Below are 1,153,433 nucleotides of genomic sequence, written 5' to 3'. Positions count from 1 at the left end.
CAATATATAGTTCATTGTATGTCATTTATACTTCAATAAAGCTGTTTTTTAAAAATAGGGGTAAATTGGTGAATGGAAAATATTGAAAAATTATCATTTTAAACATAAAATATTAATATGTAATATATGCATTCATTCATAGATGGCAGCTTTTGCTGTAAGACAAAGGAGAGATAATCAGATAGCAGAAGAGTAGCAGGAGAGTAAAATTATTGCAAACACCACCCACCTGGATTGGTTTTGTGTTATGCTGCTTTCTACCATATACTCTTCTATCCAGTCTCTCTTTTAAAACATCACATGAAAGTAGAAAGAAAGCACTTAGTAGTTTCTCTGCTCCCAAAGATTATATTGTAAACCACTCCATGTACTCAATTACGTGTTCTGTTAAAATTGATTGAGCATAAGAAAATAATGAAATTGCATTTTAGACTTCTGGAAGTGGAGAGAACTTTACAATTTGGTCCACACTGCTAATTTCCCAGATGAGCAATCTGGGATCCGGAAAATGGCCTGAGCTTTAAAGGGCCACACAGCTGGCAGTGGCATTGGCATTCATGTCACCCATTTCAAAATTCAGGGGAACACACTGCCTGAATTCTTTTTTTGAGTAAATTTTTGGGTATGATTTATTATTTAATCAAATTCTATATCAGTCATCTTCCCCCAGTAAAGAATATAAATGATATTGCATGAGGAATTTATTCTATCCACTTAGGTAAAAATTAAGAATACTCCTTGCTACATACATCCATTTTTACCACTGCCTTATATCAATAGTTTCTGTCAATTACCCTCTCAAGTTTCTCTAATAAAATTAACCTGCTGAACTTTCATCTTCTTTAAATGTCTAAATCATTACATTCATATGGTAGGCAATTGGCCAATATAAATCTAAATAATGAAATTTTGGATTAGGAAAAGTCTTTCTGAGAAATCTATTTTTATTTTAACTTTTAGAGAAAAGCAGTCACTGAGGGTAACCTCAGTATTATAAATTCTGTCAACACTCTGAAAACTTATGTATAGCCAACTACTTATTTTAGGCCTGGGGGTTGAGATTATGGTCCATTTAAAGATAAAAAGTTTACAATGGTTCAGTATAAAGTTGCAATATATATGCTTTCAATCACAAGGCAATATTCTTCTATGGTAACAAATAACTGCATGGAAAAAAATTTTATATTAGTCATTGCTTTGAATCTTTCATTTTCATGAGCACTAAGCCACATTTGCTAAGACTGAAAGGCATTTCAAGGAACAAAAATGTTACTGGGTGCGACACGGACTGATTTTGTTTATTTATAAAATCATAAAAGTTTTTAAAAAGTCATTTTCCTTTTGTCTTTTTCCTTTTCTTTTTCTCTTTTTTTTTCTGTTATTGTTGCTGTTATCACTTTTGACAGGTAGTGAGAAAAGATATAAAGAAAAAATGATTTTTTTTCCCCCAGTAATCCAAAGAGATTCATGAGGCGTTCTTTAAACTGTATTTATGCCATGATTCTAATGAAATTATAGCCCTAGGTAGGTAATTAAGTGTCAAAGCTGTTTTTTACACAAATCAGCTACTGTATTTATGGCCTTTAATTATAACATTCTGGCTATCATCTTTCAATTAAGTTATGGGAAAAAAACATGACACAGCAAGTTTAGCAGTATTTGAGAAGCACAAAATGTGGTTTCTATTAATCACTAGAAATGACTTGCAACACCATTCCAACTCATAGAATCCCACTCACAACATGAAGACATTTATGACTATGACAAGGTTGTTTATATTCACTTCACTCAGCTTAGACAATGGTTCATGAATTCACATCATCTGCTTGCTTCCAATAAGTAAAGCATTAAAACCTGTCTGTTTTAGTTTTAATAGACCTTAAAACAATAACTCACATATAGGGCTTCCCTGGTGGCAGCGGTTGAGAGTCCGCTTGCTGATGCGGGAGACACGGGTTCGTGCCCCGGTCCGGGAAGATCCCACATGCCGTGGAGCGGCTGGGCCCGTGAGCCGTGGCCGCTGAGCCTGCGCGTCCGGAGCCTGTGCTCTGCAACGGGAGAGGCCACAACAGTGAGAGGCCCACGTACCACAAAAAAATTAAAAAATAAAAATAAAAATAAAAAAATAACTCACATATAGCCAAAATATTTGGTGTATCCTTACCAAATACACACTTCCCATTAATCAGGATTCAACCTGAAAACCATAAGCAAAACTAGCCAGACGTCTCGTAGGACATCTGTGTATATGTCACGTGATCATAGCTTAATAAATTTTCACAAAGTAAACACACTAAGGAAGCCAGCACCTAGATCAAGAAACATTATTGTAATTCCAGACACACACCTCCCTTTCCAGGCATTACTTCCACCCATAGGGCAACCACTCTTCTAACCTCTAACACCCTGGGTAAGTTTTGTGTCTGTCTCATTAAAGGGTTAGTATGGTATATTCACTTTTGTATTTAACTTCTTTTGCTCAACGTTAGGTTGACAACATTTATCTATTTTGTGTGTGTAGTTGTAGTACATGCTCATTGCTCGTTAGGACTTTTAATTATTCAGGCTTTTTAAGAGTTGAAAATTGGTTTATATATATATATATATAATAAACATTTTGTTCTATAAGAGTATGTTCTGTACCAATGTAAATGTATCTGCCAAATGACAAATAAAACTTTATTGTATTTTCTACTATGTACCACTGTTTTCCTACAATGTTTTCCCTTTGCCTTTGATGAGAACTATATGGAAAAATGAAGCATGAAGGAAAAAACAGAAAATATTGGTTAACCATCCTCTACAGTAAATATTAAAATTGCTATATCTAAAATAATTACATTTCAAATTTGTAACATTCCTTGGTTTGCATTACCTCTGTGCACTTCAGTATAAGAAGGTTTTATATTTACATTTGCATGATGCTTGAGAGATAATAAAACATTTTTTATATTTTTTCATTTATATTCCATAGAACTCAGCTAGAAAAGGCAGTTACTTTTAAGTATCTCTTACGTGTCTTGTACAATACTAACTATGGTGTGATATTTTTAAAAAAGCAAACATCAGCAACCACAAGATAGTACTTACTATCTCAGTTATTGTGCTTAAAGAAAATAGTTTTGAGAGCTGAATATGACTAAGGCATCCCTGGAAGTAAAGGAATAAAAGAAAGCAGTTAATCAAATCAGGAGAATACAATACTCCTTTTTTACTAATAGCTTTAATTCTCTTTCTCCATTTTGAATGTGTCATTTTCACATACTGACTTTTCTCATGCCTGGCCCCTCCCTCATAATCCCCAAAATTGGACTTTAAGATTGAATTTTACCATAATATGGGCAGAAGGGGACCTATTAAATTAGACAACATAGTAAAACATCTTTCAGACAGATATCTAAGCCAAAAGATAAGGTAAGTGTCCCTAGACTGTAAGATATTTGTGGAATCCCTTTGGCTGGTGATGGAGAACCACACCCACATCCAGGAAGGTAGTGCTGGCCTTGTATAGGTTCACAGAGGTGGGAAGACCTTCTTAGAAGAAGCTCTCAAAGCAGTTAGGTTGTGAACATCTAGGACCCCCAGGAACAAGTGGTATATTTCATCCATGGGGGGTAAGAATTATGGGTCCTTGCACAGGCCATAGGAAATTTGTGAGAAGAGAAGGACCAAAAGTGAGAAAGACAGGACCAAAAGTGAGAAAGACAGGACCAAAGTCCACAGGATCTTATACAGGGAAACAAGGGAATGATTTAGGTAACAGGGAAGAAAGTCACTGGATCACTGACTATGAAAATACACAAATCAGGGACTTGGCAACAGAGTAAAATCTCAACACTCAGCTGCTGGTGGATGGATATTCAAAGTTTCAGCATTAGAAATTCTAATTTTAATCTGAATTATTCAGCACTTAGTCTAGGATCTCTTATACTTCCACTGACTTGGGATATTGTTGGCCTTGGGTCTGAAGTTCTGCTGAAGCAAGGCTTAGAGGATTTGGCAGCCAGCATTGGAGGGATATAAGCCTAACATAAGGTCATTCAACTGTCCTTTCCCCTCCTTCCTCTTTACAAAGTTAGAAAGTTGAGGAAAATCATCTCTAAGGTATCTTCTTGGTCTGCAAGTCTCAATTTCCGTTTTCATTTTTCTATCATTTTTTCACATCATCTTTTTGGAGGTTAATACTTTTAAGGTCATCCCCAGCACATGATTCTGAAAATTCAGACTCATTGAAATAGAAGAATTAATCTAGCCATGAAATATAGACAGAGGTCAACAGAGCATCTAAGGCCAAAAGGAAAACGCGAAGGAGGCTGTGATAAGAAAATTAAACCCGACCTCACCTTTCTCTTTGGCTTTGGTTTTTACTGGATGCTATGTTTCCAGGGGAACCATTCACAGTTGCTGCAGGTAAATGCTTGTGCTCTGAATTTATTGACAGGCAGCAGATGGTCAAGGTATAGACCAAGGGTAACCAAAACAGGGAAAGAGAGCATTTGAGAAAGATGACCAAGGCAAACTTTTTGGATTAGACATGCATTGGGGTGGCGAGTTGTCATAAGCACTTAAAGAAAAATGTAGCAGGCTTGTTTTTATATAGATAAGACGAGGGAAAGCACTGGCCAGTTTATTTTTTTTATTTCCTCTGTTCCTAAAGTTGTCCTGAGTTGATACAAATAATTCTGAGGAAAGGAGGTCCTCAAAATTAGAATGCATTGCATGTAGAATTATTGTTATAGTCCTATGCTTAATTTGTTTTAAGGGTGGAGGGGACATCATCTTTACATAATACAAATTCAGTCTCTGAACTGGACTCTTGGGAGACAGGTAGACAGCTGATCCAGCCAGATGACATCATTTTTTTTCCAAATGTAAAAGATCAATGATATTTTCCATTCAAAAACCATTCCAGTGTGTTTAACTGAGCACAGATATCCTTACGAAAAATAAACAAATAAAAGAAAATTAAAAGCTATAGACTAAACAGATGTTAGACAGCTTCCTTTAGAGAAGGTATATTCTATTAGCACAGATCAAATAGCTTAGCAGTGCTTTCCTTCTTAATAGATATTAAAAGAACAGAGTGAGAACGCTCTTTCAAATAATTTAATTTGACATATGATATTTAATTATTTCTAGTAGATTCCAGGATGTTCGAAGCACAGAAGTTAACAGAATGGCTTTTAATTGAAAGCCAAATAGGCTTTTGAATATGAGTTCATAATTTAAATGAGATGCTCTTACAAACGTGTATATCAGTATTTAACCTGGTTATTAACCTGTTAAAAGAATGCAATTCCGGGCTTCCCTGGTGGCGCAGTGGTTGAGAATCCGCCTGCCGATGCAGGGGACACGGGTTCGTGCCCCGGTCCGGGAAGATCCCACATGCCGCGGAGCGCCTGGGCCTGCGCGTCCGGAGCCTGTGCTCCGCAACGGGAGAGGCCACAACAGAGAGAGGCCCGCGTACCACAAAAAAAAAAAAAAAAAGAATGCAATTCCTATGTGTGTTTATAAACTGAGGGACTCCAGTTGAAGAAGAGCACAATTGTTTTTTCTTTAATTAAATGTTTATTGAGATAATTGTAGATTCCCCTGAAGTTGTAAGTACCAATACAGGGTGATGTATTGTGTCTTTTACCAGTTCCCTCCAATGGAAACATCTTGTAAAACTATAATATAAAATCATAACCATTATATTGTCATTGATAAAATCCACTGATCTTACTCAGATTTTACTTATATTTATGTGTATGTGTGTATATTTAGTTCTATTCAATTTTATAATCTGTAGGTTTACACATCCACCACCACAAGCAAGATACAGAACATTCCCACTGTCATAAGGATCTCTCATGTTGCCCCTTTATAACTGCAAATCATTTTTTAATCTCCCAAAAGATAGGCTGTCAAAGGAAAATGAACGAAAAAGTTTTTTTTTAATTGAAAAAGGTAAGAAAATATAAAGAATTAGTAAGACACAAAAGAAAACAACAGGAAAGAAACACAGATAATGAGGTCCTTAGCCTGGTTTTTCCCCCAGAAGGAGTTTGGACATGTATATGAGTAATTTATTTTGGAAATTGACACCATAGGAAACTGGGAAGACTAAGACATGGAAAGTGGAAAAAACAGTTTGTCTTTTAAGCTGATCACCACTGAGGGCAACTGGGTCTTGATCCTACTGGGACGGATGCTAGGAGGAGTCATTAGAATGCATCAGAATATTCACAAGCAATGAGACAGAAAGGTGAGTATTTATCCTCCTAAACACACTACCGCTTCCCGTTGGTCAAAGGCTGGCCCATGGGCTCACTAACAACTCCAGATACCTGCCTGGGTCACTGGCCAGCTGGATTGTAGGGAGCCCAGGCCTCTGCATCAAAAAAAGTCAAGGACAGGGAGCTTTTGACACGTGGTGCGGCTGAGATAAGACACTGTTGGGTTATCTTTATGAAGTTAGTTGATACAGTTAAGAGTGAACACATGCCAAACTGAGCAGAAGTGGGGTGGCACACAGGAAGTGTCTGGTAGCCTGAGTTTCATAGATGAGACAAGAGAACCACTGCTTAATTATAAGCAAAATTCTCTTAGAGGAAGTGCCTAATTAAACTTCTATCACTTAGAAAAAATAATTCCAGAAGCCTCTTATAAATTCTTTAAACTGTTTTCCTTAAGAAATTTTTCAAGTTGACTTTACTATAGTTTATTCTTTCTGGAAACAAATAAAAATGAAACAATTAGAAATAAATAGGCATGAAGTTCTAGTTTTTCTTTTTTTAATGTTGTAGTTTGTAAAATGCCTTTTGAAAGGACCAGTGGATTTGTTTTAAGATGAAGAAGATAATAGATTTCATTTTCAAATCTTCATTGACGTCAAACCAAACTCAGAGAGAGTCCAGTCACTGAGCAGTTTGGTTTTATGTTCTTACCTAACAAGCAATTATTATGAGACCCAAAATATACAATTATCAAACCAAGTAAAATCAAATGTTAAATTATCAGCAGATTAGTTGGTCATGAATTTCAAGGCTTGCTCGACAAGTGCCACACAGTATAAGCTAAAATGGTGCTGAATTAATTACTTTGGTCAGGGTGGGGGGTGGTTGTGCAAAGGTCAAAATAGAGGCAACTGATTGCAGGTTTCACTTGATATATTGGTCGAAAGAAAATTAGATTTAGTCAATTCTAGCCTTTGAAGGCAGTTAAAGAATCAGACTATTCTTAAACATAATATAAAGAATTTCAAAGATTGAAGAGTGAAAATACTATCAGATTGGAGTCTCCCTGTAGTATGTTCAATGATCTGATCACAAGTTCTTCCTTATATCCAAAGAGTATAAGTAAATTGATAAGTAAGTTGACCATATAACTTATCATCAATCAGGATCCTTTAGAGGGATCCTGGACAGGGAACTATTAATAGTTATTCCAGGTAAACAACTCTAAACCAGGACTATTTGGGAGAAACTAAATGTGTGATTGTCCTGCTTAGAGAGGCTCCAGGAGAATTTCTGAAGGCAGCTCTCTTGTTGGTCTTTTCTAAGCCAAAGGGGAAGGAATAATCACAGCAACCTCGATTATTGACAGTGGTATTGATGGTTGAAACTAGAAGCTGTTGAGTTAGCTGTTAGATGACAGGTACTGGTAGCAGATATTTTTAAAAAGAAACAAAATGAACACGGTCTTTCTGGATAAAACTGAATATTCACTAGGTCCTCAAGAGCCCCAAAGAAACTCCAAGCCTGCCTCACTGGAAACTTTGTCCGAATCCAGCCAAAATAGCCTAAGTGTCAGGTACTCAGACAAAGCTAGGACCTGAGAGCCAAGGAGTCAAGGAATTGAGAACTGGAAAATTACAGCCTGGTGCCTCCTGACTTGGGATCAGCAGAACCTTAGACAAAGGAGTTAAGAAACCAAGGAACTTGTCATTCAAGGCCAAATAAGTAAGGCACTGAGCTGACGATCAGGGAGCTCATTACTCCTGCTCTAAAATAATGCACGTGGGTTTCCAGAACAGCACAAAACATGAGATCTACTCTCTTAAAATTTTAAGTGTACAGTACAGTATTGTTAACCATAAGTACAATATTATATATATATATATATATATACACACACATATAAAATCTTGAACTTTCTCATCTTACAGGGCTGAAATTCTATACCCATTGAATAGCAACTCCCCACAGCCCCTAGGAACCAGCAATTCTACTTTTTGTTTGTATGAGTTTGACTACTTTAGGTTGTTCAACAATTGTTTAGAATGGAAATTGAGTGATGAACTGGAAAAGGACAAATATAAAGGAACCTCTTGGTCTCTGCCAGTCTCCTGTGGTAGACTGAATAACAGCCCTCCAAAAGGGTCCGCGTCCTAATCCCTGCAACCTGTGAATATGAATACGTTATTTTCCAATGCAAAAGGGACTTTGCAGATCAAAGTTAAAGATCTTAAGATTTTCCTGAATTATCCAAGTGGGTTCCATGCAATCACAGAGGTCTTTCTTTATAGGTGGGAAGCAAGCGTGTCAAGGTCAGAAAACAGGATATAATGCGTGAAGCAGAGGGAGAGAAAATATGATGACAGAGCAGAGGTTGGAATGATGCAACACTCTCCTCTAGAAGCTTGAAAGGAAACAGATGGTCCTCCAGGCAATGTTCAGAACCTCCAGAAAGAACACAGCCGTAATAACCAACATAGGACTTCTGACCTCCAGAACGATAAGGTATTAAATCTGTGCTGTTTTAAGTCACCATGTTTATGGCTACTTGTTATAGCAGCAGCAGCGGCGGCAAACTAATACATTCCCCCAGGCATACAGACTGGCCACAAATTTGGAAACCTCACTCAGCAAAACTAAATACCTGTAGTTTCCAGAATCTACCATTTTAAAAGGAAATACAGCATTCTTTGTCATCACCTGCGAACTCTGACCTCACTGGGTGAGATCTGGAGAAACTACTAACTTCTCCAGGTTATCAAAATAGACCACACTAAAATCTACAGAGTTCCCATGAAAGAAGTGATATCAAATACATTTTCTATTTCTCTCAACATGCCCTGTGATGTTTTAGAGCCCTAGTAATGTTTTATGCCACAAGAAACTAAGCAAATGCAGGTTGATCTGACCCTTAACCTACCAGGGTTGGAAAGTTGCAGAGTAGCTTCACATCCTGCCAGGATATCCTGCTTCTTTTTTTTTTTTTTTCCAGTTTGTAAACTATGCTTGGAAACAGAAGCCAATTTGCTTAACAATCAGGGATAGAGGTTCTTATTTATCATCACCTCCTCCTGTCCTAAATAAGGAGATCATTGCAGAGGTCACTAGACAGGGTCGGAACAGAACTAGAGGAGAACTCAAATGCCATCTCCTCAATGAAGCTTACACTGATGATCATATTCATAAATTGCACCTCTTGTGTCTCTTGCCTCATTGTACTTTTTCTATTTTCCTTAGTACATACTGCCTTCTGACTCTGTATAGTTTCTTATTTATTGTGTTTTTTGAGTATGCCTGTCTTCCTATGCTAGAATGTAAAGCACTGGGCCAGGATGTTTATCTCAAGTCATTGACGTATCCTAAAACCTATAAGACTTGAAAACGTGGATGAATGGGTTAATTTATGTAGAAATTGTGAAGTCTGGCTCAGCCCCTACAGTGACCTTTCTTCACCTCTGGATATAATACCTGAAGCTAACTCAGGATTGTTAACCCTTTGAGGTGAAGGTAAGGGTGAGAATGTACCCCTTGTTACCAGATTATTTTAGGGAGCCTTCTCTAAAGCTGTTTAACCTTGCTGCTTGGCAGACGAGTTAGAACGTGTATGTAGACCATGACAGCTGTTAGAGAGTTAAATCCTCCCTCTGTGAGAAGCCTCTGACCTCCTCACAACCCAGCCAGAAGTTTTCCTATGCAGAATGTGCCTGCCTTGGTAGCACAGGAGCCAAAGGCCTAGGCCACTGCATGATTAGTCAAAGAAGGGAACTTAGCTCAGGTATGACCTGAGAGGAACGCTCTCTAAAGAGGAAATAGATCCTGAATGCTTCCTGGCCAAATCAATTTCTAAGAAAAGTTAAATATCAAACAAACGGAGAAAAAAAGATGCCAACTATAAGGTAGAAAAACAGCAAAAGACTGCCCATCGGCAAAGTAGTAAGTAGGATCTTGAGGCAGAGAGAAGAGTCACGATGATTGCAAAAGTTATCAAAGCAGAAATTGGACAGTTGAGGCTCCATGGATTGGAAATACTAGAGCACAGAGTAGGAGAGCCTTGCCCCGGGAGGAGGAGCTCCTAGAGCCACCACCACGTTGCCAGAGTCTCTATGTGACTATTGTCAGCTGATGTATCCTGGATGATGGGGCCACGTTCCCTGAGACTCTCCGTGAGGCTGCCTTGATGGATTCCTGTCTCTATTATTTTTATCCTTTACTGACAATCACGAAGCTTAAAACACAAAACTCATGTAGCATTCTTAATTATTGTTTACGATAACTGACGTTTATTTTTATTTCAAGTTCCCATTTAGTGGAATCATGGAAATTTAAATTAGGTCAATTTCTAATCCCCACCCTCTTTCTCTGCGTTGTATTAAATTCCAAGGGACTGGGCTTCCCTGGTGGCGCAGTGGTTGAGAGTCCGCCTGCCGATGCAGGAGACACAGGTTCATGCCCCGGTCCGGGAAGATCCCACATGCCGCGGAGCAACTAAGCCCGTGAGCCATGGCCGCTAGGCCTGCGCGTCCGGAGCCTGTGCTCTGCAACGGGAGAGGCCACAACAGTGAGAGGCCCGCATACCGATAAAAAAAAAAAAAAAAAAAAAAAAATTCCAAGGGACTTAGGAACAACAAAGATCTTGGCAGCGCTGCAGACAACTGCATGAGTGATAACTGTGAAAGGGTAAGTGGGAGTCTATCTTCACCGGCTCCTGCTGATATATATGTATGTGTGCATGTGGTGTACGTATACACACATACACTCGTACATATACACACATGCACGCATGTGTGTACGCATGTATATAGAGAACCTTGGATCCTGGATCCACAAACTCATATCGTCTTGAATCACAGATCTCTTCCTGTCTCTCAACTACTTCTAAGTCCTTTTTCATTAGAGTCTTTCTACTGATACATTGTTGAGCCTCTGCCTTGGAGAGGAGGTATCTTTCCCTTCTGCTCTTGGATTCTCCAAACACATAAAAGCATTTGATTGCCACCGCCCCCATCCCCGAACCTGGGATTGATCTCTCCCTGGAGAAGCGGAGGTGGGGGGTGGTGGGGAGTGCTGAGCTTAGTGTCTCTTTCCCAAATAATACAGGGTCTGTTCAATATCCAGAACTGTTCACCTAATCTCAGTCCTGCCAACCCAGGGGATCATTTTCCTGACTCAGGAACAGGAAGCCTTCATTAACTATTCCCTAAAATATGATATCCAAGCCCAGAAACTTGTCCCTAACTCCCTCCTCCTTTGATATCAGGATTTTTGAAGCAAAGACCAATAAGAATTGGCTCTATATTCTGTTCTGTCATCCGTTCCCCGAGGTGATGAAGGTAGAAAACCCAACTGCCTGGACAAGGCAAAGGGTCTGGGATATAAGATAATATTGAAGGAGGACTCTTGATTAATATTTCAAGGACACAGGCTGAAATAGTCATAATAATTATGGAAAAATATGTAACCTAAACACTACTCTGATTTTCTTAAAATAAAAAAGACCCAACCAATCTCAGATGAACTGTTTCACTTGTGAATGAATCTTAGCCAAAATTTCAGTGTACACAGTATATTGTTTAAAGTATACTTTTTATAGGTGTGCAATTTTCCACATAATCCTTCTAATACATATGCATATATTCTAAAAAGTATACATGCATACTTAATCTGGAAAAGCGGAGTAATTTTTCTTGCCACCAAAAGGAATAAAGTGTATCAAGGTCATAAATAACAGTGTAATTATTTCATATTCTGTTACATTTGCATACTGTGACAATTTTTACTGACAATAAAAACCTCTCATATTCCAGAGTTTGAGAAATAATTATAATAATGCAATCAAATGTTAGTGTTATACCTTGACATTTACAAAGCATTCCTTAGTGTATTGCTGCATTCAAATTTTATGAGAGAAACTGACTGGAAACTTTAAGTGAGCCAATTTTAAAGGAATAAATCATTTTACTTTTTTCCTAAAATGAAGGATGTACATGAATGTACATTGGTTGCCCCAGTACTCACAGCAGTAGTAACTTTATAGCAATTAAACTGCTACAGTAATTTCCAAAGCTAAAGAAATTTACCCTTCACCTTTCAAGGCTTATCTGATATACTAGCATCAAACCCTGTCTCAATTCTACTCTAGTGGTGGCTATATTTCAATCTGTGAACTGTATTAGCAGTCTTTGGTTGACTACACCCATGATCTGGAGGATTGTTTATTGCAGGTAAACTATCCATTTTTTAGCAGTTTCCCCTATGATTGGTTTTTCAAGTAATTATTTCTATTAGAGTCAAAGATTTCATATCTTTTTTTCTATATCCTTTTTGTAACATGGCTGCAGCATTCCTTCCTTTGTACTCAGGAAGACACTCATTTTTCCCAAGGGTTCCTACATTTCCTTCTACCTACATTGCAACTGTATTCAGAACGTAAACAATTCATCAAAAGTCTGACACCTTGTCAGTCTAAGTTGGGAAAGGCAGCCATGTTAATCAACAAAGTTTAAAGAGAAAGAAAGAGGGAGAGGGAAGGAGAGAGAGACAGAGAAAGGTTCTTTTAGAATTTGTTGCATGTAACTTTTTAAACACAAGTTCTTTCAGACACTCCAGAATTGCTGGTTATATAAGAAACAGATTAGCCTAACAACTACAATGATAATATTTTTTTAAATGGAGTTTCAATTTGTATAATGAATGTCTTCAGTGCTAATATCAATGAAAGGAATTAATTTTATATTCATGAACATGAAATATGGCAATGCAAAATGTGTATTTATGGCATAATTGTTCCTCTAAAATTAAAAAGTTATCTAACTCATTAAATCTAATGAATCAGTATAGTGGATGTTTACATGTATATAGTAATTGTAATGGAGAAGACAAAAAAAGAGATGAAAGAAAGAAAAGAAAGAAAGAAAGAAAGAAATGATGGTATTTTACTTTCTTCCACATCTACCTTTCTTTCCTTACCCTAGATTACTTTATTGTTTTGTATTATTTCCTTTTTTCTAGTGTTCACTGTAATGCTAGATTTGCTTCATTAAAGTTCCTTGTGATTCTCTATGTCTCTCTCTTTCTCTCTCCCTCCCTCTCTCTGTGTGCATGTGTGTGTGTGTGTCTCTGTGTATTCTTGTGTCAGAGGGGGTAGGAAGAGAGAGACAGAGAGAGGTAGATAGACAGAGAGAGAGAGAGAGAGAGAGAGAGAGAGATTTGACCTCGATATTGGATGCTCATTCTAAAATAATGAGGCCAGTACAATGAAGGAATTCTCTCCTGTCTCATGATTTGGGAGCAGATTTGAAAGTGACAAGAGTGCAAGGAAGTTTTATGGCACATAAACTGACCATTTTTATTTTTTGTCTGATAATTCCATATTATATGTTTTAACTTTATTCAATCTACTTCAGTAATCTAAAATGCACGTCATATGCATTGACATCAGTCCTATCAGATTCTCAAAAGTATATAATTTGATGAGGGTAGCACATGCACAGAATAATTGTGTTTACAAGAACAGCTTGACTTTGGCCATGAGAATGGAAGATAACATAATTCCTGAAATATGAGTGAGGGGAATGTAGCAATACTGATTTGCCTAAGAGTCTCCTTAGCATGGAATTGGGTTGGTGAATTGAGGAGAATATTAATTTGATGTTGGGCTTGTTCGGTTTATTTGCATTTTGCTAAACAACCAAGTAGGAATATCAGACGGACAAGTATATGCATGTGAATGGGAATCAGATGAAAGCCTCCCCGGGGAATCCTCCTACTCTCTGTCTTAGAAGTAATAAAAGTAGACGAGCTCATAGTGGTATTGCTTTCCATGGAAATTCTTTCCCATGGATCTAATGATGAGGTGAATAATTCATTTTAGTATACCAACACATTTCTTTGTTTCTAAGACTAATCTTTTTCTTATTTTGACATCTTCAAAGTTACAAGATTTGTACACATACACCTACATGTATTTATATGTATAAACATGCAGTATATCTTATTTTCCATGTCACTATAAAATCAAAGAATTATAGTTATGTATTTTCTATTTCAAGTTGATATAACTTGAAATCTTCATTAGAAGAAACATAGCTCCCCAAACATTTGGGGATAAGTTTTTAACTTGATAAAGGCCATCCCACTGTCCTTATTTATGACATGTAAGATTCAAATATTGCAAGAAAAGGGTAGAAATGTTGCCTAAGAAGTGAAAAGATTGAGGCCCATATCCTTTCTCTTTAGCGACTCACTCAAAGCTATTGTGACACCTCCTTAATTGAAATAGTTCCAAGCAAGACAAATAGGCTGAAAATTCATTATAAGTGGTTTTGAGGGAGTGAGGAGGCTGGAGAGAAAAGGAAATATTTTTCTGTTGCACTCAAGTTTCTAGTTTTGGTAACTGGGTGAATGATGCTATTAAATGATACAGGGAATGTGAGAGGAGCCAGAAGAGAAATTGTGAGGGGAGCACAATTCAACCTGAAAATTTTGAATCCAAATGGAAGATGAAAGTTGCTATTTCTAATAATCTGCTATAGATTTCGATCTAAAATGTAACATAATTGTTCATACTTTATACTTCTGGAGAAAGTACACAGCTAAAATTCACCAATGCTGTCTGAACAAATTTTAGAAATATGTGTGTACATATCCTTTAGTTATAGAGCCATGAATAGATTTTTGTCAGTGCAATTCTGTCTTAAAGTCTAGATCAGTACTGTCTAGAATTTTCAAATGTCTTATTCTGTATATTCCAGATGTTTGCCTGCAATCTGATAAGATTGTCCTTTACTTAGAGCATCTGGTCCATTTGTATTTAACTAACTTCTTATTTAGATATGAATTCACCTCCCTTTCCTTTAGCCTTGCCTTTCTATCCTTTTATTGGTTTACTTTGACTTCTCTTGGTTTGATTATTTTTCATTATTCTATTTTACTCTCCTATTAGCTTGGTGGATTTACAAAATTTATAAGACTACAAGTTTTGTTTACTATGCTCTTCAGTGGCTACCCAGAAATTACAACATACATCCTTGACTCATCAATATTCAGGACTTTTACTACTTCCCATGGCAGGTAATGATCCTCAACCACTTTAATTTCATTTGTCCTTTTGACTTTACAACTTACCATTGTCAAGTGATTTAATTCTCTTTATTTTACAATTTTATTTATTTATTTATTTATTTATTTATTTATTTTTGACTGCATTGGGTCTTCACTGCTGCATGCGGGCTCTCTCTATTTGCGGTGAGCGGGGGCTACTCATTGTGGTGACTTCTCTTGTTGCGAAGCACAGGCTCTAGGAGTGCGGGCTTCAACAGTTGTGGCACGTGGGCTCAGTAGTTGTGGCTCGTGGACTCTAGAGCGCAGGCTCAGTAGTTGTGGCACACGGGTTTAGTTGCTCTGTGGCATGTGGGAATCTTCCCAGACCAGGGATTGAACCCGTGTCCCCGTGCATTAACAGGCGGATTCTCAACCACTGCACCACCAGGGAAGCCCAATTCTCTTTATTTTAATCCCACAAGTCATTGTGAACATCATTTTTAATAGCAAACATTCATTCACATTTACTGATACATTTGCCATTTCCAATGCTCTTCCTTTAAATTTGCATCTTCAACCTTTCATCCGGTATTATTGTGCTTCCCCCACTGCAAAAAAATCTATTTATTTAATAAAGTTCTGCTAGTAACAATATATCCTCTTCACTTTTATTTTCCTGAAAATGTCTTCTTTTAATCCTCACTTTTTGAATGATATTTTGATGGCTTTGAAATTCGAAGTTGACAGGTATCAGCTTTCCTCCCTTTGAACATGCCGTTCTGCTGTCTTCGGCTTCCCAGGTTTCTGTAGGGAAGTCAGCTGTAGTCTTCCTGTTGTTCATCTAAAGATACCTCATCTTTTTGTCTGGATTCTTTTAAGATTTCTTAAAGCAAACATGTTGACAAATCTTGTGTATATGCTTTCTGGTTAGTAGTTACTTTGGCTTAGAGTAAAATAAGGCTTTTTAGTTAATTTGTAACAAGGCTTTATCCTGTTTTCAATAAATTAGAGAGATCAACAGGAAGTCATGATACACTGACAAATTTAAAAGACACGCTTGATCCGCTATGCTGATTTCTAACAGCACTTTAGTTCACTGCTCTTCCCTGGCCACCAGACCACATATATTTTCTTCTTTTCTTTACCTTATTTGTGAAAGGAGTTCAAGCAGAACCTTGTATTATGTCAACAATTATTATCCCTATTCAAGCCTTCTCTCAAGTAAAATGTATTCAACATTTCCTCAAATAAAATCAAATAAATTAAAATGTATGCTTTTTAAAGCCTGTTTATTACAAATTCTAGTCATTTTTGATAATGAAATTATTTCAATTAAATATGAGCCATCTACATATGCCTTCTGGGTAATTTTAACAGATGTTCCTGATTACAAAACAATTAACATATGAAATATCCAAGTTACGGAAGGGTGTTTGACAAAGAAGGAACGGGATTTTGAGTACATCGATGATCTGGCTTTCCTCTGGATCATCAGTATGCCTGTGTCATGTAGGTGAGTGGCACATGTGTGTGGTTGTATGTTAGTTTCATCTAAACATTTTAAAGATTTTTCTGAGAATTCCACCATAAGCTTTAGCATCTCTGGAATAAAGGAGATGTAAGAACCAAGTTAAACTATCAATGTACAGTAGAGTCATTTCAACATGTTTTTGACTTAAATGTAGAGGAAAGACATTTATTAAATTTAATGTATTGACATTTATATAATTTATATATGTTGTTAAAAATATAAAGAAAATGATTAGATGTACAGAGCACAGGACTACAGACTTGACTCAAATGTAAATTTTAAAGAACCAGCATTTACTCCACCTATATTTCATGCTAGAATTTCCTGTGTAATTAACAATATTATAGGTCCAATAAGCAAATATTGAACTAATGTGTAATAGCAATATTATCATGTACTTAATACCTACATCTAAACATTTTTCTTCTAAATTCTTAGCAACTAATGTCTGGTAGTCTCTGGCTCTTGAGGTCTACCATTATCAGCTTTATGACAGCTTCCAGAATTTTCCCAAGAGTGATTATTTTCTAACAATTGATTTCATTACAGTAACTAGAATTATCAAATTTAGCATGTCAGTCTCCAGCTGAGAGTGGTCCACACTGATTTTCTTATACTTTCCTTTTTTTAAATGACTTAATATCTCTTACTATTTCTGTCATGTCATGGTCATATATTAAATTGCTGAAACTTAAATGGTTTTTCATATTTAGTCTTCTAGTTTACCATATAAACTGTAGCTTTTTCCTAGATAATCAACTCATCATTTGGGTTAAAGCAAAGTTTTGCCAAAATTTAGAGGTCCAGGGCTTGGAGAGTAAGGATTCAGGCCACAGGAATGGAAGGACTCTTTCAAGATCTAGAGACAGTGTACCTTATGCCATAAATATTCCTTTAAGGTGAGCATAAAAATTTAACTTTTATTTCCAAAATTGTGTCCCTGACAAGAGGTATTCTTAATCCAAAATAGTAAATGTAAACTTTTAAAGTACAATTTATTCATTATTTTAAAATAGCTAGTTTGTTTTTCTATCTATGCTCAGTTTTTAGATCTTGTGTGCCTGCTTCAATTAAAAAATTAAATTATAAAACAGGAAGCAACTCGAATAAACAACTTAACTTTGCACCTAAAGCAATTAGAGAAGGAAGAACAAAAAAACCCCAAATTTAGCAGAAGGAAAGAAATCATAAAGATCAGATCAGAAATTAATGAAAAAGAAATGAAGGAAACAATAGCAAAGATCAATAAAAGTAAAAGCTGGTTCTTTGAGAAGATAAATAAAATTGATAAACCATTAGCCAGACTCATCAAGAAAAAAAGGGAGAAGACTCAAATCAATAGAATTAGAAATGAAAAAGGAGATGTAACAACTGACTCTGCAGAAATACAAAAGATTATTAGAGATTACTACAAGCAACTCTATGGCAATAAAATGGACAACCTAGAAGAAATGGACAAATTCTTAGAAATGCACAACCTGCCAAGACTGAACCAGGAAGAAATAGAAAACATGAACAGACCAATCACAAGCACTGAAATTGAAACTGTGATTAAAAATCTTCCAACAAACAAAAGCCCAGGACCAGATGGCTTCACAGGCGAATTCTATCAAACATTTAGAGAAGAGCTAACACCTATCCTTCTGAAACTCTTCCAAAAGATAGCAGAGGTAGGAACACTCCCAAACTCATTCTACGAGGCCACCATCACCCTGATACCAAAACCAGACAAAGACGTCACAAAGAAAGAAAACTATAGGCCAATATCACTGATGAACATAGATGCAAAAATCCTCAACAAAATACTAGCAAACAGAATCCAACAGCACATTAAAAGGATCATACACCATGATCAAGTGGGGTTTATTCCAGGAATGCAAGGATTCTTCAATATACGCAAATCAATCAACGTGATACACCATATCAACAAACTGAAGGAGAAAAACCATATGATCATCTCAATAGATGCAGAGAAAGCTTTTGACAAAATTCAACACCCATTTATGATAAAAACCCTGCAGAAAGTAGGCATACAGGGAACTTTCCTCAATATAATAAAGGCAATATATGACAAACCCACAGCCAGCATTGTTCTCAATGGTGAAAAACTGAAACCATTTCCAATAAGATCAGGAACAAGACAAGGTTGCCCACTCTCACCACTCTTATTCAACATAGTTTTGGAAGTTCTAGCCACAGCAATTAGAGAAAATAAAGAAATAAAAGGAATCCAAATAGGAAAAGAAGAAGTAAAGCTGTCACTGTTTGCAGATGACATGATACTATATATAGAGAATACTAAGGATGCTACCAGAAAACTACTAGAACTAATCAATGAATTTGGTAAAGTAGCAGGATACAAAGTTAATGCACAGAAATCTCTGGCATTCTTATACACTAATGATGAAAAATCTGAGAATGAAATTAAGAAAACACTCCCATTTACCATTGCAACAAAAAGAATAAAATATCTAGGAATAAACCTACCTAAGGAGACAAAAGACTTGTATGCAGAAAACTATAAGACACTGATGAAAGAAATTAAAGATGATACAAATAGGTGGAGAAATATACCATGTTCTTGGATTGGAAGAATCAACATAGTGAAAATGACTGTATTACCCAAAGAAATATACAGATTCAATGCAATCCCTATCAAATTGCCACTGGCATTTTTTACAGAACTAGAAAAAAGAATTTCACAATTTGTATGGAAACACAAAAGACCCCGAATAGCCAAAGCAATCTTGAGAACGAAAAATGGAGCTGGAGGAATCAGGCTCCCTGACTTCAGACTATACTACAAGGCCACAGTAATCAAGACAGTATGGTACTGGCACAAAAACAGAAATATAGATCAATGGAACAGGATAGAAAGCCCAGAGATAAACCCACACACATATGGTCACCTTATCTTTGATAAAGGAGGCAAGAATATACATTGGAGAAAAGACAGCCTCTTCAATAAGTGGTGCTGGGAAAACTGGACAGCTACCTGTAGAAGTATGAAATTAGAACATTCCCTAACACCATACACAAAAATAAACTCAAAATGGGTTAAAGACCTAAATGTAAGGCCAGACACTATCAAACTCTTAGAGGAAAACATAGGCAGAACACTCTATGACATCAATCACAGCAAGATCCTTTTTGACCCATCTCCTAGAGAAATGGAAATAAAAACAAAAATAAACAAATGGGATCTAATGAAACTTAAAAGCTTTTGCACAGCAAAGGATACCATAAACAAGACCAAAAGACAACCCTCAGAATGGGAGAAAATATTTGCAAATGAAGCAACTGACAAAGGATTAATATCCAAAATTTATAAGCAACTCATGCAGCTCAATAACAAAAAAACAAACAGCCCAATCCAAAAATGGGCAGAAGAACTAAATAGACATTTCTCCAAAGAAGATATACAGATAGCCAACAAACACATGAAAGAATGCTCAACATCATTAATCATTAGAGAAATGCAAATCAAAACTACAATGAGATATCATCTCACACCGGCCAGATTGGCCATCATCAAAAACTCTAGAAACAATAAATGCTGGAGAGGGTGTGGAGAAAAGGGAACACTCTTGCACTGCTGGTGGGAATGTAAAATGATACAGCCACTATGGAGAACAGTATGGAGATTCCTTAAAAAACTACAAATAGAACTACCATATGACCCAGCAATCCCACTACTGGGCATATACCCTGAGAAAACCATAATTCAAAAAGAGTCATGTACCAAAATGTTTATTGCAGCTCTATTTACGATAGCCAGGACATGGAAGCAACCTAAGTGTCCATCAACAGATGAATGGATAAGGAAGATGTGGCACATATATACAATGGAATATTACTCAGCCATAAAAAGAAATGAAACTGAGTTATTTGTAATGAGGTGGATAGACCTGGAATCTGTCGTACAGAGTGAAGTAAGTCAGAAGGACAAAAACAAATACCGTATGCTAACACATATATATGGAATCTAAAAAAAAAAAAAAAAGTCATGAAGAGATTAGTGGTAGGAGGGAATAAAACACAGACCTACTAGAGCATGGACTTGAGGATATGGGGAGGGGGAAGGGTAAGCTGTGACGATGTGAGAGAATGGCAGGGACATATACACACTACCAAATGTAAATTAGATAGCTAGTGGGAAGCTTCAGCATAGCACAGGGAGTTCACCTCTGTACTTAGTGACCACCTAGAGGGGTGGGATAGGGAGGGTGGGAGGGAGGGTGACAAAAGAGGGAAGAGTTATGGGAACATATGTATATGTATAACTGATTCACTTTGTTGTAAAGGAGAAACTAACCCACTATTGTAAAACAGTTATACTCAAATAAAGATGTTAACAAAAAAAAAAAAAAAAAAAAAAAAAAAAAAAAAAAAAAAAAACCTCACTAGTTGAGGATCCCAGAGTTTGGCATAAATCGGACATTTGTTGAAAGACCAAATGGTCAAGATTTTGCATTTGGAAGTTGTATTAGTTTTCTATTGTCACTGTAACAAATTCCTACTAGCTTAGTGCTTTAAGCAATAAAAATATAGTTCTGGAGGTCAAAAAAAAAAAAAATTAAATTATATTAATCTCAATAACTTTTTTGAATTTGAGCATCAGTTTAGAAACATGAACTACCTGGTGTTACTAAGTTCAGTCACTAGCAGCAATAGCTGCCAGTAATATTACAGAGAGGCAAAGGGGATCATAGGTCTGCACATTTTTCAAAGACCAGAGATGTATTACTAGTTAACATTAAACTCAGAGGAATGTTGGTACCTCAGTTATGTAAAAAACCATCCATCAGGAGATGATGAATCAGAGTCAAAACCATAAATATGTGTACAGTCACCATTAAGCAGTTACTGAATACCTTATCTAAATGTTGAGGGCTTTTTTATATAGTGATTACAAATTCAGAAAGGTTACTAGTGATCTCTAGGATCTAAAGAATGGTGCCATTAAAAGGAATAAAGACTTCACAGAATTCACGGATTAGTCTACCTGGGATTTTGTTAAATTAAGGAAACAGCATTATCCTCAGCCTCTACCCACTAGATGCCAATAATGTCCCTTCTCCAATTGTGACAAACAAAATATCCCCAGTCTTTTGCAATTGTCTCCTGGAGGGCAATATCTCTCCAGGTTGAGAAGCATTGCTTTTAGATAAAAGTCAAGAAAAGTTTCCTAACTTCCTACCATGTGCTTGAGTTTCATTTACCTTATTATGATATTTGACATAGTGTATATTTAACCAGTGCCTATATTTGCATTTTTAAAAAGGGAATAAGGGCTTCCCTGGTGGCTCAGTGGTTGAGAGTCCGCCTGCCGATGCAGGGGACACGGGTTCGTGCCCCGGTCCGGTAAGATCCCACGTGCCGCGGAGTGGCTGGGCCCGTGAGCCATGGCCGCTGAGCCTGCGCGTCCGGAGCCTGTGCTCCGCAACGGGAGAGGCCACAACAGTGAGAGGCCTGCGTACCGAAAAAAAAAAAAAAAAAAGGGAATTTATCTACTACAGTTAATGTCTAACTGTAAAATTTATCCAATCCTTCCTTCCAGGACCAGTTCCTGCTCTAACAATTATCACCTGCCAGGAGCACCAAACAGTCTTTCTCCAGTGGACATCAGCCCTCTGCTTACATCATATCCAGATTTTCCTTATTCTGCACATTTCAAAACACCTCTCCCTTAATATCATAACATGAACCCTCCTATTCTGTGTGCTGTCTTCCACGTGTTTCTGCAACACTCAGAGTGCTTTCTCCCTGCCATGTACTCCCCGAGCCCTGAGTTTGATGATCTGAGAAAAAATACTAAGACAAATAGAATTTTTTAATGGATGATTATTACAATATCATTTTATAACCTTCAATTGTAAGGATGTATTTGATGTTTAGATTCATAGTTAGATCATCTTAGACTTTAATTTATTGGAAATTAAATGTTTGGTAGATAATAAGTAAGGACTAGAGTTAAGATCTTCAGACTTTAAGTGATTGTGTTTAATTTTATAGAAAAGAATCTCATTTTAGATAAAGAAATATTATATCCAAAGAACCAAGCCTTATGTTAATAATTTATTGATGTGTAGAAATATGGCTAGATTTTGAACAAGAGGCTTAGAAAAACAAACTATTTCTTTAAGTCTGCTGGCAAATATCTGTGTGTGCCTGTGTGAGAGACAGAATTAACATTACCTGCTCATTTTAACTACTCAACTAAAAAATGAATGAAGGTTTATAATTCCCTCTAAAAGTGATTACCCTAGTTGATGTGTGGATGAATAATGCAATCTAAGAAGGCAAAACTGGGTGCTAAGAGACCATTTAAGAGTCTGCTATAGTTGTATGTAGACCAAGGGTGATGGGTTGGACCAGGATGCTGGTGGAGGTGGCAATAAGTGAAAAGAAGTGAAACACACTGGGAGCATGAATCCAAAGAGACTGATGATCGATGAGGGAGATAGAAGAGCCAAGAAAGACTTCTAGGGCTTCCCCGGTGGTGCAGTGTTTGAGAGTCCGCCTGCCGATGCAGGGGATGCGGGTTCGTGCCCCGGTCCGGGAGGATCCCACGTGCCGCGGAGCGGCTGGGCCCGTGAGCCATGGCCGCTGAGCCTGCGCGTCCGGAGCCTGTGCTCCGCAACGGGAGAGGCCACAACAGTGAGAGGCCCGTGTACCGCAAAAAAAAAAAAAAGAAAAGAAAAGAAAGACTTCTAGACTTCTAGCTAGTGCAAGCAGATGGACAGTGATGCCATTTCCCGAAATGAAAAGCACTGAAAACTTAAGTCACCTACATGAACAGTTCTTGACCTTCACTTATAATAAGAGATACACAAATTAACAGGAAAATGAGTTATCCCATCACTACCAACATCCAACACCTAATCACTAGGTGAGGGCGAGGAAAATGAAACACTAATATACAGAGAGTGAAAATATTAATTGATAAACCTCCTAGGGGAGCGATCTGACAACCTTTAGTAAAGCTGAAGATGCAAATGAATACATACCTTCAGACTAAGCAATCCAGGGTGTGTCCTAGAAAAACAGACATTTTCCTGAGAAGACACATCCAAGCATCTTCACTGCAGCCCGTTATAGCAAAGCAAGGAACATGCAGCATAATTCCTTCTCAGGAATTACAGTAACTATAATTTTTTTGAAACAATGGAATGTTATATAGTAGCAAAGAGAAATAAATTTGACCTATAAGTACTAGCACGGATAAATAACTAAAATGTGATGTTATGTTTAAAAGCTGCAAAAGGGTAGGTACCTTAGCTTCCTGCATATGTAAGTTTTCAAATCAAGAAACAATACTATAAAGTGTTAATAGACACACAAATTACAAAATGATAACTAAGAACAATTAGCATCATTTTATGGTAGTAATTACCACTAGGGAATAAAGGCAAGGGGAGTTTTATATATGCAGTGCAAAACATACCAAAGAATTCAAAATAATAATTTCTGGATTGTGAAAATATCAGTGAATTTTATTTCTTCCATTATACTTTTCTGAATCCTTTTTATTTTAACTATAAATAAGATCAATAGTTAATAAAAGTATTCACTAAACATTAGTGAAAACTATTTTTATTAGATCATAACTATTGCCATCCTTCGCTATATCAAATCATTTTGAACAGTGGTGTTTTCAAAAATGAAATATATACTGTTTCAAGAAATACACATACTGTAGCACCGGTGTATGCAATGCCATGAAGGCTTATATTTCCCGCTAAGCATTCAGAAGCGATGCACTAATAAGGAGTTATTGTTACCGTAGCCTCTCTTGTTTCTATTCGCTTCCACCAGCTCTGCAAAGATAACCATCAACGGTAGTTATCTCAGCTTTAGTCAAATCTGCTTTCCAAATCTGCAATGTAACATTATAACACAGTTTAGAAAATCATAGGCAAGAAGTTGTGACTTTCCTAAAGTCAGAATAAAAAGTCAAGTTTTGTAATGTCTTAATGCATTTAGAAAAGTGTGGCCAAAGGTGCAATGAACCTGGTTATCTACTCTGCTTCATACATGGTGCAACTTTGCAAAAGTCACTTAGTCTTAGCAAGGTCAATTTCCTCAGCTGACACCAACTGCCTCTCTGCACTGCCTACATGTTTCATGTACTGTTTTTGGTTTCATTTAATTCCTAAGAAAATCTAAGAGGAGATACGTTTGCTACCATCTGATACAGAGGGAAACATACGTTTACCAGTCTAAGGTCCCCAAGTTGGGAAGTGGCCCAGTCAACACTTCAACCCAAGTTTTCTGACCACCTGCTTCACATTCTTATGATCAAGACAAAGCATTCAGTCCGTTGAATGCATCGGCATATATAAGCTTTGTGTAGAGAAAATAAAAGGCATTTTCAAAAGTGAGAACTGTAAAGTATATTACAATTATTAGCTTATCAATATTAACAAGTTCTGAAATCAGACATAATCTACTGAAAGCCAGAGAAAATCAGCCACATCACAGCTAAGACAGACAATCTTCAATCAGCCAGAAGTCTTCACTGGCCTTCCATGGGAGCTCTTAAAATAAAAATAGTGTTTTTGTGTCATGATTATTTCTTTAGTACCATCCAATTTGTCTGGCTCGATCCTTCATTGTTTTCCCTGTCTTTAATTTTTCCCTGTCTTTATTTTTTCCCCCTGTAAATGTGACTTTGGAGATGTGACTGGTGGAGGAATTACACTTAGGAAATAAAAGACTCTGAAAAACTGTAAATCATTTTGCCCTGTAATAAGCCTGGAATCATAAAACTTGCTCTGGGTCACACTCACAAATAAGAAGATCAAAGTGTATGTATGCATAAGCGCTGAGCGGTGGGTATTGAGGTTACATCCAGGACACTTGACATATAACTGTGCTGAATAGCAAACTCAAAGGGAAAACCCAAATGACTAAGTGTGTTATATTTTTTAATGATAATGTTATCTTAAGGCTTTCTTTATAGACTTATATGCCCTTAGCACTTGTAAAATTATATACCTTCCAAAATCACCATAGCTCATGTCTGTATTTTGAAAACGTTTTACCTCATATTTTGCCTCCAAGAATCTTTGAATTTTTGAAAATGAGATCAATATAAGTCTCTGTAAAATGGATCTTCATAACTTATGGGGGTTGTTTGATAATTCCTAAGCAAACAAATTCTGCTCCAGGGTAGATATAATGATAAATTTCATTGTCCCAGAGAATATTGGTAATTTAAGCTCTCCGTGCTCTGAAGTTCCTTATTGATTTTACTTAACCCTCAGGATCCAATTTAAAATAAAACCTTCTTTGCTTATAATTGAGACACAGAAATTTGGGGTAGAGGAATCACGGTAATATATACCCAAATATTATTTCATTTTCTGTTTGTCATTTCTTTTGTAATTCTCTTACCTATCCTTTCTTTTATTTTGGGCAGGAGTGGGGCTTCAGGTTCCATTTTAAGGATCTTGGGGAAATCAGAATGAAACTAGGGGATCCATCCTGACCCTGAGTTTCAATCCTAATTTCTCTGGGCTTCAGTAACTCTCAAGAAGATTGAGAGTCTAAGAAAATTTAATATATTTGGGGTGCTTTCGGGACGGAAGTTATTTCTAGGTGAGAAAGAGAGTCCTTGTTGATTCTTCTTTACACTGAAATTTATCCTTTGAATTTGGAATCACACTTTTTCCTAGGATTCATTTTATTTTTGTTTAATTAACAAAAACTACACAGGCGCTGTTCTAAGGGCTTTACATATAAGAGAAAACTTGGTTAGCACATGGTTAAGGTAGGTACTATTATAGCCCCATTTTACAGATTAAAAACGTAAGGAGCAGAGAGTTTGGGTGATTGACCCTGCTTTGTATAGTGAGTTAGAATAAAGTCCAGGCAGTCTGCCTTTAGAACTTGTGCCCATGACTACTTTTGGTCGTAAAATAAGGTAGGCTCTTCCTTGAGCTTCTGGTGTACAACATTGTCTACCATATTGGAATGCTCTAAAATAAAAGTAAAGTACTCTCCATGTTTTAAGAATTTTAAGGGACTTCCCTGGTGGTTCAGTGGTTAAGACTCTGCCCTTGCACTGCAGGGGGCGCTGCTGGATCCCTGGTCAGGGAAGAAAGATCCCGCACGCGGCACAGCGAATTTTAAAATTCACTTAATTTTACCCCATTTATAAAAGACATCCCTTCTTATTCACTAAGAACAGGGTCATCGGCTTCCCTGTCTTTCAGGACTATAACACTGTCAGCCTTGACTGCCCTCCTCCCATCCTTCATCATGATCAGAACATGGGAGATCATGACGCCTGTGCATCTACAAGGTATTCGGAATTAATCATTTCAGATTTATGCCTGCTACCTAGTATTAGCTCCATTCACTTTATTTTTCTGCTAGTCAAGTCTCCCTCCATCTATCACAGCTCACTCTTCTTTAAAGACGATTTTAGGGAGACGGCTTAAAGATGGCGGAAGAGTGAGACGCGGAGATCTCCTTCCTCCTCACAGAGACATCAGAAATACATCTACACGTGGAGCTTCTCCTGTAGAGCACCCACCGAACGCTGGCAGAGGACCTCGGACCTCCAAAAAGGCAAGAAACTCCCCACATATCTGGGTAGGGCAAAAGAAAAAAGAATAAACAGGGACAAAAGAATAGGGACGGGACCTACGCCAGTGGGCGGGAGCCGAGAAGGAGGAAAGACTCCCACACACTAGAGGCCCCTTCGCGGGCGGAGACTGCGGGCGCCGGAGGGGGAAGCTCCGGAGCCGCGGAGGACAGCTCAGCCACAGGGGTGCGGAGGGCAAAGCGGAGAGATTCCCGCAGAGGATCGGTGCCGACCGGCACTCACCAGCCCGAGAGGCTTGTCTGCTCGCCCGCCGGGGCGGGCGGGGCCGGGAGCTGAGGCTCGGGCTTCAGTCGGATCCCAGGGAAAGGTCTGGAGTTGGCAGAGTGAAGACAGCTTGAAGGGGGCTGGTGCGCCACGGCTGGCCGGGAGGGAGTTCGGGAGAAGTCTGGAGCTGCCGAAGAGGCAAGAGACCTTTTCCTCCCTCTTTGCTTCCTGGGTCGCGAGGAGAGGGGATTAAGCGCGCCGCTTAAAGGAGCCCTAGAACCGGGCGCGGAGCTACCGAAGAGACAAGAGACTTTTTCTTGCCTCTTTGCTTCCTCGGGTGTGAGGTGAGGGGATTAAGAGCACCGCGTAGAGGAGCTCCAGAAACGGGCGCGAGCCGCGGCTGTCGGCACGGACAGTAGAGACGGGTGTCGGACGCTAAGATTGCTGCTGCCACCACCAAGAGGCCTGTGTGTGAGCACAGGTCACTCTCCACACCGGCCCTCCCGGGAGCCCGTGCAGTCCGCCACTGCCGGGGTCCCGGGATCCAGTGACAGCTTCCCTGGGAGAGCGCACGGCGCGCCTTGGGCCTGTGCAGCGTCACGTCGGCCTCTGACGTCGCGGACTCGCCCCGCCCCCGTGCCACTCCCTCCCCCCAGCCTGAGTGAGCTGGAGCCCCCGAATCAACTGCTCCTTTAACATCGTCCTGTCTGAGCGAAGGGCAGTCGCCCTCGGACAACCTACACGCAGAGGCGGGACCAAGTCCAAAGCTGAACCCCAGGAGCTGTGCGAACAGAGAGGAGAGGGGGAGATCTCTCCCAACAGCCTCAGAAGCGGCGGATTAAAGCTCCACAATCAACTTGAAGTGCCCTGCATCTGTTGAAAACCTGAATAGACAACGAATCATCCCAAGTTGAGGAGGTGGACTTTGGGAGCAAGATATACTATTATTTTCCCCTTTTTTTTCTTTTTGTGGGTGTGTATGTGTGTGCTGCTGTGTGAGATTTTGTCTGTATAGCTTTGCTTGCACCATTTGTCCTAGGGTTAGACCGACCCATTTTTCTGTTTTTTGTTTGTTTGTTTGTTTGTTTGTTTGTTTTCTGTTGTTTTTTAAAAGGAAATTTTTCTTCTTAATAATTATTTTTTATTTTAATAACTATACTTTATACTACTCTGTCTTCTCCCTTTCTTTCTTCCTTTCTTCCCTCCTTCCCTCCTTTCTTCCTTCCTTCCCCCTTCTTTCCTCCCTTCCTCTCTTCCTTCCTCCCTTTCTTCCTCTGCACCTTCCATCCTTGCTTTCTTGCTTCCTTCCTTCATTTCTTCCTTCCTTTCTTCCTTCCTTCCCTCCCTCCCTCCTTCCTTCCTTTTCTTTCCTCTCTATTTATTCTACCTTTTATTTTGAGCCGTGTGGATTAAAGGTTCTTGGCGCCCCAGCCAGGCACCAGGGCGGTGTCCCTGAGGTGGGAGAACCAACCTCAAGACACTAGTCCACAAGAGACCTCCGAGCTCCACGTAATATCAGACGGCGAAAATCTCCCAGAGACCTCCATCTCAACACCAAGACCCAGCTTCACTCAAGGACCAGCAAAGAACAGTGCTGGACACCCTATCCCCAACAAAGAGCAAGACAGGTCTACAGCCCCATCCATTAGCAGAGAGACTGCCTATAATCATAATAAGGTTACCAACATCCCCAAACACACCACCAGACGAGGACCTGCCCACCAGAAGGACAAGATCCAGCCTCATCCACCAGAACAGAGGCACTAGTCCCCCCAACCAGGGAATCTACTCAACCCACTGAACCAACCTTAGCCACTGGGGACAGCCACCAAAAACAACAGGAACTACGAACCTGCAGCGTGCAAAAAGGAGACCTCAAACACAGTAAGATAAGCGAAATGAGAAGACAGAAAAACACACAACAGATGAAGGAGCAAGATAAAAACACACCAGACCTAACAGATGAAGAGGTAATAGCCAATCTACCTGAAAGAGAATTTAGAATAATGATGGTGAAGATGATGCAAAATCTTGGAAATAGAATAGACAATTTGCAAGAAACAGTTAACAGGGACCTAGAAGAAATAAAGAGGAAGCAAGCAACGATGAGCAACACAATAAATGAAATTAAAAATACTCTAGATGGGATCAATAGCAGAATAACTGAGGCAGAAGGACGGATAAGTGACCTGGAAGATAAAATAGTGGAAATAACTACTGCAGAGCAGAAGAAAGAAAAAAGAATGAAAAGAACTGAGGACAGTCTCAGAGACCTCTGGGACAACATTAAACGCACCAACATTCGAATTATAGGGGTCCCAGAAGAAGAAGAGAAAAAGAAAGGGACTGAGAAAATATTTGAAGAGATTATAGTTGAAAACTTCCCTAATATAGGAAAGGAAATAGTCAATCAAGTCCAGGAAGCACAGAGAGTTCCATACAGGATAAACCCAAAGAGAAACACGCCACGACACATAATAATCAAACTGTCAAAAATTAAATACAAAGAAAACATATTAAAAGCAGCAAGGGAAAAACAACAAATAACACACAAGGGAATCCCCATAAGATTAACATCTGATCTTTCAGCAGAAACTCTACAAGCCAGAAGGGAGTGGCAGGACATATTTAAAGTGATGAAGGAAAAAAACCTACAACCAAGATTACTCTACCCAGCAAGGATCTCATTCAGATTTGATGGAGAAATTAAAACCTTTACAGACAAGCAAAAACTGAGAGAGTTCAGCACCACCAAACCAGCTCTACAACAAATCCTAAAGGAACTTCTCTAGGCAAGAAACACAAGAGAAGGAAAAGACCTACAAGAACAACCCGAAACAAGTAAATGGTAATAGGAACATACATATCGATAATTACCTTAAATGTAAATGGATTAAATGCTCCCACCAAAAGACACAGACTGGCTGAATGGATACAAAAACAAGACCCATATATATGCTGTCTACAAGAGACCCACTTCAGACCTAGGGACACATACAGACTGAAAGTAAGGGGATGGAAAAAGATATTCCATGCAAATGGAAATCAGAAGAAAGCTGGAGTAGCAATTCTCATATCAGACAAAGTAGACTTTAAAATAAAGACTATTACAAGAGACAAAGAAGGACACTACATAATGATCAAGGGATCGATCCATGAAGAAGATATAACAATTGTAAATATTTATGCACCCAACATAGGAGCACCTCAATACATAAGGCAAATACTAACAGCCTTAAAAGGGGAAATCAACAGCAACACAATTATAGTGGGGGACTTTAACACCCCACTTTCACCAATGGACAGATCATCCAAAATGAAAATAAATAAGGAAACACAAGCTTTAAATGATACATTACACAAGATGGACTTAATTGATATTTATAGGACATTCCATCCAAAAACAACAGAATACACATTTTTCTCAAGTGCTCATGGAACATTCTCCAGGATTGATCATATATTGGGTCACAAATCTAGCCTTGGCAAATTTAAGAAAATTGAAATCGTATCAAGTATCTTTTCCGACCACAACGCTATGAGACTAAATATCAATTATAGGAAAAGATCTGTAAAAAATACAAACACATGGAGGCTAAACAATACACTACTTAATAACGAAGTGATCACTGAAGAAATCAAAGAGGAAATCAAAAAATACTTAGAAACAAATGACAATGGAGACACAACGACCCAAAACCTATGGGATACAGCAAAAGCAGTTCTAAGAGGCAAGTTTATAGCAATACAATCATACCTTAAGAAACAGGAAACATCTCGAATAAACAACCTAACTTTGCACTTAAAGCAATTAGAGAAAGAAGAACAAAAAACCCCCAAATTTAGCAGAAGGAAAGAAATCATAAAGATCAGATCAGAAATAAATGAAAAAGAAGTGAAGGAAACAATAGCAAAGATCAATAAAACTAAAAGCTGGTTCTTTGAGAAGATAAATAAAATTGATAAACCATTAGCCAGACTCATCAAGAATAAAAGGGAGAAGACTCAAATCAATAGAATTAGAAATGAAAAAGGAGATATAACAACTGACACTGCAGAAATACAAAAGATTATTAGAGATTACTACAAGCAACTGTATGCCAATAAAATGGACAACCTGGAGGAAATGGACAAATTCTTAGAAATGCACAACCTGCCGAGACTGAACCAGGAAGAAATAGAAAATATGAACAGACCAATCACAAGCACTGAAATTGAAACTGTGATTAAAAATCTTCCAGCAAACAAAAGTCCAGGACCAGATGGCTTCACAGGCGAATTCTATCAAACATTTAGAGAAGAGCTAACACCTATCCTTCTCAAACTCTTCCAACAGATAGCAGAGGGAGGAACACTCCCAAACTCATTCTATGAGGCCAACATTACCCTGATACCAAAACCAGACAAAGACGTCACAAAGAAAGAAAACTACAGGCCAATATCACTGATGAACATAGATGCAAAAATCCTCAACAAAATATTAGCAAACAGAATCCAACAGCACATTAAAAGGATCATACACCATGATCAAGTGGGGTTTATCCCAGGAATGCAAGGATTCTTCAATATACGCAAATCAATCAATGTGATACACCATATCAACAAACTGAAGGAGAAAAACCATATGATCATCTCAACAGATGCAGAGAAAGCTTTTGACAAAATTCAACACTCATTTATGATAAAAACCTTGCAGAAAGTGGGCATAGAGGGAACTTTACTCAACATAATAAAGGCCATATATGACAAACCCACAGCTAGCATCGTTCTCAATGGTGAAAAACTGAAACCATTTCCACTAAGATCAGGAACAAGACAAGGTTGCCCACTCTCACCACTCTTATTCAACATAGTTTTGGAAGTTCTAGCCACAGCAATCAGAGAAGAAAAAGTAAAAAAAGGAATCCAAATAGGAAAAGAAGAAGTAAAGCTGTCACTGTTTGCAGATGACATGATACTATACATAGAGAATCCTAAGGATGCTACCAGAAAACTACTAGAGCTAATCAATGAATTTGGTAAAGTTGCAGGATACAAAATTAATGCACAGAAATCTCTGGCATTCTTATACACTAATGATGAAAAATCTGAGAGTGAAATTAAGAAAACGCTCCCATTTACCATTGCAACAAAGAGAATAAAATATCTAGGAATAAACCTACCTAAGGAGACAAAAGACTTGTATGCAGAAAACTATAAGACACTGATGAAAGAAATTAAAGATGATACAAATAGGTGGAGAAATATACCATGTTCTTGGATTGGAAGAATCAACATTGTGAAAATGACTATACTACCCAAAGCAATCTACCGATTCAATGCAATCCCTATCAAATTACCACTGGCATTTTTTACAGAACTAGAACAAAAAATTTCACAATTTGTATGGAAACACAAAAGACCCCGAATAGCCAAAGCAATCTTGAGAACGAGAAATGGAGCTGGAGGAATTAGGCTCCCTGACTTCAGACTCTACTACAAGGCTACAGTAATCAAGACAATATGGTACTGGCACAAAAATAGAAATATAGATCAATGGAACAGGATAGAGAGCCCAGAGATAAACCCACACACATATGGTCACCTTATCTTTGATAAAGGAGGGAAGGATATACAGTGGAGAAAAGACAGCCTCTTCAATAAGTGGTGCTGGGAAAACTGGACAGCTACATGTAAAAGTATGAAATTAGAACAATCCCTAACACCACACACAAAAATAAACTCAAAATGGGTTAAAGACCTAAATGTAAGGCCAGACACTATCAAACTCTTAGAGGAAAACATAGGCAGAACACTATACGACATAAATCACAGCAAGATCCTTTTTGACCCATCTCCTAGAGAAATGGAAATAAAAACACAAATAAACAAATGGGACCTAATGAAACTTAAAAGCTTTTGCACAGCAAAGGATACCATAAACAAGACCAAAAGACAACCCTCAGAATGGGAGAAAATATTTGCAAATGAAGCAACTGACAAAGGATTAATTTCCAAAATTTATAAGCAACTCATGCAGCTCAATAACAAAAAAACAAACAACCCAATCCAAAAATGGGCAGAAGAACTAAATAGACATTTCTCCAAAGAAGATATACAGATTGCTAACAAACACATGAAAGAATGCTCAACCTCATTAATCATTAGAGAAATGCAAATCAAAACTACAATGAGATATCATCTCACACCGGTCAGATTGGCCATCATCAAAAACTCTAGAAACAATAAATGCTGGAGAGGGTGTGGAGAAAAGGGAACCCTCTTGCACTGCTGGTGGGAATGTAAATTGATACAGCTGCTATGGAGAACAGTATGGAGGTTCCTTAAAAAACTACAAATAGAACTACCATACGACCCAGCAATCCCACTACTGGGAATATACCCTGAGAAAACTATAATTCAGAAAGACTCATGTACCAAAATGTTCATTGCAGCTCTATTTACAATAGCCAGGACATGGAAGCAACCTAAGTGTCCATCAACAGATGAATGGATAAAGAAGATGTGGCACATATATACAATGGAATATTACTCAGCCATAAAAAGAAATGAAACTGAGTTATTTATAATGAGGTGGATGGACCTGGAGTCTGTCATACAGAGTGAAGTAAGTCAGAAGGAGAAAAACAAATACCGTATGCTAACACATATATATGGACTCTAAGGGAAAAAAATGTCATGAAGAGGTTAGTGGTAGGACGGGAATAAAACACAGACTCACTCGAGCATGGACTTGAGGATATGGGGAGGGGGAGGGGTGGGCTGTGACAAAGTGGGGGAGTGGCAGGGACATATATACACTATCAAATGTAAGTTAGATAGCTGGTGGGAAGCTGCTGCATGGCACAGGGAGATCACCTCTGTGCTGTGTGACCGCCTGGGGGGGTGGGATAGGGAGAGTGGGAGGGGGGGTGATGCAAGAGGGAGGAGATGTGGGAGCATGTGTGTATGTATAACTGATTTAGTTTGTTGTAGAGGGAAAACTAACACACTATTGTAAAACAATTATACTCCAATAAAGATGTTAAAAAATAAAATAAAATAAAATAAAATAAAATAAAAATAAATAAAAAAATAAATAAAAAAAAAAAAAAGACGATTTTAAATGCCGATGCTTGGTCCCTTCTCGATTCAGAAAAATGATTGATTTTTCCGAACAAGAGCCGGTAGTACATCTAGCCTCACTTTTCATTGCTATTCTTAGCGCTGATCCTGGCAAAGACAATGAACTGTGTAAAGAAGGCTTTTCTTTGAGACCCCTTCAGCCTGATCCAAACCACAGCTCCTCGGGAGACACAACACTCTTTGAACACGGTCTTCTTTTTCCTCATCATCCCATCTTACCTGTCTGCCTTCTGACTCTGCCAAAACCACCTTTCTATTAGCATGATCTCAAAAATCCCAGAAACTAATATCATGGATGTGTAAACAGTCCTGAAACTTACACCCCTTCCAATCCAAATAGAACCTTTCTTCTGACTTGGTCATTTCTCATCATGTTGTAAACATCCAAAGTTAGAGAATTCTGAGCCACAAGGCATTGGTCCTTTCTTCTGGTGTATACTTAGTTGCTAACTCAGGAAGGATGTTCATTTAAAATCTCTCTCTACCCTATTTCCAGGTTTTACTAGGTCTCTTCTGCGCTATTGTGATCGTTTTCACCTGACTTGTTTCAAGGCCTCCTGTCCTTATCCAATTATTTAGTACTTTAACAAATATTATTGACACCTACTCTGTGCTTATAGCCAAACAATGCTCTGGTAAAACAATCATATAATATATTGTTCCTCTCCTTTAAAAAGCTTAATCGCCTAATTGTGTGTGAACGTGTGCACGTTATACCCATCCTGCCCACTGAAGCCACATTAACCTTCCTGAAGCATAGATTTGATTGTTATCTCCCCCTACGTAAAACGTTAACCCACACATCTATCGTCAATTAATTTTGGACAGTGAGTGCCAAAACTACGCAATGGGGAAAGGATAACCTTTACAATAAAAGGTGTTGGGAAAAATGGACAGCCACATGCAAAAGAATGAAGGTGGATCCCTAGCTTACACCATACATGATAATCAACTCAATATGGATTAGACTTCAACTTAAGACCTGAAAGCATAAAACTTCTAAAAGAAACCATAGGGGAAAAATTCCTTGACATTGGACTTGGAAAAAGCACTGGCAAGGAAAGCAAAAACAGACAAGGAAGACTACATTAAACTCAAAGGTTTCTGCACAAAAAAGGAAATAATCAATGAAGTGAAAAGCAATCTACAAAATTGGAGAAAATATTAGCAAACGATATATCCCGATTAGCGGTTAATATCTAAAATATAAGGAACTCATACAACTCAACAGCAAAAAACAACCTATTTTTAAATGAACAAAAGTATATGAATAAACATTTTCCAGAGAAAAAGACATACAAATGGTCAACAGGTACATGAAAAGATGCTCAAAATCAGTAATCATTAGGGAAATTCAACTCTAAACAAAGAAATATCGCCTCACACCTGTTGGAATACCTATTGTCAAAAAGTCAAAAGATAACAAGTGTTGAGGAGGGTGTGGAGAAAACGTGATCCTTGTGCACTGTTGGTGGGAATGTAAATTGATGCAGCCACTACGGGAAGGAGAATGGAAGTTTCTCAAATAATTAAAAATATAACTACCATGTGATTCAGCAATCCCACTTCTAGGTATATATCCAAAGAAAATAAAACCACCATCTCAAAGACATACCTACACTCCCATGTTCACTGCAACATTAGTCACGTAGCCAAGATAAGTGTTCATCAAAAAATGAATGGGGGCTTCCCTGGTGGCGCAGTGGTTGAGAGTCCGCCTGCCGATGCAGGGGACGCGGGTTCGTGCCCCGGTCCGGGAGGATCCCACGTGCCGCGGAGCGGCTGGGCCCGTGAGCCATGGCCGCTGAGCCTGCGCGTCCGGAGCCTGTGCTCCGCAACGGGAGAGGCCACAACAGTGAGAGGCCCGCATACCGCAAAAAAAAAAAAAAAAAAAAAAAAAGAATGGATTAAAAACTTTGATATAGATATAATGCAATATCATGAAGCCATAAAAAAGAAGGAAATCCTGCCCTTTACAATGACATGCATAAACCTGGAGGACATTATGTTAAGTGAAATAAGCCAGACACAGAAAGGCAAAAACTGCATGATCTCACTTATATGTAGTCTTAAAAAAAAAGTCAAATTCATAGTATGAGAATAATAGAATATTGATTACCAGAGGCTTGGAAGTGGGACAAATGAGTAGATGCTGGTGAAAGTATATAGACTTTCAGCTATAAGATGAATAAGTTCTGGAGACCTAGTGGACGGCAGGTGACTATAGTTAATGCTACTCTATTGTATACTTGCAATTTGCGAAACGAATAGACGTCAAGTGTCCTCATCACACACACACACAAAGGGTGGCTACTTGAGATGATGGATGTGTTAATTAGTTTGAGATTGGTCATCATTACATAACATACACATAGGTCAAAGCATCACACTGTACAACCTAAATATACACAATTTTTGTTTCTCAGTCATACTTCAATAAACCTGGGGTGGGGGGGGGATCCTCACGACAAATGGTACTAAAATTAGAGGATTTCCTTTTTCCAGAATGCCTCTCAGCTTTCCCAGTTCCCTACATGTGAGCCCATAATTGTTTCTCTGTTTATAAAGCTGAGAATTCTTCTCCTTCTCCCTTCCCCAGCCGACTTCCCTGTCCCAGAACCAGGATGGTGCATTTACATCATTCAAACACCGTCTTCTACACAAAGACTGCCCTGTCCTGCCTTCATCCTTCCAACTGAAGTGAGCGCCATTCTTACACTATTATGCCCATAATACTGTCTCTTTCTTAAGACTCGTCCCTGACTATAGCTTGCATTTCCCACATTTAAGGCAAGTAGAACGCGTAGCACAAAGGTGTTGGTTAAAACCTCAGGAGTTTCCCGGGAGAAACCTGAAACCAGCCTCTGTACAGAGGCCACGAGAGTGAGGCAGATCACTCCAGATTGGTAGGTAACAGTTGTTGACAAGCGAGGGAACTTACATACCAGGCTTGTCTTGGGCACTGCAAGATGAGTAGATCTCTACAACCAACCACCAGATTCTTAAGATTTTATCTTGAGGCCTTAACTGGGTTAAGTCATCTATGCCATCCAGATGGTCTCAACAACACCTTACTCTCTCAGGGTTACATCCTTGGAACAGTTCCCACTATAAGAACAATGGGCAACACAGACATTTTAAAGGACAGAGGAGGCAGTGAGGAGCCTCCAGAATTGCCTGGGTCCAGCTTGTGAGCCAACCGGTGGTCATAGCCTCTCAATGACCTCTCGCAGCAAAAGGAAAGGGGGATTGCAGCCGGCTAATTAAGATTCAAAAATCTAACTCTGCCTCTTGCTCTCCCTGTAATCTGGGCAATTATTAAACCTCTCTGTTTATATTTTCCTCATCTGTAAAAAGCAGATAATATACAATGAAATTGTATGTACCGAAATTGATGTACATACATCAATTGATGTACCGAAAGTCTTTGACACCAATTAGATTCTCAATGAAAGGTCTCTTTCTCCCTGTGCAGTGGGCTTATTTTGTCTCTTGAGTTATACGCTTCTTAAAACTCAGCCACTGCTTCACTGAGGTTTGAATGCCCTGGAGTTCTTCACATGGCACTTTGAATATATAGGTAATTCAACACCATGTTATCGATTTAAACTGAACTTAATATTAACCTTAAGATTATATGCATGAAACCATGGTAATTATATTAGTAGCAGAGATTTTGCAAATCTCAACATGTCAAGGAGAGGGAATCTAGTTTTTTTTAACTTTTCAAATCCTACCAAAAGGATTCCCAACCTGTAAAGTCACTACAACTTGAAGTCAGGGTTACTGGCACAGAGCTTTGGCTTTATGTCCTTGCCTGTTTCCAGAAGGGGTTGGTCTCTCTGGGATTACTCAGAGTAATGCTTTGACTCGTATTTCTTGCACTTGGGAAGCACAGGGGACCTGTAGACTGCTATGGGAAACAGCAGGAGAAATCAAGAATGGTCCTAGATACAGATGTGAGGCTATGGAAGAGAGGGCTGGCTTGGATTCTGTTCAATAGGATACAAGAAGCTGGAGGTGAAAGATGGACCCCTGGAGACTTGTAATGACTGACAAGGCAGCAACCAGAATAGAGGAGCAACTCTACAGGCAAAGGGAGAGGCAGCAGAGAGTTGCAGAGGGATGTAAATATCACAGAGTTCACTAAGGTGCCAGAAGAAAGTCAGTTCCTAAATCCGCCTGTTCAAGAGGGATCTGACACTCTTCTCATCCCTGCCTGGTTCCTGAAAAGTCAGAAACACGCCCGCAGGCTTGTGGGAGGGAGGGTAGAGGACCCTGGCAGACGGAAAAAATAGAGAAGAGACCAACAACGCCCTCACCAGTACTGGAGCCCACGCTCGGGTGGCTAGAGCTGGCAAAGGTATAGCCACACGTGGAATCAAGTTCATGGTTGTTAACATCTTAGAATGAACATTCTACTTGTGACACGTGACTGTATTTGTGATGTAAAGTGACAATTGGACTTTTTCTTACCAAAGAGGAAGCAGACAGGTGACGGGCTCGACGTTAGTTTTCATCCTCTGATGGGGGAAGTTTTCACCACTGAATAAAAAAATCAATAAAGGTGCACTTGGATTGTATCTCTGATCACAAGTATTCAATGTTACTTACATTCATATCATGGGGCTCCGTGTGGCTGAGAGCTGCCATGTTCTAGTCTTCTCCACTCACACCATACCCACGTTGTCCCACTAAATGGGTCACACACTCGGATAGCAGGCGCTGGAAGAGGTGAACTATATAAACTCTTGAATGCGATACAATGAATCCTCCTGTACCCTCCTCTCCATTTCCTTCCCCTCAGAACTGAACATTTCTTCTCTCAGGCCACAGACCACGGAGCAACTGAGCCATTATTAACATCAGGACGCTTAAAACTGTATCATAAAATTGTGGGTCCCTGATTTTTTTCCCTTTTGATTCGTTGCGGCCTAAAAAGCCTTTTACTGAAAGGGGAGAGAGGGATGCAGTAAATCATCGCCATTCAACAGCCTTTGATTTTGCATTTAGCCCTTGGGCACAGCTAAGAAATACACAGCTGCCTAAGACAAACCTTGTGCCCTTACACAGAGTTCCAGAGGACCTCATTCCACCAAGGACAAGGAACACGCAGGCAGAAGGCTACTAGCTGCCCTGGTGAAGGACCCACCTTAAATTGCCCCCCTCTAGTGTTTTTATGTGACATTTTGTAGGAAAGTTGTCAGCAGCTTATCTTTTGGGGTCTACTTAATCACTGAAATCCTGCAAAGGCTCTATTCTCTTTTCTTGCAGACTCTCTGGCCCTCTGTCCAAACCACCTCTTAAAATTCTGTGGAAATGTTGACTTGCATTAGGGGGATAAAATCCCAAGAAAAAATTATGCTTCATTTGAAATGCTCATGTAACCAGAAATAAAATCCAATGCATAATTCTAAGAGAAAATAGAGGTCAGAGTTCCTGGCATAGATTTGTGGATGTGAGACTTGTTTCCCATCCCCAGTTCTACTTCCCACACTCTGCATGCACTCACCCACAAAGGTGCACAAACACACATATACATGCGTGTACACACAGGTACACACTGGACATTTGCTTGGATTTTACCTAGGCTGAAAGCACTAGGGATTACATGATAAGTGCCAGGTAACGTACTCCTGATCTTTTATTTCTGGATTGTATGGGGGTAAATCACAAGGGTCTCCATAACCCCATGAGGACACTCATAGGTCATTAAGAAGTGTGTGCACTTTGTGTAACAATCATAATTGCAAGTCATTTATATATAGACCTGCTCATTTAAAAGGATTTGCTTCTATTTCCTGTGTAATTTTGAAATATATATAGTAACCATCTCTTTTAGAATAACCAGCTGAATGTATAATTTAAAAGAAAGACACTATTAACCATGTTTCTGAGAATAACAGGCCAGCTGTATTTTTTGGTTGTGGGACGAGATGAGTAGTTCCTTGCTGATTTAAACCAGCCTTTCATGACCAGCACCAGAGTCTGGAGATAACAGTCACAAAGAGAGGGGGGTTTAAATTAATTTGACCATACATCCCCAGAATCCTTACAGCCAAGAGGAGGTACAGCTCAATATTCCCACTTAATGGGAAAAAAAAACGAGGCTCAGAAACTGTGGTTTCTTGGTTCAACTGGATTGAATCTAGGCTCTCTGACCTTCTTCTCCATGACTGGTCGGTAATGTTTACAAAACCGGATTAGGCACACATTTAGACTGATTCATACACGCTGTTATGCTCTGCATAATTGTTAAGTTGTTTCATGAATGTTTTTGATGTACATACATTTTAGCCTGTGAATCTGGGGAGTAAATTGTGAAAACAATAGTTTTCTACAAGTGTGATCAGAGATTTCCTGTGCAATCTGCTACCAAGATGGTAATTTGGGGTTTATAAGGCTTGTAGCTTTTTTTCAACTTACCCAATCAAATATGGATAGTGAAATGTCAAGCAGATTTTACAACAGAGACGTCTCTTCTCTGAATTTTTAAATATTCTACCTGCAAAGCAGAAGAGATTTCACTGTTATGGAGCCAAATGTCTTACTTAAATACATGACTAAAAGAATTTTAACTATACAGTGTCACTTAGTTAATGAGTGATACTTAAAAACCAGGTGAGCTGTTCCCATTGCAAGTAAATAGAAAGATGTTGGTGATTCCTTTGTGAAAATGACAAAGAAAAGAAATGTTAAAAAACAGCTAAGTGCACTAAAAAACTTGTCAATATAAACTATAGACATATGAATAGAAATAAGTGTTTCATAGCTTTTTGATGAATTATGCACTGACTTAGAGTGACTTGTATAAACTTTTAATGGCAAGGACTTTCAAAGGATATTGTACTAGCTTCCTATAGATGCTGTAAAGAACCACAAACTTTGTGGCTTAAAACAACACAAATTTTCTCAGGGCTGGAAGTCTGAAATCAGTTTCACTGGGATAAAGGCGGCATCTCAAGAAGGCTGGTTCTAGCTAGGGGCTCAAGAGGAGAATCTGCTCCTCACTCCTTCTATTTCTAGAGGCTACCGCATTCCCTGGTTTCTGGCTGCATCAATATAATTTATTTCCATACCACATTGCCTTCTCCGCCACTGTAGTTCAGTCTCCCTATGATTCTCTTTTAAGGACACTTGGGATTGCGTTTGTCCACTCAGATAAATCCAGGAGAATCACCCTATTTCAAACACCTAATCACATTTACCAAGTCCTTTTTGTTATATAAGGTAACATTTACAGTTCTTAGCAATTAGGATGTGGGTATCTTTAGGGTTACCATGTTGGAAATACATGGAAATGTATGTATGCCTTTGGAATTATTCCTAATGTGCAGGTTGGAAAATGCAGTTACAATTCCCTAAAATCTCTGAACTCATGGGAAGTTGACCCTTTTTCATCCGCATGTGTCCTCACTAGCATCGGTAATGATAGAAAAGGGTTCCTTAGGTTTCTGTCAATAACTATTGAACCTGTACCATCACCAGAAACAAATTTTGTCCAGGAAAGAGTAGATTATTTACCTGTGAATCGTTTCCTAGACAAGCCCTTGGGAGGAACTCTTAAATTACATTAAGAGAATGCTAACATTGATCTTTAAAGCTATTCATTAGTGAGTTCATTATTGGCATGTAACCATCCCCTGACTGAAACAAAAAAACCCTAAATGCTGGGCCAAAGGAGTCACACAATAACAAGGACTGAGAGGTAAACTAGACTTTTGGATAACTAGATCGATGGCAGAAGACCATGATTATTCTTCTTTTTAAATTAAGCACCAACTAATTATACGATTTAATTGGACAGATACATCAGAAATACATCTACACGTGGAACTAACTGCTCCTTTGAACACCCACTGAACGCTGGCAGAAGACCTCAGATTTCTCCAAAGGCAAGAAACTGCCCACGTACCTGGGTAGGGCAAAACAAAAAAGGAAAAACAGAGACAAAAGAATAGGGACGGGACCTGCACCAGTGGGAGGGAGCCGTGAAGGAGGAAATGTTCCCACACAGGGGAGCTTCGGGGCCGCGGAGGAGAGCGCAGTAACAGGGGTGCAGAGGGCAAAGCGGAGAGATTCCCGCAGAGGATCGGCGCCGACCGGCACTCACCAGCCCGAGAGGCTCGTCTGCTCCCCCAGCCAGGGCGGGCGGGGCCGGGAGCTGAGGCTCGGGCTTCGGTTGGAAACCAGGAGACGACTGGGGTTGGCGGCGTGAACACAGCCTGAAGGGGTTAGTGCGCCACGGCTGGCCGGGAGGGAGTCCGGGAGAAGTCTGGAGCTGCCGAAGAGGCAAGAGACCTTTTCTTCCCTGTTTGCTTCCTGGGGCGCGAGGAGAGGGGATTAAGCGCACTGCCTAAAGGAGCTCCAGAGACGGGAGCGAGCCGCGACTATGAGCGCGGACCTCAGAGACGGGCATGAGACGCTAAGGCCGCTGCTGCCGCCACCGAGAAGCCTGTGTGCGAGCACAGGTCACTGTCCACACCTCCCCTCCCGGGAGCCTGTGCAGCCCGCCACTTCCGGGGTCCCGGGATCCAGGGACAACTTCCCCGGGAGAACGCGCGGCGCGCCTCAGGCTGTTGCAACGTCACGCCGGCCTCTGACGTCGCAGGCTCGCCCCGCCTCCATACCCCTCCCTCCCCCCCGGCCTGAGTGAGCCAGAGCCCCCGGATCAGCTGCTCCTTTAACCCCGCCCTGTCTGAGCGAAGGGCAGATGCCTTCGGACGACCTACGCGCAGAGGCGGGGCCAGATCCAAAGCTGAACCCCAGGAGCTGTGCGAGCAAAGAGGAGAGGGGGAGGTCTCTCCCAGCAGCCTCAGGAGCAGCGGATTAAAGCTCCACAATCAACTTAAGTGCCCTACATCTGTGGAAAACCTGAATAGACAGCGAATCATCCCAAGTTGAGGAGGTGGACATTTGGGAGCAAGGTATATTATTATTTTCCCCTTTTACTCTTTTTGTGAGTGTGTATGTGTGTGCTGCTCTGTGAGATTTTTGTCTGTATAGCTTTGCTTGCACCATTTGTCCTAGGGTTCTGACCATCCCTTTTTTTTTTTTTTTTACTTTTTAAAATTTTTCTTCTTAATAATTATTTTTAATTTTAATAACTTTATTTTATCCTACTTTATTTTATCTTCCTCTTTCTCTCTTTCTTTCTTCATTCCTTTCCTGCTTCCTTTCTTCCTCCCTTCCTTCCTCCCTTTCTTCCTCCCTTCCTTCCTTTCTTCCTTTCATCCTTCCTTCCTTCCTTCCTTGATTCCTTCTTCCTTCCTTGCTTTCTTACTTTCCTTTCTATTTTTTCTCCCTTTTATTCTGAACCGTTTGGATTAAAGGCTCTTGGTTCTCCAGCCAGGCATCAGGGCTGTGTCTCTGAGGTGGGAGAACCAACTTCAGGACACTGGTCCACAAGGGACCTCCCAACTCCACGTAATATCAAACAGCAAAAATCTCCCAGAGATCTCCATCTCAACACCAAGACCCAGCTTCACTCAACGACCAGCAAGCTACAGTGCTGGACACCCTATGCCCCAAAATTAGCAAGACAGGACCACAGCTCCATCCATTAGCAGAGAGGCTGCCTAATATGATAATAAGGCTACAGACACCACAAAACACACGACCAGACGTGGACGTGCCCACCAGAAACACAAGATCCAGCCTCATCCACAACACAGGCACTAGTCCCCTCAACCAGCAAACCTACTCAACCCACTGAACCAACCTTAGCCACGGAGGACAGACACCAAAATCAAAGGGAAATACGAACCTGCAGCCTGCAAAAAAGGAGACCCCAAACACAGTAAGATAAGAAAATGAAAAGACAGAAAAACACACAGCAGATGAAGGAGCAAGGTAAAAACCCACCAGACCTAACAAATGAAGAGGAAATAGGCAGTCTACCTAAAAAAAAATTCAGAATAATTATAGTAAAGATGATCCAAAATCTTGGAAATAGAATAGAGAAAATGCAAGAAACATTTAACGGGCTTCCCTGGTGGCGCAGTGGTTGAGAGTCCTCCTGCTGATGCAGGGGACACGGGTTCTTGCCCCGGTCCGGGAAGATCCCACATGCCGCGGAGCGGCTGGGCCCGTGAGCCATGGCCGCTGAGGCTGCGCGTCTGGAGCCTGTACTCTGCAATGGGAGAGGCCACAACAGTGAGAGGCCTGCATACCACAAAAAAAAAGACACATTTAACAAGGACCTAGAAGAACTAAAGAGGAAATAAGCAACAATGAGCAACACAATAAATGAAATTAAAAATACTCTAGATGGGATCAATAGCAGAATAACTGAGGCAGAAGAACAGATAAGTGACCTGGAAGATAAAATCGTGGAAATAACTACTGCAGAGAAGAATAAAGAAAAAAGAAGGAAAAGAAATGAGGACAGCCTCAGAGACCTCTGGGACAACATGAAATGCACCAACATTTGAATTATAGGGGTCCCAGAAGAAGAAGAGAAAAGGAAAGGGACTGAGAAAATATTTGAAGAGACTATAGTTGAAAACTTCCCTAATATGGGAAAGGAAAGAGTTAACCAAGTCCAGGAAGCACAGAGTGTCCCATACAGGAAAAATCCAAGGAGAAACATGCCAGAACACATATTAATCAAACTATCAATAATTAAATAGAAAGAAAACATATTAAAAGCAGCAAGGGAAAAACAAAAAATAACACACAAGGGAATCCCCATAAGGTTAACAGCTGATCTTTCAGCAGAAACTCTGTAAGCCAGAAGGGAGTGGCAAGACATATTTAAAGTGATGAAGGAGAAAAACCTACAACCAAGAGTACTGTACCCAGCAAGGATCTCATTGAGATTTGATGGAGAAATTAAAACCTTTACAGACAAGCAAAAGCTGAGAGAGTTCAGCACCACCAAACCAGCTTTACAACAAATGCTAAAGGAACTTCTCTAGGCAAGAAACACAAGAGAAGGAAAAGACCTACAAGAACAAACTCAAAACAGTTAAGTAAATGGTAATAGGAACATACATATCGATAATTACCTTAAATGTAAATGGATTAAATGCTCCCACCAAAAGACACAGACTGGCTGAATGGATACAAACACAACACCCATATATATGCTGTCTACAGGAGACCCACTTCAGACCTAGGGACACATACAGACTGAAAGTGAGGGGATGGAAAAAGATATTCCATGCAAATGGAAATCACAAGAAAGCTGGAGTAGCAATTCTCATATCAGACAAAATAGACTTTAAAATAAAGACTATTACAAGAGACAAAGAAGGACACAGCATAATGATTAAGGGATCAATACATGAAGAAGATATTAAAATTGTAAATATTTATGCACCCAACATTGGAGCACCTCAATACGTAAGGCAAATACTAACAGCCATAAAAGGGGAAATCGACAGTAACACAAACATAGTAGGGGCTTTAACACCCCACTTTCACCAATGGACAGATCATCCAAAATGAAAATAAGGAAACACAAGTTTTAAATGATACATTAAACAAGATGGACTTAATTGATATTTATAGGACATTCCATCCAAAAACCACAGAATACACATTTTTCTCTAGTGCACATGGAACATTCTCCAGGATAGATCATATCTTGGGTCACAAATCTAGCCTTGGTAAATTTAAGAAAATTGAAATCGTATCAAGTATCTTTTCCGACCACAACACTATGAGACTAGATATCAATTACAGGAAAAGGTCTGTAAAAAATACAAACACATGAAGGCTAAACAATACACTACTTAATAACGAAGTGATCACTGAAGAAATCAAAGAGGAAATGAAAAAATACTTAGAAACAAATGACAATGGAGACACGATGACCCAAAACCTATGGGATGCAGCAAAAGCAGTTCTAAGAGGGAAGTTAATATCAATACAATTCTACCTTAAGAAACAGGAAACATCTCAAATAAACAACCTAACCTTGCACCTAAAGCAATTAGAGAAAGAAAAACAAAAAACCCCAAATTTAGCAGAAGGAAAGAAATCATAAAGATCAGATCAGATAATAAATGAAAAAGAAATGAAGGAAACAATAGCAAAGATCAATAAAACTAAAAGCTGGTTCTTTGAGAAGATAAACAAAATTGATAAACCATTAGCCAGACTCATCAAGAGAAAAAGGGAGAAGACTCAAATCAATAGAATTAGAAATGAAAAAGGAGAAGTAACAATGGACACTGCAGAAATACAAAAGATTATTAGAGATTACTACAAGCAACTGTATGCCAATAAAATGGACAACCTTGAAGAAATGGACAAATTCTTAGAAATGCACAACCTGCCAAGACTGAACCAGGAAAAATAGAAAATATGAACAGACCAATCACCAGCACTGAAATTGAAACTGTGATTAAAAATCTTCCCACAAACAAAAGCCCAGGACCAGATGGCTTCACAGGCGAATTCTATCAAACATTTAGAGAATAGCTAACACTTATCCTTCTCAAACTCTTCCAAAAGATAGCAGAGGGAGGAACACTCCCAAACTCATTCTATGAGGCCACCATCACCCTGATACCAAAACCAGACAAAGACGTCACAAAGAAATAAAACTATAGGCCAATATCACTGATGAGCTTAGCTGCAAAAATCCTCAAATCCTCAAAAATCCTCAACAAAATACTAGCAACAGCACATTAAAAGGATCATACACCATGATCAAGTGGGGTTTATTCCAGGAATGCAAGGATTTTTCAATATACGCAAATAAATCAATGTGATACACCATATCAACAAACTGAAGGAGAAAAACCATATGATCATCCCTATAGATGATAAAAATAAAAATAGAAATAAAAATAAAGATAAACTGGTTTAAACAAATAAAAAATAAAGATTTAATTTTCTGGATTGGGTGAGTGATAAAAGATGTTTATATCATAGACTTGTATATATTAAAGTGAAGTATTTGAACAGTTGGTAAATTATGTATCAAATTAAATGTATGATCATTAGAAATGATTATTCCAAGAGAAAAATAACTTTTCATTTCAATAATAGTTTTGTTTTTAGTTTCTAATTTCTTTTTTTAATATCTTTATTGGAGTATAATTGCTTTACAATGGTGTGTTAGTTTCTGCTTTATAACAAAGTGAATCAGGTATACATATACATATGTTCCCATATCTCTTCCCTCTTGTGTCTCCTCCCTCCCTCCCACCCTCCCTATTCCACCCCTCTAGGTGGTCACAAACCACTTAGCTGACCTCCCTGTGCTATGCGGCTACTTCCCACTAGCTATCTATTTTACGTTTGGTAGTGTATGTATGTCCATACCTCACTCTCACTTTGTCCCAGCTTACCCTTCCCCGTATCCTCAAGTCCATGCTCTAGCAGGTCTGGGTGTTAATTCCTGTCTTACCCCTAGGTTCTTCATGACCTTTTTTTTTTGTTTGTTCTTTTTGTTTTTCTTAGATTCCATATATATGTGTTAGCATACGGTATTTGTTTTTCTCTTTCTGACTTACTTCACTCTGTATGACAGACTCTCAGTCATCCACCTCACTACAAATAACTCAATTTCGTTTCTTTTTATGACTGAGTAATAATCCATTGTATATATGTGCCATATCTCCTTTATCCATTCATCTGTTGATGGACACTTAGGTTGCTTCCATGTCCTGGCTATTGTAAATAGAGCTGCAATGAACATTTTGGTACATGACTCTTTTTGAATTATGGTTTTCTCAGGGTATATGCCCAGTATTGGGATTGTTGGGTCGTATGGTAGTTCTGTTTGTAGTTTTTTAAGGAACTTCCATACTGCTCTCCACAGTGGCTGTATCAATTTACATTCCCACCAACAGTGCAAGAGGGTTCCCTTTTCTCCACACCCTCTCCTTAATAATAGTTATTATGTCTAAATTTGCTACCCCTCTTTACTGTCTCACATGGACACAGCTTTAGCAAGACCCACTGAACTTTTCCCCAGGTAGAAAGAGGCTGCAGAACCTGTATAAAGTAATTTTTGTAGTTATCTATGTAGTGTCCTATTATAGCACCTACAAAACAACTGCATTGTTGGAACTGCAGGCTGATCAATCAAACACTCACAGCTGTTTTTTAAAAGGGGGCAGAGGATAAAAGAGAAAGAAGGTGGAGGAGAGAAAGAGGAAGGGGTGAAAGGAGGGAGGGAGGAAGGAAGGAAGGGAGGGAGGGAGGGAGGGAAGGAGGGAGGGAGGGAGGGAGAAAAGGAAGGAAGAGAGAAAGAGATGCTCCTTATCATGTAATTAACTAAATAGGAATCTTCCAAGAACAGAATCACCTGACTCTTTTGAGAAATGATGGCATCTTTCATGACTTTAGGTAGCCAAATCCCCAAAGAAGAAGGCCTTTTACTATTAGGATGGTAGACAACTCTCACTACTGATTAAGTAGAGGTATGTTTCTCATATTATCTATATGCCAAGTTAATTTTGGAGGTGAGTCCAATTAAAATGTTCAGATGAGGGCCCTTAACCAAGATGGTGGAGTAGAAGGACGTGCTCTCACTCCCTCTTGCGAGAGCACCAGAATCACAACTAACTGCTGAACAATCATCGACATGAAAACACTGGAACTCACCAAAAAAGATACATCACATCGAAAGACAAAGGAGAAGCCACAATGAGACCGTAGGAAGGACACAATCACAATAAAATCAAATCCTACAACTTCCAGGTGGGTGAGTCACAAACTGGAGAACACTTATACCCCAGAAGTCCACTCACTGGAGTGAAGGTTCTGAACCTCACATCAGGCTTCTGAACCTGGGGGTCCAGCAACAGGAGGAGGAATTCCTAGAGAATCAGACTTTGAAGGCTAGTGGGATTTGATTGCAGGACTTTGACAGGACTGGGGGAAACAGAGACTCCACTCTTGGAGGGCACATACAAAGTAGTGTGGACATCAGGACCCATGGGAAGGAGCAATGACCCCATAGGAGACTGAAACAGACCTACCTGCTAGAGTTGAAGGGTCACCTGCAGAGATGGGGGGGTGACTGTGGCACCTGTGGCTGTGGTGGCTGTGGCTCACCATGGGGACAAGGACACTGGCAGCAGAAGTTCTGGGAACTTGGTGTGAGCCCTCCCAGAGTCTGCCATTAGCCCCACCAAAGAGCCCCAGTAGGCTCCAGTGTTGGGTCACCTCAGGCTAAACAACCAACAGGGATGGAACCCAGCCCCACCGATCAGCAGACCAGTGGATTAAAGTTTAACTGAGCTCTGCCCACCAGAGCAACACCAGCTCTACCCACCACCAGTCCCTTCAATCAGGAAACTTGCACAAGCCTCTTAGATAGCCTCATCCACCAGAGAGCAGACAACAGAAGCAAGAAGAACTACAATTCTTCAGCCTGTGGAACAAAAACCACATTCACAGAAAGATAGACAAGATGAAAAGGCAGAGGGCTATATACCAGATGAAGGAATAAGTAAAACCCCAGAAAAACAACTAAATGAAGTGGAGATAGGCAACCTTCCAGAAAAATAATTCAGAATAATGATAGTGAAGGTGATCCAGGACCTAGGAAAAAGAATGGAGGCAAAGATTGAGAAGATGCAAGAAATGTTTAACAAAGACCTAGAAGAATTAAAGAACAAAAAAACAGAGATGAACCATACAATAACTGAAATGAAAACTACACTAGAAGGAATCAATAGCAGAATAACTGAGGCAGAAGAATGGATAAGTGACCTGGAAGACAGAATGGTGGAATTCACTGCTGCAGAAGAGAATAAAGAAAAAAGAATGAAAAGAAATGAAGACAGCCTAAGAGACCTCTGTGACAACATTAAACACAACACCATTCACATTATAGGGGTCCCAGAAGGAGAAGAGAGAGAGAGAGAGAGAGGACCCAAGAAGATATTTGAAGAGATTATAGTCGAAAACTTCCCTAACATGGGAAACGAAATAGCCACCCAAGTCCAGGAAGTGCAGAGAGTCCCATACAGGATAAACCCAAGGAGAAACATGCTGAGACACATAGTACTCAAACTGTCAAAAATTAAAGACAAAGAAAAATTATTGAAAGCAGCAAGGGAAAAATGACAAATAACATACAAGGGAACTCCTATAAGGTTAACCGCTGATTTCTCAGCAGAAACTCCAAGCCAGAAGGGAGTGGCATGATATACTTAAAGTGATGAAAGGGAAGAACCTACAACCAAGATTACTCTACCTGGCAAGGATCTCATTCAGATTCGATGGAGAAATCAAAAGCTTTACAGACAAGCAAAAGCTAAGAGAATTCAACACCACTAAACCAGCTCTACCACAAATGCTAAAGGAACTTCTCTAAGTGAGAAACACAAGAGAAGAAAAGGACCTAAAAGAACAAGCCCAAAACAATAAAGAAAATGGTCATAGGAACATACAGATCGAATTACCTTAAACGTGAATGGATTAAATGCTCCTACCAAAAGACATAGGCTTGCTGAATGGATACAAAAACAAGACCCATATATATGTTGTGAACAAGAGACCCACTTCAGACCTAGGGACACATACAGACTGAAAGTGAGGGGATGGAAAAAGATATTCCATGCAAATGAAAATCAAAAGAAAGCTGGAGTAGCAATACTCATATCAAATAAAATAGACTTTAAAATAATGCTAAAAGAGACAAGAAAGGACCCTACATAACAATCAAGAGATCAATACAAGAAGAAGATATAACAATTATAAATATATATGCACCCAACATAGGAGCACCTCAATACATAAGGCAACTGCTAACAGCTCTCAAAGAGGAAAGTAACAGTAACAAATTAATAGTTGGGGACTTTAATACCTCACTTACACCAATGGACAGATCATCCAAAATGAAAATAAATAAGGAAACAGAAGCTTTAATGACACAATAGACCAGATAGATTTAATTGATATTTATAGGACATTGATCCAAACACAGCAGATTTCACTTTCTTCTCAAATGCGCACAGAACATTCTGCAGGATAGATCACATCTTGGGTCACAAATCAAGCCTCAGTAAATTTAAGAAAATTGAAATCATATCAAGCATCTTTTCTGACCACAATGCTATGAGATTAGAAATGAGTTACAGGGAAAAAATGTAAAAAACACAAACACATGCAGGCTAAACAATACTAAATAACCAAGAGGTCACTGAAGAAATCAAAGAGGAAATCAAAAAGTACCTAGAGAGAAATGACAATGAAAACACGACAATCCAAAACCTCTGGGATGCAGCAAAAGCAATTCTAAGAGGGAAGTTTATAGCTATACAAGTGTACGTCAAGAAACAAGAAAAATCTCAAATAAACAATCTAACCTTACACCTAAAGGAACTACAGAGAGAAGAACAAACAAAACCCAAAGTTAGCAGAAGGAAAGAAATCATAAAGATCAGAGCAGAAATAAATGAAATAGAAACAAATAAAACAATAGCAAAGATCAATAAAACTAAAAGCTGGTTCTTTGAGAAAATAAACAAAATTGATAAACCATCAGCCAGACTCATGAAGAAAAAGAGGCAGAGGACTCAAATCAATAAAATTAGAAATGAAAAATGAAAAGTTACAACAGACATGGCAGAAATACAAAGCATCTTAAGAGACTACTACAAGCAACTCTATGCCAATAAAATGGACAACCTAGAAGAAATGGGCTAATTCTTAGAAAGGTATAAGCTTCCAAGACTGAACCAGGAAGAAATAGAAAATATGAACAGACCAATCACAAGCACTGATTTTGAAACTGTGATTAAAATTCTTCCCACAAACAAAAGTCCAGGACCAGATGGCTTCACAGGTGAATTCTATCAAACATTTAGAGAAGAGCTAATACTCATCCTTCTCAAACTCTTCCAAAAAATTGCAGAGGAAGGAACACTCCCAAAGTCAGTCTATGAGGACTCCATCACCCTGATACCAAAACCAGACAAAGACACCACAAAAAAAGAAAATTACAGACCAATATCACTGATGAATATAGATGCAAAAATCCTCAACAAAATACTAGCAAACAGAATCGAACAACACATTAAAAGGATCATACACCATGATCAAGTGGAATTTATCCCAGGGATGCAAGGATTCTTCAGTATAAACAAATCAATCAATATGATACACCATATTAACAAACTGAAGAATAAAAACCATATGATCATCTCAATAGATGCAGAAAAATCTTTTTTTTTTTTTTTTTTTTTTTTTTTTTCGGTACACAGGCCTCTCACTGCTGTGGCCCCTCCCGTTACGGAGCACAGGCTCCGGACGCGCAGGCTCAGCGGCCATGGCTCACGGGCCCAGCCGCTCCGCGGCATGTGGGATCTTCCCAGACCGGGGCACGAACCCACGTCCCCTGCATCGGCAGGCGGACTCTCAACCACTGCGCCACCAGGGAAGCCCCAGAAAAATCTTTTGACAAAATTAAACACCGATTTATGAGGAGAACTCTCCAGAGAGTGGGCATAGATGGAACCTACCTCAACATAATAAAGGCCATTTACAACAAACTCACAGCAAACATCATTCTCAATGGCAAAAAAACTGAAAGCATTTCCTCTAAGATCAGGAACAAGACAAGGATATCCACTCTGACCACTATTATTCAACATAGTTTTGGAAGTCCTAGCCATGGCAATCAGAGAAGAAAAAGAAATAAAAGGAATACAAATTGGAAAAGAAGAAGTAAAACTGTCACTGTTTGCAGATGACATGATACTATACATAGAGAATCCTAAGGATGCCACCAGAAAACTATAGAGCTAATCAATGAATTTGGTAAAGTTGCAGGATACAAAATTAATGCACAGAAATCTCTTGCATTCCTATATACTAATGATGAAAAATCTGAGAAAGAAATTAAGGAAACACTCCCATTTACCATTACCACAAAAAGAATAAAATACCTAGGAATAAACATACCTAGGGAGGCAAAAGACCTGTATACAGAAAACTATAAGACACTGAGGAAAGAAATTAAAGATGATACCAATAGATGGAGAAATATACCATGTTCATGTTCTTGGATTGGAAGAATCAATATTGTGAAAATGACTATACTACCCAAAGCAATCTACAGATTCAATGCAATCCCTATCAAATTACCAAAGGCATTTTTTACAGAACTAGAACAAAAAAATCTTAAAATTTGAGTGGAGACACAAAAGACCCCGAATAGCCAAAGCAGTCTTGAGGGAAAAAAGCGGAACTAGAGGAATCAGACTCCCTGACTTCAGACTGTACTACAAAACCACAGTAATCAAGACAATATGGTACTGGCACAAAAAAAGAAATATAGATCAACGGAACAAGATAGAAAGCCCAGAGATAAACTCATGCACCTATGGTCAACTAATCTATGACAAAAGAGGCAAGTATATACAATGGAGAAAAGACAGTCTCTTCAATAAGTGGTGCTGGGAAAACTGGACAGCTACATGCAAAAGAATGAAATTAGAACACTCTCTAACACCACACACAAAAATAAACTCAAAATGGATTAAAGATCTAAATGTAAGACTGGACACTATAAAACTCTTAGAGGAAAACATAGGAAGAATACTTTTTGACATAAATCACCACAAGATCTTTTTTGATCCACCTCCTAGAGAAATGGAAATAAAAACAAAAGTAAACAAATGGGACGTAATGAAACTTAAAAGTTTTTGCACAGAAAAGGAGACCGTAAACAAGACAAAAAGACAACCCTCAGAATGGGAGGAAATATTTGCAAATGAATCAACTGACAAAGGATTAATCTCCAAAATATATAAACAGCTCATGCAGCTCAATATTAAAAATACAAACAACACAATCCAAAAATGGGCAGAAGACCTACATAGACATTTCTCCAAAGAAGACATACAGATAGCCAAGAAGCACATGAAAAGCTGCTCAACATCACTAATTATTAGAGAAATGCAAATCAAAACTACAATGTGGTATCACCTCACACCAGTTAGAATGGGCATCGTCAGAAAATCTACAAACAACAAGTGCTGGAGAGGGTGTGGAGAAAAGGACACCTTGCACTGTTGATGGGAATGTAAATTGATACAGCCACTATGGAGAACAGTATGGAGGTTCCTTAAAAACTAAAAATAGAATTACCATATGACCCAGCAATCCCACTACTGGGCATATACCCAGAGAAAACCATGATTCAAAAAGACACATGCACCCCAATGTTCATTGCAGCACCATTTGCAATAGCCAGGTCACAGAAGCCACCTAAATGCCCATAGACCAACGAATGGATAAAGAAGCTGTGGTACATATATACAATGGAATATTACTCAGCCATAAAAAGGAATGAAATTGGGTCATTTGTTGAGACGTGGATGGATCTAGAGACTGTCATACAGAGTGAAGTAAGTCTGAAAGAGAAGAACAAATATCGTTTATTAACGCATAAATGTGGAACCTAGAAAAATGGTACAGATGAACCACTTTGCAGGGCGGAAATTGAGACACAGATGTAGAGAATGAACGTATGGACACCAAGGGTGGAAAGCAGTGGGGTGGTGAGGGTGGTGGTGTGCTGAATTGGGTGATTGGGATTGACATGTATACACTGATGTGTATAAAATTGATGACCAATAAGAACCTGCTGTGTAAAAATAAAATTAAATTAAAATAAGAGATTAAAATAAAATGGAAAAAAAATGTTCAGATGAATCATTTCTGTTCATTTACTATATGAAACCTGGCTCTTTTAACACTGATAAAACAGAAGTATGTAATTGAAGGTAAAAATGATGACACTCTGATCACTGAAAAGTTTAAAAAATAAATAAATAATAAAGACAGTACTTCACAGTTAGCATTTTCCCCAAGCACACCAACTTTATGAAATTTTGTAGGCACAACATTAATTTGGAGACAAACCTTTCTGAGTCATTTTTTTTGGCCTACATCTCTATTATTAAATGTTTAGCTTTAATTAATTACAAATAGAAAGTTCCGGGCTTCCCTGGTGGTGCAGTGGTTGGGAGTCTGCTTGCCGTTGCAGGGGACACGGGTTCGTGCCCCGGTCCAGGAAGATCTCACATGCCGTGGAGCGGCTAGGCCCGTGAGCCATGGCCACTGTGCCTGTGCGTCCGCAGCCTGTGCTCCGCAGCAGGAGATGCCACAACAGTGAGAGGCCCACGTACCACAAAAAAAAATAGAAAGTTCCAAGCTACAGCAGAATAAGATGAAATTTATATCATAGCAAAGGTATCACAATGGTCTCAGTGCTCAAAGCAAACATTATCAAAAATATATTCATAATATGAAAGTTGTGCTTCAAAAGAAATGAAATATGGAATAATCTTGAAATAAAATGTATATATCAGCTTAACAAACAAAATAGGGAATAATCTTAAAATAAAAAGTACGTATTAAAAATATTATGGACTCCTACAGTGTTATAAGTAGACTTATACCCTACAAACAACTAAATTCCACACTTAATGTTGAATTTATTGCGCCTTAATTTAGGAATGGAAAATAGGGCATTTTTTTCTAGAAAACAATAACTTCACAATAAAGAGAAGCTGAATTATATGTGTTTTTCCCTTTTATTTCCCCTACTTATGTTGATGAATATTGCAAATGTATGTGAAGACGTATTCTGATCTAATTTCCTTCCCAAAGAGCCTAATATAACTTTCCTTTTACCCTACAGAAATAAGGGTCCCCATGGTTCTTGAGAGCATTAAATTAATTGTTGGTAAAATACTTAGAAGATAAAAAGCCTATCCATGCTAACTATTAATAGTATTTCTATTATAAGTATGACCTTGAAAGATGAAAATTAGAGTTCACAATTAAATGTTGGCTGTACTTAGTAGCTATAAATACATCAGTGAAGAATCAGATTTTAGATTGAACAAAGAGAAAATGTTTTCTAAATACATTCCATATTCAGCTTGAGAAGTGAACTGTCCTATATGTATGATATACATATGATATCCTACATGTATATTCACACATATAATTTTAGCCATGATCATTAATATTATAATTGTGCAAGGACTGAGGTAAAATACCCAAGTTATAGCTAACCCAACTTGTTATAAAAGTGGGAGGAAAAGGGTATAAATTGCAACAGATATAAAATTAATATAAACTTATCTCTACAAAAATGTTATTTCATAATTTTCTGTAACGGAACTTAAGTACTGTTTTGACACTTATAGGGTGAAGGAGACATAATTTTGGTCAATTTAGATTCTTCCCATCCGATCAAATTCTGGAAAACCTAACAAATAACTGAGAAGCAGCATGCTATGTGTGTTATAGGAGCATTTTTTTGTTTCTAATCCATCAGTCTTGGCACTGTTTGTTATTAACTGACCTACAAGGGCTTCTTCTGAGCATGCTTCTTCCTGCTGAATATATCTTACTTTTGAGAAGAGGACACAGAGCTTCCCTGCTCCAGGAATCACAAGACCTCTTTTATTCAACAATTATTTCTAGCAATCCCACGAGATTTTGTTTTGAGAAAATTGAGAAAAATATTACAAAACACAAAAACACTATAAAATATTTGTTTACATTTCGTTATATTATCTTTTTAAAGTTTTTTTTTTTTTTTTTTTTTTTTTTTTGCGGTACGCGGGCCTCTCACTGTTGTGGCCTCTCCCATTGCGGAGCACAGGCTCTGGACGCGCAGGCTCAGTGGCCATGGCTCACGGGCCCAGCTGCTCCACGGCATGTGGGATCTTCCCGGACCGGGGCACGAACCCGTGTCCCCTGCATCGGCAGGCGGATTCTCAACCACTGCGCCACCAGGGAAGCCCTAAAGTTTTTTATATAAAACATTATAGATAAAGTTCAAGTCATTTAATCCCCAATCACCAGTTTCATTTGCTTTCTGCTTCGCAGATTTAAACGTCCCAGTCCAAGCTGATATGCTCACACACAGAAATACAAAAGTAAAAAATATTTATCACTGTTTTTGTATGTACATTGTATAAATGCTATCCTACTGTTTGCATCATTCTGCAACATACCTGTTTTTACTAAATATATTTCTGCTACATACCATGGATTACAGATGACCCTTGAACAGCATGGGTTTGAATTGCGTGGGTCCACTTATATGTAGATATTTTTCAGTAGTAAATACCATAGTACTACATGGTCTGTGTTGGTTCAATCCATGGATGCCAAACCATGGATACAGAGGGCAGACTATAAATTATACAAAGACTTTGAACTACATGGGTTCAAAGGGTGGGCATCCATAAATCCCCCACCATGTTGTTCAAGTGTCAACTGCATGTATTCATTTCTGTTAACTACTAGCAACATTTGGATATCTGTATATTTTTCCATATTAACGGTCATTTCTTGTTATTGTTATCACAAGCATCTTTTTAATCATGTCACATATGGAAGTTCTATTTGGTTTAACTCAAATATATCAGGCTTTTCCTTTAAAGTTTATGCTTTATATTCTGCATTTAGGAAGTCGTTTTCAGTCTTGCAATAAAAAACATTTTCCTATATTTTCTTTGAGATATTTTAAATGTATCTATCATTACAATTTGGACTTTTTGTGGGTTAAGTAGAAATCTAGTTTACTTTTTTCCATGTACAGAGCAAATTATTCCAATACCAGTTGTTGAATAGGTAATCTTTTCCCACTGTTTGTAAAACTACATCTGTCATATGTGCAGTTCACATATACATATGGATTTCTTTCTAGTTTATATTTGATTAATACACTTGTCTATATCTTTTTTGAATCCATTGTATTTCAGCCATTACAGCTGTACAATTTGCCTTGAAATTTGAAATAACAACCTACATGCCTACATGTAGAATTCCCTGTGAAAAAACCTGAGAACTGACTGAACAGCTACTCCACAACAAAGGATAAAGGGCCATATCAAGACAGGTAGGAAAGACACAGATGCAGTCTGACTAACACTCCCCCATCCCGGCCACCAGTGGGCTGACACACAAGCAGGAGGGTTCTCAGAAATACAGAATTTCTCCCTAAGGAGTAAGGGATTTGTGCCTCACGTGCAGCATCCCAACCCTCAGGACCCACACCTGAGAGATGAGCCCTAAAAATGTCTGACTTTGAAAACCAACAGAGCTATGTTCAGGAAAACCATAGAGCAAAAGGGAATGGAGATTCCGGTCTTAAAGACCTTGCACACAGACTCATTTAACCTAGCACCCAGTGCAAAAGTAGCAGTTTGACAAGAACCAAGGCCATACATGAAGGAGATCCATTTACTAATCTTAAAGCATCTGCCAGAGGGGCAAAAGCCTGTTGAGACCTTCTCGAGGGATGGAGAAACTGGCAGGCATTATTTTTATATTCTCCCTCTACCTTGCTAGTGTCAGCACTGCAGGTGCTACCTCTGCACTCTCACCCTAACCTGCTAACACCTCGTTCTCCATGCTGCTGTCTTGACCGACCAGAGGTAGCAGGTAAGCACCCCACTCCATGCATCACCACTGTGACCATTCCAGCAGCAGCATAAGCCCTGGCCCCCATGGCCTACCAAAACCAGCATGTATGCACTGCCCACACAGGGAATACCCATGATCAGTGGGATCTGGTGACAGGGAAGGAATGCATTTCTGGCCCCCACAGGTCTGAAACAATCAGAGAGACAGTTCAAGAGGCAACCAAGAGCTCAGGCAAATTTAAATCATAAGGTCCATTGCCCACACAGGCCATCCTTTCAAGACTAGGAGATGTAACTGTTTTGCCAAACAAATACAAACAAATACAGAGAGTCAAGCAAAATGATGAAACAGAGGAATATTTAAAACAAAAGAACAAGATAACCCCTAAATAAAAACCTTAATGAAATGAAAATAAGTAATTTACCAGATAAAGAGTTTAAAGTAATGGTCATAACAATGCTCACCAAACTTGGGAGAAGAATGAACACACAGAGAACTACAACAAAGGGATAAAAAATATAAGAAAGTATCAAACAGAAGTCACATAGCTTAAGAATACAATAACCGAATTGAAAAATACACTACAGGGGCTCAATAGCAGCTTAGATGAAGCAGTGAACAAATCAACAACCTGGAATACTGGGCAATGGAACTCACCCAAACAGAGCAGAAAAAAGAAATTTAAAAAGTGAAGATAGCTTAAGTGACCTATGGGACAACATCAATTAGAATAACATTTGCATTCTATGGGTCCCAGAAGGAGAAGAGAAAGAGAAAGGGGCAGAAAACTAATATGAAGATATAATGGCAGAAAACTTCCCTAACCTAGGAAAGCAAACAGACATCCAGATTCAGGAAGCCCAGAGAGTTCCAAAGAAGATGAATCTAAAGAGAACCACACATTATAATTAATATGTCAAAAGTTAAAGATAAAAAAGGAATCTTAAAACTATCAAGAGTAAAACAACTTGTTATGTATAAGGGAACCCCCATAAGACTATTAACAGATATTACAGCAGAACATTTGCAGGCCACGGGGAGTGGCATATGCTGAAAGAAAAAAAAATTCCAACCAAGAATACTCTACCAGTAAGGTTATCATTCAAAATTGAAGGAGAGATAAGGAGTTTTCCAGACAAGCAAAAGCTAATGTTCATCACTACTAAACCAGCCCTACAAGATATGTCAAAGGAACTTCTTAAGCTGAAAAGAAAGGCACTAATTAGTAACAAGAAAACATGTGAAAGTAAAAATCTCACTAGTTAAGCTAAATATATGGTAAAAGAAGTAGATAAAACACGTATAAAGCTAGTATGAAGGTTAAAAGACAAAAGTAGTAAAAGTAACTATTATTACAATGATTAGTTAAGGGATACACAAAATTTAAAAATGTAAAATGTGACATCAAAAACATAAAACTTGCTGAAGGGGAGTAAAAATGCAGAGTGTTAGAATGCATTCAAACTTAACTTGCTATCAACTTAAAATAGACTGTTATATATATATTATTGTATCATTACCCAGATACAAAAACCTGACAAGAACACCACAAAAATAGAAAATAGCAGGCTAATATCTCTGATGAACATAAATGTGAAAATCCTTAACAAAATATTAGTAAATCAAATTCAACAATACATTAAAAGAATCATACACCATGATCAAGTGGGGTTTATTCCAGTTATGCAAGGATGGTTCAGCATGCACAAATCAATGAATGTGAGACACCATGTTAACAAAATCAAGGGTAAAAATCACATGATAATCTCATTAGATGCAGAAAAAGTAGTTGACAAAATTCAACATCCTTTTATGATAAAAACTGTCAACAAAGTGGGAATAGACAGGAGATACCTCAGCATAATAAAGGCTACATATGACAAGCCAATAGCTAATATCATAGTTAACAGCAAAAAGCTAAAAGCTTTTCCCTTAAGACCAGGGACAAAACAAGGATGCCGACTCTTCCCACTTTTATTCAACACAGCATTGGAAGTCCTAGCCAGAGCAATTAGGAAAGGAAAAAGAAATAAAAGGCATTCAAAATGGAAAGAAAGAAGTAAACCTATCACTATTTTTGGACAACATGATACTATATATAGAAAACCCTAAAGACCCCACCAAAAAATACCTGTTAGAGCTAATAAACAAATTCAGCAAAGTTGCAAGGCACAAAATCAATATAAAAAGAAGTCTGTTGTGTTTTTACACACTAATAACAAACTATCAAAAAGAGAAATTAAGAAAACAATACCATTTACTGTTATTTTGTCGAACCCCCTCATTCTTGGTTTTTTTTTTGAATTTTTGAATTTTATTTTATTTATTTTTTATACAGCAGCTTCTTATTAGTTATCCATTTTATACATATTAGTGTAAACATGTCAATCCCAATCTCCCAGTTCATCCCACCACCACCACCCCTGCCACTTTCCATTTACTGTTGCATCAATAAAAACAAAATACCTAGGAATAAATTTAATCAAGGAGGTTAAAGACTTGTGCACTGAAAACCATAAGACATTGATGGAAGGATCTAACTCCAAAGACAATGGCAACAAAAGCAAAGATAAACAAATGGGACTACATCAAACTAAAAAGTTTCTGCACAGAAAAGAAACCATCAACAAAATTAAAAAGGCAACCCACAGAATGGAAGAAGTTATTTGCAAATTATATATCTCAAAAGGGGGTAATATCCAAAATATACAAAGAACTCAAACTACTCAATAACAAACAAACAAAAAAAAACAAATCAAACAATCTGATTTTAAAATAGGAAGAGGAACTGAAGAGACATTTTTCCAAAGAAGACATACAGATGGCCAAGAGACACATGAAAAGATGCTTAACATGAGAGAAGTGCAAATCAAAACCACAATGAGATATCACCTCACACCTGTCAGAATGGTTATTATCAAAAGAGAAAGAAATAACGGGCTTCCCTGGTGGCGCAGTGGTTGAGAGTCTGCCTGCCGATGCAGGGGACACGGGTTCGTGCCCCGGTCCGGGAAGATCCCACGTGCCGCGGAGCAGCTGGGCCCGTGAGCCATGGCTGCTGAGGCAACGGGAGAGGCCACAGCAGTGAGAGGCCCGCGTACCACAAAAAAAAAAAAAAAAAAAAAAAAGAAAAGAAATAACAAGTGTTGGTGAGGATGTGGAGAAAAGGAACCCACGTGCACTGTTGGTGGGAATGTAAATTGGTGAAGCCACCATGGAAAACAGTATGGAGGTGCCTCAAAACATTAAAAACAGAACTACCATATGATCCAGCAATTCCACTTCAGGGTATTTATCTGAAGAAAACAAAAACACTCATTCAAATAGATTTATGCACCCCTATGTTCATTGCAGCCTATTTACAAAAGCCAAGATATGAAAACAAACTAAGTGCCCATCAACGGATGGTTGGGTAAAGATATGGTGTGTATATTTATACACTGGAATACAACTCAGCCATAATAACAAATGAAATCTTGCCGTTTGCAACAACACAGACAGACTTTCAGGCATCATGCTGAGTGAACTAAGTCAGACAGAGGAAGACAAATACCCTATGATCTGAGTTATATGTGGATCTAAAGCAAAACAAAAACAAAAACAAAAGAACAAACAACACAAAACTCATAGATACAGATAACAGATTGGTGGTTGCCAGAGGGAAGGGAATCTGGGAGTAGGAAAAATGAATAAAAAGGTTCCAGGGGTACAGACTTCCAGTTATAAAATGTCATAGGGATGTAATGTATAGCATGGCAACTACAGTCAACAATCCTGTGCTGCAAATTTGAAAGTTGCTAAGAAAGTAAATCTTAAAAATTCTCATCACAAGAAAAAAATGTGTAACTTTGGTGACAAGTGATAACTAGATTCACTGTGGTGATCATTTGCAATATATACAAACGTCAAATCATTATGGTGCACACTTGAAACTAATATAATGTTGTATGTCAATTACACTTCCATAAAAACATTTTTAAAAATTAAGTTAAATTAAATGTGAATACTACTTAAAATGCGTGTCAATAGCCATTTAATACTTTTCACTGATTTAATTCAATTGCACATATTCCCCAAAGTGTTGTGCCGTAGGCTTTGTTCCAGATCATGTAAGATTTAATGTACAAACAAATATACTGCCTGTCTAAAATTCTGTGCTAAAATAACATACTCTTTCAGATGGCCTAGTTATAGAACTGCAGTGATAATAAATAGATGAAAAGAGACTTTTGAGTCTTAAAAACTTATGTTATCAAGCCTCTCAATTTTATGCTTCAAGAATGGAAATATGACACCTTTTGAGCTCTGATTTCTCTTTCCATAAGTATGTAAGCAATTTATTAAAATATGCTCATATAGAATTTCATTTTTAAAACACAGTGTGTAAGGAATTCATCAAAGTGACACACATTTCAATGTTGAACCCTGAGTATCCAAGATGTATTTTATTTTGTGTTATCAAACATCAGTGTCTTAAATATGCTAAATTGCTTTTGAGATGCTTCAATGATCTTAAGAATATCATCTACCATATAAATCAATCGATCTCTAGGGAATAAAACTCTACTTCTAATTCTCCTTTAAGTAAAAATGTGATGATATTGGTCAAAATAAGATTTCCATGCACATGAATTTAGATTATAACTCACTTCTAAGATTTTTAAATAGTGGTGTTAACATGGAAATGAATAGCATGCTAAAAAGGATTTTCTGGGGACCTTCCCTGGTGGCGCAGTGGTTGAGAATCCGCCTGCCGATGCAGGGGATACGGGTTCGTGCCCCGGTCCGGGAGGATCCCACGTGCCGCGGAGCGGCTGGGCCCGTGAGCCATGGCCGCTGAGCCTGCGCGTCCGGAGCCTGTGCTCCGCAACGGGAGAGGCCACAACAGTGAGAGGCCCGCGTACCGCAAAAAAAGAAAAAAAAAAAAAGAAAGGATTTTCTGCATGTGAGACAATGGTTAAATTAACGAGACAAGTTTAATATTATCTGAAATTATGTAGCAAAAAAAAATTTATTATTTAATTAGTGTCTAAATAATACAAGTTCAAATTCCATTGGCTTGTTCAAACGTGTTTTTTCATCTTTATCTTCTTTTCCCTTTTATGTACTCTAGCAAACCTACAATCAGTCGAAATACTAATCATCTCAGGACAATTCCCTGTAACTTCATTCCTGTGTTTATTTGCTGCCCCTCTTCCCTCCACCAAAAATACTTTTCTCTTTCCCAGTGTTTCCCAGACAGGCTCCGCCCAAATGTCATATCATCCTCTGAAAATCCACTGCATTTATCAATATTTATAAAACAACTTTACCAGAATTACTTACTTGTAACCTCCTTGAGGTCAGGTTTTAGTGAATAGGAGATATTTTTTTAATTTTATTTTAGAAAATTATAATATCAAGTAGGAACTTCCTCCACACACCCAAGATATTCAGGCTTCTTTCAGTTCCATCATTCGGTGCTTTTGTTCTCGCTCTGCAGGCTCCCCAGATTTTAACTGACTCCCTGGTGGTCCTTCTCCAATTCATTCCTGACATTTCCCAAGAGCCCCAGATCCGCGTATTTGCCTGGTTGTTGCAGAATTCCACACTAATATTCCAGAAGCAACACAAACTTAACATACCTCAGTTTAAGTTCACTATTCTTTACCCATATGATTACTAATGTTGGTGGTACCGTTGTGGTTTCAGTAACCAAAGCCCAAAACTTGGACGTCTTTCTAAAGACTTCACCTTCCCAACCTTCCCATCCACCACCAAAACCTCTGGATTTTCCTTCATGTCTAATTATCTCGTATCTGTTCTTTCTATTTCATCATCACTACTGCCACTGCTTAGCTCAGGATCACAGTGTGTGTTTTTAAGGTGACTGCAGTAACTCTGTCCTTCATTTTCATCTTCATTTCACTCTACTCCAATCCATCCTACAGACTGTTTTCGTTTCAACCCATTTCTAAGATGCCAATCTGTTATTTAAGAGATCTGCTTCAAGCTCTCCATGAACTTTCTGTTGCCCTCAGAAAATATGTAACCTTTAACTATTATGCATGACTCTTCAAAATCTGACTTCTGGTTTTTGCTAAATACTTTCTCACGAAAAGCAGTAATTTTCTCAGCATTTTCTAATATGCTTTGACAGAATTGAGAGTATAGGATAAAAATCATGTTCTCTTTCAAGGGTATGGAGTCAAAGTCATCTGTGTTGTTGATTAAGGACAATTCTTCGTATAGTAAATGTCACAAAGAAGTAGAGTTAATAAGGTTGAAATTATTTTACCAATACTCAACCGTGATACCCTCCTCAAGTAGGGGGATAGAGGGATAACATTTCTGGATTCATACCAACTGAACAAATGGCTAAAATCTCTAAGGTTTCACACCTGACATCACTACTTAGAGCACTGGACACAGAAAACTTTCCAGTAAGTGTCACCTATCAAGAGACCGGGGACTAGAACAATCTCATTAATGATCTCATTTAAGTTCTGATGTTGCTCGCTGCAGCACCAAGAGGAAGTTACCAGAGTAATTTACTTGACAACTATACACATGTACTTAGACTAGAGGTAAAGTAAGAAATGTGGAGGTAATTTTTACAGTGCTGTTCACTTGGGGTTGATTTTAATGTATTCTTGCTGAAAATATTTAAAGTCATTTATTGAAGACGTTCCTCTTTTACCAGTATATATAATAGCATTTATCTTTCTAATCCAGATAAAACTGGGATATACAACCACATGACCCTAAGCCATTTCAAATGACAAAGATGTATATATACCAAGAAGAATGTAGAAGAGAGGAAATATTATAACCTTGAGATAATAAAGAAATATATATATTTATCCTCCTCCTGTCTGCAAACAATGTTAATTTATTTCCTTATACTAGAAGGACATGAAAAAGAGGGAAATTTATAACTAAAATTACAATATCTATGTAGCAGGACTGCCAAGGTCACTGAAATTATGGGTGAGGGATGGAGAACTAAAGATCCTGACTTGTGGAATCCAGTAGAATCTCAGAGAAAAGAGCTCTCCAGTAGGTGGCCTCATCTGAAGGACAAAAGCAAAGACCTTTTGTTTGAAAAAGGATGAGTATACCAGGAATGCCCTGAGAGCTACCCAGAACCCAGTTGGGTGGAGTGACATGTTTAGGGAGGTTGGTAAGAGGACAAACCTCTGGGCAAGCCAACTGTGCAAGACACAGAGCAAGCAGGCCCCCATGCGGTGGTGCGTAGTATTGCACTTCTTATCTTGGTTGGCTGAGCTTTCTCTCACTTCCTTTGTGCACTCAACACATACTTATTGGAAAGTGTATTGTGTGCCAAGCTTTAGTCTTTTGGGCAACATGAATAGACACTGCAGACAAATATCTTTGCCTATCTGATCTCTCTCTCCCCTACACAAACACACACACACACACACACACACACACACACATACACACACAGAGTCACGCTGGGTTTTAATGAAAGGCTTGGAATCTGCCTGCAAGCATTCCTGTGCATTATTATTCTTTAAATATCTGTTCCAATAAGAACTGTCATTCATATACAATCATGAAGCAGGAAGTAGAACAGGAGCTCTATGAATATGCTGTAAGGGAAAAATGATATTGAACAGAAATAAATAAAAATCAAGGCATTTTTTTTAGGGGAAAAAAAACCACGCTTTGTCATGGAGCCAAAAAGAGTGATTAATCAATTCTTCATGGAGTCAAAAAATATGATAAAAGTGACCTCTGTAAGTAGAGCTCAAGGCAAATATTCAAGAAGATAATTATAAAACAATATAAAGGGATTTAAAAATAAGCAGACAGAGCTCAGGAAAGAAGTCTAATTGAAATATAAAACCATCAGAAAACTTTTGGCCACTTTGGAGGTAGTGACAAGGAGAATGGCTACATCAGTTTAAAAAGACGTGGCAGGGCTTCCCTGGTGGTGCAGTGGTTGGGAGTCCTCCTGCCAGTGTGGAAGACACAAGTTCGATCCCTGGTCCGGGAGGATCCCACATGCCGTGGAGCAACTGTGCCCGTGTGCCACAACTGCTGAGCCTGTGCTCTAGAGGCTACGAGCCACAACTACTGAGCCCACGTGCTACAACTACTGAGGCTGTGAGCCACAGCTACTGAAGCCCACGTGCCTAGAGCCCATGCTCTGCAACAGAGAAGCCACTGCAATGAGAAGCCTGTGTGCAACAATGAAGAGTACCCCCCACTTGCCACAACTAGAGAAAGCCCGCGCGCAGCAATGAAGATCCAACGCAGCCAAAAACAAATAAATAAAATAAATAAAATTATATTAAAAAATTTTTTTAAACCCCAAAAAAGCTGAAAAATCTGCAAAAGGATAAAAATCAGACTGACTCCAGGCTTCTCTGCACCATCGCCCAACAGTACAAAACAGTGGAATATTTACAACTACAGTTAAAAAAAAAAAAAAGGAGGTCTCATGAATTTTCTAAATTGCAGCTAGAAATCTTAAAATATTTGGCAAAAGACAAATATTTCCACGCAGGCATTATCCCAGAAACTATGGTTACCAGGAGTAATTTTTTAATATTCCCCAAGCAAGGAAAAAGTAGAAATATGGTTTCAAAGCACTAACAGTAAATTCGTATCTATTTCATTGTAATAGTTAGGTATCACTAAGGAATTATGAATATAAGACCGAAAGTAGATGTTATAAGCCACAACAATGTAAATGTAACAACATAACTAAAAGAGTTTTAGAAGGAAAAGAGTGTGAGAGAGTGAGCATCTAAGATTGTGGCTTTCCAGCATGAAAACAAAAATAAAACCAAACAAACCAGTGAAAAGGAACCTACACCGAGTTCATGCAGCCAGCTAAAGAAATCATTCTAATCCTTGAACCTGTAATCTAGAAACATCGAGATACTTTTTGTCATAAATAAAAAGAACACAGGCATTACCATTAATGTTTCTGTAATTTTACACATATATGAAACCCCATTTATTGGAATATTGAATCCACAATTTTTTGGCCGATATATATTTCCTTATTCCTTAGTAATCTTCTGCCGTATCATCTGTTATATGAGATTTTTCCGAACTCCCTTTAAAGATAGAAGTAGTCACTTTTTCCTCTCTAAATGTACATACAATTTTATTGTTTTACTTATCATACTATATTTTAAAATACACTTAGACATTTCTCCCTTGTTAAAATCATGTATTCTATTCTATACCAGACACAGACTCAGATGCTTCAGACAGAGCAGTGAAGAGCCCACCTCTCTCCACCCTGAAACTCACATGCTACTGATTATGAGAGCCTTTCAGAAGCATCCATGTGATATTCCTCTTGGCATCTGTAATACCAGCTCATTCATATGAAAAAGGCAGCAAGGGTGAACAAAGAGAATCTTATCACTTAGTAACATAAATGTCAATTCCTGTTCATCGTACTGTTACATGTTTATGAAACAGACGGTATCTATTTAGCACTTAATCTATTAATATATTATTTAGTATCTATTTAATATTTATTATCAACTTGTCATATGCCATATATTAAATTATTTAGGCAAATGTATATTATGGCAAAGAAGATAGGAGATATATATATGTATATATGTAGTCTGTCATCTTATATTTTTTATATTCTTTTTCCAAAGTACTTATAATCTGAATAGATAATAAACAATAAGTATGGAAACACTAAATGATAGAGAGACGCTAAGTTCTGTAGCAAATTTTTTCACTCCAAATGGCATATTTAATTACTTAGGGATTTTCTGTGGATCGGCAATGCCCTTGTTACACCTCTCCTGTTTGCCATGTAGACATTTCCTACTTTCTCAGCTACTCGAGGACTGAGGTACTTGGAGAGGTGGGGACACACCTTTGCTTGCCAGCAGCTCTAGTTGAAGGTTAGGAGGTAGAGACATAATATACTGACCTAAATGTGACCTTCTGTGACATTACTACTCAAATTGTAGTTATGATGCAGATTCAGAAGGGAATTACTTGTGAATTTCAATTCATTCTACTCTCATACCTCATTATCTTGGATAATTAGAATCAGCTGTGTTTTTGTGTAGAGACCATGATAGATATTAACAGAATTTGAAACTTATTATATAATACTGCATTTATTAATATCTGGAAATATTTTGTTGTCCTTTACATATATATTTTAAATATACCAATAGTGTTTAACTCTCCGTATTATGTAGAAAATTATGTTTCACAAAATGAAGGGTTGGGAAGAACAAATTGTTCAGTGAGATTAAGACAAAGTGAGCTACCATTTATTTCAGACTCACATTACAAATTTTATTCAGCTCTTCCTGGATACCACACACTCTTCTGTAACATATGGATACAGCTGTGGACAAGAGAAAAAGGCTCTTCAGTTATGAAACTGACATCCTGGTGGAAACAACGTATGTCGATGTAGTGAAGCCCCTCCCAGAAGGTAGCATTGGAATGAAGAGGAGAAATTCTGGGTGATATGAGGGAAAAGACAGAGTTATTGTTATCTGAATCATAACTACAATTTGAGTAGTGAAAAAAATTATAGTTACCTAAAATATCAATGAATATTAAGAGAACATATGGTAGTGGTAACTAAGCAAATATTTAATAAAGCATAATGTACAGAATTAGCTCTTTGCACAATGAAACATTTCCTACAGCTATGTAAAAATATTACACAAAGCCAGAAAATACCTACTTATGAGATATGTACTTTTATAAAATGTTAATTAGGGAACAAAATGTAGATGTGAGCAAATTATATAGGTTTTATTCAACTTTTATGGGGATGATAAAGAAAACTTAAAAATTTTAAAGATGGATAGATGAACTTATAACAAATATGGGTATAGCACAAATTTACAATGTCTCTTAGAACAAAACCCAAAACAAATAAATATTGCTTGTAAGTAAAACTGTGCCTTCTGCTTAGATAATCATAGCTAACAAGCCTGGAATGCTTAATATGTCCTAGGTATCGTTCCATGTTACAGGTACCACCTCCTTCAGTCTTTATAAAATCTTTATAATAAGCACCTTCAGTGGTTATTATCATCTTATTCCCATTTTATATGGGAAAATTGAGGATGAATTAACGTTTTTAACTTGCTCATGGGCAAACAGCTACTAAGTGGAACAGAGATATTAACCAAGGCAGTCTGACCCAAGAACCACTTGCCCACTGTTAAATATTGCCTAGAGGTAATGCAATTTTATATCCCAGGGACCATCAGCTATCCCATTATTAATAGTGTCCCACTTAACCCTCAAAATTGCACCGATTCGGACAATATACAATGTGTTTACTATAGCTAGAGGTCTTTCTCCAGACACATGGATTAATAAAAAAACATGTACTCCATGGGACTGGGACTTGTCTTAATCACTGAGGATTACTGCATGCCTAGAACCGTGCCTTACATACAGAAAGAGCAGGAACAAAAACAACAACAACCAAAAAAAATGGTTTAATTAGCAAGTTCTGTCCTTAAAAATATCCTCAGATTAGAGGCAATTATAAAGTGCATTAAAATACAGCGTAAACTTATGGTTTTACACTCAACATTAATTCGGTAAAAACAGTTCTGGGTATGTGCACTTATATGTGTGAATGTGTGTGTGTGTGTTTCTTTATATGGGATAGAAGAAATTCAATACTGTCCTATTATTCTTTTTTTAAAAATCTGGTTTAATATAGGATTATGTTTTAACTAATCAGGAGTATTAGATGTATTTCAGTCCAACCATCTTAATTATGATCTCTCTCAACTGAAATTTCCGTTAATACTGATTGGCAATGACTTTGAGAATCAAGGGTACTGCCCTTCCCTGTGACCAATTGAGTTTAAATGTCTTAACATGAGATGAATCTTGAATAATGATGGAGTAACAAGTATAAAAGCTCTTCATAAGAATTATTTTAGACAATAGAGGAATTATTTTCTTTGACAACCAGAATCAATACCTTGTGCTCTATTACACCGCTTTGTAAAACTAGAGGGTTTGGGAATTTTTTGTTCTTTTGTTTCTTTCCTCATTTATGTACCTCAGAAAAATGAAAGCATTTAGAACAGCTGAAGGTAATACGAAAAAGAAGTAGCAGAATGGTTTAATCTTAAAAGATTAATAAAAATTCAGAATCAAACCAAATTTTAAGAATTATGTTTTCTTAAAGCTGGTGCTGTTGCTTATAACCAACAAATCTGTTCTTCATCTAACAGGATACTCTGAAATTGACACACATAGAAATATTACTAGGTGCTTACACATTTATGATTGCTCTTGACAATTTACCCTGTTATCATTATCCATCCAATTTTCCATTTTATTATTTACATTTATTTGCCACCTTCTGTGTACTGGGCACTGTGTTGGTTGCTGAAATTTTAAAAATAAATTAAAAGTCAGTCTTTCTCTCAAATAATCCATGATGTAGATGTGGAGGAAAACAGCCAAACTGATCATCAAAATTTGGTGTCAAAAGTCCTTTATTTTAAATTATACATTGTGTAATATGAGAGCACAGAGAAAAATGCTCCTTACAGAGGAATTAACACTTGCACAATCTGTAAGTTTCCTCCAGGGATGTGTGAACAGCAACACTTTTCTGGACATTTCAGTGTGTCACTCTGCCTGATGAGGGTAGCTACATAAATTTTGAGTAAAGACCTTTTATCACTGGTATAATCCAATTTTCTGACATTAGAAGGATTGATGTATTGCCTTAAACACTTGTTCAGACATAAACACACTTTATCTAATCACATCATTCTTTTAAAAAGTTTTAATGTGCCTATAACCACATAGCATGGCTAATCAATATGATATGAAGTAATTCCAAATATAGTTTCCCTCCTTTATGCTAGGATGTTCTGACTAAATTGATACCCATCATAGGTACCCCTCAGGCAGAACAGAATTCTGATTTAGTGACTGGGGAATTGTAATCTTGTAAATTTGCCAGTGCAGCGACCACTGCCAGGCTCTATACTTCCAATGCGTAGTGTAGATATTTTCACCAAGAAGTAGAAAGGCCACCCTAGGCTTAGAGATATCACTGTATTTTACCAAATAAATGAAATGATGGATGAAAGAATCTCTCTCACAATTAATAAAAGACAATGCAACCTAATTTCCAAGAGAGGTTGTGTCTGCCTTCTCATGTGGGGTTTCGATTTATGTCTAATGAACTGCAGAAGCATATTGTGAGTTTCATTGCTTGAAAAAGAAAGTGATGAATATCATGTCGAGAATTTGTGCTTGTCTACAGGCAGTTATAAACTAGACAGTAAAAACAAAAACCATCCATCACCCAAAACCATCCATCACCTGTCTCATCATTAAGATAGCTTAATTTCCATAATCACCAAATTGCATAATCACTTCTCAATGCATAATTGTTAAAGGGAGTTAACCATTGCACAGGCAAAGTGTCTGGATCGTCAGTTCCAAGAATTTCAATGCCTTAAAAGTGAAGCCAATGGCTGTGTCACTCGGGCAGCAGCATGTTTCTAGAAAGAATTAGCAAATTAAGTGGAAAGCGTGATATCTACATGTTATAGATTGTATGGGTTTTTGTAAGCTCCAAATTGATACATTTCGGTTATTTTACAAGTCACTTCCTCCTTTCATGACTATTAAAATCCACTGAACTAATCATTCTACAAATCCCTGGAAATCCATAGCCCTCACCTAGATGAAAATTTATGTAAACTCATCTTTCAGAAGTTAAAGGTAGTAATAAAATATAAAACCTATACATCTTTGAAAATTTAGGGAGTATATAAACATGATTATTAAAAAAGATTGTGATATCACTGTGCTCAAATAAATATACACTGCATCATAAACGTAATGTGGCCCATTTCCTTTTATCATGGGATCACAGAAGCTCCTTAAACTTTAAAAATACGATGTTAAAAACGTGACAGTTTATAGCCATTCCTTTGCAGAACATCAGTAAGTTCTTAGGTTTCTAATCAAGACTGTCATTTCCCGCTGACTTCTGATGCTCTCTGAGGAAGAAAAAAATATTTTTCCTCTTGATTTATTCTGCCTGTCTAATATACAACCCTAACTCTGAATTTTTATGAGGCTTCTTTCAAACATACATTGGTACACTGGATGGTGAGCTGATGTTTAGACTAATAATTTTTTTCTGTGGGTTTATACAAAATTATTGGATTCTAGAGATTTCCTTTTGGTAAAATACTGAAACATAATGTTCTATATAATAATTTGGGGCGGGAGAGAGATATTATGGGAATTGGTTTAAATTAAATACATCAGCTAAGGAATGCTGTAAAATTCATGTTCTTTCTCAGTGTTGTGAAAACTTCTCACAAACCCATAGATAACATCTGGATGTACCAACCCTAATTAAACAAACACAGCAGGAAAAGATCTCCTTACTGCTAACCCATCTGACACCTGCAAATTCCTCATTAAACCATACATACCAATGAGAAGAAGGTTTTAGACATTAGCAAAGCCTACCTCTAGCCTTCACTTCCAAACCTAACAAAAGTCAGTGAAATGAGAAATCTACTTTGTGTTTAAATGTAAACTCTCATCTCCCCTGTTTTACTTTTAAAAGTTAGTGCTAACTTCTAATCTTTTAACATCTAATCCTTTAAAATACACCACATTTTGCATACTAATTTGACCATGTAGCTGTTAAACTCAGCATGTAACTTTATATTTGAACTTACACTATTTTAGGCTTTGAGTTTTAATAAAATCTGAATAAGACCAATAATTTCTCCCTTTAGAAATGTGTCATCTCTTCCTCAAGAAAAATAATCCAAAAAGGGCTCCACGTAACTCTATACTTGAGAATATTCCTTAGGTGTTTTATTGACAAACAAGATTTGGTAAACACTACATTCTTTATCTATCTTGAATGGTCATGTTTCATATGAACATACTGAAGTCTCTTAGAATTGCTGCGGTAAACACTCTTGTTTTCATTGATGATAGAACCTTTTATTCCCACTAAAACTCCTGTTAAAAAGATAAACTCTGGTACAACCTATCCTAGAATATTCACCGATCTTAATTTCATTTAGTATTTGCAAAGAAGCATCTCATATAGTAAAGCTAAATAGCCCCTTATGTGATACCAAGTGCCTGTCCACTGAAAGGACTGGCATGCCTAGGATGATAAGCTGGGAAATCATGAAACGTCCACCATCTGGCAGCTGGAAAACTGGAATGAAAGGTCTGAATCAAAAACAGGCCATGTTTTTCAACTCCTAACCCCTCTTATCTTCCAACTTTTAAAAAAAGTGGAAAAGGCCCTTTATTCAAATGTAATGCTAAGTAAGTTCCTCTCTAAATAACCATTCAGCCAAGTGGAAAAGCCTATCAGGACTACTAGAACGCTATCATTTCCATGAATTTGCTGGGTTGAAAAACTGCAGAAGTCTCCTCTGGAGCTGCTTCCTTTATTCCACAGATGACACAATAATCCGTCTTAGTAATTCTTGCACTGTCCTTTTTGTCATGCCATCACAGGACTTCCTTTGATGGAACACCATGGAATTAAAGATTAACATACAAATTAATTTTTTAAATTTTATTGATTCTTTTCTCTTCTATTGGGTATAATGTACAGATTTGAAGCGTACCATTGGGTTCTGACAAATTAATACACTCATATGAATGATACTCCTATAAAGATCAATACACTCATATCAGTGACACTCCTATAAAGGTTAAAAGTTATTTTTGACCTTGCCAGGGGTCCCCATGACCACCCCACACACGTGGCTTAGTGATTGCTAGGAGGATCCCAGGACTCAGCATATAGTTGTGCTCACAGCAGCAAAAGGATACAAAGCAAAACAAGAGAAGGGAAAAGGCGCACACAGTGATGACTAGAGGAAACCAGGTGAGAGCTTTCAAGAGTCATCAATCAGTAGAGTCACACAGAACAAGCTTCATTCCCCCAGCAGCCAGCTGTGACAACACATGTGGAATGCTGTCAACCAAGGGGGCTCCCTGGAGACTCAGCACCCATGGTTTTGATTGGGGTTAATCACGTAGACACAATAGGTCAAGCATGTATGAACATTTCAGACTCCGAGAAAGAAAGCAGATGTTCAGAATCGACCAATTCTTTGCATAAACAGTTTAGTCCAAGGAACCATTCTCATCAGAGAGTGGTGGAAACCTTCCGAAATACAAATTTCCAGATGCCAGTCAAAGGCCAATCTTGCAAGCAGGCCTTGCTAAAGTCTCAGGATTGCTATGCTAACTCTTTTATGAATGTGTGTTCATTGCCCGTCAATCCTTCAAGAAATCACAGATCTATTTTCCAGCAAAATAAATTAGTTTTGCCCATTCTATAAATTCATGTCAATGGAATCACATAGAATGACAAAATGTTATTTAACCATTTAATTGTCATGCATAATTCATAGTTCTAAAAGATTTAGAATTTGATTTAGTCTGCATTTTAAATTGCAACATTTTATATCTCAGGAACCAGGGCTGTCTGCAGTTCCTGGCTCACCTTTACACAGCTTGGCCCCTCAAAAGTAAAATGAAGTCTCCAGTCAAGTCCCCATTTGAAAACCTCAGGTTTCTTAGTCCATTTGAGCTGCTATAACAAAACATCATAGACAAGGTGGCTTATAAAGAACAGAAATTGATCTCTTACAGTTCTGGAGGCTGGAAGTCCAAGATTGAGGCACCAGGATGGTCACCTTCTGGTGAAGGCCCTCTTCAGTGTTGCAAACTTCTTGTGTCCTCACATGGTGGAAGGGGCTACAGAGTTCTGTGGGGACTCTCTCTTTTTTTTTTTTTTTTTTTTTTTAATTGCTGTACACGGGCCTCTCACTGTTGTGGCCTCTCCCGTTGCGGAGCACAGGCTCCGGACGCGCAGGCTCAGCAGCCACGGCTCACGGGCCCAGCCGCTCCGCGGCACGTGGGATCTTCCCGGACCGGGGCACGAACCCGTGTCCCCTGCATCGGCAGGCAGACTCCCAACCACTGCGCCACCCGGGAAGCCCTTGTGGGCACTCTTATAAGAGCACTCTAATCCCATTCATGAGAGCTCTACTCTCATGATCTAATCATGTCTCAAAGCCCCCCTGCCCCATACCGTCATCTTGGAGGGTTAGGATTTCAACACAGGAATTTTGGGGAGACCCAAATATTCAGATTATAGCACCAGCGAAGAATTCTGATTGGCCTTTGTTGAGTGATGGCTCACTTCTGACCAAGGCCTGGAACAAAGAAGGTAGTTCAGCTGGCATTACAGCTTAAGTAGTAGAGGTTATCGGGGAGGAGCAGTTTTCAGAAAGAGCAGGATCCAGCCGCTAGGGGAGAGGATACTGAGGAACACCACCATTCCAATACAACAATATGATATGATGTTAACATTTTAAGATGTCTATGAATTTTCAGTTCCAAACCAAAGAATTTTAACTTATTCAACAATGTCATCACTCTACTAGGCACCTGGGACAATACAAAAATGAACAGGAGGAAGGTTCTCTCTCACATAATTTGCTGTGGACCATTCTAGAGAATGGCAGTTACAGCCAGCCAGGTGAAATTCAGTAGATCATATAAAGTGGACAAAAAGCATTCCACTGGAAACAATTACATCTTCCATTTTAGAATCAAAAATATTTTCCCCACTGCATTTTCATCTTCTTTGACTTCTTGATAAGGAAACTTATCTGACAAGTATTTAGCCAGAAAGCTAAATGCCAGGATTCAATCCAAGACTCACCATCACTCTACCTCTTCTGGCAGGCAAGAGATTGAATAATAAGTACTGCCTAGTCAAAATGGAAAGTAGACTTCATAAGTTATTTTTTACCATTTTTTAAAATTATGGTCCTAATAGTAATACTTACTCTAATTGAACTGCATCATGGATTAGAAGATGACATATTGAGTGAATATTTTCCCAAACTGACCTATGTATTTATTTCAATTTTTATCAAAATTCCAGAAAAAATATATATATATATTTTAATATTTACAAGCTTGATCTGAATTTTATTTTGAAATGCAGATGAACTAGAAGAGCCCAAACAAGTTTGAAAAGAAAAGTCCGATTTCAAAACTTTCTTAAAAGGTACAGTAATAAATAGAGTATGCTAATGTGGAAAAGATACACATAATGATCAATGTAACAAAGTAGTGTGTCCACAGACCTACTAGAGCATGGACTTGAGGATATGGGGAGGGAGAAGGGTAAGCTGTGACGATGTGAGAGAGTGGCAGGGACATATACACACTACCAAATGTAAATTAGATAGCTAGTGGGAAGCTGCAGCATAGCACAGGGAGTTCATCTCTGTGCTTTGTGACCACCTAGAGAGGTGGGATAGGGAGGGTGGGAGGGAGGGTGACACAAGAGGGAAGAGTTATGGGAACATATGTATATGTATAACTGATTCACTTTGTTGTAAAGGAGAAACTAACACACTATTGTAAAACAGTTATACTCAAATAAAAATGTTAAAAAAAAAAAAAAAAAAAGTAGTGTGTCCAAAAATAGACCCACACACTGAGTTTGGGCCAAGGCCAAAACCAATTCAATGGAGAAAGAATAGTGTTTTCAACAAATGGTGCTGACACAATTAAATACCGTATGACAAAAAGATTAACATTGATCCTTACCTCGCATGTTATGTAAAAATCCACACAAACTGTTTTATAGACCTATATGTAAAACTTAAAACTGTAAAAATTTTTCAAATAAAATACAAAAGAACATCTACTATGGGTAGGCAAAGATTTCTTAACTATATAAAAACCACGATCCATAGTTGTAAAAATGATAAATTTATTTTAAAATGATGACACTCTAAAGGAAATGTACAGAGAAGACAGCCAGAGACTAGAGAAAATATTAGCAAATCACATATATGGTGAAGGACTTGTACCAAGAGTATATAAAAATCTCTCAAAATTCGATAATCAGAAAACAAGTTATCCATTAAAAAATGGGTGAAAGTACATGAAAACAGGTTCAGCATTACTAGTTACCAAAGAAATTCAAATTAAAACCACAATGTAATACCAAAATATATCTAATAGAATGGCTAAAAAGAGCACCAGAGAAATTTTTGGTGTGATGGAAATGTTCTATATCTTGATCATGGTGTGGTTTCATGACTGTCAAAATTCTGTCAAAACACAAAAATTAAACTAGAAAAGCTGAATTTTACTGTATCTCAATTAAACCTTGATTTTTAAGAAAGGGAAACAATCATGACAGACAAATAGTATTTTTACACAGATGAAATTGTAAACTGAACCTTTTTTTTGGCTTTTTGAAGTATGTTCTCCAATTATATTACACAAATTATAACTGTTAAGAAAGTTGGATAAACACAGTAAAGTTATCACAAGTGAGTAAAAGTTTTCTTATTTATGTCTATGGATGGAGAGATTGATGGATAGATAGATATGACATAAATACGGAGATACGTGTTCATTTTCAATAGATTTTTCTCATAAGCTTTTTTTTTGTTTTGTTTTGTTTTTTGCGGTATGCAGGCCTCTCATTGCTGTGGCCTCTCCCATCGCGGAGCACAGGCTCCGGACGCGCAGGCCCAGCGGCCATGGCTCACGGGCCCAGCCGCTCCGCGGCACGTGGGATCTTCCCGGACCGGGGCACGAACCCGTGTCCCCCGCATCGGCAGGCGGACTCTCAACCACTGCGCCACCAGGGAAGCCCTCTCATAAGCTTTTTAAAAGAGTGATTGTTAAGTAATTACTGACAAGTTATAGTCATCTAAACCAGACTAAGTAACAGAAACTATAATAAAAGACCTAACAACTTTAATTTAAAACAAAACAAAATGAGCACAGTCTAAAGCTATTTTCCTGAGACATCTAAGGAACTGAGTGATTTCTCAATATTTTGTAACTAAAGAAGTATTGAACTTAAATAAAATGCTTTGGCACGTCATGAAAAGTCTATGTATTAAATGCAACATTTCCTACAGGTGACTCATGATCTGACCTCCATTTACCACCTTTGCAAAGTTTCTATATATATATGTCAGGCTGTGTATGCTTTTTCTGCTTCTACTTTTAAGAGAATCGTGTAATTTGTGCTTTACACTTGAGCTTAACATTTACAAAAGAGTACAATGAGTCACGGAAAGCTTCACCAAGATCGATAATTAGTAATAATTAGTAGTGGAGCCAGGCAGTCTGAATGTGACTCATCCCTCTTAAAGACTATACAATATCATTAAGGAAAACTCACTGTGAATTTTGATGTAGATATATTTATATATCAATCTGTGAGTGCTGTTTGATATTTCACCCTCTGGGGCTAGAGCTTAAGGCAGATACATATCAAATCGCATTCATTAAGGATACATTGGGGATAGGTCATGAGAAAGCATTCCGAAAAAGATTAATCCACCAAGTGGTCCAAGGCGGTGGAGGAGACAATTCAAGAATCAGCAGATGTCTCCAAGAGCATGGCCCATGGGGAAGCGATCAGTCTTGGAGTCTGACTGGAAACACAAGAAGGCCAGTTGTATGGGTCAAGGAAAACTCTGCAAAGGAAGAAATCAGACTGGACCAGGTGTCCTTGAGCACTCCTACTTCTAAGGAATTAGGGGGTGCATCGTAAAATGTCATATATATATATACATACATATATATGAAGAATCCTTTTTTTCATATTTACTATCATGAATATTTCACGTTGAGTGAAATAATGCAGATATTGTTACCACTAATATGATGTTGAAGAAACCGAGCCTCCCTTGCCTGCCAGGGTTATACATTCCAGAAACAGAGCTCAAACTTGGTTCTTTGAACTTCAAATGAAGTGTTCTTTCCCCATTCCAAATTGCTCTTCTTGTTTAATAAATTCTAGAAAGACAGACAGCTAATCCTTAATGTAGAATTAATTCATTATTGAGGTATCTGTGCTGCCACACTTAACTCTGTGTATGAAAAGGAAGGAGTGGTAAAATCTTACCCCTGAAATCTTAGCATCACTTAAAACTGATGTCTTTCAGTTTTAACACAGGTGGTGCTTTTTAGCACCACCTTTTTAGATAGAGGGTCTGAAGGAGACAACAGCTTGGAGTCAAGGGTTAACACTGAGATTGTGATTAAACCAAAATGGTTTAGATAATCCAGAGTCTAAGATACCTGCGTTTATTTTTCATTTGCTAGGAAATCCAACTACATATATGTATGCATTTATAATTAATCAAAGTATTCAATTAAATATGTATATTTTATATATGAGTTTATGTCTACTGTGACACATACTGTATTCGCAGCCCTGCTCACCAAACCCGCTCAGCACCAGGCTTCAGCATCTTGTCATACGGAACTGATTAGTTTATTCTGAAAACTTGATTTCTTAAGTGCCCGCCTCCAACACCCAAAACATCAGAATGTTCTGCCTTCAGAAAGGGAGCTCAGCCTGGTGCTCTGTGATGACCTAGATGGGCAGGATGGGGGATGGAAGGGAGGTCCAAGAGGGAGGGGATATATGTATACATAGAGCTGATTCACTTCTTTGTACAGCAGAAACTAACACAACATTGTAAAGCAATTATACTCCAATTAAACAAAAAAAGAATATATCCTCCTCTGATCACTTGTCACGCCTTGTCAAGCCGGTCCACACTAGACCAACGTCCATCATCTCTCACACGGCTTCCTCTAGAAGCCTCCTTCTTTTTCCCATTGTCCCCACTCTTTACTCACTATAGTCCAATCTCTATACAACTACCAAAGGGAATGTTCTAAACTGTAAATTATATTGTAGATGCAATCCTCCTGCTTGTAACTCTTGAATGGCTTTCCATTATTTGTGACATTATATTTGAAATAAATCCCAAACACCTACCCATTGCCAACACAGGCCCGTATTATCTACCCTGCTAACTCCTCACTTCTGCCTTTATCACTCTTGACGTCTCTCCGGATAAATCAATAAGGCATGCCCTTCTCCATCTCAAGGCCTTTATATTTGCTGCAAACTCTGTAACTCACCGTTTCCCCAACATCTCCCCAGAGCTGGAATCTTTCCCATCCCTCAAGTTTTTGCTCAAATGTTCCCTTTATAGATAGGTTGTCCATAAACAACTTCTGGAAAAAAAAAAAATACTCTCCCAACTTCCATGTGATCACTATCCAGTTACCCTGCTTCATTTTCCTATGGCAATTATCATGGCCTGAAATTACACAATTTTTGTATTTATTTACTGTCTGACCTCTAAATAGTAGGCTCCAAGATAGCAGCAACTCAACTGTCCTGCTACTTATGAAATACCCAATGCCTTGAACAACTTTGGTTTCTCCAAGGGGCTCACATTAGATGTCAGTATTAGGGGTCCCATCCTTTCTTCTGGCAAGTGCAGCCATCCCTCTGCTGGAGTGAGTATTGGCTGATAATAAGCTGCCTTCTCAGAGGAGTTCCATCACTCTCCTCTGAGAGGGTACATGTTCCTTAGCTCATGTGGGACTTGGCTAAGGATGACTGACACAGAGGACAAAGTCTGCCTGCCTTACACCAACCAACTAAGATGATGCACATTCAGTCCAGTTTGTTCTCCAGAGTTTCTCAGTGGGATTAGAGTCAAACCAGTGCCTAGCTGAGTCCCTAAACCTCATTCTTGCCTAGCTTCTTCTCTGCCATGCTACTCTGCTCCCCTTATTTCCCCTCTGAGAACATACCCTCAATAAATTACTTAAAATAGAATCAGCATCTCAAGGGCTGCTTCTAGGGAAGCTGAACAAAAACAGCATTCGATAAATTTCTTATGAGTGAATGACTATTGCCCAGCAAGCCCGGTTAATGAAGGCAGCAGACTCTGAGCCCCAAGATTAATTCCTGGGAACCAGAAGAAAAATGTGAACATGGAATGCTTTTTTATATTGGTTTAACTGAACTTTTCTGAAAGTCTCAAAAACCAACATCTGTTTTTTTAAAAAGAAGAAAAAAAGAAATAGATTTCCTAATCAAATAGTCTTGAGAAACAATATATAATCTAATTCTCCCACAAAAATGCTTAGGGATTGATATCAGCATATTAAAGGACCTAAAAATATTTAAGCCCCTATAAAATATTCACATACTAATCCTGGAACCTGCGATTCTGCCATGTTAGATGGCAAGAGGAATTAGAGCTGCAGATGGAATTAAGTTTGCTAATCAGCTGATCATAAAATAAGGAGAGTATAATAGATTATCCAGGTGGGTTCAGTGCAATCAAAGGGTCCTTTAACATCAGAAAGGAAGGCAGAAGAGGAGTTCAAAGTCAGAAAATGACTCTCCGCCTGCTAGTCTGCTGGCTTGGAAGCTGGAGAAAGAGGCCAGGGGCCCTGTAATGAAGATGGCCTCTAGAAGCTTGAAAAGGCAATGAGTGGATTCTCCCCTAGAACCTCCAGAAGGAACACAGACCTGCTGACACCTTGATTTCAGACCAGTGAGACCCACTTTGACTTCTGACCTCCAAAAATACAAGATAATAAATTTGTGTTGTTTAAAACTACTTTGGGAGTAATCTGTTACAGCAGCGATATGAAACTAAGAGATAAAGTAAAGAAGCTGGTTTACTTTTGCTGAATTCAACGTTCATCAAATACAGTGGAGCAAGAACCATATTTTCTTTAAATACCTATTCACATTTTTTGTTAAATTTAACCATCATTATTATTAAATAAATCTAACCACCATTATTATCATACCTAAGTTAAACCTGATTTTCTGAAATGTAGAAAAGTCATTTTTTTTTTTTTACAATGTAATGCTTCTGTTTCTGTAAACTATCTACAAATTGTATCATGGGGAGAAAAAAATCATGATTAAATATTTAATCATACTCAAGTCTTGGCTTGGCAAATAATGAAAATATGCTTTTTGTATAATTTTTGTAGCATTTGGATCTGGATTCACTCCTTTTAAAATAAATATTTATTCAAAAATGATAGAAAATAATTATGCTCACCATGTAAAATACAAAGAAGACCTTTAAACAAGTAGTAGCAGTAATATTAGCTTTTGAAGCCTTAAACATGAAAGAAAGGTCTCAGTAGCATCTCCCAAAACATCCAATACTTTGCCACACACAAAAAAACTTCAATATACAATGAATAAAGTTAGTTTATTCTCTGTGTCCTGTGTGTTTCCCATTACAGAGATTCACTACTCTCATCCTCTAGCCTGTAAAATATACAAAAAGAAATTGATTTGATTGATTTAATCAATCTTTGATCTTCAAACTACCCTACCCCCCTTTTCTCTACCACCACTGACATTCTTTTCTTTTTAACATCTTTATTCGAGTATAATTGCTTTACAGTGTTGTGTTAGTTTCTGCTGTATAACAAAGCGAATCAGCTATATGCATACGTATATCCCCATAACCCCTCCCTCTTGCATCTCCCTCCCACCCTCCTTATCCCACCCCTCTAGGTGGTTGCAAAGCACAGAGCTGATCTCCTTGTGCTATGTGGCTGCTTCCCACTAGCTATCTATTTTACATTTGGTAGAGTATATATGTCAGAGCTACTCTCTTACTTCATCCCAGCTTACCCTTCCCCCTCCCCATGTCCTCAAGTCCATTCTCTACGTCTGTGTTTTTATTCCTGTCTTGCCCCTAGGTTCATCAGAACCACTTTTTTTTTTTAGATTCCATATATATGTGTTAGCCTACGGTATTTGTTTTTCTTTTTCTGACTTACTTCACTCTGTATGACAGACTCTAGGCTCATCCACCTCACTACAAATAACTCAATTTCGTTTCTTTTTATGGCTGAGTAATATTCCATTGTATATATGTGCCACATCTTCTTTATCCATTCATCGGTCGATGGACACTTAGGTTGCTTCCATGTCCCGGCCACTGTAAACAGTACTGCAATGAACACTGTGGTACATGGACTCCTTTTGAATTATGGTTTTCTCAGGGAATATGCCCAGTAGTGGGATTGCTGGGTCATATGGTAGTTCTATTTTTATTTTGTTAAGGAACCTCCATCTGCTCTCCATAGTGGCTGTATCCATTTACATTCGCACCAGCAGTGCAAGAGGGTCCCCCCCTCCACACCCTCTCCAGCATTTATCGTTTGTAGATTTTTTGATTATGGCCACTCTGCCCGGTGTGAGGTGATACTTCATTGTAGTTTTGATTAGCATTTCTCTAATGATTCCACCACTGACATTCTTGACAAGGTGATTTCTGTTCATTAACCACCTTCCATGCACTGTTATCTGATTTTTATTCACCCTCCTCTTTTGGCACCAGGGATTCAGGCTTCATACTAGCAGGTATCCATGTAGCATTTGATCTGCATTAGCATAGCTTCAGGTGGCCTTGAGAGAAGCGTTCTAGGTCTAGCCTATTACATGTATATAGAGGTCTTGAGTGGCGTGAAGTAGTGTGAAGGCTAGTGTGTTCAAGAGGGCAGGTCCACTGTGGTGGAGGTGCCTTAGAACTGGAAATAACTTTAATTGAGTCTATATCTAGAGGTTCAAAGAATGTCTGTGGGAGAGGGCACATGGAGAGGTCCTCCAGCCCACAGCCCCGTGGGCTCCCAGCCAGCCACCGTAGAGAGCTGTTCAAGACACCCAGCCCAGCCAAACCTTCAGAGGATTCATCCGCAGCCTCCTTCAGACTACACCCCAGGAGACCCCAAGGAAGAGCTTCCTCTATGATCACTCACCTTAGAGGACCATGAGAGATCATAAAAACTGAGTGTTGAGCGCCTATGTTTTGAGCGTGTTGTTAAATAGCAATAGATAACAAGAACTGGTTCCCATGTTGCATTTAAGCACTGGTTTTTTTTGTTCCTCTACCTGACTCCATCTTCCATCCTGATAGGCAATAAATACTTTTGTGACTTTCCTAGGGGAAAAAACAAACACACAGAATGTCTGTGGACAGGTTTCTAATCTTGGTAGGTTTTCAGGCAAACAATTATACATAGGGGATTATATCTCTTATATAATTAAATGTTTAAAAATTACTCCTTTTTTTTAAATGATGGAATTCTATAAGGAGTAATGGCTTTGTTTTGCATCTGAAATTCAATATGTTTGTGGCTCTCAGTTTGTGCTGGACAGTTGTATCATAAAATGCATAATACATTTCCCAGTTCTTTACAAAGCTCAGTAAACGTATGTTATTGTGTAAGTTATACCTTAAGACTAAAGTAAGTACTTAGGTACTCATTGAGAGTGTTCAATTTATTAACTAATACATTAAGTAGAAAGCAGTGCTAATTCAATAACAGAATTACTATGGTTTAATAAAATCCACTGATCTCTGGGTTTTGTAAGTTTATGTCCTCTCGCTCTATGTGAACATGCAGAATAACCTAATTAGAACACATGTATGCTTGCCCAGTTCTAAAAAATTTAAAGTGAAACTGTGTTTTATTCTATATATTATTCTTTTAATCGTTTCTTTATGAAATAGCCAAATACTAACTTGCATGAAATTTATACTTTAGAAAACTTTAAACATACTTCCAATTTCATGAGAAAAGGTAGATGCTCAAAGGCATCAAAAGTATTGATGTTATATTATGGATGATCTTCCAAAAGACTAAGGCACAGCCAGGCATGTAATTTGTAACATCCTTGCTCAAAATTAAAAGCCACATCTTTGGCATGTTATACCTTTTTCACACTGACACTTTCAAAACAAGCTTCAGAGTTAAAATGTCCAGGCAATTACTCTCTATTGCTAAGGGTTTTATTATTTTCTTTAAATCTGAGTTCTTATTTTTCAAACAAGGAAGTCTGTTTAGCATAAAATAGTTAATACTGATTAAAAACATCACTGAGTTCCTGCATTTAATGACCAGGAAAAAAAATCAGATTCCATTTTAGCATGTAAAAGTTTTAACTTTTATAGAAATTTTAATTTTATAAATGGACACCCAAAACTAGCTGTCTTTCAGACATACTGAAATATATTTCCTTCTTTTTTGGGTGAAAATGGGATAAACTAGAACAGTGATTCCATTTACTATGGTTTGAATGATAAGACACATTTCTAGAAGTAACTGAATGAAAATGTGAGACATCTAAGTGAATAAAATGTATTTAATAAAATGAAGTTGTATTTTTCCTATTTTACGTTTGTGTTTTCTTATTACTTCTGTAAGTAACAGCTACTTGATTAGACATCCTTAAAATTGGTAGTATTATTTATAAAAATTTATATGACTTTTGTTTCCAAAAAAATATTTTAGAAAGGAGATGGTAACTCAGAAGAATTATTTAAACAATACCAAAAGAAAATGAGGTTCCAACCATAATCTGGAAAGTATAAAAGTTTATAATCTAACAACTCCTAAAGAAATGTGAGAGTGTTTTTGTTCAGCAAGTTTCTGAACTCTGCAGTTGTATTCCTGCCGAGCAGAAGGTAAATTCACCTAAATTTTATAGGCTTTCCATTTCTGTGTAGGAGAGAGTTGGAGAATTGTCATTCAATTGCTTGGGGAGCCTGGCTTCAATTGTAGATTTAATTTACTAATATCGATTTTTGTACCAGCTTCACAAAGCCACATGTTGATTTTCCACACAAAATAAAGTATCCTTTTTTGCAGGTGAGGGGGTTAAATTTTTACCTTAATTTTTGCTGATGAACCCGTGTCAAGATAATATTGAGCTAATATTTTATGAAATCTGCAATGTGAGACCCTAGAGAGAAGAAAATGAAAGGAAAGAGTAATTTCCTATCAAGATGCATAAATTCTCAGGAGGTAGGCAGACATAACTTGCATAAAGGCCTCTAAGCAGAACTGAGTGCCAGGAAACTTCCTGGGGGCTCATAAAAGACATATTTTCATTCTGATGGTTGAGATCAGAAATGACTTAAGGGGAAAGGTACATTTGAGATGAAGCATGATCGGAGCTTCTCTTGCTGTCAAGATGGAGATGGAATGGCAGAGAATTCTGAGATGAACAAATAACAGAAAAATATGCCAAAGTGGCTGGGCGTGGTAAAGCCAGAGTTAACAAATGGTCTGATGTGGCTGGAACTGATAGACAAAACACAGCGAGAGAGACGTAGAAAGACAGCGCAGGTGTTAGGAGAAAGGACGTAAATTAAGACAGTGTGACTGGTAAGTGAGAACAGGAAATAGTATAGATACCACTGTCCAGAGCTAGAACCTGCCAGACTTTTCCAAGTAGATGCAGATACTATTGTAGGATCCGTGTTAGGAAACTACACAGGCCAGCACCCACCTTTATTTTTTATTTTATTTTATTTTATTTTTGCCACACCACACAGCTTTTGGGACTTTAGTTTCCCGACCAGGGATCGAACCCAGACCCCCGGCAGTGGAAGTGCAGAGTCCTAACCATTGGACCACCAGGGAATTCCCAGCACCCATCTTTAGATCTCCTCCAGCTTCTCACAAGTTCTTGGTCTCTTATTATCAGGTCCTACATGTTCAACTTACTTTCCTCCCGAAGTCCCATGTGTGGGTCTAGAACCCAAACCCACCTGTAATGTCTATTCTTCAGAACAATGTATAAAAGTAAACCATGTGAAGTTAAAAAGGAAGTTAAACACCTTTCTTTATTCCTTCATTCTGCTTTAAAAATAACAAAGGAACCTTCTTTCCAGGACCCCCGCTTTCTGGCTTCAAGTTTTAATCAGGCTAAAAATGCCCGCAAGTGACTCATTATTTCCTGTGAGTAAACATCATCACACACGCCTTTCAGCCATAAGCCCAGTCCCAAGGGCTCGGCCTGCTGACGAGAGAGCATCTTGTAGAATCACGTAATCAACCAGGGATAGGTCCAAGGTTTCCACCTACTGTGACTAGGAAGATAACTGTGAAATTTACCATGAAACAAAATAAGAAGCAAAGAGAAGGGATGGAAAAGAAAAGGGAATATAGAAAATGTGAGGAGAAGACAAAGGAAGAAAATGACTGCTGTATGTGTTTGGTGTAGGCTCTTAGTACCGAAATCTGGGGTTTCCAAGCTCTTGTTAATCCAGGCCTGTGATGTGGATCTCAGGGGTGAAACGTTCTCATTCACCCATGCAGCCAAAGTCTGCATTGTATCAGGAGAAAGATACCTGTCTGCTAGTGTGCTACAAAGAGGTCTTCTCCTATCTCTAAATACATACAATGAAATGTTAAGTTCCTGAGTCTTAGAAATCTGTTATTTGTTTTTAGCATTGTGAGGACTGCATTTGAATCAAGGCTAATAATTTTTTTTAAAAAAACTCAAATTGATACTCATATTACTACTTGAATAAATATAACAATGTATGATTCCATATGAAGTCTTCATACATATGTCAATCTTAAAATATATGTTCTCTAATTTCTGTCCAAGGTCATGTTTAATGTTACTTCAGTTTAACTGTACTTTATAAGTTTACAGGAAATTTTCTTTTCTCTAAAGTATTAATAGTGAATAAGTGGTTGGTACTTCTAGATTCTCTATTTGGCATTTCAATTTCAGTCATCATAGGAGTCAGGGACACATTATTAATGAGAGTTCAGGGTTCATCTGTTTAGATGCACAGAACAGAACCTTGATAAAGGAGGAAAATATCAATAAAAATTCAGATGCTTTACATGACTATCCAAAGCTACAAAACAACTGTCTTTAATTAGAACCTTAACTGATGTTGTAAAGAAAATTTTTGGATGCATTCTTCATAGTTTATATTTAGTGGATAATGCAATAAACTTTTAAGTATACAACATAAACATATCTGCCACAAATAAGTTCCTATTAAGGAAATTAATGCTAAATTCTTACTATCAGTAAGACAGTGTGCTGTACCAGTAGTAATAATGATATTATTATAGATTACACATATAGCATATATTATTTGATAGTTGCTTGTCTAAGTACTTGACATATTCATTCACAATGATACTATGAAGTAGGCAATATTAGTATCCGCATTTCTCAGATGAGATATTGAAGTTTGGGAAGTTTACTCTGCTTGCCTGAAGTCACATTGTTATTATGTTTGCCAGGATTGGATTCTAGACTGTCTGGTTTCTGAGTCTGAGCCTCTGACCACACTCTGATTGCTAGCACCCTAACATGTCATGTCTTATTGTGCCGACACTATTTCTATCCCACAAAGGAAACATCAGAATGAGTTCTGCTACCCTTTATTCTGTAACAAATTAAAATACAAATTAAATTTTTGGAAAAGATTGTTTTGATGGTAATTGTCAATAATAATGATATTTTCCTTCTGAGAAGAAATTGATATGATTAATTTTAAGAGTTTTGGATAATAATTATTCACATAAATATAATTCAAATTTAGAGAACCAAATCTCATGGATTACAAGTTTATTCATGAGATTTCTTGTTAATACTGAATCATTTTCGCATCTAAATAAGCACATTATAATAGCAGTTGAGATATTCATTTATTCAAGAGTATTACTGAATATTTCTTATGTACTAAGATAATTTCTAGGAATATCCGGCCTGGATAAAACAATGGATGCTTAAAGGTATAGATGGAGAGTAAAGAACTTACTAAAAATTCAGAGGAAAAGAAAGTTCATCAATACATTGCAATTCTTATACTGCTTGCTATAAAAATTACAAAAAGATATTTCAGCTTGGATTCACTTTTATTTCTCAGGGACAGCAAAAAGCCAAGGGATGAGAATTCAAAATGCAGTTTCAAGCAGCCTCTCATTGTCCTCCACTGAATGATAATTCTTTCATGTCTTATTACAAGACAATATAATTATAATTGCTTAAAGAGGCTCCTGAGGGAGTGACATCACCAAGAGGGTGACATAGGTCATTCCTGACTTCCCTCCCCCTCACAAGAAGAGCTAACAACTGTTCAAGAACAGGACACTACTGAGAGAATTCTAGAACATGGGGGTGAGGCTGAAGCACCCCCTGCACTTCAGAGACTAAGAGACCAAGACAGATTCCATTAGAAGGTAAAAGAAGTGTCTATACACTGACTGAATTGCCCCTCCTGCAGGCCAGCACAGCATCACAGGGAGAGGCCTCCCTGGATACTCCTGGTCTTTCTTCTGGGAAAAGAGAATCTGGGGTGACTAACAACATCCCCCATCTTGTGGGTCAATTTGAGGAGCCCCTACTCTGACCCTGCACCATGAGGTTTGCAGAAGTACCATTGGGACACTTGAACAGAGAACACAGCCTATTGCTTCCCCACCAGAATATACAGGCAAACACAGAGCCCATCCTACAGCCTCACTTGGGTAGGGAACCAGGCCAGCAGTCCCACCTAACTATTCTCAGCCAGTGGCAACCCCTCACCCTGTCCTCAGAACCCAAATAGATGTCTTACCAAAAAGATAGGCCATAATATCAAGACCCACTTGCCCAAAAAAATTACCAGCAGCTACACCCAGAAACCCAAACTGAGATGACTGGTGAAGAACTGCTTCTGCCAAAGAAAAACCTGCGAAGTCTGGGAGGAGAGCACCATTATTCAAATGTGCAAATACAAACAAGGGATCAAGGACCACAAAAAATCAGGCAACCATCACCAAAGGAAACTAATAAAGATCCAATAACAGATCCTAAAGAAATGGAAATCTGTGAACTGTCAGAAAAAAGAATTTAGAATAACTCTCTCAAGGAAGTTTTGTGAACTACAAGAAAACACAGGCAGATAACTAAACAAAAGTAGGAAAATAAAGCATGAACAAATAAGAAGTTTTACAAAGAAATAGCAACCATTAAAAAAAATGCAGAAATCCTAGAGTTAAAACATACAGTAACTGAAATGAAGAAGTCAACAGTCTCAAAAATAGACTCTACCATACAGAAGAAAGAATCAGCGATACAAAGGATAATGAAAATTACCCAGAGTTTCAAAAAGAAAAAAGAATGAAAAAGAGTGAAGGGCTTCCCTGGTGGCGCAGTGGTTGAGAATCCGCCTGCCGATGCAGGAGACACGGGTTCGTGCCCTGGTCCGGGAAGATCCCACATGCCGCGGAGCGGCTGGGCCTGTGAACCATGGCCGCTGAGGCTGCGCGTCCGCAGCCTGTGCTCCGCAATGGGAGAGGCCACAACAGTGAGAGGCCCGCATACCGCAAAAAAAAAAAAAAAGAGTGAAGAGAGCCTATGGTAACCATAGAGAGCAATGAAAGTAAACAATATTTGCATTATGAGAATTCCAGAAGAAGACAAAGAAAGAGGGACAGAAAATATATTTAAAGCAATAATAGCTGAAAACTTCCCAAATCTGGGGAAAGAAATGGACAACCAGACCCATGAGGCCCAAAGGACCCCAAATAGGTTGAACCTGAAAGGGTCACAATGAGACACATTATAATTAAATTGTCAAAAGTTACACACAAAGAAAAAAATTTAAGAGCAACAAAAGAGAGAAGTTATATGCAGGGGAAACCCCATAAGACTAGCAATGAATATCTATACAGAAACTTTTCAAGCCAGAAGGGAATCGAATGACATATGCCAAATATTGAAAGAAAGTAATTGTCGACTGAGAAATCTATAGTCAACAAAGCTGTCTTTCAAAAACGAAGGAGGGATAAAGATTTTCCCAAACAAACAAAAGCTGAGGGAGTTCATTACCTACAGGACTGCCTTACGAGAAATGCTAAAGGGAGTCCTTTGAGTGGAAGTAGAATACGAATTAACATCATAAAAACATAAAAAGGTATCATAAATCTCACTGGTAATGGTGCATATATAGCAATGGTAGTAGTGGTGTATAAATCACTTACAACACTAGTTCAAAAGATAAAAATAGAATAGAAAGGTTTCCCATATTCATGGATTGGAATAATTAATGTTTTTAAACTGTCAATACTACACAAAGTCTCCTATAGATTTAATGTAATCCCTATAAGATTCTAATGGCATATTTTACAGAAGTAGAAAAACACTCCTAAAATTTTATATGAAACCACAAAGGACCCTGAATAGCCAAAGAAATCTTGAGAAAGCAGAACAAGCCAGAGTCATCACATTTCCTGGTTTCAAGCTATGCAAGTAAAGATACAGTCATCAAAACTTTTGGAACTGGCATAAAGACAGACAAAGACACCAATGGAAGAGAACTGAGAGCCTAGAAATAAACCCATGCATATACAATCAACTAATATTTGACAAGGGAGCCAAGAAAACTCAATGGAGAAAAGGCAATCTCTTCAATAAATGGTGCTGGCATAATTGAACATTCACAGGTAAAAGAATGCAACTGGACCCATATCTTACACTACTTACAAAAATTAACTTAAAATTCATTCAAGATGTAAATGTAAAACCTAAAACTATCAAACTCCTAGAAAAAAATATAAGAATAAATCTCCTTGATATGGATCTTGATAATGATTTTTTGGTTATGATACTTAAATCACGAGTAACAAAATCAAAAATAAACAAATGGGACTCCATCAACTAAAAAGCTTCTGTACAGCAAAACAAACCATCAACAAAGTGAAAAGACAACCTAGAGAATGGGAAAAAAATATTTGCAAACCATTTATCTGATAAAGGGTTAATATTCAAAATGTATAAAAAACTTATACAACTCAATAGCAAAAAGCAAATAACCCAATTAAAAAATAAATGGGTAAAGGACCTAAATAGACATTTCACCAAAGAAGATATTTTAAAAGCTACTGGTATATGAAAAGTTGCTCAATATCACTAGTCATTAGGGAAATGCAAATTAAAACCACAGTGAGATATCACCTCACACATGTTAAAATGGCCATCATCAAAAGAACAAGAGAAAACAAATGCTGATGAGGATGTAAAGAAAAGAACATTTGTGTACTCTTGGTTTGATTGTAAATTGGTACAGCCTCTATGGAAAACAGTATGGATATCCTCAAAAAAATTAAAACAGAACTACCAAATGATCCAGCACTTCTGCTTCTGGGAATATACCCAAAAGAAAACACTAACTCAAAGAGATATCTTCACCCTCATAGTCATTGCAACATTATTTACATAGGCAAAGCTTGGAAACAGCCTAAGTGTCCACTGAAGGATGAATGGATAAAGAAGTTGTGAGGTAGGTAGATAGATAGGTAGATAGATAGATAGATAGATAGATAGATAGATAGATAGATAGATAGATAGATAGATATACATGCATACACTGGAATATTATTCAGCCAAAAAAATAAGGAAATCCTATCATTTGGACAACACAGATGGACCTTGAAGGCATTACGTGAAGTGAAATAAGTCAGAGAAAGACAAATACTGTATGACTCCCTTTTATGTGGGATCAAAAAGAAGAAATCCAAACACCAAACTCATAGAAAAAGAGATCAGACTTGTGGTTGCCATAGGCAGAGGGCCAGGGGGAGGGAGAAATGGAGGAATTTGGTCAAAAGATACAACATTCCACTTATAAGAAAAATACTAGGGATATAATGTGGCTAACACTGACATATGATATACAGGAAAGTTGTTGACAGCAAATCCTAAGATTCTCATCCCAAGGAGAAATTTTCCATCTTTCTTTTCTTGTTATTGTATCTATATGAGAAGATGAATGTTAGCCAAATCTACTGTGGTAATTGTTTTGCAATATATGTAAATCAAACAATCATGTGTACACCTTAAACTTATACAGTGATGTACGTCAATTAGTCTTTTTTCTTTTTTTTAAAGAGAACTAGGTGTCTCTCTTTTATTTACTTATTTATTTATTTATTTACTTTGTTGCACCAGGTCTCTTAGTTGCAACAGGCAGGCTCCTCAGTTGTGGGAGGCAGGCTCCTTAGTTGTGGCATGCAAACTCTTAGTTGCAGCATGCATGTGGGATCTAGTTCCCTGAGCAGGGATCGAACCCAGGGCCACCTGCATTGGGAGCATGGAGTCTTAACCACTGCACCACCAGGGAAATCCCTGTCAATCACTTTTCAATAAAACTGGGAAAACAAAGATGCTCCTCAGTCTAATTATTTATAAAGTGTACATTGTAAAATTCATGAATCTTTCAAAATATGAAAGGTGAATATTTTCATCAGATATCAACTGCAAAGTATATAAATCTTTTATACAAAATAACCATATTTGTATGACTTCCCTCATGGCATTTTCTTTCTTTTCTTGTTTATTTGTCTGTTACTTGGTTGTTTTTCTTACTAGTACTATGGACCATCATCAAGAGTTTGAACTAAATAATGGACAACAAAGAAATAGAAAGTTACAGTGTACAACTAAGACATCTTCTACAGTGAGCTCTGCTGTTTTAAAAATAAATAAATACGATTTTTTTTTTTAAAAAAAGGATCTGTGTCTGTGGTATTTCATCGTGTGTCCCAACTACAAAACAAAAGGCAGCATGGAGAACAGGAACTTCTCTTAAATTGGGACTAAGTAACTTTTGTCCTGGTTATACTTCCAAGTCACTTTCACTTGAATAATTTACTTTTCTTCTCAATTTAGAATAGCAAAATCAATATTTCCTCCTCTTTTCTCTGGAGTACACCAGTTCCTAGAGCTACTACAAATATTTCTGAAAACAAAAACAGAACAAAAAAATCACTGGGGAAATTCTGTGTAAACTACAAAACAGGGACTTCCCTCGTGGCGCAGTGGTTAAGAATCCATCTGCCAATGCAGGGGAAACAGGTTCGAGCCCTGGTCCAGGAAAATCTCACGTGCCACAGAGCAACTAAGCCCGTGTGCCACAACTACTGAGCCTCTTTGCCACAACTGCTGAAGCCTGCGCGCCTATAGCCTGTGCTCCGCAAAGAGAATTCACCACAATGAGCAGCCTGCACACTGCAACGAAGTGTAGCCCCTGCTCGCTGCAACTAGAGAAAGCCCGTGCACAGCAATGAAGACCCAATGCAGCCAATAAATAGATAAATAATTGTTTTTAAGCTACAAAACATATCAGTGATCTGATGGTGTTAATATACAAGATAAATCTCTCGATGAGACTTTTCATACTCATGGGCTTATTTTATAGGGAGTCAGAAAAAACAGAAAAACAATTACCCAAATTTAAAAAAAAAAAAAATTGCATATTGTAACTCCCAGAAGGAAAAACGCCTGGGGTCATAAGTGTTCATAGAAGTGGGGCATCCCTATTTTGGGGTGTTCAGACAGGACTTCCCTCTGAAAGAGATATTAGATGAGAGAGTGGAAAAGTGAGGTTCCTTGTTTTTTACCCTATTTCCAACAGTGATTCTATGAACGTGTTGTATTCCTTTCCCTGTATATGTCATAACGTTGCTGCAGGTAATGTACCTAGGGGTGTAATTTCAGGGTTTAAGGCTATGCATATTTTCACATTTGCTAGATTTTGCCAAACTATTTTCCAAGTGGTGTATTCCAATTTATCTTTACATTTCCACAATCATTCCCACAATTTGACATCCTCATTGATACTTAACATTATCTAATTTTAAATTTGTTGCCAATCTGATAAACATGAAGTGGTATTTTATGATGGTTTTTCCATTTCCCTGTCTACCTATGCATTTGATAATCTCTCATATGTTCATCAGTCATTCTTATATTCTCTCCTTTAAATTACCTGTTCATTTATGTCTCCTATTTTTCGACTGAGTTACTTATGTATTTTCATTTAGATTTAGATTTTTCTATCTTAGGAATATTATACATTGCATTAATGTTTTGCAAATACATTTTCCCAACTCTGGCCTATTAGTTCACTTTTTACACTTTTTCTTTTTAATTTTGATGAATAGCAAGTTTTTTTCACTTTTCAGTTTTGGAGTTTTTCTTCATTTTAATGTGGTTGACAATATTAATCATTTCCTTTGTTGTTTTGTTTTGTGTTACTGGCTCAAGAAATTCTCCCATAAAGTCATGAATGGATTCTCTTATTTTATCTAAAATTGTTTAAGCTTTTCATTTTATATTTTAATTACCTGAAGTGTATTTTTTCAATATATAAGGAAGGCATCCAATTCTATTCTTTATACATGGATTACTAATTGTCCCAGAACTCTTTATTAAATAATTCATTCTTTCCCATCTGATCTATATGGTCAAATCTCTCATGTATCAGATTTGTGTATACCTGTGCCACTTTCAGCTTATTATATTTCCTTGATCAATTTGCCCATTGCTAGGCCAACAAAAAACTGCTTTAATTGCAACACTTTATGTCTTTATATCTAGAGGACAACTCCCTTCAACCTGTTCTTCTTCCCTTGAAGGGGTGTAAAGAAGAATCATAGATTTAAAATATCACTATGACCGCCTAGGAAAAGCCAAGGTAACTAGCACTAAGGAGGCAGTGATCTGAGAGATGAATGAACAATATGAATATTTATGAGATAAGACAGATGCAATAGTTGGTTGGATATGCTTGGTGATGGAAAGAAACATTTGATAGATGACTTCAATATTCTTCCCTGAAGAAATAAAAGAACGATGGTGCCATGTTTAGAGACAGAAAAATATCAAAGGAGGGTAAAGATGATCTGCTACTTACTCAGGAACTAGCAAATGTGTGACTCAGCCACTTACTCAGGAACTAGCAAATGTGTGACTCTTAGTCTAGATCTAACCTACCAAAACAAAACATGGTTGTTATCTATGATTCACTTGGATTTTCTAATTGTCTCTGCACTTGACATACTTGTCTTGAAAAGGAGAGAATGTTAGCAGATGGATATTACTTGAATACATGAGGTTGAAGGATAAACTGTTGGCACTGTAGATGCTAGTACTATTTCTGAATTGATAAATTGGTTTTTATTTTGAAAAATGTATTAGCTCTACAAGATAATCATTTCAGACTTGTCCTAGCTAGAATTCCTGCTTTTTTAGAATTTTATCTTCTAAAGATTTCACTTTCTATCCTATTATTCTACCTGTTGACATTCAAGAGAATTAAGAATTTTGCCATGTTAGAACACAGCGGAATTTAAATCTTGTGTAGTTATATAACCTACACTTCAGAGGAAGCAGCTATGACATAGAGGTTTAGAGTTTAGACTCTAAGCTGGATCGTCTGGGTTCAATTCTTCCCTAAAAGTTATATGATTTAGGAAGTTACTTAACTCTCTCTGTCTCGGATTTCTCCAATTGTAGTGGCAATAGTTTTACTACTTCATGTAACGGTGATTACAGTGTTTATGCATGTGACAGTCTGAATGGCGTCTGGAACATAGTAAATGGTCAATAAAAATACCTACTTTGTTATTAAATTTTACTTCCATAAAAGAGATGCATGAAATTCCAAATCACTGCCAATTGCCCTTCTTAATGTAGCCAGCCTCTCGGGCATAGAATGTGGACCAGACTCTATTTCTTTTCTTTCCGATTTCAAATCCTTTCCGGAAGTCTGATTTACATTTCTCCCTCCACCCAACATATACATTAAAGTAAAAAGCATATCCTGTACTAAAATATTTTCATTCATTTATGTTATTGATCTTCACCTACGTGCCAGGAGGAAAAGAGAAATGATAGCATAAAATAAATGATAAATTATACTAGTGATGCTTTATAATCTAATGGATGAACTGATGTTAGAGGACAGTTCTTCTTATACGTGCTCCCTTCTGAAGAGTACAAACACGTACCACAAACCTTCCAGAATGGAACGAGGGGTGAGTATCCCAACCCCAGACACAGAGCAAGTGAGTTTCCAAATCAGGCCAGTGAGGGTGGAGACAATGGATCTGAGACCTCAAGAAAAAAACTGTTTCAAAAAATGTAAGGATGGGAGAAAATCTTTGAGGTTCCCGTCTTATCCGACTTTGAATAGATTGTATTTCAGTCAGGAGACAAAAGTACATAAATATTTTGAACCATTATAACCATCTATGATAAGTTAAAGGAAATTTTGGCAATGCACGGTACCTGAACGCTTGCCCAGAGTCTGCAGGGCATAATAATGGCTACAAATCTATTACATTATTGCATCATAAGTAGGGGCATATATTTTCAATAAGGTTAACATACTTCAAAAAATAATCATTTTCTGTACATAAAAGTTTAAAATCCAGTCTGTGAGGGTGGACTTAAGAGTATGTATAAATTGTTAAACTGAGGGATATAGCAGAATTTCAAAGGCTTGATTGTAAAGTGCATGATTGGTGAGAAGGGAGGATTGGTTGCAAAGACTACAATTCGGGTTAGTCTGAAGTGTTAAAACAATTTTTTTATATCCACTATTATTTAAATGGCATAGAAAGAAGAGTGGTTAAAACTAAGAGGAAAAAACATTAATCTTCTTCTACTAGCTTTAATGTAGTAAAGCAAGACACTTTCTGTTCCATAAAGAAAATTTCATTTGAGATTATTTTTAAGAGGATTTCTGTTATTAGGAAAGTAAGATAAAAAGCAAAACTCCATTACCACCCCATTACAAAAGGTCTTGCTGTTCTATGAACACAATTGTATTTCAGGAGAAGTCACGTGCCCCGTGTGCATATTCACAGACAGTAAACTCTGGCTAACCTCATGGGAAGCAGTCATGGGAGAGATGTTGTGAAAGGTGTGATTCTTGATCTCTTTAGAGGAGTATGGTGTGGCCATAGACCTCAGAATTTAGTGAGAAACATACTTGGGAATTAATACTGACTCCTACTATCTGCTACTTTTGACAATTAAATTGGGCATTTTTTGTTCATAAGATGAGAAAAATAATAGCCACCTCACAACTTTGTTTCAAGGATTAAATAATATAATGTCTGTAAAGCCCCTTACAAAAATCTTGCACCTATCCCATTCACCACTGCAACATAAAGAATAAAATATCTGGGAATAAACCTACCTAAGGAGGTAAAAGAACTGTACTCAGAAAACTATAAGACACTAATGAAAGAAATCAAAGATGACACAAACAGATGGAGACATATACCATGATCTTGGATTGGAAGAATCAATATTGTGAAAATGACTATTCTACCCAGAGCAATCTACAGATTCAATTCAATCCCTATCAAAATACCGATGGCATTTTTTACAGAACTAGAACAAAAAAATCTTAAAATTTGCATGGAGACACAAAAGACCCCGAATAGCCAAAGTGATCTTGAGGGAAAAAAACAGAGCCAGAGGAATCAGACTCCCTGACTTCAGATTATGCTACAAAGCTACAGTAATCGAGACAATATTGTACTGGCACAAAAACAGAAATATAGATCAAGGGAACAGGATAGAAAGTCCAGAGATAAACCCACACACCTACGGTCAACTAATCTATGACAAAGGAGGCAAGGATATACAATGGAGAAAAGACAGTTTGTTCAATAATTGGTGCTGGAAAAACTGGACAGCTACATTTAAAAGAATGAAATTAGAACACTCCCTAACATCACACACAAAAATAAACTCAAAATGGATTAGAGACCTAAATGTAAGACCGTACACTATAAAACTCTTAGAGGAAAATATGGGAAGAATACTCTTTGACATAAATCACAGCAAGATCTTTTTTGACCCACCTTCTAGACTAATGGAAATAAAAACAAATAAACAATGGGACCTAATGAAACTTAAAAGCTTTTCCACAGCAAAGGAAACTATAAACAAGATGAAAAGACAACCCTCAGAATGGGAGAAAATATTTGCAAACGAATCAGCAGACAAAGGATTAATCTCCAAAATATAGAAGGCCTAAATAAACATTTCTCAAAAGAAGACCTACAGATGACCAAGAAGCACATGAAAAGCTGCTCAACATCACTAATTATTAGAGAAATGTAAATCAAAACTACAATGACGTATCACCTTACACCGGTTAGGATGGGTATCATCAGAAAATCTACAAACAACAAATGCTGGAGAGGGTGTGGAGAAAAGGGAACCCTCCTGCACTGTTTGTGGGAATGTAAATTGATAACAGCCACTATGGAGAACAGTATGGAGGTTCCTTAAAAAACTAAAAATAGAACTACCATATGACCCAGCAAACCCACTACTGGGCATATACCCAGAGAGAACCATAATTCAAAAAGACACATGCACCCCAATGTTCATTGCAGCACTATTTACAATAGCCAGGTCATGGAAGCAACCTAAATGCTCATCAACAGACAAATGGATAAAGAAGATATGATACATATATACAATGGAATATTACTCATCCATAAAAAGGAATGAAATTGGGCCATTTGTAGAGACCTGGATGGACCTAGAGACTGTCAGAAAGAGAAAAACAAATATCGTATATAATCACATATATGTGGAATCTAGAAAAATGGTACAAATGAAGCGGTTTGCAAGGTAGAAATAGAGACACAGATGTAGAGAACAAAAGTATGGACACCAAGGGGGGAAAGTGGTGAGGTGGTAGGGGTGGTGGGATGAACTGGGAGATTGGGATTGACATGTATACACTGATGTGTATAAAATAGATGACTAATAAGAGCCTGCTGTATAAAAATAAATAAAATTCAAAAAAATCTTGCACATAAAACAATAAATAGGTATTATTAGTAGTAGTAGTATCATATAATTATTACCTTTATTAAAACAATAATATAAATCTACCAGGTTCAAATCATATACTTGGAGAAAGTGTGTCCCCAGGCAGAGTAATTTTTTTTTTTAACCTCTATTCAAATCTGATACTTTAAAGACTAATCTATACCCAGTTCTCCTAGGAATCCTATCAGTGGATGCTCCAGCCATCCTTCGTCATCTCTCTTTCTCTGAGAATTCCAGCATGTAATACATTGTGATTTCTTTGTAGGTAATCTGGCTTTTCTCCCTAACAAATTTTTAATGTCTCACTTTGTCTTTAATATGTTGCAGTTTTACCACTATGCATCTCGGTATTAATTTTTCATTTATTTTGCTCAACATTCAAAGCACACCTTTGACCAAGACAATCAAGTCCTTTTTCCCATCTGAAGAAAAGCAGAGTTTTGTCTCTTGAGTACTGTTTCTGGTAAAGTTTTCACATCTTCTCCTGAAATTCCCAATGGATACAAGGGAACACAGATCATCTCCTCTCTGTTTTCGATTAACATTTTAGGTTTCATATTTTCCAACTCTCTGTATGCTAACACCACCCACACTTGTCTAGTTCTCTATTTTCCTGGGTGGAATCTTCTGTCCTACCTTCTGTGTCAGGTTGTGTGGTCCAAAGTCCAAAGACAGCCCTGTAGGAAGCTAGCCGCCATGTCGCATGAATGATGACCCTGGAGGAGCCAGGAAGATGAGACACAGCGCACCGTGGAGGGAGAGGCTCTGTGGGCAGTGGGTCCTCCAGCCCCCCAATGTAGATCAGAGATAAATATTGTCCATCTTAAACTCATCCCAAATTTCCAGCCCTCAAAATGTGAACAAAATAAAATGGTTGTTTTTCAGCAGTAACTTAGAGGAGGGGTCTATTCTTACTTGGCCATAGGTATCAATGAAACAGCTGTGGCTCTTTTTATCATTTCACTCACTTTAATATTATTTTTGAACTTCCTTTGAAGGTGTCTATGATTTCCAATTCTTGTGGGACTGATGTCTCTCCTTCATGTTAAGCTGTTCTTTTCTGTAGTTATTTTGGTTCTGAGTTCATTTCCAATGGAGGATGATTTGATTGACTGATTATTGATTGATTGACATATATGTGTCCCTGTAGAGCTGCTTTCCCCCCTTTTGGAGCCACATGGTTTCCTTGGTCTTTTTAGCTATTTTCTTGTTAATTTGACACACAGAGACTCACACCTAGAGTTTTCCATTTCTTGCAGTTGGCTTTTTCCTCCATTCTAATTAAGGATTTGTTTGGTAGCAGCCATCCTAGCAACTTCCTTGTGCCAGTATACAGAGTTTCCCTAGTCTTTTCATTGTTAACTGGGCAGCACTTACAGAAATCTAGCTTTGGGCAAGGGTATTATTTTAAGCGCCCTCCCTGTGGGGGCTTAAGCATTTTCTCTTGTCTCTTACTTGAATAATAAAGTCACCAACACCTGGACATTATTTAGGTACCAAACAAATATGGTGGCCATGGTGCTATTTCCCACTTATTTTTCTGCATCTCTCTTCATTTCTGCACATAAGGACTTTCAAACTTGACAACATTTTAAAAATAATCTCTTTGGGTAACTTCTTCCACCCAGGATGCACAAATCTGGGATGAGTGTCACCACTGCACCCTAACAATCAGAAAAAGCTGGTTATACAATTTAACTCAACCATATATAGGAATGTATCTAACTCCAATGCTGGGCAACAACATAGTTCTTATATGTAAACTTCTTCTTCCACAGAAAGAACTCTGGCTCCCAAACATTTTTATAGTTACTCATGTACTTAAATCTACTCTACAGATAATGTTGTTTAAGAATTTCTTTTTTTTTTTTTTAATTTTATTGGAGCATAGTTGATTTACAATGTCACGTTAGTTTCAGGTGTACCGCAAAGTGATTCAGTTATACATATATATACATATATTCATTCTTTTTCAGAAGAATTTCTATTCTATGACATTAATAACAAAAACTTACTAAATAAATTCCAAAGTTTCAAATTTTTTTCTTCCTGTCTTTAGAATACATTCGTCCCAGATATATACAACTGTTCAAAGATAACTTGGATTAGTTCTGTATTTCTTTTTGGAGATGTTATTGTCAATGTGATATGCAGTTAGAGTTAACAGGTTTTTTCATATCTTTGTTGATATCAATATATAGGTTATTTTTTTTGTTCATTTGTTTGTTTTTACACTCCTAAGCCCATCTCTTTTGTAAACAGCTTTATCGAGGGGTAATTTACATACCACAACATTCTCTCATTTTACATGTACAACCCAATAACTTTGTTAAATTACAGAATTATGCAACCAACACCACAATCGAATATGAAACATTTCCATCATTCCACAAAGAAATATCATGCCATTCGCGTCCATCTTCATTCCCACCGCCAACCCCAGGCAACCATAAATCTTCTTTCTGTCTCTACTCTTATTCTGAACTAGAACAAAGGTCAACTCTATTAAGAAAAATATTAACTAAATTAATTAAATATTAACATTTTAAAATGCATGACATAAAAAATTTGACAACAAAGAAAACAGTTATAAACACAATTGTCAAATCATTTAAAAATATGATATGGTGAAGTGATATGATTTGTGCTTTATTACTAAAGCATTAAATAACAATATCTAGTATTGACTCTAATAACAACTGTAATTTTAAAGTAATGATGAGTATTAGTGATCATTTGAGTATCTGCAACAAGTATGATATGAAAGAAAGATGATTCCTATTGCTGATAAAGTCTCATTATTCTTATGGTTTTCTACTTAGACTTATAAATGAAGAAAATGCTAAATTTCAGAAAAATAGGATGTACATATTTTCTATTCACATTTAATGTAGATTCCCCTAAGTTCTCTTCATGGCCCCCTATGAACCATAAAGAATTCCTGTTCTAGAGAAACAGAAGACAGTTTGATATGGTTCAGTCATTGGATGTGACTGACTGTGTGTGTGTGTAATGTCATGATGGATTCTTTCTTTTTAGAAAGGTCTCTGAAGGTAGGATAAGTGTTCAATAGCCCCAGGAAACCTCACTAGATGGGATTTTCACCAGGTAAAAATTTAAAGCACTGCCACAACACCCTTACCAGTCACATGGCTTTTAAAAGAAACTCATACAATTAGGAGTCTAATCTCTTTGGAATTTTTATGAATATAGCTCTACTTATGATACAATTTCATTGGATTGACATTATTTGAAAAAAATTTCAATAAAATATTCTTAAAGGAAAAAAAATTCTCCCTGAAAGCCATCTGAGAGGCTTTCCATCTTCAGGTTAGAAAATTTATTTAGTCAAAAAGAGAATCAACAAAAACTATTTTCAGAGGAGAACTTGGCCCTGACATCAGATACTCCTTTGCTCCTTGTTGGCAAATAATTTTGCTGTATCCTCAGTTTTCACAGGAGGGTGTCAATTCCACCTTAGTTCAGCTAATTTTTAAAACTGTGTTCAGTACTTAGCAAGTACCATGAAATATTATTATAGGTAAGTGTAAGGGAATATGATATAGAAATGGCTGCCATTCTGGATCCTCTAAAACTCTGGTTGATAAAAACATATTAATATGATATACAAGATTAATAAAGATATGAACTTTATTCAATTTTAGATCATGTATATAGAAAAATATTTTTGTGTTTTCTGCCACCTTTAAATGTTCTAAAAATATATATATATACATAAATATATATATAGCTGACCCTTTCTCCTCCTAATTTGTTCCAAATCATTTTTTTAACTTATTAGTGTAACTAATCATATTTTCAATAGTTATTCAGTATTACTTAGAGTTTATGTTTATAAGCATTGTGATATTGAGTTTATGATACTAGTATTGAACATTTGTCTTTTGGGTTAAGGAGTAATTAACATAATCTAGTATGGTATTAATTTCTAAAACCCCTGCCCTACACTGTAACCGAATAAGGAGAGAAAGAAAAAATACACTTCACAGTTCCTCACTGATATCTCACAGAAAGTATTCCTGAAAGCAAACAATATTATATCACCATCCAAATATAAACTCATCATAAATATAGCTAAAGTTATCAACAAAATAAAGCTATAAATAAAATAAAAGGTAATAGTACTCTCTACCTGCCTCAGGTACCAGCTCAGATTAAAAAAATCCTTGAAATTAATGCCATACTGACTTTAATTTCCTTATCACTTAACTGGTTTATAACACAATATACCAGTTATCTCATATATTTAAGCCCTCAAAGGATCTAAGGTCAAATCAAGAGCTTCTCACGTGCAAATCAAAAAATACATTTATTCAAAACAAGAACATAGCAAAGTATTGTTATGTAAAAGTGTCTATACGGAGAAGTCAAAGATTCTCATATTCTATAATCACATTCCTCAGCCCCTTCAGGTTAAAAAATATCAGGGTAGTTAAATTTGAATTATCTTTTCTTATATTCTCTACTCTTAAACAATTAGAAATCCCTTAATAACATCAGATTTTTCTTTACCCAGTAGAGGGCAGTGCTACATATGGAAACCAATATATTATTAGGTCTTCCAGAGTTAGTGAATGAATGACCCCATTAACTCCTATGACTGGAATTAATTTGGCTTCTTGAAACAGAGAATCAAATCCAAAGGAAATAAGTAGCGATAGAGATACAGAGCAGTAAAATGTACACATAGCTAAGCAATAACTACAGAGCTGGCCAGCAATGATAGCACTAGTCTTATTGTTTAATATGAGTTAGAGAAGTGTTTTCAAATAACGGATCAAATAGATAGGTACATGAGAGTCAGAAATTAGACAGTTTTCAGAATTAATAGTCAAGAGTATTAGAAAATATATAAATTATCTTGTATTTTCCTCTGCTTACTAGAATTAAGATTGCAAAAGTCATCCAAGACCAATGTTCTGGATGACATCATAATTTGGTAGGATGTAAATTATAGCTATTGAAATTTTCACTCCATTTGGATCTCCACAGTGAGTGATTCATTCTTTTGAATCAAAAATCCCAACTTCGTGATCCAGTTTTACTTCGCTATGTATCTTATGATGACATCAATATCCTAGCACCAAAAAAACGGAAGTATTATTTCCTAATAAACCTTCTTTTCAAAGATACTGAAATAATAACAAAATGACTTTTTTCAGCATTTGAGCACCTTACTATATTATTTTTTTTATTTTTATTTTATATTGGAGTATAGTTGACTTACAATATTGTGTTACTTTCAGGTGCACAGCAAAGTGATTCAGTTATACATATACATAAATCTATTCTTTGAGCACCTTACTTTAAAAAACCAGGAGCCGTTATGTGTGTTTGGTCCTTAGAGGAAGACAGCATCTACTCTTTTCTACTATATATAGTTTCATTTGTTTTTACACTATATACATATGAAACCAGCTCCTAAGAATTGCTATGCTAGTTTATCACTTTACAACTTTGTTACATATCACAATGGGTAAAAGGTTTACCTTCAAACACTTCCACAATATTTTTCATTTGAATCATTCCTTTAAAATTTATTTGTTTTTTTATTTGTAAATGTAAATATAATTAACTGTTGAAAATGATTTCATTCTGGATGTTTAGGCCTTAGACTGCCCTCTTTTCAGATGTTAGTTTTAGGAAGTAGGAATTGTGTCTTCTGTATTTCGCAAAGTGCTTCGAAATAAATGTTGGGTGATGATAATGATGATTATGATGAAGCGTCCATGGGACTTTTCCTCTAGTCCATTATTGAAATCTTGACTAAGAGGAATGTCTGAAAAAAGATTCAAATAAGCATGACAAACATTTCCAGCTAGTCTATGTGGCAGCATCTGAATCAACAGTGCTATATGCTGACTCTCCTATTAAAGCACTCTTCAGGGAGGAGAAGAAATTGGTAATTTGACAGAAAATTACCATTCGAAATAGTGGCTTTAAAAAAAAAGATACTGTCTGCAGAAATCTCAAGGAAACTACTATAAATTATTCTATATTTAATCATCTGACCTGAAAAATATGGACCCAGATATTCTGCTATCATTAAAAATTCATTGATATAAACTGTTAAATGAGGAGAAAAGAAGATAATAGGAAAACTATTTTATGATTCACAGTGAAATGCTCTTCATTTAGTTCTAGTCTCTGACACTTACTTAGCTGGGTTAACGTCTGTTCTTCTATCATTTAATTGGTAGTAACATTAAATTCCTTGCAGATATATATAGGGCACCTATCTTTATGACCAGGCTGTTTGCTGCTTAGCAAATGCTGATGACTCTCATTAGTTCTGCAAATCACACTTTATTTGATGTTGGGCAAATGATTGACTTCTCTGAATCTTTTCTTCAACCCTCAAATTGGGATTATAATGCCCACCCTTCTTACCAAGGAGTTTTGTTGATTTGAAATGAGATAATAATTGTGCAAGTGTGAAAACTTTGCAAGTGATAAAGTGCTGTATAAATATTAGGGTATATAAATAATTGAGAATATACACAGGAATTAAAAGTGGCATAAGAGAAGCTCTTCTGCATACACCATCTTCTGGGAAATTGTTAGAAAGATCACTCTGAATGAAAGTTTACATTGGCTATAGAGAGCAGTTCATTATTTATAGCATCATTATAATTTTTGTTTGTTTTGTGGAAATCATGTTTACATTTCAGAGTTTTGCCTGAATACTGATGGATTGATTTAGTGGGTCAGAACTAAGTGTTGACTATATGTATGAAGTACGAGACTCCCAAAATACATTTACATTTACCCTTCTAAGATAAATTTTATTCCACAAACAGGAGAATTTCACATTTTCACTCAAGGAAAATTCTGTTACTGCAAATTTACTGATAAGAAAAGCCTGGCCAATATTACAAGGATTTGTATTCAGAATTACTGTATATATCTGTTACTTGGGAGTTCCTTAAGAGGCAAAGGACATGGATGCTTTAAACCTATAGTCTCTGAACAAAGCCGTGCAAATGTGGAAAGGCAATCTTTTTTTTTTTCCTCCTTTTCTTTGCCTTTTAATTTGAACAATAACAACCACAGAAAACCAATTACATTTTATTCACACATAATTATCTGAGCTTAATAACTAGCAGTTATGCTATCTAAGGTAGGTTTAACTCACACAGTCAGCTCTTCTTTTTTTGTTTGTATTTTTTGTTATTTTTATTTTTTTAACATCTTTATTGGAGTATAATTGCTTTACAGTGTGTTCGTTTCTGCTGTATAACAAAGTGAATCAGCTATATGCATACATATATCCCCATATCCTCTCCCTCTTGCATCTTCCTCTGACCCTCCCTACCCCACCCCTCTAGGTGGTCACAAAGCACCGAGCTGATCTCCCCGTGCTACACGGCTGCTTCCCACTAGCTATCCATTTTACATTTGGTAGTGTATATATGTCAATGCTACTATCTCATTTCATCCAAGCTTACCCTTCCCCCTCCCCTTGTCCTCAAGTCCATTCTCTACATCTGTGTCTTTATTTCTGTCCTGCCCCTAGGTCCATCAGAACCAATTTTTTTTTTTTTTTTAGATTCCATATATATGTGTTAGCATACTGTATTTGTTTTTCTCTTTCTGACTTACTTCACTCTGTATGACAGACTCTAGGTCCATCCACCTAACTAAAAATATATGACAGACTCTGGGTCCATCCACCTCACTACAAATAACTCAATTTAGTTTCCTTTTATGGCTGAGTAATATTCCATTGTATATATGTGCCACATCTTCTTTATCCATTCATCTGTCGATGGACACTTATGTTGCTTCCATGTCCTGGCTATTGTAAATAGAGCTGCAATGAACATTTTGGTACATGACTCTTTTTGAATTATGGTTTTCTCAGGGTATATGCCCAGTAGTGGGATTGCTGGGTCATATGGTAGTTCTATTTTTTTTTTTTTTTTTTTTTTAAGGAACCTCCATACTGTTCTCATTGTGGCTGTATGGAAAGGCAATCTTAACGTCTCTCTTTTACCGGACCGTCATCATCAAGAGCCAAGTCCTTCCAGAGGACTACTGTAGAAGACAATGTGTTGAATAGCCTTTAACTTCTTTCAGTATCTCTTCTCCACCAACAACCACAGCTTCCCTGTGTTCTCTGAGTGCCTATTCATATCCATCTTTCTTGGAGGATAGGAAAAGACAAGACTACTTCTACATTTAAACAACCACTGTTGGTAATTGTGAGGATATTGGTAAGACCAAATTCTCTGTCTCATTTATCTACTTACTTAATTAGGATTCCTTAGCTTCCTAAACACACACATACACTAATAATCACTATAAAATTTAAGTAAATGACAGTCGATAGATAGATAGATACATAGATACATAGATACATAGATACATAGATGATAGATAGATACATAGATGATAGATAGATTTTAAACTTGTGGAATTGCCAAGCCAAAGGCTCTATCTTTAACTTATAAGTGGTAACGACTTATCCCTCTAATGGACCATATTCATAAGAACGAAAAGTGAATGGGAGAGATACGTTGTTCACCTTGATGAGGAAATGCCCCAGCCAAGGGTAACATTAGAGACCTGTTTGAATTGTTCCCTCCATAGACATCTGAATAGACATCAGAGCCCACAGTAAATCCAGCTGCCTAATAAAGCACTCAGAGCATCATACTTTAATGCACACATATCTTATACTTTTTCCTTTTTTACACCTACAAATTCTTTTTTCTTCAGTTGTTAAAATACATCATGCTACTTCCAACCACAGGCCTGCTTGCTCAACCTGGTATGAAATCTCCCTGCATCACAGTCAGGCTCCTTCCAGAGAGGCTGTCCTAGAACTGAGGCCCCTCCCTTGGGAGTACCCCTCTGTAAACAGGCATTGTGTGACGATGTCTATCAATGTGTCTCTCCCACTAGACTGCAAGCCACAGATAAAGCAGGGCTGGTGTCTATTTTCTCATTACTGTACCTAGAGGTCCTTGCACAGTGTAAGCCCCTAGTAGGTACTCAGTAAATGTTGCTGAATAAATAAAGTTGGGAGGAATGAGTATTTTAATCAGAGAAGAAGGAATTCCCTTTTGCAAGAGTTTCAGGTTATAGTGTCTCATTTTAAAAACAAAAGATATTATGGGGCTGTTTTATGGTTAGTTAAGGAGAAAAGAGTTAGCATCAAATCCGCGGAGAGGCAGAAAAGTATGGCAACAGACAGGGGGAAATGACGTGGAAAAAATAAAAGTACGTTCTGTGGAGAATTTTGTAAACAGTGTTGGAAAGAGTACGTACCTTGAAAGTTGCTCAATGGAAAGTGAGAGGTGACCTAGGAGTATCAAATCGTCCATACACATGAGAGGAGATGGTAGCAGAGAATGACTATGAAAGATGATGAAACAATACTTGTTATACAATTCTTGCTGCTGTGAAATCCTGTACATTTTCTCCTAAAGCTAATCAGGTGCTTGTGGAGTTACTTTAATGTTTATTTAACCAACTGAAAGAAATATCATGATAATACCTAAATAAGATAGAGCAAAAGAATCATAGAAGGGATTTCCCTGGTGGTCCACTGGTTAAGAATGTGCCTTCCAATGCAGGGGATGTGGGTTCAATCCCTGGTTGGGGAACTAAGATCCCACATGCCATGGGGCAACTAAGCCCATGAACCACAACTAGAGAGCCTGTGTGATGCAACTATGGAACCCGCATGCTGCAACTAAAACCCAACGCAGCCAAATAAATAAATAAGAATCATAGAAAGTAATCCATGGAAAGGTGGAAGGTCAACTAATTCAACTCCTCCAGTATGAAAACTCAGAGGCAGAGAGCTCAGTGTTTTGTTTCAAGTAACCAAGCATTTTAAGGATACGGGTGGGACTGATCAACTTCTTTTTCACCAAATTTTACACCAAATATGACAAACACTTATTAGAATTTGTTACGTATTTTTTCAGTATACTTTAAAGCGATGCAAAGTAGAAGCTTTTGTTCTACAAAAACTGCTTCTGCTAATTAAATCATAATTAGTTAAAACCATGTAATTTGATTTAATTTTGATGATATGCCTTAATTCTTCGGAAACCGAGAGTGTTTCTATAGTTCTGCTTACATTTTTCATTTGGTAGCTCTCCAAGTACAGCTCTTTGCAAGTTATGTATCATAAAAGCTAAAAATAATGTCTGGGTATTTGTTTCAGAATAGAAGGAATTCGAGACTAATGTGATAAGTGGCATTCCCCCAGCTGCACACATCACGATTCCATTTTGGTTATAGAGTCAGTTCCAAGACTATATAGAGTCTAAAATGTCTACCTTAATGTACTTTAAATTGACGACGTTCAGAATTTCAGAGATGGGAATCCATTTGCTTCTGCGTGCTTTAATCCATAGGTATAATAGTGAATTGTAACTCTTTTATTTTATTTTATTTTATTTTATTTTATTTTATTTCACTTGAGCATCCTTTGAATGGCCAACATTCAGAACATTTACGTGAAAAGTATCAAAATAGGAGCCATAGGTGGGGAATATATATATATATGTGTGTGTGTGTGTGTGTGTGTGTGTGTGTGTGTGTGTGTGTGTGTGTCCCAATGCCAAAGTCTGGTAAGGACAATGCCAAGGTATATATTTTTTCCTGTTTTTAAAAATTCATTTATGCCCCCTTGAAACTCACATGGACATTGCTGTTATGCCAAGTAAGAAGAGAAAACCATTACTACTTAGAGAGCTAAGAATTTAATGACATTACAATCACATTATCAATGATCAGAATTAAATTATTTTCTCTCATTATATTCCTTTCTGGTACAATCATGTCTTCAGTTAGAACCACAGAAATCATTTCTAAATGGTGAGGATTCGATTCTAAAGAATATCAAAAAGAGCAACAACAAAAAAAAAGTTCCCAAATTCCACTCTCTGATCCATCCTTTTAAACATTTTTTTCGAAGGTGTATTTCCCATAATTACAGACAAATCTTTCCAGACAGCCCAGAACTAATTCGTCATCAGCAAAGGAATAGACATCATGGCACCCTGAAATATATATACCATCCTATGTGTCAGAGCTATGACCAAGAAATCATAGCTTATTTGTATGAAATTGTAAGAAATTGTACTTATTTGTACCAATTCCATGGAGTAATAGTGGGGAACAGCGGGAAATGGGGTTGAGTAATCACTGGCAATGAGGAAAACTCTATAATCACTTGCTGGTTGTGGCAGAGGCTTTGTCCAAAAGGAAGAATATTTTACTTTTGGTTAGAGATGGATTGGCGAGCACTTGACTCTGAACTAGCAGCCCAATGGGTACTCATTAATTTTAATTGAATGAATTGAATGTCCAGTCTAGATACAATTTTTCAAACCCAATTAATAAGGTACTTAAGGTATTGACAAAAGTCACTGCAAGACTTGTAGCTATAATTTAGAGAATTTGAAAGGTGGGCAAGCTGCCTAGAAATTATAAAAGAGTCAATGCAGTAATTCTAGTTGAAAGCAGGAGAGAGGAGATGATGCTGTATGCACTAGAAGGCTCAACTTATTTATATACTTGTGCACAAGAAATCTGAATTTAAAATGTCAGTTTTAAAACACCTGGGTGAGAGCAGAGTCCTAGGGAACAAACAACACTGCCTAAGAAAGAAAAAGATATGTCAGATTCCTTCCATTTCTCACTGTGCACAGAAGCCAAAATTAACATCTTGTGCTGGGAACTATCTCTTCAAATATTATTTGACTTGTTAAGAATATTCATATTTCAGACTTCTCTGCTGGCTCAGTGGTTACAAATCCACCTGCTAATGCAGGGGACGCGGGTTTGAGCCCTGGTCCGGGAAGATCCCACATGCCACGGAGCAGCTAAGCCCGTGAGCCACAACTACTGAGCCCACGTGCTGCAACTACTGAAGCCCATGCGCCTAGAGCCCATGCTCTGCCACAAGAGAAGCCACTGCAATGAGAAGCCCGTGTACCGCAACGAAGAGTAGCCCCTGCTCGCCGCAACTAGAGAAAGCCCACACGCAGCAACAAAGACCCACAGCAGCCAAAAATAAACTACAAATAAATTAATTCATTTAAAAAAAAGAATATTCATATTTTTTTCTTCCTTTGGCAAAATGTTTAATATTTTCTCCTCTAAACTGGCCCATTACTTATGCTCACCCATCCCTCTCCAGGCTAAATTTTACTGAAAGATTGATTTGTACATTCTAGCATGCATTTTTAAAACTGGTATCACAATATATGCCAATGTCACACGTCACGCTTTCTAAAATAAATACATTCAGATCGAGTTACTTATTCGGTTTGATCTTCGCAAATGTCTTGCATGCAGAGCCCTGTTGGCTTTGCTAAGTCAGTTCTAAGTAAGAGAAGGTTCCCTGGGCTCTGATGGTGGGGCTGAGTGGAAGCTGGCAGCCGGCTGGGGGAGGAGGAGGGTCAGGGGCTGTGGATGCGATCGGGAAAATTCAGAGCTAAACGCTATGGTGTGGGGTATCGATCCAGAGCTGGCAATGGGGCTCTGACCGGAATGAAGACTGAATGACAGAGAGTGGATGCAGGAGCAGGGGCTGATGCCCTGTGTCAGGTCCAGTAGACAACTAGAAGCAGTTAGGACAGAAGGAGCCCAGCTGCGGAAACTGGCGGCAGTTCGGGGTGTCAGGGGTAGAATAGGTCCACGTGGGACTCCAGTGGGGCGGCTATGTGGGATCAAAGCTGCAAATCATGTGAGGATGCAAAAGAACTATTTCATGTTGCCCGGGCTGCAGGCTTTAGGGATAGAGTTAATGATTTATGAGACCCTCAGAGTGCGGACAGAAACAGAGGCCATAAGAATAAAAATGCTAATTCTTAACTTATGTATGTTATATTATGTATGTTTTATTAAGAGAGAGAGAGAAGCTGCTATGTGCATAACAACGTGCTAGATTGGGATGATTTTAGAATAATAAACCTACCGTCTGTGTGTGTATGCCTGCGGTTGAATCTAATTATAATCCAATTTGAGAATCGAAGCGAGGAGGTACATATTGATCTCAGCCCTCCCGCTGGAGCTGGCCTCAGCAGCACCCCTGAAGGGGACACAGCGGAGCACCCTAAGAGAAGACTGAGGGGCTCCAGGACTCAGCAGGAGGGAGGCAGCCCTGCCTCTGGAAGGGACTCGAAGCAACACTGGAATCCCTTCTGATTTTCTTCCTCTCAACTCAACTCATCTCGGTTCTGTTTACTGAATCTCGTTCTTCATCAAGCCCGCATCTTCTTTTTTTTTCCCTGCCATATGGAAGAGAGAAACACATGTTCTCTCCATTTCCAGACTTACAGATGTTGATGAGATGGATGCCTGAGGAAAGCACTGTTCATTGGAGCAGATCAGTCACCTCCGTGTAGGGCTGGGTTCAGGGCTTGAAACGGCAGCCTGTGGCCTCTGCTCTACTGAAGGGGAAAGACTTTAATACAAATGGGAAGTGTCAAGTTTTTTAAATGAGGTTGTTTTTATGTAGATCGCACATATGGTAAATTTTGCTCCGAAGTCTCATTATTTGTCTGGATTATGAAGTCACATACATGAAGGAAAGGGTCAAATGCTGCTTAGAAACTTGTGACAACCGGATGGGCTTTGTCAAATCCCAGACTGACAGGGAGACAGTTGCAAAGTTACAGGATCACTGAAACTATGGATATCTCTACCTGGAGGTACACTTTTTTTTCCCTTTTTTTCCTTTCCTTTTTTTTCTTTTCTTTTTCTTTTTTTTCTGAGGGTAGGCACCTGATGTCTGGTATTTGTGAAACGGAGGGAGGGGAGGTGGGAAGGGTGAAGGAATGAAAACCAGAGAAAAGTCCACATTTTGGTTGGGAGTTTCCTGACTTCGTTTCCTTCTTTCATTAAGAAAGCTGTGGTTGGTTACTTGTTTAATTCTCATTTTCACTGAAGAGAAAATGTCAGTTTCCGGCAGCAAAACTTCCCCCGGATAGTATCTGTAATAAACATCATCACAGCAGGTTCCGCATAGGCCATGTGGAGCGGGTGATGCACTTCCTTACATAGTGCTATTTCCTGCAGCAGCTCTTCATGAGTCAGTGGGAAACTGCCCCAATGCACCTGCAATTCTGCAAGCTTTCGGAACCAAACGGTCCCTGGACACAGTGCTCAGGTGATCTGACTTAATTAATGATGAAATCTGAGAGAGAAGAGAGTCAGCTTGGTCTTCCAGAGTCATCCATAATTGCAAAGTCTCTCAAATCACCCTCTGATAATGCTAAACAGAGACATTTCCGGGTTGTGTTCCTTGGTGAAGACTTGGATTGTAAATTAAGCAAAGCTGCCCTCTGATATTTAAGTCTATTTTATTTATTTTATGTAATTTCAAATGATTTTTATGTTTTAATATTTTTTAAGAACTTATCCAAGAGAGCATGATTACTTCCCTTGGAAAGTGGGATCCATAATTTTTCTACCAGGGTTCCCCATCATTCCTTACCCTTCTCATGTCCTTTTTTGAATGTATCCCTATGCGTGCTATGGGAATACCTCCACACAGTGGCCTGTGGTCAGTACTCCGTGATGCACCAAGACTCTGTGACTCCATTAGGCCAGAAGTGTTGTCGTTCAATGATATGAGACCTGTTTCACAAAGTTAACCCGAGATCATTATATTCTCTACCTTGAGACTCTGGACCCACCCAACAAGACAATTTGAGGGTGAGGACTTGAGAAAATACGTCATGGAGCTCTGAGATTGGGACAGCCTTCATGGAGCAAAGGGCACAGGGAAGTGGGTAGAATGTAGATATCCAGACACAACTGGTAAGAAGAAAACAGACAAAAAGTTACAGATGCACAGAGAAAGGGAAAAGTCATGAGTAAAAGATATGGAGATAAAAACTGCTTATCTATGAGCTGCCTGGAGTCCTGCTTTTGCAAGCCCTTCTGCCTTCAACTTTTCCCAGAGTCAGAGAGATGCCTCTACGTTGTTTGAGCATCACATGAATCTGGGCATAACAACAGCAACAAAAATGGCACGGATGTGCAAAGACCATCATGCAAAAGCACAATTGAAAGAAATCATCAGTGTCTTATGATAAGAGAAAGTTACCTTAAGCCCAGAGAACCCAGGTCTCAGCCCCAGCAATATTCTCCTTACTTTCTTGACCTCTGTAACTCAGATTACTCTGGAATCCTTGCAATAAGCCACCTCCTCATTTTTCTTGATCTAGCTCAAGAGCGTCTCTTTTCCTGTAGAAAAAGAAATTCAACATTAATTAGCATCTCCTTCTTTTACTAAAGATAAATAATAATGCATAACTATGTATTACATTTCCTTGTGGAAAATACGTAAATAATCCTAGCTGTTACTTATCCATTGTTTTTTATATCAAATGTTATGTCTCAGTTAAGCTTCACAAAGCATCTTTTTTGCAATGAGGAAATTGAGACATTAGTTGCTATTATTACTATAATAAAAATTCACCTAACAACAGGCCCTCTTTTTTTTGTTTTAACATCTTTATTGGAGTATAATTGCTTTACAATGGTAGGTTAGTTTCTGCTTTATAACAAAGTGAATCATCTATACATATACATATATCCCCATATCTCCTCCCTCTTGTCTCCCTCCCACCCTCCCTATCCCACCCCTCTAGGTGGTCACAAAGCACTGAGCTGATCTCCCTGTGCTATGCGGCTGCTTCCCACTAGCTATCTGTTTTACATTTGGTAGTGTATATATGTCCATGCCTCTCTCTCACTTGGTTCCAGCTTACCCTTCCCCCTCCCGGTGTCCTCAAGTCAACAGGCCCTCTTGAGGAGATCAAAGAGATGGCATATAGTTTAAGGTAAAATATCTAAAGGAATAAAGTAAAAAACTATTTACAATTTAATCCCCAGGATAAATGAAACTAGTTTAAATTAAACCTTAATAAAATGTTATAAATAGAAGAATTGACTGAGTTTTGCTTTATGTTATGAAATTTAAAGATAGGGAGTGAAATCAAAACATATTTCATATTATGACTTGCTTATAGATATAATTCAAAGCACAAATCTTTATCTTTTTCCCAACTACAGCATATTAGCTGGTTAAGTCTTTGATTGTAGCATGTACGTATGTTAAAATACTTGGAAATGCATAAAAGAAATTATAGCAACAAATAAATTCACTTAGGCATGTTAACATATAGTAAACATGTTAGCTTTAATCATACAAAAATATTTGTTTATTGTCTATCAGTCTTTTGTGCAATGTAATATAATAGCTTCTATGAATCCATTCTACTTGTTTGCGTGGGTTGTAACAAAAACAACCAAAACACAAACATAAAAACAGAGAAAGAGGAGAATTTGTGACTCTGTGAGGATGAGAGAGTTTATAAACCAGTTTTCAACGTCTCAACAGGGCATATATTTTTGAAATCCAAATTTTTCAACTCAATGGGTTATTCTCATGCAGATAGTAAAATGGGAAAAACATAAAGCATTTATGGGATAGAAAGATATTGACATTACCCTGTAAAAATAGAAATGTTAAGAGAGGAAACTAGAAGGATGGAAGGACACTCTACAAAAATGAGAAGCTAGGGGTTTCCCTGGTGGTGCAGTGGTTGAGAATCCGCCTGCCAATGCAGGAGACACGGGTTCGTGCCCTGGTCCGGGAGGATCCCACGTGCCGCAGAGCAACTAAGCCTGTGAGCCATGGCCGCTGGGCCTGCGCGTCCAGAGCCTGTGCTCCGCAACGGGAGAGGCCGCAACAGTGAGAGGCCCGCATACCGAAAAAAAAAAAAAAAAAAAAAAAATGAGAAGCTAAAAACCCAAGAGCTGGCAGAGGCCAAGGAGGAGACTGGCTGGTATTGATCCCACACTAGATGCATCTTGCAAACCCTGTCTGTGTCAAATTCAGTCTTGCACTGGCTCACATGCTTGGCCAATATCCTTGCTCTTTCTCTAGCCTTTTTCAGAATCTCTCTGTTCGATCACAAAGGGGTTTGATGGTATTCTCAGCTGCTAATCCAAAGAGAATTTTCCCAGGCTGATTTTTAAGTGTCTAATATGTTAACTGGATCTAAAAGATCTAAGGGAACTTTGGGGAACCAGGAAAGAACCAGAGTGTTTTCTTTTTTCCGACTGAAAATTTAGAGCATTAATATCAAATCAGAGATAATAAAAACCCAAAGATACTCATGAGGTCTCATTTAAACCAGTATTTTCAACTTCTTTCATTTTGCAGTGGAGGCCAGCTCTAAAACTGAGCAGGGAAATGAGTGCTTTGACCTCTGTGTTCTCTCCTACATTTGTCCCTGTGTGGTATGACACCCAAGATTATTGAAAGGGCAACATTTGTGGGCAAGGAAAGAAGGTGAAAGGGAGCAACAGTCCTTTTAATTTTTTTAAGCTTGATAATTAGATCAAAAATATACGGGCTTCCCTGGTGGCGCAGTGGTTGAGAGTCCACCTGCCGATGCAGGGCACACGGGTTCGTGCCCCGGTCCGGGAGGATCCCACATGCCGCGGAGCGGCTTGGCCCGTGAGCCATGGCCGCTGAACCTGCGCGTCCGGAGCCTGTGCTCAGCAACGGGAGAGGCCACAGCAGTGAGAGGCCCGCGTACCGCAAAAAATAATAATTAATAAATAAATAAATATATATATATATATAATGACTGTACTCAAGAATGTTTAATTAATAGAGTAAATTGGGCAGCTAAATATATCATTCAAATATGCTGTTAGTATACTTATTTTTTTAAATTCATGTACCCCATACTAAACTGTTTATTAGGAACATATTCAATTACAAAGAGTTTGATACAATTAGGACATGTCAGAAATTAATGCACACCCCACCTCTTTTCTCATGGAAGGATATTTGAATGTTGGTCAAATTGACTAATCTTATACCATAAAGGAACTGAGGCAATTTCTACCACAAGGAAGGGGGTAGAAAAAAAGATAAAGAATAAAGGACTTCAGGTTTTCTGAGTGCCTACCATGGACCAGAAACCTCAAGAGGAACCTTTCTACATGAGGTCTAACTTAATTGTTATAAATATTTTACTGGGTATAATTATTCCTATTTAAAGATGAGTGAAGTGAGGCTCAGAAAAACCAAGACTTGCTGTAGATCACACAGTAGAGAGCAGCTAAGCTTTTCTGAATTTAATATTCAGGCATGTCTAGGCCCACAGACAAATTGTTTTAAATCTGCCACTCGTTCAATTAGTTCCTTGTTATCAGATCAGAGAAACAACTTTGGCGTTAGTGGATCTTTGAAGTCAATTTCTGTTGCTAAAAAATTGGTTGGGAAAGTGGAAATCAAGAGCTACAAGATCCCATCGACAACTTTAACTAATAAAAAGTTAGAATAACTCTTGAAATACAGATGCATTTAATATATTTAAATCCATGAGTTCATAATGATGGGGAAAAATGCATTGGGTATCTTTAAAGTGTACTAAGAAACCAACCAGTTAATTTCAGGACGGGTAGATAACGGAAAGGAATTTGTTTTTCCATGTGTTTTTCCATTCCTATATGAACTGTACTTTAAGGTAACCAAACAGTTGATGTAGGAAAATTCCTTACTGTAGAAGTATTCCAGATGATAAGTCAAATACTGATAGAATTAGGATATCACCAGTTAGTAACCTGGTTAAAAGCATGTATCAGTTATCCATTATTCTATAAAAAAATCTTCCCCAAAAAATAGTGGTTTAAAAGAACAGTCATGTGTTAGCTTACAGTTCTTTGGAGAGGCAATTCTGTGAATGTAAGGACGCAGCTGAACAGACCTTCTGTTGGTTTCTCCTGAATCACATCTGGATTCAGTCAGATATGCTGGTTTAAGAGAGCATCACCAACACATCTGTCCATTGGTACTATCAGCTGGACCTCTATCTCTGCACATCATCTTTCATATGTAAGAGGCTACTGTAAACTTCTTCAACTAGTGGTCACAAGGTAGCATGAGGGCAAGAAGGTCTCTCTTAGGTTCTCCATTTCAAACACCCAAATTCATGTCCACTGAACTATGTCAATCACAGCAAGTCACAATACCAGTCCAGAAGCAAGAGGGTGGGAAGTGAATATATCCTCCCTATATCTTAATGGAAGGATTGGAAAAGTCCATTGCAGACAGAGCTGGGCTAATGGGATGAGAAGAATTTGTGGCTAATTTTGAAATCTATCAATTTTTCATAGCAGCATTATTCATAATAGCCAAAAATGGAATAATCCAAATGTCTCACAACTGATAAATTGTTAAACAAAATGTAGTATATCCACATATTGGATTATTATTTAGCAATGAAAAAAATAAGGTACTAATACATGCTACAACATGAATGACCCTGAATGACACTGCTATGTGAATGAAGCCAGTCACAAAAGACCACATCGTATGCCTACTTTTGTACGAAATGTCCAGAGAAGGCAAATCTTCTGAGAGAATATAGATCAGAAGCTCTGAGGAATGGGGGGATAGTGGAAAATAGAGAGTGACTGCTAATGAATATGAATTCGTTTTGGGTGTTGAGAATGTTGTGAAATCAGAGAATAGTGATCATTACACAAGTCTGTGAATATACTAAAAAAACACCAAATTGTACATTTAAAAAGCTGAATATATAGTATGTGTAGTATATGCCAATTGAGATAACATTTTAAAAAATAGTAAAATCTACTTGTGACATCAGCATTACTTTCAATTTAAAATCTCTTGTGGGCATAATTAAAAGGTGCTTAATGATGTATAAATTTTTCAAGGGCAATTTGAAGATATGCCAATTTCTTAGAAACTAGAATAAAAGTATATTATCACTGCTGAATTTTTAGACCCACAGTGGGTCTTCCTTATCTTTTCATTTATTAAATTTGCTCATTTTAGAATTATCATTCATTGAACTGAGATAAGTTGTCTTTTTGCAGATGAATAAACCAAAGTCAAGTGAAAGAATTTAGAACTTTTAAATGATGTCCAAACTTTAAATTATGGAATGATGATATTACCCATTTTAAAGAAATATCATTTCATTTTCCTTTCATGTTATTTGACATTCATACTGCTGATAAGCCTAACAGATCAATGAAAAATACTAACAGTATACATTTCAACAGAAGGAAAAAGGAGAGGATCTTGTATGGTGATTATAAAATGCTGATTGTAACCCAGTCATCCTTTATAATCATGCAAACTTCTAGTTTTTGTTTATTATTTGGGGCAGATTTTGTTCACTTTGATGTATTAGAATGTTTTACACAAGGATATTTGCTCATTGCATATTATTTTAGCTAGCATAAGATATAAGTTTAAAATAGATTTCTACTTTGTCCTTTTAAGTTGTAAATAAAACTTAACCCAGGTTAGGAGTATTGCTGGAACTAAACAAATAAAGGATTAAATACATTGGAATTGTCTTTGGAATGATTTATCAATATGTCTAGAAATAACTGGGCTGGTTTAAACAGGAGTGTGTTGTATAAAAATCATGGGACATACAGCTGTGTACAATGAAATCACTGTCAAGGTTTACTACATTTAAATACTCTTCTAAAACCATCACTTTCGTAGTTGTTTAATTTGTGTACTTAAATAAATTTAGTGATGCCCCCGCCATGTTTTATTGACTCTAAATTTTTTTAAAATAACTTTTAATTGGTGGATGTTACGATCAATAGAATTTTTTGTTATTGTGGTTAATGTTGCTTTCTCTTTTTTTTTTTCAGCTCCTATTTGTTCATTGTGCCATAGAGGGTCCATTGTTAGTCTGAGTTTCATGTTTCAAAGCCTCTGTTTAGTGCATACATTATATTTGATTATATTTGATTAACACCTTGACTTAGATAAAAATAAAAATTTCCATCTTTATTTTGTCTTGGCTGGCTAAAATACAGAGTCTCACTTTCTTCCCCTCAGAATTGTAAACATTACTCCATTATTTTTTCACACCGGAAATTGTTGAGCAGAAATCCTTTTATAATCCTTTTATAATGAAAAACAAAACACAATGAACATTTTTTAAAATCTTGTAGAAAATAGAATCAAAGAAATTCCCCTACTGATTAAAAAAAGCAACAGTATATATTATATTTAACAATAACAAAGAAAGGGAGACTAGGGATAAATTTAATTAAAGATGCCAGAGAACATTTTGGAGAAGATTACAAAATGTTATTGAATGACATTAAAGAAAGCCCAAATAAATAGAAAGCTAATTTCTCAGATTGCCCCATTCTTTGCATAAAAGAAGGAGTCATTTGGAATCCCAAAAGCTCAGGCTGATTCTTATTCTAGGACATTTTGCTCAGCTGTTGCTAAAGAGTTTTTTATTCCAATATGAAGAAGATTCACACAAGGAGTCTGAAAGATGGCACAGACTCAGTCAAGCCTAGATAGAATGATTTTCTTAAATTAACTATAAAGTTAATTCCCCAAACGGTACCCTATTCTAGATGACTTAAAGAGCCATTGTCTGATACCTCCACCTGCTCCAGCAAGCTGGGTTAGGGCCCAGCACCTAATAAATGTATCAACACATGCAATAATGATTCCAATTTCTGTCTCTACTCCACCAGGACAGGGTCCACAGAGGGCAAGAACCCTTTTATATGTGTCTTTCATTACTGTGACTAGCAAAGAATAGGTGCTAAATAAATAGGTGTATAAAAATGTCCTGGATGTAAACCCTGACTTCACAACTACATGTGTGAATGAATTACCAAATGTGCAAATTTGAATTTTCTCATTTATAAGATGAGGTCAGTGATCCTGCCCTTCTTACACTCCAGCATGGTTTAGAGAATCAAATGAGATCATGTGAGAAGGTGGGCTATAGACTGCCAGTCAATTTTATTAGTATTGATTTTATTGTTATTAATTATATACCCTCCAGCAATTACAACTTTTATAAACATATGGTTAGTGTTTTGTAAATAGTTCTTTTAAACATGAATTGCCCCCAAACTTTTTAAAATGTCATGTATGTTCTAATGCCTTCACACTGTGATATCCCAAGTGTGACACTTACATTTAAGAAGTTATACAGTCATATATTCAATAAAAATGTACAGAAATGAATTAGGAAAAGATAGAACAGCAGGAGAAAAGGACCATTGATGAAGTGATGTAAATAGGTTGAACTTTGCCTTCTGAATTGAGTAATTTATAAATTCTTATACAAAGAGAATCAGAGGTTTGTGTTGGTTACAAGTCATGAAATTTCACTGTGGCAAAGGAAATTGGAGCACTTGCTTAAGAGAAATTAACACATTTATTTTCATTAGTCATTAACTAAAATAGGCCTTTTCCTTCAATTATGTACTTGTGCAACAAACCACAGTGGTATCAATAGTACTTGTGACTATCACAAAAAGAAATCACAGATATGCTCATATCCTACTATGGACTTCAAACATCTCAAAATATCACTATTTTGAAATTGTAGAAGTTATCAGACCCAAGGTTAGGCCTTGATACTTCATGTGCTAATAATGAAGCACATGTATTACCATCGAGCAAACTGTTTTATAATAGTTTGATGCTGGTATTTATAACTGCTCCTTTTGTAATCTTATTTATTTTATGAGTTTTATTACATTATTTTGAGAAAGGTCCATAGGCTTCATAAACCTATCAAAAGAACCCATGACACAACTTTTTCGAAATGATTAAGAACCTCTGCCCTATAGGGCAGACCACTCCCCATCCCCTGTGGTCTTTCTACTAAGAGTGATGACCAGCAGCATTAACTAGGAACTTATCAGAAATGCAGACCCTTCAGCCCTACTTCAAAACCACCAAATCAGAATCTTCATTTCAACACTATTCTTTGGTGATCTGGACATATTTCAGTGTATAATTCTATAATTTTAACATATTTCCTAGAGCAAGACCCTCTTATTACCTATATACTCCTCGTGACATTACCTAAACTATAGCCAATCAACCAAAGTAATTATTTGTTATATTAAATCCATGGAGGAAATCATCTTTCTAGGTTCCAAGAGCTATGACTCTGGAACTGCCCAAAAAATGAACACTCCCTGCTTCTTTTTAATCCCACTTTGTAATTTAAAAGTCCATGAAAATATGGGTTTATCTTGGGGGCAGGGAAGAAGGAAGAAGAAACAGGTCACAAGGGAACATGAGAGCATTTGGTTAGCAAAAGCATCCATATTAAGACTTGTGAAATGAGAACCAAGAGAAGAAGAGATGGCTAAGGAAAACTGACATTGGCTAATGACTTCAGTTTATCATCCAGTTTTGAAAATTAAACGGATATATTAATATACTCATTAATTGAAAGGGTACTTGGAAGTCACAGAAGTGTCTGCATGATTTTCGTAGAAATCCAGAATGATACTGAACTTTTGGAAAGCAAAGTTCATAAAGTAAATGATGCGATATCTTTCTACGAAAATTTTGACTCAGTGATTTCCTGCCAAAAATGTCTTTAGCAGTTCTGCTTTCCAAGAATATGAATAAAATGATGAAACACAGGATACCTTCAAAATATGAGATAAGGCAACATGCTTGTGTAATGACACTTTCTGAAATAAAATTAAATGTGTATTTTTATTATTCCTTGGCAACAGTATTTATTGACTATGATGTCAAAATTCTGAGCAGCTCATGAAGAAATGAGTGGAGGAGCAAACACTGATGCTGCAACTTTCTTTTAATTCCATTTATTAAAGTTGAAAAGCTATAGACAGCCAGTTATTTTTTAAAAATAAATAAATAAGATGCATACACACACACACACACACACACACACACACACACACACACACACCTACTGTTTAACCAGGAGATCTAAAGTGAGGATTTTTTTCTTCTAGCTGCATTAGGAAAAAGCATATTTTTAAAAGAACATTTTTCCTGAGGGAGCAATGATTTATCAGCTCAGAAACTAAGACTTTTTCAGCAGAAGAAAAAACTGAAAAATACAAGTGAAAATGATGAAACATACACTTTTGGAAATAGAATGGAATCTGTATTATCAAGTATAATTACTATCAGAACTCATGAATAAATGGACATAAACAGTGAGCAAATTTAATTACACGTCTTTCTAGGGAACAGAATTCAAGATTCAGAGTAAAATTTAAAAAAGGACTCTCATTGCACATGAGCCACTTTGAAAACTAGACGATGATGCAAAAATCACTCATCTTTGAGAAGAAATAGCCCAGTAGTAAAGAGCAACTACAATAGGGCCCCCTTCCTATCTCACAGTGAGGTTTTACCCTTATGCCTTCAGGTGTGGAAAGTTTCCAATGTGGTCTGCCACCTTGGATTTCTCTCTGCATTCCTGCCCTGATCTTCTAAGAACATTAATTTAAACCTCATTGCCTTTATTTTTAAAAAATTTTAATTGAAGTACAGTTGATTTACAATATGGTGTAAGTTTCAGGTGCATAACACAGCAATTCCATTATTTATGTATATATATATACTTGTTCAGATTCATTTTCCTTAGGTAATTACAAGATATTGAGTATATAGTTCCCTGTGCTATACAGTAGGTCCTTGTTGTTTATCTATTTTATACATAGTAGCATGTATATGTTAATCCCAAAAGGATCACATACTTTAGACTTGACAGGACAGAGGCTCTCTGTCTCAGTTACTTCCCTCCATCATTTTAACATAAAAGCAGCCATAGGAAATATGTCAACGAATGATCGTGGCTGTGTTCCAATAAAGCAATTTTTGTGGACGCTGAAATTTGCTTAATCATCAATCATTTTGCAATAACTTGTGAATAGGTACCATGTTTTCAAGGTTTTGAAACTTATCAGGACACAAGAAAAGTAACTTTTGTGCTCGTGATAGGACATGGAGAGGTGCCATCCAGAGTTCCCAGCAAGGAATGACGTCTTTCCGCCGATGCTGATGTGGCAAAGCTGAGCGCCACTTCAAGGACGGCCTCAGCTGCAGAGTCACCCATCCCAAGACTGTGGCCTTTATGGGCAGATCTGCATCCAAAGACTTATGAGGCCGGGCTATAAAGGCTCAATCATTTCATCCAACCGGGGAAAACTCTTCAGGCCATTGTAGCCCCAGAGCTGCCTGGGAAAGGGACCAAGCTTTTGCCAGTCTCCATGGTACCTTCACTCCTGCCTCTTCCCAACTGCTCCCTGGGTGGTTGAACCTAAAAGCACTCCCTAATAAGCACCTTGCTCTCTTGCGGACTAGTACTTTATCTCAGAACCTACTTTCCGGGGAACTCCACCTGAGACACTGCTACTTTAGAAAACCTAAGCAGGCAAGGATGGTCTTTGTTCTTTTTCTTTTTTTTCTTGTTTTTTTTTCCTTCCACCTAATAGACTTTCTCTGTCTAGCAGTCTATTTTTAAAAGTATACCAGTTAGCTAACTGCCAATTTAGTTGATGGTTAAGCACTCTCCAAGAGCACATTTTAATGAGGAGATTTTTGAAGGTATCATATTTTGAAGATGATATTGCCTTGACAACCCAAAGGGATGAAGCAAAAATGATAGGAAAAGAGGTAGAGGTTAGTATTTTGATGCAGGCAACTTCTTCCTCTCAACTCTTACACCATTAAGGAGCATAGCAATGACAGGAAAACCAATGCTCAGAAGGTCTCTGACCTCAAAAGTAACTCATAGAGAACCAACTAAGAGCAGCATAATGGAGCACATAGCAATACACCAAATGAATCTCTACGTTCAAGGATCCACTTGAATTATTCCTTAAGCATCTGGGGGGAACTACACCTAAAAGGCCTGGGGACCTCACCTTTACCTCTTCCTAAAACACACTTTTAAGGATGTTCTATTGTTTGTTTGGAGATTCTAATGGATCACAGATGTTAGAATGCTTGCTGATGTCTATCATTCTCATCAACAGCCTTCCCAGAATCATCTTTGGTAATGATCAGAAATCCAGGCCAAAGTGACAAGTTACATGGTGCCATAATTTGGCCTGTACCAAATGCCCTCTATATACTTTATGTAAATCATGTAAAAATTATTTATGGAAACGATTTTGGATTTGTTTAGGAGCTTTGTAAATATGTCTAAATTCTCCTTAAATTCATGAGCATATTAACAGATCTGTTTAACATCCAATACTGGGTAACCTTGAATCCACCCTAAAAAGCAAACTAATCCCCGAACTACTTTTTGTTGGCATTTTAATTTATGACTTCAAGGAAGTAGGAGTGGAGAGAAATCTAATTCCTTCTGGCAGATTTTGTTCCTCCTCTGAACAAGAATACTCTTCGGTTCCATTTCTTTCATCCTTTTACTTCTCCTTCCTATCTCTCCTCTTTGTTCTTTTCGTCTTTTTTTTTTTTTTTTTTTTTTTTTTTTTTGCGGTACGCGGGCCTCTCACTGTCGTGGCCTCTCCCGTTGCGGAGCACAGGCTCCGGACGCTCAGGCTCAGCGGCCATGGCTCACGGGCCCAGCTGCTCCGCGGCATGTGGGATCCTTCCGGACCGGGGCACGAACCCGTGTCCCCTGCATCGGCAGGCGGACTCGCAACCACTGCGCCACCAGGGAAGCCCTCGTCTCCTTCTTATTAGGTCATAGATGCCGGGGAGTTTGTGGTGGAGGGAAGCCAGTAGTCCAAAAATTTTTTCAGAGCTCAAGGTTTACTTACACAGGTTGTGGACAAAAAGACCTGCCTTTCTTTCCAGGCCCCAATTAACTACATACATTGATAAGTTCCTAATTCAATTAAGCAGGGCACAGATGGGTCCTCAGCACAAGAATCCCCAAAGATTTGCCTCTCTGTTGCTGACTCCACAAACAAGGTCTATTGCATAGTGCTTTAAAAAGACCACTGAAAAATATAAAGAACTGTAACTGGTAAATACAGTTGAAATGATTTGTAAGTAATGGTATCACAGTAGTGAAAGAGGGAAAAAAAATCACTCTTTACTGAGGTTCACTTACGGTAAGTACAGTGGGTGGGGTTGTAGTGTCTCAAAACCTATTACCAAATTCAATTCTAGCAAAACGCATGGAAACTTTCAACCATCTGCCTCCAGAATTATGTATACTATTTTTCCAGTGGTATGATTAGTTTTATTTCTTGCTAATCGAAAGAGAAAACAATAAAATTTTATTTTTTATTTCTTGAGAATTTATGAATAATATTTAGTAATGAATTTAAATAACTGTTGGTATTTTAATAATGTACATAAAAGCAATAGTGGAATATTTTATCATACATTTATGTATGTACTTATGTACAATTTCTATATGGATTTTTATTTAAGTAATATAGCTTAAATACTATAGATATTTAGAACTTCTTCTGTTACTTCAAACTGGTATCTAGCCAATTACTCTTACTAACAGTAAATCATATACTTTAGGGCACGGTCAGCCCCAGTGTGTTATAAACTGTCAATGGAATACACATCCTTTAAAAATATATATACTATTGGGAATAATTAGTATGTTAGAAACTACTAGATAGTATAATGAAAAGAGACAAAGGCTACAAGGCCAAGTATTTTATATGTATAAACTCTCAACATGACCTTAAAAGTGTCTCTTCCACTACATCTCATTTTTCTTGCATGCTCAAATATCCTCATCAGTACAATTTAAAATTTCGAGTAGACTAAACGAGCTCCAAGTTTCTTTGGCCACTTCTGAAAAACGTCATTATACCAGTGCATCACTTTAATCTATTTTATGATGTTCTAAATATTTATTGTTAGGTCTATAAATAAAATATGTAAAATAGTCTGTATTCAACATGTTAAACGATATCTATGCATACATATAGCTCTTTAGCAAGTTACATGGAATACATGGAAATAACTATTTTTTCTTATTGTAAAAAAATAGTTTGCTTCTTTTATTTTTATATTGAAAAGAACATGTGATCTAGCAATAGAAATTCATAACCACCCATTACACTTAACCACTTAACTTTTCATTCAATAGTTGTTAAAGCCCTGAGCTTTTTATACTATGGCGAACATGTGAGTCAATAGATTTTTTTCTGAGTCATCTAATATCCTTGAAAAGAATAAAATAAGTGGAATATATATAACTGACTGAAGCCACTTAACTTTCAAAAATATATCCAACAGATGTTTTTAAAGAAAGCATACTATAAGCATTTTTCCATGTAAAAAAAAGTGAAATATTATCTTTGGTATAGCAAAAGAAATGAAGTAATTTATTGAATGATTCCAACATAATATGATTTTTATTTGAAATGTGAAAATTCCACTTGTTCTGTCACTGAAACAAGATAGATTTTTTTATAGTTACTTTGTTTGGGAATGATATGCTAAAAAAGTAATCAGCTGGACATTTGTAGTAACACAGGAAAATGTTAAATACCTTTAAAATACTATTCTTAGTGAATTTAGAGATAGAATTATATTAATTTCACTTGCTTCTTAAAGTAATTTTCACTATTAATAGAATATTTGATGTAGAAAAAGTGGTATATATTTTAAAACCATCATAGTAATTAATACATATTTTGTGGAGGACACTCTGAGACTGTCCAAATATTGTTTCTTGTTAAAAATTTAGCCTAATAATTTTAGCATTAATTTGTAGATCTTGCCTGCCACAATTATTATTGTGATGTTCTAATGATGATTTCTATTTCCCTAATTCCTTCTCCATTTATGGAATGGAATTCTCTCATGAGGAAGAGTTGTTCCTTCTATTTATTTCCTTATTTATTCATTTAATTATTAGTTTATATCAGTACACTCACAGCATTTGAGTTCTATTCACAGGGTTTATTTTATTTTGAGAGTTAAAATCCAAATACTATCATTATTTATTTTGCTACTCAAATTGTTCCAGATTTAGTCACTGAGAGCTGTTTAAGGTTTTTTTCTTATGTTCTTTGGACATGTCCATCTTTATTTTCTCCTTTCTTACTTCTTTTTTTCCTTTTGCTTAAGGCATGTTCTTACTTTCTGGTACAAGACACTCTAAACTCAATTATATTTTCCCTGTCTCAACCCCATCTCTCCAAGAAACTCTTCTCTCTTGTGTTAGAGAAGGGGCTTTAGAAACCAAGATCTGAACATTAGGTATACTCATTGCTCAACATGCTTAATTTTGTGTGTGTGTGTGTGTGTGTGTGTGTGTGTGTGTGTGTGTGTGTGTGTGTGGTACGTGGGCCTCTCACTGCTGTGGCCTCTCCCGCTGCAGCGTACAGGCTCCAGACGCACAGGCTCAGTGGCCATGGCTCACGGGCCCAGCCGCCCCACGGCATGTGGGATCCTCCCAGACCAGTGCACGAACCCGTGTCCCCTGCATCAGCAGGCCGACCCTCAACCACTGCGCCACCAGGGAAGCCCCAACATGCTTAATTTTATGTACACTAATCGTTTTCACAAAATCATGACATTTCATTAACTTTATTGCCTGTCCACGTCTTTTCCTTCATTTCTTTTTCCTTGTCTCTGTGCTACTCATTCTTCAATATTTTCTCCTGATAGTGTGATACCAGAGCACACCAAGACATCTTGTTAAAATAAAATAAAACAGAGATCAGGCTTGAAAATAACCCAAGCAGACAAAACCATTTAAGCCACACAGGCAAAACTATATGTAACTTATTTTGTGAACACAAGCAAAACTTAACATATGCTATTTCTTATAAATGCTCCAATAATCATAAAAGAACTTGTCATCTTCCTAAAACGGCATAAGATAAACACTTTTAACCAATACCCTGCTATCTGGAAACTCCCGTTGAAATGTCCAGTCATTGTAGAGGTCAACAACTTCCTCATTTTCATTTTAGAAGCCATCCTGAGCTTCAACTCAGTTTTGGATTTGAAGATTCCCAATTCTTGAACTGTTCTTTCATGCACAATAAACTCCTACTAAATACTATTTTACTAATCTAGTTTTCATTTTTACTGGATTTTTGACAACCTCTTACTTCTGGATTTACTTTTCTTATTTTGTCTGTCTAAAAATCCACTACATTCTGAAGGGTTCATCCTTCTGCTTTCCTCTTTAGTACCTGTCTTAGCCCATTTTACCGATTCACAATTGACCTACAACATGGATCTCCTTCTGTTTGCTATTTGAGCCCTCCTTTCAGGTTAAACTGCATCAAATGTTATATTTGCCATATTCGTCCTCAACTGTCTTCAATAATACTCCATTTATTTTCACTAGAATTTTCATGGTGATACAAAAGAGGACTGCCAAAGAGTAGTTTGAAGAGGGAGTTGAATTTTTGAAGGATTTTTTTTGTCTTCCCCCTGGCTTCCTTTCTTTTCTTGCAGGATGTCCGCTAGCAATACGGGAACAATATAGCAGCCTAGAGCTGGATGAAAGCCTTCTCTCTCTGTAACATGGGTCCTCGGGAAAGCCATAAAATTAGAAAGGGACAAAATCCTGAAATTGTTTAAGAGACAAATGCCTCATCCATTAGGACATGAGTTCAGATACTACTATAACAGAAACCCAAATGACAATGGCTTAAACTAGATAGAAATTTATCTGTCTCCTACGTTCATGTTGAGGTCCAGGGTTGACACAGCAGTTCTGCTTTATCAGGTCATCAAGGGACCCTGGTTCCTTCTGACCTGGACTGTTCCGCAGTCTTTAGGGTCCTCCCCACGATTCAAGGTTGCTCAACACCCTCTCTACACTTGAGCACACAGGAGGAGCAAGGAAAGAAAGGAGAGGTCCTTCCAGAAGTCCCAACACCTCTTTTCCCTTTGATATGTTTCCTCTCTACTCTGTCCTTGCTCAGGCATCTCCTTAACTCTGAAAAACCTCACTCATAGATAATTTTAACATGCTCTAAATCACACTCCCTAGATGTAGGATTTTGTAAGCCCATTCACGTATCTTCTGTAGGATCCTGTGATATGTAATGTTAACCTGTACTACACACTTCCATGTATATTTCTTGTGAAATTATCCATAAACTACTACTCCACATTTGTTTTGCCCCCTCAATAAATATCACTAAAATTTTGGAATTCTTTTGATTCCACTGCTTTATTAAAATATTACTTGGAAATATTATTGCTTCATATATTATTAACAACAAATAAAAAGTTTCTTGTGACATGATACCAGGCCTCCGTTATCATGTCAAGAACCCCCTATATTCACAATTATTATGAAACACATTAATGATACATTATTTTTCTTTGGAAAAAGAAAAATCAACTGCTTCTCATTGTCTGGAGCTTGGCTGAAACTCTTTTGTCTGATTTTTATGCTTTTTGGATCTAGAAATTGGATACTTGCTAAAAATTCTATATAGATACTCACTTCACCACTTCTTCCATTCTATAACAGTTAATTTCCATGTCTGAGTTTTTCTCTGGACTGCATTGTTTTCTCACTGGCACAGGGATATGCAAAATTGGTCCCATGGAATATCATATTTGTTTTTAGCAGCCACCCTACTTCTGATTTCCCAAGTCTGCCTATCAACTAAAAAAAGCATTTTCCTACAGAACCAAGAATACATAGTCCTTTGATAAATACAAGAAATTTTTTGTTTCTTGGATCCCAGAATTTTTTTTTTTACTTGCTCACCTTATTTTGTCTTTCCTGTATTCTAAGTTGCCAATGGCCTTACCCTCCTCTCCTAAGGAAGTCCTGCTACTTAAGGCAGCCAATGAAATATTTCGATAATGATCATTTTTCTTCCAACTATTCATTGGTCATTATCCTCTTCATATTAATAATGGGAAAGTTTCTCCCCTTAAAAATATTTTCTATTTTTCCATTCTCTGAGGTACATTATGATTCAAGGTATCAGACAATGGTGATTAGATTTATATAAAGAAAACTTAGTGGAAACCATGCTTTATTTCTAACTTATGATCCATCGTGGAATTTTAATCATACAGCATCATTCGGCTCTTCATTTGATTCAACTAGGAATACCATCCATCCTCAATTCATCTGAAAACAAAACCATTTCAGTTTTACTTTTCATATTATTTTTCCCAGTAAGACACCATATTCTTAGAAACTTGCACACACATCACTTTGATTTTACTTTCCCATAGAAATAACAGAAGGTCTGAACTACACTGTATGTATTTACGTATATTCGCTCTTTCTTCCTGTCACCTCTGTGCTACCTTCCAAAGTTTATCAGGAGCTCCTCCACTATAGTTGTGCTGTGAAGCTTGTCATATGGCATTTTTTTTTCAGTTGCCCTTCACAAAGTGGCACCATTTTCTGTATTAACACTTAACTGTCAAGACATTATGCGATATAAGCAGGTTCCTCCAAGATAAAACTCTCACATCTACCTCCAGTTTAAATCAGCAGTGTCAGGTGTGGGTCCTGGTGCTTGGTCTGGATCAAAAGAAGGAAAGAGGGAAATAAACATGGAAATCAATCATTCTGTATTAAGCCATAGCTTGAACCAATCATAAGAATTAGTATGCTTGCATTCCAAAGCACACTTGGCAAAATATAATTATCTGTTACTCTTTCCAAGCTCCCCCTTTCCACAGTCACAGTCCAGGAAAGTTCTGAATTATCTGAAAAATGGAAGACTTAGACCAATGGTCTGACTGTAGTTAAAGATGTTATTTTGCTCAGCGGAGTCCCCCAAACCTATCTAATTGGTGCATGTAATTAAATACATCTACAATCATCATCAAATTATCCTCTGTTCCAAGCCATAAGCAACTAGATATTCCCACGCTTGAGTGAGAGATGGTGCATCATTCAGAAGAGCATTATAAGAAAGATGGAATAAAGCTCACCTCTGTAATACTTGCCTGTTGTCCTGGAAATTTCTTTCCAAACTACTCCTTGTGATTTCCTAACATTTCATGACCTTTGCTACAAGCATCAAGGTCTTTCCAGATGTGTGGCACAAAGTGTTTTGGATCATCCCTCTACATAAAATTTTCAGACCCAATGAGTATTATGGTTGCATAGATCCTACATGAATGCCGGGAGTACCAGCATTACGAGAAAATAAGAGAGGGAAAGCAGTCATCAGACGGACATTAGATAAGGAATTACAAAATGATGTTCAACTCTAATAGTTTAAAAATCCTAGGAAGCCTCTAACTCTAAACTCCTGAGGCTAAGGAGGGGCTCTCAGAAGAATGCCACCATCTAATTAAACCATCAAATACCAACTGTTCTCAACAAGAGCATCAGTCAATGATCTCACTGTCCAGATGACAACTGATGGATGGTTTTCAGAGATTAGTAAAGACAATTGGCAACACTTTTGAATACATATTAAAGTCCAATTCCTGATTGTTAAAAAGACAGAACAGGCTTTTTTTTTTTTTTTCCAAAATAAAAGTTCAGTGCAAGACATAGGAGAGAGAAAAAGTAGCCTCTGGAGAAAAAAGTATAAAAAAATATTTAAAAGGAAGGGTTTAGTGGGAGCTTGGAAAAAATGAATAGAGCAATGAAGCTAAGCAATAACACAGAAAGATGGTAAATTTTGATATATCATATTTTAGCCAGCAATGGAAGTTGGCTTACTGGTGAAGAGACAAAGGGTCGCCCTGGGGAGTAATAGAAGCAAAGAAGCGGAGAAAGAAAATATGCTGTATATAGTTTCATAGTTCAAAATCTGAGTTTAATTTTTTAAAAGTCAGGTTTCATAGGAAGGAGATATACAGAAGAAAATAAAATAAAAATTTTTAACATACACTCGAGTATATCTGAAACTCTTCTACTCTTGTTTCTTATTAAATCCAATCTCAAATTAGATATTTAATTCTAGATTTCACTACATAATGCAAATTTTTAAAGCCAAATAAAGAAACTCCCCTCAGCATTTTCTGGAAGACTTAGAAAACATATATAAGGCACCGTGTGGCTATGCTTATTAATTTAATGCTGATGAATCTGAAGAGAAATTAGTGATTGTATTATCCAATTACATGGGTCCAGTCTTGTCAGGAAATAAAATTTGTATACATTCTTAGTAGAGAACAACCACCCTTAATGTTCAGATTGCCAATTGTCAGCAACTAAAACACAGTAAGTGTACCTACCTCTGTTTTTACAATTCCTATTTTCCTACCACTTTCGTCAACCCAACCTCCACCCTAAGTATAGTTTCTTAACTTTTCTTCCATGCTGACAACTCCATTTCCACTCCAGCTGCATTTGCTATTTCAGGATTGGAGCATCCAATCCTTTCCTGATGCTCTGCATTAACAAAAATGGTCAGCCATTGTGTAGGTGAGTATATTATAAAAATTTAGTCCAGTTTAGATAATGGAACAAGGACCAGTATTCCTATACCATCTGTATTAATATAACCAGAATTTCCTTAACAAAATTACATGTTTTCTTTTTTGGGGGGGGTGTTTTTATTTTACTTGTAATGTATAGTAGATATACAATATTACAACTCACAGTTGTATAATATATTGATTCACGATTTTTAAAGGTTATACTCCATTTACAGTTATTTAAAATATTGGCTATATTCCCTGTGTTGTACAATATTTACTTGCGGCTTATTTTATACCTAAAAAATTTAAGTTTTTTAAATGTTCATTGTGCATGTGAACTTTGAGTCATTGCACAAATTTGTATTCAGTGTTCCACAATATTGTAAGTTAAAAGTCATAATCTACATTCATACTTGACTTATACACCATGATTATTATTCATTTCATAGTAAGTTTATGTCATCACCTATGTTACTTAGCTTTTGCTGCGTAACAAATTATCATAAAACTTAGCCGTCTAGAGCAACCAGTATTTCTTATGTCACCATTTCTGTGGATGGGAATCTGGCACAGGCTCTTTGGATGTCAGTGGCTGCAGGTCTCTCACAGGCTGCAGTTAGGGTGTCATTCAGGGCTTCAGTCTCATCTGCAGGCTCAACTGGGAGAGGATCCACTTCTAAGCTCAGTCACGTGATTGTGGGAAATCACGGTTTGAGCTTCCTTCTGGGTTTTGAACTAAGTTGTCTTAGTTTGGCACTGGTCTGTTCACTGGGGTCTCCCTCCCTGTCTGTGGAGCACCACAGAGGGAAGTTCACAAGATGGCAGCTGCCCTCCATCAGAATAGGTAAACTATCAAAAGAGGATGCATAAGATATCTCTTTACACCCTAATCTCAGAAGTAACAGTCTATCCTTTTTTCCATACTCTAAGTGTTCGAAGTGAGTCACTAGGGCCAGCTCAAAGAGGGAAATAGATTACACAAGGGTGTGAACACCAAGAGCTGCAGAATTTGGGCACCTTCTTAGGGGTTGCCTGCCACCTCACGTTTAACCACTGATTCCCTGAGTCCATGGGGTAGACAAACACTGAAATGACCCCAACGAATCTGGCCTGTATAACTGCATCCCACCTCCCTTGAGTAGAGTCTATGAATGTGATGAGATACCAATGCAGTGATTAAGTATAGGGGAGAGTTGACTAAAGAAAGGGAGATTGTCTGCGTGGACCTGTCTGAATCACTTGAGCCCTTTGAAAGCAGAGAGTTTTCTCCATGCTGTGGCAGAAGAGAAATTCAGAGGGAGTAGAAGTTTGAGAGGGATTCAAAGTAAAAGAGATTATTCATTGTTGACTTTGATGATGGAGGGGGCCACATGGAAAGGGACAGAGAGCAGCCTCTAGGAGCTGTGAGGAGCCCCAGGGTGACAGGCAGCAAGAGAATGGTGATCACAGTCTTAGAGCCATGAGGAAATGAACTCTTCAACTGTCAGGATGAGCTTTGAAACAGACACTTCCCCAGAGCCTCTGGATGAGAATTTAACTCAGCCAACATTTTGCTGTCTACTTTGAGATACCCACAGCAGAGCATCAAATTGCATTGTGCCAGACTTTCTGACTTACAAAGTGTGAGATAATAAAGGGGTGCTGGTAAGTCACTTGGTTTGTGGTAATTAGTTATGCAGCAACAAAAACAAATACACCCAGCTAACTAACTTTACCCTCCTGAGGCACATTCTCCCTAGAGACTCTTTGGTGTTCAGACAAACTTATACAAATATAAGCATCTGTGTAGTTGATTTGACTTTTTGAATTTTTTAAACAGGATATTTAACAACATGTATTACTGTTCCATGCATGCATATCTGTATGTCTATATATAGATGTACGCACATGAACCCATACATATACACATATATGATGACATATTCAATATATGATATCAATAAGTATATATATATTTAATTGTTTTTAAATATATCTCTGAAGATTGCCTCCTCATTTATTACAACTTGGCCATTTCCCCAAGTTCATAGCTAGTAATCTACATCAGTAGTTCTCTAACTTTTGTGGGTGGTTGACAGCAAGTTCAAAAATATTTTCATAATAATACTAAGGCTTTAGTTGCTTTCTTTACTTTCATTCTCTCACAAGTACATAATGGAGTCTTCCAGAAGCTACTTGAAGTGTGATATCTCAACAGAATGAATGTAGAAGCAGCTATGATAACCTAGGTATCTTCTATTAAGGCAGGCTTTGAAGAGATTTTCCAAATAAAAATAATGCCACTTTTCTTGATGTTATTTTTCATTTTAGTAAACATAGTTGTTTTCTTTGAAAATATAATTTATCTTAACATGTAATGAGTTTACAATCATTATTTTTAAATGAATGAATACATAATGATTTTGATGTATCCTCAGTATTAATTGCTTCTATGGTAAATATTGATAGGTAACACCCATTTAAATGAAAGCTCTTTGGGTTCTCAATTGTTTTTAAAAATATAAAGCAATCCTGTGACAAAACATTTAAGAAGTCTTATTCTAAACCTTTTCTTTTTGGGGGTGCTTTATTAGCTCACTGAGTGAAGGAACCACATGTTATACTAGGGTATTTGTTGATTTCGTGACTGTGAATTCCTTCACCTTTTGTTTCAAAGTATTCTAGCAAAATACAGAACCTAAAACATACATACCTTTGATCCAGCCACCCTATTTCTGGATATCTAGTCTAGGGAAAACAAGTTGTGATAGGAGAGAGGAGAAAAAAATGTAGTAGCTGTATTAATTAGGGAAGGCTAGGCTAATCCTCTTGGAACAAAGAAACCCCAAATATCAGTGAATTCACACGTGAAAGGCTTAAGTCCCATTCATGCTGTATGTCCACAAGGAGGCAGGTGGACTTTGCTCCACAGGGACCAAGAAAAAATTAAGAACTATTCCGAATACTAGACAATTTATTTATAGACATATGAGGTCAATTGTGAAAAAAATAAAGCACTAATGAACTTGTTATTTTAAGACAACAGTCACTATGCCACATTAGTGTTGTGATAAAAACATAAAAAAAGATTGCTTTATGTGGAGAGGATTAGAAAGAAGTCATAGAAAAGTGTTTAAGGTTTTTTTGTAATGACAATTTAAGGTGGAAGTATATATTATCGTCAATGGCTTATTATTTCATCAAACTAAATATCTCATTTTCTTTCCCTTTGCATAATATTCTGCAAAGTGTACCCATACTTGTCTTTTACGTCAGTTAAATTTTAAGAGAAGTGTATTTTAGACAGAAGATTTTGGATGACGTTCAAAAAATAACATTTTTATGAAGTTGCTTTGACAAATAATTAGATGTGAAATGTGTATTTAAGTTTCAGACTAGCAATTGCTGCCTAGCAGGGTTTTTTTTAAGCCAATAAAGTGCAAGTAAATTGTACAGATGACAGATCTAAAAGTTCAAAACTTTTTTCATCAGTCTATTGTAGATACAAGGGAAAGTGGTTGACATATTTTTGAACGGTGGTAAGTTTTTCAGAACATGAGATTTTCAATTGTTTTTAAATCTGATATTCCACTTCGAAGGTGGAAGGAAAATATCAACAAGGGTTTTCCTGAAAGTTTGAGTATATGAGTTAGGTGCTCAAATCTGAGAGTAATGCACTAGTCGCATGTACATAAATCGAAAAATATATATAACCCCCAAATAATTCTAGATTTCCAAATCTTTTTTTTTTTTTTTGTGGTATCAAACTACCCTGATCAAGGATGATTTGTTGAAAAAAGAAAAAAAAAAGGTCTTTTGAAGATGTCATTGATATAACCTTTCAGGACTTTGAGATTTTTGTACATATTTATTCATACAATCTGAAATATGGCTTCTGCTGGCATGGATTTGCCCAGCAAACAAAATTGTAGCACAAATTATACTCCCAGATTCTGGTTTTTTCTTCATTGTTGTTTTTGTTGTATGAAAAGACCAAAATATAAAAAGCTAACTATGCATACTGAGAACATCTCTGCTGTGACATTCAGTAATCAAAGGCCGTGAAAACTGACAGAGCTATGCATGATGAGAGGCATAATCAAAGAGCTCAAAGTGAATTATTTAAAAAGCTATTCCAAAAGATGCAGATGTAGAGAATGGACTTGAGGACACAGGGAGGGGGAAGGATAAGCTGAGATGAAGTGAGAGAGTGGCATTGACATACATACACTACCAAATGTAAAATAGATAGCTTGTGGGAAAAAGCCATATAGCACAGGGAGATCAGCTAGGTGGTTTGTGACCACCTAGAGGGGTGGGATAAGGAGGGTGGGAGGGAGACGCAAGAGGGAGAGGATATGGGGATATATGTATATGTATTCATGTTGTTATACAGCAGAAACTAACACAACATTGTAAAGCAATTATACTCCAATAAAGATGTTTAAAAAAATAAAAAGCTATTCCATACTACTCAGCCATAAAAAAGAATAAAATAATGCCATTGGCAGCAACATGGATAGATCTAGAAATTATGACACTAAGTGAAGTAAGTCAGAAAGAAAAAGACAAATACCAGATGATATCACTTATATCTGGAATCTAAAATATGACACAATTTATCTACAAAACAGAAACAAACTCACGGACATAGAGAACAGACTTGTGGTTTCCAAGGGGGAAGAGGGTAGGGGAGGGAAGATTTGGGAATTTGGGATTAGCAGATGCAAACTATTATGTACAGAATAGATAAAAACAAGGTCCTACTGTATAGCACAGGGAACTATATTCAATACCCCGTGATAAACCATAACTGAAGAGAATATGGAACAGAATATATATACATATTAGAAAGAAATATCTGAATCACTTTGCTGTACCCCAGAAACTAACATAACATTGTAAATTAACTATACTTCAATAAAATAAATTTTTTTAAAGCTATTCCAACATGGTGTAGGAAGCAAAAAGAAGTGAATTTGGAATGTGGAGAAATAGATTCAGACTGTAGATAATTTTCTCAGCACCTCTAAGAAGGTCTATTTGGAGGGAGGAGGATGGAGCCTCCATAGGCTCCCTATGTGGTTACAGCAACTTTCTTGTAGGCACCATCAATCACTTAACCCAAATCAGTCCCACTTGTCCCCTGCTTCAACTTGCTTCAACTGAAGAAAATTCTTCTGGGAAAAAGGAACCATGAGGCAGAAGAAACGTTAAGGTAATATTCTAAACCTAAATAAATATATACAAACAAACATTTGAGGATAGGGGAAAATACCATGAATTACAACATTTAAAACTAAGAACAGAATTCTTTTTGAAAAAGGAAGAAATGAAGAGTTGATTTACATAGGAAACAAACAAACAAACAAAAAAGATAGAATAATCTTGGAAATGAAGCCTAGACCAAAAGGTTTAATTGACAAGGCAAAACTGACTTCAGTGAAATATAATGAGGACCACTGAAGAAGCACTGAAAAATGACAAGAAGAATGAAAATGAGATTTTAAGAAAGGAAGTAAAAAATGTCACAGTGGGAAGTGGTGGCAAAGTGGAAAGCAAGAAAGGAATAATATTCATATCATCGATGTCTCTGGGAAGAAACACAAAACAATGGAACAGACTAATACTGAAACATGAGCCAAGAAAATTTTCCAAAAAACAAAAAAGGATTAGAATCTAAATACTGAAATAACCTACCCAGTAATCCAGAAAAATTGACTCTGAGACATCTCCTAGTAAAACTGTAAGATTCTAAAATGAAATCTTCAAGACTTCCAGGTACAAAGATAACTTACATGGGCAAAAGACATCGATTTTTTCACAAACAACACACAGAACAAGGCAACAATGGAGCAGCTTATTTACAAAACTCGATAAAAGAAAGTATAAGCCAAAAAATTTATACCAGCCAAGTTTCCCTTCAAGAACCAAGGCTTTGACAGAGGTGCCAAGAATGAACAATAAGGAAAAGATAGTCTCTTTAACAGAGCATGTTGGGAAAACTGGATATCCACATGCAAAAGAATGAAATTGGACCCTTACCTTACATCATACACAAAAAATCACTTCAAAATTTAAGATCTGAAACTATAAAACTCCTAGAAGAAACATAAGAGAGAAGTGTCATGACACAGGTCTTAGCAATGATATCCTGTGCGTAAAAAGCTCAGACAACAAAAGCAAAAGCAGATGAATGAGACTACATCAAATTAAAAATCTTCTGCACAGCACAGGAAACAATTAACAGAGTGAAAAGGCAACCTATGGAAAAGAAGAAAATAATTGCAAACCATATATCTGTTCAGGGGTTGATATCCAAAATACCTAAGGAACTTGGACCTAAACAAATAACCTGATTAAACCATGGGACAAATAATTTGAATAGACATTTTCCCAAAGACATATAAATAGCCAACCAGTACATGAAAAAGTCCTGAACATCACAAATCATCAGGGAAATACATATCAAAACTACAATGAGATATCTGTTAGGAGGCCATTATCAAAAAAACAAGTGCTGCCAATGATGTAGAGAAATTGGAATCTGTACACTGTTAGTAGATGTAAAATAACTAGAAATGGTGTAGCCAGTATGGAAAGCAGTTTGGAGTTTCCTCAAATATTTAAATATAGAACTACCATCTGATCCAATAATCCCACTTCTGATTATTTATCCAAAAGAATTTAAATCAAGATCCCAAATGGATAGCTGCACTTCATGTCCACTGCAGCATTATTCACAATAGCCAAGAGGTGAAAACAACCTATATGTCTATGGATGGATGAATGGATAAAGAAAATGTGGCATGTGCATACAATGGAATATTATTCAGCCACAACAAAGGAAATCCTGCCTTATGGGACAACACGGATGTACTTGGAGGACATTATGCTAAGTGAAATCAGCCAGTCACAGAAGGACAAATACTGCATGATTCTACTTACTTAGGTGAGATATCTAAAATAGTCCTTGACAGGACACTGAACCAGGAAATTTACATAAGTGAGACAATCGTCAAAATTGAAAGTATACAGATTAGTTTGAAGACCTGTGTCAATGTTAATTTCCTGGTTTTATTAAGTGTACTATGGTTAAATAAGATTTTAATATTTGGGAAGGCTAGGTTAAGAGTATAAGGGAAGTCTTTGTGTTATTTTTGTAAGTCTGAAAATTTTCAAAATTAAGAAGTTTGAAAATAAACTTATTTTGAAAAACTGTTGGGATAAAAATATGCATACAAGCATTATGAGGCTAAAATGTATTTACATTTTGAACTAGGTAAGAATAAGCAGAGAGAACAATAAAATGGAGACAAACTCAAACACAAATGGAAACTGAGAATACGATGAAAATGGCTATTCAAATCAGTGGGAGAAATTATTACTTCATGGTGCTTAGAAAATTCATTTGCTGTTTAGAAAGGGGAAAAAGAAAAAAGATTAGGTGCTACAAGATTTAAGCTTATAAAAATAACTATAATTATAAGAAGTATTTATAAGTGTGAGATGGAGAAGGCCTTTCTGAGCAGGACAGAAATTAAAAACAAAAAAATGTAGAATACAAAAAAGAAGTCTAATGAAAGACTACTAGAAAAAATAAAAGGAAAAACAAAGAGTAGCCCAACAGAAGATAAATGTAAGGCCAAAGGCTATAAGTAGGTATGTCACGGAAAAACAACAGGGCACATAAATTTATGAAATGATGTCCAAATTCACTCATAGTTAAATAAGTGCAAATTAAAATAACATTGAAATTCTAGTTGTAGGAACCAAATTGGCCAAAATTTTAAAAGATGTACAGTTGGTGCTCCATATCCTCAGGTGTCACATTCACAAATTCAACCAACCATGGATCAAAAATATTCAAAAAGAAAAAAATTCCAGAAAGTTCCAAAAAGAAAAACTCTAATATGATGCACTTTGGCAACTACTTACAGAGCATTTATATTGTACTAGGTATTACAAGTAATCTAGAGATGATTTAAAGTGTATGGGAGGAGGTGTGCAGGTTATATGAAAATACTATGCCATTTTACCTAAGAGACTTGAACTTCAAAGATTTTCGTACCTGAGGGGATCCTGGAACCAATGACTCCTGGATACTGAGGGACAATTGTATAAATCACAGCGTGGATGAGGTGCTGGGAAACAGGCAATCCCTTGCATGGCTGATGGGTTTGTCAACAGAGGCAACCATTTTGGAGATCAATTTAACAGTATCTAGCAGAATTTTTAAAGCACATACCCTGTATTTCAACCATTTCCCTGCTAGGAATTTACAATATTTTCTACTCTCAACAGTGCCCTAAGGATGTTTATTTCCTGATAGCAGAAATTCCATGAGCAAAGGGATTGTCTGTTTATTCCCTATCAAGGCTCTAGAAGAACCTGGCACATAAGCAGTGTTCAGTATTTTTATGAAATCAATGAACAAAATAATCAATCAATTTTTGTATAGCATAGTTTGTACGTACAGCAAAAGCTAAAAAGAAATGTCCCTTAAATGACCTATGGTACCTCATATAATGTAATGCAGAATGTTTTTTTTACTGAAAAAAAATCTGTATGTCTGATCTCCTAGATCTACAAGTTAAATGCAAATCAGTCTGTCAACTATTTATTAAGAAAGCTTTACTAGATACTGTCTCAATAACATTTTTTGTTTTCTTTTTCTTGTCCCTTCAACCTATAATGAGAGCTATTTCGTCCTTAATGTTTGAATGAAAACTTGAACAGGTCTTCATAACCTCCCTAGTCACTCACAGACAATAAAAAGGCTTCAGGTCATTTTCAGACAGTGACACTGTTGTTTCTGAATTAAAATCCCCATTCCCGGTTGCATTCGCAACTCCCTCTCTCTCCCAGCCTTCAGAGTCTAGGGGGAAAGAGGAGTGTCTGGTGTCAACTAAAAATTGGCACCTGCCATCGGCCTCTACGAGGATTAAGTCACTGACCACTGCAGCCTCCGACCTTCAACACCCCCTGAAAGTAGTTCAGGGTGGAGATCAGGAATGCGGCACTCTGCGCTCTGGAAAAAACACTGGCAGAACAGGTCTTCAGATAGTTAGGTATTTTCAAGAGAAGATTTTTATGAGCCCCAATTCTTGCATCTCCTCATACCTAGAAAAGCACTAACATCGTTAACGGTGACATCTGTTCCTCGTGACCAGCAGCCAGCCTCTGCCAACATGTGTGCTTGACTGCACGTACCCCCTTCACTAAAATCACATATATACTGACCTCTCCGCCTACCTCTTTGGAGCAGTTCCTCAGAGCTGAGATGCTGTCTCCCGGGCAACAGTCCTCCTTTTGCCCCAAATAAAACTTAGCTCCAACTCTCACCTTGTGCATTTTTTTCAGTCGACACTAGGAGGGGCAGAGATTGCCCATCCTTCCTCTCTCCGAGGCTTGATCATTTTCCTTTCCTCTTCACTTCCCTGAAGTGCCTGTGACTAGCTTGTGGGGAGGATAGAGGTGGAGAGGGAGGAGGGGTGAGGTTCAGGCTCAGGTGCAAGCCAGGCCGTGCCCTAGGACCGTGGCAAAAGATAAAAAGAAATGTCCATTAAATGACGTATGGTACCTCATATAATGTAATGAAGAATGTTTTTTAGAACGAAAAAAAATCTGTATGGCTGATCTCCTAGATGCCCCTGCTGATTCCCTTCTCTCCTGTCTTCTTGGAGGCCCTCTTGAGCTCGGACTGGACATGGCCCAGGAGCAGCTCTCCCCTCAGAAGCTCCCTTGGCAGACGCTGCTCCCATCAGTGAGTCTGGCCCCCAGCAAGGCACAGCGCCTAATCCCAGCCCCACCCACCCGCATGTCCAGAAGGGCTAATTACTCGCTCCTGTTTCTCAAAGTAAAAGAAGACTAATAGCACATCTAATAGAGTTGAACCTTCATATCCAGAGTCAAACGCAAGAATGAAGTTTATTGGGGGGCATTTTAAATGACCAGATATTAAAAGTGACCTAAGACTTGATGTGCGCTGCTGAAACATAAGGAGTCTCATTCAGATGAATTTCTTTTAAGCTATTTTTCTTCTTTCAGGCTCAGGCAGGTTAAAAACAATTGTTAAATATAACGTGTTTAGCCAAGGTTGGCAACAGTAACCCAGGCCTTTGGGGTGATAATCCGTATGATAATAATTTTTTAAAACTGAGGAAATGCTTTGCTTTTAACTGTCAATTTACGTCAACTCTAAAATGCAGGTTTTGCTTTTTAAATTAACAATAAGAACCAGGCTCTATATAACTTTATATTTTTATATGCAGTAGTTTGATAAGGGTTTATAAAAATAAACACATTCACTTTTTATCATGCCAAACACTGAAATCTGGCATCATGACTAGTGGATATAGCTACAGACGGAAGTGTAGGATGGTATATGTTTAAAAAAATCTATTTTCGGAAACACTGCAATAACAAACAAAAAAATGTGTCTGAAACTCTTCCTGCTTATGGACAATCCCAGACTGGACATCAATTCTCTGATAGATCGTGTGTGCTCACCTGGCTACAAGGGCATAGTACTCAGTGAGAGGTTTTTAATTACATTTAAAACTGTTTCACGTATAGAATATTCTTAGCAACGAAGGGATATAGATTCAATTAATTAATAAAGGGACACACACACACTCACACATAGATGGAGGACTAACATATTCCACACTGAGCCGAGAAGACCTCTTCTTTTTCTGGATTACATTCCTATACCCGGAGATGATACGTTGATGAAAGTGTCTGTAGATAAAGACGACTATAATATTCCTGGAATAACCCTTTCTTTTCCTAAGAAAGTAGGGGTGGGCCTATTAGCTGAGGTTATATGTAACACAAAGACATTAAACAACATGGAAATTAAATTTACAATAACTATGAAGCTCTACAATGCAAATCTAACAGAAATGAGTATTATTTATTAAACAGGATGACATTATTTTTCATGAAGTAGAAACTTTAGGAAGTATAAAAAGAAGGTAACAAAGAGGTAAGAAACTTATATCATTTCTATTAGCCCAGATTAAATGGGGAGAAACATATAAGCCATGTAAAATAATTAATTAGGCAAATCTTATTGATGTATTTATATGAACTACTCTATTTGTATTTATCTGTACAACTTCTTAGCAATTACCCATGAAACATTTGAAAAGCTTACCATTAGCCAAAACTAAAATGTCATGGTATTCTTCAATAAAGCAGGAGACTAAGAAAAATATGCAACATGAATTGCTGTACCACCTAGAGATGTTTTTTAATGATGATCAAGGAACTCTAAGGCCAAAAGGAAATCAAGCCACAATTCGATAAGATACAGAAAATAATGATGAAGACATTATCTCTTAGAAATTATCGAATGTCCACAAAGCAGTGCTCAGAGGAATATTCAAGGCCAAAAATGCATTCATCATTTGGCAAAAGTAAATGAAAATAATTTAGGCATGTAATTTTAAAAGTTAGAACTAGAACCACAAACTATCCTGTGAAAAAAAGTGAATTAAAATAGCTTAGGCATGAAATTTAAAAGTTAGAACTGGAACCACAAACTAAACCTGTGAAAGGCATATGAATGAATTAGTAAAGATTAAAGCAGAAAATAGTAGCAAAAGAAAAATGTTCAGAAAGAACAATACAAAAATCCAGTGGCTGTTTCTCTGAAATAAAATAATAATAGAGAAAAGATAACTAATCAAGAATTTTCTCAAAAGAGAACAAATTCACATATCATAGTATCTTACATACTCATATATTCAAGAAATATAAATTACAAGCAGGAAGCGAAATCCAGCAGTGCATTAAAAAATCCATAAAACAAGTTAAAATTTATTCCAAGAAAGCAGAGGTAGCTAAACATTTGGCAATCTATTAATGCAATTCATCATATTAACACATTAAATAGAAAATAACTCATGAAAATGGTAATAAGAAAACCCCCATGAGAGGTAGGGAAATTGCTTGGAAATATTCAATACATCTTTAAGATAAGTTGCAAACAAAGAAGCTAAGAAACTTTCTTACAATGATAAGTATATTCATTAAAAATCTACATCCAACACCATATGTAATGAGAAAAACTTTGAAGCATTTGTTTTAAAGTTAGGAACAAAACAAAGGTAACCACTCTGGCTGAGAGTATCAGCATAAAAACACAGTAAAGACTATCTTATACAATAAGACAAAAAATGATAAAATATTTGAGATTGGAAACAAAAAATGAAACTATGACTGTTAAGAGAAAATACTATTTAGGAGAGTATTACAGACAAACTGAATTAATCATAAATTTCAACAATGTTGCTGGTTACAAGATCAATATAAAATAGGTAGCTTTAGATGAAACAACTGTAACAATTAGCAAATTTATTCAATAAAATAAAAATCCCATTCTGACAGCAATATGAAATAGAAGTTACCTAGGTGTGAATCTTAAATGATGTATAAACCTCCATGGAGGAAATGACAAATTCCAGGTATAAATAAAGATGACTATAACATCAAAAGTTATACTATTATGTAGAATTAGAAAATGTCTATTTAAAAATCACACTGCCCATCTGGAGCTGGTTTTTAAGTACTATGGTGCTAATAGCCAAACCTTTTAAGCATATTGATTGTTCTTCAAAAATCAAGGATGTTCCAAGATCAAAAAGAGTAGTATTCCAAGGGTAACAAATTAGATAATATATTGTCTAAAATGTACTTAATACACAGATTTAAATATGCAGTGTGTTATGTAATCTACAGGTGGCATGGCTCAAGGGCTTTTTGTTTGTTTGTTTGTTTGTTTTGGGGTTTTGTTTTTTTTTGCGGTACGTGGGCCTCTCACTGTTGTGGCCTCTCCCGTTGCGGAGCACAGGTTGCGGACGCGCAGGCTCAGCGGCCATGGCTCACAGGCCCAGCCGCTCCGCGGCATGTGGGATCTTCCCGGACCAGGGCACGAACCCGTGTCTCCTGCATCGGCAGGCGGATTCTCAACCACTGCGCCACCAGGGAAGCCCTCAAGGGCTTTTAAAGCAGCCCAAAGACTCTGTAGATTGTTTTTAACTGACAGGCGACCCCACTGGCACTAATTTCAATTGACCTTCATGCACATATTCCTGAATTTTCCCGATCAGACTGATTATACTGACATCTCTTGTGATGTTAGCTTTAACTGCAGCACACAACTGGAGTGTCCACAATTCTGTCCTTCTTTTAAAATCTTTTTCTTTGTCTTACTTTTCTTTTTTGTTTTTTTAAAACAAAGCTCAAACAGGATTTCACAGTTGGTACCTTGGCTACTGCCCATAGGGTTTCACAACCTTCTCTCTGAAGAACTGCTATTTCCAAATTGAATTTTCCATTTACTGAGCAAAATTTCATCAGCCCTAAGTATTTAGGCTTTAGAGACAATTTGCAGGGAGAACATACAAAGAGAGATTTTAACCACTGGATTAAAAACACAGGGTTCAAAAGTGGCCACTTTAAAGGGGACAATAGTTTGGATGGGTAATGTCACTTCACCCCAAATATTTTTGGAGTACTTTCTGTTTAAAGCAAGCAAGAAATTCTCCACCTCTGCTGAGCATAACTTTTAAAATACATTATTTTAGAGTCACCATTGATTTTTACTTTTAATAATTTATTTAAATATGTATTTTTTTTTTTTTTTACATTTCATTGAAACCAAGGTGTGTTTATTTGTAGAATAATATTTTGTTGCAGGAAGAACTCACGCACCTGCATACAGAACTGTGACATTCTTAGGTCAAAAGTCAACTTGAAATTAAAATAGTTTATTATAGAATTAAAATATCTAAAATAAAGTCCATCCCAAAATTGCCATCCATATTCATTTTCTCCCCCTTCTGGATGATTGAAATATTCAGAGCACCAAGTTCAGCTACAGGAGGTTTTGGAGGAGATGGAGGGCAGATAAAAATCCCTTGAGGCACCTTCACCACCAGGACTTGCTGAGGTCTGCGAACTATTTATCTAGGGGATCTCTGCTGAGAAAATCATTCCTCAGCCTCTGTTGCTGCTTTCTCTTGCAAAATTTCTCATCCAAATTAACTAAAGAGAAATGGATACCCTAGTTGAATGGCTAATCATAAACAATAAAGAACAATAGAAACAGAAGCAAATGAACTATAAAGACAAAAACAACAATAATATTTATGTGCTTCTAGACCAGTGATGCCTCCCATTTATATGTCTTAATAAAAATTCAGGGGCTTCCCTGGTGGCGCAGTGGTTGAGAATCCGCCTGCCGATGCAGGGGACACGGGTTCGTGCCCCGGTCCGGGAAGATCCCACATGCCGCGGAGCGGCTGGGCCCGTGAGCCATGGCCGCTGAGCCTGCGCGTCCGGAGCCTGTGCTCCGCAATGGGAGAGGCCACAACAGTGAGGCCCGCATACCACAAAAAAAAAAAAAAAAAAAAAAAAATTCAGGAACTCTTTTGTTGGAAATGGGGTTTTTACAGGTTTTAACACTTATAACTCTATTAAAAACAAAATTAATGTATTTAAACTAAAATGTGGAGTAAACTAGAAAGCAATTTTGTATGTACATACATTTATTCCCACACATGAATACTAATGCAACTCTTTACACTAAGGGATCACAAAAATCTAATGATGCAAAACAGGATATCCTGAAACTGTTTCAAAACCAATTTTGAATGTCTTTGAAAAGAGTAGTCATTTATAGTTAGAGTGATTTTCTTGTTGTTTCTAGAAGAGAACAAATTCACTCTTCACCATTATCACATTTGAGTTTTTTGAACAAAGTAGTCTCTCAAAAAATGAGGTCTCTAAAAAACCCTTCCAAAAAATGTTTATAATGGTGAGTGTTCAAGAAAGAGTTTGGTTGATTGACTTTTATATTTACATAAATTACTTTTTTTGTTGTTTTGTTTTTTGTTTTGTTTTTTGTGGTATGTGGGCCTCTCACTGTTGTGGCCTCTCCCGTTGCGGAGCACAGGCTCCAGACGCGCAGGCTCAGCGGCCACGGCTCACGGGCCCAGCCGCTCCGCGGCACGTGGGATCTTCCCAGACAGGGGCACGAACCCGCGTCCCCTGCATCAGCAGGCAGACTCTCAACCACTGCGCCACCAGGGAAGTCCCATAAATTACTTTTTTAAGGCTCCTTGATGCCTTACTGTGCTTCTACCCTAAATAATATATTGATAATAATTTGATAATTTGAACAAGATTTTATTAGTATCTAATGCTCTTACTCAAAAATAGACAAGTGATATAATGGCATTACTAATTATTTTTATGTTCAGTTTTCCAAATCTTGAGAATATTATTTTTGAAGCCATGAAAAATAAAATTTCTTCTTAAACAATTTATTTTTTTCCTCCACAAATAACCGGAAATAATAGTGAGAGCAAAGTACACATCGAAGATTCATACTTTGTGAACAATTCTAGTCAGTTTATATTAACTTTATTGGTTTTACAGTCCTTTGATTTTATTTTTAATTTAGAGACAATTTTGGATTTCTAAAAAAAGGAAATAAATAAAAAACATTCTCTTGAGATAAGATGATACTTCTGACATATACTATTCTATTTGATACTTGTCACCTTTTGATGACAGTGAAAAGAAAATTCTAAGACATTTTTATGAATCATAAATCTTAAAATTAGAATATCCATATCCCAGGAATCTAAAAATAGTAACCCCCCCGACCCGTGTGTAGTGCAATCCAATAGAATCGGCCACAGGGTGCAAACATCAAAATGATATGGAACTCATTCAAAAGGCAGCTTACAGGTTTCTAGAATATTAATTTAAAACAATTACAATCAGATGGAAGGTATATTAAAAGGTGACGGAATTTTATACTTATAGGTGATTCTGAAGAAACTGAATCTTGTGAATTTTTTCAATCTTGAAGAATCTTGCGAAGAATCTTTCATGAATCTTCACATGAAGAATGTGAAGAAAAAGTTTCATTCACATTGTCTTAAAAAATAACGGTTTGTCTCAATGATCTAATATATTTTATGGACCATTCATTAATCTTCTCATGTCTGTGCAGAATTATTTTCAACTAACCCTGGAATTTATTTATTTATGTATTTATTTTTTGTGGTACACGGGCCTCTCTCCATTGTGGCCTCTCCCGTCGTGGAGCACAGGCTCTGGATGCACAGGCTCAGTGGCCATGGCTCACGGGCCCTGCCGCTCCACAGCATGTGGGATCTTCCCGGACCGGGGCACGAACCCGTGTCCCCTGCATCGGCAGGCGGACTCTGAACCACTGCGTCACCAGGGAAGCCCAACCCTGGAATCTTAAAAAAATAAAACACTAAATCCATAAATTATTTACAAAGACATTAAAAATTCTAATTATAGAACACAGTATTCTATTTCTTGGTCAAGTTAAATAGTATAATAAAGCTAAGGACAGGTATTATTATTTTAATGACAGCATTTTTTGCATAACAACAGTATAGAAGTAAACACATCTAAGATTCTGATGAATGAGCTGAGAGATTACAAAGTAAAGAGAAATACAAGCTCTGTGGAGAGAGGGTTATTCACGATTTTTAGAGCATGGAGTAAATTATGCTTTGATGACATTATAGAAGAGGATACTTCTTAAAATTTATTTATTTTTTATTGAAGTATAGTTGATTTACAATGTTGGTTACTTTAGAGAAAAGGATACTTTTAATAAATTAGCATCTCTAGAATATTATAGTAAAAAGTTTATCAAGCAAAATACCTATTAAACATGGTAAAATGATAGCTAAAATTTTACTAGCTATCTGCAACAGAGTGGCATGGTCCCCTATGTCCTAAAACATGATACTGGTGTTCAGATTCCTGAGACCATTCTTCGAATTCACCTCTTCGCTGCCTGATTGCTTTGGATGGGCAATTTCTACGTGACCCACAGGCATCTATGAAAATCAAGAGTTCCTTTGTTACAACTCAGAAACAGGAATCAATTTTTTGACACACAGAAAGGAGTGCCTCCTTTAACCTTCCCAAATTTATGCTGCTTCAGTGATTACAAGTTAATTGATCTTTTCTCCTCTGTGAAAAGCCAGTCTAAATCCATGATTTTCTCTAAGGATGCTCTAATGAAAAATGTTCTTGTCTCTCTGGAAGTACATATTTTAAGCCAATCTGAAAAAGATTTTAAGTGTAAAAGTCTCCATCATTTCAAGTATACAGTTAATTTTCTCTAATTTTATTCAAATCCAACCTTAGAAATATTTTTCTCACAAGGTATTTTTATTTTTTTATTATTATTTTTTAACATCTTTATTGGAGTATCATTGCTTTACAATGGTGTGTCAGTTTCTGCTTTATAACAAAGTGAATAAGTTATACATATACATATGTCCCCATATCTCTTCCCTCTTGCATCTCCCTCCCTCCCACTCTCCCTGTCCCACCCCTCTAGGTGGTCACAAGGTATTTTTAAAAAGAAGCTTCAATAAAAGAACTGGGAGAAATAAAAGGACAACCCACAAAATTATAAAGCTCAGCTTTTTAGTGTTTTCCCTCATGCTTCTTTTGAGAAAAGAAATGAAATGGAGGTGGAGAGTTTTTCTACTGAGAACTTGGGTGTGAGATTTATATGTTTGTTTCCTTCCTTTGAGTAGTAGCAGTAGAAGGAAAGCTATCAAAACCAAACCGCTCAGATTTCCAGCAAGTGCACGGAAGGAGGCTCAGCATCACTGATCATTAGAGAAACGCAAGTCAAAACTACAGTGAGGTATCACCTCACACGGGTCAGAATGGCCATCGTCAAAAAATTTACAAATAATAAATGCTGGAGAGGGTGTGGAGAAAAGGGAACCCTCTTGCACTGCTGGTGGGAATGTAAATTGATACAGCCACTATGGAAAACAGTATGGAGGTTCCTTCAAAAACAAAATAGAACTACCATAGGACCCAGCAATCCCACTACTGGGCATATTCCCTGAGAAAACCGTAATTCAAAAAGAGTCATGTACCAAAATGTTCATTGCAGCTCTATTTACAATAGCCAGGAGATGGAAGCAACCTAATGTCCATTGACAGATGAATGGATAAAGAAGATGTGGCACATATATACAATGGAATATTACTCAGCCATAAAAAGAAACGAAATTGAGTTATGTGTAGTGAGGTGGATGGACCTGGAGTCTGTCATACAGAGTGAAGTAAGTCAGAAAGAGCAAAAGTAATACCATATGCTAACACATATATGTGGAATCTAAACAAAAGAAAATGGTCAGAAGAAACTAGGGGCAAGACGGGAATAAAGATGCAGACCTACTAGAGAATGGACTTGAGAATACGGGGCAGGCGAAAGGTAAGCTGTGACGAAGTGAGAGAGTGGCATGAACATATATACACTACCAAACGTAGAGTGGATAGCTAGTGGGAAGCAGCCGCATGGCACAGAGAGATCAGCTCTGTGCTTTGTGACCACCTAGAAGGGTGCGATAGGGAGGGTGTGAGGGAGGGAGATGCAAGAGGGAAGAGATATGGGGACATATGTATATGTATAACTTATTCACTTTGTTATAAAGCAGAAACTGACAAACGATTGTAAGCAATTATACTCCAATAAAGATGTTTAAAGGGGCTTCCCTGGTGGCGCAGTGGTTGAGAATCCGCCTGCCGATGCAGGAGACGCGGGTTCGTGCCCTGGTCCGGGAGGATCCCACATGCCGCGGAGCGGCTGGGCCCGTGAGCCGTGGCCGCTGCGCCTGCGCGTCCGGAGCCTGTGCTCCGCAACGGGAGAGGCCACAACAGTGAGAGGCCCGCGTACCGCAAAAAAAAAAAAAAAAAAAAAAAAAAAAAAAAAAAAAAAAGATGTTTAAAAAAAAAAAAACAGAAAAAACAAACCTCCTTGTACAAGGTTTCATGTGAGAGAATTTAATCTGAGTACCAAATAGCATCGGGCTCTTGCAAGTGTCTGACACTTCTGCCCCAGGGCTGGTTTTTAACAATTTTCCCCTTTCCTGTCAATGAAATTTGGCATACAGCTCCACACACTCCCTTATTACTAAAGGAGGAGGGGTAAATAAAGGTCGTTTTCCCACCTAATGAGATGTCAGAGGTGAAATCAACAAAGTAAAGCAAACTCGGACTCCAATGTGGAAAAAAATATTTCACGTGTAAATTTTGTATTATGTGGACTCAGTTCTTCACAAAATTAACAGTAGTCACCCAAATTATGGATTAGGATTGTTTGGTTTTCTGTGAATTATCAAAGTCCTGATAGTTTCATTTATAAAGATGTGTGAACATTAGCAGTATTGGAATTTCACCTGTAATATTATTTGCAGGAAAAAATTTAATTCCATGATCTCTGTTAAGAGGAAATAACACAATGGAAAAAGTTCCAGAACCATATGTAAAATACATGAATAACTTTTCAGAAATGACTCCAACTCCAGATGAAATGTTTCTAATGTTTTAAATACAGTCCTCAGACAGAATATGTTCTTTACTTTCAAAGGCAAAAATTTCTCCGATATTTGTTTAGAGATTTTTTTACTTGTTTATCTCAATAGCAACATGACATTTTTTAAGAAATGTCCTTTCAGCTAATGATGTAACCAAATTACATTATTTGCTATCAGCCATGATTTTTTTTTATTAAAACCTACTCACACATACTTGCACACATACTTATAGATTCATGGATATAAGTTTTGCCTTCTAAATAATCTAAAAGTGTTATTTTGTTAAAACTGAAGCATAGAGACATTAAATGACTTGAACTTGTACCCAGATAGCTACTAACAGAAACTGAAATGTAAAAAATTTCTAGTGTAATGTTTGCTTTCTTGTTCAATGATAAAATGTATGCTACCAGTGAAATACTTGTTATTTTAGTATTGGTTGATAAGTATTAATGAGAATAGTCATAATCATTTGTCTCATGTTATTTGTCTTTTGTATTTGTTTTACTTCAAAGTACTTCACAATCATCTTTGAAAAGAAGACCTAGATTGTCTAATGTCAGAGATGGAAAAAATAAGACAGGGAGAAATTGAAGGAAAAGGTCAGCCATAACTAAAGATTCAAGCAAGAATTACAACTTAGATCTCTCTTGAAAAGAAATTCAGTTCTAAGCTACCTATAAGACACTGTCACCGCCTGTAAAATTAGTTTTTTGTTTAACATCTCCATTGTTGAAGAACCTCATTTGCCAGATTTGCTTTCATTGTTTTATTGCTTTTATTTTATTGTGTTGTTTTTATTTCATTTTATTCATTTATTTCACTGTATTTCATTGTATCATTGTTTTATTAAGGTTGCATATAATAATAGAAGCAAAGACCATCAGAATAAACATTGCATCTCTCAATTTATTTGATAACTCCTTTTTACACATACCAAACTATGTAACCTTTCTTGAAAGTAAACTTTTAGGTGCACCAAACATACTGACCCCTTTCTTAAATACTGGCATAACGTTAATGGAAGTAATGGGATTGTTTCACGGTATTATCAGAGTGTAGCACATTAAGACTGGAGGTTACAGAGATCTAAAAATAATAATGAGCAATCAGTACAAAACCATATTTAGATTCCCAGGTGTAAAGCTGTAATATCTTCTGAATCCAATTCCTGAAGGGATAGCACACATTTACAGCAATTAAACAACACTCCCTTTTATCTCATGAAATGGTGAAAATCTATTTTTGCAATCAGCAGCCATTATTGGTCCATTATCCCATTTTCCTTCTGAGGACTGCTCATGATCTTGGACCTCCTTAAACACAGGAGCTCCCATCACTTTAGCCTTAAGGGAATAGCCATCACCATGTAAAGAAAGCTTAGTAATGGCCCATCATGAAATAAAGCTAGAGCACTCAGGACAGGTGGCCTCAGAATATTCAAGTAAATATGCAAAATTAACAAGGACATTCTGAAAGTGCACATCATAAAACATAATCAAACATCTACGGATTATAGATAGACATAATATATGGTATAAAATATGGTATTCTCTAGAGCGGAGGGAGAACTCACAAAAATTAAGATTTGGTAATCCACACATAAAAACCAAGCAAGTGGGCTTCCCTGGTGGCGCAGTGGTTGAGAGTCTGCCTGCCGATGCAGGGGACGCGGGTTCGTGCCCCGGTCCGGGAAGATCCCACGTGCCGCGGAGCGGCTGGGCCCGTGAGCCGTGGCCGCTGAGCCTGCGCGTCCGGAGCCTGTGCTCCGCAACGGGAGAGGCCACAACAGTGAGAGGCTCGCGTACCATTAAAAAAAAAAAAAAAACCCAAGCAAGTTCCTAATTATATATGGTCTCAGGGATATCATCCCAGATCAAAATAGCAACAGATAAATTTATCAATCTAGTATTCAGGGAGATAAGACATAGAAGGAAGTGATTAATGACAGCAGTTTACCTTTTCCCTTGAAGGATTTCAAACTACTTTGTAAACAATAAAATTACACCTTAAAAAAAAAAACCACCATGCAAGTGCCTTTCATATGCAAAGCACTACTGGGGGCTGGTGATGCGGTAGGTAGCCTCCGAGTTATAAGCACAATTCTACCCGCCAAAAAATTTAGTGAGGAGGTCCGACAGGTAATGACTTCAAGGTGAAATGTGATTAACGACCTCTAAGTGGGCAAACCATGCTGGACAGTTATAGCCACTTAAATCACTCCTGGCTGCAATAGCCAGGGAACATTTAATTTTAAAAAAGGAATATTTCATCTGACTTTTATCCTTCTGGGCGAATCTCAAATATAGCTGGACAAGTTAATTTTATGCCAATGCATTTTCTGATACAGCGCAGGGTGGAAAGGCATCCCTAAGACCAGTATACCTCTCCGTTCCAAGCTATTATGAAAAAGGAGACATTCATTGTAGGAAGCATGCATAGCTACAGATCTCAAGCCAATAGGTGTATGGTGGTAAATAACACGGTATCCTTTGGTTGACTAAGGCCTAAAGATTGTTCTGTCCTCCTGTATGCTGTACCAGTTGACCCTCCTTGAGACAAAGGTGAGAATGATTTTTTTTTATTGAGGGTAGTTGATTTACGATGTTGTGTTAATTTCTGCTGTACAGCAAAGTGATTCAGTTATATGTATATATGCGTTATTTTAATATTCTTTTCCATTATGGTTTATCACAGGATATTGGTTATAGCTCCCTGTGCTCTACAATAGGACCTTGTTATTTATCCATTCTGTATATACTAGTTTGCATCTGCTAATCCCAAATGCCCAATCCATCGTTCCCGCATCCCCGTCCCCCTTGGCAACCACATGTCTATTCAAGGTGAGAATGATTTGAAGTTCCATGACTTAGAACTTCTGACCTCTAAGAAAAGTGACTACACGTTCATAAAATAAATGGAGTCACCTGGGTAAATGCTGTCTGGGTTCACGTGAGTCATAGCCATTTCCACATTTCCTGGAATATGATTCCGCTGGTTAAAAATTCCCACCATGGAAAAACAATCCGAGATATCATAGCTATGCGGTTTCTTTTACCCAGGAGCTTCCTCTCCAGATATTGATCCAACTGACTCTCATCTCTCCCTCCAGCTAGCAGTGTTCAGAATCATTACAGGGCACGGTAAACAACGGTTCCCAGCATAAGAGAGAAAGCAAGTTTGTTAGGAAGGCTAAAAATTCTCTTATCTTCATGGTACTATCAAGCTTACCCATTTGCTTTACAAAGAAATAGTCTCGTTAATTTAAAACATTTCCCTCTTACTATAAATTAAAGAAGAAAAAAGATAGACCCAATCGTGCATATGTATTTTGTTTATGCCAAAGTAAAACACAGATCTCATCAGAAAGTCTCTAAAGTGATATCTTAAAAGCTCTTCCTTACGAAACTTTCCACAGTAAACAAGTGTTTATTCCTGAAATCAGTTCAAGAAGAAACATATGTCTTAGATCCTGCTTTATTCTCTTTCTGTCACTGCAGAGTTAAAGCTATTTTTTACAACGTTAATTACTAATGTTTATCAAAGTGCAAAATATGTAAATTTAAATCACATGTTCATATTATTGTGCCAGTTAATTTCTAGTTTCTTATCTGCAGCATTGTTTTTTCCTGTACCCATTTCACTACTTTAGAAGGAAACGACAGGATGGGGGAAAATAAGGATTCATTCAATGATACTCAAGATTCTCTATTATCTAACTAGATTAAGACGCTCACTGTAAAGACTGGGAGTTTGGGATTAGCAGATGCAAACTAGCATAAATAGGGTGGATAAACAACAAGGTCCTACTGTAGAGCACAGGGAACTATAGTCAACCTCCTGTGATAAGACATAATGGAAAAGAATATGAAAAAGAATAGATATATGTATAACTGAGTCACTTTGCTGTACAGCAGAAATTAAACACAACGTTGTAAATCAACTATATTTCAATAAAATTTTTTTAAAAAGATGCTCACTGAAACTGATATGAAAACTTTCCTGAAGTTATTCCCAGTCGTTAGCATGGTGTTTTCCCTTATTCCTGTGGAGAAAACCCTATAATTCATTCAAGATTCACCTCAGATCCAAGCTTTGTTTAGCATATTCACTATAGAAATTAACCACTATGATACTAGAGCATCTAGCTTTGCCACAATCACAGCATTTATCAAAGTTGATATTTTTGCCACTATCATTGCACTTTTATGATATTACATGTTTATTGACTCAATTATTCAATTTTATTGTTTAATAAATGCCGTCCATTATTCTAAATTCTGAAAAGAAGAAAACTGAGTCAGACTTGGATGTGCTACTCATAAATCTTTCTGTCAACATGACACTTTGGACGTGTACATAGATATGTGTGATGTGGAGCTGAGATTATGAAATAACATGCTAGGCCCCAATTAAGAGTTATAGGAGCTCATAAATTGGAAAAGGGAGTATCAGAAATGATCATGAAGAGTATCGTGTGCCACATGGTTGCGTAGTTTGGGCTTTCCTCTGTAAAATCAAAGTGAAGTTTTTCAACAGCAGCGTTAAATGGTCAGGTATAGCCTTAAGGAAAATTAACCTGACAGCAATGATTATGTTGAATCAGGCTGAGCATGGCTGGAATGTGAGAAAGCACTACACTATTTGAGATTTAATGGGAACCCAAATTAAGGAAGTGTCAGTGAAAGAAAAGAGAAGGAAATAGTCTCAAGATAAATGTTAAAGGTAGATTTAGCTGCACCCAGATGCTGATGTTGAGACATTGGAGGTAAAGGTGGGAATCAATGTTTTGGGAACTGAACGACTGAAAGGTTTGTGAGAAGAGGAATCAGACAGACAAGAAAAGAACACGAGTCTGGAAAAGAGGGCAATTTCAGATGGGACACTCAAAAATGAAGGTTGGTAAGATATGCATCCAAATTTTAGGAGACATGTAAACAATTCCATTACAAAATATGAGCAGGAATTTAAAATCCACATAGAGATGTGTGAAATCATGATCTAATGAAACTTCTGGGGGGATATATTAAAAGAAAGACAAAGTTGGCCCTTCCTTTTGAGGGTAATTCTTACAAGGAATTTTTTACTAGGTTATGGTTACTCTGGGCTGAACTCCTACGTGGCGGGGACAGACAGTATTGAGAGATTTTTATAGGCAGATTTTCAAAACCTGTTTATGATATTTAATCGTTTCAAAATCTGTGCCAAGGACTTTATGCATATTTTTATAAGGCAAATTAAGAGGAGTGGATTATGTGCTCCATAAGTTTCTGCTCCCATCTTTGCTTATTTCTGCACAACAAAATTCCTTTCTTTGCAACATAATAGCTTGCTGATAATATTACTGCTAATGGTGAATGGGAGGCTAAATATACACATGGACACTAGTCAGACCACGTATGACAATGTAAGTCTGAATCACCACCCCGGCAGCAACCAGCTCAGGCAGCCACACACCAACCTCAGTAAGCTTTAGACCCCGAAAGATCAGGACTTGGTCAATGACTGCCAGCTTTATTCATTTTTATCCCTGTTAGGAAGCAGGACCAACTCAAGAAAGCCAGATATGTTCCTCTAAGCAATCATATGAGATGCCCCACTTCTAGTTACCTGTCTTCAGCTTCCCCACGCCAACAGCGTCTAGTTAGAGCACATCTGAAGTCTCCTCCTTTTACACTCGAAACCTTGCCCACTCCCCTGCCTGCCTTGGAGCCTCTGCCAAATGCAAGTGATGGTGGCCAACCCCCTTTGCTTCAGCAAGCTCTGAGGAAACAGCTTCTGTTTTGGGTGGAGCTTCATTTATTTCCATTCTTCCTGGAGAAAACTTCTGCACTGCTCATCCTCAGACCCCAGCCTTCAAACAGGTGCAGGGCGCTTGGCATCCCCTTGTGCCTTGCCTCTCATAGCTTGTCAAGTCTGCATCGACGTGGTATGTCAGCACCAGGTCTGAAATCTGCTCTTTGGGTTGGGGTCCTCAACTATTCTCAGGATGCCTGTAAATATTGTAACAGAAGGGATACTGGAATAAAGATTGTCCTGCCAGTAAAACAAACAAACAAACAAACAAAAAACCACTGAAGATACTGATTTGTTCAATCAGGACTATAAACAAAATTGTTATCCCTCAATTCCCAGTGATACCTGACCCAAATACCATCCTGTCTTCAATTCCTCTGGAGCCACTTATTTCATTGTAATAGAGTGTGCCTTTTTCAGTGTGCCTGTAGACTAGGATAGTCAAGAGCTTTATGCCTTTACCTGGGGAGGACAACAATATACCCGGACACTTATGTTCTAGGGATTCACTGAAGGCCCCTCCTATTTTTCTGAGGCCCTCGATCAAGACTTAAAAGACCTAAATTTCCTTTGTGATTCAGTTCTGATACAATAAGTAGATGATCTCCTACTGTGTTGAAAGAACAAGGAAATCTATTAAAAGGATCCCATTTTCTTGTTCTCAAGGTTAGAAGAAAAAAAGACATAAAGTTGCAGAAGATAAATTACAATTTACCGAAACACAGTCCATTATTTAGGCCATGACCTATATCTATGGAATAAAAAAAAAAATTCTCTCTCGACAGACTAAAGACTATCCACACTTATCCTAGAGCTCTTACATAACAACAGTTGAGAAGATTTCTAGGTTTAACTGTGTGTTGCAGACACTGGCAGCCAAATTTCTCTGAGACTGCAGCTCTCCTTTATTAATTGCCTCAGTAAGAGACCCGTGGCTCTGGGAACCCAAATATGAACAGGTCCTCTAGAACCTTAGGGAGTTTCTTTAAAAGCTTCCTGAACTACAAAATACTTTTTATTTTTATGTATTTATTTATTTTTGTCTACCTGTGCATGAGTGATTTGGACAACCCTTTCTGCCATTTTGATGGTTTATGGGAACAATAAAAAAATTCATCACTTACTACATATAGTCTCACCTTTTACCCAGTTGCAAAGGCTTATCCTCAACCACCCCTCACACTCATCTTAGGGCAATAGCTACCACTAAAAACTCATCAATACTTGTGCTAAACTAGCTCTAGGGCCACTGGCCCAGAGGAGCTGCCTCTTGGAAAAGTGACCTCAGAGTGAACATATTTTGCGTTTCAGAATTGTAGCAGCTTGGGCCTTTGGCAATTACCTTCTGCAAGGTAGAAGATCCAAGAGGTTAGCTATGGGCTGAATTGTGTGTCTCCACAATTCATGTTCAAGTCCCAACCCCAGTACCTTAGAATATAACTGTATTTGGAGACAGGGCCTTTCAGGAGGTGATTAAGTTGGGGTGCGGCCGTTAGGATAGAGCCCTATTCTCATACGACCGATGTCCTCATAAAAAGAAGAGACACCAGGGGTGCACGTGCACAGGGAAAAGGCCACGTCAGGACACGGCAAGAAGACCGCCACATGCAAGCCAAGGAGAGAGGCCTCAGGAGCAGTCAGACTTGCCGACGCCTTGACATCAGAATTCCAGCCATTAAGACTGTGAGTAATAAATTTCTGTTGTTTAAGCCACCCAGACTGTGGCATTTTGTCAGGGCAGCCAGAACACACTAATACAGAGCACAGTTTCAGGATTGCCCCAGAACTGTGAAGTGTGGGTTTGTGTGTGGGGGTGTGTGTGTGTGTAGATTCATTTCCTCTTTACAAAACCCTGTGAAATAGGTACCATTATTATTCTCCTTTTCTGAGACAAAGATAGCTTAAATTTGTCCAAATTTGTGCTGCTAATAACTGGTGAGGTCAAGATTTGCACCGAGATGGTCTGGCTCCAGAATCCTCTTAAAAATATGGCATTGCACTGCATGCCATGGCCTTAGATCCTAAACCATAGTGTTTCCCCTTTTTATATTGTACGCTTCTGTGTAACTAACTTCAGGGATCTCTCATTTTGCCACAGTATTTTTTGAGGAATTTAGCATATAAAAAATAAATGAATGATTCTCTTTAAAAAATATTTTTAACTTTTCAGTAATATGAAAAAGTTGCAATTTTAAAATGAAATTATTTGATTTAGCAATCTAATGTGGTTTAATTCCATGCTAATCTGTATACCCAGGAAGATATTTATTTATTGCATGATCAATGTGTATTGGTTCTATGTATCATTGCAAATGCTATCAAGAAGTCTTTATTCTGCTTGAATTCCTCACATTTTATAATATATAAATAATATAAAAATTATAACTGTATATCATAGAACACTTATATGTAATATATAAATAGTTTATTTATATAATGTTAGATTTATTAGATTTGTATCATGTATATATAATATTATATATTATATATAATTTATAATATACATATAAAATTTAATGTCACCTTAATTTCATTTACTTCAATAATGTTTCTCCTGTTAGGAGATAAAACAGCTAGTACCTTGACCTCTATGTATGTCTCCAAAATGCATCCTAATTGTAGACCTTGGACTTTCATAAGATGGTAAGGCTGAAAGACAGGGTCCTAGAGTGCAGACAGAACCTCAGAGTTCTCCCAATAACTACCTCCTTGTCTTTGGGACAATTTCTTCCCTCCCTGGGCCTCTATTTTTTTTTTTCATCTATAAATTGAAGAACTTGGGATCAATTGCCTAAGACAACACATGTGATAGGCCTAAACCAAAACAATATTGCTCCCATCCTATGCTACCAGCACATTTTCTTATCAATTTTCTGTCCCTGGGCAACCTGTAATTCTCCCCACTGATTCATCAGTTAAGCTTTTGCAACTCATACAAACTTCTTGGTTTAAAAAGGAAAAAGTGAAGCTCTACACCAAGGATTTCAAAAGAACAGGGGCTTCAATAAGCTCAGGAAACTTGAATAAAGGAAAAATGATTCTCAGGTGAATATTTCCTAAATTAGGTATAAAAGATAAGCTGGACACTAATATGTATAAAATAGGTAACTAATAAGAACCTGCTATATAAAAAAATAAATAAAATAAAATTCAAAAAAAAGATAAGCTTGAATCAGACATATTTTTGCCCCCAAAAACTAACATCATAGTATTTGAATACTATTGTCTTTATACTAATAAATTAACTTTAAACATGGGCTTATCGCATAGCACAGGGAGATCAGCTCTGTGCTTTGTGACCACCTAGAGGGGTGGGATAGGGAGGGTGGGAGGGAGACTCAAGAGGGAAGAGATATGGGAACATATGTATATGTATAACTGATTCACTTTGTTGTAAAGCAGAAACTAACACACCATTGTAAAACAGTTATACTACAATAAAGATGTTAAAAAAATAAAAATAAAATAAAATGAATCATACAGTGTAAAACAAAAAAACAAAAACATGGGCTTATAACATCATTATCCTGTTGACCTTGACAGTTTATTTACTGAAACAAGTTTTGGCTTGGTAGTTATCCAGTGGGCATGATATAAGTATAAATTTTTATCATTTATTGTTCACTGGTATTAAAGGTTGCAAAATATCTTGTGAAAGATGATGTATCACTAAGTACTCATTTTCAATTATTGTGACTTCTTTTATCAATGTGTATTGGATCCATAAAACTGAATAAAAGCTGAAGGTAATTTCATGTGAAAAAAATCTATTTAAAAGCTGTTATAGTTTTATAGACCTTGGTTTAGTATCCATGGTCATAACAAAAGTCTGTGTCAAATATTTCTTTTGCTATTAGGAATCATATATGCTATAGAATTGAGAGCAAAATACAATACTAACTCGTTTGTAATTTGTTCCAGTGTTTCTTTTGATTATGTTGCTTTTTGTGGTAATTTACAGAATAAAAAATTCCTGAAGCTCAACAGCTTTTCTTTGACTACTTGGATTTTTATCTTCTAACTCAAAAGCATATTTAAGTCTATTTTTAGAGATATCACCTCATACAATAATTTTTTAATTACTAAATGTGGTCTAACCTAATTTTCATTTCATATCAAGATCAAGATCGAATACATGAATGAAAAGTATGATCTTTCAGATTGTTCAGAATGTAAAGTTTGGATCCTCTTGAAACCCTTATTCCCTAAGCCTATTTATATGGAAAGGATATAAACACCAATAAACAAAGTAGGATCTTGGATTGTGTAGTTACTGTAATATTTACTATGGAAAAAATCTGTGTATAAGTGGACCTGCACAGTTCAGACCTGTTGTTCAATGGTCAATTGTACTGCATTTTGTTTGTCAGCTAATGGCCACTTGGGCTGTTCCCACTTTTTACCTATTATGAATAATGCTGCTATGAATATTTGTATACATGTTTTTGTGTGGCCATGTATTTTCATCCTTTTGGAGACCCAAAAATTGGTCCTCTTACCTAGAGTCCTAGTAGGCCTATGGTAAGTCTGTGACCACATATCACATACAAGAAGTGTGTGAGTGAGTCTGTGTGTGTGCGTGCACATGTGTGCGTTCCCTGTGTGTTGGGGGTGGTACCTGTGGAAGTGATGGGTTGTTTGTTTTATGAGATGAAAGGAATAGGAGAGAAATCCTTAAATGGAAATTAGATGTAAACATAGCCTTATAATTTAACAGCAACTGTGTCTATTTTAGGTTTCTTTACATGCAAAATAGGCATAGAGACATAGCATTTATAGTTTGTGATTTTTTTTAATATTAAAAATATTTCTAACTTTACTCTGTCACCTAAACAATATCCCAACCCTAGATTCTATTTATTACCTGTTCTAATGAAAATACGACTTTGAGACTTTGAAGTCTTCCTCATTCTCTTATATGTATCTTAGTATTAATCAACAATTATGCCACTGTTTCCTCTAGCCTGCTCACATGCTTCAGTCAGCTGAGAAAGACCAGCCTGCCACTTAATGGTGCAGAATGGATGAGAAGAATATCAGATTCCATGATCTCCAGAGCAGGCAAAGTGGTGCAGCAAAGCTGAGGGAGGGAGAAAATGCCTCAATCCGAGCTCATCTACCATTGGCCTCACTTAGAATCTGCTGAGGAAGAGCTACTCCCGGAGAGTGGAAAATGGTTAGATCATGGATGAGGAATTAATAAGGTGAGTTAATATGCTAGTAAATTTACTACATCGGATAGCAGATCAATACCTAAATTATATAACAATGTCATTCAATGTGACTTTCCAGCAAGGATAGGCAGGTTTTTTAATGATAAGCCTCTCTTTTATATCCCTTCACTTACCTGTTAGTTGAAAATGCAAATCCAAGTCTCTGATGATTTTAACCCAGTTTCCTCTCTCCTATGGTGTGCTGTAAAACACACCATCCACTATTTCTGTTCACCATCCACTTTAACTCTATTTTCCTGTTTCAACCACCCATATTTTTCTAGTTATTGTTACATAATATGTGGATGGGATTTATGAACTCTAAGGATGAAAAAATTGTACTTTAAAAAAAGACTGATATTTCTCTCATAAATGAGAGATTATTGGTGCAATAATGTAGTTATTCTGTCTAGTCTGTTGAGAAATCTATATTAGTCTGCTTGGGCTGCCATAACAATATCCCACACTCTGGGTAACCTAAAGAACAGAAATTCATTTTCTCACAGTTCATGTGGCTGCAAGTCCCAGGTGATGGTCCAGCAGTCAGTTTCTGGTAAGACCTCTCTTCCTGGCTTACAGATGGACACTTTCTTGCTGTGTCCTCTCATGGTCTTTCTTCAGTTCATGTGCACACACACGAGACAGGAGAGGGGGAGAGAGAAAGAGACAGAGACAGAAGAGTTCTCTAGTGTCCCCTCCTCCTCCTCTTATAAGGACACCAATCCCATCAGATTAGGGCCCCACCCTTATGACCTCATTTAACCTTAATTGCCTCCCTAAAGCTCTAATCTCCAAATACCACGTGGGGGTTAGGGCTTCGACATGTGAATTGAAGTGGTGCGGGGGGAGGCACAATTTAGTCCATAGCAACCCAAGCAGTTTTGGGTAATTATACTTGAACTCAGGTTGTGAGTTTTCAACTTTATTGATTACATAATATCGAGGCTATACACTATATTCTAATGACACATTCTGCACATTCTAACTATGTGCTGGTTATCTGATTGAGACTTCCATGTATGCTGATACATCAATTCATAAATGAACATCAGCATTCCTGGTAATCTATTCCAATTTTTAAAAGCAGGATTTTAGTCATAGTTTAATTAAAATAATATAAACTTATTTCTAACAGATCACGAGATAGAGTTTTAAAAAATCTCCTTTCACATCAGATATGCTTGAGCATGATTAGGAGAGAGAGTATTGGGACTTTATCAAACTAAAAAGTTTCTGCACAACAAAGGTAACAATCAACAGAATGAAAAGGTAACCTACCAAATGGGGTAAAAAAAATATTCACAAACCATATATCTGAGAAGAGGTTAATATACAAAATATATAAGTAATTCACAAAACTCAATAGCAAAAAAAAAAAAAAAAAAAAGTATCCTGATTGAAAATAAGTAAAGGACCTGAATAGGTACTTTTCTAAAAATGTCCTATGAAAAAGTGCTCAACGTCACTAATCATAAAGAAAAAGCAAATAAAAAACACTATGAGATATCACCTGTTAGGATGGCTATTATCAAAAAGATAAATGATAACAAGTGTAAGCAAGGGTGTAAGGACAAAGGAACCCTTGGACACTATTGTGGGAATGTAAACTGGCACAGCCTCTATGGAACGCAGGACAGAGTTTCCTCAAAAAATTGAAAATAGAACTACTATCGGATTCAACAATCCCACTTCTGGGTATATATCCAAAGGAAATGAAATAAGTATCTCGAAGAGATATCTACACTCCCGTGTTCATTGTAACATTATTCACTACAGCCAAGATATGGAAACAACCTAAGGGTCTATTTAGCAGATGAATGGATAAAGAAAATATAATACACACACATATCCACACAATGGAATCAGTAGACCATTATTCAGCCAGAAAAAGGAAATCCTCCCATTTTTGACAACATGGATGAACCTGCAGAATATTATGCTCAGTGAAATAATCCAAACACAGAAAACAAATACTCAAATGTATAAGCAAACATATAAGTGAATAATCTCACTAACACATGAAACCTAGAAAAGTCAAACTCACAGAACCACAGAGTAGAACAGTGGTTGTCAGGGGCTGAGGGGTGGAAGAAGGGGAGATATTGGTCAGAGGGTACAAATCTTCATTTATAAGATGAATAAGTTCTATGGATCTAATGTACAACATGGTGAGTATAGTTAATACTGCTGTATGGTGTACTTGAAATTTGCTGAGACAGTAGATGTTAAGTGTTCTCACCACACACAGAAGAAAGTAATTATGTGAGGTGATGGGTATTTTAATAAGTTTATTATGGTAATCACTTAACAATAAATACATATATTGGATCATCCTAGAATTTTTATTTGTCAGTTATGCAAAATAAATAAATAAGACAAAGAGTATTTCCATCACTAGTATTAATTTTGAATGTTTAAGATAAACAATATGTCAGTCTTGGAAGGCTGCTATTTTATGAAGTTGTCAATAAAATCCACTAGTGTCCCATATTTTTTCTTATGTGTGAAACATATACATATTTGACTGTTTTGTATACTATTTATTGTTCACAGCTGTAATCAATTTTACTTTTTTTTTTACTATGTGCAATAAAAATGACCATTAGTAGTTTCTTTGTCTTGTGGAAGAAAATTATGTTTGCAAAGATAAATCATGTCTGATACAGAGACGATGTCTACTCAACTGCTGTTTAATAATCAAAAATTAAAAGACAAACTTGCTCTGGTAAAGCTGCCAACAACATTCAGAAATACCTGTGTATGCATGTGCTTCCCTAATTCCAGCAAATTTACACTACTTACTATACATAGAACTTGGAGTGGCATTCTGGTTATAAAATACAATGTTGATGCATCAAATGTCAATTTGAAATTTACAATATTAATAGCAAATACTTTTTCATAGTAACCTTCTGCAATTATCATTATAATTAAAATTATATTATTATTTAAATTAACTAATTAGTAATGCAAAAGAATATTTTAATATCAATGCTTCGTTTCCCCTATTTTGTTGCCCCCCTCACTGAGCCTTAGCCAGGACCACAGTGGCAGCCTGTGATCCCACATAATAGAGTGTACCACTAGGGGATCCACTTTCCTGCAAAGGAGGTGCAGGAAGAGGCCCATTTCCATGGGACCAACTGTTCACTTTACATTCCTCACCACTCAGAGGCGGCTGGTCCGAGAGAGTGCTGGGCTGGGCTGCTAGAGGCATAGCTAGAGTGCCAGCTCAGAGGCGGCATGCCCAAAGAATGGGTGCTATTCTCCCAGGACACAGCGTACGCTTCGAGGCAAAGGCCTTTCAATATCGATGTGTCTCTGAGAAGAATACACGGGTCAGGAATCAAGGGGTAAAAACAGCAGGGTCTCATTTTACGAACTGTGCTTTCTGTCCTTGCAGTGCTGGGTTCTGCAGGTTTTGAAGCCGTGGTCCCCAAAGAAGGGCTACTTCCACCAGGGACACACCAGCTGTTGCTGTCCTACTGGTCCTTTGGGCAAGAAGAGAACTATATTCATTTCCTAGGCTTGCATTACACAAATTCCCACATACAGGGGGTCTTAGAAACAACAGAAATGTATCCTCTCATAGTTCTGGAGTCGAGAAGTCTGAAATCAAGCTGTCAGCAGGGCTCTGCTCCTTTTGAAGGTTCTAGGGAAGAATCTATCCTTGCCTCTTCCTAGCTTCTGGTGCCTCCATGCCATCCTTAGCTTGTAGCTGCACCTCAAATCTCTGCCTCTGTCTTCCCATAGCCTCCTTCCTTGTGTGTGTCCTTTCCTCTAGTAAGGACCCAGCACTGGATTTAGGGCCCACCCTAACCCAGTCTGACTTCATCTTAAGTTCATTATTGATATCTGCAAAGACTCCATTTCCAAATAAGGTCATATTCTGAGCATCCAGGTGGAAGTGGCTTATTCACCCATTCCAAGGAGTCACTGTCCTGGCAGAGTCCACGGACTTTGATCACCAGCAGAGAAAGAAAATACATTGTACAATGGGAGTAGGGAGGAGCCTAATATATATTGGAAAATCCCTAAATATAAGCTATAATTTTATTAATTTGTTGTGAATATCGATATTTTCTCAGATATATTTAACTGTATATTTTTCTATTAAGGTATAATTTACATTCAGTATAATTAATTTTGGGGGGTGGGTACTGGTCTGTCAGTTGTCAGAAAGGTATTGGAAAAATTTATTAGCTCAAAGGGAAATCTAACTTCCAGGATTGTATATGTGAAACACAAGTTTGTTCTTCTAAATCATCTTGGTAACCCATATGGTGTTTATTCTAGCAGCTTATAATATTTCAAGGCTGGCGGCTCATATATCATATTGGTGAAACTTGCAAAACCGATTCTCCAAATCACAGAGAATTAGTGTGAAAAACTGCATCCGCACATGGGGTCAGGCTTCCAGATAATATTTCTTACCGAGATAAGGGATAGCCGTACAAATTCATCCTCTTACATTGACACAACTATGCATTTGGATGTCATAAATACACTCCCCTTTGCTCACAAACAGGAGTTTTGTCAACCAGTTGCCTGCCCCAATATCTTCAAAAGAGTCTGAATATGCTCTGGCACTGGTCATGTTAGTGATGTGACAGTTTTCAATGTTTCCTTGAAACAAAAGCCCTCCCAGGGCAAAGCACTAGAACAAATTCACCTACAAGTTAGTCTTACAAGCAGTCAGTCTTATAAGCAGTCACTCTTACAGGCTTGTCTAAGCTGTATTACCTCACCCCGTGATCATTCACAGGGACCTGATAGGACAAAGGTTTGAAGAGTGAAGTTTCTTTAAAACAATTTGGTAGAAAAAAGTGTGAGGAGAGTTAGTAGTTAGTAGAGAAAGCATAGACTTTATTTTCCTCTTTCAACTCTGAAAATGCAGAGTTTTATTTTTCCAGTTCGAAAGAGAAATGCAACAAACAATCAAAAACCAAAAATGACCTCCAAACCAAGGTCATGTTTCAAAACCCTGCTCACCTTGAAGTGGTAAATCTATTATCCACGGCCCTCGTTGCCTTTCATTCCCCAAGTGCAAGGTTGTGTGCAAGTTACCTAGGCTCAACAAGTAAAGGGAGGTTGTTTACTGATTTCTGGGACATTTTGAGGCTTCACGGACACAAATGTGAGTACATATTGCTAAAAACTGTAAATGTATATATGACAAATTAGTTAAATTTCCTAATTTGTTAAAATGTAGGCTTTTCCTGAAGAATCAAGAAACACTTTGGGGCTTCCCTGGTGGCGCAGCGGTTGAGAGTCCACCTGCCGATGCGGGGGACACGGGTTCGAGCCCCGGTCTGGGAAGATCCCACGTGCCGCGGAGCGGCTGGGCCCGTGAGCCGTGGCCGCTGAGCCTGCGCGTCCGGAGCCTGTGCTCCGCAACGGGAGAGGCCACAGCAGTGAGAGGCCCGCGTATCGCAAAAAAAAAAAGAAACAATTTGAAAGAAAAAATAAAAATAAAAATAAAAATAGAGCTTTAGCCTGGATCCTAACAACGCGTAGTTATCAGTCGAGGTAACCAAATCGTGTGAGACTGATACTGAGTTGAGGAAGGCCATTCTACACAAGGAGAAACCATGGAAAAAAGGACTCAGAAAACGTTGACCCCATAATGCAAAATCTGACAGGAAAATCTTACATGGGACATCATACTTTATGGGAAAATTTTACGCTCATTAAAATTCAGTGTAACGAGATAAGGAATAAAAGTATGAGATTTCAAAAGGGAAGACACCAACCTGATGATTTGTTAACAATATAATTGTCTACTTAGAAAATCAAAGGCAGCACTCTTTTTTTTTTTTTTTTTTTTTTTTTTTGCGGTACGCGGGCCTCTCACTGCTGTGGCCTCTCCCGTTGCAGAGCGCAGGCTCCGGACGCGCAGGCGCAGCGGCCATGGCTCACGGGCCCAGCCGCTCCGCGGCATGTGGGATCTTCCCGGACCGGGGCACGAACCCGTGTCCCCTGCATCGACAGGCGGATTCTCAACCACTGCGCCACCAGGGAAGCCCAAAGGCAGCACTCTTTAAATATCTAGCACCATCTTCTTCACTATTTTTCCTCAGAGACCTTACCACCCACAATCTGATGGTATAATATGGAAAAATGAATGTCTGTGTTTGCTGTCATGAGGTAAATAATACTGCTGTATGTTCAATGCCTAGAACATGGTCTGTCGCTGAATTGGTAGTTAGTAAATAATTGATGAGCTGTTGAACAAATGAGGGAATGATGGGTCCAAGAGAGTGAAATTGAAGGGTGATTGACTGAAAGAGAACTAAACCCTCAGTTATCGTTAGAAGCTATCAATAGATGGTAGCTAAATAGGATAAACCAAGAATCAGTGGCAAAGAAACTTATTTAGAAATACAGAAGTGAACACAGTAAAGATAGATGAAGGAACTAGTACTTAGTCTATTAAGCAAATTGATTCAAAATTTTAAATCTAGCCTGAAAATCTTTTTAACAAATCAGGGAAATCACATTTCTGACAAAATTTTATTAAGAAATTAATGTAAGTTTCCAAGTAAAAGGCATATGGATTACCTATTGTTAAATTTTGCTGGAACTAGAACAGATTTTAGCTTTAAATAAAAGAGACTGAGTTAAATAAGCACAAGTTGGTTGAATACTCCTGATTTAGAGCAACAGCTACTGTAAATCTATCTACTAAAGTTGAAATTTAGTTTTTGGCCACACTTTAGTATATTGATAGTTAAGCAGTGCAGGTAAGTAAGAGTAATTTGTGGCGAGCATTGCCCTCTGAGGAAGGCGCCATTAAGACCCTCATAAGCCTCAGGGCCCGACTGTACTCTCCTCGGTCTGCATCCTGGACTTTATGGTATGAACGTAAAAAAGGAGATGGCCTTTGGCCAAATCGCTCCAGGGACCTGCTCAGTTACTGGGAGTCCCTGGTTGTTCCCTAAAGCTAGGAAAAGCAACCCTGGAGGGGAAATTGGTGCCTTTGAGGGAGAAGCCGAGAAGCCAATCAACCAGCTGATGCCGATAAGGCGTGACTAAGCTGAGCAGCCAATCAACCAGCTGATGCCGATAAGGCGTGACTAAGCCGAGAAGCCAATCAGCGAGCTGATGCTGATAAGGCGTGACTAAGCAAAGAAGCCAATCAACCAGCTGATGCCGATAAGGCGTGACTAAGCAAATTCCCTGCTTTAGGGGTATATAGACGGCTACGCTTTGTTGTTACGCTTGCCTTGCAACCATCAGTTGTCTGTTCCCTTCTGATCCCATACCTTGGTGCTTTCAGTTCCCTACCCCCTCTCGTCGATTGTTGCTGCACTTTGAGGACCCGCCGCGGCTGGCGACAAGTGGCGCCCGAACGGGGACCGGACGAGAGGGACATCTGAATCTCGGTAGGTGAATCCCCGGAGTTACGAGTGAAAGTGTGGCCACATAGTAAAGTTGATAGTAACTCGGGGCAATAGTCAGAAGTAAAAAAATATGGGACAAAAAGTATCCAAGAACCGACCTGAGATCACTGATCAAGAGAAGGAGTTGTCCACCAGTGCTTTCCAGGCTTTCACAGCTAGAAATTATGATGTCTGTCTGCAACATCTTGCCTGCCTACAAGATATAAACAAAGACGATTATAAAATAATTTTGAATACGGCAGTAGCTGAGTTTTTCAAAAGTAACCAGACAACAACAGATAGTTTAAGACAGACACTTAACCAGTTGAAGAATCAGGAAGAAATGGATGGATTAGATGATGTTGAAAACAGTATGTTGTATTACAATCGAGCAGTCATCCTGTATCATGTCCGACAGTATACAGAAGCCATATCCGTTGGTGAAAAACTTTATCAGTTCATAGAACCTTTTGAAGAAAAATTTGCCCAAGCAGTGTGTTTTTTGCTCGTAGACCTGTATATATTAACTTACCAAGCTGAGAAAGCTTTACATCTTCTTGCTGTTCTAGAAAAAATGATTTCACAGGGCAACAATAACAAAAATGGAAAGAATGAGACTGGTAATTACAGCAACAAAGATGGGTCTAATCATAAAGCTGAAAGTGGAGCTCTAATAGAAGCTGCAAAGTCAAATATACTATCTTTGTGTTGAAGTATATGTAGGAGGACAAGGGACTTTACTGGCCGGCCATAGTTTAAAGGTAGTTAAAGCTGTTACAAGTTTGAAGTTTCCCTCCTTTTTTCCTTCTGATTTTCCCCAATCTGATTTTGAATTCTCAAATCTGGTGCACCTTAAATTATAATAATGGTACCATTTTAATTTCTTCAGTTTCTGTTACTAATAATAGTTTGGTTTTTTATAAGCATTGGAATTTGGGGAAGTTTGCATTGTCTTATTATCAACCGGTTATTACTTGTGTTACACCCTCATATGCCTTGCTAATAGGAGATTTACAGATTGAGTTTACTTCTGGTTCCTTAGGATATAATATAACTTGTCAGAATTTTATTTTTAGTACTTGCATTCTGCCTATGAAAGGAACTTTTTCTGTTATGATGTTAAAACAACCTTCCTATGTAATGCTGCCTGTAAATATTTCTGAACCATGGTATCATAGTACTAGCATGCAAGCTTGGCTAGAATTATCTGAAGCTTTAAAAAGACCTAAACGATTCATTGGAATCATATTAGCCTTAGCCGCTTTAACAGCCACAGCCGCTACCGCCGGTTTAGCATTAAGTAAAACTGTACAACAAGCACATTATGTTAATCAATTGTCTAAAAATACCAGTATTGCATTAGCATTACAAAGTCATATTGATACTCAACTAAAAACTGGGGTTGATGAGTTAAAAAATGCTCTCATAGGTTTAGGAGACCAAATTATGGCTTTAAAATTGAAAATGCGTTTGATTTGCCATGCTAAATATACTTGGATTTGTGTGACTCAACACGCTTATAATGAAACTGACTGGGATTGGAACAAAGTAAAAATGCACTTTTTTTTTTTTTTTTTTTTTTTTTTTTGTGGTATGCGGGCCTCTCACTGCTGTGGCCTCTCCCGTTGCGGAGCACAGGCTCCGGACGCGCAGGCCTAGGGGCCATGGCTCACGGGCTTGCTGCTTCGCGGCATGTGGGATCCTCCCGGACCAGGGCACAAACCCGTGACCCCTGCATCGGCAGGCGGATTCCCAACCACTGCGCCACCAGGGAAGCCCCCAAAAATGCACTTTTTAAGTGTATGGACTGATGGACTCATTAGTATGGACATACAAAAACTTAATGTGGAAATACAAGCAATTCAAGAAGCTCATCTACAAGAAGACGGGCCCCAACAATTAATTCAAGGACTCTTGGATCAGCTTCAATGGTTAATTGCATTGGTTTCAAAATGGACTCACAGGATTGATTACGGTGGGGTCATGTGTATTGTTGATGTTAATTGCCTTACCTTGTTTATTACGCTTTATTGTTGGCCATCTCGCTGCTCTTCGTCAGGAGGTGTATGGGTTGACATTGCATTATCAAGCTTTAAAAAATAAAAGAGGGAAATGTGGCGAGCATTGCCCTCTGAGGAAGGTGCCATTAAGACCCTCATAAGCCTCAGGGCCCGATTGTACTCTCCTTGGTATGCATCCTGGACTTTATGGTATGAACGTAAAAAAGGAGATGGCCTTTGGCCAAATCGCTCCAGGAACCTGCTCAGTTACTGGGAGTCCCTGGTTGTTCCCTAAAGCTAGGAAAAGCAACCCTGGAGGGGAAATTGGTGCCTTTGAGGGAGAAGCCGAGAAGCCAATCAACCAGCTGATGCCAATAAGGCGTGACTAAGCAAATTCCCTGCTTTAGGGGTGTAGACGGCTACGCTTTGTTGTTAAACTTGCCTTGCAACCATCAGTTGCTTGTGCCCTTCTGATCCCGTACCTTGGTGCGTTCAGTTCCCTACCCCCTCTCGTCGATTGTTGCTGCACTTTGAGGACCCGCCGCGGCTGGCGGCAGTAATTTATGCTTAATGAAGAACAATGTTAAATCATATGGAAAGAGTGAGAATTATGAAACTTGAAGTTAGTGGATACATGTCAACCTGAAGAGGTCTCCTAAAAATTGGTACAAATTAATGAATTTTAATAATAAAATTAAAACTAATTAAAAATAATAATGTAGGAGGGTTTAATTGTGTTAAGTCAAAAATTCCAGAGGAGGACACAGAATGGTGAGAGGGGACAGTTAATGAGAAGCAAAGTGGCCAGAGGGTTTGAATATTACGAGGCAGCTGGGGGTGGCCGTGCTGAGAGTCACAGCTAAGTGGCTCTGAAGAGGATCCAGGTGGCATCAGAGGTCTGCTAGGTATAGTAGACTGTAATGGGGCTTAATTGTCATGTCCATACTAGGATGAAGATAGCTTTCCAAGCGGGTGGGGAATTAGATTAGCTGTTGTCACTGACGCTCACCTCTGAATAGAATTAGCAGCAGTTTGCAATCGTTAGGAAATTCAATCTTCCCTTGAAGGCACTGGAAGGAAATCTCTCTAAACAGATCGAATGGAGTGCGTATCAATTTGTTCCATGAATACTCATGTTCCCAAGGACTGGTACAGGGGATCACTGTCCAGAATCTATGACATCCCAAGCTGGACTTGTTTGCACCATTGTTTTTACCTAAGGGAAGGACTTTATGTGTCTCTGCAGTGAATTTCATTTTGCTAATTTTAGACCACTATGTTCATCTCCTGAAATATGTCCTGTAATTTTATGCTCTCTTTCAATCCTTTGACTTTTAGTTCTTGCATGTCCAACCTTATATTATGCTTTCTGTGCCTTCATTTACTTGTATGAGCTTATAGTATGAAATAGGGCAAGGTCACTTGCAAATCATTAAGAAACCTCTTTTCTGATTAACATCTATCCATTAAACAACCCCAGAAATGTTGCTGTGGAGTGGTCCACAGCAACATCATCCTGCTCAGTATTTTTCATTCTTTTTGGTCTAGAAGTGTTTTGCAAAATATTTTATTATATGTCCTGGAAAAATAAAGATAGAAAAATCCTAAGGAAGTCTCGTGATCTCTACCAGAGCAGAGACTCTGTGACGAAACGAGATAGGTATCTTAATTTTGCGTGTGTGCATACATGCATGCATGTGTGTCGTGAAAGCAGAGGCACTCAAGTAACCTATATTGATAAGTTCTTGCTTGGTTATGGCTAGATGTTCAGAGACCAGGATCATTTCAAATGGGGGCAAGAGGTACAACAAGGACACCGGAGACTATCATGGCCTCTTAAGTGCATTAACATTTAAATTATTGCTCTGAGTAATCATAGAAAGGTTTGACTGTTTGCCATGCTCTGCTTAATAAAAAAAGAAATATGCCCTTCAAAAACATTTTACACAACATAGACAAAGTTTGGAATGTTTTTCAGGATCTTGTCATATATTGCAAACTAACCACTAAAACTGTTATGATAAATGTGCATTTTATTAGCATTTTTCCATTCTAACCAACACTGAATATTATAAGTGAAGGAGAGTTAGCAAATTTGATAGTGGCATATTAGCATGGTAAAACTGTTTTAATCATTATGCCTCTTATTACTAAATTCATTTCAGTGATTACATTTTACATATTTTTGTGTATTTTATATAGCTATATGTGGGTATTATAAATATTCCATAATCCATGCACAATCAATCATTTTAAGATTACATCCATATACTTTTATTCCTAGTGGTACACACTGACTTTCCAAGGGTACTGTTCAGTTTAAGGAAGTTGCTTTCCATATAATCAATTTCCATATACGTTCTTTAAAAAATGCTATAACCCCATATTATGATTGTTGTATAAAAGGAGAGCTTTCTTCCCTACTCCACTTTCCAAATATCCCTCTTTGCCAGTCAGACAGAAGAAAGGTGTATCACTCATTCAATCCTAATCTTTTTTATCTTTATAAAATGTTCCTCTTTCAGTAAATTCTCTTTGTCTTAAAGTTCATTTTATAGACACTATAGCATTCTTTTGCTTACCTTTGTGTGGTATATCTTTTTTCATCTTTTACTTTCAATATATTTCTACCTTTGTATTTAGCCTCTAGTAGGATCTTCCTTGTTACTCAGCTTTTAAATGGAGTGCTTGAACAATTAACATTTAACATAATTATTAATATGGTTGAATTTAGATGTACCAATTTATTTTCTTTTTCTATTTGTTCCTTCTTTTTGGTTCCATTGTTTCCCCTTGCCTATCCTGCTTTGGATTACTTAGAATATTTTAATATTCTATTTTAACATGTCTATTGTTCTTCTAGCAATATCTCTTTGTATTATTTTTATTATTGGTTGCTAGGGGAAATAATGCACTACTTCAATGAAGACATAGAAACCTTGCAACCATATAAGCATAAATGCCAACTGACACTTATGTTATAGTTGCTAAATCTGTTACATTTATATAAATCAAAAAACATACCAGAAAGCATTAGAAGTCTCATTTTTTTTTTTTTTTTTTTTTTTTTTGCGGTACGCGGGCCTCTCACTGTTGTGGCCTCTCCCGTTGCGGAGCACAGGCTCCGGACGCACAGGCCCAGCGGCCATGGCTCACGGGCTTAGTTGCTCCGCGGCATGTGGGATCCTCCCGGACCAGGGCACGAACCCGCGTCCCCTGCATCGGCAGGCGGATTCTCAACCACTGCGCCACCAGGGAAGCCCAGAAGTCTCATTTTTTGTTATTTTGTTTTTCTTGCGGTACGTGGGCCTCTCACTGTTGTGGCCTCTCCCGTTGCGGAGCACAGGCTCCGGACGCGCAGGCCCAGCGGCCACGGCTCACGGGCCCAGCCTCTCCACAGCATGTGGGATCCTCCCGGACCGGGGCACGAACCCGTATCCCCTGCATCGGCAGGCGGACTCTCAACCACTGCGCCACCAGGGAAGCCCTCTTTCTGTTTTTTTAAAGATTTGTTCCAGTGTTTTATACTTCCATGCCTCTTTTGAGAAATCTATGGGTTTTTCCCAATTGTTATTTTCCTCTATGAATGTGTTGTTTTTCTCTAACTACTTTTAAGGTTTTTAAAACGTTTTAGTTTTCAACAAATTTATTTTGATGAGTTCTTTTCCTTCTTTCTTTGTATGGTTCTTTCCCCTTCTTCTTTCCATACATAATGTGTTTTTTATTGCATTCTGAAAAATTCAGATAATATCTTGAAGAGGCACTGGGTTACATTATTTTTCCTCAAAAAATACTGTTTTATGTTGGCAGACAGTTAAGTCCAATGGGATATGTTGATCTGTCATGCTGTGGTTTTAGGCTTTCTTCAGAGAGGTCTAATAGTTTTTTCTTTTTTTCCCCCATACTTCTAGACTGTAGCCCTCAATCCTAACGTGCAGCTAGCTTTACTTTTTGTATGAGTTTGCTAGGGCTGCCATAATAAAATCCCACATACTGAGTGGCTGAAACAACAGAAATTTAATTTCTCACAATTCTAAAGGCTGGAAGTCCAAGATCAAGGTCTCAGCAGGATGAGATTCTCTGAGGTCTCTCTCCTTGACTTGCATATAGTCACCTTCTCATCACGTCCTCACATGGCCTTTTCTCTGTGTGTGGACATCTGTGGTTATCTTTTCCTTTTCTTATAAGGACACCAGTCCTATTGGATTAGAGCCCAATCCCTCTGAACTTATTTAACCTTAATTACCTCTTTAAAGGTTCTATCTTTACATGCAGTCGCACTGGGGGTTAAGGTTCCCACATATGAATTCTGAGAGAACAGAATTCAGTCCATACACTCTTTAACCTGATATCTCAACTCAATCTTTGATTTGTTCATAAAGATTTTCTACTCTATTTAGGCCTGACCAGGCCACCCAAGTCTCCATAATACAAAACAAGTTCCAGGCTCTCTGCTCAGCTTGCTGCCTCCCAGCAGTTACTCTCTACCTAGCTTTTATGAGTCTTGTGCCACTCTAATGAATCCAGGATTGGGTCAAGACACCCAAGAGGGAGCTCAATGGAAACTTCTGGATTTCCCTATCCATGACTCCTCCTTTTCAAGTACCCTCTCTTCCAGATCACAACCAGCTTAGTAACCCCCAACTCTGATATCTGCCTTTTCTGTCCAGTGAAACTACTGCTCTTGTTTGTATTCTATATAAATGCATCACACCCCAGAAAATTTTCCTAGGAAGAAAACCAGTGTAAAAGTAAGACATCCTTTGTAAGTATCCTCTCTCTGAAGGACCTCAGACTCACATTGTCTGCTGTCCAATACCTGCAACTTGTTGTAGTTCATATATTTTGTACATGGCATAATAGGTTTTATGGATACTGTAAAGACATCATAGCTGCATCTCACAGGATTTGATATACATCTGCTTATCATTTTTGTGAATATAATTCTACCTTCTTAAGTAGATTTATTCTGAAGTGGTATAGATTAACCTCCTAACAGGGAGAATTTTCTGCTTTCTATTTTTTAAATTGAGTTATAATTAATAAGCAATATTATATTCATTTCATGTGTACCACATAGTGATTCAATACTTTTATACATTATGAAATGATCACCACAATAGTTAATTGATTTCTGACTTAATTCCACAACTGTTTGAGAATATGCTCTGAATGATTCCAAACATTTCAAACTTGTTGTGACTTGCTTTATAATCCAGCATGTGATAGATTTTGTTAAATGTTACATGTGCATTTGATAATATTTTGCATATAATGTGTTAAATTTATTAAAATTAATTTCAGTTGTTATATTTTTAAGTTCTGGAATTCCCAGTGGATTCTTTCTTAGATTCCAAATCTCTGGTGAACTTCTCCATCTTTTGATGTTTTTCTCTATTTATTCCTACATTCCTATATTTTCTTGAACATATTGATCATTATTATTTTAAAAATCTTGTCTGGGGCTTCCCTGGTGGCGCAGTGGTTGAGAGTCCGCCTGCCGATGCAGGCGACACGGTTTTGTGCCCCGGTCCGGGAAGATCCCACGTGCCGCGGAGCGGCTGGGCCTGTGAGCCGTGGCCGCTGAGCCTGCGCGTCCGGAGCCTGTGCTCCGCAACAGGAGAGGCCACAACAGTGAGAGGCCCGCGTACCGCAAAAACCAAACCAAACCAAACAAACAAACAAATACTGTTAAAATTATATTCTGATTTTCTTAACTTTTTAGCCCAATGCAGTTTCAGAAATTAGCAAATTTTTGAAGGGAAAATCAGCCATGTTTCAGCCTCAGTTCTCTGTTTCCCGCTTCTCACTGGGATCTTGATCTTGATTAGGTTTTATTTTGAAGCCCTAGGAGATCAGCAAAACCTCTGCTTGCATCTGTGTCTCAAACGATGACCCTCTGCCCAGGGAAATTCTCAAAACTCAGCCTCTTTCACTGCATCCAGTATTGGTAAAGGTTCCAGGCAAAAAGCAGATAGACAGCATCAGTTCAACACTCCATATCCTCCCCTGTCTGAAATCTTGGAGCCTCTAGTCACTTTTGCTTCAGCAGATTTCTGATATTTTAGAGAAATAGTTTTGGTTTTTATTCACTAATTATAATTATTTTCAGTAGAAGCATTGGGCTGCCACAAGTGATTCCATCTTAATCATAAATAGAAGTTTGATCTATTTTTCAATTGGGATGTTTATCATTTCCAACAACTTGAGAAAGTCTTAATTGAAACTTTATTATCATGAAGAAATCATGTAATAACAGCCAAATGTATAAAATAGAAAACTGGCTATATAATTAATAACCTTATAATAAGAAAGTATAGTCATAAAAATGAAATGGAAAAATTACAAGAATATAATTTTAACTGAATAAGAGGATGTACATTTGTGGACTATAATTAAACAAACTGCTTTAGTTCTGGGTCATGTGATTATGATTTTTTTCTTTTTCATAATTTTTTGAATTTTCTAATTTATTTATTATGAGAATTTGTTGCTTTTATAACAAGCAAAATTTTACACAAACTTAATGTTCAGTTATTTGGAAAATTCATCCCCAACAATTCTGCAAGCTTGATGGGTAAGACTGCAGGAAATATAAAGTCTAACCAGCCATGTACGTGTTCCACGTACACAGACAAAATCTTAGAGAATATGGAAACTATTTGATAACATTATAAACAGATAAACTAAAGTGATAAATTGTATACAATACCCAATTAATGCATATAAGATATATACCATCATGAAATATAACGAAAAGGAGAGCTACTTGACTCTGGTCTGGATGTTATGCATCTTGGAATTCCTAAAAATTCAGTGAGAGCAATAAACACAGCCGGTTTACAAAATGAAGATCAGTGTAAACTCTCATCATTAGTCTACGAGATATACTTATCTGCATGTGGAAGAAATGCAGTTAATGCTTATTAGGAATAATGAATATGAAAAGCATTCATTGACAAGAGTGTATCACCTCTGTGTCTTGATGACTGAATAAGATACGAACAATCAGATAATAGGTGTGCTTTGCTATAGCAGCTAAAACAGCAGGAGTAAAAGGGCATTTGAATGTCATCACTCATATTCTCCATAATTTATTAGTTGCTGTATGTGAGGCATAGAGCCATTTGTTTGCCATAGATTGATTCATTCATGTAGTTCTCACAATAATCTAAGAAGCAAAGTTTTGCTTAGACTACCTAAAAAATAGGTAGTAAAATGAGATCTTCAGGAATTTTAATGACTAAATTGATTTCAGAATGTGAACTCTATACAACCTTAAGAGTAACACTGGAATGGTGGAAAACATTAAGGAGACCCAGAAACTGAAAACCGTATTCACTTTGGGAGATTGTGTTAAAATCATTGGGTTACGTAGGGTGGACTCATTTTGCAAAACTTTGAACATGACTTCATTTATTGATCAGTGACAAAAATCTCATCCTATATTACATTTTTTTAATCATTGATTTATCTTCCAATACATGTAATTTCCAACCATATTCATGTAGTCATTTCACTGAAAAAAATTAAATTTCATAGAAATATATTGCAAGGGAAATACTTAAAGTGAAAACAGCTGTAGTAAGCAGAGGGGCGACATTACAAACATATACATCTGAGATTGCATTTGGCTGCACGTAACAGAAACCTACTACAATGGCTTAACCAAATAAAGGTTAATTTTTCTCCCATAATAAGAAGCTAAGGGAGTAGAAGTCCCAAGCTGGTACAGTGGCTTCAGGAAACTTTCAACATTCTTCTATTTTAGGTTTAGCCACCTTTGGTCTGTGGCTCTCATTCTATGGAAAATTCCCAGTTGCAATGTGGCAGGTCCAAATCCAGCCTGCAGTCTGCATTTCAGACTGTGGGAAGAAGGAAGGAACAAGCAACATTGGGAATTTTCCACAAAAGCAAACTGCTCTCTGAACACTGCCTTAGACTCTCATGTTTGTCTTGATGACAGATGACACGCAGCAGCAATAGAAGCTGAGAAGTTTTGTTTTTTTGTAAAATAAATTTATTTACTTATTTATTTGGCTGTGTTGGGTCTTCGTTGCTGTGTGCAGGATTTCTCTAGCTGCGGCAAGCAGGGGGCTACTCTTTGTTGTGTTGTGTGGGCTTCTCTTGTGGATCATGGGCTCTAGGTGTGTGGGCTTCAGTAGTTGTGGCATGCAGGCTCAGAAGTTGTGGCACAGGGGCTTAGTTGCTCCGCGGCATGTGGGAATCTTCCTGGACCTGGGCTTGAACCCGTGTCCCCTGAATTAGCAGGCAGATTCTTAACCACTGCACCACCAGGGAAGTCTAAGAAGTGTTGTTTTATAGGTGGTGACATGCCTCTCCAAACAAAATTTGGGTCCTGTACAAAAGGAAGATGGGGAAGATAGATATTGGGAAGGTAACCAACAGCGATTTGGACTTAATTAGATTAGTTTGGCTTAATTAGAAGAGTGAATAGAAAAAGTAGAGGGTAAATAAATTTGAAAGGCCAAATCAAAGTTCTAAGGCGAAACAACACAATAAATGGTGATATCGACAAATATTTGGGATTCAGGGAAGAAGGTGAATCTGAGGCTGTAAGACTGAGGGAAAATCAGGATTAATTTGTAGATTCTTCCTATGCATGCATACTAAATTTGAGGCCTGTGTATGTGAGTAATCATTAATTATAATTTTTACACTATAAAAATAATAGAATAATAATTAACATGTTTGGTGGGATCCAAACTCTTTAATGAACCCAGCTTCCCTTCCTGGGGCTACAGTATACATGATTATAATAGATAACTATTGATTTTCCTAAGTGAATCATTTAGATATTTCATTCTCAAACCTATTGAAACCCCAATGCCTTATTTCTATAACAAATATTGTATAATGCTTAATTTGCTATTTTGAAAAGAAATTCACAGATATTAACTGATTTTTAAGGGCCTACACAATACTTTAAGATAAATATAGAGAAGAAACAAAAGGAAACTTATTTAAAATAAAATATTATGTTTTTCTTTAAGTAAATGCTTGGTCACAACTAGGTTTGAAGAGCTAACCAAATACTCAGATACTTCTCCGTACATGTAGCATCTCCATAATGATAATGGATATAACAACAGACTGACACAGGAGTCTTCTTTTGGTGAGATGTTTACTACTGGTGAATGTAGATGTATACTACAGCCTACATTGACCAGCGTACACTGGTGACTACTTAATCTTCTGAACAAACCGTGGTCAATTTCTGAACAAAACAATGTTAAATCTTTCCATAATTTCTATCTTAATAGCATTCCTGCAAAATTCAAGTTGCATTAAAAGCATGCAAATTTTTTTCTTGCTTCTATGTAAAACAGAGTAATGTAGTAGGCTTAGTTACATGTGAACAGGTTCTTAACAACATGGATGAAAAGCTGTGAGGGTTACAAGATTCCCGTATCCTTCCTCCTGTGGGATTGTCACATATATTGCAGAATGTTTAAAATGTGTGGCTCGTGACCACAAACTGCTAGTAACAATAAGAAAATACCCTCTTACACATTTCTAAAATGGAAACAGTAATGCTTCCATTAAGAACCATTGACCTAGATGTTTGGTGTAAAAACTGAAATTTTGTTGATGAAATTTTTAAACTAAATCAACTCTGCCTTAAAATTTGTAGAGAAGGTCTGGGTGAACCTGGAGAAGAATTTCCCTGGTCCACTCTTTGGATCTTATTTTACAGGATTCTCCTTCCTATTCTTTGTCTGTAGGTATCAAGCCAGCCAATTTGGGGAGTGAATTCCTTCATCCTCTAGAAGTCCATTAAATTTATAAGCATTGCTGATAAATCATAGCATAACATTTATTTCTCGTTGTTACCAATGCCTGTTATTAAGATCCTGTGTCCAGGTCCACACTCCATAATTTGATGTTTTCTTTCTGTATAAGTAATTCACCAATGCCTGTTGACCTAGACTTCTGACTCATTGCCCAGTTCTGATCAGTAATGCTTGACCTTCTCCATGCCTGACCAGCCTACATTGGATTTAGACGTTTTAATAGTAGGTTGTAAACTTTTGATACATGTAGGGGCCTTCGTTAGATCCCTCACTGCTCTTTGATTCCTTCACTGGGTTCACTCCTGTTCCATCGTATCTCCAAGAACCTCAGCCCTTACTGAGCACACTCGCTGTATCCCTCTTCTTGCTTTGCTTCAGTACTTTAGGCCTTATTTCCTCACCATGCTACCCATGTCCTGGCATAAAACATGAAATTCCTGGAAGGGGCAAAAACAATGAGAAAACATGGAAAGAAAGACATTGATTAAAAGAATCATCAACACCATAAGCATATAGACAATTAGAAAAAAAGAAGGCTATATGAGTGTGGTTACCTCTTCAGTGTTTTTCTTTTCTCCCATCATCTAATAACCCCAATTTATAATTAAATTCCATAAGGATAGGGATTTAGTTTTCTTGCCTATTGTGTGCTATTGATTCTCCAAATTTTATCCAGTGTCTGAACCACAGTAGATGCTCAATAAACGTTTGCTGGTGAATGAATGAATGACACCATCACATGAATAGTAGCAGCAGCAAAAGGTAGTTTGTGTGAAAGTGTGAGGTTTCAAATCAAATAATGAAATAACCCACACATTGGTCTTAATTATAATGGTTAATTCAAATTAGTTAACTTACTTTGAAAGTCTTTTAATAACGTTCTCTAGTAACAAATGCATACTTTTATGACCAGTAACAGTGTTTATTAGCCATATATATGTATATATATATAGTTTTGTTCCTATTTTAGAGAATTTGATTTGAAATTTAAATTGCAAATTTTAAAGGAGTATCATTACTCTCTCTGTTTAAATGCTGGACAGCAACCATAATCACTCACATAGTTTAATTTTCCAACTTGAGAAATTTCCACTTGTTTATCCAGTGGGTAATTCACTTTAAAAATTACAGGAATACTATCTTCTATTGGAACCTCAATGGCAAGTTACATTTCTATAGTTAAATCACTTCGAATCAATTGGCATATTTTTTGAAGTATAAAATATGATACATTAATGTTTAAGAATATTTTAAACTACTTGGTCTTATTCCTAAAAAAATGAGTAAAATTCCCATATAAAATATATTTGCTTCAAATTTTGAATTGATCTGAAAAATCCAAAGGTAGAACACTCAGTATTTAGATGTGATTTCTGTACCACATAACTCTTGTGATGTATAAACAGAAGAAACAGTAAAATTTTCTCTTTTAGCATTGAGTACTATAATATGAAAATAATAAGTTAGTAATTTTCTGGTCTCATGGTGAACTAGGGAATTCAGAATATTCCTTTTCACAGGAGCCATCAGAAGCAGGAGGCAAAAGATGGCAGCAGTGAGTCATTCCAAGATCTAATTTTTCAATATTATCAAATTGTGCATTTACTAATATCTTCAGTTACAAATTAGTTTAGGAGAACAGAAGTCATCTGCCCTCCAAAGAAGTCTATAGGGACTGCCTATGGGTCATTTCCAAGGCATACAATTAGTGAATAGGGTTTGCTATTGCTTAGCTCAAAAATAACTCTAGGGGCTTCCCTGGTGGCACAGTGGTTAAGAATCTGCCTGCCAATGGAGGGGACATGGGTTCGAGCCCTGGTCCAGGAAGATCCTACATGCCGCCGAGCAACAAAGCCTGTGAGCCACAACTACTGAGCCCATGTGCCGCAACTACTGAAGCCTGTGCGCCTAGAATCCGTGCTCTGCAACAAGAGTAGCCACCGTGGTGAGAAGCCCACGCACCACGACAAAGAGTAGCCCCTGCTCGCTGCAACTAGAGAAAAGTCCACACGCAGCAAGGAAGAACAAACACAGCCAAAAAATAAATAATTAAAAAAAAACACTCTAAAAACCTTTAGAAAATTATTTTCTTAACTTAGATCTATACGGGCATGAAAGACACCTGTATCTGCTGTGGATGGTATCTATACACCTACTTCAAATTTAATCCAAAGTGGAACTGACCTACCCTCCAAGTCTGCATTCCCCCCCGACCCCCCAAAGACTTCCTGAGTTAAAAGATGCAAAGAGGAGTACAGGTTAAATTGTTTTTCTAAAAATCTGACCAAAGCTACGGTGAAAATAAAGAACAACCTTTAAAATATAATGTGGCCTAATGGATACAGTACTGCTAATTAGTCTTGTACCAAATACTCCACAGTAACTGAACTGCCTTTTTGAGAACTAAAATGAAAATATAGTTCAACATCTGCTGAAAAATGGCCCAGCAGTGTCCTCCCTCAGAGGAGTCAAGTATATATTTTTAAAATAAATTTATTTATATTTTTGGGTCTTTGTTGCTGTGCACGGCCTTCTCTAGCTGCGGTGAGCGGGGGCTACTCTTCGTTGCGGTGCGCAGGCTTCTCATTGCGGTGGCTTCTCTGGTTGCGGAGCACGGGCTCCAGGCACGCGGGCTTCAGTAGTTGTGGCACACGGGCTCAGTAGTTGTGGCTTGTGGGCTCAGCAGTGGTGGTGCACGGGCTTAGTTGCTCTGCGGCACGTGGGATCTTTCCCGACCAGGGATCGAACCCCTGTCCCCGGCCTTTGCAGGCAGATAACCACTGCGCCACCACGGAAGCCCCAGGGAAACCCCAAGTCAGAAGTACTTTAACAAAGAGCCAGCTTTAAAACTTGGAGCCAGGCTGGGGAACTACTTTGGGAGGTGAGACCAAGCCTATATATGCCTATCCAGCCTTGAGATAGGAGGATTAAAGACGTACATTTGCACTGTTGTCAAAAGTCCTTGCTTAATCTTGCCCCTTGCGTATATTTCTACCCGTTTAACCTGTCTAAACACTTCCTTGCTCTTACTTCAAATTTTAATCTTCCTCCAAAGTATCCTAGAGAATAGCCTGGGATAAATATTCAGGTCATTTAACTTTGTTGGATTATCTCTTCTGACACAAAAGAGAAATACATTGCTTCTCAGAATCACAAGCCCCTGGAATCCCTCTGATGACAGCTTCCTGTATGCTGCCATGCTTATCTGTGTCTCGGAAACCAGCTCTGGGGAGGGGAGGAGTGGAGAAGATCACAACCCCAGACAGTCTGGGATCCACAGGGTCAGGGATGGTGCGCGGTGGCGTCGTTAGGAAGGGTGTTTGCCGTGGTCCCCGGGCACGCTGTGCTCTGCCTGCCCGAGTCTTGTAATTGCAACAGGGTTGAGCCCCGTCATGACTTCCAAAACCGAGGGACACGGGTGAAGGCCCAGAGGACTTCCTTGGCACAAGGGTCTTGTTTTCTAACAAGACTTTTCACTGTTCACTGCGGTGATGCTACTTGCTGTATTTCACAGCAAAGAGAGGCAAAGAGAAGTCCCCATGGAGTCAACGAGCTGTCAAACCAGGAGGTGACACAAAACCAATCTGAAAGTAACAAGAACGATACAGGGGGTATAGGAAGACTTTGGGGGAAGAAAGGGGTGAGAGTTTTCATCTTAGCCTGGGAGAAGAGGGGGTCGGGGAGGAGGAAGACAAGGTGGCAGAGGTGCAGAAGTTGGAAGAAAGAAGAGGCGGCGCTGGAGGAGGAGGTGAACTTAGTATTACGATCCATTCAAGATCCAGACTAGACAAAGGTCTTTCTTGCAGGAAGTTACATACTAGCAGGTTCAAAACCAGAGGGATTTCGTTTAAGGAGAAAGTCTCTCCACCCGCGAAAAGCATGTTTAATCGAAGCACTGGAAATGACAGAAGACTGGACAGACGCTGTGGGGAAGACCGGAGATGGATGTCCTGGCTTCTTCGCTCTAGAACCACAGGATTTGAGAGCCTCCATCTCTACCCAGCAGCATCACATTCAGCCTGCCGCCTGCCCCAGCGCACACACATGCTACCTTAGAACCCCTTCCATCCCTGCCCTTTGTTTGCACGCTGACATCTGCCAGACCACCATAAACTGTCAGCATCTTGCACGTAAACGAAGGCGCTGGCCCTATGAGCGCCGTTCTAACCCCGGGTTCCAGGCCTTCCTCGGGTCCTTCCCAGCTTTCGCCGGGTTCGCGAGCATCCACTCATCTGAGGGCCGGAGTGTGCGTTCGCAAGGATGCTCGGCCCTCTCCCAACCCGCGGCCTCCTCCCCTCTCTCCTGCTGCTGCCGCGAAAACCAGGAGAAGTGGAATGCGCACGGCGAAGCGCGGCGCTCTCGCGGCGGCACTGGGCATGCTCGGCACCCAGGGCAGGTTCGGGCGGCGGGGCGGACGCTGCTTCACTAGCCGGGCGCCCGAGCCGGCCGCCGAGGTATAGGTGGAGGCTGAGGCTGCCGCGCGCCGCGGGAGGAGCTTCGCCCGCGGCGGCGGCGGCGGCACAGGTGGCGCGGGCCGCGCGCGGGGCGCAGCACGAGAGCGCTCGGCGCCGGGCGCCGCGGCGGCCCCAGGCTCGCGCCCGCGGCGGCAGCCGGCCGAGCGGAGCGGCGGGCGAGGCGGTGGCGGCTCTTGCAGCCCGGCCGGCCGGCGGCGGCGGCGCCCGGAGCCGGGAGGAGCCCGGAGGAGCCGGCGGGAGTCCGCAAGAGCCCCGAGCCCGCGGAGCCCGCGGAGCCGGGCAGGGGGCGCTGCGCTCGCTGCGCTCGGAGGGGCCGCCGGGCCGGGCGCCGCGCACCGGCGTCGGGAGCAGCCTCTCCCCCGCGGCGCTCGCCCCTGCTCCGGGCCGGCATCCCTTGTCCCGCGGCCGCGCTCAGACAACAAAAGCGGAAGATGCTGCAGTTGGGCAAGGTCAGGACCTTGCCCTGAAGCCGGGCGGCGGCGCGCACGCCTTTCCCCGGACTGAGAAGCTGTCGCTGGTGGCGGGTGCATGTTCGCGAGGAGGCAGTCGGGCGCCGCGCCGTTCGGTGAGTTGCCTTCCGCCGGGCTGCTGGGGCCAGGCGCATCCTGCTCGGCGTCGTTGTCCTCCTCCTCCTCCTCCTCGCCGCCAGTGGGGGTTGGTCCTCGGCTGCTCCCGGCCGGCCGGTGACGGCGGCTGCTGCTGCGCGGTCCTGCCAGCCGGGGGAGGACCGCGATCGCGCCGGGTCCCCTCTCCGAAGACGGCTCTGCCTGGAATGGGGGCCGGGGTTAGTGCCTTTCTCGGAGCGGTTCCCAAGTGGCTCCTCTGCGTGCTCCCGCTTCACGCCACCCATCTCCCCCGGAGGAGGCGTATATAGGGCAGCACCAACAGTACTGCTCCCTGCCACCTTCCCGAATATACCCGTTGCATCCATGACGTCCCTAATATACGGGAGAAGACGGGTGGGGGTGGGGAGGACTTCCCTCCAGTCTTTCGCCCTTATGTTCAATGTCATTACGATGTTTGGCTAGAACAAAATGGAAATACTTGGTCGTATGTGTCCATGGCTGTTTCTTCAGTCTGCCGCTGCTTGCCAGACCCAGAGCCCCTTTGGTCTATATTTAGCTGTTTCAGAGGAAGCATTTGCAGCTCGAGTCACAGGTTTCGGGGGCTTCTGCGTCCTGACAATAGAGAGCGAGGCTCCGGCAAGCGCCGTCTGAAACCCAGGTTCGGAACGCTGTGCATGTGGGTGGGAGGTGGCTAGGCGATATTTGGGTGATCGGTAATTAATGGCCGAAAGCAAAGCTGCTTTTTTTCGCCGACCTTCCTCTCATTCTGGCGTGTACTGTGTTTCCGTCGATTGCTGCTCAGCTGGTTCCAACCACTACGTTCCGAATTAAGTCGCTGGAGAGGTGGTGCAGCCTCCCTGGTCTGTGTGGTAGGAAAACAGTCTGAGAGGTTTTGGGGTGTGTGTATGTCTGTGTGTGTGGTTCCCACCAGGAACAGTTACTTATAAAAATGCCCGAAGTTGTGTTTCCTTGCGAATGTTGGGGTAGTGAAGGGTGTGGAAAAAACGATGGGCAGGTTGTTGTTCCAAGATGTTTCTTTTCCCCTTGCGTGCTTCTCTTGAACTGATCTGATTTGCTTTGGCTCTGAAAGGTGTTTTTAAGCATGTATGCCTAATGTTACCAAGCAAATACGATAGTTTCGAGAAGGGGTACGTTACAACCATAGTGTCAGGTCTGATATGTACATATTTTCACTTTTAGGAACTAGGTGACCGACATTTAAGATGCTTGGAATTTTCTGCAACGACTTCTATGAAAATAGGGAGGTGCTGAAAACTACCTAAGAGTTATCTCATTGTGCATCTTTCCGTCTGCAGCTTTAAATTACCATGGCTACTGACGGTAGTTTAGTTCACCTCTTTACTGTTAGTAGTTCACCTGCAGGATTAAAAGGCTTTAGAGCTGTACCACTTAAATCTCATGGAAGAGTGTTTGATATGACTCATACCGAGTTACAGGGCTGAACCTGTCCCTCATTTGGGGGGCTTGCTCTATGAGAAGTATGACAGATAGGGGTGGGCATCCTCAAATATGGACTCAATGCTTTAAAGCCCTGTGAAATCTCTTTGCCACATGCAGAATCCATTTTTAATGTTTTGGGGAAAACGTTCGGTGGCATCCTCACTGATTGGTGGGTTACACGATCTCAGGGCTTGAATGAAGATGATTGCATCTGGAGTTAGATGTTGAAATTTGGGAAGCCTGTAATTACACAGCTAACAAGGCTCAGCGTTGCAAAAGGACTAGCAAGGTCTACATGGCTCGAGTTAATAGAAGATTGTGATTAGTTTTACCAATGTTGCTTTAGTTTCACCTTATTCATATTCAGAGAACTTTCCAAGAGCTCTCTGAACACACTCTTGTGCTTGTTGCATTGTTTTAATATCAGATTTCTTGCAGAAAGAAGCAATAGGTGATGTACACTTTCATTTCTCTTTTCAATTTTCCTTTTAAATCTAGTGTTTCAGTTTTAAACATGATTCTTAGAGGACTAATAGAGATTACTCTGAGCCTATGTGTGCACACGGAGAGCAGCTAGCTGATGGGCGTGGGAAAAACTACATGTATGGGATGTGAGTTTTATGTTATATTGCGGGTTGAAAATGATAGTACTTGATTGAACGGCAATTGTAGTGAGTACAGGAGGTCGTTGCCCTAATAAAATTGTCATAGTCTTGTGGAAAGGAGCTATTTAGTTTGGTGTATATTTGTGTCGTTGTAGAACCTAATCATTAGAGATGTCACCGATGTTTTTGTTGTTCGCAATAATACTCATGCACTGTCAAATTACAGTAATTCCAGCAAATTCACATCTTTCACAATTAGAATACAAGCCACTTCTTTCTTCTACTGAAATATTTCATCTGAGAGAAAAATGGAATTCAGATGATATCAGCTGAAAATGTGATCTATAATTTTGCTAAATAACTTCTAAGGATAATATCACATTCATAGTGACCTTTAAAATTAAAATGAAGTTATAATATTATCAAATATAACATTACTTTTGACATGTAAGTGAATACGCAATACTTTTCCTGACAATGTTTTGGAACTTGACAGTTTCTATTGTGCTTTTTCAAAGTTCTGTTTTATATGGTATGCATTTGTGTAGAATTGTTGAAGAGTTCTCCAGAGTAATTTGATCAGGTTGTCTTTATGTAAGAAAATACTAAAGTTACATTTAAAATAATTTATTGTAATTTGTCCATAAAGTGAGGGATAGTTTGTATGGACCAGTATTTCTGGTTGTAACAAGTCAGTTGAACTAAAATAGGAACTGTTGCCGTTTTGAACTGCCAAACCTGTTCTTTTTTTTTTTCTTTCTTTCTTTTTCTGATGATTATCCCCAGAAGATATGAATGCTCACTGATGGTCATTTCTCTGTGTGAACTTTATTTTAATTTATTTAGTGGGGAATTGGTTATTCTAGGATTACTATTCCTAAAAGTTTTTATTTTTTTATAAAGATTTTTATCTTTAAAAGATGCCACATTGTTGAGAGTACCTAAACTTGAGCACACATAATTCAGAGGGTGAACAAATAGTCAAGAGAAGACCAACAGGTGCTTTTCAATCCAGTCCTTCCATTGAAGGCATAGTACAGTGGGTCTTTGCTGGGCTGAAATACACATTCAAGCCAAATTCTTCAGTTGGCTTCCATGATGGTTTTCATGACTCATATTCCAAAGGTGTTCTCAGGACTATGGTACTTTGATGGCTTTGTGGTAAGTGTCACATGGATAGGGATGAAAAGTTAATTTGAGTAAGAATAGTTCATGATACTTGTTGCTGGCTTTAGTTTATCTGATAATCTGCCAAAGCAACAGGTTTTTATATTAATGTAAAATATTAAACATGTCATAGATAAATAACTTCTATCACATTCTGTGCCAGTCTAACCTACTGATTAATAAACTGCCTGGATGGCTTTAACGAATCCAGTTATATTCACAAACAGTAGCTCCAGCCCAGGAATCTCACAGAAATATTTTACCATACTGTGCTTTTAGTCCATGAAAAATGTTAAGACTCATTATAAAATGTGTAGTTATGACACCTCCACTTGTTTATCTTTTGATCACATAGCAGCTGAGTGTAATTTGAAGTTCTGTATCATGGTTAATTGCTTTGTAGGAAATGTCTTAGCTATATTAGGCTATGGAAGTTACACTCTGTATCAATTAGTTTTTGACATACTGCAAATAATGAGTAAGTGAAACAATGCTTCCTAGAAGCTTTCCATCTTAGGCAAATATTCACCTGTGTCCCTTGGTTGAGATTCCTGAAAAGTTATCTGTGAAATGAATTACATATATTGAAACTTATTATTCCATTAATTGTTATTTCAGGTCAGAAATATATTTCTAGAGAAAAAGTTGGGCTTTACCCTATAACATATATATGTCATATTTTTACTATTTAACATATTTATATATAATATTAGAATATATATATCATAATGTAATGCTATTTTGGATTCTGCTTCGAGTAAATGGAGAGGTGAGAGAGGGCACTGGCTTTGGATGGATCCCAGCTCTGTCTCTACTAAGCTGTGTGTCCTTGGCCATTTATTTGATCCTCAATTTTTAGCTCGGTTTTTTCAGCTGTAAAATGGGTATGATAAATAAATGTATACATTCAATAAATAAACAAACAAAATGAACGAGTCCTGGCGATGAAATGTACAGCATGGGGAATATAGTCAATAATAATGTATAATAGATTTGTATGTCTTATTTTTTAAAATGAGTTCAGTAACACAGGATCTCAAAGCGTTTTAGGGTAAAGTAAGTGCATAAGTGGCTTGTAATTATAAATATTTGTACAAGCACAAGAGGTGGATATCTACATATTAGGATCAGTACTTATGCTTCATTTATGTATTATTAAATACGTTATAAAAGCCACCACCCTCTCTAACAAAGGCTTTTAAATAGATATATTCTCTCCCTACTACTATTGATATTATTACTGTGTTATGTAGATTTGCATATAAAATATGTTTTGTGCTCTTCAACATGCCCGTCCTTTACATATGAAAATATATAATAGTTAAGCTAAAAGAGAAGCAAATTATATCTCCTGGCACCATTATTTAAAAAAATTCTAATCTAACAGTCAGAAATTGCAAAATTTTGATATTCTCTATTAGCATTACACTATTCACCCGATTACAGTCAAATTTTCTACAAAGATGAACATTGTACAACGAATATTATAGACAGTTTAATAAACATTCCTCTCCACGAGGTCAAATGTTAAACATCTGCTCTGTTTAGACCCACAGAGTATGAATCCTGTCATAAAATCATTGTGACAAAGAAAAAAAGAAACTTAAACAGCTAAATTTATTGCATAAGGAGAAGACCCACCCCGCCCACAATTACAATCAAGTTTTTTGGGAAAAAAAAGAAGCATGAGTCCATCGGTACCTTTTTGAAAAGTAAACGGTCGTTTCCACTTGTCCTTTCACTCTTAGTTGCTTCGGTGAAGTGCTGAACTCCTCTGGGTTTGATTCTGCCCAGCTCCTGCAAGGTAGAACTGAGATCTTCAGTATAATTTTTATGATAATAACACTTGGATGAATCTTCGACTTTGTTATAGAATGTGACCCGTATAACAGGAGGCTAATTTACCTTCAGTCAGAAAAACATTTTGACAATAAATGTGGGTATTTATATTCAAATTTATGTATTGCTGTGGGAACTGCCAGTTATAAGTTACCAGAGTGAAATCCATGGTACCGTAAAAGACCGTTCGGCTTTTTGGATCAAAGTACATTGGTGAGCCAGTTATGTTTGGTTAAATAACTATGTGTCAAAGTTTCTATAAGTTTTGAATGATACGGAGTGTGTTACTAGATGGGATGTTTAGTTTATGACATTAGATGATGGGGAACAGTTCATTCTATCATTGAAATTAGCTATTACATTTATCCTGAATAGGTGAGGACTGGCGATTTTACATTAATAACATTTTTTGCTTAATAGATGTCATTATTTCGACTTTCATTAGACATTTGGTTCAATATATATGTATTAAGAAAAATGCATTTTGTACACATGTTTTGTATAATTTATGATTTGGTTTAGAAGCATCTTCATAATCTTATAATGTTTATTGTAATCTTTTCTCCCTTAAATATGCAACAACGTAAATCACAGAAAGGTATGCATTTACCTCAAGTTATAAAATGTGCAGAAATGTGGACTGATGATATCTCTAAGGAACCCAGTAAATATCAACCCTCTCTCCAACCCTCCCTGATTCTGAAAAAAAGTTGGGATGTGGGAAGAAGAAAAGGATAAAGCGGTGGCCACCATGGGGGAAATATCCATTTTGATTAGGTATAGCTTGATGTGATGCCAAATGACATCCAGGCCCCTGGCCTTCCTCCCATCCTCCCTTCCCCCAGGGACAGAGCTGGCTCTGAGCTCTAGAGCCCAAGCCTTGCTCTCTGCAGTCAGGGAGATCTCCAGAGGAAGAAGGAAGAAGCTAGCCAAGCTGCTTCCTTTATTCTTCAGAGGCAGAGAAAACCAAGGGCTGGGGAGAGGCCGGAAGTGTTAACATTAATTAAGTTCCTCTTGCCTGGAAGGAAATATCACCAGTAGGGAAAAAGTGTTCCTTCTATTGATATGGTTTATAAAGAATTTCTGGTTGTAGAATTCTGGCTATAGTAGCTTTAATGGTATTTTGCGTGATGGTTGAACTCTTTAAATATTTTATGGTATTTTGACACGATAACAGGAATTACCAGGGGGCAGTGTGCAAATGCCTGGCTGATTTATAGAGAGTATGGTCCATGAAATTCAGCTGATTTATTTATTGCCATCTTAAAAATAACTCATTTCTTCCCTTACTCCCCATGCTAGACTTTGACTGTCAGTAATTGGATGGCCTTGTAAGTGGTGCGAATTGGATATAAAAAGGACAGTGTCAAAATCTGAGTTCCCAAACTGTATATAAATGATGACCCATGCTAGCTATTATTCACAGCACTTTCTACCTCAGTGTAGATCATTAGAGTTTGGCTGTTGTTTCATGTTTTAACTTTGAACAGGAGTAGTAATGGACACCCTTAAGAAAGAAGAAAAAAACATGATTTCCATAGACATGATGTTTGATTTGACTTCAAGCATGACTACTCCACCTAAAAAAACCCAAAAAACAAAAGGCTCATTTCTTAAAATAAATTTTATCCTTCTCTCTCAAATATTTTATTTGGCCTTTCAAACATTAGAGTAACATCGCGGTCATTACCTTCAGTAACACAGAATAATTTAATTTCCAGCAAGAGCAACTTCTTTGGTAGCAAACCAAGTCTTCCGAACATAAAAGAGCCAAAATTCAGCCTCTTGTTTCTGACACGCTCCTCATTGGTGCTGAGCGAGGTATTTTTAGGCTCACTGGATGAAGAGGCAAGGAGTTCTCCAGAAAGACAGACAGGTGACGTGGGCATCGTGTAGATAGCCTGAGAGACAGGAGTGATCATGTCACATTTACCCAGGGCATGGAAGGTAGTGCAGGAAGACTGGGGTTTGTAGCGTGTGGATCAAACTGTTTGGCCTGAGTTGGGTTGGAAAAGAATATAATGCTGAATGCATAGTAGATGTATAGACATGCAATGGCACCTCTATCCAAAAGAATATTATGTAGCTATGAGTTATCTTTTCAAAGAATAGTTGATTATATGGGCAGTATTCATGGTACTGAAGGTGAAGAAGAAAATCCAGACAAAAACCTGTATTGAATAGGATACCCATCCTACACACCCACTCACGTAGACACACAAACACAAGAACATAGCATTTATGGCAGTTTCAAGTGTTTTGCTCTTTATATATTATCTCTCCACCAAATATATCATAACGATATATAATACATCACACAGGAAAAAAATCATGCCTTTAAATTTTTGAAAAGAGTAGTATATATTTGCTTTGGGGTAAATTTCATTAAGCAGCTGAATGTCTGACTGAAAGTTAACAGAGTTCATTGTCTGGAGTGCTTATCACACATACTCTAACCGGTGCCACACCTAGGTTTTCTCTGCTTTTAGGTTTGAGAGATGTGTTGTGTAGTTTTAGCAACTTGTTGCCTTCTTGAGAACTCCGCAGCACATTAGTGAAATATTTTTCTCTTTTTCGACTAATGCTTTATTATTGGTTTCCGTTTTTAAAAGTAATGCATGCTTATTAACAATTTGGAAAATAGGGAATTGATTCAAAGAAGCTAAAGTTCATGTATGATCTCAGGCCCCCGAAATGAGTATATTTTTAGTAGAAATGCTATCCCATGCACATATTTAAATTTAGAAGACTTCTCATATTCTGTTTTGTTACCCTTTTAACATGTAAAATGGCGTTTGTCATATAATTAATATTCATCCATACCTTTATATAACATCAGTTACTTAAATAACTTGCTGTTTTTGGAGATTGATGGCATTTTCATTTTGGGGTGGTATATATGATGTTATAATTAAAGCTAAATAGTTTTCATCTGGTTATTTTCTCTAGGTTACTTCCCTAGAACTGGATGTTTTCAGGATTATTGATATATGTTGTCACATTGTCTTCCAGAAAGATTCTATGATTTATATTTCTTCAGGCAAGGCAAGAGTGTGCCAATTTCCCCATGGGTTTTTTTTTTTTTTTTCTTTTTTTGCGGTACGCGGGCCTCTCACCGCTGCGGCCTCTCCCGTTGCGGAGCACAGGCTCCGGACGCGCAGGCTCAGCGGCCACGGCTCACGGGCCCAGCCGCTCCGCGGCACGTGGGATCCTCCCGGACCGGGGCACGAACCCGTGTCCCCAGCATCAGCAGGCGGGCTCTCAACCACTGCGCCACCAGGGAAGCCCTCCCCATGATTTTGATAACACTGGGTATTATAATTTAAAGAAAAAAACCCCAAACAACAATTTTCAGTTAAATAGGGGAAATATCATGTTTTCCTGTGGTTTAAGTTTGACTATGGCTGAGGTTAAATATTGTGTAAGTTTATGACGCACTCCTAATTTGTTGGTGAATTATCTTTTTGTATCTTCTGCATACTGCTTAATTGGTCCATTTGCCTTGTCCTTGATTTGTGTTCTTGTTGACAGTAATTACATTACCCTTTGCCATGTTTTATCCGTTTACCCCTCATTTTGTGAATTCTTATTTTTAAAGCATAATTCTAAAGCTTGTAGTTCAGTATATCCCCATTTCTTAGAAGGAATTCTTCTTTAAGGAAAATTTCTACTGCTCTCTGCTTCTGTGTGTCCCAGTAGTAAAGACGCCCGTGGAACACATGGAGGGAATACCTTAATAGTTGTATCTCAACATGACGGAGTTTATAGCTCAAAGTGAGTAGATAAGTTACCACTGAATGTCATAGTCGATGGAGGGGGAATAAAAATTCCTGTTGTCTTCAGGTTTTTGTGTGGGCAAACTGAGAGAGTATGGACTTAAAATACATAGCGAGAACCTAGTACATTAGTGAACCTCAATTACTTTAGTAATTTAGTAATCATATATACAGGTACATATATATCTACATACGCCATATATACAATGTACAAGTCATAGAGGACCATGCTTCTCCCAACCCCCCCCACCCCATATGGGTAATCAGTCCCTTTTTATCACTGATTCTAAAATCCTAGCACATAGTTGGCCCACGGTAAACACTCTGCTAATCATGGTGAGCTATATGTGCACTTAAAAAAAATATTTATTTATTTTACAGCAGGTTCCTATTAGTTATCTGTTTTATACATATTAGTGTATACATGTCAATCCCAGTCTCCCAATTCATCACCCCCCACCCCCCGCCACTATCCCCCCGCTTGGTGTCCATACATTAGTTCTCTACATCTGTGTCTCTGTTTCTGTCTTGCAAACCGGTTCATCTGTACCATTTTTCTAGTTCTACATATGTGCGTTAATATACAATATTTGTTTTTCTCTTTCTGACTTACTTCACTCTGTATGACAGTCTCTAGACCCATCCATGTCTCTAGAAATGACCCAACTTTGTTCCTTTTTGTGGCTGAGTAATACTCCATTGTATATATGTACCACATCTTCTTTATCCATTCGTCTGTCGATGGGCATTTAGGTTGTTTCCATGACCTGGCTATTGTAAATAGTGCTGCAGTGAACATTGGGGTGCATGTGTCTTTTTGAATTACGGTTTTCTCTGGATATATGCCCAGTAGTGGGATTGCTGGGTCATATGGTAGTTCTATTTTTAGTTTTTTAAGGAACCTCCATACTGTTCTCCATAGTGGCTGTATCAACTTACATTCCCAGCAACAGTGCAAGCGGGCTCCCTTTTCTCCACACCCTCTCCAGTATTTGTTGTTTGTAGATTTTCTGATGATGCTCATTCTAACCAGTGTGCGGTGACACCTCATTGTAGTTTTGATTTGCATTTCTCTAATAATAAGTGCTGTTGAGCAGCTTTTCATGTGCCTCTTGGCAATCTGTATATCTTCTTTTGAGAAATGTCTATTTAGGTCTTCTGCCCATTTTTGGATTGGGTTGTTTGTTATTTCTATACTGAGTTGCGTGAGCTGTTTATATATTTTGGAGATTAATCCTTTGCCCATTGATTCATTGGCAAATATTTTCTCCCATTCTGAGGGTTGTCTTTTCATCTTGTTTATAGTTTTCCTTTGCTGTGCAGAAGCTCCTATATTTCATTAGGTCCCATTTGTTTATTTTTGTTTTTATTTCATTTACTCTAGGAGGTGGGTCAAAAAAGATCTTGCTGTGATTTATGTCAAAGAGTGTTCTTCCTATGTTTCCCTCTAAGAGTTTTATATTGTCCGGTCTTACATTTAGGTCTTTAATCCATTTTGAGTTTACTTTTGTGTACGGTGTTACGAAGTATTCTAATTTCATTCTTTTACATGTAGCTGCCCAGTTTTCCCAGTCTTTTCTCCATTGTATATCCTTGCCTCCTTTGTCATAGATTAGTTGACCGTAGGTGCGTGGGTTTATCTCTGGGCTTTCTATCCTGTTCCGTTGATCTATATTTCTGTTTTTGTGCCAGTACCTTATTGTCTTGATTACTGCAGCTTTGTAGTATGGTCTGAAGTCAGGGAGTCTGATTCCTCTGGCTCTGTTTTTTTCCCTCAAGATTGCTTTGGCTTATTCAGGGTCTTTTGTGTCTCGATACAAATTTTAAGATTTTTTTTGTTCTAGTTCTGTAAAAAATGCCATTAGTAATTTGATAGGGATTGCACTGAATCTTTAGATTGCTTTTGGTAGTATAGTCATTTTCACAATACTGATTCTTCCAATCCAAGAACATGGTATATCTCTCCATCTGTTTGTGTCATCTTTGATTTCTTTCATCAGTGTCTTACAGTTTTCTGAGTACAGGTCTTTTACCCTCCTTAGTTAGGTTTATTCCTAGGTATTTTACTCTTTTTGTTGCCATGGTGAATGGGATTGTTTCCTTTATTTCTCTTTCTGATCTTTCATTATTAGTGTATAGGAATGCAAGAGATTTCTGTGCATTACTTTTGTATCCTGCAACTTTACCAAATTCATTGATTAGCTCTAGTAGTTTTCTGGTGGTATCTTTAGGATTCTCTATGTATAGTATCATGTCATCTGCAAACAGTGACAGTTTTACTTTTTCTTTTCCAATTTGTATTCCTTTCATTTCTTTTTCTTCTCTGATTGCCATGGCTAGGACTTCCAAAACTATGTTGAATAATAGTGGCGAGAGTGGACATCCTTGTCTTGCTCCTGGTCTTATAGGAAATGCTTTCAGTTTTTCACCATTGAGAATGATGTTTGCTGTGGGTTTGTCGTATATGGTCTTTATTATGTTGGGGTAGAGTCCTTCTATGCCCACTTTCTGGAGAGTTTTTTTCATAAATGCGTGATGATCATATGGTTTTTATCCTTCAGTTTGTTAATATGGTGTATCACATTGATTGTTTTGCATATTTTGAAGAATCCTTGCATCCCTGGGATAAATCCCACTTGTTCATAGTGTATGAGCCTTTTAATGTGTTGATGGATTGCGTTTGCTAGTATTTTGTTGAGGATTTTTGCATCTATATTCATCAGTGATATTGGTCTGTAATTTTCTTTTTTTGTAGTATCTTTGTCTGTTTTTAGTATCAGGGCGATGGTGGTATTGTAGAATGAGTTTGGGAGTGTTCCTTCCCCTCCAACTTTTTGGAAGAGTTTGAGAAGGATGGGTGCTGCTCTAATGTTTAATATAATTCACTTAAATGTTTGATAGAATTCACCTGTGAGGCCATCTGGTCCAGGGCTTTTGTTTGTTGGAAGATTTAATCACAGTTTCAATTTCATTACTTGTTTGGTCTGTTCATATTTTCTATTTCTTCCTGGTTCAGTCTTGGAAGATTATACCTTTCTAAGAATTTGTCCATTTCTTTCAGGTTGTCCATTTTATTGGCATGGAGTTGCTTGTAGTAGTCTCTTATGATGCTTTGTATTTTGCGGTGTCCACTGTAACTTCCCCTTCTTCATTTTTAATTTTATTGATTTGAGTCCTCTCCCTCTTTTTCTTGATGAGTCTGGCTAAAAGTTTATCAATTTTATCTTCTCAAAGAATCAGCTTTTAGTTTTATTGATCTTTGCTGTTGTTTTCTTTGTTTCTATATTATATTTATTTCTGCTCTGATCTTTATGCTTTCTTTCCTTCTGCTAACTTTGGTTTTTTTTTTTGTTCTTCTTTCTCTAATTGCTTTAGGTGTAAGGTTAGGTTGTTTATTTGAGATGTTTCTTTTTTCTTGAGGTAGGATTGTATTGCTATAAACGTCCCACTTAGAACTGCTTTTGCTGCATCCCATAGGTTTTGGGTCATCGTGTTTTCATTGTCGTATGTTTCTAGGTATTTTTTGATTTCCTCTTTGATTTCTTCAGTCATGTCTTGGTTATTTAGTAGTGTATTGTTTAGCCTCCACGTGTTTGTGTTTTTTATAGTTTTTTTTCCTGTAATTGATATCTAGTCTCATAGTGTTGTGTATCGAAAAGATATTTGATATGATTTCAGTTTCCTTAAATTTACCAAGGCTTGATTTGTGATCCAAGATATGATCTAGCCTATAGAATGTTCCATGAGCACTTCAGAAGAAAGTGTGTTCTGTTGTTTTTGGATGGAATGTCCTATAAATATCAATTAAGTCCATCTTGTTTAATGTATCATTTAAAACTTGTGTTTCCTTATTTATTTTCATTTTGGATGATGTGTCCATTGGTGAAAGTGCACTGTTACAGTCCCCTACTGGTGTTGCATTACTGTCAATTTTCCCCTTTTTTTTTTTTTTTTTTTTTTTTTTGCGGTATGCGGGCCTCTCACTGTTGTGGCCTCTCCCGTTGTGGAGCACAGGCTCCGGACGCACAGGCCTAGCGGCCATGGCTCACGGGCTTAGTTGCTCCGCGGCATGTGGGATCTTCCCGGACCAGGGCACGAACCCGTGTCTCCTGCATCGGCAGGCGGATTCTCAACCACTGTGCCACCAGGTAAGCCCTCAATTTTCCCTTTTATGGCTGTTAGCATTTGCCTTATGTATTGAGGTGCTCCTATGTTGGGTGCATAAATGTTTATAATTGTTATATCTTCTTCTTGGATTGATCCCTTGATCATTATGTAGTGTCCTTCTTTGTCTCTAGTAATGGTCTTTTTTTTAACGTCTATTTTGTTTGATATGAGAATTGCTTCTCCAGCTTTCTTTTGATATCCATTTGCTTGGAATATCTTTTTCCATCCCCTCACTTTCAGTCTGTATGTGTCCCTAGGTCTGAAGTGGGTCTCTTGTAGACAGCATATATATGGGTCTTGTTTTTGTATCCATTCAGCCAGTCTTTGTCTTTTGGTGGGAGCATTTCATCCATTTACATTTAAGGTAATTATTGATATGTATGTTCCTATTACCATTTCTTAATTGTTTTGGGTTTGTTTTTGTAGGTCCTTTTCTTCTCTTGTGTTTCCCATTTAGAGACGTTCCTTTAGCATTTGTTGTAGAGCTGGTTTGGTGGTGCTGAATTCTCTTAGCTTTTGCTTGTCTGTAAAGCTTTTGATTTCTCTGTGGAATCTGAATGAGATCCTTGCTGGGTAGAGTAATCTTTGTTGTAGCTTCTTCCCTTTCATCACTTTAAGTATATCATGCCAGTCCCTTCTGGCTTGTAGAGTTTCTGCTGAGAAATCAGCTGTTAACCTTATGGGAGTTCCCTTGTATGTTTTGTCATTTTTCCCTTGTTGCTTTTAATAATTTTTCTTTGTCTTTAGTTTTTGTCAATTTGATTACTGTGTGTGTCGGCGTGTTTCTCTTTGGGTTTATCTTGTCTGGGGCAGTCTGTGTTTTCTGGACTTGGGTGGCTGTTTCCTTTCCCATGTTAGGGAAGTTTTCAACTATACTCTCTTCAGATATTTTTTTGGGCCCTTTCTCTCTCTCTTCTCCTTCTGGGACCCCTATAATGTGAATATTGGTGCATTTAATGTTGTCCCAGAGGTCTCTTAGGCTGTCTTCATTTCTTTTCATTTTTTTTTGTTTATTTTGATCTACAGCATTGAATTCCACCATTCTGTCTTCCAGGTCACTTATTCATTCTTCTGCCTCAGTTATTCTGCTATTGATTCCTTCTAGTATATTTTTCCTTTCAGTTATTGTATTGTTTCTCTGTTTGTTTGTTCTTTAATTCTTCTTGGTCTTTGTTAAACATTTGCTTCTTCTTGATCTTTGCCTCCATTGTTTTTCTGAGGTTCTGGATCATCTTCACTATCATTATTCTGAATTCTTTTTCTGGAAGGTTGCCTATCTCCACTTCATTTAGTCGTTTTTCTGGCGTTTTATCTTTTCCTTCATCTGGTACATAGGCTTCTGCCTATTTATTTTGTCTGTCTTTCTCTGAATGTGGTTTTCATTCCACAGGTTGCCGGACTGTAGTTCTTCTTGCTTCTGCTGTCTGCCCTCTGGTGGATGAGGCTATCTAAGAGGCTTGTGTAAGCTTCCTGATGGGAGGGACTGGTGGTGGGTAGAGCTGCCTGTTGCTCTGATGGGCAGAGCTCAGTAAAACTTTAATCTGTTTGTCTGCTGATGGGTGGGGCTCGGTTCCCTCCCTGTTGGTTGTTTGGCCTGAGGCGACCCAACACTAGAGCCTACAGGCTCTTTGGTGGGGCTACTGGTGGTCTCCCCGAGGGCTAATGCCAAGGAGTACTTCCCTGAACTTCTGCTGCCAGGGTCCTTGTCCCCATGGTGAGCCACAGCTTCCCCCCACCTCTGCAGGAGACCCTCCAACACTTGCTGGTAGGTCTGGTTCAGTCTCCCCTGGGGTCACTGCTCCTTCCCCTGGGTCCTGATGTGCACACTACATTGTGTGTGCCCTCCAAGAGTGGAGTCTCTGTTTCCCCCAGTCCTGTCGAAGTCCTATAATCAAATCCCACTAGCCTTTAAAGTCTGATTCTTTGGGAGTTCCTCCTCCCATTGCTGGACCCCCAGGTTGGGAAGCCTGACGTGGGGCTCAGAACCTTCACTCCAGTGGGTGGACTTCTGTGGTATAAGTGTTCTCCAGTTTGTGAGTCACACACGTAGAGGTTATGGGATTTGATTTCATTGTGATTGCGCCCCTCCTACCATCTCATTGCGGCTTCTCCTTTGTCTTTGGATGTAGGGTATCTTTTTTGGTGAGTTCCAGTGTCTTGCTGTCTATGATTGTCCAGCAGTTAGTTGTGCCTCTGGTGCTCTCACTATCTGTACGGTTATGTTTGCATTGTCCAAAATGATTCATGAACTCAGATTTGTTTGATTTTGGTTCCTTTTGGGTGCTTGGCACTGTGGCTCTCTGGAGTGAACACTGGCTTAGAATGCAGAGTTCTGGCATCCAGATCATGCTTGATAGTAGCTTTCTACTGTGACCTTGAGTCTGTGCCTGTTTTGTCTTCTGCTCATTGGGATCAAAATTCACAGGGCTTTTGTGAATGTGATATGATAAGTCATATGAAAATGCTTCGGGAGGCCAAATCATAACAAGCATTTAAGTATAAAATATTTTCCCTGGGGCTTCCCTGGTGGCGCAGTGGCTGAGAGTCCGCCTGCCGATGCAGGGGACACGGGTTCGTGCCCCGGTCCGGGAAGATCCCACATGCCGCGGAGCGGCTGGGCCCGTGAGCCATGGCCGCTGAGCCTGCACGTCCGGAGCCTGTGCTCTGCAACGGGAGAGGCCACAACAGTGAGATGCCCGCGTACCGGAAAAAAAAAAAAAAAAAAAAAAAAAATATATATATATATATATATATATATATATATATTCCCTGGAACTTTCTGTGTGCTTCAAAAATAGAGTAATCTTTTTTTTTTGCATGAATTGGAATCAAAAAATTTTCTTGTCTGTAAAACTAAGTCTCTGACCTCCATTACTAATAGCGTCATAAACTGCCCAATTCTCTGATGGTTGTAAAGATACTGCTACATTTCACACCATTGGGTATCGCCTAAAGGAAGAATTCTCCTTTATCTATCAGCGGAAGTAATTCCTGTTTTTTCTTTATACCACTTCAAAAATTATTTGTTATACCAAATTGGGTCAATAAAATTCCTTCTATTTTTTTTCTTTTTTGCACAGATATTTGCTGCTTAAAAGGGAAGTAAAATGAAGGCCTATTGTTCCTCAGAGATTGAAGTCTGTAGAAATGTCCCCAGAATATTATTTTCTCTCCTGGTGGGCTGCAGAGTCTGGCGCCTGGAAGGCTTTATCAGAACAGTTTTAGAAGTGTGAACCATAGCTGGCTTCCATTTTTTGAGCAGATTTCCTTAAATACTTGGAACAAAATTTCAGAGAATTCTTATCACTGTAACTGTAGCCTGCCAATGGGAAGAAATCATGTGTAAGTTACAGAAAAAAATAAAGAACCCCTTTAATTTGTTCCCTATTCTTATGTAACTTTTGAAGGAAGGGGAATTAATGTGCATCATTGAGAACATTTCTTAGTGAGTAGCAAAGTTTTAGGTACTCAGGAGGAGATGCAAATTATGGTTTTGCTCACTGCTTGGAGCAGGCTCGGGTATGATCCTTTTCTCTTATACATATGAAGTCTTCTTTCTGCAGCTGAGGGCAGGTTGGGTGATAAATTGGATAGTGATTCCATATTTCCTGGTTCAGCAGTTGAGATGATTCATGGGGTGCTTTTAGCTTGTACATATGAACCCTAGAAAGAAGCAGAGTGTGAGAAGGTAGGGCAAGAGGATGGCTGGGGGAAATTGCCACGTGGCGACCTTCCATCTTCCTCCACAAATACAGACTGTGGACACACAAGACAGTATGTTCTGGAGAGCTCTGATAGATGGCGTGGGAATTTGCTAACACCTGGGAAGAAGTGTGGAGATTTTAAGTGAGAAGAAGCAGGCGGCTTAAACTACTTTTGGCAACATAACTTTTTTTAACTGGCTGGTCAACTGTTCACTGATTCATCCATTCAGTCAACAAGGGGCTGAGTATGAGTTTTGAAGGAGCAGTAAGTTATAAATAGTGGCAAACAACATGCTACTTCAGAGCCAGATAATGTGCCCCGCTCTGAGTAGTTTAGCCATTTTCTCTAGTTGGAGAGTAGCTACTTCTATCCTTTCCAGTCTTGGATTTCAAATTCAGGTGGCCATGCCGCCTTGTTTCCCATCACACCTCTGAAACCCTTCCCTTCCTTCCTGCCAGTTCTATTTAAGATGCATTCATTGCCGCTAGGACTCAGGATCTTTCATTGCTAAACACAAATACTTTACGTTTATATAGTGTAATCATATGAGTTTATGTGGCTTCCTGGCAGCCTGACAAATAATGCATTTTATAATAGCAGGTATACCTACAGAAAGGCAGGTGATACAGACCTACAAGGGGGACAGCTTGGGGCAGCCCGATAAAGTGCTGTCTTGAGTTGTACAGGGTGTGAGAGGAAATATAAGCAGAGTCATTCCTTTAAGTTGCATAGCATGTTAGCCAGTACAGGTGCTTTCCCATATTTTATCTTTTGAAAGGGAGGATAAGGATTTTGAAAGCAATGTAACAGATTTTTGAATCAATAGGAGATTTTGTCATCTTTGCTTATTCTCAGAAGCTTCTTAGGTGATTTTTTTTTTTAAATCTGAGTTTAAATATATATGCTGATCCTCGCAGTTATTCGTGATTTTAGTTATTTGAGATGTGGCGGGCTGCGGGTTTGGTGGCTAGATGAGTTTTTTAGCTCTGACACAGAGAAGATGCTCTTAAACTCAGAACTAGTTTCACAGTGTCTCTCAACGTCTTAATGTTATGCTTACCCAGCTGTGTTTGATGCCTCTTGTCTTTTCTTCTTCTTACTTTTTAGAACAAGTTGCTTTGTGGACTGTCAGGGGGAATTCTGTTTCTTATTTATTGTACCTTCTTTTCAATACGTATGCCCATGATTTACTTTAAAAAGCTGCTCGCATACTATAGGAGTAATTTCAGTGTTTCTGCTACATAGTTTTTGTATAGGTAGATCATTGTTACCTACATGTTTACTGCTAACGTGTCTCTGAAGATAGATATCTTTGGGCATTTGGCAAAGGGTGAGGCTGCTTCTACATTCACTTCAAGGCATTGAGAAGGACAGTGCAGGCAGGTGGGTCACCCCCGTATATCCGTATGGTACTCAACACTTTGCCGTGATACTGTTGGCACGTGGAAGAGTTGCCACCGTCATACCAAGAAGCTAAGCTGTGCCCGCATATTAAGCTACAAGTGTAGATGCGAAGTGCGATTTCAGGTGTTGGGATGTGCAGATGTGTGACGTTATAGAGAATGTCGTGATGCCAGAGGAATTTGTGAAGTTGTTTGCAGATCACCAGGAGAAGATGGTAGAACCTTCTGACAAGAGATCTATAGACTCCTCTGTAGCACTGAGTGGATAATTGAACACCTTGCTAAGTGGTGGGACTTTTACCTCGTTCAAAAGTGAGAACACACCATGTCCCCTCAGTCACCGAATGATATCATTTCACGACTCACTACTAGCTCTCGTACACAACCCATGAAATCCCCAGGAAGCACCTAGGGTTAGGGTTGCTAGATTTAGCAAATGAAAATACAGGACACTTAGTTAATTTGAATTGCAGCTAATAGTAGGGGGTGGTTTTTTTTTTTTTATTTTTGCATATAAGTATGTCTCAAATATTGCATTGGACACACTTATACTAAAAAAAATTTGTTGTTTTTCTGCAGTTGAAATTCAACTGGACCTACCCACGTAGAATCTTTTGGGCACAATAAGGACCTGCAGTTCTCTGGCTTTAATAATGATAATAATAAGTTGTTGAGCCTTTATTGTGTGTCATAGACTGCCACATATTACTTGTGGTAGAAGGCCTTCTTGGTTTACTAATCCTTCAGCATCATTACCTTAAATGCCACTTTCTTGTGCTAATAAGCCTTGTAGTCTTAACCTCAGGCCAAAGTGAACTGCTACAGAAATTTTGTTTTTCATGTGTGGAGTATTTCATGTATTGCCCTTTATATCAATCATCTAGGAAAGAATCTGTTATAATTCTCTGGGCACTCATACAAATGAACATGAATATTAAAATATTTTCTGATTGAATGAGGATGTTGTGTATCCTCCTCTAGGATAAGCTAGGATAAGCTAGATTATGCTGCTAAAACAAACAGCCCCGAGATTTCAGCAGCTTAACAGGGTAAAAGTTGGTCCATCGGCAGCATGGGTTGGTGACAAGTGGGCATGGAAACTTGGATAATCCTCGTTACTCTGGGACTCAGGCCAATGGCTCCCACATCTTTGCCTGTTCTTGCATGATCATTGAGGTAGTGAAAGGGAAATGGAAAATTGTGTCATATATCATTCAGTCCTATTCCATCAGGCAAACCAAATTATGTGGCCATGTGCAAATTCAAAGGGAGGGGGAAGCCCAGTCCCACCATATGCCCAGAGGATGAGGAAAACCAGCATACTGGTGAGCAGCCCTGAACACATCATAGAAAAAAATACATAGATTGGTGGAATCCTTGAGTGAGAGTTGGACAGCTTACATGTACTTTAACTTTAGGAGTTAGTCTTTGTGAGCCTACAGTTTTTATTAGTGAAACAAATCTTGCTTCAGAATTCTTATACATAGAATAAAAACCGAGGATTTCAGAAAAGTAGAAGATGAATGTCAAAGTCTCATTAATGGCACAGACTAGGGCATGAATCATGATCGGGAATAAATATTATGATAATGTGCTCAAATCAAACTGTACACCCCAAAGCCCTCTTGCTGTTTTTCGATATTTCCATGAAAATTTACTCTTTGATGTTGGGAAAAGGCAGATCAAACTTTTCCTATGTATACACACACATGCATATGAATGCATCTGTATCGTTTTTTAAATAAACTTGAAGACCTGATTTTTACATTTGATATGGGTAGAAACAGGGCATCATATCCAGAGACGCTTGCCAATTCTAAACGTCCCTTTCTCCTCTCCGTTTGTTTTCTGCCCTATCATTTCCCTGCCTTCCCGTCCCTGTCACTGACGTGTCTGTCCCGAGGACCTCAGGAGGCCTTGGTGTGTGCTCCACTTGGCATCTGCCTCGCTACCCCCCTCCGTGCGGGCACCGTCTCCATGGAAACCGCAGGCTGCTCGGCAGGCAGCTCTGCGTGCGGGGCGGCTGGAGCTGGCAGAGGCGATCAAAGATCTAGCAGGCCTTGAAGAGCCCTGGAAAAAGCTTCCAGTGTAATTGCGGAGACAGGGCTGAAAAATGTTATTAATCTGAGCTATCCAAGCCAGCGGCGAAGCTCCCGGGAGGCCCCATCTGCCCTGGCATCTTGCAGATGTGGTGCTGCCACGTCCACATGCTTCCTGCTCCCCTGTGCCCTGTGTTCTCTTTCAGGGTCTGAGGAAGTCTGGGGACGGCAGCGTCCAGGCTGAGCCCCTGCTCACATGCAGGAGACAGGCATGGCTCTTATGCAATAACAATAATCCAAAAAAAGATGTAGACATCGAATTTCATGGTCCATGGATCCTCAGCTCCAGACTTCAGCTCAGGGTTCTAGAAATAACTTCTAGTCACTTGTGCAGCTCTAGGAGCTGTAGAGTTTTCTAATGTACTCAGCTTGAGTGCTGGGTGATAGAACTCTGCCGGACATTTGCGTCTCCTCTTTTCTCTAAGCATTGATCCACCTTAAGGATGGAAGTAAAGAGCAGTACAAATGCCGTTTGTTTCTTGAGTTCCTCTGAACCCTGCCTCACTTGGTCCTGACCTGTTCTCTGGGGAGCTGATCCTGGTGACAAGTGAGCAAACTTTTACAAGACAACACATCTTGGTGAGGAGAGAGAGCAAAGAAGACGGAGAAGAAATTCTTCAGGGAAGAGACTGAGGAAAATGTGCGATATCTGTAATAGTTTTTTAAAAAAATACAGCTCTGTTATAACATGTTTGTTAACACCCACTGAGGTAGTTTTTCACGTATAAAATGAAAAACAGTTCAGGAAAAACATCACATTTTTGAGTAGGTTTCTGATTGCTTCCCAAATTTCTGTTCCTTTGTGTGTGCCTCTGTGTGTATATATAACATTGTTAAGCTGTTCTAGAAAGCACTTTCAAAAGCAGAAAGCTTGAATAGGAGATAATTGTCTTCTGCATTTCTTTTCTTATATGCAAGATTCGCTTATTTGATTCTGTCCTACAGAAAGTTTCAAAATTTTGCACGCTGCTCTTTGGTGCTTACATATTTTTACTTATTAGGTGGATTTACATACAGTCTTATAGACTTTGATGTTTATGACTTGAAATTGTATTTTTCTTCCTTTTATACTATAACACCTCTTCCCAAGTAAAATAAGGCATTAGTCCTTCACATTTGGTTCTCTTATGTCTTTGTCCTAAAGATCAGCGACAGTTGCAAACAGAATATGATGATAATGATGTTGATGATGATGGTAATGCTATTAAAAGTGAGGAGAATTTTTTCCAAACCTTTTATTTTCCAGCTGTGGATCAAACAGTAATATGAAGTAAAGGCTTCTCAATAATAGAAACCTTAAACATTGGGGATTATCTCCAAACATACTCAAGTGTTGGTAATACAGTTTAAAAATTATTTCCTTATCTTTTGAAAAATACTTATTTTACAAATTAAATATGATTTATTTCTTATAAGTTGGATTTATAATGATAATTCAAAGTTATTTTTAAAAGCTAACTTTGAGACATCATGATGAATTTTAGAAAATGTAACAGAATGCCAGTTAAAACTGCAAATAGCAACATTCGAAGAATGTACTTAGTGTAGTGCATGCATAGAGACCAACTTTTCGCATTCATTGCATATATCAGAAAAGAAGAATAACTGCTAATTAGTGAGCTAAGTGTTCATCTCAAGAAATTAGAAAAAAAAGGCAGTGGAGTAAAATGAAAGAAAGCAGATGAAAGTCAGCTAGTATACAAAGATCCATGCTACAGTCATTCCTAAGAATCCAAGTATGATTTAGTAATAGAAATTTGTTTCATTAGTCACAGACTGCTTGAGTATTTACAGCAGAGAGAATTTAATGTAGGGGATTGGTTACCTTCGTTGGGAGAAAAACTGAGAAGTCAAATAAGGAGACAGAGAAAACTCAAGAGACTAGCCTCAGGAAGCATGACTTCCATTAGCCTAGAGCAATGTTTCCCAGTCAGGGACTGTGTGGCTTCCTCTCCACACCTGGAGCAACTCATAACATTTGGAGATGTCTTTTTTTTTTTTATTTTTTAAATTTTTATTTGCGGTACATGGGCCTCTCACTGTTGTGGCGTCTCCCATTGCGGAGCACAGGCTCCGGACGCACAGGCTCAGTGGCCATGGCTCACGGACCCAGCCGCTCCACGGCATGTGGGATCTTCCTGGACCGGGGCACGAACCCGTGTCCCCTGCATCGGCAGGCAGATTCTCAACCACTGCGCCACCAGGGAAGCCCCTGGAGATGTCTTGATTGTCATGACTGGGTCAGGGTGCTACCAGTATCTAGTATGTAGAGGCCAGGGATGCTGTTAAACATCCTGTAATGCATAGGACAGTCCCCACAACAAAGAATTATCTGTCCACAAAATGTCAGCAGGGTGGAGATTGAGAAACTATGGCCTTGAAAGATAGGAGGAGGCAAGGCCACCAGAACCCAAGGCCTGGACTTCCCAGAGGGAGGGAGCCATTTAGCAGGACTTAGAGACAAGGAGGGGATGCAGCAGCTGTCAGAGAGGCTGTGGGAGGCCAGAGGAAGGGAGAGTGATATTAGGCCTCCCTCCTCCTCCCCCCCAGCCTCCCCCCTAGGGCCTCCTGTTGGCTGAACTCAGCTGGAAGTCTGCTGTTACAGAAGCACAGAAAACTGCCTGCAGGGCAACCCCATGAGGCAAGGCAGAGCCAGGAAGATGGAGGGGTGGATCTGAGGACACAAGGAAGGGAACAGCCAACAACCACTACATTAACAGGTGAAGGAAAGCAACCAATGATCATTTCAATCAATGTTTTATAAAAATAATAAATTTTAATACTAGGCCATAATTAACAATTCTTAGTAAACTGGGAATTAAGAAGAATATTCTTAAACTAAAAAATACTGAAATCATAAGTTTATAGTACCATTTTAATCACAAGAACAAAAGAATGCCTGCTGTCACCACTTCTTTGACCTCAGACATCACAATAAGACAAGAAAAGACATAAGAAGCAAAGTTAACTTTGAGACATTATAATAAACTCTAGAAAATGTTTATAACTCAGGGCCAATTAAAGTGGCAAAAGTGCAAAGCAAAACAATGCTGGCTATGAATATTATTTCAATTCATAACATTATTAAATGTTCATGAATATGTGGTATGTTTTGAAGATAACTTTTTATGCAGTTTAGGCTCTTAGACTATATCTCTCAGCTTCATTTTCCATGCAAACTTATCTTTCTGTTTTGTTTAAATATTTATATGCATTTTCATATGTATGTGTGTATACACACACACACACAGTTTGTTGAAGGAATATGATTATACTGATTTAGCTCTATGAGTAACTGTTAAACTTGTAGACTTTTAGAAATGGAATTCTTCTCTATGAAGTGCATTTGTGACCCGAGTTACCTTGTTGAAAGAGTATATGTATAAATTTATAAATATATATAAATGTATAATCACACATATGACATAGTCTTTCTGTTCTTTCAAGGGAATAGGAATAGCAGTGGACCTGGTCTTCTTCCTTTTTTAAGTGAATAGCACCAGGTTAAATATCTTATGTAACATTATTCAGTCATGATATGGCTGTTATGAAAATGGAGAATGTATATGCTTTCTTCATGACTTTATTTAATTCCTTGCCAAGGATGCTCCCTTAAGACTGTTGTGGAAGCAGTAACATTCCTGATGGGGAGCCAGTATTTGACTTTGATGACCTTGATTGCTGTCTTACCGATGTTTATGGATTGGAAACTCCATGTGCTAGTGGTGATTCTTTCTGGTAAAACCCAAAGTCTAATCCCAAGTGCTAAGGTGCTTTGGGTAGCACTTTTTCTTTGCCGGGTTTGAAGATTTTTGATTGAGTTACATATCTTTGAGTAATAACCATAAAAGCAGCATACTTGCATGAGGTGGATTTAGGGGGTTAGGAAGCAAAGATTGAGACTGTGGGGTAAGGGAAGTATTATAATTATGAAGTTGGCCACTTGACTAGGACAATAGGCTGGTAGCTAGTGTTTGAAACTCAGTAGAATACAGGTTTCTACCAGAATGATCTGGCAGTTTGGAAACCCTTGTTCTTAAATGGATAAAGGCTTTCTAGTTCTATAGGAAAATTATTTCTAAATTACTCACAAAATTGGAGGATGTAGCCATGAATAGTGTAAGAGGTTAAAAGTCTTATTTGTTTTCCACTTTTACAAACAATATTTGGAGTTAATTTAATATTTTCAAAATTGGAAATATCAACTTAAGTCACTGGTACATATGCATTCTTTTATATTTGGGATTAGTTAATTTTTGCAAAAGTGAAAATATCAACTTAATCACCGGTATATATACATTTTTTTTGTGTCTAATGTGAAAGGTGTCTGCGTTCTTTTTTCCTTTGAAAATTAATGATGGGCTTTACCTTGACTTAGTACAGGTTATCTGGGTGAGGGATTGTGGTGCTAATTTCCTAATGTAAAAGTTATTACACATCACTGGTTCAATGACATTTGATTTTATACCATGTTTTTCTGCAGTGTGGAGGTTACAATAAGTTTTTCACAAAGAGATGGTAAGAATGAGAGAATTTTATCATTAAAGGTTGCCGTTTTCACATAGAACTAGGATAGGACCTCAGTGTATGGGTAATGAGTTCAGAGTTTGCCTTTTTCCCCTCTTTGCCTTTAAAGCAAGTCTATAAAAGTGATCAACATTCTATTTACCATAGACTAGTAGGGCTTGAAAGTCTATATAATATAGACTTGATATATAATAGCCATGATATGGCTCTTATGAAAATGGAAAATTTATGCATTTATACACAAACATGACAATTTAACCAAACATGTAATACCTTCCCCACAAGTTGTTCTCTTTGGGATACAGATATCATGAGCAAAAATGAAAATGTTACTAGCCTATTTTTTATATTTAGAAGAAAATAGCAATGTCCAATGAAATGAGAAATGTGGGATCTTTTATGTGTTCTTACACATGAGCTCTGAAAGTGTTTCCCTGCAAAGGGAAGAGCCTTATTGCATTGTCACAAAATGATGGGGTGTGCAGAGGGAAGGTGAGATATAAAGTCATTAATTGGAATAACAAACAGTATGCACCTTGGGTGTTAGCAAAAGCAAAGCTAAGAAGTTATAAAAAAAACATGTGAAATATATACAGTAAAAATGATTTCATATACATCTTAATTTAAAATAATGCCATCAGAACCCTGTTGTATGACTTCAACCCGAATATCAAATTGAAGAGTCCAGACATGTTACCGTGGCTCTTCCCCACATGTAACACACACACAGCATCAAAAATAATTTATAAACCCTTCATATTCTTGACTCTAGGTTAGTGAGGTGTTTCTCTAAAAGTCTTCCAAATAAATAGCTTTAAGAAAGAAAGTATATCTTAAGCCTGAGCTAGTTTTCCCATCCCCTGCACTCCGTGGAGGTGGTAATATTAAATGGTCTCTTCTGGGCTCTTTCTCTGTTGTCTTCTTTGTCACCACCATGAAGGCGTGTCACCCTGCTGGTCCTTCTACTGGAACAAATGTGTTCAAAGTCAGTACTTAGCTCAAGGCTGCTGTCAAGTGCATGTTCTCCCCTACTTATCACCTCCTCCTTGGGCCGATGTCATGGGACGGGCCTCTGTTCCAACCCCTTGCCCAGTTGGGAAGGTTCCACTCAGAAGGGGAAGCTGTGGAGTGGCTGCTTTGGCCTCTAGTCCAAGCTGACAATTTAGCTCCACCAGCAACAAGTGGATGCTGTGTTTTAAATTCCCTCCACTCCTTCCTAATTGGTTCAGAATAGAGAGATGACTTATAGGCAGTGTTGTTTATATTGATTTTAACTTTATGATAAAGTGGTAGTAAACTCATAGACAATCAGTAAAATCTCCTTGTGACCCAGTTCACCTTGGAAGATAAATAGGTAGGGGTTAGTGAGAAGAATCCTCAGCCATCCCAGGATACGTCTCTGTCCACGCCAAGCTATAGACACGCTATAGCTTACCTTCCGCTGGCTGCCTTGTTCGGTTTGGAAAAGATGGTGACATTTTAGGGTAACTGTTTCCATCTTTTTTTTTTTTTTTTTTTGCGGTACGCAGGCCTCTCACTGCTGTGGCCTCTCCCGTTGCGGAGCACAGGCTCCGGACGCGCAGGCGCAGCGGCCACGGCTCACGGGCTTAGTTGCTCCGCGGCACGTGGGATCTTCCCGGACCGGGGCACGAACCCGCGTCCCCTGCATCGGCAGGCGGATTCTCAACCACTGCGCCACCAGGGAAGCCCTGTTTCCATCTTAAAGTGTCACTTCAGGTCATTTCAGGTGGTATCATGATAGTGATTAATGTTTGGATACTTGTGTATAAGTGTGCTCTGCCTGAAATACTGTAAACCTCTTGGAACTACCTTTGGCTTTTTTGTTGTTGTTATTGTGTAGGAGTTTTGGACAGACATGCAAGAGATTACTGAATAACTATTTAGGAATGAATAGGTTTTCTGCGGGAAATATCCAGAAGTTGTCACATCGAATCATACTGCTTCTTTGCCCACCCTCCCCCAAATGGTTATTGGTTTCTCCGTCCCAATAATAGAATAGGAAATTTGCCAGTGACAGCTCTTACTACCTCCATTGTCTCTTATTCTTTCCTAATCTCAGGTCTCAAAAAGAATTGTGCAGAGCGGCTTCACTTTAAATTACTGAAACATTACCAGCATCACCAAGAGGAATTACATACTCAGTGGGGAATCATTTAGAGACACAAGTAAATCCTCTAGAGGGTGCCAGAAAGTCTGTCTTTGGTACAGCTTATGAGAACTTGGTAAACTGTCAGTTAAGCTTCTGAAGATGTCAGCATCTTTTCTTTTTTAAAAATGGATTGTTACAAACTCTGAGAGTTCTGAACAAAACGAAACAGTAAAGAGAAACAAGGGGTTCCATGAAATCAGCCTGCATCGAATGCATTTGGTAGGTTTGCTTCAAAAGCAGTATAGGACATGAGCTCACTTTCCTTTGAAAAGGAGACCTGGCTGGGGCCTGAGAACCACTTGGCAAATACCCGCATGCAGAGTGACTGGGGGTGGAAAAGAGGTCATGGCCAAGTCCACCACCCCTGTCATAATGGTCCCAGTGAGAGGGCCAGAAGGGAGAGCATCGGGTGGCTGGTGGGGGCATCGGGTCTGGTAAAAGCCTCTTTCATTCCACACCCTGGTTCCCATCCATGGGTAACTTCCCACCCCCACCTCCAGGAGATATTTGGCAATCTCTAGAGACATGCTGGTTACAACAGGAGTGGGGTACTGCTGGCACCTAGCGGGTGGAGGCCAGGGCTGCTGCTAGACACCCCACAGTGCACGGGGTGGCTCTTCACAACCAAGAGTTGCCCAGTCCACGACGCCATGGGGGCTGAGGTGGAGACACCCTGCCCCAGGAGAAAGCTGAGCCTGCCTGCTCGGTAGTCAGTCTAGCCATTAAAACTGTGCTTCCTTTTTATCAAAAATATTCATATTGCATGTAATAGACACACAGAGGCAAACCCACAGTAATTTGAAATTAAATTAAACTTTGTCCGTGTCAGGCAAATATCTCTCAAGTTTATGGACAAATCATAGTTTTTATTCGCAAACCCACAAGTATCAGTAGACTGGGTGCGACACTGTAAAGTGATACCCCCCAGCCACTAGCATCCATCGTTCTACTTTCTCTGTCTCTGTGCATTTGGCTATTCTAGGTACAGCCTATAGGTGGAATCACACAACGTTCGTCCTTTTGTGTCTGACTTACTTCACGTAGCACGATGCTTATAGCTGAATAATATTCCTTTGTGTGTGTAGACCATACTTTGTTTATACGTTCACCTACTGATGGACACTTGAGTTATTTGCATCTTGGCTATTGTGAATAATGCTGCTACGACATGGGTGTGTCTCTTTGAGGCCCTTTTTTCAGTTCTTTTGGGTGTATCCTAGGTGTGGAATTGCTGGATCTTATGGCAATTCTGTTTCTTTTTGGGTCACTGCTCTATGTTTTCCATGGTAATTACACCATTTTACGTTCTCACCAGCATTGCATGAGAGCTACAATTTTTCCACGTTCTCACCAGCACTTACTTTGCATTTTAAAAAAATTCTAGCCATCCTGAGGGGTATGAATCTGTATCTCATTGTGGTTTGAATTTGCACTTCCCTGATGACTAATGACGTTGAGAATCTTTTCATGTGCCTCTTGGCCGTTTGTGTATCTTCTTTGGAGACACGTCTCTTCAAGGCTTTTGCCCATTTTTGTTGCTGTTGAAGGGGATACTTTTAAAGAACGGGTGAATTCCACGGTCTTCTTGATTTTGACCATCCGGTTGTTTAACAGCAAAGGCCGTTCGTTGGATTCATTCAGTTTATATGGGTTTCATCCCTCGTTTGAACTGGTACTGTGTCCTAATATCAATGTTTCCCATATGAGACTGCCTTGAGCTTGGAATTCATACAAAAATGAGGTCACACAGGAACACACGAAGGCTGTCCTGACAAGTGGTCCAGCCCCAGGTCTCAGTCGTGGTCAACCTGGTCATAAAGCAGCGCTGCAGGGAGAGAGGCTGGAAGCAAGGCTGGAAGAGCTGCCACACACTTAGCGTCTCACTGTGGCAGTGTCTACACTTGACATCTAGGCTTCGTTTAGAGCGGAGGATTCGTGCCCGCATCCCTCCTCTCCCTGGAACCCGGCTGTCTGTCCTGGCGCACAGAGCAGCTTGGCACATCTCGAGGTGAGTCATAGGATCCACTTTGCATTATATGGTGAGAACTCACTGTAAAGAGGTTCATCCTAATCATTTCTCATCAGTGTGAAGGTGGCAGAGTTTCTGAATCTAAAAACCAGTAACCCCCCCCCCCCCCCCCCAGGAACCCTGTGAGCATGGAGGCAGCTCTATAATATCGATGAGGAAGATGAGGGTAAGAATGGGGAAGTGACTTGCCAGAGGTCACATGTTGCCATGACTGTCACAGCCAGTCCCTGCACTGGGACTCTGTGCCTGCAGTTCCTCCTTCTTCACGGCTGGTTTTCCTTGGGTGATCCGAGGTGATGCTGAATGGCGTCAACCCCGTGACGGCTGGGGAGAAGAATCTGATGAGGGTTAGATCAGGAAACAGGGAGAAAGTTTACACGTCCAGCTCTGTGCAGATTCCACTTCTGTTTTCCATATATTCTTACAATTTATGAGCAGTCGATTATTTTCTTTAGTTACAACGTAAGTCGGCATTTTAATAGGCATGTCGACTGATCTGTGAAAGTTCTTTTTTTTTTTTTTTTAAATTTCTTTCCTTTATTTATTTACTTATTGGCTGCATCGGGTCTTAGTTGCAGCACGTGAGCTCTTTGATGTGGTGTGCGGGCTTCTCTCTAGTTGTGGCCCGCGGGCTCCAGGGCGGGCCTCTGTAGTTTACGGCAGGCGGGCTCTCTAGTTGAGGCATGCGAGCTCAGTAGTTGTGGCTCGAGGGCTTAGTTGTCCCGAGGCCTGTGGGATCTTAGTTTCCTGGCCAGGGATCGAACCCACGTCCCCTGCACTGGAAGGCAGATTCTTTACCACTGGACCACCGGGAAGTCCCTGATCTGTGAAAGTGCTTGTCTTAGGCACACAGCTTTGTTACTGATTTGCTGGGTGCTTCAGGGTCCACGTCTGACTATTTGAGACCTGCGCAGGCCTTAGAGAGCATAGATATTTTTGTTAAATGAACGAATAAGTGAAGAGTCTCCCTATCTGTCACTAAGGGCATAAGAGATTGTTCTTTCAAGTTACCCTCAGCTTTAATCCACAGTAATTCGAAAAGTGATGATTGTTCCTCTCTCAAGCAGTAACCTCTAAGCTTTCTGCCAGGCTGACAGCATTCTGTTGATGGGACAGAACTGCCATCTCCATAGAGGAGAGAGAGAGAGAATCTTAAACAATTCATTAAAGTTCTGATTGGCTGATTATAATAATCTGAGACGTTTCTTTTCGTCTGTAATGTTTTCTCCGATTCTGTGTTTTCTTCCCCCAAATAGAAACAAAAACAGCAATTATTTCTTGCTTCAAATAATTATCGGACATCTTTTTCTGAAATCAGTACAAAGTCTGAGCAAAGGGCAATTTTTCCTGGCTAGAATGAACGTGATACAAAATTAGCAGTGCCGCCTTTAGCAAGTTCATGCTTGCCTGGAGTAACGTAATTTGTTGAAACTATCCCTGGCTTCACCGTATATTTGCATCAGTCAACCAGCTGGGTATTCTAGGCAAGGTCATTAAGCCTTGACAGTCTAGAAGGCATTAACCTGCAGGCTTGAATCAGAATCATGAGGCCTTACATGCAGACTTGTGTTATTGAAACAAGGCTGGGTGGAGAAAATAGAATGCCATATCAAGCATTTGTCACAATGATCGATGTGCTTGCAGACATGCAGAAAAATTGTTACTGCTTATCTACTGCTCCTGATAAGGTGTCAGGGAGGCAGCAGCTTGGAGTGAGTTCATGATGGCTGGAATCGTGTATCGATCGGGACCACACAGCATAGCACACAGTTATCGATCGTCCTGAGGACTCAGAGAGAGGCCCAATGGCATGTGATTTCTCTCACTCCCTGTGTGTTTTGCATGAGCAGAAGTGTAGCTTGTTCAGGCCAGTACAGGAAAGACTATTCCATGTGGCAAAAGCTTTTGCTGTTTGTCCTCAGGGGAAACGCAGTAGAATATCCACGATAAGAATTTATTTAGCACTTAGGATGTACCAGGCACTGTGCTGCATGCTCTATGTACAAAATCTCCGTAAATTCTCCCAATGGGTCTCTGAGATGGATTTCTTTTTGAATTTCCTGTGTCACGGATGTCAGCTAGGGCCTCCTGATTTTCATAGATGATGAACTGTGCCCCCCCCCCCATTGATAAGGCTGTTGAGATATGGGCCTCTTCCACTGTACAGGTTCTGTAAATTCCTGATAGTTCAGTTGCTAAGGCTTCCCTGTAGCCAAGCGCTATGTCCTCCCATGCTCTGTCACGTAGAGCAGCTGACTGTAGCAGTTCGCTTTTGCTGCTACAAATTATCATAACTTGAGTGGCTTAAAACAATACAAATCTATCCCCTTCGTTGTTTTTTTTTTTTTTTTTAATTGGAGTATAGTTGCTTTACAATGTTGTGTTAGTTTCTGCTGTGCAACCAAGTGAATCAGCTCTATGTATACATGTATCTCCTCCCTCTTGGACCTCCCTCCCACCCCCTCCCCCATCCCACCCATCTAGGTCATTAGAGAGACCCGAGCTGAGCTCCGGGTGCTATATAGCAGGTTCCCACTAGCTATCGATTTTACACATGGTAGTGTTAGGTTAGAAATCGAATATGAGTCTTACCTGGCTACAATTAAAATGTTAGTAAGGCTTCGTTCCTTTCTGGAGGCTCTAGGGGAGAATTTGTTTCCTGCCTCTTCTGGCTTCTAGAGGCTGCCTGCATTCTTTGGCTTCTGGCCCCTCCCTCCATATTCAAAGCCAGAAACAGAAGGTTGAGTCCTTCTTACATCACATCCTTTCAATTTCTTCTTCTGCTTCCTTTGTTCACTTTTCAGGGCCCTTGTGAGTTCATTGGGATAATCCAGGATTATCTCAAGGTTAGCCGATTAGCAACCTCAGTTCTATCTGTACCCTTAACTCCATTTTGCATGTAGCATGAAATATTCACAGGTTCCAGGGATTAGAAGAATATAGACGTCTCTGAGTGGGTATCGTTTTGCCTCCCATAGTGATTCAGGCTGAAAGTGAAAATCTGACTCCATTCTCGTCTCTGTTAATAAGCCATTTATCTCAGTTCTATCAGGAGTTGATTCTCTTCACTCTGTCGAGGGCTGAAGACCTCGATGATTATACCACCTCTCTCCCCCTTTCTCTCGTTTCCTTTTTTCTCTGAAGTTATTGGTAAATGTCCCTCATTTCTCGAACCAGAGAATTCTTCCCATCTCAGGCACATCTCTTAGTCACAGATGGGCTACCAAAAAAAAAAAAAAGCAACTTCAGAACAATAGAATATTCATCCTGAAAGAAACCTTGATGGATAAGCTTTTCTTCATCTCATGTTAGCCCATTTGACAGATTAGCAACAGCACCTGGGACTGGGCAGGTTAGTGATTCTCATCTGGGGGTGATTTTGCCCCTCACGGGACACCTGGCACCAGCTGGGGGTATTTCGCTTGTCGCAACTAGGGGAGGAGCGGGGAACTACCGACATCTGTAATAGTTTTCTACAGTCAAGGAATGCTGTTAACATCCTTCAGCGCATGGGACAGCCCCCCACCCCGACTCTCCCCGCCCCCGGAAAGAGTTCTCCGACCCGGAAGGTCAGCAGTCCCGTGGTTGAGAAACTCTGCTGAGTCACGGTGGATCCAGGAAAGTCGCCCGAGTGCCAGCCCCACATCTGCCAGACGGCCACGCAGGGGCTGAGTGCAGTAACCTGAGGTATCATTCCAGGGAAGAAAAAAGACGTTTTAGATAAACTTCCAACTTTTCTTTTCTTTTTTTCACATTTTTTTTGCTCCTTTTTAATAAAAAGCCTACATGCAGTACATTAATGTTTTCTTTTAGAAATTACGTTGACAACTTAATCCCTAATCCGAGGCATCCGTATAATTGATTTACAGAAAGGCTCTTCGGCAAAATATTTAACACAAGATATATATGTGATGCTGAGATCTGGGTAATATACCTTACTTGAAAGGCATGAATAGTTTTTAAACACTGTAGCATAATCACACCGAAGGCCATAGTTACTTTGTTCCCAAATCCCTGCAATTCTATTTGAGGGGAGTTCTAAAAGGCCCGTGTCTTCTCCTGTGTCTGCAACTGTAGACGTACACCGATGGCCCTCAATCCTGCTCTCCAAACTTCAAATAAGGGGCCAGAGACAAGGCTCAGGACTTGGAAAAGTCCTAGAAATACCCTGCCTCAAAAGCAGTTTTGGAGTTTCGCATTTTCCTAAGGATGACAGAGCTGAGTAGACATGCCAGAGTCTTCCAAATCCTGCTGGTTGTTTTGAATTATGGCTACACTGGCTGTGTAACCCTTGAGTTTTTATCTCCACATACTTGAATTAAATCCTGTAGTTCCTCTTCGGTTCTAGCATCTGTGACGTCTTCACAGGGTCTCTATGCCACAGCTATTTTACCACTTTCCAAAACCACAATCGGCGGTTTCTGGAATGCATCAGTCATAGCCTTCCGAATAGCAAGCTTCTGGGTTACCTTCCTTTTCATAAGGGATGATAATGACCCTTCCTCCAACTTATCCAAAGGTTCCTCAGCCAGGCCAATTCCAGGACTCCTGCACTCGTGGGAGGGCAACACCGCCTCTTGATCCTTTTTGACCACCCACTGAAACCAAAGTAGTAATTTGCCAATTCTTGGCATCTGGAGCTGTTTAGGGCAAGCGTATTATGTTGAACCGCCTTATGTCTGGTGCCGAGACGAACTTGCAAGGCCTCGGCCGTGGGTCCAGAGCTCAGCTCCCACACCAGCAAGGTTTTGTCACCCCCGATGGGAACCGCAAAAGGTACCAACTCCACCATCCTACCCCTAACTTTTCTTAATTGTAAGATTGTCGTATTTGTTTTTCATGAATCGTGTTCAGAGGATTTTTAAATATCCAAAAATGCAGTGTTTTGCCTGTGTTCGCTATGGCTTTCCCATTTCTTGGTAGTCCAGTGATGACTTCTACTATATACCTGCCGTAGACATGTCTAAGAAGAGCAGCATCATTTGTCTGACCTTAAAATTAAATGACTCTGCTTCTGCGAATGAAACCTTTTTTCTTGAACTGGGTGTCATCGAAGGCCCTTGGTGGTGGCATCACTAGGTCAGCTCTTGGGAAGAATGTCTTCCTGTGATTAATGAAGACAAAGCAAGTCAAGGAATAACTAGGAGGTGGAAATCCTGACCTGAGCAGTGAAGTGAAAATATAGCCAGTATTTATGATCCACTTATGATGAACCAGTAGAGAAGGCCTGAACTATTGAAAGAAATCAGAGTTCTGTTCTACATGGACCACAAATTAGATCTTAGATAAGTGGATGTTAGGCCTGGGTGTACTTCTTCTGATCTCAAATAAGCATCATTCCTGTTTCATAGAGGATGTTAGAGCAAATTCTAGAATTTGGAAGCGTAAAACCATTTCTTTGTCTAAGACAACTATAGATCAGACTACCCTTAATTATATATTCTGTGTAATATGTTGCCTTCAAAAATGTGATTATAATATTCTCAAGTTTAGTTTGGACAGAAGTGGTGCTTTAATGGAAGAAGCAAAGTATGGATGTGGTTACAATTTTATGCTGATTATGTACTTGTAGCACTTTGATATTTACCGAGCAGTTGTTAAGTTGAGCTTCCAGTGCTCAGATTTTATTATTTTCATGAAAATCAGCACTAAGAAAAAAGAGCTTCCCTCCCCTCCTGCTTTGCCCATGTAAGACATACACAACCACCTATTGTCCTAATAATTGAATTTACTGCTGGAAGTTATTAATAATGGTAGTAGCCTTCCATGTAATGCTTTTACCAATGAAAAATAATTGGTTTGGAAGCCGGGGAAGCTATTATGCTTGGGATCCAGTTGTGATATATCTGGCTCCATAATTTGATTTATTCCCATTGAGTAAAATCCTTTGAGATCTACAGCTCAGGTTCTGAAAGAGAATATTTTCCAGGATATACCATTTACGGTAAGAAACAGCTAGTGTTTGGCTTTATTATTGGATATTTATTTGCATAACAGTGTGCTGGGTACCATGAAGAATGTGTATGGACATCAATATATGATTTATTCTCTTTAAGAGAAAGCTTTCAATTTCATTAGAGAGACATAAAACATGAGCATTTTAAAAAATCAGTTTAAGAGTTAAATAAAAAATGAGAAAATAGATATCATCAGGTTGCGTTGCTAAAATGGGGAGTCCTAGACAATACAAAGCCTCCAGATCAGATCTGAGCTGCACAACTGAGCCTTGAAGTCTAACTAGTCTTCATATTTTATTTTGGCCCCAATTTTTCTTTTAGGAAAAAGAAAATGGATGCAGAAGACTTTTTATTTTTATCTTGTGTCTTCAGATCATAGTCACTCTATTTAATTCATATTCAGTTTTGGTATTCAATTTAATATCAGCCTTGTTTGTATCACGTGACGTATATTCAAAAATGGATGGTTAGTAAATACAAAGGAGTTTGAGAACCGTCAGGAGGCTAAAAATGGGACAGTTGGCCCTACGTTAAGGGAAGTCGATTGAAGTATAACCAAGAAACAATGTTCTAATAATTACGATAAAATGAAGACTCCTTTTGGGCCGAAGGCTGGAAGTGAGAAAGAACATGAAGTAGCAGTCGTAAGATGATTATTTTTTAGTAACTCTTCAAAATGTCAACCTTTTAGGATTATAAGGTAACTCATTAAAACTTTTATTTTAGTAGTAATGCTAAGGAAAGCATCAAGTTTTTGTTTCCTAATGGCATTCTATACAAATGCATGTTTGGGGTGAACTCTTTGAATAGGTGGAATGTAAGTTTATTTCAAAACCATAGTGCCTTCAAAGTAGGAAGAGGGCATGTTAATGAATACTTGGACAGATGCCATGGTTTGAAAGGAAACTTCCTCAAGACTTGACCAACAGTCCTTAAAATACAGTGGCAAGCATGAATGACTGTTGCAAATACCTTCCTATATGCTAGTCTATACAGGCTAAAACAGAGCAGTCTTTGAGAAAAGTTTCATAACAATTAGTCCATATTTATATGAAACAAATGTGGATATTTGGTTCAATCAGCAGTTGGAAGAAGTCTTGATTTTTATTTTCCATTTCATTTCATTTCACCCAATTAGAGGAGAAGGTGATAAATGCTATGAAAAAGCATAGAGCGTGGTTAGAAGGATCACGTTTTAAAAGATAGGGTGTGTTATTTGATCTTGCAGGGATCCAGACAAGAGCTGTTGGCTTGGACAGTGGTGTGGAGATGCTGAGAGAAGTGACCGTATTTTGGATATGTTCTGCAGGTCAGAGAACTTGCTGACCAATTGGACAGTGGCATAAGAAACAGAGGGACAAAAAATGACGTCAGGTTTCTGACGGAAGTTGGAAGAATTGACTTAGTCCTCTGATGAGAGAGGAGGGAGTGAAGGTTTGAATGGAAGTTCAGTAGATCACTTCTGTGATGTTACTATGTTACCGTTATGTTATGTGGCTGCGTTTTTTATCCGATATTAAAGTGAAGGTGTCCAGTAGGCTATAGATTATGCAGGTATGGCCTTGAGCTCTCTGCTTAATAGGACTAGGAAACGTGAAAGCATGAGGTTGGTAATCATTATATAGACATGAAAGTGGACTACATATGGGTTGAGAATATGTGTGTGTAGTTTGTTTTCTGTTCATGTCTTTTCTGTGGTTTCCAACTTAGAGAACAGTAACAGGAAGAACATTCCAGTGCCTTTTAGAACGCTGTCATTTAACAATATTATTTAGATTGTGACTTGCAATATAGAGAGATTTCAGAAGACATTATCTTTAACCCTTTAACAACAAAAAGAAACATGTTTTATTGAGAGAAAAATTCTACTCTCGTAGTACAATGTAGAGGAAAATTTAGTCAGACCTTGTGCCACACTCCGTACTTACAACACTTACAGAGATGGAATGTTTTACGTGAGATCTTGGATTAATGGGATTTGCCAGTCTTCTTCAAGAACTATTATACTTAAATGCCACATCACAGTTGCTGAGATAACTGCTTGAACTAAAGCAAATTAACAGTTCTAATTGGTGTCTAAATTACCTGGTTTAGCTTCTTTGTGTGTTTTAAGGTAAATTATAGCACTTGTTTATTTTTTAACAACCAACTGACCTCTGGCTTCCATAGGATGTAATTGTTACAAGCAGTAAAGTTATGTGTGTGTGTCTTACTTTTTCCTGTTGTGTAACTGGAACACATGTGCATTATAGAATTTTATGTATAATTACCAGAAATCCAATTAAGATTCTGAAACAATAAAATTTACAGATGAGCTTAAAAGTACCTAGCTCTAGCAGAGAATTGGTTATTCACCTCTGTGTTAAACGTTACTGATCATGTGTCTTTTGAAATGCTACAGAATATATTATTAAAACAACAGCATTCACAGCTGTGCTCTAAAATTTTCCGAGAAGGAAATTGCCCAGCAAATGTGATTACAGGATTGACCAGTGGTTGAAACATTAGTAAATCTGCAAAAAGCAGTTGCAGAGAGGGAAGTGTGAGAGCTGTTTTACTTAGAATATGTAATGCTTCTCAACAGAAGAATTGAACGTGAGATCAAACCATTTGTATAGCCAGTACGTCTTGGTTACAAAACATCCCAATTTTTTTTTTAAATGGTGTGTTATTACAAATACCCCATCTATACATTCATGTTCTCTAAGGATTCAAGAGCATCCCAATGTTATATAATACTTAATGAAATCACTTGCTATTTAATTCCAGTGTGAGCCAGTATAATAGAGGAAGCATACTGCTTAGAAAAGTAAGCTTTAGAGCAGGAATTGCTTGCAAAAAGTAGCAATTTTTTCATTCTCAGTGCTCCTGCAATTTCTATTTTCATGGGAAATGGAAGTGGCAGGGCTGAAATACTGATAGAATCACTGTTCCTCTGGCATTCCCTAGCAGATTAGAAAGCCGGGACGTCTAAAGCAGAGTCCAATTTCTGAATGAAGTTGTACTTCACATTTACTGCCCAGGAAAGTTGTAGAGGTTTTACCTTTTTTTTTTTTTTTTTTAAATCATAGCATAATCCAGTTGAACCAGAAATACATCAGAGGTTTCACCTGATTGATTTCGATTCATAAGATGAACCAGTGTATGATTGACATGTGCATAAAAATAGAGCACCGATGCAAGTGACATTTTGTTTGGTTTTGTTTTGTTTTCTCACTGTGACAGTTCTTTGTATAATAAGAATATTATACATTCCATCTCTGTAAGAGTTGTAAGTATGGAGCATGGCACAAGGTCTGACTAAATTTTCCTCTATATTGTTCTTTGTAAATTAGACCGGGGGAGAATCTTGTCTATTGCTGGTAGTGTCTACACTGTGCTCATACCGCGGCAAGTGTAGGCATTGAGGACAGCGTGCTCAATCCAGAGTAGCTGTACTACCTGCCCTCATGGTACTCGGTCTTGTGGCAAAGCTGAGCTAAAAGCTAAGCGGGAGGAAAGCAGGATGCTGGCAGAGAGAGTACTGGACAAAGGCTAATGTGTGGGCTGTATGTGAGAGACAGACGTGCAAGTAGGTCTACAGAATGAACAGTAGTTACAAAGGTAGGAGTCGGAGATCGAGAGTTCTGGGGAGAGCACGTGAAGAGACTCTGGGACAAGAAAAAGCATAGACCCTTCCCTGTATTGAAAGAAGGCCTGTGAGAAGCAAGATGGGGAAGAGTGGAGGCCCTCCAGGTCCGGGTAGAGATTCAGAAGGGCCAGATCATGCAGGAACTGGATTTCTTCTGAGGATTGGGAATTTATACTTCCTGTAATAATGTCATGAATTGAAATTGGGTCTGATGATCGGCTGAAAGATGTTTTGATGATTTTTGCCGTCGTTGGGTTTTTAAAACACATTTATTTATTTATTTATTTTTGGCTGCATTGGGTCTTCCTTGCGGCACGCGGGCTTCTCATTGCAGTGGCTTCTCTCGTTGCGGAGCATGGGCTCTAGGCGCGCAGGCTCAGTAGTTGTGGCTCACGGGCTTAGCTGTTCCGCGGCATGTGGGATCTTCCCGGACCAGGGCTCGAACCCACATCCCCTGCATCGGCAGGCGGATTCTTGACCACTGCGCCACCAGGGAAGCCAGTCATTGTTGTTTAGTATATCTTGTTTTGTTTTTCCAGAGTTGTTGCTACATGAAGGTATACATGTGGAACTTAAGTCGTGCAGAGAGATGGTGAACTATAGCTCCGAGCACTAGGGTTAGGTGTGATATCTGTAGCACAGAAATGAACTGCTTCAATTATCTGTAGGAAGCAGACATCAGTGTTAAAGGAAAGTGAAGATTCCATACAGGAATGGAACTTGGGCTGTGTCTTAGCAGACTGTCCTGAACAGGATGCTATGGCAGGCGTTCCGAGCGTGGGTCTGGGGTCAGGCTGATTCCAATACCGATTAGCTTTGTAACCATGGAGCCACCCTTAAGTCTTAACTGTGGGACAGAGACCATCACAGAGCCTACTTCATTGAGTTTTTCAAACAAACAAGACAATATAGGTTAAGCATTTAACTCAGGGGGCAGGGTATATATTCTAAGCTTGCTGACATAGTATTGTAGCTATTATTATTGTTGCTGCTCTACGATTTTTCTTTTATTATTATTTGATTAAGTTGGTAACGAGAAAGGTGGAAGGGCACAGAGTAGTTAATACTTTGGAGCTAAGAATAGGCATCACGATAAACAGATGAAGAAACGGGACACAGGATTCATGTAGAGCAGTACTAGTAGGTAAAATTAGAAAAGTAGGGAAGACATTGATGTCTTATTTTATTTTATTTTATATTGTAACCTTACACTTGCAATTCTGGGTTTATTCACTCAACAAACACTTCAGGTTTTCTGTATCACACAACCCTCCACCCCCTCACTCGGCTCCTATCAACTGGATCCTTAACTACCTGTAAAACGATGGGGATTTCTTTGTGTGCATTTCCGTTGACATCATTATAGGGAAGTCTTTGGTAAAACCACCCATGCCACCTGTTTCTGTTGTTATTAGATAGTATCCAGGACTGTTCTAGAAAATGTTCAAGAAGGCTCTCAGGGATGCATGCGTAACAACGAAGATCTAATTAAAACCAGAGGGAAACAAGAGTGGAAGGCAAGCAGGAGCAAATCTAGTGTAAAGCTACTTTAAAGAAGGGTACGTAGCTGGGTTTGAGCCCCATTGGCTATAATTTTATTCTATCACATCATTTTGAGGCAGTAAATCCAGCCACCCAGAGCACGCTGCAAGGAGTCCCAGTCTTGCTGTGGGCCCCAAGCACATGTTCCTAAGGAATTCACAACGTACGTGTCTCCTATCAGAAAGTTCTCTCTCCACCAGCCTTGTGCTGTCCGTGAGCAGGCCTCGTCAGCCTTTCGTGGATCCCAGTTGGAAGGCTTATTTTGAAATCGTAATATATTATATTGTGTCTTCTTCTTTCTCCTCTGTGCTTGTGTACTGTATCAAAACACCTAAGATAGCAGACTGGCATAGTTTCCCTTAGATGGAGATGATATTTTTTTCTTTAATAGAAGAGGTAGTCAGTGATTAAATATGCACATTTGTAGCTTAGCTTATCTTGATGAAATATGGCATTAAGTGGGTTAACCTGTACTTAATGATATTAGCTCCTATGCTTATTGACCCAACAGATACCCTTATGAGTCAGGAGCTTTTTTTTTACATTATTCTGGGTCCGGATGACAAGATTTGTATTACTCATTAGAGCATAAGCATAAACGCATTGGCAAAGAGTAGCTGGATCGTATTATTCTTCTGATTACCACGCTCCCCAGCGATTCAGTGCACTAGGGAGACCACCTTTTCCGTGGCCTGCAAGGACATGCCCCTTTGGTCTCTGGGTCCCACCTACACGTGGCGTCTCCATTTCTCTCACACACCAAGTATGTTCCTGCCTCAGTGCCTTTGCATCTGTCACATGTTTCTTCACAAATGTCTTTGATGGAGCTTCACACCTTGATGTGGCTGGCTGGTCCTTATCATCTTGGACTCTTTTCAAAAGTTTCCTCCACAGGGTGGCCCATTTCTATATCTGTTATCTTATACAAGATTTAAATTAATCACATGCAATTAGAGAACAGTGAAATATGAAAACAGATGTTTTCAATGTTTAGATCAAACTTTAGGATTTGGGAATCTAGTCCTGATGTTGGTAGTATAGGAATGATTTTTTTTTTCTTTTCTTTTCTTTTTTTTTTTTTTTTTGTGGTACGCGGGCCTCTCACTGTTGGGGCCTCTCCTGTTGTGTTGCGGAGTACAGGCTCCAGACGCGCAGGCTCAGCGGCCATGACTCACGGGCCCAGCCGCTCCGCAGCATTTGGGATCTTCCCGGACCGGGGCACGAACCCGTGTCCCCTGCATCGGCAGGCGGACTCTCAACCACTGCGCCACCAGGGAAGCCCCTATAGGAATGATTTTTAAGTACAGATATCTAAAGGAGGATGTGAAATTTTTAAAATGCATGTTCTCAAAACAGCTAATTGGACATTGGTATGTCTTTATGACTGACTAATTTCAGCTATGTAAGTGGATTGTTTGGGAATTTGATAAATTCAAGAATAAACAGTCTTGCTTAGTATTAAAGGGGTTTCTATAATCATGTTTCCATTTTGGTTTGACTCTCTAAAGTGCTGCGATTTTGGTTTTATTTCCTGTGCAATAACCCATCATATAAAGCTCAAATTTTTTCCAGTACGAATATACATTTTAAACATATTATACATAGCTTAGCTTCTGCCACATTATCAGCAAATGCATCATATCCAATGCCACATGCATGTTGAAGGAAAATATATTTGGGGGTTCATTTTAGTTTTAAACCTGGGACCATATTTGGCTCATGCAGTAAGTAACTCATCCTGCAGATCTAGCATTGATGCCCTTGTGGGCTCTATCCAAATTATGCTTTGCGGTTTTTACTTCCATTCCATCCTCATCACTTCTCTTTCTCTGCACAGCCGTCCGCTCTTCAAATCTCTATCTAGCCTCTTTCTTCTCTGCACCTCAAATTGTCACTAAACTATCATCCTGAACTGAGTTTGGTGGACATGGAGAAACTCTCTAAGACCTTCAACAACTTTGTACTGAAAAAAAGAATAAAGATCAAACTTGTCCGGATGACCACCAAGTCCCAATCGCACATGCAGCCTCCTCTCTAAGAACATCCTTGTTACCTCCTTGCCCCCTGCCACGCCTGACCAGCTACTGTTGTGATCACTCCTTGCGTGTTTACTCTTCCAGAGCCTTGCTCGGTGGCTTCTTAGCTGTGACATCAGGGGCTACATTTGGCTTTGTATTTTGGTTAGTCTTTCCGGGTCTAAGTAGCTCATAATGTTATAAACTCCCAGGCGAGAAGGCCCATATGTTGTATCCTTTCTGTCTCTCCTGTTGTATAGGGTGGTGGCCAGGTAGATATTTGTGAGTTGAAGGTTTTAGGTCCTGCCAAACCCAATACAGTTTTTACCATGAACACCGTTTACACTTAAAATGTTTTCTACAGACGTTTTCTTGCAATCAAACACTGTAAACTAGGCACTTAGATACAGCAGTTGGAGAGTCAAGTGTGACCCTTCACTGATACCTTGTCTTCTCCTTTTGGGAGTTGATGGCTTAGGGCATGGTTCTCAGACTTTGGAGCTGGTCCCCATCATCTGGGGGCTCGTTATAACTCAGATTGCTGAGTCCCAGACCCACAGTTTCTGATTCATTCGGTCTGTGCGGAGGCCCAAGAATATGCATGTCCTCCAGACCGCCAGCTGATGTGGATCCTGCTGCCCCAGAACCCTGCTTCCTGAGGGAACCTCAGGTTTAGGGTGACTGCGGAGTCGCTGGTAGTCTGTCCTAAAGTGACCGAGTCAGAGAATACCTATTCTGTGGGTCATCTTAACACTAGAGGTTCAGGGACAGTCAAGTCGCGTCTATTTCACGTCTATTTCCATATCCCCTTTGGCTTTAGATTTTCTTTGTTTCTCCTCCTAATGAGAAGGTGCTTCCTCCCCACCTCCCCTCTGCTGGCCTTTTCTTAATTGGCAGGGAAAACACCTGCTGTATACATATATTGAACTTTGTTTTGTTTGTTTCCCCAGGCTTGGTTACCCAAGAGAATTCCTTGGTTGACTACAGGTCTTCTGAGCGCGGCACAGGTGGTGGCTCATGTAGTCCTCAGGCTAAGCCTAGGGATGGTCTCCGTTTTTCAGATGAGGGGGGGGTTCTGCAGTCGGTCCCAGGCCATTTACACAGTCAAGGTAGGTGAGCCAGGGGTTGAACCCGGAAGTCTGGCACAGAAGCCCGGGCATCTCACCCCTCTCCGCCGGTCTTTCTCCAGGTAAAGTAAGCTGCTGTTGTCCTCGTCTCAACCTATGGCTTGAGGCCTTCTCCACAAATCCTTCTGGCATCTCCAGTGAATCCCTGGTTTAAGGCTGCCTTCTGGGAATCACAGGATTCTCATGCTTGAATGGGAAAACCCAAGTAGCCATCACTCTTTAAGGAACTGTGTCTTAATCAGATTTATTTTGGTCTGTGAGTGCAGCTGCACGTCACAATTACAGTGTATTTTTGTTACTTGCTTTGTGAAAAATGACAGCACATGGCAAATGGTCCAGTGCAGGGGGAAGAGTGGACCCTCTTATATGATCTTGCACTTTTGAATTTATCGTTTTACATGCATCGTCATATTTGGTCTTAAACATAAAAACAACAACGAGAAACTGTGAAACAACTGTGAAACTGTGTATTCTGATTTTATAGAGAAGGAACTGAGTCTTGGGGAAATTAAAGAAATTCTTTAAGGCCAAGTGGTAAGAACGGGATCCCGGCTCAGCTCCAGGTTTTTAATTCCCAGTTCAGTACTGAGTTCAGTCCACACTAGGAATCTGCCTTAAGTTGAAGTGTACACCTTTTGTAAATTTTAGGGCAGATTTTGCAAATATTGCATACAGTTTTCAAGTTAGTGCTTTGAGTATTCATTTATTCAACAAGTGTTCATGGAGCCTCTTCGTTGAGCCAAGCACTATCCTGGGTGCTCAGAATATATTAGTGAACAAAAGGCAGAGACGTGTTCGTGGGGCGTTTGGGCTGTGGGGGGCACTGACAGTCAGCAGTAAGCATAAGTGAGTAAACTATAGTGTATGTTAGAAGCCCACAAGTGCCGTGGAAAACTAAACAAAACAAGAGCAAGGCGAGGGAGAGCGGTGAGCAGGGAAGAGGAGGTTACTGAAATTTTGCATTGAGTAGTTAGGAAGAGGTGAGCAGTGAGTCAATGTGAGGGAGTGAGCTGGGGACCTGTCCGGAAGAAGACTGGTCCAGGCACTGAGAGCAGCCGGACAAAGGCCACATGGACGTGGGATTTAGGAATTGCAAGGACGATGTGGCTGTGGGGATAGGGGTGGGGGAATACATCAGAGAGCTGATGCTCAGCCGGATATTTCTAGGGCCTCGTGTCCTGTGGAAGGTGTTGATCTCAGGACCGGCGTGATCTGACGTGGGCTTAAATCAGTCTGGTGACTCTGTTAAGAATCCACTGTAGGGAAGTGATGGTGGAAGCAGGGCACCAGTTAGGATGCTGTGTCATGAGCCCAGTGAGTGAAGACGGGTCTCAGACTAGGGACAGAGGACAGTGGAGGTGGTGAGAGGTGGCCCAGCGCTGGACGTATCTGGAAGGGAGAAGCAAATGAATGACCCGGGGGGGGGGGGGTTGGGCATAGGGTGGGGGGAGGCAAAGCCGGGTTAAGAATGATTCCCAAGATTTTTGGCCTGGGTAACCGCGAAGGATGGAGTTGACACCACATGAGACGTCGTAGAAGGATGTGGGTAGAGTAGGTGTGAGAGGTGGGTGAGCTTGAGAGATCAGTGCTGAGTTCAGAAGGCCTCTTGGGCATTTGGATGTCAGTGTCGAGTAAGCGGCGGTGGGGGAGGATTTAGGCATCTGGGTCCAGGCTGGAGAGAGTGATCATCAGCAGGTGCGTGATGTTTGAAGCCACCAGACTGGCTGCGATTCCCCCAAGAGGCGAGTGTAAGTAGAGAAGAGGACATCAGGCCAGGGAGCCTTGGCGCACGTGTTATAGGGAGGTCAAGGTGAAGAGGAGATAGCAGAGGACTGAGGACGAGTATGGCCAGTGAAGGAGGAGGAAAACGATCGGAGTTTGACGTCCATGAAGCCAAGCAAAATCCGTCAAGACCTTGGCTGTGGTGAAACCTGCAAACACTGTTGGTGGGTGAAGGAAGGAGGCCTGAGAATCCACCCTGGGTTTACCAAAGGGATGGCCACGGGGGGACTGCGGCCAAAGTGGCTTTGGTGGAGTGACGGGAGCCAAGCTGAATGGAGCGTTTCCCATTGAGTGGGAGACGGGGAGGGGTGTGGGCACAGTGGATGCTTCACACGAGTTTGTTTATTCAGCTTCCAATTTGGAGCCGCTTTGACTAGGTTTCTCTGATTGGAATGTTATTTGATTATTTGGGGGAGGTTCAAAAAGAGAAAGAAAAAAGCATTGAAAGATAGATGCAGGGAAGCAGATAAGAGACAGAGGAGAAAGAAAAGAGATGTAACAGAATGAATGACTCTCTGATCACAGGGGACTTTCAGCTGTGAAAGTGCACAAGGGCAGATGCATTGTGAAATCAGTTTCCTATTGTTCATTTCCAGCCACCTGTTTCTTCTAATGAATAACAGTTGGCTCTTCTGTGAACACATAACTCAAATACATGTTTTTGGCCTTCTGTTACATTTCTTACCTGGTTAAGCTTTGGAGGTATCCCATAAGCCATTTCCAAAGGGTCAGTGGAATTCCAAGATCTAGGAGAGACTGTTCAAACCCCATTTAAACAAAAGTTTTGAGGTTTCAGAATGTAAGTGTAGAATATCTTTTCACTAGATGTGTAGTTTTGACCTTGATGCTATTTGGACACCTTGGTGGCGTTGAGCCTCTAATGTAGTTTCTCAGACCCGTGATATTGTCATAATCTCTGTTGAGGAAAGGGAGTGTCAACGGGTTCCTTTGTATGATGCTGTACCATGAGGAGGTGCCCCGTGTTTACTCAAATATGATTTCTTACAGTATCTTCCTCAGTTTTCTATTGATTCTTGTTATTGTTTATATTACAATTAGACCATCACTGGGGTCAAGGGAGGAAAACAATAGTTTAGAATTGTACTGATCAAGTTATATCTATCACTAGCAAACAGGGATTCCGTTCTCATTTGTTTCTAATTTGAAGAATGCACTTTTCTTTTTAATCTTTTTTGGACTTTTAAATATCACCTTTGATTATAATGAATGGCTCTGCAGTGAGCCTTTCGAGGTCAGTTGCTGGGTGATGTTCTTAGAGCTGAGCACAGGGCGGTTGTCCATGGTGGGCACTGAAAAATGTAAAGTTAATAACTGGAAGCTAATGAATGAAAAAGGTAAAGGAAAGGGAGAACAAAACAAACAACACTGGATACAGTGAAGGAGGGAGCAAGGCCAAGATCTATAAGCCTATTCTCAGTGAACAGAGGGGAACAGAAGGAGATGGAGAGGGAAAGAAGGCTTGTGGTTGACTTGAGGTAGAAGGAGAAAATGCACCATGGCTGTTTGACTAGGAAATCATACTCAGAAGCTTTTACTTACCCTTTCTGGAAAGCGTGGAATGCCTTCAGCTGCCCTCTGACCTAACCCATTTGTTTACCACTGATTAAAATATGAATAGCTTGTTCTGGCTAGGTTTTTGGAAATCAAGACTTAGGTTTTTAAGATTACTTTTACCATCAGCACCTTATGAAACATATTGTTTTTACCAGAATCACAAATGTCATTGTTTATTGCCAAAATGGAGAGCTGGCAGCAACACACAGGCCAAGCAAACTCCCAGAAATATAAACAGTCTTGCTGGTGGATTCAGAACTACAAGCAGAATTCAGCACTTATGAGAGAATGTCCTGGTGAGACTCTGTTGAATGACTTTAGAAGTAGGATCACCAAACAGGCTCTGTGTTGATTAACAAGAAGGCAGAGAGCCAGCTGCTCCTGTTGACTGTGGATGGGTGGAACCAGCCACCATCAGGCCCTAGAGTGGAGTTGGGAAGTTACCTGAAGAGATAAGTAGAGCTGAGAATACAGATTGCCAGTTCTTTCTGTCATGCAGAGTAAGGACTTTTCTTCTCCTGATAAGTAGAGTTTAAGCCAAGATCTGTTTTGATGGCATTTAAATCTCATTGCAATAAAAGAAATCCACTCCGTGGTGAACCATGTGACCATATTCTGTTTTATCCTTGAAGATGTAGATTTTTCATTGGTAAATGTATTAGTCAGGATTCATTCTCTCTCTCTCTCTCATATATGTTTATAACATATAAGTAATATATGTATAATTATGTATAAAACATTTAACATATCTAGAGAGAGATACATATCTATATTGATTTATATATATATATAGATCATTAATCGATTTTGAGTTTATTTTTGTGTATGGTGTTAAGGTGTGTTCTAATTTCATTCTTTTACATGTAGCTGTCCAGTTTTCTCAGCACCACTTATTGAAGAGGCTGTCTTTTCTCGATTGTATATTCTTGCCTCCTATGTCATAGATTATGTGACCATAAGTGCATGGGTTTATCTCTGGACTTCCTATCCTGTTCCATTGATCTATATTTGTGTTTTTGTGCCAGTACCATACTGTTCTGATGACTGTAGCATTGTAGTATAGTCTGAAGTCAGGGAGCCTGATTCCTCCAGCTCCATTTTTCTTTCTCAGGATTGCTTTGGCTATTCGTGGTCTTTTGTGTTTCCATACAAATTACCAAGAAAAGGCTACAAATGAACTTATCTACAAAACCCAAATAGAGTTACAGATGTAGAAAATAAATTTATGGTTAAGGGGGGGAGGGATAAATTGGAAGATTGGGATTGACACATACATACTACTATATATAAAATAGATAACTAATAAGGATCTACTGCATAGCACAGGGAACTCTACTCAATACCCTGTAATGTCTTATAGGGGAAGAGAATCTAAAAAAGAGTGGATATATGTATTTGTATAACAGATTCACTTTGCTGTCACCTGAAACTAACACATCATAAATCAATTAAACCCCATTAAAAATTATATATATATATATATATAGAGAGAGAGAGAGAGAGAGAAATAAAATATACTAGGGTTCTCTCTCTCTCTTTCCCGGTCTTTATTTATAAGAGAGAGAGTGAGAGAGAGTGAGATATATATCTATCTATCTAGATTTATTTTAAGGCATTTGCTCATGTAATTGTAGGGACTGACAGATCCAAAATCTGTAGGGCAAATTGGCAGATTGAAATTTTAGGTAAGAGTTAATGTTGCCATCTTAGTCCATTTGGGCTGCTATAACAAAATACCACAGACTGGGTAGTTTTTAAACAAATTTATTTCTCACAGTTCTGGAGGCTAGAAGTCCAAGATCAAGGTATCAGCATGGTGATATCTGTTGCAGACTTCTCCTTGTATCCTCACATGGTGTAAGGGGTAAGGGAGCTCTCCCAGGCCCCTTTTATAAAGGCATCAATTTCATTTTATTGGCTCCACCCTTATGACCTAATTGCCTTCCAGAGGCTCCACCTGCTAATACCGTCATATTGGGGCTTAGGATTTCAACATATGGATTTGGGGGGGACATACATTCAGACAATGGCAGTTACAGTCTTAAGTCCAGAATCTGCATGGCAGGCTAGTCATCTGGGAACTCAGGCAGGGTTTCTATGTTGTAGTCTTGAGGCAGAATCCCTTCTTTGGGAAACTTGAGTCTTTTCCTAAGGCTTTCAACTAATTGGATGAGGTCCATCCACACCTGGAGGGTTATCTGCTTTACTTCAAGTTAGCTGATTATAAATGTTCGTCACATCCACAGACACCTTTACAGCAACATCTAGACTAGTTCTTGACCAAAGAACTGAGTACCATAGCCACAGCAAGTTGACACACAAAATTAACCACAGTAAATGGGGAAGCTTTAGGTAGTAATTTACTTTATAAATAAGTAGTATGTCTGAACTATATTTAAGGAAGCTTATCTCAGATAGTATAAAGGATTATATCTATTTGAAATAGAAACTTTCATTTTTCATTAATTGGAGACAAATGTCTATGAGTGAAATACTGTAATCTTAGATTTGTATCCAGGTGCTATTATCTTTATTTATTAGTGCCCAGTAGCAGAATAGATTTGAAAATAAGTGAACAAAAGAATTCCCCCCTATAAACAATAAATGCTGGAGAGGGTGTGGAGAAAAGGGAACCCTCCTGCACTGTTGGTGGGAATGTAAATTGATACAGCCAGTATGGAGAACAGTATGGAGGTTCCTTAAAAAACTAAAAATAGAACTGCCATATGACCCAGCAATCCCACTACTGGCCATATACCGAGAGAAAACCATAATTCAAAAAGACACATGCACCCCAGTTTTCACTGCAGCACTATTTACAATAGCCAGGTCATGGAAGCAACCTAAATGCCCATCGACAGACAAATGGATAAAGAAGATGTGGTACATACATACAATGGAATATTACTCAGCCATAAAAAGGAATGAAATTGGGTCATTTGTAGAGACATGGATGTATGTAAAGACTGTCATACAGAGTGAAGTAAGTCAGAAAGAGAAAAACAAATATTGCATATTAACGCATATATGTGGAATCTAGAAAAATAGTACAGATGAACTGGTTTGCAGGGCAGAAATAGAGACACAGATGTAGAGAACAAACGTATGGACACCAAGGGGGGAAAGTGGCAGTGTAGTGGGGATGGTGGGATGAATTGGGAGATTGGGATTGACATGTGTACACTGATGTGTATAAAATAGATAACTAATAAGAACCTGCTGTATAAAAATAAAATAAAATTCAAAAAAAAGAATAAAAGATGTTTTCTTATATTAACAACAACAACAAAAAGAAAGGTGTCTTTCCTCAACTGAATTGCTTTTGAACCTTTGTCAAAAATCAGTTGTGTAAATTCAACAACAACAACAAAAAACAACCCAATTCAAAAATGAGCAAAGGACTTGAAGAGACATTCCTCCAAAGAAGATATACATATAGCTAATAAGCACATGTAAAGATGCTCAACATTTCTAGCCATTAAGGAAATCAAATCAAAGCCACAGTGGGATACCACTCCATACCCATTAGGATGGCTGTTATTTAAAAAATGGAAAATAATAAGTGTTGTCCAAGATGGAAAAATTGGAACCCTTATGCATTGCTGGTGAGAGTGTAAAATGGTGCAGCTGCTGTAGAAAAGTTTGGCAGTTCCTCAAAAATTTAAACATAGAGTACGATCCAGAAATTCACTTCTGAGTATATGCCCAAAATATGAAAGCAAACAGATACTTGTACACCAGTGTCCATAGTAGCATTATTCACAATAGCCAAAAGGTGGAAACAATGCAACTGTCCATCTATAGATGAATGGATAAACAAAATGTGGTATTATCCATTAAATGGAATATTATTCAGCCATAAAAAGAATGAAGTACCGATACATGCTACGACGTGGATGAACCTTGAAAACACTATGCTGAGTGAAATAAGCCAGACACAAAAGGACAACTATTGTATGATTCCACTTATATTAGGTTCCTAGAATAGAGACAGGTAGTAGAATAGAGATTGCCAGGGAGCAGGGGAAGAGGGAAATGGGGAGTTATTATTAAAGGGTATGAAGTTTCTGTGTGGAATGAGGAACAGGTTCTGGAGGCAGATGATGATAATGGTTGCATAGCATTTTAAGTATCCTGAGTGCCACCGAACTGTACACTTTAAAATGCATAAAACAGTAAATTGCTATGTATATTTTACAGTAAAATTTTTTTAAAATCAGTTGAGCATTAAAAAAAAAGAATTCCCCTTATTTTTAGGAAAAATTATGTTTTTACACTAGTAATATTGGCCTTCCTTCTCATTCCCCAATCCAGTTTCTTCTGTCAATTTAATTACTTATTAAAAATGTGCAGTATGGGCTTCCCTGGTGGCGCAGTGGTTGAGAATCCGCCTGCCGATGCAGGGGACACGGGTTCGTGCCCCGGTCCGGGAGGATCCCACGTGCCGCGGAGCGGCTGGGCCCGTGAGCCATGGCCGCTGAGCCTGCGCGTCCGGAGCCTGTGCTTTGCAACGGGAGAGGCCACAACAGTGAGAGGCCCGCATATCACAAAAAAAAAAAAAAAAAAAAAAATGTGCAGTAGGAGTAATACTAGTATTCATAAAGGACATAAAGCTGGATATTTGGTAGAAATAATGCAAATGAATCCATGCTTTCTGTATACATATAAATGAGCAGTTGATTTTTAGTAGCTATTTTATTGCCAATGTATTACCTTTAGAATTTCACGTCTAGGAAATGTGCTTGTCTTTATGAAAGAAAATATGTTCATCATTTTTAATTTGACACACAATTTAAGCCTACGTTTTCCACTTATGTTTCTCATTTCCTTGGAGTTTTTGGCAAAGTTGGAATGAAACATCCTTGGTGTTGATAGTCTCTTGTCTTCGGATGTATTTTATACATGAAAACTCCTAGTTTATCTTTGTGCCTAGAGCACCTCCTCTCAGCTGGCTTGATATATTTTTTTATATTTATTTTATTGAAGTATAGTTGATTTACAATGTTGTGTTAATTTCTACCATGCAGTAAAGTGATTCAGTTGTACATATATATACATTCTTTTTCATATTCTTTTCCATTATGGTTTATCACAGGATATTGAATATAGTTCCCTGTAGGAACTATACAGTATATATACAGTAGGACCCTGTTGTTTATCCGTTCTATATATAATAGTTTGCATCTGCTAATCCCAAACTCCCAGCCCATCCCTCCCCCACCTCCCCTCCCCCTTGGCAACCACAAGCCTGTTTTCTATGTCTATGAGTCTGTTTCTGTTTCGTAGATATGTTCATTTGTGTCATATTTTAGTTTCCACATAATAAGTGATATCATATGGTATTTGTCTTTCTGACTTACTTCACTTAGTATGATAATCTCTAGTTGCATCTACTTTGCTGCAAATAGCATTATTTCATTTTATGCTTGGTGTATTTTACAGCTTATATCTTCTTGCCAAACCTCTGGAGAAAAAGAGATGTGACACTTAGTCCAGATTTGGCTTTTCCAACTCTGCAAGGCTTGTGGTTTTCTGCGTTGGCCACCCTCGGTTGCTGGCCATGGATAGAACGTGGCCCTGGGGTCATAAGTTTATTTTCTTCTCTGTTTCCCAATGCTCCAGTCTGGACAAATTACTGCCTGTTCCTTGGAGGAGTTTGCTAAAGGCTATGAGAAGCATCCAGCACACCCCATCATATCCTCTGAACCTCCAGCCTGGGATCTGAAGCCTGCAGACAGGAGTCTGATAGCTGCCTTGCTACAGAGACAGAATACCTTCCTTTCTGGTCAAGGACAAAGCATCCTCAATACATTCACCCTCCATGCACATCACCCAGGTCTGTGTTTCTGGGCATGTCACTGACAGCTGGGGGCAGGTTTCTGATTCGCTGGGACTCCCTTTGCAAATCACAGAAAACCAACTTAAACTGGCTTCATGGGGGAATTAATGGGATTTATTGATTCTCACATGTAAAAATGCTCACGTTTTGACTAGTCCAGGCGCTCTACTGCTCCTGACACGTCTGTCTCTTTCTGCCACTTAATTCTGCTTTCTTCCTTATTATCTTCAGCAGGCTCTTCACACATTGTGTCAATATGCCAATGGGAGTTCCAGCTTTATATTCTGGGAGTTGAACAGTCTAAGAAAAGGTTGAGCTCTTTCCTGGGGGTTCTAGAAGACTCCAAGGATTGACTGCTTGGGCCAGCTTAGGTCTCGTGGGAGTCATCCTGGCCAAGAGGATGAAATATTCTGACTGAGCAGACTTGGGTCAGGGTTCTATCCGAGGACATGGCCACTACATATAGCATTGTCCCTCGCAGCACCTGGATTCATTGCAGGTAGAGACATCGATGGGGAAGCTGCTTATAATAGTAGCTTTGGGTGTAGAAGAGATGGTCTGAGCAGGGCATGGAGGATGGCATAGAGTAGGACTGAGAGATTTCAATACTCAGAGATCAGATAGGGAAGGACAAGCTGGCAAAGAAAAATAAGAATATAAGACCAGAGAGGAAGGGTGAGGAACACCAGTAGGATGGAGTGTGCCCTAGAAGCCGAGTGTTTCGAGGGGAACGTTTTGAGGGCATCTAAAGCTGCAAGGGAGAGGCATGGAGAGGGTTAAAATGTGTGTAGTAGGTTTACGGGCATGGTGATGACCAGTGCCATCAGCAAAAGTCATCCTGGTGAAGTGTGGGTTGGGGGGGAAACCAGGCAGGAGTGGGTTAAGCAAGAATTTATGCCCTGTGTTTGTATCGGAGTTTGTAATCATAAATGCAGTTACATTTGTTGTAGGCAAGAACAAGGGTGAGCTTAGTAAGTCCATGAAGAGTTTGTGCCATCTGAAGGCTGTCCTGCCTATAGGAAGTACAATTTGCCAACAAAGTAGGGAGAAAATGGAGTCATCCTATGACACACAAAACTCAAAAAGATTTATGCCCTACCAGTCAGTCCCAAATTCATGGTGTGGGTAGTTATTTTTCTAAGCAGGATCATCACATACTCTAATAATTTGAATTTTATTTATTTTATAATTTATATTGATTTTATACTTTTAAAGTTCATGTGTGCAATTGCTGTAAATTTAAGAAGTCTTAGCCTAGTTGTATATTTGTCGGTGGTTAGGTGATTTTACAATAAATGTCCTTTGAAACTGGATGTTCGTCACTCCCCTGGTGGCGCAGTGGTTAAGGATCCGCCTGCCGATGCAGGGGACACAAGTTTGAGCCCTGGTCCGGGAAGATCCCACATGCCGCGGAGCAACTAAGCCCGTGTGCCACAACTACTGAGCTTGCGCTCTAGAGCCCCGAGCCACGACTACTGAGCCCACGTGCCACAACTACTGAAGCCCACGCACCTAGAGCCCATGCTCCGCAACAAGAGAAGCCACCACAATGAGAAGCCTGCTCACCACAATGAAGAGTAGCCCCTGCTCGCCACAACTAGAGAAAAACCCGCGCACAGCAATGAAGACCCAACACAGCCAAGAATAAAATAAATAAATAAATAAATAAATTTGTTGTAAAACCAAAACAAAACAAAAAGATGCCACTATAAAACAAAACACTGGATGTTCTTTGTTTTTCTTGAAAGATATACCACTTTAGACCAGGTTATATTTTTTCTCCCATAGAACCTAGAGTGTTTGAAAATAAGGAGGTGATTTGGTAAATAGTTTACTGTTCAAGTAGAAAGAACAGAAGGCAAACTTTGGCCCTGCACAGGATGAAATCTATGAAAATTATGTGTAGCAGTAGAAGAAAGTCCTCATTACTATAAGAATCTTGAATTCTCATTAAAATATAGTGAAGTACTGACTCACTTTTTTTTTTTATAGAATTTTAAACAGTGGCCAACTTCTGGCATAATTACTATTATTATTGAAAGATTCTTTTTTATAGTACTTGACAGTGTAATCCACAAGTAATTCATTAGGGGAGGTATCTATGAATATGTTACCACATATACACTTTTCATTAAAAATTTCGGAATGTATTTCCACATTGTTATTTCTAATCACCCCTTAAAAGCACAGCAACTTTGCCATCTGCACAGCATGTGGCAAAAATTTGATAGATACTTCTTTGAAATGTTGAAAATGACATTGTACTTATGTTTTTCTCCAGCTGAGGACATATGGCATATTTCTAATTTTTCCATTAGGATTTCTTTTTTAGTGACATATACTTGACTTTTTAGAAAGATAGCAAAATTCTTCAAGAAGAAATGGTAAACAGTTACTTTTGTATCAGCCTATTTCTATTTTTAGTTTTTAATGTTTTATTAAGCATGTTCACCAGTTTGCGCCTGTATTTTGAGTTATACTTCCCTGTATTAGCCATTCATTCATTCATTCAACAAATCATTTTGGTTTTTGGCCATAATGTGCTAGGCTGCATTGTAGCTACTGGGGATAAGTCAGTGTACAAATGAAAGTCTTTTATCAAAGGGCTGGTTTTAGATGTTCTGATTTAATTTAGTTGATCTGTTTATGCTTTTCTAAACCTGGATTAGGTACAAGTTTTAGGGATCTAAACATTAAGTATAGTGATAAACACCCCTTGAAAATCTGTTTTTTAGCTTTTATGTACTTTTGATTTTATTCAGAGTTAAACTTTCCGCTTTTGTTTGTAAATATCAAGGCATCGTTTGTCTTGATCACTGTATTAGTTTTTTAGGGCTGCTGTAACAAACTACCACAGACTGGGTAGTTTAAATAACAGAAATTTATTATCTCGTACTTCTGGAGGCAGAAGTCCAAGGTCAAGGGTATCCTACTGAGGACTTTGAGGGAGATTCTGTTCTGCACCTCTCCCAGCTTCTGGGCTCCTGGCAAGCTTTGGTGTCCCATGGCTTCTACTGCATTACCTCAGTCCTTGTGTTCATCTTCCCATGGCATTCTTCCTGTGTGTATGTATATGTCGTCTCTTCAAATGGGGTTCCTTTGTGAAGGACACCAGTCATATTGGGTTAGAGGCTCACCCTACTCCAGTATGACCTCATCTTAACTGATTACATCTGCAATGACCCTATTTCAAATAAGGTCACAGTTTGAGGTACTGAGGATTAGGACTTCAACAGGTGAATTTTAGGAGAGACACAATTTAATCCATAACAACTACTATATAGTAGATGAGATTTATATATTCATTGAACAGATATTTATTTAGATAACCACCAAGGACCTACTGTACAGCACAGGGAACTATATTCAATATCTTGTAATAACTTATAATGGAAAATAATATATATATATTATATATATATATATATATTATATTTGGGGGAACCTGTATATATATCACTGTGCTGTACACCTGAAACTAACACAACATCGTAAATCAACTACATTTCAATTAAAACAAACAAAACCCTACACATATTTATTATGTTCCTGCAGTGGCATTGTGTTAGGGAAAAGTGATACAGAAGTTATTTTTTTAAAAAAAGACACGTTAAAGCCCTTCTTTTATAAAACTGACCACAGGGTCATACTCATGATGGTGGTGAGACAAATGTTGACACCAGTGGCTATTCCAGGTCCTAAAAGTTAAGGACAAAAAGCTGCCTTCCACTTTGGAACCGCTCTCCCAGCACAGCTGCGGCTCCCTGGTTAGTCCTTCGTCCTCGGGCTACTGGGCAGTCAGGTCCTGTGCCATGTCACATTAGTGACCCGGTTCTGGGCACATTCCAGCCCCTGTGCGTGAGGAAAATGGCAGCCAGTCATGTAAACATGACATGTAAAACATGTCATGTAAACATGACAGTCATGTAAACATCAGGAAAACTCCCTGATGTTCACGTTCCCACTTGACTTACAGTAAGCCTGGTGACCTGCAAATTCGACTCAGTCGCTGCCCGTGAAGCTTGATTAAAGGCACCAACAACACTTCCCATGCATGAGGTTTAGTAGTAACAAAGTAGTTTACCAGCTGAATATAGTGATTCATAAGAAAAAGGACCCAGTTAACAGAGATTTCTGAAAAACCATCAATGCATCAAAAGGCTGGCAACAGGATAAACGTGGCATCTCTAAAAGAGGTGAGGTTAAAGTAAACAACAGGTGCTCTGCGAATCCAGCAGTTCTACAATGAAAAACAAAGTGATATAGATGTTCTGGGTTATACTACTTTATGCCGTAACTGATTTCTCAATTTGCAGAATGAGTGAAATAATTATAGCTAGGAGATTGCTTTCATTTTAATGGGAATTTGCACATGCATATCCTGATTTGCTTCAGGAGTTGCAATGTTAGACTTCAGCATCTGGCAAGGAATGGTGTGTGTGTGTGTGTGTGTGTGTGTGTGTGTGTATTTCAGTCTATCCATCCCTTACTTAGGAGTATTCATAATGCATTCAATATAGATGGCTTTATAAATTTTAAAAAGTCTTTGGGGAGCTACTATACATCCTTCTTAGAAATATGTATTAAAATATTTCTGTAAGGTTATTCAATCTTAAATATCACATAGGCTTTATTTGGATGAATATGGGTTTTCCTGGGTTAAAAAGGAGGTCCTATTTTCCTTCCATTTACATAGGAATATGGACTAAGGAGAGTGGAGCTGGAGGAATGATAGTTCAACACCCAATGATCTCATTAAGCACTGAGCAAACTAAAATCTCATAATTTAACCATGATGAAAACTAGGATTCAAACTGAGTTCTCTTGAATCTAAATCCAAATTGGACAGCAGTGTTTGAACCACTTTGGACTACTGATATTTTTTAATTCAAAGATAGATCCAGCTACTCTTAAGATTCTTTGTGCCAGATCCAATAATATTTCTTCTCTTTAAAAGCCTGGTCTGTTAAAACCACATAGCCCTTGAAAAAATTTACTTTTTGAGATTTCATTGATCCGAATAGGGTCAGAGTCAATCTCATAGGACCATAAATAATCACTTAGCATTTTTAATAGGCAGCTAGAAGATGAGTTACTTAAATCCGAAATATTAGCCAGAATTTTGTAGCTTTGTCTTGGAGTCAAGAGAGTTAATTGTTTCGTATTTTCTTCAGTATCATATTGGTGAGATAGATATTTCTTGCTAAACTCTATTGTCAGTCTTCAGCATATATTGTTGATCAGATTTATGGAAACAGGGAGACTGTATTCATTTTTTTATTTTCTCCTCCTGTAGTAGTGAAGTAGGCTGGCTGGGAAGCTTGACAGTCTCAACACAGCAATATTTGTTCTAATAGGTGATGTGTAATTTATCCACATAGACAATAGCGAGGGTCAGTGGCATCTTTGGGAAGATGTCCACCTGCCAGCATGGATATCAGTTCCTTTGATCATGCTGTAGCCTGTCTACACCTCCACCAGTCCTTCTCCAGAGACTCTTCGATTCAGTGATGAATCTGTGGAAGTGATGACATTCCCTACTGGGCATGTTTGGAAAACAAGAGATTTCTTTACCTGCTCTGGTCATATAACATTATTAAGTCCTTGTTCTAATCTTTGGTTGTGTCTGAGACAGGTTAATGTTTCTTCCATACGGTGGTGCTCCCACACGTTTGAAAAGAACCACCATGTCTCCTCCTGGGTGTCTCTACAGTAGCACTGTCAGGTAGAAATAAAATGGGAGCCACATAGGCAATTTAAAATATTCTAGTAAGCCATGTTAAAAAATGCCCATAGAAATAGGTCAAATTAATTTTAGTAATATATTGGAGTTAATCCAATATATCCAACATATTATTTCAACATATTGAATTTAAAAATTATTAAAGAGATATTTCACATTCTTTTTTTCTTACTAAGTCTTTGCAGCTAGGGGTGTATTTTATGCTTACAGAACATCTTAATTGGGACTAGCTTCATTTTAAGTGCTAAATATTTGCATGTCTTTGGCTAGTGGATTTGTGTATTACAGAGCACATTCTGAACTAAGCATCCCCAGTGCCTTTGAATAATCCTGATAGTTATAGGGGTTTAAGCTTATCCCCTGTCATGGTTTCACTGATCTACATCTCATTAACATGTGATTACAGGTACTCCTGTATTGCAACGTGTGGTCTCCCTAGGCTGGACTAGAGTTTCACCTGGTGTGACCTGGTTAAGAGCTTGGGGTGACACTTCCCAAACTTTGATGTGCATACAAAATCACCTGGGAACCTTTGTAATCTGCAGAGCCTGCTTACGTATGTCTGGGGTGTGTCCCAAGATTTTGCATTTCTAACCAGCTCCCAGGTAATACTGATATAGTGTGGTCCAGAGACCACACTTTAGGTAGGAAGAGCCTAGGGCAACTGCCTGAAAGAATCTCTTATTATAGGTTATTCCAACATATATTTATTACTGCTAAAACTCCTAAGGAGATTTTCTTCATATGTGTTGCTACCCAGTCTCTCCATGCAATTCTTGTTCATTTGGTTTTCTAATCCCCAGTGTAGAATTTTGCATTTGATATTGATACATCTTACAGGATTCAGCCCATCAAACTGGACTTAAGAGGTCACTGAGGATCCTGGTTCTTCAGCCAGTGTGTTCAGAATTGTCTCCTCCCTTCATGTAATCCCTACTCGTGGTACCACGTCCTCAATATCATCTTTCATATCATTAAAAAAAATGTCAGAGTTTCTGCACTGACATTGATTTCATCGATTACAATTTTTCAGGTTATGAGGATTTGGGCAGTAAATAATCAGTAACAAATTAGGTATCTTACCTGGTCAACAAGATAAGTTAACATGGAATCCTGAAAATTCATTGCTAATGTTCAGAAATATTATGTCTGGTCAATAAATGGTACTGGCAAACTGGACGCAAAAGAATGAAACTGGACCACTGTCTTACACCATACACAAAACTTAACTCACTGGCTTAAAGACATGAGTGTAAGATCTGAAACCATAAATCTCCTAGAAGAAAACATTGGTGATAAGCTCTGTGACATCAGTCTTGGCGATGATTTTTTGTATCTGACTCCAAAAGCAAAGGGAACAAAAGCAAAAAATAAACAAGTAGGACTACATCAAACTGAAAAGCTTTGTAAAGCAAAGAAAATCATTAACGAAATGAAAAGGCAACCTGTGGAATGGGAGAAAATATTTTAAAGTACATATCTGATAAGGGGTTAATATCTAAACTATATAAAGAACTTATACTACTCTGTAGCACACAAACAGACCCCCCAAACAATCTAATTATAGAACGGGAGGAAGATCTGAATAGATATTTTTTCCAAAGAAGACATACAGATGGCCAACAGGTACATTTTGAAAAGATGCTCAACGCCACTAATCATCAGGAAATACAAATCAAAACCACAATGAGGTATCAACTCACACCTGTTAGAATGGCCATCAGCAAAAAGACAAGTGATAACAAATGCTGGCATGGATGTGGAGAAAAGGGAACCCTTGTGCACTGTTGGTGGAATTATAATTTGGTGCAGGCACTATGGAAAACAGTGTGGAATTTCCTCAAAAAATTAAAGCTAGAACTACCATATGATTCAGCAATTTCGCTTCTGGATATTTATCTGAAGAAAATGAAAATACTAATTCAAAAAGATATATGCACCCCCAGGTTCATTGCAGCATTATTTACAATAGCCAAGATATAGAAGCAACCTAAGTGTCTTTCAGTGGATGAATGGATAAAGAAAATGTAGCACATAATATATATGAATGTTATTCAGCCATAAGAAAGAATGAAATGTCTTCATTTGCGACAACATGCCTGGACCTTGAGGACATTATGCTAAGTGCAGTAAGTCAGACAAAGAAAGACAAGTACTGTGTGATCTCACTTGTACGTAGAATCAAAAAACAAACAAACAAGAAAACAAGCTCATAGATAGGAGAACAGATTGGTGGTTGCCCGAGGTATGAGTGGGCAAAATAAATGAATGGGGTCAGAAAGTACAAACGTCCAGTTATAAAATAAATAGGTCATGGGGATTTAAAAAACAAAATTAAAAAGTGTTATGTCTATTTTATAACAATGTTTGCTAGTTAAACAGCGTTCTCAGATTAAAAAGAAGAGAGCAGACCTTGCCTCTCGGCGGGAAATGTTCATAAGGAGATGCAGCATGTTGGTAGATTGATGATGTTGGTTCCATTGGAACCAGAGGGTCTTTAGTTAGTAGAACAAACTTTTTACTGTAAGGCTTTCTTTTTTTTTTTTTTTTTTTTTAACATCTTAATTGGAGTATAATTGCTTTACAATGGTGTGTCAGTTTCTGCTGTATAACAAAGTGAATCAGTTATACGTATACATATGTCCCCATATGTCTTCCCTCTTGCATCTCCCTGCCTCCCACCCTCCCTTTCTTTTGAATGAAAGGTCTCTGAGTGACAGAACTTCAAAACCTGAAGGTCCGTTAAGTGCCATTCTAGTCTAATCTCTAATTTTACAGATCAGGAAACTTGGAAATAAAAGGTTATGTGATTTGTCCAGGGAAAGCCAGCCAGTTTCTAGATAAACCATAAAATATAATGTCACCTCTGCTGAAATATCAACCCCCTAGAAAGGCCCTCCCTGCCAGGGTCACTCTCTACATTCCTTGCCCTGCTTCATGTTTGTTTCTTACCACTGTGTCTTTACTTTGCTGTTTATTTCTTGTCTACCTCAACTTCTAGAATGGAAGCTCCAAGAGAAGAGTCATTTGTTGTTTTAACTGTTGTATTCTTTTGCCCATCACAGAGTGTGTGGTCAGTAAAGATTTTCACTGACTTAATCAATTTAAGGCTTAAATTTGGTGTTCCTGTTCCAAGTTTAATTAATTCTTTAACTGCAGTGACTTACGGGGGTGGGGAGGACCCAGTGTCTCATTAGATGTTTTTGTTTTATTTTGTCTGGGATTAATTGATTGCTGGTCTGGGAACTAGATATCCTGTAAGGCTGATGGTAGTGATTCTGTAAAGGACTGGCCTGAGAAAACAGGGGCTTCTAAAATGGACTAGTGAGAAATGAGAGGGTGAAGGTTGCCTGTTGGAAGGTTATTTTACTTCTTCTTTCATTGTTGTGAAGAGTTGAAACGATTCCTTGAGCATTTACAGAAAATTGGGTGATTTGTGCACTGGGTTTCTTAGATCTAAAATTGAGAGGATATCATTGGTCTTGAAGGTTTGTGGTGAGAATTCAATGAAACAAGGTATTTCAGGCACTCAGGATGGTGTTTAAAATAAAATGTGTTTCATTAATACCATTATCATGAAAATATCTTAATTGAAATATTTTGTGTCATCAATTTCTCTATTACATTGAAAACATATATATATATTTTAAACATCTTTATTGGAGTATAATTGCTTTACAATGGTGTGTTAGTTTCTGCTTTACAACAAAGTGAATCAGTTATACATATACATATGTCCCCATATCTCTTCCTCCTTACGTCTCCCTCCCTCCCACCCCTACATCCCACCCCTCTAGGTGGTCACAAAGCACCGAGCTGATCTCCCTATGCTATGCAGCTGCTTCCCACTAGCTATCTGTTTTACATCTGGTAGTGTATATATGTCCATGCCACTCTCTCACTTCGTCCCAGATTACCCTTCCCCCTCCCCGTGTCCTCAAGTCCATTCTCTAGTAGGTCTGCATCTTTATTCCCGTCTTGCCCCTAGGTTCTTCATGACCATTTTTTTTGAAAACATATTTTTAAAGTTTGTTAGTGGCTGCTTTTTAGGATAGGTATGTACATTAAAAAGTGGAATATCTGGGCTTCCCTGGTGGCGCGGTGGTGGAGAGTCTGCCTGCCGATGCAGGGGACGCGGGTTCGAGCCCCGGTCCGGGAAGATCCCACGTGCCGCGGAGCGGCTGGGCCCGTGAGCCATGGCCGCTGGGCCTGCGCGTCCGGAGCCTGTGCTCCGCAACGGGAGAGACCACAGCACTGAGAGGCCCGCATACCACAACCCCCCCCCACACACACACAAAAAAGTGGAATTTCTAAGTCACTTTAATTCATAGCACCTGGACAAACAGATTTTGGGTGTTTCTTGTTTTAAAGTTGAATACATTATTTACCAACATTACCTACCTCCTATTAAATCTATGATTTCCCCTGTGCCTACTTCCCATTGAAAATCAACCTCAAAATGCTAATTCTGGAGGCTTTTTACCCTACACAGCATAGATTCTCATTCACATCTACTCATGATCTTAAATAACATGAAATAACACAGAATATTTTGGGGGGCTTGGCTTGCAGCATTTAAATCCGAGTGTGCAGGTTTTTAAAGTTGAGTCTAAATCACAGAGAATGGGTATTGCCCACTTAATGTTTATTTCATTGAAGAATATAAAACATATAGAGCATGTTTATTGTTTTGATTATTCAGGTCACTAGACCTCACATTTCTCCAGATGCAGCTCATAGATAAGAAAAAAAACCTTCCACTAACCTGAGATGATTAATTCTGAGGGACACAGATCCTTTCATAGCATTTGAAACTGGTCTTCCACACATGATAGTAAGCAATGAATATTTCATAAAGAAACATTATTTATGGTATTTTAAGCAACTTTGTTGAGATTTTGTATTGATCCAGTTTGTCTTTAGGAAAGGCATGCTTGCAGATCTGTGAGTTTTTTTTTATGTTGTTTAGAATTGTTTGCCTTGGAAGAATACTTACATGTAGTTATGATATTTTTTTTTCCTACTAGTCAAAAATATTGCAGTAACTTTTATAACTATTTTAAGAAAAAAAAAATCAGATTTTTCAGTGATTAACTTTCCCAGTAGAGATTATTTAAAATAGAAGGCTTGACTTTAATGTTCAGAGAATGGTCACTTTTTAAAATTTAAAATACCTCCTTGTGGCAGTTTTAAAACATATCCATAAATTTAATTATCTGCTCCTTGAATATAGACTGGGTTTAGTGATCCAATTCTAATAAAAACTATGCAGAGGACTCATGACTATGTAGGCTGGGTCATAAAGAGCTAAGCAATTTCCAGAGGCTCTCTCTCCATTTCTGTCTCTGTCTCTGTCTCCCTATATCTCTATCTGTATCCCTACCCCATCCCTGTCTCTACACCATCCCCATCTCTAACTCTATCTCTTTCTCTTTCTCTCTCTGGAAACACCCACCTTTGGAGCCCGGAGCCTACATGTAAGAAATCTGACAACTAGAAGCCAGCATCCTGGAGAGACCTCATAAACAGGCCACAAAGAGATTGAGAGAGTTGCTCAAGGAACCCAAATGTCCTATCTCCAGCTGTTTGTGTCCTTCCATCCCAGGCATCATATATGTGAGATGCCTCCAACCCTTAGTCACTCATGATCTGGCTGCAGCCACTTGCAGGACCCCCAATGAACTCCACTTAGTAACCCTTGCAGCCATGATAGGTAGCAGTAATTTTTAAAATTGTCATTGTTTTATACTACTAGGTCTGGGGTAGTTTGTTATGCAGAAATAGGCAACGCTGGAACACTCTGGTTTCTGAAGGGTGCTCATGATGAACCTGAATTTGGTGACACACAAGTCAAGAGATTCAGAACTGAAACGTGGTCCAAGTCCCTCCGTTCCATGGCTCCTGACAAGCCAAAATCACTCTTGGAAGGAAAGACTTCAGTACTCTAGGTGATTAAATACTAGATCACCATGTCAATTTCTCTTTTTATACTTTCATATTTAAATGTCCTAGACTGAGTTAAATAAATCATTTTAGTATTGTATCTTTCTGCCATCTTATTTCCATAATATTATTTGAATTGTTTGGTTGCAGCTTCTCTCTTCAAGTTACAGTAGGACTTCCCTATCTTTAAATTTTGATTGTACATTGCACCATTATATTAGGTGTTAATGTGAAAGAAGAGATGCTGACAAATATTTTTAAGATGCAGGTTTTTTGGGGTTTTTTTTTGTACGCGGGCCTCTCACTGTTGTGGCCTCTCCCATTGCGGAGCACAGGCTCCCGACGCACAGGCTCAGCGGCCACGGCTCACGGGCCCAGCCGCTCCGCGGCACGTGGGATCTTCCCGGACCGGGGCACGAACCCACGTCCCCTGCATCGGCAGGTGGACTCTCAACCACTGCGCCACCAGGGAAGCCCTAATATGCACATTTTAAAACATAATCCCAACATCAAAGACATTAAAATGTGAAAAAAAGTGTGTCTCATAAATGGATGCAATATAATATTTAATATTGACACTCTCATATTCTAGCAAAGAACACTAAAAACTAAAAATTACATTTCAAGATAGGCATCAGGGAGCAGCACGTGATTTGGGTGAGTCTGCTCTAGGACCTGACTTTCATTCTAAAATATAGAATTCGGTAGTCAGTTACTCAAAACAGAAACTTTCTGGGGCAGCTGAATCATATTACCCCAGATCCACAGCAGTATCTTTCAGATGTCCACTTATATCAGAATCCTTGCCAGGAGAGCTGGTAAGTCACAAAAAGGCTGACATTCATTTAAGGAGAGGGCTTGGGCTTCTGCATCTTTACCAAATCTTCCATCTGACTCTCACACACTCCAAAATTTAAGAACCGTTACTCTGGAACATACTTAACTTCACATCTGGCAGAAAAAAATGCAAAATAAATGTGCCTGATGGTTGTGAAAGCCTTAAGGGACAGCTTAGGAAATCTAAAAATGCAGAGCTGGAAGAAAAGGAGTTCCAAGAAGCATAAGTAAATCCTAGGAATTGTGCTGTTTGGTGGAAGCAAAGGTCTGAGGTTTGGACAATTAGGAAATTCCTTTATGGGTAGAGGAAATATATGAGATATGAGACTGTCTGGGATGTCAGGAAGGGCGGGTTCTCTAAGGAGGGGACACGAGGATAAAAATGAAAGAGAGCTCAAAGAAGATGAGTGGTGTTTTCAGAGCAGAAGCTGTGTAAAATGTCCCAGCACAGGTGAGGGACCGGAGTCAGGGGAACCAATTATACGTGCCTCGTGCTGGTCCGGGGGAAGGTAACGAGAGCTTGTCACGGGGGAGGGGCTGTTGTAGCAAAGAAGAGTGGAGGCCCTGGAAATATTAATAAGAACAAAAGTATATATGTTTGACTCTTTTCAGAATTGATTTCTTCTCAAAATATGATCCAGAGTCCCAGTAACGAACTGCTCTGTGGATATTCATGACCAGATATTGTGTACATTATTTTCTCAGTCTAGAACATGTTCTCAAATCTTTGAGCTGAAGAAACAAATTCAAGAAAAGATTAAAAAATCTTTGAGCTGGGAAAAACAAGAACAGAAACTTCAAACCTCTTGTCCAAAGGGTCTGTTTGGTCCTCAAAGATATTCATACTGTAAAAGTTAAAAACCATGCACAGATCCATTTTCGCACAATCCAACAGCTAGGGCAGTGGCGTAAATACCCAGCTATGGATTGGGATTCCAGATTGCCACCTCTTACAGTGACTAGTCTTCTCTGCCCTTGACTAGTCTTCCTTTCCTTATCATATGCTGGTTAAAACAAAAAGTAAATACAGCTAATTAGTTTAAAATTGCATAAAAGCACTGAAGTCATGAGGCCCTATCAGTTTTGTTCCTCAGATGTTGACCACTGGCAATAGTGTCCTTATTGTATATTTGCAACTTCCAAAGCATTTAAAAAAGGAACCAACCTCAAAAGTTTACATATTGTATGGTTCCATTTATGTGTTACTTATGAAAGGATAAAATTATGAGTGACAGAGAATAGATCAATGGTTGCCAATGGTTAAGGAAAAGAGAAGGGTGTAGTACAAAGGGACAAGGGAGTTTTTTGAGTGGCGGGTATGTTCTGTGTCTTTATTGTGGTGGTGGTTATGCAAATTTATGCATGTATTAAAATTCATAGAACTGTACGTAAAAAGGTAATTTTACTGCCTGTTAATTTGAAAATAAAATTCAAAAAATGTGAACCCTAAAAGTAATGGAAAGGATAGAGTGTCGGTAAAAGCTGCAAAAAATATAGAGAGGATAAAGATACTTGAGGCGGGGAACCTCACAATAATTAACTTCTCTGGACTTAGGAAAACAGTATTTCATACACACACACACGTATTATGTGTATTTATAGCTGAATTAAAGTTGATGATGTCACTGGGTGTGTGCTTTCATTTTGTTCCCCAAAGTTCTCTTTTTCTTTAGGTTTTTTATTTTTCAATTTTTAAAATTTTATTTATTTATTTATTTACAGTAGGTCCTTGTTGGTTATCTGTTTTAAATATAGCCACGTGTACATGTCAATCCCAAAACTCCAGGGGAGGGATACATTGGGAGTTTTCCTTCGGTTTTTATCTTAAGCTACTGCCCGACTGCTCCAAAACCACACTACCCCCTCCCCTCCTCCAGGTGCAACTGCCTCTTCCACATGCGTTGAATTTGTCATGGCATTAGTCCTTTGGATCTCTGTCATGTGAGTCATATTTTTAAAAACTCAAGTATGCTTCAGGATAGATTGAGGCTTTGGTGTATAACATCCATACAATAAAAGTCAATTTTTTAGGTTTAAATCCAATGAGTTTTGACAGTCTTATAACCACCACCCGAAGTGAGATATGAAATAGTTCTCTCCTTCCTCAAAGCTCTGTCTTGCCCCTTTGTAGCCACGCCCTCTCTCCATCACATCCCCTGGCAACCACATCTGATGTCTGTCCCTGTATTTTTGCCTTTTCCAGAATGTCATATATGAGATTCACACCATATGTAGGCCTTTTGGAAAGTCTGGCTTCTTCACTCAGCATAATGTAGTTGAGTTCCACTATACTGTATCTGGCATCAATAGTGCAATAAAAAGCTACTGCATAGCATGCTGTATGGATGTACCACAATTTGTTTATCCATTCATCAGTTAATGGACTTCTACATGGTTTCCAGTTATTAGCTATTATGAATATAGTTGCTGTAACCATTTGCTTACAGATATCAGACATATGTTTTTGTTTCCCAAGTCCATGCCTCCGAGTGGGATTGCTGGGGCACATTTTCAAGTGTATGTTTTGGCTTTTTAAAAACCATCAAACTCTCCCCAAATTGCTGCTGCAGCTTTCCATTCCCATCACCAATGTATGAGGGTTCCAGTTTCTCCACATCCTTGTCAGCGCTTTGAGGTTTTAATATATTTCTCTTTTATACATTTTAGTAAATGGGTAGTGGATTTCATTGTGGGTTTACTTTGCATTTCCTTCATAGCTACTGATGTTGAACACTTTAAGTGGCCTTTTTGCCCTCTGTATTACTTCTTTGGTCAAGTGTAAACACTCTGGTACCACAATCCATGGTTGGTTGAACCCAGGGATGCAGAAGAACTGAGGGTGTGGAGGAACCATGCGTACGGAAGACCCGTTATAAATTCTATGTGGATTAACCCCTGCATTGTTCAAGGGTCAACTTTATTTCAAAGAGCAGAAGTTTTAGATCTTAGTGAAGTTCTGTTTTGTCATTTTTCTCTTTGATGACTCATACCTTTTGTGTCATATGTGTGAGATCTTTACTTAACTCAGGGTTATTTATAAAGACTTCTGTGCTTTCTTTGAGCATTTTTACACATTAAGTTTTCCATTAGGTCTGTGATCTTTTTAAGTTGATTTTTTGTCTATGGTGTTAGGTTCCTTTTATGTATATGTCCAAAAATACAGCATCATTTGTTGAGAAGACTTTCTTATCTCCAATGAATTATGTTGATACATTTGTCAAAAAGCAGTTGACCCCCTATGAGTGGGCATATTTCTGAAATGTCTTCTATTCCTTGGTTCTATAAGTCTGTTCTTATGTCAAAAAGATATTGCCTTGATCACTCCAGCTTCATGTTAGGTCTTGAATGAGATAATGTAAGTCTTCCAACTTTATTCTTCTTTTTCAAATAATAATGGGTATTCCAATGCATTAGAAAACTACCTTTCCTTTAATTTCCTTATAATTTTCACTGCATAAATCTTGTTATTTTATGATATTTATCCCTACATATTATATATGCTTTGATACTGTAAATAGAATTGTTCTGTTTCAATTTCCAATTGTTCATTGCAAGCATATACATAAAAAATAAATTTTTCTATATTGATCTGTGTCCTGCAGTCTTGCTAAGACAACTTATTAGTTCTAGTAATCTTTATGTAAATTCCATGGGAATCAGTACATAACCAATTTTGTTGTCTGTGAATAATTACTGTTTCATTTCTGTCTTTCCAAACGATGTATCATTTCTTTTCTTTCTTTTATTTTACTGCCTAACTCTAGGACAATGTTAAATAAAAGTGGTGAGAATATACATCCTTACTGTATATTCATTCTTAGAGGAAATCATTAACTCTTTCATCATTGAGTGATTTTAGCCATTAGTTTTTTGGTAGCTCTTTGTCAGGTTGAGATTGTTGCCTTCTGTTTTTAGTTTGCAGAGAGTTTTTATTATGATGCTGAAGTTGGTCAAGTGCTTTTTCTCCCTCTGCTTCCTGCAGAGGCAGGATGGAGGGCTACCTTCTCCCCTCCTCAGGAGAAGGACACTTTTTGCTTCTACTACCCACCTCCACTACCTCCCTCACTCAGGCCTAGAGTGAAAGCATTCGCTGACCCCCCACCCCCCTCGCTTAATGCTCTTTTTCCCATGTGAGAAGGGTTTGGGAATGAGGGCCGTGTTTTTTGCCTGTTGGTTGCATTTTTAACTGTGTACTATGGATATTTATGAGGCGACTTCTCATTGGCAGAAACAGTGCTATGTCTAACTCACTTCTTTTCAAGTCTGGATGGATCCTGAGGGACCTGGTGAGAAGAACATCTGTCTCATATTTTTTTAACCTAAACATTTTTATTTGTGTTTATAAATGTTTTCTAAAATTCTGAATATATGTACATATATATACATATACACGCATATGTATATACATATATAAAATTTTGACATTGCACATATATTGAAAGATAGTAAAAACTACAATGAAATGGCATTTATTACCATAGCATCCCTATTCCCTGTGTATAAGAGCAGTGTAATCTCTTCAAGTTTCATGCCTTTGTCCTCTTCCTTACCTATTCCAAACCCTCCATGAAGCTAATCTGACATTTTGTACTTCTCTAATACAGCAGCTTTAAATACCTTTCATGTACTTCCCTGTCAACATAATCAATTTTTTGAAAGTTTCTATAATTTTAAGATTCTTTAATTTAGTCCTACTTCTTGTCCTCAGAGATAAGAGTTACAACTCATCAATTAAAGCAAACAAACAGCAGACAATACAAACAAAAACTTCACTGATGTTTCTGTAAATGTGTCAGCTGGAGGACTCTGTACATTTAGCTTGTTTTTTGTTGCATGTACAGGTCAGAACAGAAATACTTGATACCCACTTCCTTTTTGATGCTTTCCAAATTTATTTAAATTACCAATAACGCTTTATTATTTTGCTATTGATGCTTTCATGCAAAGTGCTTAAGAAAGGAAGAAGCTATCTTTATTCTTAAATTGTTTAACTTTATGCTCATGTGTATATCTATACAAATAAAGAGGTCTGTGATAAGGATGCTATTGACGGAGCATAGCAATATACCGTTGGAGCTTAGTGATTAAAAATGCCTCACATTGTGTATCATACTTTTCATGTAAACACTTCCTGGGGTATCATGCATAATTTCTAATAAAGATTTAATTTTTAAAGTAAAACTGTATGATATAGCACTAAAGTGGTACCTAATAGCTTAGAAACCTTTTACATATCATCATGAATACCTTCCCCCCAATTAATTACTAATATGAGAACATTGTTCTACCTTATAAAATTTTTGTCATGTAAAGAAAATATATAACATCAATTTAGTTAATGAAAATGAGCTGCATAACAGCTAAAAATTCAATGGTTTGATAATGACTCATATTTACACCTTCATCATCATTATCTTCAGAGGTGAAAATATCCTCAGTGATTAATATCTGGGTAGGCTGCTAGTATATTTCCATAACTGTGACTGTAATGCTTTTAGTATCAAGCTAACAATAAATAATGAGATGTTGTATTTGAAAATATTTGAGAACCAAATTGAGTCAATAACATTCCTGATAGACTATAATAATCCTCTCAGTGCAACCCAGCCCAAACTCAACAACACAGTAATTGGGAAAATTTGCAGACATCATTAGTGGTTTTCCTTAATTTGATCTTTTCATCTTCTTTTTTAGAGGGCAGTAAGTGTCAAAGCTTAAAAGCTTCACCATGTGTAGCTCTTTAATTCTTCTCATTTTAATCAGTGTTTTACTTCTGAACAAAATTCCTATTAATTTAGTTCAATATATATTTGAATTATTGACACAAGTATTAAAATTATGCTTAGGATATGGATTCAAGGAAATTAGAACTAAATATAAATAATCAATGCCTAGAATAATTGAATCATTTTAACATTGCATTATTGAATGTTTCATTGTCTTTTGTTTTGTAACAAAAAAACTAAACATAACAGCTTAAGGCAATATACATTCATCATTGTATGGCTTCTGTGGGTTAAGGAATGGCCTTAAATGGGTCCTCTGTTTCATAGTCTCTCTCAAGGTCTAAATCAAGATCTGCAGTCCCATCTGAAGGTTTGACTGCGGAAGGGTCCACTTCCATGCTCCCTCATAGTTGTTAGTAGCCTTGAGTTTCTTGCAACTTGTCAGAGTGAGGTCTTCATATCCTCGTTGGCTTTTGACCAGAGACCTCCTCAGTTCTTTGCCATGTTGGCCTCTCCACTATGGCAGCTTGTTTCATCACTGCGTGCAAGCAAAGAAGCAATAAAGAGAATCTACTAGCAATATGAAGTCACAATTTTAACCTAATCATGGAAGTGACATCCCATCAACATTGCCTGGTATTGGTTAGAGGGAAGTTATGCATGGGGAAGGAATTACACAAGGCTGTTAATACTGGATGTGGGGGTCATTGGGGTCTGTCTTCGAGGCTTCCTACACATTGAAATAAGCATTTGTTACACAAACCAGGTATTGTTTGAATCTTTTGTTAGACTAACTAAAATTCTTTATCCTAATATTAAGTTGCTTTGGAGAATTTGAAACTCATACACTGTTCACGTTTTTTTTTTTTACCATGTCACCAAAATTTCTTCTCAACCAAATTTTTTTCTGAATTAATTGTACAATAATTTATAACAACCTTTCATTTCAAAACACAGTGTTAGAAATACAGATGAAGATGGTTATTAGGGACATAATGGAAGAAGTCAAGACACGATTTTATTCAAATTCTTTTCCTGCCAGTTTTTACATATCTTTGAGACACATTTCTTCTTTTTCAGATGGAGATAGCAGTGCCATCCCATTTGATAGTTTTTACAGTTTAACATAAGGTAATAAAAATAAAGCACTTAATATAGTACTGGTACACATTGTTACATAAATGGGCTTTATCAGTATCATGCATATCATTACTTAAAGAATGAAGAAGCCCATTGATAAAACACTGTTAACTCATCCTTAGTAAACTGAAGTTGTTTGCTAATTTTGGAACATTTTTGCTGGTAAGATTGTTTATTTAAAGTGATATTTAAGTGAAATAGAATTAAAATGATCAATTATTAATTAGTTACTGAATCGTGGGCTACAAAGGAGCCATGTCTTATTGAGAAGTTTCCATAAATCAATTACTGAGGTCATATGTCCAAATTTAATATTGTCAAAATGTCCATATTTTCCAACATGATTGACATTGATGCAATTCCTATCAAAATGCCAATGACATTTTTCACAGACACAGGAAAAAAATCCTGAAATTTGTATGAAACCACAAAAGACTTCAAACAGCCAAAGCAATCTTGAGAAAGAAGAAAAAAGATGGAGGTTTCACACTACCTGATTTCAAAGTATATTACGAAGCTATAGTAATCAAAACAATATGGTACTGGCATTAAAACAGACAGATAGATAAATGGAACAGAGTAGAGTCCAGAAATAAACCCATGCATATAAAGTCAACTAATCTTTGACAAAGACACCAAGAATACACAATGGGGAAAGGATTGTCTCTTCAATAGAATGTGTTGGAAAAACTGGACAGCCACATGCAAAAGAATCAAATTAGACCCTATCTTACACCATCTACAAAGATCAATTCAAAATGGATTAGAGGCTTAAATTTAAGACCTGTAACCATAAAACTATTAGAAGAAAACATAGGGAAAAAACTCCGTGACATTGATCTTGGCAACACCTTTTTGCACGTGGCAAAAAGAGCACAGGCAACTAAAGCAAAAATAAACGAGTGGGACTGCATCAAACTGAAAAGTTTCTGCACAGCAAAGGAAACAGCAAAATGTAAAGGCAACCTACAGAATGGGAGAAAATACTTGCAAACCATATATCTGATAGTGAACTAATAGCCAAAATGTATAAGGAACTCATACAACCCAATATAAAATATAACAGCAACAACAAATAACCTGATTAAAAAATGGGCAAAGGATCTGAATGGACATTTTTGCATAGAAGATTTATAAGTGGCCAACAAATACATGAAAAGATGCTCAACGTCACTCATCAGTAGGAGAATGCGAATCAAAACCATGATGACATATCACCTCACACCTGTTTAGATGGCTATTTTCAAAAAGTCAAAAAATAGCAAGTGTTGGTAAGGATGTGGAGGAAAGGGGACCCTTGTACACTGTTGGTGTGATTGTGAATTGATGTAGCCACTATAGAAAACAATATGGAGTTTTCTCAAAAAACTAAAAACAGCACTGCTGTATGATTCAGCAATGCCATTTCCGGCTATACAGGCAAACAAAATGAAATCAGTATCTCAAAGAGGTATCTTCACTCCCATTTTTATTACAACATTATTCACAGTAGCCAAGATATGGAAACATCCTAAATGTCCATCAACAGATGAATGGATAAAGAAAATGTGACACACACTCTCTCTCTCTCTCTCTCTCTCTCTCTCTCTCTCTCTCTCTCTCTCTCTCTCTCTCACACACACACACACACACACACACACACACACGAATATTATTCAGTCTTAAAAAATAAGGAAATCCTGCCATTTGTGACAACATGGATGAACCTAGAGGATATTATGCTAAGGAAAGAAGCTAGACACAGAAAGACAAGTACTGCATGATCTCACTTATATATGGAATCTAAAAAAATTGAACTCATAGACACTGAGAGTAGAATGGTGGTTTCCAGAGGCTGGAGGGAGGGAAAAATCAATCAATAGATGTTGATCAAAGGGTACTGACTTTCAGTAATCAGATGAAGATTTGAAGATCTACTGTACAGCATGGTGACTATAGTTAATAATAATGTGTACTTGAAATTTGCTAAGAGAGTAAATTTCAATTGTTCTTGTTCTCATCACACACAAAAAGGCATATATAGAAAAAGAAAGTTTAACTTAGACATAACCATCTTTTCTAAAATTTGTTACCCTGCGTGGAAATAATAAAGTAATTTATAAAAGTGAAATAATAAAGTGAAATAATAAAGTGAAATAATAAAGTAATTTGCAATTTAAAAAAGTAAGTTGTGTACGTTAAGTACTCTATATTCACTGTATACTTAAATACCTGCCAACTAGTGTTTAACATTGCCTACCATCAACTAGAACTCAGTGTTTCTTTATGGTTCCTTTTTAGGTAAACTTTACATAAAATGGTTTGAATAAACTTGTGTCCGTTCAATAAGTTCTGATGAATGAATTTTCTTTCAACCTTAGTTTATATGTGATACATATTTTAAAAAATCAGTGTGAGAGAACAGAGACAACTGGCCAAAGTTACCTACAAAAAATCATGAATTAAAGGTATAAATAGAGATTTTATTTTTATAATAAGTGAGAGACATTGTTAGAGAATGCCATGGTCATCAGTAGTTTGACCAATAAAGGGTGGTTAATTTGTGAATTATAAATCCCTCTGTGAGCTTAATTTACCACTGAGGATCATTTCTGTTACTGTGAAAATCCTGGGACTGTCAGACTACTGCCAGTTGGGGAATGAACTGAACTTGACATTTACTGCAAGTGCAGAGAGTGAGCATCCTTTAAAACCCACTTCATGCAATGCCCGAAGTTGCAAGGAATTTACTCAACTTGTTTAATAGAAATAGAGCAACTATCTTAGTGAGTGCCATGTTGACAGAAGACCTTATATCAAAGTAGCACATTAATTTTCAGACCATATAGAAAAAATCTGAATTGGAGAAATTCTGTAAATTGTGAGAAATTAAGTCCTATGTGTAGGGTCATTGACCAAGAGAATTTCATTTGAATATGTAAAACTTTTAATGAACACGTCTTAGTTTGAGAGTTGGAAATGTTGTCATTGTGATAATTTACTGTAAAGTATGTGTCAGTACAGACTGTGTGATTAATTTTGGAGCAGACACTAATGTAGTATGGATAATATTTTGCAAATATTAAAGGAATGCATTTAAATTTCTACATGCAGACTTGTTTGGTGCACCATTCTCATTCTACATTTGGGCCTTCAGGTTTACAGTGCTGGGGAAGGAGATAGATATTAGCTAGTGTGGAGAGGCAACTTTGCATGTCAAGTTGACTTTCTTGTCCTCTTAACATGACAGAGATGTGAATGGCATGGGATGTATAGACATAGAAGGATTTTCCAGATTTCCTTCATCCCATTTACCGTATAACCAGGATTGGCAGATTAGACTATAGAGTTTCATATCTGAGTCCTGCTCAGATGAGGAAATGAGAGCTCCCATTTTATGCCTGTGGGTGCTGGAAAGAAAGGAGGTGAAGTAGGGGAATCAGGTAGTTGGACGTGTGGTCCTGTGTCCCCTCTTCCAACCGAAGGTTTTGAAAAGACGGAGGTGTGTTAGGTCAATGTAGGAGGAAACCAAAGGCGGAGGGTGATTGAGGGCTCTTTATGTAGCAATCAGAGAAGAATTCGCTTTCCATACTGCCAAGTAAGCACAGACTCATGAAAGTAAATTTGGGGGCTTTTTTTTTCTTTTAAGAGTGCCGGCTTTGTTTAGCTCTCCTGTACCACTCTGAGATCTCTTATCAGGGAATAAGTCATGAAGTGCCCCGACAGGACCCAGAGTCCGCTGAGATGCCTCGTGGAGAGTTTGCCAAAGGTGTTGCCAAGTCAGAGGGGCCGTGCCATCAAGAATGCAGCAAAGATTGTCTTGGCCTGGATTCATCTAAACCTCAAGAGGATGGAGAGCACCTGTTGGCTCACCTGAGTCCTAAGAGAGGCTGAATTGACTCTGCTCCAGCAGAGCATGGGAAGAGACTCTGACGTTTCACCTGCTTCCAGCATCTGTAGCAAAACCCAACAGAATGCCAAGGGAGAGTCCCAGCAACCCTTCGGCTCCCCAGATGGTGAACAGCCCAGACCAGAGAACGTCAGGCATTTGCAGAGTCCGTCTCCCTATCCACGTACTCCGGGCACATTGAAATTGGGTACCGTCTGGGGGAGGAAAGGGGTTGGCCAGCCTCTGAAATACTGAGCATTGATCCCAGAAGTACAGGTAAAGACTGTTACCTTTAGACTCTTTAAATTATTCAATCTTGTAAGAATCGCCTCATTGCAGTAAAATTTAATTTTTCTGCCAACTGGTGGCTTCAGCTCAGGGAAATCAAAATTGTTATGGAGAAATAGGAGACATATGTTTTTTATGCTGACATGTGAGTGTGAGTGGACAGCTGAGACTTCACTCTGGTGTTTTTCTTACTTCATTCTGGTCATTTTCGTAGTTAAATTATTCTAAGGTGTATTTATTACGTGGCGATAAAAACTGTAGCTGGTATATTGCATATATACGCCCAAAGTCCATAAGAAACAAGGAAAACCATTTTGAATTCCTTGCTTCACCTCTGTCCACTCCTCAGTATGTCTTCAGGAAGACCCAAGTGGAGAGGAAAATAGGAAAAACTTATTAGTTGCTGCTGCCTCAAGCTACAGAACCCTGAACAGAGATGGATCCACCAGAGCTGGGATAGTTCCGGTGGGGCTGCATCCCTCAGGTCTGCAAGCCTTACAGTTGTCCATCCTCAAGACTGAAGAAGGAGCCTGCAGTCAGCGACAGAGACATCCATGCTGTAATGGTTGGAGGAGCTTACTTGCCTGAAGCAAGATCCTAGAGCGACTCTCCACCGTGTACGGCAGATGGTGGGCAGGACGTGGCAGTCATGTTCGCTCTCGGGGACAGGGGAGGTGTTACCAGTTATAGGGGGAATTGACCTTGACCTCAGGGTGGCTCATCAGTTGCCAGAGAAACCAGCAGAGGAGCACACCCCTCACTGTCCCTTTGATGAGCTATTAGGGTGGAGATGCTCTGATCCAAAGATTAGAACAATAACTAGTTGGGGTCCGGGGTAAGTACGTAGGCATTTACCGAGGAGGGAAGGTCAGTCAGGTGAGTAGGTGTAGGTGAGGCAGGGACTGTTCGAACAGGGTGTGCACAGAGAGCAAGAGAACAGCCATCGTGGGGGGCCTGACCATACATTCCCCAAAAGTATCCTGAAAAGAAAATTACTTGAGGTTTTGCACTGCTTTTTTTTGTTTTTTTTTTTTTTAAGAAAATAGAGATTTTTGTTGCTTTTACAATCTGTGAACTTTCTCTTCTCTCATACTCATAAAGCCTGATTTAACAGTATTAATTAAGTATTTACTGAATTCCTACCATACTGGTATGTTTTAAGCGGAGTCTCAGTAACGCACAGCCCTTTCCTACAGCTGGGATCCGCAGCGCGGCTGGTGAGCAGGGCACAGGGAGAAGCCGTTTCCTCTCCTGACAGGTACCCTCTTATATCTCAGTGGGTATCTTGGAGATCCCATCAGTGGCATGAGGGGTGGGAGTGGAGCCTTCCTCTCTGGTCTCCCAAAGTTAGGACCAGACTCCCCACTTCTTAGCGAGTCTTGGAAGAGGCGGATGGCAGCTCATCTCAGCTGCTCTCCTTGGAGGGAGAACCTGCTTTGGGATTCTGCTCGAATGCCCAGACTGCAGGAAGGGTTCCATCCTTCATCCTGTTATACTAACCAGTGGTTGGCACAAGCTCTGGTACCTGACTGACACCTGAATGACACAGTTGATTTGATCAAATCTGTCACTAAGGACCACTGCTTTCGCGTAAGGTGTGTATTTACCACTTAGACAGAATTAGATTTTAACAATGTGGCATTGTAATCCAGCTTATGTTTGTTATACAACACAAAGAGCAACTGATCTGTAATCAGAAGAATTCAGTTTGAGTCTCATAAGGATTTTATAAGATAAAAGTAATCAGCAGCTGTCCATTGGTTGAAACAATTTGTCAAATGATATCTTTCATTTAAGCATTTACTGTCGCTGGTGTAAGTATGAAAGTAGGCATATTGTTGGCAATATTTCCTCCAATTTCAATATGTAAAGTAAAAAGTTCTACATTAATGTTGGTTCTAATTAAGATTTAATGTTAATTTTAATTCATTGGTATAGAAACTTCACCTTTCTCTGTGGTTTTGAATTAATTTAAATTTCCTTATTTTCTTTTTCATTCCATTCATGGCAGTCTTTGTGTTATCTCTATATCTGGTTGTACAGAACACCTTAGTGATATCTGTCCTCTTTTAATGAACCTGCATTTTGTAGGGATTTGGGTTTCAGATATAATTTGTAGATATGATTTCTTTAGCAAGTAGGATCCTGGCATTCACAAAACTCTCATTAATGAGAATCCTACAAAATGAGAGAAGAGAAGGTAAGTTCTTTGAAAAGTATTTACCTTTTATAATATAAATCTATCAGATCTGCCCTGGTCAATTATAACTTAGCTGCATTTGGTCATAACAGTGGAAACACCAACTCACTTATCTTGTTAAGAAATCCTAACTATAGGGACTTCCCTGGTGGCGCAGTGGTTTAGAATCCCCCTGCCAATGCAGGGGACATGGGTTCGAGCCCTGGTCCGGGAAGATCCGCCATTGCCACAGAGCAACTAAGCCCGTGCGCCACAACTACTGAGTCTGTGCTCTAGAGCCTGCGAGCCACAGCTACTGAGCCCACGTGCCACAACTGCTGAAGCCCGTGTGCCTAGAGCCCGTGCTGTGCAACAAGAAAAGCCACCGCAATGAGAAGCCTGCACGCCGCAACGAAGGGTAGCTCCCGCTTGACGCAACTAGAGAAAGCCTGCACGCAGCAACAAAGACCCAACACAGCCAAAAATAAAAAAATAAATTTATTTAAAAAAAACAAGAAAGAAATCCTAGCTATAAATCTATATTGTAGGGCTTCCCTGGTGGCGCAGTGGTTGAGAGTCCGCCTGCCGATGCAGGGGACGCGGGTTCGTGCCCCGGTCCGGGAAGATCCCACATGCCGCGGAGCAGCTGGGCCCGTGAGCCATGGCCACTGAGCCTGCGCGTCCGGAGCCTGTGCTCCGCGACGGGAGAGGCCACAGCAGTGAGAGGCCCGCGTACTGCAAAAAAAAAAAAAAAAAAAAAAAAAAATCTATATTGTAATTTCACAATGAGATTTATGGTGTTTTTTCTGCTATATGTTTATTTGATGTTTTATTTTATTTTGATCAAGTGGAGAAAGTTCTCTATATTTGAGCGACAGACTGAGACCTGGGAATCTCTAGCAATATCCTTGACATTTGCCCATTAAAACTACAACTTTTTTTTTTTTTTTTTTTTTTTTTTTTTTTGGTGGTACACGGGCCTCTCACCGCCGTGGAGCACAGGCTCCAGACGCTCAGGCTCAGTGGCCTTAGCTCACAGGCCCGGCCGCTCCACGGCATGTGGGATCCTCCAAGACCGGGGCACGAACCCGCGTCCCCTGCATTGGCAGGCGGACTCCCAACCACCGCACCACCAGGGAAGCCCCAAAACTGCAACTTTGATACAATTCAAAGTAGGTGAGCCCTAATGGGCAGTAGCTCATCATATGCTGTATAGCTTTCTCTTTTCAACTGGCCAGGTGCCATTCACTTTGCTTTTCATATGTCTCATGCAGTTCTCTCCATTCCATCAGCTCATGTGCTGTCGCTATTGCTTTCAAACTTTTAAGGTACATTTTAGATGGCTCTGCCTTACTGTCATAGAACTATTTAAATGAGCAATCCATTACAGTGTTAATACATCCATCAGTGATCTCCCACCCACATAGACTTGAACTGCCGTCGTCTACCACATCTTTTAATTAAATGGGTGTCCACTGGGAACTCAGTGTTTCACAACAACAAGATGTCTCCACTGTTAAGTGTGAGATTCCCGATTGCTCTCTGTAGGTACACTGCAATGTGTTCTGTTTCAAAGTATAGACACATTTAATATTCATTTTAAAATCTGCAGTGGCATGATTTGAAATATTTTGGGTACTACCTAATTGAACTCTGAAATATTTGAATTTCAGCAATGTTAAAATAACATATGCTGGAAATAATAGATATATACATTAAATAAGACACATAGATGATGAAAATATTATCAGATGCATAAGTAAGCATAAATTTAAAAGTCACTAAATTATAATAAGAGTATAATTTTATTAGCAATTTTATGGTAGCTGTAATAGATTATACTTCTCAAATAATTAATCAAGTTCTTACAGGATTTACCTGGAGCAGTAAATGTGCCTGTCAATGGCTTGTGGTAAAGCATGAAGATTATAGCTTCATTTTAAAGCCTTGTTAACATTTCAATTAAAATGCTTGTTAAAATATTTGTTCTAAGACAGATGTGGGCTCTTTTAGAAAGTGGATGCTGGCACAAAATGAGATATATGTGCTGGAGAGGGTGTGGAGAAAAGGGAACCCTCTTGCACTGCTGGTGGGAATGTAAATTGATACAGCCGCTACGGAGAACAGTATGGAGGTTCCTTAAAAAACTAAAAAGAGAACTACCATACGACCCAGCAATCCCACTACTGGGCATATATCCTGAGAAAACCATAATTCAGAAAGAGTCATGTACCAAAATGTTCATTGCAGCTCTATTTACAATAGCCAGGACATGGAAGCAACCTAAGTGTCCATCGACAGATGAATGGATAATGAAGATGTGGCACATATATACAATGGAATATTACTCAGCCATAAAAAGAAATGAAACTGAGTTATTTGTAATGAGGTGGATAGACCTGGAGTCTGTAATACAAAGTGAAGTAAGTCAGAAGGAGAAAAACTAATACCATATGCTAACACATATATGTGGACTCTAAGAAAAAATAAATGTCATGAAGAGATTAGTGGTAGGACGGGAATAAAACACAGACCTACTAGAGCATGGACTTGAGGATATGGGGAGGGGGAAGGGTAAGCTGTGATGAAGTGAGAGAGTGGCAGGGACATACATAACACTACCAAATGTAAATTAGACAGCTAGTGGGAAGCTGCCGCATAGCACAGGGAGATCAGCTCTGTGCTTTGTGACCACCTAGAGGGGTGGGATAGGGAGGGTGGGAGAGAGGGTGACTCAAGAGAGAAGAGATATGGGAACATATGTATTATGTATAACTGATTCACTTTGTTGTAAAGGAAAAACTAACACACTATTGTAAAACAGTTATACTCCAATAAAGATGTTTAAAAAAAAATGAGATATATGTATCACCAAAAATGTTGGTTGCTAGGGAAATACTTGGATGTTCACGTCAGTTCATACAAGACCCAATTAAGAGCAGCAGTACTTGAATACACTTCTGTAACAGGTGATGGAGGAGGAGAGTTACTGAAGCTACTAAAATGATAAATTAACATAGAACATTTCAGATTGTGAAGACATTCCAGGGTTTGGGTAGCTGAGGCAGACCTATGCGATTTCACTTTATTCTGGAAGGGTGTAATACAAATGAGATTCTGAAAAAGCCTCATGAAGGTGTATATCTGAGTATGTGTGTACATTTTTGTGTATGTGGGGAGGTGGTAGTTTAGGTTGCTTTGGTCCCATAAAGTAGGAAAAAAAAAATAGTTGTGGGGATTTATTACTTGACATATCTGAAAAGTCTGCTGGTATTGTGAACTTCAGGCATGGTTTGATCAGGGCTCCATAACATGTCTATGCGATTGCCTTTACTTTGTCTTCTCCTAAGAGGCGGCTTGATTCCAGGCTGTCTTCCATTAACGTAAAACAAAGGCTATGACAGTTCTGTGTGTCACATTTCCAAATACATCAACCAGAGAAAGGAACCTTCTTTTTCCTGACCACCAAACAAAAATACTTTGCTTTGTTTGCTCTTATTTTCCTATCTTAGATTTTGTATACGTCTGAGTTGTTCACTGAGGTCAGTGGAATGACATGCTTGGGTTGGCTTAGACCTGGAATGCTGACCCATCACTACCCCAAGTTTTGTCACAGTGTGTGCTGATCAAGTCAATCCAAAGCAAAAGCCATGGCCACTGAAGAAATGGGCTAGAAAAGGAATAGAACTCTGCAACGTCTGCTCCTGGGGAGAATGCGAAATAGGAAACCAGAAGGATAAAACAGGGACCATGCCATGTCAGCCTCAGAATGGTTTCCAGGCTTGCAGTTCTAAAACGACAGAAGGGATTTGGACCTACTTCCAAACTGAACTCTTAACTAAAGAGTATGTTTTTCACAGAATCTTAAAAAAATGTTCTAATATGACCTGAGAATAAAAATAGGGCTAGAATAACAATGACTGCAAATGTGGAGTAATGATAATAACATGTGATTGTAATTAACGTAATTAACTTGATTCCTGCCCCTTAGGTGACTTATGTTTTTTCAGATGTTTGTGTTCTCAGGGAGGACATCTTGATCCACTCTGTTTAAAAAGCAACATCTTTTAGCACAATTCCAGTTCACTTTCTCTGCTTGATTTCTTCTCATACACAACTGAACATCTGTAATGCACTAATTTATTTCAGTGTTTAGTGTTTATTTCTCTCCTCTAGAAGAGAAGCTCCATGAGAACAGGGATTTTGAACATGGCATGGAATGGTGCTTCATTTGGTAGGTGTTTAATAAATACTTGATGGGTACATTATCGTGTATCCTTTTATTATGTTACAGTAGCACTTGAAGTTTATGAGGATGGCCATTTTAATAAAGATTTTTAAAGAAGATAATTGAATAGAAAAGCACGCACATATCTTGCCCAGGGATGCCATGTCTGATGCTGTTCCTAACCTAAGACACTGCCAACTTCCCTCTGTGCAGCCAAGGGTAGTGCGGTAGTCAGCTTGAGCTGCCATAGCAAAATGCCAGAGACTGGGTAGCCTAAAGAACAGAGATGTATTTAGTTACAGTTCTGGAGGCAAGAAGTCCAAGATCAAGGTTTTGGCCAATTCACTTTCTGGTGAGGAGACTCTTCCCAGCCTGGAGGGAGATGGAGATGGGGAGGGGCAGGGGAGGGGAAGGGGGAGGGGAGGGGGGCAGGGAAGGGTAGGGTAGGGTAGAGGGGGGACAGGTGAGGAGGGGAGGAGGAGGGAGCACAGAAGCTCTGGTTTCACTTCTAATAAGGACACTAATCCTGTCTAGTCAGGGTCCCATTCTTATGACCTCATTTAACCTTAATTACTTTCTCCTCCAAATAGAACCACACTGGGGCTGGGGCTTCAACCTGTGAATTTGGGGCGAGGGGAAAGGAGTGGAGCACAAACATTCAGTCCGCAACAGACAGCTTAACCTGACGATCCGGGGTCTAAAAAGAGGCTGGCTACCAAGTCTTAACTCGCAGAGTGACAGTGGAACTCAGTATCATGTGATTTTACTCATCAGACCCTCCCAGTATTGAAGTGGAGAAATCATGACTAGTTTTCCCCTTTATCTTTTTTTTTTGACTCTAATTTTTTTTAACATCTTTATTGGAGTATAATTGCTTTACAATGTTGTGTTAGTTTCTGCCGTATAACAAAGTGAATCAGCTATATGTATACATATATCCCCATATCCCCTCCCTCTTGTTTCTCCCTCTCACCCTCCCTATCCCACCCCTCTAGGTGGTCACAGAGCACTGAGCTGATCTCCCTGTGCTATGCAGCTGCTTCCCACTAGCTATCTATTTTACATTTGATAGTGTATATATGTCCATGCCACTCTCTCAGTTTGTCCCAGCTTACCCTTCCCCCACCTGGTTTCCTCAAGTCCATTCTCTACATCTGCGTCTTTATTCCTGTCTTGCCCCTAGGTTCATCAGAACCATTTTTTTTTTTGAGATTCCATAGATATGTGTTAGCATATGGTATTTGTTTTTCTCTTTCTGACTTACTTCACTCTGTATGACAGACTCTGGGTCTATCCAGCTCAATATAAACAACTTAATTTCGTTTCTTTTTATGGCTGAGTAATATTCCATTGTATATATGTGCCACATCTTCTTTTTCCATTCACCTGTTGATGGACACCTGGGTTGCTTCCATGTCCTGGCAATTGTAAATAGTGCTGCAATGAACATTGCGGTACATGACTATTTTTGAGTTGTGATTTTCTCAGGGTATATGCCCGGTAGTGGGATTGCTGGGTCATAGGGTAATTCTGTTTTTAGTATTTTTAAGAACATACTGTTCTCCATAGTGGCTTTATCTATTTACATTCCCACCAACAGTGCAAGAGGGTTCCCTTTTCTCCACACCCCCTCCAGCATTTATTGTTTGTAGACTTTCTGATGATGGCCATTCTGACCGGTGTGAGGTACCTCATTGTGGTTTTTTTTTTTTTTTATTGGTGGTACTCAGGCCTCTCACTGTTGTGGCCTCTCCCATTGTGGAGCACAGACTATGGACGCGCAGGCTCAGTGGCCATGGCTCACGGGCCTAGCCGCTCTGCGGCATCTTCCCGGACCGGGGCACGAACCCGTGTCCCCTGCATTGGCAGGCGGACTCTCAACCACTGCGCCACCAGGGAAGCCCCCCTCATTGTGGTTTTGATGTGCATTTCTCTAATGATTAGTGATGTTGAGCATCCTTTCGTGTGTTTCTTGGGAATCTGTATACCTTCTTTGGAGAAATGACTATTTAGATCTTCTGCCCATTTTTTGGATTGGGTTTCTGCTTTTCTGATATTGAGCTGCATGAGCTGCTTGTATATTTTGGAGATTAATCCTTTGTCCATTGATTCATTGGCAAATATTTTCTCCCATCCTGAGGGTTGTCTTTTCGTCTTTTTTATGGTTTCCTTTGCTGTGCAAAAGCTTTGAAGTTTCATTAGATCCCATTTGTTTATTTTTGTTTTTATTTCCATTTCTCTAGGAGGTGGGTCAAAAAGAATCGTGCTGTGATTGATGTCATAGAACGTTCTGCCTATGTTTTCCTCCAGGAGTTTTATAGTGTCTGGATTTACATTCAGGTCTTTAATCCATTTTGAGTTTATTTTTGTGTATGGTGTTAGGAAGTGTTTTAATTTCATTCTTTTCCATGTAGTTGTCCAGTTTTCCCAGCACCAATTATTGAGGAGGCTGTCTTTTCTCCATTGTATATTCTTGCCTTCTTTATCAAAGATAAGGTGACCATATGTGCATGGGCTTATCTCTGGGCTTTCTATCCTGTTCCATTGATCTATATTTCTCTTTTTGTGCCAGTACCATATTGTCTTGATTACTGTAGCTTTGTAGTATAGTCTGAAGTCAGGGAGCCGGATTCCTCCAGCTCCATTTTTCTTTCTCAAGATTGATTTGACTATTTGGGGTCTTCTGTGTTTCCATACAAATTGTGAAATTTTTTGTTCTAATTCTGTGAAAAATGCCATTGGTAGTTTGATAGGGATTGCATTGAATCTGTAGATTGCTTTCTGTAGTATAGTCATTTTCACAATGTGTAGTCATTTTCACAATGTTGATTCTTCTGATCCAAGAACATGGTATATCTCTCCATCTGTTTGTATCATTTTAAATTTCTTTCATCAGTGTCTTATAGTTTTCTTCATACAGGTCTTTCGTATCCTTAGGTAGGTTTATTCCTAGCTATTTTATTCTTTTTTGTTGCAGTGGTAAATGGGAGTGTTTTCTTAATTTCTTGTTCAGAGTTTTCATCATTAGTGTATAGGAATGCAGGAGATTTCTGTGCATTAATTTTGTATCCTGATACTTTACCAAATTCATTTATTAGCTCTAGTAGTTTTCTGGTGACATCTTTAGGATTCTCTATGTATAGTATCATGTCATCTGCAAACAGTCATAGTTTTACTTCTTTTCCAATTGGATTCCTTTAATTTCTTTTTGTTCTCTGATTGCTGTGCCCAAAACTTCCAAAAATATGTTGAATAATAGTGGTGAGAGTGGCAACCTTGTCTTGTTGTCTTATTGTCAGATTTTTAATCACAGTTTCAATTTCAGTGCTTGTGATTGGTCTGTTTATATTTTCTATTTCTTCCTGGTTCAGTCTCAGAAGGTTGTGCTTCTCTAAGAATTTGTACATTTCTTCCGGGTTGTCCATTTTATCGGCATATAGTTGCTTGTAGTAATCTCTCATGATCCTTTATGTTACTGCAGTGTCAGCTGTTCCTTCTCCTTTTTCATTTCTAATTCTGTTGATTTGAGTCTTCTCCCTTTTTTTCTTGATGAGTCTGGCTAATGGCTTATCAATTTTGTTTATCTTCTCAAAGAATCAGCTTTTAGTTTTATTGATCTTTGCTATTGTTTTCTTCATTTCTTTTTCATGTATTTCTCATCTGATCTTTATAATTTCTTTCCTTCTGGTAACTTTGGGTTTTTTTGTTCTTCTTTCTCTAATTGCTTTAGGTGTAAGGTTAGGTTGTTTGTCTGAGATGTTTCTTGTTTCCTGAAGTAAGATTGTATTGCTGTAAACTTCCCTCTTAGAACTACTTTTGCTCCATCACATAGATTTTGGGTCATTGTGTTTTCACTGTCATTTGTTTCTAGGTATTTTTTGATTTCCTCTTTGCTTTCTTCAGCGATCTTTTGGTTATTTAGTAGTGTACTTTTTAGCCTCCATGTGTTTGTATTTTTTACAGTTTTTTTTCCTGTAATTGATGTCTAGTCTCATAGCGTTGTGGTCGGAAAATATACTTGATACAATTTCAGTATTCTTAAATTTACCAAGGCTTGATTTGTGACCCAAGATATGATCTATCCTGGAGAATGTCCTATGAGCACTTGAGAAGAAAGTGTATTCTGATGTTTTTGAATGGAATCTCCTATAAATATCAATTACATCCATCTTGTTGAATGTGTCATTTAAAGCTTGTGTTTCCTTATTTATTTTCATTTTGGATGATCTGTCCATTGCTGAAGGTGGGGTGTTAAAATTCCCTACTATTATTGTGTTACTCTCAATTTCCCTTTATATGGCTGTTAGCATTTGCCTTATATTTTGAGGTGTTCCTATGTTGGGTGCATAAATATTTACAATTGTTATATCTTCTTCTTGGATTGATCGCTTGATCATTATGTAGTATCCTTCTTTATCTCTTGTAATAGTCTTTATTTTAAAGGCTATTTTGTTGATATGAGAATTGCTACTCCAACTTCCTTTTGATTTCCATTTGCATGGAATATCCTTTTCCATCTCCTCACTTTCAGTCTGTATGTGTCCCTAGATCTGAAGTGGGTCTCTTGTGGAAAGCATATATACGGGTCTTGTTTTTGTATCTGTTCATGCAGTCTATGTCTTTTGGTTGGAGCATTTACATTTAAATTTACATTTTAGATAGTTATCAATATGTATGTTCCTATTACCATTTACTTAATTGTTTTGGGTTTGTTATTGTAGGTCTTTTCCTTATCTTGTGTCTCCTGCCTAGAGAAGTTCTTTTAGCATTTGTTGTAAAGCTGGTTTGGGGGTCCTGAATTTTCTTAACTTTTGCTTGTCTGTAAAGCTTTTAATTTCTCCATCGAATGTGAATGAGATCCTTGCTGGGTACAGTAATCTTGGTTGTAGGTTTTTCCCTTTCATCACTTTAAATATGTCCTGTCACTCCCTTCTGGCTTGCAGAGTTTCTGCTGAAAGATCAGTTGTAAACCTTATGGTGATTCCCTTTTATGTTATTTGTTGCTTTTCCCTTGCTACTTTTAATATTTTTTCTTTGTATTTCACTTTTGATAGTTAGATTAATATGTGTCTTGGCATGTTTCTTCTTTGATTTATCCTGTTTGGGACTCTCTGTGCTTCCTGGACTTGATTGACTATTTCCTTTCCCATGTTAGGGAAGTTTTCAAGTATAATCTCTTCAAGTATTTTTTCGGACCCTCTCTTTTTCTCTTCTTCTTCTGGGACCCCTATAATTTGAATGTTGGTGCGTTTAATGTTGTCCCAGAGGTCTCTGAGACTGTCCTCAGTTCTTTTCATTCTTTTTTCTTTATTCTGCTCTGCAGTAGTTATTTCCATGATTTTATCTTCCAGGTCAGTTATCCGTTCTGCCTCATTTATTCTGCTATTGATTTCTTCTAGAGAATTTTAAATTTCATTTATTATGTCATTCATCATTGTTTGTTTGCTCTTTAGTTCTTCTAGGTCCTTGTTAAACGTTTCTTGTATTTTCTCCATTCTATTTCCAAGATTTTGGATCATCTTTACTGTCATTACTCTGAATTGTTTTTCTGCTTGACTCCCTATTTCCTCTTCATTTGTTTGGTTTGGTAGGTTTTTACCTTGCTCCTTCATCCGCTGTGTGTTTCTCTGTCTTCTCATTTTGCTTAACTTACTGTGTTTGGTAAGGCCTTTTGACAGGCTGCAGGTTTGGAGTTCCTGATGTTTTTGGTTTCTTCCCCCAGTTGGTGAGGTTGGTTCAGTGGCTTTTGTAGGCTTCCTGGTGGAGGGGACTGGTGCCTGTGTTCTGGTAAATGGGACTGGATCTTATCTTTCTACTGGGCAGGGCTGTTTCTGGTGGTATGTTTTGGGGTGTCTGTGAACTTAGTATGATTTTCAGCAGCCTGTCTGCTAACAGGTGGGTTTGTGTTCCTGTCTTGGTAGTTGTTTGGCATGGGGCGTCCAGCACTGGAGCTTGCTGACCATTGGGTGGAGCTGGGTCTTAGCATTGACCCAGAGATCTCTAGGAGAGCTCTCGCCAACTGATACTACATGGGGCTGGGAGGTCTCTGTTGGTCCAATGTCGTGAACTCGGCTTTCCCTCCTCAGAGGCTCGGGACTGACACCAGGCCGGGACACCAAGACCCTGTCAGACACACGGCTTAGAAGGATAGGGAGGAAAAAGGAGAAAAAATAAATTAATAAAATAAAAAAATTAAAAGAAAAAAATTTTAAATGTTATTAAAATTTTAAAAGTAACAAAAAAAAGGAAGACAGCAACCAAACCAATAAACAAATCCTCCAATGTTAACAAGCACTAAAAGCTATACTAAGATAAACATAAAAAATCAGAAGCAAGTCAGTTGCTGACAGGAAACCCCAAGTCTACAGTTACTCCCAAAGTCCACCACCTCAATTTTGGGACAATTCCTTGTCTATTCAGGTATTCCACAGATGCAGGGTACATCAAGTTGACTGTGGAGATTTAATCCGCTGCTCCTGAGGCTGCTGGGAGAGATTTCCCTTTCTCTTCTTTGTTTGCACAGCTCCTTCGGTTCAGCTTTGGATTTGGACCCGCCTCTGCCTATAGGTCACCCTCAGGCTTCTGTTACTGCCCAGACAGGATGGGGTTAAAGGAGTGGCTGATATGGGGGCTCTGGCTCACTCAGACCACAGGGAGGGAGGGGTACGGATGCAAGGTGAGCTTGTAGCAGCAGAGGCTGTTGTGATGTTGCACCAGCCCGAGGCGTGCCGTGTGTTCTCCCGGGAAGTTGTCCCTGGATCATGGAACCCTGGCAGTGGTGGGCTGCACAGCCTCCTGGGAGGGGATGTGTGGAGAGTGACCTGTGTCTGCACATAGGCTTCTTGGTGGCTGCAGCAGCAGCCTTAGGGTCTCATGCCTGTCTCTGGGGTCCGCACTCATAGCCATGGGTCGAACCCATCTCTGGAGCTCGTTTAGGCAGTGCTCTGAATCCCCTCTCCTCGCACACCCTGAAAGAGTGGTCTCTTGACTCTTCGGTAGGTCCATACTTTTTCCCAGACTCCCTCCCAGCTAGCCGTGGTGCACTAGCCCCCTTCAGGCTATGTTTACGCAGTCAATTCCAGTCCTCTCCCTGGGATCTGACCTCTGAAGCCTGAGCCTCGGCTCCCAGACCCCATCCGCCCTGGCGGGCGAGCAGACAAGCTTCTCAGGCTGGTGAGTGCCGGTTGGCACAGATCCTCCGTGTGGGAATCTCTCTGCTTTGCCCTCTGCACCCCTGTTGCTGTGCTGTCCTCTGTGGCTCCGAAGGAGCCCCTGCCACCCCATCTCTGCCAGTGAAGGGGCTTCCTAGTGTGTGGGAACCTTTCCTCCTTCACAGCTCCCTCCCACTGGTGCAGGTCCCGTCCCTATTCTTTTGTCTCTGTTTATTCTTTTTTCTTTTGCCCTACCCAGGTACGTGGGGAGTTTCTTGTCTTTTGGGAAGTCTGAGGTCTTCTGCCAGCGTTCAGTAGGTGTTCTGTAGGAGATGTTCCATATGTAGATGTATTTCTGATGTATTTGTGGGGAGGAAGGTGATCTCCACATCTTACTCCTCTGCCATCTTGAAGGTCCCTCTCCCCTTTATCTTTAAATGTCAAAGTGAAAATAGATCAGAAGCTTAAGTCACTTTTTATCAATGCATAATATAGGGCATATATATAGGGCATCAATTGGACTCTGTTGAAATTGGGTAGATCTAGCTTTTAAATGGGAACTTTTGCCACCTTACATGTTGGCTTATCCAAAGGGAACTTCTGAAAGCCTACTAGATTTATTTTTGTTAACACATCATCTTAGTTCCTGACAGTCTTCTACAAAAATCTAATCTAGGATCAGTCAGTTGTGTTACATATGTGCACTCAATCAGGGCATTTAAGATGGCAGTATCGGCCAAATCCTATCAGCAGTTTTACCGACCCATTAAACTGAGCTGGAGTTTTCAGTTCCCAAGACAGTATTTAACCACCTTCTCCGTAGTTTTCGCTCTCTGCCCAGCTGTCAATTAAGCAGCAATGTTGGGCTGGGGAGAGCGTATGGCAATTGGAATTGGAAGACCAAGGTCAGATTTTAGCTCAGCTGCAAGATATGTGGGAAGGTTTGTACAAGTGATGCAGTCAACTCAGGCTCAATTTCCTCAGTATCTCTTACAGAACCTGAGAGTGCTTGCTTCCTAGGAAATCCAATAAGTATTTGTTGGCTGAATGTAAAATCCTTATATATTTCTAATAATGTTTTCTGAATACAAAATTTTCATTTTTAAGATGATTTCTTAAGGCTTAAAGTATAATGAACATATCTGATCCGTATAAAGGGTAGTATTATGGATACCGATATACGAACCGTTTTCACCATTGTATGTCACAAAGTATGTCTTTCTTTAAAAATAGGTCCTTACTTACTGACTCCAAGTATTGATTAATTTACCCTAGGATTTTAAGCTCACATTTAAAATGATATGACCATACTTAATTAGCTGATTTAAGAGGTTCTTTGCTTTTCATTTTAATCAATATCATACGTGTATACACACATACACCCACAAACACACCCAGGTAATTTGCTTGCTCTTTAAATTACAATCATGCCTTATAAAAAGCATTAGAAACAAAGTTCTTTTTCACATTAATGGTTTTTCTAACACAACACAGTTGATATAATTGCAACTTACATTTTACAGTGAGTGGAGAATATGCTTAGTTTTAATTTAGAAATCAACATTTGTTAAAAGTACTAATCCACATTCAAAAATTTAATGCAATGCACGTTTAATTTTCAAAGCATTGCTTCAGGCAGTAGTTTGACATTTCTTATAATTTATCAGAGTGCTTTTCAAAATTAAGCTAAAAAATTAATTTGCGGTAGTAAACCCTTAAAAAAATTATGATTATCACCCCAAACTCTACAACCGTCCTTAATGAAGGCCTTTCTTCTTTTTCATCATCAGTGTCATGGTTATTGTTAATTGCTTTTTAAACTTATGTCATAATCTTAGCAGTTTAACTCAAATTAACATGATAGCTCAGATGGCAACTTCAGCAAATGCTCAGGAAATGTACTTAACACCCTTTAAAATTACTGTGCTGTATACCAGATATGGATTTTTATATAAAAAACAGCATATTATATGGAAATATTTCATAGATTCAAGAATATGAAGTTCAACTTGGGTGCATATGGCCTTAAATTTAGTTCTTATATTTAGGATGCCAAGTTTTTCTGGGCACATGGTTTTTTCAGTATTTGAAGCATAGAGTACTGTCAGGTTCCATGCTTTTGCTTCAGGGACTGACATTTTCTTTGATACATTTACTGGATCATTGATGCCTGCATTTATAGCTGATAGTGTTTCTTATGTTCTACTCTTCCATTGAGAACTGGTCCAAGTCCTCCCTCCTGAAAGACAGACTTTTCATGATAGGGTACCAGCGACTTCCCTCATACCTTGCACCATTTAACTATTATTGACTGCACCATGCATTTGACAAAAGAGACCATTGATTGTTGTTCACAGTTGTTTTTGTGCTTCTCCTCAGCTAAATTGTGAGCCTTCCATGAGCGGTGACCCATTCCTTTATCTTCGTGTAAAACAAGAGCTTTACCTTGTCTCTGTGTACACCTAGTGATAAATCAATATTTGGTGATGATGAGGAAGTATCACCTGATTTTGGAGACCTGGGAGTTTGCCCTCACCGAGTTATTCCTTTGTGTGCCACAACGTATGAACTTCTTCTAAGGCTCACTCTTTCTTTACCATTTGCTAGATTCATGCTTTAAAGGTATCCCATGGACGTGAGTAAATTCAGAGTTGGATAATGAAATTGTGTGCATGTTCCTTGATTTTTGAAATAAGCTTCCCAGTATATAATCTAAGAAAAGATGACTAAGAGTCCTGCCAATTTACTGTGACACGCATATACTTTTTGAACTTGAAGCTTGATAACCTCTCAGAATTCATCTTGTGTGTTCTATTATGTTATTCATGGCTTTACATCACTTCGAATGGTGTGATTCTGTGGAATGCTAGGATAATGGGCAGCCCATTTAGAATTCATTCGTGCTGAGAGGCTTACAATAAGGTTGCCATAGTTGAAAACCTGATTATGAAAACATCCAGATCCCCCATCCTCATCGCAGAAATGTTTATGCTTTCATGTTTTGCATACACATTTAGAATTTAGCTCGATGCTCAACCTGCATCATTCCCAGGGAGGTAAATTCTGGGAACTCTCCACTTCCATTTTACCCACAGATTGAAGTAGCCCCCAGCAGCTTCGTTGTTGATAATTCTGGCAGCCTTCCCTTCTTATGGACTTGGACCTGAGTGGCTCGAGTTAATTTCAGTAGTATCTCCTTGGATGTCTTGTTGGTAGTTGTCAGTACTCTCGTTTCCACTTCCAAAATCTTTTATAATAATACATATAATGAAGTTTATTTATAACCACTGAGCTTCTGGTCACATGAATATTGAGATGAAAATATGCTTTGTATTTCAGTACAAATCTGTTTTGCTGACATGTTTTTAAAGCATGTTCTGATGGATTGGAACAAATAACTAAAGGAGGATAAAATCATTCTAAAGATGAAATCTCAGTATCAGATTTGACACGTGTTTGATTGTTCAAGGGCCAAATAGTGTGGCCAGTGTAAGTATTTGATGCTTTACCCCCGATTTGGAGATGCAGAAGGCTTGGAAAACTAAGAGCTCTTTCACGTGTTCATGGAAAAGCCATTGGGACAATGTCAACCTGGGCAGATGCAAAGTTATACATAATCATTGTTTATCCCACTTACTGTGAATACTCATGTTTTTGTCTCAGAAATGTCAACATGTTTGGTTATGAGTACTATCCCGGACCCTGCCGAGGGTGTTAACTAAAAATGGTAGATACAGCTTTCTCAGTCCAAAAGAATTTGAACATGGAAACACATGTGATTCCAAGGGTCCAGATAACCAGCTGAGGAGCCTGTAAAAGATGAAGGTTAATAATTTTTTTTTTTTTTTTTTTTTTTACTGAAATATTGATGGGGTCATGATCAGGATAGAGAAGGGTTGCTATACATCTAGGAAGATACAGACATGTTGGTCTCTGTTGCTAATTCTGCAGTGAATGACTGTGATTTCTATTTCCTTAGCCTCAGTGCCTGTCATAGATGAAATAACTGGATGCCCATGAATCCAAGGTGGTGAACTAGAAGGGAAAGATATTAAAATATAAGCCATCTAGTTGTAACAGACATCAGCTTCTGACAGCTATGAAAAGCACCACAAAACAGTTGGCATGAAACTGCTCGAAAGCCCCAGAGGTACAGAAAAGCCCTGAGAGGATCTGATTCTAAATTGAAGAATTCCCAGTGGAAGTTAGGGTTAGGTTAAGTAATGATTGATCTTAGTACTTACTGAGCTGCATCGTTATTGCCTGTATATATCTCTGTACCCTGCTCTAGGCCACAAGCTCTGAGTGTGGTTGTTTCTATGTTATGGGGGGAGGGCTTCTCAGCTCTGAGCACATGGCCTGCCAGGTGGTGGGTGTTCATTAAGTATTTGGCCGTAAGTGGATGAAGTGTCTTTAGTTATGCTCCAGTGACTGTAAGTCTGCACATTATATTTCAAATCTCTGATGTTTATTGTGGTTTGGTGGAGTAGGGGAGAAGGAGGGAGGTGGCCACAGGCTTCTAGAACCTCTTTGGACAGGAAAGTGGGATTTATTTTCAAACTACCGGCCTCATGCCACCCATCCAAATTCTGATATGTCCTGGCAGCCTACATCTGAAGAGAATTTCTGTTGTAAGGAGCCACTGTTACTGGTGGAATATATTTCCTGTTTTTGCTTTGTGTCAAAGTGAAAAATAAGGGTGAGAACCACTGTAGAAAACAGCACATAATTTAAACAGAATCATGAATGATACCAGTTAATGTATCGGCTTAGCAGTTCTAATAATAATGACTGTTTTAATATATATTTGATAGAAAACCCATGGCATGCATTTCCTTTTGGTTAAGTAAGCCTGTGGAACATGTGGACATAACTGAGATGTCTCCATTCATAGGTCTCAGTACATGTAAATTACGGACAAAGTACCAAGGGGAAATGTACAATGTGTTATGGTTGGCTTTGCACACACAAATCTATAGCAATGACAGAGTGAACAATTCTCAAGTAATGTTCGAGATTAAGTCTGCGTTTTCTTGGATTTCCAATAAATTCTACCATGTAGATCACAGCTCTGAGCTGTATGTTATATACTTTCATTTCTCTGGCCTTGGTGGCCTTGGTACCATAATTGCTGAAGTAATACTGGGGAACATTGGTGGCAAAAGAAATAGAGGCTTATGAATATTATTTAAATTTAAAAACCTAACCAATACAGGGACTTAAAGTTCTAAGTACAAAAACTGGGAAGCAGACAAGAGTAGGGATGGTTTAAATGAGCTAAATTCTCCTATATTAAAGTAGGAAGTCAAAAGACAATGTCTAATTTGACATAACAAGAATTCCTGAGATATAATTTATAGATGTGGAAGTGACCAGTAGGAGAAGCACAAACAGAAAAATGTTAGTGTCGCCGGCACTAAGTGAGGAAATGAATGCAGAACGAGGTAGGAAAGGAAAGAGTTGCTTTTCAATATAAATCCTCCTGAACTATCTATAAACATGCAAGTATGTGAATGTATTATTTTCATAATATAACATTTAAAAAGAGATGATATAAGCATTGACTTAATATATCAAATTGATTCAGAATTTTAAATATTTTTATTACAAGTTAATAGAGATTCATTAGCAACTTGAGAAATACAGAAGAGCATAAATTAAAATAAAATCACTAGTGATCCATCCACTCAAAGGCAGTTGCTACTAGCAGTGTGTCTGTCCTAGCAATTCCACCCCTGCCCCACAGTTAACTTAATAAAATGGAATTTTAGAGTAATTGCTGATCATTTGTAATGATAATTTCTTCATGATAATAAACATCATCATAATGCTAACTAATATTTTTTGTTATGATAGGTATCCTGTTAAGTGGTTTATAGATATTAATTCTTTTTATTTCCCCAGCACCCCATGAAGTAAGTGCTTTTACACTCTCCCTGTTAGAGATAAGGTAACCAAAATCCAGAGTGTTAAGAGCTTACGCAAGACACTAGTAGATAGCAGATTCCGGAAATGAACCCTGCAAATGAATAAACAGGAGTGATAAAAGATTGTCAACCAAATTTTGATTGAAAGTGTTCTACCCTATGCGATACAAATTAGATATTAAGATATCTTTGATCCTTTAAAATTCCTTTAGGTATCTATTCTGTATTCAGTGTATAATGTAGACTCTGGTTATCAGTTCCTGTTGCTTTTATTTGCTTTAAATTGTTAAAGTGTAATACTTTAAAACATTTTAGAACAGTTTTATTTCTACAGAAAAGTTGATTAAGATGATACAGAGAGTTCTTGTATGTCCGACAACTGGTTTCTCCTGTTATGCATTTCTTATATTAATGTGGCATATTTATTACAACTAAAGAGTCACTGTTGATGCATCATTAATAACTGAAGTCTGTACCTTATTTCAGATTTCGTTAGGTTTTACCTACTGCTTTTCTTCAATTCCAGGATCCCATCCAGGATACCACTTAGATACCTCTTGCCTGTGGGTATTTCTCAATTTTCTCTTGTTTTTGTTGATGTTGACAGTTTTGAGGGGGACTGGCCAGGCACACTGTAGGGTGACTCCTACTGGAATTTGATGGTTTTCTCATGTGTGGACCAGCCTTAGTGTACGTGTTAGTGTGATTTTCCATTGGTGATGTTAACCTGATCACCTGGCTGGGGTCGTGTCTATCAGATTTCTCTCGTGTGAAGTAACCCTTTTTCCCTTTGTCGTCATTGTTCAGCCCACAGTCAAGGAAGGGGGAGGTATGTTCTACCCTTTTTCTTTTTTTTTTTTTTTTTTTTTTTTTGCGGTACGCGGGCCTCTCACTGTTGTGGCCTCTCCCGTTGCGGAGCACAGGCTCCGGACGCGCAGGCTCACAGCCATGGCTCACGGGCCCAGCCGCTCCGCGGCACGTGGGATCTTCCCGGACCGGGGCACGAACCCGTGTCCCCTGCATCGGCAGGCGGACTCTCAACCGCCGCGCCACCAGGAAAGCCCTGTTCTACCCTTTTTGAAGCTGGTGTATCTATATGAATTATTTGGAATTCTTTTGAATGAAAGATTTGGCCTTTATTCTGTTTATTTATTTATTTATTCAATCCTTTATTAGTATGGACACGTGGATATTTATTTTATACTTTGGGTTATAATTCCATATTACTTTATTTTCTTGCTCAAATTGTTCCAGCTTTGGTCAAAGGCGTTCCTGCGTCTCTTCGACATACTCCTGTTTTTTGTTTCTAGCACTTCCTTACTCTCTGACACTATAAGATGCCCCAGGCTCATCTTTATTTTCCCCACTGCAGTCCTAGAATCAGCCGTGTCTCCAAGGAGCCCTGGCCATCCTTTTATTGGAGAGTGGTGTTAAAAACCGAGAGTGGTAGGCGTGCTCATTGCTACTGGGGTGTCCTTGTTTTAGGCCCTCTCAGCTGACTGAGCAACAAATAAACAGTGAGGGTATTCACCCATCAATAATTGTTTCTGTGGGTAACAATGTGTATCTATATGAAGCTCTCCGTGAGTCCATGTGATGTCTGCAACTCGATTCCCTTACCACATGGATCATTCTAGCCTCTTACCCTTGTCTATATGTAGCTTCCCACTCTAAATATGAGGAATCTGGTTCAAACCATCTACCATCCATTTACTTAGTCATTCACTGACAGTTTACATGGCTAGCAGGCGCAGAGCTGTTAACCTGCACCCCTGTGGAAAGTAGCTTCAACTAGATGACAGTGCTTTAGAACAGTTTATTTACCCTTCAGTCTTGCAGACTCCTCATTTCTGAAGTTACTTAGGTCACACCTCTTTCCCCTGCCCCTTCAGTGAGATTATTTAATACATGTGTAAGGTAGTTAGGTTGCTTCGTCACATTCCGCATTCCATTCTCGGATTCCCTGATCTCCTACATGATTTTTAAAATTTGCATACGTCAAGCTTCACTCTTGTACTGTAAAGTTCAGTGGGTTTTGGAAAATGTATAATGTCATGTATCCACCGTTACAGTTTCATACTGAATACTTTCACTGCCCTAAAATATCTCCTGTGCTTCACTATTCAGCCCTGTTTTTCCTCCCTCTGAACCCCTGGCAACCACTGATCTGCTTACTATCCCAATAGTTTTGCTTTTCCCGAGTATCATATCTTTAGAATCATACAGTGTGTAGCCTTTTCAGATTGGCTTCTTTCATTTAACAATAGGCATTTAAGATTCATCCATTTCTTTTCATAGCATGATAGCTCATTTCTTTTTGTTGCTGGATAATATATTTTTTTTCTGTGGATGTACTGCAGTTTATCCATTTACCTACTGAAGGAAATCTTGGTTGCTTCCAGTTTTGATAATGAATAAAGCTAAAAACATTCACATGCAGGGTTTCTTACCCCCCTCCTCCAATTTATTGAGGTATAATTGACATGTAATATTGTGATATGCATATATCTATTATGTATGTATTTAATGCATATAATGTGACAATTTGGACATGTTTTCAAATAAGTTGGGTAAATACCTAGGAGCCGAATTGCTGGATACTATAGTAAAACTATATTTAGCTGCCAGCTGTCTTCCAAAGTGGCTGTATTGTTTTACGTTTCCATCAGCAGTGAATGAGCATTAAGTTGTTCTGTATCCTTGGTAGCAATTGGCATTATCAGGTTTATTCTTATTTTTTAGCCATTCTAATAAGTGGGTAGTGGTATCTCGTTGTTTTAATGTGTAATGTATCATCTAAAAGAAACCATGGCTTTTACTTGAAATAGCATCTAGAATTTCCTAGAAGTCCCTGATTAGAGTCTTTGCGAATCTTACTCCAGAAAGTGTGGAGACTTTGAAAATGTGGAGAACTCATATGAATCCTCAGAATGAATGCAAGCAGTTAAAATTTAGTAAGACTTTTTTTTAAAACTGATTTGAGCAGAAAAAAATGAGTGAAAAAAGAAAAAACATAGCAATACAGCAGGACCAGATAAAGGGAAGTGTGGACCCTGGCAATAAAACATTGAATTCCAGGAGGAGTGGTATAAAATTTTATGAGTCCTGGGATCTTCCTTTGAAATAGAAGAGAAATAGCCTATAGAATAGAAATAAGTTCATCTTCCATTGGAAGGGCACTGGGCAATGGCAGCCTGAAAATCCCTGGAAAATGAGCTGTGTTTGAGTCACGCGTATGGCAGGAAAAGGGTTAATCTCTTTAATATTTCACTAGCCTTCAGTTTGGTGGCACCTATCTTTCTCTTACCCCCAGTTACTGAATCACCAAGAAGTCCTATTGAGTCCACCTCTGAAATATCACAAAGCCCCCTAGTTTATGTCATCCATTCATAATTGGATGGTGGCAACAGCCTGTTCTACTCAATCTTGTCCACTTCAGATCCATTTTCCTCATTGGAACCCAAATAATCTTTCAAAAACACAAAGGTAAATTCCTTAACAGCTCTTCTTCCTGTGAAAGCTGAAACTTCTTAATTTGGTTAAAAGCCTACGTGAACTCATCCCTTCTCAATTAACTATTTATACATCAAGATACTCTCTTCCTTCTTTTTAAGTCAAGGTCCCTGATCTTTGGTGTTTCAGGAGAAGTCTAGGACACTAGATTGTAAGTTTTTGAGAGCAAAGACTGATTTTATTATGTAATTGTTCATACAGAGTACTCAAAGGTTATTAGTTGAATGAATATATATTTCATAAAATGTTTATTATAATGCACTTCATAATAATAAGTAACATTATCCAAATAGCTAATAGTAGGAAATTGTTAAATAAATTAGATAGAGCCATATAATGAGCTACTATGTACTGTTAAATTGTGTTTGGCTTGTATTCTTGGTAAAGTATATGCACTGTAACAAACAATAAATAAAGCTGTTTATATAGTATGATTCCAGTATCAGATACATATGGACATAGAGATGAGTTTGGAAAAAGGATATCAGGACTATTTTTGTTTCTATGCCTTTCCTGTATTTTCCAAATACTCTATAATTAATCATGGAATTGCTTATTTTTTCAAAATTCATTATAAAATATACTTTTGTATTCTATAGAAAACAAACTTATGGTTACCAAAGGGGAAGGGTGGGGGGAGGATAAATTAGGAGTTTGGGATTAACATATACACACTCCTATATATAAAATAGGTAACCAACAAGGACCTACTATAGAGCACAGGGAACAATACTCAATATTTTTTAATAACCTATGAGGGAAAAGAATCTGAAAATGAATATGTATTTTGAGTATATAAAAGAACGTATATACGTATACATATATATGTTCATATATATGTATATTTATAACTGAATCAATCACTGTGCTGTACATCTGAAACTAACATTGTAAAAGCTTAAAATAACTGATTATTGTTTAGTGATTTGATATCATAGGATTACTTTTAACTTTGACAAAAGAAAAGTGCTAGCTTTATGTTCATGCAGTTAAAAGGTCCAATTCTAGGGCTTCCCTGGTGGCGCAGTGGTTGAGAGTTCGCCTGCTGATGCAGGGGACGTGGGTTCGTGCCCCGGTCCGGAAAGATCCCACGTGCCGCGGAGCGGCTGGGCCCGTGAGCCGTGGCCGCTGAGCCTGCGCGTCCATAGCCTGTGCTCTGCAACGGGAGAGGCCACGACAGTGAGAGGGCCGCGTACCACACACACACACACACACACACACACACACAAAAGTCCAATTCTAAGTAATACAGTATAGCCAAGGGTATAGAAGCAGATACTAACACACACAAAAAAATCAAAAACCTCGCACACAAAAAACAATTGCTGCCTATGGAGATTCCCCAGTTATATACCTGGAATGTTCTAGCCATTCTCATTTCAAATGCTGTTAGATAGGGCTTCCCTGGTGGCGCAGTGGTTGAAAGTCCACCTGCCGATGCAGAGGACACGGGTTTGTGCCCCGGTCCGGGAGGATCCCGCGTGCCGCGGAGCGGCTGGGCCCGTGAGCCGTGGCCGCTGGGCCTGCGCGTCCGGAGCCTGTGCTCCGCAACGGGAGAGGCCACAACAGTGAGGGGCCCGCGTACCGCCAAAAAAAAAAAAAAAAAAAAAAAACAAATGCTGTTAGATAGAGTGTCCCCCCAGCAGCATTGCAAAAAATGGAAATGATAATTGCTGAATTATCATAGGTAAGAAAAAGCCAGTGCTGACTTTACACATCTCTGTGCCTACTCAAATTAGGTCATTCACAACTGAGCGAAAGCCCAGGTTTCTTTTTTAAACACGGAGCCAAAAACAGATGTGAGTTAAAAGAGATCCAAAAGCAACTGTGTCATCAATTCAGTGTTTTGTACTTAGTAAACGCAGCTATCACTGTTACTCACCCTAGGTAAGAGTTTGCTCATTATTACATTTGTTCTGTATTGGCTCAGAAAACAAAACCACTGTGTGAACTTACACAAAAGCGCCATGCTTAACTAGCACCCATCAGCTCTCAAGGCATTTTGCCAGTGTGCTGTTTAACTCGGAACACCAACAGCAAAAGAATGTATTCGTTTTGGAAGATAAAATTGTAGAAGATAATTGTGGAAGAACACCCCCAAAAGTGTGGAAACCATATATCATTCCTGCGGGAAATTAGCTTCTTAAATACCTTCTTTCTTTCAGCACTGGTAGATGTCCTGAAGAACAATAAGGAAACACTGTCTGCAGGTCCTCATTAGGTAATTAGCATGCTACTAGACTCAGCAACAGTATTTTCTGGAAGTCCTAAAAGTACGAGAAGGGAATTACAAAATGTATTTTATTATTTATAAATATCAAAATGTATCTACTACTTTATCTTTAAATATAATACTCAATTTTTTTTTTTTTTTTTTTTTTTTTTTTTTGCGGTACGCGGGCCTCTCACTGCTGTGGCCCCTCCCGTTGCGGAGCACAGGCTCCGGACGCACAGGCTCAGCGGCCATGGCTCACGGGCCCAGCCGCTCCGCGGCATGTGGGATCTTCCCGGACCGGGGCACGAACCCGTGTCCCCCGCACCAGCAGGCGGACTCTCAACCACTGCGCCACCAGGGAAGCCCATAATACTCAATTTTTTAAAAGAATCATCAGGTTTCCCCTTAGCTGATTATGACAAAATGCTATTATTCTGTTAAAAGATACTCTTGCTGCCTGATTTTCTCAGTTGGTTCCATTTTTATCAATCATTGTTTCATATATTGAAGAAGAGTCAAATGATAATAGTTATAAAATCTTTTTTAGCGGACTGAAGGGTAGGCCATTTTTTCCCACTGTAACGGGTACCCAGCAGAATTTCTGGACCACAACAAATATCCGAAGCATGGATGAATAAATTAAGGAATTTATGCCGTCAGCTTGACAATTCAGCTAATTAGATCATCAGACTCAATAACATTCTTAATATGTATTATGTGATTCCATGACTACAGTACTGAGTATATCATGTCTATTTAGAAATTTGAAGTGTATGTCTCCACATGTTTATGTCATTAAGCACTTTGAATCACACAGACAATATTAATATTCAGTGCTAGGGGCCCAGCTACCTTTATGCAGTACCATATTGAATCATCTTTGTCTTCAGCTCTTCTCAGCAGTTTTATACCTGCTAATAGGTGGTTACGTAGGGAAAGCCAAAACTGATACTCTGTAATGTAATTATTTGAAGGTTTAAATTCCATTCAACAACATTTACTCAACATCTATAATGTATCAGGCCTTTTCACATACTTTATTTCATTTAGTTGCTTCAGTGACCCATGAAGTGGATATATTATCACTTACATTTTGGGGAAAATATTATTGAAGTTAAGAGAAATTAATTCACTTGACATAGTAAGTAGCCAGGTGCGCAGCCAGTCTAAGATTCTGTGATATCCAGCTCTACCACCCTAGTTTGTTACCCCTTGGAATAATTTCAGAGGGAGTTTGGTGTAGTAAAAAATTCATGCAGTATCTTGACATGAGTCTGAATCCCTGCTTTGCTGTTTGTTCGTTCTATGACTTTGAGTAAATTACATAAACTTTTCCAGCTCATTTTCTTTTTTAAAAAAGATTTATTTGATTGAAGTATAGTTGATTTATAATGTGTTAGTTTCTGGTGTACAGCAAAGTGATTCTGTTATACATATATGTATATTTTTTTATTCTTTTCCATTATGGTTTATTACAGGACACTGAGTATAGTTCTCTGTGCTCTACAGTAGGAGCTTTGTTATCCATCCTATATATAATAGTTTGCATCTGCTAATCCCAAACTCCCAATCCATCCCTCCCCCATCCCTGCCCCTTGACAGCCAAAAGTCTTTTCTCTGTGTCTGTGAATCTGTTTCTGTTTCATAGATAAGTTCACGTGTGCCGTATTTTATATTCCACCTATAAATGATATTATATGGTATTTGTCTTTCTCTTTCTGACTTACTTCAATTAGTATGATAATGTCTAGGTCCATTGGTATTGGTGCAAATGGCATTACAGTACTATCTATACTGCTAAAACATTGTTTCATTATAAAGTATTGCTAACACATATGCAACATTAAACAGCCCCTTCTTTAGATTTGGACAGAGAAAGGGGGGATATTTCCTAATAGAGGTACAGTAACATCTCATATCTTCTCCCATTAATTTCTACATAAATATCTATAAATTGCCTGGAAGAAAATAAGCGCATTGAAAATAATATAACTTAAAGGGGGAGTAGAAGTTCATAAAAAGCAATGTTGGATGATTGAATGTTTTGAAAACACATAACACCTCAAAGGTGAGGGGCAGTAAAAGTGAAGAAATGAACTCTAAGCCATGAAATTCTGCCACAAAATAAAGACATCGAAACCAGCAAAGAATCCAGATCTTTACTCCAAGAGATAAAAGAGTAAAACATGCGGTAAAGCAAAACAATATGGGATAAAAGAAAAAAACCACTAGAGAAAGAAAACTACTGTAGAAATTATTAAAGTGACACAGAATGGGAAATTAAATCAGTGAAATAGAAGGTAAAGTCCTGACACAACTGGAGAATGTGGGAAAACTTGTTAAAAAGATAGAGTAGATGACAGATCATGTAGGACCCAAAGGAAAAAGTACAGAAGTCCACACCGAGTATACTGGTTTCCAAAGTGACAGAAAGTATGTCACATACTAAATTGCTAAGTATTTCCAAAGTAGAAACAGGAATTGAGTTTTCAATTTGAGAGACATTATAGACTACCAAGAAAAACATGAAAAACACAAACTAATACAGAGAGAATTATTTACAAAGTTTATAAACATTAGAGAAACATTGATATATGGTATAAATTGAAAAATGTGCATTGTGTATAAGTCAACTCTTTTGGACGTTTCCCCTATTAACTGAAGGTCATGATACGTGTGTGTGTGTGTGTGTGTGTGTGTGTGTGTATATATATATATATATACATATATACACACACATGTATACACACACATATATGTGTATGTATATATACACATATAATACATGCATATATGAATATATATGCATATATATGCATATATGAATTTCACTAAGTGATATATACTTGTGTAAATAAGTTACATATATATTTCCAGTATTATTTTACTGAAATAAATTGATGTTAAAGAAATGAAAATTTCACCTAAATGTTTCTCTACAGTTTCAGGATCACTTATTCTTGAATGGAGGGCTGTGGCATTGCTGTGGAATGTATGAATTATGACAGTTATCCAGATAACTTGTATAAAGATACCATTGATTATATAAGCACTGGAGGGAACAAATGAATATTTAAATAAACAAAGCAAAACTGTAATTTAACAGTATCTTAAATTTAATGCTTAACAGTAGGTCAGTCTTATAATAAGGAAAAAAAAGCGAAAATACAACATGTTATTGTTATGGTCTGAATGTGTCCTCCAAAATCCATATGTCGAACACCCCCCCCCACCCCCGCCAATAATGTGATGGTAGTAAGAGGTTTGGGGTGGTGATTAGGCTTAGATGAGGTCATAAGGTCTCTTATAAGGATTAGTGCCCTTGTAATAGTCCTAGAGAGCTTGCTCCGTTATGCTCTCTGCCTTGTTCCGATACAGTGAGAAGATGGTCATCCATGAGCCAGGAAGTATGCTCTTACCAGGCAGCGGATCTGCTGGGACCTTGATCTTGGACTTCCAGCCTCCAGAATTGTATCAAATGAATGTTTGTTGAAAGTCACTCAGTCTTTGGTATTTAGTAACAATAGCCAGAACTAAGTCACCAGAAGGGATTTGATAATGGCATAAAACAAGCAAACTTATGCATGATTGTCTGTAAAATCATATGGTAAATTAGAAGAGCTAATAGAAGAGCTAATAGTGACTAAAATATGAAGTAAGTGGTAAAAACTTTAATCCAGTGGGACTAAAGTTTTTCTTTATGTAGATCACTTTATGTGTGATCTACATAAAGAAAACTAAGAAATTTTATTTAAAATATATGTAATCTTATTTGTTTAGTAACGTTTTCTGGTGATCTGTTCCGTTTGATATTGTACCCACGTATACTATGCTCCTATTATGTGCCTTGAAGAAAAGGTAGAATATAGTGTTTAGGAAATACTGCTTGATTGAATGAATGGTGGCTCTGAATCAAGACCCCTCTTTCCAGTGGATGCCATTTCTTCTCCAAACTACATGGGTTCATCCATCTTTGAATTCCTTGGAACACATTTACTTGTAGCACACTTTTAGTTAATTCAAGAACTAGTTAAATATAGTTGCTAGTGAGTTATCCTCCTTAATAATAATGATAAAAATTACAGGTACCTCTGTTTAGGAAAGTGTTACAAAATGGAGATCTCACGTATTTAAATTGTAGATAGTTGTGTTGACACCAGAGCTTGTTTATTAGGCAAGAATTGCATCTTCACTGATCATGTAATCAACTTGAAATGTGCAATGTGCAGTGATAGTTTCAATGCTTTAGTGCAAAGTTCCTCAGGGAACAATGATAAAAAATGAAATGCATGAGGGGAAGCTAACAAACTTAGATTTGAATGATGCTATTAATATTTTAATGGTTTCTCAATGGTTTAACAGTATATGGGTTTTAAAAAAACTTTTTTAATGTCACGAAAAGACTAGTGATAGGATGGGAATAAAACACAGACCTACTAAAGCATGGACTTGAGGATATGGGGAGGGGGAAGGGTAAGATGTGACAAAGTGAGAGAGCGGCATGGACATAGATACACTACCAAACGTAAATTAGATAGCTAGTGGGAAGCTGCCGCATAGCACAGGGAGATCACCTCTGTGCTTTGTGACCACCTAGAGGGGTGGGATAGGGCGGGTGGGAGGGAGATGCAAGAGGGAAGAGATATGGGGATATATGTATTCATATAGCTGATTCACTTTGTTACACAGCAGAAACTAACACAACATTGTAAAGCAATTATACTCCAATAAAGATGGTAAAAAAATAAATAAATAAAAAATAAAATATAAGGCAGCTTGAAAATATGTTGTCCAGTTTCTCAGGAATATCTATCCTAAATTGAAGACAACCTCTTTTGAATTTTATGGATGAGAAGTAATTTTTTAATTTGACCTCTTCCTCTGAATCATTCTCGAAAATCCTCTATTTCAATATAAATGTCTCCTCCAGATTCTTCTGGGTAAATAATTTATGTTCTAGCCTCCTCATTTGCCGTTTGAATCTGCATACAAAGTTCTGTCGCCCGTATTTGTCAGTGATATTCTAATTAGTGTACATATTTATGATGTATTGTTTCATGAAAATATTGAATTATAAACATAATTTTCTACTTAATTGAATATATTAGGATAATGTGTTTCATAATTCATATCACCCAGAAATGCTCCTTTGGAATAGTTTTACATTATTATTATTATTTACAAATAATAAATGCTAGTACATTGAAGATTTTACAAATTAGTAAATTATGGTTTATAAAGGTTAACTTACTCAAAGAACACTCAACAAGGAAAAAAAATATCGAAAAAGCACGATTCAGCTTTAGGTAGTTCAGAATTCTGAGCTAGCATTCTTATTTATGAGTGAAACTGCCTGCAATCTCCCTCAAACTCTGAAATAAAGATTATCTGTACCATGAGAGGTACGAACATTTTCTAAATGATTTGCACTACATTATATATGCTGTGTATAATGTATTCAGTAAGTTTTAATGCAAAGCCTTTTCAAGCGAAACTTTTCCTGCTGAATACTTGCTGCAGAATAATGTTTACACCTATATAAATTATCTACATTTTAGAAAATGTTGTCAAAGCATGTGGTGTTACTTTACACTTTACACACACACACACGCACTCACAAACCAGCAGTTATCAGAAGAACGGAAAGATTCTAATATACAAGAAAATGGTTCCCAGTATAAGGAAGTTATATTTAAAATATTTAACGAAGTACATTCATATCTTGGTTTGAAGAAACATAAGCCATTGAAACACTTTCTCTTTTCACTTTTGCTCTGTGGTACATTTACACTGCATCCAGAGTTAAATAAAAGTTACTTAAAACATACAGAAAAAATAGAATGTTGCATTTTTGCATGGTTACTGATGGGGGAAAGGCAACGCATGAGACCATCTTTTTTTTTTTTTTAAATAAGTCTAGCAACTGTGCTTATAAATTAAATTGTTAAAATGCATTGATACAGGAAAATAATTAAAATTTAAATCTATTGTTAGATAATCTTAAATTTCCAGGGTACTAGCAAATATTTATTGCCAAGCATATTTTGAAACAGTCTATTATTTTCATAATTGTTTAAAAAAATTCCACATGTAGAAATACGATTATAGACATTTATATTTAAATTATTCAGATAAATAATGTGGCGATGTAAGTTTAGAGATGAGTTACTTGAGAACAGCATATTTAATACTGAACATTTAATTTGGGATAGTGTGCTTACAAGTGAATATTAAATAAAATATTTATATAATTTACGTTTGATCATAAAGTTATCCTATAATGATACCACTGAACCCTCAATCTTTAGATACGTTCAAAATGAAGGAAAAAAATAATCCTTCTTATCCTGTTCCCATTCTGATAGCCCTGGCTGGGGACCAGGACCTTTCATCCGTCCAGATGAGGCATGGCCCGGGTGCAGGGCTGTGACAGTGACAGGAATGCAGAGTGTCCCTAGTGCCCTGTGCCTGCAGTCAGGCTACTCCAACGGAAACGATCAAGGATCATTTATTCAATCGCAGTAGTGAACGGAGGGGACTTTTTTTTTTTTTTTTTTTTTTTGCGGTATGCGGGCCTCTCACTGTTGTGGCCTCTCCCGTTGCGGAGCACAGGCTCAGTGGCCATGGCTCACGGGCTTAGTTGCTCCGCGGCATGTGGGATCTTCCCGGACCAGGGCACGAACCCGTGTCTCCTGCATCGGCAGGCGGATTCTCAACCACTGCGCCACCAGGGAAGCCCCGGAGGGGACTTTTAAAAGTCTTTTCACAGTTGTTTCATCAAGAGAGCTCATTTAGGAAAAATATTTGCAACCTCAATCTATATTAAAGTTTTTCTTCTCACTTAATTTTGCCTTTTTTAGGATCTTTAATCACTCTTTTTCTGGTTTATTTGCTTTTTGACTACCCTTGGTAATGAGATAAATTCAGACATAACCCAGTGCATGGGCGGGGGGGCCTTGGTTCTGTGAAAGACTTTAGTCCAGTGCTAAGTCAAAGAAAAAAATGGATAATAATTACAAACTTGTCTTTGATAGTTTGCTTTTTAAGTTTCACCAACTGCAGTATCACTAAATCTGCTCTGTTTGCTAGGAGTTTTCAGTAATTTCTGTCGGTATTTAATTTTAGCAGCCATTTGTTTTTCTGCTGAACTATTCTGTTACAAAAATATAAGTAAATGCATTGTATAAATCAACGTTTAGTTTTCATATGGATTTTTGTGGCACTTGACTATTTGAAGAATGAAACCATCCTACAAATGGCCCTAATACATATGATTTTAAGTACAGTATTTCAGTTTTTAAAAAAGGTTGGGCTCATTACCTTGAAAACTGGCAAATCTTTATACTCAAAAATGTTGAAGGAAAGCAGTAAGAAGGAAATTAAGTGGTTCACAGTGTGAGACGGGGATTTCACAATGCTTTGGCTACAGAAGGACCAGCTAACTGCCTGTTACTTGGGAATTCATTTTTGGTAGGGATTATGCTGAAATACCACTGCAGATGAAAGCCCTCTCAGTCAAGGCTGGAGGGGAAGAACATTCCCCGCAATGTGCTTTGTTCCGAATAAAATAGCATAAAAATAATTTCTAAGGAAGTCATTGGACAGGACTGGACCTCAGGTGTGTGGGCAGAAACATGGCGTATGTGTGGGTTGGAGGAAGAGTGGCCCCCGATGATATCCACGTCCTAGTCCTAGGAAACTGAATATGTGATGTTACATGGCCAAGGGCGCTAGGGTTCCAGTGAATGAATGTTGCTAAGCAACCAGTCAGGGATCATGGGAGGAAGCAGCTGACCTTGAGAGGGGGCGATGAACCTGAACGACCTGGTGGGTCTGAAGATGAGAACTTGTCCTGGCTGTGGTCCAAGGGAGAGGTGACTGGAAGATACAGAGCAGGACACTACCTGCCCTGGCGGGCTTTGAAGGTAAAGGGAGGGGCCAGGAACCAAGGAATGTGGGCAGCCTCTAGGAGCTGGCAAAGGCAGGGGGCCAGATTCTCCCCAGAGTTTCCAGAAAACAATGCAGCTTTGTTGGCCCCTTGATGTAGCCTGCTGAGACCTGTGCTGGCCTTCTGCCCTAAAGAGCTATAAGGTAATAACTTTGTGGTGTTGGAAGCCACAGAGGCTGTGGTAAAAATTTTCCATCAGCAGTGAAAATCTAAAAGATGAGGTAGAAATGTCAGACCTTCCATGCTGAATTGTTCCTTCCTGTAAAGGAATAACATTTTGCATGTTAAGAAATTGCATTTTCCTTCCTGAGACACCTTGGCCTCCTTCCTCTTCAGCTGTCATATGCCACCAGCCGCTGCTGTCTTGCCTTCCACATTCTGAATCCGTCTCAGATCAGTCTGGTTCTTTCCATCCCCCTTGCTTTTCTTCTACCCCTGCTGTTCCACTTTGAATCTAGATCTGGAAGCCACCTCCTAACTGGTCTCCATTCTCTAGTTTCACCCTTGCCTTTGAGAGACCCATTAAATCTAGGGTCACGAGCCCTAAATGCCACTTGACCTTGTCAGTTCTCTTCAGGGAAAACTGCTCAGTGGGTTCTCATTACTCATAGGATAAAATCGCATCTCTTTAAAGCGTGGTAAATCTTGCTTTCAGACTTTACTTTGTTTGTGGTTTTTAACCTCACCTGTTGGTTTGGTGACTCCTCTTTCTTTCTTCGGTGCTCCGCTTAGGTGTCTCTTCCTCCAGAGACCCTCTTTGACCTTCTAAACGAAGGTGAACTTGGCCTCTGCTACCTCTGCCTCACTCCCCACAGTGGTGGGCACTGAAGTTTACCTGGGTGCCACTGGGTTCACAGCCCTTCGTGAATTGTCTAGCCTGGTAGGCTCACTCTGTATTTGTTTCAAAATTGAATGAGTTAATGCATAAATAAATGGATATTTATTATCCCTGAAGCATATTTTAATTTATTGTTTTTTCACCTCATTGCATGATGTTGTGAAAAGAGAGAAGTCAAAAATACATGAGAAAACATGAGGCTGGTGAGTACAAATACAGTAGTATTTAGAAAACAATAATAGTAAATTTGTTTTCTATGGGGCTTATAACATGAGTTTTCCTGTGTTGAGCCTACTAATAATGAATACAAAAGTTTAAACCATTACAGATGCAAAAGGACATCCAAGTAAATATTCCTTGCCCAGGAAGACTTGGAGCCACGCACATGGGGAAAACTCATCTGCTTGGGTCCTAATAAGCATTCATTTCATTTCCCGTCAATCATTCATACGCTGGAGAAAAGGAGGTCCAAACTCTAATTTTGTAACTGACTGGTGTTTATAATTCTTGCTCTTCCTACTGCTTTACAAGTTATTGTCTTTCAGTTCTGTTGGAAAATCAGCAGTCCTCATGGACAAAGATGTTTAAGCACGCTTTCATATTGTAAATTAATTCTAAAAACTTTAAAAATATCCCAAACAGAGATGAGTGTGCAGATGACAAAGCAAACCAAAGAGAGAGACACACACAGCAAGACTGCAACCCTCTCATTGATCTAAGCCTCCTCTGATCTCTTCCAGCATGGAACATCTGTCTGCACAATTTAGCACCCAATTACACAGCGCCTCGTACCAGTAGCTGTTGCATTTCAGGTTCACAGAACTATTTTTTCTAAGTTTAGCTCGGTTACTGCATTTTCAGTGGACTGATTGAAAAACTGTAAGCCCAGTGGATGTATTAAAATACGGTGAGAAATGATAGTGCTTAGTAATTTTGAGGACTTCAGTTGGCGTTTTTGCTCATCCCTTCTCCAGAAGAAAAATGCTTTGGGAAACAGAATTAATATTGAAAGCTTGCCTGTGAATAAAGATGAAGAGAATCTCTACTTGGACCCCAGGTGGGATTGCCTGGTGTGTTGACATGTAGCACGTGGACAGGCTTCCCCGCGATCAGCCGGAGAGGGTGGAGGGAACGACAAACCATCGAGCTTCATACATTTTCCCCTATTTCTTATCAGTCAATTTAAAATAATTTTATGCCATGAGTGTATTGGAGTCAAGGTGAAACTAACACTATTTCAACAAAAACTTGCTTGTGGGAAGGTTAGGAATAGCCCCAGTGTTAGAAGGGAAACATTTGCGAGTAATTGTATAGGTACAGAGAGACAATAGGATTGGCTGATGGATTGGATACTCTGTTAGTTTGCCAGGGATGCTCTAACAACGTACCACACACTAGGTGGCTTCAGATAACAGAAGTTTTTTTTCTTATGGTTTTGGAAGCCAGAAGTCTGAAATCAAGGTGTCAGCAGGGCACTGCTCTCTCTGAAAGCAATAGAGAAGGATCTGTTCCAGGCTTTTCTCCCAGCTTCTGGTAGTTCCTTGGCTGGTGGCACCCAGTGTTCACATGGCATTCTCGCTGCGTGTGTCTGTGTCCAGTTTCCCCTTTTCATAAGGATCATATTGGATGGGGGGCTCACGCTACTCCCATACGACCTCCTGTTAATTACATCCGCAATGACCCTATTTCCAAATCAGGTCACATCCTGAGATATTGGGGGTTAGGACCTGAACCTATGAATTTGGGGGAGGGCACAGTTTCACCCGTAATCAATACTGTATATGAAAATAGAGAGTCAAAAATGAGGCGACTAGAGGAATAGAATTGCCCTTAGATGGGAAAGGGAAGACTGAGAGGACCAGATATATGGGGGAAATCAGATGTAGGGCCCTGGAAAAATGGATTTTGATGGATCTATGTGCAGAGTGTATGTTTAGAGTGAGGACTGGGGAGTCCCCCATAAAACAATAAAAAATGACAAAATATTTAGTTCTCTGTGTCTGGAAATTTATATCAATAATGCTTGTGTGGAGAAAAATATATTGATTGCATAAGATAATTTTTAACTATCCAAAGCATTTATAATTTTTCTTAATGGGCATCAAGGGGTAATCATCATATGTATTAAAGAGTTATGCAAATGTGGACTTTGTTTTTTCCTAAATAAATGTATCTTATGCATTTTATCCCTGAGGTAGTTTATCATTTCCAGTCTTTGCTGGCAAGAGTTTATGGGCTGTGAATGGGATTTGGCAAGGAAGCCTTCCTTAGGGAATGAGGAAATGGAAAACAGAATAGAAGCACTGTGCACTGCTAGAAGATTTTTCTTTTAAGAGGACATTGCTGTTTTACTGGTGGAAGTAACCATGGAATTTGATAATTAAAAGAAAGAATAAGCAAAATTCCAGGCAACAAGATGTGAGGCTTTTATAAGAAGCCATGTCAAGCATGAATAATATCTTGAACACTCAATTCATCGGCCTTGATATACTTCCTCTTAGACCCCTGCTGTAATCATATTTAAATTTCTGAAAGCTTTCATGCTCACACAAAAGGAGACAGGGAAGAAGTGTCTCAGGACTTTTTCTCTCTCTTATAGTAGCAGGCCATGTGATTATAAAATATTCATGTATTCTTTCAGTTAACCATTATTTCTGAATTATTTGGAAATGGAAAGTAAAACACAAGCATCACAGCTAATTTGATAGTCATACATTTGGGCAAATAATGATCAATGATTTTTAATATCTACACATTTAGACAATGGAAAGATATGTGCATATATGTTATAAAGAAAATTGGATCTTAGTATCTATATCAGTCAGCATTGCTCAACAATTTTTGAGGGTAGAACATTGCAATAATTATTATCTGTCCTTCCTAACTATGTAATTAGAGCATGGAGTTTGGCAGGAGGTTTCTCATTTAAATGGATGATCATCGGAGAATAAAAACTTTCAGACTGCATGGTCTGGAAAAGAGAAAAGAGAATTGGTGGTGAGAAATCCTGGTTTTGTTCCCAGATTTAGAATAGCTCCATCATATGACTTGGAGAGCAAGTCAATTAATTCTATTTGTAGAGTGTTAAATGCAGTCACCCACTTTCTTGGCATGGTATCCATATCTTTGATCTTGTTTGACCAGAGTGAAACCAGCATGACTACATTTTGCATGCCTAGACTTGCTGATCAGATAGAGTAATGATCCATGTAGCCTTAGTCATGAGTCAGGAAGTAGGGAATGATGAGGAAGATGAAATTCTGAAGGTTGAGATGGGCACGGTCCAAGAAAGGTACAGAGCTCAAGTTTTAGCAGGAATGAATTGATGGGACAAATGTGAGTTCCCAGGCAAGAAAGAGTCTCGGTGCCCAAGATACTTTTTCGTGAACCACTTTCCTGGCAAAATTACATTGGAGATTATGACTTGTTTAGTGTACCTGTGCCCGCAAGAAATGGTGCTTTATGGCAACATTGACTAGACACATTATCAAATATATTCTAGCAATTAACACTGTAGCCATTACCCAATGAATTAATGAGTATCTGATATAACTTTGGTAACTCTTTACCCCAGATCACCATTATGATAAATGGCCATATTCTTTGCCCCTGTCTAGCCATGTCCACTTGTGTCCTGCTTGGTGCCCAGTTCAGAACATGTTCCTATTTTCATCCTAGCTTGAATAACATTTGACTTAATATCAACACTTTTTTTGTTACCAGTGCTGTACCATCTTCCTCTTGGTTTCTTCCTTTGACAACCTGAAACTCCAGCCATTTCCTGGTTCTGATCCACAAGATCAGAAGGGCTGCCATAACACAGCAACTCCAAATGGGTGGCTTAAAGAACAGAAATTTATTATCTTAGACTCCTGGAGGCTAGGAAAGTGAAATCAAGGTGTGGGCAGAGACACACTCCCTCCGAAGCTTCTAGAGGAGGATCCTTCCTTGCCTCTTCCAGCTTCTGGTAGACCCAGGTGTTCCTTTGCTTGTAGACGCATCATTCAGTCTCTGCCTCTTCCGTCACCTGGCGTTCTCCCGGTGTGCTGTTGTCTGCACTTCATCTTCCTTCTTTGTATAAGCACACCTGTCATATTGCATTAAGAGCCCACCTTACTCCAGTGTGACCTCATCCTAACTCTTGATATCTGCAAAGGTACTCTTTCCGAATAAGGTAACATTCACAGTCACTGCAGGTGGGATACCCCTCAACACATCATCTTGGGGGACACGATTTAACTCGAACGTCGCTTTTATGAGTGATGTTTGCGCATTTCCCGTGTAAACCCTGGGCATCACTTGACATGCGAAGGCTGACATGTCCGAAGAAACAAATGCTTATGTCCCTGTTGGTCAAGGAAAATCATCACAGTCACTATTTATAGAAAATCCTGTATATACCAGATACGGTATGAGGATTAACTTACTCTACTTTCAGCAGCATGCAGGTAGGTATATTCGTTTCACAGAGGAGAAGTGCGTCTCATCTCACACAATAATCATGGGCCGCATCAGATCTGACTCAAAAGTGGGTACTCATTCTGCAACTGTATGACACTGCCCTCAACCCAGAGGGCTTATTGAAGGGCTCTTTGAACAAGCAGCGATAAGCATATGGTGAGCACGAAGTGGCTGAAACGTAATCTGGGTCAGGGAAACGGAAAGGGTGTCAAGCCAGTGACACAATGTAATTCGAGTTGATTAACCAAGGGAAGGTTATTTTAGAGAAATTTACTGTTGTATAAGCAATACAGGACCCCAGTACCCAAACCAGAAGTGGGTGAAATTATAAATTATTATTTATAATAAATTATTATATATAATAAAGTATAATTATAAGTGAAATTATCGCTCAACTTCACTTTTAAGCATTGGAGCACAAACCTTAAATAAAATTCAGTCATATAAATGTGAGAGGATCATAGCAAATTGAGTTTTATTTCAGATATGCAAGGATAGATCAATATTAGAAAACTAAGTAATGAAACCTAGCATATTAATATGAATCAGAAGATAAGCTTGTGACCGTGTCCACAGATGCCTAATATGCATTTGATAAAGTATAATATACCGTCATAATGAAAAAATAATTATTTTAGGAGAATAACATAGACAGGAAGGTCTTTAACTTCTTGAGGAGTTAACAGTCAGAAATATCATATTTAGGAGTACAGTAGAAGTACTTCCATAAAAGTATGGAATATTGTGCCTTCTATCACCTGTAATATTCAGCATTATACTTGAGATATTAGGCAATCTTAAACATAAGGTTTAAAAGGATGGGGAAACAAGAGACAGGCTATCATATTTGTAGAAGTCACAGTCATTTACCTAGAAGACACAAGGGAATAACTAACAAGCTATTATCACTAATAAAGTGAGTCCATTATGCTATCCAGATCCAATCTCAAAGCACAAAAAATCAATAGTTTTCCTGCATACCAGCCATAAATAACTAGAACATGTAAAATGGTATGAAGTCCCTTCTACAAAAATAATAAAAGCATAAGATATAGGTAAAATCCTCACAAAAACATGCAAAACTTATTGGGAGAAAAATATTAAATTTCATAAAAGTCCATAACAAAGACCAGAGGAGAAGGAGGATATGTATCAGATTCATGAATGACAAGACTCACTATAGAATCCTTGCATATAAAAGAGAGAATTCTTTCTAGTATACAAATTTAATGCGCCTCCATTTGAAAACTCCAAGATTTTTCAGAAGTGGGAAAAAATTGATTCAAAAAAATCACATGTAAATAAAAATGAATAAAACAATCCAAGACAATTAAAAAATAGTCATAATGATAATAAGACAAAGTAAGTACAGGCACTTTTTTTTTTACATGAATTACCTCATGAAGTCCTTAAAACAGTAATGTAAAGACTAGAAATAGACTTCCATATATGTAACAATTTCATATATGGGAGGGAGAGAAAGGAGACTGTTTTAATCAGTGCTCTTGCCCAAATGAGGTACCATTGGTGCTCTGTATGGAAAAATGAAGTAAAATTAGATTTCTGCCTGCACACTATAAAAAAACATAAATTCTGAGTAAAGGCCTGTTTTAAGAGAATAAAATAATAGGTAAAGTCATGGAAATGGTTATTAACGTTGCATATTTCATGTCCTTATGGTCATTAAACATGAAATGGACAACACAGTTAAGGATTGAGAAATGTAACCATGTCGATCCTTAAATCTTATGGAGAGAGAAGAAAAATGTCTCCATAACTAAGGTTAAAAGTCAAGGGGCATGCAAATTAAAACAATAGCGAGATACCATGACTCATCTATTAGAATGGCCAAAACACAAAATACTGGTGACACCAAATTTTGGTGAAGCTGTGGAGGAGCAGGAACTCTCTTTTATTGCTGAAGGGAATGCAAAATGGTGCAGTCACTTTGGAAGATAGTTTCTCAGTTTCTTACAAAACTAAACATACCGTATGATCCAGCATGTGCTCCTTGGTGTTTACCCAAAGGAGTTGAAAACAGCTCCACACAAAAGCCTGCACATGGGAACATGCAGCTGTATCCATAATTGCCCAAACTTGGAAGCAACCAAGATGTCCTCAGTAGGTGAATGGGGAAATTAATTATGGTACAGCCAGACAATGGAATATTATTCAACACTGAAAAGAAATGACCTATCAAGCCATAAAAAGACATGGAGGAAACTTAAATGCATATTACTATGTGAAAGAAGCCAGTCTGAAAAAGCTGTACTGTATGATTTCAACTTGATGTCCTGGAAAAGGCAGAACCATGGAGACAGTAAAAAGATCAGTGCTTGCTAGGGGTTGGGGGAGGGAGGGGTGAGTAGGTGGACCACAGAGGATTCTTAGGGCAGGGAAAATACCCTGTGTGATACCGTAATAATGGATACATACAACAATATATTTGTCCAAACGCAGAGAATGTGTAACATAGAGACTAAGCCATAAGATAAACTACGGACATTGGCTGATTACGATGTGTCAGTGTAGATTCATCTGTTGTAACAAATGTAGTGCTTTGGTGTAGATTCATCTGTTGTAACAAATGTAGTGCTTTGGTGGAGGATGTTGTAATGCGGGAGACTCTGCATGTGTTGGGCAGGTGATATTGGAAATCTCTGTGCTTTTCCCTCATTTTTGCTGTGAACCTTCAACCTCTCTAAAAAATTAATTCTTAATACAAAAAAGCCAAGGGACTGATGGGAATACACACTTATAAAAGCAAAGAATGAATACCGCGAATATATAAAGAACTCCCATGAGTGAATTTTCAAAAGTCACATACACTAATAGAAAGGACAATACACATAAGGAGAGACGCTCAACCTTGCTTGCACTCTGAAAGTGCAAATTAGAAGGATATACAGTTTTCACCCATCGAGTTGATGGTAGTTAATGTTGGGTAGTATAATGATTAGCTAAAGGTGTGGGGACTGTGGGGCTCAAGCTGAAGACAACTGCTTGGGAGGGCACTTTGGCAAGATTATGTTAAATTTGACATCTGCATCACGCATGCTCCAGCAATTCTGCACCTTTGTCTCTTTCCTGTATCGGTGCTTCTTAAAGTGTATCCCCATTCTGGCAGCATCAGCACCACTTGGGATAATATCAAGAATGCAGAGTTTCCAGCCCCACCCTGGGTATATACCCAATCAGCAGTTAATGGTTCAGCAGGCCCTCCAGGCGATCCAAATGCCGAAGTTTGACAAGCAGGATTAGGGCCGTTATTAGGGAAGTAATAAGGGATGACACAGCCAGCCACGCAGTGGAACACTATAGGCTATAATTAAGCAAACATGGGAGAGATCCGTAGGTCCTGCTATGCCAAGTTATATTGTTTCCACAATGCAAGCTATAGAACAGGACGTGAAGAGTAGCCATTTATGCAAGTGGTTCAGGTAGGACTTGAGTCTTACCTCAAGTGATTCCATGTGTTACGAAGGAGAAAGTATTACATGTTATGTATGTACATTAGAACGAACAACAACGAAAGGTCTTCCCGAGAGTGACTAGCCCAGCGTAGACCAAAGAGAATCCAGCATCTCCAAGTGGTCCGTGTCTGGCCTGGTCTCCAAATTGGGGTATGCCCAAACCATACAGTACACCTGGGGCTCTTGGAGAATACACTAGCTATTCTGCTTAAATATGCAGGTTTTATATCCTGAGACAAGAAAAAACATTGAATTTTATAAGTGTTGATAATGAGATAACAAAGGGGCCTTGGTTCTGTACATCAGAGGGTTGTCTGCTATTCGTAGTACCCATGATAAACTGAGGGGAGAGTTGATATTCCACCGTGCAAGTGTGCCTCTGTGATTTTTCATTGTCTCCCGTTTATTCAGTTTAAAAGGTTAATGGAACATGTTCTTTTAATATCACAGAAACGTCATGATACTTCGTAATGGCTAGTGAGGGTAAAAAAAAATTTTGTATTCGATGTTCACAGGTTAAATGATCACTGATGGGAAAAGTTGCAACCTTCACATTTCCCGAAGGAAAAGGTTTCAAGTTTTCCTGAATTGTTCTGTGATGACAGGTGGCTGTCAGAAATATACTACATATTTGAAAAGAAAACACATTTACAAAGTGGATATTTAAAAGTGGCCCTTAAAAAGTGAAGAGTAGGTTAAGTGCTTTTATCAGTGTGTCATTGCTCTGGAAAGAGCATTTTGAATGTTTGAAAGGACTTGGAATGTTTGATTCATCATTACATGATTTTGTTGCTAAAATCATGTAAGCCATCATGTATTTTTTTTCGTATTCGCCCACTTCACAAACCCTGAAAAATAAATGTTCTAAACATTTTTGGTTATTCAAACATACAATTTTATTTGGGATTTGGACCCATTTGTTCAAAGCTATTAACATGAAATAACTAAACAATTGGATGACAGGAGTGGAAATAAAAAATTACTACCTCAAGTTCAATAAAATATACCTTAATAATAATGAATAATAGTTAACTTTAGTCAATTACAAGTGAAATTGATCGAGCATGTGCAGAAAGGAGCACTCAGTCTCTGCTGTTCAGCTCTCTCTCTGCTATTCTCTTCATTACTAGTTTCTAATAATTCTGTATTGTCTTCCAAAAGCTTCCTTTTCCATTTCCTGCCTGTCCCACCCATGTCTCTCTCACTTTGGCTGATTTTATGGAAGTTGTTGAAAGATCGTCACTGTCTTGTGCATAAGCCCGGTTCAAGGAACTGATTCACAGCAACCCTGGTCACCCGCCAGGGCTTCAGAACATTTGGTGTCACATGCATGTGCTGTCAGGTGCAATACTATTTTTTTATGAAGTTTGTTTCATTCATTCAAATTTTCAGCCAACACAAACGGGTGTACTTGAGATGAACAAAATATAATTCCTTCCCTCAAAGAACTGGCAACCTAAGGAGGAAACGGTTAATACAACATAGTCGGGGGGCGAGTCTGGGACCATATGGCTTATGTGACCATCTGGGAGGAGAAAGACATCAAGGAAAGCTTCCAGGAGAAGTAGGATCGGCCAGTTGGAAACAGGGCATTCTAGGAGCATACAAAGACAGGAGAGTGAAAGACGGTATAGTTTTGAGAGGAAATTACCGCAGTTTGCTCTGCTGGGAGAAAGCTGGTCCGCAGCGGATGAAACCTCCCGGTTTTAGGCAGTTTTTATCATCGCATCATGAAGTTGTGGTTCTCAGCCCTGGCTGTGCATCAGACCTCTCTGGGACCCAACCCTGACACTACTGAATCAGAAACTTCAAGTGGGCCCAGGCACTGGATTTTTTATAAGGTTAGTTAATTCTGAGGGGCCGAGAAGCTTGCTGTCTGTATTTAATGCTCTTTTTTTTTTTTTTTTTTTTTTTTTTTTTTTTTTGCGGTATGCGGGCCTCTCACTGTTGTGGCCTCTCCCGTTGCGGAGCACAGGCTCCGGACGCGCAGGCGCAGCGGCCATGGCTCACGCGCCCAGCCGCTCCGCGGTACGTGGGATCTTCCCGGACCGGGGCACGAACCCGTGTCTCCTGCATCGGCAGGCGGACTCTCAACCACTGCGCCACCAGGGAAGCCCTTTAATGCTCTTTTGATATTGCAGACTTCCTACGTTATAGTTTATCTGTTTCAGCACGTGTCCATGGTATTCTTAAGTTAGTTGTTTCCAGACCTTGGTCTTTGCTGCCGTTGAAGGCAGCACTCTTACGGATTTGAGCAGAGTACTGAGGGTCCTCAGCACTGACTTGAGCATAAAGTTATTAGTCTGATTTAATGTGCAGTGATAGCATTAATAGCTGGATCATAAAAGTCTTGAATACCATGCCAAGTTATTTAAAATTTAAATTGACTGAAAAGGTGGATAATCGAACAGAGCAAAACCAACCAGAGTTAAAAATTAGATGTGGCCATCAGGTAATGACTTTAGTTTAAAACCTCCTGAAAATACCTTTAATTTGGGTTTGCACAAGAGGAACATAATTGGATTTTCAGTGTCTTCTGCAAACAGTAAACTCCAAGCGAGCAGTGTTCTACAGATGAGTATCAGCTGTGTATTTGTTGGGAAATCAGGCATTAATTTCTAGAGCCCTGTCAATACGTATTCATTTCTTTATACGTCCATGAAAAAGTGTATTAGAAATGGGACCGGGGGGGCTTCCCTGGTGGTGCAGTGGTTGGGAGTCCGCCTGCCGATGCAGGGGACACGGGTTCGTGTCCCGGTCCGGGAAGATCCCGCGTGCAGCGGAGCGGCTGGGCCCGTGAGACGTGGCCGCTGAGCCTGCGCATCCGGAGCCTGTGCTCCACAATGGGAGAGGCTACGACAGTGAGAGGCCCGCGTATCACCAAAAAAAAAAAAAAGAAATGGGACCTGGTCTCAGCAGGAAGTAGAAATATTCTCCCAACAAAATGCAACCGTATTTTAGGATTCACTTTCATCTTTCTTACTGAAACTCCAAAGATAGCTGTATAAAGCAATCTTCATAGAAATAGTCCTTCCTAACTCATCTCAAAACTAGAGTCAGGCTTGCACACTCAGACGTACACACACTGAGAGCCCATTACTAAGTGATGGGAATTTGTGCAAAATTCAATAATTTCTAATATAAACAGCCAAACATTTCAAATGAAGTTTCAATAATCCTTTCTGTTAATTAAAAATCTTAAATACTCCCAATTCAGCTTACTAAGAAATATAAAGTAAACTTTATAAGTGCTCTACATAACTAGATCGATTGCAGATGTGATTAGAATAGTAATAACTGGAGAACCTATTTCATGGTGTAGCTATGGTGGCGTATATGTAATTCCCTAGAAAAGTGGCTAAAATACAGTGTTTAATAAATCATGAATTATGATTGTTAATACTGCTGCATTAATTTTATCTGTGATTTATGTTCACTCTGAGATCTTTTTCTGAGTTGTAACATAGTTAGAAATATCTTATAGGTCTTGATTATGAACAGACTTTTCAATCTAGGTGTACCTATGCATAATTTTGCCTAGCTCTATTTAAGCAGAATAGTATATAAAGATACCACTGTTTAAGTGAAGAAAATTTATCAGTAGTACTGAAGACTTGCATTTACAAAAATTTTGTGTCTTTAATAACTTGATTACTGTAGTGTGGTCCAGAAAGTCTACGTTGGGGTGGGATAGTTCTATCCATAACATGTCACAGATGGAGAGCTGACTTTAGCTCTGGAGCACACATAAGTTGTTGCAGTGACTTTATTGCTTAACCAATTTCGCATCTTTGTGGTAGCCAAGCATTTAGAAGGAAAAGAGTCCCTTCCTCTGGAATTTTCATGAGCTGACTGCTGGCGTACGAGTCCATTCTAATACTTAGAAAAAAAGGAAACTCTTGGGCAATAATAAAATGAAATTGTGGGTAAACCCTAAAATATCACCTGGAATCACAAGTTCAGTATATTAGTTAGCCTAACGTGGAAACGTTGGACCATTGAAGATAAATGTTTTTTCATGAGAGTTATTAAGGAAAAAGTGCCAAACTTAGAAGGAGAGAGATTTCAAAGAAGAGTTATTCATTTTTTACTTCAGTTCAGTTTCTTTCATCCAAAATAAACTGATTTGCTTTAATGATCCTAGGATAGTTTCACATCATCTTTGTCTTTTCATTTTTGTCTTGTCTAACACCTGAAAATGTTTTATCTGTATCTTGCTCCAGCCTTTTCTAATTTAAGGAAAGACGTGAATTTCCAACATCAGTTAATTGTCACAACACCTGTCTGGAAAATCAGTAGCATTTACTTTTCTGGCCTGGGTATTGAGGGTCTTAAGGGGTAACGCTTTATTTATAACCACTGCAATGATTTATCGAGCAGAGCACACCCGGGGAAGCTACATCACTTTAAAAAGTATTAATTAATATATTAATAGAGTAACAGAAAGCAGTCTCAAGGAAATATGCAAGTTGAAGAATTCCCTTCTGAGAGGGCTGTCTTACACTTTTCTAAAATACAATTATGACAGTTGTAGAAGCGGCTCGTGATGATAGAGAAGGAAGCAGCAGCCCCTGGGGACCCGGAGCCGTCCTGGCACCCAGGGCTCCAAGCTGGTGCTCGTCAGCACTTCAGCAGGGGGAGGTGGCCAGGCGTGCAGCCCCTAGCTGGGTACACGGAGATGCTCCAGGGAGCACGGCTGCTAAAGGAGATAGCAGCGGGACAGCCATCCATGACTGCCCAGAACACTTCACTGTCCAGCTCGAGAGGCTTCAGGGACAGTTCCCCTTCAGGCCTGGCCTGGGAGCTGAGATTCAGGAAGGGGCTCAAGTCCAAACACCGTATCCTGGTCTTACCAGTATGTCACTACTTCTGCTATGGGGGAGGAGCTGGGGGAGGAATTCTCTTCCCCTCTTGAAAAAGTTGGGGAAGATGCTAACAGCCCATCTCCAAAATTCACTCAAGGCACATTCTTCTGCGAGATAAATTCTGACACTAGTTGCTAAGGTTCATTTGTCTGTTCTCACTGTATAACCTGCAAGTTTGGGATACTATTTTCTACTTTGCAGTTTCCATTTTTTCTCTGTTAACAATATGTGATTGGAGTATTTTCATTCCACTTGTTTCAACTGTGTTAAATAGTATAGATTTATTTTGATAGAACATGCGTTAAGCAACCAATTTGTATTTTATTCACTTTAAACTGGAACTTATTTTTTTTAATTAGCTTTTAATATTTGATGTTAAGGTGTTCAAGGTACTGTAAAGTATTTAAAAATGGTTATCTTGTTAAAAAGATACACTGATTAACCTTTCTTTCCTTCAGCCATCATTATTTATTATATTTCTTTTAAAAATCTACCTGTCCTACTTCTAACCAGATGGCTTACAAAATTGTTAGTGACTATTTTTGACCCACAAATTATCATAATCTTTTACTAGGTATATGTAAATATTATAATATTGGGATACATTAATGACGTTTCAGTGTGTTATAATTCGCAGTATACACTGTAACTCATGTTTTTTTTTTTTTTTCTCTGTACGCGGGCCTCTCACTGTTGCGGCCTCTCCCGTTGCGGAGCACAGGCTCCGGATGCGCAGGCTCAGCGGCCACGGCTCACGGGCCCAGCCGCTCCGCGGCACGTGGGGTCTTCCCGGACCGGGGCACGAACCCGCGTCCCCTGCATCGGCAGGCGGACTCTCAACCACTGCGCCACCAGGGAAGCCCGTAACTCATGTTTTGTTGGAAGGAAAACAACTAAAACTATGCATAAACGTTGCAATTAGATACAAGAATTTTTTGTTTTTACTTGACACATATAAGCAAGATAGACCTACATGTAGTCATGTAATTTGCATGCACATGAGAAGAAAAGTATGGCACAAATTGTGCCTGTATTATCTGTTGCTGCATAACAAATTACCACAAAGTTAGTGGCTGAAAACAACACCCATCTGTTATCTCACACAGTGTCTGTAGGTCAGAGGTCCAGCCGTGGCTTAGCTGGTCCTTAGCTCAGCACTGGCCAAGCTACAGTCTCACCTGCAGGCTGGACTAGGGAATGATGCACTTCCACATTCTGTCAGGTTGTTGGTAGAATTCACTTCCTTTTGGCTGTAGAAGTCATGGGGCTTGCCTGTTCGTAGCTGATAACAGAGAAAGATAGTCTGTGGCTTCAAGTTTTTTATCTCTAGACCTGCTTCAAAGAGCTCACCTGATTAGGTCAGGCCCACCAGGGCACCCTCCCTTTTGATTAACTGGAAGTCAATTGATTAAGGGACTTTGATTCTACCTGAAAAAAAACACAGCCATTCATTTTTGCCATATAATGTAGCCTAACCGCTGGACATCCATCATATTTACAGGTCTTGCCCACACTGAAGAGGAGGGCATAACACCAGGGCAGAGGTATCAGGGGTAATTTTAGAGTTCTGCCTCCCATCTCCCCTTTCCCAAGAAAAACCTCCCAAATTCAGTTATTACTGGCATTCTTTGAGTTACCAGTTCTACCAGATAGAACCTGTATTATTATCATTTATTAAGCACTTAAAATCGTTATTTTCACAAAAATTTTAAATGTGCCACATTTAAAATTTCTCTTATTTTCCATTGTCCACTTGACTTCCGTGAACGTTTGTTTGATGGCTTGCATGTTTTCCAGTATGTCAACGATTGTTGTCACTTTGCCATAGCTTATGTCATTGCCACCAAGGCACCAATACATTTTACTGTTATCGACGTCGTATTCGTTCACTGATCCCAGCAGAAAGTCTCCTTATTCTCTAGTGGTTTTTGTGAACTGTTGTTGTTTTTGTTCTCCTCTGTTTTGCAGCCACAACTGTGGGTACAGTGTCTACTGAACGTGGGTGCCATGCCCTGCTGTGTAAGTGGGTTTACAGGGCTCCTCCCTGACCCTCCTAGCTTCTCTGTGAGCGTTCTCTCACGCAGGGCACCATGGAGAGCCATCACCCATGAAGTCCTGGGGAGTGGATGCTCAGGGCCTTAGCTACCCCTGGTGGCCTTGGGAAGGAAACTAGGAATTCCCTGAGCAGTGGAGCAGAGCAATGTCCTTTTTAGAACTAGAGCAGGTGACATAATTGTAGGTGGCAAATGGGAAGCCCTGCCAGGATGAAACAGTGCTGCCTGTTTGGCAGTTAGTAGTGGACATCATGACTGGGTCTGCTTGTCTACCGGTAATTCCATGTGTGTATGCAAAGGGGGAGGAGCTTCTTTTGCCCAGCTCTCTCTTGCCACATGGAGGCATACCAACTAGAGGAATCATCGCAACTTTTCTCAGCAACTGTGTCACTCCTGTCCCCTTGGGTGCTGCGGAGCCTGCAAACTGGCAGGTATGATACCACCCTTCTTTTCTCTTTGGGATTGCCTCTCCATTGCCCTGCTTCTTAATTGGTTAAGTTGGCCAAAGTCACCCTCAGTCCGTCTAGCTATGTATATGCTTCAGTATTAGAATTCCTTCTGAGCTATAAACCGCATTCAGCGAAGTCCACTGGACCAGCACTGAAGGTGAATTTTCTCTGTACATTTGCCTGAATCTTGCATCAGTCTCTTCTTTGGTTCTAAACCTGAGCACTAAACATGAGTGCAATTACTCAGCTTCCTAAAGTATTCACCTCATAGATGTTGGGGAATTGTTTTATAATCACAAGAGAGATCAACATGTAGAAGAGAAATAAAATTCTTACATCATAAAGTAATATGATAATGAAATACGTGAAAGATACTGTGCATTTCATGGTGAACCTAGATAGTTCAAAGCTGAAAAAGGTTAAACTAGGCCCAAGCCAATGATTCTTTGGGGCATGCTGCTTGAAATAAATTTTTGGTAGTGATATGCGACCATTATTAAAATATTCCAGCAGTAGATAACAAAGGATGAAGTTTTAAATGAAAAACATACATATACGTAGACTTGCTTTCATGCCGCCGTGCTGACACAGGATTTGCTTGGATGGAGCCTAGACGATGGGTCTACCTTAGCCATGTTGTTGCCTTGTTAGAGGATGACATAGGGTTAGTCTTCAATCTTATTCCTTAAAAGCAAATTCTAAATATCGTAAGTTTACAAAAGATAATTTTTTTCATACTTAGCATTTAGTAGAGCAGTAGCTTTCAAACAGTGGTACCTATTAAAGTTACCTCTCGAAATCCAATATTCACCCCAGCTCAATTTCATCAGAATCTCTTGGGATAAGGACCTAGGTATCAATATATTGATATTGATATATCAATGTATATATCAAATATATATTGATATCAATAAATATCAATATATATTTAAATCCAGACAATCCCAAAGTATAGACAAGTCTAAGAACCACTGTAGCAGTCATTTAAAAGTAGTACATTCCAAACAGTCAGCGTGTAGAAATGAGAGAGAGATGGTGGGTACCAAATACATGGCCATATTATCAAATGTGGTCATCGTGATACATTGTGAGTGTCATTCAGTGTGGAGAAACGCAAAGGAGAAAAGATTGTGAATATTTTTTTTGCACTGGTGATAAATCAGTTGTCAGCCTGTGTGAATTATCTAATGTGTAAATTGTTAAGTATATTTCAGAGAAAAGCAGACGTTTCCCCTTGCATGTTACTCTTCATTTCAAAATCTATCTTAACATAGGTTATGTTCACAAAGCACCCTGCAGTTTTATCAAGTATTCTCTAAATTATAAAACTTATTGCAAAAAGACAATTGAAGTGCGGTGCAGTAACAAGCAAAAGCAAGGCCCTTGGGGAAAGGAACCCTCAACCTTTGATTGTAAGCTCCCAGAGGGCAGGACCCAGTACTGTTCATTTCTCTGCATTCCTCAGAACCCTTAATGCTTGGTTGTGTTTCCAATAAACTCTGGATACTTGGGAAGTGATCATGGTAGGGAATTTATAGATTGGAATGATGCAGTGAGAAAGGGCAGCATGAAATTGGACAGGCATGGCCTTTTTTTATTCAGCTGGGTGGACCTCAGGCTGGGTTGTATTTAGTTCCCTCCTCTGTAAATGGGATTAGTGTCCTCTATCTTATCAGCTTGGTTAAGTGAGATAGTATTTGTGAAACTCCTAGGGACTGCAATAACATAATGTATGTTAACATAGTTCTTTTCCATACCTGTCTTGAAAACAGTTTATCTGTGTATTTAGGTAAAGCAGTGGCTATAAAAAGGAAATAAAGTAGTTGGCTTGGGACAAAGGTTAAGGATGTTATCACATTTAAATTTGAAGGAAATGGAGAGCCCTTTATTGGTTAAAGAAACTCTCGTAGAATACAATTCAATTTCAAAAAAACAAACAACCCAATCATAAAATGGGCAGAAGACCTAGATAGACATTTCTCCAAAGAAGACATACAGGTGGCCAATAAGCACATGAAAAGATCTTAACACTGCTAATTATTAGAGAAATGCAAATCAAAACTACAATGAGGTATCACACTGGTATCACACTGTTCAGAATGGCCATCATTAAAAAGTCTACAGGGCTTCCCTGGTGGCGCAGTGGTTGAGAATCCGCCTGCCGATCCAGGGGACATGGGTTCGTGCCCCGGTCTGGGAAGATCCCACGTGCCGCGGAGCGGCTGGGCCCATGAGCCACAACTACTGAGCCTGCGCGTCCGGAACCTGTGCTCAGCAACGGGAGAGGCCACAACAGTGAGAGGCCCTCGTACCAAAACAAACAAACAAACAAACAAAAAATGTCTACAAATAACAAATGCTGGAGAAAAGGGAACCCTCCTATACTGTTGGTAGAAATGTAAATTGGTGCAGCCACGATGGAAAACAGTATGGAGGTTACTTAAAAAACTGAAAACAGAGTTACCATATGATCCAACAGTCCCACCTGTGGGCATATGTCTGGAGAAAACTCTAGTTTGAAAAAATAATTGCACGTCAGTGTTCATAGAAGCACTGTTTACAGTAGCCAAGACATGGAAGCCACCTAAGTGTCCATCGACAGCTGAATGGAAAAGAAGATGTGGTACATGTATACAATGGAATGTTACTCAGCCATAAAAAAGAATGAAATAATGCCCTTTGCAGCAACATGGATGGACCTAGAGATGATCATACTAAGTGAAGTAAGTCAGAAAGACAAATACCACATGATATATCACTTATATGTGGAGTCTAAAATATTGAGTATGATACAAATGAACTTATTTATGAAACAGAGACTCAGAGACATAGAAAACAAACTTATGGTTACCAAGGGGGAAAGGGGGTGGGGGAGGGATAAATTAGGAGTTTGGGATTAAAATATGCATACTGTTACATATAAAATTATCCAAAAAACAAAACAAAACAAAACAAAAAAAATCAAAAAAACAAAACAAAAAAACCCCAAAAAACCCCAAAAAAACAAAAAAAATCAAAACCAAACAAACAAAAAATTATCAACAAGGACCTACTGTGTAGCACAGGGAACTATACTCAGCATCCTATAATAAGCCATAATGGAAAAGAATGTGAAAAAAGAATACACATATATATCTGAGTCACTTTGCTGTAACCAGAATAACACAACATTGTAAATCAACTACACTTCAATTTTTTAAAAATTGTAAATTAAATATTCAGACATTAAAAAAAAAAGAAATTCTTGTAGAAATCCATGGCCCCGGGTACTTTGCTTCCCTTGTTTTCCACCCCAGTGGGAAATGACTGGCCAACTCTGGATAGGCTCTTCGGCCCACTGGTGATGTCACTGCCCCGTTTGCTTGTAGGGCTGGCCTTGGGGAAGTCATAGAGAAGGAGGGCACCGCCTGCCTCAAGCATCTCCGCATCTCCAGGTTCAGCTTTCAGTGCCACCTTCCTTGCACCAAGGAAGCACCCCTGCCAGCCTCTCTCCACCTCCGCATCCCCCTCCTGGTAAGAGCCAGTGAGAGAACAGTCTGTGTGACTGGGGTTGGGCGTGCTGGGTGGGATCTTCTCTTCTCTGAACTGGGGATATAGGGGTCCATGGAGTCAATCACATTCTACCTTCAGAGGTTTGCCATCTGGGGGCTCTCACTCAGGGGTGATGAGAGGTGCCGTTTCAGAGAACAGTCATCAAGGCCTCAACACTCACCGGGGGGTGGCAGCGGGAGGAGTCACTGGGGGCCAGGGCAGTGTGCACAGCAGCAGCCCCTCCTCATCTCCCCCAGATGGAGGGGCGGCTCGGGACCCTGGAGGGTGTTCCCTTCCCGAGGTCACGACAGTGACTGAGAGAGGTGGGCGTGGGCGATGCCAGCACAAGTGGAGAATGACACACCCTCACCGGGGCTTGCTGACGTTGACCACCGGGAAGAAGCGTTGTGATGGCTGGCTGGCATTGCTTTGAATTTTGGCTTCTGGGTGGTGTGAAAGATGGGTCCCACCTGTGCCCAGGGGCTCAGAATTGGGCTGCGGAAGGTGGATGAGATGGGAGCCCTCGGCTTCCCAGGGGACACAGTGGTGCGCTGCTCTCAGGCATGTGACTTGAAGGTTGCAGGTGGGCCATCAGGATGGCTTGGTCCCTCCTCTACAGGGTCTACTGATGCCCAGAACAGATGCCCTGGTCCGACCTGCTCTCACGTGGCATGGGAGAGTTTCGTCTTTCCAGGAGCTATACAGATGGGGCCCCTTCCAGAAAGGAGATGTCACACTCAACGGGGAAAGTCACATGAAGGCCCCATTAAAAAAAAAAATCCTGCCTTGACCTCTCCCAAATCCTAGAAGAGGAAGAGAGAGAAGAGAGAAGTTGCAGCATGTAGCCTCCACGCTCTGTACAGTAGAATATAGACGATTGACTTGAGAATGATGTTGGGGTCTTAAAATTGACAAGCATTAAGTCCAATTAACTGAAACAAAACTGTTTTAGTAACCAAGTCAATGAAAATTTAATAAATTGGACTGAGCTGTCTTGAAGCAAACCAGCGACCCAGCAGAAAAGGAAAGATTGACAAATCACAGCAGGTAGAAGTTACTGGAGAAGAGAAAACCATTTGATATTTATACATCAACAACTGGCAACTTCTCATATAACCAAGAATAGATACTTTGAGTCCAGGAGAAGCTGTGATAACAGCTGATCTCCGTCTAAGTGACTTATCAGGTCTGCAGACTCATTACCAATGTTCTAACCCATGTCAGCACCCTGTTATTAGCCGGTAGATAACCCATGTTATATGCAGACTGAGATCAGCACCTTTCTGGGCACTCCCTGTACAAGGCACCCTATGATTCTCCCCCCTCAGGGCTTGTTTGTGCCCCTCGTGTTACCATGAATTGGTAATTTAGCTAAATAGCATATAAACCAATGGAGTGGAAGGTCAAAGTGAAAGCTGTTGTTTCAATGAAAACTACCGTAAGTGCTGGAAGGTGAGAATGAAAAGATAGCCATTGGATTAGGGTGTGTGAGAAAGCAGTAAGAAGTATGGTTAAAAAAATCATAAAAATCCAAAATTGGTCTTCATTCAATCTATTTCACGGTTTTGTTTTTTAATCCGCCCACCATTTTCGAATAACTGAAATGTGAACTCACAGAGGCCACATCATGCATTACATATAATGTGTGAGGATAACGTGACCTTCTGATCTAAGGCTCAGATCTCACAATGGCGTGTTCTTCCGTAAAAAGATGGGAGATGTGTATATTATGTTCTAAGATTAAAAAATATTAAGAGATTAAATACATCTCTTAATAATTCTATTTCTGTCCATTTTTTAATCATAACTGATTTTTTGGCATTTTCTTCTTATTTTAGAACACTTTTAGATTTACAGAACAATTGTGAAGATAGTCTAGAGAGTTTCTGTATGCCTCACACCCAATTTTCCCTATTATCAATATCTTACATTCTTATATTACATTTGTCACAGTTAATGAACCAATATTGATAATTACTCACTTAAGTCTATAGTTTATTCAGATTTCTTCACATTTTTCCTAATGTTTTTCTCTTGCAGGGTCCCATCTAGGATTCTATGTTATATTTAATGGTCACGTCTCCTTAGGCTCCGCTGAGCTATGCAGTTTTTCTGACTTCTTATTTTTGATGACCCTGACAGTTTTGAGGTCAGGGATGTTTTAGAATATCCCTCCACTGGGATTTATCTGATGTTCTTCTCATGAGTAGACTGGAGTCATGGGGTTTGGGAAGGAAGACCACAGGGATAAAGTACCGTTCCCATCACGTCCTATTAAGGGTGTGTCCTGTCAACCTGACTTGTTTCCATTGATGTTGACCTTGATCCCCAGGCTGGGGTTGTTGCTCAGAATCACCTGGAAACTCACTGACCATTCACACCCTTGGGCCTGGAGATTTTGGTTCCAGAATTAAAAGATATTGACGACAGGTGGTTGATACAAATAGTGCAAGGACCGGGATGCAACAAATACCATTAAGATCCTTGGGCTCGGGGCTTCCCTGGTGGCGCGGCGGTTGAGAGTCCGCCTGCCGGTGCAGGGGACACGGGTTCGTGCCCCGGTCCGGGAGGATCCCACGTGCCGCGGAGCGGCTGGGCCCGTGAGCCGTGGCCGCTGAGCCTGCGCGTCCGGTCCGCAACGGGAGAGGCCCGTGTACCACAAAAAAAAAAAAAAGGAACATGGAATATTTTGCTTACTACGTGATAACTTGGGAACATCTTGCTGGGGTGAAGCAACCTGTAATCGCTACAATCAGGTATTTTGTGTGGGAATCCCAGATCAGTCACTCAGCAGCTGTTTGTGAGGCTGACTATGCTAATTAATCTTTCTAAGTCTCGGTTTTCCCATTGTGAAATAATTGAGATTTTCGATGTTACATCTCTGATTCTGTGGATAAAAAAATATGCAATAAGCCTATCAATAGTATGTACTGAAATAATGGCAGCTCTTTTAGAGTCTTCATCCATTGCCTCTGTCACTTTTCCCCATCTCTGTCCCTACAGACACACTTGTATTCTCACTGGAGGCTTACAATTAGGAATTAAATTAACAGAAGATCTTCTTTAAAATGCGTTATTGGGAGAATGGGAGCTGACAACTTCAAGTTCCAGCGTTTTCAACGTTGCTTTTCTTGCTCACTGGCCGAGAGGTGAAGTCTCTCAGCTCCCCACACCCTCTGCTCTGCAATCTCATGACCACAGCAAAACCAGATTCGGGCACACTTCTCCCTCCCCAGGTGTATTTGTTTCCTAAGGCTGCTGCAACAAATTACCATGAACTGAGTGGCTTAAAGCAATAGAAATTTATTCTCTCACCATCTGGAGGCTAGAAGTCAGCGCGTCAGAATGGCGCGAATATTCTTCGAATGCTCTAGGAGAGAGGTCTTCCTTGACTCTTCTAGTGTTGGTTGGCTGCTGGCAATCCTTGGTGTTCCTTGGCTTGTGGCGACATGCTCCAGTCTCTGCCTTCACCATCCCATCGCCGTTTCCCTCTACATGTATCAGTGTCCAAATTTTCCTCTTAGAAGGACACCAGTCATTGGATTAGCTCTCACCCCAATCCAGCATGACCTCTGCTGGATTACATCTGCAAAGTCCCTGTTTGCAAATAGGATCACATTCACAGGTTCTAGCTGACATAAATTCGGGGGAACACTAAGCCAGTTCACCAAGGCTTCAGACACATGCTTCCTCCCTAGTCCCTTCTGGAAGCCAGGGTCCCTCACATGCTTTGCCCCTTTGACCCCTCTGCAAGCAGCAGCCACCCCTAAGAGCAACGCATAGCCCTCCATGAAATTCTGTAGGAAGGAAAGAGGCCAAGTTCTCCTTGTGATACTATCCATGTGAACTCATTAGGTAAAATAGCTGTAAATTCTCAGTGGAGTGATGGTCTCTAGGAGAATATGATGTCATGTGGCAAGAGAGTTGGGGAAAATGCAGTGGAGGAACATTTGTCTTAGTTATTGAATGTTCCCTGGTGTGGTGATCTCAACCTTCATGTGCTCAGCCTCTCCCCTCCCCTCTCCTCCCCTCCCCTCTCCTGTTAGTACTTAGTGTCACCTCAATTTCACAGATGAGGAAATGGACATGGAAATTACATGACTTCTTCAAGATCCTATAGCTAATACATGGCAGAGAAGAATTGTATGTCCAGTTTTCTCCAACTCAGATATCCAAATTCTTTCCTGTTCTCCAAGAATTTAGGATATGTCTTTTTCCCTTTGAACTGCCCACTGAATTTCTATCATCTTTTCTCATGTGAAATCAGAATGGTGAAATAAGTCCTGAAAAGACCATCTAGTAAAAACTGCACCTTTCCCCACCCTTTAACCACAGGTATTAGTACCCCATGTGTCCTCTTCATCCTCTTTGTTTTGCTGTCTTTGATTAAAAACGCTCTCTGACTGCTCCTTAAAAGTCAGGCAAGATGTGCATTTTGCAGGACAGAAGGAAAACTGGGATGGATTTGGATGTGAGAAGTGAATGCTTCTGGAAACGCTGCTGACTGCGCTTCCAGCTGAACTGTATTGTAGTTGGAAAATTGCCAGCGTTTGAAGTTACGGAAAAGCATAAGGTAACACAAAAAGAGTAGTCTACGGTTGAAAAAAATCCATTCCTTAGATCAAGACTGAGATACACATTATTTCCATTTTGCAAATGAGCATTTAAGTGACTGTAATAATATAATCAACGAGGCCAGCATAGAAACCAAGTGTTTCAGGCAAAAGCCAACATTGTTTTGTTCTCCATCAACAAATAAGCAAATTGATTTAGGCTTGAAATATATTCCAATGAACTATTCTGTGTATGTATTGAAAAGTTAATGACATAGTAACATTAAGGTTTATTTAGTTTTTTTTTAAGTTATACTTGAATTTCCTTCTGTTCAATATTATTTGATAACCAGTTTTCTATCCTACAATTAGATTAATGTCCTATCACTTCTTGCTTTACATGTTCAGTATTTTATCTCCTTTAACAAATTGTTCAGAACAGCAAGTGCAAAATTTAAAAGATAATGTCTATGGATCAGCCCTATTGTTCATTCTTAGTATTAAAAAAAGAATTTAATGGCTTCTACGTGATGATTTCCTTTTAAAATTGATTGGGTATAAATTTGCATGTGTTTTGCATGCTTTTTGATTAGGTCCTGATATATGGAAACTAGTTATAAAGCAAAACAAAATTATGAGAGTTCTGTCCTTAAACAGCATCTAGGGCTAAGGCTAAGCTTGGCATAACTAATTCTATATCACAATAGTTTCCAAATCAGTTGTCTATATTATTCATATAATAAAAATTAACTGTTTTGAGCAGTATTTTAATACTGCACAAAATAGGACAGCTATAAAAACCTGAGTTTTACCGCTTGAGAAAATGATTGCATTTGCGTGGGCTTACAGACGTATTTAAATTTACATGTGGATGCATTTTTTTCCTGTTACTTTCTCAAATGGGTGAGTGAACCCTTGCAGATTACTGACGGGAAGCTTGGGATTTTCAGTGGGCTCTACTGGTATTTGAGGTTGATTTCACGGTGGACAGTCACTGTTCAACACAGAAAGCTCCCTCTGTGATACTGTCAATCCAGTTTTGCAGTAAAGCCAGACAGTCTGATACAGGATGATGCCTTGGGTCATCTTATATTCAGCTGTTTGAGATAAGGGTGCATCTCCCTTAACTAGTCCACTGCATAATTTATTTCAGATTCTACAACTGTCACAAATTTGACTTAGGATGAGTCGTTCAGAGAACTTCTATTTGCAGAGGTAGAAGATGAATTCATATGGCACATATTTTGCCCCTTGAACCATATTCTAATACAGTATTTTCAAATTCTGCTCCAGATTTCTAGGATCTGCAACTCATCCTTTAGCAGAAGGAACTTTGCTGTATCTGTTGGGTTTTGTGTGACATTTCATTGGAACAAAGGATGGCAGTGGCCAAAAGATCAGATGGCTATGTCTGCTCTTCTGAAATTTAAGGGGATTTACCATCTTTTTAAAGAAAAGGGCCACTGAGTGCTTAATCTATATTTTATTCTTTAAAGCCAAGTTCTTCACCATTTAGATTTCATGTGTCTCACTGAGAATTTTGTAGAAGCTATAAGACTTTTTAGTAAAATTCACAAATACATAGGCATCCAACTTTTCAGAGACAATTTAAAATATCCAAAGTCCACTGTAAGCCCTGGGATCCCAGGTTAAGAACTCTTATCTAAATTTTATATTACTGTTATTAATTCTGCCACCAGAAAACCTGAGACAAAAAGCCCTACCACTTGACTTTATACTCTTTATCAAAATGAATTCAATAGAGATGTAATTTTAAATCTAAAAATAAAATTTTAGAAATAGTTGAGAAAATGTAAGTATTCATAGAATATCAGAAAATCAAAGGCAGAAGTAATAGTCAAAGATTGAATCAAGATTAAAACTTCATGTTTCTAAGTAACAAAATCAATACATACATATGCTAGCTAGAGAGTTCATCTCTCTCCTATGTAAGGAACAATCTATAAGAAAATCAATGTCACAATGCTAGAAAAATGGGTAAAGACCATGAATGTGCAGATTGTAAAATGAGAAATAAAAATGGTCAAGAGGGGGAAAAATTCATTTTCCCTAGTAATTAAAACTATGAGGTGGGCTTCCCTGGTGGCACAGTGGTTGAGAGTCCGCCTGCCGATGCAGGGGACACGGGTTCGTGCCCCGGTCCAGGAGGATCCCACATGCCACGGAGCGGCTGGGCCCGTGAGCCATGGCCGCTGAGCCTGTGCGTCCGGAGCCTGTGCTCCACAACGGGAGAGGCCACAACAGTGAGAGGCCCGTGTTCCACAAAACAAACAAACGAACAAACAAGAAAGCCTATGAGGTAACTGTTTGTCCTTCAGTTCAGCAAACTTAACAAAAAATTCCTAGTACCCAGCATGGCATTCTCATTTTCCTACTGAGCCCATAAATCGAACAAGCTACCTGGAGTGAAACTTCTCAGTATGTTGCAAAAGCCCTAAAATGGTACAAGGCTCGAGGCAATAATCCCATCCCAAAGAATTTAAGAAAATGGACAAGCAAGCAAGGTTTCTGTTGCAACCTGTTTTAGTAGTGGAAAATTGGAGACAATGTACAAATTCAAAACAGCAGATGGAGTGGATACATTATAATGCATCAGTTAATTAGATACGGTGGAGTCATTAAGATACTGCAGAAAATGATTACTGATATAGAAGGGGGTCAAGAGAGATATTAATAGAAGACAGCATGTTACAAAGTAACTATAGAATTTTGTGTATCTATGAAAAATATCAGTTTTATATGTCAACATATTAATATTGGTTTTCTCTAAATGGTGGTAGTTTAAGTATGTTCACTCTATTCTTTTAAAAATTATGTTGCTTATCTGTATTTTCTGTTTGCTATTGTAGTCCTGTGCTAATGGGATAATATTTTTTTTTTGGTTGGGCAATTGCAAAGGTTTTATTTCCTCTGACCCACATATCTAATTGTATAAGTAGTCTATTACCTCTAAGTGATATTAAAAATGTGAGGCTAATATTATATTACTAATGTGTAGCTAATTAACTCATCATATTCTCCCTGAAACATTCTCCTCCCCCTCCTCTGTGCTCTCAGTTTTTCTTTCCTTTCTTTCTTTCTTTCCTTTCTTTTTCTTTCTTTCTTTCTTTCTTTCTTTCTTTCTTTCTTTCTTTCTTTCTTTCTTTCTTTCTTTCTTTCTTTCTTTCTTTCTTTCTTTCTTTCTTTCTTTCTTTCAATAGTATAATTTTAAAATTTAAGCAAGTTCATACCAAATTCTAAAAAATAGTGCTGAAGATGTGGCTTTATGAAAGATGTAGTTATTTCCAAGATGGTAAAAGATTTGGATTCCTTCGTTTGTTATATCGTAAAGCTTTTAATTTCATGTGTATATGTGATTTCATATATATATTCCTATTCACATGCATATATTCTTATTAGTAGGGATATGTGATTCTGATGGAATTCAATTCATATATGGTTAAGAGAAGAAGTGGTTTTTGTTTTGTTTTATAATGATATAGTTGTGTCTCCCTAACCCAAGAAGAGGCATGTGGCTGTTTCAGGAAACAAATGAAACTAATCAACCCTCTGCTTCTTCTTGGGCACTTGCCGTGTCCCTGCCCCCCACCCCCCATTCATTCTCGCTCTCTCGCTTCCTCCCTCCCTCTGAGTCTCTCTCTGTCTCTCTCTTTGCTTTGCTGGCTGACATAGTGGGAAACGCAAACACTCACTGCTTTCAAACTCTGCAGTCTTAGGGCTGTGGTCATTGGAGGAAGATGGCGTAACCCCCCTGGAACCCAAGCCGAGAATCCCAGGCTCTGTCTGTGGCGGCACGGGTCAGGTGCCCATGGCAGACAGTTGGCTCAGAGGGAGGTGTGCAGTGTGGCCTAAGAACATGTCAGCTCTCCCCTGCTCCCTGTGGATTGCAGTGCAGGCATGAGTCGTTCCTTGAATATTGGGAAAAGATCAACCAAGTGAAAAATGTATCCACCACACTGAACAGTCTTTTTTGTTTCCTTTTGTGTAACGCCTGACTAGCTAAATCTGAATCTTCACTAGTATTTCATGATCTTTATATATTCTAATTTTGTTTACTCGGTAGAGTATTAGTTCAGCACCAAACATTCAGATTAAGATTAGGGTAATAAACTGCTATCAAGTTCCGTGAGTGCTAGTTCTGTGTTTTGAAAGATATGGTGACCAGGTTTGGGTGCTTCTCCTGTCTCTCTCTGAGTCTGTGATGCTGGTGAGGTCTGCTCAGTTCCAGGGCATCTCTGATTTGTCTTCTAGCATGTGACTACGGCTTCTCTGCAAGTCTTCTAGCATGTGACTACCGCTTCTCTGCAAAGACTTGCCTAACCCTGAAAGCCTAGGCTATTCTTAACCATTTAACCCATGGTGGTGGTAGCTTACTTGAATATTCTCACAGGCTGATTGCATTCTTTTACGTTTAGCTTTTTTGAATTTCATAATTTCCCCCAGAGTTCTAGCAGAATATAGTCCTAAAAATATACAGAAAGTTATTAAACGTGGAATTAGGCTGCCAACATATTTTCAAATCGAATGTTTAATTTCATAATTGGAAAATTATACATCTGCGTGGAGAAAATCCGTGGGGTTGGAAAACAAATTATGTGTCGACGGTGTTGGTACAGAAAAATTATACATATTTATGAACGGCCAAATCATCTTATTACTGGAATTTGAAAATATAATTACCAATCATTTATAAGGTAATGATTTCAAGTGAATGCCTTATCTAGGGGCATGTATTTTATGTGTGTGTGAATTTACACATATATGCTATATACTATACGGCATCTCTAGGTACCGTCCGATTTGATTTGTTAACTAGAATTCAGATTTTAGGGAATTCAGTGCTATGGCAAATAGATACTATGTGAAATGATTAGTAAAATAAATTGTCACTTTTAAGCTCTAGAAGAATGCTATGCTTTACAGTATTTTAATAATAATGTATAATATACACTTTAAGTACATTGTGTGAATTGTTCAAAGACCATATTAAACCAAGTTCCTTTAAGGATTTCGTTTTACAATCATAAATGTGAAAGGATTGTTCTTCCATATGTGTTTTTATTGTAGTTCATATAATTCTCTCTTAATATTGCTGGGACTGGGTGACACCAACCTTCAGAGAGATACTCTGGAGGCCCCACCACTGCCTCCCACAAAGTTGCCATGGAGACAGCCTCACTGCAGCTTCGCGTCTGGGTTGTCAAAGTGAGGTGCAGGGCAGGTGGTCCCTGCAGTGACCCAGGCCCAGATCCCTGAAGGAATTCTGGAACTTATAAATCTGATTTTCTGGTATGCTGCCTAGAAATCTACATTTTTGACAAGGTCCTCAAGGTGATTCTGTTACACATTGAAGTTTGAGACCCACTGATTTGATTCAGATGGGAAGTGCATCCATTATGTAATGTATGGAAATCCAAGCATAGAAAACACTCTTCTTTCCCTTTTAAGAGAAATCGACTTTATTATCATAGCGGAGTGAGCTCTGTCCTGCAGAAATATAAATCTGGGCAGAAATACTCCTTGCAACTTTCCATCACTGAATTCTCCAGATGTCTGAAGGGCAGAGAAAGATCCCAGAATCCTGAAGCCCTGGGGAATCTGGGTCCTTAGTGGCAGTCTGTTTCTCTTGGGAGCATCTCAGTGATTCACCTCCGGTACTGCTTTGTCCTCAGAAGTGACTACAGGTAGTTTTTGTCAGTCGGCTCGAGATAATAGTATTTGTTTGCACAATGCAAGTTGACGTGCTGCTGAGAACACCAAATGCCCAGTCAGACAACCTGGGTTCTGGGTCTAGCTTAGTCCCTCACTGGTTATATGAACTTGGGAAATTCCTAGGGTCCCAGATGCCTTGGCCCTTTACTCATGTCCTGATTGGAAGGAGGCTCTTTGGGTTCTAGGTGGCCCTCACTGCCCATGATTTAGTATAACATGTCTGTGATGTAGTACTGCGGTGGCTGTTAGAAAGGCAACAGACTGAGAGACAACAGAAAACCGGGTTCACTTAGTTTTGTGAAGCTTCATATAAGAGTTTTTTTTATCCCTAATACTGTAATTAGACCAAAACATTTGGAATGACAAGGCATGTCAACCCCCATTTTGGGTTATTAATAGAAAAGCAGGAGTCTGTAAATTCAACGGAGAATTTTTATATTTTAAGAATTGAGTCTTGGGCTTCCCTGGTGGCGCAGTGGTTGAGAATCCGCCTGCCGATGCAGGAGACACGGGTTCGAGCCCTGGTCCGGGAAGATCCCACGTGCTGCGGAGCGGCTGGGCCTGTGAGCCATGGCCGCTGCGCCTGCGCGTCCGGAGCCTGTGCTCCGCAACGGGAGAGGCCACAACAGTGAGAGGCCCGCATACCGCAAAAAAAAAAAAAAAAGAATTGAGTCAAACATTATTGGAATGCTCTCCTAGTTGACCAATAAAGCTATGGGTTATTATGCATATGATTTGCATGTGTCATGTATTATTGTTTTCACTTAATTTGAGAAATATTATCCAAAGAATGTACAATGAAGTAGCTGGGGGTGTAGCAACAAAGATTCTGTGGACAGAGTGTGCACTGCTGTTTGTCAGATGTTCGCCAAATAACAAGCTTGCTTCACGCCGCCTTCGGCCCTCCTTTGAAAATGGTCATCAGTACCTGGTCAGTGGGAAACCAGCACAGACTCGGGGAGAATTGTGCCTTATGGCCGTCGGCCTTGATATACATTCTCTAGGAATCTATTTTCAGTATGCTAAAAGAGAGGCTAAAAATGCGCTGGAAGTTTACCAAAAGACAGTAAGATAAAAATGTGCATTTGTCAGACTCACTCTGCAGAGGGATATCATTCTTGTTAGTGGCTCCTTCTAAATCATCTCTTGAGCGTAGCATGTACTCTGTGGTCTTTTGTCTTAGAGACAGAGGTGCTCAGGCTCGCACCCTGAATTTCTGGAAGTGGGATCGTAGAAATTCAGTGGGTGTATTTGAACAGACAGGGATAGAGACACAGCAGACACACACTCACACCTGTAGTTGTATGGCACCTTAGTCATTGACGGACATTATGTAGGCAATGGTTTTCCTGCCATCAAAGCAGTATTGAAGCAGTGGTGGTGTTCGGGCCACCACGTACAGCTGCCCAGGTTGTACACTGCACAACTCTGGGAGATGTTATCCATCTATACCTCTGCCCCTCACACGTGCTTACGATCTTGTTACAGTGCTCCTTCCTTTCAGCTGCCGGGTGATAGCCAAGGCTGCTGGTGTACTGACCACATGGAGTAACGAGTACCCAGATGACAATGTGGATGGTACCGCCCAGAGTTGTGTGGTGGTGCAGCCCTGGGGCTGAGTTAGGCTCACAGTGAAACGCCACACTCCTGGCCACAGCGGTGTGTTGCAGAGATCAGCCAGTTCTTGGTGCCCCTCACCTTTAGGGTGTATTACTGTGAATACTTCTGACTCACAGTCGTTGCCCTAAAATACAGGGTAGGTTTGAGATTTTATGTTAACTCTGCTTTAAAATTGAAGAGCAAGGAGAGATGAGAAAGAGAAGTTACAGCACATCAGTTCGTGGGTGACAGGACTAAACAGCTTCCCTTCATGGCTAGTGTGGGGCTTCCAACACCACCCTGGTCTGAACTGAGGGTCAGTTAAGTGTCCCCCAGGCTGACCATGCTGAACATCAGATGACTCCAAGCCACCAGCACGAGTGTCCTTGTAACTTGCATTATCTCGATGTAGTGTTTTCCACATTCTCCACAGGGGATGTGCCTTCACTCAGCCAGCCAATGACCTGTGGAATACACAAGTATATGTAAATGATTTATTGCTAGAATGTGACTTAATTATTTAATGTAAATTTAGTCAAAAAATAAAAATGTATAACTTGAGTTCTCATTACAGGAGTGAAATAGCTAAAATACCTGTTATAAATACCATAGGATTTCCCAAAATTGAATATTATAGTACTGGCTTCATGGAACATATTTCAGAAAATCCAAGTCTTTGTTTTCTATCTCTATGATGACTCTAGTTATTAAGAAACCATGCAAAGTCCACAATGTATAATGGATCTATTCTGATGCAATAAACACATAACATTTTACTATCTCAGTAATTGTTTTTAATTGAAATATTTAATAACTCATTACTGATAAATTACTTGTTATCGAAAAATAATGATCTAACCCTAAGTAGTTTTGAGTCATTTTGAAAAACCCACGTCCATCAAATGGGCTTCTTGATGTTGATTCCTGGCCTCTCCTGTCTTTGCCCTTCCCTCCACCTTCTTATTTGAGCCCATTATACACATAGATGACTCCAAGAGTCTTATAACTAAGCTCTCTCACAAATACTACACCTTTTTTCAAAATAATTTTCAGGCTGGATTTAGAATAAAATTTTCAAAATATTAAAATCTTATCTCAAAGGTCATTAGCCCATGGATGAAATCTCATTTTAAAAAACATTTTTATGTTTTAGAATTTATTTTATTAAATTATAGTTGATTTACAATCTTGTGTTAGTTTCTGGTGTATAGCAAAGTGATTCTGTTTTATATATATATATATATTATTATATATATATATTCTTTTTCATATTCTTTTCCATTATGGTTTATCACAGGATATTGAATATAGTTCCCTGTGTTATACAGTAGGACCTTGTTGTTTATCCATTCTATAATGGTTGGCATCTGCTAACTCCAAACTCCCAATCCCCCCCTCGCTCCCCCCCCACTTGGCAATCACAGGTCTGTTCTCTATGTCTGTGAGTCTGTTTCTGTTTCATAGATAAGTTCATCTGTGTCATATTTTAGATTCCATATATAAGTGATATATCATGTGGTATTTGTCTTTCTCTTTCTGACTTGGTATGATCATCTCTAGGTCCATCCATGTTGCTGCAAATGGCATTAGTTCATCCTTTTTTATGGCTGAGTAGTATTCCACTGTATGTATGTACCACATCTTCTTTATCCATTCATGGATGAAATCTCTTAATTCATGGCCAGGTTCTTCAAAATATCTAAAGAGTGCAAGTTCAAAAGAGTGGACACCAGCCCTTTCTGGCCTGGATCTTCCTTTCTTTCTTGTTACATCTTCTAAGGGTCTTTTCTCTGGGCCTTCACTCCACTTTTCTGATCCATTTGGCAGCCTGGAGACTTGCTCGAAGTATCACTGCCTCAGGCCAGCACGCATGCTCCCCGTGACTGAAACTCCCCCGCTGACCGACTTCTTCCTGTCCCTCAGGACTCAGCTCGGCATCCTATCCCCAGGGGTACTCCTGACCTTTCCGTGCCTGCCTGGCCCCGTCAGAACATTTGTCTCACTGCAGCAGCTGTCTCTTTATTCATCTGCTTCCTGCTCAGGACCACAGAACTGCAAGATCCTTTGACTTCATTTCTTTGCCTGCTGTTCCCTGAGCTCAATGCATTAAATAGGGGCTTCATGAACGCCTGCTGTCTGAGCAAACTGAAAGAAGGAAAAAGGAAGAAAGGAAGCAGGGAGGGAAGGAAGGAAGAGCCCTACCTGAAGAGAGCTTTAGTGACTCCCTTCTTGAAGACAGATATTACAATATGCACAGTGCTCCATGGCCAACTGAATCTTTTTTTTTTTTTTTTTTTTTTTTTTTTTTTTGCGGTCCGCGTCGTGGCCTCTCCCGTTGCGGAGCACAGGCTCCGGACGCGCAGGCTCAGCGGCCACGGCTCACGGGCCCAGCCGCTCCGCGGCATGTGGGATCTTCCCGGACCGGGGCACGAACCCGCGTCCCCTGCATCGGCAGGCGGACTCTCAAACACTGCGCCACCAGGGAAGCCCACCAACAGAACCTTGACACATTTGCAGTCTGAGTTTGTGCCAGTTAGATGATGTTTTTTGCTTTTCATCTAGGCATATTTTTCTTGGTATGAATATAACTTTTATTCCTGTGAATTAGATGTGCAATATTGGCTCTTAAATTGTAAGCCCTTTGTAGTAGAAACCACTTTTCCTCTTAATATCTTGACTCTCTGTGTCTAGCACAGTGTCTGGCCCTTGGGAAATAGAGTTTTAATAGCACAAGGGACCAGTGGTATCACTGCAACCAGGTTAGGTAGCTGGATTGAGTGAAGTGTATCAGTTAGGGTCGTTGGTTGGTTACAAGTCAAGGAACCACTGATTTGCTCAAGGGGGAAGAATTATTTGTTGGAACGATATGAGATGCTCATAAAAGAAAAGGACACGTCCAAAAGCTAGGGTTTCGGAAGGGCAGGACCCAGGAAACCTCCAGAGGTATAGGCAGCAGGGCCTAGCAGACACACTTTGGGGTGTCCCCATTGGCAGAATCAAATCCAACTGTTTTTTATCTTTGTGTTGCTCTCCTTTGAGGTTCAGAGCCTAAGAAGAGCTCACTGGATTAGAGACATGCCTACAGCTGGCCAGGAAAGCATGCTGTAGTAGTTTCCTATGGCTGCTGTAACAAACCACCACAGATTCAGTGGCTTAAAACAACACAGATTTATTGTTTTCTAATTCTGGAGGTCAGGGACCTGAAATAATTCTCACTAGGCTAAAGTCAAGGTGTGAGAAGGGCTGCCTTGCTTCCGGAGGCTCTAGAGGAGGATCTACCTCCCGCCTTTTCCGACTTCCAGAGGCTGCCTACGTTCCTAGGCTCGCGGTCCTCTTCCATCTTCAAAGCCCGCGATCACACCACTGCGTCTTATTCCATTGTCCCGTCTCCCCTGACTCTAACCTTCCTGACTCCCTTTCCACTGGTTAGGATGTTTGTGATTACATTGGGCCCACCCAGATAATCCGGGATGATCATCTCAATTGAGGGCAGCTACTTAGCAATGTTGCTTCCATCTGCAGTAACCCCCCCTTGCCATGTAACGTGACATAATCGCAAGTTCCGGGGGTTGGAACGTGAACATCTTTGGGGGCCGTCGTTCCGCCTACCACAGATGGGCACCCTTGATTGTGCGCACAAGAAGCTTCATGCACCCTAAATGAATAGCTCCCCCAAGGGAAAAATCAAGGGTCAACCCACAAAGGCAGGCAGGAGGGCTACAGATCAAACAAAACCAGCGGACTTCCCCTGCACACGTTGAAGTTCCATTGTTAGCACTAAAAAGTGCATTCTAAAGATGTTTCTCCTTGCAGTGAAGGTATCTGAAATTAGGTGAGTGAATTTGACAGTATGAAGTGTTTAAAATAGCATTCAAGTAAGTCATTCTCTTTCTTCCACTGGAAGCTCTTGTAATGCCAACTGGCCAAGTTTGGCAGACAATTAAAGCCAGGTCAGCATTTCTTCTACAAAAGTGTTGCCTTGGTCCGTTGAACCATAGGCAGGTGAGACACTAAATGACTGCTACAGAGAGGGTTCCCATCCTACAATGAAATGGCCTAAAGGCTTTGTAATCAATTTGCATGTTTTCAGAGGATTGCGTCGGCCTGGGTAACCAGGCAGATTGTCATAGCTCTGAGTAAAGGTGTGTTTCTACCGTTTCTATTGCCTTTTTTGAGCCTTTACTGAAAGCAAGTGGAAGGGGATTCTGTGCCCTAGATTAAGAATAGTTGTCCGGCAGGATTCAATTCATGAATTCTCTTTCTTTTGCCAAGTTAAATGTGTGATTGCAGAATCAAACTTGCAGATAAGCAGTAGAAAACAGGACACAGGCCAGTGTTTGCGGTTGGCTGGCCCCTATAGGAGATACACTTACTTCCTGTAAGGAGCTGCTCCTGGCCATTCTAAGACAGTTAAACTCGTAATTCATGATGCCCTAGACTAAACTCACAGGGTCACTGCAAAGCACATGAATTAAAAACAAGCAAAGGAGAAAGACGATTGAACACCGTCATTTATCTTAAAGCGAGCTCTCATTTGGAAATGGTAGTGCCCCTTTATTTCATCTTTCATTTACTTTTTGAAGTAATTCTTTTTCGGGTCATTTCATTTCTTGGATACCCACGTGTTTCACGTTACCCATAAGAGGATCGTCCAGTGTCAGCTCTTCCCTTTGGTTCATTGTGCAAGATTGGAAGCTTGCTCTAGACATTACAGTGTATGTATCTAATAGACAAAACGTATGGTTTTATTCTCTGCTCTATTAAAGACTCAGGGTTTGACCTTGAAAATATTACATAGTTCCTTTGCGCCTCATTACCCTCGCATTTATAAAATATATCTGCAAAGAGTCCTTACTCGCCCAGGCTGCTTGCTCTAGGGCTGCTCGTGTGCTTCTGTACTTTTTGCTGTGTAACAAGAAGAAACATATGCATTAGGTGTCAGTACTGTAGGGGACTCCAGGATTGCTGAAGTGACATCGAGGTCTCACCTATAGTTGTATCAACAACAAATGTATTTTTCCTATTTAAATTATTACTTTATATTGGAGTATAGTTGATTTACAATGTTGTGTTAGTTTCAGGTGAAGCTGAAAAAGAATAGATATATGTATATGTGTAAGTGAATCACTTTGCTCTATTTTTCATATTTAAAGGGGAAATTTATCTTCCCCATATCTAAAAACTAAATATATTAGAAGTCACATATGTATGGGAATAACATAGATTTTCCTCTTACGAATTTGACCAATAACACTTGCTCTACGTGATGTGATTCAGTCCCTTGATTTTTCAAGTCCCACATTCTTCTAATCATGAGAGAGTCCAGTTTCCAAATTTGCTAATGTGGTCAATTTGAATTTTAAATTGGAAGCTGTCTTGGTGACCATCACAAGCTACACATTCTTTCGGTATAAAATCCTGTATGTTGGAGACATTGGTTTTAGATCCTATTCATGGTTAATGGCAGCTGAGCGAGGTCTTCTGCCACCATGGCAGCGTTTCTTATATTCAGACTCGGTTTATCATCTGTTCTGAAGTTGTTTGTTCCTAAATCCTTATGTAGTAACTGTAACAACTTGAATATATAAAATTAAAATTCAACGCATTATTATTCAGTTTTCTCTAGGTACTTATACAGTGATTAAATCATGACCAGTTATAAATGATCTTGAAAATAAAATCTGTAAATTAATTTCTGATTAATGTTCTTCACCCTATTTTGTTCAATTCGTTCAACCTATCACTGGAACTTTAATCCTGTGTTCAAAGTTCAGAGAGATTTAAAAAAAAAAAAAAACAGTTGAGAGTGTTTTTTTCTCAATTGCGCAAATTATATGTGTGGTACACAGAAATTAGATAATGATTTTTCTGATAGGATGATGGGTTGATTTGTTATTCTAAATTGAATTTCAGTCACTTGTACAATTTAAATTTAGCATCGTTCTCAGTAATTACCGTTTCATAAAAGCAGTCTATCAGACGGCATTGCCTCATGTGGATGCCACGTACAGACAAAAAGTCACAGGGGAACAGAGGCAGAATCCATGCAAAACAAAAGGTTCTTTCAAAACCCGGCATCATTTTCTTTGGTGGAATTATTGACATCAACAAGTACCAGTAGCCACTTGTTTCTTAATTAAGTTAATAAATGACTAATTGATCTAGTAAGGAAATGATTCCAGGCAAAACAAATGCCCATACAATGAAAAGACCAACTAAATAATCACATACAGACAAATAAGTTAAACATTATCAATTCACTTGCTACTTTATTCATTAATTCATTCAACAAAGCAGTATTGAGCCACTGGTTGGTAAGAAAAACTCTTAACTAAGCGATTGGGACCAGTCAGTAAAGAGAAGTCATTTAAAATTAGAGTCATTAAAAAAAAACCAAAAAAGAAAAAAAGCAAGAAAATGGGCTTCCCCGGTGGCACAGTGGTTGGGAGTCCACCTGCCGATGCAGGGGACACGGGTTCGTGACCTGGTCTGGGAAGATCCCACGTGCCGCGGAGCGGCTGGGCCCGTGAGCCGTGGCCGCTGAGCCTGCGCGTCCGGAGCCTGTGCTCCGCAACGGGAGAGGCCACAACAGTGAGAGGCCCGGGTACCACAAAAAAAAAAAAAAAAAAAAAAAAAAAAAAATCATAAAAGATATATTCATTTGATTTTGACGTATTTATACCTGTGTTCACTGATCTTATAGGACCTGGTCCATTTACTTAAATATGGGCCTGCCCATAAGTGTTCCAAATGAACATTCTTGCAAACCCTTCCTCACTCTAGTCTCCCCTCATTGCATCCTCTACGATGTCCAGTTTCCAGTTATCTAAAGTAAGAAATCAGGACACTTTTGGAGCATTTTGAAGGAAAAATCCTTCTAGATGTGTATAATTGTTCCGTAGCCATTTACAATCATCCCATCTATAAATCCTCGGCATTTTAAAATGGATTTCCTCCGCCTGCCGATGCAGGAGACACGGGTTCGTGCCCTGGTCCGGGAAGATCCCACATGCCGCGGAGCACCTAAGCCCGTGAGCCATGGACGCTGAGCCTGCGCGTCCGGAGCCTGTGCTCCGCAACGGGAGAGGCCACAACAGTGAGAGGCCCGCATACCACAAAAAAAAAAAATAAAATAAAAAAAAAATAAAATAAAATGGATTTCCTTAAAGGAGTTTCACCACAGCATTAAAAACATAATAATAACAACAACCTTTTATGCAGCTGTATCTCACTGGTTTACATGTTTACTTAAATAATAGAATCACAAGTTAAACTGGAATGAATGGGTTTGGAAGCAACACAGCTATAGCTCATGGTAAACTGCTCCTTAACCACTGAGGGCAGGGAAGGCCCAGCCTGCTTTGGAGTGGAGAGCTGACCACAAGTGCAGAAGGGGTCGGTCAGCAAGGGTTATAGAATGGAGCCAGTTAAAAGAGCTTCTAGAATATGTACTGCTCATTGTGCTAGGCACTGGGACACTAAGATAATAAGCACTCTGAAGGCATTCTGACTTGTAAACTTTTCCTCTTTAGAACAAAGATCCACACTTTAGATCCAATCTCTGTATTCACCATTTTTCTCTGGGGCACCTCCAAGGCGGGAAGAGACCATTTCCTATTTGTTTTTTGCATCCACTACTCGATGCCTACTAGTGGGCCTGGCACACTTTGTGGTCAGTGAGTTATTTTTAAATTAATGAACTGTTTTTTAAATTGGTACCAGCATTGAGGCATCTTATAGATTTGTAGGACAGTATTGTGATTGAGAACCACAGGCTGCGTGGCTTTAAACAGTAGCTCCTCCCTTGGTAACTTAGGGAGGTTAACCTCTCTGGACCTCAGTTTTACCATCTGGGAGTTGGGGATAGTAATAGAAGTGCAGCATAGGGTTGTTGTAGTAATTCATCATACTGGTGAAGAGCTCAGGAGAGCGCCTGGTACATAGTAAGTATGCATTAATATTCCTATGATATTGTCTTGTAAAACATATTTATTCAATTGTAACTTAAAATTTTAAATATAACTTCATTGGTATTTCCTCATTTGTACAACCATCCATTTATAGATAATATTCTTTTGTATACCTGCCAGGTTGGGTATGACACTGATATGCATTTTTTATTGCTTTTTCATCTAAGACACAGAAAGTAATTGATAGGAAACTTTATTGTAGGAAAGATAAATATAAGAGAAAATTTTATTTATGGTTTTTCTAACCAAATTCCATATACCGACAGTGTTTACATAATTGAGATTTTTAAATAAGTACCATGCTGATTTATCTTTAGGTAGATTTTATTTTTTCAAGCCTCTTGGACATTTGGATATAAAAAATTCAATTTCCAGTACTTGTTACTATGCTTTTAATAACCCCTACAGTTTAATAAGGTTTTCATATTAGCTAGAACTTAAAAACTTTTTTCACCCTTTTAAAAATAACATCATCTTTGATTGAAATTTCATCTATCAGTTATCTTTTGGAGATATAGCGAAAGTTTGTCAACAATATAAAGATATAAAAGATTGTAATCAAGTTTACTCTTGGACCTCTCCCTCCAGAAAGACCAATAAAAACACCAAAATATTACCCCATAAAAAGTACAAAATTTCTACCTAAGTGGCAAAAATTTTATTTTTCTCTCTGGACATAAAACCACAATTTCATTTTATAAGGGTTATGCTCATTTTCTTTAAATTTGTCTATATTTTTGAACTCATAATTAACTAATTTTTTTAATTGACTAATTTTATAACAACTAAATATCAAAATGTTTGGCATTTTATTCAGGAATAATTTGTGTACTAGAGAGTGGGAACTACTGATCATGGGAGATATTGTAAATATTTAGGAAAAGGAGAAAGAAGTAGAAAGTGGGAAACCTAATGCTAGAAAGAGACTTTTTCCCATACATAGAAGGAATTAATTGTGAAAGAAATTATTTTTAAAGGTATACTAGAAAAATGATACAGATGTATTTTTAAATGTTAAATATTATCATTTTTAAATCAGGAATATGACATCATCATACCAATCCTATTTACTCATATCTGAGATTTAAAATATCATGTGATTGCGTACAATCACAGAACATATAGAGAAAATTTTTCAAACGGCTTTGCTGAAATTTGCCCTTGGAGATTTGAACAAGTTTAGTCTTTTAGAGCATGATGGACTTCATAACATATTAAAAAGGTGCTGACATAATGGTGACTTAAAAAGGTGACATTCTACTTTCAAGATCTCAAGAGTGGTTAGTACCTTAGTGACAAAAACCTAAGGATTTATCTAAAATTAAAAAAAAAATCTTCCCTGAAACTGATGAGTATTGTTTTGTAGTCAGATTTTTAATGTAAAAGAACTATTACATTCAAACATTGAGAATCCTGAGGTCTAATCAAAAGGATATGACAAGATGTCAGGTATTTGGGTTAAAATCCTCAATCCCTGTTGACTTTTGACCTCTGAGACTGGACTTGCTATTTATTTTTTCTGAGTCTCATTGTTCTATACTCGTGAAATGAAGTTATTAGTAACTACTTTTTACATTTGCTGTGAGGGTCAGAATTTTTATCTGTAATCTCAGTATGGTGGATCAAGTGCTATAAGAGAAACATAATAACACCCACTTGAAAGTCAGAGAGTGAAAGATGACTCATATTTCTCTGTGGTTGGAATCAGCTTTTTGTTTGCTGTATTTATTCTACAATTTAAAATATAATTTTATGGGAAGAGGCGCCGAATAGACATTTTTTTCCAGAGAAGATATATAACTAGCCAGCAGGTACATGAAAAGGCACAAAACATCACTAGTCATCTGGGAAATACAAATCAAATCCACAAGGTAACACCGCACCCCTGTCAGAATGGCTATCATCAAAAAGAGAAGAGATAGTCAGTGCTGTGGAGGACGTAGGGAGAAGGGAACCCTTGTGCAGTTTGTGTGAGTGTAATTTGGTGCAGCCATTATGGAAAACGGTATGGAGGTTCCTGACAAAATTGAAACTCTACAACTACCTTATGATCCAGCAGTCCGACTTCTGGGTATATATCAGGAAAAGCAAACAGGATATCGAAGAAATATCTGCTCTCCCATATTCATTGCAGCATTATTCACAGTAGCCAAGATACGGAAACAACCTGTGCCCGTCAATGGATGAATAGATAGAGAAGATGTGGTACATATATGCAATAGAATATTATTCAGCCGTCAGAAAGAAGGAAATCCTGCCATGAGAGCAACATGAATGAACCTGGAAGGCATAATGCTAAGTGAGAGGTCAGACCAAGAAAAACAAATGCTGTAGGATATCACTTATATGTGGAATCTAAAAAAACTGAGCTCGTAGAAACAGAGCCTAGAAAACAGAAAACAAATTGGCAGAAGTAGGGCTGGGGATTGATAATCTCCTTTTCATATAGCCAATCATTCATCCATTTAAAATATTGATTGATCCCATACAAAGGATATTTAAACCAAGGATGTGTAATATTTAATGAATATAAATACAAAAATAAGAAAGGTTCTTTGCTGTATAACCTTCACAAGTACAATAAAAACCTCTTGTACACATATAATTTAGATTTAATTCTCTAAGCAAAGCTTTACTTTTTTTCTCAAGGTTGTGTGCTGTAATAAGCTAATTATGTCACTTAAAATTTCAAAATTTCTGTCTGTAGGTAAAAAATGTCAACATATCTTGGCAACTTTCAGAAATGATCATGGCTCTATTTAGGTTTTGTTTTATTTTTGTTCTTTTAAGGATAGTAGAGAGATTTATTTTTAAAATTTCCAAGTCTGTGCTAACACCTAAAGTTGTATAGGAGTAGCTGAAATGCTGTGTTCTATAATTAAATATAAAATACTGATTGACAGTTTCCCTGCTGCACTGGGTTAAATATATCAGCTAAGGAGGACAGATATCTATTTACAGTGTGAGATTTTGTCCTTAAATGCCCATTGATAGTAATGCCGGGAAAAAAATGTGTGGTTGAGCTCCAGTATCTTGAGAAATTGTGAAGTGGCAGATACACATTTGGAATCCATGTGAAGGGCAAATTGCCATAATTGGAGTAGACACTTTCCAGTACTATGAAGTGAGGCCGTGTTGCAGGCCAGCGTATGGCTGCTATTTGGGGACTTGTTTAATAGATTGTGACAGTCAGAGTTGGTCCTTCACAGTAAATTGTTGTGGACTGGCTTTAGAGTATGATTTTTTTTTTTTTTTTTTTTGGTACCAGACTTCATCTTGTGAATCTATGATTAAGCAAAGAAATATAAAATGGAAAATTGCATGTTTGTGTTAAATATTATTAATGAGAACATTTGGGAGGCCAGGTTGTCTTTGCTGATAAGCTTAGATGTCGTTCAGCCTCTTGCACAGATACGATGTAGGAGATGGATGGTAAGTCTTCAGAAGCTGTGCTAAGGGGAGCCCCAGTGCCTGGGACATTTGGCAACGACAGTATTTTCTGGGAAGTCACTGTGTGTGATGTGGGCCGAGCACTGGATTAGGAGCTGCACTCAGCGTACTGTGAAAGTTCAGCCAGAAGAATAGTCGCTCTACCACGGAGCCTCTTTATTATAGAATATATTAGAACTTCCCCTCCTATTAAGGGGGAGTCAAAATCTAAAGTATTTTACCTATTTCAATTTCTGTTGAATTTACTGTGATGGATCTATACTTGCCGAATCTCAGACTTTATGTCTCTGGCACAAAGAGAAATGTCTCTGTAGCCTAGTAAACCCACGAAATCAACTGTTCACACGTATTTGTGGTGTCTGGGAGAGCTAGGATGGTTATTGATTCTAGAAGTAGGGTCACTATCCGTTTTTTCGTAAAGAGGAGCCCTAAAATCTTATACTGTTTTTATAATAATTAAAATTGAAATAATTTCATCCAGATATATTCCCACTGTAAATGTAGACACAGATATGATTAGGAGAAATAGATATGGTTTGGCTACTTTAATATTATATATTACCCAAGCTCACTAATTTGAATATTTCTATTTTATAAACCCAGGGAGATCTATAGGACATTTATGTACCAATCACTGTTGTAAGTGTAAAATTCCCTGACAATTTTAAATAGGGCTGATGATGCATTATAAATATTCTTTCATTATAACGTATTCAGTAAGCATTAAATGATGCCGACTCTTTACTGGGAACTGTTCTAGGTACTGAGGTTGTTAAAATGAATAAGACAGTTTCTGTGCTCAAAGAATTCATGACCTAATTAGGAGATATATAATGTAAAATCAAGGGTGTTTCCATAAATCTGAGATGCTGAGCAGCGTATCATTGATTTAATAACACTTTTAGTGGCAAGTGACACAAAATCCATCCCAAATGACTTAAAGGAAAAGGGTGCTAACAGTCATATAAAGAAGCATCCCAGTTTTAAAAACATTCGAAGTTTTAAAAAATCCCAGAAGAGGTAAGATCATGACAGCTCGTTGTGATAAAGGCATTGCTTGAGGGAGGTTCTAGTTACACAAGTAACAGTCAGGAGGAAGTGGTTCAGATCGTGGAGTGGTTCAGAAAGGCTGCGGAGAGCAAGAAATGCTTGTGGGGAATTATGAAGGAGGAAGAGAGTTTAATAGCCAAACAAAATCTTAGAGGTGATAAAAACATGCAGGAAGAGAAATCTGCGTGAGCAAAGTTTGATTTGATAAGACGTATTTGGAACTATAAGAAGCTCAGTGTATCTGTGGTATAAGGTGTGAGGGGAGAAGCAGCTGGGCTTGGGAATGGAGATGCGAGCAGTGGCCGGAGCAACAGCAGCCTCCTACGTCAGGCAGAGGAGATTTCACTCCATCCTCCAGGTCACTGGTCTCCAAACTCTCTTGTAGCCATCAATTCAGTGGGTAGCCATTAGGATTTTTAAATGAAATTGAATAAAATAGAATAGAAATATGGTGCATCCCATGTTTTAAGGCTTTATATTTCCTGAAATTTTGTTTCAGTTAAGATGTGGGAGTCACGATATAACATACATTTCCTGTCTCTGTAGGTGTTGGAAACCTCTGTCCTAGGTGTTGGGATCCATTCAACTCAATTTAGGAAAAAGGCACATCATAATCAGATTGATGGTAAGAAAGTTGACTCTCCCAATAAATAGTGCAGGAATTTGATTGGGCGAGGCACTATTTATTGCAGGCAAGCAAGACAATTTGGACAGTTTTTGTGGCTGTCCAGGCGAGAGATGAGAGGTCACGCTGAATTTGGTGCATTGGTGGGGCTTTCAGGGAGACATTTGTAATAGGTAGTGAGATTTTGGATATTAGGTGAGAACTCCCGGGAGAACACATCTGGATCATTATTTGCATATTCAGTGTCAGGTGTGCATGGCTTTACCCAAGAGAGCTGTGGATGGTGTTCAGTGAGAAGAAATGGACCGCGTGGAGCCTTTGGAAACTCACGTGTAAAACAAAGGTTGTCAATCTTGGTGTACTGGCCCAGCGGGATTCCACCAACAGCTGTAGAAAATGTCTCAAGTCACTTGTGAATGTAATAAATGCGACAAATCATTTGTTTTCTAAAATTACCAAGTTGAAGTTCATGATCTCCATCAAAGGCCAGGTCATAGCCAAGCTTCTTACAATCACGTATCTCCCTCCTGCCCAGCAGCGACCCCCAATTGCCCCCCTCTCTGTGTCTCCAGGCTCCCCCCCCCCCCGATGCTGCCGGAAGCCCAGCCCGGGTGTTCATCATTCCTGTCCCTCGTATCTCACGTGATAGATTTATTCTGACCCTTTCCTCTCCGCCAGGAACTCCTGGCCTTTCCAGGAGTCCACTAGTCAAACCCCAACCTTCCTTCAGCTTTTTCTCTCACTCATTGGGTTCTGAGGGGACCCTGCTTGCAGTTGAGGAATCTGCCAGATGGGAGACGCACGTGTAGGAGGACGAAGTACCTGCCCCTTGCTTTACCTGTGTGGGCTTTGGCATCTCAGGTCACAAGCTTGGCTGGGGCAGAGCTCAGGAGGACCAAGGACTCACCCTCATCTGCTGACTCCTCGGTCACAAGTACAACCTTTTCAACACTTTTTTAAGGTATTGAGTGTTGACAGAGTGTTTGTTAAGACTCGATGAAGATGCCTGAGATGATGCTTTAGAAGACAAGACTGTGAGTTAGTGAGAGAAAAGAGCCAAGAGAAGAGCCTCTCCTTTCCTCACCAACTTCATTTTGCTGGAACTTTCCTGTGTGTGTGCCTCCCCCAGGCCTGAGCACTGCTATGCCACCTTGCCCTGTGGTCTCCACAGAAGCTTTCTTTTTTACCTTCAGACATAATTTAGGTCCTTAAGAGTAATCCTTCAGGTGGGCCTTAAGTCTGTGATGATATTTAGGTCGGTCCCATTTTCCTCAACAGTTAATAGAGCACACGATGACTCATAATGGATTTCCTGACCTTCCGTGTTAGGTTCAGCCTCCTACTGTTCCCTCTTTTCTGAATACAGGTAAAAGAGTGCCCTCATGTTTGACATGTGGACTCAGCACTCAGAACTCAACAGCTCTCCCCCCTGCCATCATACATCTTCCACCACAGCAACCAATGACCTTGTGCCTCTGACTCCATGGCTATCTCACACCTTATCCCCAACTTCTCAGGTAGAATCGGACATTTCTCCACCTCCTGGCTTTGCCTGCTGGTGCCCCTGTAGTTGCATGTTCTGCATATGGCCCAGTGCTTCTTCCCATCCTTGCATGGTGCTCTCCATAACTTTTGCCAGATTCTGTCTGCAAGTTGCGGGTTGCAAGTATCAAGTCCCAGAAGCGCCAGAGTGTGCTCGATGGATGGTCCTTATCTTAGAAACCAACAGCCCAGGGTATAACCAACAGCCTTAGGCTAGTGGACTAAGGCAAAAGCCTTACACTCGTTCTAGGATTTGGGAAGAGCAGCTTTCTTGAGTCGAAATAAAAAGATGTCATTTCAAATATCATTTAGAGAAACGTTCTTAATGCAAAGTCTGTTTTACTTATATTACGTGCTCTAGTGAGCAACCACTACTGATTTTATAGTCATAGTTCATGCATTAACTCAACAAATATTTATTAACTGGCTGCTATATACTGGATACTGAGCTAGATGTGGGAAATTTAACATCGACCAAGACAGGCTGAGTTTCTGCCCTAAGTGTATTGAGTTTTGACACATTTTAATTATGATATTGTTTATGTTATTAGGAGAAGCTGAAATTTTACAGTTTTCTTTAAAAGGAAGGAGCAAGGATGGGTATATTTTTATGTGTGCAGAGTGCATCTGAGAGAGAATGATGCTATGCCTATTTCTCTTGGTAGTGACTTGCTAGTTACAAGTACAGAATTGTAATTTTGCTGACCAGAGTGATTACACAAATGAGGTGTTCAATAGTGGTGTTCAGGTCATTAGTTTCTGCTAATTCACACATTCTCTATACCCTAATGTTAATGAGATGTTTAGGCTCATTCTTCCATTTCACAAAATCATAGTCTTTTAAATGTTGCCTGTGGAGTGGAAGGTTATAAAATCAACATGTTAATTACATTCAGTTTTTAAATATTAAATTGCATATGTATTATATATAGATGCATATATAAATGATAATATTTGGAGTATTCTAATGGCCAGTTTCATTATTTACTTGGGAGGAAGGTGATGGCCATTTACGAAAGTGATGCCTAATGATGAGGGTAAAGCTAAAAGTCAGCATTTGCTAATATTTTTGTGTTTTAGAACATAAAGGGGGACTCTTGAAGAGGGTGGGACTCATGAGAAGGGAGTAAGGCTAGGTGTGGCAACATGAGTTTTGCTTGCTGGTTTGGTGTGAGGGGCAAGAAGTCAAGAAAGTTAATAGCAGAGAGTCTTGAAGCCATAGTCTAAAGGTGAGGGAAGAAGAGAAAAGTTCTAGAAGTTTCTAGCAACTGTAACGTAAAAGGTGAAAAGGGACCTGGCTGAAGGGGAAAAAAGCAGGATTTGGAAATCATCGATCTTTACATTCGCTCATTCACATAAGAGTGTGGTTTCTGGCTAGAGCTGCTGTCTGCTGCCCAGATGTTAGCAGCAAAGAAGACTCACAGGTATATGTATTTGAGGTTGTAATTTTTCAGGCCAGGTCACCTTCCTCCGCCCCAAATCTGTTCCACCTACAGTGTGGACACCTTGGCTGGTGGCCACTCAGACCAAACCCCAGAATCACGTGCACCCCTCTCTCTTTGTCTTATGTACCACATGCAGTCTATCAACGATCTTGGTGGTTCTCACTTCAAAATATAATTATAATCTGACCACTTCTTCCAGCTTCTACTGCCCATGACTAAAGCCGAAGATGAAAGATTACATGAAAGAATTGACTGTAGGGTCAATTGGGTATAGATCAAGGCCGTCAATGGAGCTTTCTCCAATAATGGAATTCTTCTGTATTTTCACTGTTCAGTGCAGTAGCCACTGGCCACAGGTGGCGGTTGAGTACTTGAAATGTGAATAGTGCAACTAATAAACTGGCTTTTTAAAATGTTATTTAAATTTAAATAGCCCCATGTTGCGAGGAGCTACCATATTGGACAGTGCAAGTCTAGCTAATGAAATACAAAGTGAGAGAGTGGCATGGACATATATACACTACCAAATGTAAATTAGATAGCTAGTGGGAAGCTGCCGCATAGCACAGGGAGTTCACCTCTGGGCTTTGTGACCACCTAGAGGGGTGGGGTAGGGAGGGTGGGAGGGAGGAGATGCAAGGGGGAAGAGATATGGGAACATATGTATATGTATAACTGATTCACTTTGTTGTAAAGCAGAAACTAACTCACCATTGTAAAGCAGTTATACTCCAATAAAGATGTTTAAAAAATGAATTAAACTTATGGTATTTGTATTTAAAAAACAATATGTATAAATAGAGTAACATTTTGTTATCAACGTAAAAAGAAAAAAATACTTACTGAGTCCCACTGTATGCAAGGAATTTGGAGACTCTGGAATTTGAAGCAGGTAGGACTTGCTAATTTAAGAGGAAAAAGAAACAGGTCTCCATGACAACAGAGTATAATTGAAAGGATAAGAGGTTGTGGGTTACAGATCGGGAGTGGGCAGCTCGGGAGGAACAAAGGCCGTATCATGGCCAAAGGAACTTGTTTCTGACTCAAGAGAGGAGGAGATCCAGTAATGCTGGCACAAGAATGCAGGGTGTGTCACCGAATTAGATGATTGTGTGACACAGTGGTTCATCAGTTATTTTTTTTAAATTTTAATTTTAATTTTTTTTTTTGCGATGCGCGGGCCTCTCACTGTCGCGGCCTCTCCCGTTGCGGAGCACAGGCTCCGGACGCGCAGGCTCAGCGGCCATAGCTCACGGGCCCAGCCGCTCCGCGGCACGTGGGATCCTCCCGGACAGGGGCACGAACCCGTGTCCCCAGCATCGGCAGGCGGACTCTCAACCACTGCGCCACCAGGGAAGCCCCATCAGTTATTTTTTGAAGATGGCTCTATTTTGGTGTCAAAGTCGTCAGTAGCTGGGAAGAAGTGGCTAAAGAAGGAACCGGTTTGAATTACAGAATAAAATAAGGATTTATTTTCCTTCTGTGTGATGGAGGTCAATAAAATATAACACTGAATGGGGTCCTGGAATTGAGAGCAAGAGAGTTTAGCCTTCCTAAGTGCAGGTGTGATTTTAACATGTTACCTAGTGTAAATTCATAATGACTTCATGTTTGGGGAATAAAAGTTTAGAACATATATTTGGACCTTACAAAATCTTATTACATATGCATATAAGAGTTCAAGTTGAAAAAGAGTCTCTGTGTATGGGAACTACATGATTTTGCTATTACTGTCATCCTAACCAGTCTTCCTGAGTTTCTTATCAGATTGTCTGATAAGTGGTCGTACTATGGATGTTCTTAAGTTAGTGCTTTGTTCTCCAGGCTTATTTCACAGCACTGGCGCACATCTTTTTGTAACCTTTGGTTTATCCAGGTGTGCTGATTTGAAGCAGTCCATGCGTTATCTCGACGCCTGTAGTTCATGTGGGCAGAGTGTGTTAGCACAGGGCTGTACTAAGTAGTACCACCCTGCTGCTCTCAGATTCCTGGGCCTCCCATGCCCACCTGGAGGTAATTAAGGGAAAGGAAGCTGAGAACAATCTAACCCTGTTTGTATCGGTCTGTTTGGGCCGCCAAGACAAGATATCACAGACTGGGTGACTTAAACAGCAGACATTTGTTTCCTCCCAGTTCCGGAGGCCAGAAGTCCAAGATCAAGGTGCTAGCCTCGGAGGTTTCTGGTGAGAACCCCCTTCCTGGTGGTCACCTTCTCTCTGTGTCCTCACGTGGTGGAGAGAAAAGCTCTGGTGTCTCTTCCTCTTCCTCTTTTTTTTTTTTTTTAAATTTACCATTTACTCATTATTTATTTATTTGGCATGCAGAATCTTAGTTCCCCAACCAGGGATCAAACCCGTGCCCCCTGCAGTAGAACCTCAGAGTCCTAACCACCGTACTCCTCTTGTTATAAGGACACCAGTACTCTCAGATTAGCACCCCACCCTTATGACCTCATATAACATTAGTGACCTCCCTGAAGGCCCCATCTCCAAATACCATCACATTAGGAGTTAGGGCTTCAACCTATGGATTTGGGGGCGACGGTGAAGAAGGGGAAGGTGACACAATTCTGCCCATAACACAGCTCCTGCATGTGAGAGTGTACAGCGGTGTAACGTGGGCCCAGGGACGGCTAGTCGTGTGGTTTTGTATTTTCTAGACCTAGAACCTGTGAGCAGCAAATGCAAGAGAATAAACCACCCCAAGTCTGACATTATGGTTCCCTCATATCGTCTCTCTTTCTCATGCTGATGATGAGTCTGTTTAACATGCAGTTTGGGTGTTTGTAGATTCTCATTCGACTACACATACAGAAAGGCTTCTTACACAGTAATCGTGTAAAGGGTGCGAAGAGGTATTATATATAGGAGGAATAAATCTGTGGGAAAATATTTCTTCTATTCGTGGTAAAATAAAAACAAAGTCAAAGAGATGAGTTTTTCTCTATGAAGTTGATGAAAGCAAGACAGGGTCATAAAGGCCAGTGTCGTCCCCCTCATGGGGCGGAGCCATTCTCATGACACCGCTGGCGGGCGGGTACGTTGATTTGCGGTTGGCCCTCCACATACATGCAGATTCTTCATTCTGTCAAGTAACACTTTTGGGAATTTATCTATCGAAAATGTCAGAAATGTAAAAATGGGTAAAATGATAAACAAAAAATAAGTGAATTATGATGCATACAATTATTGAATACTAAATATTTATTACATCACTAAACTATATAATATTTTTTGCCGACGTAAGAACTAGTTCATGATAATGTTGCTGAGTGAAAAATTTTTTAAAAATCAAAAATATTACATGAATACTCCATTATGTAAAGTTCATTATGCAAAATAAGTCAAATAAAAAAAAATTAGGAAAATACCTATAGCAAAATACCAAAGTAAATACGTTTATCTGGGATGGCAGAATGATTAATGGTTGCTTTTCCTTTTTTTTTTTTTCTTTTTCTTTTTGTCTCTCTACGTTTTACAGATTTCCTGGAGTTAGAATAGATTAACTACAAATATTGAATGGATTAGCTCTGTTTACGACTAAAGTACTTAACCATAGGCTGCAAAGTCTGAAGGCTTAAGGCTTTTTATACTTATTAGCAATCCAGGGCTTGGTTCTGGCAGTATTTACCCAGCCCTCCCTCTTTTCTGTAATCTCTAAGCTAAGAAGGTTGGAAGTGGAGGCCTGACAGTCTTTACCTCCCATACATAGTGATGACTAATGGTTAACTTAAATCTGGATGTTAAAAATTACGAACGATGGAAATTATTCCAAGTCATTTTCACTAGGGCATAGAGGTTGCCTCCGGTAGCAGTGCCTCTATGGTGGGAAAAGCCTTAAAGATTTCACTTCTCTTTCTGTTATTGCGAGCAGGGGGAAGGAGGGGGCATATAAACAAACCGAATCATTGCTTATACTCTGTGGGTCAAAGTTGTCAAGGGCCTAAGGATATACTTTGATTCGTTGCCTATTAAATCCCATATTTTATGATGAGAGGTGACTGGCATACTTTTAAGAGTTACATTTTATAGAAATTGGTGTGTAGACAGCATTTAGAAGGCAATAGAAGGTATGGGAAATAGGCTGAAACATCAAAGCCCACTAAAATAGGGGAAAAAAGGGAGAAAACTTGAGTTCTAGGTCCACTTATGTTACTTAATAACTTTGGGACCTCAGACAATTTCGTTGTCGAAAAATTATGTTGATAGGGCTTCCCTGATGGCGCAGTGGTTGAGAGTCCGCCTGCCGATGCGGGGGACGCGGGTTCGTGCCCCGGTCCGGGAGGATCCCACGTGCCGCGGAGAGGCTGGGCCCGTGAGCCGTGGCCGCTGAGCCTGCGCGTCCGGAGCCTGTGCTCCGCAATGGGAGAGGCCACGACAGTGAGAGGCTCGCGTACCGCAAAAAAAAAAAAAAGAAAAATTGTGTTGATAATAATACTGGCCCAGAGCTTGAATTCAAATCAGCCCAATAAAATTTAGAAAACACAGAAGTTAAAATAATAATTTGAGGTATGTAAGAACCCTTCTTTCTCAGCGTAAGGCTGTTCTTACGTAGAGTGCCCTTTGGAGGCCACTGCCATGGATGTAGGTGGAGATGCACCGTCAAGGGGGGGCTCCCCTAATGACCAGAGGTGACTTTTTCTTCAAGAGCTGCCATTTTCCTTTCTTCTTTCCTTCTTCCCCTGCCCTGTTCTCCCATCTCCCAAACTTCCCCTAAATAGAAGGACATGGCTTTCAGGCTGTTTTACCGGGCATGACATTTGCTGGTCTGTTTATGTCCATCCTTGTGATTATAAGCCTTGATCAAATTAGAAAACCACATACGAAAGTAAACTGAACACACAAAAGTACTTTATTTTTAACTTCCCACCTCCAGCATCATAATTACCTAAACCTCTTTCTTTCCTCCTGTTGGTATCCATCACCTAATATACTTTCCACTTGTCTGCCATGGTTGCATTTGGCCAAATTATATTTCACTTGATCCTTGTTCTTTGCTTGCATTCTGCTTGTTAATGTCGTTTGCCCAAATCCTCCCGTATAGTCTATGTTTGTAACAGATTTATGTTTCCAATGATATTCTAATCCCTGTTAGTAATATTATAAGGAACTTCAAAAAATAAAAACAGGGGCTTCCCTGGTGGCGCAGTGGTTGAGAGTCCGCCTGCCGATGCAGGAGACACGGGTTCGTGCCCCGGTCCGGGAAGATCCCACATGCCGCGGAGCGGCTGGGCCCGTGAGCCATGGCCGCTTGGCCTGCGCGTCCGGAGCCTGTGCTCTGCAACGGGAGAGGCCACAACAGTGAGAGGCCCACGTACCGCAAAAAAAAAAAAATAAATAAAAAATAAAAACAAATCAAAACTAAGTTGGAATGTCCAATGAGAACATTAGGTAACCACTTTTATGTCATATGTTTAAAGGAAAATTCTATACTGGAGCCCTTTGGGGTTTGCATATCCCTAAATTATTAACTAAATGCCACTAATAACATAGTCCAAGGGCTGTGAAGAAAATTATATTGCTTAGTTTGAAACCCAGGACGCTCAGATACAGTACAATAGGAGATACCTTTTGACATTCACACAGCAATGGTGCCTGGAAGGACATGTAATATAATAGCTTAAGGCAAGAAAATAACCTTGATTCACTGCCAGCCTTTTATTTGAACAGTGATTTTTGTTGTGCTTGGGTAAAAATTGCCCTGAGTTACTTATTACTTCCTGTGCTGATGACCATTTCTAAGTAATACATGTGACAAATACTTCAGTCTTCTTTATTTGTGCGAGAAAGGGAAGTACACAGTGGAACAAAATAACTTCTGAGAGTCCTGTTTTTAACCCATGCATGTCTGTCCCATTCTGAAGTGGGCTGCTGTTACTTGAGTCTCTCCTTTCTTTCATCAGTGAACTCAGACAGAAAAAACTGTGGCAGATGAGTCTCGCCAGCTTTGCAGCTTTCATCTGCTGTTGGCCTCAGAGTTAAGAACTCAGCAAATATTTGTGGAGTAGGCTAGCCATTTACTATATTTTACAATACCAACCGAGCTTCTTATGTCAACTGTGGTGTTTCTTAATTACTTATAAATTATTGATCCCTTATTTTGTGTGATTTTCACATCGAGGAGAATATCTTTAGGTTTGTTTTTTTTTTTGAGGTGGAAGTATGTCAGTGCACAAGTAATAAATGTATCTAAATCAGATAGAAAATGGTAGTTTGACAAGCTTTTCAATACTTCTTTATCCCTCTGTTTTTTCTCATCTTACTTGCCTTTTCTATCTCATCATTTCTTCCTCCATTTACCTCAAAGACAAGACACAAATTTGTGAGCGTATTTTGGAATTTGGTCAGGGTGGATATAGGAGAGACTGTCTATCTGCTTGCTTCTCCTTCTACAGTTATGTCATGTGCTTTCTCTGTAGTTCATACTTTCCATCTTGCCAAAGTGTACCTCTTAGAGCTGCCTGATAGTTATGTCTGTTTATAGGGCCAATATCCAGTGGCATTGAGCGTGTCCTCTTGCATTGCAGGAGCTATGCCTGTCCCAGACCAGCCTCCATCAGCCTCGGAGAAGACCAGCTCCTTGAGCCCTGGCCTCACCACCTCCAATGGGGATGGCTCGGAGACGGAGACCACCTCTGCTATCCTCGCCTCGGTCAAAGAACAGGTAGAAACATTCCACTTTTCTGACATACACGTGGGGACATTGTAAACATCATTCTGTCCGGATGAAAGATGGTGATTTAATTATGTTGGGACGAAAATCGTGGTTTTCTAGCAGAATGTTGGTATTCGTTCTACAATTGCTATTCACATATGATTATAATAGCTTTTGACTCCGTTTTTATTTGAGATTTAGGCAGCTTTCCTTGAAAAAATATTCTACAGGAAAAATACTGAAAATTGCGGTCAAAAATCCTATAGGTGAAGTTTTGGCAGATTAAGTGATGGACCTGACGTTTAATACTGTTAAATGTGTGAAGCCAAATAATTGGTCTGTAGAAAACGTAAGGTTTAATAAAATTTCAGGGTATATCCATGACGCTAAAAAACTGGTAAGAGTGAGAGCAGATGAATATCGTATCATTGTGGGCCTAAGCAAATTTGTTTTCCCAGTGTTTCCAAGATGGCTCTGGAAGTATGCGTTTCAGAACTTATCCTGTAAAGCTGTAATCTAAATGATCCTTCCTCTACCGTTTCTTTGCCTTAAAAATGAATAAGCAGATAAAATCTGAATCTTAGCTTTAAAAGCAATTGTTTCATAAAATTCATGTTTCTTATAATTAAAATGTAATAAATGATTAAAGAAAGCTGGAAAATAAAAATTTTTTAATTTGTTTCTTTTGCTTACCATGAGCTAGAATACAAATCAATATTCTTTTTAAGTGCAAAAGCATCCTGTATTTGAATTATATGATTCAGGGATGCTGAATTAGCAGCAGCAGTGGGGTAAGAGTGAGTTAACTTCCCTGATCCCAGGAACCTCTCAACAGAGCAATAGACTGAATGCGGCAATTAAGGACTCAACTAGTAGAAGGGCTCAGTTTTCCTAGGGGACACTGATTTTGTTTAATAAATGGGGACTGATTTAGGTAAAGGTAGATGGTCAAGTTATCAAAGAGTAGCTAAGGAAAGATTCATTGATTGAAAGGATCAATGATGCTCTCAGTCAAAATTGTGTCACTAGGTCAAGACAGTGTGAAGCAAAAGTAGGTTCACAAAGGAGAGTCGAATAGATTGATTGGATAATCTAGTTTGTGAAAATGGTAAGTAAGCAGGAAATTGGGTTGAGGCCCAGGCTGTATTGCTTGATTAGTTTGCTTCCAAAAGCCTACCTGTGAGAGTTTTCTGATTATTTTTCAGGGGTAATGGAAAAGGGGAGCAAAAGCTCATGATAGTCCTTATACTCCAAATACTGCTTTGTTATACAGCTGGGTTAGGTCACGGATTTTTATTCTGTCATGGTCTGGAAATCTTGCTAAGGCCACTAGCTTTAGAGCAGTGACAAAATGTAAAACACGAGGAATAAATTTAATAAGATAACCAGACCCGTCTGATGAAAACTATAGTATTTTATCAAATCACATAAAAGAATTCAGAATAAAGGACAAGGCATGCTACAGTCCTGTGTAGAAGAGCTTGACACCATACCAATATTACTGTCTCCCAAATTAATGTAACATTTAGGCAGTTGTACTCAGGATTCTGTGGCTGATTGTTTCTTTGGCAAATTGGATCAAGCTATTTTAAAGATCATATGGAAGCATAAATATGTGAGTTGCAGGGAAAATTTTGATCGAAATATTTTGCCGTGGACTTATATATACTACCAAGTGTAAAATAGATAGCTAGTGGGAAGCAGCCACGTAGCACAAGGAGATCAGCTCGGTGCTTTGTGACCACCTAGTGGGGAGGGTGGGAGGGAGACGCAAGAAGGAGGCGATACGGGGATATATGTATACGTATAGCTGATTCACTTTGTTATAAAGCAGAAACTAACACACCATTGTAAAGCAATTATACTCCAATAAAGATGTTTTTTAAAAAAAAGAAATATTTTATCTTACTAAACATACAGTTTTGTCCAGTTGGCCCCAAATAGAAAGAATAATCTCTCTAGGACATAACTAAAGATTCAGAACAGATTAAAAAATATAGAGGAGCCTGACTCATTTCAAAGTATCTCAGTTGAGTACAAAGCAGTGGTTGAAGTGGTGTTAGCATAACTGGCTAAACATCTGGAAGAAAACTAAGGCCCTTAACTCACAATATATTCAGTAATAAATCTCAAAGGGAAAGCAATATAACTGTCAAAATAAAACTATAGACTTGATAGGAGGAACATTGGGAAAATATTCATACAACCTAGAGGTGGAGAAGGCTTTCTGAGTACGTGCAGGAAACTCAGAAGTCATACATGAATGGTTGGTACAGTTCGCAGTGTGAATACCAACAATAATAGCAAGGAATAATTTAACATAAAAAAGAATAAAAATAGACCGCGGGAAATAACATGTCACAAATATGACAAAATGTTGATATAATTAATATATTGAGACTTTCTAATGTTGATGAGAAAAAGACAAAGGAATAGAAAACTAGGCAAAAAATATCAACAGGAAATTCAGAGAAGAAAAATGCAAACAACCAATAAACATATGCAAATATTTTTCACCCTAATGTGCCAATCAATCACATAAAATTCAGAATGAAAACATGATTTTCTTTAATCTACCAAATGGACAAACATTAAAAAAACAGTATATATTGTAAGCTAGGTACAGTTAAATTTTGAGGAAATTCACATTCTTTTTCATTCCAAATGCAAATGTGCTTTATTGTAATCTTTTTGTAAAATGGTATGTTGCTGTGAGTTGGCTTTTGAAATGCTCCATAGCCTTTGATTAGCCATGCTTAGACATAGGTTCTATAGCAATGAGTGACCTAGAACATAAGGTATTGAGTATGTATTGCAGAATTATTTGGGATAGTAAAAAAAAAGAACAGTATTGATTGATGAAAAGTATTAAAGATGGTATCTCCTTTATATAAAATCCTCCATATAAAAGATATATCCTCCCTATGCAGTTATTAATAAAAGGGAGTTACAGATATATATCTAAACTTTGAAAAAAATCCATGAAGATTTTAGAAAGGAATGGTATAGTATTATATTATCCTGTTTTTAAAACGCGAAATAGTAAACATAGTTTTTGTTTGTACATGTTTATGAACCTCTAGAAAAGTGTACAAGGAAATAAGCCAAATTATTAGATTTCTTACCATACAGTTGGACAGAGGTAGGAGTGGGCCTAGAGGACATAGAGGATCAGGAACTGTATCAAAAAAGGGGAAAATAATTGGGAGACTGGAATAAATATTAATTGGGTTTGGATAATAGGAAATAGTCCTTCAGCTTAAATAGTGATGTCTGTAGTTGAGAGAGTGGATAAGCTACTTAGAGGAAAAATACATTACAGTAAATAAAATGGCCTCTCCAAAGCCTTGATGAGAATTTAATAAAAACTTACTGTGAAGAGTTTTTTTCTAATTATTAAAATAAATTCATTGCTCATTTTTGGACAGTAAAGGTGAGATTCTTTGTGGCAGATAAGTAATGTGAGGAGGAATGAAAATGTCTTGGGAAGCTGAGTTAGAGCAGGTGGGAGGACCCAAATCAGAGACGTGGCGGTCAGGTCCCATGTGTGCTGTCGGCCAATTTGAAGGCAGAAATCAACAAGCGGCTAAGCCCATGGACTTCCTTAGTGTGGCCTCATGCAAACAACCAATCTCTCCCTTCACTGGGACATTTTTGTCCTAAATTATTCTTAAAACATCCTTCCTCTCTTTTTCTCACGTATAGACCATCCTTTATGGTGTTAAAACAAAGTTAAATATATTTTTAAAAAATATTAGCTGAGATTAGGGAAAAGCAACTTTACAAATTAATACCTTCTATGATTCTTAACAATTACGTGCATAACCTATTTATAAATCTTTTCACGTAAAGAATATCGTTTGCCTGGTCCTCTTTAGGTGCTCATAAGAGATAGCGTTCTTGAGTAAAAATCCTATTTATTCATTTAGAGAATTTCAAGTAAAAAATTTTTATGACATTACAATTATGTACCACTCTAGTACTGGCTTCTTGGACGTCAGTTCTGTAGGATGGAAGTGATTTTTTTTTTATCATAGCAAGCATATATTCTGAGTTGACTGGATATAATAGGTTCCATAATGTAATTACTCATTCATTAAATATATTGCATACCTTATTTAAGCAAATCGCAAGAAAGGGTGATAACAGAAATGGATACATAAAGAAAATTCAGTCTAGTAAGAGTTCATTGGAGTAAGTTGTTCATGAGACTAAGAACAGAAGTTCTGGGGCTGGTAGTTGACATTGCATAGAAATAAATTCTACTCTATAACCACAGAGTGGAACTTAAGCCATGCCAGACCATGAACCCTGAAACGCATCCCACGTAGCATGTATGGCACGACTGAGACATTTTTAAGCTGAGCCCTAAGTGTTTGAGCACACCGCAGCCATGGATTGCTCAGTGAAAAGGTGTTCATTGATTTTTTTCTTTCTTTGCTCTGATTTCCCATCTTGATTGCTTTTTAACTGGTGAATTTTGTACTTTTATATGAACATAAACAGAACCATGATTTATGCTATATACTCTATGGGTAATTTTCTGTATTTCAGACACATCTGTCTCATTGCCAACAGTTACCGAGTCTCTTGTCCCATGGGGCTCTAAGAGAGAGGGATCCAGTCCCCACTCCCTCTCCTGTGAGTGTCCTTTACCAGAAGAGGAAGGGAGGACAGAGGTTGGGCATGTGATGATTCCCATCATATCATTTGAGCAAATAACTGAGAGAGGAGACCAATAACCCTTCATCGCAAAGAGGAGACAGAATGATGTGACGGCTGGAGGGGTGAGAAGTGCCAAGGGATTTCTGGCTGAGAGATATTGCTCTGATGATGTCAGTGACCCAGAAGGAATTAATGATGCTTGGGAGGGGTATAACTTCAGTGGGAAAATCACTGAGTCGGTGAGAGTGAAGGGGACCCAGTGCACCAGCAGAGGGAAAGGCTTTTAGAACAAAGACAATTCATCTATGAGAACAGGAGAGAGGCACAGTTCATGGCTGCAGGAGGGCTGACGGCTTGGTAGTGGAAACATATGTATTTCTCTTCTGCTGTCATCAGGTAGACATGGTCAGTTTGTTTTGAGTTGTTTTGGGGTCTGGAGAGCTGGGCTGAGCCGAGGTGGAAAGGCACTGGATATGATGGATGCAAGAAAATGATTGTAATGACGGATCTTGGAATTGCTGCTGAGTGAAAAGGGGTTAAAGGCAGAAAAAGTGGTAGGAACAGTGGATTCACAGAGTGAATATGTATGATGATAGCATGAGAGCTGTGTGCTTAAATCAAGAATTTGAAAGTAATTATTGTTAGTGTCGAGACCTAGGTAATGACTCTGGGAAATGAGATCAAATCAAGAAAAGAGAGAGAGGGGACATCCCTGGTGGCGCAGTGGTTAAGAATCCGCCTGCCAGTGCAGGGGACACGGGTTCGAGCCCTGGTCCGGGAAGATCCCACATGCCGCGGAGCAACTAAGCCCGTGTACCACAACTACTGAGCCCGTGCGCCACAACTACTGAAGCCCGTGTGCCTCGAACCTGTGCTCCGCCATAAGAGAAGCCACCGCAATGAGAAGCCCACGCACCGCCATGAAGAGTAGACCCTGCTCGCCGCAACTAGAGAAAGCCCGCACGCAGCAACAAAGACCCCGTGCAGCCATGAATGAATGAATGAATGAATAAATAAATAAGAGAGAGAGAGACAAAACTTGTTGTTGACTCTGTGAAAGTTGATGTGAGAATGAGGACAGGGTGGCTCACATCCTCATCCTGAAGAGACCCAAGGTTGCCTCATGACTGCAAGAAATATAACATGTTTGCTTGTGGTTTGCCTGGGAGTGGTCACCTGATCTTCATTTTCATTAAAAAAAATTGTTCCAGTGCTGGTCTGTACTATTAGACAAGAATTTACATTTTACTCATGCCATGTAATGTTGACCTATGTATTTTACCTTTTTTTTTTTTTTGCGGTACGCAGGCCTCTCACTGCTGTGGCCTCTCCCGCTGCGGAGCACAGGCTCCGGACGCGCAGGCGCAGCGGCCACGGCTCACGGGCCCAGCCGCTCCGCGTCACGTGGGATCCTCCCGGACCGGGGCACGAACCCGTGTACCCCGCATCGGCAGGCGGACTCTCAACCACTGCGCCACCAGGGAAGCCCTATGTATTTTATCTTAAATCAATATGTGTACTACTTTGCTCTTAAGAAAACCATGGCTTTCCTAAAACTACACTTGTTTTGAAATACGTTTCTTTCCCTTCAGTTGACCTATGTTTCCTTTGATCACCACATGCTTCCAGAGTTGGTATCTAAAGTATCTTCTTATGTAAGCTAAAAAAAATTATGGGGACTTTAAAAACCATTTTTTAATTGAAGTATAGTTAACTTACAATGTTGGGTTAGTTTCAGGTGTACAGAAAAGTGGTTCAGCAAAGTGATTATGTTTTCAGATCCTTTTCCATGGGGAACTTTTTAAAAACCTTTAGAGCTCATATTGATCTTTGTATATTATTATGGCTCAGATAAATGTGTTTTATGTAATGATTCTACCAGTGAAATATATTTAATATTGAACAGATTAAATAGAAAATTCTAGGTACATAACAGTATATGCAAATGTGTCATTTTGTTGGGTTTATTTAATAGTGTTTATCAATTGCCTGCTATGTGCATAAAACTGTGCTTCCCTTGGGTGATACGCAGGTTTGGAGTTTCATTGCTTTCAAGTAGTTAGCCAGGAAGCTAAAATGATAAGACAAACATATATAAAAAGTTCTAAAACATTTAAAAATTGTAGGTGAAATTTTAAGAAAACTCTCGTCAATATATTATGAAATTTCAAGTGATTTATACCAATAAACTTATTCCTTAAACTTTATAGTGTTTATAACCTTAGATACTGTATTGCTACGGTAATTTCTCCTGTTCTTCACATTCCACAAGCATTGAAAATTACATAATTGCTTTTAGAGGACATTTTTAGGACCACAATTTAGGGTATTGCTGATTTTCAGGTAGTAAGACAGAATTCTCTTGCTTTTAATCAGTTTTGTTATTATGTTTAATGTAGAAAAGCAAGAGAAAGGCATTTCTGAGCTCCCACTCTGCAAAACTACCGCACAGAGGACTTTGTATATGTTTGAACCATATGAAGGTGCTAAAAAAGCATTTTAAAGGATTTATCTTATGTACAATCTAAAAAAAATGTGGATCATTTACATTGACTCGTGTGTGAGGATAGCATGCCTTTATTTTCACTTAGTGTCTACATTTATAATTTCAAAATTACATAGCTCTGTACGATAAGAATGTTATTGGGAAGGAGTACATTATAAAACACTTCCTTAATTGGTATTTTTCGAGTGCCACATAGCACTGCAGAATCTCTCAATATTATTAGTGTTCCTGTAACGTGCAACAATAGTTTCTGATAACCCAATGTGGGAAATGACCTATATAGCTAATCAATTTCCCAACTATATTTTGGAAAACCAGTTTATGAAAGTAATGACAAAATTATCATCCATGAAAAAGAGGAAATTAAAACACCTTTAGGAAAGGTCAAGAAGATAGAGAAGGATGATCTGTAAAGACTAGTGAACTTTATATTCATTTAGTCAGGGAAGAAAAGCATTAGATCATAGTGCCACAGGTTGAACTTTCTGCATGTATTAAAATTAAAATAAAGATTATTTGATTGATAATTTTCAAATTTATTTCTTGTGTTAAGCCAGATATAGATTGAAAGTGAAAAAAGGGCATGATCTTCCCCCTATTTTCATTGCTAGACCATGGACTATGTTAGGAGCAGTGCATGTCTGTCTGGACATGTGGACGGGGATAGGAAGGCACAAGCCAGGAATCTGTAGGCCTGGGTCTGTCGATGGTATAGTTCATAACAAGGAAAGTGAGTAGCCTGGAGTCAGCAAGGATTAGAAAGCCTTGTAGATATCACATTCACAGGAGGGGAGCCGGATGTAGATATAGTGACCAAATGGATATTAGACTTCCAGCCGGGCAAAGAAAGCAAGCACGCGGTGTAGGTAGAGTTCCAGACTTCCGAGTAGGAAGGAAAGGGATAGTCATGTGGCACCAGCCTGATAGGACTGGCTAGGTTTGAAGCAAGTCTGTTTCTTTGTGGATCGTGGATCTTTTGAATCACAAGAATGGTGGTTGAAATTGGAGATCAAAGAAGGACAAGGGTCATAAACTATTTCTGTAAGATTTGGGGAATTAATGCTAGGAGTTCTAGTTATGGCTGAATAATTCTGGAAGTGTGGATACATCATCTGCCTCCCTTCTCCCCCCCCCCTCCCATGCTCCCTCATGTGTATTCCAGTCTTGCTTGTAAGTTATTTTGACTTTTTTTCCTAAAGCTTTATTCTTCCCTTAACATTTTACTTTGTAACTCTTCTCAAGACACATACATAGTCCTTCATCTTTTTAATAACCCCAGATTCTATTCTAAGAATTAATTCATTTGGTTGCTGTCTGCCCCACCCCTTTGAAGGTATTAGTTGTTCAGTTTTTAGGCGACTGAAGGCTGTAATGGGAAAAATAAAAATGGATTAACCCTTTATATGCTAAATTAGAAGATAAGCTTTTAATAGGTGGGATTTTGTAACAGGACATCGTAGTGCATTTTTAATGCTTCTTTCATATTTATTGTTAGAACTCATTGTTGAATATTAATATGTGAAATCACATTGACTATTTTAAATGTGATGTTTTAATAGTTTTTAATGAATTTACCGTTATAAAATAATTCATGCACATTGTGGAAAGTTTAAAAAACTCAGAAAGGAATAAAGATGCAAATTTTCTTTGAGAATAACACTGCAGCTAGAGGCTGCTGCAAGTATTTGAGAAGATTTCCTTCTAAGATTTTTATGTGACTATATAATTATTTGTGTACACTTTAATTTTTCTTAATATTTTATACTTTGTACATTTAACAGTTATATCAAGAGTATTTTTATATCACTAAATATTATTTTAAAACATTTTTCTAGGGCTATATGAGTAGATACACTGAATTATTTAATGTAATTTTATTTAACTTTTTCCATCTTAATCCAGCTCTTCGGTTGATTCAGTTTTCTCAGATTGAAAAAAAAAATGACATGTCTTATTTTCTTGTACATAAATCATTGAGTCTACTTTGACAGAGGCTGCCTGGAGCAAAGTTTTGAGAATGATTTTTTTTTTTTTTTTTTTTGCGGTATGCGGGCCTCTCACTGCTGTGGCCTCTCCCGTTGCGGAGCACAGGCTCCGGACGCGCAGGCCCGGCAGCCATGGCTCACGGGCTTAGTCGCTCCGCGGCATGTGGGATCCTCCCGGACCAGGGCACGAACCCGCGTCCCCTGCATCGGCAGGCGGATTCTCAACCACTGCGCCACCAGGGAAGCCCTGAGAATGATTTTAAAGACCCTTACAAACTCACTGAGAAAATCTGTCAAAATTGATTACTGATAAGAGCCACAGGCAGGACATATGAAGCAGGAGCTCCTGGGGTATAACCCTCTACAGGATTTGTACAGAGCCGGAAATTAACAAATAGAATATTCTAGAGGGAGTAAATGGGGAAAACATGTTTAGTATTCAGAGCAACTGAACCAGATATGGTAGAAATAGGCAAAATAAAGATAGGAATTATCATAGGACAAGGAGACAATGTTAAATAGCGTCTCAAAATAACAAAAACGTTTTTTAAAAGGACAGATGTTAAATTTCTTTAAACTTTGTATATTTTAATGAAATATACATTATATATTTCATTAAAATCTCTATGTAAAACTTATTTCATCAGATATATAATTAATGACTTTTTTCTTTAGTGATTATTTTGTTCAGTTCTATTTATGACCAATGAAACTCGAACTTTAAAAAATATTCAGTTTACCTACCAGATAGGAAATTGCTATAGAATTGAAATGAGAAATTAGCTTGTTTTTCTCTATGACCAAGGTTTTGCTGAGGTCAAATTAAGTGTTGCACCTTTCTGTGTTGTTCTTATTTAATTCAGAAAAGGGAGGTGGGTCATTTCACATCAATTTGATCTGCAATGTGTTTTTGAAATCTGAAGGGATCATTAATGAGACTCCAAACAGATAGAATTCAACGAACTTACACAGCTCAGTGTTAGTTAATTTCTGTGGAGAAAATGTGGGGTGACGGGAGTCCCGTGGGTTAAATACCGTGACATCGTTTTCCTGGAACGTTCCTGTTTCGGAGAGTCAGTGGTTTGGACTGACGTTATCTCTGGCATGCATCAGCAACACAGGTAAACATGCCCCAGGCAGCCCATCGATCATGTTCAAGTTGCTGTCATTCCACTGCAGTCATTAAAGGAATGTGCAGGTTCATGGCCTGGGCTCTGAAGGAGCCGGCTATCTAGCGGCTGCCATAGAAAAGCGAAGACCAGCGTCATCTTTTCTCACTGATGACAGGTTCTGACTTTCGCATTCTACTCATGGTCTCTGAAAGCAGCCGGAGGACTCAATATCAATGAGTCCAAAACAAAAAAACAGAAATCACTTTTTTTTTTTTTTTTTTTTTTTTTTTTTTGCGGTATGCGGGCCTCTCACTGTTGTGGCCTCTCCCGTTGCGGGGCACAGGCTCCGGACGCGCAGGCCCAGCGGCCATGGCTCACGGGCTTAGTTGCTCCGCGGCATGTGGGATCCTCCCGGACCAGGGCACGAAGCCGTGTCTCCTGCATCGGCAGGCGGACTCTCAACCACTGCGCCACCAGGGAAGCCCAAAAATCACTTTTGACAAGTAATCTTCGGCATTTACGTAGCGAATACTAACTAGTTCTATTCGCCAAGTCTATAGATGTAGTTATCTGGGGAAGCATTTTGCAGCTTACACCTCCTGGCAGACCTGCTGTATGAAGAAGTTAAGTTCAAAATTTAAAACTGAATTACATAACAGTCAACCTAAGGTTGTTCCATGGTTATAGGCGAGTCCAAGCAATTCCATGCACAGTTGGACATTGCCATCTCTTGTGCTCTGGGAGGCAGGACTCCAAGGTATCAACCGAGGGTCTTTACAGCTTTGAGCCGATTGGAAGCTTTTGAAGGACAACTGTAGCTCTGCTGGCCAGCGCCCCTGCCCATCACCTCCACAACTGAGAAGCCTTCCACCCAAACAAAAGATCTGCTTTGAACCTAGCCCATTAGCTAACGCAGACACTTTTAAGAAATAATACCGTTCAGGGCTTCCCTGGTGGCACAGTGGTTGAGGGTTCGGCTGCCAATGCAGGGGACACGGGTTCGTGCCCCGGTGTGGGAAGATCCCACATGCCCCGGAGCGGCTGGGCCCGTGAGCCATGGCCGCTGAGCCTGCGCGTCCGGAGCCTGTGCTCCGCAACGGGAGAGGCCACACAGGGAGAGGCCCGCGTATAGCAAAAAAAAAAAAAAAAAAAACCAAAAAAAAAAAAAAAAAAAGAAATAATACCGTTCATTCCAACTGCTTGTCACAGACCTGCAGTTGCCTGCTATAGACCAGAGGCAGTTTATCTTAAAATGAATAATCTAGAATGTAAATTCTCCGTATTTTGAGATCTCTGCTCATATCAGGGATCGCACCTCAGTCCTCCACCATAATGTCTTCCAAGAGCGTGGCTTTAATAATGCTGCAGGAATGCCATGACTCCACCTTTAGGGAGGATAGAGATCATTACCATCCTGGGAGCTTTTCTGGATTGTATGGAAACCTGATGTTGAAAACCTTTTGCACGCTGTTGTCACTTGATTTAACAGAAATGAAACATTTTAGTACTAGATAGATAATACTGTTATTGCTGGAAATAATAATTAATAGTGCTTATTTTCTGAGAAACATCTAAGTTTACTGATTAATTTACCGGTTAGGTTGTAACCAGGTCTTCTCCCCTTACTGTGTCACCAGCACCCAGGTGAGTGCCAGACCCAGAGGACATGTTTAATATATTTGTGTTGAGGGCGTAAGTTGACGAATAAACTTACTGTATTTTCCTGTTCTGTTGTAGCTCAAAAGTGAATGCTTTGTCTAATTGTGATAAAAGCCATTAGTTTAGTTGTATGGCACAAGGGTCTCGTCTCCATTGATAACACTGATCGTGTCCTTTTACCCTTATTTGAAGGGTTGTATTACATCCATGTCTTCCCTGCATGTTGTTTCAGAATTAGCCCATTTACTTTGATGAATCCCAGGCCCCCAAATTGCAATTTCCTCTATAAACAACCCAAATTGAAACTTTAAAATGAGGCATGTTAACTGAAACATATCCTTCACTAATAAAATATGTAGGCGGGTGTCTTTTTTTTTTTTTTTTTTTTTTCTTGAGTGGACTTGGGTGCCTTATTTCAGCCGAAAGTAAAAACAAAAAACAAAAAGCCACCAACTTCCCTGTTAGTACATGAATCAGCAACTTCACACATAAAAAAACACACAAACACCCAATTCCTTTTGTTTCTATGCAGTTATACCAAATTTCTCATATTTGTTGAGTATCTCTCTCAATCATTTCTAACTATTCTTTGTAAACGTACTTTCCCCCAGAGGTTAGAGCAATCTAGCTACAATAATTGTTTGCTGGTCTTGCATTTCCTTTGTGTTTGGGAGATTTTTCACCTATTCACACTTGATGGAACTCAATATGGTCATAGTAAAATCTTCTGATTGTTACAGATTTTGACGTACATTGTTCTGTAGTTGCTGTTTATTTGCATGTTTGTTTGATGGTGGTATGCTGTATGTATTGCATATGTGTGGGGTTTTCTTGTTGTTGGCTTTTTTATGTATTGGCATAAGCTACACTGTGTCTTTTTAAAATTAAATTAATTTTTTAATTGAAATATAGTTGATTTACAATGTTGTGTTAGTTTCAGGTGTACAGCAAAGTGGTTCAGTTATATACATATCTGATATATATATCAGTTATATATCTATCTCTCTCTATATATCTTCTTTTTCAGATTCTTTTTCCTTGTAGGTTATTATAAAATATATAGTCCCCTGTGCTATACAGTAGGTCTTTGTTGTTTATCAGTTTCATATATAGTAGTATATGTTAATCCTAAACTCCTAACTTATCCCTTCCCCCCATCATGAGCTTCTTTATATGGACTTTTCTGGACACATAGGAAGCTTGCTTCTTCATAACTCAATACAAGAATAATTTCAGTTGTATCTACAGGTTACAGGAAATAGACTCTTCATATTAAAATGTTATAAGGATTTCTGTTGACTAATCATAAGTGCTGTTGTGGCATATCCTGATTATGTCCCCAGCTCCTTTGAGGGTTATTTTGCAGCATTTTCCCATGAGAAAACTCTGCAAAGTGAAGATGGCCTTAAAACAGCTTGTGGGGCTTCCCTGGTGGCGCAGTGGTTGAGAATCCGCCTGCCGATGCAGGGGACACGGGTTCGTGCCCCGGTCCGGGAAGATCCCACATGCCGCGGAGCGGCTGGGCCCGTGAGCCATGGCCACTGAGCCTGCGCGTCCGGAGCCTGTGCTCCGCAACGGGAGAGGCCACAACAGTGAGAGGCCCGCGTACCGAAAAAAATTAAAAAAATTTAAAAAAAATTAAAAAAAAAAAAAAAACAGCTTGTTATTGAAAGCCACTTCACTAAAACATAAAATCGGAGTATACTTTCTATGTCAACACCAGAAGTGAACAGGTTGTTTTTGTGAGAAATGTGGACCCTGTATAAATGTTGCCTCATGGTAAATTAAAACAGGTGACAATATATTGACCCTATAATACTCACTGTGCGAGGTTGTATTGTTAAAAAGTGGCCACAGCGTTATTTCCCAGCTCTGTGACCTTCTTCTGATGTGAGTCTGACACTCTCCCATTGACAGATGGCCTCTCTATTCCCTGTCCTTCACGTAGTCACAGAGTCAAGTATAGTCACAGATGCAATCGTCGCCGCCATCTAGCTTTGAAACACTTTTGTCCCCTCAAAAAGAAATCCCATGCCCATTAACAGTCACTCTGCATTCTCCCCAAGCCTCACAGCCCTAGGAAACAATTAACATACTTTCTTTCCTGATAGATTTTCCTCTTCTGGCCATTTCATATAAATGAAGTCATACATATATGGTCTTTTGTGAATAGCTTCTTTCACTTTGCATAATGTTTCAAGGTTCACCCATGTGGTAGTATGCATCATTATTTCATTCCTTTTTATTTCTAAATAATATTCCATTGTATGGATATATTTAATTTATCCATTTATCTCTTGATGGGCTTTTGGGTTGTTTCTACTTTTTGGCCATTGGGGATACCGTTGCTATGAGTAGTTGTGTATAAGTTTTTGTGTGGACATATGTTTTTATTTCTCTTGGGTAAACACCTAGAAATGGAAATGCTGGGTCATCTGATAACTCTCAGCTCAATATTTTGAGGAACTGCCAAACTATTTTGCAAAGAAGTTGCATCTATTAGTGTACCATGTTCTTCACGTCCTGCCATCACTTGTTCTTGTCTGTCTTACTTATTTTAGCCATGCTCTTGGGCCGAGGCAACTTTTTTAAATGAGCTGCTAGACCAGAGTCTGAGGACACACACTAGACAATCATATGGTAGATCAATAATACATATTTAAATATTTAAGTATTATATTTTAAAAAATATTTAGTAGTATATTTTTGCAGTAGACAAAATAAGCTCCCAAACATTTGTTATAAGCCCCAGTGTTTCTGGGGCAGCATACTCAGTTCTGTGAAGAGACCAGAAGCCAAGTTATGTTGAGTTTTAGATGGAAGAGCCAATGATATTTGGCTTGCAAACTATGGTGGTAGAGTGGGAGGGATGGGGTGAGATGGGAAGAAGGGCTATAAGAACTGCCATCAAATATGGAAAAGAAGGAGGAAACATCTATTGAGCAGATGTTGTACAGCTAAGAGAATTAGGACAAAAGATCAACATTTGGAGGAGGCACGTTTCAGTTTTGTATCAGACATGATTCTTAATTGAAACTTAGGCAATTTTAAGCTGAAAAGGAATAATGCAAAGACTTAGGTAACTTATGAAATATTTTGAAGGTCCAAATAGTCAGACTTGGGGTTCATATTGCTAAGGATGATGGCCAGTTTTCTTGCAAGTCTACCTTGGGGATGGGTTCAAAAGGTGGTAACTTTCAAAAATGGAAGGAATGTTCTCAAGGATGCTGGCAAATGACAAATTTAGGAAAGTACCAAAAAATACAACTAGTTATTACTGCCTCTTCAGGAAATTCACCAACAAATAAGGATCAATGGCAGCCCTTTTGACCAGTGGGTGGCAGCACAGAAATGTACCATGGTTGTCTATAAATGTGTTGATAGTGATCCCTGCAGCCCTGGCTGGGGCTGCGGTGGGGGGCCCTTTGCTGCCAGTTTCATCCATTGCCTTTCCACAGGATGCTTAAAAAATGTTATTCTTTTTCTGACTAGGACATAAAACTAGGATATGGAATTTCTAGTATACTAGGATATGAAAAATTGGGGAAGGATATGTGCTGTACCATTGCCTAACCCCCCACCCCCCAAAAAAATTAGACTTCCCATAATTTCAAAGAAAGAAACATCAAATTCTTGATTATTAAAATTAAGCAAGGAGAATCTGAATGAGTATCTGTTAGGGACCACTTTGGATAAAAGGTTGAACTAAGTGAACTCAGGGCTTCTCCAAATGTTAAATATTTTTGAAGTCTGACATTGTTAGTCTCACACTAACTTGTTAGTAAATAAAATCTCCTTATTAGTACTCCATCACTAAAGATAAATATTGAAAATTATTTTATAAATATTGGCAAAGTTTGAATATATGCAGATTTTTCATACCTGCTAAGAGTCTTTTCCCAGTGGTCTGAGATATTCCTGACTTTTAAATATTTGGTATCTATCAACAGACTGATTATTATCGTGGAACATTAGAAACTATTGCCTCTATAGCAAGTCCAGTTAAAGACTTAAGCTAAGACATTTGATGAACTTTGATAGTTAGGGGGAAAGGCAATTGGCGTTGAAAATGTGTCTTCCAGTTTCAGGGACAAATTAAGACTTCAGAGCTTCTGCCATGGCACCACAGTAAGCTAGCAGTAGCTCCTGAAGATGAAGTGTGTCATCTTGTTTTAATGATTTATTTGTAAGTAGATATGGGATTTGGGCCAATATTTGGCATGATGGGAAAAGTAATCAACTTGGCATCAGTAGATTTGATTCAAATTCTTCCAGCATTTTCTTATTGAATGGCTTTGGTTAAGGCATGTAACATCTCTCCAAAACTAAGTTTGATGATCTAGTGAAATGAAGACAATCATATATCAGAGTTATGATGGAATGTATGCAAATTATAACACAAATTGTACAAACACATGTTAGTTAATTAGTTCATTATGATCTCATGGAAATCTATGCTCTTAATTAGTTTATATTAGCTTGGTGAATTGCTCTTCACCAGTCTTTCTTAGTCAGTTAAACATATATGCAATCTCAAACTTTGGATGAGTTCATGAAACCCAAAGGTAAATCTGGAGTTTCTTTAGTTACTTAGGAAGTTGAGTGAGAAGAGGATATTTGACTGAGAAAAAAACTATATTAAATTAGCTTTTAGAGTTTTACTTATTGTCAGCTTATTACATGAGATGGTCGATAAATATAATGCTGAAGAGAGAGTGTGGGAGGTGTTTTGAAGCTCCTTGATGACACATAACTGTGTTAATTTTCAACTTGCTGGGAGAATATGTAGATCATTCTTTCTCTCACTTTTCTAAATCAAACTCTTCATAAAGGAATAAAGAAACATGTGTTTAGAACTCTTGATAATCAGGTCATTTTTGTTGCTGTGATTTAAAATCCTCTGAAACCACAGCCCTGTGGAAGTCCCAGCACAGGCCAGTGTCTGATATCAAGGAGTCTGGGGAAAATCAAAGAGAGCAAGCTGTGTTCCTCATATTGGTCTGCACACGGAATAGTTGTTGTGTTTGGGAGAGGAAGGAGCTCTTTCCTACAGACCTGGAGCTCAGAGCCAAAGATGCCTGGGAGAACATTAGGCCCTAGGGTTTGCATAAATCTTGGGCCAGTGGGGATTCTCACAAAATGAAATCGGGGACCCCAGGTAGTTCTACTTAAATATCAAGGACATTAGCAATATTTGAATGATACTGTGGAAAGTGCTCCTTTTTTCTTTTGTATACTATATGAAGGGCCTTTCATAGTACCTGGCATATGGAGGCTGCTCTTTGCACAGTGGTTACAATGAAGAAAGTTGGCATTATTTTGTTAATTAATAATATGACTAACAGTAGTAATAAATTTCATTCTTAACCACCAAGGTTGAATTGATTGTGTAAAATTCATTCCACGAGTTCTGATGTTTTATTGCTATTGGACTGTTTTATGGAAGTAAGTGGAATGAATCCACCTATTTCATTCAAATTGTTGGAATCCTTATAGTGTTAGTAAGTGAGCTTAGTGAAACACATTTTATGCCTTTTCCAAAATTTTTATTTGATAACAAAATTCCTAGTATCAAGGCCCCAGTACTCTCCAATTTCATAACTGGTGATTATTCAGTTTTTGATGGAATGAATGAACGAATAATTAAATAACAACTGTTAGGAATTATATGTAGAAAGAAAATAAGTAGATGAAATTTAATATTTTTAGATAGAGTTAAGAGTTGTAAGTTCATGATGTGACTATTTCATTAGCAGTAATAACTCACACTTAATTTTAAAATAATTGAACCAAAGTAAACCATCTTTCCTACTCACAAGAATGTGATATGTCTGGGTATTTGCTTGAATTGTACCTTTCTGATAATGTACACATGAAGAATGAATGAGAAATTGCATTTTCACCTTGTTAACTTCCTTCATTTATGATTTCGTTCTTTAAACTGCTTAGCTGTGTGTATAACTAAATTGCTATTCTTTTTATTGCTAGGATTTACATTTTTTTAAGCATTATGTCTTTATAATGACACAGTGTCACTGCAGGCCTCCAGAAGTTTACTACCAGAGATGAGACAGCTTAGAGGTGTCTGCCAGGTTACCCTAAGCCCCCAGTTTGTGTACAGTCCCAGTTACCCAGTGTTTCTGTTGGCACAGAGGATTGATGGCCTCTGCGTGGCGACTTGGACAGTTGTGGGCATATTATCATGTTTCTCTGAGTCTTTTTGTCCCAGAAGTATATATTGAGTAGAGTCTGATGGTCTAACATGTGAAGTTTGGACAGTTGGAGGCCTTGTTGTTGACCTGTGAAGAAAGCCAGAACACTTCGTTGTTCAACTTTTTGAAAAATTCACTGAGATATCCCAGAATCTTTCCAATAAGTTATTATTATTTTTTTAACATCTTTATTGGAGTATAACTACTTTACAATGGTGTGTTAGTTTCTGCTTTATAACAAAGTGAATCAGGTATAATATACATATGTTCCCATATCTCTTCCCTCTTGTGTCTCCTCCCTCCCTCTCACCCTCCCTATCCCAACCCTTCTATGTGGTCACAAAGCACCGAGCTGATCTCCCTGTGCTATGTGGCCGCTTCCCACTAGCTATCTATTTTACATTTGGTAGTGTGTATATGTCCATGCCACTCTCTCAATTCGTCCCAGTTTACCCTTCCCCCTCCCCGTATCCTCAAGTCCCTTCTCTAGTAGGTCTGCATCTTTTTTCCTGTTTTTCCCCTAGTTTCTTCATGACCATTTTTTTGTTTGTTTTTTAGATTCCATGTATATGTGTTAGCATACGGTATTTGTATTTCTCTTTCTGACTTACTTCACTCTGTATAACAGACTCTAGGTCCATCCACCTCACTACAAATAACTCAATTTCGTTTCTTTTTATGGCTGAGTAATATTCCATTGTATATATGTGCCACACCCTCCTTATCCATTCACCTGTCGATGGACACTTAGGTTGCTTCCATGTCCTGGCTATTGTAAATAGAGCTGCAGTGAACACTGTGGTACATGACTCTTTTTGAATTATGGTTTTCTCAGGGTATATGCCCATTAGTGGGATTGCTGGGTCGTATGGTAGTTCTATTTTTAGTTTTTTAGGGAACTCCTTAACTGTTCTCCATAGTGGCTGTATCTATTTACATTCCCACCAACAGTGCAGGAGGGTTCCCTTTTCTCCACACCCTCTCCAGCATTTATTGTTTGGAGATTTTTTGATGATGGCCGTTCTGACTGGTGTGAGATGATATCTCATTGTAGTTTTGATTTGCATTTCTCTAATGATTAATGATGTTGAGCATTCTTTCATGTGTTTTTGGTAATCTGTATATCTTCTCTGGAGAAATGTCTATTTAGGTCTTCTGCCCATTTTTGGATTGGGTTGTTTGTTTTTTTGATATTGAGCTGCATGAGCTGCTTGTAAATTTTGGCGATTAATCCTTTGTCAGTTGCTTCATTTGCAAATATTTATTTTCTGATGTTTGTTTTGTGTCTTTTTTTTTTTTTACCTAAACCAGTTCAAATTGAACTTCTGTCACTTAAAACCAAATGAGTCCTAGCTAAATCATGTATTTGAAAATTGACGGGCAAGCTTGTTAAAGGCAGACCCATCCCTTTTCCTTCTCTATTTTAAGACACATAAAAAATGCTTTAAAAAAGCTGTTGATGAGTTAAAGCATTCTAGAATATTGAGTTCCCACAAGACCTCTCAGAACTGAATTCCCAGTAAAGAGCAGGAGAAGAAATCTGCTTTCCACGTGTAACTCTGATTTAGATAATATTTTGTAGTTGGTTAAAGGATCTTTTCCTTGAGTAAAAAATGACTTACTTGACTAAGAGGAGAGTTCTGGAAGTAACTATGAAGTCAATTGTGAATACTTGTAAAAAAAAAAGTCATCACAAGGAGCCAGTCAAGATGCATCAAGGAGGAAATTTACAGATTGCCTTTAAAAAAAAAAAATTTCTTTTTCAAAAAATAGATTAACATACAGATAAGAGCAGTGACAATCTGAAGATGTAGTGCTTTCTGAGTTCAATAAAGCCTTTGACAGTCTCCTGTGATATTCTTATGTAAAATGCGGAATTGAAGCATTTATGCATGACAGTACAGTTCACATCTGCACTGGCCATGGAAATAAACTCTTGCCCAGAGAGTACTGAATATTAAATTGAGGCACTTAAAAAATTCTGCCTGCCTGGATTTATGGCAACAGAGGGAAATCTAATCTAAATTTAATCTAAGACAAAAATCCTGTCTCCCAAAAGCTTAAGATATTTTATTTTTACATAGCTATTATTGTTGCTTTTAATAATGATAATCATAATAACATAATAGCTAAGGATTACATGCCATAATACAAATAAGTATTTACCACTCTTTAGCTTCCTGAATCCTTACAACTTACTTGGGAGGAAGGTTGCTTTATCCCCATTTTGAAATGAAGATGAGATTGATATAGAATTTGCAACTTGCTCAGATTATATTATATAATATTAAATTATATATTATATTATATTAAATTTCAGAGTGGATCCCAGCCTAAATTTCCTTGCCTTGAAAGCGAGTTCACGTCCACACTGCTCTACAATGTATTTAAATGAAGTAAGCAATCAGGGCAACAAGTGTTGGGCTCTGTAACTTTACCTGAATAAGGTGTCAGAGAGGAGAGAGAGAAATGCAGGCAATTATTTTTAGAAAAATACAGAGGTTCTCATTAAAAAAATCATCATGCCTAAGAAGATAAGAACGTTTAAAGACTTGTTGAGGCGTTTGTTTCTCTGTCTGGAAGATCGACTCCAGTCCATTTTTGCCGGGGTTTCCCTTTTTCATTTTCTACCAGTTTTAGCACCACAGGAACCCTCTTCCATCAGATTAGTTCACTTTGTTTTCAGGTATAATCACAAGAAAAATCTTTCAGGTTCTCTTTAAAAATAAACCATCACTCACAGGAAACATATTCTCTCTATATCACGGAATTAAATATAGAGGGTAATTTACAATTAGGGTAGTATTTCACTTGCTGTCAGACCTACAGTCTTGTCGGAGACAAGGGTTTGAATGGGTATAACTTGAAATCCTCAGGATGCCCCTGGTCTCCTCTCCAGGAGAACAGTAGGTCAAGATGGATTGAGCTTTTCAGACCACTAATTTTATTCTTCAGATCCATCACAAATTTTCTTCCAATTTATACCCTAAGAAAGATGCAGAACTGACGCTCTGTGTTAAACTTTATTTCTCTCTATTGAAGTGGAGCTGTTTTAAAATACTTTAATGATATTGAGGTTGTTGGTATAGAAGCCTTATCTTCCTGATGAAAATACTAGAAAAAGAACTGTTCTGGGTATGTGCATATTTGCATTTCTTGTGTACCTAGGTGCTAAATATCTCTATAAAGAGTAAATAACTTTTAACTCAGACTTCATAATAATAGCAAAAAAAAATGGTGTTGGTGAAATATCTGAATCATGTTCATTTCTTCATCCTAAAGCAAAAATAAAACACTAAGTATATTTACTATTTCTGTTTGGTCATATTCAATGTTATTTTTCATAGGAAAATATAAATATCTGAAGTTCTCATTTCTTCCATCTTTTAATCTAATTTGCAACAGTGTATACATACCACTTTTTCAGTGACTGGGATTATAACTTTATTTTTATTTAGCTTTAGCATGATTTCAGGCTCATATAGAAGAAATTATTATCAAGAAATAACCCTACTTTCATATGTGCTTTGGTACCATTTCCCCATAATTATATTGCATATAATTAATCAAAAATTAACCTTATACAGCTTTTCCTTCTCAAACCAGTATATTTGTTTTGTGTTGTTTTGAACCTATTTTAAGCCACTGGATATGGGAACTGTGGGAAATTACTAAAATCTAAGTTCTAGAATGAATGACTGGTTAGTGTTATTTTACTCTTTGTTTGCTACATGCAAAAGCAATGCTTATATCTCTAGGTTTTAAAAATATTAAATTATACCCATTTACTCAACATCATTAGAAAACTGAGTTTAAAATAAATAAGGGAATTTACATTTTATTAATGTTTGATCTTTGTCAGCAATATAATATATTCATCTAAATTATCTTATAAAATTATTTTTATCTTAAGATCTATTTCCTTTAGTGAATTAAGAACAAACACTGAAAACATTTCAAAGTTTGCTTGATGCCTGGGTGTTGTTTTTGGGAACACAAAATTTACTGAATTTCACCCATAATTGTAGAAACAAGGGCTATGAAACTTTGAAGAGACAGACCTGTGTCCCAAGACAATCTCAGAGAGTTGCTTTGTTGAATATATTCCTGAAAGCTGTTTTTCTTTTCTTTTTTTAAAAAAAATCATCTCCCACTTCGCCATTAAAAAAAATGTAGTGAAAACATTTAGCTGTCTGAGCTCAGGGACCCTGAAACTTTCTGAAGTGGTAATTGTGGAATAAAAGGTCAAAGCAATTTTCTGCCAGATGATTTAGTAAAAGTGATAGTTTGTATGTATACAGTTCTTTACATTTGACCAACTGCTTCTGCAGACACTGTTTGATGTGGTTTTGTGCTACCTGATGTAGTCGGCAGAGGGGGTTTAGCTCATTTCATTCCACAGGTAAAGAAACTGGGGAAACTCGGGGCTTAAGTGTCTTCTCCAACATTATACAGATTATTAGCTCCAGATCCAAGGTTAGAAGTCAATGTTGAATCCTAGTCATAATAATATTAACTAAAAAATCATTGAGGACGTACTCTGAGCCAGGCACTGTGCCAGACACATTATCTTATTAATCCTCCCCATATTCAAGCATATACAATTGCAATGCCCATGTGACAGATGAGGTTTAGTGAGGTAAAGTAATTTGCCTAATCCCATGTGGCTAGTATGTAGCAAAGCACAAATGCTCAAGATGTAAGATTTATTCATAACTAAAAGCGTTGTAAAATATATTTTATTATGTTATTCAACCTCTCTGTGTTTCAGTTTCCTCATCTGTTCATACATCAGTAATACTGTCTATCTCACAAGGGGTTGTGAGAATTTCACAGTTCATATGTAAAGAGCTGCAAACAGTGCATCGTGTGTCGTAAACACACCATAATTATGAGATATTACTTTTATGTGATATTAGCCTCAGAATATCTGCTTATTTTTTTTTAATTTAAAAGACAATCGTGGGCTTCCCTGGTGGCGCAGTGGTTGGGAGTCCGCCTGCCGATGCGGGGGACGCGGGTTCGTGCCCTGGTCCGGGAGGATCCCACATGCCGCGGAGCAACTAAGCCCGTGAGCCGTGGCCGCTGGGCCTGTGCGTCCGGAGCCTGTGCTCCGCAACGGGAGAGGCCACAGCAGTGAGAGGCCCGCGTACCGCAAAAAAAAAAAAAAAAAAAAAAAAAAAAGACAATCGTAAAACCTGAGCATTTATGTCGTATAGCTTGGTGTTAAACCAATTGAAACTGACAGAAATACATTTCTATATGTAAGTGGCAAGTGATAAACATGCCCTACAGGTTAAAATTAGGACTCTGCCAATTAAATTATAAACAGTGTCATCAAATAGGACCAGTCACGGGTAAAAAAGAATGGGAATCTCAGTGGTACCACTTGGAGAACTAAATCAGTAAGAAAGACATTTGCAAGTAAAGAGTAGGATCTGTATGGGTTATGTGGAGCGACAGGTGATTATGTTAGACCTGAACGGTCTCCGAGGGATCCCAGCTCGCCCAAGAACCGCCAAGAGTCGAGAGTCGCTGCAACACGCAAGAGGTTTATTAGGAGCCGGTGCACCGGGGTTCCTTGGTCCTCACGCACGAGGCCGAAGAGGGAACCACCCCCCCCCCCCAAGCGGAATCACATACATTTTATAGCTTTCATTTTTCATTATGCAAAGTGTGGATATATCAAGGGTTTTTTTCTCATTGGTTTGTTTGTTCCGGACCGGAGTGGGGTCTTGGCTCTAGTTCCTTGATTGGTTGGCTGTCGGATGCCTACTTTACATTTACCGGAGTGGGGTCTTGGCTCTAGTTCCTTGATTGGTTAGCTGTCGGATGCCTACTTTACATTTTCGTGTTTTTGTGGTGGGGGGTTGAGTCACATGAGTTATGGTTGGCTGGGGCGACCTTTAAACTCTTCGGCTTAATCATTCTTATCCCCCGCCATACTTGTTTGCTCGCGGTTAGGGCATGTCTCAGACATGTCCTGTTTTCCAGGCCTTTGTTGTTTGCTCGGAACGGTTTCTGCCCAGGGGGGACATTCCAGTATCTTATTGCCAGCCGAAAAAAGCTCAAAGCTCAAAAGTATCGATAGGGAAGTAGGGGAGTAAGTATAGTTAAGGCCCTACAATTACAACTTGTTTGCCTTCGTGTGCTTAAAGTTAATCGTCAAGGGATCAGGTTGCATTGTATTTTGTTTTGCCGTGACAAAGAATAAAAGAGTAATTTAGCAAAAATCTTACTGCTAATAGTTGGCTCGTGCCCCCCTCCTGCCCACTGACTGTGCTTTTGTGGTGGTCCGCTCTCGAGCTTCAGCTACAGCGGCTAGAGGAGGGGCGCGCATAAGGTATTTAGTGAAAACACTAGAGACATGCAGTTCAAGTCTGTGACTGCTCTTCACGTCCTTCCCCCCAGACCTTTGCTAGAGGATTTCCGTGTATAAGCTAATGAAGAAAGTTTAGACATCCTTTGTGTTGCTTTTGCTATATCTGAGATCAGTTTTGCAGGGAAACTATTTTAGGCTTCTTCACAACTATTTGACCATCAACTCCATTTTTTTTTAACTTCCAAGTATTTAGTTTATCACATAGAAACAGCCTTGGATTCGTATGTCAAATCTGGGGAATAAATTCCTTAGAACTGTGGAAGATTTCACCCCGTTAAAGTTAGACTTAACCCCTGTATCTCTTCAGGTTTATTGGGCTGGAATTTTGAGAACGTCAGCTGAGGAGCTTTGTGAGAGACATGCTAAATGAGCTCATTTACATCATATAGGAAAAGAAACAGTGAAGTAGGTATACGATAGGGTCTTGAGAAAGTTCGTTCATTTGTTCATTCAACTATTAATAGATTCTACTGGTCAACAAACATTTATTGAGCTATTTATATGCCAGAACTGGAAAGATTAGTGAAAGTTTGTGCCTCTTTGAACAAATCACAATTAGAGTGGTGGCAGTGGTTGTGTTTTAAAACAAGGGAGTACTGTAATCAGATTTTCCTTGGGGGGAATAAAAGGACTCCAGGGGCCTTGCTGGGAATCTAATCAAAAGGGTAGGAGCTTTTGCAAAACTCCAGGAGAGGGAAAACAGCCCCCTATCCCAAGGAGGTAGCCTGGGGAGTGGAGTGGGATACGAGAGAGCTGAAGGTGATGGGATTTGGTCGGTGGTTGGATGTTGACAGGCACAGGGAGGGGTTAGTGGATCCTTTTAGCCTAAAACTTCAGGTGATTTAGGACATGGAGACAAAGCAGAGCTGGTCGAGATCCAAATTAATTGTTCTTGGCTCCTGAAAGCCTTCCCAAGGAACAATCATCTCTCCTGTGCCCGCGTCTCTCTTGGGAGCCATCATACTTTTCAACTGGTATTAGAGTTATCTGTGTATGTCTCCTCTCTCTCGCTAGATTGAAAGATCCCTCTGGGTTTAGGTTAATTCAACAATGAAAATGTGTTTAACTTCCATGTATCACAGAATACACAGCATTCATGGATTTTAAGTGAAACACTACGGGCATTTTCCTAAGTAAGTACCTCTTGGTAATAATCTACCAATATGATTTTTATAGTATCTCCATTTAATCTTATTTAAATGAGGATAATTTCTATTTCTTTAAATATACTTAGATGGCAGTTTTACTACAGGATGTTTTAGCTAACAGAACATGAATTTAATATTAAAATATTGTTCTTTACAAAATCTGTTTTTATTAACAAGATCCCGATCTTATACTAATTGACAACAGCATTTGCATTCCTTTCACATAATTTGAGTGCCATTTCAAAAATGCTGGAAACCGTTCTCTCTGGGCTGCTCTTTCTGCTTTTTGCATAACTTTTAACTTTGTACATTGTTTTTGCAGTTCATTGCATGTTCTTAGTAAGCAGGAAAGACATTAAAATAACTCAAAGTACTTGGCATTATTGTGTACCATTTTAGAATACAGTATTAGTTCATCATCATATTTTATCCGACGTTTTGACAAGTGTCTTAACAGATCAGAGAAAAGAGAAGCTTTTACATGATTAAATTATACAAAGAAATACAGACACACCATGTCACAGTGTAGCTGAGAATTTTCCCAGAGTCAGTAATCATTAAATAAGAGATAATTCATACCTATATATAACTGGGCCTGGGAGTTAACTCTAGCTACTGATGTCCTTAAAAATGAAAAAATATAAAAACTCTTTGAACTTTTAAAGTCTCTGCCAGTCACTGCAGATTGGCCAAGTTCAACCACCATCTGTCTCCCTTTCCAACCTTGCTATAAAAATGAGAAAGCTGAATTTTACCTTCCAGCCTCTTCTACAGCGAGGTTGACATATATTTGACAAATAAGAGCATAAACCTACCGAGTTTTTTTTGAGACAGTTCTTGCTCTCTGGATAATGGTTGATGCACTGTCCTTCCCCATTATCCCTGCCTCAGCTGTGGATTGATGCCTGGAACTACAGCAGCAGCTCACGGCCCTGACTTGGCCAGCAGCACACCCAGGATGGGGAAGCATCAGGAAAGATAGAGCTTGGGTCTTCAGCATCCTTGAGTCACAGCATTGAAGTCCTAGACTAAATACCTCCAGACTCATCATGCAAGGAATATAAACCTTTAGTTTGTAGACATTGTTATTCAGATCGTGCAGATGGACACATCCCAGCAGATATAACAGTAGGTAAATAAAAGAGTTATAGTTAGTGTTATTTTAAGTATTAGAAGTACTAGAATCTCTCTGATGTCTGGAAAGAGCCATAATTAAACCCTTGCAGAAGGATGTAATCTTTTCTTACTTAAAGCTTTTCATTGTAGGAGATTTTTCAGCCTCCTCTGATATATCTCGATTGTGGTAGTGCTTATACAACTCTAGACGTTTGTTAAAATTTGTTAAACTTTATACTTAAAAAGGGTGAATTTTACTGAATGTAAATTTTACATCAGTGAACTTGACTTTTAAAAAGTGTTTGGAGAACACGGGTCTTGAGAAGTTCTCCTCATCACTCTCCCCTGCCCTGCTCATGTTTTATCACCATGATTCAGATATTACTAATGGAAATAGTTTCAGTTTCAGAATTTTGCTTTTATTTTATTTTTGGCCTAAAAGAGCACACATATATGATTTCACAGTTTCCGCAGGTCAGAATTCCATGCATGGTTTAACTGGGTCCTCTGCTCACAATTTCATATGAAGGTAATACAGGTATCAGCTGGGTTGGGTTCTCATCCGAAGGCTCAACTGAGGAAGAATCTGCTTCCGTGTTCACTCAGGTTATTGGCAGAATTCATTTTGTCACACCTGTAGGTCTGAGGGTCCACATCCGTTCAGCCTGTAAGAGGTTGCAGGCTGCCCCCAGCTCTTACAGGCTTCCCTTGTTCCTTGAAATGGCCCACAGTTCCTAGCCATGCGGACTTTCCTAACGTGACTGCTTACCTCACCAAGCCAGCCAGGAGAGTCTCTTCAGCAAGGCTGTTAGCAAAGGGAGTCTTAGTAATGTAGTGTAATCACAGATAGTAATGTAGTGTAATTCTGTTGGTTAGAAGCAAGTCCCATGTGCTACCCATGCTCAAGAGGGGAGTAGTACACGAAGGTGTGAACACCAGAAGACAGATATCATGGGGTACATCCTAAAGTCTTCTACCACAGCCAGGGGGAAGAGAGAGGGGAGTTTGCTGGTTACTGGAGGGGAGCAGTTCATGGCATGACAGAAGTGGGGGCTGGATCAGGACCAGGGAAGTACTGAGTATGTGAGGATGAGCGTTTGGCTGGTGTGGATAGGGTAAAGGTTCAACTTTGACACAGCATTACAGTACTTTTCTAGAGAGATGTCCACTCTTTCCAGAGACTAAACTCAGCTCAGATCTTTTCAAAATGGTATTTCAAGAGAATCAAAATGTACCTGTATGAAGAAAAAGTAGAAGCTTCACCTTCCTTCCTTTAGCTCATGACTCAGACATCTGTTTACATCTTCAGATGTTTCAGTGAGATATTTTCTTCATATGCCTACATATACATATATATTTATATAAATGGGGTCAGGCTATATAAACAGTTTTGTAGCGTATTGATTTATTTCTCTCATCTTTTCTTTTTCTCATAATTCTTCTTCTTCTTTGAGTAGAGATCTTGCCCACAATTTGCTCAAGAATGAAATTGGGTGGGGGAAGTAATCTTGGCAGGCGTACTTGCTCAGATATGTTCTGTTTCTCCATATACAATCTGTAGCATCCTTTGGACTGGAGATGCATCTCCAGGTGAAGGAGTGGATCATCCTGGCAGAGGGCCCATGTGGTATTTTCCCCTTACAGGTATTTGACTGGCCATTTGGATAGGGTTTATTTCTGTACCGTTGACAAATGTCAGCTCTTCAAATGCTTGTAGTTATTTTCTTTTTCTTTCCCTCTGGCTTCATCTTCAGTTTCCCTAGTTTAATTATCAGAAAATGGATCATTGGTTGAGGCTCTGAGGATTCTCTTATTTTATTCTAGAGAAATCTGCCTTCTGGTCATGCTCTGGAGAGAAACACTTTGGCTTTTGTGTATCCTTAGTTGAGTTTCACTGGTTTGCGTTTGTGTTGTACATATTTTCTGTTTTTAGTATATGTGATTACATCAGTTATTCTCCTTCATTCCAGGAGGTTCCAGGGAAGAGGACTAAGGAAATATACTTAGGCAGCTTTTCCCCTTTTCCTAACTCTGAGCCGCAACTAAACTGTAAAAACTACTTCATAACTAGGCTGGACAGAAGGTCTGTAAAGGAATAAGCTGAATGTATATTCATTTAGATGTGAGCTTAAGTGCATTCATCTTATTATGGGTTAAATGTTAGGATGCATCCATTAGAGCTGATACAAATGGACTCCTCTAGGACCAGCACATTCAGTTTTAAACCTCAGTGGCCTCCACTAATGTGTGCTGTTATCTGGAAACCAGAACTTGAGCTGCATCCCTGAGGCTCAGGGCTGGGGTCCAGGATCCCTCTGCGTGACTGTGGTGCCTTCAACACTCCTCCACGTGAGAACTGAGAGGCACTCACTACTGTTTTCATCAAGTCCATGTTAAAGTTAACCATCTGCTACTTGACCTAAGTGAAACATGGTATGTGTCACTTCAGTTCTCATTGGATAGGCATCTGTATTCTGAGAAGCCTTCTTAATTAATCTTCATGTAGTGAATGTCAGCCAAGGCCATGCATGGAACAGTTCTGAAGTGTGAGCTTCCATCACACCTTTGTAGGTGGTCCTTTGAGGTCAAGCCCAAACAAGATTGATAAGAAGGGTGCCCTTGAGACTTCTTAGATAATTAATTTCAAAGGAGTTTGACTACATGTAGTCTTCTAGTCATTGCTATTAAAACAGCATGTTCAGGTTTTTGATTCAGAAATCATTTTCTTTCTTCTTTTCTCTCCTCCTAATGAAAGATGCAAAGATTGTAGGATTAGGGACTGATGATGCTTTGAGATGAAGATTCCAGTGCAAGTACTAAGATACTGTATATTGTCTTTTAAGATTCCACAAGAATCTTCCCTTAGACAAGAGGTGATTCTTTTCATTTTCTCCCTCCAGGAAAATATTCCTTTACTCCTTCTTAACTAATTCAGTTACTAATTGGTTCTGATCAAAGATAACTTGTTCTAATCAAAGTGTATTTTATATCTTTATTCCAAATTCTAATTATTTGGTAAATATACACGATATCCAGATAAATAATTCAAATCCAGTTTTTTAAAATTACCTTTTTCAGACACAAAAGACTGAAAGTCATATGTTTCTTTATTTACTAAATACTTCTGTGCAATTATCTCTTTACTCCCTTGAGGGTAGAGACAATGTTTTCTTCTGCTCTAAATCCTTGAGACAACTAAAGCAGTACCTTGAGCTTAACAATTGCTCAGTAAGCATTAGAATGAGGGTGCAGATTTTATTTCAGTATATACTTGAGGTTGGCAGGAACTGTGATTTGACAGTGACAATACAGCTTTGCCTGTATAGCCTGTGAGTTCCTCTGTGTTACACTCTGACTCTGCAAAACTCAGTTGAACGCAAGATGGGAGCATGTTGTTGCCAATAAACAGCATGGTCCAGGTACCTCTCAGGTTTTCCTGCTGGAAAAATCCCCCCAAAAGATCAAACCCCTTTGGTTAGTTGCCATCTCCTGATTCAAAGGTAGCAAAACTATAGCCTCGATATCTATTTTGTTTGGACCAGGTTAAGATTTTCTTTAAAAATCAGTTGCCAACTACGTATTTTTTATTTCTTTTGAGCATTTGGAAGATTGAAACATTTTTCTTGGGAAGGATTGACAAGAGCTTGAGTAGCTCTTCCCTGCTTTGGATGGAGCTAGCAGATTCTGGTCACTTCTACGCCAGCCAGCCCACTGCAACCATGTGCATTACCTGCCTGATCCAATAGGAATTTGCCTTCCTCGTCCCTGAAAACTTCACCCTAAATATCCCTGTGGCAGGTTTCTCCTTTTGCCATGTTTTGGAGGTGACATTGTGACTGAAGTTGACTTGATGAGGTACTTGGTCTCTCCTCCAAGTTAAGGTAAGGAGCTTGGTTGTCTGGCTCAGGGTGGGGTCATTAGGCCTCATTTGCATCTGCAGAGAGTTGAGCCAGAAGAAATGGAAGAAAGCATCCCCAGAGAAGAGGGACTCAGTACCTCTGAGTAGAGAGAGAGAAACTGGGTTAATAACCTTGGTGTTTTTGAAGAATGTCTAAGGGAAGCCCTCCCTATATGAAGGGATTATATTCACATCTAGGCAGAACAGCCGGACAAGGTCTTCGCCTTGGATTTTCACCACCAGGATCCAACGTAACAATCCTTGACCTTCAGAGGGTGGCTTGGAGATGGTGACACTTGGTTATCTTTGCAGTTGTGTGTGGAAGGAGGAAGAGAAGAGAAGTGATATTGGTGGTGGATAGAAGCACTAAACAATGTGGAAAAAGTAGAGCTCGGCGGGGTCAAGGAGAATGACTCGTGTTAACATCTTGGCAAGAAATACAGTAAAACAAGTACTCTCTGATACCACCTTCGTGTATTCTGCGTAACTCTTAGTCTGTGGATAGGGGAAACTGACACATAGGTGTGGGCTTGCAACTGATTTTAAATGACGTCCGTCAAAACAGGAAAATAAACTGGGAGGTACCTTCAGATACCAGGGGATTGATAGCTATGTAAGTCATCTATTACCAAAATTATGCTGTGTCACAGCAGCCACAAAACCTCAGAGGTACACAGCGAGAAGCATTTATTGCTCACAACGCTGGGATGTTAGCTCAGTTCTGCTGATCTTGGCTGCACTTCCTCATATGTTTAGGGTCAGTTGGATGTCAGCTGGGACAACTGGGCACCCAGGTCTGCTCTCTATGTTTCATAGGCTTATCTTTGCTTATTTTCATAGCGGTGGCTGAAGCACAAGAGAGAGGACGAACCCAACTGTGCAAGTGATTTTCAGGACTTTGCTTGTGTTGTGTTTGCCGTTACACATTATTTGGCCAAATCCAGAGACAGAGTGGAAGGGCACTGCAGAATTAATCTTCACTAAAATTTTGTTGTGTTAAGCCACTAAGTTTTTAGGATGTCCTTACTGTAGTGTAACCCAGCCTACCTTGGCTGATGGAATTATTAAGTATTTTCTCAGCATTATTTTTTTGTCACAGATAAAAAATATACAAATGACAAATATGTATGGTCATACATATTACAAGACTTTGTGATGAAAATTCTATACTTCTACTGTAGGGATCTTATATAAAGGAGTATGCCATAACACTCCATTCTCTTATTCTTTTATTCTTATATTCATGAACAGGTATTTTTTAATGAATTTTAATACACAGATTATGTTATAGTAAATGAAGTGGAAAAAAATTATGTCCTCATATACCATCATCACATATATAGTCACCTATAAAACTTAATAATAATTCAGTATCTTATAATTCCTGAAGTTTAGCTTAAAGTAAAATAAATATAAATATTGACTGTATAAAAATCCTTTGAGACATTTATACTGATATAGTCCCTTTTGCAAGATGTCAATTGACTGAATTTGATGTTATCGTTAAGCTGTCAGTTAATTTCAGTTTGGATTCATTTATACTTTACACACTTTTATCTTGAGCATCCAGCTGTCAGTTCCTCATGTCTGTCCAGCAGACTGGTTGAATTGCAATTGTTATCTCTGACATCGGGTGATGGAATTCCTTACATGGGAAGTTCCTAGCTGAATGCATAGCGCTGGAGGCTCCTCTTAGGAGATGTCATCATGGAGAGGAAGGTCTTATTAAAGCAGAAATAGACACTCAGAAAGCCTGCTGTGCCTTCAAATGAAGAGGAGAAATATCTACTTGTGGCTCATGATTATCTTAGAAGCCCCCTTTCAGAATTTTGACAACTCAGCTAGACACCCTAGATAATTATTCTATGCAGAATGGTCTTGGGTGATCATGGAATATTTAACCAAAATAAACATCTGTTTAATAAAGCAACTGCCATTTGATTAGGTATGATATTAATGAAGCAGAGATAATCTCTGAGTAATCCAGAATCCACACGGATTCTATCTTCACCAACTTCTTACATATTCTCTCAACAGAGTAAGTTTATATTGTAGACCCAATCCTCTAATTTCAGTAGATCAACATGTTTTAACAACAAATCGATCACTTGTTTTAAAAAGGCCTGTCTTTCTCTGTAGCTCAGTTGTTCATTAGGACCCTTATTTCAGGATCACATCTCTCTCTCTCTCTCTCTCTCTCTCTTTTTTTTCAGCTTCCAGGCATTGTTGAGTTTTTAAGAAATTCTTGTGAATTTCTATTGGTATTTATATTGTTGGCCTCAGTGAGTGGACAGGTAACAGAAAAAAGGATGCCAGTGCAAGAAGATGACAGAAAATACAACTGTGTAGTGCAAACGAAAAGTTCTCATATGTGTGTCACTATGTGGCAGATTTTCCAATCACACTTAATAAAACCAAGTGGGGATTTGATTCATTAAGTCATTATCCCACAATAAACTGTAAGCTAAGTGTCAGGGGTCATCACCTTCAATAATTAAATCTTTGAATCAAAAATTAATCTTCAGTAAATATTGAAATGATATTAAACATACACACACACACACACACACACACACACAAACATTTTAAAACCCAATGTATAAGTGATTTGGACAAAGCCTCTAAGATCAGTAAAATGGAGTTTCTGCAAAGCATCCAACTTCCTCTGCTATACAAAAATGAAGCTAGACCAAAGAGGAGGGGAACCACTTTCTAGAAATTTGATTAAATTTACAGTCTGGTGCATTGTATTCTTTTCATGCTCATCCTTATAATTTCTAATTTCACAAAGGACTAATTAAAGTTTTGCTTAAGCAAGTATTTTCATTTTGGAAAGAAACTTGTGGACTATACACAATTCCATGTGGCAAGAATTTATAGAGAGGTCAACAAGAGAAAGGAGAAGTGGGCCAAAGTTGGTTTTTTTTTTTTTTGAGGCTCCTCTTTCTCTTCTTGTCCTTTAAATATTTTTCCTCTTGTCTCTTTTCTGTCCCTCTCACTATATCTTTGAAGAATATTTTCCTTCCCCTGTTTTCACTTACATTGCTGAAAATTTGGAAAAGTTTTGCCCAATACTTTTTCAGTGATTTAGACTTTTTGATTCAACTGCCCATTCCCCATCGACACCTTGAGCTCAGCACACCCTTCACTAACCTCATTTTCCACTCATGCCAATCTTCTCCTCTAGTCATCCTCAATCTAAATCCTCAGAAGACTCAGTTATCCTCCCAGTTCCCAAGCAAAAAGCCCAAGGCCATGACATGCTCCTTTCTTCTTTGCACACAGCCAATTAATTACCAAGCCCTCATTCTTCTCTCTTACCTCTTTAATATCTGTTCCCCTCCATCCCTACCTCCACTTAGTTTATGCTTCTGACTCCTTACTTTCCACTTTGTCTCCTGATGGGCTCTTGATCTCTATTCTGATTTGTTCCAACTTATCCATATAATGACGAGCAAAATCTCTGAAGTGCAAGCCTCACAATATCATTCCAGTTCTTAATATTATGATTGAGTGTGGCAAACCTATTCTACAGATATTCATTGATAAGTACTGACATGATTAGTCACAATTTTTAAAAGTTTGCTCCCCTTTTAAAAGAATACTTACATACTACTAAATAATACATGGGTCAAAAAAGAAATCTCAAAAGAAAATTTTAAATATTTTTAACTTAATCAAAATGAAAATACAACTTTTGAAAATTTGTGGGATGCAGCAAAAGTTATGCTTTGAGGGGAATTTATAGCATTGAATGCATATGTTAGAAAAGATTAAAGATCTAAAATCAATAATCTAAATTTCTACCTTAAGAAATTATAAAAGGAACAAAGTACATCAAAATCAGAAAAAGAAAAGAAATAATGAGAATTAGAGCAAAAATCAATAAAATTAAAAACAGGAAATCAATAGAGAAAATCAACAAAACCCAAAACTGGTTCTTTGAAAAGTTCAATAAAACTAATAAGCCTCTAGCCAGAATAACTAAGAAAAAAAGAAAAAGGACACAAACTACTAATACCAGAGATGAAAGAGGGGATGTCACTACAGACCCCATAGAAATAAAAAGGATAATAAAGGAATACTGTGAACAACTCTCTGCCCCCAAATTTGATATCCTAGATGACGTGGACCAATTCCTTGAAAGACAATTTGCCAGAACCTCACAAGAAGGAAAAAAGATGAACCAAATTGGCTTATATCTATTAGAGAATTGAACTGACAATAAATAACCTTCCAAAGCAGAAAGTGCCAGGCCCAGATGGGTTCACTGGTGAATTCTACCAAATATTTAAGGAAGAAATCATAGCAGTTATCTCTAATCTCTTTCAGAGGATAGAAGCAGAGGGACTACTTTCTAACTCATTCCATGAGACCAACATTACATAAATACCATAAGTAGACAAAGACATTACAAGAAAAGAAAACTGCCAAATTTTCCAGAAAAGACCAATATCTCTCACAAACATAGATGGAAAAATACTCAATAAAATATTAGCAAATTAAATTCCATAAGAGTGTATAAAGAATTATATACACTATGGCCAAGTGGGATTCATCCCAGTTAAACAAGGCTGGTTCAACATTCAAAAATCAATTAATGTAATCCATTACGTTAACAGACTAAAAAATGAAAATCATCTTAATAGATACAGACAAAGCATTTGACAAAAGCCAACAACTATTAATGATAAGAAACTATCTGTAAATTAGGAATGGAAGGGAACTTTCTCAAACTGATAAAGATTATTCACAAAAATACCCCTACAGTTTACATCATACTTAATAGTGAGAAACTTGAAGCTTCTCCAGTAAGATCAGGTACAACACAAGGATGTTTCCTCTCACCACTCCTTTTGAACCTTGTACTAGAAGGCCTTACTAATTCAATAAGTCAAGAAAAGAAGATAAAAGGTGTACAGATTGGGAAGGAAGACATAAAAATGTCTTTGTTCACAAATTACGTGATCATCCATGTAGAAAATCTGAACGCATCCGTAAAAAAATCTCCTGGAACTAAGAAGTGATTATAGTAAGGTTTCAGGATACAAGGTTCATATACAAAAGTCAATTGATTTCCTGTATAACAACAATGAGAAAGTGGAATTAGAAATTTAAAACATAGTGCATTTCCATCAGCACCCAGACAAAAAGAAAAACTTAGGTATAAGTTTAACAAATTATGTACAAGATCTATATAAGGAAAACTACAAAACCTGATGAGGAAAATCAACTAAATGAATGGAGAGATATCCATGTTCATGGATAGGAAGACTCAATATTGTCAAGATGTCAGTTCTTCCCAACTTCATGGGTAGATTCAATTCAATCTCAGTCTAAACCTGAGTAAGTTATTTGGTGGATATTGACAAACTGATTCTGAAGTTTATATGGAGAGGCAAAAGACCAGAATAGCCAACACATGTTGAAGGAGAACAAAGTTGACACTACCCGAATTCAAGACTTAGCATAAAGCTATTGTAATCAAGACAGTGTGGTATTGGTGAAAAAACAGACAAATCAATCAGTGGAACAGAATAGAAAGCCCAGAAATAGACCTCATAAATATAATCAGTTGATATTTGACAAAGGAGCAAAGGCAACATAATGAAGCAAAGATAGTCTCTTCACTAAATGGTGCTGAAACAACTGGACATCCACATGCAAAAAAATGAATCAAGACACACACCTTACACTCTTCACAAAAATTAACTCAAAATGGATCACAGGCCTAACTGTAAAATGCAAACTATAAAACTCCTAAAGATTACATGGAAAAAACCTTGATAATCTTGCTTTTTAGACACAACCAAAGACATGATCCATGAAAGAAATAATAGATAAGTTAGAGTTCATTAAAATTTAAAACTTCTGCTCTTTGAAAGACAATATCAAGAGAATTTAAAAACAAGCTACAGACTGGAAGAAAATATTTGCCAAAGACATGTCTGATAAAGGACTGCTTTCCAAAGTAGTCAAAGAACTCTTAAACACTCAACAGTAAGAAACCAAACAATGCAATTTAAAAAATGAGTCAAAGACAGCAGACCAAAATAGACATACAGATGACAAACAGCATATGAAAAGATGCCCCACATCATATGTCACCTGGGAAATGCAAATTAAAATAACAATGAGATACGACTACACACCTATCAGAAAGGCCAAAACCTGGCACACTGACAACACCAAATGCTGGCCAGGATGTGGAACAACAGGAACACTCATATATTGCTAGGAGGAATGCAAAATGGTAGAGCCATTTTGGAAGACATTTTGATAATTTCTTACAAAACTAAACATACTCTTACCACAGAATCCAGCAATCACACTCCTCGATATTTACCCAAAAGTGCTGAAATCTTATGTCCACACAAAATCGTGCACATGGATGTTTATAGCAGCTGTATTCATAATTGCCAAAACTTGGAAGCAACCAACCTGTTCTTCTGTAGGTGAATGGGTAAATAAACTATGGTATATCCAGATAATGGAATAGTGTACAGCACTGAAAAGAATTGAGCTATTAAGCCATGACAAGACACAGAGGATCTGCCTGTTTCTAAGTGAAATAAGCCAATCTGAAAGGCTCCATACTGTGGGATTCAAATTATATGACATCCTGGAAAAAATAAAACTGTAGAGACAATAAAAAGATCAGTGGTTGTTTGGCGCTGGGGTTGGAGAGAGTAGAGTAGGGAGACCAGAGAACTTTTAGGGTAGTGAAAATACTCTGAATGATATTATAATAATGGATTTCTGTCATCATACTTTTGTCTAAACCCATAGAACGCACACCACCAAGAGTGAACTCTAAGGTAAGCTATGGACTTTGGGTGATTATGATATGTCAATGTAGATTCATCCTTGGTAAAAAAAAAAAAAAGAAAAATACTATTCTGGAGAGTGATGTTGATAATGAAGGAGGCTATACATATGTAGGAGTAGAGGGTATACGGAAAAGCTATGTACTTTCAATTTTCTTATAAATCTAAAACTGCTCTTAAATCACAAAGTCTTAAAAAATAAATAATAAAAAGATGATTAGATAGCTAGGTAAAATAACAGATATGTGTGGATGCATATTATATATAGAGAATTATATATTTAGTTAACTAAAACATAAATTGTAATATGTTTTAATCACTTTTTTTTTTTTTTTTTTTTTTTTTTTGCGGTACGCAGGCCTCTCACTACTGTGGTCTCTCCCGTTGCGGAGCACAGGCTCCGGACGCGCAGGCTCAGCGGCCATGGCTCACGGGCCCAGCCGCTCTGCGGCATGTGGGATCTTCCTGGACGGGGGTACAAACCCCTGTCCCCTGTATCGGCAGGCGGACTCTCAACCACTGCGCCACCAGGGAAGCCCTATTTTAATCACTTTTTAAAGAAAACAATTTTCTCTTTTTCTTCCAGTTTTATTGAGATCTAATTGACTTATAGCACTATAAGTTTAAGGTGTCCAGCATAATGATTTTACTTACATACATCATGAAATGATGACCGTGATAAGTTCAGTGAATGTTCATCATCTCATATTGGTACAAAATTAAAGGAAAACAATGTTTCCTTGTGATGAGAACTCTTAAGATTTACTTTTTTTTTTTTTTTTTTTTTTTTTTTTTTTGTGGTACGCGGGCCTCTCACTGCTGTGGCCTCTCCCGTTGCGGAGCACAGGCTCCGGACGCACAGGCTCAGCGGCCACGGCTCACGGGCCCAGCCGCTCCGCGGCACGTGGGATCTTCCCGGACCGGGGCACGAACCCGCGTCCCCTGCATCGGCAGGCGGACTCTCAACCACTGCGCCACCAGGGAAGCCCAAGATTTACTTTCTTAACAACTTCCATGTATAACGTACAGCTGTGTTAATTACATTTATCATGTTGTGCATTACATCCCTATATTCATCTTATAACTGGAAGTTTGTACTTTTTGACTACCTTCATCCAGTTCCCTGTCCCTCACCTCCTGCCTTTGGTAATCACAAATCTGATCTCTTTTTCTATGAGTTTATTTGTTTTTTTTTTAAGTATAATTGACCTACAACCCTATGTTAGCTCCTGGTACGCACCATAGTGATCTGATATTTCTGTACATTTCAAAATGATCATCATGATAAGACTAGTTTAATTGCTTTTAATAGCACAGTAATATCTGGCAATAGGTAAAAGGAAATATGTCTATTGATATGAATTGTGCTTGAATAATTGTATTTATAGTTTAGAATAAATGATAGAATATATCTGTAAATTCTCTAAAACTTTAGTTTTCAAAAAATGATGTGCATCATGGATTACATTTGACAGTTCTTACTGTCAACTTTGTTGTGATACTAGCTCCATTGCTTTTGTAATGTTTTCAATGAATTTACCTATGGCTCAGTTGGATAAGAAAAAAAAAAAATCTTCCTATTTAAATTCAGTCCCTTATTTCCAGTGCTCCATGGAGAGGGAGGTAGGTGCAAGCCCAAGAGAAAAAGGGAGTGTAATTTAGTTTAGGATAATGTATTCCTTTAATATGAGAAATACAGCGATTTATCCTCAGCATCAAGTTGATTTCATGGAGAGTTAGGTTGGGGGTCATTGTTTGGAAGCTTTTGAACTGTTTCTTAAATGGGCTCTGGCAGTTTCTCTCTCTACAGCATTTACCCAGGTCTAAGCTGCTATTGTTTCTGGTTTCAACAACCACCTGCCTGTGTCACCTTATACATTCTTGTCCCCAACTCCCCTTACCCAGTTTCTACACAGTCACCAGAGTGATTTTTAAAATTAAATCTGATCTGTGACTCTCCTACTTTCAACCCTGCATTGACTTTCTGTTGCCTTAACACGAAAGCCTAGCTGCTAACCACAGCTTCTGGTTTTCCAGGCATATCAGCTTCCTTTCTGTTCCAGGAACAGAGAAATCTTCCAGATTCAGGATCTGAGATGCACCGATTGGAATGCTTGTCTTTTTCCATGGATGATTCTTTCCCATCCTTTAGGCTTCAGTTTAAATTATCCCTGCTAAGATAGGCTTTCCCTGAAGGCCCCCCTAAGCAACCCTGTCACCCCAAAGTTCCTCCACCTGGAAGTGCGGAGGTTAAGAGCACAGAGTCAGCCTCCGGCAGCTTGTGTTACAATCCAAAACCACCATCTTAAGGTTTTATGATGTCAAGAGATTCCTTAATCCTTGAGGATGTCCTTCATCTTCCTCCTCTGAAAGATAGGGATAATAACATCAGGGATAACTTATTTGATAATTTGGGGTTTTGAATATGTGTCATGGCCTCGGTGCATGAGGCCAGTGTTTGGCACATAGAAATCCCTACTGTGATTTCTATTATAATAGAAATCGTGTGATTATAGTGATTACTATGCTATACTGTTATTATCTTATAACATAGAAAAGAATGTTTAATACATTTTGTTTGCTTATTTTTTAATTCCCTCTTTTATAATAACAATGTCACGGCAGGGACCATATCTTCTTTTTTCTACCACTGTTTTCCCAGTCATTCCTGGCACATAGGAGAACCTCGGCCAATATTATACTGAAGATTTGTGAATTGAGGTTTTTGTAAATTAAATCAAATCATATTGCTGAGGCACAAACGGTTTTTTTTGTTTTTTTTTTTAAACAGCTAAAAGTAGAAGCAGTTCTCAAAAGCAATTCTGCCATACCTACAGACATTAGTAAGACAAACTGATTCTCAAGCAGGCAGGAAAGGAGTGCATCCGCCTGTATGTGAGATCAGAGTCCCTTCAGTCAGGGCTGATTTCAGCTACTGTGCCCTGGCCCTGCTAAATCGGTGGTTAAATCCTAGTTGTTCGTGCTGGGTGGTATATAATTCCTGTGCGGTTCCCAGAGTTCCTCTGACCTCCCTTAAAATCTATAGGAGCTCAACCTGAATGAGTAAGAAAGGGTTAAAAGCTGGCACTGAATACCACTAATTTCAACAGTGAGAGCTCATTTCTAATATCGGTTATGCTAACAAGCCCCCAATTTTACCACTGACAACTCATTCTGATATAAATTTTAAAAATACCTGCTTTAACTGGGGATCTGCAAACTGCAGCCTGAGGGCCAGATCCAGCCTGCTGCTGGTTTCTGTATGGCCTATGAGCTAAGAATGATTTTTCGTATTTGTAAATAGTTGGGAAAAAATCAGAAGAAGGATATATTCTGTGACATGTGAAAATGATGTAAAAGTCCAATTTCAGCATCTATAAACAAGGTTTTATTGGAACACATTGTTTATGCACCGTGTATCACAATTTGGCATTACTATGACTGAGATGAGTAATTGGGACAGAGACCTTGTGACCCAGAAATCCAAAAATATTTACTTGGTACCTTTGTTGCTGAACCAAACTTGGGTCCTCTCACCTGCACACACACCTGTACGCAGTAAAGCCAGTTTACTGACATGGGGTTGCAGTGAAGGAGAGTGTTCAGTCTTTATTGTCAGGTGCCAGACAAGGAGTCTAGGGCAGCTAATGCTCAAAAACCCTGAACTCCCTGATGGGTTTCAGGAAAACTTTTAAAAAAAAATTTTTTTTTTGATGTCAACCATTTATAAAGTCTTCATTGAATTTTTGTTACAATATTGCTTCTGTTTTATGTTTTGGCTTTTTGGCCATGAGGCATGTGGGATCTTAGCTCCCAGACCAGGGATCGAACCCACATCCCCTGCATTGGAAAGCGAAGTCTTAACCACTGGACTGCCAGGGAAGTCCCAGGGAAGCATTTTTAAAGGCCAGGTGAGGGAGGGTGGTTGCAGGGTGTGTGATCAGCTCGTGCACAGTTCTCTGGTTGATGGTGAGGTAACAGGGCAGTGTCACAGGGGTTAACATTATCAGTCCTCAGGCTCCAGTAAGTCTGGGGGCTACATGCTCATGGTCATCAAGTTGTTAATTTCTTCCATTTAGTGGTGGTTTTAGCATCTGTAAAACAACTCAGGCCATGTGCATGAGATACTGTTATCTAGGTACTTCAGAAAAGAGCTAAAGATTCTGTGACTGCCATATGGCTGATTTACTGTTTAAATTCTTACCAGTTCTCCTGGTCCAATTGCTACTTTTGTCACAACCTGTTCGCATGCTTTGGATCATTAATGCTTCAGGCAGGCTTTTGTGACTCAGGGGAGGCCTGGGAGACTACAGCTTTTCTATAAACAAGAGGCAGGCAGGGAGGATGGGGGGGAGGGGTCTGTCCCGGGAAGGCCCCATAGGGTCCTGCTTGGTCACACCTTTACAGAAAGAGTTTGTTGATCCTGGCTTAAACTAACACAGGGGCAGTATCACGCTATCTGTGCTCAGTATTTTAAAGGAAATTATAGATATTTGTAAAAAGTGTACAAATACTTATAATAAATGTGGCCAGTGTTTAAATAGCTCAGGCAATACAGGTGTGAACTAAGACTGTCTGTCACCTGCCATATCAGTAAACAAAGGATGTTGCAGCCATCAGCCAGTAGATCTGCCCCAGGACGGTGCCCCCTGAGGAAACTCAGGATGAGAAAACGGAGGAGACTGGCCTCAGAGAGCTGAGGTGCATATCAAAGAAATGATTTCAGTGAGCACAGATTTTGCATCTTCCCATACACAGAAAAGCACTAAATTCCTTAACTCGAGATGTCTGATTTTCTTTAATTAATAGTCCTCTTTTGGTGTTGTGATCACCCGGTCTTTGTTACGAAAACTCTTATGTATCCTGGCTCCAACCCCCTTGCATCTTCAGCGCCGTCTCCCAGTGATCTGAGATGCTGGGTCCCAGGCTTAAGTCCTCACGTTTGTCCACCAAATAAAACGTAACTCTCAACTTTTAGTTTGTGTGATCAGCTCTTGCACGATTCTCTGAATGGTTGATGGTGAGGTAACAGGGCAGTGTCACCGGGGTTAACATTGAGCCACAACTACTGTGAACTCTTTTGGAAGACTGTTTAGTGACCCTGGACAATGTTCATTATGTATTAAATGTTTAAAATAATGCAAGACTACGTATATGTTGAGATCACAATTTTAATATTAACGTATGTATATGTAATAATAGGTACATTTATAATGAAAAAGAAAGCAGGCATATTAAGGGATTATGGATTTTACTTTTCTGTATTGATTGCCTAAATAAACCTATCTTTATTGTACATAAGCCTCATCAGCTTTAAAATAACAGGACTCCATAATAAGATAAAACGTCAAACTCATGCCAAAGCAAAGAAAAAGGAAGTTTGCGTAGTCTTTTTTTTAACATATGAAGTAAACATGAATGTGGCATCATTAGGGAATAAAAATATTTCATTTATTCTCAAGAGATAGGAAAGCATTGTTATAAGATATAAACAGGAAAACACCTCTGAATTGCTTGTTATTTGCCCATCGCATTATAAAAGAGGAAGGAGAGGTGGTGGGGGCTCTCTCTGTAGTTCTTAATGATTCTCTAGAGAATAATTCTACTCTAGAGCTTTAGTGGGGTCAGAAACCCCAAACCAATGCACAAAACACAGAGCTGTCAAGACAAAATATCTTTTCCCCTCACTGCTTGCCAGGAGCAATGGCTTGGATAGATTATGATAGGGTATTAATTTCCTCTAAAGCCAGTTGCTAGACTTTGTCCTGAATAATAAGGGATGTGACAAGATGTGACAGAATCAGCATTTTTAATAATGTACTGTTTAAACCCATTTCCTCCTTTGTGTGATCCCTCCTCTTCCAGGCTGCCTCTTCCTGATCTGACCTTTTGTGATTGTAGCTTTCTATAGTCCTTGACTGAAGCTAGTGATTTTCTCTATCAGCTTCCTCTTTACTCAACCCCATGTAACACATTTCAATTTCTTCTAACTGTTTCACAACCCAGCGATGTTTAAGGCGGTACCTCTGTTGGTAACATCTTTCAAAATAACCTGCTGTATATAATATTTTTTGGATGGCAGCTCTACTGTAAATATTTAAGATAACAAGCAAAGTTGTGAGATTCTTTAGTCCTGTTGTATACGTTGTTTCCATTGGCCTTAAAAATCTCCCAAACTTCCTCATTTTCCTATTTAGCAAGCGCTGATTGGGTGTTCACTGCTTGAAAAGCAGTATTCAAGATATTGTTGAACAGAGAGAAAGGGAGAGGAGAAAGGTATATAAAATTAGCAAGTGTGATCCTTATAGGAGTCTCTTATATTCCCTATTAGATATACAGTCAGTCCTCATTGTTTGCACATTTTGTATTTGTGAAATTTGCCTACTTGCTAACATGTATCCGTAACCCCCAAATCAATATCCGTGTTTCTTTTGCAGTCATTCACAAGACTTGCACAGGGTGGGGAAAACTTTTAATCACCTGACATGCACTTTCAGAACTGAAGTCAAACAAGGTGACACTCCACCTTTTTTTCCCCAGCTCTCATACTATAAACAAGTGTCCTTTTTGCAGTCTACTTAGTGCCCTTTTTTCAACTTCTGTGCTTTTTTTGTATTTATTTTGCTGTTTCAAATGGGTCCCAGGCATAGTGCTTACGTGCTGTCTAGTGTTCCTAAGTGCGAGAAAGCTGTGACGTGCCTTATAGAGGAAATACGTATATTGGGTAAACTTCATTCAGACAGGAGTTATAGTGCTGTTGGCCATGAGTTCAAGGTTAATGAATCAACAATATATCCTGAGTAAGGTGTCTTTCAACAGAAACTCACATAAAACAAGGTGATATATTGATAGGTTGTTGAAAACGTTGTGACCCAGAGCCTTGCAGGAACCTAACCCTTTATCTCCTCTATGAACAGTGGTTCCTTTATCACTAATTCAGTGTTCCCATTGACCTTGTATAACATAAGAGAATCTACTGTATTATGTTTAGGTTGGTACCTACTTTTAGGGAAAATTCTTAGAATAATTATTGAAAATAACAGTAGTTATTCATTCAACAAATAGTTATTGAGCATTTCTGTGTGCTAGGTGAACTGCAGGGATCGGAGGACGAATATTCCTGCCTTCGTTGAGCTTCCATCACATTTAAGATTTTTTGATTTCTGAAAGCTGTGCCCATCACTTCATGTATATCACATAATCCCCTCAACAGTACCATGAAGCAGATATTTTTAATCCCATCTTAAAGAAAGGAAGCTGTAATTCAAATAAATAAGTTGCCCAAGATAAAACAGAGTATCTTCCAAGACTGAGTTTCAAACTCGAGTTGACTTGATCTAAAATCTGTGCTCTTAAATACTATGCTATTACATCACCATTTATTTTTAAATTACTGAAAACAATATGCTGAGAATATAGTCACAGAAAATCCACATGACTACTTAATATTTGTTTCATATGTTAAATGCTACAGAGTAGCATTTCTTCAGCTTCAGTAATTTAGGTGACTATTATATCACGGTACTAATTTTGCTTTGCCTTTGGTAGATCTTTTTCATCTTGTTCTTTGGAAATTGGACTTACCTTTTAAAACTGTTCTTGGTTTCTGGATTGTGAGTTTATGTGTAGCAATATGTGAAGATGGGTAACCCAGACATTTTTTAGGATTAAACTTTGAAGAGGGCTGGAGATTTTTTTCTAAAGTTTTGGGGCCCCAGGAAGAAGAGATTTTTACCAACCGTCTCACAGTTAAACTTCTAAAAAATTTTAATCAATGTCTCCAGCATTTTCTAAATTTCACAGTGGCATTTATCATCTCAGTGTCATCGTCTTTTCTGTCTCATATGCCTCCAGCCTCCTCTTGAGCTATTCTGCATCCTCAGGACCCTCCTCAGTCTTTATGTCCTCTTGTTAGCATTTCTTGGCTACCCAGGAAGACAAAATCCAGACACTGAGATTTCACCAAAGCTGTATCTGTGGCAGCAGCCTCATTATGCCTCTGGTTAGTTTCATTTTAATACCTTGTTCTTTTTCCGATATTTCTCCAATTCAAGTTTTATAATTTTTTAAGATGGCTTAGGATTCATATTTCCTTATTTTAAAAATAGGTGTTTTTTTTTGTTATTATTTTGTTGTTGTTGTTTTGCTGGAGAGTTTAGAAAAAAGAGCAAAAGGGAAAAAATTGAAATCTCCAGCAATTCTAAGCTCAGTGTTTTCCAAGGTTAAAATTAAAAAAAATATATTGCAGCCATGTTTCCAAATTATTAAATATTCATCTGCTAAAACACAAGGTTTTAATGATAGCATCATCATTCAAAAATATATATGTGATGTTTTGAGATATTAGGTTGAGTAAACTTTTTTAAACTAAAGTTTCAATTGTATACTTTAAAATTATTAGCTACATAACCTTTAGATTTTAGAGAACCACTTCAAAGAAAATGTTAACGTTTTGTGTGGAAAAAGGCACTGAGCACATTTTAAAAATATAGTTGCATAATTGAGAACCAGAATATTTCTTTATTTTCTTTATACTTAAATTTTCCTTCAAAAACATAAAAAATTGTATTGAACTTTGTATCTTTAAGAGGAAAGTCACTTTTCAAAGCATTGATGCTTTTGTTGAGTACTTGTGTGTTTGGGGAACCTATAATTTTCGAAACTCACCCTGAATACCACATTCTGTGATCTATTAACCAAACATATCATTTCTGTCAAGATATTTACTTTATTCACATTCCTTTGTCTTTATCTTGTGGAGACTCCCTGTCTGATGGATTTTTTTTTTTTAATAGCATCAAAACAATGCGGCTGTTGACATGGTGAGAATCATTACGTTTTGTTAACTAAAGGTTTACTTTTTCTTTTCAGTGTGTTTTCAGGTTAGTATGCTATGATTCTCGTGTGGAGTTATTAATTTCATGTTAACCCATAGTGTACACAGTAGTGTTTTATATCATAATTATAAATAGTCAGACTTATTATTTTGGAAACAGTATTTTGTTGAGAGCACAGATTTCTTAAGTCAGAGCTCCTGAAACCTTGAGTACGAGGGCTGTGGCATCATTTGTGCATTTTCACTTTGTTTCACTTCTCCTATAATTCTAAAAATGAAGCAGCATTTGAGGACCATGTGGTCTTCAACAAATACACTTTCTTATTCATTTGTCACATTGTTTGACAGATTTTTAAAAAATGTTTAGTTGTACATTTAAGCTGCTGTGTTGTTGAGTAAGGATTTGTCAACAGTTACATGGTCTTGTGATATGCCAGTGGCCTGATACATTGGATTGCATTCTCTTCCAGCTCACTCCTGGCGCTGATTTTATTTCCCCACCAAAGGGCAATTTTCTTTGACTCTGTCACTTTCAAGTCATTTTACAATTGCAGCAATTTGAAAATTGCCAAACTTGGAATGATTATCTTTTAAAACTTATACTCAGGTTATTCTTTCTCAAAGAGCGAGACAGATCTCTCCCTGATGTTTGACTGGTGCTACGTATTCTTCACAATTTTGTGTAGGAGGGAAGAAGAATGGCGATTCACTCATACTGTATATTTGCTATCCTGCCTGGAGGCCAGGGATTGTAATAGTGCTGTGACAAAGTAACTTTTACTATATGACAGTATATACTGTTGGAAAGAGATGGTAGGGTCCTCATATTAAGTTGGAGGAAATAAATTTCCTTACTTTAGCTTTCCAGGTAATTTGATGTAACTCATTCTTTATTTCTTTGTGGTCACAAGCTTTTGTAGCTACCCCTTGTCAAATGTCACAATATCACCATAATAAAATGTAGAAGTGGTCTTGCTGAATAACAGACCTATTAGATAACTTCTGCAATTCAGTGATTCTTAACTGTATGAAAATGTGACACATTCTGTGTGAAAAAACAAATAGTATGTCTCAACATTTTCTACAGTGACATTCACAAATTGATTTATTTACTCAAAAGTTACGAAAGAGAGTGGAGTGTAATGCAGGTTTTAGGTTCTGCTAGTTATCTAGATGGTAGAAAAATTCTTTCATATATATTTTATAATTGTAATAAAATAAATCCATAGTATAATACCATGTAATTTTAAGGCAACACAATTAATCCACAAATATGTATGGAGAGAGAGATTTTCATTATCTCTTACCTTCAGAGAACACATCATCATTTTTAATAAACTACCATATTATTCATCCTGTAATAAACCTTTAAAGTAGATATTGTCACCCCCATTTTACAGATTGGAAAACTGAGTACCAGGATTCAAATAAATAAGCATGTCAAAGATCTCCTAAGTAGTTAAATGCAGAGTCTCTCCTGAGTCCAAGCACAGTGTTCATTAGTCTTTGATTGGCGCTACAGCTGCTCTGCATTATATATTACAGATTATACTACTACGTCAGCATTAGACTCGACAAAAAATACAATATCATAAAACAGCAATATGGAGAATAGACACTATTAGGAGTAGTTCTGGTGTAAATACTGTTGGATCAAGTCACCTTGGCGGTTCTTGTCAGCGCCTCTAGTTTTGTGGTCCCCACTGCCTCATTCCTCAAAAGGGTGACACCATCTGTGATTAGTAGGTGCAGAATGAAATTCTTTCCGGCTTATGTTCTACCCCCTCAGTCTCAAAAGTTGCTTCACTGTCTCAGATGGTTGTTAGACTTTTTCTGCCCCATCCTAGCTCCCTCTCCTGCAGCCGGTCTGCTCTGACGTGGGTGTTCGTCTGTGCTCTCTGTGCTGTAAGGAGCAGAGCCCTTAAGTACAAGGAGCCAGGCCCTTCTCACGGGACGCGGGTTCCTGAGTTCTAGGACTGGGTCTGCCCCTAGTCACTTGTTATCTCAGGCCTCAGTTTTGTCACTTGGAGAACCGAGATACTTCAGTCTGAAAAGCACAGGGTTAGAGCTTCCCTGGTGGCGCAGTGGTTAAGAGTCCGCCTGCCGATGCAGGGGACGCGGGTTCGTGCCCCGGTCCGGGAAGATCCCACGTGCCGCTGAGCGGCTGGGCCCGTGAGCCGTGGCTGCTGAGCCTGCGCGTCCGGAGCCTGTGCTCCGCAACGGGAGAGGCCACAACAGCCTGCGTACCGCAAAAAAAAAAAAAAAAAAAAAAAAAAAGCACAGGGTTATTTCTGAGACAGATTTAGAGAGCACACTCAAGAATTTTGAAAGTTATAAAAATAATTTTCGCAAAGTAGTCTAGTGTCTTTTTTTTTTTTTTTTTTTTTTTTTGCGGTATGCGGGCCTCTCACTGTTGTGGCCTCTCCCGTTGCGGAGCACAGGCTCCGGACGCGCAGGCCTAGCGGCCATGGCTCACGGGCTTAGTTGCTCCGCGGCATGTGGGATCTTCCCGGACCAGAGCACGAACCCGTGTCTCCTGCATTGGCAGGCGGATTCTCAACCACTGCGCCACCAGGGAAGCCCTAGAATCTTTTTTTAAAAATAAGTTTTATTGGAGTCTAGTTGATTTACAATGTCGTGTTAGTTTCAGGTGCACAGCAAAGTGAATCAGTTATACAGATACATATATCCACTCTGTTTTAGATTCTTTTCCCATATAGGCCATTACAGAGCATTGAGTAGAGTTCCCTGTGCTCTACAGTAGTAGGTCCTTATTAGTTATCTATTTTATATATAGTAGTGTGTATATATCAATCCCAGTCTCCCAGTTTATCCCTCCCCCCCCCCCAACCACCTGGTAACCATAAGTTTGTTTTCTACATCTGTGACTCTATTTCTGTTTTGTAGATAAGTTCATTTGTACCCTTTTTTCAGTTTCCACATATAAGCGTTATCATATGATATTTCCTCAGCTCACTGTGGCATGGACACTTTTTGTTGGCCTTCTGCAAGTGTGTTGCTTATTGTTCACTTGTTTCTTCACCATTTATTCCTTCGCTCTTTATCGAGCCATCCCTGCATGCTGAGCGCCCAGAAAATCGCTGGCACTGAGATGAATGACAGAGCCTTGTTGAGCTGGAGATTTGCAAAGGCTTCTGTAATAAATGCCATGATGAAGGTACTAGGTACCCTCTGGGAGCAGAGACAGAGGGTTTCTTACCCAGCTTGTAAGATTTGGGTAAGATTTCTCCCAAAGAGGAACGAGTGCAAATAGCCAGCAGTGGAGGAAAAGCCAGCATCCTTACAATGGCTCGCAAATCACAGCACAGTCCGCTTCACCACGGTTGTTTGTTTTGTGTTGTGTTGTTTTGTTTGGCCAAGCTGCACTGCATGTGGGATCTTAGTTCCTGACCCGGGAATCGAACCTGTGCCCCCTGCAGCGGAAGCTCAGAGTCTTAACCACTGGACCGTGAGGGAAGTCCTACCGTGGCTTTTCTGATTTCATTCTCACAGTCACCCTCACAGGTCTCCCTGCCATCCCCAAATGCACCAGGCACATTCTCTCTGCAGCGTCTTTACCCTGTCCTTTCCTCTGCCTGAGTCGTTTACCCCAGACATCCACGCAGCTGCCCACCTCCTCGCCTTCTTCACATCTCTGACCGGATGCCACTTTCTCAAGGTCTTCCCTGCCTGCTGCACTTAAAATGACATTTCTGCTAACCCTGCCTGTATTACTGTTCTTCATAGGCGTTTTTAACTTCCAGCATACTATATAGAATATTCATCAATTTTTAAAATTGTCTGTCTCCACTGGAGTACGTGTTCTATGAGGGCTGGGGTTTCCCCTGCCTGTTCTGTGCATTTTTAGCTCTCAGAATAGGGCCCTGCAAGTATTACCAGTGCGTGAGCCAAGCACTGTATGGAAAGCTTTCCATGCGTTCTCTCCTTTGATCCTTACAGCCAAGCTCTGAGTTAGGTCCAATTAGGTCCTTCCTATTACAGCAGAAACTACAGCTTCAAGAGGTATAGCAGCTTCCCCAGGCCTGTGCTAGCGAGGGGTCGAAGCAGGGTTTGAATCCCGGTAGATGCTGCTAGAGCCCACATGCTGAATCTTTACCCTTGAATCTAGACAGGAACGAGAACACCATGTATCGGGGTCACTAGGAATAGCTACAGTGACCCGTGTGATGGCTGTGGGTCAGGAGTGCCAGAAACTGAGGCGGTGAGGCGAGCAGGAGGCCGTGATGAAGGCTGTCTGCTGGCTTCGTGGTGCAGTTCGTTTTTCATACATGACAGTTACTGTAGGATGCTGAGCAGGGGGTGATGTGATCAGACTTGGGTTTCAGGAAGATCATTCCAGCTAAAGTATGAATAAATTGGAAAGCATCAGTGTTCTGTTTGGGAAGCCAGTTAGGGGGGTTATCAGAATAGCCCAGGCAAAAAGGGGACAAAGAACTTAACCCGGTGAATAGCAGTGGAAATAGAGAGAGAGGGTGAATTCAAAAGACTTTTGAAGGCAAAGTGAATTGTAGTAAAAGTAGATACACAGAGCATGTGAGAGAGAGTCTTGGGTTACACATTTCTCGGAGGGATGGGAGATGAAAGTTTCCATTTTCTTACCTTCTTGACTATGTTTTCTACTTTCCTCTATATTAAAGATATATTACTATATAGTTTATATAATGATTATGTATAACACACTATTATACAGTATTAAATATTATATATGAGTTCCACTAACAAACCATGTTGTGAGATTTTTTAATGAGAATTTTATCAGTTAAAAAAAAAAGTTTTTGGTGAGATTTTTTTTTAACGTGCTAACATTTAGGGATGTATCACCCTCACACATTCAGCAGCAAGAGCTGTTTCATGAGGAGTCAGGGATACTAGCTCTGGGAACCCCTGTCGGGAGCTCACAGATGCTCCTGCGAGAGCCCTTTGAGTATGACAAAAATAAAAAATAAGTATAGTTTATTCATTAGTAATAGTATTATCATTATGATGATGATGATGTAATTTAATAGCACATCCTCCCCCCTCCACCCCCGTCAACTAACAGCTCACCTCCAAAAGGTTGCTTCCCTAACTGCCTGGAAAAGAAGGTTTGCTGAATACAAAGATGGGCTGCTGCTGATTATAACCAATGCAGTGGTCTGCTGTTGGCAGGTTCTTCTGCCCTGCCTGGCAAAGTTATCCATGGTCTCTTTATCCCTTTATCTTTTGTACTACAGCAGAATTTTCCAAAGTGCAACGCTTCCCATGAGTTTTCTTTTTTAATTTGTTAAGCTTGTATTTATAATATCTGTGAATGTTAAGGGGACTTCTTTTTAGGGATTGAGGTGGGTTAATGAGAAACACTTCCGATCTTCATCGCCTCATCTCTAAACTAGGGAAAATAACTGCCATGTAGGTGTGGCGTGTAGGACTTACATGAGATAATGTTTGTAGAATTTCTCGGAACAGAGATCAATAAAATTGCAAGTGTTCGTCAAATGGCAGTTAGGAGTAATAAGATTGGTATTATCAATAAAATGATTATTGCATTATTTATTGAGTTAATTTAACCTAGAAAAACCCTCCAGTATTTACATGCAAAGCTTGCTGTCTTGAGTGTCTTTATTAATAAGTAAAAGGTTGAGTTTACGAAAATAATTTTGTTTTGTAAAGTAAGTTGTAGTTAGAAGAAATTGCTTTATTTAAATTAATTCTTACACCTAAATCCCCAAATCTCTCTTGAAGCAACTGGTAGGTCATGTAATCCTAGTCTGATTGCTTACATAAAGTTGAGTACAACCTGGCACTTGAATAACCAGAAAACTCAAATTTGTTGTAAGAAAGTCATGAAAGATGAGATTGTGAACTGTCCCTGTGTTTATTATGATGGCTGCCATTTTTACTTCATTTTTAAAGAAATTGAACCAGTTTTGGCAGAACATGGGTTCTTCAGGTCACTTTGGTCCTCATGACTCCCTTAGTTTTTATGCTCATCAACTTCACACATACACTTCACCTGCTGCCCCCCTTTTGAATGTGTGACCTCAGGTCTAGTGAAGAAAAATGTCTTAGTGGTCAGCATCGTCTTGATATTCCTGAATGCTGTCATCTGGGTTTTGTAATCATCTACTTTTCTGAAAGTAACAATCCACTTATGCTGAACTGTATGGAATTGCTGATACTAGACTGCTTTAGGCCCATTAAATGGCACTTTTATTTGGTTCTATCACTAGTAAGACGAAGGTAATAAGCTGCGAAGCTTCAGTCTAATGATAGTTTCATGAGGGTAACAAGTAGGTGATCATTTAACAGAGAAGCGGAAAGACAGTGGATCCTACTTGTTTGACTCTAATAGTAGGAAGGATTCTAAGGAAGGAAGGTCAAGGAGTTTCAGAAATGGGGAGACTCTTCTTGTCCTTAAAGCAGTTAAGTAAGGAGATGATTCACATACAAATCTTGAGATATACAGGTGAGATGCCTCCAAGCACATAGTAATCACAGGAGTATTCAGTGGATCACACGAGAGTACTATAGTAACAAAGTACTGCAGGTACCGTATGAGAGTACTATAGTAACAAAGTACTGCAGGTACCGTATACTCTGCAACATCAAGCCTTTTGATCAGCCACCTTGATGTGCTTTTACTGAATATTATAATAAGCCTAATGTGTTCTTCCTTCTTTCTAGTCTTTGTGAAGTTTTTGGTTCTTTACTAGAGGTTCTCCTCCAATCTTCTGTCTTTTTGTAGCAAAATCAAAAACTGTCAACATGTAAAAAAGTTGTTAATATAAGTAAACATAACTGGTTTTAAAAGCCATCTTGACACTTATAATTAGAAAGGAAGGACCTTCCGGGGCTGGGGGTGGGAGGAATACTCCTAGATGTCTAAGAAGTAAAGTTCTGTTGGCATCCAGCACAGACTGTAAGATCACAGCTTCTCTCTGAAAGCGAAACTGCCATGAAAAGCCTATCATCATCCCCTGGGATATACTCGATAGTGTTTTGAACACTGGTCAACATGAAAATTAGACAGACACACAAAGGCAGGATTTTATTGCCTGTACTTTTCCCCAGATGTGGCACAGCTGCAGAAACCTTTTAAAAATGTGTCACTAAAAAAAAAAAAAAAAAAAAAAAAAAATGTGTCACTGTCGTCCCGGAAGTCATGCGACCCTGGCACTTTTACCGTCATAACGCTTTAGAACTGTTCAGAGCTCAAGTTTGTTTCCTCCAAACCCTTCCTGTTACACATGAGGAAGTGGGGACGTGGGCAGGACACAGTGATTTGGAGCTTTGACCTGGAGGCTGTCCCTCAATCATCATGATGGAAGTATACTGTCATCCTGGCTGGAGCTCAGTATGTTGTTTCTCCATGGGGTTTCAGCAGAGATTTCTAGTTTACCCTGTGTGATTTCAAGTGGCATTTTAAAGGCACAAGATTGGAAACTCACTGCGTTTGATCAGGGTGATCTGTCCCTTGGACCATTTTAGCCATGGCATTTCCACTTCCCAGAGCGTATTTGCCTTCACTTAAAAGTCTAAGAACAGGGCTTCCCTGGTGGCGCAGTGGTTGGGAGTCCGCCTGCCGATGCGGGGGGCATGGGTTCGTGCCCCGGTCTGGGGGGATCCCGCGTGCCGTGGAGCGGCTGGGCCCGTGGGCCGTGGCCGCTGAGCCTGTGCGTCCGGAGCCTGTGCTCCGCAATGGGAGAGGCCACAGCAGTGGGAGGCCCGCGGACCACAAAAAAAAAAAAAAAAAAAAGTCTAAGAACATATGCATTCCTTTTCTCTTTGAGCACTTTATAAAGAGCAGTGTTGTAGAAAAGAAACAGAGAATGCTAATTATCAGCAGAGTACCGTGTAAATGCACAGGAGGCTTTCAGCAATTACGGGATCATTAAGTTAGGTTGTCTAGGAACCATTAAAAAAGGTAAATACGGGTTTTTGGGGGGGAAAATCATCGTGTTTATACTGGATTATGAGTATTCTACTGGTAATTTTCATGGGTTATAAATCAAGGTTTAAATATGTGACTTAGGAGAAAGTAGATGTTAGGAGCAATTGAAACTTGCTCTCTTTCTACTGCTGTTTAACACGTAGTTTGTGCGACGCTGAGAATACTCAGTGAAATTTTTATCACCTCATTGGAGTTTACATTCTGACATGGAAGCTTAATATTCTGGTTAATGCACTGCATTTAAAAGAATATTTAAATGTCTTGAGTCTCCACTATGTGTCTGTGAATTTCTACGTGATGTACAGAGAAGGGGAAGTGAGATATGTCAGAAACTAGTCAGATAACCCATAGGAACATGATTAGTAGCAGTGCAAACTGAACCTTAAGAAAATACAGGTGAATTTATAAATCGACGCGTGATCGATTGGCAGATATATCATGGGGAAAAATGGGGTTTAAATTATGTTGTGGTGATACCTATTCTATTCTGAGAAAATTAATAGTGATCTGTATTAAATTATTAAATTTTCCACTTTTCGTTTGTAAATTTTAATTCTCCCTTTCTTTTCCTCCTCATTCATATGTGTTTATTTCTGTGATATTTGTTTTGTTGCTGTTGTCGAATCCTATTCTGAACAGCAAGACACGTGCCAACTTATTTAGGTTCTTGGCCTGATTATTTGTCGTCTTTCTCTCCAAGACTAAGGACCCTTAGTATTACCTGCACTGAATCACTGAACACCTACATTGTACCAGGAACTGGGAATGAGACAGTATGTGTCTCTTTCTACTGTCCACCTTCTCTTTATCGTGAAATGTGTTTGGCTATACATTGCACCAAGTCTGTTGACCTTTATAAATATCGCAAAGTAAGTAAGAAAGAAAATAAAGGCGGACCCTTACTTTTCTCCTCCAAATTTACTCAAGGAAATGTCCTTCCCGTATACATTCATTGGGATCCTTTGCTTTTGAACGCATTCACCATCTACACATGCTCACATTTTATGAGTGTATCCAGATGTCACCGGTATAACGTGCAAATGGTCCTGAGTAAATTCTGTTTGAAGCGACTATGGAATAGTGTGTGTTAGGGCGCAAGGGCAGTCTTCAACACCTGGCCCTGTCTTGTCATCCTGCTTCCATCTGTTGGTTGCCAGTAAATGGAAACCAGCCCAGTAGAAGTGCCCTGGGCTTCAGGTACAGAGAATCACTTTAATACAAAGATCTGCTTATCTCAGAAGAGGATGTAAGGCTTCCATACGTTAAACCACGGCGCTGCCTCTGCATGTCTTCTCCCTAAAAGCCAGAGAGAATTCAGATGCTACATGACTTTGTGCTGTGATTCAATGGTGGGGAGCTACGGAGAGGCCAGCGTGCTGTTCCCAGGTGCCTGGGGGAGAACATGCAGCGCATTTACCTGCACAGAAGGACAGCAAGCTGTTGCAGTCATTTCTATGTAGACAGTTTGTCTGTTTCCTGCTATATGGTGATAATTACTTCAAAAGGTGGCCAGGGGAAGGCTGCTGAGAAAAAGTAACCCTTTCCTGACACATCAGGAGATTCCCATAACAGGTAATTAGTAAACTTGCAGGTAGCTGGCAAGATCTGCCTTTCTGAGGGGTGTAAGCCGATTTTTTAAAGGAATTTTGCATAAACTTGTAACATGTATCCTGGAATGGTCAGTGGTAATTACCTTGTGATAAATGACTTTAAGATTACTGTGTAGTAATAAAAAGTGTTGGCTTGTACAAATAAATGAGTCTTCATACTTTTCTGTTGCATTTCTCCTCCCTTCATTAACTTACCCTGTTGGAAATGGAAGGAGAATGTTTTGTTTACTCAAGAGCTAATTTTGCTGAGAGTCCTTTAGGTAGTACACCGTAGAGGCACTGTGGAATAGGTAGCAAGATCAGGTTTGCTAAAGAAGCCAAACCAATACTGTATGATATCACTGGACTGTGGAATCTAAAAAAGCCCCGCCCGTGCATAGCAACAGAGACTAGAATGGGGGTTACCAGGGTCTGGGGTAGGAGTGAGGAATGATGGAAGATGTAGGTCAAAGAGCACTAACTTCCAACTATAAGATGGATATATTCTGGGGATCTAATGTACAAACATCATGACCATAGGTAATAACACTGTACTAGAAAGATGTTAAGAGAGTAGATCTTAAATGCTGTCACCACCGAAAAAGAAATGGTACACATCTTCCTTGATTTACAATGGGGTTACATCCCAATGAACCCGCCGTAAGTTGAAAATATCCTAAATTGAAAATACATTTAATACATCTAACCTACAGAACATCATAGCTTAGCCTATTCTACCTTAAAGTGTGGTCAGAACACTTAAGTTAACCTACAGTGGGGCAACATGATCTAACACGAAGCCTAGTTTATAAGAAAGTGTTGAATGTCTCATGTAATTTGTTGAATTCTGTACTGAAAGTGAAAAGCAGAGTGGTCGTAGGTGTGTTCATTATTGACCTTCGTGATCGCACGGCTGGCTGGGAGCTGAGCCACTGCCCAGCATCACGAGCGAGTATCCACCGCGTGTTGCTAACCTCGGAAAAGATCACAATTCAGAATTCTACATATGCTTTTCACAGGATGCGTATCCCTTTCACACCATCGTTAAGGTCAAAAAATGCTAAGTTAAGCCATCATAAGTCAGGGATCCTCTGTAGTTATGTGCTGTGATGCAGATAGCTAACACTCTGGTGGTAACCCTTTTGCAATACATGAATGTATCAAATAAACACAGACCCCCCTGAAACTTACGCATTGTTGTCAGTCAGTTATATCTCAGTAAAGCCGGGGAAGGGGAAAAGCCAAACCAAGAAAGAAAAAGGTAATCTGAAAAGGCAGGACTCATATCAGTGCAGACATATGCTTTTCACTTTAAAAAAGTAGTTTTTATTAAGTTCCAAAGTCTTTAATTTGGGATCACTTAGATTCATTCATTTGAATATTTCTTGAGTGTCAGCTGTGGACATGGTTCTGTTCGTATTTTACTTCATCTCCAGACTCCATGCTATAGTGCTGAAGACTCCATCCTTTTTGAAGTACTTTTTTGGCTGCTGACTACAAAATATTCTTCTTCTCTGGGTTTACCCTCTGGCTGTTCCTTTCATTTCCTTTGCCACCTTATTCTTCCCGTCTTTTTTTTTTTTTTTTTTTTGAAGTATAGTTGATTTACAATGTTGTGTTAATTTCTGCTGTGCAGCAAAGTGATTCAGTTGTACTTATACATATATATGTATTATATATATACATTCTTTTAAAAATTCTTTTTTCATTATGGTTTATCACAGGATATTGAATACAGTTCCCTTTGCTATACAGTAGGACCTTGTTGTTTATCCATTCTGTATATAATAGTTTGCATCTGCTGACCCCAAACTCCCATTCCATCCCTTTCCCACCCCCTCTTCCCCTTGGCAACCACAAGTCTGTTCTCTATGTCTCTGAATCTGTTTCTGTTTCATAGATTGATTCATTTGTATTAGGTTTCGTGTTCCACATATAAGTGATATGATATTTGTCTTTCTCTGACTTATTTCACTTAGTATGAGAATCATCTCTAGGTCCGTCCATGTTGCTGCAAATGGCATTATTTCATTCCTTTTTATGGCTGAGTAGTATGCCATTGTATATATGTACCACATCTTCTTTGTCCATTCATCTGTCAATGGATATGTAGGTTGCTTCCATGTCTTGGCTATTGTGAGTAGTGCTGGTATGAACAGAGGGGTGCAGGTATCTTTTTGAATTGTAGTTTTATCTGGATATATGCCCAGGAGTAGGATTGCTGGATCACATGGTAACTTGGTTTTTAATTTTGTGAGGACCCTCCATACTGTTTTACATAGTGGCTGCACCAACTTACATTCCCACCAACAGTGTAGGTTCCTTCCCACCTTTTAAATGTGGAATAGAATTCCACGAGGCTCTCTGCTGGAGCTTGTGCATCTCATCCTGGTCTTGCTAGATGAGCTCATTCATGTCCATCACTGACATCTGTAATTAATAACAGCCCCACCTTCCCTACTTCCTCTAAATGTCCACTTCACTGCTTCAGCGGCACCTCAGACTCAACACATCCAAACTGAATGTGTGTTTTTTCTCTCTAAAAGCTGGTCTTCCTGGAGCCTCCCCCTTGGTGAATGGTATCTCTACCTGCCCAGCTGCAAAAACTAAAACCATAGGAGTCATTCTTGGAACCATCTCTTCCCACGTTCCTCCCATGGCTGATTACAAACAAGCCCCTCGGGCTTTGCTTCATGACATTTCTTGAATATGCTCATACTTTTCACCTCTACAGCCACACGTGTCTGTGCCATCATTTCTGTCCTGTCCTCCTGGAGCAATTCCCCCTTTGTCCGCCCCACATCTACTCTTGCTCTCCTATTTATTTTCCTAGTAGGAGCTTCAGTTTTTTGTTTGTGTGAAGTACATTTTGTGCACATTTTAACTTAGTACTTCTCTGCCTAAAACCTTTCTAGGGCTTCCCATTGTTTTAAGGCAGGGTTTCTTAACCTCAGCACTGTTGACATTCAGGCCAGACAACTCTTTGTTGTGGTGCTGTCCTCTGTATTGTATGATGTTTAACATCATCCCTGGTCTCTACCCACTAGATGTCAGTAGCATCCGCATCCTCACAGTTACAACAGCCATGAAGATTACCTTATGTGGCAGAAGAAATTTGACAGATGTGATTCAGTTAAAGATCTTGAGAGGCTGTCCTGGATTATTTGGATTTTTCGCAAACCGTCCTTGTAGGAGAGAGGCAGAAGAGGGGATTTGACTCAGAAGAAGGCGATAGGATGATGGAAGGAAGAGGTGGCATTGCTGGCTTTAAAGACAGAGGAAGGGGCCATGAGCCAAGGAATGAAGGCAACCTTTAGAAACAAGAGAAGGCAGTTAAATAAAGTCTCCCCTAGAACCTCTGGAAGGAATCAGCCCTGCTGATACTTTGATATTACCTTAGTGAAACTGATTTTGGAATTAAGATCTCCAGAACCTATAGTGCATTAAGCCACTAAGTCTGTGGTACTTATTACAGCAGCAATAGCTACTAATACATCAAGGCAAAGTTCTAGTGGTGAGAGAATCTATGGAGAGAAGATAGTTTTTGGCATCAAAGACTTTATAATCTAAGTTTAAAAACACACATAATTATAGGACAAGATAAATGGGTTATAATTGAGGTACAAAGAATATGCTGTTCTGATGCATAGGAAGGATTGACAATATCCTGCTAGAAAGATCAGGAGAGGCTTATTAGAACATTTGCAATTTGCGGGGGTCTAAAGGACACATGGTGTTTGGATGCACAGAGATAATGTGAGGAAAGTTCAGGAAGTAGAAACAGCTTGCAGGAGGGAAGGATGGAAATTGTGACGTACATTGGGGAAAAGGTCTAGCTTGAGTGTGGAATGCCTTGAAATTAACTGAAGTTAACTCAACAGCATGAGTTTGCTCAGTAAGGTAGGCTGGGACAGATGACAGAGGATCTTGACTGACAGCTATCTAGTTGGTCACATTGTTCAGTAGCCCATGAGAAATCACTGAAGTTTTTGACCAGGGCATGAGATGATAGAGCTCTGCTTTAGAAAGCAAGCGTCAGTGCATTGTATAACATGTGCTTGGTTAGAGAGAGATTGGAGACAGAGAAACAAAGTAGGTGTCTTATCAGCCAAGGTTAGAGAGAACTAGACCTTGACAAAGGGTGGTAACAGAGGGAATAAAAACCAAAGGGACATCTGGAGAGATGTTTTGGAAGTTGGAGCCACAACGATGTAATGAAAGGTTAGGAGAACAAACAAACTGAAGTTGTCACCAAATGGGGATTTCCATCTGAGAAATGAGGGTGTCAGAGGATCGAGCTAGTTTGGGGTTATGATGGTGAGTACTGAATGAATTTGGCTCATGCATGGGGCGTGCAGGTGCAAATGGCCAGGTGTAGGTCAGAAAGGGCAGTTCCTGTTCAGAGAGCCACGAGCTGGAGATCCTCCATCCGGAGGGTCAGTAAGTGAAACACTGGAAGGTGGGTGAGATTGCCAAGAAGGTGGGGCCCGTGAAAAGGAGCAGCCGTGAGGGTTTAGGGGATGTTACAGGATGCTTTAGGCTGCAAGACACAGAAAAATCTCACCTCAGACTAGCTTAAACCACAAGATCATGTGTTATTCCAGAGCAGGGTGTATAGAGATAGGTTGGATCTTAAGTCGTGCTGCTTCACTGTTCTTTTAGTCTTGCTGTCCTCTGCTCGTAGACTCAGTATTCAGGCAGGTGGGAAGCAGGCTGTAGTACACGTAGACATGACAATTTCCAGACAGAGAGGAGGCTAGCTCTTCAAAGGTCTCTTTCTTAGTAGCAAGACAGCATATCACAGAAGCATCACCCAACACTCACGTGTCTGCCTGCCAGTTTCAAACTGGTACATCCCTGAACCAGGCACTGTCCGAGTGACCAGGATTACCTCGACTTGCCTGGTAGACCCTCCTGATCTCCCGCCTTCACGTTTCTGACTCTACCCCCTTCAACACACACCAACCGTGTGGAGGAAAAGTAAACTCCTGGCCAAATCCTGGTCCTGGGGAGGGATCAGTGTTTGGTAGGCATGCCAGTGGTGTCTGCTCATGGTGATGTTTAGGAAAGGCATGGAGGACGAGGAACAAGTCAAGCAGGCATGGAAAGAAAAGTCAGTTAAGAATAATACGAAGACACTGGTTCATCAAAAAAAAGACAAGAAAGGAGAGTTTCAAGAAACTCTTCAGCAGTACCAGAAGCCACAGAAGTGGTGCAAGGTAAGGTGATAAGAAGGTCATTGTTTACATGAGAGGGGACATTTCACTGAATAAGTAGGCACAATAAATCAGGTTAAAGAGAGGCAAGAGCTTGAAAATAATGAAGATTCACTCTTGGTTTAAAATGTTTGACAACAAAGGCAAGATCAAAAGAAACATGACACCAGCTTAGAAAGATATATTATGTGGAGTTGGTTTGCCTCTGTTTGTTGACATGTTTATGAAGGTAGTATGTAAGAGTCCTGAGCATATTTAGGTACAGAAAGTAAGGAAGCTGGCAAGAGTGGTAAAAGAAAGGGACCGCTGAATTAGCCAGTAAAGCCGTTGAGGCAGTTATTTCAAAGTCTATCCCTAAAGCTCTGGGTTGTGGTTAAAGTTATTAGCACCTGACCGGATGAGAGCCAGCCTGGATGAAAATTCCTTGACCTTATTGCAGACTGTGTTTTAGACTTGGTTGTACACTTCTGTTAATTACAATACTTTAATTGGGATAGAAATGGATAGCAGCGTCAGTTTTAATTCGCATGTTTCTGGCTTTCTAGGGCTTTGCACAAGGCCTGGCCCATACTAGATACTCAGTAAATAGTATCCCAATGGATTTGAAAAAAAAAATGAAAATGTCTGTAGTAGACTCATTCTGTGTGGTTCTATTGGAATGGTTGATTTTAGTTGTCAAGGATAGGGATGTGACTCATGTCTGGCCAGTGTAGGACTTCATCTCCTTGATCACAGTGATTGGATTCTGGATGGACATCACCCCATGAAGGGCCAGTCAGAGTCTCTCCATGGAATATGGTTATAAGGATGCTGAGAAACTGTTTGTTTGTGTCCCCCACAAATTCATATGTTGAAATCTAATCCTCAACGAGATAGTATTTGGAGACAGGGCCTTTGGAAGGTAGTTAGGCCATGAGGGTGGAGCTCTCATGAAGGGGATTAGTGCCCATATAACAAAGACCCCAGAGACCTTCCTTCTCCCTTCTGCCATGTGAGGACACAGTGAGAAGACTGCCATCTATGAACCAGGAAACAGGTCTCACTGACACTGGATCTGCTGGTCTTAGAATTCCCAGCCTCCAGAACTCTGGGAAATGAATTTCTGTTATTTATAAGTCGCCCAGTCTGTGGTGTTTTGTTATAGCATCCTGAACAGATGAAGATACTCTTTCTCCCTCTGGTATCTCAAACTTCCAGAATGTTGTAACCCTAGAAACATCGGTGTCTATCTTGACACCATGTGCAATATGTATATCTGTTAATGGGACCAAGCACAGGCCAGTAAAGAAAACAAATGGTAATGAGAAAAGGATCAAACAGACATCTCTTCTTGGTTCCTGGAACCAGCTATGCCAGCAACTCAGGTACCTGGACTTCTCATTTATAGGAGCCAGAAAAAAAATTTTTTTTTAAACTAAGCATAATTCACCACAGTCTTATTAACACAGTCCATTAGAATAGTATTTGTTACTTTTTACTGAAGGAAGAACAGCCTTAACTCTTTTCATGATCTGCCTGGTTTACGTTATTTTAACCAGATTAATTTGCAGGATGGATCAAAGGATGCAGAACCTCATGTTAGACTTAATCTACTGCCTGTATCAATATCCAGTAGTGCTAGAGTGCTGTGCCTTAATATTTAATTTCCTAACCAAGCCCCATGGTTGTTATAGCATTAATTAATCCTTCTTATTTCATTTGAGATCTTTCATAGACTCTGCTGTGTGCATTGTGGCCTCTTGACCTGTCCAGATGAAGGAATACTGGGTTTTATTATCACTCGGGACTCAGTAGAGGCCCATAGCTCTAGACAATTCTATTCAGGTAAAATACAGTCCTGAAATTCTAAAGTCATCACTCAGGAAACCTAGGCTCCCCCCAATAGATATTGGAGTTGTTAAGTTGCAGCTATTTGAATAGTAAATGAAAGCACATTTCTATCAGAAGAGGGGGTAACTCCAAGTTGGCATACAGAGGATTGATCTGATACGAAAATACCTACTCAGATTATTTTCCTGACAGTGAAGGGAATTCTGACATTCCATATTTGCTTCATTGTCAATGCCAAGTTATTTTTAACTGTTTATTGTCAAAGTTTTGGTCAGTTTCCTGCTCATCAATGATTTATGATGGAGTGGATGTTTCTTCTGATTTGATGAAGGAATCCTTTCTCTCTCTTTGTAGTACACTATCCATTTATGGAATGTCAGGCCAGAATAGTATTCTGAAAGGGTAGAAACTAAGGAAAAAGAAACATTTCCAACATAAATAGGACCCCTGAAGAGTTCTGCTTGAAACCTCCCAAATCAGGTTAACCTGACCTTTGCCACAAATCTGGTCTTCTTGTTAGAAATGTCTTAGACAAACACTGACAAAATCTAGGTATTTGGTGAGGAAATGACACATACTTATGGTCAAAATAGAATTTACTCATAAAATGTTCATTTTCACCTTTTTGAACAACAATGATTGGAAAAAAACAATGACTTGAATGCATGGGTTTGCCTAAGACTGTATATATACTTTTTAATTGCTCACTTTTCTTAAATACATTATTATACCTCAGAGTTTTAAATATTTCTGCTGGAAGCCTTTTCCACCTCTTAATATTTCTTCATATTAACCTCTGTTTCTAGGAATGGCCATCACTATAATAATCTGTCTGGTGTCACTTTACTGGAGAACCACTTAGAAACAAAAAGGTCAGCAGAGAATCAATTAAGCAAGCCAGGAGAAAATGAAAAGATTGGTTTACAGTGGAAGCAACCAATTGAGAGCCATCCTTTTAGAGAGAGGATTTTGAAAAAATGGAATGTTTGGTAAACTTTATACCATTTACTGGTAATATATTAATTTACACAAAAGGGAAACAGATTCAGTATTAACTGGAGTAGTATATTTCATAGGAAATGTCCTGGGCTTAAGAATTTGCAGTCAAATATGTGGCATCTAAAAAAATGCTACAAATGAACTTATTTGCAAAACAGAAACAGACTCATAGACATAGGAAACAAACTTATGGTTACCAAAGGGCAAAGGCCGGGGGAGGGATAAAGTAGGAATTTGGGAATAACATATAAATGCTACTATATATAAAATAGATAAACAACAAGGACCTGCTGTACAGCACAGGGAACTATACTCAATATTTTGTAATAACCTATAATGGAGAAGAATCTGAAAAAGAATATACATATATATGTATAACTGAATCACTTTGCTGTACACCTGAAGCTAACACAACACTGCAACTATACTTCAATTAAAAATTAATTTTAAAAAAATTTGAATTCAAGAAGAATAGCAGAAAACCTTAGTAAACATAAAATACAATTTATCTACACCAATGAGGAATGTTTCAAGTGCCTTCTACCCTTGAGAGAAAAACCCTGTGAAGGAATGATAAAATATGGCACAGATTTAGTGTTAAAAGAGTTTTTTCAGGTATTGAAAAAATAACTCCAAGGGATTTGAAAGATGTACATCTTGTTTCTTTTAACTTTTGTGAGCATCCAAAGATTATTTAGACTAAGTTTAATATTCTGATTGCTACCCTAAAACTTTGGAGATTTACATCACTGGTAAATACTCATTCATTTCCAATCTGTAAGCTTCTTAATGTATTTAATCACTGAATTTCACCCCACTCTTCTCCTCTCTGACTCCTTGCCCCATAAATCAGGCCCAGGATTGACAGTGCTTAAGACGTGTGAAACATCTATTTCACGTCCATATATTTTATGACTCTCTAAGAATTTCCCACTGCTTTTCTCAGTAATTGCAACCCTGTTGAGAGTGACACAAGCAATCGTGACAATATTCAGCTACGATGTAGATTTTCTTACCACATCTAATAAGGCCTCTTTAGAACGTAAGCTGCTAGAGAAAGCTGTCTTTATACCTGAAAGGTGATAGAGAAAAAAGGGAAATTTATGTAAGCCATTGAAAAATGTTATTCATAGGTAGGACTTGCGTTCTTTAAAAAAAAAAAAATCATATTTAGTGAATTTATGGGTGTTTCATTCACAGGGAAAATTTTTGATTGTTGCTACTTTAAAAATCTCTTTGGGGTCGCCTATGATTTGAAAAACTGACAACAGAAAATGCAGGAGAGAAAGGAAGAAACAGAAAAAGATAAAAATTGGGGAGGACCCGGGTTACACAGAGGTGGTGAGAGAAGATGGGGTCCTGGGAGGAACAGGACTAGCCCTTTCCAGTTTCTTCACGGTCTCTGTGACCTCTTGTGTTTCCCTCCCTTCTGTCCCACTGCATTTCCTGACCGGAGGCCACCATCCCACTTGGATTCAAAATGTCTGTAGTCGCCTGGCAGACCACAGGTTCTATTTGAATAAGTCTCTGTTGGCCATGCCAATGGATGTTTCAAAAATGAGATGACAAAATTGAAACAGGCGTTGGAGTAGGTGGCATGGAAGACAAGTTTCTACCTGCTGCACTGATTGGTTTATTCCCCATTTCAAGTATGTGTATGGCCTATCAGGTGCTTTTTGTTGTTATTGTTGTTTTTGTTTTTGGTAAATGCTGTACTTTCTTTAGCTCAGTGCCTTTCAGAATAGTTCCACCTGCAATCTTACTTTGAATATTTGAATCAACTCAAAAATTCTGCCCTCCTTAAGTAGGTTATAAAGCTCTTAATGAAACTTGACACATGTTATACCAAACCAGACCCATTAAAACTCTCTTTTTGAAAGTCAGTGGATTATTTCATTAAGCAAAAAAGCTCTAGATACTATTTTACTTTAAAATCTGCTGGTGTACCTTACGTTTGGCATTCAGAAGACATTCAAAGGTTCAACACGTAGACTAACCATTTGTATGCTTGTTTGGGGCCCAAAAAGTCATCACGTTTACTCATTTGAATTTATGGATGACTTTTTCTTGTAATTAGATACTTAGATCTATTTACCAAATCTCTGTGAATATATGTGGCTTCACTTCTTTTTTTAAGGAGATGAGTGTGCCCAGGTCTGGTCAATATGGTTTAAACTGAATTGATCTTCCCTAGATCTTGAACTTATCCAGTCATAATTATGGTCTAGGGGAGACGCACAAATCAGAAACCTTGCCAGGAGCCAGCACCTGGGAACCTTTCCTCTTCCTTTCTGTGGTTCTGATGTAGGACTTGTTGATCAATGAGAGAGCCTCCAACTAACATCGGTATATAGATGTGTGTGTGTGTGTGTTCAGTTTTGTATCCCATTCTCTTATTTGAAGTTATGAATAAAGTCCTTCCTAAAACACCACTTTAATTTTAATGTAAAAATCAGTTATTCCTGATACTGAATAAGTACATCAGCATGCTAACATCAACTCGAAACCTTAAGGCTTTTGGCTAGAGGCCATTGTAAAACTTCCAGAACAATAAAACACAGCCTTTGGAATAAGATTTTAAAATACGAGAAAAAGATTAGACTGAATTCCCAAATGTAAAGCCACAACATCCCAAGTTAATTTTAACTCATAAAAACCAAAGCATCTGCATAATTACTTACTGCAATTTGAAATAAGTCTTTGCTCAATGTTGGAAGCAGCTTTTCAAAAAAAAAATACTGCAAAACCACAAACATGCATTTCTACAGTGGCATTTATATCCATAGCTATCTATATACATAGTGAGAGCTGTATCTATAAATAGATGGAAAGATAAATATAACGAGAGAGAACTACAGGCAGTAAAATCAACAGCAAGAAGCACTGCCCTCCTGCTGCTGCCTACGTGTGCGGGGAAATCAGATTGATCCCACCTAACACTGCATAAGTTCCAGACTTTCTGGAAAATTCAGGAGTGGTGTGTTTCCAAAATGGAGGTCTTGGATTTCCTGATTGTATAAGCCGTGAGTATTGCAGCGATCAACTAGAACATTATAAGTGATTTGCCTGATTTGTATCCCCAATTTGTGGCCTTCATATCAGTTTCGTAGAAATCTGATTCTCTCAGCTTTAAATGCAAAAGAATTCATTCACTTCACATTACGAAAGAGTGATTAAGACTCTCCAGCGCGTTCTTTCTTTTGTTTGTACAGAAATGGGCCAGGCAACAAGCTCTGTGTCTACTCAGATGCAGAAAGAGAACAATGTGCAACGATGAGGCACAATTAGTGCCGTTTTACAATCTTATCACAGCGCACTTTTATTTTTACCCAGACGGATTCCTCCAACTCAATGTGGGGAAACTTTTTAAAATTTTGTCAGTTCTGACTATTGAGATCATCCCGTCTATGAAAAGTCTTCTTTAAAACTTCCTCTCTGAAGGGTGTGTGGATCTTTCTAGGCAAAAGCATTCTTTCCTTGGTCTTTGTCCTTTTCTTAAGGTACTTGTTTTCTTCTGAGTCTCTAAGGTTTGGTTTCCCCTCTGGGATGTACGCCTATTGACTTGGGATGTTCATTCTAGGAAGACAGAGCCCTGGAAAAGGGTGCATAACTCAGCCAGTGTAATGAGGGTCAAATTTCAGCCTCTAGTTACTTATTCCTCCAGCAACTTTTTTGGCAGTGCACAAACTGTGCAACTGGACATGGGGGCCATGATGTTATGTCAGGTTGCAGTTTGTATAAATGCCTTTATCCCCCTTAACCTTTGGTTTCAGAATCATCTCATCTTTCTTCTCCATCCTTCTATAGTACAAATCCAATTTGTATGAAGTAAATTTAATAATGGTTTGCTCACTGCATCCAGGTCTGGTGAAGAGTTCAGATCTTTGGAAATTGTTTATATTTCTTTGCTCATAATACATATGATTCCTAAGTGATGTTTAGCTAAAAACTATGCTGTATTTTCTTCTCCTCTGACACATTTCTGCTGTACATCTTAAACATGACACTGTATTTGTGAAACAGGAGGGTAACTTGTCCATTTGGAAGTACAAAGCAGAGGGATTCAGGCAAGGTGAGGCAGGTAAGACTGAGGGGATTGACTGCAAAGAGTCCTTTCTTGTCACTGAGCTGGTCTCCGAAGACGCATCTTACTCAGTTCTCAATTATGCACCAGCATTTTAAGATAGAAGTTGATACGTTTTATTTACTATATGTGCAATTATGTAAAGCTGCCATTTTAGAATGTTAAAACTATCCAGGAAAATAGCCATGCTTGATGTAATATCCCCTATAACATTAAAATATAAAACAAATTACAACACCTGAAAAGAGGGAAAACCCTTATATCACGTAGTCTATTTTCTTTTCAAGCGAAATCCCTTACGACAATAACTTTCTGTCTGTGGAAATATGGTTAAGAATTACACACAGGTCTCAGGAGTTCTGTTTGTATTATGTAGCCTGCTGTATGCTACAACTAGATACTTTGCAATTTATACCAACCTGTACAACAATTCTTAAATATATATGTTATTATCCCAATTCTAGCGACGAAGCAACTCAGCTTAACTTGTTCACTATCTCATCACTAAGTAGTGGGGCTGAGATTCACAGGCTCAGTTCCCAGGGAGTCCTTGTACTCATCACCATATCCGTGAGCTACATAATTTCATTATTGATATATACTGTGTGCCAATTCCAAATATTAACCCAGTTACCTGTAAACTCAATCATGACTTTAGTTATTCAGCGGAAATCTGGTTGGGGAAATTAATTTCCATTTCACCCTCACGTTCATTGTTTAACGAGGGCCAGCACCTTGAATACTAGGAAACCAGATGACACCAAATATAAACATTTCAGCGATTTCCCATTCAGAGGAGCCATTCCTTTAGCTGGGGTTCTTCCTTCAAAGCAGTGATTTCACAATGCAATAATTTGTTTTCATTCTACAATTACATACTTAATCCTGCAGTGAAGAGCAACTTCATACTTCATTCCCTGGACAAGAGGTAATGGAGCAGTTCATTTTGTGGAGAATGGAAAACTAAGTTGTCAATTCCAGCTTTCCCCGATAAGGATCCGCGGGGGGAAGTAGCAAGGCAGATGAATTAGAGCTGATAATTTGGATGAAAATTATCTCAGCCGTCTGAGACTCAGGCAATGAGCACATGTTTTTCTGTGATATTTTAATTTGTTCATGAGTTTATGTTATGAGATTAAGGTATCTATTTTAATTTTTTAAAGTCTCCTTAATATAATTAGTCCTGAAATTGTATTTTTTAAACTATTTATTTATTTTAACATCTTTATTGGAGTATAATTGCTTTACAATGTTGTGTTAGTTTCTGCTGTACAACAAAGTGAATCAGCTATATGTATACATATATCCCCATATCTTCTCCCTCTTGCGTCTCCCTCCCCCTCCCACCTTCCCTATCCCACCCCTCTAGGTGGCCACAAAGCACCGAGCTGATCTCCCCTTGCTAGGTGGCTGCTTCCCACTAGCTATCTGTTTTCCGTCTGGTAGTGGATATATGTCCATGCCACTCTCTCACTTCGTCCCAGCTACCCTTCCCCCTCCCTGTGTCCTCAAGTCCATTCTCTATGTCTGCGTCTTTATTCCTGTCCTGCTCCTAGGTTCTTCAGAGCCATTTTTTTTTTTTTTTTTTTAGATTCCATATGTATGTGATAGCATATGGTATTTCTATCTTTCTGACTTACTTCCCTCTGTATGACAGACTCTAGGTCTATCTACCTCACTACAAATAACTCAACTTCGTTTCTTTTTATGGCTGAGTAATATTCCATTATATATATGTGCCACATCTTCTTTATCCATTCATCTGTCGATGGATGCTTTGGTTGCTTCCATATCCTGGCTATTGTAAATAGAGCTGCAGTGAACATTGTGGTACATGACTCTTTTTGAATTATGGTTTTACATTAAAAAAATTTTGTCTTAAAGAATGACCCAGCAGTGATCTTTTTTTTTCAAATGCTCTTTTGATAATGATATGGTATGTGCATAAGTATTTGATAGACACACGATATTTTGAATAAAGATATCAATGTTAGCAACCAATTTCTATTAGTATGGAATAGCATTTTCATTAGCAGCTTCAGCTGAGGCATTGAGATCTGAATGAATTTCAAGACTAAACCTTTTTTTAATTAACTTCTCTGTAGCTTTGAGATATGTTGGCAACTAATGGAATTTGAAGATGGAATAGCCATCTGGTTTTAAAATGGTTTCTACCTTCTTGGCTCACTAGGAAGTGCTAATGTGGAACATTGCCAGTCAACTCCCTTCTACCATCATTAAAATTAATATCACAAACTAACATAATTCAATGACATAACTCAGAGTTACTTAATGCTATCAGGCATGAATGCAATGGTGAAATAAAGAATATCTTTAAATATTATTATTTTACCGATCTAATATCTTATAATTATTGTCTTATTCTTCCTGAGTGAAATTCTGACTCCTTTCTGGATTATTTTATTAGACATAATCCTTGATTATTCAGGGTCTTTGAATTGAATGTGCATGTTTGAAGACTTCATGAGAGTTTAAACTTTGGCTTCATCATCTCCCATTTATAAATACTGTACTAGAATATAGTCTTTTAGAAGGGTAATTAAGAAGAATGTTTATCCTGTTCATTGCAAACAGATACATTCTGTACATACACACATGTAATACTAATTCATGGTCTTAGGAGCATATCATACTTCAGCGGTCTTTCTGGTTATTATCATAAAGAAAAAAAACATTTGATTTTCCAGGAATAGATATCTGTTCTTCCAGCAATATCTCCATCCTACTCATTAAGCACCTTAATAGTTAACTTGACTCTATTTTCCGTTGGATGCATAGACAGGCTGTATATATTACAATGTCACTTGCAGATAGGAATGGAAATTCAAGTTCATGGTTGAATATTTCCTCTTTAGTGGTCTTTTAATTATAGATCAATCTATGACAGAGAACATTAGGATATTGGAGAACATTAAGATAATCTAATTTTTATTTCAAGTTTATATTTCACATCAGTTATGCAGACATGTTTTTCTACAACACCATGGTCACTTTTTCCTCCAGAAAGTCCAGATTCATGGAAAGTCCTCTGCAATGACTCAGTGGGTGCTGTGTTTGAGTGTTGCCTTCATTAAGACCCATATTAGAGGCATTTCTTTAAAATGAAAATCTTAAAAATAACTAGGAACCCTTTGGTTTCTTCCTGACTCCCCAAACCCCTTTAACTCATGAGTTAATACAATCCTCTCTGGTACTTTCTTTCTCAAGCGAGTAGAGACTGGAGAATGTTGGCTACTTTATTTGTTCAGTGGTGGCTTTTGTCTAAGCAGTTGTCCAGTAAGCATGTTAGGCTCATAGAAAGAATTAAAGTAAAAGCCTTAATTTGCTTTCCTTATTATTTACATCAATTAGAAGGACTTACTCTTCACTCTGAACTTATTTCTGTCTCCAAAAGGTAATAAGAAAAGAAAAAATATCCAACTCTGAACTAGAAATCTAAAATTCTTTCTTATTTGGTCTTTCCAATCAGAAAGAAGTAATTACTTTCTAAAGAGGGAGGAAATGGCTCTCTTTCCATTTTCAGTTCCATGAATGGCTTTCTCAATGGCCTAGTAAAGATAAAATTTGCAGCAACTTTAGAGATATACTTTTATAAAATTATCTCATCTGTATATTTTAACAATATATTAAAGTAATTTTGAGATGATTTAATCATGTTTGGGGAAAATTAATTTTGAGAAACCACTGAAGAGATCACACTGAAGAAAGTCCCAAGGCTCCAAAAAGTTGGCATTTCAAGAGACAGGTGATGGATTCCATAAGAATCAGTGCCTTAGTTTAAGAGATCAGGAACTAAGTTTCTAAAGGGTCTGAAGAGGCAGTAAAAAATTAGAAGTGTAGTTCCAATTTTGCTGCTTTTTTCAGTGTAAACTTTTGCAAAATCTTCTCACCTTTCTGAACCTCAGATTTTCTTCTCTAGAAAGAGCGATCTCTAAGATGTCTTCCAAGTAACATCATGGGATCTATGTGGCAAAATAGAGAGTATTCTTGCTTTTGTCTAATACTCTTTTCAAGTCTAGAGGCTTTTTGCTCACTCTCACTCCTTATTATAATTATAATCAATTTTTAAAAAAATTAATTGATTTCTTGGTAACTTTTGTAATAACTGCTTTCTTTGGGTTTAGTAGGGAAAAAAGAACAATCATCATACACTTGTATTTATATTCCTAAGAGTTTATTTTTCAGATATAATAGACTGACTTTTTATGTTTTCTTATTTTATATATTTCACGGGGAAAGTTATCATGGTTAGTAAGTAAATATTACTTGAATAATTCTTTAATCCAAGAATCAACTACACATGTTTCAGAAATTCAGGCACATTTTCAAATGCCACTAATATTCTTCTTTACAGTTTTCCATTTATTATTTTTTCTCAAGATTTAAAAATTAAATTTTGCTTTTAATGATACTCATCCTACATAGCTTTGTGTGCTTTAACTGTGTTTTACTTTATTATCACCTGGATCAATATTGTATCATTACAGTGATAACCATTTTAAGGTTTAATATGTCAACTTGGGAAACACAGACACACATACAGACACAGACACACACACACACACACACACACACACACACAGAGCTAGATTAATACTTTAAATGCAAAGACTTCTAATGGTCCCAAAGTATGAATAATTGAGACCATGTAGGTATTGCCATCTTCCCTTTCCCAATTTGGGTTTTTCCCCAAATTCTGTCTTATGCTAATGACTCATTGTCTCTCCTTATGTAACTCACCCATCTCCTACATATAAACAAATATTCTCAAATTAATATCTTGAATTCAGTCCTATCAGGAGACTCTAGACCAATATTATCAGCTGTCTGTTGGTCCTTTCCATCTTGATACCTCCTTTTTCAATGTTTGCTATCCTACCAGCCCTCCCACTCAAAATGATAGAGTTGTTCTAGAAATCAGCTACTCTCGGGAATTCCCTGGCAGTCCAGTGGTTAGGACTCCATGTTTTCACTGCTGAGGGGGCTGGTTCAGTCCCTGGTTGGGGTACTAAGATCCCACAAGCCGCATGATGGCCAAAAAATGAAAAAAAAAAAAACAAAAGAAAGAAATCAGCTACTTTCCCCAAATTCCTCATTTCTAGTGATTGTACTTTCCCCCTCCCCCAGATCAGGCAGACTCAAACCCTTGGCTTGTACTTTTCTTACACCACACTAATCTAGTTGTAGTCCTTCAAAATGGAGTGTACTACTACCCTTGCATTAAATTCCTCACTGTCCCCATCCTTGTTTGTGGCCGTACCACCTCAGGTAGCAGCATCTTCAATGGTCTCTCTGTCTATGCAGATCTCATCCCTTTTCTGGTCTCTGCTAAAGCTCAGCTGGATGAAACTCCCTCAAGCACAAACTGTTGATCTCATGCTGCTGGCTCAGGATTCTTCAAAGCTTCCCCTTTGCCAATCTAATGGAGTAAAGACTCTTTATTGGCAGCTAAAGAAGTCCAATATATTCAATGGGATATGACTCAGCCATAAAAAGGAATGAAATTGGGTCATTTGTAGAGACATGGATGGACCTAGAGACTGTCATACAGAGTGAACTAAGTCAGAAAGAGAAACACAAATATCACACATTAGAAAATGCATATATGTGGATTCTGAAAAAAATTGGTGTAGATGATCTTATTTACAAAGCGGAAATAGAGACACAGACATAGAGAACAAGCATATGGATACCAAGGGGGAAAGGCGGGGGAGTGGGATGAATTGGGAGATTGGGATTGACATATACACACTATTGACACTATGTATAAAATAGATAACGAATGAGAACCTACTGTATAGCTCAGGGAACTCTACTCAGTGCTCTGTGGTGACCTAAATGAGAAGGAAATCCATGAAAGAGGGGATATATGTATATGTATAGCTGATTCACTTTGCTGTACAGTAGAAACTAACAATATTGTAAAGCAACTATACTCCAATAAAAATAAAATATAAAATTTTAAAGAATAAAATAGGATGGACCAATGGGGAAAAGAAATCTGTTCTCCTTTTTGTTCTCTTTTCTTTCTTTCTTTTGGATTTATTATTATTATTATTGTTATTCTTTTCCTTGCTAGTTTTAAAATTATGTATTCTATTCTCTTTCTTTCAATAATTACTCCACAAATAAAAATATTTACACTTAAGAAAAAAAGTCCCAAATCTGATTCCGTCTATCTTTTTACTACGTCAGTAAGAGGACCTAATATTCTAACCTGTTTAGTGTTTACTGTTCACCTGAAAATGTTCATTATGTTAGTTAAATACTATTACTACAATAGTAACAATTCTTCTTCACGTGTATTTGACTGGAATTCTGCTTCTGGTCATAAAGAAGCAATTAGTAGAAGATGGGAACTTATGGCATAAGCAAATGTAAACACCGAACAAAGATTGTATATGATGCAGTCATTTTCAGGCTTTGGCCAACAGGTTGTACAGGACTTGATTCTTGAGAGAAAAGAAGCATATGAGGTGTCTCATATTTGTCTCAGCTTTCAGCCTAGGTGTGGTTTCCCAGCACTGACCCAAGGAGAGAAAGTGGAGCTTTGTGAGTGAAGGAGCAGATATCAGAGAAGAGGAAAATGTAAGATTTGCATAGGATGGTCCCTCAGGTCCATCTGAGTGCACCTGAGGGCGGAGTGCACATGCACAGGAAAAGACTCCCAAAGGCTTCAGGTAGGACAGCCGCTGTGGAGCTAAGAGTTGAATGGAGGTTCAACTCCACAATCAGAGGTCATGTGGTGCTGAGTGATGCTGGAGTTCTGGTCTCTCCAGAATGAAACAGCCTTGCTGAGCACAGTGGACATTCAGCTGAGATGCCAGAAAAGCCACATTTTGGAAGTAACCACAGCCAAGAGTAAAAGTGATATCTTAGTACTAAGGAGAAAAACAGAATACACTGACACTATCATGCGTGAAATCAAGCCTGACTCTGGGGTGTTTTCGAACCCTAATAGCCAGTTTTCCGATTCTCTGGATACCAACCAGGTGCTCAACAAGTAAATTCTGACACTAACTACCCAGAGTTACAATGGATCCCACAGATTAAGGGCTCAGGACTGCAAGACTGCTCCTCATTTCAGATGCCAACTGCAAGTCCCAGAGTCACCTGTACTTCTGATCAACAAGCTATAAATCGGGGGTTCCCACAACCCTCTCCTCAGGTCTAATTTGCTAGAACAATTCACAGAAATCAGGAAAACACTTTACTTACTGTGACTCATTTATTGTAGAGGATACAGCTCAGGAAGAGCCAAATGGAAGAGATGCACAGGGCAAGGTACGTCTTGTGGCGTACAGAGCTTCCATGCCCTTTCTGGGTGCACCAGCCTCCCAGCAACCACAGTGTGTTCAACAAGCCAGAAGCTTTCTGAACCCCAACATTTAGGGGCTTGCAGAGGGGGGTTATGGAGGTTTCATTACATAGGCATGATTGAGTAAATCATTGGCTACTGGTGATTATTAACTCAATCTCCGGCACCACTCCATATCCACCCCTGTCACCAAATTTGGGGGCTGGAGCTAAAGTTCCAAGCTTCTAATCAAGGCTTGGTCTTTCTTACAACCAATCTCCATCCTGAAGCTGTCTAGGAGCTGGCCAAAGGTTGCCTAATTAGAAAAAAGAGGCATGCCTATCAATCACCCTTATCACTCAGGGAATTCCAAGGGTTTTAGGAGCTGTGTGCCAGGAGCATGGAACAAAAAACAAATATATATTTCCTGTTATACCACACTGAGAGAATCCAGATGTTCCACTTGTAGCTCAACTATCTGTTAGAGAAAATGTTAGCACATTTTATAGGGGAACAACTTAATCTACACTCCCTGCAATGAATCATTAACAAATAGAACAGTGTAGAAATATGGTAGATTAAATTCAACCTTATTAAAAATTACAATAAATATAAATGGACAAAACATTCCATTTTAAGGGTAGAAATTGTCATATTGTGTAAAAAGAAGACTCAAATCTGTCTACAAGAGTTACACTTGAAGTGTAACGTCACATATATTCTGAAAATAACTTAAAAATTATACAGGCATAAATTGTTTCATTGTGCTTCTTTTTATTGCACTTTGCAGATACTGAACCTTTTACAAATTGAAGGTTTGTAGCAACCTTGCATTGAGTAAGTCTGTTGGTGCCGTTTTTCCAACAGCATTGACACAGTTCATGTCTTTGTGTCACATTTTGGTAATTTCTGCAATACTTCAAACTTTTTCATCATTATTATATTTGTTATGGTGATCTGTGATCAGTGAGTTTTGATGTTACTATTGCAAAAATATTATGATTCACTAAAGACTCAGATGATGGTTAGCATGTTTTAGCAATAAAGTATTTTTAATTAAGAAATGTGCATTTTTTTAGGCATAATGCTATAGAGCACACTTAATAGATCACAGAATAGTGTAAACATAACTTTTATATGCACTGGGAAACCAAATAAATTTGTGTGACTCACTTTATTACAATATTTGCTTTATTGCTGTGGTCTGGACAAAACTTGCAATATCTTTGCGGTTTCCTGTGGGCAGATTTTTTTAAATTAATGAAATCTAAATTGACCTTTTAAAAATTTATATTTAAAGCTTTCCTAGTCTCTCTAAAATATTCTTCCCTAGGTCAAGATTGCAAAAATATTCCCTTATAACAAGGATAATGCAGCAACTGGACTTTTCATCTATTACTAGTGGGAGTATAAAGTGATATAACCATTCTGGAGAAAATTCTGGTAGTTTGTTATAAATTTAATCATACATCTACCATATGACACAGTATTCTACTTCTAGATATTCACCCAAGAGAAATGGAAACATTTGTCTGAAAAGAGATTTGTACCAGAATGTCATGGTAGCTTTATTAATAATAGCCCCAAGCTGAAAACAACCCAAATGTCTGTGATGATAAGCATATTGTGGTAGAGCCATAGAATGGAATATTGCTCATCAATGATATATGTATGTATGTATGTATATGTATGTATACACACTTCTGAAACATACAACAACATAGATGAAACCTCAAAAAATCATTTTGCTGAGCAAAAGACCCTGGACACAATTTATTTATGATTCTGTTTATATAAAGTTCAAGAACAAGCAAAACTACTCTCTGGTGACAGAAATCAGATAGTGGCTGAGGCATGAATAAAAGGACCATGAGGGTACTTTTAGATGCGATAGAAATGTTCTATGTCTTGACTCAAGTGTGAATTATCTGGTTGTATGTATTTAGCAACTTATCAAATTATATACTTAAGATCTGTGCATTTCGAAACTGAGTTATTTATAATGAGGTGGATGGACCTGGAGTCTGTCATACAGAGTGAAGTAAGTCAGAAGGAGAAAAACAAATACCGTATGCTAACACATATATATGGACTCTAAGGGGAAAAAATGTCATGAAGAGATTAGTGGTAGGACGGGAATAAAACACAGACTTACTCGAGCATGGACTTGAGGATATGGGGAGGGGGAAGGGTAAGCTGTGGTGAAGTGAGAGAGTGGCAGGGACATATATACACTATCAAATGTAAATTAGATAGCTAGTGGGAAGCTGCTGCATAGCACAGGGAGATCACCTCTGTGCTTTGTGACCACCTAGAGGGGTGGGATAGGGAGGGTGGGAGAGAGGGTGATGCAGGAGGGAAGAGATATGGGAACATATGTATATGTATAACTGATTCAGTTTGTTGTAAAGGAAAAACTAACACACTATTGTAAAACAATTATACTCCAATAAAGATGTTAAAAAAAGAGAAGAAAAAAAAAAAAAGATCTGTGCATTTCACTTTAGGCATATGTTATCTCATATTTTCAAAAAGATAAATAACTACTTTAAGAAATTGAGTTTGACCTGGAAAAAACAAAGAAATGAGAAAAATACCTTTGAATGTCCCCTTGTCTGACTTCTAAAATTTTCGAATTTATTTCCTCTCATTTGATTCCTACCAGGCTTCCAAGCCCATTTCAGATGGTTTTTCTAGGAATTATGCTAGATATAGATGGGTGCGTTCATAGAGCAACTATCAGAAATGATCTTGCCTCACAACTGTTTGTGTAAATGATATATCAGCGAACATAAATGTACACTGCTTAAGGCAAATAATTCACCTGTTCATTCAAGAAAAAATAATTGAACCAGACATTGGGCTGAGTGTTGTCGAATCTAAGAAAAGCTACAGTCTTGGGCCTCAAGACTCCTTTTGTTTTGAATGAATTTGTTCACTAAATGGATCTATTAATAGCATTTATTCCTCAACATTTATTTTACACAAAGTATTACCTACCATATTCAATAAAACGTTCCCAGGCATTAAGGATAACAATGAATAGAGTAGAATATTTGGTCTAATAGAATATGGCTAATGACTTCAAAGATCTCAGGGTTAATGTTCAAGTCTATTTAGTGAATAAGGAATTACAAAACTTTAGACCTGTGCCAAATGCTTACATAAGGTTAAAAGAAGCAGACTGGGGAAATGCCCTGGAGGGAAGGACTTTTAAATTGAGACTTGAAGAGAGAATATTAGGGTAAACCTTACAACCTTGCAGTATTGCTGAGATTCAGCTATTTTTGACCTACAGGAATGGCAAAGCCATATGACTCAAGCTAATACCTCCAAGAGCACTGTTGCTAGCAAGAGGACCTGGGGAAAGGCCCCCAAAGAAAACAAAGTACGATGCATTCAAGGAACTGAACAATTTAGTTCAGTTCTAGTAAGACCAAACCCTAGGGTGAGAGCTGAAACTGCAGCACAATGTCAAAGTTCTAGAGTGAGGCATCCACTATTTCAGAATGGCAATGAGAAGAAACAAACATCAGAGAGAGAGAGGAAAAAAGCACAAAAACATCAAGCCTGAATTCAGGAAGTGATTATCATGATCACAGCTGCATTTGGCCATCACATCTCCTAAGCTTGATGTTCTGGAAGGTCTGTTACAGCTGTGTAGAGAGAACCCACTGAACAGGTATCGTGAGTCCTTACTCCCATGGTCCCTATTCCAGTTCTATCTTTAGAGACATTTATGAGCTGGTGCTCCTGCTTTAATGGACCTGCTGAGACTGGGAAGCTATGAAGCCCTAGATAAATAGAAGAATTATGCCTGGATGTCTATAGAGTCTTCACTTACACTTATTCTTAGGACTTAGGACTTAGTGACTCATTCGAAGAGCATATACTACATTAAGAATCTTTTCAAGAGGGCTTCTCTGGTGGTGCAGTGGTTGGGAGTCCGCCTGCCGATGCCGCGGACACGGGTTCGTGCCCTGGTCCGGGAGGATCCCACACGCGGCTGGGCCCATGAGCCATGGCCGCTGAGCCTGCGCGTCCAGAGCCTGTGCTCCGCAACGGGAGAGGCCACAACAGTGAGAGGCCCGCGTACCGCAAAAAAAAAAAGAATCTTTGCAAGAAAATAGCCTACCAATTGTGCACAACCTACCGAAATGAATTTTTTAACTTTTTATGAAAATGTGAAATGATTCTAAAATGCTATCTAGTTATACTCACCATTTAATGATAATATGGAATCATGGTAGATCTATACATTCTTTTCACTTATTCTTTGTAAACTAGATAAAAATGTGACTTCTTTTTATTAAAAATTATTGTGATTTTTCTTAGAATTTTACTACAATTTAAGCACTTCAATTTAGAAAATTCTAAATTCTGTACCTCTTTTCAAAACACATCTTAGCAGCCAATAATGCTAATTCTCAGGAAATGTATTCATATAGTGCAGCGTACATTTGTAATTCACTAATTTGTCACTTCCTCCCATTAGGAAGCAACCATCATTTATGGAGAGCTTGAGAGCAGAGTGCACAGAGCCAGAGGGCTTAAGTGACTTCAAGATGTTGACTGTAAACAATTACACTCCAATAAAGATGTTAAAAAAATAATAATAATAAAAACCAAAAAAAAAAGAAAGATGTTGACTGTAATGTTTTTAGGGCCTTGACAACGATGAGGGATGTCAGGTTTTTTCGGTTTAGTGAGTTTCCCACTGAATACAGCAATTCAGCATAGCATAGGGAGACAGGAAGTAAGCGCTTTCCGATAATGGATTCTGTTTATTTGTTTGTTGTCAGTAATTTGACTTGACTCCTGATCCACTCCAGAACAGCCGATGAACTCAGAATGCACCACCGCCATCAAGCTACTGTGAAATACCTGATGTTCGTTCAGACAGGCTTTCCTTAATGCATGCTTCTTTCTTTCTTCTTTTTGCTCTTGTTCTTTTTTTTTTTTGTGCTACGCGGGCCTCTCACCGCTGCGGCCTCTCCCGCTGCGGAGCACAGGCTCCGGATGTGCAGGCTCAGCGGCCATGGCTCACGGGCCCAGCCGCTCCGCGGCACGTGGGATCTTCCCGGACCGGGGCACGAACCCGTATTCCCTGCATCGGCATGCGGACTCTCAACCACTGCGCCACCAGGGAAGCCCTTTGCTCTTGTTCTTGACCTCTGCTCGCAGTGATTATATTCCTTGTTATCTGTGGAAGGTTTGTTGAACCAAGCTCATGTGTCAATATGAACACTCATACATGTACATACAAGTTATTTTCAGGAAATATGTGTTATTCTCATTTGGTGACAAACATATAATAATGCCAGTTTCACTTTCTTTATAAAGCTTCAAAGTTTATTCTAACTTGTGGATATGGACATTCAGAATACATTTGTTATGTTAACTAGCAAATAAAAGAGATGAATGCAGTAATTTTTTAAAAAGAGAAAAATTACTTGAATAATAAAATAACATTCTCTTGCATGATGGTTTTGAGAAGATGATTTTCAGCTACTCTGAAGATTATAAACACCTATATGGCAAAAGTCATGGAGTGAATAAGAAACAACCCAGATATTTATGTCATTTAAAATATAAAGCATTAACTTGATGAGTATTGGAATTTTAAGTTCAATAGGGTAATCAGAAATACTTTAAAAATATATTTTGATTAGTATGCCATTTAAAATGTACTTATAAAAACATATTAATTGGAAAATTGCTTTTTGCATTACCAATCTTCAGATTCATTGTCACTAATTGTGTGACTAATTGTCAGAATCACTAGCACTATTTAAATTATTGCCAAATTTCATAAAATTTGAGACACTTTAAAGATGCACCATTAGGGCTTCCCTGGTGGCGCAGTGGTTGAGAGTCCGCCTGCCGATGCAGGAGACACGGGTTCGTGCCCTGGTCCGGGAAGATTCCCACATGCTGCGGAACGACTGAGCCCGTGAGCCATGGCCGCTAGGCCTGCGCGTCCGGAGCCTGTGCTCCGCAATGGGAGAGGCCACAACAGTGAGAGGCCCGCATACCGCAAAAAAAAAAAAAAAAAAAAAAAAAAAAAAAAAGATGAACCATTATTTTATACACAACTAAGAGAGAAAGGAAAAGGGAAGAAAGGGAGAAAAGGAGGGAAGAAAAAAAGAAACAGTGGAGTAAAGGAAGGGGAGGGGGAGGAGGAAAGGGAGAGAGAGAGAGAAGGAAGGGAGGGAGGGAGGGAGGAAGAAAGGAAAGAAGGAAGGAGAAGGAGAGAAAGAGAAAGAAAATTAGGATGCAAACTGGGACACAAAGGTTTTTTTTTTTTACTTAAAATTTTGTTTCATTCCTATTGGAAAAGCTCTTTTAGATTCATCTAGATATAGATTTTTGTTATCATATATTATTGTACATTCTTAAAAATGAAAGTAAAAGTTCCATAAGTTGGTGAAGTATTCCCAAAACTTTTCCACAGTCTGTCTTACGATTCACTTTTGATGCTGTGTCATCAGCGTCTTAGTTTTCCATGCACAGCCATCCTCAGTGACACTAAAAGTGGTGAGGGTACAGAGCCTTTTTAAGAAGGGTTTCACGGTTGCCTCTGTGATTGTCTTTCCAGCTCTTGTGACACATTCTGCACTTTTTCTTTTCTTGATCGCACCAGAATATGTCCCTGGAAGGTTTTCAGATAATAGTCAGAACTGATATTTCTTCCTCAAAGTCCTTCAAGTGTTTTTTGAATGAAACACGGCAGGCCCGATGTCCCACCTGTGGCAGGACTTGAGAACAGTGCCATGACCACCGTCTGGCTGAAAGTGATTGTAAGAAACTACTGGCTGGAAGATGCACTCTGATTTCAGAGATGTTAAGCTATGAAAAGTGTGCATCTCAGAATTGTTGGAATGCAATAATTTTATCATTCACTTCTTTTTGTCACTCTTATTGAATTTGTATAGTTAAATTAAAAGGTGTTAAATGTCTGTCTTACGGGACTCTGCTTTAAAGCTCATCTGTGTAGGACAGGTTGAAGGCTTTCCTGTCTGTAGGTTTCTGCGGCTCATAGGTCAGTAAGAACAAAAGTTATCTCTTGAGATGGAGAGCTGGTGGGTTCATTGGCGGAGACAACATGATATAGGTGTGAGGTAACCTCTGTGGTGACCGGGACAGAGGATCCAGAACACAAAGAACCTTTAACAGGTGCTCTGAGGACCAAAACGGGGTTGTACAGTGGCTCTAGTCCATGTTAGTACGGCACTTTGCTCTGGCAGCATTCAGCAGAAAGGATAGAAGCAGAGATGGGGGGTTAATAAGAGGTAGAGGTTTTATAAAGCAAGCTTCGAAGGAAAATCTCCTAAGTCCCACACTGCTCTTACTTGCTTGAGTTTTGTACGACCACTGCAAAGGGTGACATTGCAAACAGAATTAAGGAAGGAGCAGAGAGGTAAAACCACTTATTGGTTATATTTCTGCATAAGGTGCATATGGATTAAAACAGAAAAAGAATATAAATATAGATTTTAAAAGTTCAGATTTGTCTTGCTTCACCTGCCAGTCTTCTTTGGCTGCAGTTCAGTCTTGTGCCAATTTATAGGTGTTCAGTGTTCACATTTTGTGGAACTCTCTCTAAGTTCTGTAACCGTTTCAATGACTGAAGCCACAAGTGTGTGCGGTGTTTACTCCCCGGGTAACCATATATGAAATGTGTGAGAGCTGCTTCCGACTGCTTCTAGTGCGTTTGGATCGATCTCATTTGATTGCTAAGCCCTGAGTGAAAATAATCATTCAATATAGGCAAAGCCTTCTGCCATTTGGATTGTGATTTGTTTCAATCAAAAACACATAACCTTGGGCTGAACAATGAATGCCTTCCTTAAAAATTACCTCTGAATATAATTTATTATGATTTTAAATGATTTTAAATGAACTCAGAAGGATTAATCACGACCAGAATGAGGAATAAATTTCTCCTCTTGCCTTTCCTCTGTATTTACAAATACCAATTGTTATCTATCCATATTATGGCAATCAGAGGCCTCCTGGGTGATACATAGCTTTCTTTTCCATCGAATATCTAGCCCTATTTTGGAGGATGTGGGAGAGCTTTGGTACCCTATAATAATGAAAAATCCAGGAAATGATAGTCACTGACTGAATGTAAGAATCTCAATGTTATTGTTTTTTAATAGGTTAGACAGTACCTGTCTTAAAAAAAAAAAAAAAAACCCAAATAGTAGAAGTTCTTTTTTTTTTTTAATCCAACAAACATGTAGGTTTATTTTAAATCAGTTTGGTACATGATACAGATTGGTTTTGCAGTTTTCAATGAACTGAAATAGAAAGTTCTAAATACAGCAGTGTCTGTGCAACAAATATCTGTAAGGTAAAATAAGGGATTTTAATAGAACTACAATCTGCGTGAACAAATCAGATGAAAAATCTGAAAAGGTTTCTATATACCTTCTGGATTAAAAAGAACCCCCAAATTATTAATGGCTCAAGATACTAAACTGCTAAAGGAAGAGGGGAAAAGGCTGTGAGTTCTGTTGTAAGAGCTCTTTTTGTAAAATCTAATTCCATATTATCATTCTGTTAGAGCATATTCAAAATTACAGAAGATGAGAGGCTTCATCAGCTATATTTTCACAAAAATAGCTATAGTGTTACATTAACGTGTGGCAAGGTATTCCTGTCTAGGTAAATGACAATGATAACATTGTAGCTAATTTTTACCACTTTGGGAGAATGGAAATTCTGTATATTTTCTACTGAATCTTGTATCTTAAAGCACTCACTAAAAACTAATAGCCATGGCACTATACTAAAATTTTTTTGTGCAGTACCAAAAATATTACTACTGAGGGAAACAGAAATGTGAGGTAAGCCTACCTTTCCCCCAAAACCTTTGAAGCCAGAGATTTTAAACAATTAAGGTACTTGAAAACATTAGGTATATATACCAGTGTGCAAGTAAAACAAACTTTAGCTGTACCAGCAAGTAAAGAAGAAACAGCAAATCTTCATTTTAAGAACCTTTAATTATCTAAATGTAAGGAATTCTGGCTTCTGAAATGGACCAAAGCAACTTGTCATTTCTTACTATAAAATATTGAAAACCAAGTGCCAAACACAGCCACTATAGGCTAAAGAAACTAAAACAAAAAACCTTAATGACCTAGAAAAGCAAAAGCTCATTTTAAACTGATTTAAGCCTCTGAACTAATCCAACGTGTCAAAGGCAGGGAAGAAGTATCCCTCGAAACCTGAAAAACTAGTGCTTCATAAGGAAGCTGAAGAAATAAAAGTATGCGTGCTTATCATACTACAGGAATTGAAACTAAGAAGAAGGTAGGGGCTTCCCTGGTGGCGCAGTGGTTGAGAGTCCGCCTCGATGCAGGGGACACGGGTTCGAGCCCCGGTCCGGGAGGATCCCACGTGCCGCGGAGCGGCTGGGCCCGTGAGCCATGGCCGCTGAGCCTGCGCGTCCGGAGCCTGTGCCCCGCAACGGGAGAGGCCACAACAGTGAGAGGCCCGCGTACCGCAAAAAAAAAAAAAAAAAAGTACAATCTGTTTATCCAGGGCAATCATTATTAAAAATCTACAGTAATCTGATCAACTAAAATTTTTTCTGAAATTACACTGCTCACATTTGCTATCTCAAAACTTAAAATGATTGTCTTATTTAAAGAGTTAATAAATGATTCTAACACAACTTCTTTCTTTCTTGCCTTATAGAAGTTACTTTTCCAGAAACTTGGTGGGAATCCTTTTAAGGTACAACAGTGTTAGGATAAGTTTTTGAAGTACAAGGGAAAATATAATTAAATAAACTTTATACTTTTTAACAGCCATAAGCAAAATGTTGGGAGGTTAGTAGATGAAGGCTTTTGACATTGTGTAACAGCCTTTAAGTTACTCAGGCTTGAAATAAAGTAGATAAGTTTTCAATTAAATACTAACATTATGGTATCCAAAAGCAGGTTTACTACTGGTCACATCAACAGTTACATCCTCAGTTCAACCTTTCGCTTCATTAATGTGAAAGAACAAATCACCAACATTTTAAGTTACAGTCTACCTTTCAGTCTGTCTTTTAAGGCACTGTTCTTTATTTTCTCAACGATATAAGGTGCTTTACAAGTATGAACAATAACCTGCTACACTTTTAATGTTTTGTATCCTTTCCATTCATTTCTTTAAATCTGGAATGTAATTCCTTGTGTGGCATCTTTTTTCTAATGTAGAAAAAATAACTTATCAAGCACAAAATTCTACTCTAAGGATGCTAAATTTATAAATTTATTCCACTTTTTGCAATGATAGCCCCCAATCCACCCGACTGCTGCTCATTTGGGACATTTTTCTCAATTCTGGTCACTAAACTACATCCCGAGTTAGGATGAAAAAATGCAGCTTTCAGGCTTTAAAATGACTACATTTGACTTGCTAAAAGAGTCCTGAGGTCGTCTGCGCAGGACAATGTTTTCCATCACTTATAGAGTTACATTTTGCATGTCAAGAAGAGAGAGAACTTAATCACACAGCAGCAGCCATTTAAAATAAAAGAAGACAGCCACAAGGATTCATGCAGAATATTTTAAATATTCCCGTTGCGCAAATAGATTTAACTGATTTCTCTTCAAGGGCGAGGCTCCTATATGCATCCTTTGAAAAATTAAAGATCCTAGAATAGCGTCTTCCATGTGGCACATCTTGAAAGAGAATATTTTGGTTTCAGCAGTGAGTTCCACACCAGTCCGTGTTAATTTAGCCGGTCTGTTTACAGAGTGCGGTAGTTTCGTTCTTTCGATTTGCAGAATTCATAGAGAAAGAAAATTACAGCCTGCACACCCAAGACAAGGACAGACAGTTCTTTCAACGGAACTGGCTGCCCCAAAGGCAGACCTGCGCGCAGGTTGTGAAGTCAGAGTTGAAGTGGTATCCGTTGTGCCTGATGTAGCAGCCGTGGTGCAAGCTGTAGAAGGGGAAGGCGGAGTTGTGGTTTTCGCTGCAGAACTGGTTAGCGGCGGTGTGGCAGGGAGCCCAGGACAGAATTCTGTGCTGTTCGCCCCCTTGCAAACACGAACTGTGGGATCGTCTGAACAGTAGCTCTTACCTTTGCATTCTGGCCCCAAGCGGGTACCGTCAGCAGCATTAGCGCCTTTTGCATCTTGAGAAACAAAACCTAGCTTTATTTTGATGACTTCCCTGAATAACCCAAGATAATCAACTGATAATCGTTGTAATTTATAACTTTTAAACAGGTTAGCAAGAAAATATACAAAACCCAATGCTTTCCTGTAGACTAACAATAACAAGATAATAATAGATTGAGAAACGTTTCACTGGTAAATATCAATAATATATGAACAGGTAGAAATATAGTACTTTACCCACGATTTGAGAGGTAAATCTGAGAGCTTAGTAGCCAAAGTCATGGGTTCTGGAGCCAAGAGAGTGTAATAAAAATACCAGCTTTGTCACTCACTGGCTATGCAATACGAAGTCATTTAATGTGAAGAGTTATCTCTGTGCTTCGGTTCCCTATCTGTGAAATGGAAATAATAACAAGGCCACCACCATAGGGTCATGGTGAGAATTAAAGTAGTTAATATTTGCAAAGCGTTTGAACAGTGTCTACAGTGTGGTCAGTACTCTATAAATATTACTTCTATTGACAATATAAAACTTTAATGAAGAACATAAATAAATAATTGGATAAAGAATAACCATAACACTGAGTAGGAAGACTTACTATTCAACACTGTCAGTCCTTCCCAAATAGATCTAGAGATTTCATCCAAGTCTGAGCCCAATCTCAGCAAGAGTTTTTGTAATGGAAGCGATGCCCTGTAGTCTATACACGGCACAGGTTCTAGAATCAGACAGCCTGGGTTCCTTCCTTAGTGGTTCCAATGATTGTTCTCCTAATCTGTAAAGTCAATATAATGATGAAGTGTATCTCATAATATTAAATTTGATGATCCATGTCAATAAAGCCTTTGACCCAGTGCCTGACCCATGGAAAGCAATTTGCAAGTAAAAGTTGACTGTTATTAATATTTGGGGGCGAAAAGTGTTTTACTAAAGAAATAATTGTACAAGAGTAGAAAAGTGATTAAAAAAAATAATAATAAGGGAAGGAGGGAGAGGGGCAATGACTCAGGGAGATTATTCTAGACAGGAAACTGCGTTCTCTTTCTACAGCAGTTAGAACGGTGTGGCACAGGCTCAGAGATGAGCAGGTGAACAGAGCTGAAGATGAAGTATCTAAACAGGTGACAGTGATAATCTACAGGAACAATTAAAGATCTGCTCCGTATCAGTTCTCTTTTGAGCATTTTACATGTAAATTCATCACAACACTGAAAGATAGTATGGTTGTTACCCCTGAATTACAGAGGCACAGGGAGGTTAAGTGACCTGCTCAAGGACTAGGGAGTGTCAGTGCGGGGGTTGGATCTGGGAAGCTGGCCCTAGAGTCCACACCCTTCTCCATGCCCTAGGAGATTTTACTGTTTGGTAGTGTTGAAATGTTAGATCACGGGAGAATATTTTAAAAGTTTGATAAATAGTGCTAGGATAACTAACCAACTGGAAAAAGAAATATATAGATAGATAGATAGATAGCGCCTTACTTTCCAAATTGATTAATCATTTCAGCGTGCTAAGTAAATCTAAATAAACTTGGAAGAAATCCTCATGGGAAGGACTTTCCAAAGTGTAGCAAGGTGTAAAGCTGAACCCAGATGGGTCTGTTGATTCCTCGTTGAGAAATGGATGGGTCTTCATTGGCATCAGTGAGCAAGAGTCGATAAGCTTGGAGAATGGGGCTTTTGAAGAAGATGTCTGTGCAACCTTCCCTAAAAAATGAGAGATCTGAGGCATGGAGATTAACAGGGCAGGACAAAACTGCCGGGCCTTTGTGGCCTCTGTATGGAGAGAAAACCCAGGGAGAATCTAATTCCATCCAGTTCAGTTCATCTCAGTAACATGAGCACCTGTTGTGTGCACTGTGTAGTGTTGCAGATACAGTGTGGAAAGAAATCAGTGCTTTCTCTGTCCTCATGGGGCCAGTTTACAGTCAACTGAGAGAGACAAAAAAATTGTGTAAGAAATTATAATACAGTGTGTTAAGTGCCGTGATAGAAGTTCAGGCTGTTTTGAATAAGAAGGGCACTTAATCCAGATTTAGCACTTATAGAAGGCTTCCTAGAGAAAACAATATCTAGGCTAAGATCTAAAAGTTAAGTAAGATGTAGCCAAGCATGCCTGCTCCTTTTCCTATGCCTATTTGTGAACACAGCCATGTTTTATCCAGGTGGCTAAGGCAGAAACCTGGACTTCTAAGGAAACAGGCAAATAAACAGCTAGATATATAGGCTCCAAATGAGGAGCAAGATTGGATGGATGTGTAGAACGGAGGCATCATCAAGCCAGCTGCTAGTGATGGAAAACACATGAGAAGAGATTGTCAAGGGACAGAGTGTAGAGTTAGCACAGGTCCTAAAGCAGCATCCCGAGTCTCCACCAGTTCTGGGACAGACAGAGAAACCCAGAAAGTATAGTGGGAAAGGGGGAAAATCATATAGAAAAACACTAGGAGTGAGGTGTCCTGGAAACCAGCAGAAGAGGATTTCAGACTTATAGGAGAGGTGAAGTGAGATCATCACTTCTGTCCGCAGAGGAGTTCACGTGGAAGCCAGACCACAGTGGGCAGGGTGATGGGTGGAAAGGAGGGGCCAGGTGACTGGGGACCTAGAAGTACCATAGGGAGAGCTGGGGTTGGATCCCCGGCAGCATGGGCTCTCGGGAACAGCAGTCTGTGCACTTGGGCTATTTTTCCAGCAGAAATCAACTAGTTGGAACTCAGACATGGAGAAGGCGGCGGACAGCCTAATTGCATGCTTTGCCAGACTAGTAATGAAAGGAAATGGACAGGGGATTTAGAGGTCCTTGAGGAAAGCTGGCTGAGGGTTTGAATACAGCGGGGAGTTCAGCTAAGGAACGACGCGAGTGAAGAAAGAGCACTAAAGACGCTGTATAGGCAGAAATGGGGATGGCACGGGCCAGTCGTCACGGGCCAGAACTAAGGGATTGGAGGTGCTGGAAGAAGAGAAGGCTGAAGTGAACTAGAAGACAGAAGAGAAGAAGGCTGTTGTTTTGTTTTGTTTTTTTGATTTTTGGTGGGGGGGGAGGTACGCGGGCCTCTCACTCCTGTGGCCCCTCCCATTGCGGAGCACAGGCTCCGGACGCGCAGGCGCAGCGGCCACGGCTCACGGGCCCAGCCGCCCCGCAGCATGTGGGATCTTCCCGGACCGGGGCACGAACCGGCGCCCCCTGCATCGGCAGGCGGATTCTCAACCGCTGCGCCACCAGGGAAGCCCTCTTTTTATATTTTTTTGGTGGTACGCGGGCCTCTCACTGCTGCGGCCTCTCCCATTGCGGAGCACGGGCTCCGGATGCGCAGGCCCAGCGGCCATGGCTCACGGGCCCAGCCGCTCCGCGGCACGTGGGATCCTCCCGGACCGGGGCACGAACCCGCGTCCCCTGCATCGGCAGGCGGACTCTCCACCGCTGCACCACCAGGGAAGCCCGAGAAGGCTGTTTTTAGGAGGATCCCCTGGACTTTGTGACCTGCGCACCCACTGCTTTGGCATGCTGGAGACATTGTGAGGGGGGTTGGAGAGACGGTCAGTTCCGAGGAGGAGAGTGGCCCGTGTGCACGGGGACTGAAGAGACCAGGCCCCGAGTATCAACAGCTCTGTGAGGATGGAGGGACGGCACCTGGGAGCAGGCCGCACCTTTGACGTCTAAGGGTTCGGCTGCATTAGGAGGTCAGGAAGCGTCATCCCGGGACGCCCTCAGGAAGGCTGGGTCAGTAGCCTCATTCTTCTGGGGAGCTCAGGAGGTATGAGACTGGAGAGAAGACTCCCACCTCAGCAGATCGGAACAGAAAGACAAATTGAACAAAAATATTATTAAATATTGAATAAAGAAAACTGGATCCCAAGAAGTGGAAAGCCAAGAATTTCCACACGTGTTTGGCAAAATGTGAATTGAAGATCGTTTGAAAATGCATGTCACAAGTTTTAAATCAGGACATGAGTAATTCCACTGCGAGAAATTTATTCTGAGAAAAACGTTCTGGCAATTTGCGTTTCAAGGTCTGTTTCAGTGAAATGGTTAAGGGAGGGTGATAGAGAACTGACCCTCCTGGATTTGGATCTCAGCTTTGCCGCCTACCGTTCTTGACGACCTCGGGCAATTCCTCTGTCTCTCTAATGCTCCCTTTTCATTATCAGTAAAATGGGTGCATTAGTACTGACTACTCAGAAAGTTTTGAGGAACACTATGATGACACGCATAAAACCCCGAACACAGGAGCTGAGATATCCCATGGTAAGTCCTCAGTTTATTTTAATCATGCTAAAAAAAGGAAAAAAGTAAATAAGCAGAGGGAGAGGAGAGAACGGAGAAAAAGAAAAGAGATGGGAAGAGAAGAGATCATTCACAGCCTACTGGTGGAAGAAAATACAGTGTATTGAGAAGGTGAATACTATATTATATATTTATGCATATTGACAAGAACAGTTGTGTGAAACAGGTTTAATTTTACAAAAGCAGATTATGAAACTAGATAAATAGTATGATCCCACGTTTTGAAAATTTGAACATGGTTAATTTTTATAAAATGAGTATTGATACAGATGTAGTTTTTATTGTATTATTTTCATAGGTGGTGTGATGATTATTTTCTTCTTAATATTGTTTACTTTTCTGAATATTTTACGGTAAGGAGGTAATACTTAGATGATCAGTAAGCACACGAAAATTTTTATTTTCCTGTTTCTAAAAAGGAAACTACTACAAGTGAATGAGTAATACAGAAAATGTGTCTGGAAGTACTACAGACTTTTCCTTAATTACTGCACCAGAAGAGTCCCAATCTATTGAAAGACTATAATGATTATTATTGACATATTCAAATATCTCAATAAAGAATTGTTCATGTATGGTTTAATTTAGCAAAAATAACTACAGGAAATGATTTTAATGTCTCTTCTTTTAAAAAATGCTATGAAGAGAAGCAAAATTTCTGGGTATAATTTTATGTTATATATACCTGTTTCATATTCTGCTGGGTCATAGTATAATAAATATATGGGGAAGGAATCATTATAGCTTGGAGTTTGAATATCAGAGAAAATTAATAGTTTGCTTCTTGATGGTTTTACAACACATCTACTAGGTTTCTGCCATCAAACTGGATTACTTCCGTCATATCTCTACTTGAAAAAAGGTACCCATTGAGTTTATTTTAATATTTAACCTCAGGTGGATTTATAGATGACAAGTATCAATTGTCTAATTTTATGCATGAAGGGCCAATACAATGATAGACAGTCGTGGCTGATGTCCTCTGTCATTATGTATTTATAAAACCAGCAGAATTAAAAACAGTACATTGCAGGGTATCATTCATACAATTTAAGTGTTGCTGTAGTTAGAAGTAACAATTACAGTTGTTGACCTAAAACACGTTCCAGATGTTTACAGCCAGAAAATAAGTTAATGTCTTGCCATACATATTACACAAAGTGACACTTTGGTATCTGTGTTCTCTATCTGGCATGACGTGTTCCTATCAGCCTTTCGGGTCTTATTCTCTAGGTTGTTTTCACTTTTTCCTATTGGTCCATTTATTTATTTATTTATTTTGCGGTACGCGGGCCTCTCACTGTCGGGGCCTCTCCCATTGCGGAGCACAGGCTCCGGACGCGCAGGCTCAGCGGCCACGGCTCACGGGCCCAGCCGCTCCGCGGCACGTGGGATCCTCCCGGATCGCGGCACGAACCCGTGTCCCCTGCATCGGCAGGCGGACTCTCAACCACTGCGCCACCAGGGAAGCCCTTGATCCATTTATTGATTCAACTATTAATGAACCTTTTCCCACTGTGGAGAAGATGGCCTAAAATAACAAAGTCGGACTCTAGACTAAGTGATTTTCTTGTACTTCATACACTGAATATTTAAGGAACAAAATCGAGGGGCTGCTTCCCATCATCGGCCTATCTTGTGTATTTGACAACTGGAGTGGGTCATTTTTTAACATTCCCTCCTCTAGACAAAATGTTATTTCCAATAATAATTACGAAATCAAATGAATAATAGTGATGGCCAGAGGAAAGGTGAAATTTCTTTGATTGTACTTTTATGTATATTCAGGCTGGTAAAAGCAAACAAATATAACGGTAAAAAGGAAATACGTAATCGTTTCATATTTCTTAGTTACATTAGTGCATTTTTGAGGAAAAAAATAGAAAAGAAACATACTGCTTTTTAGTGTCTCACAGTAACAGATAATCTTACAGTTTAATCAACTATATTTCAGTAAAAATTAAAAAATACTGCAGTTTAATAAGTTATGATGTAAGAGGAATAACTATTTAAAAATAATTTTCTAAAGTTGCAGTTGAAAACAAGTAAAATATTACTTGTATGAACTAAAATTTGCACGCACGCACACACACAGTTACACCTTACAGTTTGCAATCTGTTTTTCTGTTTTCAATTTGAAGCACAAGTAAAACGCCAAGAGCTTACATAGAATATAACTCAAGATCTACTTCTTTGCCATTATAATCACTGTCCTATCCTGACTTTGAATCTAAAGGCAGCAGATCCACAATCCTGTAGTACCACAAGGATTGGAGACACAAACTGAATCCAGAGCAAGTTCAGGCAATCTGGATCATTACAGACTTTCTGCAATGAATACCTGTGGCTGATTTGGCAGCTTTTAGGGGTTGACTGATAGCAGGAAGTTATACTGTATATCTTGCATACAATTAAAATTTCACAGTAACCACAGCAATCATTTAGAACTTAGACCAACAGAAGATTTAGGGGTTGAGAAGTATTTTATCTGTGACATTGCTTAGAGTTGCTGGCACGTGATGTAAAAGAAAAGCATAGTGATTCCAGTTGTGTTTTTTTTTTAATTTAAAAATGTTGTTTAATTGAAGTAGAGTTGATTTACTGTGTTGTGTTAGTTTCAGTTATCAAAGTGATTCATTCATACATATACATGTATTTAGTCATTTGTTTGTTTATTCTTTTTCAGATTCTTTTCCATTACCAGTTGGTTTGTTATTATCATTAAATTCTCCACAAAGGGTATCCTTATTGCCTGTACCTAGGTACTCTGTCCCCAGTGTCCCACTCAGGGGAACCCTGCCTCCTCTTCTTTTAAGACCTGGCAAGCCACCTATCACCTCTTGGCACTCACCTGCCCACGTTGCCTAGCTCGCCTGCAGGCCTTGTGCATACCAGTTTGGTTTGACCTCAGGGCCTTTGCATTGCTCCTTCCTCTGCCTGGAAAGTTCATCTACTATTCTTTTTAAAAATGCTTGATTAGCATTTCCAGCAGACTATATAATTTGTTATAATAATCATTATTTATTTTCTGCCTCCTGCTGCTAGTATCTAAGTTCCATGAGGACAGGGATTTTTGTGTGTTTTCATCACTGAAGTTGTCCAAACACCTGGGCAATATCTGATACATAACGGTACTCAGTCAGTATTTGTTGAATAGCTACCCCTTGATTTTTACTATGTGTAACTGGGGTACAAATTTGTTTTCAAAGCCTTGTGTCTTTTTGTCACTTTTAAGAAAAATTTTCCCTGATCTTACATGTCAATCTTGTGCAATGTAATATCCACTGAGGACAACAAACAACGATTACATTAAGCCTTATGAGAGAAAGATGTGATTATATCATGCCCCATAAAGAAGAGGCTATTGGGAAGATAATGGGATCAATGAACAGCTTTATCATTTTAAACATATAAATTATTTTGTGTTACCTGAATGAATTCTTTGAATAACCTTGTGAGTGAGGGAAAAAAAATTTTTTTTCCTTTATTCTTGTTCTGAGAAGGAACTAGATGCCAAAAGAGATTGAAAGACTTTTCTGATAGGACGTGGACAGTTGCCGCCAGCCGCGGCGGATCCTCAAAGTGCAGCAACAATCGACGAGAGGGGGTAGGGAACTGAACGCACCAAGGTATGGGATCAGAAGGGCACAGACAACTGATGGTTGCAAGGCAAGTTTAATAACAAAGCATAGCCGTCTGTATACCCCTAAAGCAGGGAATTTGCTTAGTCACGCCTTATCGGCATCAGCTGGTTGATTGGCTTCTCGGCTTCTCCCTCAAAGGCACCAATTTCCCCTCCAGGGTTGCTTTTCCTAGCTTTAGGGAACAACCAGGGACTCCCAGTAACTGAGCAGGTCCCTGGAGCGATTTGGCCAAAGGCCATCTCCTTTTTTACGTTCATACCATAAAGTCCAGGATGCAGACCAAGGAGAGTACAATCGGGCCCTGAGGCTTATGAGGGTCTTAATGGCGCCTTCCTCAGAGGGCAAGGCTCGCCACAGACAGTCATAGCAGAACTGAGATCGGAGTAGAGTTTATCTTATTCCTGGACCAGTGACGTTTCCACTGTACGCTTTTAACCCTCACATTGCACACAGTAGGGCAAAATGTCTGAGAGAATTAAGAGGTACCTAGCTGATGTTTCTATACTGTTAAAGAATCAAACTGTTCAGTAATTTCACATGGAATCATAAAAGGGGGAGGATGGCTCACCTTTTCCAAGATCCTGTACCTTGTACTCAGAGTGGACTTGAATCCATTCGTGGTTACCTTTAGAAAAACCTCTGCCCAACACCTTGAACTCAATCACGCATCTCCTAGTAAACACTTGATTTTTTTAAAATATAAATGCTACACTCAGGAAAAGTTAAGTACTTTTAAGGTTTGCTCTTAATGCTGTGTGGCTCTGGCATTGATCACTCCGTTGATCAGCAGAATTGAGGTGGTTCATTATGCCTTTATCACACCACTGAGGGTCACAGGTGACTGGGCTCATTTTTCCTTATGGGAACTCTGTCCAAGAGAATGACTTTGATAAACCGAAATGACTGTTTTTCACCCAATAATGTCTCAGTAGCTAGGTAATATCTCAGTGGCTAGGAAGCCTTAAAAATATAAATTTAAAATAAAATGATAGTAATTGCTGGTACCACACTGCCTTATTACGTACAAGATCCCTGCTGTTATAGCTCAGATCTCGTGCCACGTTGGTACAGGTGTTTGGTGAGGAAGGTATAGTGCTTTCTTTTATGTGGCTGGGGGTGCCGGGTATGGGGAATTCAGGCCTTAATAAGGGGGGGCTGTTGAGGTTTGAACCCAGACACGTGTGACTCCATGTTCGGGTCTTTTAACCATTATTCACAGATATAAAGTTATGCTTTTTTTTTCCATGTAGTGTAATGCTGTATCTATTTATAGATAAGTCCATATCAACGTTAAATGCCAGGGATTCAAACTTATTGTGTAGTATCCCTAAGGCATTGTTAATTGCTAAGGAAATGTCCATGGTTTTTGGAAAGCTGTGGCAATTCTATTCATTAAGTGAATCTTATATAACCCTTAATATAATTAGTGATGAAAAGAGACAGTCTGTGACTACACATAATTTATGTGCATAATAAAGTCACCATTGGTCTTGAATTACTTATGTCTTTTCCCTTCTATTTTGCAATTTGTTACAAAGAATTGCTTGTGAAATGATTTTTTTTTTTTTTTTTTACTGTGACATTCTGAAGAAAGTGTTATATCACTAGAGCAGTCAGATAGTATGAGGAAAGCCTGTGTCTTTTTAATATGATTTCTGAACAAGGAGATTTCATCTTCAGGCCTAAAGTTTGTTTGTCCTTTCAATATGCAGTGGTAACCAGGAGATTCTTCACTGTCAGGGCAGCCTTGGGTTTTGTCTTTTGTTGAAGCAACATGTAGTATCATAGGTAATAACTCATTCAAGACTCCATTGAGAGAGATCTGAACTTTAATCAATTTCTCTTTAGTTTCCATGCTGAGAAAAGGAAAATGTGTTCTGTGAAACCTTAAGCCTATTAAATGCTCTGAGGAAAAATAGATCCTTTGGTTAAGTAATTTTGGGAAATGGTACATATGATAGCTCTCTCTTGGAGATTATTAAGGTACATTAGCCTATTAGAGATTTCAATACATTGAAGTTTGCTCTACATAGAATTGTCCGTATTATTGAGCAATGGATTTTGTGTGTGTGTGTAACGATGACTGATATCCAGCAGAACTAGTGGTAATAAGGGTAATATTGTATTAAAGACAAGATGCTGTAGCAGTGAGCCTATTATTTAAGTTAAGGGTATTCTTTTGGGCTATGAGACAGCTGATCTTTTATAACACTTAAGGATTGACTAAGTGTTCTATAATCAGTGCTTCTCAAACTTGACAGTCCACGTGAATCACCTGGTGATCTTGCTAATGTAGATTGATTGAGTAGGTCTTGTGGTGGGACTCAAGTTTCTAAGAAGCTTCTAGAAGTGCTCAAAGCTGCTGGTATGAGGACAGTACTTGGAGTAGCAAGAATTCAGATCAAGGCTCTCATCCCTGGCACTGCTGACAATCTGGTCATCTTTGTCGTGTGGGGTGTCCTGTACATAGTAGGATGTGTAGTCCCGTCGCCGGCCTCTATCCGCTAGATGACCGTGTGGTACTATGTAGCACCTCCTCACTCACTTTTGACAGTCAAAAACGTCTACAGACATTGCCAGGTACTCCTTGGAGGAAGAATCGCCCTCTTTGAAAGCCACTGATTACGATAGTTTGTACTGAGATGATGTGCTGTCTCTGATTTCTCAAATCTTTCTTTTCAGTTCCAGTGGCAATGATTGGCCCAAACCAGGATATTTAAATTGTCATAGATCATGGAAGTATTTTCTTCTTAAAGAGCAATAAGAAAGTAGCCTTTTGCAAAATTGGGGTTACTGGAAAGAGAGTAGTCGGCACCCATGTTCTGTTCAGTTATAGGGATGGTTGGTGTGCAGTTAACGACTTTTTTCCAGGGAACATGTTTATAATTCAAATGGACTTTGTAGAACTGAAGAACTAAATGGGAATTCAGAAAATTTAAGGACGTTTGCAGAGTTAACCAAGAGAATTAAGGCATGCAGTGTATTGCTAGAGTACCAGTTATACCTTAGACTAATGCTAGTGCTTCTTGCTAGTTTTTAAAGTGACGGTAGAATTGAGGCATAAATAAAAGATTAGGAAACATAATATAAAATGCCAAAAATTAGCGTTGATAGCTTTCCGAGGAACTGGATTCTCTAGTGAGAGAGTCCTTGGCAGAACTTTTGGGAATGGATCATTCAGTCTGGAGGCATATTCTTTTTTAAAAGATTTTTTACTATTATTATTATTATTATTATTATATTTACTGAAGTATAGTTGATTTACAATATTGTGTTAGTTTCAGGTATACAGCAAAGTGATTCGGTTATACATATATATGTATATATCTATATTCTTTTTTAAAATTCTTTTCCATTATAGTTTATTATAAGATATTATAATTCCCTGTGCTATGCAGTAAATCCTTGTTGTTTATCTATTTTATATACAGTAGTGTGCATCTGTTAATCCTATACTCCCAATTTATCCCTTCCCCCTTTCCTTTTTGGTAACCATAAGTTTGTTTTCTATAACTGTAAGTCAATTTCTGTTTTGTAAATATGTTCGTTTATACTATATTTTAGATTCCACATATAAGTGATATCATATCATATTTGCCTTCCTCTGTCTGACTTACTTCACTTAGTGTGATAATCTCTAGGTCCATCCGTGTTGCTGCAAATGGCATTATTTCATTCTTTTTTATGGCTGAGTAGTATTGCATTGTATATATGTACCACATCTTTATCCATTCATCTGTCCATGGACATTTAGGTTACTTCCACGTCTTGGCTATTGTGAATAGTGCTGCTATGAATATTGGGGTGCAAATATCTTTGCGAATTAGAGCTTTCATCTTTGCTGGATATATGCCCAGGAGTAGCATTGCTGGATCATATGGTAGCTCTGTGTTTAGTTTTTTAAGGAACTGTGTGCATCTTCTTTACAGAGCCATAGAGAAGAGATGTGCTGTAGCCAGACCTGGACATTAGTGTGCTGTAGCCATTCATCTCCAGGAGGGGCAAACGCTACGCCCTCAACTAATCTAAAGTTCTCAGAATACATTCACAAAACTGTAAGAAGTCTGAAGTGAATTCATTTGAATTAAAAGAGAGAGAGAGAGAGCTAGAGAAGCTATTATCTTTTCTCCTTAAAATCGAAGACTCTGGAGACCAGTTCTTTACATTAGATTTTACTGATGCCTTGTTCTCAGGTACTACTTTTCTTAAGCAGATTAGCCTATATCCTTCTATGTATTTCTTCTCAGGGCCCCAGTGTCCTTCCCTATAAAGTGAGGCTTTCAATTAGATGATCTCTGAGGTCTCCTCCAGTTTCAAGATAACGTGTTATTCTATTACGTGGTTATTCTATAACAGGGTTTTAATGGAGGGAGAAGAAACCAAAGTGGGTTTGAAAAATGAATCACAGATGATAATTAAAAAGACAAAAATGTATATATTTTATAAACTGATTATCTGGTGAATAGTTGAGGGGCTGGTTTTTAAGGTCTATCTTTTTAATGTTTTTAACAGACTACAAAGGTCATTATCATAATTTTCAAAATGAGGACTGAGACATTTATGCAAGTTAGAAATCGATACTACAGACTATTTGTGTGTCCCAGCCTAATTTTGAGTAGTATTGTTCTGAGGCTAAAGAAGTGAAATTCTATACTAGAGGTTTTCATAAGCAAATCAGAAGCAATTGAAATAAGAGCAACTTGTATAAAAGTTTGCAGGAAAGGTAACTGGGGGAAAATTAAGTGCTAGGTATTGATATGCATATTCTCAAGATGAAAATATTTGTGATGCAGTTTTTGTTTGAAGCAGAAGCCAACTTCTCAACCGCTTTTGGGCATTTGTACTCATTATTTCAAGCGAGCTGGCAGCAAGAAGGTCTTTTAATATATCTCTATACCCCTGAGTTGTGTGTTCTATTAAAAGAGTTCATTGGCAAGAACTCGGTCTATTCAGGGGCCTACACTTTCCCTCTATTAGTTACTTAAATATTCAGAGGACACTTAGAAATATAAAAAGTTAAGTATATATTTTCCAAGGTCATGATTGTATTTTGAAGATGTTGTTTTTCTTTTAAAACTTTACAGCTACGAAATTAAATGGCTGTCTTTTTATCCCGATTGCCATCTGTTTGAGGTAGTGACTCCTTTTCCTGCTGGTATCCCTTTTTTTCCCCGTGGTTTTCTAGATCATGATACTATTTATTCCTAGTACAGTCCGCCTGCACCTGGGAACCCAGAGAAATAAATTCTAAATGCATAAAAGTCCATGTGAGGAATTGCCTCCAACTTCTAAACGGAAGGTCATTGCTTAATATTTATGCGGTCTCCACTGTCTTTCTTCATGCTCCATTCAACCTCAGTGTGCAACTCTTCAGCTTGCTCTCTGCGTGTATTGATAAACAGATCTGCTCCAAATGGATGCACTCCAGCTGGTTGCTAAGATGATACACTTTATAATGTTTCTAGAAGTGTCTTCCAAACTCGAACATTGGACCCGATTTTCTTTAAGAGAGTTCCACTTTTTCAGGCAGTAGAGGTAGCTTGCCAGGTTGTACCGGAGGGTGGGATATAATCAAGAGGGGGTAGAAATACTCACTGCAGGTTGCCTGCACTGTCATCACTGCCTCTTATTAGTGGATATTAGTCATTTGCACAACTGCCTCCACCCCAAGTCTATATTCCCTTTCTAGTAAAAGTTTTATCTCCATAGTTACTGAGGACGGGAAATCTCGGCTATAACCGCTATCTAGATGGAGATAGCAAAGCAGTATGCCCCTTCACAAAAATTACTTCCTACTTTAATAGATATTTCATCCCAGAATGGGAAGAAGGGGAAGGCCAAGCTGATATTTCCTGTAGAATGATCCTGGGGCAAAAGTAGATTTGACATTGGCAGTAGTTATAGCTATCAAAGAGTCTATAGCCAACTTATAAACAGTTGTGTGTGTGTGTGTGTGTGTGTGTGTGTGTGTGTGTGTGTAATTTCCATTGGAAGTGTAATATACATGCTAAATTGATTATGTATCAAAGGATCATTTGTAGTGTTCATTGAAGGGGCAGGTTTTTCTCATTTTTCTTTTATCTCCTTTAAACTCCATTAAGGTGATAGAAACATGAATGAATGGGGATTAAACTATTGATGCTGTGTTCTTCATGTCCTCAGAACATGAAGAATTTGAACACAGTTCTAGAAGACCGCAAATTAGCAGAAGAGCTTTGATTTATGACATCAAGTAGAGGACAGAGAAATTCAGAATGCTTGCAGAAAAGCTGGCATCCAGGATGAGGGAGGGCTGGGAGCTGGCAGCTGATATGCTGGCAGAACCCAGAGAGGCTCCAGGTCCCAGACAGGATGCCTGCAAGGCAAGACCGAAAAGGGGTCTGAAAACAAGGGGTTAAAAAAAATAGCCCATCTACCTTATAAGAAGAGAAAGCAAGCTCTTTCCTGTGAGGAATGTCAGGAGCTGATTTACTAAAGTACAGTCACAGAAAGAGGAAAAGAAATGAATATTAGAAATAAGATGTGTGTATTAACCGTGTTGAGATGTGGCTGAGTTGTGGTGATGCTGAAGAAGAATTTGGAGAACTGTAGATGTTAATCATAGAAATGTATTATTCCTGACATCCCTTCAGAAATAATGAAAGTTCCATCCTCCCAATCTCAACTGTTAAAGCGCCTGTGGAATTATTTCAGTACATAATAAACAAGGCCCTGGTGAGCTCCATTCCTGCTCCTCCATCTCCTCCCTCCCCCAAGTTTCCTGCTCTCTTGTTTCCTTCCTGCTTAGGAGGTGACCTTAAGACTCCAATTTCTCATCTTCTATCCAATCATTACCCCTTTCTCAGGGGTGGTCCCTTCTTCTTTTTAAAAATAACGTTTAATCACACTCCTCCACACTCTTTCCTGTCCATATTCTTCTGAATCTTGCTTCATAACTTATTCTTTCTCAAATTTTTAATAACACTCTTCCTATTGCTCCATATTCTTTGCCAAAAACGTGCCCAAATCATTGCCTCCATCCTATATTTATAGGGGAAACAAATCGTTGATTTTTTCTTTTCAAGCTATCTTTCCCTTGCGGTTACCACCAAATGTCTTGAAAGGGTGCTGGACGCTCTTTGCCTCTAATTCCTCATTTCCTATTGATCTTTCAACCTCTTGGCTCAATCTTCTGCCTACAATATAACATTAAAACTGCTCTAAAGGCTCATGATCTCCAGGCTGCCAAAATAATAGCCTCTTTTTGTTTCTTAACCTATTGACATATTCACAGCATCTAATACTGTGGGCTGCACATTTAGGAAACTGTTTTCATCCTGAATTTTCTTGCACCATTTTTCTTGTTCTCTCTCATTTCTAAAATTCTGCTCATTTCAAGCACTGGTTCATTTTCTTCCATCTTTCCCTCAAATATTACAATGCCCGTAATTCTACCCTGATCCTCTTGCCACCATTCACATACTTTCTGGGTCATTTCATCTTACCTTCTCTTCAACTATCACCTACTTAAAACAGTAAAATATTTAACTTTCCTGACCTGCCTTTCAAAATTCAGTGCATAGAGTGCATAGAAACTGCAACCATTGAGAACTCAGCCTCTCTTGGGAGAGAATCCTGGTTTGTCACCTCTCCTCTTCCAGAGTAGCAAGAGGACTGCAGAAATGTACACAAGATTGGGACTAAGAAGAAAAAAGGAGACTATCCATGCATTTTACAACCCCATGAAGTGGAAGGGAAAAGTGCTTATCTACTTTCTGCTGCCCAAAGTCCCAAGATGTGAATTCTCCAGAGAATCCATTGTGAAGTTTATGAGTACTTTCAAGAAGAGGAAACAGCTGCCCTGCTCATGGCTCTGTGTATGTGAGCCTGTGGTGCTGCTCTGGTTCCACTGGGGCTAAAAAATAAATTGGAAATATATGGTACTAGGTACAACCAGATAAAGAAAGGATCAAGTTCTCTTTTTCTGGTGAGGGTATAGTTCCTTGAAGGTAGAGAAGATTGATCCCATTGTACCCAAAGGCCCAAGAGTTGCGAAAGGAAGATAGATGAGATTGGGGGCTACGAAAGCATAAGACAGAGTTGTATGCAGCAGAAGCATGAGCCTGATTCTGTCGGCGGATATCGGACTAACGAGGTACCTGGGTTTCACAAGTCGTTCCCAGGGGGTGCTGCCTGGCACCATGTCCCTTATGCGTTCTCAGCCTCCACCAGCTCTCACAACGATATTTCTCAAGTTGCTGGGTGTGCCATGATAACCAGCACGAGGGGGATATCCATCTTTTCACTGTGATTGGAATTCCATGGTGGAATTGTTCTTGTTGTTGTCCAACCCAAGTTCATGTGGCCGACGCACAGTGAGGCCAAACAAGCTGACACATTGGAGTCTCGTGCAGAGAAAAGTTTATTGCAAGGGCCAAGCAAGGACTATGGGCGGCTCATGCTCAAAAGACCTGAACTCCCCAATGGTTTTCAGGCAAGAGTTTTTAAAGGCAAATTTTGGTGGGAGGGCTTCAGGGTATGTGACTTTCTTCTGATTGGTGGGTGGTGAGGTAACAGGGTGGTGCTCCAGGAATCTCAGTCATCAGCCTTCTGGTTCCAACCAGTCTGGGGTCCACATGCTTATGCTCAGCCTGAAGTTCCCATCCTCCACCTGGGTGGGGGCCTTGGTTCCTGTAGAAGAACTCAGAGATATGTTTCAGATTGTTATGTTTATCCCCTGTGGAGGAACTAGGGGATAAACATAACAATAACAATGGGATAAACATCCCATCCTCTGCTTTATGGTGCATTATTGTTTCTTGACTGCTTTTCCTTCGTTTCTGTGTTCCCTCACTTCCCTCATGAGTAACTGTTTGAATTTGCCCTTTAGAACTTAGGGAAGGTCTGCAAACAAGAAATGAGGGACACAGAAAGGATTTTGTACCTGGGAGGGCCCTACAGGGACCTGCTTGGTTTCAGTCCTCTGTTTTCTTTGATACTCCTCAATCTTGAGGGAAAACAGGTGAGGGACAAGAAAGGGAATAAAGTTTTGGATACAGAGGTTAATTATAAACTCAGCAGAGAACTTGGCTTTAGGAGGACTGGGTTTCGTTGTGTTTACAAATAATTACCCACTTTCAATGACAGCTTCATAAACAAACACCATCTCTTTCCCTCTCCCTGGTTAATACCCAAGGAGAAAGATCAGGTATAAGAAGATGGACTTCACCCCTATCCACTCAAAATCACTAAAAGCCTCAAGTCTAGACCTCATTGGAAGAAGGAAGATACTTGATTCCAAGTGAAGGTTTTACACAAATGGATAGAATAAAGTCTTAATCTGAAAGATACTGTTTTTAATAACCTAATATAACTAGAAAGTTATGGGCTCAGACTGAAATGTTTTAAGAAAGTTTGTACCCAGTACAAAAGGGAAGAATTCCAGTGCTAACCATAAAGGTACAAGTTTATTTCTTGACTTTCAATTCTATTCCACTGATCTATATTTCTATCACGTTTTTCTATTCATTACTATAAATGGAATACTTAAATCTCCAACTAATAGTGATGAATTTTCTGTGTCTCCCTTTAAATCTATCAGTTTTTACTTTGTGTATTTTGGGGCTCAGTAGTTCATTGCATTGTATGTACAGAAATTTTATATCTTCTGGATGGACTGACCCTTTTATTATTAAAAATGTCCCTCTTTATCTGTAGTGACATTTTTGTTTAAAGTTTATTTTGTCTAGTATGAGGATAGCCATTCCAGTTTTCTCTCTCTCCCCCTTTTTTTTTTCTTCTGTTTGTACAGTGTCTTTTCCCATCCATTTGTTTTTAATCTGTTTATATCTTTGAATCTAAAGGGTGTCTCCTCTGGATAGCATATAGTTTGATCTTGTGTTTTTTGTGCTTTTTTTTTTTTTGATTCAGTATGACAATCTATGCTTTTGATTGGATTATTTAATTCATATGCATTTAATATTTGCAATAATTGAATTTATATCTGTCATTCCTTTTGTTTTCTATATGTCTCATGTCTTTTTTGGTTCCTCTATCTTTCTTGTTTTCTCTTGCATTGAGTGAATATTTTCTAGTATAATATTTTAAATCTTTTAATACTTTTTACTACATTTTTTTTACTGACTTTCTTGTGCAGTTGTTCCACAAGGGATTGGTTCCAGGATACCAAAATTCTCAGATGTTCAAGTCTCTCATGTAAAATGGCACTTGCATATAGCCTGTGAACATCCTCCCATACACTTTGTCATCTCTAGGTTACTTACAATACCTTATACAATGTAAATACTATGTGAATGGTTACCAGTGCATAGCAAATTCAAGTTTTGCTTTGGGAACTTTCTGGAATTTTTTTCCCAAATATTTTCAATCCAGTTGGTTGAATCTACTGATGTGGAATCCATGGATATGGAGGGCCAACTGTGGTTGCTTTAGGGCCTAAATATACATATTAACTTACCAGATTTATACTAAATTAATTCCAGGGAGCTATGGAAAAGTTATCCTCATATAGCTTATTTCCTTCTTTCTACTTTTTTTGTGCTTTTATTGTTATATTATGACAAATACCTGTGTTCCATTACAAAACCAAAAACGTATTGTTATAATTATTCTTTGTATAACTTTATGTTTTTAAAAGAAACTGAGAGAGGAAAAGAGAGCAAGAATGTATTTACAGAATTAAAAAAAATAATTCTCTTCATTTGTTTCTGCATATTCTATTTATCATCTGGTGTCATTCCTTACTTTAATGAGGCTTTCTTCCCACTTACTTCCTTTGTGCCATTTTTGTCAAATATATTTATATATATGACAGGAGCAATACTATAATGATATACACATATTATTTTATGCAGTTGTTTTTAAAATCAGTTAAGAGAAGAAAAGAGAAGAAGTAAACATTTACACTAAGTATGTAATTACCTTGAATGGTGCTCTTTGTTTTTGCATGTTGATTTGAATTAATGTCTGGTGTCATGTACTTTCAGCCTGAAGAACTTTCCTTAGTACTTCCCATAAGATGGGTGTGCTAGCAATAATCTCTTATTTTTGTTTATTTAAGAATTTATTTATCTCACCTTCATTTTTGAAAGATTGTTTTGCTGAATATAAGATTTTTGGCTGACAGTTTATTTTCCTTTCAGTACTTTGACTATTTCATCCCACTGCTTTCTTGTGTCCATTGTTTCAGGTGAGAAGTCAACTGAATTTTATTGGTATTCCCTTGAAATGAGGAGTCATTTTTCTTTTGCTGCTTTCAAGATTTGTCATTGACTTTTTTTTAACATTTTAACTGTGGTGTGTCTGGATGTGAATCTCTGTGTTTATTCTACTTGAAGTTTATTGGGCTTCTTGGGTGTATAGATTAATGTTTTCCATTGAATTTGGGAGGTTTACAGTTATTATTTGATTTTTTTTCTGTTTCTTTCTATCTCTCTTGTCCTTCTGGTACTCCTTTTACATGTATCATAGAATGCATAATGATGTTCCACATTTCTCTGAGCTCTGTTCAATTTTTTCTTTTTTTATTTTTCTCTGATCTTCAGGTTGCATACTTTCTATTGGTCCATCTTCGAGTTTGCTGCATCTTTCTACTGGCAGCTCAGATCTACCATGGATCCCCTCTAGAGAATTTTTCATTTCAGTTATTGTATTTCAACTCCAGAATTTCCACTTGGTTCTTTTTGATAATTTCTATCTATTGATATCCTGTGTTTGATTAGTCATTGTTCATACATTCCTTGTATTCTTTAAATGTTTTCCTTTAGTTCTTTTCTTTCTTTATACATCTTTATTGGAGTATAATTGCTTCACAATGTTGTGTTAGTTTCTGCTGTACAACAGAGTGAATCAACTATATTCACACACATATCCCCATATCCCCTCCCTCTTGAACCTCCCTCCCACGCCTCTAGATGGTCACGAAGCACCGAACTGTTCTCCCTGTGCTGTGCAGCAGCTTCCAACCAGCCATCCATTTTACATTTGGTAGTGTATGTATGTCAGTGTTACTCTTTCACTATGTCCCAGCCTCCCCTTCCCCGCTGTGTCCTCAAGTCCATTCTCAACATCTACATCTTTATTCCTGCCCTACCACTAGGTTCATCAGTACCATTTTTCTAGATTCCATATTTATGCGTTAGCATACGGTATTTGTTTTTCTCTTTCTGACTTACTTAATTCTGTATGACAGACTCTAAGTCCGTACATCTCACTACAAATAACTCAATTTTGTTTATTTTTATGGCTGAGTAATATTCCATTGTATATATGTGCCACATCTTCTTTATCCATTCATCTGTTGATGGACATTTAGGTTGCTTCCATGTTCTGGCTATTATAAATAGTGGTGCCAAAACCAGACAAAGATATCTAGGTATTTTTTGATTTCCTCTTTTATTTCTTCAGCGATCTCTTGGTTATTTAGTAGCATGTTATTTAGCCTCCATGTGTTTGTAATTTTTACAGTTTTTTTTCCCTGTAATTGGTATCTAGTCTCATATTGTTGTGGTCGGAAAAGGTGCTTGATATGATTTCAGTTTTCTTAAATTTACCCAGGCATAATTTTGTGACCCAAGCTGTGTTCTATCCTGGAGAATGTTCCGTGTACACTTGAGAAGAAAGTGTATTCTGTTGTTTTTGGATGGAAAGTCCTACAAATATCAATTAAGTCCATCTGGTCTAATGTGTCATTTAAACCTTGTGTTTCCTTATTTATTTTCATTTTGGGTAATCTGTCCATTGGTGTAAGTGCGGTGTTAAAGTCCCCTACTGTTATTGTATTACTGTCGATTTCCCCTTTTATGGCTGTTAGCATTTGCCTTATGTATTGAGGTGCTCCTATGTTAGGTGCATAAATATTTACACTCACTTCTGGCTTGCAGAGTTTCTGCTGAAAAATCAGCTGATAACCTTATGGGAATTTCCTTGTATGTTATTTGTTACTTTTCCCTTGCTGCTTTTAATATTTTTCCTTTGTATTTAACTTTTAATAGTTTGATCAATATGTGTCTCGGTGTGTTTCTCCTTGGGTTTATCCTGTATGGGACTCTGCGCTTCCTGGACTTGAATGACTATTTCCTTTCCCATGTTAGGGAAGTTTTTAACTATAATCCCTTCAAATATTTTCTCAGACCCTTTCTTTTTCTCTTCTTCTTCTGGGACCCCTATAATTCGAATGTTGGTACATTTAATGTTGTCCCAGAGGTCTCTGAGACTGTCCTCAATTCTTTTCATTCTTTTTCTTTATCCTGCTCCGTGGCAGTTACTTCCACCATTCTATATTCCAGCTCACTTATCCATTCTTCTGCCTCAGTTATTCTGCTATTGATTCCTTCTAGAGTATTTTTAATTTCAGTTATTGTGTTGTCCATCACTGTTTGTTTGCTCTTTAGTTCTTCTAGGTCCTTTTTAAGCGTTTCTTGTATTTTCTCTATTCTATTTCTGAGATTTTGGATCATTTTTACTATCATTACTCTGAATTCTGTTTCACGTAAACTGCCTGTCTCCTCTTCATTTGTTGGTTTTGTTGGTTTTTACCTCGCTCCTTCATCTGCTGCATATTTCTCTGTCTTCTCATTTGGTTGAACTTACTGTGTTTGGGGTCTCCTTTCTGCAGGCTGCGGGGTCATAGTTCCTCTTACTTCCGTTGTAGGTCCCCATTAGGTGAGTTTTGTCCAGTGGCTTGTGTAGGCTTCCTGGTGGAGGGGACTGGAGCCTGTGTTCTGGTGGGTAGAGCTGGATCTTGTTCCTCTGATGGGCAGGGCTGCATCCAGTGGTGTGTTTTGGGGTGACTGTGAGTTTAGTATGACTTTAGGTAGCCTGTCTGCTAACAGGTAGGGTTGTGTTCCTGTCTTGCTAGTTGTTTGGCATGAGGCGTCCAGCACTGGAGCTTGTTGGCCATTTGTGGAGCCGGGTGTTAGTGTTGAGACGGAGACCTTTGGGAGATCTCTCACCGATTAATATTGCATGGGGCCAAGAGTTCTCTGGTGGTCTGGCGTCCTGGATTCTCCTCTCCCACCTCAGAGGCTCAGGCCTGACCCTGGGCCAGAGCACCAAGATCCTGCAAACCACACAGCATGGAAGAAAAGTAATAAGAAAAAACAAAACAAAACAAAACAAAAAAAGAACCCAAACAAACGAACAGACAAAACCCCAACAGAAATGGTTAAAGTAAGACTAAACAGACAGAATCACACAAAGAAACATACACACATGCACTTATAAAAAGAAAAAAAAGAGAAAACAAAGAAGAGAGCAACCAAACCAATAAACAAATCCAAAAATGAAAACACTAAAAACTAAAGTAACAAAAAATAAAACCAGAAACAAGTCAAATGCAGAAGGCAAACTAAAAAAGGCAATGAAAGCATCAAACTAATACACAAAAACGATCAAAGAAAAATGTGAAGACAAAAATAGGCAAACAAAGACAAAAGAAAAAAATACAAAAAAGTAAAAATATAAAATATAGTTAAAAATAAGTGAAAACAGAGCAAAACAAGTGAAAAAATCAAACACAAGGAAAACACAATATAATGAAAAAGTGCAGTAGAATTAGGAAAGTAAACAAAATTAAAATTAAAAATAAAAGCATGAAAAGTAAATAAAAAAGGAAAAGTAAAACAATAATACTAAAAAAGAACAACAGAACCAAAAAAAAAAAAAGAAAGGAGCAATATCATCCCGTGGCCTCAGCTGTCAGTGCCCTGGTCCCCACGGTGAGCCACAGGCAGTCGCTGCCTCCCCAGGAAGCCCTCCAGTCTCTCTGGGTAGGTCCCTGCACCTGCTGCGGGCTCTGTGGGGCCAGCTCGGACTCTGACCTGGCCTTAGTCCTGCATGTCCTGGCCCCCAAAGCCCACAGTTGCCCCCAAAGTCCCCAGGCTCAAATGTGGGCACACTTGTTTTCTACTCATGTGTTCCACAGATGAGGGGTTTACCCAGCTGATTGCTGGGTAAACCGCCCCATCTCCGCCAGTGAAGGGGCTTCCTAGTGTGTGGAAACTCTTCCTCCTTCACAGCTCCCTCCCAGAGAGGCAGGTCCCATCCTGATTCCTTTTGACTCTGTTTTTTTCTTTTTCTTTTCTCCTACCCAGTTATGTGGGGATTTTCTCACCTTTTTGGAAGTCTCAGGTCCCCTACCAGCATTCAGTAGTTGTCCTGTAGGCGCAGTTCCATATGTAGATGTATGCTTGATGTATTTGTGGGGAGGAAGGTGATCTCCACATCTTACTCCTCCGCCATCTTGCAGGTCTCATCTGGTTTCCTTCAGTTCTGTGGACATGTTTGCAACAGCTGCTTGGAAATCTTTGTCTTCTAAATCTACCATCTGGGCCCCTTTCAACAACAGTTTCATATGTCTCCTTTTTTTGTCCTTTTTATGGGTCCTGCTTTCCTACTTCTTTGTACATCTCATCACATTTTGGTTGAAACGTTGACATTTTAGATAATATAGATAGTATTAATACATTGCAGCAATTCTAAATACTGATTCAATTCCTCCCCTGACAAGCATGCCTGGGCCTGTTGTTTCCGTTGTTTGCTTCCTTAAATTTTTAGTGACTTTGGTGGACTAACTAGTTCAGTGAGGTCTGTTTTCCCTGGTCATCACCTGATGTTGCTCCTCAGAGAGTACACCCTTAGGCATACACACAGTCTCCCTTACTGTCTTCCTTCACTCCATGGTTAACTTTGGTTTAGCCAGGCTGTCTTTCCCTGTCTCTTTTCTTGATCTCCTGAGTCTTTGAGATTTGCTCCATCCTCAGGAGCTGTCTGCTTCCTGGATTCTCTCTGGTAAACTTCTAGCTGTTCTGCCACTTCATTTATTGCTATTGTGGAGCTGCCAGCTTTCTCTTAAATGCCTATCACCAAGATCATCTTTGTTTTCAGTATACCCTTAGGCTTGAACTTCCCTGTGCTCTGTTTCTATAATACATTCAATCCCATCAGGGAGAGGACTGGCGCTCTCTGTTCTTTCTCACACCTCCCTTTCTGCGGAACATCTGCCCCACTGTTCTGGAGGTGGGACCAGGACAATGGCCCACTTCTTTGGGAGTGACACTCCTGCTCCATGAGCAGGGCGCTGAGCTGGGATGATAATTCCTGGTCTCAGCTTTCCTCTCCCAGCGTGGAACCATCTCCTTACAAGCAAGATGGGGTGAGACCCATCAGAGCCAGTTTGCTGCAGCTGGGATAGAGCTTTCCTCATACACATTGGGCTGGGTGGAGGAAGAGTGCTCCAGACCTCGCGGTCACATTGCCTGCAATAGAGCTTCTGCAAGATGGAGCTGCAGGGGATAGATAAGTAATGCTGGTAGTTTGCGCTTCCTGAGAAGAAACTACAGTCCTAGTCTCGGAGGTGGTGAGAGAGGGAACCCTGTCTTCTCGGCCTAGCCACACAGAGTAGAGTTTCCGTTCCATTTAAGGGCGAGGAGGGGAGTCTGCGACGGTTCCAATGCCACAGGTTCTCTTCATACCAAGATTTAGTTGACTGTCTTATGTAAAAATTTCTCCCTTTGTTACATGCCCTTAAGATAATATCCAGAGACTTTAAATGGTTGCTGGTTTTTGTTTTTTTTTTTAAATCATTCTTACCAGTTTGTTTCATTGGAGAAAGGGTTCCTGATGTTTGTCACAGCCCCATTCTTGGAAGGGCTTCCCTAACACAGTCCAGTTTTAGAATCTCCCTTACCCTAAAAATTTCTGTGTCCTTTTCCAGTTAATCCCTGTTGCTGATCTCAGCTTCAGGCAACTACTAATCTGCTTTCTGACTCTATAGCTTTGCCTTTTGTAAACATTTCATATTAAAATGGCATCCTAAATATATCATCTTTTGCCTCTGGCTTCTTTCATTTTTCATAATGGTTTTGAGAGCTATGCATGCTTTAGCCTGCATCAGTAGTTCATTCCTGTTAACTGCTGAATAGTATTCCATTGTGTTGATATTCCACATTTTGTGTACCCATTTCCCAGTTGGTGAACTTTGGTATTGTTTCCAGTGTTGGGATATTTGGAATAATACTTCTCTGAACATTTGCATCCAGGTCTTTATGAGGACATAAACTTTCATTTTTCGTGGATGTATCCTTAGGAGTATAATTTCTGGGTATGATGAGTTTATGTTTAACTTTTAAGAAACTGCCAAACTTTTTCAAAGTGGCTGTATCATTTTACATTCCCACCAGCCATGTATGAATGTTATAGTTTTTCCACATCCCAGGCAGCATTTGTTATTATCTATCTTTATTTCAGCCATTCTGGAGAGTGTGTAATGTTGCCTCATTTTAAAATTGTGATAATGAAATAGTTATTTTAATGCCCCTAAGTAAAACTTCTTACATTTTTGAAAATTACTATAGACTTCTTCTAAAATACCTGAAGAAACTCAATTTTGTCTGAGGGGAAAACTGGCGTAATTATAAGTTACCAGTATTAAGTGGTATTACATATCATATTTTTGAAATAATGATATGTATTAAAAATGATGTACTATTTCCCATTGAGATCTCACAAAGAAATATTTCAATAAATGTTCTATAATGTTTAGACATAGAAGGGTGCCTTTTTGTCTGTACGTAAATTTGATTCGTAAGAACATATTTGTACAATACCATTTTAGAAATACAGATTTGGTTTGATGAGGTATGTCTAATCCTTTTGTCTCTTGTTTTATTAAATTGCTCATCTTCAGTCTTAAAGCATGTTACATTAGTAAGTATTAATTTAACATAAATTTTCATAGTCCTGTGTTGTTTTCACTATTTAATTTTTAATCAACCTACTTTGGAGCAAAGGAGGTTTCTGTACCCTCAGTTGGTCTAGATATGATCTTATGTTTGAGACAAGGCATGAAGGTGAATGCCTGAGAAATCCTATCTTCTAGGAAACTTTTCCAGAAATAGAGATAGATTACGTTTTTCACTGAAATTTCTATTTGGGTGATTTTTATAGGCTCATAAAAATTTTAGAGCTTAAACAGACCTTCAACATCATCATGTCCGTTCATTTTATTTTAGAAATGTGAAAACCACGTCTTGCCATCAGATTTTAGTTGTAAAGAAACCTCAAACCTTATAAAACTTTCCCTTATATTAAAACTAAATGTTTACACTTCACAGGAAATACGGTGAACAGAGTCCTTATCAATGAAAATATGTGGATGTCTTTGTGATAACTTAACAGTGTGTCCCTTAATCTAGTATGAATATTATCAAGAACTTAATGTTTTTATTCAATATTGTAGAATATAGAATGGAACTTTTTAAAATTAAGTATCTTATCTTCAGTATATTAAAATAGTAAGGCCTTTTTTTTTTTACCATGTAATAAGAACAGTTTCATAATAATAAAGTCTGTGTATGCTTGTTCAGGAAAAGAAAAACAGATCTTTGCTTCAGAGGAGTACAGAAAGGACACCCATGAATATATGCAAACTTGATACATGATGAAAGTAGTATAACTTGCAAGGAAACTTCTCTTACAATGGGAAGAGAGTATAAAACTTCTGATCTTTTAGAGCCCTAAATGTGATCCCTGGTCGGGGAACTAAAATCCCATAAGCTGCACGGTGTAGCCAAAAAAATAAGTAAATAAAAATAATAAATAAACACCTAAATGTGAAAGGTAAACCCTGTAAAGTGTGTGGAATAAAATGTGGAGAATGTTTTAATGACATCAGGATAAGAAAAGCTTTCTTGAACAACCTTTTTTTTCCCCTAAAAAACAAAAGTCATAAGGGAAAACAATTGACATTATAAGAATATATTAGAATTAGTATTTCTATTCAGTGGAAGAGAACATGGAGAAGTAATTTAAGAGATGTATGAAATCTCTTACATCTGAGAGATTGGGAGAAGGCATGTTTATTTATCAGCAGAGAACTAATACCTATAATATATAAGGAAGCAATAGAAATAAATTTTAAAAGGGAGAGCTTATCCTAGTGGAAAAATGGGCAAAAGCATTTAGCTGGACAGGTTGCCAAAGTAGAAACCAAAACCTCTTCTTAGTAATTTGTGTATGCAATTTAATAAAAAAAAGTATCTCTTTATACCAGTCAGTTTGGAAAAAGGCAGATGATATCAAGTGCTGTCGAGAATAGGGAAAACAGAATCCCACCTGCAGTCCTGGTTGGCATGTGTGCTGATCAGCCCCTCCAGAAGCCAGTGGGATTGAACTGGATGAAATTCGGTTTGCGTGTTGTCCAGTGTCCTGTCCACCCTGGAGGATGTTACCAGGAACATTCTCCTAGCTCACCAGGGGCAATGCATTGCAGGCACCCATCACAGCATTTTGGGTAGCAAAGAGCAAGAGAGATGCCTCAAGGAATGAAAAAGCAGTGCACGGAGAACTCAGCATCGACCTCAAGTAATGAGTTGTCTCTATAGAGGAACAAGGACTCAGAAGCATAATGTTAGGTGAAAACAAAGGCGAACAGAATTAAAAGACACAATGTGTCTTTTTCAAAGATACACATATAAATAGATAACCATATGGAGAATGAATTAGAAGAATGTATGTTAAATAAACTTGGGTGAGTTACTATGAGGGAATAGGGATTGCATTGAGGATAGAAGATGAAGAGGAGGATGATCAAAGCAAACACATACAAACACAAAAACAAACATACAAAAAAAATAGAGTGACCTTTCATAGACCAACAATAAGAGTTTAACCTGAAGGAAAATATGCAGATACATTTCTACATTTTCTTCTATAAAAAATAAGGTAGTTTGGGCTTCCCTGGTGGCGCAGTGGTTGAGAGTCCACCTGCTGATGCAGGGGACACGGGTTCGTGCCCCGATCTGGGAAGATCCCACGTGCCGCGGAGCGGCTGGGCCCGTGAGCCATGACTGCTGAGCCTGCGCGTCCGGAGCCTGTGCTCCGCAACGGGAGAGGCCACAACAGTGAGAGGTCCGCATACGGCAAAACAATAAAATAAAATAAAATAAGGTAGTTTAACTTTCCATTAATTTAATTAACTTTGTGTTTTCAACCATTAAAGTAGGACATATCATAGCATGTTTGATTTGGGGACTGACTCTACATTTAAAAAGAAATTGAGGGCTTCCCTGGTGGCACAGTGGTTGAGAGTCCACCTGCCGATGCAGGGGACACGGGTTCGTGCCCCGGTCCGGGAAGATCCCACATGCAGCGGAGTGGCTAGGCCCGTGAGCCATGGCCGCTGAGCCTGAGCGTCCGGAGCCTGTGCTCCGCAGCGGGAGAGGCCACAACAGTGAGAGGCCCACATACCGCAAAACAAAAAGAAAAAAAAGAAATTGAACAAGTGTTCAAATATAAACACCTTTCTTCGAACGTGTGCCTTCAAATAAAACAAAAAATGGATTACACTGTAAATGGGCAAAAAAGGCCAGTGGTGCTACTCAGTTCTTGGGCACTATGTCATGATCTCCCTTAATGGCTGCTAGTTTTTTGTTTTGTTTTGTTTTTTTAAGTTCAAACTGTTCTGTTTTAGAGGTAGAAATATTATTTCCACATAAATACTATTATCACTCTTAGTGATGTGAGCATCCTGGAGAATTTTAAAGAGTTGCCTGGAGTCCCTATACCACCTGTGGAGAACAGCTGTTACAATGTGCACCAAACAGATCTGTCCCATCTCCTTCTGTATCTTTATTGGCTTCAGGCTTATTGACTCATATATGAGTTTTTTCTGCCCTTTTCTGGGTTAAGCAATGGGAGTATATTCATGTTCAGTAATTCAAAGAAACACTTGATATGCATTTTTCAAAAATACTGACTCAGAACTTAGTTTTTGAATCATAATTAACATTTTCATCGGTTCTGCTAACTAGATCATTGGTGAATATAGAATCACAGATAGTTAGGGTGGCGAGGCACCTCTGGGGTCACCTGGTCAAATCGGCTCTCCTGGTTCGGCTCCCTGAACTTGCATCATGCACCTTCCAAATGAGCACTCTCCTATGTAGAGGAATTTCCCATTTCATAAATTAGCCTGTTCTATCTGGGGGCACTTGTAGTTGCTAAGTAGTTTTTCCAGTTGACTCTTGTCCCACCTTCTGGAGTCAGGCCAAAAAGGAAAAGTCCAATTTGCAAAGGACAGTTCTCCAGATATTTCAAGATGGCGGTCATGTCCTTCCAAGTCTTCTCAAAAGTTGTAACCATTTTTTGTTTTTTTGGGTACTTTACCATCCTGGAAATGCTATAATTTGGACAACCATAATTTTATAATGTACAAAAAGTGGTGAAGAACAATCACCCTTCTTAGTCTGGACATAATACATCTATTAGCACAGCTTAAAGTTATAATACTTTTAGGGGCCAAGTCACACTTAGACTTCATTGAGAATCAGTGTAGCATGTGGATCAAGAGGATAGGCTTTGGACCTGGAGAGCCAAGGATCTCACTCTGTGTTGTGTCACACATTATTTGTGTGGTCATCGGTAGGTTACCTAAGCCCTCCTCCCAGTTTCAGCTGCCTCATCTTTTACTTACGGATTCTGATATTAGTACCTTGTAATGTTATGAAGATTGAGCTGAGTGATACCTGTAAAATGCTTAGCACTTAAACTGACAAAGAAGAGGTGCTCTAGGACTGTTTGCCACTAATTTGTAGTCTTCTATGCATGTTATGGTATTAAGCTTCGGTGTCTTGATCCTGGACCATAAAATATTTTAACTTGAGATTAGGACTTTTTCATTTATCCTGATTAAATTCTACCTTTTAAGCTTTAACCCATCGTTCCAGCATCATGAAAATTCATCGAATTCTTTCGGTCTTCCAAGTAATAACTATCCTTAGCCAAATCACAAGTTAATAAGAAAGTCATTCAGATACTGTAAGATAACTCTGTCATTTGAAATAGTAGATACTGTTTCCATGTTGTCATTAAGTATCAATCTATATCTAGTGTTACTCTAGTAAATTTTAGAAATGTTGTCTGAAGGACTTCAGCTACAGCTCTCTACAAATATTTTTGAAACCTTAATGCAGGCCAAACATTATATTATATTACAAGTCATATTCTAGTAGAGGAGGCTGGTGTTAAAGCAAATTATTAAAAGCACTGTGAGGCACACCTGATAAAATGACACCATAGAGAACATCTGTTCTGAGGAACTAGTGAACAGCTGCTGGTGACTCTACCTGGATTAACTAGGGTCTGCTTTGCAGAGTTGGGTACTCCTGGATAGGTCTTAAAGAATGACCAGGAAGACGGGAATGGAGACGCAGACCTACTAGAGAATGGACTTGAGGATGTGGGGAGGGGGAAGGGTGGGCTGTGACAGGGTGGGGGAGTGGCATGGACATGTATACACTACCAGGTGTGGAGTGGATAGCTGGTGGGAGGCAGCTGCACGGCACAGGGAGATCAGCTCGGTGCTTTGTGGCCACCTAGAGGGGTGGGATGGGGAGGTTGGGAGGGAGGGAGGCGCGGGAGGGAGGAGATGTGGGAGCATGTGTACATGTATGGCTGATTCACTTTGTTGTAGAGGGGAAACTGACACACCAATATGGAGCAACTGTACTCCAATAAAGATGTTAAAAAAAAAGAATGACCAGGAATGATGAGAGTTAGAAGGGCATTCCAGGATACTATGAACAGACTTCTCAGATGCTTGACTAACATCCAGAAACATTGCTTTCACAGAATTCCCTAGTTCTTCCAGTTCTCATACATCTATCGAAAAGACAAAAGATCTGTATTATGGGACGTGTGCTTCATGACCCAATTTTGGAGCCTAGAGATCACCAGTCATTTTTCAAATGCTTTCCAAACACCTCTGCAAATTAACTCAAATTTTATTCACCATCTATTCTCTACCTGGCAGCTAAAAATAGATGAAACAGGTTCCTGGCTTAGCAGAAATAGTGAAAGATCCTCCAGCACATCAAGTAAGGAGAAAGAACAATTTTGCATGACTTTTAGATTAAAACCCCAATGGGTAATTTGTGTATGTGTGTGTGTGTAAAACTCTTCTTAGCTTTTTACTTTCCTATTTACATATAAAACTTATTGCATAGTCTAGAGCAAGTATTTCATTTTATAAAAAGGACAAAAGACTGTATTTTTGTGGGTGGCTATGGGTGTCATGGCTTATTCTATCAAAGGTAGTGCTAATCTTGCTGTCTTTGCTTCTCTAAAAAGAGAATATTAATTACACAGTGGCAGCCACCAGAGACAAAGTCAGAGTGTCTAGCAAAACTGCAAACACATTCCAAGACCCAATTACTTAACAACTTGTTAAGTGGCTTCAGTACCCTGACTCTTCAATTTGTGGTGGTTGATGGAATATAATTTTGTAATTAGCAATGTGTACATTCCTAATATGATAGTGTTTTATGCAATATCAGTGAATTATGTAAATGTCTTACCTGTAAGCTTATATTTTAGTTTTTACCTAATTACTAAATATCACACATGCTATAGTGCTCACTTTTAAGACAATACAATTAAAAACTTTAAGCGAGGTAATCAGGAAGCCACGACAAGAAATCAGCCTGAAATATGCAATCAAATGAAATAAGAGGAAACATTACTGAGTGTTTGGGGGAAACAAAAGGCTTGGGTGGAAGAAAAGTGTCCTTTTTCTGTGCTGCAGTGGGAAAACTTTCTAACCAATTCTTTCTTAGATTTTAGTTGCGTTTCGTTTCCATTAGGGCCTCAAAGTTTATTTCACATTATGTATCTGATATACCTAGTACTTTGTATTCAGTCTTTTAAAGAGGCTGATAATACCATTCTATACTGGTTAGCAGAATATTAAAAAATATATATTTTAGAGTATCTGGATGTTCTTCGTCTTCACCTTGTTCTGTATTACTAGATTTTGGCTGTGTACTCATATTTTTTTCTCACTTCTTGACATTACCCAATGCTTCTTGCTCTAAGTGTCAATGACTATAGTAAGCCCCTGGTCATTTGCAGCCCAGGTCAGAGATGGCTGACCTTCTCGGAATTGTGTCTGTAACAAAAAGCAATGTCTATGGTGGAGAGGGGATGCCAGGGACTGGTCTAAGAGCTACTAATGATTTATGATTGGATTGTCGTGAGGTCCATTTTGACTGTTTAGCACTTTTGTATTGTATCTAGGATTTTGAGTGTGATTCAAATAAAATTCTCAAGGCAGCGAGCCAGTAGCAAAATCCTCAGATAGGATTGGTCTATCTTATTTCATAAGTTTCTTGGGATGGCTGGTTGCTTTCCACAGTGGAGTCCTCCTCAAATGAAGAGGTGGTGAAAGATAGATTGACTCTCCCTAACATAGATGAGGATAGTTCTTTCTTTCACGATGTCATGAGCAAGACCTTGAACTCTAAAGATAGAAACCTAGAGACGCCAGGTCTTTGAACAGACCCATCCAGAGTTGGACACCGATGATATTAGTTGAAGAGACTGTTAAGTTCCTGTTGCAAAGTTTTTGTTTGTTTGCTTAAATCTCATTCCTGAAGTTATCTCACCAGTCTTCTCACCATCCTCATTATTGGTCTCATCCTCCCACATCATCACAGAATCCTGTACCACCTTTCATGTCCTCACCTGTGACCCTGCTGCTGGACTTCGCCCTGCCTGGGGCTGAGTCTAACTGGTTCCTGGGCAGCCAGTGTACTCATATCCATCTCTTCCTGTGCCAAAGCTGCACTATAAATCTGAGCCACATTACTTCAAGGGAAGTGATTCCTAATCTTCCTAATATTTTTTCCCCCTGTATTCTGTATTGCTGAAAGAAGCTGCGTTAACTTTTACACAAATGACAGCATTTTACTCAGAATGTATTAAGCTGTATTCCTCTGGAATATATATTTGGGGTGAAAATAATATGCTTGTAATTTTAAAGTTAAAAAAGTAATTCTGTACCCGAATTATTATCTAAAAAATTAAATCGGTATCTAAACTCTGCAGCAAACACCTGTACTATTAAATTTTTTTGTTAGACTTATTGAAGTATAATTTACTAAGTCATAAAACTGAACAATTTTAAGGATGTAATTTGATGAGTTTTGGCAAATGTATTCAGTCATGTAGCCACCACTACAATCATGACTGGAAACCTTCCCATCACCCTGAAAAGTTCTCTTGTGCCCCTTTGTAATCAGTCCCCTGCTCCGCCTCTCTCTGACCCCTGGCAACCATTGATCTATTTTCAGACACTGTAGTTGTGTCTTTTCTAGAACTTCATGTAGATAGACTCAGAGTACTTAGTCTTCTGTGTATAATTTCTTTGAATTAGCAAAATACTTTCGAGATTCATCCATGTTACTGAGTGTATCAGTGATATATTCCCTTTTATTTTTGAATAGTATTTTATTGTATTTGTTTATCCAATCACCAGTTATTTCCATATTTTTGTGATTGTGAATAAAGCTGTTATGAACATTCAAGTACAAGTCTTAACATGGACTCGTTTTCATTGTCTTGGATAGATGCATAGAGGTTGAATTGCTGGATCATATGTTAAGTGTATTTTTTTTTAAGGAAAGCACCAAACTCCTTTTCGAGTGGCCCTCCCCTTTTGCTTTTCCATCAGTAGTTTGGGAGCTTCCATTGCAATACATCCACACATAGTATTATCAATCTTTTCCATTTTAGCAAATGTAGAGCTTGTTGTAGTATCTCATTGTGATTTTAATCTGCATTTCTCCAATGACTAACTATGTTGTGCATCTTTTCATATGCATATTTATCACCCATATATCTTATTTTTTTAAATGCTCAGTCAAATCATTTGCTTATCTTTTTAATTGAGTTGTTTGTAATATTGCTATGATTGAGTCATAAGAGTTCTTCATACACTCTAGAGACAAGTCCTATGTCAGATGTGTGTCCTGCAGATATGTTATTTCAGTCTGTAATTACTTTTTCATTTTCTTAACAATTTTTTTTTTGCTTTTTTTTTTGCGGTACGCGGGCCTCTCACTGTTGTGGCCTCTCCCCTTGCGGAGCACAGGCTCCGGACGCTCAGGCTCAGCGGCCATGGCTCACTGGCCCAGCTGCTCTGCGGCATGTGGGATCTTCCCGGACTGGGGCACGAACCCGTGTCCCCTGCATCGGCAGGCGGACTCTCAACCACTGCGCCACCAGGGAAGCCTTTAACAATGTTTTTTGGAGAGCAAAAGTTTACACTTTTGACGAACTCCAATATATTCATGTTTTTATTGTGTAGCTCATTTGTGTATGTCATTTTAAAGAAATCTTTGCGTAAACCATGGTCACAACAATTTTCTCATACTATTCTCTACAAGTTTTAAAGTTTTAGGTTCCATATTTAAGTCTATGATACATTTAATTAATTTTTAATGGCATGATATAGGGGTAGGATAGAGATTGATTATTTTTCCTTTTTTATTTTTGCATATCATTTCTTAATTGTTCCAACACCGTTTGTTGAAAACATTACCCTTTCCCCATTGAATTGGAGGGACACTTTGTTGAAAATCAATTGACTGTGTATATGTGGTCTTTTATTACAAGTTTTAGACAAAATGTCCCCCCTGCCAATCATCCTAAAAAAAATTTGGTGGAAAGAATTTTTGAGGATAAAGTCCCTTTCTGATGAAGATGAGAGGTGAGAAACAAAGGGCATACTGATTCATAACTATTTTGTAAATGTCATTGATTAATTTTTTCATCTCCTTTTATTATGCTCTAGCAATTTCAGCCATGTGGTCATTTCTCTGTATGCTATTTCCAGTGCATTTTGTTGAAGTTAATTGTAGTTTTGTGTTTTGTTGTTGCTGTTAGTATTGCTGGATTTTTTGTTTGGCTTTGCTTCTAAAAATAGAAATAAAAATAGTAGATTACATGCACCTTTAAGTACAGCACCTGGCATTCAGTAAAATTTAAAAAGATGTCAGTTGAATGAATGCATAATTGGTAGATACAGGTTTATCAATGGTAGTTATATCTTTGAATTTTATTTTGGACTTTTTTTTTTTGTAAAAATTTGGAACACCTGCAAATTTCGGGGAGAGAAATGATCTATCATTGTGAAGTTCCTCCTGTTAATTTTCCTTAATTGGAAAAGAATCATTTTGTTTTATTTTCCTTTTCTAACATCTTCTGCACCAAAATCACAAAAACCACTTTAAAAAAATTACTCCTTATAAATATAAATTTTTCTGAATATTCTTGCTCCATTTCTTTCAAGTCTCCTTTTAATTTTATATTGGAAATTACATCTGTTTAACAAAATTGCATCTGAAATTAAACCTCTTTAACAAATACAACCTACACAGTATATTTTGTCAATGACTAAAATGTCACAGTTGTCACTAAGTATTAAAAGGAATTCCTTATTGTCTTATGGAAATGAAAACAGTAGTTCGATATTTTTATTCACCCCTAGAGATAGATGTCACATTTGTGCCTCTTTCCTCTTAACAAGCCAGTTGATGTGAGCTATTTCTTTAGTTAAAGGAGATGGCTGGAGAGTTCTCATATTTCTGAGTGTTCAGTCTTCATCAAGACATGATCTTTTTTCTTATCCTATAAATTGCTGATATAGTATTCTCCATACAATTCCTACATAATTTGCATAAGATTTTTTGCCAAATATATACACTTTTTGTTACTCCTTGTTATATTTTCTTTCACTTTCCTGACTGCCAGGGGTTTTTGGTTTGTTTGAATTCATTCCTGAACCCAATTCATATTATATTTTCATCCATATTATTAATCCTACACACACAGACACACACAAACACACACACAGGAGGAAACACAATTTTGCACCAAGAGAACTCATCCAGTTCTAAATTGGTGGGAATTGAGCAATATAGTTCCCTCTTCTCTTTTATTTATTTATTTATTTGCGGTACGCGGGCCTCTCACTGCTGTGGCCTCTCCCGTTGCGGAGCACAGGCTCCGGACGCGCAGGCTCAGCGGCCATGGCTCACGGGCCCAGCGGCTCCGCGGCACGTGGGATCTTCCCAGACCTGGGCACGAACCCGCGTCCCCCGCATCGGCAGGGCGACTCTCAACCACTGCGCCACCAGGGAAGCCCAGCCCTCTTCTCTTTTAAATCTGAGCTTAAATTCTAACGCTTTAAAAAATCCTCTTGTTATTCTAGATCACAGTGACTTAATGAATTTCTCCATGGAATTACTCAAATGTGTAATTTTAAAACTGTATTTAATTATTATTCTCTGTCTCTTCCAATAAAATGGAAGGCAGGGAGGAACCATTTCTGTCTTTCTGGGTTTATATCCCCACCACAGAGCTGTGCTAAACTTCTAGTCTTCATAGGAAAGAGATTTTATCCTCAGAAATTCTTTCCACCGAATTTTTGTTTAGGATGATTGGCAGGGAGGGCATTTTGTCCAAAATTTGTAATAAAAGACCACATATACAAAGTCAATTGATTTTCAACAAAGGGTTCCTCCATTTCAATGGGGAAATGTTAATGTTTTCAACAAACGGTGTCGGAACAATTAAGAAACGATATGCAAAAATAAAAAAGGAAAAATAATCAATCTCTATCCTACCCTTATATCATGCCATTAAAAATTAATTAAATGAATCATAGACTTATAGCCTAAAACTATAAAACTTGTAGAGAATAGTATGAGAAAATTGTTGTGACCATAGTTTAGGTGACAATTTCTTTAAAATGACATACACAAATGAACTACACAATAAAAACATGCATATATTGGAATTCATCAAAAGTGCAAACTTTTGCTCTCCAAAAAAGTCTTTGTCTATAAAAACAGAATAATAGATCCTCTCTGGGGATCCAGAGAGATCTTATCTTAAAGCCTTTGGCACTGAATCTAACACATAGTAAGTACTCAATGCATGAAGGGTTGTGTGGTCCTAATTTTACTTCTTTACCAGCCTATAAAGAAATAAATATAATCCAGTGCAAATTCATCAATGCATTCTTCTCCTGATTTGGCGTTTTTCCCTCTGGAATTAAGAGCAGTCTTCCTGGAGGTTAAAAGTCTCATACATGGGCTTCCCTGGTGGCGCAGTGGTTGAGAATCCGCCTGCCGATGCAGGGGACATGGGTTCGTGCCCTGGTCCGGGAAGATCCCACGTGCCGCGGAGCAACTAAGCCCGTGAGCCATGGCCGCTGAGCCTGCGCGTCCGGAGCCTGTGCTCCGCAACGGGAGAGGCCACAACAGTGAGAGGCCCGCATACCGCAAAAAAAAAAAAAAAAAAAAAAAGTCTCATACATGTATGAAGGAAGGAATATTTCCACTGGAAAATTTTCAAAGAACAACTGGGTAATTTAAGTTTCTCGTTCATTGGGAGCAGATTGCCAGTAAATATTCTCCTTATGCTGCCAGGAATAAACCTGTCATTTTGTTAATGTTACTTTGAAGTACATAGTCATTGTAGACTGAAAATAGTGGAAATTGTACATGTTTTGGAGCAACATGCCATTTCAATCTTTCTGAAGTTTGATGTGAAAGATACAAAAGTTATTTGCTAGTTTGCTTTTTCTTTCTTTCTAGGTTTCTTTCTCTTTGATATAATTGTCTCAAGTCCATTTTGAAGTAGACAGGATATAAATAAATGCTTAAGAAGATATGGTTGTATGAGTGTGAGGAAGCTTTCAGATCCATGCTTTTGTGGTGAAAAGTTTGCCTCTGTGGAGGCCCTGTGTCTCTAGAAAACACTGGACAGAGCCACAGTCAATGTTATCATTTAGCCATTTTAATTGCATGGTCAGTCCAAACAGTTTTGCCATCTAGGATGGCTGGAATAAAACCGAATCAATAAAAGCTGTTTAGTTCACGAGCCGATAGGAATACCACTGAGATCTCTATTTATTGACAAGGACTCTTTTCAAGAAAATAGTCAGAACTATCTTTTATTATCACTGTGTTTACTGCAAAATTCATTAGCTGTATATTTGCTTTCTATTGATGTTTGATTTTAAGCTGGCTAGTCTTACGTCTCCAATCAATAGTATATTCATTATGTTTTATGTTGGTAAGAAAATAAGTTCATCTAATTTTTGGTCATTTAATGTAAATCTTCGCTTGGGAAATAGAATCTATTCAGTGCACATTCCTATATACAATCATCATTTTCAAGTATACTGAGAGCTAGAGGAACAAGTTACATGATTCCTTAACAGAATTTTATGTTAGGTGATTACTGGTAAATCTGCAAGAAGACACAAGTGTTGTTCATTTCTCTAGGTAAGTATTTGGGCCCAGTTACTCATATTTACTCATATTTAGAGACTGTTGAATTTTAAAGGATCCATTTGAGGAATTTGAATTTAGTTTTATTTTGAAATGATGATGAATATTTCATTTTTAAAATAGTATATTTTCATTTGTAGATTATATGTGCAGGCCACAGAGGCTTTGGGATGAGGGAAGGAAAGGTGATTAAAGGCAGCTTAAAGAACAAGTCAACTCCAGCAGGCAAACTTTCATATATTTAATGAAACAATCCTTAATATAGGACATAGCCTAGGTCCCTGGGGGATGGGAAATATCACAGAACAATTTTAGTAGAATCTTTCCATAACATTAGTGCTAAAGCTCCTTCCCTTCTGAGTCAGGCTTTTTACCATGTTCTTTCTTGTTGCATGAAGGAAACTGGGGTGGGTTGATACCTCATCTATACACAGCTAAATAAAATAAGCTGTGCCACATTTGTCTGAAAGATATGTCATCATGTTTTTACATTATTTAAGCATATTTATATAAACTGTACATGTATGCTATTTACATTTTTTTCTCAATAAAAAATATAAATTCCACATTCAAGGAAATCTACTATTATCTAACAAAGTCTCTAAAAGTATAAATGAAACTTCTGGAACAAACCCCACATTAATTCTCAATTGTGAAGTCAGCTCGCAGGCTACTGGAAAAGTGAAATATTTACATTTGTCTTATAGTTCAAGCAAAATGTAATGATTAATGTAATCAACATGAAACTTGTATTTAACAGATTTTTTTCCTTCGCCAAAATATAATTACCGTTGTTATCTGCCAATGAGTGTGTGTGTGTATACACACACATATATTATAAAATTATTTTCTAAGATATGCAAATATGGTAGTCCAAAATCTGATATTGATTTTCCATAGTTTCCTTGATATTGATTTTACATGTTTACATACAGTAGAATTACTTTAAGAAAGATATATGCAAGTGTATGCGTGTGTATATGAACGTGTGTACGTATACACCCATGCAGGCATTCATCTGTGGAACTCCTGGGAATGATGGATAAATAGCAGTGAGTCAGGACTTGGAGTTGGCCTGGATCTCTGGCTCGAGACAGTGTCAGGCAGACCAAATGTTAGCTAACAGGTTGTATTTTTGTAGCCATAAACAGCTCGTCAGCGCCGTACTGGGGTTGGTATGCCCTGAGCACGAAAAGAACCATTCAGGGGCTTCCCTGGTGGCACAGTGGTTGAGAGTCCGCCTGCCGATGCAGGGGACACGGGTTCGTGCCCCGGTCCGGGAGGATCCCACGTGCCGCGGAGCGGCTGGGCCCGTGAGCCATGGCCGCTGAGCCTGTGCGTCCGCAGCCTGTGCTCCGCAGCGGGAGAGGCCACAACAGTGAGAGGCCCGCGTACCGCAAAAAAAAAAAAAAAAAAAAAAAAAAAAAAATATATATATATATATATATATATATATATATAAAGCTCAATGTTTGACCTCAAGTTCAAATCAGTATAACTGGAAATGAGCTGTGACACCAAGTAGAGGGCACCCACCGGAGATGCTTCCTGCCTTGTAAGGCAATAGAGCAATGTGAAAAATTGAGGCATGTGCTATGATGATAACTTCAGAATTCAAATAATAAGATGACTCATGATGTTTCCTCAGTGAAATATCCAAATACCTTCCAATTTGGATGCTCATTCCCTAAGTACCAACAGATGGCACCAGTTGTTAATGGTGAAGGGTTATGACTGAGATGAGTGAGGGAATTAGGGAGTCTCAGTTCCTTGTGCAACATTGAGAAACTGGGATATTTTGATAATGTCATTTTTGTATACTCAGCTAAACCAAAAATACTTATGCCTTCTGTTTGGAATGTTTATCTAAACTCTACCGTCATGGAAGCAAGTTCAGAAATTTAAAATATATTAATTATGACCCACTTTAAAAGTACAGACAGGTTCTGATCAGCAGAGAGTCTCGCACATGGGAATGAAAAAAGAGTAAATAATGAATAACCCACTGGATCACAAAGCCCCTGTACTTTCAGACCACACACAGGGCAAGGCAAAGGGAGGGGAAAATATTGAAAATGTATTTTGAATCGTTTCGGATTTAGATTAGGGTGTTTAAGATTAAGTTTGTAGCGCATATAAATGAAAGTCATGCACCACCAGAAAAAAACCCAGAAAGGAGATAATGGCTTTTTAAAATGATTGTCTATTAATTTTTACAAAATTCTTATTTGGATTCATCTCCTAAAATTATATAACTTACAAAAAAATTGGAGGGCAATGTAGTTCTGGTTAGTTGGTAATATGTTTAGTAGCATTTTATTTTATTTTTCACAAAAGGAAATAAACATTTGAGAGATAAAATAATGTACTGATAAAGTAAGGATGCAAACGATGCCAAATATATGTAGAGGCTCATCTAATTCCTGAAAGATTGCTTGGGTGATAATCAGAGTGTTTCTTGTAACTAGAATAGGCTATAATTATTTGATTATAAAAAAATTATTTATTGTAAATTGTACCCCTGAATGAGAGTTATTTCTTGTTATTATCAATCTAATGTATTAATTAGTATTATTACCAAATGACAGTTATTATCATTTAACTCCAAAATCTGTGAGGGGTGTGTGTGTGTGTGTGTGTGTGTGTGTGTGTGTGTGTGTGTGTGTGGTGAATATTGGGTTGTGAAGATGTTTCCTGGGACTAATTAGCAGTATATTGTCAGCAAGGTCTTAAGGAGACAAGTGACCAAAAGCTTTTTGCTTTTTGAGTCTAAACCTGACCTGAACTAATAACGATGTATTATTATCATATTAGTTAATACAATGTGCCAGAATTATTTCCCCATAACATTTGCAAAAATATTGTTCCCTAGAAGACATTTGGGAAAATGGCCCATATCCCTCAGCATACCAGTATGACACAGGAATGGAGGTCAAGAGCCTTATTTTACTCATATTCATTTTAATGTGTTCTTGACCTAACAAAGAGCCTCGAATAGCTGCTCAGTAAATGTTTGTCGAGTGATCACATGAAAAATAACTCTTATCCAAGTACACATTACAGTATGCATACTCCCTAAATGATAAATGAATGGTGTGGAGGAGCTAAAAAAATGGCAGCATGGAAGGCACAACCTGAATCAAGTTGAGAGATTATGACATCAAGTGCCTTGTGGGTGTTAGATGAGATGAGAATGAAATGGTACCAGGGATCCAGCTAGTGAGAAATGCCCAGGAATTTCTCTCCAGGGGTGAGAAATAATAAAGGTGGTCTCACTAGAGGTAAATGAAGGTTCATATTTGACAAACACTCTTGAACTTGGAAATAAATATAGGAAGCAAATGAGCAAGAAGAGTCAAAGCTAAACATCATGGCTTTGAGCCTGGGGGGCAGGAAGAATGTAATGTTATAAACCAAGATAGGAAAGCTAGAAATAGGAGCATTTGTGTAAGGGAGAAAAATACCGTTGTGATCATGATTTTCAGTAACCCCTTGCTCATCCGTGGAGGTAATGGACAGTTAGAAATATATTCCTGGGACTTTTGAGGCAAGAGATGGCTGGAAGGGTGAAACACATAGTTGTGATGGATGATGCTTTGGGGCAGACAAAATAATGAAAGAAATGTATGGAGAAGAATCAATCCTTGGAGACAGAACGTAGGAGAATGGCTATGTTTAGAAGGAAGCAAGAGGGGACAAAAAGATTGGCAAAAATAAATGAAGTAGAGATAGAAATTAGGCTAGTATTAACATCACGGCCAGGGTACGGGAGCTATGTAAAGAATGGCGGGTCATCAACAGTCAGATACTACAGACATGAAATGAAGTCTCTCGGGAAGGCAGTCACCCTTTAGAATGAGAAAACCATTGGCCGTGTTTGACAAAGAGTTTCTGTGGAGTGACAACGATAGAAACTCTTGCAGTGGACCAAGATGTGGATGGATGGGAAGAATCAAACGAAAAATTTTGCGATGCTTGACAGAAAGTCACAGTAGAAAGTGTCTTAACCAAAAAGGTTGAGGGAAACTACAAAGTGAGCATTTTTGTAGTGAGCATGGCCCAACGAAGAAAATGAGATTAAATATGAAAGCAAAGTTAGGGGTTAATTGAGCAACCCAGCCCTGGAGGAACCCTAGCAGAGGGAGGAGAAGAATTTTGGCTGCAGGAGCAAAGAAGGGGAGGCTTCCTGAAGACCCAGGTGGATTTTGAAGTGCAGGGAAGTAAGAAGTTGCTGCTGGGAGTTGAGTGTCTGTTGAAAGTAGAGGTAAGATCGGAGGGCGTGGAGGCTGGAGAGGCCGTTAGGCCTCAGGGAGACAACAGGGGCTCCTCAAAACTGTCATTCTCCCCTCAGGGTCTTTGGGAAGCTGGGCTTACTGCCTAAGAAGTTCCTCTCGGACGTATCCGCAAAGCTAACTTCCTCCTAGGAGACGTTGCTACATCCCACCATCAACAGTACAGATCAGGAAGTCAGCTCAACTCTTGTGTTATCTGTTATATATTTTTTAATGCATTTATATGACGTACTAGAAAGAAAACTTGCCAGCAGTCCATACTCATGGTTTCTAGTTATTGTCCTGTCCCCAACTCATGTAATTGTGTTCGGATTTTTGGGTTTCAGTCTTCCCTATTTGAAAAATCAAGGGCTTTGAATACATGATTTCAAAGATTTACTCCAATTTGGAATTTTTTTCTGTTTCTAAGAACTATCTCCATCATTTCTAATTTTGGCTTTTAATTGAAGAATGTATAGTCATGCTAAAGTGCTTATTTAGTGAGTGGCCTTACATTATTTTTAAGAATAGAGAGTATTTTAAATATAAACCCAATGAGAATTGGAAAATACTTTATATTGAGTGTCTACATGTTTCCTTAAGTAACTGCGGATGAACAATAACTACTATCCTTCAATGTTTAATAACCGCTATAGTTCCAGTTAAATATATCCGGACTTTTTCGTATGTTAAATATAGCAAATATAGTTACGCTATAAGAAATAGAATGGATCTCTTCTACATGTACTTAATAAATATGAACATTAAATATATTTGAATTTTACTCAAGTCCTATATTCTAGTAAAGTATATTCAAATAGTGAGAACAAACACATACGTAGAGCCATTACCCGTTCTAGGTGCTGTGTCTGTATATATACTCATTAATTCTCACAAAGGCGCTGTGAGCTGAGTACCATTATTCTTACTCTCAAGATGAGGAAACTGAGAAAAAAAGAGGTTACAGAATTTCCCAAGGTCACACTGATATTAGTGCCAGAGCTGGTCCAGCTCCTTCATCTGGACTCTCAACCCCATGCTACCCACTCCCACAAAACGGTGAAATACAGATTTAGATGCCTGCATGCTGTGCCCAGCTGTAGTTCATTGAATTCACTGCTCTGGGATATTCAATCATGTGACAGTACCACAATTTGTCCATTCACCCTTCATGGCCATTTGAGTTGCTTCTGAGGTTTTGCTATTATGAACAGTACTGTCGTGAACGGTCTTGTACATACCCTTGGCTTAATTTATAGTTTCCAAGAGTTTCTCTTCATTATATACCCAGGAGTCAAAGTTCATCTTAGTAAGTTAATACTAAATTATTTCCCAAAGTAGTTATATAAACTACATTCCTATCAGCAATAGAAGAGATTCTGTTGCTTCACATTTTTCTACATCACTTGCATTTCTTAATCTTGGTAGACTGAATGGAAAAAAATAATCCATCAGGTGGTAAAAAGGAAGTTGGTATTTGATACAGAGGCAAAATATGGCTTTAGAGGCAACAGAACTTTCTGTGTTTGAAATCTTGTTTCTTCAGACTTATCAGAAGTCATACCTCAGGCGCAATTTTTAACCTTTCTGAACATTATTATGTACTTTTGTAAATGAAAGATATTTTATTACTCAGTTAAACATAGTTGCTACATAATAGGCAGTCCATATAAATTTGCTAAAAATGTGAATGACATGTAAGTAATTGGAAGTATAATCGTACTTTCAAAGTAATTTAAAACAAAAGTATAGAAAAAAAGGTATATTATCAAGCAAGAAATTGAATTTTGTATCAAAATAATAAAACTTTAAAAATTGACATCCATTTTGTCTTTCTGTACATAAATACATGTATATTTTATATACAGTCTGATTTGTCACCATGGATGCAAAGATGAACAAGATTTAAAGAAGCTGATAAATATAATAAAATGGAATTGGGCATTTGGTTGGTGAGTCAGAGGAAGAGAAGGGCTAGAGAAGTTAAAATACCCAGATCAGTTGTTATTGAGCTACAGATAAGCACTAACTGTTACAAAAACACAGATTAAAGTCTAATCCTAATTCCAGCCCTAACCAGGCTGTGGAAAGTAGGGGAGCAGGTCGGGAAGAGGTGACACAGGAACTGAGACTTCCATGGGCAACGAAACCTAATTCCTTGGGCTATTTACATATGGTTATCTCTGGGAGGAGTGTGCATGCGGTATTTAATTCAATCCTGAAGCAATAAATTGCCTGTAGCAGAAAGAGCAAATTTTTATATAGAAATTAAATTCTGAACAGGTCAACTATGATACCTTTGAATGCCTTGATTGGACCCCAGGTTTGGTTAGCTACTTAGCTCCTAGCAGTGGTTTATCTTCTGGATTCTGCATACCATGGCGGTCTTAGTGATATTTTCTTATCATTTTGAAGGAAGCATCAGGGTTTGCTTTTGTCTTTCATAAATGTCATAGGCAATTTTAATAAGAAAGACTTTTAAAAAGATTATTTTAAATTAAGCTTCAACAAATGACATAGACATACACACACATGCATATGTCTACACAGTTGTGGGAAAGAAGCAAGTTAATCTGTAATTTCATTACTTGTATAAGCTACTTTAAACAGGATAATTGCTATATGAATGCCATCTTGACATTAAACTAAAGACAACTCCAAAGCAAAATGGATTTTGATTAAGAAATCTTGACATTGGCAAACAATTATTAGAAAATGTCACACAGAAGTAGGTTGGTACCGTACTCCACAGCCGTAGACTGTCAACAGCATCATTCTGTTCAAAGGGGAAAAGATGGGGGAATTCCCTGGCAGTCCTGGGGTTAAGACTCCGCACCTCCACTGCAGGGGGCGCAGGTTCGATCCCTGGTCAGGGAACTAAGATCCCACGTGCCATGTAGTGCGGCCAAAAACCCAAAACCAAAATAAACAACAACAAAAGGGAAAAGGTGGGCTCAAGAGACTGATGTCATACCCAGGACAGAAAACCTGTGACTCTATCGAAGGTGTTGTTAATTGACCCTTAGAAAACACTGAAAGTTTTTATGTTCTTTTGTTTTTAGAGATAGGAGGCACCGAGTTTTATTGAGCAATATAATCTTAAAGCCATGCTTTCTATGAACAGTTTTTCTTTATATTCAAATTTACCATGTAATGTGTACCATGAAAGAATAGGAGGATGCATAGCTGGTATTCAGTGTATTGTGGCATAAATCTGCTTATTTAGGTCATTAGTAATTTAAATATACTTCAGGAATACTTAATTGTTCAATATTATTTTTTAAAGATGATTCCTCCTGAAAAATTGTGGTTTCTATAAAGACAAAACTTCCAACTCAGAAGGCATGAGAAGTGGTATACTGAAAGATAGGGATTGGGCTTCCCTGGTGGCGCAGTGGTTGAGAATCCGCCTGCCGATGCAGGAGACACGGGTTCGTGCCCTGGTCCGGGAAGATCCCACATGCCGCGGAGCAACTAAGCCCGTGAGCCGTGGCCGCTAGGCCTGCGTGTCCGGAGCCTGTGCTCCGCAACGGGAGAGGCCACAACAGTGAGAGGCCCACATACCGCAAAAAAAAAAAAAAAAAAAAAGATAGGGATTAAAATCAAACAAAAAATTGCACTTTCATATGTTCCTTTTGCCCAAAGTCAACACTGTTTCAGTGATAGAACAGAGTGCCCACTCTCTAACATTTGGGGTTTCCTATCAGAAATGTTCATATGGGGCTTCCCTGGTGGCGCAGTGGTTAAGAATCTGCCTGCCAATGCGGGGGACACAGGTTCGAGCCCTGGTCTGGGAAGATCTCACAACTTAGTTGTGGAGCAACTAAGCCCGTGCTCCACAACTACTGAGCCTGCTCTCTAGAGCCCAAGAGCCACAACTACTGAGCCCACATGCCACAGCTACTGAGCCCGACGCCTAGAGCTGGTGCCCTACAACAAGAGAAGCCACCGCAATGAGAAGCCCGCACACCGCAACGAAGAGTAGCCTCTGTTTGCCGCAACTAGAGAGAGCCCGCGTGAAGCAGCGAAGACCCAACTCACCCAAAAATAAATAAATAAATTAATTTTTTAAAAAAGAAATGCTCATATATATATATATATATATATATATACAATATTAGGTTTAAAGCTCTATATTTCTACATTTTGTGACTACAATCTAGGCTTGGTGAATACCTAGAATTGGGACTTATGTCAATAGAAATGAAAAGGATGTGATATTTTGTTTTTAGTATCAAATGTTCCTTGATTGCTTATTTGTATTGGGAACACAAGTAGGAATTAGATACAGTCCTTGCCTTCAAAGAGCTCAGTTTAGAGAGGACTGGTGGTGAGAGACAAATGTTTATCATATACTGGACTGAGAGTTGGGATAACACATCTCCCTGGTGTTTTGACCATGGGGTGATCCCTCTCCTTGGGAGGAGGAGGAAAGCTTTGTATGGCAGTTGACCCTTGAACTAGGCACGAGCTAACGTTTGCCAGACTGGAGTGGTGATTGCTAAGGGATTCCAGGAGAAGGAACCGAACCTGCAAAGGCTTGTAAAGCAGGGCTGAGTGTTCACTCCAGTGATGCTGTCTATCATCATAGAGACACCTGGGGTACCCAGAGCCTGCATGCTGAGCAGAGCACAGGAAGAGGAGACCTAATCAAGGAGTCCACCTCATCTGTTCTGGGTTCAAGAAGACCTTTATCATTGCATCCTGATCAACAGAGTATAAAGTGAAAGTACATAGACCCCATGATTAAGTGTAGACTAACAAGGATGGTCCTAAATCTTGCTTAAAATGCAATTTTGAAGGTTTCAGAGTTGATAGATTAGGCTGTTAGAGAGAATTTTTCTACTGACTTAGACCCTAGGTTTGCATCCTAACTCTTGGCTCGAAATTGCAGTCTGCCTCTAATCTAATTGCTTTAGGTAAAGTGTCTCCTTTCAGCAGACAAGAGCTTCCTTTGATAGCTTGCAGTAGCATTTTTTCCGCCTAAACATACATGCAGCTAAAGTTCAATAAGCCATCCGTGTAGCCAGATCTATAATATGTCATTTCTATTAGAAATATGAATTTATTGTACTTCTTTGAGATAAATAGAACTCTGGATGATATTTTTGAATCAACATTTTTTTCCCTAGTATTGATTGAGGCAACATTCATGATAATAATATTCTATTGCTTAAAAGTTACAGACCATCAGCTAGAACCCTAAGGGTTTGTGTTCATAAGCAGAGGAAGGAAAGTAGCTTATTGGAAGGTGGGTGCCCTTGGCTGAGAGGAAAACTCCGGACAGCCCTCTGGCGTTAAAATGTAGTGATTTATAAACCGGGAAACACACTTCACTCCTCTAGACCAAAGTTTCTCACCCTGAAGTGGGAATACTCTTTCTCATGCTTTATTGGGTTGTGGTGAATATCATATCGGTTATCACAGGTTTATCTTTTTAAAGTATTTTAGAATGTTCAGCTATTCTTTCTCTCTCTCTCTCTTTTTTTTTTTTTTTTTTGGCTTCATTGGGTCTTTGTTGCTGCGCTCAGGTTTCCTCTAGTTGCAGCGCATGGGGGCTACTCTTCGTTGCAGTGTGTGGGCTTCTCATTGCAGTGGCTTCTCTTGTTGTAGAGCACGGGCTTCAGTAGTTGTGACACACGGGCTTCAGTAGTTGTGGCTCGCGGGCTCTAGAGCGCAGGCTCCATATTTGGGACGCACGGGCTTAGTTGCTCTACGGCATGTGGGATCTTCCCGGACCAGGGCTCGAACCTGTGTCCCCTGCATTGGCAGCTGGATTCTTAACCACTGTGCCACCAGGGGAGTCCTGTTCAGCTATTCTTATAAACACATTCTTCAAGATCTTTTCAACTGAAGAGTTTGAAATAGTTAGTATTTTGAAATATAATATACAAAACAAGATGAAGCTTTTGAATGTCATTTCCTTGATGGTACGAACCAAATGTTTGTCCTTCCCAAACTACACAAGGCGTTGGGTTTTTGCTTAGGATCCATTTATGAAAGTCACTACTTTCCTTGGGGTGGCTGAGCCTTAGTCAGCTCTGGCCTGGAGACTTTAGTCTGTGCCTTTAGGGGGAACTCAGTGTATGGGGAATGATAGTCGAACTTGGGAACCAGTCATAAAACTCTTTGTCACGGGCACTTATATTGTTATCATAAATCAACATAACAGATACTAGGACTCAAACCAAACTGCTGTCAAATAAATCAGTTCTAAATTTCTCCTCATGTTTAAAGGAGGTCACTGTGTAGGTTAAAAGATTCTCAATGTGATTTTGTTAGGCGGAAACTAAAATGATAAAAGGCTAATAGAGTCTGGCCAAGTGGAAGAACTTTATTATCACCATGTTGTGAGGTCAAGATCCCAACGCTTGGGGTGGGGTGAGGAGGGCCCTCAGGTTCAGACCTCCCCTTGGCAATTGGCTTCAAACCTAAGGACTCCTGAGTCCAGACCAGGCTTTGTCTAGACACATCCTTCCAGGACTAGAACACAGTCAGACCTTCAGACCAGGCATTCCTTTCTGTTATCTCACTGGTCAGTGTTGGGAATTATTAATCTCTGTTGGACAAAAAAATAAGTTTCAAAATTGTGTCCATCATCAGTATTATGAAATAGACTATTGTTCTCCCAAAGGTTCAAGGATGTCATTCTCCCATTAGGGTGTCAGTGATTAATAATTCTCCCTCAGTTAAGACTATCATAGTAACAGAGGGTCAACTGAGATCCACTGATTTGGAAGGAAAATTTATACTCTTGAAGAGCGCACATATTCTGTGTTCAGTAGGAAAAAAAATAGCTGCAACCTTAGGTCAGCTATTCATAATTCATCAACAAGAATAAAAAAAACCTTCCTGTTTTGTAAGTAAATAGAAACTAAACCATATTGATTTATCGGGGGAGACAATACAAGTATACGTAAAAACAACAACCAGGGTTTCCCTGGTGGCGCAGTGGTTGAGAGTCCGCCTGCCGATGCAGGGGACGCGGGTTCGTGCCCCGGTCCAGGAGGATCCCACGTGCCGCAGAGCGGCTGGGCCCGTGAGCCATGGTCGCTGAGCCTGCGCGTCCGGAGCCTGTGCTCCGCAACGGGAGGGGCCGCAACAGTGAGAGGCCTGCGTACCACACACACACAGAAAAAAACAATCAAAGATGAAAAATAAATCAGCAGTACATGTAGTTTCAGGTAGTGGTCAGTGGTATGAAGAAAATGAAATATATGGGGCAATGAAATGGAGCGTAAATGGGGGGCAGTTGGGCAAGATTAGGTGGGGGAAGACTTCTTTGGATAAGCCACCATGTGTGCTAAAACTCAGAGAAAGAGCAGGAGAAGCCAGGTGAGAAAGAATGATCCAGGTAAAGGAATTGCTTCAGGGGTCTAAGGAAGAAAATGCCATGTTTGGAGCTTAGCGAAAAGAGGGGACACTGGAAGAAAATAAAGTCGGAGAAGTAGGCAGGGACCAAATCCAGGTGCTCTGTGAGTGAGATGCTGCTGCTGCTGCTGCTGCTGCTGATGATGATGATGATAATGATGCTGATGTTGATGACGATCATGGAAAGCCATTTGAACATTACAGGCAAAGGAGTGAAATGATGTGATTGAAATTTGGAAAAAGCTCTCTGACTGCTCTGTGGAAAATAAGACTCTAGAGGCAGAGGGGGGTGGGACAAGAAGGGAAAGAGGGAAACCAAGTAAGATGCTGTTGCAGAAAAGAAAAGAAAGAAGAGAGATGATGGACTAGCTGGCATCAGTAGGGACGATGTGAGGTGGAGGAGTTCAGGATACAGTTTGCAGGAGAGCAGAACAAACACATTTGCTGATGTATCTTTGTAGGTATAAGGAGAAGAATCTGGTCCAGAATCTCTTCTGTTTTCGTCGCCAAGGACTGGATTGATGGTGATCCCATTTTACAGAGATGAGGAAAGGTTGGGAGAAATGGGGTAGGGATAACGGGAGAGGTGGAAAATTCTATTCTGGTGTGTGAACTTATGAGAAGTCTGGTAAACAAATATCCAGTGGAAATGGGCAGAAGGTAGTTGACTAGACTGGTCTAGAGTCAGGGGGGAGGGCAGAGCCGAAGATGAAAGCATTGGCAATCATCAGCATATTGATGATGTTTAATGCCTTGGGCCTGGACAAGGTAGCTGTATGAAATTTCCCTTCCAGTCCTTTGTTTTCTGGGTTTCTATGAATCATAGTTTTTTGGAATTTAACAGGACTCTTCCTAGCTTCCATTGCTCTGGGTAGGTTCACATCACATTTGGCAGAATACATTAAGTTTGCAGCTTCGATTTCCAGGTTTGTTGCAAATTGTTGATAAAATTCACACGTGCTCTACTTTATAACAGTGCCCTGGGTTCTTTTCTTACGGTTGTTAAATGAGCTTGAGAATTTTTTATAATGCATGGCGTCAACTTTAAGCACATTTCCTTGCATGGGGCCTAATGATGTATATGTTTCTGCTTATAGCAGAAGGTATGTTCCTTTTAAAATTGTAGGAGGGTTGATGCCTGCTGTGTTCGTAGACAGTCAGCCCAAGTTTTGAGTTTCTTCCACTTGGGATGTTGACAGTTTGACATGTTTAACAGGTCTAAGTTAAAGAAAACAGTATTTGAATAAGCACAAGGAATATCATGGCAAAGTAGATTCATAACTCAGACTGTTGGGCACCTTTCTCTCCGTAATTTTTCACAGGCTTAATAGTCAAATAATAGTAATTTATATCAATTGAATTGCAGTTGATTTTAATATCATCTAATAAAAGAAACTTAAACTTCTAAGGGAATTTATGCATTATAATTAATATGTGTTTGCTGTTTCTTAAAAAATTATACTTAAAATTGTATGATTACTGCTAGAATTATTTTAATAGATCATTTTTCCTTGCCATGTTTTCAATGATTTTATTTATTTGAAAATGGGTGATAATTTTATCTATGCCAATTTTATACATGGAGATTGTACTCAAAATACATCTCACGGGACTTCCCTGGTGGACCAGTGGTTAAGAATCTGTGCTTCCAATGCAGGGGGTGCAGGTTCAATCCCTGGTCAGGGAACTAAGAGCCCACATGCCACGTGGCGTGGCCAAAAACAACAACAACAACAACAACAACAACAACAACAAAATACATCTCAAAATATATCTATGCAGCTACCTCGGGGGTCAACTTTGCAATATTAAGTGTGTGATTTAGTTAGTTAGGACTGCTGTAACAAGGTCCCACCAACTCGGTGGCTTAAACAACAGAAATGTATTGTCTCTTTATGCTGTAGACTAAAGACCTAAGGTCAAGGTGTTGGTTCCTTCTGAGGTTGGAAGAGGAAATCTGGTCCATGATCTTCCCAGACTTCTGGTGGCTTGCTGGCCATCTTTGGTGTTCCTTGACTTGAGGAAGCATCACCCTGATATCTGCCTTTATCTTCAATGATGTTTCCCCTCTGTGCATGTCTCTGTCCAAATTTCCCCTTTTCATAAGGACACTAGTCATTTTGGATTAGGGACCACCCTAATGACTTCATTTTAACTTGATTTTATCTTTAAAGACACTAAAACCAGTTAGGATCACATTCACATGTTCTGGGGACTAGGATGCCAATATGTTTTTTGGGGAGAGATACAATTCAACACGTAAAGGTATGTAATCTCCTTTCCTCCCTAACATTGCTTATTTTCCTTAGACATTTTTTACTGAAAAATCCTGAGGATTTTCTAATTTTATCTATATATGTCTATCCCTAGGAACACACACGTAGCCCCATTTATATGTTTATAACACATTTGTGAAGCCAGTGTACATCTCCTGCCCTGACCACTTCTCTGCGCTCCAAATTTGTATTTCTGCTTGCTTTCTTATCACCTCCAACTGGATGAATGATAGACATTTCCAGCTTAACATGTTCAAAACAAATTTTTGTTTTCTATACCCATCCTCTAATGTTCTTCCATCATTCTTTTCCACCTCAGTAAATGATTCTTCTGTTCCCCTAAACTCTGCCCAAAGAGCTAAGTCATCCTGACATGTCTCTTTTCCTTATTCCTTTCTTATATCTATTCCATTGCTGTAGTAGTTTCATATTGCTGCTGTATCAAATTACCACAACGTAGTGGCTGAAGAGGACACACATTTATTTATTTCACTATTCTAGCCCACCATGTGTCTCACTGGGCTAAAATTAAGGTGTCAGTGGGGTTGCATTCCTTTCTGGAAGTACTGGGAAGAATAAACTGCTTCCAAGTTTATTCAAGTTGTTGGTCAAATTCACTTGCATGCAGTCCTAGCATTGAGGTTTCCATTTCTCTGCTGGCTGGTGGCCAAGAGCCATTCTCTGCTTCTAGAGCCCACCTGTATTCCGTGGCTCGTGACTCCCTTTCTTCATCTTCAGAGCCAGCAGCAGTGGCTTTGAGTCTCTCTGACCTGTTCTCTGCCTCATCTCTTGCCTCCTCTATTTTATCTCTCTGGCTCTAGCTGGAGAAAATTCTAGACTTTTAATGGCTCATGTGATTAAATTGGACCAACGTGGATCCAGGATAATCTCCATATTTTTAGGTCAACTCGTGTGTAACTTTATCCTAAAAGGCCCTCCTTGGTGGAATTTCGATGACTGTTTCAATAACCAGAGCACAGGCATCTTGGAGGGAGAGCGACACCTGTAGAATTCTCCCTTTTACAGCTCCTATGTCCTGTTTGCTCCATTTCAGGACACTTTTGCTTTTCTCCGTTCATCACTGTAACCATATTCCCAACTACCGTTACTTTTTCTGGATTATTACCATATCCTCCGCACTGGTCACCCTACATGATTTCTATGAATCATGGTTTATCAGATCCAAACAGGACTCTTTCTTCATAACTTGTATTATTCCAGGTGGTTTCACATTAACTTAATATAGTAAGTCGATCTTTTTAAAAACAATGCCTAGATAACCAACAAGGACCTGTGGTAGAGCACAGGGAGCTCTACTCAATACTCTGTAATGGCCTATATGGGAAAAGAATCTAAGAAATGAGTGGATGTATGTGTACCTATGGCTGATTCACTTTGCTGTACACCTGAAACTAACACAACACTGTAAATCAACTATACGCCAATAAAAATTAAAGCAAAACAAAAAAGTAAAACAATGCCTGTCACATCATGTCACTTAGATCCCTCCAATGGCTCCCTTTAGCGTAAGATCCAAACCTTAAAATGCTCTACAAGGCCCTGTTTACTCCTGTGAAGTCTTGGTCACTTCACCAGACTACTTTCTTATCCCTGCAAGGAGCCATCTTTGTCATGTATGGTGGGTGTGAATGTCTGTGATCCTCTGTTAGAATGTGCGAACCTGATCTGTTTCCTTAGCGCCAAATCTTCAGCTCCTACAGCACACTGACGATGGGATCGTTCCACATGTTTGTTTCCCTGTAGAATTTAGGTTGCTTTCTTATGTGTACATTCATTCCATAGCATGTGAGGCTGTCACAGTGCTGGGTGCCCTCTCCTCTTCCTGATGAGGAGTGCCCCTTAGACACTGTATGTGTTAGACAAGTCCTTGACCCCCCCAAAACTTGTAACTTTACTCTCATTGTATTCCTATAAGCTTTTCTTGAACCAGGCTGTACAAACTGTATTCTAATTTTATAAATAAAGGAACTTCATTGAAGAGAAGCTGAGTAAGTTCCCCAAGGAAAGCTGCTTCTGTGCCTAGAATTCCAAGCAGTTGCTTCTATGGCAGATTCCTTTCTGAATTGTAATTTATCCCAACTCTTTTGAAGCCTAGCTAAATAAATTAATCATTCAATATTTTTTCCAAAAGTGAATATTTTCTTCATGTGAATGTTTAATGTCTTCTCTTTGACATTTTTCTTACTCTCAAACATGAAATTCTATGGAAGATGCCAGAAAACTACTGACAGGGTGAAGCCACACAAAATAACACTTTTCCAGAACCAGAAAGGGAGGTTAGAAAGCGGACATCATCTGCTGAGTGGTTTGGGATTGGCACCTAAGACTTGTCATTCCTTTACTACTCGGTACCCAGGCCTTACCGTGTCTCCCATAATTCCCGTTACACATTTCCTAGTTCCTGGGATAGCCAATGTGCAAGCAAGTCTCCAAACTCTAAAACCAAAGGCTGACAAAAAAGCTCATGAAAATCTCCTCTTCGTTTCTCTACTGATATACTTGGGATTAGAAATGCATCGTTTAATTTCCCAATCGATGTGATAACAACAAAGAGACTTTCTGAGATCTTGGGACACAAGTGTTTAATTGGGGTCTGGGTCATGTTACTGCACTGGACACATCTGGAGAAGGTGAGCCCCGGACTTTCTAGGAGAGAGAGGAAGAACTAAGATTTGGAAAGCTCGGAGAACAGGGGACAGGAGAATAAGGCTGCATACAGAAGAGGGGAGGGAACTTGCAAAACCTGGGGTTAACATGCTTCAAGCGGGGAGGCTCAAGACTCGAGAGACAGACTTGTGCTGAGGCTTATGCTTGGCAACATACCAGACTGGTGCCGTCTTGACCCCGGTCCCTCCCGTTCCTGAATCTCTCTCATCTTTAAAAGAAGAAAACAGCTCTTTGTCTGCAGTGGTGAAGGTTGTTCTTGATAGAGGTAAAGAACTTCGCACAGTGTCTAGGTCATGGTTACCGTCCAACTCACGGTAACAAGGAGAGTGTTTGTAAATTTACCAGACCAACCGGATGGCTGTGAAGACATGGGGGCACAAGTGGCCTCAGCTGAATGCTGCATAAATGAAATACTGCCTTTATTCCAAAATCTGACCCCACTTAGACCACATTCCAGCAATTGACACTTCAGTGGTAAAGGGAGAACCAGCCTATGAATGCGAATGCTCACCAAACATGCAGAAGGAAATACCTGTGTTCTTCTTTTCACCCTCTTATGTGTGATAGTAAAGTAACATAAAACTTTGGAGTTTCAGAATGTGCCTTAATACCATACATTTATCAGTTGTGAAGAAAAATACCACTCAATCTGTCAGGTCATAACTAAATGCTTACCAGGTGCAAGTCACTGTAGGAATAAATAAACTGATATGTTTAAAAGAGATAAAATTGAGTTTCTAGAAGAAGGAGGAGCAGATTGCCAGATATTAGTATTTCGAAAATAAAGGTGAACTGTAAACTATGTGAGGGTGGAGCCACATCTGTGTATTTTACCGCCCTTCAGAACAGTGCCTGGAGCAAAACAGATGTTTAATAACTATTTGTTGAATGAATGAATGAATGAACAAATAAATGAATGAAAATCACAACAAGAGCCTTCTCAAATTGAGAGATTTCTCAACTTTATTGAGCTATGTAATAGACTTCTCTACGATATTTGTCATCTGTCATAAACTCAACCTCCGTCTACACTGGCTTTTATTTTTAGGGAAAGTAATCTTCCCGGGGTTTACATTTTACATTAAAATCATGTGATGATGTAAATCGACCATACTTCAATAAGAAAATAATAATAAAAGAAGAAAAAGTAAAATAAAATCATATGATTATGAAGTGGAATGCAGGACCTCCGTAATTAGCCATTAACCGTGGATTCCTTTGGGAATCCAGTCTATTTCAGAGCAGGTACTGGCAGGTAATCTTGGTTGCTTAAGATCAGGCAAGGTTTTTTCAGGAGTCCTAAGGCATCACATGAAGTCCTAACAGTAATACCAACAAAGGGTAGCAAAGTTGAAAACCATCAGCTGCTGCAGCTGTGACATTTACAATTCCAATGGGGATAACTAATTATGTTTGTTTCACGGTACGGTTCATGTTAAATTCGTATTCCTTGAATCTATTTTAAAAACTAGAATTGACAACTGTCATATTGCAAGAGTAGGTGGCCTCTTTTTTAATACACTAAATGCAGTTGAAAGTTGGCTTCCTAGATTTATGAATCTAGGGCATCTATCCTTATAAGCTGATGATATTTCATGTTGCCTTTTGGAGGTAAAGGCATAGTCAACAATTTGTTCAGTTCTTAAGACGCCCATTGTGAAATACCCTCTTCTCGATGCCTCTTTACGATGTAATAGGGTAGAGAATAACCCAGGAAGCAACTATACTTTTAAATTACCAAATGATTAATTTGTGTTATATTTATCAAACTCTTTTCATAAATCATCTCCTAGCATTGTACTGGATTTATCCCCTCAATGATTTTAGGCTACCAGTGGCACAGGAGAATTCTAGAACAAGGATTGCTTCATCTACCACTCGGCATTAATATTATCAGCGTGGAAAATGAGAAGTAGTATTCTAGATCATTGATATTTTTGTGTCTGTTAACATTTAAAGAGAAAGGGAAACTATCTCTCGCTTTCTGTCTTTTCCAACCCTGGCTATTGTCAGCTTATTCCATTAGTGTCCCCACTGGCTCGGTGTGTTACTTCCATCTGGACTGACGCTGGATGACACGCTCTAGTCTCCATGGCCAAAGGGCAGTGCCCTCGTCTCTTGCTGCAACTGCCAAGAAAGTGTTTGAATAGCGCTATCTAATGTCATCGTGTTTATTATGCAGACTGACACCTGTCCATGGGGAACTTGCCTGAAAAGAAACATTCGTTTGTGTTGCTTCTTCAATCTTCCCAGATGACAAAAATCATGGAGTTATTCTTGGTGCCAACAATGAAAAAGCATTTCATCCTAATGTCCCAATTATGATAAAATTAGTATTGAAGTGGTGATGCAGGGTATTGTTAGGAGCCATTTGCAATGTTAACAACTAAATTATTATGATGGCATATTTTGCAATAATAAAATAGATTAAAAAGAAATTCTGTCATTAATTTCCATAAAAAGAGAAATTGAATTCTCATGGTGCTTTACACCCCTTTGTTGTTAAGGAACTTAATTACCACACCCTTGGAGAAATATTCCTGTCTGCCTGAGCCTTGGGAACATAGGATAGCGAGGGTGGGCGTCACTTTTTACTACTTGGCAAAAACTTCTATAGAGTTGGGGGTTGGGAGAGAAGAGGGTTGAAGGGAATCCAGTGACTGTTTTGAAGCATAGCAACTATCCAAGTACTTTCTTTAATGAGCAGTAGTACCTAAGTATATTTCAATATGTGCCTGAGTATTTTTTGTAATTAGCTTGGCAATTTAACTTCCCAAATAAGAATTTTGATACAAATTAGCTTTCTGTTATTAAATTTATACTACTTTTCTTGTTTTAGATATTAATATATAATTGAAAGAATATGAAGATCAGAAGTGATAAGTTATGTAAAATTATTATGTAAACTATAAGGCAGTAGGTATATTTATATGCTTATCATTATATTTCTCATGAAGAAAAGTATGAGTTATTAAAATCCTAATGAGTTGTGAGAAGTAAACAATTAAATATCAACAATTAAATCTATTACAATAATTTTAATAAATCCACAATGACTAAGGATTTTTAAACAGACTGTTAGAATTTAGAAATCTAAATTTTATTTTTAATGACCTGAATTAGGTCTGTTCCACTTATTTATGGCTTATTATGATGGCTCTTCCTTTCAGGGCAGTTTTGTGTAGAAGAAAATAAAATATATACAATATACCATTTTCCATAGTATTGGAAGAAAGAGTCTGTACAAAAAGGAGAGGAGGGCTTCCCTGGTGGCGCAGCGGTTGAGAATCCGCCTGCCGATGCAGGAGACACGGGTTCGTGCCCCGGTCCGGGAAGATCCCACGTGCCGCGGAGCGGCTGGTCCCGTGAGCCATGGCCGCTAGGCCTGCGCGTCCGGAGCCTGTGCTCCGCAACGGGAGAGGCCACAGCAGTGAGAGGCCCGCATACTGCAAAAAAAAAAAAAAAAAAAAAAAAAAAAAAAGGAGAGGAGTAGAATCTGATCATTTTAATTAGGTCACAAACAGAAAAAATGTGAAAATTATACTATGGAAAGAAGAAACAAAATATGTGTGATATTAGCGTTCCTGTAGTTCTCAAAGCATGTGTTGCTCAACATTACATGTATGGGAAATGTACGTATGCATACTCTTATTCACACATATCACTGCAAATACATATTCACGTATTCTTTATTCTTTCATTTCAAAGAAGAGATATTCTAAAATATTTCTACATCCATTTATAGTATTACTAAAAGAGTGTATCATTCATAAAAAAATGTTCTTGCTGCTTTACACAAGCCAAATTACAGTATTTGTTAGATTTAGAATTCTTTACATTCTTTTCATTTAATTCAGCCATTTATCTGTGAGCTTTCAATCTCACCAGTAGACAGGCACCCGTGGAAACCTTCACAGTGTTGTTTCTATTGCATTTCTATCACCAAAACTCTCATTACCTTCAACTTCTGGGCTGCTGCTGAGGATCTAATTGCTGACGTTTCTTTCCAGAGCAACCTTTCATTACCAACATCGTTGTCTGTCAATGTGCTGCCCAATCATTTTGAAATATAATTTCCTGTGCTAGTCTTCATTTTAGAAGATATACACATATATCGGTTTAATTGTGACATTTTTTCAACTTTGAAAAATAAAACACACCATGTATTGTACTTAATATACCTGTAGAAAATATTTGGCACAGATTATACATAGATGTGTGTGTGTGTGTGTGTGTGTATATATATATATACACATACATATTATACATAGATTTTGTATAGCTTTTTAGGGTGCTGCAAATATTGCTTAGAATTTGAGTGTCAGCAAATGCTTTTCACACATTGATACAAAAACAATGTGCCCCACATATTGATATTTTCATGTCGCTATGTAATCAATCCTCTCAGTAGATAAATACCTCAGTGACTGCCTTGGTCATCCAACAGTGACAGATGAGGAAACATAGGTGACTGATGGAGAAGTGGAAGTCTGAGTCACATATTTTAATCATGAGTCATTTACCGTCGGATTCATGTTTATATCCGTGTGTCAGTATTGGATAACGAACATTTGTGGTCCCAATATTTGGGATTTCCTGAAAGTAGGAAGGAAGTTGTAAGTTGATGCATTTTTGAGCCACTTCTAACCTTGGAATCCTCGGCACGTAACTCAAGCATCCATTCAATTGCAAGAGAATGCCGTCAGCATGTCAGAAGAAACTCTTTGAGATTCCTTTGAGACTCCCATGCATACATATAATAAGACTCTTAAGAGACTGGGTAGTCATATCCGCGTGCCATTTCTCATCAAAACAATAAACCTCATGGCTTTATGAACCTCAGTAGAAAGGCTAAATTATATTTCATTAAACCCTTTTCCGTTGCTCTGATGTGTCACTGAATTGTACTCCCAGGCATAATTCTCACATCTGATCCACACCGACCTCATAGGTAAGTAGGGCTTCCAACCTTTTTGGGTTTTAGGAACTAGCAAAAATAAAACAAAAAGCAAAAAACCCTTTGACAGCCATGGATATCACACTTGGGGGGGAAAAACACTGTATCTGGTAAAAACTGTTGTTGGCAAGTTCAAGATTTCATTCATGATTGGGGGTAATGAAAACAAATTGCAAAAATGTCATTAAATAAGTACTCAGATATGTTGATACCTACAAAAAAGTTCTAGAAGACACAAGCTTCCAAAAAAAATCTGTTAGAAATAAAATACCTGTTTGAGATAAAACTTGCCATGATAGGTAACTTTTCTCCTTTAACACTGTTTCTTTCCGTTTTCCAGGAAATACCCCTGTGGTTTCATGATCTACTAAAGCAGATTTCCCCACACATTTTAGTTGTTATTACAGGCACTATACTTACTTTTGATATTTATAAGCCAGTTCTTAGTGAATATTAACTTTAATGAATATTAACATTTTTACACTTGCCTTTGTTGATAAAATGTTTTGGTTAAGTCCTGTACTTCTCATAAAATTTCATGGTGAGTGAAGATATGTTTTTTTCAGCTCTTGGTCTCCAATCCATATATGAAAAGGCTATAAGTAATAGACACTTCTTCTCTCTCCTCATCTTTAAACCATACCCTAGGAGGCTAATAAAGGAGAAACTGAAATGTGTTTCCTTTCATTTAAAGAAGTACAGCTAAGTCCTTCAAATGTAAGGGGATAAGAGATTTTTAAGTTTCTGTATACAATATTGCTCTTAATTACCTTTGAAATGGTCCGCAAAACCCTAGGTGGTGAAGGATTACTTAGTAGGTAGACTGGATGGGGGGTAGCTCCCTTAGGAATGTGGCTGATGCTTAGGGGGCTGGAATTTCTCCTCATCAGAAGCTTCTTCCTTGCTAAGGGGTAGGGAGATGGATAATCCAATTCTTCATTGCTGTGCAAACCCCCTAAGAACAAGATGCTCTTGTGGTTTGGGGGCATGACCCTAGCAGACAAGCTTAAACCCTTGCAAATAATGATAGGCATCCTTGTGGTTAATAACACCAGTTCTGAAGTCAAACTGCTCAAGTTTATACACAGGTTTCATTACGTAAAATCTGTATGATTTGGGGCAAATTTTTAAATCTTTTCTCATCGATAAAATGAGATTTAACTTGTTCCATTTAAATGTGTGCAGAAACAATGGTAAAATTCCACTCTGTGCTTAAATGGCTTTTTATGACAACGAAAAAGGCAGCTCTTCCATATCCCATGAGGATATGGACTGAGGCAGTTCCAGGGGTGTGGGAAGTGAGTCCTCCCTGTTGGCCAGTGGTGACTTACCTTCCCAATAAAATGCCAGCTTTTCTCATCTTCATTATTTCTTTAAATATGCCCCAGTCCAGAGTACTCGATTGTGAATTAAGGGAAGCACAGCATGGTGGAGGCCAAATGGTGAATTTAGAGCAAGAACTAGGGAACAGAGCACAAATCTACAGAGCTGGGTGAACCATAATGTTTCATCCAGTCCATTGGATGACCTGAGAAGTTTTGAAAATGCCAGGGAATCATTTCATTCTAGATGAGCTACAGTTATAAAGAGAGCAACCTCAGTATTTAGGAGCTGTCAAGAGCTGTAAGCTAAGCCTGTAGGCATCCTAACAAACACTTATTCAAATATGCAATATCAATTCTAGAACCAACTTAAGCTGTACCATACAAAGGCCTGCATGTTTGGATACCCGTGCTTGGGCAACGTTCAGAAATAAAGGTGCATTCAAAGCGTCTTGTAGAAAATTCTACAAAATTCTCAAAAGATTATTTAACATTTTAACAAATGATAAGGTACTGATCCTATAGTGATTCCCACGTTTTTAAGATACAGAGTTACAATATCTGCAAAGTCCTTTTATTAAAGGTCAGTTTGGACTTGTGTAGGCTAGTTCCCTACCATGCTCCACACACATCCAAGCCCACCATAGGACAAAGAATGAACTTAGAGATTGTTCTCAGGCATCCAAGAAGAAATGGAACAAACACACTATAATGCAGATTATAGTGAAAGATTGCTGAGGAAATATTTAAATATTGCGCTCAGTTTAAAAAAAACTGCGGAGAAACAAATAAAAAGCACAAAAACGGGCTTCCCTGGTGGCGCAGTGGTTGAGAGTCCGCCTGCCGATGCAGGGGACACGGGTTCGTGTCCCGGTCCGGTTGGATCCCACGTGCCGCGGAGCGGCTGGGCCCGTGAGCCGTGGCCGCTGCGCCTGCGCGTCCGGAGCCTGTGCTCCGCAACGGGAGAGGCCACAGCAGTGAGAGGCCCGCGTACCGCAAAAAAATAAAAAAAGAAAAGAAAAGAAAAAAAAAAAAAAGCACAAAAAGGACACTAGAGTCCTAGAGTTAAAGGAACACCAGCCATATTGAGCCCGTTCATCCATGTGTAATCCCATCTCCATGACAGAAGTCCCAGGCCACTGTCCTCTGTATCTTAACTTCCCACACAGTTAAATCTTGAGAGTGAAAGGACAGAATGTTCCAGGCTAAATGTAGGAAATCGTGCTAATACCCAAGGAGGATGAATATCTTCTACAGGGAATAATTATACCAAAATACTTAGAGTTATGACTTGGTGTATTGAAATGTATGTTTTCAAGAATTTCCTCATTTTTTTTTAAAACACATCCTTCTGATTTCTTTGAACTCTAGTCTTTTTTTGCAAAGAACTATTTTTAAAGTCTTCCCTTTGGCTTGTGTCTTAGCCAGACACATTGTGGGAAGGACTTAAAGTGCTTAGTCATGTGCGTTTTCTTGTTGGTATTCCTGAGGTGCCTGGGCCTAGGGCACTGACACCATACCTAACTCTGGCCAAAGGGACAGGGCCCACTGTGCTTTGAAAGGGTATTATTCATGATCACCACTTTACAGAAATGTTAAAGAATATCACATAAAGACATGAGCTAATTATGCCAAAAAATCAACACAAAAGCTACTTTTAATACTGGGAGATGAAGACCCAATAATCTTTAGTAGTCAGGGAAATTGAGTTATTTCTTAGGAGATAGTGCCTCAGATATATGCTTGAGATATAAAAAAGGGTAAAATAAGATAGACATTTCCCATCTGAGTTCTGCCGTAAGGAAATTTAAAATGTTGCATCCTTCGTGTGTGTGTGTGTGTGTGTGTGCGCGCGCGCGCGCGCAGGCTTATGTGAGAGACAGAGAGAGAGAGAAGTTTAAAAATGAGGAATTCTAAAAAAAAAAAAAAAAAAAAAAAAGAGGAATTCTGCTTTTGTTATTACTAGTATTTGGAAAGCATGTATCCTCATTGTAAAACTGTTGCATTGTGGCATTTTAGGAGTAGTCTATAGAGCAGATGTGTTTCTACCTCTAATTAATTAATGCATGAAAAAAATTGTGTTCTAAATTCATTCTCTTGCAGTCTTTGCAAGCATGTATTCAGTAACTGGAGATTCCTGTCTTCAGGCTTTGTTTATGCCTAAGATATAAACTTATATGAATTTCATGGACTGACAGTGTACAGCATCGGGGATGCCAGGGGTTTGCTGAACTATAACCGGATGGTCAGTACACGTTCTCTATGAGAAACCAAGAGTGCTTTGAATACAGTGAACTTAATTTCCTACCAGAGGAGAGCCCTGAAATCCTTTTGTCTTAGTCCATCATTGTATGAGCTTTAATTTAAGGCAAAGAGTGAAGGAAGGCAAGTGTCTTGCTCGCTGTAAAAGGTCACAAATAAGAGGTTTTTAACCCGAATAGGGCAAATGAGAACCCAAGTATGCTTTATTAATGGGATTTAGTATAAAGATCCTACGCTCCTAGTTAGAGGATTCAAATGTACACCGATTCACGAATGTGAGCTGGTGTGTGAAGGTATGTATTTCCAGCCTCTGAGGACGGAGAGCCCTGCCTCTCAGTGTGTCCCACACCAGGTCAGGAGGGTTTAGCAGCAGCAGGCGCCGTGGGAATTCAGGTTCCATTTGTGTCGTTGTCACTACCAGCGCCCTGGGCAAAAGGCCAGCGTTGTTTGTTTGACTTCCTTCCTCTTCCTTTCCTCCTCCACGTCCTGCCGTCCATTCTGGCCACGGACAGCAGAGATAACTGCAGACTACAAATGAAAAGCTGAACTGGCTCCAAAAATATGACTCCTTGCGACTGTCTAATTGCAAAAGAATCTTTGTGCTAGAGCCTCACCATGCCCCTCAGAAGGCCTATTCGGTCATTTGGCTGTCAATCATTTGTAATTTTATACCTTAGAGTCTGGAGGGATAATAAATAGGATTAGAGTTTTCCATTGGAATGCTGATTGTCAGAAAACGAAAAGCCAACATTTCCAGAAGAGTCTTTAAAATGTCTCTTCAAGAGATGTGGTTTTATCAAAATAAATAAATAAACTATTCATATTAAACTTATTTAAAATCACTACAAAGTCTGTTACTTATTTATGTTAAGGCATTCCTGTATTATTGCTACTTGTTCTTCTACCCTGCTGTCAGTATTAGTAGATAAAAATAGCCAGGATGTTAAAATGCCGTTTCTTAGGGCTTCCCTGGAGGCGCAGTGGCTGAGAGTCCACCTGCCGACGCAGGGGACGCTGGTTCGTGCCCCGGTCTGGGAAGATCCCACATGCAAAAGCAGTTTCTTTCTTTTTATTTGGTCTGAGAAATTGGATTATTTGCCCCAAAGAACCACAACATAGTGAATTATTTTTAAATGGATGATAGTACACCAAATAGTGAGTCCTTCATTTTTTGGTTCTACTTTTATTTTGTAAGACTTAAAAATCCTTTATTTTCTCTTAAAACAAAATTGGTAAGGATATTGCCGGAAAACTCTAAGGTTAAAATGGTATTTTTAAAAAATTGAGCACACTGGAAGGTAAATAATATTCCTGTTTTCATGCATGCCTAGTATAATGTCCAAATATCTGGGATTGAAGATAACTTAGGGTTTTATTTTTTAAGTATAACATACATACAAAAAAGAGCATATATGCCGTCAGGTATAGCTTGCTCAAGATGGTGTGTTTAACACTCGACCACAGTATTGTGTTTGGTTATTGGCTTATTTTCTTTGCTAAATAGCATTTCACTGTGCACATATAGCATACTATATCCATTCTTGTAACTGGGCATTTCGGTAGTGTCCACTGGGGGCTGATATTAATATTGCTGATACGAGGGCTTCCCCAGTGGCGCAGTGGTTAAGAATCCGCCTGCCAATGCAGGGGACACGGGTTCGAGCCCTGGTCCGGGGAGATCCCATATGCCGCAGAACAACTAAGCCTGTGTGCCACAACTACTGAAACCTGCGCTCTAGAGCCTGCGTGCCGCAACTACTGATGCCCGCGCGCCTAGAGCCTGTGCTCCTCAAAAAGAGAAGTCACCGCAATGAGAAGCCCGCACACCGCAACGAAGACCAGCCCCCGCTCGCCGCACCTAGAGAAAGCCCACGCGCAGCAACGAAGACACAGCGCAGCCCAAAATCAATCAATCAATCAATAAGAGCAGTGAATTTCTCAGAGCCAATTAAAATATATATGGAATCTAAAAATATATATATATTGCTGATACGAGCATCCTAGGTGATGTCTTCTGATGCATTTAAGAACATTTCTGTTGAGTGTATACCTGAGAGAATTTCTGGGACACAGAATATGCATAAAAGAGCTTTAAAGGAGAGAGACATCAAATTTCTGTTACCATTTTATATTCCCATTCACAGTCTATGAAAGTTCTGATAACACCCAATATTTGCCAATATTTGGCATTTCCTCTCCTCTTTCTTTTTTATTTTAACCCTTCTGATGGGTATGTATTGACATCCCATGAAAGTTTAAATTTCATGTCCCTTGTGAGTAATGAAGTTGTTCATCTTTTCATTTGTTTATTGGCTATGTGGATATCCTGTTTTATAAAGTGCTTGTCCAAGTATTTTGAAATATATGTGTGTGTGTATATATATATATATGTATACACACACACACACACACACTTGTATATACATATATACGCACATGCACACATACACAGAATACAATATTTTCTTCCATTACTGCTCCTTCACTTTTTTTTTTTTTTTTTTTTTTTTTTTTTTTTTTTGCGGTATGTGGGCCTCTCACTGTTGTGGCCTCTCCCATTGCGGAGCACAGGCTCCGGACGCGCCGGCTCAGCGGCCATGGCTCACGGGCCCAGTCGCTCCGCGGCACGTGGGATCCTCCCAGACCGGGGCACGAACCCGTGTCCCCTGCATCGGCAGGCGGACTCTCAACCACTGCGCCACCAGGGAAGCCCTGCTCCTTCACTTTTTCAGTGGAGTCTTTGATAAACTGAATTCTCCAATTAATATGGCCCAACGTATACCTTTTTTATGGTTAGCAATTTTTGTGTCCTGCGTAAGAAAGCCTTGGCTACTGTAAGGTCATACATGTATTCTATATTTCATTTTCAAAGCTTTATTGTTTAATCTTTCATATCTAGACCAGCACTTTTCATGGAATTGATTTTTGCATATTTTTGAGATGGGAATCAAAGTGCCTTTTTTCACCATATAGATATCCAGATGAAAGCACCATCTTTTCCACTGCATGGCAGTGTCATCAGCCTCATAAATTAGGAATATGTGTGGCTTGGTGTCCAGATTCTCTCTTGTTCCACTGTTCTGTCTCTCCTTACATGGACACCACATGGTATTAATTGCCACAGCTTTGTAATGTGCCTTCTTATCTGTGAGGTTCAGCCTTCCGGATTTGTTTCTTTTCTTCAAGACTACTTGCTCTTCTTGGCAACTTGCATTTTCATGTACATTTTAGAATCCACTATCCATTACCTCAGCCTCTCCCATGCCTGAATAAAACAGGCTGAGGTTTGTATTGGAATTGTGTTAAATCTATCAATTAACCCAAGGAGATTGAAATCTTTACAGTATTGAATCTGTCAATCCATAAACATGGTATTTCCCTCCAATGATTTGGGTCTGCTTTAATTTCAACAGTGTTGTTACCACACTCAGGTTAGGCAGCTTGCTGCTCAAAAGCCAATAATCGGGGGGCAAGTGTCAGTAGAAAGGAAAGATGCTGTATTCAGAAAAGCTGGCAATCTGGGGAGAAGGTGGACTCATGTCCAGAAACCAACTCTGAAGATTGTGCTCAGCCATGACAATTTTTAAAGGGAAAAAGGGGAAACAATCTCAGTTAATCATGAAGGTAGGAGGTTGGATTCTTCATCATCTTTCCATTTCACGCAGACCTGCTGACTTCTCCTGATCTTCCTTTGGATGCTTTCTTGCCTGCATGGTCTGCCTGCAAATTTACTAATGGGAAGCTGGGAGTGTAGAGTCAGACATTCTTTACTTAATTCTTCATTCACTCCTCTAATCCAGGAAAGGAATCAACAGGTTAGGCAAGGCATTGTGTACATTCAGTAAAGCAAGAATCAGGAGCTGGCCTAGTGATCTCATCTTTATGATGAAGGTCTGAGGAGAACAGGGATGAACAAACAGAAAAGGGGCAGAGGAGCTGCTTACATTGTGTAGTGTTTAGTGTTGGAGGTCTTATACCACTTTCACAGATATGTTCCTAGTCATTGGATGTTTTTCTATGATATTTATATATATGATTATTGTTTTAATTTCTTTATTGCTAATGTACATAAAGAAAATTGATGTTTTTTTTTACATTTCCTTTTTGTTTTTACTCTGTTGCCTAAGACCTCCAGTATGGTGTTAAGAAGTGTGGTGATAGCAGTGAATGACATTTCATTCATATTTAAGGAGATGTTTTCAGTATTTAACTCTGATTGTAATTTTTTCATTATCAAATGGAGGGGACTCCTCTCCATGCCTAGTTTGCAAAGATAGCTTTTTTAATTACAAATGACTGTTAAATTTTGTGAAAAACAAGTATTTATGCTTTTTTAAGATATGGTTTTAAATCATTATTATGACTATTCCACAGTGTTCAGCTCATTCTGATTCTTTCCGGGAAACACTAAGATCAACCAAGAATATAAAAAATTAGAAATACGATTCCACTTACAATAATGCTAGGAACAGAATCAGCCACAAACTCATATAAAGAAGGTATGCAGAGTTTAGAAACCGCTTTTCAGATTTCATTCGGTATGCAAATTTCATTTCAAAAGAAGAAAGGAGGGAACGATGGATGGAAGGAAGGAAGGAGGGTCATGACTCAGCATTCTTCATTGGAACACGGAGCCCTGAAGACGAGGGGGAACATGGGAGTGACAGAAGGCCCCAAGGAGGACAAGCTCCAACAAGAGAGAATAATCTTGAGGGGGTGTTACAAGAACTGCATTTTTAGTTTTCACTTCCTTCATACTCAGCACCCCTCTCTTCCTCAATCTGTTTTTAAGCAAAAGTCAGGCCAAGATAAGGTTGCCATAATTCAAAAATAAGTAATAAACTGAAGAGTTTAAATAAAGACAGTGGTTAACACTATCAAAAAAAGTAACAAATCAGAAGAAGAAAGTAACACAATAATATACAAAAGGCAGAGAAAGTATAACTCCAGAAAATAAAATTACCCCCAGGAAACCTAAGAGAAAGTTAGCCATATTCTTTTTTATAGCCTGAAGACATTTAAAGTCATGGGGGGAAAATGAAATCAAAGAGATGATGATAAGACAAAAAAGACATGAAAGGAGTAACAGTGAGCTGGTGACGCTCATGGAAAGAGAGGAAAAAATGAAGCCATTTTCTGAAATGAAACCACATTCGAAGCCTCAAGAATAGATAGTGCAGAAATAAAGAGGACTGGTGTGGGGAAATAAAACAAAAGAGAAAAAAGCACATAAAAGCAACAAAAAAGAAGGCAATAGATATGGAAGAGAGAGAGCTGGGAACTAACGTATGAGTCATCATCGTTCTCACCGGGGAAAGTAATTTTCTTAAAAGAGAGACTATCAGGGCTTCCCTGGTGGCGCAGTGGTTGAGAATCCGCCTGCCGATGCAGGGGACACGGGTTCATGCCCTGGTCCGGGAAGATCCCACATGCCGCGGAGCGGCTGGGCCTGTGAGCCATGGCTGCTGAGCCTGCGCGTCCTGAGCCTGTGCTCCGCAACGGGAGAGGCCACAACAGTGAGAGGCCCGCGTACCGCAAAAAAAAAAAAAAAAGAGAGAGAGAGACTATCAGCCTCAGCCAGTATTGTCTTCTTTAGTTTTCAATGTCAGAAGAGACCTGAATGACTTATTCACACACATTGTAGAACCTCTAAGTAGGGCCATGAGTTGCCTGACTTCAGGGGTATCTTCACAGAAATGAAGGTGAGCTGAGCTCTGGAGGCACCAGGAACACCCCATTCTAGGTGACTAAAGACCCCTGGCCTTGTGGGACAGGGATATTTACCAGTCTTGCAGGTGACAGAAAATCTTATCAAATCTGCACTGGCAGGAAACACAGGCACCCATGAAGCATACTTGCAAAACTGTCTTAGGGACATAGTCAATCAAGACCTAGATCAAGGTGCATGATTTAGGTCTGGACATACAACTTTATTAAGGGAGAGTGCGATTGGTGTTGGTGTGTGGAATAAGAAATACCCTTTACTTTATGAAAGTATGTACTCTGAATTTTTAATAGTAAGCTTGTATTGTTTAAAAAAAAATCAAAACTTAATTTTAAAAAGTCACTGTTTCTACTGTATATAAAATAGATAACCAACAAGGACCTACTGTATAGCACAAGAACTATACTCAATATTTTGTAATAACCTATAAGGGAAAATAATCTGGAAAAAAATGTATATACATATATATATAAATATATATATATATATATAAAACTGCATCGCTTTGCTGTATACCTGAAACTAACACAACATTGTAAATCAACTGTACTTCAATTTAAAGATTAAAAAAAAATAAAACCACAAAAGATTTTTTCAGTTGTAATAAACCATAAAAAAGTCACCCCGGGGACTTCCCTGGTGGCGCAATGGTTGGGAGTCTGCCTGCCGATGCAGGGGACGTGGGTTCGGGCCCTGGCCCAGGAGGATCCCACATGCTGAAGAGCAGCTAAATCCCTGCGCCACAACTGCTGAGCAGCCCCCGCTCTCCACAACTGGAGAGAGCCCGCATGCAACAACGAAGACCCAATGCAGCCAAAAATAAATAAACAAAAATAAATTTATTTAAAAAAAAAAAAAGTCACCCTGTTTGGTCCTTATTTGAACTAATACTAAATACAGTCCTTTTCAAATGAGGACTAGTAGTACTTCCTTTCAACATCATCAAGTATTATCCTAACAATTATAGTTGTATAAACTTTTAGAATTAAAGACAGTATTTCGTCAGTAAGTTATCACCTTGTTAATACTCTCAGTTACCTAATTACATTGAGCTGTCATTTCTGTTTTAAATAACTTGCCCCAGTTTGTATAATTATAAAATGTGACCTGAGTCCCCTCGGTACACGGTTCAATAAAAAGTGTTTAAAATACGTTGTTCAATTTGTGTGTTTGTAAGTCGCGGCTAAAATGGGGAAAATCGGGTAAAAGATTCAAAGGAGTGTTTGAGCTATTATAATAGCTGGGGGTGGATATCAGTATATAAAGTTTAGTTTCAAAGTCAGCATCTAGATGAGTTCTCTTTTCTTTGAGCCTTTTGTGTTGATTAGACTTTGACATATTTTTTTATTTCTTTCGAATTACAATCTCATTTTAAAAAATGAAAAACTTCTGAATAAACTTGTGTTGGTTGCAGTGCCCATCTTTGAAATATAACTAGACTGGCTTTGAATGTGAACTCTAAACAATCTTGAATCTACCTCCTGCCTTTGAATTCACCACGGAAACAAAGTCTAGATTCAGTTTGAGAATAATTTTATGATTCTGTGGGGATTTTTTTTTTTTTTTTCAATGTTGAGATGCAGATAGGGATCCAGATACAAATTCAGGGCAAAGCAATGGAAGATTAGAAAACTAGAATTTGCTAGGCAGGCTAGTGGGAGGGTCCTTTTGTGATGAAATGTTGCATAAATAATGCCGATAGGGGTCTAAATTCACTGTTGCCATGGAGACCTTTGTGCCTGGCTGAACTCAATTCTTTTCTCTTTTAAGACTGCCACCACTAGGCTTGTGGTATCTCTGATGCTTCTTGCTTTGCTTTCCCTTAAACCGTTTGCAAGTGAAAGCAGAAATTAAACTATGATAATTCGGCGTCCTGACTTTTTTGAGGCTGCTTTTCCACGCCATTCGTGATTTTTGAGCTCCTCTGGGGTTCCTTGTAGCCGTGGTGCGGGACCGGAGGGGCAGGAGGGGGGTCGCCTGGAGCCGCCTGCCTCGTTGCTTGGGAAGGAGGGAAAAGTAAGCCCGCATCTTTGTGGCTAGTGGACTTGTTTGCCTAGACTACGGTTTTGAAGTATTTAAGGACCATTTATTTCCAAAGGTAACAGAGAAAAAGTGAAAAGTAAACGTATTTGTTTTTTGAATGCTTTCATTGTGAATGTTGTTTTTGTGATGGTTTTAACTAAAGTTTTAAAACTGCAGGTTGAGAGTTCTGTCTAGAAAACATGGATAGAATTTATTTCTGGCTTCACAGTTGTCAGTGTGTTCAGTGTATTAATGTTGAAATTGTAGAAGAAAATTAAATACCAAATACCAAATTAAACAGAAAGCAGTTGTAAGGATCGATGTGCCATTTCCCTTTCAACTAACCGTTGTAACTGCTTAATAATTGTTTTTAGTAAAACTTGGTGTGTCGTGGATACATACTTTAGATTTTATGAAAGTTACGGTTATCCGTGTAAGTAGCCATGTATAATTAAGTGCGAATTATCTAGTAATTAAAAGCTAATTTGGAAATTGTGGGTCTTTTTTCCCCCCCTTCAGTACAGAATTAAATGAATAACCTCACCCAGAGAGAAATTATTCATAGAGTAAAGGCATAAAAATCACCCAAACACTAACACTATAGAAGGTAACTAAAAATTCAATATACTGGGCAGCTAACTTGTTGCATTGCATACCCTTTCTTATAGAGGTAATTTGGTCCCTTTCTTATAGGGATAATTTAGTTCTCAATGATGAGCTTATATTGGAACTAGAATACAATAATTACATGTTTTGATCATTCTAAATGGTGCAGGTGTAAATGGGATGCAGTCATCCCATAATTATAGAAAACCTTTACCATAGAAATGTTTCCAGATTGCTTTTATTCAGATAACTCATTGAGAGAATCATTGACCAAATTTACAACGACTTCATAGATTTTACCTGTGTTGCTACTAGAGTTAAAATATTTGTGATACTCAAGTGATTAAAGAAACAATTTCAGCATGCTGGCAATTTAACAAGATGACCATCTGTGGGTGTTGTATATCAGACTGTATATTTGTAGGAGAGGTGTATACATTGTAGAACTTTGAGCATAATAAAATGGAATGCCTCGTAAAGTCTTTAGGTTTTTATCTTTAGAGTGTTTCCAAACGGATGATAATAGCAACAGAGAATGACTCTCAGCTTATGACAATCACAAATGAACACTTCTACATGATTAATATTATTTGAAATTTGAATGACTTTGTAACTCAAATACTGAGTACAAATAATGACCATGTTGACATAAAGAAATGATTTATTTTGATCAGATACATATTGTTACATGTTTTAGCATTTTAATTGCCTAGCATGGATAGATTTTATTTTAAAGAAGCTAACAAAGGAAGGCTTGCATATACTCTGGGGGTACCTCTTAAGAAATATTTCATTTAATTAAAGTTAAAAGTATATGTTAATTATATTAAGGCTAAGAAATCTTTTCATTTTTAAGGAATGGAAGTAAACCTCAATGGGATAGATTGAGGATAGTGTCTTAAGAAAACTTTGACTTTTGAAAGATTTTCCATTATATTGACTTATTTAATAATACTGCCTATATAGAAAGGTTAAGCTTCACTTCGGGAATATAGTGCCTAGGTACTCACTTTGGGTAACATCAATCTAATGGATCCAAATGACATTAAATTTTTAAACCATAGGGTGCAGTATATGCATTTTATCCAAATAGTTTTTAAAAAAATAAAAAGTTAACTGACATGCAGAGATGCTATTACCTCACATTGCCAAGTATAAATATTTTTATGGGAAGGACATTTAAACTATTTTTAAGTAACTTCTTTTTAAAATCCAGGTATTTATATCATGTGGATATATCTGAAAACACACTAAATAGGTCCTTTCGGTGACATTCTGAAACATAAGCAGAAAGTCAAACAAAATATGACCTAAAAAAAATATGCATTCTGAGGAGTTCCAAATGCCAAATGGCAAAATCCTTTCTGGGCTATTTCACTCTTAAGTTTTATGCACACAATTAAGAAAAATATTTTCACATTTACCCAGGCGATTCCAGATTTGGTCCAACTCAGCTGATTATATTGTCAAGTTGCAGAATTACAGTGAATAAATCTGACCAACGGTTCCTGTTGGAATGGTTCTGGAACAAAGATTTGTGCTTGTGTTTCTACAAGTAGCTTATTAACATGTGAATTCCGATTTAGAGTTCTGTTTTATAGCTCTTTTCTAATTCTTGTATTTCGCAATAACTTCTGTTCACCAAATCTTTGTTGAGTCCCTTTTAGGTGCAAAACATTGCATCAGATGCCAGGTACAAAAATGGAAAGAGGTATTTTCGAGGTTCCAAGAACTGAAAACTCTGGTGGGGGTGCAGATGTGGGAACTAGTAACTGGCTTGCAGTAGACTCATTTGCTCTCATGGAGGTGTGGCCAAGGAGACCATGAAGAGGCACTCAGGTTTATACGGCACGCTAAAATATGTTTATTTGATTCTCCCAACCTGAGATGAAAAAAGGTTAAGTGACTTGTAGAAAATGACTGTAAATGAATGACTCTAAAGATTATTTCTGTATAGCAGTCAGAGATATCTTATGAAAATGTAAATCCTATCATGTTACTACTCTATGTAGAGCGGAAGTCAAAGGTCACACACAGTGGTGGGCAAGGCCCTCCGTGGTCTACTGCCTGCCGCCCCGGTCTCCCCTGCATCTCCTCGGAGTCTTGCCTCTTGTTTACTTGGCTCCCTCGTACAAAATTCCTTGCTTCTCCTGGAGGGTGCCCCCAGCACAGGGCCTTTGCATTTGCCCTTTACCTCTGCTTAAAACCCTACCACAGCCTCCCTTCCCCCCCCAAATCCAGCCCCGGTAGACACGTTGCCTCACTCCATCAGCTCTTTCAGATCTTTTCTCAGCTATTACTTTGTCAATGAGTTGTTCATTCTTGATAACTACTTCAATTTCCTCCCCATCTTTTCCTGAATTGTTATTCTCCGTCGCCTTTACCAAAGATGGTGCTCTATGCGATCCACCTGTCCGTTTCGTTCAATGTTCATTCTCTCCACTAGATTGTACACTCCACAAGGACAGGGCTTTTTGTCTGATTTTTTTCATTGATGCTTTCCTAGCACCTAGACCCATGCCTGCCTTTATTACTGAATGAACAAATGAAGATCTGAATGTAGTTGCCTCTTTGTATTGGTGGGTCCTGCATCCACAGTTTAACCAACTGCAGATCAAAATATTTGGGAAAAAATAATTCCAGAAAGTTCCAAAAAGCAAAACGAATTTGCTGTGCCCTGGCAACTATTTACAAAGAATTTACATTGTATTCACAGCTATTTATTGTTACATAGCATTTACATTGTATTAGGTATTATAAGTTATCGAGAGCTGGTTGGGTGTGTGTAGGAGGATATACACAGGTTATATGGGACAACTAACCATTTTATATAAGGAACTTGAACCTCTGTGGATTTTGATATCCACTGGGTGTTCCAGAACCAATTCCTCAAGGATACTGAGGGATGACACCAAATATATAGCGTTCTGCTTTATTGTTGTTTCAGATTTTTAAAAATAAAGTAGAAGGTGTTGAAATTTATCACTTGCAACCTATTATTGTAGCTTAAATGTGAAAGCAGTCAAATATAAGAAGCAGATTCATAACTGCTTGTGCACGGACATTCCTAGCCTAGTCTCCTATGTTATTACAGAACAGGAGCTGGGAATTTCCCTTCTGTGGCATGGTCTGTGACATCAGATGGACTCTTCGTGCAAAAACCCAGCTTTTTCTCCCCTCGTCCCAGCCTCCAGCTGTGGAAACTTGACCAATGCCTTCAGTTAGTTTCTATAGCCTTAGGTTGCTTCTCACCATAAAAGGTGTGCTCGTCACTGTAATAGTCGAGTTCTCCCTAAGCTTCTGTGATTTATCTACATGGTCTCCAAAGTATTTTTTATAAGAAACACACAAAGAAGTATGTACAATCTCTAAAATGTTAAATCATGTATTTCTTGATGTTTCTAATGTCCATTAACATGAGAAAAAGAGTCAACGGCCTGAATTATTTATGTGATCATGTTCAGTCAGCAGTTCGGTTAAATAAAATGCTGCTCAAAAAGCAAAATACATTCTTGGGATCTTACGAATTACCAGTCAATATAAATCGTGTCCATAGTGATATCTTGTATCGTTCGGCCATGTCTCATGCTGGCTCACCTAGAAAACATAATAGCGTTGGGTATATTTTGTTACTTGTGGATCAGATCACCTGCCTGTGTCTCATCGAGTTCATTGTATATTTGACAAGTTTAATTAAACTCAGTACTTGTGGTTTTAAAAATAAACTCTGCAAGCTCTAGGAATTTAATAAACACTACAGTGTGGCTAATTTCATAGCGACCTTCTCTAGCGTCTCAATATTTTTCAAAGATGTGAAGGTTCCTTCCTCTAGGAATAAAACTATTGAGTTTGTCTGTGGATTCCAGTGGTACCAGCTCACTTTTGAAGAAGAAAAACTAATTTTCTGTGACAGTCAACTGTCTGTTTCCGTATGAGGCAGATAGATTATTGAGCCTTTCTGTATGCCGTAAGCCTCAGCTATTTGCAAATAGAGTGTAATGTTTGTATGCGTGTCCCTCCAATGAGAGGAACTCGGAATGTGATTATTTATTGCATGGCCTCCCCATTGGTCACATGGCCCCTCTTCATGAATTTCAGCTGCTTCAGTTCATTTCAAGCCCTCATGCTCTTCTGAACCAATTTCTGACCATTTTCATCCGCATTAATAGAGTTTCTGCAGGAGATACTTTATTTGACATGGAAATGTGAAAGGCAATTAAATTTAGGTGCCACGTTTGGGGATTAACTGCACCTACATTGTCACAGAGAACTTCTGCCAAAAATAAAAAACCATCAATGCAGAGGTGAAGATGAAAAGACTTAATGAGGGAAACTTTGAGTGGGCTGTCGCCTTTGTCTATGAAATCGCAAGCCTCTGGGTTGCTGGGCCATTTGGCCTCGCTGTTCCCCAGCTGTTTGCAGCCCAGGGAGCTGTGCTGGAGCTCAGTCCTGCCTTGTACCTGATATGACTTTGCAGACTCTGTATTGTGTTTGGCAAACAAAGTACACAGATATTTGTCAAATATCATACACTTCCCCTTTAGGGACTTATTTATTCTCTAGGTATATGGTCTTAAACAGGAAGTTAGCATTTCTTCATTTAAAAAATGATTAACTTGACCCTTCCTTTTACTATTGCTCTGAAATTATAAGTGATACATTTACTGAGCACATCCAGTGCTCCTGATTATGTGTTTACTTACCGTATCTCATTAAATCCTCACAAAGACCTTATATATGTTAGATATTATCGCTGTGCTACGGATGAGAAACAGTAAGCTGAGTAATTGTTTTGTTCTGTGGCATGTCCAAGATCACAGAGATAAATTAATGTAAGATTTAAAATCCGTGTCTGCTTAACTCTGCAACTCACTCTTCTTCAGCCTTCCATCCAATGGCACTGCTCACTTTAACTGTCTCACTGAGATTTTGGAAAACCTTTGTTGAGTTTTGACTTTTCACTGATACCCATGCCCCCCATTTCATGTCACTCCCTCTGGTTTTTTGTTGGTTTTTTGTTGGTTTTTTGGTTTTTTTGTACTAGTCACCTCCAGCCCAGGGGCTCCAGTCCGCCCTCCCTTTTACTGTAAATGGTTTTATCCACTAATCAGCATGTTCCTATTTGGAATCCCGCAGGGCCCAGAGCTCAGGGATGGGTAATGGTGTGCTCCGGAAAGGCCTCCGGTATCAGAATCAGCAACTGTTATAAATGCAACCGTTACAAATGCAGCTTTCTGACTCAGCGTCTCAAAGGCTGGGCTCGGACATCTGCATTTTTAACAGTTTTCCCTAGAAAACTGCTAGATCCATGAGTACTTGAGAACCACCTCTCTGATTCTACAGATGGAGAAATTGGGTGTACAGGAGGTGGAGGGTCAAGTTCAAGGGCGATCTGACAGTTCTCTGCAGAGAATAGGGAGCAGGATAGAGATTGGAACAGTCCTATCCGCCACCTTGGAGACTCATGCAGGTGACAGGTTCAAGGTCGTAAGAGATTGGAGGGGTCACCGGTAGGTGATTCGTCTCAATCTTGTATTTTTCCAGGCCCTCTCTCTGCCGTGCTGTATTTGTGCGTGCACGCGTAGACACAGAGAGGGAGGCAATCAGACCCCGGGGGGCAAGTTCTGTTTGCCTGGATACCAGCTGGGCCACTCAGTGCTAAGCGGGTGCATGCTGTACACGTGGGTCCAGGCCTGATCTTAGGAGGTTGTCCCCATTTCTCAGCCCACTTCATTTTCACTCCACTTAATAAGTCTACAGATCTCCAAATTTCAAAAGCATCTCACGAAGATGTTTAAATGAAATGGCATATATCGTGCAGTTGTTTGTACAACCCTGTTTACTGAGCTTCTACTACTTGCCATTCCCTCTTCTAAAAGTTAGGAATAAAGAGATGCCAAGCCACTGCCATCGTGGAGCTGTCATCCTAGTAGGGGCCCAAAGATAAATCAATGACCGCTGTTACCATCACTCCTCCTTTCCAAAGCACCACGATCTAGGAGTAGAGTGTGTTATGGTGACACAGAGGCTATTCCCCTCCTAATGAGACCCAACAAGTCTATCACTGTCAGTGTTCTGGAAGACTTTACTCTCAACTTCCTTTTTTTTTTTTTTTTTTTTTTTGCGGTACGCGGGCCTCTCACTGTTGTGGCCTCTCCCGTCGCGGAGCACAGGCTCCGGACTAGCAGGCTCAGCAGCCATGGCTCATGGGCCCAGCCGCTCCGCGGCATGTGGGATCTTCCCGGACCAGGGCACGAACCCGTGTCCCCTGCATCGGCAGGCGGATTCTCAACCACTGCGCCACCAGGGAAGCCCTCAACTTCCATTTTTAAAAGGAAGCCAGGGCAACTCTTTGTACCTTCCTTGTTTGTAGGTGACACTGATGTTTTGTGGAAACTTCAAGAATGTGTGTTTTCATTGGAGACAAAATGTGTAGTGTATTTAACCAGGTATGAAGTAGGCCCCTTATCTGGGGTGTAGTAGGACAAAACATGGGCCTGGAGGTCAGAGGCTTAGTTTCTTGTTTGTTTGTTTAATTGTTTTTTCAGAGGCTTAGTTTTATATGCAGGCCTCGGTACACTCCAATTGTAGGATCTTAAGAAAACGTGGACATGCTCTGTACACAACTTTTTCTCCGTAGGAATAGTGACATCCTTCTTATCGCGCGCAGGTGCAAGGTGATGGCATTTATAAAGTATATGGTAACTTCCTTTTCCATCTGCACAGGAACATTTTCCTGGCTCAAGGTTCCCCTACTGTAATCTTGATTTACTTTTTGGCAGTGTACTATTCATCTTAGAACAATGTGTGTGTCCACAACTTTTGAAGCTAGCATTCTAAAGGGGTTTAAAGTTAGAAGATGACTGCTCACTGAGGGGTGAGCTGAAAGTTGCCCAAAGACGTAGTTAAGTGACTATCCCCCTCCAATCCCTTCGATTTCTTTTCTTTCTTTGTTGCGGTTTTTGGCTTTTGGTTTGTTTGTTTACTTCCTTATTGGGGTACTATTTGAAGTAAGAGCAACAGAGTGGGATCAGGTCTCACTCTGGTGTTAACCTTATTTCATTTCATTTTCTTCTCCCTGGTATGTCTCCAAAGGGCTCTGAGGCTCTCAGTCTAGTCACTTAATCCCGGTTTTTGTACCTGCAAAATTAAAAGCTTCAATTTTGTGATCCCTTCCAAATGAACAGGAGTTTATTATCTCCCGTACAGGGGCCTCCCAGTGCCCAGCTGGCACCGTTTAGCTGTGGAGCAGAGCGGATTGGCCGAGGTTGTTACCATACTCAGCTTTGCCTGCTCACTACTCGACAGCCAGTACTCGAGAGGGTACTCGAGAGGCAAGCGTTGGTCGGAAAGGAAACGTTGCTTTGTTCAGTAGGCCAGCAACCTAGGAGAAGGTGGATTCGCGTCCCAAAACCTATTCCAAAGTTTCTCCTCGGTCACGAAGGTTTCTTAAAGGAAAAAGGAGAAGCTAGTCACAGTTAACCATGTGGGGAGGGGTTCAGAGTCCTCTTCTTCTTTCACTGTGTGCAGACCTGCTGACTCTGTGGAATGTTTCTTTAGATACCATCTTGTTCACACAGTTTGTTCATGGGATTATTGAAGGGGAAGCTGGGGGAAGATCGAGTCATCTTGTTAATTACTTTTCTTCATCTCTACTTCTTTAATCTAAGAAAGAATCAACAGGTTAGGCAAGGTATTTTGTGATCAAAAGATTTGAAAGGCGTGCTTGGGCTGGAGGTTAGTTAAGCATGGGGCATGGGGGGCACCTGGTGTAAAGGTTAGTTAAAGTTTAGCTTTGCTCAACTGACAAGACAGAGGGCCTCCTGCAAAGAGCTGCTTCCTGCAAAGAGCTGTTTACAAGGTCAAGTCTTACCTGGGTCCCTGGCCCAACCTGTGTTTGTCTCTCATCCAGGGGTCTCCAGCCTTTGTCAGTTTCACTCCTTGATTAGTAAAAGTCTTTTGAGCAAGAACTTCCATTATGTGCTTATTTATTTATGCATGATATATGTATACTACTGTATCAAAACTTGTATGTTAGAAAATATAAAAATCTCATTTAAAAAATAAGAAGAAGGATAATTTAAAATATAGCAAAGCTTTGCCTCCCCAACTCCAATGGGTTGTCTGGTGCATCCCACTTTAGACACAGTTGCTGCCACATCTGAGCTGAACAGCCCAGCAGTGTTGGGAAATTAACAATCAAATTCAAATTCAAAACCTGAGATATGAGAAATAGGTATACTTGTAAAGCTCAGCCATTTGTCCCTTCAAGACCCTCTGCCTTGACTATAACTAGATTTGATGAAGAAGATCATATAGTTGTGAATGATCATTCATCATTTGCAAATGAGTGCATAATAACCAACAGGCATTCTGCAGGTGGGGGGCCAGTGAGGCAGTGTGGACATCACAGTGTACTCCATCTCGGGACTAGAAGGCAATCCAAGGCTTATGCTGTGCTTTGGATGCTGGTGGCATGTATTAAAGCATGTTTTTATATATCCCTTTGGATACACCATTTAGTAGATTGTTAAGAACTTGAAATAGAGCCTGCATTAGAGAAGTATTGAGCTATGTGTGTTCTTTTCAGAACTATAATCAAAGAATTGAGCTAATGTCTTCAAAGCAAGCTTATAAAATTTGTAGATTATACAAGGCTAAGAAAATATGCATACATTTGATGCAAATATGCATGCATTGGATTTCAAGAAGAACCTAAAATGCTGAAAAAATTTGAGATAAGAACAAGAAGTTGAAAATTTGGGATATATGTCCATCCTTGTCTGTAGGTTCAAAGGTATCAACTGCAGACATACATCCTGTATGGAAACCTAACTTGGCAGCAGTTTAGGGAAAAAAGTACTAGAGGTTCAGTTGAATTCAAATTTCATATAAGGCAACTATTTGACAAGGTAAAGAAAACCAATCCAATCTTAGGTTACATCAACGGAAGTTCAATTTCAATGCTACAAGGCAAGTGATGCCTAAGTACTTGGCACTTTTCAGACTATATTTGGAATAGTGTGTGAAATGTTGGGTATTAAGAATTAAGGGTGGGGGGAATCTACAAACTAGAGAGACAATACAGAAGTGGGGCGAGAATGATGAGACCTCTAAACACGATGATGAGGCTTCTGAACTGCCCCTTTGTAAATCACAGAAGAGAAGGTGAGTTTTCAAATATTGGTTGGTCTGTCATATCAGTGAAAAAGTCAGTGTGATGCTTTGGTGAGTCAGAAGACAGAACTAGAACAGAAGTCAGAATCAGAATCAATTACTAGATTTTTACTAGAAGGCATATTATGGTTTTGACAACTGGAGCTGTCCTTCCGTGGAATGGCATACCATCTAAGTTTGAGCTGCTGTCCATGGTAGCTTTTCAGCCAGCGACTGAACGGATGACTCATCAAGAAGGATGGATGATGAGGTAAATGACCCTCTAGGTCCCATCCACTTATGAAATCCTGTGAGATGTTTAAGACATTATATGTAGGTTGATTAGAACTAGATGTAGGCTGAGTGCATCTAGATTTTGACGAAAATCTAGAAAACTCATAATGATGTTTGCAGCACCCATTTTTCTACATGCTAAGGTTTTGGGAGGTAGGAGGAAGGATATGAATTTTGAAAACACTGCCCAAGTGATTCATGTACACCCACTGTTTTTAAGACAGAATAAAAGGGAATAAAAGGGAATAAAAGGGAAGTTATACTTTTCATATAAGTATTTGTTCATTCTAGACATAAAACTCTATGAAAAGACCTTAAACTATATAATAAATGTCTGTTCCCTTAGCTTAGCAACCAGTTAACTTTGAGTAATCTATTGCACTATTGCCTCATCTATAAAACAGAAATAATGATTATTATAATAGCGATATTATTACTATTATTATTATAATTATTGTTATTATTTCCTGAATCCCTAAAGGATGTTCACTCCACTATGGGAAGAGGAGGAGGACATTGCTTTATTAGGGAAAACAATGGCAATGGCCTAAATTAATTAAAATAGGAGGGTTCTTCATGCTGAGTTTAGTAGGATATGGTTTAAGTCATTTTGCTTAAAAAAGTATAAGTTTTACAGTATTTATAGATAGGCACGTCTTGTTGACTAATTTAAGACTAGACTATTGCTTTTCCCACTGGAATAAGAAGAGGAAATGGTTTGGGAGAAAATTGGCCCAATATGTGCAAAACAGCTGCCGGAATCACGAGCAGCTTGCTGCCCAGCCCTGTGGCCGGGGAGGCTGATGTTGATCAGCTCTACCCTCTCTAGCAGGTAAAAACTGCAGTTGATGGAAATTACAGTCCCTAGTTTCAGGGGACACGAGGATAATTTGGCTGTTCCTAAAAAGGCATAAACAAAATATTGGCTAAGCACAGACAGATGTTAAGATTATACTCTGTACACGGATTCATGTACTTGAATTCCCTTTAATAGCATGGAGCTTATGTTGTAAGTTCTTGCAGCTCATTATAACTTAGTTGTTATGGGCTGCTAATTTGCTAGAAGCTGCTGTAGCATGAGCTAACCCAACTACCTTGATGGGTCTCCTGGTAGTTAATATGGACACTAAATGTGAATCTTTTCTTTTTTCCCCTGTGGTCTCTCATAATGAGATTAGCTTGTCTACGGTGTGACCAATTCAGTGTACCAGGAGCATCTGGTACACCCTTCTTTATGACTGAAAATAAGCCTGCAAACTTGATAATGTGCATCCATTAAGACACTTCCCCAAATTGGGGAGATGTGGAAGGATGACGACTAGGGAAGGAGTTTATTGGTCACAGTTCATTTCGCTTCTCAACGGTGGTACAGAGATCAACACTGCATTCCTACAAGTTCTTGTTTGAATTTCAGGATGCAAATATGGATATATTCCTTGATCAATTCCACTTAATTCATTTCCAATAGAGAAATTTTGAAAAGGAAAAAAAAATAAAAGGAAAAGAAACTAAAACTTTCATAGCTTGAAGATAGGTTTACATTCAGCCTTTGGAAGTTGATTAGAGAAAGGATCACAATGGGGTGTAGCTACTCAAGCCGTGAAGCTACTGTATTAAAGAGGGTATTTTTTAAATCATCTGTGTAGTATGATAAGGAATGAAAAGTAGACTCAACTCCTGTTGTTCTATTTGTATTTAAACAAGTTAATATAAGAATGTTCATGTTTTGAATGTATTACTACCTAAGCAATGGGGAAATATATTTCACAGATGATACAAAAGAGTTGCTATGCATATTACATACCTGGTCAAGAATAGGAAAGACCTCTGGGCTAGCTGTCACTGTGTTATTGTCTCTGTGACACCACTAACTGGGTAATCTTGAATTATTTGCTTAACCTCTCTGATGGCCAGTTCCTTCCCCTTTACACAAATGGATTGTATTTCATATCCTAAATCATTCACTGGGTCATTTGAAGACAAAATAATTAGAGTAACAGTACAGCTGTTGTTATACAAAGAGTAAAACCATTATACTATTATATCAGGATACAATTACGTATAATAATAACTCCCTCTTGCCTGATGGCAGCCCCGTGCTAACCTCGGGTCCCTCAATCAATAGCATATGTAATAGTAGCGATTAAAAACCACTCTGGAGGCAATGAAGAACAGGAGTTCTGAAGGATACACACAAAAGTCACCAGACTTTTGTCTGTCAATAATATAAATGTAGCGGAAGAGAAATGAGACCATTTCTTTGGTCGTAAGAGCTGATAGCTGTCTGTGTCCCCAACCCCAGAGGACTTGACTGTGTCCATCTAATTATGAAAAAACTCTACAGTTGACAGGGACATTTCAGGACAGGCAAACTAACATCCTTGCAGTGCGATATCCTTATAATGTAGTACAGGATCTATGTTAACACTACTGACCTTCAGATGTTAAAAAAAAAAAAAGTTAAATTTTGTTAGGTATTTTCTTATCAAGGAAACGGATGAGCTCAATAAAATTTCAAAGGGCTCTTTACTTGGAGTATGGAAACAGATGAGATACGGTGCATCACAGTCAATGAAAAATGAAAATCAGGATCATTGGTGAATATAACCTTTTACTTCAGTCAAAACTTCCAAGCTAATTTGCCTAGTATTCAGTCTTGCTCTATATGCTTCAATCAAACTGAACTCCAATTACTCCCTGAAACATACAAGCGCACATTCAGTATTTGCCTACTTCTGTGCCTTAATTCATGCTGTTCCATCTGTAATGCTTTTCCGCTACCCTTTCACGTGGTCAAATAGTAACGTCTCCCTGTCCATCTCAGATGCCACATTCTGCTTGTGCCATTGTCCTTGACTTCTTCATTCTCCCCGTCCCCTTCCATCTTCCCCAAGTGTATGTTGTCTTTGAAATTCATTTAAATCTCTCATCACAATTTAGTATTTTACTTTGTACTCTAGCTGATGATGTACTTTCAAAGAATTGAAAAAGATTTCAACAATTTTGCTAGACGTAAATCAACAGGATCTGTATTAGAAAGGAGCACAATGAAACACTTAAGTCACAAAGCTACTTTAGTATAAAGAGCGCATTTTAAAAAATCAACTGTGTAGAATGATAAGAAATGAAAAATAAAATCAGACTCTGTTGTTAACATCTGTATTAAACAAGTTAATATAAGCGTGTCCTTGTTTTTAACATTGTAATTAACACCATCTTGAATGACGCCCGCCTGCCTTGGTGAGAGTGGTCTTCTGTCTTAGTCTCCTGTTGCAAATGTCAAACTCTTCCAGAAAAACCCTCAGAGATATACCAAGAAATAATGTTTTACCAGCTGTCTGGGCATCCCTTAGCCCTGTCAAGTTGGCACATAAAATTAACCATCACAGGATCCGTACATGAACTAATTTTGTACCCATGCCTTTCCTATTTGTGTCATTCAGCACCTTGCAGAATTCTTTGCATGCAAATATCTGTTGCCCTGCTTTTATTTTATTCATTCATTCCATCAATGTTTATTTGGCATCTACTGTTTAGCAGGTACTAGAGATTTGAATGAAAAAGGTAGTATTGTTCTTGCCTTGGAATCAATCATAAGAATAATCACTCCAAAATAATTGGAACTTGTGGTTTGCTACCAGGCAAGTAAGTGTTGATGGCTCAGTCCCCTTCTTAGGTTGCTGTTAGTTAGAAGTGTTACTTTTGCATGTCATTTATGTTCCAGAGGGACCTGGTATTGTAGTACTGCAGAGAAATTAAGCAGCAAAATCACCAGATTACTGGAGACAAATTTTGATTTCTAGGGATCTAATGAGAGAACTCTCTAGGAATTTTGGAGCCACTGAAGACACTGGACACATCTCCTAGTTCTGAAATAATGACAGGTGCTCAGGAAACTTCAAAGAGCTACCAGTAAATTTCATTAGAGAATTTTGTGCTAAGAAGATGGTAAATCATGGGAGAATTGATTATCCTGCCACACAAATGATATAGCATAAAAGTAACTGACAATGTCAGTTTTACAGTTGAAATTTTTTAAAAAATATAGATTTCACAATCTCTCAAGAGAACTTTGGGGGCTAGGTCACTGGAAAGCAAGTACTTCCTGATGCTTTTCTCAAAATCAAAGATGTGTTCTTTCTTGCTCTGAAAATTATGACATACATTTCCTGGTGGCCAAAGGGAGAAGATGTTTGAACACGGGAGTAACCGAGTTGTAATTACCACAAAAATTGTTTGATTGTAATTCAACAGTAGTAAAGTTCGGAAGACAATGTGATGACAGGATTAAGTTTCAGTTAATTATTTTAGGTTATGTCTATAATTTCAAATTAATAGCTATATTAACTTGCAAAAATCTGTTTTTGTGTAAACAAAAGAAAAATATGAATAGGGGCAACCAGTCAGACTTGTTTAACACATTCAAGTCCTCCAATTAATATATAAACTTAAGAGAGACATCATGACGCTGTGGTCTGGAATATTTCCTTTAATGTTATAAAGCGCTCAGCCATTGGAGGAGTAAATGTTAAGAACTATTAATTTTTATCTTTAGGAAATAAGGAGTCATTGAAAGGTTCTAGGTAGATGAATAACGGAATCACATTTGTTTATGTTTTTAAAGATGATTTTTGGCTGGATCACGGAGAAGAGATTGAAAGCAGGTATGAATGAGAGGCAGACACTCTAATTGGGATAATGAGTTTAGGTTTCTGGGCAAGAGATACTGGTGGCCAGGATGAGAGCAGTGTCACTGGGGATAGTGGACAGATTAGAGAGTTATAACTCTGCTGTCAATTTCAGCTTGGGGTTTTCCCCTACAGAAGCAATTCTCTGGTACCTGCTGGGTGTCCTACAGTTCAACTCCATTCTGACACTATCTACCTGGAGATGGCAACATCAGATCCCATAGACTAAAGGCTCAGTCCTACGAGATCCTTCCCTGCCAGCCACCACCCCGACATACACTTAAGATGCCAATGGAGGGCTTCCCCGGTGGCGCAGTGGTTGAGAATCCGCCTGCCGATGCAGGGGACATGGGTTCGTGCCCCGGTCCGGAAAGATCCCACATGCCACGGAGCGGCTGGGCCCATGAGCCATGGCTGCTGGGCCTGTGCGTCCGGAGCCTGTGCTCCGCAACGGGAGAGGCCACAACAGTGAGAGGCCCACGTACCACAAAAAAAAAAAGATGCCAATGGAAAGTCCAAGTTGACACTTGTTCTTCTAACCAACCGACAACCTCTTTTGCAGGTTCAGTTAATTGGCTAGAGTGGCTCACAGAACTCAGAGAAACATTTAAAACTAATAAACTAGATTACTGGTTTTTTTATAAAAGGATGTAATTCAGAAACAGACAAATGGATGAGAGGCATAGGGCAGGGTATGGGGAAAGGGCCCAGAAATCTCTCAGAGCAGCCCACTCTCCACAAATCACCACATGTTCACCAACCCAGAGGATCTCTGAACCACATCCTTTTGGGTTTTTATGGAGGCCTCATGACATTGGCATATGGTTGATTAAATCATTGGCCATTGGCGCTTGAGCTCCATCTCCAGCTCCCGCCCCCTTCCTAGAGGTCTTGGGCGGGGCTGGGACTGAAAGTTTCAACCTTTTCAACCTTTTAATTACATTGCTGCTTCTTTTGGCAACCAGCCCCCATCCTTAGGTGTGGTCCAAAAGTCACCTCATTAACATAACAAGACACCTTTGTCACACTCTTCTCACTTGGGAAATACCAAGGGTTTCTGTGATAGAAATGGGGATGAAGGCCAAAGGTATACTTATTATTATAAATCACAGTATCACAGTGGTCCTTAATGATTTGTTATGTATATTTGGAGAGGACGAAGTCCAGAATGATACACACATTTGGGGATTAGGCAACTTGGGTAAACGAAGGTGCCATTTACTGAAACAGGAAGACAAAGGAGTGACGGCAGGTTTACAGGCTGGCTGTGATTTCAGTTTTGGACAGAACCTCTGGGTTTTCCAGAACAGATGTCAGTGGACAGTTGGATATACACCATTATTGGTTATTGAAGCTGTGGAAATGGATGAGATTATTCAGAGGAAGTTTAAGAAAATAGAAATTTAAAAGAATTCCAGGGAGAATGGTTGCTTAAGAGAGAGACATCCACTGAGAATCAGGGCAGCCAGAGAGGTGGGAAGGAAAGCAGGGGAGGGGTGTATTGAAAACCATATGAAGAGTTTGCTCCAGGAAGGAAGGAGAGGCCAACGAAGTAAACGCGTAGGTCAAGTAAAATACTGATGTGGTTTAGTTATGAGAACATATATAATTATTCCACTGATATGAATATTTAACTATTTAAATTTCAACAAAGAGCAATGAGTGAGAAAGGATAAATATTGGCCTTTTGTCACTCAAACATTTCTGTTCTGAATAGAATTCTTTTTTTTTTAACATCTTTATTGGAGTATAATTGCTTTACAATGGTGTGTTAGTTTCTGCTGTACAACAAAGTGAATCAGCTATACGTATACATATATCCACATATCTCCTCCCTCTTGCATCTCCCTCCCACCCTCCCTATCCCGCCCCTCTAGGTGGTCACAGAGCACCGAGCTGATCTCCCTGTGCTCTGTGGCTGCTTCCCACTAGCTATCTATTTTACATTTGGTAGTGGATATATGTCCATGCCACTCTCTCACTTTGTCCCAGCTTACCCTTCCCCCTCCCCATGTCCTCAAGTCCATTCTCTACGTCTGCATCTTTATTCCTGTCTTGCCCCTAGGTTCTTCAGAACCATTTTTTTTTTTTTAGATTCCATATATATGTGTTAGCATATGGTATTTGTTTTTCTCTTTCTGACTTACTTCATTCTGTATGACAGACTCTAGGTCCATCCACCTCACTACAAATAACTCAATTTCGTTTCTTTTTATGGCTGAGTAATATTCCATTGTATATATGTGCCACCTCTTCTTTATCCATTCATCTGTCGATGGACACTTAGGTTGCTTCCATGTCCTGGCTATTGTAAATAGAGCTGCGGTAAACATTGTGGTACATGACTCTTTTTGAATTACGGTTTTCTCAGGGTATATGCCCAGTAGTGGAATTGCTGGGTCATATGGTAATTCTATGTTTAGTTTTTTAAGGAACCTCCATACTGTTCTCCATAGAGGCTGTATCAATTTACATTCCCACCAACAGTGCAAGAGGGTTCCCTTTTCTCCCCATCCTCTCCAGCATTTATTGTTTGTAGATTTTTTGATGATGGCCATTCTGACTGGGGTGAGGTGATACCTCATTGTAGTTTTGATTTGCATTTCTCTAGTGATTAGTGATGTTGAGCATCCTTTCATGTGTTTGTTGGCAATCTGTATGTCTTCTTTGGAGAAATGTCTATTTAGGTCTTCTGCCCATTTTTTGGATTGGGTTGTTTGTTTTTTTGATATTGAGCTGCATGAGCTGCTTGTATATTTTGGAGATTAATCCTTTGTCAGTTTCTTCATTTGCAAATATTTTCTCCCATTCTGAGGGTTGTCTTTTGGTCTTGTTTATGGTTTCCTTTGCTGTGCAAAAGCTTTTAAGTTTCATTAGGTGCCATTTGTTTATTTTTGTTTTTTGAATAGAATTATTCTTACAGTTCTTATCCCATAATTCAAGTTAGTTATACAAAAGACATATAACGAAAGAGAAAGAGAGAGAAATTCATGGAAAAGAATATAGAAATTTTGCATTGGAAGTACCACAAAAGTAATTTAACTTCAGCTTCTGCATTTTATCAGATGCATTAGTAAGTTTGCTCTATGCATACACACTTGCACACTTTCTTATATTGACCCAATATAATATATTTGGGTCATACATTAAGTCATCCATCCATCATCCATCCATCCATCCATCCATGCATCCATTTACTGAATGCACTCTATGCTTGATGAGAAGAAGGTGATAATGCAGAGGCATGGTCCCTGTCAACAAGACATGTATGTTCTAAGAAAGAAGACAAGAAGTATGTAGTTAAGTGAATTCAATACAGCGTTGTTGGCACTGTGAATGTCATGGTCATTTGTTGTCTTTTGTAAGGAGTGAGGGGCAGGTCATGAATGTACTTCTATAGAACAAATGGAATTAAATGAGTCAATGCTGAGATTGGCACCATAAAATTGAAGGCAAAGGCATTTTCCCTAGACTTAGATTCAGGGAAGGAGTGGGGAGGAGGAAGTGGATACTCAGAACAATGGGTACAGAGTGAGAACGTTCAGAGTTCATTTGCGGGACTGCAAGTCATGGATCTTGGCTGAGCCTAGGGTTCTGGTGCTTCTTTCACCCTTTAAATATTGGAAGGCTGGTTTCTCCATTGCGGGCTAAATATAGACAAGGACATTGAAGTAGAACTCCTCAGCATCCTCATTGCCTTCATGGGGTATATCTGAGTTTGGCAGTGGCCCTCTTAAAAGTCAAGGGCCTTTATTAGGAGAAAATATTTCAGTGGTGGTGTGAACTGAAATGGTACAGTGAGCATAATTCTTCCTATGATTGGACATAGTAATTCCAATATTTTATATCTAGAAAGGCAAGAAAAACTAAGATGAGTGAGCTATAGTCATTCCTCATTAAGGAGAGTTGTGTTATTATGTTGGCTGTGTTGTTCCTAGTTCTATAGTTTCCATTTAAACAATGCGAATAAATACTCAAGAGCTTTGAGGCAGTGGGGTTCTGAACAGTTAGTTTGAGATAGACTTCTAGTCATAGTCCCAGCTAATCTTTGGGGAAGCTAGTTAACATCCTGAAATTTGCAATGTCTTAGAAAATAAAATGCCTCCCTTTTTGGGTCAATGTGAGGAATAAATAAATTAATGCATGTAAAGCATTTAGTTGAGCATGATACACGATAAGTAAATACATAAAATATTGATTGTGATTATTGTGGGCTGTGTCATAAGTAAAAGTTATTCCCAAGTAGGTATGGGCATAAAAATCACTAGTAGAAAATTTTCAAGATGTGCATTAGGGCCCCATTACCAAGAAAATTTTATTTTGTAGCTCTGAGTTACGTACCAGGCATTAAAAAACAGTTCCAGAGATTATCATGATGTAGGTAAGGGTCACCCTTATAGTAGCATCACTAAACTTTGTATGCAACCTAATGGATTCTTACATGATCTTAAACGCCCAAGAAATGTGGCCTTCTTTATTTTGTGGAGCCCTGCCATTTAGTGGAATTAAGTAAATTTTGATAAACAAGCTTTATTTGGACATCAAGGCATTGGCTAGAACAAAGCAGATGGAATCTTACAGATTGAAGGAGTTGGTCAGAAAGAGGTATTTGTTAATATTTTATTTTATTGAAACTGTTCTGGAAAGGTGCGTATGATTCCGCTTCGGGGCGCTGATTCCTGTCATCCACTGTCTTGCTAGGTGACCCAGGATGACAGCGTGATTGTTTAAAACATTAATCTGTCAGTTTTGGAAACTTTCACGGACAGCTCTTTGCCATAGTTTTTGACTCATCGATGAGGTTTACATAGCTTTACAGTTGACATTGATTTGTTCCATTCCATCTCGACATCTGGGCTTGTTCTTTCCAGACTTGTTGGATGCTTTGCTGTAAGCCTTCTATTATTATCCTGTCATCTGTGCCCCCTTTCCTTCAGATTTGGCTTCAGAACATGTCTCCATGGGATGAAATTAACATTGCCCAGAATTTGTGGCTATGAAGTCAACTCGTTCATATGAAAGGAGAACTAAAAGTGACGTGAGAATAAAGGTCTCCCAGGATCACTTGATAATACAGATCCTTGATGGATTCAGAGATGAGGGAATCAAGGGGCAAAAACTCATCTACACAGTGGAAAACTAGTCTTTCATCTTTCCTGCAGAGATTCAAGCCAGAGGACAGAGAGCAATTCCTAGACCCTGATTCTCTCACAGGTAGAGAAACATCTGAGGACAACATTTATGCGATAATAATGACTATAATAAAATATTTCAAAATATTTCAAAACACTTGAACAGTCATTTTGCTCCACTATTGCAAGCAGAGGCACTAAGTCAGATTCCCTAAAATCATTGCATCTTAGAGCCTGAACAGAACTAGCAAAGATCTTCCATTTCTCTCCTTTGACATAGAATTGAAGTGATTGTGTTGATATTGGTGCTTCTAAAAACGAGGTCTGATCTGCAGAAAAGATGGCAAGACGGTGTGTGTGTGGGGGGACTGAAATAGAGAGGGTGTAGTGAGCGTGTGGGTGAAATAGACAATGTGCTGAGACTCCAGCAAGAGGCAGGGAGATATTAGGCAACGGGCAGCCTTAGACGGGAGGGTGGAAGAGGCCAGGGGAAAGCAGAGTTATCTACTGGGTGAAGGGCTCATTGGACAGGCCAAGGGACCATCGAATGAAGCCAGCAGCAGGCACAGAAATGGAATATAGAGAAAGGGCGTCAGTCCCCAAGAAGGTTGATTCCTTAACAAGATGCTCCTATGAAGGCCCCAGGCCTAGAGCGTGATTGCTATCTTTATTACCGACCCAGGGATTTACTCAAGATTAAAACTAGGTATGGACCAAATGGAAGAAATAGAGGACACAGTAGGAAAGTTGACTGGGTCTTTCAATTTTCCTCACAGGACTAGCACCTTGAACAAGACCAGTACCTTCTGCGGCTCATTAACAGGTTTTCCTTCCTCGTCCAGCTTGCTTCAGCACGAGGGGCAAGTTTTCCTAAGGGCTCATTGAGGGGGGAGAATGCTGGAGCCTCCAGTGTGGAGGTTGCACCCGTCAGACCCCATGCCCCTTTCTGCCCTCCGCCCTCAGGCCCGCCACCATCCCGTTAGCAAACGAGAGGAGGACTTTCCACGGGGCCACCGCTCTGTGTCTGGGTGCCTGCTGATCTCCTCAGTATTCTTTTCTCCTGTTGGAGGGGAGGGTGACAAAGAAGGCTCGACGCCTGAGTGCATATTGTCCACACAAACAGTCTCAGGATGCTTCAGGGCCCCCTGCCCGTTTTGTGGGGCTGGCACAGTCCATTTTCATCTTAAGTCCTTGGACTTGAGCCATCAGATCAGCCCTGCGGGAAACACCTTTATCTTAAACCATCCGACATCTCGTCCACTGTCTCCATTCTCCACTTCTGTGCGGTCTCCTTTACATCTTCTCATATGCGTCAAATCAGGACAAATCTAGTTTTACTTAATGCTCTTTTCAGTCTAAATTTTTCCACTTTTTCAAACCTCATACTGATGTTATGCCACAATAAATACAATATTTATTGAAGGAATTAATGAAACTATGTGTGAGTGTTTTCTGATTTCCGTTTTCATACTGAACTAGCTAAGCCCCCTCAAGGGACTTTACGTGGTTTTATCCATTTAAAAACATTGAATGGGGCTTCCCTGGTGGCACAGTGGTTAAGAATCCGCCTGCCGATGCAGGAGACATGAGTTCGCGCTGTGGTCCGGGAAGATCGCACATGCCACGGAACAACTAAGCCCGTGCGCCACAACTACTGAGCCTGCGCTCTAGAGCCCGCAACCACAACTACTGAAGCCCATGCGCCTAGAGCCCGTGCTCTGCAACAAGAGAAGCCACCGCGGTGAGAAGCCCGCAGACTACAACGAAGTGTATCCCCTGCTCGCCACAACTAAAAGAAAGCCCACGTGCAGCAATGAAGACCCAATGCAACCAAAAACAAACAAACAAATATATAAAAACAAAGTCAATTAGATGAATATAAAAAACATTTAATGAACTCCATTTAATTAAGTCAAGTGAACTATTAATTTAGGCTCTCTAGGAAAAAGTTATAAAACTATATGATAATTTTTCTTACAATATCCATAATCTATGATGTGACTCAACGACGTGCTATTCTAGGAGTGAAAATCATTTAAATCTGGCTCTTAGTAAATTTTAATGAACTTTAGTATCATACATCTGCTACTTCTATAAATTTTTATGATCTCCAAAACAAGATAATTTCCACCTGTTGGGGAGGTTAAGGTCCTCTGACACTGCTTGCTTTTTTTTTTTTTTTTTTTTTTAATTCGTTACGCGGGCCTCTCACTGCTGTGGCCTCTCCCGTGGCAGAGCACAGGCTCCGGACGCGCAGGCGCAGCGGCCACGGCTCACGGGCCCAGCCGCTATGCGGCACGTGGGATCCTTCCGGACCGGGGCACGAACCCGCGTCCCCTGCATCGGCAGGCGGACTCTCAACCACTGCGCCACCAGGGAAGCCCCTCTGCTTGCTTTTTTTAAAAACCTCTTTTACTATAGGATGCCCTCTCTAATCCACCCACTTTTTTTTTTAATTAGTATTTTTTTTGTATTAGTTTCAGGTGTACAACAAAGTGATTCAATTACATATATATATGTTCTTTTTCAGATTCTTTTCCATTATAGGTTATTACAAGATATTGAATATAGTTCCCTGTGCTATACAGTGTGACCTTATTGGTTATCTATTTTATATATAGTAACGTGTATCTGCTAATCTCAGACTCCTAATTATCCCTCCCACCACTTCCTCTTTGGTAACCATAAGTTTGATTTCTATGTCTGTGAGTCTGTTGCTGTTTTGTAAATACGTTCATTTGTGTCATTTTTTAGATGCCACATATAAGTGATAACATAATATTTGTCTTTCTCTGTCTGACTTCCCTCTGAGTCCATCCATGTTTCTGCAAATGGCATTATATCATTCTTTTTTGTGGCTGAGTAATATTAAATTGTACCACATATTTATGCATTCATCTGTCAATGGACATTTAGGTTGCTTCCATGTCTTGACTATTGTAAATAGTGCTGCTATGATTCACCCACTATTCTTTTTTTTTTTTTTTTAAGAAGATGTTAAGGGTAGGAGTTTATTAATTAATTATTTTTGCTGTGTTGGGTCTTCGTTTCTGTGCGAGGGCTTTCTCTAGTTGTGGCAAGCGGGGGCCACTCTTAATCGCGGTGCGCGGGCCTCTCTCCGTCGCGGCCTCTCTTGTTGCGGAGCACAGGCTCCAGACGCACAGGCTCAGTAGTTGTGGCTCACGGGCCCAGTTGCTCTGCGGCATGTGGGATCCTCCCAGATCAGGGCTCGAACCCGTGTCCCCTGCATTAGCAGGCAGATTCTCAACGACTGTGCCACCAGGGAAGCCCCCATCCACTATTCTTAATTCCCATGAAATCCCATTCTCTAGACAGTTTCTAAGTCCACATTTTGGGGGTATTTTTAAAACAATTTTATTTAGTATAATTGATATACAACCTCCACCCCTCACCCTGCCGCCTATATTTAATGTATACAGTTTGATAAGTTTGGACATATACCTACACCCAGGATACCATCACCACAATCAAGGAAATAAACGTGTAAACATACCCATCACCTCCAAAAGTTTCCTTGTGTCCCTTTCCTTTTTTTTCAGGGGGTGCTATAGAAACACTAAAAATGAGATATACTCTCTTAACAAAATTTTAAGTCAACAATTTTAACACTGTTGTTAAATATAGGAGGTCTCAAGACTTATTCATCTTGTATAACTGAAACGTTATACCCTTGAACAGCAACTCCCCATTCACCCCACTTCTTAGCCCCTGGCAACCACCATTCTATTTTCTGCTTTTGTTGTAAGTTGGACTATTTTAGATACCTATGTAAGTGGAATCATAAAATTTTTGTCCTTCTGTAACTGACTTATTTCACTTAGCATGTCTTCCAGGTCCATCCATGCTGTCGCAAATAGTACAATTTTCTTCTTTTCAAAGGCTGAATAGTGTTGCATTATATGTATATACCGCATTTTCCTTATCTATTTGTCTGTTGGACATTTAAGTTGTTTGCATATCTTGGCTGCAATGAATAATGCTGCAGTGAACATGGGGCTGCAAGCATCTCCTTTAGATCCTGATTTCACTTCTTTTGGATATATATACCCAGGAGTGGGATTGCCAGATCATCTGGTAGTTCTGTTCCTAATTTTTTTTAAAAAATAATTTTATTTATTTATTTATTTTTTGCTGCATTGGGTCTTCGTTGCTGCCTGTGGGCTTTCTCAAGTTGTGGCGATCAGGGGGTACTCTGTTGCGGTGCACGGGCTTCTCATGGCAGTGTCTTCTCTTGTTGTGGAGCACGGGCTCTAGGCGCGGGGGCCTCAGTAGTTGTGGCTCGTGGGCTCTAGAGCCCAGGCTCAGTAGTTGTGGTGCACGGGCTTAGTTGCTCCACGACAAGTGGGATCTTCCCGGACCAGGGCTCGAATCCATGTCCCCTGCATTGGAAGGCAGATTCGTAACCCACTGCACCACTAGGGAAGCCCCTGTTTCTAATTTTTTAAGAAACCTCCATAGTGTTTTACATAGTGCCTGCACCGTTTTACATTTCCATCAACAGTGTACAATTTCTCCACATCCTTGATAATACTTGTTATCCTTTGTTCTTTTGATATAGCCATCCTAACAGTTGTTGGATGATATCATGTTGTGGTTTTGATTTGTATTTCCTTGATGATTAGTGATGTTCAGTGCCTTTTTTATATACCTGTTGACCATTTGCATTGAATCTTCTTTGGAGAAATGTCTAGTCATGTACTTAATGCATTTTTTAATTGGTTTGTTTTTGTCTTGTTTTTTTACTATTGAGTTGTATGAATTCCTTATCTATTTTAGAAATTAACCCCTTTAAATATTTTCTTCCATTCCATAGCTGGCCTTTTCACTCTGTTGGCTGTTTCCTTTGCTGATAGAAAAGGAAGCTTTTTAGTTTGATGCAGTCCTACTTGTCTACTTTTGCTTTTGTTTCCTGTGTTTTTGGTGTCATATCATGTTTTATATAGCCTGATTTATATCACCACTTCTCCACTGAAACTGCCCAGGAGAAGCCATATTAGCGGTCTTGTGCCTTATGGCTATTCTTGTATTTATTTTGCTGACTTCTCTTGTTCCTTGTCCCTCCAAATCCAGATAACCTGCAAAGATCTTTCTTCACTTTTCTTCTCATCTCTCTTTATAGTTTCACCTTCACTGAATTAATTTAATAGCACATATTCACTTACAACCAGTATTATAAAGTTCACTAAATATATCTACATTTATTTTTCCCATTAATTTCTTGGATACCCACCAGGCCTTATTAGCAACATCCCTCTCTTGAATGCTCTCTCATCTTAAAGTCTCTAAGATACCCAAGAATTATTCAGTCCTGAGAGGTCTGTTCTCCCTCCAGATATCAAACTGAGTTAGAACTGGGGAAGGTCATCTTCCCACCCACATCACAGCTTAAGTATCTCCCAATGGAATAGAAGCTCATTCACTGTTGTAATGATGCCCTGGAGGATACTACAGATGCCTTTACGCCACAGGAGTGATCCAAGTTTGAGAACCTCAGTTGCAGCTCTGCTAGTTCCCAATTCTAAGGTCAGTTTTCAATTCCAAGCGTAAAACCATACTAGGACCAGCTTAGGTCCTGACAGTTCCCATCCCCAACCATGTGCTGTGGCCAAAACAGCCCTTCCTATAAGTCTTAGGCCCTTGGGTTGGGGTAAGATAGAAAATGGCTGTAAAATAAGTGACAATACAGTAAGGCATTTTGGAACCCAATCTCCAGAGTTCATACAAATCAAAATTATTTAAATAATGAGTAAATGTGAATGTTAGTGAACTTCATAGTTTACACTGACATCACATGTCTCTACAGTAATGGACTGCTGTGGTCTCTGAGACAAAATAATTGACAGTATCGGGACTATTTAGTTCATTCAATATTAATTCGTTCATTCAACATTTCCCTTCTCTATGTCCAGGTCTCCTAAAATATCATCTTTGATCTCATTCTCTTTCCTACTTTTGAAGGAAGAATTTCTTTCCTGGCCAAGGCTAATCCTTTCATCCCATTACCTTAACATTTTTGTAAAGTAAGAAAAAAAACAGAACCTAAGAAATAGCAGGTTTATGATGTTTATATAAGGCAATGCATGTAAAGCACTTAGTATAGGTACATTTATTTAAAATATATTTATTGAGCACCTACTATGTGCCAGGACTGTCCTAGATACCAGATATAGTGGCAACTCAGCAGGAAAAGTTTCCTCCTTATAATGCTGTCCTAGTAATTATGCACTCAATAGTAAGTGCTCCATAAATATTTTTGCCTCCAATTTTATTATTATGTTTTGTGTTATTTTATTAATAAAATGTAGGATTTTAGGTGCAGAAGAGAAACCTCCTTGCTCCTGGAAAACCTTGACATTTGCTGTGTACTTCTTAGAGAAACACAGAGGGAAAATTCACTTAATTACTTGCTTGTCTCATATATACAATGACAAAGTAAACATTTATTGAATCGACATTTTAAAAGGCAAAGCGTTGATTCAGTTTCCTTAATAAAGAAAATTCCAGTTCAATTAAAAAGTCATCATGCAAACTAAAGATACAAGTAACCCAAAAGGAGCTTCTATTTTTAATACTGAAATAGTGAACAAAATTAAATGGGTAAAAACTTCAATACTTAGCTATTTAGTAGTACATTTAGTATGAATTTTTAAATACAGTGGAAAATAAGCATTTACAAATCAAGCATGGGGGAAAAATAGTTAATTCTTAACTATTTTAACACTGACCCAGAAGGAATACCTTCCCACCTGAAACAACAACAACAAAAAACACCAGTTTTCAAAACACTACACTTTAGGCAATGAATGACAGTGATTTTTAAAAAATATTTATTGAAGTATAGTTGACTTATATATATATATTTTTTCAGATTCTTTTTCCTTTTAGGTTATTAAAAAATATTGAATATAGTTCCTTGTGCTATACCGTAGGTCCTTGTTGGTTATCTATTTTATATATAGCAGTGTGTGTGATTATGAGTGTGTGTGTGTGTGTGTGTGTGTGTGTGTGTGTGTGAAAGAAACGTAAAGCTCTGTAAGACAACTTTTATTTCTCCAAAATGCATTGTGTGTATGTTACAAAAACCTATATATATATACACATAGGTTATATATATAGATTATATACATATATATATATAACTGAGTCACTTTGCTGTACACCTGAAGCTAACACAACATTGTAAATCAACTATACTTCTATTTTTAAAAAAAACTGAAAAAAAAAGATTCTTTAGATACACAAAGCAAATGAGGTGAGCCCTACAATTGCCCCAGCTTACTGCCTTGAGAGAGTTTCCCCACAACAGTAGAGAAAGGCAAGGGGGACCCAGGCAGAGCCCAGAGGACTCCCTGAGTTGGGGAGAAAGTACTGAGAGTCCAGAGAGGTAAAGGTGGCTGGAATTTGCAGGGCAAAATAGAAGAAAGGTGATTGCTGCTCAGAAAGAGAACCCTTGAGATCTGCAGAGGGTCCCCTTGCAGTGTTCAGCAGAGAACTGAGCAGCACATGTATGTAAGGAAACCACCAGGGGGCAGGGAAAGAACTACCTGAAAGGATGGGAGGAACTAGTACCTAGTGTTCACACCAGGACCCAGAATATGTGCTTACACCCTCCAGCCAAGCTGGGAAACCAGCTGGGAACCTGATGCAGATGCTAGAATTAGCAAATCAGGACAGTGAAACAGTTTTTAATATGTATATTCCATATGTTTAGAAAGTTAAATAGAGACATGGAAGATTAAAAAAAAAAGACCCAAATGAAACTTCTAGATCTGTTTGATTCATCAGTGTTTGAGATTAAAAATACACTCCATGGGACTGATGGTGGATTAGACCCTGCAGAAGAAAAGACTGGTTAACTTGAAGACAACAGTAGGAATTGAACAAAATGAAACAGAAAGAAAGAAAAAAAGACTTGTAAAAGTGGAAAAAGGAATCCATGACCTGTGAGACAATTCCAAGTGGCCTAATGTACACTTAATTGTAGTCACCAAAGGAGAGAAGATGGTGGGAAACAAACAAAAAAATTTTGAAGAATTTCCAGATTTGATGAAAACTATAAAGTCACAGATCCATGAAGCCCAATGAATCCCAAGCATAAGAAACCTGAAGAAAACTACACCCAGAGAACTTTAAAATCAAGTTGTTCAGCACTGATGATAAAGAGAAACTCTTAAAAGGAGGCAGAGAAAAAAGACACAATATGTTCAAAGACATGAAGACAAGGAATATCATAGTTTTGTTTTGTTAGAAACAGTAAATTCAAGAGAGAACAGTGGAGCAAAAATGGCTTTCAAAAATGAGGGCAAAATGAGAACTTTACTAGGCGTATAAATCTGAAAGAATTCATCACTGAAGGAGCCACATTACAAGAAATATTAAAAGAAGCCTTTCAGACAGAAAGAAAGTGATGCCAGATGGAATTAAATAGATGCACACAGATGAAGAGCACTCAGTATTGTGACTATAAGTTTGGAAGGCAGATTTCATGAAAAAAATGTCTCCTAACACCCCCCTCCCATAAAACTGATGTGAAGAAAACATTTAGCGAGGCCACAGCCTTCAGCAAGCACACCCAAGGGTAGTGTCTGTCCTAGCAGAAGCCCAAAAACGTTTGTAAATCCTGACTCAGATTGTCTTGCCATATTGGACTGCTTGTAACATATGCAAACACGCAGCAAATTAAAGTCCTTTAGATAATACAAATAATGAATTTCTGTTTACCTATGAGGAGCTCTGTATAATCTTTATGTTAATATTTTTAAGGTGTTATCAATTCAAAGGTATGAGTTGGTTTCCTGTTATACAGACATATTTAAGATAAAATATACAGACATATGTCGTTTTATTGCACTTCGCAGATACTGCATTTTTTAAAAAATAATTAATTAATTTTGGGGGGCTGCATTGGGTCTTCATTGCCTACACGCAGGCTTTCTCTTGTTGCGGCAAGTGGGAGCTACTCTTCATTGCGGTGTGCGGGCTTCTCACTTCAGTGGCTTATCTTGTTGCGGAGCATGGGCTCTAGGCATGTGGGTTTCAGTAGTTGTGGCACACGGGCTCAGTAGTTGTGGCTCACGGGCTCTGGAGCGCAGGCTCTAGTTGTGGCACACGTGTTCCGCGGCATGTGGGATCTTCCCGGACCAGGACTTGAACCCATGTCCCCTGCGTTGGCAGGTGGATTCTTCACCACTGCACCACCAGGGAAGTCCCAGATATTGCATTTTTTACAAATTGAAGGTTTGGGGCAACCCTGCATTGAGCAATTGGATCAGTGCCATCCATTTTTTCTTTGTTTTTTTTTTTTGTTTTTTTTTTCAGTACGCAGGTCTCTCACTGTTGTGGCCTCTCCCGTAGCGGAGCACAGGCTCCGGACGCTCAGGCTCAGCAGCCATGGCTCACAGGTCCAGCCGCTCTGTGGCATGTGGGATCTTCCTGGACTGGGGCACGAACCTGTGTCTCCTGCATGGGCAGGCCAACTCTCAACCACTGCGCCACCAGGGAAGCCCAGTGCCATTTTTTCTAACAGCATTTGCTCGCTTCATGTCTCTGTCATATTTTCGTAATTCTCACACAATTTCAAACTTTTTCATTATTATTATATTTGTTGTGGTGACCTGTGATCAGTGACCTTTGATATTAACTAATGCCAAAAGATTATAACTCGCTGAAAGTGCAGATGATGGTCAACATGTTTAGCAATAAGGTGTTTTTAATTAAGGTATGAATGTGTTTTTAGACATGTTATTGCACACTTAATAAACTATAGTATATAGTATAAATATAACTTCTATTATGCACTAGAAAACCAAAAAAAAATCATGCAGTTTGCTTCTTTGTGATAATGACTTTATTACGGTGGTCTGGAACCAAACGTGCAGTATCTCTGAGATATGCCTGTGTTTTATAAAGATTGGAAATGAGAACCTTCTAGAACTTGCATATTTTTAAGGAACTGCCCCCCAAAAGCAGTAGAACTTTCAGGGAGAAGAAGGAGAGGTTAGATACACAAAATGCAGCCAGCAGAGGTCTTGGTATTCATTCCTTACAAATCATCTTTGCAGTCCTTCAAAATATATAAGAAGAAACATTTGAGCTTCAACAATATGCTTCCTTGTTTCTTTAAAAAATTTATTTGTTTATTTATTTATGGCTGTGTTGGGTCTTCGTTTCTGTGCGAGGGCTTTCTCTAGTTGTGGCAAGCAGGGGCCACTCTTCATTGCAGTGTGCGGGCTTCTCACTATTGCAGCCTCTCTTGTTGCAGAGCACAGGCTCAGTAATTGTGGCTCACGGACCCAGTTGCTCCGTGGCATGTGGTATCTTTCCAGACCAGGGCTTGAACCCGTGTCCCCTGCATTGGCAGGCAGATTCTCAACCACTGCGCCACCAGGGAAGCCCCACTTCCTCGGTTTTAACACCGTAAATGGAAAAGCTGAGCTCTCACTTCTCAAGTGGTTCTTACTTAGATCTCTGAAATAATGTCAACATAAAAAAAAATATCTGCTCTTATAAAGAGCAAACTGGTGGTTAACAGTGGGAAGAGGGAAGAGGGAAAAGTCTTCCCCCTAAAAGGGGATTTTAAAAAGAGGATTATTATGGGAGTACATGAAATCATGTGTGAAACTTTTGAAAACTGTAAAACGCTGAAAGAATAAAAAGAAAAAAAAAAAAGAAACCATCACCTAACCAAAATCAAAAACAAAAACAAAAAAACCAAACACGAAACAACAAAATCTGCTCTTGTGGAAAAGAGCAAGTGTATTTTTAACATATGTAGAGGACACACCCGACCCTACTTTTTAAAGGTCTCGCCCCAGAGCATCCCAGGGTAGCAAATAAAATAAACTCATCTTTTCTGGGAAGACAAATCCCTGTAATGCTGGGAGTTTTAGTTCTCCCAAGCTAACCCCTACCCTCTTTTCCAGTATTTTTCAGCATTCTTAGAAGTGTTCCCATCCCCAAAACACAACTGTGCAAATAATTTATTTTTTAAAAGAAGTTAATTGTGATATTATGAAAACTTTTTCTGAACTTTTTAGTTAAAATACATAATTTACTATAATTATGTTTATTAAAATGTAAGTGTATGGAAAAATAAAACATAAAGATTACAATATGGTATAAAAGTCCTGTAGCTGGAACAGCTAAAATCCTTGCCATACTGACTGAATCATTTTTCATTAAAGTTAATCTTTTAACAGCAGGTGTCAGGCAGATTTTTAGAAGCATTCTTCCTTGGTTCAGCTGGCTGTTTTTTATGGTGATGTATCAAATATTGCAAAGGTAATTCACCGTGTAATTAGACCTTTGTAATTAGAATCAGCGTCCTTGTCCTTCTGCTGGAATATAAAGAATGAAAAGTGTAGGTTTAAAGCATTATTTTCTTTAATCTGCAATATGTAAGTAATATGAAGATGCAATTAGTATATAGAAGCACCTAGATGGCCAGTAGGGACTAAACACAATACTCCAAATCATATAAAAAATAAATTATTTATTGTTTCACTTTTGGTTACAGGAGTATTAATATCTGTTGGGTACTGGACATTTGCCAAACATAGCACAGGCTTATTTTTCATGATCAGTGTCTCATTTAATCTTCACCTCAACCTAATGAAGTAAGTGTTGTAAACCCATTTTACAGATGATGAAACTGATCCTTAGAAAGACTATAGCTTATTCAAGTCCCTGCAGCTAATGGGTCCCAGGACTGTGATATGAATTCAGGCCTCTCTGAAATCCTCATCCTTCTTCGAGTCCACATCAGCAACCTCTGCATCTCAAATTTAACGTCTTGAGAAATTCTAATTTCCCCTTTGACCATACTGTCTTTTTGGTCTGATTTCCAGTTTCCGTATAGCTGATAGCATTCATCTTTTTGATGGTTTTATTTCAGGAATTACAGTTTGAAAGGCTGACCCGAGAGCTAGAGGCAGAACGCCAGATCGTCGCCAGCCAACTGGAGCGATGCAAGCTTGGGTCCGAGACGGGCAGCATGAGCAGCGTCAGGTACTGAGCGCACAGCTCCTCAGGGCTGGGCTTTGAGTTGCCAGTGAAAGGAATTGTGGTGTTTATCTTCTCCTTACAAACCTGGCAGTGGAATTAGAACACTCAGTCAGATGCTGGAAAGGAATTGTAACCAACCCGATTTAAGATGTTCAAAAGGTGTCCGATCTGATTTGTACCTGAAACTTCATAAAATGAACTCCTGCCCTGAATGCAAATTATGCATCATTTGACACAGAAAGGAGGCTTTGCGTTTAGTCAGCTTACTGGAAATGAGGAGATGTCATGTCACAGTCTCTCAGCTTGTTTCTTTTTTTCTAAACGATCCAGAGTTGTAGGTTCTGGAAATGAAGGAGAGAAGGTTTTGGTGTAACTTGTATTGTTTGCTAATATACAATGCTAAATTATAAAATTGCTCCTCAGACATCAACCAGTGCAATTCCTGTGTGTGAAAGCATTCAAATCCATAGATAGAATGGATTGCTTATTCAATTAGGGGTTGGTTTGAGATTATGAAATATTTAAAAACAAAACTTAGTCACTTGACCACAAAATAAATTATCTGCCTAAGGACCATGTGTTCATATTTAAAAATAGAAGTGTGTGTGTGTGAGCTTGTGAGTGTGTGTGTGAAAGAAACATAAATAAAGCTCTGTAAGACGACTTTATTTTTCAAAAATGCATCGTACTTTCCTGTCATCTTGTTCTGTATTGTGGTTTTGACATGCTACATTTTTAGGGAGGTATCTTTGTTAAGGAAACAATAGTTGCTATGGCAAATAAACTCCAACATTCTAGCGACTTAACACAATAGCGGTTTGTTTCTTATTCATGTGACAGATAGAGGTGGTGGGTGCTGGTCAGGGGGCTGCTTCCCTTCCATGCAGTAATTAAGGACCCGGCTTCTCTCTTGAGAGCCCTGCCATCCCCTACGGTCTCATGGTCAGTTGCATTGTCAATTGCATCACTGCAACCGTAGTCCATTGGTGAGAACCAGTCACATGACCTCTCATAGATGGAAATGGGGCAGGGATTCCTAGTCTTGGCGTCTATAGCCACTCTGTCTAAGAGGCAGGAACATAAGTTTGAGGGTCTCTTAACCGACTACTGCCACAAAAGAACTAAAACATGCTTGAATCCATTGCTCTTAAAATATTCTATCATTGTAAGATTAATTTGTAGTTGGAATGTTTCCTATTGGAGCTACCTGCCATTAATCTTTTAACATTGTTCTTTGTCCAACAGTGATAACCTTTAAATGGAAGTCATTGCACCTCTTGTTAGACTAAATTGCTTTGAAATATTTTCAATAGTAAAGCCTTAAATGTGGTATGTTAAAGCCCATCTGCTTCTGCACCCAAGTACCTAGGCTATACTAGCTACAAATAGGTACATTGTAATCTCTTAAACTCATCACAGACTTCTCTGAACATCCACATTAACTAAAGTAGGATGGACAAGAAAAAGGAGAAGTGAATTGTGTCCACTTGAAATTGTTTTCAGAAGGTTGACTGGTTGAAGTTAGTGTGACTAAAGTATGGGGAAAGATAATATTTATAAGTGTGTATTTGATTCAGTACATGTGGTTGGACATATTTGAAGAGCTCTTTTTTAATGGTGAACCTTGCCTGAGAAGCTAAGTCTGTCAGGTTTTTTAGGTCTGTGAACACTGGTTGAGTTGACATCTACATCGTTTGCTTTGAAACCCATTGTCTCACCATTGGTCAGATTACCTTTTCAATTTGTATTCCTAATCTTTCTGTGTGATAACTTTGCATACTCTCCGTCTTGTATTTTGTTTCACCCCCCTCCAGCCCTTGGTAGCAGCAGGTCTGGGGGACCATGTTGTATCCTGTGTCTCAATTCCCAACTTCTGACTGGATCAGAAATGGATATCTGACCCAAGGGTGATTCATCCAGTAACTGGCCTGCAAGAAATTAGTCTTGTGCTCTTGAGAATGTGAACTAAGTGACCCCAAATCTGTGACATCTAATGGTTTGTGTTAGGAGATGGTGGTGGTGAGGATTGGGTGCTGGTGGAAGAATCTGTGGTGACATAGAGTAGTCCAATGGAGACTCTGTGGTTCCTGAAAGTCAGAGACCAGTTTAGTTCCCATTAGGACTGGCTGCGTTTAGATGTTGCATCTATGAGATTACCTTTTACATTCTTAAAAACTTTCCTCCTCCCTCATTTGATTTGATTGAGTTGATATCTTTTCTTAGGTCTAATGTTTCATGAATAGAACACATCAGTGAACTGCCAAGGTAGGCAGAAAAATTATCCCATGACAACTTGTGATTGTTTGTACTGTCTCTTGTATTCCCAGCTCACAGCCCATGATACATAATCAATAATTCTGTATTAAATATACATTAAACAATAGTGCTGAGTGCAGATGACCCTGCCTAATTATTTCCCCTTGCCATATAGCTATATAATATGTCTTCATCAAGCTTGATTATTTTGTATTTTGGAAATGTCTAATGTATGAATCTGCGTTTGAATAATACAAGAAGTTTACTGATATTTCACTGGAGAAAATCCAATACATACCTTCCACTGTTTTTTGTTTGTTTGTTTGTTTGTTTTTGTCACAACTTAGTTGTTTGCTCAGCTTCAGAAATGCACCTTTGGCAATTCAAGTCTTTATTAAGGGTGATAGACTAACCTAGTTAGCACATCAAAGGGGATGTTTAAAAATAAACAAAATAGAATGTAAACAATTTTTGGAAAAGGAGATCAGGTGAAGAAGTCTGTGATGATTTAGATTTGTTTTATCTTCTTAGGGATACTAGGGAGGAGTAAGAGGGTTCGTTAGAGGAAGTGAAACAAAATCAAATATTTTTCAGATTTTTATATAAGTGGTAAAAATGACTGGTAAATATAGTTTGGTTTTCCTCTGCCTGTATTGGTGTTAGGAAATTGCTCCATCTGATTCCTAAGACCTTTCCTGGTGGTTACACTGACAATTTAAACTTAATGAAAAGACATTATTAGTATGCATGTATAACAGCCAACTTTGTAATAGTCAATCAAATCATAAATGACAATGCCGAGAATTTGGAGAGGGGAGAATCTGGAGATAGCTATTGTTGCAGCACAAGGCAACTTCTGCATCCTCATATCTAGGGTACAAGTAGGTGCAAATAAGAACACTGTGATCTCTTAATGTCTTCTCAGACTTTTCTAAGCAAATTCATATCATAGCTTCCAGAAATCAGATCAATTAGTGGTTGTTGAAGTGTTATCAGTCTTCTAGAATAGAATTATTGTTGCTGCTTACTGTAGCTACAGTTCCACTATGTCTCTTATCGCCTTCCTCTCTTGGCTTTCCTCACTGGTTTCAGGCCAAACTTTTCCAAGCTCTTGGATCCTTCTCTCTCCTACATCAAGAGAGTTTGGTTCCCTACCTTCTCCCTAATTCCCCAGAACCATCCAGATCTGAATCAGGAATGTTATTTATATAGAGGAGTCCCTTTATTTAGGGTCATGACCAAATCCTCTTGCTAATAGCCCCTTTCCACCCTCTGGCCAGTTGCAACTACTTGGTTCTCACCCATTCCTCAGGCTAAGACCTGTCGGGGAGCTCTTGATCCGGCAGCCCTATGAGCCACCTGGTCCTCTTCTAGATGGGGCCCTGTGTTGCTCTTGCAAGCCCCAGAGGACCTGCCTGTACCCATGCCCTTGTCATACTCTCTCTAGACCCCTGCAACAGCATTCTAACTCATCCCTTTGCTTGCATTCTGCCCAAATCCATCCTCCATGTGGTGTGAAATTGATCTACGTGTATAAACACATAGATCAGAGCCATGTCTGTGAAGGACCTGTTCCCGCATCTGCAATTTCATGAATACACCACTCTTTCCCACCTCACATGGTTATAGGCATGTGATCCCTTCCATCTAGAATATCCTGCTTCTTTTGCCAGGTCACCTCTTCCTATGGATCCAATTACCCAGCTCAGAGCTCACATTCTTCTGAATGTCTTCTTGATCTGTTCAAACTGGGGCCAGATGTCCCTTCCTTGGGAGTTATTAGAACTAAACAAAGTTTGGAGTCTGGGACTCTGTTGACCCTCTAGAAGATCCTTGCCATGGAATGTTTTAACCTTCAGTCAAAGGCCACTGGGGATTTTCTCAAGTGCTACTGAAAATTTAAGGCTACCAGGCTAGATGCCTACTCACATCCCTTGATTCCCATGGGCAGCAGGAACATAATGGGAGAGAAATTGAATTCAAATAACAGTTGGACCTATCCTATGAACTCTTCCTAAAGGAGACCTGATGCTTGGAAGACTGATGGTGATGATGCTGACAATGATTTTGACAAGAGTCGGTCTGGAGCTCAAAGACAATGTCAAAAAAGTCAAAGCTAGAGAGATTTGACACATGATAAATTCTCCTTTGCTGGCTTTAAAGATGGAGCTAGAGACATGGCTAGCAACACATGTGGCTTCTAGATCCTGAGAATGATACCCACCTGACAGCCGGCAAGGAGAAGGGGACCTCAGTCTTAGGACCAAAGGCAATTGAATTCCACTCATAGCCTGAATGAACTTGGAAGCAGGTTATTCCCCAGAACCTTCAGAAAGGGAAGTAGCCCAGCAGAAACTCTGATGAGAACCTTGTAAGAACCTGAACAGAGAACCCAGCCATGCCACGCCTGAAAAACTTATAAAACTTACAAAATTTACAAAACTTACAAAACTGTTAGCTACAAAAAAATTATGTTTTCTAAGCTGCTCAGTTTGTGGTAATTGGTTATGCAGTAATAGAAAATGAATACAGTGCTTTTCTATTGGTGGTATTATATATTATAGCAAGCTGAATTATGAAAGTTTTTTAGAGAAAATAAATTTTATTCTGTGAGCATCTGTATTCCATTCAAAAGTTTAATGCTGTAGCCAATTTTATTTTTCATGCATATACACATGCATTTGGATTCACATATTAAAATAATCTATAGATTTGATTCTAAGAAGTTAGAGGTATTTGAATGTAGAGTGGAGTCATTATTTACTGTAGAATAAGGAAAACTAACAAAGCAATAATCTTTAGCCTTGCCATTTTTATAATATAGATACCCAAGACTCCAATTGGGGTAATATATGTTTAAATAGACAAAATGTAGGAACTTCCCCGGCAGTCCAGTGGTTAAGACTCTGCCTTCCAGTGCAGGAGACAGGGGTTCGATCCCTGATCGGGGAACTAAGATCCCACATACCAGAGGGGCACAGCCAAAAATTACAAAATGAAATATATGTGTAAAAAATGCTTGGGCCACATAAGAAGATGATTTCTTACAAACCAGTTTCTTCAAAAGTCTGCCATATTTTGCAGATTGGGCTACAAAAGGAGTTAATATTATAAATGTGATCAAAGGTCATTCTCTTTATTAACTAGCTTCTGTGAGTATGCCAACAGTTTTGTAAATAGAGCCTAAAAATCTTTTACTGACCTACAAAGAAGTCCGGCTTATTTTAGAGAAAATACTGATCTGGTTAAATTAGCAGTGAAGAAATACATCAAGTAGTCACAAACTTTTTGTCAGAATGAAATGTATGTATTTAAAAGCATAATTTCTGCATTTTCTTAAGAAATCATATATGAATGTAATTGTTTTCCAAAGTAAGGCATATTGTACATTTCTTCATTATCTTGCAGGATGCGATATTGAAATGAGAAGATATTTCTATTTATTCTTTTTAAATAAAGAAGGAAGAAATTTGCCAAAATACTTCATTTTGGAAACCAGACATATTAAATAATTACTTAGATGTTTTCAAGTAAAGTTTTTTAAAATTATGTAGATATTTCTACATATGCACACATTCCTAAACAGTCATGTAGCCAAAGGCAAAAAATCACTCAAAGCCATAAGATTCTAGATTCTTACCATCAGTGAATACTTTTGCCATTAAAAAAAAGAAAAAAGAAAAGAGCTCTTGAATAACTTTTAGTTTTTAAGAATTTTTTTTTCATTAAATGAAGTTTTTATTTAAAAAACCTGGACAAAAACTGCTGCCTCTTCCTTCCCTGCACTGGAACTTTGTGAGCCCCTCAGCCACTAGAAGTAGGTGCTGGGCCTCTTGTTTCTTCCCCTCATCTCTAAGTAATTCCCCAAGGACAGAGCCTCAGAGTATATGGCAAAGCAGTGGCCAGCACATAACAGTTCAATCAATGCCGAACGAATAAAAAATGAATGAGTACACAGTACTTTCATTTTTTTTTTTTTTTTTTTTGGCAAAAATCACCAGTCTTACTATCTATACATATTTCTATCTCTATACATTACATATAAACTATTGTATATTATTTGGACCTTGCCCGATTCCAAAATAGTCCTCTGGAATCCAAGGCCTGTTGGTTTGATGTGCTCTGTGGTGTGGAACTGTGGTTGACCTATTCTCATATTTTCACTCTCATCTTAAGAAGATGATGATAATAGTGATAATTTTAACAATGATAAGGGTAGTATTTTTGGAGCAATTTCCGTAGGCTGGGCACAATGTTAACTGGTTTATATAGGTCATGCCATTTACTCCTAGTTAACCCTATGAGTTAATAAGTCTTACTTGTATATCATTTTGTAGATGAGAAAACTGAGATTCTGAGTGAGAAATTGCTTTCCCAACATCCAGCAGCTAGTGACCAGACACTGGTTTTTGAACCCATGATTTTTGAGCCCAGGTATCTTTACTCCCCAAGTATACTTTTAAAATGCCTCACTGGAATGCTGTTATTATTGTGTCTTAAATGGTGTCTTGATTTATGTTGTAAATAACCTTCTAAATGTCTCCAGACCATTTTCACCCTAGAGGTAAAACGTTTTTGAACTGATTTTCTTCTTCCCTCTCCTCCCCCGCCTCCAATGATTATAGCAGTTTCGAAGTTCTTCATCTGAATATGTTTCTGATTTTATCCTTATACAAATGACATAAAGAGTGTCAATAGTATACATTATCATTGCTTTTAGTGCATCCAAAGTAACTGTTCAGCATTCTCTTGCAAATTGCCGGTGGCCAAATTACACTAAGTGTATAAAATATTAGTTATCATATTGTCTTAGTTTGTTCAGGCTGCTGTAAATGAATGCTATACATTGGGTGGCTTACAAACAACATAAATGTATTTCTCACATTTCTGGAGGCTGGGAAGTGCAAGATCAAAGCACAGGCAAATTCACTGTTCAGTGAGAAGCCACTTCCTGGGTCCTAGTCTTTATGCTGTGTTATCACATAGTGAAAGGGACATGGGAGCTATCCAGGGCCTTCTGTATAAGGGCACTAATCCCATTCATGAAGACTCCATCCTCATGACATCACCTCCCAGAAGCCTCACCTCCATATACCAACACACTAAGGATTAGGTTTCACCATAAAACGTAAATTTTGGAGGGACACAAGCATTCATTCTATAGCACAATTAAACACATTGTTCTAGATTTCTGTGGGATAAGAAATAGTCAACTGTCCTGAGAATTTTATGTAGGTCCTAAAAATATTTAATAGTTATAATTATCTGATATATGTCTTAGGGCAATTATTGTATCTTAATACTTTTACATCAAATTTGAAGCCTGTCCTCTTTCCACAGTGACATATCAACAAACTAATATTAGTTTTACATCTAAAAATAATTAATATACCAAATGTTATTTAGAGGTTTCGCATTGTAAAATGGATTTTTGAGGAAAACTAACTCTAAAATACCTTGAAATTTAATATTCCAATTGGTAGATAAATATATAAATATCTTTATAAATATAGTTAGTCTAGAAGATGTTTCATGTTTTCTTTCATCTTTACAGCATTTTTTTTTCAAACTCATAGATCTGAAAGGTGAAATTTGTGGCTCCATAAATTGGACCTAAATTTCATCATTGTGTTTTTAGGGTATTGCCTAGCTTTCCTAATTTCTCTGAATTTTACTTTTCTCATCTACACAAATGGGGATAATGCTTTTCAGTAATTTTGTAAAGATTAAATGAGAAGTGTAAGTAAAGCATCTCACACAGCATCTTGCATGCTGTTACTAGTGACTCATGTATGTTTTTTGCTCCTGATACAGATAAGTTTTTCATTGACGTCTACTGAGATTTTCTGCAAAAAGTTATAAAATAGTTCCTCTCACTAGGACCAAAACAATCTATCAGGATAGCACCACTTCTGTCTCTTTCGTAATATAGACTAGAGAACCACATGGACATTGACACAATGAAATGGAAGGTAGCCAAATCAGTTTCCCTTTCACATGGGGCAACTTAATGTGTCTCTGGACCCACTGCTAGAGCTGGAGATGGGACTTCTGATACTGTGTCAAGAGCAGTAATGCAAGGATAACATATGTATGGCAGGAAACAGTAAATTAAGATATAGAAGCCAGTGACTCTCTGAATGGATGTGTTTCAAACAGGGAACAGCGAGAGATGAATACATTGACCAAAAGATGCGTGCTCATTAGTCTCCTGGTTGTATAAATGTATAAGTGTGTTGAGAAGTGGAAGGGCCTGTGGATGAAGGCCTTTGTGTGTCCTTCAGGTCCATTCTGCCTTTGCTCAGATGCCGAAGGTCCAAAAGCTTTTACCAAGTTTACTTAAATTTATATTTGTCTGTTATGCTCATGTCAGAGGACTGGAAACCAGTGATATTTCAACTGACAAAAAAAAATCAGTATTTGATCCACTTAAGAAGAAAGAACTTCTGTTGTTAAGACTGGATGATGAACACCGTGAACCCTGTATGTTCAGATTATTAAGATGGAAAGGCAGTAGGGGCATAGCAGGAAGCTCATGGTCTTGGCACCGAAGCACTCAAGCTGTGACTTGGGACAAGTCATTTGGGTTCTCTGGGCCTCTGTTTCCTCACCTGTAAAGTAGGAAACATTGAGCACCTAAGTCTGTTCCAGACGTGTCACCGTGGCCTTCATCTCATTCAAACCTTTCACGATATGCAGTGTCACGTCTGACTATTTTAACATGGGGACATTTCTTGGACTTGAATAATAGATCCAAGTAATTCAGTCATGAGGATGGCAAGATGTTGCCAAATAGATTTGGTGCTTCAGAGGAAGGCAGATAGATGTCTACATGTTTATGTGGGGAGTTTGTTCGATATGGGAACATCTCCAGTTGGGTTATGGCATGGACTTTATATTTGGGAAAACACAGTCTAAAAGAAGTTTGTAAGTATATTGTAAACTGCCTCAGATAGTCTCGGTGTTTTCTACATTGGCTAAAAGCTGGACTAAAAGCTGGACTAAAGACAGGGAGCTGGAAGGGAGCTTTTCACGCTGAGCGATCACGTGGACTGGGACTTTTAAGAAGTAATCGCTGGTTCTATTTATTTAAAACAAAGATGCTTGTGAAGGACTGTATGGACCCAACATGTCAGCAGGCACTCCTTGGGCTTCAAAAGTGAATGTCACGCTAGCCACATTTCAAGTGCTCAAAAGCCACATGTAGCTAGTGGCTACCATACTGAACAGCACAGGCTAAACTGGAATATGTGATTTCAAAGCATTCTGAAAAAATCTAAGATCAGGTACACCCTATAGAAATATGCAGTAATCTTCCTAAACCTTGCTCTTAAAAATTGAAAAATATACTTCAGGCAACTGTGTTTATTTTTTAACATCCTTATTGGAGTATAATTGCTTTACAATGGTGTGTTAGTTACTGCTGTATAACAAAGTGAAAAAAAAAAAAAAAAAAAAAAAGTGAAGGTCACGAAGCTCCTGGTCTCCAGGGGGTTACTGTCAAATACAGAGAGAGGCGCATAAGCAGGCAGAACATGCTAGAACATGTTGGTGCCATGAAGAGAACAGGAGGCCGTGCCAGTGATGGTTTCACAGAAGGATATTTGTGCGTCGAAGATGTGAAACATTGGCAGGGAAGGAACTGGGATAAAGGCACTGCTCAGAAAGAAAGTACAAAGTCAGAAAGACAAGGGTGGATAGGAATCAGTGTGGTTGTTATAGCGAGCCCATAGGTGGACTGGTGTTGATTAAGGGGGCAGACAGACAGGACCATTTGGTGAGCAGTCAGGCTAGAGACTTTGGGTTTTGTTGAGTGGGCCATAGAACGTGGAAGACGGTTCTCCCCAAGGAAGTGATATTCTGGAAGGAAGCATTGGTTCTGCCAGCTGCGTGGAGAATGGATTGAAGCCCGTGGAGGCTGGTGACAGCCACATAAGATGCTAGCCTCTGTCCAGGAGATGGGTCATAAAACTGAAACCCAGGTCATGAGCGCTTGACAGTGGTTTCAGAGTTAGAGTTGGGAGGGTCTGGAAACTCACTTGTGTCAAAGGAGACAGAGCAGAATTGCAAAATTATTATTATTATTTTTAAAGTTAAACATTTGGGTAGGCTAAGCCAACACTGTGAGCTTAGCTCCAATGCAACCGTTGCCTATTTTCGACAAGGAACCTTTGATTTTTTTATTTCATGGTATGTGAATGTATGCTAATTCCCTTTTATCCAGGAGAAGCTATCATAGAATTTTAAATTTAAGAGATTGCTGCGTTAGCAGCAGGCAGCAAAGATGTTGCCTAATTTGTTGACAGTAAAGTGGTATTCATAAGCCCCAGTCTTCGGAAACATCTGTTTGTTTAGTACCTCAAGAGCTGAGGAAGTTTAAAACTTGTCACAAATTGTTGCTTCGTCTTACACACTTACTTGAGAATGTAACTCTCAGCAAGATTTTATTGAAAAGATCTGTCCAAGGAATTGACTGCCAGCTTTACCCCAAATCTAGCAATTAACCTTCGCTTTGTGATGTGTAGATGATGGTCTCCACCTGTTGAAACTCGCTGTCGTTTTGACATTCCTCATTTAAGGTAAAGAGTTCATTCTGTCTTTCGGGATTCTTGGATTGCCTGTCGTATCATAAATGCCCAAGAAATACTGAAGCTCTAATGTTTAGGAGGTGGTCCGGGTGGTGTTTAAGACAATGCAGTTTGGAACCGGTAAGTTTTGGTTTTGAATCTCAGCTCCGCCTATTGCTAAGTGTGTGACATTGGGAAATATACTAGTCCTCTAGAAACTCAACTTATCTGCCTGTAAATTGGAGCGAATAGTACTTATCTGAGATGTTGGTTGTAAGGATCAAGTGTGGAAAAGTGTTCAAAATAAATAACATAGTGTTTCTCACTGAGAAAATATTTGATATATGTGGGCTGGTCCTCTTTAATGAATTAATTAATTTTTATAAATATTATAATTATGACTCACTTGTCACGTGCACAAGTAGATAGGAAATGCCCTCATCTTCATAGAGCACTGTTATTTGTTTATACCTTTCCTTCTTTTTGTTTTATTTAGTGGATGATTATGATGATATCAAATTAACTAAAGACAGAGTATTCTGACCGTCACCGTCTTCTGCTAGGGACACCACAGTATGGTGATATTCTTGAATTAATGTGTGAGTAGTATGTATGTGATCATATAAGCCACGATGTACTGAAACACCACACTGTTTGATATGGTCTCATAACCATAAAAATTGCACTTGCCTCAGATGGACAGTTGCTCAAGTCACTGTAATTTTGAATGTCTGTGTCCTACTGTTATTAATAAGCTCATTTAATGCCTTTGTAACCTGGTACTAGAAAATAATTTTACCAAAGAGATGAAGGGGGGAGTAGAGAAATTCCTCAATGTTACTGAAACACTGGAATTGTTAGCACTGTTTTAAAGGCTTTTGGGCTCTTTGAGGGACTGTGGAAGCTAATATCATCCCTCTGGGACTTGTGTCTAAAAGCTGAGGTCTGCCTATCTAGTTCCCAAACCAGAGAAGCGTTGCCCTCGGCCATGTGAGTGGGTTGCTAGGGACAGCGAAACGAAGACAAGTCTATAAGAACATGGGTTTGTGGAGTCCTCTTTTAGGACAGGAAGGAGTGCAAGATCTCATTCATCCATTCATTCATGGCTTCATTAAACACACATAAGTTATGGCCCTACTATGTGTCACACAATGTAATAGACACTGAGAGTACAGCTCTGGATGAGAAAAGCACGTTGCCTGCCCTCAAGTAACTTAGTCTTCATGCTGCCTTAGGGATGTTATTTAGGATAATAGCAAGATCTTTCTCTGCTGTCCTAGTGTCTATAGCAAGATGTCTATCAAGCTAACCTTCGTGTGTGTGATCAACCACTTAATATGAAGATAACGCAACAAATGCAAGATCGAAACTCAAGAGACAGAATTAAGTTAGCTCGATTCTATTTAAACTGCCCTTTGGGGTGCGGGTACAGAGATTTATTTTAAGCTTGAACCTGGCCATTTCAAACACTTCTTATATTTGGCTAATCAACTAGCATTCCAGAGGGAGAAAATTCATCAGAACTTAGTTTCCTGTGCAGCTCCTAGAGTCAGAACAAAGGAATAATAAACTAATGAAGAAATAAAGCTCCACAGGATATTTGAAAGTTTTTAGAGAAATATAAAAAGATTCAAAATAAGGGAATTTTAGGAAATAAGATATAAAGGAATCAGCAGTGTTTCTGCCAGGGGATTGAATTCATCATTTTTCACAGAAGATTTCACTGGCATCATTATTCCCAGGGAGAATTCTTTCATGTTAAGTCAGAAAAGCACGAAACCAAATAAAACTCTGAGATGCTAATTGAATACAATGATAAAATAAGGTACTTCCAAATAAAAGTATTCTATTAAAATGGACTGATAGCTTATTTTTTAAATGTTATCATTGATTCATAGGGCTTTAGTTATGAAGTGAATTTTTTTGAGATTATGCTATACAAATGATTCTCAGAAAAATCTTATATTTTAAGATAGTGGTATATATTGTATAATGAAATATATGATATATACAGTGGAAAGTATGTGGTACGTTTGCATGGATGTTTTCAAAAATGCCACAGCTCTACTGAGGAAATAGATTTGACCAATCGTTGTTCGAGATGCTTTTCTGCCTTTCTTTAATTGCCTACCTCACCGTCTTAGAGATAAACACTAAACTGAATTTTCATGTTTATTCATTCCCTTGGATTTCTTTGTATTTTCCCACATGCAAACATCCAGATATGCAAACTATTATTTGGTTGGCCTGTTTTTGAATCTTACATAATTATGTTACATATTCTTTGCAACTTGCTTTTTTTTCACTTAGCCGTCTCTTTTGCAGATTTATTCATGTCGATATGGGTGCTTGCAGTTCATGAATTTTTTTTTGTCCACTCATGCCTCCTAGTTCATCATCTGACTATGCCCCAAAGCATTTATCCTTTCTCCTGAGAAGAACATTTTCAGAGTTTGCAGGGTTTGCTTTTTGGAAACATATGGCTTGGGCCATGGTTGTGTGGGACTCCTAGTGTAGGTGTGCATGTGTTTCTGCTGGGCACGCACAGAGCAGCCCTGGCAGCCTTGCAGGATTTGAACGTCTTCAGCTTCCTTAATAAAGTCAAAGAGCTTTCAGAAGTAACTGTACGAATTTACGATCCCATCAGAGGTGACTAACCCTTTGCTCCATGTACTCAGCAAAACTTGCTACTTTCCAAGTTTTGTCGGCCCTTTTGGTGCAAATCTGGTGGCTTTGAAGTTGGCATCTGCCTACCTTCTGCACTAACAGGACTTTTTACATATTTATTACAGATTTGTGTTTATTTTTCCATTAAATGCCTATTGATGTCTTTTACACATTTTTCTGTTGCTGATTTTCCTTTTTCTTAGTTATTGTAATTCTCAATATATTTGGACACTCATTTTCTGTTACTTTAATGTGTTTACTACCATGTTCTTCCAGTTTGAGCTTTTTCACCTTCTTACGGTGTCCTCTGGTGAACAGAAGGGCTTATTTTAGTTCTGTTAGATTGATCAGTCTGTTTTCTTTAGGATTCAAGCTTTTTGGAATCTTGCTTAAGAAATCATATCTACTAAAACAACATTAAAACAATTTTCTACGTTTTTTTTTTTAATAGTTGTAGAATTGTACCTTTTTTTAATTTTTTTCTTGTTTTGGCTCTGCCACGCAGCTTGTGAGATCTCAGTTCCCTGACCAGGGATTGAACCTGGGCCACAGCAGTGAAAGCCCGGAATCCTAGCCACTAGGCCACCTGGGAACTCCCTATAGCTTTTTTTTTTTTTTTTTTTTTTGCCGTAAGCGGGCCTCTCACTGCTGTGGCCTCTCCCGCTGCGGAGCACAGGCTCCGGACGCGCAGGCTCAGCGGCCATGGCTCACGGGCCCAGCCGCTCCGCGGCACGTGGGATCCTCCCGGACCGGGGCACGAACCCGTGTCCCCTGCATCGGCAGGCGGATTCTCAACCACTGCGCCACCAGGGAAGCCCCCTATAGCTTCTTATATTAAAGTCTTTAATTCACTTGTAATTGATTTCCTGGTTGGTTTTTTTTTTTTTTTTTTTTTTTTTTTTTGGGAGAGGGGGGCCTGGAAAAGGTAGAGATTCAGTTTATTTATTTTTTTTTCATGTAAATATCTGATTGTCCCAATACCTGCTATTGAGTAGATTATCATTTGCTCCATGAGCTTAGAATACCATCTCTATCATATGTCAGATTTTCTGGGATATTGGAGGAAATTACAGCTTTATTATTTTAAGTCTTCCTATTCATGAACCTGACGTCAATCCATTTTGTTTACTGTGTTTCAATGAAGTTTACACGTTTCTTCTTAAAGACTTAGCACTATTCTTTCTTTCATTCATGCTTAGGCCCCTTAGAGTTTTCATTGCTCTTGGAAATGTTATCCTTCTTATAAGGTGCATCTTCTAAGAGCTTCTTTTTATGTAGAAATACAATTGATTTTTATGTGTTGATCTGATACCAAGCAAACTTGCTAAAAGCTCTTTAAGTATTTCTGTAATTAGTTTTTAGATTCCTTCAGGGTTTTTATATGAGTAACCTGCAAAGATTACTATGTTCTGTTTTCTTTTAAAATCTTTTAACTCTCATTTCATTTTGTTTTCTTTTTGTACTGTTAAGAAGTGGGCAAGGCTAGGCAACCTTTTATTTAATGGAATTCCTTTATCATTACAAGAATCGCTGCAGGTGTTTTTAAATAACAACTTTATTGATGTATAATTCATATACCATTCAATTAAAATGTAAAAGTTAATGGGTTTTAGTATATGTATAGGGTTTTACAGCCATTACCACAGTCAGTTTTAGAACATTTTCATCATCCCAAAAAGAAGCCTCATACCCTTCTCAGCCCTATAGATTTGCCTTTTCTAGACATTTCATGTAAATGGAATCATGCCATATGAGGTCTTTGGGGATGGGCCCTTTTATCTAGCATAATGTTTTCAACATTCATCCATGTTCTGCCATGTATCAGTATGTCATTTCTTTTTTATTTCCGAGTAATGTTCAACTGAATGGACATAACACATTTCATCCATTAACCAAGTGTTGGACGTTTAGGTTGTTTCCAATTTGGGGATATTATGATTGGGTTTCTGTGAATGCTCATGTACGTATCTTTGTGTGCACAAATGTTTTCATTTCTCTTGGGTGTATAGCTACAAGCAGAATTGCTGGGTCATGCTATATCAATACAGTTTTTTAAAAAATAGACTCATTTTATCTGGTTAAGGTCTTTCCTTTTAATTCCTAATTTGCCCAAGTGTTTTATCATAAAGAATTATTACATTTTAATTGTTACAGATATCACTAGCTCATTCATTTTGGGTGCTCAGTAGTATTCCATTGTATGAATGTAGCACAATTTATGTGTTCATTCGCCTTTGATGGACATTTGGGTTGTTGATAGTTTTTGCTATTTACAGATGAAGCTGCTATGAACAAGTCTTGTACACAAGTCTTTGTATGACATATACTTTCTTTTCATTCAGGTAAATATCTACATGCAGAATGGCTGGGTCATGTGGCAGGTGCATGTTTAACTTTTCAAGAGAATGCCAAACTGTTTCCCAAAGCAATTGTACCATCTCCAATCCTATGAGTGGCATATAAGAGTTCTATTAAGCTATTTCTAATATGCTAATTTAAATTATGTTTTTCATTTCACTAAGTTCAATTTGTTCTCATTCATATTTGCTTTGACATAATGGATGCTCTCTTTTAAGTTTCAATTTCAAAGTCCCCTTTATATCTTTAATCGTATTAAGTAAGGGTTTTTTTCATAGTCCGAATCTGATAATTCCACTCTCTTCAATCTTTGTGGATTTTCTTCTGCTGCTTATTGCTTCTAATTAATCTGGCTCATAGGGACTTACTCATTCTTCTGTTTGAGATTTCTGATTGCAGGTTCATGTTCCTAGGAGATTATGTGTGGGCATTATATGAGGTCTGAGTTTAAAGGTGGTCCTCCAAGGAAGATATGTCCTTTCTTCTGCCAAGTATGAGAAAGCCCTGGTGACTTAAAAGCACTTTAAACTAAATTATTTGCCTGAATTTGGAGAGAGCATCACAAGTAGTATAAACATGGCATTAAACTCGAGTAATGACTTTTCTATTTTTTTAAATGAATATTTATTGGAGTATAGTTGCTTTCCAATTTGTGTTAGTGTCTTGCTGTACAGCAAAGTGAATCAGTCATACATATACATATATCCCCTCGTTTTTCGATTTCCTTCCCATTTAGGTCACCGCAGAGCATTGAGTAGAGTTCCCTGTGCTATACAGTAGGTTCTCATTAGCTATCTATTTTATACATGCTAGTGTATATATATGACTTTTCTATCTTGTAATGCCTGTGATTCTCCTCTGTGTTTAGATTGAGCTGATAAAGGATACATATCATACTTGTTTTAATTGCTTCAGTACCTACTTGTGGCTTTAAACAGAAGTTGTTGACATCATCCATCTTTTTATCAATGAATGAATGAGTAAAACACAACAAAATAAAACAAAGCAAAGCAGGACAACAGTAAACCTCCAAACTATTTAGTTATTGCAAACATGAATTTTACAAGTAATACAGGGCTGTTTTTATGGGTAAGTATTCGGTTAAAAGAAGTATCTTCTGCCCTAAACCCCATCTTCCTTACATCACAGAATGCTTCTGTATGTGGAGTACACTTATTTTGAGTGGAGAGCATACCTCATGACCTTTCTGATCAATCCCTGCTATATTTCTATGTAAAGAAGCATTATTATGAGCCTGGAATATTCGAAGACTTAATCTACATAGAAAACGATAAGAGGACCCTGCCTGTTTGGGCTGTCCCTGACTAGTGTTCAAAGTTAGACCTGAAAAGAATTCAGTGGTTTGACTGCAGATGATCCAGCAGCCTCACAGGCAAAAGAGGATTTCACTTACTTGAGATACCTGTTTGTAACCCCAGAGCGCAGTTAGACGAGGTATACTCTTGTTTATCCGAGCTCTACAGATGCCAGACAGTTACGTATCTTGCCTACTCTGAGATTTTGATGTGAAAATCCAGTGTCAGTAAATGAGAAAACTAGAATTCAAAAATAAAGGGCAGGGACAGACTGTACCCCACCCCAAATGTTTCGCCTCTGTTTCCCATTGCTGTGGGTTTTGCAGGACACACATAAATCTAAGGTAGGGTGATGCATTATTAAGGCTTTGTCATATTCCAGAAAAGGCATGGGTTTTGATCCACACACAAAGAGTGAAAATGGAAGCCACCGTTTTTATAAGTTTATTGAGAAATTGCCATTTCTTTCACATGTGTAATTATAATAACTTGACTGGATTATAGGCCTTCTTAAATTTATTTGTAAATATACAATCATTTCATCAGCTTTCCATTACTTAAATAAGATAATATAGTTAAATGGTAAAATCCAATGTAAATGAAAGTTGTTATGGATAACATATTTTGCATTACTAGCTGCTATACATCCCCAACTTATGTTGGCAGCAGTAGCCATCAAATTGTTTATTTTATTTTATTTTATTATTATTATTATTATTTGCTGTACGTGGGCCTCTCACTGTTGTGTCCTCTCCCGTTGCGGAGCACAGGCTCTGGACGCGCAGGCTCAGCGGCCACAGCTCACGGGCCCAGCCGCTCCGCGGCACGTGGGATCCTCCCGGACCGGGGCACAAACCCGGGTCCCCTGCGTCGGCAGGTGGACTCGCAACCACTGTGCCACCAGGGAAGCCCAAATTGTTTATTTTAAAACTAAACAAAGTTAATACTCAGAATTCTCATTTTGAGAGTTTACTCAGAGAATGAGCAGAAAAATCTAGAACGTTAAGAGAACATTTCAGATAATGGATAAGTGGAGTCATTATTTTACAATTACCCATCAATTTACCTTTCCCTCAAAAGAAGGTGGTATTCACCAAACAGTAGGATTCTGCAGCATGATATGAGTGAGCGGTTAGAACTTGACCCAGTTCATTATTGATTTTGAGTATTTACTGATTCCAAGATTTAAGACTATTCTTTTGGGTTTCCTCTGACGCTGAAGTGAGCAGCGAGACAAGAGACTTTGAACGCAGCTCATTTGAAACTGGAGCTGTGCTATATAGGGTGCTGTCGATTTGCAGAAATATTTGGTCAAACTTATGAGATTGCTAATATCCAGCCCCTTGACCCACAGCCATAGTAATTTCATATGGTTCAGCTTCTGAGAGAAGGTGATCCCGGTAGAGAGACTAGCAAGTGACAGTGCCATGAGCGTCCCTGTGGATGCCGACCGGACAGCATCAGCTGGAGAAGGCTGAGATCTCCACCGGCCATTGCCGTCATCCATGGCTTGCTGATTACATCGTGTTATATCCAGGAGATTCTTGCACTTGAATGACTTGCTCATCTAGACCACAGACCTGTACTGATGGTCCCCCAAACAGCAACAGTACAGAGTGACTCAGAAGTCACTAAGCCCCTTGTAATTGACAAGTTAAAATAGGTGATCAGAAGAGAGTTGGAGTCAGTGCTTCCTTCATTAGGTCTGAGAGCTCTCAAGACTGAACAGAACTGAACCAATAAGGCAAACCCTTGGCTGGGTCTTGGGCCTCAGAGATGGGTGAGCTCTTTCCCAGAGCACCAGCCCACCGGAAGGAGTAAGAACTCAAGTGTGGGTGCACTCTGTGGTCAACTAGAGCAACTTCCAAGTCAAAGAACCGTCTTCCCACGCACGCAATGTTTGATGAATCCTGCGTCTCACATCTGCCGTGAGGCGCACCTAGAGAGAAGTGACCTTGACATTTCCACCTTGGACTGCCCCCAAAGACTGAACATTGGACATCAAAGAGCACTGCACACTTGTAAGCTGAATTGACTTGAAGTATATCTTACGCATTGAAGAAGCAACAATTAATGTTATAAGCAACAATTTTAATTAACTTTAATAACGATAACTTAGGGATTTTTTAAAAATTGAATGTACATGCTACACATAATTTTTATAAGAAATACGGTTTTTGTTGTTTCCATTTAAATCTTAGCATAGACAGCCAGGTGAAAAATCTTACTAGTGTACTGGAAAACTATTGAGAATTGTTTATGAGAACTTTGTCATTAAAACTAACATCCTGTGACTTGTTGGAGGGCTCTACAAAGCAGAATGCATGGGCCTAAGTGTTCCCAGCCAGTCTGATTAGGAAAGAGCTCTTCACCAAAAATAACTAACAAGACACCAAGAAATAGATAACTTACATTTCCCTTCATTGAGCATCGGTATCTCAAGTAGAATGCCATTGAGTAACGGTAGAATATATAAAGTTGATCAACTGCCAAGATACTGGATTTCTTAGCATCCAGACAGTGTTATGAAAATAGCAGAAGCAGCAGCATTAATGGCAGCAATTAATCTTGGAAATTAAGATCAGGAAAAAAAATTATTGTAATAAATCTCTTTGCCCTATTTATGTAGCATTCTTTACTTTGATAGGCTAAGAATACTATTAAAGATAGTGGGCATTAGCTAAATGAGCAAAGTGTTACATCAATAAAAGTTGAAATGAGTTTAAGTTATAGCTGGGCTTCCTTTGAATGAGCATTGATTAGTGACAGAAAATTATTACACAATCAGCACAGATGTGTATGCTTTGCTGGGTGTCCTGCAAAGAGCATGCAGTTTTCTTCCTTTCCCCCCATGCTTCTGTTAGATGAAAATCCTGACTTTTGAACTATTCCGTTACAATTGGAAACTGAGTTTATGTAACTATGGTGTAATTCGAGGCTATGGTCAATCTTCCAGTCTCAGGGAAGGAACTGGTTTATGGACACACTGCTACTTTGCTATTTGGAATAAACCAGTATGAGCATGGATCAGCTGTTCCAAAACGGTGCTCATGCAGGAAGAGTTTCTTCAAATTCAGTTCAGGGTGAATCCAACAAGTGGTAGATAGGCGCTGAAGTGGCTTCCGGATATTCTAGGAATACTGTTGGTGAGTACAGAGTCTTAAATTGGTGATTAATGAGCTCAAAAGTAGCACTTGTGATTCCACACTCTATAATATTATCTTACAGGAAAATATAATGGAGAAATATTTATAAAAGTTTTATGAATATGTATTTAAACAGATTGCTTTTACTTTACTTTTCTGTAGGAAGTTAAGATATGCTTTTCATAATTTTATTTACTAAAAATTATGCTTTTAGTATGTATCCTACCTTTCTTTTTGCTCTCGGGAAGAGTACCATCCCGTATCCCCACTTATGAGTTCTCATTCCCCCAACCTAAGGGCGACTATCTTTATCATTTGGTCATTGCCTTTCTTTTCCATGTCAAAATAGAATGAAAAGGAAATAGCATTTTTTTATTTTTTATTTTTTTGCGGTACGTGGGCCTCTCACTGTTGTGGCCTCTCCCGCTGCGGAGCACAGGCTCCGGACGCGCAGGCTCAGCGGCCATGGCTCACGGGCCCAGCCGCTCCGCGGCACGTGGGATCTTCCCGGACCGGGGCACGAACCCGCGTCCCCCGCATCGGCAGGCGGACTCTCAACCACTGCGCCACCAGGGAAGCCCGGAAATAGCATTTTTAAGGTAACTATTAACTCTCTGTCTATAGGATACTAATGCCCAACTCAAAAGAATCATTAAGCATTGACTTATCATTGATTAATCCTTTAATATCTGAGAATGAATGGATTTTCAAAACTATGAGTGCTATGTGTGAGTTCTCTTCAATCCCATAATGTTTTTTTATTAAAATAAAGTTTTTAATACTGATATTTGCTCTTAATTTTGTGTGGCATTAGAACAGAAAGGCAAATTTTGACATTATATTTTAGTTATCTAGCTTGTTCACCTGAGGATGAATTTTGTCTCAGAATGCCTAAGAGTCACAGCGATTATTAATTAATGTTAAAGATGCCTGGCTCAGCTATACTCTAGGTAGTGCTTTATAGCTGTTAACCAACCTTTCCCTCACCACCTCAAATTAATTAGTCCATAAAAGAACACTGGAAAACCGTTGGGAATTCATATCTATTAAAAGTGTCAGTGGTATATTCTGCCTTTATCCCAGTGGTTTGCAAACTTAAGAGTGCATTGGAATGACCAGGAGGCTTATTAAAAGACTAATAGCTGCCCCCCTCTTTTCTGATTCAGTCGGTCTTGGATCAGGCCCACGAGTTTGTAATTCTAAGTTCCCAGGTGATGATGATACTGCGGGTCTGAGGACCATACTTTGGGAATCACTACTGTCACCCATTAAATGCATTTTGATGTCATTAGCGCTATATTTATTGAGTACTTACTATGAATCAAGGGCTCTTGTGAGCGCTTTGCATATGGAATTGCATTTAATTCTTACAACAAGGCCATGAGGGAGGTTCTTGGCTTAGCCCTGTTTTATGGATGGGGTAATCAAAGGTCATAGAGTTCAGGATACTTTTCTAAGTCACCTAAGCAGTAAATGGCGTATCTGGGATTTAAGCCCAGTAATGAAGGTCCAGAGTTCATGCTTGTAACACCAGGAGAAAATGATCTTTGTAGGTCATCCCTTTCATATATTTTACTAGTTGTGTAATTTTCACACTGCACAGTTTTCATATTCCACCAATTCCATTTTTTCTGAGATGTGTCAAGCATGGAAACAGCATATGTTTTTTTTGATAATATTCTGTGAGATTACAGATGCAGTAATGCTTTTTGTTTCCCTTCAATCTATAAATACTCAAGGAATAAACAACGAAAAAAGCTGCCTCTTACAAGATTACACTTGTAAAAAATGCTCACGTTATAATGGACAGTAATGAAAGCAGGGTAAGAAATTTCACACTCAGCATGATACTACCTATGGGGGAAAATTATGTATCGGAAACAAACAAATTTGGGAAGAAAATACACCATAATCCTAACACACACACACACACACACACACACACACACACACACACACACGAGAGAGAGAGAGAGAGAGAGAGAGAGAGAGAGAGAGAGAGAGAGAGAGAGAGAGAGAGAGAGAGAGAGAGAGAGAGAGAGAGAGAGAGAGAGAGAGAGGGGGGGGGGGGGGGGGGCGGGGGAGGGGGGAGGGGGAGAGAGAGGGAGAGAGGGAGAGAGGAGAGAGGAGAGAGGAGAGAGAGAGAGTGTTGTTGTATGTTAGTTGGGGTATTTTGAAGCCTGTTTTATCCCATAGCAGGCTGTTTCTTTGACAAGGCAGTATAGTTGAGTAGATTGAGAAAGTGAAATTGTTTTATTAGAATTCCTTTTGTATATTAAATTAGTGCAGATTCGTGTACCATAAGAAGTAGATGTAGTCATCTTTACTTTTTTTAAAGTGTTTAAGAACCAAAGTGAGAGCAGGGAGAATGGTTTGTCAGAAAAGTCTTTGAGGAAAAGATAGCTTATGTGTTTCTGAGAATATTTAGACCACAAACATCTAACAACCTACTAAAGAGGGAGGCGTCCCTCGCATTTTCAGACAAGGAGCCTGAGACTCTTATTTTAAATGCATGTTGCTGTTCACCTGTCGATGTGGTAGATATACGCAATGGAATATTCCTCAGCCATTAAAAAATGAATGAAATAATGCCATTTGCACTGACATGGACGGACCTAGAGATGACCATACTAAGCGAAGTAAGCCAGATAGAGAAAGACAAATATCATATGATATCACTTAGATGTAGAATCTAAAGAAAATAATAATACAAATGAACTCATTTACAGAACAGAAATGGACTCACAGACAGAAAACAAACTTATGGTTACCCAAGGGGAAGGGGGGAGGGATAAATTAGTAAATTGGCAATTAAAATTTATACGCTACTATATATAAAATGGGTAAGCAACAAAGACGTCCTGTGTAGCACAGGGAACTCTACTCAATATCTTGTAATAACCTCTAATGGAAAAATACCTATTCTTTTTTTAGATTCATGTATATGTGTGTGTATAAAACGGAATCATTTTGCTGTACACCTGAAAGTAACACAACATTGTAAACCAACTATATTTCAACAAAAATTAAAAACCAAAACAAAAGCCCAGCATCTAAATAAATAAAGCATGGTGCCGGGACTGCGGCACAGGAGCAGCTGTGGGTTCTCTCGGCCTCCGACCCCTATGAGCTACATCGTTTCCTAACTCCTTCCAAGAAAATGGGACTCTCGTGCCTCCCAAACCTGGGCAGCTATGGTGGTTGCAGGTCTTTGCAGCAGCTTTTGTGTTACGAGTCCAAGATCGCTCTGCTCGTCACAGGACAGGCCAATAAATCGTGAGAGGAGGTGCTGCGGCACGGAGTATGACTTTATTCGGAAAGCCGGCAGACCGAGAAGATGGAGGACGAGAGTCCCCCAAAACCGTCTTATCGGGGACTGGTTGCCAGTTTCTTTTACAGAATCAGAGAGGGAGAGGCGGGGAGGAAGTAAAGTAAAAAGGGCCACATCAGTCTTGCAAAACATCTCACGGAATGGCCAGCCTTGGGGAGAGGATGTGTTAATTTCTTCTTTCTGGCAGCCATTCGCAGGGGACAGAGTCAGGTTGTCTCCCTTAGGAGCTGAACAGAGGCGCTTTAACACTCAGGCAGAGGGGCAGGGTTCCCTGAGGCAGGCCATCATGTGTGGTTATAATAACAAAAGCAAGGAAGAACAAAGGTTAAAGTCAGAGAAACGGAGCCGGCTTGGAGTCCGATTTAACTCTCCCCTGTTACACTTGAGGTTTTCAGTTTTTCCACAAGATGTACCTGCTCATCAAGGTAATCAAGGAAGGTGAAATGGTTTACAAAATAGAAACAGTGTAAAAGCGGAGAAGAAGAGGATGGATGTTGATTGCGGGGAAAGGGGCACCAAGAGGAGGAACTGTTCGATAAAATGATCCTGTAAAATTCACTGCAGTTCGGAAGCGGGTGTGCAGTGAACACATCCCTTCTCGCAAGCAGTGCAGTGCAGGCAGCGCCCCGTAATGACGGCAAGCTTCCCCTCCCCCTACAGTCTGGATCTCCAAGCCTGGCTTTCAAAGTGAGGTGCTGGGGGCTCAGGAACATCATCTCTTGGGAGCTTGTCAGACACACAGAATTCTCAGCGCTCTGGGGTGATGTCAATACACAGCAGGGCTTGAGAGGATGTTGACGTGGGGAGGGGAGGCCTTTGCCCAGAAGGGAAGCTTCCTGGTCCCCCAGGAGAGCTGGAGTTGTCTTGGAAGCCCGGGCTCAGCCTTCCGGCTCCCTCTGGACCTCTGTGGTTTGGTCAGGGCTAAAGGGTGCTGATTGCCTGAGGTCCCGGCAGCTTTTGCCGGTGATTCCCAGTGGATCTGATGGAAACGTGTTCTCCTTTGGCAGCTGTGGACCAGCAAGTCCCATCCCAGGTGGAAGGAGACCTGAGGTCAAGTCCCCTTAAGACTTCAGGGACTGTTCCTGAGTATGATTTTTGCAGGGCTGTTGAGGGCTATTATATACATATAAGCACGGCCGATCATGTTGTTCCCTATTAAAAATGCTTATCCATTTAGGCATTAAAAGTCTTGCATTTGATGCGAGAATTCATGTCAGTGCAATATTTTTAGCAAAGATAGCAACTCTTAGGCACACGAACGTGAGCTCTCCTAGACCGCTCTTAGCTCTGAGTGTCTTTGTGATGAACCTGCATTACCGCCTTTCCCCTCCTCGGCCCCCTGGGGCTGCACTTCACCATGAACACTAGTGGCTGGAGTTTCCTCTAATTGCCTTATCATTTCATAAAGAGGCATTAATTGCTCACATAATTTCCTCTTTTTCTCTGAATTGCATGCTCCTTTTATGCAAAATGACTACTTCAAATGCGCTGCTATCCCCTTCCCTCTTTTTTTGTTGTTTTTTCTTTTCCTGTCATAAGAGAACAACGAGAAAACCTTGAGTGGCTTTGGAAGCCAGCATCCAACTCATCCAGCATCCTCAACATTTACTCTATGAAGTAGTGCTTAAAGTTTATTTCCTGAGCTAGGATGCTTCTTTTCTTTTTTTTTTTTTCTGTTTTGAATATATAGAAATCATTTGAAATGATAGAACAAAATATTTTTATACACAGTGGTTTTCTTATTTCCCGTTAATTTCATCAGTTTCATACCATATTGTCAATAGTTCTGTTCTCTGTAGACTCTTCACCCCAACTCACATATGTACATACGACACACACACACATATCAGTAATCTCCATATAATCTACAGAGCAAGGACCATGTTTGTTTTAATATTTTCAGCCCCTGGCAAGGTGGATACCCTTCATTGTTGTTCAATAGCTCAAAGTTCAAAGGTCTTAAATATCCTTTTGAGTAGGTATTTTAAAATTTTGAGATTGAAATTGTCTTGTAGAATGCTGTTTCAAAAGTAGTTGGAGATTCAAGAGCTTACGTTCCTAATAAATGCTTGTCTTTCAGGCCGGGTTCCCCAGGAAGCTGACTCTGACATGAAAAATAGCATACAGGAGGCTTATTGGGGTGCTCTTGGGGTCAGCACTGCTCAAGGGAAGGGAAGGGAAGGGAACAGGACACTGGACGGGACAGAGGGAGAAGCTGGGCTGTGGTACAGTCACGACAGAGGCCCCAGCTGACCTACGGGAGAGCTGCAGGGCTTGCTTGGGGCAAGGAGGCTGGGCCTACATATCCTCGCAACCTACCGGTAAGTCAAGGGTTGTTGGCTGCTCTGGAAGGGAAGGGAGCACGATTCTTGGGCCGAGCCACCCCCCAGGGGGCTGACAGCTGAGGGTTGCCTGGCAGCTGGGGAAATAGATCCTTCCTTCCCGGGAGGGATCTGATCATAGCACCCACCCCAGCTAGTAGGTCTTGCAGTAACGTCACTGGACCTGATTTAGTGGACAAGCAAATCAATGATCAAAATCATCGTTAAATGACATTAATTGTAATCTTTGGTGACAACGGCAGAATATAAATTCCTATGTGGTGACCTAAATGGGAAGGAAATCCAAAAAAAGAGGGGATAGATGTATATGTATAGCTGATTCACTTCGCTGTGCAGCAGAAACTAACACAACATTGTAAAGCAACTACACTACAGATTTTTAAAAGATAAATAAATAAATAAATTCCTGTGTGCAGTGTTTCAACCGTGTACAAATATTCATAGGAAAGAAGCCTGGAAAATCATGTAACAAAAGGATGAGTGCTGTCTTTGGGTGGTTTTTAATTTGCTCTTTTCTGAGTTCTCCAGCTTTAATAATACCGTGTGGTAAAACTCCCCCATGGCAGTGGCTCACCCTAGCTTTTTGAGTTCACCCCTGTGAGCCAAGGTCTCGCAGCATCCTCCATGTCCTCTTCCCTGACCTGCATAGATTTGGTTCGTTGATACACTCCCCTCTTGTTCGCTTTTGTTCCCATACTTGACCTGTTGTCATGCTCCTATTCCTATTTTCCTTGGCCAGCCTTGCTTTTTTGGAAACAACTGTCTCATCTACTTTAGCCTGACTGCACTGGATTAGGCCCTTTGTGTAAGTTCAGAGTTAGTGGTTCTAATAAGGTAATAACTTTTTCCATCACTTCCTGTCCCACCCGTGGAGTAAGCCTGTAATGATGGTTATGTCTGCAGGATGTGTTACATTGTCCAGAGAGTAATTTATTTTGAAGCTAGTTCGGTGTAAAATGTGTGTGTTTGCAATTTAACATTATTTTTCACCTAGGCATGGATGATTAGCAGTTGAGAATCCCAATCAGGAATCCATAATCTAGGTATGGTCACTGGGCCCTTCAAAAATGGGTACCAAGATCTACACCAATGGGTTCTTCCAATGCAGAAGGGGTGCTAGAGACATGTAGTCATGGATGAGATGAGCAGGGTCAAGATATATATATGGTTAGAAATGTTGGCAAGGCCCTGCCACCCTTGTGTGACAGGGTGTCAGATTCTGGAAAATCCTGCACTCTAGAACTTTGGGTGCAGTGCTCAGGGCTTGAGGTCCAAAGTCTTGTAGGTCCCACATCTCCCCAGCTGCAGAGGACTCTGTCTCCTGGGCTGATTGGAGATTGGCCATGGAAATGCTGCTGTGTCCATCTTGGAGTGAACTTTTCAGCTTTCTCCCAGAAAGTGCTGGCCCCAGGGCCTGAAAGCGGAGTGGGTAAGGAACTCCCCGAAGCCACAAACACAGGCTGTGTGACTTTTGTGTCTACTGGGCAATGATGCCAAAAGTGGTCTAAAACTGGATTCTTTTAAATCATATGGGTGGGACAGGATTATTCCTCTCCTACCCATTTCTGTTGATATTTACCAAAAGAATCTTTCAATTGTTGTTTTCATTATGTGTATAGAGATTATACACCTTTCTGGAATCCTCACCTCACACTTGCTTCTCAGCTAGAATTATAACAACTTCTTTGATAATGAAAAGTTTGAGGTGGGCACTTAGAGAGTGAAAAACCAAAGGAACTATTGTACTCAAGGAAAATCTGGGATTCCCGTTTGGTAGAAACATTTTGGTAGCTCAAACTAAGCTGACTTGAGGGTACAATATAGCTTAAAGCTCTGGAAAGCATACAGCTTAAGAAGCAATCTCATAGCATATAGTATGCAATTTTCAAGGTAAATTATTATTTCTAAATAATGTAGGAATGGTAATCAGTACAAAAGGATTTTGATAATTCTGTTCTAGATACCTAAGTGCATATCGTTCTAAGTAATTTTTGAAGACAATAAACCAAAGCAAGATCTTTTAAATCCATGATTTTAGATAGTTTGAAGTACAATTAATCTCTTTACAGCCCTTTTTAATGAAAATATTTCTAAATCTGTGTGGAATTTTGCTCTGAATAAAGCTTAAGCTACCTGCATGATCTTGGGTTACTTGGAAGTTCCCATTCATATTCATAGTTTTGCTGAAAATCTAGTAAATCCATCGCATGCTTTGTATTTAGGAGACTACAAAACATATTTCCAAACTAAGCTTTATTTGATTATGCTCCCATGAGGATATTGCTTTTTATTGAATCATTATTTCCCTGTGAGTTTCTCTTAAGCACGAAAGCAGAGTTAAAAATAGATCAGAGATGGCTCAGGTTATGTAGAACCATAGTGTGTATTTCTTATTTATGAACTATAGAAGAATTTCCCTTTTTTCGTCGCCTTTTTAAAATATCTACAAATAGGGCTTCCCTGGTGGCGCAGTGGTTGAGAGTCCGCCTGCCAATGCAGGGGACACAGATTTGTGCCCCGGTCCGGGAAGATCCCACGTGCCGCGGAGCGGCTGGGCCCGTGAGCCATGGCCGCTGAGCCTGCGCGTCCGGAGTCTGTGCTCCGCAACGGGAGAGGCCACAACAGTGAGAGGCCCGCGTATCGCAAAAAAATAAAAATAAAATAAAAATAAAATAAAATAAAATAAAATATCTACAAATAAAATGTACTTCATTGAAAGAAGATTTTGGATTTACAGAGCATTTGATTCTTTAATAGAAATTAGATAATCCGTTTATTAGCATTCCCAAACATAATGATATCTCTGTTTAAAAAACAAACAAACAAACAAACGAACAATAAACCTGTTTTTACATACTTGATAGAACGTTCAAGCTAAGCATTGTTCCATCCCTGCGCAGGGTACGTATAATTAGCATTCCCACTTTGATTTGGGAAGACCTCTTAGGATGGAAACAGCACTGCCTTGGGTCAAACCTTGATTTCCATCACCTTTTGGCCAAGGATAAGCAACCTTTCCTCCTCCAGATCTCTCAGTAGGTAATGCAGATGTGCCCAAGCATCCTTGCTCTGTCCATTACCATTTATTGCAAGCATTCATTTTCCAAAGGTTAGCACAGTGTGAGCCTGGGGTGTCTCTTCTCCAGTATTTTCATCACCCCACTGATGTCAGCATAGGCCTGCTGCCTCCTGTTCGAGGACTGGAGACCCAGGTGCGTCCCCCGAAGCCTCTGACATAAACTGCCGCCCGCAGGCAGCTCTGCCTGGTCCCAGCGGCCGTGGGGGCCACCTCCATGCTGATGATAAGCAGCTTGGTGTCCGCACTAAGATCAGGCTAGATGGGGATGAATTCCAAGAAAGGCCACACCTGACCGCCTTATTCTATTCAGCAAGTACGTGGGTGCTCACATCCCGGCTGGCCTGGTCCAGACTCTGCCCCAGGTGTCGGCTGGGAACGGTCATCTTCCCTGACTGTGGGGCCAGGCTGAGTTGGGTGGGGATTTTTGGCATCGGTGTGTATCTGGCCATTTGGGACGGAGTTGTGAGGACCTTGGCCGTGCTCAGAATCTGGTACCAGACCCCGATCCTGCACCCCCCTTTTGGTGGTTTCCGAGGGAACCTCGATTCCCTTTCTAGTCGGGTCTGTCCTGACCCCTCTGATCTATTTCAATTACTTTGACTTTCTAAAACCTCCAGTGAGGTGGAGGACTAACTCTTGAATATATTTAGTAAGATATTTCATTTTTAAGTGCATCGTTGGGAAAAGATACTCTTCATTTCATGGGTTGCTGTGTTTTACTTGATGAACCCAAAGTAAGCATACAAATGAAAAGCTGGCCATTCATTCTCTAGGAGTATGGCTTTGAAGCTCTGAGAATAATCAGTGTTCCAGAAAGCCTCCGTGCATACAGCCCAAGGCAGGCTTCACTTGAATTTACCGCGATGCCTCCTTGATGGATGATGTTGTCATTTGACACCAAGTACAACTGCGGGAGTAACAATATGTTCATTCTTTCTGAACCCTGTATGAGACCAGCTGTGAAATTGACAGTGATTGGTAAGTCCTCTGGGAGCTTTTAAATGTGCCTCTCTTTATATGGATGCTGGTATGCCACGCTTTCTTTCTTTTCACTGAACCTGTTAATATTATTATGTTACTATGATGTTACTCAAGTTTATTTACTTTTCTTGAGAAATCTGTTTAATTCTGTTTGGAAAAAAATGCTCCAGACCTGTAACGCATCTCACTATCCAAGTCACAAACTGTTGCCATTACCTCGATGACTCCCTAGAGTGTGTGTTAGGAAGACATTTGTTAGGCAAATGTTTATTGCATGTCTCTGTGTCCGCTGTTCTCTGTTAAATGCTGAGGGAAAAAATAAAACATAAAATCACCGTCTCTTCTTTAAGAGGACACAGTAAAATTTCGAAGACAGGTTTATAGGAAATGTTAAATACAGTGACGTTGTCGCTTAGAAGAGTGTTATCTGGTCACAGAATTCTTGGTGAGAATCTATAACTGGAGTAACAAGCAAACAAAAAGTCCGAGAGATGTATACTGGAATGTTGTAGAAGATGTTGGTGGAACAGACATTGATGGCTGATGGAACAGCTCCCATCTGCGCTTCAGTTGATCCAAAGTAAAACATGCAAGAAATAGGAAAGGTGATCTTGAGCACCTGGAGATAAAGGGAAGAGGGTGTAGGCGGTCAGCTGAGGTAGGCAGGGTGCTGGGAGACGCAGAGTGTGAGTCAGAGGTGTGTGCGAACGAGAGTGGGAGCCACGGGCAGGCTGGCAGACGGCTTCGTCAGGGTCTAGTCGAGGTTTGGCAGGTGTGCCGGCGTGAACTGTCGTCTGCCACGATGTGCTGCCGCCTCGTGCACGAGCGTCTCTGCGCGTTCCCACGACTAGCACCGATGGCCGATGTGGGTGCAGGTATGTGAATCCAGCAGCCACGTAGCTAACATGTGGCCTCTGGTGCCAGACCCCCTAAGCTCTAGGCCAAGCTCTGCCATGTACAGGCTCAAGGATTTAGAGCATGACACTGCACTTGTACCTTATCTTTTTTTCTTTTCTTTCATGGTGGTAAAATATAAATAACATAAAATCTATCATCTTAGCCATTTTAAGTGTGCAATTCAGTATCATTAAGTACATGCTCGACGTTGTGCAACCATCACCACTGTCTCTAGAACCTTCTCGTCATCCAAAACTGAAACTCTGTGTCCATTAAATAATAACTCCCCATTCCCCCTCTCCCCAGCCTCTAGTAATCTCTATTCTACTTTCTCCCTCTGTGAGTTTGACTCTTGTCGGTACCTCATGTAAATGGAATCACACCAGATTTGTTCTTCTGTGTCTGCCTTATTTCACTTAGCATTGTGTCTTCACATTTCATCCATGTTGTAGCTTACGTCAGAATTTCATTCCTTTTCAAGGCTGAGTAATATTCCACTGTGTGGATAGACCACATTATGTTTATCCATTCATCTGCTGATGGCTGTTTGGTTGTTTTCCTCTTTGGGCTGTGGTGAATAATGCTACTCTGAACATGGTGTACAAGTATCAATTCGAATCCCTGCTTTCACTTTTTGTTCTTTTTTTGCAAATATATCTGGAAGTGGACATTGCTGGTTCCAATGGTATTTCTGTTTTTCACTTTGCACGTTAGTTTTCTTATGTATAAAATGGGGATAATGATAGTTCCTAGTGAGCAGGCTGGTGTGAGGATTAAATGTATATGAAGTGTTTAAACGTGCTTAGAGGCATAGAGCAAGCTATAGGTAAGTGTTGGCTGGTTGCTTTTACCTGAAAGCACAGCCTTGTGCAGCCTGCGTGCTGAACACCTGCAGATGAGGTCTGAACATCAGCACTTTTACCAGCAAGGCAGCGTGCCCCTGGACAGTCCTTCTGAGATGCGTTTCATCCTTGACAGTCCCGCTCTTCAGCTTTGGATGTTTCTGGTGTCCCACACGTAGGTGATAGAAAATTAGATCTCCTTACCTGCAAAACCTGAGATCTTAAATCAAAATGTTTAAATTGAACTCCTTCCTACATTCTTTGGGAAAATCAAATATGATTATGTGTTTTTAATGTGAACATTTTATTCATAATATAAAAAGACAGTGTCTCTATTGGTGTACCACCTGTTCATTTGAACTCTGAAACATCACATGTGTTGGCAGGAGCGTCCTGGTGAAGGGGGTGTACCCGGAGAGGTGGTTTCCTGTCGATAATTTAACAATTATTGGCAACAAATAATTCGGTAGCCATTTCATGTTGATAATGGTGCTCTAAGTGCTATGAGTTGGACTGAGAGTGAAAAATCTCCTTGGACACATAACTCCCACGTGGATGTTTGACCATATTTAAAAGCACTAACGTCCTCACTGGTGCATTTCTCCCGAGGAAGTGAGTACCTTGGATGTATTTCTCACTGTCTCCGGAAAGACCGTCTCTAATAAACACAAAAGCCACTTTCAGCTTCTTTAGACAACCTGCCTTTCTAACTTAGGTAAAATTACTTAAATATTCTGTTGAAATTCCTGTGTCAAATCATATCATACAAACAATTGTAAACTGTGGCTCGATGAACACAGCATATAAAGGATGCAAGTTAAAGGATTCAAGTAAAAGAACACCATTAGGGCTTCCCCGGGCTTCCCTGGTGGCGCAGTGGTTGAGAGTCCGCCTGCCGATGAAGGGGACGAGGGTTCGTGCCCTGGTCCGGGAAGATCCCACATGCCGTGGAGCGGCTGGGCCCGTGAGCCATGGCCGCTGAGCCTGCGTGTCCGGAGCCTGTGCTCCGCAACGGGAGAGGCCACAACAGTGAGAGGCCCACGTACCGCAAAAAAAAAAAAAAAAAGGACACCATTTTATATATATGTATTCTTTTTTAATGTCTGCTTCCTTCACATGATGGAAAACAAAGAGAAGCTTTGCAAAATGAGTTGACTGTCCATACATAATTGGACGTGTGATGCAAGGCCCAGTGTATGTTGCCACCAGAGAACATACATACTATATTTATTCTGTTATGGGCAGTAACTTTGTGGAGGTGTGTCAGTGCTTTGTTGAAAATAGAAAAGGTGGACTTTTTTAGAGACAGGAATTTGCTAAGGAGCAGACAGAAGCTATTCTCCACCCCCGAACCCCCCATTCGTCTCTAGCACCAATCTTCCTAGTACCTAAAATCCTTTTGGAGAGGGCTTTGTTGGGGAAAGAAATGTGTGGACACAGCTTTCTCTGTGCAGGCCGTGTCACTGTCACCATTAAAGCCGCAAGGACTGGCCGCATCGCTTCAATGGTCCTTCTAGCCCCCAAACAACAATAAAACTGTTCTGTGTGCTGATGCTTCACATTATGTTAGCCAAAGAACAAAAGCTTTTCATGCCGCAACTTAACAGCAAGAATACTTTGGGTTTAATGTGATTGTGTTGAAGTTGGGGTGTGGTAAGTCAAGGAAAGCATTAAAATGACTCTGTTTTGGTGGGAAGAGAAAAGGCACACTTGTGAGTGAGTGCCTGGCATTGGGGGTGTGCGGGCAGAGGGGGAGTGGGAGGGCAGAGATCCAGGGTGGGCTACACGGTGCCGGGGGGTGGGGGGATGCCAGAGCGGGAGGGATTCGAGATTCCAGCAGGGGCTTTATGCCTTCTCCTGTCTGTCAATTTTACCTTCAACAGAGACAGTTCTAAAAGGAGTGGGCCCTGAAGGGATTTTTTTTTTTTTTCTTCTAAACAAGCAATTCTGTCCATCATGATTTATGAAGATCATTTTTGAAACATGGCCGAACTTGCATAATCAGGGGATTAATTAGCTGAAGAATCACTGGGACAATAACATAGGTCAAGTGCCAGGACCCGGGGCTATGGGTCCATGGGGGGAGGATTGGAGACCACACACATCGTGGAGGAAAGGAAAATGGGAGGTGCAGGTGTCCCCCCCACCCTCCACCCCACCATGCACAGCAAGGAGAGGTCAGTGTGTGCTGACCAGGTCCAAGGAGGGCTGATGAAGAGTAGGATTACTGGACCTAAATAAAAAGGGTGGGCAGGATTTGGATATGTGAAGAGGAGGCATTCTAGCCAGAGAGAGAGAGAGCGAGAAGATTCAGGAAGGCCTCCATGCATTGGATCTTTCAGACACCAGTGCATAGACCAGTCCATTCTTCTCATTATATTCCACTTGGTGATGCCCTGGCATTTTCACTATTCTGTATTCACCCCAGATTTCTCTCTCAAGAGATGTGGACTCCAGCTTTTGGTACTTTGCACCTGAAACACTAAACCTATGGGCACCTGAGAAACGCCCCTTTGTGGGTCTGAGATTATCCTGGTACAGAGTGGTAAAATATAAATATAGGATTGAAGTTCCTGATCTGCATGCTGAAGTTTAAGATCATTAATTGTTGAAGGATTGATGGCTGTGCAATGATGCCTCAGTACATATACTCTGTGCATGTTATGTCTACTGGGAAATTATTTTCAAAGGCATAAAAACAACTCCAAAATAGAAACCAAATATAAAACGTAATCTTATGTGGTTTAAAAATAGCACTGTTACACATCCACTCATTGTTGCAGATATTGTAAATGATTTGCTTTAGAGCTGGAACAAGCATTGGAGAAAACCTAATTGTTATCCTTCATTATTTTGTTCTGTATTAAACTCTGAGCATGGCCAGTATTTGTGGATTATGTGTGAAATTAGTACCACGGAAATTTTCTTTTTAAATCAATAGATTCAGTAGCAATGACATGGCAAGCCAGCCCACTGCATATAATCATGCCACATCACTCTGCTATAACTTCTTGCTATCAGAAATGTTAGACAGTGTATGTTGAAAATTTCCTTGTTTTCCCACGGAAACTTGATTTTTAAAGTAATTAAAATTTGTGTGTGCTGCTGTACAAAAATATATGTGTATGTGTAGCTTACAGAGACAGTATTTATCGTATCCAATTTTTCTAATGTCCAGACATTTCTGTCTGCTCCTTTATTATCCAAGAATGGTGACTGTGTCTATAGGGAATAATGGGATTTAATTAGTCCTGAGTAATGTGATCTGATACCAGCTATGGCCCAGTCTGCCATCTTGTCATGAGTAGGCTGTGATCAGAATGAATGGGAAATATTGGTTTGTGATCTCTTTGGACTGTGTGAGAAGCTCATTCACGTGGAGAAAGTGTTGGCTGGCTGCAACAAATCCTCACCGTGGGTGCTGATTTGATATCGTCTCCCTGCAGATAGAGCCAGGATAGAATGTTGAATTCTAAGGTGGAAAATAGAGTTGATTGTCGTCTGTGGCAGTGCGTCCAGAGGCAGATACTAACAAAACACCGATTGTGATGATGCGGTTATTATTTGAAACTTAGAGTTTTACAACTGGAAGGGAACGGACAGGTTTCAGTCCTGGAGGTAAAGTGACTTGTCCAAAATCATGAAATTGAGACTAGACATCTGGATTCCTGTGACTTCCTGTCCAGGACTCTTTCCACTGAATCAACCAGTCTTGGAGGCTGAGTAATAAATTATACCTTCATCATGTCTGTCATGCAAAATTTACAATCATAATTGCAACATACACATTGAAAAATCTGTTTCAGTGACAGTATTAAATGGATTACTCTCTATTTAACATCTACCTACCTATTTAATATTTTAAATTCTCACACTCTTTGATGCCAGAATTAATAGCCAATAACCACACAGTGTGCCGGCTTGATTTGAGATAGATCTCTTTCTTCTCTGTGCTTTAATATCGCCATGTGAAGCTGGTCCCAGACAGCTGTGTAGACGCTGTAGGTTACAGCAAGGTTCTTAAACAAGTAATCCGTTAACAGTAAAGAGCAAGAAAGGAGAGTTTATAAATTATTCTTGTTGGGAGTGGATCGCTTGTCACTGTAATGGAATACATAGGTCTCTGCATCATTTCCTAATGGCTGTGTAACGTTGGCTGTGCACTCTTCTTTCAGTGAGTACCTCTTGAGTTTGCTGTTCCTAACACTCTATCCAGCCTTGGAAGGGATGCGGCATGACCTTTATCTCAGCAGAACTACAGAAGAGGATGGTACATGAACAGCACTTCATATACATTTACTAAATGCTTAATTTCTGCCAGATGCTGGGCTAGGACCAGAATCCTCATAATGGATGGCAGGCTACTTTGAAGAGTGCTAAGGAAATTCAAAGTAGGTGTTGATTAAGTATTTGTTGAGCGGGGATGGTGATGACAAATGTGTGTTGAGCCTTTACTGTGAACCAAGCATGCAGTAAATAGTCTACCTGGATTATTTCATTCAATATTCAGAACAAAGTTCAGAGTTATTAAATAGTCCACCTGGATTATTTCATTCAATATTCAGAGCAAAGGTCAGAGCTATTAGTATTCCTTTGTAAGCATGATGATGAGGAAATAGAGGCTTCGATAAACAAATTGCTCAAGAGTTATCAAGGAAGGCTCAATTAGAAAGACGAGTCCTTTGATAGGCACCTTGATGTTCAGATAGGATTTATTTGACTTGCCATTGCTGGAGGAGGGGACAAAATTAAAAGTACTACTGAAAGGTAAATAGCCTTAAAAATGTATGACCATCTTAATTTTGAAAAGAGCCTTTGATATGTCATTTTTCCTTTGATATGAATATTTATTATATTTCTAAGTGTTAATAAGTATATCAGCTGCTTGAGCATTCAGATGCCTCCTGTACTTCTCTGTGAATTAACATAGGAAATATAGAAAGGAGGAAAAAAATGAAAATTGCCTTCAGTAAACTATAAACCAAATAGCACAAAGTAGTCATTTCTTTTCATTTGTTTCTTTGGGTTCAGAGAATCACACTGTTCCCTCGTGAAATGTAAATCATTATCAAATCCTGACTATATTAAGTCTATTTATTGCAAACTGCTAGGTGCTGAGCTCTGGCCTGTGGTAGATGAAATAACACAGCTTCCTACAGAAGCTGCCGAGGAACAGCTGGAGATCGAGGCTGCCCATCTGACTGGGGAAAGCGGAAGCATGATGGTTGATGAGTTGACACCGGATGCAGGCCGTCAAAACTGGAAGGACCACACTCTGAGGTCAATGTAGACAGCATCAGACGGGCTCTAAGGAAATTAAATAAAGCCTCGAGCGTCTTGTGAGCGACAAGTCGCTATGACGGAAATCAAGGCCTGATGCTAAACTGTAGGTGTCTCAGAAACACCTGTAAAAGGGATTCTACTATGAGCTTACTCACTTTAGACCTACTACTGACTTCACTCTGCTTCTCTGAGTTTGGGCTTCCCTGCTTGTTGAGAGGGTGGTTAAATCCAGCATGACAGTTTCCTTCTGGAGAATTTATACTCATACCATGTATCACAAACCGAACTGGTCCAGCTTTAATCTATTTCGATCTTAGAATTCAGTAGAGGCAGGCCAGGATAATACTCGGAATCAACAATTCTGATGCAGGTTGGCCAAGGAAGTGGAATTCAGACAAAGCCGACCCAAGCTTTGTCAGAAAAGAGAGCCCTTAAAGTAGAGATATTCTATGGTCCCTCTTTACCAGCTCAGGTCACAGTTTTTCCAGGAAGAAGAGATTAAAGTTTATACCCACACTACACTCTCTTCCTTCCCTCCTTCCATCCATCCATCCATCCATCCACCACCTACCCACCATTCATCTATCCATCCATTCATCCATCTGTCCTTTGATCTAGAAAACATTTACTAAATACTTCCTATGTGTCAAGACTCATGGATCTTACATACTAGTGTGGGGAGACAATAACTCAGTAAGTGAGGAAATAAAATCCCGATAATCTCAAACAGTATCTTCTGTCCACCTCTGAAAATGCAGATGCAGAAGCCAAGTTGCCAATGGTATAGGACTGAACCACCCTAATATTTAGCAGTTGAACAGAAGGAAAGAGCCCGCAGAAGAGAATGAAAAGCAAAGTATAAGAACCTTGAAGTCATAGCTGACAAGAAGAGAGGATTTCAGTGCTGCTTAGAAGATGTGGAAGATGAATCAAGACTAGGAACCGCTGGCTTGGCTAATATGGAAGTCATAGGTGACCCTGGCAGATCAATTTCAGTGAAATGGTAGGCTTGAATGTTCTTAGTAGGTCAACAGTACCCAAAGAAGTAGAAGCTTTTGAAAAGTTTTGCTGTAAAAAAGAAGCAGTAGGGGCTTCCCTGGTGGCGCAGTGGTTGAGAATCCGCTTGCCGATGCAGGAGACACGGGTTCGAGCCCTGGTCTGGGAAGATCCCACATGCCGCGGAGCAACTGGGCCCGTGAGCCACAACTACTGAGCCCGTGCGTCTGGAGCCTGTGCTCCGCAACGAGAGGCCGCGATAGTGAGAGGCGCATGCACTGCGACGAAGAGTGGCCCCCGCTCGCCACAACTAGAGAAAGCCCTCGCACAGAAACGAAGACCCAACACATCCATAAATAAATAAATTAATTTAAAAAAAAAAAAAAAAGAAGAAGCAGTAAATGGTTGCTGTTAAGAATGTAATAATGATCAAGTATGGGGTCTGTAAAATTAGACTGGGGCTTCCCTGGTGGCGCAGTGGTTGAGAGTCCACCTGCCGATGCAGAGGACACGGGTTCGTGCCCCGGTCCGGGAAGATCCCACATGCCGCGGAGCGGCTGGGCCCGTGAACCATGGCCGCTGAGCCTGCGCGTCTGGAGCCTGTGCTCCGCAACGGGAGAGGCCACAGCAGTGAGAGGCCCGCGTACCATAAAAAAAAAAATTAAAAAAATAAAAAGAAAAAAAAGAAATTAGATTGAGTTCAGTTCTGGATCCAGTGGTTGTGAGCCATGATACAACGTACTGGTCACTTAGCCTTCATGGGCTTCAGTTACTTCATCTGTATAATGATTTTAATAACGCCTATTAAGGAAAGACACACAGGGCTAAATGTTTTCTCTTTTTCTTTCAATGTTCTTACACTTGTATACGTGTTTGGAGGTAGGGAGGGACGTAGAAAAAAAAGAAGAAGAAACAGTAGATGTTTTGGGGGTAAAATTATATTGTCTTAAAATCGCTTAAGTAATATAATCACTTAAATTAGTGTTTCCCTCTCTTAAATACAAGATTTTAGGCATACTAGGTTTACTTGAACTTGATTTTGTGTGCAAGTGATTTAATTTCAATGGGGATAGATGTAAAGGCTTGACTTTTTGTGTGTGTTCTTCTAACATTTATTAGTAAATATATATCTTAGTCAAAGTAGATGTAAAATTATGGAAGATCAAGTTAAGCTGGTGATTGAAGGCATAAGAAGATAATCCACATGATTTGCGTATATTTTGTGCTGGGTATTTAGCAGCGTGTACTACACAGATCTTATATGGAACTTACAATGGTCAAGTATGCTTATTCAGATACTAAGACTTCCTGATGTCTGGAATATTGAAATTCCTTTTGATATTGGAAAGTAATTATCATATACCTGCCCAAGAAATATGTATTTAATATGCAAGATTCATTGTAGATGGTAGTTGACAATATAAACATCAATACCTGTAATAGTTATTACCATTAATGACTACAGTTACTGTATTTATATGAAAGTACAGTGCCTCTAAGTAGATCTTGTTTTCAATTTATAACATCTTTTTGAGGTAGGAATGATGAAAGAAAATCCCTCTTCCAAACAGAAATGCTTAAGTTCCTTGGTATGATCATATGATAGCAGACAGATTATTGCAAGCAAGGCCATCTGCTGCTCAGCATGGTGCTTTCTTATCTAGAGAAGCGTCAGCATAGTTAGATTGATACAATGCAAACAAGAAAATATCAAACGCAGCTCAGACCATGGTGCAAGTAGTTGGTCTTCATTCTAAGTACTTTCTAATGGAAGCCAAAACATCTCTGGCCCAATTTATACAGTTTTTCAATGAGCAGAAAATGAGTATATTAGCTGTAGTTGCACATTCTCCATGCCAAAGAAGCAGTGCTTCTGTTGCTGTCAAGATGATTTTTTAATAACAGCTTTATTAAGTTCACATGCCATGAAATCCACACTTTCAAATGTACACTTCAGTGAGTTTTAATATAGTCACCCTGTGGTGCAGTTATTACCACTATCTAATACTAGAACATTCTCATTAACCCCCAAAGAAATCCGGTACCCATTATCTATCACTCCTCATTCTCCTCTGCTCCTATCCCTCTTAGCCATGAATCGACTCTCTCTGTATTTGCTTCTTCTAGACCTTTCATATAAATGGAATCATACAGGGTGTGACCTTTTGTAACTGATTTCTTTATCTTAGCACAATGTTTTCAAGGGTCATTCATTTTGTAACATGTATTGGTACTTCACTCCTGTTTATGGCTGAATATTCCATTGTATGGATATAGCACACATTGTTTATCCAGTCTTCAAGTGATGGACATTTGATTTGTTTTCACTTTTTGGCTATTATAACAATGCTACAAAACATTCATGCACAAGTTTTTATGCGGAGGTGTGCTTTCACTTATTGTGAGTATATGTCTAAGAATGGAATTGCTGGGTCATATGGTAACTCCATCTTTAATAATTTGAGGAACTGCCAGACTGTTTTCCCATGTGAGAGCACCATTTTACACTACCAGCAGCAAACGAATGAGGGTTCAGATTTCTCAATATTCGGCCAATACTTGTTAACATCTATTTTTGTTTGTTTGTTTTTATTGGGGTATAATTGATTTACAATGTTGTGTTAGTTTCAGGTGCACAGCAAAGTGAATCTGTTATACAGATACATATATCCACTCTTTTTTAGATTCTTTTCCCATATAGGCCATGACAGAGTATTGAGTAGAGTTCGCTGTGCTATACAGTAGTAGGTCCTTATTAATTATCTATTTTATATACAGTAGTGTGTATGTGTCAATCCCAATCTCCAAATTATCCCTGCCCCCCTTACCCTCCTGTAACCATAAATTTATTTTCTATGTCTGTAACTCTATTTTGGTTTTGTAGATAAGTTCATCTGTAGCCTTTTTTAGATCCCACATATAAGCAATATCATATGATATTTGTCTTTCTGTGTCTGACTTACTTCACTCAGTATGAGAATCTCTAGGTCCATCCATGTTGCTGCAAATGGCATTATTTTGGTCTCTTTTATGGCTGAGTAATATTCCATTGTATATGTGTACCACATATATACATTTCTCTGTTGATGGACATTTAGGTTGCTTCCATGTCCTGGCTATTGTGAATAGTGCTGCAATGAACATTGGGTTGCATGTACCTGTTCGACTTACGGTTTTCTCTGGATAAAAGCCCAGGAGTGGGATTGCTGGATCACATGGTAGCTCTATTTTCAGTTTTTTAAGGAACCTCCATACTGTTCTCCATAGTGGCTATACCAGTTTGCATTCCCATCAACAGTTAGGAGGATTCCATTTTCTCCATACCCTCTCCAGCATTTATTGTTTGTAGACTTTTTGATGATGGCCATTCTGACTGGTGTGAGATGATACCATCTATCTTTTTATTTCATTTTAGCATCCTAGTAGGTGTGAAGTGGTATCTCATTGTGGTTTTGATTTGTATTGTCCCAAGTGACTAGCAATATTGAGGAACTTTTCATTTGCTTATTGGGCGTTTTTATATCTTCTCTGTAGAAATGTCTGCTCAGATCCTGTGCTCATTTTTAAATTGTTTTTTTTTTTTCATATTGAGTTGCAAATGTTTCCTAAGATTCTGTGGTTTTTTCATTTCAAATTCTTAACAGTGTCTTTTGAAGCACAAATATTTTTAATTTTGATGAAATCCAATTTATCTAGTTTTATTTTTTGTTGCTTACTTTTTTTTGTCATATCCAAGAAAACCATTGCCTACTCCAAAGTCATGAAGATTTATCCCTGCATTTTCTTCTAAGAGTTTTATAGTTTTAATGTTTACATGTAGGTCTGTGATCTATTTTGAGTTAATTTTAGTATTTTGTAAGGTTAGAGCTCCAATTTCATTCTTTTGCATGTGGCTATCTATTTGTTGAAAAGACTATCATTTTTCCATTAAATTTTCTTGTCATCATTGAAGAAATCAGTTGACTGTAAATCTAAGGATTTGTTTCTGGATTCTCAACTTTATTCCATTGGTTTACACATCTACCATTATGTCAGTATATCACTGTCATGATTACTGTAGACTTTCCCAGTTTTGAAACTGGGCAATATGAGTTCTCCATATTTGTTCTTCTTTTTTAAGTTTGTTTGACTACTCCCTGCCCTTGCATCTTCATATGAATTTTAGGACCAGCTTGTTAATTTCTGCAAAGAAAAAAAAAAATAACAGCTGAGATTTTGATAGAGATTTTGTTGAAACTGTAGGTTAATTTGGAGAGTATTGCCATCTTAACAATATTATAATTTCCAGTCTGTGAACATGGAATGTCTTTACATTGATTTAGATCTTCTTTGATTTCTTTCAACACTAAAAAATTTTTTCACAATGTAGGTTTTATACTTCTTTTGCTAAATTTATTCCTAAATATTTTCTTTTGGATGCTACTGTAAGTGGAATTTTGTTCTTAATTTCACCTTCAGATCACCTATTGTGTAGAAAAGCAAATGACTTTTTATATATTGATCTCATGTCCTGCAACTTTGTTGAATTTAATTTTCAGTTCTAAAAGTTGTTCTCTGGATTCTTAGGATTTTCTTTAGGTAAGATCCTATCATTTGTGAACAGAGATAGTCTTATTTCTTCCTTTCCAATCTAAGTGCCTCTTATTTCTTTTTCTTGACTAATTACTCTGGCCAGGACTGCTATTAGCATGTTGAGTAGAAGTGGCTGTAGTGAATATCCTTGTCTTGTTCTTGGTTTTAGGGGTTATGGTTTGTTTCAGGATGTAACTTGAAATGAGGTGTATTGGTGGTGACTCTGAAAATTCAGATACTCTTGTTCTCTTTCTTGTTTAATAATAATGAAATTATTGTACTTAATAAGTTAAGTAAATATTTTTGACCTGAGTAGAACTATTAATAAGTTTTCTATTTACTAAAAGATTTTTATTATTGACTCTATAGCTATTTTAGGGCTTTTTAGCAGAAAGCTGTATCTTTGAATATTTAGATTTTCCTGTAATTAACACATGCACTTTTGCTGAAATTCAAACATGAGTGTTATTTTAAAGCCCAGTGTGGTGCTATGTACATAAAAAGACACTTTGTATTTTGAAGATTGTGTAATCACATATTTGTGTTTCACATATGTCTGGGATTACCAATATAAAGGAATTCAAAGATATATTGGTATAGAATATGGTATAACTCAACCTAGTTTACCCCTTGGTTATAAAGTCTTGAATCCTCTTAACCATGAATTAAATACCTATATGTATGTCTATATGCTATCTAGTAAAGTGGAGCCCCTGCTCTGGTAAAAATATGTCATAAACTGAATTTCCATCTGAGACTCTTTTTTTTTAAAAAAAAAAGCAAATTATTTATTTAGTTTTATTTTTGGCTGCATTGGTTCTTTGTTGCTGTGCACAGGCTTTCTCTAGTTACAGCGAGCTGAGGCTACTCTTCATTGCGGTGCACGGGCTTCATATTGAGGTGGCTTCTCTTGTTGCGGAACACGGGCTATAGGCACACGGGCTTCAGTAGCTGTGGCACGAGCGCTCAGTAGTTGTGGCTTGTGGGCTCTAGAGCGCAGGCTCAGTAGTTGTGGCGCACGGGCTTAGATGCCCCGCGGCATGTGGGATCTTCCCAGACCAGGGCTCGAACCTGTGTCCCCTGCATTGGCAGGTGGATCCTTAACCACTGCGCCACCAGGGAAGCCCCCCATCTGAGACTCTTGATCTCTTTTCTAACTTTTTCACATTGCATTACTATGATCTTGTCAGCAGAAAGAGGATAGTAGCTTCATTTTGCCTGCAGGGTTTCACATCATTAGCCTTCTAGTATCATTTTTATTATATGAGGAAAAGAAATGGACTAATATATGAGGAAAAGCACACAATATTCTCCATGCTGAGAAAATACAGTTTCAGAGTGTGATGACCAAAATGCTCTACCAAAGAAAAGCATCCTTTTTTGTAAAAGAATTGATTTTGTTGGTGTGAATTACTGGGATGCATGTTTTTTGCTTGTGCGTTTATTTGTGTGCTTGCCTTGTTTTAAGGAAACTTGATTGGTTTCACATTCTTATTATGTGACACAAACATTAGAATACATTCTTTTCATTACTGCAACGCGAAAAGTATTTGAATGTATTCTATAGGAATATCACTGCGTATGATTTTTTGAGGTGTGTGTGCCTGTAAGTGCGTGCACGGATGTGTGTTTGCATCTTATGCAGAAGTGACGCCAGAGTCTAAGCAAATGGGTACTTTAGAGGTTTGTTTTAATATTTCCTGTGCATATGCCTAAAATGCCAACTCCTGTGCGTAACTGTCACTGCACATTCGTGCAGTGTTGCTTTCTGAGGTCACACTTTGACATTTAAAGACAAGAAAAATTTTATTTTGTAGAGAGTTTAAAGGGCACAATAAAATAATCTTGAAGCTGGTCATCCTTGAAATGTGTTAGCAATTGTATATAGAGAAAACGACTTTTAAATATTTGTTTTACTTTCATATTCTTAAACATGTTAGTAACACGATATCCATCGTGTGAATACAGCCAGCCGTCAGGGAAAGAACATAACTAACTTCTTTCCAAAACAAGGCAAATTTATACAACATCATTTTTAAAGGCTGAATTATCTTGCATGTATAGACAGGTAGCAGGTTTTATCTCAAACCTTTTAGTAAATCAATCAAGATGATTATTGCTGAATACTGGTTCACTTCTTAAATTATTTCTTTATTATAAATACATGGAAATGGAATTGCTAGGTCAAAGGCATGCTTGTCTTTAGGGCATTTGATACTTATACCTACCTTCTATTATCTTATGATGTATTTGTAAATATATCTCTCTTCCTTTTTAGATTATTGAGTTATATGTTTCTCGACTAAGCACAATAGTTAGTATGGACTTAATAAATGTCTATTAAATAAATGGTTCTACTTATAGTTAGGCTATTTTGGAAATTAAGACAAACTTGAAGAGATTTTTTAAACTATAGGACTGAATTGCAAAAAAAAATTTCAATCATTTGTATGTATTTGGCGATCTTCAGTTACACATTTTCACCCATCTAATTTTTTCTCTAATAGAGGTGGGTTTTTGTTGTTGTTGTTTTTGCGGTATGCGGGCCTCTCACCGTCGTGGCCTCTCCCGTTGCGGGGCACAGGCTCCGGACGCGCAGGCTCAGCGGCCACGGCTCACGGGCCCAGCCGCTCCGCGGCATGTGGGATCCTCCCGGACCGGGGCACGAACCCGTGACCCCTGCATCGGCAGGCGGACTCTCAACCACTGCACCACCAGGGAAGCCCTAGAGGTGGTTTTTAATGTAATAGTGAAAATCATAATTTTTAAAGTGAAATGGTGAGGTACAGAAAATTGAGTGAAGTTGTTTCTCTTCTTACAGGAACATAAGGATTAACAAGGTTAATCCTTTTTCCATCCCATTGACCAAACATTTTACAGCCTATCTTATGAAATAGATGTGAAAAGATCCAGAAATATCAGACATGGCCCTTGCTGTCAAGGATTTCACTGTTTGTTGTTAGCTGGGGCTAGTTTGTAGAACAAACATGGTTTGAGGTCACGCATTCAGGAGCATGAGTTCAGGTCCTTTATTCCTTACAGAGAGAAATGGAAAAGAAGGAGAGGGAATTTGGGACTGTTGACAGTCCTGCAGCCACTGGAAGGGGTGAGGTCAGTCAAGTCATGCACAGAGCTAGGAAAACAGCCCTGAAATGAAGTAGACCATGATTTCAAGCAGGTGAGTTAGTGCCATCTTCAGGAAGATCTGGAAAGAAGCATTGGGAGAGTTTTGTACCACAGAGAAGGAATGAAGTCAAGAAAGGAAGGATTTGGGATTTGTATGAAAAGGCTAGCTTGAACCGATGCCCTGGAGAGAAGATGTGGTTTGGGAGCATATGTTTTTTTCTCCCTCTGACTTTGGTCAAAGCCAAGGTAATTAATTACCTGCCCGAGTTTCCTCACCTATTCTTGTCATCAGCCACGCTGCTGGAAGAAACCATGGGCTGGAAGAGAGTCATTCTTCTTTGCCCTGGAGCCCTAGGTAAATCAGCTGCTAATCGCTTCCCGTGCAGTACAGTTGACCTAAGGTGAGGAGCCCTACCCAGAGAGAGTGATGAAAAGCAATGAAGAGCCATATGCCTCACTAGTAAAATTGAATCTTGAAGGGTGGGTAGAGTTGTCAAATATAGAAAGGAAGAAGTGACTTCAAGTCCATGTGATACTGACACAAACACATGAAAGCCAGGGCGGGACGCCCCCTGTAGGTAGGTAGAGGTAAAGATGCTTGCGAATGTACACTGGTGAATTAATTGCAGTCAAGGCCCAAAGACACTTGTTTTAACTTTACTCTTTGGGAAATTGATAGCAGAACTTTAGTCTTTAAAAACAAAAATAATGGAGGTGAGAAGTGCCTAGATTTGATTTAGGAAAATAATTCCGACAACAGCGTGTAGGGACAGATTATAGAGAGGCAGGACTAAGGACAGAATTTGTAGGATTTGGGGACACGGCGAGTCGTATAATTCACAGGGACCAATTCACAATGACATGTGGAGCTTGTTGTTCACAAATTATTAAGAATTTTGAGATAGCAACAGCAGAGCATTAAACCAAGCACATAGTTCTTCTGAGCATAGGATCCTATTTGACTGCCCAGCTCGTGTGCCCGTGCAGCCGGCCCTGGTTGGGAAATGAGTGAGAGGTGAGGTAAATCTAAGAAACCTCTGTGTTTACGTTTGAATGGATGAAAGTTCTATTGTCCTATTAAATGAAAACTGATTTTAGAAAGAAAATCTGCTTCATGAGAATGCAAGTAGATTTATCCTGATGATTTTGAGCTGATTTCAAAAAATTCTTTGGTAATAGCCAAGGGCAATCAGAAATATGAATCTGGACCTCAGAGGGGATGTGAAACCTTGAATAAAAGGCTGAGTGTTAGAAGGTGGTTTGTGATACCCTCAGGAAAACTATATAAATAAGAGTAAAGGTGACCAAGGACAGGAGCGTGTGGGACACCAGGATTCAAAATGGGGGAACATTTTTTAGGATGTCTTTTTATCTCAAGTTTCCAGCTCCAGCTCAGTGCTTGGCATGTAAAAGGGAAATTAATGGGCAGGAGAAAAAAGAAAGGTGAAATAATTATTTGGGACAAGATGGAAACTTTCACTACATTTCTCGAAATTAGACAGTCCGTCTACCGAATGTCCCCAGGTGGGCTTGTTCACCACCCTCTGAATCTGGGAAAAGCCACATGGAATGGGAAATCCTTGAAGTTTGGGCTCCTTGTCTCCCCACTCTCTAAGCTTCCACCATCATTGACCTTCCTCCTTGAAACCATCTCGGTACTAATGTAGAATTCCTGCCATCTCTAACCTTCCCCAAAACCATGGCTCTGGGTCAATTATTCTCACTCCCCAACACATCCTGGGTTAAAACTTTCGTTGTGATCTTTGCCTACTGCAGACAGAAACCAAACAAAATGATATGTCTCTGAATCATTAAATGTTAGGTAATTTTTTCTTAGGAAGGTGAAATGGCCTTTAACATTTTCTGAGAAAACATAATAGAAATGCTGAGAGTAATGATTCCTTTAGACCAGGGGTTCCCAACACCCGGGCCACAGACCGCTGTTAGGAACTGGCCACACAACAGGAGGTATGGGGCAGGCAAGCGAGCAAAGCTTCATCTGCAGCTCCCCACCGCTTCCCAGGGCTCGCGTTACTGCCTGACCCATCCGCCATTACCACCTGAACCATCCGCCCATTATCTCCTGTACCATCCCGCCATTACCACCTGAACCAGCCACCCATTATCACCTGAACCATCCCCCCATTATCTCCTGAACCATCCCGCCATTACCACCTGAACCATCCGCCCATTATCTCCTGTACCATCCCCCCATTATCTCCTGAACCATCCCCCCATTATCTCCTGAACCATCCCGCCATTACCACCTGAACCATCCGCCCATTATCTCCTGTACCATCCCCCCATTGTCTCCTGAACCATCCCCCCATTACCTCCTGAACCATCCCCGCATTATCGCCTGAACCATCCCTCCATTATCTCCTGAACCATCCCTCCATTATCTCCTGAACCATCCCCCCATTACCTCCTGAACCATCCGCCCATTATCTCCTGTACCATCCCCCCATTATCTCCTGAAACATCCCCCCGTTATCTCCTGAACCATCCCCCCATTACCTCCTGAACCATCCCCCATTATCTCCTGAACCATCCCCCATTATCTCCTGAACCATCCCCCCATTATCTCCTGAACCATCCCCCATTATCTCCTGAACCATCCCCCCATTATCTCCTGAACCATCCCCCATTATCTCCTGTACCATCCCCCCATTATCTCCTGAAACATCCCCCCGTTATCTCCTGAACCATCCCCCCATTATCTCCTGAACCATCCCCCCATTATCTCCTGAACCATCCCCCATTATCTCCTGAACCATCCCCCATTACCTCCTGAACCATCCCCCCCGTTACCTCCTGAACCATCCCCCCCGTTATCTCCTGAACCATCCCCCCATTATCTCCTGAACCATCCCCCATTATCTCCTGTACCATCCCCCCATTACCTCCTGAACCATCCCCCATTATCTCCTGAACCATCCCCCCATTATCACCTGAACCATCCCCCCATTACCTCCTGAACCATCCCCCCATTATCTCCTGAACCATCCCCCATTACCTCCTGAACCATCCCCCATTACCTCCTGAACCATCCCCCCCGTTACCTCCTGAACCATCCCCCCCGTTATCTCCTGAACCATCCCCCCATTATCTCCTGAACCATCCCCCATTATCTCCTGTACCATCCCCCCATTACCTCCTGAACCATCCCCCATTATCTCCTGAACCATCCCCCCATTATCACCTGAACCATCCCCCCATTACCTCCTGAACCATCCCCCCATTACCTCCTGAACCATCCCCCCATTACCTGCTGAACCATCCCCTCATTATCTCCTGAACCATCCCCCCATTACCTCCTGAACCATCCCCCCATTACCTCCTGAACCATCCCCCCATTACCTCCTGAACCATCCCCCATTACCTGCTGAACCATCCCCTCATTATCTCCTGAACCATCCCCCCATTACCTCCTGAACCATCCCCCCATTACCTCCTGAACCATCCCCCCATTACCTCCTGAACCATCCCCCCATTACCTGCTGAACCATCCCCTCATTATCTCCTGAACCATCCCCCCATTACCTCCTGAACCATCCCCCCATTATCTCCTGAACCATCCCCTCATTACCTCCTGAACCATCCCCCCATTACCTCCTGAACCATCCCCCCATTACCTGCTGAACCATCCCCTCATTATCTCCTGAACCATCCCCCCATTATCTCCTGAACCATCCCTCATTATCTCCTGAACCATCCCCCCATTATCTCCTGAACCATCTCCCCCATTATCTCCTGAACCATCCCCCCATTATCTCCTGAACCATCCCCCATTATCTCCTGAACCATCCCCCGTTATCTCCTGAACCATCCCCCCATTATCTCCTGAACCATCGCCCCATTACCTCTTGAACCATCCCCCCATTACCTCCTGAACCATCCCCCATTATCTCCTGAACCATCCCCCCATTATCTCCTGAACCATCCCTCCATTACCTCCTGAACCATCCCCCCATTACCTCCTGAACCATCCCCCATTATCTCCTGAACCATCCCTCCATTACCTCCTGAACCATCCCCCCATTACCTCCTGAACCATCCCTCCATTACCTCCTGAACCATCCCCCCATTACCTCCTGAACCATCCCCCCATTACCTCCTGAACCATCCCCCATTATCTCCTGAACCATCCCTCATTATCTCCTGAACCATCCCCCCATTATCTCCTGAACCATCGCCCCATTACCTCCTGAACCATCCCCCCATTACCTCCTGAACCATCCCCCATTATCTCCTGAACCATCCCCCCCATTATCTCCTGAACCATCCCCCCATTACCTCCTGAACCATCCCCCATTATCTCCTGAACCATCCCCCCATTACCTGCTGAACCATCCCCCCATTACCTGCTGAACCATCCCCCCATTATCTCCTGAACCATCCCCCCCATTATCTCCTGAACCATCCCCCCATTATCTGCTGAACCATCCCCTCATTATCTCCTGAACCATCCCCCCCATTATCACCTGAACCATCACCCCCATTATCTCCTGACCCATCCCCCCATTACCTGCTGAACCATCCTCCCATTATCTCCTGAACCATCCCCCCATTATCTCCTGAACCATCCCCCCCGTTACCTCCTGAACCATCCCCCCCGTTATCTCCTGAACCATCCCCCCCGTTACCTCCTGAACCATCCCCTCATTACCTCCCGAACCACCCCCCCCATTACCTCCCGATCCACCCCCCCCATTACCGCCCAAACCCCGTGCCTCGCCGTCCGTGGAAAAGTTGTCTTCCCCGAGACTGATCCCTGGTGCCAGAAAGGTTGGGGACCTCTGCTTTAAAGAATAACTGCAGTCAGCTCTCAGCAAGACTACGTGAAATGCCACAGGGCTTTTACTGTGCAAGGCCTTATTATCCTAAAGTTCAAATTCTTGGACATAGTACCGCAGTAGGAGTTTCCTGTTTGCCATGTAGAAACTCTGCTACGTGTTCCCTTTTCATGAAATGATGTCGAAAGCTAGAGGCAGAATTTCTATGCAAATGCATTTTAATGTGAGTCTGTTCACTTTTTAATTACTTTGAATTCGGTTTCTTACATAATTTTTAATGCCACTCACAAATATGTACAATTAGAGAGAGTCTTAGTAATAACTAATAAAAGAAAAGTTGGAATTAGGGCCGTTCAAATTATGTAAACATAACTACGAGGTAAAGTTGTTACAAATGATACCCACCTAAACAAACTCAGTTTATCCCTCATAACAGTTATTTAGACTAGTGCGTCTGAAACTACTGATCATAGGACTCGAGCGTCTTGTTAAATGCAGATTCAGACAGGGTAGCTTGCTGATGGAGCCTGAGAATCAGCATTTTAACAAGCTCTTAGATGACTCCCATATTGCCAGGATCAAAGACCACACTTTAAGTAGCAGGGGTTTTGGTCTGAGTGCAAAATGCAGGACTTAACAAAAAAAAATGTCGTTTTTGTACCTTGTAAAGATTTAATTCAGTTCCTGAAAGTTACAACAAGCATTTCTGTCTTCTGAAGGAGGGGAACCCTCTCTAGAGAAGGTGAGAAATTTAAACACACTCCCCAGTAAACCCTGTTTGGAGCGGCCATGTCTGTGCTATAATGTAAATGCATTTCTGCCTTAAGAAAGGGAAAGAGGCTACTAAATGGACTCTCAAGATTTTTCCTTCTTCAGAGATTTTATATGAGTTGTACCTTTTTTAAAAAAATAAACAAACCAAACACTCATTTCTTATTTATTTTCCTTTGGAAATCTTTGTGGCCCTTTTCTCTACTGGTCAATTTATATTTATAATTATAAATATTCTCCTACTTTCAAACTCTCTTACATGATTCACTCTCTACGGCCCTCCCATACTTTTTTTTTTCTTTTTAAATTTACTTATTCATTTATTTATTTATTTATTTATTTTTGGCTGCATTGGGTCTTTGTTGCTGCACGTGGGCTTTCTCTAGTTGCGGCGAGCAGGGGCTACTCTTCGTTGCGTTGCGCGAGCTTCTCACTGCGGTGGCTTCTCTTTGTTGCAGAGCACGGGCTCTAGGCATGCGGGCTTCAGTAGTTGTGGCACACGGCCTCAGTAGTTGTGACACGTGGGCTCAGTAGTTGTGGTGCACGGGCTCAGTTGCTCCATGGCATGTGGGATCTTCCCAGACCAGGGCTCGAACCTGTCCCCTGCACTGGCAGGCAGATTATAAACCACTGCGCCACCAGGGAAGGTGCCCCCCCCATACTTTTCTTACTTTTTTCCATTATTTACTTTCTTTTCCTCCCCGCACCCCCCGAGTCTACTACTGGATGGGACAATCAGAGGAAATGTAAAGCTGTTTCCAAGTAGATCAATGTCATAGGACATCCTATGGGATGCCTTTTCAAATATATTTTTTTTAATAGTTCCACAATGTCTGTAATTTCTGGCATCCTCCCTCTATATTACCCGTCCCTTTTATAAGTCAAAATGCCTGTATTTACAGACAGTTGTTCCCTTTAGCCAGTAAAACTCAAACCTGTTCACTGATGCAATCCCTTCGGGAAACCAAAAGAACGCCAGACTTTAGAGTTACTGGAAATGTAGTCTTTTTTTTTTTTTTTTTTGTGGTATGCGGGCCTCTCACTGCTGTGGCTTCTCCCGTTGCGGAGCGCAGGCTCCGGACGCGCAGGCTCATTGGCCATGGCTCACGGGCTTAGTTGCTCCGCGGCACGTGGGATCTTCCCGGACCAGGGCACGAACCCGTGACCCCTGCATCGGCAGGCGGATTCTCAACCACTGCGCCACCAGGGAAGCCCTAGTCTTTTTTATTAACACTTAGTTATTTGATCTTCATGGTACTCTTGCATTTTAAAGCAGTTGATTGGTTTTTGGCTCTAAAAAAATCAAAAGATATCAATAAGTTACCTACGTTAAAGTCAAATCACGTTAATACACGTGAATACAAATCACGTTGTTAATATCATATTAAAGTCATCCTGACTTAATGATATTTCTAGTGATTCCCTTCAGTTCTAACATCAGTATTACCTGTTTTGTCATTTAAATGACGACTTGGCAATTGAGCTACATCCTGGAGGAATTTTTTATGTTACATTTCTTTTTTTCTAACTCTAAGCATTTCTTATTTCCGCATGAATATTAAACATTTTTCAGAGTGCGACATAAAAGAGATGACTTCACTTGATAATGTGTCGATAGATGGTGTTTGGGGCTACATTAAAGAAAACTAATTTTCTCCATTGCATTATCATATCAGAAGCAGAAGGGAAACTCCTTCCTCTCCAGCTCTGCATCTGTTGTTTCAACCTGAAGTCTGATGAACACAGTAACTGTTGGCTTAGCCGACTATCAACATAAACGCAAGGAAAACAGATTCCCCTTCAGCCTAAAGCTTTGTATTAAAATGCTATGTGGAAGAGAGAACCTTGCCTACAAAATAGTTTTGTCCTTAAGAAAAGGAAGTGTTTGTGAGCGAAATTTTTCTGGGCCAAGGAGAGACCAGCAATTTCTGGTAGCTGAATTATTTTCTTAGAATAACTCCTCAGAGATAGTAGAATATTATTTCATATACCTAAAGTAATTCTAAATCCTAGCAGCCATCACATAAAGTTGAGTGCCTGAAGACAAAGAGGCAGAGTAAATAACGTGCCTTCACCTGCAGCTAATGCTGACAGAGTAAAATTCTACGGCTTTGTGTGTCCAGTGCATCCTCTCCCGATTTGTTGGAGCTCAGCCCACTCAGGGTTATGCTAAGTATCCCAGAGCGTTGCATGTGGGGCCTCAGTGCCACGGCTGTGGACTACATCCTCCATCGCTTGCCCTTTGATTCCTCTGGTCCCCAGGGCTCTGTCGATGCGGATATGCCCAGGGGCGTGTGATCTGGGCAACTCCAGGTAGTGGGCCGGACCCTCGTCATCCAGTTCTCATAGCACCGATCACTCTAAAGACTTGGGAAACCCCACGAGGAAAGGGTGTACACGCGCTCTCAGACCCGGCTGCTGGCCATCCACGGGCCTGTGACAGGCTTTCAGCAGCCTCACGGCGCGGGTGGGGATGCTGCATAGCTCACTGCCACACCCGCGAGCCCCTGGGGCACCGCCCCGTACCACTGAGGAGGAAGATCCCTTCTGCACTCAGAAGCCCAGCTCCTGGAAGATGGAGATGCTCGGAGCAGAATCCCCTGTCCACCTTGCAGAGCCTGCGTAAGACTGTCTTAGTCCATTCGAGCTGCTCTAACCAAGTTCCACAGACTAGGAGGCTACTAAAAAAACCCAGCAGTTTCTTTCTCACAGTTCCGGAGGCTGAAGTCTGAGATCAGGGTGCCAGGGTGGAAGGGCTTCTGGTGAGCTCCCTCCTTCTTGGGGCCAGAGCTGTTTTCTCACTGTGGCCTCATATGGCAGAGAGTGGGTGACAGAGCTCCCTGGGGTCCCTGCTCCCATCTTGGGGCTTCACCCTCATGACCCGGCCACCTCCCAAGGCCCCATCTCCTGAGAGCATCGTGCTGGAAGGTTAGAATTTCAACATACAAATATGGGGTGGGGGCGGGGCGGGCCGGAGGGCTTGGGGACACACAGTTCAATCCATTGCAGAGACCATCACAATACACAGCAGTAAGACTGGGCTGTCCTCATCTTAACCGCATGAGGCTCCAACAATCGAATCCAAGTTATATGGGGCCAAACTCCGTCTGATTTCTAGTCACTGATTTTTTTCTTTAACAAGAGTTTAAGAGAGGATCAGACCAGCCCTGATACCCACTCCCCACCCCGTACCCCAGATTTTCTGAGAACTGTGCGAAGTAAGTATGAACATGTCTCAAACATAGGTATTGAGCACTTTCTTCCTCTTCATAGGCATAATCCAGCTAAAAATACACCCAATTCGTATTACTAAGCAGCACTTAAAGTCTCGGGCTGAAGCACGTGCTGGGTTCACATTTGTCTGCCATCTGGGTGCCTGAAAGGGCTCCCTAAAGCAGTATCCCACCCGAAGAGAGAAGGGTATCGCAAAGTTGAATTCCATTTGGCATCATCAAATGCAGGATCTGCGATACTTGAAGGAGCACCATTTCAGCTTCAAAAATTCCGAGATCCTTTTCCCCAACAGAACCCCCATCGTCATGGAACCAGAGCATCATAATTAGCTGAGGATATTACACCGTCATGGCAGGAAAATGACTGCATCTTCCAAAGGCATCTAACTTGTTCCCCAAATAGGCATCAGCCACTTGGGGGCTCTGGAACAATTGTCAGGATAAAGAATAAGCACTTATTTTCCAACTTGGAGTGTTGTCATTTAGATGGAATCAAAGCCTTGATTCTTTCAGGCTTGTTCCTTCCACCGACATTTAAGGGCTGATGACTCCGGTCGGGGATCTGAATAGCAGTAGAAGATATCTAATTAAAATAAAAATAGTTTCTATCCTCTAAGCACTCAGATTTCCTAGTGGTGGAGGGAGTGAGATGTTTAATGCATAATGATGTGATAGATATTAAAATAAAGGTGTGAAGCAAAGCTCACTGAGAGGAGGATCAAGGTAGGAGATGGCCCTTGGAAGACTGTTGTCTAAAGTGTGTGTTGAAAGGTAGAAGTTATCCAGGCTGACCTCGTGGTACGATGGCATGCATAAAGAGAATGGGTAGAAGTGGAGAATCTAAACATTGTACATATCCCTATTATCTAATAAGGTAATTGAATGTTTCCTGAACTATGGACACAAATTATAGTTACATTCTTCTGCAGGGATCTCTTTTCAGTGAGACTTTTGATACTTCTTTTCTTCAGGGCTTTTGCCATTTTTTTCTTCTCAAAGGGGCTTTCTGTCGAATTGTCCCTTATATACAAATGGGAGATCATTCCCTAACACTCAGGAAATGGGTCTCTCACCAGAGACTTCTATCATTTAAATAGACTCCAGGCATCTGTTAAGGAAAGGGTACCAAGTTCCAGCAGAGAATTTGGTCTCTGGAAGTTTGGGTTGGTACAGTTTGCTTGTCCTAGGAGTGTAGCATGTGGAGGCAAAAGGGGCCAGATACATCTGAAGGAATATCTTTAAAGGAATAGTCAAATAAAAGTGCCAGGTGGGTCACCCCCAGACTGTGTACCTGGAGGTCTTACACAGAGAGGAAGAAACTATCAGAAACCCAACAGGGGCTTCCCTGGTGGCGCAGTGGTTGAGAGTCCGCCTGCCGATGCAGGGGACGCGGGTTCGTGCCCCGGTCCGGGAGGATCCCACGTGCTGCGGAGCGGCTGGGCCCGTGAGCCATGGCCGCCGAGCCTGCGCGTCCGGAGCCTGTGCTCCGCATCGGTGAGAGGCCCGCGGACCGCAAAAAAAAAAAAAAAAAACCCAACAGGACTGGAAGTCATAAGACAATGGATGCTCAAAGTAGAGAGGTAGAGGGATCTAGAAGGCACCAGGGCATTTTATAGGATTTCTGCCCCCTGTAATAGGAATATGTGAAAAATGTAGCACAAAGTGAGCCTAAGTGCCTCTGATTTGAAGTCTGATCTTCATTGTTCAGCCAAAACGTTTTTTTAGATTGTAATAAATTTGTAATAGATAACATATAAGCCAGTGTGGACTAACAACTTGGGAGATTTATTGTATATAATCTGGAAAAAAATGAGTTTCCTGCCGTAGATTTTATAACACATTTCAAAATGCCATAACCCACAGGTAGATATATATAATAAAATATATTCATACATTCATTCATTCATTTTTGAACCCATCCACTGCTCTGTTAGTAAAGTTAAGATAAGTAAACCCTCAATGAGCATGCAGTCTATTAGTCTATAACATATATGTATGTGTCGAAATATATTTGTATATAATGTATGCATGTGTATAGATTATTATTAAACATGGAAAAATACATGGTTTATGACAGTTTTGAGGAAGTAGCACAGAAAGATGGAGAAGGAATTCTTTAATTCCAAAGAAAGTTTATTTAGGAGAAGATCAGGAAAGTGATGGGCTTTGAAATACAGGTAGGACTTTCACGGTCTGAAATGGAAGCAAAGTTTCTTCTGCACAAGGGTGTACAATGATTGGAAGACTCGAAATCTGAGAAAGTGCCACGTGCAGGGGACCACAGGTGCCTGCCTGCCTGCACCTGGGAGAGGAGGTTGGAAAGGTGGGTTGAGGTCAGGCCGTTCGTTGCTTAGAACCACCTGGATTGATTCCTCAGGTGGTAAAGAGCCACTGAAAGTTTCTGAGCCGTTTAAAGACAGTATTACGTAGGAACATTACTGGCAACCGTATAAGGGTGTTTTCGAAGCCAAGGGGAACTGCTATGGGCTAGTACTCTACAAGGGAGTCCATTGTACAGTAACCCAGTGACGGGCCTCCTGCAGGGTCCTGATGAAAGGTGCCGAGGGCCCAAAGTAGGTCAGTGACTGTGGGAACATAAAGAGGAACACAGCTCAGCTTTAAGATTTAATTTTTAGATTCTGGGGGAGGTTGGGGGGAACGGTGGGATTTGGCAATTTATTGGATGTGAGGCTTGAGAAAGAAGTAGAAAATGACTCAGAAATTGATTACTCGTCTCAATGATTAAAGCTGTGCTGATTCAGTTGCTGAAGCAGGGCACAGAGGAAGAGAGCCGCTTTCTGAGTTTGAGGAAATAGGTTAAGGTTTGGACAGATTTGAGGTGACATCTCTGAGGTGCTATCTAACAAGCAGAGAACAAAGCTGCTATTTGTGGAGGGCTAGCTATGTTCCCAGCACTTTGTTAATTCCTTGACATGCCTCATACTGTTTATAATATAATGTTTGTCATTTTATTATCATCTGTGATATTTTATTATCACTTCTGTAGCCCAGATAAAGGAAAAGAGTCTTAATTAAGCAACTGTCCCTGTTGGCCACTGCCCAGTGACAGCCCCTGAGTCTGTAGATTTGGAGTCCGGGGAGAAGTCAAGGCTGAGAGTGGAAGTTAGCCATTTATTCATGGGCTTTACTGAGTCCCTGCCAGTGACAAGATGCAGTGCTCTCAGCTGTGGGCACCCGGACACCGTTGGCAACACCCTAGAAGCATGGGTTGAAATAACAAGGAGTTGTGAGCAAGGGAAAGAGAATAAGCTGAAGCAGAGGACCTCGGTTGTGTCCATGAAGGCACCATACGGAAGAATAGGAAAAATAAGTCGTCAGAGAAAGAGGACAAAAACCCAACCCAATAGCACAGGAGCCAGCGTGGGCTCCCTTGTCATTGCTCCAGGAAGTAACTCGATGGAAGAAGACTAAGGAGCTTACTTTGGGGGGTAATGAATTCCCTTCATGGAAACCAGCCTGTATGACTTTCTGAGGATTATGAAGTGCAAAAGTGGAGATATAAGTAGACTAATAGAATTGGGACTTGAAAGAAAAAACTGATAGGGGAGGTTGGCTTAAGGGAGAAGTGAGAAGAGGTTTTGTTTTTCTTTTCTGCCTCAGATTTTTTTGAGTTTTCCTTTTGTCTCCTGATTCTACAACCTGAGGAAAGGAGACGACAGGGCAGAATGGCAGCTGTCCGTGTTCACAGAGTCAGCAATGGTGGGGAGAGGGTCGGGCAGTTGAAAAACCTGGTTCAAACAGAGAATCATAAATATGATTCATGTATACATTGGGTATTTTTTTTTTTTTATTTTAAAATTTTTTTTCGGTACTCGGGCCTCTCACTTGTGGCCTCTCCCGTTGCGGAGCACAGGCTCCGGACGCGCAGGCTCAGCGGCCACGGCTCACGGGCCCAGCCGCTCCGCGGCACGTGGGATCTTCCCGGACCGGGGCACGAACCCGCGTCCCCTGCGTCGGCAGGCGGACTCGCAACCACTGCGCCACCAGGGAAGCCCCGGGGTTATTTTATTTTGACATAAACCTTGTAAATGTGGATTTCTTCACTCACTTTTTGCTTAGGAGCTGGGCCTTTTCTTTGCCTGGGGGCCTGCGGCTTGCATTGCCTCACCGTCCATTCTGTACAAACTGCACCCCTAATACTACAGTCCTGCCCCTTCCATTTCTGGTGTCTTTAAAGAGAAGCGGACTTAGAGTTACTTGTGAAACAAATTGAGTACAGAGACCTTCTTGACTGATTTTTTAATTTTATGGTTCTTTCCCTCTTTGTCCATTTTTTTCTCCCAAGTTATCCAGTAAGTTTTGATAATGCCTTTCCAGAGTATTCAACCTGGTTTTCTTAGAAGCATCAACTCTCTTTTATAGAAATTTTCTTAGAGATGCATCAACTCTCTTTTATAGAAATGTTTTATACTCTGATTCAAGCCTGCCCAGCCTCCAGGCGGGAAACTGGCTGCAGTGGCCCACGGCGGCAGAGCCCAGGGCCACGGCAGAGAAGATGGCCCTTTGGACTATAGGGCAAAAGCCAGATATGGGCTCTGGGGTGGGTGCCTCGCTGGGTCATTGGGAAAGAAGCCCACTCACGAGACCTACCAGGAGCAGGAAACTTCAGCAAAGAAGGCTGCAGGGGCACCCTCAGGTGCTCACACAGGGCTTGGGGTGGGTCTTAGCAAAGTAACAGTGGAGAGCTACTGCCCACGTCCAGTGCCCAGGCAGTGGCCTTCAGATGGTCCCTGTTGAGCATCTCTCCCACAAAGAGTCAGTCCAGAGCATCAAGGCTGGGCCACGACCTGCTCTTGCAATCAGACTCTCCTGTCCTCAGCACTCACTCCCACCCATGGTGACCCCTGCAGAAGTGGGAAACCCCGGCCAGCAAGCTTGGGTGTGAAGAAAAAGAAATGCAAGGCAAAGGGGTCAGTGAAGAGTCCTACACCCTCGACTTTACGACCAGAGACTTCCCAACTGAAGCACATCCTACCTGGGAAGACCCTTGATGAATCCGTATATATATTTTGGAATTTTGACTCTTACAAGAGACTGGGCATTGTAATTACTGAAATTATCTCACTTGTATGATTAGTCGTGACCAAAAGACTTCTAAAATTATGATCTGAGTAATCAATGTAAGGATAATAAGAATGGGGATAGGCATAGGAATTTTTTTTTAAGAGTCTCTTGCAGTGCTATTCACAGTAGCCAAGACATGGAAGCAACCTAAATGTCCATGGACAGATGAATGGATAAAGAAGATGTGGTACATATATACAATGGAATATTACTCAGCCATAAAAATAGAATGAAATAATGCCATTTGCAGCAGTATGGATGGACCTAGAGATTCTCATACTGAGTGAAGTAAGCCAGAGAAAAACAAATATCATATGATATTGCTTACATGTGGAATCTAAAAAAATAATACAAATGAACTTATTTACAAAGCAGAAATAGACCCACAGACATAGAAAACAAACTTACGTTTGCCAGAGAGGAGACGGGGTAGGGGAGGGATAAATTAGGGGTTTGGAATTAACATATACACACTACTATATATATTTATTTTTTATTTTTGGCTGCACTGGGTCTTCGTTGCCGCGCGCGGGCTTTCTCTAGTTGCAGCGAGTGGGGGCTACTTTCTTCGTTGCGGTGCGTGGGCTTCTCATTGCGGTGGCTTCTCCTGTTGCAGATCATGAGCTCTAGGCACGTGAGCTTCGGTAGTTGTGGCTCGTGGGGTCTAGAGTGCAGGCTCAGTAGTTGTGGCTTGCGGGCTTAGTTGCTCCACAGCATGTGGGATCTTCCCGGACCAGGGCTCGAACCCGTGTCCCCTGCACTGGCAGGCGGATTCTCAACCCCTGCGCCACCAGGAGAGCCCCACACTACTATATATAAAATAGATAACCAACAGGACCTACTGTATAGCACATGGAACTCTACTCAGTATTTTGTAATAACCTATAAGGGAAAAGAATCTGAAAAAGAATATATAGATGAAGATGTAGATATAGATACAGATATGGAAATATAACGGAATCACTGTGCTGTACACCTGAAAATAGCACAACATTGTAAATCAACTGTATTTCAATAAAAAAGTAAACAAAAAAATAAAATTGAGTCTCATTGTATACACATGTAATTTCTATATCATACCTTTTTGCTTTATAAGTCATACACAGCCATGTATGGTCTCCACCACTTCCTACAGACGCTAAGTAACTAGCCCAGCCACTGCTTAGATCCCACAACCAGCACAGCTGCTATTAAATCCCTTGACAAGTCTTCCATCTCCCAACTCAGAGCAACCATCAGCTAGAGCTAGTTGGGTATTATGGGTTGTGTAGGATTTGGTCCCCGCAACAAGACTCCTTGAGTTTATTTTCTTCAAAGAAAGGTATCAGTTTGTTCAGCACCGTATGACCAGCACCTAAAAAAAATGCACAGCACAGAGTAGTTGCATAGTAAGCATTTGCCGAACCTATGAGTGTAACGGTGACTTTCAAATTGTGGTATAAGGCCCTATCAGTGTCGAGAGGCAGGGCTTCAGTAGTTTCTGCTTGGATGGTCCTTGGTCAGGTGAGACGTCTGATAGTCACTCTACGTTGGCCAGGAGCACAGATTCTAGAGTGCCATTCTCCTGGAACGGTGGGGCTCTTACCTGGAAAGAGTCCATCATGGAGGCTCCTGCCTTCTTCTTGGACCACAGAAAACTGTGGGGCTTCTCCTTAGTTCCCAGGAATGGGTTCAAGAGGGATGCAAAGAAGTTAAGTCTGTTGAGGGCAAGAATTGTGACCCTTTATCCTGTTCTGTCATGTTGGCTAAGCTTGTAAGCGTAGTGTTTTTAACAAGCTGTCTAATGAAAGAATGAACAATCAGATAACCCGCCTTCCTTCAGTGACTAAGCCAGAGTCATCTCTGCTTTTAAGGAGTTTTGAAATACGCTGGAGAAGCACAGAAAGTTAAACAACAAGAAAATTCAGGAAGAGAGAGATTCCAAGGCAGCTGTTGAGTGATTGCATATTAAGAGGAGCGGACGGCTGACATGCTTATGTTCTTCCAAATGCAGTCCTCACATCAGGGTTCATTAGGCTCTGTCTGTATCTGTTCTAATAATAATCCTTAGTTTTCTCCGAGTAGCAGATTTGAAGTCTACCCGAGAGAGTACAGAAAAATCAATTCTGTTTATGTTCTTCAGATAAGATCATAACCGACTTTGAGATGCATTTAACATCGCATACTTCACAGCCTGGTGTTCAATATCTATGTTAGAATGTGTATCAGTAGCTACTGGAGGATGGAGCTGGGTGGTATGTGGGGTGACAGACTGGCGATGAGTACGTAGAGGGTTCATTTTTCCTGTGACTGTATGATGTGAACCAACTAAGATACTCTTCTGCCTTCCTAAGTTGTATTGAGTATTCAGCCTTTTCACTGGGTATTTTTTTTTACTGTTTGGTTTATCAGTTTTCAGTACCAGATAAGCACACAATTCTGGAGACGTTGACGTCATGTGTAACCAAGAATGGGAAGGGGTATTCTTATTCCATTGTCAATACAGAGAATCTTGGTTTATGTTGTAATGAGTTGTTTTCCTTAATCCAGAAACTGATTATTTATTTTAATAACTGAGATAGAGTTATTGGGAGTAATTGATGAGATTTCTTTCAGTTCAACTTCTGCCAACATTGAAGACCTGGCCATTTTTAGGGGGACTGTGCCAGATGCTTCCATGCATATTGTCCCAGGGCAAGATGTGGAATACACTTTATTACAGCCCAGATGCTCTTCAAACAGATCACATGCAGGAAAAAGATAGTTGCTTTATCAGGAAAGGCCTGTTCCTTAGAAGAGTAATGAATCAGTAAAATGATGAAAACACATAAAAGACCAGAGGGAAGTTCAGACTGAAAGGTAAAAATATGTCTTCCATTGATCCTACTCTCCATTGAGTGAAGGGATTCTCATAGACGCTTGCTCCCTTTTAGGTTAAACAGAATAAAGCCGAAAATAAACATCACCTCTCTCTAATTCCCAAATTTTAGGGCCTCATAGGATGGAGGAAGAAATTCAATAAGAGTGCAAGGAAGTTATTGGCCAAACCAGGAAGGTGGGAGATTCTTTGAGAAAAAAAATTAAAAATTTTTTTTTAAAACAAGTCAATAAAAAGAACATTCAGGGGCTTCCCTGGTGGCGCAGTGGTTGAGAATCCGTCTGCCGATGCAGGGGACGCGGGTTCGTGCCCTGGTCCGGGAAGATCCCACATGCCGCGGAGCAACTAAGCCCGTGAGCCATGGCCGCTGAGCCTGTGCGTCCGGAGCCTGTGCTCTGCAACGGGAGAGGCCACAACAGTGAGAGGCCCGCGTACCGCAAAAAAATAAATAAATAAAAAAAATTAAAAAAAATAAAAAGAACATTCAGGAAGGGACTATTAAATAGAAAAGAGTTAAGAGATAACAAACAAATTAAATGTGCAAATTTTGGAGAATCTTGATTTAAACAGACCAACTGTTTAAAAACTCTTCAAGATGAGAAATTTTTTTAATATTATATGGTCACGTTATTTACTTATTTAGCTGCACCAGGTCTTAGTTGCGGGATGCGGGATGCGGGATCTCCACTGTGGCACGCAGGATCTTTAGTTGTGGCATGCGGACTTCTTAGTTGCAGCATGCATGTGGGATCTAGTTCCCAAACCAGGGATCGAACCCTGGGCCCCCTGCATTGGAAGTGCAGAGTCTTACCCACTGGACCACCAGGGAAGTCCCAAGATGAGAAATTTTAATATGAAGTTGGGATTAGAAGATAGGAGGGATTTCTGTTAATTGGGATACTGGTATATCCTCATCATCCAGAGATGCACATTGCAGGTTTCATGGATGAAATAGTAGGATGCCATGGATTTGTTTTTAAAATACCTCAGCCAAAAAAGTGAGGGAGGGGGAATAGATGAAACCAGGTGGCCAGAGGCTGACAATTAGAGAGAGCTGAGCGACAGATACACCACAGCATTGTAAATTTCTCTCTAAATACTTATGAATGTTTGAAATAAACCAGAAGCAAGTTGACAAACAATAATCCTGTAGTGGTCTGGCCTCTCTCCAGGCTTTTAACTGCCACTGAACCTGCAGGGCAATGGGGAATTAGATGAATAAAACAGGAAAATAATTCACATCTAGAATGTGGACAGGATCAGAGCTCTTATTCTGGAGACCATGAACTCATGAGATGTCCATAGATGGGTTTCAGAATGGTCTGAACTCCCTGTAGGTACATACCAAGTTTTGATACAAATTGTTTTCTGGGGAGGCATCTAGAGTTCACTAGATCCTGAAAGGCATTCATGACTCACACAATTTGAGACACTAGGTTACAGCAGTTCCGAAGCCTATTTCAACTCTAAAATTCTGTAAACTCATATATCTAAGAACAAGAAATTTAACTGTCCTCTTTGAAGAACTCTCTGTGTAGTGGAAAGGACTCTTTCATGAAATCTGTATTTTAATATATTTAAATTCTTAGGATATGAGAATGTTTAAGAGCCATCAGATACATTTTTTATTTTTATTTTTTTATTATTTATTTATTTTAGCGGTACGCGGGCCTCTCACTGTTGTGGCCTCTCCGGTTGCGGAGCGCAGGCTCCGGACGCGCAGGCTCAGCGGCCACGGCTCACGGGCCCAGCCGCTCCGCGGCACGTGGGATCTTCCCGGACCGGGGCACGAACCCGCGTCCCCTGCATCGGCAGGCGGACTCTCAACCACTGCGCCACCAGGGAAGCCACAGATACATTTTTTAAAAATCACATCTAGATCTTAGACTGGTTCAGCGATTAACACAATGGCCAAATATATCAATGCAATTTTCTCTCTTTTAGGTGCCTTTCAATGTCATCCTGGAGTCTACGCAGTAAAACCTCACTGTTAAAAGACTTACTTCAAAAAAACCCTTAAGAAGTGGGAAGCATTATAGCAATATAAAATCCCCCAGTTATACACAAGGGAGCGATGTAATAGCTTTAAGTGCCAGCATCTTATTGGCTGTAAAGACGTGTGCTAGAAAAGATGGGAGATTTCCCTAAGCTGGAGACTGAGGTGGTGTGTGTTCAGCTGCTCAAAGCAGTTCTCTTCTGCCATTGCATTTGACTGATATCCTTCCCTTTTTCTGAGTAAAATAATTTTGCAGAAGATCTGAAATATTCTGTATAATGGGTTTATAATGAAGCCGGAGCAGTGCAGTCAGTAGTAGCGGCCTGGTTTAATTCGATTACAAAGTCATGGTCTAACTAGCCATCATTTAGGGTAGAGGCAAGGATAGTGCTTCACATGCTGCGTAGACTCCTAGACATTATTTCTCTGTTCCTTCTTCTGTTGTCTAGAGGAGAGCAAATGTGTGTGTGTCTGTGTCTGGGTGTGTATGTGTTTGCAAGTGCACCTGTGCATGTGTGTTGGGGGGCGGACACTGAGGGCAATTCTTCATGTTACAACTTTGTGTTAACTGTTGCTGCAACAAAACCGCACTGTGCACCACACAGAGCTCCACAGATTGTTATGCGGAGCATTTATTCACACGCTCACGGTTATATGCACATCACTTGAGAAGCGCGGTTTCTCAGTTCTTGCCTGGACGGCCTTGATTCGTGCAGGTTGCTGTCTGCTCTTGCCTCCCGGCTGCAGGCAGGTTCAGACCAGCTTGACGTGTGGTCATTCTGCGTCTAGGATGAATGGGCGTGTCCTTCTTCTGGTTGGTCACCACATCTTCTGAGGCTCACATCCCATACTCTTCCATCCCAATGACTGAATCAATCACCTGGCCAGCCTAACGTCAGTGAGGCACAGAAGCCTACTCCAGCACAGTGGGGTGGGGAGGAAGTCTTTGCTGAAAGATCATCTGAGTTATCATAAAACCATTTTCTTATAATATTACGCAAGTATGTCATTAATTTTTCTTGCTCAATTTATGGGTAGTTTCTGAGATTAAAATGCTAGATTTATGAGTGATTTACACATACAAATCAATGTCTAAAATGTACAGCTCCCTGATCTAGTATGGCTCACCTGTCTTTTATTTTCTAATATAAAATTCTTCTGCCCTTTTGAGTTACTCCTGATCTCACCCCTGCCTGTTTTTTGCACACTTTCCCCTCACCACTCTTCCCCCCTCTCTACCTCCAGCAGGTCTTTCAGTTTCCTAAAATGCACCAAGCTCTTTTGTGCCTCAGGGCCTTTGCACACACCATCCCTTCTACTCTACCCGTAATTCTTTGCCTCCTAGACATCTACTTATCCTTCCTGTCTCAGCTTAAATGTTACCCCCAAAGTGGTCTTCACTGACCACTGAATCTAATATTGCCCTCATTAAGCTTGGGGCACCCTACCCGTTTCTTCATATCCCATCATAATTTCTATTTACATAGTTCTTTTTTAAAAAATTTTATTTAATTTATTTATTTTTGGCTGAGTTGGGTCTTCGTTGGTGCACGCAGGCTTCTCATTACAGTGGCTTCTCTTGTTGCCGAGCACGGGCTCTTGGTGCACTGGCTGTAGAGCGCAGGCTCGGTAGTTGTGGTGCACGGCCTTAGTTGCTCCGCGGCATGTGGGATCTTCCCAGACCAGAGCTCAAACCCGTGTCCCCTGCATCAGCAGGCAGATTCTTAATGACTGCACCACCGGGGAAGCCCTATTTACATAGTTCTTTAGGTGATGTGACCTTTCACGGTAGACGAGGAGTGTCATTGATGCAGAAGTGACGTCTTTGTTCTCCTTTGCATTGGAAGCACCCAGCCTGGTACTCAGAAAAGATAGTTTTCTAACGAATGTGTGAAAATAATTAGAACCTGGGGGAGGGGGGATTTCCACGTTTCAAATGTACAGAGTTTATAAGTTTGGAGACACATAGACAGACATGAGTTTGAGCCCCAGCTCTAGTGGTTAACCCGGCCTCCATCCTTCCCCAAGTGACTTGACTTTTCTGTGCCTGTGTTTACTCCTGTCCTCCCACACTCTGATTGTATGTTTGAGGAGCAACGAGGCATACAGTGGATGCAAAGATTTTGGCCCAAAGCTAGAGGTGGTCAGACTCAGGCATCCAGGGCAGGGCTACTGTCTTTCTTCTTCCCTGACTGTGAAGCCCGCCCCAATCTCAAACTGTGGCCAGCATTTTAGAGCTCTGCTCATACTTTCTGCTTAGTGTAGTCCAAAGAGTGTGCTTTGACGCTGAGTCCAGTAATACTATGATTTATGTCAAAGAGTGTTCTGCCTGTGTTTTCCTCTAGGAATTTTTATAGTCTCTGGTCTTACAGTTAGGTCTTTAATCCATTTTGAGTTTATCTTTGTGTGTGGTGTTAGGGAGTGTTCTCATTTCATTCTTTTACATGTAGCTGTCCAGTTTTCCCAGCACCTCTTATTCAAGAGACTGTCAATCTAAAAAATGATACAAATGAACTTATTTAGAAAACAGGAATAGACTCATAGACATAGAGAACACGCTTATGGTTCCCAAAGGGGCAAGAGGGGAGGGATAAATTAGGAGTTTGGGATTAACAGTACTGTATATAAAATAGACAAGCAACAAGGACCTACGGTATGGCATAGGCAACAATATTCACTCTCTTGTAATAACCTATAATGGAAAAGTATCTGAAAAAGAATATATGTGTAACTGAATCACTTTGCTGTACACCTGAAACTAACTCAACACTGTAAATCAACTACATTATACATCAATAAAAAGCTGTTTGTTTTGAAAAAAGAAAGTAATATTATGAGTGGGACGTGGAACTAATGATCATGAGTGACACCATTTCCATGGGCAAATGAGTTTGGACTTCAAAACAACTGGCTGAGTAAAGGGCTTTTGGAATGCTTAAACAGAAGATTCTCTCTGCTGAGTTCCCTTTACTGGTACTAATGAGGGAATCTCTGTCCCCGCCAATTGCATAGACCTCTCCCAAGTTTATCGCCAAGATGTGTAGTATTTCATCCAAGTTCCTAACGTGGCAGGTAGCGTGGGGGACTGAAAACCCCGACTGCAGCTTCCGATGGAATGCAGAATGCCAGTAGCTGCATCCACTGAACAACCCCATTTTATGCCTCATGGGCCTGAAGAACAGCTCTGATGGCCTTAACCCCATGAAGAAATCTGACAATAAAACCACCCATGCCCTGAATCACTGCTGGGATGAAAACTAAACATGCTCTCAGCGTGACAGTTCTGACCCTGCACTGTTTGGTAACCGAGGATGGGGGGCAGGGAGGGGGGTGAACAGGAATCACAGAATCGCTTTTGATTCTGGCATGTTCAGTCATTTCATTCAGGGCTTCTCCTGACTTTGCAAGCTTTCAGGAATGAGTGTATGCTTCATGGAAGAGCAACCAAAAGGTGGCAGCATCTCTTTGAAAATTATTTCTGTTTATTTCATGTCCACATTTCTTATTCAAATACCACTCCCACTTAGCTGAACCATGTTATGATAGGCATTTATAGATCAGAAAGCACCCTTCCTTTGCAAATGAGATGAATGCAGTAATAGCTATCGATACAATGGAACTTCAAAAAATGTTTACTTTCGATGAAGGCTTGACCTTCTCTTTAGCCAAATGGTTCATCATGTCTGATGACGTAGCAACAAAGCCACACCTTCAGAGTCAGAAAATATTAACGGAGTCACCTAGTCGTTAACAATGACTATTAATTATCATCTGGAAGATTTAGAATCTTGCTTGGCAGGATATTATGAAAACTGATATATTCTTAAGAACCATGAGTAGATCTTTTATTCCTGAAGCGTGGACACTGAATGAACAATCCTTTAAATGTAAATATTTTTCCTTAAGCACAAATCCTACCATTTTTTAAATAAAAAGTTTTAAATCACTGTAATATTTAGCACTCTTTTAATGTTATGTATTTAATTTTTTTTTTTTTTTTTTTTTTTTTTGCGGTACGCGGGCCTCTCGCTGCTGTGGCCTCTCCCGTTGCGGAGCACAGGCTCCGGATACACAGGCTCAGCGGCCATGGCTCACGGGCCCAGCCGCTACACGGCACGTGGGATCCTCCCGGACCGGGGCACGAACCCGCGTCCCCTGCATCGGCAGGCGGACTCTCAACCACTGCACCACCAGGGAAGCCCTAAAATTTTTTCAAAAATAATTCAGATGTTCTGAATTCTCAACTACAAATCTACCTTTATCCTAGGTTAATGTTTTTCAGAACCTTAATGTTTCTCATATACTGAAGACTTCTAGAGGAAATTAGCAAAGCTGAATTCAAAATTTTTCTTAAGATAATAGTTTGCTCTTCTGAAATAAGACATTATGTAAAACCTCATTGATTCAAATAAAATAAGTTCTGAAGATTAGTATTCTGTTAAATGAAATTTCATTACTGGTGAGCACTTATGGTTAACCTAAATTAAGCCACCTTAGGCAACAGCTCATATCAGAGTCTTGCTTTTATATATATATATATACACACACATTATAGATAGGAACAGTGACTTCTACACAATTAGATTGTCAGCTCCATTAAAATAGCAATATTAGAGGGAAGAGATATGGGGACGTATGTATATGTATAAATGATTCACTTTGTTGTAAAGCAGAAACTAACACACCATTGTAAAGCAATTATACTCCAATGAAGATGTTTAAAAAAACAGCAATATTGTACTTTTCTGTATTTTGCACATATGTGTAGAGAGTAAAGATGCCATGTTATATAAGGTCACAGTAAATATTAAGATCAATGTGTCTCTTTAAGGAATTAAATGACAAAAAAGTACTGTAAGTGCTATAAGTGGCCTTAAAGATCAGAGATTTTCACACAGGTTTTGATCTTGAATTTCTGGTGAAATCTTCCTCAGAAGTCCCGTCTATAACTCAGCCCAGAGAGGTGGAGTTTTAAGTTGCTTGATGGATGTGAAGCCTAGAGTCTCACCTCCTCCCCCTGCACCCCAGACACCCCGAGACTGGAAACTCAAGGACTCTGCAGACCTTAAGTTGAAAGGCATTGGTGTCGTCCAGTGCCTTGACCAAATCCTTTTTTTTCCAAATGGCAAGTCAGGATTCAATCACCTAATAAGCAAGTGGTTCAAAGAATAATTATATGAATCAAAAATCTATATTTCTTTTTATTTTACTATATCTTATGTTCGTCCATTTTTTCACATACACAAAAAAAGGCTGGCAGTAGAGAGAAAATCTAGATATAAATATAGGTATAGCTATATAGACATAGATACAGGTATCAGAAAATCAATTCACAGCACATTTATAGGCATACTGTATATATGTATATACATTTTCTGATACATACACATACTTATAAATATGTGTAAGACACACCCACACCATCGAATAAAACTTTCCTAGCACTGAGACATCAGGAAACAAAGACTGGATAGTATTCTGTAAAGGAAAGAACAGTAGTCTAGAAGCTGGTTTGCCTCAGGGTAAGTCATACAAGATTCATGTTTAAACCTGTTCCAGCCTTGAAGAACTTTACTGAGAAAGAGCAAGTAGAAATACCTACTTACCTGCCCTGCATGGTGGTCGTAGAGATCATGTGAAATAACACAGGCAAGTGTGTTTTGCTAACGTTATAAAGAAACGTATGGATGTGTGCAAAAGAGTATTACAGGTTAGGAGATTTGAAGTTAATATCCAAGTGCTGTACCTGGTTTCCATTTCACGCCTAAAGACACCCAACAGCTTGTTTCAGGATTCCTCACATTGCAAAGGTTATGATCATTTTTGACAGCTGTCCTTGATCTTTTTGAAAATATTTTTTGCTAAGCAAGTTCTCATGCATGAAATAGCAGTATTTTGGTGACAGCAAAGTGTCTACAGAGAACCAAATGTGCAATGGTAATTAGAAAGAATGCGTCACAAGTAGTTGCTGAGTTGCTAGATTCTTTCCAAAATATGTTATTTAAAACACTGACTGGGTATCTGCTTGGAAATCAGACTTGTCACCGTAGCATCTTTGCATTTTGGCATCAGCAACTGCCTTAAGGGTCCCCCGCTCTGACAGGGAACCAGGGTGCTTGCAAAGAGGAGGGAGTTAACGGACTGAGAGTTGGGGGGAGGCTTCAGTCTTTCTAGAGCATCCACTGTAGAAGCGATGTCTGTTATTCTTGGGAGGATGTTCTGTGTTTCTGTCTTCCTAGGAGGCAGGCAGGGCTTAAGACTGTGGACCCCCAAGCCAGACTGCCTGGGTTGGAATCCCAGCTCCGCCTCTTCCTAGCTCTGGGGACCTGAAAAAACTTTCTATCTTCTCCATGCTTCAGTTTGCCCCTCCTAGTGTTGGGGCTGGTATTAGTAATGTCCTAATCTCCTAGAGTGGTTGAGAAGGTGATTGAGAGAACAGGAAAGCCCTTAGAATAGTGCCTGGTCCCCACCCAGTCAGTGCTGTTTAACTGTTTGCACTTATTATAATAAAGGATCCAGCCCATTACACATTCCCAATCGTGTCATCCATGTAGAAGTAGAGGCCTCCCCAAGGTCCTGGAGGTGACCATGCATCACTGGGGAAGCTGTGTCTTATCAGGACCCGTGGACCCTGGGTAGTGATCAGCATCATAATTGTGTAGCACTGTGGAATTTTTTTTTTTTTTTTTTGCGGTACGCGGGCCTCTCACTGTTGTGGCCTCTCCCGTTGCGGAGCACAGGCTCCGGACGCGCAGGCTCAGCGGCCACGGCTCACGGGCCCAGCCGCTCCGCGGCACGTGGGATCTTCCCGGACCAGGGCACCAACCCGCGTCCCCTGCATCGGCAAGCGGACTCTCAACCACTGCGCCACCGGGGAAGCCCCAGCACTGTGGAATTTAAAAGCCACAGGCCTTCTAAAAACGCACTCTTTCTATCTTTTCCAAAATTTGGGAATTAACAGTCACATTCATCTTACTTTTTGATTTTTTAGTAATGGTTACATTTTCCATCATAAGCAGTCTCTCGCATTTTTATTTTAATGTGTGTTCTTTCGAATAATATTTCATTTCAAGGAGGGAGTTTACTTGAAAGTTATTCAAGACTTCTGATTAGCTGTGATCGTGCATCCTGATATATTTATTAACACTGAAGAATGTGAGGTTACAGATTATCTAAGCAATGAAACAAAATTAAAACATAGAGAGTGTGTGTGCCCATACACACATATGTTCCACTTTTTTTCTTAAAGCCAACATTTACTGTCAGGCACAAAAAATTGGAATATAATTTTTTTTTTTTTTTTTTTTTTTGCTGTACGCGGGCCTCTCACTGTTGCGGAGCACAGGCTCCGGACGCGCAGGCTCAGTGGCCATGGCTCACGGGCCCAGCCGCTCCGCGGCATGTGGGATCCTCCCGGACCGGGGCACGAACCCGTGTCCCCTGCATCATTAGGCGGACTCTCAACCACTGCGCCACCAGGGAAGCCCCTGGAGTATAAAATTTTAAATGAAAAGGCTTGAGATGTTTAAAGAGTCCTCATTACATTTGTCTGGCATTTTGTGGATCTTTTAGATCTCTCGGTTAGAGCCTCGACTCGTTTTGGCCCAAGAGTAAGTGTGGGATTAGTATGCATTGAATTTCAAAAGCTATGGAAGAAATGAAAGCTATGGAAACTAAATCTGTTTATCTTTTACTGTTTATGTTTTATAAATAGAACATAAGGAATAACACTCCACATAGTTCTCAAAATATCTTTTCGTTTTTAATAGGTAAAACACAAGTGTGAACCATTTTCCTATTCTTTGACTTTTAATATCTGCCTTCAAAAATGCATGCATCATTACTTTTTCATGTGGAAATTTTGAAAATCTCTTAGACCAGAGTTTTAAAATATGCTGTTGCAAGCTCTGGGTAGCAAAAAAGTCAACCGTCAACACGATCAGTCTAGAAAGTGAGATTCTTAAGGAGAGTTTTAGGTTCTGCTTTATTTTGAAGTTTGCACCACCACCAGCAAGAATTCGCATCAGGAATTTTGTGCACCTCCAGTGTAGGCTGGGGTTGCTGCTAGGCTGTCTGGGAAGCACTTCCTAGAATATGAATCTGAGCCATTACAGAGCAGGTGGAGCCAGGATGCATTGGAATAAACACAGTAAACCTAGAACGCAATTTGCAAAGACTGACTGCCTCTTACGCGTTCACCAAGTTGTCGTTTCACACACAGCTGTGCCTGCAGATGACAAAAATGCTTTCCTCTCTGTGCTGTGTGACCACCTAGAGGGGTGGGATAGGGAGGGTGGGAAGGAGGGTGACGCAAGAGGGAAGAGATATGGGAACATATGTATATGTATAACTGATTCACTTTGTTGTAAAGGAGAAACTAACACACTTGTAAAACAGTTATACTCAAATAAAGATGTTTAAAAAAAATGCTTTCCTAATAACAAATCTAGTTTTTAAAAAACCTATAAATAAAACGAATAACAATTGAATGTGTGTTAGGACACCTCGATGCGCAGGTATAGAGAATAAATTTATGCGAATCTAAAAGTTAAGTGGGCAGCTGTGTGCCAGTAACTGCATTACTACTCATTAACTTTGCTCTCCTTTGCATATTTGGTTACATTATCCAGAATGCATCTCCCAACTCATTCCGTTTGCATTTCACTCGAAGGAAGTAAAACTGTGTGTTGAAAAGCTCCTCTATTCACATGTTTATTTCTATTCAGTGATTTTGAGAGCACATTTATGGAATTTATAAAAGCAAAATGAGTTGAAGGCATAAGGAATTCAAAAGGATTGCCTAATCCAGCCATATTTTTATAGCCTATAGATCTTATCTAGAAAAATGATGAAGAAGAAGTATCTCTGGAGTTTAAAATGAAAGCATATACAGAGGACTTGAATAGACACTTCATCAAGAGGATATGAAGATGGCAAGAAAGCACTTGGGAAGATGTTCTCCATCATTAACCATTGGGAGAAAGCAAATGGGAACCATAATGAGATATCAGAATGGCTAAAATTATTTAATAACAGACAATTTGTTTTTTAAAACGCTGACCATACCAGGAACACACAGGAGCTGGAACTCTTACACATTCCTGGAAGGAATGCAAAATACTACGACTCTGGAAAACGAGTAGTTTCTTATAAGGTTAAATATCTACTTACCATATGACCCAGAATCAAACTTCTTGGTATTTACCCTAGAGAAATGAAAACTTATATTTATATTAAGACTGAATATGAGTGTTCGTGTTAACTTTACTTGTAATAGTCGGAGCTAGAAACAACCCAAATCTCTTTCAACAGCTGAATGCTGAAACTAAATATGGTACATCCCCAGAGGGAATACTACTCAACAATAAAAAAAAAGAACAAACTATTCATTTTTCATTTTTACTTTTTTATTTTATTGAAGTATAGTTGATTTACAATGTTATGTTAATTTCTGCTGTACAGCGAAGTGACTCAGTTATACATATATGTATTCCTTTCATATTCTTTTCCATTATGGTTTATCACAGGATACTGAGTATAGGTCCCTGCGCTATATCCAGTAGGACCTTGTTGTTTATCCATCTTATATATACTGGTTTGCATCTGCTAATCCGAAACTCCAAATACTTCCCTCCCACCTTGGCAACCACAAGTCTGTTCTCTATGTCTGTCAGTCTGTTTCTGTTTCATAGATGTAAAAAAGAACAAACTATTGATACCTGCCACAACTTCAACAAATCCTAAGACATTTGCTAAGTGAGAAAAGTCATGACATTCTCCAAAGACAAGGTTGTAAAGATGGAAAACAGACCAGTGATTGTCAGATTGTCAGGGGCTATAAGTGGGAGGAAGGAGTGTCTAAAGGGATTGCATGAGGGAAGTTTCTAGGGTATTGGAAGTGTTCTGAATTCTGATTATGCTACTGGTCACATGAATCTTATGCTACTCGTCACATGAATCTATGTGTTGAAATTCACAAAACTCTGCATCACAAGGAAAAATACCAATTTTATTGTATGGTCATTAAAATTATTTTTTAAAATCATGGGTTAACGTATTTCTAGCTAAACTGCATAAGAAGCTAAAGTCACATATGGAAAAGGTCAAGTCAATGGCAATATCAAAAACTTTAAAATATGTGATGAAATTTTATTTTTGGTTAACATGTTCTTTATCAACTTTGTGAACTAGAAATACCCGCCTCTCAAGCAGTGCTTTCTGAGTTGGGGGAGTGAGCTGGTGCCCTATGGGATGGTTGCAGGTGGCTCATGGTTGAACCTTTTCATTTTAACAGCTATATATTTCTTTCAGTGAGTACTTGAAAAACACAAATAACATGTCTGATCCATAATTTCATGGATAATGTTGCCTAAACGTAGGCAAACTACAAAAATGGCAGAATAATTTACAGTCATTTAAAGATTATATAAATAACCATAATGGGTGATTCAAAGAAGAAACAAGAAAATTGTTTGAAATTTAAGAGACTCTGAGCAGGTTAGTATTTTCAGAGATAACTAACTTTTTGGATCATATACAGTAGGAAAGAAAAGGTTATAAGGAAGTGACCATATAGTCAGGTTTTTAAGTTACAGTAAAAATAGTAGTTAGCTTCTGAAAAAAGAAGAAAACATTATACTGAGAATTTCCATTGCTTAAAAAGTGTGTCTGTGTGGGCCTGTGTTGTAAAGGTAAATTCTAAAATGCAGAACAGGCAAGAAAAACCTACTTTCACATTTTACAAAATAAAAACTCTTAGGTAAAAAAATTCAAATAAATGTTCTTTCTTGATTTATCTATTTTAAATTATTTCTGACATGACCATTTATATCCTATATTCCATGTTCAGTCACGGATATTTCAGTAAGGAAAATAAAATCTCATTAACATACAAGTGAATAAAAATATGTAACATGTTTCATATTTTCACTGAGCCAAGTAAAGAATTGTTTCTATGTGAACATAACTATGGGCATTAAAATAATTGAACAATTTTATATATTGTCCGAAGCTTTGGGTTATTGCTGTGTATGTCATCTGCTTCCCAACAAACTGTGGGTATTAAAACTATATTTATAAGCAACAAGAAGGAAAAAAAAAAACATAGCTAATCAAGAGGTGATTATTTATATTAAAATTTAAATTATTTAGTAGACAGCCTTGGAAAGATTTTTCTCAAGTTAGAGATTAAAAAAGATAGTTTCACATTGTCATAATACTATGAAGACTACTTAGGTTTGGTTTCTCTGGAGATAAACTAGCAATGATTGTTGAATTGCTTTTTTTCTCAGTCAGTCTCTCCTTTCGTTCTTTTTAAAAAAAAATTTTTATCTTATATTGGAGTATAGTTGATTTACAATGTTGCATTAGTTTCAGGTGTACAGCAAAGTGATTCAGTTATACATATACATGTATCTATTCCTTTTTCCTTCTTTCTCCCTTCCTTTCTCCCCATCTGCTTTGCTCTTCCTTCCTCTCCCCTCCTTCCATCCCTCCCTCCCTCCAGCATTCCTTTATTTTTTCCTTCCATCTTTCCACCTTCTTTCTTTCCTTCTTGCACAAGGAGCTTCCGGATCAAAGAGTAGACGCACTGATATTTCAGTCATTCCTGATGAAACTGATTTCCTGAAAGGTTCTGCCAAATTATCAATCAAGGGTATCTCATTCTTATATAAATTTGCATTTCCCTGACCGCTAATGAGGTTGAGGGTGTTTCCTTCTGTCTGTAAGCAATTTTTATTTCTTCTCCTTTTTGAATTACCTCATTGGTCATTTTTCTATTGGGCTTTTGTCTTTTTCTTCTTGACTGACTGGGCTTCTTTTTATACTATTTTTATTAGCTATGTATATACTTTGCAAAAATTTTTCAGTCTTCTTTTGTATTTTTTTTAACTTTGTTTTATACTGGAGTATAGTTGACTAACAATGTTGTGATAGTTTCAGGTGAAGTGATTCAGTTATACATATACATGTATCTCTTCTTTTTCAAATTCTTTTCCCATTTAGGTTGTTACATAATACTGAGCAGAGTTCCCTGTGCTGTACACTAGGTCCTTGTTGGTTATCCATTTTAAATATATCAGTATTTTAAATTGTTTATGGTATCCTTGGACCTAGAGAAACTTTAATTTGATCACTTCTGCCTTTTGCAACTTGCTTAGGAAGACCTTCCTCAATACAAGATTATAAAATAAAAATAATGGCCTCATATGTTTTCATCAACTTTCATAGTTATTTTTTTCTTCCTTGGATTTTTTTTTTGTTTCAAATTTTTATCTAGCTGGGATGTATTTTCAATATCATGACACAGAGATCTATGTATTTTTTTCTAAAATGAGTATATAACATTCCTAACACTTATTATTTACTAAATAATATTATTTACTAAATCCTCAACTACTATGAGTTATTCTGGACACTCCGTTATGTCCCATTTGATATAGTTGTCTATATCTGTCCTAATAACAAACTATTTGAGTTATTGTCATTTTAGAATACATTTTGATACCTGATGGGTCTTCTTTTTCAAAACTGAGTTTACTGATTTTCTATAGGTAGTATTTCATATGAATCTACTTTGACACTGTAAGTAAAGAAAGGATCCAAATAGATTTTGAGGGGATTGCATTGAAGACATATATATATGTTCTGGTGAGAAGTGGCATTAAAATAATATTATCTCTGGCTTCCCTGGTGGCGCAGTGGTTGAGAGTCCGCCTGCCGATGCGGGGGACACGGGTTCGTGCCCCGGTCCGGGAAGATCCCACATGCCACAGAGCGGCTGGGCCCGTGAGCCATGGCCGCTGAGCCTGTGCGTCCTGAGCCTGTGCTCCGCAACGGGACAGGCCACAACAGTGAGAGGCCCGTGTACCACACACACACAATAATAATAATAATAATAATATTATCTCTTTCCATCTAGGAATATGATTTTTTTTCCAATTTGCATGAAATGTTTTTATTTTGTTTTCACTCCTTCAATGAACTTTTATGATTTTATTTTTTACATTTCTTTCACCTTTTCTGTTAAATGTATTTTTAGGTATTTTATAATTTGATCCTATGGTGAATTTTTCCCCCAATAATATTCTACATTATGTTGTGTTTTTGCCAACATATGGAAAAACTATTGAGTTTTTGATATGTAACCTGTCATTAGGCTAATTTCTTTTTTGGAGACGTGGTAATTAAAGATATTTTTCAGTTGAGTTTTTTGGACCCTTCTAGGTATATGATAAAATCAAGTATCAGTGGGGAGGGTTTTGTATTTTTCCTGTTACACTTCTTTTGGAGAGTGTTGGTAGGCCCTCCAGGACAAGGTTAGATACCCCAGTGAAGGTAAGGGTTGCTGACTGTAGGAGCATTTTCTAGTATACGTTCTGCTCGTCATTTTTAAAACTGCTCTATTTGTTTGCTACCATTTTAACTAGAATCTTTGCTTTTCTTTTCATAAATAAGGTAGTATCTATTTGTCTGATTTTTATGAGTTCATGCTTGTTCTATATAAATACGTACAGATACTCTCTCTCATTCTCTGTGCTCTAGAATAGTTAAAATAACAGAGTATAATATGCAGAGTTATCAAGGAAAACTAAAGGGCCTGGAATATAGAATTTCCTCTGTAAACTACAAGGTAATGGTTAAGATCATGGAGTTTGGAGGCAGATCTAGGTTTAAATTTCAGGTCTGTCACTGACTCCCAGTTTGACCTGGTACAGTTGACTTAGTCTGTCCAAGTGGCCATTTCCTGGTCTCTAAAGTGCAGATGACAGTAATATCTATTTTCTGAACTGCTCTCACCCGTCTCTTTGATAATAGCCTCCCCCAGCATATAAATAGTCTGGCCTGCTGTTCCATATCCATCAGTTTTCATGTTCTGAATTAGATTATAAGACTCTTGAGCATACTATATTTACATTGAGTCCCCTGAAACTCAGAACCTACAGAGCGGCATGCAATATATTGTCTGATTAATTGAATTTCAGTACTTTCTTATTCTTTTTTCCTCACATCTTTTTGTTGTTGTTGTTTTTTGTTTGTTTTTTGCATGACACGGGCCTCCCACTGCCATGGCCCCTCCCGTTGTGGAGCATAGGCTCCGGACGCGCAGGCCCAGCGGCCGTGGCCCATGGGCCCCGCCGCTCCGCAGCACGTGGGATCCTCCCGGACCGGGGCACGAACCCACATCCCCTGCATCGGCAGGCGGACCCTCAACCACTGTGCCACCAGGGAAGCCCCTTTCTCACATCTTTTTCAGGTTATGATTCTTAATTTTGCCGGCACTGCACATTTTATTTATTCACTGAATATCAGTAGACTCTGGTGAAGTCTACTATACTACCCGAAACCAGGAAGCTCATTTTTAAACCGTAGCTGAAATGCCTTAAATGCCTTTTAGAAGTGAAGAGTGTATTTGTCACCAAATATTTATCCTCCATCAAAGGTAATTATTTTACAGTGTCAGGGATGAAAAGTTAAATTAAGAAGCAAAGGATTGCTCTTGTTACCGAATAATCCAATGCATCGGGTCTGCTGCTCGCCGTGTAATTACGAAGTCGGTACCCACAGATGTTGCTAGGAAAGAAAGGTGCCTTTGATCAGAATGCTGGCCATCTGGGGAGATGGTGGACGCAACGTCCCCCAGAAACCACCTCCGAAGATTCTGCGGGGCTGTGAAAGCTTTTAAAGGGAACCCGGGAAGCAACTCGGTTAATCATTGAGATGGGGGGTCAGGCTTGTCACCAAACGCCACTGTGTGCAGGCTCGCGGACTCCTCATGATTTCCCCCTAGACGTTATCTTGGTCACACAGTTTGGTCACACAGTTTGTTCAGGAGTTTACTGAAGGGGAAGCTGGGGAAGAGATCTGGTCATTTGTTAATTATTTACTCTTCATTTCTGCTTCTTTGATCTACGGAAAGAACCGACACGTTACACAAGGTATCGTGTGATTAAAAGATCTGAAAGATGTGCTAGGGCCGGAGAGGACTAGAGCATGGGGGTGCCCGGTTTAAAAGTTAGTTACGGGCTTCCCTGGTGGCGCAGTGGTTGAGAGTCCGCCTGCCGATGCAGGGGACACGGGTTCGTGCCCCGGTCCGGGAAGATCCCACGTGCCGCGGAGCGGCTGGGCCCGTGAGCCGTGGCCACTGAGCCTGCACGTCCGGAGCCTGTGCTCCGCGATGGGAGAGGCCGCAACAGTGAGAGGCCCGCGTACCGCAAAAAAAAAAAAAAAAAAAGTTAGTTACAATATAGCTTTGCTAAAGTGACAAGAGAAAGGGCTTCCTGCCGAGGGCGGTTTCCTGCAAAGAGCTGCTTACAAATCCTCACTTGTCAGAACATCCTCCCATTTCTATGGGATTAGGGGCGGAGGTCTATCTTCTGTAACTTCATGCTGACATAGGCATCATATTCTCCGAGTGGGTCAACAAGGGTCTGTAGCATCTCTTTCCGGACAATTTTAATGGCCCACTTAAATATATGAGCAGAGCAAGCTACAATTATTTGATGCCCCTAACGATATTGGTTATTATAAGCAATCATGTTAATCTCATTCTCTTGAGGCAGGTTCTTGGAACTGCTTAGCCGTAGATTCAGTACTGCTGAAGATGGAGCAGCTTGTAATCATGGCTACTGCCTGGCCATCATGCAGTTAGCTTTTTTCCCCTCTGGTGTCAGTTATCGTAAAACGACTCAGGAATGTGCATCAGACACTGAGCCTGTGACTCTGTCGTTCTCATCATTAACTGCCCAGTTTTGTACTTGGCGGAGGGAGGGGTGCCTTGCAGGTTTCTGCTTGGTTCCACTTTGTGAACATGAAATTAAAAAACAAAACCGAATCCAACATGGGGGCAGGGAAGAGTTGGTCTTGGGTGACCCATCTCAGCATGTTTAGAATCCACCGACTCCTCTCTGCAGGATAGAGTTGCTGCTTTCCCTAGTGAGTAGATGTTGGTTCCCTTTGGATATATAGCACCTTCCCATGAAAGACTGACCCTTTCTTATTTGTCGGCTCTCTGTTTCGAGATCTTGTGCTACATCAAATGGAGCACACGTTGACTGGCTCTTCCACAGGTGTTGCACTACTGCCTATACAGTATACCATGTATACTTCGATGTACGTGAGCCAGATGACTGATTCAGACCTGACGTCAACTCTGCACACCACCATGTGACAGATTCTAAAGTTTACATGAAGTAGTGATGTGACATGTTCAAAAGCAAACTCTTGGTGAGAGCTTTGAATAAGGAGTGAGTGTCCACAGGCAGAACCATAGAGGAAGGGCCTGGAGAAGAGCCTGATCGAGGAGGTGTGAACAAACGTCGATGTGTGTGAAATGTGGAGGGGTCCTCAGTTTGGCTACCTGAACATCGAGTGTGGCTAAAACGCAACTGGAAAGCCAGACTGGGGAGGCTGATTTGTGACGCCAACAAATTTGTGCCACCACGTTGACCGAGACTGATTCTGATCTCTAGTTCTAAGGCCTGCTTTTAATGGCCTTCTCAATTCGTCCCTCTTGATTCACTGGTATTAACAATCTGGTTTTCCATCCCCTAGGTGTGCCTGCTAGTGAAAAGTCCATTCTGGGACATTTCTTTCTTATGAGTCTGTTTCCTGCCTCACTTTCTAATCTTCCCATATACTCCTAGGACTTGACGTTCCTCTAAACTCTGTTGAGCCCTTTCACTATTCTGCACCAGAAATCATTCACTGGTTTGCCAGACATTTACTGAGAATCAACTCCGTGCCAGGAGCATGCATCACAGAACCATAGACAGCGAGATCCCTACTCATTCGTGAGGCACTTACAGGGAGCCTGGGTATCATACAGGTGGCGTCGGACAGGTATAAAGCAAAATAGAGTGATGGGAGAAAAAGAGAGTAATCAAGGGTTACATGCTCCATCTAATGACACACAAATTCTCCTTTAAAGCAACCAACAGCACAATGAACCAAGCCTGCCAGTTGGGTCCCCTCCAACTTTAAAGGCTATCTGTTCTCTGCCAACTGCCGAATATCTATCTCCAGCCCAGAATTCTCTGTTGAACTCCAAATTCCACGAACTCCAGAGCTTCCAACTCTCCTGGCCTCTTGGATGTCTGATGGTCACATAACAGTCCCCATGGTGGAAAGCAAAATTCTGCTCTCACCCATCCCAAACCTGAGTTTCTGCACCCGCCTCTCCAAATCAGGCAACAGCAATTCCACACTTCCAGCTGGTCAGATAGGAAAACTCAGGTGTTATCTATGACTCTCATTTTTTACCACATCAGGTATTCAATTCATTAGACCCATTGGCCGGAACTTCAAACATTCTCCAGAATTCAGACAGTTTTTTCTGCTCCTCTGCTGCCACCTTTGTCCCAGACACCGCTGTCCTCCGCCCATTTTCACCTTTGTCCCCAAGCAAACTCATTTCCATAGTAGCCAGAGGGAGCCTGTAAACAAAAGTCAAATCATTTTACACCTCCCTCAGATACCCCTCTAAGCTTTCCCATCTCAGAGAAAAGTCCAAGGGCTCACAGGGGCCTCCAAGACCCCATATGCAGTCTGCTTTCTCCCTCTTTTCTACTCTCCCTCCTTCCCACCCACCCCCCACTCCCTGCACCACCCACTCCCCCCTTTTGGTTTCAATACTTTAGTCTCCTTGCTGATAATGAGTCTTCCAGCCAAGCTCAGCGTCAGGGACTTGCATTTGCTAGAACTTTCCCCCCAACCCCCTAGTTCTCCACTCACCCCCTCACCTGATTAAAGTCTTTGTTCAAATGTCACCTTCTCAGTGGGTTCTCCGTGAGACTTTCTTTTTAATGTATTATTATTTTTTAATTGAAGTATAGTTGATTTACAATGTTTCAGGTGTACAGCAAAGTGATTCAGTTATATATATATATATATGTAAATATATGTATTCTTTTTCAGATTATTTTCCACTATAGGTTATTATAAGATATTGGATATAGTTCCCTGTGCTACCCAGTAGGTTCTTGTATATATAGTTCTTTATAGGTTATATAGGTATATATAGGTTCTTTATATATAGTAGTGTGTAACTATTAATCCCAAACTCCTAATTTACCCCTCCCCCCCTCCCCTTTTGGTAACCATAAGTTTGTTTTCTATGTCTGTGAGTCTGTTTCTGTTTTGTAAATAAGTTCATTTGTATAGTTTTTTAGATTTGGTGAGACTTTTTTTTTTTTTTTAATGACCAACCTACCTAAAATGACATCTGCCCACTATGGGCGGTCTCCACCCCATCCCTGCTTCATTTTCCTCTCCAGCACTTCTCTCTCTCTGACTCACCATCTATTTTACTTCCGTATCTATTTATTGGCAGCCTTTCCCCACTGGAATGTTAGCACCTTGAGGGCAGGGAGATTTGATCCTTTTATTCACTGCTTCACTCCCAGCCTCTAGAAAGGTGTGGGATACATAAAAGGCAGTCACAAATTCTTTGTTTAATGAATGCATAAATGAATGCATTCAGGAAGGTTTCCATGCACTGAATCTTGAATACTGTTGGGGTCAGTGCTCAGAATATTTATCATTTAAATAGTGTGTGTGTGGAGTTAGCAGGGGAGCATTTCACAAAGGGGCCTTGCTCTACAGACTGATCCCTAAAAACACGATGTACTAGGGGGTACACACTCCAGACTCGGGAGCTGCCAGAAAGATGCAAAGTATAGCAGCAGCGCAGGAAGGGCCCTGGGAAACCACCCAACACTGCTTCCTACAATATTGAGGTCTGTGCCAGAGCAAAATCTAATTCATGTATGAGGCTGGGCTTCAGTGGTGGGAGAGAGTTGGACTTTTGAGCTATATCTTTTGAACTGGTACAAAGATGGTTTTTTCTCAGACCCAGGGAAGCAATAGCAGGGGGTCAGGCTCTCCCTCCAATCCCCAAGGCTGTATATTGTTCTTTACCCCTTACAGTCGAAAGGAATTCAGAAAGAAACAGCATAACTCAACACTTTCCAAACAGTGAGGCTTGTACTGACTGCTGGTGTCAGTGATTCCTGGGAGATTCCCGGGAGAGTTTGGTCTCCCTGCACCGGCAGCTTTCCACCTTGTTTGGCTGTGACTGCAGGAAGGAATACATGTTATAGCCCAGGCCTCTCAGTGCAGATATGAACGTTTAAAATAAAAAATACTCAAGCTTCCTATGGATGAGGCGCCCAGATGATTCCTGTCTTGTTCCCTTTCATTGTATTATTACTACTTTCTTAATGCTGGCTGATGGAGCAGGATTAGGGTAAAGTAAGTGAGGAACTTCCAGCGGCACAGAACTTAAGGGGGAGCCAACAACCACAGTTAATAGAGAAAAATGCTATTTCAAGTCAATATTTTTAAAAGCCCAGGTTAAGGCACGCAATCCATCAATACGATGCGGAGATTTTACATAAAGGCAGGTAGTTGTGTTTTATGACCCTGATTAGTGGCACCATTAGTTACTGTTACAGCGTCCTTTGCAATCAGCAGTGCATCCCCTCCAGCTGTGTGTATGCAGGTTGACAATGGCCTGGGAAAGACTGAGCAGCATGGGGGCTTTAAAGTCATGCTTTTTTTTTAATTAAAAAAATTTTTATTGATGTATAGTTGATGTACAGTGTTAGTTTTAGTTTACTTTCTGGTGTATAGCAAAGTGATTCAGATAGATATATATATATACATATATATGTATATATATACATATATATGTATGTATACATATGTATCTGAATATATATATATATGTTCTGTTTCAGATTCTTTTCCATTATAGGTTATTACAGGATATTGAATATAGTTCCCTGTGCTACATAGTAGGACCTTGTTGTTTATCTCTTTTATGTACAGTAGTGGTGTCATGCTTTTTGATTGTAGAATACATATTAACTTATTCTACCTGGTTCAAAATATGGGAGTGTGTTTTGATGAGTGGATATAGGGACACATTTCTCCTTTGGCCTCAGGCTCCAACATGGCTCAGCATAGCACTGTGGGTTGACTTACGCCCACATTTATTTCCCACACAGCTACCCTGTTACCTGCCTTCCTGGGGTCTGTGGCTCCGCCAGCCTGGAGAGTTCACTTGATGTCAACCCCTTCCCACCCACCAGTCTCCTAGACAGCCCACCACCCCACACACCTGGAAACTCTCTCACCTGCATGGGGCTCCGCATCCCTGCTTCTCTTCCAATAACTTTTTTTTTTTTAATAATTAATCTATTGAATTATATATCCTTGTAAACACACACATTTTTAAATCATAAAGAGGGCTCATTTTATTGGGGGTTTAGTTAACAGAAACATGTCTAAGTGATTTCAGCGGAGTAAAGAACTATTACTGAATTGACATGAGAAATAATATTGCTGGGGCTCTGAAGGGAGTTTTCAGGGTTCTTCATCTGCGCACCTCCCTTACATCATGGGAGCAGCAGGTCGGAGAGGAAAGTTCTATAATCAGCTCCTTCAAACAATAACACCGGAGATACAAAGAGTGCACTCTGTGCTTTGCTGGTGGAAACTTTCAATCGTGAAGAGGTGATTACCCTGTCCAAGGTTGCCCAGAGTGGCATTGAATTAAAATTCCAAGTTTGTTTCCTCCTCTGGTGTTTAGTATTTATTTTTTTTATAATGTTATAGTTAAACATGTTTGCAGACTTCCCTGGTGGCTCAGTGGTTAAGAATCCTCCTGCCAATGCAGGGGACACAGGTTCGAGCCCTGGTCCGGGAAGATCCCACATGCCGCAGAGCAACTAAGCCTGTGAGCCACAACTACTGAGCCCATGTGCCACAACTACTGAAGCCTATGTACCTAGAGCCCATGCTCTGCAACAAGAGAAGCCACCGCAATGAGAAGCCCGTGCGCCACAACAAAGAGTAGCCCCCACTCGCCGCAACTAGAGAAAGCCCGCGCACAGCAACGAAGACCCAATGCAGCCATAAATAAATAAATAAATTTATTAAAAAAACAAAAACATGTTTGGACCACAATGAGACTTTAAGCAAGGGAGGTCATCAGAGTGGATACAGTTTTCATCTAGTGTCTCCTAACCTTAGATCTAATCCTATTTGCATTTCTTTATGTTCAGATTTAAGCTTAGCAGATGGACTGTTTTTAAAATTCCAAGTTCACAATTAATTGCAGTGGAGATGACTAAGTTGCTTTCAGGAAGCCAGAGGACTCATGGACCAGTGCAGATTTCAGAGGAATGTGAAATAACATGCATAATTATAGTAGGCCAATGAGAAGTTCAGCCCGTCAAGGGGATAAATAATGTATACCTTTGGGAAGTCATCAAGCAGCAGCAATATGCCCTATCTAAGAAGATCTTAAAAGCTGTTTTCTCTGGTTCAGATAAATGAGCAGATGTGGCTGGTCTGTTGTGTTTTGACAAAGTGCTCCAAAGACACGGTGCTTAAAAGGCTGAAAAGCCACTGCTCCAGCAATTCCGGTCTTCTGAGAGCCACGCAGCCAGATTTCACAGGTCTCACACTGGATATGAAAGCAGTTTATGAAAGTGCAAGGGACGTGGGCAATTTCAGAGCCACGGGTAAAATGCAGGATTTTACATTCAATCATCTGTGCTATAAAAACTGCTTTGGTAAAATAGACATCAAATTCAGAGGTCCCCCAAGCACAGCAAAGGCAGTGGGTTCACGATTTGATGGATACAAATTGATAAAATAGGGTGGGAGAAATTTAAGAGAAATTACAGTCTTCTATGAAACAGAAGGAAAAAAATATGTGCACACACATTCATGTATCAGTCCATCCATACATACAAGAGCGAAAGCCTGACATGAAGTCTACTATAAGTGGGTAATGAAAAATCATTCTAATAGACAGGTTAGTTTTTACCAAAGTCATATTGTTTTTTTGACTGAGTTAATTTGAGGTAAAACCCTTTCACCCAAAGCTGAATGATTTAAGGTAATGCCTCACTATTTTGACAGCAGTCATATTTGCTTGATCCGAAATCCCTAAAAACCAGACAGCGTAAGAGTACAAGAGTTAACTGCCAGCGGTTCACTATTTGTACCAATGTTCTCTTAGCCTCTACCCAAATATTCTAAGGAAAAGTGAAAAGCATTACCCAATGAAAAGAAATTCTTCATAGACCATTGAAACCACAATAGAAAGATAAACTTGTAAGCGGTGGTTTTGTGGTCATATCAAGATAGGTGATGTGTACTAACTTGTAAACATTTTTCCCTTGGGTTGAATTTACCTCCCTATCAGGTGTGTCTACTCTGTCCAAGATTACCCTCATATAGTTGTTAAAAAAACAAAAGCAAAAATAACTTGCTTTTCAAAGACCAGGTCCTGTAGAGTTGAGAGTTTGGTTGTCATGATAATTGTGGTATAAATCATGATCTGCTAATAAAACAATGAGATGTAAAAACTCCACCTGTAAAGCTATGGGACTGATTTCACTAATAATCATTCAACACAGTCTCATTCTTCTTGGCATTCAACTTGTTCTAGTCAAGTTAGAAAAGACATGACTAAGGGCCAGTTATTTCCTTAGTCAAATATTCTTAAATGTGAATCCACCAAGTTTCTATGTTAAAATGAGACCCTTATATATTGACCAAAAGGAGGACGGTTCACTTCAGGTCATTCGAAGGTATCTTGGACCCTTTCCATTCTGTACAATGTTATAATTTAGTTGGAAGGAAAAGACAAGCAAAGAAATATCTCTGATAACACAACTGTAGCTTCAATATTACACAATTGTTTAATATTATTTTTTACTATAAAGTGTATTAAAACCTTACATTTATATAGCACTTTACTTTTTTCAGTGTTTGGGGCTATCCTTTAATTAAATTCTAACAATAATCATATGTGTTTAGTCCATATTTCTTGCTCTACCCAGATATAATGCCCTCTGGGCATGTCCCCATACTGGATAGGAAATGGATGTTATTATTTACAGAAAAAGAAACTTGTGAGAAGCAGTTACAGGGAAGGTTGTTGAGTGTGTAGGTGTGTGGAGCTGTAAATATGTGAAGGTGATTCAGAATCAGCTGGAGTTGTGTTCAGTTTTGCGTCCAAAGTTTCCCTACCTATCTGGGCCCTACATTGCCTCACCTGAAAAACATGAATGGTAATACTTATCTTGCATTATTATTGAGAAGTTGGAGTGAAATTGTGCATATGACTCACATAGTATGTTGTCTGGCACCTAGTAAATCATCCAAGTAATAACTTTTATTGGTAATTATAGCTGAGCACAGAAGAGTCAAGTGGGAATTTAAAGGCATTCTGAAATTCTGAAAAGTCATTAATAATGGAAAACTATTGATAGAGTTACAAGTCCATAAGTGGATAATCCAAGTTAATTAGTTTCCCAAATTCTTTGGTTGGAGTCCATTCACGTTTAGCAACATGAGGTTGTCTCTTTCCTTTATGTAACTATAGGACATAAGATGCCCAAAGCAACCCTGCATTTAAAGATGGAGAGTAGGGCTTCCCTGGTGGCACAGTGGTTGAGAATCTGCCTGCCAATGCAGGGGACACGGGTTCGAGCCCTGGTCTGGGAAGATCCCACATGCCACGGAGCAACTAGGCCCGTGAGCCACAACTACTGAGCCTGCGTGTCTGGAGCCTGTGCTCCGCAGCAAGAGAGGCCGCGATAGTGAGAGACCCGCACACCATGATGAAGAGTGGCCCCCGCTTGCCACAACTAGAGAAAGCCCTCGCACAGAAATGAAGACCCAGCACAGCAAAAATAAATAAATAATGATGGAAAGTAGAAAAATACAAAGGTTTAATGGTTTCAGCTTTTGTTTTGCCTTATCAGTTGACTCTGCAATGTATTACAATATCCAGGTTCTTACTTTAACTTGGTAGCATTAGGAAAGCTGAATACATCAATATTTAGGCATTCCTTCTGTCCTGATTAGAATTCACTCTTTTTTTTTTTTTTGGTGCTAGGCGGGCCTCTCACTCTTGTGGCCTCTCCCATTGCGGAGCACAGGCTCCGGACGAGCAGGCTCAGCGGCCACGGCTCACGGGCCCAGCCGCTCCGCGGCACGTGGGATCTTCCCGGACCGGAGCACGAACCCGCGTCCCCCGCATCGGCAGGCGGACCCTCAACCACTGCGCCACCAGGGAAGCCCTAGAATTCATTCTTTATATGGGTGTCTCCGCTAAATTCCTTGAGAGGAAGAGTCTAAGCAAGTGTTTTGCACACTCAAATTAGACGTATAATAAATGCTATTGGACCCAAACTGATTCAGAATGGTGTACTGGAAATTTTTATGCCATTAGTTGTTCACTTTTAGTACTAGGGTGGAGAGAAGGCAGTAGGAGTTAGTCATCCCCTGCTCCTTGTGTATCTGGAATCCTAAATTTAATTTCTCGCAGTTTGGCTTCTCAAGTAAGCTTCGTAAGTCATTTAACCACTCGGTCTTACTGGACAAAAAACAAACCAAAAAAAACAAAGACAAAAACCTCTCATCAGGGGCTTCCCTGGTGGCGCAGTGGTTGAGAGTCCGCCTGCCGATGCGGGAGACACGGGTTCGTGCCCCGGTCCGGGAAGATCCCACATGCCGTGGAGCGGCTGGGCCCGTGAGCCATGGCCGCTGGGCCTGCGCGTCCGGAGCCTGTGCTCCGCAACGGGAGAGGCCACGGCAGTGAGAGGCCCGCGTACCGCAAAAAAAAAAAAAAAAAAAAAACCTCTCATCAATTCTATATTCTCTCACTTTCTGCCAATATCCAGTGTAGCTCACACAGGCTGTGCATGTGAAATAAACCTCATGAGCCACATTGCCTTGTCTGCAGTGTGAATGAGAGACTTGCTTAATTTATAACTTCTACCTTAAAGACTTTCCATAGACGTCTGATTGGTGGTTCAGAAAAATTATCCCTGTGGAAGCAGCACAGATTTAATTACCACACCTCAGCTTTGCTGGGCAAATGCAAATGGCTGACAAGGAGATGCCCCAGAAGCACACAGAGCCAGTGAGAGGCAGGTGTACACAACACAAGTGCTGAGGACACTTCAAGGGTCATGTAAGATACTTTGTAATATAGTAACAAGAGCTGGGAAGCAACCATAGGAAACTTGCTGAACTAATGAGACTCATCTAAGGGGCTCGGTTTGAACATATATAATGACATCAAGACTGAGAAATTACAGTTATCCTGGTCTTCAAAGATACTTCATGAGAAAAAAAGAAAAATTTCCCATCCAATATTCACGATGATGCTCCAAGCCAAGCCATGACTTTGGAGTAGACACATGCCAGGGCCCCTTTTGTCTTGGTGCCCTCTCTCTGATTTTCCACCAAGAAAATCTCTAGTCCCCACCTCTGTCTTTTGAAAGCTACCCAGTGCCCGAGGCCAAGGTCAAATACTACTTTCTCCAAAGTAGTTTTTTGATTCTCGCTTCTTGATTAAGTTTTGTCTTAGTCTGTTTGGGCTGCTGTAAGAGAAGTACCATTGCCTGGGTGGCTTATAAACAACATAAATTTACTGCTCACATCTTTAGAGGCTGGAAGTCCAAGATCAGGGTGCCAGCGTGGTCTGACTCTGCTGGATTCCTCCTCAGGGTTACAAACTTCCAGCACATGGCAGAGAGCAGAGAGAGAAAGCAAATGGTCTTATGACTCTTATAAGGGCACTAATCCCATTCATGAGGGCTCTACCCTCATGACTTCATCTAATCCTAATTACCTCCTTTGGGTCTACCACCTAATACCATTGGAGAGGGAGGGAAAGTAGAGCAACTACTTTTTCTCTTTCTCCTGCGCTCTCCTGATACCATTTTTGAAACTTGATTCTCACTGTTATAAAAATATTTTTTGTATTACAATATTTATGTTCCCACTGGATAGATTGGAAGATCTTTGATAAGTCTTGCTTATTTAGAGGAGAGGGGGTGGAGAACACAGTATCGTGCCCAATGCATAGAGTAGGGGCTAGTAATGAATTTAATCATTAAATATATAATAAGTATCTAAATAAATAATTAATCAAAGTCTTAACCATACAAACCATGGTGGATTTTTTTTTTTCTTCCAGTTTCACATGGCCAGAATGCAAAAATCTGCAGGTACAAAGGTTTGGTTTTTCTCTAGACAAATCTCAGCGGAAACCAAATGATCATATACAGATATCTCTCTTGTTTGTGTGCCCTCAGCTCCAAACAGCATCGATGCTTTCCTTAAGGCTCTTATGTTTGCTGCTTACCAAGGAAGAAAGGGCCCTTTAATTCTAGCCAGGCTTGGTCACATGCTCATGCAGGAGCTTAAAATTATAAGAGGGGTAAGGGATATGTTCACACTTGTCACTGCAGTTTCACTGGGATGGGTGCAGCTCCTTTGCACCCTGAGGGTTATACCCAGCATACCCATTGGAATAGCTGTGTGTCCTACAGAGACTCTTCTTAGATACCCTGACCTCAGACTTTGTCCTGCTATTCATAATTGTCCTTGCTAAGTTCCTCCTCAGTTCCTGATTCAGTAGTTGGTCTTCTTACAGCGTTTTGACTGTGTGCCTACCTGCTGTATCCTCTTCGTGGTGCACCAGGAGAGGTTTTTAACTCTCTCCTGATATGAACATCTTCCCTGGGAGAGGTGACGGCACCATTCCCTCTCTTGTTGTTGACTGTACCAGTGAATTCTTCTCAGCATCAGTGAGAATAAACCTGCTTGGGCTCCCTCCTTTGCTCTGGAAGCCACTGTGAATGCTGCCCCATCCAGAACTCAATATCCCCTTCTCAATTGAATGGATGCCCTTGGGATGCCAGGCGTTGCTTAAGTCTTTATTACTTGGTCTAGAGAAAGCTTATTACTTACAATAAACTATGTGGACATTCAATGCCCGGAGTGGGCTAGGAGATGCTATAAGTCACAGTTGCTTCTTATTGATTTTGCATTTTCTCTCCTCCTCCTCTCATGCTATTGGCATGCCTCTGTTGTGTGCCATAAAATCTTTGAGAATGCAATTGTCATCTATTCTCCTTAGTCCTGTACTCAAAGGTTTTAGCTATAAAATGAATCCCATTACTTTAGCTCTTGAGGTCTGGCAATCCATTTTGTATTTTCTGCTGAAGATTTTGACCTGCCACTAAATTTTGAGTATGGGTGACACTGCTAAAATTTAATCAGTAAAGGTCTCTCATCTTAGATGAGACTAGGAAACATTTCAGTTTTATCCATTTCACTCTTTGTACCAAACTTGATGTCACATAATTGCTGGTCAGTCTAACACTTTCATACTGTACATCTTCCCAAATTAGAAAATATGCTATAATAAAAAAATCAATAGCAGCCCTAAATATCTGTAAGAACCTGTTAGAAAATGTAACAGTATAAGATCTCAAATTCAGCGGCTACAGAACTATAACATTCTTGGAAGTTATTTCAACCAAAACTGCTTGAAATCTAAATGCAGAAACTTATAGACGTGATAAAAGTGTTATCTATTGAGAGACTTTGTGTACAAACTGCACATTGAAAAAGATGTAAGTTCTTCCCCAACACACTTATAGATTGAATACAGTTCCAGGTAAAAAACCCAATTCATTAAGGATGAGGCAAAATATAGGAAATAAAAATTAATCTAAAGTTTATCTGGAAAAAATCAATGGGTGAAGCAAAAAAACTTAGGAAAAGCATAATAAGAGCCGAAATTTATCTTTAATTATGCAACAAAGGATGGTACTGGTGCCAAGCATTTTATACAAAGCTATGGCAAAGCATGAGAGAATTCTGCTGAAAATTATTGCAGTTATCCCATAAGCTGTCAAGTGAGAATCAACACGTTAGTAAGAGTTCTGTTAAGTTCAATGTTTTCCAACAGTCATAGGACTCAAATGAAAATCCACCATAAGAAAAACCAGGATGAAGTAAGTACTCATATCAGATGAGAGCCTCGCACAGTGGTACCTTTCATTCTTCAGCATTTAATTTTAAAGGCAAGAAATTAAAGAGGTTTGGGGGATGTCTTTGGATATTAAAATGTTTGCTCCTGAAAATAAAGGCTGAGTTGTTTTCATATGGTAACAGGAAGGACAAGTCATTTTGCCAGCCCAGACATAGATTTATTCACTTTAACAATCTTAATAGTTAAATGGTACCAAATTCCAGTAGCCTGTGGCTTTACTTTGGGAACTAATGTCATATTAAACCTAATTCCTGTTCTTCTTAATTAACAGTTGTATTTATTCCCTTTGTCATGGGTAACTCCTACCTGGAAATTAAGTCTTTACAATGACAGGGAGTTCCCATACCAATTTTTCTCAGAATGATTTTGGCATGATACTTAATGAACCCCTTTTTTGACCTTTACAGAATGAACTGTCTGAGCTTGTAAAAGTCATTGTCAATATGTGTCTGTCAGATAGAGAGGGACACGCTGATTAGTAGCATGTGTCACCTATTTGTTTAGCATTTACTGTCAGTACATACCTTTATCAAAAGCAATATTCTCTTCCTGGAATTTATTTACAGACGTTGATAACGTCACTAACTGTGCTTTAAAGACAGTAGGAAACAATAAATTCTGAGTATAATCAGTCCTTGTTTCTCCTTGTTAAAGAAAAAAAAATGAAAGAAACTTTATTTCAGTAGAAGAGGGTTCAAATGTGTCTAATTTCATTTCTTATACTACAAAATATGTCATAAGATCCTATACAAAGAAGATAGAAAACAATTAATAGCTAGAAAATGCATTAAAATTATAAACTTTGTACCAAATAGTTAAAATAGAAGGATTTGGAGACTGAGAAATCTAGATTGAAGTCCAGCTCTGCCCATACTAGTTGTGTAATTTGGGGAAGTTTCTTGACCTAGCAAAACCTCAGTTATTGGGGATATAAGTATCTACCATGTTAGAACAATATAAGCATTAAATGAGTTATAGAATCCAAGTGATTAGCATAGGGCCTCGCAAAAAATATTAACCCTCAGTACCTTGGAACCATTATTATTTTTATGGTTTTGCTCAGATAAAGACAGTGAATTTTCTGTTTCCCAGGAGGAATGTTCTTCTGTGTTAACTGTCATAAAGCCACTGAAGCAAGCTGAGGTCGTGAGAGGTTCTGCTCTATTCCATAGTTCAGGAGTTAGGTAAATAATAATTACTGATCATCGAAGTAGACCTCTCTCCCTATGGTCCAAATAAGGGGATATAGAGTAAAAGTAGGAACAGAGATTTTTATCTTTAGATATCCTGGGTTAACTCCCTACTCTAGCAGTTACTTATTAGCTGTGCAAGTTTGGACAAGCTTCAAATTTTTGTCTACAAAATGGCAGTAATCATCTTTGCTACTTCCTAGAACTATGCAAGAGGACATGCATAAATGTTCGTGCAATAAATGTTCATTAATCCTGTTGTTTTATTTTGCCCCATAAGAAGAGGAAACCGTAGCTCTGATGACCTATGAAACTGGCCAGTGGTCATGCAGCTAGCAAGTGGCAAAGATTTAGAGGTTTTACTACCTCTTTGGGGTTTAGTGTTAGTGGGGGAGATAGGGTGCTTTTAATTCACATGCAGTGAATTAAACAACTAAATTAAAACGGGTATTTGAGATGAATCCACAGAGAGGTTGGATTTTGAAAGACAAGTATAAAGTAGGGATGTGTAGAGATAAGAGAAAAGCATAAACCCATTTAACTATAACTTATATAATTATGTTTTTTTATTAGGACCGGCATTGAGTATGATGAATAGTTATGAATTAATAATAACCCAGCAAATCCAGAATCCAATATCAGAGCTGGGTACTTAAGGGAACCTTGTATTTGGTGATCTTGGCGTCATAAGTCACAGGATAAAGATGATGTTCAGCGCCTGATGTTGAAAATTGGCTCACTACATGGAGAAAAATTAGTTTTATCTCAATATCAAATCATATAAATTCATAATTTAGAATAGTATATTGACAACCATGAGAAAAAATATTTCTTAAACAAGATACACAAAGGCCAAACCATAAGTTGAGAATTTGATGTATTTTACTACAGCAAAATAAAAGATTATTACTTTGAGTAAGGACATCATACACATAGGTGAAAGCTGGGAAAAAGTAATTGCAGCAGGTAAAACTGATGAAAGATTCATATCCAGAGTATGCAAGAAAGTTTAGTCCACATCCACTAGAAGGGCAAAATCACAAAATACAAAAGAAAAAAAAATGGGCAAAGGATATGATTAGGCAATTCATAGGAGACAAACAAATGGTAAGACTTGTAAAAATAAGTTAGACCTTACTAATTGTGATGGTTAATTCTCTGTGTCAACCTGACTGGCCACGGGGTGAGAGAACCCTGACTGATACACTAATAATCAATACAAATGAAAACAATAAGGATAGACTATACCCGTCAATGTAGAGAATGCTGCAAAGTCAAATAAAATTAAATCCTGGGGAGGATATGGGCAAAGAGGCACTCACATCCCATGTAAACAGGTGCAGACACTTTGGAGCTGGATTGCAAAAAGCCCCAGGACCCAGTGTTTCTAGCCCTGGGTAAATACGAGGGGGAAATTCTCCCACAGGACCATAAGGAGACCATCCCAGGAATTAACTCAAGCATTTGGTGTGGACACAGAAACTGAAAGTATTCTAGTCTCCATAATTTGAGTCATCGATAAAAGAAGATATGGTGGATATACCCAAAGAACCATTAGGCAGCAGTCAGAAGTAATGAACTGGATGGTTACCCAAACCTAATGTTGTTTGAAGAAAGTTTCTTTAAAAAGTTATTATAACATGTATGTGTTTTTAAAATTATGCATGCAGAAATACCACCTTTTATCTAATAAAGATAGAGAAGATAAATAGGATGGTTATACATTTAATATGTTAAGAGGATATATTGGGGTAGGCGTGGCATGGGTGGGTATAGGGATAGAGGATGAAGGAAAAAATAATAAAATAAAATTGAACAAAAGAGGGACCTCACAAAAAGCCTTCTTAAGTGTGTGCCGTGAACTAACTTGTGACCAAGATGCAAGTGACGAGTGGATGCACCAAGGAGTCCTGAAAAGAAGGGGAGAAGCCTGGCAAATAAACACCACCTTAGCCAAGTCGTGAAGATCCACATCAACAGGGATAAGTCATGTGGCTGGTGTGCACCCTTGTTCTGATGTGAGGAAGTGCTCCCTTCCCTTCCGGGGTCTTCCTCCCCAAAACCTACAGTCTCCGTTTTATCATGAGAAAACAGAAAGATAAATCCCAATACTGGACATTCTACAAAACACCAGACCAGCATTCATCAAAACTGTCAAAATCATCAAAAACAAGAAAAGTCTGAGACACTGACTCAGCCAGAAGGAGTCTGAGGAGACATGATGACCAAAGGCAATGTGCGATCCTGGTGGATGGGTTCCTGGGACAGAAAAAAGACATCAGAAAAAAACTGAAAAGGAAATTGAAGAAACTATGGACTTTAGTTAATGACGATGTACCAATATAGGTTTAATAATTGTGATAAATATGCCATACTAATATTAGATGTTAATAATAGGGGACAAATTGGATGTGGGGTATATGGGAACTCTCTGTAGTATTTTCTCAATTCTTCTAAAACTATTCTAAAAGGTATAGTCTAATAAGTAAGTGGAGGGCTTCCCTGGTGGCGCAGTGGTTGAGAATCCGCCTGCCGATGCAGGGGACGCGGGTTCGTGCCCCGGTCCGGGAAGATCCCACGTGCCGCGGAGCGGCTGGGCCCGTGAGCCATGGCCGCTGAGCCTGCGCTCCGCAACGGGAGAGGCCACACCATTTGGGAGCCTCTGAAGGATTGAATTAAAAAATATAAATTTCAGGAACCGCGTGAAGGCTCATGGCTGACGGAGCAGGTCAGGGACTTAAAAAAGCCAGAGGAGACCAGGCTAGTGGTGAGAATGAATAGGACACAGGAATTAAGACTGCAAAGCACTGGAGTTAATAGCACTTAATGGAGTGAGGTGGTAAAAGGAGGGGGTGGTCTACCATGGTGGTTTTCAAGGTGAAAGTGGAATGCCGGAAAAGTTTACAAAAGAAAGGAAAATGGTCTAATTAAGTATTTAAAACACTAACAAAAATATGATGAGAAAGTCCCGAATGGAAATTCACAGAGGTGGAGAATTTTCCAAGCAACTGGCCTGTGTGCCTGTGGGGTTTCTGGTCTTAAGCAGACAATACTTAGGAGGCTGTCTTTTGTCAGCCACTGCGACATGATAATTTCTGTTTGTAAGGAACCGTGTCAGTTGACTGACTGACTCCTCTGAAGATGGATCCAGGTTTCAGTGCCCTGTTGCTCCGATGAGTGCAGCAGCTTTACATCTTTCTGTACTGAATTTGAATTAAGGGGGTCCTGGGTTCAGTGTGCTTACTTCGGTATCGATTTATCCGACTTCCAACAGCATGGCTGACCCAGCTGATGTTGGCTGGCTTTCTTCCTGTGTACTCTTAGAAATCATCAATAAAATAAGACCAAATAATATAATACAATACACAGCTTATCTCCAAGGAAAGAAAGGGAAATCTCCAGGTACCAGAAATGGAGGAATTGAAGCTGATGGAGCTTAAACTCAAGGCTTTACGATCCAGATGTCATCCAAGAGGAAAGAGGACCAGATACTAAAGGCTCACTACCATATACTGAATACTTTTGTGTCATCCCACCCAAGCTGCAACTTCATGTGTTGGGACCTAATCCTCACCGTATTGCTATTTGGAGGTGGGGCCTTTGGGAATTGAATCATCATGGAGGTGGAGCCCTCAAGAATAGGATTAGTGCCCTTATAAGAGAGGCCCCAGAGAGCTTCCTCATCCCTTCTGCTGTGTGAGGACACAGCAGGAAGGTGGCCGTCCGCCAGGAAGAGGGCCCTCACCAGACTCCAGCCCTGCTGGCACCCTGATTCAGACTTCCAGCCTCCAGAACTGTGAGAAATAAACTTCTGTTGTTTATAGGCCGCCACCCAGTATGTGGTACTTTGTTGTAGCAGCCCAAGCGGACTTCGATATCCACCAAGAAAGAAGGACATGATTTGAAGCTGGATGAGAAGGGAGCTGGAACAGGGTCTCTGCACGATGCCTGGGGACTGAAAGGGCAGCCCCACCTGTGGAAAGAGCTCAAAACTCCTCGTCACTGATTTGGGATCGCCAGGGAAGCTTGCCCTCTCTGGTGCTTACGTGGGGGAATTTTTCTCCTTTGAGAAACCAGACGTGTTTGAGGGCAGGGTCTGAACTTACAGCTTGTCTGTTGTACAGAAACTTGAGCTGAAAAGAATAAACTGAAGACTTGTCTAGAAACCCTGAGGACCCCAGCATTAGGTGAACATAACACTTTTCTGCAAAGCCTTTCCACACGGTGGATCGTGCAAGAACCCCTTAGGAAAGAAGAGAAACCCCACTGATGATAAGCTCGGAGTTCAGAAATGTCAAGGACAAGACAAATGAGTCACCAGGAAGGAGTCAGCAGTTCCAGCCAACTAGACGATTGGGGGTCCAGGAATTTGAGTGACTAGAACAAGCTGAAAGAAGCCATAAAATAAGAGACTATAAAATGTTTAAAAGGCCCAAGTAGAATTTCTAGAAATGAACAAGTATACTCACTGTAAGTAAAGCCACCTGGGAATGTTTGACTGACTCAAGGACTGTCCCTATGCTCCTTGGTCATTTCCGGATAAACACCTTGCATACTGTGTCTGGAGAGTGATCTGAAATCTTGCTGTTCTTTTGACAGATCATCTCTGCTGTGGTTTACACCGTGGAACCACTGAGATGGTTTCATTCTCCCCCAGTTTTTATCCTGAGTGAGTTTGCTTTGATTGAAAAGTACTTCATAATCCCCCCCCTTTTTTTTAACAACAAGAATGTCATAAATGTATTTACTGTTTATCTTAATGACTTTCTATTTTATGATCACACAATGATAAAATTATTTTACCCTTTCACCCTCACCTCCAGTGGCCAGAAGACCTGATTGATGCTTAAACTGTCATTCCAAAGGATCATATAACCTATTAGGTTGCTGTGATTCCCTCTTCGACGGGCTGGGGACCACCTCGATCCCAGGGTACCTGGCACCCTGGAAATATCAGAACAGTACAGTTTTCTTTTCTTGTTAATTGAGCCTTGAGTTTCATACTCCCTGCTGCTTCTGCCATTTCTTGGTGTAGATTAATGATTCCAGCTTGGCATTTTACACTGAGACATTTTAAACTCTAATTTGAATTAATAAAAGAAGAAAAAGCAAATACTTTAGTTAAAAGAAAAAGAATAGCACAGTATCACGAAAAGCTAACGTGTACTTTTAACCCTATTCTTTTATTAACTAAATTTAAAAATAGGAAGTTTTTCTTATTCATCTTTATGTCCGCTAAAAATATTGTATATGTGTTAGATGCTTAAAGACTTACTCAACGTTTTAAATAATGCTGCGTATACAAAAAAATGGAATGTTAGTCATACAGGACAACTGATTGGTCATAATTCACTGGAACTAAATCCCCAATACCTGCTGCTTAAATAACTTTAAAATTTCTATAAGTACAAAGATACTCCTAGGAACCCAATCACCTTTTTAAAAAATCAAATTAAAATGTACTTTTTTGTTTACTTAGTTATTTTTTTACATAGCTACAAACACAGAGAAAACAAACCAAATTATATTTCAAAGGCCAGAACCTATTACAAGTTATTTACCTTCAGGAATGTTCTGAGTAGCATTGGGTACCAGCCCAACTTAGAGAACAGGAACTGACACAATAGCCACTCATCCCAGAGACCTCAACTGTCAGGACTCTCCCCAGCCTTGGACATGTAGTAAGACTGGTCCCAATGAGGGAAGAGGAGAGAGGGGCTTCTCAGGGTTGGTCCATTTGAAATAAAGCCAGGACAAGTAGAAAGCACGCAGGAAGAGGAAGGTGGGGAGAAAGAGGGAAGCAATCACATGGTCTAGGTGGCCTGTCGTGTCTGGGGTGGGGGCAGGTGAGCCTGGAGAGCCTGGCTCTCCTCACCCTCTGATGGAACCCACAGCCTGTGCTGGTTCCAGTGACACCTCCCGCATGTGTGGGCCACGGTTCAGACCAACTGCAGGCGATGACGTGGGTACCAGCCTTGTGGATTAGCTTATGCCTGTGCTCTTTGGATGGCTCCAGTGAGTACCCTTGTGAGTAATACCACGCTTGGGCCTGGGCGTCTGGGTCCTACTGTGGGCTCTATGTCTTTGCTGTGTCCAGCCCCTTCTTCTTGACCACATCCGGGATCCCTGGACCCTGGAAAGATGGCCATAACACCGTTTTCTTTCCTTGTTAATTCTACCTGTGTAACATTTCTGCTTCTGTACATGCGTGTGTGGAAACCTGACCAACACATAGAACATTGTTTGCCCCTTAAATGAGCCTGTCACAAAGAATTGGTAGGTTGATGGGGGGGTTGGGAAGCAAGTGAATGAGAAGGCATCAGTCACTTTCATACTGACAGTCTTACAGAACAATGATGAACTGGGACCTTGGAAATGCTGTCATCCTGTCAGTATCTCAGGAGTCTGGGAATAAGTATGCTCTTTAGCAAGTAATTTTTTGACTGTCGTTATTAGAGGCATGATTTTTTTTTAAATACTTCAAATTAGAATGCAAGATGGTAGCTGGTAATTTTGAACACTTTGGAAAAGGAAGACAAAGGAGAGAAACTTTTCTTATTGTTCATAGTAAGTTTTACACTTGAGTCTGTAAACTTTCCTCTACATGTGATGTGTCTTAGTCTAGTCTTGATTTGATGGTAGAGTTTGGAAGACATTGGCTAGTCCATTTTGCCATAATTTCTTCAATTTTTTTCAAAGACGGTGGATCCAAACGAACTCATGAGTAAACTGACTGAGGAGTGTCAGGGTATAGGATACACTGATAAAAGTTCTAGAACTCAGTGATAATCAGTAGCTCTTCCAAATGAGCTACCTTCCAGGTGAATGGCTATAGGACAGAACAGTCTCTTTTTAAAAATTGTTTTCTCTTTTTTCTTTTTTATGGTACGTGGGCCTCTCACTGTTGCGGAGCACAGGCTCCGGACGCGCAGGCTCAGCGGCCACGGCTCACAGACCCAGCTGCTCCGCGGCACGTGGGATCTTCCCGGACCGGGGCACGAACCCGTGTCCCCTGCATCGGCTGGCGGACTCTCAACCACTGCGCCACCAGGGAAGCCCTGTTTTATCTTTTTAAATTAGGAAATAAAAGTCCCATGAAATTTATTTTTAGTTGTACTCCCAAACTGTTTCCATAAACTCTGCCGTTAGGGAAGGTTACTCAAACACGGCCATCTGGGGCTTCCCTGGTGGCGCAGTGGTTGAGAGTCGGCCTGCCGATGCAGGGGACACGGGTTCGTGCCTCTGTCCGGGAAGATCCCACGTGCCGCGGAGCGGCTGGGCCCGTGAGCCATGGCCGCTGAGCCTGTGCGTCCGGAGCCTGTGCTCCGCAACAGTGAGAGGCCCACGTACCACAAACACACACAAAAAAATGGCCATCTGTACCTGTGGACTGAAGTTGACTACTGTCTTCGACCACATTCTGTGTGAGTTCGTCCCCGTATGCTGTAGCAGTACCCACATTCTTATAATGAAATTCCAAGAAATATCAACAAACTCTAGATGGATTTGGTTATCTTCTCTGTAGTATTTTCTGAGAAGCTAAACTGGACCACCCTGCTAAATTTATTTAATCGCCTTAATCGGTTTTAATATTTTCAGGGTCTGAACGATTTTGGAGGGAGAAACAGATGTTGTGTGATAGCTCTGAATTTTTCAGGAGCTGCTCCTGAAATAATTACAGATCGGGAATCATACAGTCAAAAGTCATCTTCATTTGAGTCAGTTTGGCAAAATAAAGGTGACAGGAAAGCTGTCTCACTTTTGTTTGCTTAATCCTTGCATTTCAAAATTGGGACAGAGATCATGTGAGAATGCCCAGGTGCACAGCTGCTACACTTATTATGTTTCAGATTTTTTACCGTTTGCTGCAACATGAATATCCATCTACAATAATTGAGAGCAACCCATGAATTGTATTCACTTTGTGAAAATAACAACACGGACTGGAAGAGAATGCAAAAAAAAAGAACAGTCTAGTTTGGGGTATCTTCTACTATTTCAAGAAGAACTTTGAGTACACATAGTGAAAGTTTTCTAAAACAATATTTTACAGTTTAATGGGAAAAGGTATGCAGATTAATAACAATGTGAACAGTAACTATGTGAAAATATAAGATATATTTAGTAATTTTTAACATAATTATTTAAGAAAAATGTGTGCTCTGAAAGACAAAAACAGTTAGATGTTTATGAAGTCTAAAGAAAATATTTGGCAGGGAGAAGAAAGAAATATCTTTTCAATGAGGGAAATCAAAGCATAAAGGGAGAAATCATTTTGGGATTCCCTACCTGTACTCAATGTAGCTTAGAAAGATTTCCTTCTTTCATGTTTTTTTTTTTTTTTTTTTTTTTTGCGGTATGCGGGCCTCTCACTGTTGTGGCCTCTCCCGTTGCGGAGCACAGGCTCCAGACACGCAGGCCTAGCGGCCATGGCTCACGGGCTTAGTTGCTCTGCGGCATGTGGGATCTTCCCGGACCAGGGCACGAACCCGTGTCTCCTGCATCGGCAGGCGGATTCTCAACCACTGCGCCACCAGGGAAGCCCTTTCTTTCATGTTTTTAGGAATTCATAGTAAATATGATCACAATGAATGAACACCTACATCAAACCCGTGATTGACTATTCCTATAATTTTAGTTAATAAAGCATATGAGTCCATCTTGGCTCTTTTTATCTCTTAAATCCCATATTCTAAACAATACCCAATCCTGCCACCTTACTTTCATGATCTAGCCAGGATCAACCACCTCTTACCACCTCCTTACCTGCCTGGTCCACTGGCCCATTGAAACTAAGTTGTTACCTTTACCCCCTTGCCAGCCTCCCAGCTTCAGTTCCCCAACGGCCTGTTCCCCACACCAGAGTCAGCATGATCTTTAAAAGCATAAATTAGGTCAGTTCACTTCCTAGTTCAAATACTTCCTAGGCCTTTCAGATACTCAGAGGAAACATCAACGTTTCTACAGTGACGGACCATTCTCCTTCTTGCTGGAGCCCTCTTGCTCCACTGAGCTCGTCTTTTGATGCTCAGCTCCTTTCTGGGCTGTAGGCACACTGTCCTTGGGGTGCTCTTTCCCCCCCGAGACATTGAAGATGCTCCTCCCTCACCTGGGGCTCTCCTGACATCTCATCACCTGCCTGCTCCCTCTCAACATCCACTCAGTGAAGACCCCACAGTACTTTATTTAGAGCTGAACCCTTGACACTACGTATCTCTGTTTCCTTTATATCGTCTTCTAACATACTCTATATTTATTTACTTCTTTACTTTATTATCTTTCTCTCTCAACTACAAATGAAGGAATTTTTGTCTGTTTGGTTAACTACCAAATTTCCCAATGCCTCAAAGAGGTGTAGGCACATTGTAGGGTATCAGTAAATATCTGATGAATGAATGAAAAATCCAACATATTTACAATTTAGTTTTAGAATCATTGACCTAGATATAATCTCAAAAGTGAATCTTAGTTCTGGGTCACCTCTAGTTAACAAAAATTAACTCGAAATAATTAATTAAAATTGGTTCTAATTAATTTTGGCAATCTCTGTAGAGCTTGCCACACTAATCAGTTGAGAGTGGAAAAGAAAACCAGAAATCTGTCTCTCTCATTTACAAATAAAATCATATTTATTAGGAACACTTTTCTGGCTGTCAAAGCTTAGATCGACCTGGAGTTTATGAACATCTGTCTCCTTCATTCAGTGCTTTCCAATTCATTAAAAAACAAAAAGAAAAGAAAAGAAATTGAGTCAGTGGTTGCTCTTTTGCATGACAAAGGAAAAAAGGATCCTTAAGATTAGTTTGGTTTTTTTTAATATTGTAAACACATCCATATATGCTTTCTCGAGTATCTAGGACAGCTAGAACAAGGGGTTTGTGCTCTGACTTAATCCTGGAGAAGGATAAGTCAAAAGTTGGGACATAGGGATGATGCCAGGAACTGCTTCTCTCTCTAACTCATAAGATCGACGAAGCACAAGTGATTTCTCAAAACACATAACTGGGAACCATGTTCCCATTATGCATCTGTTTATAAGCCTGAGCAGGCAAATGAATGTGATCTCTGGTGTAAATTTCTTATTAAAAACACAAGTGAGAGACTTCCCCAGTGGTCCGGTGGTTAAGGCTCCACGCTTCCACTGCAGGGGGCATGGGTTCGATCCCTGTTCCGGGAACTAAGATCCCGCATGCCGCATGGTGAGCCACCCCCCCGCCACAATAACACACACACAAGGGAGAGATAGAAAAGTGGTTGTACAAAAAGCCAAGACACCCAAAGGGTAATTAATTAGCCCTTCTTATGGATTTGTGGATATTTACATAACCGCACAGTTTAAGGGATGGATGGATAGATAGATGGATAGATAGATAGATAGATAGATAGATAGATAGATAGATAGATAGATAATAGATAGATAGACAGACAAAGACAATCTTACTTCTTTAGACACATAAGTACATTTTCAAGTTTTGTGCATAATTAACATGAGAAATAGTGCTAAGAGTGTACCATATACCAAAAATAGGATTATTATTTGAATAAATTTTCTAACTCGACCAGAAGCAATATAATATAATTACAATACACTTGAAATGAAATGGTAAAGCGGGAGCATTTTAATTGGCAAAGCTATCATGTTGGACTTATGCGATTAATCTTTTAGAGGAATGGCAAACAGATTTTTAATGAGTTTTAAATGTAAGAGTAAGATTGATGGATAGTCCACACTTCATCAAGACTGCGGAGTGAGGAGTATGCAAATACAGAGAAGGGAGGGCACCCATGCAGAGTCCACATGGGACAGAGGCAGTTTCTGGGTAGTTAATTTGGTTGTCCTTTTGCTTGCTTCTTTACACTGTGGTGGTTTATTTGCTGTAAACCAAAGTTAAGAAACACATAGATTGGAATGGTAGCAGCTCATTTCTTTGTTGAATGTGTAATTATTTAAACAAAACACTCCATAATATAAAAGTCAGTTACTTTCCAAGACCCCAGTAATGGAATTTATTTCCCATTTATATTTCTAACTTCACTTTTTATTTGAATTCCTTTGCTTCAGTTTTCATGTTGACATTTTTTCTCATTGTAGCCTATTTCAGTATCCAGCTTATCATTCTGAAGAATTTCTTCCATAAATGCACTTATAATATCCTAAGACTGAAGCCTGTGGCCACAAACGGTGAACAGTATCCACTACCACACCAGGGAGGGGGCAATGAAGATCAGAGAAGCCAGAAGAGGCCAAGGCCAGGACTCAGGTTGAGAGGAGAAGTTTTGCAGATATCAGTGCTTTGTAATAGATCAAATCCAGACTGAATGCCAGGGATCCAGGCCGTGCCTGAAGTGGGAGAGGAAGGTTACCTGAGTCCTCTGCCTGACAAGTCATTAAAAACAAGGCATGAATAGCCTAGGCTTTAAAACTAGAACTGTGGTCTCTCTAGTCCTCAGCTCTTTGCTCTTAGCCAGGAGTTATGCCCTCTGTTTGGTCCAAGTGGCCACAACTTGCAGAAGTGTGATTAGATATCTTCGGATTATAAGGAGGAGAGGGGCATTCATTTGTCAGCAAGGTCAAATTTCAATGACTCTCTGTGGACGCGTTGAAATCATCTGCTATGGCCTGAATATGTCCCCCCAAAATTCATATGTTGAAATCCTAACCCCCGAATGTGATGCTATGAGGAGGTGGGGCCTTTGGGAGCCACTTAGGTCATGAGGATGGGGCCCACAGGAATGGGATTAGTGTCTTATAATAGAGACCCCAGAGAGCTCCCTCATCCCTTCTGCCATATGAGGACACAATGAGAAGTCTTTGACCAGAGGAGGTTCCTCACCCGACCATGCTGGCACCTTGATCTCAGACTTCCAGCCTCCAGAGCTGTGAGCAATAAATATCTGTTGTTTATAAGCCACACTCTGGGGGGTATTTTTGTTAGAGTGGCCCAAATGGACAAAGACACCACCCTGGCCTGGTCACTCACCTGGTTACCTCCTGCCCTTGTTTTCCTCTGTCACCTTTTGTTAGTTCAACCCAGACCACAGGACTCAATATACCTGGGTATCAAATAACAGTGTAGCACCCTGATAGTAACATCACTCTATTCTTCTGTAAATTTTTAAGCTTCACCAGGAATTTCTGTGGATGCTACACAGCATCTCGCAGAAGCAATGACTCAGTCCTTATTTCTTTCTAATCTAAAATTATTTCTTGGAAGATAGTTTCCCCAAGCCTCGAGTACAAACATTTGAATTTTTAAAAATGTCACTCTAGCTTTCGGATCCTCCATCTACAGCAGCTCCGCCGCCAATATGCAGATTTTCGTGAAGACCCTGACGGGGAAGACCATCACTCTCGAGGTTGAACCCTCGGATGTAATAGAAAATGTAAAGGCCAAGATCAAGGGCAAGGAAGGAATTCCTCCTGACCAGCAAAGACTGATCTTTGCAGGCAATCAACTGGAAGATGGACGTATTTTGTCTGACTACAACATTCGAAAGAAGTCCACTCTTCATCTTGTGTTGAGACTTCATGGTGGTGCTGAGAAAAGGAAGAAGTCTTACACCACTCCCAAGAAGAACAAGCATAAGAGAAAGAAGCTTAAGCTGGCTGTCCTGAAATACTATAAGGTGGATGAGAATGGCAAAATCAGTCACCTTTGTCGGGAGTGCCCTTCAAATGAATGTGGTGCTGGAGTTTTTATGGCCAGCCACTTTGACAGACATTGTGGCAAATGTTGTCTGACCTATTGTTTCAACAAACCAGAAGACAAGTAATTGTATATTGGTTAATAAAAGACATGAACTAATGAAAAAAAATTTCACTCTATTGTTTACTCATCTGTGAGGCGTGGTGGCTCAACTACACAAAAATCCATTCCAGCTTTGAAGTTCAAGGATTTTATAATACTAGTTCATTGGAGCCAAAACATGCTCAAGATGAGTTAGGTCATCCACATTGAAGGGCAGGGGAACAGACTCCACACTGATCTTGAACCCTTGTCTCTGGGCTTAATCCACCCCTGAGAAAAGCCAGTCACAGAATTCTTGAAGCTAGACTAGCAGATACATTCTTAGTTCTAATAGCTGAGACGTTTGTGAGCAATCTCTGACTCTAAGTCTCAGTGGGTCTACTCCCACCTGGCCTGTTTCTCACCCCTAGGGTTTATTTTTACATTTAGTCTCAGGTTCTTTATTTTGCGGTGCTCGGGCCTCTCACTGTTGTGGCCTCTCCCGTTGCGGAGCCCAGGCTCCGGACGCACAGGCTCAGCGGCCATGGCTCACGGGCCCAGCTGCTCTGCAGCATGTGGGATCCTCCTGGATCAGGGCACGAATCCATGTCCCCTGCATCGGCAGGCGGACTCTCAACCACTGCGCCACCAGGGAAGCCCATAGTCTCAGGTTCTTATAAAAAGGACTGGGTTTGGCCTGCCATGGGGACTGTTGTGCCTTCTGCACTCTGTTTGCATATTTGGCCATGTGCAGATAAGATTTGAAAATGCTTCACTTATTTATTCACACAGTTGATCCAATGAATTTTTATTTAGTGGCACTTTTATTCCACAAATTTCCAGGGCTTGAGATTCAGCAGTAAACAAAACAAGCAAAGTTTCTGCCTTCATGAAGTTCACACCTACTGAGGGGAGAAAGAAAATTGAAGAACCATAAAGAACAATGAGGAAAAGAGTGAAGGGAGGGGTGCTATGGTGAAATGATGCTTGAGCAGAGCACCCTACAGGAAGAAGAGAGGGAAGAAGCTATGTCCCAGGGTAAAGTACTAGGAGTAGCAAGTGCAAAGGCCCTGAGGTATTTACAGGAGACCAGCATGGCTGGAATGAGGCCAGATTTAGGAGCAGATAGAGTAATGCAGCAGGGCCACTTTTGGGGGTAGAACATTAATCAATTAATGAGGATGGCATAGTAGAAAACAGCAGAAAAGTACATTTGGGGTTCTCATGCACACATCTCTCAATATGAAAATATGAGTGAAATCTAGTGTCTCAACTTTTAAGCTCTTCGGATGTAAGTTAAATTCAGAAGTTGGCTGGGCAGGGCTTCCTTGGTGGCACAGTGGTTAAAAATCTGCCTGCCAATGCAGGCGACACAAGTTCGATCCCTGGTCCGGGAAGATCCCACATGCCTCAGAGCAACTAAGCCCGTGCGCCACAACACTGAGGCTGTGCTCTAGAGCCTGTGAGCCACAACTACTGAGCCCGCGCGCCACAGCTACTGAAGCCCATGCACCTAGAGCCCGTGCTCCGCAACAAGAGAAGCCACCGCAATGAGAAGCCCACGCACCACAATGAAGCGTAGCCCCTGCTCGCCTCAACTAGAGGAAGCCCACGCGCAGCAACGAAGACCCAATGCAGCCAAAAATAAATAAATAAATTTATTTTTTTTTTTTAAAAAGAAATTGGCTGGGTAATTAAGGAAACAGATGACAAATATTAGACATAAATTTATTCTCTGCATTTTTCCACTGAATTTCTTCCTTAGGTCATCCGTTTTCTATTCCTTCTTAGATTATTGTTTTCTGAGACAGCCCTATGCTGAGTGAGATGAGAAGCTTTTACCAGGCTATTAGTGAGGAATAGCAGAGTCTCACCTATGTTGGAGGCACCCTCTGACTATTGTAGAATGAACTTTTGAGGGAAGAATGTACTGGAAGCAAGACCATTAAATCTTTTGTCAAAAGGGCATGAGAGCTCTGTCCATTCCATCTGGATGATCTTGTCAAAATGATGAGTAAATATTATTGTTTGAGAAAGGTTCAGCTTCATCAAAATTCAAAGTGTAAACTTTGCAATATTGCAACATCATTTGATCAGATTACTTCAGGTATTAACCATCATACCCTTTGTCGGTACACAGACCACAAGGTTTGTGAGAGGTCAGGAGAAGAATGTAGAATCTGATTTCATCTGAAGGTAACTGCAACATGATATTGACCTAAATGTATACGTAAAATCATAAAATATTAAGCACAAATAAAATATTGACTGAACACACACTAGCAGATGTACACATGACTCCTTCCACATGGGTTAAAAATTATATTAGAATAGTTTTATCGTTATTGTCATTTGTTTGGAAGTTTTAAATGAAAGTATCTTTCAATATCTTTCTGCAAGTTTGAGGATTCATGGTCTGTGGAAAAGAGGTGCTTTCCTTGCCTGGTGGAGAAATAAAAGAATTATCTGGAAACATTTTCCATTCTGAGATCAGATACCTCAGTTAGCATATGTGCTGATGAAGTACGTGAAGGTCGGGCAGCTCTAAGTCTATCACTTTATTTGTTGTTTTTCTTCTTGGCTTTTAAAAAGTGCAAAAAAGATGTATATCATTCTTTTTCAATCTATTGTAGTTAATAAGACAAAGTAATACCTTTCCATTGCCTACCGCCAAGTAGAACTTAAAGCGCAGTTTTCATATTTACAACACTACTTATTTTTCTAAATTGGCAAATTTAAGACTGTTTCCAGAGATAAGATTTCAGTGAAAATCTAGTACTCTGGTCCTCATATTTGGAAGACAGAGTTCTTTTTATCACCAACAGTGTTGTTGTACTATAAATAGTTTAAGCTTTTTTTGAATTAATTTTTATTGGAGTAGAGTTGATTTACGATGTTGTGTTAGTTTCAGGTGTACAGCAAAGTGAATCCCTTATACATATACATATATCCACTCTTTCTTAGATTCTTTTCCCATATAGGTCATTACAGAATACTGAGTAGAGTTCCTTGTGCTATACAGCAGGTTCTTATCTATTTTATATATAGTAGTGTGTATATGTCATTCCCAGTCTCCCAGCTTATCCCCCCTCCCTTCCCCCTTGCTGACCATAAGTTTGTTTTCTGCATCTGTGACGCTATTTCTGTTTTGTAAATAACTTTATTTGTACCATTTTTTTTAGATTCCACATATAAGCTATATCATATGATATTTGTTAAATAGTTTAAGCTTTTGAACTCTGTAAACCAAGGAGTAAAATAACAATAATAAAAGCAAAACTTGTAATATCTCCTTTATCTGTGTCAAGCCCTCTGCCAAGCATTTTCCATGCATTGTCTCATTTAACTTTTACCTTCTTTCTTTTGCCTTTGAGTCAGACCAGCACTATAATCTCTACTATATAGGTGAACAAAGTGAGATGACCGAGTTCAGGGGATTATCCCCTAGTATTTGCATGGAGAGCTAGTTTTTGGAATCAAGGAACCCAGTGTTTTTCCTCTTATACACGTGAATCACCAAATCCAAACCATCTCTGCAAAAGTGAACTTCCTAGAACTGTGTACTCTGGGAACTTTTTCTAACATGGTCTTGTATCTTGTCCTTTATTTTCCCCACGGTAAAAATCTCACATCCGATCTCCTGGATTGGGGTGAAGATAAGATGAAAATAGGATAAATAAAAGTTAGGAACAGGAGGACCAGGCTGCAACACAGTTAAGCTTACTGGTTTACAACAGGAGCTCTAAGAAACTTCAATATGTGAATGTGCCCTAGGAGTCTCCAAGGTACGAAGTCACGTCGGGGAACAGCTCTTACTGCGTTCCCCTTCTCCCAGACAGAGAAATGATGAACTGGAGAGGAAGATTTGCTTGCTCTCTCATTCACTTCCCCGTCTTTTCATCCATTCTGCTCAGATACTGTCTTCTTGAAGGGAATTTCACATTCACACATTCACCTGGAATTCGCCAGCCATCAGGCTGGTGTGAAAATGTGCTTTAGGACGACTCATTCCTGTCCATGTTTCCTGGGCTCACAGTGTTCCCAGTTTTCTCATGTTACTCAGAATCCAACAGCCAATCTGGACTTTGCTCCCATCCCTGTATCTGTAAACCCCATCATTTGTGCTTGTCTCCATGCACCTGTGTCTTCCATGCATCTATGTCGGTCTAGGAACCACTGTCTCATGGAAGTTAGCCAGCGGGTTTCCATTCCTTCACAGATTTGCAGTCACAATTCTCAGGGATTTCCCCCAGTATACACATTGGTGAAGACTGGAGAGAAGGAGGGGGTCAAAGGTTGAAGGGCTTAAAAAGATGCTATTTATTCAGCACTAACTAAATGCCAGATTGTTTGGCTCTTTACATGTATTATTGACTCTTTTAATCTTATCAACTTTTTTAGGACCATGACACTGAAGCTTGCCCAGCTAGTAAACTGTAGAACTGGAATAGGGTTGAAGTGCAGGGGTCAGATTCCAGAGCCCATGAAAGTAACACTGTGCTGTTTTGCCTCTCATCAGGTAACATGATTAGGTTTCTAAGGGCTACAGTCAGAGAACTGACAGTGGATTCCAGTGGGTGGCTGAACGGGTGGGAAGCAGATGTCTCAGCAGTGGAGACAGGCAAGGAGCTGAAGCGCTGTGTTTTGGCGTTTTGGCGTCATCGAAAACAATGGCAAGAATCTGCTCTAAGGGAGGCATATCCTGGCATGAACTGAGAGGTGACCAAAAAAGTCCACATCTGCAGAATAATCAAGCATGGCCCTTAGGAGCCGAAGATACATTACCTCTTCTTTACCAATGATGAATCGATGAGTATTCCAATTTCTTAAGGAGATAAGTGGAAAGAATGTTAACTGTGGAGTCAGAAGTCCTGGTGCCACCACCAACTAGCTCTGTGACCTTGAACACATGATGTCACCTCTTTTGATCTTAAAAATGTGGATAATACTATAAAGGGCGTCACATGAATTAACATGATGACATGTCAATGGTTGTGCAAATAAAATGTGGTGAATTAATATTGCTTCTCCACGGCGGAGCTGATATATCTAGCAATTCTGCTTCTAAAACATTTTACGTTTTGAGATTATCTGCACAAAATAGCTCCTAGACCTTTACTCTGGATAATATTTTGGGCAAAAATAATTTATGATAAGATTTTTAATTAACAGAACATATTGAAGGCTGCCTTCCCAGGTATTAGGACTGAAATGTAGAAACGTGCAACTAAATGTATGAGCAGAATTTTCTCTACTCCCGTGTGATACGGCTCTCTGCTGGGTCACAGCACCTGTGTCTAGCCACTGATATGAGACCATCTGTGTATAACTTCCTGTTACTATAAATACAATATCAGGTAAAATTGGAGGGTTTCCCTAAAATGAGTGTCTGTTCCATGCTCACCATGCCCTATTTTGCACAGCAAACATGCAGAGCAAGGCTGTTTTTACGAGTGGGTAGAACCAACACAGTCTCTTAGATGCAGGGAGGAAAACCAAACAAAACCCTTCTTCCCTGGGGCACATCAAGAAGCAGCAGAACCCATGAAAATGTATTGCCTAGATGATTGAATTAGATTCTAAATGAATGGTGGTAATAAGCGCGCATTTGGCCAAGTGGATAAAGACAGAAATATAATCTGCAGTCTGGTGGGTGCTGTACTGTGCAAAGGCTAATTCATAACAGTGGATAAAAATTCCATTGTCTTTAATTGTATTCATTTAGGAACATTCATTCTCCTGGCATAGGAAAGGTTTCTTTTTTTTTTTTTCTAAATAAATAAATAGATTCCTATTGCCAATAGGGAAGATTTATGCTGACAGAATCTAATAGCCTAAGTCATCTTGTGTTGTTTCTCAAAGGCGCTTGAGCAAGCAGTCTTGGTTTGGATGGAAAGCAAAATGCTAAACTCCTATTATGTATGATGACTTTAATTCTGAGCCAAACAAACCTTCCTTGATAAGCATTTGTTACCATTATTTAAAGTAAAAAAAGTCATCTTTTCTCATGCCCTTACTTTCTCTCCTGTTAGAAATGTATGATCACTTCTTGAATGACAAAATGATTGATTTTTAAACCAACACATCCAAAACTGAAAGGCAAAGAGGAGGAAGGAGGAGGGAATGATTCCCACAGAACTTTCTACGCCGTCTCTGGAAGAGACTTTTAAAGGTCGCCTCTTGCCATTTAATTTGAAATTTCCAGTGGTTACTTGGAATTCTAAATCAAGAAATCTCACCATGAGACAGTAGGGGTGAGCTGCCTCTGTGTCACACGTTGTTGTTCATACAAATATACGTGGTTTGGATAAATTATTTGCACTAGCAGTAGGAGGATAGTGGTCATAACGTGTATACCCTGCAGGAAAGTGACCTGGAAAAAATTAGAAGGGGGTCCAGAAAGCAGTGTTATTATCCTTCTACCTGGCAAAACCGACAGGGTTCTTTGCACCATGCTTCACCTTGGAAGCAGGGAAAATAATACTGAGTATCTCTTCCTTCTCGTCTGCATCAGAACAAAAGCAGCTTTTAAAATCTACATCAATTCCATGTATCAGCCCTACACTTGGACTTTTTTACTACCAGTGTTTGAATAGTGTACAGAACCTGGTGCCATGCATTCTTCTTAAGTCTACCGAAAAAAACAACAAAAGCCAGAAATTCATCCCTACCTTGTCCAGCTTAGACCTGGAAAACGTTAATTACTTCCATCTTCAATGTCATGATGCAAAAGGGGAGTTAAGTTATTTGCCAGTGTTCAGTTTCCTAATCCTCAGAAAATTTCTCTTATTTGTAAGAAAGAATCCAAAAAAGTACTCTTCTCAGAAAAACCACTTTCTATCATAGATACTCTATTATATCTTAAGGGTGTACAGCATGGAGAAATCAGAAGATTCCTCTAAACCAAAATTATATTTGATTTGAATATAAATAAAATTGATTTAGAACCTAGGAAGAACAAAATAAATATCACGCTAATCACATTTGTTTTTCTTCTACCAGTTGTATTGAGATATAATTGACATACAGCACAGTACAAGTCTAAGGTGTCCAGCATAATGATTTAAATTACATACATCATGAAATGATTATCATGATAAATTCAGTGACCATCCATCATCCCATAGAAAAATGAGATTAACAAAATAGAAATAACATTTTTGTGTGTGATGAGAACTCTTAGGATTTGCTCTCTTAACAACTTCCAGGTATAACACACAGCTGTGTTAATTATATCTATCATGTTGCACGTTACATCCCCAGTACTCGTTTATCTTATAACTGGAAGTTTGTAGAACCTTCTGACTGCCTTCATCCAGTTCCTCCTTCCTCCGCCTCCGCCTCTGGTAACCACAAATCTGATCTCTTTCTGTGAGTTTGTGTGTATGGTTGTTTGTTTTTGACGTATAATTGACCTACAGCGCCATGTTAGTTCCTGTTATACGACATAATGATTTTTTTCTATACATTTCAAAATGATCACCAATGATCTTGATATGGCATCACAAAGATATTACTTAGTTATTGACTACATTCTACACACTGTGCATTTTGTACCCAATGACTCATTTATTTTGCAGCTGGAAGTTTGTACCTCTTAATTACTACCCTCACCCCTTCCTCTTTCCTTCTTTCCTTCCTTCCTTCCTCTCTCTCTTTCTTTCTTTCTTTATTTCTATATTTATTTTTTATTATATTTTTATAAATAGAGTCCTAATATAGTCAAGGAAATGTTACAGAGAATACAGGACAACCCATATGGAGAGAATCAAATTAAATACTTTGCTATTTAATAGTTCACCCTGTGGCTCATTTTAAATATGTTAAAGCTTATAAAATGTTAATGTTGCTAAGGTAAACTTTTATTGATAACAGTACTCCATAAGAGAATGAGTCTCACTTCTCCATCAATCAGTCCTGTTTATTATTTATTTATTTATTTATTTGGTTGCGTCGGATCTTAGTTGCGGAACGCGGGACCTTTCGTTGTGGCGCATGGGTTCCAAGAGTGTGGGCTCTGTAGTTTACAGCACGCGGGCTCTCTAATTGAGGCGCAACAGCTCAGTAGTTGTGGTGCGTGGGCTTAGTTGCCCTGCAGCATGTGGCATCCTAGTTCCCCGACCAGGGATCGAACCCGCGTCCTCTGCATTGGAAGGTGTATTCTTTACCACTGGACCACCAGGGAAATCCCAGTCCTGTTTATTTTTAAAAAGTTCCTTGTCATCAAATTTTAAATGACTTTAAAACACAGTAATATAAATTTAACAAAAAAGATAGAATGATCTTCAAAAGGAAGAGTACAAGTATGCATGGAAAGAATGAAAAGAGAATCATGTTATACCTTTACCTAATGAAAAACGAAATGCTTAAATTGCATAAATGCGATTTTGAATTTGTTTTTTAATGAGGTGTTTGTGGGGAGGACTGCATCATAGCCGATAATCTTGGGTTATATATTCTTTCAATAGACTAGAACTAAGATAGAATATTACATAGACGGAAAACTCTCCCTATTTGTCATAAATAATTCTGAGTCTTGTCCTTTTGGTTCCAACTCCATAGTATTTACATTAAGCAATGACAAATTTTCCAGTGATTAAAGCATTGTAGGACAATAGGAAAGAGACTGTGATTAGGTCTCAATAAATCTACAAGTGACATAGTTTCACAGTCTCTCCAAAGAGAGCTAAAATATTTTGCAGGAACATTGGGACAGCCTATAGTGGCTGGTGATTTCACTCTTGAGAACACGGTTTTTAGTGTCAGAAGTCAGCCTCTGATATTAGCTCTCACCGACATGTACCCATTAACTTAGGATGGTGGTGAAGATTTATTGATACGGTAGTTGTGTCTGTTATAAGTAAGAAGCAGTGTTTTAGGAGAGAGGTGCAGTGGAGAGGGCACAAGTTTTGAAGTTGCTGAGATCTAGGCCAGCTTCCTTTGCCACTTTCTAGCTCTATGGCCTTTGGCAAGTCACTTCGGTTCCCAAGCCTGTAAAATGGAGGTGATGCCACTTGCTTTTCTGGGTAGTTGACAGAGTTGCAGTTGTATACGTAAAGAACCTGAAACAGGCAGGGACTCATCACTGGTAGCTGTTGATGATCAGGATAGAAGATTTTTCTCCAGAAACTTCTTTCTTCAACCTAAGGTTGATCAGTGTAATATACTTACCTTATGATGGATTTCAAACATATGCATTTCAAATAAATGTTGCACATAGTCTGCAAACCACAAAATTCTTCAAATTTTCACTCAAATGAAGTATTTCAAAAGAAGTTTGAGTTTCCTGTCTGAGCTTTTTTTCTTCCTGAAAACAGCCAATATTGTAGAAATTATTGGATACGGGTCAAAATGCCCATTGGTGTAATAGGCTACAGAGAACAGATAGAATTAATAGAATCTTGAATAACTACACGTCACTCAGCATCTAGCTGTATTTTGCTTTTTTAAAAAAATATGGATCAGACGTTGTCAGATAATGGCATCCATTATTGAACCCCAAAGCAAAGTCTTTAGAAGTTTCAGCAGAGAGAGCTGTAAACAGTGAATTTTCTGTGAGAAAAGAGCAGCTTTCCAACAATTTCCCAGCTCCTCCCTAAACATCAGTGTTTCCAGTCACATATATATATATATATATATATATATTTGGAATTCTGCAGTAAAATTGTTAAAATTGTATAACCTAAAATATTTGCATTTCTGAAAAACTTGAGACTTCCCAGAATTTTTAAAAGGTTTAAATTAGTTTTGGGGTTTTGAAATTATTTTTAGAAAAAGCATAAAATGTTATCATTATTTGGGGGTATATTTTTCCATAGCAACTCAACCCTTTGTGGAGCATGAAATGCATTTCTATTTACCAGTATATTCTCTTCATTAATTCAGAGACTTGCCATAAACTATATCAGACATAATAGTTGAAAGACTAGGATAAAAAAAGCAAACACTGAATTCCATTTGCTCTTTTTATTGATGTCCTATAGCCTGGCTTTCCATCCTGTCTGTGCCAGCACTGGGTTCTTAGCCCAGAGGGATGTAATAGTTCTTAACCACGCAAACATGTAACATCGTTAAAATAAGCTAATCCATTATTTTTAAAGTTTCTTCCTGAGCATGCTTAGCCATAGAATTTACAGTTATGCCCGGGATTATCCTTGTAATTACCATAGAAATTATCACTATAGGGGCAAACAACAGAAAAGCAATCTTTGGAATGCTTTGGTTGACAGTTGTACTTATTTGGGTATAAATAACTAAAGGCTAATGCTAAGTAGAAGGATATGCCATTACATTTTTTTTCATGAAAGAATGTATTATTCACATGTATTGTTTAATTTGAAAAAGTCCTGATCGGTTTTCTGTTACAGATTTTAAATAGGCATATTATAGGATTTAGGCAAACATATTAGATCTTTAATATGTGAATGATATAAGTAAAAATAAGTTGAAAAAGTCTTTCACAATAAATAATGTGCCATTAGAATTTAGTATTTCAGCCTGATGCTATTGTAATATTATCATACTTAAGATAATTGTGACGGAAATTTTTCAGAAAATACAAGGCTTGTATGTGTCATTGGTATACACAGTTGGGGGAGAAGAATTTTGCTGTACTTGATATGTTTCTAAAGCCCCCGGTTCTAGCTATGACTCTGCAACAAAAGTAGGGTGAGCTTAGGGAAATATATAATGCCTCTGTTGTAGGAAAAAATGGGGTGCAAGAGGATGGACATGTCCCAAGTCTCGAGCGAGTCCCTGGGTTGGGCTTCCAAGTGACTGCCCTTGGCTTCATGCGGGAAAGAATTCAAGGGTGAGCCCTAGTGAAGTGAAAGCAGGTTTATTTAGAGAGATACACACCCCACAAACAGAGTGTGGGCCATCTCAGAAGGCAAGAGCAGGCCCCAAAGTGTAGGGGCGGTATGGTTTTATGGGAATTGAGCCACCACCCACTTTTTGGCCTTTTATGGTGGGCCTTGGAACTGTCATGGCGCCTGTGGGTGTGTCATTTAGATGCTAATGTATTCTACTGAGTATACAGTAAGTCTCAAGGTCTCCTGGAAGTCAAGTCTTCCAGCATCTTGGGCCTAGTTGGTTCTAACCGGTTTATGTCATATCCTGTTCTTAATGGTTGTGCTCTGCCCGCTTCCTTCCTGTCTCACCTCCAACCTGCAACTCTTATGTTAAGTATGGCTTTTCTATTAGCTGAGCTACAAAGCCTTCTTTTGGGGTGTCCAGGTTAAAAGCTTATACACTGCTTCAAGACTGTGATTATTACCCCAAAGGTATATTTCTAATTCAGAAATGGATAGATACCATAAGTAGAAGCCTAATCTGTATTACAAGAGACTCTGGTTCTAAAGTTAATATTTATGTCCTTTTTAAAAAGTTTCTATAAGCCTCAGAAATTTTGCAACATTAAACTACCCCTTTGTATTAAAGACTGCTCCTATATTTCCTTGTTATGTCTACCCTATATGTTAACTTATAGCAATGAGAATAGTGTATTAAGAGACACCAGACATTTGAAATGGGAATAAGAAATTATTAGTATTATTAATAAAGAAAGAGCACTTACAAATAACAACAGGAAAATAACAAAAATTCTAATGGAAAAGTATGCAAAGGACATGACATACAATTACCAAGAAAAAAGTAGCTGTTTACAAGATAAATAAAAATGGAGTCAAGGTCTTAAAAAAATCAGAGAAACCAAAATTAAAAGAATGGTTAAGGGGCTAATATTTGTGACCCCCTCCAAGATTCGTAGATTGAAATTCTAATCCCCTGTGTGATGGCTTGGGGTGTTAGATCATGAAATGGGAGGCTTCATGAATGAGACTACTGCCCTAATAAAAGGGACCCCAGAGAGCTCTCCAGCCCTTTCTCTGCCATGTGAGGATACAAGAGAACAGCTGTGCAACTAGAAGAGAGTGTGTGCCAGAAGCAGATCATGCTGGCACCCCGATCTCTGGTTTCCAGCCTCTACAGCTGTAAAAAATAAATTTCTGTTGTTTATACAGCACCTAGTCTCTGATATTCTGTTTCAATAGTCCAAACACACTAAGACCCGAAGATATACTACTTTTACCTACAAAACTGAAAAATGCATGTGCTGAAATACCCAGTGCTAGCTTGGATGCAGGATCCCCATAACACTCAAAAACTACAGGCAAGGCGAGAATATAGGTCTCAATATTTTTAAGTGGCGATATGTTTGCCATCCTTAAAAATGATTACAAACACTGACTATTTAATTCAACTTGCAGACATCAATCCTAAGGGAATAGGAAAAAAAAAAGAATATGCATAAAAGTTTAGATATAATTTAATAAGAAAAATACAAAACTAACCCTCAATATAAGGTGAATAGTTAAAAAAAATCACAGTACATCCACTGGTGAGAGCATTATTAAGCCATTACTTTTTAATGAGGTGATATAGGAAAAAAATCGCCAATAATATTGAGGGACAATATCACATATGCCAATAATACCCTCATTAAAAAAAGGATGCCTCTGGTTAAGTTGTATGTTAGTATAAATGTTATATTTCTCTCTCTTAGCTGTGGAATATGGTTAATTTTTATATTAAATATAAATTTACTATTTCTGGAATTTCAACAATAGCATATATTGACCTGATAAGCTGATAAAAGGAGACAGTCTGGACACAATTCACTCTTTAGTATTGGTAAATTATTGAACTCACTTTCTTGTTCAGAATTATGAACTTGAATAAAAGGCTATTTGGGAACATATCTTTAGGTTTGAAATCCGTGTCTTTCCAGAAGCTCGTGTTTTGTCTTGAAGCTTTGATGGGACAAGGCCCTTTGAAGAAGCCAGCTGTGAGCTGGGCATTAGTGGTACAAACCTGGAGGCGTGCTGGCTTCCCTCCCCGGTACTAACACGTTGGACCAATGGATGTGATCAGTGACGATACAGCTCTCTCCAGTGCAGTTAGTCATTCTTAGGAGCTCGAAGTTTTACCCACTGACACCATCACTGGAGACATGAATGTCCCATTGCAGAGTCCTAGAAATTGTTAGGATGACATGCAGAGTAACATCTTCTGTAGATTTTATGATACAATTTACCAGTAGCAGCTTTGACTGATCCAGATTTGACAAGCATGGCGGCCCAAGGGTAGAATCTTCTGAGCGAAATTTACAGTATATATTACAGACATGGAAGAAGTAACCCATTTTATAAAAATGATACGTAGTCAAGATCTGCAGAAGGCAAGGAGTGTGGGCATGAGATGTGTGGGTCAGTGGAGACAAACCATGTCTTTCCTAGGAGCTAAGTCTGAGAAGGGCTCTTCCATCACTCAGCTTATGCTAATTCTGTAAAATGAAGGTCTCTTTCCAAATCTCTCAGAATAAAACTATAGCACATCATGCTTTCAGGCCAACTGTAGAGGTGGAGAATTCCTTGGACTAACCTTATATTCATTGGATCCAGCAAAAGCTATCTTATATTCAGTCAACATTTGTTCAGTGTCTGTGTGCCAGACGGGGTAGATATTGGGGATATAGCAGTGAACGAGATAGAAACTATCTTCACTCTCAAGGAAAGTATATTCTAGTGAATGATACAGATAGTAGGTGACTGAGCAATAAATAATATAATTTTGTATTACACTAAGGGACATCTAAAAAATAATAATATCAGTTAGGATGCTTTCAGCTGCAGGTAACAGAGACACCAACTTGCACAACCAATTAATTTAGTATCTCCCTTCTCTTGTGACAGCCAGGATTGGTTGTGATTCACTGGAGTCATTAGGGACCAGAGAATTTCAGAATCTGCTTTTCTGTGTACCGTGTTGTCTATATCCTGTGAATGCACAACCTCTACCTCCATTTCAGAGTCCTCAGTTGGCTCCTGGCCTCTATAAGGCCACCTGTTGTTTGTCCATGTTAGCGGGGAGAGACCAGCTTCTTGATGAATAGCTGATCTAAATCTTGTTGGCATCCCAATGGCCAATAACAAAGTGGGTTTTGGCTGCAGTATTGTAGCTACATGTGCTCATTGTCAAAGCCTAAAGATGCTGAGTTTTCCATCCATTCACTATTCATTTGAAACAGTCGATCAATTAATTTGCCTTCAAATACAGGGACAATGAAATGCTCATGAGACAAAAGCTTAGCTTTCTCTTATAGACAATCATATTATATATCTATCAATAACCTTAACATAAGCAAATGGCATTTTTATAACAGCACTGAAAACATTTATTTGACCTCATAATGAGCCAGAACAGTGAATTGTTTGTGTATTTTAAAATTTATTTTATTGAAGTATAGTTGATTTATAGTGTTGTTAGTCTCTGGTGTACAGCCAAGTGATTCAGTTTTATATATATATATATATATATATATATATATATATATATGTATATATATGTGTGTATATATATATATACACATGTATATATATGTGTGTGTATATATATATATATATATATATACACATGTATATACATATATATACACACATATATATATAGTTATTCACATTCTTTTCCATTATGGTTTATTAAAAAATATTGAATATTGTTCTTTCTGCTATACAGTAGGACTTTGTTGTTTATCCATTCTATATACAATAGTTTGTGTCTGCTATTCCCAAACTTCCAATCTATCCCTCCCTCACCCCCCTCCCCTTGGCAACCACAACTCTGTTCTGTATGTCTGTGAGTCTGTTTCTGTTTCGTAGATAAGTTCATTTTTGTCATATTTTATATTCCGCCTATAAGTGATATCACATGGTATTTGTCTTTCTCTTTCTGAATTGTTTGTGTTTTGATTAGAATTAACTTTAAGTGAAAAGTTTAGATACCTAGACAATTGTGTTTTTCTTTTTCATTCTTTGGGCTTTATTAGAATCAGAGCCCAGGTACTTCCCTGGTGGCACAGTGGTTAAGAATCCTCCTGCCAATGCAGGGGATACAGGTTCGAACCCTGGTCCGGGAAGATCCCACATGCCACAGAGCACCTAAGCCTGTGTGCAACAACTACTGAGCCCATGTGTCACAGCTACTGAAGCCCGCATGCCTAGAGCCCATACTCCGCAACAAGAGAAGCCACCGCAGTAAGAAGCCTGCGCACCTCAATGAAGAGTAGCCCCTGCTCACTGCAACTAGAGAAAGCCCCCGTGCAACAACAAAGACCCAACACAGCCAAAAATAAATAAATAAATAAATAAATTTTTTAAAAAAAGAATCAGAGCCCAAATTCTAGGATTAAAAATTATATATTAGATAAGAATGGGTGGGTAAGCATTTTCTACCTTTCAGAAGCACTTGAGTAAAATAGAAACTTTAAATTAGACCCTTTTACTTGCATTCTTGTAGTAGCACTTGTAGAACTAAAACCTGATTCTTTTCTTGTTTGTTAAAATACAAAACAAAGCAAAATCAAACACACTAATAAAACATTAATACAGCAAGCAAATCTAACCTCTCTGAAGGTTTTGAAATATGCTGATAATATATTCTGTTTTGTTTTTTTCTTGGCTCCCGGGTAAGGACACATGTATCCCACCTGTCACCTACTGATTTAAAAAAATAATAATAACTAAATTTTAAAATAACTTTAATAAGCCTAGCACAAAAATCCATAAACTCAGTGTTCAAATTGATGATATTCTAGATCACGTATCAAACGTTTTTAGAGTTATATATTATTGTTGGCTGTTTTAAACCATTTGGTTTGAACAATGTCAATAGCAGTAACAACTGGATAGCATGGCTAATCCTTAAATGCACACAGCTAGGATAAAATTACAGTTTTGTGATTCCACACAAGGAATCCATCACGTTTTTCCCACCATTCAGAAGATTTTGCCTCTCTCTCCTTCTCTTGCTTCCCAGAACAATTGCTCATTGTTTTATTTGGGGGCCAGTTTCACCTCCCAATTTCTACAACCTCATCCTTAGGAAATTGAATATGGTACAGTTGTAGATATCAGACCATCTCTAATCAGCTCATTAGTTAATATAAATAACTAGTATATCAGTCCGTCAAGATTCATGGGATGCAATCACACGCATTTGTACTTAGTTCCCATTATCCCTTAAAAATGTATTCTGTGGGAAAACTCATTCCTTGGCCCATGGTTTCCAGGCAGCCCTTGACAGCCAAGTGGTTCTTAAAATAGCAACACACTCCTATATGGGTTGATAACAGCCATCTGCCTTGAATATACCTCGCCCATCCACTGCCAGCCAATGACAGCGCACCCTGCCTTCTCCCCTGTAACCCGTTCTCCCCAAATTCCCCATCTCTCAGCAGCTTAAAAGCACAACAAAGGGCCCCCAAGACTCTGCTCCAACATCGCTGGTACCTATTCTTAGTGACTGGTGCCCGTGCCATGCTGGTTGTTAACTATTTTGAATATTTGGTTAATAAATATTTTTTAAAGTTACTTTAATTTTTAAAACAGAGCTGCAGTATGATACTTAGGATACCTACTCCCTTATAATAGTCAAAGCTTCCAGTTTCATTCAGAGTTACAGCTCTTCAGTCTCCCTCCAGGGAAAGTGTCCTATAGGAAGGGTTTTCTTCCGGCTGCCTGGGAAGGGAGTGATGAACCCCTTGCGAGGGGCACGTGTGCGTGTTTGCGTGTGTAGGTAGGTGTGTAGGTGTGTGTCTGATGATGGTGGGGAAATGGGGAGGAAAGGACCCCAGAGAGCTGAGAGGTGCAGGGAGGTCTTGCACCGCTGGCACTGGTCTCAGCTGGCTTCTCAACATCAGCATCCCCAGCACCACCCTCTCTGAAGAACTCTCACCTGCTGTTGCCTCGTTGCGGACGATGTGCTCTCCTGCAGCCTTTCTGCTCTCTCTGTGGAGGTCTGCTTGTCAAGATGTCCCTCATCCCCGACTCACTGTCTTGTAACCCACGTCAGGTCCACGGAACCCACGTCTCTTTCCCACCCCTCTCTCTCGTGCAGCTTTCATCCTATGTAGCCACCTGTCCTTCAGACCGTCACTCAGCAGCCAGACAGCCTATCTCTTGCCCTTGTTAGCTTTTCCAGTTCAGACTTAGACTATGAGTCCCTTGTGTCCCCACAAATAGTCACCGCAGGCTGGAAGGCACACAGGAGCATCTGCCTGAAGTACTGTGAGCGTGGCAGGTGGTGCACCGGCCCCATAAAGCTTCTTCCTGGGGCACAACTCACCCTCCCCACGCGTGGTTGGCCAGAGGATGTCACGTGACTGCTTTTAACCTGTGTGGCTAGGAAATCCCACCCCACCCCCCCTGCATCTGGGAGGAGACCAGAGTTTTGTCAGCATCTCTGATGAGTACAAGTCAGGGAGACTGATTCACTGAAAATCTGCATCTAAGTTTGCATCTCATTTGGTATCTGATCCATGCTGTCTTATGTCTGTGCCCAAACTTCCATTTAAGTACTCTGTTGCATTTACATGTAATGGTTGAGAAATAAGGCATCGCACACTGACACGGTAGTTTAGCACATTGGTTTTCGTGTTATTATTTATAGAATGCGCTGCCTAACAGCAAAAAGAAATCTCCGTGCCTTGTAGAGCATTTGCTTTCCCGTTTTCAACTCTGTCACCCAGCACTTGCGCCTCATCAGCTCTATGATGGAGTGTTTTGCCCAAATTCCCTCCCTCTGACCTCACGGCCCCCACAAATGGGCCTTCATTAATATTGATTTTTTTCTGTTGGTTCCCCGGGGTTCAGTCTTGCTGTTTGGGTATCATCAGCGTAGGGGGTCCTAGGCATGGGTGCAGAAAAGCATACAGAGCCTGGCCGTGTGGCAAAGCCAGGCTGCCGATCCCTGGTGTGGCACCTAGGAGAAGCCTCTTTGCTCTTGGGCCCCCAACTCTCACAGACTTAAGGGGAAGGGAGGTACAACCTGCCATTTAGCTCTGGTTCTGACGTGTTGAAGTCCTAACCCCAGAAACGGCGCGCGACCTTATTTGGAAATAGGGTCTTAGCAGATGTCATCAATTTACGATGAAGTCACACTGGATTAAGGCGGGCCATACCCCAATGTGACGGGTGTATTTATAAGAAGAGGGAGGACAGTCTGGACCCAGAGACACACGCGGGAGGGTGCAACGGGTGGCAGACATGGGAGTGACGCCTTTGCAAGCCAAAGAATGCCAAGGATTGCCAGCAGCCATCAGAAACTAGAAGAGGAAAGAAAGGACCCCCTCTAGAATATTCCAAGAGAACATGGTCCTTCCAACACCTTGACTTCATACTTCCAGCCTCCAGAACTCGAGAAAATAAATTTCTGTTGTCATAAAGCCACCCAGTTGTTGATAGTTTGTTACGTCAGCCCTAGGAAACTAAGACAGTGCCCTCTTGGCTTTCTGTGGCAAGCAGACCCTCACACCCACTTGGGGTTGAATGGGTCTTCTCTACCCTAAACAGACCTCTGCTTGTCAGTTCTTCCTATATTTGAACACCCCATCCATGCCCCTGAGTACCCCCCGCATCCACAGTACCTCGGTGCAGCTCAGGGCTCTACCCACACTCGATTGTCCATAGCCCCCAGGTGGCCCCCAGAACAGGAGAGGATAAGAACCAGGGTCCTACAAACCACCAAGTTCCCAGAACTGGTCAGTTATTTATAATTACTGTTTCAAATACATGGACTCGTTCCATCTTATACTCCTGATTTTCCCATTGCTCTTAGCATAGCCACTGGTGCCTTAGAGGAAGTGAATTGAATACTTTTGGGGCATTTTAGAGAATTGCTTTGTCTATGTGAGGATCCACAGTTCTCTCCTGTTTTTTGCTTGAGTCATTTAAGGCAATGGTAGGAAAAGTCATATTTTTGTGAACACTTTTCAGTGTATAAGGTTCTAAAGAAGAGAAGATGCTTTGTCTGTTTTCTACATAATCCCTAAAGTTATTAGGTGATACTAGTTCTCCAGTCACCTAGTGATTTATGCAGGACACATATCACTTCCACAGTGTATTAGACCAGTTGTTGAGTTGTCCGTTGCTCACTTCTAAGTGTCTTAATTCTCCTGAATTCTGGCAGTAAGTCAATGTTAGGGTAGATCCTTTAGCTGTTTCTAGTTACTGTTAATGAACTGAGTTAAGCAAAGCCAATATTCTGTGCTACTGATGGAGAGTAATTAATCACTTTATTTATCCATATGTGTAGATGAAAGCATGCCATTGCTAAGCACCCAATAAACAGTTGGTGTCAGTGTGGAATAAATAGAATAAGTGGAAGGAAACTAATGTTTATCCAATGCATACTTTTTGTTAAGCCCACCCATTAAGGTTGACATTATAATGCTTTCTTGGAAAAGAAACCTGAAACTCAACAGAGTTTAAAAATCTTACTCAAGTTTATGCTGTTGAGAAATCACAGATTGAATTTGAACCTGATTTTCTGTGATTTCCAAATGAAAAATGTTTCCTTTGTTGTCCAGCTGTCTCATTCTCATTATTTAGAGTGCTGGTAAATGGTCACATTTGGTTTAGTTTTTTGGGGTTTTTTTTGGTTTAGTTTTTCTTAGGGTTAGCGGTATATAACTTAAGGGAATGTAAGGACAAGTAAAAAAATAGATCATCAAAATAGAGAGGAAGATAAAGATAAAAGTTTGGAAGAGAATTTCTAAGTAGGGAATTTAAATTAATCTGTATCTACCTGCATGTGTGTGTATATTATACATATTGAATAATATAAAATAATAATAATATATTACATAGTTGAAGACTGAAGTCAAAATCTGGACTTGTCATAAAGCAAAAGTGACCTGTGTTATGTACCAGTGCCATAGTGCTAGTGTATTCTCATTGGGTCACATCAATGGCTTTTCTTCACGTGAAGAATAAATCAATATATACTTTGTCTATATGCATCGTGGTATATATCATGATTGCAATCCCATAAGATATCCCCCCCCCTCCCTGTTATGCTGATTCAAGTGCTTTTCTTTCTGTAAACTTCAGAAATAGTTTAGGTTCAAAGCCGGAACACAACACATCTGAATTTACCCTACGTTCACCCCTTCAGCACTGAGCCTTCAACAAAGAGAAACACATTTCACAAAACTATTGATACGCACAATAAGGAAATCTTGAAGTTTCTGCAGACTAACTCTTCTTTCTTCTACAAATGGTGATTGAATAATTTTTTAGTTTTTATGTCATATGTTTTTAATCAGCTAGTGCAGTTGATTTTCTGTGTTTATTTACTCAGTGTCAGTGTTAGTTTTATTTCCACAATAAGGAGCCGCTAAGCTATATCTTTAACAGACTAATTAGATAACTCTTTTGTATATGCATGAGAAAGGCTAATTTGGCAATCTATCCAATATATGTCTGTATCTTTATCTATATATTTTTATACAAAAATGAGTTAGAGAAAAAATATCAATACACAAACTATTTTAATAACATACACATGGTTTTTTCACCCCCATATTCTGTTTAACAGAGTACTGGTAGCCCATGTTGGATGTATCTGTTGGGTAGATGTGTAGTACCTTTTTCGTGGTTATTTCATGGAAGCTACAGCAGAGTATTGCATGGGTATCTCTTCATTCAAAGAATTATTAGGCTATTGTTAAGTAAAAGAAGAGACTGATGGGATTTTTACACTCATAAAATCTAGATTCAAATTTGAGATACTGTAATTGTAAAAACATGAAAGAATGAAAAATTATTGGCACCATGTCAACTGTTTACCTGTAAGCAGTGTTATAAAGAAGGAAATGATAACCCCGTGGAAAATTCAGTCGTTCTCTCTTGTTAAATTAAGTTGAATTTGATTAGAACAAAACAAATTCAGCCAGTTATATATAAGCATGTGGAGTTTTAATATTAGGGAGTATTGCTTTTATAGTTCTTTTGAGGAACATAGGGATAACATAAAAGTAGATTTATTGTGTGCTTTATAAAGGGCAGTGTTTTTTCAACATTTTAATCTATTTGGACTTAATTTCTATATAATTTATTGATCTTATATGTTCCTATATTTTATGAAATTAGGAATTTGACCTATTGATAATTTTCAGTTTGTAGTTGAATATTAATTTAATCTTTTTTTTTTTTTTTTTTTTTTAGCCGTATGCGGGCCTCTCACTGTTGTGGCCTCTCTCGTTGAGGAGCACAGGCTCCAGACGTGCAGGCGCAGCGGCCATGGCTCACGGGCCCAGCCGCTCCGCGGCATGTGGGATCTTCCCGGACCGGGGCACGAACCCGTGTCCCCTGCATTGGCAGGTGGTCTCTCAACCACTGAGCCACCAGGGAAACCCCCTAATCTTTTTTTGTAAGATTTTTTTTGATGTGTGCCATTTTTAAAGTCTTTATTGAATTTGTTACAGTATTGCTTCTGTTTTATGTTATTTTGGTTTTTTGGCCATGAGGCATGTGGGATCTTATCTTCCCAACCAAGGATCGCACTCGCACCCCTGCATTGGAAGGTGAAGTCTTAACCACTGGACTGCCAGAGAAGTCCCTATGTAGTTTAATCTTAATATGAAATTCAGATTTATTTTAAAAAGCCGTATATGACTTGAACTTTTGTCAAACAGTATTTTTGGAAAAGAATTTGTAAAATTAATTAAGAACACTAAAAATAGTTTGTGTTTGTCCACAATGCCTGAAATCTGATTAAGGAAAACAATCAAAATTTTGTAACAATTCATTACAGCCATATGTATACATTTATACATATATATATGTATAATGAGATATCTACAGCATTTATGAAAATATATAATCAAAATAAATTAGAAATAAACTAAATGATCAAAAATAAGGTAGCTTTTAAGTGTTTTAGTACATTTCTAATGACGTGGTATGTAGCCATTACAAATTATTTCCTTAAGGAGTAAAGACTAGGAGAAATGCTAACAAAACAGTGGCAAATAAAAAAGGAGTATGATTTTAAATTTGTAAAGTATAAAATAAATATATGTTAATGGATAATAGAGGAAGAAAATGCAATGAAATGTTCACAGTGATTGCCTCTGACTTACGGGATTAAAAGTGATTTTAATTTTTTTTAACTTTACTGAATTTCTCACTTTTTTACCATAAATGTGTATCACTTTTATTTTTAAAAAGTCTTAAGAAGTAATCAAAAGAAACTGGATTAAAAGGCACACAAAAGAATGTCATCCCTGACAAGTTTGGAAAAAGACTAGATGAGAAAGCCACATGGGTCTATTTGCTACTGCAATTTTTATGTCAGATATTTAAAGATGAAAAAAAGCATAAGGTAATTAGGCCCCAGAATTATGCTAATGGAAGCACATATTGGAGAAGATATCTTGTTAATAGTCACATTAACTGATGATTAAGGGAGAAGACAGTTTGACTGATAGACTTTCCCCCAGACATGGTAACAGAGCTGAGCGGTTGTCCCTGATCCCATCCCTTGTTGGAGATTTGCACCATTTTCCTTGTTTTTAATTGTGACTATAATGACCTCAATAATAAATGGCTTGATGAGCAGTTTTTACACTTATACCAACTCGGCTCTATGCAACCGAAATTAAACATTACAAGATTATACATAGTTGGGAGAAAAATTCTAAAATCTCACTAGTGTATTCGTTATTAATTCTATGACATATTTCAGTAACAAACATAATTAACTACCAAGCATGATCTTGATGTCGTATTTTTTTAACTTTGCCTCACAGCAAAACGATCATCCTTTTTTTAGAAACTATCAATATAATTGTAATAATACATTATGTTTTCAGATCTCTAGATGAAAAGAAAAAAAACATACATATTCTTCTCAATCCAAAACTGTCTTTCTGGCAACTGTGGATATCCTCTATATAGTTTATATCTTTTCATGAAGGATAGTCAGACATTGACAAATATATATTCTCTCTCTGCATGATTATATTCACATTACATTTGTTTGCATACTAATGTGATTAGCATATAAAAGCTAAAAGATAGTTGACAAATGTATAGATAATAGGGCTTTAGGAATAGCTTTATCTGTGCCCTCTGGAAGTTAAATTTTAATTTGTGGAGGGAATAAATCTGTGCATAGTATTTTCCCAACACCTACTTACTTTAGCAGAAATATGTAAAAATATTCATATTAGCCCCCTAACGCCATTCTGGCTTTGAATATTGGTGCATATATTTTATAATGCTGTGACTGTGAGTATTTCCAAATAGTAGTTATAATTCAAAATATGCTTGAGCCTCTTCTCAGCTTCTGAGTATAAGGCGAGATTATTTCCCAGTGTTTCGCATATGGGGACTCTCTAGAGTCAACATGGCCTCATCCAATAATAGTACCTAAGAATTTTAAAATGCATTTTATTTACTTGGAGCTTTTCATAGGAGTTCCAATATTCTCAAGGTAAATTGCCTGTCTTATTAAATAGTTATAAGAACCCCACACAGCTAGGATCATAACCTATCACAGCCCGCTACGGCCAGTTTTCTAGGAAAGTATCAGTAAAATTGAGCTTGAGGAGAATAAAAACCTACATCATTTCTTTTTAAATTTGAGACAAGATGAAGCCTCACTTCCAGAGAATTTTAATGCAGGGTGTGAGCCAAGTTTCTCCATTGACTAAAAGAGTTGCAAAGTTGCTATTTAGTATACATCAAAATTAATGAAAGAATACGTAGAGATGAAGGGAAATTTGTTAGATTGAGCAAATAATCATCTAAATAATGATTTTACTTGAATATTAACAATGACATCCTTAAATTTCTGCTTAATTATGGGGAGAAGGCCCCCTATTCCTTGTTTGTCCAGAACAGGCTGCTTTACGCCAGTTGCCCTGACATTATTATTAAAAACCTGCCCTCTAGTCTTTCTCTCCAAAAATGTCCCCGTTTGGTTCTACTATTAGTAATAGGTGCTACTATTCCCATTCATTTATCCCATCCTTTTCCATGGAGCCCATTAACAAGAAATTAAAGGAATAAAAGGGAGAGAGTGTTTGGCTTCCCCTTTTTGGCTAACGAGAGTGCCACAGAGCTTCTGGCTAACTCACGGTCAGAAGACCCACTCTTTGCAACCATTAAAGTCCGTGGGGACCCTCTGTCCCCCATCATCCCCAGAAGAATACTCTGTGCGGTCTAGGTGCGACTTGCCTAGGGAATGAGTTGATGCCGAGTTAAGCATGCTGAATGGTAACTAGGAAAAGCATCGTATGGCTTGACTTTCAACTTGAACAGTGTGGAAATGTGTGGCTGGTCACAGAGTCCTGAAAAGCCCATGCCTTGGGTCCCAGGCTTGGCTGGCACAGAACCTGAGACCTGATTTTTGTTTGTTTGTTTGTTTGTTTGGTGGTACGCGGGCCTCTCACTGTTGTGGCCTCTCCCTTTGCGGAGCACAGGCTCCGGACGCGCAGGCTCAGCGGCCATGGCTCACGGGCCCAGCCGCTCCGCGGCACGTGGGATCTTCCCGGACCGGGGCACGAACCCGTGTCCCCTGCATCCGCAGGCGGATTCTCAACCACTGCGCCACCAGGGAAGCCCTGAGACCCGATTATTGAGCTGCCTCTCTGCCAGGTAAATGCCCTCTGTGCGAGAAGGCGTGTCTGCTGCTCGTTGTAGATACACACCAATCATGGTGGTATGATTCACATCTCACCATCAGCGTTGGATATTTCATTGAGTGCTGTTGCAGGTTGTTGAACTTGGGTAACTTTTAGGGGTAACCACTTTTTCGCAGCTCTATTCACTTGCTCTGGGAGAAGGAGTAAAGAATAAAGAGAAGAGTTACGTGTAGATTAGATTTGCCATAAAGGAAGTAAGTCCCTTAAGCAAGGCTATGTACTTTATTTCCTGTAAAGTTAAAATCGAGGCGTGTCTTTTGGGAAGAAGTTAATCAAGTTTTTCTAGACATTGATTAAATAATCTGATCTCAACTGGCCTATGTACTAAGGACATGGGTGATAATGCACAAATATTGTTTCTCTTGTATGTGAGACCACCCAAATACTCTCCCTTTATAAACCATAGATCACTAAGATTAACTAGTATTGTGTTCATTCTCAATAATTTGCTGCTTCTTACATTCTTTAAATCTTATAACTCAGAACCTTTTATCAAGTGTGATTGTGAAACTGGGTACACATTTTTAACATGGGACCATATGTTTTTCTCAAGACCACGGGTAGTTCATATATTAGAGCTTAAAAACTCCCTACCTACTCCCTGAATCTTCCCCAGACAGCTCACCCTATCCATTTCATGTGGATTCTGTATTCACAGTGGCACCTCCTTGTCTGTTCACCGTTGAATCCTTGGCTTCCAAAAGTACCTGGTGCATTGTGGACACTCATATATATCTGTTGACTGATTGAATGAATGAATGAATGAATGAAATGAAAAAATGTTAAGTGCGTGTACTTTGGTAGTTGTATATTCTCTATGAGATGCCTTTACCATACTGGTACTGAATGTCCTTTGAACATGAAGATCCTGCTCTCCCAGTTTTGTACATTTGGCCCACTATTGAGCATCTGGCTATATTGTGTACCTTTGAGATCCTCTTAACCTTCCTCCCCGACCAAAACTCATCAGCATCAGTTATGGATGGACTATGGCATCTTCCCCCACGTTGCTGGTGTCTGACTGCACAGACACCCTGGGATTGCTAAATTGAGATACCACATAGCAGCCTATACTGAATCTGCAGTGAGCCACACAGGTACCAAGTCTGAGATCTAGAAACTCAGACAAGGCTCAGCCACCCCTAAGCCTGTGATGCTTGTGAGAAGGTGCTTGTGGGAAATTCCTCCCTCCATCTTCTTTCATCAGGCTATTCTACTGCTCAGAAATCTTCAGTGGCACCTAAGGCCTTCCAAAATAAATGCCAAATATTGGCATTTGGGCTCTCTCACAAACTGGCTCCAGTGTATCATCTGGGACCATCTTCTACTACCCCTTCTTTCCTTTCTTTCCCTTCTTGAAGGCACCTCCTTTACTTCCGGCAGAGCAGGGTATCGTCTGGGCCCCAGACTTACCCTTTAGGTTCACACGCGTCTTTCTTGATCCCCACGTACTCTTTCCTTCATGTACCCAGTCCCCAACTGTAATCACACTCCCGCTATTTGTTCCTCAAAAAGCCCCCTCAGGGCTTCCCTGGTGGCGCAGTGGTTGAGAGTCCGCCTGCCGATGCAGGGGACGCGGGTTCGTGCCCCGGTCCGGGAGGATCCCACGTGCCGCGGAGCGGCTGGGCCCGTGAGCCGTGGCCGCTGAGCCTGCGCGTCCGGAGCCTGTGCTCCGCAACGGGAGAGGCCACGACAGTGAGAGGCCTGCATATCACAGAAATTTAAAAAAAAAAAAAAAAAAGCCCCCTCAGCGGCGCGGTCCAGCTCCCACACCATCTCTCCCTGGACATTTCTGCTGTTTCTTCCCTCACACCAAATCCTTCCTAACGCTGTGCGTCTGACGCCACAATACCCTACACTTGGTGCCACCCCAAGCCTGTTCTTACCACTGAATCCCGAGCACCCCAAGGGAAGGAATGCTGTTTGTGATCTTTTCCCTCCAGTGATGGGAACAGCGTTGGGTGCAGATGAGGCACGTTAAGGTGATGCTAGATGATCTGAACGCTTATTTGTTCCCCGCTTGGAAAACACTCTCTCGGAAGAAAGTAATGAATTCTAAACCTAACGTGATGTCTTGTATGAGGAATTAAGAACTGCTGTTATGGGGCCTCCCTGGTGGCGCAGCGGTTGAGAGTCCGCCTGCCGATGCAGGGGAGGCGGGTTCGTGCCCCGGTCCGGGAGGATCCCACATGCCGCGGAGCGGCTGGGCCCGTGAGCCATGGCCGCTGAGCCTGCGCGTCCGGAGCCTGTGCTCCGCAACGGGAGAGGCCGCAACAGTGAGAGGCCCGCGTACCACACACACACAAAAAAAAAAGAACTGCTGTTATGAATGCACAGGGCTCCTGAACCTCAGAGTTCAATAAAACAAACATAAGAAAGCAGTTTAATTGTCTTAGTCTTAAACGGTCTAAACTACATAGTAATAATTCAGTAAATTTTCCACTTGCGTATACTGACAAGTGCATTGTTGAGTTTTTAGAGTGCTTCAGTATTTCCATTTGGAACTCCAAATCATTTTTTACAAATGATGAGTTTATTTCAAAATATTAGGAAAATGTATGGCTTCAAACATGGGTAGGTTTAGTATAATAGACTAGCCCATATTTTTAGATATCTATCATTTTCACTTGTAAGTAAACATTTTAAGGCATGACTAATAAACTAACAAATAAAATACAGTGTCAATTAATTGAGGTGTTACAGTTATTTAATTTCCATTACTTTTATCTTTCAATTCGTAAGGGAGTCAGTATCAGGAAACAACAAGATCTTAAAAGCAGTCAGTCTCACTTGTGTCATTTTGAAAGTGTCAGTAAAAAATAATGGGTGAAATTTTGTTAAATTCCAGTTTCTAACTAAAATAGCTTGCTTTAACCCCTGATTTGAGATAAAGAGGCAGATGGTTTACAGATGTTTCACTCTTTTTTCTAAATCAGTCAGACCTCAGGAAAATTTAATGAACATCTGTGGAAAGGAACTGATCATTGTAGTCTGCTGAATTCTAGGTAAAGAAAAAAGTTGGTACAGGTAAAAATATCTCCAAATACTGTGCACGACGAGTAACAAGGCCCTGTTACTGAGTGTAATCTGTTTAATCTGATATTTTCTCTCTTCCAGTAACAAATTCGATTTGTAAATTTTGACCATATGTGTCTGCTTCTGGATTTAGTCCTTCTCATTGAGGCATTGTTCTAATATGCATGCCTGACTGGGGATCGTTTGCTTCTCCTTGATTAATTCCAGAGATGGTGAGCTTCCTCCATCCCCAAGTATAAAACCCATATCAGATGACTGCAATTATAGGAAGGCCTTTTTAATGGATGAATTTTTCTTCCATTCACCTCTCAGCCATTGTTCTATTCCCAGAAGTTAACTAACAGTATAAGTTCCTGAAGGGCAGGAACTAGGTCTTGGTAGAGGTTGGTTCTCCCACCTTGCCAGCACTGACTAGTAGCTAAGCAAAGGGAGTGAATCTACTCTTCCCTGCAGGGACAAGGCCTTTGAAGGCCCTTACTCTATCCAGCCAGGTCTTCTTTCTCCTACCATGATTCTCTCAACACTCTTCCTAGTTATATCCAGCACTATTACTTTATGCTCATCATTATACATGAATAATAAAAACCCCAAGCACTCAAGGCATCAGGACATGTGAACATTTGACACCCAGTGAATTTGAAAGCAAGACCTGGAGCTGAAAGCAAAACCCAACCAGAAAAATATCCTGTAAAAAAAAAACCTCATCAGATAATAGAACTATGTCCCTGAAGTTATTTGAATTAGAAGACTTGAAAAAGTAAGGTTGACATACTAGTTGAATGTACTATCTGAAACCAATACTCACATTATAAATTCAACAATATCTGTGATGCAAGGTTACAGTATAATTCAATTCTGAATACTCTTCAAATAGAACAGGAGTTGGCGAACTACAGCCCGAGGCCCAAATATGGACTGCTGCTGCCCGTTTTTGTAAATAGTTTATGGGAACTCAGCCCATTTGTTTAGGTGTTGTCTGTGGCGCCTTCTGCACTGCAACACCGGAGTCCAGTAACCGTGGTACAGACCTTGTGGTCCACGGAGCCTGAAACATCTGCCCCTGACCCCTAAGTAGAGTATCAACCAGAATAGACACTCCTCTCATAGCCCTGAATAACGCAGATATTTCTGTAGTGAACTAGAATATTTTATTTGGATTAGCATTGGAGAAAAACCGTCTCAAGCATGTTGTCAGTGATTGTATGTTACACTTGTGCACGCTATATTTTCTATACAGTTATCCAGTTAGATTAGATTAGATACACTCTTTACTTGGGGAATTTGCTTTTTCCATTCATGTTTACTACACAACATGTTTGAGCCAGGAGTATAGGACTCATTCTTTTCCCAATTATTTTCTAACATTTAATTATGAAAAAAAATTAAACATGCAGGTAAGTTGGATCTGTTTTACGGTGAACATCCATAAACCTACCATCTATATCCTACTACTAACAGTTTGATATATTTGATTTATCACATTTATTTATGTATTCATCTATCCATTCTCTATTTATGTTGTTATAACAAACAAATGTTATCTCCTGATGCATTTCAAAAAAATCACAGACATGACTACACTTATCCTCCAAAATACTTCAGCATGCACCTCAGTAACTAGAGTTTAATATTTATCTCCAGTTCCTATTTTTTCCTTTGAAGTATAATTTATATGCAAAGAAAGGCACAAATTTTAAGTGTACCATTCATCAAGTTTTAATAAATAACACAGATGTGTAACCCAAACCTCTATCAAGGTATAGATGTTGCTCATCACCCCAGGAAGTTGATTCATTCCCCTTCCCAGTAAATCTGTAAACCTCCACCCTACTATCCCAAAGGCAGCCTTGTTACTCTGTTGTTGTTGTTTTTCCTGCCATCAGTTAGTTTTGCCTGTTCAAGAGTTCCATATTAAATGAAACCAAGAGTATGTGTCATTTTGCCTGAATCTTCCTTTATTAAGCGTGACACTTTGGGATTCATTGTTACTATTGTGTGTATCCACAGTTCTTTCTTTTCCATTACTAAGCAGCATCCCATTGCATGAATGGACCACAGATTTTTTTTTTAAATCCATTCTTCTATCGTTGAGCATCTAGGCTCTTTTCAGTTTGGGGCAATTATAAATAAAGCTGCCGAGAACATTCTCGTACAAGTCTTTTTGTATATATATGTTTTGATTTTCTTGGGAAAATATCTAGGCTTGGACTCTCTGGATCATTGAGTAGGTGTATGTATAGTTTTGTACGAAACTGGCTGACCTTTCCCCACAGTAACTGCACAGTTTTACAGTCCCACAAAAATATATGAGTTTCAGTTTCTTCGCAGCCTTGCCAACTTTTGGTAGTATCAGTATTGTAGAAATAGCCATTCAAGTGAGTAGGAAGCACTATCTCATTTTGGTTTTAATTTGCCCTTCACTTGGGACCAAGGGTATTGAGTATTTCTAAATTTTCTTACAGATAATTTTAACATAGGTATTTACTGCTAGTACAGCAATCTTAAAACTATGAAAAACTTCAAGTGGGGAAAATACATTTTCATTTTTTTTTAAAGAGCAGTTTTCCCTATAAAACTTCATTACATAACTAATTTTAACCCCCTTCTTTCCAAGACACCTAAGATATTAAAATATTTGCTGTTGCAAAACGTATGTGCATGAACAGAGAATTATCATAATTTATTCAAAGCAAGGTGCCCCTGTAGTAGTTTCTCATTACTTTGTATGTTTTTTTATTTGTTCGTTTGTTGGTTGTTTTTTTTTTTTTGGGGGGGGGGTGTTTTGCCTATCATTTTATTTGGCTTATTCTCTCACACTCTTTCTCCTGATCGATCCCAAATATCAGTGTTCAGTTGAAATGACCAATCTCCCCCCTGACACTTCCCTTTTACCACCACAATAGCATTAGAAGAAATATTTCCCAGGCTGAATTACATTCTGCAGAGCTGAGCTAGGATGTTGTCTAGAAATGTTCAACTGACTTCAATAAGTTGCTGATGTTTTTCTTTCATCTTTAGCTCGTATTAGAAACCTTGCCATGTCAGTACTCCCTTGGAGTTCCCCTCCATTCTGTTGTCTAATTTTATCCTATCATTTTTTTTTAAGATCTGTTCAAACCACATTTCTGCCCAGATAGCTTCCCTGGTGAATTTCACTCTTTTTTTTTTTTTTCTGGTCTATGTAGTTATATGCTGGTGTATGCTAAGTTAACAGTTTCTATGTTACCCACTCTTAATTTATAATTTTATACGTTGTTTCCATTTCAAACTGTATTTTTCCTCAAGGGAACAAGCCTTAAGTGTTTTACTTTTTTTTTTTTTGGAATCTCAACCCCAGAAGCTTATTGTATGGAGTCCATCTAGTGTGGATTCACTTTCATTCAATGTAAAATTAAATAAAATACAACATTAATTTACTCAGGGTACAATGAAGCAGATAGTTAAATGTTTGACCCTGTATTTCTGCAAGTATTCTTCTCTTCAAGACAAAATGCAGAAATACATTATCCCGTGTAAATTTAAAAGTCAATCATCAGATCAGTTTCCTTTACTACTGTTGGCTGCCAAGGAGTTTTCCGTGCTCTGCAAGTTGTTTTGATTATCTGTTACCTTTGATAAACTAGCCCAAACCCTAGTGGCTTTGACAACAAACCCCGCTTTACTTGGTCAGGCTCCTGTGGGTGAAGAATCCAGGCAGGGTTCGTGTGGGTAGTTCTCCTGCATGTGACATTAGCTGAGGTCATCCACTCTACTGGCTGGGCTCTCAAAAGGACGCTCCAGGAAGTACCTCCATGGGCCGCCCTCTCTCCACGTGTCTAACTTACACTTCCTCCCAGCATGCTTATCCCCAAGTAGCCAAACATCTAATATAGAGGCTGGCTTCCGAAAGGAGCGTTCTGTCATGAAGGGATCTACAGCTGTGTATCTCTGAAGGCCCAGCCTTAAGAAGTTAGGTTACAAAGCAGCACCTCTGCTGCATTTCAGGAGTCTAAGCAAGTCATGAGCAGCCCAGATTCAAGGGGAAGGGGAGTAAAATCACTCCTCTGTGGATGCAGTGGCAAGAATTTGCAGCTAGCTTTATCACTCATCTTCCTGACATAAGTGTGTCTAGCTAGTTTCACTGGCTAGACTTGTTTAACCAGAATTCGCTGCTGCACTGGAGCTGTAGAGTATTACTCCGAAAGCTCTGGGGTGATTTTCTGACCTCTCTATGAACTTGTGGTTTTAGCTGAATTCCCAGCAAGAGCTCTTTGTCACCTTTCACTTCTATATGCAGAACACAGGCTTGGGGTGTGACAGCAATGCAACACCTTCCACTAAAAGAGGGCTCAGGAGAAAGATGAAGAAATTACATTAAAATCCTCTAAAAATGACATAACCTCAGGAAAGGATAGCTACCGAATGCTATTTTATTTTGCATAAAGGTATTTCTGATGACCAATTCTCAATAGGTAGTATATGCTAATTATTTTTTTTTTTCAAAGTGATGATACCTTTCAAGGACCTGGGCATGTTAAACTGCTTAACCCTGTTGCAAAACAGAGCCCACGTTTATGGTACAGCCGGCTAGAGTTCTTCACTGGATCTCTGGAAAGGATAAAAAAGAGGGGAGGAGATACAAAGTATGACCCCTATGCTTAGCTTATTTTGTACAGACTTTACATTTTCCTTATGTTAATGCTGAGGTTAAATAATGGCATTTCTGTTCTCTACTCCCTGACCTCCCTGACACAAAATACTGTTCCAACATCCAAATTAGGACAAAAGAAGCTTGGTGCTTTTGATGGTAACGGTGGGGTGAAAGGTGTGTGTGCGTGTACACACGCACACACATGCAATTATATGACGATGGCAAGGGGACAGGAAGTCTAAGTAAATGATGGGAAAATAATGAAACACTTATTTTCATGAGTTTAATAAATTGACACCGAGTCTAGGTGTCAATTTTCTAGGGTAGTGCATTAATTATATAAAATTCTAAGTTTGGGGGAATTGAAATTTTTGGTATTTTCCTATATTTTGAGGGTCAAAAAGGACAAAAGAAAGGAATTATGATGTTTATTTTTGTTTTGACTTTCAGCTTCCTTTTTAAAAATTTCAAATTATTCTTACCTAATAATTATTTATTTTTCTTCCAGGTTTATTAAAATATAATTGACAGCACTATATAAGATTAAGGGGTACAGCATCATGATTTGACTGACATACATCCCGAAATGATGACCACAATAAATTTAATGAATATCTGTCATCTCATCTAGATACAAAATGAAAGAAATAGAAAAAAAAAATTTCTTTTTTCCTTGTGATGAGAACTCTTAGGATTTCCTCTCTTGACAACTTCACCTATATCGTATGGCCGTGTTAGTTATATGTATCATATTGTACGTTACATCCCCAGTACTCGTTATCTTATAACCGGATGTTTGTACCTTTCGACCACCTTCATCTAACTCCCCCTCCTTACACTCCTGTCTGTGAGAGCCTCAAATCCGATCACTTCTTCCATGAGCTTGCTTTTTTTTTTTGTGGTACGCGGGCCTCTCACTGTCGTGGCCTCTCCTGTTGCGGAGCACAGGCTCCGGACGCGCAGGCTCAGCGGCCACGGCTCACGGGCCCAGCCGCTCCGTGGCACGTGGGATCCTCCCGGACCGGGGCGCGAACCCGCGTCCCCCGCATCGGCAGGCGGACTCTCAACCACTGCGCCGCCAGGGAAGCCCTTTTTGTTTTTGAAGTATAATTGAGTTAGAGCACTATGTTCATTCTTGGTACACAACATAGCAATTTGGTATTTCTGTACATTTCAAAATGATCACTAGGATAAGTCTAGTTTACTATCTGCCACTGCACAAAGATGTTACATAATTATTGATTATATTCCCCACACTGTGTGACTTACTTGTCTTGTAACTGAAAGTTTGTACCTCTTAATCTCCCTTACCTATTTCTCTCCTCCCCCGACCTCTGGCAGCCACCTGTGTGTTCTCTCTATCTATGACTCTGTTTCTGTTTAGTTACGTTTGTTCATTTGTTTTGTTTTTTAGATTCCGCTTATAAGTGAAATCATACAGTATTTATCCTTCTCTGTCTGACATTTCATTTAGCATAATACCTCTAGGTATTATTATTTCTTAAGTGAAGTACTTTTATTTTATTATTTTTTTAAATTTATTTATCTCTTTTGGCTGTGCCAGGTCTTAGCTGCAGCATGTGGGATCTTTAATTGTGGCATTAGAACTCTTAGTTGCGGCATGCATGCGTGATCTAGTTCCCTGACGAGGGATCGAACCCAGGCCCCCTGCATTGGGAGCGTGGAGTCTTACCCACTGGACCACCAGGGAAGTCCCTTTAAACTGTTAACCATTTATGCAATAAAGCAAGAGACGTATGTCTTCCTTGATTCTGGAGGAATCATTTTATTCTGTTTATGTTCCATTCCAACATTTTACTCCTTTTCATATATATATATTTTTTTTTAATTTTATTTTTTGATGTGGATCATTTTTAAAGTCTTTATTGAATTTGTTACAATGTTGCTTCTGCCTTATGTTTTGGTTTTTTGGCCCCGAGGCGTGTGGGACCTTAGCTCCCCAACCAGGGATTGAACCTGCACCCCCTGTATTGGAAGGCAAAGTCTTAACCACTGGACCACCAGGGAAGTCCCTCATATATATTTTTTAAAAATAACTCATGTTAATTTTTTAAAAGTCGCTTTTTAAAGTAATCGGTAATGCAGTTCAACCCCACCAATAACAAATAAAACAAAACAAAAATTATGTTTGTTCTCCTGGTTATCTCCTTCTCAACAGGAAAAGAAAATGAAGAAAATCTCTCCTCTGGTTGGGATAACATTTTCTCCTAGGTTGATACTGACCTGTGCTTTGAGGGGTGTGATAACCTGCTTACTGAAGACACTTTCATTTTACTTTCTTGATGCTTTAAAAAAATCTATGCAGAATACCAAGTTCTAGTTTCCACGGTACATTTTCTGTGAGAAGAGCTCATTCGAGTCATTTATCGGGGCTTGTATGACTTAGAAATGAGTCCAACAGGAGCTAAACCAATACCAGCAACCCAGTTCATGTAGACCATTAAGCACATTAGGTGATGAAGATTTTGTCAGTTCCCCTCCAGCCAGATTAAACCAACAAATTAAAAATGAAGGATGCCCACATCGCCTGCGAATTTCCTGAGCTGCTTGATCACGGCTTCCTGTGGGTCCTGATTTGCCCTAGTGCCTTCGACCAACATGGAGGCATCCAAAGCAGGACAGGGACAACGGCCACTGATGACTTCAGATTGATCTTCACATAATTGTCCCCAATTAGCAACCCTTAGGAACACATCATGGAACATTTATAAGTGAAAATAATGTTTCGTTTAACAGGAAGCTTGAGTGAATGAAATATGGCAATGGGCTTAATTAGGGAGAGGAATATTAGTGTGTTCAAGTCTGTAGGATAAGTAGAATTTAACAATTAAAAAAAGAGAGATATTACTACATAGTGGCATTAAAAAAAGTAGTACTTCTGGGAAAGGACGGATTTTCCTTATGTGTGTGGACATCACCCTCACCCCCTACCCCACAGAGGAAACATTTTGCCCACTGCAGCCTTCCCTTGAATCAAGATATACACTGAGTTTTAGGGAAAAAAAGAGGTTATATGTAAATTTAGATATACAGAAATGTAATAAAGGTTTTGGTGTTTTTATAAAAGGATTTGTCATGGTGCAACATTAGATAATATGTACTCTTGGGAAGTAGTTAATATTTGGGGCGACTGATAGCTTAGCAACTGATTAGTGAATGTTTTTATTCCAGTTGAGGTTGTACAAGTCAAAACATCCACTCAGGAGATTACTTGCTTATTGCAGTGATGCTTTATGACAGAAGTATAATAAAAGTGTTAGCATTCCCTTTTTTCACAGTGCAGTTCTAAGGAAACTTAGAACTTCAGGGAGATAAAGGATACACTTAGAATACGAAGTGAATGTCTGGCCTTTTACTGACTGCTCATCTCCATCTGTGAACAAATTTTTTGAGTACCAGGCACAGAACTTCCTATTTTGAAGTACAGAGATGTGAATGCTATTTGGTCTCTGTCCTCAAGGAGCTGACAATCTGGCAAAGACAAATATTAAAAACAAATCATCGAAGCATGTTTTGATAAGGGATAAAGCTGCTCTGGGGTCTCCAGGGATGCAGAGCCTTGATCAGCCTAGACATCTAAGGCAGGTGGCTAAGACTGCCTTCTTAAGGTAGGTCACAGGGTCCTCGCAGACGGAGCGTGCTCTGCAAAGGAGGTTGCTTGGGTTTGATCTCACAGACAATGGGAAACCACTTGGAACTAGGGATTGCCATGATCGGACTTCTGCTTTAGGATGTTGATTTCAGTGAAATGGAGGATAATTGATTGGAGCAAGGAAAGACTGCAGACATTGAAGAATAGGAGAGAGGCACTTGGGTCGAGTGAATCGGGGAGAATTAGGGGGGATTGGTTGATGTTCTGTTTGTACCCAGGACCTTCATATACATTATCATTTCATCCTACAGCAGCAAGCTGAGGTAGCTCATGTGTAGAGCTGGCTATATAATCTGCAGTGCTCAGGGCAAAATGAACATTTCAAGCTTGTTGTTCAAAAAGCAGGAAGGGTGGACCTCCCTGGTGCCGCAGTGGTTAAGAATCCGCCTGCCAATGCAGGGGATACGGGTTCGAGCCCTGGTCCGGGAAGATCCCACATGCCACGGGGCAACTAAGCCCGTGCATCACAACTACTGAGCCTGCGCTCTAGAGCCCGCGTGCCACAACTACTGAGCCCACGAGCCACAACTATTGAAGCCTGCATGCCTAGAGCCCGTGCTCCGCAACAAGAGAAGCCACCACAATGAGAAACCCATGCACCATGACGAAGAGTAGCCCCTGCTCACCACAACTAGAGAAAGCCCATGCGCAGCAACGAAGACCCAACACAGCCAAACTATTAAAAAAAAAAAAAAAAAAGCAGGAAGGGAAATGCCATTAAATGTACTAAGAGGATACTCAAGCTTTTTTCTTTCTTCCATGGTCTCTCTCTTGACTTGTCTTGATTTTTAAAAAAATTTATTATTTAATGTCATTCTAAATAGAGAAAAATTAAAATTTCAAATTATTTACATGCAATCTACCATTTATCTGTATATTTTGCAAAGTCAGATTTAAATACAAATACAAGAGCATTTAACTTGTATACAGAATCACAGAAGTTACACAATTCATATTTTATAGTTTATACATACATATGTATTTCATTCTTACCAAAACAGTAGAAACACTGCACAAATCTCCCTCAGCTGGTTTTGTTTCACTTGTTTTTCTTTTTTTTTTTTGCGGTACGTGGGCCTCTCACTGTTGTGGCCTCTCCCGTTGCGGAGCAGAGGCTCCGGACGCGCAGGCTCAGCGGCCATGGCTCACAGGCCCAGCCGCTCCGCGGCACGTGGGATCTTTCCAGACCGGGGCACGAACCCGCGTCCCCTGCATCGGCAGGCGGACTCTCAACCACTGCGCCACCAGGGAAGCCCCTCACTTCTTAATATGAGTGTATTCTACCAAGTTCTCTTACTGAAGACTGAGGAAGGACTGGAAGGAAACAGAACTGTGGGTTGACACAATTTCTCTTTCCTCCTAGGTCATCATTTTCAGTATAAATAGTTGGCTCACCCAGGTGAATAATATGAGTAAGAAAGGGTTACTCTGTGATAAGGTTCCGTGATCATTCATGCTTCTTGGAACATCATTGCCTTCTTCAATCAAAGCAGTTCTGGTTCAGAGGGAGCATGGGGGCCGTTAGCCCTCTTGCGGACTCAGTCATAAATGTAACACACTTACACTGCGCTCGCCTCGAGTCTTATTCAACTCCCACAACACGTCATGGCCCCAGTAGGGCTGGATCGCAGTATTCACATATTACAAATGCTATGTGTGAATGAGGCAGCAGGGAACAGAGGAGTCTACTCATGCATGTGTTTCATTGTACTGTTAGATTTCACTTGCAAAACACAGGTTCTAAGATAGAATTATTGGGAGTTCCAAGATAGCAGCGGTTGAGAGTTAAACCAAGTTTGGGTTCCTCCGAGCGTGGAGCCCTATATTATTGCACAGGTCTCCGACCCATGAAGCTGGCCCTGATAACATTATCTCAGTACATGGGAGGAGACTGAGGTTAGAGAGTGGATGTGATTTCGTCCATGGTCCTCTCTAGCAGGGGGAAATTGTGATGAGTTTAAAGAAAAAATTATGCCATGACACCTGTTAAGGAACAGTAAGGCAGACTTTATTCAAGGGAGGCTACCACAGTAGGGTTTTGTCGTAGTGGGGAGAGATTGGGCTCAACGCCAAACATAAGGAAAAAAGGGAATTTATTGCTAAGGAACAGGGTGGGAGCCAGTGGGTGGAAAATCACTAACAGAAAATATCAGGAGGAAGGGAGAGATTCTGGCCGAACAGACATAAGAGGATTCTTGCTGAAGGCAGGCCAGTGATCAGACCTCATCACCCGGGGGAGGAGGGTGGAGGATGCGGAACCTGACCAGATGTTAAGGGTGATCAGATATCGAGAGTGGGGAGTTCTGGTTGACCTGACTTAGCAGGATTCTTACTACAAACTGGACTTCGCGAAGAAAAACATGAGAACCCAAGATTGAGCCTAGTTGAAAGAGAGTCCAGAAGAGCCAAACCAAAGTTGGGACAAGGAGAATGTCATTGTCCATGGGAAGAGTTACTCCTGTCCTCTGGGTGAGAGATAACAAAACGTGAGTTTCAAGGGACATTTACAGTGGTGAATGGAGAGGTAGAGGCTAAGGATCTTAAATATGAGTTAGGGGAAGAAACGCTTTAAATATTTTGAGAGCATTAGTAGATATTTCGACTCATTGCTTTTTAAACAATTTTATACATTTGACAGGCGGTACAATTGTTTAGTGACACCTCACATCCAAATCCTCATTCTTTCTTAAAAGGAGGAAAAATACAGCTGCCATGTGATGGCAAAAGGAGAGAAGGTGGGGAGACTGATCTAGCTTTTCAGTTTCAAATATCTGACGCTAAATGTTGGAAAGAAAGTGATCTTTTTAATGCATGGGTTTTTTCCACTGCAATAAATATGGAAAGAAACGGCCAGATGTAATCACGTAAGCCAGTTTCCAGGAGTCAGGATGGGGGGAGGGGATCATGAAAGTCCATTGGCACTACTAGTCCCACTGTGAATTAGCGGGAGGAGAGGGACATACCTGCCAGGTGGGAGCCCAACTTGAATGAACTTGCTTCGCAGAGAGCCAGTGAATTATCTCATTTGAGGTCTCTTAGACTCACGTAGAATGCAGTAAGACCTATGCTTTGCTTTAGTACTGTCAGCCAAAATGCCATTTTAAATTTTCCTCGAAAGCATACAGTGGTAGAAGGGACTGTGGGGACGAGCAGGAAGCTGAGATCTAATGGATAAGTTTTCATCAAGAAGCAGCACAGTTCCTTGCATCTGGTCATCAGTGGGCAGTATGATTGGTATATTATGCTCCAGGGATAATGCCTTCATTTACAGAACAAAGCAGAAATGAGCCGAGAGTAGGGCCACTTGAGCTTTGCCTGTTAAGGATCCAGAGAACAAAAAGGATAATCACAAGTGGGTACTGGTGTTTTTTTTTTTCTTTTTCCTTCCTCTTTACTCCACTATTCTCAATCTTCTTTTAATCCTAATTTAATTATTACATGAGAATAATTAACTGATTGCATGTAGAAAAATCAGTTCAGGGCAGAGAAATAAAGTGTCACTGAACCATACCCCAGTGAATTGTTTTTTACCGTTTTATTTTGAAATGATCATAGATTCCTAGGAAGTTGTAAAATAAAATCCACAGAGAAGTGTACTATAACTTCTCCCAGTTCCCGCCAGTGGCAGCATTGTGCATTGACTATATATGTAGCACAGTATCAAGACCAGGAAATTGACACTGGCACCATCCACAGATTTCCGCAGTTTTACATGCACTCATCTGTGCATGTGTGTTTAGTTCTATGCGATTTTATTACCTAAGTAGCTCCTGTAACCACTGCCACAATGAAGATACAGGACTTTTCCATCACAAGGCCCCCTCCTGCTACCCCTGTTATAGCCACACCCACACTCATCCTCCCGAAGCCCCGATGACCACCAATCTGTTCTCCACTTCTATAATTTTGTTATTTCAGGAACGTTATTTATCTTCTTTCCCTCAGCATAACGGCCATGAGATCTTTCCAATTGCTGCTTGTTACATATATCATCATTGGTTCGTTTTTATCGCTACCTACGTCTCCTTGGTATGGATGTATCAGCTTGTTTAACCACTCATGTTGTGGGACATCTGGTTGCTTCTAGTTCTGGGGAATTATGAATAAACTACAATGAACATTTGTACAACCATTAAACGTTTGAACTGAACCTTCAAATGGTTTAAAGACCACTCGCTACTGGTCGTAGGAAGTAAAGATACGATGAGAACTGTTCACGAGTATTACACGGTTTCTGCTCTGTAAGGGCACTAGAATTGAAATTTATTTTCACAAATCATCTGTTGGTACTCAAAGTCATAAAACAGAAGATCCAGGTTTGTCTTTCCTATAAAACAGGCAATGGTGATTTGCATACATTTTCCTTAAATACCTAAGGGGTGTTAGCTTCACTTATGTTAATAAAATTATATCAATTCCAGTCAAACCCAGTACCCAGGGTTGAACATATCTGCAATGGACCACACACTTATGACAGAAGAGCAGGTGAAAGAAAAACCGTGAGTACACCAGTGTACTCATAGTTAGAGGAAAGGACAGGTGAGAAGGACCCACACGCACATGCACGTTCACACACACTCACACATAAACACACTTTTCACCCACTCACGCACACACGAGATCACCCGGTCACCGGAAGCTAGGAAAACTTAAACCTAAACCCTCCTTCTGCCCAGTGATGTCCCCAAGGTTAAGGAGCTCCCTGCACTGAGGGGACCCTAACAATGGACATAGTTCTGGGAAACTGAACGCAAAAGAGTGAAACTTGGAGCATCTGAGAACTTTGGTAGGGGCTCCACCTCTGTCAGCAAACACACCAACTAACCTTCTCTTGCCTAAGAAATCAGTTATGAATGATCAGACTGCAAACTACAGAGACTTTCTGTTCATGCTCAGGATCAATGAATAGGGCGTTCAGGTTAATCAGAGACCTAACTGTGAGTTACGATGAATACCGAAGGAGATTATTAATATAACAATGTATAACACGGTAGTAAACACTGAGCATATAAACCACCAAAACTATTCAATTTTTGATGGCTTGGAAAGCATTTCAAACTATTATAAGATCTAAGAATCATTTGATTAATAGTATCCCTGGTCATCTGCAATTGCGATTTATATATTCCAATCTATGGAATGCTCACAGACAGAGATAATATAGTACTTTATTGCCTAGTGTGGCTGGCATTCAGAAATTTTGCTTCAACTACTGTGAAATTCTTGTGTACTAGTATAAGCATCTTAAAAAACACCTAGTCTGTGCGTCAGAAGTCTCCCAAAAGACTGCAGAGGGAAACATAGCGTGAGAATTTTCTAGTTTATAATTCACCATTTGTTCCTTCTTCTGATATTGAATTTTACACATAATATGTCTATTGTAGTATAACTATAATCAACTCCAAAACTGTGAAAGCATTTCCAAAAGAGAAACTTGACAGTATGTCTTTCCCATGGTAAGAACTTGGCTTTATTTAGATAGTACATTTAGGGAGATTGAGCCTTGGGCTAATTCTTTCTGGTTGCTAGAAACTGGAGTATGTATTTTGAAGGGAGCAAGACAACACAGAATTCCTGTTTATTCCCCCTCGTTTCGCTCTAGCTGGCCAGCTCACAAACCTGACAGTGTTGTGGTGCTCTGTGATAAACGCTGGGGCCATCTGTATCCAGGCCATGGCCCGGGAGCCTTACCGCTTTGCGGTATCAGTTGCCTGGATAATTGGTCAGCTGCCATATCCAAAAAATTACCTTAGGAATATGAATTTCCCCTGCTTCAAACTAAAAAGAAATTACTAATAGCAATTTGGGTCTGATTCATTTTCTTCCAGGGTTTTGAAAATAGCAAATGGTCTTTATGCTTTCTACTATGGCAAGAACAGTAGTAGTAGTCAAGTGAGGCAGCCTGTGTGGGGTTTTTTAAGCCCTAGGAAAACCTAGGGTTTGTAAAGCAAGTCATCTTTCTTTGGAAATCACAGACTGCTTCTTTTCCTTCCCCAGTTTAGTGTGGAAAAAAAAAAAAAGTAGACAATTTAAATTCTGCAAAGCCTGTAACATGTTTGCGTGATAATATTCATTGGCCTCCAACGTTGACAAGTGGGATTCTGTAAGATGACTTATTGAACTTTCAGTTCTATGAGTTATTCTCTCTCAGGCCTCTCTTCTTTTGCATGTGATAATGTTAGCTTCCTTTGTTTTTTAACATCTTTATTGGAGTATAATTGCTTTACATTGTTGCATTAGTTTCTGCTGTATAACAAAGTGAATCAGCTATATGTATACATATATCCCCATATCACCTCCCTCTTATGTCTCCCTCCCAGCCTTCCTATATCACTCCTCTAGGTGGTTGCAAAGCACCAAGCTAATCTCCCTGTGCTGTGCAGCTTCTTCCCTCTAGCTATCTGTTTTACATTTGGTAGTGTATATATGTCCATGCCACTCTCTCACTTCGTCCCAGCTTACCCTTCTATCTCCCTGTATCTTCAAGTCCATTCTCTATGTCTGTGTCTTTATTCCTGTCCTGCCCCTAGGTTCATCAAAACCATTTTTTTTTTTTTAGATTCCATATATATGTGCTAGCATACAGTATTTGTTTTTCTCTTTCTGACTTACTTCACTCTGTATGACAGAATCCAGGTCCATCCACCTCACTACAAATAACTCAATTTTTTTTCTTTTTATGGCTGAATAATATTCCATTGTATATATGTGCCACATCTTCTTTATCCATTCATATGTCAATGGACACTTAGGTTGCTTCCATGTCCTGGCTATTGTAAATAGAGCTTCAATGAATATCACGGTACATGACTCTCTTTGAATTATGGTTTTCTCAGCCCAGTAGTGGGATTGCTGGGTCATATGGTAGTTCTATTTGTAGTTTTTTAAGGAACCTCCATACTCTTCTCCATAGTGGCTATATCAATTTACATTCCCACCAACAGTGCAAGAGAGTTCCCTTTTCTCCACCCTCTCCAGCATTTATTGTTTGCAGATTTTTTGATGATGGCCATTCTGACCAGTGTGAGTTGATATCTCATTATAGTTTTGATTTGCATTTCTGTAATGATTAGTGATGTTGAGTATCCTTTCATGTGTTTCTTGGCAATCTGTATATCTTCTTTGGAGAAATGTCTATTTAGGTCTCTTCTGCACATTTTTGGATTAAGTTGTTTGTTGTTTTGATATTGAGCTGCATGAGTTGTTTGTATATGTTGGAGATTAATCCTTTGTCAGTTGCTTCATTTGCAAATATTTTCTCCCATTCTGAGGGTTGTCTTTTTGTCTTGTTTATGGTTTCCTTTGCTGTGCAAAAGCTTTTAAGTTTCATTAGGTCCCATTTGTTTATTTTTGTTTTTATTTTCATTTCTCTAGGAGGTGGGTCAAAAAGGATCTTGCTCTGATTTATGTCATAGAGTGTTCTGCCTATGTTTTCCTCTAAGTGTTTTATAGTGTCTGGCCTCAAAACTCCATTTTGAGTTTATTTCTGTGTTTGGTGTTAGGAAGTGTTCTAATTTCATTCTTTTCCATGTAGCTGTCCAGTTTTCCCAGTACCACTTATTGAAGAGGCTGTCTTTTCTCCATTGTATACTCTTGCCTCCTTTATCAAAGATAAAGTGACCATATGTGCATGGGTTTATCTCTGGGCTTTCTATCCCATTCCATTGATCGGTATTTCTGTTTTTGTGCTAGTACCATACTGTTTTGATTATTGTAGCTTTGTAGTATAGTCTGAAGTCTGGGCGCCTGATTCCTCCAGCTCCGTTTTTCTTTCTCAAGATTGCTTTGGATAGTTGGGGTCTTTTGTGTTTCCATACAAATTGTGAAATTTTTTGTTCTAGTTCTGTGAAAAATGCCATTGGTAGTTTGATAGGGATTGCATTGAATCTGTAGACTGCTTTGGGTGGTATATTCATTTTCACAATGTTAATTCTTCCAATCCAAGAACATGGTCTATCTCTCCATCTGTTTGTTTCATTTTTAAATTTCTTTCATCAGTGTCTTATAGTTTTCTGCATACAGGTCTTTTGTCTCCATAGGTAGGTTTATTCCTAGGTATTTCCTTCTTTTTGTTGCAGTGGTAAATAGGAGTGTTTCCTTGATTTCTCTTCATATTTTTCATCATTAGTGTATAGGAATGCAAAAGATTTCTGTGCATTAAGTTTGTATCCTGCTATTCTACCAAATTCATTGATTAGCTCTAGTAGTTTTCTGGTAGCATCTTTAGGATTCTCTATGTATAGTATCATGTCATCTGCAAACAGTGACAGTTTTACTTCTTTTCTGATTTGGATTCCTTTTATTTCTTTTTCTTCTCTGATTGCTATGGCTAAAACTTCCACAACTATGTTGAATAATACTGGTGAGTTGGCAAACTTGTCTTATTCCTGATCTTAGAGGAAATGGTTTCAATTTTTCACCACTGAGAACGACACTAGCTGTGGGTTTGTCATATATAGCCTTTATTATGTTGAAGTAGGTTCCCCGTATGCCTACTTTCTGGAGAGTTTTTATCATACATGGGTGTTGAATTTTGTCGAAAGCTTTTCTGCATCTATTGAGATGATCATATGTTTTTTTCTCCTTCAATTTGTTAATTTGGTGTACCACATTGATTGATTTGCATATATTGAAGAATCCTTGCATTCCTGGGATAAAACCCACTTGATCATGGTGTATGATCCTTTTAATGTGCTGTTGGATTCTCTTTGCTAGTATTTTGTTGAGGATTTTTGCATCTATGTTCATCAGTGCTATTGGCCTGTAGTTTTCTTTCTTAGTGACGTCATTGTCTGGTTTTGGTGTCAGGGTGATGGTGGCCTTGTAGAATGAGTTTGGGAGTGTTCCTTCCTCTGCTGTATTTTGGAAGAGTTTGAGAAGGACAGGTTTTATCTCTTCTCTAAATGTTTGATAGAATTCACCTGTGAATCCATCTGGTCCTAGGCTTTTGTTTGTTGGAAGATTTTTAAACACAGTTTCAATTTTGGTGCTTGTGATTGGTCTGTTTATATTTTCTATTTCTTCCTGGTTCAGTCTTGGAAGGTTGTGCTTTTCTAAGAATTTGTCCATTTCTTCCAGGTTGTCCATTTTATTGGCGTATAGTTGCTTGTGGTAATCTCTCATGATCCTTTGTATTTCTGCAGTGTCAGTTGTTACTTCTCCTTTCTCATTTCTAATTCTGCTGATTTGAGTCTTTTCCCATTTTTTGTTGATGAGTCTGGCTAATGGTTTATCAATTTTGTTTATTTTCTCAAAGAACCAGTTTTTAGTTTTATTGATCTTTGCTATTGATCTTCATTCCTCTTTCATTTATTTCTGATCGGATCTTTATGATTTCTTTCCTTCTGATAACTTTGGGTTTTTTTGTTCTTCTTTCTCTGATTGCTTTGGGTGTAAGTTTAGGTTGTTTATTTGAGATTTTTCTTGTTTCTTGAGGTAGGATTGTATTGCTATAAACTTCCCTCTTAGAACTGCTTTTGCTGCATCCCATAGGTTTTGGGTCATCATGTTTTCATTGTCATTTGTTTCTAGGTATTTTTTGCTTTCCTCTTTGATTTCTTCAGTGCTCTCTTGGTTATTTAATAGCGTATTGTTTAGCCTCAATGTGTTTGTATTTTTTACAGTTTTTTTCCTGTAATTGATGTCTAGTCTCATAGTGTTGTGGTCAGAAAAGATACTTGATATGATTTCAGTTTTCGTAAATTTACCAAGGCTTGACTTGTGACCCAAGATATGATCTGTCCTGGCGAATGTTCCATGAGCACTTGAGAAGAAAGTGTATTCTGTTGTTTTTGGATGGAATGTCCTATAAATATCAAATAAGTCCATCTTGTTTAATGTGTCATTTAAAGCTTGTGTTTCCTTATTTATTTTCATTTTGGATGTCTGTCCATTGATGAAAGTGGGGTTTTAAAATCCCCTACTATGATTGTGTCAATTTCCCATTTTATGGATGTTAACATTTGCCTTATATATTGAGGTGCTCCTATGTTGGGTACATAAGTATTTACAATTGTTATATCTTCTTCTTGGATTGATCCCTTGATCATTATGTAGTGTCCTTCTTGTCTCTTGTAATAGTCTTTATTTTAAAGTCTTTTTTGTCTGATATGAGAATTGCTACTCCAGCTTTCTTTTGATTTCCATTTGCATGGAATATCTTCTTCCGTCCCCTCACTTTCAGTCTGTATGTGTCCCTAGGTCTGAAGTGTGTCTATTGTAGACAGCATATATATGGATCTTCTTTTTGTATCCATTCAGCCAGTCTGTGTCTTTTGGTGGGAGCATTTAATCCATTTACCTTTAAGGTAATTATCAATATGTATGTTCCTATTACCATTTTCTTAATTGTTTTGGGTTTGTTTTCGTAGGTCTTTTCCTTCTCTTGTGTTTCCTGCCTAGAGAAGTTCCTTTAGCATTTGTTGTAAAGTTTGTTTGGTGGTGCTGAATTCTCTTAACTTTTTCTTGTCTGTAAAGGTTTTATTTTCTCCATCAAATCTGAATGAGATCCTTGCTGCATAGAGTAATCTTGGTTTTAGTTTTTTCTGTTTCATCGCTTTAAACATATCCTGCCACTCCCTTCTGGCTTGCAGTGTTTCTGCTGAAAGGTCAGCTGTTAACTTTATGGGATTTCCCTTGTATGTTATTTGTTGCTTTTCCCTTGCTGGTTTGTATTTAATTTTTGATAGTTTGATTATTATGTGACTTGCTATTTTCTCCCTGGATTTATCCTGTATGGGACTCTCTGTACTTCCTGGACTTGATTGACTATTTCCTTTCCCATGTTAGGGAAGTTTTCAACTATAATCTCTTCAAATATTTTCTCAGACCCTTTCTTTTCTCTTCTGGGTCCCCTATAATTTGAATATTGGTGCTTTTAATGTTGTCTCATAGGTCTCTGAGACTGTCTTCCATTCTTTTCATTCTTTTTTCTTTATTCTGCACCCTGACAGTTATTTCCACCATTTTATCTTCCAGGTCATTTATCCGTTCTTCCACCTTAGTTGTTCTGCTATTGATTCCTTCTAGAGTATTTTTGATTTCAGTAATTGTGTTGTTCACCACTGTTTGTTGCTCCTTAGTTCTTCTAGATCCTTATTAAATGTTGCTTGTATCCATTCTATTTCTGAGACTTTGAATCATCTTTACTATCATTACTCTGAATTCTTTTTCAGGTAGGTTGCCTATTTCATCTTCATTCATTTGGTCCTGTAGGTTTTTTCCTTGCTCCTTCGTCTGTAACATATTTTTTTGTCATTTCAAAACTCTGTTTTTTTGATGGATGGTGCTCTGTTCCTGTCTTACTGGTTGTTTGGCCTGAGACATCCAGCACTGGAGTTTGCAGGCTGTTGGATAGGGCCGGCTTTTGGTGCTGAGATGAGGAACTCTGGGAGGCCTCACTCTGATTAATATTCCCTGGGGTCTGAGGTTCTTTGTTAGTCCAGTGGTTTTGACTCGGAGCTCCCACCACAGGAGCTTGGGCCCAACCTTTGGCCTGGGAACCAAGATCCTGCAAGATTCGTGGCGCAGTTAAAAAAAAAAAAAGAAAGAAAGAAAAAAATGAGGAGTACAGTATCAAGAAATAAAAAACAAAATAAAATTAGAAAGATAAATATAGTAGGAAAAATAAAACTGTAATTGAAACAACTGGTCGCTGGGTGTTCCTCCTGTCCCCTTAGGTATCTGTGGTACCTCCCCTGTGCCTGATAGGTGCCCTCGTTGTGTGGAGACGCGAATTCCACCTCCTCCTAGTATACCATCTTGACTCTGCCCTCCACTTACTTCGTTTTTAATCGCTCCTATGTTCCCAGCACTGTTTTATGGGTTTTACATACATTACCCAGTTAACTTTTACAAAATCCTCCTCAGTGTTATGTAATAACCTAAGTGGGAAAATAATTTGAAAAAGAATAGATACATGTATATGTATAACTGAATCTCTTTGCTGTACACCTGAAACTAACACAACATTGTTAATCAACTATACTCCAATATAAAATTTAAAAGTTTTAAAAAATTAAATTAAACTAAAAAATACAAGATCCCTATGGGGAAATTTCTAGTAATAGCCCCATTTTACAAATAGGGAAACTGAGACTCGGAGTAAGTGACGTGCTCAAGGTCCCGTGGACCTGTGTGCAGTAGTGCCTGAACACACCTCTTCCTGAATGGTCTGTCCTGCTTTGTGTGCTTACTGTTCCATCCCCCATGAGAATGCCAGCACATGGGCATCTGTCACTGTGTCTCTCTGTCTGCAAGCCCAAAGTCATGGTGAGCACTCACGTAGGGTTTGTGGTGACGTTGTTTTACATTTTCTCCAGGACTGGGTGTGACCGAGAGCCTAGGCACGGTCACACCATTCCTGGGTATTTCCTTAATGTCCCCTGTTCCCATTTCCCCCTGTCTGTCCCGATTTTGACCCTCCCTCAGTGCCTGCAGGGAGGCAGGGATGAAATAGATTAGAATAAGCCAGAATCTATAAACCATAGAAACCATTTTAACAATATATAATAAAGTAGGACACAGTTGCATACTTACTCAACATGTGCCAGGTCCTGATCACTTAATACATAAATCACTGGATATTAACTAATTTCTTTAAGCCTCAAAATATCTCTATTTAGGCCCAGAGAGTTTAAGTAACTTGCCAGAAGTGTCCTATATAGGACAGAGCTGGAGGGAGTCTGGCCTTTGAGCCCACACACCTGGACACCATGCACACAGCCTCCTAGTTTGGGAGCGTTGTGGTCCTATGACTACCCACTGTATCCCTGTAAACATTATTATAATAGCTTTAAAATTACATGTTGATGAAAATAGTTAAAGCAGGTAGAAGATGTGTGACTTAAGAAAGAAATAAACATTCTAATTGCACAGTGGATATATTATGACCTTCATTTGGGAATATATCACAGATACTTACAGAGACTACAAGGCAATAGACTGAAAGGAAGTCAGCTCTGCAGAAAGTTCTGGGGAAGCACGGTTACTCACCAACCAAACTAATAAAGGTTGGATACAGAGCACTAAAGTGCCAGGGCAACAGCAGCCTAAACAAAGCTGCAGGGGTACCACTTCTCACTATTTTTTCTAAATATGTTTTATTTCCACGGTATTCGAGACTTGACCAAGCTCATTTGATTTTGCCACCAATGCCTATTTTTGTGATATGGCTGCATGCAAGAGCCATATACCAAAAAAGACTTTATGTCATCATACAGTTTCAGGTCATATGGACATCATAAATATAAGACCCTTTGTTCCTATGACCTGAGAATCGAACATCAGTTTGGAAACAATTTACTGCACAATAGTTTCTCTGGCTTATGTTTTTTGTTTGTTTGTTTGTTTTGCGGTACACGGGCCTCTCACTGTTGTGGCCTCTCCCGTTGCGGAGCACAGGCTCCGGACACACAGTTTCAGCGGCCATGGCTCATGGGCCCAGCCGCTCCGCGGCATGTGGGATCTTCCCGGACCGGGGCACGAACCTGTGTCCCCTGCTTCTGCAGGCAGGCTCTCAACCACTGCGCCACCAGGGAAGCCCGGTGGCTTCCACCATCCCTGGTGGTGCAGTGGTTGAGAGTCCGCCTGCCGATGCAGGGGACGCGGGTTCGTGCCCCGGTCCGGGAGGATCCCACGTGCTGCGGAGCGGCTGGGCCCGTGAGCCACGGCCGCTGAGCCTGCGCGTCTGGAGCCTGTGCTCCGCAACGGGAGAGGCCACAACAGTGAGAAGCCCGTGTACTGCAAAAAAAAAAAAAAAGAAATGGCCCACAGGTGGACAAGGAGACTATCATGCTAAAAATGATGAGGGTGGAAATCACTTCTCGAGGAAATCAAAGGTTATTCTTTGGTTTAAACTACATTTTCCCCCCACCTCGTGCCCTCAGAACTTGAAAGTTATTGTTTGCTTACTTGAAATGTTCAAGCTATGTCAGACTTGAACCACAGGAAAAGTGATGCTGTCATTTTTCTCATGTGCAAAATAGAGGAAAAAAGTAATTATATTCAAAACCATTATTTTTCCTCTATTATTTATACTTACAAATTTCAGAATTGTTTTGCATCATTTGAGTTTCAACTATGAGTGACTCCAACAATGATGAGAATATGATGTAGAATTGAATCACAAGGTTTTAGGAAAGCATTTAACTAAATGTGTTTCTAAATGTAAGATTCGTGATTTCCCTATTTCAAGCATCAGAGACATTCTTAAAGTAGTGTTAATATTTTCCCTCATTTTTCATAACATAAAAACATAGCGATAAAAGTGAAATTCCCTTTTTGCCCCTCCTTAGACTTATTTATCTCTTTTCTCCCCCAGAGGCCACCACCATCATGAATTTGGGTGTATCTTTTTAATCCATGTTTGTTTGATCTCACACACATATATGTGTGTGTGTGTTTGTACTTATACAAAATAGTATTTAGTCAGTGTTTTAAATATTTTCATAATCGGAGTCCTGCAGTACACATCCTATGTGCAATTTACATTTTCCACTCTTATTTTGCTTTTGAGCTTGACCCACGTTGATACATTGTGTATCTGGCTAATTTGTTCTGCTTGCCAAATAGTGTTTATTGCATATTATGTCATATATGATATGGAATCATATTATTATATTTATCCATTCTCCTATTGCTGATCACTTAGGTCATTTCTCTTGTTTTGCTACTGCCAACATAGAGGCATGAACAGTCTTGTACAAGTCTCCTGGGCACAGGTGCACAGGGTTTTCTCAAGGCTCTACTAAGAAGCAGAATTGCTGGATGATTGGGCATTTGCTCATAAAACATTATCAGGTATTGACTGATAGCTCACCCAAGTGTTTCACTAATTTACTCTCCCACATACCATGTATGAGAGGTCATATTTCCTCATCTCCTCTTCAACTCTTAAGTATAGTCAGACTTTTTAATTGTTTTACAGCCTATGGAGTATAAAGAGGTATCTTTCTATTTCTATTCTTTGAATTCCTAATAGGGTTGAGTAACTTTTAATGTGTTTGGTGACCATACATTCCTGATTTTTCCGCTCTGCAGCTGCTTTACATGCATTTGTTGACCTCTCTTCTATCTGGTTATTTAATCTCTATTTCATTGATTTGTAGGAGTTATTTATTTGTTCTGGAAACTAACTCTTTGTAAGCTGTATGCATTGCAAATATCTTCTCTCAGGATGTGGCCTCTTTTTTCAACTTGGTTTCTGGTGTTTATGTTTATGTTTTCGTTTTTAATTGCATAGGAGTTCGATTTTTGAGCCAAGTGTGTGAATAGAATATTAGTTCAAAATGTGGCCTCTAGAACCAGATGGCCAGGGTCACAATCCTGGCTTCATTATTTGCTGGCTGTGGGATCTCCAGCAACTTCCTTAAGCACTTTTTACCTTACCTTAGTTTCATTATCAATAAAACGGGAAAATATCACCTCTCTCAAAAGTTTTTTCATGAAGATTAAGTATAGACCAGTTAGAATATTGCCTGTTGTAATGTGAGAGCTATCTATGCATTAGCTACTAGGATTTTTGCTTGTGATATATTGTTTTAAAAATTTGTTCTTGGGCACCCCAGTGGCTTTGGGACAAGTACCTGCCTGTGGCCACATCTGCAGGATAAGAGAGTTTCCTGTCTGTGCCCTGACATCTGAGGAGAGGCGCTGCCAACTTATACTTTTTGAACATCTTTATCGGAGTGTAATTGCCCCACAATGCTGTCTCCGCTGCACAAAGAAGTGAATCAGCCACATGTGTACATGTGTCCCCATATCCCCTCCCTCTTGCGTCTCCCTCCCTCCCTCCCTATCCCAATCCTCTAGGTGGTCACAGAGCACCGAGCTGATCTCCCTGTGCTATGCGGCTGCTTCCCACTAGCTCTCTATTTTACAGTTGGTAGTGTGGATATGTCCACGCCACTCTCTCACTTCGTCCTGCACTGACAACTTTTATCCAGGATATTTTTTTCTCAAATAGCAGCACGGAATCTTCCTTTTCTGGAGGCTCCCACGTAGTTTACTCTCTATTTTCTCAGGTTTTAATTCTAGAAGGAAGAATGTTTCCACCTGCTAATGTCACCATGATTCCAATGAACTGGAAGTGAAAGCTGCCACTCAAGAACTTCAGATTCCTCATGCCTCTGGAACAACAGGCAAAGGAGGGAGTTTTGGTGTTAGCTGGCATAATTGATCCTGATTGCCAAGTGGAAATTGGTCTACTATTCCAAAATGGAGGAGGGTGACCTGGCATATGAACACTTCTGCTACTTGAAATAAGTCACAGATTAAGTGAATGGCAGGATTCTACTTCCCATTAAAAAAAAAACCAAACAAACAAACCTGAAAAGAGGATGTCTTCTCTTTCCTTCTCCCTGGCTGTGGGGATGTTTTAAGTTTAGTCAGCTGGATGCCTCCACCTGGGACTTGAAGCTTGACCTGATGACACAAAGAACCTGAAACAGTTGGAGATTTTTAGGGTGGTAGCAGCAGAACCAAATGGTTTCCGCCTCATACCTACTCCTGGAGCCTGACCTCAGCTGCCTGACCTCGTCACTCTTGCACATTTTTCATGGTTGGTGTTTCAGCTTTCTTGGCAGTTTTGTGAGGTCCCAGAAATCCTTCCAATAAATTTCTTTTTTGCTTAAAAAAAAAAAAAAATTTCTTTCCTAGCACTACCAGTCTTACGTGTATATTATGTGTATGTTTAAAAGGTAAATGTTACTTATGATAGTTTTTGTCATAAATATATATATATTTTTCTCATAATAACTGAGTTCTGAAACGTATACGAAGTTATGTTTAAATATAGACTAATCTAAATTACATCTACATTTTCATTAATTTTAATTCTTTAGAGACTATTTCTAGTTAAAGAAATATGCAGGGCTTCCCTGGTGGCTCAGTGGTTGAGAGTCCGCCTGCCGATGCGGGGGACACGGGTTCGTGCCCCGGTCCGGGAAGATCCCACGTGCCGCGGAGCAGCTGGGCCCGTGAGCCGTGGCCGCTGAGCCTGCGCATCCGGAGCCTGTGCCCCGCAACGGGAGAGGCCACAACAGTGAGAGGCCCGCGTACAGCAAAAAAAAAAAAAAAAAAAAAAAAAAAAGAAATAGAATTTCAGTAGTGAAAGCAAACTTTGTTTCCTGAAATTGAACATGCGTGGAAGTTACAACCTCAGAAATGACTTTTATGTTATATTAAATTGAATGATATAATTGGAAGAAAGCCACGAGTAATTCCTAAACACCTGAAATAAGAGTGTGTGCGACATAGGCATAATTTGTGTTTATTGAATGAACAGAGTTTGCTTTTTATAAAAGCATTCACCTTAGAGCAGTCTTTAAGAAAAAGAATCAAGTGCACAAAATATGCAGTTGTATAGACTCCCTAACAGAGGGAGTAAAGTGGGCACTTAGAGGAAATAAAATCTAAACCCAGTTTCTCTCGGGGCTTCTATATTCTGTGATCAGTCATACTTTTAATGCATTTTAACTGTGCTGAAGGGATCAGGAAAGCATTTAAGCGATGAGTGCTCTTTGTCTACTCAAAAGGGGGATGCCCGAGCTTTGAGAGCACAGTTTCATATTCAGTGTCAGTGATATTTTTTCAATTCTAATAAAAAATGTTCCTTCTTGTTTCTGTTGCACATAAAATCGAAACACTTTTGAAAGAGACGAACAAAAAGTAAATATTATTTAACAGTGTGATGTGTAGTTCTGTATATAAAATCACCCATTATGGTGGATGATTGGATAAATCTCAAAGGACGTGTGAAAGTGGTGGCACCACCTTATTTGTGCTAGGGTGACCTGAGACATTGTCTTCCAGCTCTAAACTGTGGAAATGAAACATGGAGAAGTAGAAAATGCATTATGAACTCAAATAATGGCACATTTCTGTATTAGTCAGTGTGACATTTATTCTACCAAAACAAACAACCCTCCAACTTTAGAGTTTCAGCAAAACAGTGGTTTATTTCTCACTTGTGTTGTGTCTTCTCTGGGTTGGCGGAAATCTTCCCTTTGCACGGTTACTCAGAGACCCACCTCAACTCAGGGCTTAACAAGGGAGTGCATGGAGATTGCGTACCTGCCCTTCTGTGCTTGGGGAAGGAGGTGGCATATGCCCCCAGCTACATGCAAGGGGGCAGGAATGTGTGCTCTTCAATGTGCCTGGAAGGAGAGGAGAACAGGGCTTTGATGAGACATGGGAGAAGCTTCCAGTGACTTGGGCATTCTTATTGTTTCAAGAGGGAAGTAACAAGTGTATTTCCCTCCATGACTTTTTTTTGTTTGTTTTCATTGAATGGAGGATTCTTTAAATTCTGTGGTGCTTTACAATTTTCAGAAGTTTCAGACACATGATTTTATATAATTCCATAATAACCCTTTTTTCCCTCTACCCCTTTCTTACCCCTCCCTTCTTCCCTCTCCCCACTGGTAACCAGTAGTTTGTCCTCTACACCTGTGAGTCTGCTTTTTTCCTGTTTTATTCTCTAGTTTGTTGGGTTTTTTTTTTTTTTTTTTAGATTCCACCTATAAGTGATATTATACAGTATTTGTCTTTCTCTGTCTGACTTATTTCATTTAGCATAATGCCCTCTAAGTCCATCCATGTTGCTGCAAATGGCAAAATTTCCTTCTTTTGTATTGCTGAGTAGTATTCCATTATATATCATATCTTCTTTATCCATTCATCTGTTGATGGACACCTCGGTTGCTTCCATAGCTTGGCAATTGTAAACAATGCTGTTATGAACATTGGAGTGCACTATCTTTTCAAAATAGTGGGGTGTTTTTTGGATATATACCCAGGAGTGGAATTGCTGGCTCATATGTAGTTCTGTTTCTAGTTTTTTGAGAAACCTCCATAGTGTTTTCCACAGTGACTGCAGCAATTTACATTCCCGCCAACAGTGTACAAGGGTTCCCTTTTTTCCACATCCTTGCCAACATCTATTATTAGTGTTCTTTTTGATGATAGCCATTCTGACAAGTGTGAGGTGATATCTCATTGTGGTTTTGATTTCCATTTCCCTGATGACTAGCAATACTGAGCATCTTTTCATGTGCCTGGTGGCCGTCTGCATTTCCTCTTTGAAAAAAATGTCTATTCAGTTCTTCTGCCCATTTTTTAATTGGGTTGTTTATTTTTTTGATATCAAGTTGTATGAGCTATTTGTATATTTTGGAATTAAGCCCTTTTCGGTCATATCATTTGCAAATACCTTCTCCCATTCAGTAGGTTGTGTTGTCATTTTGTTGATGGTTTCCTTTGCTGTGGAAAAGCTTTTAAGTTTAATGAGGTCCCATTAGTTTATTTTTACTTTTGTTTCCTTTGCTTTAGGATATGGATCCAATAAAAAAATATTGCTGAGATTTATGTCAAAGAGTGTTCTGCCTATGTTTTCCTCTATGAGTTTTATAGTATCTGGTCTTAATCCAGTTTGAGTTTACCTTTGTATATGATGATAGAGAATGTTATAATTTCATTCTTTTACATGTAGCTGTCCAGTTTTTCCAGCACCACTCATTGAAGAGACTGTCTTCTCTCCATTGTATAGTTTTGCCTCCTTTGTCATAGATTAATTGACCATAAGTGTGTGGTATATTTCTGGACTCTTTATTCCATTGATCTATGTGTCTGTTTTTGCACCAGTACCATACACTTTTGATTACTAGAGCTTTGTAGTGTAGTCTGAAGGCAGGGAGCCTGATTACTCCAGCTCTGTTCTATGACTTTTGGAGTTGGACAGATTAGTTTAAATCCCTGCTGAGTTCCTTATGATGTGTGTGGTCAAGTTATTTAACATCAATAAACCAGTTATTCCCCATCTACCAAAAGATGTTAGTGATTGTTGTGAATTAGCAGAGCCTTGGTATACAGTAAGTACTCAACAAAGGACTGAACTGGTAAAAGGAATGTAGTAGCATAGAGATAGTAGTAAGTCTTGAAGGATATAGCATGAGAACATTTTTATTGTATCAGAAAAATACTGTATTGGCTTCCTTGGGCTGCCATAACAAATTACTACAACTGAGTGGCTTAAAATAAAAGACATTTATTATCTCACAGTTTGGGAGTGCAGAAGTTCAAAATCAAGTTCTGTCGACAGGGCTATGTCCCCTAGGAAGGCTAAAGGGGAGGACTTTTTCTTAACTCTTCCAGGTTCTGCTGGCTCCAGACATTCCTTGGCTTAAAGATGCATAACTCCAGTCTCTGCCTCTGCCTCTGACCTTCTCCTCTGCATCTTTCTCCTCTAAGGATCTTTTTTAAGGACACTTGTCATTGGATTTAGGATGATCTTATCTGAAGATCTTTGACTTAATTACATCTGTGAAAACCCTTTTCCAATAAGTAACCATTCACAATTTCTAGGGATTTGGTGTGGACATATCTTTTGCGGGGGAAGGGCACCATTCAACTCACTACAATTATGAAAGCATTTTCCACCCCTATATTAAATGCCACTTACTAAGTGAACATGCTTTGTAATTTTTAAAATATTAATTATAGGATTACATTTCTGTTTTAAGTGTTAAACTTTGCAGTTAGACCTTACTACTTTATCATGCTACATCTTTTTGAAGCAAGAAGTTGCATTGGACTGAATTTGTAATGTTATCATTTCATGTATCAATTGTCTATAGCTCTCATCATTGAAAAACCATTTTCCACTTTGCTAAAATGGATTGGCTGAGGACAAAGATAGCCTAAAAAAGTCATATGTCTCTTAAGGGACTACTCTTATATTCATGTATATCAATCATGGCTATTCTGAATGCTGATTTATACAGGAATTTCCTTTTCCCCCAGCAAATGTATTCAGAAGCCATCTCTAAGGTACAGATTAAAGTTCTTAAACCTACTTGCTGTTGTGAAACTGATGAGCTATTCATAGAAGCTGCCTGATCAGAGTAAAAGATCTAGTGAAATAAGGGTAGAAAGTCATTCTCAAAATGATACCTGTGAGTAATTGGCATCTAGATTTCTCACAAATTATTGACATATTTAAAAAGGGTACGTTGGAACTATTTGCGTATATAATGAAAGAGCTGTTCATATTTAGAAATTTTAAATTTATTTATGTATTTTTATCATTCAGAATAAATTTATGTGCCTACATCGTTACAATCTGCACAGTATCTTTGGCATATCATTTAGATGAGCAACCCTTTCTACCTGGGTCATTTTATAAGATGTACTTATAAAGTGAGAATTTGGGAACTGTATATTCAATTGGTGTAAAGTGTTATAACTTTTATATTACTTAATTTAAAATATAATAAACAGCTGAAAGGAACTCCTTATATGATATGTCTAGAAGAAGGTATAGATTTATTTTATCTCTTTATAATGAAAATGGAGAAAGTTATTTCTTTATCAGATTTGTATTTTAAAATGACTAAAGTTGAATAGAACTGCATGTATGTAGAAATTATTGTAAGGAATAAGTATGATATGTTGGGATTTATAAAAAATGAGCTGTTCTTCTGAAAATTACTGAACAATGTCCATTTATAACATGCTAATACCTGTGATTCAAAAGAGGTATACATCAAATATATTAAAGTTAAGATCGTGTCAAAATGGGATCCCTTTTCTCAGTCAGAAATTAAAGGGAGTTCCATGGAGCCTCCATTACTACCCTCATGTGCCTTTGTGTCTTATAGTCTAGAGTCCTTTTGTTTCTAACCGATTCATTATACCTATGTATTCTCTCTTTTATAGTTCAGCAGAAGAGCAGTTTCACTGGCAATCACAAGGTAAAGTACAGCTTCTTTTTTTTATTGAAGTATAGTTGATTTACAGTTTTGTGTTAGTTCCTGGTGTACAGCAAAGTGATTCACATATATATATATATACTTTTTCATATTCCTTTCCATTATGGTTTATCACAAGATATTCGATATATTTCCCTGTGCTGTACAGTAGGTCCTTGTTGTTTATCTATTTTACATAAAGTAGTTTGTATCTGCTAATCCAAAACTCCTAATTTATCCATCCCCTACCCCCTTTCCCCTTTGATAACCATGAGTTTGTTTTCTATGTCTGTGAGTCTGTTTTCTATTTTGCAAATAAATTCATTTGTATCATATTTTAGGTTCCACACACAAGTGATATCATATGGTATTTGCCTTTCTCTCTTTGACTTACTTCACTTAGTATGATTATCTCTAGGTCCATCCATGTTGCTGCAAATGGCATTATTTCACTCTTTTTATGGCTGAGTAATATTCCATTGTGTATATATACACACCACATCTTCTTTATCCATTCTTCTGTTGATGGACATTTAGATTGAAAGTACAGCTTCTTGATGAGCATTTATACTTACTGCTACATATATCTCTATTGATTAATTTTCTTATGAACTTTAGGAAGAGAATTATAAAAATGAATATGACAACACATGACACTAAAATTAGATGAAGCTGTTCTGATAGCTCAAGATTTCGTGGGAGTTAAGTTCTCCCAATTCCCTAGGAACTTTATGTTCTTCATGGATACATAGACTTGGCTGGCCTTGGTTTTTAATGGTGGTTGACCAAGGGTTACAATGTGATATCTAATGAGAATTTCAAAAAGATAGTATCTTTGGTTAGGATATTTTTGATTATTTAATGATAGTCTTAAGCTTTAATATTGACATTACCATGTATTTGTTCATGTCTTTAAAATCTTATATTTCAGATGGTCAAAAAGATATCGAAGATGAGCTCACCACAGGTCTTGAATTGGTGGACTCCTGTATTAGATCACTGCAGGAATCAGGAATACTTGACCCACAAGACTATTCAACAAGTGAAAGTAAGTCAAATGACAGTTAAGCTTGAAGACAATTAAAATATAATAGCATTATGTCATAATATTGTAATATTATTATAATTAATATCATGAGTCATAACTAATAGGACTTCAAGGTGTGTTTATACTTGTTTTATCCATTTCACTCCTCTCTCACCTACTTCCTTCTGACATTACCCCACACTAATTCACATTTGATTAGAAACTCTCTTAAGTCAGTAATTATCATCTAAATTTCTCACCAATTATTGACATATTGGTGATCCTCACCAATTCTCTGATATCCTTTTTGGCATCTAGAGTAGCACATTGTACGAACTCATCATTTAGTTATTTAATCAACACAGTGTCTGCTTTAAAGTTAACTATCAATGCTTTACTCATACAGGTTATTGTTGGTAGAGATCTTAAACGGTAGAGCAATTATATAACAAAATAGAAAAAAATGATCTAATATATGCAGTACTATTTAGTACCATGCTATAGTACTATGCAATAACTCCTTCTATTTCTATGTTTAGCTATCTTGCATAGCTGTATTAATTTCAGTAGAATATTTAAAGATTTCTTTCTTTTACTTAATTATATATTTTTCAACCAGAGTAGCTGAGGCTTTGAAATTAAAGTTCTATGAATTGAAATGAGCCTCATTTTAATAAATTATAAAATTCTCTTGACCTATTTTAATAAAATCCCACAAAAAGCTAAACATTAAATCATTAAAATGTACATTACCCTGATAATTTCTACATGAGAAATCAGTGGAGCATTTTATTCCTTAATTTAAAAAAATAAAATTTCCTTGAATACCCATCAAGGTTTGCTATATAAAAGAAAGATATAAGAGTAAGATAGCATAGTGATCTCAAAACCATTTAATTTATATATTAGTTCATTTCTCTGTGATCTTTATAATACCACGACTCTTAGGGTAACATCATCATGAATATCCAGATTTATTTTAACCATATGCATCCCCGTAATAAAACTCCTAAAGTAAGATGCATGATTTGTATTATACTTGTTCTCTGTGTTTTATATTTTAAAATGTAAGATTGTTACCTCTCTTTTCTCAAAGTCTATAAATATATTTCTCTTGTAGGGGTAGTTGTAGTTAGAACTATATTTAATTAATATTTGAGGCACATGTACTCATTTTATTATAGAGTAAGGAAAGCAGAGATAAAATAATGTGTCTCAGGAGGAAGATATTGGCTATCTTATTTTTTATAGAATAATAGAGAAATCTATTTTATTATGATTTTAGGAGGGGGATAACCTTTTATTCATAGAAAGTACAGAAAAAAGAAGGAAGAAAGTAAATTAAGAAGCAAATTAAAATAGAAGTGCTAAATCAAGTATATCAATCTAGCACTATATGTAAGCCCTGAATTCTCCGAAAAGAATGAAAATTCAAATTTGCAGTAAATGAAAATAAAATAGTGATGTTATGTTTAATATACACACTTATATTAATGAAATAAATGTTGAAATTAAAGGAATAGACAAAGTAGTGACAGCAAATACGATGAACAGGAGGAGTAGGATTGGGAAGAATAATGTGAGGTGAAGTGGAATTTAATGCAGAAGCACTAGGCAGGGTCAAAAAGGAATTATACAGTAAAAATATCTTGACTTATAATTAGGTGGTAAAATCTGGTGAATATGTATGTGCCAAACAAAATAGCATCTGGATATTAAAAATTATTAAAAATGAAAGAAGGTGATGAAAAATATTGTGAACACTTTTAGTATTCAGAATCAGACTGAATACTAAAAGAAAAAGCCACAGAACGTTGGAATAAATAATTAACAAAGCAATGCATTAAATAAATTAAAAACATTTTTTGAATAATAATAAACACTTGTTATATATGTCCAAGGAAAATTTATAACAATTGATCAGCTGATGGACTGTAAAGACAATCCGAAAAATTAAAAAGCATAGAAAGGACACATTCTTTGATGATAACTCAGTAAAATTAAAAGTAAATAATAAAATGCTAAGCAAACATATAATCACATTCAAATTAAGAGACATACTTTTGGCTACTGTGAATCAAAACAGAAGCAAAAAGAAAATTACATACTATTTACAAAGCAAATAGAATAGCAACATTTTATAATGAAAACATAAGTGTATGGGTAAAAAACTGCACTCAGAGGAAATCATAATTTTATTATTAAAAATAAAAGACAGGGCTTCCCTGGTGGCGCAGTGGTCGAGAATCCGCCTGCCGATGCAGGGGACACGGGTTCGTGCCCTGGTCCGGGAGGATCCCACGTGCCGCGGAGCGGCTAAGCCCGTGAGCCATGGCCGCTAGGCCTGCGCGTCCGGAGCCTGTGCTCCGCAACGGGAGAGGCCACAGCAGTGAGAGGCCCGCGTACCACACAAAAAAAAAATAAAAAAAAAATAAATAAATAAAAGACAAAGTACAGAGATGTGTATTCATTACTGGGACACCTTCAAAAGAGTTAAATAAACCAAAAGAAGCTAGGAAGATGGAAATACTAGAAGCAATGCAGAGATAAAGTAATATACAAAAGAGTAGAAGAAATAAATAAATGAATACTAAAAGAGATAAATAAATAAAATAATAGAAAGGATAAGTATATGAACTTTAAGAAAAAACTTTAAGTCAACTAATAATCCTGAATTTCTGAATTGAGACACTCTGCTACGCCCAGGAGGAGTAGAAAGAAATTTTAGTATTCACTTTTGTATTTCTGCAGAACGTTTTCAAACACTATCTACAAAAGATGTATCTTTATTATGGGAAATTTAAATACTCCAGTAAGATTTTTTTGAAATATATTTGCTAACTGCTAAATTGGTTGGTTTTCAGAAATATTACTTAGTTTATGTTATTAGGTAGTGAATTATCTTTTTGAAGACTCCTAGGATTTTAGTTAATTATCCTTTTTGGAAGGCCCTGCTTCCTTGTTTGAAGATAGGAAAAGAAACAAAGCAAAATAAAAAAACGAACAAACAGACAAAAAACACAGGTGATGAAAGTGCCACTTGAAAATATTATACCAAAAGATCTGAACCACAGTGAAATGTGGAATATTCGTGTTCTTATGAAATGTGTGTTCTTAACATTTTCAGAGTCAGTTTGAGACTGAACGAATTGAAAAACGTTGAGGAAGTTACTTTTAAAATATTGAGTAGACAGCTATCATTTGGGGGATCAATTAATGCTAATTTTAAGTACTTAGACTATCATAAATTAAAAATCCTAATTGCTGTTTGTATTTGCATCAGGGTCCAGTTGGGAAATAGAGTCTACTCAAAAAAAGTTTAACTGAAGAGAATTTAATTAGGGGACGATTTACAAAGAAGTGAGCAAGATTCAGGAAGCAATCAATGCCTGCAGAGGTACTCAGGGAGTAGCAACCAATGGAAACCCTTGCCACCCCTAGTCCCAAAGGAAAAATCGAGGAACTAGTGCCAGCAGAGTCCAGAGGCAAGGCTGGCGAGAGCAGAGAAATAAATATCCTGGCCTCTCTCTCCTCTAACCTCTGACGCCCTCCTCGTGCCTCTCACTGGCCAAGTCCAATCATAAACCAAGTGCCAAGTGGCCCTTGTGATACAGTCTCTGTGGGGAGAAGGGTGGAGAATGAATATGTGCAACAAAGAGAATAATCTGCACAACCTTCTACTCTACACTAGAACAATATACGTGTTTATATAAACACAACGCGTATAATATGTAATGGCTCTTTGACATGTTTCATATAATTAGCACAAGCCCATGAGATTCTGCTCGTCCCTTGTTTGTGTGATGATTCAATCAATGGACTCATTAGCTAGAACAGACATGAAATAGCTGATGCTAAATTGGACCTGGCGCACTGCCCTTGAGAGCCAGTGTCTTAGTCCTAAGCCGAAAGAGACTAAAACAACGCGAGATACAGTCTAAAACCAGCTTGAAACATTACTACAATGGCAACCAGTCCCAGTCCCTAAGCACATAGTACGGATATTTGTTGTTTAAAAGCTTTTGTTATTTTTCTTTCCAAGATCTGATTAAAGTAAAATTTGAATCTTAGTAAACCCATCTTCTTGACCCTAAGGCAAGCAAGAACCGCTCTAGTATACACACTGTAGTGTCCTACAGTTATCAGTGTTTTCCAACACTTCGCATTTTTTACAAAGTGCTATCGTAGACAGTATGTAAATATTGTGTACAACCTCTGCCCTCCACCACTATTTAGTGACTGCCGGCTGTGTAATATCAATTCTAATAAATACGTGTCATGGGGTCACCAGAATTTCTGCTGCTTTACTGGGAAAAAAAAGTTATTGACAGAAGCTCAGGGCCATTAGCTTCTCATATAATACACAGCTTGACCTAAACTGCCATGGACCAAGTACCATATTTAATCCATGCATCCTTGGAGATACAAACTCAGAAATAAGGGTCATTGTATCTCAGCCAAAAATTAATAAAAGTATTTGTCAGTCAAAAGCAGAAAGAGAATGGACAACTTGGGGGGAAAGGGCCTATATGTTTATAGAGATTGTTAATCTGTTTAATTATTATATTTTAAAATAGCAATTCGTTTTCTATAGCAGCTGGACAAATTGAAATTCCACCATATCCTAGAAAATCCCAGCATTCAGTAGGAAGGAAATCTTAGGAACTTAAGATATTCTGAGTATTATGGCAAAGAAAGGAGTGTTATTGAGTTCTCAAATCAGAATATATTCAAGAAATCAAGAATCAATCATGTAAGTTACCATTCTGAGCAGGTAAAATCCAAATAGAATAATCATATGTAGTCTGACAGAAGGGAATATATTACTTACTCTTGATTTACAGTCTGTCATTTTCATTTAATTACTGTGAATATACTTAATTCTGTGTGGTGAGAAAATTGTTGAGAGATCAGGTGATTAAAATGCTATAAAATATTATCCCATATATTCTTGTGTAATAATAACAAAGGTAAGAGACATCCTTGTGAAGTGAATATTTTCATCACTCCTGGCGAGCATGGCAACAAAGGATTCAGAAGTGGTTTAAGAGTATAAGATTTTTACAGTAATTAGAATAATCAAAATAATAAATATATACATAAAGTGGTTCACAATATTGATAACCTGTTATGGTGGAAACCGGGCCCTCAGTTAGACCCGACGGGGTGGAGAGCCTCTGGGCAGGGGTTCAAGGTAGCCCATCCTGCCCTTGGAACCGTAAGACCTGGATTCAAATCCTACTGTTCCCTTCACCCCACCAGTGGTTGATGACTGTCATCTGGGCTCTGGAGACCCCAGGTCCTTTCCTGGACATGCATTTATTCAAGTTAGTTGAGTACATCCTTGAATTGTTCATTTCTTGTGAAATTACTTCATCATATGCCCTTTGGTCCAAATTTTTGAAATACAAACACGAGAGTCTCCTCTGCAGAAGTTTGTCATGGTTCAAGCCTGAAGTCGTCTGATGCTACATGTGTCCTTTTGTTTCCTTTCCAAATTCTCTCACACCCACCTCCTCCACTACCTTTGGCCTTAAAGAGCCAATGGGAAGTTAGCAGTGGAAGGTGTGAGCAAAAGGTGAGGGAAATCACCCAGGTAGCACACAGGCTATAGTGATATCCTCCAGGGAGCTATCATTATATTTCCCTACAGATTTTCTCTCCACCTGTTTTTCAGCTAATGTTCACTTCTTTCCTCTTAAATTTCCTTCTTTCACATAGACATTTAAGAAGCATGCTATACCTTCTCCAAAGAGGTCACCAGCTGAGAGGCAGACCTCGGAATTGAGACCTCGTCTTGTTCTGGTGGTTTCAGCTTCCACCACTGATGTGCAAAGACATAAAATACCAAGTGCTCCTTATCCATTGCCTAAGCAAGAGAAAACAATGCAAATTTCTCACTAAAAACATCATTCTCATCTGGGTTATCCAGGTCTCCTGGAATCAAGCACAGAGTTTAGAGCCTGGGGAAATTTTTAATGAAAATATAATTGGGTTTTGAAATTGTCAAGGCACTCTAAATGCACAACACACAAGCATGAGGGTCAGATGAAAGCTGGTGGAAGTGAGGAAAAGTAAAGAGGCAGAGAGCTCTGGTGAGAAAGTCAGTTTAAGCAGACTTTTCCCCGGGGCACAGTGGAGGGAGGGGTCTCCTGGTAATACCTTATGGATATGTCATATAGGATTCCCCCAGAAGTTAAAACATTAAAAGTGCCACTGATCAAACAATAAGTCACTTCAACAGCAACTGATCAAATAAAATCTTAACATACTAGCTTTTTATTGTATCACTATAGGCACAGGTAGGTGTTAACATTCTTTTTTTAAACGTCTGTATTAAGCACTTATTAACAGTAGTACAGAGTCTCTGCCTTGTAGCATTTGCATTCTAGGCAAAAAAGGCTGAAATCAAGCACTCTAAACATTGTAAAGTCAGGTAGATAGTTGCCTCCAGCAATGACAAAGCCAGTGGGGGACAGAGTAGAGCAGTGTTTCCCAGAGTGCTGTTGGGATTCCTGGGAGTCCTTGAGAACCTTTCAAGAGGGGCTGCAAAGGCACCCATTTTCACAGCAATCCCATGATGCTCTTTGCCTTTCCATTTTCATTCTCGCACAATGAGAGAGAGAGAGAGTGAGAGTCACATAGAGAAGAGCCTTGTGGTTGCCAAGGGCGGCACGGTGGGAGAGGGATGGACTGGGAGTTTGGGGTCAGCAGATGCAAACTATTATCTGTAGGATGTATCCTACTGGGTCCTGCTGTAGAGCACAGGGAACTGTATTCATTATCCTGTGATAAACCGTAATGGAAAAGAATATGAAAAAGAATGTACATATATGTATAAATGAATCACTTTGCTGTACAGCAGAAATTAACACAACATTGTAAATCAACTATACTTCAATAAAATAAACAACAACAAAAAAAGAATGAGAGTCACACATGATGAGTGTTCAGTGAAGCTTCCCGGATGCTACGCGGCACTTGATAGCATCATCGCGCTGACGGCTCATGGAAAGTGTGTGACGCAGCCTTCGCTTTTAAACACTTCCCAGTTTTAATATCGTAAATGGTATTCTATGTCACTCATATGGTAAATAAAAGCTCTTTGGGGCATGTGGGGTCTTAGTTCCCCGACCAGGGATTGAACCTGTACCCCCTGCGGTGGAAGCGCCATCTTAACCACTGGACCGCCAGGGAAGTCCCCAAACTACTTTAGTTTTGAGAGAATGATCAAAGGGTCAGGAAGTCATCATTTGTGAGAAGATACTTGATCGGGGACTTGAATAAATGTGTGAGCAAACCATGCAGGCATCTAAGGAAAAGTCTGTGATTTGCGGCAAATCAAAAATTGGTTCTTTAAGCTAGTGAAATTCCATAAATACATTGTAATGTTCTCAGAATTTGGCTTTTAAATTTTGTTTTCTCCTAAACTGACTTGTATTAGTTTTCTATTTCTTTTCACAGTTATTGATAGTGAGAAATATGAATTTATTATCTTTAGACTGTTAATTTATAAAGAAGTATATGTAACGCTTTTCCTCATTTTGTGCTACATTGATTTTTTTAAATGGTAAATAATCCAAAGACAAAACTGTTCAAGGAAATAGTTGGGGACTAGAGCAAGCTATAAAAATACGATTCTATGATTATAACATTATGTAAAAATCCCATGCACAGTAAAATTCTTGAGCTGTACATTTTAAACCAAAGTTTTATATATGAAGTTTAGTTTTTTGTGATAAATGTCATTTTGCTCATTTCCCTCCATTGTATACAGATGTAAAGAAACTGAGTTATTGTATTTAGTGTGAAAGCTTTACCCATCTTTGGTTATTTCACATACAGTAGTCAAACTTGAGAAAGCAGACTCGTTAGGCCAGTAGCATTGATTGAATCTAAATCAGTTTAAAAACTAACTAGGGGCTTCCCTGGTGGCGCAGTGGTTGGGAGTCCGCCTGCCGATGCAGGGGGCGCGGGTTCGTGCCCCGGTCCGGGAGGATCCCACGTGCCGCGGAGCGGCTGGGCCCGTGAGCCGTGGCCGCTGGGCCTGCGCGTCCGGAGCCTGTGCTCCGCGGCGGGAGAGGCCACAGCGGTGAGAGGCCCGCATACCGGAAAAAAAAAAAAAAAAACTAACTAAATGAGTACTTCTGTATTCTTGGGACCATTAAAGTTTTCACTTTTACTAAAGCATTATACATTGAAAGGAGCTGAGCAGATGAAACTGATATTCTGAAGAAAGAGACTTAGAAATCAAGTTTAAGAGCACATCTGCCTACAGAACAACCACATCAGCCCTGAGCTTTCTTACATAAATGGGCCTCTTGAGCTTTTGCTCTCAATTAACTTTAGGGATGGTAGATTTTAGGTTAGTGAAACTCCTACCTATGATCTTTTCAAGTTACTAGTGAAGATCAGGAGAAAACAACTAGTTTATCACTACTAACTACCTCTTATGCCAAGTGGGTTTGTAAATTGGCAAGTTCATCCAAATCCCATAAAGAAGAAACTGCTGCTATGAATGAAACTGATTAATAGTGCAATTTAAGCAAAAGTCAGTACTTTTACGCTGTAGAGTTCTTGTAGTTAGATATGACTAAAGTGCTTTAAGCTTGATATAAATCAGTTCAATCACCTTACAAATAACTGACAATTTTTCTCATTGATTTGGGAATTTATAATAGGCCTTTTGTGTGTGTATATATTATACACACACGTATATATATAAAATTTCCACTAGCTATTTCCTTTCTTCTTGCTCAACATTTTCCACTAAAAGATTTCCCCTTTCTTTTTATGTGTTGCTGCTCTAAGATTTTATTCTCATTTAAAATAAAATAATACTTAACCTTCAAATTATTCTTAGCCTTCCACAAAGATTGGATAACAAGAGGGTGGAAATGAATGCAAATTCTCTGACGGTTATTGATGTGTGTGAATCTTACTGGCTTTATTTTTCATGGTCTACGTAAAGACAAGATTCTATATTATTTTGAAAGAGTCAGTTTAACCTAAGAGTAAGTAAAGAATGTTTCTAGGGCTTCCCTGGTGGCGCAGTGGTTGAGAATCCGCCTGCCGATGCAGGGGACGCGGGTTCGTGCCCCGGTCCGGGAAGATCCCACATACTGCGGAGCAGCTGGGCCGCTGAGCCTGTGCATCCGGAGCCTGTGCTCCGCAACAGGAGAGGCCACAACAGTGAGAGGCCCGCGTACCACAAAAAAAAAAAAAAAAAAAAAAAAAAGTTTCTAAACTTCCTGGCAAACGGAAATCTAAACAAAGCTGCCTTTGTCAGTTATTCAGTCCTGAATTTGTCTGTCTCAACTTGTATGTTTATTATTCCTGATTATCCTGAATTAACAACCTAAAAAACATTCATTGAGCGCCTATGTGAGACAGTGCCTAGATCTCATAGCTGTTTATTTGAGTGCATTCTTGTTAATAACTCTTTTGATGGTAAAATAATCCCTTGGAATTAAATTGATATCGTAGTTACCACTTAGAGACCTTGTCTTGTTCTTGTGGCTTCAGCTTCCACCACTGATGACTTGGGTAATTACATCTCTGTCCTAAAATTTCACTAACATATAACCAAACTTTGATCTTGGAAATGTTTTAAGATCTAGAAAGAGAGTCAGGTCTGTTAGAGCCAGTGTTAAAATTAAGCCCAGACTCCCTTTCTAACTATGTGAACTCCCACCATCTCCAACAGCTCTGTAATTTTAAGATTAAGCCTGTCCTTCCCCAAAACACGGGGTCCCCAACATATGTCTCTTGCTAATCCTTCCCTTGCAATGACATGTGAGGGGAGTTTTTGCTTTTTTCACACTCCTTTAGTGAATATTTGTTGAGTTCTGGGACAGATGTTCAACTGAAGCAGACCAGAATTAGCAACTGCCAATAAATCACCTTAAAACTTGTAGAAACAGAAGGTGTGCACCTGACCCTAAGAGTGCTGTCTTGTCTGCTCTGCTTTCTAGAAGGACTTACTCTGCACTGTGGGAATCTCCCCAGAACCCACTGCAGTGTCAGCGAGATCCTGCTAGAGAGCAGCTGAAGAGTGGGCAGTCATTTCAGCTGTCCTTCCCTTCCTGTCTTCTTAGTCCCCAAGTACCGATGAGCTTTTTAAAAAGAATGCCTCTTAAATGTGCACTTTCTCTTCCTTCCTGCCGTGGCCACTACCGCAGTTCATGTTTCCTCCATTATTACCGGTTTCCTTTCTCTGCACTCCAGGAAATCTCTGGCCTCTAGTGTCTCCAAGTATCCAATCCCAGAGTCCTGCTGCTTTCACATAAATGTTCAGACTCCCTGTTTTTATCCTATTACTCTCCTTCTGTGTAATACTGTACACATGTCTCTGTTGAAATTTCTCAGAGTCTGGTCTGTGCAGAGTGTTAAGGTAGCATGATGGGGGTAGGGTTAATTTCCCCGGGTCAATCAGGCATCAGGGCAGGCTGCATGGAGGAGGTGACATTTAAACAGCACTTGAAGTTTGAGAATGTTTTGAGGTTGATAAAGACGGGAATTTCAGGCTAAGAGAGAACTTTCTCTTCCCCATCTCTTGGCTCTGACACTAGGTTTTATTTGGTTTGGTTTTATCAAGCCATTTTAATGATCTATGCCTTGTATGTCTCCTTTGCAGAATGAAAGCTCACAGGCTGCTGAAAGAAAACACTGATATATGGGACAGTACTATAATAAGCTTTTCAGGACAAATTCCAATCAGGGTTTTATTCTCAGATCATGTGGCTCAGTAATTAGATAATTAGATAATAATACTAATAACCGACATTTGTGTAGCAGTTTATATTTTTCCAAGCACTTTCACATCCATTATCTCATTAGGTACTCAAATTTGTAGATATTAAAATTTTAGAGAACGAATAATGAAGCGTGGAAAGAACACACACTCTGAAGCCAGACTGCCTTGCTTGCACCAGGCATCAGTGTGTGTGGTCTCAGCCGTTGGGACCTTCAGTTCTGTCATCATAAAGGGGGATAACGGCACGTTTATTGGGATCTTGTTAAGATTCCAGGGGTTAATAGATGTAAACGGCTCAGGACAGTTCCTGGAGCTTAGCACTCAGGAAAGGTGAGCTGGTATTGATATCCTCCTCCTCCTCCTCCTCCTCCTCCTCATCACCATCATCATCATCATCATCTTCTTCTTCTTCATCCTCATCTTCATCATCATCATCTTCTTCTTCTTCATCCTCATCTTCTTCTTCATCATCTTCTTATTCTTTCTCCTCCTCCTCCTCATCATCATCATCTTCGTCGTCCTCATCTTCATTATCATCATCTTCTTCATCATCATCTTCTTCTTTCTCCTCCTCCTCCTCCTCCTCATCATCTTCTTCTTCGTCGTCCTCATCTTCATTATCATCATCTTCTTCTTCTTCATCCTCATCTTCTTCTTCTTCTTTCTCCTCCTCCTCCTCCTCATCATCATCATCACCATCTATGCTTTCATAAATGTGGAAATGGACTAGTCCACCAGGTCTGCTGAGTTCCAGTCCTGGATTTTTTTCCAACACACACCTGCTCCAACTGGCATGATTGTGACCCAAATAATGACTTGGGAATGCCCCTTTGTACACCTCTGGCCTTTTCTTTGTTATTGCAAAGTATGTAATTTAATTAAGGTTTACAGTTTCCTGGGACCAACATTTAGCTAAAGGAGACAAGAATAAGCAATTCCAAATGAAGTCTTTTTTAAATCCGTGTAAAGATAATGAGTGCACATAATGAGGAAAACTCTAAACTATCTAGTTAGTTTAAGGAGAAACTGACTGTATGTTTTCGTGTATGTTAATACAACCTATAAGTGAGTCTGAATTTTTATCCAAGAAATGAACACTTCAGCCTTTCCATCTGCTGAGGCTGACTTCTGCCCCACTCCTGGAGGACAGCAGACTTCCTCCAGCCAACACCTGGAATCTCTAAGGAGAGGGTTTTGGGGGAAGCAGTACCACAATCTGAGGCATGAAGATCTCTCCCGCAAATAAACTGATGAAAGAATTTTTCAACCTTAAAATGTTGATGTGTGTATATGACTTCAATATGCTTTGATGTTAACCAACCACAGCTCCCAGAGCTGAAGGTGGAAGACAAGAATACAGTCTCATCTTCATCTTACGGAGTGTACGACACTGGCTGACCGCTTAACCTCTCCACACTCCTGTTTACAATTCTCAGAATAATGATAAAGATACAAGGGCATTTTTTTTCACAGGTTGCTAGATGGTCTTTAGTCAATTCATATATTGATATTTGAAGACATATTAAGATATTGGTATGACACTAAGATGCTCTCCTAGGATCAATGGCGGGTCCCATGTCGCTCAACTCTGTAGTTCCTTTGGAATTTCTCCCCTCTGTCCATTTGGAACTAGCGTGTCTTTTTTTTTTTTTGTCTGTACCATGCAGAGTGTGGGATCTTAATTCCCCAACCAGGGATCGAACCAGTGCCCCCTGCCTTGGAAGCGTGGAGTCTTTAACCACTGGATCACCAGGGAAGTCCCTGAACTAGTGTGTCTTGAGCAGATCAGGGGCACATACTCTTTTGACTTTTATCAATTCATCAGTAAACAGTTTCCCCTCTCCTTCCTAACCCCCAGGGCTGAGATATTTTGAATAGGACCCCTGGGCTTAGCTTTGGGGACTGTCCCAAGATGGAGAAGGTCCAGAAACGTCAAAGAAGTCACCTGTGACCTCTTAGGTCAATGTCCTGGAAGCATACATGTGAGAGGGTGGCTTCTGCTTTTGGTGACCTAATAGGACATGGTGATCGACTGTTGCTCATAGCTAAAGTCTCTTCTGGAGCAATTAATTCCACTAAAGGCACCACTGCATTTCCCTAGGTGGAATCTGAAATCCCAGTCTCTTCCTGTCTCCACCGAGCATCCCAGGAAATCCTCTTACATTGTCCCCATCCCCCAGTGCTAGATATACTTCATGTCCTCAGGAATGCAGCCTAATTTTACCTCTAGCCCAAACAAGACTTGATGGAAAGTCCTAAGTTCTTGAGGAAAAAAAAAAAAAAAAAAAAAAAAATCATTGAAAGCCCAAAACTATAAATGTTTTTGAAATCTCTGGAAAATTGTGTTTTCTACCCCAATGCACAGTAATGTTAATAAAGCTAATCAGGAGTTAGTTACATGTAAATTTTCCTTTTATTATAAAGTAATTAAGAATTGTCCTGTAATTTTCACCTTTTTCATATTCTCATATATCTGTGCTCTCTAAAATTGGAGTGAATAAATGCCATTCATTTGAAACCTAGTAAGCAATGGGAAAATCATTCTAAAATGCATGTGGTGTTTTGGCTATTGTCCTGACTGCTTTGTCCTTGCCAGGTGCTATGTCAGGGTCGTAATATTATGATATATTGCTTATTGTCACAATTACCTTTGTCAAAGGACATCTTGGTTCCGTGCTTGACATGTGTGAACAAAGTAATGAGACAGAGACTCTTGGTTTGTTTTCATGGAGTATTGATCAAATACACGACTGATTCTATAAAAGATGCACAGATTTGATTATTTCATGATGCATATTTCAGGAGCACATAGATCATATTTTTGATTGAAATTGCTTCAAAATGGGACTATTTGAAGTGAGGTGGATGGACCTAGAGACTGTCATACAGAGTGAAGTAAGTCAGAAAGAGAAAAACAAATACCGTATGCTAACACATATATATGGAATCTAAAAAAAAGAAAAAATGGTTCTGTAAAACCTAGGGGGCAGGACAGGAATAAAGACGCAGACATAGAGAATGGACTTGAGGATACGGGGAGGGGGAAGGGTAAGCTGGGATGAAGTGAGAGAGCGGCATGGACATATACACACTACCAAATGTAAAATGGATAGCTAGTGGGAAGCAGCCGCATAGCACAGGGAGATCAGCTCGGTGCTTCGTGACCACCTAGAGGGGTGGGATAGGGAGGGAGGGAGGGAGGGAGATGCAAGAGGGAGGAGATATGGGGATACATATATATGTATAGCTGATTCACTTTGTTACAAATCAGAAACGAACACACCATTGTAAAGCAATTATACTCCAATAAAGATGTTAAAAAAAGAAACCAAAAACGGGACTCTCAAGTGCCACCTTTAGAACCTGCCTGGAGAGCATTTGTAGGTTTCTAGAGACTATTTTATGAATCTGTTCAGAATTGACAACTTTGTTTGACTTGCTAGCTACATGTGCAAGTTCATCAGAGCAAAGTTACATCATCTCTTTAAAAAGGCAGATAACCAGGACATGCACTGTTTTTGCTTTATAGATTGTTAAATTATTTATATGACACTAAAGATTTTTTTCCACTTTATTGACGTCTCCAAAAGTCTTGGCACTCTTGTATCTGTTTCAACTTTCATTGCCCTGGAGATGCATTATCGTGGAGGAGGGGGCATGGCCAGTGCAAGCCATGGTGTCAGGGTGGACTGTCCTGAAAGAAATAGCCAAAGAAGTCTCAGTGGGAAGCTGCCCATTGGTAGGTAGAATGCTGATCACTAACCTTAAAGGCCCTCTGGACTCACTCCCCTCCGTTGAGCGGTGACCGTCAGGAGGGCAGGGACCAGGGGGAAAGCCCTTGGCTACAGTTCATCACGGTCCTCCCGGTACCTACCTCATCCTCCTCCATTTGCAGTCAGTTCCCATCTGCCTCTGCCCCATCATTGGTCCCTCTTTCTTCCCAGAGGCTCTCCCACATCTCAGCCCGCCCATTGCCTGGGCGTCAGAGACCACCCCTTGACTCCGTCTCCATGCCTGACAGTTTCAACAGCAGCAGTGGGGAAAATATGTTCTTGGCATCCAGAATGAAACTCTGAGTGCACTCCCCGTAGATGCATTATATTCTGGTGATTAGCCCTATTATACCATTAGGATGGATTAAATGATTTTTTGCAAGCTATCGCAAACTTCACCATCTGCTATATACTATTTTCTTGGGACTCTGTTTTCTAAATTGCAAGAAAAAGGATTACAACTGTACTTCTGTTGTGCCCTTCAGGATGAAATTGGGACTGGATGGAAATGGTTTTATTTCCTTGCTTGACTTTTTTTTCCAGAAACTGTATAGATTCCGAAATACCAAATCTTACCTGTTGTAGCTAATTGACTTATTATCCAATATCTGATGATGAAAAACTATTTTTGCATTGTTTAGACGTTCCATTAGGGAATAGAGGGAAGGGTAAGGTCTTGAAGGCAAAGATTATGTGAACCTATGCTTATTAAGAGAAGACATGTTATTTTCCTGCAAAAAAAAAATGGCCCATGTCATGTCAGATCCGCCGTCTCATTTGAAATAAAAAGCCATGTTCTGTCCTTAGAAAGAAAGAAGTAAGGAACTTGAAGTTTGTTTACACTTATGAGAAATTATACTATTGTCTAAAACAGCCAAAGAGGCAGATTAAGGATGGGATAATGATTGTACCATAATCCATGTGTATATAATTACACTCCTTCCAAAAACAAGTGACTTTGTACTACGGTTAAGATAACATGAGAAAACTTGTGATGCCACGTCCTCCCTCCCCCACCCAACTCACTCTGCTTATCCCAGTCCCCTCTCAAACACACACAGTAGAAAATAGTAGTATACTTGCACTCTTCTATACTTCTTTTCATTCCCAAAGTGAATATGAAATTTGATTAAAGAAAATTTGCTTACAAAGGAAATGGGCAAACTGTGGCAAAGATCCCATCTAAAAAGAAAGTAAGGAAATAAACCACATTTTCTCATACAAAGTATGATTAAATAATGAGGCCAGGAACTCCTTTCTCCATCACTTGTAGTATCAGCCACATTAGCGGCACCGATTTAAACACTGTATCTCCTCTTTGTTCTCCTCCTGTGTATTGCTGTGATGGCAGAGATAACTAGTCATCAGAGATCATGTGAGATCAGGGTGAATGCTACATTGTATGAGAGATATTAACATTTTACATACTGTCTACCCTTCAGTCACTGAGGTATTACATCACTATTTATACAATAGAATGTGTTACTGATTGGAAGGTTTTGAGTGTTTTAGCATCCTGATAATTAAGTAGGAGATATAATTATATTAATGCAATTAACATGTATCAAAAGGTAGACCTTTCAGTTATTTCAAATGTTTCCGATATTGTCTGATATAAAAACAACTGCTTGATTAACTAATTTGCCTTGTTAGAAATGTCTTTATGTAGGTCAGGATGAGATCATTTGAAAAAAAAAAATCTACTCTTTGGAGAACTTTTAAACCACCAAAAGAAAAAAAAAAAAAGAATCCCACTTAAGACCTGGTCGAATTATACGGTCATTTTAGTTCTCAGAATTCAAAGCATACATGGCTGGAATCATGTGCGTGTTATAATTCTAGGCTACTCTTCAATAAATAATACATGTCATTTCTGCTTCACTGAAGCTGTCACTTACTGCTCTAAATGACTTTCAATGCAGGGCCCAGCCTGCTCTCCCAGAGTGCACTCCAGCTCAATTCCAAACCTGAAGGGTCCTTCCAGTATCCAGCCAGCTACCATAGCAACCAGACCTTGGCCCTGGGTGAGACAGCCCCGTCGCAGCTCCCTGCCCGCAGCGCACAAGCCCGAGGTGCAGGCCAGAGTTTCAGCCAGGTACGTGCGGGGATGGGGCCCTCTGCTGTGTTGGTCTTTGGGCTCCAAGGAGCCAGGCAGGAAGCAGGTTGTCAAACGGTATGGTGTCCCCTCCTGCCTTTTTTACGAGTGCTCTACAACTTTGGAGAGACACGCTCTGTGCTGTGAGTGAAGGAAATGAATAATACAATATGATTATAGAGTAACTCGGAATTATAAGCATATTTTCTGCAGGAATGTCTGTGAATTGCTCATGTTCTATCTGCTTTATATATACTTACCTATGTAAATATGCAAATGTGTGCCTAGTTCCTATTTCCGTGTTGATATGTGATATAAATATGACATACATTCTGAGTTTGTAAGGCACCTGGAACACATTTTCTCTCCGTAAAAAAATAAAGCATGAAATTATTCTTTGGGGTTAATCGTATATAGGAACACGGTATAAATGCATCAACACATATACAGAACTGTTCTGAAGATAATTGTGATTAGGATAGGAATAGTTACACTTGGTCAAGTTTGATTTTGAAATGTGCCCTTAGTTGTTTCTTTAAGATACATACTTGTTCTTATAGTTTCAATGTACACATTTATTAGCTGCAGTTAAAATCAGCTCTTGGTAAAAAGTGGTTACCAACCTCCATTTTTTTTCTAAAAACATGTAAATGTTGTAATGTGTGTGTGTGTGTGTGTGTGTGTGTGTGTGTGTGTGTGTGTGTGTGTGTACCACTTAATACTTCAGTTTTGATAATTTGGGGGTACAGGCTATATTCAGTCAACCCTCCAGAATTAATCTATTGGAGGCCTATCTTGTGTTAAGCTATTTTGTACTTATTTTCAGTATAAAAGGGCCTGAGACCTTTTAATCTCTGTGCATTCATTCCTGGAATGAAGAACCCACAACCCCCAAAGCACTCCTTAAACTGAAGAGCTTAATTTCATCCTTTCTGCATTTATTGGGCAGTGCCTCTAGGCCAGAAACCCTTCCCCAGGCCCACTACCTACCCCAGGCTACTGTAACAACAAAACTCATCTCTGTCACCAATTTATGGTTATTATGCATCCATATGTCTTTCCAACTAAACTAAAAGCTACCTGAGGGCAGGGCCATTTTCATCTTTTATCACTAGCCCCTAGCCATCCACATGGCCCCCAAGAAATGTCTGCAGACAGAGAGCAGGCAGGGAGAGTTAGAATGGCATCATGCAATCCCTGGTGGCGCAGTGGTTGAGAGTCTGCCTGCCGATGCAGGGGACACGGGTTTAAGCTCTGGTCCGGGAAGATCCCACATGCCGCAGAGCAGTTAAGCCCGTGCACCACAGCTACTGAGTCTGCTCTCCAGAGCCTGCGAGCCACAACTACTGAGCCCGCATGCCACAACTACTGAGCCCGTGTGCCTAGAGCCCGTGCTCCACAACAAGAGAAGCCACCGCAATGAGAAGCCCGTGCACCGCAACCAAGAGTAGCCCTGGCTCACCACAACTAGAGAAAGCCCGCACGCAGCAACGAAGACCCAACTCAGCCAAAAATAAATAAATAAATAAATTTATTGGGCTTCCCTGGTGGCGCAGTGGTTGAGAGTCCGCCTGCCGATGCAGGGGACGCGGGTTCGTGCCCCGGTCCAGGAAGATCCCACGTGCCGCGGAGCGGCTGGGCCCGTGAGCCATGGCCGCTGGGCCTGCACGTCCGGAGCCTGTGCTCCGCAACGGGAGAGGCCGCAACAGTGAGAGGCCTGCGTACCACAAAAAATAATAATAATAATAAATAAATAAATTTTTTTTTTTAAATGGCATCGTACAGTCACCGTGAGATGCTTTTCATAGGTGATATGAACATAAATGAAGCATAAGCTGAAAAGTCTCAGTGCATTTCAACTATTAAAGTTCAATGACCGGCTTCCCTGGTGGCGCAGTGGTTGAGAGTCCGCCTGCCGATGCAGGGGACACAGGTTCGTGCCCCGGTCCAGGAGGATCCCACATGCCGCGGAGCAGCTGGGCCCGTGAGCCGTGGCCACTGAGCCTGCCTGTGCTCTGCAACGGGAGAGGCCACAACAGTGAGAGGCCCGTGTACCCCCCCCAAAAAAAAAAAAAAAGTTCAATGATTGTCCCAGCTATCTATTAAAAACATGATTGTCTTTTTCAGGTAAAACCCTGATCCATCAGTGGCTTTGTAACTTTTACCTTCTTGTGATGCCAAGGTTATGTGGATAAAAGGGGATGGTAAATAAAACATCCCACTGAGATGGACCCGTCCCCCCGTGGTGGTCTAGTGAATGACCCCGTTCAGAGGGTGCGTCCACTTTAGATGGAGAGCTGGAGGTGTATGGTGCTTGGGAAGGGAAGGACCTCAAAGTCATTGAGTCCAGTTCCACACACACAGACTAACCCTGGAACTGTGCTATTTCCCAGCTCCTGGATCACTGCTCTTTCAAAGCACTGGTCTGTTCTACCTCCCTTACAGAAATGTTTTAGGACACAAGAGGAAATGTCTAAAAAAAAAGTATTTTTTAATTAATTAGCAAAAATTATTTGATATACATGCATTTATCATACATACAAAATAGTCCTTATTGTTTGCTTATGTAAGAACATTATATAATGTTTGAAATACTGAGTGATGTTATTAGCATAGCAAACATTATTAGATTTTTTTTGCATTATTAGATTTTTTAATCTCATTTTGTTTTATTAAAAGATGAAATGGAAGCTATAGGATATTTTTTCTCTAGGTATATATATATATTTTTATTTCTCTCAAAAACATCCCATTCTCGAAAGGAACTATTTTTCATCTTCCCATCTATACTGACTCTTTGACAATGATGCAGCAATCATGGTGGAATATATGTAATTTTGAATCCTTTGGAAGCAAACAAGTGAATTACAGCCCTTTTTTTACCCTTCTATCTGTCCACACTTCTAGGTCCAAGGTGCCAGAAATATTCCAAAATAAGGAATATTGTATACTCAAATTAACCTATGAAAGGTATGAATTTAGCTTTTACCAGTTTTCTAGAACTTCTAAGACATGTAGCTAGTAAAACAATAAAGTTCTGCCTTTCTTTTATTTTTATCTTGAACTCATTTAATACTCATCCTTGGCTTTTTCTCATAAATATCTAAGACCCCTATAATTTGAGTTGAAAACATTAAGTCAACTGAAAAAAAAAAAAAATAAGATTTCCCATAGCTGAGCATCATGGAAAATGGAGCTATCAGTATCAAAAGAAAAAAATCAGTTAATTATCAACTTGATTTGTTGATAATTGAGCATCTTATAAGCTCAATTCACACATAGGACTGTTAAATCAAAGCTTTCTTATTTATAAAATTTTATCAAATTAATCGTTACCATTTATTGAGGCCTGGAAGTAATCTGTTTTACATACATCCTCTGATTTAATCCCCACAACAGGGCTGTATTAACATTTACATTTTAAAGATGCAAAAACTAAAACTCAACACATTTAGAGAAGTTGTACCATTTTAAGGCAGCAGTAGTAAGAATGGGGACAGATTCTTGACCGAATTGAAGTCTAATCATTTCGAAAGAGTGTTTCGTAGGTTTCCTTTTATATGTTGACTGTTTCAATTAAATACATCTACAGCTTGACCCTATTAAGAGCTCTATACATGTGGACAAACAATATGGTGATTGATCTACTTCCATGTTGCTGGAGTTATTTCTATCATCCGCCAGTTGCCATGGAAGTGAAACAGTGGAAGCTCAAAGGACAGATTGGGCCTCACATTAAAAGTCTGCCTTAAAGTTTAATCAGGAAACTTGGTTGTAAAGATATCAAAGCTCTATATTTGAAGGCATCTATAAATGTGCATGTTCAAGGCGATAACTTCAGTTTGAGCCAAAGGTTGCTGGCCTACACTCATTTACCTGACGGGTGGGTGGTTGAAGTCTGAATATTCAAACCAGGGGGTTATTCTAATCCAGTTCATTAGCAGGAGGGAGGCCGCGGGTGGATAGCTGAATCCTGTTTATTTTAGCAAAGTGGCGGAGCTGGTACCATGATTCACTTTCAGCTTCAATATGCTGTAGTGTGAAAGGCGTGTTTTACTGTGACTTCAAAATCATGTCAGAGAAATGCTGAACTAGTAAATCAGTATTTTTACTCAGCATTTAGTGTTATACCCTTGAAAGTAGGGAGGCTACATCCCATTCCCGTAACACCTCCTTTGTTCAGATTATCCTAAGAATCCCTGTCTTCCAGTGGTTTTGCACAGCCCTGTGACACATTCTTTTCAATATTCTGAATGGCTCATTCCTTCCAGGCTAGATTGATTTTTAGAATATCCTATCGTCATAAAGTGCCAAAAGGGCCAGTAAAGTTCAATAATGGCTCACAGATGCCAGACCAGGTTAATAAGGTCAATAATCAAGTGACACAAAAACAACAAAAACACTTCGATTTTTGTTTTTGGGGGGTTTTTTTGGCCTAAAGAAAGTGTGTAATTCTAAAGTAAAGCAAATGATTTTCTATCTGGCTCATAAATCGTGTCAGAATATAATTTCAAAGGAATATCATGTTCAAAGATTCTTTCAGTTTTTAACAAATGCTAGTTTATTCAACATAATAAATGTTTGTTGGGAGATCATCACCAGGCTCTACTGCGGGCCCTGGTGAATAGCCTGCCTTGCCCTACCGTGTCAGTCTGAAAGAGCTGTGAGTCACAAAATTGCCATAAAATACTAAAATCCTTGAAAGTCATTCTCTTCAGACTCTAAGATGAGTTCACGGGACTGGGCTGGCGGAGAGAGAGAGCGTAAGATGCTTCCCATCAGACCCCAAGGCCTTTCCAGAAAGTGACTTGAGCTGATTCATAGTTATCCTTTGCCCCACCCCCGGGCTCTGCTCAGCCACCCTGCAAGCTCCCTGTCCCAGCCTCTCAACAGACTGTGTGTAGACTAACCCTCCATCCCTCTCTTCCTCCTCTGAGTCAACCTTAGGCTTTGTGTGGCTCCTGTGAGGTGCCCCAATCACAATAGAGCTGCTTTTCCAGTTGCATTTGTGTATCTCTGGGCTATTCTTTAATGCCTTCAAGACGTTATGTGTGCTTACTGTATGCCATGAGCTATTATATGTGCTTGGTATGGAGAAGTAAAGAGAACAGACATGATCCCTGTCCTCAAGGAACTTATATTCTAGTAGCAGCACTGGGAATTCAGAAAATCAACACAGTGAATAAGTAAGTTGCATAGGTTGTTAGAAGGTGATGAATTCTATAAGGAAGGAAGGAATGCAGACTAGAATAAGCAGGCTCCAGAGTCCAGGATGGGGTGTGGCCTACGGGGCCTTTGCCCCAAGGTTGGGGCAAAGACACGAAGGAGAAGAGAGGGAAGCTGTGTGGCTGTCTGGGGGACAGCAAAGGCAGAGGCTCCTGGATGAGGTGACCTGGCATGTTGACAGGAAAGCAAGGAGGCCCAGGTGGCCAGAGAGGGGAGCAGGACTTTGCACGTAGATGGGAAACCAAGTTGGCCATCAGCTGATAGTCATGATGACCTTGTCCTTGACTGGAAGTGGAAAGAGGAGCTGGTAGAGAATTTTGAGCAGGGGCACAGCGTGGCCCGACTTATGTGCTGAAAGCATCGTTTTGTCATTTCACGTATAATATCCTATAGTTAGTTGCATATAAGTCTATCTCGTCCTATCAGATGGCCTTGCTGCAAGAGAGGAAACCATACAAAATTCGTCTCCATGTCTTGAGTGACTGGCCTGGGGTTCACCAGATATTCCTCACGTTCCTCAAACCGCAGCCTTCTTCTTCTTCTTCTTTTTTTTTTTGCGGTACACGGTCCTCTCACTGTTGTGGCCTCTCCCGTTGCGGGGCACAGGCTCCGGACGCACAGGCTCAGCGGCCATGGCTCACGGGCCCAGCCGCTCCGTGGCACGTGGGATCTTCCCGGACCGGGGCTCCAACCCGTGTCCCCTGCATCGGCAGGCGGACTCTCTCAACCACTGCGCCACCAGGGAAGCCCTGCAGCCTTCTTCTTGATACTCATACTGCAAAGGCTGCGGATGGGTGCAGAAGTTGGGTCTTCTCCAGGTTTTGCCTGCTTCCACTCACATCCGATTTCCTGTGCATTATATGAAATGCTGAGCGTAAAACTTCTGGTCCAGAAGAGTCCCTCTAAAAATGTTGGTTTCTCCCCATGTCCAAACACAAAGTAGTCTTATCAAGTGTTTCCTTCCTCAAAGAAACAAAATAAGCAAGAAATAGGAAAGCACACACCTGTACACAGAATACTGGCAAAGAAGTACAGGAACCGAAAGATTTTACAACGACTTTCGTGTCCAGCAGAACTGAAGTGAGCCTTGTGTGCGTTCATAATCCTCAGAAATGCCTGCTTACTGCAGGAAATTAAGAATTGTACGATAGTTTACTCAAATAAAGCTTGAACAGTGGTAGATACACTAAAAAAGCAGTAAGCTTTTCGAGAAGCAAATTGCCCTTTCTTTTTGATCTGGCCTGTCTTATTTAATGTTGCACTGCCTTTTATGTCTTAAAAGTTCTCATTTGCGCTCTATGATAATTATAAATACACCATCTGCTCACTTCTGCCAGAGGCTGATGAGTTTGGAACATTGCTTATTGGTGCACTTTTATATCAGGTAGATGTGAAGGTCAAGGGGGGGGGAGAACTCTGTGGATGGTGGTGGGATGGACACAGAGACACACAGGGCTCAAAGGAGGCAGCGACCCCCCAATAAACACCTGCTTCTTGATTATGGAATGCAAAAAGTTATACAGAGAGCCGCTGTGACATCACTCCAGTTTGTTGAATTAGGAAAGAAGTTGTTGCCGGTAGCACCTGTAAAGAGAAAAGTCACTAAAAAACTTGGAAAACACAAAATTGGTGAGATGTCTTTAGTGTAGAATGTATATATTATGCTGCATTTAGAGGAGAAATCATGTCATTTTGTATACTGTGTCTGGCATATCTTTGGGAAAGTGGCAGTCTATTTGTTTTTAAGATAGGTTTCAGAAGATTACCTGTGGGAAATCCTTTCTCAATGCTCTGCTTTAAAATCTTATCCATTTTCTCTTTCCAGTAGAAATATATTTAATCTGGTTTCAATAACTGAAACATTTCTCACTGTGGCGAGGGTGTGTACATGTTTTACTATAACATTTCTTCTGAGCAAAAGTTTGGGGGTATTAAAGTTGTACTAAGTGAGCCCCTTGCTGAAGTAAAAGTTTTACAGGGTGTATTTTTGCCAAGGCTCATGTTATTTTTGGAAAGAGTTGCCATCAAAAAAATCTCTCTTAAAGATTAATTTATATGACACTCATGTCATTGTTTTAGTTTTTTCTTCTCTATTTTCTTTCCACTTGGTAGACCATAGAAATGGTCACGTGAAATACTTTTGAGAATATTTATTGATGATGACCCTAATCATACTTTTATTAATGGGATGTCAGAGGGAAGGAAAAACCAGTACCCAGCGTGCAAAAGTCTGCACTACCCTGTTTATACCAGTGACTTAGGGGTCCTGGGCAATGGACCACTACCACCCCCTTCTTCTGCCTGCCTGCAGTGACAGGGGTGATGTTGTTTGCAAGATCTCTCTCTCTCTCTCTCTTTCTCTCTCTCTCTCTCCATCCCTCCCTCCTGGTCCTCCATAATTTGGGGGCCCTCATGCAAAGAGAAGGCAATAAGGGTGGTCCCCGTTATTATCTCAAACATCATAGCTCTTATTTAATTGAGATGTTCTTATCCGAGGAAGACATTTTTTTCGAGTGTCTTCATTTTGCAACTGCTTAAGTTTCATTTGCTCTGGGTACCACCTTTCAGTGTTAGTGTGACTTCACCACCAGGTAAACCCAGCCTTCCTTTCCTTACCTCATCCCAGTGGTGATGACCAGGGATGGTGTGTGAACTGAGCACAGAAGCTGTCTCTCCAATTTATGTTTCATATGAGTTTTCACCCAAAGCAGCACTCCTCAAAGGAATTGCTAGACAAGGCACTTGATTTTATTTGGCTATTTCCAAAATCAAATCTTTCTCACAGAACCAGGACTTTCTATCTTGGGAATTATTTAGAGAGTGGCCTTTCTTCTGAGGACAATTTCAAAAGAGAAGTTACTGAGATTTTGGGAGCCGTGACAGTAGTGTTCAGGCAAACTGATTTCATCCCAGAGAGTCGAGTCAAGGGCACAAAACTTACTTTGGGGGTGGGGTGGGGGTGTAGATTCATTTTACTTGCATTGTATTGTATATTACAGGCACGTTTCATATAATAGCGAAATGGGACTTTGGAATTTTGGAGTTGGTGGTTTCTTCTTGTTTCCAAGTTGTGAGAGTAGATGGCTTTGTCCATCTTCCTGTGCAAGCCTAGAGCCCTGTGCCAACTTACCCCAGAAAGTTCAACACATTCTCAGACATTTTAATCAGCAGCGCGTAGCTGATATTACGAAATCATGTTACCAGATAGTTCTGGTTTAGCAAAGGATTTCTTCAAAGATGTCATCTTAAAGCCATGTCCTCTTTTTTTTTGTTGTTTGTATTCAAAAGTTATTCAGGCTGCTTAACTCACTGAAAGAATGTTCTCTGGTCATTGCTATTATTTTCTCACCACTTACTCCTATTTGCATTTGCGTTCCTTCAAACACCAGCTAGACTCCTTCCCACCCAATCCACTCTCCATTCCTGTGTTTGGGCTCTTCTGTGGCCCTGGCCCTGCTGCCTCTGCCTTCCTTTGAAGCGTACTCTCCAGCTCTGCCTCTGTGATGCCGTTTTTGTTTTTGCCCAGGGGCACCACTCCCGGCAGTGACCTCAGTCCCTACAACCAGGGTGACCTACAAAAGGGAGAAACCGTGAGATGAGGTGTGCCAGGAAAAGGAAAAGTGATGGATACAGCTGCTGAGGGAGCAGACTGCTGATCCCGAGTCGTTAGCTCCCATCTGGGAGGCCACCAAACACAGGCCCCAGCGTCCCATTCCCGACAGTGCTGGCCAGGCTGTCCAGCATTCTGGGCAGATATTCCTCCTGACCCGGAGTTAGGGGCCTCACTGACGATTCCAGGGAACTTGGCAGGTCTCAATGCATCTTCACGAGGACTGCTTGCAAATCATGGGTCTGCTCTATAGAATGTGGGTTTGCTCGGTGACAGTGCTGACTCATGATCTGAAGTCACGATTCCTTAGAGAGTTCAGGCTGTCAAGTCCCTTGTTAACTGGCTGTAAGCCTTGGGTTTTTGTTTTGGTCTTTTGCGCTGCCAAATCGAGAGTGAGGCTTAAATAAGTTTCCAAGTTTGAAGAATTTTTTCCCCCTTGTCACCCTTGTGCTGTCTCTACCCTCTTTACAGAAGATACAACCTGAAAAGGTCAGGAAACAACTATACTTAGTATTCAGGCCTAATGCCGTGTTCTGGTCCAAGAGAGCTATATTTGGGGGGTTGGAACTTCCCAATAAAAAAACAGGACAAAACAAACAGTGTAATTGTGAGTCAGGTGTGATTCTGTAACAACAAAAATATGGCAATTTTAGATCTCCAAAATAATGTCAAGATAATGTGCACCAGACTCTGCCTACTGGAAACTCTTTAATCAGAGCATCCACTTAACCGTGTCCTGCTTCCTTGTCAATTTTACATAGATGGGTTCCCCACTTTGGAGGGGTGGGAAAGACAATTAAAGTAGTCCTTTGGCTTGAGACTGATTCAAAGAGCTGGGAATGACAGTCCCAGTAGGAATTGTCCTGGTCAGTAGCCCATGCTGTGTGATCCAGGACAGTATCGGGGCTCCATCTTCTCCAAATGTTTCCAGAAAATCTTATATCATCATTTATCTTTTATCTGTCATCATCAGTAAAAAACTTTTCAATGCTCATCACTTGTACACACACATTTGCAAATAGTAGGATGTAGTAGTCATTCGTTTTAAAATAAGTTAAGTTTGGGAACTTTAACATTGGATTTACAGTTTTATTTATAGTTCTAACGTATGTTTAAGGTAGAATTGAGCTTCCATGAAGGTCAAGTAGATGAAATTCGATGTGTGTTGAAATGTGCTTATATTATCTTTAATCCAATGAGCTAGGTCATAATAAACCATCCTATGAATCATGCAGCTGTCTTGAAAGGTATGCCTAAGAGTTGCTAAATGAAATTACATAAAGGAACAAAACATAAACACAAGAGTGGAGATAAGCTCCCAAAAGATTACTCTTTGTTCAACTGATGCTAAAAATAGATTTTTCTGTTTAGCCAAGGACCATTCTTAGGTACTTATTACTTTGTAAACTATTGGAATGGAGTATAATACCCCCAGATTATTTATTAAACACTGCAGAAGGGCTTACCTAACCGTGCAACCCAGGAAGGTAGCCACTAGATACATTTGACTGTTTAAATTCAAATTAATTCAAATGAAACGTGTGTTAAAATCCAGTGCATGTGTCTAGGGCCCATGTGTCTAGTGGCTACCATATCGGACAGTACAGATATAGAACATTTCCAACATAGACAATACCCGTCTTAAAATGCACATACAGTTTTATTGTTTATGTTTGTCTTTTTTTCTTGTTAAACAGTTACTGGCAACATTTCACCAAGATCCTACCGTATTTTAAAAGGTTTTTGAATTGGTTGCTGTAGCCTGTCAAAATACCTGGAAATAGTATGGCAGTTCTCAAAACTTTTATAGATTTGGGGGCCATTTAAGAACGCTTATGAATAATATTCAGCGGAGTTAGCACTTCTCCAGCTGGAAGTTCCAACATATTAAAGGGAAAATAAATTATTTGCAAAATTTACTCAAGGTTTCCCTAGGATCCATGTTATTCTAATACTTAAAGACTAGAATACTACATGATGTTGTTTTCATTTATATTAGTGTACTTTAGTATTTATTAGTGTACTTTAGTATTTATTAGTGTACTTTAGTGTTTATTAGTGTACTTTAGTATTTATTTTATTGAAAACTATGCTACTAGGGAATAGGATCTTTGATGTCACATAGGGTTATTAATATTATGTATCCAAGACACACCAAAAAGTATTTGTCCTGTTGTAAGCAGGGAACTCTCCTTAGACCCTCTGGGGTTCTTTCTCCTCCTCATGGTCCTGTGGGAAAGATTGCCAGAAATTCCTGTTGGAGGCTTTTCTGCCCCTCGACAGCTGGGTTCTGCACAGTGGAATGTTGCTCAGGGCCCAGGAGAGCTTCCAAAGAAAAGTGAAGGAAGACAGTCCCTATCTGCACCTTAGCAGTAGTTCTCAGACCAGCAGCATCTTCCGGGAGATGGTTAGCAATGCAGACCCTCAGGCCCACTTCAGAGCCCTGAATCAGAACCTCTTCCAGATCAGAGGCTTGCAAACGTTAAACAAGCGTCATCATCACCTTGAGAACATGACAAAACACAGATCCCTGGGCCCCTCCCCCAGAGTTGCCCACTCAGTAAAGGTGGGGTGGTGCTACTTCTAATGCTGGCTGATGGAACGGGGGCCACACTTGGAAAACCACTGCTCCGCGGATGACTTGTTCTTATACTCGATTGTACATTAGAATCCCCTGGTGAGCTTCCCCGAAGCCTGATGTTTGGGTCCCCCCTCCAGAGATCCTGAATTAAATGGCTAGTAGATACAGCCTGGGTACTGAGATTTTTTTTCAAAAGTTCCCCTAGCAATTGTAACATGCAGCCAGGTTTGAGAAGCCCAGGCTATACATTTCATGCTCAGAACTTCTACTGGGAGGGAAGCACAATTAGATGTAAGCAGCTCCCCCCCACCCCCATGACTCTGGATGATACTAGACTATACCTCTGGGGTCCAGGTGAGCGCACCAGCTCTGCAGAGCTTCTCCACCATGGAAACCCTCGTGCCAAAGCCTCGGGACCAGTTTTATTAACCTGATTCCACAGACATTCATGGTATCTCTGCTATGAACCCTTCTTGTTCTCGTTGCTGGAGGCGCATTACTGAACAAAATCACGGAGCTTACATTTTACTTCCACTCCTACTGTTGGACTCAAAATAATTGCTTTGTGATGCTAAAGAAAAACCAGAACTGGATAGTAGTTAAAGCGGTAAATACCGTTTCGATTCAGAAAAGAATTTAAAGTATTGCACTAGGGTAAGAGAGACCTCAGTATAGAACTGGGCTCCATTTTGAAAACAACAAGGAAAAGGAAGGACGTTTAGCCAAGGAGTAGGTTTCAGGTCAGTGGGTGGAAAATCACTAGGAGGAAATGTCAGGGCTGGGGGGAAATTCTGGCTAAACAGACCTAACAGGATTCTTGCTGAAGGCAGGCCGGAGTGAGGTGACCTCGCCTGGGAGATGGTGGAGAATGAGGAACTGGAACAGGTATGCAGGGTGACCAGACACTGAGAGTGGACGATTCTTGCTCAAACCCGACAGTGCAGAGCCATGTTGAGAAGGGAGTTCAGAGGAGCCTGACTAGAGTTTGGTCAAGGAGAGAAACTTTGTCAGTGGATTGATAAATACATACATATACACACCCACATATGCAAATATGTGAAATATATACGTCATATATGAACACACACACACATATATATACCCACGTATGCAAATATGTGAAATATATACATCATATATTAATACACACACACATATATATACCCACGTATGCAAATATGTGAAATATATACATCATATATTAATACACACACATATATATACCCACGTATGCAAATATGTGAAATATATACATCATATATGAATAAATACACACACACCCCCACACACACACCTCCCACAGAATGTCTTTCAACGGACTCTTCCTATCTAGGATACTCTTAATAGAGGATTTTGATATTGGTCGACTAACTCCCTCAGATCTTCACACGAACCTGACATCCAGATAAAACTTGGAACGCTGTGTGGGCGATGCAAGTGCCTGGTCTGTTATTTGCCAATTGCTGTTCCAAAGCGAGTGGAGAGGCAAAATTGAAACTCTTAATGGAGAGCATCTGTTCAGTCTCTCTCTCTCCCTTCCCTCCATCTCACCCGCGTCCTCCTCCCCACATAATTCCCACCCCTAATTTCAGAAACCTGCCCTCCCCACCTTCTCTTTTTCTGTGTACAGTCCTACCCCCTTTCTACACCAGCCTGCTCTCAGAAAACTTTTCTGCTCCTCCGGGAAAGCCTGGAAGATCCCAGAGCTCCTGCCCAGAAGGGGTTGACAATGCAGTGTTTTCATTCGAATGCAAATTTGTCTCTGGACCAGATTCAAGGAAAGTGCTTTCCCCTCCAACTGTCTCTCCAGCTCCACCCCAGCCCTTGTTGTCTTTTGTGTTCTTGAAAATAGACGAGAGGCAACTGGCTTTCAATTTGAAGACACAGCTGCAGGGGGCCCTTAAAAGCGAGCTGGGGAGAGAGAGAGAGAGAGAGAGAGAGAGAGAGAGAGAGAGAGATGCTGAAAGATTTGGAGCCCAGCGTTAAAATCTAGAAAAGGGAGGCTTTTTTGGTCTTTTCATTGACAATTGGTCTGCTTCCTCTGGAAATGCTTTTTCTTTTAAAGCCTGAAAGCCCAAGCATATTTATTCCGACCTCATATCTTCCCCTCCTTTTAACTTATCCACAAAGAAGAACCAACGGGAAAATGGCAACAGAATAAACTCCACGAAGTATGCTTATTTCTTACGTTCTCCAGATAAGTAGGCAACTTGGCCAATTTCAGAGGTAGAAACTGTATCCAATGAAAGGCCCGTGCGAGTGGGGGGCGGGGTGGGGGGGAGGAAAGGCTGGACGCCTGCATTTCTCGTTAAAACTAACAGATCGGGATTGCCTGCAAGTAGATCCCGCCGGCCCCGCTGGCTGGCCTTTTCAAAGCGTTCGGGGACTACTGCGATGCCTCTGCTCTTCCAGAAACCTCTGAGATTTGTGAGCAGCATACGTGTCCCACTTGTCAGACGGGATCCCCATCCCCTGGTCAGCCGCCCTTTGCTCTCCGGTTTTTGCTTGTTTGGTTTCTTTTTTCTTTCGCTCGGACAGGAGCCGCTCCCGAGCGGCCGGAGGGGCGCGTGCGTCTCCATCCCCCGCGCGGTTCTGCTTCTCGGGGGGCCCCGGCGCGCCCGCGCCTCCCGGGGTCGCCGGGGCCGGGCGGCGCGCGCGGGGGGTTCCCTCTGCTTGCCGCTGGCTAAGAGCGCGTGTTCTCTGCTCTCCCGCGCACAGGGCACCACGAGCCGCGCGGGGCACCTGGCGGGGCCCGAGCCCGCGCCGCCGCCGCCGCCGCCGCCGCCGCCGCTGCGGGAGCCGTTCGCGCCCAGCCTGGGCAGCGCCTTCCACCTGCCCGACGCGCCGCCCGCCGCCGCCGCCGCCGCCGCCGCGCTCTACTACTCGAGCTCCACGCTGCCCGCGCCCCCGCGCGGGGGCTCCCCGCTGGCCGCGCCCCAGGGCGGCTCGCCCACCAAGCTGCAGCGCGGAGGCTCGGCCCCCGAGGGCGCCTCCTACGCCGCGCCGCGCGGCTCCTCGCCCAAGCAGTCGCCCAGCCGCCTGGCCAAGTCCTACAGCACCAGCTCGCCCATCAACATCGTCGTGTCCTCGGCCGGCCTGTCCCCGATCCGCGTGACCTCGCCCCCCACCGTGCAGTCCACCCTCTCCTCCTCGCCCATCCACCAGCTGAGCTCCACCATCGGCACGTACGCCACCCTGTCGCCCACCAAGCGTCTGGTCCACGCGTCCGAGCCGTACGGCAAGCAGTCGCAGGAGCTGTATGCCACGGCCACCCTCCAGAGGCCGGGCAGCCTGGCAGGTAAAGGGCTCGCCGCCCGCCTCCCGCGGCTCGGCCCCGGGGGCGCCTGGGCGCGTGCTGGGGCCCCGGGCAGGAGGCAGGCAGACGGCTGGGCTGGAGCCGACTCAGGCTGGGCGTGTCCGTGGGCAGGTGTTCAGCATCCGCTGAAGGAAGGGAAGGCCAGGGTGTCCCCTAGGTAGGCTGTGGTAGCATCTCAACTCAAAGCTATCCGTTGCTTCTGTTTGGAAGTAATGCAGTCTCTCACACTCTTAGTGTTTTCTCTCTCTCTCTCTCCCTCCCCCTCTCTCTCCCTCCCACCCCCACCCCCCACCCCCGCCCCGCCAATCTGAAGACGAAGATGTCCGTCCTTAAAGTCAAGTGTAATAAAGAATCACATAGACCTGTTGATCGTATCCAGAAAAAGGGTGCAGGGAATAAAAATAACAGTTTCTGTGATCACCCAGGTAATTATCTACATTCAGTTGTAGGAAAAAGTAAGGAGTTTTCCCAAAGCAGACATTCCCCTTACAAAGATTTCAATAGTGAAAAAGTAACCCATGATTAATTGCCTTGAATTTTTACTACTTTGTGATGGCTCGGATTTATTCTCTTTTGTCTAAGTTTAGTCACTGGGAAAAGGAAAGGACGCTCCCATACCTGTCATTGAAATTACGTAGATTCCAGCAATGGGGAAAAAGTAACCAGTGCTGAAGTCCCTTGAGTTTGTTGCCTGCTTATTAAAGGGTCGGGGGCGCTGGGCTGGACTGGGGTTCGGGGATGAAGCCTGCTTTTCTCGGCCAGTTCAGAGGAGGTGACATTTCTGTGGTCGTTAAGCCCATCAAAGACCAGGCTGAACTGGTGATTGTCTGCTGGTCGCACCATATGTTCAGCTTAAACGAGACACTATGATTGAACGACTAAAGTTTTGTCTCCTAAAACATCTGACAACTAACCAGGATTTACTGTCACTTTTTTTTTTCTTCCTCTTTTGAAAGTATTTGGTAATTGTGTCACTCTAGTAACTTGCTGCACCCATGTTTCCCTTCTTGACACAAATGGATGACTGTGAAGATAAATAAGATTTAAAAAAAGGAACTTGGAAGCATGCAAGAGGCATGTGCAAGGGCCTTTTAAATTCAACACAGTAATTGCTGGTGTGGACTGGCCTGGTGTAGCAGGACGCGGGCTGCGATTCTGCTGCCCCCCAGATCTGCTAAGAATGCTTATTCTCTCACTCGCTCCTTCTCTCTCTGTAATAGAATTTTGGAAGTGACACTCACTGATGCCAACCTAGTGCCAGGATCCAAATACCTATTATGTAGGGACTCAGGAGTGACAATCTAGTTGGAAGACAGGGCTAGGGACCATTGTATGGAATCTTCTTTTATATAAGTTTGGAAACTTTGTTTTAGAAGTGTGTAAAATAAGTTACTAGATTGTGGCAAGGAGTGGGAACCTGGGGGAGCTTGTGGGAGACTCAAGCCCCAGGACCCCCTTCCCCCACCAGAGAGAAGAGGCAGCTCAGTCCCAGAGAGGCCCAGGTGACTGGCGAAAGGCCATCTCATTCCCTGCACAGACCTGCGGAAAGAAACCAGGAGCCTTAGCTTGCAGCTCTTTCTCCCAGGGATCATACTTGCTAAACTTGGGCATGTTCCACTCTATCACTTTAGTAAAAATAGGGAGTGTGGGTCTGGTGGCGGGGGGATGTGAATGGGGCGGGGAGAGAGCCTGACAGCTCCTTATGTCACTGAATGTAGGAAGAGGCTTTAGAAGTACATGTGTTGTGAAGATCACTTATACTCTAATATCTGGAGTGAATGTTTCTGAGGATATGATGTATGTGGGGGGGGGCGGTAGGAAGGCTTTGGCCAGAATTAAGAGAACTTCAGTTGTTCAGCACAATCCCATGTGCCTTCACTTCCCTCCTCATTTCCATCCATTCCTCAAATTCTCTGACACGATTTCATTTTTGCTCCCTGGTGGGAAAGAGAATCATTGTGCCATTGAAGATTCTTGATTTTTGAGCTACAATGAGCACTTTTCATGTTTGAATTACTTTGTTTCAAATGCAAACTTTAAAATATTCATTTAAAGGTTTTTTCATGCAAATCACTGCTGGCGGGTTTTGGAGTTCCAAATTATTCTATAACTCTGCATAAATACTTGGGTTGCATAAGATCGTTGGCCCTATTTAGAATTTAGCAAACTATGGCCCGGGAAAGGTGTGGGGACCGATTCTAAACTTTGTGAGAGATCAGGAATCTTGGAGCTTTGGGCCTCCAGACCTCACGCTGTACGCCTGGCACCATTCCAGGCATCGTAAAGTTGGGAGCCACCTGGTTTGCTCACTGAAAGCACGAAGTCAAGACTGAAAAATAGCTTTTGCATGTTCAGGATTGTGATTTTGGGGATTTGTCACTGATGGCTAAGAAGTGTGAATACAGGGTAGACGGTGACTTTCACTGTTGGATGCATTCATTCCTTTAATTATTTATCAAGCCCCTCTTAGGTACTGGCACTGATTTAGACCCTAAGGGTACAGAATTGATCAATATCAACCAAAATCCCTGGCCTCATTTCAGCTGGAGAAGACAGAAAAGTCACAGGACTTTTTAGCAGAGTGGCCAGGGAAAGCTCCACTTAGAAGGTAACTTTTGAGTCAATTATGAAGGCAGTAAGGGTGCTGGCCATATTAATATCCAGCGGAATGGTGTTCTTAGCAGAAGGAACAGCAGTTTCAAAGGCTGGTCAATGGAGGTGTGTCTGATGTGATTGCAGAAGAGCAAGAAGACCAGTGAGGGTGCGTCAGAGAGAAAGAGGGCAAAGAAGTGACACGAGGCCAGCAAAGTGACGAGCAACGTGAGGCTGGAAGGCCTCATATCGTCAGTCTTGGTGAAGATTTCAGGACCCTGGCTGTAGCCCTCCCCGGGAGGAGCAGAGGGGTGACACAATGTGGCTTAGTCTATAACAGAATACACTGTAGGGGGAGTACATGTTGGGAGGTAATTGCAGTAATGTAAGCAAGAGACAGTGGTGGCTTGGGCCAGCATGGCAGCATTGGAGGTTATGAAAAGTTGTGTAATCCTGGATATGTGTATATGGTAGAGCTGACCGGATTGTCTCATGGAGTAGGTGAGGACAGTAAGAGAAAGACGACTCAAGGATGCCACCGACTCAACAACCAGTAGAATGGAGTCACCACTGACTGAGATGGGGCAGGGTAGTTACAGAGGGATCTGGTTGGTTTGGGGGCAGTGCTGGTATATATTAAGATCATGGATTTGGACATGTGCTATCTGTCTATCAAAAGGCACATGTGAAGTAGGCTGTTGGATACACAAGTTGGAGTTCAGGGGAGAAGCCCAGGCTGGAGATAAAAGTTAGGGAGTCATCAGCCAAGTAGATGGTATTTGAAACCATAAGTCTTAGAAGATACTACATAGGAAGTCAGTTTAGAGAGAAGAGATCCAAGGACTGAGCCCAGATGCCTCCCACAAATGTAGAGGTCTAGGAGCTGAGCGGGAACCCAAACAAAAGAAAAATAAGCCAGAAGTGTAGGTCAGTGTCATTTCTTAGAAGCCAAGAGAATAGCATGTCTCATGTAGTTTCTAACAAAAACTTAATGAGGTTGGTGTGATTCTTACTCCCATTCTGCAGATTTGAAAACTGAGGCTTATTTTCAATGATAAGTCCCTTGCCCAAAGTTATCGATACTTTGGCTGGAAATGACAGGGGTGTGATTTGAACCTAGATCACTTTGAATCCAGCATCTCTCTACTCTTCAATACACATGATACATGGATAGAGGTAGTGTATTTTGTGTTATTGAAGAAAAACACCAAAGATGTGGAAATACAGTATAAGTTTTCAACTTATCTCAATGACCAGTGATTTTCAAGAAGCAAAAATATCTCAAAAATGTGTCAACATCCTGTTGAATATGACTAGCAGTACTAATTTTTGTTCAATTTCATAAGGCAGATAACATAATCCTTTCATTTTCCGGTTTAGAGCAAAATTAATCCTGTTAAAAATAGAAATCTGAGTTGTAAATATGTATTAAAGTTAAGTCAAACATCAGAAGCTTATTTTTAGGTAAAAATGAAATGGATTAAATGAAGATTCTTAGCCAACGATCGTAATCAAAACTGACCTAATATGGAGAGGAATTTGGTCCAGGTGTGTCAGTCTTGTAACCCTGCCAAAGGGACATCAAACGCACTGTTTAGAGGGGATCACACACTATAAATCCCACATTCCACATATTTGGAGATCTGATTGGTTCCCTGATTTGTTAATACTTTCAGGTGCACCTGTTATAAGAAAGAAAGAGAAAAAAAGAAAGCCTAATCCTAGATAAAAGCTTTGCAATCTGCACTGTCAGGTTCTCAGAGGAAACCTGAAGTCTCCTCAGGTAATGAGCGAGTTTGTTTATCCCACAGCACTTGGGATGTGGTCGGAATGCAATGTGATACCTGGCTGCTTCAGCCCCTTTAAATTGCATTTCCTGAAGGCGAGCTCTCCCTGCCTGTGGACAAATGCTTGAACAACTCTTGCGAGCCTTCTGGCTCGCCCTCAAGTAAAAAAAGAAAATAAAAAATCCCAGTTTAGATTTACTAATTAGAATGTGATCAGCCTGTGATATCAGTCAACACTTTCGTCTCCTTTCCAAGGTGGTTACAGCTGGCTTTCAACCAGAACTTCCGGGGGTTCTTTGGAACTTGACCTCACTGGGGACCCTTCCCCAACTGCGGAAGCTCCAGTGCTTTCCCCACTGGCCACGCCCCTCAGCCCCTCCCCCCTCCTCAGAAGCTCAGGCTCTCAGAGCCCCAGCCCTGCCCAGGCATCTCCTTCTGGCTCAAAAAGTAAAATAGATCTCTCTCCTGCACTGTGCACTCAGCCATCCGGCACCCCAATGCACTTGGGGAGTATGGGCCGATTCCCACTCATTGACTCTCTCCAGCTTCCACCAACAAAATGATTATTCAGCCAGCCATTTACCCTCTACAACTCTGGAGTCCCATTTCACAGCAGGGAACCCGCGTCTGAGTGGAAGCCCGCTCTCTCCAGGCTTTCTCTCCAGAGAGAGCAGGTACTGAAATCTCTTTAGCAAACCTCCTCTGTACTTGCCGACCCCTGCCTAACAGCCTCCGTGTGTGCCTGGAGGCCCGGGACTCCCAGACATTCCTTTTAAAGTCACTCTGTGAAGCATCTGATTGCAACTTACATAGATAGTATCTGATTGCTGTCCAATTGCTGTCCATCCAGGTCAGACAGCAGCAGGCAGAGTGTCGTTTTAATATCACGTTTCTGTGAGTTAATAGCTGGATCTGGAACTAAATGTTTGGGATGCTAGGGACCCCAAAGGCTTTCCTGATGCCTTTCTTTTTTGTTGATTCACAGAGATTAATATCTTCCCTTCTCTCCCTACCACATGGCGACCTTACTAGTTAAAATGGGGTAAACAGGTCTTTTTTGCTCTTTTGTAAGAGAGCGGCATCTTTATGTAGACTTCTCTGCTAGCCTTTCCAATGTTATTGATACTTTACATGATTTTGATTATGCTTTAATTTAACGGGGAACATGTAAATTAAAAAAATGACAGTGTGGGGCTTCCCTGGTGGCGCAGTGGTTGAGAGGCCGCCTAACGATGCAGGGGACGCGGGTTCGTGCCCCGGTCCGGGAAGATCCCACGTGCCGCGGAGCGGCTGGGCCCGTGAGCCACGGCCGCTGAGCCTGCGCGTCCGGAGCCTGTGCTCCGCAACGGGAGAGGCCACAGCAGTGAGAGGCCCGCGTACCACAAAAAAAAGAAAAAAAAAAGAAAAAAAAGAACAGACTGCTTATTCTATGGTGTCTGTATATGCTAAGGACCTGCCCAGGAACCTACAGGTAGAGACTTGGCAGCAAAGGAACCAAAGAAAACCATTGATGGTCTTGACCCAGTGGACTTCAGCAGCGCTTCAAATTTCTATTTGCTTGTAAATATCTTCACACATACTTGATAGCATTGATTTTTCCTGTCTGGCTTCCTGGATGGTGCCTGGGCCCACGGGTGCCATGCTATTAAAGAGGGGGAGCCCGCCCTGATCTGGAATGATACCCGCCTGCGTTCCTTGGTGTTTCTGGCTTCAACCCTAGCTCTCCTTGAATGGACTGGAGACATGTGAAAGGGGTCAAAACCTCCCCTAGGAGATAAGTGCACACATATGCGCGTGCACGCGCACACTTACGTATTCATTTAGGTCATAAGCTCAGCTGGTTAGAATCAGATCATGCCACAGTCCCTTCTGTGGCTGAGTCAGTAGCTGATTGTGGTTGACACTGCCACAAACAGACCCTTCACCTTGACCGTCTTCTAGCACATTTGTTCTGCACTGGAAGAATCAATACAAATTTCTGTACTAGGAAAGCACCAGTAACATCACTACTGTACCATAGCAATTGGAGGTTAGTAGTAACTTCTTTGGATAACGTAACAGACCAAAAAAAATGGGTGGGAGAATTAATAGGCCTCATCAGTCATGCATTTATTAGGGAGTTAATGTTTTAATATAACTTGTATTCAAAGAGTAATTATTCATGTGTAATTCAGTGACTAACTGGATTCTAAAACACACACATATACATATTAAAGCTTTTACCGGAAAAGAATCAAGGAAGAATTTTAGTCCTCGGAACTGTTTATTACACAGCATAATTCCTCTCCTCTTAAACTCTTTTTTTGTATGCCAAGTATTATGCTGAGTAAAGTAATAAAACTTTAATAAAAGTGTTGATATACAGAAATTATAAAATGTAAATATAGAGAATGACTAATCTATGAAACAGCTTATTGGCCATTTTTCCCCCCAAAATTATGTTGTGAGTTCGTGGTGTCTTCTGCTTCTGGAACTATCACTAACGCCATTCCGTGGGTATTGGTGAAACATAGAAAGCAGTAGAAAAATGATACAGGAAGAATACATTTGAAGTTTGTGTTTTATCAGCTAAATATCATATTTTTGAAAAGGAATGTATACATCTATCTATGGTATATCTAGTACAATCTGAGTATAAGGCCTCTGTTTAAGATGCTGAGATGCAGAACATCTTAGTTCAGACATTTTTCAAAATATTTAAAGCAATTTATGAAGAAAATTGCATACCTTAGCTTACTTTTTGCCCGATACAACCCTTCTCCTTATCCATACAATGAGAATTTCCTCTGTGTCCTTTTTTTTTTTTTTTTTTTTTTTGTGGTACGCGGGCCTCTCACTGTTGTGGCCTCTCCCGTTGCGGAGCACAAGCTCCGGACGCGCAGGCTCAGCGGCCATGGCTCACGGGCCCAGCCGCTCCGCAGCATGTGGGATCTTCACGGACCGGGTCACGAACCCGCATCCCCTGCATCGGCAGGCGGATTCTCAACCGCTGCGCCACCAGGGAAGCCCCCTCTGTGCCCTTTGATGGGCGGAGACCACATGCACAAAAATGAAACCGGAGCTTTCGTCCCCCCAGCAGTCAGCTCTCTGGAAAGCAGAATGACTTCCCATCCCTCCCAGCCGAAGTCTGTCTTTGCATCTCGATATAACAAAAAAGATGGGTCAGGAGCACCTTGTGCCGGCTTCTTTTCTTGGAAAGGTTCGTAATTGTCCCTAGCGATCGGGCCTGCAAGCCAGACCCCAGATGTACTGTTGGAACATTGCACCGATGGGGTATTGAGAAGCATCTGTGGAGAGATGAAATGACACTCGTTGAGTTTTATCCGCCTTGTTGATGAAGAAGAGTATCTGTGTGGATGTGAGACTGTCTCCAGGGCTCCAGAGGGATGCCAAAGTTGAAAACATCTAGCAACCAAGATATGCATCCACAGCGAAATCAGTAAGCCCTGGCTTCTCGAAGGGTGGGCTGCAGACCAGCAACACCAGAATTGCCCAAGACCTTGTTAAAAATGCAGGACCCCAGGCCCTTCCCCAAACCTGTTGAGTCAGAACCTGAACGTTAACCAGGGGACTCGTATGCCCGTGACATTTTGAGAAATACTGAAACACACAGCTAGTCCACTCAGAGCTACTCTCTACCTACCCTGAGATAAGAAACCCAAAACAGACGGGCGCCAAACCACCACTGTCTATGTTGTGTGTTTCACTAGTACTAGGACCATCTTAGACAAGTAGGTTTCCACAGGCTCTTTACTTGGAGCTGTGAGTGAGTTGACGCAGAACATCATCCAGCTCAGTGTGGACAGGGAGCCACGTGACCCTGGACTGAAAATAAAAATGGAAATGGTCCATCCTAAGAATGCAAAGATGTCAGACTCCACATTACTCGTGCTTTATTACCACTGTCTCATCACTTTGTGCATTCCTGCCTGTCACAAAAGGAATGGAACAAAAGAAGCCTATTTTTCTAACAGCTTGGGAAGAAGTGCTTGTGGTTAGGGAGGAAAGACAAGGGGATAAGATCACAGGGGCACACTTACTGCTGCATCCTGACCGGGGATTTGGGCCTTTAAATTATTCTCACTGGAAAGTATTTGGGCCCCAATAGATGACAGTATTCGTTTGGTAAAAGGTGAGGTAAAGTGTCGTAATTACAATAAGTTGTATTGGAAACTTTATCAAGAAAATTACAGAAGCAGATGCTTCTGCGTTTATTCATTATCAGAGACCGTTTGAGCGTTCAAGTTCTTCGTGATAGCAGCAAAGCTGTATTACGTTGGCAAAATATAGGAAAAAATCTAGGATTTATGAAAAAGATAAAACAGGAAATTTTTTTGCTTTCCAAAACAGACTTATCATAGAATCATTTTATATCATCAGATGGCCTGTTTGTTACATTGAAATTATTAAGCTTCAGTACAATTTTACCATTGAATACAAATGAATTAATAATCTCCCTTCCAAACAAATATGGCTCGTAGCCTATAGTATAGGAAATATGTCCATATATTTTAACATTTATAACAACATGAGATAAGATGTCAAACTAATTCAACGAATGATGATCATTTGCAAATGAAATTTAGTGCATGGACTTGACTCAAGATAGACAGGAAATATTTGAGGGTCCTTTAAGTACTGAAATTAATATGTGAATTGGCATAGGAGTAGGAAGTAGATTTTGGAATTTTGATTTGTGTCAAAAAGCAAAAATCCAGAATAAATCAAGTAAGTATCATGGCGAGCATTTCTTACATCTAAGGTATAATATTTGCATCTCTTGGCAATTTACTTAGAACCCATTTATGATATTAAAAAGTTAACCAAAATTATGTGACCTTTTGTATTTCTGAAAGTGCTTTTGCTGAGGTCATTTTTCTCCCAGGAGTTTAATGATAACAAATATCAAGCCAGACTTTTAAAGAAGTTCAAAGTCCACAAAATAACTAGTTCAAAGCCATAAACTCTCACAGAGGGAAGGCGTTCTGCCTACACAGGCCATGCTGCTTGGCCACGTCGCCTGGTGATGCCAACATATCTGCAGGGAACATACCCTGAAATCAGAATGAATTTGTTGCGTTCTGTTCAGTAAAGTAATTGGCATAATGTGGTAGTAAGTGATATTATTTGAAGAAAGCAAGAAATGGTACATTGAGGGTTGTAACACATTAGATACTGATTTCTTTCGGATATGTCTGTCTCCTCTCTCTTTGATTTATCTGGGACAGGGAGGCTGTCAGGGTGATTCCTGTAGTAGAGTGACAAGGCATGGGGTGCCCATTAAATGCACCTCGCCGCTCCGCGCTTAGATGGACTGAGTTAGAATCTTTTGGGGGTTGTGTTCGGGAATCAGTGTTTCAAAGTCTCGCAGATGATTCTACAAGGCAAGGAAGAAATGAAGATTTGAGAACTAATCATATTCTAAGGAATGAAATTTCAAATATATCTATGTATGTATGTGTGTGTATATCTATGTATGTATGTGTGTATATATATGTATGTATGTGTGTGTGTATATATATACACATATATATATATATGTATTTGAGCTGCATCATTGGTCATGCAGTTCTCATGAGTTCCTATGTGTGAGCTCCTGTTGAATATTTCAAATCCTTTTGCTGAAAATATGGTTACTGTGATTGTGAAATTGTGAGTTAAAAAATATCTGTTCAGTTTTTATAATCAGTTGTTGCATGAACTTATAAAGAGTTCGTATACTAACTGACATTTCTTTTAAAAAACAATATGGATTAAATAGATGATAAAATCACTTCGGAAGTATTCTGAGTTGACTCTGACAGAGGGCCTTTGCTCTCACTTCTGGTCCCCTCTCTCTGAGAAACACGTGGCTCTTCCTCCAGCACGGCTCCCTTAAGAAGCCTTCTGCTGAAATGTCAGATCCTCATGAAGAACTTTCTTGACCACCATATGAAAACAGCATACCCTCCGACACCGTCTACCCTCCCCACCCTACTTTATTTTCCTTCAGTACCTTTATCCCTAAGTGTGATGACTGACTTGTTTTCAAGGCCAGGGACCCTGGTGCCCAAAACTCCTAGAAGTTGCTCACTCAGTAAATATGTGTTAAATGAGTGAACGTATCAATCAGTACGGATTAACTGGCACTGGTAAACGCTCTATGTAAAACCTAGCAAGTAGAAATTTATTTGCAAATCAGTCTAGATGTGTTTTCTATTGCTGGTCAAATGGAACACAGCCTGTTGGATTCTCTCTGTTGGGTGGAGGTGTGAGACAAGCAGGCAGTGAGGATACTTTACCCTTTCAGCTTTGTAATTATTTTCCATGTCAAGAACTCCCTGCAAGTCCGTCACTGGCTTCCTTCTGGATCAGCAGATGTTTGTTATTTTCACTCAGCAGGTTTAATTTATGCCGTATCCCTTTCTAAAAAGGATTCCACCTTCTCTTGGTTATTTCAATATTTCTTTCCCTTTGAACTTCATTCATTCCTTCATTCTTTACGATTAACCATTAAAAAGCAACATTAATTTTTTAAGAAAAAAATAAAACCTGAAAATTTACATTTTCCAATAATACTTCACAAAATTATCAGGTTTTTTTTCATTTATAATATTTCACAATTAAATCTCTTAAGTTGTTTTTGATATTTTGATAGTTTAAATTATAGTGTTTGATTGTGTTTTAGAATCAAAAGATGTATTTTCCTGAGATAACAGTTTCTTGATTCTAAGATCGAATGATGTGAGAATACCTATTTTTACACTGCTTTATCAATTGCAGAGCCCTTCACACAGATTTCTCTGACCTTGATCCTCCCGCAATGCCATGTCATACAAACACGTGTACTGTTATTTTTATTTTTACACTAGAGGTAACCAGGGCTCAGAGAGGTTCAATGACATGCCTTGGTTTGCCCAGCTGGTTAAACACAGATCTGGAGCCCAAATCATGTCTCCCTATTTCAGTTTGTTTGGGAAAAAAAATGACACAAGAAAAGAGCAGTAGAATTACTACTTTAGATGCTATTTGAGTTTACTTCAAACTGTTGGACATTATACGTCTGTGCTCCTAAGGCCCCCTTTTGTGTGCAGAACCTTCTGTTTCAACCTTCTGTTCCCCGAAAACTGGGTTCACTTCTTGGTGGGTGTCAAGCCAATAGCCACAACCAAGCCAAAGAGCAGGGAGAGGGAAGATTTATTACTTGCAGCAAATCAGGAGAACACAGGGGATCTTTGCCAAAGCGGAGTCTCCCCAGACAGCAAGACTGGGGACGTTTTAAGCTAAGGGTCCATGCATATTTATGAGGGGGCTTGAGCAGAGGAGAATGCAGCACAGAATTGGGGCACAGGTTGACAGAGGCCAAGCTTTAGCTGATTGAAGTCAGGAAGGTCAGGATCATCCTTGCATCCTCTACCTGGGTGAGGGTTTTAGTTTCTGCAAAACTCAAAGGTTTATTATTATGTATATCCCTTAAGGAACCAGGACCCTGCCCCAAGGCTGCACTGTTGTTTCTTGAATGCTCCTCCCTTGTTTCTGCATTCCCTCCCTTAAGATCACTAATTACTGAGACCTGATCAACGGAGGCAAGCACTGTAGCCAGGCGTAGATCACAAAATGGCTTAGGCCAAAATGGGTTCTCTTCTGTCAAGAAAGCCATTCCTGGTTCTCTTTCTCCAGGGACCCCCTAACCTACCTGCTTACACTTCTGTGTAGGAGTTGCTCTTGTAAGTGATGGTGCTGGAGTAAAGGTACCTACCCAGCTCCAGGGGGTGTCCCAGGTCTAGAGCCCCTCTGCTCTCCAGGGTCCAGTCTTCCCTCTGAGCCCCTGGAGCCCACACCTCCATCTGTTACCCAACGCAAGTTCCTGTGCCCGACGCACAGTGAGGCCAAGCAAACCCAAGTGTCAGCGATTGGATCAGAGAAAGGTTTATTGCAGGGCCAAGGCCAAGCAAGGAGAATGGGTGGCTCGTGCTCAAGATACCCCAAACTCCCTGAAGGGTTTCAGCAAAGCATTTTTAAAAGCCAGGTGAGGGAGGGGTCCCAGGGTATGTGATCGTGCACAGTTCTCTGATTGGTTGATGGTGAGGTAACAGGACGGTTAACATTATCAGTCCTTAGGCACCCGTAGGCCTCGGGGCTCACGGTCATCCAGTAGTTAATTTCTTCCACTTGGTGGTGGTTTTAGCATCTGTAAAACAACTCAGGAAGCGTGCCTCAGATACTGTTATCAAGGTACTTCAGAGAAGAGCTACAGCAGAGGACATGGGGGGAGGGGTCTGTCCCAGGAAGACCCCATAGGGTCCTGCTTGGTTACACATCTCTGCCACAGAACTGAACCTTTCCTCTCACCTCCCATTACCAGCACCACAGCCGAGTGGCCAGGAGTGACCTGTCCTGAGCCATCTGCCCATCCTCCCAAGTCAGCCCTAGCAGCAGTGGGCCAGTGACTGAGGTCCTAGGACACATGGTAGCTCTTCTGCAGCAAGTGTCTCAAGCCTGTACCTACATCAATGTGCAGGTTCTTCCCGGTCCTCCGGGGCTCCTGGGCCTGCAGGAGGGCCTGGCCTGCACAGAGCACCCATGTGAAGGGTGTTACACTACCCTTCAGCCCTCCTGGATCATAACCTCTCTTAGCCTGTAAGCTGAGCATTCATGCTTCAGATGTGAGTCTTCAAGCCCATTGATTTCAGAAACATACTATATATGAACACTGCCAGGGCCTGGGCTCTCTAGACCCAAATTTTGTCTTCTGAAGAGGAGAAGTAGGACAAGTAAAAGCCTATGATAGCATTGAAAGGTTAACATTGGATGCTGTAAGCGTTGTGGCAGAAATTAGTCATAAAGTCTGGACACAGGTAGTATACTTGCATGACGTGGGTCTGCAATGGCGGGGGACCGGTTGACGCAGTTGGGCTGGCCCGTGGGGTCTGCTTTCCCTTTTCTCTTGGGCCCATCCATGTTTCCATTGCCCTTTGTCACACTGCTATTCCGAGCCCTCAGCTTGGTCAAGGTGAGGCTCTCAGAATTGTTCTCCACCAACATAATTGGCCTGGACATCTGTGACATTTTTACGAAGTCAGAGTTTCTCCAGCATTTTTTCTTGTTAACATTGTTCCAGTTTCTGGCAAAGATGCAGATGTTTACTAGTGGTGTTTTGAGTCCAGTGTTAACGCTGAGCACTCACTGTCAAATAGAACGTGATGGTAAAAGAAAATGACTACTAAAGAAAAGCATATTTTCTTTTTCTTCTTGTTTTTAAATTGGAGTATAGTTGCTTTACAATGTTGTGTTAGTTTCTGCTGTGCAGTAAAGTGAATCAGCCACATGTATACATATATCCCCTCTTCCTTGGATTTCCTTCCCATTTAGGTCACCACAGGCACTGAGTAGAGAGTTCCCTGTGCTATGCAGTGAGTTCTCATTAGTTATCTATTTTATACATAGTAGTGGATATATGTCAATCCTAGTCTCCCAATTCATCCCACCCCCAACGTCCCCCCTTGGTGTCGATACGTTTGTTCTCTACTTCTGCTTTGCAAATAAGTTCATCTATACCATTTTTTAAGATTCTACACATATGCGTTGATATACGATATTTGCTTTTCTCTTTCTGACTTACTTCACTCTGTATGACAGTATCTAGGTCCATCCATGTCTCTGCAAAGGGCACAATTTCATTCGTTTTTATGGCTGAGTGATATTCCATTGTATATATGTGCCACATCTTCTTCATCCATTCCTCTGTTGATGGACACTTAGTTTGCTTCCATGTCCTGGATATTGTAAATAGAACTGCAGTGAACACTGGGGTGCATGTATCAAGAAAAGTGTATTTTCTTTGGATCAGCAAATGTATACACCATCTCATGAAATTTTGGAGCCTGTTTGGAGAAGAGGTTGTGTGAGATTTTTTTTTTTTTCTTGAAATTGCCCAAAATAAAACAGGCCTTGTTAGTAGGGGCCTGATATGTTCTTTCTTGAGCAAGAGTGGTAGAGGGCATGAATTCCAGAAGTTGCACTTTTAGCCTTTAATTCCTTGCTCCTCTTTTTTCTCCTAGTTCTGTCTCTCTTCCCATTAACTGTGCCCACCCAGCCATGAGCAGCTAAAACCTGACCACAGTGGATAAAAGGAGTGCAAACAATGCTTGGTTTAAAATGCCTTAGCTCTATGCATAATGCTTAAATATGCAAAGGTATTTTGTACAAGTGTCTCCACAGGGAAACACTACGAACTTACAGTTCTATCAAAAGCATGCTAATAAAAAAGTGTAGTATACTCTTCAAATATTTAATAATTGTACTATTGCATTTTTCTTAATACCAGCACATAGAAATTCTGATATCCACAGAGGTAGGCCTTATCTTAAGATTCTTGCTCCTTGCCTAGGACCCTTGGTCATTAATTTCTGATTTATGATAGTAATAAAAATTTCCTAATGCCCAGTAAATGCTTATAAGAAGAGGATTTTCACACATACCCTCAGCTCATGTCGCCACTTAAAAGATCAGCAGGTCCTTTTACTGTTCATCGTTGGATATTTTTAGCTGCTTAGAATCAAGGAATGGTGATAAAGTTACACCTCTAAATCTACCAGGGATGGATAACTTTTATTTAACTATATGACATTTGGATGTAATGACTGTTTCCTTGTTTTTTACACTTGTAAGTCCTTGGCAATATTATCAAAAACTTCAGAGGTAGAAAGAACTGACAGCAGGAAATCAAGGCATATCGTACTTAAATAGATTCCTGGAAAATATGAGCATGTGATAATATTCAGTGTGATGTTGGCATTTGATAAATCAGATGCAATGAACCTAATTATGTAAAACAGTTATTTTGAATCTATCACTCATCTGAACGCTGTCTAAATCAGAACTTATTTAATTACTAGCAAAGGGAAAGGTAAGGAACTTGCCTACTTGATTCCCTTCCTTTCCTCAAAACATTCAGTGATTGTTATCCAGGCTGAATTCGTAGAAGTCTTAGCACTGCCCCAGTCCTTCAGAATTGCTCTATTCTCTGTTGATTTAAATGTAAAGCAGCCTGTGTAAAGTATACCAGTGAAACATTTATCTGTTGGCAATTTCAAAACTTTTGAATGGCTTTGTCCTCAAATATACGAGACAAGAATATCACAATCTTTGGGGTTAGATCATTCTGAAGCAGCAGCCCAATCACTGAGCACTGAAGATGTTGGCTTTAAGGTGGCCTCCGGTGAAGGCCGGGGGACAGCAGGACAGAGGGAGAACTGGCCACAAACACTACCAAAATCAGGGAATTCCAACTCCCTCTAACTTTAAGCTGGAATGGAGGGCTCCCAGTTGGGACTATTCAAAGGCAGTTGACAGTTAAATCCCAGCATGCCTTGCGGGTTATTAGCTTTGGAGAGTTAGCTGAGGGGTCTTTGCTAAAATCATCTGTAGGCTTGTTTGGGTTTTGTGTGTGTCCTGTACTCACCATGGTTAGATAACCGTCTCTCCTTGATGCCCTTTCACTGTCCCTAGATGTCCTCCACTCCATCCCCCGTGGAGATGATTCTCCTGGCATGTCTACTCCTGTGACTCTGGCTTTCCCTTGGACGAAATATTCGCTCTCAGTCAACGTCTTCTTTATCGTGTGTCAACTCAAGCTCTTAACCCTCATGAGAGTGTTTCCTCTTGCGCAGAGATTCCCTGTCCCACAGCACTGCTTCAAAGCCACACCTCTTGCTATACAGTGCAAGAAAGAAAAGAAAACCAAAAAAGACACAAATAAGGATTTAGGAACACTACAGGCAAATGCTGTGTAGCCTCGATTTATAAATTAAACCAGTTTGTGGCAACCATTTGAACTGTTTCAGAGGAAGGTAGACTAAATGCAGATCCTTCAATGTGGAGGGTAAGAGTAAAGGAAAACGTAACTTGAAAAACTTTTCCTTTAAAATCTGCTTCTCTCGGGGATTTAGACGACTGTAAGTCCGAACACTTTGGTTCATTCATTGTCCAGGGAAAAACTGCTGATGAGAACAAATTCTGGTCCACTTTTCAAGAACGACGTCAAGATGGCTTGCCACCATGGCTTATGCATTTGCTCATCGTTTTAAATAAGAATTCCTGTTGTAAAATTTCAGGTGCAAGGACTAAGGGATAATAAGAGCTTTTTAGGTTTGACTTCAGTCTGCCTGATTTCTTTAGTGAGGAAGCCTGCTACATTCGTTAGGCTGGGAAAAATGCTGTTTCACTGGCCCTGTTCAATGCAGATTTATCTCAGAATCATTATCATCCTTATACAGAGATCAGGTTTGGGAGCAAAGCAAGGCAGCTGGATGATGCAGATAAGCTGATTAGCTTGACCTCTTGCTGCCATTCATTTGATTTTCTGCAGATTTCAACATTCCTATCCCCCCCAAATTCAAATATGTCTTTGTTAAAACAAGTCCTGTTTGAATGTCGGTCGGGACTTACTGTCTCCTTGTCCATTCCTTTCAGCTGGGTCCCGGGCCTCATACACCAGCCAGCACGGCCACCTGGGCCCGGAGCTGCGGGCCCTGCAGTCCCCAGAGCACCACATAGACCCCATCTATGAAGACCGCGTCTATCAGAAGCCCCCAATGAGGAGTCTCAGCCAGAGCCAGGGGGACCCTCTGCCGCCAGCACACACGGGCACGTACCGCACGAGCACAGGTGTGTATTCAGGACCCCGATGGGGGAGCTGTCCACAGAGGGCGGGCCTGTCCACAGAGGAGGGCCTGTCCACAGAGGAGGGCCTGTCCACAGAGGGCGGGCCTGTCCACAGAGGGTGGGCCTGTCCACAGAGGAGGGCCTGTCCACAGATGGGGTTCTGTCCACAGAGGGGTGGCTTGTCCACAGAGGGTGGGCCTGTCCACAGAGGGTGGGCCTGTCCACAGAGGGTGGGCCTGTCCACAGAGGAGGGCCTGTCCACAGAGGAGGGCCTGTCCACAGAGGGTGGGCCTGTCCACAGACAGGGTTCTATCCACAGAGGGGTGGCTTGTCCACAGAGGGTGGGCCTGTCCACAGACAGGGTTCTATCCACAGAGGGGTGGCTTGTCCACAGAGGAGGGCCTGTCCACAGAGGGGTGGGCCCTCTTGGAAGCTTAAAGAACACTCCCTTGTGAAAGGGGTGTGTGTGTGTGTGTGTGTTTATGTCCTGTTTCCTCAGAAGCATTATGATATGACCTGCTTCTCTCGTTAATGTTTGTGATGAGGATAGAAACCAAATATGACTCCACTTTAGCTCCCTGAGTAGATTGTAAATGAAATAAGTACAGGGGGTTGTCAGCTCATTTTGTCACACAGGCAAATCGAAGGAAGCAGTACCAATTTTTTGTACATCATTATTAACGTATTTAATGAATGTAACTAGTTTTAGGAAAGCACAGTCACTATACAGGACATATAAAGGCATATGCCTCATGCTGGTAAGTGTTTTTTTAATGACACAGCCTACCTGTTTGGCAAGCTTGGTGGGAAAGAAGCGTGTTTACTAAAAAAAGTTTTGTAAAGCCAAAACATGGGGCTTTGCATATTTTGTAAAGCCAACTGAGAATTTATTTCATACACACTATTAGGCTGAATCATATGAAATTCTTTCTGAAAAGTCGGTTATTGGCAATTGCATATGGTTCAGTCAACTGTATAGCTTTCCTGGATTAAATGTATATTTTGAATTGACACAGCCTTAGGCCACGTGAAGAAGGACACAGTGTTTGCCAGAACATGAAGCCATTTGCAAAATAACTGGTCAAATGTCATGATTAAATGTGCTAGAGCACACTTATCTTAACTGTAAAATCAATATCATTAAGAAGATACTGAGAATTGCACTTCCTCTAAAGCCTCCCATGGCTAAGTTAACTTAGAAAACATTATGCTGCCGGTTTGCAGACAGGAGAGCTGTCTCCTTCATTTCTAACGATACACATTATCCCGGGCAGGGGCCGAGGTATGGGGGTGCGGAAGCTCTGGTCCGCGTCTTGGCACCGGGCACTGCATCTTCAGACTGTTGTAACCAGTTCCCAAGAAGTAGATCATAGCAATCTTGTTAAACTACATTATGATACTAAATTATATGTTTTGAAATCCAGGCAAGCTACGTTGGTTTTCTAGGTGATTATTGATATTTACATTTCAGTATTTCACTGCATTCATAGGAAGAAAAGCACCAAATACTCCTTGATTTTACTCTTGACATTGTAAATGCCATCCAGTGTTAATAGTACATATCTTAGTTTAGGTAGAAAGAATACCCATTTATTCTTCTGTCAGAGTTTCTCTCACCTTCAGCCTGCTAAATCTACTCCAGTCTGAGGCTGGGCTATTTGAACATTTAGCTTGTTGCATATTATTAACTAGGGTAATTTTATTTCCACCCACTCCTTATAAAAGACAAAGATAACAATCTCGGTGACATTCAATATCTAATTTGAAGAAAAACTGACAACAAAAGGAATTATGTTGAGTCTCTGTTCCATATTCATAGGCTTTTAGAATTAGCTCTCGTTGATAAACTTCTGGAGGTTTAATGAAAAATTAGCTACAATAGGAAAAAATATTTCATTCGTCCATCGCAAATTAAGGACCAGGAATGATGTTCACACTTAAAAAAAAAAAAAGAACAATGACAACAACAAAAGTAGTGTTTGCTCTAAGCCAGGGGTTGGCAAACTGTGGCTCACAGTCTAAATACAGCTCGTCACCTGTTGTAGTGCTTGGGCGTTAAAAACGATTATCACATTTTTAAATGGTTTGCAGTCAAAAGATGGATAATGTTTGGGGATATGTAAAAGTCATATGAAATCCAAATTTCAGAGTCCATAAACAGTTATTGGAATACAGCCCCACCCTTTGGTTTCCAGATCATCTGTAGTTGCTGTCACCCTGCAGCAGCCCAGGTAAATAGTAACAGAGACCATATGGTTGGTCAAGCTGAGAATACTTACAGGCCCTTTATAGAAGTTTGCTGACCCGTGTTCTAAGCCATCAGTGGAGAACCAGGCTGAATGAATAGACGAGTGTTTTTCTCCTATCTCTCCTCTGAGAGAAGGCAGGAGTGTCCTCTGAATGCTTCAGAGGGGACAATCTGTTTGCCCAGCCCTTTCCCGGTAATAGTGACCTCTGCCCTGGCCGAGATCCTTTGAGGTGTGCCATCCAGGTGCCCAAGACACCCTCCCTGCCCGAATCTCTGAACCTGAGGCACTTTTGAGGAAATATGCTGATTTCCACAACGCTATGGAAATTTCCAGAAGTGCGTGGGTGGTCTTTTGGGGACAGGTGGGGAGAAGCCACCTCTCCAGTTCCTAAGCATAAAGCCACAAGCCCTCTCTCCCTCACACCTGCTCCGGTTACTCCCTATTTCTATCCTGAATTCATTTCAAGTCCTTCCCCTTTCCCAGCTAACCCTGCACCTCCAGGAACTGTCTCTATCAGAACCCACCTGTTTGAGAAAATGCTTTTAATACGGGTATATATCCCTCACTTACAAATTACATACATATTATACAATAGTATTAAATTATATCTAGCAAAGGCAAGATTAAACTTCAATAAAGAAACACTTTAAGATTGTTTTCCCAGGAATTCCCTGGCGGTCCAGTGGTTAGGACACCGTGCTCTCACTGTCAGGGGCCCCAGTTCGATCCCTGATCGGGGAACTAAGATCCCACAAGCCGTGCAGTGCAACCAAAAAAATAAAGTTAAAAAAAAATGATTGCTTTTCCGTATCCAGAGGGTTATTTTTCACATCCCCTGTGCTATACACACCCCACACTTAGTGCCACCACTGGTACAGACCTTTAAGAAGCTTCCAGAGTCAGAGCAAATACCCTCATTCCTTGGGAGAAGAGGCCAGGTTCTTACGAGGCCTGTTAGACCTGAACTGTTCCGGGGTCACTGGCTTTTGGCACAGATCGGTGGCCAAGGTGACTCTTCAGCCTTACCTCTCTGCTGTGAAGTAAGGCCACTGGCGGGGGGTCCTTCAGTTCCATCTGGAGAGCATTTCCAGAGGATACTTCCAGGAGGGTGGGGCAGGGGAATTGAAGGCCACTTGCTGCTCTTGAGGGCATCCGCACTTGGGAGTGAAGTCAAGTGTATTGGCCGTAACAATTTGGGAATTACTAGGTGGTGCCCGTAGCATTAAGCAGGTGAGACAGGGTGACAAGGCATATAGCCCGTCTCCACGTTCAGTGATGGTTCTCAGTGCTTTGAATGTATTTACTAATCCTCAGAACCGCCCTATGAAGGAGGTGCTGTTATGCTGCTCACTTTACGAATCAGAATACTGAGGCCCAGAGACGTTGAGTAATCTCCCAAGGTCACACAGCTTGTAGGGAGCCAGTCTTTAAACCTTCGCACCCAGGCAGTTTTGCCCTGGGACCTGGGCTCTTAACAGTCATCTTGGTTGACCCTGCATTTGTAAAAATCATCATTCAAAAACAAAATAAATATACATCCATTTTCATCTAGAGAGCGTCAGGATTTCCTGTGTCCTGTGTTAGTCAGATAATATCTGTTGAAAGCAAACCACGTGCTCGAGGGGCTTCAGGTCCGAAGAAGCTTAAACCAACTCCTTGTCTTCACGCATGCTCATTTTAGTTTCAGAGAAGGACCTAAAATAGGAAAAAATAACTGGTAACAGAAGGTAATATAGTAAAGGCTAAATGAATATTCCAGACAAAAATGAAGACAGAGTATTAAGAAAAGCACCAAAAAAAAAAATAGAACATATTCAAAATTAAGCAAGCAGGATCATTACAAAAGAGAAAAGGACATCCCTCAACTGGTGACGCTGGACTCAGAGGCTCAAAAGTATCTCCTTTGAACGGTCAACCGTTCAAATCAGTTTCTTGCATGCCTGACTCACTTGCTTAGATTTGGCACAAATTCAACTAAGTTGAAATCATTTTACTTACTAATATGTATTTCCCTCTCACAGGAAAAACTGGGGAAAAAACTCCCATCCTCTTTATACAATTGCAAAATTAAAATGACCTTAACTGTAGGGCTTCCCTGGTGGCGCAGTGGTTGAGAATCCGCCTGCCGATGCAGGAGACACGGGTTCATGCCCTGGTCTGGGAAGATCCCACATGCCGCGGAGCAACTAAGCCCGTGAGCCATGGCCGCTAGGCCTGCGCGTCCGGAGCCTGTGCTCCGCAACGGGAGAGGCCACAGCAGTGAGAGGCCCGCATACCAAAAAAAAAAAAAAAATGACCTTAAATGTAAAAACAACAACAACCCCCCCCCCCACACACACACACAAAACAACGCATACTGTCATTTCTTTCCTAGATAACATGTAACTCAAGTGTTACCCACTCTCGGCCCCTCGGTGCTTCCGCTCTGCTTCCACCTGACTCAGGGTTCGGGGCATTGTCTCCTGTGGCCACTCTTCTCTCCCATCCCTGCTCAGGCCCATGCTGACCCCATCCCTGGGCCTCCCTTTCCAAACACCACTAAGGCCATCCTGCGCTATAGATTGTGCTAGAGCTGAGAGACACACCAAGATGACTATACCGAGAAGAGCAGGAAACGGCTGTAGTCCTCGAAGATGAGACAGATTGAAGCTCCCTAAACGTCCCCTCCAAAGGCGATTTCTCAGCTTCTCCCCCTGTACCCAACGTACCGCCATCATTTTTCCATCCCTCCGTCTTGGCCGCCATAGCTACCCTGTCACCCCTGTTACTTTATTATGAAGGCTGACTTAGATCCCGATTCAGACAAGAAGCACAGTCTACCTTTGGGTGTTCAAAAAGGTCCTCGAGCCTTTCCCAAACCAAAAAGCTTCCTAACCACACTGTCAGAGCCTTACGTACGTGCATTTGTATACGTGCGTGTGCATGTTAGAGAATCAGGGTTGACAAATCCCATTTCTCCCCTCTCCTGCTCCAGGCTGGTGGATGGTAAAACATACAACAGGGTTCACGACTCACACACAAGAGATCAATCGGATTTTATTCAGCTGGGCCAGCACTCTGTGGGCCACGGCTGTGCCAGGCAGCGTGGTCTGAAGGGGGTCTTCTGCCCGCACCCCAGACCTAGCTCTGACCCTTCCTGCTCAGGCACCCCAGCCAGGGCTGGACAATGTCAACTGAAAAATACATGCACAACGTGAGAGGTGTGAGTTACGTTTTATCTGGGGCAAAATGAGGACTCTAGCCTGGGAGACAGCAGCTCAGATAGCTCTGAGGAACTGGTCCAAAGAGGCAGGCGGGGGCTTCCCTGGTGGCGCAGTGGTTGAGAGTCCGCCTGCTGATGCAGGAGACACGGGTTCGTGCCCCGGTCCGGGAAGATCCCACATGCCGTGGAGCGGCTGGGCCCGTGAGCCATGGCCGCTGAGCCTGCGCGTCCGGAGCCTGTGCTCCGCAACGGGAGAGGCCACAACAGTGAGAGGCCCACGTACCACAAAAATTTAAAAAAAAAAAAAAAAAAAAAACAAAGAGGCAGGCGGGGGAAGGTCAGTATAGATGTGGTTTTGGTGAAGGGGGGGGTCCATGCAATAAAGCACATATTTTTTGCAGAAGTTTGCTGCTAGTCACAAGGAGCAGACGTCACCATTCATGATTTTAGTGCTTTTCTAGATGTGAGGACATGCAAGCAGTGGGCTCATAAAATCTTCCCCTGAGAGTATCTAACCATCTGAAGACCTGCTCTGCCAGTTTTGCCCAGACCACAGAGTGCATCATCCCTCATCTCCACCGTGAGCTCCTTTCGGGGGTGTAGAAGGTCAGCGGTCGCAGCAGCTTGTGATTTCACCCCTGTAGAGGCAGGTGGCAAGTGCCAGCTTTTAGTTGGCAACAAGAACCACAGACCTTTTCCCCCACTCTGTCCCAGCAGAAGGTATCAGGCTCGGAGGACGACCCCCCAGCTTCCCTGGGCCCAGATGTGGCTTTGTAGGGTGGCAGAGACAGTAGAGCAGCTGCCCCTAGGGGCACCAGGACGGGACTGAGACAGGAGCCGGCATGGTGGCCCCGGAGATGTAGCAGCACGAGAGCACGTAAAAGGGTCACTTCCGGAATCAGCCGTGGTCGCCACTCAACAGGGCTCCCCAGAGGGGACCCTCTTATCAGATGCAGCCGTGCTGTCTCCCTGGGCAAGGAGACGGTATGCTGTGGCTGCAGCAGAAGACCAGGCCACTGAGCGGTGAGTGGGGCAGTAGAGCAAATATCCCCACCTGCTCTTCCCAGACCATCCACCCAACGTCTGAGTCTTTACTTCCTGCACAATGAAAATTTAAAGAGGCACACTTTTAATTTGGGCGTCGGTGTAAATAAAACATACCTTTTGTCCGGGATAAGCCTTGTCCAAACCAGAGCTTATATAATAAGGAGCACGGCCAGACAAAGAACGTGTGACTCTCATAGATTTGCTTATGCTAAAGTCTATTAAGATGACACAGATTGTTATTTCAAACTCAAACATATCAATGACTGTCAACTTAGGAGTCATTTGATGAACGTAAATTCTTGACTCTGACAACCCCTCAAACACATCTTTCTAAACTAGCAAAACTGGCCAACATTGGCTGGGTTGATAGTCACATTCATTTCCTTTTGGATAAATGTGATCCTGAGTGGAGAGAATAAGCTTTCTGTGATGACGGTGTCAGCTTCTAATAAAGAATGAATTAGCGTAGCTACGCTGCAAGGGGAAAACCTGCTGAATATCCTTATGAGGTTGACAAATACTGCGACGTAACAAGAAACAAGAATGGGATGAAAATATTTGCCCATATGGAGAAAGCATTTTTTAAAAAACTTAACTTTCTGTAGTAATAGCCAATACTTCGTAAAGTTAAAGAGGGATTACATAGAACCTTCATATTCATAAAATTTTATTGCTATTCTTCAATAAAATATAAATAACATTTTCAATGAAATTCATTTTTTGAGTCCACAAAAGGTGGAATATTAACAGTTTATTACTTATTAAGGGCTGTTACTTGAAATTGTAAAAATGATTGCTTCCGGCTGGAGCAAGTCAAATTAGATCCTCCATAACCTCTTAGTTAAAATGTTTACCTCTTTTAAATGTAAAAAGTCAGGGGCACATGATTACCCACCTGGAAATTTTTAATGAGCCCAGTGATAAATATCATCTTAAAACCAAGAAGAGCTTCCAGATGCTTACCTGTATCAATTCACCTAAAATGGTGTAAATACAAAGTCTAATTACAGCTGAAGGAGAACAGAGTATTTGCCGGTAGAACAGTCGATAAAATTTAGAAACAGCAACATCAACACCAGTAATCAACATCAACACTAATAATAATCCTGCATTAACCGCCTCTCCCCCACAAAAATAATGACATATGAAGTTAAGGGATTATGTTAAATTTACCCTTGAATATTTTTCCATTGAGCTTAGCTTGAACCAACCTGTGCAGAGTACAGAAAATTGGAAGACATGTATAATTCAGTTCTAGATGATAATACTCTTGGGAATATAGTGGATTGGGTGGTGAAGGTGCCTCATCCCTGAAATGCTAGAGTTGTTATCATTTAAGTGATAACTTTAAAGGTATATAGGCCATGTTTTTGGACCCATTGTCACCCAAGCCATTTTTATTTTCTGAGCTTGCAGGAGGAATGTTATTTAATCAGCTTATTGTTTGCTTACTTTGTATTTTATAACATGTGTAAAAGTATGTTATGTTTTCATATCTCTCTATGTGCACATATACATAAAAGCAAAGATAAATAATACGAAAACAAAAATAAATGTTTTTTCTTTCTTCTCTTGAACCCTACAGTATATTCCATCTCCCAAGTTTCTTCATGTGCCAGAGTCTTGTATTTTATTCTCTTCTCCTTTTTTTCCATTGTCAGTAAATAATGCATGTAACCATCTCTCCTCATCAAAATAGAATGTTTGCTTTTATTAAAAAGGATCTCCCTTCCCTTCTTTCGAACAAAATACAACACATAAAACATCTATTTTTTTTCCCCTTTACACACTAGACCTTTATTTGTGTAGCTCTTCGGAAAACATATAATTTCATGAACAGCGTGAAAAGGTGAAGTATCAGGTCAACTGCTGAAGAGGCTACTTTATTTTTTGTTTGTTTGTTTGTTTTTGTGATATGCGGGCCTCTCACTGTCGTGGCCTCTCCCGTTGCGAAGCACAGGCTCCGGACGCGCAGGCTCAGCGGCCATGGCTCACGGGCCCAGCCGCTCCGCGGCATGTGGGATCTTCCCGGACCGGGGCACGAACCCGCGTCCCCTGCATCGGCAGGCGGATTCTCAACCACTGTGCCACCAGGGAAGCCCCTGAAGAGGCTACTTTAAAAATCTCCCCGAAGAGGCTACTTTTAAACTCTCCCCAAAGAGACCAGCAGTGTGATTCATTGAGTTGGAAGGGCTTATTGAGGGGACAAGGGGCTGTTAGCAGAGCAGGTGAGAAGAGAGAGGAGTGTTTACAGAGCTGAGGAAGCACCCTTTACTTCAAATGTTTGCCGTAAGAAAGTTCAGTTGAATAGGGTCATCCTCCAAGGTGGGTGATTTGGTCAGCTGAGCTCTAAAACTCAAATGAGAGCAGACGTAGGCCATAACGTCCTTTTGGGTTCCTCCATACCATCTTACGAAAAACCCGAACGTGCTTTTCGGCCAACCGAGTATAATAGGACAGAAATTAAGGGAAATTTTGTGTTAAAGAAAACTCTTTTAATCGTGTGATCGGCACCCGCTTGTCTGTATTAATAGAGAGCCACAGTCTGCATCAAACACACCGCAGTCTGAACAGGTAAGACAAAAAGGGAGAAATCAGTTTTAACGTGTTGAAATCATTCTCTTACCTCATGCTTAAAAAAATATAAAGTATTACATTGTTACATTACCAATGGCTAGTTTTTTTTTTTTTTTTTGCGGTATGCGGGCCTCTCACTGTCATGGCCTCTCCCGTTGCGGAGCACAGGCTCCGGACGCGCAGGCTCAGCGGCCACGGCTCACGGGCCCAGCCGCTCCGTGGCACGTGGGATCTTCCCGGACCAGGGCACGAACCCGTGTCTCCTGCATCGGCAGGCGGATTCTCAACCACTGCGCCACCAGGGAAGCCCACCAATGGCTAGTTTGAGGTCTCTTAGTTTCTCATGCATTTTCTTCTATATGATCATATAACCTACCCTTTAAAATAGTGTATTTTTCTCCCCACTTGTATTGCTATTTTGCGTTATTTTCCTTGCATTGATCAGTCTCTAATTTATTTGAATTTGACAGTATCAGTTTGAGTTCTAATTTTATATTTTGAAATTCTCGTCAGGTACTCTATTTATTGTGACCTAAAAAAGTTGAAACTTATGGCTTCAGGAATGCTACTTCTGAAAGACCATTTGTCAAGTGACAGAAATGTGATTGTGATTTTTTTTTTTTCAAATATGATCTTTCTGGAAGTTGTTTACCCATCTTAAATTTCATAGTCCACTCTCTTTTTTTCTTAATATAGTAGTATCACTGATTAAACGAAGACTCAAAAAATTTTAAAATGAAATTAAGATAACTGTATGTATCATATTCTTGATCTTCCTATAAATGAACAAAGTTAGATTTTTCTGCAGGTCTCAGTAAATTCAATTAAATGATAAATGGTGTAAATTAGTTAGCCCACCACAGTGTAATAGTTTCTTCCAGTAGAGTATTCAGATTGTTGATTCCTATTATAAATCTGTCTCTTCTCTGTACTTTTGGTAGACATTACCCTTAATTTTAGGCCTCATCATTTTTCTAAGTTTTCTCACTGTGTTAGGTAATTCAGTAATACACATATTTGAGGTTATAAACCAAGTTCAGCTTATAAACCTGTAAGCATAAACTCTGGAAGCAGAGTGCAAGGGCTTGAATTCCTTCTCTACTAAATATAAGGCAACCTTGGGCAAGTTATATCATCTCTCTGTGCCTCAGTTTCCCACCTGTAAAGTGAGAATGACATGTTTATTCTTCTATAGAGTTGTTGGACAAAATATGAGTCCACACAAATGAAGTGCTTACAGGAGCTAGAAAGTCTGATATCCAGTGGCCTTTCACTCCAAAGCAAAATATACAATCCCTTTTCTAATGTGGGCTGATTTCAGCATTGTTAGGCAATAATAATAAGAGCTCATTTGTTTAACATTTTGCACATGTTAGGCATTAAAGGATTTCATGCATTTAAAGCAAACAATGATCCCACGGGGTCATTGTCTTCTCTTCACTTTACAATCAGGAAACTGGAGCTTTGAGAGCTCAGTTTCTTGCTGGATACAAACAATTGACCAAAAAGCCCAGATGTGGACCTACCTGATTCTCTAACTTCAGAAGCCAAGCTCTGAACGCGTTCCCTGACATTTCCCCCCTGAAAAGGCCAAAGTCGAATACATATCTGAGCCTAACAATGTTCATAAACTTTCCTTTGCCTTTTCTCCCTCCTCATACACTGAGATGTTGCCTTCTTGTTTCTACTCAGTTAATTGCATTTCACACCTTATTTTCACATTTTGCCCCAGTCTCCCTTATCCTCTGCATAATTTTTTGTTTGCTCCTGGGATTGCTTTTCTTAAACTTCTCTTGTTATACTATATTCTTTTTTTTTTTTTTTAAATACCTTTTCCCCCCTCCTTTTTCCTGGCCGTGCCACGCGGCTTGCAAGATCTTAGTTCCCCAACCAGGATCAAACCTGTGCTCAGGAGTCCTAACCACTGGACCACCAGGGAAGTCCCTATTCTTTTTTTTTTTTTTTTTTTTTCCTATTCTTTTTAAATTTACAGTCCTTTGAGAGTTTCTGGTGTGGCTAGTTAGCTTGTTTCCCTGACCTATATTATCATTTTTTTTTAACAAGAGTGTTTCTTCACGTTTCATTATTAAATCCTGATCTCTGCCATTTTGCCCTCCCTGTTAATCACTATATCTAATGTATTAACAACAAATAATTTTGTATAGGAAAGGATTTTTTCTGATTTAGTAACCCCTTTCAGCAAGTTTAAGTGCAGATATTTAGTTCCTGAATGGAAAAAATGCATTTATTTGAAAAATGTCAGATTATAGTTAGTTTTCCCCATTTGCCCTTGATTTGCTGGCTGGCTTTTCACAACTCTTCTAGAAGATGAAATTTTGTTTACCTCTTTGCATTTGTTCTTCCAAGAGCATGGTTATGCCTGGCCTGAATTTTTAACCCCTGTCCCCATGACATAAAGCACATTGTTCATAAATTTTAAAACATGAATTTTAATTAGAATGCTTGCAAAATTTTGGAGACAATATAAATGCTCCATAAATTGCATAAAGACGTAAGACAGATTTTCTGGTTGTGAACTTAATGTTTATTAGTCTAATCTAATGACTTTGAAACTTAATCCATCAGGGCAGCCCTCATCATTTCAAAATACTGCCCTTCTGGGAAAATACACACTTTTTGTTGAGAAAGTTTTCTTAAATGTTTTTCTAGTCTTCACCGTGTCACAGTGCCTCGTCTCCTAATTTTGGTTATTATAAGATTCAGTATTAAAAGTTCATTGGAATGAGAAACCCTGAACTCTGTTAAAATCAGCTCTTATTAGGATATGTTTCTCCAGTTCACTTTGCAAGTTTTTGTCATTTCGACAGGATATCCTTAACTTTTAACATTAACATTGTTTCCTCATTGTGACATAATTTCTTTTGTATTTGATTTCACATATGTCTTCTAATGAGAGAGAGGATAAAATAAACTCTATCACCATCCACTATGAAGCACTCAGATAGTCCGAGTTGTGGGGTGTGATTCGTAATTGGAAACTAATTCCACGTAGAGCTTGCATGGTATAGATGGCCTTATCTAGACACTGGCTGTATTGGGGATATATTCCGATCTACAATGCTAGTCAGTATAGGTGCTATCTAATATTGATCATGGCATTCTATTAATATGGAAGATGCTCTTTTCATTGTATGTTAGCTAAACCTTAGACGTCAAGTTTTTTTTTTTTTTGGTATGCGGGCCTCTCACTGTTGTGGCCTCTCCCGTTGCGGAGCACAGGCTCCGGACGCGCAGGCTCAGCGGCCACGGCTCACGGGCCCAGCCGCTCCGCGGCACGTGGGATCCTCCCGGACCGGGGCACGAACCCGTGACCCCTGCATCGGCAGGCGGACTCTCAACCACTGCGCCACCAGGGAAGCCCGACGTCAAGTATTTTTGGGAACCAGATAAAAATAATGACAGGAAGCAAACTCCAAAGAACCCAGGAAGGAAACAAAAAACTGAAATTCAGTTTGGAAATAGTCAAACCAATTTTGGTGACTGGTGTCAGATCCTCTCCAAACAGTTTAGGCGTATTGAAAAGATGCAGATACTTCTGGAAAGGCCGAGTCAGCTCTTTATTTTGTTTGTGTTGCAGCTGGGCAGGTCTTCATCTCCTCTCGCATGCCCACCCTTCACCAAACGTATTTGTTATTATGACAGCTCAAGTTGAGAAAGAGGCATATAAAAATCCTGTGGGTGTTTGTTAAACTCTACAAGAACTAGGACAGTCCTGCATTTAATGCTCAAGTACTAACTATGGACCTGTGTCCACCTCCACCCCCATGCATACACATCCTCTCACTTTTCCTTATTTTCTTTTATTTAGGAGAAACTAAGCACATTACTAAATTTCTTTCACACCCTTAATAGAATTAACGTAACCTCATCTGAGCGAGCACTTTATGAGTTTCCTCAACCTAAACAGTAAAGAAGTCACTGTCCACGATTCCTTACATTTCTTCTGGGTTTTAGCTCCGCACAGAGTTTACATTTCCGATTAACAAACCTTTTCGTGGAGGTCGGTAAGCAGCAAACACACCGCAGATGCATTTTCACCCGAGAGTGGAAAGGTTTATTCCTGAAATAGCATGCTAATTATCATTTTATGGGGAACATCGAATGTGTTAGTTCAAATATGACAGAATTTTTTTTTTTTTTATTCTTTCAAACCCTTGTTTTTCTTTTTGTTTTTGTATGTGTGTGATTTTCCCCCCTGCCTAGACCTGGTTAACCGTTTCTGTGAGCAGGTCCTCAATTTTTTACTTTGTCCCTACTTTCCTGTCCTAGCCCCGTCTTCCCCCGGTGTCGACTCCGTCCCCTTGCAGCGCACAGGCAGCCAGCATGGCCCGCAGAGCGCTGCCGTGGCCACCTTCCAGAGGGCCAGCTACGCCGCCGGCCCGGCCTCCAGCTACGCGGACCCCTACCGGCAGCTGCAGTATTGTCCTTCCGTCGAGTCTCCGTACAGCAAATCCGGCCCTGCCCTCCCTCCCGAAGGCACCTTGGCCAGATCCCCGTCCATCGATAGCATTCAGAAAGATCCCAGGTGGGTACCAACCTTTTTCTCTTCCCGATCTCTGCTAAAGAGGTTTTCGAACCAGGCCTTGTTACTACATGATTTCTTTTTGTGTCGCGTTATTGCATCCATGTCACTGGCTGAGTATGAAAGCGTTGACTTTGGTTGGGTTTTATAATCTTCTGTTTGATTTGGGATACTGGTATCGATCATGGATCCTTAGTATCTTCTTGGTTCAACAGCAAAGACGATCTTTTGATCAGAACATCTGTAGGCGCTTGAGGGTTTCAGCTATTTGATGAGATGTTGAACAGTTTTCTTTCATGCAATAGAAATGGAAGATTGGCGGGTTATATCATTTGACTTCCAATGCTGCGGTCTAGGTATTTTCTTGTCTCCGTAGAAGCATGCTTTGTCGCGTTCTATGTTTCCATGCATCAGAGTGGAAAGTGGCTCACCTACCTACCAGGTTATACTAAAAACTGGAAATTTAGAAAACCCTTATTACCTTCATTTTTGTGTCCGAAAATAAACATTAGGCTGAAGTTGATTGGACATTGATTAAAAACTTGAATATAATATATTAAAGAAATTGTTATTATTGAGAAGTGTTTCTTTTTTGCTTTCTTGTTTCACCAGTGGTGAGGGATTTAGTGATACTCTACTTCTGAAATTGGAATTGAATTCCTGTAGATTTAAATGATGTTTTATTCATAGGCATTTGATTTATGCAGAGTCCCATAAATATATGCATCTGTGAATACTATAGATATATCAGATTCCTGGTACGTCTTTGTAATGGGGCATGTGACTTGAATCTGGCGGTGTACTTAAAATTCATCTCAAGGAATTTTTGGATATTTTCTCTGATAGAGCACACAAGGGCATGTGTACTATATTGAGGGGTTTGCATAGGTTCTTTTGTAAAAAGAAAATAACTTCTACATACATAAAAGGCAGAATGGGACCATTTTATGGTATTCTTTGAGATAGCTTCTTTAGCACAATTCGAACCTGCTTGGAGGGTTTATGTTAAATATTATACGTGGTAGAACCTCCGTTGTTAAGGTGAATTGTAATAAGTGCTCACTGTTAACTACTAGAAATAAGAAGAATTCTTATACTGACATTGTCCAGCATCCTGCTTCTCTAGATTTTCAGTCGAAACGGGGATCTCTATTGTCTGGATCCTGAAATCTGCCCCAGATCCTTCAGTATTCTTGGCATGTGTGGGTAGAATGTACTTCAGATAACAACACCTCAACACTCTCTTCTTTGTTTCTTTCTTTCTTTCTTCAATATTTATTATTTTTTAATTGAAGTATAGTTGATTTACAACGTTGTGTTCGTTTCTGCTGTACAGCAAAGTGATTCCGTTATACATATATATGCATTCTTTTTTATACTATTTTCCATTATGGTTTATCCCAGGATATTGAATATAGTTCCCTGTGCTCTACAGTAGGGTCTTGTTGTTTATCCATTCTATATATAATAGTTTGCATCTGCTAACCCCAAACCCCCACTCCATCCCTCCCCCAGCACTCTATTTTAAAATAATTTTTCTAGATATGCTATTGAAAACATGTAGAAATAGAAGTAAACTCTTAGGAAATGCTAAATAGAAAAATACATAATTGGGTTGACATTGCTTTATTTAACATTGTATATTTAAATTGAGGCTAAGAGTTTAATCTTCGGTGGAAAGGTTTTAACATTTCATATTAGGGGAATTTGGCTTGATAGGAATCCAAATTTATGTTTCTCTAGCTTCAGCTTCTCTTCTTTATTTTATACTGTGTATTAAATGCATTTTATTTTATTAAATGGCATAGCCTTCTCATTTTACGTTACTGTCACTTTTATAGCCTTTTTTCTTCTTTCAGTGTATCATCATGGCTATTATCTTTTTAAGTTATGGATTATGTGACATATATTTATTGAGTGCCCACTGTAAACCAAAAAAGAGAAACACCAATAAGAAATGTTAGAATGAATAAGAGTGTACTGGTGTAAACTTATATACAAATCAGTGTTATAGGAATTACAGTTTACTATGTTATTTTTAAGAATGCTAAGCATTGGCTTTAAATATGTGTTAATTCTGAAAAAAAATCATACCACCATCCTAAGGTCAGGTATAGAAGCAAAACAAACAGAACCAGATCTAGGATCAGAACTGAATTATTATGGCTTAATGTAAAAGGAGCAAATAATAATAACCTGGCATTATGCAAAATGGGTATATAAAATACAATAATGCCTTTCTTGTAGAGTTTTTTTTTTAATAAAGGAATATGTCAAAGTGTTCAGATTTAATTGAGACAGCCCAAATCTAATCTAAAATTCTAGTCCACAATCTAATGCTTCTTTTATGATAACATTTTTGCAACTTCTTTTGAATAATGAATTTTGGTTCTTCCTAGGTGAATATTATTAGAATGGGTATCTTTTACTTTGGGGGGTTCAAAATTGTTTATTTCAGCATTATAACTTATGATTTAAACTTTTCCAGCTTTTAGACTTCTTTCAAGCTTTTATACATACATTTTTTTTTTTTTTTTTTTTTTTTTTTTGTGGTACAAGGGCCTCTCACTGCTGTGGCCTCTCCCGTTGCGGAGCACAGGCTCCGGACGCGCAGGCTCAGCGGCCATGGCTCACGGGCCCAGCCGCTCCGCGGCACGTGGGATCCTCCCAGACCGGGGCACGAACCCGTGTCCCCTGCATCGGCAGGCGGACTCTCAACCACTGCGCCACCAGGGAAGCCCCTATACATACATTTTTGAAGAGAATTTGTTAAAGTTTTATTTATCATTAAATACCAGACCATGTAAGCCTCTTTGCCATTGCAAACATGTATTTATAGCACATTACAATTCTCAAAGCACTTTTCCTTACATCTTTAACTTAATTCTCCTTTGTGGGAGGAAACTGATATCCCCATATTTTGTGCCTTAAATAAATGGAGAATTGGAATAAATGACCCGTGGATACACAGGCTAGAATCCACACTTTTAGGACACGGGGCACGTATTGGCATGGGCATTTATATTTCTTTATAAAAAATAAGAAGGAAAAGGAAAGACTATAGTCACATCTTTTATGATCTTCTTGGAGGATGAGTAAATGATAGCACCAGTTTTCCGTGTGTAGGAGTGAATGAAGAAATGAAGGAAATGATACAAATTGTCTAAATAGGTCTGGTCTCTCTGATAATTGCTTATGGATATGTGGTCTTTGTTTTGTTTTTCCTTTCTTTTCTCTTCTACTATCTGCCTATCTGTCTTATTGCAGACCAGTATCTTTTCTCTATTAAGGAGCTTCAGTGAGGAGTTTTCAAGCAAATCATCCATTTTAAAATAAGAATTTGAAATCAAGGTAGCCCCAATTCAGTCATTAGAACTGAAACCAGAAACTCCCTGTTATCTTTTTTTTTTTTTTGATATTTTGATGACATTTATTTAGTTATTTATTTAAGCTATTTTATTTTATTTTTTTAATTTATTTTTTTTAAATTGAAGTATAGTTGATTTACAGTGTTGCCTTAGTTTCAGGTGTACAGCAAAGTGATTCAGTTATACATATATATATTCTTTAAAACAACTTTTTAAAAGTTTTTCTAAGCCATAGGATATGAAAGGATTGGTTCTGAAGGATTAGGTTTTTCTAGCTTACTTGGCTGAGTCATATAGATCGGGGCAAAACTTTGGACTTTTCACTTTTAATTGCCCCTACTGTACTACAGCAAAGAATGCACAGAAACCTTTTATACAAGGAGACGGTAGAATCTGATTGCCTTTTTAAGTCAGCAATCACTTTGAAAAAACAATTTATATATATAATGTTTGCTTTACAGCCACGTTTGCTGAGAACTTTTTATTTGTTAATTGCTTGTTATCTTCCATAAAATGTGAACTTCTTAAGAATGATCACAGCTAATACGTTGTTGGTACTATACCAGATATTGAGTTTTAGACAGTGCTTTTAAACACGTAGGTCAAATATAAATCTTTAAATGATATGAAAGGACTCATCCCAGCTCAGTGATGTTGGGAGTGGTAAGTCATAGCATCCTTATTTTGAAAATGTGATTTTTGATGAAATAACCAGAAAAAAAGCAAGACGGATGTGCCTGGTGTACTAATGGTGCTATAGATGTTCTTGTCTATAAACGAAGAAAAGTTATGGCTAAGGCATTTACTGACATAACTTAACGTGTAGGTTGCAGCATGAATGGCATCTTTTTTTTTTTTTTTTTTTAAATTTTATTTTTATTTATTTCTTTTTGGCTGTGTTGGGTCTTCGTTTCTGTGCGAGGGCTTTCTCTAGTTGCGGCGGGCGGGGGCCACTCTTCATCGCGGTGCGCGGGCCTCACTGTCGCGGCCTCTCTTGTTGCGGAGCTCAGGCTCCAGACGCGCAGGCTCAGTAGTTGTGGCTCACGGGCCCAGTTGCCCCGCGGCATGTGGGATCTTCCCGGACCAGGGCTCGAACCCGTGTCCCCTGCATTGGCAGGCGGATTCTTAACCACTGCGCCACCGGGGAAGCCCATGAATGGCATCTTTTAATCAAGCTGGATTAATCCCTTTTCAGGATATTGTAATCCTTGATGAAAACTACCTCAAAAGCAGTTTTTCAAACATGCTGAAGGAATCTAACTTACTGTAAACATGATTCACAGTCAAATTCTATCTTCTTTTTGTTATGCAGTGTAACAGAGAAATAAATGCAATGACACATCTTTATGCTGAATTTGAGCCCAAATTAGCAACTGCATTTTCAGTTGCCTCTATCAGACTTGTTCTCCGTGTTTTGTTTCAAGCCACAGTATTTGACCAATAAGCTAAAAATATGCACTTTTAAGGAATTACCTACTGTATTACTAAAATTATTTTATTATTGGATGTTGTATTAGTGTATATTATTAAGTAATACTGCTTATAAATATCAGTTAAACCTAGGTTAAGAATGTTTTCCAAATGCTGTTTTTTTTTTTCATTGCTTACCTGCCCACTCCATAACCACACATAGCATATAGTGAAATGAATGCTCAGGAAACAAAATATATACAAAGATGCTTTTTTAAAGGTGAAGATTTAAAAAGTATTTTTAGAATCTTTATTAACGTTTAAAGTGCCATTATTATGTCATTTAGGTAACATGTCTGAAGTGTTTGCAATAAAACAGTACTAATATTCTTCCTAGTTCAGTTCTGGGGTGGTGAATCTCTGGGGAGTTTGTTTCTCACTTGAAGTGTTCCATAATCATTTATTTAACTGGGGAAATGCCAGAGGGGGAAAAAAATACAGCATCTGCAATTTAAAGACCCTCAGTGTGAAGAGCACTTGGACGTCATTTATTCAGTTAGGCCAAAAGCAAGCCCAACAATTGGCCATTCAGTCTCTGTTTGAATGCCTCTCGAAATGGGCCACTCACCATCTCTTGAAGCATTTTATTAATTTCTTGAATAATTCAAGACTCGTACGATCATTTATATTGAAATCTTCACCCCTTGGAAGTTCACTCCCTGATCTTGTTTCTGACCTTTGCAGTCACATTAGAATACGTCTATCCCTTCTTCAGAGACAGCCCTGAGGACACTATTACTCCTCCCCCCAGAGCCTTCTCAGTGGGTTCTCAGTGAGACTTTTAATTTATTTATTTATTTATTTTTGCGGTACGCGGGCCTCTCACTGCTGTGGCCCCTCCCGTTGCGGAGCGCAGGCTCCGGACGCGCAGGCGCAGCGGCCACGGCTCACGGGCCCAGCCGCTCCGCGGCACGTGGGATCCTCCCGGACCGGGGCACGAACCCGTGTCCCCCGCATCGGCAGGTGGACTCTCAACCACTGCGCCACCAGGGAAGCCCTAATTTATTATTTTTTTATTGAAGTATAGCTGATTTACAATGTTTCAGGTGTACAGCAAAATGATTCAGATATCTACATATATGTATATATATTCTTTTTCATATTCTTTTCCATTATGGTTTATCACAGGGTACTAGATATAGTTCCCTGTGCTGTACAGTAGGACCTTGTTGTTTATTTTATATATAGTGTTGTGTATCTGCTAATCCGAAACTCCTAATTTATCCCTCCCCCACCCCTTTCCCTGTTGGTAACCATAAGCTTGTTTTCTATGTCTGTGAGTCTTTCTGTTTTGTAAATAAGTTCATTTGTGTCATATTTTAGATTCCACATATAAATGATATCAAATGGTATTAGTCTTTCTCTGTCTGACTTACTTCACTTAGTATCATAAGCTCTCGGCCCATCCATGTTGCTGCAAATGGCATTACTTCATTCTTTTTCTTAATAGCTAAGTAGTATTCCATTTTATATATATATATATATAATTATCTTTTTAACTTAAATGAGGGGCTTCACATTCACTTCTGTTGGGTGATTCCATTATTTGATACTTCAGACTCCAGTTTTGTTATCCAGCATGATTATTATAATGCACTGCTCATGCCACTTGGAAATATGAAAAGCACACATATATGTCCTCAGCGAGGTTTTATCAACACATGGCCAGAGCTGGGCAGGGACACAGCCCTGTAGCTCTCATTCCTTTAAACTCTTCCCTCCAGGTCCATCTGAAGGCACATGTGTTCTCGGTGACTTTTCTGGGGGATATTGTAGGGTGAACTCTGCAGGTGCAATGATAGCATGAAAAGAGCTTCATTCTTTAAGGAGCTTTTAAAGGTATGTGAGAGAGAAAGGTATATCCACAAATGACTGTAGTGCTTTGGGTAAATAAGACAGATGTGATAGAAGTACAGAGGCGGAATTGAGTGGATGGCCGGAACCTTGAGGAACAGTTGATATTTACATATGAAAAAATGGGAGAGAAAGCTCTCTAGTTGAAAAGAAAAGAGGGCTGGAAGTCAGGGGTGGTGCCTGTTTGAAGTACTCCAGCCTGGCTGGGCTGGGATGGGAGGGCAGCTCTCCGCCCACCGAGTCTACAAGGAATGTTAGCTTGCATCTCTGTATGCGGATTTTTTTACTTATAAATTATGAACATGGTATGTTAATTTCCTAGGGCTGCCTGGCCATACAAATTAGCACAAACTGGGTGGCTTCAACCAACAAAAATGTATTCTCTTACAGTTGTGGAGGCCAGAAGTCTGCAAAATCACGGCCTGAGCGGGGTCATGCTCCCTCCAAAGGGTCTGGGGTGGCCCCGCCATCCCTTGAATGTGGCTGCAGAGCTTCAGTCTCTGCCTCTGTCTTCACTTACACCTTCCTCTCTGGCTCACGTCTCCCATCCTGCTCCTATGAGGACACCAGTCACTGTATTTACGACCCACCCTAATCCAGGATGATTTCATCTTCACCTAATTACGTCTGCAAAGACACCCTTTCCAAATAAGGCCATATTCTGAGTCTCTGAATAGATACGAATTTGGGGGAGACACACTACTCAGCTAACTACACGTTTCAGGGTGCTGTTACGCTACTTACACTGTAAAATAGACGTGCACTAAAGATAGAACTCGAAACGGGATGTTAGAGATAAAACAGCACAATTAAAAGTTTTTATTTGAGTTTACATTTTAAAAATTTCTTTTATTGAAGTGTAGTTGATTTACAATGTTGTGTTAATTTCTGCTGTACAGCGGTGTGATTCAGTTCTACATATGTATGCTTTCTTTTTTATATTCTTTCCCATTATGGTTTATCACAGGATATTGAATATAGTTCCCTGGGTTGTGCAGTAGGACCTTGTTGTTTATCCATTCTGTATATAATAGTTTGCACCTGCTAATCCCAAAGTCCCAGTCCATCCCTCCCCCAACCCCCTCCTCACCCCCCGCCGGCAACCACATGCCTGTTCTCTATGTCTGTGCGTCTGCTTTGTAGATAGGTTCATTTGTGCCATATTTTAGATTCCGCGTATAAATGATATCATGTGGCATTTGCCTTTCTCTTTCTCCCTTACTTCACTTAGTGTGATAATCTCTAGTTGCATCCATGTTGCAGCAAATGGTACCATTTCATACTTATTTTATGACTGAGTAATATTCCATCATATATATACCACAGACATCTTCTTTATTCATTCATCCATCAATGGACACTTAGGGAGCTGTGAAAGACCAGTGTACACTTTTTTTTTTTTTGCGGTATGCGGGCCTCTCACTGTTGTGGCCTCTCCCTTTGAGGAGCACAAGCTCCGGACGCGCAGGCTCAGCGGCCATGGCTCACGAGCCCAGCCGCTCCGCAGCATGTGGGATCTTCCCGGACCGGGGCACGAACCCGTGTCCCCTGCATCGGCAGGCGGACTCTCAACCACTGCGCCACCAGGGAAGCCCCAGTGTACACTTTTAATCATAAAAACCTTTCTTTAGGACGAGCAATATGGTTGAATATGTTAGATCTGAGTGTATTATCACCGTTTTTGCCGGTTAACGTGGCTGACGTTGGTCACTCCAGGTGTGGATAGGTGGGCGAGCATAGCTCTTTTCTTAGCCCTTGGCCATGCTTGAATCATTTGTGCTACCTTGTTCGTATTGGGAGGGTTAGTTTAAAGCCAGATCGTATGATCTAAAACTCCACGTGGACCGGCACACATCAATAGCAATAAGGAGCCCTAGTGGTCAAATTAGCAAGGGTGTGACTGTCATCCTTGCTGTGTTGTGGCTTCCAGTAAAAAGTGCAGCAGCATCTGAAATGTGGGCCCCGTGAGAGAGCCAGTGCCAACCTGTGGAATAAGTATGATCGTTCTGAATTGCTTTCGTTTGTTTGGTTAAGTAAATAAGCAGAATTTCGAATGTTCTCCCCTCTCAGCCCAGGTGATGATCTCTTACAGCCCTGCAGTGCAGGCTCTCCACCACCACAGGGAGAGGAGAGGAGGTCTGGGTTGTAAAGGGCGTCCAGTACCCAGGGGAAAAGGGTTCTCAGCAACTCATGATTCCAGGCGTGATGTTCACCTGCTCTGCCTTCAGTGTCCACGTATGTAAAGCGGGAACGATAAAAGCACCTTCCCCGTGAAGTTGTTGCGAGAGGACACGTGTTCAGGCCTCAAGGTCTTTGGGGCGTTGCCCGGCCTAGGGAAGGGCCCGCTGTCGTCAGCACTGCCTCTCTGCTGCCAGCGCGGCGCCTGCCACAGGAGCACCTGGGTCCCAAGCCTCGCCCCGAGAACGGCCCCTGGGAGTCAGAGACGTGGAAGAAGTGCGTGAAAGCACAGAGGCCGCGTGCTGCCGAGTGTGAAAGACCCAGGTGCAGATCCTGGGGGGATGCCCTGCTGGGAGGCCAGGGATGGGAGGGCATCTGGGGAGAGGCCAGAGCACAGGCGGGCGGGGGGCGGGGAGGAGGGAAAACTGAGACCAGGGCCCTCACGGCCAGGAAGCAGCATCGGAAGATGGAAGCGAAGACTCCAACTGCAAAAGGATTTTGTTTGTTTTACAAAAGCCTCCTTTTCAGGATTCCTTTTATCAACTGAAAGGAAAGCAGTGTTTACACACAATACTTGTCTTTGCCCATCTTGATTCTCCCAGAGCCCAGATTACTCATTTTGCCTTCTGTCTTCGGAATCCCTCGTAGGAGTGAACAATTGCATTTCTAAAAGAGCGACTCATTTGTAATACTACGCCCTCACCTCGTTTGTACCAAAGCGGGTTCTGGCATCGGGACCTTGGCGACATCCCAGATGCATCCTTCTACCCAGGGTACTAATTAATTGGTTAATGAGTCATTCGCAGATACTCCATCAGTCGTGATGGTAGAGATCTCTGCTTTGTGCTTTTCTGGTGTACAGGCTTTCCTCCTGAGAACCAGCCCCGTCCTTCCCCCTAGTCCACATGCTTTTGGTAAAACAGGCTCTACCCCAGGTTCAGAAGGTGAGCCTCTAGGTCACGCCTGGTCCAAGAGCCAACCACTCATTGGGGCCTCCACCCACTAGCCAGACCCCCAGGGGTGCAGAGGAGCCTGAGAAAATCAAGTCCCTGCTCTCGAAAGTGGGCCCCTGGACTTTCCTGCCTCATTTAGGGCAAAAAGCCAAACCCACGCTACCTGGAGCCTCCACGGGAGCAAAGGCTGTTGTACACCCTCCCCTTCCTCCCAGCAGAGCTCCCCCTCCTCTACCCAGCCTCTCTGAAGGTGGCCGTGGTGATCCTGGGTTTGGTCTCCATTATGAAGCCAGGAATATTTGTCTCTGGTCACTTAAGTTGTGTCTCCAATGATCTACCAGTGTGTCTGTCATATATCCTGATGCAGTCTTTCCAGAACTTAACATTAACCCCTCTACTTAAAGCCAACTACACTCATTCCCTGTTTTAGGAACAGAAATAGCATCTTCCCCCTGATTCAAAGGCAAATGAGAAGTTCCATTCAATAGTTTAATTATCATGAAATCTTTACCCAATCTGTTTATAGGAGAGATGAACTCTGGTGACACCATTTAGCATCAGGGGACCCCCTCGGCTCCCTAGAAGTCCGAACTCTGAAGCATCAAGCGACTTTAGTCTTAATATTAAGGTCCCCAGTAATGATAAGTACAATGATAACATCAAAATAAAGATAATTGGTGGTTTAAAGGAATGGCATATTGGATTTCTAAATAAAACAAGTAATTAGTTTGCAGTGTTGTCACCAGCCCTCAGTGTTACTTCTGCTAGTAATTCATATTACTTCCTGCCTTAAGGTTAATCTCTATGTTCTCACTGATAACCAGGTTCATATGTTTGTGTCTGTGTGTTATCTATTGGACTTAGATGTTCTCATACTGAAGAGTAGGATCTTGCAGGTGAAGTCGTTCTTTGACAGTCGTTTAGGATGAAGCAGAAAGCTAAGCTCCAGGTGGGAGGGAGGAGGTAAATCTCTTCATCTTCCTTGTGAAAGAAATGTTCAGCATATTGAAGAGCCCCAAAGGAGTGTGAATACTAAAAACAGTGCCCCTAGAAGCAAGCTGAGAACCAAAAATGAGGCAGCCTCTTGCCTTGGAATCTCAAGGAGGGTTGGAGAGGCCCACAGACCTGGAGCAGAAGCTCCTAAGTCTCGGGGCTCCAGTTTGGGGTCTCTGCCTCTGTTTCCCTTCTGTGTACTCTCCTTTCACTTCCCACTTGATACTTTCTAGAGTTCTGGGAACTGGTTTGAAGGAATCACAAGAAGGGTTTGTGCATCACAAGGAATCAAAGGAAAGTTTTGTGGGTCCAGTATTGAATAAGGTTATAAAAACGGACAAGAGCATCCCTCTTCACCAAGGTTGGTTCCCACGAGTGGGAGCCCCCCAAGGAAAAAAGAGAAACCAAGAAAATCCAGGGTGACAGAACTGGCTTCCTTGGTCAGTCATTCCTCAAGGACTGTCTTCTTCTAGGGGGAACCTTGACAGCCATGCATTTGATTTTATTAAGGAAAGTGGCATCTACATATATGCCATATAGATTATGTGTATACATATACATATATTATGTGTGTATGTACATAAATAAACTATCTGTTAATCAGCTCTGCACACAGTTACCCAGAGATAAGATTTGCAAAACTTACGTAAGAACTTGATTTTTTTTTTTTTTTTTTTTGCGGTACGCGGGCCTCTCACTGCTGTGGCCTCTCCCGTTGCGGAGCACAGGCTCCGGACGCGCAGGCTTAGCGGCCACGGCTCACGGGCCCAGCCGCTCCGCGGCACGTGCGATCTTCCCGGACCAGGGCACGAACCCGCGTCCCCTGCATCGACAGGTGGATTCTCAACCGCTGCGCCACCAGGGAAGCCCAGAACTTGATTTTTAATGCAACAAAAGACACATAGTAACAAGGTATTGATTTTGCTTCTTGTCTGTTTATCCATCAGTCTGCTTTCCCAACTTTTGTGCTTTGCTTTTATTTTGTTTTACCATTTAAAAGAGAGTCATTCGAAACAGGTTCCATTCTTCAAGTCAATGCTGATAGAGTGTCGAAAACTAAAAATATAAATTCACAAAACGAGAGAAACACAACCTTTGTTTTCCCTTCAGAAGCCCCGGTGAGAATATTGGAAAGCACATCCTGGCTGTTTATTTCTGTCTTTAATCAGAGAACGTGACCATATCATGAAAAGAATTTCCTTTCTTCATTATTCAGCTTATGCTGCCGTAACTATGGAAAGCCAATCTCAGTCTGTCCTCAAAAACCTCCCTGTTTATCCTACCACAGGCGAAAATCTGAAGTCCCCTTTGGTCATTTCACACACAGACAAGTTTTAATGTTTTTCTGGATGGCTTCAGTCACTTTGCTTCACCATCTGACTTTGAACATGCAATTGAGGACAAAAATGGAGCATCCAAAACTTTTATTGTCTTACAAGGCAGGTGGTAGTTGACTGTCAATTTGTAACTAATGGAAATTAATTTCTGGTGCTTCTTGAGATGTTTCGCAGCTAATAGTTCTCATTAGTTTGGAGGCACGGACATCTGTAGAGAGAAAATGAGCATTTTATAGTAAGAAAAAGTACATTTCCCCTCCGCCGCGGAACACAGGTTCCAGACGCGCAGGCTCAGTGACCATGGCTCACGGGCCCAGCCGCTCCGCGGCAGCTCCGCAGCATGTGGGATCTTCCCGGACTGGGGCACGAACCTGTGTCCCCTGCATCGGCAGGCGGATTCTCAACCACTGCGCCACCAGGGAAGCCCGAAAAAGTACATTTTGAACTGATATTTCCATTGTTCATGATACATTATAAATCTAGTAACTTAAATTCTTTCATCTACTGAAGGTCATGTTCAACTACCTTAACTGGTTTGCTGAACTGAGTGTGTTCTCACATCCACTTAGTTCTATAAGAAGAGTAGAAGGTTGAGGGAGGGGGAAGAGAAGAAAGAGAAGAAGATACCCAGTGGGCAGGGTTCCTGCAAAACAGAATATTTTACGTATTGAAAGACATCTCATCAAGTGAGATGAGACATGTGTCCTCGTTCTTTTCATTGTTTTACCTTTTCAGTTTTCTAGGGGCATTTCACTCTGTGCTTTGCTCTTTTAATGTGCCTATTGCTTAAAATTTCATGCTAGAACAGGGCCCACGGGCCACCAGTTTTGGAAGCTCTTTAGAGCTGAAGCCACCACACCGAGGAAACTCTGATTGTGTTTGATAACTGGGCCGTTTGCATAGAGGCCCCCAAAGTGAGGGCCTCCATCTACCCTCAGCTGCTCTGTACTGACAGAGGGTACAGTGAGCTACCCTCCCCATGACTGAAATGTGACACAGTGATTCCCAGCATTTTTGGAATCCAAACACTAGTTCCATTCCAAAAGCCATGTGGGTGCCCGCCCAGGGTAGCTGGGCTTTTACTTTGCAAATAGTCTCCTCCAGCCACTTCTTAACACACAGCAAAGGCAGACATGAAATAACCTTGGAATATAGGACAGTCTTTTCAGTTGCATAAAGGGGCCCCTATGAAAGAAAATCAAAGTTGGTTTCAGACAAACGTTTGGGAACCATTGGCTTAGAAACCACAATGTAGCAGAAATCATTTCTCTGAACAGTTTTCAGAGTCTTTTCCATTATAGGTTATTACAAGATATTGAATATAGTTCCCTGCACTTTTCAGTAGGTCCTTGTTGTTTATCTATTTTATGTATAGTTGTCAGTGTCTGTTAATCCCAGATTCCAAATTTATCCCTCCCCCCCCTTTCCCTTTTGGTAACTATAAGTTTGTTTTCTATATCTGTGAGTCTATTTCTGTTTTGTAAAAGAGTTCATTTGTATCATTTTTTTAGATTCCACATATAGGTGATATCATGAGATATTCATCTTTCTCTGTCTGGCTTACTTCACTTAGTATGATCATCTCTAGGTCTATCCCTGTTGCTGCAAATGGCATTATTTCATTCTTTTTCATGGCTGAGTAATATTCCATCGTGTATACACCACATCTTCTTTATCCATTCATCTATCAGCAGACACTTAGGCTGCTTCCATGTCTTGGCTATTGTAAATGGTGACGCTGTGAACATCGGGGGTGCATATAAATACAGTTTTGAATATATTTGCTGACTGAATATTTTCAAGTTTTTCAAAGCAGTAATCCTCTAAAATATTAATCATTTCTGAAAAATCTCCAGATATTTAGCCTACTTTATATAATGAACAGTAATAAGATTTGTAGTAGGTGGTGTCCAAGGTGTCCCCAACCACGCTGTCCCCTGGTACTCACACCTTTGTGGGGCCTCTCTCACTCTGAATCAGAGGTGGCCTCTGTGACCAGTTCAACATCCTAAGGCTCTCAGGCATCCCAGTGGAGAGGCCTGCATGGGGAAGAGCCAATTTGCCCACCATGTGAGGGAGCCACTCTCAAAGCAGATGCCCCAGTGCCAGTCAAGCCCTTGGGTCTTCCAGCTTAGATCCCAGACATTGTGGAGTGGAGACTAATTGTCCCTGCTCTTCTGTGTCTTGAATTTCTGCACAAAGGAGCCATGGGATAATTAATGATGCTCATTGTCTTTAGCCTTTGAGTCGTGGGAGGATTTGTTATGCTTGATCTGACTGGTCATCTCACCGAGGTAGTCAGCCTTTCCTTCCAGTATCTTCTGTGAATCCCCCTTTCCCCTTTTCTTGTTTAAACCCAAGCATCCATCCAAGGATGAGTGGATAAACAAAATGTGGTCTGTACACAGGATTGAATATTATTCAGCCTGAAAAAGGAAGACACGTGTTATAACATGGATGAGCCTTAAAGACGTTATGACAAGTGAACTAATCCAGATATAAAAAGTCCACTCCTGTGTGATTCCACTTGTATAAGGTCCCTAGAGTCGTCGAAAACAGAGAGACAGAAATTAGAGTCGTGGTTGCCAGGGGCGCGGAGGAGGAGGGAGCTGGGAAATTTGTGTTGAATGGATAGAGTTTCCGTTGGGGATGATGAGAAAGTTCTGCCCAGGGATGGTGGTGGTTGAACATGACAGTGTACGGGGAACTGTAGACTTACAAATGGTTGAAATGGTAAATTTTATGTTATGTTGATTTTACCACAATAAAAAGGAAAGAAAAGAAAGCAGCCAGCTAAAGGCTGCCCCGGCGCTACGAATAGACAGAAACCAAGGTCGTCTGTAGGAGCAGCAGGTGGGACCGTGGGGACGAAGAATGAATGGAAATGGCTCCGTGGCTCTTGAACGTAACCCCTTGCAAAGCAGTGCCTTCCACCACTTTGTGGGAGGCTCTGAAGCCCATTTGTAAGGAGGACGTACTCAGTGGCCTCTATCATTTATTACTTGCCAAATATGTTACCTAATATGAGCTCTTTAATCTCTTGCTAACATTTTCTTTTTTTAATTTTATATTGGCACATAGTTGATTAACAATGTTCTGTTAGTTTCAGGTGTACAGCAAAGTGATTCAGTTATACATATACTTTTAATATACATAATATACACGTATACAGAGATATTTCATCTTATGATTAAATAAAATAATAATCTCTTACAATCATATATTAGCTAATCTGTTAGCTGTAGGACTCACAGTTAAAATCATGAAAGTAAAGGAGCTTCTTCAATTAGATGGCACAATAGTATTCTGTAGAATAAAACTAGTTATTAATATTATTTGAGAAATAATACCTACGGGTTATAAGTTTGAAATGTTTTCATTCAGTCATTTAACAAATACTGAGTACCAAGAGCCAGCCAGCACCATTTTGGACACTAGAAACTTTTGGATGGGAGCGATGAGGTAGGAATATTAACTAGGAAACAAATAGGAAAAAATCTCCTTTGAAATCATATAAACTTAAAAATAAATCAAATTTAAACAAAAACTATCTGCTACAGTTTTATTAAAAATTTCCCTTAGTAACTGGTTATACCAGCTACCACATAATTCTATTTTAATAACCTCAGGAGCTCCTACTGTGGTTTTTGCTTTCAGAGCCAAAGTTCTATTTCATGGCTTCTACTGCGGTTCGTTTTCCCTCACACTGAAGATGAAGGCGGTAACTCAGACCTCAAAGGTCCTAAATCAGAAAGCCTGCAACCAACACAACCACGCAGACAGAAAAGAAAAAGCGTCCCATTTCCCCCAGGAACCAACAGACCTCCTATTCCTGTCTCTTCTTGACAAAAAAAGTCTGCTGTATTTCAAGCCAGGCTATTTGATATCAGAAAGGAAGTCATCAAGATAAGTGGCAATTAACATCTCTAGTGCAGTAAAAATGCTTCTGACTTTAAAGAAGGAAATAAAACATAGGCTCTAAAAAAAAAAAAAAAAAAAAAACATAGGCTCTTTTACATAAAATACCATGGCCTTCCAAGATATTTGCTGGGCTTTGTTTTGAAGATTATTGAAACGTTACCAGATTTAAATTCACCATAAATCAGCGTGAAAGTAATAGGCAGTCCTGCTTATATTGTCAAAGTGACCATTAGGAACACAGAATCTGGGTGTGTCTGAAGCAGTGTGCGTGCGCACGCGCGCGCGCGCACACACACACACACACACACACAGGCTAGACCTGCCCTGTTTACGTAACTGCGAATCCTTGTTGACTATAAATTTCCATTAGAAAGGAAAGGAGTTTCTGTTTGATTACCCTACACTGTTGCTTTAATAAAAATGAAGGCAAAGCATGCAACATATAACGAGACCCCTCTGTACATCACCATAGAACATACAGGTCATTGAAGCCATACCATCTACTGAAGCGCTTGTATGTAACATGCAGCATTAGCTCACTCACTGCAACAAGCACTTAAAAATTTGAAGGAATAAAAATGCCCTCTGGTTATCTCAGTCAATAGGAGCTTGTTGTAAGTTTCCAGAGGGGTATGAAAGAGACAGGAAGCTGTTTCAGCAGCCCCAGCTAGGCAGGTCTCATTGAAAACCAGATCACGGTTCTGGATACAAAAGCTGCTTTGGGGCCCTGGCAGGAACTCCCCAGCATGGCCCTGAGAAGTAGGCATTTGCTGGGGCCTCGTGCAGAGCTTTGGGGGGTGGGGCCTCGGCCCCTCTGCCACTGCCCCCTGTCCCCCTCTGACCCCCTTCCCTTCTCCTTCTTGTCTCTTAACACTGACTGCCAGGACTGCCCTGTCTTCTCTCTGCATCTGTCCTCAGTTGTGTGTCACTCTACAGTGCCTTGAATTCAGACTTGAATTCAAGAGGGCTGAAATGTGTCTCCCCAAATTCATATGTTGAAGTTCCAACCCCCAGCACCTCAGAATGGGACCGTATATGGAGAGAAGGTCATTGAAGAGGTGGTTAAGTTAATGAAGCCATCAGGATGGGGCCCTAATCCAAGACTGGTGTCCTTATAAGCGAAAAGGCCACGTGAGGACACAAGGAGAGGGCGGCCATCTGCAAGCCAAGGAGAGAGGCCTCGGGAGAAACCAGACCTGCTAGCACCTTGTTCTTGGGTTTCTAGCCTCCAGAACTGTGATAAAATCAGTTTCCAGCCTGTGGTTTTTGTGATGGCAGCCCTAGCAGACAGAAACAACAGGCTGTGTTTGGAGCTACCAGTGGGTGTCCAGGGTAAAACTCACTGGATGGAGCTCTTAGGCAGAGCTGCCTTTGGTTCAGTGGGAATCCCAAAGGTATTCAGCTGTGGTGAGATTTTACAGTAATCTAAGTTATATGTGTCCCCAAAGGAGGGCTTTTGGGGGTATCATCACCACTTACAGAAAGCCCCAAAGGAGATAGTTTACCTGGCCAGTCATTTTGCTCATATAGATGTACCTTCTCTGAAGATGAATTTTTTAAAAAAATAAATAAATTTATTTATTTATTTGTTTTTATTTTTGGCTGTGTTGGATCGTCGATGCTGTGCGCCAGCTTTCTCTAGTTGTGGTGAGCAGGGGTTACTCTTCGTTGCGGTGCGTGGGCTCTAGGCATAAGGCTTCCTTAGTTGTGGCACATGGGCTCAGTAGTTGTGGCTTGCGGGCTCTAGAGCGCGGGCTCAGTAGTTGTGGTGCGTGGGCTCAGTAGTTGCGGCTCATGGGCTCCAGAGCGCAGGCTCAGTAGTCGTGGTGCACGGGCTTAGTTGCTCCGCGGCATGTGGGATCTTCCCGGGCCAGGGCTCGAACTCGCATCCCTTGCATTGGCAGGCGGATTCTTAACCACTGTGCCACCAGGGAAACCCTGAAGATGAATTTTGTGTAGTGTTTAAAATATCGCATGTAGGTCCACATGTATACTTTATCTTCTGTAAGTTTGAAAAAGTTTGTGTAGGTTATGGAAAATGAGATTCCAAATCAAAGAGTAGTTTTTCACGTAAACCATTAAACCTATGACCAAATCAACCTCATATAATAAGTCCCTAGTGCTTTGATAAATTGGTCATACCCACTTATGGAATGGCATAATTACTGCAAAATCATCACTGTCTTTTCTGTTTCATTCCATCAGTTTTAAAATCATTGAAATAAAGTATCTCGATCTACCACATTTTGAATCTTATATTAGACTATATCTTTGTACTTAAAAAATTACAAATGCTAAAATGACCAAAACTTACACTTTCTAGCTTCTTCTCTAGAGCCTTGTTATCCAAGCTGTGGTCCAGGACCTGGGTGCTGGTTAGAAATCCATTTAATGCATGAGAATCTGCAATTTAACAAGACACCAAGGTGATTTCTGTGCACGTGAAAGTGAATCACTGATCCATAGTGAGAAACTTCTCCCAAATATCACACCTGGTTTATTGCAGAAGTTAGAAATCAAGCTATGACATGAAGATGTTAATCATATTTGACCTCGCAAATCTGCTTTTTATTGTATGGGAATATTAGTGGCATAATAAGGCACTAGGATCATTTGACTTTTGCTGTCAGAGTTTTCTCTTATTTGAAGAAAAGTCTGAATTTAGCAACCCACGTGTTCAAAATATATAGTTGATCATATAATCAACAAAATTTAAAGTCTCCTTTCAAAACGTTGCGGCATGACTTTGTAAAGACGTAATTTACTTTTTAAAATTTTCTCACAATATCTATTCCCCTTCTCTTGTATTTTTGCAATAATTGTATCATATCTATTATTCGTAGCTTTCTTTTATTCATGTGATATGTCTTGGTCATCTTTTCTGTCAAAATATGTAGGTGGGGCTTCCCTGGTGGCGCAGGGGTTGAGAGTCCGCCTGCCGATGCAGGGGACGCGGGTTCGCGCCCCGGTCCGGGAAGATCCCACGTGCCGCAGAGTGGCTGGGCCCGGGAGCCATGGCCGCTGCGCCTGCGCGTCCGGAGCCTGTGCTCCGCAACGGGAGAGGCCACGACACTGAGAGGCCTGTGTACCGCCAAAAAAAAAAAACAAAAAAACGTAGGCTGACTTTATTCAGTTAACCGTTGCATCCGCAGTCTAAGTTGTAACACAGTTTGCTTCATCCCCTCGTGGATTGTTTTGAAGTGCTCTCTTCAGGTAACTGTTTTCTTTGATTATTATCCAAGTACTGGAATTTATGAGATGGTGTTATTCCCTTTAAAACATCCAAATTTTCAGCTTGCCTTTCAAAGGTACGCAACAATTCCTTCCCTTTCCCTAATACCAGCCAAATCCCCCGAATGTCTCTTTTTGCTCCTCTGGAGCCTTCCTCAGCTAGCTGAGGGCATCTGAATGAATCGTGCCAGAATCGCTTAGATTTGCTCACAGCCTTATTATTTCAACTCTCTTTTCCCTTACCTGCCCGCCCTTGACCTCCAGCAGACCCATCATCGTACTTGGCGGCATCCAGTCTCTCTGATTAGTTTCAGCCCAGAGCAGCCCCCTGTAGCCTGAGCCTCCTCATTGTGGAGGTAGGCATTTCATGCTCTTTGGGGATTCAGCAGTGCCTTGTGTGCTGCGCCTCCCAAATCAGGAGGCCAGCATGGAGGTGGATGCAAGACCATCCTCTACAGCCAAAGTGCCTCCCAAGCAGAGCCTTTTAGAAAATGCAGAATCCCAGACCCCACCCCAGACCTGCTGAGCAGAATCTGCATTTTAACGAGATTCCCCAGGGATGCATTTTGCACTTCAGTTTAGGAAGCCCTGATCTGAAGGTCAGTATTGCCCAGGCATTTTCATTCTGCCTCATTGAGAAAAGGCCTTGATATGTTGTCACACATTTTTGTGGAGTTTGCACCCCGGATGAAGAGTCTTGGACTAAGCTGTCAGGAAGCATAGGGACCTGGAGCCCTTGGGAGGGAGGAGAGAGAAAGTAAGACACACCCGGAAGGCAGCAGCAATACTGTCTCTGTTGTCCTGACGCTTTCTGAGGTTCAGAATAGGAGTCGTACCCCCTAAATCCTGGGCAGGTAGCTTTGAGGCCGAGGCGGCGGTGTGTCCCAGGTGGGGACACACCTGAGCATTCCAATGCATCAGTTTCGAGATGCTCATCTTCACCAACGTCTATCTGCCTTTAACCTATTCTCCTTTCCACCTCCCTTTCTCTCCACCTTCTTTACAAAGCAAGGCCAACCTCGCACTCATCCAGGACCTCACTGTATAGTTATGTGAGCACGGTTCTCAAAACTGGCATCTGTAAGAGCCAAAAATAGAAAGATTGGTCCTGACCTGTCTCATTCTAGCAAAAAATAACGTTCGTTCATGGAGTCATAAACTAATTTTTTAAAACGCTCTATCCTTCTCATTAAAGGAAACATTTTAAATAAAATTATGTCATATTTAATAATAGTATATCAAATAGTATATGCTCGAATCATCATATGTTTTGATCATTGAGTACTATTCATATGCATGATCATAGCTCAAACCTAAAGGAAAAATTTACAGTTAGATCTTTATGATTATAGGAAACAAAGGATATAAAGATATATGTATATATGGACCTGTTTCTACGATATTTTAATGAAATAACCAGGCACTGTCTTTTGATCTCCTACAGATGATTATTTTAAAGGGAAAGATCATGGAGGTTCCTTCAACAATCTGACATTACTTCATCATCTAGATTTTACTGGGTCAAGCTCTGAGCCATTCATTAAGGCTGCAAAGGAAAATAAAACTTCTGAAGACTTCCATTAGGCTTGACCTTTGAACTAGTTTCTCAGAAGAAACGTGTAGTGTCGGCTCTTGTTAAACACCAGTTCAGGCAAAGAGGGTTAGTTCTTGTGCTTCAGACTTTGATTTCCATTTAAGGCTTTCACTCTTTAGAAAAAAAGGATAATGTGTCCCTAGGTTGAAAGCTGAAAAAATTAAACTTGGCTTTGAGGTTTTTTGAGAAATCGGCGCCCATTACTTAGCAGATTTCAGAAGCAAACTATTTTAGCCACAAAACAAATGGTTTCTTTCAATTAATACACAGCCAGTGAGGATGTGTGGAGTCCCTTTTAAACAATGGGCCAACTATACTTTTTCCCATCCTTTTACCCTCTCCACAGTCAATGGCACACTGTGGCAGCAATGGCAGGCTGCCCTCAGGCTGAGAAGCCTTGGGCGTTTCATCTTTTCAAGGAAGCCAGAATTCTCTCCTGCCGGTCACCTGATGTGCCCCGGACCCTGTTAGGATAGACACCATTTAGTTTTTTCATGTTATTAAGAAAAGAGAAGCAAAAGGAGATACTCTCAAATACTTACAAGGTAGTTAATGCAAGCAGAGAGCGTACTTTCTTTCAATGATCCTTGCAATGGATGGGAAAAGTCTCGTTAGTAAATTTCATCGACAAAGAGCATGAGGATTACCTTCTAATACACACCTTTTAAGGTTTTCCCAGGTGGGTTTCAAGTGGTTATGCATGGCAAATGATAGGTAGGCTGTAACCTGGAGAGTACCGCAGGCGGGGAGGCTGTTGCATAGGTGTCGTGTAGCAGGATTTCTGTCTGATGGGAAACATTACCTGTAAAGGGGTTTGGGCGTTATTGTTTATTGTTGCTTTGGAACCTGTGGATATTTGGCATAGGGACTTAAGAACAGGGTTCCTTGGGCTTGTCCGGAGTCCCTTCTGCCCCTATCGGCAGGTGTAGCCCCTCTAGGCCCTGGAATCAGATGCGATGAAGACAGCGTCAGTCATTTTCGTAGGATTCAACAGCAAATTGAATCCAGGGCCTGAGCCCACCTTGAAAGTGTAGCATCTCAGCTCAGCGCCCCTAAAGCGAGGTGCTTGTCTGCTCGGGTGATTCCGATCCCTTCGTGGAGGCTGGAATCCCATCCTGGGCTCCTTGCTGGTCAGAATTCCCAGCTGCCGTCTGCTTAACCTGCCCACAGCCCACCCGCCCAGACTATATCCCCAACGCCGGGCTCCTCTCCTGAGGGCCATGTTTGCACGCATAGGGTAATTGTTCTGGATACCTGAGAAGCCTTCTATTTCATCTCCAAAGACTCTAAATCTGTTCTGGTTCCTCAAGTCTGTGCCCCCTGCAGCCTTCTATGTCCTAAGCTAAAAACCTGGACAGAGTTGACCAGTCCCTCTCCTCCTCCCAGGTCACAACAGTGGCCATTGGCTTTATCTCTGACATCCCATTCATCTAGACTTCCCCCTCCAACCCCACTGCTTTTCCCTTAATGCAGACCCTTGTCATCACTTACCTGGAAAGACGCAAAGCCCACTGAGCCCAGCTCTCAGTTCTAGGCATCCTCCTTCCTGCCCCCCAAACACCATGGTCAAAACTACCTTGATCACATCATTCTCCTTCTTAGGAGCTTTCACTCATGCTCTGTTGCCTGTGGAATAAAATCCAAATCCACACTCTGAAATAAGAGACTCTCTGCAGCTTTGTACCACCTGAAGTCCTGGACCCCATCTCTACCCTTCTCCTCCATTCCACTGTGTGTGACCCAGCGCTCCGCCTTTACAGGAGATTTTGTGCCCTTTGAGGCTGCTGTGCTTTTTCCTCAATCTGTTCTCTCAACGGAAAGGCCCTTTTCCCTTCTTACTTCTGGAAAATTCAAATCCTTCTTCCAGTATCAAGTATGATTTCTTTTGCCTCTCTCTGTGCTCCCCCTGGAGGGTCTACAGAAACCTGCAGATTTGTCTAAAGAAAGGATGGGAAGGGAAAGAAAGGAAAGAGAGAGAGAGGAAAAAAAAAAAAAAAAAACAGAGCCCTATAATTTGAGAAATTTGGAAGCACACACACACACAGAGTTTAATTCTGGAGACTAGAGATCAGTATGCCCCAGATTTATCTTTACCTTTTAGGAAAAAAAAAAAAAAATCACAAAAATATTAATAAAAATATTAGCACGTTGAAAAGAAAGGAGAGACCATTCAAGACCACCATATCTTTACGGAGATTGAGTAATGGCAAGCTAATGTCAATTTAGGTTTCTAATAAAGTTATTAGATTTAAAATTAGGAATGATTCAAAGGCACGCCATTTATTTTGAAAAAGCCCTTGAAAAAGTTTCTTATGTTGTTGTAAAGAAGCGATAAACGAGTTGATTACACAGTGAGATAGTTCAAAGTCTATATTATCTTCTTTTAAACTACCTAGAGGTAGGTCTCCTGCAGGAACTTATTTCTTGCCACTGTCTGAGTCCATTTACTAATAGTACAGGTGACTTTATAGCTTCTTTCTTCCTTCACTTTTACTAATATCTTATTTGACAACATTCATAGTTTTTAAAACCAGAATAATATAAAGGGTGAGCCTCTTCCCCAAACTTGCCGTGGTTTGCTGGGCTTGGGGTGTTTGAAAAGATGTGGAAGAATTGCGTCCTCAGAGCTGACAGAGACCTTTGTGAAGCAGGTCTTTCTAGTGGAGACGTGAAATGGAGTGATTTTAAAGTCTTTGACTCCAAAGGGACTTGTCTTTGTCGTCTACCATCTTTTAAAACTCTCGTAAAGATAAGGAAAAAGTAAGCATAAAGCGTGAAGTATTTGGAAGAAACGTGACATGCAGTTATCAACCATGAGTCTTATTAGTTGCCTTCAGGAAGTTTTCGGCATGTGATTCTCTTTCTCTTGGGGGGGCAAGTTCAAAACCAGGGAGGGCAGATTGATTTCAAACCTTTTCAAAATGGCGCCACTGGGAGGGAAGAACTTACCTAGTGGCCGCCTCCTCTCCGACGGCAGACTGACTAGTTACCTTTCTCCACTAGTGTGTCATCCTAGCTCATGTGACTCGCTGACTTTCAGAATGCTTTGAATGTAAGAGTCAGAGTGTGTGGAAAAAAATCAGGACTATCTCATGTGCTAAAGTGGTGTCTCATGTATTCATGAAATAAACTACACTGTGGACAACGATTGTTGACAGATGATCCCATCTGCCCACTGAACTAAAGACCGTGTTACTTTTGCCCTCTTATCACTTAAGTTTACACATATATCTTTCAACAAAATGCCCTGTAGCGTTCTCCAGAGTGCAGGTATCTCCACACACAGTAGGTATACATAGAAGCTTTTTGAAAGTATTTAATGCCTCAAAAAATTACATACATGTGCTTTGTTACCTGCCAAAGGAGAATACCCATACTTCGAGAGAAATCTATTTTGACTTTGAATATGTTTCATTCTATACCCTACACATTATTCAAGTCTCTTGCTTGTAGTAAAATAACTTTTTATCTTACAGCTGTCCAGATGAACAGAGCTTACATAGTAAACGCATTCAAGAGGCCACTCAAAATACATATGTATTATTGTGCAATTCCATCAAATATCGAAAACAAGTATCACCCCAATGTAATAACTTTACTGCTTTTTTATATACAAAAATGACACTTCAATGAAACTTTTATGGGGGATAGTGCATTTATGTCACTAATCTTTTTGGAGGCAATTCACAAATACTTATTACATATTATTCTACAACTCTGCCTTCCTTAAGTCATCAGAGATTCTTTGCAGCAAATACTGCGATATCATTAAAATTATGGAGATCATTAAGATGTATACACATTTTCAAAAAACTTTGAGATGTCTGTGGAAAGTGACAGATCTCTAGCTCCAGTCCTATAACGTGCTACTAAAATGCTGAGCTCTGGAGCAGGAGCATTTAATGACAGGAGGTAGGGAAAGCTTTTGGGTTTTTTTTAGCAATGTTTGAAAACTTTTTTTCTCTTTTTTTAAATTAATTTATGTTTTGGCTGCATTGGGTCTTCGTTGCTGCAAACTGGCGTTCTCTAGTCGCGGGCTCAGTAGCTGTGGCGCACGGGCTTAGCTGCTCCGCAGCGTGTGGGATCTTCCTGGACCAGGGATCGAACCCATGTCCCCTGCATTGGCAGGTGGATTCTTAACCACTGCGCCACCAGGGAAGTCCTAGAGAAGGCTTTCCAGAGCAAATTGCACGAGATGCTTGGAGAAGAGGCAGTTCCTAAGGCAGGTTGATGATGAGTTTCACATGAAAGAAGAGTATGGTGCATGCAGGGGGGCAAAAGTTATCCAGCATGGAAGGTGCAGATATACGGAGGAGAGGTGGGGACAGGTGGTGTGTGAGCCCTTGCATGGCTCAGAAGGACTAGGGGCTGGGAGATGGTGTCATCAGATTTTATTGTGTCTTAAATCAAGGTCGTAAAAGGTAGGGGAATGGGGCTGGACTTAGGAAACTGGCCTCTGCTTTAGGATCAGACATGGGAGACCGTGCTAATAGTTAGTCTTCTGTGTTCAAAATCTCTTCACCAGTGACCACATCTTGACCCAGTACTTGTTCATTGCACTCGTGAGCGTGTGTGTATGTGTGTGCGCAGGCGTGTGTGCCCGCGTGTGGTATTTCTGCAATCGCTTTGAAACCAAGCAATCCGTTCCCACTCAACGTTTCCCATCTTTCTCTTTCAACTGTATTACTTTCCATTTTTTATGAACTTATCACAATTGCAACTTTACATTTTTATTACATCGTTATCTAAATGTCTTGTGTTGGTCAGGCCATAATTTGGGATGGCTTTTGCAAGTGTTGACAGGTCTTTCTTCAGTAGCGGTATGTGCAGGTGTGATGAAGAGTGTAATATTAGCAGTAAATCAGAGCGACTTTCTCTGACTTGATGACTGTCGTCTGAAGCTTTAAACCCGTGTCCTGTTACCGCTGTCACCTGGGTGAGCATGGAGATGAACCCAGGACAATGAGCTGGCGGCAGCCATATTGCAGAACACAGTGGGTGATCTATGGAGGGTAATATTGATTTGACCTAATCATCTTTATTATCATTCACGTCTGCAGGTGACAAAAATGGACAAGTAAATCTTTTCAATGCAGCAACATGCGTATATAGAAAATCACTATTTTGTAAAATATTATCCACTTTTCTGTCGAGTTTTCTGGTAGCTCAAACTGTTTGAATTCTACTTTGCTTGGTGGTGGATCCATTACCATTTCAGTTTTATGTCACATGTATTAGAAAGATGATAAACTGATTTTTAGAATGCACTGTTAAGCTCTGCATTTATCTGAGAAAGAAAGGATAATGTGTGTGAATTTTTAACATAGTAGATATTATTTAGTGCATAATATATTGAAGACATCTTCATATTTATCAAGCTGGAAAATAGATCACATAAAGCTGTGTTACACTGTTTCTTTAATCTGAAGCATTGGTGTTTCTTTTCAGAATTTTTGAAGATTAAAGTGTACCTTTTTTTGTTTCGCTTTAAGATACTTTTCAATTTGTGGGCTAATTAAATGTTTAATATTCTATACTATTTCCTCACCCACAGAGGTTTTTTTTAAAAAACTGTAATTTAGTTGTTGGTTTGTCTGAGGGCACCAATATTTAGATCAACAAAAAACTGAGTGGAAAAAAATAGCAAAAACGGAAGCAATTTTACTTCTGGGGTGAAAGTGAACTATATTAATATTCCCAAAGACCTCTTTCCTGCCAAAACCTGTCAACTGACTTGACAAACACTAAAGAAAAAAGAGTTACACAAAATGCATTTGAGCGTCAATTTAATGTCCTTTTGACACTTGCTTCTCTTGTAAGTGGACTGTGCCAGTTGAGTGGAGTTATGCAATGCGTGTGACTTATGAGCTTGGAGGTGAAGTCCGTGTAGAATGGTAGAACTGTTAAGTTATACAATGGTACAACACGCGGCATCATTTCCACTTCAAGTGTGATTAGTGTTTTCAAATGCTAGGTCGGTGCACGTGCATCTACAGCTGTAGTCATAATGGCTTCATGGAAATAGGAAACAGGCTAATCATTTCAGAGTAAAATATGATCTACTGAAATATTCTGGCCACCAGTTAGAGAAAATCCAAAGATGAAAAATTGAAAAGAACTGTGGACTTAGCCTGTGATTTGTCATGCAAAATATTTTGCAGATGACGTGGCAGGATTACTCTAAGATGTTCGTTGAACGTACATTTTAAAATTTATAAATATTTATTTGGAGTCTTCTTAAAAATATCTATATTGCACAAAATCATGGTGTAGGTATTTAACATTCTTTATTTAACAAATACTTACATGAGCATCAACCGTGGACCTGGTACTTTTTCAGGTGTTGGAAAACAAACACAGTTTCTATTATGTTAGAACTTACAGAGTAGTCAGAGGAAAGAGATGTTAAACAAAGAAATACAATCACAGATAGATAAAGGGTCCTGAAGAAATTAAAGCAAGATAAGGAGCTAGAGGATGAAGTGGTGTGCTGCTTTACACAGGGCAGTGGGGAAAGCTTTTCTATGGAAGTGACGTTTGAATAGACTGAAATGAGAAATGGGTGGCATTCAGCAGACAGCTGGGAGAAGAGTATTTGAGCCTCTGGGAACTGGATGTGCAAGGGCCCTGAGGCACAGGCCTGGGTGGTACGTCTGAAGTAAAGTATTTTGAACCCACAGGGTGTACTGGTGAACTGACTTTAGGGTGTTAGAAACAAAGAGGACGTAAGGACAATTGCAGTGGTTTTGTCCTGAGTGGTGGCAAGAATAGGGATTCCATTTCCTAAGATGGGAGATTCCAGGAGATCCACAGGTTGTGGAGAGCGGGGAGAGGGAAACAGTTTGGGGCTTGTCCATTCTGAGATACTATTTTATATCCAAGTAGAGACTGGAAACTGGAGCTCAGGGGATAGGTGGGAGAACAGTTTGGGAGTCATCAGTATGTAAATCCCAAGAAATTGGAATCTCCCAGAGACAAGTGAAGACATGCAGGAACCCCTGCAGCTTGTAAGGGCTGTGCAGAGAGAAGGGTCCAGCAGAGAAAACTGAGCGAGCTAGGAGACCCAGGTGAATGCCGTGTCTGGTATCAAGAAGACAGTAACCAGAGGAAGAAGAAGTAATCCTGATTGTCCCGTGCTGCTGACAGGACCAGTATGATGGGGTTGAGAATTAACCACCGGATTTCACAGCATGAGGTTTCGGGGGGTGAGGTGCTAAACCCCGATTTACTGGCTTCAGCAGAATATGGGAGAGGAGATGTAGGCACCGAATGCAGATAAAATTCAGAGAGATGGTTGAGAGTATGAGCTACCATGGTTCGAATCTTAGCTCATCTGGGTCTTGGCTGATGTGACCTGGGACATTTAACCTCTGCGTGACTCTGTTTAGTCACGTGTGAAATGAGGATGATAATGGCCCTTACTTTATTGTTAACAGTTACAGGATTGTTGTGTGGAGTCATTAAGTTAATATGTGCAAAATACTGAAAACAGTGTTTAGCATTACATAGGTGTTTGCTATCATTATTAATATTTTATTTTTGGTACCATTATCATTTTAAGCATTTCTAAGAATTTTTTTCTAAGGAGAGCGGGGAAGGGAAAATAGCATAGTGCTTAGAGGTCAGTGCGGGGTCAGGAGTGTTTGTGTGTGTGTGTGTGTGTTTGCTTGCTTTGTTTATTTCAGATAAGAGATTGTACAGCCTGTTCTAATCCTGGTGGGAATGCCCCAGAAGAAGGATTAAAAATTAGTGGTGTTGGGCTTCCCTGGTGGCGCAGTGGTTGAGAGTCCGCCTGCCGATGCAGGGGACGCGGGTTCGTGCCCCGGTCCGGGAAGATCCCACATGCCGTGGAGCGGCTGGGCCCGTGAGCCGTGGCCGCTGAGCCTGCGCGTCCGGAGCCTGCGCTCCGCAACGGGAGAGGCCACAGCAGTGAGGGGCCCGCGTACCATAAAAAAAAAAAAAAAAATTAGTGGTGCAGGAGGGAGAGGAGAAATGTAGGTAAGGATCTTACATATGGAAGAAGCAGTGGATTTAGTGGTACCAAAGGAAACGGGGGACACTATTAATTTGAAGAAAAGGAGAGGCAGAAGGGATTGGTACAGACATAGCTGGGTTGGAAGATGTGCTGAAGAAAGGGGGGCTGATTTTGCCTTCTAGCCGGGATAAAAGCCTGCTTCTCAGTTGAGCGTGAGGGGAGGGTGTAGGGACCGGAGGGCAGATGTGCGATTTCAGGGCAGGGCTGAGAGCCCACCGGAGGTGAGTGGTCGTAAACTAGAGGGAGACCCTGTGGCTTGGTTTGGGATTTGTCTTCAGTGATGTTCAAGGCCCTAGGCAGGGCAGGCAGTGAGCCCAATGTCACCGGCCTAGAGGTTTCGCCAGGTGACTCAGTGGAGGGACAGAGGAACAAGGGGTGGTCGCATCTCGGCTCTGAGTGTTGGCCAGTGCGGAGAGCCAGGGTGCGGGAGCAACGCATAGGTGACAGATGGTGAAAAGGTGAGAGGGTCCGTGTGTTGAGGGTTTCCTTGAAAGAAATAACAGATTCCCTGAGTCTGCCAAAGTCAGGGGTGGTGAGACTCAAATCCTGAATTTCCACCGGGAGTGGCTCCCTGGGCACCTCTGAGCACCTCTGAGCCGCCACCTATGCCCCTAGCAGGTGTCCAAGGGCTGAGGCTAGCCCTTAACCTGAGGACTCTGCTCAGCTTCAGCAGGAGCTCCAGTACAAAGAAGCATCAGAATCCAGGTATTATTTTAGTACCGTAATCCACTGGGTACTACACTTGAAGTCATGGACTTAAAAAAAAAAAAAATCCGATGAAAGCTATGACCGTCTTAACATTACCAACTTTGCATGTACTCAAATATCCTGGCAAAATATCATATACAATTCCAGTGTTACTTGAGGGCTAGGGAATTCCATCCATAGTCCTGGGAACCCCAGGTTGAGAAGCCCTGCTTTAAAACTCTGCATTACCTATTACCTAAAATAAGAATTATCATTTGAGTGTAAAGCAATGGTGATATTCAGAATTTTAAAAAGCTTTGTGTAGAAGATATGCTCTTGGCTGAAAGGAATTAGTTGAAATTAAAAGATAATTAAAAATTACTTATAATTAGCTCAAGAATTATACTTTAAAAGGACAAAGTACAATATAGGAATATACAAAGGTTTATACGATGTTCAAAATTCAATCCAGTGGGTAATTTGGAATCTATTATATATTGTAAGGAAAAAGCAAGATGAGTAGTAATAATATTTAGAAATTATGCAAGAATGTACCTAACTAAGTGTGCTCTCTGGGTATTAAAGTATTATTTTTCTAGCTGACTGTGCTACCAGAGGCACCAGGAAGCTGTTATCAGTGAAAAGAGGAGGTAGTAAATGGTGTACAGCAGGTAAAACCAGGGAATCTACAGTGAATGGGTTCAAATCTTCATTTGCTACTAATTGGCTGTGTGACCCTAAGCTACGTAACAAACCTCAATAAACCTCAGTTTCTTAGCCTGTAATATGGGGTTAAAATAATAATACCTACCTCATGGAGATGTTTCTAAGGATTAAAAGAGATAATGCATCTCAAGTGTGTAGAATGTATCTAGCAGCTAATAAGGGTTCAAAAAATGGTAACTGTTGATCTTGATTTTCAACTTTATAAAAATGTAACTTAATGAGATATTCAAAAGGTAGTATTTTTTTTCCCCTTGGCCGTAACCTTCTAGTTGAGGTCTGGAATCAGTTTTAACATTTAGAAGTCTTATTAATAAAAGGAACTGTAAAAAACAAACTTAATTAATGGGATCAAATGCTTCTTACCTCTTGGTCTCTGGAGGCACACTAGTCCAGGTGGGTAATGGCCAAAAGTAGTCTTTTTTATTAACTGCTCGAGGATTATCTGAAATTAATTTCTGTCTGCTGTCTATGGGAGGTCTGAGTATTCCAGCCCAATGTTATTTATAAATTCACTCAAGTCAAACTCTGCTGTCAGGCTTACTGTGTAGGACCAACCAAAGATTAGGAATTTTAACCATCCATTTCCATGGCCAAGGCAAAGCCTGCCAATCTCGACCAGTGAATATGTCATTGAACTAGAACCCTGAATACTGAAGGTTTTAATAGCAGAACTCCAACACGTTGTACAAAATTAATTAACTCTCAGAATAACTGAGAGGAAAAAGTTGAAAAGCTGTTAATTTCTGCCACCCAGCCACAAAAATCAATTGATCTCTGAATTTCCTGTGTTTAACATAGATATTCTCATTTATGTGTGTATTAATAATATTTTAAATCAAAATATTATTATAATTTCCAAGTTATTTCATCAGGTTGTGCTAACAATGATAATTCTAAAATAAAAACTTCCTTGATATAAATTTTTACCATAAAAGCTGGTGAAATGCAAAAAAAAAAAAAAAGTCAACAGTATAGAATTATTTATAAATTAATCTTTCAGAAACACGGAGTATAAAGTAATTTACGGTCACCACTAATCTCTAAATTATATCATTTTTAAACTAATAAAATGATAACAAAAAGCCCTGCTCCTCTATTGAAGAGATTGTCATCTGCTCCACTTTTTATAGTTAAGTGTAGTATAAAGAAGACCATTATTTTGAAACATTAAACTGATGTATTTCATTCTTGGGGAATCCTCTGCTACTAGCCACACCTGTTTCTATCTAGAGTTCTTACTGTGAACTAATAAAACCTAATAGAAAAGCTGGGAAATTAGAATTAATAATTCTTTTTAGAGGTAAATGAAGGTACATGACACCCAGTTAAATTTAAATTTCAGATAGTCAATCAGTTATATTTAGTATAATATGATTTGTGCAATATTTTGGACATACTCATACTAAAAGTTTGTCAGTATTGTTTATCTGAAATTCACATGTAACTGAGGGCATTTAATCTGTAACCCTGCCAGCCACACCTGATTGGCGTCTCCCACACTGCAGGCAAGGCACTCACTTCTTCACCGAGACAGGAATCCAAGAACTCGAAGATTACCCCTCAGCTCTAAGCTTCAAACAGACATTTGAAAGCGGTTAGCTAAATTTTGGTGTGCCAACAGATTCTTTGATTTTTAAAAGCCAGGCTGTGATGTAGTTGGGGGAAGACTTACGGGGTCTCCAAACCACAGCTTGGAGGTTGGCCAGAAAGCAGGCAAGAAACCAGAGAGAACACCAAGCAGATTTCCTGAATTCTGGAAAGAAGTTGAAAGACGGAGCAAAAATCAGGAAGTCAAGAAATTCAGAGAAGTCGGGTCTGGGGTTGGCCGCTGCGTGGGACCCTCACGAAGGGACCCGGTGGATCCCGCCTCCTGAGGTTCAGCCAGGGTGGGTAGGAGCTGACACATCAGAAACCCCAGAAAGGGTGGCTACTCCTCTGTAAGCTTCTGGAAGTGCCCAAGTGGTTAAGCAGGAAGGCAGCGTGGCATGGTGGGACCTCCCCTTTCTCTCAGCCTGCAGGAATTCCACATGTTTCCCCAGCATCCCTGCAGAAGCGTCGGCGTGTCAGGCACTTGAAGGAGGGTGTCAGGACCAGGAAGGCCAAGAGGAGTGCGGTCCCGGGGTCTTTGTTGCTGGGGCTTGTGCTGCCCTTGGACCTGAGCACTGTGGAGACCCTAGCCTAGCTTCCTGCCCATGACCCAGGTCTTGCTCGGGGAGGAGAAGGAGGCAGGGGAAGACATTCTGAAGAACGTGAGGATTTTCCTCTGGGTAGCAAGCTTGAAAATCAGACACATCTCTAGGAGTTGACTGTAACTTACGAAGCACCAGATTCTAGACCGGATGGAGGAGAGTATCAGGCCCAAGCAAATAGAGGCTCTGGAACCAAGGGGAGTTTATTTAGAGGAAAAGGGAGGCAGTCCCATTTCTGCACTCGAGATTAGTAATGTTGAGATTTCCACCTGCTCCAGCACGATGTGATAAGGACAAAAGGAGCTGTAAAGCACAGGCCCTGTAATTCTCCGTGGAGGAGGCGGAGTGGAAATGGATTTTTACCCGTGTTTTGAAATGCTGATAAAGTTATCCTAGAAGGATGGATGAAACACCAAGCAAAATGTTGTTGAGAAAATACAGGAGTAAGCGCTGTCCAGGGCAGGCTGTCCAGGGGACTGTGGGGGTATTTGAGGGTCTTTGTCTCAAAGGAGGGGTCTGAGAGGGATGAGGGCTGGGGACAAGGCACCCCACACTCAGAGGGCGCGCACGGGTAAGTCTGCGGGCTACTGATGATTTCCACATCGCAGCGCAGTGGGCCTTTGTTTTTGAAAGTAAAAGACAGCTCCCCAGGTGTTATGAACGAGGACTGACAGAATCAGATCTGAGTTGTAGGAAGATTACAGTGATTATAATGTGTAGGATGGAGTGAAGGGACGGATCTGTGAGCTGTCACCAAAGATGACTTTGGGGTTTTAAACCTTAGACAACAATGTTATAAATAGAAGAAATGAAGGCAGAAGGAGAAATTAAGTTTTAGGGGAAGATAAGGATTCACTTCAGATGTGTCAAATAGGATACTGAAGTTCAGTTTATCAACAAAGATTTTTTTTTTTTTTTTTGAGGTACGCGGGCCTCTCACTGTTGTGGCCTCTCCCTTTGCGGAGCACAGGCTCCGGACGCGCAGGCTCAGCGGCCGTGGCTCACGGGCCCAGCCGCTCCGCGGCACGTGGGATCTTCCCGGACCGGGGCACGAACCCGTGTCCCCTGCATCGGCAGGCGGACTCTCCAGGGAAGCCCAACAAAGATGTTTTGAACACCTACTAGGCACCAGGCCTGCCGCAGTGCCGGAGGTGTAATGAACAAGGCACTGAAAGCATTCAGGCTCCGTGGAGCCGGAACCCTGTAAGGGGGTAGTTTGAGTTATTTCTGTTTAGACACCACCTAGCACAGGACCCAGCCCATTGGAAGAGCTCAAATATTTGTAATAAATGAAGCAGGTAACAGACTGTGGTACACTCAAATGGAAAAATCTAAGCAATTATGCATGCTGCCTAGATTTGCATCATTACTAATTGCTTCTGATTACTTTTGCCTTGAATGAAGCTAAATTCATTTTTCAAACTAAAAACAAAAACAAAAGCTATTGGAATATTAACAAAGACTTCACGTTGCATGGAGTTCATCCCTAATTTTCAGTTTTTGATTAATGAAGCCTGGGGGAAAGTGAGCCTACATTCCCTAAATCAGGGTCGTCAGATCCAGCCCACAGCCTGATTTTTAAATAAAGTTGTATTGTAACACAGCCATGCTCACTGTTGATGTATTGTCTGTGGCTGTTTTTGTATTACAAGGAGGAACTGAGTAATTGTGAGACTGTCCTGCAAAACCTAAGATGTTTACTGTCTGGATCTTTACAGAAAAAGTTTGCTTACCCCTGCTTCTAAACCAGTGTGTGGTCAGTTAAAAGCAGGTTTGCAAATGCAATAGATTGACAGCTTGCTTAAAAAAATGTCATCTAAGCAAAGGGTAGTGTTTCTTAGGCATGCAGTTGGTAACACTGATTACAGAATATCTTTACGCCTAGTGATGAAAGTAAGGCTCTTCATAGGCAGTTCTGTGAGTCCAATGAAATGAATATACTTAAAAGTAATAAATTTCCTTTATTCTGCAAAATTTTCGATCATCCACAGTTTTTATATAGTTAAACCAAACTATGTACTGATGTTTGTTTTCTTAGGCGATCGTGATATTTTTCCCCTAGATAATTGTTTAGTGAGCGCCAGTTAATATGAGCATACAACGATCTCATTAGACAATGAGTTAATATAATACAAATTATTATCAGTGTGAGCCTCTTTAAAAATATAGGCAGCACTCAACTACGGGAGTGTCCCAACTTAGCCCCTTGGCCTCTGTTGTTTTTGTTTACAACACGTCCGTCACAAATCGGGTCTCACGCGGTCTGTCTCATGCTGGAATAAGAAGGCTTTCCTTCCACCAGGCTGCCTTCACCAACTGGCCCCTTTACCTCGTGCTCCGTGTCCGTGAACACACGCGCACACACAGGCGCACACATAGCCATATGTTCAGACACACAGGCGCACACATAGCCATATGTTCAGACACACAGGCACACACACACACACACACACACTCCCCTGTGGTTTGGGTATCATCTCAGCGACGTGGGCCTCTGATCTGCCCTCACTTTGTGATCAACGCAAAAGCAGAGAGGGAGGATGCACATACTTCTGAGTGTGGCCGCTGGAAGGAATCCCTAGAGCCGTCAAGAACACTGGTTGAAACTCCGCCGCCAGGCCACGTGGATGAGCCCTGCACGCAGACCACGAGCGTCGTCACGGAGAGGGAGCCAGCAGGGAAACACAGCCCCTGGGAAGGCGGCCATCCGCAGTTTTGAGGCAGAATGTGGCAGTGTCACTAAAGATAGGAGACCAGATTGTATGAATTGAAGGTCAGACTTGGTCCGCTGTGCCTTTTGGGTACAGTGCAAGCCAAACCTTTGAGGCGTTTTGGCACCTTGACTCAGCAACACGGTAAATTCTCAAAGCATCGAACAGTCCTGTGCGTACGTGTGGATATAAAAGCACACCCCTACGTTTTAAAGATAGCTTTGCCTTGCGTAACAGGGCCCAAGGTGAACCCGTGCGTTCTGAAAAGTTAGCAGATCAAGAGACCTAAATTCTTCCCGTTTCCAAGGCAACTGAATGACAGGTCGCTTGATTCTCAAATGGATAATATGATGATTCTGGTACCTTTTCAATTAGAAAATATGACTGTAGGAAAACAGACATCCCTAGATTCACCCCATGCTGGTCCAAGGAGCCTATTTTCCAAACAACAGTGATGGAAGCATCTAGACTCTGATCTGTTGCCAAAACAAACAAACAAACAAAAGAAACTGTAGGCAGAAAAAAGAGAGAGGTAATTTGATAAACATATATTGCACGTTACCATATACTAACTGTATGGGGTTGGTTCCCGTGCCTTTCTTACTTGGTTTATATATTCTTGAGAAAATATGCTGGTGGAGAAAGAATGATGAACCCACACCGGGGAATGAGAAAGGCCACAGACGAGGCCCACGGAGCTTTGAAGGACGCGTAGGATTTGGAGGCAAAGAGGTAGGGGATGCAAACCTGGCAGACGTGGAATGAGAAGGCGGCAAGGGGTCCATTTAAGGAGTGGTGATACCTGACGGGGCCTTGGTCCTGTGATGGGAAAGGACGACCCACAGGATGGAAGAGGATATTGAGGTTTTAGAAGTTACCATTTTCAGAAATGTGGGTAATATCCCGCACGCAGAGTGCTCTCCGACTTAATTTTAGAAATAGATATCTAGGAACAGGATGAGTAAAAGGAGGAGAGGATGAGGCCAAGAGCCCATTCTTTAATTCACATAACAAATGTTTATCGAGAACAACCATTTGCCCAAACCTACCCTCCGACTTTAGCACAAATCCATTCGGTCATCTTCAGCGGCACCTGCGCGTCCTTGCTCTGAGCTGGCATCGTCTCCTGCCTGGACCACTGCGGACCAGCCTCCTCACTGGCTTCTTCCTGCTTCTTGTCTTACTCCCTTCTAAACCATTCTTCTCACAGCAGACGGAATATTTATTTTGCAGTTATGGACATCAGCTTGCCTCCCTCCCCGGTGCAAATCCTTCAGTGTCTTCCCATGACATTTAAGATCAAGGTCTGAAGTCGTCAACAAAATACCCCCTAAGACTGTGCCTGGTCCAGCCTGCCTGGACCTCATCTCATCCCCACGTCCCATCCCGCTTCATCCTGTACATCGTGAATCAGCCTGGGAGGCCTTCTTGCCGTGCCTTCAATGGGCCAGTCTCATTTCCACCTCAAGCCCTTCCCACGGGCATCCCTCTACCTTGGACATGCCCCACCCTTCTCACTGGACCGAATCCCTGCTGGGCTCTCAGGTGTGCACAAGAGAAGCATGTTCTTGACCTCACCACCACCTGCCCGTCTAAATCACACTCTTTGTTAAAAGGCTTCCTGGCATCCTTAACCTTTCCTCCTGGACCCCTCAACCCTCAAAGGGGAGGGGTGGGGGTCTCTGGAGGAGAAAGGGCAGCTGCAGTGGCCTCCGCCACTTCCCTCTGCATTTGTGAAACCTGCCAGGGGATGCCTCAGGATACAGGCAGCATATGCCAGGCATTTTCACCTCCTCCCTTTGCCGGGAGGTGGATTTCACCCCACTGCTATCAGTGGTCCCGGGCAGCTCGGCAGAGCTGGGGACCAGAGGCCACCTTGGTAATCGCACGCAACTCTTCAGCATGGTTTCATCTCCAGGAAGTGTTAGCAGAGAGCAGGGGAAGTATCATCAGAGAACTTGGGGAGGCTTTGTTTTGGTCTGCCTGTCTCTAAGTCATCCGGAGGCTGGTGAGCTCAGTTCTCCTCACATTCAGTATTTATGGGGTTTGTTGTGGGCCTTCAGCCTCGCCCCCGATAAAGGTGTGCACTATTCCTTTCTCTCTGCCAGGACCCCATGTACATAATTAGCGCAGGAGTGGACTGTGCAAACCAGCACACACACCTACAGGATTGCAGCCCGGAGGATGCCAGGGTGAGACCAGCCGTCTCCAGATCGGGGAAGGCTCTGTACAAACAACACCGCCTCCATCTCCCCTGACCTTTCCCTATGCCAATGGCTTTCCTTCTGATCGGGGGTGACGGTCATACCCCGCTGCTAGGAGAGCACTGCGGAGGGAAATACAGCCCTCCGTCCCTTCATCCTTCCTAGAACAGACGAGACAGGTCAGCCTTGGGGGGAAGAATTTTTTCCAAAACCACAGGGAGCAGAGACCGATTACTGACAAAGCAAAAGCCAGAGGCACAAGCCTAAGAAAGCGAATCTAGTGTAGGTTTCTGATTTGAGAACGATCTAATTCCCACGCCAGTCCCAGCTACAAGCGCTCCAAGGATCTGGCTCCCAGCTGCTCATGTCCCTTCTAAGGACTGTCCCTGCCCTCCTCTGATTTACCCATTTTCCTGAGGACACACTCGGTTATTCAGGTTGAAAGCAACGCAGGACAGAACATAACGAGACAGTAAAGGCCATGCTGTTCCAGGAGAAGTGTCATTTCCTTAGGAGAGATGAGAGGAAAATCTAGGGCAGTTGAGTTTGCAAAGAATGGAATATTTTGTTCTTTCCTGGGGTAGGAGGGGCAGACCAGGTAGAGCTTCCAGTGTTTGTAATGGACGTGAGGTATGTGACTTTAATGTAAAAACGCACATTTTAGGATTGAAACAAAAGTGTTTTAACTCACACCCTGCCTGCCTGCAGACTATCCTTCACTGTGGTGCTGAGTGAAGAGTGAGGAGCTAGAAATGTGATTTCTTCTCTCAGTGATGAATCTTCAGGGAAAAAAAAAAAAAATACATTGTTTTCTATTTTTTGGTGTCTTGGAAAGGAGCAAAATAGGGGAAAGAGCATAAAGTTTGAGGAAGTCCTTTAAAAACAAGCCATTCCTGGTTGTTTGGATTAAAATTTTCCAGTGGTGATACAGACCCTTCCTGGTTCACCCCTCAACCCATAGTCTTGGAACCACAGGCTTTGGAATCTACTTTGTGAATGTACTTTATCTCCTAGTTCATTTCAGCTACTCCACTTGAGAGGATCAAAGCTGCTTCCTGTTTTCTGGACCCTAGATAAGGAAGATGTTGGGGGGATCGTATACTAAGATGCTAGTTGCTGTTTAGCTCTGTTTTATTTTCCTCGCCATCATCTGTAACACCAGGGCAAGACTGTGCTGCAGCCCCATGTGGTCTGAGGACAGCCTCCCTGCCTGCTCCCCATTTCCAGAAACCTGTTCCCTTCAGGGGATGGGATGGAGAGGGCAGGGCTGCTCCGAGGAGGAGGAGGGGCTGAGCAGATCCTGGGGTGGGGCTGGGGGGCTGCCAGCTAAAAGACAGGACGTCCAGTTACATTTAAATTTCAGACAAACAGACACATTGTAGTATAACTATGTCGAATATCGCATGGGACATACTTACACTACAAACTTGTGGTTTGTCTGAAAGTCAAGTTTAACTGGGCCTCCTATATGTTTATTTGCTAAATCTGGAAACTCCTGGCCTGGAGGAGGGTGTGGAGGACTAGGGAGTTCTGTAGTCAGCGGACCTCCTAGCCTGGTCCTCACACTAGAAACGTCCAGGAGGGATGGAGCAGGTGGGGAGGCTGACTGGACCCCAGGGATCATGAAAATATGACCGTGGGCATGTCTAAGGTTGCCGGTGAGGACCAAGGACCAGAGGGCCACCAGACAGAATCGTTCCCTGCACTTGTCTCCCCAGATATGACGTAGCCTTGTGCTTCCTCCACCTACCCTGCCTTTGGGTGGAGTTCCGACCCACATTCCCTTCTCCAGGACCACCATCCTACTCTGTTCTCACAAGAGCAGGGAATCCTATCTAGTTTCCCCATTCCAGGAATCTGAGTGTTATCCACAGGATTTAGGCTGCCACGGGCAGAGGGAATTGAGATCCCTCCTGAAAGGGGGTCTGTGCTCCCCCAGAGACCACAGACTCCATAGCATTTAAGATGATCAAACTTAGAAGTGAATAACTGAATGACAGCAACCAGGAAAGCTGATTATTTCCTTTGAAAGCATCATGTGTAATGTTTTCACATGTATGTTTTATTCCCAGCAATCAGCAAAACATAAAGGCCACTGTTTTTACATGATGCATCAGAGTAATGAGACCCCTACCCTTGCTGAATCTCCCTCACCAGCCCCATGACTACTTAAGGACCCAAGCTATCTGCAGATGCCAAGGTCTTTTCATGGCTGGCCAAGGCCCCCTGGCATTCTGATGGTCAAGGCTTTGCAGCTGTCTTCCTCAGTGGCCTTAGTCTGGAAGTGCCCTCAACAAGGGAGCAGACCCGTCTCAGGGCCACACAACAATATGGCCCTTACAGGTGTTTCTACCCTGGAGAACCCACAGATCCTGCTGGTAGGCTGTGATAGCTTCTCCAGAAGTTTCTCTCAAGATGATGAGCATGTAGAGTAGAAACACCTGCATGTGGACCGTGAGATGTGACAACAGGAAAGACTGTAGCTCTTCAGCAGTATCATCCCAACAAATGTGTGTCCTTGGCACGTGTGAAATTGGGAGCCAAAAAGTTCGAGTTCAGTCTCGCCTCGGCTGCTTTGAGTTTTGTGGCGGGACCCTCCCCTCCCTGGGCTGAGTCTCACTTTCTTCAACTGTGAAATGGAAGTGATTGTGTTGAGGTCTCAGCTTGTTGAGATAAAAGACATGAAAGGAGCTTGGTGTGTGCCTTGTATGATACATACACAAATGGTAGTTAAACCTTCACAAGTTGAACATCTAAATTTAGACAAAACAGCGCAGAACAGTCAATCAAAACCCTACGAACTGGTAGGTAAACAAAACAGATACCAAAGATGAGAAAAGAAGCAAAGAGAAAGACAACGTAAAGAGTAGACTTAGAGCTGATGGAGAGGCCATATATCATTTTATTCTCTAATAACGTAATCCACTAAAGAGACCCTTAACTCATATCCAGAGAGAGCATTTACCCATTTGTACCACAAGAGCTTTTGCATGCTGGTAATAGAAAGATGACCCAAGTAAACAGATTTATCAGCTGTATTATAGTAAGTGGCCACCACACACCAGGCACTGTTCTGAAGTGTTCACCAAATACAACTCATTTTAATTCTCACCAAACTCTCTGAAGTACTATTACTAACCCTATATCATAGCTCAGCAAGCTGAGACATAGACACGTGTAATTTGTTCAGTATCACTCAGATGTATATGGTGGAGTTTGGCTTCCTCATTATAGCCTGTGCCCTGAAACTTATTTTTATACTGACTGTGCAAACTGGCCTGGCAGAAACAATTTAAAAATTTCCCCTAAGAGGAGGACTTCCCTGGTGGTCCAGTGCTTAAGAAGCCGCCTTCCAATGCAGGGAACATGGGTTTGATCTCTGGTCAGGGAACTAAGATCCCACATGCCATGGGGCAACTAAACCCGCATGCCACAACTACTGAGCCCATGTGCCACAACTAGAGAGAAGCCCGTGCACCACAATGAAGATGCCGTGTGCCACAACTAAGACCTGACGCAGCCAAATAAATAAATATTTTTTTGAAAATTCCCATAAGGAACGTTTATGGATAAAATCACCAGAAACAAGATCATAGAATTAATAGAACTAGCTTGATGAGAGACATAATGAAATGGAAGATAATCCAATTATTTAGACATTTTCAAAGTGAAGTATACAGAGTTCAGGAGAAAAGGAATTTTACCCTTCTGACTTACACATTCATTTCCAAGCTTTAGCATCTAGTTAAGAAACAACAGACAACCATTTATTTCCTAAGGATTTTGTTATAATTTTAAAATTGTGCTTTTGGTAAGGCATGAAGCTTTGATGACGGACACAGTTTCAGTGGCTTAGTGCCTTATGTAAAAGTTACTCACTTAGAAATGCAACTTCCTTGGGCAGATGGAAAGAAAGGCAACTTTGTAAGGCTGTGCTCAGCACCAAAGTCCTTTGTCAGCCAATTTGTCCAGGGTATACGGTGCTAATTGGGATTTAAACATTAGGATGGATGGTGTTTTCATTTTGTCTCAATTGTCACTGTACATTTTGAGCTGAAAGTAACTAAAAATGTGATGCTTGGAAATTGGTTTGATGATGGGAGGTGAAATACATTTCTGCGTCTTGGAATAAAATCCAGACTCATGCATACTTTAGTCTGTTTTTTGATCGTCCCCACTCCTCCCACCCAAATCTTTTGGGACAGTGGTTCTCAAACCCTCTGGTACAGGCTTAAAACATACAGAAAAACTCAAAGAGCTTTTGTCTATGTGAATTATGTCTATTAATATTTACTGTATCAGATACTAAACTTGGAAATGTTTAAATATGGAATTCAACATGTTCATTAAGAATTCATTTTAAAGTTATAATATTTCGATTATATATATTTCGATTATATATATATTATATATCGATATATTTGTTTTAAAATTACTACATTTTTCCAAATATGGCATTCTATTTAACTTTTATTTATTTACCTATTTATTTTTTAACATCTTGATTAGAGTATACTCAGTTTACATCGTTGTGTTAGTTTCTGCTGTATAACAAAGTGAATCAGCTGTAAGTATACGTATATCCCCATATCGCCTTGCTCTTGTGTCTCCCTCGCGCCCTCCCTATCCCACCTCTCTAGGTGGACCCAAAGCACCGAACTGATCGCCCTGTGCTATGCGGCTGCTTCCCACTTGCCATCTGTTTTACATTTGGTAGTGTTTATATGTCCATGCCGATCTCTCACTTTGTCCCAGCTTACCCCTCCCCCTCCCCATGTCCTCAAGTCCATTCTCTACATCTGCATCTTTATTCCTGTCCTGCACCTAGGTTCTTCAGGAACTTTTTTTTTTTTTTTTTTTTAGATTCCATATATATGTGTTAGCATATGGTATTTGTTTTTCTCTTTCTAACTTAACTTCACTCTGTATGACAGACTCTAGGTCCGTCCACCTCACTACAAATAACTCAGTTTCGTTTCTTTTTATGGCTGAGTAATATTCCATTGTATATATGTACCATATCTTCTTTATCCAATCATCTGTCAGTGGACACTTACGTTGCTTCCATGTCCTGGCTATTGTAAATAGAGCTGCAGTGAACATTGTGGTACATGACTCTTTTTGAATTATGGATTTCTCAGGGTGTATGCCCAGTAGTGGGATTGCTGGGTCGTATAGTAGTTCTATTTTTAGTTTTTTAAGGAACCTCCATACTGTTCTCCATAGTGGCTGTATAAATTTACATTCCCACCAACAGTGAAAGAGGGTTCCCTTTACTCCACACCCTCTCCAGCATTTACTGTTTGTAGATTTTTTGATGATGGCCATTCTGAGGTGATATCTCATTGTAGTTTGGATTTGCATTTCTCTAATGATTAGTGATGTTGAGCATCCTTTCATGTGCTTGTTGGCAATCTGCATATCTTCTTTGGAGAAATGTCTATTTAGGTCTTCTACCCATTTTTGAATTGAGTTGTTTCTTTTTTTGATATTGAGCTGCATGAGCTGCTAATATGTTTTTTGTTTTTTTTGTTTTTTTTTTGTTTTTTTGTGGTAGGCGGGCCTCTCACTGTTGTGGCCTCTCCCTTTGCGGAGCACAGGCTCCGGACGCGCAGGCTCAGCAGCCATGGCTTACGGGCCCAGCCGCTCCGCGGCACGTGGGATCCTCCCGGACCGGGGCACGAACCCGTGTCCCCTGCATCGGCAGGCGGACTCTCAACCACTGCGCCACCAGGGAAGCCCTACCGTGCTAATATGTTTTTGAGGTTAATCCTTTGTCTCTTGCTTCATTTGCAAATATATTCTCCCATTCTGAGGGTTGTCTTTTCATCTTGTTTAAGGTTTCCTTTGCTGTGCAAACGCTTTTCAGTTTCATTAGGTCCCATTTGTTTAGTTTCATATTTATTTCCATTTCTCTAGGAGGTGGGTCAAAAAAGATCTTGCTGTGATTTATGTCATAGAGTGTTCTGCCTATGTTTTCCTCTAAGAGTTTGATAGTGTCTGACCTTATATTTAGGTCTTTAATCCATTTTGAGTTTATTTTTGTGTATGGTGTTAGGGACTGTTCTAATTTCATTCTTTTATATGTAGCTGTCCAGTTTTCCCAGCACCACTTATTGAAGAGGCTGTCTTTTCTCCATTGTATATTCTTGCCTCTTTTTTCAAAGATAAGGTGACCATATGTGCATGGGTTTATCTCTGGACTTTCTATCTTGTTCCATTGATCTATATTTCTGTTTTTGTGCTAGTACCATACCGTCTTGATTACTGTAGCTTTGTAGTATAGTCTGAAGTCAGGGAGTCTGATTCCTCCAGCTCCATTTTTCTTTCTCAAGATTGCTTTGGTTATTCGGGATCTTTTTTGTTTCCATACAGATTGTTCATTTTTTTTTTTTCTAGTTTTGTGGCAAATGCCGTTGGTAGTTTCATAGGGATTGCACTGAATCTGCAGATAGCTTTGGGTAGTATAGTCATTTTCACAACGTTGATTCTTCCAATCAAAGAACATGGTATATCTCTCCATCTGTTTCTATCATCTTTGATATCTTTCATCAGTGTCTTATAGTTTTCTGCATACAGGTCTTTTGTCTCCTTAGGTAGGTTTATTCCTAGGTATTTTATTCTTTTTGTTGCAATGGTAAATGGGAGTGTTTCCTTAATTTCTCTTTCAGGTTTTTCATCATTAGTGTATTGGAATGCAGGAGATTTCTGTGCATTACTTTTGTATCCTGACACTTTACCAAATTCATTGATTAGCTCTAGTAGTTTTCTGCTAGCATCTTTAGGATTCTCTATGTGTAGTATCAGGTCATCTGCAAACAGTGACAGTTTTACTTCTTCTTTTCTGATTTGGATTCCTTTTATTTCTTTTTCTTCTCTGATTGCTGTGGGTAAACCTTCCAAAACTATGTTGAATAATAGTGGTGAGAGGGGGCAACCTTGTCCTGTTCCTGATCTTAGTGGAAATGGATTCAGTTTTTCACCATTGAGAATGATGTTGGCTCTGGGTTTGTCATATATGTCCTTTATTATGTTGAGGTAAGTTCCCTCTATGCCTACTTTCTGGAGGATTTTTATCATAAATGGGTGTTGAATTTTGTCAAAACTTTTTCTGCATCTATTGAGATGATCATATGGTTTTTATCCTTCATTTTGTTAATATGGTGTATCACATTGATTGATTTGTGTATATTGAAGAATCCTTGCATTCCTGGAATAAACCCCACTTGATCATGGTGTATGATCCTTTTAATGTGTTGCTGGATTCTGTTTGCTAGTATTTTGTTGAGGATTTTTGCATCTATATTCATCAGTGATATTGGCCTGTAGTTTTCTTTTTTGTGACATCTTTGGCTGCTTTTGGTATCAGGGTGATGTTGGACTCATAGAGGAGTTTGAGAATGTTCGTCCCTCTACTATATTTTGGAAGAGTTTGAGAAGGATAGGTGTTAGCTCTTCTCTAAATGTTTGATAGAATTCACCTATGAAGCCATCTGGTCCTGGGCTTTTTTTGTTGGAAGAATTTTAATCACAGTTTCAATTTCAGTGCCTGTGATTGGTCTGTTTATATTTTCTATTTCTTCCTGGTTCACTCTCGGAAGGTTCTGCTTTTCTAAGAATTTGTCCATTTCTTCCAGGTTGTCCATTTTATTGGCATAGAGTTGCTTGTAGTAGTCTCTCATTATCCTCTGTATTTCTGCAGTGTCAGTTGCTACTTCTCCTTTTTCATTTCTAATTCTGTTGATTTTACTCTTCTCCCTTTTTTTCTTGATAAGTCTGGCTAATAGTTTATCAATTTTGTTTATCTTCTCAAGGAACCAGCTTTTGGTTTTATTGATCTTTGCTATTGATCTTTATTTCTCTTTAAGTTATTTCTGTTCTGATCTTTATGATTTCTTTCCTTCTGCTGACTTTGGGGATTTTTTGCTCTGCTTTCTCTAATTGCTTTCAGTGTAAGGTTAGGTTGTTTATTAGAGACTTTTCTTGTTTCTTGAGGTAGGATTGTATTGCTATAAACTTCCCTCTTAGAACTGCTTTTGCTGCATCCCATAGGTTTTGGGTCATCATGTTTTCATTGTCATTTGTTTGTATGTATCTTTTGATTTCCTCTTTGGTTTCTTCAGTGATCTCTTGGTTATTTAATAGCGTATTATTTAGCTTCCATGTGTTTGTATTTTTTACAGTTTTTTTCCTGTAATTGATATCTAGTCTCATAGTGTTGTGGTTGGAAAAGATACTTGATTCGATTTCAGTTTGCTTAAATTTACCAAGGCTTGACTTGTGACCCAAGATATGGTCTGTCCTGGAGAATGTTCCATGAGCACTTGAGAAGAAAATGTATTCTGTTGTTTTTGGATGGAATGTCCTATAAATATCAATTAACTCTATCTTGATTAATGTATCATTTAAAGCTTGTGTTTTCATATTTATTTTTCATTTTGGATGATCTGTCTATTTGTGAAAGTGAGTATTAAATTCCCCTACTATTACTGTGTTGCTGTCGATTTCCCCTTTTATGGCTGTTTGCATTTGCCTTATGTATTGAGGTGCTCCTATGTTGGGTGCATAAATATTTACAATTGTTATATTTTCTTCTTAGATGGATCCCTTGATCATTATGTAGTGTCCTTCTTTGTCTCTTGTAATAGTCTTTATTTTAAAGTCTGTTTTGTCTGATATGAGACTTGCTACTCCAGCTTTCTTTTGATTTCCATTTGCATGGAATATCTTATTCCATCCCCTCACTTTCAGTCTGTATGTGTCCCTATGTCTGAAGTGTGTCTCTTGTAGAGAGCATATATATGGGTTTTGTTTCTGTATCCATTCAGCCAGTCTATGTCTTTTGGTTGGAGCATTTAATCCATTTACATTTAAGGTAATTATCGATATATATGTTCCTATTACCATTTTCTTAATTGTTTGGGGTTTATTTTTGTAGGTCTTTTCCTTCTCTTGTGTTTCCTGCCTAGAGAAGTTCCTTTAGCATTTGTTGTAAAGCTGGTTTGGTGGTGCTGAATTCTCTTAGCTTTTGCTTGTCTGTAGGGGTTTTAACTTCTCCATTGAATCTGAATGAGATCCTTGCTGGGTAGAGTAATCTTGGTTGTAGGTTTTTCCTTTTCATCTCTTTAAATGTGTGCCACCACTCCCTTCTGGCTTGCAGAGTTTCTGCTGAAAGATCAGCTGTTAACCTTATAGGGATTCCCTTGTATGTTATTTGTTCCTTTTCCCTTGCTGCTTTTAATATTTTTTCTTTGTATTTAATTTTTGATAGTTTCATATGTGTCTTGGTGTGTTTTTCCTTGGATTTATCCTGTATGAGACTCTCTGCACTTCCTGGACTTGATTGACTATTTCCTTTCCCATGTTAGGGAAGTTTTCAACTATAATCTCTTCAAATACTTTCTCATACCCTTTCTTTTTCTCTTCTTCTTCTGGGACCACTATAATTTGAATGTTGGTGCAGTTAATGTTGTCCCAGAGGTCTCTGAGACTGTCCTCAATTCTTTTTATTCTTTTTTCTTCTCTGTGGTAGTTATTTCCAGTATTTTATCTTCCAGGTCACTTATCCATTCTTCTGCCTCAGTTATTCTGCTATTGATTCCTTTTAGAGAATTTTTAGTTTCATTTATTGTGGTGTTCATCATTTTTTGTTTGCTCTTTAGTTTTTCTAGGTCCTTGTTAAATGTTTCTTGTATTTTCTCATTCTATTTCCAGGATTTTGGATCATCTTTACTATCATTACTCTGAATTCTTTTTCAGATAGACTGCATATTTCCTCTTCCTTTGTTTCGTCTGGTGGGTTTTTACCTTGCTCCTTCATCTGCTGCATATTTCTCTGTCTTCTCATTTTTCTTAACTTACTGTGTTTGGGGTCTCCTTTTCACATGCTGCAGGTTCGTATTTCCCATTGTTTTTGGTGTCTGCCCCCAGTGGGTAAGGTTGGTTCAGTGGGTTGTGTACGCTTCCTGTGGAGGGGCCTGGTGCCTGTGTTCTGGTGGATGAGGCTGGATCTTGTCTTTCTGGTGGGCAGGACCACGTCCAGTGGTGTGTTTTGGGATGTCTGTGAACTTAGTATGATTTTAGGCAGCCTCTCTGCTAATGGGTGGGGTTGTGTTCCTGTCTTGCTAGTTGTTTGGCATGGGATGTCCAGCACTGTAGCTTGCTCGTTGTTGAGTGAAGCTGGGTTTTAGCGTTGAGATGGAGATCTCTGGGAGAGCTCTCGCCTGTTGATATTACATGGGCCCGGGAGGTCTCTCGTGGTCCAATGTCCTGAACTCAGCTCTCCCACCTCAGAGGCTCAGGCCTCATACCTGGCCAGAGTACCAAGACCCTGTCAGCCACATGGCCAGGTGTGTGGGGGAGTTTCTTGCCTTTTGGGCAGTCTGAGGTCTTCTGCCAACATTCAGTAGGTGTTGTGTAGGAGCTGTTTCCACACGTAGATGTATTTTTGATGTATTTGTGGGGAGGAAGATGATCTCCATGTCTTACTCCTCCACCATCTTGAAGGCCCTCCCTCTTTTTTATTTTTGAAAATCTCTCTACTTTCTGACTTTTTTTTTTTTTTTTGCTGGTATTCTTATAATAATTTAATGAAGCAATGACTAGTTGTCTAGGGTTTTACAATTTATGTGAGTCTTTCAGAAGCATTCCATCCTTGAGTTTCAAATAATTCCCTGTGAAGTTTTCTAGGGGTTATGAAGGGGCCTCCCTGACCAAAGAGGAAGAAGCCAAATTGGGGTAATATTATGACCTGCCAAAATTCAGTCTGTTGGCTTTTAAAATTTTATATTGGAGTGTAGTTGATTTACAATGTTGTGTTAGTTTCAGGTTTACAGCAAAGTGATTCAGTTATACGTATACCTGTACCTATTCTTTTTCAGCTTCTTTTCCCATATAGGTTATTGCAGAGTGTTGAGTAGAGTTCCCTGTGCTCTACAGTAGGTCCTTATTATCTATTTTATATATTCTACTGTCTGGCTTAATAGAAGGCAGCTATGTTCTCATGCCTGCTTCTTTGTTTAATCTGGTGTGATATATTTTGTTTGAAATATGGGAAGAAAATCTGGCCTCACATAGATATGTAGTTGGAAAAGGAAGGATTATTTTTGTAGCTTTTTAGATAATTGTGGATATTCTTTGATACTACACCAAAACTCTATAAGTTATAGTCCCTTAAAGGTTAGTAGAAATAAGGAATTTTCAAATATAACAATGAAGTTTTTGGACTGTGTTACTTAAAATCCATTGCTCTATCTTGAATGGATCATGAATGTGTTTGAATGGATCTCTTGCCCATGATGATGTTGGCATATGTTGCTGATTATGAAGATATTTTAAATGTTGATACATTTTATTAAATGATATATTTTTTCAAGTTGTATTCATTAGTATTACCAACAATCTCATGAGAATGTCTTTAAGTACTGGGAAATGTTTAAATTCAAGGTGGCTGGTCCAGGTTTTCCCACATTCTAATGTTTTCATGAACCTTTGAATACCGTCAGTAACTTTCCCTGAAGACGGAACTCCTTGTCATAGTGGTCCATAAGAAAATGCCTGCACATACCCAAGACTGAGTAATTGTAGCTTGTCTGTCAGTCTTTCTTTCACGTAAAATTAGTGTCCCATGCAAAGAGCAGCCAATTCATTTCACAACTCAGCACACAAATATGTTTCTCCAGGAGAAAACCATTTTAAAGCAAAAGAGCCTTATCTGTATTTTCCACTTTATCACCCAGAATATTAAACAGAAGTGCAATCAAGGGTCAAGATTTAATAAAATTAGTCAATTTTTACTGCTATGTCAAGGACAGTCTTAATTGGAACTGGCTTGTTTTTTTACTGCAAGTATGTGACAACAAAGAATATAACGGCTACAAAAACAGTTTGATGTCATTGGCTTAAATGCTGCAAAGGAAGGTGCAAGGAATTTTACTCACCGTTGCTTTTGCAGCTTCAGTGGAAATGTCAACAAAGTTGAAAGTACAAATAAAATCTTAGTAGCAGTCTGACAGTAGTCTTATAGAGTCCCAGAATGGGGTTCCTGGACCAGATTTTGAGAACTGCCCCTCTAGATTAGCCCTGGTCTGTGCTGGTTTGAGGAATGCTTTCCCTCCAAGAGAATTTTACAGAAAAACTCACAACTCTCCCCTGGGATATTTAAAACAAACAAAAAACAAACTACACATTTCTTTGAGTAGTGTTTAATGCTTAAAGAAAAGGCGGTTATGTTCTGTATTTAGTAGTTTACATCATTCCTCTCTTTGAAATAGCGAGCAAATGTTTGGGTTGTTGGTTGCTTTTTCATTCATTCACACACTGCATATTAAGACCAAATATAAATTTTGAAATGTGTTCAGAATTTAATTTTCCTTATTTGTTCACAGCGTGATGCTACCATTTTAATTTCTTTTAGCAATAGCATGTTTGCCTCATAAAAGAAACAGTAAAAAATGTGCAGCCATCATGTTTGATTTGTTTATGATTCATTTCAGTTTAAATAATACATCTGATAACTTAGATAAAAAGTTGCCTTTGGGACCTTTCGGTGAATGTGGGCTTGTCTAAAAGAAAATGAATTATTTTATTCAAGTTTCTATTTCCATGCAGCACCTGAAGGAATATCTTAAGTGGAAACTCTATAGTGTAGAGAACTGAAGCTGTGTGAGTGCCACCTTGTGTGACCTTGTCCCAGCCTGGGAAGGTGTCAGAAGAGGTCCTCCAGGGGCCAAGAGTGGAGTGGAAATGAGCTTGAGTTTTGGAATCACAGATGCTTTGGTTTGCTCTGCTATTTATATCCAGGAGATGGCCTCAGTACTTAATTTTTCGAAGCATTTGCTTCTAGCTGTAAAATGGGGTAATGGTGGTGTGAACCCCTAACTGTAGATGACCCCCTGGCTACTATGAGCATTAAATAACTGTCAGTCTGAAAAGCTTCCCAGCACATTGGCTGGAACTCAGTGTATTAGTTTACTAGGGCTTCCATAGCAAAGTGCCACAAACTGAGGGGCTTCCACGATAGAAATTGACTGTCTCCCAGTTCTGGAAGCTGGAAGTCTGAGATCAGGGTGTTGGCAAAGTCATGGTCCTTCTGAAGGTGCTAAGGGAGGATCCTCTAGTAGCTTCAGGAAACTCCAAACTGCACGTGGTGTTCTCCCTCTGTGCGCGTCTGTGCCCAAATGACCCCTCGTTACGAGGACTCTAGCCAATCATACCGGATTAGGTGGACTCCACCCACCTTACTGCAGGATGACCTCAGATTAACTAATTGTGCCTAATAAAGTCGCATTCTGAAGTAGTGGGGGTTAGGACTTCAACAGATGAATTTGGGGGGATACAGCTGAACCCATAACATTTAGCAAACCCTCAATAAATGTAAGGTTTTGCTATTGTTGTTTAGTTGTTATATTGCAATGCAGGTAACTCTCAAATTGTGAGTAGGAGAAGTTGGAACTGAGGACAATTCTGAGGTTCTAGTTTTGACACCTACTGGACAGATACGTAACTGCCATAACGACCGATGGAAACTTAAAAGAAGGAGCAGAGTTGGGGGGAGGAGGGGGAGGGGGATGGGTGAAGGGTGTGCATTTTTTTGTAATTTAGGAACATTTTCTATATCTGGTTGGTATATCGAGTAAAAATTGTAATGAACTCCTGAAGAAGAAACATGGGTTTAAGGTGAAATTTTGCCAATCAACAGAAAATAAAAGTTTTGTCTATGTATTACGTACAAATGCTTTCATTCATTCCCCAGACACTCATCGACCGCTTATTCTGTAGCAGGCATTCAAATAATTTTTGTTGCAAGTTATCAGGTATTTGGGAGGTTTGGGGAACTAACAAATTGTAAAACTAGAGACATGTTTGGGGAAAAGTGAATAGACTAGTTTGACAGTAGCCACAAGGGAATTCAAGAGATTCATCTGGAGAAGTAGGTCAGAGCCAGGTAATAGAGGACCAGATTTTTTTGTTTAATTTTTTTCCTAAAGGCCATGGGAAAACATTAAGGGCTTTGAGCAGGTAATTGGCATGCGCAAGTCTGTATTTTCGGAAGACTGATCTGGAAATAATTGTGTAACGGATTGGAAGTGATGGGCCCTGACACGGGGAACTCAGGAGATGATCAGATTCACCCACAGGAATGGGATAAAACAGGGACCAGTGAATGGGAGAAACATGGAGGAAATCATGATGGTATTTGGAGACTGAACGTAAACAGGGAGAGGGCCATTGAAATTTACTCCAGAATTTCTAGCCTAGGATAATGGGAAAACCTGGTATTGCTGAAGAAGAATTGAGAAAGGGAAGTCCAGAGGGGAAACAGATTTGTGGGAAGAAGCCATTTGCCTTCAGCTGACATCACACACCGGGTGGAGGAATCCCACTTGGAGGGAACCTGGGTCTCTAAGCAAAGACCCCGTGATGTCAGAGAAGAACCTGACACCAGCCATTAAACACGTCGTTCTCTGAAGATGGCTCATACTTGATGCCTCTGTCTTAGCTTCTCTGCTAAGTATCCAACTTCTCTCTCTCCAGTAGCTTAACTTCGTCTGTCAGGACCCTAAGGTAGGCAAAATGTTAATTCCCTGGGACTCTGCTCAAATCGACAGCACCATTAAACCGCACCAAACCAGCTGCCATCACACGTCCCATATTTGGGGCCCAACGTATCCTGCTTTACTTTATTAAGTTAAAGTAACAGTTGAGGTTACTTTTTGTTAATCCCATAAGAGTCTTTTAAAAAGACTCAGATTTTCATTTATCTCTTTTCATGTGGAAGAGGGGTCTGAGCCTGAGGGATGACGTCAGAGATTACGTAGAAAGACCAGTGTTGGGTAAAACAGATGTCCTCAATGGAATGTATCCTTTTTTAAAAAAAAAAAAAAAAGGATTATTTATTTATTTATTTTTGGCTGCGTTGGGTTTTCGTTGCTGTGCGCGGGCTTTCTCTAGTTGCGGCGAGCGGGGGCTACTCTTCGATGTGGTACACGGGCTTCTCATTGTGTTGGCATCTCTTTGTTGCAGAGCATGGGCTCTAGGCACGCAGGCTATAGTAGTTGTGGCACACGGGCTCAGTAGTTGTAGGTCGCAGGCTCTAGAGCGCAGGCTCAGTAGTTGTGGCGCACGGGCTTAGTTGCTCCGTGGCGTGCGGGATCTTCCCGAACCAGGGCTTGAACCCATGTCCCCTGTATTGACAGGTGGATTCTTAACCACTGCACAACCAAGGAAGTCCCTGGAATGTATCCTTTTGTAGTTTTTAAAAAGCCCTCTCTGAAGGTCAATTCTGGTTGCATTCAGGATCATTTGTTCATCTGACATCATGAAATTAGGGGTATTTGTTCATATGAGGTCATGTATGTATGGATAAAATGTAACTCTCAAAATAAAAGTGATTATTTGAAGGAGTAAAGACGTGGTGGAAGTAGAAATGGTCCAAGACAAGTGGTCATCTTTATTGTTGAAACTGAGGGTGGGTGTGGAATGCACTATCATTGACTACGTGAGCAGCAAATCCAAAGTGCTGAGAAGAAAGACATAGTCACGTGCGGTTAGTGGAGCTCTTCTTGGGCCAGAACATCCTGTTAGATACCTCATGGGCAGTTCTAAACAAAATTAAAAAGCTACTTTTGTTCTCATGTAGCTTAAAATCTAGTTCAAGGGATGAGATGCAAATTTAAATTACTTAAAGAGACTTAGGCAGTAAGAGAGTGGATCTTTGCTCACGAGTAGGGGAAAGTGCTAAAATGAATATTGTAAAAACCATGTGAAAATGGAGATACACTCCAGGAGTGTGCAGCAGACACTCATCCGTTTCTGTGTCCAGAATAATAGCTCCCTCTCTTCTGCAAAAGGTGTATCTCTGTGCTCCACCCACGTGGTTGCCAGGGGAGCAGCCGTTTGCTGAGGCTGCGGGAGGATGGTGACTTTTTCCAGTGGTGACCTGTCAGTGCCTCCTGTTGCTCCACGATTCAGTACCTCACCCAGGCGGAGCCATGACAGCCCTGCCCTGGAAATTCTGGACTTGGGACCGGAAAGGGTGATGTGCATTTATCTCTGGTGGTGAAGAGTGAGGAGCTGGAAGCAGGGGAGTCCTTAGAAGAGATGAGGGGCAGCATTTGGAGAGAAGCAGTGATGAGGACCTGGGACAGAGGGGGCCCTGAGGCTCCTTTTGAGCCTGCTCTTTTAGAGGCTACTGAAGCCCGATGATAAAGTCCCCTGGCCCGGGAGCCACTGTTGTTGTGTGCTTGCATGTTGTATTTTTTCCTCCTGTGTTGTTGTCACTTGCAACCAAAGGATCCTGATTAATACAGAAGAGCACCTCAGAACTTGATCTGCAGGAGAATGAGTCTGTCCTCATGATGCACTGTTTGGAGAGTGAGGGGCTGCTCCCTTGTGAGCGGACTATGAATAACTTTCCCGGTGCTCAACTGGTGTTCTTTTGACCAAATTCAGTTTGATAAAGAAGATGCCAGGGGCTTCCCTGGTGGCGCAGTGGTTGAGAGTCCGCCTGCCGATGCAGAGGATGCGGGTTCGTGCCCCGGTCCGGGAAGATCCCACATGTCGTGGAGCGGCTGGGCCCGTGAGCCATGGCCGTTGAGCCTGCGCGCCCGGAGCCTGTGCTCCGCTACGGGAAAGGCCACAACAGTGAGAGGCCCACGTAACGCAAAAAAAAAAAAAAAAAAAGAAGATGCCAGATGCCATATGCATTAGAACGTGTAGAATGTTTTCAATGTGCTGCTGAGTAGCTGCTCTCCCTTTGAGACATGGCATCAGAGCCCGAGGTCAGGATGTGGGCAACTAGGAGCATCTGAGTGAAAATGTAAAAGACCGGATATATTTTATTCCCATCGTGGACGTCTCATGGTCCCCTGCGTTGTGTCAGGTACTGTGTGAGGCGCTCAGGGTGCTAAGAATAACACAGGTTCCGTGCTTCAGGCCCTCAGAGCCACGTAAACAGATGACAAGCCCGGGATCTGATGAGACTCGAGGTGTGCAGACAGTGACGTGGGGACACGGCCAAGGAGGAGGTCAGGTCAGGGAGGCTTCCAGAAAAGGGGGAGCATCCAGGCTGAGCCTGGCAGGCTGTCTCTAGCTAGACGGAGGGGACCATTAACTATAAAGGCACGTGGTCACTTTTAGGGCAACAGAGCAAGAAGAATGGTTTAAGAAGCAGAACTGATGATTTCTTTTAAAAGCCTAGAATATAGCAGAGATAAAGAAATTAAATTAAAGCTCTATCTTTGCAACTATTTTATGGCTTTATATCCTAATTCTGAATCTAAAAGTATGATATTGGTGAAAGGATATACAACATCTTAGCAAACGTATTTTCTGGAAAAAATATAACCCACATATAGTTTTTCCATTTAAACTGTGTCTTCTGTTAACTACTCAAATTAATGGAATATGGACTGTATAATCTGATACTTTATTATGAATCTGACATCGACACGTAAAATTCTTTGAAAGACAGGAAGGACTTCTATCATCGGATCATCTCCTCGTCATTATTTCTTACTTTTACCAGGTAATAAAGGCAAGGCACAAAGAGCACGGATGGTATCTTCGAGCTCCTCGGAAGACCGGTCTAAACTAATGATGTTTAAGCTGCAGGTTGCAACTGATAGGCAAGGGTTTTGAAATCAATTTTGTAAAACAAGGGTCAGAGAGAAAGAGAGAATTTGCCACAATGGAAGAGGTCAGATTTCATCATGTATAGAGGGCATAAAGTTTCTGACCTTTTTGTTCATTTATATATACCCAGTGAATAATAAATATAAATATGCATACGTACTTGTGTACATGTACATAAGCTCTGGCTGCCAAGCAAAATGTATTTCTTAGCAAAGGTTGCAGGAAACAAGTGGCGAAACCAGTAGTGGTCAGGGCGCTGTGTCCCAGCGGAAGTGAGGTCAGCTGATGGCTCAGCTGCTTGGGAAACAGCAGGATTCTTAGAATTCCAGATGGATGCTCAGGCCAAGGTGACCCCTGACCACCTTTAGGCCGGCATCTCATTACCGCACAGGCCCGCGGCTCCCCTCCCCACCCGCAGGCTCCCCTCCTGCTGGTACCTCAGCTGGACTTCTCCTCCTTCTCCCCCTGACCACCCTGCTTTCACCAGGCAACCTGGCGATTTAGACCAGTTTGGTGATCTCTCTTCTCTAGCGCTGGCTAAAGTTGGGACCCCTGAAAGCCATACCTGAGACAAAGACTTGGACACAAGCGGGAGAGTGAGTCAGGGAAGGAGGGAAAATAACCTAAGCATTGACCATCAAGGTCACTGCCTTTGGCACTGAGTGAGGGGTTGAATTCTAGGAAGCAGACGAATGCTTCCCCTAGTGGTCCGGGGAGGTGGGCTGTTTATCCACCAGCTTTCATTGGTTGTGGGTTACCTGGGCTCATTAACTTCCCTGCGCTTCTGGGCTGTGCTTACTTGCAGCCAAGTGGGCTGCTGTGGTTTTGGTGACGGCCCCAGGCCGAAGGTACAAGACCATGGCAGATACTGCTGTGTCATCTGAACTCACAGAGGCACGTCCCCCGCAGCAGTGGCTGAAATTAGAGTTGGGCCATGAGACACCAAGAAGCTTCTGCTCTGCCTGGTATGGCTCTCGTGTCTGTCACACGATTTGGATTTGGGCGCTTTTCATCTAGTGAAATAACAAATGAGGGAGTGGAGTTCAGCCTCCTGAGTCCTAACAGAGCCTGCTCCTTCCAGGATCACCACACTGACCCCACCGCAGATTTTATTTTACAGACTTTCCGGCTGGTTCTTCTTCAGTTGGACTAATTTATCTGATACTCCCTGGAAGGTCCACATTTTTGTAGCATTAAAAAACTGTATTTAGGGCTTCCCTGGTGGCGCAGTGGTTGAGAATCCGCCTGCCAACGCAGGGGATACGGGTTCGTGCCCCGGTCCGGGAGGATCCCGCGTGCCGCGGAGCGGCTGGGCCCGTGAGCCATGGCCGCTGAGCCTGCGCGTCCGGAGCCTGTGCCCCGCAACGGGAGAGGCCACGACAGTGAGAGGCCCACGTACCACAAAAAAAAAAAAAAAAAAAAAAAAAACAAACTGTATTTACAAGTGAAAATTATTTGATTTCTACACAAAAGAAACATTCTTTCTGTCTCACTTGAATTATTTATGTCTCTTGGAAGAAGGCTGAACATAAAGGTTCATTTACATCCCTAGCTTCTCATCACTTAGGAATCCAATAGTAAAGGCAGCCTGGGAATTGCAGATGCTGACAACCGGGAAGGATAAATCATCAAGAACTCTGGTCCCTCCTGGAGAAGCGGCCCGTACTGAGATGAGCTTTTCCAGAGCACACGTATATCAGGCTGGTCTATCAGGAAATGAGGATTCGAACCCAGGTGTTTCCATAAACGTAGAGAAGATTTAGTGCCTTCGTGTCTGCCTCTGCTTTGATTAGGTTTCAACGTTTTCTTCGAACCTCAGTGGAATTTAGAAGTGGCAAAATCCTAATTATAGACTTGTCAGCTTGATAAGCAAATACGTGCCATGTGTGGTTTCCCAGAATTCACTTTTTTAGGCATAGATGGTTTGCCTAATTGCACACACGTAGTGGAGAAGCAGGGAGGTTTTCCTTATCCTAATTAGCCGTCCGTGTCTCCTGGGACCCATGACAAGATGATGTCTTGAGCTGATTGCCGTTGCGGATGTAAAAATAAGTGCTTTGCCGTCCACTTCGCTACCTGACCATTGAAATAAGTGTTTGCTCTTTGGAGGTGTCAGGCCCTTTTCCCATCTATGCCCTTCCTACACCATGAGGGTGGCAACTTGGGACCCTGAAACCAGGTGTTACTTCTCTACCACCCAAGAGCCATTGCTGCCTTGCAAATTCATTTACAAATAGAAGAGGAGAATTTTCAACGTAAAATCCTCTGCTTGATGGGCAACAAGCCCAGTCATGATCTTATTCCTGTTTCTCGTTGCAGCCTTCTCTGTTATTCACACCACTCTACTGCAGTGCTAAGCTACACCCACAGGCGATCGATATCAGTCCCCTCAGTGAACCCGCTGTCTCTCATTTAGGAGCCTTTAGGCAACGCTGCTTCTCTGTGTGAAATGCCTTCCTGCCCCCTCTTTGTCAACAACCGTGACATTTAGAACTGTGCTCAAATGCCGTCTCTTCCAGGAAGCTCTCCTTGATTCTCAGCCTGGATGAGGTGCCCCTTATAGCCTAACACACTCTGTACTACACTTTCTGGCTTACTGCTTCCGTCTCTGCCAGGCAAGCATCCTGCTTTAAAGCTGTGTCTGTCTCTTATTTAGTGGTGTTCCCAGAACCTAGCACAGGGCCAGGCAGGTAGTAGGGACCGAAATGGACATACTTGCTTTGCTGGGGTTTCCACATTTAGCAGCATCTGAAGTTACCATGTCCCGAACACCCCCCAAGGAACCCTTACAGCATAGAAGTTGCTGTAGATTTATATATTTTTCATTGTACAATCGCATATAATCAACCTGAAATATGATAATGTCCAAATTGCCCTATCCACTGTTTCTGACTCTTTTTAAAAAAGCTAGTTCTTACCCCTCAATCCCTTCCTGCCTTCCAGGATATTTCATTTCCCTAATGAGCGTCAATTAGCCTACCTCCATCATGGTACCTTAAATATTAGGCTATCACCATTAATTTGCCCAATGCTTATGGCAGGCAGAACTAGGTATGTCAAAAGATCTGTATACAGCCAAGCCCATTCTATAGCTTCATGTAAACTTAATAAGTATCTGATGGCTGACAGCCTGTATAATAATTAACACACAGACACAGTACAACACACAAAGAAGGACTGATTTACATCACAAGGGTTTTAATTAGAATTTTATTAGCATAATTGACATGGTGTTAAAATTAATTAGCAATTGTTTTTCCTGAGTCATCTTTAAAGAAATTTCTTGAAGGCACACTAGAAAACATTTTATGAGCTGTTTCTATACAAAAACAAGAACATGACTGTAGATGATTTTTAATATGTCAGTGTCACTTAGTGTTTGTGTTTCTTTTGGAATTCTGATCTCATAGGGCTTTAAATATACCGCAGGTGGTTCCCATGCCACATCACCTTAAAATATTGGCATAATGTTTCATGCAAAAAGAGAAATGACCTGCAGCCACGAATCTACCTACAGTAACATAATAACTTAGAATGCATTGAATTATTTGTGTCATACCTGAATGATGTCTGACATGGTCCAGAAACCAGCACAGCACATTTTTCTCTAATTCGTAATGAAAAAACACATTGTAAAGTATAATACACATTGGCAGACAAATTATTTTCTGTTACAAATTAAAAATAAAAATAAAAACGACAGCCCAGGAAAATGGGTAATTTGCACTGACTGTATCAATTGATGGATGTGAAGTTTTTATTCTGATATAACACTTCAGCACAGTTTTTAGAACTGGTCCAGTGATTTAAATTATAATTGAGGAAAATCAAGTCATCTTAGTCTCATGCTGGAAAATGAGGCATATTCACTTCCCTGAAAAATGAAACTCACTTGAAATGCAACTCTCGGGGTTGTCTGTCCCCCAGCACTTCTTGCGTGTTAATGGGAATTTTAAACCATCCTCTGCAGTGCCATGAAGGTTGTGTATGTCCCACTCTTTATTACACTGAGAAATAAGCAGGACATCACCATACAGCCCTAGGAATGCCGTTCACATATGTGTGTCCATAAACTGCTTTGTGCGTTTGTGACATTTATATCATCATCTCTATGAGTCAGGCTTCTCCAAAGAAACAGAGCCAACAGGATGTATGGATAAAGAGAGATTTATTTCAGGAATTGGCTCATGTAATTGTGAAGTGTGGGCAAATCCAAAATCTGCGGGGTAGGTCATCAGGCTGGAGACCCAGGGGAGAGTTGTGATTTGAGTCCAAAGGCAGTCTGCTGGCAGAATTCCCTCTCCTTCCCAGAAAGTCAATCTTTTTTTCTTCTCAGACCTTCAGCTGATTTGATGAGGCCCACCCAGATTATGGAGAGCAATCTGCTTTGCTCAAAGTCTGCTGAATTGAAAGTTAGTCTCATCTAAAAAATACCTTCACGGAAACATCTGGAATAATGTTTAGCTGAATATCTGAGTACCATGTTGACACATAAAATTAACCATAACAGCGTCATACTACATAGATATAGCTATGGATATATAGATCCACCTAAACCGTGCTTTTCTGACTCAACCTCGTTGAGATTTAGCCACATAAATGTATGTATACATACTTCACACACTTTTTTCTGCTTTGTCATATTCCATGGCATGCATAGACTGCAATGTATTTATCTGTTCTCTGATTGATAGATATTTAGATGGTTTCCACACTCTTCTTGGTGAACATTCAGCAAGTAAAGACTGTCCTTGTATGTGTGTCCTTAGACAAATGTGGGGCATTGAAATCGTTGGACCAGAGGGATGTGCGTCTTCAAATTTAAGAGCTACCTTTCACAGTCGTCTGAAATGGTTGTACCAGTTGACACTCTCACTATCAGTTAACAGCAGTTCCTGTTTCACCCCATATGTGCCAACTCTTGGTATTGTCAGCCTTTTAAATCTTTGCCAATCTGATGGGTCTGTTGTTTCCATTTGCATTTCCTCAGTTATCCCTGAAGTTTAGCATCTTCAGAGTTGTTAGTTGTCTGAGAGTTGCCTGTTCACACCCTTTCCCATTTTACTATTGGATGAAGAGTGAGGGTGCTGGAAGCAGCACCTGAAGGTATTTTTTAGATGAGACTACTACCTGGGTGTAGATCCCACACCTCTAGTTGTGCGCTCTTGTACAAAATTTAATCTTGATGATCTGTAGTTTTTCTTCATCTTTAAAATGAGATTAATACAATTATCTACCTTGTTAGAGTTGTATGTTCTTAATAAATTACAACACGTACAGTACTTAAATGGTGCTCAGTAAAGGAAAGCCATTATTAATAAAAACAAGAGATATTTATACATTCTTGATGTTATCTTGATTCTAATATATTCTCCCAACTTTTGACATGTCTCTTAATGGGTTTTTTTTTTTTTGCTCTTAAATTTTAATGTATTCAAATTTTGTTCTTCCTATGTCTAAGAAATCCTCCCCTCAGCTAAGTTCATTTTCTTATTAAAATATTTAAGATTTAATTCTTCAGATTTGTTCTCTAATGGATCTTGAACTTACTGTTGTGTATGGCGTGAAGTAGGGATCTAATTTTATTTTATTTTTCATATTAATACAGTTTTTGGAAAGGCCCTTATTTTTCCAGCACCTTTGACCCCTCTGATTTGTAATATTACCTCTGACTTTATAATGTGGTATCACATTATTTATCAGCATCCACCTATGTTCTCTTACTAACACTTAATATCATGGTGTGTATTTGTAAAGATTTTTAAAACCACGTTGTGTTTAACATATATGTACAGGTCTGCCTCCCCTCCCACTCCCAGAAACACACCCCGGCTTTTAGTTCCCAACTACCTTCTTTATTCCTGTGGGCAGCAGGAGAGAGCCCAGGACTCGTAGGAACTACTGAGGACCTAGGTTGGGAGGGGAGAGGAGGGGAGGGATGGATCAAGAGGAGGGAGCTTTATCTCAGGCCCCCCTGCTCAGAGGCACCAGTTCTACTGCTGTCATGCCCAGTCCTTGGAGAATGGCCACCAGCCTACTACTCCCTGGAGGGCAGAGGGGAAAATCCCCCTCTTTTTGGGTCCCTAAACCTAAGGGGCAGAAAGTATGGTCTAGCACCTCACACTAGCATCCATATCCTCCTGGTTTTCTCCTCTAGTCTTTTCTAGGATTCTTTTTCCTGGTCCAGAGAGAGTTCTGGTCTCTTCCTGGCATGATATCGACTTGTGTTCCTCCCCGTTCTGTGACTCTCAGTAACGTCTCTAAACCAGGCTTGTGTTTGATTTACAAAGCCAAGTTTTTGTTTAGCATTCCAAAAGTCTTTTTTTTTTTTTTTCTGTCCCTTCTTCCAGTGAATGCAGTCTGGCTGTCAGACTAGTGTATCCACTTCAAAAACTGTCTTTTGAAACCCAAAGTGATTGTGAGCTTACATTGCACAAAGGGTGTAAGCTGTGTTCTTCCGTAATGCTCTGAAGCGCCTACCTTTCAATATTTCCTAAAGTTCTTAAATGTCCTAATATTTCCAATATTTCCTAAAATTCAAGGATGGACAATGCAAGTCATCCAAAAATTAAATAATAATGATACACATAAGAATACATTGCAAAGGGAAAAAAAAGCATACTAGAGGAGTATTACAAGCAGTATAGATTTTATTTGGTAACAGGATCAGAGACTACAAAACTTATTACCCATTATGTGACTTTCCAATTCTAACCATTACAAACAAATTCTAAGATAGTGTCTTTTGATTTAATCCATACATACCAATGGCCACTTTATACTTCAGTCATTGTTTTTAGGCCCAATTTAATTCTTTTCTTCTGCCACATGCTTGAACAACAGAAAGAAATACTAGCAAGAATAGTCATTTCTTTTTCAAAGGAATGTTGTGAAATTCAGAGGAAACAGATATATGAAGTCTGTAACTGCAAAACTGCTCACCAAATAGAAGGCATTCCTCCCTAATTCGGTGGATGGGCGGAGAGGAGATGTACATGCAGGTGGGAGGGTTAATAAGCATAGGTGAGATCGTACCAAGAGTCAGACATCAGATGTACCTGTGAGCTTTGGTCTTCCTCCGTTCTTGTTCAGGAAAACGTTTAGACTGGGGCCTGTCAAAGAGAACCAGAGCTGGACAGCAGTTAAAGTGGCAAAACCAGATTTTATTCAGGAATTATTGCAACAGGGGCAAGGACACCCCAATATAGACCTGAGCTCAATCCTGAATCCAAGAAATAGTGGGTATTTATAGCCAAGGAGTGGCTGAGGAGGTGAGTGGGTGGGAAATTACTCAGAGACTGTGGAAAAAAGAAGAATATTGTAAAGGTAACCACATTTTTGGAGGATTTTAAGACTAGCCATTGAAGATTAAATCAGGTGAGCTTGTTAGGTTGGCTCCAGGGACTTCATTTTTCACTCTTTCATCTTACAAAGATCTGAGGAGAAAAAAATGCTAGATTGCAACAAGTTTTAACGTGAGTTTCCTGAGTTGTGAGTAAAAGTTCTGTGGCAAAGATATATTAGTACTTGGAGGGCACAGTAGCAGGGATATTAATTGTTGTTACTTAAGGTTGTAGTTAAATCTATATAGCAATTAAAAATTTTAAAGTAATAATTTGTCAGTATTACATTTACTCATGGTTCATTGTTCTATAAGTGACGGGCTCTAGGCGCACAGCCTTCAATAGTTGTGGCACGTGGGCTCAGTAGTTGTGGCTCCCATGCTCTAGAGCACAGGCTCAGTAGTTGTGGCACACGGGCTTAGTTGCTCCACAGCATGTGGGATCTTCCCGGACCGGGGCTAAAACCCATGTCCCCTGCATTGGCAGGTGGATTCTTAACCACTGCGCCACCAGGGAAGCCCATGAAAGTCTATTTTTTATCACAATTAACCGATTCAAAAAGAGATTAAGTCACACCCACCTGGGTGCCCTAAGTCAATGTTGATTCCTAGCACCTTGGAAGACACAACAGTCATACTATAAAAGTGGGCACCTGGGAGTGCTGGCTTCAAGTCGTCACTACTGGTCCTCCATAAACCAAGACCACAATGGGGGCTTGAAGCTTATGAGAACCACTTTTTTTTTTCATTTTTTATATAATTTTTATTGGACTATAGTTGATTTACAGTATTGTGTTAGTTTCAGGTGTACAGCAAAGTGAATCAGTTATACATATACATATATCCACTCTTTCTTAGATTTTTTTCCCATATAGGTCATTAAAGAGTATTGAGTAGAGTTTCCTGTGCTCTACAGTAGGTCCTTATTAGTTATCTATTTTATTTTTTAATTAATTTTTATTAGAGTATAGTTGCTTTACAGTGTTGTGTTAGTTTCTACTGTACAGCAAAGTATATATATATATATATATATATATATATATATATATATATATATCTGTCTCCCCTCTTTTTTGGATTTCCTTCCCATTTAGGTCACCACAGAGCACTGAGTAGAGTTTTCCCTGAGCTATACAGTCAGTTCTCATTAGTTATCTATTTTATACATAGTATCAGTAGTGTATATATGTCAATCCCAATCTCCCAATTCCTCCCACCCTCCTCCTTTCCCCACCTTGGTGTCCATACATTTTTTTCTCTACATCTGTGTCTCTATTTCTGTTTTGCAAATAAGATCATCTATACCATTTTTCTAGATTCCACATATATGTGTTAATATACCATATTTGTTTTTCTCTTTCTGACTTACTTCACTCTGTATGACAGTCTCTAGGTCCACCACTTTTTAACAGGTGCTTTTAGAAGAGTGCTTTTTGAAAGGACACATGATTCTCTGGCTCATCACATGCCCCAAATCAGGTATTTCTTTCTAGAAGGGAGAGTAGTGTACCAATGCCCAACCCTCTTGAGTCTCCCTATTAAGTATACCTTCTTTGGTGATTTAAAAATCAGTATTTTTAGGGCTCTGAAACTACTTGGTATGATAGTTTAATGGTGGGTACATGTCACTATACATTTGTCGAAACCCATAGGTTGTACATCATCAAGAGTGACCCCGGGTGTAAACTGTGGACTTTGGGTGATTATGATGTGTCAGCATTGGCTCAGCGTTTGTAGCAAATGCTGCCACTCTGGCGGGGACGTTGATAACCAGAGATGCTATGCAGGGGTGGGGGCAGGGGTCGTAGAGGAAATCTCTGCACCTTCCACTCAGTTTTGCTAATGAACCTAAAACTCCCTAAAAAACAAAGTCTATTAAAAAAACAAAAACAACTCAGTGTTTGTTTAATATCTGCTTCATGCCCATCCCCCCGCTGGGTGTTGGTGTAGAAAGGTTAGGAACATCAGGCAGAAGGCTTGAATTGCCACCTCTTGAGCATCCAAGAACATTGACTGCTGCTGCTGATGGGACCGAGATCGCTAACCCATAACCCCTGCCCCACGCTGAGTGCCCAGCTCACAGCCAACCCCACCAGCTTGTCAGCCGTGGTCATGAACCATCTGAAGACAGGATTCTCCAACCCCAGCTGAGTCTCCCCACATTACACAACCTGGAGCAGAGATGATCTGTCCCTGCTGAGCCCTGTCCAATTAGAGTTGTGAACAGAATAAATGATTGTTGTTTCAAACGACTAAGTGTTGCAGTATATGTTAGGCACTATGTTATGGGCTGAATTGTGTCCCCCCAAATTCATGCTTTGAGGACATACCCCCCCAGGATCTCAGAATGTGACTGCATTTGGTCATAGGGTCTTTGAGAAGTGATTAAGTTTAAATGAGGTCATTAAGGTGGGCTCTAATCCAGTAGGATCGGTGTTCTTATAAGAAGAGGAAATTTGAACATGAAACACCAGGGATGCACAGACCCAGAAGAAAGGCCGTGTAAGGACGCAGAGAGAAGACGTCTATCTACAAGCCAAGGAGAGGGGCCTCAGGAGAAAGCAACCCTGTGTTCGCTTCAGCAGCATAGATACTAAAATTGGAAGGGTACAGAGATTAGCGTGGTGCTTGGGCAAGGATACCCTTGCAAATTAATGAAGCATTGCGTAGTTTTTGGTGGTGAGCATGCTGTAGTGTAACCAGAAGTAAAATTATAAGGTACACATAAACTTACATAAACAAGTGTTACCTCAATTTAAAAAGAAGAAGAAGAAGGCAGATCTGCTGGCACCTTGGTCTTGGCTGGACTTCCAGCCTCTAGAACGGTGGGAAAACAAAATGCTCATTTTTTAAGCCACCCAGTCTGTGGTATTTTGTTATGGCGGCCCTTGCAAACTAATACACACAATAGGAAAACAGATTCAGTCTCCAAGGTTTGACTTTTATTTGTACAATCCTTCGAGTGTTTGCTATTGGCCATTCATTTCCTGTTGCTTCATGGATGCTGTTTCCTATGATTGAATGATCTCAGTAGCACTAACACCTGTCATGGGATAACAATGTCAGTCAGTTAAAGGGAACATTTTATAAAAAGCTGGTGGATTTTCTGAACTTCTCCTACCAGGTGGCTTACCCAGACCTCTTCTAGTCAGTAATGTAAAATAAACATACATGACCTTTCCTTTCCCTCACTGAACTTATCTCCTTGGGAATTCACTGGGCTTGTGGAATTATTTCTGAAAGGTGAAGAAAACATTTGCCCCAAGGAGCAAAGAGCTGCTATTAAAAGGTTAAAGAGATAAAATATTTGATACAATTTTTTTTGCAGTCAACTAGGTACACATTCATTAATTCTGATTTATCTTGAGGATTTCACATGTGGGAATCGGTAGGTACTATTTCAAAGAGGATAAATCCTGATATTCTTGTTACTTGTTGGCCACCACTCTCTGGGTAACGCAGAGCTCTTGCGCCTGCTCCCAACCTGGGTCAGGAGTGAGCCTTTCTCCAGCCAGCACCATCCACATGCATTTCTGTTTGCTCATTGCTGTGTCTTGGGAGTTGAAGACACACAACTGAAGGGGGCTGGGGGTCTGCAGGAGGAGGAGACTGGGCTGGTTAATAGAATATTCAGGGCTGGGGCAGAATGAAACCTTCAGAGAAAAACTGGGGGGAAGGAAGAGACCCAAGGGACACAACTGAAAGTATTTGGTGATTATAACAGAGTGTGTAAGAGAGAAACATGCAAGTAGACACTTTAACCTATTGCTGTGGACTAAATCGTGTCTCCCCGAATGTATATGTTGAAACCTAAACCCCCCTGCATGTTACTGTATTTGGAGACAGAGCCTTTGAAGAGGCAGTTAGGTTAAATGAGGTCATAAGGTGGAGCCCTGGTCTGATGGAACAGGTGTCTTTATAAAAGAGGAAGAGACACCAGAGCTCTCTCTTTCCCCACCCTGTGAGGATGCAGTGAGAAGGCTGCTGTCTACAAGCCAGGAAGAGAGCCCTCACCAGAACCCAGGCAGGCAGGCAGCCTGACCTTAGACTTCCCAGCCTCCAGAACTCTGACAAATTATGTCTGCTGTTTAAGTCACTGAGTCTGTGGTCCTTTGTTAAGGCAGCCTAAGTTGACTAAGACATCTATTATTCCACCCATGATACTGGTCTGCTTTTAGTACATTGCTATTAATACTGGCTGGCCTCTGTGTGTCCCTCTCCATATGCAGTAAGCTATTTCTGCATTGTAAGTATCTGAAATTTATAAGTGCTGCTTATAGAGATGAGGGGGAGGGGAAAGCAGATATAAGTTACATAATAGAAGACACCAGACTTTTAAACTGAGTGTGGCTGGGTCTCTTCCTCCGTGTGACATGAGGCACCAAAGGGACTGAGCACCAGAAGGGCAGGACCTTTCTTAGCTCCGGGGTGCATTGCTCTGACTACCTTGAAAGTAGACTCCGGGGGAAGATTCGAAGCAGGGAAGCTTGCTGTTGAGGAGGCCGCTGCAGAAATCTGGGGTAGAGATGGCGGTGGCTTAGGCCAGTGTGGTGCGGGGCTGGGAGTAAGGAGTGCTCAGGTTACAGGTATATTTTGAAGGTAGAGGAGACAGACCTGGCTGGCATCTCACAGCAGGCGTTAGGCCCGGGCAGCTGCAAGATTGGGGCTGTCATTCACTGAGATGCCGGAGGTGGTGAGGGGAACGGTTCTGGAGGCAATTTCACAGTCACCGTTGGGTCACATTAAGTGTGAAATGTCACATAAACGTCTGAGGGCAGAATCGCAGAGGCTCCAGTAGCCAATTCTGGAAGACAGGTAGTTCTGGATTGGCAGTGTAAACAAACCCAAGAGGCATTTGTGTACGGAATCAAGCAGCCATACTTTCTCAGATGCCCAAGATAATCCAGTGCCATTTTTACCCCCAGTGTAATTATCCAACAAATTTCATCATCAGTTTAATCTACCCCAGTCTGATTAAAGTCGTGAGATGAGATGGGAGCACCACGGCAGGGGGTGAAGATAAAGAAAAGAAGAGATCCAGGATGAGCCCTGGGGAGGTCAAGCGATGAGGGAGGGCCAGCAAAGGAGACAGAGAAAGGGCCTGTGAAAGAAGGTGACCAGGAGAGGGTCAGGTCCCAGAAGACAGTGTATTGAGAAGGTGGGATGACCGGTGGAGGGCCCCCGCAGACACAGCCCTTGGGCGTCTTCTCTGTGCATCTTCATGCATTTCCCCGTGAGCTCATCCAGCCTCGAGGCTTTCATTACCAAGGTGTATGTAGACTCATCTGCTTATACCTGGAGCTTGCTAACTGGCCTCCCTACTTCAATCTGTGTCCCTGCCCAAGTCTCCTCTCCTGACAGCAGCCACGTAAGATCTCCACAGACGTCACCTCCTCATCAAAAGCTCCCCTGGACACTGGCTTTTATGGCAGCCCTTCTCCATTTCATTTCCTGTTCGTTCTCTTTAGCACGTTAGGAATATTGGAGGTACTTTCATGTCTCCCCTACTACTCGCCTCCCCCAAAGGATGTGAGCTCCATGGAGGAAGGACTCTTTCTCTATTTGTTTCCCTGCCTGGCACATAACAGGTGCCCCATGAATATTTGTGGAATAAATGAATGACAGAATAAGAAACAGGACCTGTGAAGGAAGCCCAGCGAGTAGTCAGAGCGGGGAGGGGGACAAGGATAGTTCAAGTGCAGACACCGATGGAAGGAAAACTCATCCGTGTTGCGAAGAGGTTGAGTAGAATGACGAGTGCACGGGAACGCTGGGTTTGCTGGTCCCTTGAGACCACTGACGGGGGTGTCCAGGTGGAGTGGTACCAAGGAACTGAGCTGATGAGAAATTAAGGAGCACATGATGGTTGAAGGGGCCCGTGGACGCTGCGGGGCCGTTTTGAGAAGATGCTGGGGCAGAACAGAGGCGCTGCAGTGGAGGGGAAACCAGCAAGCAAAGAGGTGAACAGGGTGGAACGCGGGCAAGCAAGGACAGGCTTTTGGCGCAGGTGCAGATGTGGAGGTCCGCTGCGGGGGAGGGGAGCACGGGCGAGGTTGAGGTTGGGTGTCCAGGGAGGAGGGAGCACAGGGGAGCTGCCATCTCCCAGGCGCAACAGCTTTGAAGCAGAAAGTCCCAGGGCAGCCGCATCACAGCACAGCCGCGCGGCCGACCACAGCGGTACCTGGAAACTGGCCCTTGCGGTTGCTGGGACTCGAGCTGGTCTACGGTGCTTTTCTTTTTTTAATTAACGCATGAGTTCAACATGTTTTATTTTTTAAGTCAATCATTGATTCTTCCTTCAAGAGGGAAACTATAAAAGCAGAAAAAAGAAACGCAGTAATTTCTGTTGCTCATAATAAAAACGAGAGTTTTAAATGCTTACATTTTCTTAAAGAATGTTAGAGAACCAGCATACCTGTTGGGTTGTATGCTTAGATTCTGCTCTTAGGATTATTGTTTAAGTCTTTTCTCCCACTGCTCCAGGGGAGGAGAAAAAGGCAAGGGGAACTTTCAAGTAGTTCTGTACATTAAAGAATATTTTCATTCCGTGTTTTTCTTTTCCTCTTCAAAAAGGTAGTGTATTAGTTTCATAAGGCTTCCATAACAAATTACCGCAGAGCTGAGAGAACTATATTCTCTCACAACTCTGGAATCCATAAATCTGAAACCACAGTGTCAGCAGGGCCACACTCCTTCCGAAGGCTCTGGGGGAGGGTCCTTCCTCTGCTCTTCCAGATCCTGGAGGATCCAGGGGCTGCTTGGCTTGGGGCTGCATCCATCCAGCCTCTGCCTCTGGCTTCACGTCACCTTCTTCCCTGTGTGTCTGTCTCAAATTCCTCTCTTTTCCCTTATGAGGACACCAGTCATTGGATTGAGGGTCCACTCTAAATCCAAGATGGTTTTGTGTTGAGACCCTTAAATACATATACAAGGACCCCATTTCAAATAAAGTCACATTCATAGGTACTGAAGGTTAGAACTTGGGCATATCTTTTCAGGGGCCCCTTTGCAACTCACTATGTGTCGTTTTGTAATTTGAGATGTGATTTATTTCTTGTGTTCTGGAGAGTTGCATCAGTTAAAATAATTATATAAATAAATAAAGTAGTTTTCAGTTTCAAGGAAACAACTAAGTCCATTCTTTAATTGTATATTCTTGATCACGTGTAAGGAATGGATGACTTGGGAATTAAAATCAGATATTCAGCAATCTGCAACTCGTATGTTTCTCTTGCTGACGGTAAACCGACTAGAAAACACAGTTAGGAAAACGTCTTTTTTTTTTTTTTTTTTTTTTGCCGTAAGTGGGCCTCTCACCGCTGTGGCCTCCCCCGTTGCGGAGCACAGGCTCCGGACGCGCAGGCGCAGCGGCCATGGCTCACGGGCCCAGCCGCTCCGCGGCACGTGGGATCTTCCCGGACCGGGGCACGAACCCGTGTCCCCCGCATCGACAGGCGGACTCTCAACCACTGCGCCACCAGGGAAGCCCAGGAAATCGTCTTTTAAAGAAATATATTTTGTTCAGCACATTCTCCACGAATTGGCACAAAATACAATCCTGATTAATATGAAGTCATGTCGAGCTTCAGTTCCGCTTGTTTCCAGTGATTGTTTCCCTTGAACGTTAAGCTGTATGAGTTTGTGAATAAGCTGGGAACAGAGAGACGTTTAAGATGCGTGGTGTAAGGGGGAGGGAATGATGTTTATTAAGCATCTACTTGAGGAGAAGTGCTCTCACCCTGGAATTTCATTCATTATCAGAGCAACTCAGGGAGATGGATTGAGTCTGTCCTGTCTCATTGTCGAAGTGACTGAGAACCAGGATGTGTCCAGGACACGGCCCAGCGCACAGCTAGGAACCAACAAAGGCAGGATTTGGAGTGTGAAGACAGCAGAAGTCAGTTTTGTTCCTGTTCTGACTTCACCACTTACCCGCCCGTGAACCTGAGTGCTGATCAAGAGATGGGGCTGTGAGCTTGTTGAGAGCGCCCACCTCTGGCACCAGATGCCAGGTTTTGAAACCCGTCTGTGCTCCTTGCTTGCTCTGTGACCTTGGGTCACTTCCTGTGTGCCTCAGTTTCCCCGTCTGTAAAGTGGGGATGATATTAGCGCCTCCCTCATAGAGTTGTGTGAGGATTAAATGGAGGGATTTATACATAAAGCACTTGTGACAGTGACAGGTGCTTAGAAGCCCTGTTGAGCACACCTGGTCCCAGCCTTCACTCAGCAGGGCACATATATTCAGGTAAAGAGTGCGGGAGTCGGTCCTTTCACCTCACCTTCAAATCCTGTATCATGAGATGGCGAAAACTGGTGAAACGCCCTACGAGGACCAAATGCCAGTTAAGCCCAACAGGTACTGTTTTTATTTCAGTACAAAGATTTTTTAGATTTGCATTAGCTATTCACAAAAAAATTTTTAGGTTTTTTTTTTTTTTTTTTTTTTAGAACTTTCTTGTACATCTGTAGTTCTAAATCTGCCTAATTCTGTCATTGAAAACCGACTCTTTGTTCAACAACAAAAACAACCTTTGCTTGGAAAAAGAAACACAATTTTTATCAGAGGCTTAAGGGCAAAAATGAGCTATAGCATTTTAAGCAGGGAGAAAATAATCATTAATTATTAGACTTGATTATTTGAGTTTAGAATCTATTTCCAGAGAGATCATATTGAATTTAATCTATGTGCCAAGACTGTGCTAAATAAACCTTGAACAAATCTTGTTCCAGGAAAATTTTTAGCATGTTGTGTTGCTTTTTTTTATATCAACTAGCTTTTTTTGTGGAAATAGTTTTATTTGTTTCTGAATGTTGGTTTTCAAATTACTTTCCAAAAGATGTTTGTAATTTGACATTGAGAATGTTTTTTTCCATGCATAGTTTTCTCTAGCGTTTTTACTGATGAACCAATAGTTTTATTTGTTTCTGAATGTTTGTTTGCAAATTACTTTCCAAAGATGTTTGTAATTTGCATTGAGGATGCCTTTTTCGTGCATAGTTTTCTCTAGCGTTTTTACTGATGAAGCTCACTGTGTGTTCACATGAAATAGGGATTTAACAACATAGTAGCTTTATAAGAAAAAGTTATTATGTATTGTTAAAACAGACATACAACCAACAAAAATTTAATAAGGACCGAAAGCAGACATACAAATTGCCACACATAAATAAACCCAAAGGCCTTAAAAACAAGGCTTTGATTAATATGTCATGTGAAAATTAAGATTTTCATGAAGTTGTAAAATATTGCCCAGAGGTTAAGTAAAACCATCAATGATCATGCCAGTAAGGTACACCTTGGCTCACCCCCTAGTTAAAATGCAAAGAAGGGATGAATATTGATGAAGATCGTTGTTTAAGGTTTTCCATTAAGCGTGTTCTAAAGAGAATTATTTATGATGATTGGAAAGAGGGAGAGAAAGAAACAGGAGCAATCAAGGTAAAACATGGTAAAACTTAAAAGCAGAAAACGTAAATACTCCCCAGAAGATCTTTGTATTTGTAATTTGTAATTAAAATTGTGTTTGTCCAGTGCTAAATTTTAAAGCCTTAATACCCCAAACGGCAACACATCTTTTTCAGGGAAACTTCTTTTGTATCGGGGTAGAGTAAAACTTTTTTTTCTAGTGGAAAATGTACACAGAGGGAGCTCTGCCATGTTGCTTCATGTCCACGTGAAAACAAATGAGAATTCTTTAAATGTAATAAACACCAGGTCGTTCAATAGCCCCATTTATCTGGACCCAGAAGTGGCAGTTATCCAGAGTGCAGTTGCTATGGTGAGGAGACAGGAAGTGCTCCTTTTACTGAGATGCTTATTAAGTAGACGGTCTCCTGCTGCAGCTCTGTGCGCCTCCTGTGACATCTCTGGAACTAGGTGAAAAGTAATTTCATTGAAAGAAAAGCCCAATTTCCCTTTGAGCTTATGGATCTTAATAAAACAAAAGCAAAGTTATTTTTAACAAAGGCATCTGGGTTGCCTTGGCTACAGAGAGATTCTCCTCTTCAGGGAAGTGGTTTTCCCTAGAACCAAAGGGATAATTTCACATCCGGGGCTGGGGAGCGCGGTGAGGTAGGGTGGGGAATTCCTGCACTTAGTCATGAACCTGGAGCATCTTATCACCTGTGTGCTCACCTGGGTACCAGAGTGTGGTTAAGGCTGCAGTCAGATCACTGTTTAGTTAATACTGATTAGTAGCAATATAAATCATTATAACAATTAACAAATGACACTGTAATGCGTGGGTCAGCAAAGTTTCCATAAAGGGGTCAGATAGTCAATAGTTTAGTCTTTGTGGGCCAAGTGGCAGATCTAGATTATTATGTAGATACTTATATAAGAAGAGAGGAAACAAATTTCTACAAAATTATTATTAATGAAATCCAAAATGTAATAAAATGTGAATAATAATGTTTTTAATAGATGTCTATCAATACAAATGAGATTATTTGGGGGAGATAACATTTCGTGTAATTGGACTTCAAGATTTTAAGGTTCCCTATCATCACATTTATTGTAATTGCCTGTCTGTTAAGGCCATTTCTAACTGGCAGGCCATACAAACACAGGAGGTGGCCTGGATTTGGCCCAGGTACTAACCCTGCTCCAACATATTGTTGATTTTATGTGCTCATGGTTGTAATTCAGGTATTCTTCTCGTAAATATAGAAGTTGATATTTTGCCCTTATATGTTTTAGTAAGGTAGCCCTTTGAGTCTAAGTGATTAAAATGGATTTCTATATTTTTATGAAATAGATGCATTCTATCTATAGAATCTCCTATATCGATCTATCTCTTATAGAAGTCAGGAGTCCATGGCCTGATTGGATTAGTACAGTTTTGTTTTCCAAATGGGGACCACCTATCAGTGAGCAGTCAAGTCAATTTAAAGGTTTTTGACCAGCATTTAAAAGATTGAATAGGATAGACTAGAATGATTACAACGCCCATAGTAAGGAAAGTTTGGTTGGGTGTCTTGGAAAAGGGGTGTCAGACATGTGAGTGTGTGTGTGTGTATGTCTGTGAGTCTAAGATATATTTTTACTGTGGGTCTTCATGCAAAATATATGCAAAACGCTGAGAAGTATTTCCTTTCCCAAAATAATACATTCAAAAAAATCTCCTAGATGCTGACAGAGTAACAACATTATCAAATACCTCCAGCTATTCAATGCTAATAAATTATGTCATAACTGGTGGGTATGAATTAATTTGTGTGGCTATGGAGTAGTGTTTTCCACAGTAGATGTTGAGTGATCAGAGGAAGAAATGACATAATTCTGTCAAGAAAATAATGTCACACTGCTGTAAGTGTTTTCTGAATCAGTCCACAAGTTTGAGTGCAAAAATAATCTAAACTCTTCCTTTATTTGTCAGGCATTGGTATTATAACTGCATGTCCTTGTTAGAAAATATAGATGTAAAAAAAATATTTTAAAATATTTTAGTTCGCATTCTGAAAACAGCTTAGGCGTCGTATTTTACACAATTGTTCTCCTTCCTTGTAGAAGTTGTTTTCTCCTTACGTTAAGTGGGATGGTCTGTATCTCAGAATGAAGTCTCTTCTCTCTGCCTCTTTATTTCAACCTCCCATTCATTTCTCATTCAGCCAGTCCTTGGTAGGGACTCATCCAGTACTTGGAGCCAAAACTGTAGGTGACGTGAAGTACTCAAAGGGAGACCCACGTGGTCCTTCCCCATGGATCATTGAAGCTCAGTGTTCCCTCTTCATTGGAATATAAAATATTTCATAAGGGCAGTAGGGCCCAACTGAGAACTGAGATGAGTGTCCATATGGAAGTGGGCGGTATTGTCACTGCCACTGTCATTCTCATCGTCCTCATGTGTTTCTGAAAAGTGTTTCATATGTGTGAACGAAGGCAAGGGGAAAAGTGCTGAGGAGTCCAGGAGTTTAAATAAAATTAAAGTCATCTTTCCTCCCAGTCTAATTTTAGCCTTTAAAGTTAATTATTACCAAATTGTTAAACAAGCATGATTTTATATGTAATACTTTATATGTGATGTGTGTATGCACGATTATCTAATGCTCAGATATTAATATATACATATATGTATACACATATATTGTATATACTTATGTACATAGATGTGTGTGTATATATGTATGTCTATATACATATATATGTGTATATATGTATATATATGTGTGTGTGTGTGTGTGTATACACACATTTTTAAAATTGTAGATTATGACCCCTCAGCGGGTAGTAAAATCCTTTTATTGGTCATGAACAGTGGTTTGGAAAATAATTTAATAGAATCGAACAGAGTAGAATAGAACAGAACAGAAGCTATCTAAATGCATGTATCTTAGTCAGGATACCTTTTCCCTGCTGAATTAGGTACACATTTATGTGTGCTTGGGTTTGTATGAACTGAATTGTAAATATTTCACATTGTGTTTCATTGGAAACAATCCTGAGAGACAGCACTAACGTCCCAGTGATTAACATATGCCTTTTATTCTCCTAGATAGAGTGTATTTTATCACCAAGTGCCAAAGCATAATAATTAGTAGGTTACTTCCTGGAAGTGCATCACATAATTTAATTTAGATAAATATTTGTATGTTTGGTTCCACATGGAATTCACATGAACTATTATTTAGTTAGCTTTTTCTATCTGCTGGTTATTGTAGGGTTTTTTTTTATCTGCTAATTTAAGCTTTCTTTCAATAATAATGCTAAGCATTGGGTTGCAATAATCCAATAATGCCAATCAAAGGAGGTCTTAGAGACATAACCTGGTGGTGTGATGAATTGGGAGATTGGGATTGACATATATACACTAATATGTATAAAACGGATAACTAATAAGAACCTGCTGTATAAAAATAAATAAATAAAATAAAATTTAAAAATTCAGAAAAAAAAAAAGAGACATAGCGTGGAAGTATAATGTTGAACACTGATTTAGGGAGAAAAAATCTTAATCCTCAGTAATACTGCTTCTAATGACACCATGTTTTGAAGCAGGGATCCTGTATTTTTATGAGTGTTACATAATCTATTGTCTCCCTGTTGCACAAAAATCAATCCAGCCGGAAATCTGACACTGCAAAAGCGTGAGAATTCTTACAGTCCAAATATTACAATGGATTTTTTGTTTGTTTTTTTACCATATTGTTTTCCTTTGAATGAATACAAAGAGTAAGCTTATAGAAAACACAATAATGTTGATAAGTGGCATAGTTGTTATGTGTGGTATTTCACCAACTGGTATTAGCCAATGTAGCTAACTACATATAAATGCATTACTTAATGTGTGGGTCTCCAGGTATATAAATTAGTAGTTGCTTGTTAGAACTTGAGAAATAATGTAGCGGCAAAAATCCTACCATGCTTGAACTTTTTGTATGTGAGCAAAATGAAAATAAAAACAGCCCCACGTTGGGGAAGCCTTCTAATAGGAACAAATTCTAGTAAATTCCAACACTGTGGAAAGTCAACTTGAAATTGAGGGCTTAAATACAGATTTCATTCAAGTTCATCTTGAAGATTTTGTTTGCACCTTGGAATTCAGAAGTGGTGAAATACAGTGTTTGTGAATGTGAGTTTTTTACAAACATGGGAGCTTTTGGAAAATTGTTATTATATGATTACAATACCCAAGGTTGACATAATCATGCAGTTCCAGACTCCATGTGTAATAATTTTCCATCACTGCTATTTTTTTTATTCTATAGTTCATAGACAGACATCCAACTTTCTGAACATTTCTGCCTTTTGGTTTACGTTATGTGAATGTGAATATTGATGAAGTCCTGCATATTCTGACGGGGAGGGCTTACTCCTGTGAAAATCATCCTGCAGGGTTCCCAAGGGCAAGCGTAGAGAGAAACTCTGGCAACAGTTTCAAAAAGAGGCACCCTTTTTGTAAGTATTTACATTTATGCCAAACCTGTACTGTGAACTTCATGTACATATACACTTTGTTGAGACCAGAACACCGTTTTCTTTCATTACACATGTAAACCTGCGTCAGTTCATTTGGCCGTCTGACAACACTACGAGTTCGGTATGTGCTGTGGTCCAGTTGGACATGAGGTATGGACGCAACATAAATGTAGGTTGAAGTTTTTAAGTGAAGAAACAGTCTGCTCTTTTTACATCGAAGACTGTATCTATTTTGGTCAAGAACGGTAAACCAGAGAAAACATTTTTCTAGCGTTTCCATTAGAGCCCAGAATAGATTTCAAATTATTCAGATTTAAGAGCCCCAAGTGTTATAAAGCTGTTCTCTTACATTTCTCAAGGCCAGGGAATGATGAAAGATGAGTGAGTTGGTATCTCTTGCTGGGGCAGGCATTGTGCTAAGCTCTCTCCCTGCCGTACCTCCCTGACTTCTCTGTAGCCCTGTAGGCTGGAGGCTGGTATCGCCCCGTTTTGCAGGTGTGCAAACCAAGTCCCACGGAGCCCATGTACCTGGCCCACGGTCTCACAGCCAATAAGTAGAAGAGCCTGGCTCACCTCAAGGCAGGTCGCCTCCAGAAGCCGAGCTCTTCACCGTGATGTATTTTTAAATGAAACATTTGATAAAAGAGAAGGAAACAGAGTAAGTGTCAATGCCGTGGTTGAAATGAAGTTAGCTTAGCTTGGTTGGCGAACACCCCATATGTCTTCAGACACCTGTGAGAAATCTACTGGGAAAAAGTTCAGTATACGTATTGCTCATTATTATGCAATTCCTATTGCAAAGGAAAAGACACTTATGCATAATTTTGAAGAAATATGTACAAATTTAATTTAACTGTTCACCAGACCCATGAGCTCTAACTGGTTGAAACGTGACACTATGAGAAAAATACAGATTGTGGTGTCGTACGTGAGCCTTCATTATATAATTTTCATTTTGTTTAGTGTAAATAGTGTGATAATGCTTGACATGCGTTTGTTATTTTTAAGTCGTACCTTTGGTGAATGAGAAAGTAAATAGGTATCTTAATGAAATAAATGACTCTTTACGCTCACTCAGAATTTTCTTATAATAGGCTTCAAGATTCTAATATACATCTGGAAAAGGAAATGTGGAAATATTGAGGTAGAGGAGACACATGTCCTGTGGCCACTTCATACAAGACCCCTGAATCACGCATTCTGCCATCAGCGCTTTCACATGACAGGCACAGAGTTTCTTGGGTTTCATTGTCATCGGTTAGATCCACCAGCTTCCTCCAGACTTTTCTTGTTTAGAGTTTTCCTGCCTAACAGCGACAACTTCTCACCCCTCTCTAGACTCTTAACCCTTCTCTGATACTGTCCCTTCCCTTTCAGTGTTGCAGACTCAGAGGGAGCAAACGCCCCAGTCTTCCCTCTGAGTAACAAACAGAAACAATGCAGGGCTTGGTTAAAATGTTAACACCGAAACCATTGGCACACGCTCTTCTGTGAAGTCATTTGAATAGTTAAATATCCATGCAAAATATAATGAGCTACTAGAACTGAAGATTTTCCTTTAAATCAGATGACTTTGGTTATTATTAGGACAAATTTGCAACACGTGCACAATGAGTGCGGTCCGGCTAAATCACACAGTAGGTATTTGCCAGTTTAGTGCCAGATGGGTGGGACCACTTCCTCTCATGGCTGGTTGGTCTCCCGCAAGGGAGCCTTGGAAGAGGGTCTTGCAAATTGGTAAAAATCTCTTAAAGGTCTCATTTATCTGCGTCTCAGTTAATAACTGATGACCTCTGGTGGTGGGTGGCTTTGAGGCCCTCAAAGGGCCATCCCTTGCAGATGAAGATCCAAAATAAACTGCAGAGATGTTTTCACACCTCGGACTAGACATTTACAAACCCCAGCACCATGTGGCCCAATTGACAATTGGTAATTATGAAAGGGGAACCCTCTAAGGGCTGCTCCTACCCTTAGGGGACCGTGGGAGTTTGCGAGATTCCATCAGGTCCCCTCCATACCCTTCCCAAGACTCATCTCTCGTCGAAAGTAGCCTTCAGGTCATCTCAGCGCCTTGGTGGCCATTCACGAGCAGGAGGCACTTGTCTCTCCCTGTGATGTTCACTGGAAGAGTTTCCACGTGGGGAGCTCAGCCATCGTGGCAGCTTCTCTATTCAAATACGTGCAGTGGAAATTATGCTAATTAAGCTGGAGTGTAATTATAGACCAGAAAGCTTCTTCGCAGTCTGAATTGAATTGTTGTAGATAAATGTGCATTAAGTTACCAGTGTGCAGCTAATTATGAAAGGTAAAGGAGAGGAAGAGAGGTAAGCAGTTTCGTGATGTTTAGAGATGCTGCTGTCCCAGGCAAACACTCCCATTAAAAGCCCAGGTAACCCTGATGATAATTCTTCTAGCGTTTGCCTCTGATTTTCAATACTGCAGTTAAAATAGCCACCAGTGACTAATTAACCCGTTTAACTCTATTTGTCTGTGGCATTTATTACAGCAGAGAGTTAAATGCAGTGACACTCCGCCGCTTTATGTCCTATCCCAAGTATATGTGTGAAGTTAATTCTTTATTCTTTATTTATGCTTCTGTGTGCACTTATGATAATTACGAAAATGAGGTGGGGACCCATCATCCCAATGTGATTTTGTCAAGCTCCACTAAAGCTGTATTCTGGGAAATAAATTCTTTTTACTTAGAATCAAAACAAGCTCCATGAAGAAATAGTTAGTCATTTAATCCTTTCAGCTAGAGTCTTATCAGTAAGGTGGGTTTCCTGTGTTCCTTGATCAAAGACACCTGAACTAGCTCAATGAGAGGTACTATTTTTTTTTTTTTTTACCATAGAGAATACATACAGTGATGCTGAGTGATTTTTCAGCTAATTTGGGAAAATGTAATGTTCACGTGTCTTCTGAACAGAGTGGCCTGACACCCAGTTGAACACTGCTAGAGAGTCTGGAAGAATCTAGCAAAGCCCTGAGTGTTAAAAGGACCTGATGAAGAGGGGTCCTTTACAGAGGATGTGACCATCCAGTAAAAGGAGGGGGCTGATGTCTTGGGATGTCACACCTCACTGTCTCTTCTGTGTTTCCAGGGAACTTTAAAAAATCCCTTGAATTGCTTTTCTTCAGCTAGAAAACCAACAGAAATGTTGAGACGTGCATCAGAGTTTTACTGATTCCTTTGAATATCTATTTTCTCTCATTTCTCATTTACAGTATTGCTGAGTAGTCTTACACATAGATTGTTTGAGACACTAGCAATCAATAACCCTGACTTTTAACTGGAATTTCCTAAACCTTTTCTGAAATATCTGTACGTTCTTTAGAGCATTTATAGCAGTTTCTTTTTTGACTTCATAAAATCTAGCCTGTCTTTGTTGTATTTCTAACGTGTCGTTACTTTTCTTTATGCCAAGATAGTATTGGCATCAGAAAGTTTCTTAAAGTTCATTATTTAATCAATACACTTTTGAGGAAAGTATGAAACTTTTCTTGCCTGTGAGATGAGACAGTGTTGCTGAATGATTATAACCATAGTTTCTGAAGATTTGATGTCGGGTTGAGACTCCAGAGCTACCCTGTAGTAACTGTGTGACTTTGCACAAAGTTTTTAACTTTCAGCCTCAGTTCCCTCACCTGTGAACCAGTAAAATCATTGATTATCTTCCTCAAAGGGTTATAGCAAGGGTCAGCAAACCATAGCCCAAGGGTCAAGTCCAGCCCACCACCTGTTTTGTTTTTTTAAAATAAATTTATTTATATGGCTGTGTTGGGTCTTTGTGGCTGCGCACGGGCTTTCTCTAGTTGCGGCGAGCTGGAGCTACTCTTCGTTGCGGTGCGCGGGCTTCTCATTGCGGTGGCTTCTCTTGCTGTGGAGCACGGGCTCTAGGTGTGCGGGCTTCAGTAGTTGTGGCACGTGGGCTCAGTAGTTGTGGCACACGGGCTTAGTTGCTCCGCGGCATGTGGGATCATCCCAGACTAGGGATTGAACCCATGTCCCCTGCATTGGCAGGTGGATTCTAAACCATTGCGCCACCAGGGAAGTCCTGCCCACCACCTGTTTTTGTAAATAAAGTTTTGTTGGAACACAGCTGTGCCCAGTTTTTCCATTTCGTCTGTGGCTGCTTTTTTTTTTCCTTATTTTAATATATATATTTTAAATTTATTTATTTATTTTTGGCTGTGCTGGGTCTTCATTTCTGTGCAAGGGCTTTCTCCAGTTGCAGTGAGCGGGGGCCACTCTTCATTGCGGTGCGCGGGCCTCTCACTATCGCGGCCTCTCTTGTTGCGGAGCACAGGCTCCAGACACACAGGCTCAGTAGTTGTGGCTCACGGGCCCAGTTGCTCCGTGGCACGTGGGATCCTCCCAGACCAGGGCTCGAACCCGTGTCCCCTGCATCGGCAGACAAACTCTCAACCACTGCGCCAGCAGAGAAGTGTGGCTGCTTTTGAGCTACAACTGCAGAGTTGAATAGTTGTGACAGAGACTGTGTGGCCAGCGAAGGCTAAAATATATATTTTCCATCTCTCTTTTGGTTTTTTTTGTATTTTTTTTTTTGCCGTACGCGGGCCTCTCACTGCTGCGGCCCCTCCCGTTGCGGAGCACGGGCTCCGGACGCGCAGGCTCAGCGGCCATGGCTCATGGGCCCAGCCGCTCCGCGGCACGTGGGATCTTCCCGGACCGGGGCACGAACCCGCGTCCCCTGCATTGGCAGGCAGACTCCCAACCACTGCGCCACCAGGGAAGCCCTATTTTCCATCTCTTAACAGGAAAGTTTTGCTGATCCCTAGATGGAATAGTAAATTTGTGCATTTGTGTATAAAACAAAAACCTCTGTGTGTATAATACAACCTACATACATGTGTGCATATACGTATGTAATATGCATATAAAGATTTCAGCATAATGCTTGGCACATTGCAAGCATTCAATATATGTTGACAATTTTAATTATTATTATTTGAATGTTATTATCTTGTTAAATCCGCTTTTACTTCACTGTTAGAGAATTAGTTATGAAGAGGACATTGGATATCATTAAGCCCTCAATTTAACCACAATTAAAATACTTTTCTTTAAAAATATTTTCTAAAGTAAAGGCATTGTTTATCACTTAAGCAGATGTCGATTATAAATACATATATCATGGCACGTTCTCCAATGTAGTAGTTTCCTGGAATGGCCATAAAAAATTACCACCCACTTGGATGGCTTAAAACAACAGAAATTTATTGTCTCACAGTTCAGAGGCTGAAAGTCCAAGGTCGTGTTATCAGCAGGGCCATACGCTCTCTGAAGAATTTAGGGGAGGGTCCTTCCTGGTCTCCTACAGCTGCTGGTGGTTACAATCCTTGGTGTCCTTGGCTTGCAGACACACCACTCCAATCCCTTCGTCTGTAGTCACAGAGTGACCCCTGTGTCCGTCTTCACATGGTCTTCTCTCTATGAGTGTCTGTGTCCAAATTTCTCTCTTGTCTTAAGGATGCTGGTCATTGGGTGAGGAGAGGCCACCCTCATCAAGATGACCTCGCAACTCTATTCCATCTGCAAAGACCCTATTTCCAAATAAGGCCACACTCACAGGTTCTGGGGGTTAAGACTTTAACACAGCAACGTATCTTATCAAAAAATACAGAATCCAGCCTATCATACCAAGTAACTACCCTTTAGAAAATGGATAATTGTCCTTATATTTTAGAGTATCTGTTAGAGCAAAATAGATGATTGAAGTAAATATTTCAGTCAGTCATTTTGATGCCTGGAACTCATAATAAAGACTAACCAGACCGCTGTTAGCAACACGTTTTTTGAAAGGACATCTCTGTTTAGTTGATTGAAAGGTAAACAGGAGATTTCAGACGACAGGCCACCAGAGGCAACATGAACTCAGATGCCCGGTTAGAAGGAGCCTGTCCAGGGCAAGGGGGACCACGTCCACTGCACCTGAGCCAGGCAGGTCACACCTTGGACACCGTGTCCACTGTTGGCAGCTTGTGAAGAAGGCAAACCGGAGTGTGTTCAGAGGAGGGGGCAAAATACTCAGAATCTCACCAGATGAGGAAGACTCGGTATTTGATGTAAGCAGATATGAAGGGTGTGCAGCGGGTGTGAGAACAGAGAGGCAGGCAGTAAGTATAAGGGCCATCGGAAATTCCCGATGGAGCGTCGTAGGCCAGATGTAAATAAATTAAATGACTCGGACTGGAAAGTCTTTTTTCAAGAAACAGATTTTTTAATAACCTGTTGTTGAAAGGAGTTGGAAGGGTCAAGAAGATTGGCCTGTGAATGTAAAAAGTACCCGTGAAACTCTTGATATCTTTCATAGGCAAACTGTGATTTAAATAACTGACATGTGGGGTAAGTTCTCATACACCTTGATTTCTTGGTTAACTTAGACCTTTGACGTAAGATTTTTTTTTTTTTTTTAACCTTAAATCGTTATGTAACATTGCTGGTCACTGAGTTGTTTTATGCTGTGTCATCCTAGTACTTTAACTTCAGGCTGACATTCAGAACGGAAAATTGTGAGCAGTTCGTTTGCCGATAGAGCCTCAAAATCCATCTGATTACCCGCTTTTTCTTTTCTTTCTACCAGTACTAGTTGTAGGTTGGAAAGACCAAAGGCCGCTGGAGGTTCTCACACATTCTATATCTGCTTCAAGGCCAGTAGAACTTACAGGTCGAGCTTATGTTTGTCCTTCGGGTGTCCCACTCCAAAGCTGGAGAAACAAATGGCCCTTGGTTCGTTCAGCAGGATTCTGAGGGGCTGTTTAGTGTCTGAGACGGAGGCCAAATAAAAATGCTAAGCGACTCTGTCATGGAGGAGAGTTGACTGGCTTTTCAGCTGGTGGATTTTATAACTGGGTATCTGTCGGTCTCCCTTGCCAGCCACCCAGTAGGACACTGGATCGCTTGCCAAAGCCTAAGCATTGAGTCAGCATGCGCAAATAACAGATGAAGTAGTCTGTCAGCAAGCTCTGGAGGAAGGAGCCCCCCAAATACAAAATGGCTCAAGCCTCACCTCCTTGTCTAACTTCGGGGCAAAACCAAGAGATGGCATAGATCCATGAAAGGCCAGGACCTTGTTTCTAATGCTTGCTGGATCATTTGCCTCCATATTTAGAGCCTCAATTTTAACTTTTTTATTTTTTATTAGAGTAAAGGAAACCACCCTAAATCCCTTCTGGGCCAAGGTGAAGTGCAAGTACACACATGCACACACATGACCGTGGCTCTGTATCATACTGAAAACATCACAGCCCTGCCTGCATCAGCCTGCATTTGGAGCCAGACCCATTCCTCCGAGATGCGTGTGCCAACGACAGTGAAAATCCTTAGCATCCTGCTCTTGGGCTAGTTGTAATTATGTCAGAATTAATTTAATAATAATAATTTAATAATAACCTTTATACAGATTAATTCTCTACCCACCGACTCATCAAGCCCACTTCCCAGTAACACTAAATTTAATGTTACTTCCTTAAGGACCACCAGGAACATCATAATCTTTATTTGTCACCTTGCTCTTTTTTTCAGATTATTGACTGTCCTTTTTGTATACATTAAAAATCCAAATTACCTGATATTTTAAAGTACTTTTAGATTAAAAACTTAGTTGTGTGGTCTTCTCACTGGGTTTTCACTTGAGATCTTGCGTTTTTTAAGCCCCCCCTTTTAGATTGTAAGTTAGAGCCTTTAGAAGAAGTAAGACTTTAAAAATGTGTCATAGGGCTTCCCTGGAGGCACAGTGGTTGAGAGTCCGCCTGCCGATGCAGGGGACACGGGTTCGTGCCCCGGTCCGGGAAGATCCCACATGCGGCTGAGCGGCGGGGCCCGTGAGCCATGGCCACTGAGCCTGTGCGTCCGGAGCCTGTGCTCCACAATGGGAGAGGCCACAACAGTGAGAGGCCTGCATAGCGCAAAAAAAAAAAAAAAAAAAAAAAGTGTCATACTTTATACAGTATAGTGGTCATTCGTTACTTAATAGCTCTGTGGGCCAGACCTTCCAGAGAGGTCTAACCACCGGAAAGGACCAGTTTGTCCTTTAACCTCTCTGCACGAGTGAGTGGTTGTCTGTGTAACAATTTGTACACCTGCTCTATTCCTCCTTCTCGTTCTTATCTTCTCTTCCTCACTCCTAGCGACACACTTCAGACGGTAAATAGTAGACATGCACACATCACTCCAGAAAGGGCCCTCTCCACTTGAGATGCAACAGCCCGATGCAGCCAAGTGCCATAGAGAGAGGCGCAGGTGAGGAGAAGTTAGGTCGCCTCTGCATCATCTCCATTTTAGGACAATTTCCAAGTGGCTTAAAGAGCGTGTGGTTTTTATTCTTTTATGAGACCGTCGGTCAGGTGTGGCCACAGGAGGAGACAGAGAAGAGTCTGTATTATTCTCACAGGTCTGAGGACAAGAGGCCCGCCCACCACACAGGGCCACGTGGAGACATCAGAGCGCTCAGAGAGGACATGAAGAGGGTGGCGCACGGGCCCCAGCCTTGAATAGGGTTTCCGTGGGAAAGGCAGGGCAGGACAGAGAGAACAGCTTAGGACTGGCTGGTGGGCATAATCCCAGGGGGCTCTCAACGAGAGGGATGCTCCCTCGTGGCCTGGCCTCTGGCCCTGGGATGATTAAGGCAGAGAAATACTGCCTGAATATTAACATCCTGGGGTGCACAGGCCAGACAGAGGTGTGGCTCTGGGTTAGTTCGCTGGGTCCTTGGCTACCCTAAGAATTGGGAGCCCCAAGAAGGGGCAGTCTCTCCTCACCAGAAAGGTTTTCTTAAGATGTCGAAACGTGGCATACAGGAAGTTAAAAATATATGCAAAACAGTGAGTTTAGCCCTTTAAAAATGTTAGTGAGAAGGCTAGGAGATGAACTCGCCTCCAGATCCACCCAGAGTCTTTTTCTTTAAAAAACAAAAAAAATTAATTTATTTTTGGCCGCGTTGGGTCTTCGTTGCTGAGTGTGGGCTTTCTCTAGTTGTGGCGAGCGGGGGCTGCTCTTTATTGCGGCGCACGGGCTTCTCCTTGCAGTGGCTTCTCTTGTTGAGGAGCACGGGCTCAGTAGTTGTGGCTCGTGGGCTTCGTAGTTGTGGCTCGCGGGCTCTAGAGCTCAGGCTCGGTAGTTGTGGCGCATGGGCTTTGTTGCTCCGCGGCATGTGGGATCTTCCCAGACCAGGGCTCGAACTCGTGTCCCCTGCATTGGCAGGTGGATTCGTAACCACTGGGCCACCCCGGAAGTCCCCACCCACAGTCTTGATACAGGTGAGGCAGGTCCATTAGTGCCGTCTTCTGGGTTTTTAACAACAGGCTGATGGTCTCAAAATGGTTCTCTCAGACCTTCTATTCCTGTCTGGTGGGAAGAATTTAACAACATCAAGGCACTGTTTGGATACATTGCATCCAGTTGCACCTTAAGAACAATGTGACAAAAGCTGTTCCTATAGGCTCTAGTTACCTTTTGCCTTATAACAAACCACCACAAAATTGAGTGGCTTAAAACAAGGATGTATCATAACCTCTTGGTTCTGTCCACTGAAAAAAAAATGCACAGCCTAAAAGTTGAGAGTTACCTTTTATTTGGCAGACACTCTTAGGACTTCAAGCCTGGGAGACAGCAGCTCAGATAACTGAGAAAACTGTTGGGGAATTGGAGGGGTGGGTCCGGTAGGCCAGGATATACAGGAGGTTTTGTTTTGCAACAGGTTTTGTTTTGCAACAAAACCAGGTAGCGAGAACAAAAGATCATTGTCAGCAAAAGAAAATGAGATATTTCAAGTTAAGGAATTTAGTGCTTTTCTGTGTATAGAAAGACGCAAGAATCTGGGCTCACTGAAATCATTCCTTTGATGTGCACTTCAGCTCTCTGAGGCCAGTCTCCTGTGTTTTCTCATCCTGAGCTTCCTCAAGCTGCACTGTCCGGCGGGGGTGGCTGCATTCTCTTGACTGCTAGATGGCAGGCCTTTCTTATTTCCATCCTGAGTTCCCTCAGGGCTCACTCACCTTTGTGGGTGGCTGCAATCACTGATGGCTGCGGCATCCTTTGTTGACTGACGTGGCAGGGCAGCCTTCTTGGTCTTCAGGTCTCTGGGTAGACGGGGCTTAGCTGCAAATTCTCCTGTGTATCTTCCTGAGGATTTGGTGAGAGGCTGGTGGGACTCCGGTTACGTAGTGGCCTCACAGAGGGCTGGATGTTGTAGGGGAGGGAAAATAATTCGCCCTCTGCCCTTCTGAGTTATTGGCTGACACTCCTCCACCCCTGGTGATAAAAGATTAACAAGAGAAAAAGAAACAAGTTTATTAACATGTATACTTCATATATACGTGGAAGATCCCCAAGAAAAATGGGTAGCTCCCCAAGATGGCCCAAGCCACCATTTAAGTAAGCACCTTCAGCTAAAGAGAGAAAAGACATTAGGGGTAGGATTGGTGGGGGGAATGGCCAGTTATGGGAGGGTAACAGGAAAAGCATGGTAAATAAGGGTAAGGTTTGTTATGCAGATTTTAAGTTTCTGCCTTCTCCATTGGTAAGTTTCTTGTAATTCAGTGTCATCTTACTTTTCCTGGTACAGAGAGGAAGACACCCTTACAAACGGAGATTTCTTTTATAAATGTAAATGTTTGTTACAAGAGAGTGGCTTCTCCTCTGTTTTCAGAGCATCTTCTGTATCTGTCATTTCTCCAAAATATTCAGCTCAAAATCATCCTTATGCCAAAGCAGCCTGTTCGGGGGTGGCCCGCTCTGCTACCCTTTGGCCTCCGAGGTGGTGCCCTCTCAAACAGGCAGTTGATTCTGGATGCCAGCTGGAAGCCCAGCTGGGGCGGTTGGCCAGAACACCTACGCCACGTGACTTGGGCTCTGGGCATGGTGGCTGGAATCCAAGAGGGAGTTTCTGAGAGCGAGCATCCCAAGAGACCAAGATGGAAGCCATAAGGCTTCTTGTGACCTGACCTCAGAGCCATACTCTGTTAATGCAGACAAGTCACTTAGCCCAGCCCCAGTCATGGAGGGGCAGGGGGGAGACAGCAGCACCCCACCTCTTGAGGTGAGGAGTAGGTGTGAGGACAGGACAGGGAAGGAGCTGGGGCTTCTTTTTTTTTTTTTTTTTCTGGTATGCGGGCCTCACATTGTTGTGGCCTCTCCCGTTGCAGAGCTCAGGCTCCGGAAGCACAGGCTCAGTGGCCATGGCTCCGCGGCATGTGGGATCTTCCCAGACCGGGGCACGAACCCGTGTCCCCTGCATTGGCAGGCAGATTCTCAACCACTGCGCCACCAGGGAAGCCCTGGGGCTTCTTTAACTTTTCCCGCAGCACCAAATACAGCCATCATTTGAGATCTGACGTAGAGAATTCCTATTTTCTCTTTCAGTCTTTATATAAATGTACGTGAGTGTGTGTATATGTGTATGTCTAGATACTTGTATGCATCACACACATACGTACACAACACACACACGCAAACACACACACTGAGAGGCAGAGAGAGAGATGTAGATTTTAAGAAGTTGTCTCATGAGATTGTGGTTAGCTGGTCTGAAATTTGTAGGACAGACCAGTAGGCTAGAAATCAGGCAGGAGTTAATATTGCATTTCTGAAACAGAATTACTTCTGGAAGTGTGTTTTTACTCTTATGGCTTTTCAGTTGATTGGATGAGGCCCACTCGTGTTAGTGAGGGTGTTGTGGCCTGAGGGAGAATCTTCCTGAGTTCTTTTGGCTGGTCTGACCATTAAATTGGTACAGACAGATTAACAGGAGAAAAAAAAGTATTTGGACGTACAGAGGTCTTATAGATATGGAACCCAAAAAGTGGCCAAAGCAGGAAGCTTTTATACTTTTTAGACAAAGAGACAGTAAATTTGTGACGAGCTGACAAGACAAAGAAGTTTGGGCTTGGCCAGTAAATTAGTGAAGAAGTAACAAGGTTTGTTTACACAGGCTTCTCAGCCCCAAATTCCTTATCTCTGGTGATAAGAATGTCTCTGTACCTCCTGCTGCTGGGAGGGAGGATTTATTTCCTGCTCTCAGGGAGACAGAAGGGAGGGTCAGGGTGTCCTTCTGGCACTGGCTGTTTCTTAAGTAATTTTAATTCAAAATAATCCAAATGCCACTTTGGCATATTTGGGGTCAGCTTGCCCTGAGCCCCAATAGTTTCCGCCGCTGAAAGGCCGCTGGAAGCTTCACGTATGAAAAGCTGAGCCGGTACATTGCTCCATCATGTCATTGAAACCCTTTCCTAGTCTTGAGAGTAGGTCTGTCCGGTTCATTTCAGGAGGCAGTGATAGAGTTTGGCTACATTACCCAAGCAATCAGGTGTCTAACAAGAGGCACATCTAGGGAAACAGAAGAAAACAGAGGTTAATGATTTGGAGCGGACTCTGCTCCAGTTTCTGAGCCCAGGGGGCAGCTAGTCAAGAGATTTCTGGATGTCAGGGTCAAAGCATCTTTTGCAGTTTTCAAATGTCCCTGATGATGGCATCAGGTGTTCAGGCAAACTGTTGAGTGGCTCACGCAACAACAGGCACAAAGAAGAGTATTGAAACATAAACTGTGGTGGCAGTTTTTCTGAAGATTAAATTAAGTCATCTAGCTTCGGTTTGGAGGGCTTCTGGAAAAGGGGCAGCTGTAGGTCTCAGTGATTCCAAGTTAAAAGGATGGGAGCGAAAATTGGAAATGTTAGTTTGGAGAGTTGTAGCCAAATATGTAGGAAACTAGAAGAATTCGGGATCCAGTCCAGCTTACAAGTCGGAAACAAAATCTCAAAGACATTTAATAGAACTAGAATCTGATATCCACAAGTGTATAGTATTAGTTCTATAGAAACATAATTTTCTTCTATAAAATCACCTCCATTTTTACCAAAGATACCCAAGTTAAGACTTAATTTGCTTGCAAAATAAGTCTAGATAAACTTGGCCTGGTTATTTACAGAAGTGCAGCTTGAACAACGGTTGATCATATAGGCTCTTTTAAATTTGCTTTGCTGGAACCTTTTATGAAGAATCTCCAGATTGAACTTTCAATAAGCTCTTAAAGCTAAGAAGTCAATCGAAATATTTGCCATCAGACTTTGCTAGCAATACCTATAAATTCGAATGAATTCCTGTCTTCGTGAGGTTTCTAAAATACCCTGAGGTTCCTGGGCCTGCCAGGAGGTCACCTCCCTTATTCACCTAGTAAGGCTGCTGGGAACCCTGTAAACAAGGTACCAGGCCGATTTTCCAAGGGGCTTTATTGGTTCTATAAAGTCAGTCTTAGCTTCTGAAAGCTGTCTGGTCATATCTGAGCCTATGTATGTCTCTCTCAAATAGGACACTCTGGTTAAAGCCTTGATAATATAACCAGTTTCCAATTGTGTTGTGTTATAAGGAGAACAGATTTTTATTGAATTTATGTAAATAAATATATTTTCAAGAAAATAAGAATGCTCACTGAGAGTTTCTAAATTCTGGAGGGATCGGATAGGGAGAAAAAGATAAATGTTTCTATTCCACTTACAAAGGTATAATTTACCAAGTTTCTCCAAGTCATAGTTAGCTTAAGAGAAAAGAGCAGGAAGTTTCTTTAAATCTGGGGAAATAAAACAAAACAAAATCAGCAGTTTCAAATTTGAAAAAAAAAACATTAAAAATTATAATCATCCTCATCAGTTCATTCAGTCCCATGTAATTAATTCTTTTGCTGCTTGTTTTGTTAGAAAGTTTTGAAGCCATAAGGTTTTTCCTTTTTTTTCAATTAGGGTTTGTAAATGTTTATCCAGTTCAGTGTTATGATGTAAAGGTTATCAGAAACTTGTATTCTAGAGTACTTCTTAGATTCCTTCTCCTGAATTTCTCTGAAGATAAAACACATTTGCAAGAAGCTTTTGTAAAAGCATCTGAGCAAAACAATAATGGTAAATGAGAAATTTTCATTTTTAAAGATCTGATTCTCTAATGATGGAACTGACGAGGCAATTTGGTTATTTCTGTGACATACAACATTTAAGATAATGACTACAGTTATGAATGATAACATTATACCACAACATATACAAATGTTAGGAATTTCATATAATTTCATATAATTTAGGGTTAGTAAATGTTACTAACATTTACCCATACAATATAACCTAAGACAGCTTATCATCACGTATTTGACGATGCTTCCCATGTAATTTAACATTCCAAATAAGCCTAAGTAGTTTAATATCTCTCTTTTATAAGGAGGTAAAACCAATCTTTTGAGCGTTCCGGGGGCCCTCTGGAAAAATCCGAAGTTATTTCCTGGTCAGTAAGACTTACTTAGAATTTGATTTGGGGAAGTTTGTCCAAAATGTCAAAAGGTTTTAAAACACTTGGTCAAATAGGATCGTAGGTCACTGTGAAACAGTGCTTAGTTATGCGTTAACCAAAGTGGCGAAGACATGCTAGGCAAATTCAGAAGGTTAAATAGTTGTAAAAAGTCTTAACTCTTTGAACATTGAAAAGACTTGGTTTACTAAACTAATCAAAAGCCTGATGAAGACAGCAAACACAGGATGTTGTTTTGATAAAACATAGAATCTTTGTTTCTGTTTTATTTTGTTTATAGGCAGATTACTTTAAAAGGTAAAGAAAACCTTTATAATTGCTTACCAGGAGCAAAGCAATAGTCCAAGTAAACTTTGTTCTTTCAGCAGATGAGAACAATTGAATTCCACGTTTACATAAGTACACTAATGATACTAACGCTTGTTTTTAAAACCCTTATAACAAATGCATTTAAACTTATCCATCTGGATCACATATAAAATTCCTTTCTCAAGATTCCTTTTCAATAAAACTTCTATAACTTTCTGTGTTCATATTAGTTTGTCCCTTGTTCTTTTTCCTGTTCTTAAAATAACCAGCTTTAGTACTCTCTTTCTTCTCAAGAAAATGCATCTCCATACCTCATGCCTTTTTTTTATCCCCCCAATACATTTTATTTTCCTTGCATACAGAATTGCTTCCCTTATTATTTCTAGGAGCTTTAATCACATGTATTAGAATTTTTAACCCTTAGAAACCTTTAATTTCTAGTGATAAGTAAAAAGTAAGCGATTATGAACTGTCTTTTACATTAATATTCTGTGGGTTAGCAAATGTATAAATGCTCTTTATAATTTCTAGAAACATGTCCTTTCTCATAGAAAATTTCTCAGTGTGTCATAAAACATGCTTACTTCATAGAACCAAATATGTTTATTTCTTTTGTGAAAGGAAGCCAAAAGTAGATTAACCTGTGTTGAGGAATTAATGTTCGAATATTTTATCTTTTTTAGAAATGATCTAGATATCCAATGAAATTCTATCATTTAATTTAACTTAGCAAAATTCTTAACAGTGTAAGTCACCAGAGAGATTTGGGTGTCTTCTTTTAAGTAAACATACCATAAAACAATTATTGTTTAAAAATTCACCTAAAAACTTTTATTCCACTTACATCTATTTAATTTATTTGTTTTCAACAATTGGTTTAGATTACTCATGAACATTTCATCATACCAAGTTACTTAGTTTTTGCTGACAAATTTTGTAACCTGAACTTATTTGATTAAGAAGCTCGGGTACTATAAAAGTTGCATGTTTGCATTATATTCAATGTTAATAACTTTAAAGTATGCCTGCTTTAATTAAAGCAACAGCCTTAAATTAGCTTCAGCTTACTAAAGATTAATCTTAGACCGGGTGAACTTGAAAAGCATGTTTTTTGGTTGGTTTCTCTTATATTTTAATTCATATAAGCACTTCTTTATTTTTAAGTCAATTAAGTAGAGCTCTGTTACAAAATAATTTTGGCAATACCGTCTGAAGGTAGAAAAACACCACACCTGTAATGTACATATATAGACATACAGACAGACACAAACAGAGATCTCTTAACTTCCATTTTAAAATTTTAGCCGTGAGTCAGGTACAATACAAAATTCACCAGTTTGTAACTAACAGTTGGACTAAATTCAGTTTACTCACCGAGATGGCTAAAGTCTTTTATTATTTGTGGAGAAGACTTTTAAGATTTGTGTTTGCCCTTGACAAGCAATCTTAAGGAGGCCGTGATTTAGAATTTGAGCAAGAGGGCATTTTAGCAGATTATGTTTAAAAAGGCTTTTTTCCCTTTCTTTTTCCTTTCATTATCAGGTGATTGGGGGCTGTGTTTACATTTTAAAGACTTGGTAAGATTTACACCTTCAAGAGACAGAGGAAGAAAATATGTTTTCTTCTAGGAATGTTGGAGCATATTTATCTACTATCAGAAGTCTCAGGGGAATTACTTTTTTTTTTTTTTTTTTTTTTTTTTTTTTTTTTTTTTTTTTTGCGTAGAGGACAATTTTGTTCCCAATATCTTGATCTTTTACAATATCTACTGGTATTTTGAGAGGTACAGGCAGGGTTTGAGGACTGGTAAAGATAGGTGGGCCTTGACTTGCATTTCTGGTTTTGTGGAGATTTGCAAGACAAAGACAGTTGCTTCTATTAGCCTTTGAATACTGCCTTCCAGCTGATCCATTTTCTGATTATTTGTAGGAGGGCCTGGGGGAATTGCTGAGGATATCAGGGTGGATTTCAAGAAGGGGAATTTACATTGGGTGTTTGGTTTTGTTTTGCTTTGTTTTGTTTTAAACCTGATTTCTGGGACTTCCCTGGCAGTCCAATGGTAAGCCTTCCAAATGCAGCGGGTATGGGTTCTATCCCTGGTCAGGGAGCTAAGATCCCACACGCCTCAGGGCCAAAAAACCAAAACATAAAACAGAAGCAATATTATAACAAATTCAATAAAGACTTTTAAAATGGTCCACATCAGAAAAAAAAATCTTAAAAAAACCCCTAATTTCTCTTCTTTCACCTTGTTAGGGCATCCCTAAGGCTAACCCATATATACTACATATATGTATAATATATATATATATATTTTTTTTTTTTAACCCACTTTTTAATCTGGTTTTAGGTGAAAGCTCTCTATATTTTTTCTTTTTAAATATAGCCTATTCTGGGACTTCCCTGGTAGCACAGTGGTTAAGAATCTGCCTGCAAGTGCAGGGGACACGGGTTCGAGCCCTGGTCCGGGAAGATCCCACGTGCCGCAGAGCAACTAAGCCCATGCACCACAACTACTGAGCCTCGCTCTGGAGCCCGCGAGCCACAACTACTGAGCCCACGAGCCACAACTACTGAAGTCCACGTGCCTAGACCCCATGCTCCACAACAAGAGAAGCCACTGCGATGAGAAGCGCGCACACCGCAACGAAGAGTAACCCCCGCTCGCCGCAACTAGAGAAACCCTGCGTGCAGCAACAAAGACGCAACGCAGCCAAAAATAAATAAAATTAAAAATAACTAAATTTATTTTTTTTATTTATTTTTTTGCGGTACGTGGACCTCTCACTGTCGTGGCCTCTCCCGTTGCGGAGCACAGGATCCGGACGCGCAGGCTCAGCAGCCATGGCTCACGGGCCCAGCCGCTCCGTGGTATGTGGGATCTTCCCGGACGGGGCCATGAGCCCATGTCCCCTGCATCGGCAGGCGGACTCTCAACCACTGCGCCACCAGGGAAGCCCTGAGTAAATTTATTTTTTAAAATATATATGTGTATATATATATATATATATATATATATATATATATATATATATATATATATATGGCCCATTCCTAGGATCCATCATCTGGCCATTGTTGAGTAGGATCTTATAGTCTTATAATAATCTCAAATAGTGACTCAAACCAATAAGCCTTTTTATGGCTTAACTGAAGATCCACGAGGTGTCCCACAAGAGTAGGCAGTCCTCAAAAGATCCAGAAAGTTTACTCGCAGAGTTAGTCTAAGAAAGTAAAAGCCCTTCATTGTTACAGGTGATAAGAATGGTATAGTGAAAATGGTATTTCCAGTTGCTCAAGGAACATGAGATGCCTCCAGCTATAAACCCGCTAATCTGTGACACCTGCCAGAGCTACCGGAATGGGATTTTTCCAGCATTAACAAAGCAACGGGGGGTTGAGACAACAAAGGCCCCTTATGGCTTGGAACCCCTTATGACAAACTCCTCTGAGAGCTGTCACAGCTAGACAAAGTACTGGTTGTGACTTCATGTCTCAGAACCTTAGTCTCTTTGGCCACCAAAGTGCACCCTGCTAAGTGCACCCTCCGGATGGTCATAAAGCCAAGCTCTCAGGACATAGAACAAGATGAAAGGAAAAAACCTCATCTGGTTTTTTACGTAGGGAACCCACCGCAAAGTTGGTCGAAATGGACACCTGTGTAGTGAGAACCATTAACTCGCCAGCCTCCGAGGCTGGCTGGAACAACAGATTTATAGGGACTTTTCTTGCTCTTCAGCCCTGTGGTTCTTCCTTCTTATGACAAATGACATAAAAGACAAAGAAAAACAGTGACCATCTCTGGGAGGAAAAGGTTCAATGCCAGAGTGGCTATGTCTAAGAAACTAGTTCCCCAAATATTTTCTCTCACTAATATAAGTTCAGAAAGAGGGAAAAACGATTCTTACCACTTTCCCTTACACTGGGCCCTGCAGGCAGAGATCTGGTAAGAAGTCTTACCTTCTGCAGGCCTTTGTCAGATGTCCCAGGATTTCTAAGCTGCAGCAGACTCATGGGAAAATAGGGTCCGGCCAGTATCCTGCTGACTATGCCAGCTGTCGGGGAGGGGGAAGTTACCCCCGCCCTTCTCAGTTCTTTTGACTGGGGAATTACTAATAATTAAATTGCAAGACAGAATAACAACAACAGCAACAAAATCATATTTAAGTTGTACATACAGAGGTCTCATGGATATGGAACCCAAGAAAGGCTTGGCCAAAGCAGGCAGCTTTCTACTTCTCAGAGAAAGAAACAATGAATTTGTGAAGAACTGACAAGACAAAGAAACTTGGGCTTGTGTTAGTAAATTGTGAAGAACTAACCAGGTTTGCTTTTACAGGCTTCTTGGCCCGGAATTCCCTCTCTGGTGGTGAGAATGTCTCTCCACCTGCTGTACAGGGAGGGTACCTTTTCATGGGAGATTTGTTGCCTACTTTCAGTGAGACGGAAGGGAGGGTCAGAGTGTCCTTCTTGCACTGGCTGTTTCGTAAGTCATTTTAATTCAAAATAATCAATGTGCCACTTTGGCATATTTGGGGCGGCCTGCCATGTGTCCCAACAAGGGTAATCTTAAAGCCAACTGCTTGTAAATGTTAATCTCAGCTGTAAAATACCTTCAAGGCAACACCTAAATTAGTGTTTAATTAAATAACTGGGTCTGTAGCCTAGCCAAGCTGATGTATAAAACTAACCTTCACGGTATCTATGAAGAAACAGCAGTTAAGGTAGTGGAGATAAATGAAAAACAGGAGAAGGACAGGAGAATCTTCTAGTTCGCTGGTCTTCTGTATGCAGAGGGAAATCAGAAGTAAAGAGTAAATAAAAGATTATGGAGAATATACAGACCTTTTCCGTTTCAGTGCACCTTGGTTAAAACCTTACGAAATCTAAAAATAGGAATACTGTTTTAAATGACCTAAAATTCTTGGGGGTTTATTATTTTTTTGAATTTCACAAACTTCGGAAGCATGACTGCTTTTTCTCTTGATCATGGTGAAGATTGTTTCCTTCCTTTTATATCCTTTATCTCAGATACAATGACCTTCTTTCATTCCAAAGATGAAAAAATTACTTGGTGTTTTGTGTAACCTCTTCAATTAAAATTTAAAAATCCTTTTTTTTTTTTTTGTGCAAAAATGAAGAGTGGCCAAAAATGAAACTTACCAAGATTGGGTGATTTCCTTTTCATAAGGACGATGTGATGACCAGATGCTCTTGACTTAGAGGAAGAATTAAACCGTGGAAATCTTTTGCAGCTTCTTTAAGATTTTTCTGTGTGCCCTTGAATCATTCGCCTGCCAAGCTGGTGCCTGAGCATACGCTTATTTTACAGTGTTGACAAGTTAATGTTTGAAAGGGTTTGGGGTGACCAGATGGAAGCCACTATGTTTCCAGGGGGGACAAAGTTAAGGAGAGCAGGGTCCGGAGCCAGGCCCCTCCAAATGCTTTCAGCTTTACCAGCTTTCCAGCCCCTCTGGCCCATATGTCTGTTGCCTGCCTTGCCTGTGGTCCTTGTTACGAGGCAACATATGACGGGATCCCTGATGGGAAGGGTTTTGTGCTTCTCTGATGTCTGGGGTTTGTTACAGGAAACCCATTAAGCCTGAGGTACCAGGCTGGCTTCCTGCCATCACCGTGCTCATGGAAGCCGGGCTGAAGGGATCTGACTTTCAGTGAGATCTCAGTCTGATTGAGACACCTGATCAATTGCAGAGCTTTATTCACCCCAGGAATGTAACGACTGAAAATGCTACCCCAGCTCTAGTCCTTGATGGAGGAGGAGGAGCTGGCAGGGTAACAGGAGAACGTCGATGGTGTTAAAAGGCATGAGGAGAGTTATTTAGTACCGGGACACCCAGGTACCTTTTCTTGCAAATATATGCACAGACTGCAGAGCTGCCTGTGGGGAACTAGCATAAAATAGCCATCCCTTCAGCCTGTGGTTGTATTGAGCTCTGAGAAGGCAGACTGTGCTGTAGAAGGCCTGTCTGCCATCAGTCTGCCGCCGGGGTGGCTGACGATGTCCCGGAACATCCCCTCTCCACCTGCCACCTGCCATGTGGTTCTCTGCGCCTCATGCAGGGCGGACGCCTGTGCACTCACTCAGGCGCCTGAACCGAAGGTAAAAGAGGTATTTACTGTACACCTACCCCCTACTCTTTCCTTCAGACCCACCATTCTAGACCAGAACTCCCTGAAATCCCATGCAGGAAGCCTACTCTGTGTTCCGATAACTTTGTCAGCAGGAAAGGGGTTGGCGGAGACCTACGTCATAGGACCAGAGCCCATTGGTCTCCTGTGGCCTTTCTCTGGTGGCATCAAAAATCTTCTTTACGCCAGTGGCTCTCAGCAGGGGGCGATTCTGCAGCCCCACACCCCGGGATACTGGGCAACACCCGGGGACATTTGGGGTTGTCCCAGCTGGAGGGAGGTACTGCACATTTCCCCCACCATCACGACGTAAAGTGTTCCCAGGAAACCTTTCATAAGCCGAAATGGTGTGACGCGAAGAAGCAATTTTCACTTTTTGCCTATTTTTTTTTTTTTTTGTAAAAGGGGAAACCCTTTTCGGATTTCTTTCGGTTAGAAAACACAGATACTAATGTAGGTCTTTCCTAAGAGCAAAGTGGTGTAAGGGGACACCTGTACTGGCATCTCGTTGGTCGAGGCCAGGGATGTTGCAAAAGCTTCTTACAATACAAAGAAGCCCCTCGCCCAGAAATATCCGACCCCAGAAGTCCGTAGCGCGGAGGGCGAGCAGCCCTGCCGTAGTCGTGTGTCTTCTCCCTCTTCCCTCAGTCCTCAGCCTCCCAGACGGAAGCTCCTGGCGGCCCGTGATGTTGCATTATTCGCTGTGTCTCCCTGACGCTCAGGGTAAATAGTGAAGAATGAAGGAATGGGGTCAGGGAGGTGTGGCAAGGAAGGGAGGAGGTAACTATTAAGTTAGCACTTACATGATATTTACATTTATATGCTTTCTTTCGTTGTTACTGTTTGTCCTTGAGATGTTTTTACTTTGGAGTAATTTCATTTGTTCACTGAGTACCTACTAAACATAAGCCACACTAGGAGCATTGTCGTGAGTTCAAAAATACCCATGACCCCTGCTCGCTGGAATTTACTTCGCTAGTGAAGAAAACCATCATTAACCAGTTACACAGATAAATGTAAAATTTCAGGGTGACAAGTGCTACAAACTCTGTTGGCTTGACACAAGAGAAGCCAGAGAAATTTCCATAGTGTCAGGAACTAGATACCGTTTTCTCCATAGTGGTGTGACCCACAGGTGATAGTTTAAGTATCTAGGCTAACATGCCAATATCGCTATAGATATTTTCAACTTCTTTGTCATCAGAAAAGGACTTTTGCAGGTACTAATGCTGGTGCAGAATAGCCTTTGCCAGGCAAATGGGAAATGAGCCAAGTTAGCAGTGGAAGAAGTGGCGCTGCCAGGCCTGAGTAGGGAACTACAAACAGTACAGCAGTGGGAGGAAGCAGGGGCCGGTGTATGGGGATTTTTCTGGAGCAAAGTCCTGTGGGTGATGGAATGCAAGTGGAGGGTTTCTGGAAGTTTCCATGAGACGTTCGGGTTTGCCTTTAGAAGCATTGCGGCTTTAAAGCTTCTAGAACACAGCAGTGGTAGTGTGCAGGATAAACTGGGGGTTCCAGCCTGGAGTGAGGGAGCCCATTAGGAAACGTCACAGTTTTCAAAGCAAGGGATAATGAGTGAGGCCGTGGGCCACGGCTCCAGCAACGGGACTGCTATGGAAATTGAATTTACAGTTCTCGTGTCTGATTGGATACTGCGAGTTGAGAGAGAGGGAGGAACTTAATAAACACTCTTTTATTTGTGGTACTATTTTCTTCCCAACTGTTAAAGAAGAAAGAGTCCCTTGTAACTAGTCGTGTTCTTATGGGATAATGGTGCCTGCCTAGCCCTTCATGAGCAGCTTTCTAGACTGGGTAACCGTCATGTTCATGGCAACTTATGGAGTTTCCATTTCAGAGAAAATGAGACAAGATTGACTTCTTCTCTATGTTATAATATTATGGTGATTTTAGTTCTAAGAGTCTTTCCCCAAAAATAGTTGCTATCTCCCCAGCTGCCAAATGAACAGAAAAACAGCTAGGATCCAAAGATGCTTCTTTGTCATACACTTGCCTGCCTGAAGTTCTGGTTGGGTTGTGTGTAAAACCAGCTGATGCAAAGTCTGCTCTCTGGGAAGAGTGTTCTGAGAGAGCTGGGTGCCAGCCTGCAGCAGGAAGGAGCCCAGACCTGGGAGTCTGGGCTGCAGCTGGAAAGGCCCATGTTTTCCATAAATAAGGTTTAGTTTTGTTCCATCCCCTCCCCTACTTTACTGATTCCAGCCTCTAAATCACACAATAGGCAGTAACTTACAGTCTCAAGTATTTCAGAGACTCAACGTAAATAGGCCAAGGCATAGTTACAAACACTCATCAATGACACATACATAATAGGGGATGAAGGGAAGGTGTTTAAAACGGATCCTTAGACTTTGAGTTCTGGCATCATCCAGAATATAGATCTTAACTTAAAACAACCACCCAAACCACTTGGCACTACTCCGAGCAATGAAGATTCTCAGCTGAATTGTTAGTCAGTGTTTTTCACCTAAAGTCTGCCTTTTACAGCTGATGTCTGGACGATCAAACTGAACATAACATTTTAGTCAACCATAAGTATTTTCAAATCTGCGGAGGAGGATGATACTTGCTTCTGTTAACTCCGAGAAATATTTCATAGGTCTTACACCTTCTATTTGGATTTTAAAAACTGAAAAATCTAGACCAAATCTTCTGCTTTTTCATTTTTACTTCCCCGGTAGAGTGAAGCTCGGTGCTCTCATAACTTGAGGAAGTGTGCATCTCCTGTGACCTAGTGGAAGAAAGCCTTCTTTGAGGTCTCGCCTCCAAGCACAGCCTGTACCTCTGTTGCTTATTCAGATGGAAGTCAGACACTCCCTACAGCGCACCAAAAAACTTGAGTGTGTTTAATTTTATCTTGCAAAATAGGAACAGTATTCTTTGCACCACCTGTGAATAGATTACTCCTTTGTGCCCAAAGTCCAGCTTCCTTAACCATCCCTGAGAACCCCAGCCACGAATGGGATGGGTTCAGCTTCACGCAGTGAGCATGTGGTATGGGCTTATGGAAACCCAAGGTGACTCTTGGGGCTTCCTTCTACCAACTTCGGGCAAATCACTTAAACTCTCTGAACCTCAGTCTCCTCATCTATAAAGTAAAGATAATCATAGACCCTACCTTACAGAGTCCTTGGGAAGAAAACTCAGTTGACTACTAATATTTATTTAGCAACTACAAAGGCCTGTCACTCTGCTAAGTCAGATATATTAAAACTGGGGTGATTCATGTAAATTTTAAAGATCTAGTCAAGATTTTAGCTTCTTAGCTTTAGACAGTCATCATATTCTGAACGTCCACGCAATGAAAAGCTTTCAGCTGGTCCTCATAGCGGATTTTAATAGAAAATACTAAATAGTTTGGGGACAAGGTAATATATTACATCAGGTAAATAAATATAAATCAATGAATATACTGAGGGTAAAGAAAGAGAACTCGTTTATATCAGACCTTTTTTAAAGAACATATCTGGATTTAATCCCAATCAGCAGATTTTGACTGGCATTGAAAATCCCTTACGGAAGACAAAAACAGGAGAACACTAAGGTTAGCAGAAGAATAGAAATTAGGAAAATGTATTATATCTGGCAAACGTTATTGCTCTTTCTCCGGTAAGACCTCTCATTCTCTGTTCCATCACTTGACTCTGGGACCTGGGGTGCTTACAGTACTGGCTGAAATAGTAAATAGAGGAAGCATAACAGACATGTTTGCTTAAAAATAATGTTGCCGCTTTGTAAAAGTCAGCAGTATAACATGTCTTTGTGTGAGTTACTGATAATTTTTAAACGATACAATTTGTGATTTAAAGAGAGAAATCAATTGTCATTGGAAAATACATAATAGACATGGTATTAGTCCTGATTTAGATGAATTCTGTCTTCTCCTAATGAAATTTCTAAGGGATAGGTATGCATCCTAACTTCCAGTGGTTTGTAGAAATAGTAATGAACACTGTTTGGTTAGACAGTGTAGCATCCTGCGTAAGAGTGTGGGCTCTGAACCGAAGCTCTCTGAATTTTAATTCTGGCCCCGTCACTCGACTGTCTCTGGGACTTCAGGCAAGTTGTTAAAGCCCTCTGTGCCACAGTTGCTACATCTATAACATCAGGATATTCATAGCACCGCCCTGATGGGGCTGCAGTGGGTATGAAGTAGGTAAGGTGTCCAGAGCAGCTCCGAACACTCAGGAGGGGCTCAAAAAAACATGAGCTCTTAACTGCGCTGACTTCTGTTTGTGCGAAGGACAGTCATGTCAGTGCTTGATGTCAAGTCATGTTGTGTAAGGAGATATTCTCTCTGATTATTAAATCTATAACGGTCTCTGGAGGTAGTGGATAAAATATTTTCTCTGTATAAGCTCTGCTCATTCCAGTGCAATCCAATCTAGAAAGGGTGCCTGCTACTCTCACCCTAGAGCAAAGTTTTCACATCACTGACTCCATTTGCTTTCCGTGGCTGTCTCGTCCCTCATGTGATTTCTTATCTGGCAATCTAAGTCCATAGAGCCCAACGGAGACCCTGGAGCAAGGTCAGGAAGTGCGTATGCAGGAGGTCCCTCAAAATCAAGCGCACGAATGAAAACTTTAACGGCAATTTGAGACAGCAAAGAGCATGTTGTATATAATATAAGAAGTGTTTACAGTAATGCCACTGGCACTAAAGTGGAATTTTTGTCGTGAACATTTCATGAGTCCATCTACTATACTCTTTCTTGCTAAAGAGAAGAAAAAGAAAGAGAGAGAAGACAATTTTCAATGTTGGTACCTCCCCAAATTCTGTTGTAAGCATCTTTTAAATACTCGAAGAATCATTAAGGAATGCTGATTCAGGCCTTTAAAAGTCATAAAATAATACATTTGAAAACAATTACAAAAGGAGAAGTTGTTACAAATGAGTAAGAATATTTTCCCAGATGACAAGTGTTTTTGTTCATTAAACTTATATTCTGCGTCACTTAATTGAAATTCTATATTTAAACTTGCAGTATCAAGTTCCCCTTCCCCAATAGTTCTTTGCTATGCTAAAATTCCTTATTTAGGTTTAGGTCATAGCTATTGGAAGGACCATTCATTTACCGCTGTTCCCAAGCTGTGTTCCAAGGAGCCCCAGGGTGACACAGCAAAATCACAGGGGCTCCTCGGGATGCTTTAAGTTTTTGAGGGAAACACAGCATCTGTCAGATGCCAAGTGAAGCATGAGCTTGAGTTAGTTCAGTTTCAAAATTCACTTGTACCCAGACTTCCCTGGTGGTCCAACGGTAAAGAATCCGCCTTCCAGTGCAGGGGACGTGGTTTCGATCCCTGGTCGGGGAGCTAAGATCCCCCAGGCCGTGAGGCAACCAAGCCCGCATACCGCAGCTAGAGAGCCCACGTGATGCAACTAAGACCCGTCACAGGCAAAAATAAATCAATAAATAAATATTTTAAAAAGAAAAGGTAACGCCTAATGGTAGAAAGGATCTAAAGAAGAAAAAAACTGAATCACTTTGCTGTATGGCAGAAATTAAGATAGCGTTGTAAATCAATGATATTTCAATTTAAAAAAATCAGTTGTACCACGTTGGATGATGTCATAACTTTGCAGACCTGGATTTCCAGAGGTTTCTGTCATAAAAGCAAATGTTGGGTGGAATGAGGGGAGGGGGGAGGTCCCCGAGGGAGGGGGTATATGTATAGATATAGCTGACTCACTTCACTGTACAGCAGAAACTAACACAACATTGTAAAGCAATTATACTCCAATAAAAAGAAATAATAATAAATGAATAAATTAATTTTTAAAAAACAATTGCCTTGTGAACATTGATACAAGAGGAACCAAAGATGGCAATGTTTGATGTCAAGGTTTGAGAAGTGTGCAGCTCAGAAAACACTAGCTTGTCAGGACAGAGACAATTCTTAAGTTGTTTGGACCCGACTCCTTTTTTTTTTAAATTGAATTATAGTATATAGTTAATTTACAATGTTGGGTTAGTTTCAGGTACACAGCAAAGTGATTCATTTCTACATAAATATATATATATATGTATCTATTCTGTTTCAGATTCTTTTCCCTTATATGCTTATTACAGAGTATTGAGCAGAGTTCCCCATGCTCTACAGCAGCTCCTTGTTGGTTACCTACATATAATCATGAGTGTATGTTAATCCCAAGCTCCTGATTTATCTTCGCCTCCACACCCCGACCTGACTCCTTAGCAAATGAGATGGTCAGGCATCTCTTTGGGCCCAGGGGCACCATGTGAAAAACTAACAAGACACAAAGGGCCCTGTGATCTATGAGGTTTGGGAGCCTCTGAAATGAAACAAAGTCAAGCTCTGTCCATTTATTATGTTCAGTCACTTCTCACAAAGAAAAAGTATTTGATTCAAAAATTGAGTTTATACAATTAAATATTAAATTAGTTTTCTTCAAGAGCCAAATTTATTTGTTTCCCTGTGGCTTCAGTTCGCTGCTGAACTTAAAACAGTGTTTTTCTAGTGAATAAAGAAATGCTTGATGAAGAAACCGTAATTGTTAATTAGTGGAAAAATGTAAAAGAAACATTGTATGCTTTTATTATCTGCATAAAGGAAACTATATTTATCTGCCATTTGCTCTTTTTTTTCTGTAATCAAAACTATTCCATCAGCCCTGTCCTCCCATCTACCTCGGTTTAAGTTGTAAGAGTCTGTGGCAGCGATAACAATGTCTTTAAACTCACTGCAGTTTTCAATTAATTTTCAAATGAATCACAGCCATTCCACTGAGAGTTAGGTGGACACAGAGGTAATAAAAGCCTTATCTGAGACTTCATCAATGTGTAGAAATTAAAGGTTATTGAACACTATTATCTTGAAAGAAATACTTTCTTCTTACTTTTTTTTTTTTTTTTTTTTTTTTTTTTTTTTACTATGGCACTTTAAAAAGCGTTAATGCATTCAGTTGCACATGTATGGAATCTTTCAGTATAACGGTATACAGCTGGCTGGTCTGTACCCCTTTCACCCATCATCTGTAAGACCTACTAATAAATAGCCAGTGTTGGTTATTTTATTCAAAATAAAAGGTGACTATATCCTCTGCATTTTAAATTTGGAAACATCCAGACACCAGAAATGGAGGTAAATTAATAGTTTTGTAGCAAAAGTACTGTGAAATATGATGAAAGGAAATTTCTATGGATGGAATTCCTTTGTACCTAATGTCTAGTCATGAGAAATAATTGTGAATGGCCACTTGAACACTGTAATCTTTTTTTTTGTTTTTTGTTTCTAATATTAAGAGTTTACCCAGAGTATTCACAGCTTCTTTAGAATCCCTTTAAGAGCAAAGTGAAGTAGTAGACCTAGATAGGCGTGTTTTTGATATGGACACTAGTAACAACAGACCTAACTGAATGTCGATAGTTTGGGTTTGTTGTGTTTTTTTTCTTCCCTATTTTAGCAGCTAAACAGAGACTCCCAAAATCGTTCCTTCCATTCCTAATGCATTTCTTCAGGAAACAACAACAAAAAGTGCTAAGAGACATGATACATGAAGTCATTCATTAGGATTTTATACCCAGGTGTCAGACTTGCTGTCTATAAGATTGCAAAATAACCAGTCAGCGATACAAAAAGAGTTGGAGTGTGGCTTCATGGAGACAGAACCACTGGCTTCTTCTCTTTTCTTTCCTTTTCTTGTCACTTGTAGTTTTGGTATCATGTTGACAGAGCTTAACAACACCATTTAACCCCCAGAGTGACACCTCCGCAGGGGCAGCCAGTGTCAGAAAAGGACGTCTGTCTTTAGCACCTTCCCTTCCCTTTCTGTGACCCCCTGGTTCTCCTCACTGGGCAGCCCAGGCCTCATGGCCAAGAAAGAGAAGACCTGGTCAGGCATCCACAGTGAGGCCTGTTTTTCTCTTGAGCATAAACAATTTCACAGGATATAAACATCTCATGAGGCCACTCTGATGAACCACAATGATGGTTCCAGACAAAATCGAGGCCCCCTTATAATCATGTCGAACACAGACAAGACACGAACATTGTCTGAACCACAGACTGATGAAAACAACCACCTTTCCTGGATCATGTGAATGACTGCTGTTTCTTCACCGCTCGTGGTCTGAGCCTTGCTCAGTTCTTCCTTCTCCTCAAGAAGAATCTTGCAGATACTCAGTCACAGAATTTCCCCCTCATCCTGGCGGCAACCAATCCAGAACAAAGTCCTGCTCCCTTGAATCTGCCCAAAGCGCGAAGCCCAAATCCTGGAAGTATATTCTAACACCATCTTATTGAAATGCCCCACATGATGTAGGTTCTTTCTTGGGAGCAATAAGTCGTGGGCATGTGTGGTCCTGATGGTCTTGGCTGGATGGCATCAACATGCTAGCAACTTGGTTTTTGAAGTTTACTCTTCCTGAATCCCACCCCCTTACACCACCCGACCCCGTGTCCACCAGGAAGTTATCCACAAAACCATAAGAATTAGCGCTCTCTTCCTTCTTAGCGAACGTGCTTTTTCTACGAGATAATAATGCTCCCACATTACTGACTGCTGCAATCCAGAGGCTGGAATGTTTGGGACTAGAGGCTTGAGTGCATTGCAGCACAGGCTGATGGAAGAGTTAGCTTGGGCAGATGTCGCTTTGATCGAGCTTTGAATCTTGACAGTTGGGCACCAGGGTCCATGCACAGACTCATCTGTGACCTTGGTCAAGTCACTGAACTGTCTGACCTGAGGTTCCCCGTCTCCACAGTAAGCACAGGAAATGCTAGCTAAGGTCCCTTCCCACTCCAAAATGTAAAGAAGATCAAACAAACATACATTATGTGAAAGTTTTGGAAATTATAAGCCATCGTTATGGCTATTCATGAAGGTATAGTTATTTATAAATGTTAGTAAGAATGTAACTGAACTCAGGTTTGGCCACTCACCGCTCATAAGCCAATAACTCAAGAGGCAAGTGTCAGTAGAAAGGAAAGCTTCTTTAATCAGAACAGCCGGCCATCTGGGGAGAAGGTGGACTTGTGTCCAGAGACCAACTCCAGTGAGTCTGCTCAGCCAGGACAGTGTTGAAAGGCAAAATGGAGGGGTAGGAGGTTGGGTTCTGTGTCGTTTTCCATTGTGTGCAGACTGGCTGACTCTTTCTTCAGATGTTATCTTGCCCACGTGATCTACCTGCAAGATTGCTTAGGGGGGCTACTGGGGCTAGAAAGCTAGTCTTACTTCTTTTTAGCTAGGAGAAGAATCAACAGGTTAGACAAGACATGGTGTACTTTCAGGAGAGCGTAAGTCAGGAGTTAGTTTCAGTTGTTTGGTGATCTCATTCCTATAATTAGGTTCTTTTAAGGTTAGAGGGGAACAGAAATGGGCAAACAGGAAAGGGGCAAAAGAGCTGCTTTCAATTTCTGTTATCGTTTAGACTGATTTGAATCCAGCACCATCCTGAAGGAGAGAGGTCACCTACAAGGGCTTTCAATTCAGCTCTTGCATTTTCTGAATAATGTCTCTTACTCAGCGTATGATCAATACCTATTTATAGTCTGTCTTCTCCACTAAATTGTAAGTGGTTTGTAGTCAGGACTCAATATTCATATCCCCAGGACCTAGGACTAGTCCTAATTCATTAAAAACCCTATCAAATACTTCTGGAAGGAGACAACGCATGAGTTCTATTTTCAGACAATTGGTTACCTCATTTTAAAGAAGATCTTCAAATAACTTTTTCACTTGGTACCTCTTCTAAGACCAAATTTTGTTAGAAATTAAGATTTTATTTAAAGGAAGTATCTCTGTTCAGTGTTATCCGAAATAAATTAAGTTGTCATCCTTTGGAGAACTAAAATAAGGTGACAAAGATGTACCTGTATGTGTGAAACATGCTTCAGATATTTGCAGGACTAAAATCAACAATGGATACGGTAAAGTAATTGCTGTCGCCCAGAGCGGACTCTGGTTAGCAGTCGGCCCTCAAGTATGCGCTCTCAGCTTACATTGTAAAGACACCATGACAAGTGCCATGGGACACGTTCTCACTTCCAGAAACGTGGAGCCTCCCATGGTATCTTAAGAGGTGGTGTCCCTGCATTTAGAATATATCTCCCAATGCAATGTGACTTCTGTCAGAAGTTTTCATCAACAGAATCATTAAAAGCACTGTTTTAATTGTTTCACAGAGAATTGTCAGATGATACAGTTACCTGATTAATATGTGTGCTGCATTCTATGATTTATACACAGTATATTTCTAGTCCATTATTTGATATTATTTAACATTAAGTCCTCTTTAATACACACACACGTATATTTATAGTATAGTACAACCTTTTGAGGATGATCCAGGCCTTTGTGGCCTTTTCTCAAATTCTTAATCTAATCCTGAGGTAGCATCCTGATCATCTCCTGATATTGACAAGGTAAAAACTTGCTTAAAAATGCATGAATGATACACTCCTAACCAGGATCTTGGGCATCAAATCCCCTCTTGTTGCCACTGAAGGTTCACAGGACCAGGTGATTTTCCTAAGCATAATGGATTGTTAATTTTAAAATGGGTACGTAGTCGTAGAATATAAACATTTTCCATAAAGTCATTATGGTTTACAAGGAGAAGTTTATGGGTACTAATTTGTCATTCTTTTCCCTTGGGCTGTTATCACTCAGCACACCCTTTTAGAATTTCCAGGGCAACTAAATGCTTGTGGGTAGGAAGTTAATTTTTTATTGTGGGGGATATTTTTATTGAAAAAGTCTAGTTGCATCAATGAATAGATAAATCGTATTTAAAACTCAATTGTTACTGAATAAGTACTACAATAAAACTGGTAATATTCTTTGTAATCTAATGCACTTTTAGAAGTCTTCAATAGAAGCAGAAATTCACTGGTACTTAAAATACATGTGATTAAAAATGGTAAATGACGGCATAAATTTTGCCTGAACATTTTACATTATTTTCACCTCTCAACCCCTAAAAGCCTGTTGCTGGGCTAAGATTTACTTCCGATGCCCAGTATCCGTAATAGTTCAGAAATAACCGATTTTTCCATTATTTTACTGTTTGTCTCTCTGCAGTTCAGCCCCGTAGAAAACTTGCTAGTTGAAACTGCTCCTGCTTCTTCTGAAATAATAGACGCCAGTCCTCCAAAGGGGGTCCTAGCCTAACCAGTCCACCCCACTGGCTCCAGGCTGGGCCTGAGATGTAAGGCAACAGGGGTCGCCAGTTAACGTGGACCAGCGGATGGGAGAAGGAGAGGGGGCTTACCGGGGGGACTCACTGGGCATCTCTTTGGCATCCATCCTGCCCCCTACAGTCTGCTCTCAACCCCACAGCCAGAGGGATCTCCTCTGTAGACCCACCGTTATCGAGGTATAATGATTAGACAACAGACATGCCACGTTAGGCCTGTAGTTTATGAGTTTTGACAGACGCATCCATCCTTGCAACCACCGACAGAGTGGTCCTCTAAAAATATGAACCAGATCACGACATTCGGATGGCTCCCAGATCTGTCGGAGAAGAAGCCACCGGCCTGCTGAGGCTGACAAATGCTGTGTAATCTGGGCCCCATCGCCTCTCTCAACGTGGCCCCACTTCACTCACTGGCCTCCCCACCTCTGGTCTGACATGCCGAGCGTGCCCCTGCCTCAGTGTCTCGTGGCCGTTCTCCCTTTCGGAACGTCCCTTCCAGCCGGCAGCACCTGTAGGTCTGTGCCCCAGGTCACACCTTCTCGGGAAGGTCTTCCACAGCCGCTGTATTTGCAGTGTCAACGGACACACACACACACACACACACACACACACATCTGGCCTACGTCTGCTCTGCTTTATTCTTTCCATCACGCTTGTGTCAGTACCTGTGGCTGCCGTAACAAAGTACCACAGACGAGGTGGCTGAAAACAGCAGAAATTATACCGTAAGAGTTCGGGAGATCAGAAGTCCCAAATCAAGGTGTTGGCAGGGTTGGTTCTGTCTCGAGGCTCCGAAGGAGAAACCATGCCGTGCCTCTCTCCTTCTGGCAGTTGCAGGAACTCCTTGGCACCCCTGGGCTTGTAGCCACATCCCTGCAATCTCTGCTTCCATCTTCACGTCACCTCCTCTCTCTGTCTCTGTGTGTCCTTTTCTGTCTCTTAGAAGCACACTGGCTTTGGATTTAGGGCCCATCCTAATCCAGTGAGAGCTCATCTTGGTCTTTAATTACATTCGCAAAGACCCTGTTTCAAATAAAGTTACATTCTGAGGTTCTGAGTGGACTTGAATCTTGGGGGGACACTGTGCAACCCAATACACACTTATCACTATCTGCAAATAATATATTTTGCTCTTTCAGTAACTCATTGCCAGTTACCATTAGAAGGTTCCGCGAGGACAGGAACTTTTGCCGCGTCCAATACTGCATCCTCAGTGGCCACTCAGTGAACGTTGGCTGGAGGAGTGAGGGGTTCACGGCTGAACCCCAAGGTGAAGCAGACAGCCGGGCAGCCAGGCAGCCTGCGGGAATATGGCGAGAAGTGGTGGCTACTGGCCTTCATGAAATAAGCTGAGGGTCAGAGAAGTTGCAGTTCTAAATAGATAAACAGGAGGTGGCTGGGAATTCAGGATAAATTAATCGAGGCGTCTGCCTGGTAATCAGAAGTCCAGGAGGACTCCCAGAGGCATAAATTGGAGGTGGTATCTCTTAGCATACTCCAGACAGCTCCCGCTACACCCTTGGAGTCACTCCAATGGGGTCGTCTCTTCTAGGCTTAGGAGGACCATATCCTGGGGTCAGATGGGCCTCTGCATCTGATATACAAATTAACACAAAGTCAGTGATGTAAAAAGACACATTTCTTCTCTTACGGTTCAGAAGGCCGGAAGTCTGAAATCAGGTTTACTGGCCCATAAGTAAGGTGTCAGAAAGGCCATGCTGCTTCCAGAGGTTCTGGGCAAAATCCTTTTCCTTGCCTTGTCCAGCTTCAGGTGCCACATTGCTTGCATTCCTTGGCTCCTGGCCCCTTCCTCTGTTCTCAGAAGCAGCAGCGCATCATCTTACTTCAGTGGTCTGTTACCTTCTGATTCTCTGTGAAGTTTGTTTTGCCATATAAGGTGACATTAACGTGTCCCAAGGATTAGGACCTGGACACCTTTGGAGCATGATTCAGTCTACCACAGGATCCTAACCAGAGACCTGCCGCAAATAGTGGGACAGGTAGAGAGATCCCAGATTCTTTCCTCCTGATTTCCCAGTGCATGAAGTGGTGGGGATTGTGTCCTTTCACCCAACAGGGACGGCCCCTTCTCTCCTCTATGAGTTTCCCTTCTGACAGCAGAGCAGTTTGTAAAGAAAGAGTCAAATGTGCAGCAGGTTACGCAAGCATGCTGGTCTTGTGCTCATCACATCTGCATTCTCTCTCTTTTGTGTGCTTGATTTTTCATTCCTGTTTCATCACATCATCATAGATGATTTGTCTGAGTTGCTTCCATATTTCTTGAAAAGAGAGGGTATAATTAATAATACAGATTTTAGATGAGAAAAAAGCCACTGACAATAGGGAAGGACTGCTGGCTTCGTGGTCCCAGTTTCTAGTTTCCCGGGAGCTAGACGTGTCTACAAGGAGTAGTATGGTTGCTCCATCCAGAGACAGGTCGAGAAACTATGGTTGAGTGAATGAACGCTGTTGGTTTCTCAAAATGTAAAGCTTGGAGAGAGATGCTGCTTTCTAAAAACGATGGCAATTGTGTTTGCTTTCTTGGCAGTCATAGTTCGAGTGCTACCATTTATATCAAAGCAAAGATGTGTTTTTTTTTTTTTTTTTGCGGTACGCGGGCCTCTCACTGTTGTGGCCTCTCCCGTTGCGGAGCACAGGCTCCGGACGCGCAGGCGCAGCGGCCACGGCTCACGGGCCCAGCCGCTGCGCGGCACGTGGGATCCTCCCGAACCGGGGCACGAACCCGCGTCCCCCGCATCGGCAGGCGGACTCTCAACCACTGCGCCACCAGGGAAGCCCAAAGATGTGTTTTTAAAATATGGTTAACCATATAAAGGGCAGCTTTTTGTTTTGGTGACAAAATATTCAGGGATGAGAATTCAGACATTCGTGCTCCCATGTGTTTATCATTGGAGAAGTTCTTATCTGTCAACAAGCATGAAAATATCTCCATTTTAAGAAAAAAGAAATCTTTCCACCTAACTTATTCTTGTGACCACTGTCTCTGCATCCCTTTAACCCCATCATTTCAACAAGACCAAATCAAAAAACAAAACACCTGATCTCATTGGCTCCGGATGGAAAAGTTAAAGCCAATATGGTCTTTAAAACTTTTAGCTAGCGTTCAAAAAATTATAAACGGTTGAGATTTTCATACCCTTAAATAATGTCCCTACAGCCCCGCTACCAATGTAGTTTATTGACCTTGCAGTCGAAAGTGAACTCTCTCCCTCCGACATAAAGCTTTGCTGAAAAATCACAGTTTGAATTTCTGAAGACTCTGATTGTCCTGGGGCTCTTTTCGACACGGAAGTGAACTTGATAAAAATGTTGTGACAGTACATCAGCTCTGTTTCAGCGGCAGCCTAACACAGTAACAAATTTCAAACTGTTTGCTATTTAGCTCTATGCTAAGCGCCTTGTAATTTTAACAACTCAGAGAGTCCTTATAAGAGTGATGGTTTAGTCACAATATTGTAGGTCTGTGTGACAAGTTTTAATGGAGAAAAGGTTACATTTGCATATCCTCCAGTTCCATGAACATTTCTCAAGTGAAGCCCAGTAACAAATGAGAGTTACGAGCTGGGCTTCTGTAGAAAAATTGTAGATGGTTCTTATTTTTCATTCTTCTCTTCTTCATCTAGTTATATACAATACCTGACATTTCTTGAGGGCCCACACTGTGTGCCAGACATTGCTCTAAGGGGTTCTATGTATTACTTCTAACCATCCCAACAATACTCTAAGGTAGAAATTATTATCTCAGTATAACGGGTGGACTCCATGGACGTTTACTCAGAGCAGACGTCACATGCCAGCCAGTGGAGATTCAGCAGCAAACAAGACACAGACAGGAGGCGCGCTCACAGAGGAACAGGATCTGAACCAACTCTGACTGTGTCCAGAAAACTTTGCCCTTCCTAGGACTCTGCCTCTGAAGGGAGATGGGGGAATAATCATTTCAAAATGGCACATTTTAATGCACAGTTTTTACTACAGGCTACAGTAGTGTCTCTTCTTACACTTATATTCCTTCAAATAAGTCTAATGTCCAAATGAATACACAACAGTAAAACGATATATTTTTTTAAATTAAATGGGTATGATCTAAATTTAAAAAATATACATATATATATGTACCCTTATAACAGTCTTAGGGTAAGAATTAGTAGTATATATCTAGCTTTTAATAGTTTGCCAAGCATTTTCACCTTCATATAGAAGTCCCATGAAATAGATGGTATTATTCTCTATATTTGATCCATGGAAACCAAGACCAGCAAGCACTAAGGGACTCTCCTGTATTTAGAGTCTAGAAGGGAGAAAGCCAGATGCTCAAGTTCTGAACTCTTTCCTAATTATCCTGGTGCCAAATCCTATGCCAGCTCTACTACAGTAATCACGGAGTCAAAGATTCATAACATGCTTACTCAACAAAAATGATCAAATACAGTCCATGTTTAGACCAGGGTAGCTCAATCCTGGCTCTGATGATATTTTGGGACAGACAGTTCTTTGTCGCAGGCGATTGTATCTGCTTTGTAGGCTGTTGAGCAGCATCCCTGGCCTCTCCTCGCTGGATGCCAGTAGCATCTTCCAGTTGTGACAACCAAAACTGTCTTCCGGCATTGTCAGATGTCCCCTAGGGACACGGCTTTAAACATGTTTAGTTTAGACATCATCTAAAAAAAAATCACTGTTTTAGACATTATTTCTGTTTTAGACATTACTTCAAGACAGTGATTACAGCAGGCAGGCATCATTGTTAGATGGTTAAATTTATCCATCTGAAAGCAGAAAGCTAGAGTTTTATTTCCGCCCCACCACTTAAGTTCATGAACATCTCTAAGTCTAAATTTCCTCCTGCGTGAAATGAAAGGAAACCACATAAGGCTAGTTAAGGATTAAAGTGTGAAAGCGTGTGAACAGGGAAACTTGGCAACCGACTTTTGGTTTGTACTCGCAATATTACTTAAGATTATTTTTTTGTCTGTTCTATAAGCCTAATCATATCTAAATTTCCTTAGATTTCTTTGTCACACTACTGACCACAGATCAGGCCCAGACTTTTTGTATTTGAGTGAAAGGCTCTTCGTGATCTCATGCTAACCTTGCTTTCCGGCTTCATCTCCACCACGTACCCCTCAGTTCCCAGGCAGCCCCCCCACCGCGGCCTCCTGTCCCACAGCCAGCTTGGCTGAATGCACACCTTTCCCAAATCTGTCAACCCATCTTATGGCCCCATATCTTCCCTCGTGCTGTTCTTCTGCTGGTTTTGTCTTTTCCAGAACTTTTTTTTGCCTTGTGAGCACTCTTTGTTCTTAAGACCTCGTGTGAAGGATAACCCACAAGCACCTACGGTATGGCACAGGGAACTATACCCAATGTTTTGTAATAATTATATGGGAAAAGAACCGGAAAAAGAATACACACACACACACACATATATACACATATATATCTGAATCACCTTGCTGTACATGTGAAACAACACTGTAAATCAACTATACTTCAATTGAAAAGAAAAAAAAAAAGACGTCATGTGAAGAATCCATGCCTTGTACTGAATTCTGGCCCAAATAAGACAGACATTTTATTTCCTCTAGCTCTTCCCTAGAAGCACATGGGCAGCACAAAATCCAAGCAGAATCTCAGCTAGGTAACACAAAGCTTTTCTGGAAAAAGAGGCTTGGATGACTCTTTGGAATTTTCCTCCTTCTGTTGATTTTGGGCTGTGCGTGTGCGTGTGTGTGTGTGTGTGTGTGTGTGCATCTGTGCATGCATGCATTGACACGAGCAAGGCCATGTGTTTGCGTGTGTGCAGAGCCCCTAAGACTGTCCCTCCAGAGCTCTTGTTCAAAGACGTTCTTGATCTATGCCATATAAGCCTAATAGAGCAATTCCCATGTGGTTAATAAAATAGGCTGAAATGAATTCTTTACTAATCACTTTCCAATAGCACAGGCTTACCTGAATTCATCTTAGCCATCCAGTGTCTTTACATGACACTTCTAATTTTAATTTACGGATGTTCTGTAGATTTTGATTTAACTTGAACAAGGCATATAATTTTAAGAGGCTCCTATTATAAGAAAAAAGACTGTGCTTTCTGGATGTTGCACATTGAGGTGGTTTAGAATCATGCAATGGAAGGAAATGAAATTAAAAAGAAAAACAGGCTTCCTGTGTTTTCATCCATAATTTTTTTTTTTACTGTGATCACCTAGCCAAAAAAAAATCCGATTGTTTGTCCATTATCAGCAGTCACTTAAGTATGTTTTGTGGCAAAGGTGCTCCTGTACCATATGCCCTGTTGAAAATGGGTGTCTGCCTAAGATTTTAGGTAAATTTATTAGGTACTTACTGCACATTAAATCGAATGCTTTATCTTTCCCATAAAAACTGAGCCAATTCAAAAGGAATCCTATTCCATATTGTCTTCAGTAGCTGTAAAGAAGCACCAACATGCTTCACGGTTTGCTTGACAACCTCTACCAGTCGTGATAAAGAAAAGATAAAGAGAACGGGTTAGAAGCTATGAGGAAAGTTTTAACCTTTGTCTGCTCCGTCTCTGTCCCATTTTTCATGACTCCTCTTCTGAGATGACAACACTGACCTGGCATCAGTAGGATGTATGCTTTTGAGTTGTTTTTCCAGGAGTCGAGTGATTGCTGCAAAGCTGTCTCTCTTCCAGCCTGGCCTTCGGAGAAATAGTACCCTTTTGTGGCTCGTGGGGTCAGGTTTTTATCTGTGGTCTCAGAGGTTGCTTTTTTATGTCTCCGTTAAAAATTGGCTCCCTGATTCAAGAATGGAACCCATACATCCGGCCCTGTTAGCTCCATGCTCTAACTGGTTGAGCTGATCGATTTCACGAAAGAATATTCGTTTGCATAATGGTACAGTTAACCTTGTGTTTTAGAATGGATTTAAGTATCCTGGAGCATATTTCTTAAAGTTAAATAAACAACCAGCTTCTTGGAGTAGCTCAGATGTAAACAGCAGGATACAGGAAAAGAATGCACCATGCATAAGATTTATTAACATTGTTTGAATAAACCTAACTCTTTAAATAAATAATTTCCTTTTATAAAGCCTTCTTTGTTTTTTTAAATGAATGTATTTATTTGTTTTTAATTTATTTTATTTTTGGCTGTGTCTTCGTTGCTGTGCGTGGGCCTTCTGTAGTTGCGGCAAGCGGGGGCTACTCTTCGTTGCAGTGCGTGGGCTTCTCATTGCAGTGGCCTCTCTTGTTGTGGAGCATGGGCTCTAGACCTGCAGGCTTCAGTAGTTGTGGCTCCCGGGCTCGAGAGCACAGGCTCAGTAGTTGTGGTTCACAGGCTCAGTAGCTGTAGCACGCAGCCTCAGTAGTTGTGGCTCACAGGCTCAGTAGTTGTAGCACATGGGCTCAGTAGTTGTGGCTCACGGCCTCAGTAGTTGTAACACGTGGGCACAGTAGTTGTGGCTCATGGGCTTAGTTGCTCTGCGGCGTGCGGGATCTTCCCGGACCGGGGCTCAAACCTGTGTCCCCTGCATTGTCAGGCAGATTCTTAACCACTGTGCCACCAAGCAAGCCCTATAAAGGCTTCTTGTTACAATACTTTTATCCCTAGAAAAGTGTTACGTTATGATAATAATAATAATTATAAATATAACAAAGATGGCATTAACTGCTATTGTGACATTTTAGATTGGCCCCATCCAGTTATATTTTCTCTTGTCTGATAATTTAACTAAATGCTGCACCTGAACAAGACTGTTGAAATAACATATTAGAAAATAAATGTGATCTTATAAATTATCTACTGAAGTCTAAATGAAACATGTCTACATTTATAAAATCATGTGCCATTTTAGGTCATTTTTTTCAATCTTCATAAACATGTAACTTCAGTTGATACATTTAAGATTATATATGTATATGTACACATGTATATACTTACAAACCATTTACTCAAGGAAATCTTTTCAAATCCTTTTTTAAGTTGCTGTATGGGTAAGGAAACCAGAACAATCAGTTGTGAAATATTTCCGTGTAAACTCTCAGAGGCGTTACATAAGTGAGTTAACCATAGGTTAACAGTATTGCAGGATTTCCCTCTCATGTTCTCCTGCCTTCCTTTTGTTCAGAGAATTTGGATGGAGAGACCCGGAACTGCCTGAAGTGATTCAGATGTTGCAACATCAGTTTCCTTCGGTCCAGTCTAATGCTGCAGCCTATTTACAGCACCTCTGCTTTGGAGACAATAAAATTAAAGCTGAGGTAAGCACCACTTGGAATCTCACATGACTGGTGTCAGATTCCTCACCTCTTAGGTGTTCAGAGTAATGTTGAAAGAGAAAGAAACACGAAACTTAAAGTTATGTTATCAAAACTTAGATTCACATTTATGACTGAAGCATAGCACTTTTCATCTAAGTATTTGGCATACCTATGTGTACATTCTTCTTTTTGATATTTGAATACTGAAGGAATAGAGGACCAAGGATATATGCTAGTATCACAGGGACAAGATTATGAAACGCTATACTTTTGGTGTGATTTGCCTTTTTCTTCCCAATTCCATCTCTGGAGTCATCTCTGCTCCTAAATCCTAAAGAAATACAAAGCATCTTTGTTGTCTCGTCAAATTACAGCAAGATCACCACATCAGTATATGGTATCCTCTGTCCTTTCTGGAAGACTCATTGGTAAGGTAGGAACTTTAGGCAATAAACCAGCTTTGTGTTATAACCAAGCATGCTGAGCCATTTACAAAGACGCCAGTGGATATCATAAAGATACATGTGTTCTGTTAAAGAGACCACTCTCTTTAATTGTTTACCTGTCCAGCATATAAACAATTGTTAACATGCTGTAAGTTTTTGGAATACTTTAAAGTGCATAAATTGTGGTGTGTGATATTTCTGGAAAATCACAGTGGTCAGCACAGCTAACTCTGATTTTTTAGACAAGGGAGAAAGCATTTGCATGAGAGCAGCTGAGTAATCAAATTTTTAAAAGAGACTTTATAAGCTACAAAGAGTCATCTCCACAGCATGTAAGCAATTTTGAGGATGAGTCTAAATTAGTTTAAGAGTGGAAAGAAGAGATTTGAAGATATAATTGCAATTTATTATAGATTTTGCTTGCTTGCATTGAGATGTATATAGCCTAGCAGCTTTTCGTCTTGTTTTTTTCCCTGTCTCTCTTCCCCTGGGACCATGGAGGGCTTGACACATGCTCGTTCCTACTAGAACAGTCATGTTTCTTTATGCAGTGAATATAGGGCAGTGGTTCTCAACCAGGTGTGATTTTGCCTCCCGAGGGACACTTGACAACATCTGGAGGTATCTGTGGTCGTCAGAACTGAGGAAGGTTGTGGTGGAGGCTTCAGCATCTAGTGGGTAGCAGTCAGGGTTTTAACCCAACTCAGATTCGGTTGCTCACCGCTCAAAAGCTGATACTTGAGAGACAAGTGTTGGTAGGAAAGGAAAGATTGCTTTATTCAGGAGGCCGGAAACCTGGGGAGAAGGTGGACCTGTGTCCAAGAAGCAACTGCCAACTGCTGATCAGGGGGCAAGAGCTTTTAAAGGGGGCTTTCGGGTGTGTACAGGTGGCGGACGTGGCTACATGCAGAACAGCACAGTCAGCTCCGACAGTCCTCTCGAAATTGGTCCTGCCGTGGTCTGATCGGGGTCATCTTGATTATTTTAAGGACAGTTAGTCTTCAGTTCCAGGGTCGGCTCGTTCCCATTTCCTTGAGGCCAGTTCTTGGAATTGTGCAAGATGGAGCAGCTTATGTCACGGCTTCAGTCTGGGCATCATGTAGTTAACTTCTTACGCCCAGGTGGGTGTTTCAGCATCTACAAATCAGCTCAAAGAATATGGCTCAGAATATTATCTATAGCCCCTGGGGAGGAACTAAAGGTCTTTGACTTTGTTTAATGGCTAAACTATTATTACTTTGTCTTGCTTGACTGTTTCCCTTTCTTTCTGCATTTTCTCACTTCTCTGATTAAATTTATTCTTTGGCTAAAGTTTCTCTACAGACAAGAGACAGGTGGACGACACAGAGGGTCTGTCCTGGGAAGGCCTCTTAGGGTCCTGCTCGGTTACGAAGGATGCTGCAGAAAGTTCTATAATACACAGCGCAGCCTCCATAACGAGGAAGTATCCAGACCCAAATATCAGTAGTGCCAAGGCTGAGATAAAAGAGATGACTGTTCATCTAAGATGACCTTAAAGTGTCAAAAAAATACTCTTAAAATCATCTAAGAATAAAGTTATGTGGCTCCTGTCCCAAATAGTAATTATTGTAATCATTCTCTGCCTTGAGTAAAAAACAAAATAGCCATTCAAAATGAAGGATAGACTTCTGATTAAGGGGTAACATACCATCATTTTTGGAAGATTACGCCTTTGAGGGTTTCTGTAAAGACCATGCAAGTGTTTCATCCCAGGACTGGCGTAAAGTTGATTCAGAAGTGCTGTGGCTACCCCTCAACAGCAGGACGCCTCCCCCAAATTTGGTTCTGATGTCAAGACTGAGGGCACTGCACACACCCCGCGAGGGTGTGAAAGGTGTGTTACTCGCATAGTGAGGCTTATGAGCGTGAGCAGGGCGGCTCCCATACGGGGCTGAACTTGGCTGGAGAGCACAGGAAAGAAGAACGGCTCAGGCGTTTGGCGGTGGTTATGGGCTGTACCAGGGCGGGGTTCGTACGTGCAGACAGGGACTTGCATGGCTTGAACCTCCTACTGGTGCCAAAGGAAGAGGCATGAGAGCTTTGTTATCCGCTTGCTCAGCTGTGGGCAGAAGAGAAAGAGCTGTCAGAGGCCAAACATGAAACAACGCAGTCAGATGCCGTGACTGGCAAGTTCAAAGTCGCTGCCTCTGTCTACATGATCTGTGACTGGCCTTGAAGCCTCTCCATAGCAATGGCACCCAACAGCTGACTACGGACTTGTGTATGGCCACATCAGAAGCATCCCCGCGCTCTGTGAGACAGAAGGTGGTGTGAGGGAAGGGGTGCCAGCACACACATCAGTGTCGGAGAGATACATCTTCCCACAGCGCTTCCCTACTCACCAGCTGTGTCTCCTTGAACAAACTGATTGTCGACTCTTATCTTTTAAACAGAGATGCTGATACCTCCCCTGTAGAGTCTCTGTAGGAACTAAATGACTTAATGGATGCAAACTGCTAAGTGGTGATGTACTCGTTTATTCATATTCTTTTTTGGCCAGGAACACAGTTAAGACACTTAAGTTACTATTTTATCTTATGTGTGTATGTATATGTCTGGGTGTATGTGTGATCATTTTTTAAAATTTTGCTGTGGGTGGCCCCAAGGTTGCCTGTATCACCTCTCCCGACAGCTGGTCCTTAGAGCTGTGGTTCATGTGGAATTCATTCCTCTCCTCCACCTCCTAAAGGCTCCCGACGCAGACAGGACCTCATGCTAATGTCCTCCGGGTACCTGGGAGGCTGGGGTGACAAGGAAGGGAAAGGTATGTAGGGCACAGCCTGATGTCAGGTTGACAAAATGAGATCAAAGTTAGTAAAAGTGAGCCAAAGGAACTGGGCAAATGTAGGAGGCCTGCATAAAATGCAGAGTGAGCCATCTGGAGTTTCTTTTCATCTCTCCTTCAGTCACACTGGGAGCCCACGTGTGTGCTTGTGTATACACACACACAGATACACAGACGTGTAGGGACTTTGCACAGACCTATTTTGTTCTCTCATTCTAACTCAAGCCCAAACCATCATTAATGGTTCTCCCTTTGTGACGGATGGCTGCCTGTCCTCTCTTCATATACGGGCATTGATTTTTGTAATTACCTATTGTCCAAATACTTTCCAAATTTACTCAGTCTTCTAGTCTTTCTATTGTGTTTTATTGAATTGATTTAGCCCTTCCGTCTACATTTCATTATTGGTATTGACTTTGTCTGCACGATGGATAGGCCGCTGAGCAAAAGGCAGAATTAAATCTCCTGTGTGTGGAGGGTCGTAAATCGTGGCTTTCTCCTTCCTTATTCCAGTGCTTTGTACAGTTTTCATAGAGTGAAGCCAAGAAATTTAGTTTTGTTCAAAATGATGCCGGATCTCATAGGTACAAAGTTGAGAATTCACTTCCATAAATCAGGGACAGAAACCGTGTCCCTGACTTCTCCTACTGGTCTAGTGAACTTGGATTTGAGGTATTCTCCCGGTTCCCTCCCAGCAGGGAGGTGGAAATGAGGGGAGAAGGATGGGTGTGGTTAGTTCAGCAACCACCAGTGACTATGGGAGTCTGCAATCCTCTGGGTGCCCTGACCCGGGGCACAGCATTCAGTTAGGAAATGCTTTGAAGACCAGCAAGTGTCCAAAAATTGGGATAGCAGAGGGTGTCATGCAAACAAGAGTTCAAAGTCAGACTGAGATAAGATCAGAAGAAAAGCAGTTGAGGAGACACGAAAGAGGAGGGTGGAAGGAGACAGTGGAAGCAGAGGTCCAGGCATTGTAGCAAACACACCACAGCTCATCTGGTGCAGCTCATTTCCGTGGGCTGGCGAGTAGCTAAGATGCAGGCGGGTCCCCCAGCTTTAAAGAGCAGAGGTGTGATTGGCGTGGATGGCTGTCAGTAATATTTGAACTACGTCTGCCATGCACGCTGCCTCCTAAATTGTTGGGAATGTCATAATAAAATGAGCTTTAGATAATCTAGGTAGTTTTTAGACATGAAAACCTGCTCATGTGTAGGTACTCTAGGCATCTTTTAGGAGGCGCCTAAATGTTGATAATTTTTTAATGGTTTTTCAACAATCCTTTTTTCATTCTTTCCGGGAACCTTCATCAGTTAAGAACATTAAGGACATCCCATTGATTTAGGGATAATACTAAGTGCCTCTCATGGGTTATAATGATTTGGATTTATTTACACTCCTCCCTCCTGTGTTTTCCCCCATTTCTTCTCATGCATAAATAGAGTAGGCAGGTGGGCACCCCCAGTTCACACCGGGCAGGCATATACAGACAGGGCCATAGGTATCCATGGGTGGGCTACATGGTGGTATTCAAAGCAGCATGTTGTCTAGATATAAAAATGCATTTGCACATTTTTTATGCGACAAGAAGGGATTGTTTTTAAATGTTTGAATATCTTATTTCATTATAAATTAATAAATTAAATTTAATACAATTAAATCTAAAAATTTTAATAATTTTAAAATGTATTCTTTAAACATAAGACCATTCACTTAAATAGGGTGCCTTTGTAAAAACTCAGACTTTGTCGTATGATGTTACACGTGAGAAGGACTTATATCCATGTCTCTGTAATGGAGGAATGGCTGGTGACCACCACTGATTTAATTTAGATTTTGGCCTGATGGCCTCTTTGTGTATGAAAAATTGTCTTCAGCCATCAAATGTGTGACCCAAGTATTTGAAGATCTTAGACAGTAAAGTATGCAATCTGAAGGTAAGAACAATTTCTCGAAGAAACCAACACTGATTTTATTTTGCTAACTCCCAATGAAACTCTACCCAATTATCATCATCCTAACTCCAATAAAACATTTCTTGTTTTTCAAGCAATGGAATTTCCAGTTCTAGTGGAAAGAAGAGTTTATCGACAGCCTGCTCTGGGTTAGTAGGAGAATCAGATAATAATAACATAGATCCTACCTTTAAGGGACCCACAACCCCCTGGAGGAGCAACATGTAAACAGGGCAATATAACACCTTGTGCAAATAAGCTCCATGGAAAAGCAAGTCCCAGACCTGTGAGTCTGTTTGCAAAACGCTTAAAACCTAACCTTGTGGAGTCAGAGAAAAATTCCTACTTCCTACAGTGATGAGTACACTGTATTTTAAGTTAGAAGTTGCCGGAAAATATAGCCGGAGTCATACTCACTTAGACTTGATGGAATAGGGGTTAGACTTAAGGTTATCAGTCTTTTGGAGAGCGTGTGTGTGTGTGTGTGTGTGTGTGTGTGTGCGCGCGCGCATGTATGACATCATGTCCATATAGTTTCAATATATTTGTACCATTTACACTCATTTTTTTCCCAGTAACATTATTTTCTTTAGTGATGTTAACTAGAACATAGAAATTGACTTCTCTGTATAAAAATAAGCATACTGTCCCCCTCTCCCATAGTTTTTATTCTACTCAGACTGATTTAGAGCATTTCCTATGTTAAAAAAAAAATTCAGACTTGTTCCTATCTACTAGACTTAAAGTGCTTCGTAATTTCTATTTTATTCTCGGTTCTTTCTGCCTCACAGAATTCAAAAGAAGGTGCTATCCATCTTTTCATTTGATGAGTTTTGAATCATTTCTTCTCTTTCCTTCATCATAAATTGTTCCACAGTTTTTGAAAAAGAGCCTCTATGAGTTACTAGATGTCAGGAGACAGCACACCACTGAGCTGACAGCACGGTCCCTGGAGCCGGGCTGCCTGCCTTTGAACCCTGGCTGCTCTCCTACTTTCTAGCTCTGTGATCTCGGGCAAGTTTCTTTACCTCTCTGAGCTTTCGTCTCCCAGACCGCAACATGAATCCGCACGGCTGCGGAGAAAATGCGCATAGACAGCCGGTCAGAGTAAGCGGGTTAAGACATGTGGGTTATTGTTAGTGTATGTGGAAAATATAAATTAAGGACATCTCTTCCTGACAATCGCATAGTGTTATAGACAGAATGTCTATATGTATCTGCTTTACTTGTATTGTTCATGATTCACATTTTGAAATCCGTCATGGGCTCTGGTACACGTCGAAAGCGTGCGTTGTGTGTGACCCTGTGCTGAGCCACTGTTGAAACAAATAGATTCGGCCACTGCTGCTGGGAAGTTAGACTCAAAGGGCCATGTGCACATGCCAGCATAAAAGAACAAGCAAACAGGTCCCAATGATGAATACACTGATATTATGTGAAAGTGGAATTCATGAGTATATCCATTCAGCAGATAGTCATTGATCAGCCATACAGTCCCAGGCTCTGTTCTTGGCCCTGGCGGTACAGCAGTGAATGAACTAGACCCAGATGAATGGCGGGAGGCAACAGTAAAGAGATAAAGATGTAGGTCCATCCCATGTCAGATGGTGGTGCCGACCGTGAAGAAAACGTAGCAGGGAAACGAAGGCAGGCGGTGATGGAGAGTGGTAGGAATTAACTGCTATTTTGTGTAAGATGGCCAGCAGAGTCATCTCCGAGGAAGCGCGTTTGAGCAGAGCCCCGAAGCAGTGAGAGGAGAGCGCAGACTTAGCCTCGGAGGAGAAGTGCCCCGGGCACCAAGCAGCCCGAGGCAGGCTGGGCTGTGTGTACTCCCGGACTGTGCTGGGCCCCTAGGGCTGCTGCAACAAAGTACCACACTTCGGGGAGGGCCTAAACCAGGAGAAATGGATTCTCCACAGTTCTGGAGACGGAAGCCCAAGATCAAGGTGTGAGCAGGGCCAGGCTCCCTCGGAGGCTCTGGGAGCATGAATGAATGCTTCCTCGCCTCTTCCTGGCTTCTGGTGTGGTGTGGCCCTCAGTCCTGGCTGTTCCTCGGCTTATGCATGCGTCACGACGATTACTGCCTCTGACATCCCATGGCCTCCTCCTCTCTGTGCGTCTCCGTCTGTGTCTCTTCTCCTCTTATAAGGACACCAGTCATACTGGATTAGGGCCCACTCTAATGACCTGATGTCAATTTGATTACATCCGCGAATACCCTGTTTTTGTGGGTTTTTTTGTTTTGTTTTGTTTTGTTTTGTTTTGTTTTGTTTTTTCTTTTGTGGTACACGGGCCTCACTGTTGGGGCCTCTCCCGTTGCAGAGCACAGGCTCCGGACGCGCAGGCTCAGCGGCCACGGCTCACGGGCCCAGACGCTCCGCAGCATGTGGGATCCTCCCGGACCGGGGCACGAACCCGCGTCCCCCGCATCGGCAGGCGGACTCTCAACCACTGCGCCGCCAGGGTAGCCCGAAGACCCTGTTTTTAAATAAGCTCACTTTCAGAGGTAGCTGGGGTTAGGATTTCAGCGTATCTTTGGGAGGGCACAGTTGAACCCATAACCCTGACTAACAAGGAGTGTGGCTGGAAACTGGTAAGCGAGGGGAGGAAGGGTGACGGTGAGAGGAGAGGGCTGAGTGTCCAGGGCTGGGTCACGTACGCCTGGCAGGTTACCTTCAGAGAAGAGAAACCTAGGGCCCACTTTTTGGCAGGGTAATTTGGGAAGTAGCACATTGCAAGAAAGGATGCTTAGGGAGATTTTGGAACCTATGAAAGGGTTCAGAGGAGAGGGTAGCTGGTGATATGAAAAAACATGAGGAGAAACATGAATAGAGACAGTAAATGGCTAAATGAAGTGGGCAGGATTGTCCCAGAAAATGTAGAAAGGTAGACTTCTGAGTCAGAAGAAGCCAGAAAAGGAAGGGAGGTAACCTCGGGTCGCCTGCTGTAGCTGTCTCAAAGTGACTGAGAAGGTGGGAGAAGAACAAAATGGCCTCTGGATCCGAGGGAAGTGTGGGTAGTTTCGGAGGGGACAGGGGAGCATTTGGAAAACTCTGACATAAAGGAGGAGCACTTAGAAATGAGAGGCTCTCCGTCCGTAGGAGGGGTGGCGGGGCGACTGACTGACAACCTTCCAGAAAGCACTGTGGAGAGGTGGCCAGGAGCCGAGCAGCAGATGAGGGCAACGGCTGGTGATCAGTGACCGTTAGATCTGCCTAGAGAAAAAGGAGAAAGGCAGTGACTTTAGCAAGCTACGCTCTAAGACCTTGTTGTATTTGCGGGTCAGGGGGTAGTAAATTATGCTCAGAGACGGAAATTGTCTTTGCCTGTAGTTTGTTTAACGCAGGTGCACAGCAGATTTCGTAATAATTTCACAAGCTAATAGCAGAGAGGATAGTGCCTCTCAATGAACCAGCAGAGAAACAGCATCCTCCAAACAAATGATGGATTAATTACGCTTTTGTTCCAGGCAAGGGGAGATGACAGAAAGAAAGTCAGACTTAAGTTGAGGTGTACCTTTTATGCAAGTTTGGTTTCTCGGGAGAGCTGGCTTCACTAAGCCGGCTGACCTGACTTGTGGCTGCCAGGCCAAAACCCACGTTCCCTGTTCCTCAGGCTGGTTGCTAGGGGGCAAAGGCTCCCGAGTCAGGGGGCCGGCCAGGGGTATCACTGCAGGGATGGTTGCAGAGCTTGGGCCGCTGCCTGCAAGGAGTGCCTTGCCGAGGCCGGAACAGTGTCCCTTCTCTTCCTGGAGCTGCTGTTCATCTCAACACCACTGCTGGCCCACGGCAGCCCGGCCTCTGCAGGAGCAAAGGTCTCAAGACCTTCGCAGAGCTGCAGCAGCCGAGGGTGGGTTCGCCCAGACTGAAACTCTCAGGATATTTCTCACCAGCTCCCCCCGGAGCTTATAGTCTAGATGTCCACTTGCTTCTCCACGTGTTCTTACTGAGAAGCCCCCAGCGGGCCCCGCAGCAGCTGGGCTACTAAGTGCTTATCAGTGACAACAGATGAGAGGTTAACATCCTGACGTGACAATGACGACAGCCGTAAACACTTGAGTTTGAGATCACGTCACACCGTAGGTCACAGACCTGTTTCCAAAATATGTGATCTCATCATTTTTCAATTCCATCAGGGCAGCAGGAGGAAGGGTGCACAGCATGACAGAGGCCAGGAGTGCTGGTCACTCACAAAGGAGATTGCTTCTGGGTGTTGGGGAAGCATTGGCTCGATGGAGAGGCTAAGCCTTCTCAGGGACCACAGCTTTATGAATGCAGGAGCCATGTGATATGCGATCCGTGCTGAGCTGCATCGCAGCCGGGAGCTCAGACAGAATGAATGAAGGAAACAGCCAGGGACCTCTCCGGTTTGATGGCCTTTTCTGTTGAGAAGTTTAACAGGAGAAGTGGGAGAAAGAAGGAAGCCACGCTGGGGAGAGAGTGGTCGTACGGATACAAACAGGCCGTAGTCTGTAGGTGGCAGCGAAAAAGAAAGACTGGCATCTTCTTCCCAGACTGGCTGTCAGCTCAGCTTCAGAGCTGGTGACTTGCCTTGTGCCACCAGAGCACAGGGGAGAGACGGCACAGAGGTATGGTCAGACGTAGTGGGCAAGGACCGTGTGCCCTCAAGTTGAAGGTCCCTTCAAGGAAGATGGACCCCTGCAGGAGAGAGGAGTCCAGGGGTGTCGGGGATGTGGGCGTGTTCCTGCAGGAGTCTGGAAGCTCAGGGTGAAGCAAGATGGGGTCAGAAGATGCAGAGTGAGGCCGTCCACTTGGGGCAGCAGAGAGTTACCGCCACCTGGTCCCACGGCTTCTACAGCCATGGACCGCATAGGCAGAGAAGACCAGCGCCCGAGCCTCCGGCTGCTTCAGTGCGAAGAAACAGCTCTTCTCCCTCCCCATGGCAGTACAAGAGAAAGAAAGAGGAGGAGGGGGAGGGGAGAGGAGCATCAGGGCCTGGAGGTCATGGTCCAGCCTGCTCCCTGAGGCTGGGATGTTGGAGGATGGGTAGGAGACTAGGACTGAAGTAAAAATGGTCAAGCATCCTTCTTTGTAACTGGAATGAGACCATTTTAATAACCTAAAGTGAATGAAAGTTAAGCGATCAGACTGATATGGTGTTGAAATAGAGCCAGCCTGCAGCGAGAGTCCTGATTAAAAGCACCAAGTACAGAAGGTTCTCTTGGCAAGACAAGGATGAGTCGGAGATCAGTTTATGGGCTCAGGACTCAGGAACAATGATGTAGCAGGTATTTTTCTAATCTTTGAAGTTTCCTTGCTGGGATTGCTAAAGTTCGCTTGGGTTATTTTCACTTCATTTTGTCTTTGGGCCACGCTCTCCTTCTCTTTTAATGAATTATCTTTTTATCTGCCCACCCCCTGAATCAGTTTGTATTCTTTCTGATAATTAACAAAAGAAACAGATGACCTATCTAAATGTCAGCCTATTTGCATTTCTGTCGCAGGTAGAGGACCCCGGGTCTAACCTAGTAATTTCTCACCAGGCTTTTTTTTTCCTGCCACATTTCCGAATGAGAGCTCCTATATCATATTTTAGAAAAGAAGACCTCTACCCGAAGAACGAACCCCTCATTCAGGGGCGTAGTCCAACTGTATATCCACCCTAAGCTTCTTCAGCCCGTGTTAAAGTCACTCTTTTTCCTTTGGCCTTCAGGAGAGATGGCAGAAAACATCCGGCCTCTGTCATCCTGCTAACACTTTGCTTCTTGCTGCTGCTCATTTATCACCATTAGACCTTGTTTCTAGGTGAGAAATCTCTAAATCATTGAACCAAGGAAGAGGCATCTTGTTTATCTGTCATCCTTTTGATTTTTTCCCTTCTGAACAGTCTCTAGGTTTTCCAGGCACAGAGAACTAGAGAGAACATTTTGTCAAAATACTGGTAGAAACGGCACGGGAGTTTCTACATCAGATTAGGCTCATACATAGATTATGGTGCACACTTCTCTTTTTTTGATGTCATTGTGGCTCTGTGCTTGCCTGAATTTCTGCTATCAGTTTCATTAATCCACTCGAAGTAAATGATTTTGCTGTCACCTTTTTTGAGCCTTTGATCACTTCTCCAACTTCACCAAGGTTATTGTTCCAGTTCATTCTAAATCCATCAGACCTCATCAACCTGATGGCACTTGTATATTCATTAATGACCCTGCTGTCTGCGTGCTTGCGTGCGCCATCTTGGAAATGGTTAACGCCACTGGAGCCAGATACCATGCAGGACAAGAGCCTCTCTGACTTATTTTAAGCATATGTGAGTTTCCAGCTCGTATTTCAGTCATTCAGAATCAGATTCTTATTGGAAGAGATGTGTCTTTTTACCCAAACTATCCTGTCGATGTTTTGTCATACCTCTTCCCTATTAGGTGCACTTCATCATTACAGCTGTTTTTTAAATGTTTCAAGGAAAGCTACCAGTGATCATTATATGATAACGGTTCATGTTTGGTAGCCCCAGTGCACTTTTCAACCAAACCTGTAATATAAGTGAAAGAAAAAAATCTCTTTTGTTAAGGGCTCTTCAGCATTCAAATTGGTTTCCTGTATTTACAATCCTCCTTCATTAATTTGCCTCTTGAACAAAGAGTAAAACACTGAGAGGCATTAATTCTTTTGTTACTCATATTTAATTTTTGGATGGAACAATTTGTGCATTTCCTTTGGATCTATACAAGCTGTCTTCAGTTTCCAAAGATTGTTTGAAAGAAAGGATCTTATGATTGAAATGTATTTTCCATTAACATAGTGGTATATAAGGAGACCAGTCTCCCCAGGCCAGCTCAGAAAAGCCTCGCTATCCCCAAATGTCCCTGAACTGTAACAGTGGGTGAAATTGTAGCAGCGGGTGAACAATACTACAATATCCAGTCTGTATTCATGAGGAAAGGCAAAAAGTATTCCAGTGGGAATGCAGGGATCTCACATCCAGTGCTCTGCTTAGAAGGCAGGTTCACCGTACCTTCCCTGTGGGTTTTGGGGTGGGAGTGGACACCGTCCTTGCTACAAACCACAAGTGATGGAATCTGCTGTCTGCGTCAGGGCCTCAAGGAAAATAGAGACAGATGAAAGGGAGCAGGAAAACAATAAGTGTTATTTGGGTGAGGGTGGGTAAGCTCTGAGACTCCGTGGTGTGGACCGAATGAAGGGGGACTGGGGAGGGGTCACAACTGGATTCTAGGAGTTTGCAAACTAAAAAGATGTGGGGAGCAGGAGGTCTGCTCTGAGTTACCCTTATAGACCAATGAAAGTCCCCAGACCTCACCGACTCCCTGACACTGGCTTCATTTGCTTCTCCTTTAACTACTGTCCTTTCTGCTGCCACCACCTATAGCTCTTAAGTCAGTTTCTCTCCCTCCTGGTCCACTAGAGAAGAAGAGGATTATCTTCCCAGCCATCCCCTATTCTTTTATATATAATGTAAATATGCTCAGTGTTGATGTTTTATATATCACAGGTGATAGAGAAGCATACCAGGAATAAAATGTTTCCCTCAAAAATATCACCCCTCTGTTTTCCTCTTACATCTTAAAGACACAAATAATGTCACATATAGATGGTGCATTTGACAGAAAGCTTCCCTCGGTGTCTCGTAGCGTTCTCCTTTCAAGATGGAGCTGTTTGGGGACTCCTGGTGAGAAGCAGGGTGGAGCTGGGGACGTGGGGTGAGAACTGGGCCCCCTATTTGCAGGCTGAAATAACCCTATCCTGTTCTAAGGGATACTGAAATCAGATCACAGGAGAAAGAACTCTCTGTCAACGGAGACTCTGAAATTCCATCAAGTTCTTTCAGTCAGGCATGTTTCTAAATTCCTGTTTCACTGGGTATTTCCTCTTTCTGCTGATAAAGATACTCCAGAGTCACCCCTCTCCCCCCACATACACATCCAGTTATTTCCAATGGTCACCTGACTAGTATCTATGTTCAGAAACATGCCTATCAGCTGTGGGCTGAGAGGCACCATTTCTTTCCTCTCTTGCTGCTGTTGGCTGCACGGAGAGGGAGCCCAGTGCCCTCAGGAGTCAATGGTGGTGATCATAAGCAAGGCTTCCTTACCTGGTGCCCTTATGGCAATTGCTCCCTCCTGGCCTGGCCTGCCAAGCGCCTCTGACACTCTCCATCACTGTATTTCACCAAACCCGGCCACCCTTGCCAGGCACTGTTGCCCCTTCTCACGGGTATCACCATCTCCTTGCATCAGCCGTTACCCACGCCATGAGTGTGATAGATCTTTCAAAGCCTAAAAAATGTCAAAAGTGGTGAGAATGTATCTGTACTACTCCTGATTTAGTGTTTCTGTTTCTTATATGGATCAAGAAAGCAACAAAATAAAACAGATACCACCAATTTTACTTACACCCTCCATATTCTGTATGGTCCGTATAGGACTCCAAGAAAGGCCAGTTAGTCCAAGAGTTAAAAACCAGGCTCTACCCAGAATTATCCCTCTTCTTAACCATTAAGTCTTTGCTCCTGGATCCAGCTGCCCAGCTCCCCCTTTTTTCAGTCCCCAAAGCTTGTTCAGCATAACCAAATAGGTCTAAGGAACAGCAGCAGTTCACCATTTAGACTCAAACTGCTTGCCATGTTCTTTAATTTACAGAGAAACTTACCTGTACAAAGCCAAGAATGTGTCTCATCTCTGGTGGGTGGTGACTGTCCCTAAGCCCCCCAGCCTCTCAGTCTCTTGTGGGAACGCACAGCACAGTTCAAATCAGCCATGCAGACGGGTGTCCAAGGTGGGATTGATACACAGACTTCAGACTTTGTTAAGATGGTGTGGAGCACACATATGAAAACTGAAAGGGATGGAGATAATACTGTAATACCATCTTGGTGGCCAGATGATTCTTAGTATGAAACCATACAACTTTGCATCTATGAAAGAAAGGAATTATTTCAGTGGAATATGTCCACTATCCCCTTGATTCTGGGTGTCACAACATTATATTGTGTAGAAATTATAATCCAAAGAGAAAGGATTGTTTCCATTGGGTCTTACCAAGCAAGCAGAGATGTCTGAGGCATTTAGCAAGGATATAAAATCCAACATGTAAAAAATATGAAAATTGTACTTGGTGTGCTAGTATCTGTATTGTAGACAGGTGGGGCAGATGTGAAAGGGGAACTTGGCTCTTGGTAAAATATTCTCTTCAAGGAGTAGTATCTCTCTTTAGTCCCATCTGTCATTATTAGACGTGTCCAGGGAGCCGTGGACTTGGAACTGTAGAGGTTTGGGTGCAAAAGAACTGGGAAATTTTTCCAATGAATATAAGCAAGGATTCAGGTAAAAATATTACCAGGGATATTGATAATGAACCAAAGACTAGTAGTCTCCGATGGATATTAGTGATATCAGGCTTTAAGTAGAATAAGGATTAATCATAGGTAGTAGCTATGCAGCCTAATGCTTTTGCCTCTAATCCAAGGTTATGTCCCTCTGACCTGGGTAGAAAGCATGGTGTATGAGGCTTACTCCAAAGGGTAGAATTATCTGTATTACCTCCAACCTCATCACTGATCCTGAAGAGAGGACGTATGGACAGATGAAGCCAACTTGGATTAATCTGTGACCATGCCCCAAATGGCACCAAATATCTTTTTGGATCAGACAATGGATGGTACAATGATTTGGGGAGCCCTCTTTTAGAGGACCCCCATATTTCTTGATTTTTTAATTAGTTGAAGATGTCCAAGAGGAAGTTAGGGCACTCTTGCCTGACTTACCATGAAAGAGGCTAGTGGATTCTTTGGTTAAGTTGTGCAAACAGCCATGAAAATATGAGGAATCACAGGCAACAGAAAGGGTAGACAAAAATGGGACAGGGCAACCTAGGACAGGTTCGATTTGGGAGGTGTTTGTATGGTCATTAATGAAAGAAATGGAAAAACAGTTGTCATATAGGTTGTATTAGTTTCCTCTTGCTGCTATAACAAATTACTGCACGGGGGTGGGGAGGCTGAGTTACTCTTGTGACATTCCCAGCAGGAGAGTTGAGGCCACATGCTGAGGCTTGTTTGATTGGCAAGAATCTGGGAAACCATATTTTGGGGGCTTAATCAATGTAATTTTACCTGGCCATTACACTAAAGAATTAGAGGTTGTTTGGAAAGAGCATGGTAAGGTAGCTGTTCAGAAACAAAGGGTAATTTTTCATACCCACTGGCCTAGACATACCACATGTGCAGACCACAGTGAGTTTACATTCCCATAACACACAAGGGGAATAGGTATGGTAAAAATGGTGGCATAATCCAGTTGTGATTATATAAGCTAAGTGAAAGCCCCTTGGCCAACCAAGGTCCAACATGCTCAAAACTAAAACAAAATAGATTTTCTAGAGAGGTGCTAGCAATATCTATATTAACAAAGGAGGTAGTAGGAACTGGTCCCCTGGCTCCCAACACCTCCTTACACAAAAGACTTATTTTACCAAAGCAAGTCAGCTTTTCTAGGTCAGCTTTGTAGATTATTAGTGTCTAAATAGAATGTTCTCCCTATGGCTTTGACAGTATCCAATATAGTTCAGGCTAATAAGAAAACTCAGTGGGCACCAGGGATTTCAGTGCTGTCATTGATCTGGAAAATTCTTTTTTTTGCCCCAGTTCCAATTTCTGAGTAAAAGCCAATCTCAATTGGCCTACACCCGAGAGACCATACAGTCTATTATAACAGTTCTCACACAGCATATGTTAATACTCTTACCCTTGGCCAAAATTCTTGTGAAGGGACTCACATTTACTGATGATAGAAGATACTCTGATATATGACTTTGATGGTGTAATGATTATCAGGCCTATAAAAGAGCAGGCCAACAGAATTGCAACTAGGGTGACTCATGACAAGGTGAAGCTGGCTTGTAAATTCTGTAGAATTATGAGGGGTGACCCAGCAAGGAATATTTGAAGAATCAGGGCTATTTCTCAACTGATGAAAAATATTCTCCTGATGCCACCCTGAAATGAATAAGAAACATAATACTTGGTGGAACTCCTTGGGTCCTGGAGAAATCATATCTCAAATCTGGGGATATAATCAAATCCCATTAGAATAAAAGAAAAGAAGGGAAAAGAGAAGGAAAAAAAGAAAAGGAAAGAAAGAGAGTCATTTTTGAAGGTCGTCCCAACAACAAAACTTCTTAAGGTCTTCAGTGGATGAGTATCGAGTATAACTTCGGATGCCTAAAATCCACACTCCTTTATCCAAACAGTGACAAATCCCCAGTGAGACTGGAGTTTATGGCAAAATCAAGTAAGGGCAGCAGAGAGACAACCTTAAGGTTTTGAACATACGGACTGCCTCACTCCATCTTTAGGTATTTACTTTGTAGAAGGTGATCCGTGGCTTGCTCTGGGCACTAGTAGAGATTGCTTGCAGCTTCAAGAGACATTTGAGGCCTGAAATTGCTGTTGAGCCTTGGAGAAAACACTGACACAAGAAAGGGTCCGTCCTGGGCTTCCCTGGTGGCGCAGTGGTTGAGAGTCCACCTGCCGATGCAGGGGACGCGGGTTCGTGCCCCGGTCCGGGAAAATCCCACATGCCGTGGAGCGGCTGGGCCCGTGAGCCATGGCCGCTGAGCCTGCGCGTCCGGAGCCTGTGCTCTGCAACAGGAGAGGCCACAACAGTGAGAGGCCCACGTACCGCAAAAAAAAAAAAAAAAAAAAAAAAGAAAAGAAAGGGTCTGTCCAAAAACTCTCTGATTAAGTGCAAGGATTTGCTCAAGAACCTCTAGGTTTGGCTTACCAAAGGTGTCCACTAGATGCATGAACAGGATGCCTTAGATGCCTTAGAACCTGGGTTCCCTGCTTTATCTCTTTTTCATCCTCCTCTATAGAGAAATCAGAGGCCCAAACTATGCCTCCTTACCAGAACAAGTCCAGCAAGAGCAGGACTTGCAGACAAGAGCATTAAAAAGATGGAGGAGGAACACTTTGGGAAGGCTGCCTCCTTCCAACCTAGTTTTTCAAAAAGTTAATGTTAACAGGACAAAAACCAAAACCAAAACACCAGAGTTTATCTTCCTAGTTGGCCATGTTGTATTCTTCTGAATGATCATCTGAAATACTAGTTATAGAGAGTCATTCATTCCTCGTATAGACAGGGTCAGCCATCCAGTGTGCAACCTGCCCCATGAGGAGGACTCTTTCTGTCTTTCTTCACTGAAGTTATCTCAGGAGAGAATCATGTAACACTGACTGGTGTACAGTGGCCAGTGGATTAGCCATTGAGTCCAGAAAATGGGCAAAGAGCGGTGCCCTATCCTTGGTACTTCTTTATACAGAGCAAATATACAGAGAGATATGAGACTGCCTTGGTTCTACCAGACTTCAGGTGACCTAGATACACGTCAACCAACAGCCAAAGAATAAGCCCTGGTGGTTAGTTAGGCAGGAGGTGATCTGTTGGTTCTGACTATGTAGACAGTAACTTAGGCATTGGAAATGGTTGGGCAGCAGCCCTGTGCTCTCCACAAGTGGGCTGATAGAAGCAGTGAAGCCTGGAGGGCAGCTCATGAACACATGATAGATCAACAGTAGATCAACAATAGATTGACTCAATAGATTGAGTCCACCTATGTATGGGCTTTGTATTGCTGCTGTAACAAATTACCAAAAACTTAGTGCTTTAACAGAATGTAACTTTATTATCTAATAGCTCTGGAGCTCAGAAGTTCAAAATTGGTCTTACTGGGCTTAAATCCAGGGAAGAATTCATTTTCTTACCTTCTCCTGTTTCTAGGCTTCCCCCATTCCTTGGTTTATGGCCCTTCGATCTTTAAGACCAGTGGTAGCTTGGTGAGTCTTTCTTATGCTGCCATCCTTCTGATTCTGACTCTTCTGTCTCCCCCTCTTATGTAAAAGAACTTCGTGAAGACACTGGGCTCACCCAGATCACCCAGGATAAACTCTTTAAGGTCAGCTGATCAGCAGCCTTAATTCCATGTACAGCCTTCATTCCCCTTTGCCCTGTAACGTGCATATCTGTAGGTTTCAGGGATTAGGATATGGATGTCTTTGGGATGGGATGGAGGCATTTATTCTGCCTACACAACCTGTTAGAGCAAAGAAACCCTGGGAAGCCATACCTCTGACTGAAGGATGCGACGTGACCTCCGGCTCTGTGGAGCTCTCTGCCTACAGATAAGGTTCTGGATTCTTCCCACTAAGAAAGCATTTTTCCCTTGATTAGGTTGGCTTTGTCACATCAGTCTGTTTCATCTTGATGGCCACGGGGTCTCGAGAGCAAGTGCACTCATCATGTGTTGGGCAGGTGCCAATTCTTGTTATGAAAATTCCCTTCCAAATATTTTAATGTAAATCACAATTTTCTTCATTTTGTCATTCAAACTTGCCAGGTCCCCACCCCTGTGAGCATTGATATCGATATTAATAAATATCCCACAGTTTTTCATATTACCTCACAGAGTTTCCAAAGCTAACATTTTTCTCCTTTTTGCTAGTCTTCCAGGCTCTAGATTTAATTTTTTTCTGCAATAAGCATCCTAAGAAATGAATCAATAGATGATAATTTGCTTTGCAATTTAGATTTTTCCATTTTAGTGTCTTAAACCCTGAAGAGTGACAGCAGAGTGTGAAGATTTTGAATTATGAATAATCTTCCTTATTGTTCTGACTTTTATCTGTCTCTTTACCGTTTAGCCCAAGTTCATCTAATGGAAATTGGATATTCAACTATGGGCCTGAGTGCTACACTATTTCACATGCTTTTATATGGTTTTTTTGCATTAATGAAGACAAGAAATTTGCATACCTATAATTAGCTAATATATTCAGCATTGGCTCCTATAAACAAGATGCAGGTGTATGTACTACAGAAGCATTTTATACGTAGTGTTGGCTTTCACTTGTGGGGAAAAAGTACTCTCACTTCATGAAGTGAAAAGATAAAGTTATAAGAAAAACATTTTTTAATGTGCATAACATTTGCTGGTCCACTCTCATTGTATTTACAGTTGTACCATATTCTAAGGTTCTAAGATCTCTTTTTAGGCACCGGAAGTCTTTGTTCTTAAGTTCTAATTTGCTTGATTGGCATATGACATTTCTCCTGAAGGGTGGACTGTAAAAATTGGCTTTATTTCAAAATTTCAAAAATTTCATCATCAAAACTGCATTTGCTCAAAAAATAATATGGATCATCTGTGTGCCAGATAATTCTCTCAGCCCTGGGGATTCAGTGTTGAACAAATCAGGCAAGATTTCTGCTCTCACAGCTTTTTATCCTTCTAGGTAGGAGTGGGACAGAAAATCGACAAACAAGTATGTATATGAAATGTACCAGGTGGTAAATGGGAGCGAAGGAGGAATCCAGAGATGAGGATGTGGACCAAGAGAGGAGGGGGCGGGGTGTAGAGTGGACGTGTTAGTTTTGGTTTTTTTTTTTTGCGGTACGCGGGCCTCTCACTGTTGTGGCCTCTCCGGGTGCGGAGCATAGGGTCCGGACGCGCAGGCTCAGCGGCCACGGCTCACGGGCCCAGCCGCTCCGCGGCACGTGGGATCTTCCCGGACAGGGGCACGAACCCGTGTCCCCTGCATCGGCAGGCGGACTGTCAACCACCGCGCCACCAGGGAAGCCCGACGTGCTAGTTTTGATGGTTTATCAGGTTGAGTGGATTCTGACTGACTGCTGTGTGTACTTTCAAAACAAAACAAAATTCTCCCTTAGGTCCCTGCTTTATTAGCGCTCCACATCTACCAGTCTGTTAACAACAGAGTGTAACTGTCGATTTCCTTCTAGTCTGGAAAAAAAAAATGTATGCAATAGCACACGTAACTCATTTGAAAATTCTTAAAGAATTAAAAATGCAAACCAAAGCATTTATGTATCCAGCATGTTTTAAATGAATAATTAGAAAATCAATAAATGAGACAGAAAATAAGGAAACTTTTTAAACCTGGGATATTATATGTTGAAGATTTTTTAAAAGAGTGTCGATTAAACTATGCGGAGAACTAAAATCTGAAAATAGAGTAAAAGCATTTTATTCTTTAGAATCGGGGTTCTTCTCATTTAACCTGGTACACTTCAGGACTGAAGATCTTTGAACCAAAATTATTAATTTAGAGAAATAACGTCTTCTCAATCTCTGTGGCTGTTTTTTTTATTAGAAGATAGAATACCTACTGGGCAGGTCCTTTAAACCCACAAGTGTGATTTATAAAAACAAGGAAAATGAGTGCTACAAAACTTAAATTGGAGTAAAATAATTGAAAGAACTGAATGAATCCCATGTTGGTAGGGGAAGGGAAAGGAGACATTTCTGAATTGCTTTCCCTTTTAGATATGTACATGTAGGCATAGAGCTCAGAGATATTGTGGATTCGGCTCCAGACCACCACAATAAATGGAAGATCGAAATAAAGCAGGTCACACAAATTTTTTTGGTTTCCCAGTGCGTATAAAAATTATGTTTACACTATACTGTAGTTTATTTTTTATTTATTTATTTTTTTGCGGTACGCGGGCCCCTCACTGTTGTGGCCTCTCCCGTTGCGGAGCACAGGCTCCGGACGCGCAGGCTCAGCGGCCACGGCTCACGGGCCCAGCCGCTCCGCGGCATGTGCGATCCTCCCGGACCGGGGCACGAACCGGCGTCCCCTGCATCAGCAAGCGGACTCTCAACCACTGCACCATCAGGGAAGCCCTACACTGTAGTTTATTAAGTGTGCAACAGCATTATGCCTAAAAAACAATTTCCATACCTTATTTTAAAAATACTTTATTGCTAAAAAATGCTAACCATCATGTGAGTCTTCAGCGAGTCACAATCTTTTTGCAGCTGATCACTGATCAGAGATCACCGTAACATGGTTACCAGAGGGGAAGGGTTGGGGGGATGTATAGTTAAGGAGTCTGAGGTTGACATGTACGCACTACTACATTTAAAATGGATAACCAGCAAGGACCTACTGTATAGCCCAGGGAACTCTGCTCAATGTTATGTAACAACCTAAATGGGAGAAGAACTTGAAAAAGAATAGATACATGTATATGTATAACTGAATCAACTTTGCTATATACCTGAAACTATCACAACATTGTTAATCAACTATACTCCAATATAGAATTTAAAAGTTTAAAAAGTAAAAAATAATTTTAAAAAGAAATCATGATAACAAATATAATAATAATGAAAAAGTTTGAAATTTCGTGAGAATTACCAAAATGTGGCACAGAGACGTGAAGTGATCGAGTCCTGTTGGAAAAATAGCTCCAGTAGACTTGCTCATCACAGGGTTGCCACAGACCTTCAACTTGTAAAAAACACAGTATATGCGAAGCACAATAAACCGAAGTACAATAAAACAAGGTATGCCTGTATAAATATATATTTGTTTATACATATACATTTATTGGTAACTATGTTATATATTATTATATGTGTGTAACACTCTAGTGTATATGTATGTCAAATTATAGACATGGGTGTGATTTAGTACTGATCAGTTACTAAAATTACTAGGGCAGTAGTGAAGCTGTTAGAATTTCTAAGGTACCATCCACCTGATGCCTGGAGTAAAGTCTCTTTCCTGGAGTAAAGGGTGACACACGGGTTTAGGCTGCACTGCGTTGCACTTGATGGGATTTCCTAGTACCTAATTTTTAAAATTTCAAAGGTCACAGACGCACCAAACAAGTGTGTTTTCTTATCACACCAAGATCCAAGTGTCATGTAAATGTTCTGCTTGGGCTGATGGACAAAATGAAGAGTGAATAACATTTAATCAGCTGAGCAGCATCATTGAATAACTCATATTTCAAGATGCCATGTTGCAGACGGATTTCCCTGGTAACAGTTTTCTTTGTGTTCAAGAGAAACATGGTGGGAAATGAGGCTGACATGTTCTGGTTTGTGGATTCTCAAAAGCAGTGGTCACAGTGGTTGAACCCGACAGATGGGGAGCTCTGAGTGGTAGAACTTACGGTTTTACCTTTTGCTCAGCTTCTGGGATCCCCTGCAGCCTCTACTTTGATTCTGGAGGCAGAGCTAATGGGAGAAGTATGAGACGGGCTTCTCCCGTTTCCTTGCTGGGGCTCAGAGCACAGAGCTAGCAAAATAAGAAAATCAAAGTTAATTTAAACAAATGATTGAGAGATGCAGGAAACCCAGCATGCATGTTACACTCTATAAATTCCCGGAGGCCAGGAAAGTGGTCAGAAAATGTTTGATATCTAGGATATACTTCTGCACGACACCTAATGCCTTCTTTGTGACACTGTCGAGTTAATTCTCTTGCCTCATTGCCACAACTGTCATCCCTCCTCTCAGAAAGCACGAGTGGGTCTCCACATCCTGGCACCTGAAATTTTCCTTGCTTTTGTGGTTTTCAGTGCCAGCCTTAGCCTGGCTCCTTGCCGGCCTCCCAACACTCCCTGGGTCCCACCTCTGGGAGGCGCTCTATGCAGACAGATGCTCCTCTCCACGCGCCTCCCATGCTCTCCCACCTCCACAGCCAATCGCTCTTCGGAGCCGTCATCCACGTGAGCTGCAGGGATCCTGGGCTATTGGCCAAAGGACCTTCCTACAAGCATACCATTCCCTTAAGTTCAGCGATTTTTCTTTAAAATCCCACAAGGCTTATATTCTACTTCGTAAAGTGTCCAAGTCTGATTATAAAATAATAGTAGTAGTAGTAATAATAATAATAATAATAATACCCCCCAATCTTTGGGTAAATTTAAGGGCCAAGAAGATGTACCACCATCTGACACACTGAGGCCTACTCTTCCCCCCCAACCCTACCATAACTCGTCCCCCACTTTATAAGCATGGACTACCCCAAGCATTTGAGAATTTAATCATGTTCTACACTGTAGAGTTCACCAGTTTTAAACTTCTTAAAATCACTTCAGCTGTTATTTCTTCCAGAAGTAATTCCCCCGCTCCACTTCCCAAGGAGGCTGGTTTCATGCCCTTCGTGTGGACTTCAGAGCACCTTGTTTGCTCCTGTGCGTATCTCCTGGCCATGAGATCCTCAAGGAGCATAGAACAGTGCTTAGTAAATATCAACTGAACGGAACAAAACTAAAATTCTTTTCTCAACCAATGTTTACTCCAGTAAACGTTGGCTTGTTGCTGCCACAAAAGAGCCTATGAGCAAATATATCTCCCGGACATATAGGTGACTTTGTCACCTAAAATAGAAAAAAAAGACATATGCACAACAGGAAAACACTTAAGCAAATTTTATATTCTGTAAAATTTTTGTAGGTATAATGAAAGTTTTACTTGATATAGTTTAAATTTTTAAAAATTTAGATATTTAACTTAAAAATAAAATAAATGCATAGGAAAGTTTTCTCTACATATCTATCATAACTCCTTTTGGTGGAATATGTTAGGTTTAATATTCATTATTTGTTATAACCATAGGCTATCTAAGATATGAAACAATTTCTCTATTATTGCTATGTCTGTATTTAGCATAATTTTATATTTTAGAAAGATGTTCTTTTCCATCTGGCAATAACAGAAGAATCACAATTTTTTAAATGTGCGCTTTCGTAATGCCAGTGAAATAGAAATTTAAATGAGAGCCTGTGTCTTTCATGAACACTGTCAACATACTTGTTTTATTAAAAATGAAAGGCCAAAAACCTTAGTCACTAGTGATTCCTTTCTTTCGGTCAGACCCCATATTTTTCTACCTGCAACATAGATCTAGAATTTCACCATTTCTTGGCACTTGCATTCCCATCATTCTGATCTAAAGCTACCGAGTTTCTCAAACCTGGACAATCTCACTGGTGTCCCTGCCTCTACCTTTGGGCCCCTACAGTCTGTTCTCCACATGGCACATGCAACAGTCTTTAAATAAGCGTGTTAGGTCAACTCTCATTCCCATCTTCTTCAGAGTACACCCAATGCCCTAGTGGCCAAAAGGCCCCAGATCCAGCCCTGCACCACCTAGCTGTCACCCCATCTCATCTCTCTTTCACTCTGCTCCAGCCACACCGACCTCCTTGCCCTTACTTGGGACCCTCCATCACTCCCTCTTGTCATTGGTCTCTGCTCAAACATTCCCTGATCGTGGTACCCGCACTGGCCCCATGCAACACCTTCCTGCATGCTCCATCCTCTTTTCCTCTCTTCTGTATGGTTCTTATCACCAGAGAAGATCTGGGTTTTGAGGGGCTTAAAGCTTGTACAGTTTGAAGGATCCTCTTTAAGGATCAAAATTATAACTAGAAAATTGCCAGGTCCTCCTTCAGGTAAAGCTGCCTCTGTTTTTCACTACTGAAATGATCTTATTAGCTTCTTTGCTCGTTTCTTTGGTTTCTGATTCCTCTAGAGACACGTGGACTCCTTTAAAGGAAGGACCCGGTCCATCTCCCCAACTCTGAGCCCAGCACCTGAACAGACTAGCCATTCCATAACCATGGGTCAAAGAAGGACTGTCCAATCTGTACAACCGTGAAAGCTTTGGGGGTAATATTTGTGGGCTTCCTGCATTCACATCCTGAGATCTTTTAATAATTTTTAAATAGTTAAGTTATACATCTGCCTTACCCAGGTTTGTGTTTTCAACATTTTTGTGTGCTCATCTAAAATTCTCTTTTGAGATGCTGAAGTGTCTGAATTTAGTGTAGCCACTTACGAAGTGTTAGACTGAGTTCAGTTTGGAGCACAATAAGGGAGACTTTTATTGGTGGCATTCTTTGTAATTGTCACTACTTAGTGATTTCGTATCTTGAATCTGCAAGGACAGCTCAAAACTTATGCCAGGTAATGGAAACCATTAGCCATATTTAGAACATTTGAGTGTGTCTGAGTGGTATCTTTAGAAAACGAATTTGTGGAATCACTTGAAATTCTTGCTTGTTAAAAAAGAAAAGAGGGGCCCTTCCTGAGTGCTCTTACAGAATAATGTTGAAACTCGCAGCAATTCTGAGCGCCTAGGAGTGTTTCTGAAGGGTGTCAGCTCCCGGTCTCCAGATGCACAGCTCTGAGGCCCCTTTTGACCTGCCGCCCGCTTCACTGTTGGCAGCAAGTTTTTCAGCAGAGAATCCTGCTGCTGGCTTTTCATCCACTTAGACGGACTGTATTTCATTCTGCGATGGGAGAACGTCTAGAAAACTTCTCTGCTTATGATCACAGTTAACAAGAGGGAAATCGAAAGGGCCAAGGACTCTGGTATATGTAATTTGTTTGCAGTGATTCAGGTGTTTTTTTCCTTTTAAAGTGTTTTGTAAAATGTGTCACTGGGTGGAATAGTGATTCATGTTCAGAACAAAAGAAAGGGCTTTTTACCTTTATCTCTTCATTTTTAAAAAAAATTTTAAGACATCTTTATTGGAGTATAACTGCTTTACAATGGTGTGAAGTTTCTGCTTTACAGCAAAATGAATCAGTTATGCATATACATATGTCCCCATATCTCTTCCCTCTTGCGTCTCCCTCCCTCCCACCCTCCCTATCCCTCCCCTCTAGGTGGTCACAAACCACCTAGATGATCTCCCTGTGCCATGCAGCTGCTTCCCACTAGCTATCCACCCTACGTTTAGTAGTGTATATATGTCCCTGCCACTCTCTCACTTTGTCACAGCTTACCCTTCCCCCTCCCCATATCCTCAAGTCTGTGCTCTAGTAGGTCTGTGTTTTATTCCCGTCCTACCCCTAGGCTCTTCATGACTTTTTTTTCCCCTTAGATTCCATATATATGTGTTAGCATACGGTATTTGTTTTTCTCCTTCTGACTTACTTCACTCTGTATGACAGACTCCAGGTCCATCCACCTCACTACAAATAACTCAGTTTCAATTCTCTTTATGGCTGAGTAGTATTCTATTATATATATGTGCCACATCTTCTTTATCCATTCATCTGTTGATGGACAACTTAGGTTGCTTCCATGTCCTGGCTATCGTAAATAGAGCTGCAATGAACATTGTGGTACATGACTCTTATTGAATTATGGTTTTCTCAGGGTATATGCCCAGTAGTGGGATTGCGGGGTCGTATGGTAGTTCTAAAAGGTTCCTGTCCATATCTCTGTTTAAAGAAGGCTATTTCCCATCAAAATCTCTGACATGATCTGTTTTACAGCAGTTTGAACATTCACGTTCTCATCACCCTCATTATCCTATCATTTAAAGAGATAAAGGTAAATGATAGGATAATGAGGGTGATGAGACCGTGAATGTTCAAACTGCTGTAAAACAGATCATTTCAGAGATTTTGATGGGAAATAGCTTTCTTTAAACAGAGATATGGACAGGAACCTTTTACTAATACATAACTCATACAATATCAGCTACTTCTCTTAAATTGAGGATAGTTTAAAAAAAAAAAAGATGGGCTTCCCGGGTGGTGCAGTGGTTAAGAATCTACCTGCCAATGCAGGGGACACGTGTTTGAGCCCTGGTCCAGGAAGATCCCACATGCCGTGGAGCAACAAAACCCGTGTGCCACAACTACTGAGCCTGCATGCCACAACTACTGAGCCAACGTGCCACAACTACTGAAGCCCGCATGCCTAGAGCCCGTGCTCGGCAACAAGAGAAGCCACTACAATGAGAAGCCCGCACACCGCGATGAAGAGTAGCCCCCACTCACCGCAACTAGAGAAAGCCCACACGCAGTAACGAAGACCCAACACAGCCAAAAATAAATAAAATAAAATTTAAAAGTTTATTAAAAAATAAATAAATATTTTTTTTTAAAAAAAGGGAAAACATGTTCAGATTCTCCCCTACCATTTTGTTATATGTTCATGCAGTTACCTCTGTGATGCTCTTCAGTGCCAGCTGAGGTCAAGTTTGGTGGGGTGGGAGCTGGATTTGGAAATCTGTCCAGGGTGACAAAGATTCTAGGAGTGTAGGGGCCTTTGGATTTGAAAAATAAGGGAACTCAAATAACAATAATAATGTAGTTGTAGACTTGTTTATTCTTTCCATGTCAGTTTCAAAAACCAAATAGCTCTCTGCTAGACACAGAGATGAAACCAAAACCCCTACTCATCCTACATCATGGCGCATGAGTAGCATCTGGGAAAATCTACATGAAACTAGAACCTTCACAGTCATTTAACTTGTTAGTGGTTACATGTTTTGCTGCTGGTTGCATTTTTTAATGTTTATAGAGGCTAATTTGTTAAAATCAAAACATGGTCCTCCTCTCTTTTTGCCTAATAATTCTCTCTATATTTCAGGAAAAAAAATTCTCTTTTTCCCATAACTATTATCACCTCAAAATTATTTTGAATGGCTTTTTTTTTTCCCGGTCAATGCAGTTACTATAACAAGAAAAAACATTGCATTTCTGTTCTTCTTAAAATATAGATCAATTTAATTCACTGTACTTCCCTTGGAAATATGTCTAGAAAAATATCTCAGGGGTTCAATATTGATGCAGCAGACTTTGATATTATTTCTTAAACATGACCAATACAATTCATACAGCTCACTCTAGAATAAATATATCCCTTATATAATCTCATTAGTGGTATGCCAGAATGGATTAATGACATATTCAATAGTATTCAGTTTATACACTCAATGAAATTGATGAAGTTATAACTCTGAATTATATGCCTTTCACTGATTCTATCATATTATATGAGCATATTATTAAGTTGAGTCATATATTGACCAGGTAATAAGTCAATTAAGAACATCCTTTAACAAGTTGATACAGTGGGTAGTTCCTTGACAGATATTTACTGAGCTCATTGTTAAACAATTCACATTTGAGATTTCATTTAATCTTAAAAACAACCCTATGAGACAGGTTCACATTTTGTTCATGTTTTACAGACATTTAAGTAACTTGCCTCGGGGTACACGGGTTTTAAGAGAAGGAGGGATGATTTGAACCCAGTTGCTCCAGCTTGAGCCAGCACCAGCAAAACACAATAGACCCTCTTTCTAAAACATAATTTAAAAAGAAACATAATTCATCTTGGTTTACCTGTTGAATGGAGAAAGTAGATCATTTCCCACAACTGTAGAGAGATGTATTTTCTCTCAAAATCCTCAAAAATAGTTTCTATCATAAAACCAAAAAAGATTTTAGCCTTTAAGAAATTGTACTTCTGTTTTACTCAGAGGCAACTGCATGTACATACATCAATTCAAATTATACAGAAACTCCGATGGCTTAACTATGAGGACAAGAGGTGGAGTTCGTTGAGGTAAAATACGTATTTTACAAACTGATAACCTTGCAATTTCTGCATTAAAGTTGACAGTGAGATTCAGTCACCTCTCGTTTCAGGTCCACAAACTTTGTATCTTCCAGTAGCTTTTTAAGCAGAGCAAGTTACTTAATTTTTAAACAATCATAAGTAATATAAAACAACTGTATCTTTTTGGCCAATTTTTCTAACCAACACCATTGAAAAATAACAGTTAATTGGAAATTTACTGAAATCACTGAGAACTTCTTTTTAGTCAGCTTTCTATAAACCAGTTCTCAGACATTGTGTCTTGATCATAAATATCTAGAGCAAGAGGAAGTACTGTGTGTTCTTAGTCCTGCAGACTAGGATTTAAATTTACTTTGCATCTCAGGTCCAGCCTAGTTTCTTTTAGCACGAAGCCAGAAGCACAAAAATATATCCATTTTGCTTCCAGTGGACTAGATCCCAGAGAAGCAGAGAAATGTATACCCAGGTCCTTAGCTATTTGAGGTCCTTATCTCACGTCTCTTCTCTCTTCTAATCCCAGCTCCAAATTCCTCTCCCTTTTAAATGCAGAGTAGTTGAGCGATCTCATTTGTCACCATGGACACCTGTAACCCATGCCCTCAGGGTCTCACTATCCTCAGACCTTGCATACTATTTTTCTAAATGAAGACAGGCCTCCCAAGAGGAATCCTGTTCCCTGATAACATTTCCACCCGATAGACATCATCATTAAAATTTTATGAAGGCTGTCATTAACATACAAACACTGCTTTACTTGGATATGTTCTAAATTATTCATTGATGTTGATATCAACTTAATGATAATAGCTAATTCACTTGGTAAATATAGTTTATTAGTTTATTCTCAATAAATGCAGATAATGTTAAGAGCACCAGATCCATTAAATGGTGAGGCCCCATTTTTTGCAATGGGCGATATTGCATTACTCGCATTTTTCTTGTATTTAATTTAACTGCCCAACCATTTGTTTTCTGAATTGAAAGGGTTTTATGTATATTCTGCCTTGTTATGAAAGGACAAAGAAGAAAACCATTGCATCCTACTCCTGAATGATTTTCAGATAATTTTAGTTCCAGAGTTTAAATTGAAAAAAGCTCTTTTAAACAGTGGACTGGATGGCAAAGGTATATAAGCTCTTTTCCTTCTTCCCTGGTGCAAACTGGATGAGCTTTACTGATTCTTTGCGCATACATCACAGCTTTCATCCCCAAGAGACTGTCTACATTAGGTTTAAGAAGGTTCTCTTTGTAAACAACCTAAAAGGACAGGTAGCCGGGCGAAGTTTTGCTTTGTTTGATTGGTTAATTCATTTTTATTTCCCCTGGGTATGGGGTTCATCAGCCTCCAACTTTCTTACTTCTTATATAGATTACTCTCTCCATCTAAATTCCTGAAGTTCACAGAGAAATAAACATGAGCTATTGACACAGGAACTAAAGTGGACCATGTATCAAAGAATCATTTAATAAACGAATTTAAGACTGTCTAATCAGCGTATGTATGAAGAGCCATTTCCAGTCATTCCCTGTCAAATTCAAGAAAGGAGGAAATGTGAGATTTGTTCAGTCCAGATCTAACTCAAGCTATTGTTTCCCTATATGTATTTCAATATTGATAGTTTTTTTCCAATCATTTGTATTAATGTAAATAAATTGGAATCACACAGTCAGAACGAAAAGAGAAAGAAACACAACAATAATATACTACTACAATCTAGTAGAATGGCCAAGATGCAGGGCACTGACAACACGAAATGATGGCGAGGATGTGTAGCAACAGAAACGCTTATTCACTGCTGGTGCGATGCAAAATGGTATACAGCCACTTGGGAAGACAGTTTGGTGGTTTCTTACAAAACTAAACATCCTCTCACTGTACAACCCAGCAATAGCTCTCTTTGGTATTTACCCAAAGGAGTTAAAAATTTATGTCCTCACAGAAACTTGCACACAGATGTTTATAGCAGCTTTCTTCCTAATTGTCAAAACTTAGAAGCAACCGGGATGTCTTTTAGTAGGTGAAAGGATCAACCATGTTACATCTAGACAGTGAAATGTGATTCATCACTAAAAAGCACGAGCTTTCAAAACCGTGCAAAGACATGGAGGAATCTTAAATGCATACACTAGGTGAAAGAAGCCAGTCTGAAAAGGCTGCTTACTGGATGATTCCCACTCGATGACATTCTAGAAAAGGCAAAACCGTGGAGACCATAAAAAGATCAGTGATTTCTCCAGGGGTTGGCGAGGAGGGCTGGGGGGATAAACAGGCAGAGCAAAGAGGGCTTTTAGGGCAGTGAAATTATTCTGTGACCCTATAATGGTGGATACATGTCATTATGCATTTATCAAGACCCATAGAATGTACAACACCCAAGAGTGAACCCTAATGTAAACTGCGTACTTCGGGTGATAATGGTGCGTCAGTGTAGGTGCACAGATTGTAACAGATGTAGGGCTCTGGGGAGGATGTTGATAATGGAGGAGACCGTGCATGTGTAAGGGCAGTGGTAGATGGGAAATCTCTGTACTTTCTGTTCAAATGTGCTGTGAACAAAAAACTGTTCTAAAAAATACCATCTATTAAAAATAACCTTTTTAAAGAGAGAGAAGGAAACTGACATATGATAAGCGCTGTACCATTCTTCCACGCATATGATCCATATGTATTGACTCAGCACTCTATGACAGGCATTCTGCTAGTGGATTTGATTTTGTTATGATTTGTAGAGATTGGATATAATATTATATAGTATTTTATTGACTTGGTTTCAATAATAGTAAACCTAGACTTTTTTAAGATTTGACTTTTGAAGAATTCTGCATGAGGATGATGAAGGAAGGAAGAAGAAAGGGTACACTGGCCTGAAATGACAGCATGGGGACCAAAACAAGGGCCCCGCCTCTTGGATGTGGAGTGATCCATGGGGATGCTTAAAGAAAAATAGTGGGAGAGGAAGTAAAGGTACCTTTTGGAAAAGGAGAGTTTCCCCTGATCATCTCTCAAAGAGAGTTGTACTTTGTTAATGTTTGCAGTGGGTTTGTTTGGAGCCTTATAAGAGTTTAAGGTTGGACACAAGAAGAAACTAGAAGAATCGGATGCCAGGAGAAGTTGAAGAGAGGGAGGATCCCGGGGAAAAGCAGAGGGGAGTGAAGAGGGCAGCACTGGACCCATCCATACCACCAGAGATCCCGCACGGAATAAAGACCCTGCAAGAGAATGGAAAGTCTGCCCTACCGTTCTCTTTCGGGTCCTGCTGGGAGCGGGGAGGCTGCAGGAGGGGGCAGAACCAGGGACCTGACCAACACATTCTCGTCTGTGACGGTCAACTCTGACGAATGTCTGGCTTCAGAAAACTGAAGTAGGATTCTCATAGGCTTAGGTAAAATTCAATCCCAAGAAAACAAAAGTTTTTTTTATATTGATGATCCAGTGACCCTCAAAGTGAGAGCAAATGAAAAAGCTTATCATCTTATTTGTGTTGCTCTAAATGGGTTAAAATAGAATTGAAGGTTTCGTTATAAATTTGGATACATGGCATTAATTAGGATCACACTGAAAACAGCATTTTCTCATTATACATTAAGAATTGATATTGCCTTCATTTTGAATTCATTTTCCCTTTTAAAGCTTTGGAATAGTATTTTAATAGCTTAATTCATTAAGTTATATGAATGGGAAATATATTATCATAAATTAGGAATCTTAACTATAATATACAGAATGGCTAAGGTAGAGAGATAGGTGGATTTACTGTACCATTTACCTTTAATACATAGCCAATTGGTGAACTGTAAGAATGGCTTTATTACCACTTTTATAATAGTTTCATCATTATTAAAATAATTAAGCCTAGGTAATTTTAACGTACAGCACATACATGCAGACACAAACACATTGAGAAAATAACATTCATAGTTTAACCTTTTTTGTACAAATGGAAATAAAAATAAAATGCATGTGTTAAAGCTCAGATGTATTACGGGACACGTGTGTAGCAACAGACTTCATCTCTCTTGGGTGAGTGCCAAGCAGGCCCTGGGTCAAACTGTAAGTTGAGAAAAAGTGGTTTTCTGATCCTTTTGGTAGCTTTTTCTAATTGCCCCAATGGTCCCTTTAGCCACCTTCCACCGGTACTGTCACCCCTGCAGACTGTACAGGCACCTCGGGGACATTAACGCCTGTCTCTACACCCCTGTCCCCCTCTGGGGGTGGAGGTGTGTGGAGGTCTCCTCTCCTCTCCTCTGTCCCTGGTCCTGATGTCACAGGAGGTGCGATACCACAGTCATGTTTTCTAAATTAGGGACCTAGAGTCCATGAGTTCTGGGAGGATTTCAACTTTCTCTGTTTTCATTTGGTTGATGGATGAAAAGAATTCCTCCAGGCATATTCTGAATCATGAGATGGTCCACCTTATGTGTGAGACATGCATCCTCATTTTTTTGTAAGCTGGTCCCAGAAGAGCTGCAGTAGCCCCTTGGAGACGTTCTTCCATGTTTACAAGACGGTTTATTGTTTGTTTGTTTTGTTTTCCTTTAAAGAGGAATATTACTCAGTGTTGAGTTAGCCGACCTGAGAAAGAAACACTGCTGTGACAAGTCATCCCTCCGCATTTACTCAAATACTTACTGAACTTCTACCGTGTGCCCGGCATTGCACTTGGAATAGGGACGGAGATCTACCAATGAACAAGACAAAGAGACTTGCCTTGCACGAATATACATTCTAGCAGAAGGCAGACAATAACAAGAAACATAATAAAGAAGTTAGGACAAATGCTATGAAGGATTCTATGATAGGTTAAGGTGAAACAAGACTGCTGGATTAGGGAAGTGGTGTGATTCGGATGGCAGTTTTAAACAGTGTAGCTGAATGGCCTCCTGGAGAACATGGTACTGGAGCACCGTTGAAAGAGTCTAGGGATCTAGACCTGTGCCCCTGCACATCTGTGGGATGAATGAGTTTTCTGTAATTAGAAAACTAAGTAGGGAAGGTGTCAGATTATATTCATTCATGCCAACATAATTCTTCAATCCCTGAGGGATATTGAGGTTAAAAAAAGGAAAGAATATTACTGAGTGAATTGTATGTATTCTTCTTCCAAATGCAGAAATATTCAAATACAGCTCTGCTAATGAAAACATGAAATGGTCTGTATGTTAACTAGACCATTTGTTTGCAGTTTAAATTTTGAAATGGGTCTGACTCTTAAAGGACAGCAAGGAGAAAACCCATCTGGAAACATAGTGCAAGGGCTTTTTTTTTTTTTTTTCATTTACTTATTTAAAAAAAAATTTTTTCTTTGGGTAAAAAGAACACCCAAATGTAATATTATTTTATTGTTGTTATTAATCAAATACCTGTGTTACACAGAACATGACTTGGTCCTCGTGTTCAGACCAGCTGCCATTGTGGGTGACATTCTTAGGTCTTCTCAGATGAAAGGACTTGTGTCATTTCTGGTTTTTCATTTGGCTTCTGGTTCCTTTGAAAGGTTGGGAGCATTCCCCTATTAAGCATCCTTTTCACATTTGGTACAGCAATCCTGCAGCCCTTTAAGACAGCGGTTACATTTAATAAGTCTTAGGAGTGAGAAGCATCCTTTTGCCCCTGCATCTTCTTCACGCCCTGAGTATGTGGCATATTTTTATAGAGAGAAATGGCTGAGACCCCCATTAGGAGGTAAAATCATCTTTTCAAAATTCTGCGCCTTGAAAGGAAATGCATTTGAATTTTTATTGGTAGGATATTAAAACAAGTAAAAGCAATAGAATCTAAAGAGAACAATAATTTGTTTTCTTTGCCCTTTGTAAAAGGCCTTCATTCAGTTCAGTGTAATTAATTGTATGGATAGCAACTACCTCATATGGAAAACCTGTTGGGGTCTAAATAGTGAAATCATCCTCTCTAAGGCAACCTTCCTTTCTCCTTTACTCTTTCAGATAAGGAGACAAGGAGGTATTCAGCTCCTGGTGGACCTGCTGGACCATCGGATGACGGAAGTCCACCGTAGTGCCTGTGGGGCGTTGAGAAACTTGGTGTATGGGAAAGCCAACGATGACAACAAAATCGCCCTGAAGAACTGTGGCGGCATCCCAGCCCTGGTCAGGTTGCTCCGCAAGACCACCGACTTGGAGATCCGGGAGCTGGTCACAGGTCAGAATCCTTATTAACGGCATGACTGCCTCTCAGATAAATTTCCCTTCATCCAGCACGGTCGCAATGGGCTCACCAAGTATTATGGTCCCGGCCTCTCTGAGAGCTAATAACACCAGTCGTCCCGATGTGTCTCTGTGAATAACAAACGTGAATGAAAGGGCATCAGGTGTCACACTGGTAGATGTGTCATATTAAATAACTAGCATCCAGTAAACGTAACCTTCCTAAAATTCTATGACCATATTTCAGTCTTTGTCATTTGATTTAGAAGTAGTTGATGTCTTACAATTCCCATGGGTCATCATTAGAATGACATTAATCATAATTGATGAAAGGACAGGGCATGTGAGTTATTGGTAATCAGGTATATATTCTGGCTTAGAGTGTGGTTAACAACAGAGAGCTTATTGTACTTAACAGTTAATTTCTTGGATAAAATATTTATGCCTAGTAAAAGCCCCCAGGTTATATAATATTACAGATTAAGGAATTTCTCAAAAATGATCATGAGAGAAAGCCTTTCCATGAGCACAGGACTTTGGAGTTTTGTGAAATGGACATAATTATGGCAACTACCTTATAGAGCCATAGGATTAATCAATGGAAAAATGTAAAGCACTTAGCACGTGCCTTTGTGGAATATGCATGGATACAGGAAACATTAGTCATTTGCTATTGCCCCTCACTTTTTAAATGTGCAGTTTTACTTGTTGGAGGGCTCTGGGTATTGGTGGTCTCGGTACAGAATTTCAGATCACGCTTCTTGATTATATATGTATATAAGCATATATTGCTGTTCTATGTGATATTTGGTTTTTGGCTCATTACAGTACCCCTTCAAGTATTTGGCAAGGGGATTGCAAGCTTGACTCTCAGAGAAGGATCTTTTAATTATCCATGATTCCACTGACCTTCTGTCTCGACGCTAAAAGTTCCTTGAAACTATGCTGATGAGCATATGCACACTTGCTCATTTAAGAAAATACATTACCGAAGCTAGAGTCATAAATATTTGTTCATTCTTGGGTCAGGACTCCCAGCTGCAGCATATTTTCTTTAACTTACACCCTTTACGATTATTGTCACATCTCCTTTGCACTCTTAGCTAAATTAGAACTAGACTCCCATTTTTTTTTTCCTTTTGTTTTTTCTTTTTCCTTTTTTTCTTTTCTTTTCCTTTTTTTTTTTTTCTTTTTCTTTAAGTGGAGGATTGTCTTTGTGGGGAAAAAAAAAGTTGTCAAGGGTTGTGTTATTATAGTAATGTTTCACACTAAACTAGCATGGGGTGACACGGTCAGGGAAGGAAAAGCTGTTGTTATGCACATATTATGATGTGTAGGATAGTTGGGGATGAGTGAAATAACTGAAAACATACCCTGCCATTAAAGTTATGAACACCTGTGCTTATTTGTATGGATCATGTTTAAATTGGAAATCCCTGCAAGTGAAAGAACTCAATGTGCATATGAAAGCAAAGACCATGGTGCTCTGTGGATTGGCTTCCTTGCCAGTGGATGTATGAGGCCAACACAACTAAAGGAACATCCTGCTGTGTACTTACACATCCATTTCATGATTTGAAAAGAATTGGACTCTACCAAAATTTGGATTTGCTCCAGCACAAATCCCTTGTCTTGAAGCACTCTCTGTGGTGGCTTATCTCATTGCCAGAGAAACTCAGCTCCGTGCAAAAGGTTGAGGTGTTGATGGCTTCAATCAGAAAGGAGATGGCAGCAATGCCTGTGCCCCACGATGCCGTCTACCACAGCACGCCCTGCGCTTCTTGTGATATTTGAAGCTGCTGTGAAAGAAATGAAGGCTGGCTCCTCCTTTGCCTTTAGCTCTGCTTCTGACAGATGCTGGGTGTCACTCATTATGTGCCCCTGAGCAACGTCAAAAATTTCTGTGTGAGCCCCATTTGCAAACATCAAAGGCAGCTAAACTCTTCAGAATGTCCACAAGTTTCCTTTCCTGGTGAAGCTTCGGCTGTAGGAAAGGTGCTTGGACTTGTTATACCTAGAAAACGTACACCTCTGCTCCTTTTGAGAAGAACGAAAGTTTGCACCCATTATCAAATCATGACCCACTGTTTCCTCATCAGCATGAGCTTGTGGCCCAGACTCTCGCCTAGAAAAAAAAATGCTGACTTCTGCCATGACGCCATCCAAGCCATCAGAGCCGAATGGATTCAGGGTGACAGTGGTTGCTACTTCAATAGAGGTTTTTTGCCTTTCCAGAGGCAGGGTCTTATTGTGCCCGGCTGAACTTCAGGCACGAATTTCACCTTTTTCAAAGAAAACTAGGCTGTCAAAACATTAGACTGGCTGAAGCTCCTGGTTTCAGGAATTGCCACGGTGGATGCTATTGAAAAACAGCATGCACGTTGGCCAAGCTACCTCTCTAGAAAAGGAAGTCCGAGGCAAGCATCTAGGAGAGCAATCCAGCATGGAAGGAATTGCTGCTGCAGGTCAGTCTTTAGTGACAAAGCCTTCTAAATTTCCACGCTGGTGGAAACGTGGGGCCGCCTGGAAGCCTGCGAGGCTGGCTGACTTCCATTTAAACGGAGCAGCAAGATGCAAATCTGGCCAAAGTTGACTCCACTGCCTGAAGAAAAAAGTCAAATGAGGCAAATGGATTCACCTCCAAGGGGCTTAGAGAGTCATTTTCATCTTCAGCACCAGCCATGGTCAGCCGCCAAAGTGAGCTGTGAGATCTGGGATTCCGTTGGCTCCTGCAGAGCTTTGAGAATCCACGATTTTAATACTGTCAACCCAATATAACTTCAAGGTTATCCAGTTCTCCATTTCTCTTATGTGTTATCCTCTTTCCTCTCCTCTGAGAGTCTTGGACTCAGCTTCTATGCACTGGTGCTGAATCGAATCTCAGAGACAGAGTTTTCAATGAAGTAGAAAAGAATAGCTTTATTGCTTTGCCAGGCCAAGGGGACACAGCAAGCTCCTGTGTGTCCCCATGCATCCTAACCCAGGGGGATATGGTGAGGAGTTTTATGCCATAGTTCAAAGGTGGGTTTGCTGATAGGATTAGGGTGTGTGCAGGGCCTGCACTCCTTTCATCTGGTCTCAGGTGATCTTTTTTTTTTTTTTTTTTTTTTGCGGTACAAGGGCCTCTCACCGCTGTGGCCTCTCCCGTTGCGGAGCACAGGCTCCGGACGCGCAGGCTCAGCGGCCATGGCTCACGGGCCCGGCCGCTCCACGGCATGTGGGATCTTCCCGGACCGGGGCACGAACCCGTGTCCCCTGCATCGGCAGGCGGACTCTCAACTGCTGCGCCACCAGGAAAGCCCTCAGGTGATCTTCTTGATGAGCTTCTCTGGTTCCTTTTAATCTGGCCTCAGGTGGTCTCCTCTAGAATGAAGAATGCTGACATCTTATATTTATTGGGGGTTTTAGTTCTATAAAGAGCTCAAAAGAAACCGTTATGTATATTCCTTGAGGTGAACCGGCACCCTGCCCCAATGCTGCACTGTTGTTTCTTGGCTGATCCTCCCTGGTCTCTATGTTCCCTCCCTTCTCTGATTAGCAAATGTTTGAATCTTCCCTTTGGGACTGAGGGAAGGTCATGGAAGCTGCAGTCCGTTCCCTACAAACAAGGAAAGGGGCCGGGGTGGGGAGGGGGAGACACAGAAAGGCTTCTGTGCCTAGGTAGGAGCCCCACAGGGTCCTGCTCGGTTTCAGTCTCTGCCCAAGTCTGATGAACTTTCTACTCCATTAAGCCTTTCTCTGTGAGTCCAGGCCTTTCGCTCATTCCTTAGTTGCTCATTTCTCAAATGCTTTTGAATGTCTATGGGCATCGGGTGTGTGCTAAGCCTTGGACATCTGCACATGCAGGCTGGGCGGTCAGCTAACCCACACCAGCACAGCCACCCTGATGCTTCTTCCAGTGCCTGCTGTAATGGTTGGGGACCCTGCTGTGAAATGTCACACCCTGGCATTACTGGCTGCTAATCATTAAAAGAGATGTCCTGGCAAACGTGTCCATGTTTTAGAAGCTTAACTAAACGAGCATAAAAAGAGGTGAGGGCAGGCTTCCCTGGTGGCACAGTGGTTAAGAATTCACCTGCCAGTGCAGGGAACACGGGTTCAAGCCCTGGTCCAGGAAGATCCCACATGCTGCGGAGCAACTAAGCCTGTGTGCCACAACTACTGAGCCTGCGCTCTAGAGCCCGCGAGCCACAACTACTGAGCCTGTGTGCCACAACTACTGAGCCCGTGTGCCACAACTACTGAAGCCCATGCACCTAAAGCCCGTGCTCCACAACAAGAGAAGCCACCGCAATGAGAAGCCCGCACACTGCAACAAAGAGCAGCCCCCGCTCGCCACAACTAGAGAAAGCCCGCGCGCAGCAACAAAGACCCAACGCGGCCAAAAAGAAATAAATTTATGGAAAAAAAACAGAGGTGATGGCTTTGGAGGGTGGAGTAGAGGGTAAAAGGATCACTTCACTTGTGTTGTCACAAGGACCCTCCTCAAAACCGTTTTGGAATTAGGTTAGGCACTCATTCATGAATCAAAAAAACAGTGATTCAAGCGTAACAACTCTGTCCATTACTTCCTTTGTAATTCTTCAGCAGACCTAATCGTTCAGCAAGGAATAAAGACATCCCAGTCCCCTCTAGTACATGAAGTTTTTTCTGTTGTATTTTCCTTCCTGCCTGTTAGTGAATTTGTGAGAACAGATGTGCATTGAAAAAAAAATTATAGGGGAAGGGAGGGTGACAGACACTTTGAATTCCTCTCTAGATATTTACAAACTAGGATGTTTTGTAAACAAATATTCGAAAGAACAATTTTAGTGATTTAAAAAAAATAAAGCGTGTTTATAAACCAGACTTTAGATTAGACTTAAGCTCTATATCCAGAAGGATCGAGAGCACCAAATTATAAACAATAAAACACTAAAAGAACTAAATGACTTTGCAGAACTTTACATTATTTACTGAGTATTCCTTGGCAAACAGTTTGAACAATAATAAAATGTTAAAAATTGAGGTATTTATATGCATTTACATTCAACACATAACCATGCTTGCTTAAAAAAACAGCTGCCTGTTTGCACTTCAGTATCTATTCATAGCAGAATATATTTTGCCACTGCCTGTTAGGCCTCGCAATAAATAATTTTCTTCCTATGCAATAATTACTATGAGATGATGATCAGAATTTTATTTAAATCCAGTTGAAGCTATTTTATGCTGGCCATTACTTGAAATGTTCCTAAGCAAATAAACTTTGATTAGAACTGCTGCCTGTCCTTTGGGCTTGACTCATACAACTTTTCTCTCCATAAAGATGGAAATAACCTAAATTTTGAAATGCCCAACTAAAGATTTCAGAATGCTTTACAAATCATAATCAATCTTTATTAAACCATAAAACTTAATAAATAAGTTTTATTTCTGTTGAAAGCAAGTGTCCTTAAGAGTTCTACTTCTCCAAGAGCAAAGTATATTTTTTCATTTTATCCTTCATGTACCCAAATAGTCCTTTCTTTTAATTAAGGAGACAAGCCTCAGTTTAACTATTATACTTAGTAGCATTAGGTCATTTGAGTTAATGCCTAGTCTCCAAAGGGCTCCAAAGTTGAGTTATATGCCCTCAAAATTCACATGTTGAAGTCCTAACCCATAGACCCTCAAAACGTGACTCAGATGTAATTAATTAAGTTAGGATGCTAGAGTTGGATAGGCCTCTAATCTGGTACAGCTGATGTCTTTATGAAAAAAGGAAATTTGGACACAGACACATACAGGGAGAATGCCATGTGAAGATGAAGGCAGAGATCGAGGTGATACTTCTACAAGCCAAGGAACACCAAAGATTCCCAGTAAACCACCAGAAGCCAGGAGAAAGGCATGGTCAGATTCTCCCTCACAGCCTCAGAAGGAACCAAGCCTGCTGACACCTTGATCTTGGATTTCTAGCCTCCAAAACCATAAGGCTGGTAGACAAAGTGTAAATATTACTAAATATTATCTCTACTGCCGACGGAAGCCAGATTGGAGGCGTTACTCTGTGTCTGTTAGCCAGTGGGCTTACTATTTCAAAAGAACTCTGGGGTGTAACGAACAAACACCCTTTATGGAAGGAGACATTGGAACAGAGGAGAAGCATTTTCCCCGCTCACATCCTCCAGCCTTCTTTTTTTTCTCTTATTTTATTTGTATGATCAGCCAGAGTCATGGCTCATCTCTTCAAAGCAGGAGCCAAGCATTTTGTCCAAGCAGCCTTTCTTCCATCTTCCTGGGGCTTTTTGGTCTTCACCTGGGACTCCTGGTGGGCATTTTATAAATTATACCAAGCAGTACTGAAATGGGTCAGAATAGCACATCATTTAAGTCAATCCGGGGTCACTGTCTTCCCAAGATTTAAAATTAAAATCCAGATTTATTTTTTATCCCAAATAATGTCCAGCCATGTTATCCAACATAGCATGCCAGAGGTTTTGCAATAATGTTAAGCATCATCATAAAGATAAAAATGAACAGAGACATTCAAGTAATGAAATGCCAGCAATGTAGAGATGCTTTGAATTTTAATATAATCCCCACCAAATACCAAATTCCCAAGGAGAAATTAAAAATGAAAGTTTAAATCCACTTCCATGTTGAAGTCCAAAGACATTAAAGTTCAAAGGAATTAAAGCCAAAAAATCAATATCTCTTGCCATTGTGTGTTAAAGTTCAAAGACCACGATTCTTAAGTTCACTAAAGTGTAAAAACCATCCTCCCCACCTTCTTTATTCGGCATAGTCTCTGCCAGAAGGGTTCTCTGGGGTTTGGTTTCTTCAGCAACAGGGGCTACCTCACACTGGAACTGGTGACATACTTTCAGGGGCCTCAGAAGATGCATTATTTCAGTGTCAGCTCCCACTCTTCTCACTGTTGAAGGATGTGAACCCTGGCATGTGCCCATCACCTTTAAGAAAGAAGCCACCCTCGGCCCTCAAGAACGGTTATCCCAGACACCTGGGTGGGTACCCAGGACCAACCAGAGTCAAGACCATGGCAGTCACTTACTGAAGTCCGTATTGATTACCTATTGCCGCTACAACAAATTTCCACAAATTTAGCCCTTAAAACAATGCAAATTTATTATCTTTCAGTTCTGGAGGTTAGAAGTCCAACACAAGTCTCACTGGGCTAAAGTGGCTAAAATCAAGATGTCAATAGGACTGTGTTCCTTTCTGGAGACTTTAGGGGACCCAGGCCTTTTCCAGCTTCTAGAGGCCATCCACATCCTTAACTGTGACCCACTTACTCCATTTTCAAAACTGGCAACATGGCATCACTGATGAGTCTTCCACAGTCACATTTCCCATGACTGCTGCCTGGAATGGTCCTCTGCTTTGAAGGACCCACGTAACTAGACTGGGCCCACCGGCATCTCCAGGGGGCTCTCCTCATCTCAAGATCCTTAAATTAATCGCAGCTTCAGAGTCCCCTTTGGCACATAAGGTACCATATTCACAGGCTCTGGGGATTAGGATGTGGACATTGTTGGAGGACCAGTATTTTGCCAACCACAGTATCAGAGGAAAGATGAGTAAATGAAGATCTCCTTGGATTCAGTGAGTCCGATGAGGCCAGTCTGGTGGTACCCGGCTTCCAGAGTCCACAATGGGTGAACTTAAATTGACTCAGGAGAAAAAAAATCCCAGCAAAAGGTTAATCTAGGTGTTATGCATTCATGCATGTAGTCTCTTCTTCGGGAAATTGGAATTGTGAAATCGCCTAGCCCCATGCAGGGTGCAGAATCACCCTTCACAGATTCCCAGACTGAAGACACTCTTTCTTTTTTTTTTTTAAGGTTTTTTTTTTTTTTTTTTTTTTGATGTGGACCATTTTTTAAGTCTTTATTGAAGTTGTTACAGCGTTGCTTCTGTTTTATGTTTTGGTTTTTTGGCCACGAGCCACGTGGGATCTTAGCTCCCTGACCAGGGATCCAACCCGCACCCCCTGTATTGGAAGGGGAAGTCTTAACCACTGGGCCGCCGGGGAGGGCCCTGAAGACACTGTGGATGTCGCTGAAAAGGGTGCTTCCTGGAGCACCTCTGCTCTGTGCTTGTCAAGTCTCTGTCTCTGTTCGTGTTCCGAGCCCTGAGATCCACGTCTTCCTTTTCACCGCTGTGATGGGATGCATGTCTGTGAAGCATTCCCCTCTGATCGTGCCCCATACCTTTCAGGAGAACTCAGTTGAGTTTCCACCTGTTACACCGGCTTCCTCGGGTGGACACCCTGCTTCCTGGCGTGCGTAGGGAGAGAACTGTTTGCTGGAATTGAGCTCTGCGTTCTCTTTACTTTCCCTTTGCCCTTGAACCTGAAAGCACTCTAGCAGCGACGTGCTTTTCTAACATTCCTCTAGATTCCAGAACAGGAGCTGGCAAACTTTTTCTGTAAAGGGCCAGATGGTGACTGTTTTAGCTTGTAGGACATAGAGTCTCCGTTACTACTATTCAGTTCTAATACAGTTCTAATACCGCATATTGAAATTACACTTAAAGTCTTGCTATAGCTCACTTCTTTACTTTGAAATCAACTGCAATCCACGATCTCTCCCAGCTGTGCCCTTGTTTTCTCTTTCTCCATCCAGCTCCCTGGAGCACAGGTACCACCATCTTGGCAATTAGGAGGAGTGCCATACCCTAGAGATGGTCTCTGGCTAGAAGGTACCTGGGTACTTATTCTTATATGCCAAGCACCTAAACCTCACTGCCACATAGTAGACACTCCACAAGCATTTGTTTAATGAATAAATTAGACCCACAGCCTACAGACCTCCTTTGATCTCTAGGACTAAGAGGAGGGGTGGGCAAGAAGTTAATGGTCTCAGTTTCTTAATTTGATGAGGTCTGGTTGGAGAGGAAATCAGAAATCAGAACTAGTGCTGAGGTTTGTTTTTGTCTTTTGTATTTGGATATAACTGGGCAATCTACTATAGAGAGAGGTAACCCTTAAAATGGTTAAAATGACAGAGGATAAGAGCAGACATCTCCATAAAAAATGTGTGAGATACAAAGTTGGTTAGGAGATGAGGTGGGGTCAAGAGGCAGACGAAGCACAGACACTGATTTCTTCTCGCCTTCAGGGACCCATTAGAATTCACAGCAATGGGGTGGTGGGCAATGCTTCTTCTCCAGGGCTGTTGTTTCCTTTCCCTGAATGGAGCACGGTGACTGTAAAACAGTCTTCTCCCACATCCCCCACTCATTCTTGCCCTGGGAGGGGAGAGACTGATTCAAGTACTCAGTGGGCACGCGGGGCTTGGATCAGCTCTGTCCTTCTTCCTCTTGGGAATGAGTGGCCATGGGGAACTCTGGTTCCCCTGGGCTCCATGGGATGCGTCCCTGGAGGCTGGTAGCGGGGGAGGAAGGCTGCCCTGGCCCCTCTGCAGCTTGCGTTGGTGGATACCTCTGCCTAATTCTGAGCTTCTGGATTAGCTTTGTCTGCTGGGCAAACAAAGCTGCAGCCTGGCCTCCAACCTGACCCCTTAGAGTAAGGAGTTGATGAGGAAGCTTCCCTCTCTACTGCATCCAGAACTTGGCTGTGGAAGAGACAGGGTAACAGAGGGTCCTATGAACTATGACCTGGGTGCCAGCCACTTGCCTTTATGTATAATTATGTATAATTATATTTATATATTATTTATATATTTATATATATTATATATTATATATATAATATATATATAATTTATATATTTATATATATTTTATATATATTTATATATTTATATTTATTTATATTTATGTATAATTATGTATAATTGCCTTTATGTATAATGTTTTATTAAAACACAGCGACGCCCATTTGTTTCTGTATTGTCTACAGCTGCTTTCAGCATTAGTTCTGATTTCTGATTTCCTCTCCAACCAGACCTCATCAAATTAAGAAACTGAGACCATTAACTTCTTGCCCTCCCCTCCTCTTAGTCCTAGAGATCAAAGGAGGTCTGTAGGCCGTGGGTCTAATTTATTCATTAAACAAATGCTTGTGGAGTGTCTACTATGTGGCAGTGAGGTTTAGGTGCTTGGCATATAGGAATAAGTACCCAGGTACCTTCTAGCCAGAGACCATCTCTAGGGTATGGCACTCCTCCTAATTGCCAAGATGCTGGTACCTGTGCTCCAGGGAGCTGGATGGAGAAAGAGAAAAAAAGGGCACAGTTGGGAGAGATCGTGGATTGCAGTTGATTTCAAAGTAAAGAAGTGAGCTATAGCAAGACTTTAAGTGTAATTTCAATATGCATCAACAGAACCATTGCAGAATGTTTCAAGCTAGGAACTCAGAGGCCTGCCCCCACAGAGCTTATGTTGCAGTGGACAAGACAGATAATAAACCTATAATTTCAGGGATTGGCAAGTACCGTGATGAAAAATGAAGCAGGCTAAGGAGATCAGAAAGTGATGGGAATTTATTACTTGGAATGAAGCTCAGCTTAAAAAAATGAAAAGCCCCAAATAAAGCTGTGTTCACTAAGATGGACGTTTCTTTCTCTCTCCCATAAATGAAGTCTGAAGGTTGTAGGTGATAACACAGCTGTGTCCAATAGTCTTCAGAAACCCGGCCTCCTTCCAGTCATAGATCATATTCCTTAGGGTGTGGCTCTCTTTTTAACAACCAAGATGGTGGCACCTGTGTTCCAATGAGCAAGACATGTTGATATAGAGTGGTTTTCTTGTTTTGTTTTTTTAACATCTTTATTGGAGTATAATTGCTTTACAATGGTGTGTTAGTTTCTGCTTTATAACAAAGTGAATCAGTTATACATATACACACATGTTCCCATATCTCTTCACCCTTGCGTCTCCCTCCCTCCCACCCTCCCTATCCCACCCCTCTAGGTGGTCACAAAGCACCGAGCTGATCTCCCTGTGCTATGCAGCTGCATCCCACTGGCTTTCTGTTCTACGTTTGGTAGTGTATAAATGTCCATGCCACTCTCTCACTTCGTCACAGCCTACCCTTCCCCCTCCCCATATCCTCAAGTCAATTGTCTAGTAGGTCTGCGTCTCCATTCCCATCTTACCCCTAGGTTCTTCATGACCTTTTTTTTTTTTTTTCTTAGATTCCATATATATGTGTTAGCATACGGTATTTGTTTTTCTCTTTCTGACTTACTTCACTCTGTATGACAGACTCTAGGTCCATCCACCTCACTACAAATAACTCAGTTTCATTTCTTTTTATGGCTGAGTAATATTCCATTGTATATATGTGCCACATCTTCTTTATCCATTCATTCGATGATGGACACTTAGGTTGCTTCCATCTGGCTATTGTAAATAGAGCTGCAATGAACATTTTGGTACATGACTCTTTTTGAATTATCGTTTTCTCAGGGTATATGCCCAGTAGTGGGATTGCTGGGTCGTATGGTAGTTCTATTTGTAGTTTTTTAAGGAACCTCCATACTGTTCTTCATAGTGGCTGTATCAATTTACATTCCCACCAACAGCGCAAGAGTGTTCCCTTTTCTCCACACCCTCTACAGCATTTATTGTTTGTAGATTTTTTGATGATAGCCATTCTGACTGGTGTGAGATGATATCTCATTGTAGTTTTGATTTACATTTCTCTAATGATTAATGATGTTGAGCATTCTTTCATGTGTTTGTTGGCAATCTGTATATCTTCTTTGGAGAAATGTCTATTTAGGTCTTCTGCCCATTTTTGGATTGGGTTGTTTGTTTTTTTGACATTGAGCTGCATGAGCTGCTTGTAAATTTTGGAGATTAATCCTTTGTCAGTTGCCTCATTTGCAAATATTTTCTCCCATTCTGAGGGTTGTCTTTTGGTCTTGTTTACGGTTTCCTCTGCTGTGCAAAAGCTTTTAAGTTTCATTAGGTCCCATTTGTTTATTTTTTTTTTTATTTCCATTTTTCTAGGAGATAGGTCAAAAAGGATCTTGCTGTGATTTATGTCATAGAGTGTTCTGCCTATGTTTTCCTCTAAGAGTTTGATAGTTTCCGGCCTTACATTTAGGTCTTTAATCCATTTTGAGCTTATTTCTGTGTATGATGTTAGGGAGTGTTCTAATCTCATACTTTTACATGTACCTGTCCAGTTTTCCCAGCACCACTTATTGAAGAGGCTGTCTTTTCTCCACTGTATATTTGTGCCTCCTTTATCAAAGATAAGGTGACCATATGTGCGTGGGTTTATCTCTGGGCTTTCTATCCTGTTCCATTGATCTATATTTCTGTTTTTGTGCCAGTACCATACTGTCTTGATTACCGTAGCTTTGTAGTATAGTCTGAAGTCAGGGAGCCTGATTCCTCCAGCTCCATTTTTCTTTCTCAAGATTGCTTTGGCTATTCGGGGTCTTTTGTGTTTCCATACAAATTGTGAAATTTTCTGTTCTACTTCGGTGAAAAATGCCAGTGATAGTTTGCTAGGGATTGCATTGAATCTGTAGATTGCTTTGGGTAGTAGAATCATTTTCACAATGTTGATTCTTCCAATCCAAGAACATGGTATATCTCTCCATCTATTTGTATCATCTTTAATTTATTTCATCAGTGTCCTATAATTTTCTGCATACAGGTCTTTTGTCTCCTTAGGTAGGTTTATTCCTAGATATATTATTCTTTTTGTTGCAACAGTAAATGGGAGTGTTTCCTTAATTTCACTTTCAGATTTTTCATCATTAGTGTATAGGAGTGCCAGAGACTTCTGTGCATTAATTTTGTATCCTGTGACTTTACCAAATTCATTGATTAGTTCTAGTAGTTTTCTGGTAGCATCTTTACGATTCTCTATGTATAGTATCATGTCATCTGCAGTGACAGCTTTACTTCTTTTCTGATTTGGATTCCTTTTATTTCTTTTTCTTCTCTGATTGCTGTGGCTAAAACTTCCAAAACTATGTTGAATAAGAGTGGTGAGAGTGAGCAACCTTGTCTTGTTCCTGATCTTAGTGGAAATGGTTTCAGTTTTTCACCATTGAGGACGATGTTGGCTCTGGGTTTGTCATATATGGCCTTTATTATGTTGAGCAAAGTTCCCTCTATGCCTACTTTCTGCAGTGTTTTTATCATAAATGGGTGTTGAATTTTGTCGAAAGCTTTCTCTCCATCTCTTGAGAGGATCTTATGGTTTTTCTCCTTCAATTTGTTAATATGGTGTATCACATTGATTGATTTGTGTATATTGAAGAATCCTTGCATTCCTGGAATAAACCCCACTTGATCATGGTGTATGATCCTTTTAATGTGCTGTTGGATTCTGTCTGCTAGTATTTTGTTGAGGATTTTTGCATCTATATTCATCAGTGATATTGGCCTGTAGTTTTCTTTCTTTGTGACATCTTTGTCTGCTTTTGATATCAGGGTGATGGTGGCCCCGTAGAATGAGTTTGGGAGTGTTCCTCCCTCTGCTATATTTTGGAAGAGTTGGAGAAGGATAGGTGTTAGCTCTTCTCTAAATGTTTAATAGAATTCACCTATGAAGGCATCTGGTCCTGGGCTTTTGTTTGTTGGAAGAATTTTAATCACAGTTTCAATTTCAGTGCCTGTGATTGGTCTGTTCATATTTTCTGTTTCTTCCTGGTTCAGTCTCGGCATGTTGTTCATTTCTAAGAATGTGTCCATTTCTTCCAGGTTTTCCATTTTATTGGCATAGAGTTGCTTGTAGTAATCTCTCATTATATTTTGTATTTCTGCAGTGTCAGTTGTTACTTCTCCTTTTTCATTTCTAATTCTATTGATTTGAATCTTCTCCCTTTTTTTCTTGATGAGTCTGGCTAATGGTTTATCAATTTTATTTATCTTCTCAAAGAACCATCTTTTAGTTTTATTGATCTTTGCTATCATTTCTTTTTCATTTATTTCTGATCTGGTCTTCATGATTTCTTTCCTTCTGCTAACTTTGGGATTTTTTTGTTCTTCTTTCTCTAATTGCTTAGGTGCAAAGTTAGGTTGTTTATTTGAGATGTTTCCTGTTTCTTAAGGCAGGATTGTATTGCTATAAACTTCCCTCTTAGAACTGCTTTTGCTGCATTCCATAGGTTTTGGGTCGTCGTGTCTCCATTGTCATTTGTTTCTAGGTGTTTTTTGATTTCCTCTTTGATTTCTTCAGTGATCACTTCGTTATTAAGTAGTGTATTGTTTAGCCTCCATGTGTTTGTATTTTTTACAGATCTTTTCCTGTAATTGATATCTAGTCTCACAGCATTGTGGTCGGAAAAGATACTTGATACAATTTCAATTTTCTTAAATTTACCAAGGCTTGATTTGTGACCCAAGATATGATCTATCCTGGAGAATGTTCCATGAGCACTTGAGACAAATGTGTATTCTGCTGTTTTTGGATGGAATGTCCTATAAATATCAATTAAATCCATCTTGTTTAATGTATCATTTAAAGCTTGTGTTTCCTTATTTACTTTCACTTTGGATGATCTGTCCATTGGTGAAAGTGGGGTGTTTAAGTCCCCTACTATGATTGTGTTACTGTCGATTTCCCCTTTTATGGCTGTTAGTATTTGCCTTATGTATTGAGGTGCTGCTATGTTGGGTGCATAAATATTTACAATTGTTATATCTTCTTCTTGGATCAGCCCTTTGATCATTATGTAGTGTCCTTCTTTGTCTCTTGTAATAGTCTTTATTTTAAAGTCTATTTTGTCTGATATGAAAATTGCTACTCCAGCTTTCTTCTGATTTCCATTTGCATGGAATATCTTTTTCCATCCCCTCACTTTCAGTCTGTATGTGTCCCTAGGTCTGAAGTGGATCTCTTGTAGGCAGCATATATATGGGTCTTGTTTTTGTATCAGTCTGTGTCTTTTGGTGGGAGCATTTAATCCATTTACATTTAAGGTAATTATCAATATGTATGTTCCTATTCACATTTTCTTAATTGTTTTGCATTTGTTCTTGTAGGTCTTTTCCTTCTCTTGTGTTTCTTGCCTAGAGAAGTTCCTTTAGCATTTGTTGTAAAGCTGGTTTGGTGGTGCTGAATTCTCTCAGCTTTTGCTTGTCTGTAAGGGTTTTAATTTCTCCATCAAATCTGAATGTGATCCTTGCTGGGTAGAGTAATCTGGGTAGAGAAAGAAAGAAAAAAAGAAAGAGGTTAAAATAAAATAAAGTAAGATAAAATAAAGTTATTAAAATAAAAAATAATTATTAAGAAAAAAATATTTTAAGTAAAAAAAAGAAAAATGGATGGACAGACCCTAGGACAAATGATGAAAGCAGAGCTATACAGACAATATCTCACACAGAAGCATACACATACACACTCACAAAAAGAGGAAAAGGGGGAAAAAAATAATATATCTTGCTCCCAAAGTCCACCTCCTCAATTTGGGATGATTCGCTGTCTATTCAGGTTTTCCACAGATGCAGGGTACATCAAGTTGATTGTGGAGATTTAATCTGCTGCTCCTGAGGCTGCTGGGAGTGACCTCCCCCTCTCTTCTTTGTTAGCACACCTCCTGGGGTTCAGCTTTGGATCTGGCCCCGCCTTTGCATGTAGGTAGCCCGAGGGTGTCTGCTCTTCGCTCAGACAGGACGGGGTTAAAGGAGCAGCTGATTCGGGGGTTCTGGCTCACTCAGGCCGGGGGGGAGGCAGGGGTACGGATGCGGGGCGAGCCTGCGGCGGCAGAGGCCAGCGTGACGTTGCACCAGCCCGAGGCGCGCCGTGTGTTCTCCCGGGGAAGCTGTCCCTGGATCCTGGGACCCCGGCAGTGGTGGGCTGCAGAGGTTCCCGGGAGGGGAGGTGTGGAGAGTGACCTGTGCTCGCACACAGGCTTCTTGGTGGCAGCAGCAACAGCCTTAGAGTCTCATGCCCGTCTCTGGGGTCCGCGCTGATAGCCACGGCTCGCGCCCGTCTCTGGAGCTCATTTAGGCGGCGCTCTGAATCTCCTCTCCTCGCGCATCCCAAACAATGGTCTCTTGGCTCTTAGGCAGCTCCAGACTTTTTCCCGGACTCCCTCCCGGCCAGCCGTGGCACACTAACCCCTTCAGGCTGTTTTCACTCTGCCAACTCCAGACCTCTCCCTGGGATCCGATGAAGCCCGAGCCTCAGCTCCCAGCCACACCCGCCCCGGCGGGTGAGCAAACGAGCCTCTCGGGCAGGTGAGTGCTGGTTGGCACCGATCCTCTGTGGAATCTCTCCGCTCTGCCCTCCGCAGCCTGTGGCTGTGCTCTCGTCCGCGGCCCCGAAGCTTCCCCCTCTGCCACCCCCAGTCTCTGCCCGCGAAGGGGCTTCTAGTGCGTGGGAACCTTTCCTCCTTCACGGCTCCCTCCCACTGGTGCAGGTCCCGTCCCTGTTCTTTTGTCTCTGTTTTTCCTTTTTTGTTTTGCCCTACCCAGGAACGTGGGCAGTTTCTTGCCTTTTGGGAGGTCTGAGGTCTTCTGCCAGGATTCGGTGGGTGTTCTATAGGAGAAGTTCCACGTGTAGATGTCTTTCTGATGTATCTGTGAGGAGGAAGGTGATCCTCGCATCTTACTCTTCCCCCATCTTCCCCGATAGACAGTGTTTTAAAGGAGTTTATGCTTTCTTATGTTATGGTAAGATAAGACGTTGACTGTAAATCAGTTCTACAACCCTTCTTTCTTACACGTTCCGTAGGGTGGAACACCAGTGAATGTATCTAAAGCTGTCACGTCACATTATTTCCTGTGTATTACATTCTTCCTGCTCCTCGACTTGCCTAACCTAAGAATCAGCGTATTCTCTGCATTCTTGTATCCCCGAAAGGGATGAACGAACATTCCTCAATACCCACCACTTACCAATCATTGTGCTGGGTCCCCTGAGCCTGGAGTCAAAGGAGTTGCTCAGTGTCGCCGCTGAGCTCTGGTACGTGCCTGGTCCTCCATTTCCAGTGCCTGTCTGCTTTACGACCATGATCTCCCAATCCCCACCCCCGGCAATCAAATACAGATTTCCAGGGGCCCAGGATCTCTATGGTAATAGCCTGAGACTCCACGTTTGTAATAAAATCCGACAGCAGTTCTTATGATCATGGATGTTTCAGGTATATCACTTGCTATTCTCTCCAGGCCAACAGCTACCACTGTGCATTAGGAGGCATGGACGTATCTTGAGAGATGCCAGAACAGTTTGTTGCTAATCTTAACTGAGTTATGAAAACATGTGGCTCATTTATCATTTTTTGCAAATTAGAAAGAATTTGAGGTTGCTGCTTACTCTAATGTGCTTGCCCATGTGAGAGAGAAACACTGGGGTGACTTCTAACAAACATAGCAGAAATTGCCTATAACAGTTCCCTAACTTATAGCCGGCAGTAAGCAACTTATTGCTGGTACTGTGAGCTGGGATGGGGTTTGCCACTGTCACAGCCCTCTATTTCCCCGCAGAACCTTTTGGGGTTTCCTCAGGACCTCTGTTCACCTATCTGGGCCTACTGCATGAGTGCATCCCATTTTCCATGCTGCCGAGGTAACGACGTGTTGGATGTTCCCAGATTGTCAGAGGTTGTCTTCATTTTTCACTGCCACGATCATTGGCTGCTGATGACGTGAAGCATACCCATGCCTACCTACAATTAAGTTGCAGAGCAGCCAGCACGTGGGAAAGGTTCAGAGGAAAGTATTGCCAGGGGCACCGTGTCTTGCTTTGTTTATTTGTCCGGTTGGAAATGTACAGTGTGTTTTACTTGTTAGGTCTGACAGTGCGTAACTGATTTGTGGCTCTACTTTGCAACCCACGAGTTACAAGTTAATTAGAAGCACTTTTCCCTAATTATATTTGAGAGTTTGCTCTATTTGTTCTACAGTTATCACAAAAATTACATTAACTAGTGTTAACGAACACACATCGAAATCCCCACCGGATCCTGGCGGAGAGGAGAGAATTGAAGAATGTCTGCATCCGCAGCCCAACACCTGGTTTCCTTCCCAGCAGATGTTTTTATTTGTTATTCTCCACGAAATGGTCAAAACAAACTTCCCTCCTGGTCGTCCCTTAGAGCAGCAGTCCCCAATCTTTTTGGCACCAGGGACTGGTTTCGTGGAAGACACTTTTTCCACCGACCGGGGGTGTGGGGGAGCGGGACGGTTTCGGGTTGATTCAAGCGCATTGCATTTACTTTATTTCTATTGTTATTACACCAGCTGCAGTGCAGCTCATCAGACATTAGACCCCGGAGGTTGGCGGCCGCTGCCTTAGACGATGAAGCTCAGCCTGGCAGGGAGAAGCTTCGGTTTGGGTTTGCGTGCACTAAATTATCTTCACAGAGCGACTTTCTCTTCCAGTGGGCTGCCCATCATGACTGAGGGTATATTTGCCATCACGGCAGCTGGGTGCCATCGACAAGGTGCCCCCCCCCCTCCATGGGAATGCCCAGAAAAAGAGTCTCTGTGAAATGATTTCTTAACACAGAGACCTGTATCATAGAGACTTGTAATCCCAGAGAAATAAGGAAATTGTCCTTAGCAGGCAGGCTTCCTGTCCATCTTCTTTCTTTCCTGTGTTCTCCAGTGTATACCTGAGCAGCACTGTTTGCAAGGTCAAGCGGACGATACAAAATATAAAAATGGGGCTTCCCTGGTGGCGCAGTGGTTGAGAGTCCGCCTGCCGACGCAGGGTACGCGGGTTCGTGCCCCGGTCCGGGAAGATCCCACGTGCCGCGGAGCGGCTGGGCCCGTGACCCATGGCCGCTGAGCCTGCGCGTCCGGAGCCTGTGCTCCGCAACGGGAGAGGCCACAGCGGTGAGAGGCCCATGTAACGCAAAAAAAAAAAAAAAAATTTTATATATATATATATATATATATATACATAAATGATGTAGGTATGAGCTCTGTCCCCAGGGAGTTGTCAGTCAAGGATGAGAGAGGAGACACGTGGGTACAAAGTAAGCACCGAGAAAGGGCCATAAGAACTTACAGGAGCAAAGAGAATTCATTCTCAGTCGAAGAGATCAAGAAAGACTTACTGAAGAAAGTAGTGTTTGAACAGTAGTCCCCTCTTATCCGAGGGTTCACTTCCACGATTTCAGTTACCTGCAGGCAACCACGGTCTGAAACTATTTAAAAATTCCAGAAATAAGCATGTGCCTTTCTGAGCGGTGTGATGAGGTCTTCACGCCTGGAAGTGAATCGCCCCTTTGTGCAGCGTGTCCCGCCCATCAGTCACTTAGTAGCCGCCTGGGTTATCAGATGGCCCGTCGGGGTATCGCAATGCTTGTGTTTGAGTCACCCTTATTGTATTTCATAGTGGCCTCAAAGTGCAAGAGTAGTGATGCTGGCAATTCGGATATTCTCTTACCGAGCCTAATTTACAAATTAAACTTTATCATAGGTACGTATGTATAGGAAAACAACATACTCTACGTAGGGTTCAGTACTGCCTGCGGTTTCAGGCATCCTTCGGGCATCTTGGAACGAACGCAACCCCCTCAGACAAAGGGGTACGACTCTCATGGGTTTTAAAGATGGGCATGAGTTTGGCTTTCAGATAATTGTAGCCGGAGAATAAAACACGAGTCCAGAAGGTAGCGGGGTTAAAGCCCCCCTAGGTGATCCTAGAATCACCTCTCCTCCAATGAGAATGAACTGAGTGCGTCACTCCCGTGCATGCGTGGGAGAGCATGCACCCACCCCCCCACCCACCCCCGCGCACTCCCCGGAGAGTCGGTCCCTTCCGTATCTCTGATGTTGCCCCTCTCCTCGCCTCAAGGCCCAAGGCCGCCTGCTTCAAACAGTTCTGGTTTTCTCTCTCCATCCATGTGTACCTTTTAATCTCTTACCCTTCTAGAAGCCGAGCGCCTTTCGCGGGGAGGGCATCCTCAGGATGGTGCTTTACCTTTCTCTGTGTAACTTGATCTGCTTCACCTGAATATTGATGGCGGTCCTCCCAGGGTCAGCACTGTTCCCTTCAATGAGAAACAACAACATGCACACGCTCTTAATTCACAAACAAACAGTGATCAGGAATTAATTTACTATGCAAATGACAGCTGTCCAACTTAAAAGTTTGGAAATTTTTTCAAATAATTTTTAAAACACAGACACTTGAGCATAAAAGTGTTCAGTACTTCATCTTGAGCAGTCCCATAACAAATACATGTAGTACTTAAAATAATGAGAGACATTAGCTGAAAGAGCCACTTGCCCTACATTCCATGTGGCTTTCATGCATGTTGGATTTTTTTTGTTAGAGAAAATGGATTATAATTCATAAACTGATTTCCATCTTCAAATGTCATCCCTGCTCTGTTCAGAAATATAGGTTTGAAGCTTATCTTTGCAGTTACTAACTAAAAGCAAACATGGGCAGGTATTCTAATCTGATTTCCAGATACATTTAATAGTTATAATCATATTTTACATTCGTAAGTATCAGTAGTAAAAAGGCTACTTCCATTCGTCACATTTTATGTTGAGATTTTTTTTTTTAGACTAAAAAACATTATCCTCCGTTTTTTATTCTTCATTCACAATTTCTTTCCTGTAAAGTTAGTGGGACACTGTAACATGCTTGGAACGTAAGGCCGGGAAATACGAACTCCAAAGCAGTCAGAAAATGTTTTTATTAATAAAAAGAGATCTTGGATATTAACTGTAGCAGTTTTTGTTTTGTTTCAGTTCTTTGTTTGCTTTTTTTTTTTTTTTTTGCGGTATGCGGGCCTCTCACTGCTGTGGCCTCTCCCGTTGCGGAGCACAGGCTCCGGACGCACAGGCTCAGCGGCCACGGCTCACGGGCTTAGTTGCTCCGCGGCATGTGGGATCTTCCCGGACCAGGGCACGAACCCGTGTCTCCTGCATCGGCAGGCGGACTCTCAACCACTGCGCCACCAGGGAAGCCCCCTTTGTTTGCTTTTTAAGTGGCTTTATAGTCTGGATGGAGCAGATGTTTCATTTTATATTGGTTCCAAGCATGCTCAGGGCAATGAAAGAAAAGAGTTTAAAAAAGAGAGAGAAGAAAAGTGCATTCGTTTCTCTTTGGCAATGGAGCCTCAGCTCCGGAGTATCTTTTCCAGATGCTCCCCTTTCTCCTTTGACTCTGAAGACGTGTTCTGATATGTGTAATCACTTATACACCCCCCATCACATGTATCCTTCACGGAGAGCATTTATAGGCGGGATGGTGTTAAATTGCTTTACCCTCCATGCCGATTTCAGGAGACTTCCCAATGCTTTGTTAAATTAACAGGAAGTAGAAATTTGTGTTTAACCCTCAGTTGTGGTTATAAGATGAACATGCATCATTTAGGATTTTCAAGCCGTTTGTCAATTTAATAATTTTCTGCAAAACTACCCTTGATATTAACTTAGTTATTGGAGTATGTAGACACAGATGTGAAATTTTATTGTCGTGTATAAACTTGCCATCTCTAGGTAGCGTTGCCACAGCTTCCGTTAGGGCTGAGATATAATGTAACAGTATCTGAGTTGCTGTCGAAACAGCTATATCTATGCAAATTAGTTTAAAAAATCATCAGGCCACAAAAAGTCTGTCTGACAAATGAAATTTTCAAGGACCCTAGCCTAAAGCCACTTTTGGCATCGTGTCTTCCAACTGTCCCCAATTTCTTCTGCTGTCTGCTTTATACAAACACTGTTGAATCCTTGGGAGAGATCACCAGTAGTAAGAGCTGAAGGCAGTACGTTGGGGGAATCGCTTGCAGTAAGTGTTCTGAGAGCTTTGGGAGACATGGAAGAATAAAGTTACCCAGACACGGGTGGGGGGAGAGAGAGAGGCTGAAGTTAAGGTAAATCTGCTTAAAATGCCAGCTGTCTCCCATTCATCCCTCCTCTCCAAAAAATAACAGGCGCTGCCACACATACGTCTACCTAGGCACGCACACACTCATGCAAGCGTGTCTGTGCCATGCGGGCGTGCTTACACAGACGCACACACATGCGAGGAGCCCCGGGTTTGCCAGACATTTAGGTCCGCTGCACAGCTCTATCCTTACTCTGCCAGGCTCAGTTCTGCCTTAGAAGGACTGCTGTCCCCAACTCCCTTTGGGTAACTGTTTTATGCACTGGACTTAGCAGGGACCTTATAATTCTCTGACAGAGCTTTGCAGTTTCCTCCCCGCTGCTCACCGCAGCTTCCCTGGCCATGCCATGCACTGCTCTCCTGTTGGCATGGTCTCGTCTGCTTCTCCCTGGGAGAAGTACCCCCCAGAGGTGTCTGTCCTGAGCCCCCAGGAGGCTGTAGCTAAGAGGTAGTAAGTGACCCAGTGAGGAGGAATGACCGGCTGCCCTTTGCATGATAATTTGCTCTGGAATCCCCTACAGAGTTTCTTATGCCCCAGGCATTACACAAATACCTTTTTTCCATCTTTACTTCTGTGCCTTTGTGCTTGCTGGGCTGGAGACAGATCCAAGTAAAGGCTTCCCCTCTGGTCACTGAGTCCATGTTCCCCACCACTGCATCCTGCTCATGGTATCTGATGGCTGGTTCTCACTCAAGTCAGCTCTCTCCTAGGAGGCTGTCCCGCCCAACTGGTCAGTAACAGCCTAGGCTGACTGACCTCCCCAGATACACCTAGGTCCCCACGGTGCACAGGGCTTGAGTTTTTCCCCAGAGCGTCCTGAGTCTCTATTCTAACAGATTCTGCCAGCTGCATGTCTCCAGGCTACCAGGAGTGCCCGGCCCTGTCTGAACTCAGCAGTGGACACAAGTACCAGCTTAGATTTGAGTCAGCATCCCTGCCACACATCAATCCTTTTCGGCAGTAGTCAGCTTGCATCATAACGAGTGTGCATATTTCAGTTGGCTTCTCCGAGGAACCAGCTTGCATCTCCACGTTTGCCGTGGAGTAGCAGGACCAGGCAGGTCTTGCCCAGCTGAGCCGTTGGGCAAAGACGGAGAAGGGACAGGTGTTACCTGCCTTGGGGGTCAGGGACCTCAATAGATGAGCCCACCTCCTTGCAGGTACCGTGATGCAGAGACGCTACAACATGAGAGGCATATGAGTGTCATTTATGATTCAGTGTCTAAAATTTTAAAGTGAGTTCTCAACCAATCACAATTATCTTTTTTTCTTTTAATGCTTTAAATATTAACCTGGATTCTACCTTCGAAATAAGTGTGTTACGATTTAAGTCCACATTATCCTACTTTCTTTGCTAGTTTCAGACTGAGCGCCCTAGGCTCAGCCTTCCTTCCATGAAGATCAGTGTTGTAAGTTATTTCTTCAAAGAGCAGAGTCCTTAGTTCATTATTCCCAGCAAGTGAAAAGTGTGTCATTGTCATTATCCCCATGTTGGGATGAGAAGGGAACATTGAAAGGCTAATATCATATGTCCCAAACCAAAAGTTCTTTCTTATTTAAATAGAATCAATTATTAGAATACCAATACATGCTCTCTCCAAGCCAATTACATGTATTTATAAAATTAGATATTATCCAGGCTTACCTATTCTGAGAATAATTTAAACCTTTAATTGGAGGGTATAAATAAGGTGAAATGTCCTCAGACCTCAAACTTACTAACTTTTAGGAGGGAAGGTCAGAATATGATTTCATAAAACCATATCTCTAACAAAACATCCCTTTGTGGAAAGAATTGAAGGTATTACAGAGTGTCAGTGTGATGTATCTGTAAATATATATGTATATATGTATTTAAAGGCATAGTCCATATTTTAAACTATAGCCTTGTTTTAGAAAATACAGTACAGTGTTCTGCTTTTATCTTTAAAATGAATGTCCATGTGATTTATCTTGAAATGTTTCCATCGAGGAAAATGTGCCCATCTGAAATGGAGAAAACTTAATCAAGCTATGAAAAATTGCTTATTACGGAATATACCAACCAACTCCATAATTAATAAATAATTGTAAAATATTCGAGTTATCTCTGTGGGGTAATTTTAAATAAGAATTTTTGAGCTATGAATATAGTAGTTATGTAGTCTCAAAAAGAACACTAAAACATAGGTCTTTTTTTTTAAGACATCTTTCTAACAGCTAAATTTAAATAGAGGATTCATGATATATCTGTCTTCCTTGTACACTAACTTGATAACAATCATTATATTCTTTTCTAGGTTGAATTGATTAAAAGTTGCGACTCCTCTGAGTCTAATTAATTTTAATGACAAAAATTTATATACTATAAATTTCTAATTTTACATGCACTTTTAAAAGTTGTAAAATTCTACAAGGCTCCATTGACTCCTCTCATCTCAGATATACCAGGCTTCCTCATTTGCCCTTCCTTTCATTTTGTGGGTACCATCTTCCATCATGAGCCATTATTAATCATACTTTCCCCAGCCAGTGCTGATAGGACAGATTTCCCATTTACATTGCATAGCAGATATTTGATATCATCTTCCATTGTGAACATTAACCCATAACCTCCTTAAGGGCAGGGACAGTGTCATAGTCATCTGTGTATCCATAATGCTCAACCCAGCACATAGTTAGAGCTCAAGAAACCCCTCCTGGATTAATCTGGAAGCTCTGTTCCAGCTTTATCCTTATTAAGCTGCACATCTGCTCTCAAACATACTCCTCAGCTAATAACCACTGTTCTCCTTTTAGTTGTGAAGAGAGAGGATTAGAGCAGTGGTGGACTTACTCTGGTACAATGACTGCTCATCTGTCTCTGATTTCAGAGTCGGAGCTTGCTAGGTGAAAGTATGTTAACCCTTCTGTAGAGAATACCAGAACACTATTGCAAGGGTCAGAATGGGCAAAGAGATCTCATTACCACCTCAAACAGTGTTAAACACAGCTTGAATTCTAGGCCAACTTTTTGTCTTTTTCAACTCTTCCTTTTCTACTTCATTACTTTCAGTGCCATCACCATCACCACCTCTACCACCATCACCCCTCCACCTCCATCACCATCACCATCACCACCATCACCTCCTCTACCAGCACCACCATCATCACACCATCACCACCATCACCTCTTCTACCACCATCCCCATCACCATCCCCACCTCCGTCACCATCTCCAGTTCCACCACCATCACCATCCCCACCTCCATCACCATCACCATCCCCACCATCATCACACCATCACCACCATCACCTCCTCTACCACCATCACCATCACCATCCCCACCTCCATCACCATCTCCAGTTCCACCACCATCACCATCCCCACCTCCATCACCATCACCATCCCCACCATCATCACACCATCACCACCATCACCTCCTCTACCAGCACCACCATCATCACACCATCACCACCATCACCTCCTCTACCAGCACCACCATCATCACACCATCACCACCATCACCTCCTCTACCACCATCACCATCACCATCCCCACCTCCATCACCATCTCCAGTTCCACCACCATCACCATCACCACCACTACCACAGTCTTCACCACCACCATACCAGTAGCTACCTGAAATCAGTGTGTTACCTTATATACCTTTATCTGATATAAACAACTTAACATAGTTTTTAGATAAATTGATGCATGTTTTCCTGTAATAAAATCAAGGATACCTTCCATTGAATGACATGTTTTATTATCACAAAGCATAATTCACTTGGAAAAATAATTGACAATGCTATCTAAATATTGCCATAAGGAGCAACTCAATATCAAATATCACAAAACTTGTTTTTGCAAGATATTTTTCAGAATGCAAATGGATGATACAAACATTTCTAATAGCTAATTCCATGTAGTTTAATGATATTGTGGGTCTAATTACTCTGAGCAAGATCCAAAGAAATGATGACCCTCAATATCTTCTCATAAATATTTTTTTCAGTCTCTAGGAAATGATAGTTAAAGTTGTTCTTAGTCATTTGCAGTGCTTGTATGTTTTACATATATTTTGATTATTTTTCTCTTAAAAACTTTGGAGTCTAAGTAGACTCCTTGAGTAGACAAGGATGTGTTTGCTGTTTTTATTTTTTAATAACAATGTGAATCCTGACTCACAGATAGTTTGTTAGATATCACATACTGTAGATATAGAGTTGGCAGGAAACTGAAAATCCAATGCCTTGAATTTTGTAATTGAACATCAGTTTTCCTATCTCGACACCTAGAAACAAAAACACAAGGATTTTCCTTGAGTCTAAGGCACAGAATATCTACAACCCACTCTTCTTAGAAGTCTAAGCTCTTCTTTACTCCGTGCTGAAAATCTAAGTGCTTGGGAATTTGTTGAGGTTAGCTAAGAGATATAATACTCACCCAACTTTACAGGTGTTATAAACTCCGTCTGTCTATAACGTTCAGTCACAGGATTGTGTACCTGAACCTCATTAGCTCAGACCCCAGAAGAGAGCTTGTCTTTTAACATGATCATCCTTAACTCTTGTTAAGAATTTATATAAGAAACTAGTATGGAAAACATATCAGCAAATCCTACCACCTTGCTCTTATGTCATTTGCTCTCTTATTCTGTCATTTTTCCTTAAATCTGTTGGTGATGGGGCCAAGCAGATGGTTGTTGAGTAGGGCAGTGACATAAATCCCTACTGCTGGGAAGGAACACTAATCTGACAGCAGTGACATGATGGATTGGAATAAATAGCCTGGTTTGGAATAAACAAAGGTGGTGAGAACAGTCAGATTATCGTGGTATTTCAAGTTAGAAATGATGTGGGATTTTAAGCTAGAAATAATGAACCAGAATTGTGACAATAGAGTCCAATTAGGATGATACTGGATCCTGAGTTCCTATTATTTCAAGTTGGGGTAGGGAAACCGGGCTTCGCAGAGTAGCATGGTGTGGAGAGAGGGGTAGAAATTACTAGATAGATAAGAGCTCATTCCATGGATTGAGTTCATCCTGCTCTTCAACCATGCCAATGCTGCCACCTTCAACCTACAAACACGATACAACGGATATACTTACTAACGTGGATGACTAGAGCTTTATGGCCTTAGACTCTGGCAACAGGGAAAAGAGTTTGCCCTTGAAGCAGTGTGTAAATGTTAACATCAATTGTCAACTGTACATGTCCGTTGGTTGCAGGTTCTCAAAGTCTTTTTACACATTCTGTTTATAATTGCGTAAGCTTGCTCCTAGCAGGACACAAGGTAGACAAATCGTGTCAGGGGGAAACAGCAAAGACAAATGTCAACTGGATTTTAAAAAGAAGTATTAGTCATAGAAAACAAATGAATTAAAAGGTGCCATTAAAAGTGAAATGTAGGCGTCAGTAGACTAAGGGTCACAAAAAGATGAAGATTAGAAATAAAAAGAATAAATAATGGTTGTGGGCATCAGTACTACTTCTGATACCTTCTAAACTCTTCGGGATCTTTACAACTTTGCAACTTTTAGTAGCTTTATTTATGTGTTTGTTCCCATGCATGACCCAATTGGGAAATACAATAACAAAAAATATGAACTGGCATTTCAGAAAAACAACATGCAAGTAGCTCGTATGCTCATAAGAAGAGGTTTAATTAAAAGGAAAGCCAATGGGAAGGAGACACTGTGTTTGGTATTGGATCTCCAAAGATAAAAATGATTTCTGGCATGCAGCGTTGGCTAGGGCTTGCAAAACGGGCACTATTGGTGAAAGTGTCATGACTACCATCTTTCTGGAGAGCATTTTGGCAATATGCCTCGATATTTAAAATGTAAAGACTCTTTATCCAGCAATTCAAGTTTTAGGAATTTATATTGAGGAGCTACTAAGAAAAATCTTCAGAGCAGATGAGTTAATATATAGAATGTATTTAAAATATTCTCTGGCACACAGTAGGAGCCAATGTCAGCCAAAAGAAAAAGAAATTCAGAAATGATCTAAATGTCCATCAGTACCCAACTGGATGAAAACAGTCCATCAAATAGAACATTACCAGGCGTTAAAAATTAAGATGTCTCTAGATATTTGTTGATGTCAAAATATATCCATGACAAATGTTGAGTGCAAAAAACATATTAAACAGCACTTGTGCTGTGGTTCTGTTTCTGTAAAGTGACACACGTGAGTGCATGATAAGCACAGAGAAATGTACAGAAAAGGGTTCCCTCAAATCTGAATATCTCTTGGTAGATTTTTTTTTCCCTTTATCCTTCATCCTTTTTTAATAGACAGTTTTTAAGGTTACCTTGTGTTAATTTTATAATCAGAAACAATAGCTATTGTTTTCTTAGAAAACTTTAAAATATATAGCAAAACATGCACTTCGGGAAACTTAAAATCTGATAGAAATTATACTGTAAAAGAGAATTCATTTTATAGTCTATATATCCATACAGAGAAATTGCTAATGTCAAAAAAATAGATGCATTCTAAAATTTGGTTTGAAATAGACAAAGCCTAGAAACTCCAAAGTTTTGACATAATGACACAGGAAAAGTTGCCTTCAGTTCTCAGGAAGCTGTAGTTTTTACACTAACCGAAGGGTTAGTCAACAGATAAATGCGCCACATTTGTTCGGCATATTCAACAGTATCTCTAAAAGTCATTTTATCAATTTTGTAATTTTACCTGAAGGAATAATACTGAATGCCACATAGCATTTTAAATAAGTAAGATTGTCACTTTTCCTAAATTGTTTTCTGAAAACGCTATTACGTTTTACATTCCAGTCATAATAGAGGCTTTGCCATTATGCATGCTTTGCCACACTGTGGTTCTGTTGCTACTGCTTTGATTCGGGAAATACCGAAAATAAGTGATTTTATCCCCTCATGTCATTTGTTCTACCTGAAATCACTGAATACATGCTGTAATGATCGTCTGGATAATGCGTTTTCATTTATCCTCAGTCAACCCACTGATGGACCTAAAACAGATGCTTTTAAATGAGAACTGAGGCTGTTTATCATGAACGCGCGTAACAAAAGAACTTGAACTTTCAGATTACCTGTGATTAAAACAAAACAAAACAAAAACAGTGACTGACAGAGGAAGGTGTCAGCTCAGAGTCTTGGGAGCAGTGTTTCCCAAGGTTAACCGTTTGTGCAGCTAAATTTTTTCTAGTGCTTTTCTTCTTCGTGCCAAAATACCTTCACCACCAGACGCTAAATGTAGGCGTGCTTAGGACCAGCCCTGGGCTTTTGGTTCTTGGTTTGAACGCTATTTCCGTGATGTCATCGAGTCCCACAGTTTCAGATCCCATCTAAGTTTCTCTCTCGAGTGCTGCGCTCCAGACTCCTGCATCCAGCTGCCTCTTGACGTCTCCATTGGGTGTCTAATTGGCATCTCAAAGATAACACACCCAAGGCTGCAATCTGTGCTTGCCCTCCAGACCTCTGTCCTCCAGTCCTCCTCACCCCTGTTGCACAAGACGGGAATGTCTCTATTTCCTCGGCCCCTCCACCCAGTCCGTCTGCCAGGTCTAGCTTGACCGCCACCGTCTCTGCCGACCTGATCATGTCTCCCCTGGAAATCCGAAGTAGGCTTCTCGCTGGTCTGCTCACTCCTTGTCTCATTTCAGCCCATTCTCTGCTGAAAACCTCCAGAATGGTGTCTTTAAAAACCAACTACCTTTTAGGGGTGATGGGAATGTTCTGGAATGGATAGACGTGACGGTTGCACATCATGGTGAATGCCCTAAATGCCACTGATTGTATACTTTAAAATGGTTAATTGCATGTTATATGAATTTCATCTTAATAATTTAAAGAAAATTTTTTAAGTTACCCTTGTAGCTGGGCGACCAATTGGGAATTTATGTTGCACTTCGTTTTTTCATGCTGTAGACGCACCAGGAAAGAATGAAACCTTGTAAAACAAACATCCAATCATGACAGTTACCTGCTAAGTGATGTCCCTCTGCACTTATTGATTCAAACAGAAACTTCTGATCGTGGCCTCCAAGGCCCTTTTTAAGTTGTGCCCCCCCCGCCCCCCTGCTCATCTGCTCTCATCAGGGTGCCAGTGGGACACGGAAGGCGCATTCAGCTAGGATGCTGGAGGGACTTCTATGAAGGGACTCTTTTCCAAGGTGTGGGCAGCACTTAGGGACCGAGCCAGAGGTGGTCAGGCAGCCAGTGGCTATTATCAGTGGAAGCAGTGGGAGGAAACAGTGTTTCCAGAGCCCAGGAGAACAGGAGCCTTGGACTGGGGGTGCTCTAGTGACTACGGGTCTCAGCTCTACAGGTATAACCGAGGAGGGGGTAGCATGGGGAACAGAAACACCCCAGCCCTCTCACCTCATGCCTCCTCACCACCCCCAGATTTCTCCATTGGCTGAACCCAACTGCATGTTTGAGGGCATGGGTGCCTGGGGGGTTCAGCACTAGGGCACAGGTGATTTTTTTTAAAGAGCAATGTGAATCCTGACTACAGACAGTATTAGACATCACAGTGCTGGACTTCCCCGGTGGCGCAGTGGTTACGAATCCACCTGCCAATGCAGGGCACACGGGTTCGATCCCTGGTCCGGGAAGATCCTACATGCTGCAGAGCAACTAAGCCCGTGTGCCGCAACTACTGAGCCTGCGCTCTAGAGCCCACGAGCCACAACTCCTGAGCCCACGCACCACAACTACTGAAGCCTGTGCACCTAGAGCTCGTACTCCGCAACAAGAGAAGCCACCACAATGAGAAGCCTGTGCACCGCAACGAAGAGTAGCCCCCGCTCGCCGCAACTAGAGAAAGCCCGCGCGCAACAATGAAGACCCAACGCAGCCAAAAAAAAAAACTAAAAAAAAAGACATCAGAGTGCTGTAGACACGGATTTGGTAGGAAAGTGAACATCACATGCCTTGACTTTATCATTGAACATCAGTTTTCCTATCTAGACACGTAAAAGACAAAAGCACAAGGATTTTCCTTGGATCCTAAACACAGAACACCTACATCCCACTCTTGTCTCATAGTCTTGACGTCAACTATATCGTCCTTTCTGAAAATCACTAGTGCAGAGGGAGCAGATGATTACCACACAGACCTTCCTTGTGTTTCCTAAAGAGGATGTGCTCTCTGTCTGATTTGACTTTTGCAAGACCTTTTGACGTGCTACTCTCAGTAGCTCCACCAAAGCTCCTTGACGCTTGAGACCTCTGCTGCCTTCTCTTCATTGCTGGCTCCCCAGCTCAGCTCCAATTTAATTGCTGGATTTTGTGAAATTGAATTCTTAGGTGGCTTGCTCGCTCTAAGGCTTGAAACAGTTCTTCCAGACAAAGAATATTCTATTGACTGGATGGACAAATAATCAAATGAATGAACAAGTAAAGGATTGAATGATGCTGTTGGGTCATGATGATGTTCAAATACCAAGATCTCAAAGTTTGAGGCTCATTAATCGCTTTCCTTTAGTCATAACTGGTAGTTTTTCTGTGTTCTTCAGAGAGAAGTCATCATGGAAGAAACTGACTGTAACTCAGTTAAATTCACCAAGGCTAAGATCCAATAAATTCGAGTAATTCTTCACTCTGGCTACTTTAAAAAATATGCTGGGGTCAGGGCCCACCCGAGACCACTTACATCAGAATTTCCAGAGATGGAGACTGTGCATCGGTATTATTCTTAATTACCCCAGGGTGGATAGCATGACAACTACTGTTCTATGTAAGACTATGATTGTCTAAATGATAAGTACCCATTTGATTGTTGAGAAATGTATTTTTTACTCAATGACATTTTAGTGGGTATCTACCATACAGTCAGGTCCATGGACATTGACTGTCATCTGTTACCCATTCACACCTGCAAGCATTTGCTTTCTATTTTTGGACACCTGGCTGCCTTGCTCAGATTCCCTGGATAATTCTTCTCATCCCTCAAGGGCTCATTAAAGACCCGCCCCCGCCATATAGCCTTTCTGATGCCCTCCCTTGGTGATCTTTCGTAACCTGAATTTTCATGGCATATCATCTCTGGCAGTTAATGGGTTTTATTGTATACAACTCTGTAGTGTAAATTTCATTTTTTATCAGGCAAGTGTACATTTTATATTCCCAAGTAGACCCTGCTTAATTTACTATATACTACCCAGAGTTCCTAGCAATACCTTGTTTTTAGGCTCTCAGAATGTCTGCTGAAAAATTAAAACCGTAGAAATGACACAAAGAAATGCACATTTTCCCAAATCTCTGATTTGGGTAATAGATTTTCTTGAGGAATATAAGAGAGAAGAAAATATGTTTGAAGGAAAATATGCAATAATGAATGTTCGAACTTGGAGTTACGCAAGTGAAACTCAGAAATATAAATTTGAGAATGACCATCAGAGATTATAGTTGCGTCTTAAGGTTCTAATTCACCGTCATCATATTTTCCGTGAACAATAACATCTGAATGGAGTCCCTCTAAGAGGCAAGATAATTTGGAGTGTGAGAGCCTGTATTTATAGCCCAGCTCTGTCTCTCTTGTTTGTTACCTGTCCTTGGGAGATTGTGTAACCTCTTAAATCTTTAGTTATGAATCTGTAAAATGAAATCGATAGCAGTACCTCCCTCCCAGGCTTGGGTTAAGGATTTAATAAAACAGTGCATGTGACCTGATATTGGCCCTATAAATGGGGGCTTATGATTGCCATTAGTATTGTTATGATGGAGCACCAGTGTCAGACAATTTTGATGTAACTGAAAATAAGACCTAGTTTTAAAATGAATATGGTCGACAGAGGAAGGACTGAGTTTTTTAAACTACCCTTCATCTCAGTCTGATTTTTTGTTCAGTATTTTCCATGGATGATTGTAGCTATGTATGTATAATATTTTTAGTAGAGGTCAGCAGAATTAAATGTTTGCAAGAAAACTTATTTGTAAAAGTTGTTTCAAAACTGAATGTTCTTCATTCTATGAACTTAAATGACTTCCTGAAATTTCTCAAGTTACATGACCTGAGGCTAAAAAGAAACTGGCGAGAGATGAAAAGGAGAACATTCTCTCCTCTTCATGTATTCTGCCTCAAAGGAGTGCATGCCTCATCCCCTCTCTCCAATTTCAAGTAGCAGATTTATATGTCTGACATTTGTCTGATTGTTCATATATATCATGGTCAGACTCATCTGACCTTCACTTTCACCTACAAGTGCAATGCCATTGGAGGAGGGACTCACTTTCTCTGTGTCTGTTTCCTCATCTGTAAAATGGAGTTGGTTGAAGTTTACCCGAGTTAATACATACTAGGTGATTAGCAAAGACCCGAGTGTTTAACAAGAACTCAAAAATGTTAGGTATTTTTGACTATTATTATTCTTGCTTTTTTCAGTGTGATCTTATTTTGGATGCCTGACTCAGCCACGCTCTGTGAAAATTTGAGATCCTTGTACCTCATCACACCCCAGTAACTTCATTCCTTTACTGTTCATTCATTCAATTGCTCATCCATTCAGGAATGCACCTATTGCAAGCTTACTAAAAACTAAATTCTCTTCAATCCTGATTATGTGAGAGCTGAATTGAAACGTCAGTCTCTGATTCCCAGCTGTTTTTTTTTCTCTACCCATCTGTGTCTTCATCAAGACTGCTCTTTTTTGAGAGCCGTAGGAACTAAGGGTGTGCTTTAAAAAATTTTTTTTTCATTGAAGTATAGTTGCTGTACAGTATTATATAAGTTACATGTATACAATACAGTGATTCACAATTTTTAAAGGTTATACTCCATTTCTAGTTTTTAGAAAATATTGGCTGTGTTCCCTGTGCTGTACAGTATATCCTTGTAGCTTATTTTATACCTAATAGTCTGTACCAGAAATTATGGTGGTTTACTTCCCACATTTTTTCCCAATCATTATATAATGAGAATGTTTGCCTTTGACTCTCTCTCCCTGCACGCACGTGTATGTGTGCACACACACACACACAAACACAAACACACACACAGTCTGTCCGTCAGTCTGTCTCTCTTTTACTCCCTGCCTCTCTCTCTCTCTTTTCTCAGTCATTTACGAAAGGCCCAAACATAAGCTACTTTATTTAATACATATAATTTGAGGGCAGAAAACTGCCGAGAAACATAACCAAATTAATAAGAAATTATTTTTATTAGCATGTATAAGAATATGATAATTGTCAGAAAAAGGACATCATCTTTAACTGCCGTCACTTTTAGAAAAAGAGGCCCAGGGCCAGTTTCCAGAGATTATAAAATTTAGCCTGGGTGCTTTGGTGATATTTTTCCAAGGTTCTGGCATAATATCCAACGTCGTTGGGGAAGGCTATAGTTTCAAGCAAACCCACTTTTATATTCCAAATTTGATCACTTGGGAGTTGAGAAATAGAGAATTCTATGGTTCATTTACAAAATGCTGTGATCAGACGTGAACCCGTGACTGTCACAGATGGTTACTATAAGACATTGACATCTGTAGGGGAGATTTTTTTTCCTGTGTCCATCTTAGGTTGTCCAGCTGAGGTCCTGTAATTTAGACAGGCAAAAGACAGATTAACAAAAGAAAAACAAGTTTATTAACGTGCATGGCACATACCTATGGGAGCGTCCAGGGATGAATAACCCAAAGAGGTGGGTAGACCTTGGGCTTATATAGCAGCTTAGGCTAAACAAAGGAGAAGGAGTGTGGACTTCTAGGAGGGGGAGATAAGTTATGGGAAGATAACTCGGAAAAGTATGGTAGACAAGGATTGCAAGTTTAGGTTTGTTGTGCAAATTTAAGTCAGTGCCTTCTTCATTGATGAGTTGTTAAGAATATTCCTCTTCCTGGTATAAGAGAGGTAGACTTCTTGGCAAATGGAAATCTCTGTAAAAGGAGAACTTGTGCTGATTTGAGAGCTTTTCATGCCTCTTTTCATGGCCTTTTCATGCCAATGTGCTCATTGGCCTTTAGCTCAAAATTATACATATGCCACAGAGGCATATTCCAGGGTGGTACATTCTGGTACCCTTCACACCCAACCTATTTCCAACTACAATTTAAATTAAAAACAAAAAATCACCCTGGGAAGAGCTTCCCCATTCTTAGACGGGTGCTACATTGCCTTGTCCCAACTGGAGACGAGACTCAATTCCCATGCGTAGAATCTGGCCTATTATTCCTTTGTTGTAAACACTCAATAGAAGAATTCCAAAGAAACTAGAAACTGCAGACTCCAACATAGACACACCTGAGTCTTGATTCTTTCTTCAAAAAAAGTTGGTCATTATCTTTTGTCTGGCAAATTACTTTGTTTTAAATGAAATTAATTCAGGCTCTGCAACAACAGTAAAGATCAGTTTCTCAACTACTCATCAAAAATGTAAGTGGGGCTTCCCTGGTGGCGCAGTGGTTGAGAGTCCGCCTGCCGATGCGGGTGACATGCTCCGGTCCGGGAGGATTCCACGTGCCGCGGGGCGGCTGGGCCCGTGAGCCGGGGCCGCTGAGCCTGCGCGTCCGGAGCCTGTGCTCCGCAACGGGAGAGGCCACAGCAGTGAGAGGTCCTCGTACCGCAAAAAAAATTTTTTAAATGTAAGTGAACACGGGTCTTTTTACCTCATTCTTATCTATACCAGCTTGATTTAAACTTTTAATATAAGCTGCTGGTGCTAAAATTTAAATATGAGAGTGTTGCTGGAATCAGTTTTGGCTTTGGAACAAGCCAGCACCTCAGCATGGATGGCTGTATCTTGTAACACAGTTGATTTAGAACTTCAGGAATTAAAATGGCTCGGGGGGCCCAGGTGGATTTAATCGGCTTAAACCAGAATTTCCCTGGTGTGTAATAGCGAAGATCTGAATTGCTTTCTAGTGTAAAGAATAGCCCATTCTTCATCCGTCCTGAAGTTAACCATATTCTGTACATATTTTGAAAATAAGCAAGGATAAATCTGTTTGCTCTCCCAGTGTTTCTGCATATGTGATTATTTTTAAAAGAATTCTGTGTTTGGACCAGAAGCCATAGGTGGCAACAGTAGGGTGACAGTGTATAGTTCTTGACCGTGCCAACCCAGTTCTTCTGCCTGTTCACCACAGACATTTACCAGCCCCTGCAGCCCTCTGACCTGGTCGTCATCTCTGTGAGACTCTCAACTTATGATGATTCAGAGAGTCAGATTCTAAAAGGATTAACCCTCACCTAAGCCCAAGGTCACCGCAGTTTCCTCCCCGGGAATATTAAAGAGAAGAACTCAGAGGTCACTTTTCTGGTCAGCCAACTCCTGGCACCCCTAAAAGAAAACCTGAGGAGTTTTGGCCTAAGGAACTACCCATTTTTAAATTTTTAAAATTATTTTTCAGTGGTCTCAGGTTTATTATAAATTGGCGGGATCATTTATTGTCAAAGAATGAATTGCTCTTGAGAGAAGGTTTACAAAGGAAGACAAAAGCTCAAATAGAACTTATTTCCCCACACATATCCTGAAAATAAAAAAAATATATTCCAGTGATAAAATCCATTAAGGCTCTGTCACTATACCCATCATCCTACTCTAATTTTCTGAAACATTAATATATACAATTATTTTTAAAATTTCCTAAGAATCTGAAAAAAATAGATATATGTCTATGTATAACTGAATCACTTTGCTGTACACCTGAAACTAACACAACATTGTAAATCAACTATGCTTCAATATAAAATAAAATGTTTTAAAATAAAGAAAAAATAAAATTTCCTATGATGCAAGACCCTAGGTATTAAAATAAAATTCTTTTTCTTTGTTTCATGCACTCATAACCATCTTTATTACATGTATTTTTAAACACTTCCCTGCATGCATTACACACACATTTCTTATCACATCCATTACCTGAAATAACACACTTATCAAAGTGGCGTTTACATAACACGCTTTTTAAAAATAATTTCTACTTTTTAAATGAGATCTAATTGATGTATAACATAGTGTGAGTTTAAGGTGTACAATGTGTTGATTTGATTCATCTTTATAGTACAATATGATTACCATCTTTGTGTTAGTTAACACTTCTATCATGTCACATAATTATCATCTTTTTTGTGGTGAGAGCAATTAAGATCTAGTCTCTTAGCACCTTTGAAGTTCATAATACAGTGATGTTGACTGATCGCTGTGCTGTGCATTAGATCTCCAGGACTCATTTAACCTTTAGTTGCAAGTTTGTACCTTAAACAATATATCCCCAATTCTCTGACCCCAATCCCCTGGTAACCACCATTCCACTCTCTGTTTTTATGAGTTTGGCTATTTTAGATTCCACATGAGTGATATCATACAGCATTTGTCTTTCTCTGTCTGACTTATCTCACTTAGCATAATACCCTCAAGGTCCAACCAAGTTGTTGTAAATGGCAGGATTTCCTTCTTTCTCATGACTGAATAATATTCCATTGTACCACATCTTCATTATCAGTTCATCTGTTGAGAGACATTTAGGTTGTTTCCATATTTTGGTTATTGTAAAGAATGCTGCACCAACATACATTCCTACCAACAGTGCACAAAGGGTTCCTTTTCTCCACATCCTCAGCAGCACTTGTTATGTCTTGTCTTGATGGTTACGCATTCTAATGGGTATGAGGCAATATTTCACTGTGATTTTGATTTGCATTTTCCTGATGAGTAGTGATGCTAAGCATTTTGTTATGTACCTGTTGGCCATTTGGGTATCTTCCTTAGAAAAATGTCTACTCAGTTCCTCTCTTTTTTAATCAAATTGTTTATTCTTTTTTTTGTTATTGAGCTGTATGATTTTCTTATATATTTTAGAGGTGAACCCCTTTTCTGATCTATGGTTTGCAATTATCTTCTCCCATTTCATAGGTTGCCTTGTCATTTTGTTATTGTTTTTGTTGCGCAGAAGCATTTTAGTTTTGATGTAGTCCCACCTGATTATTGTTTTGAACTATCCATCATTATAGCAACATTTTGGTAAACTTTAGCATTGTCTCAAGATCAATGCTTTTATTTTTAAAAGCATTAAATGAGCGTGATTTATTAATCTTTTGAGGCTATCACATATACCATCTGGAAGGATTCTCAAAACAATTCTAATTCAACAATTGCACCTTGAAGATCATGACGTCTGAGGGACAAGGTGAGAGTATTTATGTGATGCACTCAGATACTCATATTACAGTGTGCACACACACAGACACATGCTTGTGTGTGCATGTGCACATATGTACACTCACGCATATACACACATGCATACTCTTGCACGTTTGTATATTCATACACACATGTGCTCACACACAAATGCACACAGTACAAGTTCAGGGCCCCAGTTTTGATCAGCCACCCTCTACCCACCCATAAATCAAGGTGTAAATAGGTGGGGATGGAAAAGATAGTGATAGCCATCCATCCCCTGCAATCCCTATATCCAGGCCTGACCTTGGCTTTTTTGTAAGATAAACTTCTTGGCCTTCTTTTGTAAGATGAACTTCTCTCTTCTTTCCCTTTCCCAGGTGCACAAATTTTCACTCTTTGAATAAGATAAATGATAGATTAGTTTAAAATAAATCTTCATATATACATTAAGTTTATTTTAATTAGTTGATTAATCAAAAATAAAAATTCAAAGCATTCATTTAAAATGAATCCAACCCAACTTTTCTTGGGTTTGAGCCTCACCTATGTTCAGGGATTGTATTTTAGGTTTAAAAATTAAAAGCAAATGAGGAGGTCATAGGAAAGTCTTACATAGTCAAAAGGCAATGTTTGATTTTATCATGACTTAAGACTTGCAATTATTAAAATACTTTTTTGTGGTCAGTCTGAATTCCTTTTTTTAAACATAGTCTTTATCTCTTTTAGGAAGAAAAGCCCCACAATTACCCTCTATTAAAACAGAGTAAAGGATCCAATTAAAGTAATTAAGATTTTATTAAAGAAATTTTAATAAACCAATTACTGCTCGCGCATATGGATGATCTCAAGGAAAAAAGCCATCCTGTGCCTGAAATTAAAATAAACTATATTTGAAATATATCTAGGATACATAACTAGTTATTTAAAAGTCTTCTCAACTAAACCTACTGTCAGAATTATGTTTGGAACAGCAGTAATTTTATACTGATAAAGGAAAGTTATTGAATACATATAATTAGAGGAAAGATGCTATAAAACAATTTTATTACAGATTATAATCTGGAAGAAATTAGCATATTTTCATCAGGTAAATTAAAATTTGCTAGTGACCATCAACCAAAATACTAAAACATTTTTATGTTACTTTCGGGTAAGAATAAATGAGGTGGCTTGTTATGGATGCTGAGTACCACTGTGAATTCAGTTTATTCCACAGTTTTTCCACAAATTGAAATTTTAGTATTACCTTGGCTAATGTAGAATTATCAGGGAATTAATATAAGAAATTGCCCAAATGATGCACTAGAAATAAGCCTTCTAATGCTAAACTGATTAATGTTTTTTAGTGATAAAAATTTTTCTCTACTTGCTAAAAGTAGAATTTCTATAAAGTCAAGGGTTATACTTCCATGTAAATAATATTTTTGTGTTCTCATTGGGATTTGTTACTTTTTAACATTACATCTTGCATCTGCTATTTATTTTTTCAGATCATTACTTCATTTTGCTAACAGTAGAATACTTTTAAAATGTTCACTGCTTGGAGCACGCATCATCCTATAAAGGTCATATCAGCCAATTATTAATTCTTGTAATCATTTAACACCGATTAGGTGAGCACCTAATGTGTGTCAGAGCATATTCTCTGTTCTATACGTGTTCTGTATGCTCTGAACACTCAGGGTCCTAGCCTCCATGTCTTGGCTGAGACCTTGTGGGGATGAGCAGTGAGCGAATGATAGAAAAGCAAGTAATGAAAAAGCATGGGAACTGGGGGCTGGGGGAAGGAGAGAAATAGGTGAGGGAGAGAGTAAGAGATACGAACTTTCAGTTACCAAATAAATGAGCCGCAGGTATCAAACGTGCAGTGTAGAGAATATAGGCAATAATTACATAATATTTTTGTATGGTGACAGACGACAATAGGCTTATGGTGATCATTTCAAAATGTATGGAAATGTCAAATCACTATGTTGTGTAACAGGAACTAACATAGAGTTGTAGGTCAACTATATTTCAAAAACAATCTCATAGAAGAAGATCAGATTTGTGGTTACCAGCAGCAGAGGATGGGAGAAGGGGGAATTGGATGAAGGCAGTCAAAAGATACGAACTTCCAGTTATAAACACTAGGGTTATAACATACAACATGATAAATGTAGTTAACACTACTGTACGTTATATGTGGAAGATGTTAAGAGACTAAATCCTAAGCGTTCTCATTACAAGAAAATATTTTTTTCTATTTTGTTATTAATGTTGTGTCTTTATGAGGTGATGGATGTTCACCAAACTTATTGTGGTCATCATTTCATGGTGTGTATAAGTCGGATCATTATGCTGTACACCTTAAATTCACACAGTGCTGCCTGTTGATAACATCTGCATAAAACTGGGGGGAAAAAGAAAAAGCATGGGAACTATGAGATGGTGATGCGGTCTCTGCTGAAAATTAAAATAGGAGGTCTGAGAGCAAGAGTCTGGGAAGGTAGTTTAGACGGACCCAAAAAAGCTTCTCTGAATTTAGCACATTTAAGGTATATGTGAACAGAAAGAAGGATCAGCCTTGGAGAGTGTTCCAAACTGAGAGAGCAGCAAGTCCAAGAAATGTGAGTTACCAATGAGGTTGTTGTCCAAGGAGAAGAAATAAGACGACAATGACGAGAGCGTAATGAGTTGCAGCCATGGCAGGGCCACAAGGGCTGGGACTTTTCGTTTTGTTCACTAATGTTCCCACTGTATCCAACAGAGCCTGGTCCATAATATGCGCAGACTGGGTAAATGAATGGACCAAAGGATCTGATTCAAAATGAATTTAGAGACTGAGGGGAAAGGGCCTGATCATGAAACTACAGTCAGAAGTTTAATTTTATTTGAAGCATGACAGAATATTTTAAGGGATGTGTGGTAGACTGAACAATGCCCCCCCACCAAGATGTCCACAGTCCTAAATCTCAGAGCCTGTGAATGTTATCTTCCGTGATAAAAGGGACTATGCAGATGGGATTAAGTTAAGGATCTTGAAATTCGGGAGATTAGCCTGGATTATCTAGCCAGGCTCAATGAAATCACAAGTGTCCTTGTAACAGGGAGGGAGGAGGACCGGTCAGAGAAGAGGATTTGATTATGGATGCAGAGGTTGGAGTGGTGCAGGCTTCAAGCCATGGAGCGTGGGCAGCCTTTAGACACTTAAAAAGACAAGGAAATTCTCCCCTGGAGCCTCCAGAAGGAGCACTGCCTGCTGGTCCATTGTAGACTTCAGACCTCCAGAACTGTACGATGACAAATGTGCCTTATTTTTTTTTTTTTTTTTTTTTTTTTTTTTTTTTTTTTTTGTGGTATGCGGGCCTCTCACTGCTGTGGCCTCTCCCATTGCAGAGCACAGGCTCCGGACGCGCAGGCCTAGCGGCCATGGCTCACGGGCTTAGTTGCTCCGCGGCATGTGGGATCTTCCCGGACCAGGGCACGAACCCGTGTCTCCTGCATCGGCAGGCGGATTCTCAACCACTGCGCCACCAGGGAAGCCCAAATGTGCCTTATTTTAAGCGCTACACTTGTGGTAACTTGTTACAGCAGCAATAGGAAACTAATACAAGATTATTCCAAATTAAAGAAAGCGTATTCCAAATTAAAGAAAGTGTTTGGCCATCTCATAAGTCACAAACATGAAGAGGGATACCTTTTTAAAAGTTAAATGTCATTTGTCACCTAAATTAAAATGCATTTTAAATTTAGTTACAAGGTTGAGCTGGATTCCCTTCCCGTATCTCCTGTACTCTCACAGTAGACTTTAGGAGAGGATGGGGGGCTTGTAGGGAAGGAGAAAAGCAGTGAATCTGAGTCAGAATGAAAGGTGTAACTAGGAAGAAAGTGCTGTAAAGGGAAAAGAGTCCAGCAGACAGAGGGAAAGGAGAGGGAAGGGAAAGGAAGGGACCTTAATTACCGTTGCTGCATAACAAATTACCCCACCCTCCATTTAACAATTTAAAACGGCAGACGTTTATCCCATTCAGTGTTTGAGTGAACCCAGGAGTGGCACGTTTGTGTGTTTCTGGCTCAGGGTGCCACGCGGATGAGGCTGTATCATCTGAAGGCTTGACTCGGGCTGGAGGGTCCGCTTCCAAGACGGCTCCCTGCTGGCTAGTGGCGGGAGGCCTCCGTTCCTCTCCCCATAGGCCTCTTCTCCTGCTGCTTGAGGGTCCTCACGGGGTGACAGCAGGCTCCCCCTCCAACAAGCTACCCCAGACACAGCTGGGCGGGAGCCGCAGTACCTCTTCTCTGACCTCGTCTCAGAAGTCACTCCTGCGTATCCTCCTCCTCCTCCTCCGAAGTTATCGCCTCCGTATTCTGCTGGTCAGAAGCAAGGCACTAAGTGCAGTCCTCACTCCCGGGGAGAAGGATCGGGCTCCTGCATTTGAAGGGAATGTCAGAAAACCACCCCAGAAGAAGGAGAGGGAAGAGTGAAAAGAAATTTGAGCAAAACACCTTTTTCTCCTCTGTTCACAGAGAATGCCTAGATATGTCCGTTTTTCTCCACTAATCTCTCTCCTTTCGTCGGGGACTAATGGATGGTGTGTGTGTGTGTGAATGTCTGTGTGTGAGCGTGTGTATGTGTGTGTGTGTCAGTGTATGTGTGTGAGTTTGTATATGTGTGAATGTGTGTATGTGTAAATATATTGTGTGAGTGTGTGTGTGTAGGTGTGAGTGTGTATGTATGTGTGAGTATACGTAGTGTGTGAATGTGTGTGTAGATGTGACTGTGGGGTGTGTGAGTGTGTGAATTTGTGTGTAGATGTGTGTGTGCATAGATGTGAGTGTGGATGTGTGTGTGAATGTGTGTAGATGTGAGTGTGGATGTGTGTGCATAGATGTATGTGTGTGGATGTGAGTGTGAATGTGTGTGCATAGATGTGTGTGGCATGTGTGAGTGTGCAAAGATGTGAGTGTGTGCATAGATGTGTGTGAATGTGTTGCATACATGTGAGTGTGGGGTGTGTGTGTATGTGTGAATGTGTGTGTGCGTAGATGTGAGTGTGTGTGTGTGTGTGTGTCTGGCAAGACAGGTGTAGGCTTCCCAGCTGTTTCCCACTTTTGACTCCTACCAGACATACCCACCTTTATCTCAGCGTCCCCAGAGACTGCTGATTCTACACTCAGGCTTGTCTCTGTGTCCAGATAATCTAACCAAAACTCCAGGTTTGGAGGGCGCCCTGCAACTAACTGGTTTGCTGAATTCCCCCAAAAGAAATTCTGCCATGTTGCATCCATTTGACCAAGTCCTCATCCAAGCAGACATGGTAAAGCTGCCCCTGACCAGAGATCTGCTGCGTTTCTTGTAAGTTGAGGAAGCACACGTGGGCTGCAGATAGAAACTGGGATAGAAAGTTCAGAGACTTGGGTCAAGCACTGTGGTAAGTTCATTGGAATGTGAAACACAGATGGAGCCTTCTGGAAAGGCAGCGCAAATGTGAATGGGAAACTTCTCTCCTGCCTGATTCGGAATTAGGTTACACTAGTCAATGAATTAATGAGAAAGGTAATGCGGAGAACAGCCCGATAAAGAGTTACCTGAAATGCCATCTTCTTTCCCATCCTTTTCACTTCTCGTCAGATATGAGATTACGCCTTTACCTTTTCTTGATTTTCCCCCTTTCCTTTCCTACCTCTTTTCTGTTTGTTAGGAAATGGTAAAAATTCCTTTATTATCATAGAATGCCTTTAGATTCTTTTAAATTCATTGCATGGAAAAATGCAAAAGTCTTTTACTATTTAGTCTTTAGAGGAAATGTATTTTATAGCAAAATATGCCATCCATATTTTAAAACATTTACAAGCCTCAACTTTCATGTATTGGCATTTTCAAATCAGGATTTAGGAATGAAAAAAAAATTGTTTTGTGTCTGCATAGGTGTGTTGTGTACTTAGAAAAACAGAAAAGAATCAGAAAAATATATATATATAAGTGAATCACTTTGATGTACACCTGAAACTAATGCAAATATTGTAAGTCAACTATACCTTAGTTAAAAAAAGAAAAACAGACACAAACCCTTTAATGTGGTATTTTTTAAAGTTATCTTCAAATATGGTGTAAATAGTAATTTCATTTAAATGTGCTTTTTTTAACAACTTTTTTTTTTTTTTTTTTGGCTGCCTTGGGTCTTTGTTGTTGCATGCCGGAGGCCAGCAATGGCTACTCTTCATTGCGATGCACGGGCTTCTCATCATAGTGGCTTCTTTTGTTGTGGAGCAAGGGCTCTAGGCGCACAGGCTTCAGTAGTTATGGTGCACGGACTCAGTAGTTGTGGCTTGTGGGCTCTAGAGCACGGGCTCAGTAGTAGTGGCACACGGGCTTAGGTGCTCCACGGCATATGGGATCTTCCCAGACCAGGGCTCAAACCTGTGTCCCCTGCATTGGCAGGTGGATTCTTAACCACTGCACCACCAGAGAAGTCCTAAATGTGCTTTTTTTAAACTGAAAACTTATTATTTTACTAGGAAAAAGAATACTGTTGTTAGACTGCAAGAGGATGAAAGTATTCATTTTGTTTATTTTGATTACCCAAAATTCAGTGAAACGTTTCCTAATGGGATGAATTTTTTTTAAAAGCTTCATATATTATTTAATTCAAAATAAATGCATATGATAATACTCCTAGCATTTCACATCTGTCCAAGTCAGAATATATTTTGAGCAACTTCTGTGTACCAATAAGCATTTTTTTATACAGTCAATTTAGGGTTCTAATGGCAAGGTAAACATGCACACAGAAATGTATAGAAAATGATCCACATACTAACACAGAGGTGCACAAGATTTTTCTGTAAAAGGCCAGACAGTAAATTGTTTAGGCTTTTGAGCCATACTGTCTCTGTTACAAAATCTCAGCTTTTCCCTTGTAGGACAGAAGCAGCCATAGATAATATGTAAATGAATAGGCAGGGCCATGTTCCAATAAAACTTTATTTACAAAAACAGGCAGGCAGGATTTGCTCTCAGTCCAACCCCCTGTACTGAAGGACTGATTTATACATTCTCAGCACCAAAACCATTTTGTTTCCTTTGCATTTACCTAAATAAAATTACCAGCAAATGTTCTTTTGAAAGACCAGTGGAAAAGTTTGTCTCTAAAGTCACATTTTTTATAGAACTGATTTTAAACTGTTATTTTAGTTATTAACAAGACAATGTCATTAACTTTCAGGTTAGTATTATTAATGCCTTTAGATAGTTCAACATGTGCTATGCAAGAAACTAATAAAACAAATTTCAGAAATAAGTGAGTTCTGTGTATTCATAACGTGATAAATGAAACACAACCTCATTTCAAAATCTATTGAAAGCTTATTAAGCAAGTAAAGTGGAAGTTGTGTTTCTAAAGATGACTGATATTTTATTCTCAGTACCTGCAGTGACGGTGTCTATTTAGGTTAGTCTTGAGGGAAATGCAGTCTTTCTTTCATAGGAAGAAAAGAGAATATAATTCTTTGTTGTAGTTTTTTTACCTTTAGATGTACAATTTGGAACAACAAAAAGAGTAATTACTTTAAAAGCATCTTCAAATGATATTATATTATATGTAACTCGTAAGGCCTTTTCTAAAGTTAATCCCACTTTAAAGTCTCTGTCTATTGTTGACACACCCTCCCCTTTCTCCTGCTCTCTTTGTTGTTAACAATCTGTAGGCCCTCCCTGAAGGTTGTTTTCAGAGAAAAGCTTACAGGGCGGTCACAAGTGACAGTAAATTTACATTTCGTGTTGAGCTTGTTATCATCAGACCTGATACTAGATTCTTGAAAGGTCCTGCACAATGGTGGCTGGTTCTATATGGAAACTAAGTGAATCAAACAGACCACAGGTGCATATTGAGGTCCTGGATAAAACAAAGATGTCTCACTAGTCTATTTCAGATGTCTTACTAGCCCATTTCAGATAACTTTCACAGCTCTTTGATCTTGGTTAGAATTTGGATACTTGGGTCCATTGTACTAACTGTGGACCGAAGCCTGGTTGGTATCCTCCATTCCATCAGCACTCTCAACCTCAGATACTCGCCACGATGGAACAAAGATAATCATGTTACAGTTCCTCTGCCTACTTGTCAGATTTTCACAGCACTTTTGTAATGCCTTCACACAGATGCTCTAAAGTGAAGGGTATGCCCTAGCACACGTGCTTACACTATCTTTGTCCCTCCTGCCTGTGCTCTTAACTGGGGAAAACAGTGGCCATCCAAAAGCTCTGTTTGTGTGTATCTTGCAGGAGTCCTTTGGAACCTTTCATCTTGCGATGCACTCAAAATGCCGATCATACAGGACACCCTGGCCGTGTTGACCAATGCCGTGATCATCCCCCACTCGGGCTGGGAAAATTCACCTCTTCAGGACGATCGGAAAATACAGCTGCATTCCTCACAGGTGCTGCGAAATGCCACTGGATGCCTAAGGTGAGTCCCGCGTCGTTGCTACCTCCCTCTGTCAACAGGTGCTTTTTGTTTCTGTAACTTTAATTGCTGTTTTGCTAAGGATCAGAGTGTTTTAGAATACTGACACGGCAACAGAGTGCACGAAGCTGGTGAAGATCATTTCTTTTTTTTTTTTTTTTTTTTTTTTTGTGATATGCGGGCCTCTCACTGTTGTGGCCTCTCCCGCTGCGGAGCGCAGGCTCCAGACGCGCAGGCTCAGCGGCCACGGCTCACGGGCCCAGCCGCTCCGCGGCACGTGGGATCTTCCCGGACCGGGGCACGAACCCGTGTCCCCTGCATCGGCAGGCGGACTCTCAACCACTGCGCCACCAGGGAAGCCCGAAGATCATTTCTAATGAGGTACTGAAGAGGTATATGCATCTTCCACTGTCTTCAGCCGACCCCAGTATTTGACTTATTTAACATGTTTTCTTATGTCTGAGGCAAAAAAATAAACATTTTCATTCCAACCAAAAATAGTTTTCTTTGATTGAAAGCAATAGTTATCAGTCATTTCCCTGTTGTGATATATCATGCATCTTGAATAACCAGGCAGACCAATTGGTTAGAAGAAGAGTCTATGATAAATACATAGGGATCTAGTTAACGGTCTCCAGTAGCTATTTTTATTTTTTTTTAATTTTCAACGTGACTGCAAGAGGCTGTATTCCTTGAAAATAGCTCTTTAATAAGGAAATGGTGTGAAATGTCTTTTTAAAATAATAAAAGTAGCAAATATGTTGTAATTATCTCCCAATGCCTTCTTACAAAACTCATCACCCGGAAATCTCTTGAGATATTTTAGATGTTTTGTTTATTTTTTGCTCTCAGAAAAGAATGTAATAATCAAGGTATACTTCTTCCAGACTCTAGAAACTGTGTTCCCAAGGATGTTGTACGTTGTACCAAAGTGGGAAATCTCTGCCAGTTAAACTTAATGATAGGATGGATGTGATTTAAAATACCTAGTCAATTCATCTGTATTTCAAAAGTAAAATGTACAGAATTGCTTCAGCTTGGCTGCCTCAAAGCTGCCATTTCTCTTACAGTTGGTCAGTTTCTAGGTACAGGAACCAGCCTCTACTGGAGAAGGAACGGAATCGCCTTGGTCACATTAATAATAATGAGCTCATGAATATTTATAACAGTACTCAGCCTGCAGTCTTGAGAGGGGTGTGTGTGTTTGTGTGAATGGGCATGTATAAAGGGAGGTAAAGAGAGTTGGCCTCCATAAATATCGATGTGCATTCATGGGCAGGAATAGGAAACCCTCTGACAATTTTGCTTTTCCTCAAGGTCATGAAATAATGATCTTTTGACATGATTTCTCTGGATAGGCTCCTCCATAAGTCAAATTTACAGTTTTCTAAACCCCATTTTTGAGACGTCCATTTTATAACCTCTTAAATTCTATTATCCTTCAGAAACCTCCTGCCCCACCAGCAGAAATATAACTCTTCCAAAGCTAATTCTGACCCTTCTTACCTGATTTTTCTACTTCAGTTATATGTAGCTGTTACAAGTAATTTTCCTTTCTTAGCATCCTTGACTTGTAAAGAGTGTCGTTGTTCCTAGTGAAGATTGTGGAAGGAAGTGCCTCAGAATCAATTGTATACGTATAGTCTGTAAAGATCTGCTAAGTTCCATCAGTTAAAATTCTCTCTGAATAATATAATAACATAACTATATATTCATGATGTTTGACATAAGGATGAAGGAGACTGATATATGAGCATTCAGCTTCATTTGATGAAAAGTCAGATGAAGGAAGCAGACTAGTGTCGGTTCACAGGTCCCCTTTGTAGGTCATCTGGCCAAGTTCACACACACAGAGGCTTGACCCGTGCTGCTCTACTGCGAGCCAGGATTGACCACATCACAGGAAACAACAAGGAGGACATCTGATTTAGAAAGTGTTTCACGTAGCCTCATCGGTTTTTTTTTTTTAGTCCAGCTGAAACCAGGTTTAGGGGTTTCCCACTTTTCCGAGTTTATCCTGTGAATGACAAAGCAAGATCTCTCAAAATGTGATGAGTACTTCACTTCCCTCTTAATTCAATAAACTCCTTCTGTTGCCAAAACTTAGCCTTTGTTCACTGGTGCCAAATAGAAACGCAGAGACAGAGTTTTGGGTGAGGTAGAAAGAAATAGCTTTATTGCTTTGCCAGGCCAAGGGGACCACAGCAGGCTACTGCGCTCAGGACAGTGTGTCCCACACGGGAAGGGGTAGTGAGGAGTCTCCTAGGGTTCAAGGTGCAGGGCGTGACCAGCTCGTGGGCGCTTTTCTCATTGGTTGGTGGTGAGGTAACTGGGAGTGAGAGTCATCAACCTTCTGGTTCCAGCCAGTCTGGGGTCTATGTGCTTTGTGGGCAGCGTACAGTTAACTTCTTCCATCTGGTGGGGGTTTCAGTATCTGCAAAACAGCTCAAAGCACATGGCTCAGAATATCATCTATAGTCCTTGGGGAAGAACTAAAGGTACTTGACTTTGTTTAATGGCTAAAGTATCATTACTTTGTCTTGCTTGCCTCTTTTCCTTTCTTTCTGCATTTTCTCACTTCTCTGATTAAATTTATTCTTTGGCTAAAGGTTTTCTACAGACAAAAGGCAGGTGGACGACATGGGTGGGAGTCTATTCCGGGAAGACCTCACAGTGTCCTGCTCGGTTACACTTCCCTTCTTACAGAAAGAAATATAATTTTTTCTCTCTTATTTAAATGTGTGTATGAATCAGTTTACATTAATGAACAGGTTGGACTAAGAGAGGAAGAAAATAGCCTTGGGAAGGGGCCAAAAGGAACTTATCAAATAAAGACTCAGCAGATGAAAGATTTCAAGAAATTTCTACTATTACCATTTACTTAGAACCAAGTTGGAAAAACACCAAAACAGTCGTAAATATTTATATCATGATGGAAGATTCTACGTATTAGTATGTGAGGTTGTAGTTACATTCTTAATTTTTCCAACAAAACCTAGATCTTTATTTACCGTAAAGAAATTAGTATGTATGCTGTTCCTGCCTTTCAGCAGTTTCATCCATGAGCATTTGCTAAGTGCCTGCTGTGTGCCAGGGAAGGGCCAGGGAGGCTGAAGTAAACATGGCAACCTCTTCTGCCCTTCAGAAACTCCTCTTCTAGTGGAAGACAGTGGTACCCATACAATGAGTCCTAGTGTTATATCTTAGTATAATACAAAGCTATGATTAGGATAGTATAGAAGGAAAACCTGCGGAGGCAGGAGCTAACTCAGTGAGTGTGGTCACAAAAGGTTTCAAGAACCAGGTGAGACTGGGGTCAAGCAGAGAAAGGACATCACCAGTCAATGCTTTGGGAGATGCCCGAGGCCAGAAAGTACAGCAGGAACACCCTGATGCTGACACGGGAGGATCTGCAGGCGGTCTGCAAACCTAGCAGACTTTAGGAAGTGCGGCTTGTTTAGTTGTTTCATTCCAGGTGATAAAGGGCGTTCAAAGCGAGCTAAAAAGAATAGACTTGAGTCTGTGAGGAACAGAGAGATACGGCGAAGCTTTGACCAAGAGAACTCAATGATCAGCTATGTCTGGGAGCAATTTTACAGGACAGAGTAGAAGCGGGTAGGGAGGGGAGAGGTGACATTAAGAGCAGAGCTGTGAACTTATGGGCTGCCCTGCAGGCTTCATTTCTAAGGTACATCCTGTAGACAACAGTAAATATCAATATTTTGTTCCATTCGATTAATTTAACCATCACTGATTTGTAGCTATGAGAACTATCTCCATAGCTGTTGTAGTTCTGCTTTTTATCTTGGAATTTTTTTCTTCTTTTTAGTCATACTATTCTTATTAAAATGGTAGCTTCGGTGTCTTATCAAATGTTAGAGAAGTTTTATGGCACATACCATTATTTGTATGTAACTGAGGTTTAATAAATCAAATCCCCCAAAACAAAAGGATTTCAAACAGACATAACTATGCTAAATTATGGATAATGCAGTAGTCTCAGCAAAAGTCCTCCTGGAACTGCAGAAATGATTTAAATATAGTCCTTAAAATGTAAATTAATAACCAGATCATCTCAATTTATAAATCAGATCTGGGCTTATACCTTTGCAGTGAACAATTTTTTTTCTATCACAATATTTAGAAAGAATTTGGTTCTTTGGTGCTTCTTAAAGCAGAAAATAAACTCACAGCATTTGTTCTTCTAGTCATTTTTATATATTAAATATATATTTTATATGAAAAATGATACAGTGAATTTGTACAAGAAGGTGATATAGCGGGTTTGTGTAATATTAGCATACCTTGATCTGGTCCATTAATTTATAGCTTTAATCACTTTTTCACTTTTAAAGACATTTATTATTTTCTTTCAAATTTTATAAGCAATACCTGTTTTTTGCTGACTACTAGAAATACATGAAAGCATAAACTAATAATTAACAGTCACCCATAATCTTCACCCCCCAGAGATAACCATCATTAGCATTTTTATACATTTCCTTCCAATGTCTACATATCTTTTCACTCTTTTTTTTCCTGTGGTACGCGGGCCTCTCACTGATGTGGCCTCTCCCGTTGCGGAGCACAGGCTCCAGACGCACAGGCTCAGTGGCCATGGCTCACGGGCCCAGCCGCTGCGCGGCATGTGGGATCTTCCCGGACCGGGACACGAACCCGTATCCCCTGCATCAGAAGGCAGATTCTCAACCACTGCGCCACCAGGGAAGCCCTACTCTTTTTTTTTTTTTTAACATCTTTATTGGAGTATAATTGCGTAAAATGCTGTGTTAGTTTCTACTGTATAACAAAATGAATCATCTATAAGTGTACATATATCCCCATATCCCCTCCTTCTTGCGTCTCCCTCCCACCCTCCCTTTCCCACCCCTCTAGGTGATCACAAAACACAGAGCTGATCTCCCTATGCTATGCAGCCGCTTCCCACTAGCTATCTATTTTACATTTGGTAGTGTATATATGTCAATGCTACTTTCTCACTTCATCTCAGCTTACCCGTCCCACTCCCCATGTCCTCAAGTCCATTCTCTATGTCTGCATCTTTATTCTTGTCCTGCCCCTACGTTCATCAGAACCATTTTTTCTTTTTTTTTTTTTAGAGTCCATATATATGTGTTAGCATACGGTATTTGTTTTTCTCTTTCTGACTTACTTCACTCTGTATGACAGACTCCAGGTCCATCCACCTCACTACAAATAACTCAGTTTCATTTCTTTTTATGGCTGAGTAATATTCCATTGTATATATGTGCCATATCTTTATCCATTCATCTGTCGATGGACACTTAGGTTGCTTCCATGTCCTGGCTATTGTAAATAGTGCTGCAATGAACATAGTGGTACATGACTCTTTTTGAATTATGGTTTTCTCAGGGTGTATGCCCAGTAGTGGGATTGCTGGGTCGTATGGTAGTTCTATTTTTAGTTTTTTAAGGAACCGCCATACTGTTCTCAATAGTGGCTGTATCAATTTACGTTCCCACCAACAGTGGAAGAGGGTTCCCTTTTCTCCACACCCTCTCCAGCATTTATTTTTTCTAGATTTTTTGATGATGGCCATTCTGACTGGTGTGAGGTGATACCTCACTGTAGTTTTCATTTGCGTTTCTCTAATGATTAATGATGTTGAGCATCCTTTCATGTGTTTGTTGGCAATCTGTATGTCTTCTTCAGAGAAATGTCTGTTTAGGTCTTCTACCCATTTTTGGATTGGGTTGTTTGTTTTTTTGATATTGAGCTAGATGGGCTGCTTGTATATTTTGGAGATTAATCCTTTGTCCATTGCTTTGTTTGCAAATATTTTCTCCCATTCTGCGGGTTGTCCTTTCGTCCTGTTTATAGCTTCCTTTGCTGTGAAAAAGCTTTTCAGTTTCATTAGGTCACATTTGTTTAGTTTTGTATTTATTTCCATTTCTCTAGGAGGTGGGTCAAAAAGGATCTTGCTGTGATTTATGTCATAGAGTGTTTTGCCTATGTTTTCCTCTAAGAGTTTTATAGTCTCTGGCGTTACATTTAGGTCTTTGATCCATTTTGTGTTTATTTTTGGGTTTGGTGTTAGGGAGTGTTCTAGTTTCATTCTTTCACATGTAGCTGTCCAATTTTCCCAGCACCACTTATTGAAGAAGGTGACTTTTCTCCATTATATATTCTTGCCTCCTTTATCAAAGATAAGGTGACCACATGTGTGTGGGTTTATCTCTGGGCTTTCCATCCTGTTCCACTGACCTATATTTCTCTTTTTGTGCCAGTATCATACAATCTTGATTACTGTAGCTTTATAGTATAGTCTGATGTCAGGGAGCCTGATTCCTCCAGCTCCGTTTTTCTTTCTGAAGATTGCTTTGGCTATTCGGGGTCTTATGTGTTTCCATACAAATTGTGACATTTTCTGTTCTACTTCGGTGAAAAATGCCAGTGATAGTTTGCTAGGGATTGCATTGAATCTGTAGATTGCTTTGGGTAGTAGAATCATTTTCACAATGTTGATTCTTCCAATCCAAGAACATGGTATATCTCTCCATCTATTTGTTTCATCTTTAATTTCTTTCATCAGTGTCTTATAGTTCTGCATACAGGTCTTTTGTCTCCTTAGGTAGGTTTATTACTAGGTATTTTTTTCTTTTTGTTGCAGTGGTAAATGGGAGTGTTTCCTTGATTTCTCTTTCAGATTTTTCGTCGTTAGTGTATAGGAATGCAAATGACATCTGTGAATTAATTTTGTATCCTGCTACTTTACCAAATTCATTGATTAGTCCTAGTAGTTTTCTGATAGCATCTTTAGGATTCTCTATGTATAGTAGCGTGTCATCTGCAAACAGTGACAGTTTTACTTCTTCTTTTCTGTTTTGTATTCCTTTCATTTCTTTTTCTTCTCTGATAGCTGTGGCTAAAACTTCCAAAACTATGTTGAATAATAGCAGTGAGAGTGGTCAACCTTGTCTTATTCCTGATCTTAGAGGAAATGGTTTCAGTTTCACCATTAAGAACGATGTTGGCTGTGCGTTTGTCATATATGGCCTTTGTTATGTTGAGGTTGGTTCCCTCTATGCCTACTTTCTGGAGGGTTTTTATCATAAATGGGTGTAGAATTTTGTGGAAAGCTTTTTCTGCATCTATTGAGACGATCATATGGTTTTTCTCCTTCAGTTTTGTTAATATGCTGTATCACATTGATTGATTTGCGTATGTTGAGGAATCCTTGCATTCCTGGGGCAAACCCCACTTGATCATGGTGTATGATCCTTTTAATGTGCTGCTGGATTCTGTTTGCTAGTATTCTGTTGCAGATTTTTGCATCGATGTTCATCAGTGATATTGGCCTGTAGTTTTCTTTTTTTGTAACATCTTTGTCTGGTTTTGGTAACAGGGTGAAGGTGGCCTCGTAGAATGAGTTTGGGAATGTTCCTCCCTCTGCTATATTTGGGAAGCATTAGAGAAAGATAGGTGTTAGGTCTTCTCTAAATGTTTGCTAGCATTTGCCTGTGAAGCCATCTGGTCCTGGGCTTTTGTTTGTTGGAAGGTTTTTAATCACAGTTTCAGTTTTATTGCTTATGATTGTTCTGTTTATATTTTCTATTTCTTCTGGTTCAGTCTCAGAAGGTTGCGCTTTTCTAAGAATGTGTCCATTTCTTCCAGGTTGTCCATTTTGTTGGCATGTAGTCGCTTGTAGTAATCTTTCATGATCCTTTGTATTTCTGCAGTGTCAGTTGTTACTTCTCCTTTTTCATTTCTAATTCTGTTGATCTGAGTCTTCTCCCTTTTTTTCTTGATGAGTCTGGCGAATGGTTTATCAATTTTGTTTATCTTCTCAAAGAACCAGCTTTTATTTTATTGATCTTTGTTATTGTTTCATTCATTTCTTTTTCACTTATTTCTGATCTGGTCTTTATGATTTTTTCCTTCTGCTAAGTTTGGGCTTTTATTATTCTTCTTTCTCTAATTGCTTTAGGTGTAAGGCTGAGTTGTTTATTTGAGAAGTTTCTTGTTTCTTGCGGTAGGAATGTATTGCTATAAACTTCCCTCTTAGAACTGCTTTTGCTGCGTCCCATAGGTCTTGGGTCGTCATGTTTTCATTGTCATTTGTTTCTAGGTATTTTTTGATTTCCTCTTTGATTTTTTCAGTGCTCACTTCGTTATTAAGTAGTGTATTGTTTAGCCTCCATGTGTTTGTTTTTTTCACAGATTTTTTTCCTGTAACTGAGATCTAGTCTCATGGCATGTGGTCGGGAAAGATACTTGATATGATTTCAATTTTCTTAAATTTACCAAGGCTTGATTTGTGACCCAAGATATGATCTATCCTGGAGAATGTTCCATGAGCACTTGAGAAGAATGTGTATTCTGTTGTTTTTGGATGGAATATCTATAAATATCAACCAAGTCCATCTTGTTTAATGTATCATTTAAAGCTTGTGTTTCCTTATTCATTTTCATTTTGGATGATCTGTCCATTGGTGACAGTGGGGTGTTAAAGTCCCCTACTATGGTTGTGTTACTGTCGATTTCCCCTTTTATGGCTGTTAGCATTTGCCATATGTATTGAGGTGCTCCTATGTTGGGTGCATAAATATTTATAATTGTTATATCTTCTTCTTGGATCAGCCCTTTGATCATTATGTAGTGTCCTTCTTTGTCTCTTGTAATAGTCTTTATTTTAAAGTCTATTTTGTCTGATATGAAAATTGCTACTCCAGCTTTCTTTTGATTTCCATTTGCATGGGATATCTTTTTCCATCCCCTCACTTTCAGTCTGTATGTGTCCCTAGGTCTGAAGTGGGTCTATTGTAGACAGCATATATACGGGTCTTGTTTTTTTATCCATTCAGCTAGTCTGTGTCTTTTGGTTGGAGCGTTTAATCCATTTACATTTAACGTAATTATCAATATATATGTTCCTATTATCTTTTTCTTAATTCTTTTGGGTTTGTTTTTGTAGGTCTTTTCCTTCTCTTGTGTTTCCTGCCTAGAGAAGTTCCTTTAGCATTTGTTTTAAAGCTGGTTTGGGGGTGTGGAATTCTCTTAACTTTTGCTTGTCTGTAAAGCTTTTAATTTCTCTGTTGAATCTGAATGATATCCTTTCTGGGTAGAGTAATCTTGGTTGTAGGTTTTTCCCTTTCATCACTTTATATATGTCCTGCCACTCCCTTCTGGCTTGTAGAGTTTCTGCTGAAAGATCAGCTGTTAACCTTATGAGGATTCCCTTCTATGTTATTGGTTGCTTTTCCCTTGCTGCTTTTAATATTTTTTCTTTGTATTTAACTTTGATCATTTGATTAATATGTGTCTTAGTGTGTTTCTCCTTGGATTTATCCTGTTTTGGACTCTCTGTGCTTCCTGGACTTGATTAACTATTTCCTTTCCCATGTTAGGGAAGTTTTCAACTGTAATCTCTTCAAATATTTTCTCAGACCCTTTCTTTTTCTCTTCTTCTTCTGGGACCCCTATAATTTGAATGTTGGTGCATTTAATGTTGTCCCAGAAGTCTCTGAGACTGTCTTCAATTCTTTTCATTCTTTTTTCTTTATTCTGCTCTGCAGTAGTTATTTCCACTATTTTATCTTCCAGGTCACTTATCCGTTCTTCTCTCTCAGTTACTCTGCTATTGATTCCTTCTAGAGAATTTTTAATTTCATTTACTGTTTTTCATTATTGTTTGTTTGCTCTTTAGCTCTTCAAGGTCCTTGTTAAACGTTTTCTGTGTTTTCTCCATTCTATTTCCAAGATTTTGGATCATCTTACTATCATTACTCTGAATTCTTTTTCAGGTAGACTGCTTATTTCCTCTTCCTTTGTTTGGTCTCTTGGATTTTTACCTTGCTTCTTCATGTGCTGCATATTTCTCTGTCTTCTCATTTAGTTTACCTTACTTTTTGGGGATCTCCTTTTCGCAGGCTGCAGGTTCATAGTTCCCATTGTTTTTGGTGTCTGCCTTCAGTGGGTGAGGTTTGTTCAGTGGCTTGTGCAGGCTTCCTGGTGAAGGGGACCGGAGCCTGTGTTCTGCTGGGTGGGGCTGGATCTTGTCTTTCTGGTGGGCAGGGCTGCGTCTTGTGGTGTATTTTGAGGTGTCTGTGAACTTACTATGATTTTAGACAGCCTTTCTGCTAATGGGTGGTGTTGTGTTCCTATCTTTCTAATTGTTTGGCATGGGGCTTCCAGCACTGGGGCTTGCTGGCCGTTGAGTGGGGCTGGGTCTTAGTGTTGAGATGGAGATCTCTGGGAGAGCTCTCACCGACTGATATTTCATGGTGCCAGGAGGTCTCTGGTGGTCCAATGTCCTGAACTTGGCTATCCTACCTCAGAGGCTCAGGCTTGACAGGAGGCCTGAGCACCAAGGTCCTGTCAGCCACATAGATATGTTACAGGGTCTTTTTTCTTCTAGGGACTCAGCCAGGATTTCAGGCAGTGGGCTCTGAGTCCAAAAATTGCCTCTATTTGGGGACTTGCAAACACAACACAGGAGAGGCTTCAATATTTTCTTGGAGTTGGATTTGCTCTCTTGTACTTCTCCCATTGCCACAAAAAAACCTTCCCTGAGTAGCTGCTGCTCCTTTATCCTTAATTCCCCAACTGAACACTCTTTTTACTCTTGTAGGTTACCTAAATTGTGTAAAAATGCCTCAGTTGAGTGTTATAAGTCTTTTCCAATGTGTCATAACCATCACTATCATATTCCATGAAATCAGGCTAAAACATAAGCACATGATTTAGGACCTTGTTTATCTGGTAAAAGAAAACAATAACTTGCATTTGTTCTACAAAGGTGTGCCATGTGTGTGTTTGTGTGTGTGTGTTTAAGGAATTCTTAAAAAACTCTGGAAGCGAAATGTGACTACTTTGGTATAAACCAAGTGAGTTGTCACAACCGGCAAACAATTCAGTTCCCTTGGTGTGATTTATGGGTATTCCACTGGATCAAGGCAAAGAAAATTAGTAACTGTAAGAAAATAAACTGTGTACAAAATAATTCTTACTACTGAACTTCTCTATCTTTTTAGATCTTCTTTATTAGGCAACCATCTTGAAAACTAAGGCATTATTGTCAAGGACCATTCTGTTGTCTAAAATTCTTTTAAATTATTTCCTTTTATATACTTCAGTTATAGAAAGTCTCCAAAGCCTTTGTTGGGAGTTAAATATAATTTAGTCCTTGACATAATCATACATTTTGTAAATTTGTTTTGAGATTGTATTTTTCTCATTACCATTCATTGTCAAATAATACTTTGTATAAAAACAGTACAAGCAGCAAGATAGCATGAGGTCACTATTTAATATATTTAATATGTGAGATGTCAGTTAAGTTGGATTCAGTATCTGTCCTCAGGTGATGTTATCCCTGATATTGAGTTGGAATAGGAAGTCTCCTTTCTCAAGAAATGCAGAGAAATTGAAGATGGGAGCTGTGTGTGTGTGTGTGTCTGTGTGTCTGTGTTTTGTGTGAGTGTATGGGGGGGGACAGTTTGTTCATTCAGTCATTGCAACATGACCTGGAAACATAGTAGATATTCATTAAATCATTTTACACACTGTGTATAGAGACACAATTTTTATGTAAAATTAAAAGGAGTATTTTTATTCATAAAATTCCTGACTTGCAAGGACCAGGAAGTTCTTCTTTGAATACATCATTCATTCTCGTATTTATTATAAGTTCAAAAGCTCATATGTAGTAAGTCGTGAAGCCAGTATTTTCACCCACATCCTGACTCCTGATCCAGACCATCCCCACTATACCACACTGAGGGGAAATATAATGTTATATGTGAGTTGAGATTGCAGATCTGTGCTAGAGCAACACAAACAAACACATGACCAATGAATGGACAGCACTCTTCTTTGTGCTGGTTCTTTTAATTTGCTTCTCAACATTTACCAAGTGACATCCGCTTAGCTAACATCCCTTTTGCCTTTAATTGTCATCTGTCTTCTCCCTCCCCCTTATTTCTTACTTTCCCTCTCCTCCTCTAAGACCCAAAGTATGGATGGCAGGGAACCCAGACAGAGTTAGTCACAAAGCCCCACCTAAGTCCCTTCTCTCCACCTCTATCTTAAATCTTAATTTTGACAATTAGAACGATGAGTGTCTTTTTTTTTAAGACTAAATTTTAAGGCATGTTCTAGATAGTAGAGTTGACTTTATTTTTCCAGTCCTTAGATTCCTCCATCCTTTTACTGATGACATAAAATGAGTTAATATTTTTGGCTTGTTTCTATAGCTACAGTTTCAAGAATATATAAAGAAAATGAAATGTAAAAGAAAATAAAACTCTTTCCAAGGATAGTATTTCCTAGCCTAGTGTAGCTTATAACTCCAGTAGGAGCATATGGTAGGTAAAAGTAAATTGATCAGACCATTATCAGAGAACATTATTCTCAATTTTTGTTCCTAGCAGGATACAAACTTGTTTATGTCATTTCAGGGCAGGCAGCAGAGGTTAGGAATGTAAGCAATTACTATTCTGAAGGAGTACACCTTTTTATTTTTCAGAAAGAAAGAAAACGATTATAAATGCAAATTGTACCACTCTTAAATATTCAAAAGCTTATCAGAGTGAAATTTAAGTTGGAAAAAAAGGTCTATGCCTTAGTAAGCTAAAATCTAGAACACTAACATTGTCCAATCTTTAGACAAATTAAAATATCTTAAAAGACTGTCCAGTTTCTCGAGCCTTCTCTTTGGCAGTACGTGTTGTACCAATATTGATGGTGGTGCCCACCCCACCAGCCTCAAGCACAGGACATACTAACTGGGAACATTCTAAAGAGAAGAGCCTCTTGGCTTTGCCTTTTCTTTTCTTTTTTCTTTTTTTTTTTAACATCTTTATTGGAGTGTAATTGCTTCACAATGGTGTGTTAGTTTCTGCTTTATAACAAAGTGAATCAGCTATATATATACATATATCCCCATGTCTCTTTCCTCTTGCTTCTCCCTCCCACCCTCCCTATCCCACTCCTCTAGGTGGACACAAAACACTGAGCTGATCTCCCTGTGCTATGTGGCTGCTTCCCACTAGCTATCTATTTTACATTTGGTAGTGTATATATGTGTCCATGCCACTCTCTCACTCCGTCCCAGCTTACCCTTACCCCTCCCCGTGTCCTCAAGCCCATTCTCTATGTCTGCATCTTTATTCCTGTCCTGCCCCTAGGTTTTTCAGGACCAATTTTTAAAATATTCCATATATATGTGTTAGCATACGGTATTTGTTTTTCTCCTCTGAATGACAGACTCTAGGTCCATCCACCTCACTACAAATAACTCAATTTCGTTTCCTTTTATGGGCTTTGCCTTTTCTAAAAAGGCATGGTGAATCTTCATAGGAAGATGGCATATCACGTTGACATAGCAAAAATTTAAGCACATATAAAATATAAAATGAAAAGGTAAAGCCCTTAGTCCTTTTCCATTTAAAATTCATTTTGGGGGTAGGAAATGAAATTTTTCAAAAGCTGACCTGTTTGTTCCTGAAACATCTCTCCATCACTGAGAAAAAAGGATAGAAATGGAAAAGCAGATCTCTTAAATTTTATTGGAGGAACAAGTTGGTAGGAATGATCACAGCTAGATTATGGGATTCTGGGAGGTGGTGGCATGTGGGGCTGGTGGCAGTTGGAGCTGGGGGTGCTGGGCAGGGGGTGGGCCTCATCTCTGCACACTTCCTCCCAGCCCCACCCTCTCCCACCCTGTCCCCAGTACACACGCCTCATTTGTCCCCCTTTTCTAATTTTGTCTTTTGTTCCAATTCTGCTCAATTAAAGCTTTAATTTTTAATAAAAAATTACAAATATGTCCTAAAATAAATTTGGGAAAATGTTAGATCAGCCTAGGACTTAATTATGCATGAAGTTATTGTGCTAGTTTTTTCTTTTTTATGCTTAAGGATGCTTCCAGGGAAACCACTTTTCTATGGCCTTAATCAGGTGATTTAGGCCTTGAAATTGATTCAGTTGTGTACCTGTGATTGTTTCACTGCACAGTGTGTAATCAAATACCTTCCAGTAACCTTTGGCTGGAATAATTATCACCTTCAGCCAAAATGTGTGTTGACCAACCGCACACTGAAGGCTCACTAGTGAAGGTCATACTGACTCAGCCTATGGACAAGCTCATTTTGGCTGAGGTCACTGCAGTAGATTGGATAAGTGTCCCCCAAAATCTGTGTCAACCAGGAACCTCAGAATGTGACCCTGTTTGGAAATAGGATCTTTGCAGATATAATTAGTTAAATTAAGGTAAGGTCATACTGCAAATACCATATGATATAACTCATATGTGCAATCTAAAATATGACACAAATGAACATATCTACGAAAGAGAAACAGACTCACAGACGTAGAGAACAAACTTGTGGTTGCCAAGGGGGAGGGGGTGTGGGAGAGGGATGGATTGGGAGTTTGGGATTAGCAGGTGCAAACTATTGTATATAGCATGGATAAACAACAGGGTCCTACTGCAGAGCACAGGAAACTATATTCAATAGATTGTGATAAACCATAATGGAAAAGAATATGAAAAAGAATGTATATGTGTACAATTGAATCACTTAGCTATACAGCAGAAATTAACACAACATTGTAAGTCAACTATACAATAAATTTTTTTTTTAAAAATGAGGTCACACAGAATTAGGGTAGGCCCTAAATCTAAAGTGTGTTATCTTTATTTATTTATTTTTAAAATAAATATATTTAATTATTTATTTATTTCTGGCTGCATTGGGTCTTGGTTGCTGCATGCGGGCTTTCTCTAGTTGTGGCGAGCGGGGGCTACTCTTCGTTGTGGTGCATGGGCTTCTCGTTGCGGTGGCTTCTCTTGTTGCAGAGCACGGGCTCTAGGCACACAAGCTCAGTAGTTGTGGCTCGCTGGCTCCAGAGAGCAGGCTCAGTAGTTGTGGCTCGTGAGCTCAGTAGTTGTGGCTCATGGGCTCTAGAGCGCAGGCTCAGTAGTGTGGTGCACGGGCTTAGTTGCTCCGCAGCATGTGGGGTCTTCCCAGACCAAGGCTCGAACCCATGTCCCCTACATTGGCAGGCAGATTCTTAACCACTGTGCCACCAGCGAATTCCTAAAGCATGGTATCTTTATAAGAAGAGGACATACACACAGAGACACACAGAGAGGAAATCCGTGTGAAGACAGAGGCAGAGACTGGAGTGATGCAGCTGTAAGCCAAGGAATAAGGGCTGCCAGCAGCCACGGGAAGCTTGGAGGAGGCAAAGGGTTCTTCTCCAGAGCCTTCAGAGAGATCACAGCCCTGCTGACACCTTGATTTGGGACTTCTAATCTCCAGAATTATGCAAGAATAACATTCTGTCGTTTAAGCCACCAGACCGTGGCACTTTGTTCAGGCAGCTCCAGGAGCCTGATAAGGTCACCCTAGTAAGGAACCCAGTGGAGTCTGCCAAGCAGAGCAGCCACCGGAGGACACAGCACAGGAAAATAAAGGGGTGAATAACTCAGAGAAGCTGCCTGCCCCCAAACAGTGCCCACACCCTGAACAGATACAAACAGACCCAGATAAAAAGCCGTTTTTCCCTAAGCCAAGGCCATTCCCCTCCATAGCTCACGTTCAAGGCAGCTCACCCCCTGCCGCAGGATTGGCTCTGCAAGCCCAGGTGACGCTGCCTCCGCCAAAGAAGTTCAAATCCAACCTCTTTGATGGGTGGCTGTGAAAGAATCATCTCCCCACGTGTGGATCCAAGGCTTATGTTTTCTGCCCATTTATGAGCCAGCCTCCCTTTCCCTCCTGACTTTGAACTTGCTTCTGAAAGCTAGGAGGACTTGTTGGCTGTGAACTTCTTGGGTACCATGGACAGCCAGCAGTCATTCTCGGGTCTCATGCAGAGCACGTGACATGACTTAAGTCTCATTTAAGGAAGTCGGCTCCAGCAGCTGTGTACAGAATGAATGCTCTCTGGATTTAGTGTGAAACGTGACTGTGTTTTTCCATTTAAAATATCACAAATCAGAGACTTCCCTGGTGGCGCAGTGGTTAAGAATCCGCCTGCCAGTGCAGGGGACACGTGTTCGATCCCTGGTCCGGGAAGATCCCACATGCTGCAGAGCCACTAAGCCCGTGCGCCACAACTACTGAGCCTGCGCTCTAGAGACCACGAGCCACAACTACTGAAGCCTGCACACCTAGCTCCCGTGCTCCGCAACAAGAGAAGCCATGGCAATGAGAAGCCCGCGCACCACAATGAAGAGTAGCCCCTGCTCACTGCAACTAGAGAAAGCCCGCACACAGCAACGAAGACCCAACGCAGCCAAATATAAATAAATAGTTTTTTAAATGATAAAATATCATAAATCAATATCCCAAAGATCCCTTCCTGGCCATTATTATCATTTCAGCATGAACTGTGGGTAAAGCCTTGCTGAGTATCCTTTTTCACTTTTTAAAAATCTGCCAGCTCAAAACGGCAATTCGGATTGGATAGGCATTACTGTCTGGCTGTGTTACATTTCATCGTGAGCACGTAGGACTTTATCTCCAGCGGAAATAATTAACATAAGGCTGGCATTGCTAACTAACATCCACAGCTCATTTCCTGCTGCCGCCCCGTCATTTCTTTATTTTGATTATTCTGTTCCCACTTCAGCATCTTGTCTGGAAGGACAACAATATACAGCCCTAATTTTTTCCATCTCTCTTCGTGTACAGAGAATGTTATTAAGGCCGTCAAAAGGGCTGCACTGTGCCTTTGCTTATGAGTATAATTAAACTCAGACCCTCAATTAGTCATTTTAACCTATATAATGGATGAGCGCTTGGTCCCATGGTGCCACTAATCCTAGAGTGACCTTGAGAAAACCCCATCACAAAGTCATACTAGTGATAATCACACTCTCCCTAGAAAGCTCCTAGGAAATTTATTTTATCTGGTCTACTCTTGTGTTAGACGCAGGAAAGAAGAATTATTATTATTTTTATGTAAGTTCAGTTGGTTGCCAATATTATGCATCTAATAAAAAGAATCTGTTTTTTAAAGTATTTTTAAGCCTTGTAGAATGAGCTCTGGATTTATCCCAATCTTGTGTTGCCGCTGAATTGAGTATTCTTACCCGGGCCCTGAAAAGGGGAGGACCTAGTCTACGTGGATGCTACGCCCAGACACGACATCACTCACCCCCCCCACTCCATCTTCCCACACCTGCTCCTAAAGCAGAGGGTGCTCCCCACCTGAGCAGTTCTCCACTTCCTCATCAGTGTATCTATTATGGAGGCAAAGTGGGTGGTTCTCTTGAGTCATGGCTCAATAATAAAGGTCCTCTTTGAAGGAAGGGAACAGAATTCAGGGAGGCAGAATGAGTAGGGGGTCTTAGGAGTCCATCAGAGAGGATGGTTGCTTTGCCCATCTCTGCAGCTCCATCAGTGACGGGGCTCCAGTTTCCATGGTGCTCCCCAATGCCTCTAACGCACTTCCTCTTTACCTAATCAGAAGGAGGCGGCCGTTTGTACCCTTATCACTTTGCTTGGACTGTCATAACAAGGCACCACAGATGGGGCGGCTGACACCGCAGAAATTTATTGTCTCACGGTTCTAGAGCTTAGAAGTCTAAGATTAGGATGTTGGCACGGCTGATTCTCAGAGGCCTCTGTCCTCAGCTTGCAGGTGGCCGCCTACTGGCCATGTCCTCACTTGGTCTCCCCTCTGTGCGTCTGTGTCCTGATCTCCTTTTCCTCTAAGGACACCATATTGGATTAGGGCCCAGGCTAAAGACCTCATGTTATCTTAATTACCTCTTGGAAGACAATTTTTAAATACAGTAACATTCTGAGGTACAGGGGGTTAGGACCTAACATCTGAGCTTGGGAGGGACATAATTCAGCCCATAATAATACTCCAATAGTTGGCTTTCACTGTTTGTTCTTACTTTCGGAAACAATTTGTAATAAATTAAAACATTCTTCTAGCAAGGTCATGTTGACAAGTATGAAGCCTATTTTAATTCATTGTATAACAAAGCCCAAATCATGCTTATTCCCTAGCCAAAAAAAAAAAAAAAAAAAGAAAAGAAAAAGCTAATGTTAACTTTCTGTCTCTATTTCCAAGTGGAAGTAATCGTAAAAATATGCGACAGGCTGACACTTTCCTTTTCTTACCTTCAAGGAGAGGTGGTCACTAATGGAACTTCAAGAAATGATATAGCAACATAAGAATTATAAAAAGCCAATTAATGAATTTGTTTTTAATTGGGGTTTATGTACTGAACTATTGACATAGTAAACTTTTGTACTTTGATGAAATCAATAAGTTAATTTAACAATCAAAGAGGGATCTTAGAAAATCTATTCATCTTAAATTCTAGTTATTGAATGTTATATGACCTTTGATTTGAAATTAGGAGATCTGCATTTGAGCTTTAACTTTAATACGCCTTGCCAATTGTCCTGAGCGAGACTAGGCTACATTATCTTGGTGTCAAATTCCATGGCTATAAAGGAGTGGTTTGGCCTAGATGTCATTGATGAAATGTTTAAAAAAAAAAAAAGAAGAAGTAAAGCATGATCAGGATATTTGCTAGCTGACCCCAAGTTGGAATCCCCAAAAAAGGCACCCCTGAAGGAGGTATCCTCAAGGAAGGCATCACCCTTGAATACCACAGGCTCTAGAGCCTGGCCTTTGGCCTTACCTGGTAAGAAACTTGACCTTCAAGCTGCAAGACCATCAGGAGAAAATTAGCTCTTGGCTTAGCACCAACTAAAAACTAATCATAATGCTGTGCTTCTTTAATATGCATGCTGTTTAATGCAATTGTCCCAATAATCTAGTAAGGTAGGAGTTCCTATCCCATTTTACAATTCGAGAAGCTGATATCCTTAAGGGCAAGAGTAACTTGTCCCAAGTCATACAACTAGTGAGAGACTGAAAGGTGATGTAAGTCCCAGGTCTCAGGATACCACAGCTGGGTTCCTCTCCCTTCACCATATTCCATAAGCCAGAGATGAAAGGCAGCTTAAGAACACATGTGTCTATTTACACAGAGGAGAGGTTGCTGACTCACTTGGGATCCTATGAGAAGCATTCACTGAGATGGAATTAGATCCATGCACAATATTTAATTAAGGGAAACCCCCGAGAGGAAAGATGGGTGGGAACCAGAGGAGCTGAGAGCCATAAAACCATATGATGCAGGTCTGACCCCAAGGGAAGGCAGGCAGGAAGGGAGGGAGGGAGGGAGGAAGGAAGGATTGAAATGTCTTCGACTCCAGGGGAGTTCAGCAAGAACACTGGAGACTTCTCCAGCCCAAGTCATCCTTCAAAGGAGTCCCCCATTTCCCAGGAACAGGCTTGCCTTTTCGCTGCCACCGAACTCAGTTGCTGGCTGGGAGCCTCTGTGGGAGGTGAGGCCTCTGCAGGAAGGCAAACACTGACAGATTTCAGGGCACAGCAGTTGGGCACTTGACATCGATCAGTGATGCTACTGTAGTTAGAGATCTGAGCGGGTGCATGTTCATGGATGTTCCATCAGCCTAATCTTTTACCAGCGTTCTCATTCGCTCTAGGCTAGCCACTAAAAAGCCACACTTTCATCAGAAAGTCACTTGGTGGTATGGAATCCAAACAAGAGGAGTTAACTGCAAGTTTTATTCTCTCAACATCTATTCTTTTTACTATGTGTTAAGCCATCTGGTAGGCATGAGGCTACAATGAAGAACAAACGCGAGACACAGTCTGTGGAGTTGGCCATCAAAAACAGTGGGCAATGTCACTGAAACAACCTAATGCCTTTAAGTCCCATTAGGCTGCCGCAAGACTGGACAAATTGGAGTGTGTTTTTCCTAAATAATGCCTCAGAAAGCCATATTTTTTTCAATATTTTCATGGCTAAACAAGCTCCCTCTGACTGATATTCTTTCTTTACATATAAAAAGCTTTTTGCCTTTAATTGGTTTTTTGTTACATCTTGTAGCCCTGAAGCTTTCTGTCTCTTCAGGATTTTGCATTTCTCTTATCTTTTCTATTAGGAAAAGTCTGGAAAAAAAATCTTTATTTTTCAGTTCTTTCAGAAGACCTTTCTGTGTCCCAAGAAGACTACCTATAATTTCACCGAGTTCTTCCTGGCATTTATGTTCCATGAAATAGTAATAGAGATCATTTCTCCCAAAACATTATTTTATTTCCCTAAGCTAGAGAAAGTGAGAGTTTAACAATTTCACCTTAATATAAATGATTAATATAAAATACCCCATCATGCTATTCCTTCTGAAAGTTTCCATCACTTATTTCTGCAAAATCTGATCTACTTAATTATGAAAATTTGCAGGATCTAGCTAAAACTTGTTTTTGATTATTTATCCTATAATTTTCTTGCAAATATGGGCTTCTTTTAAAAGGACAAGCAAATATTAAATTTTATCTTTTCAAAGTCTACAAACAATAAATGCTGGAGAGGGTGTGGAGAAAAGGGAACCCTCTTCCACTGTTGGTGGGAATATAAATTGATACAGCCACTATGGAGAACAGTATGGAGGTTCCTTAAAAAACTAAAAATAGAACAACCGTATGACCCAGCAATCCCACTACTGGGCATATACCCTGAGAAAACCGTAATTCAAAAAGAGTCATGTACCACAATGTTCATTGCAGCTCTATTTCCAATAGCCAGGACATGGAAGCAACCTAAGTGTCCATCAACAGATGAATGGACAAAGAAGATGTGGCACATATATACAATGGAATATTACTCAGCCATAGAAAGAAACGAAATTGAGTTATTTGTAGTGAGATGGATGGACCTAGAGACTGTCATACAGAGTGAAGTAAGTCAGAAAGAGAAAAACAAATACCATATGCTAACACATATATATGGAATCTGAAAAAAAAATGGTTCTGAAGAACCTAGGGGCAGGACAGGAATAAAGACACAGACGTAGAGAATGGACTTGAGGACACGGGGTATGAGTAGTCATTCTTCCTATCAGAGTATGAATATTCAAATCTTCCACTAGTATGAACAAATTACTTCCTTTTAAAAAAGGTTAAATGAGAAAGTTTAGTTAATTCCCAATTGGTAGACACTGATGTTTAATATTTATTCCTGTAAACCATTGGGTTATAAAGCATTAGCTCCCTGATAAATAAAAAGCAAATTGTAAGTGCTGGTTCCTTCTTAAAATCTTTCATAACTTCTTGATATTAAAAATATAATTTTCCCCCTTCTGCCTCCAAAATTATATTACATTGCTTCAGATGTAGCTTCCCTGCAGGAAAAGCTAAGAAACAAGTCTATTAACTGTAAATTGAAGAAGAAAGAGCTCACCAAACAGTTTTACTTATCGCTTACATACTAAGCTTCTCCAATACTTCAGTCCATCTGCTGTCATACCATTTCTCCTTTCCCTTTTCAAAGTGACATTTATTTTGAAATAGAGCCAATATTTACCAGAGTTGGGACAAAACAACCAAGGAGATGGTACAATTCACAGAAGAACATCAGAGCACACACAGAGGCTAGCCCATGTTCAGTAACATTGATGAAGATCTCCAACTTGCAGTTATGATTGCTCTTGGAGGAAAGAGAAACATAGTCAATGAGAGCCACGAATAACATTGTCCAGGAGCACCAGCGCAGAGAGCACCCTCCTAGCCACCGTCTTATGGATTCAGAGTAAAGAGCTGGATGTGCAGCTCTGCCCCACCCAGCCTGTCTCTTAATTCTGCCGCTCTCCTTATTCGCTTCCTTGAGTCTATTTGAAATAAATTTAATTTCTTCCTTAGGTGACCAAGAATATTTGAAAAAAAGAGTAGAAAATTTTCCAGTTGCCCTCCTGTTCTCACAGGCCCCCTTTCCTGGGTTAGTGATTTCCTTGTGTCCCTGTGCAGGTGTCCATAGGGCATTTGACATACAGCTGCAGGGGAGGTGGACTGGGATGTCTGGTTCCCTGGGTTCCTCTCCATCACCCTTGGAAGCAGCGATAGGGAGGGATGAGAAATGGGGTCTTTGTACTCAGAGAGCTATGGCTGCATGAGGATCATAAGAAGCAGAGGTGCAGGTGGGCAGACGAGAGACTTCCCACTGGGGTGCCTGCATCGTGGACCTCCATGTTGCCTCTCTGCTACGCGATCCTCAGCATCTCATAGAAAGTTCCCCAAGCACTGAGGAAGCTACTGAAGGTAAAAATCATTCTTTAGTGCTTATTAGAAAGTTCTCATTCTGAGCTGGCAGAAGCTTCTGGAAGTACCAACTAAAGTGTTCTTCTTAAGCAGAGAAAAGTCAAAGAGAGGGGAGCCCTGTCCAGATTTCATGCTTGGCCTACATTTTCTTGCCTCCAAAGGTGTAAGCAAAAGAAGCAATAGTTAGGAAAAACGTGACAACCTTCACACCAGATTTTCAGGACCCTGTGCTTTTCTCAGTCTGTATCATAAATTCACTTTCAGTTTTTCAGTCTGCTGAGTAAAAGGACAAACATGCCAGGACTTCAGACTAAGTCTACGTCCTTTGCTATTGTCCCATAGAGAGACAAACACATCATTTTTCCCCATTAACAGGCACTCCAGTAGCAAGGAGACGCCGTGCTGTGGATGCACTGACTGGGGCTAATGAATTCCAACAACTAATTACATTTCTCTTAAGGTAACTTATTACCAGAAAGGAGCTGCGTTAGCACAAAGATGTTATGAGAGAACTGTGATACCCAGGAAGAGGCCAGCTAATTAATCATCTCCCATAATTCTCCATGATAGCCCTCTCTGGACTTCTGTGTCCAGACCATAGTTCTTCCCGGCATTACATTTGGCCTGACCTTGTTTGGGACCAACAGTGTTATTGGTAATTGCAGGCTAATTTATATAAACAAACAGGGGCCCTGCCAAATAAAAGCATCCTCATTGCACTTGGCACTCACTGCTCTAAGAGCTCTCTATTTTGCACAAGTTTGGGTCAAGTGGTTACAGCCAGTGAAGCTTACTGCAAAAAAATAATTATTTCAGGGAAGAAAAAGCACCGTGTCCTTGTAAAACCTGCCAGGAAGTGTGGCTTGTGGTCTCTTGCACAGAGTGGGTCCTCCCTCCCATGTTTTGGAGGAAACTGGTTTCAGGTCTTAGAATCTTAACAGGACCTGAAAGGCTATTTTTCCTTAGCATGTATGAAGGGAGTGCTGATAAGTTTCTTCCTCGAACATAAAGGAACTACTTATTTCTCCTCTGCAGGCAGCACTGCCATCCTGACTAGCAAACCTGATTAAATGTCATTTGTCCTTGACCCCTGTCACTTTTAAGCAGCTGAAATAGATTAAGAGGCTGGTGCTTCCCAAATCAGAAGGAGCCAAGTGTCAGCAGCCAGAACCCCTAGCAATAGACTCACAAAGGAACTGATGCTGGGGTTTATTATGATTTTCCAGGGCTCGTTTCTATTTGAGGGGAGATGATCGAGACAGATTATCCTCCTGTTTCCTCTCAAGCACCCAGCCAGGATCCCCCGCAAGCTTAGACAGAGACCTTCGGAAGACAAGTGTCTGAGCACCCTTCACGTCCCTGAGCATGCCCAGCGCCCCCTGAGGCCAGCAGGGGACCACAGCTCAGAAAGCAAAGCTGTGGGTCTCAAGCACCCACGTGACCACTGAGACGGGGACACTGTTGGAGAAAGGGAGCCCTTACCTGTCACCTCTCAAGGACTGTGAGATTCCTCTTCTTTATACAGGAACTTTTTATGCTCCGAAGTCTTTGGTTTAAGTGAAGCCAAAGGTCGAGAAGTACGATGAAACGTAAAGATCAGATTCACCTGGCCCGTGGGTCAGTCTGCGCAGCCACAAAACTGCATCCCTCTCCTCAAGGGGCCCCTTCTATCTTGACTCGGGCATGACCCCCTACTTCCCCAGCATTTCCTTCCCCCCAGCTTATCTTTCTTTCATTTAACATAAAATGAACCATTTAGAAGTGAAAAATTCAGTGGCATTTAGTACGTTCCCGAAGTAGTGCAACCTCCTCTATCTAGTTCCAGAATATCTTCATGACCCCGAGAAGAAACTCTGAACCCGTTCAATGGTTACTGCCCATTCTTCCTCCTGCTGGCCCCGGTGATCACCAGTCTGTGTTCTGTCTTTTTGGATTTACCTATTCTGGATATTTCATTTAAATGGAGTCATGTAATGTATAGCCTTTTGTGACTGGCTTCTTTCACTTAGCATAATGGCTTCAAGGTTCATCCATGTTGTAGCTTGGATGAGTACTTCATCCCTTTTTATAGTGGACGGATGAATATTTCTTTGGATGGATATACTACATTCTGTTTATCCATTCATCCATCGATGGACGTTTGGGCTGTGTCTGCCCTTTGGGTACCGTGACTAATGCTGCTATTAACATGTCCTTCCATTTGTTTGAGCCCCTATTTTCATTCTTTTGGGCATTCATTTAGGAGCAGAATTGCTGGATCGTATGGTCCCTCTTGGTATACGTTTTTAGGAACTGTCAAACTTTTTCCCTACCTATTTTATGTATGTCCATCCCATTACATTTTCTGGGCTAGACTGTTCTCTTTGTCTCACCTTGTTTGCCTTTTCTTTTGTCTGTTCATTCCAGAGAAGTTTTCTCTCCAACTGTTGGATTATTAAGACTATTTGTCTTTACAGCACTCTGCATGAGTCCTTAAAGGAAAGGCACTACATGAATGTTACAGTTTTCACTGTAAAACTCTGAGGACTGGGAACAACTCACTGCAGCTACACAGTCAGAGCTGGCCAGACACTCCGAGTCTCCAGTGCCACACTGGGCCCCTCTGCCCTCACTGTGTTTGCAATGCTGACCTCTTTTCTGGTGCTCTATACACTGAGATCTTTTCTACCTCAAGACCTCTACCCGTGACTCCCAGCACCTGGAGGACTTTATTCTCTCTTCTTTACCTTTGGGCTCAGTTTAAATGTCTTCTATTCAGAGAGACTTTCCTCAACACCTTCCCCTCCCTAATGCCTTTGCAAAGCATGCTGAGCTCTTGATCAGACCTTCTGACAGCTTGGAGTGATGTCCTTGCCTGTGTTCTTGTGTGTGTCAGGCCAGTTGCTCCACAAGCTACGTACGTTCTTATCTACATAAGGATCGTGTCTTTTATCGTCATAGATTTCCCTGCCCCAGAACAGCCTCTGGCCCCGATAGACCCCTATAAATAGCTCTTAACTGAATGAATGAATGAATCAATCAATCAATCAAATCGGTAAACAGTCCTTCTCTTCTCTTGCTGCTTTGCTGGCTGCCTAAAAACTGTCCTGTACTAATTTTCACCAAAGCGAGGAACCTTTTAACTTTCCTGGCTACTCATAAAATCTTCCCAGTTGCAGAGAGAATGTTTCTTGCATGATCACCAGTTTCCCCGTGAGATCAATTTCTTGGTTAGAGCCACGTACCTGCTTATTTTCCAGTGTGGGTGTTTGTGATATTTCTGTTAAATGAAACCACCACGTCAATCAGTTTCACCAAATGGCAGAATATATTTTCTCCTGTTTAGTTCAGTTTGTCCTTGCAGTTGGGTCTTATTACCCCTGGTTCTTATGATGTTGAATTCTTCTTTCACCTCATTGAAAGGAAGTTGTTGGACTGTTGGTTTATCAGTGCAGTTAGATAATAAATATGGACAAAAACTGTCTAATATCACTAATCATCACTTAATTCTCACAACAGCTTTGTAAATGATAGGTTACTGTGTGGGGTTTTATTCCCCCAATTTCAAATAAGAAGAAACTGCAGCTCAGAAAGGTTCAGCAATTTGTCTTGGAGCTCGTGGTAGAAAGCTGTGAGCCAGGATTTAAACCTGGGCTTTCGGAATCCGAATATTGACTAGAAGGCTCTGCCATGACGTCAGCCTTGGCGTCAGCCTATCAGCACGCAGCACTGCAGCCAGCCCGCCCCACTCGTAAAGAATCGGCCATCTCACCATCGCCTCCTTGGTCAAGTGCTAGATCAACAGCGTAGATAGAGTGTGTGATGTCTCTTGTTCCACACGAACAGATACCGAGTTTCTAGTATGTGCCCAGGACTCTACTAGGTACCAGAGAAACACACTTGAATAAGACATGATATTTATGGCCTAGAAGGGTAGAAGGGAACCTGATCTATAGGGCGTAATGTGTGCCCTTAGTGACATAAAAAGTTTATGCAGAATTTCTAGAAGACCTCTGAGTGAAGGAATCACAGGTTCCACCTGCAGGACTCCAGGAAGGCAGCCCAGAGACCTGCACTGGGAGGAAGGAAAGCTTTCAGGGGAAGCTGGCAGAGGAGGGGTGGGGTCCAGGCCACGGGGTCCGTATGCAGGAGGAGCCCGAGGCCCACTGGGGCTGACCAAGCGGCTGAGGGGGGCCAGCCGGGGTGTGGTTGGCGGGGAAGGACCTGAGAGGCCCCTGGGAGGGGAAGGGTCTTTTGGGAGCTGGTTGTTAATATTGCTGGGAGGGAGGGTCATTTTGAAGAGGTTCCTTTATTTCTGTAGGCCACAGGGGGCCTTGGAGCGGTAAGCGGTTAGAGACACGGTGTTCCCTGTGCCGTAGAGATTCAGCCGCGCCCACAGGGAGGAGGAAGGATGCGGGCAGGCGAGAGGTAAGGGGAGGGCATTGTGGAGCTGGCAGCGGGGCAGGTGGGGCCGTGATGGCACTGGCTCTGTCTGCTGAGCCTGGACCAGCCCAGGCCATGCACTAGAAGCTTCGGACGCCCTGTCTTTGAGATAGGTGTGATGTTGTTATGGGATACCATCTTAACTGTAAGGTCCAAATCCAGATCTGACCGGAAACCCACTAGCTGTGTGTGATCTTGGGCACCCGAGGTGGCCTCTCCAAGCCTCAGTGTCTCCATCCGTGAGCGGCGGTGATGGTGTTGCTGCAGGGCAAGGACAAGGGGGAGGCGGGGAAGGCTGAGCTGTGCGGAGTTGGAGCCCTCTTTTATTTAAAATGTTGATATTTGAGGGAATTCCCTGGCAGCCCAGTCGTTAGGACTCCGTGCTTCCACTGCAGGGGGCCCAGGCTCAATCCCTGGTCAGGGAACTAAGATCCCACAAGCCGCATGGCACGGCCCAAAAAAGAGAATTTTTTTTTTTAATTAAAAAATGTTTTAAAAATTAAAAAACAGGGAATGATCTCATTAGTACCAAAGTTCTAAAACTCCAATGCCTATACGCACCAGAGAACTGATGTTAGTAACAGACAGGCATAGTTGTTCCATAAGGACTACTTAATTTAAAAAACTTAAAAGTAAGTAAATAAAATAAAACAAAATTTTGATATTTTGTTCATCATGGATTTTTTCATTACTTTTGATGATAAAATATTGTGTTAAAATTATTTAGTACAGCAATGTAAAGGTACTCAACACAACTGAACTGTACACTAAAAAATGGTTAAGATGATAAATTTTGTTATTTATATTTTATCACAATTAAAAATTACCTATTATTTCTGATGATCAGTGAATTTTTGGAGTACCCCCCCCAAATTTTGCACTGAGTAAAGGCCTCGTTCACCTCACCCTTATGCTGGCCCTGCAGCCATGCACATAAATAGCTTGGCACAGGGCCTGGCCCACAGGAAACTCACTTTAACTGCTGGCTGCTGGCTCTGGACAGCAGCCATCATGCAATTGGAATGGAAGTCTTGGGAGCTACTGGGAATGATCAAGGGAAAGTCGAGGGCTAAGCGCTGGGTCCCCTCTGGCTCCTAGGTGCTTCACAGACTCTGCCTGGTCTAATCCTCTCAAATATAAGCCCACTTTACAGATGGAGAAACTGAGGGTGAGAGAGTTTAAATGTGTTGTCCAAGGCCAGGCTGATAATATCAGAGTGGAAATTTGACACCAAAGCTTTTCTACTCCCCCAGGCTGAGTTTCAGAGCATAAAATACTTCCATTCTTTACAAATGAATGCCAACGTTTCACAAACATTGTATTACACAAATCAGGACCTGCTAAGAGAAGGGTGTGGAGGTGTTCATGGCGTGTTCCTGTGCATATCCTTCTCCCTGGCTCCCCAAGAAGCCCCACTACCTGCAACTCCAGAGTGTCTTGCCTGAGATTCCTTTAACGAGATAAGAAGGTGGCCTGGTCTGTCTCTGAACTCTCTATGGACCGGGGCTGGAGAAGGAGCGGGCGGCTGGAGGCTGGTTTCCAATTTTATGTCCTTTTTGTGGCTACAGTACACTAGTATTGCTGTCACTTAGTCCTCTGTCTCCTTCCCATGCTAGAAAGTTATCATCCACTTGACAAGCAAAGAAATCAATCACAAGCAGCCATGCATACTTAGTCACAGACCAAAATCGGCCCTGGGTGGAGACACAGGACCATCGAGGGCTGCCTACTGCCAGCCTGTGCTTCTGAGTACAGGAGTGCAGACACGCTGGCCGAGGGCATCTGTCTGGTTTCCTAACCCTAATCAGAGTTTGTCTTCACTTTGCCAGCTTGCATGGCTGCCCTTCTTGCAGGCCAGCTGTCCAGCCTCTAGCTCTTTCCCAGGGTAGCATGGTGCTCTGCGACCTGAGTGTGGAATGACCAGATGCCAGGGGGAAGTAAGCAAGTAGTATAAGTGGGGTGAGAATCATGAAAGCGTACAATGAATGAGCATAGAACAAAGGGGTTTCACCCAGTCAGGGTGTGAACAGGGAAAGCCTTCCTGTGAAAAAGACAAGAAAGATGAGCAGGAGTTGGCCCAGTGACAAAGAAGGAAGAGTGTCCCAGACGTGCGCCATGGGCAGGACCTTGAGTTTGACTCTGAGTACAATGGAAGGTCTTGGGGTGGTGGACTCGTGCTCCAATGTACATCTTAGAAGAATCACTGAAGCTTCCCTGGGAGGTGGGGGAACTGTAGCCAAAATTTGGCCTCTATACACCGGTACCGAATTGAATCTCGGAGACAGAGTTTTGGGTGAAGTAGAAAAGCATCGCTTTATTGCTTTGCCAGGCAAAGGGGACACAGCAGGCTAACGCCCTCGAAACTGTGTGTCCTGACCTGGGTGGGTAGTGAGGAGTTTTATCGTAATGGTTTGCAGAGGGCGTGATGAGCTTGTGGACATTCTTCTGATTGGTTTGTGGGGAGGTAAGTGGAATCAGCATCATCAACCTTCTGGTTCCAACCAGACCAGAAGGGACGTGTGTGCTTGTGAGCAGCAGACAGTTAACTTCTTCCACCTGGTAGGGTTCTAGTATCTGCAGAACAGCTCAAAGATATTGTGATGTGTATCCCTTGAGGGGGAACCAGCACCCTGCCCCAAGGCTGCGCTGTTGTTTCTTTTGACCGCTGCTCCCTTGTCTCCACATCCCCCCACTTCCCTAATTAGCAACCAACTGTTTGAAGCTGCCCTTTGGGACTCAGGGAAGGTCATGGAGGCTGAATGAAGCCTATTTCCTACAAACAAGAAACGAGGGGACACAGACGGACTTTTGTGCCCAGGAGTCCTACAAGGTCCTGCTCAGTTTCACAATGAGGGCAGAAGCAGAGAGACCGATTAAGAGACAAGAGATGCCAGGGCTATGGACCTGGCAGTAGCCATGGAGGAGGATTCTGGAGATGCTCTGACATTGGAGCTGACTTAACGTGCTGGCTGATTGGATGTAGATGTGCGGGTAACACAGGATTCGAGCAAGAGTGACGCCATATTTAACCAGCAAGTTAAAGTGTTCAGTGCACAGCAGAATAACGTTTAAGGAAACCCTCTGAACAGGTCCCAGTTAGCACTACTTTTCTTTTTCTCCATTACATTTTTCTCTCTCTTTTTTTCTCAGCTTTTAAGATTTCTTCTTTAGTCACCTCTGTTGATCACTGTGACCACAAATATACTTCGTAAAGGCTCCTTGTCACCCTCATTCTTCCTTTTCTGTTCATGCCCGGTGTAATTCAGGGGCTCCATGGTGAGGGAAATCAGAATTAAAACCCAACAAACCAACCAAGGACACCACCACTAAGTTAGAGGTAAGCGTCTCTGCCCATCCGCTGTGATGCAGAGCAGACGGAGAGCAGGGGTAAGGCTGTGGCTGGCTGCCGTGTAACTGCTTGTCACCCACAAGCCCGCCCGACATCTCCCCAACTGCCAGTGGCCAGTGCTGATGGGAGGGTGTCGGTCCTCCCTCCACATGGGCACACTGTCCTTGAGGTGTGTCCATGTGGAAGAAAAAAAGAAAGAACTTTTCCTTTACGGCTGAAACAATTCTCAATTTCTTTGATGTTGAAATCAACTATATACTTGATTTTTAGCATGTTCTGTAAAGAACAAGTTCTGTGGTGAGTACTTGTGATTAAAACTAAAGCAGCACATTGTGTTTCTTGGGGAATTTTAGGGGAATATTGGATTATTGGAAATAATGGATTCGATCACTGTGTCTACTGGTGTGATAGCTGGTGAATCTGTATAACATACAAGGATCCTCTCCCTGCTTCCCTTTTGCACAAAAATGGAATCATTCTATCCCGTCTTTGCTGTAACTTTTTTTCTTAGTTGATTAACAGATGAAAACTGTCCCATATTAGCACATATAAAAGGATTGGTAATAAGAGTAATTATAATAAAGTGAGTGTTAGAGAAACCTTGTGTTTCCAAATTATATTTTCTAGATTATTTTTATGGTGCATTGATGCCTTGACATTTTCCCCATGAAGCCGTTTTGTGTGTCTTGTGCCAGAATTCCAGGAACCATTATCGTTTACAAACACGTGCCCTGGGCCCCGTAGTGAAAGGTACAAGTCTTGTCTTTTGTTTTTTAGTTATTCTCAGGGTGGCCCCTGAGCTGCTTAAGGGTACAGTTTTTAAATAAAACCTTAACATTTGTTCAGCATCAGGAGAACGGCACGAGTACCGTAACAGGTGAGACGCCCTCTGACTGAAGAACTTATTTAGGGTGACGAGGAGAGACAGTGAAACCAGACTCTTCACGGGCAACCTGTGAGCTGTTTTTAACAAGACTCTGTGGCTGCTCGAAGTGTCTATGCTGTGTAACCTTTCTATGCAGCATTATAAATCTTGGATTTTTTTAAAGCATGACTCGCTTCACCCCTAAAGCACTAAAAGGAAACTTGCACCAGCGGTGCCATTATCCTGCACTCATGCTGAGGGCAAGCCATCTGATGGTAGTAAACCAAGAAAAGTCACATTAGGTTATCTGGAGTTGGTGAGAGACGCATTTAGCTTACCATTCCTGCAGCAAGAGTCATCTAAAAATCCTAACGACGGTATCTCATCGTTCAGAACCTCTAAAATGCCTCCACTGGAAAATGCAAAAAGTTTGTCTCAAAGTTTTGAAATACTTTAGCAGAAATGTTAAAATGAACATTTATGAAAGATAGGAATATTGTTTTCTTCTGTGGCTGTGCAAATGAAGTGGTTTTTCCATCGCTGCCATATCAAATTACCACAAATTTAGGGGATTGGAACAACACAAACTTACTATCTCAGAGTGGTTTACATCAGAAGTCCAGGGAGCTTGGCTGGTCTCTCTGCTTGAAGTCTCACAAACCCAAAATCAAGGTGTCTGCCAGCGGGCTCTTCTCAGGAAGCTCTGGGGAGGACCTACGTCCTGACTCTTTTAGGTCGGCGGCCACATTCGGGTCCTGGCAGCTGTAGACTGAGAGCCTCACTCCCTTGCCGGCTGGAGGCTGGGAGGTGTTCTTAGCTTCCCGAGGCCACCGCCTGCCCTGGACGGTGGCCCGCTTCCTTCACCCTGCGGAGTCAGCAATGTCGGGCCCTCTATCCTAACCTTTCCCCGCCTCTCCTAGCCCCTCAGTCAGCCGGGACTGACCCTCTGTCTCTCCCTCTTTCGTACTTAAGAGCTCATGTGATTACACTGAGCCCAGGAATCCTCATTCGTAAAAATGATCCTAAAAACTCAGGATCATTGCCCTGTCTTAAGGTCAGCTGATTAGTAACCTTCATTCCGTCTGCAAAGCCCCTTTACAGCAGTGCCTAGGTTAGTGTTTGAGTGTTTGAATGAACCACCAGGGGGCAGCCATCTTGAAGAGACTTTTTTTTTTTAAGTGGATTTTTGGTTTTTGCTTTTTGGTTTTATTGGAGTAGAGTTGATTTACAATGCTGTGTTAGTTTCAGGTGTACAGCAAAGTGATTCAGTTCTACGTTTACATGTATTCATTCTTTTTCACATTCATTTCTCATATAGGCTATCACAGAATATTAAGTAGAGTTCCCTTGCTCTACAGTAGGTCCTTGTTGTTTATCCATCTTACATACAGTAGTGGGTCTACATTCATCCCAAACTCCTGATTTATCCACCCCCTGACCACATTTCCCCTTTGCTAACCGTAAGTTTGTTCTCGATATCTGTAAGTCTGTTTGTTTTGTAAATAAGTTAATTTGTGTCATTTTTTAAAATGAGATGCCACATATGCGTGATGCCATGTGATATTGAAGAGACATCTTTAGAATTTGCCCTTCCCACAACCAAGAAGAAAAAGTCCAGTCATAGCAATAATGGAGGCAGACAAACTTGATTTTAAAATGTGAGTTTCTTTGAATTGTTCTGATACTGATTTTTCCAACATTATTCCTAAATTGCGATTAAGACCAGTGCATAAACTCGAAAGACCACATTGGCACACCTCTTTAAGAAGCTGGCTTCTGCTTTCTTTTAAAAAGTCTCTCAGGAATTTCTTCCAGAAATTAAAGATGTTTCAGTATTTAAGATTAAAAGTATACTGTTCTCCCTTTCAGAAAAAAATTAAAAGACAAGTGATCATAGTTTTACTGAGTGTTCTGTATGTTTTTCTCACACAAATTATATATGTATTCTTAGAGTTTCTCCTCCTGCCTGTCACCCACCACTTCTACACTAGATATTTCCATTCCAAACCAGGAAGAAAAGACAGTGGTCCAGAGACACCTTCTGCAGCTTTCATTCGTTTTTGGCCAGAGATTGGCTGTCTTTGTTTGTTTCACTTAGCTAGAGCTATACAGTAATCTCTGGCCAGGTTAACTGGAGTGTAGATTTGTCATCGTTTATCATGTTCTTTGGCCCAAATAAAAGGCTGCTGAATGAGTCATCAAAACGTCTCAATTCATGAAATAGCAATTAGGAGAGATGGGTACATTTTAAGAGATTAAAGGAAACTTTATTTTAATTTTTAATCACTTCCTTCTCATTTGGACATGAGGCTTAAGCTGTTTTGATCCAGGGACTATTTTTATTAGCATTTTGGCCACAAATTTAAGGAGTCGTTTTTCCAAAAAAGAAATGTAAGAAAACAAACAAACAAAAACGTTTGAAGCAGAGAGGGATGTCGTTACCAGCAGGCATCTGGCCTGGAGCAATGGAGTAACAGGGGCTTTTGCCTTCTGTTTCCGGTGTCTCCCTCTTCTAACGCCTTAACCCTCCCATGCTGGGCAAGGACAATGAACCCTCAGCTTAGAGAAATGCTGATGGCAGCCGTCTGCCGGTAAACACCCAGGACAAAACCATATTTGGCAGGGGCTGGGGGATTGCCCGGAGCATGGTGGGGTAGACGTAGAAGCAAGAGGGAAGACACAAGAGTAAATGCACTTCTTTGCCTCTGACGATACTTTGAGATTTTTCATGGTTGTTACTGGGACTCAATATGTTATCTGTGAGTGATCAAAGCAATTATGAAAACAAGAAACGCACCTCAAGCAAAATGTATCATCTAGATGAGTGAGCTTTAAAAACTCACATGGATTCCCAGCTTTAATCAGTGTTTAAAGTATGATTTGTTAAAATTTCCTGTAAGTAAATAAATCGAAAGACTACCTGACTGCATATGGAGAATTAGGTGATGAATTGGAGTGAAAATTGGAAAGGTGGTTCTCATAATAGCGATTAATAATCCAGAACATAATGCCACATCTTGAAAGTGTGCAAACCCACAATCTGACATTTAAAAGGCAGATAGCCAATTACCTATAATCCCTTATTGGTCAGCTTTGTTCTCTTACTTCTTGGAAGACAGAGGACTCAAAATACACGGAACTGGATGGCCTCAGCATTACTCATTATTTATTTAGCCACGATGCTCATTTTCCTGGAAGCTGTCTGCTTGGTGAAGCGAATACTGCATTTCTATTTCACACTTTCCTAGCATATTTATTTATCCTATGTGTTTTCAAACTCAGGTTTTGTGATTTGTGTTAACTCGATCTGGTTGATCACTGTAGTTTAGCAGAAAGCGAAGAAAACACTGTTTTTAATTCATGTTTGAACTTCATTTGCGTTTTGACCCGTGACGTTTTCTTTTTGCTGTTGTTGCATTTGTAATCAGGCCAGGGCTGGCAAATGGTTCTGTTCTATGGAAATGCTCACTGCAGTGGTGATGGTGGTACATAGACTTGACGGGATGCCGAGGTGCCAGGACGGAGGTGGGATCTGGGGGCTTCCAGTGTGAGTTGCATCCTGATTCTGAGTCTGCGCTCCAGAAAGAAGAGCCCACCCCAGATGTACCTTGAGTGAACTATTTCAGGAGTTAGTGGAAAACAGGGCAGGTGGGCATCGATTGGGCCACATGGCACCGCTCCAAGCTCACGATGTGGTCCAGTAACTACAGGCTAGAAAACAATTGTGGGTGTTCACAGAGCACAGAAAAAATCATGGGCACTATTGGGTTCACAGGTAACGGTTTCAGCCACACAGCATTCACCCTTTTTTTCCCTACAATTTCCTTGTAATTTAGCCCAACAGGAGACTTTGAGCAGACATTTCATAGAGCACTTAACTCTGTGGCGTCCATCCATTTTAATTGGAATCGTGGAGCCGAAGCCCTAGGTAGTACTTGACAGCAGTTGGGTGTCTGTTAACGCGGGTGATTCTGGTTCTGCTCTGGGCATCTCCGCAACAGCGTGTGGGGTGCGCGGCTGACTTCAGAAGGCACGCATCTAGGTGGTCCTCAAAAGGGACAGCATTGAACAGTCAGCGTCAGAGGGGGTTCCCCGTCTCTCTCTGCTGGTTTACATTCATGAATGGAGGTGGCGGTGTCAACAGGGGGCCTTCACTCTGAGGACAGCGCGGCAGCGGGGTTTACTGCTGGCCGGGTACCGGGTCGTTCTCCGGGCTACTGAAGTATTCTGTCTCTGCAGCTCAGCAAAGCAATTACTGAGCTATCACTGTCCTGATTGATAAAGAAATTTCCTTCCTTGGGAGAAGACAGTAAGGTGCATAGCAGGAATCTAAGCAGCAAGACTGTGCTAATCTTAAAAAAAAAAAAAAGAAAGAAAGAAAGAAAGAAGAAGAAAAAGGGAAATTGATTTCTCTGGAAGTTGTTCTGACTCGACTATAATGAAGTACCAGCTTTGAAAACGCATATGCAGAGAGAGAAATCAAGAGCTTTTCAAGTAAATTCAACCTCCCATTATTTGCACCCAATAAAATTTGTGGAGGTGGGGGCTATTCCTAATGCTGTTCCTACCATTTGGTACTTAGGGTTAGCATTTCAGATGAAGTTCTGGGAACTCACTTAAAGCAAGGAGGCCTCACTACAGACTTCACTCAATCAGAGCTGGGAAGCTGCCTCATTTCTCTCCCTTACGATCCACGCACTCGTTTCCCACGCAGTGTAGAGTACTAGCTGCTGCACTTTCTGTTCCCTCGAAGCCGTGAAGACTGAGGTTTTCAGGCAACTCTTCTGCCAGAAAGAGGACTGACAGAAGTGAAGGATTTCAGCCAAGCAGGAGAGCAAGCTGATACCCACTGACCTGGTGACGCTCTTGTGGTTAATCAGTTCAGAGATGGGGGGGGAAAAAGCAGCATACTTTATGGTGCATCATGATATCACATCAATATTTCCTGTGCAGAGGGCCTTAGTATGCTCTGAGTTACATAGACTATCTCCTGGCCTTGCACAGTTGAGGGCAGCACCTCATCCCATTAGGATGAATTTTTATTGTCTTATCTATGGGGTATTTGGGACTTGATCAAATCAGTACAATTATTTGATCATCTGGAAATATCTTAAAGCTTGCATGAGCCCATTGCAGATAAGCAGTGTTCCAGGGAAAGGATGGAGTGTGAAACATTTAGGGATGGTGTTGAGAAGAGCTCCACTTACCCTTGAGTAAAAGCTAAATGCTGTGTATTTGTTTCCTATTGCTGCTGTAACAAATTACTATGAACTTAGTGACTTAGAACAACACAAATTTATTATCCTACAGTTTGTTTCTGTGGAGTGGAAGTCTGACTCCAGTCTCACCAACTTAAAATCAAGATATGGGCAGGGTTGTGTTTCTTTCTAATGGCTCTTGAGAGAATCTGCTTCCAAGCTCCTTCAGGTTGTGGCCAGAACCCAGTTCCCTGTGGCTGTAGGACTGATGTCTATGTTTCCTTTCCGGCTATCAGCTGGAAGCCAGCCGCCTCTCTCTCATCTTTGCATGTGGCCCCCATACATCAGAACCAGCAATGGGAAGTTGAAACTTCATGCTGGGATCTCTCTGACTTCCCTTCTGCTTCATCTCGCTGACTCCAGCCAGAGAATGTTCTCTGCTTTTAAGGCTCATGTGATTAAATTGGGCCCACAGGGATCATCCAGGACAGTCTCCCTATTTTAAAGTCCATAACCTTAATTCCATCTGCAAAGTCCCTTTTTCCATGTAAGATAATCCATTCAGTTTCCAGGGATTAGGACATAGACATCTTGGGGCACCATTATTTGTCCACCACAGACCACCCTCCGGTCCCCAAAGATCCACATCCACCCCACATATTTTCATCTCATCCCAAGGTCTCATCCCAATTACAGTGTCAACTCAAAGTCCTAAATCTCTTCAGCTCAAAAGTCCATAACCAGAATCATCTAAATCCAACGCAGATGAGTAACCCATGAAGTACAGCTGCTGGGGAACAATTTCTCTTCACCTGTGAACCTATGATTCTAAAGAAACAGGTTATCTGCCCCCAACATGCAGTGCTGGGACAGGCACAGGATAATGGTTATAGACATTCCAGTTCCAGAAAGGGAGACATGGAAAATAAAATGGAGTGCTGGTCCAAAGCAACTTGGAAACCCAGCCCAGCAAATCCCAATTGCAGGGTTTCAAAGCCAGGGACTTATCCTCGTCATCCTTGGCTCTGCTCTCTGGGTAGGATGTCAGAAAAAGGCAACACTGGAAATGCTTCTGGAATGACTTGAATTCACCAGGCAGGTGGGGGGAGCCCAAATGTCATAAATGTTCACCTGCGTGTTCCTGCTGAGCTACACCAGGCAGGAGGAGAAGGTCTGGTGATGCACTGCCTGGCACTCAGAGCAACCCACCTGGGCTGCCAGCCGCTAGATGTCCAGGAGGACTTAGCACAGGTTACGTGGTTTGGTAAGAGCATCAACAAGGTGACGCTGGTGGACCATGAGCCCACCATGGTTTTAGTAGATACAAGGGGCTGGCTTAGGATTCCAGGCTTAGTAAAAATGTATCAGTAAAAATGTATCAAATATCAGAATTGATATTTGCCACGGAATGCCACCTCTCCCTGCCAGATCCTATCCTCCGTTCATGCCGAGAGTAACCCAGAGACCCCACCTCTGCACGGCTGTGCTTGGTTGGTATTTACACAGGCTTTTCACCTAAAACTGCCCCTAAGCCCATGTGTACCCTTCAAATTTGAAGGTACTTTCCACTAAATTTGCGCGAAATGCTTTCTTACTAAGAACGCATGTAGTGTACTCTGTGTTCTTACTTCTGAAGTCCCAACCCATGACTTGATGCTACAAATGTTAAAGAAAGCAGTTGATGTCCAAGTTTGCAGAATTATAACTTAAGCAAAGATTTTAATTACACCTTAAATAAAGACGAGTCATAAAACTTCCATCCATGTCATCCTGTGTTCGCTTTCTAGGAACATCTAGATTTCACTGGAAGTGCCTGGACATCACTTCCAAGAGGGATTGGTTCCCAAATTCTTCATACTGCTGGTTTCATGCTGACGATACCAGATTCAGGCACATCAAATGTATGTCTGCTTACTTTCCTGGACTGTAAGCTCCCAAGGTCAAGGGCCAGGTGTTTTCCTCTTTATCCCAAGACTTGGCACTGGCTGTGGAGCACAGTAGGCGCCAGTCAGGGTGGGTCATTTTGTTGGTTTGAACTGATTTATCTCTGCTACCCTTTCTTCCTAAAATGGTTCTGCAGGGTCCATCTGGCAAAATTCACAGCTCCTCCAAATTTCAGCTTAACATTACTTACTACACTAAAAAGTTTAAAATAACTTAGATGTCTATTAATAGGATAATAATTTTTAAAAATAGGCAATGATATGCTTTTGAAGGACACAAGCACAGTGCCTGAGGAATCACTGTGGCAAAAGGCAAAAACATTCCTCCGCGTTTTATTTGCATGAGTAGAAAACAATCTTGAATGATAAACACCAAATGGTCACAGTGATGTCCTTGGACAGAGGAGAAGGAAAGTGTGGACGTTTACTTTTACTGATAAAAGTTGTTTTAATGCGTTTACATTAGTTTGAGATTGTTTACAAATCAGTAATCGAAGTTAAGAAAATGAGGTTGTCAGCGCGGCTGTGAAACCTTCCATTCCTCCCCACCCTCTCTGAGTGCTTGGGGTACAGCACATCCCCCGTGGTGCCCCAGTGGTCCACACGGGGTCTCACTGAACCCTGGATGGGAGGCTCTGAGCGAGAAGCAGCTGAAGCAGTAGACATTTTTCCCTAGGACTCCACCCAGGCCCTGAGCACCTGGCTGTGTGTCCCTGTGATGCAGTGACGTCAAACCATCCCTGTAGGCTCGTTCCGGATGAGGAGACCGAGAGAAGGCATTTATGTGCCTTCACCCCTAGGTAGCCCCATACCGGGTACACAAGAGCATCCACCTTCATTGAGGTTACTGAGTGATAAGAAGGAAACAAGCTGCTCCCTTTCTACAGCGAAGCTACAAATCAAAAGAATGAGCCCTAGTGGTTTCTGTGGCACAGCTCCTCTGAGTGAGGAGAGAGGGGAAGGACAGACGTGGCAGGGCTCACGCGACGCCCAGGACCCCGTAACTGTCGCACCTGGAGTGAGAGAATCTGGCTGGGTGGCTCTTGCTGTGTTGACCCAGCTGGCCGGACAGAGGACCCCTTCCTCCCAGGCCCTGCACACTCAGTTCTCCCAGAGAGGAAAAGATTGGGTGTTTCTGGTCGGTGATTTTGGAACCCAGAGACGAGTTCTCCCAGGGCCTTTTGTAGGAGAGGACGAGGCATAGCTGCTGTTTCCCCAAGGAGACAAATGCACTTGATTCCTGGAACCCAGATTTGGGGGCAGTGTCCTGCTCCCAACCACGGCACTGCTGATTTTGATCGGAGGTTCTTAGCGACACCCCCTCCCTCCGCATTTGTGACAGCCGAAGTGTCCTTTGGTGCCCAGACATCAGTAAGTGTTTCCCGGTGGCGAAATCAGCCTGGCAGAGTACTTCTGGTCTAGAAGGAGACAGACCTGAAAACACTCGTGCACCGTTTCATTCAGCAGTCACTCACTGCGTTCCTAATCCGTGCTATGCACTGGGGACCAAGGAACAGACCACCAGAAAGAGGATGCATCCCATCCCTCCCCCGCGTCGTGGAGGGACCCAGCTTGAGCATCAGGTCTCCTCTGTGCTGTCTTCTGTGGCGGGTTATGCCTCTCCTCCTGCCCGTCCTGATGGGTTGGCATCCAGGTCCTGCTCGGTGTGCGGCTTCATAGTGCAGCTTTGCCTCCAGACTACCTGTGTTTCTTGAAACGATCTCTGCTCCGCTCTCTAAAGCCCTCTGGCAGCCCCATCCCACTCTTGACACCTGTATATAGTCTCAGGAACCCAGCCCAGATCCTGCAGAGACCCAGCATCTGGGCTCTGCTGATTATAAATTGGGAAATGAGACAGAGTTGCCCAATGAGCAGCAGCGCAGGATTGTGTGTGGCTGTAGGGAAGGATGGTACGGAGTTTTAGCAGGGCTGGAACCCAGGACTCCAGGGGCTGGGGGGTGGGCCAGGTATGAGATGACCCCCTATGGAGGCCAGATGATAAAGGCCCAAGGATCAGGTCGGGTGGAGAGGAGAGGAGGTAACAGAGAGCACAGCAAGACAAACTAATCTCAAACCAGAAAATTCTTCCTACAAGCCCGAATGTGTGGTGGGTGTGACACTGGGAAAGCCTGGTTGGCTTCAGGTGGCGAAACTGTGCACTTCCCTCGGCACACGGTGTGGATGATCAATATTATTAACAAGCATAAGAAACTTCAAACTGAACAAGTTTCCTCCCCCAAATTATACACTTTGCAGTTGCTTTATCTTTCTTTGCTAATTGAGACAGCCCTGAATAATCCAGGATGGGGGTTGTAGTGGCAGAGCACGAACCACAAGGTAAGAAGGCTGCACTGATGGTGTAACAGACATCTGATACTTACCCGATAAGCGTGGAGCACAGAGGTCAATCAGTCAGGGACTACGTGTGAATTCCAATCCCGTGGAAGAGCTGAATGCGCGTGTAATAGACAACTGGCGGTGGGCACCTTGGATGCGTCGGGCACTCAGCTGCATGTTGGGTATACAAATACCCTCCTGAAGGCCCCAAGGCAGCAATAAGGTCACAGCCTAAATAGTTCCAATTCAAAATCAATGGTGGTCAATAATGAAGGTTCAAAGAGCTAAGGGAGTATAGAGAAGGGAGAGATTAATTTCAAGTAGATTGATTACTCAAAATCTCATCCCTTGGTTTTCTGTGTGATTTGATCCCCCGTATCCTGACCATCTGAAGTGACATCATACAAACCAAAGTCTTTCGTGGAAATTCCACTTTGGATCCTGTGAGCACCGTATATTGAAGTTTGTTTTTTTTTTTTTAATGAGCGTAGTGAGTGATGAAGCCTCCGAGTAATGAGACGTGAAGCAGCACTGAAGATACGGAAAATAGAGCAGTTTAGCTAGTTACCTTTGAACAGAGAGACTGTAAGAGATTTTATATCTTTTGATTGTAAGATATAAAAATCGTGTTTATTTTTCATCTATTAGATAAAAAGATTATAGAATCTACTTCGAGCAGAAATTTCCAAATGACATAGCAACTGGCAGTTCAGTGAAGATTACAGAGATTATTTCTAAGGAGTAGATATTATAGCATCATTGTGCTTTTTACGAAATAATTACAAGTCTTTGTTTCAGTGTTATGTTTATGCATAGAAGTTTACTGCACCAGTTTCTAGCCAGACATGGAAATCACCTCCCTCAAGACGAGCAGATGATTTAAGTACAACAGGAGGGAGGAACTTTGTAGGTCGGACATTGGCTCTTTATCAGATACCTACCTGGGACCATAATTACAACTAACTATTCGGTGACCAACACATAAGGCTATTGAGAGTTTTATTTTTAGACAGTGAAATGCACAAGTATAGTAAATTTTGTGTTGGGGCAGGGGGGAAGTAAGGAAAGGAAACCTCCTCTCCTCCAGAGTGAAAAACCAAAGGTAATCTTGTGATATGTTTCACTTGTTCGGGAATAGTTGATAAAAAGTGGAAACCCAACCCCAAAGGCTTGAAGGACGCTGTTACTCATTGAAAAAGAGACGTGTTCACACCTCAGTTCACTTAAAAATATATATGGAGCCTCATCCTACCTGCAGACACTGTGGTAACTGCACTCTCCCCTCTGTGTCATTGCGAGGGGTGGTGTTTATGTGTGTGTCCTAATTACTTCCTCTTCCCTACTGGGACCTTGACTTATAATATTAGTCTTTCTCATTTCTCAGTATCTTACACATTTTAATATGTAATATCTTACATATTTTAATGTAGTAGGCAGTTAATTTTTTTTAATTGTGGAGGAGACTAGACTAGAACAAACCAGAATAAGAAAATGCTCAAATTAATATTGAAAACATGTAATGTTGACAAAGTTGTTAATTCCTGATCTTTCCCATCGGTTACCCCTCCCCATTCATTGACTACCAGTGAAAATAGGGCTGATCAGGAGGATGTTTATTTGTGAATTAGGAGGCAGCCTGCCCCCATCGTGAAGCCACTCAAAGGAAAGACTGAGCATTCGTGGATAAGGGGAAAGGCTAGAGGATATTCGAGACTAAGGTGCACATGAGCTATCCCTACAGTTCTTTCAAGTCCAAATTCCATTCTTCTGTCATTGGAAACATGACCTCATCAAAGCACGAAGAGGCAGGATTGAAGACTGACAATCATACGTTACATTCAGTGTTCTTCAGACCAAAGAGGTCTGATTGGAATTTTTTTTTTTTAATGCTATAATTACTGGAATTTTTGACAAACCTAGTACGCTAACGGTGTCAAAGCTCAACCTGGTGAAAATCATTTCAAGGAGAAATGGTCTAAAAATGTTCTTTGACGAAGACCATCCTTCTCATAATAATACCAGTGTGCCTCTCACCACTTTTTCTTTTGCAGAAAGATTTCTTTCCTCCCTCCCAGAGATGCTGTCAGAACGAGGGTTGGCCATCGCAAGGCAGAATCTATAACACTTTCCATAAAAATGCTGCCAGTATTTGCTCAGTTATGTTATCTAAGGAACTGAGGAGTTTTGTTTATATTTTAAGATCCGCAAATGCCAAAAATACGAATGTGAATTGAATAACCTTTCCCAGTGTTACATTAAAACACTGATAGGTCGTCTTTAAACATGTCTGCAGAACTTTTTAGATATTAAAGAAAACATTTATGTTCAGTAGCATTTTAGCATTGAGCCTGTTTTACTTTGATTTAATTCCTAAAAGGCCTAGTCCATGTTGTACACCAAGCCTTGAAGCCTTTGCTTTCCTGTCCTTCACAGACCTGGGTTTGTTCTAGCTTCTCCACTTACTACCTGTGTAGCCTTGGACAACCTCTCTGAGCCTCAGTTCTCTTATCTGTAAAACAGAATGAAGTATAACAGGGAAATACGTTGGAAAAATGAAATGAGAACACTTGTGTCAATTACAGCACGGATTTGAAGATTCATTCTGTTCAGCTACTCCTGTGTGCTCTAAGGCCACAGGTTCTTGGAATCTGCCCCATGGCTGGCCTCAGCAGTCACTGAAGAACACTACCCTCCCCAGCCGTTTAAACCGCCCCCCCGCCAGAAGTAGAGTTAGAGCTACTTTAGTTTAGGTCTTCATTGCATAACCAAGTATGCAAATTACCGGACTCCACCAGTGATCTCAAGGTGAGGCTCAGCTCTCTCCATGAACATGCCCTCCAGGTGATTCTGATAATAGCCATAGCTTGAGAACCATTGACCTACCTAGATCATTCTCTCCTTCCATCACCCTTCCCCACAGTTTCTACATTTTTTCAGCCCCTTTGTAACTTCCATTAACTCATCTCCTCCAGCATCCCTGTAATAGCCTGTGCTATCTCTCATTCAGTTACTGCAAAAGTTCTCTGCTGGAACTGAATCCTTAATCACGGTTGGAGAGGAAGACCAGAACACCCTCTCAGGTGGTGGAATAACTAAAAGCACCCAAAAGATTCACCTTTGACTAGATTGTCTCATGTCTTTTGTACCTTCTGGAAGCTGTCTCTCCCAGCTGTGCATTTCGTTACAAGGGTCCCCTTCTGTTGGCTTTAGCTCAGCCTGTGCCATGGTTGGAAGGAGTTCGGGCAACTCCTACCCATAAAAGGTGCCATAGGCATCCCGATGACTAAATTTTCACAGAAATCTCCGTGTTCTTAGAATAAATTTCTAGAAGTGTACCTCTGGCAGGGCCAAGGTAGGTATCTTTTTGAGGCAGGAGAAATTAGATCTCTAAAATACTTCAGTAAGTTGAAAGCTTTGTGTTTGAAAAGTATTTCAAACTTCTCAAAGAAGAAGAATCCTTTGAATCAAAGAGCTTCTGATTCCCTGGTCGATTGTAAATGAAGCAGACCTTGAAGACTTGGCCAAAGTCTCCCTTCTTAGCAGTCACAGGACTCACGGATCACGTGTTTGGAATTCTGCACTCTCTATTTAGAGAGTTTCCTTGCAGATATCTGTGACTCACCTAATTCTAGGATGCTTTTGTGGAGGCCGTCCCCCCTGATTAAATTATATTCTTGGTAGAGCTGAAAAGGCAAGGAAAGTGTTTTGATTAAAACTGTGAGAGGAGGTGACCACCGTGAAGGGCGCTGACACATCCTTTTGCTTTGCAGGAATGTTAGTTCAGCCGGAGAGGAGGCCCGCAGGAGGATGCGGGAATGTGATGGCCTCACGGATGCGCTGCTCTACGTGATTCAGTCTGCGCTGGGGAGCAGCGAGATCGATAGCAAGGTTTGTTGAACTTGCACAGGTGAAGCATCTTAGAGAAGAAGGATGCTCAGGGGACCAAAGAGTGGCTAACAAGGATAGAGAGTTAATGCGATGTTTAATACTTTCACTCTGAGATCTATATCGATTTTGAATCCTAGCCTAGAACTAGACACTTCATTCTTGATTAGTAGTGAATAAAAATTTAGATTAAGTTATTGTAACTACGGGTGTTCCAGATGAGTGTATAAACTCTCACGTACCAGGTTGCCCACAATCTTCTAGCTTTATTTTCTAAAATCCATTGGCAAAAGAAAAAGAAATATCGAAACTACCTGAGAGTTGAATAATCCTATATCCTTACAAGATAGCTTTTGAACAACTTAATTCTTTAAAAAATTTATTTATTTATTTATTTATGGCTATGTTGGGTCTTCGTTTCCGTGCGAGGGCTTTCTCCAGTTGCGGCAAGCGGGGGCCACTCTTCATCGCGGTGCGCGGGCCTCTCACTATCACGGCCTCCCTCTTTGCGGAGCACAGGCTCCAGACGCGCAGGCTTAGTAATTGTGGTTCACGGGCCCAGTTGCTCCACGGCATGTGGGAATCTTCCCAGACCAGGGCTCGAACCCGTGTCCCCTGCATTGGCAGGCAGATTCTCAACCGCTGCGCCACCAGGGAAGCCCTGAACAACTTAATTTTGTCCAATGCCATGTGAGGAATGCCTGATGAAGTCTAAATAAATGCTGTCAAAATGCTACATAAACAAGCCTGTAAAAAAAAAAATCATCGGTGTCCATTCAGTGCTTTAGTTCCCAAACCAAAATAGAATTGGGTGGGCTTCACCAGTGTTTGAGCTATTTTGTTTTGTCTTCACTTGTCTTTTGATTAGTTTTGGTTCATTTTCAATAGAATATTTGTAATTTCATAATATCCTGGTATCAACACAGACTTTACTGATGCTTTCAAGTAATACATGTGATGAGTGTGATACCTTAATAAGACCTTAATACATGTGATACCTTAATAAGACCTTCTCCAGAGCCACTGTGTTGACATTTGGGTCCAGTTCCTTGCTGGGGGCTGCCCTGTGCGACATTGAGCAGAATCCCTGGTCTCCACCCACTAGATGCCAGTACCATCCTTCCCGCAGCCCAGTTGTGACAAACAAAAATGTCTCCAGATATCGCCAGGTATACCGTGGGGAGCCAAAAATTGGCCCTGGTTCTGAACCACAGCCTCAGTCCCATGGTTTTTAATACCAACTCTTCATCGGAATTGCCTTTGGAACATTTAATAAATGCACGTGCCTAGACCCCATCACAGCCCCCTGAGAGAATCTGAGTGTCCAACTCTCGTCTCCGATTTCTGTTCCTCTGAAGGTTCATCAGGTGATTCGACGTGCATCTTGGATTGAGAACCGCCTTCGTAGATACAGCTTTAAAATGGACACTAGTCGGGAATACAATATAATGTAACTTAGTTGTAAGGTCAGATAAAGAACAAATAAGAGTGATTTTATCCATGTAGTTACTCATTGGCATGGGGATGATTTGGCATGGCACTTCTCAACCTTGACTACACATTAGAGCGACTGAAAAATTTAGAAAATTACTAAAAAAACCCTAGAAAACTAAATTACTAGCAAAGCTAGAAACTTACTGATGCCTGAGCCCTACTCCCTAAAGTTTTGGACCCCTGATATCTTCTGGGACTCTAATCCTTTGAGTACCAGCTGACTCCAGTTATGACACTGTCACCTTATCACCGCCACTCAGTTACATTTGCATCCATTCATTTACCGTGTATGACATCAATTTCAAAAGTAAAATATGATAGAAGAGATTTAATCAACCTCTCTTGTAAATGCCCTTAACAGCCATTTTAGACCTTTTAATATCATTGACAGGAAAATTAAGTCCCTAAAGAAGCAACCAGTCAAGATGTCTTGAGTATTTACAGATACCTGTTAACACAGTAGAGGAGTTTTGCAAAGAGCTACTGAAGGTAATTCATAATTCACAGAAGCTGCAATGCAGGCAGGGGATGATAAGCCTTATGGATACCATGCAAGCTTTAATACTGTCTGGACCTTGTAGCTGAGAATAAAATAAGAGTCAACAGCCTCTTGTCTTGGTCCAGTGCCCACCACTGGGTGAGTAAGGCAGCCTTCAGGAGCATGGTCCAAAATCAGAGTTCTGTGAGGCACACACATCTCTCTTCTGAGGTGTCAGAGGACCAGACTCCTCAAACTCTCGGGAGACCTTGGAGATTCTCGTTAATGTCCACATTTCCCCCAAAAGAGGATACTGAAAAACTGAAGACCATTTAGGGCTGGAGTCAGAAAACTCAGATATTCCTTGAAATAATGCCATTTGCCGCAACATGGATGGACCTAGAGATGATCATGCTAAGTGAAGTTAGTCAGACAAAGACTATATGCTTATATCGTCCGCTTATATGCAGACTCTAAAAAATATGATACGGATGAACTTATTTACAAAACAGAAACAGACTCACAGACTTAGAAAACAAGCTTATGGTTACCAAAGGGGAAAGATGGGAGGGAGAAGGGATAAATTGGGAGTTTGGGATTGATGTACACACCACTATATTTACAATAAATAATCAACAAGGACCTACTGTACAGCACAAGGAACTCTGCTCAATATTCTGTAATAAACTAAATGGGAAAAGAATTGGAGAAAGAATAGATACATGTATATGTATAACTGAATCGCTTTGCTGTACACCTGCAACTAAGACAACATTGTTAATCAGCTATGCTCCGATAGAAAATAAAAGTTAAAAGAAGAAAAACCGGAAGACTCAGATATTCCTGACTGAGCAGCAAGAGCACTGAGCTTGGCCCCAGGAGCGTGCTGGAAAATGTGCCATCTCCTCCTCCTGATGACCGAGGACAGGGCCCGGGTGACCTCAGCTTCGAGACAAGGAGGATCCTTACAGCTGTTGAAAGGGTCAAATGTGATAAACTACTCAGCAGTGCTTTGCTGGCCAGAATGTGCTATTGAGTTTTACCGTATTATTATTGTCCCATCACTTTGCACTCAGCCCTCTGCTTGGCCACTTCTGAGCTTTCTCAGTGACAAGTTAGAGGAGGGAAAAATGTGTGCATGCTGTCTTTGAGGCCAGAGAAGTTAATGAGTGAAAGAGCCTGGATTCCACGCACGCTCTCAGCTCAGCTCCTGTAACTGGAACAGTTTGTCGAAAGGGTAACCTATGGTGGCGCGTTCTGCAGACCGCTTCCAAATTAGCCCTTTCTAATAGAAAATAAGGAGTCAAAATGACCCTGGTGACCAAGAGGAACTAGTGAAAGCTCTGTTGACAGCAATGGATGTGGAAACCAAACCCACCAGCTGCCACCCACCTTCTGCTGGTGTCCCCAAGGAGGGCGGTGGCTGTCCTGTTTTTTTTCTTTTGTTCCTGTCCCTGCAGAGAAAAGCTCTTGACTTGGTAACCCTCCCAAACCAAGCTTAAGGAGAGATAAGTTCAAGCCCTGGGGCCACCCCCATCCTTCCCTCTCTACCACTTCCTCCCCATCCCCACTCTCTCTCTCCTTTCTCTCCCCGCCATCCAGCTTCTCTCAAAATCATCCCTCAGCCACAGGTAGATTAGAAAACATTTCTCAAGACGGCGGATTTATTCCCCAGTAGTCATTTGTTAAACAGAGGCCTGGATGTGCCCCCAGGGAAGCTGAACAGCAAGATGAGAAAGAAGTTTATTCTCCCAAGTCTTTGATGTAAGAGGAATCAGTTTGAGCTGATTGAAAAATCGTTCTGACTTAAGCCATAACATTTTTTTTTCAGGGAGAGACTTTTCTCCCTTTCATGCATTGTCCTGTGTTTACCTGCTTTCATGCCGGGTCCTTTTTCGATGCTGAGAGGATGCTTGAAATAGAAAATCAAGTTGACTCAAAGCCTGTGGGATTAGCAGCCCATGAAATGTTGAGAAGCTGACAAGAAAGGTTTGGAATGGCAAAGGTCCAGAAATATACCCTGAAAACTGGTTTTCCTGCTCGCTTTTCCTGCCCCCGGTCAAACATATACAGTGCCTTTTGCCCGATTCCAGTCACAGGTGGGAACAGTGCAGGATCTGGACCCTGGCAGCCCTCATCGCCCTTCCAGTCCCAACCTAGGACTAGAAAAAGTGGTGCAATCTGGTATAAGTTACTGAAAGCTTCAGACCTCATCTGTAAAATGGAACGATCTTCCCTGCCTTGAATGGTGGCTGTCGCACAGTCGGTGCCTGAAAAATGATAGCCAAGTTGGCATGCTTTTAAAGAGACAACTTATCTCTTCTTTTTCAGATTGTGTACGCCTGAAACTGACATGACATTGTGAATCAACTATTCTTCAATGAAAAATTTAAACTTAAAAAGTAAAATAAAACTTATCTCAGTTCAATTTCTTTTCCATCATGATCTTGTCCTTTGTAAAAATTTGGTATTTGTTTTCCTCTTCCCTCGGTTCCTCAAATCCAGGACAAAGGTCAAAAGGTTGACGCACTGGTCTGAATGTTTGGTTCCCCCAAAATCCATATGTTGAGACCTAATCTCCGATTTGGCAGTGGGGACTTTGGGAGGAAATAGAAGCACAGAGAGATTTCACACTTTGGCCAAGGTCACACAGCTCATTAAATGGCAGAACCAGGACTCCATCATGGACCCATTAGATCTAGGTCACAAGCTCTGGACCTCCCAGCAGTACCATCTCCACCATTGTTAATGATATAAATCCTTGTGTAGCACTTGCTGTGTGCCAGGAACTCTTCTCAGCACCTACATACCGGGTTAGTTTCCTGTTGCTGCTATAACGAACAGCCACAAACATGGCAGCTTAAAAACACAAACTTATTGTCTTACCATCTTACAGATCAGAGATCAGGAGTCCAAAATGGGTCTCTTTGGTCTAAAATCAACGAGTCTCGACAGGGCTGCATTCCTTCTGGAGGCTCGAGGGAGGCATCTGTTTCCTTGTCTTTACAGCTTTCCAAGGCCGCCCACATTCCTTGTCTCATGGCCTCTTCCTGCATCTCTAAAGCCAGCAATAGCAGGTCTCGTCCTTCTCACGCCGTTTCACTCTAACTCTTCTGCCTCCCTCTTTTGCTTATGGGACACTCAGGATTCCATGCCCCGCCCCCCGGATAATCCAGGGTAATCTCCCCAACTAATTAGCAACCTTAATTCCCTCCACCACATAACCTAACGTATTCACAGGTTTCAGAGACTAAGATGTCGACATCTTTGGGGCAGAGAGGTTTATTCTGCTTATCACACGTAAATACTCTAATTCCCCGATTCCACACAGCAGCCTAAAACGTGGCCACTATTATGGCCGTCTTACAGAGGAGGTTATGGTCACGGAGATATTGGGTACACTGTCCAAGTCACACAGCCAGTGGTCAGAGACCTAGGGTTCTACAGCTGTCCAGCTCTGTGTGTGTCCTTAACCACTGTTTAACACCCCTGCCAGGAAAATGGGGGCACCAGCCATCTCGAAGAGAATCAGCATGGAGACACTGATGCCCCCAGGTGAACACAGAACCTGGCTTGCCCAGGACGACCCTGGTTTGCACCTCTTGCCCTGTTTCACTCCCAGAAAGTGCCCTGGTGGATGGTAAATGTTACTGTCACCCTCCCAGAGCTGACAGAAATCCAGTTATCTGTGCTCTTGGCCGTTCTGAGCCCTAGTCCCCATGCGGCCACCGTCCGTAAGTGGACGCCATCTGGGACGTCTCTTGGTTGTGGGTTCTTCCTCGCTCACAGGTGAATTTCAATCAATGACAGCTGCTTATAAAAGGACCTCTTATTGATAAGTAGTATCTTTGGGGTGAGAAAAGGTCTGAAGACTTTTCCAAGCTTCTCTAAATTCTTTCCACTGTGGCTGTCAAGGGAGCCTTTAGGGGCCGCGGCTACATGCATCCAAAGAAAAATGTGTGTGTAAAGACGGATTGCTTTTCTGGGTGGAGGAGTGCTGGTTAGTTTTTATTCACTCCCCCTCCTTTTTTTTTTTTTTTTTTGGATTCTCCAGACCGTTGAAAACTGTGTGTGCATTTTAAGGAACCTTTCTTACCGGCTGGCAGCAGAAACGTCTCAGGGACAGCACCTGGGCACAGATGAGCTGGACGGGCTGCTCTGTGGTGAGGCCAATGGCAAAGATGCAGAGAGCTCCGGGTGCTGGGGCAAGAAGAAGAAGAAAAAGAAATCTCAAGATCAGGTGATGTGGGGACTCGCAGCTGCATGCAATCAGCCCCTGCCCTAATCACAACGTGCATGTTTCGTCTGTGTCTGCAGGTGCAGGGCTCTGCGTTTCTAACATGCGGTCACATCACTAATGCATCTGCACAGGCTTTCCGCGGGGATTTCATAGCTGAGACAGTGGAGCATTACATGACTCCCCTCGGGTTCTGCAGCCACGCCAAGATAGGAAATTTCAAAAAGGGGAAGAGCCGCTTGAGTCCAGGGCAAGCTCTAAGGCTCCAGCTCACACAGTCGAGTCAGATGCAGGCGCTGATTCTTCTGGGTCGATGCACACGTTTATTGCGATCCTTGCGGGGGCCAGGTGGGTGCCGTGCAGGTGGTACAGTTGCACAGCATAGGTGTGATCTGAGAAGGGAAGCTGAGGAGAGAGGACAGAAATCCAACATGTATTGTATAGGTCATTTGGGACCTTTTGGATATGCAATCTTGCACTTCTTGTTGGAAAACGGAGTAATTCACAGCCCTCCCAACACAATGACATTAGAAGCTTGGCCCTGGGGGACAATTCCGATTACTCCAGATAGCTGTCCGGCTGGAGAGGCCTCTTCAAAATGGAAGGGCCTCTCCTCCAGCAGCTGTCGGTTGCCCTGCAGTGAAGTAAAGGCCCACAGGCTGTGATTCTCAGCCTTGGCAAAAGCAGAACAGCCTCCAGCCCTGCCCCTCGGGAGCCTTTGGGAGGTAGAACCCCTCACCCGCCAGGCCCCCAGGGAAGGGAGTAATGAGAAAAAGTGCCCGTCCTGCGGCTGCCAGAAACCCCTGCTACTGAGATCTTCCCTCCTCCTCCGGACACTGTGGTCACGTGCCCAGCCTTCCCCTGCCACTGTGGTTATACCTCCAGCCTTGCCCTGGACGCTATAGTCGTATCTCCAGCTGCTGAGCGTCCTATTAACCCAAGATCTGACTGTCCTCAGGAGTGGGTGACTGAGAAAGTGGGACAGAATCCCCAACACGCTCTCTTACCAGGGTTTTAATTCAAAATAAATGTACAAAAATATCTGTTTAGATCACAGCACACTATTTTCTTAACTATTTTTGGAATAGTTTAACTCCGAGTGAGGGTTAAAGGAACTATTTTATTCATGGTAAGGATTAATGGGAATGTGTCCTTAAATATAATTCCTACATTGAACTTGAATGTGTCAGTGTGAGCATTTTTGTAGGTTACAGTTCTCAAGCTGTTTGTAGCCCCTGAGGCTCCAGGTCTTTCTACAGCTTCTGGATCTGTATGTTCCAGCTTAAACACGCCTCTAATTTAGGAGATACAGGCTCGTCGCCTCTTTGACGGTGACCTTCCGCTCTGAGAAGTAAATCCCCAGCCCTGCTTTTTCTCCTGTCCTGGATCAGTGCTCTGTGTCTTCCATCTCCCCCTGAATTGGAGGAGCCTTTTGGGAGGATTGAGCCGTGGTTCTTAATTCTGCCTCTTAGGACCCTCCTACCAGGGGGGATGCAGTGGTTAGCCAGCATCTGCCATGTGCCAAGTATTATACTAAGTGACGTCACACACTTCAGTTATCCTACCTGGTACTTAAGGGCGCCAAACTATTACGGGTTCTGAATATTTTTCAATATCAAATAAGTTAAAGATGGTCTAACAAAGGTACACGGGTTCTTCTCATGGTTTCCTTTTGTGGTATTGTATACCATGGGGCCCAGTTCCTACACTGCTTTACCCTGGAAAGCAAGCTCAATAAAGTTGAAAGGAAGAAAAGCCTATGGGCAAGAATATAGTGCTTTACAGTCTGCCCTGGATCAAAATCACCGGAATCTCACCTACAACCTAACGATTCAGAACCTCTGGGATGGGCCCAGGCAACTTTGGAAATCATATTTGTGGAAGTCCATTAATAGGACATTAGCCTTGGCAGTCAGAATGAAAGAAAGAAAGAGAGAAAGAGAGAGGGAGGGAGGGAAGGAGGAAGAAAGAAAAGAAAGAAAGACAAACTTTAAACTGAGGTTAAATTCACTCTGATTTCATAGTTTTCTCTTAGTCTATGGCTTAGATTTTGAAGCACACACTTCTGATGGCCTCAGTGCCTGGCCCTCGTGTCTCCTTTAGTAAGAGTCTGCCCCGACACTGAACCCTTTCCCCAACCCTGCCAAGGTGTGCTCACGTGGCTTGAGGTCTTTCAAATGACAGGTGAGATTAGGAGTCTATTGGGTCCAGAGAAGCCAGGTGTCAGAAGAGAATATTCGTGGACATCACCCCAAGATAGAGCCCTTCTTCCAAGGTGTTAGCTGCTTCCATGAAACCTCATGGTGAGCGATATTCCACCTCAGAACGCTGTACTTCAAACCATAATTTATGACGTCAGTGAGCTCTCTTCTAAGTTCAGTCCGCTAAAGTGATGAGTAGAATCTTATGATTTTTGCCTGAAATCTAAATGAAAATGTGTACGGTCTGTTCCGTTTTTCTTCTTACAATATTATTTTAAGGGAGAAAAGAAGAATTTCTTTTATTTATTTATTTATTTATTTTTGGCTGTGTTGGGTCTTCGTTTCTGTGCGAGGGCTTTCTCCAGTTGTGGCGAGTGGGGGCCACTCTTCATTGTGGTGCGCGGGCCTCTCGTTGTCGAGGCCTCTCGTTGCAGAGCACAAGCTCCAGATGCGCAGGCTCAGTAGTTGTGGCTCAGGGACCTAGCTGCTCCACGGCATGTGGGATCTTCCCAGACCAGGGCTCAAACCCATGTCCCGTGCACTGGCAGGCAGATTCTCAACCACTGCGCCACCAGGGAAGCGCCAAGAAGAATTTCTTTAAGAAAGTTTTGCTGAAACCACTGTTAAGTTAAAATACGATGGAACTTTGTTGTTTATAAGGAAGCTTCAAAGTTATTTCAACCAAATGATAGTTTTAAAAAATGTTTTCAAACTGTTCTCCTACATAATACAAAAATATTTTGAAGTGCCAGGAAATTCAGTATCAAGTTTAATGAGGATGTAAACAGATGGAGTTCTAGGTTTGCAGCTATAAAAATGGTCAGATATAATACATCCCCTGGAATCTCTACTGCTCATAAAGTCAGTCTTTTTAAAGAATAGGTAGTGATTATAGAAAGAGTATAATACAAAGTGAAATGAAGACAGAGGTATATAGATATAGATACAATTCAGATAAAACCTGGCCAGTTTAGTAAAATATGTGTCATAGGCAAATACAAAATATATGCATGTACAAAAAATGTTTTTTTAGAAAAAGTGCAGTACATCAAAGATGACAGAAGATAGTGACTGATTCTTCTTATATGTATTTGTAAATTTTCTATAATGGGCATTACAATTGTAATCTTTTCAAATATTATTTTAAAATAATATTCAAAAAGGAACTAACTGACCAAGTCAGTGTTTGTTTATGCAAATGTATATGGTTTTTTTTCTCTTAAATTTGAGTTGCCTCAGAGAAAGGCATAAGATAAAATGAAAAGTTATCTAATCCATGGCAGATCCTTCCCAGGACAGAGGAGCCAGAGATTTTACCAGGAAGCAAAAGTGATGAAAATCATAATATTGGTTTAGTGATTGACTCTGTCACTTGCTGAATTCCAGAAATTTATGTTGACTTTCACCTTGGGCATTGGTATTCTGTACCTTTGGAAAATACTATACTTTGCAAGTCAGATTTAGTTATAATAAAAATCTTGGAAACTTTTTTCTTTTAGATCTTTGATAGGGATAATTCAAGAAAATATATGATATGGTACCATCAGATGTAAGCCCCTGTGTGTGGCTGTATTGGACACTTCTATGCATCTTATTCTGGTCCAAAAGGACGTTGCAAATTCATTAATTTCTGACTTTGTGCTCAGTGCCTATCGCTGAATTATAAGAAATGACTGGTTTCTCTAGTAGCTCTTTTCAATTAGACCCTCCGCCAAAGCAGTCTACATGTCATGTGCCAAGAGGCATATCTCACCCGGCACAGTCCTCACTGCCGCTGGCAGGACTTTGTGCCAGCAGCCTGGCAGAGCAGGGCAGGGGTGGCAATCTGAAGATTGAGGTCCAGGGAAATAGCAGTAGACAAAATTGATTTAGCTGCTTTCCCACCCTTTGTAGAAATAAGCATTTTTGTTTGTTTTTCTATTGGGGACGTGGCCAAGGTTCCTGCGATGGTGTCCGGGGATCAGTGTCGCTCAAACATGGATTAGAGGTAACAGGATGCCGCTGGCTGATGGCCCGAGCAGACCTGGGCCTTCAAGACCTACTCTGTGTGAACTTGACTGTGTACAGAGAAACCCGCAGAGAAAAACAGAAGTAAAACAAGCAGGATCCCCTAGAGTTCAAAAATCTCTCTTCTGCTTGAATCACCTGTGAATTTTTTAGTTCACAGAGATATTTATATATCCACATGGGTGAGGATGTCAACCTATCAGAATTCAAAGATGATTCTGATCCAGCATTTTTATATGATCAACTTTCTCTCTCTCCTGATATTCTTTGTTTAGTGAGCTGGGATCAATTTAAGAGAAGTATTATTACTCTTTTTCATCTCTTTTCTAGGTTGTTGATGCCAAATGCATAGATTGTGGGAAGTTTCACGTAAGATATCAGCATGATATCTTATCCACAAAAGCAATAGTATTGGGCTTCCGTGTAAACCCTTTAAGGCCCCTTAATTTCTTCCATGACTATAGACATGTCTTCACAGAAGCTCAAGGCCTTTACCCTGCACAATTTCCCAGCCCATCCCAACCCATCCCAGCCCATCTCAGTCCAGCCCAGCCCAGCCCACCTCAGCCCAGCCCAGCCCATCTCAGCCCAGCCCAGCCCAGCCCATCTCAACCCATCCCAGCCCAGCCCAGCCCAGCCCAGCCCAGCCCAGCCCAGCCCAGACCATCCCAGACCATCCCAGACCATCCCAGACCATCCCAGCCCAGCCCAGCCCAGCCCAGCCCATCTCAGCCCAGCCCACCTCAACCCAGCCCAGCCCAGCCCATCTCAGACCATCCCAGACCATCCCAGCCCATCCCAGCCCATCCCAACCCATCCCAGCCCATCCCAGCCCATCCCAACCCATCCCAGCCCATCTCAGCCCACCTCAACCCAGCCCAGCCCATCCCATCCCAGACCATCCCAGCCCATCCCAGCCCATCCCAGCATCCCGCAGGCCAGCTCCTCACTTCTGCTCATGCTGCTCCTCTGTCCAGCATTCCCCTTCCCTTCTTCCACTCCTTGGACAATTATCCTTCAAAACCAAGTAAAACATCACCTCCACCCTTTCGAGAGTTCTCCCAAGTAAAAAGGGAATCCTTCTCTAATCTGCATCTGCATGGTTTTACTTAAACTTCTCCTCCAGTGCTTATCACATTATCAGTCACATACAGCAGTTGATCTCCTAGAGGGAGAATTTCCTGAGGGGCAAGGCTGTGCGGGTCTTCTGTCCATCTTTGACATCTAGCCCAAGGCCCAGCCCCAGCTGTGCTGACTGGCAGTCCAGCTGTGGTCCACCGGGGCCTCTAGCTCTTGCTGTGGGGTTGTTGCCGGTCGGTGGTCCCAGCCTCATCCATTGTCTTCTTGGGACACTTGGCCTCCATGGCTGCTGTGAGCCAGGAGCACTGCATGGCCCCTCTCTTTCCATTTGTGGTTCAGGCTGTTCCTCAGCTTCCCATGGCAGTGCTGCATTTTAGTACCTTCTGACTCTGTGATCACCAGCAAACCTAACGAACATTCTAGATCATGATGATCACCTGAGAACTTGCAGTTCATGTCAACAAGTGTAGATGCACGTATCTCAAAGTACCCCTGGAGAAGCAGTACTTTGATCGCACCAAACTAAAAGTTGCTTAGTTCTGAAGATGTCAGTGTGTGTCATACATAAATGGGATTAGATGCCATGAAATCCCATCCCCTGAAAAGTTTCCTTGGAGTTTCAGGACTCTGTATTGGGGGCCGCCTCAAGAGACTCACACATAGCCCACTGTGTCCCATGGATGCTGTTGGCCCAGAAGTGAGACTCTGAGAATAAATAGCGATCAATGTCCCAAAGCACAAAAATGAATTTTATGGCTAGTTTAAATCAGTACATTGCAGATTTGAATTTTAAACTTACTTAAATTTTAAATAAGTTTCTCCTTGAGACAAAATATATATTAATTATAAGTAAAAATAGTATATCTATAAAAATATTTTAAATAACTTCAAAAAATTTTATAAATATGTATATTAATAAATACAGGCACACGTAATATGTAAACAATATACGAGTAGAATAGCAATAAGCTACAGGAAGAAAATAATGCACACACCCCCATCGTCTTCCCTTCTGTGAGCCACAATAAAAATTTATACCTGGGCCTCTAATCCTTTGTGATCTCTCTCTGTATTTACGCATAGTGTTGTTTAACCTTTCAAAATGCAATTATATGATATTGGTTGGAGTGTGAGTTAAGACCCATCATACCACATCAGACAGCCAAGTTCACAGTGACTTAGAGAAGACAAGTGTATTTCCCGCTAATGTAAAAGTCAGCGCTGCTGGCGGCTCTGGTCTGCAGAATCTCCGGAGGCTCCTTAGATCTGTCATGCTCACCTCTTTAGGATGCTGCCCTCCTCCTCATGGTCCAAAGATGGCTCTATATCCAGAGTCCAGGAGCCGAAATAGAGCCAAGAAGACAGAGGGGAGAACCCTTTCCTCTAGAACTGCCCCCGCGGAATGTCACACATATCACTGTTGCCTACACCCTCTCCATCTGGATGGGACACATTAGCACCTGAGTTGCAGGGGAGACTGGGATGTGTAGTATTTTTGTGGGGCAACCGTGACCCTAGGTGAACCTTGGGCATTCTCTTAACCAAAGGGAAAAGGGGTACAGTGGCATCCTAAGGGGGTGCAGTAGGAGTTCTCTACCTCAGTAAGGAGGGATATTTTATCATTGAAATTGTTTAGAATTGTCTGCACATGGTAATAAGAAAGACCAACTTTCATCCATTTTGCTGTTTGCAAATTCTCTGCAGACAGTGTAGCCCCCGCTTACCTGCAGCCAGGTGACTGGGCACAGCCCCCACCCTGCCTCGCTCTGCAGGCTGTTGTAGACGCTTTATCACTTGGCTCTGCGCGACCTCTCTCCTTGCCAGTAAAGCGTCCTCTACACCAGAATGTGGAAGGCCTACCAAGAATGCCATTGTAGGGGTCTGCCCTGTTGTATGAACCAGTCCCCGATGACCAGAAAATTAGTTTGCTCCCAAATTTTAACTAAGAGAAACTGCAATAAGCATCCGTGTAGTTAAATCTCGCCTCTATCCTTAATCACTTCTCCAGGATCAATTCTTCAAAGCAAAACATCTAGTTTGACTTTTACAAAGAATGCTTTTAAGGCTCTGGCTACATAGCCAAACTTTGTCTTAATCACTCTGGGATGCCAGGGACAGACAGTGAGAGTACATTTTGATTTGCTTTCTTATCACCTGATGGATCTGCCCCTTTGTGACCTTCTTAATGCTTTTAAGTCCTCGTTTCCTAATATCACAGGTTGTTTTTCTTTCTCCCGGGCAGTTTCCGTTTCCTTCTTAGTAAGCACACTCTCTCGTTTGTGGCTTAAGACCGTATCCTTTCCAACCATCTGCTAATTTCAGCTGCCGCTCCTTCCTCAGGGCTGGTAGCAGTGTAGACTCGCTCTGCTGTCACCTCACCATATGCCAGGAGCTTGGCGACTCAAGACATGCTATTTCATGTCCTCAAAGCAATAAATGGCACGCGCTCGCAAAGACCACGGCTGCACATTTTTGTGCGGTGACTGTCCTTCGCCACACCCTGTGAGTGAGACGCTTCTCCTTCCTCTGCGCCTCTCATATGAAATGTATCCCATCGCCTAGAAATGCTGCTTTTCCACTTTCAGTGGGTTTACAGACTTAACGCTCAATTTTGGGTGTCTCGTTTAGTTTGTGTTTACATTTTACCGTTCAGTACTCCACGCCACCAGTCAATGGTCTGTGTCTTACAGGCTAGACCTGGGTTTCTCAACCTTGGCACTGTTGACATTTGGAGCCGGGTAATTCCCTGTCGTGGGGCTGTCCTGGGCATTGTGGGATGTTTAGCAGTAGCCCTGGCTTCTACCCAGCAGACACCAATCAGTAGCACCGCCTTCCCTAGTTGTGACAACCAAAACTGTCTCCAGACGTGGCCAGTTGTCCCCTGGGGTGTTAAAATCACTCCAGTTGAAAACCCCTGTATTAGACTGTCTTTGAGGGATGTATCACCAAAGATATAAACAAACAAGACTACAGGACTACTTCAAGGAAGCTGGCGAGTCAGGGACAGAGTACCTTGAAAAAGCAGGTAGTGGGGTGGGTCATAGCCCAGGTTTCCCTAGATGTGGATGAGAAGTTAGGAGCAGAGAGAATTCTAGGTGAGCATTACTAGTGTTCCAGTTGGTTCCATCAGGATGACTTGGGGAAGCAGCGGGCGAGCCCGGTGATGTAGACCAGCCTTGATAACACTCCTCTCCTCTGTGGTCACAACACAGTGGCCACCTTGTGCCAATCTCTGGAGCTGGCGGCATCACCCGCCTCCCTCCCGCCTTCTCCTGAGGGGTGTGCGCCCACACAGGCACGGAGGTGAGCCAGCAAGGCTGTCCCTGAATGTCTTTTGTTCTGAAGCCCTGTTTGGGAAACACCATCAGCCGATCTCACCTTTAAGACAGATTTCTAACCTCTCAAATGCAAAATTCCCCGTATCTTTTGCAAGGAGAGCCTGGAGACACATGTACCACATGAATACGAGTCACTGGCCATCACCTCTGCCCTCTCTTTCCGTAGGTTCAGGCTCCCTGGAGTCAACGTCTTCTGAACGGCTCCCAGGGGAAGTCAGACGCCCGAGCTACACTTTCCTTCCAAGTTCCCACGCGTCAACACAAAAATCATTTCTCTTTTGGCTGTTGACAGTTGCTTGGAGTTTTTTTTTTTTTTTAATAAGCATTACTTCCATTCCCTTGCCCTCTTCCTTTTCCTCCTCCCCTCCCCCCACTAGCTGAAAGTGATGGTGAAACACGGTCAGGGCAAAAGTCAATTAGTTACTGCTGTTCAAACCAGATCAAGCAGAAGCGGCCAACAGTGGATGGACTGTGTTTAGGTTGTGGCTTTTCCAAGTATTTAGCACTGGCTGCAGCCTAATTTACCCAAACCCTGCAGGAAGGAACATTCCCTGACAAGTTTCCCATTTTAGAGCCGTTTTCTCTTCCTACATTCTGTGATGTGTAACTTCAGCTGGGAGGCAAGAGTGGGGTTTTAAAATCAGACTGTCTTCCTGTCACTGCACATCCACTCCCTTTCCCTTGCGGTACCTCTGGCCCATTTATGTCACTGAAATCCCTTTAAAAGAAAAGTGAGCCCTCACACATGCTGACTGTCATTCTCTGTCGTTGGTAGGCAAAGTTAGGCACTAGAAATGCATTCCGCTGGTGAAGAGGCCTTTTCTATTTGTGTTCCAAAGATATAGCAGTGAAAGCTCTTTTCCGTGCATAGACTGGAATGGCTGTGACATATGCGGCAGAAAGAGCTGTGTATTTTAGTAGCGCTCCTCCCGGATTGTAAATCCTTCTTCCGTGTAAGCGAGAACGTCTTCTTAGCACCTCCGTGGTACCCAGCCCGGTGCCTTGGAAGTAGAAACTGGTGTAGTTGTAAGCTCCTTCAGGGGGAGGAGCTGAAATTCCCTCGTTAATTCTGCTCATTCAGTAGGGGCTTTTATGAATGTAATAATTAATCTCGTGAGCCACCATCCCCTAAAGAATCCATTTACACAGTCTCTTTGTAGAGTGTACAGACATCTTTACTTTTTGGATTTTGAACTTTCTGATTTTTTTTTTTTTTATTGACGGTACCATGCAGCATGTGGGATCTTAGTTCCCCAACCAGGGATCGAACACACACCCCCTGCACTGAGAGCGCACAGTCTGCTGGACCTCCAGGGACGTCCCTGAACTTTCTGATTGTTATGCCTAAGTCAGACCTCTCTTTTCGTATAAGGAGCAAATGGCTTCCATCATTCCATCCTCAAACCAACTAAGAGAGAAATCTTTAAAATAGAATTTAAGCCCTAAGGAGAAGTAAAAGTATTAAAAGCCAGTCTAAAGAAAGGCCTTTTTAAAAAACCCACACATTGAGCCCATTCCCGCAGCTGTGTGATTTTCTTCCTAAGCAGGCATTCCTTACAGTGGCCAGTGTGTATCTCCTTCCCTGACCGTGACCACCTCAAAAACCAGTGTCCAGATTTCAGCAGACCCTTGGCTTCTAACATGAGAGCACCTTATTCTCTTCCTTTTTAAAAATGTTAGAGCACACTACCTTCTTGGAGAGAGAATACATATTTTCAATTCTAACAATTTTGGATGGTGAATGATATAAACTGTTCCCTCATTTGTTTTATTGATATTAGTTGTACAGTCATACATTTAAAGCTAGTCAAGCAAAGTACTGATACATAAAAAAGAATGAAATGATGCCATTTGCAGCAACATGGATGGACCTAGAGTTTGTCATACTGGGTGAAGTAAGTCAGAGAAAGACCAACATCATATGATATCACTTACATGTGGAATCTTAAAAAATGATACAAATGAACTTATTTACAAAACAGAAATAGACTCACAGACATAGAAAACAAACTTATGGTTACCAAAGGGGTAAGGAGGAGAGGGATAAATTAAGAGTATGGGATTGACAGATTCCAACTATCAATACTACACGTGAAATAGATAAGCAATAAGGATTTACTATATAACACAGGGAACCATGTTCAATATCTTGTAATAACCTATAATGGAAAATAGTCTGATAAATATATATATATATAAGTGAAAAACAAAAGTGCTGATAATATGTTAGTGAATGTGGTGCTACTTGGGCTGACAAGTCAGTCTCTTGGTTTGTTCTGTGATCTACTGTCAACATAATCCTGCCTTACACACTCCTTCTTTGCTGCCAGCCTGTCCCCCAAAGAGCTTCCAGGGCAGGACAGCCAGGCTGCAGCTGGAGGGTCCTCGTAACACTGACACCAAACTTTCTTAGTGCTTACTGTGACTACTGTCTTGCTCAGCTCACGCTGCTGTAACAAAGTGCCCTAGACCAGGTGGCTTACACAACAGACATTTCTTTCTCACGGTTCTGGAGGCTGGAGGTCCAAGGGGCCAGCAGATTCGGTGTCTATTGAGAGCCTCTTTCCTGATTCGCAGATGGTCATCTTGCTGTGTCCTTACGTGGCAGAAAGAGAAAGCTCTGGTCCCTTCATCTCTTTATCGGGATACTAATCCCGTCATAGGGGCCCCACCCTCATGACCTCATCTAAACCCAATTACCTCCCAAAGGCCTCACCTTTAAATACCATCACATTAAGGGTTAGGCTTTAACATATGAATTTGGGTGGGACACCCAACATTCAATCCAAAAAAATGCATGTTTTTGTGTTTTTTGATTTATTTTTAGATGTGTTGGGTCTTTGTTGCTGCGTGTGGGCTCTCTCTAGTTGTGGCGAGCAGGGGCTACTCTTCATTGCGGTGCGTGGGCTTCTGTTGTTGCGGAGCATGGGCTCTAGGCATGCGGGCTTCAGTAGTTGTGGCTCGCGGGCTCTAGAGCGCAGACTCAGTAGTGGGGCACACGGTTGCTCCAGGGCATGTGGGATCTTCCCAGACCAGGGCTCGAACCTGTGTCCCCTGCATTGGCAGGCAGATTCTTAACCACTGCTCCACCAGGGAAGTCCCAATCCAAAGTGTTATCTGTTGAAAAAATCTATAATACTCTGGTATAACCCACTCAATCCTTAATTTGTCAAACTCGAAGTATATTTGTAAATTCTCAATTCCTATAAATAAGACAATGAATAAGAGGATCTTTAATGCTAGAGATGATCAGGGTTTTTTCCTATTTAATAACATGAATGACCTGCATAAAGTATAATTTGAACATTTAAGTACTAACCTTAAGAATCAAGAACAGCTAGAACTTTTGCAAGTTCTATTCGTTAAAATATAACAGATAAAATTTTAAATGTGCCTAAAATTAAGGAACATTTATTTAACTCTCAAGCCTAAGGAGTAAAACTATGAGGAGGAAGGGATATTTTCACTCAACATTTCCCCTGTGCTGGAAGAAAACTTTTTATTTTTTTATTATTTTATTTTTTGCGGTACGCGGGCCTCTCACTGCTGTGGCCTCTCCCGTTGCGGAGCACAGGCTCCGGACGCGCAGGCTCAGCGGCCATGGCTCACGAGCCCAGCCGCTCCGCAGCATGTGGGATCTTCCCAGACCGGGTAACGAACCTGCGTCCCCTGCATCGGCAGGCAGACTCTCAACCACTGCGCCACCAGGGAAGCCCAAGAAAACTTTTTAAAACCACAAATGCCTTTCTCCTTTTTCTTTTGCTTTCCCTTTGTCTAATTTCTGTTTGATTTTTAAACTTAAACCTGATAAATGAAGACAGAAACACACACACACTTCTGTGTGTATGTGTGTGTGTTTATATGTCACAACTTGGCAATAATGCAGCCAATATAATCAAAAAATACTCTGCTAGCATTGCCCCTGTTGGTTTCCTGGAAATACTTTGTTGGTTGTGCCTTGTCTCTGTTACTAGAAAGTTCTCCCTCCTGACCTGACAACATTTTGTTTCTTTAGATATTATTCTCATATTTCAAGTTCTTAGAAAATTTTTGGTAATATGCCCTCAAGGTACAGTCAAAAACAAATATAGTTTGCATAAGGCTTATTTATAAATTTAAGTTCTGTGTTCTTAGGACTAAATAGCTGTGTGATCAGTGTTTTGACTGTGTTAAAGATTTAGCCACTGCTTGCCTTCAAGCCATGTGGCAGTTTTGAAGAAATTTTAGGATAAATTCATCTAGTATTTAAATTTATAAATGAGGTGTTTCCATTTTTTTGGTAAAATAGTTGCCTATCCCTTGATTTCTCGTGGATCCTCGCTCTAGAAGAAGGTTGGCATTAAACGTTTTCACATGCAGAACTGTTTCACAACTTCAGTCTGATCCTGATGTCACCATTGCCCTGTAGTCCTGTTGGTATTGATTGGCTAGGCGACATGACCTCAGGTGTGTTAGCACAACTGTTAAAGAAGACTTCTGGTCTTTTATAGGTGATGAAAATCTATTTTTTAATGGACAGTTGGTAGATACTGCTTTCCCTATTAACTCAATAAATGTTTGAATAAAGTACCCAGATGAAGGCAGGATACACTGACTGGCTTTGAAATAGTTTTGTATCTTCTGTGTCGATGTGCCAGGGTGCCATCAGCATTCTGAAATAGCAGAGAATCCCCTTTGAACTTCTTTTGTTGCAGTCAAAGGCTATCCATATTCACATCAGTTTTCCTTTTATTTCCTTCAGATTCTCTCTGTAGCCACTAAAAAAGGATTGTAATAAAAGGTATTTAAGAGCTACATAGATCACATGTCAGAAGGGAAGAAAATTGTCCACTGATTTAGCCATTTATCCTGTTTTATTTAGCACAGAAGTTAGCAAAAAAGAACCAGATGAAACCCAGCAAATGATAACACAGCTGTTTTTTTTTTTGCTCTTTTTACAGTTTGTCTGTCACATGTTGTAATGAGTGTGCAAATAAAACTTCTCTATACCTCACGCTGTTATGTTGGCTTTTACATGAGAGGGAAATTCCATCCATGTTGAGTTCTAAATCTTTATATGAAATCTAAATCTTTATATGAAAGTGATAGCTTAAAAGTATTAAGGAGATAACAAAATGAAAAAAAAATAAAGAAATAATTTTGCATTTCCTGTTGCACTAGCTAGCCGACAGATTCAATACCCCCAGCTGGTTTCCTTTGAGACGACAATATCACTCCTGTTTCATCATCAAAGTCATCAAATGTACAAAAGGGCTGTTCTCTTTGCCTAGTGCTCTTTCTGTCTGGTGCAGTGAGCCAATCTCAAATAATGAAGCAGGAGCAATGTGACAAGTCTGGTTCACTTTCAAGTTTGTTTTGTTATGTATTTAAAAGAGATGGACTGGTTTTATTGATAGGCTGTGTACAGGTGCAAAGTCCGCTTTGAAGGGTTTAGAAGTGCCTTTGGTTGAAAGAACAGTGACATTCTGGATGAAAATGACCTTTAATGGGATGGCTGTCACCCGCCGATGGGATGTCATTCATCTCTGAGCTTTAGCCTTGAACTAAATTAAGCCGTATCATAATTGAGAAAAAGAAGGCATGACTTTTAAATTTTTCTTTTGGAAAATAAGTGATAGAATTCTTGAGTTTGTGACTGTTAAACAACTTTTCATTATTTCTATCAACACTTCTATTTTTGTTGCGAGGATAGGAGGTAAGCTATATTTTCTTCCAGGTAAATTTTCAGAACTAAGGAACTTACACAGATTCTGAAATACAATTTTGTTTTCATAGGTATACATACATATATATGGACACAGGTGCATATATATGTATGTACATAAAATATCTGTGAGAAAGCTTATTAGTATTGATATATATGTCTTTTAGATTATGTTTTAAGCAATCATTAATAAACACAAATAAGCAGTTAAATAACTTAATATTCCCACTCTGATACTATAAAGTAATTCTTTTGTTTTACTATGATTTTTCTTAAAAATGAATATGGGAGTATTTTTTCTACACATATTACTTTATTTCTACCCTCACTATACTCATTGCCTTTATTTTTAATGGAAGAAAAAGGCTATGTGTGATCCAAGATCAGAATCATTGTTGGAACTTTTAATATTTTTTAAATTATAAGGATAATAAAACAGAAAATTAGAAAGGTAGAAAAAAATGAAAGACACTTTATTAATACATTTTTATTATCATTACATTTTTTTACTATGCATTTTATTTGGAATCAAACACAAACCCCCTACTACCTTGCATCCTGCTTTGTTTATTTTACTTTTATCATAAACATTTGTCCAAACTGCTACATAATCTCCATTTTTAAGACTCTACTGATATGCTTTTGTGCATATAATTCATAATTTAAAATGTATATGTAATTAATTTTTAATTACATATTCTGTTATTTATTAGATTCAATTCAAAGCAAACATCAGAATTTCTATAAGATCAAAATTTGTTTATAGCTCACGTCAATGTATGTAATAAACCGTAACAATTTTCTCTCCTTTGTCCATTCTGGCATTTGTTTGATGCCCATAGATGCAATGACAGAATATGTATTTTACAAGTGATACAGGAATTTATCACAGTTAACACTTGTGTATAAGAAGTGAGGGCATTTGATAGTTACTAACTACTATACTATGCCTATAGTATGCTTACGGTAAAGTATGGTGCCTTGATGTTTAGCTTTCTTCCACCCTGACCGATTAAAATTAACCCATGTCTTCTCCTTCCTTCCCGTAACAGTGTGCTAGAATTATTCTCAGAGGGCTTAGCCATTCTACTGCCAATTACAATCACTTATGTACATGCTCCAACCCCCTCCACCCTCCATCATAAGCTCTCGATGGGCAGGAATGTCTCTCCCATTTTTGGTGGTCCTTGGACTGCTGATGCAGTATCCTACCTACAGTAGATGCTCACCAAATGTCATGACACCCTGCTTTTGTTTCTGTCTTTGATGTTTGCCGAAGGCAATACTGGGAAGTGTAAAGATGTTAAAGCTGTTTACTCTCTCATTTCTCTTCCACCAGTGGGATGGAGTAGGACCTCTTCCAGACTGTGCAGAACCACCAAAAGGGATCCAGATGCTGTGGCACCCATCCATAGTCAAACCCTACCTCACACTGCTCTCTGAGTGCTCAAATGCAGACACGCTGGAAGGGGCGGCAGGCGCCCTGCAGAACTTGGCTGCAGGGAGCTGGAAGGTATGATGAGTTTGTTACAATAAGAAAGAAATCTGGAATAATGAGAAGGTCCTTAGGAAACATGAGAAGTCCAATTTTGAGAAGTGCACTTCTAATAAAGTTTCTAAGGATGTTAGAGAAAGGCCAGTTCCATTGAACTGTTGGACTTAGAAAGGTATTTCTTCTAAAAATTCTTCTTAAGGGCTCAGGGGTCATTGAAGATCGCTACAAAAGACAGAGGAATAGATGTAAGTATAGTCATTGAAGATGCTGTGAATGCTTTCCGTTCTATTTGCGTAGCTGAGCTACTTCATTTTCAGGGGAGACTGACATGTTGAGACTTTTCAAAGCACTGTCATTGACAGTTAAGGGAGCTGATACCCAAATATGTCACACGAAAACCCCTGTGAATCCTGTAATGTCGTAGCTGGTCCTGTCCCCAAAGGAAAAGAACCTCTTGCATTTTTAAATTACGGTATTACAGAGGAAAATAGTTATCTTCGGCAAAGGTTACAGTAAAGCAATTGTATGTTTGGGAAAGAGATTAGGAGGGTCTTTTTCTGTGGGTCTTTACAAATATACACTGTTCCAGGTCGGTTCTCACCAAAAAATTTTCATGACCTTCTTTGTGGGTAGAAACGGATTCACGGTAGCAAAGAATTCTTGAGTTTGGTCACTAATAGTTACATGGGCTAACTTGCCTTATCACACGAAAGAGTGTAACCTCTTAGAAGAACTGAGGGCATGTAGGGAAAATATCAAGACGTCCACCTTCAATTCCTCATTCATTTAATATCAATGCCTGGGGTTTGGGATATTCATAAATCAATCTTTTCTTTACCATTCATTTTCTTCAAAACAATATTAATATAGACACATAGCTACAGATAACTCTCAGAAGCTCAGTACCATGGGTACCACACGTATTGGCTTCAGTATCGTGTAATAATACATTCCCTTCTTATTATACCTTCCAATACCTGCCTCTCGTCACTTCTCTCTCTGCCATCTTCCTTTCCATGGCTATAGTGTCAGCTGCAGCATTTTCTTTCTTGGATGTGACATCCCAGCTCTTGGGACCCAGCCCCTGATGATACTTCCCAGGCGCTGGCTACTTACTCATGCATGGCAGACTCACCTCTTCTCTTGAGAGTCTTAGGAATGAACATAATTATCCCTTTCCCTCCCTGCCCATAAGGCATCACTCATGTTGTACCTTAAGAATTCAGTTTGGGATGGGCTTGAGGTGAACTTGTCTCTTGCTTTCAACCAGAGAAAAGCTTCAAAAGTAGAGTCTTACCAAGAAGAATGCCAGAGTATAGCCTTGAATAAGTAGGAAAGAGATAGTAATGGAAGTCAATTCCTTGAACTTGCCCTTAGCATTAACTTCCCTCTAAAATTAGGAGGCTTCAACTCAGATCACAATTCAAACCTAGGCTCTAACTTCTCTAAGCTTTGTAGTCCTGGGAAAATTAAAGCACCTCAGTGTTTCTCAGATGCATCGTCTTTAAGCAGAGGACATCATGGCGGCTTCACCCCACATCATGCAGATCAGTCGCAACACTAGATGCAAAGATGCAGGATGTCATAGGCTAAGGGCTTGTCACTGTATATACCCAAGAGCACTAAGTTGCTGCAAGTCCCCACCCAGCTCCCTGGCCTTGGAGGATGGACTAGAAGAGGATGGGAAGAGAAGCTCTGGGTTCCAGGCCTGAGTCTGACCTGAAATGCAAAGCGATCTAGATGGTGGCAAATCAAGTTCTCCATCTCTTGATTTTTTTTTTAAATGAATTATTGCTTTACTTGAGAAACACTTAGGTTTTTATAAGAACAAGTTAAAAATGGAGAAATGTCTTTGAGCTCTAGAGGATTTTGAATGTAAGACTTCCACCTTTGCTTTAAAAGTTAAACTCGGGCCTCCCTGGTGGCACAGTGGTTGAGAGTCCGCCTGCCGATTCAGGGGACACGGGTTCGTGCCCCAGTCTGGGAAGATCCCACACACCGCAGAGCGGCTGGGCCCGTGAGCCATGGCTGCTGAGCCTGCACATCCGGAGCCTGTGCTCCGCAATGGGAGAGGCCACAACAGTGAGAGGCCTGCAAAAAAAAAAAAAGTTAAACTCTATGTTCCATGTGCTGAAAAAGTTAACTGGAAACATGGAAAATTTATAAAGATACAAGTAAAACTTCTGGAGTTGAAAACAACATCTGGAATGAAAAATACATGGAATGGGTTCAACAACAGATTAGACATTGCAGAAGAAAAGATTAATGAACTGAAAGGTAGCAACTGGAAACTATACAAAATGAAACACAGAGGAAAAAGGAAAAAAAAATTGACAGTTCATCAGTGAGCTTCAAGTGGCCTGATGTATGTGTAAATGGAGAACCAAACAAAACAAGAGAGAAAGGAGGAAGAGAATAGAAAAAACTATTTGAAGAAATAATGGTTGAAAACTTTCCAAATTTACTGAAAACTGCAAGCTCACACATCTAAGCAACTCAAGAAACTCTAAGAGAAACATGAAAAGTTATACCAAGTTACATTATAATCAAGTTGCTCAAAATCAGTAGTAAAGAGATAATCTTAAAAGCAGCCAGAGAAAAAAGACATGTTACGTACCAAGACTGTACCACATCTTAACACCACATTCAAGGATCAGTGTCACCAGTCATTCATTTATTCATGTGAGTCCTTGTTGAGTTACTAAGAATGTCCTCTAGAAGACAATCTGCTTTATAAGGCTTCTAAGGGCAGAAACCCATTCTATTTATTTCTTTGTACCCCACTGCTCAGCCCTGTGCTTGGCTGAGCAATAATGCTCAAGCACAAGCTTTTAACTGAACTCATGTCTATGTCCAGATGTGGATAACAGTCTTTTATATTTATAAACATCTATCAGCCACTAAGCAGTTAATAGCACTTATTGTGACCAGGCCATCTTCAAATGGTCACACTTTATGATTCTTTATTTGGTCCTTCGATTCAGATGGGAATATGTAGTCAGTACAATCTAAAATTGATAGAAAGGGGCTTCCCTGGTGGCGCAGTGGTTGAGAGTCCGCCTGCCGATGCAGGGGATACAGGTTCATGCCCCTGTCCGGGAGGATCCCACATGCCGCGGAGCGGCTGGGCCCGTGAGCCATGGCTGCTGAGCCTGCACGTCCGGAGCCTGTGCTCCGCAACGGGAGAGGCCACAACAGTGAGAGGCCCGCGTACTGCAAATAATAATAATAATAATAATAATAATAATAATAAAATTGATAGAAAGGAGGAGTTTTGGGAGAACTATTTTCATTCCAGTTTCCATACTCATCAGTGCTTTTCAGGTTGCAGATTTTGATATCATTACCCAGATCCACAATTCCTGCTGCAGTGTTGGACTTGCTGTTTAAATTGGTAATTAGACTCTGTATCTCAAGGTAGCCAGGTCAGTTGGGCAAGCTGCTGAGATATGTCTGGGTCTTTAGGTGTTTAGAGTAATAAAACAATAAATTTATAGTTTATACTAATTTATTTTATACTGATTTATACTATTTTGATATTCAAAAATTCTCTCCTACTTTGGGTTATATAATGAGAATTACGGAAGAAGTCTGATAAAAATTCTCAGTATTTTCTAACAATAACATCTTACTGACTGTTTTCAGTGCATAACCCTGAACATTAGTTCAGCACAGTTATCCCCCGTATGACCTTTATCCCCACATATCCAGATGCACTGATTTGGTAGATTTTTCTATTACTAATAGAGACCACTAAGAAAGAGGCAGAATGGTCTGGAACAGCTGAAACCAACATCACAAAAGCTGTTCTGTGCTTTAGACAAAGTTAACAGCTATGACTCTCGGATTTCCCAGCCCTCATCAGATTTCAAGGAACAAATTAAAAAATAGAAGGAGTTACTCTTGTAAGCAGGCACACAGATCTGCCTTAAGGAGGTAGAGTAGACACCCTGACTGCAAAGTGAAAAGATTGAAGAGTTAGAAGAAGTAAATACAAAGATGCAAGAAAGAAAAAAATGTCAGAGGCCATTCAAGATTTCAGCTGTTTCATTTATTCTAATCGCAGATGGTCATAATGCTGACCCTCTGTTATCAGAAAATGTTTAATTATTACTAGTAACTTTAGAAGACAGAAAGCATTTTAGAAAGACTTTTATCCCAATGGTTAAGGTAGAATTTTGAGTCTCAGGATGTCAACCTTACTTATAGGAAACACTGGCTTTCCTGATATCTCTAGACAAATGGGATAGTCCTCAGGCAGGGCAAAGGGCCCTTAGGACATATTTGTGCATAGTTATAAATATACTTATATATACTTATAATATACTTATATAAGAATTTTCTTATCAAAATACAAATACACAAGTATGCATAAAGGTCAATCATGTTATCATCTTTTGTATAATTTATTAATGTACCATATTAAATGGTAAGGGAATATGTGGGAAGGGAAGATAAATAATCTATAGGAATGATTTGAGAAGATTGTCATTAAGCCAAACACTGATAAATAGTTACAGGTTTTTTGTTTGTTTGTTTGTTTATTTATGTTTTTGTGGTACGCGGGCCTCTCACTGTTGTGGCCTCTCCTGTTGCAGAGCACAGGCTCCGGACGCGCAGGCTCAGCGGCCATGGCTCACGGGCCCAGCCGCTCTGTGGCATGTGGGATCTTCCCGGACCAGGGCACGAACCTGTGTCCTCTGCATCGGCAGGCGGATTCTTAACCACTGCGCCACCAGGGAAGCCCCAGTTTTTTAAAGATCGAGAATAAATTGTACCAAAACCAAACAAAGAAATCCTTACTTTAAAAAAGCTTGATTGAAGTTAAAAAAAAAAAAACTGAGCAATTAAAAGATTGACTGAGGACACAGAAACAGCATCAAATTTCATGCCAACAGCATTACCATCTAAAAGCTAGAGTTCTAAGAATGTGTTTTTATAGCAACTGTTGAAATTTAGTGGCGTTTTTTAAGTGTCCTTAACATTTATGGCCCAAACAAAAGCAGAAATGTGAAGGTAAAACACCAGAATTTTGCATGGAGAGAGCTTTTTATAGACCTCATCATCTGAAACAATAACTTCTCTTTATGGGGAGATCGTGCACACTCTATTTCCGTGACAAATTGACTAGCAAGCTAGATCTTCATAATGGCCCAAATACTTTTTCAACTTTAAAACACTCATTACTTGGTTTACGAGCATCAGAAAAACATAATGGCAGAAGCAAAGTGAAGTGCTTTTATTAGCTAACTTGGACTTCGGTTACGTTTTTCTCATTTACAGTAAAACGATTTTGTTTGTCACAGACTATTAAAACAGTTGGTTATAGTAGTTTGAGGAGTTCCAAAATGTGAATGAATGCTCTTTCAACTCCCATTTATGGGTTATTTTTATTGTAATTGAACTCTCTGAAAACTCAGGATTAGAACTCTAGAAATCTCTCTGTACTTGCTATTAAGTCAAACATTTTAGATATCTTTGTATGGTCAGTTTTCTCCCTAAAATGTGATTATTCTCAGAGAGTCTATTAGTTGCCCGTTTATGTTTAAAGTAAGATGGAATAAAGAGATACTTGGATATTAATCTGTTAATATTTAATGAAGTAACATGATAGCAATGTAGATTTACTGAGAAGGAAACAGAATCTCTGGCCATGTGGCACAAATGAATAAAAAATAAGAGAACTGGGAAATTTGAGACTTATTCCTAAGGACGGGGGCAATGCTTTGAAGGCATTGAATTGAGTGTAGCTTAGCAATTAGTGTATCATTAAGAGTGAACCAGGGCAGATGAGTGGAGTGCAAGAAATAAAAGTAAAAATCATGGTTTAACATCTGAGACAAAGGTCTTTGTCCTAGTTAACAGTGTGATGTAAAGCATAAGGTTTAAATGCAAAGAAACAGGGTGGTGAAAGATCATGATGAAAATGGGACGTGAAGCATCATGCCTAATAGGTTAGAAATGGGGCCAAAATAAACACAGACGTTATCTGAGGACTCTGCCCAATCAGCAGGCTCCTAGAGACAACACATTGAGTTGGACCTGATGCCCAGCCTGAAGCAGAATGAGGATGGGCCCAACCTCAGGAGGAGATGTAGAGGAGCCAGGGTCACCACCAGGTCGCTGGTTCTAATCACACAATATTTAGTGGTTTCTTCTAAGACCCCAGTAAGTAGTACTGATGCCGAGGGCTGCACCTGTATTAGAAATGCCACGTGCATCCAAACTGACTAGAGAGTAAGCCCATTTTGGGGGTAGTTTGGCTCTACTTTCATCATTGTCATTGAATAGCAAAGTGCTAAGTTACAGAATTACATTCAGAAACTGTAGAAACAGCTAAAGCTGAGGGATTTCCACTTCCACCCAAGATGTCAAGATGGAGCCCCAAGTTCCTTTAAGTAGTAATAATAACAACAACAACAGCAACAAGCCAGAGAAATATATGAAACAATGGTTGTTAAAACACTAAGCATTAGTCAATGAAGAAACTGATCTCTGAGAAACAGGAAATAAACGAGGTGAGCCCTGTGATTGTCCCAGCTCACTGTCTTGAGAGAGTTTCCAGACCACAGCACAAAGATTCGGTACCCAGGAGGAGCTCAGCAGACTCTCTGAGCTAAGGAGATGGAGCTGAGTATCTAGGGAGACCAAGGTGACTAGAACTCATAGGACAGAGCACCAAAGAGGAGAAAGCCACACATAGAAAGAACCCTAGAAATATGCAGAGGACCCCCCTCAAATATTCAGCAGAGATCTGTCAGTGCACGCGTGTGAGAGAAATACCCAAGGCTGAAGGAACAACCTCCTGAAATGATTAGACAGAATGAAACTTGGCACTTACACAGGAATGGGCATAATGTGCATTCCCAAGAGCCAGACAGGAAAACCTCATAATTCATGGATCACTGGGAAGAATACTCTCAGGGTCTTGCCTCAGTATTGAGGTATAATTAGCCCTGGACTAAATAAATATGCTCTAGTCTTTCCTATCAAATCTTAAAAGTAAGACCCAGTGGGCTTCCCTGGTGGCGCAGTGGTTGAGAATCCGCCTGCAGATGCAGGGAACACGGGTTCGTGCCCCGGTCCGGGAAGATCCCACATACCGCGGAGCGGCTGGGCCCATGAGCCATGGCCACTGAGCCTGTGCGTCTGGAGGCTGTGCTCCACAAAGGGAGAGGCCACAGCAGTGAGAGGCCAGTGTACCACCAAAAAAAAAAAAAAAGTAAGACCCAGAAGAATCAATAGTTTCCAAGTAAATTAACTGCATCCTTGAATAAAGTTTAAAAACACCTATAGGAATACAAAAATATCCAGCACCCATTGCATTAAAATTAATAATGTCTTCCATCCAATTGAAAATAACCCTACAAGCAAATAAACAGGATAATGAGGAGAAAAATGAACAATTCAAAACCAATTCAGAGCCAACAAAGATGTTAAAATAGCAGGTAAGCAGTTATTGTAACTCTACTACATGTGTTCAAAAAGTTCATTAGAGTCGTGGAAAATATATAAAAGGCCCAAATAAAATGTCTAGAGTTGAAAATAAACTGTCTGAAATGAAAAAAAAAAAACCACATGGAATGGGGTTAACAGCAGGTTAGACATTGCTGAAGAAAGATTAATGAGTTTAAAGATGGCAGTGGAAACTATACAAGGTAAAATGCGGAGAGATAAAAAAAAAAACCCTACAGATCATCAGTGAGCCCCAAGTGTCCTAATATATGTGCCATTAGAATTCCCAGAGGAGAGGAGAAAGGAGAAAGAAAACAGAAAATAATATTTGAAGAAATAATGGTTGAAAATCTTCCAAATGGTTCCAAATTTTTCAAATTTAATGAAAACCACAAACTCACATATCCAAGCAGCTCAAGGAACCCCAAGCCCAAGAAACATGACAAAACTATGCCAAGGTGCTTCATAAACAAATGGCTCAAAATCAGTAATAAAGAGAAAATCTTAAAAGCAGCCAGAGGACAAAAGACATGTTCCATACAAAAATAAGGATGACAGCTGATTTTTCACCAGCAATAATGTTAGTGAGAAGACAGTGAGGCAGCATCTTTAAACCTCTTGGGCCTAATAATGTATAAAGTTGATTTTGGTTTGGTATCTAGCAGGTACAACCTGTCTCTATAGGAAATTCCCAGGATTCCTAGAGCAGCTGTAAAACTGTCTGTAGAAGAAATCCTTTCTGAGCCCAGTTTAAGACATGGGCTGCCCTGGAAGCCAGCATGGAGAATTACCTGAGCAGTGGGGACACAGAGGGATCCTAATGTGGAAACTTCATTTTAACTGTCCCAGCATGATCAGAGCTGTGGTGGCCCAGGACATGCCACTCAGTACTGTGTTCTTCCAGCACTGAGGGCAAGCAAATATTCATAAGCCCTGCATCAAAAGTTCTGTTCCCACACACAGACTTGAGGGATGAGTTTGGCTTTAGGAGAGACTCCCAAAGAAATTTATGATCTCTTCAAACCCTGATTACACTTTTGTGGAAGTGGTTGGAACTTGCTGATCCTAGCTAATTGCAGTGGCTTTGATCCTTTTTATCTAGTGCCTTTCAGTGGAGAATGCTGTTCTTAAGTAATACACACAAGGTGCTAGAAATCAACCTGACATTTTCTTTCACCAGTTAAACATTTTTACTCTCCAGCTGTGAGCCAGAAATTAGAAGACAGTTGACATAAAGAGATGAATGTGACTTGGTAACTTCCCTCAGGTACCGATAATAAACATGTAAACAAAAAGCCCAGAAAAAAATATGATAGATGCTATAATAGGAGTATATACACAAGGGTGTATACATACATATATATACACACACACACACACACATATATATATGCACACACATACACACACACACACAAGGCACAAGGGTGTCCCACGGGTCAATTTTACAAGGAAGAGGTCAGGGATGAGGAACCCCACTTCCAACATCACTAGTTAAAACCTAGGGCTAGGAGTCAATGATTGCAGTTCATTTGAACACACTAGCATATCTCATTAGTTAGAGAAATTCTAGCTGCTGTAACAAAGAGACCCCCAAATATGCAAGGGCTCAAACAAGATAGGAGGTAGAAGCTATTTTCTCTGGTGTAACAGGTAAGGGAAGGCGCGTGAGGAGGGAAGCTCCCCTCCATGAATTGTTTCACCCAGGCTGACAGCTGTTCTGCCATCTTCAAGGTGTGGTAAAGATGTGATCTTCCAAGGCTACTCTTAGTGTCATCATCTGCTAGCGAGAAGCAGTAAAAGAGTGCAGATCCACAACCAGAAATGTTCTCTTTTGAAAGTCACCCGAAGCCCTCGTTTTGCCTGATGCAAAAAAGGAAAAAAAGGAAAAAAAATCACATAATCTAGACATTTCTAGCAAACTCAATCAAATTCAGCTATTTCCCAGTCCCTCAAGGTTTAACACTTGGCCACATTTATGCCTGTCAGCCCTCATCCTCTCCTGCACCCCCTGTGGTTGCTACTAAACTTGGGGGTCTTACAGGCATTCATATCCCTGCAGGGGATGGAGATTGGGTATTGATTTCCATCTGGAATCATTTCTCTCCTATGCTGCCTCTTGCCCAGGACAAGCCTCCTTGTCCTGTTGGTTTCCCAGCTGGGACGGGGCAGTTGGAGGTTGGGCCGTCTCTGATCCAAGGTGCTCTCCTGGCCCACACCTGCCTTCCCCACCGTTGAGCTTCCTGAGATGCAGGCACACTCCATGCCTGCCATTCTGATGCATCCCAGCTGCCTGGCCAACTAACCCTTCTGCAGCCCTGGATCTTTAGCCTTTTTCCCTGGCTAACTTACACAGCCCACCCACTCAAGACCACAGAAACACTCAGGGGTGACCCCGTGCCACACTGGGGCCACAGGAATCCTCTTCTGCCCAGCAAGTCCTGTTGCTATTCCTACTTTGCGGCCCCCGCTGCGGGATGGTTCATGGCGGGACTTCCTGAGTCTTGTGCAACCAGCACTGAGGTCCAGGAAGGGCAGCAGAGCTTCTGTCGACTCTCTGCTCTTCTATCTCCCAGGGGGGTTTATCACCAGCCTCTCACACACTGAGGAGGACCTGTCCAGGGGCACTTCAGGTAGCAGCCCCCAAAGATACTTTAACATCTCCCGCTTCCTCCCCAACCTGGATCCTTTCTCTCCCCTTCTAGGAAGCTCTGTGTGGGATCTGAGGAGGGGTCATAATATTTTCTGTCTATTCTCATTCCCTTTCAAGTCTATCCCATCTTTCACCTGCATCTGTGCTTTCTACCCTTAAACACTAACTGTTTGCTGCTTCGTTATCTGTCCCATCCTGACGTCACCTCATTGGACCAAATCGTGGTGGAGCCTCTCTCCAGGAAGAGCCATGGGCAAGGAGGAGAAGAAACAGCATTTATTATTTCAAATTGTTGTCCCATCGCATGCAAATAGAAGACATCCTTTCCTGACACGAGGCCTTTCTCATTGTCCTTCCAATTATACAGGACTTCTTTTCTCAGATTTGCTAAATCCTGGCAGGTAGTTCTCAAGAACAGATTGAAACGTCCGGTAGCTCCACTGACAGTACTAGAAGGCTCTTTAACTCGGGAGTTTAGAGGAGTGCCAGATGGGTTATTGGAAGACTAAAATAATAACATGAATTGTTATACCAAAGTGAATTGGTGAACTTGTAAGGGATTAGATCAACTATGAGTGCAGATTGTCTAACTTATGCTGTGTTTCTGAGAAGCATATGAGAGTGGTGGTCAGTCACACCAACTCTGGGGCACTGCTCCCCGGGTTCGAGACCTGGCTGAGCATCTACAACGTGTGACCTTTTCTCACGTGTCTAATGCGAGTAACAGTAGTGCCCACTGCATAGGGTTGAGATGAGGACTAAATGAGTTAGTACAGGTCTAAGTGTTAGGTGTGTCTTAGCTGAGATTATTTTGAGAGATCATAACTCTCCTGAGGTCCTCATTGGGAAAGCATCTCACCAGGAACAATTTGGATCCTGTTTCTGTGCTGTTTTCTCCTGCGTCAGAGCTTCCTCCTCCCCCACCTCCCCTCTTCTCCTCCTCCTCCATCTCTTCTTTCTCATCCTCCCCCTCCTCTTCCATCTCTTCCTTCTCCTCCTTTTGAATTATCAAGGATCCTCTCTTCAGCTCATGGACCATTCTTCTTTTTTTTTTTTTCTTTTTTTCTTTTTTTTTTTTTTTTTTTTTTGCAGTATGTGGGCCTCTCACTGTCGCGGCCTCTCCCGTTGCGGAGCACAGGCTCCGGACGTGCAGGCCCAGCGGCCATGGCTCACGGGCTCAGTTGCTCCGCGGCATGTGGGATCTTCCCGGACCGGGGCACGAACCCGTGTCTCCTGCATCGGCAGGCGGACTCTCAACCACTGCGCCACCAGGGAAGCCCTGGACCATTCTTCTTAAAGCCATCCTGGTCTACCGGCTTTGTCCCTTCCTTCCTTACTGGTGGGCTCAGTGCATGATGCTCTCTTTCGGTTTGAAAAAAGTCAAGTTCTGTCCAAAGATTTCCACCTCAACCACAATGAGTTAAGGTACACTTATCTCTCTTGTTCATCTAGTTTCATGCCAGTGATGCTTCTCCTTTTGTTTCAATTACAAAGCTCCTGGCAACTCATACACGTCGCTAACCCCAGGGGCTGCAGTGCTATCCAAGGTAACTCACTTCTCTTTTGGAAAAACTCTGTATGAGCCTCACACTTCTGTGTTGAGAGCCCTTGGGAAATATTCCTCATCTCCCCAGTACTGTATCATGTCTTTCTCTCTTTCCACCTCTGTGCTGTCTTTACTCCTTCTTGTTGGGTTACACATAGGTTCACATGTGGGTTATACATGACCTATTCCAAGACTGCTTGGCTGCTACTTAAAAAGCATCACTATCCTTGCATGTTAAGAAAACTTTGGAAACGTGCATCATCTTTTGAATGAAATGTAAATAATTCATTCTGAATTGTCATATACTGAGATAATACTGGGGGTTTTCCATACACACACAAACACACACACAACTAAAAGTTTCAAAATAAAGGTTATTTTCTGTATGTTGATAACATAAGATCAAATCCGTTCTCTGGTTTTCCCTTTTCACTTAGAACCTATCACTGTTGACCATTTTCTCATACCAAAAAGATGTATCTACAACTCATACACATTTTTGGCCATGCATAGCCATTTTTGGTTACTCTCAAATCAGTCTTCAGCAAAGCTGAAGGACTCTCATTATTTTCCAAACACCAAATCATCTTTCCATCCAACATGAAGGGATATAATAGCTAGACTTCTAAGGAGGAAAAAGTTAAGTTATAGCCTACCTTTCTTGGTTCGTTTCAGATATAGTCAGGTTCTCCCCTCTCAAAGTTTGGAAGGATGGAGGGAAGGGGAAGGCAGTTTCTGGGAGGCTGAGCCCACAGGTATAGGTAAGAGAGAATGAGATAATGGTAGAGGAGAGAGTATCGTCAGCATCACAGAGCAGATAGAGGAAGAAGACTGGGGGCCAAGGGCACAGGTGACACCTGTGGGCAGGTTGTTTAAAATCTTTGTGTCTAGATTTTCTCATCTATAAAACAAGAACAGTAATGTCACTCTCCCAGGAGTTTGGGGGATTAGAAGAGATCACTCATGCTCAAGCCAGCATCTGGGGTCTGGAAAGAGGTGGCTCTGGAAAAGAGGTCATCTTTGGGCCCATGCTTCAGCCTGCCCGAGTTCCCAGAACATCCCGTCTGGTCTCTCAAAAGGCCCAGGATATCTCCCCAGTGTTCAAATATATTGTTGATGTTTACCTTACACTATGGAAATGCTGACGCCTCCCCCGCTCTGATTTCCATTTTCTTCCATTAGTTTCTTTTCTGTTAGCTTCCCCCCTTAGTCTTAAGAAGAACCCAACAATGAATGGGCTGCAGAAGCCCAGGTGTCTAGTCTTTTCTGGGCCCTAGAGACCATAAGGTTCACAAGCAGGGGAGGAAGTAGATGAAAATTATGTCTCAGCACATGTCAAATTGCAAATGACATTTCCTGTGGACATGACGGAGGTTTTGAACTGTCTTCATGAAACGCCTTCCCTTGGAAGGGATATCCCATCCTCACAGCCAAATTTCAATAAGCAGCTGCCAAACCTGAAGCTTTTTCCAAGTCTAAGACTTTATTTATTTATTTATTCTTTTTTTTTTTTAGTGGTACGCGGGCCTCTCACTGCCGTGGCCTCTCCCGTTGCGGAGCACAGGCTCAGCGGCCATGGCTCACGGGCCCAGCCGCTCCGCGGCACGTGGCATCTTCCCGGACCGGGGCACGAACCCGCGTCCCCTGCATCGGCAGGCAGACTCTCAACCACTGCGCCACCAGGGAAGCCCTAAGACTTTCTGACCATCCATTTCTTTGCTCCCTGAGGTTGGGACTATGAAATAGTTCATTGCAATCAGGAGATGCTCTAGTGAGTTCCATGAGCGCCCCCACCCCCTCAGGCTTCATGGAGCTAGAGGCACAGAGTAGGGGCAGGAGAAAAGCACTCGGTCTGAGTTGATGGTGATAAGAAACTATGTGAATGTGACTTCTCTAACGTAGGACGGGATGAAGTTGTGTGTTTTTTTAATCTCATATTTCATGCAGGGCTGGGCTGAGGATGTGGCAGGCATGGCATATGCCCTACGTTCACTGCCAGAGGGGGCTCCCTGCCTGCCACAGGTGAGAGCCAGCTCTGGGGTGCCTGCCCCAAAGGGGAAAGGGGGTGGAGGGACCTGGTGGTGAGGGGTGGGAGCTTTTTCCACCTTCGGTGGCCCCCAGGAGGACTCTGCCACAGAATCCAGAACCTCATGTTATGAATTTAATTCTCTTAGATCCTAACTGAAACTGCAACAGAGTAAACCCTTATATTGGTTGATTTTTATGGTGCACGCTCTTCTCTGGAACACTGTACAGGAGTATAAAGTGCACATGTGCAAATGTCTGGAAAATCTGAGCCTACCTGTATTCCATTAAATGAATCTGAATACTTTATGGTCCTGATACTGCAAGTACATTTCTATAAAGAGCCTTAGGTGTGTTCCACTAAGGCCAACGACTGCCAACCCCAAACAAATTGTATTCTTACTTTATAAATTCGACATTGAATTATGGCCCTCGGTATAATATTATATATTTTGATTTTTTAAATTTTACAATTTTCACCCTCCATCTTCGATGTCATATTTACCTCTCCTCACCCCTACCATTTTCGGACTTATTTCCTCCTAATTATTCAGCAGACAACTTCATTGACGGTACTTTCTGCAACTTCTCTCCCTGCCCCACCTCCAAATTCAAGTCTCTTTTTAAAAAGTCACCTGTACTCTACCTTTTATCGTTTTCTACTCTTCCCAGGATTTTTTTTTTTTTTTTATTCCTCTTAATGTCAATAGCCAGCCCTTCCCGTCCCAGACCTCCATATCTTAAAGTACCAAGTATAGACACCACGCAAATGGCTTCCTAACTCAGGGGCTGGGAAAGCTGGCACCGGCGAAATGAAGAGTGGTTAACTGATGAAAGCTGAAACCTTTATCCTATGTTGGAGACAAAAATAAAGTTAAAGTGTTTAAATACATGTCTAACACCCTCAACCCATTCCACAACGAGATCTTGATCATCCAACCTTTTGGGCACCTGTAGACGGCAGTGGGAAAACCCACACGTGCTGTTCGCTTGTAGGGGTTGCACCCCAGCTCCTAATGTCTTTGCTTCCCCTCGTTTGCAGTGGTCGGTATACATCCGAGCTGCTGTCCGGAAAGAGAAAGGCCTGCCCATCCTCGTGGAGCTGCTGCGGATAGACAATGACCGAGTGGTATGTGCAGTGGCCACAGCACTCCGGAACATGGCCTTGGACGTCAGGAATAAGGAGCTCATTGGTATGTTCCCTCCGATTCACAGTGTCTGCATTTTATTTATTTATTTATTTATTTTTATTTATTTTTTTTTTTTTGCGGTATGCGGGCCTCTCACTGTTGTGGCCTCTCCCGTTGCGGAGCACAGGCTCCAGACACGCAGGCCTAGCGGCCATGGCTCACGGGCTTAGTTGTTCCGCGGCATGTGGGATCTTCCCGGACCAGGGCACGAACCCGTGTCTCCTGCATTGGCAGGCGGATTCTCAACCACTGCGCCACCAGGGAAGCCCTGTCTGCATTTTAAAAAAATTGAAGTCCAGTATACTTCCTGTGGTTGAATCCATGTGCAGGACGTATATGCATGGACAGAAACAGAGCATGTGTTAGAGGCCTTGCTTTTCCAGCTCTCCTTCTAGCGGAACTCAGTGTGCTAATTTGTCTTTTAGAATTTAGAGGAAGATGCGATGTTTGTTGACATTTCTAATCTTTGCAAATTAAAAATGACTGCGGTGCTCAGCACTGGATACCATCCTCCTGATCCTCTAAATCCTTGTCAGGCTGTTTGTTTGCTTTCCACGTTGTGAACTGGAATTCTAATGGGATACAGGCCACTTTTCTTCCCCTCTCTATGTTAAAATTTACTTTGGATTAGACTATACTGGCTCTTTAATCCTATTTTTAAAGAATCATCTCCCTTTAGTTTGGTGTTCAGGAAATAGGGAGGCTCTTTTATTAATGGAGCCTCAAAGAGACATACATTCACCTATTTATTCAACACATTTTTGTCCATGACCTACTTTGTTCCAGGCCTGTTCTAGGCCCAGAGATGATATCAAAGCAGCCAGGTAGCCTTGCCCTGGTGGAGTTTACATTCTGAAGAGGGGAGATGTACAGCCAACAAAAGATACACATGAATCCCATGGTGTGGGAGAAACTTTCTCTGGGGGAGAATGGAGCTGGGTCAGGCACAATGTAATTGGTGAGGTTGCGATTCTTTTTCAGTGAGGTGAAATTTACATAACATAAAATTAACCACTTTAAAATGTAGCATTTTGGCGTTGTCGTACAACCAGCACCTATGTCAAGGTCCAAAATATTTCCATCACCCTAAGGAAAGCCCTGTACCCATTAGGTAGTCACCCCGCAATTCCCCTTCCTCCTAGCTCCAGCAGCCACCAGTCTGCTTTCTATGGATTTTCCTATTCTGGATATTTCCTGTAAATGGGATCACACAAGACGTGAGCTTTTGTGTCTGGCTTCTTTCACTTAGCGTAAGGGGTTGTGATTTTAAATGAGGGGTCAAAGTCAAAATAGGAGATGTTGGGAGGGTAACATTTGAGCAGAAACTTAAGGGAGGTGCAACAGGGCCCTGTGGCTCTCTGTGGGGAAGAGCACCCAAGCTGAAGGAGCAGCCTCTGCAGACAGCCTCCCAGAAGGGGATCTGGAAGCAGGCGGTTGGGTTCAAGGCCTTTGCAGGGCCTGGTGTGCCTGGTGCTGAGTGAGTGGTGGGAGCCCAGGTTGGAGAGACCTTGTGGTTCCTCCCTCTGTAACTGGGAGGATGCCCACCCGGGCCAAGGTCGACGGATGCTTGGAGAATGATGAACCACAGGGAGCTGCCCGGGGAGAGGCACAGCCTCCGCGCGTACCATTGTCCTCCGGGGATCGAAGAGATGACTCTGGTAGCGTGGTTGATCAGTGCAGCGTGAAGTTTGCCCACAGGTGGCAGGTAGCAGTGGAGGTCAGGCAGCAGGGAGCTGGACCACCCATCGTGGCAAAGGTTCCAGTTATGCAGCTTCTGGGGGATTTGGGGAAAGCAGGTGAGAGTGGACAAAGGGCGAAGATTGCATTCCTGGGGCAGTTGGAGTACCAGGCATGGGTCCAAGTCTCATATACAAATTATGCACAGATAAAGCGGTCTACCTCCACTATCCAAATTCCTGAACGTGGCGTACCAAGCCCTTCATGACCTGGGAACCGGCCACTCTTCTCCTGCCGTTTTGCAATACCCATCATATCCTCCAATAAACACCAAAGTATTTGCAGGTCTCCAAGCCATTTATTTATTCACAGGGACCGAATTTCAAATCTGCGTCTAATAAATGCAATTATTTGTTATGCTTGCAATGCATCATAAGGCATGACATAATTTTACGCACAATTTTATAATTATACTTAGTTTGAAGTTAATTTAAATGGTGGTGGTGGATGTTACATATTTAAACTACACTATTAGCCCTCTCCATATCCACTTTCCTTTTCCCTGAATAGGTGTTTTAGACAGGACAGAGCTGGGGCTTGTAATCAAATCCTAGGGCTCTTCTATAAAATGCAGGGAAAATCAATAGCTAATCAGTCTACTGCTCGGGTACGAACTACTAGGTATTGTGCATTTGGGTGTTTTATTTCTTTTGGTGGATTAAAATATAACAAAATAGGGAACTATTGATTGGTTTTCTAGCTTCAAGGCATCTCTTCTTTCCGAGAAGCCAGTTATCTAGAACTGTCTCTGAGGCAGGAACATTTGGAAGTCCATATTGCCCATGTTAAATTAAGCCTTTACTATCAAATGTCACCAGACAGGAAAGGGAACCAAACGTTTAAAAATAGGAGTGAATATCTCAGCCATAAGCTTTATGGAGTCAATAACTTTTTTCTTGAGTAAGAAAAGCAGAATTGAACCAAAAAACACTCTTCTATTCTATCTAGGAGAAAGGAAATGTGACCTTTGCTAACTCTTTTGCTTTAAATATTGCATCAAAGTAGTGGTTCTTTATAAGAAAACGTTCTACAGAACTTTATATATTGAAAAAAAAGCTGCAACGACTTTGAACCAAGAACAAAGACAAAATTAAACTTGGACTTTTCTATCAACTCTCAATCAAAGCTTTGCTGACCTCGTATGGTTTCCTGGTGTTAAAGATCACTTATATTCTGAAAACTCCCAGGTAGATATCTCTGGTATGAATCTCACATCTCTGTATCCAATAGTCTGTCCACCACCTGCACCGGATATCTGATAGGCATCTCAAGTAAAACATCTCCAGACCTGAGTTCCTTGTCTTTTCCTCCAAAACCAATCCTTCTGCAGGCTTCCACATGGCAACCTGTCCCTGCTGTGGTCCAGGATAAGCACCTTGCTGTCCCCTTTGATTCTTTACCCTCATATCCAGTCCATCAACAAATCTGGTCTTCCTTCTGAATTTTCCCATAACCTGACCCTTCTCACCGTCATTGCCCCCCGCCCCCAGATCCCATTCTCTCTCAGCTGCGTTATTACCATGGCCACTTTCCTGGTCTCCCTGCTTCTACGCTCACCCCCTACCATCTACTCTCAAAGGAGCAACCAGAGTGGTCCTATCAAAATCTTACAGCATGTCTTTTCTCCATTTAATACCTTCCATCAGCTCCTCATTTCTTTAAGTGTAAAGTTAAGTCTTTGCAAGGCAGACACGGCTCTATACAATCCAGTTCTCTGTTCCCTCTCCAACCTCACCTTCTTCCTCACTGGCATTAACCTTTCTGTGGCTACTGCTTCACTGCAGTTCCTTTATTACCTGAGCCAAAAGCCTGCCTCAGGGCCCTTGAACATGCAGTTTCCTCTGCCTGCACTCCTCTTCCTGCAGATGTCCATGTGGTCAATCCTCACCCCCTCAGGTCTTTACTCAAGTGTTACTTTCCCAATACAACCTTTTCTGGTGCCCATTCTTAAAATTCTATCCCTTTTCTGCTTTACTGATCTTCACAGTACTAATCACCCTCTAATATATAATATATTATTTATTTATCTTGTTTCTTGTCCATCTCTCCACACTAGAATGTAAACCCATTAAGAGCAGGAAGTTCCACCTTGTGTGTTTACTGTTGTAGCTCATGTACCTAGAACAATGCCTGACCCATACCAGGGATTCATCAATATTTGCTGAATGAATAACTGAATTTCTTCCTGTCTGGCCTTTATCTTATAATGAACTCCACATCAGCAAAACATTAAGTAAGCAAATGAAATAAAACATTAACTAAAGAAAAGGATTTTATATTAATGAAGAAAATCATCCCAAACCAGTTCATTTTCCTACTAAAGTTTACTAGATGTATGCAGACACTCAGAATTTCAGAAGGAATCCAGTTGTTTTCATCACTGGGGTCCAGTTTAAATTATATCTCTTCTTAGATCATTCTTTTAATTGGGGGGCGGGCAGCTACCACAAATCTGGTTAAGGAAAGGTTCATCTTCCTTGGACTCCATGATAAGGAAAAGTCCAAATAAGCTATTGAACAACAATCAGTCCACCCCATCAGCTCTAATGAGGTTCAGGTAGTAGCACACATGATCCCACTTGATCATGGTGTATGACCCTTTTAATGTATTGTTGGGTTTGGATTGCTAGTATTTTGTTGAAGATTTTTGCATCTATGTTCATCAGTGATATTGGCCTGTAATTTCTTTTTTTGTGGTATGTTTGTCTGGTTTTGGTATCAAGGTGATGGTGGCCTCATAGAATGAGTTTGGGAGCTTTCCTTCCTCTGCAATTTTTTGGAATAGTTTCAGAAGGATAGGTGTTAGCTCTTCTCTAAATGTTTGATAGAATTCACCTGTGAAACCGTCTGGTCCTGGACTTTTGTTTGTTGGGAGTTTTTAAATCACAGTTTCAATTTCAGTACTTGTGATGGTCTGTTCATATTTTCTATTTCTTCCTGGTTCATTCTTGGGAGATTGTACCTTTCTAAGAATTTGTCCATTTCTTCCAGATTGTCCATTTTCGGTGTACAGTTGCTTGTAGTAGTCTCTTATGATCCTTTGTATTTCTGTGGTGTCCATTGTAACTTCTCCTTTTTCATTTCTAATTTTATTGATTTGAGTCCTCTCCCTTTTTTTCTTGATGAGTCTCGCTAAAGGTTTATCAATTTTGTTTATCTTTTCAGAGATCCAGGTTTTAGTTTCATTGATCTTTTCTATTGTTTTCTTGGTCTCTATGCCATTTATTTCTGCTCTGATCTTTATAATTTCTTTCCTTCACTAGTTTTGGGTTTTGTTTGTTCTCCTTTCTCTAGTTGCTTTAGGTGTAAAGTTAGGTTGTTTATTTGTGATTTTTCTTGTTTCCTGAGGTAAGATTGTATTGCTATGAACTTCCCTCTTATAACTGCTTTTGCTGCATCCCATAGGTTTTGGATCGTTGTGCTTTTGTTTTCATTTATCTCAAGGTATTTTTTGATTTCCTCATTGATTTGTTCAAAAAAAAATTTTTTTTTTAATATAGTAGCATTAAAGTAGTGTCACATACTCTGCCTCTCCTTGTCTTTCCATTCAGGCTGTTTCCATCGTTCTGTGTATGTCTCTGGCATCAGGTCATAAGTAGGCTACAGGTAGATCTTTGTGTTCTTCCAAATGACGTGATGCAGTGGTCCAGGTGAATGCACATCCATCCATTTCTTTGCAGCCTTCCAAAAATGTTAATTATCCTTCTGCATAAAGTGTTATTTCATCATTCAGAAAGAGTTTTTTTTTTAATGGTAATAATTAGCTTCAGAGAAAAGAACAAACAACACTGTATTGCTCTAATAAGTTTACCAAAATGCCATCCATTTCAGCATATTGACAGTTCCTGATGAAGATGGCAGGTATTTCTTTTCCAGATTCCCTATCCTCTCTGCCAACAAGCAAACAAAACTAACAAAATAAAAAACTTCAAACACCTAGGAACACTGGACAGGAGAAGTACTGGGTGGTGTTACCAAACGGCCTCTTATCCCTAACCACTCTTTTTGATGAATTATTCAGCCAGACCGGTTTTTGTACCATCATCCCCACTTACAAACCTTTACCCAAGCTGTATCCCTCCCTGGCATGCTCTTTCATCTCTGTGCATTTACTCACCCCCCAGCCGTCACTCAGAGCCCAACTCTGAGTGGCCTTCCTGATGAACACTGCTCCTTGAACACAGAAAGGAGGTGGGTAATACCTACTGGATAAAAAATCTTTTAATTTATCTTGGATTTCCATTATGTAATTTTATTTGTGTGTTGTCTTTTTTTGTGTGTTTGCATTGCATTTCCCCCCAATGAGATAAGAAGCAGGAATCAGGTTCCATATTTATTTGTATGTCCTACCATGCCTAGCCCTTTGCTATGCTCAGTACATATTTGCTGAACTAATTCTCTGATGGGAGAATGACACAGGTTTTTTATTCTGGAAAACAGATCTAGAGGAGGTTTGGGGAATCCCACAAAGAGAGAAGGAGAGGTAGAGGGGAGGTCTGTTTCAGCCTCTTTCCACAGCATCCAGGGAAGAGAGGAAAGAAAGACAGCTCGGATGCTGCCTGAAATCCTGGACTCTAGTCAAACTCATTCTGCTGCCACTTTGGAAGAGGTTTGGGATTGGGCAGGAAGTAGTAACACTTTCTGCATATGCCCAGATAGCCATCAGAGATTGGCAGAGCCGCTGCACCCCTGCGGGTGGCATTGGCGGAGCTCACAGGGCACCCTCCCTTCACTTCCCTGGATGTGGCTACATGCCACATTTTCCAGCAGGCGAGCCAGGGCTGGGGTGCTGGAAGCATCCTCCCGGCTGCCTCACTCCCCACCCTGGACTGAAGAGAAGGACCTTCCACTGCTTTGTGAACCTGGCCCTTCCTTCCCCAGCTCATCTCAGTCCTTTAGCCACGTCCTCTCTGCCCTGCGTGGCCCTTTCCCTGCACTCTGTTATCATCTGGAGGCCAGGTCACCACGTTTGGAATTGTAGAATGCTGCCTCCGTACATTCATATGATATGACCCATTCTTCGCATTGGGCTGACCTTCTTTTCACGTTGTCAACTCTCTGAGCTTCTTCTATCCAGGCAACACCCTCTCAACCCAATCCAGCCTCAAAGGGAGCACCAGACAGAATCCGGACACTCTGGCATCAGGGAGAGCCGTTTCCCAGGGGAGCCTGCTGGCTCCTAAGCACAGCTGTCCCCCAAAAGAGACAGAAGAGAAGGGAACCTCAAATCTCCAGGGGCACCTAGCAGTGCACGTCTCACACTTTTCCATACTCATGAAATCATGAACAAAAGAAGGGCAGTTTCTTGCCCGGGAGTTAATTATGATTTAAGCGACAAGCCCATTGCTACTTCTCTCAAGGTTTTCAGACTGTCCATTTCATTCATTCTGGGGAGGAGGGGGCAGTGGGGCTGACACAAGGGACATTCCCTTCCTAGCCTTTTTTCTTGCCACAATCTATTTTAAATATTCAAATAAAAGATTTTAGATGACCACTCTAATGATCCTTTATAGACAGTGGTTGCTTTTATTTAAAGGATTACATAAAAACGTTCTGTATCTAAGTGAAAATAAAGACAGAATAAAGGAGAAGGTAATGTTGATGGGATGTTAACCACACCTCCCCCACCAGCCCCTGCCCCTGTGCCAGATCCTTACTTGGTGAGAAGTGTGTTTTCCTTTGCAGAACTGGAGGGGGAAACGGGGGGAGCCTGCATTGTATCCATACTGTCCTAAATGTGTGTAGCTTTGTAAACATTCTCTTTTGTTGAGTCATCTCACAGCTGAAATTTTGAGATGTGTATCCATGGAATTCTACACCTGGCAGCCCTGATCTTCATCCAGACTTTGGGGTCTATTTTACCCAGTTCTCGAATCATGAGAGCATGTTCTCTTGGGGAATAAACAGACACCTAAGGCTGTGTCTCAGTCTCCATGAAGCAGCATTCCAGATGTTACTCTGGAGATCATTTCTCAACGTTTGTCTCAATTCTTTGGCCTAGGAATGAAATGACATCCTGGTCATCATCCTCTGAGTATTCAGAATATCACTGCACCCACAGTGTCTCCTAGGGCTCTTAAAACGTATGCACTACCATCAGTTAAAATACACACGTGTGTGTGTTTTGTTACATTCTCATCTCATGCCAGTGGCTTCCGTGTAGCAGAACCCACTGGGATGTGGGCACCCCATTCTGGAGGGCAGACTTTTCACAGGTCACTCATCACACGTGGGCACTTTCTGTATCTGTGTTCCTGACCCTGGGGAACCCCACCTGCGCCCAGGGAAAGACGTGAGGCTCTGGAAACCTCAGTGCAACTTGGGAGGCAAAGTAATATTTTTATTCCTGGGAATGTATAAGCTTTACTTTATTAAGTAGGTTCGGGGACATTTTTTGAGACATACCTTCTCTGCATTTCAAAACATGTTTCTTCAGACCCTGGCAGATGTTGTTTTAATTAAAACACATGTAATTCCAATTAGTATTTTTAAAAGAAGCCTGGTTTCCCAGACAAGGTGATTTTTCGGAGCATTCTTTGCTGACTCGCTTTAATAACTTGATTTCGCGAGCCAAATTGCAGGCAGCCGGAGAGCTGTGTGCTTTGGCCAGAACTTGGTATCTTCAGATTAGGTGCCTGTGTTAGAGCTCTCATCTCCCACACCCGAGAACCTAATTCCATGAATGTTGCCCTCCTTTCCAGCAAAGACATGGGTTCTTTGTTAATGAACTTCAGATGCTTGTTGGGGAATTTTGGCGGCTGGGTCTGGCAGATAAGAATTCCTTGCAAGGGGAAGTTGTAAATAAATTGAAGGGCCAGTAATGATTTTATTAAACAAGACTTCATGATTGGCCCCTTGGAAATACTCCATGTGGGGAAAAGGCAAAACTGACTGGGTCAACTGAAATTTCCAGTTGATGCAGATTGCAGAACCTCCACTGTAAGAAAAGAGGGAGAAAAACACCTAAGTTTATTTGGACCATTTCGGTATTTATTTTAATGCCTGGTCAAACAGTTTCAGAAGAAAAGCTTTAGAGAAGAGAATGCATAAGAAATGAAATGGCTCTCCCAAATACCCCCACTCTTGAGAATCGAAAATAAAAAAGAGGATTTTAGCAGAATAATGTTTTTAAGTTATATTCCTTCTCCATGTTAACTGCTGGCTCTTCCCCTTGCCAAAAGGGTGGGGGGGACATTTAACCATGTGGAAATAAATTGTTGTTTTTACTTTCTAAGACTAAAAATAATGGATTAGAAAGTAGTTTAAAAGTTTTAAAATGAATACTTTTTAGCCATTCTGCCTTATGTTTGATTGCATTTATTATGCTGGATCTTGAGGAATTGCAGAGCAGGCAAGGGTAGATGTAATTGGGCGTTCTGCTAAAAAAAAAAAGGGTGTATAGGCTGGTGCCGTAAATTGAATGTTCCAGTGGATCTGACCTGGAGGACACATAAGGCAGTAAGACGAAGAGAAGGCAGACACTGTAGAGAGGTGAGGCAGCCATCCCAGGACGAAGGACACAGCAAGCCCCAGAAGAGGCCGGGGACCCAGGAGGTGATGGAAGATTGGCAGGGCAGCTCCCCTAGCATCTGGGCAGCTGAGGCCAGGAGCTAGGATGCTGGTCTGTGAGATGGCACAAAAGCAGATCTTGCTCCTTGAGAAGAAGCAAACTTCTTGAGATGCTTTGAGAAGAGAAAGCCCATCTGTTCATCCTGGCAGACTGAGGTCAAAGAGGAAAAGAGAGGCGAAGAATCAGGCAGTTCCCAACAGCTCCTCCTCAAAATGTCCCAAAAGTTCTTTCAAGACACTTAGTTGAAATTTAGAGATTTCTTCTCTTATAACCAAGAAAGCTCATGAAAATGTACTGTCTCTGAGCAAACCTGTTTTTTCAAATTTAAAATGGAATTCCCTACTCAGTTTTGTGTATGATAACATCTTTGAACAACGTCAGGTAAAATACTGGCTTTGGAGTGGAATGATAAAAGACAAGCGGCTTGGGGCTTCCCTGGTGGCGCAGTGGTGGAGAGTCCGCCTGCCGATGCAGGGGACGCGGGTTCGTGCCCCGGTCCGGGAGGATCCCACGTGCCGCGGAGCGGCTGGGCCCCTGAGCCGTGGCCGCTGAGCCTGCGCGTCCGGAGCCTGTGCTCCGCAGCGGGAGAGGCCACAACAGTGAGAGGCCCACGTACCGCAAAAAAAAAAAAAAAAAAGAGAGACAAGCGGCTTGTTTCCTAAAGCACGTAATATCCTTTGAATCCCAGATTTTATCATCCGTACTATTTAATGTAGGCAGTTGAACTCGAGACAGTACAAACCAGAACGGTGCAGGCGTATGGTAATGTACAACGTGTTGCCTTTCATTAGGAGTTACTAATATTCCAGCATCAACATTAGAGGGTATACAATGTGCATGGTAGATCAAAGGATAAGAAATTCCCATGGTCCTCACTTGCAGGCTTGAACACTTTAATCTACTCATCAGAGAGGAATGTCATAGCTATGAAATGGAAAGTGATGTTAAACTTTTTAACTGAAGATTAACTCCACGGACTAATACCGACTAGTGTTTGTGTGAGAGTCAGGTCCATTATAAGTGACCTTGTTACTCTTTTTCTTTTCTTTTTTTTTTTTTGAGGGGGGGAAACGGGTACTTATCTATTTTTTTAATTGACGTACAGTTGATTTACAATATTGCATTAGTTTCAGGTGTACAGCAAAGTGATTCAGTTATATATATTTTTTTCAGATGCTTTTCCATTATAGGTTATTATAAGATATTGAATATAGTTCCCTGTGCTATACAGTAGGACCTTATTGTTTATCTATTTTATATATAGTAGTGTGTATGAATTAATCCCATACTACTGATTTATCCCTCCCCCACATTCCCCTTTGGTAACCGTAACTTTTTGTCTATGTCTGTGAGTCTGTTTCTGTTTTGGAAATAAATTTATTTCTATTATTTTTTAGACTCCACATATGGTGATATCATATAATATTTGTCTTTCTCTGATTGACTTCACTTAGTACGATCATCTCTAGTTCCATCCATGTTGCTGCAAATGGCGTTATTTCATTCTTTTTTATGGCTGAGTAATATTCCATTGTATATATGTACCACATCTTATTTATCCATTTATCTGTCTATGGACACTTAGGTTGCTTCCATGACCTGACTATTGTAAATAGTGCCGTTATGAACATTGGGGTGCATGTGTCTTTTCAAATTAGAGTTTTCATCTTTTGCGGGGTATATGCCCATGAGGAGTGGGATTGCAGGGTCATGGTAGCTCTATTTTCAGTTTTTTGAGGACCCTCCATACTGTTTTCCATAGTGGCTGCACCAGTTTACATTCCCACCAACAGTGTAGCAGGGTTTCCTTTTCTCTGCTCCCTCTCCAGCATTTATTATTTGTAGAGTTTTTGATAATAGCCATCCTGACTGGTGTGAGGGGATTCCTCGTAGTTTTGATTTGCATTTCTCTAATACTTAGCGATGTTGAGCATCTTTTCATGTGCCTGTTGGCTAAATGTATGTCTTCTTTGGAGAAATGTCTGTTTAGCAACCTTGTTACTCTTAAAACGTGAAAATAGAGGGTGTGTGTGAGAGACGAGCCACAGGCCTCATTCACCAGCAAATAGTTATGGAGGGACCACTGGGGCTACTGCAGGAAACAAGGCCTCAACTTGCTTCCTTAGAGCAGAGTTCCCCACACTGTGGACCATGAATGGGTCACAGATGTGCTGCAACTTTGATGCCCTCAGCCCTCAGGAAGGTCTGGGGAGCAAGCGCCTGGATCTGTAGCCCCCAGCAGGGCACAGCTCTGACCCCAGGACACAGTACAGGTATTAGCATTTTCTATGTGTGCCATGCTGAGGAAACAATTTAGAAGTTCTACCCAAGACAGGCCTCCCACCTCCACAGCCCAATACAAGACACCTGTGCTCTGTCACTCTACCTGAAACTTAAAAGGTTGAACTTTCAGGTCATCCTCCCCTTTACTCCTCAGATACTAACCCAAACCCTAGTTTTTTATTTGCTCCTATTTTTCCAGTGACAGAAATGGATAGACACTTTGGGGTTTTTTTTCCTTCTTTTCTTTATCCTTAGACAGTAAATCCATCAGGATATCTTGTTGACACTTCTTTGGGGAGTTTCTTGAATTCCTTACTCTTCATGTGTATTTCACCTTCCAATTTCAGCCTGCAGTATGGCAAGTCCAGGGCACGCCCATGGCATCCTACCTGGGTCACTTTGTCCCTCTCACCCTTTCTGAGCTCCCACCCCCAAATCACTACCGCCACCCTGACCTTCGTAAAATCCTCCAATAAAGGAATATTCGATGTTTCCATGATATGCATGATACAAAGTGAACTCTGCCATCCGATTTCATTTTTGAGTAAAACAGTTTGTATTAAGTCCCCTGCAAGCGTCTCCATGCTTCCTAATATGGGCATGTCTCTCTTCTGATCTTGCTCCAACCTCTGAGAAGCATTTGAAATATTCATACATCTTCGTTCCTAAGAGAAAAGTTTCCTAGTTTTCTTCCTTCCTCTTTCTTTTCCTTTGGCTTTTTCTCCTCCACTCTGCTTCAGGGCTCTGTCCTGGGTCAATCTTCTGTAAAGCCCATCACATAAATTCATTATTTCTGACATTGTATTTTCCAGTTCTAGAATTCCCATTTGGTTCTTTCTTATAGTTTCCATTTCTCTGCTGAATTTGTTCATTTTTTAATCATGCATGTTGTCCATTTCTCCACTTGATATTTAACATTTATATCACAGATCAAGTCCTTGTCTGCTTATTCTAGTATCTGGGTTATTTGTGGATTTGCCTGTATTGACTATCCTTTCTCTTCATTTTTGGCCACATTTTCCTGCTTCGTTACATGTCTTGTGATTTCTTGTTTATGCTAGACATTGTGTGTTAAAACATTAGAATTGACTGAAGTAGATAATACATACCTCCAACAAAACACCCCATTTCTTCTATCAGTCTGCTAAGGTGGAGGGCTGAGTTAATCAAACAGGTATTTTAGCTGTATCTGGGCTTTAGTTAAATTCAGTTTTTACCACTGATTCAAATGTTTCAAGAGCGTGATTGATCAGTATTTAACCTACAGTTGGGCTTAGAAGCTAAGCGCATACAGATTCTGGAGATGTCTCTGTGCATCACAGCCCAGTCATTACTTTCTGAGTCAGAGGAGATGTTTAGATCCCTGCACTACCTACATTTTTCAGACCTTAAATAATTTTACTCTCACTGTCTCTATCCAACCTCAATACTTACTTTTTTTAAAAAAATAAATTAATTTATTTATTTTTGGCTGCGTTGGGTCTTCATTGCTGCACGCGGGCTTTCTCTAGCTTCAGCGAGCAGGGGGTACTCTTCGTTGCGGTGTGCAAGCTTCTCCCTGCGGTGGCTTCTCTTGTTGCAGAGCATGGGCTCTAAGTGCGTGGGCTTCAGTAGTTGTGGCGCATGGGCTCAGTAGTTGTGGCTCACGGGCTCTAGAGCGCAGGCTCAGTAGTTGTGGAACGCGGGCTTAGTTGCTCCGCGGCATGTGGGATCTTCCCCGACCAGGGCTCGAACTTGTGTCCCCTGCATTGGCAGGCGGATTCTTAACCATTGCGCCACCAGGGAAGTCCCAACCTCAATACTTACTGTTCCTCAGTTCACAGCTGTCCTTCCAGTTGGGCTCTCTCCCCACTGTCCCTGCTCTTTCCCTTCTCTTTCCACTTGAGCTATTCTATCCCCCACTCCTCACAGTTGCTCTTTCTCTACCTCCTTCATATCTACTCCTTACCCATCCTCCAAGACAAATTCTAGTTCCACCCCTTTTACAAAGCTTCCCTGAGAACTCTTTCTTTAATTTTGTGCTCTATTTGAACTCTTCCATGTTTATCAATGTATTTTCCCAAATTTAGCACATAAGGAGTATTGTGCACAAGACACATATGAGTGCATAATGCTAATGGATGCAGCAGTATCATCTCCTCGGCCAAGCCAGTAGCTCTTTAGGAACAAGAAAAACATCTTTCTCTGTTTTCTCTTTTTATGCTTCTTTTGAAAGTCCTGGCAATGCCTAGCATCGTATGAATGTGATGACAGCCACAAGGAGGTGTTGCATCGTTCTGCTAGAATATGAGCTCCAGGGGAGCAGGAGAAGTAGCTTCCTTGTTTGCTGCTGGAACCTCCAGAACAGTGCTGTTCCAGCATCTGGCAGATAATTTTTAGGTTTTATTTGAATGCACAGTAGGTTGAAGTCATAATATTGTAGTTTCATCAACCAAATTACCATTGTTATATCTTGATTTTCCTAATTATTCAAAAGCGGTTTGCAGTGATAACCTATAGCATAACATCGTTGACAAATGAGACCTACATACCTACCCTCACCCTCCTTCCTCACCTTGAACACACCACCACCACTACATCCCTAAAAATAGAGCTCCAAGCCTTATCTTTATTATGTAAACAAAAGCAGATGAAAAACACTTTTTCAGACCATGATTCTTTTTTTTTTTTTTCTTTTGCGGTACGCAGGCCTCACTGTTGTGGCCTCTCCCGTTGCGGAGCACAGGCTCCGGACGCGCAGGCTCAGCGGCCATGGCTCACGGGCCCAGCCGCTCCGCGGCACGTGGGATCTTCCCAGACCGGGGCACGAACCCGTGTCCCCTGCATCGGCAGGTGGACCCTCAACCACTGCGCCACCAGGGGAGCCCCAAGACCATGATTCTTGATCTCAGTTGTATATTGGAATCACCGGAGCCCATCCCCAGAGGCACTGAGTTATTAGCACTTATTTTTAAGCTCCCTGGGAGGTTGTAATATCTAGCCAAGGTTGAGAACTACTGCTTTAAATCTCTGTAAGACCCATCGTATATAAAAACAGCCTGCTAATCTCCTGGAAAACTGTCTTCTTCCAATTTTGAAATGTTTTATAATGACTACAGTCTAAACCTGAAGTCATTATCCTCTGAGCAGTTTTCTCTGAGACATTCCATTTCTTTGATTGCAACAGACACAGAAATTTTCTCCAGAAATTATTCTGATTCAAACTTCCTCTTTACATTATTGTATGTAATGGATGATGGCTTTGAAATAGCTGATTTCAGTTAACATTGCCACCAAAGGTACTGATAGCTAGAGTCAAAACAAAGCATGAATTCTTGCAAATGTATTTATACATAGTAGGAATATCAAGTGGGCATCAGCTCCTTGTTGTAGAATAATCTTTCATAACACACACTTAGGTGAGGATGTCATGAGTCTTTTCAGTTTGGCAAAGGTTTCTAACTTTACCTTTCCACTTAATTAAGCCCCTTATGGTTGAAAACTAATTGAATCAAGAGGATGATTGTAAAGAGCTTTTTGGAAACATCAAATTCAAGGGTAATGCTGACAATAGAGTTCAGAGCTGAGAAGGCTACAGGGACTGTCTCACTTTTTCTGATGGAAGCAGGGTGTCCCCTCGGTGCCGTCCTCCCCCACTCAGGGTGTCTGAGTTCCCCACCACTTGGGAAGCCTGCCAGTGCCCAAGGAAAAAATGCCCGCGGGGTACCAATGAGCAAGCAAAGAAGGAGGAAAGTGACCAGAAAATATACAAATTAATACTTTGAGTTATAACCCTGCCTCCCAAGCAGCCTTCCCCAAAACGAGAGTATTAGCATTACCTTTCTGAGAGCTGCTTTTCTTGAGTTAAACTACTGATCACTTCCCAAATATACTCTTCTTTGCTGTGACCTTATACCTCTGCCTGGATGATGTATTAAAATGTGTTTTCTTTGATGTGCAGAGGTGATGCTAGGCCGTGCATGCTTTAAGTTGCTGTTGAATCTGGTATCTCTGGGGTTTGGTATGGGGGAGGCTGCATCAGCTACGGGAAGAAGCTAATGGCTTCCCTTGAGGATCAAACCTTTGACTTTGCTTTCTTGGCTGGATGCTAATCTGCCCAACTAAGGGAAGTCAGAGAATGGGGAGACCCAAGGAATAATTCCATTGGCTTCATTGAACATCCCTCAGTTGGCCTGATCCTGTATACCCTAGTGTTAAGTGTCACCTTCTTCTGTGACACCTCACTTACCCCCAGGAGAAGTACTGGAATTGTATTCCATTCTCACCAGTTTTCACTACTGGCCCAGGCTTGGGGAGAAGAGCTAGTGGATAGAAAGATGTAGGGTAGGTGATGAATATTGACAAGGCTATTTGTTGAATGAAGGTAAAGGGTATTCTTTCTGAAGCATCATCATAGGGGAAAATAGAGGATTGTTCAGTTACCTATTTTCCATTAGGCAAAGGACTAGAACTAGCTAAAAACATTTGAATTACAAAGTAGAACACCTCCCTGGATCAATATTTTAAACGGTAAGCAAGTGACTGTGCGACTCAATTGGATAGTAATGATCTGGGAGCAACAGATAGTGAATGCCGAGCACGCAGTAGTCAAGTACAGTTTGCCACGAAGCCCATCTTAAATGGGTAAGTGACCTCCTATGTGTAAACATGACTGCATCCATGGTAATTAGGTGCAAATGGGAAGGGACAGACTAAGTCAGGCTTTCTCTTCTTCCCACATTAGCTTAAAGCAGCACATATAGCCACCCTGCTTTTCGTCTTCCCAGCTGGCCCCCTGGGTCACCCCCAGCCAGCTGGGCTGGTGGGCTCTGGGCAAGAATGGAGCAGGGGATTTGGGGGTTTGGAATGAGAGTGATCTTTAGAGAGCAGTGCTGGGGAAGTGGAGGAAAACCAGAACTACAGACGAGACGATACCAGTGACAGTAACAACTACAGCCTAGCCCCCATGCGTCATCTGCAAACACCCACTCCTGTTCGGGGCCGCCGGAAGGAAGCTGAGGGCCTGGCGTAAGCTGGATGCAGAATAAACAAACGGCAACTGCCTGGAACTAACTAGACAGACAAATCAGTGAGTCCAACTATTTGGGTGTCTTCTTTGGAAAAATGTCTATTCAGATCACTTTTAATCAGACTGAGGTTGTTTTGTTTTGTTTTGTTTTGTTTTGCGGTACGCGGGCCTCTCACTTGTGGCCTCTCCCGTTGCGGAGCACGGGCTCCAGACACGCAGGCTCAGCAGTCATGGCTCACGGGCCCGGCCGCTCCGCGGCACGTGGGATCTTCCCGGACCGGGGCACGAACCCGCGTCCCCTGCATCGGCAGGCGGACTCTCAACCCCTGCGCTATCAGGGAAGCCCCAGACTGAGTTTTTTCCTATTGATTTCTCTGAGTTCTTTATATATTTTAGATATTAACTCCTTATCAGATATAAGATTTGCAAATATCCTCTTCCATTCCATAGGCTGCCTTTTCATTTCCTTGATGGTTTCTTTAGCTGCACAGAATCACATTTTTAACTATAAACTGTTGCCAAAGATGTAGTTTCCTGTGTGGCATTTCAAAGATAAATCTGACACATCCCTCTTTTAAATATACCTGATCTGAATATCATAGTAGTTTAATATCCCCCAACATCCTTTTAAATAATATGTAAGGAAGTTCTTCATTAATGTTAGAAGTTATATATAATTTCTGTTGCTTCTTGAGCATGTGACCATTCGACATTCCCCAAGAATTTTACTAAATGCTTAAAAGTCTCTTATTAAACATTCTTTCTGCAAACAAAAGATATACAAATTTAAAATTTTTTAAAAATATTTCTTGTCGTATTAGGCTTTAAGTTTCTCTTATGTATTGTTATTACTGTAGTTCTTAGCAGGACACGAGCAAAACAGCAACATATATGTGTCATATATCTTGATTAAAATTTTTAGATATCAAAAGTAAAATTGTATTTGAAATGTATCCCTTAGATGGATAAGCCCTTGTCTCCCAATCAATTAAGATATTCAAAACTGAGTTTTACTTCTTGCTTGAATGGAGAGGATTCAGTATCATTCTATTCTCATTGTGTATGTATGTTTATAGATTTAAATCCTGAGAAACATCATTAGATAAGGTGAAGGGAATCAAAGATCTTTATAGCAATATCACTTGATTTTTTCAACTTCTTTTGGATTTTATTTCAAAATCTCATTGGGATCCATCACCAGAAGTTAGCTTTTGTTACCTGTCCAATGGCAACCTGAGTAAGTTCTCCTTCATTCTGGAGACGGTAAAGAATTGGAAACTACCGCTTTGGAAAAAAAAAAAAGGATGAACTGCCCATCCTTAGAGCTGTTTTTCAACCCAGACACTAACACTGTGCAGAAAAACACCTTGGTTTGGACTAAGAGCACGTTTGCCACTCAGGAGCAGGGAGGGACTCGACTAGGTTGTGTACAGTGAGGTAAAGAGGCTGTGAACGTGCACATGGGAGGGTTTTCAAGCAGATCAGTTTTGCTGGAAGAGTGCGTAGGAAAGCCAAGGATCTGAAAATGGGATCCCTGAAAACCCCAAGGCCCTGTGTGCCCTCAGAGAGTCTGCATGAAGTCCCCGGGCACACAGAGCCCAGTTTGGAGACCACAGCCCCAGGGTAGCCTGACCCTGAAGGACTCCAGAAATGACCTTCCTGTTGCTCCCACATGGCCAGGGGTTAACGGTAGGAGAATGTGCTTCTCTGATGGGTTAGCTGTATTTTCACAAGCTGTTTCCACATGCGCCGTTTTTGAGCTGCAGTTCCTCGGGGGGGGAGCTTTACCACATAGAGAAAAGCAGCCAACTGCGTAGTGAGAAACACCAGGCAAGATTTAAGGATTACATTTGAAGCTAATTAAGACTACAGTATGAATTTTATGCTCAATCATAATTTCTTATCGACGTATAAAGTATCATAATTGAGACAATGGATAGAGTATTTGAAACTTCCTGGGGACTAATTAAATAGAAAGAAGTCTGGCTTTCAGACTGGAAGCTCCACAGTTCAGTTCTCATACCATAAATGTCTGATGTGATGGTTTAATACAGTCGCCAAGATATTATACTAAGAAATAGCTGGATATTTCAGGGGGTTAGTGTAATTCTGTCCTTGTCTGCTGACTTCAGAAATGTGAAATTAATTATCTCCTCGTTCATTCATTCGACCAGTATTTATTGAGTGACTATTATGTGCTGATCCCAGTAGAGCATCAAAGTTTCTGCCTCCTGGAATGTATGGTCCAATGATGGAAAGAGTTTCAAAAGGAAGCAAAAAAATATTCACTTTCTGCTTTGGATGTGAACAAAATATTGTAGTTTGAAAGGGATTAGGGCATAACAAGTGGAGGAAAGTGTTGAATGGGTGGTCAGGAGAGGCCTCTACCAGGTGACACCCAAGCAAATCCTGAGGGAGCGGCAAGAGCCACATGTTAAGCCATCTGGAGAAAGAGAGCTTTCTGGACAGAAGGAGCTGTGAAGCCAAATCCCTGCTGCAGGATGGAGCTTGGCATGTGCCTAAAATGGTGAGAAGGTCAATGTTTTGCAACCGGTAAATGAGGCAGGAACGCTTGGAGATGGTGATGGTGAGTGAGAGAAGCCTTTAAGCCTAGGGAAGGAATCTGAAGACTTTGGCTGGGAGAGAGTGATGGAATTTACAGTCCTGGAAGTCCTCTCTGGTGGCTGGTCAGAGACTAGACTGTAGGAAAGCAAAAAGGCCAGGGAGGGCTTGATTTCATGAGTCTGGGAAGGAGATCATGTTATCATGGTCCAGAGCTGTAGCAGAGGGGTTGGGAAAAGTATTTTGAAGGTGGAGCCAGCAGGACTTGCTGATGGATGGAATGCAAAACATTATAAATAGGAAAAGGAAAGAGAGGGCACAGGCTAATAGAATCAGGCGTTTGGTTCGGGGCTGAAAGTTTGAAATGTGTATTAGATATGAAAGGAGAGATGTCCAGTAGAAAATGGGGGAAAATGGCTTTGATGCTTAGGACTAATATATTCATAGGTGTATCACCAGTGGGGGAAAAAAAGATATTTAAAGTCATGGTCCAATTATTTTAATTCTCTAAATACAGAAACAGCTATAGGAAGCCTAATCTTAAAAAAAAAAAAAAAAAAAAAATGCCTAGGGGCTTCCACGGTGGCGCAGTGGTTGAGAGTCCGCCTGCCGATGCGGGGGACGCGGGTTCGTGCCCCGGTCCGGGAGGATCCCACGTGCCGCTGAGCGGCTGGGCCCGTGAGCCGTGGCCGCTGAGCCTGCACGTCCGGAGCCTGTGCTCTGCAATGGGAGAGGCCACAGCAGTGAGAGGCCCACGTACCGCAAAAAAAATAAATAAATAAATAAAGTAATAAAATGCCTACCCACAGGTAGACAAGCATTTCTTGGCTCATTAACTAAAGATAGGTTTCTTACATAGTTGTATTCTTTTCCTTTCCCTTTCAGTAAAGCAGGCAAGAGATAATGTTTCTTTTGTGAGTGCTACTGAAAAATATAAGACCACATGCGCACAAATAATTTTCGAATTATCTGTAGATCCCATTGTGGAGCACTTTTAAGTATGTCTTGTTTAAGTACAGTAAGCGGAGCTTATTCATACACTATAGTTGAGGCATCATGACTGTTGATCGAACCCAGGAAAAAATATAGCAGTGGGGTGGGGAGAGGGTCAGTCAGTTGAGATCGCTGAGCAGTGTGGATTTCCATTCACTGGTCTAGACTCTCCTCTTGGGTATTATTTGTTTTACTTTGATTTCCTAAGGCTCATTATTCTGCATAGTCACATTTTACTACTGCAGTTTTCATCTGTCTAGTAATTTGTGTGTGTGTGTAGTCACCCCTTATTATAGTGCTTCTGGGAATTGATGAATCCCTGAGAACAGGACAGCGTACCTAGTCATTCTATCTTGTTCAGTTTTCCGTGTGGCAGAAATTGTTTTAGGGGTGTATACATGAAATGCCAAGTTATTTGAATGGAAATGCTTCTTTGCTAGTACATTTATAAACACAGCAGGGTGGTTACCTCCCCTTGACCCACTCATACAAATGGTCTGGTAGTGAAGTTATCTTCCATTTTTCACCTGTGTGCAAGTCTTGGCAGGTGACTTCGTCAAACATTTAGAAGTGAGAATAGCCTGCAGTGAGGGAACTGCTTCCAGGAGATAAAAATCTAATTGATAGAGGACCATTAGAGACACCTTGTAGTCAAGCTTGCTTTGTTTTGCAGGAAAAAAAAAAATATTTTGCTTCCTCCTTCTTTTGCAATTCTAAGTAAGGCTCAACTAAATTACAATTCTATAGATCGACAGATAGAGATACAGATATGAATATAGATTTGGAAACGGAGAGTTTTGTGATACTTTTTCTTATAAATTGAATACTTATGGTTGTCCATAATGCTGGTTAAAGGATAGTTACAGGTATATAGATAGACCTGTGTCACAGCAGTACAGCACAAGCAGTGACTCCACACACAGCGAGTAAATGAAAAAGGCTCAACATGGACTCACCTTTGGAAATATTCGGAACGACGCATGGGCTGACTTGACCCCAGACCTCCTAAGTCCAAGTCTCTGGCGTGGGGCCTGAGCATCTCTATGTCTCCAAAGCTTCACAGGCAATTCTGATACCGGTCAGGGTGGAGGTCATGTTCACTGTACTGTGTTTGCTCCCTCACAAGGCCAGCCATTTCCTCTTATGAATGCATACTGCCCTTTTTACAATTACGGGGCCGCTTCTGACTGAACTCTAAATTATTATTTACAAAGGGTATTAGCATCCTTAAAAGACTCAAGTGCCACTAAGATTGTTCAAGGAGCCCATGAATTTAAAATACGTAAGCAGTGCTCGCTTCAGCAGTGCGTCTAGTAAAATGGGAAGGATACAGAGAAGGTTGGCATGGCCCCTGTGCAAGGATTTCACACGAACTCATGAAGCATTGCTTATTTTTATAGAAAAAACCTTACAATTACCAAAGGGAAAGTGGGGGAGGCATAAATTGGGAGTATGGGATTAGCAGACGCACACTACCATATAGAAAACAGATAAACAACGAGGATTTACCGTATAGCACAGGGAACTATGTTCAATATCTTGTAATAACCTATAATGGAAAAGAAATGAAAAAAGAAGACTATGTATATGTATAACTGAATCACTTTGCTGTACACCTGAAACTAACACAATATTGTAAATCAACTGTACTTCCATTTTTAAAAAACTTAGAAAAAAGAGAAATTTAAGAGACAAATTGACGAAATGCAACATGTGAGTCTTAATTAAAAGAAAATGTAAAAAAATAAAAATAAATGAAACAATCAGGGAGTTTGAAAAAAATACATAAGCAACTTGAAGAGGAAACGTCATTATTTTGAACTAAGTTATACGAACTATGTCAGGTTCTCTAACACACAAATCTAGGAATAAAACTAAATTTTTCCCAGATTCCTTTAAATGTATTTATTCTACATCTCATTTGTCAATACTTATTTAGTAACAATCTAAGTTAACTCATTCAGTGAACATTACCTTATTCAAGGTATCATGCTAGGTGCTGTGATACAATGATGGCATTTATTTAGATTCTCAAAAGATGATTCACTGATAGTATTGAGATGTGAAGGACTTATTCTCAGAAAAAAAATCTGTTGCTCAAACACCTAAGTTGATTCCAGCGTGTACCTAGTAAAGGCCCAGTGGTGGGAGACAGCCCTGGCCCAGCACCAGACTCAGTCCTCAGGAGCTGGTGTATCTGAGAGCCCACAGTACCGTGTGGGCTATGGCCTTGGGAGACGACGTCTTTCTGCAGCCAGGTAGCCAGATCAAACCCAACTCGGTGGTGCAGGTGGACCTCCCCTGTCTTCAGCGGACGCAGATAGCCCACCATGAGCCCTGTCTGGCCAGGTGGCTGTAGCGTGCCCCACTGTGATTCCTCACACCTCATCATCCACAACAATCTCAAGTGTAGGCCAGTAGCAGTTCAATCTCTCCAGCCTTGCTCTTCATGGTAGGGTTTTCTTTCTCCAGAGCCAAAGACCACGTACGTACAGTACCACGAAGCACAGCCAACCTCTAAAACAACCCACCACTGGCATGCTCTGGCACACCCAGCTCCAGGCTTCAGATCAGACTGTGGGAGGAAAACTTCTTTTCTACCAACTTAGGTCTCAGTGGTCTGGGGTGGTGGGCGGAAGTGCAAATTAATTGACAATAGAGTCACATGCATGCGGGGTACTCAGTAATCTGAGTCATTCACCGAACAGCCAAGAGTAAAGGCTTATATACCACCTTAATAGTGGAAAGGAGGGGGAACTAGGGCTTCCAGGGGAAATAAATGGAGGGTATGGCAGCTCCTCTAGAGTTTATTTATGCAATTTCTCATCACTGTGCTAATGGCCAGTCTCCTTCTTGGCTGGAAGCTCCTCACAGAGAGGATTTATGGCATCTTCCTTCTCAGGAATCTCTGCCTTTGGTCAGCTAAGGGAAGCTCAGAAAAGGCTTCTTTAGGCATCTGCTGTATCTCACATGTCTCCCGTTGAAAATAATCTCATGTCATTCTGTTGGGTCCCTTTAATAGTTTGCGAGTGTTTGTTTAGGGAGCCTTGCTTATGGCTCCAGTTCTATGTCCGTAATCCTACTTTCTCAGACCTTTCCACTTCCTTCATTCCTCAGTCAAGCCTGTGGTGTGAAAGAGGTGATTCAGGTCTTGCCAGATCTCAAGCCAGCATTCACATGACAGGTGTCAACTCTGACCCTGTGCATTGCTAAAGCTTCAGCCAGGCAGGTAGCTGGCCTGAAGCCCATGCCTTGTTCTCAAAAACCAGGTCAAAGATCTCAGTCTGCTGTTCAACTTTGGCGAGTATCTTGAAAATCAACCAGAAATAAACAGTCAATATTATATGATGGCAGTGTCACAACTCTTTGGATACCTGTAACCATAGAACTAACTGGGACCGCTCAGTTTGGGGAAAGCAGCTCTTCATGAGAAAATTATTCTAATACAGAAAAATAAGTGGTTCCTACACAAAGACCCTGAGTCATCTAGAAACTACTGCATTGTGTTTACTATGTAGCAAGCCTTCAACTTTTACAAACTTCACTTACAGCAGTGCCAGGCCAAGGGTAAGTTCTCTTTGCAAGGGAGGGAGGTGTGATACGTGGGGTGGGAGGTGAGAAATGGGGCGAGCTGTAAGGTTGGGGCTGAGAGTTGAGACATGTGGCCTGGAACCAGGAGGTAGGGTTTTCAGGGAACTGCTCATGAAGGTAATAGGAAATGTGTTTCTTGCCCTTGGTATCTCTCATATTCCTTTTAGTATCTTTTCCCCTTGCTGACCTGTTTTTAAATTTTTATTTTATACTGGAGTATAGTTGATTTGCAGTGTTGTGTTAGCTTCAGGTGTACAGTAGAGCGATTCAGTTCTACATATACATCTATCTATTCTTTTTCAGATGCTTTTCCCATATAGGTTATTACAGAGTACTGAGTAGAGTTCCCTGTGCTACACAGTAGGTCCTTGTGTTGATTTTCTATTTTATATATAGTCGTGTGTATATGTTAATCCCAACCTCCTAATTGATGCCTCCCCCCGCTTTCCCCTTTGGTAACCATAAGTTTGTTTTCTAAGTCTGTGAGTCTGTTTCTGTTTTGTAAATAAGTTCATTTGTATCGTTTTGTAGATTCCACGTAAAAGTGATATCATATGACATTTGTCTTCCTCTCTCTGACTTACTTCCCCTTGCTGACGTCTTATTTCTGGCTCAGTGATGGGTGTTGTACCTTTTCTAGCTTGAATCACTTGCGCAAGTTACTTACCTTCGCTGTGCCTTTGATTCCTCGTGTTTGGAATAGAGATAAAAATAGTGCTGACCTCATAGGTCAGTCGTGAGAAATAAATGAAGACATACAGAGTACTTAGAACCGCACTGGGGCATGTCGGGCCCTGAGTGCCCCACCGTTATCATTAGTCTTATGCCTCATGGCAATAGCAGCAGAACTAGTTCTAACTAGTTCTAGTTCTAGTAGTAGTGTCTGACTTGCTTATGCTCCTGCATAGGTTTCCCTTGGTCCAGTGGAGGCTCCCAGATGATGGTTATGCAGTGCACTTGTTCTGTGAGAAAGAGATTGAAAACTCTCAGTATATTTAAAGTTATCTCAGGCCTATTGCGATGAGGCCTTTTCTCCAAAACCCATTTTTCGTTTTATTGCAGGCACAAATCTTTTTTGATGCAGATGCTTAAAATTTTTTTCCCAGTAAACAGCACTCCTTTCACAAAGACATTCTATTGGGTCATCGTATCTCTATACTTCTAAGAAGCCCACTGGCAAATAATGGAACAACGAGGGAATGTGTTGGCAATAAAGAACTGTCTGCAAATGACACAAGTAGCTGGAATCCCCACTACCTGTAATTATATTCGCCTGCACATGTGCAGAGCTTGATAACAAGAAAGAGCCTGTTTTGTTCTTCCTTAATTTCAAGAGGAAACAACTGCCAAGAACTCTAGGTTTTAATGACCAAAACAAGCTTGCCTGAAACAGATTCAGACACATGAACACAAAGTAGCAGATCAAATACATTTTGTGACCGGGTGCAACCTCCAAGAGGTTCCATCCATGTCTCTCTTTGATTATGCCATTGTCCCTGTACCGTCTACACGGTACAACAAAAAGGGCCATCTCACAGTGTCTCCAGTGAACCACGAAAAATCTCAGGTAAAAAGTACATTTTTACGCAAATCCTTTGAGATGAGGATTCGCCGGAAGGATTTGAGTGCAATATCCAGTGTAGTTGAATTCCTCCTTTGGTGTTGAATCTGCTGTGCTTTATATACCAAAGAGCTCAGCCTCTTCCTACAGACATTGAACTTCATTTATTTCACTCATGGCACCATTTAAGCTTTTTTTTTTCCTCTGAAACTTCTCTGATAAGCTTGCCTCCGCTTACAAAAACATCAAAGCCTGGAAAGAAATTATTAGACAAGAAACAAGAAAAACACCTTTAGTTTAAGCTTCAAATGAGACCAAATTGATTGGTCATCTGAGATTAAGTTGGCTTGGCAGTAAGCTGATAGCCAATCATGTTTATCACCCTGTTCCTCTTCTAATTTCTCTTTTGAGACTTTCAGAAAACTGCCTACATTCAGTCATATGGTTAAGAGAGGCTGATTAAACCTAAAACCAAATTAGCTGTTGCCCTATTCGTGTCTTGTTTATTCTAAATAAGAAGAAAATAAACCAACTCATGGAAAAAAAGCATTATAGGCACAGACCAAAAGTAACAACTTATTAACGAAAATGTGTTACTTAATAATTTTTATAGCATGTCTAATAAAGGGCAAAGGCAAAAGGCTTGTTACGTCAAATGCCCTTCCCCACGTGAGTTTCGCCTGAGAAAAAATGGTCCTTGATGGCGTCCATTGCTGGTTCCCCCCAAATCTCATCAGAACAGCCTGTGGCTAAAACCCAGCTGAGTTTATTGTTCACCTTGGCAAGGGACATCACCACTCAATGGAGCTTTGTCAGTGTCTCAGGGGGATGAGGTGACGTCAGATTTTGTTGAAGTTTGTTTTAAGGCGGGTCTTTCAATGCTGGGACTTGCCACAGTTCAGGATTCGTAGAAACGGGAATTCAAGGCATCACGGGGCACAAACCATCTGTTGATGTTTTGTGGAAGACTTCATGGGTCTTTCCCAAAGTTTCTGTATTGAACAGTTAGGTTATTTTCCTGGGCAAGAGTCTCCTGGGATAGTAAGTGTCGTTCATGAGGACAGTGAGAAAAGTAAGTAATGTTCGTGAAGACAGCCCGTACTTGGATCCTCCTTGCCCGAGTTGTGTGTGTGCAGGAAGTGGGGATGGGGAGCTGGGAGTTGGGGGCAGAGGGTTTCAGTTCTCCATGCCCTGAGAGGGTGCGTGCATCTCAAGAACCGCTCTGTTTCGTCGTGGACAGGTAGCCTGATGATACCGAGAGGAAATAGAGGTGCAAGTAACGTAAAGCTGTTGATTATTCATTTTCATTTTAACTTTAACAGCATTTGGGCTCCAGTGTCCCTACCTCTCCAGCCACACTCAGTTACTCCCTCCCAAGTAGGCGTGGAAAGTGTGACAGGGTCTCTACTCTCAGCGACTGGGTCCTTCAGCTAGAGACTGAGCCCTGGCCCAAGAAACCACCCTTATGTATTTATTCACAGACATTCAGGTTACAGCACACACTTTAAGTACTGTGGGAGTTCATAGAAAATAAACATAATGGGGTGACAAGGCTTATTAAATGCACGGGTTTCGACTGTGAAGAAAGAATAAGCAAAACTTGAGTATGTTTAATGTAAAATTTATTTTAAAGTTTATTCTCAGTTGCTTTAGAACATAGGTCTGATCATGTCACTCCTGTTTGCCTTTTGAATGAGTCCTAGACCAACAAAATCTCCGACTGTCCATCAGTATTTGTTGAATGAACAATTGGTATTCATGCTTTAAGTTCGTAGAGAACAGATATTACAGAATCTGTAGCTTAAAAAAAAATATCTAGTTCTATAAAAACAGAGGGAATTTCTCAATTCTCATAAAAAAATCTCTCGCAAGTCTGATTTTCCAGCATTAGAACATTTTCATATACCCTACAGACTTATTTGTTAGTGTCAAAGGTCTGGATTTTTCTATTTCTCACTTTTTGTTTCTGCTAGAGGTAGCCATGCCAAGAGAAGTTCCAAATGCACAAGGTGGAATCGGTGATCCACAGTGGCTGAAGCGCCCGTCCATCAGGGCCCAGGTTCTTGTCAGTTCGTCTCCACTCCCCACCATGATGGGTGAAGTTAGCTACGGAGTTGTGCGTCCATTTTTCACAAGCTCCTAGTCCTGGCCGAGTTGCTGTATGGCCGATTGCATGTCTCTTATCGAGAATTCTCTTCAGTTTCAATTTGCTCTTGTATCCCTCTGCATGTTCTACTTCTATGCTAGGGATGGTAGCATTTTTTAATAAAGAGCCTCCTTTGGAATTCCCTAGTCGTCCAGTGGTTAGGACTCCGTGCTTTCACTGCTGAGGGCCCGGTTCAATCCCTGGTCGGGGAACTAAGATCCCACAAGCAAAAAAAAAAAAGAGTCTCCTTGAGACCCTTGGGAAGGAAAGCAGCTCATCTGGCAGGTTCCGTAAGAATGCACACCTGCTCGCGCTGGACGGGTGGGTGGTATAGAAATGAACAAAGACCACCCGAAGCTTCTGTCTCTTCTGAGCCTCCTGTAGCAAGGGAGTTGGCCACCATCACTTGGGTGTTTGGCAGAGACTCATAGGCAGGCAGATAGTGGAGGAAAGGGGAGGCTTCCACTGGGCCCTGATGCGAGGCTGTTGGCCTGGGGAAGCTGGGGGAGGGCTAAGGAGAGGCAGACCATCCTATGTGATTGTTAGGGGTGCATGCTTGGCTTTCTCTGGTTGGTTTTCAGTTGGTCTCCAAATGAGGGAAGCTGCCAGTTATTAATCAAGTACTAGCCATTTGGGGACAATTGTTACAGTTATTGTTTAGCTTCCTGGATTGTCACTAGAGGTAATGTGACTTTCCTGATAAGTCTGACTTAGAGCAGCCTGGCTTCCTGTGTTTATTGTATAAGGGGCTGGTTTCCTGGGCAGGTTGCTGCAGGCTGTGGCTCAAAGGTCTATTTTTATACATGGTCTGGCCACTGCCCATTTGTATATTCCATCTAGCAGTGGGGATATTTGTGAAAGTTATAATGTAACAGAGCTCTGATTTAAAAAAATACGTTATTTTCAAATTGTATTTAGTTACAGTTGCAATAAAACTAAATGTAAAGTCACAGCAAGACCCTTTTTGACCCACCTCCTAGAGAAATAGAAATAAACAAATGGGACCTAATGAAACATAAAAGCTTTTGCACAGCAAAGGAAACCATAAAAAAGACAAGCAGCTCATGCAGCTCAATATCAAAAAAAACAGACAACCCAATCCAAAAATGGGCAGAAGACCTAAATAGACATTTCTCCAAAGAAGATATACAGATTGCCAACAGACACATGAAAGGATGCTCAACATCACTGATCATTAGAGAAATGCAAATCAAAACTACAATGAGATATCATCTCACACCAGTCAGAATGGCCATCATCAAAAAAATCTACAAACAATAATTGCTGAAGAGGGTGTGGAGAAAAGGGAACCCTCTTGCACTGCTGGTGGGAATGTAAATTGATACAGCCACTATGGAGAACAGTATGGAGGGTCCTTAAAAAACTAAAAATAGAACTACCATATGACCCAGTAGATCATTGGGATATGCCCAATCCCACTACTGGGCATATACCCTGAGAAAACCATAATTCAAAAAGAGTCATGCACCAAAATGTTCATTGCAACTCTATTTACAATAGCCAGGACATGGAAGCAACCTACGTGTCCATCGACAGATGAATGGATAAAGAACATGTGGCACATATATACAATGGAATATTACTCAGCCATAAAAAGAAATGAAATTGAGTTATTTGTGGTGAGGTGGATGGACCTAGAGTCTGTCATACAGAGTGAAGTAAGTCAGATAGATAAAAACAAATACCATATGCTAACACATATATATGGAAGCTAAAAAATAAATGGTTCTGATGAACCTAGGGGCAGGACAGGAATAAAGACACAGATGTAGAGAATGGACTTGAGTACACGGGGAGGGAGAAGGGTAAGCTGGGACGAAGTGAGAGAGTGGCATGGACATATATCCACTACCAAATGTAAAACAGATAGCTAGTGGGAAGCAGCCGCATAGCACAGGGAGATCAGCTTGGTGCTCTGTGACCACCTAGAGAGGGGGCATAGGGAGGGTGAGAGGGAGACACAGGATGGAGGGGTTATGAGGATATGTGTATACATATAGCTGATTCACTTTGTTATACAGCAGCAGCTAACACAGCAATGTAAATTAATTATACTCCAATAGAGATGTTAAAAAAAAAAAATCTAAACCTAACCAGGTAATTTGGAGTAAATTATCTACCATAGGTTTTTCTCTCCCTTCAGTATTAAATAGATAGACCAGTCTGTAGCAGTGCACACTAATTAATTGTAAAGAAAATGTAAGAACCAGGATGTTAGCCAATGACAAAGATTTAACATAATTTGTTGTCTCCTTGGATCTATTTTCCATTGGGACCTAAGTTGGTGGATACTCCTGAGTGTGTTTCTTGCAAAGAAGTGTTCATGAATTCTTGGTCTAAAGGTCTAGGGACCAGCAGACCTGGGTGAAGAAAGAGGAAAGAAATATATGGCTTGAAAGAGAACGGAAATATATCAGAGATTGGTAGACACGGAAGAAAAAAAGCCTTCAGTTAAAACTCCACCGGCTAAGAACACACACAATTCTATTGTCTAAACCACTTAAAAAACAAATTGCTGGGACCTCCCCGGTGGCACAGTGGTTCAGAATCCACCTGCCAATTCAGGGGACTTGGGTTTAAGCCCTGGTCCGGGAAGATCCCACATGCCGCGGAGCAACTAAGCCTGTGCACCACAACTGCTGAGCCCACGTGCCACAACTACTGAAGCCGGTGTGCCTAGAGCCCGTGCTCTGCAACAAGAGAAGCCACCACAATGGGAAGCCCGTGCACCACAACGAAGAGTAGCCCCCGCTCACCGCAACTAGAGAATGCCCAAGCACAGCAACGAAGACCTAACGCAGCCAAACAATAAATTAATTAATTTTTAAAGAAATTGCTAAGAAGAGATTATTGTAAAGGTGCTTTATTGAACTCGTTAGATTCTTTCATTGAACATTTGTTGGGCCCTACTATGAACCTGGCACTGGAAATGTCTCCACTATTATTTGCTAACTATAGTCTGTAATCATATGGAGGAAAACACTATATATTTTCACTAAGACAGTGAATAGCTTGTGGCTTCCAAATTTAATATTTAAAAGAAAGGACTATCAGGAGAGATAAAAGGTGAGATAATTCCTGCTTAAGGAAAAAACACTCTTTATGTTACTTTTGCACAAGTGGTATTGAAACCAATTATTTATAGAACACACACCACACACAAGGGACTGGGTTGGGTGTCTGGAAAATGGAAAGTATTTCCAGAGCTGAAGGAATTTCGGGAAGCCTTGTAGATAAGGATGGATGCATACATCTGCAACGCATTGGTAGATAGTAAATGTGCCTCCTGAGTGGTATAAACTCAAGGGCTCCCTGGGGTCTTCTCTGGGAGGGTGCTATTTCCTTGCAGCTGGTGAGCAAGGAAGTTATCACAACACATTTGACAAGTCTTACATTTTCATCTGTCAGGTTGAAAGTTAGTGCAACGTCCATGCCAATGCATGTTTAGACATTTATTTTTCTTATATTACACTCTGCAGACAAGTGAGAGGAAATTTGACAAGCAATTTGTGTTATGTCAGTTACACCAAGTCACACCCCTCATCTGCCCCTCTTATCGCACAAAGCCCGTGAGGCGTGAAGTTCCAGGGGCTTACAACGTCTCTGAGAAGTATGGAAAGGACACAAGGAGATGTCAGCAAAAAGAATCTTCCCATCAGCAATTTGATGTGACTGTCCCATGACTTTCAGAAAGTGACTTACCTTCACCCACTTCTAGTAGTTACCTGGTGTTATGAGGTGAATGTTTGTGTCCCCCCAGAATCCATACAGTGAAGCCTTAACCCCCAATGTGATGGTATTCAGAGGTGGGACCTTTAGGAGGTTATTATGTTTGGATGAGTTCATGAGGGTGAGACCCTCCTGATGGGATTAGTGCCCTTATAAGAAGAGGATGCACACGCACCGAGGAAAGGCCATGTGAGCACACAGAGAAAGTGCTGTCCACAAGCCTGGAACACCAGGAACCCAATCTACCAGCACCTTGATTTTGGACTCTCCGTCCTCAGCTTCTGTGAGAAACAAATATCTATCGTCCAAGCCACCCAATCTGTGTTATTTTGGTACAACAGCCCAAGATGACAAAGACCCTGTCTCTCCTCACTGTGAATCTCTAGAGCAGTGACTCTCAAAAAGGTGCAATTTCTGCCCCCAGGGGATATATGGCAAAGTCTGGAGACATTTTTTTCTTGGTAGAGTGGGTTTGCTACTGGCATCTGGTGTGTAGAGGCCAAGGATGGTGCTGGGCATACAGGACTGCCCCCCACGGCAAAGCGTGATCTAGCCCAAAATAGCAGTAGTGCCGAAACTGTGGAAATTAGCTCCAAATTCGGTACAGACGTCTCCTGAGCAGCCCTGGAAACCTGACACCTCTCCCCAACAGCATCATTAACTCCTGTCTTTTCCTGATAATTCCGAAAACCACCACAACTAGGAAACCCATCAAAACGCTACTCTTGGGGCCAGATCACATTAGCTGGAATGTGGCCCCTACAAATGATCGAGCTGGGCCCTCTCATCCGTTCTTGTGTCAGCACACCTTCCTCTCCCTGTGGGCTCACCCTGCAAGCTGTGCACAGTGAGGTCTTCCAGCAGCTCAAGTGTATATGGTGGGCATCCACGGGGCAAGTGATGACACCGAGAGAGAACAGTCCAGAAGCACTTCTGTGGCCAGTTTTCTTCAAACCATTTCTGTCACTCTGCATAGACCCTTTCGGTTTCCCAGGCAACTAAATGCATTACCGAAAAATATATGCATGCAAGATTTGTATGGTAAAAATAAAACAACATAACATTAAATTTAGGTCTAACATTTGAGATCACTCAGATCTCTGAAAGCAACTCCCTTCACTTGGGGAAGAGTTTATGCTTCAGTTTTAAGTACTATCTTGGGATGCCTGACTGGTGTTTGCATTGGTTGGGGTTTGGTGGGTTCTGCTTTTTTTTGGTCCTGGCTACCATTTAAGCGGAGAGATTGGAAGGTACGTCGTTCAGTGCAGTGTTTGTGGAATGCCTGCCTTGATCCAGGCCAGTGCCAAGTACCAGAAGCTCAGGTGTTAAGTGCCTCAAGGACATGACTGAGGTGAACAGACCCTCACATTCTGCTAGAGATAGGCCTGGATTGGAGGGTGGGCCGGAGCCAAAGCATCTTCAGGAGCAGGGGATATAGGAGCAGCCTCCTAAATGATGTGACCCCCAAGCTGAGCCCGGACAAGTCGGAGGAAACCAGACAAAAGAGCACACAATGGACGGAGCAAGAACAACAGAAGTTACACCCCAGGGACCCAACTCCTGTGCATAGTTGACAAAACTACAACCGGGGCCACCTGGTGGGAGGAGCGAGCTCCTGAGACCTGCCGGGGTGCTATTTGCCCGCCCCAGAGAGCGTGTGTTTCATGCGGTAAGCGAGGGGCTGCCATGGATGTGGTCAGAGGATGGTGACACACGCTGGCCCGTGCTTCCCGGGTTAATTCTGCTGGGATGAAAATCTGACCCATTCGCATATGTTCGGACATAATGCAGACCCGTTCCACGGTATCAAGCGATGGGATAGATTGACTTTCCTGTTCTTATTGACCCCCCCAATGACCAAAGTCACAGATTGAAGTAAGCGTCCCAAATTCCCCATCCTAACTCCACTCACATCCTGTCCCTCCCTCAGGTAGACAAGAAACCCCTTGGTGGATAATGGCCTTTTTTTTTTTTTTTCCCCTGGAGCAAGTCTCCAACTTTATTTCTACCTTTTCCCAAGACAGCCGAGGGACCTGGTCCCAGTGGGACGGGCGCGAGCTCCTGCTTCCCTTGTACCCCAGGCGGGCCCCGAGAACCACTGCAGGGCTCCCAGCTTGCTCCCTGGCCTCCCTGGAGCCTTTCTTTGCCCCGAGAACAGCCCTCACCGGGGAGGCCAGGAGCTGATGACGAGTGGGCCTGGCTGAAGGCAGAGCGGCAGGGGTACCCTACAGCCCCTTCCCACCTTCCGGGGCCTCCTCAGGCCAAGTCCCCGGGGGGGGGGGCGGGGCGTGGGGTGCGGGTCAGATACAAACAAGCTTCCTGGAAACAGCAAGGCAGGGTGCCAGCAGCTTTGAGTCCTGACTTCAGGGCCCTCGCGTTCTTGCCGAGTTTCCCAGCATAATGCCTTTTACATGGAACAAAACCAAAAAGCATTTTTTTTTTTTTTTTTAGATCATTGCCATCGGTGGTAAAGTGTATGTGCTGAGACTTATTTCCCGTGTTCCTTCAGAACAAGTGTCCCGGCCCCTTCCTGGGCCGTCATCTCCCAGACGGGTGGAGGTGAGCCCTGGCAGTTTCCCCCGCTTCTCTGCAGCTTGCAGAGCTGCGTGTGGGAATCACCTCTCATTTCCAAGATAGAGAGCCTTTACGGTCACCGATTTCCCGGAGAGAACCACGGCCTTCTCTGGGCGGTCACCATAATAAAATCTATTAAAGCTCCTGAAATTCGTGAGGACACTCAGTTGAGAGGCGTAACATAGGACACAATTGAAACTCGATTTCCTGTTCCCAGTAAAGTGGGAGATTATCCCCGTGGACACAGCTGGGCGGCTTTCTGTTGCTGTTCAGAAACTGGTCTGGCTTGCGTTCGCGTCCAGAGTTGGGACGGTGTGTTGTTGACTCCAGGGAGCACGGAGCGAGTTTTCCTTCTACCAGAGTAAAGATGAAGCAGAGTCCAGTGCCCGTGACAGTGGTGATCACGGCGGGGGTCGTGGGCTGAATCATCATTTTTATTTAAGTAAGTCACGTTGATTTGATTTTGCTCATTGTGTCTCCACACTAATCTTCGGGACCTAGAAGGTGGGGAGGTCATTCAAGGGATTTCCAAGTGTGCTAGAAGTGGAGTGACAGATTCCACGGGATCACATGCGACGGAGGATAGGAGAATATTTGTCAAATAAAACGAAAGATAGCTAACTGTTGTCTGTGGTCTCCTCTTCAGAGGAGCTGCTCTAAACATGGGCCTAAATCCAAATGTTGCCCAGTATATTGACTTGGCTTCGACTGCTATAACAAAGTACCACTAACTGGGTGGATTAAACAATAGATATTTACTTTCTCAGGGTTCTGGAGGCAAGAAGGTTTCGGCAGGGCTGGTGCCTTCTGAGGCTGGGTGGGAAAATGTGTCCCATGTGTCTCCCTTAGTTTCTGGCATTTGCCGGCCATCTTTTGTGTTCTTTGGCTTCTAGAAGCATCACCTTGATCTCTGCCTTCATCTTTACTTGGTGTTCTCCCTGTATACGTGTGTCTGTCTTCAAATTTCTCCTTTTGATAAGGACAGCAGTCATACTGGATTAGGGACCTACCTTGTTCCCATATGACCTCATCCTAAAAAATGACATCTGCAACAACTTTGTTTCCAAATAAGACCTCATTCCGGAGTCATGGGGCCTAGGACTTCAGTGTGACACCCAGTTCCCCCTGTGAACAGCAGCACTCCCGTTTCCACCCTATTTCACCCGAAGTAGTCCCATCAGCTGCTAAGGAGGCAGCCACCCTTCCCTTCCCCACAGGATGGGGGTCAGCCACTCAATTTTACTGGTTAGAACCAGCCAGGATGGCAGTCCTGAATCTCCAACTAAAGAAGGAAGGAAAGAGGAGAAGACAGAAAGCCCTGCCGACACCTGGATTTCAGACTTTGCGCATTACAAACTGTGAGAAAATAAATTTCTGATAGAAATAGATTTCTAACACCCTGAGTTATCACCCACAGTGGCTAAGGGGACACCTCCCTGAAGTCCCAAAGTCCTCTCCAGCTTTGCTCTGGCCTGAATTCCTTGATGAAGAACAGAACCACCAGATGGTTCTATGCTCTTTCCCAAGTCATTCAAGTTCAAGTTGCCCTTCCTTGAACCTGGCTATTTATTCTAGTCCCCGCCCACCTCTCGGCTCCTGTACTTGACCTTTGCAATTTGTCACTGGAAGGAAAGTAGTTGCTGCGAGACCTCCAGGCAGCTGGTGGAACTATGCTAGCCCCTAACTAGCACCACTGAATGTTCACGCCTTCTAAGAAGCTAATGAAGGGCCCATACATTCTAGGAAGCATATACTCCAAGTTTCTATTGACTTTGAAAATAAGGTAGCAGAGGCTGTGCATACTGGATTATAAGATGTACATAGAAAAACTTTTCTGTAACATGGAGACTCTTAATTGTTTTTGATTGATGCTTGGCTGGGATTTGCATGGATTGCTTTGGTTTGTTTCGACGCTACAATCACTGCATTATCATAATTAAGCTGTTTGTACACCAGAGTTCAGGCTCTTGGGTGATCCTTTTAGATCACGCCAAATCAGCTTGACACAGTGCGGGGGCAAAACCTGCAGTGTCCGTCGTTCTAGAAGTTGACGCTGCTAAAAAAGTCATCCTTTCCAAAGGAATAGCCCTCTCATCACCACACCTCACTGCCACGAGGGCGGACAGCCAGGAAAATCAGACTTCTGAAGGTGAATGCCTACTTCAAGTTTTCAAAAACTGCAGCTGTTCAGGTAAGAAAACTCAGACACCAGCCGCTTTGCTGGGCTTTAGGGCAACTGCTCAGCAGAAACCCTGTGTCTAGTATTTTTCTGCCTTTTTTAATCTTCCTTACAATCTCTTCCATTCACCGTATCTTCCTCCTTTGCTACAAGTGAAATCCCATTACAATAAAGAAATTGCCAAAGGACTATCCAGTTTTTTTCCTTTTCCTAGAGTTTTGCAGTGTTAAGTGTTGCTTGTAATAAATGTGTCATCAGCTGGGCCCAGATCTAATATTTAGTCATTTTGATTGAGTGGGATTAGTGGAAATAATCTTTGGTCTATATTTGGTCCTCTAGGCTCATTCTTTGCTTCTGCCTTTATTCTCTTTTATTCGTTTATTCTTTATCTTCATGCTTTATCTTTTTTCTATTTATCACCTTAGGGAGAGTCCATAGAATTATAATAGTTGTTGATTTTTTTTTTTTTAGTATAGCACAAACACACCAAAGTTTTAAACTCATCAAAGTATAAATACTTTTAAGTTTTGGTTGTACACACAGAGCATAAGCCTACAATATAAACACTGGAATTCTAGATACATTAATAATGCCAGCAATTCCATACAAAACTTCCACTGTGGTTAATTAATAAAGAAACGGGCAGTATTATTTAGCCCAATATACTTTTACAGTTTTCACTAGCTAGGGAATTTGGAGAAATATCTAAAACATGACCAGTTTTTTATTAAAATAATTTAACATTATCTTTGGGTTCCAATAATGAACCCCAAATTGAAATTGGAATTCTGTCTACTATGAAACTATAAAAGATGCCACATTTCTTTATTCTGAAAAAATTTTTAAAATACAGGCAGAAACTAAAAAAAAATAAGCTTTGACCTAGACATTGAGTTTTCTAAACAAATTCTGTTAAAAATCTATCTCAAAGTGAGGACAAATGAAGAGGTTTTTTTGTTTTTCAGAGTTGCTAAAACTGTTTATTTTCAACCCCAAATTATTAGATATGCAACAGAGTGCCGTGTCTCATTCACAGAAAAAAAGGCAGTCAATAAAACCTGACTCGTAATGGGACACATGCTGTGTTCAGCAATGACTTGAAAGAGGCTACTATGAAGAGGAGTTTTTTGTTAAAGAAAAGGTATTTTTACTGTTGTTGGTAGGGGCTGCTCTAAATCATCTTATACCCATGGAAGGAGATTGTCTCCTAAGCATGAGGAGACAAGGATCTTATAAGATCTGGAACAAGTGCAGGTCCCATATAATTTAGGGTCCCATGAAGTGTGTTAGAAGGTTAGTGATCGATGTTCCAGACAGCCCCAAGATGCCCCGAGTTACCTGCAGTCTGAAGTTTATTTCAGCTGTGCAGGTGGACCTTTCATGCCCTGGTTTGACCCTGGGGAACCAGTCACCCAAAGCCAGATAAGACCAACTGGTATCCAAAGCTCAATTCAGTAATATAAATTAGAATTAGAATTGCCTAGTAGAAACCAGTGCTTGGCTTGGCTGGTAGGTACGAGGAAGAAAATCAACTTGGGACACAAAATTAAGTGAATTTCAGTCAACGAATGTCCTCATTTGAGAACCTGCATCGGGAATTCATCCATAAGCAGCTCACTGGTTAATGAGGAAAGTAGAATTGTAGGCAAATAATTATAACTCCTTCTTCTGTGAGATTTCTCTCTCTGGCTTATGAAGTCCTCCGTGAACGAAGTATGGGGGTAGGGGGTGAATGTATGAAATCAGAACAAGAAAAATGCATTTAGGAATAAAGTGTATTTAGAGTGAGTGGCTCCTATCAGACAATGCTTAACATACACTACCATGCATCCTCTCCAGCCATCCTTTTGCGTAGTCAGAGCATTTCTTTTATTTCTGATTTTTATCAACTTCAAATCAAGTTGCTGTGAAATTAAGATGTTTTTGGTGGTACGGATCTGTGGGTATTTGGTGACATATAAGCATAGTAACAGGAACAGAAATGTAGCTGCCCTTAATTCATCAGGACCACCCCAAGCGAGCCCCCCAGACCCCCAGTCCTCTGGGAAGGGAATGGGTGTCATGCACAAGAAGGTTTCTCTTTCCAGATAAATTTGGGAAACTCTAGGCTAAACTAAATTCACCAAAGGGTTTCATTTTGTCTAACTGCAGGACTGCAAGAGGCTCCACTTTGCTAATATACATTGTACATTTCTGAGTTAAGCATCAGACACTGCATTTTCCATGCATATGCTACAGTGAAACCCTTTTTAGAATACGGCATCCTGTAGAACTAGAATTCCAGGGATCTGTCACAGAGGTAGGTAAAAACAGCAGGATAAATGTGAATGAATTCCCATCAAAGTCCTGTGGTTGCATTGTGTAGTCAAAGAGCTCATGTAAATTGTGTATTCATTTATCAGTAAACATAAGGTTATTAGATGTCATCCTGTCCTTGGTTTATATTAGTGTTGGAAAGATCAATTACATATATAAGCTAACTAGAGGAAAGTTCAGTGAATGTCTATAGAACAACTGAATAAATGAGTTACGGGGCAGGTGTCATACACGGGGTACAGATTATACCTGTGAAAACAGCTCAGAGGAGGGAGTGAGGAGGGCTGGCTGGAGAGAGGAGTTTCTGGCCAAGAGACTCATGGAAAGATACCAAAGCCAGGATACAGTCAGCTCTGCAGGCTTACACACATCATTTAATCTCTTTGGGCTGCAGTTGTCTTCTGTACCAATTGGAAATTGTACCTGCCTTTTCTATAGGCCTAGGGAGATACAAAGTAGAAACTGAAATCGATGTGACTTTTCTTGAAAACATTAAACCACTCCCTAATGTAATCTATGAGTAGTAGGCCTTTGTGCCCTTTATTGAAACTTTTATTTTGGCAGAGGGGTAGATCAATTTGAGAAAGCAAGAACGTGGGAATGCAATGTTAGAATTCTTCATTAGGCTACTTGCATTAATCAATGCGTCACTCTTACCCCAACGTGCTAATATCAGGCCAGAGGACTAACTGCAGGTTCTCTTCCTGAAAACAAGCTTTTCTTACAGAAATACTGACCTCATCTTGTCTCAGACACACTATTGTCTGAAATGTTCATACTGGGAGAGTTCTTGGATCTTTGTTAGACAGAAATCTTGACCTAAAATTAAAAAGCCTTCCTAGGTTTCTCCCCTGAAGCTAGAATCAGTGTTTAAATTTTCACCTCTACTTCCTTTCTGCTTTTAAAATGAGGCAATGAATTGAGATAATAATTTTTTTGCTATCATGCTTAATATTTAATCAAATTATTTAAGTCTTGTTAAAATGTATTATACCAGTTACTTGCCTCATTTTCAATATTTCTCAAAAATCAATTTATTTCTAATTCAAAACGGTGCTTCAGAAAACCTCCTGTTAATTAACTGTGATTTTTATTTTTAGAGTGATTCTTCTGCAAATTATGTATGCATATCTTAGCCACCTTCTTGTCCGTATTTCTACTCATTACCTTACTTCTTGACGTTTCAACAACGTGAGAATTTCTCAGAGCCTAATTCAATGAAATCCTCTGCATAAGATCTCAAGGTGCTAAAAAATACAATTCCTCTTGTCTTCCAAACAGATGGAGTAGGTTATTTATTTGGAGATGGTAACTCTTGAAAGAACTGCATACCATATACCGCAAACCTATAAGATTTGCTTTACTCGACATTATTTCTCTTCAGAGGGTTGAGTTACTGATTGCATCATTTTCTCAGACCAACTGCTTACCAATTTTGGCATGTGAAATAGGTTCTGATGTGTGTTATAAGGCTGTGCTCGTTTTTTCCAAATCATAGTTATTAGAAAAAAGCATAAGGAACTTTAGTGTTTCTTCCAGAATTTGTCTCAAGCTCTACCCACAGCAACCACTGACTGATTCCTTGACTCCAGCTGATCCCTTCTTACTATGACTTTTCCTCTCTCTTTCTATTTGGATAAATCGTTAATTAAAGCAGCTAGCAGATACATAAAAGAAGGTTCATTATTTTTTTAAAAAATCAATGCATTTCAATAAATATTAATTCTAATCTGGCAGGAGCAAAGGGGCAGATGCAGAGATGAACAGGTCCCATTTTGGGAAAAAGGGGCCGGTGTGATAAAACCAGAGGGTCAGTGTTGTCACACAATTTTCCAATCTGAGAAATGAAAGCACACAGACAAAAGCATCAAGAGAAAGGGATTTTTACTAACAAATTGTTGCAAGGGATTCAGACTTAAGAAAAACCAGCCTTCCACATTTAAAATAAAAAAGCACAAATTTACCATGGTTTGTAAGGTCACATTTAGTCCATTCATGGTTGTCAAACAGCAGTTTTCTCACAAGATAATCATACCGTCTGTCACATATCAGTGTTGCAAACATCAGAGATGAAGTTGATTGGAAAGTCGGCAGCTGCTAGAAAATTACTGAAAGATTCATTAATCGGGATTAGGGATAGAAGGGCGATCCCGTGTTTCTTTTCCTTTCTCTGTTTTGGATTTGTTTCCCTGAGCTGTTTTCTTGTTTTGTTCTGTCTTCCTGATTCTGGATTGTGATGAGCACATGATGTGGAGACAGTCATGATAGAGTCAGAACAAGGTACCTTCTTGATCCCTCCGATGTTGAAGTTCTGCCCCTACAGTGCAGATTTAACCACCGATGTTTGTGGTTTAACAGTTTTCTGATTTGAGACCATTAATTTGACGGTTGACCAGTTGTACAGATGTAGGTATATCAGGCAGTGTGGATTCATTCACAAAGACCTCTGTGCATGGTTACCAAACTAGACCTATGTGATAATAAATCTTGAGAGTTAACTTTTGTTTTGTTTGTAGATCCTAGGTCTGTAATTTTGTTTCCTTTATGTAGCAGAAGTAATTTATTCCCTTTCCACCTCATCTACTGGGATCAATGACACAGCAGTGGCCAAGGCATTTCTAACAGTCTTCACCTCCATTACCTGTAACTCAGGGATTATTCCATTTCTCTGAGCTCCAACTTTTCAGTACTCCTGGCCCTGCTGCCTGTAGGGCTAGGATTCCTTAAGCTGTACAACATGAGCCAAACCAGTGTCCTAGGAGGATACTGTAGACCTCAATCCCCATATTAAATCTACTTGTTTTTAATGGGCTTGTCATGCCTAATTAAATGATATTTGCCTTTAAATGTGACATCTATGGCATGGTCATGGGTACAGATATGATTTTTTTCAATTATGTTCTAGTAGAAAGGAGGACAGATTCTAGTTCAATCTATTAAAAACCTATGGTCAAAGAAGGTAAACAGGTTAGTCAATGCATTTTTATATTATTTAACTATTGTTTTAAGCTGTATAGACAGGACCACTCAACATATGTTGTTATACTAAAAGGATTATTATTATTATTAACTTTTCCGGATAACTTATTATCTATTTTACAAATTTTCAAGAGATTTTTTTCTGAATTCTGAAGAATTAATTAGAACTAGATTCCATTTAAAGAACGTTTAATCTAGTTTTTATACACATAACCTGTTAAATCAAGCATTAAAGAAAGAAGAAGTAGAAAGAAGGATTTTATAATAAGCCCAATTCAAAATAGAACATGAACCACAACTAAATTTGTGTCATTTACTCTAAGTAATTAATTCTTGATCTTGGGTTAGTTTGAAGTCCAGATTCTCAAAGTGAATGAGTTCTGGAACCCTGACTCAATCCCTTGGTAGTCTGAAAGATGTTCATTTGTTTCGAGGATTTCAGCTTTACAGGAGTGTCTGTCACCAAGAGCCTATTTTCTATTGTATCAAGTGTTATACCCGTTAGAGTTCTTTGATCAGGCTCTTTTGATGTTTCTTCCAACAGACCTAATTATTGATCTGTGGTTCTGGCATGGTCTTTAGGAGAGTGTGGGAGAAAATCAGAAACCACCTGTTGATGATAAGGCTGAATTTCTCTGATTATTTATTCATTACAAACAACAATATCAAACTTGAGACAAGTTTAGTTTTGTGAGAAGTTAGTCGGTGACTACCATTACAGTAAGTATATGTTACGGACAGTGAGGGTAATGAAAACTCTCCAGGATCTTTTAATTTATTCCATAAAGAGTGTGTTAGGATCCCCACCAACTGAAAAGGCTCTTTTAAACCTAAAAATGGAATCTTTCTTTTATTGGCCATTACTGTGCCATTCTTCAACGTGAAAGGGAGCATGTTTCTAACCGAACTGAAAGGTTCATAACTGCTGAAGTATCATCCTAAGACTTGTCATCACTAAGGAGGTTGAGTTTCTCTATTTTTCATTTGCCAGGTCTTTTTTTTACTGAAGGCCTGATAAACAGGACAGCTCTTACAACAGTAATAAACCAAACAAAAACTTGCAGAATGCCAAACATTCCTAATTATTTCTAGCATCCCTTATTTCATAAGGTGATGAAGAAAACTCTTTGATGTTACCCAGCAGCAGTCTGGGAAATGCCAGAGACAGTTTAGATATAAAAGACATTTTTAAAAAGTTTTATTAGTTTGACTCTGGGGTGTAGATCTGGAGAAGGCAATTTCAAAAAGAGCTCTTAGTGCAGCTCAATATTAAAAAAACAAACAACCCAATCAAAAACTGGGCAGAAGATCGAAATAGACATTTCTCCAAAGAAGACATACAGATGGCCAAGAGGCACATGAAAACCTGCTCAACCGGACTAATTATTAGAGAAATGCAAATCAAAACTACAATGAATTATCACACTGGTTAGAATGGGCACCATCAGAAAATCTACAAACAACAGATGTTGGAGAGGGTGTGGAGAAAAGGGAACCCTCTTGCACTGTTGGTGGGAATGTAAATTGATACAGCCACTATGGAGAAGAGTATGGAGGTTCCCTAAAAGACTAAAAATAGAATTACCATATGACCCAGCAATCCCACTACTGGGCATATACCCAGAGAAAACCATAATTCAAAAAGACACATGCACCCCAATGTTCGTTGCAGCTCTATTTACAATAGCCAGGACATGGAAACAACCTAAGTGTCCATAGACAGATAAATGGATAAAGAAGATGTGGTACATATATACAATGGACTATTACTCAGCCATAAAAAGAAACGAAACTGGGTCATTTGTAGAGACGTGGATGGACCTAGAGACTGTCATACAGAGTGAAGTAAGTCAGAAAGAGAAAAACAAATATCGTATACTAATGCATGTATGTGGAATCTAGAAAAATGGTACAGATGAACTGGTTTGCAAGGCAGAAATAGAGACCCAGATGTAGAGAACAAATGTATGGACACCAAGGGGGGAAAGCGGATGGGGGGGTGATGAATTGGAAGATTGGGATTGACATATATACACTAATATGTATAAAATAGATAACTAACAAGAACCTCCTGTATTAAAAAAAATTAATTAAATTAAAATTTTTTAAAAAAGCTGTTAGGAGACACAAGATATAAGTTCTTAGTGCCTAAAGACAGAAAGTAACTGCTGTTTTGTTCAGAACTTTCCCGTGTAAACAAGCGTTCAAACTTTTTCAATAACCAAACACTACCGTCTTGAATGCCTCACCTCTTTGGTCGGAAAGCCACATAAACCAGTTTTAAAATACAGATTTTTTTTTTTTTTTTTTTTTTTTTTTTTTCCGGTACGCGGGCCTCTCACTGCTGTGGCCTCTCCCGTTGCGGAGCACAGGCTCCGGACGCGCAGGCTCAGCGGCCATGGCTCACGGGCTTAGTTGCTCCGCGGCACGTGGGATCCTCCCGGACCGGGGCACGAACCCGTGTCTCCTGCGTCGGCAGGTGGACTCTCAACCACTGTGCCACCAGGGAAGCCCAAAATATAGATTTTTTGCATATGTTTTCTCCCCTTTTGTGATAAACTGTTCCTATTAAAGGTCCTTAAAGTGGCAGGTTTTTATGAAACATTAAGCTCCAAACATTGCCAGAAAGAGAAAGGAACGAGAAAAAGGAGCTAGCCACATTGCAGAAAGAGCTGTGACCACCCACGGAGTACTTTGCTGCTGACCCTTGGTAAGGGCTAACAGCTTTCCTTTGGCAAAGGAGGGAAAGGCTCTTTTCACATTTACCCGTAGACACACAGTCACAAGGAAATCAGTGCCTCACTTTTACATCTTCAACCACTGAGCAATATAAATTAAGTGTGGAGAGAAGATTCTGGAAGATGGTGGGTAAGAAACCCAGGAATCTGTCCCCCGCACTCAGACAGCAGTCTCACCGGCAGAATCTGTCCAGCGTAACTATTTCGGAACTCTGGAGTCTAATGAAGGCTTGCACCTTCATTATCATTTAGAGGAAAGCTTGGACGGTGAATTATGGTTAATTTTGGTCATCTTCAGCTCTTAGCACTGTTAACAGCTACCCATTCTCACACCCAGCCCTTGGCAGGCAGCTCTACATGTGTTCACGGGGAGCTTGTATGCAGCTGGTGGGAGCTTAGGGTGGGCAATAAGGGATCCGTCCTCCAACTATTGGGCACTCTGTGCTCCGATTGTTGCTACTGATCACGGAGTTGCAGACGCAGAGGCAGCTGTTGTTGCACACGCTCCCCAGCTGTCGAAAACCCCTCCCCCTCCGGCTGAAAGGACATCCAGGGAACTTAAAGGGCTGGTGCCCTTCCCTCCCCCTTCATTGTTCTCTTTTTCCCCTTTGGGGAGCCAGATATTAAAGATTAGGACATTCAAAAGCAAATGTGGGGCTTCCCTGGTGGCGCAGTGTTTGGGGGTCCGCCTGCCGATGCAGGGGACGCGGGTTCGTGCCCCGGTCCGGGAAGATCCCACGTGCCGCGGAGCGGCTGGGCCCGTGAGCCATGGCCACTGAACCTCCCCGTCCGGAGCCTGTGCTCCGCGAAGACCCGAGGAGACCTTCAGTTTCCACCTCAGAACACAGACATCCTACAGCAATTAAAAACAAACCCCAGCAAACCCACACAAGGGGAGGGGTCTGAATTCCAGGGTTGCTGCGTTGTTAGATTTCAGTGTCCAGTTTTCAACCAACAACAACAACAAAATCACAGTGGATACAAAAGAAACAGGGAAGTATAGCCTTTTCCAAGGGAAAATATGAACCAACAGAAACTTCCCTGAGAAAGAGCAAGTGGCAGAAGTGCTAGACAAAGACTTTAAATAAAACACTGGGTAATTATAAAAGCTCGTCTTATTGTAAAAACAGTTTGTAGCTCCACTTTTTTTGTTTTTTACATGATTCAAGAGAATAATGCATTTAAAAAAATTATTAGTCTAAAAACTAGTATTATTGTACCCTTGGCTTACAACTCCATATTGTGTTTTCTATGTACTTTAAGAAAGTGACACATTAAAAAAAGTTATCATTTTATGTTTTTGGACACAACATATAGAGATGTCATTTTGTGATATCCATAATTGAAAGGGTTGGGGGTGGAACTATAAATGAGCAGAGTTTCTGTACATTATTGAAGTTAAACTGGTATAAATTTAAATTGGAGTGTTATAACTTCAGGACATTAAATGTAATCCACATGGTAACCACAAGTAAAATAGTTACAGAATATACACAAAAGGAAATGAGAAGGGGGTTAAAACATTTCACTGCAAAAAAAATCAAACACAAAAGAGAGAGTAACGTAGGAAATAAGGGACCAAAAAAAGCTACAAGGCATGTAGAAAACAAATAGCGAAATAACACAAGTTAAGTCCCTCCTTACAATAATTATTTTAAATATAGAGGGGTTAAACTCGCCAATCGAAAGACAGACATTGGCAGAATGGAAAGAAAGAAAAAAAAATGATCCAACTATATGCTGTCTACAAGAGACTCACTTTAGATCCAAAGACACATAAATCAAAAGAGAAAGGATATTTGTACACCTCTGTTCATAGTAGCATTGTTCACAATAACTGAAATAAGGAAGCAACCCAAGTGTCCACCAACAGATGAATGGATAAGCAGAATGTGGTATATGCATACAGAGGAGTATTATCCAGACTTTTTTAAAAAAGGGATATTCTGATATATTCTACAATATGAATGAAGCTTGAAGACATTATTGCTGAGCAAAATAAAGACACATTGTATGGTGCCACTTATATAAGATACTTAGAGCTGTCAAGATCATAGAGCTGGAAAGTAGCATGTTGGTTGTTAATGGATGGGGGTGGGGAGTTACTGTTTAATGGTTTAATAGAGTTTAATAGAATTGTAGTTTTGCAAGATGAAAGAGTTCTGGAGATAGGTGGTGGTGATGGTTGCACAACAATATGAATTTAATCAATATCACTGAACTGTACACTTAAAAGTGGATCAGATGATAAATTTTTATTATGTGTATTTTACCACCATAAAAAATGGAAGAAAAAAATTAGCTTAGAGCAACTCAGCAAAAACTCACAGGTCAGTTTTAGCATCTCCAGAAACAGGGACGCCAAAGATGTGCTAAGACCTCAGAGACAAAGGAGTTGTAATGTTCCTGATCCAGGGCTGTTCTCGGCTGACATTTTTTTTTAACCTCTTTCCTCTAATGTTGGTTTGAGAGATTTGAGTTTACCATAGTGCATCACAAAGACCAGCTATACAGAGGACCATATGAACAATCCAGTCAGTTTAGGAAAGGACTCAAGATCACAGGTGGTTAGCCCATAAAACAACTCACTACTCAATACTGCTGCCACCAGTGGAGACACCAAGGGGTAGTGTGCAAATCAATACCAGGAATAGGCTGAGTGCTGAAACAGAAACAGAAACAGGCACAGTCCGCGAGAGCAAAGCTCTGTTATCTCATCATGAAATTCCCACCAGCTCTTATGTGTAAGAGAGCTCAGCAAGGAGCACCTCTCTAGGGCAACACAGTTTGTTAGGTCCCGAGTCCATCCACACGCCTCCACATGCCCACCAACTCTAAACAGAAGACCCCAAAAAGAAACAAAGAGAAAATAGTTTTTAATTGTAATTTACAAACACGCCTGCCCACACACAGGGCAGGAAGGGTAGCAAAGTTACAAGGTTACAGTTAGTCTGTCACTGATAGGAACAGTAGTTTTTTTTTTTTACACAATTGTAATATGTCCAATAGTCATCTCATATCAGTATTACACATGTCAAAGATAAAGTTATTTTCATGAGAAACTAAGTAACTTCAAAGAAATGGCCCGAGGATTCATTTCTTTTTTTTTTTTTTTTTTTTTTTTTTTGCGGTATGCGGGCCTCTCACTGTTGTGGCCTCTCCCATTGCGGAGCACAGGCTCCGGACGCGCAGGCCTAGTGGCCATGGCTCACGGGCTTAGTTGCTCCGCGGCATGTGGGATCTTCCCGGACCAGGGCACGAACCCGTGTCTCCTGCATCGGCAGGCGGATTCTCAACCGCTGCGCCATCAGGGAAGCCCCATGAGGATTCATTTCTGTTGAGAGTTTGAGCAAGACAGAGTGACCTTTAGTTGGCGGTGGTGGTGGAGTTGTTTTTGTTTTGTTTTCATCTCAGGGAGCATCTGTCTTTGTTTTTTTTTGTTTTTGTTTCTGTTTTCTTCGGTACGCGGGCCTCTCACTGTTGTGGCCTCTCCCGCTGCGGAGCACAGGCTCCGGACGTGCAGGCTCAGCGGCCACGGCTCACGGGCCCAGCCGCTCCGCGGCACGTGGGATCTTCCCGGACCGGGGCTCGAACCTGTGTCCCCTGCATTGGCAGGGGGACTCTCAACCACTGCGCCTCTTTTTTTTTTTTTCTTGTTTTTTGGCCGTACCGGGCCGCTTGTAGAAGGTAAGTTCCCTGATCAGGGATTGAACCCCAGCCCCGGCAGTGAAAGCGCCAAGTCCTAACCGCTGCACCACCAGGAAATTGCTGAGCATGTTTTCCTTTGTGTGGAGAAATAAAATAGAAATCCAACTTGTCCATTATTATTAAGTTTCAGAATTCACTTGGTTTCCACTACCCACCTCATTATCCCCGCTAGAAATTTCTGAATCCTCTTTCCCTGCGTTACCACCATTTCACTGGCCTTGAAGCCTTGTCTGAGGTCTCTCCATCATGGCCGCTCTTTTCTTCTTGATCCCCTCAGGGCCAGGTCTTTGTAGTCACAAGTTCCTTGCTCTTGTCCAGAAATATCAGTCACCTGCTAGGTGGTATGATTGGCTTGAGTCACTCTGTGATGTTAGGCTGTGTCATATTATTCACTTATTTTTAACTGGAGTTAAATCCAGAGGAAGGGGGAGTGGTCTTCAGTCTGCAATGGTTGGTGGCACCCGTGCTAAGACAGGAAGCTCCTCTGTTTCCTGGCAGGCTCATCCACAGGGTGAGGCCTGCACTCTTACGCTCTCCTCCTCTGAATCCTCATAGCGTCCCAAAGCACTGCTGAGCCCCAGGCGCCCTTGATGTCCCTTGTGCCCATATATATATGGCAGTGACTCCTGCTCTTTTCCACACCGCGGAGTGCGTGCAAAATGACAGTATTTGTCCAGCCCGCTGGGGCAAGTCGAAGAGGCTGATCTGGGGAAAGTGGTGGTTCCTGCCACTTGAACATCACGGTGACACCTTGCTTCTCATTCAGGGCTCACGGGTTGGGAAGCTGTGTAAGATGAAACCACACTTTCAAGTCTGTCGTAAGTTTTTAAATGATGATAACAAAAACTAAAAAAAAAAAAAAAGAAAAAAAGAAAAAGCTCTGGGCTAATCCTCTCCCTCTGCTCACGTTTACTCTCAACGTTGATGATGGCAAGGCCACACAACCGCGGTCTTCTGTGCTCATTCAGGAGTGGGGATGCCCCCGTAAGCACAAGGACTGTGAGAGTTTGCTGCTGCCTTCCTCCATCTCTTCCCTGATAAAGAATGCGCCCGTCTTCTCACTTCTGTGAATTCAAGTTGGTCTGACAGTGGTTTGTGCCGGGTTAATGATAAAGTCGCCAGCCTGCTGAGCTCAACAGAACTAAGCTCGTAGCCCGAGCTGAGTGTGATTTAATGATGAGTAGGTAAAGCCAGGTGCTCAGAGGACTATCTTGTACTAAGGATCTTCTCCAACCTGTTTTAAGTGCTGTCATTGGAAAATAAATATGCTACATTTGGGGGTTTTCAGGCAAACCACTTTTGTCAGACACTTCTCGGCTGTCGTCAAGTGAATGAAGACACTTTCCTATTTCGGTAATTTAGACATCAGCATTTTTTTTTTTTCATCCGAGCTAAAATAAGCCACCTAAACATAGGATAAGAGCAGATACCAAAATTATGAAGTCTTATGTTTTATTTATTACTGCCTGGAATTAAGATGTCATTGCCTCCTTCCATGGTTCCATTTCCTGCCCCCCCAAGCACCACGTGCCAGAGAATTAAACAGCAAAAGAAGCTATCCTTTAGAGACCTATAAGGAGGAAAAGTATTTAAATGGCTTTTAGGAGCTACCTAAATATGTCTAATTGGGGGATGGGAGACAAGGCAGGAATTTAACTTTGGACACATGCCAATTCCACCTGAAAAATTTAAGAACAGATAACTTTGCTACAGGCATTCATTTACTTGGTTCCAGAAGTAAATTAATGGAACAGAATTGGAAGCTGCAGGTGAGATAAATTAATTGTCTTGCAGGGTAATGCCTAAATGGCTTTGTAAACTAAAAGTATTCCATAAAGATGTCATTATAAGTACCTCTATCATGGGGGGTAGCATGATTAATAATGATAAAATGAATTAAGGAAGCAGAGTTGCATTTTATCTTATTTTTTCCACGGGAAGTAAAACATGTCAAATGAGTAAATGTTATATGGTAGAACCGTTCAATAAAATCCCATCAGAGAGACAGATCGATCATCCAGCTACCCTAGTTCAAAGGACACCTAGTTTTATATATGGTTTGTACAGTTTCTCTCCCCTGCTTTAAATGTTTCTCTTTGCTTTATAGGGACCAGAATGCAGATGTCATATATACATCCATTTTTGTGTTTTGACTCTTATTTGTTAAATAATACAAGTCCCAACATATCTCCCGTCAAGGCATTCTCGAGGTTATGTTAGAATTACCCTACGTTTTCCTGACTTCTGTGAACAGCAAGCAGGAGCCCACTGATTGCTAACTTCTCTTGAGTCCTGAGTCCAGGGCCATGGCTGTGTGTTAAGCGCTTCCCACACGTTTCTTCGCAACAGCCTCGTAAGGGAGGTACCATTATTCTTGCTTCGCAATTTAAAAAGCTGAGGCCCAGAGGCAGGAAATAACTTGTCCAAAGAGTCAGTCCCACATCCATCCAGCACCCAAAGTCCGTACATTTGCCGCGAAGAAATACCGTTTTCTCTGTGTATGTGTCCACGGTTACCCCATAAAGAATAATCAGTGACGGGTAACAGACAACACTGCATTAACGTGGCCTCTGGCGTTCTCTTTTTCACCCCCGTCTGCACCTCTCCCTCCACCCTCTTCCTCGCTTTTGACCGCATTTCAACTCTTCCCTTCGTTTTCTTTTCCAAAGGCAAATACGCCATGCGAGACCTGGTCCATCGGCTTCCAGGCGGGAATAACGGCAGCAACGCCGTGAGCAAGGCCATGTCGGACGACACGGTGACAGCCGTGTGCTGCACCCTGCACGAGGTGATCACCAAGAACATGGAGAACGCCAAGGCCTTACGGGACGCCGGGGGCATCGAGAAGTTGGTCGGCATCTCCAAAAGCAAAGGAGACAAGTAAGTCCGACGGTGACTTCCTATCACGCAGAATTGGTACTGCTAGAATCGGTTGTAAGTGTGCCCAGCATTCCCTGGGTATGGGTAACACTACTGAACGTCACTGGGAAGCACTGGTGTCTGATAATCAAGAGAAGGAAAACAGCAGATGGTTTCCAGTCTTCCCACCCCATAGGGAAAGCTGATCTTACTAATAATTTTGATTTGATCAATAACTCATGACTTGGTGAGTCCTGGAATGTTCGTAAGATAGGCTTGACAATCCAGCGTCCAGTCTAGTGACTAGCAAGTTCCTTCCATACAGAAGAGACGACCCTGATTCATGAAGCTATTTGGTGGCGGCTGTTCCTCGGCGGCTGCAAGTCCAAGTGTTGATAATGGATCCACATCCTTTTGTTCTGTGCCTCTTCAGTTCTGCATAGCAGGTCAGGGAGGATGGGGGAGAAAACAGCGTGACGGAGTCAGAGAGAAATCAGCGTCCAGCCAGCACCCTCCCTTACCAGCTGTGCCTTTGGGACAAATTATTGAACTTAACAAGTCACTGTGTTCATACTTTCCAGTCTAAAACTGAGGGAGGGGCTGTCATGAAATATTTCCTGAAAGAAGTAATAATCAAGTCTTAAAGACTGAATAGAAATTTCCAGGGCAGAGGGGATAGAGGCAGTGAGGAAGGAGGGCTTTTATGCCAATGGAATAAAGAGAGAAAAGGCTCCTGTCAAAGGAGCAGCACCACCAGAAACTGGAATGGCCCCAGTTTGATTTAAGAATCGATGGTATCTTACTCTGTGTAACCAAAACATATCTTCACAAGCCACAGTGTCAGTATATCAGCGAGCTGTCCATTTTACAAAAACATTCACTAACCTTAATTCAGTTTTGCCTCCTGGGAGTCCCTTAGTGTAATCAAGTAAGATTAAAAGGGTAAACCTTTCGTCATCAAGGGTCTACTTCTTGACTTTGCATTCCTGGCCGCACCCCTCCATTCCTTTATATCTAAACGCTGAATAATTTTTCTCCTGTTATTAAAGGCTGTGAAGGATGCACTTTGAGACTCTTTGGAAATTCTCTCATTTAATTCAAGATATTATCATTGCATAATAAGTGAAATTTCAGGGCTTCTGTTTAAGCACTCTGAGACCTCCAAATAGGTTCAATGAACAATTGAGGATTAGGATTTGAATACTTTCCTATGTCAATATAGAGAAGCCCCTCTGGACTCGTGTAATAATTGTGCAATGTAGATGGATGGCTTGAATTATATCTTATAATACTTACAGTAAAATGCTTTTCTACATAGGCAGGAAGCCACGTGGTTTTCTTTTTTATATAGCTTCAGTAGACCTTTGGAATCTCTAACTGAAATGCTTACCTGTTTTGAGCATTAAGAACCTAATATGTTGATGCTTTTCTTAAGCAAACACACATGCACACACAGTAAAACCGTAGTCCACAAAAACTCTCTGATATATTTGTCTATATTCATGGGACATTCCAAGACGAAAGTGTTTTCTCTGAATCGTAAGACAGTAGAGCTGTGGGAAGTGGTCACATTAATTCCTTCCATCTGTATGAGCATCCCTACTGGACCTTAAAGAGAAGAGATGCTTTTATCAGCCCTATGGTCAAAGAAAATTATTTGATGAAACTAATTAAAAACTCATTTGAGGAAACCAGCTATGAAACAGTATATATCCACATTGCCAATCCAGAAAATAGTCCTGTTCAGTTTGTTCCCATCTGGATTATTGTTAATGGGAGATTCCTTTCATTACAGATAATCTCAAATCTGTGCTTGAAATTGACTGAAAATTTCCTTATGGGATAGATACTCATTTCATGTCATTGTTTCTTTATTTTTTTCCCCCAGTGTTAGCAGTCTGGATTTATGAGTTTAATAAGCAGTGTGAAATTGCTTTGAGTCAAGCATCTTCCCAGTTATAATTCTCCTGCTTAGTAAGTCTCATCCATTATCTTATGTGGTTTATCTCTTTTATATTTAGTGACTAGTTTGGAGATCAAAACAAGGTTTTCATAACTGGAGATAAGCCTGTCAGCCACCTACACTTCAATTTGATTATTACTTCTCACTGCTCTTAAAATGAATCCAGAAGAATTGCTCTGGATCTTACCACTAAACTCACCATTTATCACTCAATTCTGTCATGATACTAGGCACTGAGACTCCCATGGCCTTCTAGACGGGCTTTAACAAATTAGAAACAACTTTACTGAAAATAGAATTTTTGGAATTGGAGATGATTTAATAATTGGAAAAGGGAGGGATATCAGTTGCCTCTAGTTAAGTTATAAAATGCTTGCAAACTTGCCCTCCTCAAAAAATTATTCAAACTTTTAACTTGGGATCGCATGAGAAAACACAGATGAAAAAAACCTACGTAGCTATGATTCTGCCTTTAACATATTTCTAGCTTTTATTTCTAAATATACCGTGATAGGGGTTCCCAATATACCATGATAGGGGTTCCCTGGTGGCGCAGTGGTTGAGAGTCCACCTGCCGATGCAGGGGACACGGGTTCGTGCCCCGGTCTGGGAAGATCCCACGTGCCGCGGAGCAGCTGGGTCCGTGAGCCATGGCCGCTGAGCCTGCGTGTCCGGATCCTGTGCTCCGCAACGGGAGAGGCCACAACAGTGAGAGGCCCGCGTACCGCAAAAAAAAAAAAAAAAAAAAAAAAAAAAAAAAAAAAAAAGCTGCTATTCATTACATATTCAGAGTCTCTTTCTATTTTGTAACTAAGCAAGGAGTAGAAAAAATATTACACCATCAGAGGAATTTTTGCGTACTAAATATGTTTCAACTATATTATCGCTACCTGAATATTATTAATATGTATTCCTCTAGAGTTGCTTGACATTTGTCATAGAGACATATCTAGCTAGTGGTGATAAACTACAGCAAATAGCATTTAATCTTTGCTCAGCATTGATTATATAAGAGTAACGTGAGGATCATCACAGTTGTAGAGGTTCTCCCCAAGGAGCCTACATCGGGCTCGCCAGCACCAGGAAGACCAGCCCCCAGATGGGAGAGCTGGAGGGACGCCATAGGAAACACAGACTCCGCTCTTAAAGGGCTCACGCAAAATCTCACATACCTCAAAACAGAGCATGCAGAGGCAGCAGTTTGAAAACAGCCTGGGTCAGACCCCTTGCCAATCTTAGAGAGCCTCTCAGAGAGGCAGGAGGCAACTGAGACCCACCACCACCACCGGGGACCGAGATGCTAGCAGCAGGCATTTTGGGGAGCTAGTTCTACCATGAGGACACTGGTGCTAGCAAGTGCCTTTTGGAGTCCTCCCTCTAGTCTGTTAGCATCAGAGGCTTACCTGCCCACCAGCCAGTCAGCCCCAGTCCCAGGACCCCCTACATCGAGCAGCCGGCTGTGTCAGGACCCAGACCTGCCCACCAGCAAGCCAGCAGCCTCCACACAGGCAGGGCCTGGCAGCCAACCGGACCAGGGGCCAGCCCCCCTACCAGTGCACCCACAGTAGTTGGCCCTACCACAAAAGAAGGACCCACACAGACCACAAAGGGGGCACCCCTAGAGCATACATCTCTGTGACCAGAGGAGAGCATGCTGCTGGGCCCCATGGGACATCTCCTGCATAAGACCACATCTCCAAGATCAGGAAATGTAACAGACCTACTTGATACATAGAAATAAAAACAGAGAATAAAGCAAAGTGACAGAGGAATATGTTGCAAATGAAGGAAAACTAAAACTCCAGGAGAAGAACTAAGTGAAATAGAAATAAACAATCCACCCAATAAAGAGTTCAAGGTAATGATCATAACGATGCTCAGGAGAAGAATGAACACAGTGAGAAGTTTAACAGAGAGTTGGAAAATATAAAGAAGAACCAGACAGAACTGAAGAATACAATAACTGAAATAAAAAATACACTAGAAAGAATCAATAGTAGATTAGATGATACAGAGGAATGGATCAGCAGACTGGAAGACAGAGTAGTGGAATTCAACCAAGCTCACCAAATAAAAGAAAATATTTAAATGAGGATAGTTTAAGATACCTTTGGAACAACATTAAGCATACTAATATTCCCATTGTAGGGGTCCAGAAGGAAAGAGAGAAAAGGGGGCAGAGAACTTGTTTGAAAGGATAATAGCTGAAAACTTCTCTGACCTGGGAGAGAAAAAAGACACCCAGGTCCAGGAAGTACAGCAAGACCCAAACTAGATGAACCCAAAGAGGTCCTCACCAAGACACATTGTAATTAAGATGGAAAAAATTAAAGATAAAGAGAGAATCTTAAAAGCAGCAAGGGAAAAGCAACTAAGTATGTACAAGGGAACTCCCATAAGACTCTCAGCTGACTTTTCTACAGAAACTTTGTGGACCAGAAGAGAGTGACATGATATATTCACAGAGATGAAAGGAAAAAACTTCTACAACCCAGAATACTCTATCCACCAAGATTGTCATTCGGATTTGAGTTTTACAGGCAAGAAAAAGCTAAAAGAGTTCAGCACCACTAAACCAGCTTTGCAAGAAATGTTAACGGGACTTCTCTAAGTGGAAAAGAAAAGACCACAAGTAGAAATATGAAAATTACCAAAGGAAAAATGTTATTGATAAATATCCAGTAAAGGTAGTAGATAAACCACTTATAAAACCAGTAGGAAGGTTAGAAAACAGAAGTAGTAAAATCATCTATAACCACAATAAGTAGTTAAGGGATATACAAAACAAAGAAAGATACAAAATATGAAGTAAAAAATATTAAATGTGGAGGAGGGAGATCAAGATGGTGGAGTAGGAGGAAACCAAGCCCACCTCCCCCCAAAAAACACATCAAATCATCTTCATGTGGAGCAGCTCTACTGAAAACAACCTGGAGACTGGCAGAAGGGCTCTTCTTCAACTAAGTCTGTAAAGAAAGATACACACAGAGTCTGTATCTACAGAGGAAGGGAGGAGTTGTGGTCGGGTCAGGACCTGTGCCCTTAGCAGAGGACACAGAAGAAGAAGGAGATATCATGGCCTTAGGGATCGTCCCTGGGCAGCGAGGGGTTCAGATCACACACTGAGCACCCCAGCCCTGGGGTCAGACACCAGGAAGACAAGTTGCCGTACCTGGTTAAACACCAGTAGGATTTACAGAAGAAGAAAACAAGACTCGCTTGTTAACAGCCCATGCACAGACTTGCTTACACCTGGGAATAGCTCAGAGGAAGCAGATTGAAAACTATGTGGGCCTCTAGCTAGTTTCCCAAGACCATGCCAGCCCACACTGGGCACCTGCTCCTGCCCCTCTTGCTCCAGCGCTGCTCTCCACTAGAGCGGAGGCCACCATGACCAAGGAGAGTGTGCACGCTTATAGAGAACAGAGCCAGCTCGGACTAGACCCTCAGGGCTTGTGCTCCAGCCCCTGATAGGGTGGTAACTGCCACTGAGCACAGAAGAAGCCCTGGTTCACACCTGGCTCTGACTCTAAACCCTCCATCTCCAGCCATATCATCCAACAAGGTGGTAGCTTCCGGCACACCCCGGGGGAAGACGTGACCCATGCTCACTTCAGGTCCAGCTCTCCCACCAAATCCACTGGGCACACATGCAAATGGCATAGGGATGCTCCCACACAAGGACAGCCCTTCAAGACTGGGATAGGTAGCTCCTGCACCTAATTTCATAGAGACAGAGAATGTTAAACAAAATGAGAAAACAGAGGAATATGTTTCAAACAAAAGCACAAGAGAAGATGGTGGAAAACAACCCTAATGAAACAGAGAAAAATAGTTTATCAGACAAAGAGTTCAAAACAATAGTAATAAGAATGCTCACTGAGCTCGGGAAGAGACTAGATGAACACAGTGAGAACTTTAACAAGGAACTAGAAAATATAAAAAATAACCAGTCAGACAAAGCTGCAGTCATCAGAACAGTATGGTACTGGAAGAAAAACAGACACATAGATCAATGGAACAGAATAGAAAGCCCAGAAATAAAACCCATGCACTTATGGTCAATTAATATATGACAAAGGAGGCAAGAATATATAATGGAGAAAAAAAGACAGTCTCTTCAATAAGTGATGCTGGGAAAACTGAACAGCTACATGCAGAAGAATGAAACTAGAACATTCTCTAATACCATAAACAAAAATAAACCCAAAATGGATTAAAGACCTAAATGGAAGACCGGAAATCTGAAACTTCTAGAGGAAAACATAGGCAGGACACTCTTTGACATAAGTCATAGCGATATTTTGAGAGGTCTGTCTCCTCAGGCAAAGGAAACAAAAGCAAAAATAAACAAAAGGGACCTAATTAAACTTAAAAGCTTTTGCATAGCAAAGGGGACCATCAACAAAATGAAAAGACAACCTATTGAATATTCACAAATGATATAACCAACAAGGGGTTAATATCCAGTTGTATATATCCAAGATATATATGTGTATATATATATATATATATATATATATATAACATACAACTCAATATCAAAAAAACAACCCAATTAAAAACTAGGCAGAAGACCTCAATAGGCATTTTTCCAAAGAAGACATACAGATGGCCAAGAGGCACATGAAAAGCCGCTCAGCATCACTAATCATCAGGGAAATGCAAATCAAAACCACAATGAGATATCACATCACAGCTGTCAGAATGGCTGTCATCAAAAGGACAAAAATAACAAGTGTTGGCGAGGATGTGGCGGAAAGGGAACCCTCGTATGTTGTTCATGGGAATGTAAATTGGTGCAGCCACTATGGAGAACAGTATGGAGGGTCCTCAAAAAATTAAAAATAGAACCACCGTATGATCCAGCAATTCAAGTTCTGTATATTTTTCCAAAGAAAACAAAAACACTAATTAGAAAAAAATACATGCACTTCAATGTTCATTACAGCATTATTTACAATAGTCAGTATATGGAAACTGCCTAAGTATCTATCGATAGGTGAATGGGTAATGAAGGTGTGAGATAGAGAGATATATAGAGATATATACATAGTGAGAGAGACAGAGACAGAGACTATTACTTGGCCATAAAAAAGAATAAAATCTTGTCATTTGCAACAATATGGATGGACCTAGAGGGTATTATGCTAAGTGAAATAAGTCAGAGAAAGACAAATACCACATGATTTCACTTGTATGTGGAATCTAAAGATCAAAAGAATAAACATAACTAAACAGAAACAGACTCATAGATACAGAGAACAAACAGGTGGTTACCAGAGAGGAGCAGGATGGTAGGATTGGGGGGGGGGGGGAGTGAAATAGGTGAGGAAGATTAAAAGATACAAAATTCCAGTTGCAAAATAAATGAATCATACGGATGACATATACAGCATGGGAAATATAGTCAATAATATTGTAATGACTTTGTGTAGTGACAGTTATCACAGTGGTTATTTTGTAATGTATGCAGATATCGGATCACTAGGAACTAACAGAGGGCTGTCGGTCAATTATAATTCAGTTTTTTAAAAAAGAATAAAGTGTACCTGTGTCTGTATCCGTGCAGAGATCTAAACTTCTCTAAGGCAAAAGAATTTAATACACGTAGAGCATGACACTAGCATAAATGTGAAATCAGTTAGCAACTGTCCATTTTAGTGAACGAAAACATGTATATTACTTAAATACAGCTTATCTCTCACAGAGAAAACATCTTGAAATTTATAAGAACTCTGTATTTTTTTTCTTTTAAAAGTACACGATACAACCCAGAGATTTTCAAACACAGCCAAAGTTGAATTCCACGTCAGCAATAATAATAGTAAGAGTGGATGTTACCGTTTCCAGTAAGTAAACGGATGAAGAACACTGTACGTGGCCAACGTGAAGACCCAGGAAAACAGCAGACATTTAATTGATCCTGTATTAGCATCCCATCCTTTCATTTGCAGGTCCTCACACATCCATTCGCTCTGGCTTTCAAATCCAAGTTCAGCCTGATCCCATTCAACCATCTGCTTACTTTGCATTTTAAAAACCATTTGATGTCAGAAGCACTTTGGATCTCAATTCAGATGTTCTCTTGGAGGGATCTGTGGGCCACTGCACCATGGGCCAGCTTCAGGGGTGGACTTCACTTTGGAGCCTTCATGAGTGGTTATGTCCTGCCCAACTCCAGAAGTCACCACATGGGCCAGGGGTCTGCCAACTGCGACCCACAAGCCATATCCCCCCCACCACCCATTCTTGTAAATAACACTTGATCAGAACACAGCCACTTCCATTCTTTTGTCTATTATTTATGACTCGTCCTGCAATGGCAGAGTTGAGCAGCTGCGACCGAGGCCCTATGGCCCACAAATCACAGAATATTTATTATCTGACCCTTCACAGCCAAAGTGTGCCAGCGCTTGCGATCAGGCCCAGTGTCACAGTAGCCATTCAGGTTGTGCAGCTGTTGTGGACCCAGCCCGTTGGAACAAAGAATCCGCAGGTAGTTAATAGTTGCCCTCACCGCTAGTCAAGGTGACTTCCAAGAATTGGATCGAATTTAATCAGCACGGATGTATTGACCTAGTGTCTGTTCTGAGATGCAGGTGGGCACTGAACCAAAAGGCGAAATATTTAGCTATAGTTTCATAGGGATTTCAAAGCCATGACTCGAAAACTGTGGTAAGAACCACTAGTCCAAAGGTTTTCATGGCCTTACTCTCTCACTCTGATCCAGAGGACAGAACTTTAATTGTACGAAGGGCTTTGTTTATAGATGCTTATCCACGCTCATGCCTCCGTATAAAGGTTAGAGAGTGTGTGTGCCAGTGTGTGCACACGTCAGTTTCATGTCAGTCACTTGTGCTTTTGGCATCATCAGCAAACGGAAAACAAGTGCCTGTAACCCCTCAGGTATGTAGAGCCAACGCTCTACGTGCTCTCACGCTTCAGTTGAGAAAATGAATATCTTTTTTTGCCTTACTTACTACACAGGTGTGAAACAACACTGCCGTCGAAACCCTTTAATCTGGCCTTTCCCAGTCGCTCTCCTTCTCTTCTTTCTGTTCCATTTTGTAGTCCAGCATTAAAAATCTGCATTCTGACTCGTGGGTTTTTTGCATTTGCAGTGCACAGCTCTTGGGTTTGCATTTTGAAAATTCTTTGCCAGATTGCAGTGCCTTCCTGTCTCTCCCCTTGATGGGTACGTAGGTGAGAATGAGGTTGGAGACTGGGGACAGCCATCCCTTGTACTGTCCAGTCTGGAAAAAGAAAAGAGCCAGAAAAGCCATGAAGCTTTTGTTCTTTTTATTCTTGCTGTTTCCTGACAAGTCAATTTGAAGCCCAGCAATCGGGCTCACCATCTTGTGTGTCCTGTCTTTTCTTTATCAGACACTCTCCGAAGGTAATCAAGGCCGCGTCTCAGGTTCTGAACAGCATGTGGCAGTACCGAGATCTGAGGAGTCTCTACAAAAAGGTAAGGTTTGCTTTACCTTCTTGGCTCGTTAGCTGCACACAGGCCCGGAGCCCAAAGACACAATATTTGGTCCTAACGAGATGTGTCATAGATATGAAGGGACCTCGTCTGAGAGTCTGAGCAATTGAAACAAGAGATCAATGAAGAGCAAAAGAAAAGGGTCACCAAGCGTCCCCTGAATATACACTAAGATTCATCAGCTTTCTGGATTGGACAGACCAATAGCCATAGAGAAAATAAGCTTGTTTTTCTGAGCGTCTATATTGTATAATAGACTAAAAAGTAATGAACAGGGGAATTTTGCCAAAAAAAAAAAGAAAAAGAAAAAGAAAAAGAAAAGCATCAACAAGTGTCAATAAATAATGTAGTAATAGTAGAGAGGAGACAGAAAAAAATGTTTAAAGCAGCTCAGGAGGTTGAGAAGAATTGCAGCCCAGGAACATTGAGTAGAGACCCGACAGCCTGCCCCGTGTTCCTAGCCTGAGACCCTGACCTAGTTACTGATCAGGTCGAAGGGCTGATGATCCTCATGACAGCCGTAGTTCATAGCAAGAGGCTGGGCACTCGTTCAGTAGACTCTCCCCAGGCCGGCAGGAATTTATATCATACGTTTCAAAGGAGACTTCATCCCCAAAATGGTTTAAAAATAAACCTTAAGAGCAAAAGGTCACATCTAGAGATTTTAATTCTACACCTCATTCCCAAATGCTGCTAAACAAAAGATGCATGCTTTTCTTGTTTGCTTGGGAGGGGAGAGAGTCCTTCAAGAACATCTCCCAGAAGTTGTCGTTTTGTTGTTACCAGACCGGCAAATGCGAGTGGTTTAAATGATCGGAGATCCCAGGATAGATGAGTTAACAACTGGGGCAGAGAACACCACTGACAGATTGGCAGGGAGAATAGCCTACGCGTTGATCTCCGTAGGATTTCAGAAAACGTGAACAGGGCTTCCATCAACAGCTGCCCAAAGCACCTCCTTGCAGCCCCTGGCAGCCTGCGTGGAGGAGGGGGCGGGGAGCCGAAAGTCATTGCCACCTTGGGCCGCAGCCTCCCAGTCTTGGGATCGGGAGGTGGGGTCACAGCAAGAGACTCACATCAGAGGGGGCAAGACCCATCTTGCCAGAGGGAAAATTCGTCATTTTCTAAGCCAGTGGGAGAAAGTAAATATTTAATACTGGTCCTACTAAGTTAGTCTATTTCTAGACTTCCCCGAGGTCTTCCTGTTTCCCCTAAGCATTCATTACTTTGTACTTTAAAGTTTAGCCCATATATTTCAACATTCTCTTTCAAGATTTTTCTGTTCCTTAAGAGGAAGTATGTTTAGGCTGAAACATTGCAAAATTAAGGGTTAGGGGAGTGTTCTGGATTAATTATATCCTTTCCTACGTATCTTGCTGTTCATCAAAAGTGTTTGGGGTTCCATTCTGTTTGAAATGCACATCCCAGCATTCCTACCTGGTTCCTTCCAGGACTCTTCCAGGAGACAAATGAATTCTCTCCCAGGACAGGATCCTTCAGCTAAACAGGCAGCCAGACATGAAGAACACGCTATAAATTAGAAAAGAGCTGGTCGTTCTGAATCGGTGGCTCCAGAAGTTCAATGAAATATTACTGCCTCAAATAAACTCCGCTTTCCCTCGGATCTCGGACATCTCTTTGCTGAAATGCACCTTCTCATACTTCTGTGCTTTGGAGGGAAACGGCTTTTAGAGAGTCTACAAGTTATTTGTTGAATAGTAGTATGAGTTTTCCATCTTAGTTTTTTTCTGTGTTGGTAGTAGGGTTCAGAAAGTGTAATTGTCTCTCTCTTTCCGTGAAAAAAAAAAGAAAGAATGTGTTGACAGAAATTTAATGGAGCTAAAACTCAAGAGCTAAAGAGGGTTTAAAATGTGGTTCATGTGAGGAGACTCAAGAAAGATGGGCTGGAGAAGCTGATGGTGATGTTTTTCATTGACCCAGGATTTTAAAATATTGAGAAAGAGCTGTTCTTTTTTTTTTGGTTGCATTGGGTTGCTGTTCAGGGGCTACTCTTCATTGCGGTGTGCGGGCTTCTCATTGCAGAGCACGGGCTCTAGGTACACGGGCTTCAGTAGTTGCGGCACGTGGGCTCAGTAGTTGCAGCACCCGGGCTTCAGTAGTTGTGGCTCGCGGGCTCTAGAGCGCAGGCTCGGTAGTCATGGCACACAGGCTTAGTTGCTCTGCGGCATGCGGGATCTTCCCGGACCTGGGCTCGAACCTGTGTCCCCTGCATCGGCAGGCTGATTCTAACCACTGTGCCACCAGGGAAGTCCCAAGAGATGTTCTTAATAACTTCCATATTATGCAGTCGTGATATGGAATGAGGACTTCATGCTCAGTATAAGTGCTGCTAATAGCAAAGCTCAAAAGGCACAGAAGCTTTTCTTTTTTGACAGGTCCTTTGGTGAGAAAACCCAAATTCATTCATCCTTGTGAATTGTTTTTAATCAGCAGGACAATAGATTTCCATTTTGTTCTTCATTGACAATTAATATATCATTTTAAAAATGCCTGATCCATGTCTTTTAATTATCCATGCTTCAAATCTATTTATAAACACCTACTATAGGCTTAGAAAAGGAAGAATTCCAAAGAAAACATGACTCGTAGAGCAGCTACTGTGGATAAAAATGCAATATAGAACAACGATCGGCAACTACGTTAGATTCAGAGTTATGTACACAGGTTTACTGGGTAAATTAAGAGAAGGAAAATTATAGAGCAAAACCTTGAATCTGTAGAGTGCGCATAAGTTAGGAGGTAAGAGGAAAGGGCGTTATGTCTAAGAGGAAAAACACGAGTAGAGAGATGGAAGTTGAAACTAAAATGGCATATCTATGAGACAGAATTAAAGGTCCGTCTGGCACTGGCTTATTTCCTCCTTGGACCCAAGCACAGAGGCCAGAATCACAATTCATTAGCTCAGCTGCTTTATTTTACTTAGAAATCCATTTAATACATCAGAATATTCTTTTGGCCGGGAGTGCTGACCAAATTATGTTGGATTCCCGATACATTGTGAGCCAAAACATTTGCATTATCCAAATCTTCAACTTCAGGGAGGCCTGCACTTCTGATTTTCTCCCCTAAGGGAAAATAAATAACTGAAGAAGAATGTTATCACCGGCAGGCTAAAATAATGCATCACGTTTTTGTATTTCTTTTAAACCAATCCTTATGATTAGATAACCACAGAGAGAACTTTAAAATGTCTTTATCATCTGTATTTTTGCAGAGGATGTTTTCTAAAGGAAAAGAAGATGAGCCTTGGAACAGACTTGATAAAGGGATAAAAGAAAAGCAGGAGATCAAAAGTTCTTGACTTTTTTGAACATTGGTACTTTAAAAAAACGAGGTCACTGACACAGTAGAGTGATTATGTTTGACTATGGTATGGTCTGTTGGGACAACTCGTTTTGGAAGGAGATAAATTCGCTGGGGGTGTGTATGTACAATTATTATAGAAATCACCTCTTACAAACCCTTATATAATACCTTAATCCTGTGTACATCTCCAAAAAATCGTTTTTGGTTAGGACCCAGGCTAAGCCACTCTAACAGAGAGACTCAGAAATACAGGAGCTCCAGCTAAACAGGCCTCTCTTTCCCTCTCATGGAACTGTAGCTGGTGAGGCAGGTGGTCCAGGGTCAGCAGGTAACCCTGGGACCCGTCTTGTTACTCTGCCTTGTACTAGGCTGTCATCCTTGCCTGTGTGGACAAAGCTCCCTAGCTTAGCTCTTGCCCTCTCATTCCAGCCCGTAGGAAGAGAGAGAGGATGCGTGAGGGCAAGTCACGCCCTTTGAAGCAAGCAGCAAACTCCTGCTCTCCTCCCAGGAGCAGGAACTCGGGCATGTGGCCGCAGCCAGGTACCCAGCTGTGAGGGAGGACAGAAAAAGTGGGCCGCCGTGATACCTGCTAAAACTTGGTAGCAGGAGGAAAGGAGTTATTTTGCTAAAAGAAGAAAGGCAGTATCAGCTCCAGCAGTCATTTGCTTTTGTTCAAATATCTTAAATATTCATTGTAATCACTACCTAATGGGGCATTTGATTCCATTTCAGGGTGACCATGATTTTTCAGAACTTATTACATTAAGCAAAAATCTCCCTATCTGCAACATCTGCCCTCCAACCGCATACTAAAAAGTCTAATTTCTCTTCTCTGTGATAGCCTTCCTGTTTCTGAAATTAACCAACTCTGTACAAGGCCATCCCTTCTCAGTTGCAGGGATAGCAACATTTATCATTATTACAACTGTTGACTGAAAAAAAAAAAGCACAACCTAAAAGTAAAAAGTTACGTTTTATCCGGTGTACAAAACTGAGGACTTAAGCCTGGGACCCCGCATCTCAGATCACTCTGAGGGACTGCTCCAGAGAGGTAAGAGGGCGGCCAGGATACACAGGAGTTTCTGCAACGAAGACCAGGTAGCTAGAATATCAAAAGATGACTGTTAATTAAAGAAAACCAGACATCTCAAGTGAAGGAGCTTAGCGCTTTTCTGTGTATGGGAAGATGCGAGAGTCTGGGCTCACGGAAATCATTGCTTTGATGTGCACCTCAGCTCCCTGGGGCCAGCATCCTGTGCTTTCTCATCCTGAGCGTCCTCAGGGGGCACCGTCAGGGGTAGTGGCAGCGGCCGACTGCTAGATGGGGGGCATCTTACCTCCATCCTGAGTTCCCTCAGGGCTCACTGTCAGGGCGGCTGTAATGTGAGGCCTCGATGGCTGCAGCATCCTTTGCTTACTGACATGGCAGGCGATATTTTTCATTCACGCAGCTCATGCTCGGTTGTAATATATCAGTGTCTCCACGACCTTCACCATTGCTATGACTTTCCTCCACGTGCGTGCAAGTTTGCCATCATCCCTTTGGTCATGTAGCACCCCAAAATGAATACGTTCCTCCAAGTGTATTTGCAGGAGAAGAAAGAGGATAATGAGACTCTACTTGCCTGGTGTTGGGCACTGAACTTCAACTAATGAAGCCTGGGAGTGTATGGGCTCCTGGGAGGCTCCTTGTACTAGCTGGTGAAGTGCAAAGAGCACAGGACTTAGAAGCAAACAGCCAGAGGTTAAAGGCACAGCCCTGCCACTTACTAGCGGCATGGCCTTGGGCAAGTTACGTGAGCCTCGACTCAGGGCAGTCCTGTGGCCCACGCCTCAGAGGGGCAGGGAGCCTTCACCGGGCCTCACAGGCGGGGGGACCAGAGAAGTGCTGGTGTTGTCTTGTATCCAGCTATCTGAACCTGGTGGGAAGGTTCCTGACATAGAGTCTCCAGAAAAGTAAAGAACCTCTAGAAATGGTCTAGAATGGACCTCTGTGATGCCTTCCTTCTGCTTTACGTATCGGAGCCTGTAACTTTCCTCAACCCTTGCATCCGAGAACCATCACACCTTCTCCTGGAGACTGCGGGCATCTCCCCATTGGTCCCATTCCTGTCCCCTGCTGTCCCTATCCGTGAAGTAAGCGCCATACACCTGCCTGGCCACATCGCTGTTGACCTCCAAGGGGACGGAGGTCATCTCAGAGCTTTGTCAGCTGGAGAGTCTCATACCGGCGGGAGTTAACTGCTGCGAATCCTAGAACAGCTCTCTCATGCCGTTCGGCTGGCAAATGCGCTTTGCTGTCCTGTCCACAGGCAGCTGGACGTTTGGATCCTAGTCTTTCCTTTCATCATCGCCGTTGTTGTTCACCTCCACCTACATTTTCACGATTCCCTTTCTTTGTTCGTCTTCCCTCTTTCCAGCCCCTCGATGCCTAATCCAGTGCCCCCTTCCCACGGTCTTTCTCCTAAGCAGCGGTGCCAGCCAACGATGCCGGCAACGTCTGCACAGCCCCAAAGGGAGGACTCTTGGTGGGGTGTAGGTCAACCAAACTACACCAATAGGGTTTTGTAGGAAGCCCAGTAGTGACAGGGAAAGTTGTCAGGGTTTCAGAGGTAGCTGGAACGCCTTTATTCCATTTTAGTGCGGAATTTGTGTACGTGGCAGGTCGAGGACGCTGAAGACATGCTCGTTGGATTGAGGGTGGCGCAGAGCGCTGGAATGAGAAGGGGTGAGGTCAGGCCCCAGCTTAGGAAACAGCGTGCCGTGTCCCTCCGACGAGAGCCCCTGCCGTGACCCTATACGTTGATAGTTTGAAAATGTGATAAACAGCGTCACTCGGTCACTCGTGGAAAGTCTCCCGACTCCCGTGACACCATTGTCCCCTGAGTTGCCTCAGGCTCTCTGGTTGTCCCTCCTGCATCCTTTATGGGCTCGTCTTCCTGTTCATTCCCTAAATGTTGGTGTCACTCAGGGCTCTGTGTTTAGATCTTTCTCATCTCGCACACGGCCTCTTGCTGGGTGTCTGGAGCCCTTCCTTGGGTTCAGTTCCCAGCCACGTGTAGCGGTCTCCCGCATCCCTTTCTCCAGGCCCGGCCTCTCCATAGATCTAGCCATCCTCTAGATGACCTACTCAGGTGCCTGCAGCGCCTCACACGAGCCCACTGTTCCTGGATCCAGCTCCTCTCCCTGCGTTCTCTGATCACAGCCTCACCAGGACCCAGGAACAACCACTGGCTCTTCCTCTCCTTCACACATCTGCGTCGGACCCACCAGACAACCCCAGTCTTCTGTCTCCATCCATCTCTCTCCACGGTCATGGCCATGGAAAGCTGCTTCCGTCTTCTGGATTACCAACCCCCATCCTAACCGGTCTCCGTGCCTTCTGGCTTCCTCCACTCCTGTCTGTTCTCCAAAGGGCAGCCGGGGTGAACTTCCTAGAAAGCACATCTGATTAAATTTACTACTGCACCTCTCAGTGGCTGCCACTGCTCGCAGGAAGAAACCCAGACATCTTAGCGCGGCCCGTGCGACCTCTCAGGTGCAGCCGCAGCCTGGCTCTCCATTTAATCCCTGTCGCTGCCTGCACTCAGCCACCGGCTGTACCTGACTTCTGTGCCCCCAGTTCCCTCTCCCTCCTTCCCTCCCACTCTGTGGAGCCTTTCCAAACATCTGTACCCCACCTTCCACCCTACCGGCCTCCCTGAATATTGTTTTTTTAACATCACCTCCCGTGAAAATCACTTTTCCGACCTCTTCACCACATCTGAATTAAGATCATTCCATCTGAAATAATTGTAGAGCAAATTAATTTAGATGAATGATAACTGAATCACTTTGCTGTACACTGGAAATGGACACAACATTGTAAATCAACAATACTTCAGGGGCTTCCCTGGTGGCGCAGTGGTTGAGGGTCCGCCTGCCGATGCAGGGGACGCGGGTTCATGCCCCGGTCCGGCAAGATCCCACATGCTGCGGAGCGGCCGGGCCCGTGAGCCATGGCCGCTGAGCCTGCGCGTCCGGAGCCTGTGCTCCGCAACGGGAGAGGCCACAGCAGTGAGAGGCCCGCATAGCACAAAAAAAACCCCCAATACTTCAATAGAAAGAAATAAATTTTCAATTCAAACTTTTAAAGAATGACTTTTAAGCATCATAAAGAGCATGAACTTAGAGCTAAAAATTGTGCAACATAATGGTGCTATAATATTTAATAACTAGATAAGATTTATTTGTACTTTCATAGAAAAAACAATTTTCCCTCTTGGTTCAGACATTAATTTGGAGAGGATGTGTATGTATTACAAACTTACATTACAAGTCATTTCTTCATAGAAATTGCAGTGAGACTTGCCCCTAACTGTAGCTTAATTAATGTCAACTCCTAATGAACGGAATTCTGAATGGATAACTTAAATGTATGTTACACAAAGTGAACAAATGCTCCCTGAAAAAGACTGTGTGACTATGTGCTCGAAAACAAGAATGAAGTAAATGAAATAAGTTAAATGAAGCATGTCTACATCTTTGGCACAAATAATGTAGATGGTTTAACTTTTTTAAAAAATTGCAGTTTAGGGACTTCCCTGGTGGCACGGTGGTTAAGAATCCGCCTGCCAATGCAGGGGACACGGGTTCGAGCCCTGGTCCGGGAAGATCCCACATGCCGCGGAGCAAGTAAGCCCGTGCACCACAACTACTGAGCCTGCGCTCTAGAGCCCACGAATCATAACTGCTGAGCCCACGTGCCACAACTAATGAAGCCCACGCACCTAGAGCCCGGGCTCCGCAACAGTAGAAGCCACCTCAATGAGAAGCCTGCGCACCGTAACGAAGACCCAACGCAGCCAAAAATAAATGAATAAAATAAATAAATTTATTTTTAAAAAATTGCAGTTCATACTTACTTTGATTTCTCTGTTTCTGCAAACTTCTAAATTTCCCGCTTGGCTACCAGTGTCCGGAAGGTTGTCAATGCAGCCATCAGCTTAGTGACAAGAAAAATTGACGTTGATCTCATTCCCAGCCAGTACAGATCACTGCTGGTCTTCGTGAGACGTTAGGTCCAAGACCAATATGGTGGGGCTTCCTAAACACAAATTCCATTAACAGGCTTTGGTTTTAAAATTGGTGTGGCCCATTTTGCTTTCCAATGTTATTTACATAGCAGTCACTTAAAATGTAAACTTGTTGGGCTTCCCTGGTGGCGCAGTGGTTGAGAGTCCGCCTGCCGATGCGGGGGACGCGGGTTCGTGCCCCGGTCCGGGAAGATCCCACGTGCCGCGGAGCGGCTGGGCCCGTGAGCCACGGCCACTGGGCCTGCGCGTCCGGAGCCTGTGCTCCGCAATGGGAGAGGCCACAACAGTGAGAGGCCCGCGAACCGCAAAAAAGAAAAAAAAAATGTAAACTTGTTTATCACTTGAACTCAGACTTGAACAAGATTTAGCATATGATTCTTAGGCTTTGAATCAAAATCTTCTTTCAATTCTAGTTAAATAGTTCTATGTTAATGTTTAATTATCAGAAATGCAAACAAGATCTTCACATGTGCTCTCACGTTGGGACAAAATAACCTCTTATTAAAGAATTACAGCCAGCGTGCCCGAATGTTGCACGGGATGGTGGTTAATTCCTACCCGGTCGTGGTCGGCCCCGAGATCAAGGCGCCAGCCAGGAGGTCCCCTGCCAACTCCCATGACATCTGCCTTATGTAGGACATGTTCCTAGAGTCCCAGGGTGAACCTGCCAGCCCAGCACAGCAGCTTTTTGTCCTTCCCCGGCTCCCATCTGCACCTTCAGACAAGCACTGGTCTCTGGGTCTCAATGGTACTCAGCGGGTGAGGCCCCTCTGCCTCAGCAAAGACCCTTGGGAACTCCAGGCCACCCTAGAAGGTCCTGAGAAAAGCCACAATAGCAACATGGAGTCATCTCAGGCCGTCCTGTGTGACACCATGGGAACCTTTCTCAGGGTGACGGATTTACGGGAAGTCGTGGAGCTCCAGGTACAATGAATCTGCTCTGTCCTCTGAGGCACAGACGCGTCCTGAGATGGAGTGAAGAAGTAGCAGGAAGCCTCAGGGCATCACGGTGAGAATGCCTTGGGTACCAGAAGACGGTGACGTTGACTGAGGGGGCACCACCTCTGTTCTACTGTCTTGCTTCTCCATGGGCGGCTCGCCAGGAAAACATGCTGAGCCTTTAAAAGAGACGCTGGAAAGTCATCATGGAAAGGGACAGGGCGGCCCCTATTGTCAAGTGGACAGTTTGTCCAGTGTTCGGCTTACAATGCTGAAGTTCATTATTTTGCTCCAAGTATCTCAAAGGGCTTCAGAGAGAAGAGCATCTGCTCAGCCACTCTATGAGCGAATTAAAATCCTGCGTTCATAAAGGCAGGGATCAAATCAAAGACAACTCAGAGGTCAGAATCCAACCTGTTGACAATCACCAGGTTTCGAAACCAGACTCATTTTACCTCCACTAATTGTCGTGTCCCCGCGTTTCTACAGTCGTGTTCCTGGAGGGCACCCTATCCCCCTCCCCACCTCGTGAAACGTTGGGATCTTGCACGGTGAGCTTGTCTCAAAGAATGCCCAACCACCTGTGCTGGAAACAGAAAAAGGTGGTGTTTCTGCGGATAGCGATATTGTATTCACTGTTGCCATTTGGATGAGAGAAAGAAAGCATAAAACGAATCTTTAAAGACAGACTCTCAGGCTGCGGGTACCATTCAGCCGGTGAGTAATGAGCTTGATGGGAGTGGAGTCATGCCCTTCACGGCCTGAATTGCACAGGACTCTCTTTTCTTACTGCCATGGGATTCATTTCATTGGCCCTTGCCACCACTGCACTCACAAAACAAGAAATCAATAAGTAATTATGGGTAGGGAAGGGGGCGCCTGCAGATTTCCTCAAATGGGCAAACTGCAGTGGATGAGAGAGTGGACACAGCGCTCCGTGTTGTCTTTCGCCGCTTCCAGGAGACTGGCCTCTATACCTAGATGAGCCAGTGGTACTGATCCCTGCGAACCGAAGTCACATTTCAAGCTTCACATCCCCCATCACCCTCACCTGCTGGATATTTAAAAATCAATACTGGATTGCAGCGAGAACTAGAAAGATATTTTGAAATACTGTCGAGGAAAAAAGCACAACGTGATCAAAATTCAAAATTTTGATCTTTAAGCTTTGCAGCAAGAAGAGCAAGAAACACTTTTATACTCGCTTGAGCATGTTGCCATTTTGAAAATTAAGAGATCTTTACTTGGGGAGTATCTAAGATGGTGATAGAAAGGTGGTAAATCCTCTATAGAAATAAATTAAACGACTGAATGTAGAGCTGTCATTTTAGCAAGGAAATTGCCTACCAGGAATTTATTCATCTTTCTACTGTGCTGGAAAATTCTCCACCCAGAGATGACCGGAAGGACGTGAAGACTTTTGGCCAGACTCTTAAACAACCTGAGTGCAGTGTCCTCGAGACTCAACATCGTAGCTCCTTGAGTTCTTTCTTTTCTAAATCACTGCGTGCCAAGCTGGGGTAGGAAACAGAAAGGCTGAGGTTAAACTCAGCTATGACATACATTCGCGTGTTGATTTTTGTATCGACAGATAAGGTCCTCCTTCATGAGGTCTCCTAACCTCTCGGAGACAATTTGCAGACACTAATCATATGATATCTGTCCAAAAACAAAGGCACGAATGGGAACAGAAGCAAAAATCAATTGGGCAAAAGTGGAAATCGATGCACATGGCAGTTTCTAAACAAGAAGTGAGTAGTTAGAGCTGTTGTGAGACTGGACCTCCAAGTTGGGGAAAATCCTCGCGAGCGGTGTCCAAGCTGAATGGTTCCCTCCTGCCTCTGCTCTGCCAGGTGGCTTTACTGTAACATTTTAAATCAGAACCTCCGAAAATACCCCAGAGACAAAAAGCAGAGGAAAAGGATTGAATCAGGAACTAGAAAACTCACTAAGCTTTTTTTTTTTTTCTTGGAAGTATAATTGATTTACAATGTCATGTTAGTTTCAGGTGTACAGCAGGGTGATTCACTTATACATATGTATACAGTTATATATATATATGTATGTATACATACACGTACATACATGTATATGTATGTGTATGCATATTCTTATTCAGATTCTTTTCCATTATAGGTTATTACAAGATATTAAATGTAGTTCCCTATGCTCTACAGTAGGACCTTACCTTGTTGTTTATCTCTTTTATATATATTAGTGTGTATCTGTTAATCGCAAACTCCTAATTTATACACCCCCCCTTTCCCCTTTGGTAACCATAGTTTGTTTTCTATGTCTGTGAGTCTATTTCTGTTTTGTAAATAAGTTCATTTGCCTCATGTATTTAAATTCTACTTATAAATGATATCAAATGATATTTGTCTTTGTCTTTGACTTACTTCACTCAGTATGATCATCTCTAGGTCCATCCATGTTGCTGCAAATGGCATTATTTCATTCTTCTTTATGGCTGGGTAATATTCCATTGTATATATGTACCACATCTTCTTTATCCGTTCACCTGTTGATGGGGGAGCACAGATCTATCATCTATCATCTACCCTTTAGGTTGCTTCCATGTCTTGGCTACTGAAAACGGTGGCACTGTGAACATTGGGGTGCGTATCTCTTTTCAAATTAGAAAAACTCACTAAGTTTAATGTAAATCTACCACCATTCTTGTTGTTTACTTTGGGCAGTTCATTCAGACTCACCCCACCTTTTCAGTGGATCCCAGTAGCTGGGAAGAACTACGTCTAAGAGAGCCTTAATTTGACTGGGGAGAAAGAACATGATCAATTTCTTCTCTCTTCCTACCTCCATCTGCCCCCCCCCCCGCGCCCTCTCAGAAGCTGTCCCTTCCTGTGTCCCAATGACCCGCCCCCCCATGAGGCTCTGGCGGGGAAGGGAAATTAGCAGAGAGGATTGAGAGCCCGGCCCATGCGGTTGTAGCCTGGCATTGGTGTCCCACCTATGACAGATGCCCACGTGCTGGCTCCTTCTCTCATGGGGGCAGTAGTGTGATTTGCTCACCAGTGCCAGCCTCCAACTGAGGGCTCCTGGCCTGGACCTGGCCGCCTCCAGCTGACTGCTCCGAACTCTCCATCCACCTCAGGCTTCTGTGACTCTACTGCACGGAGACCAGAGTGGATATAGATGTTGCGCCCTGTAGCTTAGGTCGTTCGGGAAATCCTGTTTAAGAAGAATATACTTTATGAATATAAAACTTCCTACAGGCCTTGGAGGGGGGTCATGCAGTGGACATGCCTGAGACCTAAGCTTCTTAAGCTCCATGGTCGGCCCACCTCTGGCACTGAGTCTGATAGGGCCAGAGGTGGACCGACCCGGCACCATCACACGCAGTGCCAGAGGTGGACCTGTGGTCAGGCAGAATAAGGAGTTCACTTCCCGGGCTTCAGGAGAGGAAGGATGGGGAATGCCCAGCCCATCAACTGCCTCCGAGGAAGCTCTGCCCACTGGCATTCTCCACCCACTAGTGAATTCTCAGCCTAATCTTATATAATCTGGAGATGGAGCGTGTCTTCATGCTGCAGAACCTTATTTTGTCCTCCACTTTCACAACTATGAATGGATGATCTAATCCTTTACTTTGAGGATATATATGGAGCAATGGGGCATCTGGTATTCACTGCTTTGGAACCTTAGCCAAAACATAGACAATGGAAGAAAATTATATTCACATCCTTTCGCAGTACCTTGTTGCAGGTATTTAATCATCTTAAGTTGTCCACAAGTCTAATCAATTGTGTCTAGCACACCCCAAATAAACATGGCTTTAAAACAAATTAATTGCTCTCTGTTAGTTTCCTATTGCTGCATTAACAGATTACAGCAAACTTAGTGGCTTCAAGAAACACAAATTCATGATCTTACAGTTCTCGAGGTCAGAAGTGCAAACTGGGTTCCACTGGGCTGAAATCAAAGTGTTGGTCCTGGATGTACCCCTTCCTGAAGCTGTCTAGAGAATCCATTTCCTTTTCCAGCTTCTGGAAGCTGCCACTCTCCTTGGCCAGTGGCCCCTTCCTCCATTTTCTAAGCCATCAGCATAGCTTCTTTGATTTTCTTTCTCTGCTTCTGTGGTCACATCACCTTCTCTAAATGCCACCCTCTTGCAGCTCTCTTTAAGGACCCTTGTGATTGCATTGGGCCCACTCAGATAATTCGGAGTAATCTCCCTCTTTCAATATCTTTAACTTAATCACACCTGCAGAGTCCCTTTGCTACGTAAGGTAGCCTATCACAGGTTCTAGGTAACTAGGACATGGATATCTTTGGGGGGGTGCATTATTTAGCTGGATCTCCATCACATGGCCATACAAACTGCAAGGCACGCTGGGACATGTGGTCCAGGTGTGTGTCTAGGAAGAAAAGTAAATGGATTTGTAGCAGTTCTGGCCACATCCTCCTCCCTTACACGATCTCCTCCCGGGCTTCTCCACTTCCACTCTCCCCTGGGTGTTCTCTGAACTTGCAAGCCTCCATCTCAGTCTTTTCTGCAGACTCCTGATCTTCCCTGAGGCATCTTTGCTTTCCATCTTATACCATCTAGTGGAGATGACCTCATCTAGCCCATGGCTGGTTGTTTGTTTGTTTGTTTTAGTAAGTTTATTTATTTATTTATTTCATTTTGGCTGCATTGGGTCTTCGTTGCCACGTGGGCTTTCTTTAGTTGCGGTGAGCAGGGGCTACTCTTCGTTGTGGTGTGCGGGCCTCTCATTGCCGTGGCTTCTCTTGTTGCAGAGCACAGGCTCTAGGCGCATGGGCTTCAGTAGTTGTGGCACATGGGCTCAGTGGTTGTGGCTCGCGGGCTCTAGAGCACCGGCTCAGTAGTTGTGGAACACGGGCTTAGTTGCTCCGCGGCATGTGGGATCTTCCTGGACCAGGGCTCGAACTCATGTCCCCTGCATTGGCAGGCGGATTCTTAACCACTGTGCCACTGGGGAAGCCCCTGGCCCATGGTTTTTAAATACATTTGAAGGCCAATGGCATCCACATTTATTTCTCTGTGTGGTCCTCACTCCTGAACTCCAAGCTTACACATACACAACAACCCACGTGACATCTCCACTGAACTAGCTCACAAGCTCTGACCTTCCACACATCTAACACGTACCTCTCAATATCTTCCCCAAATCTATTCTTCCTCCACTGTTGCCCATCTGTATAAAGAGCACCTAACCCACCTGGTTGTTCTTTCCAGAATTCCAGGAGTTATTTAATACCTCCTTTTTCCTTATCTCACTACATTTGGCACCAAGCCCTGCTGATTCTATACTCTGAGTATCTCTCAAATCCAGCTACCTCTCCCATCCTTATTTTCACATCATCTGTCCCTAGGCCTGATGAGATTGCTGCCTGCTTGGTTTCGTGGAATCTCCTTCACCATCTTCAATCTCTTTTCCCTTAAAAATTCAGAATACACTTTTATAAATCCAAACCTGACCCAGTCAGTCTCCTGATGAAAACTTCTCAGTGGCTTCCAGTTTCTCTCACTTTCCGACCCTTCTCTCCAAGCTCGCCTTCCTCAACCTCAGTGCCTTTGCACTGCATGGGCAAAGGTTCATTCCTCAGCCAAGAATGCCTTCCCTCCTCTCCCACCAAGCCTGGGCTATTTCAATCTCAGTTTGTCTCTTCCTCAAGGTAACCTCCCTCTCCAACTCTCCAAGGCTAGTAAAGATCCCTCATAATAACCTGTGCCTTTTTCTTCCTGGCTCTTTCAGAAATGCAATGTGACATAATCCTATTTTAAACGTCCAACTCCCCTTTATCTTCCACTCAGGAGCCATGCCTACCTCTGTCTCTGTTCTCGCCCCTGTACCCAGCACAGGTACTTATTAATGTTTATTAAACAAATCCAGCCGTGTAGCTACCCCAGAGTTTAAGATCATCAGAGGGCCCATTCTGTGACTCCGCTTCCATTTCCCTGGTTTAAGGTATTCTGAAGCAGCGCGGAATGGGCAGACATTGAGGTTGGGACCCAGGGTGAGCTTTGAACTTGTTGGCCGCTGATGAGTATAGATGCAAAATACCTGGCTTTTCAAATGTCAGAATGACTTTGCTGCTAGAAGCCAGACATTTGGATTTGTCAACTTGAAGATGGGACTTTGTTCAGTTTCACACCAAACGTAACTGTGCAGCACTGGCTGGAACACAAAGGCCATTGTTAAAGATCATCCGCTCAGACCTTTGTTTTAAGGCCTCCAAAGTGACGCCAGGGAAACAGAAGGCCTGAGCCGGTCTTATTTCAATTTGCCGGGCGGTTTTCTGCATTCCGTTTGGCACCAGTTACCTACTGGTAGTTAACCATGATATACTTTCTTTGACCAAATTATATCAATTTCTTTCCAACTTGTCAAATCTTCTCAGTAATATTGCTTCTTTAGAATTAGTTCAGTGGTAATAAATTGAATTCCTAAAATGGATTTACTCAGTATTTGCTTTTAAAAGATGGTACATGCTGCAGAAGACTCTTATCCTTATGTATCCTATACCTTTAAGTAGCCAAATCAATTTAATTAAATTTCAGTAGAAGCACCAGAGCTGAAACAAACTAATGAAAGTAACCGGATATGTCAGGTGGTATTTACTTCTGCAAATACTTCCTTTTGGCCCTTACGATTTAGTTTAAATATTTAACTCTAATAGCTATTGGAGTTGTTGATGGAATTCGTTTTAATGAATCTTTTAACAGTTTACCTTAAAAATAGATGGAAGCTTGTTTCCTTACAGCCAAGAGGAGCTGTGGTTTCATCGACAGGCAAAATCTGGCTTGGTCTTCAATCACACAGACTCTGAATATTCTATTTCCATGTTTTTCTCTGTAATACCTTTTACTGAAGTAAGGAGGGTGTTTGTATAACTACCGCTAATTTGGAATCTTTTCTTTCTCTTCATGTGATTACATCAGTAGGTTTATTCCACTTAAAAAATGACTGGAAAACTGGCACAATTTTGAGCAATCAAGGTTTTCTTAAGTGAGGAGTATCTCAGCTGGTTACCTTTTTCAGCGGATGGCAACAACTCAGGTTTTAACTTTCACTTGAAAAATAGGTTCCTGACAGAAGTGATTGAAGTACAAGCTGTAAGTGTTCTGGGTTGAATGAGTGGATGAACTTGGTTTGCTCAAAGCCCCAAGGATTTTCACCACACTTTCTTTATATCTCAAGTCATCATAGCAAATTAGAATTGACAAGCTCTATGGGCCGAAAGACTTCAAGGACAGCTAACACAAAAAGCTTGTATTTGTTACTTCAGAACTAAAGAGTCTCTGTATGCCTCCTGAGAGATCCTTGTTTAGATGCCAGCTACATCTTATCAAATTAAGGAAGCTCCAGAGCTGTTTTCAAAGAGAGGAAAAACATATACTGACATAAAAGTGTCTTAGTATCTATTTCAGGGGCCAATTAATATCCTCAGTAGAAAGAACAACTATTCTCCATTTTCAACATTAATTATTTTCTGAAGCTTTTGTCCAAGTCAGAGATGTCATTTATCACTAGAAAAGATTTGTTACATCTAGATTCTAAGTATAGAAGATAAAACTTCCAAAACTCGCTTTGAAAACAGAACTGCAAATGGGAACCTCCCCGCTTAACTTATCCATCACAGCTGTAGATATTCACTAACTTTTGTCACTTTCCACCCCACCGTTGTCTAGTCACTGAAGGGCACCTCTTGGAGAGGTCAGAGATCCCATCCTAAGTAACGTGAAATCCCATGCCCTGTTTGTTTGGTTTTTTAAAAATTTTTATTGGTGTATAGTTGATTTAAAATGTTGCATTAGGGCTTCCCTGGTGGCGCAGTGGTTGAGAATCCGCCTGCCGATGCAGGGGACACGGGTTCGTGCCCCGGTCCGGGAAGATCCCACATGCTGCGGAGCGGCTGGGCCCGTGAGCCGTGGCCGCTGAGCCTGCGCGTCTGGAGCCTGTGCTCCGCAACGGGAGAGGCCACAACAGTGAGAGGCCCGCTTACCGCAAAAAAAAAAATAAATAAAATAAAATGTTGCATTAGTTTCTGCTGTACAGCCGGGTAAATCGGTTATACGTATACGTATAGCCACCCATGCCCTGTTAAGCTCATCTCCTAAGCACGTTGATGAAGATTTGGTATTTAACCCCTTTTCTCTAGCCTCCCTCATCAGCAGATTCTCCGAACAGCCCTCGAGGTATTCACTCTTCCTCTCCACTTTCGCCCTAAACTCTTTGTTCCACGGATTGAACGAGCTCTCTCCCTAATCTCTTTTCCCTCCTGGTCCAGCTGGCAGTGTCCTTCTCCATCCCTTCTCTGATCAGCGCTAGGGGCGGGGCCCACTGCCCTGCCCCGCTGGCAGTGACAGGATGCTCTTTGGCGGTCAGGGAGGAGAAGGTCTGGGAACACTCCCGCCTGGCTCGTTTCGCTCCGTCACAGCCACATGCCCTGCACACCTCCTGTTGGCATGCACAGCGCCCTGTTCCCGCTCCAGAGCAGCGACCCTGGTCCTCAGTGTTCCATGCCCAGTAATGTTCCCACAGGGTGACCCCCCCCTCCAGAACACACAGCCCATCAGTCCAGTGGACACACGTCACACCTCACAGCAGGGGGGCTCCTACACCCAAACTGAAGGACATTGGAGCATATCTAATGAGAAATGTGATGCGCTCTCCCTTCTCCTCCTTTTCCCCCAGCTCTCCTAAGGGTTGTGTTTGGGGAAAACTGAGTGCATTTGCTGTGGACAGGGGCTCGTGGTTTCTGAGCTGCAGGATGCAAGAAGCAGTAGAGATTGGGGGCGGGCCATGTGCAAGAGGTAGAGACATACGTGCTCTGAGAGCTGTGAATGGACTCAGCACCAAGCCAGGCCCAGATGTGGCAGGTATAGTGTTGCACCAGAATTATTTACAAGATTGGTTAAAGAGGAGACGATTTTATATACCTCACATCGAAACATGGGGAACGGAGAGGAATTACCGTTTCACGTAGAGTAGGCAATCCGTAGGCTTTTTTTTTTAGGTACCAGTTTACCTAAGCCAACACTGCCTTCAGCCCAGTAGTAAGTATATCATAAAGGACAGATACACCAACAGCAGCAGATGACACTGATGGGGTTGTTCTAAGCTAAAATTAAGAAAACAAAAAACTGTAAGGCTCTGGTAACCTTCGTTTGTTATCGAACTGTAAGAGTGTAAGAACCGTGGAGTCAGCAGTAAAGACTATGACATTGATTATCATTGCATTTCTACGATTAATGCGGTCATCGTAAATCATTGCATCCATCTAGCAGCATTTATTAGGCTCATCTTTATTGCAGCTGCTAGGCTAGAGACCAGGAAATAATACGGCCCAGCCCTGCCTCACAGCTGGGCAGACGGACCGGCTTGCAGTGGACGTACGTGTGAGGTCATAGCACTTTGTTCATAGCAGGCAAGGAAAACCATAGCTGTGTTGCTAAAAGCTCCCCTGAACCTCAGAGGCATAATTCATTTAGCAAGAGCCATTGAAGGAACACGTGCTGCCTGCCTTCTGTTTACCCAGCCCAGAACTGAGCCGGGAGAGTAAGATTTGACAGAGAAAGAGAAGGTGTTGTGTCAGGTCTCAGAGCTGCCTGATCGAAGGTGGAGACTGGGAAATTGAGTCACGTGGTGACTGCTGGGTGATCGGGTGTGATTGGGGCTCATTGCAGCAGGAGGGATGGGGGGGGCACCTCTCTGCTCTGAGGTTGAACCTATTTTTGTTCCTGTAGAAGTCAGTGCCTTATCTGACACTGCGAAATGGAGTCGAAGACCTAAGGGGCCCCCTAGGATCTAGCCCTGTAAAATGTATTCTGTAGTCACTGCCAAGTACGCATGGAAACTCCAAGCCAGTGGTCCCCAGCCACGCTCTTCATTAACATCACCTGAGTGCTTTTGAAAATACCGACGCCCAGGGCTTACTCAGAACAATTTCAACAGAATCTCAGAGCCCGAGGCCCAGGCAGGACTATACTTAAAACTCCCCGAGCTGACTGCATCATTTTGCCCTTAATTTATGGAAAAGAAACCGAGACAGAGCTGACCAGTCATCGTGGTCCTAATGGGTCGTGGGACAGAAGGGCTGACTTGAACAATTGTCTAATTCCACCTCTCTCAACAGAGACACCCAAGGTGAAAGCCGGTTTGAGCCTTGACAAACAGCTCTATTCATTTCTTTGCACACAGACCTAAGATACTCAGGTGCTGATCTGAATTGAAAGTCCTGCACGGTTTCCAGAATAAGAGGCTATGGGGCGGGTGTGTGCTGTACTAGCCTCGTGTAATAGACGGGTCTGAAAACCACTTAGCCACTTCATCTGGGCTCCGTTGGTGGAAGTCTCTCCAGTAACACAGTCTTCGTGGAGATGTTTATGGGATGGTCAAATATATATATAAAAAGGAGATGGTTATAAATTCAGGGACCTCAAAGCACTTAAGGGAAAGATCTGTAGGAAATAGAGCAGCCACCGTGTCATCAAACTGTGAGGACCCAATGGTCATGAGGCTGTGAAGAAAGTTACCTTGATTCTCGCACTTTCTGGACCATTGAGAGTGACGATGAGGACGGGAGTAGCTTCGGGGAATAAAACAATTTCATAAAGAAACACGCCAGGAACTTTCATACAGAAGCTGCAACTGGCGGAAGGACAGTAAAAGGGTAAGATAAAGAAAATCAGATTATTTCTGGTGGCAATTTAAAGTTCAATGACTTTGAAATCCTCTCCTCCTTTGGATTTCTATCTCTTATACTTGGAACAATTTAACAACCTCCAGTTTTAAGTTTAATGTGTTAAAAATAAAAACCAATCTGAGGTGCAGATATCATATCACATTTTTGACATCTTGGCTGTGTCTTGAGCTGAAGGGCACAGCTTAGCGGTCATTTTGCTGGAGGTGAAAGACAGATATTGAAAGAGTTCTTTGTCATCAATATTAAGGATTAACGGCCCTGCCCTAGGTACTGTGGCTATTCTTCATCTGTTTCCTTCCTTGAACTTTCTTATCTAAGCCAAAGGGATGGTATGAAGGGGAGCTGGGGTTAAGCACCCAGTAGAATTTGGGGAACAACCTCTGGTCTACAGAGACTTAAAATGTTAAAAAGAAAACATCATCATCAAAGAGGCAAATAGGGCTTCCCTGGTGGCACAGTGGTTAAGAATCTGCCTGCCAATGCAGGGGACACGGGTTCGAGCCCTGGTCCGGGAAGATCCCACATGCCGCAGAGCAACTAAGCCCATGCACCACAACTACTGAGCCTGCCTCTAGAGCCAGCGAGCCACAACTACTGAGCCCACGTGCCACAACTACTGAGCCCGCGTGCCACAACTACTGAAGCCCACGCGCCTACAGCCCGTGCTCCGCAACAAGAGAAGCCACCGCAATGAGAAGCCCGTGCACCGCAACGAAGAGTAGCCCCTGCTCCCTGCAACTAGAGAAAGCCCGCGCGCAGCAACAAAGACCCAACACAGCCAAGAATAAATAAATAAATTTATTTAAAAAGAGGCAAATAATGATTTAAAAGCTATGTGCCCAAGTTGTGTGTGTTACTGTAAACCACTTTCAAGTCTCTCTGAATGACAGTGGGAAGTAAGTGAATAATAAATGTATTGCAGGCTGGCTAGATAACAAGTATGTCCATGGCTGGTTGGTTAAAAGAAATGTTACCTCAGCAATAACTTTCCCAAAGAAAATATATCTTCATGTCCTTCTTCTTTCAAAAGCAAAACTTTTTTTTCCAGTAGAATGACTAAAAATTTCATGCAGTGAAAGATGTCAAGGGTCATGAGATCTACCCTCCAGGTAGTTATTCAGCATCACTAAAACGAGTGTAGATTTATCTGTACCCTGGTCTCTAGCATCCAAGGTTACACTTTTCCGTGATGTGTGGAAGGATGTGCCATCGGAATTAAAACTGAGGTCCCTTCTGGGCATTGGTGACGGTAGTGATGTTGGAAGTCTTTGTTTAGTCATCACACCTTTCGCTCTGCATCAGTGTGTGAGGGGAAGATGGATATGGAACGGGAACCAGGTCACCTTCCTTGCTCCTCCAGGGGCTCCCAAGCTGTGGCCCAGGAAACAGCCCGAATCCAGAGCCTTAACTGGGTTTCCACTCTGCCCTGTTCTCCAGGCTCCCCTTTCCCCACCTCCATTCAAAGTTTCTGTGCCCACATGCATATGATTACTGGCCATAAGCAGAGGTGTCTGGCTGGGGCGACATTCTCGGTGCCTCTGACACACTCCCTGTCATCCTTAGGTGTCCTCTAATCCCATCACCCACAGACAAGTCACCTGCAAGACTCACCTCTCTCACACGATTGTATTCTCAGAAATGGGTCTTATAAAGGATTCGAAATCTTTTTCTGGTGCTTTCTTATGAGTTTCTTCCTTCATAAGAAGTTTTATTATTACATCCTTTTTGCTGACACTTCCAGAGATGTAAATACTTACCTGGTCCCTTTGGAATCTAAGCATCATCAGTTGTGAACCGTTGAGCAAAACATCTCCACTCACCTGCGTAAGAGGGAGATGCTGAGAACAGTGCTACTCTCCAAGTAAAACCAGACCTAGAGTTATACCACCTTTATGTCTGGCGTCTCCTTTGGTCTTAGGACATATCAGATATTAGCCCATATTCTTATTATGAAATACCTTGCCCACCTTTCATGACATATGGAGTATCATGACTTATTCATGACCAAGGAAGCCAAGGGTTTGATTAAAGCAATTTCCTGAGCCACTCCTTGGAACCCTGCCTGCCCTGCAAAGAATATCTTCTAAATTGCAAGTGAGACAAGCATCAAATTAAATGCCTGTTTGGTCTTTTTTTTTTTTTTTTTTTTTTTTTTTTTGCGTTACGTGGGCCTCTCACTGTTGTGGCCTCTCCCGTCGCGGAGCACAGGCTCCGGACGCGCAGGCTCAGCGGCCACGGCTCACGGGCCCAGCCGCTCCGCGGCACGTGGGATCTTCCCGGACCGGGGCACGAACCCGCGTCCCCTGCATCGGCAGGCGGACTCTCAACCACTGCGCCACCAGGGAAGCCCCCCCTCGCCTCTTCCATCCTCTAAACTCCAACTCCTTCTCACTCTCAGCGGATGGAGGACCTCACTTATCCCCACGCCCCCTCCAGGAAATGTCAGAAAACAGAACAGGACATCCTCATCGTCCCCACCCCAGATCGGCCCGTCTCCCTGCTGCGTCTGTGGCTGTGCAGCCTGTCTGTCTTCTCTCCTGATTCCGTGCCCCATGACCCCGCAGCTCACTGAAGCCCATCAACCCCTCCTTGCTTAAGAAACGTCTCCCTCTCTCTCCCGCGTCCCCAGGTTTTCGTCCTCTACGTCGAGTCGTTCCCATCAGCATGCGAAATGCCACAGTCTCTTCCAGGTGATATATTAAAACTTCTCTTAGTCGCTCTAGCTCTTGAAGCCCCATTTCTGGGCTCCCCTTAATAATCAGCTTTTGCCAAAGGCTGTCTGAGCTCACCATCTCTCCATCAGTTCTCACTCTCTTTTGAGCCCACCTGAGTTAGAGATTTACCAACCAGACCAAGGAGAGTACTTTTGTTCCAGTCACGCTGACTTTCGTCTTCCCAAGGCCAAAGGGCTGTTCTCGGTCCTCCTTGCCCTTCAGCTGGTCTCCTTCTCCTCCTCCTGCGTCTCCTTTCCTGGTCTTGCCTGACGTCACACCATTCTGGTTCTCCTCCCATCTCACTCCGCTCGTTCTGTGTCCTGGGAATTTTCTCCTTGCTCTCTGTGCCCTCTAAGTATTGCAGTGTGCCAGCCCTGTGTCCTCTGCTCTCCTCTACTTGCGTTCACGTGCAAGGCTTCCAACCATTCTCTTAGCTTCGAATGATATCTGTATCCTGAACTGCAAAAGTTTACCTCTAAGTCTGACATCACTCCTGAAACTCCAGCTTGCGGGTTCTGCTTTATTCTCTCTCTTTTCTTTCATGTCCAGCAGGCATCTCCAACCCAGCACATCCCAGATGGCAGCACTGATCTCACTTCCTAAAGCCACTTCTCTCCCAGTGGTCCCCTGTCTCAGTCAGTGCCATCTCCAGCCCCCGTTGTTCACACCTGCAGCATCGGGGTCAGGCTGGATTCCTCTCTCCCGCACCCAGTAGCCGAGTCAGCAGCAAATCCAACTTAGATGCAAGACCTGCGCCTTGCTCACCACCAGCCCACACCCAAGCCAGGGTCATCTCTCGCTCCCTCTCGTGGAATAGCTTGTTAACTGGTCTCCCCATTTCTGTTCTACTGTCCCCAGACTGTCCCAGACCCTCACAAGGCTTCTCGTCCTCCTGGTCCACCTTGGTCACTCCCCTTCACCCACAGAAACTTTCTGCTGTGCTCACATCAGCCAAGCGCCTTCCCACCCCAGGCTCTTCACTTCTGCCCTTCCCTTGGCTCGGAGACCCCAACCTGTGTCTTCAGTGTCTGGCTTCTTGTCATCTGCCAGCTCTCTGCTGCCACGTTCACTGTTCCCAGAGCTCTTGCCCGACCACACGCCGTCAAATAGCATCTCCTCACCTGCATTCGTCAATCCCCTCAGCTGGCTTCCAAGGACTTATGAATATGCCACATGTTTTTATTGAAGTGTAGTTGATTTACAATGTCTCAGGTGTACAGCAAAGTGATTCAGTTATATATATATATATATATATATATATATATATATATATATATTCTTTTTCAGATTATTTTCACTTATAGGTTATTATAAGATATTGAATATAGTTCCCTGTGCTCTACAGTAGGTCCTTGTTGTTTATCTATTTTATAAACAGTAGTGTGTATCTGTTAACCCCAAACTCCTAACTTATCCCTCCCCCCTTCCCCTTTGGTAACCATGAAGTTTGTGTTCTATATCTGTGAGTCTGTTTCTGTTTCGTAAATAAGTTCACTTGTATCATGTTTTTCTAGATTCCACATATAAGTGATATCATATGATATGTGTCTTTCTCTGTCTGACTTACTTCACTTAGTATGAGAATCATCTCTAGGTCCATCCATGTTGCTGCAAATGGCACTAATTCTTTCTTTTTTATAGCTGAGTAGTATTCCATTGCATGTATATGTGTGTGTGTATATATAGATATAGATATATACCACATCTTCTTTATCCGTTCCTCTGTCGATGGACACTTAGGTTGCTTCCGTGTCCTGGCTGTTGTAAATAGTGCTGCTATGAATGTTGGGGTGCATGTATCTTTGGGGATTAGAGTTTTCATCTTTTCAATATGCCACATTTTCATGTTAATATCAGTCTTCACTTGTTTACTGTTTGACTTTGGGCGGCCTGTTAACTTTCTAAGACTCAGATTCTTCCTCTGTAAAATGGAGCTGATAATAGTATCCAGCCCTTGGGATTGTTGAGAAAATCTTGCCATGGAGTAAATACTCAATAAGCACTAGGTAGTAGCTTTTATAATAGCATACTTCTAATTTTGGCTTTATTCTACGGGTCAAACAGAACAGGAATTATGAGAATTACATAAAGAAAGACACAAATATTGAAATGAGTTTAAATTCTGTTCTTTGTTAACTTGCACCCATTTATGTTTGCAATGATTCTTTATAGAGAATTGAGTCCCTTAAAAAGGTCAAAAGAGTTAAAAATGGTTGCCTCTGTGAAGCAGGAACTGGGAGTGGAGCGGGTGTCTGCTTTTCCTTGATAATGTCTGTACTCTTTGACATCTTGCTTTGAGAAAACTAAACTTGAATTAAGGAAGAAAAAAGACTGAAGGGAAATACTGTGACATCTCAACAGAAGTTCTCTGGGGAGGAGGAGAGTGGAATTGTTGGCTATTTTTATTTTCTTCTTTATGCTTTCTAAGTTCAAAAAAATGATCCATAATGTATTTATATGGTTTTCATGATGAAAAATGGTCTATATGCTTTTCCTATATTAACCAGATATTAGAAGGCAAATGGCAGGTTGATTGGTAGGAGGCATTTTGAATATGCTCTCCATTGAAAAATAGAATTCCTGGGGCAAAGCAGAGAACGTAGCAACCTGAGTGTGAATTCTCGGCAACAGTCATGCTGAAGGCCGTGAGCCGGTGGGGACGGGGCATTTGAGGCAGAGAAGGACCTTGAAACCATGTAAGGGAGATAAACGGGAAGGGACGAAGGGACAGGACAATGCTTCTCGGCATTTTGATCACGAACAGATTGGTCCCGAGAAAAGAAGAGGAAACACTTTGGAAAACTTGGAGGTGGTTGAAAAGAGGACCAGACAGAGCCGGAGCCAGGCAGGCAAAAAATAGACAGCTTCAGGATCCTTCTGAGCAGCATGTTTCCATTTAAATACAATCTTCAGGCCAAAGCAGGTTTGCAAAGAGACCATTTCCCTCACCTCTGGGGAGGAAAGCAAGACCTAAGGGCAGGCCCTCCCGGAGCCAGGCTGTCTGGAGGGAGCAGGGGGTGGGTCTCAGTTATCGCTCCTCTCTGTTAACCGGGATGATGGAGGAGCAGAGATCTGAGGTCTCTCCTGACAGGCTGGAGAAATGTTTTGCAAATTCCAGTGCTTGCAACGTCCACGTGTGAGGAGGTGGGGCATCTCTCTGCCTTCCCCAGTTAATAGGAGCTGCTGTCTATTGCAGGATGGATGGTCACAATATCACTTCGTAGCCTCATCTTCAACCATCGAGAGGGATCGGCAAAGACCCTACTCCTCCTCCCGCACACCCTCCATCTCCCCTGTGCGCGTGTCTCCCAACAACCGCTCAGGTAAGAGGGGCCCCGGGCCAGTGGCTGCTTCTCTTGGATCCAAGGCCCCCCTCCCCGACCCCTTAGCTGACTCCACAGACAGGAGGGCCGTCCCGACTGGGACGCTTGCTAGAAATATCAAATGAATCAGTTTTCTTTTTATAGGGGTGGTGACTTTGTATCATACATACGCAGACTCAGAACAAACATCTTTCTAACTGGTTTCTAAAATCCTCTAACAGGTGTTACAGGCATGAAATGCACATCCTGGGCCTGCATTCAGGGAGGAATAGGAATATATAAAACCGCCAAGTGTTTGCAAATCAGGCTTTCCCGTGGACGTTTTACCCACTTAAGATGGTTTAGGTTGCATTTTATTGATTAGATGTGGGATAACAGAGTAGGGGAGAGAGGGTGTGCTCCTTGAGAATGACCTACGTTTGAAAACTGTCATTGAGGCTTTCATTACTGTTCCGTACCTGATTTGCTTTTTATTATTACCTGTACACCAGCAGATACATCATTTCATACATTCATATTACAATCAACTGTAACTTTTAAATCATTCAATTTAATTTTTCCTAATTTTATTTCATTCCTTCCTTTTAATTTTTTTATCAAAGTATAGTTGATGTACAAAATTATGTAAGTTACAGGTGCACAATACAATGATTCACAATTTTTAAAGGTTATATTCCATTTATAGTTACTGTACATTAGCTGTGTTCCCTGTGTTGCACAGTATATCCTCATAGCTTATTTTATATGTAATAGTTTATACTTCCTAATCCCCTACTGCTACATTGCCCCTCCTCCCTTGTCTCATTCTTATTAAATTTGGAACTAACTTTTCTTATCTCCTTGTAAAGATACCTTATTCTTACACCCTTTTTCAGTCACATTATGTAATGCCAAGGATTAAAGACATAATTAAAGGCAAAATATGAGCACACTGTTTAGTATCTAAGTGATATAGATTTTATTGTTGTTTTATTCAATGTGTAATAAATAAGTTTATATGGGCGAACACCCACACGCACAGATAGAGGCTTTTATTTAAGAAAAGCTTCTCCTTGCTCTTCGCTGCCCTCCTCCTGCTGAGGAAACTGTATTTTCTGGACTGAGTCTCAAGGGCGTGGTACAGGGCACTCCCCAGCAGGGCGGCCCCTCTGCCCTTGAGGACGTTTCTCATGAAACGTTACGCCATACTTTACTGTCATAACGATGGGGAGAATCAGAAATGAATGGGGAATATTTGACTGGAATAGATGACCCTCTCCCAGCCCCGTGAAAACTTATATTTTTAGTGCGGTGTTATTGCTTCTAACGTTCAGCCCCACGCTGAACGAGAATTTGCAAGCTCCGTGTAACTGGAGGGACTTCCACCTGCCTCAGAAGCATGGAGGTGGCCTTTTGCACGTGTTATTTTCATAGTTCGTAAAAAGATCAAGAGCAGTGAGTCTTGGAAGCTAAAGGACAGTGTCTTTAAGAGCTCTAATTATGAAGAACCAATCAGTGTCAGGAAGATGGAATAATATAATAGATTGGAAGGCGCCCAGAAAGAGAAGCAGCGCCTTACAGGACGGCAGCGCCCCAGGGATGCAGGTGGGGCACTGCCTGGTGATACCCAGGCAAGGCACTTCGAAGACACCTAATAAACGCTTGTTGGCGTGATGTGATTTTTCCAGGAGTATCCTCCTGGTTTACCGGAGACTCGGACCACTGTGTGTGAGGTCTCAGGAGATAATTACACACTTGACATAGTTTAGTAAACCCCACCATCTGTGCAATATCGGATTCTCATTTTAAAAGCTTTGGTCAAGAGGCTCCAAAATATGGTCCCTTCACGATTGCCTGGCAGTGACTCATAAAAGGGCAATCAGAAATTCAGATCTTTATGCAGAAGCTCTAGGAGCAAGGGCAGGAGGGGACTCTCCCCAGAGAGGAAGATGGAGAGAGAAGAGGGGAGATGGGGCAGAGGTGGAAGGGGTGAGTGAGACGCAGCAGCCCATGTTCTGAGAACACGCAGGAACTGGACCCAGAGCCCAGTTGAGTTACGTGGAACAGTTGCAGGTTTCTTCCCTGCCTTCTCATTGGATTTACACCCAGGGATTCTGGTGCCACTGGCTGGGGGGCATGTTCAAGCATCAATGTATTCTTAAGTATTCTAGGTAACTAATTCTGATGGGCAGCTAGGATTGGAAATCTCTGAAGGTTCCAAGATCTCAGCAGTGAGCCTTGATTTTATTTGACAGGTCTGAGAGGTGGGTAGGGGGCCTTTCAGGAAAGGATGGGCAAAGGCCCCCTTTGTTACCTTCCCAGCACTTGGCTAAGACATCCACTGAGCCGTCTTCTGGTTTCACTTCCTCACCCGATGAAGGGCTCCTCAACTTCAGAAAGTGTGCTGTGACTCGTGTTTTTGTCCCCCATGTCTAGCACGGGGCTTTGCACGTAGAAGATAGTAAGTTTGGTGAAATGAATCCAGTGACTCAGATAGGCAAGAAGCAGGCCCAGTGGGCTGGAGCTGGGGGACCCTGCAGAGGGTGTGAATGAACAGCTGAAGGGTCAACTGAGGCTTGACTGGGGAGGGGCTTGGACACTAGTGAAGGAAAATGAGCTTTATCCTAAAACTCGGAGTTCCCCAGAGATTCGCCAGTCATGCTTGCTAAATCTGGATTCCTAGGCCCAACTGAAAATTCAGATTCACAAGGTCCAGGGTGGGGTTTTGTGATCCCCAGGTCCTCAGGTGAGTCTTAAGGTTAAACAAGCTTGCGAAGCGCTGCCCCTGGGCACGGAAGCTGGGGAAGGCTCTGGGACCGAAGAGTAGCACGGCTGCACTCAGAATGGGTGAGACGCAGTTGACTAAGCTTGGGATGCGAGTGGCCTCATTGAGGAGCATGGAGACCAGTGTGAGGTCAGCCCATAGGATGGGCGCACGGTAGCTGCCTTAGCACCGGCACACACACTTAACCTCCACTCCTCCCAGCACATCTCTGCACTGGCAGGGCGGCTTAGTTGCTCGCAATCCATCCGATCTTTAAAGAAAACTAAACCTCTTTTTGTTTGCTTCCTTAAGTCCAAGTGCAGGTTTTCCTCTGTTCTGGGCCCAGTTTGTTAAAGAATCGTGCAATTCCTAAGGGAATCCTCTAATCACAGCCCATCCCTGAAGACACGAAGACACAAACAGTTGGCAGGGCTCAGTCCCCAGGTCCGACAGGCAGCGAGGCACCGGGGCGCGAGGTGTGTGGGGGAGATTGTTAGGGGAGTTTGAGATGGAGCAAGGACCCCCATCAGGAGACAGGTGCTCTCACGCCACACCCCCAGCCCAGCCCCCAGGCTGATGGAGAAGACCTCGGTGGGTGGGGCTCTACTGGTCCCCCACATCATCCTCTGCCTTCCTATAGGGCCGTTTCTGCGTGAAACGTGTTTAAGTAAAAGCACATCTGATTTAATCAGGGATTCTTCAGTATCAGTAATCGCTCCTCTGAAACACATCTAATTTTTTCAAAGGAAGGAAGGAAGGAAGAAGAAAAGAAAGGAGGGAGGGGAAAGAAAGGAAAAGAAAAAAGAAAGAAAAAGCAACCAAGACGGATCTCATTCTTGAAACTGTCCTTGAGCAGGTCACATCCCCACAAGGATGTCTCTGTAGGGAAGGTGCTCCCAGGATATAGTCCCTAATTCCCTGCCTCCAAGTTGCGTGTCCCCTTAACTCTGAAGCACCAAGTGACATGGAGTAAGGGAAGGGGGAAAGACAAGAACCAAAGGAACAAAAATAAAATCGACAGGTCCACGTACACATACTGACCTGTGTTGAACCAGGTGCATTTATGACTTTACCTGTTTGTGTGAAAAGCTATACGTGCTGTGGAATGAGACCCAGAAAGTCATCCTTCCGATTTCTTTATGTAGCAAGTGCCCCAGCTTCACCTCGGGAAATGATCAGCCTCAAAGAAAGAAAAACAGACTATGAGTCCACTGGCAGCAACGCCACTTACCACGGAACTAAAGGAGAACACACTTCCAGGAAAGACACCATGACAGGTGAGCTTGGCTGTGCACGGTTCCTCTGCAGAGTTCGTGACAGGACCTGGGACAGGGCACAGGGCTGGGACATCAGGCTTCAGCTATGCTTGGCAGCTCGGCAGGACGTGAGAGCTTGAGAGCGAAGATTCCCAGGGATTGGCCATGAGGAGGTGAAGCTGGAGGTATAAAAACGGAGCATCTTAGTCCTGGAATAGCTAAGAGAAAATGCTCTCTGCACACGTTTTCTTCTTTCTTTCCCTACCCCTTTCCTTCTCGCTTGCCCAGTTCGTGATATTTTCTCAAATTAGAGAACGAGGTCACCATAGATTTCTTCTTCGTTGGCATAACCCATGATGGTGGGCCAGGCTTTGCGCATTAGGATGGGGATGAGAAAGAGGATAAGAAAAGGAAGGGAGGGAGGGGGAGGGGAGGGGAGACAAGCAGAGGAAGAGAGGATTTCAGGGAAACCCACAGAACAGCTGTGGGCATTTTCCCCTCTTGACATGAAACCACCCTCTAGCCATGACAAATTCCCAGGAAGATTCATCAGAACCACTGACCTCAGATTCCCTAGGGAGGCATTGATCTTTCACGCACCTTCGTCCTTCCCTCCCCCAACCGCACCCATTGGCTCATCAGCGGGGACTCTGTGGAGGCCAATATTGGTGCCATTTACCCCCGCACGCCCTGGCCAGCCTTCCTCGTGGCCAGGCTTCACTCAACTCTCCTTGGGGGCGGGGCTCGATGTCCACATTCATCGGCCCCTCCAGGCTCCCCCCACACCCCCTCCTGCCCCGGTTTGCTCCTCGTCCAGGAGCACGATTTGGCGTTATTGATGGGAGGGCAGGGCGGCGGGGATTGTGCCTTGAAAGCAGAGCTGCCGCAACCATCAGGGTCTCTAACCAGCGATTCTGCACCCTTCTTTGCCACATGGATGTGGAGATGGGCCCCTCCTGACAACAGACCATAGGGACTTCAACAGAACAGGGTCAGATTAGGGCATTCATAAAACTGCAGTACAAGTGGGCAATCCTAAACAGACACTGAGACCCTCTTATTCAGAAGAATCTTAAAAGCGTGTGGTAAGTCTCCCCGATACTATTTAGGTGTAGACCTGCAGGGAAAGAGAATAGACAAATTGGATGATTTATTGACATGTCTTTTGGACCCAGGATGTCTAAGATAAACTGTTCTCGTGGTAACTGTATTTACCCCAGAGGCCGTGGTTTCCATGGTAACTCTCCCCGGCTGCAGAAAGGAGAGCCTCATAAACAGATGCTCGTGGTACCCAGCCCAGCTCAGCGCTCTGCCTCCACGTACACACTCCACCAGGGAACGCCTCACCCTCACGCCTGAAACGTCCCCTGAATGGAGAACTGAACGCATGGCGTAGGACATACCTTCTTTTTTTTTGGCTGTGTCCCGCAGCATGTGGGAGTTTAGTTCCCCGACCAGGGATTGAACCTGCACCCCCTGAGCTGGAAGTGTAGCGTCTTAAGCATTGAACCGCCAGGGAAGTCCAACATAGGACGTACCTTCTGATTCTCGTTCTCTGGTTCTCCACACGTGTTGTCGCCTGTTGTAGATGAGCTTGAACAGAGAAGCTCCTGAATCTGAATGCCAAGTCCCTAGAGTCGAGATAGTCAGTGGAGAATCGAATTTGTACTGATTACTCCAGAGCAGTGGTGACACGAAATTCACCTGTGACCCCTTTGTTTTTCGATTATGATCGCCCTACGTCGCCCCATCACCAGCAGGCAGGGATAACAAAGTGAGACTATAATTACAAGAATAATTGTGAAATCGACTGTTATTATCGAAGTTGATCTTTTCTCTTTAACTCTCTTGGCCGGTAGAATCATTCAAAAGGTTTTTCATCGTGGTGTGGTTGTGTTGAAATAGTTCCAGTGGTACGTGATCCTGCTCTGCACACGTCAGACAATAAAAAACAAAATCTAATGTGTTTCTAGATGTTTAATCTTCCTGGAAAATGTCAGGGATCTTGATAACCGCAGCATTGAGATATACGTAACTTTTCAAACTCATTGAGAGGCTTAAACGCTTTGCTCTAACTTACTTAAAAATGCAAGTCAGAACTACACTATCAATCATGTAGCAAGCCTAGAAGAACATGAGGTCATTATTGAATAATATGTTTATACAAGGAGGTTCCCTTTAAGCCAACCAGTACTGGGTAAAAGTTAGTTGTTACAGCATCACAGTGATGGTGATGGTGATGGAGGAGGTGGAGGCAGTGTTGGTGGTGAGACTGGTGGGTGTGTTTGCCCCCGTCTACGATGGTGTGAGTAGCTCCCCAGCCAAGCCGGGTGGAAATCAACATTTCGTGTAGGGATGGAAATGATGAATTGCCACCGTCTGTTCTGCTTCCCTTTAGCAAACGTCCATCACTCCAGCGTTTACTGGCAGATCAGATTTCTTGGGACCTCCATATCCCAAGTAGTACTTTTTGTCATTCACCAATAAATCCAGGGGGCGTTGAAAGTTCAGTGTATTGAAAAAACATCTGAAAAACGGCCGTCTTCCTTGTTTCTAAGGCATCAGGGGATGTCTGATACCATTTCCCCCACGGGAAACATTCCCTTTGCTGTGGGAAAACCATGGGAAACGTCACCCTCAAAACGCAACATGCAAAAGCTTTAAAGTGAAAAGCAGCTCCTCGCCTGAGTCATCATCTCCTCTCCTGAGCTCTCAGAAATGCAGATGCATCTGGGCTTATATTCCAGGCTTCCCCTCCACCTGTCTTCTCTGTATTCAATTTCTAGCTCAGACGTCTCTTAAAATGTCTTCTCTCCTTAGTGTTTCTCTGCCTCTGAGGAGCCCTCAGAAAGCCAAAGGCAGCGGTTCATTCAGGCCTGCAGCACTGTTATAGCTATTTCTCGCGGTCATGATTCCCTAGGAGTGTTACGTGCTCCGAAGCACGCATCAGAGGAGGGCTGTGTGATCCCAGCAGCTACACAGACTGACTTTAAAATTCACCAGGGGATTTTGCCCTCCCACCTGAGCTTCCCAAATACCTTAACATCCAGTGGTCGATTCTGTTTCTGTCAGTATCTCTCTTATGCCTTTTAAAGCTGCTGTAATCTTCAATCTATTGATATAGTTGGAAATTGGGGCCTATAAAAAAAAAAAGGCATTTCCCTACGAGTTGACTCTTTGCTCAGACACATACACATGGCAGAGCACCTGTGAAGACATGGGCTTCATGTATCCAGAAAGGCCACAAGTTTAATCTTAGCTACACAGTCTCCTTTAAACAGGTGAAGTGCACCAAAGAGCAGGAGGAAAGAACTTCCAGTAGAAACATCTTCAGCTCGGAAGCCACAAGCCCAACCGGGAGGGAGGCCAAGGCTAGAAAAATGCACATTCTACCCAAAAAAAATTGCATTTTATTCTGAGTAATAGAAAAAAATTTTCACCTTATCCTTGGAGTAACATTTCCCATCAGCAGGTTGTAGCTCTAAAGGCAGATTTTTCTAAGGTTTAGTCATTCATTCATTCCCTCAGCAAAGAAAGCACTCACTCTGTGAGCATCCCTCAAGGCCAGGCACTGTGCCAGATGCTGGGGCAGCCTACAAAGGTGGCGGGACAGACGGATCTCTGTCCTCATGGAGCTTCTTATCTCCTAGGTGAAGGGAGGTAATACACAAGGTAAACATGAAACAAACTCACTAACAAGGTAATAGCGCTTGGCGTTGAGTGTGATGGTGGAAATAAATGGGGTAAAGGGATAGAGGGCCCCAGGTGGGCAGGGTAACTTTAACTAACATGGTCAAGGAGGAGGCGTTTGAGCTGAAACCCGAACGTCAACAAGGAGAGGTAGTCCAGAGTCTGGGACAAGCAAGTTAAGGGGAGAAGCATCAGGAAGTCCGACATCCCTGATGCAAAATAAATTTGGATGCTCAAGCCAGGAAGGAGGGCCAGCACAGCTCCCTGAACTGTGGGAAGAAGTGCAGGAAGTCAGGCCGGGACCAGATCACACGGAGCCTCGAAGACCATAATGGGAGCTCAGCTTTTACTATAATCACGGTGGGCAGGGAATTGAGTGACATAATCCGGTCTGTCTAACACGGTGATCGCGCAGGTGACGGGAACAGGGTGGATGGAGGGGCAGGTTGGGCCGAGTGGAAGCCGGGCCGTTGAGAAGGATGCTGTAGCGGTGGTCCAGGCGAGGGATGGCGGTTTCCGCAGTGATGCCGAGACGGGAGTGACGGGCGTTCAACCAGAGAGTCCATCAGAGTGGTCTTTAAAACGGGAAGTGGGCTCTCAGCTCTCACATTCTAAGCAGAATTTCCCAAGAGGAGTTTTATTGCACAGCTATTATGTGCTTTGAGTAATAAACATGGGTGGAATGATAGATTATACTGACTTGCTGGCCTGTGTCTCTGAGAGAATAGATGGTGTGTCATCCTATTTCGTGATCCCGTAGATACTGGAAGCAAAAGATAAAATTTTCTTGATATCGAGAGTGTTTGAGATACCCGCTGACACTCAGCAGACAATGTTTTCCAGAGCTTTCTTAAACCAGGACCTTTTAGCAGCTATGAGGGGAGTCTCGCCCTGGGCCCTTCCTCTAGGCCTGTGACAGCAGCCTCCAAGGCCCCAGGTGAGGAGGAGGCAGGCAAGTGGGCCTCTTGCCCAGGACTTTGGAAGCTGCTGGCAACCGGAGGAGACCTTCCTTCCTTTTTGTCTAGAACACAGGCTGGTCACAAGACAGGGTGGAAGTGAGTCTTCCAGTCTCTGTGTTGAACAGGACTCCGAAGCCGCAGCCGCCCAGACGCGCAGGGCAGAGGCGGGGGGTGTCTCCTGCCCACCCTTCAGGCCGTTGAGAAATGAACTGCCTCAAAGATGATCAAGCACTTCTGTGAGCTCAAATTAGCAATTTCATTCTTGTCATTCCCCAGCTAAAAACAAAGCGGCCGATCCGGATTCCTTCACGCTTCAGTGCAGGTGACGCGCTTTTATTATCTGCCAGTTTTCAGCAGAAAACAAGGCCATAGAACAAGGCAAGATGACCGTCTGTTTGTTGCACCTGCCTTGACCCTGTCTGCAAGCTGAATGTTATTGCAAGAGGCTGACGTGCAACCGGGATTTTATAGAATAACTGTTCTTCTTCCTTAATGTCTGTATGTGAAATGAAGTGTTCAGGGCTAATGAATTTCTTACATCTGGAATGATCCATGGGGCACCCAGCTTTGGCAGGGCAAAACTGGTCTCGATAACCATCATTCCTCATTTGAAGTCTGGCGTTCTGTGCTAATACTTTTGTTTCTCTTTTGCTTTCAGCTCAAAATACTGGCATTTCAACTTTGTATAGGAATTCATATGGTGCGCCCGCTGAAGACATCAAACATAACCAGGTAAAGGAGAGGCAGCACGTTGGTGTTCGTTTCTCCCTTCGACTCCTGTGAAATATCTTGGAAGTGCAAAAACTAAGTTCGTTTCTATTTAACGTGCATAAAAAATGGAAAAAGAAAATAATGGTCCCCTCTGCTCTCCGCTCACGTGGGACACAGCATACACGTGGGTGGTGGCAGTCATCAGAACAGCCTCAGATCTGAAAGCAATCTTTTGTGTTTTTGGCTGCTTCAGGTCTTAGTCACGCCAAGTGTAAGGTGCTGGTTACTAGACAGATTGTCTAATTACTAGGCATGGATTAAGTAGCTCCTGTAACCCAGCCAATTCTTTTTCGGAAGAAAGCATTCATTATACATGACAGTTACCAATAAAATAGATCAAGTTCAATGTAAACAACTGAATAGAAGGCATGGTGTTATGCCTCGCCGCTCAGGCTAGTGGGGGAACCAGCAGCAACAACATCACCTGGGAGCTTGTTAGAAACACAGAAGAGATGCTTCTGTGGCCCCTAACCCTAACCCTAACCCTAACCCGTTCAGGGTCTTCTGCATCAGAGTTGCATTTTGTTAAGGTGTCTAGGTGATTCGTGTGGATGTTGAAATTTGAGGAACCCTGGCTGGTAGACACTTAAAGTATCCATCTATGTTTTTGCGTGTGTTTTATTTAGCAAATATTCGTTGAGGGCTTGTTTTCTCTCTGGTTCTAAGGGGGAGCTATAAAAGCAAGAAGGCACCGCCCCTGCTCCTTTATCGATGAATAACGTCATACTTTTCTTCCCTCATGGTGGTCATCACAGAAAGACTGACATTCTTTATAACTCTTGGCTACTGGTAATCGTTTCCAGAACTGGCTTCTCCTGATGCTGTAGATTCCTGCCACGTGTCATGAAAATAGTACTGAAAAGATAAACCTGAAAGCTGTTTGCTTGATCACAGTAACCAGATGAAAGTAAACATGGAAGGGAAATGTGTGTTTTTGATCAGTTCTCACCACCCAGCAGGGTAACATCTTTGAAGAGCAAAGGGACTCCCTTCCGGCAGGTGGAATATCTGGTGCAAGACCGTTTCTAAGGGAGGAAGGAGGAGGACACAGTTCTGGTCTTTGCTAAAAGCAAAGAAGTCAGTGAATAAACAAAGAGGGGCATGAGCTCTAGACAAGAGGTCACCAGGGGTGGCCCCCAACTATTTGCAGATCAACATGCCTACCCAAACATAAGGGAAAATGGAAGTGCCAACTCTATTTATGGAAATCAGTGCTTTTTCTTTCAGCAAATATCAGGTACAGTGAGCCAGTGGTCTCCAGCTCTTAAAGATATTTGTCAGGATGTGATAGGACCCTGGTTTTGCATCCAAGAGCATAAGATCAGTCTCCAGCTTCTATAGGTCAAGAGAAGCTCATCAACAGAATCAGCCTGTTCTCCATCGGCCTTTATCTCCAGGGAATCCCACTATTGTTGGCAATGAAGAAACACCCTGGTGTGGCCCAGGGGTCCTTGGCATCGCACAGTGTGGCTGCAGTACGTTCCAAGAGACTGCTTGCAATCTAGATTGAGAGAACAGTCCACAATGGTTCTAAGAGGCACATTCTTTTCACCCAAGCCTATTCTGAGCATTTAAGAAAATTGGAATTAACGCACTAAGGTGGCATGCCTGCCCTGAGAGGGTGAGCACAGCCTATTGTATGCAGCCTTTTTGCCCAGGAGGCCCTGGGATGAACTCGACTCAACCTCGGTGTGAAACATCAAGGCCACGGTGTCTCAGGTGGATGTACTGAAACTCAGTCTGGATGGAGAGCAAGCTCTGAGCCACCTGTCAGCCCAGGGGAGACGTTGCAGGCCAGCCCCCAGCCGAGCTGAGTCCTGTGGCCTTAGCGCAGTGCCACCATTATTCCCTGAGCTGGTCCAGCCGAGGGAAGGGGGCAATTGGACTGTTAACTCCATTCTGATATCAAGCAACATTTTTGAAATGTCCACCAAAGAGAGTTGTTTTTTACCTAAAAAAAAAAATAAATCCAAGAAAATCATTATGCCACTCCAGTGACTTGAGAAAATAATAAAGCTTTTACTTGTTTTGGACTCTGTCATCAGAATACACTTTGACTTTACTTACAGCCTTCCCTCTTGGGAATTCGGTAAAGGAAGACCGTCCTAACCATTCAGAAAAGTTGGCCGTTTGCTCCTCTTGCAGATGGGTGCTTCTGGAAATGACCTTGTAAACAGCATCCATGATGTGGATTTTCTGCCCACGTGAGCATGGTTGGTTATCACAGATGGCTTTTGTTTTTGGAACTTTTCTGGGCTAAAAGCCACTTCACGACCTCGTAGCTAGTAAATGGCCAGCTTGAAAAATTTAACCGGGAGGGATGTGCTGGGGTCCATTCGGTTTCGGTGTCAAAGCTGGGCCTCATGAGCTTTGCAGAGGAGTCTGGACAGAGATCCATCTTAGAGAAGAAGTGATTCACCCAGGGAAACTAGTTTCAGGGGCATCTCTGGGACGAGGCAAAAGACGATGAGATCTGAAAACAAGGCAACAGCCCTGGGTGCGTGGCCAAGCAAGGGAGGGGCCGGGGCAGGAGCTGGGAGGCGGGCTTCCCCTGACTCAGCAGAGAAGCAGCCAGGCAGCTCCGCAGCTGTGGCACACGCCACGTGACGACCTGCCACTCCAGTTTCGAATCAGTGAATTCCAAGCATAAGGACCCCTAGAAGAAACAACCATTAGTGTGAAAGAAGATTTGTGATCCTTGGTTTTACGTTTGGGGTCACAGATATTATTTTAAGAGTTAAGTACTCAAACCCTTCCAAAACCCTGCTGAGCTTCTACCGGTCCATCCCATGCTTACAAAGAAAAATAGCATATTTAACCGTATCGCGCTGGCAATAGGATTTTTGTTCATAAACTAGAAACAGAGGGTTTTGGTGTTTTGCTGACTGGTTTTCAAATGATTCCTGACAACAGTAAAAATGGCATCTTGAGTTCCTCAGTCTGGCTGCCAGGTGGGCAGGCAAGTAAAATTATCCCCAGAGCTGAGGAAATTGGGATTCAAGGAGGTTAAGGGTTCGCCCCCAGTCACCTGAAGAAGCCAGGAAGAGGCAGAGACTCCAGCCTGGTTCTGCTGTCCTCTTGTCTCATGTGCCCTCCTGTATACCACTGGTTCTCAAATTTGAGGGTGAGTCAGGAACCCCTGGAAGCCTGTTAAACACAGATTACTGGGCCCCAACCCCAGGTGTTCTGATTCAGTAGGTCTGGGCTGGAGCCCAATAATTTATACCCCTAACGAGTTCCCAGGCGATGCTGGTGCATCTTGGGGCCACGTGGTGGGACCACGCTTTGAGAAGCACTGATCTTCACCACGGCCTCATCCATTGTGTAGTAACACCCTGAGCCTTCAGCTTTCACTGCTCAGGAGACCTGGAAGGTCTGTAGTGGGCGGCTATTTCCCTTGCGTTAGGAATACATTCACTTTGCGGGCGAACTCAGTGAGGAATACAAAGAAGTCTTCTATCAGTGTGCCACAGGGCTGGGAGGTGGACGAGGAGAACTGTCCTTCATCATTTAAATTAAATATTCTGCTGTTGAGGAAAGCTTTCAGCAAGGACGACTTTGTAGGAGCAGGAACCACAGGCCGGCGCCGAGAACGCGGACCCCAGCGGTGGCCACGTGAGCCAGCTGGTGGCGCCTTCCCTTCCCAGAGAGGACGCTGCCTTAAGCGGAGCAGACAACAGCCTCGGGCTCCTTGGATGTGCCAGGGCTCCTCTGGACCACAAGAGGCTCAGATTCAGAATGCACCACTGTGGGATATGAGTGTCACTCCGCCTCCTTTACAGAAGTCTGGCTTGTCCACACTGTGTGATGTTAAAAAAAAAAAAAAAAAAAAAAAAAAAAAAAAAAAAAAACGCATGTATTTTAGCTCCTCTATGGGGAAGGCTGGTATTGAGGAGCATTTCACGTGCCTAATCTTGAACACTGTCAGATAGTCTCTTAAAGTAAATGACAAAATACAGCCAACATACCTCCGCGGTGAATACATCTCACCAGCCGACATCCATACCACTAGGCCAGGGAGCAAATTTAATCCCTTCAAACACAGCTGTGCCACCATCAGCCGTTCTGGGTGGTTCGTTCGCACAAATTCTCCGAACTGCAGAACTCAACCCGAGGAGGGCTTGATACGGGACCTTATGAACAATACAAGGGAACTGAAGAAAGTAACTCCGGATATGAGACTCCAATAAGCTGGTGCTCAACCCCAAACTGTCCACCAGCCAGAGAGAACATAGCAGCAGTAAGAAATTTGAAACAGGCTGCGCCAGAAAAGGAAAAAAAAAGCCAGAAGCATCCACCGTGGAGGAGGGCCACGAGCCTCGTAAGTAGCTTGTCCCCTGAAGACCTCCCAAGCTCTAGCGCTGCCCCTCCCCTGGTTACTGAGACCAGCACAGAGAAGTCAGGCCTCGTCTTGGTTTCCTTTGCCCATGGCCTCCCTTCTCATCACAGGGTCTGGAGCCAACTCAGTGAGGCTGCCCACCCCCCGAGGGGGGAGCCACCTCGGCTGAACTGAGACTGTGCTCCTGTCTCGGAGAGAACATGGACTTTGGAGTCAGTCAGGTGGGCATTCACGTCCCAGCCTCACCCCACCACGAGCCATGGCATCCTGCACAAGTTTCTTATCTCTTCTGACCTTCAGTTTCTTCATCTATAAATCGGGAATTGGATGGATAAATGGATGGATGGGAAGGAAGGAAGAAAAGAAGGAAGGAAGGAAGGAAAGAGGGAGAAATTGAGAGAGAGGAAGGGTGGAGGGAGAGAAGGAGATAGATTAGATAGATAAATAGGTAGATGATAGATGGATAAATGGATGGATGGATAGATATACACAGACATAAACATGCATCCATATATGTATGCATACATACATGTACAAGAGTAAACAAAGAAGAATTTGTTAAATGTTGAATATAGTGCCCACTGAAATAGAACCAGTAAATTCTAGTTCCCTCCCTGTGTAATTTTTCCAAACCTCCCAACTCTAATCCCTTGTATGCTCCACACTTGGGTTGCAGCACCGCGATGGAGGGGAGAAGGTCCACGTAGCGCTCAGCTCTTCACAGACCAGCAAAGAGCACCTTAGCCTATCCCAGTGATCAGGTAGACGCGGTCTTAGCAATGTGTAATTGCAGATGTTGAAGTTGCAAACGTCCCCCTCATGCCCAGGCTCTGAGGCTAACACGCGTCTACGCTCTGAGGACTTTCCCAGGTGGACAGAAACCTCATTCATTCAGCCACCACTATCTGGAAGTGTGAGGCCCCCTGGATGGCAGCTATGACGAAGTTCACCACTTCTTTGAAGAGCAGGTCGATTACTAGTGTAAATCAATTACATATAAAAGAGGGAGTTTCGCTTACTTGAGAGAAGAAGTACGCGCAGGCCATTAGAAGCATTCATTCACGCACAACTTGCTAATTACACATCATTATCGATTAACTAAGACCAATTTCTAGAGGATGTTTCCATGCTGAACCTTAGTTAAATTAGTAGGGAATTACCGAGTCCACTGGCAGGTGATCAAATTGTGCTTTGTTGGGAGTGTTCCATCGTTCCCCCCGGACCTCCTGCACCATCGTTGCACTCGAGGAGCTTTGTGGGTGCCATTTTGCAGTGGCTGTGGGCATGGTCCTTCCCCCATGCCTTGCGGGTATCCTCCCTTTGGGAGCGTGATGCTTAGGAAGGGACCGCAGAGGCAGTGGGGAGGGGATAGCTAGGCCCCGACATATAAATGCTAATGATCAGCCTATGAACACTGTCTGTTTTACTGTCCTTAAAGCCAAGAGGAGGGAACTAACTCCAGACTTCACGTATCCCGACGGATCCTGTGGTCCCTTTAATCCGTAAAGGCCCCCTACATCAGACAGTAGCCTGAAGAGGACAGGAGTGGAAACGGGGGGCGCTGAGGTGGACCGGGGGACATTGGACAAGTCTGGAGACCCCTCTCCCCCAACCGAAGTCTTCCTAATCCCAGCTTATTCTCAAGTCCCATCAATTCTTCATTGCACCAAGTTAGGAAATGTTTTGGTTCTCCAGAGCATAGCGTATTTGAAGTGGATTCCCTCTTCTTCTTACATGCTTCTCTGTATCCTTCTAAGGCTGTGGTACCTGGTCACTTAGGCAGGTGTGATGGAACGGCCCTGTTACCGGGAAGCCTCCGTCCTCCAGAGAGGTACTGATTACAGCCCTCCGAGCTGGCAGGAGAATGCCCAAGTGACCGTTAGACGTTGTACATCTTCACTTTCTCTTTGTCTGAGATTACAGCACCCAGGAGTGATGGAGAAGAGGCAGGAAAGATGACTATAAATTACTTGTGCTCTGTAGTGTCCAGTGTAAACCTCTTCAATTTGAAAAAGGTTATCTAGTAAAATGGTTCACCTGCCATGGCGGTTTTGGCAATTTCTCAAAAAGTTAAGCATAGAATTACCATCAGATCCAACAATTCCACTTCTTGGTACGTACCCCCCAAAAATTGAAAGCAGGGACTCAAACAGATACTGGTGCACCCATGTTCACAGCAGCGTTATTCACAATAGTCAAAGGGTGGAAATAATACAAGTGTCCATCAGTGGATAAATGGATAAAGAAATGTGGTCTCTCCATACAATGGAATATTATTTAGCCTTAAAAAGGAAGGAAATTCTGTCACATGCTACAACATGGATAAACTTTGAGGACATTACGTTAAGTGAAAGAAGGCAGACCCAAAAGGACAAGTACTCTATTACTCCACTTCTCTGAGGTACCTAGACTAGTGAAATTCATAGAGACGGAAAATAGAACGGCAGTTGCCACCAGCTGTGAAAAGAGGGTGGGATGGAGACTTAAGCTTAATGGATACAGAGTTTTTGTTTGCGATGATGAAAAAGTTACGAAGATGGATAGTGGTGACGGTGGCACAGGCGACGAATGTACTTAATGCCACTGAATTATACACAAAACGATTAAAATGCTCCATTTTATGTTATGTATACTTTACCATAATAATAATTAAAAAAAAAAAAAAAAAACAAGATTACCTAGAATGATAGCGCATGGACTCAGGAACCAACTTTAAAAAGGAAAGTCAATCAGGAGAAGCTCGATACGGGTGACCGCGTGGAGGACGTTCGGAGCCTTGACCTTGAGAGAGGGTTGAGCGCATCGGCGGCGGGGGAGGACGGGTCAAGGGCAAACGCGCTAACCCAGGTGGATCTTCTTTTCTGGGCAGGTTTCAGCACAGCCAGTCCCACAGGAGCCCAGCAGAAAAGACTACGAGACCTACCAGCCGTTTCCGAATTCCACGAGAAACTACGACGAGTCCTTCTTCGAGGACCAGGTCCACCACCGCCCTCCGGCCAGCGAGTACATGCACCTGGGACTCAAGTCCACGGGCAACTACGTCGACTTCTACTCCGCTGCCCGTCCCTACAGTGAACTGAACTATGAAACGAGCCACTACCCCGCATCCCCTGACTCCTGGGTGTGAGGCAGGCGGCCCCGGGGACAGTGCATGTGCATGCAGACCACAGACATTGCTATTTTTTTTTTCCCCTGCAAATTTAGTTCGTTAAAGCCTGTTCCATAGGAAGGCTGGGATAACCAGTAAGGAGACATTAAGAGCTATCTTAGAAAGCTAAATGAATCGAACGTTAACTTGAAAGTCAGTAGAAAGTGACCCTCCATCTGACCTTGTACATCACCTTTCTCGTGCGGGCTGGAGAGTCTAAAAAGTGCTTTCCGCTGGATGTGGCTGAAGGCAGCACAGAAGGCGGTCGGGGTGACGGTTGTAAGCACAGAGGCGCGTGGTTCACACACTTCAGAGGAACGGCTTCTCACGCTTTGTTTACTCTCTTCATCCGTTGTGATTCTAGGCTTCAAGTTGCACTGGGGTTCCTCTGTACAGCAAGATGTTTCTTGCCCTTTGTTAATGCATTGTTGTAAAGTATTTGATGTACATTACAGATTAAAGAAGAAAAGCGCATTGTGTATATTACACCAATGCTGCGGCGTTTCCTCATCTATGGTTCTAAATATTGCTTCAATTTCAAACTTTCGAAAGATGTATGGATTTCCAGTTTTTCTTTTCTTTCTCGCAGTATGTTTTAACAGAAAAAAAAATGGGAAAAAAAAGGAATCTTTAGCAGTATTGTTCGTTCTGATATGTGAATTTGTTTGTGGCAACTAAGCAAGGCATTCAGCAGTTTCTGACGATTAACATCCATCATTCCACACTCCTTGTCAACAAAGTGCTTTTTCACTGCCTAAAATTTTAGATGTAGATATTTGAAATAGATTTTTTCATTTATACCAGTTTTCTTTATGATGATACAGTGTTAAAAGAAAATAAATTACAATTGATCTGTCATCCATGTTTGCTAAGAACGTCTATTTCCAAGGACCTATCTTACAAAACACACATTCCTGCTCGTGTGTCTGTGCGTGTGTGGGTGTGTGTCCACGTATGTATAAAAATGACCTGTGTGAGATTTTATTTGGATAGAAGCTATTTCATTTGCTGTTCATCTTGTACAAACTTTGTCATTGGTTTTTAGTATGAATGTACATCAGCTGTTCCTTTTGTACTCTATCTATACTTCTGACCATCTAGTGACTCAGGATATCAGGCCAGTGGAGGTACAGTTATAGGATTTTCACACATTCACACTTTCTTGGATACCAACCCTTCCTACGGGCCCATTTCCTTCCATGTTTCATGCCCTCCGAACATGATAAACCATGGCCAACTCAATAATTTCACTTTGGAGCCAATTACTTGAAATAGCCACAGAAAATGTAAACTGCTCGCCTTATTCCCCCCAAATTTTTTCGTTCCTGTGGCAGGGAGCAGTAGACAACTACGGATTAGATTATTAAAATTGAACTCGAAGCTAATGGTAGAATAGTTGTTAACAGAGCTAGGAGGTAAGGCTAACCATATCAAAAGAACAGGGGCTGTGGGTAAATTAGCTTTGTTCTTTAGATGCAAGTGACTGAGGCCAATAGATGCCTAGTAAATGTTAACTGTTCTTGAAAAAATAAAACATTAAATAACAAAAGAAATTGGCTGCCATCTTCCTTTAAAACTTTCTCCCCTTCGCTCTACGTAGTTTAATTCAGCTCAAAGTCTAAACTTCATGGTTCTTTCTCCAAATTTAGCGACAACCAAACGATTTCTTGTTCATGCATATTTGTGCAAATGAGAAGCTCACTTCTAGAGCAGCGTGGTAGACAGACATTTTCATATGAGTTGTCCTACAGTTACTTACAAGTTGGCCCTTCTCGCCCTGTTTACTATAGGAATACACATTTCTGGGTCCCTTCCCAGGAATGCTCCAGCCCCTAAGAGAGATATAAATATGTAGCTTTGAGGACAGTGTTTCCACTTCATTCCTGTCATAGAGTGAAATAGTAAAGTTCATCAAGGCAGAGATACGGTACAGGCGTGATTTGTCCGTAACCAAATAGGTGGTTTAACTTTTCCCAAAAAAGCAGTAGGACTCATTCCCTGGCTTGAGTTGTGCAGGGGGAAGTTAATGCATGTCAAAAAGTCCTTGTCCTAGCGGGAGCTTTCTACTTCCTCCGTGACTTCGAGTCTGTGCAAGCCCAACATTTGCAACCCTTGAAGACCAAGGAGGTCTCTGCTGCCTGTGATTTTTTAAGAGCATATTGCACCAGGCTGACATGAACGAATTCAGCCAGAAGCCTCTGGAATCAGAGTTAGAGCTAGGAGAAAGTCAATTAAAAGTGTTCATAGTTACTCAAGTTAATTCTTTTATCCTTTTCATACACGCGCACACATACACACACAGAAGTAAGAAGTAGGGAGAGAGAGAAATGACAGATGCTGATGGTAGATAGATGATAGATGGATGGTAGATAGATGATAGGTAGATGGTAGATAGACAGATAGAGATGTTGATGATATATGAGATAGATAGATGATATATAGATGATAGATGAGGTTTTATCTGAACTGTGAAGTGGCCTAAAGCCAGCCCATCTCCTTGGCAATAAAGGTTGATCAATGGGTGATTTATTATTTATAACATGTGTGCCTGGGACAAAAGCTGAAAGTGGCCAGAAGCATTGTTTTTGCTTTCATTGTACCGAAGTGACCAACAAGTGTGACCCTGTCCCCCTAAGTGGCTGCCTCTTGGGTCTACAAGAGCCTCCAGATCTTGGATTTTCTACTGAGATGGGAATGGTGTTTTTCAGAGTAAAAGAGGGAAGAAAAGAAAATAGAAAATTTCTTTTTCCTCTCAATCCTTACGGTGGACCATACATACACCAATGTATTTAATAGGATGTGAAATCCAAACATTATGTATGAAAAAGGACCCATTGTTTTTTTTCACTTGAGAGCTTTGATCACCAGGGCCTAAGTAAGGAATACTTAAACTATATCACTATGAATAATATTAAATCAGATTTTTAATACGGATTCAATTTTAATGCCACAATTCATACGTTATTCCTCATTGTCAATCGTGACTCAGACAATAAAATGTCAGACAGGTTTATCTTTACACAAGATGTCACATCATACTTGGTGCTAACTAAGGTTAACCAGTGACAACCCATTTCTTGTTGATAAGACTCGGGCATTACAGAAAACTGTTATAAAAAAA

The 1,153,433-nt window shown here is 40.6% G+C and overlaps 2 protein-coding genes, 1 non-coding gene and 1 pseudogene across 3 annotated transcripts; 3 read left to right on the top strand and 1 right to left on the bottom strand.

Moving 5' to 3' along the window:
- Positions 1-189,318: 189,318 nt before the first annotated feature.
- CTNND2 (catenin delta 2) lies at positions 189,319-1,151,170 on the top strand. The gene is made up of 24 exons (XM_067030803.1): positions 189,319-189,475; positions 241,457-241,670; positions 352,544-352,680; positions 541,887-541,999; positions 705,889-705,923; positions 706,852-706,968; positions 723,399-723,571; positions 737,707-738,286; positions 755,137-755,331; positions 768,694-768,949; positions 885,363-885,495; positions 919,827-920,040; positions 966,105-966,288; positions 1,010,310-1,010,427; positions 1,016,451-1,016,636; positions 1,032,303-1,032,476; positions 1,046,060-1,046,134; positions 1,047,180-1,047,330; positions 1,097,692-1,097,902; positions 1,107,231-1,107,315; positions 1,133,280-1,133,406; positions 1,137,295-1,137,426; positions 1,142,713-1,142,786; positions 1,150,034-1,151,170. Exons 1-24 carry the CDS (start codon positions 189,464-189,466, stop codon positions 1,150,289-1,150,291), a joined length of 3,954 nt encoding a protein of 1,317 aa, XP_066886904.1. The 5' UTR covers positions 189,319-189,463; the 3' UTR covers positions 1,150,292-1,151,170.
- LOC131754703 (RAD52 motif-containing protein 1-like) lies at positions 221,708-222,997 on the bottom strand (annotated as a pseudogene).
- On the top strand, positions 647,870-648,376 carry LOC131754537 (ubiquitin-ribosomal protein eS31 fusion protein-like). Its single transcript, XM_059060288.2, has one exon. It carries the CDS (start codon positions 647,870-647,872, stop codon positions 648,332-648,334), a length of 465 nt encoding a protein of 154 aa, XP_058916271.1. The 3' UTR covers positions 648,335-648,376.
- LOC131756461 (U6 spliceosomal RNA) lies at positions 1,068,770-1,068,876 on the top strand. Its single transcript, XR_009335643.1, has one exon. It is a non-coding gene; the product is annotated as a U6 spliceosomal RNA (small nuclear RNA).
- Positions 1,151,171-1,153,433: the final 2,263 nt, after the last annotated feature.

The sequence above is a fragment of the Kogia breviceps genome, chromosome 4 (assembly GCF_026419965.1).
Source record: "Kogia breviceps isolate mKogBre1 chromosome 4, mKogBre1 haplotype 1, whole genome shotgun sequence".
NCBI lineage: Eukaryota > Metazoa > Chordata > Mammalia > Artiodactyla > Physeteridae > Kogia > Kogia breviceps.
Note: the sequence above shows the minus strand (reverse complement) of the source record. Positions and strands in the feature narration are given on the sequence as shown.

Bases quoted from the DNA above. Each gene is read 5' to 3' on its own strand.
- CTNND2 (XM_067030803.1), top strand. The intron at 705,924-706,851 runs GTAAAGTACAGC...CTTATATTTCAG, and splicing joins GTTTCACTGGCAATCACAAG to ATGGTCAAAAAGATATCGAA. The intron at 1,047,331-1,097,691 runs GTATGTTCCCTC...TCTTTTCCAAAG, and splicing joins CAGGAATAAGGAGCTCATTG to GCAAATACGCCATGCGAGAC.
- LOC131754537 (XM_059060288.2), top strand. From the start codon at position 647,870: ATGCAGATTTTCGTGAAGACCCTGACGGGGAAGACCATCACTCTCGAG.